The 1,153,433-nt window shown below is 45.2% G+C and overlaps 2 protein-coding genes across 7 annotated transcripts; one reads left to right on the forward strand and one right to left on the reverse strand.

Annotated features, from left to right (window-relative positions):
* The first annotated feature begins 199,930 nt into the window (after positions 1-199,930).
* On the forward strand, positions 199,931-744,798 carry SLC4A8 (solute carrier family 4 member 8). 2 transcript variants are annotated; one of them, XM_085654497.1, is made up of 25 exons: positions 199,931-199,978; positions 394,731-394,812; positions 499,727-499,864; positions 501,136-501,271; positions 502,786-502,946; positions 506,931-507,119; positions 510,502-510,596; positions 538,603-538,760; positions 563,985-564,072; positions 565,501-565,647; positions 567,626-567,726; positions 571,435-571,609; positions 573,338-573,471; positions 584,845-585,090; positions 634,526-634,631; positions 650,282-650,443; positions 659,260-659,373; positions 661,639-661,800; positions 667,432-667,683; positions 674,029-674,097; positions 675,444-675,617; positions 698,014-698,151; positions 717,348-717,448; positions 742,376-742,477; positions 743,137-743,280. In XM_085654497.1, the coding sequence occupies exons 3-25, from the start codon at positions 499,756-499,758 to the stop codon at positions 743,147-743,149; spliced, it is 3,132 nt and encodes a 1,043-aa protein (XP_085510623.1). In that variant the 5' UTR covers positions 199,931-199,978; positions 394,731-394,812; positions 499,727-499,755; the 3' UTR covers positions 743,150-743,280. The 2 variants fall into 2 exon arrangements, with proteins under 2 accessions (XP_085510623.1, XP_085510622.1); XM_085654496.1 differs by lacking the exon at positions 199,931-199,978 and adding an exon at positions 218,409-218,620 and having other exon boundaries at positions 743,137-744,798.
* A 19,262-nt stretch (positions 744,799-764,060) lies between these two features.
* Positions 764,061-989,731, reverse strand: LOC146856379 (exendin-3-like). 5 transcript variants are annotated; one of them, XM_085650726.1, is made up of 7 exons: positions 989,560-989,730; positions 984,851-985,097; positions 831,603-831,790; positions 794,291-794,399; positions 792,917-793,069; positions 769,021-769,089; positions 764,061-764,621 (listed from the first exon to the last, which is right to left on the reverse strand). In XM_085650726.1, the coding sequence occupies exons 4-7, from the start codon at positions 794,389-794,391 to the stop codon at positions 764,603-764,605; spliced, it is 342 nt and encodes a 113-aa protein (XP_085506852.1). In that variant the 5' UTR covers positions 794,392-794,399; positions 831,603-831,790; positions 984,851-985,097; positions 989,560-989,730; the 3' UTR covers positions 764,061-764,602. The 5 variants fall into 5 exon arrangements, with proteins under 5 accessions (XP_085506852.1, XP_085506853.1, XP_085506855.1 ...); XM_085650727.1 differs by lacking the exon at positions 984,851-985,097 and having other exon boundaries at positions 831,624-831,790; positions 989,560-989,731; XM_085650729.1 differs by lacking the exon at positions 831,603-831,790 and having other exon boundaries at positions 989,560-989,731.
* Between the last annotated feature and the right edge of the window lie 163,702 nt (positions 989,732-1,153,433).

Raw genomic sequence — 1,153,433 nt, forward strand, 5'->3', positions numbered from 1 at the left:
TGTCAGACACAGATGGGACACAGTCAGGGTTTCTCAAGGCACTTGTTTGTTCGCAATATCATGTAGTTGTCCCTAGGTGGTAGTTTTCAGTGATTGAGACATTTGTATGTGTGTTTGACTGCTCCCACTTGTCGGGTTCACGGTTGCGATGCTAGCAGGTGTCAGCATGTGTGCCTTGTGTTTCTTCTTGACATCTGCATTGTCCTGGGACTGTGGCAGGGATTCTGAAGGTTACATGAGCTTTGAGGTCATGGCCATGTACCGCATACTGTGCAGTATGTCTGTCATTCCCCAGGGTTGTAAACTGTCCTTGTGTGATGTGTCTGTGCACCTTAGTTCATCCCAACATTCCTGTGTTTGTCATGGGTGCATGTGCAATGTCACCTGTCCATGTGGGCTTCCCAGATACACATTGTTGCAGTTCAGGGTGTGTGGTGTTGAGGGTGGACTGATGTGAATGTTTGCATAGATGGTCCCCTAGCTCCAGTTTGTCCATGAATGAGGGGCCATGCTGAGTGATTTGTGTTTGTGTATGTGTGATGTACGTTTGTGGCACAGGACACATGTCTGGGTTTCCCAGTTTGAACGACATCTGCCTTTGTCATCACAGTGGAGGTGTCATGCATGCTTGTGTCACCCCACTGTCTGGTCCCTGGGTGTAGTGGTGTTGTGTGTCAGTCTCTTGCTGTGTTAGTTGGTGTTCATTCCAGCTTGTGTCACATGTGTCTGTTGTGCTCCCTCTCATCTCCCAATGCCTGATTGCCCACTGAGGGTGTCCCAGTGATGGGTTACTTTTGTATGGCACTGTGTCCACATCTGTGTCACTGGGGTTAAGCCCCCCTCATGTGTTGTGTAGTTGCCTGGGGATACTGTGACACACACACACATGTTGTGTCGGATGTGCAGTGTGAGTTTGCCTGTTTGTGTTTGTGCATCTGCACCAGTACATTGGTATTGCTGTTGTGGGCCTTTGTCTGGATGATGTTTCTGTGATTTTGCATGCTGTCCCTGTGAGTCATTTCACATCATTGTGCACATTCATCCTGGTTGTTGTGTGCCATTGCTGGCATGGAATGTGAGTTTGTGAGCTGACACCTACAGTCTACACATGTTGTTTTGATTGGTGTGTCTATTTTCGAGATGTGTGCATGCTTGGTTGTGGTCACTTCTGCTGTTGTGTCATTGTACGCTGTATGCATTGTCAGCACCCATGTGTGGTGCTTGTCCGCACATTGCCGAGAGTGTTATGTTTTCACAGCACTGTTAGCCTCACCACATTTCTGTATGTATGGGACACAACCGCTAGTTTGCCCCAGAAGTGTTTGATGTGTTGGGAGCAGGGATCATACATGCTGTTTGTTATTTGCAGCTTTGACCATGATGACACTTACCTTTTGGTCACTGTGATGAGGGGGGTTTGGTCCCCATCACCACAATGCTCCACATCTGCTGCATTTTGCGAGCCCCCACTTAACTTCTGTTCTACACAGTGAGGGAGTGTTTTTTTTACATTGCCACAGTGCTATGGTGATGCTTGCCTTGTGTATGTCACACTCATGTGTTGGTCACACATGTGCTGTTACTTACATTGTATGCTCGTAGCCATAATCACTGTTGTGGGCATTTGTCACAGACTACACACTGTTGTCATGATGTTGTGGGGGATGTATTTTGCGGACATACCTGATGTTGGAGTATGCTGGATGTGTTGCGCATCACCCATCCTATGGCTGAGGGTGGCAGGGGTGATGGGCAACAGGTCCCCTATGGGTGGGGGTGGCAGGGGTGATGTGCAACAGGTCCCCTGTGAGTGGGGGTGGCAGGGGTGCTGGGCAACATTTCCCCTATGGGTGGGGGTGGCAGGGGTGATGGGCAACAGGTCCCCTGTGAGTGGGGGTGGCAGGGGTGCTGGGCAACAGGTCCCCTATGGGTGAGGGTGGCAGGGGTGATGGGCAACAGGTCGTCTGTGAGTGGGGGTGGCAGGGGTGCTGGGCAACAGGTCCCCTATGGGTGGGAGTGGCAGGGGTGATGGGCAACATAAACCCTACGGCTGGGGGTTGCAGGGGTGATGGGCAACATAAGCCCTATGGCTGGGGGTGGCAGGGGTGATGGGCAACAGGTCTCCTGTGAGTGGGGGTGGCAGGGGTGATGGGCAACATCAGCCCTATGGCTGGGGGTGGCAGGGGTGATGGGCAACAGGTCCTCTGTGAGTGGGGGTGGCAGTGGTGCTGGGCAACAGGTCCCCTATGGGTGGGGGTGGCAGGGGTGCTGGGCAACAGGTCCCCTATGGCTGGGGGTGGCAGGGGTGATGGGCAACATAAGCCCTATGGCTAGGGGTGGCAGGGGCGATGGGCAACATAAGCCCTATGGCTGGGGGTGGCAGGGGTGATGGGCAACATAAGCACTATGGGTGGGGGTGGCAGGGGTGATGGGCAACATCAGCCCTATGGCTGGGGGTGGCAGGGGTGATGGGCAACATGAGCCCTATGGCTGGGGGTGGCAGGGGTGATGGGCAACATGAGCCCTATGGCTGGGGGTGGCAGGGGTGATGGGCAACATAAGCACTATGGGTGGGGGTGGCAGGGGTGATGGGCAACAGGTCCCCTGTGAGTGGGGGTGACAGGGGTGATGGGCAACAGGTCCCCTGTGAGTGGGGGTGGCAGGGGTGATGGGCAACATCAGCCCTATGGCTGGGGGTGGCAGGGGTGATGGGCAACAGGTCCTCTGTGAGGGGGGGTGGCAGGGGTGCTGGGCAGCAGTTCCCCTATGGGTGGGGGTGGGGGTGGCAGTGGCGATGGGCAACATAAGCCCTATGGCTGGGAGTGGCAGGGGTGATGGCAACAGGTCCCCTGTGAGTGGGGGTGGCAGGGGTGCTGGGCAACAGGTCCCTTATGACTGGGGGTGGCAGGGGTGATGGGCAACATAAGCCCTATGGCTGGGGGTGGCAGGGGTGATGGGCAACATGAGCCCTATGGCTGAGGGTGGCAGGGGTGATGGGCAACATCAGCCCTATGGCTGGGGGTGGCAGGGGTGATGGGCAACATAAGCACTATGGGTGGGGGTGGCAGGGGTGATGGGCAACAGGTCCCCTGTGAGTGGGGGTGGCAGTAGGGATGGGCAACAGATCCACTATGGGTGGGGGTGTTTGTGGTGCTGGCCGTGCAACCCCTATGGTGGGCTGTTGTTAGTGGCCAGGATGTGAATCCCCTGTGTGTGTGTGCCATTTTGCGGGTATGTGTCGTTTGTTTGTGTTGTAGGTTTCTGACTTACTGCCTGCGCCGTCGGTGTCGGTCCCTGATCCGGTCATAGATGTAGAGTACTGGTATGACCTACGCGATGGGATTCATGATGTGTTCGTGTCGTACACGCTGCTTGTTGCTCCTTCTCGTACCCGCTGCAAGCTGGTCCGTCTCGTAGTCGTGTTTTGATTTGTGGCGCGAATAGTAGCTGATATGCTTGTTTTCCGGATGCTGTGATGACCCGTGCGTGACGACCCGTCCGGCGCGTAGGAAGTACGCATCGTACTTGTCATGCCGGAAACTGCTATGGATACTGCTTCCGGGCGACTCGGTTCATCTTTAGGAGTTACGGCTCGGACGGAGAATGGGGCTTTATTCACAGCCTACGTGTCGGTCGTGTTTTTGGCAGTCATGCGCATCGTACTTACTCGACAGGACGGACCGGCTCCGGGTACGTGTCGGTCGCACGGTAACGCTACGGACAGCTGTCCGACCGGCCATCGGAATCGGCCCCTGAATGTTTGCCAATGGTTACAGAACATCGTATTTCACAGAAAACAGAAATAACTGTGAATCATTTCCTTTAATTCACAATGTTTAATTCCCTTGCAAGATACTTATTTTCACTAAACAAATAAAAAAGTTAAACACAGCATTTCGACTTTCCTTTAGTGCTGGCAAAAATAACTTTTACAATGCCAGTGATGCTGAGGACAGGGGACGGATAGGTGGACTACGGGCACATCTTCTAGATGGATGTGTGAAAACAAACGTTGCCACCCCAGCTCAGATGAGGAAGTGCAGGGACAACCCAAATAGGGTGGAATCAGTGGCGGCCGACACAAATAAAAAGTGGTGAGTTGGTGTAGGAGTTGTGGGGGGGTAATAATAAAGAAATAAAATTTACCTGATGCTGCTTCTGCCACCTTGGTGCTTCTCTGCTACCTGGTCCCAGCAGTCCCTGGGGCAGCATCAAAGACTCCCTGTGCAGCCGCGGTTGGTAGTGGGAGTAGCTGCCGGGCGGTGACGTGGGCAGGGGGAGAGGCAGGGTGGGGGGTAGTAAACTATGGATTACGGAGGTTTTCAGGTAGGTACACATATAAATAAACAAAACGAATTTCGTTGCGCTCACTGCACCCCCAAATGCGATGCAGTGCACACAACAAAATTTGTTTTATTTATTTATATGTGTACTTACCTGAAAACCTCTGTAATCCATAGTTTACTACCCCCCACCCTGCCCCTCCCCACGTCACCGCCCGGCAGCTACACCCACTACCGCGGCTGTCCCTGTGCAATCCCCGCACTGCTCTCATGTACCATGAGAGCAGCATGGGGATTGGCCAGAGTGGGCTTGTTTAATGCTCGCTCAGGCACAGGGAATCTGTGCTGTTTCTCAAACACTGCTGTGTAATACAGCTGGGTTGGAGAAACCTAACTGCGCATGTCTGTGTGGCTGGCCTAAGACAGTCGGCCAAACAGACATGCACAATTATCAGTGCACATCATTCTGCCCCATCTGCCATGGCCCAGCCCTACCCCACCCACACAGGCTGGCTCAACCAGCAACTGAAAAATTAAACAATCTTAAACATTTTTTTATTTTTCAGCTGTTAACTCTGAGCCAGTGGGGCGATGCTCGCTGGGTGAGATACTATACGACACAGGTTCACTGATAGAATATCGAAGTAAAAATATTAATGGTAAAAATATTGTTAAAAAAATTTAGATAGTGAAAATATCGACTCCCGATACTTAAACAGGTAAGTACAAAAATATGGAATCGAAAATATCAAAGTTAAAAATTTAGATTTCAAAAACATTGATTAAAAAATATAATTAAAATAAAATATGATGTATTAAAAATATAAAATATTAATATTATCGTTAACAAAATGTATTAAATTTAATATACATTTTAACTAAATATAAAAATTTAACTTAATTAAAAAAATATAAACACACAAACATAATAATTTATACATATGCATATATTTACTTTAAAATAATGTATTAACTTTTATCTTTATTTAATTTTTAAACGTTTAAATTATATAAAAATAAAATATGTATATCTATCAATAATTTAAAATGTAAAAAAACATTCTATAGTTAATGAAAACTTTAATCCATTAAAACAAAATTATAATGTACATTTCGCAACACAATAAATACAACAGTAGGGAAAATGATAGATCGCTAAACAATTACATTTACTATTCCAACTGCACTAAGAGCAACAGTAGGGAAAGTGTTGGATAGCAGAGAGGTAAAAATTACTATTTCCACTCTAAAGAGTGCAACAGTAGGGAAAGTGTTGGATAGCGGAGGGGTAAAATTTACTATTCCCACTCCATTGAGTGCAAAAGTAGGGTCAATGTTGGATAGTAGAAGAATTACATTTACTATTCCAACTCCCGTGATTGCAACAGTTTGGAAAATGTTGGATAGCGGAGGGGTAAAAATTACTATTCCAAATCCAGTGAGTGCAACAGCAGGGAAAGTGTTGGATAGCGGAGAGGTAAAAATTACTATTCCCACTCTAAAGAGTGCAACAGTAGGGAAAGTGTTGGGTAGCGGAGGTGTAAAATTTACTATTCCCACTCCATTGAGTCAAAAGTAGGGTAAATGTTGGATAGTAGAAGAATTAAATTTACTATTCCAACTCCAGTGATTGCAACAGTAGGGAAAATGTTGGATAGCGGAGGGGTAAAAATTACTATTCCCACTCCAGTGAGTGCAACAGTAGGGAAAGTATTAGATAACGGAGGGGTAAAAATTACTATTCCCACTCAAGTGAGTGCAACAGTAGGGAAAGTGCTGGGTAGCGGAGGGGTAAATATTACTATTCCAACTCCAGTGAGTGCAACAGTAGGGAAAGTGTTGGATAGCGGAGGGGTAAAATGTACTATTCCAAATCCAGTGAGAGCAACAGTAGGGAAAGTGTTGGAAAGCTGAGGGGCAAAAATTGATATTCCCACTCCAAAGAGTGCAACAGTAGGGAAAGTGTTGGATAACAGAGGGGTAAAAATTACTATTCCCACTCCAGTGAGTGTAACAGTAGGAAAAGTGCTGGATAGCAGAAGGGTAAAAATTACTATTCCCACTCAAGTGAGTGCAACAGTAGGGAAAGTATTGGATAGCGGAGGGGTGAAAAATACTATTCCCACTCCAGTGAGTGCTACAGTAGGAAAGATCTTGGATAGGGGAGGGGTAAAAATTACCATTCTCACTTCAGTGAGTGCAAAATCAAGAAAAGTATTAGCTAGCAGAAAAACAGAAATTACTAATGACATTTAAACAATGAAAAAAAATTAAATAATCTTAGAAATAAAGAAACAATGTTTTAAAAATATACAATTAAATGGATTAAACATATAAAAAGAACACATATTATAATGTTAATTACATATAACAAAAACCTACAAATATGATATAAAACAAATAATAAATACATTTATAAACCATATTTATTTAAAAGGAATAATTATTCACAACCAAATTATTTAAAACATACATTTATTTATTTTATTTCCTACCCTATAACACCACACCAATAAAAAAGACATCAACATTGTATTGAAATGTATTAACATAATTAACATAATTAATAATGAATTTAAAATATATTATTATTAAAAAAAGATAATAAACATTCATTGAGTACACATTATTTAACACTATAATATCCACAACACACCCCTTAAATTAATTACACAATTATGACTATTCATTACTAATTAATTAATTTAAATTAATTACAAAATAATTCATAATTAATTATTAAGAAATAAATTACTTCCCACCCTTCGCACCATTTTTACCTATAAACACCACAACTCACACCTAAAATAATTACACAATTACCATAATTATTACTAATTAACTAATTCAAATTAATTAACAACTAATTAATAATTCATCCGTAAAAAATGTACTTCCCACCCTTCCCACCATTTACACCTAATAAACATCACAACACACCTACAATTAATTACTAACCCTCGGCGTAGTTCGCGAAGTAGCACTTCGCGAAGCTACGCAAAGTGCAGTTCGCACTACGCGAGCTACGCGTAGCACTTCGCGAACTGCGTAGTACCTTGTTCGCACTGTGCCAGATGTTGTTTTCAATGATTGCACAGTGCGGACAAGCAACCGGCACTGTGCAATCATTGAAAATTGCATCTTGCACAGTGCGAGCTGTAGTTTTCTGCTGCTCGAGTAGATTTTTACTCGAGCGGCAGCTTTCTCAACGCGAACTGGTAGTTTCTCATCGCGAGCGGTGGCCAGCATACGCGACCACTCGCAATGAGAAACCTGACCTCCTCGCGTTGGGAATCTCGCCGGGAGGTTTATTTTCCATGCTCGCGATCGCCAATTTGATGTTGCTGATCGCGAATAAGGAAAAAGTCTCGCCGGGATGTCATTTTGCTTGCTCGCGGTCGCCAACTTGACGTTGAGGACCACGAGCAAGCAAAAAATGACCGCAGCACTACGCTACGTGTGTTCGCACTGTGCTACGTGCAGTTCGAGTAGTGCAAAGTAGCGGGAACTTCGCAAACTACGCGAGCGTAGCGTAGTGCTTTGCCCATTATCATCATTAATTACTAATTAACTAATTTAAATTAATTACCAAATAATTAATCATTCTTCAATAAAAAATAAATTACTTCCCACCCTTCCCACCATTTAAACCTATAAACACCACAACACAGACCTAAAATTAATTACACAATTACCATCATTAAATACTAATTAATATAATTTAAATTAATTAACAACCAATTATTATTTCATCAATAAAAAATAAATTACTTCCTGCCCTATTCCCCGATAAACCCACAACCCGCTAGGGAACTAAAAACGCAAAATTCAATAAAAAAAATAATAATAACTACTATAAATAATCAATAAAATGTATATAATTAAATTACTTCCCACCCTTTTCCCCGTATAAACTCAGAACCCGCTAGGAAACTAAAAACGCAAAATTCAATAATTTTTTTTTAATTAACTACTAAAATTTGAACACATATAATAAAAATATAAACAATTCTTATACAGAAAAACAAACATCACACACATATGAAATATATACTAAAACACATAGCATGAATAAAAAATCGATATTTTTAACAACTATGGGGCCGATTCCGTTCCTGGAAAAACCGGGTACGAATCGTCGGACGGAGCGTTTTCTCCATCCGACTCGTACCCGGGAAAAATACCTTACAAACATACAAGTACGATTCGTACGGAAACACCATTTCCGTACGAATCGTAAAAAACACCGACCGGCTAAAATATACCCAAAATTCCGATCCGGGACACCGCGTACGCGACATTCGCACGGAGTCAGGCAGCGTTTTACGGACCAGCAAGTACGATTCGTACCCACAGCACTTCGCACGGCAATATTTTTACGGCACCCAAAAAGTGCCGGAAAAGCTAAGTACGCCACGATGCACGGCGAAAAGGGAGCCCGGTACGCACCGTACCCCCATCCCTACACGTCCGCACCGTACCCCCAGCCCCCTCCATGTCCGCGCCGTACCCCAGCACCCCCCATGTCCGTGCCGTACCCCCACCCCCGTATGTACGGTGCGTACCCCCACCCTACCCCGTATGTATGGTGCGTACCCCCACCCCATATGTACGGTGCGTACCCCCACCCCTGTAGGTACAGAGCGTACCCCCACCCCACCCCGTATGTACGGTGCATACCCCCACCCCCGTATGTACGGTGCGTACCCCCACCCCACCCCATATGTACGGTGCGTACCCCCACCCCCGTATGTACGGTGCATACCCCCACCCCCGTAGGTACGGAGCATACCCCCACCCCACCCCGTATGTACGGTGCGTACCCCCACCACGCTGGGGGTACGCACCGTACATATGGGGGTGGGGGTACGTACCGTACATACTAGGGTGGGGGTACGCACCGTACATATGGGGTGGGGTGGGGGTGCGCACCGTACATACGGGGTGGGGGTACGCACCATACATACAGGGGTGGGGGTATGCACCGTACATACGGGGTGGGGTGGGGGTACGCACCATAAATACGGGGTGGGGGTACGCACCGTACATATGGGGGTGGGGGTACGCTCCGTACATACGGGGGTGGTGGTACGCTCCGTACCTACGGGGGTGGTGGTACGCTCCGTACCTACGGGGGTGGGGGTACGCTCCGTACCTACGGGGGTGGGGTGGGGGTACGGCGCGGACATGGGGGGTGCTGGGGTACGGCGCGTATGTGGGGGGGTGGGCTGGGGGAGTGTTCGGCGCGTATGCGGGCACATGTTTGGACGTCTCCATGGTTGCTATGGGAGTTCGCACCGTACGGTGTTTTTTCCATACGGTTGTGCATTTGGACGGACGGGACGGATCGTACTTGCGCGCTCGGACTTCAGTTTCCCGATTCGTACGTAAAACTGTCCGGGGACGTGTCGGACACTTTTTCCGACCCGAGGACGTGTCGGGGAATTTTCCCAATGCGATTCGTATGGATTTTTTTACATACGAATCGTACTTGCCAGTTTGTACGGGACTTGTACGATTTGTACGGAAAAAAATCCGGATACGATTCGTACGGGGAATATTTTTAACGGATCGGAATCGGCACCTATATTTTTACAAACGATATTAAACACTTCGATATTTTTTAAATCAATATTACTTACCTAAAATCAATATTCTTGACCACGAGGATATTACTGTCGATATTCTTTTACCACGATATTTGTGCAATTCGATATTTTTACCTCGATATTCTTTCTCTGCACCACGACAAGGGAGGTGGGACCTTGCTTTTGATTCTTTACACATAGTACATGTTAGGGATCCTTCTAGAGCCCTGAAAAAATGCCCAAGACCAGCTTAGGGCTAATAGGAGGCAGAAACATGTTGACAAACCAGAGGGATGCGAGGGACATTGTATCCAAAAGCATCCACTAACTATATTTTATAGTATTTTTATTCACACCTAAAGTGCTACCTAATAAAGGCAAACATTGTAGTATACTTTGAGGTATTTTGATATTAGAACTGAATCCCTGAAATCTCCAGATTATTATATATTAGGAACTCCCTCAACAATTGTGAGATTGTGTCTACTATAGTAGTACCATTTTACCAGGGTGGAATAAGGTGGCTGATAATGAAGCATGCCACATTGCGCGGGTAAGACCACCTCATTCAATATAAATTCTAAGATGTAGTAATACCCTAGGATAGTCACAGTCGGGTAGAGAGAGAGGAGTAAAGGACCCCACTCTTTCACAATAAGCCTACCTGCATCCTTGTGTGGTTGTGCAATTCTGGGAGGCAACGCGGGAATGAAGCCTTCATTTCTCCCCTTGTTATAGCAGTGCTGCTCTTTTACCATTAATCGGCACCTTACACGCTCACCCTTGGAGGCCCATCCTTGATGCAAGCAATTATCAATGAATCCTTAACAGCATGTGAAAATAAACATTGTAAATGCAGAACCATGTGAGCAAAAAGTTACACTGTCCCACATTGCACTTCATTTTCTTTCTTTATATATGTCTTGTTAACTGGACCGGCTTTAGCCTCTGTGACACCCAGTGCAACAATCTTTGTTGGCACCTTTCTCCATGACCTCCCTTTCCTCAGATTCTTGAAAATATTAATTTGATAATATTAACAGTAGGGTAACTCTGGTGGCTAATGCACTTTCTGCATTTAGTCTAGCCACATTTGTAAAATAGCTGGCAGGGTTACTGTGCCTGCTTCTATGCATAAAGTGTAACATGCAGATCAGGGTTTTTGTTTTCTGCAGATACCTCAGTAGTCACAGAGATAATTTTTGACATAAAGTTCATAAGTTGCAATCCTTCTAATATAGCACAGTGAGCTATGAACCTAACATAGGCTGCATGCAAACTACAAGACATAGGTTTAGAATCTTATTGTTTTTTTCTCAATGTTTTGTTATTCTAAGGTTGCTCAAGTTGGTTAGTAGTAAAGTTGTATTAGTGCAGACAGTCCAAACTAATGTGTTAAGTTTTAAATCCTGACTTTGTGACCAAGCACTTTCAACAGTTAATGCCTACCAGTATGTATAATATGTGACTTATACACCTTGTGACCCTCATACTGTTATGTAACTTTTCCTGAATAGTGATTTAAACACTTGTGTGATTCACTGTCTCTGTATAAAATGCATGTAATATAAAGCGTTCGGGCCCTCTACAATGCTTCCCGCTTATCGCTTGCTTCTGGCGCTGCTGCTTTTTCTCACCTGACTAATTTCATAGAGGTTCACTGACTAGAGCTCTCACTCAGGGCTGGTGCCTGGTCGTAATGCAATTGCGGCCAATGCCACTCAACAAAGTCCCTGGCAGGGGTGAAGTTGTGTCCGAGCCTAGACACTCGAGACTCCTTCTTGGTGGACCTGGTTCCAGGAATCCTCAGGCCTAGTTCTCTTCCTGGTCTGGTCTCCCTCTGCTGATGCTCATCACTCAAAGCTTGCTGGCTCTGGAATCTGGCTTGCCACAGGTGACGGGTTGGGTTTGACTGAGTCTTTATACAGTGTGCAGCAGTTCCTGCACATCAGAGAGGCGAGGATCGGGATCAAGGCGGCAGCCGTCAGAGCAGGTAAGTACAATGTTATATATTTATTGTTCTGTCTTTTTTAGTTTGTATCCCCCCTCCCTCTACCCCACAATTTCACAATATTAGCGACCGCTACTGAAGGAGAGTAGTCTAATTTAGATGGTCAGCCCCCCAAACAAAGACCATTGTGGGGGTCAGTAATAATACAAGTAGCTTCAATGAGGCGCATCAATGACACATGTGAGCCTTAATGCAACTAATTGTAACATTATTGTGTGTGAGCCTGTGACAGACTGCTACTACCTATGGGTGGGGATGGATACTTGCATGGGAGGAGGAGACAGGCTGATGAGGGCATTACCCTGCAACAGGCAGGGTGAGCGAGAGGGCAAAGCCAGGACTGCTCTAGGGCAGGGCGACCGGTTCGACCGCACAGGGCGCTGACTTGGGTGGGAGCGTCATGTTTGAAATATATTATAGTTTTAAAAGCACCTTCTGCCACGTTCCTGGCCTCTAGCAATTTTCAGGCAATAATAAAAATGTCAATATAATTCTGTTGATTAATGTTCTTCCTAGAAAGAGATTGGAGGCTTGTCTAATGCTAAGGTAGTGCCAAGAGTTAATAAGCCTTCTGCAAAGAGCGTGTACCATTGGTGCAGAGACAGAGGTGCCGATTACGATCCTGTAAAAACCGGGTACAAACCGTCGGACGGAGCATATTCCCCGTCCGACGCGTACCCGGTCGTAACAAGATACAAACATGGAAGTACGATTCGCACGGAAATACTATTTCCGTACGATTCGTAGAAAACACCGACCGACGAAAATATACATACAAATGTGATCCGGGAAAGCGCCGACGTGACGTCGGGACGCACGCAGCCTGCCATTCACGAACCAGGAAGTACGATTCGCACCGACGTCATCCCGCACGGAGATTATTTTCCGGCAGCCAAAAACTGCCGGGAAATCAGGACGACGCGAACAAGGAGTACCTGCACGCGACGGACAGACATGGACCCGAACCTACGTGTCATCCCGGCCCTCATAGCAGTCGACCTCCTCTACAGGTTACGACGCAGACGCCGCAGAAGGTCAGAACAACAAAGGGAGGGGGGAAAGGGGGGGGGGCAGGAGCAGGGGCAGGCCACAAAACCCCCACCCAAGTCACACAGCACACATGCCCTGGACATACCTGACCCCCAGGCCCTGGTCACTACGAGGGAGTGGGGGCGTGTCCAGCAAAGCCAGCGTCCGCCACAACGGAAGTGGTTGACGACGCGAACCGGTAACACAACAATACAGGTACGTCCCGTACCCACGCCTTAAGAGCGTGGGTACGAGTCGTACCACGCCCACACCTACGTCACCCCAACAATGGCGGGACGGCTGTACCCACGTGGCAAAGGCCTGGGTACGGCCCGCACAAGCATTCCACAGCGTGGGTACGGATATATACGGACCGTACCCCCACCCCCGTATGCATGGAGCGTACCCCCCATGCCAACAGTGTACGTACGGACCGTACCCCCACCCCGTATGCATGGAGCGTACCCCCACCCCAACCGTGTATGTAAGACCCGTACCCTCACCCGCGTACGTATGGAGCGTACCCCCACCCCAACAGTGTATGTACGACCCGTACCCTCACCCGCGTATGTATGGAGCGTACCCCCACCCCAACAGTGTATGTACGACCCGTACCCTCACCCGCGTATGTATGGAGCGTACCCCCATGCCAACAGTGTACGTTCGGACCGTACCCCCACCCCGTATGCATGGAGCATACCCCCACCCCAACCGTGTATGTACGACCCGTACCCTCACCCGCGTACGTATGGAGCGTACCCCCACCCCAACAGTGTATGTACGACCCGTACCCTCACCCGCGTATGTATGGAGCGTACCCCCCATGCAAACAGTGTACGTACGGACCGTACCCCCACCCCGTATGCATGGAGCGTACCCCCCATGCCAACAGTGTACGTACAGACCGTACCCCCACCCCGTATGCATGGAGCGTACCCCCACCCCAACCGTGTATGTACGACCCGTACCCTCACCCGCGTACGTATGGAGCGTACCCCCACCCCAACAGTGTATGTACGACCTGTACCCTCACCCGCGTATGTATGGAGCGTACCCCCACCCCAACAGTGTATGTACGACCCGTACCCTCACCCGCGTATGTATGGAGCGTACCCCCCATGCCAACAGTGTACATACGGACCGTACTCCCACCCCGTATGCATGGAGCAAACCCACACCCGTGTATGTTCTAAGCGTACATATCCTGAAATAGGAGGGTTGGGTGCAGAGTCCTCCCAGCAGTGCCCAGACACAGGAAGGGTGTGTGCAGAGTCCTCCCAGCAGTGCCCAGACACAGGAGGGGTGGGTGCCTAACACTCACAGCAGTGCCCAGACACAGGAGGGGTGTGTGCAGAGTCCACCCAGCAGTGCCCAGTCATAAGAGGGGTGTGTGCAGAGTCCTCCCAGCAGTGCCCAGACACAGGAGGGGTGTGTGCAGAGTCCTCCCAGCAGTGCCCAGTCACAAGAGGGGTGTGTGCAGAGTCCTCCCAGCAGTGCCCAGACACAGGAGGGGTGTGTGCAGAGTCCTCCCAGCAGTGCCCAGTCACAAGAGGGGTGTGTGCAGAGTCCTCCCAGCAGTGCCCAGTCATAAGAGGGGTGTGTGCAGAGTCCTCCCAGCAGTGCCCAGACACAGGAGGGGTGGGTGCCTAACACTCACAGCTGTGCCCCTGCAAAGAAAAGGGTGGAGTACCCACAGATCCAATGCCCACAAATGTCAGTCAGGTGCACAAAGATCCTGCAGTACATGTACCACATGTGTGCGAGGCTGGGAGTATACACATGCATAGCGCCAAAAAGAAAACATGTCCACATGAAGTCATGACAACAGTCTACATACACAAGTACAGTGACCACCAAGGACGCCACGAATTATGCAGGTGGAGACATCGCTCAGCATGCATGGCCCAAGTCTAATGAGTCCGTCACACACCCAGCCAATGTAGACACAGCTCAGCGCCACATATTGGAATGACCCTGCAGGGAAGATGTCAGGTTACACAGAGGAAGGAACACACCTTGGGACGATGTCACCATGCAGTAACTGCTTACATGAACCAAGTTATGTAGCCAACAGCTTGTGATGGCACACAGATGCCAGGGTCCACCCTATGACCAGCACAAGACGACAATTCCCACACAGCCAACACGTTATCACCACCCAAAATAATGGAGCAGGTCCACCAACAGCAATACCAGATAGACAGTAGTGTACTAAGGAAAAAGAAATTGCTTTATTCAGCATCCAAAAATCTGTTTGTCCCTTGAAAGTTCAAAATGTGCAATGCCCATAGGGCAATCCAAAGTTCAAATCCAGGTGGGGGACACAGTGGGACGCGTGTCCCCTAGCTTGCCTGCACATTCAGACTCCTTTGTCTTCCAGAGGGGGGGGGGGGGCATCATGTGGGGGGGAAGGACCAGGCACCGCAGGGACATGAGGGCGAAGGGTAGGCGTCGTGAGTGCAGGGACGGAGGACTCCACCACAGGGGGTGGGGCAGCGCAAAAGGCGGAGGTCAGGATGGCGCTGCACACCTTAGCAAGGTCCTCCAGCGACTCCCCTGCACCCGAAGGAACCACAGGCCCCAAGGAGAGGGGGGGTCGGAGGGATGGGTCGCAGCGCCACTGGGGGAGGGTGTGGACAGGGGGGGACTCAACTCCCCTGCCAGTGTCCTGCCTCCACCGCTTGCGGGGGGTGGTGCCACACTGGGGCTGATGGACAGACTGGGCAGGACTGACCCTGTATCCGACTTTTGGCCAGGAGAGCTGAGGGGAGGGGATTTGGAGGGAGTGGATTTTGTGGAATGCGGACTCCCACTCTGGCTGCGTGTCTTACGTTTGCCCCCCGACCCAGTGGGTGTGCCTACTTCACCCTGTGTGTGCGTGCCAGGAGTTGTGCGTTTGACCTTCCCTGCTGGTGTGGTGCCTGTGTCTGTTGTGGTGGGTGCATGCTGACGTCTGGGTGTACGTGGGACAGGCATGGGAGTGGGAAGTGTGGATGGGTCAGGGGTAGAGGGTTGGACGTAGCGCTGCAGGAGACCCACTGCTGCAGTCAGTGTCGAGTCAATGGATCTCAACAAGTTGCGTTGGTCAGCCTGCGATGAGAAAATGCCCTCCAAGTATGCCTCCATGTTGTTCAGCACTTGGCTGTGGCCATGGAGGACATTAAGCATCGCAGCCTGACCAACCTGCAACTGCCGCTGGATGTCCACAGACTCGGCATTGGCGGCAGCAGTGGAGACAGGGGCAGGGGGTGCGGTGCCTGGCAGGAAGGAGACATGTGGTGACCGGGCACGCTGGGAAGGGACACGAGCAAGTGGGAGGCGGCTGATGGCAATGGAGGGGGCGGGAAGAGATGTTGTGCCGCTGTCAGCTGGTGGTGCAGCCTCCGCCCACTCGGAGAGCTCAGCCTCGGACCCGTCAGCTTCATATTCTGTGGTGGCAGTGGACAGGTCCTCCGCCTCACTCCCCTCCGCCTCAGTTCCACTCGATGTGCCAGCCAAGATGTCACCGCTGGCACTGGTGCTCGGTCCCTCCGCTCGGTCTGTGCTGATGTCTCCCTCCGTGTCCCCCGACGATGCTGTGGGCAAGGTGAAGAGACAGGAATTAATCAGACACCTGTATACATATGTCACATGAGTCCAATCTACATAGGTCACAGTGCATAGCCTGAAAAGAAAGATGAGTAACATCTACAAAACAAGGTACATATGTAGGCCCCGCAACACACAGTTGGTTGACCCACCATGCCACTGAAAAACTATGGAGAGCATGACACAATAGCAAATGACATGAAATGGATTTTGACAGAGGAGCCAGGCTCTGGGGACAATCCAGCACCGCATCTGCAACACACAGCGTTGCAGAAAATAGGGATGAGCAGGGACCATATCCATGAACTTTAGGCACATGCTGCATAGGTAATACAGAAAACATGCCCACCATGACTGGCTCACTGCACCTTGAGTGTATGTCCAGACAAACATCACACACTGGCCAGACCTAGCAAGGAGATATCAGGTTTTGACATGTAGGCTTTGCCCGCACCAACCACCCCCTACATGAGACAATTTGTTGAGACACAGGAAGCACTTACATCTCTTAGTCTGGGTGAAATACACATGGGCTGGAAAAATGCAAGAGTGGACACAAAATACCCAAGGTGCGCCTGTCCAAATAATCATGTACAAATGGGCATCATCAGATGATTGTAACAAGACACACAGGCACTGGCCACCGTGAGTATGAACAAGGAAAATCAGGTCAGGCTGTACAGTGGACACTTGTACTACATTTTACGTCAAAATACATGGTGCCAGGGGACAATGGCACAGAGCACAACCTATGCCGTAGACACTGAGAGTGTCCACATATTGTGATGACACACATGATACCTAGCAAAACATGCCCCAGGTAACAGTAGTGGCCACAATATTCCATGGTCCTGAATGGTAATGACTGCAACACAGGCCACCATCCCTGCACTCTGCGTATCGCACACTCATGCACATCATGTCACAGGCCACAACATAGGACATGCTTGCTGTAAGGCATTACACTTCAGAGACATACTCCTATGTCTGGACTCAGCATCAGTGCCAATTGACATGGACCCCACATTGACTGAACTGGCCAGGGCACAGGCAAGGTCCCAAAACCTGTTACACACCACCCCCACACATGAAGCTGCAAGCATTGGTCACGTGGATAAACTGCCAGCCCAGATGACCTTGTGAAAGAGTGACTACACACAGACCAGGGAACACATGGCAAGGAGGGGAAGGGAGGCAGGAGAGCACCGCCATACTGAGGGTAACAGGATCTGCACATCACCTTTAAACCCTGGCAGTGTATCCATGCAACTGCGCACTTACAAATGCTGGTGACACACAACAAACACACATGTACCTACCCCCTTCCTGCTGCTGCTTCGCCTGTAAGCGCCTGTCCAAGTCTGGAAAGACCACCGCCAGCACACGCTTGTGGATGTGGGTCAGACGGCGGCGCCCGCGGTTCTTATGGGTCTCAGGTGAGTCCCCCAGCAGGACCCGTGCGATCCTCCGCGTCCAGCACCGGATATCCTGCCAGCGTTTTCTCACCTGGGCCAGGCGCCGCTTGCGACCATCCGTCCTCCTCACGGCACTGACGGCGTGCATCCAGATCTGCTTCTTGGCAGAGGCGCCTACCTGTGAGGATGAACAAGTGACACTACATCAATACACCTGGCACATGTCACAGAGACACATATTAGAACAAATTTGCTGGTTACAACAAGGCATAGTATGCATCCAACGCATTGCACCTTTGTCATAGGGACATTATCTTCTGGGGAAGGGCAAAAGCAGTACGTGCCATTGAAAGTACACAGGTGGAATGAGGGCAACGACACAATCAATGATCCAGGCTCACACTGTGCATCACAAGCTACACCAGGATTATGTGCAGCACCTCAAAGCAGTCACATGCCACAGGCCACTGACGCTACCTCAGCAGAGTACACAGACACACACAGGCACAGGACATTCACCTGCCATGGCCAAATCCAGCTACAAACCTCACTCTGCACATGTGCCACTAGACGGGGGGGGGCTCACAGGTGTGGGGCTGGCTCTGCACGTCAGACACACAGCACTGCTCCCTGCTCACATCAGATGGGCAGGGTATATCCATCCCTCATGCAGCTTGGGTGCTACACTCCACATATGCACACACCCACATGACAGGGGACTTACACACACACCGATGTCCAGGGTACGAACACATCATGTGGACACTCTCAGCACAGGTACACAGAACTAACGCACATCTGTGGGTACAGTCACCTGTCACACTGGGCTGACCACATAATCACATGAGGACTGTAGAGGCTACATTCCCAGGAGGATAAGACAGGCAGAATGTGGCATGCACCATGCAGTGATTGTCACAGTAAACACAATGCAAGTGAGGACGGCAGACATGCACCACAGCATGCTCTGGCTGGGAGACATCAGGCATTCCCCCCCTGGGACCCCCCCTACAGTACATTGCATGTGTGTCACACCTGGACACAATGCCAGAAGTCACAGTCACAAAAAAGGGACACAGTCTGTGCCAGTGGACTCTGCACTCACCTGATACCCTGGTCGCCCATACAGCAGGGGGTACTGTGGGAGGATCACATCCAGCAATGCCAGGTTCTCCTCCAGGGTGAAAGGCTGTGCCCTCTCCACAGACCTTGACATGGTTCCAGGGAATCAGGAGCAGCAGCTGGGTCGTAGAATCCAAAGATGTGCAGGCAAGTGCTCTCTCATGTGACCTGGCTGCCTTATATCTGCCTTGCTGGCCTGTTTCATGCACAGGAGTACAGAGTGATTGGTCACTCACATTTGCATCCTATGTTTCCTCCAATCCCTTCAAACCTAGCACAGTCAGTGGGTTTTTATTGTTTATTTTTCTTGAGCATGATGTCAACTCCAGAACCACATTGCAACAAAGTAGATTCATTCAAACTGACTTTTGCTGTGCACCTGCAGAAATAAATTCAGACTTTAAACTTGGTCTCCATGACACCCAGCATGCATGTAGGCCTTTATACTTGTCCCTCATGTGTCCCCTATGTAATTTGGAGATTCACACACAGGTACGGTGCGTTCCGGGGCCCTAGGGCACCCCAAATGCATAGCAACGGCCCGTACAGGCGTGTGTACGGTCCGTATCACTATGGGTGTGCTGGCGTATGCGTACCCATAGTGATACGGACCGTACACGCGCGCGTACGCTCACTATCACTATGGGTGTGCTGGCGTATGCGTACCCATAGTGATACGGACCGTACACGCGCGCGTACGCTCACTATCACTATGGGTGTGCTGGCGTATGCGTACCCATAGTGATATGGACCGTACACGCGCGTGTACGGTCCGTATCACTATGGGTACGCATACGCCAGCACACCCATAGTGATAGTGAGCGTACGCGCGCGTGTACGGTCCGTATCACTATGGGTGTGCTGGCATATGCGTACCCATAGTGATACGGACCGTACACGCGCGTGTACGGTCCGTATCACTATGGGTACGCATACGCCAGCACACCCATAGTGATAGTGAGCGTACGCGCGCGTGTACGGTCCGTATCACTATGGGTACGCATACGCCAGCACACCCATAGTGATGGGGAACGTACACAGGCCCTCAGAGCGAATGTACCGTGCCTTTCACACATCACAGTGGTGACAGGCAGCACACAGGAAGGAATAAAGCTGACATACTTGTCCATGGATGGACATCAAGGCATTGTCTGGGCAGTACTACATGTGTGGGGCACAGGTGTGAAAGGCTGTGATGTGGCACATTACTCCTGAGTCGAGAAGGCAATAGATGTATGATGAGATGTGTACAGATGTTATGTGTGACAGTGCAATATGTGCCAGCCATGCCCTTAACTCCTTTGACATGTGTGCATGTCGTACTGCACACTTGGGATGAGCGTCACTGGCATGGCACAGTCAACAACACACGCAAGTGTCCCCTGATGCCCGCTACAGGGGTTACCACACCAGACATGTGACTACCCACGGTGCACGATGTGTCTATGTCATGTATGTGTGGTGTGTTCCCATTAGCTTGATGTTGGTGTTCCCTCAAAAGCATCAGCTGTTGCAGCAACCAACATGTGTCTGTGTGTAGATGGACATGGCACACTGTTACGCACACCAGGCCACATGTGGTATCGGATGTGAGGTGTGTATGTATGCATGGGACACGGAGTAGCGTAACAAGGACCTGTCTGCATCCTCTCAATGTATGTATGGTGAGTCATTACAAGTACACCTTAATGGCAAGGTGTGTGGGCTGTCCTAGTGTCATGTCATGTGACCTGTGGCTCTAGTGTTCCGCTACCTGTCTCTGCAATCGACATCCTACTTCTGCTGATGTGTTGATGTATGTCACTCCTGTGTTGCGTCTGGCTGTTCACTTACACTGGGACACAGCTAATCCCATGCCATGGCATGTGGAGGTTCACAATCTCCGTGTGTAGCTGGGTCTTGGTAGGAGTGTCACCTGGCAGCCATACGTGTCCAGGGCATGTAGCACATACCTGACTCCGTATGTAGCATATGTGTATTGACAGATTAACATGTGCTCAGTACATATAAATTGTTGTTGTAGTGCACTCACTCTTCCTTGTCACTTCCAAATTACTGCAGAGCGCCGCCTCTTCCCCGACCAATTCCGGACTTGGCTGACATGCGGGAGAATGACTGTATACGCTGCTACCGCTTCCCCCAACCGTTGATTGAGGAGTTGACGGCAAGGCTGGCACCACACCTGCAACCGCTGCACAGGTATCTTACGGCACTGACACCCAAGCTGAAGGTAATGGCAGCCCTACATTTTCTTGCCACGGGTACCTTTCAATATACCATAGCTCATGTTGGTGGCATGTCCCAGAGCATGTTCAGCCGTGTGCTGCATGATTTCTTAGAGGCCATGTTGCTTCACCTGGATGAGTTCATCCATTTCCCAACTCCTGAACTGTTGACTGGGGTCAAGCGTGGATTCTATGCCCTGGGAGGGATGCCCCATGTCATTGGGTCCATAGATGGGACACATGTGGCTTTGGTACCACCACAGGCACAGGAGGTAGCGTACAGGAATCGCAACTACTACCACTCCATCAATGCCCTTGTGGTGTGTCTTTCCAACATGGTGATTTCACATGTCTGTGCTCGTTTTCCAGGATCAGCACACGATGCCTACATCATGAGGCGTAGCAGGGTGCCTGAAATGATGACGCAGCTGCGCAACGAACGAGCATGTGTTGTTGGTGGGTACACTCTGTCTGTCCTGTATTTTGCGTAGACATCCAGCCTGACCGCTTCTCCTGTCCTACTTATGTCCATGTGGTTTCCATGTAGGGGACGCTGGCTATCCCAACATGTCATGGCTGATCACACCTCTCCGCAACCCCAGCACGCCGGCCCAGCTCCACTACAACACCGCCCATGGCCGGACAAGGCGAGTGATAGAGAAGACATTTGGCCTCCTGAAGAGCCGATTCAGATGCCTCCACAAGACCGGCGGCGCCCTCCCATATGCCCCGGCGAAGGTCTGCAAAATCTTCATGGTCTGCTGCATGCTGCACAACATGGCAGTTGAGAAAGCTGTGCCACTCATCCTGGATCAAGATGATCAGGACCATCCACCCGTGGAGGACGAAGGGCTTGGCAATGGGGCTAGTGATGTGGAGGATGTGGTTCCACAAGAGGACATTCGGAGTCGGCTCATACGCGACTTCTTTGCTTAGTGGTGAGTACCAGTGTCTGAGTGTGCACGCATTGGTCCCCGTGTGGCATGTGTTGCGATGTGTGTGTCCATCTGCATGTATGCCACGTGAGTCAGAGGTGTGTGTGGATGTGTCACTCGAGTGATGGTGCCAGTGATGAGTGTATTTCCCCAGTCATAATTGTGACCTAGCATGTTGTCATCCTTACATGTGTCGAGTACATGCACATGCAAGTGGCTGTGCTTTTTGTGGCTGACTTCTTGTGTGTCTCTCATCCCCAGGTACTTGCGCATGCCGTCTGCTGGTTGCATTGTTGTGGCACTGCTATTCCTCATGGACACGTCATCGTGTGCTGACTCAGCGTTACACGCACGGACAAGTTTGGAAGTCTCCTTAGGGTAAGGGATGCATCAGGGGTGTATTGGGTGTGGCAGTTGTTTACGATGTGTGCACACTGCCCCTGTCGATGTTTGGTTCCTCTGCAGACATGTCGCATCACCATGGGACACATTACATGTAGCTGGGTACACCTGAATAGATGGTCAGACTTGTTGACAGTCATCTGTGATGGGATAGTGGATTGTGATGATGGCATCAATGTGTGTAACACTGCCCTCGGACACATACGGTTTGCATTGGCTTGACATGGTGTGGGACTTCCACATCAGAGGATCAATGGTGTATGGCAGCCTCTCCGTGAGCAGCAGGGGGTGTTTAGCTGTTACCCGACACTTGTGTGCCAGTTCCATGGCTATCACGCATTTGTGCTGCAGAAGGGGGGTTCCAGTGTTGGACCCACATGTTACTCCACATGACCTGTGTATGTGTACTCCGAGTTGCCTCTGCATTCCCGAATACATGACTAATAAAGGTGTCCCTATGCCTCCAAGGTGCCTCTTCTCAGTCAATGCTGGTGTGTTGCCACGGTGCATACGGCATGTCTGGCATGGTTTTCCGTGATAGTGGCTATGTGTCTATGTGTCGAGTAGCAAGATGCAAGCTGTTTGTGTGGGATTAGACTCTGTATTGTGCATGATGTCCATGACTGTGTGGGTATTGTGACATGTGCCATCCCCATGCATCCAACGTTGGCCAGGCCACCATTCTCTGCATCCACCTGACTCAAGCTTGCAGGACATGGTTCTGCCACCTGTCTACACATACCTGGGTGCCCCCCAGGACACTCTACATGATCCCTGACCTCTGCGCATGGCTGTCGCTGTACTCAATATGTCTGTCGGCACGGTTGTGCGGCCACCCCCTCAGCTGGTTGGGCCCATCACGGGTGTGTATGGTGCTCCATGTCTGTGTTGCCTAATACATTGTGACCCATGTGTGTCCTGTGCCAGACTCAGGCCCCAGGGTATGGATGGTTGAAGTCATATGAGAACTCAGGCATGGTTAGACTTTACAAGACACATGTAAGGTAATAATGCAAAATGTAGGCATCATCTCTTTATCGTGTAACTTTTTATTTGTGTTGGGGTACGTGGGGGGGGATATGACATGAGGGGCTTTCCGGGTGTGTGGAATCCAAAGTTCACTGGGGGAGTTGGTGTCCTTGCCATTGGAAATCATCAGAGTCCATGCCACAGTCTTTGTCAACATTGGTCAGACAGTGACCAGCAAGTCCATGTGGCAGAGAATGTCTTTTGCTGATGTGCTGCTGTTGGTCCAGTGGGCCAGGTGCCAAGCCAGGTGTCCTGGGAGATGGTGCTGTTGCGCCGACCCTCACGGTCTTTTCCGTGGACGACCCGCCCTCCTGCGGGAACCCTCAGAAGCAGGCCGTGACGATGTTTGGGATGCTCCGTCGGATGTCTCCTCCTCCTCCTGATCCCTCCCTGTGGGTGGTGATGTTCTTGGCCTGGTGGCACAGGGAGGGTTGCCCATGTTGTCGGCCATCCGACGGAGTGTACGGTGAATTCCCGTGAACACCGTCACGAGCTCAGCCTGTCTGTCCTCCATCCGCCCTTGGTGTCGCAGTAGACAGGCATGTTGCTCCGCATGTTGCTGGGCCTGCTGGGTCTTGATCTCCTCGAGGGTCCCCTTCATCTCGTTGAGGGTGGACACAACCTGGCCCATGCCCGTGGTGTCCTGCCGGTATGTGTCCAGGATGTTTCTGACATGGGAATATATCGGTTCTGCAGCCAACTGGTCAGGCTCGCGCCTCCGCCGTCCTCCACTCCCACCACCCCTGCCCACTTGCACCTGGCCTGCCCTTGTGGGCACATCTGGTCTCCGGGACCCCTGAGGGGTGGCATTAGCATTGTCGCCTGCCTCCTCCTGGGTGCCCGGTACACCGTGTCCCTCCTGGTCAGCCTGGCTGCATTGTGGTGGTGGGGCAGGGATCCTGGGTGTCTCCTGGGATGTGGCAGGAGTGGGGGTGGTGGTTGGCCCAGTTGTACCTGACGCAGGTGCTGCAGGTGGTTGGACACCAGAGGGGCAAGGTTGGTCAGGGTCGTCCACAGAGTGGTGAGAGTCGTCGCTGCCGGTGGGTCCGTCATCCCGCAGAGCCGGGTCCTGTGAGTCTTCCCCCCCAGTGTTGGGGGGTGATCCACGACGTTGACCTGCGTGTGAGAGAGACAATGTTAATTTTGTTCCATGCAACATCCATGTTTCATTTGTTTCTGAGTTGCCACATTTCCTCTGGGTATTTGGATATGTCTTGCATTCCACTCACAGTGCACTTGTGCATGGGTATGTCCCTTGGCCACAGCTTTTGAGACTTTACCTATGTGTGGCACAGTCTTACTTGCTGCGTCAATTGTGACTGCAGTCAGCAGTGGAGTGAGCAGGTGTGGCGAGCCATGCATTGGCGCCTTCCGTGTTGCACTGTACGTGGGCACATGGAGTTGTTCCACACACTTATATAATGCAGGTAGCTGTCGTTGTGCTCGTTCACAGGTTGAGACATGGCCCAGTGTTTTGCCATGGAGAAGAGAGGGGGATTCAGGCACTGGCCACCCTTGTCTACATGCACGCAGTCCACCTGCTGACGAGCAGACATTCCAACACCCCCCAAGGCTGAATTGGTCTCCCTGTGTGTCCCTTTCTCACTCCCTCTCTGTCCCCCTCTCCCTCCCTCCCTGTGTCAGCCTCCTCCCTCTGTCCGTCTCCCTGTGTCTCCCTCCCTCTCTCTCCCCCTCTCCCTCCCTCTGTGTGTCACCCTCTGTCACCTCAGCCCAGCTTCCTAGGCACACACTTTTTGCAGATCTTTGAATGGCCCATGGCTTGTTGATGTGAGTTTGTTTCTGATCTCCAGGCACCCATTAGGTGTAGTGTCTGTGTCTGCGCTGCTGCTGTGGTGGTGTGTGCTGCCACTCTTTCACAGTGTTGGCTGTTCATTAGCTGCTGTCATGTGCAAAAACGTGCCTTCACCCCCATGTCTTAATGCAAGGCGTCCGCCATTTGCTGGCAAGTCTTTCCTGTGTGGGGACATACTGTTTGTCTGGCTGTGACCTAGGCCATATGGGCAGAGGGCATTGTTGTCTGCTTCTGAGTTGCACTATGTGATTTTTGGGGCCCACACTCCCGCCATCCGGCTTACCGTGTCTTGTGTTGGTGTTTTCTGTGGCCTGTGACTTGGCATTGTCCAGCTGGGTGCATGGGGCATGGTGGCGCTAGTGGCATGTGCGTGTTCATGGAGTGTGGTTGACTCATGCGATAGCTTGGGGTGGTTGCGTGCATGATTGTGAGTTTGGTTGTGGATGACGTTCCCCCCATGTGAGGTGAGTTGTTTGTGTACTCACTCGGCTCTCGGAGTCCTTCTACTCCGTCCACTGACACCACCGGCAGTATGGCCATCACCCTCTCCTCCCAGGGATGGTATTGTACGCGTCTGCGGGGCGGCCCTCCTCCAGTGATGTTGGCCTGGTTGTGGTCGTCGGTCATTTTGGCTCGGACCCTCCTCCGCAGATCGTACCACCTGGCTTGGCATTCATGCCTGGTCCTTCTGGTGGACGCAACAGCATTCACAGCATCGACAATCCTCTGCCACATGGCTGTTTTTTCGGAAATGCTGGTCTGTCTGACCAATGTTCCAAAGAGGTGTGGCTCGACTCTGAGGATTTCGTCGACAAGGACCTCCAACTCTTGGCTAGTGAACTTTGGATTCTTGTTAGTGGGCATGGTGAGGGGTGTGGGTGTGGATGGTTGTGGGGGTGTGGGTGGGGATGGTTGTGGGTGTGGTTGTGCAGGTGTATGTGTGAATGTGATGAGGGGGTGTTTGTGAAGGTGGGTGTGTGAAGGTGTGCAAGTGTAAGGTGTAGTAAAGGTTCAAGTATGGTGCTGTAGGTTGTCTGTGGGGTCTGGCAGCAGTGAGTCTGTTGCAAAGGCTCATGGTTTGTGTCTGTGGGCCCTTTTTATTGGTCCATTGGTGGGTGTGGCTGTGTTTGAACTTTGGGTGGGTGTGTTATAAGGAGTGGTTGTGTTTTGGGCCTCTGTTTGCAGGTCAGTGAATGTGTTGTATTTGTGCTTGTTGGACATGTTTTGTGGCTTTGTGCCATTCGAATAGTGTATTCTTGTGTTGTTTTGCTTTGTCCTGGTTGTGTACGTGTGTTTTTAGCGTGTGTACGGTGTGTACATCGGCAATTTTGTTGTACAGTGCTGTCCTTGTGTCTGGCTTGGTACGACTCGTACATGCGCGATGTTGGGTGAAGGTGCTGGTGTTGGGGCCTGGGGTGTGCTCCGTACTTAGAATGTTGGGGTCGGGGTACGCTCCATACATACGCGGGTGAGGGTACGGGTCGTACATACACTGTTGGGGTGGGGGTACGCTCCATACATACGCGGGTGAGGGTACGGGTCGTACATACACGGTTGGGGTGGGGGTACGGTCCGTACATACACTGTTGGGGTGGGGGTACGCTCCATACATACGCGGGTGAGGGTACGGGCCGTACATACACGGTTGGGGTGGGGGTACGGTCCGTACATACACTGTTGGGGTGGGGGTACGCTCCATACATACGCGGGTGAGGGTACTGTCCGTACATACACTGTTGGGGTGGGGGTACGCTCCATACATACGCGGGTGAGGGTACGAGTCGTACATACACGGTTGGGGTGGGGGTACGCTCCATACATACGCGGGTGTGGGTACGGGCCGTACATACACGGTTGGGGTGGGGGTACGCTCCATACATACGCGGGTGAGGGTACGGGTCGTACATACACGGTTGGGGTGGGGGTACGCTCCATACATACGCGGGTGTGGGTACGGGCCGTACATACACGGTTGGGGTGGGGGTACGCTCCATACATACGCGGGTGAGGGTACGAGTCGTACATACACGGTTGGGGTGGGGGTACGCTCCATACATACGCGGGTGTGGGTACGGGTCGTACATACACGGTTGGGGTGGGGGTACGCTCCATACATACGCGGGTGAGGGTACGGGCCGTACATACACGGTTGGGGTGGGGGTACGGTCCGTACATACACTGTTGGGGTGGGGGTACGCTCCATACATACGCGGGTGAGGGTACGGGCCGTACATACACGGTTGGGGTGGGGGTACAGTCCATACATACACTGTTGGGGTGGGGGTACGCTCCATACATACGCGGGTGAGGGTACGGGTCGTACATACACGGTTGGGGTGGGGGTACGCTCCATACATACGCGGGTGTGGGTATGGGCCGTACATACACGGTTGGGGTGGGGGTACGCTCCATACATACGCGGGTGAGGGTACAGGCCGTACATACACGGTTGGGGTGGGGGTACGCTCCATACATATGCGGGTGGGGGTACGGGCCGTACGTACGGGGGTGTACGTACACGGGTGGGGGTACATCTCGTACATACACGGGTGTACATACACGGGTGTACATTCACGGGTGGGGGTACGTCTCGTACATACACGGGTGTACATACACGGGTGGGGATTCGACTCGTACATAGGAGGGCTGGGGGGAGTGTTGGGCGCGTATGCGGGCACATGTCTCCATGGTTGCTATGGGAGTTCGGTGCGGACGGTGTTTTTTCCATCCGGTTGTAACATCGGACGCACGGGATGGATCGTACTAGCGTGGTCGGACTTCACTTTTCACATTTGTACGGTAAATCGTCCGAGGATGTGTCGGACACATTTTCCGACCCGTGGACGTGTGGGGAATTATTCCCAATGCGATTCGTATGGACTTTTTCCCATGCGAATCGTACTTGGCAGTTTGTACGGCACTTGTACGATTCGTACGGTAAAAAGACCGGATACGAGTCGTACGGGGAATTTTTTTACAGGATCGTAATCGGCACCAGAATATTGAGTCATAAATATCAAGTTGCACAAATATCAAGCCATAAATATCGAGGGTCAGAAATATCGACAGCAAGAATATCGTGGTCAAGAATATTGACTTTAAGGTAATTAATATCGATTTTAAAAATATAGAAGTGTTTAATATCGTTTTTATTATTGTTATGTATTTTAGTATATATTTTATATGTATGTGATGTGTGTTTTTTTGCATAGGGATTGTTTGTATTTTGAATATCTGTGTTACATTTTTAGTAGGTATTTTTTTTTTATTTGGTGTTTTCAGTTCCGTAGAGGGTTGTGGGTTTCTAGGCGAATAGGGTGGGAAGTAATTTAAATGTATTGAAGTTATTAATTTATTTTTATTTGAATTTTGCGTTTTTAAATCTGTAGCGAGTTATGGTTTTATAGGGGAATAGGGTGGGAAGTAATTTAATTACATTACATTTATTGATTCATTTTTATTTATTAATATTTATTAATTTAATTTATTAATATTTGTTTAGTTGAGATGTTATAGTGTTAAATGTGTAAATTAAATTTAATTAATTAATAGTTGGTTGTTACTTAAATGTAATTAATTAATTTGTAATTAATTATGGTAATTGTGTAATTAATTCTAGGTGTGTATTGTGGTGTTTATAGGCACGAAGGGTGGAAAGTAATTTATTTTTAATTGATCAATTAATAATTGGTTGTTAATTACATTTAATTAATTAATTGGTATTTAATTGGGGTAATTGTGTAATTAATTTTAGGTGTGTTTTGTGGTGTTTATAGGAGTAAAGGGTGGTCAGGAATTTGTGTTTAATTAATTTATATATAGTTGTTAATTAATGTTAATTATTTGATATATATTTTGGGTAGTTTATTTTTGTATGTGTTATTTTTACTTTTAAAGGGGTAAAGGGTGGGTATTAAATTTAATTTTATTATTTAATTATAAGTTGTTAATAGTAGTAGTTTTACATTTTAAAATAAGTTTATGTATTTTATTATCTTATAGTTTAATTTAGGTGTGTGTTGTGGACACTTATCAATCGTGTTATTGGGCACATGGCCAAAGCCCTTCTGTCCTCTTTTCTATCTAATCACACCCAGTCAGTCAGTTTGGGTGACTTCAACTCACCAGTTTTTTCACTCCTGTGTGGAATTCCGCAAGGATTGTCGCTAAGTCCGACGTTGTTCAACATTTACATGACTGACTTAGCACGAGTAATTAAATCATTGGGGATGAGACTCATGTCATATGCTGATGATACACAACTGGTGCTTGCGGTGCATAAAGATGGAGACATAGTAGCGGCCAGTTTCCATGATGGCATGTTGGCCATTAGTACCTGGATGTCTAATCATTGCCTTAAATTAAACTCAGCCAAGAGAGGGGTAATGGTCTTTGGGAACCTTGCCCAAGGATGGTCCCCAACCTGGTGGCCAGAGAATTCGAGAGTAGCCCCAATCCCTGTTAAAAAGGCCAGAAATGTGGGTGTCATCTTTGAGGATAAATTATCTTTCATACATCATTCTAACGCAGTGGTCTCTTCATCTTTTTATGTTTTAAGAATAATAAAGAAACTGTTACCTTTCGTCCCAGCCAGTACCGGGAGAAAGCTAATTTGTGCTCTGGTCATGTCAAAGGTTGACTACTGCAATAGTCTTTTAATCAATGCCCAAGAAAGGGTTCTTGGCAGGCTGCAGTTGGTAAGAACGCAGCCGCTAGGATACTGTCGGGTACCCCCAAGTTCAAGCACATATTGAATGTGGTGTGACAGATTTATTGGCTGCCCATAAGAAACAGAACGAAATTCAAGGCTCTCTGTATTGCCTATAAGGCAATTCACAATACTGGACCAGAAAATTTAAAGAAAGCCTTCCGGGCTTACACGCCCAGCAGATCTCTGCGCTCAGCAGATGCCAATCTTATGATCGTCCCCAGAACAAGGAAAGCCAACTGGGGTGACAGACGTTTCATAGTTGCCGCATCCAAACTATGGAATTCTCTTCCCCTGCAGATTAAGGCTAGTCCCACACTGATATTTTTTAGAAAACAAATTAAAACCTGGCTTTTTAACCAATAGGCTTCCCGCCAGATTTTGCGTACCCTTCCAGCTCATAGCGCCGAGACACCTACGGGTATTTGTGCAAGTTGACAAGTTTAACAAGTTGTTAAAATAAATAAGTAAAATAAATTATAGTGTTAACGTTTGTGTAGTTAATGTTTATTAGTTTTTTTATTAATAATATTTTTCTAATTGAGCATTAATTATGTTAATTATGTAAATAAATGTAATAAAAAATGTTGAAGTGTTTTGTTATTGGTGTGGGGTTATAGGGTAGGAAATAAAATACATACATTTATGTTTGAATTAATTTTTTTCTTTGTAAATATTTTCTAGTTTAAAAGAATAATTTTTGTACATTTATTTATTATTTGTTATACAATATGGTTAGGTTTTTGTTATATGTAATTAATATTTAGTGTGCGTTCTTTTTATATGTTTAATATTTTTTATATTTATGTTTTAAATATTGTTTATTATTTTATTTATTTATTTATTTATTTTTTACCTAAGTGTTTGAGTGAGAATAGTAAGAAAAAATGTCTCAGCTATCCAACACTTTAACTACTGTTGCACTTACTGGAGTGGGAATAGTAATTTTTTCCCCTCCGTCATCCAACACTTTCCCTACTTTTGCTCTCACTGGAGTGGGAATAGTAATTTATCCCTCCGCTATCCAACACTTTCCCTACTGTTGCACTCTTTGGAGTTGGAATAGTAATTTTTGCCACTCCGCTATCCAACACTTTCCCTACTGTTGCTCTCACTGGATTTGGAATAGTAAATTTTACCCCTCCACTATCCAACACTTTCCCTACTGTTGCACTCACTGCAGTTGGAATAGTGATATTTACTCCTCCCCTATCCAGCACTTTCTCTACTGTTGCACTCACTGGAGTGGGAATAGTAATTTTTACCTCTCCGCTATACAATACTTATTCTACTGTCGCACTAAGTGGAGTGGGAATAGTAATTTTTACCCCTTCGCTATCCAACACTTTCCCTCCTGTTGCACTTACTAGAGTGGGAAAGTGATTTTTTTCCATCCGCTATCCAACCCTTTCCCTACTGTTGCACTCACTGGAGTTGGAATAGTAATATTTACCCCTCTGCTACCCAGCACTTTCCCTACTGTTGCACTCACTGGAGTGGGAATAGTAATTTTTACCTCTCCGCTATACGATACTTATTCTACTGTTGCACTTACTGGAGTGGGAACAGTAATTTTTGCCCCTCAGCTTTCCAGCACTTTCCCTACTGTTGCACTCAATGGAGTGGGAATAGTAATTTTCACCCCTCCGCTAGCCAACACTTTCCCTACTGTTGCACTTACTGGAGTGGGAATAGTAATTTTTTCCCCTCCGCTATCCAACACTTTCCCTACTGTTGCTCTCACTGGAGTGGTAATAGTAATTTTTACCCCTCTGTTATCCAACACTTTCCCTACTGTTGCACTCTTTGGAGTGGGAATATCAATTTTTGCCCCTCAGCTTTCCAACACTTCCCCTACTGTTGCTCTCACTGGATTTGGAATAGTACATTTTACCCCTCCGCTATCCAACACTTTCCCTACTGTTGCACTCACTGGAGTTGGAATAGTAATATTTACCCCTCCGCTACCCAGCACTTTCCCTACTGTTGCACTCACTGGAGAGGGAATAGTATTTTTTACCTCTCCGCTATACGATACTTATTCTACTGTTGCACTTACTGGAGTGGGAACAGTCATTTTTTCACCTCTACTATCCAATACTTTCCCTACTGTTGTACTCACTGGAGTTGAAATAGTAAATTTAATTATTTTGTTATCCAACACTTTCTCTACTGTTGCACTTATTGTATTGGGCAATTTAAGTTTAAATATTGTTTTATAGTTTAATGTTTTAATTTATTCTAGAATTGTTTTTGTATTTTAAAGTATTTATATATATACTTTCTTTTTATATAATACAATTTTAAAATAAATTAAAGGTAATAGTTTATTAATTATTTTAAAGTGAATATATGTATATGTATAAATTATTATGTTTGTGTGTTTATTTTTTTTTAATGAAGTTTATTTGTTATATTTTGTAAAAATGTATATCAAATGTAATTTCTTTTGTTAAAATTAATAATAATATTTAATATATATTATTTTATTTTATATATATATTTAAATTGTTATTTTTTTACATCAGTATTTTTGATTCAATATTTTTGTACTTACCTGTTTAGGTGTAGGAGTCGATAGTTTTGTATTCTGTATATTTTTTTCGATATTTAGACCATCGATATTTTTGATATTGATATTCTATCAGTGTACTGCACCATTCCGATCACAAAGTGCAATAAAGGGAATAGGTCAGAGGGTTACTGCTTTTGACTAAGTGATCCTTTGTTACTTGTAGTTCATAATCCTAAACTATTAACTGTTATCCCAATGTTGGAAAAAGGGTGAATTTGGTTAGAAATCAGTTCTGATTATTAAAGAGAACCCCCAACCATGGCGTTGCATTTTAAATTCTTAGTTTGTTCTTCTCTAGACCAAGCACTCTTAAACTATCCTGCCTACCAGTATGGGAGACATGTGACTCCTACACTTTGTAGTCCTCTGTCTTATGTAACATTTCCTATACACTGATTCACACATCTATGATTGATTGTCTCTATGTAATGCATGTGATGGAAAGCGCTCTGACACCCTACACTGGTGTGAATTGCAGCAGCCCTTTAAACGAATTAAATGCATCTGAGAAAGAGCGGTTATGGAGATTTGAGGGGCAATGTTAAAGGGTGGTAGTTAAGGAATCCGTGGCAAAGGGGGTCATTGGGGTGTGCCAACAAACATTGACACACTGGACGCCACGAGTGCTAAAGCCGACCCTGAGCAGAGCAGCCAGCTCAGGGACGATGTGCAAACTCTTAACATCATCTAAGTGGCAGGCATGGTGCCATGTGCAGTTGAAGTGCAGCCAGACTCACAGGGCCCAATTAAACACAAAATTAAATCACCAGACAGATATTTTTTTTTCTGCACAAATGAGAAAAATATTGTGCAATTGTGACAGAAATCCCCTAATCTGGCAACAATCACCGCATGAGGAAATGCTGCCCCCTCCCCGAGCTTGTCTCCAAGGTGCAGCTGAAACGGTTGCACCTCACTAAAGCCAGCACTGTTTGTTAAACTTATTCTATAGTACTAATGTATTACAAAAGAAAAGCACATTTTATAATGCATGGGCCAGATTGATCAAACTTCCACACAACGCAGCAAGACACCTTGCTGCATTGCACAAATTGAAGAGGGAAGGGATGAGACATATTTAACATTATATGGCCATTCCTGTCCTTTCCTTGCACTGGTGCACAATGTGCTGCTATGCACCAATGCAGGCACCCAGTGCAAGGGTGCCTGCGTTGCAGATAGGATTAATTTTTGTGCAGGAAAGAGCACCTTCCTGCAAAACAATGCTCTGAGGCTTCTTCCTCTTTCTATGTGTGCTGCAGAATGCAGAACACGCAGAAAGAGGCAAAAACGGGGACAGATAAAGATATTTCTGCTCATTACACCTCCCCATGGAAGGCATAGCATTTTGGAATATTCCCAGGTCTTCCACTAATAGTAAATCTGGGAATGTGCCAAAATCAATGGGCGAATGTGTGGGAACACCCACGCTCCACCAATGGAACGCCTGGCTGCCTTGCGTTACTCCAGATTTACCAAACACTGCAAAGCCATGCAAGGTGACCTTGCGTTGTTTGGTAAATCTGACTTGAGTGTTGCGTTGCCCTTGCATTACCTTGGTTGACGCAAGGGCAACGAAACACTATGATAAAGCTAGCCCCATGTTTTTAATTTCCTTACAATGCTCTTTGGACTCAAAATTTGATTTACAATAACACAGACTGTTGCATAAAACACATTTTAAATATTAGAATGTTACCCCCAACAAAAGCATGCATTTCTCAAAACATTGGCTGGCATATTTGCAATGTCCGGTATATAATGTGTACTAAAGGGACAATGATGAAATGCTCTAAAACTTTCTAAACTTCTAAAGGGTGTTACAATCAATTCATAAATCCACATATTCTCTCTCTCTCTCGCTCATAAAGTGAGAACAGCGGAGCAGAAGGAGGGAAGGAATATGGCCAGACTAAAGTGAAGTCGGAAGTGTGCCCAAGCAGCCACCACTGATTGCCACTCAAACAGATTTATATATTTCTTCTAGCCCATGAAGAAACCCAGCCTTCTTCTTGTAAAACCTTAAAAGGTATTATAACAATAAGTCGTGTAAAGGGTTCAGTGAAGAATTTGTGTTATTTATTATATGTCTTTATTGAGTGCGCTCATACCAAAAAAGCATCCCGTTGCCAGGAAACAAAAACGGATAAACAAAACATGTTCATGTTTAACAGTCTCTTATAAAGCCTAAATGTGAAAGGAGCTTGCAGTTTAAGTGCAATGGCTTTCCAGAGCCAAGGCCCCCTTACACAAAAAACTCACCTCCCACTGTGAGACTATTTCATTTGCGTGATTATGCAACAAAAAAAAAGCTTATTGAAAAGGCCTGGAAGTAGTGTAAGGAAATACATGATGAGAGAGTAACCTATGACCCGCTGTGCTAAAGGAAGGATGGACAAAACTGAGGGGCTTGAATTAGATTATTCGCTTAATCAGAAACCGGGTAAGAGAGTGGCAAGCAGAAGCTCAATGCACAGCTCAAAGCAGACCACAAAATGACCTCACCTTCATAGTTTGGAGGCACTGGAATTTGTGGATGCAATATTCTGGTAGTCCCACATAAATGACGCTGCAGTAATCAAGTTGGGCAAAACACAGGCCTCAACCTCAGAAGCATATTTATTGGGAGAAAAAAGCAGAAGAGCTTTCAAAGCCTCCTTAGTTTATGAAATCCAGTGGACCAGACTATCTGTTTTTGTGGTACAAATGAAATGGCACAGTGGTTGAGAGTAGTGACTGAAGAGAGCCCAGTTGAGGTGGCCCATACAAATTGTCTTCTTCAGTCAAAAGTATTACCATTTTTTTTCACATGGGGCTTGGAGAAATTACAGTTAAAGAAGTTCAGAATCCTTTGCAGCCAACCTTTAAGTCAACTAATGGAATTAGATGAATTGTGGTCAAATTAATGGCATAGGAAAGGGAATCAATGTCTAAAAAGCAGATGCACTCTCTCAAGATGAACAGAATTGGGCTAAAGGTGAGCTTGAGGTACTCCGGAGAGAACTCTGGGGCATATTACCAAGGGCCCTATCGCCGCTTTAGCGGCACTTTTTGATGCTAAAGCAGCGATTTCTTTATCGCCCTATCAGCAAGCTGTCGCTAACAGCAGTTAGCGACAGCTTTCTGACGAAAGCGACTGGTTTGGGTGCCGCTTTGCATGTCAGCGATATTTATTGCTAATGACATGCAAAGTAGGCGTTCCCGACCAACAGACCTGATGAACAGCCGCTAACAGGGCTATCGCCTATTAGCAAGGAGGCCCTGGCCCCGGTTAGCGGCGTAAAAAGTAGCGCTAACCGGGGTCATCGCCGGTTTTTTAACACATGCTAATTTCATGACTTAGCAATACCTAACATGGGGGGGTGGATTATGCTGATACGACCACAGGGTCGTATCAGCAAGGTTTTCCTCCTTCCCCATGCAACATCGCTGGTTTTGTCGCGATGTTGGCCCTTCCCTCCCGCTATCGCTGGAATATATATCACCATAGCGCTAATTGTTGCTAATACAGCATTAGCGTGGCGATATATTCCAGCGATAGCTGGTGATGAAAATGTTCGCGCTAGGCGCACTCTGCGATATTTTTTGCAGTTTCTTGCTAATATGGCCCTCTGTTCTTAGAAGAGTCAAAAGGATGGAAGGAGGGAAACTGACTCAGTGCAGGTCCCCAAAAAGGAGTAAAAGCAGGCAAGAGTCAGTCCCTCAAGACCAGCAGCATTAAGACCATTAATAGGAATGGTAACATTGACTGTGCAAATGCCACGGAAACAGCCATAGGTCAACTGTCTCACTCTTATTGAGCCCAACCCGTAACTCCTCCAGATTCCATGCTTTGCCCTACCTGAAAGCATGCCTTAGCACCTGCCTTGGACATCCTGCAGCTTCAGGAAATTAGCTAACTATTTGGCAAAGTGTTATTCTACCAACTTAGTCAGGATAGGAAACAGTGTGATAGGGTAAAAGTTCTTCAAGTTCTAGACATTCAAATGCATTTTGTATCAAAAGAGTAAAAAACCATTTTGGGCAAATCAGTTTCTTGATCACAGGAGAATGAGAGATCAATAATTTGACATATGCAATTGATATCAGGCTCAAAACCCATTAGGATGAAAACAGAACAAAGTTCGTCCTATGAGCCAGACTTTAGGGTCAGGACAGCTAAGTATACCTTAGATTTATCCATCACGAGAGGAAGGAAAAAGAGATTGAATTACGTTGCAAAGGGACCCATTACATGCTCTTCACATAGTATTCATTGATGTACTTTATTGATAAAGACTTTTCTAGCTGCACCCCTAAATATGTGCAACCTACTGATTGGCAGGGTAAGCAGAATCATTCTGCTCTTCATCACTTGGGTTGATCTTAATCGTTTCCTTACTTCTTCATCATGCATCTGCATGTATGATCCTTAACGCTTTTTGGTTTCATTTTCTTAGCCTTACTACACCTTCTGCTCTGGTTCTAGTAGAATTCACATGAAAATCTTCTGCCTTAATCGCTTGTGTAAGAGCACATGTTAAGAACCCCTCCTCTTTGCCCCATCACCATGCCATGTAAATGAGTGAAAACATGTAGAGAATGAGTAACACGTGACATCGTGTATTGTGTGTGGTGTTGCGTAAACTAAGACTCTGGCTTATCTCTACGAGGTTTGTTTTCACATTCACGGGTGACACTAGTCAACTTAGTTCAATACATCAACGCTTGAATGTGAAAGACAGGTCATTGTAGCCCTGCAAAACCCCACCCAATACATAGTTGAAGTGGTGTCAAATCTTTTGGGTTATAAAGTGTCCCTAAATGGAGATTCAGGGATGCCTTGCTGAATGGAAACAAACCTATTTCGCTCCTTTTAATATCACATGTACAAACTGCACTAAATAAAACCCACTATAACTAAAAAGCATTTTATTTCATCAGTCTCAACGTGTTGCTCAGCACATCTGAAATTATCACTCAGAATATCATAAAAATAGCAGAAAGGAATGTTGCAAACAGCAAGAATAAAATTAATATTTCAACCATAGTTGAAATGTCATCGAAAAACCTAACACCCTAAAACCTACGTCTGTGGTCTAGACAAGGAGAGCATGGAGTAGTATAACTTGCATCCAGAGTTTCTTAGGGAGAATCAGCACACTTAACACATATTTCTTTTTTTTGTAGTTGTCAAAAGTCGGGGAGTCCGTGTTCCCTGCAAAAGGTAAACAAACACATGTCGGATCGGCCCATCTCCTGCCAGAGTTGGCTTAATATCACCTTTCTGAGGAAAGTACAATGCAGTAGCATCTCTGGCAGCCAAAATCTTCTCTGGCAGTATCTTGTGTGTAATGTGGGACGAAGGACCTCTCCTTCCAAGTGGTCAAGTGTTGAGCCTTTTATACTGTATCTTATCTAAGATGGAAATTTCTGACATAACCTTAGAAATGTCTGACATAACTTATGTGTTTTTAGTGCTAGCCTAAGACGCATGCTTATAAACACATAAGGGTAAAAAGACATCAATTCAGACTACACTGTTTATGTTCTTTTCTGACCTTGAAATAGAGATAACAAGGCACTTGTTCCAGACATTGTCTACACATCAGGTGTCTTTGTCTGAGTGACTTGACATTTTCATGAGTTCTTGGAAAGATAAGGACAGATAAGGACATCTGCATCAAGGCAGACATGTCAATGATTCTGCAAAAATAGAGAAAATTGTGCCCCAGCCTCCTCAAGATGGAGTCGGGCCTTATGGTCTTTACGTCAATGGTTGGAAGGGTGTTGTCTTAGTATTGAGACAACGTGGGAATTGTTTCCAGGATGCGCACAATGACCACCAAGGTGCAGGTATCATGTTAAGGGATACAACAATTAGCAGTGTGATTGGTGAAGGGGAGAGGTTATGGCCTAATGGTTAGGGCGGTCGATCTCAAATCTGGGGAATCGGGTTCGAGTCTCGACAAGGACACTCAATATCCTGTGATTCTGGGCAAATCACTTGATCTCTCCATGCCTAGCAAACATGAATGAGTCCTTTTGTAACGCAACTGGTGCTCATGTAAAGCGCTCTGATTCTTGATACCATTGGGTCAAGTTTGCTCTATATAAAACTCTGAAGAAAAAAAAAGTGTGAGAGAAAGGCATGCAGTTTATTGGGTTTTTTTGTAAGGTGGCAGCTTTGATCAGCACTGCAAGACCATTTCTGGTATTTCTTATGATCACAATCCACTAGGTGCATACCACACAAGAATGACCATTTATGGTCCTAAGCAGTCATAGGTTAGTAGAAGAAATGGTAAGGAGATATGCTGAGATTCACTTCATTACAATATTCCCATATATGAGCGTCATTGTGATACATCTGGAAGCAATCATACTATGTAGTTAGTTGGGAAATGCAATTATGCACTAAATTAGAGTCCTACAGTGGCCAGTGGTATGTGGCAGATCTCTTCAGTAATTCCATGTCTGTTCAAACAATGATGGGTGTTTTCTGCTATGAACTGGTACAAAACTGGGTGATGGACACAAACTGTAGCAGTTCAGGCTTTTGTGAGTGTAAGAGGGTCTAGCAATATGAAGGAATTATCTTGCAGCCTGTTCGAACTACGATTGGCTATATAAAAGTGGAGTACTATACTATTCATAATAGTGAGGACCAGGAAGACTATGTATGAGTTTACATTACTAGAAAATACCGGGCCCTTCGAAATTTCAGTGGACATAGAAAATTGTTGGACTGTTTGCAAACAGAAGGAGTGTGTGGTGGTTGGGCTGTTGCGTATCTGTGGACTGCAGATTGTATTTAACAGAGCGATTACTGTTCTCAGGGTTTTGGGATGGTGTAGCTATCTTGGAAATAGCAGTTTCCTTGCTTCTGACCTGTACCGGCTCCTGGATGCTACATAGCTTGGCTGGCAGTGAGTTTCAGAGCTTGGTGGCTTGTACTGAGAAAGCTGTGCCTCCTATGGATTTGCTATAATAAGGCGGTATGATGATGCATGGTGCAAGCCTGGAGCACAGTGTCCAATTTTGTTTATATTGCTTCAATTTAATTTAAATGTAAGTGGTCCTTTTCCTTGGGAGTTTCTGTAGACAATGCAAAATGCCATGAACATTGCTCATCTAGCTACAGCTAGCCAGTGGAGTGTTTCAGGACTGATGTCATGCATTCGCTGAGCTGGAGGCAGAGAAGGAGTCATGCTCCAGGGTTTGTGATTTTTTGTATTTTACTTATGATGAACCTTGAGGCACTGAGGTATAGGCTGTTGAAATAGTCAAACTTTGAGATTTCTAGTTTGATGATAGCTTGTAGCTTTTCTTATGATCCATAGTATTATAAGATGCATCATAGTATTTTCATTGCATAGAAGTGCTCTTTGTGACCTTGTTGAAATGTCGTATCAAAGTTGGGTCGAAATCAATGGTTTCCCTTGATTTTCTTACCTCTCTTGTTGTTCTGGAAGGCACATCATTTCCTTGGGCCATATGGCAGCAGGCTGGCATGTGTGCCAATGTCCACAGGCCATGATCGCTGTCTTTGCAACCTTGAGCTTTAGATGGTTACTTATCATCGAAGCATTTATGGGGCAGAGGCAGTGGTTAAGTCTAGAGTTTTATAGGTCTTTTAGGTCATCAATTTTTTGGGAAAGATTGGTGTATCATTTGCATAGTTCCAAGATACAAGTTTGAATATCCAATACTGCAGAATTATTTAGCTTGTAATAGTGAATGCATTTACTAAGTGCTTATGATGGGGATCATAAGGAGGTGTAGAATTCACTGGGAGACATAATAAAATATAAGCCCCCCATCCAGTAGATAGTTTTACAATATACATATTTTACTCTCTGCACCTTTTCCACTCACCAGGGACTTGTTTAGGTTGGCATACACTCATACACTAGCAAAAAATACCTATTGTGGGCTTACCAAGAACGCCCAGTGAACTTTTAGCCCAGCCATTAGTTACCACTGGTTGGCTTTATTATCACCCTCATTTGCGTCTTTTATGTTTCATGTACCAGACAGCACAAACTGTCTGGTTAGAAGTGACCTATTGTGGGCATCCCAAGAACTTACAGTGGGTTTCATCCCGCCCATTGCTTAATGTTGTTTGGATTTATTTTGCGATTCTTCACCTCATTCTTACTAGTCCATATTATATTGTCCCTTCCCATTGTGTATAGCCTCTTGATCTGACTGACCTCGCTTTTAGTGAACTACCATTTACTTTTTTACTAAGCACTCTATGAGAGTGCATGTGTTTTCCAACTCTTTCCCTCATGTGCGCCCCTCCAAATGTCCACCCGAGCTCTCCATGTTTCCCTCTTATGTACTTCTCTTCCTGCCCTTTGTGTTGTTGTCTGCCTTGTGTGCTCCTCGCTCTTGCTCCCTTCTGCTCCATCACTCTATGTTCTTAACTCCATTGTGTGCTCCCCCCAACCGCTGTTGCTGTCTTTATACTGTGCTGCATTTTGAATCGTCCTTTGCCCCCGATGCCCCTTTTTTACTTTGTACTTTTCTGCAAAAATTTCTTCATTTTTATTTATAGATCCCAGTGGTATCTGTCATTCTGGCTTATTGAATAAAAAAACAAAGATAAGGATGCCTGCATCATCCTGCTGGCACGAGCATATGTTGTGAATTATAGGCGCGCAAAAGTAATCTCACATACGCAATCAAGAGAAATGGCGCAACCGCCAGGGATTGTGTCATTGCACCTTCAAAACAAATTCACTGATTTTACAGAAACCATTATACTTTTTTCCCCTTGATGCTCTCCAGCATGTTAAAAAGGCATTGGCAAAGCCAATAGGCCCCAGAGGTGAGATTTATTGGCGTTGCCAATGTGTGTGGGTATTGTGGCTTTCCAGTGGAATAGTTGTAACTCAGTCCATCACTTTTGTTAGGCCTGCATTGATTATATTCAGCAAGGGCAAGATCCTAATGTGGCATACTGGAATTATTTGACATAACACAGCGTAGATGGAAAAGTAGACATAAGATGTGAATTAAAGTCTTCTTTCCTTCCCACTTTGCCATGTAATCTGAAGAAGGAATTAATTTGACATTTGTATACAGCACCATCTATCCTGGTATGATATGTGAGTTTCACAGCTGCTGTCACACTTAGTAATCTTTCAGAGGCTTTGCGGAGTACACACACAACTAGTGTAAGGGTTCATTGCATTCACAGTATATTCAATTACTTAATTAAAGAATTGTGTGTGGAAGCATTATGTGGAATGTAGTGGATGATAGAAGTATTTAAGGCCCACTGGAGCGGGTGACTAGTTTTGTTGTTTGTCTAGGCATTTTAACTCAGGTTAACTTGCTGCATTACGATCAATGCACGAAATGAGGGGGATCGACCTGGATCCCCCAAAACGGGCAATTATTAAACTTGATCTGGGATCGGGCCCGGCCTCAGTGAAATATGCTGAATTTGTCTGGTTCAATTTGCTGACCCCAGGACCAGGTGGTTATATAGTTTCACTTCAGGCTGGGCCCAAAACATAGGCATGATTAAAAGGGCCGTCTGCCCTCTTTATGTTCCAGTATCATCCTGGCTGGGAGCTATCTGGAGCCTAACACCAAGACACCAATGCAGTGGAAGGAAACAAAGGTGCACAGCTTGTTATGACTTCGCAAGTACTTAGGCGAAACTATGATTTGGAGACACATTTCTTACTTTGTTCAACCCTTGTAAGATATATGCATGCCCTGTAAGAATGTTAGAAGTGTCTGGCTGTATGAGTATTACACAGATAACAATTTAAATAGCACTTAATAATGTTTTTTTATTTAATTCTTTCATAGCGCTACTCATCCCAGTGTAGGATTTCAGTGTGTTTTACATCAAACACACATTAGAAAGAGACAATAAATCATACAAGTGTGTACAATCACTGTACAGAAAATGTTACAAAAATCAAAGAGGGTTACAGGGTGTAGGAATCACATATTCTCCTTACTGTTGAGCACTTTGTTAGGAGTGTATGGTTGGGAGAAACGCAAAGTCAGGATTTAAGATGTAACACAGTGGTTGGTGTTGTCTATACGAATAATTCTTTACTACTACACAAAGAACCCTGCTTTAGCAACCTCAGATTAATGGCAGATTGAGAAAAAGAAAACAACATATTCTAAACCAATGCTTTGCAGTTTGCATTCTGCTTCTTGATGCTATGTTATATCTCAATGTCCTATATGAAGGATTGCAAGTTATGAAAATAACAGAAGAATCTCTGCGTCAAAAGTAGTAACCCACCTACTTATTTACATAAAATAGAAATCTGTGAGCTGTATGTTACATGATGTGCTTTGCAGCAGGCACATAAACCCTCTTGGCTACTTATGAGTCAAAGTGGGACCAGGCAAAATAAAGATCTCTTCAGAAAGTGCTTTATCCACGAGACTTATCTTACCATTATTATTAGCCCCAGAAAATTGCTGAGGACACCAACTTACCTGCAAGATATTTTGAAATGCAGCCTCTTGACCAGTTAGGAAAGCCAGAACAAATTTGCTGTCATGTTTGTCTCTGTTGCTAATTTCTTTACAGCAGTGTTTTGCTCCGGCCCATTTTATTATCTGGCAATTATCTACTAGAACCCACTCTGGTCGGATGGAACTTTTTACTTGCCCAATAGCGTAGAGGGAATAAACACAATTATCAGAAAATGCTGTCTGCAATTTGTCATAATCAAGGACTCGAGACTTAATCTCTTGGCTCTCTGGCTTTTATTATCAGCATAAAGATTTGAAGATACAAACTCCTCAATACGAGGCACAACAAGTACATAGGCACTAACACAGATGCTACTCTACGAAGAATCCGCATACGACTAAAAATAACTAAAAGCACAATTTCTAAAAGCATGAGGTAGAAAACTACCAAGCCAATGTCGATATTAGGGACACTGGACCATACCATCTCTGTCCCTACTCTGTACTAGATGACATCCCTACTTAGCAATCCCTTGAGACCCTCACTCGTAAAAGGTGTCAGAGTGAATCTTCCTAAGAAGTCTTCACTGAGAGAGCTTGATCTAAAATTGCCCCCTCTAGCTCTTCGCCTAACTCTTCTCTGCCCTGGGCTGCTCTGATCTGCCTCCACCCTCGGGGCGCTTTCCCTAATACAGAACCCCAAATCCCAGAACACGCCCTTTGCGCCTCCTCTTCAGCCGGGTCGTCCCTCAGTAACTTTCCATAGAGCGCTGTCCAGTTCCATCGTCCATCAGCTTGGCCTTGAGTCCCAGACACCGTCCGCACTAGGAGTTACGATTGGCACATTCCAATGCACTCCCATGTCTGGCTTTAACTACATAAGTCAATTCGTGAACAAAGAACTTCTCTACTAACGAGCAAGTGTCCTTGCACCTGGGGTGAGATCATGGAAGGCAGACATACTTCGCATCTTTTAACTTTGCAATTTACTACAGCCTAAAACCTCTACTGGAATAAATCCTCTTTGGCCTATTGCCCTCGGCTAACATAAGAAAAATAACAGGCCTTTCGCCTCAACGATATATGTGAATTCTGGCCACTACTTCGGTTACACAAGCATGTCTAAATCACACTATTGACATTTACGTCTTTCTTTCATGTACGTTTAACTAAACAGTCTATAATCACGTATTCTAGGCTACACATTTTACATCGCCTGGGGTTTATATTTACCAATCTCTTATGCATTTCTCTAATACATTCACAATATGCTTGTACATAGCTAACACCTCTATTTAAATCGATATAGGTTATACAATTCTTAATACATTGCACACAAAATACCTGAGTACACATTTGATTATATGCGGGTGCCGACTAACAGTGAATAATACGCACCCCTACAATTTTCAACCTTTTAAGCGCTACATCAGTTCCCCCCTTTGATGACATCTGTCATCACACCATTACAATCTCCTTCTTTAGAACTGATTTAAACCGTACTGGACATGACTCTGCCATGTCGAACTCCCTCCATTCTCTTAAGACTCTCATATTGCTGATCCTGAAACTTCGCCATTCTTTTCTCATTTGCTCTAAGAGCTCTTTCAACTTTGCCTCCTTGATACCACTTCCACGCTTTCACGCATCCCCACAAACAAATCACACAAACCACAGCAATGATAATTGGCTTCAACACTGATCCAAGAAATCCTCTTCCCAAATTCGCAAACCATGTTCCCACTCTTCCAAATCCTTGTCCAATCTTTTCCCACACATTCTCCTCCATCAAATCCATAATTTCCTTGTGAATAGTTGTGATGTTGTCTATGTACTTCCCCAACTCCTTCGTATTGTCTGGAATATATGTGCAGCATTCTTGAACCTTTAATAATTTACAGACTCCGCCTTCCTTAGCTAATAACACGTCTAACGCAAGGCGATTCTGCATAACCATATTTCGTATCGACAACATCTCTCCAGCCACCAACAACAAAGACCTCGCCGTATTCATAGACAGCTCATCAACTACAGTCGCCAACCTTCTGATCTTCACGTCATTCAACACCACACCCATACTAGGTATCATTGCTCCATATATATCACCAATCACTGCACCTGCATTTACAGCCCTACGTCTTCTAGAATGTTGTCTCGTCTCTAACAACTCCAAGTCCTCTGTGTGATAAATCTTCGGGAATATGATAGCCAAATAACATATCCCATACCAATTTGCAGGTTGTCTGACATAAGCATTCTTCCCACATACATAATACACTGTCGGAATCACTTGTACTGCACCTTGCATAAAATCCTTAACAGAAGCCTCCATAGTGAAGGTCTGAGAACAGGTGCTATGTCCTACTGCGACCTTCTCCGTAGCTGATTGAGGCCGTCCAATACACAAATTCCCTTTCTGCACTTCATCTAATGCTATTGGTCCATAACTTCCCTTGGACTTGTGAGATCTCTCCTCCTCTGTCCAATCTACTGGACTATCTCTGGTGTCTCGTGTCTGGGTCAACTTTCTACATCTGTCCTCTACTTGATCAATGAATTTCTTCTCCGTTTCAGATAACGCACATGTCAGGTTATGCCTGTGAGCATGCGCAGTATCCAACTTCACAGTAGGTCTAAAATACTTCAGGAGTTTGTCCTCTTTCTTATAATAATCGTATTTATTAAAATGCTTGATTGCTGGAACTTCAGGAAGTACTGTATCAAAATTGGAAAAGAAATACTCGAACTGCCTCCTGTCGTAAAATAAACTGAGCAATAAACTACAAGAAATCCCATATGTCAATGGGAGATGATGATACTTGATACCTTCATCCACTGAAGCAGGCAACTGCATACACACATAACAATCCTTCACATCCATCGCATCAACATATTCGTACAACAACTTCGCATAAGCATTAAGCTTAAAATCACCCTTCGACAAATCCATGTGGAGTCTGCGATCCTCCCTTAACTTTGATGTTCTCTGGTCTCTAATACTGACACCTCCCTGTCCTGGGGTACTAAGTGTAGCTGCTCCCTGAACCCTCCCCTCTTGCCTGTGAGCCACCATGTATGAACTTATCACTACTGCAAATATAGTGGCTATCACAACTCCTATCAATGTGCCTACTATCAATTTAGCCCTACGATGTGTGTTTGCAGGATCTGCCATCTTCGAAATGTACTCAATGTCCAATACAGTCTCTTAAATGGTAAGTCTCTTTCTCATTAATGTCTCTTTTGTGAACTTTAGCAAGCCTTCCTAACTTTTCTTCGTTCTACAACGGAAAAAGTCCCTAATTTTATTCTTCTTCCGCTCGGATCTAGGTTATCTTCTTCCCTGCTTTACAACTCTCTTGAATCAGTCCAACATAACTGCCGGTCCCAACAGTTCCAGGACCCCCTGCAATATCTCGAGCTTAAGGATGATCAGTTCTTGTGGATCTGGCACAGCCGTGAATGTCGGGAACTCCAAGTTGTCCAAGATCATACCACGAATAACGCTCAGAAATGGTGGACTCGGAACGTGGATAGTCAGGATTCCCTCGATCTCCAATCCCGGAACTTTCAGCAACACCTCCACTCTCTGGAGCGGAACACTGTTGACCAATGTCATCGACCTCAATCTTCCCGTGCTCGGTAAACCTCGCATCAGTCACTGGATATGCCCACTCTGGTGAGACGTACTTCAGACTTGGCACTCTAGTTCTCTTTGACCTTCTCAGAGTACCTTGAGGATGCTCCTCGTCACTTGATTCTTCTTCTGGCTCCTCCGAAACTGGTGCAAGATCTGTGTCCGGTACCAACCTCAGGTTTACCCGTTTCTGGCTTGCGGGCCAAACCCCTTCTGCTTCCGTGGCACCTCCAGTCTTCCCTTCGATACCCTGTGCACTGGCCTCCTCCTCCTCGGCAGAACTCGATTCTGCACTGCCCACTGCACCTCTTGCTCCTTCTCCTGTTTCGGGGTCAGTGCTTCTCTCACGTTCTTCTTCGGCTCGATTCAGTGCACCATCAGCCTCTTCAGCAACCCTTACAGCTTGACTGGCCCTCTCAGGTGGTTCTGTCGGCTCAGCTGGGTTTTCGTTCTCGAGAGGGGCTGTATCTTCTAAGGGTGCTGGAACTCTACGGGTATGGGAAGCATGCACCCAGTTCGGTAAACCTCCACACTTGACTGCTGTGTTCGTGATAAGGATCACTTGAAACGGGCCTCGCCACCTAGCATCCAGGCAACTCTTCCTCACGTGCTTTCGGACTAGGACCCAATCTCCTGGGCATAAGTCGTGGCACAGGTCACTCGCAGCTGGAACCGTTGCTGTCTGCACCTGCTGAGACACAGAATGGACCACGTCAGCAAGGCCTTTACAATAGTCCAGGATCATATCATCAGTGATATTTATCAGAGCAGTGGCAGGTATTGCAGGCAAACGCATCGCTCTCCCCATGAGGATTTCATGGGGTGACAATCCAGTCCTTCTATCAGGCACACTTCGGAGGCTCATGAGGACCAAAGGTAATGCGTCAGGCCATTTCAAGGACGTTGACGAACACACTTTCGCCATCCGAGCCTTCAGAGTTCCATTCACCTGCTCCACTATCCCTGAAGCTTCTGGTCTATAGCTACAATGTAACCTCTGATCTATATTTAAGGCAGCACAAAGCAACTTCATGACTTCACTGTGGAAATGAGTTCCTCTGTCCGATTCAAAGGACGTCGGGAACCCGTACCTTGGAATGAGTTCTCTCAATAATAGTTTTGCTACCGTTAGTGTGTCACATCTGCGTGTAGGGTATGCCGCCACCCACCTAGAAAAGACACATACAATCACTAATATGTACCTTAACCCATTACACTTCGGCATTTCAACGAAATCCAGCTGCATCCTATTGAAAGGTCCACCTGACCTCCCTATGTGACTCAATGTCACAGCTGTCCTCTTTCCTACATTCATCTGTTGACAAGTGACACACCTCTGGCACACGGTTTCAGCCACCGCCCGAAACTTCGGGTTGTACCAGGTCTGGCGAAACACTCTCATCATTGCATCCCTACCAAGATGTACAGCACCATGTATCAACCTCGCCATGGGATTCAATAAACATTCCGGCAACACCGCTCGTCCATCATTCGAAACCCATATATCCACATCTCCTTTCTCACATCCAGCTCGTATCCAACTGTCTCGCTCTTAATCCGAGACCCCTTCCTGAAGCTGCTTCAGTTCCTCCCATGTGTCTGCGATTGCTAACATCTGATCATACACTGTTTTCTCCTCGGTTTCCTCAATATGAGTCTCCGTGAAATTGCATCCCAGCTCTGCACAAAACCGAGCTCCTTCGTCGGCATAATTGTTCCCCAATGAAACAAAATCATTCCCCTTCGTGTGTGCAGCACATTTGACAACAGCAATTTCATCAGGACCTTGCAATGCTTCAAGCAATTTTCGCACATAGTCACCATTTCTTATGGGTGACCCTGAAGACGTCATAAACCCTCTCTGGGACCATAGTTGTCCGAAGTCATGAACCACACCAAACCCATACTGGCTGTCCGTGTAAATAGTTACACGGATCTTATCAGCTGCCACACAGGCACGAGTCAAAGCAATGAGCTCGCCACCTGCGCGGAGTGTACTCCTTCTAAACAAGCGGCTTCAACCACCCCCGTGATGGTGCATACAGCAAACGCTGCTCTCAATCGACCGACACTGTCTCTTAAGCATGAACCGTCCACAAAGAAGATCTCATCTGAAACTGGGAGCGGTTCATCGACAATGTCAGGTCTCGGTTTGGTGCATAGTTCAGTCACGTCGAGACAATCATGGTCCTCACAATCTTCATTATCATCTACATTTGGAACAGGTAACAATGCAGCAGGATTTAAAACAGCACACCTCTTCAATATCACATTATCGGCTGAAAGGATGACTTGCTCATAACGAGCCAGCCTATTATTCGTGAGGTGCTGTGTTTTAGTCCTAGTCATCAACAGAATGTGGCACATGCACAGTAAGAGGGTGACCCATCACAATGCTCTCACCTCTCTCGATGCTGACACCTGTTGCCGCAACGGATCTGAGACATCCGGGCAACGCAGAAGCTACCGGATATAGGGTAGCTGAGAAATAGGCAACTGGTCTACGGACACCTCCATGATTCTGAGTTAACACTGCTAATGCGCAACCTTCTCTTTCGCAGCAGAATAATGCAAATGCCTTGTTATAATCCGGCATTCCCAACGCAGGAGCGCTACATAAGGCTTCTCTCAGCCTCAGAAATGATTTCAAACAGTCGTCGTCCCATGGTACCGGATCACTTACATCCTTTCGCGTCAGCCGCTGTAAAGGCTTCGCTTCAAAGGAAAAGTTTGGGATCCATTGGCGGCAATAGCCCACCATTCCCAAAAACATTCTAACTTCCCTCTGCGTCGAGGGAACTGGCATTCTCAGAATCGCATCAATGCGATCTGGAGACACCTTCCTTTTGCCCTTCTCAATCCTGTGCCCCAAATACTGTACCTCAGGTAAATAGTATTGCAGCTTGTTTGGGGACACCTTGTGACCATTTTCTCCCAAGAAATTCAGCAACGCAATCGTATCTGTTCTGCACGCGTCTTTGGTTTCCGACGCGACAAGCAGATCGTCAATGTATTGCACTAAAACAGAGTTTTGTGGCAACACAAGACTTTCGAGATTTTTCTTCAAAAGTTGATTAAAAATCGATGGGCTCTCCGTATACCCCTGTGGGATACGACACCACGTTAATACACGATTTTCTAGTCTAAATGCAAAAAGAAATCTGCTCTCTTCATGTAAGGGAATCGAAAAAAATGCTTGACACAAGTCAATCACTGTGAACCATTCAGCTTCACATGGGATCTGAAACAGTATCACAGATGGATTCGGTACCACTGGACAACATGGGACAACTATGTCGTTTATTTTTCGCAAATCTTGCACTATCCTAAACTTCCCACTTGGTTTCTGCAATCCCATAATGGGCGAATTACATGGACTACCCATGATTTCCACCAATATTCCCTGCTTAATCATGGACTCAATCACCGGTTTAATCCCTGCAATCGTCTCAGGTGATAGTTTATACTGAGGGGTTCGCGGGAATTCCGCGTTTGGCTTGACCTGTATCTTCACTGGTTCCACTCCCCTGACTAAGCCGATCTCCTCTCCACTTAGGTCCCACACATCAGCCGATACTGACTCCCTCAAATCATGTGGTAGCTCCTCCACTGTCAAAGCTGGGTACATTTCCACACACACCCGCTGATTCGCAACCTTAAAGGTCGCGTCATCATCCCTCGTCTGTACCTCTACTCCTCTCGGGGTACAGTAGATTGTGCAATTGAGCTTGCACAATAAGTCTCTCCCCAACAAACAGACAGGACTAGAATCGCACACCACGAACTGGTGTCGATCCCTAAAGTTTCCTATCCTGACTGGAATCGGTTCTGTCAAAGGGCTAACTAGCCTCTTATTCGCCACTCCAACCACCTGAATGCTTTCCCCGGAAAGGGCTACACCCGGAACTACTGCTGATCTTATAGTCGACCTGGTAGCCCCCGTATCAACTAAAAAGGTAGTAGGGTGTCCGAGGAGTTCTGCTTCCACAAAGGGTCCTCTCTGGTCTACTTCTAAGATGGCCCTAAGTATGCAGTCATCATCTTGGCTTAAACTCAACCGGGCCAGCAAATCTATATCCTTCTCCTCGCTTACGTCAAACATGGGCATCTGCAAATAAGTTCGGGCTCCCTGCTGTACGTTCTGTATCCTGGGTGGCTGGGGAATCTGCACTTGCGGGATGCCGGTCCCCCCTTGCATCATCCTTGGTGTAGTCACCGTCTGTACCTGTTCCGCCCCAGGGACCTGAACTATTCCTCCCTCCATCTGTTGCTGGTTATAGGGCTTCAGGGGACACTCGCGCCTCCAGTGTCCCACCTGGTGACACTGGTGACAAGCAGTCGTCTTTTTCAGTATCGCTACATCTATGCCTGTCCTAGGGTCTATAGGCCTTGGCCTTCCCTGACCCTGAACATTCTGATTTCCTGCCTGATAATTTCCCTGTCTCCTTACCACTGGACCCCCATTCGGCGGTCCCTGGGCAGCTTGCATCTGTATAAGCAACAAATTATCTTTCATCTTCTTGTGCTTCAACTCAATCTCATCCGTGCAGTACCTGGCGTACCGCAAGATTTCATCCACGGGCTTATTCTGCCAACAGATCAAATGCTGCTGTATCATGAGACTAACCTCGGGCTTCAAACCCAGCACAAACTTAGAAACAAACTGTCCCATATCCTTCGTTTCCAACTAATCTAGGCCACTGTACTGCTTAAAAGCCTTCAAGAGTCTCTCATAAAACTCATGTACCGTCTCCTTTGGTTCCTGCACTGTCCTATCTATTTTCACACAATCAATATCTTGGGTTGAAACCTTCGATTTCAACCAGGTAATTACTTTATCATACAGCCTCATCACAGCTGGCGACGGACCATTTGTAAGCATGTTCCTATCAGGCTCATAGTCCAGCCAATCAACAGCAACCTTACATGCGTTCCACAGATCTCCCGGAACCACAATATCGAATAAAGTATTCAGATCGATACATAACACCTTCGAAATCTTAACAAAACGCTCAACTTGCTTGTACCATTCTGCAGGCTTCTCCCTGAGCCTGGGAAAATCCTTCGTAAATGATGCCAAATCTCCCCTGCTCCATGGTACATGCACATATCCTCCGTTCGCCACTTCCCTCAACGGGAAGGTCTTTGCCAGTAGCAACCCTTCACCCGGAGCTCCTCCTTCCGCTCCCTTAGAGGTCTTTTTCTTAGACCATTTCTCCTCCCATTTATCAAGCGTCAGCCATGGCCGCATGGCTAAAATCAGTTCTCTGGCATGTGACCTTAATCCAACAACCCTTTTCTCCTCCAGCTCCCACTCGGTATAATGCATCCTATGACTTCCTTGCAACGCCCTGGTCTTGGATAAATCCACATCATATTCTTTCGCCAATCCCCTTAATTTCTCATGTGCCATTCGTGCTTTACGAGTCACATCTTTCGCTACAAAAAACAGCTCATCCGGATTATAGGATACTATTCTCTCAAGAGGTAGACTTCCATATATTATTTCATCTACCTCTGCCTTGAGCCTTACTATATCTACCAACCCTGCTCTCAAGGTTCCTTTCAACACCTGACAGCTTGCTTCACGTCCCTCATCATATTCACATTCCGGTTCCTTCTCTCTCCTCCCTTCTGGTGCTTCTATAGGAGCAGAATAACTCCTAAAGTTATCCCGAGCTCTCTTCGATTGGACCACATTCGGGTTCAAATGCCTCTCTGACGGTACCCATGACCTCAAATCTGATCTCGATTCCATCAGATTTCTCGGCCTCACCGGTCTCTGTTCCTCTTCGCCCCTAGATGTATCTGACACCGCTACCAATGGTGTACTCCATTGTACAGGGCTTGGAGGTCGGGCCATTGTCCCTTCCAACCCACTTTACTCGCTTCCTCTTCTCGTTCTTTCTGCTACCTGTTCGGACCTCTCCCTTTCCTCCGATTCCGGACTATAGATCGACACAATCGGTCCAATGGTGACCGGTACCCTCAATGCATCCGGTAACCTCATCTCTCTCTCAATCCTCCCACTAGCCTCAGACTGACTCCGTGGACTCTCTGTTCCAAACGAAACCAACCCTTCCACTCGAGTCTCGGGTTGAATCGTTACTCTTCTAGTTTCCCCTCTCTCACCCCACCTGTCGTCTGCTTCATCTGGATTGTAAGGAGGTGGTCTCTCGTCTAACAATCTTTGCAATACTCCATCATCGGAGTCACTCTCTTCATCCTGTGCCTTTACATGCCTTATCCCCGTCGAGTCTATCAATAAGGGATACAGTTTCTCTTCCTCAATTGCCTGCACTCTCCATCTTTTCTCCGCTGCGTCCCACTTGGCATCCTGGAATGCCCTGATCGATTTTCTCATCCTTTCCTGACTCCTTCCCTTTTCTTTATCATGCGCTGCTCTAATCCACGCATGTAATGCTTCGAACTGTGTTGGTCTCGGCAAGGGTCTTAAGGACCCCATCACCGACTTCAGCTGGTATAGCACCGCTAGTCTAAATGAGCCATACCTCGGGAAAGCTAGTTCCCCCTCTCCTTGTGTAATCTTGTGCCAATTCTCGATCCAAACTATGGTATGTGGCCCCACATTCGTTGCCATGTAATGTGCTAGGGTATCCTCGGGAGGGGCTTCTTCTCCCTTCCGAGTGACCACATGCTTGTCACCTCTACACAACTCTCGTAAAACCTTAAGACACTTCATGACGAGCAAGTTCGATCTCGCGCTCTGTTTACTTACTACTCCTAAATCCTCCAATAACAGCGCGACTCACACCAACCGGCCTATCACAGCGCGACACTCTCTGACGTCACCTTCCTCCGTTTGCAGCAGTTCCCTTCTCCAGACACGTTTCGCCTACTCTCGTCCCATTCATACACTGAAATAACCGATTAAGTTACTTCTCTGGATGTCCGTCCACAGCCTCTGACTGTTCGTCCACAGTCTCTCGACCTTGTTGACCTCGATTGGCGACCGTCTGCCCCCGTCCGGCCAGACAGATCGCCACTGATGGGTTACTAACACTCCGATCCGCACACAACAACCCACAACCAGCGTTAAGTTGCCATACACACACACGTTCGCTCCCCCTATCTCGGTCCAGGTGATCGATGGTACCTCACGATCTCCTTTGGGTGGTCAACAAAATCTATCTCAGGTGTCTTCTACACCACAACTCCCGGGCTGCGCGCGCTCACAGCCTGATCTCACAATCACACAACATACACATCAACTCCGCAAGACATCACACAACAAATCAACACCGCAATCTACAACATCTCATTTTGTTCATACTCACTCCTGGAACTGCTGCTTCCTGCCGCACTGCTACTCGCCGTCGATGCCCATCTGCCGCCGTCATCTCTCGCTCACCATCTGATGATTCACCATCACTTATCGTCTTTGGGCCTCAAGGATCACTTATCCTTATCTAATCTAATCGTCCCTCGCTATCGGAAGTAACCATCCGTCTCTGCTACCAACTGCTCCGGCCCATTTTAGTATCTGGCAATTATCTACTAGAACCCACTCTGGTCGGATGGAACTTTTTACTTGCCCAATAGCGTAGAGGGAATAAACACAATTATCAGAAAATGCTGCCCGCAATTTGTCATAATCAAGGACTCGAGACTTAATCTCTTGGCTCTCTGGCTTTTATTATCAGCATAAAGATTTGAAGATACAAACTCCTCAATACAAGGCACAACAAGTACATAGGCACTAACACAAATGCTACTCTACGAAGAATCCGCATACGACTAAAAATAACTAAAAGCACAATTTCTAAAAGCATGAGGTAGAAAACTACCAAGCCAATGTCGATATTAGGGACACTGGACCATACCATCTCTGTCCCTACTCTGTACTAGATGACATCCCTACTTAGCAATCCCTTGAGACCCTCACTCGAAAAAGGTGTCAGAGTGAAACTTCCTAAGAAGTCTTCACTTAGAGAGCTTGATCTAAAATTGCCCCCTCTAGCTCTTCGCCTAACTCTTCTCTGCCCTGGGCTGCTCTGATCTGCTTTCCACCCTCGGGGCGCTTTCCCTAATACAGAACCCCAAATCCCAGAACACGCCCTTTGCGCCTCCTCTTCAGCCGGGTCGTCCCTCAGTAACTTTCCATAGAGCGCTGTCCAGTTCCATCGTCCATCAGCTTGGCCTTGAGTCCCAGACACCGTCCGCACTAGGAGTTACGATTGGCACATTTCAATGCACTCCCATGTCTGGCTTTAACTACATAAGTCAATTCGTGAACAAAGAACTTCTCTACTAACGAGCAAGTGTCCTTGCACCTGGGGTGAGATCATGGAAGGCAGACATACTTCGCATCTTTTAACTTTGCAATTTACTACAGCCTAAAACCTCTACTGGAATAAATCCTTTTTGGCCTATTGCCCTCGGCTAACATAAGAAAAATAACAGGCCTTTCGCCTCAACGATATATGTGAATTCTGGCCACTACTTCGGTTACACAAGCATGTCTAAATCACACTATTGACATTTACGTCTTTCTTTCATGTACGTTTAACTAAACAGTCTATAATCACGTATTCTAGGCTACACATTTTACATCGCCTGGGGTTTATATTTAACAAGCTCTTATGCATTTCTCTAATACATTCACAATATGCTTGTACAGAGATAACACCTCTATTTAAATCGATATAGGTTATACAATTCTTAATACATTGCACACAAAATACCTGAGTACACATTTGATTATATGCGGGTGCCGACTAACAGTGAATATAACCCACTCCTACAATTTTCAACCTTTTAAGCGCTACATCAGTTTCATAAAACATAAATGTATAGGTTAACTGTCAGACTCTGCTCACATGACACCACCCCTCGTGAGGCCACCCAATTCCCTCTGTCCCAACCCAATCCCCAGTTTATGGATTCCCGGAGTCACTTTCTTTCCACTTCCAGGACTGCTGACGACTGCTTCAGTTCGGCGGTGGAAGCATGTAAAAACAAAGCACTGTTCCGACGGTCATAGTAAGCACCGGCCATCAAGTGTATTGTGGAGCAGTAGAGTGGGGAAGCAAGATCAAGTGGAGCAGTATTTCAAGGAGGTAGGAGAGCTTCTCCAAGATGCAGCGAGAGCATTTAAGCGATAGGGTACTATCACCTCACATACCTCTGTTTTCTTTCCAATCAAAGATTTTCGAGAATGATTTTCAGTAAAGTAACTTAAAAATGTCTTCACCTGGTACAAGCAGATCTCAGTTCTCTGTTACACTTGTTTAAAATTGTGTGTCTTGAGCCAAATCTCTGCATCTCAGCCTATCTCCATTCCCATAACCGCCTATAAATTGGCAATGCTTAAAAACAAGCAAATTCCCAAAGCTAGGCACTATGAAGAAAACTAGTCGTTTGCATTCTCATGAATTGGAATGTAGAGGCAGACAGAAATTATACAATGTCCCTTCGAGCAGCTGCTTCACTAAAGCTGCTCTGACGCCCGCTTTTGGCATGGAAACGTTGTCTAAGCCGTGCTTTCTTATGCACTTTTGGCAGAAGACCTTCTCTCTTTAATTGCAGTGAGTGTAGGTGGCATCTCATTATTGTTCGCAGCTCCTACAGTCTAAAACTGGGGTGGGCGTCTGATGGCAAAGAGGCAAATTCATCTCTTGCCAATGCCAGGGAAGTGACTGGGCCCAGCTATCAATCATCAGAGAGAGTAGGAGCACGTGCTTAACTTAAGCTTCAGGAATGTAAAATATCCTAGCTATCGTGAAGGAAAATTTCAGTTATATTAAGGACACAGAGGCAAGAATTTTGCATGACTTTCTTCTTCATTTCCCACTCAGCAGCCTTAGACAGAATTATAAGCATAACCGCACTAGTCTGGGACCACATATCCCATGAGTCTGAGCAGAGAAAACATAATCCTCCAATCACAGAAATACTTATGTAACAGTCCTCAGAAAAAAAAGTTACTTCCTCTTTCTTCATGCGTGAATTCTCAAAAATGAAGTCCCTCTTTTCTCTTGTTTTTGTCCCGCTCTTACCTGGAAATACAATGAAAATGAAAGGTTTGCTACTCTTCCACTCAACCTTATCGAATTCAGTCCTATAGACCATTAATGGGTGAAAATGTATTAAATCGATATTTTAGCATACAGATTATGTCCACCAATTAAACAGTAAAAGAAAAATATTTGTAATTATACCAATAATGTTGACATCGTCACCTATGCCCTGGGCAGACTTAACAATTTCTGGCAAACTATTGTGGGATAATCCTCACCTCCAAATCCTTACTAGAATGGGTCCAAAAACTTTTTTTAAGGGCAGGCAGTGGTCCACGGACCACTGCCTGCCCTTAAAAAATGAAACTGAAAAGTTTTATTCTTCTTTTTTTTTAAATGCATCCCGTCTTCCTTTAAGGAAAACGGGCTGCTTAAAAAAAAATACTGCTTTATTTTAAAGCAGTCACAGACATGGTGGTCTGTTTGGTTCGCTATTAGGAAATGACTTCCGATTCCCTATTAGGAAATGCCTTCCCATTCATTCCTATGGGCCTAGAGGCCCACAGGAATGAATGGGAAACCATTCGCAATTTGCCATTACCAACTAGGTAATCACAAATTGTGAATACAATTTCAAGGGTGATAGGGGGTCAAAAGGCCACCCTGATTCACCCCCAAAACTGGCATGTATGCACATGTGATGCACACACATGGCCTATGCAACTTAAAGTTGGTGGTAATTTGCGATTCCTTAATGCTAAATCGCAAGCTCAGATTGCTTCTTGCATTGCATTTAAGGAATCGCAAATTGCGATTCCCCAAATGCATTTGCAAAATAGGTAATCGCAAATTTTGCGATTACCTAATTTGCAATTGGATCTGGGCTTGATGCATCCCAAATGGCTAATTACCGGTCGCAAAGGGGCTAATTCGCAGAATCGGCCCCTTTGCTACCAATATACAGCTTGATGCATGTTCCCCTAAATCTCTGTCTTCACCTCCTCCAATAGATTTATTTCCTCTACATAAGTTAGTAATTTGCATAGACTAGACGCTTTCAGCCTGTAAAGCGCTTGGTAATGAAGTAGTCCTGGAAAGTTTGCCTGTAATGATGACACGAGTAGTCCCATAATCTGGCCAGCTGTCTCAGTGAAGTACTGTTCGTTGAGGACCCCTTTCTCAACGTCTTCCTGGTGGTCTTCATCTTGTTCAGAATACGTTTCAAAGTCTGTTGGATCGAATCTATTATGAATCCAAGGAAGATCGTCTTCTGGGTTAGAATAATTTCTGACTTTTCCTTGTTCCGAGGGGAATATCATTGTCTGTAGGTCTTCTTTCCGTCGAATGACAATCTGGTTCATCAGGATGTTGACTGGCTAAACTATCCAGTAGCAGCCGGTGTTTCGATAGAGTGGCGGGGTGCGGCAGGGGAGAAGAGGGAGGGAGGTGGATGGATGACTAGACAAATAAAGAAAAATCACTTACCTGCCGCATCGCGCTTCTCTCCACTGCAGGCACATGCTCTTAGAGCACACTGTGGCCAATCCTGATGCTGCTTCATGCTGCTAGCAGAATTAGAGCAGCTTCAGGATTGGCCTGAGTGCTCTTGATTTGAGCTCCCAGTTTGACTGGGAGGTTGTGTCTGCACTCTCCAACCGGGCAATGCAGCTCGGATTGGATTGGTACGAGCTTCAGTGTGCATGATGGTTTGGTTGTCCTGAGACGGCTGGCCAAACCGTCATGCGCACTGATAACAGAGCAAAACACTCCCCTTAGTGCCTGTCGTCCCCCTGTCCCTACCCCCAAGTCTAGGCCACAAGAGCAAAAATAAAACAATAATACACAAAGGTTTATTATCATTTTATTTTTCATTTTTGGCTGCTGACAGGGGGGGGGTGACTTTTTTCCACCATAGTGTAGGAGCAACCACTGAAACTATCAAATGAATGCCCCTGGCATGTAGAAGCCTTAAGGCCGGCCTCAGAACCATGGTGAAGCACCACGATGATGAGGATAGGTTGAGTAGTGGAGCTATGAATTTGTAAATTTGTCTCACCACCAGAGCTTTGAGGAATCTTCTGTGTGGTGCGCAGATCAAAATCATGAGATGGGTGTATTTCAAATCTATCCTCACAGCCAATTATTCTAGAGAAGTATAGCCCTGAGAAGGTGAATGTCTTCTATCATGAACTGGTGGCAAAGCAGCCAGTCAATGAATTCCCTGACACTGATTTTCAGTATGATGGCATTTGTCCTTCTATTGAACTAGTAATAGATTGCAGACAGTATCTCCCAGATGCAGGGTTGATGAAGATACCACTTTTTTGTTAAGTGGTGATTTCACTTCCTGATCAATGAGAACTGCTTCATCTTCTGAGACGAAAACTGGTCTGGAACTTTTCACTTGAAAAAGAGTTTGGTTGAACTCTTATCTAGATGCCCTTCACTGTTTAAAGGACCCAGGCGTCCCCAGTAATCTCTCTATGCTTGTGAACAAACAGGTCTTGCCTCCCTCCAACCTTTGGTTGGGAAAAACAGGCATTCCTTACCTCCTACTCCACTAGAACGATTAGCAGAACCACGGAACGCTTCCTAGCCACCTTGGCCCCAATGTATGCAGATGAATCCTACAAATGTCTTTTGATTATGCCATTGGATCATTCTTCGGGAGCACTGCCCTTGTAGGGAGTCTGGGATAAAAGCAAAGCCAGTTGAGTGCCCCCTGCTTCCACTGCCATGCCAAAAATCTTTTTTCCAATGACTTTTCATAGACTGCTGGGACTTGTCTAAAGCCTTAAAGGTAGTGGCAAATGTACTATGTTCTTCATAAATGGGCCTCCAAAGTGTCCACCTTCCAATATTGTGCCTGCTTCCAAAGTTGCGAGCTCACATAGTTTGGAATCTATTTTAACCAAGAGATAGCAGTGTCTCTTCCTAACAGGGCTCAATTTGCATTTACAAGAAGCATAATGTTATGTTATGTTATATGCCTTTTATACAGCGCAAATCACCTCAGGTCTCTAAGGGCTTCTAGAGTAAAGTGAGCAAGTCACTAGGGTAGGAATATAATGGCAGCAGCGGTGGCAGAAATTACGCAGTTGTTAACACCTCTCTAAATAGGAGCGTTTTTAAATGCTTCCTGAAGGTGAGATGAGCTGGTTCCCTGCGTAAAAACTCAGGCAGATCATTCCAGATCTGCGGGAGGAAAACAGAGAACGCTCTGCTTCCTTTAGATTTAGAGATGTACCTGGGGGGAGCTAAACGGCAGGCCTCAGATGATGGTAGAGTCCTGCCAGGAACATATTTCTCCAAGCGGTCTTTCATATACTTGGGTGCCTGACCATATATTTCCTTAAGGGCAATACATAGACCCTTAAACTGCGCTCTCTGTTTAATGGGAAGCCAGTGTAGTTTATATATCAGAGGGGTAGCGCGTGTCTTTCCAGGAAGTCTAAAAATGAGCCTTGCCGCATCGTTCTACACCACCTGCAATCTCCTGATACGTTTCTGGGGGAGGCCCATATAAAGGGCATTCCCGTAATCCAGTCTGAAGATGACAGTGGCGGAGACAATTGACTGTAATGAAGATGTTGACAGGAGAGGAGCAAGTTTCCGTAACTGCCTGAGTAGTCCAATACAGGTTCCCACCACCGTGGCAACCTGGAAGGACATAGATAGTTCAGAGTCAATTTTCAACCCTCCGTTCCCATCCAGATAATATTTTTGGGAGATATTAATTAGCATCTTAGCTTCTTTGGCCATGTCTAGAATCTTAGTAAATTACTCTGCTATGACAAGCAATGTATCTTGACATTCTTAACATGACTAATTGATTAATTTGCAAATTTCATAATGAAAGTGGGCATTTTTCAATCAATATTGGGAGTCACTGCTACTTTTCCCTCAAGGGATGTTTTTGGGCACTTAGCCCTAAGGGGTTCCCTTACTTCCTTGCCAGGGATTTTCTCAATCTGATGCTCATGTAGTGAGCCACCTTTTCTGCCAAGATCCACTCTAAAGGCTGGCAGTGATATATGTTGTTTGGGTTCACAATGTGCGAAAGCCCTTTGACGGTCTGACCATCCGAGGACTTGACATCTAGGAGCGTATTTATCAAATATTTACGCAGCACATCTCAGCAAGCCACCTTGCTGCACTGCATGAAAGGGAGAGGGAAGGAATGCTCTATATTTAACATTATATGGCACATTCCTGTTCTCTGCTGCCTAGCACCAATGCAGGATCCCATGCACCATGGTGTTTTTGTGCAAGAAAGGACATGTTCCTGCACAGAAACAATCCTCTAAGACTTTTTCCTCTTTCTATGTGTGCTGCAGAATGCTCACAGTCGTGTGGGGAGAAAGTACTTTTTTGTGGCACCATACAACATCTGCCCAATCAAAACATACTCCTGGCTCTGAACATGTGGGTGGAGCCAAAGCCCTTCTACAGATGATTCTTTCTCACATAATTGTCCGAGGACAGCTGTGCTTTCAAGACAGCCCATAAAAAGTTCTGTTTATGACTTCTCTTTTTTTTGTGGTAACGGTGTCTTTAGAGGATCATACCTCCAAAAGGGTAGAATTCTAGAAGGCTGTGGTTTTGGATTGGAAACTGCCTAACGCTAACCTTGGAATTATTGTTTTGTCTCAAGGCGCTGGCTATATCTGAAGTATTCGAGCATTCTGTCACTTTTCCATGCACAGCCTTAATAGCAAGTATTAATGTCTTAAAGTGATTCTCTACTACATTACAAGCAGTGAATCTAACGGAGAGTGGGCAAGATAAGATTCCTTAGTGGGGAACCGGATATCGCCATAGCTCTAGAGTTTTTCAACTCATGTAGCCTTCTGATAAGAGGCTATGGGGCATCCACACACAGGGAATTGTACTAGTCTAGTTCTGCACCAACAGTACCCCTTCCAATGACAGTCTTATGCTTCTTCAATAAAGGCCAAATCCTTCCTGTTACTTGAATGTAGTAGGTGATAGGGACATTATATCCTAAATTATCTTAGCATTTTCCTTTTCAATCAATCAATCAGCTTTATTCGGCAATTAAGACATAAAAGCACATTTACAAACATTAATTACAATTATATAAATTACCTAAAAAGAAAGTAAAATTCCAATTAAAGTTTTCAATGTCCGTCAAGCTAATTCATACTTTAAAAAGAATAAAAGAAACCACAATCATAGGGTTCGAACCAGCTCATATCAGCTTAAATTGCACAGGGAATAACATAATATAACATTGTGGGCACCATGATTACCTACTTACAATAACGGCAGCGGGTAATATTAACAAGATGTTGAGTTGCTTATGGGTAAGGGGTTAACATTAAGTTTCAGAGCTTTTAACCTTATGCCCCAGGCCCATCCTATAAACTTAGCTACTGCTACACAGATCGGGGGTGCAGGATCGGTGCATAGAATGCGAAGGGCGATAGCATATCTTTTAATGCCCATGGACTTGCAAATTGGTTTTATCAATTTTTCCCTCGGAATTGCATACATTGGACAAAAGAATAATACGTGACCTATATTTTCGCATTCATCTACGCATCTAAAGCACCTATCCTTGTTAATGCCTGCTCCCCCCCATCTAGAGGTGAAATCTGCAACGGGTAGTGTACCCACCCGCAGTTGAAAGTATAGCTTACGATCAGTGGTTTTTTCAATGATGTCCCAGAACTTCTCTTTGAGAGGTTGGAATTTAAACTCTAGGAAGCGGGACGTTAGTTGAGAGGAAAGGCCTTGGGCAATTTCTAGTTTATGAACCCATTCCCAGTACATCATTTTCAGCTCTTCTTTGGAAGGGAAAACTGCACGTGTAGGGTTTTTCCAGAGTTCAATCAGGCATAAACTGCCTAGTAGGGATTTGATCTCTAGCAACCAAGTTATTTTTTGGGACCTATCGGATTCAATTATATCCACAAAACCACTCCTATAGTGCATGAGTTCATCTGTGCACCAGAGTCTACGCCAATATAATATTGGACGTAACCTCGCCAGATGTTCTAGGGGTTTTTTGCCAAGATCCAATAGTAAGGGACGCAATGGCGTGCTGGGTGGAAGATTTGTGATTTTGCGGAGAAAAGCATTTTCTAGGACCTTCAGCCTATTCAAATTGGCAAAGCCCCAGAGCTCGGCCCCATAAAGGCATGAGCCCAGGACCGACGTTCCATAAATTTCTAGAGCTGGAGAGATTGGCTTAGTTAGTGAGTTTTTAAACCTAGATAGGAGAGCCCCTGACTTTTGTTTGTGTTGCAAGACGGCGCGGTCAAGTTGGCAATCCCAGCGCATGTCTTTTTGTAAAGTAATCCCCAGGTAAGTAAATGAGGTAACCTCCTCCAAGGGTAACTTGTTCATGAATATTTTCCCCTTGAAGGATTTTGATCCATTGAATGACATAAATTTGGTTTTTCCTGTGTTGACTTCCAGACCCCTTGCAGTGCAAAATTCTTCAAAGCACCGGAGGGCCTTCGATAGGCCACTGGGGGTCTTTGAGATAATCAACGTGTCATCCGCGAACATGAGGATGGGAATGCGTACGCCGGCCAGAGCAGGTGCATCGGTCGGGGTCAGAGAGAGCCGACCGGCCACCCCGTCGACAAACAGTGAGAACAGGGTCGGTGCCAGGACGCACCCCTGCCGCACACCCCTGCCGACCGGGAAGTCCTCGGTCACCTCCCCCATGCCCCCCCACCGCACTCGGGCAACGTTTCCCTCATGTAAACGGATAATCACGGAGAGGAGCTCAGGAGCAATACCCATTTCCCCCAAAACCTGCCATAGCCTGCTCCTTGGGACCAGGTCAAAGGCGGCCCTTAGGTCCACGAATACTGCATAAAGAGCACCCCTCCCCAAGACCACGGTCTTCCAGTATATGTTGACAAAACGGAAGACTTGGTCAATGGTACTTATCCGGGAACGGAACCCTGCCTGCATTGGGCTCAAAATGTCATGGTCGTCGATCCAGAGTTGGATTTTGTGGAGGAACAAGCGGCCTATAATCTTTTGGATCGAGTCAATTAGACTGATTGGCCTGTAATTACTTGCCTTTGTTTTATCCCCCTTTTTATATACTGGGACGATTTCAGCGCCCTTCCATGAACACGGGATGTCGGCTCCCTGGGCAATTGCATTTGCAAGTTGCAAAATGTAGCTAGACCAAAGACTTCTATTGTTAAGAAACATGTCTGCAGGGATTCCGTCCATGCCAGGGGCTTTTCCTCTGACCACTTTATCCAAGGCTCTATTTACGTCTTTTATTAAAAATAGGGCCTCTGAGTAAAATACAGATGGAGAGGTCTCAAAAGGACTGGTTTCACACGGTGCGGCATACTGGGGTTTGAAGTAATCAACCCAAGCATTTTGTGCCACGTTGTTTTGCGGCCGCTCTGCAATTCCACCCCTGTCCCATTTGTATGTATCCCAGAAAGCTTTACTATTCTTATCCCTGGAAGCATCCAGTAGGTCCTTCCACATTTCGGTGTCCCATGTTGCCTTTGCCTCTTTCAATGTCTTCCCATATCGAGCCCTGGCAGTCCTTACAAGCGATGTGTCTTTCAACTTGAGTGCACTGCCAAGCTCTATCCGGGCTTTCCGACACTCATTATTATACCAGCCCTCTTTTTTATGAGGTTTGGGATTTCTTCCGGAGGTAGGTTTAAGAAAATATTTCCGCAGGCCCGCAAAAAGCCTGGTATGGATTTCTGCCACTAGATAAGATGGATTTGGGCCCTCAGCCTGTACACCCAATACTTCTAGAGCAGAGAATGCTTCTCCATTTATTGCCTGTACAGTCATTGGGTCCTCAGCAATCCGGTCCCATTTTAGGTAACGTGTATTATTAGACAGGAGGTGCTCAGACTCATACGTAACTTGCACTGGTGGTGAACAACCAAGCAAGGACGCATTAAATGACGAGACTAGTGGATGATGATCGCTCTCTTGCCGACTAATTACCTCCATGTCTTTAAAGTGGGTCCAGAGTTGCATATGGATCAGTAAGTAATCAATCCTACTAGCCCTACGTCCGTTATCAAAAGTATTTGCACCTAGTTTGTCGGACGCACTTCTACCGTTCGCTGCTCTCATGTGATTGCCTAAACAGAGGCCATTTAATTGAATTGCGGCCTCCGTCCACCTTTTTGCTGGTACAATCTCGAGTGGTGGAATTCCCCATTTAGCATCTTCTTCCTCAGTAAGCTGTGATATGTCATCTAAGTGCAGTGGTTCAAACGATGTGTTAAAATCACCTGCTATAATAGGCAGGATGTTAGGGGGTAGGGAGTCGATTGTTTCTTCCAGTAAATGAACAACTGGAGACCGTTTTCCCCCGGGAAGACCTCGCGCATAAACATTAAAAATTTCTAGGTTAATCCCAGACTTCGGGACAATCTTTACAGATAAGATATCATCACTCGTGCGGGGACTTTGGGTTACTCGGCATCCTAAGTTTTGCTTTAGCCATATAGTTAGCCCGCCAGACGGCCGGCCTCTTTTGCTTTTTATGGCTGGGATATGAAAGTTAAGGAATCCATTGCATACAAGGGGGACTAGTAACCATGTCTCTTGAAAGAGACATATGTCAAATTTGGATATAAAACCTAGCCATTCAGGATCAGCTATTTTTGGGCCTAGGCCGGCTATATTCCAAGATATTATGGTCAATGGGCCACTCTCAGTGCAACCTCTATTATCTAGTCCTATGCTCAATCGTGATGAACTTGGGCTTTCTCTCTCCAAGTAGAGCAAGTCATTACTACCAATAGTACTCACGTTGGGTGTATCACCAGAGACGGCTTCCCCATCAAAACCAACCAAGGCTAAAGTGCAACTAGGCAATACCATCACCCCAGTCCCACTTGTTAATTGGGGTTTTGCCCCCTTCTGGTGCTGATCCAATGGTATTTCCGTGGGAGGGTTATTACTGAACTCACCTTTCTCTGTTAATGTAGAACTTACTACCCGTTTTTCCCCAGGGGTTATAGCAGGTTTACATGTACTATTCTTTTTATGGTGTGAATTTAGTCGTCAATCACAGTCTTCCAATCCGGAAGACCCGATTGTCTTATGCTGCATATTAGGTTCACTGGGATTACTAGGCCGCCAGTTATGATCTCTCTGGCCACAACCCACTAAATTGCGTTGTTGGTAGTCGCAATGGAAGAAGGACAAAGGCAGTGAGAGGATTGGACTGCAGGAACTTGGATTTCGCCATTGGCAGATATGCTCCACTGCCTTTGTATCTCTAAAGTTAAATTATGATACAATCGCCTTCTATCGTTTTCTTAGATAAACCAACCCAATTTACCCGGCGCACAAAAAGGATTTCTGTTGACACATTTGGGGGCAGGGGGCGATTGCAATTTAACCAATAAACACATTTGTTCCTCAGTTCCCCGTAATCCTCCCTAGTGTCTGTACCCAAGGGCTTAACTCCTGCCAGTATTATCACATAGGGTCTAGACTCTAAAGGGAGGTGTATGTTTGGGAGTTTTCTTGTCACCGAGTTACTGTATGCTTCCCTACCCGGATGTTTTAATACTGGGCCACTGTCTACTCCTGCAGGTCCATTCCCCCCACTCGCTATACTGCCTAGTGTAGTGGTCTTAGTAGTATCCCGGGTAACCAGACCCGGCACTTGTGGGTTGGTATTTGTTTTAGATATAGAGGTGGTGGGTATAGCATTAGTAATAGTGGCACTCTTATTAGGGGGCATACCTGATGGTGATTTATCACATGCCTGGCTTTTACTAATTTTATTCTGCCGAGACTGTGCTGCCGAATACTGCAGCTCCAAACAAGACAATCTATTTTCAATCCCATCCAGTCTATCATAGATTGGTTGGCACGTTTTATAGAATATTGCCTCTATTTTTCCCCAGAAATCATCGCCCACATTGTGCTGTTCCTTAGGGGGGGCTGATACATGAAACATTTGGACACTCTCTTTCCCATTCTCCGAGGCTACTTCTAGGCATGTGGTTGATTTTTCAACAATGTCCGCTGGGGTAATTCTCCTTGACTTAGCGGTTAGGCCAATATTTGGAGGTTCTCTGCGTTTCCTTTTGGGTCTCTCAGTTTTCATACTTTCCTTGCTCTTTGGGGAGGATTTCTTATGTTTAGGGTTCATAGTAGAGCGAGTATTTGCACTCTCAGTTACACCAGTTTCTCGTGGCGACTTTAATTGACCCCTTTTTTGTCTGGTATTGAGATTGGCTCCTTCAGAGACTGGAATACAATGGGGTACATTCCTCTGTGGGGAAGGATCATCATCGTCATTACCCGGTGCTACCAGCATTATGCTCACATCATTATCTGGGATCTGGTCTGTATTATGCAACGGGGAATGGGCATGGATGAGGTGCCCCAATGAGGAGCGTTTGTCTGTAAGAAGACCCAGCGACAAACGTTTTTCGGTTTAGTCAATCTCTTTATCCAGAATGGATGATACCCTTACAAGGAATTGGTCAAGTGTGCCAACCAGGGACTTCCGTCTCGTGTCGGGAACAGCAGACATATTTTACAGGACACTTCGGCTATGTATTACACTGTAAAAGATTGCGTTTGCATGACTGACCTTGATGAGGTTCTCCTGGATTCTTCGCAGAGGGTGGGCGTGACCCGACCTTACACGGCCTCTAACGGGCTCAGACGGGCCCGCCCTTGGCCCGGGCTTCGCCCGGGCGCGGCCCGCGCGCGTCCCGCGCAGCGAGGCAGCTCAGAGCCTCAAGTAGTGCCCCGTCGCTGCCTGATGACAGCAGCGGCAGGCGTCGGGCGTCGGGCGCTAGGGATGCTGGGAGAAGTAGTTTTCCAGGCCGTTCCCCTCACGGCGGTGATGTGCGCTGGCAAGGTTCGTTGCAGGTAAGGACCTGTTGCTCCCCTAAACGCTGGCCGTTCCCCTCACGGCGGGCTCAAGAGATTTGCAAGCGTGTTAATGACCAAATGCGCGTCCCGCGCAGCGAGGCAGCTCAGAGCCTCAAGTAGTGCCCCGTCGCTGCCTGATGACAGCAGCGGCAGGCGTCGGGCGTCGGGCGCTAGGGATGCTGGGAGAAGTAGTTTTCCAGGCCGTTCCCCTCACGGCGGTGATGTGCGCTGGCAAGGTTCGTTGCAGGTAAGGACCTGTTGCTCCCCTAAACGCTGGCCGTTCCCCTCACGGCGGGCTCAAGAGATTTGCAAGCGTGTTAATGACCAAATGCTCACAGTCGTGTGGGGAGAAAGTACTTTTTTGTGGCACCATACAACTTCTGCCCAATCAAAACATACTCCTGGCTCTGAACATGTGGGTGGAGCCAAAGCCCTTCTACAGATGATTCTTTCTCACATAATTGTCCGAGGACAGCTGTGCTTTCAAGACAGCCCATAAAAAGTTCTGTTTATGACTTCTCTTTTTTTTGTGGTAACGGTGTCTTTAGAGGATCATACCTCCAAAAGGGTAGAATTCTAGAAGGCTGTGGTTTTGGATTGGAAACTGCCTAACGCTAACCTTGGAATTATTGTTTTGTCTCAAGGCGCTGGCTATATCTGAAGTATTCGAGCATTCTGTCACTTTTCCATGCACAGCCTTAATAGCAAGTATTAATGTCTTAAAGTGATTCTCTACTACATTACAAGCAGTGAATCTAACGGAGAGTGGGCAAGATAAGATTCCTTAGTGGGGAACCGGATATCGCCATAGCTCTAGAGTTTTTCAACTCATGTAGCCTTCTGATAAGAGGCTATGGGGCATCCACACACAGGGAATTGTACTAGTCTAGTTCTGCACCAACAGTACCCCTTCCAATGACAGTCTTATGCTTCTTCAATAAAGGCCAAATCCTTCCTGTTACTTGAATGTAGTAGGTGATAGGGACATTATATCCTAAATTATCTTAGCATTTTCCTTTTCATCTTTACACCATTTCACACCCACTTGCCTTGAAACGAAACAGGCTAGTTTTGAGTTTTTCCTAAATGCATAAGGGCCGCTAAGTAGAAGTGTCTTATGACTGTGCTGTGTTACCAGGGCGTTCCAACACTAGTTGGGTACCATCATAGTTGTAGGAATTCACATTAAATTCTGACAGGCTGTGCAGAGACTTTACATAGGTATTGAGAAGCATTACCACGAGGCATCTCAGAAGTGACCTCGTCCAAAGGAGATCTGCAGCCACCACACTTACTTTGAAACCCTATTCTGGAGAAAGAACATTAACCACCTCTCTGTGTCCTCATTAGTGTCTCGGAGGCCGCTAACTGACCCAGTTGGATGTCTGCCCTTGTCTAAGATGTGTAGGATGGGTTACTGAACATCAATTAGTACAGTGTTTGTACTTTTTAGTTGGACTTAAAGTGTGATTGACGACAAAACAGGTGGTGTTTTGCTTTCCTAAAAGATTGCTTACAAATGTATGCAAGATGCCTCCTAAAGAAGCCTTTAATGCAGTAGTTTTGTAATTTGACAACAATTCATAGAATTCATAGAGTTGAGGCTTGCAATTTTCATTAGTGCGTGACTAAACAGTTATCAGCCCTCTAGAAAAATCTCCACTCTAAACGATTGATCAGCCATGTTTATTAATATAGGAAGTACATTTCAACACATTCATTCATGCTGTTTAATTGGCAAAGAGTCCTGTGACTTGAGATCACTTTTATATTTTTCATGGCAGTGCATCAGATCTTTGAGAGAAAAATATTGATTGTCGAGGAAGAGACTGACACCATCTTGCACTCCCCAACTTTATTAGTTTTAGGTAACTTCCTGTCCCATGTCAAGAACATGTCCTAAGAAAAATACAGCAGTACAACACAATTCAGGAGAAAATGTTTGAGGGGAGTTAATATTTCTAAGATCAGCAAATGTTTTTAGATTTCGTCTACAGATACTTTTGGCTGTCTGTAGGCAGGACTATTATTTCCGATACATAACATACACTTAAGAGTGGGTGGTAGATCGGCCCTTTGCTGATGATTGGATAACTTTGACTCTCACTTTCCTGATTCTGATTTGATTGTTGCTTACCTATTCATGTTTCTCTCACCCTTGAGCATTTTGATCTTGATATTTTGATTAAATAGTGTATCCTTCCTCGTCAGACTTGCTTACACTGTGACGGACCATATTGCCCACTGCATCTGCTGGCTTTTAATTGACCTTTTTCCTGGTTGCTGCACTATCATTTTTAAACTCTTCCAAGATGTCTGCCAACACATCCAAATGCATATGAATCCACTGTGGCCATCTTGTCAACACAACTACTATAAACCATATTGTCACACCCAGTGTACGGTAACATACTCTCCATTAAACAGCCAACATGATATAACTCAAAAAAATGTGCCTTTCAAATTCACCCACAAAACTGTTAGTTAAAGTGTAATCCACTTTTCCCTTTCCATTGCAATTACAATAAGTAATTCACTGACAAACACATATTTAAAGTGATGTTATGGTTCAATTTTGGACCTCAGTGAACCTGAAGTTCATCAGTTGTGGCACGCTAAGAGAAAAGTAACTTGCATCTCCAAGATGCACTGCTCATCACCTGATGCGGCACTAAAATTACATATGATCTCATCATACGTCCGCACATTCATACGACCACTTTTTTACTTACCCACCAAAATTATGATAGCCTCACGCACCCATCATAAAGTCACACAGCCACTATAATATACTAAGTCACTGGAGGTGCACCAAACATATAACATTACATGACTAAACACATACCTACTATTATGTACGACTAGCTATTGCATGCCCTCACAACCCCCCATCACAAGGCCACACAGCCAACAAAATACCACTTTGCATCCACAATGAAACCTACATTTATCATTATATGGCTACATCCAGACGCACTATGCACTGACCACAGAGCCAACTTCCATTACAACTTCATCCCCTATCATATGCCAGCAGGACTATCAGTAAATATCCAAACTGCCATAGTCACCATCGTAAACAACATATGACCAAAGAGCCACCATCACACAACCAAAAACCCATCAACATCTAGACACCCATAAACCATCAAATGGCTAGGCAACCCTTGTCACATAGGTAGACATCAATCATCTCAGTCTCCTATTATATTTGAGAAATTTGTGTCTAGAGTGATGATTTAATATTAACACTTACCTAATGTCCCTGGTGATCTCATATGTGTTGTCATCATTGATGTTATTAGTGAGATCATTTGCTGTGCTTGGTAGAGCACAAGTTGTGGTTCTAGTGCTGCGCCGTAGATGACAGGTTTCAGAGATTTGGGAGTTTTGCAGTCGAGCCATAACGTTGGCTATGGTTTTGTCACTGAATCTCCCTTTATTTTCCAAGCCAAAATAAAAGTGAATGCACTTGTAAACCATAACTTATGATTAGCTGTTTTTTTAAGTGTATGTATACATCTTCTGATTGCTTTCTACAGTTTGCATCCTTAGAACACTTGCTATTTCAGAAAGCCATCTCCAACTTTATTTCTAAAACCCTGCATGAAAACTGAACTTGACTGACTTCTGCTTGATTCCTCTCCTTTCTTTCTTCAGGGTAACCCCCTTCTTACTTTCCTCCTTTGCATGCTTTCTATTTCTGACTTTAGCCTCTTCTCAGTCTCAGCCTGTCTGCCTTAATCTCTCTAATGTAATTCTGCAATTGGCTGATACCTCATTTAATGGATTACAACCTTTCTTTAAAGCCCTAACCCTGCAACCTAACACTACCTAGTCTCCACCAGCCTATATATCTCACCAACCATTCATCTGAAACCACATTGCCCCACTAATGATCACACCTAACTGGTAATAATATAATCTACCACAAATTAACTGGAGTAAATGCATGCAATGTTTTTTTCTATTCAGAACACATGACTAATCCTATATGCAACATTTAGCCATTGGATTAACCACTAACCTTGGGTTCTGGAGTAGCGTGCTACTCGCCGTAAAGTGCTTCAACATCTCGCATGGGGTAGTAAGTGCTAGATAAATACAACTGCAATTCGCAATTACAATTCACAAGATTACATTATTACTAGATTTGGACAAAAACTGAGGGCAGTACGTGAAATTACATGTTGGAAGTATATTCTGTCACCTATGATTCGTTGAGATTTTCAACCTATCCACATAACTATGCTAACAGTCCAGTTTCCTAGCTGAAGAAATGTAGTGCAGGAAGATACACGGATACCCAAGATGCCTAAGAGGCAGGGATTCAGGATCCTGTGTCAAGACAGGTTCACAGAATGTTAGACATGATTAATCCTGAGATAAACTTACATACACTTAGAAACATTGTACTGCACGTTTGTGTAGTGAATATTCATGTTGGTTATCTCGAAACCCCAACTTGCTTGCATCTCTAAATTACTGGTTTGACCCGATGCAATTACAATTTCTGCCATGAGAAACCCATTTCAGGAGTCTACAACACCTCGAATCCCAATGGACAACTGGCAATAGGAGCATGCCACCGTATGAAATTGCCCATTCAGTTCTTAGACTACACCTCCTGCCAAATATCAGACTTTACCAGAAATGGGTTTTTCACTCATGTCTTTTTCCGCGGGCATTATAACATGTTGGCCTTTACAAAGTATTGTAATACCACACAGGGCTTTACAATGTACGCCTTTACCACACAATGCATAACAAATATTTTTTTGTGTGTGTAATGTGTGGACGGGTTAACCCTACTTTTCTTTAAACTCTTACCGCTCTTTATATTTTCCTGTCCCTGGACCCTAAAAACCCTTACTTCCCTTTATCTATACTTGCCCTTGAACCTTAAAAACACCTTGACTCCTTTTACCTCTACCGACCCGCAACTCCATAAATCCCTTACCCCCTTTTATCTCTACTGGCCTTGAGCTCTAAAAATCTCCTAACTCCCTTTACCTCTACCCACTCAGTAATGCTTTAAACCATTTACCACTCTTTACCTCCACCCACCCCTGAACCCTAAAAACTCTTCCCTACCTTTACCGTGGTCCATCTCTGAACCCGAAAACCCTTACCTCCCCTTACTTTTACCCCACTCCTGAATCCTAAAAAACCCTTACCTCCCTTTACCATTACACGTCCTTCAACCCTAAATGCCCCTTACCCCCCTATACCTCTACGGTTCCTTATAACCCGAAGAAAACAAAACCTCCCTTTACCTCCTCGCTTCCCTACCCAGCAAAAGTCATCAAAAAGATGATAAACATATCCCTAGCCACCCACCTCAATGACAACCACCTCTTATACACCACTCAATCCAGTCTATGCCCAACCACATTTCAGAGAAAGTCCTTATCACCTGCCACGGATGACATCCGGATGATCATGGACAGACGTGACACGGCGACCCTCATTATACTGGACTTTTCCTTATCCAAAGACATCATTTCCCACCCCATCCTGATGCAAGGATTGCACAAGCCGACATCCAAGGACCACACGTCGCTGAATCTGATCCTTCCAGACAGGCTGCAGCCAGTCAGTCAGCCTGGCTACCTTCACCTCAAACGCCATCAACCTCATCTGTGGACTTGCACAAGGATCCTCATTACTCAGCCCCACCTTGTTCAACGTCTACATGACCCCACTCACCAGCATCATCCATGCTTACTGATTCAGCATCATATCCTATGCTGACTACATCCAGCTCATGCTCTCCTTCTCAGACAAGACACCAAACACTCAGATCAATTTCTCCGCCTGCATGACCAAATTTTCCAGCTGGATGAAAGACAACTACCTAATGCTCAACACAGAAAAGACCGAAGTGGTAATCCTTAGCAAAGACACATAACTCTGGAGGTCTACATGGTAGCCTGTGAACTCGTACCCACAACCCTCCCGGCAACCCATGCAAAGAACCTCAGAATAGTAATCAACAACCAACTCACCATGACTGCCAAGTGAATACAGTCTCCGTGTCCTCCTTCAACACACTCAAGATGCTCAAGCAGATCTTCAAATGGCTCACCGCCAACACTTGCAAAACCATCACCCAAGCCCTCATCATTAGCAAACTGGACGATCACAAAACACTCTATGCCTTAATCAATGCTCAACTGAGCAGAAGACTCCAGAGCACACAAAACTCAGCTGCCAGGCTCAACCTCAACCTCCTAGACTGCTCTCACATCACCACACACCTCAAAGAGCTTTACTGGCTCCCCATCCACAAAAAACACTCTTTAAAGTTCTCATATACAAATCCTTACACAAGATTTGCCGCACATACTTCAACAACCGCATGAAGTTCCACAAAACTATCAGACTCCTCCATTCAGCCTGACTCCTATTCACACCTCCACGCATAACCAGATCTGGCAGTTGTGCCTTCTCCCTCGCTCCTAAAACCTGGAATGATCTGACCTTGCACATCAGAGCTACCTCCTCAGTTCTTGAATTCAGGAAGAAACTGAAGACCTGGCCCTTCACCCAGCTCTGGCCTTAGCTCATCCCATACAGCCCCTGCTTCAGTGTCAGGATACCCTCCCCGGTGAGTTATGTGCTATACAAATGCACATAACATAACCTCTTCCTGTTCCATAACACTATAAAACTCTTATTCCCCCTTTACCACTACCCAACCATGCACTTTAAAAACCCATTACCTCTTTTCGCTTCTACTCTTCTTCACCCTTACCACCCCAAACCCTTACCTATACCTTAACCCTTAGATTTCCTTTCTTCAAATTACAAAATAACTATGAAAGTAAAAAAAAATACTTACATGTGTGGTAAAGTACCAAAAAAGGGACTGCATGGTACTTACCTGCGAGATAATATACTGTGGGTTAAAAAACGCAGGGTAAAGACTGCATACCCTTCTGCCATGACAGAGTACTACCACAATACTGACTAAATTCTCTTTCATAAGGCTGACCTCTAGACCGCACTTCATGCCACAAGAAACATTGGTCTAAGCCACATCCGCAGCCATAAAGAAACTTCTGAGAGATTGCAGCCCTTTGTAGGAAAACCCCAATTCTAGGGCACCTTTTCCACTGTGAAAACGTCTTCCAAGCTGCTCCTCTTGCTACGAGAAAGCTCCCTCTAGGACACAAATCTCACTTTGAGGACCTTTTGGAGACCAAACCTCTGGCCATTAGAAACTTACCTCTAGGACAACCAACTCAATATGGAGACACCTTCTACTACTCAGATGAGGCCATGAGAAGCCTCCCCCAAGATTACCTCTCCAAATGCTTTCTAGTTCTTACCTCCTGCGTTTGGGACAGATTCCCAAAGGACAGGCCATCTACCACGAAACACGTCCCCCAGAAAACACACCCCACCATGCAGACACATATCATGATATGAGGGACAGTCTCTTCGAAGCCTACCTTCTTGCTTAAAAATAAAGTTTTTGCAATTGAAATCATTTTTTTCATCATTTCTAAGGTTTTTTCGAGATTTGAAACCCCTTAAAACATGCATAATAACAATAACAATACTAATAATATCTGTTAAAATCGGAAACGTTATTTAAAAAGAACCAAAGTAATATTCAATCTACAAATCCTATCCGAGCATGTCATGTAAAAAGATTCAAAATGTAAAGTGTATCATGCATTAGCGGCAATTCAAGTGGTTAAAATAAGGAAACAAATCACGGATAGATTAAAATGAATGAAAATCTGATTGTTTAAAAGGTGTCGGCCTGTATAAATGCGAACCCTACCTGATGTCTCGGAACATAATAAAACAAAGCTAATACATGTCACAGAGATCAACCAGTTATGTCTGTTCCCGATACTAATAATCTAAAAATCTGTTTGAAATAATTATTTACAAATGACTTCCTAGTCTCTATGTTATCAACCAAACTGCATAAAGTACCTTCTCACAGCAAATTTTACATGGGGATCAGTATTGGACCTTAGTACCCTACTTGCCTAATTCCTCAGTTAAGGCAAAGTGGTTTGCGCCATTTGCTTTTGGGTTTGTTGTACTGGGGACAGAAACACAGTAGATGTTCCAGATCTTCTCTAGTGGCTCTACAGAACACACAAGAGGGGTAGACTACAGGTGGCTTTTTCCAATTACTTGTAAATTGCCCTATCTGAAGAGTGCCCAACCTAAACCTAATATCTAAAATTCTTGGCTAAAAAGGGAGTAATATCCTCGAGGTAGGGTTCAAGAGCAGAAATACATTTACAAGAGGAAAAGTTTTTCGTAAGGGAGCCATATCTGCTACTTCTGTGGTACTGATCATGGTCATAGGTACAGAATGCTATTTTAACAGCTGTTTCTGTATCTCCATTTCTAGAAAGAGGATTACTGCAGATTGAACTCCTTCCTAATGCCTGAAAGCTGGACTTTATATGGGTGAGCCATTTATAAGACAACTAATTAGTCATGCCTGAGACCGCAGTTAATGCACGTCTATACGGTTCTAATTCTGGGGTTGTCCACAATAATATCCAAAGTAAAAGGAGCCTTAAAGCTGCTATATCATTTAATAATTTTAGACCTGTGTCAAAAAAGGGGGGATTAAGGGTGTACTTTGCAGCTAGTAAAGCAAAGATCCGAGGAAGAGGTTTTCTTTGATAGCCACCTCCTTTTTCCTCACATATCCCCAGAGTTCAGCCCTGAACTGACTGCACTCTGTACCTTTTATCTGTAGATCTCTAAGGCCGGAAATACAAATCTAGGTGTGTTTTGAAAAAAATCTTTTTTGCACTGCAAAAGCACCGTCCAGCAAAGATGTACTTACTTTGTTCGATTGCATCGACCAAGAAGTCGATTTATCTAGAATAATGCCTAAGTAGTCGAAATGTACATCTTTCTGAAAAATAATCCCCTTTATGCACAACCCACCTCTAAATGTTTTGGGAGGATTAAAAATCATGTACTTTGACATATTGATTTCTAAACCCCTCTCGTCATAGAAAACCGTAAATGAATTTAAGAGGTTTTGTAAGCCCATGGGAGTGCATGAAATTATAATGTATCATCTGAGAACAGGAGCTTCCATTGAGTCTGGGTGAGTCATGAATACAATCATTCAAGAATTTAAGTACATCGTTGATATAAAGTGAAAATAAAGTTGGGGCTATAACACATCTTTGCCGGACTCCTCGATCGATTGAAATACAATTGGTTAACTCCCTTTTTACTCCCCACCTTACCTGAGCATAGTTAGATTAATTTAGTCTTATTATCATAGTCAGCAAATCAGGGCTCATTCGCTTCTGGACTAAAATGGTCTATAGTGTATACCCAGGAACTAAGACAAACGCCGTTTTAAGGTCGATAAGGTACGAGTGATCTTTGGTTAGCTGAAGGTATTTCCATCGTAGTAGAGTAAACCCGTATATCTGGTCAACTCTACTGATCTTTTACCTGATGCTAGCTTTCAAGGGAGATAAAATGTTAGTTTTAGTTGTCCACTGCTGTAACTTATCCAAAACCTGGTGACATACACCTTCTGGAGACTGTCAATCAGACGTATAGGGCGGTAGTTCCAGGGTTGTTTCTGTTCCCCTTTTTATACACAGGAATAACTTCAGTTCCCACCATGTGTCTTGTATATCATCACCTCTTTTTACCTTATTTGATAGTTTGTTAATGTAAGGGACCCAGACCGTATGCTCTGATCGGTATAGGTCACCCGGGATTTTACCTGGGCCAGGGGCTTTCCCAGGTCTAAGTCGTTTGATGACCCCTCGGCAATCTTCAAGTGTAAAAAATGGAGCAGAACCCTTTGGGCCATCACCGCTATGTGATACGACTAAACAGACCTTAGTCATAGCTATTATGTCACTAGAAGGTGCTTGGACGCTATACAATATGGCAAAAATAATCCCGAAATAGGAGCTGGAATGTGATGCTCTAGGTGGCTTGTAACTGTAGTACTTCCATGCGCAACTATGTGCCAGAAAACGTTGTCATCCTTATTTCTAGATGCTTCAAGCAGGTCATGCTGGCTGCCATCTGTCCAATCTATTTAGATTTAGCAGGTATATCTTTATATCTCGCTCTCATGCCTCTGATCTTCTGGGTGCCGCCTTGTCTCAGGGCCATTATTAGTGCATATTTGGCCTTCCTACAATGGGCGTTATACCAAGAGGAAGTACTCGAGGCAGACGGGCTGCTATGTCTATTTTCGGTAGTGCATACCAAGCTTAAAGATCTGAACAGGCTCTGGTGCGCCCCCATAAATGGAACCTTAGTAGAGGGGCTATCAACTAGAGTGACAACGATTGTATTAAAGGTGTTAGAAATTGATGACATAATATCAGACTTGGACAATAGTTTTTCCCACTTAATTACTTTCCTGTTGTTGCTTGGGGATAATGTGTATTCAGAGAGATTGGATCTATGATTTGTGCTGGAGAGGAGTGTAGATTTGATTGACAGGTTTAAAAGATAATTGGAATCATATACACAGTGAACTCTTATCCTGGAACATGTGGTGCTGAGCAGCCCATGGACTCGCTGGCGTGAGGCTGAATCCCTGACACCATTTTATGCTGGCTATGGTCCAACAGCTAATCCCGTGGCTCTGGAGCCAGCAGCCCTGGATAGATTTTTGTGTTACTTACAAGTGTCCTAGGCCTGTGACTGATTTTATTGCACTTGAAATACATCGTTGCAGTGCCTTTGTTTGAGACGTGCACTGTGTTTTGGATTAAATTATGTCAATAAGAGGAAAATATGTTTTCAATGCATAAGAAATTATTATAGAAATGTCTTAAATAAATGCAATACCGATAATACAAGAAACACATGCAAAGTTTGTTGTACAATCTTTGTTGGAAGGCGAGGAATGTTTCTCATGCGAAGGGATGCTTGGTTTGTCTAAACTTCAGATTTATTTTCACAAAATTAAAGTTGCTGACAAAGATCTATAGTTACTCTGTTGCATATTTTGGCCCTTTTCCTGTGCTCTCCCACGTTTCTAGTGCCACTCTACCAGCTGCATAGTTATTGTCTTCACCCAGTGGTTCTTGTATTACTAGTGGAAAGTTGCAGCAGGATGCCACAATTGTGCAACATGCAGCACATCCCACGGATGCAACAGATGTTTTCCAGAGAGTCTGTGAGGTCCACGTCCGACACATGCATACACCAAAACTAACTTTTGTTTGTGTTGCAGTGCAGAAATTATTTCATAATAATTCTAGCTTTGATGTGATTTCTCTTGTATTTTTGTTTGTTTAAATCTGTTTTTATATTTTCAGTGACAGAGTAGATAATCACATATCCATGTACATTCTTCTTGTGACTTTCAGCTTAAATATACAATGCACAACAACATCTCTGCATATGCAATTTGATTACATTTGCATCAGTGCACATATGAATTACGCTGTATGGATTCAACGCGTTACTTGCATCCCGACCAGCTATACTTCACAGGTATCAGCGACTGTGTCCTCTAGAAACATCCCGTATGCTATCTTTATTAGTGAAGTTGTAATTTAGTCTACTATTTTTGTGAGGCGAAGAGTAATGGGTGGGACAAAGTAAAAATACAGGTAGTGGTGTTTTTAGGTCTCGCGTAGGCAGCGCATGCGCTGCCTCTCCGAGGCATCAAGTAATCAATATGAGTGGTGAAACTCCACCCATATTTGTTTTGTCGCTTGCCATTGGTTAAATCTGGCATTGCTCTTCTTATCTCGCTCATTGATTGGCTGGTGGTCCGATACCTCACTTCCGTTTTGCTTCCGTTTTGCAGGAAGCAGCACCGACCAACTACAGTTTAGTTCCGCTGCTGGCTTGTTATCTTTATATTTAGGGACTACTTCCTTGTTTTGTACTGCTGCTCTTCCCTGCACTACAAGCCTATCTCGTGTGTTCAGTGCCTATTGCTCCCGCCCCCTATCTACACAGACATACCTTTTATCTACACAGGCGCCGCAGGTTATTTCAACGCAGCACCCTAATGCAAAAAAGTGTGCGTTTAGGTTTTATCGCGACACAGGCGCCACGGTTTATTTCAGCGCAGCACACTAATGCAAAAAAAGTGTGCATGTAGGTTTTATTGCGACACAGGTGCCGCGGTTTGTTGACTTCACTCACAGTCACACACATATGTTTCATCTACACAGGCGCCGCGGTTTGTTTCCGCGCGGCACCCTATTGAAAAATTGCAAAATAACAAAAGTGGGCGTGTACGTTTCATCTCCACAGCGCGGTTTGTTTCAGCGTGGAACCATAATGAGGAGGTGCAAAACTACTAAAGTGGCTGTGGCATTAATGTGAACGGAAGCATTGTGAAAAATACTTCATACAGTCTTAGGTACGAATACAGCCCAAAGATTTTATTTGTGTTGTTTGTGTTCTGGCACATCGGTCAGAACGCTGCTTCTGCCCTGTGCCTCCTCGCAATTCACAGGGTTACAATGACATCCCCATTGGCAGGAGATTAACCCTCCTTGAGTATTTGCTGACAGACTACGGCACAAGGCAGGGGCTCGAGACCCTCAATCAGTTGAGTTGGTGTTCGAGCTTACACTGTCTGGGGACCCGATGGCTCGACCAGGCGACGTATCGACAGCATCCCTACAAATGGAAACCGATGCATCAGTGCGTGGGAGTGACATAGAGTCACTCCGTCTTTACAGGGCCTCCGCTCTCACATTTTGAAGTAGGTGGAGAGGGTTGCACTACTTCACTTACAACACTTTATATAATCGGGAGCTGCTAAACCACCGCCCCAGTGTCCCTGCTGCTGCAGCCTACCATGTTGAGAGGTACGGCAAGAAAGACATACAGTGGCAAGAAGTTGATAGACAGCGCCGCTGCTGCAGCATACCAAAACTAACACACGACAAAATGTACATTTAAAGGTAATTCGTTTACACTTTCATTTTAAAAAGTACACACAGGAACTTACTCTTGGTCTGTTATATAATAGTCAGTAAAAACAATTTCTATCTGTATGTGCTTTTACCTCCCGAACAGCATACTCACAGCCTCTTTCAGTTTAAACGACACAGGACAAAATTGAGATGGTTTTAGTGCCTGACATCTTTTTCTTTGTCTCTTGTGTCTAGTTTGGTTATCCGAGTGCACTTCAATGTGTTTGTGTGTGCGTGCTTCACTTACCAAAAAGCATACTCTCAGCCTCTTTCAGTTAAAACGTCTTCGGGACGAAATTGAGGTGTTTTTAATGCATGTTATCTTTTAATTTGACTTGTGCGTCTAATTGGGTTATCCGAGTGCACTTCAATGTGTTTGTGTATGCGCGCATCTGAGCAGTCTGATGAAAGCAGGTTGTCACATTTACAATGCAATAGGTCTCGCATTTGCGAGAGTTTATGCTATTGGCATTGTAAATGACAATCCCTTTTATTTATTTGTTTAAAAAACCAACACATTAATAAAAGGCATTGTAATCTACAATGTCAATTGTTCAAACTCTAGTAAATGCGAGACCTATTGCATTGCAAATGCTTGTTAACTAGTGCGGCCCTGGAGCCTGAGCATGACAGCTTTTCGTGTTTCTTGTGTCCTCAATCCTATAAGTATGTGGTGCTATAATTGTGGGGGATGTTATATATTTAACTTCGCAGTCAGCGGTGCCTCTATAATGGTTGCGCTAGAGTTAGTGTGTCTCTTCCGACCCTTGCCTGGTGGCATTATTGAGGGTTAGCGTGTCTTCGTCGGTGTTGTGTTCATTCTGTAGTTTGTGCAGTATGGTGTCCCAGCTTGCTGCAATTGGGATTTTGTGGAGCCTAATGTGTCTTCCCTGTGCATGTCGATGCTTGCAGCCTTAGCCCATAGTTACAGGGAGCGCCCCAGGCCAACGCCTAGGGGGCCTCGGCAGACTTCCACCTTTTAGTGATCAGTCGCTTTGCTGCTATCACTCCCAAGTCGATGAAACGGGAGGTCACCCTCTGGCTTTTACTCCTACAGTAGAGATGTAGTATACATGTTTCCCACTTGAAAGGCACAGAGTGCTCCATGCATCTGACCAGGTTGTCTGTAACTGACTTCCAATACCCATAGATGAGTGGGCAGTTCCATAACATATGCAACAGGTCCGCATTTGTAAGGTGCCAACGTGGGCAGGTGGCATCTGCATGGTTAAAGTATTTGTTGATTTTAGGCGGGTGACATACGCTCTCTGCATTATATAGTATTGTATCAAGAGGAAGCGCGTATTCATGGGGACATAGACAGGGCTTTCCAGTGTGGTAGCCCACTCTTTATCTGTGAAAGGACAGCACAAGTCTTCCCAGTGCCGCCTCAGGGGCGATAATGTCACTGCGTTGTGTTGTCTGAGTGAGGCTGTGAACCACTTTGTGAGTGCTTGCCCCGCCCCATGACATGCAAGCATTGAATAGTTAAGTGCGTTGGAGGTTCGGTTGTCGTGTCTCCCTATTGGCTACTCAAGGCTGTTAGGAGTGAGCAATGTAACAAGAATTGACCTGGGCTAAGTCCGTCCTCTTCAATCAGTGAAGTATACAATCTTAATGTGCCTTCCCAGTACAGGGCTCCCTCGTCTTGTACCGCTGCCTACGTCCACTGGTGCAGCTCCGCTGATGTGGTGACTATGCGACCCCTGGGCGTACCCTGCAGAGGCAGTTCAGGCGCATACAGCATCACATGTTGTGTTACATATAAGCACCTACGATAAAATCAATAGGCAATGCTTAGAAGTAGGAACTCCGGTGGCTTCAGCTTTGCACAAGGGTGAAAAAGTGGAAGCAGTGAGGAAAGGGGCCAGGGCGGCGAATTGGCTGCCTTGTCGGTTAGCTGAAGTCCAGCCACCCATCTGGCCACCCACTAAATCTGTGCAGCAAGATAATATTGTTCCATATTAGGCAGTGCGAGGCCTCCCTGATTTGTTGGCTACACAACAGTGAGAGTTACCCCAAAGAAAGTCTCTGACGGTGCACTCAAGGTGCTGATGGAATGAAGGCGATATAAAGGGGTAAATTGGTGAGAAAGTATTGGAGCCTTGGCAGGACCACCTTTCTAGATAGGGCCACGCGGCCCATGACCAACACTGGAAGGGTTCCCCAAAAGGACTTCTGTGAGCGAAGAGATGTTATCTCTCTGCCTAAATTCCCCTCCATTAGTTCCGCATTCTAGCGCTAAATCCATATTCCTAGGTAGCGAAAAGTATCCATCCGCCATGCTATGGGGGCTCCATTTAGCGCGTATGCTGGTCTGGGCATATATGATGAAAGGGATACAGACATGATTTTGCTGCATTCACCAATAGTCCCAACAGGGTAGCAAATTCCCCCAGCGTTTGCCCCAATAGGGGAGGAATCGATCTGACATCCTTAACGTACAGGCGGAGGTCATCCGCGCATAGCGAAATTACATGTGTGCCGTCTCCCAGGGGGATGCCCCAGTCTTCACCACGTGGCCGGATGGCCTTCGCTAGGGGCTCTATGGCCTAAGAAAAACAGCAATGGGGACAATGGGCATCCTTGCTGGGTTCCCCGACACCCCCGTACCGGATCAGAGATTTAAGGACCTGGTCGTATCCACACTGACTGCTATAGTAGCCTAACCATGCGAAGAAACTCCCATCTGAGACCGTATTGTGGCAGCACGGCAAATAGAAATTCCCATTCCAGAGAATCAAAGGCCTTCTAAAGGTCAAATATTAAGCATCTCGAGTAGGGCCACTGAGTAAGTCACTACCCTGAAAAAATGCTGTAAGTTTAAGGAGGTGATGTGGGTAGGCACAAATCTGTTTTGTTCAGTATGTACCAGGGACGGAACCAACAGCGTCAGATGTGATCTTTCTTGTAGCTCTCCTGCACGTTATTTGTGTGTCCAGTAGAGGGGTCAACAGCCATGACTTCAGTCGGTAGGTGTTATCACCATTAGCCGCCGGTGAGGCAATTCTTAACAAGGTGTTAGTGCATTGTGATACCTCAAGGATGAGCTAAAAAACCATAACATGATACAGCAAGGAAATGGAGAGGCATTTCAATGTTTTTAAACGCAGACATAACTTTACGTAAATTGTCCTAGATTGGCAATACTTGTTATGAAGAGAACCAGTTACATCCTCTGCACACCACATCACCACAAACAAGAAAAGTGCATGTAGTGATCAGATTTAAGTATGTCCATCATGATGTGTGAAAGGCTGCTGTCGGAACACTGTTCAGGCGGCCACGGGTTAAGCAATCCATGGGGGATGAGGCCTCTTACTCCTGATGTCCTCTGGCCCGCATACTATGGATCCAGAGCAACTGGGTCAAGTACCACTTCAGCTCTTTACCCTCCATGTTAGTGTGAGTCGAGCAGTCTAAGGCTTCTCAGGAGGAGGTAGACACAGGGGGTGAACACAGGCTCACATCTCAAAATGCGTTCAGCTGCAAAGATAAAGGATTACCCAGTCAAGTACCTGCTTTATTGAAAAAAGGAGTAAGTATATACCAACACAAAGTAAAAAACTGCAATTACAAACAATACATACATTACCCTAAGGTCAGGTTTCTAGTGTTTTAGTATGCAGGTTCCTGAATCCGTCTCGCTAGCGGAATTGGTTATTCCCCATTCACTATAGGCAACACCCAGGTTAAGCCACACTAGTAGTCAGAGTCTCAAGAGTCCACCCCCAACTCTTATTAAGTCAAAAGTGTTCTAGTGCTGAAGAGCTACATCGCAGGAGCGTTCCCCCGAGGGCCTTCTGGCTCGGAAGTCAGTCATACCTGCACCAGTAGGACCTGCACAACCGGAGTCTCTAAGCATGCCCCCTTCATGGGCACTGAAGCTGCAGTGGCTGTCTCCGGTGAGTTACTCACACTTGGCCAGCTGGGGCAGTGGTCGGTTCTCTTCAAGTTCCTCACATGCAGTCCTGCAGAGACAGTGGTGGTGGGGTTCCCGACACTCCTCCAATGCAGGTAAGTTTCCTTGGAAACCCCTTGCAGGTGGGAGGAGGGGATTTGATGCGCCTGGTGCTGGTCTGAGTCAGGTACCCTTGACCCTGTTCTGGGCCGGTTGCTCCACGCACCGCGCACACTCCCCGTGAGTGAGCCCAGGCTTCCCCCGCTTCTGCCGAGTTTCGCCGCTGCCCTGCAGCTGAGTTCCTGGGCCTCTGTATTTTGTATTCTGCCTCTGTATTTTGTTTCCTGCCTCTGTATTTTGTTTCTGTGCTTGTTTTTCTCCTTGTTTGCGCCGTTACTGTGTCCTGCCCCTGCCGCATTTCCCGCCCTTCTCCCCACTCCCCGCCGCTGCTCCCCTGCGGCCCGCCCCTTTTTCTTCTGTTTCCCTTCCCATTCGCCGCCCCGCTCCCGCCTCCCAGCTGTTCCTCCCTCCCACTTGGCCATTTATGGCGGAGTGCACGCGGTGATGAGCAGTGACCCATGACCCTGTTCTGGGCCGGTCGCTCCACGCACTGCGCACACTCCCCGTGAGTGAGCCCAGGCTTCCCCCGCTTCTGCCGAGTTTCGCCGCTGCCCTGCAGCTGAGTTCCTGGGCCTCTGTATTTTGTATTCTGCCTCTGTATTTTGTTTCCTGCCTCTGTATTTTGTTTCTGTGCTTGTTTTTCTCCTTGTTTGCGCCGTTACTATGTCCTGCCCCTGCCGCGTTTCCCACCCTTCTCCCCGCTCCCCGCCGCTGCTCCCCTGCGGCCCTGCCACTTTTTCTTCTGTTTCCCTTCCCATTCGCCGCCCCGCTCCCGCCTCCCAGCCGCTCCTCCCTCCCACTTGGCCATTTATGGCGGAGTGCGCGCATACGCGCAGCGAACACGCGCAGTCGGCGCGCCGATTGCGTGCCGAAGGCGCGCCAAAGGCAAGCCCGTCTACGCCCGTCCGCGCCTGGACCGCGCCCAGCGCCAGCAACCCTGGTCCTCACCGGCGCAAACCCGCCCGACTGAGCTACGACGCCGCCACCCTCCATGCTCTCAACACCGGCCGGATCAACGACTGCTACCGAGCCACCACGAGACGGACCCTTCACCTGCCAAGCCTGCAAGTTCACCTGCCTCCGGACCTGCACCGCACCCGTCAAACCCAGCACCAGCAACAACCACCTCAAGTGTATCCTGCTCAACACCCGCTCCGGCCACAGGCACGCCGTCGAACTCTGGAACCTCCTGGACACAACTTCACCAGACGTCGCCTTCCTCACAGAGACCTGGATGAACGCCTCCTCAGCCCCCGACATCGCCATAGCCATCCCGGACGGCTACAAGATCACACAGAGGGACCGCGTCAACCAAACCGGAGGAGGCATCGCCATCATCCACAAAAACACCCTCCACATCACGACCAACTCTGACAACAGCCTCACTGACGCCGAACACCTCCACTTCCAGATACACACCGACCCCAAGACCACCCTCAGAGGCACCCTCATCTACAGACCCCCAGGACCACGCACACAATTCAGCGAAGCAATCGCAGCCTTCGTCAGCCCGCACGCACTCACCTCATCGGACTACATCCTCCTTGGAGACCTCAACTTCCACTTGGAAAACGACAAGGACCGCAACACCGCCGCCCTGCTGGACAACCTCGCCAACCTTGGACTGAAGCAACTGGTCAACACCCCCACCCACTACGCCGGCCACACGCTTGACCCCATCTTCTCCTCCAGCAAGCACATCTCCTTCAGCCACTCCACCGGACTACACTGGACAGACCACAGCTGCGTCCACTTCACCTTCAGGAGAACAACGATCCACCACCAACCGCAACAGGCCACCCGCAGAAGCTGGAGCAAGATCACCTCCGACCAGCTCACCACCGCCCTCAGCCGGAACCCACCCACCAACACAACGGACCCCAAAGAAGCAGCCCGCAACCTCGCACAGTGGCTCACCAGCTGCGCCGATGACCTCGCACCACTGAGGAATCCTCCCAACAGACCCAGCAGCAGGAGAACCCGGTGGTTCACCGACGACCTCAAGAACTCCAAGAAAACTTGCCGCACCCTCGAGAAAACCTGGCGCCACAACCCGACAGCAGACAACATGACTGCCCTCAAGGACACCACCCGCAAACACCACCTGCTGATCCGCACCACCAAAAGGACATCATTCAAAGAACGGCTGGACAACAACTCCCACAACAGCAAGGAACTCTTCAGCGTCGTTAAAGAGCTCTCCAACCCCAGCGCCAGCAACAACGACATCACCCCCTCGCAAAACCTCTGCGACTCACTCGCCACTTTTTTCCACCAGAAGATCGCAGACATACACAACAGCTTCGGCGCCCAGACCACGCACCCAACCGCTGAAGCAACGCCCCCCACTACCACCATCGGCACCTGGACCCCCGTCAGCACCGAAGACACCACCCGCATGATGAACACCATCCACTCCGGATCCCCTACCGACCCCTGCCCACACCACATCTTCAACAAAGCCGACTCCATCATCGCACCCCATCTCCGGGACGTCATCAACAGCTCCTTCGCTTCCGCAACCTTCCTGGAGAGCTGGAAACACGCCGAGATCAGCGCCCTCCTGAAGAAACCGACCGCGGACCCCACGGACCTCAAGATCTTCCGTCCCATCTCGCTCCTCCCCTTTCCTGCCAATGTCATCGAGAAGACCGTCAACAAACAACTCTCCGCCTTCCTCGAGACGAACGGCTACCTCGACCCTCACAGTCCGGCTTCCGAGCAAACCACAGCACGAGACCGCCCTCATCGCTGCCACCGACGACATCAGGTCCATGCTCGACAACGGGGAAACAGCGGCCCTCATCCTCCTGGACCTCTCGGCAGCCTTCGACACGGTATCCCACCGCACACTGATACAGCGACTCAGCAACTCCGGCATCCAAGGAGCGGCCCTAGAGTAGATCATCTCGTTCCTCACCGGAAGAACCCAGAGAGTCCGCCTCCCACTGTTCCGTTCCGAGGCCACCGAAGTCATCTGTGGCGTCCCACAAGGATCCTCACTCAGCCCCACCCTCTTCAACATCTACATGAGCCCTCTCGCAGCCATCGCACGTCAACACAACCTCAACATCATCTCCTACGCCGACGACACCCAGCTGATCCTCTCCCTCACCAACGACCCCGCCTCCTCTAGATCCAGCCTCCAGGAGGGTATGAAAGACGTCGCGGAATGGATGAAGCTCAGCCTTCTGAAACTGAACTCAGACAAGACGGAAGTCCTCATCCTGGGACCATCCCCCTCCGCCTGGGACGACTCCTGGTGGCCCCCGGCACTGGGCACCGCACCCAAGCCTACGGACCACGCACGCAACCTGGGCGTCATCCTGGACTCCTCCCTCACGATGACCAAGCAAGTCAACGCCGTCTCATCAACTTGCTTCAACACCCTGCGCATGCTCCGTAAGATCTTCCGATGGATCCCCACCGAAACCAGGAAGACAGTCACCCAGGCCCTCGTCACCAGCCGCCTGGACTACGGGAACACCCTCTACGCCGGAACCACTGCCAAACTTCAGAAGAGACTCCAACGCATACAGAACGCGTCAGCACGTCTCATCCTGGACGTCCCCCGCCACAGCCACATCTCCGCCATGTGAGAGACCTGCACTGGCTCCCCGTCAACAAGAGGATCACGTTCAGATTCCTCACCCACACACACAAGGCCCTCCACGACATGGGCCCGAAGTACCTCAACAGCCGCCTCACGTTCCACACACCCACCCGTCAGCTCCGCTCCGCCAGCCTCGCCCTCGTTCCACGCATTCGCAACACCACCGCCGGGGGAAGGTCCTTCTCCTACCTGGCAGCCAAAACGTGGAACTCCCTCCTAATCCACCTACGGCTGACACAGAACCATCTCTCCTTCAGGAAACAACTCAAGACCTGGCTGTTCGAGCAGTAGCGACCCTCCCCCCCCCCCCCAGCGCCTTGAGATCCTTGCGGGTGAGTAGCGCGCTATACAAATTCGCTGATTGATTGATTGGGCCTGCATGGGTCTCCATGGCGGCCTCTTCCTCTTGACAATGATCCCAGCCAGACAATGCTACTTGTCTTTTTCCTGCTGGCTCAACCTGTTATACTGGGTCACCGTCCTCAGTCTGCACATGGGCTATGCGCCAATCGATACAGCAGCAATCTTTACAGTGGCACACGGGGTCACCAACTTTGCTTTTCACATGAGCTACAGCCTGATCGGCATGGCAGCACTCTTCATGGGGGCCCTACATGGCATACGGAATTGCCGACTTCATGCCGCACACAGGCTACAACCCAATTGGTACGCTAGTAATTGTCATTGTTAGCCCTTCCTGACATAAAGGATCACCAATTCAAACCTGCATATTGGCAATGACTCGATCAGTGCAGCAAAGATCACTTCACGGCGGACCTCCAATGGCATACAGGGTTTCTGGCTTTAACCTGCACACGTGCAATGAACCAATCAGTGCATCAGCCATCTCCTCACACCTCACTACAGGGATCCACTCACCAGGATCCCCTGCTGGGCCTCATTCCCTCTAATGCTCTCCTCTTCTTCACAGGACACACTGGTCTGGGCAAGCAGGCAGGCACTGATACTCTAGGGGCAGGGGATCTTGGATGCCCTGAGTGATGTCCCCTCGCCCAGCTGGGAGACTGGCAGGCCTAGGCCCCCAATTCTAGTCACAAGCAGGAGTCTGAAGAAAAATACATAAGAAAATCACAATTGACCTGTATGCCTGACGTCTCGACCATCAACTGATGCCATCTACAGTAAGGTTTTTATGAAATTAATATATTTAATACTTTATAACAATTTTTCTTATTTTCCAAACTAATTTGTTTTATCCATACAAAGATCAATCCAAAAATATATACAGTTTTACCTGAAAATAATTTACATATATATATATACACGACAAAAGCACAATATATCTTACAGAAAGAAACCTCTTTTCCATCTTTTTTCAACAAATGATATTCATATAGTGCCCCATATGTACATTCACTCTCTACTTCATACCTCACATACACACATTTTTACTACAATCTTGCACACGTACCCCAGCCCAGTCTCACATACATCTTAGATTAAATCCAGAAATATGTTTTTGTTGTGAGCTGGGGTTTTCCACATACAGTTGATGTACATTTTGGTGGTATCAGTAATGCAAAACCACCTTCCTCAGGATCACAGAATGTACATAATAAATTCTGTGGAGACAATATGGGGTATTCTATCTTGCCTATATATTTTATGTGTTGCAGATGGAGAAAGCACCTCCTCTCCTTCATATATTTAGAAAAGGAGAGCTATGTATTCAGATGTCCTTTCTTATGTTGGTATTGAGTTGATCTCTCTAATAGGTCACTATGCTCAAGAGTGGCATAAAAATAGCATGTAGATCTCCCATAATGAGGGAAGGGAATGCCTCTTTTCAAGTACTGCCAGTCCTCTAGTCTTCTTGTTCCCACATGTGGGGGGTGATTGCACGCCAACCTCAGCGTACCCTTTAGAGCACAGGAGTCTGTGTACGCCGAGGTTGGCGTACACATATGGTCCTTATTCACCCATAACAAGACAAATCAGCAACAGGGATCCAGACATCATATCAGTTGGGGCACTCAAGGCAGGGGTACACGTCCCTCACCATGCGAGGGACTTTTCATCGCAACAGCTGTTGCTGCTCCGTGGGATGAAAGGGTTGTGGGAGAACACTCACATATTGGTGCAGCAATGCATGATAATTATTTGTGCATCATAGTTCATTTTCACATCCAATTGATAAGTCATTTTCCTGTTTCAGAACACTTATTCCTTTATTTTTGGCAGACGGATATGTAAATTCATGCAAATAATAACACCCACCACATGGAGAAAGGAAGCATGCATACTGTTGCATAAGCTACAACGTTGGCGTACCTCTACAAGGTGTTCTTTCTTACCCACGGGTGACACTAGTGAACTTGGTTCAGTGCACCAATGATGAATATGAGAAATGGGCACTAATCAATGCATTATTGAAATAGAGTAATTGCTTTTGGGTAACTAACAATTCCAATAAAGGGATTAGGGACACTGTAGTAACAGCAACAGACCTATTTCGTTATTCACAATATCACACACCCACACACACAGTGGATTAAGAAGAATGAACACTTTTAAGTAAAATGTAATTATTACTACAGGAACAATCTTTTTCTCAGTAGATCTTAAACAATTACACAGAATATTAAAAAAACAGCAAGAAGGCACGTTATGAATAGCGAGAATAAAATTAACATTTCTAACATTCTTAAAAAGCAATTTAGAACCTAACACCCTAACACCTACTTCTGTGTGCTACACTAAGAGAGTATGGAAGGCAGAGAAACTTGCAGTCTCAAGTTTCTTAGGGAGAAGGGACACATTGCATATCTTGTTGTCATCAGCCTGCCTTCATGAGCGGAGGCATGAAGACAGTGTTCCCTGCAAAGGGCAAACACACGCTGCAGTAGTGGTCTTTCTCCGGGACTTGGCTTTATCAACTTTAAGCTTCAGGCGAGATGTAGCATCCATGAAGTGTAGTGTCAGTAGGTGAGACTGTCTCTGGCAGAATCTCGTGGTATAATCTGGTTGAAGGACTCCTGTCAAGTGGCAGTCCTTAAATACTTGGGACCAGATGTACGACCTTATTTTGCAGTCACAAACAGGCAATCATCCCGTTTGTGACCGGAAAATTGGTCTGGCCCATATATAAACCCTATTTTGCGAGTCGGTGACCTATTACTGACTTGCGAAATAGGGTTTGCGACTTGCTATTAGGAAGGGGCGTGCCAAGGCATCCCTTCCTAATAGCAAGTCCCAATGGTATGTACCATTGTTTTGCGACCGCAATTGCCTTCACAAAACATACGCAGTTCACCACCTACTTCAAGTAGGTGATAAATCACTCGCAAAAGGAAAGGGGGCTCCAAGGGACCCCTTCCCTTTTGTGACTGGCATTCAAAATGTTTTTAAGAGCAGGCACTACTCTTAAAAAATTAAACAGTAACGTTTCATTTTTCTTTTCTTAATATGCATCCCATTTTCCTTTAATAAAAATGGACTGCATTTTTAAATAAAACTGCTTTATTTAAAAAGCAGTCACAGACATGGTGGTCTGCTAACCCCAGTAGGCCACCATCCTTGGGAGTGCTAGCCATTCCTAATGGGGTTGCAAATAGCACCTGCCTCATAAATATTAATGAGGCAGGCAATGATGGGGGCCATGTAGATATTCAAGGGTGTCTGGCTCAGTGATGACCCCTGTGGGACTCCGCAGGTGATTTCCGTGGGGTTGGAGAGGAAGGGTGGTAGTCTGATTCTTTGGCTTCTTCAGGTGATGAATGATCGAATCCAGTCTAAGGCTGTTCCTTGTATGCCGGCGTCATGTAGTCTGGCGATGAGTGTGCGGTGGGAGACGGTGTTAGTATACACATACATTTTCACAGAGGACAATTCCACATTGTACTTTGGAAATCTAAAAGAGTGGGGCATGTCCTATAACATGGCTTTCGGAACTTGTTGAGGATCCTGGAAAATGTGGTTGCTATATGCCAGGTGACATAGCAACAATTCATTGAAAAGCCATTTGCAGAGAAATGTATTGTGACACTGCTGTTTAGGTACCCCTACAGAACTCCAAATGCTCCATTCCTGAATGTTGAATTTGTATTTGTTAACTAATCCGTAATTTCTTCACCACTTGCTCAGACCTTATAATGAACGAGTCCACTCCAATCCCTTTTCCGTGGTACTGCTTGTCTAGGCAAGTTGCAAAGCCCAGCATCATCTCGTGGTAAAACGCATCTACCATCATTCCCTCAATGTCAAAAGTTCCACCTATGCACCGGTTCCTTCAATAAATACTTCTTTTGTTCTACTAATGTCAAACTATTGTATTGTAATTGCATTTATATATGTTATGTTATTGCTATTTATAGAGCGCGCTGTTACCCAAGGGTGTCCTGGCGCTATGTGAAGTCCTACGGAGGACATGAGAAGGAGACCAATGTAAAGATCACGCAGAGAAAAGCCAGGTTTTTAAGGCCTTCCTAAAAGAGAATAAATTTGTTGTGGATCTAAGGTGCAGCGGAAGACCATTCCAGGTCTTAGCTGGGCATGCTACAGAACTTCTGCCTCCCCAGCTAGATTTGTGGACTCTGGGTACAGAAATCAGCTTTGCCTCTGACGAGCGAAGCGCTCTTTTTGGCATTTACCAGGCGAATTGTTGCTTAAGAAACTCGGGGCCTTCACCATGTAGTACCTTGTGGACCAGGCATAGAGCTTTAAATTGAGTCCTCTTCCTTATAGGCAACCAATGGAGCTTTTTCACCTCAGCTGAGATAGATGCATATTTTGGTGTACTATTAATCAATCGTGCTGCTGCATTCTGGAGGATCTGCAGTTTATGCATGAGCCCTTCTTGCAGCGTGAGGTAAAGCTCATTACAGTTGTCCAATCTGGACAGAGCTAACATGGTGATGACCGTTTGAATACTATCTTTGGGGAGGTAAGGTATTATTTTTCTGCATGCTCTAAGCGTAAAGGAGGTGGAGGATACAACCGCATTTACCTGGTCTTTAAAACTGAGTTTGCTGTCCACCCATACTCCCAGATTTTATACTTTTTTCTTGGGGGTGGGTAAGAGGCCTAAAGAGTCCGGCCACCATGCCGGGGTCCAGAAGCTGAGGTCATTGCCGAACAGCACCACCTCCGTTTTACCAGAGTTTAGTCTGAGGCAGTTCTGATCCATCCAGCTACCTACTGCTGACATCCACTCCTGGAGATGTGAAGCTTTATATACCGCTTACTACCCCTGATGAGGCTTTTTTGTCAGATGGGGTTGCGCAGCTCATAAAGTCCAATAGTCGTATAGTGATATTAAAAATTATTTCTGTATTTCAAATTTGTAAGATTCAACAAACTAAGAAACTCCAGCCAAGGCGTTTCATTCGGGAATGGATTTTATGAGCTGCGCACCCCCATCTGACAACACGCAACGGCTGGCGTTTGAAAGGGGTTGATTGCACAGCGAACTCACAAATTGGAACTGGCTTGAGGTGCGGAACTAGTGGTCCGCCGTTGCTCCATTGAACAATTACCCTGATGAGTCGTCAAAGTGCTTTTTCGGTGAGTAGCATGCTACTCGGGAACCCAAACTATATATTTAAAATCAACATTAACCTGGGTAATCACTCCTGGAATTAAAAAGGCTAAGAACTAAATGATTTACATTTACGATAGTAACCACTGAATGATTTGTAAACTTACAATCCTTTGATGAAAAGTATGCAAAAGAAGGAATCATACGGGAACAAATATAGAGTGACAAGAATTAAATACACCCTTTCCCTATCTTGTTGAGATCGCTCACCCTTCAGGAAATCCTGAAGGAATGCTTCATCTTAGAGTTTTCACGATGGTGTCTAGTACTTCCACCACGGCCAGACTGGGAACCCAAAACAGCACTGGCAATTTTGGTGGAGTGCAAGTGTGAAGCACTGCTGCCATTGGTACTGGGGGGCGATATTGCAGCACCACTGCAAAACCGACCTCCAGTAACAGAAAACGGCCCACTGCTGCAAAACCAGACCCCACCCTTCCAGCTTCCCGGGTCATCCCTGATCCCCGCTACAGCCAGTCTGGCCCTGACTTCCACCCACCTGTTTTGATTTACATAAAGCAGAAGATCAGCTTGCGGCAGGAATGTGCCTCCAGGGTCAGATTGGCCAATAGGACAAGAGTCTGAAGGGCTTATCTTAAATGTCCGTGTGTGAGCCTTTTCTTGGCTGTTTTGGGACTGTTTTATGGTCTGCTGGGCCGATTTTACCTGTTAATTTGCCTGATATTAAAACAAGCATTGCCTGCAGCAAGTTCAAATCCATGCATTCTTCAATACCTTACAAAACATATTTACAGCTTTCAAAACTGCCCCACTTTGCAAACATGAGTCCAATTTTAGCCATCTAATTCACTAAGGGGGGCCACTTTTATTTTAGTGCCAGGACCTATTTTCTGTCCCAGTACGACGCTGCCTACAGTGGCGGGCAGACGGCAGGGCCGGTAGGGATGAACAAGAGAAGACAATGAGAAGAGAAGGTGTGGCGGGTGCTGTTTGTGGTGTACGACCCAGGTTTGCTTTTTTGGGGAGCTCTGAAAGAGTCTATCCAGAAGCAAGGTGAGATTGGAGGTGTGTTATCATGACCCTGCAGAGGCGTGGCGTGTCACAGATGTGACAGCCCTAATGTGAGCCCCTGTCTCCCCAGACCCATAAGGGGATCGTTTTGTGCTTTTGTCCTCAGATTGGACAGTAGCACTTAGCTCTCTGAGGTGATTGGCAGAGGGCGCACTAGTGATTAAGAGTTCTATGAATGTTTTACTCACAAATTAACTAAACCAACTGCTCCATTGCTCCACTTTACATCACCATTCACACTCTTATCTACTTTGCACACTACTCATGCTATTTCTAGAAGAATTTGATTGACGGTTGTCGCCCCTGGGCGGCTTGCACTTGGTTTGGATTGCACTGGCCACTAGCTCCCCCATGACATATTTTGATACTCCACCGTCCATCTGCCTTACTACAGCCCCATTCAGATCGAAGCCCAGATGATCTGCACGTTTTGAGGCTGAACTTTGGGCACACTGATGGGTGACGTTTTTGACATTACTGGGGGCATTGTGGCAGTTGGAAGGACAATGAGGCATGGGGACTTACCTGTTAAATTTCAAGCATACTTTAGGACATATATCGCTGCCCAGTTGCATAATGTAGAAGCCACCTGTAACTTAAAAGGGAGAGCGTGCCTTCTGTAAGATCAGGTAAACTCACACGGCCAATGCAAACCTCTCAAAACTCCATAACAGAAGTTCCCCTTCAGCTCAATTACTGAACAGCTTTGTTGAAAAGCAGGTGATCTCACCCTGCTCTCAGGTAAAATTGGATGATGAAGGTTTAAGTAGTCATCCTAGAGACTTTCTTCCTCGCAAGCCCTTTCTGGATTTCCTCTTCTGGCTTTTGATGAAGTAAGGCTGGCTCAAAATGGTGCTCAAACTGATATTTAATTAGGGCTATTCTAAGACAGGAAGAGAGTGTAGAGATTGCCATTGCAAACACCCCCCACAAGATGTATTGGATAGTGAAGAAGGATTGAGGGTTTGGGCAGATCATGTGTATGTGGACAAAATATCTCCCTCTAGCAGACTAGAATCAAGGTAAAGTTTGTCTCTTCGAATGTCTTTGGTCATAACTAGCAGGCAATGTCCCCAGAACGTCTGGCAAGTCTCAATTAAAAGATATTACTTTCTACAGGAAACTTGGCTAGTGGACAATTATTCACACAATGGTTTTCTATCTTTTGATAAACCTGTTATCAAATCAATGGTGGAAGATCTTCAGGATGCTTGGTGATATTGGTTTCCATAGACCTAAATGTAGTATTAAAGAATTTGGAAACTAAATCATTTTGGCTTCTTGCAATTTTTTCATTAGTATATCATCCATAAGCAAATTGTTCAATGGATATCTACCAAAATTCTAAAAGGAATAATTTTGAGGTTGAGTTAACATTTTAGAAAATGGATTTGTGGAATTGATTCTGGAAAAAACTTGAATGTAAAATCAAATATTCAAGCATTAGAAGCTCTCTTGGGGAAATTGATGGCAACTTACAACATCCACCATCCATTTGTATTTTCTTCCCTTCAGTCTAATAAAAGTGGGCTCGTTTATCTTTGACTGGACAATACGAATGGTACAAGTAAAACAGTTAAAAAAAGGGAGCGGCAGGATCATAATTGAAGATGTTTTACGTTCTTTGAGGCCTTTTAGGTCTTGCCTGGTGTTAGCAGCGCGCATGCGTTGCTCTCGCCATGCGAGTGCCTTTTTACGATCGATTCTTCCAAAGCTTTCCATTCACACGTACGGATGGACAAAGATGGCTGCTCTTGCCATTCAGCCCAAGCTAACATGCACGCGCGTACATACGGACAGTGGACAGTCCGACGCCATCTTGTTTTAATTAGCGTGGCCTTTCACTTTCACGGACGCTCTCCGAAGAAATTAAAAGCTGGGGCATAGTAGACAAAAGAGTGAGCAGCTCCTTGGGTTGACTCTAATGCGCATGTTATTTTTTTAAACGTTCTTTAGAAATCCGATGAATGGGATGCCTTGAGCCGTGCTGCCCCGCCTTCTCATTTTGTATCCATTTACGCCGACATTTCCATCTGCTTTTCATCAGTTTCCTGCTGTGCCCCGCTCCTCTGCAGTGCACTGCTCAGCCCCGCTAACTGCTCTGTCCCTTGCTGCTTGCTAGGCATTTTTATCCTGAAATTAAAGCTGCCGTGTGCTGATGAGCATTCGCTATATTTATTCATAGGAGGGGACCTGAGTAATCGCCACCATGGAACAAGAGAACGTGTTTTGTGCCTCTCGCATCTGTGTATTAAATGCCGTATTAACCGCAGGGCGAGGACCAGAAATTCCTGAGTGGCTTGTAAACGCACGGGGTGTGTTTTCCAGCGTCATTCAGAGGGGGTCTCTACTCCCACATCTCTTGTAGTCTGAGAGGGCTCTTGTGTGGGGTTTTGTGCATCGTATTAGGCACCCGAAGATGACTTGTAATGTTTGCCCTTAGCTTGCTTTGCTGGCAGGTTCCGTCTCTCCGGCAGTACCTAGAAGCAGCCAGCTTACTGCCACTCTAGTTCACTGAGAGCAAAGCAGCAGGCTCCGAGGAGGCTGGACATGGCGGCAGCCCTTCCAGCTGTCAGCCTGCCTTGATCCCTCGTAAGTAACTATACTGGGCGGATAACGCAGCTGCTCCGAGACGGACTTCTCGCCTCGTCTCTTCATCAATTCATCGCTAGTGCCGCCGACTGACTGGGGCGGGCACGGCGATGTCACCCTGCTGACCGTGCTGCAGATCGGATCATACAACATTTGCGTCATTCCTTTGTTAGCTACACTCACTGCAAGCATTAACTCTGGCTAGTCAGTCTCTCTTCACCCAAGCACCGTTTTCATGACTGAAAGTCAACCTTTCATTTGCTTAGCTGAAGGGAAAACATAATATTTTAATGTGTTGTCTATTAGGCGTTGGTACACAGACCACTAGTAGCTCCCATCAGCGTAGTGTTAGCTTTATTTCATACTCTAGACAGCGCCTTTCATGCTCGATTTGTTAACTTGTTGAGTAATCTGCATATTTGCAGGCTGTTTTGAATTCTCCCTGTTTTAGTGTAGGTGAGTGAGGCAGGTACGTTGTATAAACCGGCGATTAGAAGCCTACACCCTTTGTGAGCCCCCGCCTCCCCTCTGTCTGGGATTTGTAACGGTCCAGCAGTTTGCTCTTTGTCTTGCGGACTGATACTCTCAAGATGTCGGTTACAGTTTGTCTCAATTTAAAATCCTGCCAAGTAGGTTTACGTTTGCAAACCAGAGAACGCTGGTACGCAGGCTGGAGTGTCTCCAGGCAGCTCACAACCTGTGAGATGTGTGGTCTCTGGCAGCCAGCGTGTCTGATTTTGGTGGCTACACCGTTTCTTCGCCCTCAGATTTAACAGCTTATCTCAGTCATCCTGTATATATTTAGTAGTCGTGAATTCCTGGGTGGCAGCGGTGTGCATCTGGGCTTGCATTAGGTGGATCTGTTGCTGAATTTCAATGTGCACGGTCGTCTAAGGAGCGCGTCTGGCACCCTTTTTCGTGCGTGCTCACGGTGCCTTTTAGGAAACACGGTGCCTTTTAGGAAAGGGTTCCACACCCAACTTTGAGGCACGCACAGCTGATTCCCAGTTTAGAATTGATTCCATTGTATTTGGGATGCATGTTACTCCGGTGCCGTTTCAGCACGTTTTCTTCCCATTGCAGATTCGGGTGTCTTTGGTTCCCGGTGCAGGTTTAGTCATATTAGACGCGCACTTCAATTCTGCGCTTTTTGCACATTCTTCCGAGACACGCCACTGCTCCCAGCGCTGAAAAGCTGCATTTTTGGGCCAAGTAGCCACAGAGAAGCCGCTCTTCCGCGGAGCAGCGGGTCCTGGGTTGGGTACAGGAGGTCTGCAAATCTCGCAGCCGGGTTGCACTTCACGCGGGATAATTGTTTCCGGGACGTGTGCTCTGGGGCGTGGGGGTCGGGGAAGGGACGTTGGCATGCAGCAGATAGATTTTGAACCTGGGAAAGAGCCTCTCCAGCAGGGCACAAGTCCTAACAAGCATTAAAAATGCAATAGGTCTCATCTTTCATTAAGTTAAAGCCATTTGCTTTGCTATACAATACCATTAGCACATCAAATGGCTTTAACTTAATCAAAGGCGAGACCTATTGCATTTTCAATGCTTGTTTCTTTTTGTCGAAGTTTAAATGTAAGTGATTATGACAATAGTGACCATCTATCCCTTTCACAGTACCTGATGGGATAATCAATGGCAAATTATACATGAGCTAGAGGTAGAATCCCCAAAACATATTTCAATGCGATATTCTGGGGATGCCCTATACTTGCTATGGTTCAGAAATAATTGGCGGGGTTACTAACCCTTTAATCGGGTTTCAGGGTCTAATAGAGCTAATTGCTAGTTGTTTACAGAGAAAACAATATAGTTCAAATTGCTCCTACCTTTGGTCTGCACCTATATTAGCCAGTTCAATGCGGTGGATAAACCGTTCACATCCACTGCTTTACCTTTGTAGTACAGTGGACATAAAAAGGTTCGTCCTTCGCATTAATTGAGGAAGGCCTTCCCTGTGTCCCACCATTACTTTTCGTTCTATTACTGTGATGAAGGTGAAGCAAGTCGCTACATTAGATGCTAACTTCTTTCATTTTAATCAGTGTTCAGGGGGCATAACTCTGCCTCCCGAGCCCCGATCTAAGTTGGTGAGGTACAGCTTGAAAAGGAATAATTGCCCCCTTTCCAGCAGTTCCTTTCCCTTGTGGATGCCTGCCTAGGTATCTCTACAAGGTTCTGATTCCCCAACAGTGATCCATACTCTAGGCACCAGGGGGCGGGGTAGCTTCCGGCCAGAAATAGACAACTGATTCACCACAAAAAAAGGAACAGCTTTCTACTCTCCTGGGGATCGCAATTGGGGGGTTTGCCCACCATTGCCCCTCCCTGGGGCAGGAAGAAAGCCCAGTAGACACCATGGATTTTTTTTTTAATGAAAAGGAAGGGATGTAGGCAGCCCATTCTGCCAACTGACATCAGGTCGTGCCCCCACCCCAAAACGCCCACAATAGTCTTTCTGCCCCTGCCAGGAGGGATGGAAAGCCCACTAGACACCAGGGAAAATAATCAGAATAAAAAGAATGAGTCAGGTAGCTGACCCAGGTATCGCAACGTGCCTTCGTCACATAACAGGCCTAAGAGTCTTTCTGCCTGCCACTTATGGGGGACACATTAGGAGTTTTACTCCACTCTGCCCAAAAATCCCATAAAACACCACGGAAAATGGTGCAAAAAAGAAAAAGGAAAAGATCGGCGGGGAAGCCCACCCTGGCTTCAGGTCTTGCATTCTCTCTATGATAGCCCCAGCAGTATTTATGCTCCAACAGTGAGCAGAATGGGGGTTTGGCCCCTTATCTGGCCCCCCCGTGTCAGAAAGCCCACCAGACGTTAGGAAAAACAGTCAAATAAATGATCATGTAGGACTCCTCTAAACCCCAAAGAATATGCAGAGTGGGGGCTATGGCCATACTTTATAATACTACAGTGTCAAATCCTATTTGACTGGTCTGCTGGGTTCATAAGTAACACTTGGCACACATTTGAAAGGGGAGATATCAGGATGCCAAGGCAATTCCTGTGGATCCACTAATTATTGCTGAAGGGCTATGCTATGGTCCTGCCATAATTCTGTCTCTGGGTTTATTGTAGGTACAGTGGCTTGCTCAAACTGGATTTTAGTATTAGAGGTCACTAGGATTACCATAGTACACTCATCACACTTACCACAGCCCTCAGACCTCAAGTTTAGTGTGGCGGAAGGTTTTTGCCACCTTGAAAATGTCCAAAGTGGGTAGGGTTTGCCCCAGAAACTTTTAGCCCCTTAGTTAGGACGAACCCAGTAGTCATTCCCACCCACTAGCTCATAACAGGCATAAATGGGTCACCTTTAGGCACCCACTTCAGAACACTTCCTGGACTTGTAGAAGATCAGAAGAGGGCTGAACCTGCTGTCTGTGATATGAGAGGCACCATGAATGGCTGGACCTGTTCCCCCTTGTACCCAGGACAAAGAAGTAAGCTCCAATGGTCATAATGCTGACCTCCAGTTCAAGCTACAGGGATACAACAAGCTGCAAGAGACTTTTACCTGGATGTACCCAGCTGACCAGAGGTAACTGGGCCTGGACTGGACCCTGCTGTTGGCCTCTGCCTGACAACCTGTGAGTCTCCAAGTGCCTCTCTTGAAGTACTCTGGGATCCTGTGGTGGATTGGGACTTAAAGGGCCAAGTCAGAAGGTAAAATCTTTGACCAGGATGAATGGGTTAGTGTATCCGGTAAGCCTCAAATTGCACCAAAGTTCCAGTCTACTGAGACCTCTGACTATCATTGGTGCTTTGTGCTTTTGAGAGCTATTGCTTCTTAAAATTTTAAAAATTCATATTTCCAGTTCCCATTATTAGATTTTTCTCATTTTGTTTATTAAATTCTACTCAAAGTCCTTAATTCAGTTTGGGATTTTTATTGTTTTGCATTTGGACTTTATGTTTGTCTGGTATTGCATAACAACTTTACATATTGCCCTAACTCAAGCCTGGCTGCTCTGTGCCATAGCAACCCTGGTGTTTATCTTAAGTTAATTTAATGACTTTGAGGATTCACCACGAGAAGGCTTGTGATTGTTCCTTGAGGTGGGTAGTCATCCACCCCAAATAATAATCTAATTTCTTACACCACCAATCTGCCCCTCTTGGGTGGGCAAAAAGCCTACCAGACACCAGGAAAAAATGATGTACAAAAACAATTGGGATGGGGATATCTCTCCATGCCTTTAGACTGGGGCACGAGTCCATAATGGCTCCAAAATTATTTCTGGGAAAGGTCACTCCCGATTTGCCTTCCTCCAGGGAGAAGAAAGCCCACTAGACACCAGGGATCTCTTTTCAACTGAAAAGGAAGGCAGCAATAACCATGGCCAAACCCCATAACAGGCCTAACAGTCTTTCTGCCCCTGTGGACAGATTGGAGGGTTTACCCTAATTTCCCTCACCCATGGCAGTGGTGGGGGTGAAGAAAGCCCACTGAGGGGCAGGGATATTTAACAAAAAGAGTCAGGGGGGCAGCCACTCCTGCCCTCATACCTCACCCTCACCACCAACGTCACAACAGCCGTTCTGCTCTCCTCGGGATCCGAAGCATCTCGATCCCCATGGCAAGCAGGAGGATATTTCGATTATTTTACCTGTAGTTTTGATATATGGATTGTCAAGGAGGCTGAAAATCCAATTTCCCTCTCATTTCTTTGAGGGAAAGTTCACAGAATATCTCGGGATCCACAAAATTCCTACCACCCAGCATTCTCACAATTCTAATAAAAATGGTGCCCCATTTCTTTGGGCAAATCAAAAATATATAGCTTTTGGAGTTCACAGATGGGTCTCACATGTGTTTCCACCTTCACCACAACTGCAAGTAGGTAGAAATGACAAGTAATGGGAAGAATCGACAACCACAAAAACTGTGGTAAAGAAATTGATTTTTTTCTAAGAAGTCTTCTTATTCATGAAAGCTTGAAAGATGATGATCTTAGCATGTTGATGCCATTTTTTAAAAATATGCTTTCTTGACAACACTTTTTCACCCCCCAAAAAACACATTTTGCTCTGTTTTGGGTATTTTCTCAGCACTCTCCAAAGAAATTCAGGAACACTGGGAATCTGTACAATCCCGAGCATGTGGGAAAAAAGGATGTAAATTTGGCTCAGCATTGGGGGTGGAGGGGAGGGAATGGGTGCCTCGGCAATTAAGGCGTTACGAGGCATAATGCTTTGTTTGACAAAGAATGTGAAACATTAAAAAGAGCAAGAAATCAGGGCATCACCAGACTCGTAAAGAAAAAAGAAATACCTTTAACCTAACAACTGGAAACAAATGCTGAATACTGTTGATCATATATTTTGCAAGGCTTCAATGTGACCAACAGAAAATAGACCAGTGTTTTATACTTTGGGACGAGGTTCGGAGCTCCATTGCTTCCAAAAGGTCTTTATGCTGTTGTTTTGTAGACTTTAAAGTTTCTTTAGATTCTGTTGACTGCTCTCAACTTTGGCCCAAACTGTTTCTCCTCCAAAGTTTTGAGTTTTCATATTGAAGCGCTCTTTTTGTTCTGACGATCAAGCCCTGTTGTACTAAACTCCTCTATGTTTGCAGAGGAAAACAGATGTTTTTAACACGTATTTTTTGGGGGCAAAAACATAATGCATTTTCATAGTGGCTAGCAGAAACTAAACTTCAGGTAGTTAAGGAGTACCCTTTTTTGGGTTTGACTGTCATCACCAACTAATCATTGAATTCTCACTGGAGGAAAACAAGGGCAAAGCCTTCAGTACTTTGGAACTGGAATGCTGGATGATTAATTGATGTTTCCTGGAGTTATAGGTATGTTAATGAAAAACTCTTATCCCTCCCTGGCACTGCAAGAATAGAAGCTGTAAGGTTAGAGCTCAGGTTATGTTCTTGGGATATATGTGCAGAAAGTGGAGTGCGTAATGTGTTATCAAACATTAGGGAAATGTGACCAGTCTAAACTTTCTAAAATGTGCCTTAGGATATCCTTGTAGGGATTTCTAGGGACTAAAATACTGTGTATGAAAGAATACAATAATTTTATGATTGGCTATTATTTCCGTGTGGGATAATCAGACTTCCTAGAAAGATATTAGTCACACAAAAACCCCCTTTGGGTAATTCAACATACACCGATGCACACTTGTACTAAGAATCCCTTGTCACCAGTATGCGAACAACGAGAAGAGATAAAAATCAGGTGGACAATATACAGTTATTTAATAATCTATAACATATACATTCTTTTCATAAAAACATATTTTAAAATACACAGTCATATCCTAAATACATTTCATAACAAGAGTAAAAAAGTTTTTATACAAAAAACTATCTATTTTAAAAAACATGTACAGTTGGTTCGTAGCGGCAAAGAATACTAAATTGGGAGAATAAACAGGAAAAAAAAACCTTCCTAATTGTAGAAAGGACCACTCAATCTTGCATAGATCAAGACAATTTTTCTAATATATTTGCAGAATAATTTCATAAATCGTAATTGTCCTCATAGATTTGTAGAGGACCTTCCTTATTTGAGCATCGATGTGTTTCGGTGAGTACTATAATATGACCATCACCTTCTTCAGGACAAAAACAAAATCACTCCCAGTAAAAACCACTAAAAACCAGATTCTTAGGTGTAGTCCACCAAGTAGGGCTTAAGAAAGCTTCGAATTCTAAATCTCATGGGCAAATTCCTATTACTTGCTCCTACAAATAGCTCAATATTTCTTTCCACATTGGTTTCTTAATAAAACTGGCTTTCAAATAATTAGTAACAGCACGATTTCAATGGACAATATTTCTCCAATGCCTCCCAAGTCTTTATTCGCAGAGTTGCGTAGATAGTTGCTCTTCCAAAAACCCAGTGTCTCTAAATATCTTGCCCGGTTCTGGTATTTAGGAAATGACTGTCTATTTTAATATATGTTTTTATAAAAAGAATGTATATGTTATAGAATATTAAATAAATGTATATTGTTCACTTGATTTTTATCTCTTCTCGTTGTTTGCATACTGGTGACAAGGGATTCTTAGTATAAGTGTGTATCGGTGTATGTTGAATGATTTGATTTGATTTGATTTGATTTTTACATTTGTAGAGCGCACGAATGCCCGAAGGCGTCTTGGCGCTAATGTTGGATACACAAAAGTTTCTGCGGGAATGATTGGCAAGGATATAGCCATGTCTTAGCTGCCTTTCTGAAGGCCAAAAGCGTTGGGCTGTTTTTTATGTTGATGGGTAGGAGGTTCCATAGCTTGGTTGTCGTCAGCAGGAAACTTCTTCCTCCCCATCTGTTCTGCCTAAATTTGGGTACTTGGACGAGTTTAGCGTTAGTGGATCGGAGACTTCTACCCGGGACATACCATTTGAATTGAGTTATCAGGAAATGTGAACCTGAGCCGTGAAGTGCCTTATATGCCAAACACAAGGATTTAAATTGTATCCTTTTGTCCACTGGCAGCCAGTGTAGGTCCTTTAGCTTATTAGAGACTGATTCAGATCTAGGGATGTCCAACACCAATCTTGCTGCTGCATTCTGGAGGCGTTGCAGTTTGGTAAGGTATTGAGTTTAGATCCCTGTGTATAAGGCATTGCCATAATCCAATCTAGACATGGCAAGCGCTGTAACCACAGTTTTCCGTGAGTCAAAAGGAATAAATGGACATATTCTTCTGATCATTTTCAATATGTGCCAGATGGAGGATGACACCTTATTAGTCTGGGCATTAAAAGTCAGTTTATCGTCGAATATAAATCTGAGATTTTTGACTTTCCCTACTGGGGTAGGGCAATTGCCCAGAATGTCAGGCCACCTTTTGGGGGACCAGAGATCGGCCATAATGCCTAGCAGCATGATCTCGTTTTTTTCGCCGTTTAGCTTTAAACAGTTGCATTGCATCCAATGGTTCACTTGTATCATGCAGTCCCTAAAGCGATCTGCTGTTTCCTCTATATTGCCAGATACTGATACCACTATTTGAGTGTCATCAGCATATGAGACCGGTGTGAATCCATAATTTCTAATTATTGAGGCTAAAGGGGCAACGTAAATGTTAAAAAGAGTGGGGCTCAATGCCGAGCCCTGAGGTACCCCACACGGTGTCCTGAAGGGGTTGGAAGCATATTCTCCCAAGGTGGCTGAAAAGATCTATCTCTCAAAAAGGAAGACATCAGCTGACAAGCAGAGTCTTGGATCCCCAGTTCATCCAGGCGGGCCAGGAGGATATCATGGTTCACAGTGTCGAAGGCCGCCGATAGATCTAACAAGATCAAGGCAGCCTTCCCTCCTGCGTCCAGAGAGTTCCTGAGACCTTCCCCTGCCATGACCAATGCTGTCTCGGTACCGTGCTGTTCCCTGAACCCATATTGTGAGTTATCCAGGTAATTTCTGGATGCTATTAGATCCTTCAATTGTTGGTTGATCAACTTCTCCAGTACTTTAGCTGGGAAGGGTATTCTAGAAATTGGTCCTTAGGGTCCAGATTACTTTTTTTTAGTAATGGGTTGACTGATGCAATTTGCCAGGCATCTGGGAAGATTCCTGAATGGATTATCTCCAAGAACAAGCCGTGTAGCTGTTCACTGAGTATCTCTGGAAATAAGTGCATTATCTTAGGCAGGCAAGGGTCCGTTGGGTTGCCGGATCTAATGGTTTTTACCACCTGATGTATCTGTTCTACTGTAGGGACCGTAAAACGGAAACCTATTTTGGGACTTGATGTATCTAGCTCTGGATTAGGACAATTAAATGAGGTCATGGTGGTGTGGTTCATTTTAAATAGTTCAAATACTTTGGCGACTTTGTCCACAAAGAACTTTCCTAAGTTGTTGCAAAGATCAACGCTGCAGTCCAGTTGATTCCTGACAGGGGGACCTGCTAGTTTTTTGATTGTCACGAAGAGCTCCTTACAGGAGTTCTTAGCCTCCTTGATTTTACTTGTAAAATAATTGCACTTTTCCCTGATAACAAGTTTTTTGTAGTCAGATAGTGTTTGGGCATAGTTATTTTTTAAGTTTTGATCGTAGTTAGCTCTCCATTTTCTCTCGGCCCTCCTACATATTTGTTTCTGTGCCCTAAGTTTTCCTGTGAACCAAGGTTCTGATGGTTTTTTCCGTTTTGGAACAAAGCATTTAGTAGGTACTACCGTATTTACCGCTGTCTTTATCCAAGAGGAGATCCTCTCGACTAGCTGATTGCTGTCTGATACAGGTTCAGGTATGGTCCTGAGGAGTATTTCCTGTAGCAACGGTGTGTTAGTTTTAGCCCAGTCTTGGTATATAACTGACTTCTGGCCTTTGGACAAACCAAGCTGTACCTGACTAACGGTGATCGAAAATGTGATAGCTTTATGATCTGACCATGGGACGGATAGTAGCTCTATGATTTCAAGATTAGGGTTGGACGAGAAAATCCCATCCAGTGTGTGTCCTGCCACATGAGTACCCTGCTTAGCGATCTGGTCCAGGGAGAGTCCAGACATCGCATCGAGCAGTTCGGCGGTGTTGTTGTCAGTTAGTTTTTCTAAGTGATAGTTAAAGTCCCCTACGATCGTGAAGTCTGATCCTAGCAAACTTGATTCTAGGATAGGGCTTAAAATTGAATTACCCAAAGGGGTTTTTTGTGTGACTAAGGTATTACTGGTACCCTTCTCCTTTGGTGTTTGGGTTTCTCTCTTCTCTCTTGAGATTCCTAGAAAGATAATTCCAGACATAAAAATAATCAGTGTTACTGGAAAGGTTGAGCCTTGCTCTGTCAAGTTTTGGAATATGAAGACGAAGGCTTTTCTTGACCCAACTCTGTGGGATGGGCCTGCCAGAGGTTTGGGCAACCCTTTTCAGTAGCCACGATGCTGCTGGTGCTAGGAAGCGTCAGGCAGCAAGTGCCCACAGGAATGCGCCCCAGAGAGGAATATCCAGCTGGTTAGAACCTCCCAGATGAAAACACAGGAGAAACGTGTAGGATGAATGGGGCTGATGATTATAACAGAATACTGGAGATGGAACAGGGGATTGGAGCTGAGGACTGGTGCAGGATTGGAGTAGGACTGGTGCAAGGACGGGCGCATTAGTGCTGCAAGGATTGGAGAAGGACTGGAGCAAATCTGGTGAAAGAACTGGAGCAGGACTGATGCAAGGACTGAAGCATGTTTTGGAGTGGGGCAGGAACAAGGGCTGGAGCAGGACTGAAGCAAGGACTGGAGCAGAGCTGGAGCATTCAAGGACAACTGGAGACCACGGAGCAAAGCACATGACGCAGAACATCTGAAGCATTGTGGCGCAAGATGTGGCAGAAAACTCCCTTCTATAGGGGAGAAACAGGAAGCCATCCCAGACTTCTCCATGCCACCATCTTGGATTGGGAAGAAGACCCTTTCCGTCCATTCAAAATCCTCAAAAACGAAACACCAAAACTTCCAGTTACTCTCAGTGCCTGCAGGGAGCAAAAGCTTGCATGCCTGCAGCCCATGGAGTGACACCGGTCCATTGGCCTCACGGGGAAGTAGAGTGTGCAAGATAGCCCACATTAGTGGACTGTTTGCTGCCGGTTGAGTCCCTGGTTGTGATTGTCACCAGCGTGACAGCTGTTGTGCTTTTCGCTTAATTCTTTCGCACCCATGCCGGAACGGTAAATCTGTGACTTTTAAGGAGTTCGGCTCAGCAGCATGACATAATAGGGTCACCTTTATATGACTGAAAAATACTATTTTACCCTGGCATGAGATTACCTGGGATCACCAAATATTTTAAAATATATGACACTTTTCTAAAATACATCACTGAGAAATTATGTTTTTATATTAAGAATGGGGGTCAATATAGGGTGGTAAATGGAGAAACGCATGCCGACTATTAAAGCTAATCATGTGAAAAGCACAATAATTTTTTTCGATTGCTCCTTTACATTGGATTGTATTTTGCTAGAAGGTGGCCCTTTTTTAAATATGGGTCAAGTGATTTTACTCTAACTCATTCACTACGACTCTTGTGGGAGAAATGAAATACATAGGTTATGGTGTAGGAAATTTTATATGCACAGTGAACAAAATATTTTAAATGCCTTAGCGTTGTTTTTATTTAAGGAGCTTTCTCTTTTAAATGAAGGTGATTATATTCTAAATGTATCTATAATCTATGAGCATGCACATACCCAAAGTACGACACAAAATGTTGTACATATTCATAATATGAACATTTTAATCAGGCCAACAGACCAATATATGTACTCCAGCGCTCTTGCTTTCTCCCCCTATGTGCATCGGTTATACCCACATGTTGGTCCCGGGCTCATTGTTGCACTGGATTCAAGCTAGCCTTGCTGAGGAGGGGTGATGCCCAGAAACCAGTCCCAGTATGCTTGTTTCCGGTCCAGGGCGGACCTGGCTTGGCAGTTTGGTCTTGACTATTCCCATGAGGCACAGGGTCAAGCCTGATTTGCATATGGCTGGTTCTCAACTGGGGTGGCATGGGGAGCAAAAGAACGATGGATTTAACCCAGATCTCTTGACTGGGGTTAAATGTTTGATTTGCTCTGCATTCCATCCATCATTTGTGTGTCTTTTGTATACTCCAGAATGACTTAGCCTGTCAGATCTTTTTACTTTTAATATGGATCTACTTGGATCGTTCACTCCCGTGCTGTTCACTGTCTTACACGCAGATACTGTTGAATTATGTTACTCAGCAGTAATAAACACTGAGATCACTGGCGCACGATGTGGCATAAATGTATAACCCTCGAAAATGTGTACATGCTGTCCATTTATGAGACTTATACAAATATTGCAGTCCTAGTTATATGTACAAGTACTAGCCAATTACTCATATCACAGGATATATGCCCTTTTCCATGTTTTTGTATGTGCAGCTACCAGCGGAGTTGGCATGGACCTTTGGCTTCAAGTCTTGTTCTTACGCTGATGACACCCAGTTATTTCTGACATTCAAGAAGTCCTCAACCAATTCAATTATTTGGTTGGGTGGCTGCCAACTTCCAAAAACTTAAGGGAGAGAAGAATTAGGTATTTGCAGTGGGTAATTTTATTTTGTGTGTGCTAGCCTTTTATCGACTGGTTTCTGGGCCAGTTGTATCTTTCTAGTTTTGTTCTACGAAGATCTTGCCTTTAATATCAATGCACAAAATGCCTGGGCTACAGGCTTTCTGCAGCTTAAACTTCTACTCAGAGGGTTACTTTCCCTTCTATGCATCCCACATTAGTAGCTAAGGCATGTGTGCTGTCAAATCTGGACTACTGTAATTCCATCTACCTGTGACTTGCCGATAAAGTTGTCAACAAACTCTAAAGACTGCAAAACTTTACACCAGGTTTGTGGGTGGGATCTCTTGTCGTGATCACGCTTCTGCAGCATGGTGGGCTTTGCATTGGCTGCTAGTCAAGCAACAAAGATAGATCAAGACATTTTATGGTGCCTTAACCCAGATGCAAGGTCGGACTGGGACAAAAAATAGACCTGGGCACTTAAATAATTGTTGCCCATGTTAGCCAACCAGATAGCTAAAAAAGTGGTCCTCATATGCAAATCAGGCCAGGTTTGAACTTCTGAAGACACGCTATGTGAGTATTTTGCAAGGTATGGGAGACTGAATGCATTTGTGTTTGCTGCAGGCACTGTTTGTTTTAATATCAGTGAATTCAACAGTAAAAATCAGCCCACCGGGCCATAATACGGGCCCACAAATGGCTAAAAAAACAGCCCACATACTGATCTGTGAGACAAGTACATCAGGTACTGCCTGATTGCCCTATAGGTCAGTCCGACCCTGCACATATGTTCGTAGGAGGGTTCTCAGATCAGAGCACCACTGCCTACTGGGCGTCCTGCGATTCAGATATCTGTTTGTGGTGACCACCTCACTCCAGGTCATTATGGACACTGTCTTCTCCCCCACAAATCATTGTTCTCAGTGTATTATTCTAATCAGTGCAATGAAAGAAACATCCAGAAAGCATTTTGTGATCACTAGATAGTTCAGGACTGGAGCTAATGTTGTAGTGACCTGGAAGAGGTGGTCACCCTGCAGAGGTGAAATGGACTTATCTGGTTCTTCCTCCATCTCTCTGACACTGGGCAGTTTTTAGAAAACCCAAACAGCTTCCTGTTTCACTAAACTCCTCTCCTGGTTACCTTTGACTACTAGCACCAAAATGCCATTAAGAGAATGCACTCTTCAGAAATAAAATCAAATTAATAAGTGTATTTCAGTCCCGAGGAGATGCGCGGACTGGCCGCGTATGTGTATTTCTGCTCTGGGAATATGCGCTGGGTTGTCTTATTAAGCCAATTGCAGATGTAGGGAGATAGGCAGGTGCTGAGGCATTAAATGCACGTCTGCCACAAGTGGTGACTCCTTAGATAAACTGCAGCTCAGACGTGGTAGGCTGGTACCGTCACGTTGAACGACTTCAATTACAGACCTAGGAGTAGGAGATATGCAATTACTGTCCACGGGGCTTTAAGTGGGATGAAAAAAATGGGGGAGGTTCTCAAAGGGGCGTGGCCGATGTAATTAAGGGCATGGCTTAAAAACACATCAGGTAAAAAATCTGTGCTCAGCATAGTGTGTCGCCCAATAATCAAAGACAGAGAGACAACAAGAATAATTAATCACGAATAAGAAGAAGGTTCTTGAGTCTTCAGTGATGCATGTATGTTCATCTTTAATATTCTTAATCCAACACATATGCAGCCAACGCTTTTCTCCCTAAACAGGGCTTCATCAGGGCACTAATAGTATCACACGACGGTTTTCAGGATGGTGTAAGGCGTCATCCAAATAGAAGACAAATGCCTGGAGTTATAATCCTCCTTAAATCATTTAAGGCCTGTGTATTAGCAAAGATTACATGTCCAGAAATATGGTACAACAATAAAAGATCCAATGTTTATTTAATCGGGCATCATCAATCCTCTCGAGTCTGAGAGGTCTTGTCAATGGTCTGAGCCATGTACGACTCTCCTCTCCTGACACAGACAACTGATTATTGAATTAAGAATTTTGGATCTTGCATCAGCTGCCAACAGTTAGAGCCGGGGGCAGGAGACTACAGCCCCCAGGCTCCTATGCGTCACTGCCCGCAATCTTCATGGCAGGAGGCGCATATAGCCAGATGCGAAGCCCCGCTGCGCAGCACCTTGTATCAGTTGCCACCAGGAATAGAGCGGGGGTAGGAGACTACAGCCCCCAGGCTCCTGCGCGTCACCACCCGCTATCTACTCGCCAGGAGGTGCATTTAGCGAGACGCAAGGCCCCACTGAGCGGGACCTTGCATCAGCCGCCACCAGGAATAGAGCTGGGGCAGGAGACTACAGCCCCCAGGCTCCTACGTGTCACCACCTGCGATCTTCGCGCCAGGAGGCGCATTTAGCCAGTGCGAGATACACACGGGCAAAGCCCGTGCCAAGGGCGGGCCCGTCTGCGCCCGTCCGTTTCCAGTTGAGGCTGGGCTGGGTCTACTCTCTTGGTTGGCTACCCCAGGTCACAGTCTGGTTTGTGTGAAAGCCTTCACCACCACCTGCCCTCCAGAGGGGCTGCTCCAGGACTCGGGACTAACGGTGAGTACCCTCTTTGCTTGGCTAGTTATCCTGGGTACCCATGAGGAATTCATGTGAACTTGAGTATATTATTATTGTTATACCCTTGGCGCCCCTCTTAGATCTATTGGGTAATAGGACTTTTTGTCAATGGGCCCTGTTTGATTCAGCATGATGGGAAAAAGGAAGGCTCAGCCAGTGACTCCTATGGGACAGCCATGCCGTACCATTGACACATTCTTGGCAAAGGCTGTGGGAGCTATTAATAAGGCGATAGATCAGGCAGAGAGGCGGCTTTCAGTAGACTTAGGAAGTTCAGTACTATGTCTTTCACCTACTTTACCATCCATCCACAAGGCCCTGCCGCCCCCCTCCTTTAGCTCCATCCTCATTGTCCTCAACTTTGGTGCCAGTTGAGTCAACCCCTCCAGAGTCTTCAGCCCAGAGGCTTGAGCCTTCTCCTCCCTCGTCTACCCCACCCACCGACCCAGCAAGTTCTCCTGTTCCCAAATGGAAACGGAAGGCTAAAAGCATCTTGGAATCTCCCGTGGAAGCTCCTTTGACTACACGCCTGGGACAGGATAATGCTGCATCTAGGCTTAATGCGGAGTAATGGCTGAACAACCTGACGCCAGCTTTACATAAATTCACGCCGATTCTTACGGATCTTTTATCTCTGTTTTTGAATGGATTGGATAAGCTGGAGCTGGGTTTCCAGGGACTTGGCTAGTAAAATAGATATTCTTTTGATCTCAGCAGCTAAGCACCCACCTCAGCAATTGCCAGAGTATCGCTCATTAGCTGATATCACACCCCTTGCTAATCCCCTGAGTAGCAGTGATACCCTGCACGCTAATGCTCACCTAGAGCCCATGGGAGTTATAGTTCAGCTTACAGTGCTAGGCCCTGGTGGATCTTGCACTGTGGGAGATGGTGCGCCCCTCGCTGCCCGGTCTAACCAGGCCCTGGGCCTTGCAGGCGCCCCTTATTTAGGGGAGCAACTACCCAAGGATTCTCAGCTCCCAGTGATCCAGTGATTGACCTTCCCCCAGCATGCGCTCCCTAAACTGTGGTCCTGTCGGGGGTGCCTAGTTTACATACTCACAAAGAGGAATCTACGGACTAACTGATTATTAGAACATTGGAATGTTGGCAGCTCCATTGAAAACAATGGAGTGCTCCGGGCTTATAATGGCTGGTATAAGCCCGGAGCGCCAACATTCCAATGTGTCTTTGTTCACAGCTCTGGCTGTGAACAAAGACTTCAGGGAGCCGGAGGGGATTTGAATCCCCTCGCGCTCCCTGAAGGCTTTGTTTTGTTAGAACATTCTGCCCTCTAGTGGCAGAATGTTCTAATAGCCTTATAGCCCTTCGTAGCAGGGCTATACCGGCTTTTAAAGTCCCGCTGCTGTTGTTAAAGTCCCTCGCCTTCGGCTCGGGCCTTTAACGTTGCAGCGGGCCTTTAACAGCCGGTATAGCCCGCTACGGCGGGCTATAAGGCTATAATAAAGCCTCTCACTGGTTGGCCCGGCACTCTGGGTATTCTGTTAAGGATCATAATGATATCTTGATGGCACGGAGAGTCTCATAAAGGGCAGGTTTAATGAAGGAGGCACAGGGCAGCCGTTACCACTTTTAAATTCTTATGCCCCACTTGTGGATTTGAATGAGTTGGATTGACTTCAGGAGGTTGAGGAGACACACGCCTTTTCTCTCCAAAAACAAGGCTCTTTGAGCCAAAGTGTAGAGGAAGTTAGTACCCCGTTAATATCGAATCCAAATGAGATTTCATCAGTTTCCCTCCCTTATGCGTTTCCAGTGATTAACCACATGCCCCAGGTGAGGCCTCATGCGCCTCTTTCTACATTAGCCCCTCCTGGTAACATCAACCAAATTCCCTGTAGAGAATTTAGTCTTATTTCCTGGAACGTGGCAGGTCTGTCTCCCAAGTTTACCGATGACAGATGGCTACTGTTTGTTAGGTCATATAAAATCATATGCTTACAGGAACCCCGGGAGACGAAGAATAATTTTTTGATGGACAGGTATAAGACTATCTTCTGCCCAGCGACAGACTCAATCATGGGAGGAGCTAGTGGGGGCCTCATCAGATTTGTGGATCTAAAACTATGGAAAGACTTAAAGATCTTAAAGTGGGGTTCTCAGGTATTCCAGGGTATAAAATTGCATATGGGAGAGCACTCACACTTTTTATAATCAATTTTTATAACGTTAAGAGGGGGAGGGTGGGTTTTCCGAATTCAATGCCTAAAATTGCTCCCTAGACTCCCTAAAGGAGGAGGGTCGTGGGCCCATGAACATTATTTTAGTGGCCGATTTTAATTGTTATTTGTGCCCATCTTTTTTGAAGAATCAATCGATTGACGAGCCCTGCCCGCTTTTAGATACCCTTCACATGGAACACACCACGGAAGGGAAGGTGCTAAACAATCTCTTACTTACTCATAACCTGGTACACACCCTAGACCACTGGAACTCCGGGCCTATTTCCAAATTGCCCCCGACATATAAAGGAAGGTTTCTGCAACTACTATAGATTTATATTTGTGACAGCACCCCTGGGTGTGGTCTCTGGCACATTTAACATAGAGCACAATGCTTTTAGTGATCACAATCCATTGACACTTGTGCTGACAGGGCAGGGCTACCCCCAATATGTCCTGAAAGCTCCAGGCACTTCTATTTCCTACTGATCAGGGTAGGCGCCTTCGTTGGGCGAGCATAGATGTAAAGGCCTTAAACCGTAGCCTTTTTTCTTCGTGTCAGAAAGAGATAGGTGTATGTCTGGATCTTCACACACCAAGTGGGGAAATTTTAAGCTTGTTCTCTTCCATCACCCAGGTAGTCTCTGGCCTTCTAACCACACAGGCAGCGGGACGTGCCCCAGTTTACCCCTCATGGTTTGTCCACATTTGTTTGCAGGCTTTAAGAAGGTTAAAAGTAGCCTTGAAACAGGTGCCACAGGAGGAAGATAGAGTATCCTTGTGCCGATGCCTTTATAAAGAGACTCTGAAAGAGCGCAGGCTCCAACTTCAAAAGTAGGCTTGGGAGGACTTAATTAAAGCGGGCGAATTGAGGGATTCAACCCTATTGTGGAAAATCATTAATAGATCCTGCTTCGCAGAACCCAGCAATTCGACTGTGTGCCACCACATTACGCCTGACCAGTGGGTGTCTCGCTTTGAAAAAGTTTACAACATAGGTTGCCATGGCGAGCGATGTGTAGACATAACTCCCACTCTGGCGGTCTCCCCCATAAGCTTTCCCTGGAGGAGGTTTGTTTTAGCATCAAGTTGTTGGCACTAAATAAGGCCCCAGGCCCTGACAGTATACCTCCGGACCTTTTCCCCAACAACATCGATGTTTGGGCCCCTATATTGACCCAGGTCTTAAATGCGGCAGCCTCGAGGGGGACGTTGCCCTCTTGATCCATGGTTATTATAGTACCAATTTTTTAAAATAGGAGACAAGGATAACCCACAATCTTATCATCCAATCTCCCTCATAGATGCAGTAGTTAAGGTTTTGGGTCGGGTACTTTTACCCAGATTGTCTTTGTGGGCCACAGATAACCAGATTCTATCGGATCTCCAATATGGCTTCCAGGAAGGTCTGTCAACTAGGGGCCAATGTCTCAACCTCTAACTTCTGATATCTAAATGCACAGTGGCCCAACCGGGCGCTCTGTATTTAGATTTCATGGACCTTACGTCCGCTTTTGACCGGGTAAACAGGATCAAGTTGTGGGATATATTAGCCTCTTTGGGAGTGGACCCTTGTATTGTCTACCTACTCATATCACTCCATTTCCACACGACGGCGGCAGTGAGATTCTCCCATGAGGGAGACCTTTCCAGTCATTTTAATTGTATACGGGGAGTGCCCAAAGGCTGTATGTTAGCTCCTTTTTATTTAAGGTCTATATCAACGGCTTTGAGGCTGCCCTTTTGGCACTCCAGTTGGACTCCACTAGAGTTGGTAGGAGACCTTTGCCTGGACTACTTTATGCCGATGATGCGGTGCTTATGGCCCATATGGGCCGGGGCCTGCAAGTTTTAATAGATGGTTTTGTGGCATTCATGGACAGTCTGGACGTGTCTGTTAACTTTACCAAGTCCTATGTTTTAGTGGCGGGTCCGCAGGGGCTCCGGACGAAATGTTTTAAAGCTGGTAACCATACCCTTGCTAAGGTCCCGTCTTTTCCTTATCTGGGTGTGTTATTTCATGACAAACTACAGTGGGAAGCCCTCTTAGAAGGGAAGCTGAGAAAGCTGAATAAATCCTTGGGAGCCATAACTAGTTTCGCAAGTAGATTGGGTTCATGGGCCCCGGAGGTTATCATAAAACTGTATTAGTCTAAAGGTATTTCTTGAGTTTTATACGGTAGTGAAATTTGGGGGTATGTGCCCCCACACAGGTTACAGGTAGCGGAAAGTACGTTTTTGCATCGGATCCTGCATGTCCCCCAAGGCACACCAGCCTGGTATGTGCATGACAAGCTAGGGGTTACGGATCAAGTGGCAATCAAACCTTTAGAGTGCTGAATTAAGATATGGACATGCAAGCATAAGGGTTTGAACTGCACAATCCTATTGGATTGTCTGGCTTTGGAACATGGCAATAAAATTCCTTGGAAACGACATGTAAAGGAGTCTTACCAGGCTTTAGGAAGGCCAGACATTTTCTTTGCACACAACACTTTAAGTTCTGGGGACGTTAAAATCATAAAAGACCTATATCATAAATTTTCTACTGTGAATCGTAAAAACACTGAGCTTTGTAAACCCTCAGTGAGGGCCCATGTAATGCTTAAGTGGGTCCCGGGTACTGAACCATACCTTTCGGCTCTAACTAGTGCTCAAGATAGATTTTTAATCACACGTTTCAGATTCAATCAGCGTAATCTTTTTTTAGCATTTCCGGCTGTTTTTTTTTTCCCGTCAGACCAAAGAGGTCCCTGTGGTTGCGGTCTTTGATCTCTTCAGGACACGTTACAATTTGTACTACTGTGTATAAAAAAATAATTGCCTAGAAAACGCTTCCTCTTTCCCTTGCTAAAAAGTCTGAAGTTTAGCCAGGCTAAAGTGGCACTCTTGCACTTACAGTTGTTACCTAACCCTTTTACACTCTGTGCAGTGATAACCTTTTTGCAGGCCGTTTACAGATCTTGACTGAACTTGTGTGGCCTGCTCTGGTAATTTTTATTTAGTGCGAGGGTGTGTACTGCTTTGTCCCCCAACGTTTTATCATTTTGCACTGTCCTAAAATAAAATGTATAATGTTTTAGCTGTATGAAATGCTTTTTATATATTATGTGGTGTATTTTCCTTTTATCGCATGAATGCATGATTGTACTTTTTATGGATGCGTTTGCACCCGAATAAAGAAAGATTATATATATATATATATATATATATATATATATATATATATATTAAGAATATTAAAGAAGAACATACATACATCACTGAAGACTCAAAAACCTTCTTTCTATTCATGATTAATAATTCTTGTTGCCTCTCTGTCTTTGATTATTGTATGTTATAGTGTGTGGTTACAAGCAGCAGACCATAGAGGTGGGCAACAGTTTGTAAAGAAATGCTTTTTTGTGATATATACTTGATGAGTGATCAATTGGTCTGTGCTGCTTTGAATCCCTTGACTCACTGCTTCTGGAGAGTTTAGCATAGTGTGCACCCGGACAGGTAAATTTGCTGCTTCTGTCATCGCATCCAGATAAATAATACAACAAGTAACATTACACGCACAACACGTCAGTTGTTAGGCGCAAAAGCTAAATAAGCAACAACTTTGCCTTGTTAGATAACATTAAAAAAGCTTCAGTTCTGAAATAGTGAGACTGTGATAGAGCTATAACGAGTCTCTTTGAAGTTACATTAAAGGCAGCAAAGGGTGGTACTGCTGCAGAGTTGTTGTCTTTTTCCCACCCCGAGGATGAGGGCAAAAAAGGAGAGTTCGATAGGGACCCCTCTCATCATCTGCTTTTTAGAATTGCCGGTGCTGAGCACCGGCAGGACCCGGCCCACTTAAAGCCCTGACTGTCCCTTTAATGGCGCTGATTCTCAGAGGTGTATTTCCGGCGTTGCTGTCCTTGGAGCACAGTGCAGTTACTGTCCCTTTAAATACTCTGCGGCTGTGTGGAGAAGTTCCCGTGCTTTTCCTTTGATAAAGATTCTATCCAGCGCCTATTTTAATATGCCGACATGGACACGTATGTAGTGCGATTTTGTCGCACTGCATGGATTTAATCCTCCCTGCTCGTTTTACTATTTAATGATCGTTTGGCGGCAGCAGCACTATGAATAGCTTTGACGTTCAGGGAGGGAGTATTTTTTTCTCTCATTTCGCTCCTGTCTCCATCTAACAGTCTCCCTCCTAGGGCTCTTAGTTACAGTGCAGCAGCCAACCACCGGCGGCGCCTCCTGCAGCCAATCACCGAGACAGGGATCACCGTCCGTGTTCAGCTTCCGAGTCCCGTGTTAACTCTCTGGTGACATAAATTACGCGCGTCTCCAAGCCTGGATAACTTTCATCGGACCAGCTGGAAGTGAGAGGTGCAAAGTGCAGGTCCCACGCGCCATCTGAAACCAGAACTCATTGACGGTTCTGTGGACGGAGCTGGGAGTGCTTTCTTTGACGCAATTCCGGACTAACTACGGATGTATCATGTTGGGGACTTTTGAGGAGTCGAAGGAGGGCTCTGTCTCTGAGAACCAGTCTGGTGCCACTGGTGTCCCGCGGCGTAACCTTACTGTTGCGCTCAACATTCTGCTCTGGTATACTTACACTTACAAGCGAAGTCGATCAGTCCACGGTTAATTCAGGGAGATGGCGTGGGGTCTAGAGAGTTAGAACGCTACCAGACAGACAATACACGTCCAGCCAGTGACAAGGCCTGGCTTTGCCCACCACCGTAGTTACCAATGCAAGCGACATCTGCAAGTCTGGGGTGGGGCTGTTACGAGTTGTACAATGAGAGCCCATTTCGAAATGAAAAATAACCTGGAGAAGCGGCAATTCTTGGTAAAATTCTCCGTAATTCCTTATTTTCACACAGAGACCTCGACTGCTAAAAGCAAGATAAATCTTGGAGTGTAAATAAGAAGGTCCATGGAAACCCGCCAGAAACACATCCATGGAAACAATTGTTTCAGTGGACCGGAAACTGCTGTGATTGTCCCCATTGGAATTAAGAGGCCACTCATAATTAGTGCCTTCGCCATTACTCATTCACATTCAAGGGAATACTATGCACAATACTGGGACGGCAGCAAATGATAGTAGACACCCCCATAACTTTCAGTGGCTACTAAGGAAATAAATAGCCTATGCTGCTCTTGTGAGACAACATGTCATGGCTTTCTGGGTGCAGAAGACCTGCACAGTTCCTATGGGCCATTCTGAATGGCCTTTAGGGATACGGCAAGTCTTTTAGAGGCGAGCTGGTCGAGGACTGGCACCTGTATTGTACTTACTCTGCATTAAGTATGGACTTTGTTACCCCATCTATTGCCTTCTCCCAGGTTGTACAGTACCGTTGTTATTGGTTGATCCTTGTAGAATGAGGCAGCATCCTCACTCTCTGGTGCCTGGCGTGGGACTACCGATCCAGGCAGCTTACGCAGCCCAGATCAGTGTCTCATCCTGGCCCACACAACCTTAGCACAAGTAGTTGTTATAGCACTAGCATGGTGAAACAGACAAGCAGAGGCAGCACTAACACAGGTCAAGGAGACTGCCATGCAATGATCTCTACTCCGCATGCCTTGAGGATTGGGATATTTCTCGGGCACAATCACGAAACCCATCACGCTAACAAGCGAGGTGCCCATTCCTGGCCGCAATGCTCAGTACTTGGATCCTGATGCAGGCTTCTTGGTTGATGCAGGTTTTCCTTCAGCCCTGTAGTCTTTCTTTCACTGGGACTGGGAACTGAGGCCGGCTTTTTCTAGCACCTTGTGAGTCCGGGGCGAGTGGTTTTACAATGTAACATGGATATGCTTGAGTTCCTTAGTACTCTCCGTTTATGCGGCCACGCAGGTCTGTACTCACTATGGAGGCACTTTAGGGCTTCTGGACATCACCAATGCAGAACCGTGACTTCCGCCCTGTGCTGCAGGAGCGTGTTTGGTTGTCTTGCCTCATCTTCTTTGGTGGCCCTCTCATCCTGAGCAGCATCTCCCGTGTGCAAGCACACTTCCAATGCCCCTTTTGAGCAGTCAGTTAGGTCTCAGCCTCAAAGCAGGGTCCAGAGAGCCACTCCTGGAAATCTTTGTTGAAGTGCTCAGGACTCTTATCCCAAATGTGACAAGGGGAGTTAATGTTACTTACCCTGGAACACAGAGAGTTTTCTGGTTGCTACTGTCACGATGGATTCTGGTAGAGAAATCTTGAAACACTCACTGGAAACCTTCTGTCCCATCTTAGAGAAGTGTATTCCAACAGTAAGCTGTAAGATCAGTTCATGGCAGTACCTGCAGTTTTTTATTCCGCTCAGACTGGTCCCACTATGTTCTTACTGGCGGGTGTAAGTAGGAAGGTTGGGTGGAGCTGTGAGCTTTATCTCAAGAGAACCCCAAACCTAGGGTACAAAAGTGAGGGCGATTGTACCACTAATTACTGGTTAACCCAGTGTTTAATTTGTAAAAAATATATAAGTGCCGGGGCTCTCCTCAGGCGGCAGCTTGCACTAGCCCATTTCTCCTGTTAGCGCCGCCTAAAACAAAACCAACTGACCATGAAAGTGGAGAGAGGATGTGGAGTAATGGCCAGAGCTGCCGACTTCAGAGCTGGGGAACTAGGTTCAAGTCTCGGACTTGGCTCAACATCCTGTAACTCTGGAAAAATCACTTAATCTCCCCATGTATTAATGTGTCCTTAACTGGTGCTGATGAAAAACGCCGGTGTTGGTGATTAAGTGCCGGAAACCACCGGCTCAAATTAAAACTGGTATCACTGATAACCTATGGCAAGCAGGGTAGTTATTTTCATGAACACACCAAATGGAGTAGAGAGTGATTAATAAAACTATTCTCGTGGTGGCACGTGCTGTGTGGAAATACTGCCCACACTCACACAGTTGTGTGACATGCTTCATCATAGGGCTGCTTTAGTACACCCCGGCGCAGACCAATGCCTGGGGTGGAGCAATAGAGTAGGGGAAGACCAAACAACATATACGTCTGCTGTACTGCCCTCATCTTAAAGCACGTCTGCTGTACTGCGCTCATCCTAAAGCATGGCTGCTGTACTGCCCTCATTTTAAAGCACGTTTGCTGTACTACCCTCATCCTAAAGCACGTCCGCTATACTGCGCTCATCCTAAAGCACGTCCGCTGTACTGCCCTCATCTTAAAGCACGTCTGCTGTACTGCCCTCATCCTAAAGCAAGCCTTCTGTACTGCCCCATCTTAAATCACATCTGCTGCACTGCGCTCATCTTAATGCACGTCTGCTGTACTGCCCTCATCTTAAAGCACGTCTGCTGTACTGCACTCATCCTAAAGCACGTCTGTTGTACTGCCCTCTTCTTAAAGCACGTCTGCTGTACTGCCCTCATCCTAAAGCACGTCTACTGGACTGCGCTCATCCTAAAGCACGTCTGCTGTACTGCCCTCATCCTAAAGCACGTCTGCTGTACTGCGCTCATCCTAAAGCACATCTGCTCTCCTGCCCTTATCTTAATGCACATCTGCTGTACTGCCCTCATCTTAAAGCAAGTGTGCTGTACTGCGCTCATCTTAAAGCACGTCTGCTGTACTGCGCTCATCCTAAAGCACTTCTGCTGTACTGCCCTCATCTTAAAGCATGTCTGCTGTACTGCCCTCATCTTAAAGCACGTATGCTGTACTGCGCTCATCCTATAGTACATCTGCTGTACTGCCGTCATCTTAAAGCACGTCTGCTGTACTGCCCTCATCTTAAAGCACGTCTGCTGTACTGCGCTCCTCTTAATGAGCGTCTGCGGTACTTCCGTCATCTTAACGCACATCTGCTGTACTGCCCTCCTCTTAAAGCACGTCTGCGGTACTGCGCTTATCCTAAAGTACGTCTGCTGTACTGCCCTCATCTTAAAGCACGTCTGCTGTACTGCCCTCATCCTAAAGCACATCTTCTGTACTGCCATTGTCTTAAAGCACGTCTGCTGTACTGCCCCATCTTAAAGCACATCTGCTGTGCTACGCTCATCTTAATGCACATCTGCTGTACTGCCCTCATCTTAAAGCACATCTGTACTGCACTCATCCTAAAGCATGTCTGCTGTACTGCCCTCATCTTGAAGCACGTTTGCTGTACTGCGCTCATCCTAAAGCACGTTTGCTGTACTGCGCTCATCCTAAAGAACGTCTGCTGTACTGCCCTCATCTTAATGCACGTCTGCTGTACTGCGCTCATCCTAAAGCACGTCTGCTGTACTGACCTCATCTTAAAGCACGTCTGCTGTACTGCCCTCATCCTAAAGCACGTCTGCTGTACTGCCCTCATCTTAAAGCACGTCTGCTGTACTGCCCTCATCCTAAAGTACGTCTGCTGTACTGTGCTCATCCTAAAGCACATCTGCTGTACTACGCTCATCCTAAAGCACATCTGCTGTACTGCCCTCATCTTAAAGCACGTCCGCTGTACTGCGCTCATCCTAAAGCACGTCCTCTGTACTGCGCTCATCTTAAAGCACGTCTGCTGTACTGCCCTCATCCTAAAGCACGTCTGCTGTACTGCCCTCATCCTAAAGCACATCTGCTGTACTGTGCTCATCCTTAAGCACATCTGCTGTACTACGCTCATCCTAAAGCACATCCGCTGTACTGCCCTCATCTTAAAGCACGTCTGCTGTACTGCGCTCATCCTAAAGCACGTCTGCTGTACTGCGCTCATCTTAAAGCTCGTCCGCTGTACTGCCCTCATCCTAAAGCACGTCCGCTGTACTGCCCTCATCTTAAAGCACATCTGCTGTACTGCCCTCATCCTAAAGCATGTCTGCTGTACTGCCCTCATCCTTAAGCACGTCTGCTGTACTGACCTCATCTTAAAGCACGTCTGCTGTACTGCGCTCATCTTAAAGCACGTCCGCTGTACTGCCCTCATCCTAAAGCACGTCCGCTGTACTGCCCTCATCTTAAAGCACGTCTGCTGTACTACCCTCATCCTAAAGCACGTCTGCTGTACTGCCCTCATCCTAAAGCACGTCTGCTGTACTGTGCTCATCCTAAAGCACGTCTGCTGTACTGCCCTCATCTTAAAGCACGTCGCTGTACTGCCCTCATCCTAAAGCACGTCTGCTGTACTGCCCTCATCCTAAAGCATGTCTGCTGTACTGCCCTCATCTTAAAGCACGGCTGCTGTACTGCCCTCATCCTAAAGCACGTCTGCTGTACTGCCCTCATCCTAAAGCACGTCTGCTGTACTACGCTCATCCTAAAGCACATCTGCTGTACTGCGCTCATCCTAAAGCACGTCTGCTGTACTGACCTCATCTTAAAGCACGTCTGCTGTACTGTGCTCATCTTAAAGCACGTCCGCTGTACTGCGCTCATCTTAAAGGATATCTGCTGTACAGCACTCATCCTAAAGCACGTCTGCTGTACTGCCCTCAACTTAAAGCACGTCTGCTGTACTTCCGTCATCTTAAAGCACGTCCGCTATACTGCGCTCATCCTATAGCACATCTGCTGTACTGCCGTCATCTTAAAGCACGTCTGCTGTACTGCCCTCATCTTAAAGCACGTCTGCTGTACTGCCCTCATCTTAAAGCACGTATGCTGTACTGCGCTCATCCTATAGCACATCTGCTGTACTGCCGTCATCTTAAAGCACGTCTGCTGTACTGCCCTCATCTTAAAGCACGTCTGCTGTACTGTGCTCATCTTAATGAGCGTCTGCTGTACTTCCGTCATCTTAAAGCACATCTGCTGTACTGCCCTCATCTTAAAGCACGCCTGCTGTACTGCGCTCATCCTAAAGCACGTCTGCTGTACTGCCCTCATCTTAAAGCACGTCTGCTGTACTGCCCTCATCCTAAAGCACGTCTGCTGTACTGCCCTCATCCTAAAGCATGTCTGCTGTACTGCCCTCATCTTAAAGCACGGCTGCTGTACTGCCCTCATCCTAAAGCACGTCTGCTGTACTGCCCTCATCCTAAAGCACGTCTGCTGTACTGCCCTCATCCTAAAGCACGTCTGCTGTACTGTGCTCATCTTAAAGCACGTCTGCTGTACTGCGCTCATCTTAAAGCACGTCCGCTGTACTGCCCTCATCCTAAAGCACGTCCGCTGTACTGCCCTCATCTTAAAGCACGTCTGCTGTACTACCCTCATCCTAAAGCACTTCTGCTGTACTGTGCTCATCCTAAAGCACGTCTGCTGTACTGCCCTCATCTTAATGCACGTGTGCTGTACTGCGCTCATCTTAAAGCACATCTGCTGTACTGCGCTCATCCTAAAGCACGTCTGCTGTACTGCCCTCAACTTAAAGCACGTCTGCTGTACTGCCCTCATCTTAAAGCACGTATGCTGTACTGCGCTCATCCTATAGCACATCTGCTGTACTGCCGTCATCTTAAAGCACGTCTGCTGTACTGCCCTCATCTTAAAGCACGTCTGCTGTACTGCGCTCATCCTAAAGCACGTCTGCTGTACTGCCCTCAACTTAAAGCACGTCTGCTGTACTGCCCTCATCTTAAAGCACGTATGCTGTACTGCACTCATCCTATAGTACATCTGCTGTACTGCCGTCATCTTAAAGCACGTCTGCTGTACTGCCCTCATCTTAAAGTACGTCTGCTGTACTGCGCTCTTCTTAATGAGCGTCTGCTGTACTTCCGTCATCTTAAAGCACATCTGCTGTACTGCCCTCGTCTTAAAGCACGTCTGCGGTACTGCGCTCATCCTAAAGTACGTCTGCTGTACTGCCCTCATCTTAAAGCACGTCTGCTGTACTGCTCTCATCCTAAAGCACGTCTTCTGTACTGCCATTGTCTTAAAGCATGTCTGCTGTACTGCCCCATCTTAAAGCACATCTGCTGTACTGCACTCATCTTAATGCACATCTGCTGTACTGCCCTCATCTTAAAGCACATCTGCTGTACTGCACTCATCCTAAAGCATGTCTGCTGTACTGCCCTCATCTTGAAGCACGTCTGCTGTACTGTGCTCATCTTAAAGCACGTCTGCTGTACAGCTCATCCTAAAGCACGTCTGCTGTACTGCGCTCATCTTAAAGCACGTCTGCTGTACTGCCCTCATCTTAAAGCACGTTTGCTGTACTGCGCTCATCCTAAAGCACGTCTGCTGTACTGCCCTCATCTTAATGCACGTCTGCTGTACTGCGCTCATCCTATAGCACATCTGCTGTACTGACCTCATCTTAAAGCACGTCTGCTGTACTGCCCTCATCTTAAACCACGTCCGCTGTACTGCCCTTATCCTAAAGCACGTCCGCTGTACTGCCCTCATCCTAAAGCACGTCTGCTGTACTGCCCTCATCCTAAAGCACGTCTGCTGTACTGCCCTCATCCTAAAGCACATCTGCTATACTGCACTCAACTTAATGCACGTCTGCTGTACTGCCCTCATCCTAAAGCACATCTGCTATACTGCGCTCATTTTAATGCACGTCTGCTATACTGCACTCATCTTAATGCACGTCCCCTGTACAGCCATCATCTTAAAGCACGTCTGCTGTACTGACCTCATCTTAAAGCACGTCCGCTGTACTACGCTCATCTTAAAGGATGTCTGCTGTACTGCACTCATCCTAAAGCACGTCTGCTGTACTGCCCTCATCTTAAAGCACGTCTGCTGTACTGCCCTCATCTTAAAGCACATATGCTGTACTGCGCTCATCCTATAGCACATCTGCTGTACTGCCGTCATCTTAAAGCACGTCTGCTGTACTGCCCTCATCTTAAAGCACGCCTGCTGTACTGCGCTTATCCTAAAGCACGTCTGCTGTACTGCGCTCATCCTAAAGCACGTCTGCTTTACTGCCCTCATTTTAAAGCATGTCCGCTGTACTGCCCTCATCTTAAAGCACGTCTGCTGTACTGCCCTCATCCTAAAGCACGTCTTCTGTACTGCCCTCGTCTTAAAGCACGTCTGCTGTACTGCCCCATCTTAAAGCACATCTGCTGTACTGCACTCATCTTAATGCACATCTGCTGTACTGCCCTCATCTTAAAGCACGTCTGCTGTACTGCACTCATCCTAAAGCATGTCTGCTGTACTGCCCTCATCTTGAAGCACGTCTGCTGTACTGCGCTCATCCTAAAGCACGTCTGCTGTACTGCGCTCATCCTAAAGCACGTCTGCTGTACTGCCCTCATCCTAAAGCACGTCTGCTGTACTGCCCTCATCCAAAAGCACATCTGCTGTACAGCTCATCCGAAAGCACGTCTGCTGTACTGCGCTCATCTTAAAGCACGTCTGCTGTACTACCCTCATCTTAAAGCACGTTTGCTGTACTGCGCTCATCCTAAAGCACGTCTGCTGTACTGCCCTCATCTTAATGCACGTCTGCTGTACTGCGCTCATCCTAAAGCACGTCTGCTGTACTGACCTCATCTTAAAGCACGTCTGCTGTACTGCCCTCTTCTTAAAGCACGTCCGCTGTACTGCCCTCATCCTAAAGCACGTCCGCTGTACTGCCCTCATCCTAAAGCACGTCTGCTGTACTGCCCTCATCCTAAAGCACATCTGCTGTACTGCACTCATCTTAATGCACGTCTGCTGTACTGCCCTCATCCTAAAGCACATCTGCTATACTGCGCTCATTTTAATGCACGTCTGCAGGGCCGTTTCTAGGTGTTTTGCCACTCTAGGCGAGAATTGGTAAATGCCGCCCCCTCCCTTTTACTACCATCACTCTCTCCCCCTGTCATCTAGACTAGAGAGGCACACCCTCTACTGCCGAACCCTTCTATGTTACTCGCATTTACTATCAGGAAACATGATCACAACAGTCAGTCCTGCAAACGGCCTCAACGAAAGGCCCGGCCAGACCGTTGCGGTAGCCATACACTCAAGGAACTATGTACACAGATGCCCAATAGAGCCTTGTGTTTAAATACCACAGATGCATCAGTGCACCTCGTTTTCAAAACCAGAAACAACAAAAATAGTACCTTGCACCATCTTCCAAGGCCAGACCGAGTGGTTTTGCCAACACTTGTTTTTTTTCACTGAGGCACCTGAAATAGTTATCATCTCCATTGTATCCATTTAATAGAGGCTGATCACAACAATTAAAAGATTTCCACATCAGGGAGATTATAGTTCATGATGCTCAAATCTGCGCTAATCAGATACTATGGCAAGACGTTAATAAAGTTTGCCATACAACACAGAATGAACTGCTTCTTGGCGCTGTGAACAGAAGTTATTGACAAGCTTGTACATGTTACCACTATGAGAGTAATCCTGACCAGAATTTGAGCCAGTGCAAGGCAGAATGCACACTTCACCATAGTTGAGAAGTGGTTCCATGTTGTGGAACACCTTCAACCAATCCTGGGTTTGCGGCCACCTGTGTGTTGCATTCTGGGATTTGTAGTCTTACTTTTAACAGGGTAAGCACTGGCTCAAAAATCCCAGTGTGGACATTGACGTTGGCCTAAACAGTCACTACCGGATGACGGTATCAGACATGGCACTAGGCTAGTGGTTCAATTCTTTTTTTTTATGCAGTTTTATATAAAGCGATCTTGACCCGAAAGTATCGTTTATCAGAGCGCTTTACGCGAACACAAGTTGCGTTACATCATGAGTACACATTCATTTTTGCCTATTATTATTACAACATGCTCAAAGTCATGTTGAAGATGAAGCCAACTTCAGTGCAAATCTCTAATCATTCAGTTGTTAAGCCATTAACCAGTTACCAGTAACGAAATTCGTAAAGGTTATATGTGATACTTACAGGATAAGAGGCAACCGCCACGCAGTTACTCTGCTCAACCTTCCAACAATGTCTTCAAAAAGGTACCGAGCGGTAAAAAAAAATATGAATTTTTTATGAGGGTCAAATGAGACAAAATGTGCTTTTTTATTGAAAAACATGAGCGACATTGGGGTCTAGCCCTCCATTTGTAAGTCTGTTGACATCCATTCTCGTTGTGCGTCTCATGTGTTGTGTTGACAATTGCCGGGAAATGAGCACTGCCACTGCTATTGCAGCCTTGGGCAATTTTGCGTCTTTGGGTGTGCATTATGCCAACAGGAATCATATGAAGGGTATTTGATTCTATGATGAGAAATAACTAAACACGGTCTGGATGGTCTGTTCAGCTCTGTGCACGGTGTGCAGACTGCGCGCAGCTGGTCTGTGGCTGGTGCTGAAGACGCACAGCCCTGGAGTGGGGGTGCCTTGAAGTAGCAGAGGATGGCCCCCTTTCAAGTAGAGGGCTATCCGCTTCCATCCTGCGTTACGTTGCATATTATTTGTACAGCGCCTGTGACGTCATAAGGGCACCTCAAAGCACTGAAATCAGTTCTCACTACACCCGTCTCTATGAGCTCTCGGTGTTTAGGAAAACCGTGGTGAGCGGTTTAAAACAGTCTACATTCCCTGCACTGCCAGCCCCTTCTCTTGTACAGACCGAGACGCTGCTTGTTTGGGATTCCAGCACTTTTCGCGCGCATTAGAAAGAGACGAAAGGCCCGGGGTGGGGATTTGGCGCGCGTCGCCCTCTCTGGCTGGATCCGGCGAGAGACAGTCTGCGCCCCCTGAAGGGTCCTCAGAATCAAGGCCGTTTCTATTAGGCAAGACTAGGCAGCTGCCTAGCTTTACGTTCGTAGGATCAAATTAAAAAACAAAAATCCCCCTTTTGCCGCCCTAGCTCTTTTGACGCCCTAGGCAGCCACCTAGTCTTGCCTAATGGTAGAAACGGCCCTGCGCGTCTGCTATACTGCGCTCATCTTAATGCACGTCCCCTGTACTGCCATCATCTTAAAGCACGTCTGCTGTACTGCCCTCGTCTTAAAGCACGTCTGCTGTACTGCCCTCGTCTTAAAGCACGTCTGCTCTACTGTGCTCATCCTAATGCATGTCTGCTGTACTGCGCTCATCCTAAAGCATGTCTGCTGTACTGCCTCCAGTCTAATGTATGTCTTATTAAGGCACACGATGTGCACTGTCCCAATCTAAAGAATAGTTTTGAGGTCGACTATCCCTTGGAGTATAATAAGAACACATGCAATAATCCAATCATCTTATTCAGTCATACAATAATTGTATCCCCTATCAAGCACCCCCAGTTTTTCTAAAAGGATATCTGATTTTCAGCTCCCAGCTTTATCACAAAGAACTACTTTATTAAAAACATATTGTATACAATTGTAATAACATTCAAAATTCACAAATTGTGTGACACAATCTTTTTTTTGAGTAAAAACACAAGATCAGATATCCTTTTAGAAAAAGGTGGGGGTGCTTGATAGGGGATACAATTATTGTATGACTGAAGAAGATGATTGGATTATTGCATGTGTCCTAATTATACTCCAAGGGATAGTCGACCTCAAAACTACTTAACAGAACTCCAGTCCCTTTATGTTTGAAAAGGGGTCTCTCTCTCTATTTTTATATACCAATCTAAAGAATGCCTGGTCTATTACACCTAATCAAAAGCATGACTAAAGTGCTGCATCGAATGTGAAGCAGGCCTTCTAACTACCCCAATATACCCAACGCTGGAGTACTGGCAATCCACGGAATATCTGGTGTACTGCCTCCAGTCCAGTGCATGCCTGGGGTATAGCTGCAATCCACATCATAACTGCTGTACTGCCCCTAATCTATAGCATGCATGTGCGGTGAGCCAGTCGAAAGCATGTCTGTCTACTGTCCCAAACATAACACTTCAGCCAATCTGAAGCGTGACCGATGTCCTACCCCCACCCTGAAGCATGACTCTGTACTGCTGCTAATATTAAGCATGCTTAGCAGTGCTTTCTTAACACATGGGCATAATGGGCAGTTGTCCCGTTGGCCCCACGAGCATAGGGGCCTCATGCAGACCAGAATTTAACACTAATTTTCTGTTAAACATTTTTATTCCTGTTAGTGGTTGTGTAGGCAGGGCCCAGTGCACTGCTTTGCTTGAGGGCCTATAGTGTTGTTAAGCGTGCCCTGATGCTTAGTGTACTGCTGCCAATGTAAAGCCTTCGTCTGTAAAACTCCTAGTCTAATGCGTACCTGGTGTACTGCTCTGATTACAAAGCTTGCAAGTGTACTTCCCAAACCTAATCCACGTGAGTGCACTTTCCACGATCTAAATCAAACCTGTGTACAGTCTTGGGTTTAAAGTGTGCGTGCCTGCCTTCAGCCACCAGTCCCAAGCATACCTGTGCCTTGCACCAACCTAAAGCGTGTCCGCTGCACTGCCCCACCCTAGAGCATGCCTGTTGAGCACTCCCATCCAAGGTATGAAATCGTGTACTGTACGCACCTTAAAGCATGCTTATTGCAGCTCCGATGTGAAGCATACTCTGTGTATTGTCTGCAGTATAATTAGGGTGACCAACTGACATGGGTGCAAATTCAGGACAGTGAGTGTAAAAATTCAGGACAAGGGGTCAAAATTCAGGACAAAAATTCAGGACAGGAGGTCAAAAATTCAGGACAAAAGGTACGTTTTACAGACACATCAGAGAAGGTTGCGCAATAGTATATAAGTAAGTAAATAGACAACTACTAAAGTACAGGTGAAAATAAGTTTATATTAGGTTGAGACAATTGTGCACTTCATGGTGTCAGTATGCGCGCAGCTTTAAGCAAATGTGCAGGTCTTTTTGTGGTAACAAAACCGCCCCCACCCCACCTTTCCAGCTCCCAGAGAAAACGCCTGATGCCCGTTCCGGCCAGTCCGGCCTTGATACCACCCTCCAATGGCGCCCCTCCTCTTCACATAGAGCCTCTCTCATGTGTATTTAATTTCTTCTATAGTGCTACTCATCCCAAGTATGTGGGGCAGAGTGTTGGAGTGCGTTACAACACACACATATTATATAGAGACAATCACTCATATAAATGTGAAAGTCAATATATAAGAAATGTTGCTTAAGATAATGGGGCTTACAATGTGTAATCATACTTTCATCCATCATTCAGTCTTTCATCATTCATTCTGTCCTTCCATTTGTGTGCCCATATTCATCAATTTACAAACCTATCCATCACGTATCCTTCCATCTATCATTTCACTCATCCATCCCTCAATCCACCCTTTTACTCATCCATCATCCATCCATCCACCCCTTCACCCTATCCATCCGTACACTCATCCATCCACTCTTCCACCCATCCATCCATTCACTCATCCATCCAGCCATTTACCTATCCAGCCATCCTTTCACTTACTCATTCATCCATCCAGTCACTCATCCTTCTACCCATTCACCCTTTCAGCCATCCATTTACCCCTTTCACTTTCAATTCCCCTTTCACTTAGCCATCCATCCTTCCATCCACCCACCCATCTACTCATCCACTCATGAATCCATCCATTGAACCTATCATTCATCCATCCTTTCATTCATCCATTCATCCTTTCTCTCATCCATCCACCCTTTCACTCCTTCACTCATCTATCCATCCTTTTGTCCATCTACCCGCCCTTTCACTCACTCATCCAGCCTTTCATCCACCCTTTCACTCATCCGTTCATCCATTCACCCTTTCACTTATCAATTCAGCAATCCATCCATCATTTCACTGATCCATCCACCCATTCTCTCGCCCGTCATCCACCCTTTCACTCATCCATCAATCCATCATTTCACTCATCTATCCAGCCACCATCCACCCATCCCTTCACTTACTTACTCACCTTTTCACATTAATTATGAGACCCATCAAGAACTCCACCCTCGCTGTAGTTCCTAAAGCAAGGGGTGGGGTTGGGCAGGGTTCACTATGCCCCTGCACTTAGGCAATCTGAAAAAGTGGAAGGGATGAGTCATGCATGATGCACAGTGCCTGGACGTGGGGCGACTGTGACATGGTGTTGTTTCCAGAGCTTTAAGTGGGATGTAAAAACTAGGGGGGTCTCTACAAAAGGGTGTTTTAATGTAATAAAATGCGTGGCTTAAAACACATAAGCTAAAAATCTGTGCTTAATATAATGTGCCGCTCGACTGGTATTTTTGTTGCTTGTATCCTAGTGTAGCAAACCCTAGGTTTAGGGTGTGTCCCCCGGGCACTGGTTGAATAAATGAATCATTTGCATTGTTTAGACCAATAAACGACTGATTGTGATTTTCAATAAAGTTACACTGTTGTCAATTGATTTGAACGTTCGTTTATTTCATCACGACGTTTTTTTTGTAGCGAAGATGCAGTGATTAACAAATTCTACGTGTCTCACATATCCCAATGCATTTCGGCGACACGTAGAATTTGTTAATCACTGCATCTTCGCTACAAAAAAAACGTCGTGATGAAATAAACGAACGTTCAAATCAATTGACAACAGTGTAACTTTATTGAAAATCACAATCAGTCGTTTATTGGTCTAAACAATGCAAATGATTCATTTATTCAACCAGTGCCCGGGGGACACACCCTAAACCTAGGGTTTGCTACACTAGGATTCATTCGAGGCACTCACATCAGAGGAGTGACACCCTGGAAGCACGGACAAAACATTCTAAAAAAATTTAAAAGTTAACACTATCTGTTAAACTGTTTTAAAAGGAGCTGTGCACGTGCCAAACAAATCTTGTGATTTTTGTTGCTTGTGTCATTGCATCCAGATATATAATACAACAAGTAGCGTTACACTTGGAACAAGTAACGTTACACCTACAACAAGCCAGAACTATTGGCTTTATCAATGGTTGTTAGTTGCATAAAATAAAAAAAAAGCAGCAACCATGGCTGCTATACTATAACTATAATTCTTTCCTTTGAACTTCTTTCACTGCCTTCCTTCGATTAACAGGATTCTCAGGTAGCAGCAGCGTTTTAGCACTTCCATGAGACAGAAAGCCCTGCCCTGGACCGAGGCTGGAGGAGGTCACCACATGCTGTGCCAGCCCAGACTAACCCATTGTCATTCTGTATGTGGCAATCAGCCCCACACAGAATGACAATGGGCGGGGTGGGGCTGCTCTTGTACTCTGAGGAGTGGGAGGCGGCCCCATCACGGAGCTGAGGCCTTTCGCAGGGGAACAGATCAGTTCTCTGTAATGCCTAAAATTACGGACAAAAGGCGTCCGTAAAAAGGATCCTCATGGACAACGGACGTGAGGTCCAATTTACGGACTGTCCGTGAAATTTACGGACGGTTGGTCACTCTAAGTATAATGTTTGTGCACACCTTGTGTATTAACCCTAATTTGAAGCTTTACAGGTGCGTTTCCCACTATCTAAAGTATACCTGGTATGAAAAGCTCATTGTAAACGGTTCCTGGTGCATTGTTTCCTATCTTTTGTTTTGCAATTCTTTATTGAGAAATCAGAGCAAAACAATATGAAAAGGGGAGGGGAAGGGAAACAGGAGATGCCATTCGTGAGACAATAACACAGCACAAAAGAATATAATACAAAATGAGACAAAGTACTTGCCATATGACATGCTGAGTTCCCACGGAAAGGGACCCTTGAGGGGCGGGGAAGGGAAACATCAAGGAGAGCTCGCAGATCCACAATTGCATACAAAATAATAAATGGGATATGGTGGGAGACAGAAAGGAAGATGAAAACATGACATAGAAAAACGAAGGGGAAAAGAAAAAAACAAGCAGGGAGTCCATACTTGCATCCACACCCTCACGTCAGGGCGGGGTAGGGGAAAGAACGGGAGTGAAAGGGAAGAGCGAGAGAGGAAGATAAAAGATGGAGATGGAAAAAGACGGGAAACAAGAAGGAAGATAGATTTGGAGAAGGAAGAGACAAGAGGGAAAGAAAAGGCACACATCTGCACCGGTCATGACCAGGTACGATCCCATGAGCGATGTCAATGTGGTACAATTAAGCAACTGTCCAACCTATTAGAGATGGGTGTGCATGCAGTTAAGGACCAGTAGGCAGTGTCCTGGAGGAAGGCCGCCCAGATCTGAAGAACGGCCTTCGTCCTGTCCTGGAGTTTGTAGATGAGCCTCCCATAGAAGGCCGTCTGGTACATGGACAAGATCCATTCATCATGGGAAAGGGGGGTGGGGGAATGCCAGTGACAGAGAATGAAATCTTAGCCTTGGCGAGTGCCGTATGTAGACGGGAGAGGTCCAGAGAGTCCGCAAGGTCATGTAGAAGGATCAGGGGGCGATGTACTGTCCTCCAGCATAATCAAGCCACGTGCACTGCCTGCAATCTGAAGCATGCTCAGTATACCAACCTCACTGTCCCCTATATGAAGCTCTACTTGTGCTTAGGCCGCCGTCTAAGCATACCTTGAGTACTGTAACAATGTAAAGCATGCTGGGTGTATTCCCCCAATCTGGAGCATTCCTGGTTTACTACCCTCTGTCTATCCGATGCCTGGTATACTGCCTCTGTTCTAAAACATGTTTGGCGCTCTGTCCCCATACAAACCTCCATGTGCCATCACCCCCGCTTCGTGTATTGCGTCCAATCTATATCATGCGTGGGGTCAGAGCTGGACTGGCCTTAGCGGACATCGGGCATTTCCCTGAGAGGCTGGAAGGGTGGGGGCGGTTTTGTTACTGAGGGACGGTTTTGCAGCGCTTCTGCAATATTGGCCCCCAGTAACAAAAGCAGCAGTACGTAACACTTGCACCGCCCACCCAACTGCCCTCGGGGGCTAATCTAACAAAATTGTCAGGACTGCTTTGGGTTCCCAGTCTGACCCTGCATGGCGTACTGCCTTGACCCATAGTACGTCTGGGGCACTGCTCTCATTATAAGGCACAGAACATGTACTGCTTCCACTCTAATGAAAATCAGATGTACTATCCTAATCAAAAGCATATACGTGCACTTCCGCAGTCTGACGCATACGTGGTGTACTCCCTGCCATCTAGAGCATGTCTGGTGTACAGCCTCTGATCTAAAGCTCAGCTTGTGGACTGCCCCCAATCTCAATCATTCTGGTATACTGCCACCATAGAAATATGCTGTATGTACTGGCAGCAACCTAAAGTATGTGATGTGTAGTCTCACCAGTCTAAAAGATGACTGTATACGGCTACAATCTAAGGCATACCTGGGGCTATATTGCCTTTAAATATGTGCGTGTGCGCAAACAGAGAAAGTGTGCCGTATTACAGTGAATACACCCCTGGCTACCATCTGAAACATTCTTGACATAGTGGCCAAAATCCAAAACATGCCTGGTTTACTTCCCCACATCAAAAACATACTGGGTGCAGAACCCATCATCCAAAACATACCTGGGGCTGTATTACATATACAATGCACTTTACCTGTTTGCGCCACAGTGCACGTTTAAATAGGTGTGCCGTGCGCAAAGAGGAAAAGTGCACCCTATAACAGAGATTGCACTGCCCTCAGGGAAACCCTGAACTCGTGATACCGTGGTGGCTACGCATTTAGTGAAATATGGAACGGCTGACCCTTTTTCACCTCTCTAGAGGGCTGCCATCAGGGGGTGCACTTACAGTGCGCCACCTTTTTGTGGAGCACTTTCAGTGTTCTTCTTGACAGGTTTGTTGCCTTTGCACCCACATCCATAATACGGCGTAGTCGCAGAGGCAAAGAGATTTCCTCATTTGCAGGGGCCACGCCCCCATGCAAATTAGGGAATGCTATCTTGAGGGCTGCACACGCGTATGACCCTCTTCTGTAATACCATAGTACCCTTGGGGCACACACAGTAGGTGCACATGCCTGTTGCACACCTGGAGAACTTTCTGTTATACTGCCCATATTCAATATACTCACGGTTTTTCATAGCTTTCTTTGGGCGGAATTGTCCTTTTTCAATTTTTGGGAAAATGCAGTACGTAGACGAAGTATGTAATAAAAACTTCATATGGAGAATCATTGCGCGAGGGAAAAGAAGCACGTTGTCAAGGTAAGAGCTTAAAAAAGTTTATTATAAAAGTTAGTAGAGGTACGGCTAAATGTAAAGTGAGAGGAGGGTGGAATGATGTATTTGTGTAGATTATAAAATGAAAGTATTTATTAAAGAGAAATGTAAAGTAAAGCAAGATGGAAAGCATGATGAAGGCGTTGAAAAAGGCTGAAAAAAATATGTTTGCATTGTATCGACATATATTCTTTGGGGTAAATTGCGCAAAGGAGAAGAAGCACGGAAGAGCGTTGTACAGGTGAGGGTTTTACAAAGTATATTTAAAGACTTAGTAGAGGTATCGCTACTCCCCCACCCAAAACCCTGTTTTAAAAGCATCCCATTCCAGAGGTTATGTTTCTTTTTAAAATTTTAGATAGTTATTATCATTCAAAAATGCGTAGTAAAAGTATGCGATGTATTTGAGACCGTTGTAAAAGCATTTTAAATACATTTATATGCAGTTGCGTTGTAATGGTATTCGCGTAGTAAAATCTTTGTAGTAAAAGCATGCGAATTACCAGTTTGCGTTGTATCGACATATACTCCTCTTTAAGAGCTAACTCAGCTTCTCTGTGCAACCATGCATGAACTTCTAGCGCCAGGACACTCCAGCTGGAGTAGCTGTGCGCTTTATAAGCTCTGTTCATTCATTCATCTGTACACTGTCCCTTTCAAAACGTAGTCATTGCACACGCCCATTCAAAACATATCTGTATACTGAGTCAAGAAAAACACTGGCCCATCCTCCTTGTGCTATATCCTACTCCACCCAAAAAAACTGCATACTTCTCTGTCCAACACATATTTGTGACTTGCCCACATAGAAAAAATACTTTAATACTTTAAGTACTGTCTCATTACTCTGGCAGCCGTATACTTCCCTCACCGCCCTCCACTAAACATAGCAGAAATAGACAAGTTGCCTCATGATTAAAAAACACACATTGTGAAAAGCAAGAGGTCTGGCTTGGGAAGCTAGTGCAATGGTTTTCTTTTTTGTTATATATTATTGCAAGTCTATGCCACAAAAAACATGCTGTTGGCCAATTGTGGCAGCTATATGCTTACAATAGAAATTTTAAACAAAAACAAAATCATATATAATGTTAGAGGAACAGAAGGAGTACTTATTGACAGAAAGATATAAAAACTTTTTTGTTATGGAAAATATGATCCCTATTGGCATATGTGCACATGTGATCAGGCAAGATATCTTTACACACACGGAAAGAGAGACACTTGCCGAAGCGGGCTGACCTATTACCCCATGCTGTGGTCAGCAGAAGCAAAATATAAATGACAAATGGACAGATTCACAGAAGAAGAGGACTCACCCAAACCCCACACTCCTCACCCCATCTGGCATGCATGCTCCTCAACACCAGATCTCTCAACAAACATGCTACAGAGATCTGGGACACCATAGAGACGCACTCCTCAGACATCTTCTTGACAGCGACCTGGCTAAACCCCTCATTGGCACCCACCATCGCTACTGCCATCCCACCAGGCCACAACATCTCCCACCAGGAAAGGCCCAACAAACCAGGAGGAGGTCTTGCTGTTATCCATAAGGACTCCTTCATCTGCACCACCTCCACCGTCGAGAACACAGCCTTCACAGAACACATGTACTTTCGACTTCAGACATGCAACTACACCTACATCAAAGGAACCCTAGCCTACTGACCATCCAGATCTCACCCCACCTTCAGCAATCTCCTCACAGACTTCATTGCCCTTGTCACCATCAGCTCAAATTATTTCATCTTACTCAGTGACCTCAACTTCCATCTCGATGACCGAAAAGATTCCCACGCTACAGATCTACTTTAGAGCCTCAAGATCCTAGGTCTCACCCAGACTATCCACGGCACCACCCACAACACGGGACACAACCTCAATCCCATTTTCACAGCCAGCAACAAGGTCAAGTTCAACCACCTCACTCCGCTCACCTGAACAGACCAATCCATCTTCCACTTCTTCATCAACGTACCCCCCCACCCCCTCTGGGGTCTGTGTCCTCGGGGACAGGACTTTTACGTGACATACAAGATGGCATACAAGATGGTGGTAAGAGGCCAGCTAATAGTGCACGTGGAAGAGAAGAGAATGGAGAGATTTCAGAGGGTGATGGAGATAGAAAGGGAGCTGACGGAGAGGGAGGCTCGGTATGTGGAATGGCTAGATGCTGAGCAACTGCATAGTCTGGCTCAGCTCAGGAAGGAATATAGATGAATGGTCCATCGGGAGGTATGGACACTATAGGGCACAGCAGAGTAGAATTTATGAGACAGGGAACGAGGCGGGGAAGATGCTGGCCTGGTTGGCAAGGAAGGAGGAGGGCCAACGATGGATCCTAGCGGTATGCACACCATGGGAGTAAGGGCAGAAATGCCCATGGCCATAGCCAAGACCTGTGCTCGATAACCTGAGATATATATATATACTGCACACCTCTCTTGGGAGGTGGAAAAGAATATGCACAACTTTGTGTGTGATCTTCCGATGCCAAAACTGGGCAGGAGAGCTAGAAATTTTCTTGAGGCCATGACCACAGTGAGAGAAATCGCAGAAGCCCTGTGCCAAATAAGAAGTGTGAAGACCCCAGGTCCCAAATGACTTTCCCGATGAGTTCTTTAAATATGTCAAGAGCAAGCTGTCAGACCTCTACATGCTATGCACTGTGGGGCTCAGACATGAGGTGAGTTTCCCTGGCATCTTAGGCAAGTGCAGATTTTGTTAATTTGCAAAGCCGGGAAGCCCCCAGAGAACTGTGTCTCCTTTAGGCCGAATTCCCTCCTAAGCATTGAAACTAAACTGCTAACAAACCACGTATTGCAAGTGATAGACGGCAAAGTGGCATCAGATCAATCGGGATATATGGCATATAAATCTACGTGACACAATCTTTGTCTCCTATTCGGTTGTGTGGTCAGGGGACTCCAAATACAGGAACCAGCACTTCTCTTGGTGGTAGAAGCCAAGAACGCATTTGATTCTTTAGAGTAGCCCTATTTGATGGCTCTCCTAGACAGTATGGGCGATGGGTGAGCCTCCTCTATCATAGGCTGAAGGTGAGAGTACGGCTGAATGGCATGCTTTAGGAAGAATTTTAACTGGGCAGGGGCACCCAGCAGGAATGCTCCCTTTACCAGTTTCTCTTTGTGGTGGTGGGTTGGAGACGCTGGCAAACTGGGTTTGGCGTGATGCGCTAACGAGGTCCTACGCTAGGATGGGGATTGGGAGGATGGGATCTCCCTATATGCGGACGATGCCCTGCCATATCTCTCAGATCTGGACCAAACCCTTCCAAGGGTCATGTAAATCCTGTGAACCTTTGGAGTTTTCTCCAACATAACTATTAATTGGGGGAAATCCACAGCATATTAGTTGTCTCACTTTGCTCCGCGGGGTGAATGGCCCAAACAGCTGGTGTGGTGTGACCTTGGGTTCGCTTACCTGGGAATCCATTTGAGCACAGATCATTACTTATTTTATGATAAAAATGCGGATCAGATATTGCAGAACCTCTGCAGGGATGTGATACACTGGCTTCGGCTACCCCTCGCCCTACTGGAGTGGTGGGGAGGGGCGGCCCTGTATAAAATGATCTATGTTACTAAGTTCCTTTATGCAGTGCCACATTCAGTGTTTGAGTTCTCTGATCGTTTTTTCCGGACGATGGAGGTTAGAGCTCTTGGGATGCCTACGAGGTGTCCAGCATATGGGGGCATTACCCTGCTGGATCTTCAACGGTACTACTGGGTGTCTCACCTACTGCTAGTCAATTACAAATCAGAGGGTGCCGCTCCTGATGGCAGACAGACAGGCATTGAAGCCTGGCGGATTCACATGGTGGCTCTACGGTGCAGGGAGCTGACGACCCTCTGGGAACCGACCACCTCAGTGGTTCGGAGATGGAGCTGTACGACTCGAAGGCTGGGATGGGCGCGCTGATAGGCATGGGAGACACAGCTATGGGACTCATGTGACCTGGTGGAGCTGCGAGGAGTATCAGGCCACCGGCACTGGGATATGATTGGCATCTCAAAGGTGGGGGATCTCTGGGGTGACAAGGGGTGGTTGACGTTTGAAAGACTTGCAAAGCCAATATGATATACTGGGCAAGGGGCAGCCCTGGAAATTTGTGAAGATATGGGACTGTTGGTCTGAGGCAGAGGGAGAGTGGGGAAGAGGGTCCCTCTGGAAATACTGATTTGGGGGAGGGGACCTGGAGGCCCTGCGGACCTTCAGGGGAGAGGGTCTGTGGAAGACTGGACTGCGTAAGGGTCTGTGGGTTGGCATATAGCATCTACAGATTGAGTGTTTAATGTTCTAAGTCAGGCACTGCCACTCAATGTATCCTATGTATCTGTATGACGCAGGAACTGTGGGTTTGGTTGGCCTTTGTTACATTTTGTAGATTGTTTATACATAATAAAAAGATTTTCCAAAAAAAAGGATGCCAGTGAACAAATAAGTTCCTTTCCTTAGCAACAGTAGGCCACAGTGGAAGAATTGCCTCCAGACACCTGACCAGCGAGCACAAAGACAGTGACTGAATAACAAACCAAGGAGGTCTGCGGGAGCCTCCATGCACACAACAGGGGTCCATCATTTCAAGTCCCACCTGGCAGAATGCACCACAGACAAGATGACCTACTGCCTCTTCTGGGGATGCGCCTGTGCCCGGGACCTGCTGAGGGTCCCAAGCACAGAGCTGGGGCCCTGATTCACATGATACACATCACAGTGGACCCCGTAATGTAAGCTTTGTTCCCAGGGACACTGGGAGACCTCTAGGACTGCTGGAGGCTCCTGTCCTGTTGTAAAAAGGTTCTTCTGTTTTCCAGAAACCACATCCTAGTAGGAAAGAAGAGACATTAACCCTGGCCTGATACACATTGATCCACAGCCTCCTACGTGACTGCACAGTTAAAGACGGATCGGACAAAGACAGTGACGAGGACATGTATGTATCCGAAGGGGTCCCCCAACTCTGCTTGAGAACCCCAGAGGGACACCTAACAATGTTTCTTCTCTGTTACTCCAGGAGCCCAAGGGGGGCTGGGAAGAAGAGCACACTGATTAAGACACATGACTAAATGCATTTTTGACTAGCATGACCGCCCTTCGCAGGTAAAAGGGATAGCTTGCACACATGCTGTCAAGTTAGGAACGACGTACGAGTAAGTAAGTGGTGTTTGTGAAAGGTGACGGTTTCCTCTGTTTGAACCGAACACGGATTCCAGACAAAAACAATAAATACATACAACAATGGGCTGTCAATGCAGGACCACAAGTCCCAGAATTCAGCTGTTGAATTCGGGCGAGCTTGAAGGACGCACATGAGCACCGGCAGGCAGGAAACTCTGCAAGCACATACGATACAATGACGAGAAGCGGCGAGCCTGCCGGCACCGTGCGCAGTCCCTGTGCGTCGTGTGTTTGCCGAGATACTCGCCGAGGCGAGGGTAGGGACGCGCTGAGTGTATTGCGTCGTGTGTTTGCCGAGATACTCGCCGAGGCGAGGGTAGGGACGCGCTGAGTGTATTGTAATTTCATCCGTCAGGGCTGTGGTGTTCCCGCGCTGCCCTAGAAACGTCCTTCACGGGGAGAGCGGCGGAAGGCGCGGGACGGTCCTCTGACACACCAGTACATCGTTTAACACCTTCCTCCCCGCGCTATATATAGATTAACAGTCCCCCTGCCCTTTCAAAGAATAATAGCGTCACCTGTGCCTGGGCAACGACGACATAAGCGACACCAAAAATAACATGTAAAAAAAAGCGTAAAGGCATCTGCAGGCGAACAGATAGACGCAATCATGTGGGGTTCTCGAAAGGTTCCCAATGTACTATGAGAATGGTCAGGTTTGCCTGGTGTGATGCAGAACTATATACACAGAGGCCACAATTATGGGGATGCTTCGGTGCCTGACTTGTGTCGGCAAAACCCGTCCCGCTCTGGCTGCTGCTGCAGCCATTATGCGTGGAATAGCCGCCTGCTTTCGCCGCAGGGTCCTTGTAACACCCGACCAGCGTCTGCTATCATTTACACACCAGTTTAAAAGCCGGGCCGCTTCTCAATATGCCTTGCACGTTTTATAAACCTGCCGGCTGTTGTAATCCGGCGCTTTGACAACCCTCCCTGCCTGCTGCCTTTACCTATCCTGCAACCGGGCTTCCTGCTGCCCCTGAACACGGTGCAGTGACGCTGCCCTCGGATTAGTAGCAAACGCCGCTCATCCTGTCGTGACATTTACGTCTCTCGCATCCCAGAAGTGGGCAGGCCAGAAAATGTGAACGGTTACCTCAGCTTACGAGTCAAAGCACGCGCCGAACCCTGGAAATACTTGTCATGAAGATTATGCTATAGATGTCATGCAAAAATATGATAAAACGCCTTAAAAAAAAATCTTTAACGTTTCGTTTTAGTATGTTATATTGTGCATTTTGCATACTATGTCACCAAAGCTACGCATCTGTATACAGCTCTCTGTAGCACCTCACAATTTGTCACATGCCTTCTACTAACCCAGACTTGTAAGTAAGTTTAAATGCTACTGTCATCAAATCCTCCCCAATACTATGGGCGACACTGGGACACGAAATGAGCTATTCTCTTTATGTGTTGGGGTACCTGTTAATGGATGTCTGTATTGAAAACCTGTGTAACCACAATACCCAGAATGGTTCTGGGATAAGGGAACCAGAGGCACGGGGTGCTGGGAGTCGGCGGCCTCCAACATAAAACATTCATCACACTAAAGCCGCTCCCAGTATCGTGTTGTTTGTGCTAGTGTTTATCAATTCGTGAGTGCTGGCATCTCACAAAAAGTGAAGGACTGGTCTCACGCACCACCTGGTGTCATGCTTCATCATTGACCAGTCCTCGCCCTCTAAAAACTTGGTTTGATAGAGGGCAGGCATACACCTGACGACAGGGATGCACTTCTAAACTAAGTGGGGGCCCGTTTTGAAAAACAGTGAGTTAAAATGCCATTATAGATGTCAAAATAAATTTAATGGTGCAGGCATCTATATGGTGATTAAAATCAGGTGACCGGTGTGCTGGAGATATTTATAGTCCCCCCACCGATGTCAGTGTGGTCGACATGTTTCTGCCATATGGCCCATGTATTGAAAACCTACTAATCTGTTTACTAAATGCTGATGCCCCCGGGGAAAAAAAGTGATGGAAATAAGTTTCAATAACAGAATCCTTTCCAAACTCGGCCTCTCGCTGCCCTAGATTTCTTTGCTAACTCCAAACATAGGATCCCTGATAAAACTAATTGCAGCAGCAAAATAATTATCTCTAAAATTGCCAAATAAGCTCTACCTAAGTCACCCTATCGTTTTTAAAGAAGCGAAGCAGTCACATAAGTAGGGCCACACAGTGGATGTACAGAGCAAAACTCAGTTCCTGCACATTATCTACATAATAAAGCAGTGTTAGCAGTGTACAGTCTAATTGGACAACACTTGTCAATGTACTGTGTGATTTCATTATCTTTGAACCAAGCATTTATTAAAGCTTCAGTTTAATGTCATTTTATGCATTTAATAAGTATATACAGATGTCTGTGTGATTTTTTTTGTTGTTACAGATAAATATTGTTCATTCATGTACGATGACACGAAAGGATATCCTCAACAGACTTTAATGTTACCTTTTTTGTATTTTTGAATGATTCCCTTGTCAGCAGTTTTACCCTACCAAAACATATTAAAACAAGCACATAATTATAAGCCAAGAGTCCCTATGAACCAGGACGAGCATCCCTTTAGGCAGGTCCACTTGGATTATTGTGTAAATGTAGGACCCTATTATGGAGCAGGATTGACTAAATCACGCAACAAAAAAATGAAATTGGGAAGCGTTATGCAGAACATTTCTTACAACTGTTAGATTCATATTTTGATATTTAAACACTATCATATTGTCTGGGCTTACGTTTAGTGTCATTTGTGCCAATTGAGCACCCTAATACAGCAAATAGCGACTGAAAGATGACCATCTAACCTCTGCAAACGGTCTGCCACTGTTCAGCATCATTCCTGGATTTGTTTTAGTAACATTTGATGCGTTTTGAGATAGAAACTAACATTTGTTTGCCGTTGATATCTGAAAGTTAGACAGCAGTTGATGGGTTATCTATCTGACAAGCAAAGCAAATACAGAAATATGTGAAAAACAATGCGGCTGCAGAACTGCAGAATTCTAGTGGCTGTGCCTCCAGTGAACAGTCATGCTCTGGGGGTACAAAGAGGACATTACAATGATAAATATGTAAACAAAACATATTATGATAAGAATGCAACATAGTAAGACGGGACCTGGGCCTTTGCAGTAGATGGCTGAAGAACTTACAATAGCCATAGAACCGAGGATTTAAGACATATTTAGTGATTTCTGTAGCAAGCCCAGTATTCATATAATCCCTGATGCTTAGTCAAATGACTGGAGACCAATGACAGGTGAAGGATTGTGCCAACTCTAATGTGTGTGTGTGTGTGGGGGGGGGTCTGCAGGGGTCTCGCCAGCAGTGAATGACCGTGGTGGTGTGATGATACTTGCAGTCCAATCGTTTCAGATGCCCCTAATGTTGTATTACAAAGTATGTTTGGTTACAGTTATGAGGTACGGCCATTAGATGTGACAAGGCAAGACTTTTTATGTCAATTAGAAAAGAGGCATCAGGGCTTTAAAACAAAAGCCTGCCCCTCTCTGGTCCATAGGTTTGATTTCTGGGTCCTGCGACAATAATTAATTTGGCACTGCAAGAGAATATACAAGGAATAAGCAATATAAAAGGCTATTGACAGTTTGTCATAGGTCCCAAGTCCCAAGTGAGATGTTGTTGAAGCAGTGGAGCAGGATGAAAAGCACAGACTCTGTGGTGGCAGAAATCTGCTCAAGCTTGTGAGGAGGGAGAGAGAAGGCAACCTGATCTTTAAGTAAAAGAGTTGAGTTAAGGAATTCGGGAATCGATGGATGGGAATGGATAGAGGTAAACAGTGCTGGGTATCTTAGGAAAAAGGGGAGAAGCCCCCCCCCCATAGTGAAATGTAGATTTGGCACAAATTGTTAAATTCCAGAAATTAATTTTGCAGAAGCAGGAAACTTGTGATACAAAATTAATAAAAAATATTAAATATAGGAAACATATTTCAAATATAAAAAATGAAAATAATGTAAATGATAATATTGAAAATAACAGTTAACACATTTGGTGTTCCCCAGATATGGAAATGTATTTCATGGCTCATGGTCAAACATATTGGGCCTTATTTACGAGAAGTGGCGCATCGCAGCGTGAAAGCAGCGATGCGCCACTTCTCAGTGCACCCTCCTTGCGACACCAATGATACGTCATATTTACAATATGACGCATCATGTCGTAAGGAAGGACAGATACTTCAGTATAACTGACGTATCTGTCAGCACAAAAAGTGGCGCATTGCTGGAGTTGTGTCGGAAGCCCGACGCAATTCCAGCAATGTTCCTTTCACATGGGGCAAGCCCTATGTGAAAGGGCCTGCGTCACTCTTACGCCTGCCATGAGGCAGGCGTAAGGTTGTGATGCATTGGTGTCCTGGAAGTGGCGCAGCGAAATCTCATAGATTTCACTGCGCCACTCCTACGACCCTTTCTTGCGGGGGAACGCCCACCCTGCATATATGATACCTGACGCAGGTATAATGTAGCGCAGGGGCTTACGAAGTGATGCATCTGCCTAGATGCGTCACTCCGTAAATATGGCGCAACATGGCGCATTATTTACGCCACTGCTGCGTCACTAAAAGTGGCGCAAGGGGCTCATAAATAAGCCCCATTGTGTTTAAGAGTATGTGAAGTAACAACATTCTGGAATTTAGGTAATAAAGTGATAACTGCATTAAGAAACAAGAGCAAAATATAAAAACTAATTTATCATCCTATTTCTGTAGTGAACGTAAATGGATTTAATCTAGAATGTCAGATATACAATAACTAAAATACGTAGAATATCAAAAGCATCAAGGATTTGGTTTAACAAAAGTTAATACAAATTTGAAGTTCACTTAAGTTGGAGTAATTGTCCTAGTAGTTGCAGGAGGGATTGTTTAGGTTTTGCCTACAGTGTGCATGCGCTATCAGCGAAAGGTATCGTTCTTAAATAAAACAAAATTAAAAGGGATTTAGGGCCCAGAAATTGCTTACCTTTACTTACCATTGGCTGGTTTCTATGTCACACTGGTTGCTTTACTTACAATCGGGTCTGCACCTTCTCCTTGGAGCATGGACCAAGTACAGCTTCCTTTCGTCAGTGTCCTTCCAATGGCCGTAGGCTCCTGCGGGTACTCTTTTGTTACTTTTGGACATCTATTCTTAATGCATGCATGTTCAAAAGTAATTTTCCTTCATCCTGCCCATGTATCCGCATCATCCCTGCCCACCATTTTTTTCCATCCTCCCACTCTACGGCATAAATGAAAAAAGCGGTATAATGCAGTCAACACTGGCCACGTCATAGCTTTTTATTTTTTTACTTTAAGCCATGTTGCACAGCAGGTCATGCTTTGCAACATGTGAAAAAACATTGACAAAGTCAATAGATTTTGCATAGGTGGAGCCTATTCACTTTGCCAAAACTTGTTTTATATGTCATGAAGTTGGATGCTAGAATGATATTTTACAGGGTTTGCCTGAATTTCCCCTGTTTGGTTCTTTGGTCAGTTTTGCATTGGAGCTTTATGTCCGCATGCAAACCACGTACAGTACATATTGCTAGAGATAAATATGTTGTTTGTGCCCCTGTCCCATTCTAACCAACACATTCTAGGAAAATGGTGTGCAAAACTATGATTTGCACTGTGAACCTTAAATAGCCCAACCCTCCTCCTCTGGCCATATGGACATCATCCTGAATCAATCACATTGGTGACCTGTGCAGATCACCGACAGTGGATATTATTTGCTCAAAGCAGTCAGTGAAATATATATTAGGAAAACCTCCACATTTTACACTCTCTGTTAATGATACACCATTCAGTGCAAGGTCTGTATCAATGGAATTTAATGCAATCAAACAAGTTAGTAGAACTGATTGGGTTAATTATTTGATCCCTATTGTCTTGATGCGTGCATCAAATGAATGAAACTTTTGTAAGGTATGAATCATTCAAATGCATTTAACTACCACCTGCCCACAGATGTACAGGCCAGAGAGAAACAGTTCCTCTAGGTGTGACACTGCTGATAAGTAATCAACATTGTGATCTAAACAGTTTAGGCCTTCACAGCTCTATTATTTTGAGTCATTTCTCAGTTTCAATAGTCATCAATTCTATGATGTCAGTTCAGCATTTCATAAAATATGTTCATTTAGACAGTGGGCCATTAAACAAAGTCCATACAATAATTCCAATTAGAATATCATCTAGAAATAAAACCAATAATTCAACAATCACATACATCAAACATTACAAACCCCTTACTTTTAATTAAGGCTCCCTGTTTTCCGTTTTTACAGATTTTTACAGATAAATACAGACAGAAAACCATTTATTTTCCACTATGTATTTATATGTAAATCTGGATGAAAACGGAAATTGTTCTCTTTTTTGAGTGATTCTAAATTCTGTCAGTCATGTCTGCCGGCCATAAACTTTGCAGATTTACAGGTAAGTGATTAAAAAATAAAGAAATTATTGTTATGAGGCTTTAACTCCAGTATATATGCAAAAGCTTGATACTTAAATGTTCATATTTTCATATATGTACATGATTTATCATCTGTCGGACTTCATATTGTTGAAATCGGGCAAACATTTAGATAAGAGTTTACATTTATTGTTTAAATAAATGTGGAAATGTACTATTTTTGCTTCATTTGTCGTACAAAACCCAAAATAAAAATGGATAAATACAGATAAAGTTTGTAAAAAATAAATATGGATAAATACAGACGGAAATGTCATGAAAATAAATACCATAAAACCGGAAGCCCTACTTTTAATCATAGTAAAAATATCCATTTCATATCCTAATAAAACTACATCACCATAACTCTAATCAATCTTTCCTTAATTGCAATTTAAAAAGCACCATTGCACAGACCACGTAAAAAAAACATGCATATGGGATAAAAACTTCAAGGCTTCTTGTCTCTTAAAAATACCATATTTCAATAAGACTGGTTTTAAATTCTACAACGCTTCATCCTAAACTACACACAATCCTATAAAATATGTGAGTTTGAACAGTTCATTCCTGGCCCACAATTACAGAGGCCTTTGGATTCTTTCAGCCCCCTTTGTCACCTTACTACAAGGGGTTGATCCCGATTCAAAATGTAAAACTTTCCTGCCTCATTGAAGTACTAACCAGTGCCGAAAGATAGGGGTACGAGGTGCAATCCTGCCAAGTTGTGTAATCTCTGTCTCTGGACCTAGCTTCCATTTTTGCACGTCATTTATTTTTCGAAGAATTAACTGGAAGGTTACACCTGGAGTGGACCGTAGAATACAACTCTTTTAACCTTGAAACAATACATTTTAAACTCTCCACCCATTTTAGCTCGCTCTTCAGTACCTTCTCCTTGCTCAACAATGATATCTTAATTGCACAGGATTTTAATAATCTATCCCAAAATCTCAATGTTGCCCTTTCTGATAGCCAAGACCATGAGGCCAGCCCGGTCTCCGGCTTTACAGCCTAGACTAAAGCTGATTAGGGGATATTCAATATCCTTTTAAAGCACTGCCCTTCCATTCTGTCCCAACTGGTTATCCCACTCAAGTACATGATTTCTGCACCCTAGAGCTATATGGACTGAACCATTGCTTTAAGTGCTGCTAAAACTGGATCCAACTTTGGTACTCCAACCTCCTTCCTAAATTTACATAGCCCTATAACCGTTGGCAAGCAACTTCAGGAAATTCAGTCCCACTTGGATACTAGCATCAGTGTGGTGCATGGATCGAAGGGAGGTTGCTCAAACTGAATAGATATCATAGACACAATGTCTTTGCTTCCATCTATTTAAAAGCTTTCTACATGCAGAATAAGCCCAGCTGCATCAACCTGCTATACATTATAACTTATATATAATGGTTACAAATACATAGAATTAAAGAGAAATACGACCTTTAGATTGAGAGAAACAAATAAGATTACAGAAACAATTTTAATCAACCACAAAGAAAAGAGGTAGATAGGTATTCTGGCCTCTCTCTGTGGGCACTTGATAGCTTCCCAGTTGTGTCTGTGAACTGCCAATATGGCTTCCTCTGTTTTTCCAAGAAGGTCGTGAATCAGCTGCAATTGACATATACTCTTTTTGTATTTATTTTGAAGTGTTTTGACTTCCGGCTTTATTTAGTAGTTGAGCTTATCTATCTACATTTTATGTTTCACAACGTTTTACTTGAAAGACCAGAGCATTAGCATAATGTCTACTTATCCAGTTACAGATAGGTTTCGAGTTTGATGCTTCCTATTCTGGAACAACAAACTCAATACTTAACATTCTTTAAGAGTTTAAGTTTAGCCAAACATTCATTGTTACCTGCAAACTAAGGTGAACTCTATGACTGCTTAGTCACTGTGACTGTGCCATGTTATAGTGAGCTTTACTCCCATGATCATGCAAACCTACTCACTTAAGCAACAGGACAGTGCAGCAGTAAACCTGCACGGATGAACAAAAAGGAGAATTTCTATTTTATTTTTAACTACTGTTTACATTATATCAAACACTCTGCCCCTAGGCACTCAGGGGACTGTATTTGTAAGGGATCTTGGTAAGCACTGTGCAGTTATATTGCTGTCTACCTTCTTCTGAAGAGTGGCCTTATTTCCGTGGGTTCCCCTGGAATTATGGCACATTTAAGTCGCAATTACTTTCGAAATTAACATTACAACACAAAAATGTTCAGTTACTTATTACAAGTGACTGTTTGCCTTAGTGCAGTATTTAAAAAGACCTGTGGAAGATTTGATGCTACCACAGAATGTCTATATCATGGTATATGCCATTATTTGTGAGGTTTATCAGAAAGACAATGTGGGCAGGTGCCAAAGTTATCTGCATAATTGAATCAGCCAGGGCCACACGATTCATTTGGGATGCTGTTTGAGAGTAGAAGTGTGCTTAACTAATACAGTTCCAGACTGAAAAATGTTAAGATAACCATATTAAAACAGTCTCAAGTTCAAGAAAATGTGGAACCTTTTCTCTGATTTATATATTAAAGTATGGCAGATATGTTTCTTACTCCAATACATGGTTTAGACATTAACAAAATGAAGTTAGATTTATTATCTTATAACATTACTCGGTATATCTTTTGAGGTAAAATCGTGCATACTAGGCATTCACCGCAGTGGGAGTTATTGTTGTGGAGATAGAAAAAGGGATGCATGTAACTTTCATAACATTAGATGCTGAAAAAGTTCTTGACAGGGTTTATTAGCATTTCAGCCATTAGGTGTTCTAGTCTCTTAGCAGTAGAGTTTGTTATCTGTAAATTACTCAAAAACTATTTACAGATTCGACATAAAGAGTGTTTGCATTTTGCGCCAGTCAAAACCCATACTTCCAAAATGGTTGGTACAGAATGGCTTGAACACCTCACCTTTTCCTTATTACTTTAAATACCTGTACGATACAAGTGACCTATAGACCAGTGAGAAGCAAGTCATCCGTAGAGCATAAAAAATTTAGAGCTTAGCCAGCCTCTTAGCACCAACTCAAGTTGTATTCTAAAGCTCAAATACCTCCACCGAAGACCTTGGAGAGTGGATATTATGTGCTCAAGGTGGCCTCTAGGAATGCCCCCATGAACTTCCACGTTCAACATTTGCGTATAGTTTTACACTAAGAAGATGTGTTGCTTTGACATTTACGTAACTGTGATGTAACTGTAATGTGTTAGGACAAGGAAGGTTTGATTTACATTACATAGCGGTGTCCAATCAATATTTGGTGCATTTTAAGTGATATAAAATTAAATTGCCCTTAGTCGCAACCTGTGGCAGCATGCCTCAGGTGAACATTGCTCCTAGATTTTTGTCCTTCTCATACTGCACTTGTTGAGCTTCACTGATTAAAATAGGAGTAGCGAGCCATTACCCAGAGCCAGTCATCACCACCACATGGTTGCTACTATTTAATTTCAGTTAATTTTGTTTAATTGAAAGAGTAAAACATATGCGACGAGGATACTATAGAAGAAGGTTGCACAAAAGTAGAAGTCGGAGACATTTTTTTTGATAAAAAAGATTTTATTGGTTTTAAACATGAAACAATACAGGACAAGCCCTAGGCACAAGAGTAAAGCAAGTCAACTGCACATGAAATACATTTTCACCATCCTCACACACACAGGTATTATAACAGTCTGCGGTACTCCAGCAGACATCAGAGACATTAATGACATCTTTTCAAACCGTGGCTTGGGATAACCTCTCAATCAAAACACAAAAGGGTCAGAAAGGGGAGTGTTTATAGACAAAAGTATAGGGCTGTCCTCTATATAGCAAACATAAGAATACACATGGTCTGTAGGTGCAATCATTAAACTCAATGAATGGATCCTTCATGTATCTGCCTTACTTTATTCTCGCACAGATCCCTATGTTAAGAACGAAAACTTTCACTCACCCTTGGGTGGCATGCTTCATCAAATGGTTTCTCCTCATTCTATTCACCAATGCTGATGGTGTGGGCTACATTCTTCCCCATGGGGAAGGGAGCTCTTGAAAGGATGGTCCAAAATGATAATAAATTATTATTATTGTTTTTTATAAATAAGGTGTTTGCAGTGTGGTCTATTTTCTCTGTCTGCTAGACTGTATTGGTGTTGAGTGACTGTGTGAGTGCTGCAAAGGAAATGTTCCCCGCATGATAAGGAACATGTACCATGTGCAAATTAGTCTCTATCCTGATTTTATTTTTGCCAAAACACATACAAAATCATGTATAGACTCTGCAGGCTTAGGGACGAAATGGACATTGAAGCCAAGGGGATAGTTCTTAGGTCATGGAGTGGCAAGCTGGTTGGACACGAGAATACAGTCTGTGCACCTGGTCATGTATCGGAGTGTTGGTGGCAGTGTATAATGCTTTAGTGATTAGTAGCTGAACAGGCCTTTTTTACCCGTACAGGGCTGTGAGCGTGATGCCTATAGGCCTGTCCTAGTAAAGTTCCACTAACGTATCAAGACCAAACCCAGTGCTTACATCCATTTGCGAATACCGAGTGCATATGCATGTATGGTAGGAGGATTCCATATATTGTTTGAACGTCTGTATGTATGCTATTACCAGTTGGATCCACTATGGAATGCCCTTGGACTGACATGGCACAAGGTGGAGGATGTTAAACAGTCCCCAGACAGTGGAACTGCATTGCCTGCATTCCTGAGGAGAAGAGTGTAACTCAAGCCAGAGAAGTGTGGAGTGATGGAGACAGGATTGTCTTTAGATATTCGTTGAGATCTTTTTTATCAAGGGATTGCTGTTTAGTCCTTCCTGTGTACTATCATTTGGTTAATGGTGATGGAATGGGAGTGGACCAGCAGAGACCTAGTACAATAGGAGTTTCTGGGTAAAGGCTGGGTTCTTTATTTTCCTTTCAGTGGCTAGCATAGGAGGCTGATGAGAGCCAGGTATAGACCTTCTCCCTTATTGTACTCATGGTATGGGTACACCTGATTGGGGCTAGCATCGTCACTACCTGCGGTGTGGAGCCATTACCTTGCACCAAAGGTCTACATGCTCTGCAGAGCTAAAATAAAGTTTGGAAATAAACCCAGACAAACCGGGTTCTCAAACCAATCAGCGGATGCTCATCCCTTGTCTGAAAATACCATATAAAAGCAGGTCCCAAGTTTCCCCAGTTTATTAAACTTCCAGCTGCTTCTCTCCCATAGAAGAACCTCTGTTCCAGCCACTGTGTTCCAGGACTGGTATATCCAATAGCCAGTCTCCCAAAGGTGAAAGGGCATCGCCTGACTTGTGCAAACCTTGCTGGAAGAAGCTGTAGGTCTGCTAGTGATTGTGGGGGCCCTGTCGGGAAGACGAAAGCCTACCCATCGATGAGAGCCTAGCTGCGGAGCCCAGTGAGAGGAACGTCCCAGAAGGAGCAGACACAGTGTGAACAACAACGACCGCAACACCAGCACCCTGCTCGACAACCTCGCCAACCTGGGACTCAAGCAACTGGTGTCCACCCCCACCCACCTCGCCGGACACACACTCGACGCAGTCTTCTCTTCCAGCACAGACATCAACTTCAGCCACGCCACAGAGCTTCAATGGACGGACCACAGCTGCGTCCACTTCACCTTCAAGAGAACGACGTCCCACCACCACCAGAAACAGGCCGCCCGCAGAAGCTGGAACAAGATCACAGCAGACCAGCTCGCCACCTCCCTGAGCCAGCACCCTCCTGCCAGCTCAGCGAACCCCAGCCAGGCCGCAGACAACCTCACGAAGTGGATCAACAACTGCGCGGACGAACTCGCCCCACTGAGGACCCCGCCCAGCAGACCCGGCAGCAAGAAGGCCCCATGGTTCACCGACGAACTCAAGAGCTCCAAGAAGTACTGCCGAGCCCTCGAGAAAGTCTGGAGAAGGGAACCGACACCGGACAACAGGACCTCCTTCAAACTTGCCACTCGGAAACACCACCAGCTGATCCGCGCCGCCAAGAAAACAGCTTTCAAGGACCGGTTGGACAACAACGCACACAACTGCAAGGAACTCTTCAACATCGTGAAAGAGCTTTCCAACCCCAGCGCAGGAAACAACGACATCACCCCATCGCAAGACCTCTGCAACTCCCTCGCTTCATACTTCCACAACAAGATCGCCGACATACACAACAGCTTCAACAACCAACCAACGCACACCATGACCGAACAACCACCCCCCACCACCACCCTCCACGCCTGGACCCCGATCAGCACCGAAGACACCATCCGCACGATGAACTCCATCCACTCCGGATCACCGACCGACCCCTGCCCTCACCACGTCTTCAACAAGGCCGACGCTGTCATCGCACCCCACCTGCGAGACATCATCAACACATCCTTCGACACCGCCACCTTCCCCGAGAGCTGGAAGCACGCCGAACTCAGCGCTCTTCTCAAGAAACCCACAGCGGACCCCACCGAACTCAAGAATTACCGCCCCATCTCGCTCCTCCCGTTTCCAGCCAAAGTCATCGAGAAGACCGTCAACAAGCAGATGGCCGCCTTCCTCGAGACGAACAGATCCCTCGACCCCTCACAGTCCGGCTTCCGAGCCAACCACAGCACCGAGACCGCCCTCATCGCCGCCACCGATGACATCCGAGCCCTGATGGACAATGGAGAAACAGCGGCCCTCATCCTCCTAGACCTCTCCGCGGCATTCGACACGGTCTGCCACCGCACCCTAGTACGGCGCCTCAGCAACATCGGCATCCAGGACAAGGCGCTGGAATGGATCATCTCCTTCCTCGACGGAAGAACACAGAGAGTCCGCCTACCACCGTACAAGTCAGAGGCCTCCGAAGTCATCTGCGGCGTCCCCCAAGGATCATCTCTGAGCCCCACCCTCTTCAACGTCTACATGAGCCCCCTCGCGGCCATCGTACGCAAACACAACCTCAGCATAATCTCCTACGCCGACGACACCCAGCTGATCCTCTCCCTGACCAACGACCCCGCCGCCGCCAGAGCCAACCTGCACGAAGGGATGAAAGAGGTAGCCGAGTGGATGACGACCAGCCGCCTGAAACTGAACTCGGACAAGACGGAGGTCCTCATCCTGGGCTCCTCACCCTCCGCCTGGGACGACTCCTGGTGGCCTCCCGCCCTGGGCACCGCACCCAAACCGACAGACCATGCACGAAACCTGGGCGTCATCCTGGACTCCTCCCTCTCCATGACCAGGCAAGTCAACAACGTCTCCTCGGCGTGCTTCAACATCCTTCGCATGCTACGGAAGATCTTCTGGTGGATCCCCACCGAGACCAGGAAGACCGTCACCCAGGCCCTCGTCACCAGCCGACTGGACTACGGCAACGCCCTCTACGCCGGTACCACCGCCAAGCTCCAGAAGAGACTCCAGCGGATCCAGAACGCCTCAGCCAGACTCATCCTCGACATCCCACGAACCAGTCACATCTCCGGACATCTGAAAGACCTTCACTGGCTCCCCGTCAACAAAAGAATCACCTTCCGCCTCCTCACCCACGCACACAAAGCCCTACACGACCAAGGCCCGAGCTACCTCAACAGCCGAGTCAACTTCTACGCTCCCAAACGCCACCTCCGATCAGCCAACCACGCCCTCGCCACCGTCCCCCGCATCCGAAGAGCGACTACAGGAGGAAGGTCCTTCTCCTACCTGGCCGCCAAGACCCGGAACTCCCTCCCGACCGACCTTCGCCTGACCCAAGACCACCTCTCCTTCAGGAAGAAGCTGAAGACCTGGCTGTTCGAGCAGTAGCGGCACCCCCCCCCCCCCAGCGCCTTGAGACCCTACGGGTATGTAGCGCGCTTTATAAGTGTCAATGATTGATTGATTGATTGATTGATTGGAAGAGTGCTGAGAGGAACCCTAGGGCTCCATGCCCAACTGCTGAGCCAAGTTCAGCTGAGAAGAGGTTGTGTCCAACATACCAGTGTTAACTGCAAAGTAAGGAATACCCGATTCGGAGACTGCCATGGATAAAGGTGCAAACGTCTTGTGCTGACTCTTTCTTCATTGCACTTCCGTGTTTACACCAGTACTGTGGACTGAAGAGGAAGATTCTTCCACCTTGACCACTGCAGCAGATACTGGAGGTGTCTTCATGGAGCCGGTGCCATGTCAACCAGCTGACTGTGGCAAAAGGAGGTGGGGTTGTCCCAATGAACCCTGTTGAGCACGAGAGCTTGCCCGGGCCCCTCCACCAGTACAAACACACTTGATTAGCACAAGCACGCAACACAGATGGTAACACCATATACCTGAGAATCAATTGTTTAATTTTGGCTAACAGAGTTGATTGGGATGATTTACTAGGCAATGTTTTCGCCGTACAAGAAATGAATTGTCATTTGCTAGAAACTGACCTACATGCCACATATTGCTTGAAAGCTGCTCCTTTGAAACATAGTGAGACTGCACCTAAGTTTTAATCATGATTACTTTCATGCATTCATTCTGTACAGAACCCCGTACTGCATCCCTGTAGATTTGCTTACTCTGCATGTACTGTCTCAAGTTCTGCTGACTAAAATCCTTACCTTTCTCTAAAAGACAAGCATTGGTCTGGACATTATATTGTTGCATTTATTTTGTGATTGTTTGAGTTCTGAGCCTTTATGCCCCAGACTACTTCCCACAAATGCTTTGGGCTGCTTGCCATCGCAACCCAGAGAGACAAATGTAGAAAGGGTGTTCTTGGCCCAGTTTGCAGAGCCATAGTGAAATGGGCTCAGCAAATACTTCAACCAACACTGTTTAGGCCCTGGGCCCCAGTCTGTCCAGTGGTCCCCAAATGGGGACTGACAATGAATGAGTGAGTGAGTCAGTCAGTCAGTCAGTCAGTGAATAAAGTTTGCAGCACCTGGGCAATTATGTGAACATTCTGGCATGGTAGGATTTCTATATGCAATACTGTTACTGTATTGAGCTCTGAACCACCTACCCTACAAAGGGCCATACATTGTTGGTTTCTTAATAAATCTGGAGGCCACTTTATAAAAAAAAAACCTCACGTACATTCCTCTGAGAGAGACAATTTTAGGCCCATTGCAAATTTCACATAGCCTGGTAAACCGATGGAATGAGATGCAGTCTTCCATCAAATCCAGTAGTTTTCTGGACTTCTGGACGAGGCTCAGGCAGGCTCTTGCTGTCAAGCAGGACAGAGTTGGTGGTTGTGTCCTTATTGGTCGGTCATCAACCATAGAATCCTTTTGCAGCATCAAGAGGAAGCGGAGAGTACAGGCACAGCACTGGACAGAGTTGGTTCTATTCTTGAGGGTTAATGTAGATGATACAACTAATGCCATGCCAGTCGATAGCACAGTTGATGACATGGGGCACCATGTATGATGTATAAATAATAACATTTATAGTACTTTGTGTAAGGTTTTATGAGTGCGCTAATAATGTAAAAAGGTATTGAAATTGCATTTAAATAGTGCTTACTACCCTCAGTTGGTATTGAAGCGCTTTACAGCGAGTATTACACTACCCGGGAGCCCAAAGTTAGTGGTCAGTCCATTGGTGATTGGGGTTAGTCTTGCATGCTGAAGGAACTCATTCTATGCATTTACTCCAATTTTTATTTGTGAAACGTTAGTGACTTAGCTGTGATCGTTAGAGGGAACTATGTGACAATCAAATACTTACTGGAATTAATATTGTTATGATTTAAAAAAAAAAGCTTAAGACAGACAGGAGGGAGATTTACGATACTTTACATACAAATGCAATGCAAGCCGTGGATGTAACCTGTGGAAAGGAGCAAACTCAAACTCCGCTCTAAAGGAATGTGGCTTTTAACAGTCTTGCCAGAGGCACTTTTAAAGGTGTGGACAGATACTAGCCCCACTGCAAAAAGCAAGCCCAATGCTTATTGAGACTCCTTTATGAGCGAGTGTCAAGCAGTGCGACGTTTAAGCACATCCTAGTACCTGCAATTACTATTGGACAACACCACCATTGACCCACTGTGTACAATGCAAGCAAAACTTCGAAACCCCAGAAAGACCCTGATTGTGTAACCACTACAGCAGTATATTCAATACCATAAAGTATTGCTACCGTTTATGCAAATCATTTGTACCATAAGTACACTACACATGTTCCATAAAACATATTTTATGTAAACACTCACCAACTTAGATTTAACAAGGCAGTTGACAAACACAATCATCATTGGTAAATTCAGTGCACGTTTTTGTGACCCATTCACTACCCGGTTCAGAAGATACTGTCCCCTGCACTCACATGTAGAGCACTAGGCCCCTGAGAGAAGATACCATGTTCTGGGGAATGGATGTGTCTGCGGTCGCCCTAACCCTTCAACATCCACCTTGCCACTGTGACTGAACCTCTGCTCAGCCTGTGTTCAAATCAGTGGTCGAAGTGGGGGGAAAAAAGTAGGGGAACTGTGGGCGGAGAATCAGAGGGCGGGAATAACCCAAGGATTGGCTCAGTGGGCGGAGCCAGAGGTGTGGCCAGAATGCGCAAATATTCCAATTTTTAGTATTTGTTTGGCATTTCACTGCCCAGTTTAATCAACCAATGGATACACATGATTATATAAGGTTATAATGAGTTAGTGACATTAAAACACATTCACAAAGTGGGATATGCTTCTAATCACAGAATGTCCCAAATACGATAAAATGTGGAAGCACAAGCAATTTTTCGCAGAGCCTTGGTGTTTATCATCAGCACTTCTCCCTTTTTCCACAACAGCAGTTCAAACAAGAATGGCAAAATATCCTAGTTTGCAAATGTTTTCTATAGAACTCTGGCTCTGCCATATTTGCCTCCTAATGCAAGATCTGCTGCATGATCTGACCATTTAAACTAATAAATTGTTTATAGCTCAAATGTATCAAAAGTGAACAAAAATGTGACTTGTTTTGCTGCGGAGTGGATGGCTTATTGCAAAGGTTGACTGATCATCGTTCTCACTGTTGAATTTGTATGTTACACTGGTGCTAATAAGGCAAAATCTTTCCAAAGACTGTTAGCATGTGTACAAGTCAAAATAATAAAATATCAGAAAATATACTGCATTACGCTGCAGCCTTTTTTTAAATGCATAATTTAGTCAACACTGTGGCATAATTTTGTCCTCCTTTGCTGCATATTTAATTCCAGTGACCCAACAGCAAGCAGCACATGTTAAAAGTGCTTGTGAATGAAGCAGAGAGACTGTGAAGTTTGCGAACTTAGTTTGGTGTGCGTGCCAAATTCTGCATTGCCAATCCCTGGTGAGTTGCAGCTACTACTTCTGAAACAAGGCCAATGGAGCTAACTATGGTTGAGGCAGACTGGCCTCAAGGGCAGGGCCGGTCTTAGCACTGGTGGTGCCCTCTGCATTAATGTTTGTTAGTACCTCCCAATGACCACCTCTGCCATGGATTCCCTCACTACCACCCTTTAACAGTGCCCATCAAGTCTCCATAACCACACTCTCTCTCAGATGCATTTAATTTGATTTACAGCGCCACTCATACCAGTGTAGGGTGTCAGAGCACTTTACATCACACACATTACTCAGAGACAATCAATATGTGTGTAAATCACTGTATAGAAAATGTTACATAAGACTAAGGACTAGAAGGTGTAGGAGTCACATGACAACCATACTACTAGGCGGTATAGTTTAATAGTGATTGGTCTGGAGAAACAAACTCAGAATTTTAAAACATAATACCATAGTTGGGGGTTCTCTTTAATAATCAGAATTGATTTCTGTCCAAAAGAACACTTTTTGCAACATTAGGATAATCAAAGACTGAGGGGAAAAAACATAACGTTCTAATCTATACCTTGCTGTTTGTATGCAGCTCTTAGATGAAAGTTAATAGCTCACTGTTCTATGTTAGGATTTTAACTTATAAATTGCAAGTAACAAAAGTATCGCTCTGACAAAAGCAGTAGCTCACTGACCTATTTACATTATGTGCACTTTGTGATCTGTGTAGGAAGGTGGAATCTGACTACATGGTTGCCCCCACTTTTTTCCTGGTGTTTTGCTGGTTTTCGACTTAGTCTGGTGGGATCCTGCTATTCAGTACCTCAGCCTATCTGCTTTCTCCCTTAAATTGATTACATGTACTATTGGTACACTCCAGATTGGATTCTGGGGTACCCTTATAAGTTCCTAGTATATGGTATACTATGTACCAAGGGCATAGGTACCCCAGAGGCCTACCAGGGGCTGCAGCATGTATTGTGTCACCCCTGGGAAGCCTTCCAAAATGACACCACAGGTCTGCTACTGCAGCCTGGGTAAGGTGGTGCATGCACCGCTTACTGAGATATAGGTTCACTATATCTCTCCATATTACTGCACATATAAACCTATCAGTCACCCCTATGGCAGGCCTTACCAATCCTGAAGGCAGGGTGCTGGGTTTTATGTGAGAGGGTGCCCATGCATGAGCAGAGCCCCTCAGCAGCCTTCAGAACCTTTATTCTGGGGTTGTTTGTGATGCTGCCAAACCATACACTCTTAAGTGTATTATAACCAAACGGTAAATGCTAACTTTGGAATGGCTGCACGGAAACATGTTGTATTTGGTGTCAAACACTTTGGAATCATACCCCCACATAAGTAACTGGTGTGGGAGTATGATCCCGCCCTTCTAGAGGGAGAGACATGACAGCACCGGTATACCCGGTACCAGCTAACAGAGCCCTGGCATCACAAAATGGATGCTGCCAGCCACAGACACGAGTCTGCCCTCCTGTTGCTGGACAAAACTCCAGCAGGGAGGCCTGGACAATAGGTTTCCTGTCACAGGGAGGTGTCACCACCTCCCAGAAAGGCTTTAGTGTATTGGGGCTGGGTGGGTGCACTCCAAGAGTGCTTTGAAGTTCAGCACTAGGGGCACATTTGGTGTCCCTGTGCATATTCCAGCTCAAACCGGCTGCAGGGGCTACCAGCCCCTGCTCTGGCGCGAAACTGGACAAAGGAAATGGGTGTAGCCACCCCTCTTTCCTGACCCTCCCATAGGTGGGTCCCTAGAGTTTGTCCCACCCCTTCCTTGGGTATAAGAAAGGAACCCCTGGCTACAGGACTTTAGATTACACCTGGACGAAACTCTGATACTGAATCCTGGAACTTCGACGATCTACATTGAACTAGATAAGTAAAGAATTTCCCTAGTAAAGGAGTTACTCCCCTGCAAGGCAGGCACCAAAGACAGATCTGACCGGTTTGCAGCTCCGAAGCTCCCGCCAGACTCCGAAGAATTTTGCAACACAGGAGTTGGGTTTCCGTGGTCTTAGAGGTAGAACAGTGCCCACAGCAAGTCTGAGGCCCGTATCCCTCATGGCGACCGTGCAAACCGAACCCCTGGACACCACGTCACTTTGCAGAAGCATCAGCTTTCCAACAACTCCTGCAGCTAAGCTTTGGATTACTTATAGCCCTTACCCCGAGCAGCATTTGCACTGAAGATTGCCAGCCTACACTCCACGAGTGTTCCGTGAGCTGGCCCTTTGTGTTTTCTCTCGAGGTCCTTTCACGATCCCTAGTCCGTCGACTGGTGGGTCCCTGTGAAGGCAACTTTACCTCTAATTAGGCTTACCTGATTGCTCCAGACGTGTCCTGACTCTCCATTGCTTGGGGAGTCCCCAGGACCTTGCTGGTCCGCACCAAAGCATCTTTTCTCTTTCTGCGTGGGTTGCTGTTGCCAAGGCTTGTTGTGTTCAATACGAGGACCGACACCCCAGCACTCGACATCCTTTGTGGGACAACTCAAATCCAGCTTCTGGTTGTCGTCGACGCCTCCTGGTCCTCGTGGCTGCAGAGTCAAGCTTCGCCTCTTCGCACTTGAATCACCCAACATCGGTGTGTTTTCGTCTATCGTGCCACTGGTCACTGGCAAGTGACCCAGACTCTGTACCCTCTGCTTTCAGGTCCTTCTGATCTTCTATCCAGGCTTGGATCACACCGGACAGTTTTCTCCTTCCCAGCAGCAGCACTTTGCAGTAGATCGCCATTGAAATCAACGACGATCCCCGACACCATTTGACACCTTTGCACACGGCTTCCCTGGGTGAGGTAACTCAAGTACTCCGGTGCTCCCGTGGGTGCTGTCCCTAGAACCCCCTAAGTCTAAAGGGATTTTCTCAAAGTCCTCTCCTAAGTAACCTTAACTTCTAAAATTCCAACCGTGACTTTCCCATAAAATAGTATGGGGCTCGCGCCTGTGTTCTCACACTGCACACGTCCCCTGTGGGTCTCCTGTGTCACTACCTTGGGTGGTTCCTTGGGGTCCCAGCGATTCTACGTGCTTTAGGCACTGTGTCTAGTGAAGTCGTGGTTCTTATACCACTTTCTTAATATATGGTTTGGTCCGCCCCTAGGGCCCATTGTATATTGTGCTATTTACTGTCGTTTTAGAACTGTATTATTGTGCATCTTGGACTCTAATCTCATAAAGAGATTAGTAGTGAGTGTTTAGAAATAAATACATATATTTTATATATACCTTGTGTGGATCTCCTTTCATTTATTAATTCAAGAGGTTATAATCTGGTAAACCAAGCTGCTTTACACTCCTTCAAGACTTAGCCTGAAGGCTGCTCTCCATAGCTACCACTAGGATAGCTTTCAATAAAGGTTGTCTTTAAACCTATCATCAATAAGGGTTGTTTGGACTGGTACAAGGTGCCCACTATAACTAGTGGACAGCATTTACCAGGCCAACTTCTCACAATCTGTATGGTACATGTTCTTTGCAGCAGGCACATTAACCCTCTGAGCTACCTTTCCATGAATCAGAACTTCCACTAGACAAAATGATCTCTCTCCAGGAAGAACATTAAACACCAGAGTCATCATGACATTTTTATTGTTGCCGAAAATTGCTGGAGGCCAGGAAAAAGGCAGCAAGCACTTTTAAAACCTTAATATACTTGCAAACATAATGCCTCCACCCAAAGTCAGCACCCGGTGCGGTCACACCGGTTGCACTGCCCTAGAGCTGGCCCTTCTTAAGTGTCCTGTGACCTCAGTGACAGAGTCACTGTCGCTCTAGGGTGTGCTGCTTCATAGGCCTGTCTGCAAGACTGGAGGTGAACTTCAATATGGATTGTGCTGGACAAACCTTGAAGGTTAACCCACATTGCCACTGCTAGGGTCCACCTGCTGGTGCTAAGACACCAGGGCTTCTAAGGTCTTGCGCAGCCTTCTAAAGTCTAGCTTGAGATTGTGATCTCTCAGGAGAGTGGTCTGGTGGACTGGTTATTAAGGCTGAACCTGGTTCCCCAGTTACAAATTCAGTAGCTCTGGCCATAGTGCCACATTCTCTCCCCCACTGAACACCATACTGCCCCACTGAGAAAAACTCACACTGCTTTCAACTACAACCGAATTGCTGCCGGCTATAAACACCTGGATGTGGCTTAATTTAAATGACGCAGAGCAATATGCAGCCTACAAAAAAAAGTGACAACATCCTGGAAAAAGCAAACACTCATAGGGAATGCAAAATTTAGCAAACCATGTGAATTGTAAGCAGGGACAACATGGTTACTTTAATGCGTTTACACTCACTATTCAGAAATCAGTGAGTGCTCTTGCCTGAAAAGTTAAGGACATGACTACAGGGCCCTGAATGGACCCATTTCAATGCCCATTGCTTATATCCTTACAAAACGTAAGCAGTATGGTAAAAAGACCACATCCCTGTACGCAGAGCCGCAGTACACATTTTGTTTTCCAATCCACACTTTGCAGTACCTCCAGGATTGGTGCACTAGTCCCAAGCCCAGGGAAAACAAAGACAAGAAAACAAAAATAGCGCTTCACTGGCAAACTCTGTAAAAGTGGCGCTAATGTGTTTGGGTGTGAATAAAATCAATCTGGTCAGTTTGCTACCAGCAGGCGCGCAACACCCATTGGACTCAAAGGGCTTCAGAAGCCACCCCCTCCCTCGTGTGTGGCAGCCCGGGATGAGACAGCTTCCCGGGCACCCAGACAGCCGCACCCGAGCACTTCACAGGTCTTTAAAAGACCATTTGCATGTTAATGAGGCCTTGCTGTTGTTTCGCCCCTTCTAAGAGCCCCTGCAGCTCCACTCTGCCTATTGCTTAAAGATTAAGCCCCCCGCCGAAATGTTTTCTTTGCCCTCTGGCTACCAGTCTGTCTTACTTTACTTCGTTATTTTTCCTATTTTTAACCTTTTATTCCAGATGCTGCACTTTGGAATTAAAGTACGACATTTCCAGCAAAAATTATTTTCATTTTTGGATCCATTTCACAGGGGAGGAAATAAGAGAAAGGAGAGGAAAGAGAGTGAAAACCCCGTCTTGAAGTCATGGTTTTCAGTAAGAGAAGAACTGCTAGATAGAAAGAGAGGGAAGAGGGAAAGAGTTGGGGGGAGGGGGGAAGGCAGCTGAAGCTACAGAGCAGAAGCGGACACTGTATTTTTCTTCTCTGGGTAAGAAGAAAAAGACAGGGTCCTGTTACTTCTCTGCCGCCCGTCCTCGAACGCCAGGAATGCAAAGCTTTATAGGCCATGCCGATTTCTTGCGTCCTGGGACGCATTTTCAAAATAAAAAAGTAGGGGAACGGAATCGCTGGAATTGAAGAAGTAGGGGCACGCTGTGCCCTGCCGTTCCCCCCCACTTCGACCACTGGTTCAAACTCCCACGAATCTTGAAGCCATTTCATGAATTTCATCATTCAGGACTGATGACAAACTACAATGAACCCTATTGAAAGTGTCCTTATTGTGGGACCCTCTTCGTTAACCTTCCAGCAAGTATTGTGCGGTACAAAAATAGGTTAATCCAGTCAGAAATTTGATTCAGATTGCTGCCATTGATAATATTTTTTTAAACCTTGCAGAGAGCACTTCGGCTCCAAATCTGAAGTATGAAGAGCTCTAAATATTCAATAAAAAAATTGCAAACGTATATTTCCCTTTCTGTCTTTCTCACTTTATGACTAGACCAGACTACAATGGTTCTAACCCTCTATCAAATCACTATTCCCTTAAAGCCTCCTCTCGAATTCAATGCTTAATTTGTAAAAAAAAAAGAAAAAGAAAAGTGTCAGTGCCCTCATCAGGAGGCCACTGCAGCTTGCACAACCCATTGACTCTACCAGTGCTACCAATGACAGCATCAAAACAACTACTGACCATCACACTCCCAGTGTAACAATTCAGACTATTCCAGGCCCCTAAAACTATAAGAATGGCTTGGTCGGCACATATAGGTCACTTTTAATGTATACTGAACGAATAAACAACTATTGCTCTCGAAAACAGACAAACAGTGCCACAATGCTGCAGTTTGCAATAAGTGCCAGTGTTGACAATTAAGTGCCGGTGCCGAGCACAGGAAACCACTGGCTCAAATTAAGGGCTGGTCGCATGTCATGTGCATGCACTCATCCCACATGATTGCTCTGGCTTCCAGCATCTAGACTGTTGAGTTCAGGACCCCTGTTTAATGCATTATTTATACTACAAGCAAGGACTAGCCTGCCTTGCCAACATAGCATAGCATAACTTCACAAATAGATAAGTCACACCCAGTGGAGTAACACAAAACTATAGCCCTCCTACCCCGCAGATTGTGATGAGAGGCCGCCTAGTCTTCCTTATGATACAGATGTTCATTGGCCTTGGGCTGAAGGGTGCCCCCCTGAATTTGGCCAGGTACAGCCGAGTCCCCCTAATCCCTTAACTACCACCCTGGGGCGGCGGCCACATTTCCCGGTGCCCAAGAGGCTCAGCGCCCATCTTCCCCCAAGGCAAACAACTTCATAAATACCAATTTTTAGGTTAAGGGTTGTAAACCCCAGCCGTATTTATTACATAACAATAATCATACATTAATATATTTACATTATATACACAATATGCAGAAAGTCGGTTTCGTTACATTGATAGGTACAGTATGTCATTTGGCTAACCTTAACATGTTTCTAATACATAGCCATTCCTATCCTAAGCTAATCATTCAATAACATAACATTATGTTTCTGTGTATCCCTGTTTGAGCCTAGGGCAAGGTCAATGACTGGCCCCAGATCAAGCTATGTCCCAAACTCCTACCAGAGTGACCTTGCGCATGGGGCCCCGTTCACCGGAAGGATACCTCACACCCTGGGCACCCCCTACGCCCTGAAGACTATCTCCATAAGGGGCCTGTGCAGTTATGCGCAGATTACTTGCGCCCTTGTTCCAACCAGCCTACCGGAAGCGTAACTCCTCTCCCCGCGCACCCTTCCAGCCTACCGGCTGTAACTGCCCCTGGAGTTCCATGAGAGACCAACTGTCCCCCCCCTCGGGCGTCCCAATTTTACAATGGCGACGCCCGCTAAGGACCTTAGAACTATGCTCACCAATCATGACCTTACCGTCACAGGCCAGTATAGTTGCACGACTATCTGGCCTCCCCCCTCTGCCCCTCTGAAGGCCATGCTCCATTCCGTGTCCCTACTAACCAGGCAAGAAGGTTTTCCATGAACAGCTCATTACACAGCTTAGAGAGGTGCACACCATCCTGTAGGAAAAAACGTCTCCCCCCTAATGCACCCATGTGCTATCGTCTGCAATTTTAGGACTCTGAATAGTCTATCAATCCGGTTATTTATTCTTTTAACTGAATGGTTCAAGGCCCACACGGACTCCACCCCCTCCACTGAAATCTTGGAATCATATGTGACCATACCAGTATAGCCCCAGGGCATCTTTTGGCCAACCATCCCACTTCAGTGATCAATGTTTCCACTAAGCTCCTTCTACCCAAATGCACCAGGTCATTCACCCCCGGTGCAGAATAAAAACTTTAGGTGGAGTCCTCTCCCGGTCCAGCAGGCCTACCGCCAAAATCCCTGAAAACCTCTAGCCCCCGCTTCGGTGGCGGTCCCTATCCTGAAAGAGTGGGTCTCAAAACTGCTTCGGTCTAAACCAGTTGTTTGTATGGCCAAGCCCATGACCCTTCTGAACTGAAATCTAGTGAGAGGGGTACCATTCGCATGAATTAATAAAGGTCCCCCCACGTATTTAGGCCTGTGTTCCAGGAATGCCTCCAGCCTGGTGATGGGGCAGCAAGCTCTCCCCTGTGCCCGTCGCAGCACCACCCCCTCCCCTCTGGCCTCCTGATCAGTCTTGGACCTGGGGATTGATATGAATAAGGAGTCTCCTTGAACTTTCACATGGCTAAACTGCAGCCCTCCCTGCCAGTCCTGCTTATTCTTTGCCACCAGTTCCCCAATCTTGAAAGCGCCGTAAAATGCCAGCGAAAAGGCAGCTCTAAACAATAGTGGTTCGGTTTCTGTGTTGCAAACCTGACTAAGCACCTCCAGTAATGTGGCCAAAGTGTTAACCCCTATTGGTCATCCTGCGTCCGGCTGTGAACCTTGTAAACGCTGCCACCCTTTTAACTCTTTCCGCACTTTGAATGTACTAGTGGGATCCCTACTGCCCTTCACTTTCGCAAAAAAGGAGATAGTCGCTATGTGTCGCCGTGCAGATGCCACTGAGCACCCCTCATCTCTCATTGCTCTCAGGTAGGAAAACACTGCCCCGTATCATGCCAGTTCTCCTCCCATTCCTCCCCCAAAAATTCACAGTAAGCCCAAAACGCCCCTTCGTATGCCCTCCAGGTCCTGGGTGCTAGGCTGGCTGCCACGAGGTCCAGTAATTGGGGGCACCAAGGTGCCAAAGCTGCTCTGGGAAAGGCGTTGGGTTCTACGCCGCTTCGGGGTGATGGGACCTGAATACCTGCATCTTAAAGCGAGAGAGCGCATCAGCAGCATGATTCAATACCCCTGGAACATGTTTGGCCCTAGACAGCATATTCAGTTTCATGCACTGCAGTATTATTTCCTTCAACAAATGCAGGATCATCTTACACTTTGCTAATTGATGATTGATGCATTCCAACACAGACATGTTATCTGACCAGAAAACCACTGATTAGTTCCTCAGTTGCTCTGGCCAGACAGACAATGCCACCAAGATGGGAAACAGCTCCAAGAAGCCAGTGTTACCTGTTAGCCCGGCTTCCACCCACTATGTCGGCCAGCGCTGTGCCACCCATTCGGTACCTAGTATGGCGCCAAACCCCTCGCTACCTACTGCGTCTGTCATCAAGCCTATCTCTGTACTGGGCTTGGGAGGGCCGGGCCACAGTATCTTACCATTGAAGTCACGCAGGAATGACATCCAAATCCTCATGTCCTGCTTGACCTTGCTGGATAACCTGGTGTGGTAGTGTTTTTCTTTGAGTCCTGACATGGCCTGTGCTATGGAGTGTTAGAATGGTCGTGCCATTGGAATGACCTTCAGTGCGAAGTTTAACTCTCCCACTGTTTGTTGAAGCTGATGCATTGTAACCATCTCCTTTGCCAAGCATTGTTTCAAAGCTGACCTGAAACTCATGATCTTTTCATTGGGCAGACATCAGAGACCTTGAAACGAATCCAACTCTATCCCCAGGAATTCTATCACAGTGGATGGCCCGGCAGTTTTACCTTGTGCCAGGGGTACCCCAAAATCCTGCATGAGCGCCTAGAATTTCCGTAGCGCCCAGCCACAGTCCTGAGAGCCTGGAGCTCCCAGGAAGAGGAACTCATCTGGGTAATGCAAAATGTATTGGTGCCCCGTCACCTGCCTGAAAACCCATTCCAAGAAGGAACTGAACTTCTCAAAATAAGCACACGAAATAGAGCACCCCATAGGCATGCATTTATCCATGTAAAACTTCCCCTGGAATTGGAAACCCAGCAGATGGAAATCTAGAGGGTGGACCGGCAACAGGCCAAAAGCTGACTCGATATCTGACTTTGCCAAAAGTGCACCAGGGCCCAGTCCTCTGAGCATCTCAACTGCCTGATCAAAGGACAAGTACCTGACCGCGCACAGTTCACCATCAATTGCGTCATTCAACGACTGGCCCCTGGGAGCCGAAAGATGAATCAACCTGAACTCACCCAGCTCTTTTTTGGGGATCACCCCCAGTGGGGAGCAAACAAAACCCTCCACCGGAACGCTGTCAAATGGACCTACTACTCTGCCCAGGCGCAATTCCTTTTGAATTTTTGTTGACGCCACCCCAGGATTAGCCTTCACCGATAGCTGATTCTGGCATTGTGACACCACTATGTAGTCAGGCACGTGGATTCTGAAGCCATCTCTGAAACCTCCCAATAAAATTCTAGCGGTCGTGGGGCAATTGTACCTGTTCAACCATGGGATCAAAGCACTGGTTATTGTGGGGGACCGGTCCTTCGTGAGGGAAACTAAATCATTCTTGTTTCTTACCCCCTCTATCTTTTGATTTTTTATAACACTTGGACTCCGGGTGGGAGGTGTTGCCACAGAAGGAACATGAATGCTTGAACTTACACTTGCCTTCTGCCCTGGTGCACTTAGACCTATTAAGGTCCCAGCATGTCCCCTTTTTCCTCCACCACCCCCTAGCTAACAGGGGAGCCTGACTGAAAGGACTGGCCTTTTGGGCCGTCCTGCGATCCGTGTCCCAAGGGGTCTAACCAGAAAATCATGTCAATCTGGTCCCAAGTGAGGGCAGGGTCATTAGCCTTTGCTCTCCTAAAGTCCTTATCGTATTCCTTCCATCCGATACCACCATACTTATCTTGAGCGCCCGCGATCCAACTTTGGTAGCATACCATTTCCGCACCCAAGCCTGGAAAGCGCTCTGACATGACTGCCATTTAAATTGAGAAACCCCTGATCCAGTTAACCAAAGACTCTTCAACCCTATATTTTTGCAACCGATTCGCCCATTCCCTCGGGTGCATCTACTCTTTGTTTTTTTGGGCTTCCTCCTTTTGTGTCTCATCTAACAACAAGGAAAACATATTCACTTAACTTCCCTTCCAAATGTTTTCTTTCGTCTCTTGTGACAAGTCTTGCCAACATTTCCCTGGACGAGCACACTTCGCCTAAGCCTAACACTGGCAAGGTCAGCAGCGTACCTGTTCCAGCTGCTTCCGCTGATTTCTCCTTTCCTGTGTCCAATGGTATGCTTAATGTTCGCGGTTCCTTTCCGTTCCCTGCTGGAGCTGCTCCACCCACCGCTGCCCCACCTGATGGAACTGACTTCCCCTCCCCAGGTTTCCCACCCGCAGACTGCGCCACCATCCTCGCTGCTTTCTCCAGTGCGGACTCCCTGCCACCCAACACCCCTGTTGCTGGGGTCCAAGTACCTGACTTCTCCAACCATGGCAGAACTGCTGCCAGGCTTGCCACTAAATCAGGCTGCCCTGGGGCGTCCCCTGATGGCCCACCTGAGGCCGGTGGGTTTGCATCAGACGTCCCTGGTTGGCTCCCTTCCGGACCTCCCACCATAGGGATAACTGGGGCCTGAGGTGGGGGTCCGTTGCCTGACGCTCCTGGTAAAGTAGCCCCTTGGGGAGAGGCCCTCGCCGCGGCCAGCTGACCACCCCCATCATTAACCTGTGGGACCACCCCTGCTGGCGACGGCGGTATCGCCTGTGGCACCTCTCCTACTGGCGCAGGCGCCGCAGCTCCATCCGCCCCCCTACTCCCGGTGGTGGAATGACAGGTTCTACCTGTTTCCTAGGCTTCGCTCTGGCATGGGGGGAATGCTGCCTTAGGAGACACCCCCGTTCGCCTGGGCCTGTCCTCTGTCCCATCCTGCCCATCTACCTTGTTCCTCAACTCCGCTATAGCTTGACCCATGTCCTCCATTTTTTGCATCATGGACTCCATAAACCTGTCCATGCGGGAACGCTTTTCGCTTCGCCTTAGGGGCCATGGTACCTGACAAGATGGTAAAAAAACTTTTTTGGGTAATAATTGAAAATTTGTGCAGCCCACCGGACCCACCGACTACAATGCTCAGTAACCCCCCAGGGCGATTACCACCACAACTACATTCTTAATTTAATATGTCCCATACACACTTACCTGCCAACAAACAGTGGGCCCTCTTCCTCTGGTTATTCCTCCACACAAAAACACCCCTGTCTAACCATACAAAACAACAGTGGACCCTCTCCCTGTGGTTGTTCCACAGCACAAAAACACACCTGTCTAACCAGACAAAAACAGCCCCTGCTATCACGCTAAAGGCCTTGCCACATATTACTCGCTGCTTGCTAGCCCCCCCACACAGAAACCCTTCACCTGAGAATCTTTTGAGTCTCTTGAGAGCAGAAAAACAATGTGGCTGTTTGCCCGGGTGCTAAAACACCAGCTGGAGCCACCACCGCAAACCACTATGCGGGATCGGCGAGTAATCTCAGCCTGCGTGGCCCCAAGCTGGCTAACAGGGAACCCGGAGCAATGTGTGGACACGGGGGGGCGATGCTCCAAAATTGCCGCTAATCCCACAGCAAGCCCAGCTCTCCAGCAGCCGATCCAGGAAAGGAAATCCTCCTCCTCACTATCGCGACCTGGAAAGGGGGACAAGAGAAACCAGAATTTGTTGGGACCTCCAAACGAGGTCCTGGCGTGTGATCAGCTGTGGAGCGGCGAGGAAAGATAACGTTCCCGCCGCTGCACAGCCTTTTAAAACCCCCTCACCGCTGGCAGTCGGTTATGACCAGCTTTGCCAGCGTTAGGACGACGCGTGACCCAGAAGCAATTCCCGCTTCCGGGTCACGCGCCGTCGGCCAATCAGGAAAGGGCAAGGGAGGCGGGAGGCTTTGCGTCACTACTGTGCGCAGCACAGCCCTGCCTCCCTGATGGCTGCAGGGGACTGGCACGACCGTCATAAGCGCGGCGTGTCCGAGTCCGCCCCCACCTTCAGCAGGGGCTTCAGAGACCTCCTTTATGCCCTTACCCACGCACACAAAGCCCTCCACGACATGGGCACCAAATACCTCAACAACCGCATCACGATCTACACACCCACCCACCAGCTCCGATCCGCCAGCTTCGCCCTCGCCACTGTCCCACGGATTCGCAGAACCACCACCGGGGGAAGATACTTCTCCTACCTAGCGGCCAAGACATGGAACTCCCTCCCCACCCACCTACGGCTGACCCAGGACCATCTCTCCTTCAGGAAGCAACTCAAGACCTGGCTCTTCGAGCAGTAGCAGCACCCCCCTCCCAGCGCCTTGAGACCCTAGCGGGTGAGCAGCGCGCTTTACAAATTCATTGATTGATTGATTGCTTACTCACACCCTACTTTAGGCTCCATTTGTTCAATCAACCACACAAAAATAGACAGGAAGTCAGAACTTCACTGCTTTGGCATTGACCCTGTAGCATGCACAGCTTGTACAGATGAGTGTAGTCAAAGCCCCTCTGAAATTCAGAAAAATTACCAAAACCACAGACTCTCTCCATAAATGAGCACACATTTGATCTGCCCAAATATAATCTGAAGATACTGCATAGATGCCATAAAGGACACCGTTACATTTACTGTACAGTTGTCATGTTTGGCTGCTCAAGGGTGTTTCTTTGACGCAGCTATTAAATATTACTTGACAATAAATGGTTCAAGTATAGCCAGGTCCACTGAATTTATGCAGCAATGGATGACCAAATTATGTTGCGGAGTTGGCTATTTTATATAGCCAGAACAGGCAAATTATGTGTCACGTGACATGTTATGTGGCAGTATTATTTTCCTATATTGTCATTTTTAATACTTCTAGGCAAAATGTTCTCCTCGTTTATTACTGTAGTGTTTAACAAAGCCATCAATAGTTTAGGTTTCAATTGCTGTTTATTTCATTGTGCACAAATTATAACATAGATAGATATTTGGAGGTTGAGCTCAAAACAGGACAGTCCATATGGCCTTTCGGAGAGGAGGTATATATGCTGGAAGGCCCGGGGGCCCTGACCAGCCCATGCAGACTGTCTGCTGCTGCCATTTTCCCTTCCACTTTTTTAAGAAACCTCACGAGGCGGCAATTCAGCTAAAAATCTCCTGGAGCTAAACAGGCCAGCCCAGCCTGACTACGTGTGTGGATTCCTCTTTGGTTAAACAATGTTTTTTGCAGTAGTTTGTGTTCAGCCATTAACACCTTATAGGAGCATATTAGGTGCAGCAGATCTTCTTTACCATCATCACATAAGCGACTACTGGTCAGGTCTGGGCTTCACTTCCAAGGCGGTAGATATAATAGAGATGGAAGTATGCCTAGACGATATTTCAAAAAGCTCTCCTTGACTGACTTGGTGTACCCCGTGTGAAAATAAAATTGAGGAGTCGCAGTTCTGTAGTTGTTCAGAACAAGCCAACCGTAGTTTCTTCTTGCCAAAGCTGCCTTGTCCTCGATCACTGAGAGGGATTTGATGCTTTTGTTGACCACTTTTTGTAAGCATATGTGGTTGGTTGAAGTTTCCCAAAAATGGTTTAGACCTGCTTTGTTTAGCGACCCATTGAGGTAATCTCTAGCGGGAAAGTTATCCCTGCTCCCCAGTTCAGTCCAGAGATGTGAGTTCAGGGAATTCGACTCTGCCGTCCTAATTTTATGCCAGCAGTTAATATATGCCCTTTGTCTGGCCAGGCATTGCTTCTGGATACCACATTCAAGCCTAATCTGCGTTGGGGATGCATATTTGGGAAGGTTAAAGATCATTCTATACTTCCTAACCATGATACTATCCAAGGTGGATGTGTCCCTTTTTCGCACGGGTTCACCTCCCCTATGGTATAGTTTGTGCCAATTTTCCTTGATCACTCAGAGTAGTGGCATCAATGTTGGATTAAATATTTTTTTCTTTAATATTTTAAAGGTTAAAGCCAGTGCAATTACCTTTTCTCTTCAGAGCTTCTTTCTGGGGATCAAATGACCCGCTTTTATCTATGATTACTCCCAGATATTTATATTCACCTACTGGCCCTATCCGCTGCTTAGCCAAGTACTAACTTGAAAGTCTTCTTGTTTAGGTGTTAATTGGCAGCATTTTTGTTTTCTCTAAATTGATGACCAGGCCATTTTCTATAGAGTAGCAACATGTGGCGTCAAGCAAGGGCTGCAGCCCCACCTGGGTGTGGCTTATTAGGACCAGGTCGTAGGCATTTAGGAGACTGGAAAGGACCAAGCCTTTTAGTTTTGGGGCAAGGGAGCTACAGGTGTTTAATTTTGATGTTAGAGCAGTCAAAAAGAGAGTGGGCACGGGAGCACATCTCTGTTTCAGCCCTTTAGTTGATGGAATACGTCTAGAGAGGTGTGTCATATATCTCAGCCTGATTTGCACCCATGTATTCGTGTGCAGCAGTATGAGTAGATTCAATAGAGCAGTTGAAATATTCCAACTGGCTAATTTACGCCGCTGTCATTGTGGTCAAAAGCAAATCTATAGTCGGTAAAGCACAGGTACAGAAGCAGCCCTGCTCCTTGTGCTGTATCAATCAATGTGGATAGGACCAAGATATGGATTGTGGTTCCAGTGTGTTTGGTGAATCCCGTCTGGTTTAGTGGAATTATGGCCTTACCAGAGCAATCAGCAATTGAAAGATGATCAGTGGAAGTACGCAATGTGCCACTGTAAAAAAAACTTTTGACCCTTTTGAGCTGCAACCACTTTTTAGGTCTTGCTTGCGAAAGAATGAGCTAGTGCATGCGCTCTCACTTGCAAGACTCTGGTGCCAATTACAATCCGGTAAAAAATTTCCCCGTACGACTCGTATCCGGTCTTTTTACCGTACGAATCGTACAAGTGCCGTACAAACTGCCAATTACGATTCGCATGGGAAAAAGACCATACGAATCGCATTGGGATTCATTCCCCACACGTCCTCGGGTCGGAAAAAGTGTCCGACACGTCCTCGGACGAATCACCGTACAAATGTGAAAAGTGAAGTCCGACCGCGGAATCACGATCCATCCCGTGCGTCAGAAGTTACAACCGTATGGAAAAAACACCGTCTGCACCGACCACCCATAGCAATCATGGAGACATGTGCCCGCATACGCGCCGACCCCCCCCAGCCCCTGTACGTACGCGCTGACCCCCCCCAGCCCCCGTACGTACGCGCCGACCCCCCCCAGCCCCCGTACGTACGCGCCGACCCCCTCCAGCCCCCGTACGTATGTGTCGAACCCCCCGTGTATGTACACCCGTGTACGTGTCCTACCCCCCACCCCGTGTATGTACACCCGTGTACATTAGAGTCGTACCCCCACCCGTGTATGTACACCCGTGTACGTGTCGTACCCCCTGTGTATGTACACCCGTGTACATGTCATACCCCCGTGTATGTACACCCCTGGACGTTTCGTACCCCTCTGTGTATGTACACCCCTGTACGTGTCGTACCCCCCGTGTATGTATACCCGTGTATGTGTCCTACCCCCGTGTATGTACACCTGTGTACGTGTCGTACCCCTCCGTGTATGTACACCCCTGTACGTGTCGTACCCCCGTGTATGTACACCCGTGTACGTGTCGTACCCCCGTGTATGTACACCCGTGTACGTGTCCTACCCCCCGTGTATGTACACCCGTGTACATTAGAGTCGTACCCCCACCCGTGTATGTACACCCGTGTACGTGTCGTACCCCTGTGTATGTACACCCCTGTACGTGTCGTACCCCCGTGTATGTACACCCGTGTACGTGTCGTAGCCCCCCGTGTATGTACACCCCTGTACGTGTCGTACACCTCCGTGTATGTACACCCGTGTACGTGTCGTACCCCCCGTGTATGTACACCCCTGTACGTGTCGTAACCCCCGTGTATGTACACCCGTGTACATTAGAGTCGTACCCCCACCCGTGTAGGTACACCCGTGTACGTGTCGTACCCCCGTGTATGTACACCCCTGTACGTGTCGTACCCCTCCGTGTATGTACACCCCTGTACGTGTCGTAGCCCCCATGTATGTACACCCGTGTACGTGTCGTACCCCCCGTGTATGTACACCCGTGAACGTGTCGTACCCCCCGTGTATGTACACCCGTGTACATTAGAGTCGTACCCCCACCTGTGTATGTACACCCGTGTACGTGTCGTACCCCCCGTGTATGTACACCCCTGTACGTGTCGTACCCCCGTGTATGTACACCCGTGTACGTTCGAGTCGTACCCCCACCCGTGTATGTACACCCGTGTACGTGTCGTACCCCCGTGTATGTACACCCCTGTACGTGTCGTACCCCCCGTGTATGTACACCAGTGTACGTGTCGTAGCCCCCGTGTATGTACACCCCTGTACGTGTCGTACCCCTCCGTGTATGTACACCCCTGTACGTGTCGTACCCCCGTGTATGTACACCCCTGTACGTGTCGTACCCCCCGTGTATGTACACCCGTGTACATTAGAGTCGTACCCCCACCCGTGTATGTACACCCGTATACGTGTCGTACCCCCGTGTATGTACACCCCTGTACGTGTCGTACCCCTCCGTGTATGTACACCCCTGTACGCGTCGTACCCCCGTGTATGTACACCCGTGTACGTGTCGTACCCCCCGTGTATGTACACCTGTGTACATTAGAGTCGTACCCCCACCCGTGTATGTACACCCATGTACGTGTCGTACCCCCCGTGTATGTACACCCCTGTACGTGTCGTACCCCCGTGTATGTACACCCGTGTACGTTCGAGTCGTACCCCCACCCGTGTATGTACACCCGTGTACGTGTCGTACCCCCCGTGTATGTACACCCCTGTACGTGTCGTACCCCCGTGTATGTACACCCGTGTACGTGTCGTAGCCCCCCGTGTATGTACACTCCTGTACGTGTCGTACCCCTCCGTGTATGTACACCCCTGTACGTGTCGTACCCCCCGTGTATGTACACCCCTGTACGTGTCGTACCCCCGTGTATGTACACCTGTGTACGTGTCGTAGCCCCCGTGTATGTACACCCCTGTACGTGTCGTACCCCTCCGTGTATGTACACCCCTGTACGTGTCGTACCCCCGTGTATGTACACCCCTGTACGTGTCGTACCCCCGTGTATGTACACCCGTGTACATTAGAGTCGTACCCCCACCCGTGTATGTACACCCGTGTACGTCAGAGTCGTACCCCCACCACAACATCCTAAGTACGGAGCGCACCCCAGGCCCCAACATCACAACCGCATGTACGAGTCGTACCAAGCCACACACAAGGACAGCACTGTACAACAAAATGGCCCATGTACACCCCGTACACACGCTAAAAACGCACGTACACAACCAGGACAAACCAAAACAACACAAGAATACACCATTTGAATGGCACAAAGCCACTAAACATGTCCAACAACCACTAAAACAACACATTCACTGACCTGCAACTGCCAAAAACAAACAGAGGCCCAAAACACCACCACTCCTTATAACACACCCACCCAAACTTCAAACACAGCCACACCCACCAATGGACCAATAAAAAGGGCCCACACACACAAACCATGAGCCTTTGCAACAGACTCACTGCTGCCAGACCCCACAGACAACCTACAGCACCATACTAGAAGTTTTACCACACCTTACACTTGCACACCTTCACACAACCACCTTCACAAACACCCCCTCATCACATTCACACGCACACCTGCACAACCACACCCACACACCCACAACCATCCACACACACACCCCCAACCATCCACACCCACACCCCCTCACCATGCCCACTAACAAGAATCCAAAGTTCAGTAACCGAGAGTTGGAGGTCCTTGTCGATGAAATCCTCAGAGTCGAGCCACACCTCTTTGGAACATTGGTCAGACAGACCAGCATTTCAGAAAAAACAGTCATGTGGCAGACCATCGTCGATGCTGTGAATGCTGTTGCGGACACCAGAAGGAACAAGCAGGAATGCCAAGCCAGGTGGTACGATCTGCGGAGGAGGGTCCGAGCCAAGATGACGGATGAACACAACCAGGCCAACGTCACTGGAGGAGGGCCGTCCCGCAGAGCCGTACACTACCATCCCTGGGAGGAGAGGGTGATGGCCATACTGCCGGTGGAGGCAGTCGGAGGATTAGGAGGACTTCCTTGACCCGGGTGAGTACACAAACAACGCACTTCACATGGGGGGAACGTCATCCACAACCAAACCCACAAACAGGCACGCAACCACCCCAATCTATCGCATGACTCAACCACACTCCATGAACACGCACATGCCACTGGCGCCACCATGCCCCATGCACCCAGCTGGACAATGTCAAGTCACAGGCCACAGAAGACACCAACACATGACACGATGGCGGGAGGCTGGGCCCCAAAAATCACATAGTGCAACTCAGAAGCAGACAACAATGCCCTCTGCCCATATGGCCTAGGTCACAGCCAGACAAACAGTGTGTCCCCACACAGGAAAGACTCGCCAGCAAATGGCGGACGCCTTGCATTAACACATGGGGGTGAAGGCACTGTTTTGCACATGACAGCAGCTAATGAACAGCCAACACTGTGAAAGAGTGGCAGCACACACCACCACAGCAGCAGCGCAGACACACACACTACACCCAATGGGTGCCTGGAGATCAGAAACAAACTCACAGCAACAATCCAAGGGCCATTCAAAGAACTGCTAACAGTGTGTGCCCAGGAAGCTGGGCTGAGGTGACAGAGGGTGACACACAGAGGGAGGGAGAGGGGGACAGAGAGGGAGGGAGACACAGGGAGACGGACAGAGGGAGGAGGCTGACACACAGAGGGAGGGAGAGGGGGACAGAGAGGGAGGAAGAGGGGGACAGAGAGGGAGGGAGACACAGGGAGACGGACAGAGGGAGGAGGCTGACACACAGAGGGAGGGAGAGGGGGACAGAGAGGGAGGGAGAGGGGGACAGAGAGGGAGGGAGACACAGGGAGACGCACAGAGGGAGGAGGCTGACACACAGAGGGAGGGAGAGGGGGACAGAGAGGGAGGGAGAGGGGGACAGAGAGGGAGGGAGACACAGGGAGAGCAAATCAGCCTTGTGGTGTGTGGGAATGTCTGCTCGTCAGCAGGTGGACTGCGTGCATGTAGACAAGGGTGGCCAGTGCCAGCACCCCCCCTCTCCTCCATGGCAAAACACAGGGCCATGTCACAACCTGTGCACGAGCACAATGACAGCTACCTGCATCATTGAAGTGTGTGGAACAACTTCATGTGCCCACGTACAGTGCAACACGGAAGGCGCCAATGCACGGCTCGCCACACCTGCCCACTCCACTGCTGACTGCAGTCACACTTGACGCAGCAAGTAAGACTGTGCCACACATAGTTAAAGTCGCCAAAGCTGTGCCCAAGGGACACACCCATGCACAAGTGCACTGTGAGTGGAATGCAAGACAGATCCAAATTCCCAGAGGAAATGTTCCAACTTTGAAACTAATGAAACATGGATGTTGCATGGAACAAAATTAACATTGTCTCTCTCACACACAGGTCAACCTCGTGGTTCACCCCCCAACACTGGGGGGGAAGACTCACAGGACCCGGCTCTGCGGGAGGCCGATCCCACCGGCAGCGACGACTCTCACCACTCTGTGGACGACCCCGACCAACCTGGCCCCTCTGGTGTCCAACGACCTGCAGCACCTGCGTCAGGTACAACGGGGCCAACCACCACCCCCACTCCTGCCACATCCCAGGAGACACCCAGGATCCCTGCCCCACCACCACAAAGCAGCCAGGCTGGCCAGGAGGGACACGGTGTCCCGGGCACCCAGGAGGAGGCAGGCGACAACGCCAATGCCACCCCTCAGGGGTCCCGGTGACCCGATGTGCCCACAAGGGCAGGCCAGGTGCAAGTGGGCAGGGGTGGTGGGAGTGGAGGACGGCGGAGGCGCCAGCCTGACCAGTTGGCTGGGGAACCGGTATTTTCCCATGTCCGAAACATCCTGGACACATACCGGCAGGACACCACGGGCATGGCCCAGGTTGTGTCCACCCTCAACGATATGAAGGGGACCCTCGATGAGATCAAGACCCAGCAGGCCCAGCAACATGCGGAGCAACATGCCTGTCTACTGCAACACCAACGGAGGATGGAGGACAGACAGGCTGAGCTCGTGACGGTGTTCACGGGAATTCACAGTACACTCCGTCGGATGGCCGACAACATGGGCAACCCTCCCTGTGCCAGAAGGCGTAGAACATCACCACCCACAGGGAGGGATCAGGAGGAGGAGGAGGAGGAAACATCCGATGGAGCATCCCAAACATTGTCACGGCCTGCTTCTGAGGGTCCCCGCAGGAGGGCGGGTCGTCCACGGAAAAGACCGTGAGGGTCGGCGCAACAGCACCATCTCCCAGGACACCTGGCCTGGCACCTGGACCACTGGAGCAACAGCAGCACAGCATCAAAAGACATTCTCTGCCACATGGCCTTGCTGGTCACTGTCTGACCAATGTTGACAAAGACTGTGGCATGGACTCTGAGGATTTCCAATGGCAAGGACACCAACTCCCCTACTGAACTTTGGATTCCAAACACCCGGAAAGCCCCTCATGTCATACCCCCCCACTAAAATAAAAAGTCACACCATGAAGAGAAGATGCCTGCTGGTTGCATTATTACCTTACATGTGTCTTGTAAAGTCTAAACATGCCTGAGTTCTCTTTTGACTTCAACCATCCACACCCTGGGGCCTGAGTCTGGCACAGGACACACGGGTCACAGTGTATTAGGCAAGACAGACATGGAGCACCATACACACCCGTGATGGGCCCAACCAGCTGAGGGGGTGTCCGCACAACCGTGCCGACAGACATATTGAGTACAGCAACAGTCATGCGCAGAGGTCAGGGATCATGTCCAGTGTCCTGGGGGGCACCCAGGTATGTGTAGACAGGTGGCAGAACCATGTCCTGCAAGCTTGAGTCCGGTGGATGCAGATAATGGGGGCCTGGCCAACGTTGGATGCATGGGGATGGCACATGTCACAATACCCACACGGTCATGGACATCATGCACAATACACAGTCTCATCCCACACACACAGCTTGCATCTTGCTACTCGACACATAGACACATAGCCACTATCAGGGAAAACCATGCCAGACATGCCGGATGCACCGTGGCAACACACCAGAATTGACTGAGAAGAGGCACCTTGGAGGCATAGGGACACCTTTATTAGTCATGTATTCGGGAATGCAGAGGCAACTCGGAGTACACATACACAGGTCATGTGGAGTAACATGTGGGTCCAACACTGGCACCCCCCTTCTGCAGCACAAATGCGTGATAGCCATGGAACTGGCACACAAGTGTCGGCTAACAGCTAAACACCCCCTGCTGCTCACGGAGAGGCTGCCATACACCATTGATCCTCTGATGTGGAAGTCCCACACCATGTCAAGCCAATGCAAACCGTATGTGTCCGAGGGCAGTGTTACACACATTGATGCCATCATCACAATCCACTATCCCATCACAAATGACTGTCAACTAGTCTGACCATCTATTCAGGTGTACCCAGCTGCATGTCATGTGTACCATGGTGATGCAACATGTCTGCAGAGGAACCAAACATCAACAGGGGCAGTGTGCATACATCGTGAACAACTGCCACACCCAATACACCCCTGATGCATCCCTTACCCTAAGGAGACTTCCAAACGTGTCCGTGCCTGTAACGCTGAGTCAGCACACGATGACGTGTCCATGAGGAATAGCAGTGCCACAACAATGCAAGCAGCAGACGGCATGCGCAAGTACCTGGGGAAGAGAGACACACAAGAAGTCAGCCACAAAAAGCACAGCCACTTGCATGTGCATTTACTCGACACATGTATGGATGACAACCTGCTAGGTCACAATTATGACTGGGGAAATACAACCATCACTGGCACCATCACTCCAGTGACACACCCACACACACCTCTGACTCACGTGCCATACATGCATGTGGAGACACACATCACAACACATGCCACACGGGGACCAATGCGTGCACACTCAGACACTGGTACTCACCACTAAGCAAAGAAGTCGCGTATGAGCCGAGTCCGGATGTCCTCTTGCGGCTCCACATCCTCCACATCACTAGCCCCATTGCCAAGACCTTCGTCCTCCACGGGTGGATGGTCCTCGTCATCTTGATCCAGGATGAGTGGCACAGCTTTCTCAACTGCCATGTTGTGCAGCATGCAGCAGACCATGAAGATTTTGCAGACCTTCGCCGGGGCATATGGGAGGGCGCCACCGGTCTTGTGTAGGCACCTGAATCGGCTCTTCAGGAGGCCAAATGTCCTCTCTATCACTCGCCTTGTCTGGCCATGGGCGGTGTTGTAGCGGAGCTGGGCCGGCGTGATGGGGTTGCGGAGAGGTGTGATCAGCCATGGCATGTTGGGATAGCCAGCGTCCCCTACATGGAAAGCACATGGACATAAGCAGGACAGGAGAAGCGGTCGTGCTGGAAGTCTACGCAAAATACAGGACAGACAGACTGTACCCACCAACAACACATGCTCGTTCGTTGCGCACCTGCGTCATCATTTCAGGCACCCTGCTACGCCTCATGATGTAGGCATCGTGTGCTGATCCTGGAAAACGAGCACAGACATGTGAAATCACCATGTTGGACAGACACACCACAAGGGCATTGATGGAGTGGTAGTGCTTGCGATTCCGGTACGCTACCTCCTGTGCCTGTGGTGGTACCAAAGCAACATGTGTCCCATCTATGGACCCAATGACATGGGGCATCCCTCCCAGGGCATAGAATCCACGCTTGACCCCAGTCAACATTTCAGGGGTAGGAAAATGGATGAAGTCATCCAGGTGAATCAACATGGCCTCTAAGAAATCATGCAGCACACGGCAGAACATGCTCTGGGACATGCCACCAACATGAGCTATGGTATTTTGAAAGGTACCCGTGGCTAGAAAATGTAGGGCTGCCATTACCTTCAGCTTGGGTGTCAGTGCCGTAGGATACCTGTGCAGCGGTTACAGGTGTGGTGCCAGTCTCGCCGTCAAATCCAGAATCAACCGTTGGGGGAAGCGGTAGCACCGGATACAGTCATTCTCCCGCATGGCAGCCAAGTCCGGAATTGCTCGGGAAGAGGCGGCGCTCTGCAGTAATTTGGAAGTGACAAGGAAGAGTGAGTGCACCACAACAACAATTATTTTGTACTGAGCACATGTTAATCTGTCTATACACATATGCTACATACGGAGTCAGGTATGTGCCACATGCCCTGGACACGTATGGCTGCCAGGTGACACTCCTACCAAGACCCAGCTACACACGGAGATTGTGAACCTCCACATGCCATGGCATGGGATTAGCTGTGTCCCAGTGCAAGTGAACAGCCAGACGCAAGACAGGAGTGACATACATCCACACATCAGCAGAAGTAGGATGTCGATTGCAGAGACTGGTAGCGGAACACTAGAGCCACAGGTCACATGACATTACACTAGGACAGCTCACACACCTTGCCATGAAGGTGTACATGTCATGACTCACCACACATTCATAGAGAGGATGCAGACATGTCCTTGTTACGCTACTCCGTGTCCCATGCATACATATGCACCTCACATCCGATACCACATGTGGCATGGTGTGCGGAACAGTGTGCAATGTCAATCTACACATAGACACATGTTGGTTGCTGCAACAGCTGCAGCTTTTGAGGGTGCTCAAACATCAACCTAATGGGAACCCCCCACACATACATGACATAGTCACATCGTGCACCGTGGGTAGTGACATGTCAGGTGTGGTAACCCCTGTACCAGGCATCAGGGGACACTTCCGTGTGTTGGTGTCCGTGCCATGCCAGTGACGCTCATCCCAAGTGTGCAGTACGACATGCACACATGTCAAAGGAGTCAAGGGCATGCCTGGCACACATTGCACCGTCACACATTACATCTGTACACATCTCATCATACATCTGGTGCCTTCTCGACTCAGGAGTAATGTGCCACATCACAGCCTGTCACACCTGTGCCCCACACATGTAGTACTGCACAGACAATGCCTTGATGTCCATCCATGGACAAGTATGTCAGCCCTATTCCTTCCTGTGTGCTGCTTGTCACCACTGTGATGTGTGAAAACCACCGTACTGCAGCTAAGAGGGCCTGTGTATGTTCCCATATCACTATGGGAGTGCTGCCGTATGTGTACCCATAGTGATGGTGAGCGTACAGGCATTTGTACGGTCAGTAAGTACGCATACGCGAGAACACTCATAGTGGTACGGACCGTACACACGCCTGTACGTTCACTATCACTATGGGTGTCCTCGCGTATGCGTACTCGCAGTGGTACGGCCCGTACACACGCCTGTACGTTCACTATCACTACGAGTACGCATACGCGAGAACACCCATAGTGGTACGGCCCGTACAAACGCCTGTATGTTCACTATCACTACGAGTACGCATACGCGAGAACACCCATAGTGGTACAGACCGTACACACGCCTGTACGTTCACTATCACCATGGGTGTCCTCGCGTATGCGTACTCGCAGTGGTACGGCCCATACACACGCCTGTACGTTCACTATCACTACGAGTACGCATACGCGAGAACACCCATAGTGGTACGGCCCGTACACACGCCTGTACGTTCACTATCACTACGAGTACGCATACGCGAGAACACCCATAGTGGTACGGACCGTACACACGCCTGTACGTTCACTATCACCATGGGTGTCCTCGCGTATGCGTACTCGCAGTGGTATGGCCCGTACACACGCCTGTACGTTCACTATCACTACGAGTACGCATACGCGAGAACACCCATAGTGGTACGGACCGTACACACGCCTGTACGTTCACTATCACTATGGGTGTTCTCGCGTATGCGTACTCGTAGTGATAGTGAACGTACAGGCGTGTGTACGGGCCGTACCAGTACGAGTACTCATACGCGAGGACACCCATAGTGATAGTGAACGTACGCACGCGTGTACGGGCCGTTGCTATGCATTTGGGGTGCCCTAGGGGCCCGGAACGCACCGTACCTGTGGGTGAAGCTCAATTTTACATAGGGGACACATGAGGGACAAGTATTAAGGCCTACATGCATGCTGGTTGTCATGGAGACCAAGTTTTAAGTTTGAATTTGTTCTGGAAGGTGCACAGCAGAAGTCAGTTGGAATGAATCTACTTTGTTGCAATGTGTTTGTGGGGTTGACATCATGCTGAAGAAAAAAACACAATAAGAACCCACTGACTGTGCTAGGTTTGAAGGGATTGGAGGAAACATAGGATGCAAAGGTGAGTGACCAATCACTCTGTACTCCTGTGCATGAAACAGGCCAGCAAGGCAGATATAAGGCAGCCAGGTCCCATGAGGGAGCACTTGCCTGCACATATTTGGATTCTACCACACTGCTGCTGCTCCTGATTCCCTGGAACCATGCCAAGGTCTGTGGAGAGGTCACAGCCATTCAACCTGGAGGAGAACCTGGCATTGCTGGATGTGATCCTCCCACAGTACCCCCTGCTGTATGGGCGACCAGGGTATCAGCTGAGTGCAGAGCTACTAGCACAGACTGTGTCCCTTTTTTGTGACTGTGACTTCTGCCATTGTGTCCAGGTGTGACAGACATGCTATGTACTGTAGGGGGGGTCCCGGGGGGGGGGAATGCCTGATGTCTCCCAGCAGTGCCCAGAGGCAGGAGGGGTGTGTGCAGAGTCCTCCCAGCAGTGCCCAGAGACAGGAGGGGTGTGTGCAGAGTCCTCCCAGCAGTGCCCAGAGGCAGGAGGGGTGTGTGCAGAGTCCTCCCAGCAGTGCCCAGAGGCAGGCGGGGTGGGTGCCTATCACTCCCAGCAGTGCCCAGAGACAGGAGGGGTGGGTGCCTATCACTCCGAGCAGTGCCCAGAGACAGGAGGGGTGTGTGCAGAGTCCTCCCAGCAGTGCCCAGAGACAGGAGGGGTGTGTGCAGAGTCCTCCCAGCAGTGCCCAGAGTCAGGAGGGGTGTGTGCAGAGTCCTCCCAGCAGTGCCCAGAGGCAGGAGGGGTGTGTGCAGAGTCCTCCCAGCAGTGCCCAGAGGCAGGAGGGGTGGGTGCCTATCACTCCCAGCAGTGCCCAGAGACAGGAGGGGTGTGTGCAGAGTCCTCCCAGCAGTGCCCAGAGACAGGAGGGGTGTGTGCAGAGTCCTCCCAGCAGTGCCCAGAGACAGGAGGGGTGTGTGCAGAGTCCTCCCAGCAGTGCCCAGAGTCAGGAGGGGTGAGTGTGATGCACAGTGTGAGCCTTGATAATTGATTGTGTTTTTTTCCCTCATTCCACCTGTGTACTTTCACTGGCACGTACTGCTTTTGCCCTTCCCCAGAGGAGTATGTCCCTATGGCAAAGGTGCAATGCGTTGGCTGCATGACATGCCTTGTTGTAACCAGCTAATTTGTTCTCATATGTGTCTCTGTGACATGTTGCAGGTGTATTGATGTAGTGTCACTTGTTCATCCTCACAGGTAGGCGCCTCTGCCAAGGAGCAGATCTGGCTGACCGCCGTCAGTGCCGTGAGGAGTGCGGATGGTCGGAAGCGGCGCCTGTCCCAGGTGAGGAAACGCTGGCAGGATATCCGGTGCTGGACGCGGAGGATCGCACGGGTCCTGCTGGGGGACTCACCTGAGAGCCATAAGAACGGCGGGTGCCGCCGTCTCTCCCACATCCACAAGCGTGTGCTGGCGGTGGTATTTCCAGACTTGGACAGGCGCTTACAGGAGATGCAGCAGCAGGAAGGGGGTAGGTACATGTGTGTTTGTTGTGTTTCACCAGCATTTGTAAGTGCACTGTTCCATGGATGCACTGCCAGGGTTTAATGGTGCTGTGCAGATCCAGTTACCCACAGTATTGCAGTGCTCTCCTGCCTCCCTTCCCCTCCTTGCAATGTGTTCCCTGGTCTGTGTGAAGTCACTCCGTCACAAGGTTATGTAGCCTGGCACCTTCTCCACGTGTACAATGCCTGCAGCATCATGTGTGGGGGTGGTGTGTAACAGGTTTTGGGACCTTGCCTGTGCCCTGTCCAGTTCTGGTCTTGTTGGTTCCATGTCAGTTGGCACTAATGCTGAGTCCAGACATGGGAGTTAGTCTCTCAAGTGTGAGGCCTTACAGCACGCATGTCCTATGTGGTGGCCTGTGACATGATGTGCATGAGTGTGCGGTACGCATAGTGCGGGGATGGTAGCGTGTGTTGCAGTCATTCCCATTCAGGAGCATGGAGTTGTGTGGCCAGTACTGTCCCCAGGGGCATATTTTCCTAGGTATCATGTGTGTAATCCGAATATGTTGACAATCTCTGTGTCTACAGCATAGGTTGTGCTCTGTGCCATTGTCCCCTGGCCAAATGTATATTGACGTGAAATGTAGTACAAGTGTCCACTGTACAGCCTGACCTGAGTTTCCTTGTTCATACTCACGGTGGACATTGCCTGTGTGTCTTGTTACAATCATCTGATGATGCCCATTTGTACATGATTATTTGGACAGGCGCACCTTGGGTATTTTGTATGCAAGCTTGATTTGTTGCATCCCATGTGTATTTCACCCAGACTAAGGGATGTAAGTGCTTCCTGTGTCTCCAAATAATAGTCTCATGTAGGGGGTGGGTGGTGCGGGCATGGCCTTCATGTCACAACCTGATATCTCCTTGCTAGGACTGGCCAGTGTGTGATGTTTGTCTGGACATGTACTCAAGGTGCAGTGGGCCAGTCATGGTGGGCATGTTTTCAGTATAACCTATGCTGCATGTGCCTCTTGTTCCTGGATATGGTCCCTGCTCATCCCTATTTCCTGCCACGCTGTGTGGTGCCAATGCAGTGCTGGATTGTCCCCAGGGCCTTGCTCCTCAGTCAAAATTCCATTCCATCTCATTTGCTATTGTGTCATGCTCTCCATAGTTTTTCGGTGGCATGGTGGGTCAAACAACTGTGTCTTGCATGCCCTACATATGTGCCTTGTTTTGTAGATGTAACTCTTCTTTTGTTTCAGGCTATGCACTGTGACCTATGTAGATTGGACTCATGTGACATATGTATACAGGTGTATGATTAATTTCTGTCTCTTCACCCTGCCCACAGCATCGTCGGGGGACACGGAGGGCGACATGGGCACAGACGAAGCAGAGGGACCGAGCACCAGTGCCAGCGGTGACATCGGGGCTGGCACATCAAGTGGGACTGAGGCGGAGGAGAGTGAAGCCGGGGACCTGTCGACTGGCACAACAGAGTATGAAGCTGACGGGTCCGAGGATGATCTCTCCGAGTGGGCGGCGGCTGCACCAGCAGCTGACAGCGGCACTACATCTTGCCCCGCCCCCTCCATTGCCATCAGCTGCCTCCCACTTGCTCGTGTCCCTTCCCAACGTGCCCGGTCACCACATGTCTCCTTCCTGCCAGGCACCGCACCCCCTGCCCCTGTCTCCACTGCTGCCGCCAATGCCGAGTCTGTGGACATCCAGCGGCAGTTGCAGGTTGGTCAGGCTGCGATCCTTAATGTCCTCCATGGCCACAGCCAAGTGCTGCACAACATGGAGGCATACTTGGAGGGCATTCATTCATCGCAGGCTGACCAACGCAGCTTGCTGAGGTCGATAGACTCCACACTGACTGCAGCAGTGGGTCTCCTGCAGCGCTACGTCCCACCCCCTACCCATGTCCCAACCACACTTCCCACTCCCATGCCTGTCCCACGTACACCCAGACGTCAGCATGCACCCACCACAACACACACAGGCACCACACCAGCAAGGAAGGTCCACCGCACACCTCCTGACACGCACACACAGGGTGAAGTAGGCACACCCACTGGGTCGGGGGGCAAACGTGTGACACGCAGCCAGAGTGGGAGTCCGCATTCCACCCAATCCACTCCCTCCAAATCCCCTCCCCTCAGCTCTCCTGGCCACATCTCCCCCAAAGACTCCTTCATGGCCGCTCTGTCCCTGAGCCCCACAGTGACGCCACCACGCAAGCGGTCAAGGAAGTCCTCGGTCAGGGTGGTTGATTCCCCCCCCCTGTCTACACCCTCCCCCAGTGGCGCTGCGACCCATCCCTCTGACCCCCCCCCCCTCCTTGGGGCCTGTGGTTCCTTCGGGTGCAGGGGATTCCCTGGAGGACCTTGCTAAGGTGAGCAGCGAGCTCCTGGCCTCCACCTTTGGCCCTGCCCCACCCCCTGTGGTGGAGTCCTCCATCCCTGCACCCACGACGCCTACCCTTCACCCCCCTGTCCCTGCGGTGCCTGTTTCTTCCCCCCCACATGATGCCCTTACCCCTGTGGAAGACGACGGAATGTAACTGTGCAGGCAAGCTAGGGGACACGCATCCCACTGTGTCCCCCATCCAGCTGTGACTTCTGGACTGCCCTATGGGCTTTGTAAATATTGAACTTTCTACGAACATACAATTTTTGATCATGCTGATTAAAGCCATTTTTGTTTCCTTTGAACACTACTGCTTTTCTGATATTGCTGTTGGTGGGGCTGCTACATGATTTTGGGTGGTGATCATGTGTTGGTTGTCTGGGAAATGTAGTAGTGTGCTGGTCATAGGGGGGACCCTGGGATCTGTGTGCCATCACACGGTGTTAGCTAGGTTTCTGTGTTCATGTAAGCAGTTGCTGCATGGTGAAATTGTCCAAAGGTGTATTCCTTGCTCTGTGTACCCTGAAATCTTCCCTGCAGGGTGTTCCCAATATTTAGCGCAGAGCTGTGTGTACATTAGCTGGGTGTGTGACCGACTCCTTCTACTTTGCACATGCATGCTGAGCGATGTCTCCACCTGCATCATTCTTGGCATTCTTGGTAGTCATTGTACTTGTGTATGTGGACTATTGACATGACTTCATGTGGACATGTTTTCTTTTCTGCGCTATGCATGCGTATACTCCCAGCCTCGCACACATGTGGTACATGTACTGCAGGGTCTTTGTATACCTGACTGAAATTTGTGGGCATGGTATCTGTGGCTACTCCACCCTTTGCGTTTCATGGGCACTGCTGTGAGTGTTAGGCACACACCCCTCCTGCCTCTGGGCACTGCTGGGAGTGATAGGCACCCACCCCTCCTGACTCTGGGCACTGCTGGTAGGACTCTGCACACACCCCTCCTGCCTCTGGGCACTGCTGGGAGGACTCTGCACACACCCCTCCTGACTCTGGGCACTGCTGGGAGGACTCTGCACACACCCCTCCTGTCTCTGGGCACTGCTGGGAGTGATAGGCACCCACCCCACCTGCCTCTGGGCACCGCTGGGAGGACTCTGCACACACCCCTCCTGCCTCTGGGCACTGCTGGGAGGACTCTGCACACACCCCTCCTGCCTCTGGGCACTGCTGGGAGGACTCTGCACACACCCCTCCTGCCTCTGGGCACTGCTGGGAGGACTCTGCACACACCCCTCCTGCCTCTGGGCACTGCTGGGAGGACTCTGCACACACCCCTCCTGACTCTGGGCACTGCTGGGAGGACTCTGCACACACCCCTCCTGTCTCTGGGCACTGCTGGGAGGACTCTGCACACACCCCTCCTGCCTCTGGGCACTGCTGGGAGTGGTAGGCACCCACCCCTCCTGTCTCTGGGCACTGCTGGGAGTGATAGGCACCCACCCCTCCTGCCTCTGGGCACTGCTGGGAGGACTCTGCACACACCCCTCCTGCCTCTGGGCACTGCTGGGAGGACTCTGCACACACCCCTCCTGACTCTGGGCACTGCTGGGAGGACTCTGCACACACCCCTCCTGTCTCTGGGCACTGCTGGGAGGACTCTGCACACACCCCTCCTGTCTCTGGGCACTGCTGGGAGGACTCTGCACACACCCCTCCTGACTCTGGGCACTGCTGGGAGGACTCTGCACACACCCCTCCTGTCTCTGGGCACTGCTGGGAGGACTCTGCACACACCCCTCCTGTCTCTGGGCACTGCTGGGAGTGATAGGCACCCACCCCTCCTGCCTCTGGGCACTGCTGGGAGGACTCTGCACACACCCCTCCTGCCTCTGGGCACTGCTGGGAGGACTCTGCACACACCCCTCCTGTCTCTGGGCACTGCTGGGAGGACTCTGCACACACCCCTCCTGTCTCTGGGAACTGCTGGGAGTGATAGGCACCCACCCCTCCTGCCTCTGGGCACTGCTGGGAGGACTCTGCACACACCCCTCCTGCCTCTGGGCACTGCTGGGAGGACTCTGCACACACCCCTCCTGCCTCTGGGCACTGCTGGGAGTGATAGGCACCCACCCCTCCTGTCTCAGGGCACTGCTGGGAGGACTCTGCACACACCCCTCCTGACTCCGGGCACTGCTGGGAGGACTCTGCACACACCCCTCCTGACTCTGGGCACTGCTGGGAGTGATAGGCACCCACCCCTCCTGTCTCTGGGCACTGCTAGGAGTGATAGGCACCCACCCCTCCTGCCTCTGGGCACTGCTGGGAGGACTCTGCACACACCCCTCCTGCCTCTGGGCACTGCTGGGAGGACTCTGCACACACCCCTCCTGTGTCTGGGCACTGCTGGGAGTGATAGGCACACACCCCTCCTATTTACCAATATGTACGCTTAGTCCATACACGTGTGTGGGTTCGCTCCATGGGGGTACGGGTCGTACTTACACTGTTGGGGTGGGAGGTACGCTCCATACGTACGCGGGTGAGGGTACGGGTCGTACTTATACTGTTGGGGTGGGGGTATGCTCCATACGTACGCGGGTGAGGGTACGGGTCGTACTTACACTGTTGGGGTGGAGGTACGCTCCATACGTACGCGGGTGGGGGTACGGGTCGTACTTACACTGTTGGGGTGGGGGGTACGCTCCATACGTACGCGGGTGAGGGTACGGGTCGTACTTACACTGTTGGGGTGGGGGTACACTCCATACGTACGTGGGAGAGGGTACGGGTCATACTTACACTGTTGGGGTGGGGGTACGCTCCATACATACGCGGGTGAGGGTACGGGTCGTACTTACACTGTTGGGGTGGAGGTACGCTCCATACGTACGCAGGTGGGGGTACGGGTCGTACTTACACTGTTGGGGTGGGGGGTACGCTCCATACGTACGCGGGTGAGGGTACGGGTCGTACTTACAATGTTGGGGTGGAGGTACGCTCCATACGTACGCAGGTGGGGGTACAGGTCGTACTTACACTGTTGGGGTGGGGGGTACGCTCCATACGTACGCGGGTGAGGGTACGGGTCGTACTTACACTGTTGGGGTGGAGGTACGCTTCATACGTACGCGGGTGGGGGTACGGGTCATACTTACACTGTTGGGGTGGGGGGTACGCTCCATACGTACGCGGGTGAGGGTACGGGTCGTACTTACACTGTTGGGGTGGAGGTACGCTCCATACGTACGCGGGTGGGGGTACGGGTCATACTTACACTGTTGGGGTGGGGGGTACGCTCCATACGTACACGGGTGAGGGTACGGGTCGTACTTACACTGTTGGGGTGGGGGTACGCTCCATGCATACGGTGGTGGGGGTACGGTCCGTACATATCCGTACCCATGCTATGTGATGCTTGTGCGACCCGTACCCAGGCCTTTGCCACGTGGGTACAGCCGTCCCGCCATTGTTGGGGTGACGTAGGTGTGGGCGTGGTACGACTCGTACCTACGCTCTTAAGGCGTGGGTACGGGACGTACCTGTATAGTTGTGTTGCCGGTTCGCGTCGTCAGGCACTTCCTTTGTGGCGGACGCTGGCTTTGCTGGACACGCCCCCACCCCCTCGTGGTGACCAGGGCATGGGGGTCAGGTATGTCCAGGGCATGTGTGCTGTGTGACATTGGTGGTGGTTTTGTGGCCTGCCCCTGGTCCTGCCCCCCCCCCTTACCCCCCCTCCCTTAGTTGTTCTGACCTTCTGCGGCGTCTGCGTCGGAACCTGTAGAGGAGGTCGACTGCTATGAGGGCCGGGATAACACGTAGGTTCGAGTCCATGTCCGTCCGTCGCGTACAGGTACTCCTTGTTCGCGTCGTCCTGATTTCCCGGCAGTTTTTGGCAGCCGGAAAATATTCACCGTGCGGGATGACGTCGGTGCGAATCGTAATTCCTGGTTCGTGAATGGCAGGCTGCGTGCGTCCCGACGTCACGTCGGCGCTTTCCCGGATCGCATTTGTATGTTTATTTTCATCGGTCGGGGTTTTGTACGATTCCTACGGAAATGGTGTTTCCGTGCGAATCGTGATTCCATGTTTGTACATTTTGACGACCGGGTACGCGTCGGACGGAGAATTTGCTCCGTCCGACGGTTCGTACCCGGTTTTTACATGATCGTGATCGGCACCAGTGTGTTCAGTAATGGGCTTGGAACCCATCCATAGCTTACCATTCATTGACATCGTAGTTGTTCTTCTTTCCTGCCTTCTCATTGGGCAGTGCTTGCCATGGGTAACTTCCTTTTCTTGCAGTGAGGCACGGACCAAGTACAGATTTATTAGCATTAATTAGTGGCCATCTGCTGCTCGTGCTAGAATTCAGGTACTATTTCTGAGCTTTGCTATTAGTCAACACAGGCCGCGTCATAACTCTTTTTTTTAAATGTATTTGTCTTATCCGCACTCCCTCCCTGTTTCTTCTCCTCCCTCCCACCGCCCTATCTCTTTTTTTTTTTTTTAAACGTTCCTCTTCCCTGTTTCTTCTCATCCGGTCCCTGGTTCATCTCTCATCCACTGCAATTTCGACATAAAACATAAAAGGCACTATTAAGTGCCCAGTAGATTATTTTTAATTGACTAATTAATAATTAGTGGTTAATTCATTAATTGGTAATTAAAGAGGGTAATTGTGTAATTAATTTTATGTGTGTTGTGGTGTTTATAGGAGTAAAGGGTGGGAAGTAATGTGTGTTTTTTGTGTTTTGTTTTTACATTTGAAGGGGTAAAGGGTGGGTATTTAATAAAATGTTGCTATTTAATTATTAGTTGTTAATGGAAATAGTTCTTTCTTTTAAAAATAATATATCATTTTGTTTTATTATTTTATAGTTTAATTTAGGTGTGTGTTGTGGATATTAGAGTGTTAAAGCTTGTGTACTCAATTAATGTTTATTTCTTTTATTAATAAGAATTTTTTTAATGAATAACTTTATTAATAATGGAAATGATGAAGTGTTTTGTTATTGGTGTAGTGTTATAGGGTTGAAATAAAAAAAATACATTTATGTTTTAAATCTTTTTTTGCTTGTTAATATTTGCTACTTTTAAATAATTATTGTTTATAAATGTTAATAATTTATTATATATATTATTTGTAGGTTGTTTTTAGATGTAACTAATAATAAATTATGTGTTCTTTTTATATGTTTAATATATTTAATTTATATTTTTAAAATATTGTTTTTTTATTTTTATGATTTGTTGAATGTTGTAATATTTTTTGGGTTTTTTTCAACTATTTAAGTGTTATTAGTAATTTTTGTTTCTCTGCTATCCAACATTTTCCCTAATGTTGCACTCACCGCAGTGGGAATAGTAATTTTTACCCCTCCGCTTTCCAACACTTTCCCTACTGTTGCACTCACTGGAGTGGGGATAAAAAATATTACCCCTCTGCCATCCAACACTTATCCTACTGTTGCATTCAGTGGAGTGGGAATAGTAACTTCTACCCCTCCGCTATCCAACACTTTCCCTACTGTTGCACTCTGTGGAGTGAGAATAGTAATTTTTACCCCTGCGCTATCCAACATTTTCTCTACTGCTGCACTCCTTGGAGTGAGAATAGTAATTTTTACCCCTCCGCTATCCAACATTTTCTCTACTGTTGCACTCACTGGAGTTCAAATAGTAAATGTAATCCCTCCACTATCCAACACTTACCCTACCTTTTCATTTACTGGAGTGGGAATAGTCATTTTTATCCCTCCGCTATCCAACAGTTTCCTTACTGTTGTAATCTTTGTTTTGGGAATAGTAATTTTTGCCCCTCCGCTATCCAACACTTTCCCTACTGTTGCACTCTTTGGAGTGGGAATAGTATCCCCCCCCCCCGCATTCTAACACTTTCTCTACTGTTGCACTCACTGGAGTGGGAATAGTAGTTTTTACCCCTTTGCTATCCAACCCTTTGCCTACTGTTGCACTATTTGGAGTGAGAATAGTAATTTTTTCCCCTCCGCTATCCAACTCTTTCCCTACTGTTGCTATCATTGGAGTGGGAATTGTAATTTGTTCCCCTCCGCTATCCAACACTTTCCCTACTGTTGCTATCATTGGAGTGGGAATAGTAATTTTTACGGCGCCCCACAAAAGAAACTGCTCACTGCAGTTCGGGCAACAGGAATGTAAGCAGACGAATTGACAGCTTTCACACGATTCGTCTGTTTACATTTCCGGTCCGGCCTGTGCTTCATGGGGTGAAAGTGCGCATGTCAGCGCACAGGGCACCCAGGCGAGAGCTAGAGTCTCAAGATGGCCTGACTGCGCATGTGAGAGAGGAGCATTGCTCCTCACTCACATTCACACACCATTAGGTATGCTGCGCATGCCTAGTGTAGTGCAGGCGTCTGAACATAGGCTCCAGCTTGGGCGGTAATGCGTTTTTCGCAAAGTTGCCCCATGCCCTATCAGATGCCAGGATACACAGTAAATAAGGATCAGCCGCCCGGCCCCCGTCGCATCCAGTCTCCTGATTTGTCAGTATTTCCTGTTGAGCGGCAAAGGAAAAGAGCGGGGAGAAGTTAGTTCCACGGTGCAGAGGAGACGTGATGCGACGTGGGACCGCAGTAGAATACTGGTAAGTGTTAGTCATTAAATTAACCCCCCCCTCATGCCGGCCGTGACTGCTCTGACTACTATCCTAAGTAAACGTGAGTGTAGATGGATACATTCTTGGACACGATTGCAAGAGGCTTGAATGAATCCGAAGAGATCAGTAGACAGGTCTCGTTACTCAACAACGGATAAGGTATGTTTAGGTTTCTCGTTACATTTTGCGCTTTGAGGGCTACCAATTTTTCTTTTGGTGCCACGAGCCTAATGAAATCTTCGGATCCAATGCCTGAGACACTACTCTGTTTTTAATGGTTTGTTGTATAGACACTATGATTGGTTGCTGTACAGAATGTCACCCAACCCGTTGGTACCATTCCAATTAGGATGTATATTGTAGTGTGGGAGATTCTTGTCATCATTATTTGTTTTTAATAAGTTTGGTCCAAGGTGACCATTTAATATCAAGGCTGTGGTCATTATTTCTAAGAGTGAAAAGAGAGAAATGCTACTATTCCCAAAAGTCCCGTTTTTGATGCAAATGCCCAATTCGTTGGTACATGTTAGTACTTACCGCCACGCAGCCCCCTGTGTGTCTGTGACCCTGCTGCTCCTGCACCCGTGTCAGCTGCCTGCTGCTGCCTGGTCACCCCCGCTGGCTGACTGCTCCTCTGTGGGTCCTGCCTCTCTGCTGTACCCCTAACCCTTCTCTTCTGTACCCCCTTTTCTTGCTCCCAGCTGCCAGCCTTGTTTCCCTTGTGCCCCCTCTCTCCCCTTCTCTTCTGTATCCCCCCCTCCCCCCGTGTCCCTCGCCGGTTTCTCCCGCCGTTTTTCCTGTTTTTTCCCGCCGCTGACCACTGCGGCCCCGCCCCCCCTCTCCCATTGGCCTCCCCGCTCCCACCTCCCAGCTACTCCTCCCTCCCTCTCCCCCTTATATGGAGGCCGCGCAGTGGGCGCGCCGCTGGCGCGCCTAAGGCATGCCCGTCTGCGCCCATCCGCGCCTGGATCGCGCCCAGCGCCAGACCCCCTGGCCCTCGCCGACGCCAGCGCACCCGACTCACCTACGACACCACAACCCTCCGCGCACTCAACGCCGGCAGAAACACCGCCTGCTACCGAGCCACCCCGAAACGCACCCACGGACCCTTCACCTGCCAAACCTGCCACTTCACCTGCCTCCGAACCTGCACCGCACCAGCCAAACCGAGCCCCAGCAACAACCATCTGATGTGCATCCTGCACAACACCCGCTCCGTTCACAGGCATGCCGTCGAACTCTGGAACCTCCTCGACTCGACAGCACCAGACATCGCCTTCCTGACGGAAACCTGGATGAACGCCTCCTCAGCACCCGACGTCGCCATCGCCATCCCAGACGGCTACAAGATCACCAGGAGGGACCACATCAACCAGACGGGAGGTGGCATCGCCATCATCCACAAGAACACCATCCGCATCACGACCAACTCGGATGACCCCTTCACCTCCGCCGAACACCTTCACTTCCAGATACACATCGACCCCAAGACCACGCTCAGAGGCACCCTCATCTACAGACCACCGGGACCACGCACACGATTCAGCGAAGACATCACGGACTTCGTCAGCCCGCACGCCATCAACTCCACCGACAACATCCTCCTGGGGGACCTCAACTTCCACCTGGAGAACAGCAAGGACCACAACACCGCCACCCTGCTGGACAACCTTGCCAACCTCGACTACGCCGGCCACACGCTCGACCCAATCTTCTCATCCAGCAAGTACGTCGCCTTCAGCCACTCCACCAAACTCCAGTGGACCGACCACAGCTGCGTCCACTTCAGCTTCAGAAGGACTACGACCCACCACCGCACACAACAGGCCCCTCGCAGGAGCTGGAACAAGATCACCGACGAGCAGCTCACCGCCTCCCTCAGCCAGAACCCCCCTGCCGGCTCAACGGACCCCAACGAAGCCGCCAACTACCTCACACAGTGGATCACCAACTGCGCTGACGTCCTCGCACCACTGAAGAACCCTCCCAGCAGACACGGCAGCAAGAAAGCATCTTGGTTCACCGACGAACTCATCACCCCCAAGAAGAACTGCCGCTCCCTGGATGCTACCTGGCGCACCAACCAGACCACAGACAACATGATTGCCCTCAAGCACGCCACCCGCAAACACCACCATCTGATCCACGCCACGAAGAAGACAGCCTTCAAGGAACGTCTGGACAACAACACCCACAACAGCAAGGAACTCTTCAACATCATCAAAGAGCTCTCCAACCCCGTCGCCGGAAACAACGACATCACTCCCTCGCAAGACCTCTGCAACTCACTCGCCGCCTTCTTCCACGACATACACAGCAGCTTCGGCCCTCCAACCACGAACCCCCACCACCGAACCAACGCCCCCCACCTCCACCCTCCGCACCTGGACCCCGGTCAGCACCGAAGACACAACCCGGACGATGAACACTATCCACTCCGGATCCCCCACGGACCCCTGCCCACACCACATTTTCAACAAGGCCAACGGCATCATTGCACCCCACCTTCGCGACATCATCAACGCCTCCTTCGACACCACCACCTACCCGGAGTGCTGGAAACACGCCGAGATCAGCGCCCTGCTGAAGAAACCTTCAGCAGACCCCACCGACCTCAAGAACTTCCGCCCCATCTCGCTCCTCCAGTTCCCTGCCAAAGTCATCGAGAAGACCGTCAACAAACAGCTAGCCGACTTCCTCGAGACGAACGGATCCCTCGACCACTCGCAGTCCAGCTTCTGAGCCAACCACAGCACGGAGACCACCCTCATCGCGGCCACAGACGACATCAGAGCCCTACTGGACAACGGGGAAACAGCGGCCCTCATCCTCTTGGACCTCTCCGCAGCATTTGACACTGTCTGCCACCGCACCCTAGTGCAACGCCTGAACAACACTGGAATCCAGGAGAAGGCCCTGAAGTGGATCATCTCATTCCTCGCCGGAAGAACCCAAAGAGTCCGCCTCCCCCCGTTCCAGTCAGCGGCCACCGAGGTCATCTGCGGCGTTCCACAGGGATCATCGCTCAGCCCCACCCTCTTCAACGTTTACATGCGCCCCCTCGCAACCATCGCACGCCAACACAAGCTCAAGATCATCACCTACGCAGACGACACCCAGCTGATCCTCTCCCTCACCAACGACCCGGCCACCGCCAGAGCCAGCCTACACGAAGGGATGAAAGACGTCGCCGAATGGATGAAGAACAGCCGCCTGAAACTGAACTCTGACAAGACGGAGGTCCTCATCCTGGGATCATCACCCTCAGCCTGGGACGACTCCTGGTGGCCCCCTGCCCTGGGCACCAGCCCCAAGCCAACGGACCACGCACGCAACCTGGGCTTCATCCTGGACTCCTCCCTGTCGATGACCAGACAAGTCAACGCCGTCTCATCTTCATGCTTCAACACCTTGCGCATGCTTCGAAAGATCTTCCGGTGGATCCCCACCGAGACTAGGAAGACGGTCACCCAGGCACTCGTCACCAGCCGGCTGGACTACGGAAACACCCTCTACGCCGGCACCACCGCCAAACTCCAGAGGAAACTCCAACGAATCCAGAACGCCTCAGCACGACTCGTCCTGGACATCCCCCTGCACAGCCACATCTCCGGACACCTGAGAGACCTGCACTGGCTCCCTGTCAGCAAGAGGATCATGTTCAGACTCCTCACCCACGCACACAAGGCCCTCCACGACCTGGGCCCCAAGCTCATCAACACCCGCCTGACCTTCCACACGCCCACCCGCCAGCTCCACTCCGCCAGCCTCGCCCTCGCCGCCGTTCCACGCATCCGCAGAACCACCGCCGGAGGAACATCCTTCTCCTACCTGGCTGCCAAGACATGGAACTCCCTCCCCATCCACCTCCGGACAACCCAGGACCACCTCACCTTCAGGAAGCAACTCAAGACCTGGCTGTTCGAGCAGTAACGTTCCCCCCCCCCAGTGCCTTGAGACCCTACGGGTGAGTAGTGCGCTATACAAATTCCATGATTGATTGGTTGATTGATTACTTAGCGAATATTTTGCCTGGTATGCTCATATAAAGTACCATTCTAATTCAGGAAGTACAGCGTATTGTTAGATGTGTGTGACTATATTAAAATTTTTGTCTAATGTGAGCATTTAGTGTTAATGATTGTGGTCATTTTTTATGAGTGAAAATAGAGAGATGTCACTATTTTTTAAAAATTCACCTCTTTCCCTCTGTTTCGGTGCTTATGCCCGGTATAACATTGATTGTCTCTCCTTAATGTTTAACACAGGAAGCTGTAACCTCGACACCTGTAATGTGATGGTTTAACAATGAAAGTTTGCTAATATTTTAAATCATTCTCCGTTTTGGGAAAATGACCGTCATAACGTTTCTATAGTCTTTCTTCACTGTTTAACGCACGAGGTCGTCATTCTGACGCTTGCGTTTACAAAAGCAACATGGTTAGCCCCGGGCATTTTCCGTCTCAGCAGCATTGAACGAGCGAATAGATTGATACACGGAGACTAGGTAGGTTTGTGCCTTAGGGTAGACAGGTAAAATGATCTTGGCCACAGGTAGTTTCCTTACGCTGAAACTCTGTTCTATCTTCCCTTTTAGTCCTTGGATGGCCAGTTGCGACGGTTAATCGCGAATATATTCGCTGTAAGGATCGTTCCGTCACTTTCAATATAACTAAGGTAATAATCACAGGGATTCCGTGGTAATCGGTGATGTAGTGGTTTTCCCGCCTAATTCACTCCCTCGTTTTGAAATCCTTTTTTTATTTTGTATACGACGACCCTTTAAAACGATATGGATTAATGTCCAGTAGGAATTCAGTACCGGAAGGTATTAAGGACCGTCTACTGCATAATACTTGACACTCAGTAGAACCAAGGTAAAACATTTGTGTATATTCACCTGTGGTGACTGACAGTCAGTTTCGGAGGGTCTGATTTTGGTAATACTCACCTAATCTGCCTTCCTTTTTGGTTTTGTAGACGTGTGCCCTTACGTGTATCTGTTGGTTGAGATGCCTTTTGGCCCATAGAAATTTCATGGACCTCCATTTAATGGGAATTCATTACCTGTATATTAACGGGTAAGCTTCATTTATTGATCTTTAGTAGTTGTTTGGCTTTCATTAGTGCAACTCCCTGATTTTAGTTTTCTTATCTTTTTGCCTCTTTAGGTAACACGGTTAAATTCTATAAGTAATCAGGTTGCTCCACCTAGTCCTGAGGAAGATCCGCAAGGCCGAGGCTTTAATTACCCTCGTGGCCACAAGTCGGGTCGAAACGTCGACGCCCCTAACATTTTAGCCTGGACCTTATATTCTTTCTTTAACAAACGTGCAATGCAAGAATTTGTTTCTGCTTAAACTGTGAAGTGTAATCAACTTGTTGTTTATTGTGAATGTGGCCAGGCCCAATTGGACGGTGAATTACAACCGGTCTACTTGTTTTAGAAATATCGATTTTTTTGTTTTATATGTCACTACTTTGTAGTTTCCTTTTCCACATTCTTTTGCACTTGAGCACTTTTCTTCTGCACGTTCCGTCTGGAGCAACCTTCTATCTAATGTCGGATGTCTAATATTTTGATTGATACTTTTTGTGATTACACACCATTGACATAATAAAAATGCTTGGTGATTGAAATAATGGGTTTTTGCACTGTTTGAATGCTATAATAGAACAACGTATTTAATACTTTGAGTTGGTACATGGTACCTAATAATTCTCATATGAATTATCATCAAATTAAATCTAAATAGAGAACTGATTCATATCTTTCAAACTAAAGGTCCAGGACCATTGTGTTTTGTATTATAGACACTTGAAGCACTAGAGCGGGCATTAATACTCTGACGACACTTGAAGCACACCAGAGCGGATATTAATACTCTGACGACACTTGAAGCACACCAGAGTGGAGCGCGCGGGCATTAATACTCTGACGACACTGACTTGAAGCACACCAGAGCAGGCATTAATAGTCCGTGAGCAGCACCTTCAAGCAGGACTCTTAAAGGATGGTGCGCTTTTAAACACAGCAAACAAATCGGTACACGTAGACCTGAGGCCTGTGTGTGCGGGAAGCTGTCAGACGTCTGTTCAAAATGCCATGTCCTCGCTCGATCACACAGTGTGATCCTGGGCCAGGCCTCTGTGCACTGATCAACCAGCAACAGCTGGGAGTGCTTAGGTCCAAGCACAACGCTACTGGTATGCAGCGCTATTTATTTCACACTTAGCTAATCCCTATTATGCAGTGCACCACTGTTCTCGTGCCTTGTACAGGGCGTGTGGTGTGCACTGATCCCACACTTCATGCCCACATGCGGTGTACCTGCACGCAAGTTATGTGACTCAGTCTGGCTAGCTGCAGGCTTGATTTGATATTCATTTTGCTAATGCTGGAGGTCATTAACAGAGAGGCATCGGGTAGAACGTGGTCAATTAGAGGGTACAGATAATGATTGTATCAGTCGGTCACTGCAGGAGTCCCGCCGTTCCGGGTTCAAAGCCTCTTACGGGCGTTAGCGAGTCAGCGGCTCGCGAGACATATGCGGAGGATTTTCTCTGAAAATTGAGCAGTAGAGAAGTGGATTATCCAACAGCAATAAAGCTGCTTGAAACAGGGGGTGGGCGCCACCCAGTCAAAATGTGCATCACTGAACCCGTTACTGTGCTGGTAACAGCAGAGCAGGGGTAATGTCTGACTAGCTTGGCTTTTGGGCGCACAAAAGAGGGAAGGCAGGGGCCATCACCACCTGTTTGCATTTCCTGTGACATCATGCTCCTTTTAATGAAACTTTTCACGTCATTCTTTTAAATTAAATGTAGATCACTGAAGACAAAATGTTGAACCAGTTTGTAAGTGTACCCGCAGAAATCATAAGCACTTGAAAACACTATTTCTGTACTGTACAGTAATCATTTGTAGCCTTCGAGTGATAATGTTTTTTTATTCAGCTAACATGTCTAAGAAAGCCCACTCCCAATGCCGGACGTAACAGGGTCAGCTCTAGTTACCTATTCAGTATTTTACTTTTGACACAGTAATCTTTTTAAGTTTGTGAAACCTCACAAGGTAGGGTGGAGGCGGGGGGAGGGGGGTGTATTGGGCAGGCGTTGTTGTACAGCATGCAGCGACACGCCTGTACGGTGACAGTCGAGTTACTTATCGCTGTTTTTGCTTCACTTCTGTCAGTGAAAGTATGCAAGTTCATATTTTTGTTATTAATTTTGAACTTTGCTGCAAAGTATATTCTAGTCAGATTTTGCAAAGATCTTTATTTACTTCATTTGAGCTGATAAGCTCAGACTCTCGCATAGTGGCAGCCTCATTCACTGTGACCAGGAGGGCTATTTGTACATCCAGGAGCGACAACTGCTCCTCACCTGCCCTCAGTAAACAATATTTCGAGACAGAAACTGTGAATACTGGACTTTAGATAACAGCAGATCTGAATAACCTCTGCTAGCACTGTCATCGATTCAACACGTTAAAGAGGTAGACAAGACAGAAAGGACGTTCTAACGGACATGACAAGTGGAGACAAGTATCACCCTCTTTAACGTGTGTGTCACCAATATTGGTGATAGAGCCCCCTGGGCACAGTGAAAGAGTCTGCTACTGTGGGAGGGGCAATGCTTAACTGGAGCTGTGTTTGCAGGTGGGACCCACTGGCACTCTTTCGGGGGACCGGGACTTATTTTTAATCATCAGACTTTATCCGAGAGCGAGAGTGAGTGAGAAAAGCAGCAATATGTAAAAGCAGGAGGAAGTCAAAGACAGCAAAATAGTGGAAAATGGAGAATGCAGGGATGAAATGTACATATACAAGGATGGCAGGGTCAGAAATCATACATTGGTGGATGAAAAGCCGCATGAGGTGAAAAAAGTATAGACAGCCTTAGTATTCAGCACCTTGGCTGTCAGTGTGTGGGTCACAGAATGCAGGTGAGGGTTAGTGAGTGCACTTCTGAAGCACACGCGCCATTAGTGCAGGTTATTAGGCCGTGTCCTGACCTCACAGTGGCAGCTCACACCATGACAGTGTCTTTGTGGTGAGCTCCCTAGCCGATAGTGTGTATGCCTCTGTACCACTCTCTGCTTCAAAAACATAATAGAAATGTTTCTGTCGCTAGGCCTTGCTGGCACACAGCGTGTATATTGCTCAGAGGTGCATGGCACTGGCAGGGCCTAGCTTCAGAAAGATTTCTATCTACATGTTGTTATATGACATCCCTTTATTAATGTAGTAACCGCACTTTCACAATTGCTTTATTAACCTTCCTGCTACTCAAATTGGTTTGAAAATGCACCATTTACCCTCCTTAAGATGTTCGGGCTCGCTCGCTGCGCTCGCTCGCCATGGTGCAGTCTGACAGAAAGTTTACGCCTCACCACTTTCAAATCTCACCAACCACCACTGCAGGGGCAGCACTCTGCAAAACAGGCGAAATCATTACACATACCAAACGGAATTGTACTGGATTGTTTGTAGGTGCCAGCAATGGAGATGACTGGGAGTATTGGTATCCTTGGCCCTTCCAATGCTCAGGACCTGTGTACCCATTTTCAGCATTCTAACTAATAAAGAAATACCCCTGCTGGAGGCTCCCACACACTTAAAAATGCCCTTTGGTGGTGCCCTAAGACGACTGCATTACCTCGCCACATGGAAGCTCTGGTCCTGCCCATATCACTGGTGTGGAAGCCCCTAGAGGGTGGTCACTGGCTGAGGAGAGAAGATTCTCAGTTGTGCTGAACTAAGATATTTACTACAAACATTACTGCCAAGAGGGCCAGTGGCAGCCAGGGATGGGGGTCATCTGGCCTCCAATCCATTTGTTTGATCCAGGGTCTGGTGTCCAACACAGGGCCCAGAGACTAGGATCTACGCAAGATTTTCAGGATATCTTCTGATTTATTGGTTCCCGTTTTAATGCATTTCATGTATATGTTTCTTATATGGAGGTCCTGCAGATTTTACATGAATCTGACTCTCCTGGGACTCAGCTGGACACTCAGTTACAGCCATTCTGCAACACGACTATATATTGTCACACTGCATGAGCACTTCTCACAGTGCAATGGATGGATGTCGCACTGGGACAGAAAATAGGCCTGGGCACCAAAATAAAAGTGGTCCCCATTAGTGAACTGGAAAGCTGAAACAGTGGCCAATTTTGCAAAATGGGCTAGTTTTGAACTTGTAAAGACTCGCTTTGCTGTATAAGTGTTTTGCAAGGTATGGAAGGCTGCATGGATTTCAGCTTGCTGCTGGCAATGTCAGTTTTAATTTCAGAGGAATCAACAGTAAAAACCGCAAAGCAACTAATAAACCGACCCCCACACTGGCCTGTCAGACCAGCCCGACCAGCACTGCCTGATTACCCCATAGTCCGACCCTGCGGACTGGCAATTCTGCCACTCTGGCATATGCCCTATGGGCCTGCTGAGTAGGGGAGCTGCCTTCATGCTAGGGTTGGCTCCCATGGCCTAGCCATGAAGTCTCCTCCATTGGTCCTATTCCAGTTGTGCCCTCTAGCTAAGTAGGGTTGTTTTGACATTTTTGCCAGGGCTAATATCGGGCCCCAGTCCGCCTGCATGGATGGGTGCCCTATTAATTGAAATGAGCCACTTCTTACTTAACCCCTTCTGTGCCCATGACAAGCTGGACTCGTCATGGAGCACAGTTGCGCTGTGCCCATGACGAGTTCAGCTCGACATGAGGGATTCCCTTTAAACCAAAATAGCCTCGGGAGCTGGGGAAGAGCTTCCCCAGCTCCTGAGCCCCCCCCCCCCTTTCACTGTAAGGGGGCTATCTCAGCCCCCTGAGCACGTAGAAGGACGGGAGAGGTATCGTTGGAAAGGGGAGCCACAGGAGGGCGATCCCCAAGCAGGGATCCACCCACTAGACACAAGGGAGGGGGGAGCGGCCCCTTGGGCAAGGGCCTTTGCTCCTCCCATGTAACTTTGGCGCAATTTAGTCTTTTTGCCCCCCCCCCCCCCCGGGGGGGCAAAAAGCCCACTAGACCCCAGGGAATTTTTTTATCAATAAAAATAGGGGTGGGGGCTGCCCAAAATGGGCAGGCCCATGCCCCCACCCCACCCCCCAATTACTACAGTCTTTCTGCCCCCCCGGGGGGCATATGGGGCATTGGTCCCTAATCTGCCCCATCGGGGGGGGGGCAGAAAGCCCACTAACTACCAGGGATTCTTTTTTTCTTTTATTTTAGGGTGGGGGGTGCCCGCAACGGGCACGCCAATGCCCCCACCCACCCGCCACCATTACAGCCTTTCTGCCGTACCCGGGGGAACACTGGGTGGTAGGAAATTTGTGTCAGCCCGGTGATGCCACAACTTTCCCACACAAAAATGTGTGAAAAAGGTGATTTTTTCAGCTAAATTTGAGGTTTGCAGGGCATTCTGGGTAAGGAAACGTTGGGGGATCCACGCAAGCCATACCTCCCTGGAATCCCCCGGGTGTCTAATTTTCAGAAATGTGTGGGTTTGGTAAGTTTCCCTAGCTGGCCGCCGAGCACCGGGCCAAAAACCCAAGTGACCCCCTTGCAAAACCAGGTCGTTTTGAGATAGGCAATTTTCATGTCGCCTGACTACGTTGTGGGCCCTTGCCTGTCGCGGGTACTTGGGCCTCCCACATGAGTGAGGCACCGTTGTTATCGGGAGACCCGGGGGAACGCTGGATGGTAGGAAATTTGTGTCAGCCCGGTGATGCCACAACTTTCCCACACAAAAATGTGTGAAAAAGGTGATTTTTTCAGCTAAATTTGAGGTTTGCAGGGCATTCTGGGTAAGGAAACGTTGGGGGATCCACGCAAGCCATACCTCCCTGGAATCCCCCGGGTGTCTAGTTTTCAGAAGTGTGTGGGTTTGGTAGGTTTCCCTAGTTGGCCGCCGAGCACCGGGTCAAAACCCCAAGTGACCCCCCTTGCAAAACCAGGTCTTTTGGAGATAGGCAATTTTCATGTTGCCTCACTATGTTTTGGGCCCTTGCCTGTCGCGGGTACTTGGGCCTCCCACACTAGTGAGGCACCGTTTTTATCGGGAGACCCGGGGGAACGCTGTGTGGTAGGAAATTTGTGTCAGCCCGGTGATGCCACAACTTTCCCACACAAAAATGTGGGGAAAAGGTGATTTTTTCAGCTAAATTTGAGGTTTGCAGGGCATTCTGGGTAAGGAAACGTTGGGGGATCCATGTAAGCCATACCTCCCTGGAATCCCCAGGGGGTCTAGTTTTCAGAAATGTGTGGGTTTAGTAGGTTTCCCTAGGTGTCGGCAGAGCTAGGGTTCAAAAACTACAGCTAGGCACTTTGCCAAAAAAAGTTCATTTTTCACAGCGAAATTGAAGTGTGTCCACGATGCATTTTGCGCAGTTACCTGTCGCGTGCACTAGGCCGACCCACACAAGTGAGGTACCATTTGTCTCGGAAGACTTTGGAGAACACGGGGTGGGTGGAAATTTGTGGATCCACGCAGATTCCAGAACTTTCCACCACAGAAATGTGGGGAAAATGTGTTTTTATTGGCATTTTTTAGGTTTGCAAGGGATTCTGGGTAACAGAACCTGGTGGGAGGCAGTCAAGTCACCCCATCTTAGATTCCCCTGGGTGTCTAGTATTCAGAAATGTGTGGGTTTGCTAGGTTTCCCTAGGTGCCGGCAGAGCGATGGTTCAAAAACTACAGCTAGGCACTTTGCCAAAAAAGGGTCATTTTTCACAGCGAAATTGAGGTGTGTCCACGTTGCGTTTTGCGCCGTTTCCTGTCACGGGCACTAGGCCGACCCACACAAGTGAGGTACCATTTTTCTCGGAAGACTTTAGGGAACGCGGGGTGGGTGGAAATTTGTGGATCCACGCAGATTCCAGAACTTTCCACCAGAGAAATGTGGGGAAAATTTGGTTTTTTTGGCAATTTTTTAGGTTTGCAAGGGATTCTGGGTAACAGAACCTGGTGGGAGGCAGTCAAGTCACATCATCCTGGATTCCACTGGGTGTCTAGTTTTCAAAAATGTATAGGTTTGCTAGGTTTCCCTAGGTGCCGGCAGAGCTATGGTTCAAAAACTACAGCTAGGCACTTTGCCAAAAAAGGGTCATTTTTCACAGCGAAATTGAGGTGTGTCCACGTTGCGTTTTGCGCCGTTTCCTGTCGCGGGCACTAGGCCGACCCACACAAGTGAGGTACCATTTTTCTCGGAAGACTTTGGGGAACACGGGGTGGGTGGAAATTTGTGGATCCACGCAGATTCCAGAACTTTCCACCACAGAAATGTGGGGAAAAAGTGTATTTTTTGGCAATTTTTTAGGTTTGCAAGGGATTCTGGGTAACAGAACCTGGTGGGAGGCAGTCAAGTCACCCCATCTTAGATTCCCCTGGGTGTCTAGTTTTCAGAAATGTGTGGGTTTGCTAGGTTTCCCTAGATGCCGGCAGAGCTATGGTTAAAAAACTACAGCTAGGCACTTTGCCAAAAAAGGGTCATTTTCACACCGAAATTGAGGTGTGTCCACGTTGCATTTTGCGCCGTTTCCTGTCGCGGGCACTAGGCCGACCCACACAAGTGAGGTACCATTTTTCTCGGAAGACTTTAGGGAACGCGGGGTGGGTGGAAATTTGTGGATCCACGCAGATTCCAGAACTTTCCACCAGAGAAATGTGTGGAAAATTTGTTTTTTTGGCAATTTTTTAGGATTGCAAGGGATTCTGGGTAACAGAACCTGGTGGGAGGCAGTCAAGTCACCTCATCCTGGATTCCACTGGGTGTCTAGTTTTCAAAAATGTATAGGTTTGCTAGGTTTCCCTAGGTGCCGGCAGAGCTATGATTCAAAAACTACAGCTAGGCACTTTGCCAAAAAAGGGTCATTTTGCATTGTGAAAATGTGGTGTGTTCACGTTGGGTTTTGAGCCATTTCCTGTCGTGGGCACTATGCCTACCCCTACAAGTGAGGTACCATTTTTATCGGGAGACTTAGGGTAATTCAGTTTTGTAAAGGAACTGTTATTACCTATTGACTTTCGATGCATTTCTGCCTTCCAAATGAAAGACATTGTGTAAAAAAGAAGTCATTCTAAAAAATGACTGATAATTCTCATGCTAGTATGAGTATTCCCAATTTCGGAAATGTGCAAATATCTACTGTTTCTAAACTCTATATTTTGTTCCCATTTCAGAAATACATAGGTGTCTTTCATACCGATTTTTCCATGTACACATTTTTACAGAATAATTACTATATACCCGGTACATAATAAAAAACCATTGCAAGTTGCTGCTCAGTTTTTGGCTCTGGGTTCGTCGGGTTCTTAGTGAACCTACAAGTCCTATATATCCCCACAACCAGAAATGTCCAGCGGATGTAACGGTATATTGCTTTCAAAGAGCTGTCATAATTAGAAGAAGTTACAGGTGAAAACGTTGACACAAAAGTCTTTTTTATTCAACAAATTTCCATTTATCCTATATTTAACGGTTAGTTTCTATAAAAAAACCTTGATGGATCTATACAAATGACCCCTTGCTGAATTCAGAATTTTGTCTACTTCTCTAAAATGTATAGCTTTCCAGGATCCATTATTGCTTTTGTACCCATTTCTACCATTAACTGGAAGGAGGTCGAAAGCACAAAAAATAGCAAAAATAGGCTATGTCCCAGAAAAATGCCAAAATTGTGTAAAAATTTGTGGTTTTCTGAGAAAAGTCTGGTATCCCCTAAAAGCTGGGAAAATGGTGATTTCAGCCCCACAAACCCTTTTTTGATAACACTTGCAGGGAAAAACCCAGAAGCTTTCATTTGTAGGCCGTTTTTCCCATTTCCCCCCAAAAAAACTACATTTTGCTGTATTTTGGCTCATTTCTGTGACCCCTCCAGGGAAATCCACAAACCCTGGGTACCTTCAGAATCCCCATGATGTTGGAAGAAAAGGACGCAAATTTGGTGTGGATACCTTATGTGGTCAAAAAGTTACAGGGGCCTCAGCGCGCACTACCCCAAATAGCCAAAAAAGGGCGTGGCACAGGAGGGGAAAAGGCCTGGCAGCGAAGGGGTTACATTTTGTGTTGCATGACTTTCTACTTAAAAAAAGAGGTCCGCACTTCCAAAATGCAAAAAAGTTTTGCCAAATATTTTGCTCATGATGACTACCAGTTTCAGAGCTTGAGTGTCCTTTCCTCGCCCCTTCTCCCCAACACTTCTTAGAGGTTTATCACCAAACAGTGACTAGGGTGGGGAACTTTTTTGTGATGGAGGAAAAGGGGGACCGTAAGTGCCCTCCCCCCAAATCAGAAAACCTTTGGTTCTCACAGGACTGCAGGGAAAAAAGACAGATTCTATCCGAAGCCATTAAACATAAGGTTCAACCGGCCATTGTTAAAGCCCGAAAAACTTATTATGAAACTATCAGGAAGGCAAAGAGACTGTGGGAGGAAAGTCATTGGCAGGATTTAAAGGCCGCTGCCTTACAAAAAGACTCAACTCCCTTCTGGAGTCTCATTAATGTCCGGTCCAAGGGAAGAGCTGACCCAATCCCCAATCATATAACGGGGAGTCAATGGCACCAGCACTTCTCTGATCTTTACTCTTTTGGGGAAAAAATGGCTCCAGAGAACCTGACCCCGGTAATTGAGAACTTGGTACCCCTGGAGATAGAGGCTGCGTTTGGTCTATCAGAGGTCCTCTCTGCAATCAATATGATTGCCCCAGGAAAAGCAGCAGGACCTGATGGCCTCCCTGGCGATCTCTTGCTACACGACAAAGACCTATGGGCAGAATTCATTCTACGCATTTTAAATAATTTAGCTTTGGGATGCCCGGTCCCGGATTCTTGGAAGGGGGCGGAGGTGGTGGCCATTTATAAGAAAGGGGATAGGGGGGACCCTGCCAACTACAGACCGATTAGTTTAATCGATGTCCTACAAAAAGTGGTCGGCAGAGTCCTCCTCACTAGAATCAAGACCTGGATAGATGAGGAGGGTATCCTGAGCCATTTTCAAGCCGGTTTCAGGGAGGGGGTTGGCACCATTGACCAGGTCTTCAGATTTTGCACCATACATTGGAAATCTGTAATTATAGAAAAAGGCAGCCTGTATTTGGCTTTTATTGATTTAAAAACGGCCTTTGACCTGGTCCCACGATTACAGCTGTGGCAGGTCCTGTATTACTTGGGCATCCCCCCCCTAATCTTGGACCTCCTCAAACGCCTTCACGAAGGGAATTTTGCTAAAGTCCGATGGGGGCATCAGGGACAGCTCACAGAGAGGATTACCGTCGAGAAAGGAGTACGCCAGGGCTGTGTTTTAGCCCCGACCCTGTTCTCTCTCTTTATAAATGGGGTGGCAGACCACTTGAGAGAGGACACGGTCGATGCACCAACCCTGTGCGGGGAAAAAACACCCACCCTGCTCTTTGCTGACGACACTCTGTTGATATCTAAAAGCCCTATGGGCCTACAAAGATTGCTCTCCCGCTTCTCCCATTTTTGTGACACCAGGGGCTTGAAAATAAACACTTCTAAAACCAAGCTAATGGCACTATCACCCTCTAGAAATTTTAGGAATAATATTAAGCTTAACGACACTATTCTTGAGCTAGTTGAGGCTTTTGATTACCTTGGAGTCAGGGTAAACAATAAGCTAAAATGGGCTCCCCATCTATCGAAAATGCTTCTTGCCCATAAGAGAGCCTCAGGGGCAATAGCGAAACACCAGAGACTCTCTTACACCAGGCCCATTGCTGCGGCACTTAAGGTCTATGAGGGGAAGGCAATGCCAGCTGCCCTATACGGGGCGGAACTGTGGGGGTTCGAAAACCTAACAGAGCTGCTTAGATCTGAGAATAAGTTCTTCAGAGACTTACTGTCGCTCCCTCTGTCTACCCCACTAGTTCCTCTCCGTTATGATCTTGGCAGACAAAACATTAGCAATGTAGCCAGGCTGCGCCCATTACTATACTGGGCAAGGCTCCGGAGAACCCCTGAACTCCTCCACTATGCATCTGCCCTCGACGAGCTAATAAAACTTGGAGCTGAGCGTAAGATCCCTTGGGTATTAAATTTGAAAAAGGAGCTCCAGAAGATAGGTCTGGAAGAGGCCTGGGTAACCCAGCTCCCCCTACCCAAATCTGTGATAAAGAAGGCTTACTGGGAATGGGTTATGACTAATACCCTAAGAAATCAGGGAGGTGAGCTAACTTTGAATTTCCTGGATGTGAAACCTGCACCTAGCATGGAACCCTTTCTTGACATTATTGAATCTCCTGAAGATAGGTCCCTTTATCTCAAGATGAGATATGGTACACTCCCACTCTTCGAGTTTCAATCTAGATGGAGCACGGCACCCGTAAGTCCGAAAGGCTGTCCCGGTTGTGCCTCGCCCTTGGAGTCTACTGGTCACTTTCTGTTTGCATGCAAAGCATACCGGCAACCAAGAGCGAGATGGTTGACACCGGTTTGTAAAAATATGGGGACCAGGTCTGCCAGGGTGGCATTGCGTATCTTGATCTATGACACATCAGTCCCTAGTGTCATCTGTGGGACTGCTAAATACCTGGGCTGGGCCTGGAGGATTAGACGCAAGCTCCTTAAGGTGCAACAATTTTAAGATATAAACTTATCCCTGTTGCCCATAAAGAATACCATTGCCAAAGGTACTGACAAATGGGGGTCTTTGTTTACACTGTATATGCATATTTATTGCCATTTTTTACTGCTTTTAATTGTATAAGGTTCAAAGCATATAGTTGTAGTGGGTTTTTAAAACTGTTTTTATATTTATTGTACCAAACTTTTATGATATTTTTGTAATATATCGAATAAAGTAACTACAACAACCTTTCCTCGTGCGCAACAAAGCCAATACTTCACAATCCTTTTGGGTACACAAGCACCCTGAGGGCCTCTTCCAACCGTGCCTAGTCACCGTGAAGATGCCATTATGGCGCACGGTGTTCACCGTGTCGCTTCAAGGACTCTGGGCCTGCAGCTGGCGTCTGTAATGTGGTACAGCTGTTGGAGGTGGGCTTTGCTTTGTTACGTCACCTCTTAACACAGCTCCAGAAATAGCCTCGCGCTCCTGTCCCGCCGGTTTTGGATGCAACTTCTAATTGGAATTCCCCACATAGCTCCCTGCGGATGTAGCGCGCGCCCTCCTCGGGAGTAAACTACTGGTTCTTCTAACTCTTGTAGAAAGGAGCCCCTTAAAGTTACTTATTGTAGTGGAAAAGATTCAGAATACAAGTAACGAGCTAGTGCATTTCGCAATGTAGAGGATGGAGTCATGAGGTGGCATGACATATCTGTCCACCATCACCACGATGCTGCATGACTCACTTTTGTGGTATGTGGCGCAGGCGTGGGTCACATACATGCCCTGTCACTTGTAATATTTTTAATATTCCACTATTTAATTTTTTGGACACCTGCCATGGGAATGGGTTATTTTCTGCAACATAATTTCATTCCTTACAACTTATTTTTGTCGAGAGCCTTGCACTGCACATACAGTTTCAACGCTATGTAAATAGATGTAATATGACACATATTTGCCAGAGGGCATACTAAGTGTTCTTAATTACTTTCATTTCACAACTATATTGAGATAAGCTCCTTTTTTTTTATACCAACCAAGGTTCTAATAAACAATCGCTGTTAAAACGGTGCTCCGCGTTGCAACGTTTCTAAGTATAAAAAAAAATCATAGCTACTATTTATACAAGTTAAGAAATTCGGTATAAAATCATAAACATTAATGGACTGCCAAAGACCTCAAACAGTCCATGGTGGTGATATTTGAGGCTTTGGGGTAAAAGTTGAGTGTTCAGCAGAAAAAAAGACAATTTTTGTGTGAAAGGGAGCATAACTGCAAGACTCAAATTTCAGTGGAGAACACAAGTGGTCACAGCTGTGTTCAATTGTTTTCCGTAACACACTCTTAACAAACCAATTGGTTCCGGACAGCCTTAAGCGTCAAGAGATCCTGAAAATATAAGAAAAGGTTACGCTGTGCTGATACCAACTAGTACAACATTGTACAAAGTCAAACAAAAGGACAGATGGGTATTCACAAGAGGACAAAAATGACAAACATGTAGTAGTCCCAAAATCCCAAACTACTTGGTTCTAAAAAAAAAAAGAGACTAATCAAAAAATTACTCTAGAGCTGATGAACTAAAAAGATTGGTGTTTTCTTCTGTGAACATTTGGTTACTCCCAACAAACAACTCCGGAGATTTTCTGTGAAGTGGTAAAGCTTGTTGCATGTTATACAAATTCTAGTAACACAGCAAGGCACACCTCTACCTGTTCTTCTTGCTTGAAATCTTGGAAAATAAGTTACCGAGGCAGTCTGGCATAGAATTTCAATGAGATATGTTTAATTTCTCCCTTTGTGTATTTGTAGGCTGCACGAACAAAAGTATGCTGAACAAATCAAACATTCACCCCCCCCAGTTCCCAGACCTGAATTTAATATATTGTTATTTTGTGCGCTATGCCACCCCAGTCATATGCAAATCAGTCTTGACCCTGCTCCTCATGGGAACAGTCCAGCCTGAACTGCCAGGTCAGGTCTTCCCTAGACCGGAAACAAGCATCCTGGGACCGGTTTCGTGTTATCACCCCTCATCAGCCAGGATAGCTTGAAACCAGTGGCTGGACTGTTACAATGAGGAGCAGGGTCAAGACTGATTTGGATATGGCTGGGTCCAAACTGGGGTGGCATGGTGAGCAAATCATCCGTCCATCATCTTGAGTTTACTATGTTCGCCCTAAGTGGCCAAAGGTATGCCCAGACGTGGGTCCCTTGCTTGGTGTGTCACTGGATTCAGCTAGCCTGGCTGAGTGGTGATACCCCGAAACCGGTCCTAGGATTCTTGCTGGGACCTGTTACAGGGAGGACCTGGCCTGGCAGTTTGGGCTGGACTGTTCCCATGAGGAGCAGGGTCAAGACTGATTTGCATATGGCTGGGTCCAAACTGGGGTGATGTGGAGAGCAAAAGAACAACTGATTAAGCCCAGATCTCTTGATTGGGGGTGAGTGGTTGCAATGTTTCAGCACTCCATCCATCATCTTGTTGTGTTTGCTTTATCTCTCTGGAAGCTGTTAGTGTGCAGTCATCTGAATGTACAACTACTGAGTTTACGTCTCTGCTTTTTGTGTGCACACTCATTTTTTCCAGGTCCTATCCTCCCAATTGAGATTAATCATGTTTTAAATCCTAGAAGCATTTTTTCTACAAATACTTTAAGCTGTTTTTCGTCAAAACCTCAGTGCTATGCACACTGCAGCACAAAAACCTTTCGTTTAAGCACCAAGCATGCTAAATAATTAGTTAGAGCACATGCTGTATAGAGGATATATTCTGATGAATGTATGAATGGGGGCTTCTACAGCGTGAATCTGGCTACAAAGTACCAGTATGCTGTTAAGATGGAAATATTTTTAGGGAAGAGAAAGGAAAAAAAACTTGAAGGGATGCCACATTTTTTTGCCTAAATAGTAGTTTCATTCAGACATAAAAAAAAAGACGCCCCCTGAGCGACCGCGCAGCGGACGCGCGCAGCGGACGTGCGCAGCGGGAGCGCCGATTGAGCGCCGAAGGTGCGCCAAAGGTAAGCCCATCTGCGCCCGTCCACGCCTGGACCGCGCCCAGCGCCAGACCCCCTGGTCCGCGTCGCCGCCGGCGCACCCGACTCACCTACGACGCCACAACCCTCCTCGCACTCAACGCCGGACAAAACAATGCCTGCCACCACGCCACCCCGAGACGCACCCACGGACCCTTCTCCTGCCTTGCCTGCCGATTCTCCTGCCTCCGAGCCTGCACCGCACCAGCCAAACCGAGCCCCAGCAACAACCATCTGAAGTGCATCCTGCTCAACACCCGCTCCATCCACCGACACGCCGTCGAACTCTGGAACCTCCTCGACTCGACATCACCAGACATCGCCTTCCTGACGGAAACCTGGACGAACGCCTCCTCAGCGCCCGACATCGCCATAGCCATCCTGGACGGATACAAGATCACCAGGAGGGACCGCGTCAACCAGACGGGTGGAGGCATCGCCATCGCCCACAAGAACACCATCCGCATCACGACCAACTCAGATGACACCCTCACCTCCGCCGAACACCTCCACTTCCAGATACACTCCGACCCCAAGACCATGCTCAGAGGCACCCTCGTCTACAGACCACCGGGACCACGCACACAATTCAGCGAAGTCATCACAGATTTCGTCAGCCCACACGCCATCAACTCCACCGATTACATCCTCCTAGGGGATCTCAACTTCCACCTGGAGAACAACAAAGACCGCAACACCGTCGCCCTGCTGGACAACCTTGCCAACCTCGGACTCAAGCAACTGGTAACCACCCCCACCTACTACGCCGGCCACACGCTTGACCCAGTCTTCTCATCCAGCAAGCACGTCGCCTTCAGCCACGCCACCAAACTCCAGTGGACCGACCACAGCTGCGTCCACTTCAGCTTCAGAAAAACGACAACCCACCACCACCTGCAACAAGCCCCTCGAAGGAACTGGAACAAGATCACAAACGACCAACTCACCACCTTCCTCAGCCAGAAACCCCCCACCAGCTCAATGGACCCCAACGAAGCCGCCAACAACCTCACTCAGTGGATCACCAACTGCGCTGACGCCCTTGCACCACTGAAGAACCCCCCCAGCAGACGCGGCAGCAAGAAAACCCCCTGGTTCACCGACGAACTCATCACCTCCAAGAAGAACTGCCGCTCCCTGGAGAATACCTGGCGCACCAAACAGACCACAGACAACATGACTGCCCTCAAGCATGCCACCCGCAAACACCACCAACTGATCCGCGCCACGAAGAAGACAGCCTTCAAGGACAACAACACCCACATCAGCAAAGAACACTTCACCATCGTCAAAGAGCTCTCCAACCCCGACGCCGGAAACAACGACATCACTCCCTCGCAAGACCTCTGCGACTCTCTCGCCGCCTTCTTCCACGACAAGATCGCCAACATACACAACAGCTTCGGCCCTCCTACCACGACCCCCACCACCGAACCGACGCCCCCCACCGCCACCCTCCGCACCTGGACCCCGGTCAGCACCGAAGACACAACACGCACGATGAACAACATCCACTCCGGATCCCCCACGGACCCCTGTCCACACCACATCTTCAACTCGGCCGACTACATCATCGCACGCCACCTCCGCGACATCATCAACACCTCCTTCAACACCGCCACCTTCCCGGATTGCTGGAAACATGCCGAGATCAGCGCCCTGCTGAAGAAACCTACAGCTGACCCCACCGACCTCAAGAACTTCCGCCCCATCTCGCTCCTCCCGTTTCCTGCCAAAGTCATCGAGAAGACCGTCAACAGACAGCTAGCCGCCTTCCTTGAGACCAATAGCTCCCTCGACCACTCGCAGTCCGGCTTCCGAGCCAACCACAGCATGGAGACCGCCCTCATCGCAGCCACAGACGAGATCAGATCCCTACTGGACAACGGGGAAACAGCGGCCCTCATCCTCCTGGACCTCTCCGCAGCATTCGACACTGTCTGCCACCGCACCCTGGTACAACGCCTGAACAATGCCGGAATCCAGGAGAAGGCCCTTGAGTGGATCACCTCATTCCTCGCCGGAAGAAGCCAGAGAGTTTGCCTCCCCCCATTCCGGTCAGCGGCCACTGAAGTCATCTGCGGCGTTCCACAGGGGTCATCGCTCAGCCCCACCCTCTTCAACGTCTACATGAGCCCCCTCGCAGCCATCGCACGCCAACACGACCTCAAGATCATCACCTACGCCGACGACACCCAGCTCATCCTCTCCCTCACCAACGACCCAGACACCGCCAGAGCCAGCCTACACGAAGGGATGAAAGATGTCACCGAATGGATGAAGAACAGCCGCCTGAAACTGAACTCAGACAAGACGGAGGTTCTCATCCTGGGGTCATCACCCTCCGCCTGGGACGACTCCTGGTGGCCCCCTGCCCTGGGCGCCACCCCCAAGTCAACGGACCACGCACGCAACCTGGGCTTCATCCTGGACTCCTCCCTCTCAATGTCCAGACAAGTCAACGCCATCTCGTCTTCGTGCTTCAACACCCTGCGCATGCTTCGAAAGATCTTCCGATGGATCCCCACCGAGACCAGGAAGACGGTCACCCAAGCCCTCGTCACCAGCCGGCTGGACTACGGGAACGCCCTCTACGCCGGCACCACCACCAAACTCCAGAAGAAACCCCAACGGATCCAGAACGCCTCAGCTCGACTCGTCCTGGACATCCCCCGTCACAGCCACATCTCCGGACATCTGAGAGACCTTCACTGGCTCCCTGTCAACAAAAGGATCATGTTCAGACTCCTCACCCACGCACACAAGGCCCTCCACGACCTGGGCCCCAAGCTCCTCAACAACCGCCTGACCTTCCATCAGCCCACCCGCCAGCTCCGCTCCGCCAGCCTCGCCCTCGCCGCCGTCCCACGCATCCACAGTGCCACCACCGGAGGAAGATCCTTCTCCTACCTGGCAGCCAAGACATGGAACTCCCTCCCCATCCACCTCCGGACAACCCAGGACCATCTCGCCTTCAGGAAGCAACTCAAGACCTGGCTGTTCGAGCAGTAACTTCACCCCCCCCCTCCCCCCCCCCCAGCGCCTTGAGACCCTCCGGGTGAGTAGCGCGCTATACAAATGCAATTGATTGATTGATTGATTGATTGATTGTGTGTTTTAAAAATATACCATTCGACCTCTTAAAGTTAGAACAGGTATCAAGGCACATTGAAATGCTAGGCCTATTTGACTGTCCTATGGATTGGACAGCACTGCTGATCTTTTTTAGAAGCCACAGCGATGGCTTGTAATTGGGTATTCAAAGCAGGACAGTAAGCATTTTGCTGTAATGTCAATGTGAAATAATGCAAACCCCTTTAAGTGAAGATCTCTTGAATGAGCTCTTAGAACAGGGTGAAGGTGTCTTCTAATAGACTCTGTATTTGTAGCCGACTCACATCATTTGTCAGGCAGGGTTTGTTTCGGGCTCCCTTGCGCAGAGCCGGTTGAGCTTGTTTCTCAGGCTGGTCCCGGCTGCCAACAGTGCTCAGTGCAGTGTCGGAGATGGAGGCTGCGCGCGGCCGGGACTGCAGCAGCGGATAGCCGGCTCCAAGGGTGCTGGCAGAGCACCCAACATGTCTTCTGCCTCCTTGAAGACCCTCAGCACCTTAAGGTGCAGTAGCAGCTCCACCCTGGCCATGCAGAACCGGGCAGGGAGCCTGGAGTCTGAGAGCGTCCTCAGCTACCAGGTATGTGCATCCTGGAGCGGCGCGGCGCGCGGCGGCGCAGTCTGACTGCAGGTGCAGAATATTCATCAGGATGGGCATATGCGCACATAGGTGCCGCGTGCCCCCGGCGCGAGGCTCTCATAAGTCAAGAGGCACAGAAAGGAACAGATGTGATGCAGATTACCATCCTTAGTGTATTAAATCGATAGGTTCGAACACCACCGATACCTGCATATGGGATATATATATATATATATATATATATTTTCCCTAAATCAGTGGAGCCAAATGTACAGGTGCCCGTGTGCATGCAATGAATAGAGTATTTAAACATCGAGCTACATGTGTGTATCTATAGGTGGAAAATGTTGCCAGTATGTTGAAATGAAAATGCTAGATGGAGAATTCCATCAATACGAGCCTGTCCTGAGGACATACATGTATAAATCAATGTGTAGGGTATGACGGGGAAGTGAATGCCTACTGTCAGTAGGTGCTGAATAGATCACGCGTGTGCCATTAGGCAGGTGATTCCATCGCTACGTAGAGACTATGTTCAACACACAGAGTACCATCAGTATCGTATATGGAGGAAGCCAATGCCATCAAAGTATATATTAATGTGTAAGTGCGGAGTACCATAAGTATCTATATGCCATTATATACATACATGTGTACTTCGCCAATTATATAGGTCTTTATCAGTGTGCACATACAAATATATAGGTACAGAATGGCATGAATACGTCAGTACAGAATGAAACTTGTATGTGTACTAGTACAGACAGGATGCCACCGATATATGCACTCAGTATATACTTGTAGCAGAGGTATTATGTTATTATTATATAGTATTACATGCATAATAACTTAGGCACATAATGGTGTCGATATATTGATACAGTATACGGTCAAATCACGCAATAAGTACAAATGTGCATGTGTGTATGTAATGTCATCAATATGTGCACATGGATATGTTAATATACAGGTGAAAAATACTATCAACCTGCAATTCATAGAATACCTATAGGTACATATTATTATTTAGTATTTGTCTCACTTTCTTATCCATTGTAAGGCCCAGAGTGTTTTATATCATATCCACATGCCTAAATACATGTCATAAATAAACATATATATATATATATGGATTATACTGTATATTGCATATACAAAACCCTTTACACAAGAAAATAAAGTAACAGCATGCTACACACCTTGAACATTTACAGGAACATACTAATACATGGGTACATAATATTTACCACATATAGGCACATAGTATTGGCTGAATTTATGAAAGCAAGTGTAAATGAATATGTGAAATGCATATTTATTATTCTGACCAAGAATGCGTTTTAACTTGGCTATATTCGAGTGTGTATGTGTGTATATATGTGTGTGTGTGTGTGTGTATATATATATATATATTTTTTTTTTTGTCAAAGTTGTAGGCATAATATTATGTTTGTATTCCCCATGGAAAGTGCCATCGAGCTGCAGCTCTCCTGCTTGCCCTGCGGTATGTGATATACTTGAAGGATACATGATGGACAGCCATGAGTCCAACAGTGATGTCAAGAGGTTCAGTGACATAAGAGACCATGAGGCCGAGTGATTTATAAATGTCACCAGATCCCCAAAATGGCTTTGTTAAACCACGATACGTGTCCCGAGTTGCATCTTTCATATCAAATGCGTATTTTGGAGCTTTAGCATGAAAATAGATGTTTCAAAACAAGAAAGTATCCATTTAACAGAGCAGATGAAATGATGTACTCCGCTGTTTAGCTGCTGTTGGGAAACACTTGTCAAGTGTTGCATTGCTTGCTCAGAAGGCAGGTTTCAGTGAAGCTGAGTTCTGCTGTTTTGAGAAGCACATTTGTTTGTTTACGTAAGTGGTTTTCACCTCCTTTCTGCAAGGCTTATCTAATAATGGGCACTGATCAGACGCTCTCATTTCCTGGAGAGAATGTTGGTTAAACGAAAGGCAGCAACGAAGCTGACCAACTTGTTAGTATACATTATCATATAGATAATTAGATGATGAGAAATAACTCAAAGCCTTTTTGATGAAATTGGCATTTGATGGGACGGGTTGAGCTTCTGCTAACTGTTAAAAAATATTTAATAGGAGTGACATCGCCATGAAAAAAACACACGCACGTAACCTTTTTGATTGTGATTAATATATATTCGCGATACGTATTTCTTGCATTCCCCCTTTTTCGTGCTCCTTTTATCCCCCCTCCAACCTCTCTCCTTTTATTTCTGTCATCTTTCAACCTCTCTCAACCTCACCATCTTCCTTCCCCCACCTGCTCGTTTTTTCTCCCCGTATATCTGTGTATAGAGGCGCCCTCTTAATATCCACCCGTCTCTCTGCCCCCCCCCCCTCTTTCTCATTATTTCCCTCTCGCTCTTTCTTGCTCACTCACCAGTCCCCCTCTTGCTCCTGTGCAGCTCGCTGCTGTCTGTGCTCGTCCCTGCGCTTGGATGCGCCGCTGCACGTTATGCGGCTGCCAGGCATCACTCGCCGCTTTAAATGATAATTGTACTATGTGTTTGTGCATATTTTTTTTTTAAGTTGTGTCCAGAATTGTGTGTGTATATGCGCCTTAGGTTCGCGAACCCTGCAGTGATTACCAAGGGCAAGGAAGCAGTGACCTTCAGGAATGTACAGTCTAGAGGTGTTCCTATCTCGGTTAGATGCTGGTGTTTGCTTGGCATGTTTGCCATCTGCCCCACGGAGTGTCTTCCTTTCATTTTTCCCCTTTGTACTATGGAAAGTATTTAGCTCTGTTCGGGGTTCGAAGAAGAGCGCGGGGACCCGAAGAATTCCGGAAGTTTATCTCCAATTCACGCCTCGGTTCACAATCTGAAAGACGTAACACCGTCGCCCCTTGTGCTGCAACTCACCATCTCAATACTCTTCCAAATTCCCTGCCTTCCACTTACCCCTTTTCCTTTCTTAATTTTACCCTGTTTCTTGCCGCCTGTGTGCCACAGGTCCAGGACTTCTGTCTGCTCTGCTTCCCTGTTTCTCCTCTGATTCCCTGTTTCTCCTCTGATTCCCTGTGTCTCCTCTGATTCCCTGTGTCTCCTCTGATTCCCTGTGTCTCCTCTGATTCCCTGTGTCTCCTCTGATTCCACGTGTCTCCTCTGATTCCACGTGTCTCCTCTGATTCCACGTGTCTCCTCTGATTCCACGTGTCTCCTCTGCATCCCTGTCTCTCCTCTGCATCCCTGTCCCTCCTCTGCTTTCCTGTCTCTCCTCTGCTTTCCTGTATCTCCTCTGCTTTCCTGTCTCTCCTCTGCTTTCCTGTCTCTCCTCTGCTTTCCTGTTTATCCTCGGCTTTCCTGTTTATCCTCGGCTTTCATGTCTCCTCTGCTTCCCTGTCATCTCTGCTTCCCTGTCTCTCATCTGCTTCACTGTCTCTCATCTGCTTCACTGTCTCTCATCTGCTTCACTGTCTCTCATCTGCTTCACTGTCTCTCATCTGCTTCACTGTCTCTCATCTGCTTCCCTGTCTCTCCTCTGCTTCCCTGTCTCTTCTGCTTCCCTGTCTCTTCTGCTTCTCTGTCTCTTCTGCTTCTCTGTCTCCTCTGCTTCTGTCTCTTCTCTGCTTTCTACCCTGTCTCTTCTCTGTCTCCTCTGCTTCTCTGCTTCCCTGTCTCTCTTCTGCTTCCCTGTCTCTTCTGCTTCCCTGTCTCTTCTGCTTCCCTGTCTCTTCTGCTTTAATGTCTCCTCTGCTTCCTTTTCTCCTCTGCTTCACTGTCTCCTCTGCTTTACTGTCTCTCCTCTGCTTTACTGTCTCTCCTCTGCTTCACCGTCCCTCCTCTACTTCCCTGTCTCTCCTCTGCTTCACTGTCTCTCCTCTGCGTCCCTCCTCTGCTTCTCTGTCTTGCCTCTGCTTCCCAGTCTCTCCTCTGCTTCCCTGTCTCTCCTCTGCTTCCCAGTCTCTCCTCTGCTTCTCTGTCTCTTCTGCTTCTTCTCTGCTTCCCTGTCTCTTCTCTGCTTTCGTCTCTTCTCTGCTTCCCTGTCTCTTCTCTGCCTAGCTTCTTGTTTTCACCCCGAGCACCTTGCTATCGCACGCCCCTGCCTCCTATCTGCCCCTAGTCACGGCCTTTAGCCCCAGCTCCCCCCTGCCTGCCCCAGCTCCCTCCTGTCTGCCCCAGCTCCCCGCTGCCTGCCCCAGCCCCCTCCTGCGTGCCCCAGCACCCTCCTGCGTGCCCCAGCCCCTCCTGTCCCCCAGTCCCCCCCCCCGCCTGCCCCAGCTCCTTGCTTCCTCTGTACCTCTGCTGCGTGCTTCTGTTCCCTCCCTCCTCTTTGCTCAGCCTCCCTTGCTTTCTGGCCGGTTGTCCTGCATCCCCACCCCCTCCATCTGCCCCATTCCCCCCCCCCCCTCCATCGAGTCCATTCAGCCACTGCCTCCTATGTGCCCCAGTCCACAACCTTCTATTTATCCAAACTTCCTATTTTACGCCCAGACGCCTCACTTCTAAATACCCAGCTGCATCAATCCTAACTGCCTCGGCTCCTTTCTTCCTAACTGCCCAGTTCATTTCTTTCTATCTGCCCAGTTCCTTTCTTTCTATCTGCCCCAGCTCCTTGAGTTCTCTGTGTCCAGCCAGCTTCACGATTCTTGTCTTTCCTACCTCCCTTCTCTCTGCCCGGCTCCGTGGTTCCTCCCTACCCGAGCTGCCCGCCTCGTGCCTCCTATTTGCACATTCACCCCTCACTGTTTGCTCGGGCTCCCTGCACCCCTTCTCTTGTCTGCCCCAGCTTCCTGCCTCATCTCTCGGCGGCCTGCCTCCTCTCTGCCAAAGCTTCATGCTTCCTGTCTGGCCTACTTCACACTTTCCCATCAGCTCTGTTTCCCTGCTTCCAGTCTGTCTCCCAAGACCCGAATCTTCTATCAACCCCTGTTCCCTGCCTCATATCTACCCCAACCCCCCACATCCTGCCTGTCCCGACACTCTCCTGCCTCTCCTAGGTCCTGACTTCTGGGTCCCCAGCTCCCTTATGTGACCCCGTTAACCAGTCTGCTTCACTTCCGTGCTATCTCCCCCGTCTCCCTCTCTGCCCAGTTCCCAATTTGCCCCTTCCCCATTCTATTTGCCGCAACTGCCTCCCTCCTATCTTCCATCTGCTCCAGCCCCTTGCTTCCTTTCTACCTCGTTTCCCTTGTTCCTACCTGCGGCTACTTCCGGTTTCAGACCAGGCACAGGTGTGTGCTTCCTGTTGACCTCCGCTCCCTACTTTACTATTTGTATTTGGTTCATATTTGTAGCGCACGCGACCGCTGTGCTTTCTTGGCACTGACAAGATTATCCTTAGCGTGAGAATGTAAGGCTGCCCGGGGTGGGGGTTGCGCAGCGGCCCGCCCCCTTGAGGGCGGCCGCCTTAGTGCCACAGGAAGGCACAGGGGTGGGAGGTCGTGTCCCTGGGCTTGACCTAGGGAGACCCCAGTCAGGTAGCTGCTTCCGGCGGGGAGGAGCCAAAGGGGGGGTACATATTCGGTCCCCGCCCCCTCCTCGCCCTCTTGTCCGCTCGTTTGCCTTGGCCCTGGATGCCGTTTGGTGGTGCTGGCCTGCCTGGACACGCGTGGCGTGCGCCATGGGTCCGTACGCGCACCCCCTGCCTATGCGTGACTGGTCATATCTACCACTACCCTGGCCACCGTGCAGCACGCCATCTGGTCGGTGAGGAGCTGCTACACACGGTGAGTTTTTTGTGCCCCCCCCCCCTAACAAATAACCCCGGTACCGTCCGGCCATTGCAGGGCTGGTGCTGGATGGGGGGGGGGATGCAGCTCCTCCAGTACAGGGCGCTCGTGCAGTGCAGGGGTGATGCACCTGGGGGGCAGGAACTCAGCATCCGGGTCCTTTCACGATCATGTTCGGGAGTGGCGAGAGCGCGGGAATGCTGGTGCGCCAAGTGGCTCCCGGTAGAGTGGCATCGAGCTGGGGACGACTGGGCATTCCCTGGCAAGGAGGGGAGGGGGTAAGGCTCAGTGTATGTCCCCCCCCCCCCCGTCGTGCCAAATCATCGGTGCAGAGGCTCAGTCAAATTTTATGGACTCCTTGTTTAATGAAGGAGCACAGACACGGGCATAGCGGAGAGCTAGAGGTGGGCTTGCCAGCCGTTTTGTTGAGCGTAAAACGCATCGGATCTATGCCGGCCTCCTCCATGCTCACTGGCCACGCTCAACCCTCGCTAGCCTCAGTGGTTCCCAACTCGCCGTGAGTTCGCCTCAGGGTCACCACTTCCTGTTGCCTACGTCCTGAAGCACCTCGAACACCGCCTCATCTCCCGGTTGCCTGTTACCCCCATCTTGCTGTCCTGTTGGGTACCGACTTTTGCGGCCGGCCCTGCTGCCTGGGGGGGGCGCCGTGTGTGCGAGCTGCGAGCGGACCCTCCCTGTTTCCCCCGCCGGGCTCTGGCTGGGGCAGCCGCCTGGCGGCGCGCGCTTGTGGGAGGAGGATTTGGTCCCTGGCGGGGTCGCGTCCACATGGGATTCTTTAGGAGGCCCTTGCAGTGGTTATGGCGTCTGGTTGGCAGGCCCTTCCAGACTTCCTTGTGAGCTCCGAAAGTGGCCGCTGCGAACCGGTAGATATCCACAGGTTCGTGGCTGCGCTGACTATATAAGGCTGTTTGCTCGTGCGGACGCACAGCATGTGACACATCATTTTGACTGATGCTTCAGGTCCCCGTGCATAAATGTGTAATGCAATTACGGTGTTATGCAGAGCGCTCCAATACCTCTGGTATCATGAAATCCTCAGGCTGTGAAAATGTGTTAAGTATTCGAGCGCCCGACCATGGCCAACGCGCGCTGGCCTGCCTCTCCACAGGCTGTTGCGTGGGGGAAGATAGGTTGTGGGGGCGATATTCCGGCAGTGAGCGGCTGGGGCCTCCCGTGTAGGCAGCTTATCAGTGAGCCTCACACGTCATCCAGGGGACTCCTGGGTCGAGCTTTGTGAAATATCCAGGCGGGGTAGTGCTGGCCTTTCAGCTAGAGCGCGCATCTCCGGGCTGGGGGTCCGTATTCGTGTCCCGTTGCGGGAAGCGCTCATTCTGTAAACCAGAGCAAATCTCTTTTCCCTATGCTAGATGACTCGTAGTGCCCCAAGCGCGCTCGCCGGCTGGCACCGGGCACGCTTAGCTGCGGTCGGGGCTGGGCGCGCCCAGGGTATGCGCCGCCGGACATGCTGCCCATCTGGGAGCGTACGGTCGTGCATGCGGTGCCCTCCCGGACCCCCGCTTCGTCCTCGGGGCGGGGGCCCGCAACCCCCCCCTCCGGCAGCCGGGCTATCAGGCAACCTTATGCAGGGCTGTAGCTCAGTGGCAGAGCTCGTGCTGTGCGTGCATGTGAACCATGGGTTCACCTCCCACCTCTGCCCTTCCGGGCTCTGTAACTTTATCGCCCCTCACCTGTATGCGTAGCGTATTGAGGCCTCTTAAGCGCTACATTTATCGGGTTGTTCCGCGCCATATAATTATTCGTATCGGACATCGTGCTTCTCTATCGTTTACCCTCGGCCGGGATGTGCATTGCTTATTGGGGCCCGGCCTGCGCTCCAACTTCTTCGGGTCCCGTGCGCGACAGCTTGTTGGCCCGTGTAGTGCTTAAACCGGGGTTCGAGCCTCTCGTTCGAGCGTTCCTTACCTCTGGGTCGCGCTCGCGCCCACATCATATGCATCTAGTTGAGCGGCATATTGAAGTTGCCGTGGCATCCTGTGCTTGTATGTACTAAAACAAGTGCCCTGCCAGGCGCGCCATTCCCTCGGGTCGCCACCGCGTCATGATGGCGTGGCGCGGGGGCGAGGGCAGTGGGCGTGGCTAGAGCAGCACAGAGTGTCTGTGCGAGTCTCGGAGGGGCCTTTGGCAGGGTAGCCTTGCATACGCAGTTGGGGGACAGGAGGCGGGTTGTCCCGTGTAATCTACAAATAAGCAAGGCACCTATGCAATGACTTGCAACTGCAGTCATGTATTTATTCATCTTCTGAAGAAGCGCTTTGATGAGTGGGTAGCACGCATCTCCACACGCTTCAGGGGGCGCAGGTGTAGGGTAGCTTTCTGACAGGGTGTTGAGGTGAGGGAGACTGCATTACTGGGGCACAACATTCAATATCGCCGTGACTGAATATGTCATATGGTCCGAGTCCCTCTGCTGTCAGTTATTTTCAGCTAGGAATACATTTGCAGATGCTCATGTGAAATGAGGCTGTACGCACTTTGGGTAACACAATCTTGCAGTGGCAAGCATTGTTCATCAAACCCCTCTGGGTGGGGTGTTGGCGCGTCACTGTAAATTACAGTATGATTACTGCTTGAAAAGTGCCGCTAGGGGTAATACCAGGCTTGTAGCGAGTGGCTGGTGAATTTGTTGTTAGGCCCCCCTGTTATGTTTTCGTAAGCAGGGAGGTTAGCATCTGTTTTTAAAACGTATTGTAAGTTTTCAGGCACAGCACTGGCTCAGGTGCAGTGCTTTTAGGTTCCTCCGGTCTCTTTGTAGTTTTATTGGTGTTCTGACAGCCCTCCCGGTAACTCCTTGGTAGCTGTATTGTTGTGGCCGCACATCTGGTTTGGGCCGGGTCCCATTAGAGAGAGAGAGACACAGGAGTCCACTATACTAAGAGCATCAATAAGTAAGTGAGTTTGGGGTCGCAAAGTGAGTCACTTGGGTCCCCCCCCCCCCCGGCTTGCTCCTGTGGGAGCCCGCTCGTTTTCGGCCCTGGGCTGCGCCAGCCCTGGTTCCAGTCTCGGCGGGGGCAAACAAACCAGTGAATCGGGGCAAAATCCTTCGACCTCCCCTTGTCCAATAAATAAAACGTGTGTAATGTAAATGGTCCTCATGTAAGTGCTCCATGTTGGGGCCACTGGGTGGCATTGGCTCGCAGGAATGTTCTCCCTGGACCTGTGATTTATTTGTATTATGGATTACTTCCAGAGTCGATTGTATGCATGTACTAGTGGCTGATGCATATTTTCAAATTTCACTTTTCACTCCAGCAATTGATACTACCATGCCAGGTGTAGCTATCCACCCTGTAGGGCATACTGGGAGTGTAAACGTCACTATGTTTAGCTAGTAGAGTGCTTTAATCATGAAATAAGTATGCATCGCGGACCCTGGCTCACACGGATGTGGGCTAAGATCACACACACCACTGGTGCCGAGGCCTGCTCTGCTGCCTGGCATTGGGGGCCCGGGTACTTCTGAAATGGCCAGCCCTTCAGATGCTGAAAGGATGTCCGTTGTTAGTTACTCGATGGTTAACCGATTGGTTACTTCCGGGGCCATCCGCGGGTGTTGAGCGTTAGGCTCTTGTTGTCCTTCCAGCGGGTCGTTTTGATGCGGGTTCATGTTTTTTTTTTGGGCACAGCCACGTGGTGGGTCCTTCTGTGTCTGACTGGGGTTAGCCTCCCTTATCTCCCGGCTTGTCACACACGGTTGTATGACGGGGGGGGGGCAACCAGCCCTGTGCTGATTGAGTTGTTACCACGGTTATTAGTACTAAACACATTAGGTTCTCGTGGGACTGATATTTGCACCCAAACAATAGGTACTCCAGGACGCATGTCCTCCATTCGCACATCTCCACACAGATCAGCCCCTCCCCCCCCCCCCCCCTTCAATTCTGGGAGCTTAGGGGGACATTTTCTTGTGGGGGTTGGCAGGCTTGGCCAAGAGGTTGGTGGAGCTCCCACTTCATTCGGTAGGAGGATTTCATAGAGTCTTGGGGCAGGTCACAGGCCGCTTCCTCCCGCTGTGATCGTTCTGCTAGGTGTGGTCGGGTCAAGTGTCGGAGGAGAGCAATCATCGCATGGTATATCTGGGCATGAAGGATCGACAGGCAAGATGGTAGCGTAGGCAGATAGTGTTACTCATCGGATGTTGGTCTCAATGGCATGCCGCCAGGCAAGGGGACCATGTACCTAGGTCATGGACACCAGGCAGTGACAGGTGAACTGGGACCATCTGACTAGAATATACAGGAGTGGTTCCCACCACGGTCGGTCAGGTGGGTAGCTGCCATCTTGATTCTCACTGGATACCCTTACTCCATCACGCCTATTGTAAGCTGAGGATGCCTGTTGACGCTGTTAGACCTGCTATTCCAGTTACAGTTGCAGCTTCATTAAAGGTGTGATTAAAATGGTATCTAAAAGGAATGTCGTGCCATGCGGCTGATCACATACCACAGTCAGTCTGCCCTTTCAAACAGCAAACTTTTCGCACCAAGGGCCCTCCTGCTCCTGGTGCCTTGCGGTAGGGGTGCGATCCTCTAGGGGTTTTGTTTCTCAAACTGATGCAAGTGCTGAGAATTTTTCGCCGTCGTCTTGTTTGGATTACGCTCGCCTAAAGTGTCACTCATAGGTGCATTCTCACGAATTACACTGACTTAGGGAATGGTCACACATAGCAGTCTCAACTTTGGCTGCTTTGTTCAATGTGTTTTTGAACCCAGATCCTCTGTGTAGGTCTGGCTGATGCGGCTATTGCATAGCACCCAATCTTTGCCCACTGGTCATACAGCAGTATAATTGTTCTATCTGCAGCAGTCTGTGGGGAATGTCTGAAGTTTGCAGAAATGGTGAGGGAGGTCAGGTTCGGGAACCGGTCCCCGGGACATGGTGTGGGCCACTAATCACGTTGATGGTTTCTTATTTAAGGGCACATTACAGCCTTGGGTACAGTAGCCACACGTACCTCTGCTTTACTGCTATATTTAATAACGCACAGACGGTAGGTGCATTATGTGGTGTGCAGTTGATAGGCGGGATGCATTAGTGTTAGAGCAAATGTTTGTTCTCACGTCCCCTTCCCTTCCACAGAGGTCCCAATTCTGTCGTAATGCTTTGCTCCAAGCTGAGTTCACCAATTTCAGAATTCATCAGGTCAGACTTCCACAGTTGACAAAGAGTAACTGAGCAGAACCTCAACCACTCTGCGCTGCAGGTCACGGTTCGTTGCTAAAGATAGATGATAGCTCTAGCTCACTGAAGGTACTACATACTGGTCCAGTGGCTACCGGGCTGACCACTGCCCATGATGTTTGTATTAATTGGGGGTTTCTGAAGACCTCGAATAGTCGCACTTACACACAGGTACTTGGCAGCGTTGGCACTGGGAATAGGTGAAGGAAGCTGGAGTGGTTCTTGACGGGGGCCCTGGCCTGACAGTTATTTTAAAATTATGCACTGCCTAACGTAAGTGTGGTGTGATACAGTGGAATTTATTTCCGTTGTCGTGTGCTGCACAGTTTGACCAATATTAGGCCATAGATGAGCATGTCCATTGTACAACAGTCCCACAGTGTCGAGGTCAGCACAGGATATGTCACGTGTTTGAGCAGCCACGACATGAGCCATGCTTCGCAGACGCCTCACACAAGCACACAATTTGATTAATTTCATTATAGGACCACGCAATGCAAATACAGTTAGGGGCTCAGACTGAGGGAGAGTTCTTTCCCATGATGGGGTTGACTTCTGGAGCCAGCGAGACAATTTGAACTATACCGGCAGTCAGCATCACAGGTCCCGCCGCCCTAACTTGTTTCAGTAATGTGCATGGGTAGGTTGGACATGCGCCGTATCATTGACGGATTTCGCTCCCACTGTAGTGTCATTTATAGTCTTGGAATGTCACCCACAGGGGCGCGGTCATTATGAAAATGTCATACATAGCAATATGAAACCTTGGCAGCTAGGGATGTAGGCGGCGGGCCCTCGTTTGGCTTGCTACGTCGCTTTAATTGTGGCCTAGTTACCTTATGGAAATAAAAGTATCGACTGACAATGGTTCGGCTTGGTAATCTGGGGTTTTCGGTGAATCCTCGGTGTCCTGTCCGGCGCATGGGTGGCGGACGCCGCGTGAAGTCTTTTTCGTATTTTGCTTTGAGCGAAGATTTCGCTGCTTGGCCAACAAGGCTTTTGGCCTCCAGGAGGTATGCAGGTGGCCCCTTATCAATGTCTTATTGAGGCATGTTCTACTGTTGACAGATGGTAAAATGGTTGTCAGTTTTGGCCTGGGGTCGGCAAGTAGGGTTTCATCTTTCACCTACCACATGTGCATTATTGGCCTACAAGCCAAGAAATACTTCACAGGGATCTGCTCACACCAACGTGGGCCAAGATCACACAATGCACAGGATGAGCGATTGGTGTCTGACAGATAGGCGAATCATGAGAAAGATCCCTGAGGTAGCGCATACATATCTCAGACTAGATCAGTGACATTATTCTGTCGGGTTGCGTTTGGTTGCTTGGACAGGTACGCTCTGGTTCCCCCCTGGGTCACGCTGTCCTGTCTGCTCCCTGGTATGCGAGCAGAAGTTTGGGAGGGCTAGGCTTCACTTAAGGTGGTGACTGTCGGAAGGTGATGGTTGTACTCCGACTAGTGCTAGCTTCAGCCATGTGAGGTAAGAGGAGGTAGAGCGGGCTTGTCAACTCTTAACTACACTCGCATGGGCACTTCCTGGCTGGAGTAGCTTGGAATAGGTCTTGTTCTTCAGCCAGGCAAATGTATCATTGGACCGCCGCCTATCTTTAGGCAGGTCTATTCAGTCATAAACCCATGGGGAGTTTAGAATGGATGGGGGCACATGTCGTGTTGGGGCATGATGGCCTCTGGTAGGGTATTGGTTAAGACTTGTTTTGGCTGGACCTGGGAGAAGCCCGGCAATAAGTGGTTTCTGGCTTCATCAGGCATGGTCTTATACACGCCGAGTCCACAGGGTGTTTGGAGGGAGATGGGGTGCACCTCTCTAGTGTAGGCATGGATCCTTTCCTGTGGACCGAGGGGAAGCTTTGGCTGCAGCAGGTTGTAAGGAAATAGGCTACCTTGGTGGGGGGGCCCTGGTAGTGACGGTGGCCACTCCCAAGGCTGTGGAGGAGTTACAGGGCGATCCAGGGTCTGCACATACCAAGGGGTATAGCATGCAGCAGCACCGTGTGGTGCTAAGCCAGGATACCCAGGGATCTTTTAGCGTGTCCACTGGAAGACCTACGGCGCCCCGCTAACCGACAGGCGGTTGTGGGTCTGAGCAACCGGGGGCTGCCATGTATGCTCCGCCCACCCATCACGGGGGGGCGTGGTGAAGCATGTGGACTGGAGGTCCACGGATGGGAGGGGGGGACCCTCCCAACATTTGGTGGTCACCAATTGGCGTTGCCATGGTGACTCTAGGCTTATCAGACGGGCAGGCGGCATGGGGCTGGCCTGCCCTGGGATCGCCCGTAAGATAACCCACCGTGTTTGCATATTTATTATGCTAATAAACCTGCAGCAATATTTCTCCACTTACATTCAGTGTCATGTGTTTTATTATGATTATGTACTGATGTGTGCTATGATAACGGTTGCCGATATTGGCACTATGTAAGGCTGCCCGGGGTGGGGGTTGCGCAGCGGCCCGCCCCCTTGAGGGCGGCCGCCTTAGTGCCACAGGAAGGCACAGGGGTGGGAGGTCGTGTCCCTGGGCTTGACCTAGGGAGACCCCAGTCAGGTAGCTGCTTCCGGCGGGGAGGAGCCAAAGGGGGGGTACATATTCGGTCCCCGCCCCCTCCTCGCCCTCTTGTCCGCTCGTTTGCCTTGCCCGCCCATCCGCTTACCCGGCATCAGGAGGGACAAGAAGGGGGGGGAAGGTTTTTCTAACAACTTTCACTTTTGTGTTGCAGGAGGAGTTACAGGGCGATCCAGGGTCTGCACATACCAAGGGGTATAGCATGCAGCAGCACCGTGTGGTGCTAAGCCAGGATACCCAGGGATCTTTTAGCGTGTCCACTGGAAGACCTACGGCGCCCCGCTAACCGACAGGCGGTTGTGGGTCTGAGCAACCGGGGGCTGCCATGTATGCTCCGCCCACCCATCACGGGGGGGCGTGGTGAAGCATGTGGACTGGAGGTCCACGGATGGGAGGGGGGGACCCTCCCAACATTTGGTGGTCACCAATTGGCGTTGCCATGGTGACTCTAGGCTTATCAGACGGGCAGGCGGCATGGGGCTGGCCTGCCCTGGGATCGCCCGTAAGATAACCCACCGTGTTTGCATATTTATTATGCTAATAAACCTGCAGCAATATTTCTCCACTTACATTCAGTGTCATGTGTTTTATTATGATTATGTACTGATGTGTGCTATGATAACGGTTGCCGATATTGGCACTAAGTAAGGAGACCATGACACCAGGGCACTAGACAGGCCACAGGCCGTAGCCAACAGTTAAAGCGATAGGTTTTGAGCGCCTTTGTTAAGTGTAATGAGGAAAGAAGCGCGTGCAGTGATAGTGGAGGGAATCCCAGACCCGGCTGCTGCAGAAGAAAATGCTTCATCACCGTGAGTGAGCGCGCGAGCTCCTGGAAGGAGAAGAAGACATGTTCTTTCGAGTGCAAATAAATGTCTTACTGGTTTAAAACAAACACTTCGATTTGCAAGCAATTCTGGCTTCTTTGTGTAAGTGCACTTATGCTCTATGGTCATGACTTTGAAAATAATTATTTTATGAACTTGAAGCCAATGTAAATCCTTCAGACCAGGGGATACCGAGTCACATTTCCTTAGGCCAAAAGACTAGTTTGGCAGCAGGTGCATCGCTCCCATAGTCAACGTGGGACTATCAGCGCTGTGACGACTGGGATTTTTAGAGTTGGCAAGAAATGGCATTAATCTGTTTATATTAGAATTTCATTTCATTTGGGATAAGCAGGTCTATGCTATTTGAGATACATGGGATCAGGAGTAAGATCTGAGGCAATAGAGCTGCCAAGGTTCTGTTCTTTAGTTGGGGGGGGGGCGAAGTAACAATCATAGAAAGGTCATGCTCAGACCAGTAATGATAGTTGGTGAAGTTAAAAGTATTTGTGTTTTTCTCGGGTTTTAAATTTAGGTGTTTTTGCAATCTCCCAGAGGGTAGCATTGAGACTATCTGACAACAGGACCCTGGGTTACGGCATGAGAGGGACAGTCTAAAAATGAGCTGTGTATCGTCCGCATACACACAAAATCTTGTACCCACCGGAGGTTGTTTAACTAGGGTCTCATATAGATATTAGAGTAATGGTGATGGAACGGATTCCCCGAGTACCCAGGAACTCACAGTTGTTAGTTTTAAATTATGAGCAAAATGGTGGAACAGGAATATTTTGGTGACGATTAGTCAATAAATTGGTAATCCACATCACTACAACACTATTCAAACCAATTCATTTAAGCATTGAAATAAGCACCTCATGGCCAACAGTGTCACAGGCTGCTGAGAGATCCAGGAGTAATAGGGTTCCCGGACTCTCTGCATCCATCGAGTGCAAATATCATTCCGGACCAATAGAACAACAAGTACACTTCTTTTACCTTGGCGGAACCTCACCTGATGCGAATCAAGAATATTTTGAGACTCTAGAAAGTTCGATAACTGGAAAAAAATCAGCTTCTTCCGCACTTGGACATATAAGGAAAGAGTTATATGGGATGGGACGGAAATTGCTGAAGCCAGTTGGGTCCAAGGAAAGTTTTAAAGTAGTGGTTTACTCCCCAAATTCTTCCAAGCTTGTGGAACATTACCTGTATTCAAAACTAAAAAAGTGTGACAGTACTCCTCATAATGGCACAATCATTTGCTGCTTATACTTTGCTGGGCAAATGTCAGAAGGGGAGCCAGTAGGACGACCGCTTGACAAAACCTAAATCAAATGTGATTCGCAAAATAGGTTGAAAATCATTGAATGAAAGATTTACAGTCTAAAGACCGTCAGATACATCTGCCCTGCTCCCAGCTTTCTATCTTCTGTCATTCCCTGCATCCCATCTGCTTCAATTCCCGACCTATATACAGTAGCTCCATACTTCATATCATTCCACAGCTCACTGTTTTCTATCTGACCCGTGCCTCCCCACTTTCTGCAAGCCGCAGCTCTCCACTCTTTCTGCTGTAGCTTCCTGTGTGTTACAATTGCCTGCTTCTTGGCTGTATGATGGAACCAGGCATGCCTAAACCATGCGTGGCTTAACAACGCAGTCACTACTGTAACTGTGTATTTACCACACGTTCCCTTAGCACGCAAGTTGTTACAACGCCTTGCTTAAGGGAAACGCTGGACTTTGGAATAGTATAAATTACTTTTTCAACTCCAGTCAGTGTATCAGTAAGGGAGGTGTTGAACTTAAACTCCAACACCAGTCCAACACTGTTTTCATAAAACAAGTTGTTGTAATGACTTGCGTGCTATAGGAACACATGGTAATGTTGCAGTTGTGGTAGTGACTGCGTTGTAAAGGCACTGCATGGTTTTTACTGTGTGGTAAAGAATTTCCCCTGCTTCTTATTTGCTGCAACTCTATGCTTTCTGGCCCAACTCACTGCCTTGTGTCTGCAGCGGTGTGGAATTTTATAAAATGCCTGTTTGCCTATGAGATGGGATGCTTCAGAAATCTACTTGTCCTGTAAAAAAAATCCACTTATCTTTTTTGGTGCTATGCAGTGAGATGACAAAAAATGGCAGTGTTCTCCCTATATCAGAGTCCCGAAAATAGCCTCTCTTATTAGGTCAGGGCTCATATTATATCAGAGTATGGATTCTAGCAAGGCTTTGATTTTTGCACCCTTCCACAAAAACATACACAGGTCCAGGGCATAGACAGGGAGTGGTAGTTCCAGGTCTGGAATAATCTGTAAGCCTGTGCATCCCCACAAGCCTGGATATTTAAGGGTACCAAGTCTCCAACCTCTTCCCATGCTGGACAAGGTTGGAAATTTACTCCTCACAATGGCAGGAAATGAAGTTGTTATGAGTAGAAAAGTGGGTACTGTAAACAGTGCTTACTCTATGGAGATAGTCTACAGACAGAGAAACTCTCATGAGAAATACACCATAGAGTATTAAAAAGTATCTACTAAGAACAGTGTACATTCTATGCAACACTTGTAAAAAAAGACACTATTTTCTTAAAATAACCACAGTCAGAAGGTGCTAAAGATTATACTACCTGCAGCCTTCATACAGTGGGGAAACTTTACAGATAGCCCTTCTTCTGAAGCAAAAGAAACACATGTACATAGGTTAGTACCTGGTGCACACAGTCTACTATGTTATATAGAAATTGTCATTCTGTCTAGGCTGCTTACAATGCTTAGTATCTACTACATAGAATCTTTGCCCTGTGTGAAACTTTTTCTGCAGAACCAAAAAACTTGTGTGGAACATACTAGACACAAGTCGTCAACTGTCACCTGCACAGAGTTACTCTTCAATACAAAGATTTATAACTTGTTCAATACCTATACACACCTATGATGCATTAGAATCCTAGCTCCCAAAAGGAAGTGTCTTCTGGTCTTTTGCACTTCATTTTGTACACACCTGGCCAGTGATCTCATATGTAAGGCTTGTACAGCACATACCAAGCTAAAGAGCAATGCAGCACAGATCTTACTGAGTCATCCAGGAGCCTTCCTTGAAGGCAATGCCAGAGACAGGCAGAAGCTCCTCTGAAGTACCGCTAATGGGCCAGACAGAAAATCCTGAATGTGAACTTGTCTGTAGGTGGCAGTCTTTTAACTCTGAGTCTGGTGGCAGTTATATGATTGTATCACCGCTGTTTAGCAGTCATTTTGTGGTTGAAGGTCTTAACTCGCTTTGGATGTACTGGATGGATGGCCCTTCTTATTGACCACAGTTGAAGAAAGCAGAATATTGACACAAACCATATTTTTGCTGAAATAAAATCCTGGATTATTTTTTTCAAAAACTTTTTATTGGCATTTCTTAAACAGAAATATCTTACAGCCAACCTCAAAAGAGGGAAAGAACAATATTGCACAACAGATAATACAGCAATACAAATCTTAAAATAATGTAAGGTAGGTGAAAGAGGGAGCGGAAAAATCATGAATTCTTTTTTTTTTCAGTTTAGAAAGCTTTATTGAATATAATAGACAATGTAGAACATCAATACAGTGAAAAATGTAGAAACAAAGAGGTTGCCAGAAACATTATAAGAAATTAAGTCCCAAAAAGAAATATAAAAGCTATACCAATTACAAAAAGCTTTTGCTGATTTTCTTTTTAAGAAGGAAAAGGAAAAAGAGAAAGGAAAAAAAGAAAAAAAAGAGAGAAGAGGAGAGAGAGAAGAAAAAGTGCAACATATCATAAACATTCAATATATAGTATTCAAATAACATGTCTGGAAAGAAAATCAGTAAGTGGTAACCATAACAAATCCTTTTTGATTAATAAAGGTAAAGAGGTGGCATATGCACGATCAAGTCTATGATGGTGGCATAACAGATTCCACCAAGCATTATATGAGATTTTGGATGTGTCCTTCCAATTAGTTGTGATGATCTGAAAAGAAATAGCTATAAACAGATCTATAAACGTTCGTACATTACAAGAATCATGAATTCTTAATGTCTTGAAGAAAGGTGAAGTTTCCCCACAAATGTTGATAATGGAGCGGGGTGAGGGGGCAGCCATCCTTATTGCTCTTGGCCTGAGGATGAGCATAATATATATATGTCTCTATTCTTGGTTTTACTGTCTTCAAGTCACTTTGCGGGGTATCTACCCTAGGTACTCCTCTTGGCAGATATGAGAGGAGCCTGCATGTCAGCTGCCAAGAAATTAATGCATCTAATACTTATCAGCGTGATTGGAGAAAGATCTTGTGTCCTCTCAAATGGAGAATTGGTGGTGTTAAGTATATCTCTTTGTCTGCTTGAAATGCCAATGCATTTACCACCCCACCTCAAATCTAGAGTCTACCCTCCTTTAGCTCCTGAAGTCTGGTTCTTCGGTGGTAGTCAGAAAATGATTTTCCGGGCTTTTTGGTCATTTAAGTGGGTTGTTGTATAGATTCTGATGATCTGAATGGGAGAATGATCTATACAAGACCAAAGTCTGTGAATGCTCATATAAGTTTATATGACATTGTGCATGCTTGATGGTTTGTGAAGGCTCGTGATTTGGGTGGAAGGGCTAGTGTAGTGTATTTTAGTTGCATTTATATACTACTTTTTACCACTGATGAGTCACCAAAGAGCATCAGTGGACACAAATCATGGTTCGCTGTATCACAGCATTTTCAGTTGCAATGTGGTGTAGTCTTTAGAGTAGTGGCTTGGAGTGTACCTCTGTAGCTGCGATCGAGTCACAGACTTTTGCCTGGAAAGGGATGAAGTAGAGAGTCTGTTGTCTATGCAGTCATGTCTACAATTGGTGTGGAGGAAAAGGTTCCGATTCTTGTGTGGTAATGATCCAGAATTATCTGTTTTCATTTCTTACCTGTGCAGGTGATTCAGGTTATTTATTGGTCATTGTAATTCTGCATCATCTGTTTTGGAATGGACAGATCTTCACATCCTTTCTGATTTACAAGATATTTTTTGTCTTTGCTGAGAGGTAATTCCATTATTTCACAGCTTGTACATAGAAAGAGGTTCCAGCAATTCATTTTTTGTAGTCAGGATGATTCTCCAAGGCACCAGCCTAGAGTGGACTATTTCATTCACTTGGACAATTGTGTGATGGATTCTCATAGGCAGATGTGTAGGTTATATCTGGCTGCTGTATTATGGAAAATTTGCTGTCTTTAGAGTAGGCCGCTAAGTACAGATTCTGTGCCCAGTGTAATAGAGATGTGCAGCAGTCACTGGGGTGACCAGGAAAAGGCTCAAGTTCATGGATTTTCAAAGGTTTCTTAATTCAGTTGATGCCACTGTTGGAGGGTTGATTGGTAGATTTTCCATTCTCCACAGGTTGAGATCCACAGGTTGAGATCTCTGTTTTGGAAGAATGACATTTCAGGTGGTTACTCTGCATCCATTCGGCACCAGATTGAAGGTAGTGTCCAAGACCTGCAAAATCTGGTTCCTTCATGTTTTCTTGTTTTTGAATGAGCTGTGCATTGTACTGCAGTTTGTAAGTCCAGTGGAAAGGTGGTGCCTTGTTCTACAGTGGGTGGAGGCTCATGATTTGCATGGAAGGACACCGCATGTGTTGTACAGATGAAGCAGACTCATCATTTGGACTGTATTAAAGTTTGGGGGAGTTCATGATCTGGATTGCAGTTAATTGTGCTCTTGTACTGCCTGTGGAGGCTCATGATTTGGATGGGAGAACGGTGCACAGTATTAGTCTGTCTTAGCTCATGATTACAGAGGCCGTGGGATAGCTGACATAATTACCTTGTGTTGCAGACAGCATGTCGAGTCTAATGAGTGGCCAAAGTTTGGAGGCGTAGGCTCCGGTACACTATTTTATAAAGCAAACACAACCAGATGGTGGCTGGAGTGCTGAAACTTTTCAAACACTCCCCACCAATCAAGAGATCTGGGTTAAATCCATTGTTCTTTTGCTCACCATGCCACCCCAGTTTTGACCCAACCATATGCAAATCAGTCTTGACCCTGCACCTCATGGTAACAGTCCAGCCTGAACTGCCAGGCCAGGTCCTCCCTGGACCGAAAACAAGCATCCTGGGACTGGTTTCAGTGTATCGCCCCTCATCAGCCAGGTCAGCTTGAATCCAATGGTAGAACGAGCAAGGGACTCACATCTGGGCATACCTGTGCCCATTTAGGGTGAGGTCTGTGATAGGGATGGAATATGGCAGGCCGCGATCAGCGGCTAACAGCGCTGTGGGGAGTGTGGTGTAGAAGAGAGGATTAAGGAGCTTCGAAGGTGCGCAGAGGCTGGGCAGAGGCAGGTCGATTTTTGTGAAGTTTATGCTCAGCTAAGGCTGGAGGATGCTGAGGTTGACTGGGAGCAGGAGGTAGATATACGCTCAGCACAGAATGGAGGACTGAACAAAACTGACTGGCTCCATGACAATTGGCTGGAGTGGACGCCTATGGCGGCCAGGGTAGTCTCGATCCAGCAGGGGCGGGTTGCAGTTTAGGAACCCAACATGTCTCCTGGAGATAGCACTAGACTGGAATGGAGCGAGGGGGAGGGCCAGAGGGAGGTTTGCCTAAGGCCGTGAGGCCAAGATTATGGAGCGCAGCTAGCGCCTTGGTAGTGCAACCCCGAGCAGGATATATGTCAGATCTCCGTTACGAGGGTGTTGACTTCTTCAGAGGAGGTGGTGTTCATTTGTCATTCATAGGTAGGGAGTTACACCTGTTGCAGATAAAGTTGGTTTTGGCAAAGTTACTGCATATTCATTTGTTGGGGACAATTCCCTTAAGACACGCAGGGAGCTAGAGGTGGAGGGAGGGTAGAAGAAAGGGGATGGCGTCACCCTCCCCCTTTTCTGGTGACGGTTGGCCAAGATTTTGCCATGGTTTACAGAAGTTTATTGTTGTTGTCAGCGGCTGTTCAGACTGAAAGGGAATGGGTAGGCAAGTTCACGCCTGGATGACATAGGAAGTTCAAGGTTGGATAGGAAGTTGAATTGGTTCAATGGTTAATAGAGGTAGAAAAAAAGAAAGTGATTGTAGAGGTCCCGGTTACAGTTGACCAGCTCTGGTGCAAGTATTTTATTAATGATTTAAGTTGTTATGGGGGAGGGATATTTTAAGGCTGGGGGTAGTGATTAAATATGTATAGTGAGGTTAAAGTTTTGTAAGACAAAGGCCCATGTTTTATTGTAAAGTGCACCTGTTTTCTGTTCTGCTCCACCTTTTCCGCAAGGGGGATTTGAGGGGCAATCAACCACAGGGAGGCCTGCCCCCGATATTTTTGGGGAAGTGGAGCAGTCCAGTGACTGTGTGAGGTGTGTTCTGTTTTTGGGCTACGTTTGTATCCCAAGCTATGTATAACCTGCCATTTTAAGGTACCAGCCACAATTTTGTCTTGGTGACACTGTAGTTGGTACCTGTGCAGTAGCATTTTTGTCCTCTATTTAAGGTCTTACCAGCTTTTTATTGCTTACAGATGCGCAAGGGAAGCTATGTTATTAGGTGTCACTTGATTTAGGTGAATAGGCAGTTGGCTGAGAATTTACTATGATTTGCAGAAGTTTATTGTTGTCAGCGAAGGGAACGGGTAGACAAGTTCACACTTGGATGACCTAGGAAGTTCATGGTTAGGTATGAAGATGAATGGCTTCAAGAGTTAATAGTGGTGGAAAAAAAGGAAGTGATTTTAGAGGTCCCAGTTACAGTTGACCAGCTCTGGTGCAAGTATTTTAAATATCATTTAAGTTGTTATGGGGGAAGGGATATTTTATTTGAGGGGGTAGCTTATCATAGGTGATTAAATTTGTATAGTGAGGTTAAAGTTTTGTAAGGCAAAGGCCCAGGTTATGTTGTAAAGTCTTCCTGTTTCGTTAAAGCGGCCTTTTTCACACAAACCTGGTGTCAGTGGCCTGTGCTGCTCCTCTCTTCCTCAATATTTAGAATGTTTTATTCAAATGGAATTGACCAGTTACCATCTGCGTCTCGATACTCTCTCTCATTCTGCACATGAGCAGATTTGTGAGGGTGTATTTCAAGGCAGTTGTAGTGAAGACACAATCCTTGTTGTAGTTCAATGCTTTATTGAATTAGATACATAAACAGGTGAGCGCCAGGATACACCTCTACTTCCACCGCCGACCAACTGCTACTGCCCCGAATCCGAATGTCACTTACCCAGTGACATTCCATGCACGCTCACATTCTCACCTCAGACACATCCACACATACCAACACATCAACATCAAAGTAGGACACAACACATCCCCCCCCCTAAATAACAAACACGACAAACCATCCAAAAATTTAAGAAAAAAAAACAAACCAAAAAAAAAAACAAAATAAAATAACAGCTTCCATCCAGGAACACAAAACAAAAACAACACTACTACACAATATACTCCTCGAGCCAACTAGGCAAAATCCTTTTCCTTTTTCCAATATCACCTTCACCAGAAACAGCACTTCCATGTGTAGGTACCGTGACGCTTCCCTGTGCTGGAGCCACCATGACTGGCGGACGCATCACAGACCCTTCCCCCTCCGTAACAACAGAAGAACTCCCTTCACCCTCATGAACTAATTTATCCTCCTGAGCCACCTCACAATCCCTCGCTTCCTCAGCAGCTAACTGCGATTGTAGATTACTGTTCTCAAAATAATCCTCCACCCAGTCAAAATCTAGTCCTTGATCTCTCATACGATCATCTCCATCCCGACCGCTAACCACGGCTATGTCTTTCAGATTCCACACTCTTCCATCACTCAATCTCACAGAATTCCTCAAAACCTCCATTACTTGCTTGGGTGCCTCAAATCTACTCTCTCCTTTAACGACTCTGAAAGGTTTCCTGACCCGTACCCAATCACCAACCTCAACATTGACCTCCTTAGCACCATGCACTCTGTCATAATAAACCTTTGCCTTTGAATGCACTTCTTCCAACCTTCCTCGTACATCACTAGGAGACCACTGTTGTACCTCACTTTGTACTAACCAATTTGGATTAAACTTACATCTAGGCGTTCTACCTCTCATCATAACAAAAGGAGATAACCCAGCTTGAACCTGAGACGTAACTCTGTATGACCACACAGCTTTCTGTACTTGTGTCCTCCAATCCACTCTACTGGGGCCTTGATGTGTGAGATGGACAGCTATAAACCACCTTGCTGAAATCAATTTCCGTTGTTTTTTTTTTTTTTTTTTTTTTTCCTTTAAAGTCCTTCGCGCGCTGCTTCTCTTCTCCTTATCCCATCCGATCGTCGCCAATTGTAGTGAAGACACAATCCTTGTTGTAGTTCAATGCTTTATTGAATTAGATACATAAACAGGTGAGCGCCAGGATACACCTCTACTTCCACCGCCGACCAACTGCTACTGCCCCGAATCCGAATGTCACTTACCCAGTGACATTCCATGCACGCTCACATTCTCACCTCAGACACATCCACACATACCAACACATCAACATCAAAGTAGGACACAACAGCAGTGCAGAAGGTTCCAACTTTCTCAGGTTGACAAGATCATGTATAATTGGTTATAACACCTGGAGGGTATTCTACAAGTGAGGGGATGGCGGGAGGTGTAATCAAAGGGGATTTGGAGAGTCTTACACTCCCAAAAAATAATCTGACAGGGCAGAGCCGTAGAACATTGAGGAGAGAGTGGAACGGTCATTTAAAAGTATTTTCTGATTGGATAATGAAGCAACTTACAAATATATGGATATTACTCAGGAACTTCCTCCATTTATTTGTCAGGAGCGTCTTCATAAGCAATGAGAAGCATTGGTAAAACCAGCAGGTCTGGCATTGGCGGCCAGCCGTTTATCTTTATCACTGATTCTTTTGTCTTGTCATGGTTTTTGCAAAACTTTATTGTTGAGGAAGCTGTCTGGCCCTCACATCGATAAAAATAGGGCTAAAAGCAGAACTGTATTTTTAGTCTGAAAAAATCACATATTACCATACTAGTCCTTGGCACTAAAGGGAAATACTTTGTGTGCAGGTGTGCTTCTTGTAAAAGGAGAGAATGCCATCTCCCACATTGAAGTTTGCCAATGGCTGAAGTGGGCTGGCTCACTGCCCCTTGCTGTATGCTGTAGTGGGCATATGAAAAATGTGACACAGTAAAAGACCAATGAATGAAGAGGGTTGACTGAAAGCCCTTAGGGGTAAGTATATTACACATATAATTTTAGTAAAACCAAAACATCTTGGCTAACACTAGTCTTAAACAAGAATTGGTAAAACTAGTAGGTCTGGTGTAAGCCACAATCCTTAAGCTTTATCAGTGCTCACTGTGTTATTTGTCATGATTATTGTAAAAAAATATTTTTGGGGACCTGCTGGGCCCTCGCAAATGTAAAAAATTTACATTGGAAAAATAAACATTGGCTAAGAGCAGAAATATATATTTGTTTAGCTTCACAAAGCACACTTTCCTATAGCAGTCCACATGGTAGAGAAGGGAACGACTTTGCGTGCATGTGCTCTTTAAGAAGGATCAACATTGGGTCTCTCACAGTGAAGTTAGCCAATGACTGAATTGGGATGACACATTGCTCCATGTTGTATACTGTGGTGGGCGGAAAAAAATGTGAATTACACAACAACCAATGGAAGAGAGGGCTGGCTGAAAAAAGTGTATTCTATATAGACAGGTTTAGGAAAATCAAAAGGTCATGGCTGACGCCAGCCCTAAATTTGAAAAAAGTCCAAAAATAACATTGAGTGTTCATTTTCCCATCCATTTCTTTTGTCATTCTAGATTAACTCAAATAACAAACCCAACTGACCTGACAGTATGACAAGAATTTTGCTGTGGCTTTCCAACGGATGGGGATCGTTCTTATAAGATGTATTGAAAATCATATAATCCTTTTGATTAAAAAAAAATATTATAGAAATCCAAATTTTATCGGAGAAGCGCACACATCTTAAGTGGTGATGAACAGATATTACATATTGAAGGATATATACTACATTTTGGTCAAGTTTTGACATCCAAAACACAGACACCCTTTTATAGGTCTAGCTCCCACAAAAAACGTATCTATTAACTTTCAGATTAGACACTGTCCACAGGTGATTACATTCAACAGTAGTTGGGGAGTTTTGGGTACATCAAGGAGATTTTCACCTTTCCAGAGTCACGCAATTGCTTTTCAAGAGTGGTTTCCCCAGTCAGGGCTGAGAAAACATGCCTCAAATAGTACTTGTTGGCTCTTTTTATGACTACATGCTGTTCGACCTAGACATGACCTTTAATGTAATTTCATCATACATCCTCTTTGCCGTTTGGATTTTTGAATACCTTTTTCCACAAAATTATTTGCAGGAATAATTGGTTAGCACACATTTTATTTTTAACCAGTGACGAATAACCTCTAGTTTACCTTGACATTCAGAAATACATTTTACATTTTGCTGCTTTATTTATATATGCTTTATTGATCTGTTAATTTTATTTAGTTATCTAAGCTGTCCCGGGCAACCTGAGTAGGTATTATGGACCTCCAGGGGTCCCTGGAGCACATGTCAAGAACCACTGTTCTATATGTTTTGAGATGGGTTGGATTAATAAATCTCCTTTCTCTAGGTGTTTCAACCGTAACCAATGCCTTCTGAATCACAGCAACTTAGTGGATTTGACATGGTAGATGTAGAGGTCAAATCCACCGAACCAGCAAAAGGTTTCAGGGCTTGAAGATCAGTGATTTCATTCAGAAGCCGTCATCTGCTTGCCTAAATAATATATTTTACCTTATAATGCTTTACTCAATGCCCAATCTAATTTTGATTTTTCTTATCACTGACTACCTTTGGCCAGATGAGTTCTGTTTGCTTATACTTGCCATCTCTGCATATAACATCTTCTTGAATCTCGTATGCAGTGTGTGACAAAAAAGTAATTCACTGCATGTTCTGTTAGGAGTTTATTTTTTAATCTATTGGACTGATTTGTGTTTACATTTCTGATTTGTTCATTTCTGTTCTTTTCTCCAAACATTTAATTTAGAATGACTTTCTTGATTTACTGACTGTAGTTGCTGTTAAAAAAAGCATTCATGATACCATTGAAATTGATGGCTCATAAGTCATTGCAATACAATATCACAAAATAAATGTATACAAAATGGTATGCAATGTTTAATATGCTTCTCCGCCATTCATAGGTCAACTTCCAATGTGAGTGCTGTAAGCTGCAGATGCATAATTGAACCGATGGTCAATGCATGAATATTTGTGCCATAATTATGAGGGTATGTGTTTCTGCAGACACATAACCACTGATTGATGAGCCACCATGCTCCCCACTGCTGTTGTGCTCCTAAATAATTTAAATTGCCACCACCCACTTAATTGTTTTTCTGTGTATATAGTGAGTGGCTTGGGAGCAAATAGTACCATACAAAGTCCCTGCATTACACAAAGCTGATGGCAAGCAATTTTATAGCTGCATCTCATCAATGATGAATGTCCCAGATTAAAAATGTCTTTCAAAGAGTAAATACTTTATGATTCTTCTAGGATGCTAGTAGAAGGCATCTAGGATGCTAGACCCGACAACGGAAATACAGAACACAGGAGCCCATCTCTTCTGAACACAAAAACCTTAGGAACCCGTCCTCCGCCCATGCTGAGAGACGACCTCTGCCTACTAGTTGTTGTCCGGTTCTGGCACGTGGTCGGCAACTGCTTTCAACATTGCCTTTGAGTAAGCATTCCCAAACACTCCCAGTTACCTATGAGACCAACTCAGAACCCATGAAATACTTTTCTTCCTTTGAAGACACCTATTTTATTTCTATAGCACACAAGAGTACACTTGTTCGCTAAAATGAGCTAATTATCTCCCGTTCTTATGCCCTCTATTTTCCAGTGCCTTATTGTGATCACTAATAGTTCACCCCGGTCTGGTCTTGCTCTATAAATTAGTCAAACACTCGTCCCACTTGCTAAGAAGATTCTGCATTGTACCAGGAAAAACCAGAGAGCCAGCAGATGATTTGAATCATTGCTAGGGCCCTCAAAGCTCGGGAACTCCAACTTGTGATGCTGAAATTCCAGTAGGAAGCCTGGGCAATCGAAATTTCATCAGGAAATACCCATTCAACCATTTTATATTGTTACAACATGTTGCCTTGTGGAAAGGTTAGGACCTTTGCATAGCCTCTAATCTTTAGATGCCTGTAAGAGGACACTCTTCAGTTGCAAGTTACTCAGTCGCTTATTTTGGTGCTAGGAGGGGGCCAGAGAGTAGTGGTAGGATGGTATGTGGTGCCAGTACGATGTATGTTATTCTTGAGAGGGGGTTTTGAGTGATTTTGGGTGCAGGCTAGGAGAAGAACCAGATAGTGGTAACTTCAAACTCTTTCAGCACTTCGGAGGATACCAGGCCTGTGTTCTGTGCCAACTCAGCTAAGCTGTCCGGGGTAAGTGATGCTTCCTTCTCCAGCTTCTCCAATTTGAAGACAAATAGTATGAGAGAGTGCGAGCGAGATGAATGGAGACTGAGGATTCCTACCAAAGTGTTTTAATCAGTTCAATCCACAAGCTGATTACCTTTGCAGCTGTGCTAAATTAATGGTGGATGGTTTAGATTTGGATAGTGCATTAATGGCCAAGTACTCAATCCCAGTGCTAATCCTCAAGTTAATACAAAGGTGGGGTGGTTTTGCGTGAGTGTGGGTAATGGCGCCTCCTGAGTGTGCGTAATTGTTTATACGCTTTCTATGCAGTGCAAAAGGTGAGGGAAATACACACCCCTGAACCCTCCTACTGGACCGTCTATCCGATCCACTATTTCACTGAAATACTTGTCCTATGCACATGCTGATATCATTGACTGTAGTGCCTGTCTGTAATTCATATGTCTTTATCACAATCGTGCAAGTAAAAAACACAGTGAGATCAAATCTTAATAAATATTCTCCCAAAATTGAGTCGTTTGATGTTCTGTCATTCTTTTATTTCATGCGAGATTGCCCAGCCAACACGTATTTCATCGTGGGAACTATCCCAATCGACTTCTTCAGGGCTGACAAGTGTGGACAAAATTTGTCCCGTTCTCCTCGCCGGTTCTACTTCTGTCCCGGCTGTGTCTGTCTCTTCCTTATATCGCTTTAATATTCTTCCCAGAATTTGGGTGTGTCTCTAAAGTTACTTCAAAGCGGCGAATATTGGTTGAGTGCGTTGTTTCCCCGTAAAGTATCGTTACCGACGACTTACCGCCAAATTGTTATTATTTCAGCGTGTGCGCTTCGTCTTCCTGCAGCGTTACGTGATTGCTAATGTCGTGGCTAAGCTGGCCAAGAACACTGTCAAGAGAATTTCTATTGGTCCAATAGACATGAGGTTTATGGTGGAATTAGTTGTGACCTTGCAATAGTCAATGTAATTGCCTTGCAGAGATGATGGTGGAGGCTTTGTAGTGGGAGAGACTGGCACATGAACAGTCTAGGGCACACCTTGGATATGTGGGATGGCATCGAACTTAGGCCTAGAAAACCCAGTTGAGCTATGGAAGCAACTCTATCTACTGCAGTGACTCGTGGCAAGTAGAATGTCACTCAGGGACCCATAACTAATCCGTCCCAAGAAATTATGTAGGCATCGGTGCATTACAAAATTGTTAGGGACTAACATGTAGGAATCAATTGTTTTCAGTTGATATGCTCGAGTGAAAACCCCTAGACTTGCCCGTGTTGCGCAACTTCTGATTCCTGTGAGGTCCATATCATCCATTATTGTCCTTATCGGAAATTAAGGGCCACTTTTAATGGTCCCTGGGATGGAAAAAATTAGCTCGCCCCAAAGAATGCTGATGAGAGTGATCCCTTAAAGTAAGCAATGCAAATCTATAATGGACGGCCGTCCGTTTTTCCAGGTCACAGCGAGAGCAGACCAATGCTACAAGTGTTCTATTGTAGCTAGGGCCATTCCAATCATGCGATGCTGTCTGCGCTGTTAACTGCATATCAATTGCCAAATATTCAACCATCCACTGAGTAATTGATCCCTGCTCATCTCAGAAACTGCAAAACAAAAGCAACAACACGCTCTCCACACTGTTCTATATCTACCTGCACACATAAGCCATCAGGACCGGCTTTAGGGCGGTGCGACCGGTGCCACCGCACAGGGTGCTGGCTTCCTGGGGGCGCTGTGTTTGAAAGTTTATTATGCTTTTGAAGCACCTGCTGCAGCGTTTCTTTCCCCGGCAATTACCAGGCCTCCAATAAATGTCAAGATAACTCGTGTGATTAATTATCTTCCTGGGGAGAGATCAGCATTTTGTATAGTTGAGGTTTTGACTTAGGTAAAGTTAGTGCAGAGGGTTAATATGCCTGCTGCAAATAACGTGTACCAAGTAGATTACAGAGTGCGTATGATGTACACAGAGCAGCAGGTTACTGCTTTCAAAAGAGGCATCCTTTTGTTACTTGCAATTTATAACTTAAAGTCCTAACATAGAATAGTGAGCTATTAACTTTCATCCTAGAACTGCATACACACTGCAAAGTATACATTATTAGAACATTGATTAATGTTGCAAGAAGGGTTAATTTGGCTAGAAATCGATTCTTATTATTAAAGAAAACTCCCAACTATGCTGTTTCTTTTTCGACTCTGAGTTTGTGCTTCTCCACACCAAGCACTCTTAAAGTATACTGCCTACCAGTATGGATGACATGTGACTCCTACACTTTTAGTCCTTTGACTTATGTAACATTTCCTATCCACTGATTTACACACGTATGATTGATTGTCTCTGTGTAATGTGCATGTGATTCAAAGTGCTCGGACACCCTCCACTGGTATGAGTGGCGCTATATAACTAATTCAATGCATCTGAGAGAGTGTGGTTATGGAGACTTGGTCACTGTTAAAGGGTGCTAGTGAGAGAATCCGTGGTGGAGGTGGTCATTGGGGGGGGGCGCCAACAAACATTGTGGCACAGCGCGCCACAAGCACTAAAGCCGGCCCTGTCTAAAGCCATCATCTGCTACATAATGTACCGAGTTCAACATAAAATGCGTTTCTAGCTCAAACGGGCCAAAGTTTCTCAAAAAAGTCACATATTTTTTGCAGTTCAGTTGGAAAGGCTAACTAGTCTACATCTTGTCGTTCTTTATTATTGTTATCCAGGTGTTAAACTGGTACTACTGAGGTGAATTGTTTGCCCATATACTAATATTTGGTGAAAGGATGAAACAATACTGTCACATAATGTGCTGCGTTATCGCAACATTTACTTTATCTTGCTGCATTATTTAATCAACCCTGTTGCATAATTTTGTTCTGCATTTTTCTCATAACTCCAGTTGGCTCTTCTTTTATCTTGTTGAAATTTCTGCCTAAAAGTCAAGGCTACCAGAAAAGCATCTTGGGAAAAACATTTAATCAATGTTTGTTCATTCAGTCGTGAGAACGAAGGGTACTAGCACTCCTCTGCGAGGTGTGGTTCAGTGCCCACTATCCCTCCAAATTCGCCAGTGCCTGTATTTCATGAGAGAGGTTTCCATATGAAAGGAATTATAAATCACATTTGAATCTGAAAGTAAATTAAATGCTTGGGTGGTTTATGGTTCTTAAGAAAATCCTGGGTAACTGTACTTACAAAGTTAAGCACTGCTATTGCCGATCCTAATATTTTTAAAATGTAATACAAATAATATGAAAGAAAATCACTTGATGCTACTGTTAAATTCAGATTGTCGCCTCCAAAATAATGCAACGGCAATGCAGTTCGTTTTCGAGGGTTCCATTAGTATCTCTATCCTACACCAAGGTCGAGGCAGGACAGCCGTTTTCCTTCAGCTGTCTGTTAACTCCTCAACATTCTTGAGGGCCTTATGTGGTTTTGTGACCAAGCAAATCACAGGGCACAGCACATTTCCCGTCGTAACATAACATGTCAATGCAATTAACAGGGAGACCAAATATTGATTTAAAATATAGTGTAACAGAAAAATAAAGAAACATAAAAGAAACATTAGAATAACATTTCACAATCATTTCTAAAATACAAAATGTAGCACAAGGCAATGGTTCCATGTAACCTTTCATCCAGGCAGGGCTTCTCCAAGAATATGCTCCAACTCTCGCTTTCTTGTCATTTGGAGTTTCGAATCGATGTTGGTGTACTTCTGAAGTAGAGATCATGCTCCCTATAGCAAGCATGCTATACATGCTCCATACATCTGCCCATGTTCCCGATAACGACAATGTTTTCCTGTGTTTCTCAGCCATCTACACAGTATTCTGACACCCATCAGACTCTGCTCATGGCAGTACCTATGCGTGTCCATGTGTCCCTCTCTTCCCTCATACCATTTTCTCTTGTAAACATTGGACTCGTGACGTATGCCATGTTTCTGTATAATGCTTACCGTTTTGCATTACATCTTCACACCATTCTGACACCCATCAGATTCTGCTCATGCCAGCACTGATGATTGACTGTGTGTTCTTCTCTCTTGCAAATACTGTCCTCATAGCCTATACCATGTTTCTGTATGTTGCCTACCGTTTTGGTACCATACCTTCTTTGTTATTCCCGTAAATAAGGTTTAGTTCACATATATGATTCACTAAAATAAATAAATCTCTAGTATCAACCACGACCACATTCTTGCAAACGTCCTTGATGGCAATGGGTCCCAAATAGCTGGAATACCCCATTTAGCAAATCTTGTTATTTTGACCTAAACACTCTTGCCCACTTTCCAACAGTGCTCTTGACTTTGCAAGCTTTAACTGACCAAGGTTTATATTCAGTAACCACAAAGGGTGAAATGTTGTTTATATAGTTTGATACAGTGCAATCTGCCCCTAGCATCTTCACCTAGAAACAAGAATTTTACAGCTCTTTGTATACAAACTTTTACCATCCTCACCATCCTCTTAGCCAGTCCAATGGCTTGGGGTGCGTAGAAAGCTGTTTTCAAACGTGTGATTGACAAATTATTTACACATTTTTGCATCTGTCTCGAAACAAACTAGACCCCGTTATTCATAAATAAGGTGTTTGTAACCCTTCATCCCCAAACACATATTTCAGGAACTCAACCACACTGTGAGTAGTTACATTGCTTACATATCTTGCAGAAACCCCTTTTGTGCTGTAGTCCACTATCACTATAACAAATCTGTGAAGCCTACATTAGTATCGATGTTCATCCAAATTGATTTGGAATCTCAACTAGAGACAAGGGATCCTGCCTCACACTTGTGCTTTTGTCTCTGGAAGCACATGATGTGCATTCTAGCACCACTAGTTCAACCATTTGGACTATCTTAGGCCAATACGATTCCCCCTAGCGAACCTTGGTAAGGTTTCTCCCCAACTGACTCTCAGGTGCTAGGTTGATTAATTTGTACCCAATTTTATCCAGAGGTACCTGCTGATCACACATGCACAACAAGTCTTGTTCAGTACTCAACTCATCCCTTACCACTGAGTAAGGCTTGGTGGTGACACTCAATACACCGCAATGAGGCAACCTTGGACCACGTAATGTTTTGAGGCAACATTTCATTACATTGCATAACCTCAAACTATTTGTCTTTTTCCAAAGCATTGTCCCCTACCCACAAGGAATTATGGTCCTCTTCAACCCTCTAACAACTTGGAACCTCAAGTAACATTCTGTTGATACATTCTTTGTCCCCCAAACAAACTCTACTGAAAAATTAAAATCAACCACCCCTTCCGTCCACTTGCTTGTGTGAGGAGTGTCCTTTACACTACCTTTGCTCAAAAAGATGTTGACTAATTGTCAATGGTCACTCCCAACAAAAGAAGGTATTCCCCCTGAAAACGTGAAATGTAGAATACCCGATACGTAAGCCAAAGTATCTCTTTTAATTACAGAGTAATTGATCCCTGTTCATCTCAGAAACCGCAATACAAAAGCAATAGCACGCTCTCCAGGTTGCTCTATATCTGTACGGTTTTAAACCTTTCAAGCTAACGTCCACAGTCACACTTATTCTATCATTGACATCAATCTGGCCCGGGGTTGAAAGTTTTGCCAAACCTTCTTTAATCCAGTCCAAAAGCTTGTACGAGATCCAAGGTCCACTTGAACTTCACACCCTTCTCCAACGAAGCTCTAAAGAGGTGAACTAAACTGCAAAATTTCCCGAGAAGCCTGTGCTAAAAAGGAACATAACGGAACCTTGTCTGAAGGGGCAGGTGATCTGACAATTGATTACACCAGATTTAACTTACGACTTATGCCCTCATCCAAAATAGCATGCACCAGGTAAGTCACTGTACCCACTCTAAACTCAATCTTTTCATGTTTTACAATCAGTCCACTTCTCTCACGTTTCTGCAGTACTTGCAACAGGGCTTCACCATGATCCCCCCTGTTTCAGCCATGCACCATGATGTAAGTCTAGAAAAAAATATATACTCTTTACATCCTTGAACACTTTACTCATCACTCTCTGAAAAAAAGCATCTGCTGAAGCTAATCCAAATAACTTTCTAGTTTATCAAAATGCCCCTCCAGGGGTAACAAAAGATGCAACTGTTCTGAAATCAGCAACACCTGACGACAAGCTGAAAACAAATCCATCACACTGGAAAACTGTGCTTTTCCCACAATGGTTAATATCTCACCAATGATTGGTGATGTTTTCTGATCCTCCCTCAAATATTTTTATTAAAATCTCTGAGTTCGACACACATTCTAATGATCTTTCGCATCATTTGAGGTAAAAAAAAGTTGGCCAACCATTCAAGTGCTTTAATGTCTTCTATGACACCCAAGATTTCCATCCTCTCCAGCTCAGCTTTTAATGTTTCCATTATTAAATCATGCTTTTTTCTTTCTTAGTGTACTACTGGTTTAGCTCCATTCATCAATATAATCTTATGTTCAAAATCAGTATGGAGCCCTAATCTATCCTCCTAAATGTTAAGAAGTCTCTCAACTACGTCGTCCTCTTCTCCCAATCATGTTACCATCATCTCCTGTTGAGAAGAGTTTAGGTTTGATGTCATTTCACAAAAGATTATCTCCCCTCTATGCCACATAGACGTTACCAAAGGTTTCACATCACTTGAAGGCAACCTTTATGGAAGTGTTTCCCATCAAGTCAATTTTAACTCCACCATATCCACCAGGATTGATGTCTGGTTCGAGCAAATAAGACAAAAATACCTTCCCAATTCCTATCACAAATAAACACATAAGGAGAGTCAGAATCTGCCTAGAGAGTAGAAGTTTTTCCACCAACCTCTATCTCACACTCAGGCTTGATAATGGTCCCAGAATCACAGTGGTCAACCACACTCTTTGTAATTGAAACCTGCAAACCCAATTTTCTTATTTCATCTTTCAATTCATCCATCGAATGCACAGTTAACTCATTCCTGCAGTTTTAGCAAATTCTTGTGTAATGCCCTCGTTTACTATATTTCCTGCAATAAGAGTTTTTTTGCATTACTGCTATTAATGGAATTCAAGGTACTACCTCATCTGTAACATATGGTTTTGCCTCCCCTTAATCTCTTGTATTGTCATCATAGTTACCACGATTGACTTAATTTTTGTATTCCTTTGTTATTTCTTTTCACTTTGCAACTTGCGTCACACACCCTTCCTCCGTCCTCATTTTGCTAAACCATCCAGTGGTGTATTCCAAACTTTCTACAATGGTTTCGGCATCTTTCAAATCAGGATTTGGTTTTCTTGCAAACATAGGATGCTCCTGCAACATACAATTTGGTAATGAAATAATGAATCCATGAGTGGTTCAAATTTGCATATCCTAGCTAAATTCTTTGGTAATGTTATATAGCTACCATTTGTTCTGCAAAAATACTTTGTCTGTGCAGGACTACGTTTATTTAGATTTCAAAATGTCTTTTCAGCATTTTCACTTTCACATAATACACATCTTGTGGTTTTCGCCTGCCTTACCTATGGGCATCTCACCCAAACCTTCATAAATTTTGTGTCATTCAGTGCCCAATTTATATATAAGAATTCCTTGTTTTCTTCCCGGAAAGAAAATCCCAAGCAATAGCTGTAAGACAAGCATCAACGAGTTTTCTCACCGTTTCAACAGAAGCAAAGGTTTACCAGCCTTTGGCAGGAATTGTGGAGGCTGGGACATATGCCTACTACTATCATGCACACACACTATCAAGGCAACAGCTGTAAAAACTCAAAGTCATTAAAATAACTTGAGCTCAACCCCCTAGGAGCTATGGCACAGAACATACAGGCTTAACTTGGGGCAATGTTTAAAGTATGCATGCAGTACCAAAACAGTAATAAAGTTGAAATGCAAAACAGTAAAAACCCCAAACCAAATTTGAAAAATAGTGTAACATTTAGTAGGCAAAAGTACACAAAAATGACAAAACTTTAAGAGGAGAAACCAGTGATGTGAATGTATAAAATTTTTTAAAGTAGGAATAGCGACAAGAAGCACAAACTGCCAATGATATTGATTGGTCACAGTAGACGGGGACTTAGGCATTATTTGACGCTGACCACTATGGAGAATTGGTTGGATACACCAACTAGGTTCACCCTGGTCAAAGATTTTACCTTCTTACCTAAATTCCTTCAGTGCAGTCCACTACAGGAGTACACTTCTAAAGCCCCCCAAGACTTCAGGGAGGCACTTAGAGACTTGTAAAGTTTCTGGCAGAAGCTAAACAGCAGGGTCCACACCAAGTCCAGTTGTCACTGGTCAGTTGCAAGAAAAAGCCACCTGTAGCTTATTGTGTCCCCGTAGCTTTAACAGGACGTCAGCATTATGACCCTTGAAGTCCACTTCTTTTTCATGGGTACAAGGGAGAGCAGTTCTCTTTCTTTCAGGGCTCTTCTCAGCTCTATAAGTGTTCTGAAGTGGGTGCCCGGAAATGGCACATTTATGCCTGTAATGAGCTAATGGTCACGAATTACCCCTGGACACACCCTAACTAACAGGGTAAAGGTTCCCGGGCCAACCCTACCCACTGTGGGAAGTTTTAAGGTGGCAGGAGTGTTTGGTCACGCTAAACATGGGCTCTGAGGGCTGGTGGAGTTTGAAGGGGGGGGTGTTCTTCGGTAATCCTAGTGTACTCCCACATCTAACGCTAAAATCCAGTTTGAGGCAGTCAATGTACCTACAATAAACCCAGAGATAGGTGTCTGGTAGAACAAAGCAGGGGTTTCTAGCAACCAAACAGCGGCTACACAAGAATTGTTTTGCCAAGCTGTTGTCTCCCTTTCAAGTGTGCCCCTAGTGATATATGTAAACCCCAGCAGATCTGTCAAGCAAAGTCTAACACTCTGGCATGATTTGTCACTGTATTGCAGGGAAAATGTAACCTTCTAAAATTACCTTTCCCTTAATATTTTAAGAAAAATACTTCACCATTGGATTTGATTTTTTATTAACCATTAAGTAAATAATTGTTTAATTATGTGTCTAGCTGTTTCCTAATGGAAATTAGCATTAATAAATGTAATTATGTAATCCGGTGTTTTCCTATGGATCACCCACCCTTGCTACAGTGAGCTTTTGGGGCTTTTTAAGTGTAAGGAAGGGTTTTACATTTCTACATGTCCTATTTTTAAATGCCATGCCCCCTGCTATATGGGCTATAAGGCCTACACAAGTGTGACTTTTAAATATTTAAAAAGGAATGTTTTGACCTGTCAAAAAGGGTTATTTTGGCAGGTCGAATTTGCTGTTTAAAATGTCAACCTCAAGGTTACCAAAGGTTGGCCTGCTGCCATGTTTGCAATTTCCCTGTAGTGGGTGGCACCAGGGTGTTGTAGTTCACTAGTGACATCTACCTTACCATATACTAGGGACGTTTTGGTAAGTTAAATAGGCCAATTGGAGGTATGCCACTTTCACTATGGTGAAATGGGCAGCACAGGTACTTTATCACTGGTTAGCAGGGGTAGTGTGTAGAGTTCTATAGCCAGTAACAATATAGGGTCCAGTGAAAGGTGAGAAATCTGGGGTGACCATGCAGAAAGAGAACATTTGATACACAGGCCCTCCAGGACAAGATCTAGTGCAGTCTAATCAATACCTTGATGGACTTCCATGCTTAGACGATAGAATAAGGACAATTCGCCTCTTCTGCAGTGGCACTTGTATGTTCTATGCCCATCTGAACCCACCTGTACCCCTCTTTCAACATCTTTCGTAGCTACTGACCCTGTCCACGGGGAACCCCTATCCTCACCTGCAGACCCCACCTGTGAGCAACTAAACCTACAGTGCTCACAGATGCCTCCCAGTAGGTGTACAGTACCTTTATGGCCAACAAAGTTATGTGGCCCTTTCATCCACCTAAGGCAGAATTCTGCCCAACCCAGGGCAAGTTCTGCCCAAAAGGTTGACAACCAACATGGGCCACTAATAGCTGCCAATGTCAGGGACCAGGTTCCTGACCATCCACTGCCAGCAGAAGGCTTCAGTCTGGGGCTTTGTGTAGACCTCCCTTCAAGCCATGGGGCTGGCAAAGAGTCTGCTAATTGCCTTCGAGATCTCTACCTTAAGGGTCTTAGAGTGGGAAGGGGGGGCATCCTAAGGTGCTAGACTCACTTCTTCCACTCATTTTCCTCCATCTTAGGGGTGACACCCTGTAAATGGCCTTTCATTTCAGGGTCTGTACCCTGAAACTTAACAGGCGCCTGGCAGTCCAGGGCTTCTAGAGCACACACATACAGTCCCTTTCACAACGCATTCTGTGTCATGCATGTGTCTGCCTGGTGCAGGTCTCCAGTCCTCTGTCTTTGTGACAACATAGGGAGGACACCGAGGTCAGAAGTAGCCTCACTAGTGTAAGTTCTGAGTGCTGTCCTCTGAGAGCAGGTAAACCTTACCTATGGGTCCTCCCACTGTACATGCATCCATCTCCTACCCCTTACTCTTCATGTAGGCCACCTACCCTACGTTTAGGAACAGTACCCCAAATAATATGTGTTTTTGGGGTGCACTGGGCCACCCCTCTGAGCTCTTTTGTTGTCAGTGGGAGTAAACTGGCAAGGATGCAGTCATTAGCATCTGGAGACTGACAGTGCCCCTCCTCTGGGCATGTACCACACGTCTGTTATTGAGTGGAGCAGTCATAACACTTGGCATGTGAAAGGGCTCCCTGAGCTTCCACCCATCAGATGCCCCCCCCCCATGTGCCCCAAAGGGGATTGGGAATCCCTTATCTCCAAACTCTATTGGGGCCCTTCAGGGAATTTCTTTGTTTTATTCTGGCCTTCCTCCTCTCTCTCCTGAGGGCGGTCTGAACCATCCTTCTATGGGTCACTCACAGATACCGTTTTGGACTCTCAGGTGCTGATCCTGAGGTCAGCCTTTTTTCCAGTCTCTCTGGGCACAGTGGGCTTGGTTTCTACTAGGTGCTGATGCAACTCTGTAGAAAATTCACTTTGAATGTGCTCCTTCATAACCAAATTGTACAGTCAATTGTGAATATTCACTTTGCTGTCCTTCCCACAACTATCCAGTCCCTTACTAGAAGAATCTACAAAATCAACCCATGATTGGTGTGTCTGCTTGTGGCTAGCTCTGAACATGAGTCAATACTTCTTTGGAGTTCAACCAAACTTTTTAATAAGGGCTTTCTTCATGAGGTCACATGTCACCTGTTCAGCTGCCTATTGGGCCAATAGGGTATCTATCCCATCAGTTGACATGTGTTACTCTTCAGCAGCCAAAGCCTCATTTTTTTCCTCCAAGACAGGGTAGCCAGCTGCAATTTCAAGGCCTCTCTGATTGTCTGTCGTCCACCTATGATGATGACAAACCATGTGAGGACATTGCTCCCTGCTTTACGCACTTCAGGAAAAGGCTTCTCTTTGAGACACACACTTCTCTGGCTCTAGGGCTTCCATAACATCGTCTTAATTTGTCTCCTCTATCAACATCTCATCTTCTTAATTCTGTGGGGTGGATTGGAGGAGGTGTACCGCCTCCAAAGCCCCAATGGCTATCTGATATTGCTGCTTCTTGGACTCTTTCACTAGCTTCACCCCCTCTCCTTGCAAATCCTACTCTGTTATGCTGAGTCTCTCCATGTGGCTCAGATCCACTTCCGTTATTAAAAAACTCCCAGGTACAAAATTTGGAACAGGAATAAATTCACGAAAAAACTAAAATTACCAATTTAAATAAAAGCCAATTAAAAACCCCAAAGTCGGTGTTTGATGTCACTTTAAAAAGGGATTTTCAATTTTCATTTAAATCACTGTGTGGTACTGCAAAACACAAGTCCTTGATCCCACCACTGAACACGAGTGTAAAAAATTGGATTATTATTTGGGGTGGGTGACTTCCTACCTGAAGGAATAATCACAACCCTTGTCAGCATGAACCCTCAAAGTCAATACATTAATTGGAGTTTAATCCCCTGGTAGTTATGGCACAGAGTAGATCGGTTTCACTTGGGGCAATTTGTAAAGCAGTGGTTCTTAACCTTTTGACTTCTGTGGACACCAACGGAATCATTATTGGAATCCGGGGTCCCCCACTGAGTCAATTCAATGGAACTTTATTTGGATTATAGAATAAACCATAAAAGCATACAAAGATATATAAAAATGTATGAGAGCAAGCTCATCACACTGCCAAATAAAATTGTATGTACATAAATATGTAAAAGATATACACTAAGACTCAATGCTAAAAAATGATTCGAAAAAATGCAGTAAACAGGTAGATAAAAATACAGTTAATCAGTATACATAGAGGGCCATGACAAATGGCTGCGCAGAGAAATAGTCTCACAGTGGCCCATTTCTCTTTATCCAAGAGTTGATGAAGATAATGATAGGCCTGAGTACAGTGCCACAGATTCCTGAGTTTTACGAAGGGGACTAAAAAAATGTGTGTAAAATTTATAAAAAGCACACAAAAAATTGTAACATTGACTGTCTAGATACATTGTTCCAGGGGCAGACTCTAAGATCAAGATTGTGCTGGTATCCGAGTCGAAAGCAAAGCAAATGTTTAATCATGTCAGTTCTAAAGCAGAACAACAGTGAATGCTCCCAATGACCTCTGGTATTCCACAAGTGGCTAGCAGAGGACAGCTCAAAATGTAATTTCAGATATTTGGCAACAGATGTTTTTGAGCGTTCAACATTCATCTTATCGTCTTGCAACTGAGATAACAATAACGCTTGTACATGCTTTTTATCAGGAAAGGCAAGGGGTGCTCTGTAACAAAAAATATGGTTTAGGCCCATCCCATCAAATGATTTTTTAACATACACCAGCCGTGTGATTAGTAGGCCCATATCACATTCCAGACAGTCATTGCTTATATCCTTTGTAAGTACCACCTCCTCTTTCCACCAGATAGATAACGACAGCAAGGAGGGTTTGCAGATAAAATCACTCAGACAGTTCAAACCTAGACATTATTGGAAGCCGGGGACCCTGACCTTAGCATTTTTGATGATCTGAAACACAAATCAATACACAAAAACTACAGAAACAAGCATTCATCAAACAAATGCATACATGATTATATATTTTATTTAAATAACAAATATAAAAACTATAAAACTTTTAATTTTAATGGGAAGGTCCATACTAAATTCTGTCTTATGCACTTGCACTGACTGCTCCAATGAATCAATCTGTGGGGACTAACTCAATTGTTAGCCTCCCATTTCAAATTCCTTCAGATTTACAGAACATTTTAAAATGTTTAATTTTACATTTTGCTTCTTTTTTTATATACACTTTATTTAACTTTTAATATTATTTAATTTTCGAAGCAGTCTTGTACCCCTGAGTAGGCTTCACTGACCCCCAGGGGTCCCCGGACCACAGATTGAGAACCACTGATGTAAAGTATTTATTCAGTACCAAAACAGTAATAAAGTTGAAATGTAAAACAATAAAAATTCCAAATCAAATTAGAAGCATAGAGTGCAATTTATTAAACAAAACTATACGAAAGACAAAAATCCACTAAGGGGGAACCGGAAATATGAATTTTTATATTTGTTAACGTTTAGGGTAGGAATATCTACATGAACCAAAAAGTGCCAATAAGAGTCAGTGGTCAGAGTATACTGGTATGTAGGCACAATTTGACATGGACCGTGGGCCGTATATACCAACCAGGTTCATCTTGGTTAAAGATTTTACCTTCTGACTTTAGTCCCTAAAGTCCCAATCCACCACGGGATTACTCTTAAAGCTCCCCAGGACCTCAGGGGAGGCACTTAGAGACCCACAGGGTGTCAGGCAGAGGCCAAACAGCACGTTCTGGTCCACATCCTGTTGCCACTGGTACGCTGGAAAGTTGCAGGAAAAAGCCTCTTGCAGCACATTCTGTCCCTGTAGCTCTACCAGGAGCTAAACCTTGTGACCCATGACGTCCATTTCTTTGTGATGGATACACGAGAGATAGCAGGTCCAGTCTTCCAGGCTCTTCTCAAGTCTTTGCAGGTTCAGTCCTTTTCTGATCTTCCACAGGTCCAGAAGAGGGTGATGGAGATGCCACATTTATGCCTGGCAAGAGCTAGTGGGTGAAAATGACTCTTGGGCTCACTGTAACAAATGGGGTAAAAGTTCCCGGTTCCAACCCTACTAATTGTGGGCATTTTCAAGATGACAGAAGTCTTCAGCCATACTATACTTTAGCTCGTAAAGTGGGGGCACTGTGTGGGGAGTGTACAATGATAATCCTAGTTGCTTCCTACTTCTCTCTCTCTAAAATCGAGTTTGGGGCAGTCCTGTACTAAATATAAACCCAGAGATAGGATTCTGGTAGAACAAAGCAGTGTTTTCTAGCAACCTGAGGGTGTGTACAAATGAATTGTTGCAACATCCTGTTTCCCGTCCTCTCAAGAATAAAGAAGAAGAAAGTCTTCTTCACTCGAGCAGAAGTGCGTCCAATGGAATTCAGAAAGAGTGCTCTGCTCAGAGAGTTTCTTTTTGGAAATTTAGGAGGTTAAGATCCTTGATAGTAGTTACAAGAGCAAATGGCTCATAGATTCACACTGAAATAAAATGGTAGAATAAATATATCTATATTATCTGAGATATACTCGAGATGCCGTCCCAAGTGTCAAAATGCCACGGGTGCCACCGCTGTATTGGAGTCAGCAATTTCGTGCACACTCATCAATTGAGGATCACCAATTACATCACCAGTAACTGCGTAATCACCACCAACCATGTGGAGGTTTTACATTTCCTAATTATTCAACATACGTCCATGATTGCAGATATACAATTCTGTTTCAAAAGCCTGTCTGATCACAGCACAGGCGTTGGTGTAGACACTGCTTGCTCCTGACCACACACCGTCCTCGTTGCCATGTGTTACGTTCAGATGACTCCTTCCAAAGTGATGCAACAGCAATGGCTTTCCTTGTAGAGGGGTTTATTATTATTTCCAAGCATACATCAAGATCCATGAAGGAGAGCTGCTATCCTTCAACTCACCTCTATTTCCTGTCCTGACTACATACAGTTCTGTGGGCCAGCAAATCACACATCACAACACCTATATGCACAGGGAGGTGTGGTTCCATCCAAGAAAAATTTGATGGGCTAGTGTTTCCCTTTCAGATGTATTCCTCCTGAACTAGATTCCACCAGTGCTACATTAGGGGTTTGGTATGCTTGATAAAGTGTCTGAATTATAAACTGAAAATTACAGTAAATCCGAGCAAGATTTATAGCCCAGCGGAAATTTACCTACGGCCAAATAATGTTATCTTTACTTTATTTTTAACTAAAAACATTTGGCCAGAATACTATGATCCACAAACTGTTTAGCACCTAAACTTCAGAAATTATTTTTTCTTTGCTACCAGGATCCCACTTGTGCTTTGCAGAGGGTAAAATTAGGGCTAAATACCGATTTTGTATTTTCTAACTCTGGCTGTAGCCCTCCCGATAAGCACACGGGCTGAACTATTCATCCTTTTATCGCTCAGTGGCTCTCTGTAGTGTACAGTAGTGTCAGTGAATCCAATTACAAACCTAATTACCCTCCATGTTTTAACGGGAGTGATTTGTACATGGAACTGAGTTGTCATGGGAAGCCAGTGTCTGCAGATCATGACGGTTATGTTTGCAGCAAACCGAAAATCAATTAAAAAGAGTGTCTATGACCGCTCTATCAAAAGCTTTGAGAAGAAAGAAGACCTACATCCTGAGCCATCTGTTTATAACAACAAACTTTAAAGGGGCTCTGGTGCATTTGTAAAGTGTATTGTATTGTATTGATATAGCGCTTACTACACCTGACGAGGCGTCAAAGCGCTTTTTCGGCAAGTAGCACGCTACTCCGGAACCCATAAAGGATTAGTGGTGAATTAGTATAGCACTTTTTTGGTGAGTAGCACGCTACTCTGGAACCCACAAATGATTAGTGGTGAATTAGTATAGTGAAAATATGAAGTAATTTGAGTGGTGGATATATTAGTCAGTTATTTGGATTGAGAAGGATAGTGGAGGGATAGAAGAGGGAAAAGGTTTGTATTTATATAGCGCTTGCTACCCTTGATGGGGTGTTGAAGCGCTTTTTTGGCCAAGTAGCACGCTACTTCGGAACCCATAAAGGATTAGTGGTGAATTAGTATAGCGCTTTTTCTGTGAGTAGCACGCTACTCCAGAACCCATACAGGATTAGTGGTGAATTAGTATAGCGCTTTTTCTGTGAGTAGCACGCTACTCCAGAACCCATACAGTATTAGTGGTGAATTAGTATAGCGTTTTTTCTGTGAGTAGCACGCTACTCCAGAACCCATACAGGATTAGTGGTGAATTAGTATAGTGAAAATATGAAAGTAATTTGAGTGGTGGATATGTTAATTGTTTGGATTGAGAAGGATAAAGGATAGTGAAGGGATGGAAGAGGGGAAAAGGTTTGTATTTATATAGTGCTTGCTACCCCTAATGGGGTGCTGAAGCGCTTTTTTGGGCGAGTAGTGTAGTGACAATGAAAATCTAGGAGGTTCCCCAAAAGCGAAGCGGTCACTGCTGGAGGCAGATTATTGTGGAGGGTAAAACGCTGATAATATGTTGGATGGTCTTTGTGGAAGATTATTTGACGGTAAGTGAGATGAGACTGGAGCAGTTCTCACACAATATCCTTGCATGGCAACGTCACCGTGTTTACTGCGCTTCTCTTCAGCATCCGGGTCAAACCTGCAGTTCCAGAAAGAGGCAATGGAGAAGGGAGAGAGGGGCCACAGAGGAAGGTTAGTGTGTGGGCTGAGAGAGGCACTACAGTCATCTGGAGAGCAGCCGGTGCTAATGAGTGCTGGGTGCCCTTGAAGTAGCAGTGTTCCACCCCATGGAAGCTGTCTGGCTGCACATTCACACGGCAAGTGCCAACAGCAGTGGTGTTGGCCACGTGCACAAAGAGGCCGTTACATTGGATTTCTGCCTTCTGGTTCTTCTGGGTGGATCATATGAAGACACATCTTGAATGGGCACAATTGTAAATTTATGGCACAATAGGCGGAGGTTGATTACCACCAAATGACGTCTGGTTTATTTCTGTCAGCAGAATACCGAGTTGGCATCATTGACTTTTGTTTTACTGAACCCAGTGTTTCTTGTGAAATTACACGGTTTGTCTTTTAGTGTGCAATAGATTCATAAGGCTGTGTTTTACGCAGGAACCTGTTATTTGGCATCAGTGATGACATAGCTGGAGTATACAACTTTGGTTTTCTGTATTGAAAACGAATTGAAACTTTGTAGTTATTTAACGGTGTCGGTTTTATTTCAGAGTTTACTGTTAGTGAAGGGTTAGGTTTTTTACTTGAAATTTGCTACTTTGTTATTCTTGTGGTGCGTAAAGCACTGTGTTTTTTACATCGGCTACTTGGAATGCTTGTGTGTTTTGTTTACCTTTTTGGGTACGTGGTGCTGATGGAACGACCGATAGCTAATTAATTTGAAGGACCAATGCTGTTTATTCATTGGATGGTTGAGCTGATGGAACAAAAGGCACTGGTTGAATCCGATTGACTGAAAATATTTAGTCTGGGTAATTTGTGATCGCCTGATAAATTTAGGGCTAACAAAATAGTTATTCAGTGTCAACAGCTACTTGTTGTCGAAAAATCTTTGAGTCTATGTGGTCCTGTCAATCCGCTGCAAAAAAGGACAAATCTGTTTGTCAAGGTCGGAAGCCTGGATTATAAAATAGATATGTAAGGGTGGATGGATAGGAAATAATTGCTTTCGCCTGTGTCAGACTATTCCAGTCAGTCGGAACTGTTGACGTGGTGTAAGACAATGTATTTCGAGGTGGTCTATGATGCAGTAGAAGCCTTCCCTAATGGTATGGGCGATATTGTTCTTTTCAAATGCAAACGGAGGGTCCCTTTCTGGGGCTGCATCCCATCAATCGCTGGGCTCATTTGGGCAGCGCTTATACAGCATGACATATGAGGTAGTACCAAGCTTCCTTCCTTTCTTCCTTCGCTTGTAACCAGTAGTTCTTACCCTCTATGGGGGAATTTAGATTCCCAATTAAAGTATAAGGTCCGAGTTTGAAAACCTGTGAAGAAATATCTAGGAATACTGAGTGGGAGTGTTTGCGCTTCATATAGAAGACAGGGATGAAGTTCATTTTTATGCTATTAAACCTGGCACTCCAGGACAGGTCCAGCGTCTCCCAGCTATATAAATCTTTGTAAAATGCATCTAGAAATTGTGGTAAATTACAGTTGTATACAGTAGAACTTTGAGAGGTCAAGTAGCATAGCTACCCATTGTGTGTGAGAAGCCTGCTCTCTGAAAACACGGTCTAGTCAGCCACTCCCATCCCAGGTGCTTTGTTATAATTTATTAAGAACCCCAAGATCGCAGAGAAGGACTTAAGTTCCCACTTAGTGCAGCTATGGATTCACCCAGTTTAATCAGCAAACATAGGACCTTGTCAGCAAAAAGTAATACTTTAAACCTCGTCTTCCACCTAAATATGATGGATACATTAGATAATTCTTTGAACAAGGGAGGGGTTTCATTGCAGGGGTGAAAATTAAGGGAGACAGTGGGCAACCCTGTCTCGACCCTCTTGTCTGCCTAATGGGCAGTGACTATTGTCTGTTCAATTTATTACAGGCTTTTGGGTTGACCTAGCTAGCCATGATGACACAGGACCAACTGACTGGGACAACTGAAGTCCTGGAGAGGACTATGTATATGTAAACCCATTCCACCCTATCAAAGGCTTTCTCCACATCTAGTGAGGAAAGGACCACAGGGTATTTTTGCTTGATGGCTTGGTCTAACCATGTGTTACAGTTGCTGAGTCTTCTCTTGATAAATCCAGACTTAAAGGGGGGATAACTTCTGGCTATACTGTGTTTAGTCTAGAAATCAAGACCTTTGTGAAGATTTCTATGGGGCTATTTGGTGGTATGATTCTCAGCTAAGAGGGTCCTTATCTGGTTTCAAGAAGACGGTGATGAATTCTGGTACTTGTACTTTGTTTTCCTTTATAAATTCTGGATTACAAATGCTAAAATGCAAATGCAAAATTGGTACTGATCAAGCTATTCACCCAAACACAGAATGACTTGTGCTTAAATCGATCTTCTCATAGTTGTAGAACAAGTCTTATTTTAAACAATTGGTGAAACAGTGTAAATATTGGTATTTATAAATTAGCCGTATTAATTTTCATATTGAGACCCATTAATAGATATCAAACTTGGGAGATCAACCTATTAATCATTTCCAACGGGAAGACCAAGCGCAACAACTAATTCTTGTCTCCGAATGTTGCAGCTCTCTTCTCTGTACAGCCTCTGTTAGCTGAAGTTATTATCATTGAATAGGAAGAACAAATACCTCCTCCTGGCCTAAATATACAAAGTGCAGAAATTAAGTTAACAGTGTACTTCTAGTATAAGTAAAGCAGAGGCTTACATCCAGTGAACATTCATTACAGGGCGACAGCATCATTTGGTCTCCCAATGGAGAGTTCCTTATTTAAAACAAATATATAGAGGCCTCACTTGTAGCAGAAACATATGACCATATAGGATTTGAGTCCTGTGTCAAATTGAATTTACTGACTGCCCCCAGGTTTCCTGGTAGAAGGGGCTGCATCAAAATCTGTTTACATCTGATCTTGATATTCCATCTGGCATACATCCAATGTGTAGCAGAGTTCTTTAACAGAGTTGTACCACAATAGTAAATCTACCCGTTCCTTCAACAACAGATCTCGACCAATAACGCTCCCTTTGGAACCATATGGATTAGTCCAAATTGTGGCACCTAAAATGATTATGCGCACTCTTTGTGCGAAGAGAGAGGATTTGAGTTGATGACTCCAGTCACAAAGTGATCGTCAAGTAGCTATTTTTGACAGATTGTACAGACCCTACATTTTTGGGACTCACTCAAATATTTGCACATATAGGGCACATGTGAGACATATAACAATATATACATTTATTGCACACGAACGTCGACATCGCCAAATATATTAAATGATCCCAGCCTAATTGTGGTAGTAGTCACTGCTTTGAGATCTATTCATTTCACTGCCCTGGTGCAGAGTGATGGAGTTCCCAAATAGTCAAAGACCTGTTCCAATTTCCTCCCATCCAAACTCATTTGTTTTGTCATTACTTTGTGCTTTCTAGCATTTAGCAGCTCACATTTTGGAACATTGATCACAAGACCATTAATTTTAACCCAGCAGAAACACTCCATTGTGAGTGCAAAGACCTGCATTGTCTGTATAAAGCAGTAAGTGAACATGGGCTCTACCCAGCGGAGTTGATCTACCTGGAGAGTCATTATTTGGCTTCTGAATTGTATATAAAGAAATCTGAAGAGACGCACTGGAGCAAAAAGGCACCCCAGCCGTACTGCTTTTGTAAACATTGCTTTCTTTACTTCTGTTGCGTTCTAAATCAAACCTTCTCTGGCCATCATCTTGATGGGCATCTGTGTGACAATATCTTTCAGTCCTTGGAAAATCCCAGTATTCGACATGGCTCTCAAAAAAGATTGCTCCTGTATACCTCATTAAATGCACTTGGGAGATCTAGTATGCGTCTTTCAGTGTCAATGTAAACAAGCCGATCCCCTGTACATTGGTTATTGGTTTCGGGAAGCCAGCCCGGGCAGCACAAAGGGCCCTGCTTGACTCCAAATCAGTCTGGTGTCTACCCAAAAACAGTGTACAGAAATGTTTTCTTATTAATGATAAGGGATTGATTAGGAGTGAGAAAGTATTTTCTGACCCCTGCACAGAGCTCAGGTTGCCGAGGGTCTTTTGTTATTAGGAGCTGGGTGGCTTTTACTGCATCCAGTAATTATTAAATGTGTTAAATATCTCACGATTCGTTAAATTTCGACAGGTCAAACCTGCCGGAATTTTAAAGGGGAAAAGATTTGGTATTTACCATACCATGCGTTCTTTGTTGCAGTATGCACCAAAATCCCCATGTTATCCTCCAGAAACTCGTAGTAGGTGCTATTTATCGCTCCCCAAAACATAACATACCCCAGGTATCGTTATTATCTGGTGTGATAACAATCTGACACACTCTGAATCAGGGCCTCCGTGTAATAGGCGTCTGAAACGATTAGGGTCCCACTGGGACAAGCATTGCTGACGTTCAGGAGGAGTAGAAGAGCGCGTCTTACTTTATTATTGCATTTGCAAAGATAAAGATACAACTTACCCACAGCAGTGGCTTATAAAGGTAGAGATCTGAAGGCACCCAGTCCAGTCTCTAGGCTTTCCCCTTTCTAACCGTTGACAGAACCAAAAACACTTCGTTTGCTGTGTCGCTCAAGCATAGAGCCTCGTTTGAAGCACGGATCAATGACAAATATTCAACCATTGAGCTGGCACAATCGTGGTAGATGAATTGGTGCCAGATGTTCTGGCCCCTCAGGCTACCCAATTACAGAATTCCTTATTATCTTGTTTGCAGGGCTGAATGCAAATTCATCCAGTTGTTGTGATGGAAATCTGCTGTCTTCTTTGCAATCATTTTTTATATTTAATCTTCCTTCCCAAGAGTGGACAAAGGGTGTGCATTTCTTGTCTGCAAACATGCCATGCTTCCTTCCTCTTCCCATTCCTTGTGCCCCATTGAAAACTACAGGTGCCTGCGCTGTTATCAACTTAAAATTTGTCAAAACCTTCTCTATTATAACAAGGACATCAAGATCTGGGGCACTGAATTAAGAAACCAAGAGTCTGAATTCAGTACAAGGCACCGCGGGAGACACGCCTGAATGAGTATTGTTATCAAAAGGAAGATTGACCCAGAGCACAATGGTTACTTCGTTATCGAAAAAGCTGTAAGTAGGGGCCAGTGTCCAGTGCAAACTCATTGGAAGGCCATTACGAGTCCCTAGTCAGACTTTAAAAGGTCATACTCCCTTGGAGATTTATGAGAAAGGCCAAATTCATCTTCGTTAGCCCAAGAGCCATAAGGAAAGAATTTTATTTTTCTCCCTCTTTAGTTTTGGTTGCAAAAAGGACCATAGTGATAATTTGAGACACTCTCTGTGCATTTTTAATTTGCAATATAGGCTTCTTGAACCAGGTAATTCCAGCGAGGCAGATCATGGCTTTTGCTTTGATTCCCTCACTCTCAAATAAATTAGCCACAAAATGTAGGACTTTTCTGGTAGTACTATACGCACATAGGCCAGATGCCCTATTTTGCATGGGTTACCCTGACAACCAGGCTTGTCATAACACAAATGATAATATTCAATATTACATGAAACATCAACTGAGATCAAAATTCAGAAACCCCAGCTGTGAACTCTGATAAAGTTTATTGGCTGCCCTAATATTTGTATTTTACATACCACTACCTATGAATATTTCTAGTGGACTAGGTTGATTCTAAAACGAATACTAAAACTTCAAAGATTCCAATCCCCCAGTTGAGATAGTACATGTGCCATTAGCCAGCTTAGAATCTTTCTATGGGCTCATATTAGCAGACATTTGAATTAAAGAACTCCCCATATGTCTGCCATCCTAAAAGCCCTTTCAAGAAGCCTTATCAAAAAGAAGTCAAAATGTCTGTGATCCACATGGGAATGGGATAAAACACTCCTCTCATTCCTCGTTGGAGTCCCATCATTAGCCGTTATGGAGGCTCTTTCTCTAGAGCACTGACAGACTGGTATACAATCTAGATCCTTATCAACAGAGAAACATAGCATATGAAGTCCAGTTGGATTACTCCTTCTGCTATAATCTTGCCTTTTAGGCTCCCTCACAAAACATCCTCTTTGGGTTGACAAGGTCTCCAGATTCAACTCTGCAAACACCCATTACATTAAATATACACAAAGAAGCATTTGGATTCAAACTTTTCCTCACTGCGTCTTGGTACACCCAACAAAGAAAACCTGCTGACAACTCGGTCATTATGAACCCAATGCTAATGCTTGTTGTTTTATTCCTCCCTCACCCCCGTTTCACTTTCCAACAGAATACCCCATCCCTCCTAGGATTCCCTCCTTCAGGAACCTCAATAAACCACTCATGTTTGCCTTTTCTGTATCATGTACTTTTAACAATCTAGGGAGGATTCTGGGTGCTTGATTATCTATAGCTTAGTGTCATCTCAACAGAGTACCTTACTGGATCTACAGTCGGCCTTTTAACACACACCTAATCTTGCCCTCTGATCTTCCACCCTAATACTCCTGGAATGGAGTGCCTGCCTACACTGGATTTAGGCATGCTTTTAGTCCTTCTGGTCTTCCCTCTTTAAATTGACATTTCCTAAAGATAATGGTATTTTATTTTGGGAGCAGTGATACCTGCTCTTAAAATCCCCATCTTACCTGCATGTTCCTTACAGCCCAATATTTCTGTGTTTGAGAGTCCGGAGCCCCTGTGCGATTCATCGATTTCTCACTTCTGTGATTCAGCGACCCTCATGTTACACCCCCCCCCCCTCTCCCCCACCTCCATTTTGCTGGCCAGGTTTAAACACTCTCTGTTGGGCTCACAAAAGTTCTGTCTCCTGGTGACCTTGGTTAGGAATCTTTAAAGACACAGAGGCCCATACTTTGCCACATTAAGGGGATACAATACAGTAGAAACTGGGGCAACCATGTCCTTTTGATCACCCCAGTCCACAGCCGCCTATCTTATTTTCCTCTTACAGGCACTTCACCCCACCTTAGATTGAATCTTGATTTTATTTCCAAAGGGTAAAGATTGTCTCGCTTTTTCACTGTGATATGTCAAGGACGTTGTTTAGATGCAGCACCAACCTTTTTAGAGTTGCACTCTCTAGATCTTTGGTCATTGTTGAAGAGAGTGGCAGAATACTCCCGTCTATTGAACAGGAGCTCAATTTAATTTAAAACATGGTTTATTTCTTTGGTGGTCCCTTGGTAGGGAGACGAGCTTCTTCCTTTTCACCCATCGCACAGTAAATAGCTATCTACATGCAATTTTTTTTTTTTTAAACGTTAAAGCAATTCATGTGTTTCCTTAGAGCACATATTTAAAACAACAGATAAAAAGGCCCAAGCTCTTCTAGCCTCTAATGAGCTGCTGACTTCCAGGCCAGGGCTCGCGATGCAGCCAGGCAATCCTGTCTTGCTTTTGTGCTGTTGACATGGGCTCTAATTGGATTCGTGGGCAGATGCCAAATACTGAGAGGCTTTTTTTCAAGAAACAATGGTCCCTCACAACGCAAAATTATAACTGTAATTCACATAGAAATACAAGTATGTCTATGTTCATAGGCCTAGGTGGGCGTAATCTTTTAATGTAGAGAGTAGAACAACGACATACAAGTGGGAAAGTTTACAACAAAGAATTGGAGAAACAAAACTCAGACATTGACGTATAGAGGCCAGGCAGCAGTTCAGCAATTTGGACAAAGAACATACATGGTAGCACTGTAGCACATATTAATAATAAAAGTATAAGATTGTGTCAAGGTGTTGGAAGTCAACGACGTTTCGATCCCTTAACAGAATAATGGAATCATCATCAGGACATATCAATTGATGACTGAGACAGATGCCTGTTGGAATTGAACAAGAGAGGTGGAGAGGGAAAAAGAGATAGGTAAGAAACAAAACAGGACAGGAATAAAAGAGAAGGAAGGAAAAAAGGAAGAAATTGTTATAAAAGGCACAAGAGAATAGGCCATTGCGAGTGAGGCATGCACAGGGGATGGGCATGCTCATGGATATCATATAGTGAGTACAAAACCATTATCACCGTTAAGGTGCGACCATAATGCAGTCAACAATTGTTAAAATAACCAGTGAGTTTGCCTAAAGTGAGGCAGTGTGATGCTAGCAATGTAAACAATAAGATCTATTGGGGCAATTCATTGCGAAGAAAGCTAGACTGGGACAATTAATTGAAGACTAACCAAAATGGGGTAGTATGAGAGGTCCCGCATGGAGGAAATTTGGCAATTACCTGTCATGAGAATTCCGGTTGGTTCTGGAGGGGGGCGAGAGAGGGAGAGTCAGACAGTTCTGTCTTGGTAAACTCCAGAAAAAGTATCACCATTCTGAATAAATTGAACTGACCTATGGAGATGCAATTCGCATATGACATTCGAAGGCCAAGCAAAATTGCTGTTAGTGTCAGGGCGTGAGACTGAGAGGCAGCTAGTACAGAAGGAGTTCTGGGGCACACATTTCCCTAGAGCATAACCCTTGATTGTGTCCCAATGCCTGTGCAGTGCTTTTGAAGAGATAAGTGGACGGGCAGGAGAGAAACACACAGGAATTTATAACAGAGCTTCTAGCCAGTAGTCTCGCACATTGATGATCACATCTAGTTAAATCTGCTACAAGCTTGTTTTTTTAACAATGTTTCATCTGCTCCAGCGAGTCACATCTGAAAAAGGAGCCTATGACCTGCGGAAACCTTATGCACTTGATCTTTGTAGTCCTTTCGATGGTCCAGTGGGATCTCTGCCAACAATAAAAGACGACGCTGGTAGGATTATGCGAATCGTTATCTGAAAATGCACTTTTTCAGATGGGCATTGCTCCTTTCAGAGTCTACTCTAGGCTCAATTGCATATGGTTGATCACTTCTGTACTGCCAAGGTAAGCTTAAACATGATGGATTTTAATGCTTCCTAGAGGAACTCCAAATGGTTAAGATTACTTTGCGCTCCTCCATCCATCACTGCTGTGCTTTCTAAGCAAAATTACCGAAATGGGAAAGTTATACCTAATCGTGAGTCTCATAATTGCTGTTCCATAAGATTAGATCTACATATTCACTATTGAGGCCCATTAAATATGTAACCTGTCTTGGGTTGCTTGTTTTACTATTTAGAAGACAACGTGAGTTGTGCAGTTTATGCTGGACCGTTGCTTTTCATGGGTAGATGGGTGCCGCGACTGATTTTACATAGATTTGATATAGATAAATAAGCTAAAAACCAAGGTGAAGAATTTTCCAGGCTAAGATTATTCCAAGTGTTACCAGCTATTCCTGGGCCTGCTTTGGGTATGCGAACACCAGCTGCCTCAAAACCGATGGCGTCATATTCAGATGATTATGTACTATGTATGCCCAGCATCCATCACTCTCTCTTCTCCCTCACCCCAGTCATTTACAGTGCTCCAAGCTTCAGCATCATCATACAATGTATTAACCAGTAGCCTGGAGGTAGAGCTGGTCTTTGCTCAGAGAGTGCCCTGGGCGGAACCAATTTTAGCATCCCCCTCCTACACTGTTCTTTGGACTTAAGACACATAGAGACTGCTAGAGGGAGCTGCAGCGCTCTTCTGGAGGTTGGCGCCCTGAGCATAGGTCCAGCTCGTACATGCTAAAGGCCGCCCTTGCCTGGAGTCAGAATTGTGTAAAACGTATGTGCAAATTCCATTTCACTACTGCACTCTTTTCATAACAGGAACAGATACACTGGCACCTTGTGGCTACGGAGCAGAATGCAGTAACACTTTGAGACTTAATTTAGTGCAATATTGTAGCCAGAAGGGTCACTGTTGCACCTCTTCTTGACTCAAAATTGTGAGGTCTGTTGACCGTTGACATCCGCTACAGCTAGCAACAGACTGATTAATGATGAGTCTGCAATGCATATAGATGGGTTGAGCACTGTCTTCAGGTCTCTATGGTGCAGTTCAGGGGTTCAAATTAAATTAAACAAATTTGAGCCTTTAATACGAGTTTGGTTATTAAAATGAGTGCCATACATTCCTGGTTAGTTATGCCGAAATTCAAGCACAAAAATACCTTTTGATTTTGTGTATGTGCTGCATAGATGGCCAATAGTGTTTGTTTGATATGATACTTTAGAATTATATTTCTTCGTGGTTCATATTGTCTTCCTGTGCCTCCATTTTGTAAATAACTTTCAGCCTTATTTCTGACATTTCTCTTGTTGGCCTTCAAATTGATTTATAATCTTAATTGCTGGCATAATTAACAATTTTGTAAATCTAATTAAGCGCTTGACAATGTTCTGCTGAGATATCAGTCAACACAGAAAACAAAACACACCCCTTCCCGCATTAATGATCTTTCTAGAAATTGTGCAAAGACGTCACAGTCATGATAATGACAAATTATGCTATTATAAGACAATTTAATTATCATCAGTTGCAAGATGCCTAAGTGGAAGTATCATTACCCAATTATTTAATTATTTTAAACTGTTGTGTTTTTTTTCTTTCACCTTGATATGTGGAAAATCATTTATTTGATGGCCCCTCTGAGCTAACACTGAATGCTGCACGGAGTGCTCTTCTCATCCAGATGCTGTGATAGGGATTAGGTTTTAAATTGTAATAAGTTATTGAACTGGCTTTTGAAATGCAATTCATGGAAGAAAACTAAATAGAGACAATAACAAACCTTGCCACAAATTACGTTTGTAGATTAAGTCGCCAGGCTATAAAGTGCCACCTAACACCTGGTATTCAAGTGGAGATATTTTACCCTGCGCATACAGTATCAAGAGATATTATGACAAATTTCGGGTTTGGGCTTTGGGTTCTGGACTGGGCAGATCAGCACTTCCCTGCTTTTAGGTGAAGCTAACCTTCTTTGTGATCCTCTATAAGTTCGATTTGTAGGCTGTATGACAGTTTTATTGATGCAGAGGAAAAATGCTGCTGGAAACTGTGGTAGACCCGGAAGTTAAAGGCCCCATTTTTCCAACATTTGCTTGTGCGAGGAACCCATCGCCTTTAGTCTCCAGTGTGACCCTGGTTGAAGAGTACCCACTCTGTAGCATGAGCTAGGGCTCCGACCAGGAAGGTAGCCTCTTCTCTGCACGCCAGCCCCTTCCAGATCTTGAGAGGGACCCAGACATTCCAGAAACACGTACCCAGCCTCCAACCCTTGGACCGGTGTCCAGAAGGGATGAGGAATATTTGGTTGTAGTTGGAAAATCTTTGCGGGATCTACAGATTCATGAGGTAATTGTTTAATTGGACACAGCCGTAAATCCCACTCTTCTCCATAGTGGTTGCTCCTCACTGCTAACAACAATGTCCAAAGTGCATCCATTAAATACATCATCTTTACTCTGGTCAGTCATTCACCAGCACTGCCCATGCCTTCTCAGCTAACTGCAATGCCTTCCTGCTAATTACAGACCTCTACATTTTCTGCTCTGAACAGCTGTGGCTCTGAAGGCCCAAAGGTCTGCTGCACATGTGAAAACATAAAGTATGGTAGTCTCAAAAACGAAAAGGGGTAGATAGAAGATATGTTGTTTTGTAATATTATAGAAACAATCAGGAACCAGAGTTTGGAGTGTGGGGCATTATTCAGGGATTATGGATCCCTTCAACTAGCTTCAGAGGCACTAATAGTCACTTAACCAAATGCTACTAAGAGGTGTAAGCTGCCTTTATCCCAGGTGAATCCTACCTGGCACTGGATCTAGTTTAATACATTATCCCTAAACCTTAGGGGATATCAGCTTTCTGGTCCAGGAGGGGGGATGTCCTTTGTAGTCACACATTCTTCAAAAGCTCCACCAAACGGGGTTACCTACATCTATCTGCTTAGGACTGCAGGTACCAATATTTTTTATCTAAGAACTACCTCCTTCCTTTAAAGTCTTCGAGAAGGTTGAGCCCGCCCTGGTGGCACTGACCTTCAAGGGTGGGAAAAGGATGCAGATGATGAATCATGACACTTATGTGTGTGAGGTTTCCGTTTCCTTTAAAAGATGACTTTCCTCATAAGCGTGGCAGAAGCCCTGTGACGTTTAAAGTCTGGATTTCCTGATTGTTTCCATAAGATTATGAAGAACATGTTTTGGCGCTGTTGTACTTATTTTTGTGTTTTCATAGATACTCTGGGGACACGTACGGTGGCCTACCCTCCTCCTCACTGTTTATGTGTTAAAGGTCTGCTGCACATCTCATCGGTGCCCAGCTCGACACCACTCCCACCATATATTCCTCTTCACACTAACGCCAAGCTATGAGACATGGACTCATATGTCAGGGTTACATGCCAGGAAGAGGAAAGTGCAAACACTGGGCATGAGCCAGAGATTTTGGGACACTGTAATTTGCTCACAGGAACAGGTTGACTCAAAAAGAGTGACACAGATTCTAGCACAGGGTAACACAAACACTGGACAGGGTGAGGTAAACTGTGACATGTTGATATGTGGTGGCACGTTTACTGGGAGACATGCTCACTGCGATCACTAATTTGTCCTTGTGTACGGCTGCCACAATCAATTGAGCATAAATTTCCGCTGTGGTCATACTTCTCTGGGACCAAACTCGGCAGTAGCACTGAAGCAGCAGTTCTTCAAATGCAAGATGAATCTCTGTATGTTGTTGAGAACGGTTGTGTCTTTTTCGGTTCTCGATGAGTTCACAGTGATATTAGTTACAGTGGAACATGCATTTTTTCTGGGGTTTGCTATTGAAGTATGAATCTTGATATTGCTGCCAAGAATTATCTTCTGTGGAGAAGTGGCACTCTTACTCATCTAGCTCCAGTGAAAGCATATAAAAACCACAGAACTTCCCCCTCAGAACCTCCGTTCGACGACAATCTATTTTGTTGACCAAAAAGGAAATGGTGCACCAATTGCTACTCTTTAGATACAAAATGCTTATTAACAGGCCATCTCAGTACATAAGAAAATGACTGTGAAGGCAAAATCCAGCTATTTTACAGCTAAAATCTAAAACCCGTTAAACTCCTCTAAGGAACTTTATGACGTGGTAACACATTGCACGAAACTAAAAATTATTCCATCGATCAGGCTGCCTGTAATCCTTTAGCCTCTTTTTTTAAGAACAAGGTTGAGTCTATATATAACCTTCTTTTTTCTAATTTCTCACCTGACCTCAACCTCAGAAGGGCAGGATCCAAAAGCAAATATCACTTCAAATTGCCCGCCTGATCAAAGTGCTCCATTAGACAATACTATTCTGATCTCCTTCTTGCTTCTGTCCAAAGAATCTGTCTCTATTGAGTGAGGTTAGGCTCTCCTTTTGATCCTTGCCCCCCAGGAATTCTTCACCTGGCACCTGATATCATAGAAAAGCATCTCACAGACATCTTTAGTCTGATGTTTTAGACCGGTTATTATCTGAAAGAGTGGAAAAGAGCCTCCATCCTTCCTCTCTTAAAAAACTCCAACTTGGAGGTAAGGAATCCTAATACTTATCGTCCGATCTCTTGCATTCCTTTCCCAGCAAAGATCATAGAAAAGGCCATCGATAAGGATCTTTTCACATTTAACAGCGACAATGGACTTTTGGATGACACCCAGTTTGGCTTAAGGAGCCGGCACAGCACTGAACAGGCGCTTATCACTGCTTCAGAGGCAATCAGACAAACCATAGATGGAGGCAGGAAAGCTGCCCTAATATTATTAGACCTCTCGGCAGCATTCGATACGGTTAATCATGGCATACTGATTGACTGTTTGTTTACTCTTGGAATCTGGGAAAGGGCGCTTCAGCCCCTGAAATCCTTCCTTTCAGACCGAGAACAGTTTGTCGTCTTGGATGAGTTCAACTCCCCGTCTTTCTCTTTACCATGTGGGGGTCCTGATGGGGTCATCGTTGAGCCCTACTCTTTTTAACCTTTACGTGATCCACTTGGCTGATTTAGTAACGTCTTTTGGTTTTGCAGTGGCGTCTTATACAGACGACACCCAAATCGTGGTGTCAGTGGCCAGCAATCCTGACAACACTGCTTCCAGATTTCATGACTGCATGATCCAGAAATGGACCTGTATGTCCCACAATTTTCTTAAATTAAATTCAGTTAAGACCGAAGTGCCTATCTTTGTCCAAAATACATCTTTCTGGTCTCCCAGTTGGTGGCCACAAGATCTGGAAGTGCCTCCCTCCCAGTATGCAAGGTTAGGAACTTAGGAGTTCGCTTTGATTGAGAGCTTTCCTTTGATGGGCATGTTTATGCCATTACCTCTTCATCCTTCTTCATGCTAAAATCTCTTAGGAAAATCCTTCCTTTCATTCCATCTGATTTACGAAAAATATCTAAAATTGATTATTGCAATGCCTTATTCACCAATATCCAGAAAAGATGCTTATATAAACTACACGTTCTTCAGAATGTGGCCACATGCCTGCTCCTGGTAATCCCTAAATATCAATTTGTTCCCCAGGGACTCTCCCAGCTTCACTGGTTCCCATTAAAAAGCGTATTGATTTTAAGACCCTTTGCATCGCCTTTAAGGCACTGCATGATGTGGGACCTAAATACTTCAAACAAAGGTTCCAATGGTACTCCCCCAGCAGACCACTTAGATCTTCTGTAGCTCATAACCTGCTAGTACCCAGCTTCAAACAATCCAATTGGGGTGGCCGTAGCTTTATTACCTGTATTGCTAAGCTTTGGAATTCGATGCACTCAGATCTTAAAATAAAATTGGATCTGCTCTTCTTCGCAAAGCTCTTAAAACATGACTTTTTAACACCTTGACTTCTATTTCTCTGTTCACATCTGACCTGTTCTTCCAAAAGCTTTAGCGCTTACACACCCATGGGTAGTAGAGCGCTATATAAATTTAATTTTCATTTGATGTAATTTCATTGCTGCATTTTCCTCATACCCATCAGCATGATTTTATCAGGTTAGTGGGGGTGCAGCAGAGACTGTACCTGTCTTCAGCATAACCCCGGAGCCCACTCTTGGGCCTTTGGTGTTCAACTGTATATGTGGCCACTGGGCATAGAGGACCAGGTGAGCCTTTCTGCCCATCAGCATGATGACGTCAAACAACTTTATCCTTCTTCATAGTCCATAAACGATTTGAAGTAACTGAGACATTGATTGCTGGCTATTGAGGATTGAATGACCCAGTGGTGCCTTAATGTAGTTCCACCCAAAACCAAGTGCCTTCTCCTCTCTTGTACTTTCTACAGTTAGTGGGTACAATTTTGGCTTGTACAGTTTGCATAAGAACTCTAGTTCAAATGTTCTATTTTGAAACTGGACTGAGCTGAAATTGAAGTGTCAAGTCAGCTAACTACTATCTTTTGTGCTTTGTCATTTACAGTATCTTCTCTCTGCTACTAAATTGCAGCTTGGAGGGACAAGCAATTGCCTAGTCCTACCGGGATGCAGTCAGTGTTGTTTTGAAAAGCCTCCCCGAGTCCTCACTCTTCTTGTAGGTGCAATCAGTGTGCTTGGTAGCTTGTAGCAGGGGCCAAATGACACATGAATATCAACGCTGTGATTCTGACCCTACCCTGCCTCCCTTGCGATGTAACCATTTTAGGATTCTACACCTTTCATTCAAATCTATTTATTTCCTATATTGCCCAGACGTTGAATATTTTTGAAGGTTTCAGGTTGATCAGAAGCTAATCTATTCTGAAATTAGACGTTTCCACATTTCTAATATTCTAAATGTAATCTGTCTATGGTCGTGTTACACAAAACGCTGCAATCCTTCCATCAGGGTCTTGAATCTTACCAATTGTGTCTGTCTTTGGCTGTGATTTTGCCTTGCTTACTTTAGATACATTTTTTATCACTTTTGATGGTGGTAAAACATGCCTAGGCATTTCGTTTTACTGTTTTTAGGTCTCACTGAGTCAGCGCGCATGCGTTGCTCGGAGAGACTTTAGTAAGGGTTTTAAAAAATGCTACCGTTGGCAACAGCGTGCAGTGCATGTACGCGCGCTTCAGCAGAGGCGCCATATGGCGTGATTACTGCTGTGCGCGCACCACTCGCACAGATGCACTGCAAGCTGTGGCCGCCGGTAGCATTTTTAGCTTGCTAATCGCGGCGCCGGTGCTTTACTTTTAACATTAAAAGTAAAGCGCCGGTGCCGCGATTATAGCAAAAGTAAAGAAATAGAAACAAACATCTATTTCTTTACTTTTGCTATAATCGCGGCACCCGCTCTTTACTTTTAATGTTAAAATAAAGCGCCGGTGCCGTGATTATAGCAAAAGTAAAGAAATAGAAACAAACATCTATTTCTTTACTTTTGCTATAATCGCGGCACCCGCGCGTTACTTTTAATGTTAAAAGTAAAGCACCGGTGCCGCGATTTGAAAGAAAACAAGCATTGGCATAGCCAATAGGTCTCGCCTTTGGGACCTTATAAGTGTTTAGCCATGCAACAGTTGCATAACTAAATACTTATAAGGTCCCAAAAGCGAGACCTATTGGCTATGCCAATGCTTGTTTTTTTTATCATTATTATTGTTTGTTTTTATAAATCCTGAACTTAATTCTAATACTGTTTTTAAGTCTGAACTAAGCTGCTGGTTGCAGAGTTTGGCAAAAAAAAGTAGTTTCTGTGGTTCTTGTTCTGTGTCCAATATGTTATGCTGCAAACAATGATAGCACCTTGCCTTCTCTCCTTCTCCCACTACACCCTCAAGTAAACCCTCCATGTTTCACCCGCCATGTGGCCTTTTCTCAGCTCCTCTGATGGTCTCTGAGGATGGTGTGTGCTGTTTCTTCATCTTCGTCATTGCTTATCAGTGGTTGGAGGGGGGCTTTTGCCTATTCATTCTATCTCACCGCTCTTGACAATCCCAACCCTATTGACTGCATAGAAGGAAAGGGGTCATTCCGAGCGCTTTCCATTCCATGACTATGTTGGCCCACAAGACAGCACTTTATAGCCCATATTTTCAACTACCTCTGCTGTCAATAGAGCACAGTTGCACAGTTACCGCAGAATACATCACAGCCCAAAGGATTCTCCTGTGTAGCCCATTCAACACCTTTCTGCCTCCAGAGACATCTCAAACTTCTGGTTGCTTCAGGACTGTTTAGGGCGAATAGACTTCGGGGATTTATCATTTCTGGTTAGCGCCCTGTGGGCTGAGACTGAAAGTGGCATCCAAAGTGGTAAGACTGTTAGTATGCCAACCCAGGGAGTGGGTCGTTGCATGGGAGGGAATGGCATCTTTATCCGTTGTAGGCACAGCTCTTCATGTACCTCTAGTTATGAAGGAGAATGAGGTTCTTGGAATAAGAGCACAAACCAGTTTGATGAATTCATCTGTAGATGCTGCAGTTTTGAAGTAGATCCCCTATTTAATATACGATGTGTTTGCCCAGTTGGGAAATGTTTGCAGCAAAGGTGGCTTTGTCACTTCCTTAGCAGGACAAAACAAATTTGACATGCCTGCCGAATTTTTGTAGTTTCTAGGGGGCATTACTTTCTTTGCAGTGGTGAACTAATTAGCAACAGTTTCCGTGTTGCTCAGATGGAAAGACACCCAGCAGGTTCAAACAGACAGTGGGGTTGGGATGGGATGGGCTAGTTTTTATTTTGATATGCCAAAGTAGTTTTTTAAGTTCATAAAGATGTTTTTATCTCTAGGGAAAACCAGATCATAACTTTTCTTACTGGACATTTGGTACAGTTTTGACATGTCTGATATGTGTTCGGTGGGCCTGAACAAGTTAATATCTTTGGGTATTAATGGAATTTGCTGTAGAGAGAGATTCAAATAAACCATTCTGGCATGAGTGGTTAGTTCTCATTTCTGCTCGCCTTTTTAGGTCTTGCCTACGCATCGCGCATGCGCTGCATAGGAGGGGACCTCTTGGAATCGATTAGCTTTTTTTCCCAAAAACATGCACGCTTTGCATTGCTTTCAATTGCAACGCGTGCACGTTTGGCATTTCCCTTGCAGGAGCGCGCTTTGGTGACATCTGCTTGTAATTATCTTGCACACAGATGGTGCCCCTGCTCACTCCCACAAGGGAAACGCTGTGTGCGCTCTCCCCCCGTCCCCTCCCACTTGTTTACCGAGCGTCACGACGTGCCTTGCTTTCATTCAGTGGGCACACCCACTTTCACTTTCGGAGCTCAGCCGGGACAATGGCGGCCATTTGCTTATGTGTGGAAGCGGAGGTGTCTTTTTCCCCTGACCTTTCTCCCAGGGTTTGTTTAACCTTTATTTCTTCAGATGTCTGAAGGGGAGTTTGCGTTGGCGGGCCTGCAGCGCGCGCTGGACTCTTCTTCATGGATTAGGGTCTGAACCGGTTCCACGTCTGCAGGAGGCAGGTTACCGGTTGGAGTAAGGATTTTTTTCCCTGTCTTTAAAGTACTTCCTTCTGGAGATAGTAGTCTCCCAAATGGTATACTTGTCAGCATGCCTCAAAGATCTTATTCCTCAAACTAAAGGATGCGTGTAAATGTCAGATCTGGACCTGAAGTATTTTAAATGTGGCCAGTGTCTTCAGTTGTATCGCGCAAGTTGTAAAGTGTATTTTTTTCCTATGTAAGTTATACGCTGCTCTCGAATAATAAGCCTTGCAGGCGGTACACTCGAGCCCCGCCACCCCCATGTAAATAATATCAGCGACGAAAAGCAGTTGCCCTAAAACAGATTTAACCATTCTGTGGAAATTTAGTTTGCAACTGAACATTATCTGCGCCATCTTGTCTCTCCCCAGCGCAATACACAGGAAAGCGCACGGCAGCCATTTTTAGGCACCCTGGTCTCTCCCTGCTCACTGCCGATCGCCAGCGCGTCCCCCTGGCGCTGCAAGCATTCCCCCGCGCGCCGGCCACCCCCGCTCTCTCATACACGGGCCATAAACCCTCTCCTTCTGCGCGACCCTGCCATGGAACCACCTCCCACGCCTGACCGACATCCCATACATGGTCATGCATCTCTTTGATAACCCCCTTCCTCTGCGCTCAATTGTCCGAACCGATCCCAGGCCATCACCTAGCCCTGCGGATGCAGTTTATTGCCCCTACTGTAAGGGAAACACCCCACATCAAAGGGATTACAATAGATCAAGCCCCCCACCCCCTGAGACCCGACCGGTCACACACACCCCCCGGGAATTGGCGGAATGTCCAGCTGTGTGATAACCATCTCCTACTGTGGGTGGGGTGGGGACTTCCACTGTAGATATGTGTGGGAACGAGCTTGAAGTAGGGATTCTGAGGATGTTCTTTCATGTATCAAAGCGATCTCAAAAATGTGCCATGTATGATAAACCTGCAATAAAGTCATAAACCTGTGTATAAGAGGCCAGGCCTCAGAGATGCAGTTAGAGCACCTCATGACGATACCTCGCTGTCTGACCTGATGTGTTCTCCTCCGGAGAGACTAAAACCTTGTTTCCTGCCTTCCAGTCTCCGGCGCCTGCCTCTTTGTTGGTTTAGCATCGAATGGTATAAGAGGCGATTACCGCCGGGCAATACTTGAAAGGTTACCGACTATGACTGCCGCTACCATTTAACAATTGGCGTCCCAAGCGTGGGGCCCATCAGCGACACGTAGATCCAGTGGGAGAGGTCCCAACGACAGAGTGAACGACTGCAACGATCGGGAGAGCTCCTGCCCGATAGACTCTCGTCTGGCAGCCGATCATCCGAACTTCACTGGTTCCGAGCAGACCTCTCTCTCGAGTGATCTACGGTCCTGACTGGGAACCATCAGGAGTGCCGCGGCAAATACGGAGAGTAGAGGACGATCGGGCGCTGGAGGCGGAAGACGAGAAACTGTCCACGCGGTCCGGGTAAGGTCGTGAAACACGACAAATTGCGAAACGATTGATTGTTGATTGAAATACTAGTATTTGCTTATTGATTGTTCTCTTTGAGATATTCGCTGTCTACAAACGGGGAGGAGTAGAAATACTCTCTCTTCCTTTGCAGATAGTGAAGGGTAGGTAACGCAGACTTTTGTCCCCATTGTAACCCGTCGTGCCTATTTTTATCTCCCCACTGATTGATTGTCCGAATATTGATTGTCTCGAAGGATAGTGCTCTTTGAGATATTCTCTGTTTGCAAATAACGTAGAATAGAAATATTCTGTCTAGTCTTTGCAAATAGTGAAGGGTAGGTAACGCAGACTTTTGTCCCCATTGTAACCCGTCGTGCCTATCTCTTTCTCACCATTGATTGATTGATTGTCCGAACACTAGTTGTTCGATATTGGTTCTTTGGAGGTATTCTCTGCTTACAAATAACGTGGAATAGAGATATTCTGTCTAGTCTTTGCAAGCAGTGAAAAGATAGGTAGTGCTGACTTTTGTCCCCGTTGTAACCCGTCATGCCTATCTTCTCCCCACTGATTGGTAGTTGGTTCTGCCCGGACCGCTTATTAGAGGTGAACCATCCGGCTCCACTGGAAGGCACCCCTAATAAGGACATGTTCACTAAATACGGACTAGTCGCCGTAGCTTACAGCAAATTAGGGCATAAAGATCGCTATATAGAAACAAGAATAATCAAGCAAGACCAGTAGACCGATAACGGGATCCTTTTGACCCTGCAAAAATAAGAAACGTTAGGAAATAGCCCTCTTGCGAGGAATATGAAACCAAGGGAAGGAGCCAAGCTCACGGTCGTAGTAGCCACGAGGTAGCTCGACTCCGTCGCTCTCGCTGTCTAAACATGTCTGCCCTACTGCCCACCCCGCCCAGTAAACACGACAAAATCCTGCACAAACGGAAGCCTGCTGATACCCACCATCGACGTCACCGAACTGGGCTAGATCGCGCACAATTGGGCTATGTCATTTTTCCGATTACGTAGTAACATCCTTGTGCTCGTTACGAGATTGCAAATATGTACAAACACTCCAACAAAGTAGTATAGTTATAACATTTTAATAACTTATAGGTATAACAAACACGCCAACAGGGTAAACACATTAAAACACGTTTTTAAACAATTATTTACATGACAGTCCTCGCCCCTCCTTCTTCGAAATAGCAACATTGACCTGCTTTGGGCGGTCCTTTTAGTCGGCTTTGGGCTATAAAAGCCATGCAAAAATCCATCGACATCATTGGCGGACGATTGTGCGAATAGGCCGGAGGCTACACGCAGCGCCGAGGCTCTGGCAGCGCCAAGGTGGAGTCCACCACGTTGTACTGGCCTTCCCATTCCCCGCTTCAACCGGCAGCGAAAGGTGCCCTGGCAGGGGGGAAGCGACACGGACGGGCCTCCCCCGCCTCCCCAGGTGGAGGCTCGCCAGCAGAGTTTGCGGATTACCCTGGAAGGGACTGGGTAAATCGCCAAAATATAGCTACATTTGAGGTTTGGTTTTTTTTAAATAAGAACAAGCGCTGTGGTTCAAAGTATTTATTTTTTATTTTTTGTACCTTCATAAACAAGCATTGGCATAGCCAATAGGTCTCGCCTTTGGGGGCTTATAAGTGTTTAGTTATCCAACACAATATCCTTGGTGCAACAACATCAAGTGTTGCATGGCTAAACACTTATAAGGTCCCAAAGGCGAGACCTCTTGTCTATGCCAATGCTTTTTTCATTTAGGTCCTTCCTTAAAGAGACCCCGAGAGCACCCATGTTTTTTTTGTATCTTGAAAAGTCCTGTCACTCCTTCCTTCAGATGCTGTACCCTGTAGTAGTCCTGATGAAGACACTCGACTCCCTCATCCTGAAGAGGTTGCTTTATTTTTACCTCCCTCAGTTATGTCTGTCTCACCTACACATTTGCTATCACCCAGAGATTTGGTTTCGGATACTTGCTGCCTAGTTTGTTAGCCGCAAAAGACAGCTGGCTTTGCCGTCTCAGCTTCTTTCCTTTTTACTGTTTCACTGTCCACACCTCAGAAAGACCATTGTGACAAATGAAAAAACTTGTCACGGTCTTTATATACTAAAAGACTTGATCACCGTTGCCTGCGGCGTCCCGCAAGGATCATCACTCAGCCCCACCCTCTTCAACGTCTACATGAGACCTCTTGCAGCCATCGCACGTCAGCACAACCTCAACATCATCTCCTACGCCGACGACACCCAACTTATCCTCTCCCTCACCAGAGACCCCGCCACCGCCAGAACGAGCCTACACGAAGGGATGAAAGACGTCGCAGAGTGGATGAAGAACAGCCGCCTGAAACTGAACTCAGACAAGACGGAAGTCCTCATCCTGGGACCATAACCCTCCGCCTTGGACGACTCCTGGTGGCCCCCAGCCCTGGGCACCGCCCCCAAGCCAACAGACCACGCACGCAACCTGGGCTTCATCCTGGACTCCTCCCTCTCGATGACCAGACAAGTCAACGCTGTCTCCTCCTCTTGCTTCCACACCCTCCGCATGCTTCGCAAGATCTTCCGTTGGATCCCGACCGAAACCAGGAAGACGGTCACCCAGGCCCTCGTCACCAGCTGTCTGGACTACGGAAACACCCTCTACGCCGGAACCACAGCCAAGCTACAGAAAAGACTCCAACGCATCCAGAACGCCTCCGCCCGACTCATCCTGGACATCCCCTGACGCAGCCGCGTCTCCGGCCACCTGAGGGACCTGCACTGGCTCCCCGTCAACAAGAGGATCACGTTCAGGCTCCTCACCCACGCACACAAGTCTCTCCACGACCTGGGCCCCAAGTACCTCAACGACCGCCTGACCTTCTACACGCCCACCCGCCAGCTACGGTCCACCAGCCTCGCGCTCGCCACCGTACCACACATCCGAAGAACCACCGCCGGAGGCAGATCCTTCTCCTACCTGGCAGCCAAGACATGGAACTCCCTCCCCATCCACCTTCGGCGGACCCAGGACCACCTCGCCTTCAGGAGACAACTAAAGACCTGGCTATTCGAGCAGTAGCAGACCCCTCCCCCAAAGCGCCTTGAGACCCTTCTGGGTGAGTAGCGCGCTATACAAGTGCTATGATTGATTGATTGATTGAATCTTATGGCCATATACACAACACATCCACAGTGCAATCTATCATCAGTGGTCATTCTAGCTGTATGCGTGTGTGTCAGAACCATGTGTGAAAAGGATATTTTTCCACATATCAGACCCCATCCATCAGTCCTCCGCTTCAACTCCTCACTTACTTCAAATCATTACATCCTCTCTGGGACATACAACCCCTAGATGTTCCAGAGCTCACTACAGGTTACCACATAAACCCTAGTACAGCTTACCACACCATGCTTTGTTGATTTATTCTTGCACTCAGTCGTCACCTTATTTCACTCCATACAACCAACCCCCCCAGGTGGATTGGTTTCTGTTCGCCTCCACAACCCCATGTAATGATTTTTCAACTTTCTATGTGTTGGAACGTTAGGGTATGGTTGTTGATAGGTGACCTGAACCCAAATCACCATGCATGGTGGATTTGTAGTGGAAACAGTGTGTATTAAGATCATCACACTATGGACAGTGTAGGCTGCGAGCCATGTGCTGACTTCAAATGCACTGATTCAAATTCCAGGGACTTGATTTGTTACCTACTAAGCTCAGTTCCCAGGCAGCACACTCTTGCTGCCATAATAGTATTACAGTGTTTGCACCTTACATGAGCATTCACCTCGAGTGGATTAATTAATTATACCCGGGTCAAAGCATTATCATTAATGTGTCAGGTGTGTCTTGCCTCTTCCCTGCTAGTGTGTGTGTATCTGTGTTTTGGTTCGTTTGCTTATTCAGTCTTCATAGCGCTTGGATCCTTTTAAGCTAACCGCCACGGATGTGATGCTGAGGTAATTGCTCATACTTTAACCCACTACTAAGCCAGTGTTTTGCATCACTTCTAACCATGGTTTCAACCCAGGAGATTGTTCACCTTGCATACTTTGCCCCTTGCTTACAGTTAATTGAAACAGGATGTGATGACCTTGCTTCACTGTTAGAGTTTGAGATTGATTTGTGACCAGTGTCCGCAATGACCTGGCATTCGGCCAGTTATTAGACAGATTTTCAGGAGAGCCACACAAAATACATTTACATGAAAATAATCCAATTAGAAATCTATGTACTTAGTGACTTTCGTGAAAATCAGGAATAGCTTAGTCTGTCATGGACAGATCAACACCCTCGGGTTAGTAGTTGCAGAGAGTAAGATGCTGTCTTCCTCCTAGTTTAACCTACGACTAGTCTTTAAGGTCTAAGCCTGTAAGGTGACCACTGTGGCTCTTTGACGACCTTTCCTGTCTTCAGAAGGATCATTTTGCAACAGGTGTACTTCTAACTGTTGACTTCCACGGATTAACCATTCTATTCAACTTTAACCCTCGCTAGGGAAACCACCAACATGCTTTGTGCTTGGCACCGACTCTTGGTACCTGCTTAATAGAAACTGAAAAGATGTGTCCCCAAAACAAACCAGTCTTCCAGGATGACCACAAGACTAGCTGGGGGCATACGAACTCATGACAGAAAGGAAGTAATCTATGCTTCCATCTTTAGGTCTACAGTGGTCGTCCTGCACCCTTAAAACCACTGGCATAAGCTGGTCTCACCGCATGTCTACAAATCAGGGCATTTCTACAGTTCCACAGCACTAGCTACGAGTGTAGTTTATCAAAAGTCAAAATTGTATTTTAGGATAAGATTATGTCTGTATATTTCATCTAGTTTATAACAAATTCCAGGAAACCGAAACGTACAACTTCTGTCTGCGATCTTGAACTATTTCTTAAACATTTCTAATACTTGGCAGCTTCTTCAGTTCCGCTCTCCATTCGTGAGTACTTAGTGAACATAGGGATTCAGAGATAGTTCACTTCTTGGCGTGTAATAAATATCCTGCATGTGTACAGTGCTGTGGTGTGGTCATCCAGTCCTGCAGTTAATGTTTGATAGCTTTTTCCTTCCCCTTTCAAGAGATTGAACAGCTGTGCAGCTGCAATTGATTTGGAGTGCAGCCAGGCTGTGTTCAGCAATCCTCTTGAGAAAGCCAGACATTGCAGATTTGAACTCATTGTGTTTGTGGAACATGGGGTATCCAATCCGGTCCCCGGGGTTCAGGGAATATAACTGTGCATCATATCCTGTCATTCAGCCACTTGCTCTAACAGTGGCCAGTGTTTCATTTTTCTGGTTGGTGGAGGTAGTGGGCACCAGCACTCCTTTTTGAAGGCTGGGACTTATTTTTTATCAACTGTCGTTGACCCAGAGGAAGAGATAGTCAGAAGACGGGGAAAGAAGCAGTAGGTGAAAAATAGGAAATCAGTGAGAAAGGGTGAACCTGTAACTGAAAAAGAACCTGCAAACTTGCAGTAGAGCCATAGGAACTGCAGAATGGTGGATAAAAGAACCATGAGGGGAAATCAAGGCTGGGTAAACTTGGAATTGTATACGGTAGCCCTCACAATAGGAGCAGCAATGATGGGCTCCTAAGAAAAACATAGAGCTCCTTCACTATTTCCTTAAAAATTAAGCACTTCCCCTATCCCTAAAGTACAGTGGTAATCGTATTGATTACCATGGAGCCTTGGCAGTGGCGTCTCCTCCGCTATGACGGAGGAGTGTCGCCCCACTGCTTCACAGCAGGGCCAACTTTAGAAACATAAAATGATAATAACGTAGTTATTATCATTTTATGGTTTGTATCGGGCTGCGTTGCGGGCAAGCGGGTGGGCGGTGGTGCTCTGGTCTGGGAGTAGGGGAGGAGTGGTTTGCCCACTCCTAAGTGCGCAATGACTGTTTGGTTGGCCCTATCAGGCCACCCAAACAGTCATGCGCACTTCCCTGTTTTCCATGCAGACTGCAATACAGCCTTCATGGAGAACATGCCCACCCCTCCCGCCCCTGGCTGAGCGCCTGCTTTCTGTTCCTGGATATTGGAGAGCAGGGGAAGAGACACAGGACCCGGTCTAAAGGTAAGTTTAATTTTATTTTTCTTATTCCCTCCCCCCGGCGCAACCATACCACCCCCCCTGCTGGGCCTTAGGGAATCCCCTAGTGTTTCTCCGAAAATAGACTCTGGCTAGTGGCCTGCACGACTATGGGGAAGAATTGGACTATCAGCATGGCACTGCTTAAGCTAACCTGATTTTGTCTGCCATGGCCCGGTCAATTGCCTGCCACAGCCTGGTTTCCTAATTGAGGACAGTTTCTGATGACAGACAAGGCATTTTGAATTACTGGGGGGGGGGGGGGGTGGCATTCAGTACCTACCGTCAGATCTAAATGAGTTCCTAAGTTAATAAAATAGGTTGCAAAAGTGGTGGAAAACCTTTAATGATTCATATAATATAATGAATCCATTAATATAAAGACATTTATTTAAAAGGCCACTGGTGCTGGGCAAGTTGGTTTTGCTGAGATGCTGCCTTTAGTGTGTATGCAGAAGCTATGCAAGATTTAAAGCTGGGTCCCCACCTCTCGGTGGTGAGGAGTGTTTTGCTGATCCTGCTACTTTCTTCTGTATCATGCCATGCAGCTCCTTAGCTGTTTCAATGTGCGCTGAACACGAGAACAGAGTTTGCACCATCATAGATTCTTTTCGCTTTAGTAAAAAAGTGTTTGGTCCAGAACTGTAACCAAACTCGCTGGCCTATTTTTTGCTTATATTGTGACTTTAGAGCATTTTGAGGCTCTTTGTGAGCAAGTCATCCCATTAAAAAAAATCGACAAAACTATTACCAAAAGAAAAAATAATATGTAGCTAATTTATATTCTGAATGCTCCGCCTATCTTTACCACTGTTGTTAGGTTGGAAATATTAGGAATGCCCTAATTTCTGTATCCTGTTAAGAGCTTGTTGTTTCATTAGGGAATACATTGCAAGATCTTTCTGGAAGGTGGAGCTACACATAGCACTGCTCTGACAATGTTTTTACTTCTGATTGATTTTGAAGGAGGATCTGTTATGCTTCGATTTTGGATCTGACCTATTTTAGCAGTCCCACTCTCCTGATGCTGATCAATTCATCTTGAATGAATAAAAGGCTCAGGTGTCAGTTGGAGTGTACAAATGTATTCATATTTCATCATAGTCTGCCTGGATTTTTTTGTGAGAATTACTGTAGAAAATGACTGTCTCTTGTGTGAGGTCCCCTCTGATTTTTGCCTTGAGTCTTTTTGCTGGCTGTAGAACCATGTGCACTTTACCCCTGCTAACCAGTGGTAAAGTGCCTGTGCTCCCCCTTTCAATGTGATGATACAGGCTTACTCCTTACAGGCATATTTAACTTACCTATACGTCCCACATATAAAGTACAAATTGTACACAGGTTCTTTAAGTTAAATGTCAAAGTTGATTGCAGCACCTATTGTGCTATCCACTGCAGTGACAGTGTAAAACATGGCTTCATTCCTATTCTGTGTTTCAAAATAACCAATTTTGATGGGTCTAAACCTCCGTTTTAAATATTAATAAATCACCCCATGTAGGCCTTGTTGCCCACAAGGCAGGGTGCACTGTATTTGAAAGTAGGACATGTAGAATTTTAATATTAATATGTCCTTACAGTGCCTTGCACCCAAAAGCTATTTTCCACGGTGGTAGGCCTAGCTGTCTTAAGTAGAAAATCAGAGTACAGACTGAGACCCTCATACTGTATCTTGGGAATAAGACTAACCAGAAAAAAGTGAAACCACTATTTTAATAGTCGTTACAATTACAATTCAATGGTAAAGTTGGATTTCTAATAAATATTAGGGAATGCAGCTTTTAGAAAGCTACCTTTTTCCTGCCTGACATTCCTAGAGGTTAATTTACATTTGTTCTTCACGTTCTCCCAACTAGTAATTATCATTTGAATAGGTGTGAAAAAGGGGTGAAATACCTCCCAGGAACAAACACTAGGCTCACCTGAATTACACAGGTGACTCCTCTGAACGTCATTAAATATGCTAGTTAGGGCTATGGGCCTCCTTTTGATTGCATTAAATCCTGTTTAAAGGTCTTCTGAGCAGCGTGTAGCACATGAAGGGAAGGGAGCAGAATGCCAAGATGATTCTTGTGTATCCACAGTGTGGTTGCAGAAGAAACCTGCTTCAATTCTAGCCGACTTCTGTCTCTGGTTTTATTGTGGGAACAGTGGCTGCTTCAAAGTGGATTTTTAGTGTTAGATGTGAGACACTGAGGTTTCTATAGTACACTCCTCACATAACTCCAGCCCTCAGAGCCCAGGTTTAGTGGGGCTAAAGACTTTTGCCATCTTGAAAATGCTCAGAGTGCTTAAGGTTGGCCCCGGGCACCTTTACTCCATTGGTTGGGGCATTCCCAGATATTCCCCCAATAGTTTGTGCTAGGCATAAATGTGACATTTCAAGGCACCCACTTCAGAATGCTGCTGGACCTGGGGAAGAAAAAGAAGAGCGCCGAACCTCCTATCTGTGACCTAAGAGGAGCCCTGAAGGACTGGACCTACTCCCTCTTGTACCCAGGACAAAGAAGTGGACTCCAAAGGTTATAAGGCTGACCTCCTATTGAAGCTACAGGGATACAACAAGCTACAAGAGACCTTTCCTGCAACTGCTACAAGAGGCCTTTCCTGCAAATGACCAGTGGCAGCTGGACTTGGACTGGACCCTGCTGTTGTCCTCTGTCTGACAATTTGTGAGTCTTTAAGTGGCTCCCCTGAGATCTGGGGAGTTTGGAAGTTTATTTATGTGGGGGAATGGAGCTTAAAAGACTAAGTCTGAAGGTAAAACCTTTAGCCTGAACGAATCTGGTTGGTGTATCTGAACCACGCTCCATCGCAGCCAGCTTCAAACTGTGCCTTGGTCCTGGTCCTCAGCGACCATTGGCACTTTGTGTTTCTATTCTTTCTTAATACTTTTAAAAAAATCATTTCTCAGTTCCCCTTATTGTATTTGTATAATGTTGCCATCATTTTGTTTATTAAATCTGACTTTATTGTTCTAATCCAATCTGGGATTTGTTTTGAGATTTGACCTAATTACTGTTTTGGTACTGCATAAATACTTTGTACATTGCCCTGAGTTAAGCCTGTGTGCTGTGTGCCATTGCTGGTTGAGCTTAGGTTAAGTTTGTGTTTTTAAGACTTCTCCTTGAAAAGGGCTGTGATTATTCCTTGAGGATTGTAGTCACTCACCCCAGCTAATCCAATTTCCTACAGTTTGATATAAAACATGTTAAAAGAGACGTCACTAATAGTGCAAGAGGTATTGAAATGTCCCTAGTACACCCCATTTTCCCTGAAGGCCACATTTTTTTTACCTTGGCTTATTGATGAGATGCGACAACTGGGAAAATGTCCCCCGAGTCTGTGTTGGAGAGTCATAACAAGTTCTGTGTTCACAATAACATAATGTATATTTACCTGTATTTACAACACCTCTTAATTTCATGATTGAGGGTGGTCTGACTGGTTCCAATACTCTGTTTGTGAATGGAAAATATTTGAAGAGATCTGAAAGAAAGGGACGGATCTGGCAGTCTTTTCAGATTAGGAATATTAGGCAAAATTTAGGATGAATGTCCCTGAGAATACAGGTAATAGTTTTCCGGGTACAGGTGAAGGTGTGAGAACTGCAATGCCACACAATAGTACATACTTAGTTTCTTGATAAAAGGAATCGGTTGGATACGACTGTCGGCAAGTGAGGGTAAAGTGCATAAATGGACGATATTATTGTTAGTGGGTAAGCCAAAATTCCCAAAAATGTGTTCTTGCACCTTCTAGCTAGTTAAGGTTTGGAATTCAAAGAAGGTGTGTGGTTATATTAATGAGGTTTGTGGTCTGTTACAATGATTTTCTAATTCAGTGAAAGTATGTGTGCCTTGAAATGCTAATTGAAACATGCAGATGATATCCAGTTCTGAAGATTGACATTTAGGATTGAATATTCGGCAATTTGTTTAGGCATGCAATGTTTTGAGATCTGAAGAGGAGCCTGAGAGAAGGGATTCTAAGTGTATTATTTGCAATTTTTCGCATGGTTGATTATATTGATATTAAAAATATAGGGATACATACTGGAAAAGTATGTGTGGTGATCCAGTAATTCAATTGAGGTGTTCAGATGTCGGCTGACTAATTTTTAAATGCCACCCGATCCCCGACGTGGCTTTGTTAGAGCATAACACTCACTTTAGCCTTCATATATTTTTTTATTTTACGTGTTTTATCTGGTGCAATTAGTATGAAAATTATATTTTCGAAATGAAAGTGTGAATTTTTTTTTAACCCTATGAGTTATATATGATGCTAAATTATTAAGCTGGCAGTAACATGTACTACAAAGAATCAGAAAAGTATTGAGGTGTATTAAAGAATGGATTTCAACCTAAGCAGCACATTTTGAGGCAATCTGCCAAAGGTTTTGAAGCCTGTCTCTTCAAAGTTCAGCATAACATAGGCTATTGATTTCAGAGAGAAGGTTCAGTTTTGTTTTCCCTTTGCTGGGGACAATTCTGATTACACAAAAGATAGTGATTATTCTGAACAGTCAGTTTTAATATTTTCATTATTTAAATCATTACTATGCTTGGAGAATATTAACGTGGTGAGCAGAAAATCAGACTGAGGGATCATTTTCTGGTTCTCCTTCTGCAAGGAATCCCCAATTTTAGGATATGACATTGTTCTCATCAATTATTGGTTTTGAAACTGCTGTTCTTTTTACAATAAAACTGAATTGTGTAATATATGCATATTTATATCTGAGCACGCCCATGTTGGAATAAATGTATGTGTTTTATTACTCTATGATTCAAATTTAAACCGACCCATTTTTTATTGAGGGGGTATTTCTTTTATATAATAATCACAGTCAGCGTTTATTAAACATGCTTGCTGTATTTAACAGTGGTTTGAATTTTGCCATAAAATTAGAGGCAGCACTTTAATGTTTAACACATTTTTGTTTTCTTGCTAGAATTCAGTATGTTTTTAAGAAAATAAAAGGATGGGAAAGAAGGCAACCGCAAAGGTTCATTGGGTAATTGTTATATTTTGCTCTTTGTGGTAATAGTAATTGTAAAACAGGTTGGCATGTTTCCAGAAACCTTGGAAATGTGGAAAACTGTATCTGTATGGGCAATGGATGGCAAGTGAGAAAAAGATAGAATCAAGGTTTCTTCCACTACCTTTCAAGCATGTTCCTACAGAGCATTGTATATCAAAATGGCGAATAGTATACTATTTAAATGCTCCACTTTCCCTTCTTCACTTGTCAGCAGTACATTTGGTGTTTAATCTTACAGTGAAATGAGCAGGCACCGTAAGAGGCATTATATAACTTTTGAAGACTGCCTTTGTATGGAGTGGAGACTCTGAGATATTCCGCAACATGGATCTTACTTGGTATTCCATTCTGGAGCAATTTCTGGCCACTTTAGGTGAACACGTATCTACTATTGGGATTTTTTTTAATTACAATTTATTTGGATAGTCTCTTAATAGTGTAACAATAACACCCTTGCTATAGCAACCATCAACATGATCATTGTTAGTATAGGTTGGGTTCCATATACTAAGATCTTTCTTAGCAGCCCGGCCTCTGACCCATAGGAGTCATCATTCTAACTGTGGGGGCAGGATCCACCCCATTGTTGGCCCCAGGATTTGGAGACTGTTTTGAAGATCCACCGTGACCCAAGTCAAACCCCAATTTGACTCTTTCTGCGAATTCTTTGTTTTCCATGTTTGTAACCTATCCTTCCAATGAAGGTTCTGAGTTGGTCCGGTCGGCCGGACCCATGCCATGCCGGATTTACAGGATAGCTACTGACTATGTGAATGAGTCCCACGCAGATGCACTGCATACAAATGTGCCTTTTATGCATATCCTGAAAATCTGGCATGGATTCGGACTTAATGTAGAACTGCTGTTTTAATTCAAAGTCATATTGTGAATATGAGTTATGGATAGAGTCGGGCATGATCGTTTTGGGGTGAGGAGGAGATGAGGCGAGTTTGGACATGTACAAAAAAGTCAGTGAGGAGCAGGTTTTTGCTTCCCGGTTTAGTGTCTTTATGGAAAAAGTATCTATTTTTAACCTAGATTGTAAAAGAATACATCTTTGATTTACCCACCGCATCTGGAATATGGGGGTGCCAGGTATTCCGTAACTCCAGGTTGACGCCCTGGTGGGCTTCACTGCGTGTCTATTGCCTGTGCGGAGAGTGCAAACACGCCTGTGACCTTGGGCTCCCCTGGGGTGGCCTTTCCCCAGTGAGTCTCTTTGTTTCCGTTCAGTGCCAGGGTCGAGGCCCTTGCGGGAAGCCTCTCTCCTCCTTATGAGCAGAGCGTACAATGAGCCAGTGTCCTGCCCGGGGGCTGCCTTGGATGTCTTTTGCGGTGCTATATCTAGCTCCTGATAGCGGCCGTCTGGCACGAGCCAGCTGCAGTGATAACCTAGAGAGGAGAACTGAGGTCAGGCTGTCGAGAGAGCAGGGCCAGCCTGGGAGAGAGCAGACGCTCCCTTGTGCCCGAGCTAAGCCCAGCGCCAGGCTTCGAGGGAGAGGCTTTCGGATAATTAGACGGTCACAGAAATCAGACTCTTGCATCTATAGATAGAGCGCTGCCTAGTTTAATAACAAGTTATCACCTAATAATACGTGTGTGTACTCTGTCTCTTTTTTTTTACTTTAACTCAACACGAGACCTGCTTTACCTGTTAGGCCCCCGACATGAAAACATTTCAGGAGCCGGAGGCGTTCAATAGGGACGACACTATTACATTTCTTGCCCCCCCTACTCCGACACTACTCCTGTCTAAAACAATAAAAACGCCAGCTGAAGTGATAACAGAAAAGGATTTTCTGTGTCAGCGTATGTATGAGATAAAGAACGTAATGTATGATGAGACAGAGTACTTTTGAGATGTAATATAGTCCCTCTTGCATTGCAGTGCATGCATTTGATAGGAGGTGAAATTATACATCAGCCACATCAGATGAAAGAGGACTCTTAGTGGAGCCAATGCCCACCCTGTATTTAGTGTAAAGAATTGGAAACAATAGGTTTTCGAGGTGCCTCTGCTGTCAAGCCGGACCTAAAAATCCTGCGCTATTCTCCTGTTTCAAACAACCTCATTGAGATGGATAATGAAAGAAAAAATGCGTACAGTAGAAAAGCTTAAGAATGAGTCTTAAATATTTTATTACAAAACAACTATGTGTCTATTTTAGTCTAATGCAATGGTCTGCTCTTTCCTCAAAACCTGCCCAAGCAAATATCAGAATATCCTTTTGCCTCCCTCCTGGAATATTAATATCAAGGACACTTTTACTGGAAGCCCAGCGAATATTAGAACAGACCAATGTTTGTAATTAAAACTGGTTTGCTTGCCCACTTAAACCTGATTACCTCAGCATAGTGGCCACATGGGCGGGTGCTCGCTAAGTGTTTTCTTACCACGCTAGAGTGTCCACTCCTTATAATCTGAATTATTAATGCTGGACTGCGGCGATGCGGAATGCCGGTCTCTGTTGTAGCTTTGTTGTTTTTAGTCCAGCTTAAAAGGTAAAGGCCTGGTCGCCAGAGCTGGTGCTTCCCTAATGTGAGGTAAGACAGTAGTATTACAATGTCACGTGTGACATTACCAAACAAGCATTTACAATGCAATGGTCTCGGCAATATTATAGGTAGAGCTATTGGTATTGCTCATTATTTTTTTATCATTTTTGTATCCCTAAATAAATGGCATTGTCATTAGCTTTTTTTTTGCATATGTGATACCTATTGCATTAGCAGAGAGAGAGTGAGGTAGTGAGATAGAGAGAGAGAGGTATTGAAATAGAGAGTGAGCATCTGTGGAGCCAGGGTAGGGAAAGGGGCATTTGTGGGGGTAGGAAAAGGGGCATTTGTGGAGCTAGGGTAGGGAAAGGGGCATTTGTGGAGCTAAGGGGCATTTGTGGAGTCAGGGTATGGAAAGGGGCATCAGTGGAACCAGGAACGGGGGCTCTGGGGGGCCAGGGTAGGGAAAGGGGCATCTGTGGAGCCAGGATAGGGTATTTGTGGAGCCAGGGTAGGGAAAGGGGCCTCTGTGCAGTCAGTTCTCTGTTGGACCGGTCAGAGGGATGCATTCTGGGAAATGTAGTCTTGGGTTGCTTCCACTAAAACAAGTGGCGCAGCAGGCACATTATTAAGGATGCTTGATACCAGAAAAGCACTGTCTGAAAACAAGGTCTACAGTGCCAAAATGCAGCGAGCATTGTGCACCACCCTTAAACCTTTTTTTATTTTCGAAATGACAACAGCAGTTGTTGCAAATTATATCTAAAGGTTTTCCACAGAGCTGCTAGGGTGACTAGAGTTATTTATGTGCAAGGAACGCTTGTGTGGTGCTGGTTAAACACTTTAGATTTTCGCGGATGGTAAATAAATTTTAAAAATAAAGAAAAAAATACAACCGGTTGCAGTCTCCCCTCATTTTTTAAGTCAGGAGTGCCCAGTGTTGGTTCAGGCTGAAGACATATTTAAACGAGATGCAGTGGTAAATAATACAAACTAAACACGACTCATTTATTTAATTTTGTATCTACCTGAACATGGGCCATAGATTTAGCTCTCTTGGACATGCGTTGGACCTGTAATGGGTGTTCTGTGGCTGAACGCCCCTGCTGCCTCCGGATCTGTGGAGGACGGGATGTATCGGGTTACCTGCTGGACTAGCCTGTGCGTGCGTTTCAACCCAGCCTGACTGCATCAACGAAGCCAAGATTTGGATGTTGGCGGCCGGGCTAAAGACTGCAGCTAGCAATAGCGATGCTATGAGAAGCAGGTGAGTGGGGGGTCCAGCAGCCCCGGCGATCCCAAGCCAAATGCAGGGAAACGTCGATGGCACCAGCCCTGCAATGTATTTCAGAAGTGCTTTGTGACTGTTTATTTCTATCGGGTTTCATGCATTCCCGACAGTGCCGCCTAGACGGTAGGCATGCGGTACAAAAGGGGGTGGTGATGGACGGAGCATCAGAACCAATCAAACACTCACACCCAGTCAACAGATCTGGGTTTGATCCATCACCGTTCTTTAGCCCACCATTTTCCCTGTTTCCGGTCCAGGGAAGGCATGGCTTGGCAGTTTGGGCTGGACTGTTCCCATGAGGCACAGGATCAGACTGATTTGCATATGGCCATGTCTGAACTGGGGTGGCAGAGTGGGCTAAAGAACGGTGATGGATCAACCCCAGATCTGTTGACTGGGTGTGAGTGTTTGATTGGTTCTGATGCTCCGTCCATCACCACCCCCTTTTGTACCGCTTTGTTCGCCATAAGTTGGCAGGGTATGCTCAGACGTGAGTCCCTTGCTCACTTTGCCACTGGATTCAAGCAAGCCTGGCTGACGACAGCTGAAATGCCAGAAACCGGTCCTAGGAAGCTTGTTTCCGGTCCAGGGAAGGCATGGCTTGGCAGTTCGGGCTGGACTGTTCCCATGAGGCACAGGGTCAGACTGATTTGCATATGGCCATGTCTGAACTGGGGTGGCAGAGTGGGCCAAAGAACGGTGATGGATCAAACCCAGATCTGCTGACTGGGTGTGAGTGTTTGATTGGTTCTGATGCTCTGTCCATCACCACCCCCTTTTGTACCGCTTTGTTCGCCATAAGTTGGCAGGGTATGCTCAGACGTGAGTCCCTTGCTCACTTTGCCACTGGATTCAAGCAAGTCTGGCTGACGACGGCTGAAATGCCAGAAACCGGTCCTAGGAAGCTTGTTTCCGGTCCAGGGAAGGCATGGCTTGGCAGTTCGGGCTGGACTGTTCCCATGAGGCACAGGGTCAGACTGATTTGCATATGGCCATGTCTGAACTGGGGTGGCAGAGTGGGCCAAAGAACGGTGATGGATCAAACCCAGATCTGCTGACTGGGTGTGAGTGTTTGATTGGTTCTGATGCTCTGTCCATCACCACCCCCTTTTGTACCGCTTTGTAGACGGTAGGCATAGCGTGCACCAGACCCCAGGGAGGTTGTATCCAAGTAGCCTGATGCTCACCACTATACAATGAAGGGAACCTGGTCGGCAGTCCGACGGTCAATGTCAGAGCTTATCCGGAGTTTGAAAGTGTGTCACATACATAACGTTGTAAGCTTTATTAGTAAACCCAGGGTCGCGTGTGGCACAGCAGGCAGGGAGTATTCAACAAGTGAATTTAAACCTACATTTTCACAATCCCCAGGACCGAGAGCCATGCGTTGTCCAGGTGCAGCGTCCCTAGAGATGTTCAGGCGGGGTAAATCGCGGCATCACTGTAAAGCGGACTATCGCTGGAAAGGTGGTCCGATGTAATAAAACTGCATGGGGATCACTGACCTCGTGTAGCACACCAGCAATTGAGATTTTGTCGGCGGCGGCGTGCGAATGGCATCGGATTGCGGACAGAAGCCTCTGATCTGCGCATGCATATGAGCGGGGGTGGGGGGGAACGGAAAAAGAATGTCAGAGCTTATCCTGAGTTTGAAAGTGTGTCACATACATAACGTTGTAAGCTTCATTAGTAAACCCAGGGTCGCGTGTGGCACAGCAGGCAGGGAGTATTCAACAAGTGAATTTAAACCTACATTTTCACAACCCCCAGGACCGAGAGCCATGCGTTGTCCAGGTGCAGCGTCCCTAGAGATGTTCAGGCGGGGTAAATCGCGGCATCACTGTAAAGCGGACTATCGCTGGAAAGGTGGTCCGATGTAATAAAACTGCATGGGGATCACTGACCTCGTGTAGCACACCAGCAATTGAGATTTTGTCGGCGGCGGTGTGCGAATGGCATCGGATTGCGGACAGCAGCCTCTGATCTGCGCAGATGGCTTACCTTACTCGTGCACAACAGCAAGAAGATCCTCACGGCCAGACGAGACGATACCTGAAAAATGGCGGATGGAAGCTCCAAAACTTTTTCGGATTCGGGGGCGTGTTCCTGCTGTTCTAAAGAGGGCGTGGCTAAAAAGTGGAAAGAACAGCAAAAAACACGCCCCCGAATCTGAAAAAGACGGAGCCTATTTGGAGGGACGGCTCTCTCCTCCAATGGCTGGCCTCCGTTTAGGAAGCCAGCCAATGGAGGAGAAGCTAAAAGAGAGGCGGGCTAAATAGCCACTCTAGAAATCATTAAATCTCCCGACTTCCGGTTCTGCCTTCGGCAGACCGGTAGTCCTCGACCTAAAAACTATAAGGGACCTGTAAAAGGGCAATTTTGTCTATTTCTTCAGTGGGTAAAATTATGTTGTCCCTGACAGTCTGAAAATGTGTACACAATTTCTGTGTGTCAATGTCTTTCACTACCAGTTGTGTCGAAAAAGACCCTTTGCATTTAGCTGTTCTATTTTCCAGGCAATCCCACCATAATGATTGTTATTAAATATATATATCAGTTTTCCACACTACCTCTCATCACCTGAGAGAGTGCTGCTTTGAACAACAAGGAATGTACAGAGGTACAATAATAGTTGCAGGAATTTTGAATCCAGACAGATATAAGGAGTATACCATTCTCTGGCACTCCTCGGTGGCTCCTCCGAAATAAAAGTACTCAGAAAGGCGTTTGCCTTTCTAAACAGCTGCAACTTCAGAAGTTTCCTGAAGGTGTTCGGTTCCTGATTGAATTGTGAGCGCTGTATGCTCCGGGGTCAGGGGGCCCGGAGCTTGAGGGAACTGCTATTATAATTTTGGCACGTGTGCCAGTCAGATAAGAAGGGGCCGGCCATAAGTTCCCGCCTGATTCCATGTTTGGGTTTTCTCCACTACTTCCTTGTGTATGACTCACAGTGGTATCCTTGTCCTCTATATAGAACCCGTGGAGTGATTGCTGGGCTGGCCTCATGTGATGGTATTTCCATAGGCTTGGTCATCCTCTGGTCACCCCGGTCTGCAATTTTTGCAGACTTTTGGGTAAGCTGAATGTGGAGTCTGTGGTAGATTCCATTACAGTAATGCAAGTGCATCCTCACCAGGGCTCAGCTTTATTACCCTGAAGGAGCAGCAGATTTGTTCAAAGCGAGGATAGTAAAGAACTGACACTTGTTTTCACCAAATCTATAATCAGGAATGTAAAAATGAAAAATAGTGCCAGTTTTTTTTTGATTTTGGTAAGATGGTTGGAGGCTGGATCAGCAATTGGAGTTGAATCAGCCAAATTGTCAAATTCTTCTACATCGCAGTAAAATCGATAGAGCTCTTTGAAAGAGATTCAGCCTGGTAACTCGCCACCTTGATCCTCTGTGAATGGTGTCTGCCTCCTAAGCTTGGTTTTCACAAACCTTGATCTTAAAGCATTCACCATTCATTTCCATAGACTTTTACCTGCCCGGATTTTATTTTTTTATTTTTTTCTTAAATCGAGTGACTTCCTGTAACCTTTACCCTAACCCTTTTCACGTTTCCTTTAAAGTAAATTCTTTCCTTTCACTGTAGATCCCTCCTAGTATTACACTTAATCTTTAATCTTTTTATCTTCACTCTTTCCTGTGTTTCCACCATTTCTGGTCTCCCGATTTAATAACCGGTGGATTTTTAAATTTATTTTATAATAAAGGTATTTAAAAAAAGAAACAAGCATGTGACAGGAAGAAACTTATTTGATTTAAAGAAAAATACACAGCAGAAAATGCGTTATTCCAGACATGCAGATGAAAGGCTTTTTGGGTTGCAATATCCCATGCATTTGTCACCCATGCCATGTCACCACTGTGCTGTGGGCTTGCACACCCACATACTTTGCATTGCCACATATTGTAGGATGGGGTTAGACTAGAAATCTGCCTGGTTCCTGAATATTAACGAGAAAGTTTTAGCTGGCTCTCTCAAGTTTTCCTTTTAGCTTTTCAGTTGTTCCTGCTACCTCTAGGAGTTATTCACTGGAATGAAGACAGAAAGACTGCTGGGCTGGTTTTGCCCTACTTTTGCATTTGTGTATCCATGTCCTTCTGCTAGTCATCGGAGATCAGTTAAGTATTTTTTTAAAATGTGCGTGTGGAGGCGTTTTTGGGAAAGTATTGTGTTCTCCATTGAACATGTTTTATAGGTCTAGGCTACCAGACAGCACAAGCTGCCTGGTTGTGAAAGACACACTTGTGGCTTATCAAGAACATACATGGGCTTACAGCCCGCTCTTTCCATACCCGTGGTTGACTTTATTGTCAACCATCTGCCTGCATCTTCTTCGTGTCCCATCTTCTCAGTCTTGTTTTTACCTCCCACGGAGCACAGCCTTTTAAAAGTCTCTTTCTCTTTTGTCTTTAGCGAACTTCTATGCTTCCTCTGCTTTCGTTTACGGTACAACTTTTTTTCTTTTTGTTTGAGAACTCTGGGAGAGTGCTTGTGTTTTCAGCTGTTTCCTCCATATGCTTTTCTCAGCCCCTACACATTAATCTTGCTCGCCCATGTGCTTCTCTCCACCCACTCTTGCTTGTGTTGCCCAGTCTCACCTGCGTGGTCTTCTCAACCCCCCTCCACGGCCTGAGTTGCTCTCTTTCGCTCCTGTTATTGGCTTTGCCAGTGCTTGTAATCTTCGTGCGCCGTCTCGGGAGGGATTTGGACAAATTGTTAAAGTGCAAGGGCCTGTAAAATCAGGAATACTGCCTGAGGCCTCTTGACCACCTCAAATAGTTACTTTATCTTTTGCCTCTCTGGGAGGAGGAGCCGTGAAACCATTTCAGTTTCCCTCTTCCACTGCTGGAGGCTGTTGGCTTCACCATCTTCCCTTCAGCACCTGAAAAGGTTCAAATGCTGTATTTCTAGCTGTGTCCGTTTCCACCCTGTCAAGATAAATCTGTCATTTTGCTATTTCCCAAGTCTGGGCTGTCCCTCCCCAAAAGCTGGATGTGATGGAGGCGACTCAATCTCTCGCAAGCCACCGGAGGGATCCTTTGTTTCACATTTAATGACAAACAAGCCACGGTTCTCTGTAGATTCCTTGTGGTCTTGCTCTTTCAGAGGAGAGGGGTACAATTTTTGTTTTACCAAAATGGCTAAAGGATTCTTTCCAGGGAAGCCAGCCTCTTGAAATGTACTTTTTCTGTCCCTCAGACAAGGTACATAGACCAGGTTACTTTCAAATAGTTGGTCTAAGGCTCCATGTCCTATACAGATGTATCGTCAAAACTTAACCTTTGTTGTTTTTTTCCTTTGGAGGAAGCAGAATTTTAGGATGTGTGCAACTCCTATTGCACAGGTAATGCTTTTCGAAAGACATGTGATACGCTATTTATGAGGTTGCAATGTTTTTCAGTTTGTCATATTCGGTCTAAATTTCCCCCAAAATCTGCAGGCTATACCTGTAAAAAAAATATTTTCCAGTGAACTGGCCAACTGAAAAAGTGGGTTAGTAGGGATGTGGCGTTACGGCCAGAGGTACCGACTTTGGAACTGGAGTACCAGGTTCTAAACTCAGCATAAACCATCCTGCGATTCTGCCCTAATCACTTAACCTACCCTTACTTAAACAAGAAGTGGCAAAGCCATTATTTCTCACTTAGGGAGAGCTATTGGCTTTTAGCCATGTACGTCAGCGTGGCTGCTGTTCGCATGGCTAAACGTTTGTGGCATAGAGGAAAGTGTTGTAGAGTGGAGTGCATAGAGAAGGGTGGTGTAAAAGCGAGGGGAGGGGCATGGCCAACATTGTGGCGTAGTAGGACCAGTTGTACTTCGCTCCATGCTCGGCCTCCCGACTTCATGCTCCTGCGTACCAGGTCGATGCTTTGACACCTGCCCTTGGAGAGTGGTGTTGGTCTCTGTTGACCCCTAGGGCGGTCACGTTACCATGGAAGGAACGCCTGAGCAGCGACTAGCCGACCACGCTGGCAGCTGTTGCATGTCAAGACACCTGCAGCATGCTGCACGAGCAAAGGCTCAAAACTATGACGTGAGGGCAGCATCCTCATCTGCCTGGCAGCCCCTGCCTGGTCAACTTGGCCCCATAGCTGAGTAGACTGATTCAGTGATACTGAAGACCCCCTTGGAAGCCCTGGAGGGAAGGGGGGGCGGATGGACATTGTCCGGTTCCGCCAGGGCCTGAATTGCGCAGTGGCAGTGGTCCGCCTTATGATATGGGCTGTTGTGGTAAGTTCTATGGATGTGGAGGGGCATAAACAAATGACACCATACAATCAATGCCTTCTCAGGAGATGAACCTCATGCGGTTCCTCTCCTTTTATTGACCCCCGGACGACAGGACTGCTGACCTGTTACATCCCTCCCCAAGTTGGTCTTTAACAAGAGTCCAAATTGATTAGCACGCAAAGTTCTGAAGCCGTTGGTTAGGCCCAGGGTTTGGCCTTAGACTGTAATGGTGGGGTTGGCTGCAGATTGGTGGTTCACTCCTCGGCGGTGTGACTAGTGGGGAGTCCGGTGTTAGTCTTTGGGCCCCTTAAGGGTCCGGATCCTCCGGGCGCTTACTGGCCATGTGGTGGCTGCTCCTGTCGGGTTCCTGCAGGTCTCTGTGATCTTGCCCAGAGGGAGGGAGGTGGTGGAATTTCCTGGTAACCTTGAAATGTTGTGCAAGATTGTTTTGGTCCCTTTCCAGGCCGTCACCATGGGGCCTTTGTTGGCCACGATGGTCCAAGCCCCTGGCTCGTGGGTGGTTCTGAACTTGCCGCCGGGTCACCTTTCCTTAAGGAGTATTGTCGCTCCTGGCCGGATTGACCTCAGGGATGCATGGTGGTATGTGCTGGCTTGGTCATTCTGCTGCTTCTATCACGCTTGGGTGCCTTGGATGTCCTGAGGCAGAGGTGTCCAGCCCGGACAGACAGGGATCAGGTCCCTCCTTGGCCCACTGAACATCAATGCTCAGGGAGTTTGTAGTGCTGTGTACTTTGGTGTGCTCCGGTATCCTCAGAGGAACAGGTTCAGGTGCTAATCAGGGTCAGCCTGTTCAACTAGAGCGATGCACAGTGTTTTATTCAGCGCGCGCATGAACCTCTCAACGTCACCATTGGCTTGAGGCTATTGTGGGGTAATTTGGTGGTGGTGGATTCCTCTTTGGCTGAGGAACTCGGCAAATTCAGCCCCATGGAACGGGGGCCCATTGTCACTCCTGATCGCGGCGGGAAGCCCGAAGATCGCAAATGTTTTCTCAAGGACGGGCACCACGTGAGTGAAGGCTGTCGAGGGGATTCCCTCCACTATCGGGTATTTGGAATACGCCTCTACCAAGACGAACATGGTCTTCCCTCCGGGAAAGCTACCGAAATCCATACTTAGCTTGGACTGTGGATTGGTTCTTCCGTCACCACTGGGGCCAGGTGTTCTGGTAGGCTTGTCAGCTGGCAGGCCTGGCACCTGTGCACGAGGTCCTCTACCATTGCATCCAGCTCAGGAAACCACACTTTTCCCTCATTCTGGACTTCATCTTGGTGGTGCCCTGGTGTCGCCCGTGTGCCAGTTGCATAACTTGCTGCCTTAGTGTCTGTGGGATCACAAGGCGAGATCCTCGCAGCAGGACTCCATCCTGAGTAGCGCTTAGTTAGTTTTGCACTCTCCATATTTTGGTTAGTTTGTCCTTGTTCCCCGAGGCCCAGTCATTTGCCTGCCGGAGGAATTCTCTCCACGATCCACTTTGGACAGCCTGGAGAGTCCTTCCATAGACTGGGTCGAGCTCGGCCGCCTTCTTGATGTTGTCGAGGGTCATCGCCTGGGGGCATCCTGCCCTTGAGGTAATCCGGATGTGCTGCTCTGAGCCCTCCGGAAGTCCAGTTTCCTCCCCTGCCGTGGGATGTCAGGATAAGAAGTCCGCTGGGTTCTTGGCCCCTGGACGGTAGACCACCTCCATTTGGTAGTGTTGCTGCTGAATGGCCCATCTTGCGATCTGCTGTGGCGGGTGTGGGGCTGACCCTCTGAAGAGCGGAACCAGTGGCTGGTGGTCAGTCACAACCGTGAAAGTTTGGCCGCTCAAGTATAAGGGGAAGTGGTTGCACCCCCACTTGATGGCAAGGGCCTTGCGCTTGATCTGGGTGTACGTGGGTTTGGTTGAAGTAAGTGACTTACTGGCAAACACGAGGGTAGCCCATCACCCCGGCTCCTGCTCTTGGGTTAGCACTACCCCTAGTTCCACGGGGCTAGCGTCCACCAGCAGTTCGATGCGCCTTGCAGTGTCAAAATATGCCAGTGTGGCCTCGCGAGGAGGGCATCCTTGATGCTCTGGAGAGCCCCTTCCTCACGCAGGGCCCAAGTCCACTTGGCCTCCGCTTTGGTGAGGGCCTGTAATGGTTCAGCTAGTGTTGCGAGATCTGGAATGAATCGCTTGCAATAGGTGGCCATTCCGAGGAAGCTCCTCACTTCGGAGGGTCTGCTGGGGCAGGTGCACTTTGGATAGCTTGTGGATCATGGGGGTCCACTTGGATGCCCTCTTGATTGAATATGTATCCGAAGAACTCTAGTGAGGGCTGAAAAAATTAGCACTTGTCTCGGTGCAGCGTCACTCCATGCTCACTGAGGTGCCTCAGGGTGTCTTTCAGCTGCTTGTGGTGTTCCGCTGCAGTGACAGAGTGGATCAGTATGTAGTCGCTGACGTTCAGGACACCGGGTAGGCCCAAGAGCATCTCTCGAATTGTTTTCTGAAAGACTTCGGCTGCCGATGATATTCAGAAGTTTAGGCGCTTATCCCGCCGCAGCCCGAGGTGCGTACTGAACGTAGTGATATATCGGCTCTCCTCTGCCAGCGGTAGCTGGTGGTACCCGGCGTTGAGGTCTAATTTGGAGAACCATCTGGATCCGTTGACATCTGCAATTATGTCGTCCATGGTTGGTGTGATGTGTCGCTCGTGCTTGATGGCGCAGTTGGGTAGTCTCAAGTCGATGCACAGCCGTTTGGGATTTTTCGCGATTACTATTCGGGACAACCACAGTGTCGGGCATTAGACTTTTTCGAGCACACCTTGCCTTTCTAGCATTTCAAGCTCCTTATCAATTAGGGGCCGGAGGTGGAATGGGACACGTCGGTGTCTTAGCACCACTGGGGCCACCGTTTTATCAATGTGCAGCTTGATGGGTGCGCACTAGAGGCAGCCTAGCCCCTGGAATAGCTCTGGAAACTGGTCCAGGATATAATCAACCTGGTGTATCCAGTCGCTCCTGGCTAAGGATACCAGCCCTAGATCCTCTGCGGTGTGGCTGCCGATCAGGGTATCTGCTTCACGGTCTAGACGTGGATCGTCGTCATGACTTCTTGCTCTTCTGCTTTGACTGGTACTGATATCCTCCCTCTTAGGGGCAGCAGTGATTGGCTTCCATATGCGAAGATTTTGGTCCAAGATGGTGTGAGAGGCGGTTTGGGCTGGAGACGGGGGTACTGCTGGATGCCCATTACATTGACCGATGATTGGGTGTCGATGATGGCCTTGACTTCGTATCCGGCTATCCTGACAATGCACGTGGGTTGAGGCCTCCTGCAGCCTTTGAGGTCTCGCGTGAAGGAGATGAGGAAGGTTTCTTCCCCTTCTTCGTCGGGAGATGAGTCTTCCAGCCTCTGATAAGTCCGGCTGGCTCCTTTCATTTTTTCGCTTTGTGATACGTTCGTGATGGACAGCTGACGCACCGCTCTGGATTCTGTCCTTTGTTGTACTTTCCCCGGTTTTTCTTCCTGCAGACTGCTGTGAAGTGGTTGGGAATCCTGCAGTTGGCACAGGTCTGGCCTTGCGTGGGACACTCGCCAGTCGCGCCCACAGTAGCCGCACTTTGCCTTGGTTGTTTGGAGCCTTGGTTTCCTGTGTGCATCATTTCTTGTTCTCATGCGGAGGGTGTCAGTTCTTTCGGTCTTGACGCTTGCCGGGCTCTCTTGGACCCTTGTGAGAGTTTGGTCCATCTCGCTGGCCGTACTGCGGACAGGTCGTAAGTTTGCGCTAGAATTAGAATGTTTTCTAGACTTATCTCCGGCTGGCGCAGGATGAGCTCTCTGAGTACTTTATCCCGGCAGCCTTGTATGATCTGTGCTCTGATCTCCTTCGGCTGGTTGTCTGCCGTACAGGTGCTGGCTAGCTCACGCAGCCGGGCATATAATGAGTCAATGGACTCACCTTCATGTTGGCGCGCCTGGCTTAGTTTGAACCTCCCGAAGTCCGGGTTGAGCTGTGGGTCGAAGTGCTTGCACTGCAGCGTCGTAGTCTGTGGCAATGCCCGTGTTGGGTAGATGCTTAAATAGCTTGAAGATTTCACCCCCGACATAGTGAATTAGTAATGACTGCTTGACGGGGGCCGTCAATCTCTCTCGTTGCAACAAAGTCGTCGTTTAGCTGTCCAATCCAGAATATTACATCCTGGAGACACTGTTGCTGGGTCTTCCAGTTCACTGAATGGCAGCAGTAGCTCTGCAAGGGCATACTGTACTGGGACCCTCTGTTGGGGTTGGGCTTGGTCCTCGTTGGCCATGTGGCGTCATTTGTGGCCGCTTCTCTACTGTGTTTCGTTCTTTTTTTATTTTATTTTCACACTCCCAATGCTGTAGGAGATGGCTGGCCGTGTCTCTTTCTTCCTCTTTTGTAAAATTACTTTTTTTCTTTTCTAGTGCCTGCGCTGAGCTTTGTTACCTGTGCCTGTCTGCACTTTTACTCTTCTTTTGGTCTTATTATTTTATTTTTCGTTTGTATTTATTTCCTCTCCTTCCATTTATTTTTTTTCCGCTCTCTCACTTGAGCACGTCGCACCAGAAGCTCTGCAGTCTTGGTGTAGCCCGTGGGAACCTCTCTCTCTCTCTCTCTCTCTCTCTCTCGCTCGCTCGCTCGCTCGCTCGCTCGCTCGCTCTCTCTCTCGCTCTCTCTAACTCTCTCTCGCTCTCTCTAACTCTCTCTCGCTCTCTCTAACTCTCTCTCTCTTTCTCTCTCTCATTGGGGAACTTCCCTAACGTGCCCCAGCATCCCAGCAGAGGCCCACGCAGCATCTCACCAAGCGGGGCAGGTTCCACTCACTGCTCCATTGCTGCAGACTTTGGCCTTCAGACTCCGCGGGGGCGCAGCCTGGAATCGGGATGCCGCACTCCCAGTGCGAGCAGTGTTGCCGCGCCGGCAGAGCGTGTCAGAAGGAGTCGGCCTGGTGAGTCGCCAGAGCAGATCGGCACAGCGCAGGTCGCGACCCCCTCGTTGCCAGTGTGGTGTGGGGCCGTTGTGGTAAGGCCTATGGATGTGGAGGGGCATAAATAAATGACACCATACAATCAATTCCTGCTTGGGAGATTAACCTTGTGCGGTTCCTCCCCTTTTATTAAACCCGTGGCCCACGGATGATGTGCCATACAAACATCAGGTTCCGGCACCAGACGACAGGACTGCTGACATGTTACACACGTGATGCCTGGGTGGGTGACAGCGTTCACCTCCCAGAGAGGCCTCCTGTACCCTTTTGTCCCTGACAACAATAGGTTCCTGCCTCTGATTGTCAGAGGGGGCAGAGCCTAATGGATGCAGTGATGTAGAGAGGCGCAGAGCTCCCAACCCCCTGTGGGCTCCCTTCTTGGCCTTCCAGGTGTCCACAAACGAGTGGCAACTTCTGGTCGGCACAGCTGTGTGATCGCATATGAGGCTTGTGGACTGTGGAAGCTGTGTAGCTTGGGCAGCGCCCTGGACTGGACAGTCCACTGCCCGAGGCCGCCAGGGTTCAAATGGTGTTTTCCTTCTTTCCAGGGGCACCCTTCTCGCAAACAGACCGAAATGAATAGAGCCCTGTTGCCTCTCTACTCATCATTCCAAGTGGCGTATAAACACTACAGCCCCATTCCCACCCCCACCCCCACCCTCCAGACCCTAGTCTGGATTGGAAGGCTAGAGTTCGGGCAAGAGACTCAACATTTTGAAGGTAGGTGCCCTCTTTGCAGTGCCACGTGGGACTGACTTCGGGACTAGCCCTGGCACTAAACCAGGTTGGGCAACACAGCGATGGAGGAGCCCCATTTAAGACCTCCTGGAATCGTGTGGGACCAGCGGGCATTGGAAGCTGAGCAGCACACGACTGGCTGAGGCCCACCGGATCTCATGCCCCTCGCAGACGAACTCCAGACACAAATATGTGAGCTACATCAGTGTAAGGAGATGAATGGATTCTCAAAGTTCTCAAGTTTACCAGGTCCTAGCTTGAAGAGGTGATTGTTTTCCAAATATAGTTATTGTTGCATACTGGTACTTGTAGTTCTGTTTATTCCAATGTATATTATCCAAAACGCATGGACATTTGAAACTTCAGATCTCTGGGAGAAGCAGGGAGTGAAGGGAAGAGATGGGGAACAGACAGAGATGCTAAGGACCGTATAAACAATGTGTTGTTTTCTACTTTTGAATGCTTAATAAGAAAGCAGTTACGCCGCCAATGGGTCTTTCTTTGTGTTTTTTTACTTCTTAGTGGAGCGAAGACACACAGACCAGCAGTGCTACATCTGAGGAGTTCGTACTATATGAAATGTGAGCAGGGCTTCCTGTCGTATGACTTTGCCATTTTTGAGTACCCACCATGTTATATTAGCCATAGACTGTACGAGGAAACTAACCCTCCTTTTAGCAAGCCCATGACTTTTGTGTTGCCTGAACTTTTTAAGGAAGTACATCTGTGTTAAAGGCGTGCTATAGAGCGATTACTTACCACATTTTTCCCTGACATATATCTACAATGATATTTTCCACCAATCCTCCAGGACCCCGATTGAGGATACGGCTTCCCGTATCGCTCTCAGAGTTCTGAGATGCGCGAGATGACCTCATCCGCAGCAACTGAAGCAATGATCCATGCTAATATAGCCTTGTATAAAAATGAAATTGCCGCTCAATTCCTTGGCACTGTGGCTTTGCTTACTTGTTGCCCGTTAGCAGTTTGAAAAGTTGTATGCTGGCAGAGTCCTCAAAAAAAGTCGAAGCAAAACGAGGAATCTCACATCCTCTCACAGACCAAGATCTGCAGACCATATTTTGGCCCAGGTGCCTTGTAGTGGTGCAATGAAAATAGCATTCTGTTCTCCAGGTGGATATTAATATACAGTCACGATTGAGGTGTAGATGGTCCCTCACAAATCTGGGAGTGGTGCCACTTCACCTCTCCCTGTTCAGGCCCCCAAGCGGCAGTTTCAATTTAAGGACAAAGTAGTTGAGGTGTGTAAAAGGATGAAGCAAAAGGATTGATATTTGCAGGGATTGAGGTCACGTCTAGATCATTCAAAGAATAACTGCTGCATGGGTGGGTGCTGATAAATATAATATGTAACTATCCCCTTTAAAAAAAAAAAAATAACTGCACATGTTCTTGAGCCTTACAGCCTGATTTAGAGTTCAGCAAGGAGAAAGTTTTCTCCTGCAAGGGAAGAGTTATGGCTTATGTTGTTGCAGAGGCAGTAAATTCACTGGAATTCGTTTTCAACCATTGCCTCCTCTACCCCTTGCCTCTTGTCTTCTTAGGTCTCACCTTTGACAGCACATGCGCTCTCGTTTTCAAGAGCTATTGTGTACAACAAAGGGCTTGGCGCCCAGCCGTTGTTTTCCATTTGTTGGCATCATTGTCACTCTTATTTTCTGCTTTATAATGGGGCAGCTTGTGCCCGCTTCACTTCCTCTTCTTTCTTCTGTAGCGTGGGCCAAGTACAGATTTCATTTTTGATTAGTATCTGTACACTGCTGCTCATGGGGGGATTGAGATATTTCAATTTTTTCTTATTCCCGTTGTTGCTTGCCCGTTGTTGATTTCTCCAGTTGTCTGTGTTGCTAATGTTGCTTTTACCCACTTCCCCGCTGTTAGTGTTGCTTTTACCCCCTCCTACCCTCCACTGTCCATGTCGCAAAGTCTCCTCCCCCTGACCAATGTTTGTTTTGCCCTGCACCCATGCACCGTAAGAAAAATAAAAAGCACTATGCTGCGGTCTGCACTGGTTGTGTCATAAAAAAAAATTCTAACTTTACTTTTAGCCATGCTGCACAGCCTGACTGCTGTAAAACTTGGCTAATACTCATTGGCAAAGCCAATAGCTTTCGCATAGGCATGACCTATTGGCTTGTTACTTTTTGTTGTTGTTATTTTTCTTGCCTTGTGGGTTTCTATGTACCCAACACGTTGTCTTCATTCCCCTCCCCTAATTTCCCCATGGTGATTATTGTTTTCCTGACACCTTCCCAATTTTTTTCTTTTCAAATTATTTTTTGTTGAAATTTGTAATATTTTAAATTCTTTTTCTTGACGAGTATTATGTTTGTTGAATTGAGAAGTGATACACCTGAAGTGTTACGGTGATACTTTAAAGGGCTTGCATTTGCGTACTTTCAGCTTTCAAACCTGCACATTATGAATGTTTCACCTTTACCCCAACCCTTTTCTAGATGTTCCAACAACCACAGCCGATTCACTGTACAAATAATTATTCCCTCCCCTCCTGCCCTACATATGTAATTCAATTTCGGATAGCCTGGATCAAGGGACATAGCTATCATTGATGTATTTGCTGCATTGTCAACTGGTCCCTGGCAGCACAGGGTCGTACTGAGACACAAAATAAGCCTGGGCACCAAAATAAAAGTAGCCACTATTAGTGAATTAGATGGCTAAAAAGTGGCCTATGATTGTAAATTGGAGCTGTTTTGATCGCTGTACATCTGTTTTTGTAATTTATTGAAGGCTACATAGACTTGAGCTTGCTGCAGGCAATGCTTGTTTTAGTATCCGGGAAATTAACAGTAAAAACTGGCCCAGCAGACCATAAAACAGGACCAAAAACAGCCAAAAATTGTCCTTCACACTGACCTCTCGAATCAGCCCATCTGCCCTGCCTGGTTACCCTATAGACCAATCCGACCCTGGGTGGACTACCGTCTGCTGTGTGTAATATTCAAGTATTTGATCATTGGGACGGTGGGGCAGGTAGTGTGACTGTAGTGGGAGTGTTTTCCCATTATCGTGCCCTGCCCCTATTCCAGATGGTATGACCCCCATCCCTATCACCAGGTAGTCATATCACCTCCTATTGCAAGAGGTAACCCGGGGAAGAGCGCTGGAACAGTAGTGAGTCTGCTATCGGATGCATAAGGCAAACCCGAATCCTGTCTGTCCGTGAACTCCTCACAACACAATTCAAATCTAATCCCAGCTGCCGTACCCCACTGCTCATTACTTGCCATACCTCTCAGCGTAACTAGACTGCACTAGTTGTCCAGCCATTGACTGTTCTACACTTAAAAACGATAGCTATCTCAAGAAAGGTAGTCGAGATGTTTGTTTTGTTGGGAACCATTGAAATTCGAATTGCAAAAGATTCATACTAGGGGACTAATTTCTTCTGAATTCCCAGGTTATAGATCACTTGTCAATAAGATCATGCAAAAGGGAAAGCTCCATAACATCAAATAATGGTCAGAAAATATGGGCAGATGGTCTGGGTACAAGTGGGCATCGTTGTTCAGGTCACATAGAGCGGTAATCATGCTTGTATGAAATCTTCACGTTTGAGCCCCAAAACTCATAGGAAAGGAGCTGGCGTACAGTTTTTTTAAGGAATCTTTTTGAAGGAATCTCCTTTGATGGCCAAGGAGCTTCACATCCTCTAAATTGTTTGACTGAGTAAGAAGTAGCACTGTGAGATACTGGGTCCTCTCCGCAGCCACCCACTGCAGTATGCAGGGCATGGAAGGAGCCGGTGAAGATGCGAACACTCAGGAGATGGAAAGGAGTTCTTATGCTTACCAACCTGGACCATGCACCCAAGTCCTCTGCATCCCATCCCACATTCCTGGATCTTTCAAGAGACACATAACAGTGATTGTTTCTGGAAGGCCATTCAAAATCCAGAGAAGCTCAACAAAGCACAAGATTTGAGGCTGTGAAAGGACCAGGTTTCTTGACATCTTGACAGGTCATCTTGGCATCCCAAGAATGCCCATTATTTTGTTTTGCATGCAGCAAATTAATACTTCTTTTGAATAATGTGAAGTGGAAAACTGGGCAACACAGCAGTGTCCCAGGTCCAAGCCTCGTGGTCTGAGTGAGCTTAACACATTTTACATCACTTCCAAGGAAACGAGAAGCAGAAAGCTACCATCTCTGAGGCACAAAATCTTCATTGCACTTCTTGCTGGTACTTTGCGCACGAAGTGAGATAACTCTGTTATGCACCATGTAGAGTATTGCAGTGCCATTTATGCAGTCCCTGAGAAAATTTCCAAGGACCATGCCACCCTTACAGTTTATGGCAAAATCTGTCTGTAATACAAATTGTACAGCATCAAGCCAAAATAACAAAATAACACAAGGCATAAACCTATGAAAACGTAAGACATACGGTATAATGCATATCCTATTGAAATAAGACATCTTAAGGCATGAGCATCCAGTATAGAACTAGATGAGGTCCGCGTAGGTGATGTCCTCCTCCCTCTATTTTAGAGAGGCTGAGGAGGGCAACCCCTTTGAGAAGCTGCCTTGTAATTCAGTTTTGGAAAAGGCTATTAAGTAAAGGGCAGCCACCTTTAGAAAATGTAATAGGTTGGCCTTAGCAAGCATGAAATTGTTTCCGGCGGGGGGGGGGGTGTCATGCATATGCAATAGAAATTAAAGGATACAAATAATAAAAAATAAAATTACTCCTTTACACAGATGGTAAATATATGCTTTCAGAAAGAAAAATGACAAAATGAAACATCTCAGCACTTGGCCCACCAATCCTGGCAGTGAAACACGCTGTTTTTAAATGGATGTAATTTAACAAAAACAGCATCACTCAAAATGCAATACAGACAATGGTTGAAGTGGGCTGACCCATTTGCCATTGCAGTATGCTGTCATCAGCGGAAGCAGCATGTGGAGAAAACTTACACAGATGAGGGGATGAAGATGGCTCACTCAAAATCATCCCTTCTCTATATATTTATATATCTTTCATTTATGAAGTGATTTGATTTCCTGAGGCTAGCGAGAGAGCTAAATCTCTCTGTAGGCCAGACCTAAAGGTAAAAATCACAGAGACAAGAGATAAAGCAGTAGATGGTAAGAAACCACTGTTGAGAAGAGTTTGGGAGACTCTTAGCAGCCTGCAGACACCCCATTTAAATGTCCACTGAGGATCAACTGTGGACGCAAAGGAGGGGAAAGTCTACCTTGACGGATGATTTCAGCGCATAGTTAGACAGGACAGCCGTCGTTTTGGATTGATATGGCACACTGCACGAGGAGCCATCCTGATGAGAGGTGCTGAACTAACCCCTTTATTGGCCGCCGACCCCTGCCAGCACCTGGTCCTTGCCCATAGCAGACGATTCCTGGAAGCCACCCTCCTCGCCATAAAGACATGGTCAGAACCCCTTCACTCGCATCCGGCGGCTGGAGCCAGCAGGAGATGCGATCAGGGCCAGCTGGCGAGAAAGATTCCAATGAGCTGGAACACATTAAGGCACAAAGCAAGACAGGGCACAAGGCAACCTATAAGATAAATGTAGAACCCAGCAACGAAACTCTTACAAACAAGCTTTCTTCAACAACCTATAGGGACGTTTTCTGTGAAACATTACAATAATCCTCTACTTCATCTATTTTTCACGACTGCCTTTGCACCCGAAGTGTTCACATTAATAAATGAAAACAAAGAAAATTCCCATAGAGTGCACGTCACAGCTAGATGTGAGCATCTAAGCTGAAATATATTAATAAGAAACAATATGTAAAACGCTGCTCGTTAAAAGCGCGGGAAGAGCAAGGGTACCGGACGCGGACTATCCTCACGCGGCTTCGCCACAGGACTTCATTAAAGATTCATCCGCTTGGCCCAGAGTCGCGCTGCTGCGTGCGTGCGCGCGGAGTGCGCTGCGCAGAGCCTGCAGTGACTCATTGCTGCGCGTGCCCGCGCGACCAAAAATCTATTAGTAGTCTGGCAGTCACCCTGCAGAGAATATTTCTGGTCCGCGCTGGGCTATTTTTGGTTGGGAAAATAATTCAAATAGTCTTTTTCTTTTCCGGCAGTCAGAGCACCAGGCAATAAAGCAAATACTGCAGTTGGTGGCCGGGAAGGAAGAGTCACGGTATTTTCATATTTCGATTTGGCAAATATGATTTGCATGACGGGTCTGCGGATTCTAACGTCCATTGCCGCGGTCTCTGCTTATCCTGTGGGTCACACGTTTGACTCGGGGCAGCTTTTCTAACTCATCCCTAGGAAATTGGTTAAATGAGTATCTTTCATTTGGGTAACGGCACGACATCACGTAGAAGATTAGCTAAGACTAAAACACAGAAAAATTATCATTATTAATAAATATAGTAGCTTCACCATTGCCAGGCACCGGGCCTAGATCAGTGGTCTTCAAATGTTGTAATCCCACCCCCCTCTCCACCCCACCAGTGAAAAAAATAAAAATCATTGCGGTCCCGTCATACATTTTCACAATTATTCAATTAAATTGGCAATGTTCGAAAATATCTCAACTTATTTAAACATTGCAGTTAAGTTATGTTACCGTTTTAAAAATGCACCCAAATACATGTGTGAAACATACTATTCTGGTCAGGCAGGCCTAACAAACATGTAACAGTATCTGTAGCGGTCTAGTGTTCGGCTAGGCCGATAAGACCACTGGAATAAACCCCACACATTGTATCACTCTCTGGCCAAGCGTGGCCAGAGAGCTTAAATAAAGGAGCGGAGGTCGCACGGGACTTCCGGCTCGTACTGAGTAGCGCTGTGCCTGGTGTCAGTCATTGAAGCTGTTAGGCCCATGTGCATGCTGGGCCTGTAACTTGCAACTTAACACTGGCGACGAGAAGGGATCTTCACTACGTGACCCGCCCGCATCGCCCGGCTGATCTCCGCGCTCCCGACCCTGCAGCTGCCTGCATCGGGAAAAGACTGTCGCCGTCAGCGGGAGCGCTGGGTCGAGCGCGCACATCAAGCGCTGTGTTGAGCACGTACATCGCGGCGCCCTAGAGGTGAGGAGGAGCACCCGTTGAGTGGCAGCTGGCGCGTGGGCTCAGCGGTAGGGCTTGGCCCCGCTCACGCTCCCGGCCCTCTCTGGTCGAGCTCGCGCTGGAGGAAGATCAACGCGGGTGCGAAGCCCCGCCCCCTTCTGGTGCGATCCGGCGCGAAGAGCCCAGGGACGAGCGCCCACGCGACGATCCTCCAGGGGGAGGAGAGCACCTAGCAATAAGTGCATACCTGCACACCTGACTGCCAGTTTGCCCTGCAGTGGCTCATAAACTTTAGTGGCTGCCCCTCCAACGTCACCACGTGGCCCACAGTCTGTCCTGCACCAACACATGGCCCACAAAATACAGCTTGCTGCACAAAGCTAAGGCACAGAGCCTCATCAAAGAAAAGAACACACACCAAGTGTCACCAAGACAGGAGTCCTGCACCCTGCCAGGAACATGTCCAACCCACCAGCGTCTTCGTCGCAACAGGCAGCTCCACAGGCGGTGGTCCCAGCGGCGCTACCAATTCCTCAACACTCCCAAATCAGCGCATTGCCTCCGTTCAGTGAGCTGATTGACCCTGCCACTGCGTCCCCCAGATGGACCGTCTGGATTGGCCATTTGGATAACTACTATATCGCCACCAGAGAAACTGATGGAGCTGTGAAACGCTCCCTGGTACTTCACTTTGCAGGGGACGAGATATACAAACTTTTCGCACACCTCCCTAACACAGGGCCTCCAACAGACTACGATGCAGCGGTGAGGGCCCTGAATGCTTATTTCGACCCTCAGCTAAACCCCGATTACGAACATTTTAAGCTCCGCCAGGCACGCCAAAGAGAAGGAGAATCAATGGACGCGTTCCGCGCACGACTACGGGAATTGGCCAGTACGTGCATCGAAGATGACCAAATTAAGGAGGTACGATCACAGGTGATCCAGGGGTGCCGCAATAAAACCCTACGAACCCTCATACTCCGGCAGCCACACATTCTGCTGGAAGACATCTTGGTGTTAGCGCGATCCTACGGGTTATCAGAGGTCAGAGCGACAGCCATGGACGCCGCCCTGATCCAACCAGGAGAGCAGCCGGTGACAATAAAGACTGAGAAAGTGGACGCGATACGCATGCAGCAGAAAGGAGCCTGAGGCAGGTGGCCGCCCAGAAGTGCGCGAAAATCACAGTGTGGATATTGTGGAAGAGAAGAACACCCGCCGGAAGAATGCCCAGCACGAGGCAAAGTATGCTCGAAGTGTAACATCCCTAACCATTTTGCAAGTGTGTGTCGAGGAGGCATGAGGAACAGAGGAACCGCCAGCCGCAGACCACCATCAAAAGCAGTCAGGCACCTGACATTAGAAGAACCGGAAATCACGAAGGGAGGTAGGCCAGCAATACAACGCAGGCAGTATCTCGAGGACTCGTCAACAGATGAGGAAGGAGAATGTCACATGATCTCGTTTGCCAGCGACCTCAAGCGAAGACGACGACCGCAGCCAACTTGCGCCATTGAGATCGCTGGTTCCCCCGTGCCTGCGCTTATCGACACAGGGGCGTCAGTAAACGTCATGGGGTGCCAACAATACAAGCAGTTAAACCCAAGGCCAGCCCTACTACCATCACAGGTGAAGATTTTCACATATGGCAGCAAAACGCCACTGCCCCTGAAAGGCAAAATGACAGTCCAAGTGAAAGCCGAGGATCATGAAGTCATTACAACGTTCCACGTGGTCGACCGAGAGGCGGACATATTAGTAGGGAGCTACACCGCGGAAGATTTAGGTCTTGTTACATTTGCCAACGCGGTAAGGACACTACAGACAGAAGAGATCCTGGAGATGTTCCCCCAGCTGTTCAAAGGTCTAGGGAGCATAAGAAGACCGCCTGTGAAGCTCCACATTGATAGGGCAGTGGCACCCGTAGCATTACGACACCGACGGATACTATTCCACCTCCGGCCGCTCGTAGAACAAGAATTAGAAGAGCTGGAGCGACAAGGCGTCATAGAAAAGGTAACAGGACCCACCCCGTGGGTGTCACCGATGGTGATAGCGGAAAAGCCGAAGCAGCCAGGGAAGATCCGGCTTTGCATTGATATGCGCATGCCCAACCAAGCCATCAAGAGGGAGAGACATATCACACCCACCGTAGATAACATCCTAGCAGACATAAATGGCTCCCGGTGGTTCTCCAAGATGGTTCTTAACGCTGGCTATCACCAACTGAGGTTAGCTAAAGACAGTCGGTACATTACCACCTTTTCGACTCACCTAGGCCTCCGGCGTTACAAACGACTAAATTTTGGCATCTCTTCAGCGGCAGAGATCTTCCAAAATACGGTAAAGGAAATATTATCAGGACTTAAGGGAGTTCTAAATGTCAGTGACAATATTCTGATCCACTCGGCAACAATTGAAGAGCACCACCGGCACCTGAGAGCAACTCTCCAGCGACTGGCTGAATATGGAGTGACCCTTTACAAAGATAAGTGTCAGTTCTTCAAGAAGTCCATTGAGTTCTTCAGCTATGTGTTTAGCCAGGATGGAGTGAAGGTAGACCCACAGAAGTCTCAGGCAATCCAACATGCTCCGGCCCCTCAGATGACGTCGGACGTAAGGAGTTTCCTTGGTATGGCAACATATTGCGGACGTTTCATCCCCGACCTTGCCACAATATCCGAGCCCCTGCGGGCACTGACGAAGAAAGATGCGGTGTGGATGTGGGGTCAGAAAGAAGAGGAGGCTTTTCGCAACGTAAAAGCAGCACTGCAAGAAAAGACAACCATGGCATACTTTGACACCGCCAAAGCAACAGAACTGATAGTCGATGCCAGCCCCGTCGGCCTAGGTGCGCTGTTGACCCAAGAAGTGGAGCCCGGGAAGTGGGTCCCCTTAGCATTTGCGAGTAAGGCGCTTACAGCTACCGAAACCAGATACTCACAAATCGAGCGTGAAGCACTCGCCATCAAATGGGGGTGTAATCATTTCCATCTATACCTCAGCGGGCATCCCTTCCGGGTCGTGACAGACCACCAACCGCTACTGTCGGTGTTCAAAGGCACCTCGCTGCATCCACCACCAAGGATTGAACGCTGGGCCATACAACTGCAGCACTACCAATTAGACTTAGTATACAGACCAGGAGCCAAAAACCCAGCCGACTTCCTTTCGTGGTACCCGTCGAACCCAGCCGACGATCACTCCCACCAGGAGCAGCAAATAGAAGACTACATAAACATGATCTCCCAGTGGGCCTGTCCCAAAGCCCTCACAATCGAAGAGGTCAAAAGACACACGGAGAACGATGCGGTCCTCCAGCGGGTGGTAAGTGCCCTGAAGAAAGGGTCGTGGGAACATTTCCTACACGATGTCAGAGGATGGACCGAGACCGACCGAAATCGGCTAGGAAACTATGGAAGATCCGAGACGAGCTAAGTGGAGCTGACAACGGAGTAATCCTGAGGGGATCCAAGATTGTAGTGCCATCGGACCTTCAAGAACAAACAACCCTACTGGCGCACGAAGGCCATCAAGGGATCAACAGGATGAAATCCAAGATAAGGGAGAAGATGTGGTTTCCCGAGCTAGACGAAGCGGTCGAGAGGATCGTCAAGAACTGCCGAGCATGTCAGCTCACCAGTAGTCAGGATTCTCCAGCACCGATAATAACGGAAGAACCAGCCACGTCCCCATGGTCGTGGGTGAGCCTAGACTTTGGAAGATTTCCAGACGGGAGAGTAACAGCTGTCATCGTCGACAGCTACACCAAATACCCCATAGTGGAAATACTTCCGTCTACAGCACTCCACCACTTGCGGCCAGTATTGGAAAAGGCGTTCGCACTATTTGGACTACCACAAGTCATTAAAACGGACAATGGACCCCCGTTCCAAGGGGGAGAATTCCAGGAATTTCTGGCGCAGCTCGGGATCAAGCACCGCCGCATAACCCCTCAATGGCCTCAAGCAAACGGCGAAGTAGAACGCTTCATGCGAACTATAAACAAAGTATTCCGCATCGGCCTGGCCGATCAAACAGATCCCGAAGCAGCCCTCCAGACATTCATGCGGGAATACAGAAGCACCCCGCATTGCACCACACAGAGGGCACCATGGTCGCTGATGCTGGCAGGACCTCGGAGAGACACTCTACCCATGGCTGACAACTGGGCACCAAAACCCTATGACCCAGAACGCACGAAGATCGTAGGTTGGCAACTAATGAGAAGACCAGCAAAAAGAGAAGAGCCCGTTCCCGGATTATCATGCAAGGTCACACAGTGCTGGTAAGGAACCGCTGGGGCGGAGGCAAATTCCGCACCGCATATGAACCGGGTCTATGGACTGTGACAAAGATCAGGGGAACCGCGGTTACGGCAGAGAAAGGAGGAGAGACCATCACTCGGAACGTGTCGTGGTTCAAAAGAGTCCAAGCCTTGGATGTTGATGTGCCGGCTGGCCACCAACGAGCAAGTAATGACACATACCAAGAAGAGTTCCACCCCCGCCAAACAGAAGGAGCAGGTAGAGACGCAGTGCCAGTTTGTCGGGAGCCTGAAGATGAACCAACACCCAGCTCAGGATGCCCCGGGACAGGCAGCCCAACCGCCAGCCAGCGCATACGACCACAGAGGTATGACCTCAAGCCTAATCCCAAGCCGAGCCAGAGACTTGCGGAATTCGTATGTTGAACTATGAGAGAGTTTTGTTAAAATCTAATTTGGGAAGGGATGTAGCGGTCTAGTGTTCGGCTAGGCCGATAACACCGGAATAAACCCCACACATTGTATCACTCTCTGGCCAGGCGTGGCCAGAGAGCTTAAATAAAGGAGTGGAGGTCGCACGGGACTTCCGGCTCGTACTGAGTAGCGCTGTGCCTGGTGTCAGTCATTGAAGCTGTTAGGCCCATGTGCATGCTGGGCCTGTAACTTGCAACTTAACAGTATCCACAGTGCAATTATTAGAAATGGGGTAGGGGGTTTTGAAGAATATTTGAAGTCCCCTCCTTTTTGACACAGACCCCTAGCTAGGATACACATGACAAAAGATGTTAGTGAAGGCCCATTACAGGCTAGCTTCCTGCCAATCATTTTTTCCCACTTAAAACAAAGCACTGCTATCAGTATAATGTTTCTTTTCTTTTGGCCAGAGCCTGGTGCCCCTCCCCACATCCCTGGGATCACTTGAGACCCCCCTAGGGGGACCCGCTCCCCAGTTTGAAGACCCCTGCCCCAGGTATATCTATAATCAGAGACATGTTTGAGCATTGGAGGGGGTAGGATGGCCTGGTGCAATCAAAAAAGTGTATTTACGGATTCTGCAAGTGATTTGATATATACCAGCATATATCGCTTGTCCACTGGAAACATGCGCTCTTTTTGAAAAGTCAGATGCCCAAATTGGGCAACAATATAGGATAATGCCTAGAGGTGGGCGAGTCAAAAAATTAACACAGAGAGGCCGAGCCAAGGGTGTGGCTCGGCTCTTAGAGCCCATGCACGATCCGAGCCCTGGAAAGCGTTGCTATATGAAGCAGCAAGCAGCACGAAAAATGACAGCTCTTCAAAATTCAAGCAAGTGAAATCTTTAGTATGTGAAAAAGTTGACCTTAATAAGTTACATTATTTCACTGCACTGAGAGGTACTTCCTTAGTTATCATTTTTAAACATGAACTTAGAATCATTCCGGCCCACCACGACAATGCTATTAGTGGCCTAGGAAGCAAGTCAGTTGTCATGCACGTTGTATGTGGCCGAGATTCTTATTTATACGGCAACTCTATGGCGTATGAAATCAAACAGTGCATGTTTGTACAACTCGTATTCTGAACTCATGTATTTGAAGATGCTCTCATTTGCGATAATGAAGTAAAAGGAGGATTGTTGTAATAAAATATTCGCCTAAGATCATACAATATGGTTAAGCGGGATGGTGGGGCTCATCCCAGGATTTCTCATTTATCTTTGTACAAATCAGTCACTAAATGGCTATCTATTTTATCTCTATTTTTTTCTCAAATGTTAATGATTTGATTTTAACTCTTGTGACCATAAAAGTGGAGTGTGTACCTGGCATTTATTTTGCACATAATCTGCAACTACTATAGCCTCTTAATGTTTGATGATGGCTTGCGATGCCTTTAAACAAAATTCCAAGGTTTCGATTGCTGGCCAGATTATGTCTTCTTTTGATGATCTGTTTCAGGTGTTGAATTCCGATTCGCCTCCACAGATGTGTACTATAACTTGGGTTGCTGTGTGTAGTTGAGCATTAGACTCATGATTTAGTAGAATCTGTGATTTTGTTAGATGGTTGGGTAGCCGTGACTTATTCGTTGGGCTGTGGTGTGTGCTTTTTGTTGGGAAAATGAGATCCTAGGACTTATCCCATTGCATGTTTATCTCTTAAGTCACTTGGATGCCCTCTACTTGATGCTTTGAGATATGGTCAGCAAAGGTTCTCAGAGGACTTTCCTAGATGAGCCTAGCAGAATTCCATTTGAGATTGGGGTGAAAGGGAATCTGAACACGTGTTTCTTCTGCGTTGCTTGGCTCCAGGAAAGAAACACTCTTCATTCTTCAATGGACAAGTTGCCATGCAACTTCGAAACAAAACACCAAACAGGTACATGTCAGAAAATCAGATCCAGTTAAGTTGGTTTCCATTAGAAGCAATACATTAAAAAAATACTAACTCCTGGGTAAGGTCTCTCAAAAATTATTTCTTAGTATGAAGATAGGATGTACCTAAAGTTGTCTACCGCATATAGAAATTATGTACCGCTGAAATAGATTAAAAAAGGTAGCAGACTGGGCAGAGCTTAGATGCCACAGGACAGAGCACGATTTTCTGTGCCTCAGAATGGTCCTAATCATGCATTTATATTGCTGGGAAATTGCTTGGCGCATTAGAAATGAAAAACAATGTTGATGTAGTGTATAGGAATTCGTACGCTTCTAGGTTCTCAGAACATTAATGCTTGGCAAGACTATAACTGTTCTTAGAACTAAGGAATGTCGAGAGGTCGATTGAAGCAGTGACTTTGGGCCAATAAAAGCAAGTCTGTAAGCAGTAAGTGGAAATTCCTGATGGACCTATAGCCCTTCTGCCTCTTGATGTACCAGTGATTAAATTACATCTTTCTCTTGATCGTCCCGTGCCTGAAGCTCGGGGCTGTAACCCTGGTAGAGGGCATTTAAGAACTACTTTAGGTCTCAGGTGTAGCCTATATTGCAATATGGAGATCCATTCATACCATAGATTGTTAAGAAAAAATAGAAAACCTTCCACCATTGACAGTGGAAAAAATGTATAATTCATGATAACTGAAATGATTAAAACCTATGACTGTCCCTCCTCCTTCATCCACAGTGCCAGATGAAAGCTCTTCGTGTAACAATATATGCATTAAAGTTTCTTTGTAAATCGCTGCAACTTTGTTTTGTGCCTCCTCCGTAAAGAACGTTTTTGACCTCAATCATTGAGATCGCATCAGAATTTTTAATCGCTCTATCCGCTGGATTAGATTCTGGCTTGGTTCCTAATTGGACCTGTGTCCATTTTTTTGCCAGCCCCCGCTCACGCGCCCTTTCTCATTTTCGCTTTATTAGACAACTGGAATGTTTGTTTCTTGATCTTTCAAACGGCATTTTTTCTTCATTTTCTGCATCATTGGTAGCAGTTAGCACTGGAACCCACTGGACATAACTAAATGTCTGTGAGTGGAAGATAATTCTCACGGTAAGAGTGCTCAGAAATGGTACAAGTATTTTCAGTACTCCATGCAAAATTGAAGAGAAAAAGTTCTCTGTAGGAGCGCTCCCCATCAACATATATGAAGTGCAATTTTCAGGCATTTTGCAGTAATGTTTTGCCACACTTGGTGACACCCTAAAGCTGATAATTAACCTCATTTTATAAAAGTCCCAGCCCTCTGGGTATGCAAATGCCCTTACTGTGGGGCGTTGGATTCACCATAAAAAGCAGGGGAAGAGGGTCCTGGGTCACAAAGGGTGGCCTGCTAATGTTTTCAGTCTCAACTGTCGATGGCTCATTCTGGGAAGTACCAATACTTTCAGTGGGCTTTGGGCCTGCCCATTGCTTCTCATTGGTTGGCTTTCTTGTCACTCTCATTTTCTTGTTTACAATTTCATGGCTTGCCTTCAACTTCTTGTGATTGTCCGTTCCCTGGAGCATAGGTTCTTTTTTATCTTCTTGATTAAATGATTTGTATGATTCCACTGCTCACAGTCGGTAAACTAGTTTTTCTTTTTTCAGATTACCATGGGAGTACATGTGTTTTCTTGCTCCCTTGTGTGCTGCTTTTATCCTCAAATACCCCTCATGGGCTATGTGATGCTTCACTGACACCACACTGCCTGGCTTTATTTTATTTATTGATTTATTTATTTTAATTACCCCCACCTAAATCTCCTCTGTTGCTTCCTCCGACGCTGACTTCTCGCACCATACGAATGAGGGTATTCCATTTTTAGGAGTAGACTAAACAGGCTCTCTACAGACACTTTTTATGTTACAGAATGGTCCGCCATGATGAATATCAAAGAGCGCTTGGAATCCACATAGCACTGCACACATGCCCAACTTTTTGTGCCAAGCAGTCTTTGCATAATGATGCCCAAAAACATTTTGTTTGTGCCATATAAACAAAAAAAAGATTTTCCTTAATTTTATTGCAATGGTTTTATTTATTCACTTTGTTTTCAGCACATTTGAGTAATTTTGTGGAAGCAGGTGTACATAAAACCAACGACACTTGCTACAATGACAGGTAAGCATTGACAAAGCCAATGGTTCTGGCGATGGCTGCCGATCTGTTGCCTTTACCAATGCTTTGTTTGTGAAAGGTTTTTGTATGACAAACTACACACAAGTAGCCCGGCAGCAGTCTTGAAGGAGCCTAATTAAAACAAGAATTGTCTAAAAGTCAAATAAAAATATTTTTAAAGTAAAAACCCAAATTGCACCAGTAGTCCTTATCACATAATAGGATTACTTACTGTGTGGATTTGCTAATCGTGCAAGTGTAGAATGTCATCACTCGTAGTAAAGGAGGCCTGAGCTAAGGCTGAAGTGGCTGACCTGTGCACCATGCTTTATGATCTGATGAGCGGAAACAAAATGTGAATGACACTAAATCAGACTTCATTGTTGGAGGAGGGTGCTGGCCCGTTGTATATATTTAAAAAACAAAAAAACAGCTAAAAGCAAAAATAAACATTTTTGGTCTCAAATAGCACATATTGCCTTAGTAATCTCTGGCCAAGGAAGTGAACTGCTTTGTATGTGGACGTGCTCTTTGTGGAAGATCGGAAAGTCATCACTCGTGTAGTTACCCAATTTCTCAAGTGGGCTAACCGTTCGCCCCCCCATACTGTACATTAGAGAGAGCGTAAAAAAATATATATATGAATAAGGCAATAACAGAACACTAGATGAAGATGGCTATCTGAACTCACGTGTAAGTACATTATTCATATAATTTTAGTAAAATCTAAATGTCGCGGCCAACGCCAGACCATAAGCAAGCATTGGCAGAGCCAGCATGTCTGACTTTGTCTGCCAGACATTTACCTTTGTAAGTGCTTGGTTGTTGTTGTTTTAATATGGTTTTTGTAAAACTTTATTATCGGGGACCTTGTAAAATGTTATTATTGGACCCCTGGCAATATGAAAAAGCAATTAGCTAAAAGCAAAAGTAGTTTTTTAGCATCAGAAAACACACTTTGCTGTGCACTGAAAAGAGCTACTTTGTGTACCGATGTGAAAGAGCAGAATGGTGTCACTCACAATGAAGTTAACCACTGACAGAAGTGGGTTGACCAACTGTCCCATGCCGCATGTTGTAGAGGGCAGGAGAAAACTGGAAATGAGAGAACAACACATCGATGGATGAAGAGGGCTGGCTGAAAGCCCCATCAGTGAGTATAATACATAGGTAATTTTAGAAAAATCAAATGTCTTGGCTAACACCCAACCTAAACATGGCTGTTCCAGAAGTTCATTCTCGGAAAGACAGAGTCCTTCACAGAGTCTTCCCTGGTAGGTGACAAGTGTAATCTATAACTGGATCGGGAGACTTACATATTGATCTTAAAAAATTGGTGACTGTTTTCCGTATTTCTAGCCACACATCCCCACTACTCAAATTCCTCAACTGGCTACTGCTAGATGCACAGATAAAGTTAATGCAGGATATGCAGCTACCTGATGTCAAGGGGATTCAGCTCTAACCATTGCCATAGTCAGGACATAGCTTAGTCAGTGGGATTCGGGGGCTGTGGTTCACAAATATCCCAGCTAAAAACAGTATGCTGAAGGGTGGAGGGATGCCCAACGTTTGGGATACACTGTTCCCATGAGGAACAGGTTCAGAACTGGGTTTCGTTAGGTGGGCCTCTGTCTAAGTTCCTGATTTTTTGAAAAAACATGTTAAAACCTTTTAGTCAAATGGCATTGGAGACCCGACTCAGGGCCCTCAGACCCAACTCTAAAGCAAAGAATGCATTTATTTGGGAGGTGTCACACCCCACACAGCCCCCATGTAGCTACGCACCTTGCCATAGTACAATAGCTCCTAGGATTGGATGGGTGGATCAAGGATTGGAAGACATCCTGACTACAAGAGGACACTCACAAAGCATGGACATCCTCGTCACCAATATTGAAGCTAAAGTTGCACCCTTGGTCATGTACAGAACAGACACTAATTTCATTGGGGTGCACCATCCAGGTGGGGACGCCATCTATCCTACCGATCTCACTGCCTTAACCCAGCCACAAAATTACCCCAGCATATGGAGTGCGGATTAAAGAAAATGTTAGGTATCTGAGGGCACTACGGCACCTAAACATTGCTACTCAGGACTTGCAAGCATGTCAGGCAGAGCAGCAAAGAGGAACCAGTGCTCTAGTTCTATAATCAGTCTTCAATCCTGCATGGATTTATGCTAGGATGATGCTCTTTGCAAGTCAAGCAAAGATGTTCAGTGGGAAGTCTACAAATCGTGATTACATTGACAAGTTGGATTTCAAGACCCTAAAATAACAACTGGTTCACCCTCCCACTTTTTATTACAAACAGCATGAAGGAAATCTTTATGAGTTCTCGTCACAATTTCAATCCTCCTCATGCAGCATTCAATGCCTTGCAACAATGACTACTGAGAAGGTTTCGGAGGAAATGCTTTTCCCATATTGTGGCATCCTGGTATGTGGATCAGAGAACTTCACACTTAAGTGCCATTGAAAAGGGATATTTCGGCTGCCCTGGCTAATGGAACAGTGTGAACAATTTTAGTTCTCTGGAGAAAAAGTTATTTTGCCTCCTTGAGCGTACCCCAAATGTTGAAAAACTTTAGACATTGTGTTGTAACTTGGCGCTGACTAGGTGGTGCCTGTAGGAAGCTGGGTTTCTGTTGCAGTAACCCCCCCCACTTTTTGCCAGATTTCTGATGCACTTCAACTTGATGTGCCCTGGGTCTCTGCCAATCAGGTTCCCAGGGCCTGTGTTCTTTCCCAAAACAGTACCTTTGTGCCTCCAATTGGCACCTCTCTGGCCACATGTAAGTCCCTTGTAAAAGGTACCATGGGTACCAAGGGCACTGTGACCAGGGATGGTCTCTAAGGGCTGCTGCACATATTGTGCCACCCTTAGAGGTTCTGTACCTTAACACACACATACTGCTATTGCAGGCTGCATGTTTTGGTGCAGAGAAAAGTGAAGAGTCGACATGGCACGCATACCTGTGTGCCATGCCTGCAACCCACTGCCTATGGTATAGGTAAGACACCCCTCTAGCTGGATGCACTATATCACTGGTGAGGATACAGTTGCATGAGCACTGTACCCCTACAGTGTCTAAGTCTATTCTTAGACATTCTAAGTGCAGTAAAGCCACAGAGAGTATATGGTCTGGGAGTTAGTCATTACAAACTCCACAGCACCATTATTGCTTTACTGAATTCTGAGAAGTTTGGTATTAAACGTCTCAGCATAAGAAACCCACACTGATGCCAGTGTGGGATTTATTATACCATACACTCAGAGGGCATCTTAGAGATACCTCCTGAAAAACTACCAGCCTCCGGTGGGTTCCCTGACTGGTAAACACAAGCCTGCCACCACAAGACAAGTTCCTGGACCCCTGGGGTGGGATCCATCGTTCCCTGAGCCCAGAAACCAAGCCTTTCCTGGGCGGAGGTGGTCACACCTACCCCAGGTCAGGAAGTGCCATCTGTGGCAGGGGAGTTTCAAAGACCTTGCCGCCTTTGTAAAGCGACCCCCCAGCCTCTCCTGCTATCAGGAGCAGACCCCCTTCCTTGTTCCCCTCTTTTTCGGTGGGAAGACAGGCAGGAAAAATAAGAACAGCCCAAAAGGTGTGCCCACCTTTCCCAACCCCACCCCTCAGATGGTGGAGGTTGTCACCCTGCTGCCAGTGTAAAATAAAATGCAGTATTTACAAATAGCAAAGAGTAGAAAATATATATATTCTATAATGGCTAGGAACACCTCACCGATTGAAGTTGCATCATCCTTGCCAGCTCAAGCTGTAGGAAGCCCGTCAACAGCCCAGGAAGGAGTTTCAATCAGGACTCAAGTTCCGTCACCTTCACAGAAATATGTCTATTCTGCGGTGAACTTCCCACCTGGCCTCCGCAGGTTCTCAGCTTAAATATCATTACTAAACGTAAGACAAAGCTTCTAGAAAACCTCCCCCCCTTCTCATTGGAAAAAACCGAGCTGGCTGTGCCAGTCTGCGTCAAGGCTAAGACGAAGGCTGACAATGCTCCCGTATTTTGGCTTCGAGGCAGAGTTGCACATTCTACAGATAATATCCAGTTCACTCTGGTCAGTGAAGAGCGAAAAACAAGTGAGGAGCAGAAAGACCTTGAATATGAATCGCAAGCACTGCTGTGCACGCAGAAGTAAGGCAAAGTCAGAAAACAAGATAACATGAGGCCATGTCAAAGCCAATAGTCAAAGTCAGAAAACAAGATGACATGAGGCCATGTCAAAGCCAATAGTAAGAACTCATAATTAATCCAAACAACTTGCAAGCACTGTTGTGCACACAGAAGCAAGTCAAAGTCAGAAAGCAAGATGACATGAGGCCATGTCAAAGCCAATTGTCAGAACTCATAATATAAATGTACTGTTCTACTCCATGACAGTTCCCACTAAAAGACAGCAAGATTACAAGGCAGAAGAGAAGCAGGCATGTGCAGGACCGTCTCATAAATCCAGTCTAGGGTAGAATAACACACTAAAGTCAGTTAAAATGGTGGTAGTTGAAGGTCATCATAGGGTGCCAAACCACAAGAGTGGCTCTTTTACTACAGAGAGGGAGTCTATATTAAGCCACCATATGGGTACTCTAGGCCTCCGCATCTCCAAAGAGTTTTTGACCATCAATGGCAAATGGTCCGAGATATAACAGTCCAGATATTGCACGTCCAGTACCCTACATGCTGCTGTTAGAGATATAAAGAAATAATCAAGGCAACTGTAAGTATTTGCTGCCGGGGTGTAACAGGAGTATGTGACCGAATGTGGGTGTCGCAAGTGCCAAACATCCACAAGATTCAAGCTTATCAGAGTCTGTCTAAGAGCCGATGTCATGTGGGGCTTAGTGCCATTTTGTGAGGGGGCTCTATCCATTTGGCAGTCCAGTATGCAGTTAAAGTCTCCTGCTAGGATAACCTCCGTTGTCAGGTAAACTTGAGTAGCTGCAATCCCCTTACCAAGAAAGGCATCGTCATCCAAAATGGGCGCACAAACATTAATAAAGCAAAGGTTGTGGGTGTCTAATGTACCCTCCAATACCACATACCTTACATCTCTAACCACGGTCACTTGTGTGTGCTTAAATGGTACTCAAGGAGCTACCCATATTAGGGCTCCCCTTGCATAGCCAGAATAAGATGTGGCATAGACTTGCCCCCACCATCATCGCCTTAGGCTTTTAATACAATTACCCCGGAGGTGCTTCTCCCGAAGGAAGGCCACCTCCACACCATACCTATGGAGATAAACATGCACTCTATTTTTTTTTCTTTGGGCTGCTTAAACCCCGCACAATCCAGGTCAACAGTTTATACGTGTTTCCAATGTCATTGTGGGACCAGGTCAGCTGCCAAGTGCCTCCCTGTGGATCACCTCTCAGCCCATTGCGCTGTCATCAGTCTGGGACTCCCGTACCAGACAAAGAGGCGTGAAGAAGAAGTTCTGTGTGGACAGAGGTGCCGGCTCCGACCGCAGTGAACCATCGGGACCCACCAGGATACGTTCTTCCACCGTCAGCAATATAGATCTGGGTGTTTTAGTAGTGGTTGATCGGTTCTGAGCCGAACGCCATACCCCACTGTCTCTCTGCTCCCTCCAATATGTATCCTGATAGTCATGTCCCAGACCAACGACTCCAGCCAGTCTGCTGCCTCCTTAAAGTACACTTTGCCCTCATGCTGCACACAGAGTTTGGTTGGGAACAGTAGGCTGTATTTTATATTATGCTCCCACATCCAATGTTTAATGGACAGGAAGGTTTTCCAGAGATCCAGGACTCACCTGGTATAGTCAGGGAATATTTGAATTACCTTGTCCCCATACAGTGGGGGGCCACGAGCGTGGACATATTTAATAATTTCATCCTTATCTCTGTAATTAAATAAACCTGGAATCAGCTCTCGGGGTGGCGCTTCAGGGCGAAGTGCCGGGATCAACGCCCTGTGTGCAGGTTCTATGAAGAGAAATTTGGAAAGTCTTTTGGGTTGGAGTGCCATCATGATCCATTCTGCATGAAAATGTTCTGCAGAGGGGCCTTGCTCCTGCTCAGGGAATCCAAGGAAGTGCAAGTTACTTTTTCTGGAGCGTCCTTCGGCGTCTTCCAACTGATCCTCCATTTGAATTGCGCAACATTTTAAGCTGGCTACTGTCACATGGAGCTCTCTAACAAGATTGTGCAGGGTAGAGACCTCTACCTTCATATTTGTGACTCACTCCACAACCTTGCAGAGGTCCAATTTAAGATGATTAATGTACATAGCCATCAAGTCCAACTTAGCCTCCAGCATGACTCTGGAGCCCTGTATTGTTACCAGGATTTCCGTTTGTTAGGCCCAAAGAGGTGTGGCCACCACAAGAGTGCTCCAGGCTCCTCATGCCCCCACAATGATTCCACACCACGTCTTGTGGGGGCCCTAGGGTCTGTCAGGGGTCCCCTTAGTCTCACAAGGGGGAGCACCTGCCGACATCCGAGAATTCAGCAGGACTGAAAAACGAAGGACAGGCTGTTGGCTCAATTAGCCGTACGTCTTCAAGGGGTCAGCCATATTACGTGCATGCAGTTGCGACTGCTACCTTTCATCCAGTGTTCGGCCCCTGGGCACCACCTTTCTCAGGTTGCACGACCAGGGCGTATGGTGGCAGAAGACACAGCCCAGCGCCCACCACGGTTACCCTACAACCCATCGACCACACAGGCGTTTCAGGGCCCACACCACACCAGGCCACCCGGTGCAGTGTGTGTTTATATGATGCAATATGATTCTGATCTTGATTTCTGTAATTAAACTAATCTCTACTCCAACACCTTTCCTTTAAAGCCTCTGGGACTTTGACTACCTTGGCAGTATTCCACCAGTTGTGTCCCATTACTCTAACAGCATTACCAGATACTTTGTCTACAACTACTGGATCAGAAAACTTTTGGTCCCCTTTCTTAACAAATCCCGGTGTCTTAATGCTCACCCAGGCTCCCACTACAAATGGAATGTCTTTGACCCTTTTTTTTTTACATCTTCATAAAACGTTTGCTTACGTTGTGCTTTTTTAACTTTGTAATGAATGATAGCACCACGATCCTCATTAGATGACTGATTCTTTAATAGTTTTGACATCCAAGAAGGTCTAAATTGAGTAGTAATTTTTCTGCCTTTAAAAGAATCAAACAGGGACACACCTGTGGTTGAAAGAGGCGTGGTTCTATAGAACCACAACATAGTTTGGGTGGCAGCACTGATGACACATTTATTCGCTAACTCCCACTGTATACATTCTTCTAAGACATGGTTAAAATGTTCTACTAGGCCATTAGTTTGGGGTTGATACAGTGATCTGTGCTTTGGACCCCACCCAATTTGGGTTCAGAGAGGGGCATAGCACCGAGACTGCCCTTCTTAAATCGACGGAAGAGATTAGGAGAGGTTTGGACCACGGTGGTAAGGCTGTGCTGATTTTGCTTGATTTCTTCGCTGCCTTCGATACGGTCCACTATGGAGTGTTGATGGACCGTTTGTCGGCTTGCGGAGTAAGGGACAAAGCTTGGACTCTCATTAAATCCTTCCTTTCTGACAGACGTCAGACAGTTGCTCTGGGTGAGTTTGTCTCCAAACCTTTCTCCCTCCCTTGTGGGGTTCCTCAGGGATCCTCCCTGAGCCCCATGCTCTTTAATGTTTATGTATCTCCTTTGACCCCTCTGATCGAGTCTTTCGGCTTCTGTTTAACTTCATATGCCGACGATACTCGAATAGTAATCTCTTTGCAACCAGGGCAGGAGAACGCGTCGGGGGAAAGGCTACATGATTGTATGGGAGCAGTGGGAGGCTGGATGACGCAAAATTGCTTAACCCCTTCAGTGCCCGCCCCTTTCCCCGCCCAGTGCCGGCCGTTGCATTAGCGGGCGGGGTCTATGACGAGCTGGATTCGTCATGGGCACAGCGCCACCGCGGCCCATGACGAGTCCAGCTCGTCATGGGCACTGAAGGGGTTAAAGCTTAATGCTGGTAAGATAGAGGTGATTTTATTTGGCAATATTTCTAATCTTTGGACTCCTAGTTGGTGGCCAGAGACTATGGGTAATCTTCCAGTTCCTTTCAGAAAAGTTAAGAATTTGGCTGTAGTACTGGACGAACATCTGACTATGTGTGATCAAGTGAATGCTGTGGTTTCTGCCACCTCCTATATCCTTAGGACTTTAAGGAAGGTGTTACCTCTTCTGCCGGCAGACTGTAAGCTTACGGTGGTTACGGCCTTGATTATGTCTCGACTTGACTACTGTAATAGCCTTTATCTGAACATGCAGGAGGGCAATCTACGAAAACTTCAAATGCTCCAGAACTCAGCAGCTAGGCTGCTCACAGGAACTTCGAAATTTGCCTCTATTTCCGGCTCAATAAAAAAACTTCACTGGTTGCCGGTAAAGAAGCGAATTCTTTTTAAATCTCTTTGTTTAGTTTTCCGAGCCCTTCAGGACACAGGTCCACTGCATCTGAAACAACAGTTTTGGTGGTATGTGCCGGGAAGATCTCTGCGCTCTCTAGGAGCAAAACTAATTGTACTTCCCATCATAAAGAAAGCTTGATGGGGTGGTAGAAGTTTTGTCGCGGGGGCAGCCAAGGCCTGGAATGAGCTTCCTTTTAGTTTGAGAAACTCTAAGGATCTACTGTCATTTAGGAAAGCGCTCAAAACATGGCTTTTCTGATTTTCTTTCTGATTCGGTTGTTGGAGAGGACTGCAGCAAGCGCCGGGACACCCTATGATAGCTGTGCGCTATAAAAGTCTTAGTAACATAACATCTCTTGAGATGTTTAATAACACTCTCACAAAGTGTTCCATCTCCACCGATACAAATTGTACCCCATTGTCGTAAATCAACACCCCTAGAAAGCCCTCACTCGTGAAGACATCTTTGAGAAACGCCACCACAGATTTGGCGTTAGGCTCCCCTATAAATTTAACAAGATTCCATTTACAGTAGTAATCCATAAGGACCAAAGCATAGCGTTAATTGTAAGGCAGAGCGCTAAATGGCCCCACTAAATCAATTCCCAATTTTGTCCAGGGTCCAGATGGACATTCTATCGGTAAAAACGGTGGAGTAGATGTTTTAAGTGACTTATCGCAAGTGGCACACACCGGACACACTTTAACTAACAAATCAATCTCACTATCCAGTTGAGGCCACCAATACCACATGCGTACTCTCCGTTTAGTTAACCTGGCACCCAGGTGAGACTCAAGAGCTTTTTTTTAATTTCATTGAAGGTATTTAGCAGCTTTCATGAGTAAACCATCTGCTATGGTCAATTCTTCTGAAATCTTGAATATTTGAATACTAACATCCAACCTTTCCAGAGGCCAACCTTTTCTGACACACTTTATCACAGTACCCAACGCCATGTCATTGTTTGTAGACGTTTTCCATTATGCTTCCAGGGAAGGGCTAAGATTTTCTACCTCTGTTGCAGCAATTAAACAACTTTTACCCTCATGCATGTCAATCTTTTCATGACTACCCTTGATTGGATATCTAGACAAATAATTAGCTCTCATATTCCTACCCCTGATATGTGACCAACCTCAAAGATCGACTGAAGCAACCTAGCTGAGACTCTTGCAGTCCTTGAAGTGCTGCTCTTGACGTTGGTACCATTTAGGTTGGATACTAATGGTTTATGATTCAATTGTAGAACAAAATGCCTCCCCCACAGATAACTTTGTATCTTCTCAATGGCCCACCAGCTGGCAAAAAGTTCCTTCTCTATAACTGAATAATGAATTTTAGCTTCTCTGAGAACTCTAGAAACAAATCCAATTGTGTATTCCTGTTCATCAAACTTCTGTGTCAAAACTGCCCCAACACCCAATTTGCTAGCATCTACAGTTAAACAACATTCAAGATAATGCTCATAAGGTTTAAGAGCACAACCTTTGTCAGCTGCTGTTTAATGTCTGCAAACGCAGCAATTCACTCAGAATCCCACTGGAATTCTGTTTTGGTCTTCATTAAGTTGGAAATGGGTCTGACCCGGGGGCAAGAAAGGATTTGACCCCTACCTTAGCTGCAGGAGTAGATGCATCCAAAATAGACTCTACTAAACCTGGTTTGGGCTGTACTCCATCACTTGAAATAACATGCCCCAGATATTGTGCATAAGACTTTAAAAACTGGCATTTCCCTCTCTCAAGCACCACCCCAGCTTTATCAAAGGCCATAAGGGCCAATCTCAAAATGTTGTCATGTTCAACACACCCACTTGCATGAATCAACACTATACTTGGAATACTGAAATATTTTCAATACCATTGAGTAATGTGGTCATGAGCCTCTGAAACACTGATGCAGCCGACGCAAGACTGAACGGCATTCGGCAATATTGATATGTCCTGCAAGGAGACACAAATGCTGTCAAGTGACAAAATTCAGGTGCAAATTCTACCTGATGGTAAGCTGCAACTAAGTCAAGCTTAGCGAAAAATTATGCCACAGAAATAGTAGACAACATTATACTGATTTTAGGGAGAGAGTATGTATCAACCCAGATTTCCTTATTAAGGGCCCTAAGGTCTAACACAGACCCTCATCTCCCCATTTTTAGCAACCACTAAAGGAGAAAGCCACAATGAGGATTTTATTATAGGAATGTCTTTGATGCGTAATCCTTCCATTTCTTTCTCCAACTCATCTCGAACACTGAAAGAAACACCTCTCAACTTAGGCTTAACAGGCATAGCATGCTTCTTTGTTTTGATTTTGTATTTTAAACCAATTATTTCCCCTTATTTACCTGAGAATACTTTGGGAAACTCATTTAACAGCCCTTCAATGTAACTGGTATCTCTTTTCACTGTTACCTGTTAACTTGTGTCTGGGCGTAGAATCATTCCGAACAATCCCTGGTAGAACCATCCCAATATGTTCAACCCCTTAACCGCTGCATATATCTTTCCATAAATACGTCTTCCATTAAAACCTCCTAAAAAAAAAACCTGGTAGTTCAATATTTCTCCCTTCATAAGATACAGGAGCCCTGTCAGGTGGGGACAAACTTTGATCACCTCAATTCTGTTGATACACATCCTGAGTGATCACTGTGATTCTCGTCCCAGAATCAACCAAAAGATGTACTTGCCTGTCCTCTGCCTGTACATATACATTGAGATCAGCACACTGTTCAGGATCCCCTCTTTTCATGTTGCCATCACCCACAGCTAACACCATGTCTTGAACTCTACCGATAAGGTTATCAACACGGTTCTTATACTCATCTCACACTGCAGAAACCTTGGTGCTTTTGTGTTTCACACTCTGGCACACCTTGGCAAAGTTACCAGTTTTAGCACAAAGTCTACACTGAACATTTTTGGTCCTGACATACTCCCCTCTCCTTTATGATGAGCCTTATTTCCACACTTAAAACAAATATTAGTCTGTTTTAAAAAAACACTTGTTGAGCATACTTAGTTGTGGTCACAATGGAGGCATTGCTTTCTTCATCTTTCCTTTTTCCTACCTAGAACATATCGAATTTACTTTGTCAGCAGTTTATATCCCCAAGCTCTAATTGATGTCTCAATGCTCTTTGCAACTCTGATAGTATCTGGCAATGATGGATTGCCCATCGATAATAACTTTTGTTTGACAGTTTTGTCAACACAATGACAGATAAACTGGGCCCAAATAAGCTGTTCGGCAAACTTTTCAAATAGACATTCTGCACCCAATTTACCCAACACTGAAATATAAGTTTCAACATCCTCACCCCTTCTTGCTCCCTTTTGAAAGATGGAGATGACTAAGCGGGGTGGAACATCAAACCTAAGGGCCAGTTTTTAGGTCTCGCCTGACCCAGCGCATGCGTTGGTCTGGCGATACTTATTGAGAGGGCTCCAAAAAGTGCTACCAGGCCAACCTAGAGCTACAGTGCATGTGCGCGGGCACGCATGCCGCGCTTTACCGCGATTACTTTCACTTTTGCGGCCGCTTTGATGTGTGATCGTGATCGCGATCACTTTCACTTTGCATAGCCAATAGGTCTCGCTTTTGGGACCTTATAAGCATTTAGTTATGCAACTGTTGCATGGCTAAACGCTTATAAGGTCCCAAAGGCGAGACCTATTGGCTATGCCAATGCTTGTTTTTATAGCTTCTTGGTAGATACCAAGTTCTTCCTCCTCAACTACCTGGCCATCAGGCAGATGTTTAAACGTGGATCTACTTTCAAATCCAAGCGAGCGCAATAACAAATATTTTTTCCTCCCTTGACTGAATCTCGATGCACCAATTTCTCCTAAATACGTCTCAAATGCATCATACCACTGTTTCCAAGGCATAGGTGGATCCCTAGGAGTGTTTAGAAAAGGCGATGATGGACTCACTGACTGCATGACTAACACCGAGCAGGCCTATCCTAACTTGGTAACGATATAAAATTAACACCCCTGAGAGTGTTGACTTTAATTTGTGAGTGCTAAAATATAGGTGATGACGTTTAAGCATGCTAAAAAAACATGCACAAGCATAAAAAGCAGGTGTGGCAGTCGCCAAAATCAGCACCTAAGTGGTGGGCCTGGTCCTATGTACTTATGACCAAAACTGCAGGCTGATAGACTGTGGATGAAGTCCTCTGAAAACTTATGAGGCAAAAATGTATAGTACAGGCTAAAACTAGCTGGTGTGCCTGTCGCCGTGTGTCTTGGAGGATAGATGTGTATGAATAGAGATGTAGCATGCATTATTTGACGTGGTGTGCCTTTAACCGTGATTAACACAAGCTGAAGCTAACACTGACTTGGTGTGCCTTTCACCGTGTTGTCACAAATGCAGTGAATAATACAGGCTGAATCCAACACTGATGTGGTGTGCCTGTCACCCTGTAGTCTTAAATGCAGATGTTGAAACTGTAGCTATAATATAGCTAAATGCAACAAAGTAAGAAAAAGAAAGTATTATCATCAACAAGGAAAATTTATGTAGTTGATTTCTAAACTTCAGAAGGCGGACCTAGTTATCCGTAATTCAGATAAAGGAGGGAACATAGTTCTTTGGCCAACAGCTGAATATCTTAAAGAAGCCTACAGGCAGTTGGACGATGTGGCATGTTATAGTAAGAGTTCGCCACTTAAATACAAAAATGCACAAGAGACATTGTTTAAGGACATATTGGCATGGAAAAGCCGGGGTCTTTTAAGTTGGGAAGAATTTAAGTTTATCAAAAAAGAACATCCATTAATACCATACATCTACTTTATCCCAAAAGTGCATAAAAGTCTGACGGAGCCTCCGGGACGACCGATTATTGCTGCCTGTGATGGCCCTCTTGAGAATTTATCACGATATATTGATTACTTTTTACAAGATCATATGAAAAAGTTAAAATCATATATTCAGGACACAGGAGACTTTCTCAAAAAAAGTAAATAACTTGAAATGGAAAGAAAGTTACCTGCTAGTCACATTAGACGTAAGTTCCCTCTATACCTGTATCAAACACAAGGATGGACTAAGAGCAGTGGAATTTTACTTGAGCACAAGACAAATGGAATATGCGGACCACTCCAGAATGTTATTGAATATGTTATCTTTTTGCCTAGAAAATAATTTCTTTTTATTTAATGGGCAATTTTATCAACAAATACGAGGAGTAGCAATGGGGGCCAGCTTCTCCCCCAGCTATGCCTGTTTGTTTATGGGCTGGTGGGAGGAGCTGGTGGTCAGACAGCAATATAGTAATGTCTTTGCTCAAAATGTGATTTTATGGTTCCGCTTCATAGATGATCTTTTTATTATTTGACAAGGTACAAAGGATAGTGTAATTAACTTTGTCAAAGATATCAACTGCAATGATCTTAATCTTTCTTTTACCTCTAACATTAGTGATGAGTCAGTGACATTTTTAGATGTACAGGTTTTAATATCTAACAATATTTTAACTACTACCATTTTTAGAAAACCTACGGCTGGCAATACACTTCTTCATGCCTCCAGCTCACACCCACCCCATTTAATAAATAGTATACCTTATGGGGAGATGCTCCGCATCCGTCGTATTTGCAGTAACCCTGAGGATGCGGAACACAAATTAAGGGAAAGTATGACTAGGTTTTTAGTAAGAGGGTATAGTTATGAGGTATTGGAAGCAGCCAAGAAAAAGGCCCAATCAAAACCCAGGGAAGAGCTTTTAGAATACCGAAAAAAAGAGGTTTCTGATCCTAATAAAGAACCTGTGCGTCTTATTTTAACATATTCCAAACAAGAAAAAGAATTGAGGAATATCATGAGAAAGAGCTGGCATCTAATTCGTGAAGATCCGGTGATTGGTTGCCTTATGCCCTCAAATCCTCCAATCAGCTTCCGTAAGTCCAAAAGCATGGGGAATATGTTAACGGACAATAGCCGAGAAAGTTTTAAAAAACAGACATGGCTACCTGTAAGAAAAGGTTTTTTTAAATGCTCATCCTGCAAGGCCTGCCAGTTTGGTACAAATACAAAAACATATTGTACTGCTTTTTCAGAAATTCCAAGGGAAATTAAGCAACACCTGACGTGCAAACTAGACTTCTGTGTCTATGTGCTACAATGTGACTGTCCCTTAAAATACATAGGCAGCACCAAACTGGCAGTCCATAAACGAATCTTGCAGCATATCAGAGCTATTGTCAATAAGGACCAAAATTACCCAGTAGCCAGACACTTTGAAAAAATGCATGAAAGTAACCCCAAATGTCTCAGGTACTTTGCAATTGAATCTGTTCCTCAGAAACGAAGGGGAGGGAATAGAGAAGCCACCCTACGTCGCCTGGAAACACAGTATATATTAGAATTCGATTCCAAATGGCCGGGGGGGCTTAATGCAACTGAAGACCTCTATAGCTTTTTATAAGTCTGAACATTGCATCTGGCAATAAAAACACTGGGTGGTTGCCTCTCCCCGGGACTGCTATGTATTTTATTTTGAAGGTTTTTGGGCTTGTTCTGTATGAGAAAAAATATATATATTTTCAATGATTAATTTTAAAGGCAGGGTAGGTTTTATTAACCTTGTGTCTTTTTTATTGGTCATTTTAAATATGTCACAGAGCCATCTTTTAGCACATTATCTTACGATTGCATTTCTTTAAATAACCAATGATAAATTATTTACTGTACTTTATTTGTCTATGTCCCCTACCTCAATTCGCATAATTTGCACCAATAAGCATCAGTCACTTTAGGTCTATCTAATATGGTTGCACTTTATTTGTTTATGTCTCCTACTTCAACTTGCAAAATTTGTATTAATAAGCATCAGTCACTTTATGTCCATTTAATATAGTTGCATTTTATGCACTTTACTTGATTAACTTGATGTCAACCGAAGTGGTGGACTATTGTGGAAATGTATATAGATCAAATATTTTGTGAATTGTTTTTCTAATTGTTAACACGGTTAAGTAAGCACTAAATGTAGTAATCATGTGTCAGGAGAAAAAAAATTCTTTGTCATTTAATTACCAAATATAGGGGAAATGTTTGGAAAAAATAAGTGGTATTTAGGCCTTTGAATTATCAAGTATATCCTCTTTGTATTTGTTTACGCATTAGCAATATATGACTATGTTAAAAATGACGAGATTAATAGTAACTTTTCCATGTTTACTACCAAATTAGCACTAGCACTTTCAATTATGGGCTTGGCAATGCGTATGGTCAGGTGACCAAGGCTGCTTGGACGGCCGAAACGCGTCCTGAACATCGACATCAAAATTGGGAAATAAATAAAGCATACTGTTTGGTATAACAGTGGTCTGTGCCCGTAATTTTCCTCCAGGAAAGACAATTGCGAGTTGCTTCATATATATATATATATATTCACAGAAAAAAACATAGGTTTCAGGGGTGTTATAGTTAGCTGCCCATTTCACTAGTACAAAACCATAGAAATTCCTCCGTTATAGTTAGTTCTGCTAACTATAACTCACGCGCCCGCAATGCACTGCTGATGATGTCACATATTGCATCATTCATGACATGGTCAGTGACATCCCTGATGACATCACTGATGACATCTCAAATGACATCACTGATGACATCACTGATGACATCATCCACTGAATGTGGTTTAGTTTGAAATTTAAATATGTATTATATATATACCAATCTGTATTGAAGATTGAGTGGATATATAATTGTCTGGATGGAGGATTTAGTAGCTGTCTGACTGTCTTTTTAAGTGAGTAATTAAAAGTGTCTCACTTAATACATGGATTAGTAACTAAAATATGTGAATGTGTGCAGCACTGTCTCTGTTGTTGTATAACATGCTGCCTCAGTTGGTCACTAACTACATGAGTGTGCATATTAGTTATTGATTAGTTGGGTGAGTATTTGTATGGGACACTGAGTTTGTGTGTGGTTGGATAGGGTGTGTGTAACTCTATGCATAGATGTGTGAATGGTTGATTGACTAGGTATATGGGTTTAAGAGTGCATGTGGAAACAGTTGTTTGGGTGACTGAGTGTATTTATTTGTGTGTTGGTGAGCGAATATATGTTTTAGTTGTACATCTTCAACAAAGTACAAAAATAAAAGGCATTGCATGTGATAGTTGGTGTATATAAATAAGTTTGTGTAAGAGTCAGTGATTGTGAGAGTAAATATATGAATGAGTGTATAATTGTAATGGTGCTTTTTTAACATATTAACGATGAGTTACTATGTGTTTGAATAAATGAGGTACCATTGGATAATTGTGTAAGTGAGTAAATTTAAGTGCGATACATTTTTTTCATGAGTGAGTAGGATGACTGCATAACCGACTAAGATGACTGCTGATGTGTCAATGTCTATATATGTGTATAAGTGCATTTGATAGTGTTCTATTAATTAATGACTGCATGTATAGATGATTCTGTTGTTGAATGGGTAGTTGTGTGTGTAGACTTAGGAATCAGTGAGTGGGTATGTAGTAACTGGTATTGGTGTGTCAATGGTTTCAAATATGGTACTCTGTATTTTACAGTGAGTGATGAAAGGTTATACTAGTGTATGATGTGGTGTATCGGATTGTCAAGTGGATGATGTCATCAGTGATGTCATTTGAGATGTCATCAGTGATGTCACTGACCATGTCATGAATGATGCAATATGTGACATCATCAGCAGTGCATTGCGGGCGCGTGAGTTATGGTTAGCAGAACTAACTATAACGGAGGAATTTCTATGGTTTTGTACGAGTGAAATAGGCAGCTAACTATAACACCCCTGAAACCTATGTATTTTTCTGTGAATTTCTAAGGTTTTTTAAATGCTAATTTCTAACTATAACGTCTCTGAAACCTATGTTTTTTTTCAGTGAATTTCAAAGGTTTTTTAAATGCTAACTTTTAAGTGTGATAGTAGTTATATCTATTTTTTTGTTCTGATTTTCTACAGTTTTTTAACTGTTTATTTATAAATATTTTATTCATTAAATAACATATATTTTTCTGAAAATTGCAAAAAAACATTTTTTAATTAAAACTGAAATATTGATTAATTTTCTTGTTTTCATTTTTTATTTTAATATATTTATATCATTTTCTTTAAAAAAAAATCCAATTTTTTTCGCAGTCGCGCACTCAAAGTGTACACATCACGGTGGGTGCGCGCATTCTAGCCGCCATTTTAGAAGCGTCATGAAGGATCCGCGTATGGTGTGCGACGGCTGCGTGTTTTTCAGTTACATCATATACATTTAATATCACGTGATATGCGCGATTGGTATGCGAACAGTCTGCGACTCCTGCTCCCGTGCATTCGCGACACATGCGCATTACGGTACGAGATGTTTGCGCGCTTGCGGGTCCCGCGTGACATCATATACGTGCTGGGGCGCGCTGGGTGCGCGACTCCCGCAAAAAAAAATTATGTTCCAAAATGATATGTATGTGTCTTTAATATACATATTAAGGCAAGAGATTTTGTAAGATATTCATCAAAATAATATATTTGTACTTATAAGAAACTTATATTATTTTTAAATATATTTTCGCGAAGTCGGGTGCGTGCGTCGTGAGTGCAGAAAACCAGGTCAGCAGAGCTGCTGTAAAGCCAGAGAACCAGGTCAGCAGAGCTGCTCTAGAGCCTAAGAACTAGGTCAGCAGAGCTGCTCTAGAGTCAGAGAACCAGGTCAGCAGAGCTGCTGTAGAGCCAGAGAAACCAGGTCAGCAGAGCTGCTTTAGAGGGAGAGAACCAGGTCAGCAGAGCTGCTTTAGAGCCAGAGAACCAGGCCAGCAGAGCTGCTTTAGAGCCAGAGAACCAGGTCAGCAGAGCTACTCTAGAGCCAGAGAACCAAATCAGCAGAGCTGCTTTAGAGCCATAGAACCAGGTCAGCAGAGCTGCTTTAGAGCCAGAGAACCAGGTCAGTAGAGCTGCTCTAGAGCCTAAGAAATAGGTCAACAGAGCTGCTCTAGAGCCAGAGAACCAGGTCAGCAGAGCTGCTGCAGAGCCAGAGAAACCAGATCAGTAGAGCTGCTTTAGAGGGAGAGAACCAGGTCAGCAGAGCTTCTATAGAGTCAGAGAACCATGTCAGCAGAACTGCTTCAGAGCCATAGAACTGGGTCAACGGAGCTGCTTTAGAGCCAGAGAACCAGGTCTGCAGAGCTGTTGTAGAGCCAGAGAACTAGATCAGCAGAGCTGCCCTGTAGCATAAGAACTAGGTCAGCAGAGCTGCTCTAGAGCCAGAGAACCAGGTCAGCAGACCTGCTGTAGAGCCAGAGAAACCAGGTCAGCAGAGCTGCTTTAGAGAGAGAGAACCAGGTCAGCAGAGCTGCTTTAGAGCCAGACAACCAGGCCAGCAGAGCTGCTCTAGCTGACACTGACTGACTGACACTGACTGACTGACACTGACTGACTGACACTGACTGACACTGATTGACTGACACTGACTGACTGACACTGATTGACTGACACTGACTGACTGACACTGATTGCCTGACACTGACTGACACTGATTGACTGACACTGACTGACATTGACTGACATTGACTGACACTGACTGACTGACACTGACTGACTGACACTGACTGACTGACATTGACTGACATTGACTGACATTGACTGACATTGACTGACACTGACTGACTAATCTCTACTACTCTACTACTGACTCTACTACTCTCTACTACTCTCTCTCTACTACTCACTCTCTACTGCTCACTCTCTACTACTCTCTACTACTCACTCTCTACTACTCTACTACTCTCTACTACTCACTCTCTACTACTCACACTCTACTACTCTCTACTACTCACTCTCTACTACTCACTCTCTACTACTCACGCTCTACTACTCTCTACTACTCACTCTCTACTACTCTCTACTACTCACTCTCTACTATTCTCTACTATTCACTCTCTACTACTCACTCTCTACTACTCACTCTACTACTTTCTACTACTCTCTACCACTCACTCTCTACTACTCTACTACTCACTCGCTACCACTCTCTACTACTCACTCGCTACTACTCTCTACTACTCACTCTCTACTACACTCTCTACTACTCTCCCTCTCTACTACTCTCTACTACTACTCTCTACTATTCACTCTCTACTACTCACTCTCTACTACTCTCTCTACTACTCACTCTACTACTCTCTGCTGCTCTCTAGCACTCACTCTCTACTACTCTACTACTCTCTCTCTACTTCTCACTCTCTACTACGCTCTCTCTACTAATCTCTACTGCTCTCTACTACTCACTCTCTACTACTCACTCTACTACTCACTCTACTACTCTCTACTACTCACTCTCTACTACTCTCTCTCTACTACTCACTCTCTACTATTCACTCTCTACTACTCGCTCTCCACTACTCGCTCTCCACTACTCGCTCTCTACTACTCACTCTCTACTACTCTACTACTCTCTACTACTCGCTCTACTACTCACTCTCTACTATTCTCTACTACTCACTCTACTACTCTCTACCACTCACTCTCTACTACTCTACCACTCACTCTCTACTACTCTCTCTCTACTACTCACTCTCTACTACTCACTCTACTACTCTATACTACTCACTCTGTACTACTCTGTACTACTCACTCTGTACTACTCACTCTCTACTACTCACTCTCTACTACTCTCTACTGCTCACTCTCCACTACTGATTCTCTACTACTCTCTCTCAACTACTCTCTACTACTCACTCTACTACTCACTCTCTACTACTCACTCTCTACTACTCACTCTCTACTACACACTCTCTACTACTTGCTCTCTGCTACTCGCTCTCTACTACTCTCTAGTACTCACTCTAATATTCACTTTCTACTACTCTCTACTACTCACTCTCTACTACTCCACTACTCTCTACTACTCACTCTCTACTACTCACGCTCTACTACTCTACTACTCTCTACTACTCTCTCTCTACTACTCACTCTCTACTACTCACTCTCTACTACTCTCTACTACTCACTCTCTACTACTCTCTACTACTCACTCTCTAATACTCTCTCTACCACTCTCTACTACTCACTCTCTACTACTGTCTACTACTCACTCTCTACTACTCACTCTGCTACTCACTCTCTACTACTCTCTACTACTCACTCTCTACTACTCACTCTCTACTACTCTCTACTACTTTCTACTACTCACTCTCTACTACTCTCTACTACTCACTCTAATACTCACTCTCTACTACTAACTCTCTACTACTCACTCTCTACTACTCACTCTACTACTCTCTACTACTCACTCTCTGATACTTTCTCTACTACTCTCTACTACTCACTCTCTACTACTCGCTCTCTACCTCTCTCTCTACTACTCTCTACCTCTCTACCTCTACCTCTCTACCTCTACACCTCTACCTATACACCTCTACCTCTCTGTACATGCACACATATGCACATATATATATGCATATGCATTTATATATATGTATGTGTATATATGTATATATATATATATATATATATAATCTGCATATCTATATAAATTCATGCAAACATATACATATACATATATGCATACATATGCATGGTATGTATATGAAATTTTGAAAAACACTAATAAAAGAAAAGCTAAAAAGCCACCTAATTATAAACAGAATTGCTTTAACTTAAACGAGGGCGAGACCTATTGCATTTTCAATGCTTGTGTACTTTGGTTCCATCAAGAAGGCATTCAGATGTGACACATTTGCCATACATTCTGAATGGTAGCACTCATTAGATCACTGTAGCAAAGCTACTGCTCACCAGGGAAGTCTGCTGCTGGTATTCAAAGTGCATGTTTCAGTCTGCATGTCGGAACTTTTTAATGAAATAGAAGAGGATTTGAGAAGTCAAAATGTGCCCTAAGTTTTCTTTCTGCAGCACTAATCATAATTTCTATGGCAAAATGAACCCCCTCATTTTGTTCCTTTGCAAATTAAATGTTTTAGATGTTACCACTTTATTCCAATCAAGATGGCTTCAGGTGTGCCATACCTTTGTCATAAGGTAGACTGTTAGCGCTCTAGTTGTTCTTTAAAACACTCTGGGATTTCTGTCATTGGGCTATACTTGGGCTACATCTCGGTGATATTTGTGCTACATTTGGGCTCTTTTGTGTCTGGTGGCCATCTTGGGAACCTTGTTATGAAGATTCCTAATTTCCTCATTTACTGCATTCTCCTCAGTAGGCATACTGTCAGTTTTTTACTTTGATTCAATGAAGAAGGCATTCAAATGTGTCACACATTTGCCATAAATTCAGAATGTTAGCACTCTAGTTGCTCATTAGATCACTGTAGTAAAGCTACTGCTCACCAGGGAAGTCTGCTGCTGGTATTGAAAGTGCATGTTTCAGTCTGCATGTCAGAATTGTTTAATGAAATAGAAGAGGATTTGAGAAGTCACTCGAAATGTGCCCTAATTTTTCTTTCTGCAGCACTAATCATACATTCTATGGCAAAATGAACCCTCTCATTTTGTTCCTTTTTAACTTAAATGTTTTAAATGTTGCCACTTTATTCCAATCAAGATGGCTTCAGGTGTGCCATAACTTTGTCATAAGTAAGACTGTTAGCGCTCTAGTTGTTCTTTGGAACACTCTGGGAAGCTGCAGTAGAACACAAAGGAATCAACTGACAGTCTCTGCCCTTGTTGGATGTACATGTTTTACTGAGAATGTCAGACTTCATTCTCACATGACTGAGAAAGATAATGTGAATTTACAGAAAATAAGCTCTCAGTTTAGCTTATAGATCACCTTCCAAACCTCTGTGGGAAAAGCATGAGAAAATATTTTTCTCTCAATCATGATATCCCAGCAGAAAGCTTTTTCACATGGTGAAATTACCTTAGAATAGAACACAATTCCTAAAATGAGTATGGTACCATCAACAAATGATTTATAATGTAACTAAAGTCTTAAAACCTTCTATTAACTGCAATGCTTTTTAATGAGGTGCTATCATGTATATTGGTCCCAAGATGGCTGCCAACACTTCTTGGATGAAGTGCTGACAGCCAATCAGATCTCAGGATGAGATGTGTGGTTAGGCTCCGCCCACATATATATATATGGTTTTACTTTTGATTTTCTCAGGAACTACTGAACAGATTGACACCAGACCTGCAAAAGGCACATCCCTGAGCTGAGGACTACCTCTCTGCCAAATTTCAAGTAATTCTGTTCAGCCGTTCGGGCTGTACCTTGGACTAAAGGTCCCTATGGAAAATTGCATGGGGAAAACGCGTTTTGGGACCCCCCTGTTTTTCTCAGCCCCCGCTTGACGAATCCCCCCAAGACTTTCAGGGAGGAGCGGAGCGGAGCGCCCCACCTATTTTGAAAATTTCGCGAGGATTCGTCAACCGGCGCCAAAGTTATTCCAAATAGAATGTTGCGGATTTCCTATGGAAACACGGTCCTAACTATAACTATCTACTGGCGACCGCCAGTAGATAATATATATATATATATATATATATATATATATATATATATATATATATATATATATATATATATATATATATATTCGTTATGTTTGGGGTGATTGCTTGACAACTCATCACCACATAAAATAAGCCAATTTCCACACACTGGTAAATAAAGGTGCAGATATATTGGCAATAAATCATGATGGATATCACCCCAAGCTGCTCCCGGTGAGACACAGCTCTCAAGTCACAAAACTGCTTCCCCAACATTCCAAAAACCCTCTTACATGTAATACATTCTACAACAGAACATTGTAACAGAGAGACAACCACAAATGTCTCTGTAATGCAAACATATGCTTAACGTTACTTGAATACTACAACTTGTTTGAATAATGTTGTTTGTTTAAACTCTTTTTGAAGAGGAGATGATTCTGTACTGTCTCCGGGTTTGGTTGTGATCCTTCCCGAGTTATGGCCAATGGACTCCAAACAGTCTGCCATTTTGTTTTTGGAGCATGAACTTCAGACGGCAAATTTCGTTTTTAGTGTGTTAAACGGCAAAATGCTATTTCGGTGGAAATAGAAGGAATATAATAACTTCTGGGCTCTGTACTCAGCTCGTTGGACTCAATTACCTGCAAGCAAGAGTAAGTTGTTCAATTTACCGTTAGTGAATACCCTTGCCCAATAATACAAAGCTCTTCTATACATTCTATACACTAGATGGAACATTTGTTAGTATTCTTTCTAGGGGTTTATGTTGGGAAGAGTAGAACATAAATCACTTTTACATGTTTAACCCAAACAATTTACATCAATTAGAATTCATTCCTTCTGCTGTCTTTGTGTTTTGAAATTCTCATTCAGGATTGTCACGCTCGCATCCTTAATGTCATGTACTGGAGCATCGAAATGTGCCCTCTATGTGCGTGTTTTTTTCCCGATGACTAATGCTGTAGCCGTTCGTGTTTATTCATTCTTTGTCTGAGTAGCTAAACCATATTGCAGAATAGAAAATGCAACTTGGGGGTTTGGTGACACAATTAGATATATACACCTCATAGTGGAGGCGGTGGTTCTTAGGATTTTGAAGTGTTTGCGCTCTTTTTTATTTTGATATGTTATGGTATGTTTATTGATGATGCATTGTTTGTGAAAACCAGAATGTTAATGGAGCTCTGATGTTTGGCTTGTGAGTCTGCATTCGGCAATCATTTGTTTCAATCGTTGGAATGTCTCAAGGCAAGAAATCAAATGTATAGGGAACATTTGCTCAGCTCTACATCTCTATGGAGAGTGAGTGGTATATTATACTTTCACCTGTGGGTGGTAGGAAACCACCAAGAAGGCACAGTTATCTGCCCCCCCCCCCCTCCCTCATATGTTTGCCTTCCAGGATTTTATTTCAAGACATTATTGCTACTTTTTGGATTAAAGTAAACCACAATTCCTTGGTTGTAGCCACAATTTACAAATTCACTTCTGAAGTCATTTGTCTGTTTCACGCTGATCTGCTGCAGCAGGGTATCTAGTGGTACTGTGGTCGCGTATTGCTTGACTACAGCTGGTGCTCTTTTATGCTTTTCATTGAAAATTGCCACTCCACATGCACCTGAGTCGGTGGAATATTGATACATTTATTTTCCAGTTTGAGCAGATGTTGTTGTCCAAAATACAATTCTTTTGAGGAGCGCCAGAGTTTAAAGTTGATGAGTCGATGAAATCTTTTAAGATAGCATTCAAACTGTACAAAGACTGCTTCTATTTCAGTACAAATCTTGCGTAAAACTACCGTACCGTTCGTATTCCCATTATTGCTTTCTTTTTCTGAAAGTCCATTCAATTGCCAAGCAAAGATTCAGTATGGGGAAGAATAAATGGGATACATTCAGTTACTTTGCCTTTGGGACTCATCTTGATGTTACAGGAATCCCCGGGACGCTGTCAGTCTATCCATTTGGGGGATGCTGGAGTGGTGGGAATTGGTTATACTGCTCTATGTGAAAGGAAAGCTGTACCTTGTAATGTATTTAGCAGATCTGCAGGACCCTCTGTGTAGCTGAGCATCATCTTTGCCATTCAGGGTTTAGAATGTATACTTGACAAGTAGACAGGGCACAAGTCCTTAAAAAAGAAGTGGGGGGGACTAACCTAGTTAGGCAGTATGCAAGTGACATCACGACATGCGACATCCCGGCCCGCACCATCACGCGCACGACATCACAGCGCATGACATCACACATGGCATCACAGGCATTGACCTCATAGAAAGTGGCATCACAAGCCATGACTTTACAGGAAGTGGCATCACAAGAAGTGACATCCGATCTAAAGCCCTCACATATATGTTTAGCATGTCTATCGTGTACGTTTAAGCGCATTGCGCGGAAAATAGCACAGTGAGCTATGGAAAATGAAATGTGACTTCTACACCTTGCAAACCCCAGTTTTATGTAACACATCCTGTACATTCATTTACAAACTTATATAATTTATTGTACATGTAAAATGCATGTGTTGATGTAAGATGCTCTGAGGCTCTGCATTGGGATGAGTAGGGCTATACAAGAAAAAATAGTGGTACTTAAATTATTTCAATGCCTCCTCAGGGGCAGTAAGCTCTATATAAATGCAATTTGCTTTGTGTAAATACTGGGAAAGACCAACACATCTGATATTCTTACAGTGCATGCATATCTCCTAAACAGGGACTGAACAAAGTGAAAACCTGCCTCTCTTAAGTATGTGTGAAGTGCTAACAAGGTGTGAGCCTTTGTTTCCCCTCCGCTTCATTTGCATCAGGTGTGAGGTTCCTGACTGCTCCCAGCCAAGGGACTGGAACAGGAGGCCTGATGACACCTCATTTTCGGCCTTTGTTATGGGCCCAGCAGGAGTCTTAAATAAGAAAGCCCCATCCCGTCCCCGCCTGCACAGTGTTGCTTGTTACAGATGGAAAGTAGACAACATGCAGGGGCTGCTGTAAGTGTCCCGGTGTTTCGAAATTACGCCGGGACCAGTTCAGCACATTATTCAGTGGGGCCCAAATTCTTGGCAGGGTGGATTGTGTTCACCCTGTGAAAATAGTGGGTGGACGCTGTCCACCCGCATGCACCCCAGACTCGTGCCCTGCAAGTAGAGATATTTAAGTAAGAGTGACAGAGCCCAGTATTACAGGGCACACTCTTCCATGGGCAGCAACAAGCAGGGCACTGAGATGTGACTTTCTCAGCTGGCGTCTTGTTTGGACTGCTGAGGATTCTCATTAAATGCTGCCTGAGGATTAAGATTTCTGCAGTGGATGTGCTTTCCCCTGGGTGGTTCATGAAAAGTTCATCGCACAGCATTAATTAAGGATTTTCATTTGCGCTTGAAATAGACACCAGTGCCGCTTAAATTATTCTAGAATCTAGATAGTGCTCGAAACTTGAGCCAGAAACTCATCAAAGGAAAATGCTCTTCATTTAATTTTAGCTGGAATAAACTTTTTATCTCCATTCTGTCAAAACCCTCAGACGAAATGCACATTTTTGTTAAAGGTCTTGTCATGTAGGTGGGTCTGCTCCCGCTTTTACACAATAAGGGCCCCATTACACATGCGGCGCACTTTCCTTCATTGTGCCAAGTGCACCTTTAAAAAGGTGCGCCCGGCGCTATGTAAGAAAGTGTGCCACATTATGGGAAATGCTCTGCCTCCAACGCAGCCGCAAACTCGTGCTGCCCTGGGGGCAGTGCATTCACGTGAAATACGGAGGGACGGCTTTACAGCCGCTCCGTGTTTCACTGTGCAGACAGCAATGTGCCTGCACCTTTAAAGGGGAATAGAGATCTCCTCGTAGCCAGGTGCAGTCAGTGACTGCATCTGCCTGCAAGAGGATGTCTGGGGGGGTCCATGGGACCCCCTTTACTCCCTGCAGAGGGCCGCTCTCAGGAGGCACACTGACAGTGCACCACGTTTTAGGTGGCGCATTGTAAGTGCGCCGCGTGAGGGCTTCTTTGCCTCTGCGCCCGCGTCGGTGATACGACGCGGGTGCAGAGGAAGAGGGATTCCCTCTTTTGCATGGGGCACGCCCCCATGCAAATGAGGGAATGCCCCCTCGACGATAGTGCTAGCGTTTTGTGTGTGCCATCGCTATTGGAATTACAGAAGGGGTGGCACAAGCATCTGCGGCCCCTTCTTTAATACCAAAGATCCCCCTGGGGTGCGCAAAGCGGGCGCAAACGCCTGTGGCGCTCCTGGGGCGCTTAATGTAATACGGCCCTAGGTGTTTCTTGAACCGGGACCTCCAAGGAAATCCATGCAGATTTGAGCATGAGCATCCCCATGGCTTAGGCTATGAAATTTTGGTTGGGTGGCCATTGTTCCCTAAACAGGAAGGAATTGGTCTCTCCACAGAGGAATGGTTTGTTCCTCAAGAGTGGAATACGTTTTTCTCCCCTGCAGATGGTTGGGTTAGTCTCCTCAGAACAGTGATATGTTTGTATCCTGTGGATAGATATGGGTTTGCTCCTCCGGAGAGGGTTGTGTTGGTGTTCTCTGTAGTGGGATAGGTTGCTCTCTTGGGAGGGAGATGGTTTTATCTTCCCCAGACAGAAATGGATTATTGGATTGTTCCCGCAAAGAAGGATGGATTGGTCTCCCTAAAGAGAGATGGGTTGTTCCTCCATAGAGGAATAGGTTGATCTACCAGAGAGAGGGATGAGTTGGTCTCATCGTGAAAGGGATAGATTGTTTTCCCCAGAAGAGGGATGGGTTTGGTGTCCACCAGAGAGGTATGTGTTGGTTTCCCCTGGAGATTTGTGAATTGTTGAGTTGTTTCTCTGGGTGAGATGAGTTGGACTTTTCTGAAGTGGTATGAATTGGTTTCCTCAGAGAGGGATGGGTTGGTTCCCCTCAGACAGTATTGGGTTGTTGGATTTTTTCTTCGAAAGAGATGGGTTGTTCATCTGAAGAGATGAGTTTGCTTCCCTTAAGAGGGGTGGGTTAGTCCCCTGAAGAGTGGACTTCTGAAGATGAGTGGGTTGTTGCCTGAATAGAGATCTGTTGGTCCCGCTGTAATAGAAATGGTTGGTCTCCCCAGAGAGAAATTAGTTATTCCCCCATAGGCAGATGGTCTGATCTACAGAAAGTATTAGGTTAATCTCTATGGACAGGGGTGGTTGGCCTCCCTTGGACATGGATGTGTTGCTGGGTTTTTTCCCCATGAGGGATATATTGTTTCCCTGGAGAGGAATTGGTTAATCTCCCAGAAGAGGGATATTTTGGCCTTCTGAAGAGAAAAGGGTTTGTTGGGCAGGAAAGGGTTGAGCTTTTCTCCCCAAAGATGGATGGGTTGTTCCCACGGAGAGCGTGGATTTGTACATCCTCGGAGAGTGATGAGTAGGTCTCCATGGACAGCGAAGGGTTACCTGCTGAACACGTGTGTGGCTTTGATTCCAAAACCTATTTTGATACCAAAACAGGCCTCCCCTTCTGCACCTTTGGCTGCCAAAACTCATTGACTGTTCACTAGGTGGGGCACCAAAATTTCACTTAACTTGTCTCAGTAATTAATGTATTACTAATTGATCTAAAAGCTACTCTTACTATAGCGAAATTCAGTTTATGTTTGGATTAATGCAACACACACTATCTTGAGATTAAAAAAACACACCTCACTAAACTGCGAGTAGCTTAGATTGCTGAGCATCTCTGGCAATTGAGCTTGAGGGAAGAGGCCAGGGGCTAGATGTAAAGACAGTTGTCAAGTAGTTGTCTCAAATTGTGGCAACTGTTTGTGACTTAACTTTGATTTCACTGTTGGACCTATATGTACTAGGTTGGGTCGTAAATCCTCCAATCACAGGGGTCACAGAATGACCCACCTAGAAAACATTAATTAAGCACGTCTTTTTTATTTTTTCTAACGCTGGCCATGTTTCTTAAAGGAGCAGTTTCTGCTTTTAAAATGTATATCCTATTGAGTGTCGGGAGGGTAAAGCCAGGCAGTGGTATATAACCACTGCCTGCTCCAACCTTTCGAGGCTGCCTGACCTAATCCTTTAAGGGAAGCTCTCCACCAGGGACAGCTTCCCCTTTGCAATTGGATTGCCGCCTCCTTTGAGAAGTTTGTAGCTTATCAAGGGCTTGTGCAGGCAGTTGCCTTAAGAACCATCAATACGTCTCATTGCAATTCACAATTAGGAGTCGAAAATACCTGTCAAGTTTCTTCCTAATTGCAGTTCGGAGTCGGTAAACTACTTTTGTGATACGGAAAGGGTTATCTGAATTGCTGAAAGGTTTTTTTTTTAGCTAGCAAAAAACTATTTTGTTGTCGCAGATCTCTGTAATTTTGCAATTCGCAGGGTTCACAGCCACACAATGGCTTTGTAGATCTAGCCCTGTGCCTGGAGCCAAGTGGGCTCACGACTGTCTCCATATTAAGGGTGGGATTAATTGCAACTATATGTGTCTACTCTAAGAAGGGTCCTCGCGCACCATAGTTAAGCACATTCAGTGAGTTGGCATTTACTGCCATCTCCGCCTTTCCAATATGAGAAATGTGCATTTAGTTGAAAATGTTTAAATCTAAGTAGCACATCGTAAAAGATATGACGCAATATTTTTGTGTCTCATTTTGTCTCACATTGGGTGCACAAGCTGGAGCAATTGTAGGCTAAATCTGATTGACCAAAAAAAGCAAGAGTTTACTTTCTGCAACCTCGTGCTGTCCACAACTTGTTTCCCTCTGAAAAGTTTTAAACACCTCAAACAGGTTTTGTTCTATCTTGCTTTAGAATTGTGGAACTATGTAGTGTCACACCACACCTAATTTTCAGACATGGTGTCGCGGGGACCACTTCCTCTATGCAAGTCTTCTAGCAGTAAACAAAAGTACTTTTTATGGCTGGACCGGAATTATTCCGTCTATGAATTTATAAATAGCGATGCCCTCTGGTAAAAAAATCCCCCACCAACCACTCCTCTCAAAACACACGCCAGTGGCATGGCCCTCAGATACTGGAATAGGACAGTCAAGAGCTGGAAGTGACCTTCCTCCTATAAAGAAACCATCTGTGTCACAGCAAGCTTGGAAAATATTGTTCGCCAATGCATGCGACCCTATGGGACAAACCATTGACAAAGCTATTTAATATATTAAATATTATTATTATAATATTGTATATAGTAGCTAACGGCTATTGCACCGTTCATGACGAAGGGGTGCTTTGAAACGTACCCATAATGCGTTTCCTCGTACCCAGGGTTGTTGCTAGGTAGGCACGTTTCATGGCTGACACGTCACAAGGGCTCTCCGTGGAACTGTTTGAGTCTACGGTTCTTTGACAGGCGCGCTGCTAGGTAACCAGAATGAGCTCGGAAGGCGCGCGAGCGAGTCCATCAGTCGTCTTCACAATGGCGGCGCCGCGCGCCTCACCTGAAATGAACGAGTCATAAAAGAGCGCGCAGACCGAGTACCAGATACCAAGACCGGTCCGGGTGGCCTGTGCTGCTTCGTTCTGAAGGTAAAACACTGCTCACCTGCAAATGCAGAAAAACACATGTTTTATGTGTTACTTTTGCACATATCTAGTATGTCACACAATCAAAGATGAGTGGCTTCTTTAGATTCTATGAATAGGCATGAGTCGACGCTCAGCTCTCCCCTCCAAAATCCGAAGAAACTGGGATTTTTTTTGCGAAAATGAAACCCCCATCGGCGCTCAATACCAACAAAAAGCACCCAGTAACAACAAAAATCAGAAAGCTCAATGCTACGTAGTTCTGTTGGAATATAAGGCCCATGTATTTTTTCTTAGTGGATTTCAATAAATTGTATGAAAATATATATTTATTGTGTGCTTCCACCTAATGTTTATATGATAGAAGCATTAACAGCCTTTCTGTCCTTCAAAGCAGAAACCAGCAGCAAAACCTAGGGAATAGGTTGATATTCACGCCTGAAGCTCTCAAAATAAGCGATTAAATGTTGCATGAAATAAATGTTATCTACACTGGCCAGAGGGAGCTTTATTGAGTTAGCAGTCGGAGCACAAACCCGAAGCCAGCTAAGCTTTGGTCTGGTAATAGTGAAGATGATCTGCTATCCTGCAGCAGTGGGAGCGTAAGGCAACCAGACCCCTTACACATCATATTCTGAATCACTATCTTTGACGTCTGCACTAGAAATAACGTTAATCTCATTAAAATTAACTATTTTTACTGACTAAACCTATTGTTCGTCATAAATTATTTTGACAAGCTTGAACCACTTTGATTGGCTAGGTTAAGGCTTACTATCTAAAATAATAATTTTCACTGGCTGATTATATGCCTCAAACACCGTGTCACACTACAGCAGTGCTTAATTTGTAAAATATGAAGTGCAGGTGCTCAATTTGTTTTAGGAGGCCACACCCACTTCTTAGCTCCACCCACTTCCACCAGTGGCTCCACCCACTTACTCTAGTTGCTCCACCCCAGTGCTTAATTTGTAAATAAAAATAAGTGACAGGGCCTTTTTCGGGAGATCACGACAGCCTACACCACCCATTACCCCTGCCAGCACTGCCAGTGATAGTACCAGCACAACTGCATACAATCTCAGTCCTAAAAGTGATACAATTCAGACTATTTTTATGTATTTTGACTTATTAAACACAGGTGTTGTGCTCTTGTGGGCAATATTTTACAGGCATTGTTGGGATTTTAATTTCAAGGTAAATAAAAATTAAGAAAAAAGTGACAAAGAAAAAAAACTACTGAGGAAATCATCCAAACGCGGTGTTTTCCCTTTTGTAACATACACCTTAGAAAATATATATAACGTAGGGGCGTTTTTTCTGCAGAATAAGGAGAGGTTTAACATTCTGATGGCCTGCTCCAGAGTTCCAATCAGAAGCACTTTTGGTGTCGATTTGTCAAACAATTGTGCTGAGGAACCCCTTCCGATAAACAGAACCTGTTGCAGAAATACTTGAACCCCTTGGAGTATAGGGCTGGCACGGAATGAATTCATAAGAGCAGGGTCTCAAAGACAACTTGGCTTTACGTTTCTTGGATGGTAATTGATTTAGCATGTTATGGTGCTCGGTACAGGGCTTTGCTCACAGAACTCAGAGATAAAAGCTTTGCTGAACTTTCACGCAAGAATCCATCAGGCGGAGGCACTGGCTTTCCCAGGAATACATCTGACAAGAAGTGAAATTCGATCAAAGAAAAGTACGGTGGTGCCACTTAAAAAATGCAATCTGTTGAGTATAGTTCAAAATGAAAAACATTGACCAAATCAATAGGGCTGGCTTTTGTATAGCCTATGTACAATATACATGTAAACAGGGGTACAGAACATATATGCACACCTTTACGAACAGATCACATAAAAGAATAAACGTGTTTTATGTAATTGTTTATTTACTATGACGTTTTATAACTATACAACAATTGACACAAAAAGCACAGACACTCAATCTCACGCAACACACATACAAACACACTCACAGTAAACACATTTACCCTCATACATGGATGGACTGATCGGGACAGTTAAGTAGAATGTTTTATGGACAGAATGAAAACAGATACATAACAACACATACCAATGTGCCCAAACCAACAGACCAACAGGCACTTATCCACACAGACCACTAAAAACGCAGGGGTCCATACACAAAGATAAACAGACAAACAATATCCATGCATGCAGCCGGGAGATTTGGAGGCATCCTGAACACAGAGCAGAGGGCATATAGGCATCCATGTACACACACCAGCACGCAGAAAGGTGTTCATGCACACAATGACTGAGTTAACAAAGAATAAACAACCAGCATTGGCAAAGCCTGTGGGTCTTGCCTTTGGGATCTCTTGTCTTTGCCAATATATTTTAGCCCTGCTGTACAGCATTCCGATGAGGTGCACCATGGCTAAATAAAAAGAAAATCCTACCACTTCATTTGCCTGTGCACATGTTTTTTTGGAGGCAGGTCCTAATTCACAAATGGGACCAGCTCATGCACTTGCATTCTCTGGGCAGTCCTTCATACATATAGGAGCAGGCGGCACTTAATCTCTGGTCTAGTATGTATTGGCTACCTTGAGCCACATGAGTATAGTTAGAGCCTGAGGGTGTCAGCAGGTCTCAACCCCTACACCCACGTCACCTATAGGAGTGGTATTGACATGTATGGACTTTAAAGGGTCAATTGATGTCATTTTATTGAATTACACTTCTACCCCAAAATTAGGAGTAGAAATGTTCTCATGTACTCACTTTCTGGCCTACTTGAGCACTGGAATACACAGGGCCTGTAAGTATAGCAAGGGATATTACTTTCCCCCAGTGAGCATTGCATATTACTGCACACTACTGTGTCAGCATTGCGCCAAGTAGGACTGAAGTTGGAAAAGGCTACCTGTAGCAGGCACACATTCTATACATACCTTCATACATGCAAACATATCAGAAGTGGGAGATCCTTTAAAAAAAAATCGGGAGAATGGGGCCTTGAATCGGGTTACTGTCATGTATGGGGTTTGGAAGTGTGCTGCTGCAGGATTAGGCATTTGAAACGCAAATGCACGTTTTTTTCTTACCTTTCAGAAGCATGGAGCGCAATGGCAGGCAGAGAGAGGGTGATGCAAGTGTTCCTCACTCACTGGCCTGACAGGTTGCTGGCAGTGCATATACCAACCCCCCCCCCCCCTATGCGGCAGCCCAGGCACACACACAGCCGCCCCCGAGTACTTCACCGGTCTTTAAAAGACCATTCGCTTGTTAATGGGGCTTTGTTGGTCTTTCAACCCTTCTAGAGCCCCTGCATCGCCACTCTGACTATTGCTGTAAGAATGAGCACGTTACACAATACCAAGCCCTGCCGGCTAAAACCCAGAGGAAACAGGTTTTTGCTTGCAGGAATCGGGAGGTGGGAGACTAGCCATGAAATCGGTAGTCTCCCGCCTGAATCGGGAGGGTTGGCATGTCTGTACATATCTTTTCAACCAAGAATACAGCGAGGTCTAGTCCGGCCTAACTGTGACATGCCTATAACAAGATCAAAGCCATTCTACAGTATTGCTAAAAAAGTACTTTGAGGTGTTTTCAAACCATGTTTAGGTCTCATCTGAGACAGTGCATGCGCTGTTGCTTGCAAGACTTTCTTTAAGTATGAGGGTTTGAACCCCACTAATTGCATAACATTATTTGGCTGAATCATCACTTCTTATTTCCTTGCTTCTCTTTGGTTAGCGCTGGCCTACTTTACTTTTTTTTCTTACACTTGCTCCTTTCCTAAAGCATGGTCCAACTACTGCTTCCTTTCCCAGTGTGTGTCCTTCCACTGCTCATCAGACTTTGGAGGTACTTTTTTTCAGTACTTGTGACCATGACAGCACTTTTTAAAAAAACTTTGAGCCAAGCTTCACAGCAGCCACGCTGCTGTACAACATGGCTAAAAAAACATTGACAAAGCCAATAGTTTTCGCACAGGAGAGACCTATTTTCTTTGCCAATACTTATTTTGTCTGGCAGTCATTTAATTAGTGTGCACACAACCCCATCCTCTTCTTGTCTGAATTGCTGCTAAAGAAATGTGGGCAACCCCGTCTTTGAAGAGCTGCATACATTCTTATGCGAGTCTGCCTGCGAGTCAGGCAGGGTAGTAGAAACAGCCTGAGGCTGCTTCACAAATCTAGGAGGTCATATTTGGCACAAAAGCCTCCATGTTAGCTAAGTCCCCAAAACGATCCTATGAGCCGGGATGAGTTCTGTGTGTCTGGCTGAGGTGTGAAAAGGGCTGCACAGCCGCCAGGCCTTCCTTGCTGATGCTCTCCCCTTGCTGTTTGCCAGCCTTAACCTTATGCACGTTAGCACTTCTCAAGGAAACGCTGCCCCGCCTGTTACTGTTGTACATGCCAATCTGGGATTCCGGTGTTTATAACCACCCATAGAAATTGAACCGATGTTTTATGACTCCGTCTCTCTGATACATCTTGGTGATTTTATTATGTTGTGTCCCTTGTTTAGGTCCTCAGCTTGGGAGATTTTATTGAAGGTTTTGTTTTGTTTGCAGTCTGCTCGTAATAAACGACACAAAATAAATAAAATGAAATCCCAGGAATGTGCATCCAAGTGCCAAGGACGGTATTGTTCGACGGATTGTTCTTGAGATCAGTGCTTAATTTGAGGCACTGGTTTCCGGTGCTTGGCAACGGCACCTAATTGTCAGTACCGGGGCTATTGACAGTCTGCCATGTGGTGGCGCTGTCTGGCTGATTTAGGTATGAGCATAACAACAGCCGTCTATTAGTTCAATTGACATTTACAATTACTAATACGTTCCTCTAAAGCCAGTCTTCTAGATTTGGGGGCCTGGCATAGTATGAACTGTCACACTTGAGAGAGTGTTATGTTTAGTAGCTGTGCTTGTACTGTCATTGGCAGCTGGCAGGGGCAATGTGTGGTGCAAGCTGCATTGGCCTCCAGACGAGTGCTCCTTCAGTTATTCTTTTACAAATTTGGCACTGCTTGAGGTGAGGCACGCGGGAGGATTACTCTCCTAGATACCAGTCGTTCCTATTGTTTACCAATCAGCAACTCGTGACAGACGTTAACGATTCGATGCACGTGACTTTCCTCTGACGTAACCTTCTTACACTCCATGATGTACTCTACATTGGAGCATCTGTATCTCCTGTATCGAATATTTTTAGGAGGCTCATTCTGTATTGTGTTGTGTTTGAAATATCTCGGGACGTAGCTTAGTCAGTGAGGGTCGGAGTGGGGGAGGTGTAAATCTACATTTTCCGAATACAAACTTGTGGGCCAATTGGTGGAATGACTGAGGTTCGGGATGGGCTGTTCCCTAGAAGAGTGAGGTCAGCACATGTTTGCATTGGGTTGATCTCTGGGGCCGATTTAGAGTTTGGCGGCAGACAGGTACTCCATTGAAGTGGCTATGGAGTGCCCTGTCTACCAAACTCAAGGTCTGCCCGCCCAATTTTGAACCAGATGGACAGCAACTTTTACGCTGACAGTACGTGCACATTTCATACTAGTGACTCCTGCCCAACAAAAAGCAAACGGTATACCTACAGGCCCAGGGCCTTTAAAGTTAACCGGAGAGCCCGACTTTATCACCGACACCGAGCGGGAGCTGGCGTATGCCTACAGTACCACACCCTTGACTTGCAGTCGCAGACAGTGTAACGCCACCCACCATGCCCCAGTCCAAAAAAAACAAAAGCACGGTTGCTACTTACGATTACTGCTGGTGGTGGGCGGCCGGGCCCTGGCCGGCAGGCCTGTCTGCCTGCCTGTATTCAATAGGCGCCCCAGGACTGCTGCTGTCTGCACTCCACGGCGGGCTAACAAACTGCCCGTGAACTTCTAATTAGTGATGGCGAGGACGTGGGTGTGCGTGCACGTTTGCCGGGGCGTGGCATACCCAAAAAAATACACGCACACGCTGCCTGCCACACAGCACAGCCCTACCCCCATATAACTAAATCCAGCCCCCTGCCCAATCAGTGTTCTGTGCCCGCGGCTCACCAATTGACAGCAACACCATCCGCCACGGCGCTGCGGCGCCTAAAGCAAATTTGAAATGCGTCATCTGCATCATGGAAATACGTAAACTGAGTCGGACGGACGGTCGCTAGAGTCAGTATTGTAATATGAACAAATTACAATTATTAATTGCATATGTGAGGCGCGCCACGTGCCGAGTCTGAGGTAATTACATTTTATTTACATTACTGACTGACACACATTGCCGTGTTATGTAGACCCGGCCCTATCAAATAAGTGCCGGTGCTAAGCACCGGAAAGCACCGGCACAAATTAAGCACTGCCACATGCCTGAGATAGTCATGAAGGTGTAGGAGGGCCGGATCCATCCAGGTTTTCAGGATAGCCACATGAGATAGGTTTACCTACAATGAACCTAAACTGGACTCATTTACATAGTCAATGGCTAAGATCCAGCGCTCCTGGACAGCCATTCCCTAAGATGATGACCCCAGGTGTATTCCACGCAATCAGAGCACAACCTGCCTGTTTAACAGGAGTGGCAGAGAACACGAATCCTGGTGCCCTTTATGAGCCACTCTAGAGGTGTAGCTTCCATTGATGCAGCAGGTGCAGTAGCACCAGACCCAGAGGCCTGAGGGGCCCACTCAACACTGAATATTGCTGCATTTTATCATTCAAATAGCAGCCATGTGCCCAGGTCTTTCTTTGCACTAGGGCCCATAACACGCTGGCTACGGTACTGTGCCAATAAGATGGCCCATCTGGTTTATTGTCTGCCCAAAAGATCTTTGCATAATCTCTAAGGCAAAGATTTGAACCTCAAGGGGACGGACTCAGGCTTTTATCACTTTGAGGTCTATAAAATAAATATCACTGAGTTTAGTAAGTCCTTCATTTTTAGGTCTTGCCTAAGACAGTTCTTGAACTGCCTTTTGCAAGACCTTTTGTTATCTTTCAGGAGGCTTAGAAGCAACACATTCCTTACCAATGGTTGGCCTACTGTCACTCCTTTGCTTGTTTCTTATTGGTCATCTTCTATATGCTTCCTTCCTCTTTGTGTGTTTGTCCCTCCACCCCACCTGAAGCATGAATGTATAACTAATGCCCTGCCACTGCACATTTTTAAGGCCCTACTTCTTTATTATTGTTTAAGCACATAGAAATCATCAGTGCTTCACTACCCGGGCAAGGCCCGGGCTTTGGATAGAGTCTCACTGTAAAGACTCTGCATGCCATCCAGGTACAATAAGCTAAGTATAAGTATTGCAGCCCCGGTGCCCCCCCACCCCCTAGCGCCCAGCACATGTGAACTATGCAGACTGAAGTATGAAAGTAAACATAATACTCAAGAGGATATGTACCTTTCAAATTGCCTCTCCCAACAAATTATATAAATACTATTTTTCGCAGACATTAGTGATTAAATATTGGGAACAAGCTCTTGGTCTTTAGTCTTAAAGTGTGCATGCCTCTTTTATTCTGATATTGCCATTGGTAGTCCTAAGTGTTGTGGTCAACTGAAGCAGATGCTGGCTTGTGTCGGTTTGGTCACATCTGTCACCAAAACTCAGTTGGTTCAGCTCCTCCTTGAGGAATTAACATGTATATCTGGGCCGGATTGGGATCGCAAACCAGCCCTGGCCATTAGGTCCGGCCGGCCTGGGGGGGGGGGGATACACACACCGCTGCTGCATGTGCTTTAGTTACAAGGGGCAGATTTTGCAGCACTGCTGTAAAACCCTTCCCCACTAACAACAAGCATTTACAATGCAATGGTCTCGGCATTGGTAAAATTAGAGCTATTGGCATTGCTCATGACATTATTTTTGTTTATGTTTTTAAAACATTTAAAGACTTTTTCACATCTAAACGTGGGCGATGGAGGCTTATGACTATCAACAGGGAATCCATGCACCGTCTCCAGCAAAATGTATTGTCCAAACGAGTGGTCTGTATTTGAGATTTCAGGTCAAGGGGCTAGTATGATTAGTGCAGGAGTTCCAGTGTGACAGGAACCTCGGGGTGTCAGGGCCCCACTGCACCCCAATTATGGCTTTCTTTTACTTCCCAAACAGTGTCCCCAGTTTCCTTCCTTGCTTTTGGGTTCACAGCATCCTTGCTACTGCTGATGGAGGGGGGGGGGAGGGGGGGCAGGTTTAGGACTAACTATATATTTTCATAATCGTAAACGTCATGAACTCATAAGAAAGGTGGACAGCTGCAGGTCATGCAACTGTGGGTGTGTTAAGAGCAGCCCGTGAATAGCCTGTTGGATTGGTCCTGCAGCTATCTGCACGTCAGAGTGTTTCCAAAGGGCAAGTAATGCTCGCCATCCCCGGCCACTGGCACCAGATCGCACTTGCAACTTGGCAAAGGAAAGTTTCATTAGCCAACACGCTGGTGAATGGCTGCCCAGTCTACCAAGAAATGCCATGCAGTGCTCACAGCGGGACTGGCTTCCAGTGAATTCTTGCTGCTTCTCTGCCTTTCATGTCCTGGGTCACTGAGGGGTTCTCATTGACGCCTGCCACCGTGCAAATGTGCCTTTGGGGCAAGTGTGGAGGCTGCCATGAGCGGCCGGCGGATGCAGGGTGCTCGGTGAGTGTTGGGGTCTCTATAGCTCTGTCCTCTGACTTTCATTCGTAGGAGGCATTCTAAATAAATAAAAGAACAAACTAAAGAACCACTTTGCTATTTTTTATTTCTTCCGGAATGTTATATAGGGCAAACTTGACCCGAAGGCATCAGAGCGCTTTACATGAGCACCAGTTGCGTTACACAAAGACACATTCATTTTTGTTAAGCAGGGGGTTGGGGGGTTTAAGTGATTTGCCCAGAATCACAGAATGTTGGGCGTCATTGCCGAGACTCGAACCTGGTTCCCCAGATTACAGATCGGCCGCCCTAGCTGTTAGGCTACATCCTCCCCAGCTGATCGTTTGTTGGAGTTTTGTGATGGCATATCGTTGAAGCATCTTAGATATCATTAATAACGATACTAATACGTGTAACAAGAGGGCCCTTGAATTAGGTAACAGTAGCAAACGTCGCACGGGTGCAAGGGCGCTGACACAGTGGCATGTTCTAGGGCAAAAATGTAATGCTATTATTTATTTTTATATTCTTGATATTGTCATCAAATGTATTGCAGAGACACTGAAATGAAAAGGGCAGTGAAAGGTAAAAAGGAGAAGAATACAATTAAACCAATGTGCCGCTTACACCTGTGCTAGGTGCCACGTGCCGCCGGTCCCCGACTGTGAATGTTGAATTACTCCGAGATATGTACCGGTTAATAGCAACATTTATATTTGTGGTACAGAGCAGGTCGGTCGCAGGAGCCGTGCTCCATTAGGGGAAGCAGCATGAGCCCGGTGCACTATCTGACCACAGCCTGCTGCATAACACTGGGAAGCACTGCAAACAAATGGATCAAATGTTAAGAGTTGCCACTCAACTCACGCGCTGCAGTCTATGGGCTGGCGGCATTCAATACACAGTCTCACTCTCAACACGCCTACTGGGGGCGCAGCCAATCAGTGAGAGAATCACGTGCAGCAGGTCTGTACTGAATGTATTGGGAGGCGGCGCGGTGCGGGGGGGGGGGCCCTGCGCACGACCATCACTGCTGTGAGTATAGCCAATGAATGAGTGGCGGGCAAATGAAACTTTCATTTATGTTTTCTTATGCCGCTGCAGAGTGAGAGAGTGTGGGGCTTTCATTCTTAGGTGCACGTGACACGTAATTATTGGAAATGCACGCAATGTGTGTGCTAATGTAAAGAAGCCTTTCCAGGTCGTTGGCGCGCGTGACTAGCATCCCTTGTTTTGCTATCAAGCCAGGAAGGCATCACTGCTGGTTAAGGCGGGCCCACGGCCGGACAACAACACCCACTCTCGGTGAGTGCCACTGACATCTTTTGGTTGTCACTTTCCGCCTGCCGCATAATGTGCAGAGCTGTTCTGTGTATTGGTAAGCAGTTGCAGGTATGGCTGGGACCGCTTACTTTTGATTTGCCGGTTCCGCCTGCGAGTGCGAATGACATGGCCCTTTTAACTACAACGATGTAGGGCCGCCTCTCTCCTCAAGTGCTGTGTTTTCACAAATAAAAAACACCTTCTGCTGATTCTTGTGTCCCCAGGAGTTTTCCGGCAACAATTAAACAAATGCCAACATAACTTTGATGCCCCCATTGTTTCCGACACACGCTTAGGTTACCCCCTGCACAAAGGGGTCGGGTCATTTGTATTAATTAATTCAGGGCACAGTGAAAACGAGGCACGTTCGCCATCTGTGTACTCCGAGCCATAATCTCCCTTACCACCGCCCCAATCTTTCAGGACTTTAACAAGCACACCACCGCCTTTCTCCGAGGCGAAGCAGAAATGCCTCGGAGAAAGGCAGCGTCGATTTCGGATTCGGGGGCGTGTTCTCCTCTTGCCATTGGCTGGAGGAGATAATTAGATTTGTTGAAAAAAACACGCCCCCGAATCCGAAAAGGACGGGGCCTGATCGGAGTGACGAACCTCTTCTCCAATGGCTGGCCAGCATTCAAGAGGCCAGCCAATGGAGAACAGGGGAGAAGAGGGGCGGGTTCAAGCCCCTCTTCTCCAAGTCATTAAATCTCGGATCGAGACTGCGCAAGCGCAGCCTTCGAGCCGAGACCTAAAAACGGCCCCCACCGGTCCAAAACGTGCTCCCACCCTTCCGGTCCACCGGGTAAACGTCTGGTGCCCGCTATGGCCAGTCCGGCCCTGATGTATATTGTGCACTGTGTGCACTGGGTGCTTGTGTAATGACTATGGATGTTTGTGCACATGTTCGTGTTTGTGTGTGTTTGTAACTTGCAGGCTGCAAGTCTGAACCCTGGCAGAGACGATTAGGCGTTTACCCTTCCAAGGTCGACAATATAAGCATACTTACAATTGCTGAGGGAAGAAGCCACAGGGACGTGACGGCAGGCAATAGCAAAAAGCAAGTTCTGATTAGTAAGAGTCCTATGCTATTAAACATTGGAAATCTAACAACAGCATTCAGAAAGGCTCCGCCGTTCATGTAATTTGTTTTCTTGCTAGCTAAATTGCCTGGTCTGTGGCAGGGTGGACAAAATCAATGTCACATTTGCAGAACAGTTGCCTGGAGCGGCTCCGCTCCCTCTTATCTTGGTAATGAGCTGTGGCTGTTCTCTGATGCACCAATCAGTGCCGTGTGAGGCTCTCGGCTTGCATTGCTGCTGGCTTGAGTGTCTGCCAGTTGTCATCCGCTCCTGAACCGCCTCCTGCTTTACGGAGCACGACTCTGGTGGGATTGTTTATAGCTACATAATAAAGGTGACGTTTGTGGCCTCGGAGATGCATCCCGGCCTTTAAAAATAGAACGATAAACCCTCTAACCCTGCCTTCTAACTGTCATGTCGGCTTCCAATCCCCCCAAAACGGCATAGTCTGTTCTAAACTGTGCCAGAAGGCCAGCCAATTACCCATCCCAATTATTCCCCACTTAAGGTGTGATGCAGAGTGCTCCCTTTCCAGTCTTTGCAGTGAATGCGAGAGCACCAGGCTTGAGCAAAGGCTTAGATTATCTGTGCAGTTCAGAAAACACAGGATTGGAAACTTATTAAAATGTTTTCTCAGTATGCGCCTAATGAATGTACACAGGATATTTGCACGCAATTTTCCTAAGGGGCTGTGTCACTCAGTAACATTATGAGGGTTTGTTTTTGGTGAAAACATAGTCGGACAACGGCACAGGAATGTATTTAATGAATCCAATGGCCTTACCATCTTCCTCTTAAGGTGGCTAAAAGTACTGTATGGTTATGTATGCCATGTAACCTTACAGATTTTTGGTATAGGGTATAATTCATCACAAACAAAAACGCCTAACTTCTGTCTCTGGGGTTCAGAATCTGCTTCTTGATGGTGCTGCCTGTTAGGAAATGTCTAGTAACCTTTAACATTCTGCCTGTGTATTCGTACCCTTCGTTAGAATGGGATGACCTGTCTCGGACAGTAGGTCTATCCTGGTTAAATGTGTGTTTTCCCTTGCGTCGCTGCTGGAGGTTTCCTATGTGCACCTCTGTTCTCCGGAATCTTCCTCCATAAGCAGTAACCATAACTTAAATATAGCAGTGAAATCTGGAGAGATCCAAGTGCTTGTGTCCTCTCAGTTTGGGGCTACCCCACAGGGAAAATGTGAGTTTTTAGGGACTTGGTCTCGTAGCTCTTGAGGAGGCTCATTTCACAGGTGCGCTCACAGCGAAAGCAGCCTTTCCTCCCAGGTTCTGGTGAAAGAAAAATCTACCTGTATCAAGATGACCACCTACGAATCTCTCATCTCTGCCGCTGGATCGTGTTAAGCATTGTGGTCAATCCTTTGCAGAAATGTATGCAGGAAGACCGTACTCCACACCCTCGTCCTGCCCTTGGCTGGTAAACCATGTCTGCACCACAGATTCGGCAAAGCATGGTTGATACGCCTGATATGGAGCATGCCTCATGGTTCTGGATCTACAGCGCTCCCGTTTTTTGGGAGCTTCTTGGACAGAGAGGGGCTCGGTGTAGAGTCCAGCAGCCAATAATGGCTCGAATGATTGTAGTCCATGATTGTTCATCTAAAATTGGAAGCAACTTGCCTGTTAGGAAGATGTACTTAAGTCAAATTCTAAGCAATGGCATTTACCTGCTCTTGTAAAGCCAGATGAGAAAGCAGAAGCCCAGCATATTTACCTTCATGGATATTGGGGTCCCCAACCTTCACACATATGGAGTTATGTCTCGTATTCAAACTGTGGATCATATGGCTGGCACCGGCTGTGATAAGCTCAGCTTTAGGTAGCTTTTGGCATCAATCTGTAACCATTCATGGCTGAATGAACCCCACCCAACACTTTAACTCCTCAGATTCTTTGCCAAAGCTGAATAGCTAAGCGTCGTCTGCATACACGTGGAGACGTTTTCTACTCAAAACACACAAATGGTGATGGGAGGAATGCTTGCAATTTTACTATCCACTGGCAATATCCCGGGGTAGCATCTCAACCCATCCTTCTTTTGCTCACCATGCCACCTCAGTTTGAACCCATCCATATGCAAATCAGTCATGGGAACAGTCCAGCCCGAACTGCCAGGCCAGGTCCTCCCTGAGCCGGAACACAAGCAGCCGAGGACCAGTTTCGCCCTAGTTAGGGGCTCAACAGCCGCGTACAGCTTGGTTCCAGGTCCACAGTGTGCGGGTGTGGATTAGCGTGGGAAATATGATATCGTGAAACAAAACAGAAATCAACATTGTGTCTCCGCGTTCCCTAGTTGGTGAATGTCCTTGCCTCCGCGTGAACGCTTCTCTGTGTGGGTTCCCACGTGCAGTATATTATTAGCCTTTGAAACAGAAGAGCAGTATGAGGTTACGAAATAATAATATGCTGCTGTGTAGGTTACACAAAAGATTCTAGGCAGCAACATTTGGCGGGAAAACGCATCTCTGCTTGTTCACGTCGGTCCTCGGCATCCATAGGGAGAGCCGTGCGCGCTAAAAATGTTACTGTGTTGATGGTTTGCATAAGAGGACGTTTCGAAATACCTAATCTCTTTTTAAATAGATCTCTCAGTGAGTGTCTTTATAAAATCCACTTACTTCCTGAGAGGTCATTTCCAGAAAGAAAAGTGATTTTCCACTTCCCGCCTATGATGCCATCTCTATGGAAAGCTATGTGACGTTGTGCCCAGCTGAGAAAATATGTTACTCCTTGTGATGTCACCAGTGGGAAATGTTGCCTGACGTTGTACTTGTTGCTCGTGATGTAAACTAAATGTAAAGTGACAAGATAATGCACTTCACGTAAGATTTAATCTTGCAGAGAAAGTTTCATGATTTAGTTACTTATCGTGATGTTATCAGGAGTTGAAGTTACAAGATATTGTGTTTACTGCTTGTGACGTCATGAACCGGTAAAACCATATAACTTCTATACAGATTGTGATGTTATCCACAGGGTGAGATACACAACACTCGTCTTACTCATCTGAGATCCTCAACAGTGAATGTAGCATGCAAAATGATGGAGCTTTTCCTATCGAGCACCTATAGTAAGGGGAAAGTAATATAACATTTCTCCGTTACTAAGATCATCCGAACAATGGATGTCGGGTAGATTTCTCAGTTGAGTAGTTCAAAAGAAGGGTACCGCAATACACCTTTCTTGACTTTAAGAGCACAAGTAATAAGCGGGTCTCCAGTAGTCACTGGAATGTCGTCATAAGTGGTAAGTAGCATACAGAGTAGCTTTTTACCCCTAATGACGTCACTGGTAGAAAGAATACAAAGTAATTTGTGCTGATGATGTCATCACCAACAGAGAGGAGATTGAAATGTAGATATCACAGGTGGAATGGTGAATATGTGGGGGCCTATGCGGTTAGTGACATCACGGACAGCACGGAGATTGCCACATAGCTACTTTTGTCAATGACATCACATCTGAAAAGGAATATACTGGGTACCTTATACTGTCAGTTACACCACAAGTAGTTAGATGAATGTAAAGTAACGTTTTCTGCTAATGACATGACCAGTAGGAAGTACAAAGCGATACATTTGTGTGTCTGATCTCACAAGTGTTGTGTGATGGGAGGAGCTTTCCCTGTCAGTGTCTTCTCGTGCAACAAGCGGGAGGTAATACAATCAAATCAAGACCCGATAATGTTTTTGGAATCTTGGATTCCCCTTCGTTCCCTCCAGTGGAGTACTGCACTATAACTGCCTTTCTGTCCAAAGCCCAACGCGGCATGAGCTTGTCTGACACAAGCTGTCCCAAAGCTCTGATCTGCCCTGGGTACTTACCTCTCTTGTCAGGAGGAAGCCCACAGGCCCAGTTCCATGCTGCACTGCTGGAGCTCTAGGACACACTCCCCATCAGGGTATGTGGAGACCGAGCCATAGACCGACAAGTTAACCTGGCTGCTTGTGCTAACGCCGATCTGAGCTCTTTGAAGAAGAAATAGAACAGACCTAAAACTGGTAGGATCTGGCACTGCTCCTTGGGAGCTGGTTGAAAAAAGGTGCCCAAATTCCATATAAGACTTCTGCTGTTGGCATGTACCCTGGTGCTTACAGAAACAGCCCTCTTTCCTGACCACTTCGTGTCTCTCATGGCCTTTGCTCTTCTGTCCTGCTCACAGCAGGGACTTCAAGTGGGCTCATGGTGCAGTAAGCACCAAGATGGCAGAATACAAACGCCCTCCCCATCTCAATGCCACCCACTCAACAGAACCAAATAGAAAAGCTGGAGCTGCAATCTCTCACAACCACCACAGAGCTTGAAACACCTGACCCCACTGATCACATGGGTTAAAATACCGGCCTCCCAGCCTCCATCACCTACCATGGAGTTGATCCCACGTGGCAGATGATGCTCGGTCTCAAGACCCGCTCTCCCCACAGAACCTTTCTGTGGAAGAACAACAACCTGCAGCAGAGAGTCTCCCAACAGCCTGACCGCCTGGTAATGTAGCTTTCCCCAATTGCGTATGTTGCAAGCCATCTGAGTTTTTTATTTTTTTGCAGAGTTTTATATAGCGCGAACTCGACCCAAACGTATTGGAGCACTTTACATGCTCACTAGTTACGTTACACATTCAGGCACGGGAAGATTAAGTGATTTGCCCAGAATCACAGGATGTGGACGCGACCCTGAGGCTCGAACCCTGGTTTCCAGCACCAAAGCCGGCAGTCTAGCCGACAGACCACATCCTTGTTGTCATAAGCAATACCTTATAATGGGAGTTGGAAGCCGAGGCTAGAACTTCAAATTACTCATTGGGTTCACAATCTCCTTAAATGTACCAGTCACCAGTCCTGGTTTTCATTGGGGTGAAATTGTCACCTCCTGCCTTACAGAGTGATGTTTACTTACATTTGTGTAGAACCAAAAATTTCAGCAGTAGTGTAGAAACTGTGTGTTCACAAGATTAATATGAGAATACACAAGCAGGTTCATCATGTTTAATGGCTGAAAATTCTCATTATGTCCTGAACTTTTGGATTGATCGCTTTTCACTGTATCACTCACATCCACTTCTTCTAAACTGGGTTCCAAGGTGGCTGCCATACTTGGAAGCTATACACCAGCCATCTTGGATCGGTGCAACAATAATAGACAATGCACAAAACCATTCCAAAATGTTTACTGGGTGGCCATATTGGAATGATATTGTGCATTGTGTATCATTTTACAGTTCCAAGATCGCTCATACATTGTTATTAAATGCGGCAGCAATTCTGGAATTTGAAAACAATGGTGCACTATGTACGATGCTATTCAAATATGTCCGCCCATCCTTATGTTTAAATTTTTACCTATTTTTAATTGCTCATCATTGCAAGCATGCACTTTGTCTCATCTAAATGACAGTATTGATTTTTTTTCTATGTTTCATATAGCTTGCAAATGCCTGTTTCGTTTGTGTGCGTATGTTTACTTGTCAATGGGGTAGCGTGTGAATGCAAGAATCAGTCATTGTACTGGGTGAGAATTCAGCAATACTTTACTGAGGTCAGCAGAGGATCAATAGATTTGACACCCAAAGTTCCCCTTCTGGGGCATATGGATAAAATGGGCGGCAACAGAGCAGCACGCCCACTCAGTGCTTTGGGGTTTCTTGTGGCTAAGAAGGGAATAGCGATGAAATAGAATGTGGAACCCCAGCCTATTGGAGTGGGAACGAGGTATGAATAGATGCACCACCCTGGAGCTCATGCTCTACACTGCAAGGGGGTGTTCACAGAAATGTGTTAGATTTGTGGAGAATGGCTGGAAACCATATGATGGGAGACACAAGGGGCTTTCTCAAGACGTGAAAGTAAAAAGTCTTAACATGGTGGGGTATACTGATGTTAGCTATTGATATTTATTAGTACAGTCTATAACACTGTAAACCATAAATGTCTCCGAAATATGAAATATTTGTCACTGCCTGTACATGTATTCATTTCTGAAAATAAAACAACTTTTGGAAAAACTCACTAGTGACCGGAGAGTCACTTTCATTTATAATCCAGATCGTTTGGCATTTCCAATAATTGATGTTAGCATTTTAATGAGGGAAATTTCAATATTAGTTTTACCATAGTTAATCTAATATTTTTGGGTATGATGTTGTTTTAATACACAAGTGTATTGTATAGTCAAGGCCATTCAAATGTGATTAATAGTCATTTTATCTTCTGTTTGTTGGCCATGGATGTGTTATTTAATAATATAAGGTTTTGTAATGCTTTTAATTAATTAGAAAACAAAGAAAATAATATTGGAAGATATGCTGCTTGCCAATGCAATCTTACATTCTTTCGCTGTGTCAAGTCTAGCGCACAGTATACAGGGCATCCAAGATCAACAATAATGGATGACGTGTCAAACAAATACCCTTCTTGAACCCATGCACCACAAAAGCAGAAACCATTCACTTGACACTCTGGAAAACACTTTGGGTCCTTGACAAGAGGTAGGAAGGCAGTAGAGAAATGCTACAATGCCCCCCATCTCCTTAACCCCTTACTAGATCTGATTTAACCATACAACCTCACCTGTTACAACTATGCAGAATACTCCAAAATCTTTTTCAAAATGGATAGCCGAGAAGACCTCTACAGTTCACAAGTTGATGACTGCCTCAGTGTCATAGACACATAGATGATGAATAACCATCTGAAGCTCAATACTGCAAAAACAAAGATTATGACCTGCGGACAATGGGAAAAGTACCACCCTAACACCGTATGGCCTCAGGAACTTGAAGCCCCTCCAACAACATCAAGAGAAGTTGGAAATCTACAAGTAAGCATGGATTCAGACCTATCTTTGATATCGTATGATGAAATCACTAAGTTGCATCTCCCCATACGTTGCATACCAACATAAACTGAAAGCCACCTTCACACTCGTAATCTCCAAGCTATACTATGCCAACAGCTCTTTCCTTGGCTCTCCCACATTCATCATACAAAAAATAAAACATAGCCAAACTGAAGAGAATGCATGACTCCAGGCCTATCATTGCTTCACTGGCTACCTATGGGCAATAGTCAAGGCACTCTGCGTTGTCCACAGAACCTCCCAAGGAAAAAAACACCCTACCTGCAAGTTAAATTCAAGCAATACAAATCAAACATGACATTGCGGTCTAAGCTTTCTCAACTTATCATACCACCTCACCATAAGAAATCCATAGGAGGGACTGCTTTCTCCGTTAAAGCCGCCAGCTCTGGAACTCACTACCAGCCAATATTAGAAGCACCTAGGAGCATTTTCACTTCTGAAGACAGTTGGAAACAGGGCCATTTCTTAGATAGCGGCATCATCCACACTCCGACAACAGAGCCCAGAAAACGGTTGCAGCCTCAAGAGAACTCTTCGGCTTACAACACACAAATTGGAAACAACTCAACAAGCAAATTGCTTTCGATATGCAGGTAAGCTAAGAAGGGATGACCTGTGGTTTGCCATGGCATTATAAATTTATTGTAGGGAAGTGCCCCTTTTTGTCATGGTCACCTCCACTTTTTGCCACTGGTACTGATGTTTTTCGACGGATGTGCACAGGGTCCCTGCTAACCAGGTGCCAGTGCTCTTTTCCTAAACCCATGGTAAAGTTGTCTAATTGTAGTACAATTGGCACACCCTTTAGCACCCCTGTGAGTCTGTAATAAATGGTATTCCTGGTACATAGGACATGGGTACTAAAGAGGGCCCCTAAGGGCTGCAGCACCCCCATACATATTTAATGCAGGCTGCCATTGCAGGGTGCCATTGGAGGCTGCGTGGTATGGTGTAAACCATGTGTGACAACATGACATGGCACACTCACTGTAAGCCATGCCAAAGTCAATACATATAATATATATAAGTCAGCAGGCCTTGTAGCTCTAAGGCAGGGTGCATTATATTACATGTGAGGATACATGTGCTGTCTAGTTCAATTACTAGATGGTACAAGTGAACAGGGAGGCCATCTTAAGTATATGTACTGGGCACTGGTCATTACGAGTCCCCAGCTACATGATGACTTTACTGAAACCTATGGTGTTTGATATCAAACACCTTGCCTTAATAAATTTGTGCAATTACCAGTACTAGATTTATTATGACATGCACCCAGAGGGCAACTTAGAGGTGCCCCCTGAAAAACCTACCAATATTAAGTGTGCTGGCTAACTGGTATCGTCCAGCCTGCCACCACAGACAAGTTTCTAACCCCCTGCAGGTGAGAGCCTGGGCTGAGGTCAGAAACAGTGCCTGCTCCGGAGGAAGGTGTTCACACACCTAATCTAGCAGGATTGCTAGTGATTTAGCATATCAAGCCAGGGACTTCAAAAAGAGGTCTTCATTGCTCCGGGAGGTCAGATCTGTCTCCCTGCCAAGTTTGGAGACTCCAGGACCCCTAGGAGCCACTCAGCACCAATACCCATGGTACCTGAGCCAGTTGCAAGCACCAAGGCCTGTTTGTGTTCAGTCCTAACACCACAGCTCCAAAACTTACCTGGTGTCGAAGAACTTCAAGAGAGGCCAGCTCCATACCAAGAGTGGCCCTGCTGTGTTTCTTTTTCCCTCTTCCGCAAGTACACAAAGAACCGTGAGAGCCTCTAATCAACAACTCGCTTTACAAAACACCTCTGCCCGAGCTCTGTAGCCCAGGCTCAAGTAAACTGATGGTGTCTCTGTGGTCCTGAGACCCTCAAGAATCAACTCCCCCCCCCCCCCTTGGGTTTTGGTGGACTGGTCTCTCAATCCCCATTTTCTGTCTTTTCCTATGCAGTAAATGTTTCTCCCATAGGGTAACATTACCCCGTTCCAGGTTCATGCCTCAAATCTGACAGCTGTCATTTACTTCTGTTTATTCTGTAAAAATTAATAACATCTAAAGTACTTACCTGATTCCGATAACCTTGGTGTCAAAAATTATATAAAATCGGTGTTATTTTTCTAAATTGGTCTCGAGTTTCTTCAGTGTGTGTTTTATTTATTGACGCTGTGTGTACAACAAATGCTTAAAACTACCCTCTGATAAGCTTAAACTGCTCGCTCACACTACCACAAAGAGAGCATTTGGGATGATTAATTTAAGCCCTGTAAGCCAATAAGGGTTGTCCGGACTTTCTACATAGTGTATCTCATTTTTGAACACTACATAAAAAGCGAACTTCGTACAGTTATGTACTTGCATGTATAACAGTTAAGGCCCCCCGAATGATACTAAGACCATAATATGCAGGGGTCAGCAGTAAATTGTAACTTTTACCTCTTAAACTCACGTAAGACATATCTGCTACGAGGGATGTCCATCACCTGCACTGTACAGCCAAAAAAACAAACTTCACCAAATGAAGAGACATGTAATAACTAAAGAGATCTGTCAGACATTGTTGGACAATTCTGAGGACTTTAATATAGTCCAAGACTGCAGGTCCCAATTATCTATACAATCTGACCACTTCTTTACATCTCACAATGACACTCAGGTGCGGGATGATAATCACAATGCCCATCCCTCCAGATCTCTCCAGATCTCTCCCCAATCATGCCAACTAAGAACCACAACTATACCCAAAATCTCAGATTTGACAACGCAGGGCAGTAGCCAGCTAAACAGATTATATCATAAGAAAAACTATAAAGAGAGCTGTTCAAAAGTACCAGTATCCTGAAAAAATAAAACTGTGTGTCTGTCTCTCACACGTCCTCATCCACCACGCTGCTACGCGCTGCGTCCCATGACACGATAACCGCACCGCAGTGGTCATTAGGCACGACATGGAAACCTTTCCCATATAGGATCAAAACCAAGGTCACATCATTCCGCCCACACACCCTACATAGAGTAGCGTGCTACCCATATAAGTATGAACTTCAGCGCCCTAAATGGGGGTAGTGAGCGTTATATAAATGCTGCAACACAACACAACACAATTAAATACAATGTGCTATAATGATACCAAGAGGCCAAGGAATTGGCAAGCTCGGCACATCACAGAATAGAAATTCTCATTAATATAGACGTACTGTCAAGCAAATGACAAGCAGTTTTCAGACTCCGTGCCATAGTCTCACTTGTACACATCTTGGGGTTAAAGGTTGCAGTGAAGTAAAGAACTCCTACCCCCTCACTTCCTGCGAACAGTGCTCCTTTCAGCCCCCGCACCTTAATCCAACACATCTTGTTCTTTTCCGGATCAAATCTTGTGCTTGATCTGCAGTGTTCTTTTGCCTAATGTATGGTGTGGGCTGTGTGAGTGGGCGGTGCGAGTGTGCCTCTCGCAGGGGGATGGCATTCATGATAAGCCTCTTTGAGTACAAGCTGTCCCCGGTCTCAGAGGAAACCCCAGGCAGCACATGGAATCTCGCATTAGAGGGATGGCGAAAGAGCTTTAGATGTTTGGTGGGTTGGTCTGTGCTTCTGAGGTGGGCCGTCTGCAGCTCATGTTTTAACAGTGTTACCGAGTTCGAACATGCGTGTAAACCTTTGGATTTGGAAAAAAGAGTGCGTCAGTCCTTTCTTTGTTTCTGTACTCGTGCAAGATAAGGCACCTTTATCATGTGGCTCTGGTGCAACCAGACCCACTTTTCTTCTGGCAAGTGAGCGTAACCAAGTATGCAGAGAGGGACTTCCATCAAAGACCTTTTTGATATGGTTGGTCCGAATGGTGCAAATCAGTGTCTGTTTTCAATTATATTAGCTAAGCACTCTCAGGGCTGGATCATGGCAGCGAATCCAACCCTGAAATCAGTCCCCAGAGTGCCTTCCTGATGAGTCTGGTACTTTCTAGTCTTGTTCTAAAGGTAAGCGACTCTTTTTGCTACTTCTTGGCTGCCTTGGAGATAGCGTCCGCGAGTCCAGACCTGAGTGTTGCCGCTGGCAGTTCCGGCCTTTGTCCAAGTCCTTCAGTCAGCGTAGCAGTCCTGGACAGCATACTCAAAAAAGACTGACCCAATACAGACTGATACAACATCTTTCATTTCCAGGCGGCGAGTCAGCGAATTATGGACGTGACCAAGACCTATGTTCAGTCACCCATGCATCCACTGACGATGCTATTGAGTTGCTAAGGTGCCCATGGCCAAGGGAGACATCAAGTCTGCATTTCGGTTGCTGCCAGTATACCCAAACTGCTGTCATTTGTTGGGATTTCCGGTGCACTGGGAATGGTATTTCTACAGATGTATATGCCAATGGAGTTTGCCATCTCGTTCACATATGTTGATCTCCTTCATGGAATGGTGTCCGCATAAGAGCATTCCTGAAGGGGTTAAGTTGTATTACCGTGACGACGTTCTAGTTGTGGGCAAACCAAATTACCGAGCAAGAATTAGCTGATAGTTGAGGTGTGCCGTTAGCTCAAGAAAAGACAGTGGGCTCAGGGACAAAGCTCTTTTTCTGGGCATTGAGCTTGATTCAGTGGATTGACCACGCGGAGCACCACAGGACAAACAGGTGGCACTTTAGGGCGAGGTTGAAAGAAAAGGCAACCCTGGGTGAAATTCAGGTGCTGGTGGAGAAACTCAGTTTTAGAGCCAGCTGACAGACAAAGAGCGGTCCCCCAGAGACACCATAAAATGCAGCAGTTGCAGTCTGAGTCAGTTTGATAACTGGTCCATGATCCAAGTAAGGGCAGCGATTTGAGCCTAACCCATTAATGCGGGGGTAATGTCTACCCCTCTGGGCAGCATAATCAATATTTAATGCTCCACGAGAGTGAACATGTCATCTGAATAACTGAACTCTTAAATTGGGCTTTTAAATTCCTATTGAATATTCTTTCGTGCATGTTAAGTGAATACAGAATACTTGCAAGGGCTGGGATACTTCACCTGCGAGCGGGCTATTGACGGTCTTGTTGGATAAGCTGCGGCCAGTTTTACTCCAACAGGTCTCAGAGTCTTAAATGCATGGAGGATGGAGTAGCTTTAGTAAGTGGCCCCAATCCATAGAGGATGCAAAACTGCAGGAAGCACATGGCAATGCCATATAATTAGAGGGTTAAGAGCTTGAAATGCACTTCATGTTCTAACAGTGTTACCAAGTTAGAGCATGTAATGTAAACTGCGGGATTTGGGAAAAATCAGCACACCATTTGTTCATAGTTTGTGGGCTTGTGCTGAGCTTATTCATGATAAGGCCCCTTTATCGTGTGCCTCTGGTCCAAAATGTGGCCTCCATTAGCGGATTCAGGCTGAGAACCGAAGTCATTTCCAGCAAAGCTGTTCATACCAGCCACTCATTCAGGGTGACATTGTGACAGAAAACAGGCCCAGACCCATTAGTGAATTTGATAACTAGAAGTTGGCCCATGTTTGCAAATTAGGGCAAGTTTGAACCCTAGGTGAACTCCGCAGGCAGACTGGAATCTTTAAACCACCCCTATGTAGAAGGTGTTCACCCCAAATACATTTTTGGTACAATGGGTCCGAATCAAAGCCTTTTTTCTAATATATTAGATAAGCTCTTTCAGGGCTTCATCATAGCAGACAGGGCTGACTCCAGTTCGGTGCCACCGCACCGGATGCCGACTTCGGTTGGTTAGCGCCTTATATTATGGTTTTTAAAGCACCTGCTGCTGTGTTCTTTGGCTTCAGAAATTTTTAGGCAACAATAAAAATGTCAAGATTACTCCAGTGATTCATTTTCTTCAAGAAGAGCGAGAGAGATAGGAGTTTTGCCTAGTGGCAGAGTTTTGACTCATTGTTGGGTAACACAGAGGGTTAATAAGCCTGCTGCAAAGAAGGTGTACCATGCAGACCACAAAGTGCATATAATGTAAGAAGTTGGTAGATTACTGCTTTTGCCAGAGAGATCCTATTGGTACTTACAGTTTCTAAGTTAAAATCCTCATGTAGAACAGCGAGCAATGAACTGTCATCAGAGAGCTGCATGAAAACTGCAAGGTATAGTTTAGAGCGTTATTATTTCTTGCCCAGCCTTTCACTATAAAGGGTGGTAGTGCACTGTTAAAGGGTGGTAGTAAGGGAATCCGTGGCTGAGGTGGTCATGGGGGGGCAATAAACAAACATTGTCACACTGGGCGCCACCAGCGCTGATAGCAGACCCCTGCCTTGCAGCCTACCAGGGAAATGCCAGAGAGCCCTCGTGGCCTGGTGAGGCTGTGCTGCCCCCCCCCCCTTCCCCCGTTCTGGTTCTGAAAGTAAGCTGCACATGTTGCTGCTGCCTGGGTCAGTGGGTCCATCTAGACTTTAGTGCGTGTAGCTGGCTGTTCCCGCCTTTCTCCAGGTCCTTGAAATCACCATAGCAGCTTCATGCACAGCCACGGGCGGTTGCTGTAGTAACAACACAACCTCGCACATGATGGTTGCAACAGGGGCGGCTGAAGCTTAGCCTGCTCCATGGGTGATATTTAAGAGGGACGGTTTTTATATGTGCAGCACTCCCGCCCCACCCCACTGACAGGGACGTTTTATGGGTTTTGGGGGCCTCTGTTCAGAACAGCTTTCATTGTATGATCTAGTTTCAGGACTTTCATGCCCTCTTTGGTCAAATTTTAAGTGTGTGTACACTTGAAATTCTGGTATAGTGATGTGTGTTTTTCGTATTGTAACACAACAGCAGTTCACGGATATTAATTACTGCAAATAATCTCTGTGACAGGCACCCATTTCTCATATGTGAGGTTCTGGCTTGATCTAATAGAAACTTTTTATATGGATGTTGCATGAAACATAAAAACTTTTGTCTGCAAAATGTCACACGTTAAAAATAAATGATAGAAAAACGCTATTTACAACAATCTGTTGAAAATCATTCAAGGCCATCGGGGCAAGACGCTTTGCAGAACAGGGCTGGCTGTATCAGGACTCCCTCCCTGAAAGGCTAGGGCACCCTGAGTCATGGCCCACTTTGCCCATGGCTTAAAACGACTCTGCTCAGCACTTCTCAACTCCGTCTCGACGGTCCTACCGCTCAAGCGCTACCGACAGCGCCTCTCTCTACCCGCAATCTGTGCAGAAACCCACCCGCTCATGATGCACGCTTCTTTCCTGAGCGCACTTCCGGCGCATCGCGTCTTTGTAAATGGCGCCACTTAAGACGCCATTGACTATCTACACAGTTTCTGCCTCTTTTAGGGCCCTGCAGTGTCTGCACAAAGCATCTAACCCATGCATGCAGCTCGGGGCCTGGACACTGCTTGCATGTCACTCGCCCCACTCTGCCAGTTCTGTGGTTCCCCTCTTTCAGCCCTCTCACTGTACAGTTCTGCCACACATGCCTGGCCCAGCCCTCCTGCTGTCCGGACAGCGCTTCTTTCCCCCTGTCTGTACAGTGCTTCTCCCAACTCACAGCCGCTGAAGTGCTCACCCACCCACTCACTGTCTACACAGGATTTCTTGTGCACAAACCCCCTGGGCACTGGGGCTCCATCACTCAGCTGATCTTCACTCTTCACTCACTGCCTGTACAGAGGTTTTCCTTCAATCTTACAATCTGCACTATCACCGCGCGTCCCACTCGCTGCCTATTCAATGTTTTCCTTCATTTAGCCTTCTTACTGTCTCTAGTCTACGGAGCTTTTCTCTCATTCACCCCAGTCACTGTGTTCAGCCCCCCCCCCTTAAACTCTTCGCTGTCTCCACAACACCATTCTTTCGCTCAATACTCTCACAGGGTGCACTGTGTGTCTCACTCACCTTAGTCTGCACTCTGCTTTGGCCATTCTCAGCACAGTCCCTCCTGAGCAAAGAGTCACTCATGGCCTGCACAGTATGTTTCTTCCCACTCCCTGCACAATGCTCTTCCCTCACTCACAGTCTGCACTGTGCGTATACTCCAATATTCACTGTTTCCCCCTCACTCCCACAGTCACAATCTGCACAGTGCTTTGCCCACTCTAACCTCGCTCACGATGCACAATGCTTTTGTTTCCCTCACACTGCTAACAGTATGCAAGCTCACTGGGCACACTCAGTCTTTACAGTGTGCTTCACTCACCCCTCAGGTCTGCACTGCACTTCTCCCTCACTCTCTCCTTTCGCTCTTTGCACTGTGCTTTTTCTTCACTTACCCACTCCTGTTATATCTCCAAATTGTTCTTTTTCACTGGGCAAATGTGCAAGTCAGTCCTCATAGCCCCAACCTGGCACTGCCCACAACTGGGCAAATCATGGGCTGACCCTAGAATGGCCACCATTCCATTACCACTTTGTGGACACTCAGCTCTTGTGAGGACCTTTTGCACGTGTGGCACCTTCAGAAGACATTTATTTGAGTATTATGGGTTGCTGAGCACATTTTTAAGGTCCTTACTGGTAGAAATCGGGCTGTGACTCCAGACGGAGCGTAAAATATGTATTCCAAGAAGTTAGGGAGCAGACCACCACCAAATATACAGCAGGATGAACCCCACTCTGACTAAAAAGCATAGACATTTATTCTATTGCCAGGATGGTGAAATCATCCTGTTTCATGATGGAGAATCCTTGACTAGCAATTATGACCGCTCCACCCGCTGTCTCTCTTTAACGAAACACTGTGGCTCCAGGGGCGCAGCTATCAATAGTGCAGCAGGTGCAGTGACACTGGAGCCCAGGGTGTGAGGGGCAGAGTGAACCCTAATTAATTTATGGCTGCATTTTGCTCCCAAACTGGGACTAACGAGGCTCATTTTCCTTGCATCAAGGCCCAAGCCTCGCCCTACCCTTGCTACCCCACTGTCAGGGCTGGCTTTAGGGCAGTGCGACTGGTGCGGTCGCCCTGAGCGCTGACCTGAAGTGGGGGCGCTGACCTCAGGTGGGGGTGCTGTGTTTAGCAAGAACTTACGATTTAAAAGATGCAGTGTTCCTGGTGCCTCCAGATTTCAGGCAGCAATAAAAATTTCATGATAACTCTTGTGATTAATGTTCCTGCTAGAGAGAGGGATCAGAGTTTTTTCTTGTGGCAGTTTTCTCTCACCATAAAGTAGCACAGAAGGTTAATATATCTGGTGCAAAGAATAGATCTGCATTTAAAGTGGATAGCTGAGTGGATTAGTAAAGCCAGCCTTTACCAGTTCTTTAAAACAAATGAAATGCATGTGAGAGAGGGGCTATGGAGAGATGAGGGGCCCTTTTTGCCAGGTGGTAGTGATGGAATCTGAAGAGGAGGTCATGGGGAGGGCGCTAAAAAAGATTGTTACACCGGTCGCCACCAGCACTAAAGCCTGCCCTGGTTACTGTATAGCACATTATTCAGTCTCATGAGCCGGTTTTATTCTAGAGTTCTCTAAAAATAAAGATTTGTGGGCATTTGAGACTTAAAATCTTCAACCTATCCCAGAGCGTTGATAACAGATTCCTGAGATTCCAGTTGTCTTTAACTTTTTAGAGTGCAACACCAAGAAACCAGTAGGTCAACCTGCGCTCTAGAAAAAGAATTAACATGATATAAATGTAAAATTGGTTAAATTAATGAATTTCTTTAACAGTGTGAGGGTTGCTCAACCGGCAGTATGCAGAATACCGTCTGTTCTACATCTCCACCCTCACCTATAAACTGGTACTGGCCCCTCAGTGGTTGCGGCAGTATGTTTCCTCCACTTTCATCAGTCCTAAATCTATGGTACTCATTATGCTGGTGCAAGATGCAAATATTTTAAGCGGCTTCTTTAAGAGCCCTGAGGAATATACCTGTTAAAGTAAAGTAAAAGCATTTTAATATTCGCGGTTGTATTGTTTGGGCATGGAAAGGAGAAAAGCATATGGTAATTTTCCTCATCATTTCCAGATTTTTTCAAGGTTTTGTTTGCAGATTGTATCATTTTTCCCCCCCAAAATCACATTTTTACATCTTCAATGATTTTTCTGCGGATTTTAATTAGTGCTTGGAAGAGTTATGTTTAAACTGTGACAGCGCAAAAGCTCAAATGTGGTTGTTGATTATTTTTTTTCTGCTTGTTGCAATGGTTGTCTTGTAGCCAACCATAATGGGCGCCATTTCAATGGTGACTCAAATTCAAAGGGTCTGGCAGTAGCTCCTCCGTTGTACCCTTGATGAGTTTCAGCTCACAGCATCACATTCCTCTTCTTGGAAACTTCAGGTTCCTCCGTACTGTGGCTAGCCATGTGCCGTCAGTCTTCAGAAAAGTACTGAGCATCACTTATCTCCAGCCTTCCACTCACCCGAGCTACTGTAAATCTCCCCCTCATCCCAAGGACAATGTCCGTAAGTGGGGCCGAGACACTGCTTACCACTTAGTGTGGGTCGAGCGTGGTAAAGTAAAATTTCTACCCCCCTGCGCTAAGTTAATGTCACTGTTTTTAGTGACAAACTGAAGTCCACAATGACAAGTTTAGCTATTTCTGGTGTTTGGTATAGCTTGTTGTCCCCGTGCTGATATCCTTTTTTAAGGTGCCATTCGAAAATAGGTTGATCAGCAACACACACTGGCACAATTGACTTGAGCATTCATTGTGAGGCACTGGGACTTATCAAGAATTGATATATGACATTCTTAAAATTGGTATTTTGATGCTGAAAAAGACTGGGACAGGAGTGATCCCCGATGGATTCTGTAATTCCAGCTAAGACGCCATGAACTCCATCCACTTCCCGACTCCCATGGACCTCCAGGAGAGAGATGTGTAAACTCATGACCATTTGGATGTAGTGGGAACTGGCAGGAGGGTCTTATGGAACTGTGAAGCTCTCAGAAGTTGCAATCATGGGACAGCGGACAGGGGCTGCAGCCATTGACTCAAAGGGTGGTTGCTTCTAGTTCTGGGACAAACACCGTGCAAAGAGTGATTTCAAACCCAACTCGACATCATCATCACTCACCAGCAGCTCTTTAACAAGCACAAAGAGAAAAACAAATTTGAGCGAAAGGTTGCAGGTTGAAAGTACTTGCTTATGGGCTTTTTACCTTAGAAGTTGCTTGCTTGCAGGATGTCCTGGGCTGTGAAGCTATTGATCGGCATGGCAGGGGCGGCTGTCCCAGTTTTGTTTGCTCAGCAGCAGTAATCACTGAGAGCTTTGTGTAGTGCACTCATATCACATCTTCTAAGCATCCTCTTTGCCGCCTTAATCCTACACTAGCACTTTCAGTATTGCACCGCCATCGTTTAATACATTGTTCTAAAACTGATGAACACTGCACTTTACCAGATGACACCCTGTAACCCTGAATACAATGCTCCACTGAGTTTTGATGCTCCTTTTAAAAATAGGTGCTTTTTTTTACTTTTGGTAAAATAAATTACTTTCTCTATGCTCATGTTGGCACCTTGCTTGATTTCTGTCAATGTGGTGAAGCCATTTGCGGTTCTGTCAGGGGTCCCTTAGTTTACAGTAAGATCTCATTCTTGAGTTTTAGCTTGCAATCTATTGATCTGAAAAGTGAGGGGCCCCTTTGAATATGACAAACACTGAAGTGCTTGTTCTGGTGCAACACCCTTCGTTTACAATGTGTATGGACCTTGTGGTGAGTGGTGTCACAGGGCAAGGTATGTTTTTCTGCACATAACAATGAGTGTTTTGTTTAGTTATTTTTCTTTGGCATTATTGAGGTTAATGTAAAATGCAAAATGTGACTTCTTCAGTGACTTCCTCATAAAAAGTGAACTATTTTTTCTTTCTACAAAGATCTACATTTGTCGTTTTATTATGAAATGAAATGAAATACAATATATGGACAATCTGATCCTTATAAGTAATACTTTCCCTAAAATACTAGAACAGTGTTTGAGCTTCCTGATGGAACGCAAAGAAAGACCATGGGCCTATCACTTTAATGCTATCCAAATGCCAGTCATCTGAAAGGGAAAAATATACACCAGTTTGCGCCCTTCTTTCAGTACCAAACACTACTTGCATGCCGCCTGGTGGCCTATTGTCATGTGTGACACTATTTGCCTTTTCCTTTTAAGCCAACAACAATTTACTTTCCACTTTCACGTTTTGCTGTTATTAGTATTGGAGTCCTGGAGCCAACATGCAAAGAACTGTTGGCAGCTGTGCACTTTTTTTCCAAGGATCTTTTAATGTTGGAATGAGTGTGTCATGTATGATTGCACGTGATCCTCAATTCGTTCTAATTGAAATCATGGGAAGGGAAAATAGTCTGCCAAATCATGGACCAAAAAATAAACCGTCAGAATGTCGTCCTTACGTACAAATCTTGTTACACACATTTAAACTTCTTTTAAATATCTAAATCCAGCTGTAGTCACCTACTCAATGAATGGATTATTCAAGTATTCCAATTCCAGTTGTAAAATTCTTGGAGAAACGTTTTTGATCGTGGGCTTAATTTTATGTAAACATTTTAAAACAAAGATATTTATGTAAGGGCGGTATTTTTGTAGTCATATTTGAAATTGATATTTTAGTCTATGATTTTTGTCAGACAGATGACGGAGCAGTTTGTTTCATGCAAATTCAGGTCTCATGAAGCGCTCTCTGATAAATCTTTGTTTCGAACTAAGGCCAATAATCACCATTCAGTACATTTCAATAGCGTGAAGCACATTCGGCTGCACAAGGAAGACAGAGAGTGGTTATGTTTCAAACCATAAAGGTTTATTAAAGGATTTGCAAACTCACAAATTTAAATAATCAAATTTGTTATTAGTCGGTAATCAATACATCAATGCATTAGTCAATCAATATATTTTAGTCAGTTTGAAGTTATAAACCATAAAAGACAGTTTCATTAAAAGTTCAAACCATACACAGATAAAACATTGCAAAACAAAACATTATAAGTCAACAATTATAGAATTCCTTGGTCTGACAGCCCAGTTTTAATTGGAAGCAACAATCCAACAAATAAAAGGGTCACTTAATAAATGTAAAAACAGAAAAGCAAGACTGGCCTGGGTAAAGTTTCTTCCAACTAGGAGTGACTTTAAGAAACGAGATTTAAAGTGCTTCTAAATAGGACAGAATGGGTAAAGAGTATTCTTGTGTAGATGTAGAGTCACAAATACAGCGTAGACGATTGATATAATGAGACAATTCCTTGGGGGTGCTCATTAGAGGATGAACCATATTTAACCTGAACTGTGTTAGTAAATAACAATGACATTTAGACATATCTTATAAAAGATAAGGTTCTTAATACAAAGTAGACTACACGGGAGAGTACGACCAGACTGAGACCTTTCATGAAGCAAAGGATTCCCTCTTTCCACGTAGTTGGCTGAGGAAAGCATGTTTTACCCAAATAAGGTCCGCTTTCATAATACTTCCAGGGTTGCTAAAAAGGGAAGGTCACGCTAACTTGAATTAACATTTCCTAACATAAGAAATCCATCGTATACAGGAGGCACGATCCGAGACCTTAAGTAATTTCCTGTTAAGTTCCAATTCAGGCATAAGCCAGATGGGCCGCCATACAATGCTGTCTGTGTAGAATTGGGTCAACCAAAAAACCCTACCCCAGTTCTTCATGGATATTAAAGGTGGATGAACTACTGGGGAGTGTCATAGCCTTCTGAAGAACGTATTCTGATCACGTTGTAGGGAGGCAGTGTTAGCATATCCCCAAAAATCACAGCCATAACACACTGTGGGCACACATTTTGCTTCATAGATCTCAAGCATAGTCCCCTCCGATTTATGGCCGAACCTTACAGCAAAGTCAGAGACAGCAGCAATGCTTCTGGAAAAAGCGTGCCTCCTTTCCCTAACCAGTGGGGACCAAGTAAGGAAGGAATCAAACATAATGGCAAGCTATGGGGAAGTTTCGACTCTAGTAAGTATGTGACCCTTACAGACGTGAGTTTGACTTTTAGTATTTCTAAGACCTATCTACATGGTCTGCGATTTGGTTGACTTAATACTAAGATCAAGTGTATCCATGTAATTACTCAAAAGATCCAGTAAAGTTTGAAGACCCTGGGCTGTCCTAGAAACTGAAAAAGTATAATTTGCTTATAAAAGTGTGGGGACAGGCGGCCATCTAACATAGCGAGATCAAGGCCCACAGGTGCAAGGATCTGCTTAGTTTGTTAACAAAGAATACGTAAAAAATGGCTCAGAATGCAACTTTGTTTGACCCGTCTATTAACTGTAAAGTGCTCAGTGCATTCTCCGTTCAGGCTATATCTGACAGAGGTGATCGGGTCAGTGCAGGTCACGTAGGAAAATAATAACATTTGTATCGATTCCCCTGTTCAGCATTATAGATCACAACTTATCTCTGTTAACCCTGTCAAAGGCGGAGCATAAAGCTGTAAAAGACTCAGTGCATGACTCCGCATCTGGCCACAGTGTCTGTTGATTAAGAGATACAGGTTTAGGCACTGATCCACAGTGCCCTTGCCTGGTCTGAAGCCATACTGAACATCCGCTAGCACTCTGTAGTCTTTGGCCCAAGTTGTTAATCTGAATACGAAAACTTTGCCTATAACTTTCACCTCGGAGTCTATCAAGTAAAAACCCTGGGGATCGCCCTCGAACTCTTTTTTCTATACAAGAATGATAACTGATTTACACCATGTGCTGGGGAGACTATGCTTAAAAACTGTTAAAGTAAATAGATAAAATTGGGGCTCACAGATGAATATTGGACCTAAATAGGTCCATCAGGACCCCATTTGGACCCAGGACCTTGTGGCTAGGAAGAGTAAGAATAGCATCTCTTACTTCTTCCCAGTCAAAGGAAAGAGAAACGTCCTTCACAGAAGTCCGTGCTGGGTGAAACTTAGTGGGTCTGACAATATAATAAGGTCTATCATAAATATTTTCAATGTGTTTTAGCCACATGTCAGCAGAATTATTGCTGCGATAGTGGCCTTCCTTGGTCAGAGGTGAAAAGTGGTTGATTCACAATGTCGCAGAAGGTTTCACGAGATCTGGAAGCACAGGCAGAAATAAGATTGTGCTAAGCCTCTTATTTCAAAGCATACTTCCTATCCTGTAAGGTGGTTTTATACGGGGTTCTAAGAGAGACAACATTACATCTCCTTGAGAGCTGTCAATAGGTCATCATGGGGCCTGTTACAAGAATGATCGAATCATTTAACTTGAGCAGTTGGACGCATTCGAAAAGAAGTAATAAGGACATATCTACTTGTAAACTCATATGAGCTAAGGAGGATCTTGTCTGAATATTGGAGATCAAGGTATGAGGTAACGACATCAGAGCAGTGGCCAAACAAGTTGCGGTAAAAAGAGTCAGGACCAGTGCCCTTCCATTCAAGTCTACGTCCATGGCCATGTGCTGTCAATTGCCCATGGATTAAATTCTTGACAAGGTCCAAATGTTGCCTCCAGTGTAGGGTGGCGACTAGTGGGGTATGATCACTTCCTGTAACCCATAGTATGTTATAATTAATCAGCAGTGCCATCAAGGCAGTAGAGACGAAGATAAAATCGATGATGATGAAAGCACCTCTCCCAGTAAATGTGGGGATTAAAGTTCAATCACCGGACTTCGTCTTGCCCTTACACAGAGCAGACAAATTATAGTTGCTCACCAGGGCATTAAACAGCTCACTGTGAGCAGTGTGTATAAGATGAGCGTTTGGAAGGAGAATGTAAAATACCATCTTTTGACCTTCTGTCACCGCAAGGATGCAAGTTGAAATTGCCCATTAAAACCACTGGAGTGAAAACACTGACAGAATTGGAACATCTATCAAACAGACATCTAAGTAAACTGGCATGATCTCCAGTGAAGTGGGAACTATTAGCATTCTAAAAAATAATGACAAGCAGCCTGCTTGAGCTGGAAAACAACAATCACAGAAATAAGTCATTACTGTAACCAACGTTTAGTTGTTCTAGTTTGCATTTGAGAGCAAGAGAGACTAGTGTCAAAAGACCACCCATGGCTCTGCCCGACTGAGAGCTCCATGTGGGTACAAAGAAACTGCTGTAACCATCAAGGAAAAAGCTGTGGCTAGTTTCCCAGGTCTCCTGAAGACACATGATTTCAAAGCTCATTAAGAAAGTCACCCAGGAAGGATCATCCCTAAGATCCCCAGTGGCAGCAATGTTACTATATATTTGTATCTATTCTCTATGTACCTCATATTATTGTTGCTGTGCTTACTCTGTAAAGCACTCTGATACCTTCCGGTCTAGTTCGCGCTGCATGAAAATCACAAATAAATGTTCCAGGAAAGAATGTCAAGTGTGTGAGTAGTGTTATTGATGTGGGTCTTGGTGTCTGAAAGAGATGGTTCCTGAGACCCAGAATTACAGTCGATGGAGAGTGTCTATCAATAGCGTCCAATGTACTCAAAGGTTCAAAAGAGTTTGAGGTGGGTACATTAAACAAGCAGCTTAAAAGCTGGGCAAATGTAGAAAGTATCAGTGCTACGAGGGCCAATAGCAGTGCAATGGCCTGTGGTGTGTGAGTGGAGATATTAGTAAAAAAAACAGAGATACTGGGGTGATGCCTGTGTCAGAGCTACCTTGCAGGATTAATGCCCTGAGAAATTCCCTTGAGCACGTCGCATTATTAAATTTAATGACTGTGCAGTCTCTGGACAAGGTTCTGGGACCCTTGTCTAACCAAGGAACATATCTGGCCATATTGATGTAATTAAATAAGTACAGAGTGGAGCCCACCTGCCCGAGAAGCCAATGAACTACATTATTTCTGAGTTGCTGACAGTCTTCAGTGTAGCCAGTTTTCATTTTGAGGACATTGGTCAAAACTACAACAAAGGGTGCAGATTTCAGCAGAACATCTAAGAGCATGGAGTCACAGTCGGAAGAATGTGATCTGTTGCCTGAATTGTGCTCCACACCGGGCAGAGTACACCCCAGACCGGTTTGAACGAAAACACCAGATGATCGCACACAGGACAGGTCAGACGATTGCACATTAGGGAAATCAGGCAAAGGAGCACTGACCTTAGTATTCGGACCCACACTCTGCTCTGCTAGAATAGGTTCCTTTGGGGGGTGGGGGTGGGGGTGGTTTGGGGAGCAATGTAGAGCACAGATCAAGGGTACTTGCAGCGACAGAGAGTGCTCGAGTTGAAGGTGGCAGGTTACTGACACAGGAGGTGGATGAGGCAGTTGAGAACTCTTTCAACACTGGACCATCTATTGTGGCATTCCTTAAAATATTTTTTGGTAAATTGTTCAATGTTCCTTAGTATCTTGCCCAGTTGAGAGTTGCATGAGGGACAGGAGTCGCTATCAACCCCAGTAATGGAGTCTTGCCCTGCACAGTGACCTTCACTCTGCCCTTTCTTTTTGATAGGGCACAAAGGTCTAAAATGGTAATATCACATTACTGGTGGATAATCACATCAGTGGTGAACCTAGTACAAGAGGGAGGGGAACTAGATGGCACTAGAGTAAGATCTGTTGATAAGTTTGTAAGGTACTTTAATGGGTGGCCAGTAGGAGTAGCAAAGGTACCCACAGCAGGAAGGCTGGTACTAGTCCAAGTTCCTCCTCCACCGAGGTGATCTCCTCAGTAATGGGTCCCACTGCAGAATTTAAAAAGATTAAGATATTCGGCCAGTTACCCTTTTGTCAGATGTGGGAGCCGGTGAATATTTCCACTTACCCATAATGAACGTGAAAGTGAGGATGGCAGCCAAGAGATGTAGCCCGGTCCGGTCTCGATAGGGCGCAGACGGGTGCACGCGGGCCTAGTCTTGCCCCGGTCTTTTCCCGGGCCAAGGGCCAGGCACGTACCGTACAGCAAGACAGCTGCAGTGCTTAAGAGTGCATTCTCTGGACCCCTGCCCTCTACATGGACAAGGCATGCTGGTCTATGGAGTCCAGCCAGGCAGCAAAGGGTATGTGATATCCTCGCACCCCAGAGTTTAAGAGCACTTTCTGCAGTCCCTCACCCTCTCCACAGGCAGGGAACCTTGGTTGAAGGAGTCCAGTAGGGCATCAATGGGTCTATGATGTCCCCAGACAGCGGGACAGCTGCAGCGCTTAAGAGTGTAAGTAATGCTGGTCGATTTCTGGGTAGCAAAGGGTCTGTGATTTCCCCCCATGCATTAATCAATGTAATCTTAAAATCAATCTAAAAATCATAAAAGCAAAGACAAAATAAGATAAAAGTTGTCCCAAAATAAAAGGTACATGAAATAATTTCTCTTATAAAGAGATTACCTTATTCTGCTAAGTGGGGAAAGGCACTGCTAGTAAGTCAGGAAAAAAGGGGCTCTGAAAGGCACCAGAAAGGCATCTGAAAAGCATTTGCCACGAATCTAAAAGTCATCTGAACTCTTGCCTACTCAACATTGGCTTAAATGGCACAATTCTAACATTCAATACACCTACATGGTTACCTTATAGCGGACCAATCAGGTTAGGGCACAAGTAGATAACATGAACTCAGTATTTTCCCAAACTCATACACAATGAGTCTAACTTACAATTATCTGCAACCTAATGAGATACATTGGACCAAGCTTTCACTCTGCAGGTGCACTGGAAAAGCCTGTTAACAGATTTTACAAGTATCACGTAAAAGAAAACATTTCACATGAGAACAGGAAACCAAGGGCACATCGAAATGGTACATTTGGAATCAGCAGATACACAATCCGTATGTTTGCATGTTACATGTGAATGTTGATATACGTTCAAAATACATAATATGAAAAATATCTCCAGTAAGGGTGGTGGCCTCCTCCAGCCTTCCAAATCAACAAATGCTTGTTTCCAGTCCAGGGAGGACCTGGCCTGGCAGTTCGGGCTGGACTATTCCCATTGGGTGCAGGGTCGTGACTGATTTGCATATGGCTGGGTCCAAACTGGAAAGGCTGGTGAGAAAAAACCCGATGGATTTTGGCCCAGATCTCTGTACTGGGGGAATGTATGACATTGTTCTGCATTCTCTCCATCAATTGTTCTTTTTATATGCATTCTCTCCATCAATTGTTCTTTTTATATTTGTCACCCGAGTGGCATGGGTATGCCTAGACGTGGGTCCCGTGCTCTCCATTCCACTGGAGTCAAGCTATCCTGGCTGATGAGGGATCAAACTCCTACACCGGTCCTAAGGAGAGAAGGTGGCCTAACGGCTAGGGCGGTTGACCTCGAATCTGGAGAACTGGGTTCGACTCTCGGGAATTACGCTGAACATCCTGTGATTCTGGGCAAATCACTTAATCTCCCCGTGCCTAACAAAAATGAATGTGTTCTCATGTAATGCAACTGGTGCTATGTAAAGCGCTCTGATACCCAATTCGGATCAAGTTTGCGCTATATAAAAAAAAAAGCAGCCCTAGGATGCTTGTTTCCAGTCCATGGAGGACCTGACCTGGCCTGGCAGTACGTGCTGGACTGTTGCCATTGGGTGCAGGGTCAAGACTGATTTGCATATGGCTGGGTCCAAACTGGAAAGGCATGGTGAGCAGAAAAACGATAGATTTAGGCCTAGGTCTCTGTTCTGGGGTGAATGTATGATATTGTTCTGCATTTTGTCCATCAATTGTTCTTTTTGCAGTTGCCAAATCAACAAAGGCTGCAGTCACCCCACCCCTGGCGGAGGACTGTCCTCTTGACTTTTAGGTCCTTGCCTCCCTGGTGGGATTTCTACAGACTTCCATGCACCCCCAGGTGCAGATGATGCAATGAAAGCAAGGAACTTTGCCTAGCAGGTGCCATATTTGTTTTGCCCGCTCTGTAATTGTTTTTGTTTCCCCAAAACGAACTCCCACCGTGGAAGATAGTAATTGAAAAGCAAAAATAAATCAGTGGTCCAGATGCCCTGGGAGAACACTACATGGGGCCATGCGTCACATGTTGGGGCAGGGAAACCTAGGTACAACACTCCATCCTTAATAGGGCGGTGTGATCTTTGCTATGACCCAGTGACCCACTGGCCGGCGGGACATTAGGTTCAGGTGTTCCATCAGTGGAGCCATTGAAGGTTCTGTTGATTGAGACCATGTACCCCATCACCTGTGATTGAGGTGAGTAAACTGCAAATGAGGCAGAGTGGAAGCCATACCAATCAATGGCAGTGAACATGTTCTGCTATACTCTATATGAGGTCCTATTTCATATTCAGGATATATTTTCACATACTACATTTTCAATTAGCTTGCACTGTGCAGACTACATTGACTAGAATGTGAATTTCCCGAGCACTTGACAGAATCCTAGGTTTGCGTTGGCTCACAATTTTTCTGAAGTGTGTGTTAAAAATTTGAGTAGGTATCCGGGCATCTGATGGCAATCAAAGTATCATGTTAAAAGTCTGCAATTCTGCACATGCACGTATCCACCATGACCTGGTTCAGTATGGGTACATTTTGTGTGAGTGTGCACAAGGTTGGATATCACCAATTCTCTAGAATTCCACGGAAAAAATAACTCGTTTCTAAAGATTCAGTGGGAAGTCATTGAGTTATGCCCATTCAGAACTCCTGCTCTAATTAACTAACTGTCTTTCAACACTTCTTTTTCTACTGTTTCAATCTTTATTTTGACCATGTACTCTATTTGCTACAATGCTTGCTTGCTTTTCAGTAACTGCATGAACTGTCCAATTTTTTATTACAGGCCGAGCATACACAATCTGAATTTTGCAAGCTTTTGACATGCAAATTAATTTGTAATACAAAACTTGCATATGATAATTTAAATCTGCCTGAATTTTCTTTACACAGAGACCAGATGAGGAGGCAGTGGTGGATCAAGGCGGGACCAGTTCCATCCTCAATATTCATTATGAGAAAGAAGAGTTGGAAGGTAAGGCGATAAACTGAGTTCAGACCTCTTTCACGCATGCTCATTTGTTTCTTTGATGTATAGTTATCTTTATAACTTATTAATAAAATGTGACATATAAAATTGTCTGCCCTCTGTTGGTTCTCGAGGGCCACCTTTCAGCCTTAGCTGGTTGCTTTGATTCCGGATATATCTGTTGAACTCAGCCTTTGCCTCTTTGTCGCCCCAAAGTACATTTCAATGATTTTTACAGGCCCTATTAGAAACGCTGGGGTCCAAGAAAGGGGGAAGGAGGTATTAACAAATTATTTAGAAATTATTCATTTCTGTGTGACAGCATATTAAGGTGTCTTCCTTCATCGTTTAGACCCGGAAGGTCTCTTGTTCTTGACCTTTGCCTGTTTATGTAGACCAGGATTAAGGATAATGACGTGAGTTTACTTGAAGAAGCGATGAAGCCACAACTTCTGTACAGTTCAATTACAATGTAAAGTTAAAAAAAAAATGTTTTTTAACAATAATTAATTAGCTCCTCTTTGCAATGAAAAGTATTTCATTCACAAAATATTCCTTATTCTGTTATATACATTTTATTGCGAAAGGGTACCATGTTTGTTTTGATGTACAAAAATCAAGCTTCATATATAGAGTTTTTTAGGGCAGGGCCAATAATTCATACTTTTCATTCTTCTGTTTTTCATGCTGTTCTCCAAAACAAAAGTGCACTGATCACCCCTAATTTTTAGGAATCGGTTTGTTGGCGAAGAAACCTTTATTAAATATGTAGATGCTTCAAAGAAAGCTAATTCCCAGGTCAAAAGTGAATATATTCCCAAACAAGCCTTGCACGACCAAGCAATTGTATGCATTAATTTCAGTAAAGTTCAAGAGCATTTGTTATTTACTGGACTTAATGTCATAAATAAGCTTATTGCTATAAGGAAGAGAATTGTCAGGTTCATTGTGTGGGTGAAAGGCATTTCTGTGGAAAAGTTGGAAGGATGAAGATAAACAAATGGTGTGGGGTGGAATATTAGGTGATGGGGAAGAGAAGGTGTATACAATCAAGAAATGTGTTTGAACAATATGGTTGTTGGAGTAATTCTCAATTGTCATCCAATACCGAATCAGCCAATGTTAATAAAGAGCGCCAGGACTTTAGAAAAGAGTGATCTTGCATGGGTAAAATAACTGACTCAGATAAAAATGCATGTAAAAGAACTATGATTCCAGATGTGATTGCAGAGGTGCACATTAAGATATGAGTGCCTAAAGATTAACTACAGATCACTGACAAACATTAGGCAGATTGTGAGATTGTTACCTGCTTGTAGAGTTAAACTACAGTAGCTGTATTTATCTAAATATAAGCTTGCCATGAAAGATGTGTTAGCCTGCAGCTTGTGGAAGATGATGTAATGTGAATAATGCCGGCACTGAGGGGATGTAGTCAAATATATACCGGAGTGTCGGGGGATAAGATGGGCAAATTGATGGGTTTCACTTGGAGCAGAAAGCTCAAGCGCAGTACCATGTCTATAAAGCAGTAACAATAATGATATCACTTTCTGTTGAATGTGTAACATGAAACGTGTTGGAAGGTATCTGTAATGATAGCAGTATAGAGCAGATTCAACCCTTTGTATGTTGAATGCTAATTTTTATGAATTCGGACCTAGGTGTGTGTTGACCCGTGGAGACTGAATCGAAAAACCTGGGTCGACAGCAACCTAATACCCAATATAGAGGAGTCCCACATTGACTGATGCAAACATGTTTTTCCTCTTTAAATCATCTATTTGATTGTCAAAGGGCAGATTTGCACCACACATCCACCAACCTTATACAGTGGTGTAGCTTGATCAGTAAGATTGGGAGGGGGGTAGATTTTCCAACAATTAGGCTGGCATATACTGTAAAGATACATTATACGCCAAACAGGGTTCATGAGAGGGCCCTAAGGAGGAGTGGGAAGGGATAGGAATGCGGATTGGTAGGAGTACTAAGAGAGAAAACACAATATTTTTATAATAACTAACATTTTTTAGGACTTTCAAAACAGAGAGGGTGTGTGGGAGGTTTCAGCCGCCCCTAAAATTCATGCCGCCTAGAGCGGACGCCCCCACCTTGCTACGCCACTGATATAAAAATTCTAGGTGACATCTGGACATCTCAGCATACCCGACTGAAAACACCTGTTCCCAACTATTTATCAGAAAGACATTTTTTTTTTTGGGGGGGGGGGGGGGGGGGTTCACCCCTAACAATTCCCCAGAAGCTATCCCCCTGACCTATATGTTTTTGATTGATTTCCTGATTAGTAAATGTTTTAAACGTAATTTAGTGGATGCGATTTCCATATTCCAAAACGAGGCATTAGCTAGGAGCATTCATTGCATTCTATCTGCATAGCTGAAATTTTCTTTTAAGATGTTGCTGGTTGCATACAATGACTAGATTTTACGTCATATAGGTAAAATGATTGCAGTTCCAAAGAACTAAAGAGCAGAGCAGTGCAAGATGTCAAAAGAACTGTGAACGACTGAACGCACATCCTCTTAGGTCTTTTATACAAAGCTGTGTTGCTGAAGCGCGAGAAGATTACTTAATGAGAGAGCACATAAGATAGTGTGGGAATCAGGGTTTTTAAAACCGCTATGAAAACCTCTGGAGGTCTGGGACTGATGTGAAGTGATGGTAATAAGGTTTTAAAAACATGCAGTTTCTAGGATTCTTGTACAGTTATCAGAGCAACCTTTCTTTCAAGTTGCAGCGTGTGTTCCTTTAGTAGTTTGCCAGTACATTGCCCTTTCTTACCCACACAGTATTCCTAGAAATTGCCAGAAAATAAGTTACACAACAATCTGTTTACTGATAAGGTGGTGCAGCTGCAGTCTCTAAAGCGGTGTTTCCCCAGAGAAGGAATACCATACGAATTGGTAATAGAAAATGTGGTTCAGTTATCTTAAGCAAACTTAATCATTTTAAGGCATCGTGACGTTAACCATAAATGTATATTTTATCATTAGGGGATTGGCCTGGTCATAAGTCATGAATGTATTTTAAAGAATGTTATTCTGTTAGCTGTAGGAATGCTTTGGAAGGAGGCTATCCAAGACTCTCTTCGAACGTTTCAAATACTTCAGATGACAGTATGACAAAGGCCCTTTTTGAGTTATTTGGGAGTGCTAGTGCTTTTGCAGTCCTGTTTCTTGGTGATTGGTACAAAAGGATAAGTGTATGAAGAATAGATCAGTGGTAATTATGGTCTGGATGTGCAGTGTAGAATGAGGTAAATGTAAAACATTTGTAAGGCTACCATGGCTTTGTTTGCTGTGAGCCAGACTACTTTTAGATGCTGTTGGAATGTCCTGTGGATCAGTTATGAGGCTTTGTTGAGCTTTTCCGAGCCTGGTAAAGTGGTTCCAGGGGAGGATGATAAATGATGAGAGCCATTGGAATGTTGACTTAAAGTTCGGGTGAATGCTGAACAGTAATTGAGCGCAGTGATGTCAATCTTAAAACACAAGTTCGCAGAGCAAAAAGGAATAGCCAGGCTGATATAGTGTGAATTATTGTCTGAAAAGAGAGTATAAGTGTACATGTGAGAACTGTCCTCCGCGTCAGGCCGGAACAGGAACCACCCAGGTTCCTCTAAGCCAATCGCAACGCTGCAATGCAGCATTGTGATTGGTCTGAGCGCTGTGGTTTAGCGGTCAGACAGCGACTGGAAGCTTCTGCATGTTCTCCATGCAGGCTGTAATGCAGCCTGGGTGGAGATCATGCAAAGTGCGCATGATTGTTTTGCCAGCCCACGATGGACAGCCAAACATTCATGTGCACTTACAGAGTGCCCACCACTCCTCCCCCTGTTCTGTGGGCAGAGCAGCCCTGCCCTGCAAAGCTGCTGCAGCAGAATCTTTTTTAATGATAATAACATTGAGTTATTATCATTTTATTTTCCCTTTATTTACACTGCTGAAAAGCAGTGGGACAACGCTCCTCTGCCTTAGCGGAGGAGCCGCCACTGGTTGGTCGCAGGAAGCAGATCAGTACCAGAAGGGTTCATAGTGTCACAATCAGTAAGTAGCTTTCCCTGTTGATTATTTTATAAGGAGTAAGTATCTTACCCTCTTGATAATATCACAATGAGTAACTAGTTGTGCCACTTAATGATATTGCAATGAGCAAGTGTATCTTGACTATATCACAGTTAATAAGTAGCTCTTCTTGTAGATAGCATGTGTGCCTTTCCCTTCTGATGATATCAAAATCAGGAAATAGTTGTGGCCATTGATAACATCACAAGGAGTATCTTGCTCTTTTGATGACTTTGCAGTCAGTAAATAGATGTGCAGTTGAAGTTGGGACGAGTACGTGTCTACAACTCTGTATGACCTCACTGTCAGTAAGTAGCAGTGATTGCTGACAATACTTCAACTGGTTCCCAGTCAGACCAAGAAGTACCTTAAAGTTGGCTTCCATTATTCCCAAATTCCTCCACTGTAAGGCTCCAAACTATCTCTCAAAGTGACCAGTCACCTGAGGTGGCCTGTATCACTTGCGTAAAGAAGAGACCCTTCTTTCTGTGGACTGAAATGGACACTCGAAATCCTTGGTATATACTCCCAAACTGTGGAATTCCGTTCCTCCCTTCATCATAACCACCTAATCCTTTGAGTTCTTTAAGAGTGAGCTAAAAATACCACCATTCCAGCAATAGCTTCCGGTTCAACCAGTTACATCTCTTCCCAAAAAGAACTGTTTGAGGAAACTGCCGTTCTCATGAGAGACCTACTTTGACAATTGGATCTTGCCTACTAATTGTCCTTCAATGTTGTGTAAATGATCGCACTTACCTGAAAGGATATTTGTTCCTCTCATCCCGGGACAAAAGCTCACTTTCTCAATGCTATCTTGACACCTAACTGCTACTTCTGTGTTCATACTTATATTTAGGATGTAATGTCTCCCAACTCATTATCAAGCAAAACCTGCACTCTTTATGTATATATATTTAACCTGTAGCTCTGTGGATTGTTATGTCACTCCCTTGATCTAGTTTTTAAGTGTCTAAAAATAATATAATGTAATGCGTGTCTAGAGGGGTACATGTAATTATAGCGTCAGAATGACAGTAAAATTATGATGACTCAGCACCCTCCTCCAGACAGTCTCTCTTATGAGTCATAGTGCGGGTTCACCTCAGGCGGCTTGCAGCCAGGAGCTAAAAATGAATTATTACCTGTCAGAAACAATGTATTGGGCATTTTTCAAACTCTAGCAGCAATATGCCTCCCAATCACTATATTCTGTGGTCACGATGCTGCCTGTACCTCAGCCGGCCTTCACCAGATATGGAACGTTACATCTTGATAACAGTCCCTCATTCGTGATAGAGAAAGCCTGTACTTAGGGACCATTCATTCTAAGAATGGATGAGCCGTACTGTGCGCACTCATGCGCTTGATCCTAGACTTTTTTTCCTTTTTTCAGAGTTTTATGTTGCGCGAACTTGACCCGAAGGTGTCAGGTATCAGAGCGCTTTACATGAGCACCAGTTGTGTCACACAAGAACACATTCATTTTTGTTAGGCACGGGGAGATTAAGTAATTTACCCAGGATCACAGGATGTTGAGCATCATTGCCAAGACTAGAACCCGGTTCCCCAGATTTGAGATCGACTGCCCTAGCCATTAGGCCACATCCTCTCCCCTAATTCTTGTTAAAAAAAAAAGTAAGTTAAGGCTAGCCCTGTATCAACCTCTAGTGCCTGAGTGGCCATTGCCGATCAATAATGACTGGACCCATGCCGGCTTTGCAGGCTAACTACTGACTTTGCAAATGACTTCGATGTACATTCATGGCATGTACATGTATTTTATGCTGATAGCTGGAAAACGTTTCATGGATTTGCTCTTCAAGAGCTATTGCTGGACATCTCAACTTAGCATCTGAAATGCACCGTACCCGCCGGGGCATCTAGTAACCAGCTGCAATACAAGCTTGACCTAGGACATGGGGAACGCCAGTCAGTATTGAGGTTACAGCACTCTTTAGTTGGTCCAGGAGTAGAGAACACACAACCCAATTTCAGGATATCTGTAGCTTATGGTGGTGATTCCAATGCAGAATATCTGTAAGTAAATGTATCTTATATGGCTAATTTGAAAATCTGGCATGGCTCTGGCATTCCTTGAAACGTGGTACATTCCTGCGTTAGTAGCTGTCTGTGTGAAAACTAGGTTTTGAGGTGGCGCATTGAGGCGCTCCCACATCCAACCAATCGGCCCTACAGCTCTGTGATGCTTTCTGGAGCACCAAACAACTTGAATCAACGTGCTGCACGATAAAGATCGCAACAGATTAAAGTACACTGAGTGTTTAAGAGTTAGGAGAATTAGTTAAAAGTAATATCTAGTGAGTTTTGTATCGGTGTACACGGGGATGACTGGTAGCTTTTGGAAGTAGAGGGGTATAACTTGATATCAACTTTGACTTAGCACGCTCGTGAAGTGAGCGCACCAGACTGACATACAAGTGGTCCAGGAGGGTTCTCCAACGAGACCATTTTAGAAATATAAGACAAAATGGTGCATCTGAAAGCAAATGTTAGGAATTAAGTGGGCTAAAGACCACTATGGGTTTTTTAACGCAATTCTGTATCTGTGCTCTTGAAATATTTAAAAATTTCAGAGTACCCACATCAAAATCACTATTTGCATCAACAACACTCCTTTACTAAGTGGCCGGAACACATACGATGTTTACTTTGTGCTGGCTGCAGCAAAGTTACTGGCAAGATACCGCCAGTACTTCCTTTGGATGTAGGCGACAGAGAGCAGGCATTGCAAGCAGGGCCTGCGCACTCATCCTCAGCGAGCTGGAGGAGACAGGAAGGCAGGTTCGATGCCACTACTCATTTCCGCTCCCTCATGCACCATGCCGCTACTACCACTGCAAATGAAGAGAAAAACATTTCCCCAAAGGCAGAGACAAAAACATTGTCATTTACTGTGTGGCTTCAAAATAAAGCCACACACTGAATTAGCCGTGTTCTTTAATACTCTAGCTCCCGAGCTGCCCCATGTCCTTGGGCACTATAAGCCAGCCGACCTAGACAATCCAGATGCTGCTTCTCATGCTGTTTGTGGTCATAAGCAGCATGACAGTAGTGGTTGGGCAAGCAATCTCAGGGCTCCCTCGGACAATTGGGGCTGTGTCTGTGTTTGCCCCCTGGTCCCGAACATAGCATTGGTTGCAGAGGCCTGAAGTGCTCATGTTGGGCTGACCATGGCAAAACAACTGTCAGTACGGCACATGCACTTTGCTTCAGTGTGCCATTAATTGTCACTGTCAGTCACCAGGATTGGCCCTGACATGCGATGCCAGCAGAGAGATCTGTGGTAAGTCATTTCAATTAAAAGTACAGCACAATGAGTGCAGTAAGTATATTTAAGTATATATGTATGTGGTGCTCGCAGGGGAAGTGGGCAGAGCCCCAGCACCCCAAAGGATTAGCCGCCACTGGTTGTATAACTCTATTTCATGCAGCTGAGCTAAGTAATCATAATCGACCCACAGCATGAAGCTCATATAGGAAAAGGTTAACCCTGTTGGCTGGGTGCCTGATAGCTTTTGCTTCCAAATCATGTTTCAGATGAGCCTGCTAACCAGGAATCATATTAGAGTAGTTCATGTAGCCTTGATTAGCTTCCTAATCACTTTTGGGAGATTAGCACAATGTGCAGCCATGTCACAAAACAACTAGTTCAGCTTTTGGTGATCAATCTACAGGTTCTATCAAATCATGTCTGAGCTCAACAGGCTATTGAGGGACCAAATTAGGACTCCACAAAGGCAGGCCTCTAAAGAGTCCAAGCCAGCTTGCACTAAACCTGAAAAGTAAAAGGATTCAATACAGTATTGGTTAAACTTAAAAACTAAACAGACCAGCTGTGGCTTGGCTAAGTCAGCCAACCAAAAAAACTAAATTGTTGTTTGTCTAAACCAGTTGACTAAGACCTTCCAACTCACGGAAAGGAGCCAATCTTGATTTAGCTAATTCAGTCAACGAAAGTACAAAGTCATGGATGAACTAAATGAATCAATGACAGGATTCAATCATGGTTCTCCTAAGCTAGCCCGACCAAGGACAGAATTGTAGCTTCGCTAAATTAGCCAATGTAGTGATCCAGTCATTACTTAGCTTATCCAGTTGACTAAAATCTCAATTGTGGATTGGCTTATCAAACTATGCATATAACCCAATCACAGCATGGCTAAAAAAGCAGAGCCATTGAAACAATTATGGCTCACTAACTCTGACAACCAAAGTGCAAAGTCATGGATTAGCTGAAGTGGGCAATCTAATTCTGTCATGGCTAAACCAACGAACTAAAGAGTAAAGTTGTGGTTTGGCTAAAATAATCAATTTAAGTGGCCAACAGGACTTGCTTAAAGTAGCCAAAGGGCATCATGCCTTGGCTAACTCCTTCAATGCAATGACTCCAAATTAGCTTGGCTAAACCAGCTGACTAATTAATTCTCACCTGTACTAGTCACCTTAATGAAAACGTTATTGGGTGGCTAAACTATTATGGATAGGCTAAATCAGCTAACTGTAGAAACCCATCATGATTTGACTAAACCAGTCAAGATAAAGGCCCAAACATGGCTTAGCCATCCCTGCCAGCAAAGGCCAAAGGCATTCCTTGGATAAACCTATCAATCTAATGATCGAATCATCTATTAGCTGAAACATGCAGCCAAAGGGCTCCGTTATGAAATGGCCAAACAGGCCCATGTCAAGAGCTTGTCCAGTCTTGTGTAACTCAACCAACTAACAGACTAACAGACCCAATTTTGTATTGACCAAACCAGCTGACAATACAACCCAATCAAGACTTGGAAACATCCAACTAACACAGTCAAGGATTGGTTAATTGAGTTAAGGACCAATAATATCTTGACTAAACCAGCCAACCAAAGGATAAAGCGATGATTTGGCTACATCAGTCAATGTAAAAACTCTTCTATGAAAAGGTAAAACCAGAACAACACCCAACTAATACACAAAATCTTGATTTTAACTGAAACTGCTAAAGATGAATCAGTCATCGGTTTGGGGTCCAATAAAGTGTTCAAACACAACTCCTGTGAAATCTTTATATAGGCTAATTTAAGGCAATGATCCAAAATGTAACATAATGTTGAAAGGCATTTTGTAATTCAGTGTTGCTGACAGAGTTAACATGTTAACATTCAACTATCTGGCGGTACGCTTTAGCCAAACATGGGCTGTCTCAAGACTTGTACAGCCCCCTTTAAACCTGGATAGTATCCTCTGACTCAGAGGTGTTAGAGTTGTGAAGTTAATGCAGATTGCTATCATTTGTCGCCTTCCATTACTGCTAGGCTGCACAAGCCAGGCTTTTCTTCCAGCTCCTCTGCAATTCATTTTACATGTATTAATGTGAAGTATCAGGATGAGTGCAGCCTAATCACAGCCATCGAAAAGCAAGCTGTTGAGTAATTTTGACTCTTCGTTCAAAGCAAGCTGATTATGCCTTGTGCTGATGCTGGCCTTTCCAGCAGCACCGAAAATTGCCCATCGCTGCTCTTTTGACATTTCTCACATAATGACTCTACTTGAAAAAATGAGTTACTTTGTGTAGTGTGTATTACCACCCTTAAACATTCTTGCCACTCTTATAACATTCCCAAAATCCCGCCTTTTCCCTGTCTCTACTGCCTTCCTTTGTTAGACTCAGGGCCCTTCAAAGCCATGGTTGATCTATTAAGTACTTGTTGCATTTATCCAGGACACAAGCTTACCAGCCCATCACCAGAAAGGGATGGCACTACCATTATCCACATACTGGTAGAGTATGGCATCCTATACCATCAAGTTTGCACACTCTGCCTCCTGTTTGCAAGGGAACCGTATAAACTGGCATGCAATGTCCTAGTGGACTTCGGTACAAGGTGGCTGTGTGCGACATTGATCGTTTCCTGTGACTGGAGCCTGAGTGTGACAAATCTGTGTGCAGGTGTTGCTTGTAACTTCTTTGCATGTCGGTGTTGTTGCACCTATTGTTTTGATGGTGCATTGACTGCATTTGATTAAAGCTGCTCTCTAGGCTTCCAATCATGCAGAGAAATAGTTTTGTGATGCATTGGCTAAAATGATTATTGTTAAGAGTATCGAAAGAGCAAGTTGTGGTGTGGGCCATGTTTGAGGTGCATTGATGTGTGTGTTGCTGGAGCTATGGTGGTACAGTCAGGTTTGAGCTGCATTGGTAGAGGTGTGTGCTGGAGAATCTCTGGCCAGACAGGTCAGTTTTGAGGTGTGCTCCCAGAGCTCTGTGGTGAATGGTGCTGAAATAGCAGGAACTGGGGCAGGTCAGGTTTGTGGTGCATTAGTAAAGCTGTGTTTGTTGGCCCCAATCCTGGAACGTTTGGTGCTGGAAGTCTAGTTCGAGGTGTTTAGGAAGTGTTGGTTGTATCTGAATTAGCATAAAGAGGTAGAGGTAGGGTTCTGACAGTATTGACAACTTTTGTGGTTGACTGTAGTGGAATTTAACAAGAAGTACATTAACAAAGCTGGGTGGTTTACTATGATGGAATAACAGGGTGAGGTACAATTCTAAAACTGTGTGGTTGTATGAGGCAGAATAGCAGGGAGAGGTACATTTTCAAATCTGTCGAGGTGACTGCAGTGGAATAGCATGGTGCAGTGAAAGCCAGTTTTGGGGGTCATTGGAGATGCTGGATGTGGAACTTCACATCCTTTCTCTCTGCATCACCTGATTCTATGGTATAAACTGTATTGCCATTGCATATGTAGACCATATGCTACACCAAAAATAATATAAAAATGTCATGCAGATGCACTGTAGGGCAAAAATGACTGAATGCCTTATTCACAAGTGCCACCGCACTCAGGCCCAGTCTTGCTTACTCTGAGCACCTAAAGACTGAATTATGGAGCGGAAGAACTCCAAGCCATGACTCTGACTAAAGCAATTCCTAAAGTACTTGTTAAAACCTTTATTTTGATCCATTTTAATCCTATAGTTTTGCCTTGCCTCTTCTAATAGGCTCTGTGCCTGTTGCCTCTCAGGACTTGGCATAGAGCCAAACCGCAGAAGATCAGACTCTAGTGCTCCAACATTATCCTCCAGCCTCTTCATGTTTAACCTTTCAGAGTTCGTTTTATGACATGTCAGATTTTGCAATACTCCTCTTATATATGCCTTAAAGGCATCCCAAACCACATTTAGAGCAGTGGACCCAATATTATTGGTGAAATAAATCGTGCATGCCCGTTTTAACACCTCAGCAATCTCATGGTTCAATAAGATTGCCCCTTTTAATGTCCATCTTGGCCTCGCCGTTCTATCCTACCCAGCAAGGAACATGATAATAGGGGAATGATCTGATATATGGCCAGGCAAAATACTCAGTGTTGTTATTTTGTCTATAATGGCTGTATCTGCAAAGAAATAATCAAGTTTGGAGAAGTGGCCATACTTCTTACTGTGAAATGTGAAGCCTTGTCTCGCACCCATTATATGTCTCCAAATGTCCAGTAACGCTAGATCATGCATCATATCTTTAAGGGCCTTCCGTACCCAAGGGGCATTATCATGGCTCCTCATATTATACCTATCCTTGATTGAGTAAAACGCTGAAGTCACCCCCGATCACTGTTGGAAATACAGCCTCCATTAAGTTCCATTCTAATTTAGCTAAATGGGATGGATCATCAATATTAGGCCCATAAAACACGGCACATACTAGGTCCTCTCCACTACAGCTGAAGGTTGCTATTATCCACCTTCCAGATTTATCAGATTTTGATGACTTAATACCACATCCAGCCCCCTCCTTATTACAATTGCCACACCTTTACAGGGCACTGTTTGTTCTGATACTACAAAGCACTCTATCCACCAATGTTTTGAAAAAGAGCTCGACTTTCACAGGCTTCTAGGTGGGTTTCCTGTATCAAAATGACATGGGCCTTACTTTCCTCTAGATATTTCATAACTAACCTCTGCCTGCGCTTAACCCTTAATCCGTTTACATTCCAGGTCAGAAGTGTTAGCCTATTAGCCCCCACATCTTGATGGTTGACATTGATACATCGCAAGACTACCGCTATTTTTTCCGTACACCATATGGTGGTGTTGAGGATTTATTTTTTAAGATTTTTTCCCACTGCACCCCACCTCGTGCCCAACCCTCCTCCCACCCCCAACCCCTACTCCGTGCCCCCTTACCTCCCTCCCCTGGGGAACCCTCCCTAGGTTTTTAGGCATGAAGCCTAATGGTCTTCGCTCATCGGGAACTTACATCAACAATTTCCATAACCTCTCCCCATCCTCCCAAGTTCACTATGTTAGTTTCAAGGGCCCGCTCCTTTCCAAATTACATCTATCAGGGTGTCCACTTTGTCAACTGAACGAAAATGATACATTTGGTTATTCCACATAATGCGGAGAGAGGCCAGGAATCTCAACTGTGCCGTAGCTCCTATCTTATTCAACTCCTCTATTCTCTCCCCTAACTCCCATTGTTTCTGGGCGGTAGCATGGCAGATATCTGATATTATAGAGAAAGAGTAGGCCCCTATAAAATATGAGCCTTCCTTTAACATCGAGGACAACATTGTCTCCTTAAATGTATGTGTGAGAAAGTTAATTAGGATTTTCCTCTGTTTCTGCCTCCCCTGGTTCCTCTTAAAGGGGTCCCGGTGTACTTGCTGGATCTCAGAGATAAGGTCAATGTCTGGTCTGTTCTTCAAGATGCTATCCTTCAGCAGGGAGATAACAAAGGCCTTAATATGTGAGCCCTCTGCAGATTCCGGAACATTGAGCAATCTAAGATTATTTCTACGCAAATGATTTTCCAGTCTTTCAAGGTCCTCTTTCAGCTCCTTATTTTTTCTATATAGAGAGCTTACTCCAGCAGCATTCTTGTCGATGGCCTGCTTCATTTTAGGGATCTCCTGCTCCAGAATTTCAGTTGGAGCCAAGACTTCTTTGAGCTTCTGAGCCAGGCTTACGCTGGAGACCTGTATTTCTGCTTGATTCTGCTCAGATATCTCAAATCCACTTTTCATTTTCTCTTTAAGACCTAGAAGAATGGAGGCCAGAAATTCCTCTTGATTCCACCTGGGAAGTTCTCCCATTATCCGGCCCTTTACCCAACCCCTGTTGAGAAAGCTTCTCCTGCATTTCATTCTCCTGGATTGCTAAGACCTTGAACCTATTAAAGGTAGGAATTGCCACTCGGGAACTAGTTGCGCCATACACTGGGGGGCAAGGGAGGGCAACCACATTATCTTCTACGGCTGTGCTTACATTTGACTCTATATCAATAGGGTTAGTAGCGCCCCTTACTCCATCAAGCGGACAGCTCTGTGTCCCTGAAAAGGGGTTCATCCTATTGATCTCCAAATCTGTGCTGACATTCTGCTTCATACTGATAGAACTAATGACTCCCCTGATAAGAGCCGGGATGCTAGAACCTTGTAATATGACTTTAGTGATGGAGTAATTTTTGCTTTAGATTGAGGCACTCACCTTCCTGTGCCCCTACCCCGGGGGCGCTTCCCCCCAGCTTGCCCAGCACTCTCCAATTCACCTTCTGAGCCCCTTAAATGCCCAGACTGTGTGCCCTGATTTTTAGAGGCAGTGACAGGCTCTAGAGTAGGGGCACCAAATGGGGGAGCCAATATTGACCCTAATTCAGGTGAGGATAGAGCTTCTCTACTGCGGAGGGTATATCTGCAAACCTTCCCCTCTATATTGGCGCTCCTGTTCCGCAATCTTTTACTCCTCTCCATAGGCAGAGGAGCCTGCCACCCCCTAGCTGCCCTGGAGGAGTCCACAGATTCGTAGTAGTCCTTTCTTATTGTATAAAACTTCCCCCCATCCTACCTCCTGGGGGGAAGGCTTGCTTGCCTGTCACCCTCCGTAGCTCTTTATACAGGGAAGTACTTTACGCTCGAAACCGCAGACAACCGGAAAAAAAACAGAGTTGCCAAGATCAGGTAACCCACTGTGGGGAGAATTCGTCGAAGGGAGGTTCCAGTTATGACCTTAATTCATCTCCCGATGAGATGGACCGCAGCCGCTAGCTGACGGCCGCCATGTTCCCCTCAAAAATGTAGAGCGCAGTGGAGAATGGAGAATTGGAGAATTTTGAATATGGGGAGAAAGCAGGAGCTTTATTAGCGTGGAAAGTTAGAACAGACAGATCTAGTAATGTCATTAGACAGCTGGTTATAAACTTGAGGGGGGACGTTTCAGATAAGTTAGAAGAAATGCAAGACTATCTTGAATCCTTGTTTTCAGATTTATACACGGAGGAGGTCTCCCCTAATCATGCTTATGTTAAAGCACGGTTGAGTACAGTACAATTACCAGGTTTGACAGTGGAAAGTGGGGAGGGCCTTGATGCCCCTATAACTAAGGAAAAGATCTATTTATGTTTAGCAAAGAGCAGGAACGGCAAGGCTGCTGGTGCGGACGCTCTGCCGAATGAGGTCTTACCGGAGGAACTTGCTCCTATCTTGGAAGATCTATTTAATTCAATATATCGGCAGAACGGACGTATTCCCGCATCTTGGAAGGAGGCCACCATAGTTTTAATCGTAAACCCCTCTAAGGACCCTAGCAGACGTGACTCCTATCGTTCAATCTCCCTGCTTAATGCAGATTATACAATTTTTATGAGTATCTTAGCAGGGAGATTGCCTAAGTTGGCCCCGCAGCAATTTAATTCAGATCAGAAGGGCTTTACTCCCAGGAGGCAGATACAGGAATTGACTCAACAGCTTATTGGCACAATAGATCTTGCCACAACGTGCTCGGTCCCCTTGGCTGTGATCGCTATAGACTCAGCCAAGGCTTTTGACCGAGTGTGTGGGGTGTATCTCTGGGAGGTCCTGAGAGCTATGGGATTCGGCCCAGGTTTCATACATGTACTTCAGTTGTTGTGTGAGGGTGCATCGGCGAAGATTCTGCTAAATGGAATGTTAACTCCTAGCTTTAGTATATTAAGAGGAACGCGGCAGGGTTGCCCACTGTCGCCCATTTTGTTTGACATTTATATGGAGCCATTGGCACAAAGTTTAAGATTAGATAAGCAAGTCATCCCCTTTACTTCTCCCTTCTACAGTAGTAAGGTGGCGCTTTATGCAGGTGCTATACTGATCTATAAGTCTGACCCTTATATAACTCTCCCTCGAGTGGAAAACTTGCTTGCAGAATTTGGCGAGCTTTTGGGATATGTAGTTAACTCCTCTAAAACTGAGGTAATGTGCTGGAAAATCCAGGGTTGGGGTGGGCGAGTCATCTCGGACCTTAGATAGCTAGGTATTACAATTGTTAAAAAAGTGGAGAATATTCCTCAGTATAACCTTCTAAGGGTAACTAAAGAGATTGATCGTCTTCTTGCTAGGTGGAAGAGCCTACCGTTAACAATCTTTGGGCGAGTGAATTTAATAAAGATGTGATTCTCCCCAAGTTGACTGATCTTTTTAACTCTATTCCTCTCGTGTTCCTAAAATCTAACATAAATAAGATTCAGGGGAAGGTGGTTAGTTTTATTTGGGCCAATAAGGGGCTAGGTTAGCATGGAAAAAACTTAGACGTAGGCTTGATATGGGAAGTCTGGCTTTTCCCAATTTTTATTGGTATAGTGTAGCATTCCAGTTTAAAAACATACGGATGTTGTTCAGGAAACCAGACAACACCACTTGGGGGATGTTGCTCGGAGAAATGGTGAGAGATCTGAGTATGGAGGGCTTTCTATATAAGTTTGGGGCCCCCAGATTTTTCAAGAAAGTTCGCTTAAAAGTCCTGAGATCTGCGGCAAGTTTGTGGTACAAGATCAGCAGAATGTTGGGATTGGGGTAATATTCCTACCTTGCCCTAGTCTGGGACTCTCTCGGCACCACGATGTGCATGGAAGATATCTTAAGTCTCCCATGAAGGAGGGCTGGTATTGTTATATGGGTAGACTTGATGACGAGTGAGGGGATACTCCCTTGGAAAGTCCTGGTAGCAAAAGTGAGAAATAACATCTTTAGATTTAAATGTATTCAATTGTCCTCCTAGTTTGCTGCATCTAAGTGTGAAATAGGGGCGATTGGGAGTTAGAGGTATCCTTGCAGGATGTAAGCCCTAAAAGAAAGGAGGTGGCAAGGTGGTATGGGAAACTCCTGGAAGTTGAAGAGAAAAGATCAACTCCCCTTTACTCAGTCTGGAGAGAAGTGTTTCCGGAGTCGGATTTAACATCTATATGGGATAAATCTCTGAGGCTCTTCTATGCTGTTGTCAAGCCAGCCAACTTAAAGAGGAACCATTGTTTGTACTGTTAATCAGCTCTATTGGAGACCATTAAAAATCGCTAAATTTGCCCCAATGCCTACGCCTTTGTGTAAAAGGTGTGGATATGTTGAAGCAAATGACGTTCATGTCTTTTTTGATTGCCCTGGGCTAAAGGCATAGTGGGAAGGTATAGAACTTACTTTGGGAGGCATTTTTTGTATAAGAATCACCAAAGGTCTGATGCTCACCCTCCTGGGGGTGGATGAGACAATGTGCAACCCCTTAAGGCAACAGCAGAGAGGGCTTCTTTTCTATTTGATTTTAATTGCCAGAAGGGAAATTTGCAAGAAGTGGTTAGATCTATTCCCTCCGAATGTAGAAGACTGGGTAAGGGCGTCAATTTGGATATGGTGCGCAGATCTGTGGTCAAAATGAGTCACCCGCCGGATATATGCATTGACTTTTTGAGATGGTGCAGAAATTTGGGAATCATACAGGGCCTCCAATGATTACACCAAGGCATCGACAAAGGTGAAGGTCCTGCTTGGTCTCTATCAGGGCTCCGGGCAAATGTAGTGACCGAAGGGTGGATAGATCGAGCAGTTTTGAAAAGTTACAGACGCCCCTGGTGGTATGAGGATATAAAATATACATTTAAAAAAAAAACTTGTAAAAGCCCAGCCCTGAGCAAACAGGCGCCATCAAGGACTGAAGCATGGATTCACCAATTTCTCAAATTTTGACGCCTAAATTCATTTTCAGCCAGCCTAACAGACACTTATACCCTTACTGGTGACACTGTTCCACCTGAAGGTCAAATATCTTTAAAATGAGCTTATTGGTGCTCTCGCTAGTTGTTTGTTCATTATCAACAGCACCATATACTGCTCTAAACTATTTAAATTGGCTTGCACGACTGACCCAGTTGTACCCAAATACATGATGTGATAAGTCACAAACATTCTTTAATTACAGTAGATCAGTGGTTGCGTGCATGCCTAAGACAGACAAGTTTTATTGGCAGTCCTTTACATTCATATTTTCAATATTCTTCAGAAGGGTCAGTCTCGGTGGTGAGGGGCACGCCTTACTGCTGTATTATTCGTGGGTAAGTGCCAGCACAGCTGCCAAGTGCTTGAACGTGCAAGCAACCACTTATCTACAACGAGTAAGGTCTGTTTGTGACTAGGTGCACCATCAGCATTTGTGCAGAACTGGTCTTCCCAGAAAATGTGCAACCCTACTCTCTTTGATTGACTGCTCTGACATATCACCTGCATTGCTTTGACAGTGCAATGGCAGACAGTGTAATGATACAAATATTTGTCAATGCGTAAGCGAGTTTCTGTCCTCACAAAGAGAGACGGGGCCGAACGTCAACCACCGAAAGCAATCTGATTCCCTTTCCCATCCCCAGTAGGACCAGAGGCGTTTGTGAAGCCCTCCACGAATCTTCACAAGACATTAAAACACTTTAGTCAACGAGAGACTATCAAATTGAAAAATCGAGCAAATGTAAAGTAACTTCAGGAGATGTTTGTATGAGCACCTCAGGGTTCGCATCACTCAAAACCGCTTGGATAAGCAGATGCTGAGCAGAAAGTCAGGCAGTGCAAATGTTTTATCTCCCTTTGTTTCTGTCCACAGCCAAGATAATATATTTTCTGGCTGTGCAACATTACTTTGAAACGGTCATCCATAGTGGAACTCTGCCCCGATCCAGTAGACTGATGAGTGCAAGAAACCAAAAATATCACATCCATCCTCTTAAAGGAATGACGCAGACTGAATGTAATTTAACAGTACAACATTCGGAGAGTGCCACTGATCTAAGGGAGTAAGTGTGCCTTTCCAGGTAAGGCGCTGTACTTTGGGATCCACGAACCATGGGTGAATTTTTTAACATGAACACCTGGTGCACTGCCTGAAGTGGTTTGAGCCTTCTGAACATTTGCAGGAAGCTGACCCACTTCCTTAATATATCTTCACTCACTGGCTATCCCTACATGGACAGCCTGCAACTGAGCAACGCTGTAACACCACGGACAATCACAGTCCGTGTTCTTCTCTGCATCAGTAACAAACTGATGCATTTGAAGCTACTATAGAGTTCTGTTTGCCTTTATATACATGCGTTCCGTTACTAGAGCAGCGAGTGTAGGTTAGCCCTTGCATTTGGCTAGCTATGGCACTCAGTTACTAGAAATGAGCACCAACGAAAATCATGCAGTTTGTAGAACAGAGTCTGACTCAACTCTGTGGAACCTGAGATCATCTCCCATCTTCAACCCCCTGTTGAATATAAATTCATTTTCAAACTCTGGGAGGCGCGGAGGCTGTGTATTGTGTGCTTAACATTGTTAACTGTTTAGCACTGTGTTATGGTTGAGGTACTTGACAAGTCTTGGGGTACTCATTCCTTATCAAGCATCCCTCTACTAAATGCCCCAAACTAGCACTCATCTAATGTTTTTCAAACACAGTTGTGGATTGTGTGACTTCAGTGAAAGGTTGGATATTCATTAGATTTATTTTTTGCTCAGTTAATCCAACCAGTAACCAGATTATATCATGATCCTTCTGAAGGGATGAGATGTAATAGTATATTTCCATGTCACGACCGACACATAGAGAAAGTGGTTGCAACCAAATTGCTGCTTTTACCGTTCAGTCATAGTTAGTAGTCCTTAAATTATTTTAAAGGGCTTTTCACCTTCTAATAATTAAAGAGCATTTTGATTGATTGGGGTATTTGTGTAAACTGCCATACAGTGATACCCCATTTGATGCTCACTGATCAGATATCCATTTGGGGGCTCTTAAATGATTACTTGTAAGCTTCTCTGAATTTAGATGTAGCTTTGTGGTATACCAAAGAATAAACACCCTAGTATATGGTACACTGGTGCGTAGGCAAAATGTTATCAAATGAAAAATTTGGAGAATTTTCAGTCTACTGTTATGAGCTGAGTCTGCCAGACTTTTAAGAAAATTTCTACCTGTTTGAGGAAGGGCCATTCTTCCTTCCATACCAGTGCATCGGTGAGGGAGCTTTGCATAATGATAATAATTTTCACATCTATTTGGAAACGATCAATCATTAATAACAGAGCCCCACTAGGCCACCTATCAAACCAGCATTTTTATTTATTCGTTCACTGTGAAATATTCATTTTCATTCATGAAAACAGGAAACATTCCAGGCCATGATCAAATCCTGGTTAACTTGTTAATTGGATCTTGCAGTGTGCATCGCAATCATTCTAAGAATAGCTAATGCTGTTCGAGAGTTGTTCTGTCCCAAGACCTGTAAATTAGCTCAAAGTATCTCAGTTTTTTAGAGGGGAGTTACCCCCTATCTATCAGCCCAACTCCTATTTTGATTCCGTGGCAGAATCCAGTTGTAAATCGAGAGAGATGCAATCATTTTGAGTATCTAGGAAGGATAAACAACATACGCAGAGCATCAAAGATCTTTAGAAGAACCACTAATATAGTATAATTTTTATTTATAGTTTAATGTGCTCAGCATACCATTTTAGCTGGGATTTAGTATGAAACATTGTAAGAAGTCAATGAAATCCTGAACATACACACGAAGCCTTTTTTCTGTCGGTCTGGATGCTGCAACAGGATACAGCTGAGAAGGAAACATGAGAGACTCTCTCCATTAACCAAGGGTGTTCAGCAAGAGCTGTTCTCTTCGCTTTGTATATTCAGCAACCTACATCCCATGCTTAAAGGGGGGGGGGGGGCAGGCTGCCTCGCCCCATCATTAATTATTTCAAGACTCCATTTTTGTAGACGGGGCAGTTGAAAGTAAGAACAGTGAACAGAATTAGCACACTATTGGCAGATCTTGAAGCTTCCCATCTATAGAAGGGCCAGGTGACAATACACGACAGACGTCAAAGGCGTGCTGTAATATTTGGGAGATCGAACATATGTCTATGCTTGACTACTGATGCTCCCCATAGACTGGCCTTTCACACTGTTTCCAGGGGGAATCCAAGTAGAGAGTAGCAGGCTGGTGCTAGCTCATTAAACCCTTTAGCAGGTTGACCAAATTTGCGGTGGGAGTAACATTTCTGCTTCTATAGAGGTGCAGAACTTCAGGCCCTTAATTGCCATTTTTCAAGCTGCTGGGCTGTGGATGCTGTCTGAGTGCAAATGTCGCTAATATTGGCTGGGGAAAAAAATCAAATTGCAGCTCACCTCACACTCTTGCTCCAGCAGTAGCTCTCAGTCCCGGGTTAGGAGTACGTGACACCTACAGCTTGCTGACAGCCATTATGCTATATTTTCACATACGGGTAATACTATTGCGGGCCCTTATAAAGATGCATTGAGAAACTTGCAGTCTACCGAAAGGGTGTCTACTTTCCAATGCCTCAATCAGGTTAATAATACCTTTCTCCAAATTGGTTTGGAATAGCTTCAAGCAAAAAAAAAAAGTTTAGAGGCCACATTGGGTCTTTATTGCAATTACATTGTTTGGAAATTAGTAAAAGTTCAATTATGCAAATAATATTGCAATAGTACTTTAGTTTTGGCTTAAGGAATAAAGCTTGTTTTTGAGCTATGCACAGAATTGCCTTTTACATGGCCTCTCAGCACTGCGAGAAGTCTCAATGTGGAGAGTGGTGGTTTTACCTTTTTTTCATGGCAGAGGCTCCAATGGAGGGCTGTGCCTTATGATCGTCCACCAACACCCTAGTCGGTCACCTTGTCCATTTTATTTTTGGCTCTCGCCTTTTCCCAGTGTCAATGTATTGATTTCTCCTGTGCCAGTGCTCCCCATTTCCATGGTTGTCTCCGTGCCCCCATTTATATCTCATCTTTCCAAAGTACCATTGTTTTCTTGTCCAGTTAAGTAAACTTCCAGACTGCGTGCACATGTATCACTGTCCCATTTTAGATATCTCCCGGTCAGATGAGTGCCACCACATCTGACACAGTGTTTAAATATGTCCTGCCTGGTGTCTGTGTCTTTCCTGTCTCATTTCCTTTGCAACCCCAATCCCTATGGTTGTGTGTTCCCTCTCTCCGGTGTATGTTTCGCCCTGCCTAAATGTGTCCAACTTCCTTTCACAGTATCTGAATCTCCACAATCCTAATCAGTGTCCCCGTGGCAATGCATTTCTTATCCAGTGTTCGTGCAATCCATTTTCAAGTTACTCAGTTACTCCGTTCCACAGCCACTAATTGCTTGTCACTGCAGCATCATCTTTTTGCCCTTGTGTTAGTGTTTTCGTGGGTGTGGCCGTGTGTTTCCCTGGCCCAGTAGCAGTGCTCCTCATCCTATTGTCAATGCATCCCTATTCCAGTGTCAAGTGTATACTTCTGCTATTTACAGTGTGTACCTGTCCAAACATCAGTGACTCTACCAATTCCAATGAGTTCACATCCTACTGTGGTCCTGTCCCATTGTCAATGTGTCCTAGGGGGTCAGTCTCCGTGTCAGCGCACCCTGGCCTCAGTGTCAGAGTATCCTCCTTCGAGCATCACTGTCTCGCAGTTCTAGCATCATTGTCTCCCTGTCCCCATGTGAGTTTCTCCCTCTCTCTGTGGCAATGCATCTCCGTTTAGCATGCCCATATCTGAGTCTGGCGGGACCTGTTCCAGTGTAGTATACAAAAGCGTGATGGGTGGAATGCTTCAATTAGCTGCTGGTGGTTACTGTGGGTGTGGGGTAGTCCCGGTCCATTGTTATTTTGCACAACATGGCACCTCAATTTGGACCCAGACATAAGAAATTCCGTTTTGATGAGACTAGAAAACAACGTCGGACACTCAAACCGAACCTCCTACACAGTTCTGTAAATAAGACGTTGGCGCACTCCTTCCTCAGCACCAGCCGTTGAATGGCGCTGCGGCTTCAGCAGACAATACGCAGAAACACACAATATAGAAAACACACAATATAGAAAGGTGCACCCAGCCATTAAAGAGTTCATAGTCCCAAACGTCTTAAAATATTTTTTATCGGATTCCTTTCTTTTATTCCATCAAACCAGCCAAACAGTCAAAGCTTTCGTTCAATAGACTTAACTTCCTCAGGGCTATTTTGGGTAAATAATTATTGATTTCATGCAGTGATCCAATTCAATGAGTTAATTGTCAACAGTCATGGCCAAATGGGAAAATGATCCCATATTCCAATGGCGGGTATTCTACCCCCAATATAGACACCTAAATCATTGCCAATTGCCACTAATACGGCATCTCGAGTTACGAATGGTCGAAAGCCTAATGATTTTTCCATTTGGCCATTTTGATGGAATAAAATGAAGAAATACAATAAAAAAATATCTCAAGACATTTGGCACAACAAACTCTATAATGGTTGGGTGCAACTTTCTATATTGTGTGTTTCTCTGAAAATCAGTTTTGACCCTGCTCCAATAGGAACAGTCCAGCCCAAACTGCTAGGTAAGATCCTTCCTGAACAGGAACCTAGAAAACCCAAGACTGGTTTCACCATGATTGGTACTCATCAGTCAGAACCAGTCACTTGGTTCCAGTTGCACAGTGAGCACGGACCCACATCTGGGCATACCCATCACACTTAAGCCTTAGGTCATCACACTGTGGTACTGTAGCATACAAAACAGTGATGGTATCTGTCCCAGTGCCACTGTGTCCCAGGGCCAGTTTCTGGGTCAGCATACCCCTGCCCCAGTGTCAGATTATCCCACTCAGATCATTACTGTCTCCCAGTCACGGTGTGAAATTCTCCCTGTCCCTGTGTCAGTGACACTCTGATTAAGGTGCCCATGTCCGATGCTTCCAGTGAAAGTTGTTTTCCTTTTCTTTGGCTTGAAAAGTGTTAGAAAACCGGACTTGCGCTAACATGAACCAAATTCGCACTTCCTTCCATCTTGAATTGATGTTGTACACTAAGCGAATATTGTTATTATTGTTGTTTCCCTGCTCTAATAAAGAATTGTGAGCCTTGCACCAAAGATGGGGAGCATTCCTAGAGCTTTCTCCCCACGCTGTACCATACAAAAGACATCCGAACTGTTTCAGACTATCGCTTCTACAAAGTGTCTAACTGTAACATCTGATAAACTGAGAGATTCAATGCCATGGTATTATGAGATAATCCTCAAGTGTATTCTGTATTAAAACGTTTCTTTTAGCTTTTTCCTCATTGGTGCAATGAGAACCTGTGCTTTGTGTAGTAATATATGAAATACTTTATCTAAAGTCCTATAAAAGAACCTAATTTTTCTCTATTGTCGGAATCCCATTTCTATTTCTTATAAGGCAAATCCATGCTGGATTTTTCATTGAACTTTACTGAGTTATTTGTACCTCTGATCTGTATGCTTTACTGCTAACTTTACCAATGGCATATTTAATGCATTTTACTTTACAAATTCGTTATATAAACCTTGACCTGTGTCTGCCATACTTACTGAGAATGCTGCAGTTCTGATTCTTGATTTAAGCTTATATGCAATAGAGACGGGTCAAATTTGGGAGCACCAAAGTCCATAAAGGGACTACACTGTTCCTGCTTTGAAGTCATTAGCGTGCCTTTGGTAAGACTAAAAGAGACTGGTTTGCGTGCCAACACACTTGTACTATTAGCTGGCCTTTCATTTTGTCACAGTCCAATGCTGGGATGCCTATGTCCCAGCATCAGAATAACCCAGTTCCTCCATCACTGTCTTTATGTACCAGTGTTAGGGTCTCCCTGTCCCAGTGACAGTAAGCTTCGGAGTGAGGCACTGCTCCCTTGCCTAGTGGGCTAAAAGTCCTGTAACGTTAACTCTTACCCCGATGGCAATGCGCGGCCTCAATGCGAGCTGTTGGGGAGTTCTCGCAGGCATTTTACTGGGTCCCAGGCTGGCAGGTGACCCTACCAGGATCACCCTTAGGAGAATCGATTCAAACAGACACATTACCTTAAGTGGTGGGTTTTGAAGGACTGACGTGTGTCAGTGAGTTCCAGTGCCTGGTTTGTTTAAGTCACTGTTTCATGGTCCCAGTGTGTCTCTGCTTCTGTGTGGAGTATTCCAGCACCTTTGTCCAAGTGTAAGGGGATGACAGTGTGTCTCAGTTCTACTTTGCCCTATCCCACTGTAAGTGTGCCCCGGTGCGAGTAATATGTATCGGAGGGGAGCCCAGAGCGATCCGAAAATAAGTCTGCTCTGATTTCAGATATCAAACCGTGTATCGCTTATTATCGCGTTTCCCTCTGTATGAAGAATTTAGGTCGAGGAACGCAGACGGCTTTTTTCTTTATTGCAATTCCTAGCCATCCAGCCCCTTGCCAAAGTACAGGTAAAAAAAAAATTTTGGTGTGGGGTCACGTGGCTCCATAGTTGCACATGCTATGCAGTGTGGTTATTGGTGTTGGATTTTGATATTTTATTTAGAGTAGAATCTGACGTTTTTGTGAATTTTAATTGAATCTTGATGAAAGAAAACGGATTACCATGAACACTTTTACCTGCTTACCACGTGTACTCCTTTTCCGATAGACCTCAGCAAGTTGCCATAGTCCAAATGTGGAGATACTAACTTAACCTATAAAGAATGTTTCCTTATAGTGTCCTAATCTCCGGAGGTGGCTGGTGGTAATTGACGAAATGTTCCTTTGGATGGATGAAAGTGATAGACCATCTTGTTATTTATTTTTAATATATAAAATGCGTTTTTAGATTTTCTTCCAACAACAAAAGAACTGAATAGATTTTTTGTATTGATTTCATTATGAATGTTGAATTTTGGTGATGCATGAAAAAAAATGATATTTATACCTTAGTTAAAAAAGCCTTCATGTACTTTCTAAGTGACTTTCTGTGAAACCACAAACCATATAGTGAAGGGGGTGGTGTTCCTCAGACACTTACGAAAATAGCTACTACTCAGGGCCTAAAAACGAGTGCACCAGTACTACTGGCCCCATCAATTACAGTAACTGGGGTAACCCCATAGATGCGAGTTTTTCACCTGGATATGTTGCCTGCCCCCATTCCCCAAAAACTTGTAAGGGCGAGTAATTCTGCCCCCTTATATAAGTGCCTGCGGTATTGGTAATTCTGCGAAGGCTGGGTAGCCAAAAACAGCCCCCCTTAAAAAAGCACAAACCAGCCCCGCTCCATTGTCTCCTCACGCTGTCTCCCTCTTTCAATCCACCCATTCCTTTTCTCTCCTTCTCTCCGCTCCCTTTTTCCCTTCTTTGATTGCGTTTTCTCTACCTTCCCTCTCCCTCCCTCTCTTTCTCTCTCTGGAAGACGCTGTGCCTTCTGCAGTTAATCTTGAGGAGCCGGAGAAAGTGACAGAGACACCAGAGTGGCTTTGACGCTGAAAACCAATGCCCAGTAGAATTAAAGGTTTGTCTGGTCCTGGCTGGAGAGGGCGATGGAATTACGGTTTTCGAGCTCGCTTATAATTAGACCCACACGTGGAACTAAGGGCCATATTAGCAAGCAAATGCGATAAATATCGCAAAACGCGCTTAGCACATTTTATTTTATCGCCGTCTATCGCTGGTTCACATCGCACTCTTAGTGGCGTATTATCAACGCTTTGCTAAGATGTGATGTGAAATCCAGTGATAGCGGGAATTAGCGGGAGAAATCCTGCGATAATGCGAGTGCAATACTGAAAAGCTTGCTAATAGGCAAGCGTGGCCTCAACATAACAATCCACCTCCCATATTAAAGGTGGATAAGTAAACAATTTTACAGGCGTTAAATAGTTGCGATAAACGGTGCTTAGCGCACCTTTATTCATCGCTTCGCGGATATGGCTCCGCATTGATAATAGAGCGATGGTGTGTTAGCGGCATTATTCATTACATTTTAGTGGGGAATGCCTACTTTGCATGTCATTAGCGATAAATATCGCTGACATGCAAAGCGACAAAAAAAGGGCACTATTGTCAGAAAACTGTCGCTAATAGCTGCTAGCGACAGCTTGCTGATAGGGCGATAAAAATAGTGCTGCTTTAGCGTCAAAAAGTGCCGCTAAAGCGGCGATATTGCCCTTGATGATATGCCCCTATCTTCTATTGGATAATTTGAGTACCTCACTATGCTCCAGAAGTGAGGCTGTAAGCTAACCTGTCCATACAACTTTTTCATTTGTTAATGCAAATACTGCTTGGTTTTTGCACTACCAATGCCATTTTTCGTGCACATCTACAAATAACTATTTCAAAGCACCAGTACTACCTAGAAAAATACATGATCTCCTCACCAAAGCATCCTGTAATCTGAGAAAGCAGAAGTGTTCTGATGTTCATGGTCTGAGCAGGTGATGAATGCTGGAGTTATCCAATTAGGCCACTTGTATTTTTTGCCAACAATCTGCCGTTTTCAGGTCGAGTGTCATAGGTTTGCTGTTGCAGTGTTAAAGGAACTGGTCATGAGCCTGCAGTGCAACGTCTTTGTATTCCCACAGTGGCCTCTGATGCACACTCACAAGTGACATATTTCCTCCCCTTTATGGTGTCTCCAGATCGTCCAATAGAAGAGAGATTTGTTTAGGTTACTTTGAGGTTAGCCCTCCCAACATTGGATGTCATGTACTTGGTAGATCTGTATTATAAGTCAGTTGTCACTTGAGTTGCAATCTTTCCTATTCTCTGCAACACCTTTTAATTTGTATGTAAGTTATTGCTGATTGAATCATGTAGAGAAGCCATAAAACAGTTGTCTTCTATGGAATGTATAATTTTCTATTTATATTAATGCTTAGGGTTATGCTACTCTTAGTTGAAAATGCAAACCCTTTGTCCCGTTTTAATATTATCCAGCTCTTTGGCGCTCACGTTATTGACAGGAGAAGGACGAAGGGATGAGTCAGGAGAGATTGATACATGAATACCTCTGCCCTAACTGTTAGGAGCTCTCTCCATTGTAATATTACCTACCACTCTGGACTGATTTGTGGATATGGGAATATGAAAGGCTGAGTCAGGCAAAGATGACACGTGACAATTTCTGTCCATTCTCACTAACCTTTAGAATATTTCGACCAATTTTTTACGTCAGTCAACCAGTGTCATTTTCTTATAAAATACACAATTTGCAAATGGTACTTTTTTCTCCTGTCATTTCTGCTCTCTCCATCACCACTGACTCTTAACAATCTTCCTTTACCCTTATGTTTTGCATGTATTTGAGCTTCTGTTTTCATTATCTCTTTTCGAAATTCATACCTTTCGTCAAAGATTCTGGGACGTTATTTAGCAGTTAGCTGAATTTGTTTTTCAGTAAAGCCCAGACTAATCTTACTTTCATTAACGATTTATCTTGAGCAATAAGATTAAAGATTTTATACATTAAGTTTTTGGAACGAAACTGTAAGGGATTTCAAGTGCTTAGATTATATTTTGTATTTTGTAATAGCTATGACAAGGCTTATGCGAAGTAATTATTAATTTTTAAACAGCAAAACCTAACAATAGGGGTAAGGAAAAAATACAACATGATGGGCCTGTTTTCTGTCTAATAACCCAGCACATTTTAAATACACTTCTGGGTAAGTAAACCAACCCATTTTCTTGTTAAGAGCTGAGAACGGTGCCTTCTGTTGTAGCGTACATAGCTAAAATATTCATGTCATTATAAATAGTGTACAGTAAGCTGATATAGATAATACTTTCATAGGCCCAAAGTGACTCAGGTTGGACGCGTTCCGTTCCTGCCTGAATTATGCATCGGTGCAGACACGAGTATTCTGAAAGTACAGAGGACGACTCTTCATCAGTGCTGAAAACCACACTCGGGGCGCAGCTACAGTAATTCCAGTCCGTTAAACAATCTACTCAAATGACGTTATTTACACTCAAGATCAACGTCAACGATTGGTGCAGTGGTTTGTAGCGCTGGGGTGAAACCTTTGCCAGAATGCGGCGGACGGTGCAATGAACCTCAGGCTCACCAGCTCGGAGGGGGTTAGGCTGCTCAGCAGAGCTCCACCATCTTTGCAGACTCCGCCTTCTACCTGCGGCACCCCCGTTGGCTGTTGGAGTCACGTGATTAAGCTTATCTACCCTTAATTAAACACAGACTAAAGGAGGTTCTGCGCAGCAGGTCTTTCCCAGTTCTCCCTCTTTCTGTCACACTTATTAAAAAAAATAATTATATATATATATATATATATCTCCAAATAGGGGGGACTGTAGGGCTTTTTATTCGAGGTCCAGTATTAATGCCCTGTCAGATCCAGAATGTTAGTGGAATGCTGTTCCTCTTGCAGTGGTGCCTAGTTAATTAGAATCATGGGACCAACCACCATCAGAAGTGGTGGCGGAGGAACCCAAGGAGAGAGAAGGGGATTCAGTTGGAATCACGCTTTTGCGGAACTAGGGTCCTCACACACCCAGGCGCGGAGGGTAGGTGCACCACCTTGGTCCCCAGCAGGACACCACACTCCTAGGTGTCTCTTAGACTCGCCGCTCCGGTAGAGGCGACATTCCCTCAAGTGGGAGGTCACTGAACCTCTCTACTGAAGAAATACGAAGTAACCTTTGCCTGTGGTAGTTACCTATTAGCCGCACCACCCAGTGTAGATTCGATGTTCACATATTAGGTCCTGAAGAATTGCCACGGATTTTTTTTAACCAATAGGCAGGAAACATGCTAACCCCACGAGATGAGCAGAGCTTTAACTGAACCTTCACGTCAGGGAAGCTGCCACTCTATATGCTTTTATTAGGGTGGATAACCAGCCAGAATAAAAGTGTTATTTGGATTATCTAACCCTTTTTAACACACTCACTGCACCTCACTGTATCTACACTAGCAGGGGCCACACACCCCCACTTCATCATACGGTTAAGGAACAAAAGATCTCCGACAAAGAGCCCCTTCGCGGGTGCCCGTTGGGTATTGCAGCGCCGACCCAACGAGGAGCAGGTCCAAATGATGAAGCATGACACCTAGCTTGCTGGGTGTGTGAGGACCCTAGCTCCGCAAAAGCATGATTCCCACCGAATCCCCTTGTCTCTCCTTGGGTTCCTCCGCCACCACTTCTGATGGTGGTTGGTCCCCTGATTCTAATTAACTAGACACCACTGCAAGAGGAACAGCATTTCACTAACATTCTGACACTCATTAAATAGCCTTTGTATGTGGTCGTGCCGCAGTCATCTGTACAACAAAAATGGTATACTGTATGTATAATAAAACAAAATATGGACGTACTTTAAAAAGAAAAAATCGTCTGACTCCCACCTCCACATACACGCTCATATGCACACCTGGTGCAGATCAGAGCTTCCAAATCCCCTCTACTTCCACGGACGGAATGATTTCACAGTCACACACGCATACACACATCACATGCTGGTGGGGCCCATTACACCAACATTCACCCTAAATCACACTATCCGTGCCCTGTAAAGGAGAAAACCACCTTACACATGTGCTCTATCTGATCTGCCTATACTTTAAGGTCAATGCGACCTGCTAGTTGTAGAGGATCTAGAGGAATACATTTCAAAGAATACACAATAAATCAAATAAACATGACCAGAAATAATCACCCGAGACAGGAAATCAAACAGATTGTTCATTTATCTAATATTTCAAGAAAAGCCAATTGAATGCAATTTCATTTCTCTCATATTTACCTATTCTGTCTAAATGTCAGATCCTAAGTCAGAAACCGGTCCTCTGGAGAAAAATTAGAGTTTCCTGCCGTCATGTAGAGTCATCGTCCTCTCCGTCAGCATAGGGACCTCGCATCATCAGCTCGGGAAGAAGTGGCGCTAGACCTCTCTAGTCTACGTACATTTATACTGAAAATTACATTCTAAAAAGTATCATTTCTTTATTCAGAACGGATGAATGGCGGAAATAATGTCGTCTTGCAACATGAGCAAAAGTTCCCAAATATTGTCTGTCTTCAACGATGAATAGAAAATGTAATGTCCATAATTTTATCCGTTACTTCTACGGATGTTTTTCCCAGATAAATGTATCCTCTTATGAGACCACCGAAAGTTCATGTAGTCAGATTTATTCAGTTGCTACAATTTTCTCATTCAGGGGTTTTTGGCTGTCAGCCTGGATTTGTCGTCATGTTCATGGCTCTTTTAGTTCGACAAGAGGGCAAGGTCACAGGCAACACGAAGTCTTCTTGCAAAATTTTAAGTCATCTACTCGACTGCAGGCTGCAGGAGGTGGCCATCTTTCAGTAGGCCACAATTGTCAACTTAAGAGTAAAGAAACACAAAACATAATTACTGCATAGAAATGATTAAACAGTGTTATTCCCCAGCTAATACCCTTATGTGTGTGTATTTATCTAGCCATTTGCGACATCAGAAGCTATTAATACATATTAATTATAAGCGCAAAACACCATAACATCACATAAGCAACATCGTTTTCTATCAGTTTGCTCACCAACTTAGTTCACTTGTTATTTAGCCATGCAATAGCATTCCCACGTGTAATTCTCTTGTTAATAAGGTTGATTAGTCAACATTCGACAAACTATTAGTCATTAATAATTATTCAGTAGTACTTTTAATTATAACATGTGAAAATGAAACGGGTATTCCGTTTTGGATTAAAAACCCTGCTCCATCAATCCCCCCTTTGGTGATATATAATCACCACAAAAATCAAAACCCCAAAAATCAATTTAATTTCCCCTTTTTAGAAGAATTTGAAATGTCTTCTTGTTCTTGCTTTTAGACCCTAGTTTCCATCTCATCTTCCTTTTTAGTTTCTATATACATGCTTTCTCTTAGTTCTTCAAGTTCTATTTCTTGTGGATCTCTTTCTGATTTCTTTTGTCTCTTTTTAACATTTTCTTTTACAATTTTCTTCTTATTTCTTCTATATCTACAACACATACATCCTAATCTAAGGATCAATAATGCAACTATTACACAAGTTAATGGAAATAATATTTTACCAAAAATGGTACTACCTATCTTAGCTACAAAATTTTTAATAGCAATCATCTTGTTAGCCATTTTAGTCCAGATACTTTCAGCTTCCAGTGGTACTAATTCTTCATGCAAATCAGTAATATTTTTGATGTAATCTTTTGGATCTTTACTTTCGTCAGGAATGTAAGTGCAACAATGTTGAACTTTCTGCATTCCACAGACTCCACCCTCTTTTGCCAAAAGAATGTCAAGGGCAAGTCGATTTTGCATCGCCATAGCACGCAAAGCAACCATTTCTGTTTTAACCATAAGAAAGCCTCCAGCGGTGCTTGTTGACAAGCGATCTACCACTGTTGACAGCTTCCGAATGCCATAGGCATTTAAAGAAATTCTCACTGCTAGAATTAAAGCTCCAAAAATATCTCCTACAATTTCTGTCCATGTTTCTCTTCTATAGCGTGTTAATGTGTTAGAATGTTAAGCATCATCTACTCTATCCATGTGAAAAATCTTTGGAAAGACCAGGCCAACATAACATGTACCAAACCAATGGTCATTCAAACGGTAATAAGCCTTGTTCCCACAAATATAATACACTCCCGGGAAAACTGGATCTTCTCCTCCTCTAAATCCCCATCCGGTTGCAATAAAGTATGTATCATGGCACTCACTAGTCCCTATGAAATAATAATCATATTGGGATCTCTTCCTGGTAATGCACAGTTTTCCTTTCTGTGGGGCATCTATAGCCATAGTTGGACTGGCTCCATTTTTCAACTCCTTTTCTTTCTCAATATCCCACATTGTGTCACTCATTTTATGCCCTTCTGCTTTCTTGTGCATGTTCAATCTTCTTCTCTCGACCATGTCTAGAAAATTCTTCTCTTCTCCTTTCAATTTGCAAGTTAAATTGTTTCTAAAAACATAATCTAAGGTTAATTCTTTAGTTTTTAGAAAAATCTCACCTAAAGTGTTAGCATCCTTTGCAGGATTCAGTGCTTTATTCATAGGCAACTGCCCAAGAATATTATCCACATTAGACATATTGTAATCTAATTTCCCTAATTGATAAAAAATACTAATCAACACACTACAGGAAATTCCATACATAGCCGGAAGATGATGGTAAGTCACTCCTTCCGAAACAGAGGCAGGTAATTGCATGCAAACGTAGCAATCCCTTACTTCCATTGTCTTTACGTACTCGTACAACAATTTAGAAAAAACATTGCTAGAAAAATCGTTAATTGACCTATCTTTATGTATATGCATATTACTAGTTCTAGTTGGAACTACCTTTAATGGACTCTTCCCTATATTAGTCTTGTTCTCAGTATGACCTTCTAAAGTATCTATAGTGACTCTAAATGAAATCAGTAGAGCATCACGCTCCAAAGCAGCATTAATAAACCTGTACAGCAGCAGCACATTTTGCACCATCTTTTCAGAAAGGTACATCTACTTTTATTCTCAGTGTTAGCCATTTTGCTAATTTTGACCGTGTCTTTTGACTTAGCCTCTTCTACTCCTTTATCGAACTTTTAAGGGCAGCAAGTACCCACCAGATTATTAAACTCTACTAATTTTAATACTACTTCTTCTTCTCTTCTCCAAGTTATTTTTCCTTGGATTTACTCAATTTGGGTTTTCATCACTTTTCACTGTCTCTTCATCATCATCAAACTGTATCAGGTCCTGAACATCCGTCTCTTCTCCAATGTCGGACAAGATAACTCTCAGGATTCCCACAGCTTCTTCTTCGGCAACCTCCTTCAGTAAAGCCTCCTCTGGACTTTCTTGGCTGTCCGCCTCTTCTCCTTCTTCAGGCAGTGCCACATACGTCCATTCCGGTGACTTGTACCTCTGGTTTGGTTTTCTTATTCTTTTTGCTCTTTCAGGTATCGTTGTTTCTTCTTCTTTGGTTGGGTTTTGACTTGACACTTCGTTCACCTGCTCAGCTCTCGAAGAGTTAACTCATGTCAGTCTGTACCTCAGTCTCTTGATCTTATTCGGCCAAAGATCTCCTTTAGCATTTCTCTTTTGCTTTCCTTCTTTATTGTTTCTTTCTCCAAGCCAAGTTCTCTTTCTCAGAACTCGTCCTCCATGTATCTCATTGTCACTTTCATCAGACTCTGTTTCAGTTGCTACTGGTTCGTCAACAGCTTTCTTTTCTCCAACAACTTCTTTTTCTCCAACAACTTCTTTTCCCACCACTTGAGATTTCCCTACTTCTGTCCCTCCTCGGGTCTCCGACACGCAATCTTCTTGCTGTCTACTTGTCCCTTCACCTAGCTTGTTGTGGATGTTCCCTACACCTCCTCGGGGTTTTTCCGCAATCTGTCCCTCTCTGTCTTTGTCTGTCCCTTTTTCTTCAATATTTATCTCAGGTGGAACTTGTCCAATTCCTTCGTGTGACTCAGGTGTCTCTTCTGTTGGAATGTTCTTTTCTTTTCTTTCTTTCTTTTTGTGTTGGTCACTGTCAATTGGAACCTCAGGCAATTCTTCTGAGTCTGAGCTTGCTTCTGCAGTTTGCACTGTTCTCTTCAGAACCTCTTCAGGTGGGATGAAAGTTTCTCTTGACTCACTTTCCCCACTTTCAGGATTCTTCTTCCTTCTTACTGCCTCACTGTCTGCATCATCACTGGAGTCTGACTCTTCAAAGTACTCTTTTCCAGTACCATCTCTTGGATTTGGAACTCTCAATGTGTGGCTTGCATGTATCCAATTCTTTACACCAGCGCACTTCACAGCAGTCGTTGTGGTCAAGATGACTTGTCTTGGCCTTCCCCACCTTGGAACCAGGCAATTCCTTCTTCTGTGGACTTTTATCCTTACCCAGTCCCCTGGGCTCAGATCATGGGCTGGTTTCTTTTCAAATGTGGTGGCGTCTTCTCCAACCTGGTGAAACACAGAATGACCTGCGTCAGCCAGGCCTTTGCAGTAATCCAAAATCATGTCATCAGTTATAGTCATCAGCTTGTTCACTGGTACATATGCATGCCTCATAGCACGTCCCATGATAATTTCATGTGGACTCAAACCTGTGGTTCTGTCTGGAGTAGACCTAATGTTCATCAGGACTAGAGGCAAGACATCAGGCCATTTCATTCCTGTGGCTAAACACATTTTGCCAATTCTGTTTTTAATAGTGCCATTCATCTGCTCAACAACTCAAGAAGCCTCTGGTCTGTAAGCACAATGCAACTTCTGCTGTACACTCAATGCTTCACAAATTAGACTCATGATTTCATTATAAAAATGTCCTCCTCTGTCTGATTCAATGGTTACTGGGAACCCGTACCTTGGGATGAACTCTCTTAACAGTAATTTGGCCACTGTTATCCCATCATTTCTTCTTGTCGGGTACGCCTCCACCCACCTTGAGAACAAACAGACCACCACCAGGACATATCTCAACCTATTTACTGGGGGCATTTCAATGAAATCTATTTGCATTCTTGTGAAGGGTCCTCCTTCTCTGCCTATTGTTCCTAGGCTCACCACTGTTTTCTTTCCAGGATTGAATTGCTGACATATCAGACATCTCTGACAGAGACTTTCTGCTATCAGTCTGAATTTTGGACTGTACCAGGTTTGTTTAAAGGCTCTTATCATAGCATCCCTCCCTAGGTGTCCCTGGCCATGATACATCCTTGCCATTGTTGACAACATGCTGTTTGGCATGACTGGTCTTCCATCCCTGTAGACCCACACATGATCTTTTTCTCTGGGTGCACAACCTGCCTTTACCCAATCCCTCATTTCATCATCTTCTGCCTCATCCTGCAGCTGTTTTACTTCCTCCCATGTCCCCACTTCATTAGTAAACATTAATGACCAAGAAGACATTTCCCGTTCCTTACTCCTGTTAATTGAGTGATTGTTTCTTGCACAATATTGTGCAATGGCATTGGCAAACTTATTGCCAACTGTTACAAAATCATCACCCTGACCATGAGCAGCACATTTTACAACTGCTAGTTCTTTAGGCAGCTGTATCGCCTCTAGCAGTTTTCCAACCACTTCAGCATTCTTTATGGGAGTTCCACTTGAGGTCAGGAAACCTCTTTGTAGCCTTAGTTGGCCAAAATCATGGACAACTCCGAAGCCATACTGGCTGTCAGTCATCACAGTCACTCTCACACTCCTCCCAATCTTGCATGCCTTTGTCAGTGCCACCAGTTCTGCCACCTGAGCGGATTTAACTCCTTTCAGGGGTGATACTTCCACAACTTCTGAGACTTTGCACACAGTATATGCAGCACTCAACACCCCTTCATCTGTTCTCAGACAAGACCCATCCACAAACAACACATGATCACTTTCAGGCAGTGGCAGATCTCTTATGTCTGGTCTCGGTTTTGTGCAGTAATCAAGTACATCCAGGCAGTCATGATCAACATCATTTCTCACTCCCACACATTCAGCATCAGGTAACAGTGTCGCTGGATTCACATTCACACATCTCTCCAGACTTACATTGGTTGCACCAAGAATGACTTTCTCATATTTAGTCAGCCGACTATGAGACATGAACTGTGTCCGGCTCCTTGTTAAAAGGATAGCCACATCATGAGGTACGAATACCCGTACACGGTATCCCATTATGATTCCTTCACTTTGTTCCAAACTTTTGCAGGTAGCAGCTACTGCTTTCAGGCAACCTGGCAAAGCCACCGCTACTGGGTCAAGAGTTGCTGAGAAATAAGCAATTGGCCTTCTCAGACGTCCATGTTTCTGGATTAACACTGACAGTGCACATCCATTTCTCTCACTACAGTACAATTCAAATTCCTTTTCATAATCCGGCATCCCTAAGGTGGGAGCTTCACAAAGTCTGTCTTTCAGCTCTCTGAATGCCGCCATTTCTTCTGGGTTTAGTTCTAATGGGTCTTTCACCTCACTTTTGGTCAATTTAATCAATGGTTTGGCAATCAGGGAAAAATTACTTATCCACTGACGACAGTAACCTACCATTCCCAGGAACATTCTTACTTCCCTTTGGGTCATTGGGGCTCTCATTCCCCTAATGATTTTGATTCTGTCAATAGTCACTTTTCTCAGGCCTTTCTCAATGTTGTGTCCCAGATACTGGACTTCCTTCTTACGGAACTGCAATTTGGCTGGAGATACCTTTAATCCTCCATCTGCCAGGTGATTCAACAATGCAAGTGTATCTACTTCACAAGCTCCACGTGTTTTTGATGCCACAAGTAGGTCATCAATGTATTGGACCTAGACTGAATTTTCAGGCATTGTCAGACTTTCCAGAGATTTCTTTAGCAACTGATTAAATATTGAGGGGCTCTCTGTATACCCCTGTGGGATTCGGCACCATGCCAAAATCCGCTCTCCAAATCTAAATGAAAATATTGGCTGGCTGTCATGATGCAATGGGATTGAAAAGAAAGCATGACACAAATCAATTACCGTGTACCATTCTGCATCATGAGGAATCTGATACAAAATCACTGATGGATTTGGCACAATTGGACAACATGGCACAACAATCTTGTTAATCTTTCTCAAATCTTGTACTATTCTGAACTTCCCATTAGGTTTCTTCAGTCCCATTATCGGTGAATTACATGGGCTGCTCAATATTTCTCTTAACACCCCTTGCTGGATCATTTTCTCAATTAAGAGTGTTATCCCTTCAATTATCTCAGGTGTCAATCTGTATTGCGGTATGTTTGGGTAAACCACTCCCTCTTTTACAGTAATCTTTACTGGATCTACATTTCTCATCAGGCCCACATCTTCTCCAGTAAAATCCCAAACTGCTGCTTTCACTGTCTGTTTCAACTCTGTGGGTAATGCATCAGGATTAAATATTGCATATGTCCCCAAAGCCTCACATTCCCTGTTATCCATGGTCATTCTGTATAGCACATCCTCATCAGGTGTCTGAAAGGTTATTCCATCTGGAGTACAGAAAATAGTGCAATTCATTTTGCACAGTAGATCCCTGCCTAACAGGTTTACTGGACTGGTGTCACACACCACAAATCGGTGCATGTCTGAAAATTTCCCTATTCTAACCTTTACTGGTTCAGTAAGCAGTGTTTTGATCTGTGTGTTGGACACACCAACCACTTGGATCGCTTCGTCCGAGAGAGGAAGATTCTTTATATCAGCTGACCTGACAGTTGATCTCGTAGCCCCAGTATCGACTAGGAAAGTGATGCTTTCACCATTAATTTTCCCGTCTACAAAAGGTCCTGCCTGGTCTGTACGCACTCCTCCTCCTCTCTTCGGCACCGTCAGAAGTCTCCCTCAGAGTCACTTCCTTCATTTTTCAGCCAGTACTGAGATACAGCGCTTGCGCGTTTTGGTCTTATTACCTGTTCTTCATTGTAGAACCCCGATTCTTGGCTGTACTTCTGGGATCCTTTTCTCTGTGGCAAGGGTGGCTTTGGCACCTGATTCTGCTGCTTATCAGCCTTCTGCTGTTGCCGATGCTGACCACACCCCTCGTTCTGCACCTGCGAATTCAATGATGAATTATCCTCATTAGTGGACGGTGGATTCTTACACTCGGATTTCCAGTGCCCCAATTTTCCACAGTTGTGACACGGGAACTTCTTTTTGGCCTCTTCAATGCTCCCTTTCCCTTTTCCTGGACCATACTTGGGTTTATTTCCTGGGTTATTTGCCTGTTCAACCAGCTGAGCTTCCTGTCTTTCTGCAACTTTCACCTGTGCCCACATTGCCTTTTCTTTCAGCTTTCTTTGCTTTGCCTCAATCTCATCACTGAAGTATTTTGCATGTCTCAAAATCTCATCAATCTTATTACTCTGCCAGTCCACGGTGTGCTGCCGTATCATTTCACTGATTTCAGGCCGCAAACCATATACAAATCTGTACACAAAATGACTCAGATCTTTGTCACCCAGGTGTTCATCCCCACTGAACTGCTTAAAAGTTAGTATCAGTCTTTCATAGTAAGCATGAACTGATTCCTTCAATTCCTGATGTGTTCGGTCTATTTTAACCCAGTCGGTCTCCTTGGGGGGGTACTTTATTTTTCAAGAAGGCCATAACCTGCTCATACTTTTTCATGACCTCCGGATCTGGAGCTCCTGTTTTTGGATCTCTCGGGTATTGCTTTGTAGGCCAATCTATGACTATTTTACATTCTGCCCACAGGTCTGCTGGTACGATTATATCAAACAGACTATTCAGGTCAATCCATAGTACTTTTGACAGGTTTACAAATCTGTCGACTTGTCTGTACCACTCCACTGGCTTTTCCCTTAAGCGAGGGAAATCATTCGTAAATGATAAAATATCATGTCTGGTCCAAGGGACATGTACGTACCCTCCTCCTGGAATCTCTCTCATGGGGTAAGCTGTCACTGCCTTCTCTTTTTCTGTCAGGGGAAATGCTGAGTAGGTTCTATCCACTCCATCCTCTCGCTTTCGATACCATCTGTCTTTCCATCTTTCTACATCTCCCCATTTCCTTAACAAGGTAATCATTTCCTTAATCTGTCCTGTTAGGCCTGCATGGTTCAGATTCTCAATATCTTTATCTGAAAAATCCACTCGGTATGTTTTCTGTAAAGCTTTCGCCTTATCCATGTCAATTCCCACTTCACTGGCTATTCCTTTCAACCTGTCATGTATGTTTTTTGCTCTCCATGTGATACTTTTACACAAAAAGAGAATCTCCCCTTCCTCATAATTCTTCAGTGTTTCTGTAGGTATGGTTCCTACTATCAACTCCTCCATTTCCATACGTAGCCTAGCTACATCCATCCCCTGTGACTCTTTCTCCTTTTTCTGTAATGTTTTCAGCCAGTCATTCAAATCTTCAGCAGTTATCACAGATTTTTCCGCACCCCCTGGTTCTGCCACCCTCTGCGGTTCCAGCATTGATCCTCTGTTCCCTTCCATACATCCAGAATTCAAACTTGAGTTAGTCAGCACACTCATTTCCCCTCCACATACAGTATGTCTCCACTGATTTTCTCCTGTTCTCCATTGTGTTTCTCCCGCTCTCATTTCTGCCTGTTCCGGAGGTATAATCAACCTATTGCCCACATATGGCACCGTCAAACCATTTTCACCCGTCCTCTGCTTGTCAAAAATCGTCATAACCGGACCTATTGTCACAGGCACTGTAACAGCTTCAAGATTCTTAGTCAGCTCCCTGATTTTCTCTGTTAGTTCTGATGTAGTTCTTGCTAGTTCTCTGGTCTTTTCATTTTCAAGCTCATTCTCTCTCTCTATCTCTCTTTCTCTCTCTCTCTCTAACTCTCTCTCTCTTTCTCTCTCTCTTTTCCTATTTCTATCTCTCTCTCTCTCTTTCTCTCTCTATCTCTCTTTCTCTTTCTCTCTCTCTTTCTCTCTCTCTTTCTCTCTCTCTTTCTCTGTCTGCCAGAGAACAACCGCTTTTCAGCTCAGGGGTTGTAGCCTCCGTCTTTATAATCCGCAGGGTGTTTCTCATTGGGCTAACTGCTGTTCCTACCTCTGGTTCTCTTCTATACGGGGGTGGTCTTTTGTAGAGCATGTCCTCTAAGATATCATCATCAGACTCATTTGCCCCATATCTTCTGGTCTCTACATTATGTGCTTTCTCTGTACATTTTCTCCCTCCTGATTCCTCTGCTGTTCTTACAGGATATAATCCCTCAGTCATACTGGCATCTCGCCACCTTCTCATTCTGTCATGATGGGTTTCGCGATCATATTTCGCCCAAACATGTACCTGTAGCTACCCCCACCCCTCTGCTTTTCTCGTTCATGCATTTCGTCTTCCCATTCAGTTAATGCCTCAAATTGCGTCGGCCTAGGCTCTAAGTTCATCATCTGCTCTCGTAAGTTCCTCAGTATGGCCAGATTAAATGAACCATGTTCCGGGAACGCTAACACTCCGTCATCTTTAGTATATTTCACCCAATTGTCCAACCAAATGCAGGTATGGTACCCATACTTCGCAACCATGAAGGATGCCGGGGTTCTTATCGGTGGCAATAACTGTCCTTCCCTTGTCACTATGTCTTTATCCTTGTCAAACCAGGTTTTAACCTTACTGAGCAAGGACTTTTTCTTCTTTTCCTCAGCATGGTAATACATCTTTCTTATTTTCCACTAGCTGTTTACTCTTACTACAGCTGTACGATCTTTTGTCCAATGGCAGCGCGACTCACACCAACGCACCAATCCTGGAGCGTCTACGTCACTGACTCAGTCCGCGAATCCCAGTGCGACTCACACTAACGCACCAATCCTGGAGCGTCTACGTCACCCTGTATGTCTCTCAATCCTAGCACGGCGTACACTAGCACACCAATCTCTGCGCTTCCTCCATTCTAACCCACTGTCAAATCACAGCGCGGTCTTCCTGACGTCAGCAGCCGCTGCAGTCGCTTCTGCTCCTGTCTCTTCCTCTCGCGTCTACCCCTCCTTTACAAGACTACTTGGTAGACTTTGTTTCAACTTCTACGAGTCTGTTAGTTACAACATACAAACATCTCCATTGTCTGCTTCGCTAGCTACAGAACAGCAAAAGACCTTTCCCACGAGAATTCTGCCTTTCCCGAGAACAGCGATTACCTCTGCCCTACTACAGAATCGTTACTTCCGTTGATAAAGTAGCACATCCCTCTACTTTACCCTTCTAACAAGCATCAATTAACTGTTTCCCTTCGGAATGCTCCTAAGAGTTTTACAATTAACCAGAATGCCTCCTCATTCACGCACTTACACACCAGAAAATGTAGTATATTCAAACAGAATTCTGTCTTTCCCGAGAACAGCGAACAGTCTGTCCTACTACAGAATTATATCATACGTTAACAAAGCAGCGCTTACCTCTGCCCTGTCCTTCTAACAAGCTCCGAGAATACCTATTACTTCTCCAGCGGTAAGCTTTAACGGCAAACCTTACGGATCCCTGGGACTTAAGACCAGAGTTTCACAGATAACCTTCGCTATCATATACACTTCTCTCACACAGAAAACGTTTCTAATGGTAACATACGGCGATGCTACCTTGTCGAACCCAGACAATGCGACGCGCAACTTCAATTGTCACACGTTTTCCCCTGTCTGCATACAGGGCCAACAATCCCGCCTCTTTCCGAGAGCAACACTCCCTCTGCTCTACTACGGAACTGTCACCGACTTCCTACATCCCAGAAGCCGTTTCACAATACATAGAACTCAACACAACTTCAACATATAGTATTAGTACAAATATCAATCAATAATCAACAAGCCTATATACACGCAATTCCGCTAGATCATGACAATAGCTAACCATCAATCTGCTACCAAGAAACTGGTGCAGATCAGAGCTTCCAAATCCCCTCTACTTCCACGGACGGAATGATTTCACAGTCACACACGCATACACACATCACACGCTGGTGGGGCCCATTACACCAACATTCACCCTAAATCACACTATCCGTGCCCTGTAAAGGAGAAAACCACCTTACACATGTGCTCTATCTGATCTGCCTATACTTTGAGGTCAATGCGACCTGCTAGTTGTAGAGGATCTAGAGGAATACATTTCAAAGAATACACAATAAATCAAATAAACACGACCAGAAATAATCACCCGAGACAGGAATTCAAACAGATTGTTCATTTATCTAATATTTCAAGAAAAGCCAATTGAATGCAATTTCATTTCTCTCATATTTACCTATTCTGTCTAAATGTCAGATCCTAAGTCAGAAACCGGTCCTCTGGAGAAAAATTAGAGTTTCCTGCCGTCATGTAGAGTCATCGTCCTCTCCGTCAGCATAGGGACCTCGCATCATCAGCTCGGGAAGAAGTGGCGCTAGACCTCTCTAGTCTACGTACATTTATACTGAAAATTACATTCTAAAAAGTATAATTTCTTTATTCAGAACGGATGAATGGCGGAAATAATGTCGTCTTGCAACATGAGCAAAAGTTCCCAAATATTGTCTGTCTTCAACGATGAATAGAAAATGTAATGTCCATAATTTTATCCGTTACTTCTACGGATGTTTTTCCCAGATAAATGTATTATCTTATGAGACCACCGAAAGTTCATGTAGTCAGATTTATTCAATTGCTGCAATTTTCTCATCCAGGGGTTTTTGGCTGTCAGCCTGGATTTGTCGTCATGTTCATGGCTCTTTTAGTTCGACAAGAGGGCAAGGTCACAGGCAACACGAAGCCTTCTTGCTAAATTTTCCATTAAGTCATCTACTCGACTGCAGGCTGCAGGAGGTGGCCATCTTTCAGTAGGCCACAATTGTCAACTTAAGAGTAAAGAAACACAAAACATAATTACTTCATAGAAATAATTAAACAGTGTTATTCCCCAGCTAATACCCTTATGTGTGTGTATTTATCTAGCCATTTGCGACATCAGAAGCTATTAATGCATATTAATTATAAGCGCAAAACACCATAACATCACATAAGCAACATCGTTTTCTATCAGTTTGCTCACCAACTTAGTTCACTTGTTATTTAGCCATGCAATAGCATTCCCACGTGTAATTCTCTTGTTAATAAGGTTGATTAGTCAACATTCGACAAACTATTAGTCATTAATAATTATTCAGTAGTACTTTTAATTATAGCATGCGAAAATGAAACAGGTATTCCGTTTTGGATTAAAAACCCTGCTCCATCACACCCACCGCAGCTTCAGCACACTGTACCAAAGCTGATATTGCATAAACCGTTGGGCATCTGGCTGCTCTTCACAGATCCACCCGTTCCTACTCTAAGCTGGAAGCTGCCCACACAGGCAGTGCCAAGGCCTACTTGAGCATCTCTGGAATTAAACCAGCTCTGACCCTCGCCTTTTCCCTCTTCAACAAATCCCTCACCACTTCACTCATTCCTCCTGACCACCATGCCACTCTGACGCACAAAACATATTACACACACACTCTCCCTCCCTCACTCCTTCCCTCCCTCCCTCACTCACTCCTTCCCTCCCTCACTCCCTCTCTCTCTCACACTCTGTCTCTCTCTCACTCTCTGTCTCTCTCTCACTCTCTCTCTCTCTCTGTCTCTCTCTCTCTCTCTCTCTGTCTCTCTCTCTCTCTCTCTGTCTCTCTCTCTCTGTCTCTCTCTCTCTCTCTTTCTTTCTAAAAAGTCAGTCAGAACACCCCTTTGCTATCAATAATATCCACTAGGCAGGACACGTTCGGTACTTCCAAACCAATTAAAGAGGTCACGTGATTATTTAAAAACATCATGGACTTTCTTGTGCAAGACCTTGCCACATTTTCATGCACTTCCCGGGAGCCAACTCTTCATTGTAGCCTGTTAGGCCGTTAACTGGACATCAGTGCTAACGCGGACAAACATGCACCCCAGGTGGTGAGAAAAATCAATTTCATACTCTGTGCCTTTGCATCGACAAAAATTGAACAACAGCAAAAGAGTAATTGACAGAAAAACTCTGACGCACATCATAACAGAGTAACAAAACAGTGGTGTCTATCACAAGAAGTCTCCGTTCACTCAATGAAAAGAAAGTATGCTGGTCAACACGTCATCTTACTAACACACCACTATTTTGAGCAAGCAATGAGTTCTAAGCCATATACCAAGCTATCAAAAGGTACACCATCCATCTTCATGACATCTGCCCTCCTCACAGTTCTGAACTATCTTTAGCCATGAATAATTTCTTCATTGGTCCAGTAAGCCTTCAGCAACTACTGCCCAGTCACACTCCACCCCTTTCATGCCAAGGTTCTTAACAGAGTCATAAATTCACAGACACACATCAACAAATATAAACCCCTTCAGTCATGCCAGTTTGGTACTGGAAAATTGTTGTGATACAGAGATAGTCACAGTCGAGTTGGTAAATAATACACCTTGAATCCACTGGTGCCCACTGCCTCCTAGTGCTCCTCGACTTCTTTTAGACTTCAGGAAAGTAATTGTAATTGAATTTATATAGCACCTACTACCCCAGACGAGGCGTCAAAGTGCTTTTCGGCAAGTAGCACACTACTATCAAACCCAATAAGGATTAGTGGTGAATTAGTGTAGGGAGATATGAAATTAATTTGAGCGGTGGACATGTGAGTTTATTTGGATCGGAAAAGGATAGCGGAAGGATAGAAGAGGGAAGGGTTTGCATTTATGTAGTGCTTGCTACCCCTGATGAGTTTTGAAGGGCTTTTTGGTGAGTAGCACGCTACTCCAGAACCTAAACAGGGTTAGTGGGGAATTAGTATAGGGAAATATGTAATTAATTTGAGTGGTGGACAATGGAGTCTGTTAAAGATACATAAGTACATGGAAGGTATATATGTACAACATCTTGCACTCAGCCTACACCAGGGCATATAGGATAAAGCACTGTTTTTTTAATCTTCTTAATAATGAATTCACTGATGTTTGCCAAATGAATGCATCACAACCTCCTCTACTAAGCCAGTGAGCACTTCATCAAGTTTCCATTCTGTCACCCATGACCTTCAGCCTCTGCATGAACCTTTCTGGAGTCCTCTTCACTGACCATGCAGTCCACCCCCACTAATACACTGGCAGTTCCTTTCAGTGCGTGACAGCAGCCACTTACAAGAATACTACTTCTCCATTCAGTTATGGATGTCAACCCCAACAGAATTTGCACCCTTTATAAACAATTCTGCACCTGCAAAGTCCAAGCCTGGTTTAGAACCTCCGAGAATCCTATACTCCGGTGGACCCATGTTCTATACCCCAACCTCTCCTTCACATTTCCTGCCACATAGGAAACGCAGACAGTTTGGCATCAATTCCTTTGCCATTTAGGAAAATATACCCCATCTCTTAAATCAAACTCTAAAGACGTTATCTAAATGATAATCCTATGCCATCCCAGTCTTCTCAAGACCCATATGTTTTAGGAAGTTTTCTTACTCCACCATTGAGGCCACACATTCAAAACTCTCAAATCCCGGCACACATCCTCTGACACCTACACTCTCTGCGCTCTCTTTCCCTCTCAGAGATCTGACAGTTTTATTAACTATTTGTCTATGTATCCTGCACCTCTCAGTCCCGAAGCTCAGATTACTATTTCTAAATCAACCAAATTAAATTACAATTGAAGTACATGTATTTTAAAAACCCTCCACATACAGCAAACTTTGCAAATAATTGGACCGCATGGGTAAATTTGTATACACAAGTTGTGTATTATTTTGTGGAATTATCCCTGCTTGAGAAGAGGTGTTGTAAATATGTATGTGGGTAGGTTGTGTTATTGATATGTTAATTTCATTCAAAAAATGCTCTGTGAGGTGAGTTTGAGTGCATGTCTGTATTTTACCATACGTGTGGCTGACTGGTGGGATGTCACCCTTACTTAACATCCACAATTTGATAACCTAAGCTGCCCACGAACTTTTGTGAATTGCTTCAGTTTGAGGTAGTGTGGCTGGTCTCTGTTTTTCCTCACAACCATACTCTGGAACTCCTGACCTCTCAGACTATGTCCCAGAGGAGTTCCAGCGGGCGTTGCCCACATCAGTTAAACAACTCTTTCTCTGAGTCAAGAATCGGAGCCCCGAGATGCAATTCTAGGTTGCTGAATATTCTACCAGATGTTTAATTCATTCATTCATTGCTTCAGTTATCCCATTGTTTCCATTTTGCTTGTTTCTAATGTTTATCTGGCCATGTCTTTAAGAGAACTTATATATGTGAGTTGGCGCACACCAAATATATAATGACAGATGACAATTAATACAATTCAAGACGTGAAGCGTGCAACTCAGAGACGAGGAAGCCCACCTCGCAAAATTACAAATGAACTGCTGGTGAACTGACACCAGTGTACTGAGTGCACAGCTGAAAAACTAAAGCAGACAAGTGTGTCAAATTTTCAATTTCAATGTACGAAGAAACAACATGAGCTTTAACTCTTTAGAGCTGCAATCTATTAAACAATCAACCAAAGGTTTTTGAGAGAAACAATTTTTATAAATCGATCAAAAAGAACAGAAGAATTTCACAAAAAGGCAATATTGGAATAACATTGCAAGCAAGAATACATTCAAATGTGTAAACTGCACAATAGCAATAAAGTAAGACGTCAGTTCATGAAGGAGTGCCCAATGCATTTCGGGATGAAAACATCCCTTCTTCAGGGGAGGCTGTGAAAAAAAGGAAATTTGATTGTAACACATAACAATTTGAAAATGTCTTAATCGCAATTACACACACCAATACAAGATGCATTATGGGTGAGACAACAGGAGGAAACGGCTGGTCTGTATCAAACCAAGTCAATTCAACGTGCGCAGTGCATGAGGATGAAAAGAAATAGAGGCACACATTAAACGTATGTGTAAACAACGAACACACACACACACTGGTGGAGAATGCGTGAAAGGTTAAAATTGTGCAAAGAAGTGACAGTGACTGAAAGAAGTGTACTGGTTAAATATTCGTGAAAAATATCTAATAAACGATAATGATGGTCAAGCATGCATGAATGCTGTGAAACACAGAGAAAATGAAATTATTACTCCCAGAAAGCTCAATGGACTCTTACTGCATATGAAGAGACGAAGAGAACTATTCCTTTAAACAAGGGGGTTCGCAGTGTCAGTCAGAAGGAAGGGATGCTTCAAAGTATAAGGCGCTAAAACACAGAAAGCGCACGGTTGAAGCCCAAGTAAAGGGAGACAAAGAGGTTACAGAGAGGGTAATGTAATAAAGAGGACTTACTGAAAGCAATGTCCAAAGGTAACTGGTCAGGAAATAGTTAAGCACTAAGAACCAGCGTGACAAAAATGTCACCACTCTGAAAACGAAACGCGAAAGTATGAAAAAGTACAGGAATAAATGAAAATAGAAAAACAAGTGAAGCAAAGGATGCATGCTGAGGAAAACAAAGAAGGTACCTGAACAAGAGTATGCCACATACGTCTAGTGTAGGAAAAGCTGAAATGAGAAACAGAAAGCGCAAACTGTTGCCATTGTGTTCATAGGCAAACGCGAACGAAAATGACTGGGGAAACGGAGAGAGACTTACCAATGAGCCGTAGTGTCAAACGGGATAACTGGGACCGCTGCGAACCAGAACCGGGGAGAAGCAACCACTCGCGTATGTGTACGTGAATAAAAGCGACACACACAGCGTAACGTGATGCCGTACAGTGAGCAAAGAGATAGAGAGAGGACTGCGTGGCCAGGAAACAAAAACTGAAACGGGAACCAAGAGTTGTGCGCACAACGAAGTGCGAAAGGCTGATAAAGCAATGAAAACGGATGAAAGTGTGTAAAAGTGTAACACCATAAACCAGTGGTATCCAAATGAACGATGTCCTCGATGGTGAGAAAGGGGTATAATGAAATGACACCAAAGAGAATGACGTGAATGACAGCGAGATGTTAGTGCTAATGGGCATGAAAACGAAATGTAAATAAAGAAGAAGGACTCGATGGGAACAAGATAAAATATATCCAACAACGCAATGTGACTGGAGGATGACAGAAGCACAAATATAGAGGCGCATAGAAATAAGGACCAAGAAATAAGAAACCAGATGGTGAGAAAATAAAAACAGTGAAAACTACTGCTATTGGCAGAGGGACATATGAAAAAGGAAAAAGACAGGACAGACTAAAAGATCAAAGTCACGAAAGGTAAAGATGGTTAAAACGACAGACTGAAAAGGGACTCACAATGAATGATAAAAAGAAATAGTAAGAAGAACTGATGAGAAACTGTCAGAAAGTGGGAACGAAAGCTGTGTGAAGAAAGGGGACGAAGAGAAAAAACATGGGATGTCACCAGACGTAAAAGCAAGAGAATAGTGTGGATTGTGTGATGGTGGGAATGACGTGACTGGTGGCAAGAAAAGAAAGACGTGACTAATCAAGAGAGAGAGAATGTTGAATTGCTCGGACTGAAACAGACGTACAATCTGAGGGGAAGAATGTGGCGCACTGGCGGCCGAAGAAATTATAAAAAGCATTGCATTTCTAATTTGTCATTGAGACCATGGGGTAATAGGGTTTGTAAGAACCTGGTCCACCAAACTTCTCTCTGCGCTAATAACCTCTCAGTGTTGACTTGCGTTTTGCAGGCCATAATTTCAAGAATGGTGTATCTCAATTGTGCAATGGTGTGATGGTGTTCTAACCTATGTGTGGTTAAGTGAGATTTGAGGCTTTTAGTGCGGATTGAACTTTTGTGTTCAGAAATCCTGACTTTCACTTTACGTGAAGTTTTGCCAACATACAATAGGCCACATGGGCATTTGATGGTGTAAATGACATTAGTACTGTCACAAGTGCCAGTGAATCTGAGGTTGATGGTTTTACCTGAGCGTGGGTGGTGAATAGAGTTACCAGTAATGACATTGTGACAATTGACACAATTGTGACATCTTTGCATGCCTTTAAACTGGTCAGAATTTGCTGTAGAGGTAGATGAAAGTATATCTTTAATGTTTCTGCTGTGAGTGTATGCAAATAATGGATCTGTGGAGAACAGCCCGTTGAAATCTGGTTCATGTTTTAAAATGTCCCATCTGTTTTTGATGATTTGACGAATGCGTCGGGAACTGGTGGAAAATGTGGATACAAAAACATGACGATTGTGGGTGCTTTTCACTGCAGGAGAAAGGAGTTCTGACCGTGTTTTGGTGAGAGTTCTAGATATAGCAGACTCAAGGACAGTCTGGGGGTAACCCCGCTCTTTGAATTTGGTGACTTGAGTTTGGAGCGCTAAATCCAGATGTTGGCTGTCAGAGACAATTCTCTTGATCCTTATGAGCTGGGAGTACGGCAAGTTGCAGATGAGAGAAGGTGGATGAAAGCTAGAATGCAACAAGAGGTTATTTCTATCAGTCGGTTTGGAGTAGACTGACGTGGACAAAGTGTTGGATTTTTTAGTGATCAATACATCAAGAAACGGCAAGCTTTCAATGCTAATATTGTACGTGAACTGAATGCGTGGGTTTTTGAGATTCAATTCAGCAATTTGCTGAATCAATGAAATTTCAGAGCTGCGCCAGATCAAAAAGATATCATCAATGAATCTTACATAGAATACTAGGTTGTCGCTCCATGTGGCGTTGGAAATTGATGTTACATCTTTATAAACATCGATTCCATTAACCGAGGGTATTGAAGCCAGTGAATGGGCCCTACTTCAACTACCAGAAATTGCCACAGAAAAAGTTTTCGTCCTTGAGCTCCTCACTTTTTGTCTCCAACACAGCTATCTACAATGGAAAGACGACTTCTACCTCCAGATAAGCGGTACATCAATGGGTTTTTCCGGCGCACCTGCCTATGCTAACGTGTTCATGGCCAAGTTTGAACATGATCACATCTTTTCCAACGCCACATGGAGCGACAACCTAGTATTCTATGTAAGATTCATTGATGATATCTTTTTGATCTGGCGCAGCTCTGAAATTTCATTGATTCAACAAATTGCTGAATTGAATCTCAAAAACCCACGCATTCAGTTCACGTACAATATTAGCATTGAAAGCTTGCCGTTTCTTGATGTATTGATCACTAAAAAATCCAACACTTTGTCCACGTCAGTCTACTCCAAACCGACTGATAGAAATAACCTCTTGTTGCATTCTAGCTTTCATCCACCTTCTCTCATCTGAAACTTGCCGTACTCCCAGCTCATAAGGATCAAGAGAATTGTCTCTGACAGCCAACATCTGGATTTAGCGCTCCAAACTCAAGTCACCAAATTCAAAGAGCGGGGTTACCCCCAGACTGTCCTTGAGTCTGCTATATCTAGAACTCTCACCAAAACACGGTCAGAACTCCTTTCTCCTGCAGTGAAAAGCGCCCATAATCGTCATGTTTTTGTATCCACATTTTCCACCAGTTCCCGACGCATTCGTCAAATCATCAAAAACAGATGGGACATTTTAAAACATGAACCAGATTTCAACGGGCTGTTCTCCACTGATCCATTATTTGCATACACTCTCAGCAGAAACATTAAAGATATGCTTTCATCTACCTCTACAGCAAATTCTGACCAGTTTAAAGGCATGCAAAGATGTCACAATTGTGTCAATTGTCACAATGTCATTACTGGTAACTCTATTCACCACCCACGCTCAGGTAAAACCATCAATCTCAGATTCACTGGCACTTGTGACAGTACTAATGTCATTTACACCATCAAATGCCCATGTGGCCTATTGTATGTTGGCAAAACTTCACGTAAAATGAAAGTCAGGATTTCTGAACACAAAAGTTCAATCCGCACTAAAAGCCTCAAATCTCACTTAACCACACATTGGTTAGAACACCATCACACCATTGCACAATTGAGACGCAAGTCAACACTGAGAGGTTATTAGCGCAGAGAGAAGTTTGGTGGACCAAGTTCTTACAAACCCTGTTACCCCATGGTCTCAATGACAAATTAGAAATGCAATGCTTTTTTATAATTTCTTCGGCCGCCAGTGCGCCACATTCTTCCCCTCAGATTGTACGTCTGTTTCAGTCCGAGCAATTCAACATTCTCTCTCTCTTGATTAGTCACGTCTTTCTTTTCTTGCCACCAGTCACGTCATTCCCACCATCACACAATCCACACTATTCTCTTGCTTTTACGTCTGGTGACATCCCATGTTTTTTCTCTTCGTCCCCTTTCTTCACACAGCTTTCGTTCCCACTTTCTGACAGTTTCTCATCAGTTCTTCTTACTATTTCTTTTTATCATTCATTGTGAGTCTCTTTTCAGTCTGTCGTTTTAACCATCTTTACCTTTCGTGACTTTGATCTTTTAGTCTGTCCTGTCTTTTTCCTTTTTCATATGTCCCTCTGCCAATAGCAGTAGTTTTCACTGTTTTTATTTTCTCACCATCTGGTTTCTTATTTTTTGGTCCTTATTTCTATGCGCCTCTATATTTGTGCTTCTGTCATCCTCCAGTCACATTGCGTTGTTGGATCTATTTTATCTTGTTCCCATCGAGTCCTTCTTCTTTATTTACATTTTGTTTTCATGCCCATTAGCACTAACATCTCGCTGTCATTCACGTCATTCTCTTTGGTGTCATTTCATTATACCCCTTTCTCACCATCGAGGACATCGTTCATTTGGATACCACTGGTTTATGGTGTTACACTTTTACACACTTTCTTCCGTTTTCATTGCTTTATCAGCCTTTCGCACTTCGTTGTGCGCACAACTCTTGGTTCCCGTTTCAGTTTTTGTTTCCTGGCCACGCAGTCCTCTCTCTATCTCTTTTCTCACTGTACGGCATCACGTTACGCTGTGTGTGTCGCTTTTATTCACGTACACATACGCGAGTGGTTGCTTCTCCCCGGTTCTGGTTCGCAGCGGTCCCAGTTATCCCGTTTGACACTACGGCTCATTGGTAAGTCTCTCTCCGTTTCCCCAGTCATTTTCGTTCGCGTTTGCCTATGAATACAATGGGAACAGTTTGCGCTTTCTGTTTCTCATTTCAGCTTTTCCTACACTAGACGTATGTGGCATACTCTTGTTCAGGTACCTTCTTTGTTTTCCTCAACATGCATCCTTTGCTTCACTTGTGTTTCTATTTTCATTTTTTCCTGTGCTTTTTCATACTTTCGCGTTTCGTTTTCAGAGTGGTGACATTTTTTTCACGCTGGTTCTTAGTGCTCAACTATTTCCTGACCAGTTACCTTTGGACATTGCTTTCAGTAAGTCCTCTTTATTACATTACCCTCTCTGTAACCTCTTTGTCTCCCTTTACTTGGGCTTCAACCGTGCGCTTTCTGTGTTTTAGCGCCTTATACTTTGAAGCATCCCTTCCTTCTGACTGACACTGCGAACCCCCTTGTTTAAAGGAATAGTTCTCTTCGACTCTTCATATGCAGTAAGAGTCCATTGAGCTTTCTGGGAGTAATAATTTCATTTTCTCTGTGTTTCACAGCATTCATGCATGCTTGACCATCATTATCGTTTATTAGATATTTTTCACGAATATTTAACCAGTACACTTCTTTCAGTCACTGTCACTTCTTTGCACAATTTTAACCTTTCATGCATTCTCCACCAGTGTGTGTGTGTTCGTTGTTTACACATATGTTTAATGTGTGCCTCTTATTTCTTTTCATCCTCATGCACTGCGCACGTTGAATTGACTTGGTTTGATACAGACCAGCCGTTTCCTCCTGTTGTCTCACCCATAATGCATCTTGTATTGGTGTGTGTAATTGCGATTAAGACATTTTCAAATTGTTATGTGTTACAATCAAATTTCCTTTTTTTCACAGCCGCCCCTGAAGAAGGGATGTTTTCATCCCGAAATGCATTGGGCGCTCCTTCATGAACTGACGTCTTACTTTATTGCTATTGTGCAGTTTACACATTTGAATGTATTCTTGCTTGCAATGTTATTCCAATATTGCCGTTTTGTGCAATTCTTCTGTTCTTTTTGATCGATTTATAAAAATTGTTTCTCTCAAAAACCTTTGGTTGATTGTTTAATAGATTGCAGCTCTAAAGAGTTAAAGCTCATGTTGTTTCTTCGTACATTGAAATTGAAAATTTGACACACTTGTCTGCTTTAGTTTTTCAGCTGTGCACTCAGTACACTGGTGTCAGTTCACCAGCAGTTCATTTATGTCTTTAAGAGGCCACATTGGGAAGCTGTCTAACCTATTATCAGGTGGTCATCTTCTATAGAAGCTGCTCAGCTCCACTGTGAATTTAAGACGAATGCTTCCCTCTGTCTACTGATAAAATGAGTTTTGCTCTCAAGACATTCTAGCAAGAGGACTATTCCCTGCAGGTTGGCCGTTATGGTTGCACACACTTTCATAATAGCAGATTAGCAGATACTTGGTTTGGCATATTTATTTTTACAGAGATATGAAAAAACACTTAGATAATTTAATAGGGAATATTTTGCGTGATATTTGGGTTTAAATAGATTTGACAAGAAAACCCTGAGCATCTCCTACACCTCCTTGAAAATCAATCATATGATCTCTGCTGTGAGCAGCAGCTAGAGGAGCGCATGAGCTCACCTGTGCTCCCTTGTACCCCTGCAAATTAGATCCAATTGATGTCATGATTGTTAAAATTGAGACTATAGACTATGAAATGCTCAGCTTTGTTTGTAAATTGAGGTGCTTGCTTGCCACTCTAAACTCTTGACAAATATAAGTGTTTTTTCGTATAAGGCTGCTGTTGATGGAGGTGCCAGGTGTATGGCACTCGCTATGCACGTAAGGCTGCTTCCTTCGTACAAGCTGTTGACAGCAGGAGCCACTTCGGTTCCAGGATGATGGGGACGTTGAAGTAGGAAGGAAGTGCTGCAATGCGACACACAATACCGTGCCAAGCTATGGGAAGTGCATACTCTTCTCGTACTGGCTAATGTAGCATTGGGATTTACAAGGGAATGCATTCCTGTTCAGATTTCTGACTGGTGCTGACATTCATCTAATCCGTGTTCCTTTGATACTAGATTATGGTTGTTGTGCGACTAAATTCCCTGGTGTACTTGGTATCCTGAGAGCATGTTAGTTACAAGGGATGGGTGCATATAAACTGCTCCAACCACCAGAAACATGAAAGATGCAGCAATAGAAGAACCATTTCCTATAAATTTCATTAATATGGCGACCTGGATTTGTATGAATGGCTTCTTGCAGTACTGTGGGAAACTTTTCTTTACACCTATGCGGATATAAATGCGGGGCCCAAGACGTGTGTGTGTGTGTAGATATACATATGTAATTAAAACTAGCTGGTAGGCAACAAAGTGTGAAACAGAAGTGGGAGAATCCAAGGTGTGGTTTAGAATTTAGAGACGAAGGGACAAGGATGGTACCACAGCCCTGCCAAGTGCCACGCATCAGGCGTTAGTCTAACGCATTTCAGTGTGGTGATCTGCATCACCACAATGAAATGGAAAATCACGCATTATTGTGCCTCCTCAGCTGCCTGCCAAGCCAGTGGGCTGGTAATGTTTTGTGTGGAGGAGTGTCCTCAGTTTTTTGTAGAGGTGTAGGAGCAGTTCTGATGTCAGTGGGAAAGCTGTTACATTTTTTGGGTGTTTAGACTGAGAAGATTTGCATTCTGATTATTAATAGTTTGCTAATGTCTTGGCTCTCAGTGTGGTGTTGTCTACCCGTGAGTGCTAGATAGTCAACCAGAAAGACAGTAGTTGTGTTTCTGAGGGATTGTAGCTGATCCAGCTGATCTTGAAGGTGATGAAGGCCTGGCGAGGCAGCCAGGAAAGTTCTTTCAGTGTCGGGATGATGTAGTCAAATTTGTTCGGACTCTTTATGAGAGAAGCCGTAGTATGTTGAATGCCTTTCAAGGGCACCAGTGTAGTAAGTTACTGGGCAGACTGTTGTCACCATCCAGATGGGAGAGGACCAATGCTTGCAGCCTTGATTAGAGTCCGTAATTAAGTAATATTCGTTAGGAAGAGTTTCACTTTGTTCTGAAGCTGAGTGGTATCCATGCTGTCTTCATTGAAGCTGAAGTTGGTATCAAAGATGAATCGTAGTGATTTTGCAAAAGCTTAAAGGTGTAGAGTGAACTAGTAAAGGTTATTGTCTGCTAGCCAGGCTGGAGTCATTTGTTGTTTGGCAGAATTGGAGTGAAAGAGGAAATCTGTCTGGGCAATCTTGAATTTTAAGTCGGTGCTTAACGACAAATACTGAATTACCTTGCAGAACATTTTAAGTCTTGGAGTCATCCACCAAGGAAGTGTTTTTATATAGTTGAGTTTCATCTGCTTACTGTAATTCCTGTTGTTGATGTCATTGAGTAGTGTTCCGCTGGTTGCCATGTGGAAGTAGAATATGGAAGGGGTGGATTGATCACTGGGAGAGTCTGCTAAATGGAGGCTCCATTTGGACGAACTGGTGGTGCTTGAGGTAGAAGGTGAACAATAGCGCAGCATTGTCAGCGAAACTGAGTGTTTTGATGTTGTTGACCAGGTTATTGACTGGAGAAGTCAGGTGAGAAGTTGAACTGTAAAAGGGAGTTGGTGTCATTTTGTAATTCAAGTTGAGGATTTCTTTGACTACTTGTTGGAATAGCTGTATAAGTTCTTCAGTGTGATTTGAAGCTTGATAGATCTGTTGGAGATTGACCTTTGTGAGCTGATACTGATATTGCATGACAGCTGCTTTAGTAATGATTTTTCCAGTGAACGTCAGGTGAGTGATGGTTCTGTAATTAGCAGCGTTGCCTGGGCGCTTTCAGCAGAGGGATGTTCTAACCTGTTTTGAGGTCATCTGGGAATGTTCCTTGACTGACGGACACATCAAGAACGCCGAGAAGGTGAGATAGGGCTATTCCATGAAGAGACACATGATGAGTGCTCTGAGTTCCACATACTTTTTCAGTGCTGTGCTGTATTAGTAAAGTAGTATGTTGAAATCTGTTGTGATTAACAAGGTTCTTTTGCATGACATCCATGAGGAAGTCTTTGATGAAGCAGTAAGCCTGCTTTCCTCTTTTGGCTGCTGGTGATGCATAGGTTTGGTGTGCAGGCTGAAGTGGCTGCATACTGGTTCTCCTGGCCCAGAGAAAGGTCTTTCAGCTGATTGGGGGTGCAGCTGTCATAATGATTTACAGGTGTTGCCTTTGGGATGGGTTGGTTTGATAATATTTTGCTTCGTGTTCAGGGTCTTTTTACATTTATTTATTGTTGTTCAAGTTGTGATAGTATTAGTCTCTGAGAAAAAAAGGCTGGTCCTGTGAATGGAGGCAGGGGTGAAGAGCTGTCATATATGTTCAGTTAAGTTCTTGTTGGGCTCAGCAGAGGGATGGTTATACTGACTGGCTGGGCAGGAGGCTTATGGGATGAGTGCCTATCTCCAGGGGACACTCCACCTGAGAAGTTTTCCTACGGCTGCAGAAGGAGTGTGGTCCATTCAGAATACATTTATTCACAAACAGGTTGAATGATCAGATTCCAGTGTCTAAAGCTGAAGGCTAGAACCAATGGCCTTGGTAGTATATGCTTTTGATCAAAGTTGAGAGTTGGTGGTGCCCTATACATTCCCACCATTTGCAAGGATGCCTCGAGATTTGTTGAAGGTGAAAGAGATGGTGGAGCTGGTGATGGTGACTCCTTTTTGGGGTCACAGCCTTGGTTCTGTACAACCAAGGCAGGAGATGTTAGTAGAAGAGCTTGTTATGTTATCAGTGTTTCCAGAGCTGTTGAAAATTTTGGAAGGAGAGTGCCACGGCATGGTGTTGGAAGAACGTCTACATTTCATGGCTTGGAGTATTTCAGGAGAGTCTAGTTCGACATCGTAGTTGGAGCAGGTACGGCATTTAGACTGGTGTATCTAAATGGATTCCTTGGTGTCTGGAATGTGGCATGGTTTCAGTTTTGGTGGCTATAGTGCTTGTAATTAATTTCTTCGCTGAGAAATTTGGTGGAAGTCTATTTTACTGTTACCCTTTATGTGCATAGGTCAGCGATTTCTGCAGGTCATGAGATTGTAGATAGTTTGCCCATGAGTCGAAATGCATTGGTCAGAAACGTGATCAGGAGTGTGAAGAAGGAGCTGCTGCCAGTTGCTAAATATCATTCTTCGTTGGATGTAAATAAAGATCTGATGTTGAAGTGGGGCGAGAATGAGGATCTCAGTTTGTATAGTTTGTCCATGAAGCGGGCTGTCTTGTGTTTTATTTCCTACACCAGAATATTTGGTGTCAATGCCTTTAAAATTACAACGAGGAATTTTCAACAAAGGGAGTGGACGTTTTACCATACCTATTTACTTTATATTACTGTGACTATGGTAAAATGTTAGACTTGGTTCTCTCCCTGCAGTCCCCTCCTCAGAGAGCGCCTTCTTCTGTACCCTCATATTTGGCTTTATTCTGAAACAGTGCTGGGCATGCATTGAGGACCCCATCTGTAAAGGGTATCTAATTTGCTGCAAATGAATCGAATAGCTCGGGAGGTGGTGGCCAACACTCACTTTTGCTAGGGTGGCAAAACATCTTGCACTTGCCTTGTCTGTCTAAAATGTTTCTTCATTGTTATTGTTAATTAGCACTTGCCTGTGCTTAATCTCCTACTGGTATGATATCACAGTGTGTTGTTAGTCCATGGTTTGACTTCTAAACGCTTCATCTCAGACGGGAGTCTGTTTCGGTTTTGTGGAGGGTGTCTATGTCAGTTTTAATGACCTGACCCCATTTGTAAAAGTGACTGCCGTTGTTTTTAGATCTCTTGTCTCTATTTTTCCCCCCACAAAATCGTTTTTTGTGACAAATACATCCGTATATATTTTTTGGGGTACAGTTCTGTGGTTTGATTATCCTCTCATGGTCAAGGCTGTTGTTGCAGTGGTCCTGCTGCTTCTTGATTTCGCAAACGTTGCCTGACTTTCCAAAACGTTGAATCCTCTGTTATCAAAGATGTCAGAACTTGGCCTCTGATGCTTTGTTACACCTGTAGAATAACAGGGATCACATCTCTCTGGCCCTTTGCCTACTGCACTGGTCTCAGAAGATTTGTAGATCCTCTTCATGATAGATCAAGCCCTTTTAGGCCAGAAGGCCACATATTTTCGCTCAGAAACGTTTCAGCTTCAATGAGTTTTATTGAGTTTTCTGGGTACACAACTTTAGGTGGGCATACCCACCGTAATGTAAAACAAACAATACCACCCCTTCCCTCCGAAAGCCCCACATTGTGACACCATAGCTAAAACACTACTTGCACCATTGTGACCCTCTATCTTCACCCACGCCCCCTGTGACTGGCAACCTGCAAGAAGGCCCTTTTCAGTGGCCAGAAGGAACAGGGCCTTTATTCTGTTGGGGCAGGTTAGACCTTTGTTGTCTTCATTTAGGTAGTTCAGAATGGGTCCATATTTAAGTGAATTTGTTGGTTTCTCCTTTCAAGTCATATGATATTTTCACATACGTGAGCAATTGAGTCAATTGTTGGAATTGTTACCATGCCCCATATACCCAAAATGGTTTGTTTGACAGTGAGTAGTAAGTGAGAGATTGTTTCCCCTCTGTTGGTAAGTAATGGCTATGTTTCGCCTTTCGAGGTCCTTAAGGTGATGGACAGTGAACTTTTGTCTGTGTCTTTGCCCTCTATTTGGGCTATCCTATTGAGCACAGTTTCTTAAAATTTCCCAAACTTGAAGCCACAAACATTTAGACTACTAACTTGTGAGATCTTCCACGTTTTAAGGTCCTACAAACTCTAGCAGTCATCGCTTTCTATACTTGCTCCAAGTCTGTCAAATGCGCTAGCACTCTTGCTTTGAGGAGTCCAGGCCAAGAAAATATTCAGGATGCAGCCACAAAGGACCTTCTCCATCCTCATCACTCATACCATTATTGCAAGCACCGCCTGGTACGACTGCTCATTTTTAGAAACTATAACCTCGGATAATGTGCTAGAGACTTTTGCTCTCCAGGAGGATACTTTATTACAGTTTTTCCAGAACTCGGTGCAGGTGGTCATGATGCCTTGTCTCACCATCAGCTACACTGATTCCAGATGGCCCTGCTTTTACATATACTTGCATGTACTCCTTCATTGTCTTGGTTACTGATCACTGGAGAAACCTTGGAGTGGTAAGCGCGGCACATGCCACTTGCGCTCTTTCTTGCCTATCTTGAAATTGCCATCACTAAACATCCCTCAGAACTATTTGATCGGTATGGCTACAGACAAAATCGAATGAGATACTGCCCGCATCCATGTCTTCTTTCCTCTTTCTTATTGATGTACCAGTAAGCACGGCGCATACGGCATGCACTTTTTGATGTCAGACTATCTTGAAATCACTACCGGATGTTTATGGCAGAATACACAAATCGCATGAGATAACACCCGCATCAGCGCTCTCGTTCATTTTTAATTGATATACCACTAACATGGCTCCTGACGTAAACCTCATACGTTTTACCGGTTGTACAGGGCGATATATAGAGGCAACAGAGATATCGCCCACACTACTAAACATAGTTCTTCTTTCCTACCTCTGTTCTCTCCATACAGAGTGTGACTACAGGTTTCCCTCTCCCCTGGTGGAACCATGATGAGATATCAACTTTTTTTACATGTATGTTTTGTGTGTGATGTAGCACAGGTAAAGGGGTACGTTTGAAATTTTGAAGGAGTCTAATATGAAAGACAGGGCCATCATATTTGGTGTAGTGCCCGACTTGATGGTGAAGCCTGTTTGGTTAAAAGGGATGAAGGAATTCAAATTGGCTTAGTCACTTAGGTGTTCAAGCAGGACCCCGGAATAGTATTTCACCTCATTATCAATCAGGGCTATCAGCCTGTAGTTTCCTGGTTCCAGTTTGTTTACTCCTTTAAAGATGGGAGAAATTTAGATCCTCTCCAAGAAGCTGGGATTGATTCCCTCGCTTGGGTGTGATTAAAATTAGCACCATAGCTTCGACCAATTTTGTCTTCCTTGTAGATTGCCTAGGGATGCCATTTGGGCATTGGTCCCCGGTGTTCCACTCCTTGGTTATCTTCCGCTGCACCTCTTCAAGTGTGATTATCGGGATACTGCAGGTGTCCCTCTCTCACCAATTGATTTGCTAGGACTGGCTAAACTTTGGACGGTTGCAGTAAGCCACGATCAATTTTAAAAAACTGTTTCAAAACCCACCAAAATAACTGTCTCACTAGAAGACAGGACAGCCCTAGCGTAACCCTCCCATGCCTAGGCCATACTAAATAGCTTTAAGATCTTGAGACCCCAGCAGTACCTGGACGAAGTTTTAAGCCCGAGGATAGAAAGCCACTTTTTGTCTTGCCGCCTGGGCAATTTGGCATCCCGCCCGCATAACAGATCAGGGCTAAGAGTAGAAGGGGACATGACCTGCGTGCTATGTGGCCTCGCATTCAAACACCTGGTTCACACCATCTGCCTATGCGAGACCACTTTAGACATACGGCGAAAATGGCTGCGTGCCCAATGGAATATGCAAGGGGTGCGCACCTGCAGGGAAGCCATTCTGGTCTGCATTAGCTCTTCAGACCAGAGATCAGTCCCTCAAGCTGTAAAGTACATCCAGGGCGTTGAGAGGGCCCTCAAAAAGACAGCAGTCGTGCAATCATCTCTGGACATAAACCAACTTACCTCCCCAACAACATGATCCTTAGTCCTCCTCCACTCGACAACAGACTCAACTGGGGCTAGCGCTAGCAAGCACCCCAAATGTATACAGCTCTACTTGCACTTGTACTTTCGGCTACGGTTCTATAACCTATGCTTTATGACTTACTACACTTTTATTCTGTCTTTTGCAAATTGCTCAGGCTTTAACAAAGTATTGGTGTTTTTTTTACTACGACACTTGCATATTGTAACGATTTTTAATTAATCTAACACTTAAGACTAATATTTATTTATAAATTGTAGGCAAGTTTATCCCATGTGAATATCCTGAAACCTGGCATGCCTTGAGATCTCTTGGACCACCCGCGTTCGGTAAATGCACCACACATCCATTTCTCCCTGGTAGGTTTCATCAATCCACCTGGCATTGGCGGTCTTGTAAATCCCCTTGCTAGGTGTGCGGTGCCAGATAAAAGTGTGTATTTTAGCTTTCCACATGCAGAAACTGACAGGAGTTATTAGGAAGAGGGATCAAAAAAATCAAGCACTAAGTTGCAGCTTTGACTTTGAATGTGATATTCACCGGTTTCATACGGACAGTGGGGAGGGCAGGGGGAGGGGGTTCACAGAAGCATCCTCATAGGGGCAGTGTTGTCCTGAGGTGCTAGTCTGCACGCAGGCCATTTTAAGACTTATGCAGAGGATTGCTAGGGCCACAGACGACAGAGCCACTTGCCGGTTTTTCCCTTAAATTCTGAATCTGGCTCTGCCCCCACAGGCTCCTTTAAAGAGAAGTGTTTTTGATCCTCCACAGGGTTCCAGCAGATCTGTGGAAGCTCTTGTCCCTGATGGCGGAGCGCCTGGTTTCCAGGGACCCAGAATGAACGAAACAGCTCTTCCTTTAGCAGATTTCAGTCAGTTGCTAAATTGCACTCAGGGGAATAGATTGACTGCTTGTTTGTCTGATGTGAACGTGGCTCGTTATGGAGAGCATTGCAGATGCTCGTCTGTGGCGTGAATCACATCCGCAGGCGTAGGTGGAAAGGGGATCAGGGACGCGCTGACTCTATCTAATAAGCAGCCCTGAAGCTGCCCGGTTGGGACACATGGGACACGCTAAATTGACCTCATTTGACCACTCTAGAAACCAAGGAACCTCCCATTTGAATTCTAGATCATAAACAGTTGTCGAGCTCAGATTTTAACCAGCTTTTTGTCTGCATGTATCGTTTTATAAGTATGTCCCTTTCTATTTTGAGGTCGGCGTGCACATTTATTAATGGGTGGTTGTTTATGATGGAAATGTGCTGACCCCGAGAGACAAATGTCTTCAATAAACAATATCTGAACTCTGCGTGGGAATAACATTTAACAGTGCTGGGCTTTGCTGCTGCCTCAATATGCTGGCCATGGACCAAATTAGCAACTTGAATGTCTATACTCTCTATGGACATGAGTATTTCTACGCAGTCACCAGGATGGCGCAGGGTAGTGGCATGGATCCATTGGTGAAAAACAAGGCTGGAAATTAAACTGCAATGGGGGAAAAATAGAACATGAACGAGTGTCTGAGATAGGGACGGGATACGGGCACAGGGAGCTGGTGAGAAAGGTAGGGGTAGGAAAAGGAGAAAGGGTAGTGTGGACATGACATCCAGAGGAAGTGCAGGCAGAATATGAAACAGACTGAGGTGTGTGGGAAAGCTGGGGAGAATCACAAGAGTTGGGTCAGGACTGAATGCAGGCAGGAGGTGTACCCCAGAGGATGTGTGAGCGGGATGATGATGAGGAAGAGCTGCATCGGGATATAACCATGTGGGAAAGGAAATGTCAGGTGTACCTCAACGGTATCGGCATCATCTTGAAAACTTCAGAACACCCAGAACAAAGTTGAAAATACCCAGAAGCAGTTTAAGATGATGAAATATACCTATCAAGCTTATTATGAAAAGAAGAACCTCAACCTTTCTGACCAGTGCTTTATTGGATTTAAAACATCAGGGGCTGCAATTATAAACCTATCATACCTTTGAATCACTTGGAACATTTCTGCCATTTTCAAACTGTTTCGCAGTTCCGTGGCAGTGGAGTCTGTCATTCAGATCCAATGGCTGATCATATAACCAGAGTAACTGGATGAATATTAGTCAGTTTCTTAAATTCGCCCAGGATGCATAGATGGTCTAGGCAGATATAAGGCGAAAGCTTTTTTTGGCGAGGTAAAAAGCTCAACCAGGAGCTCTGATAATACTGAAACTTTTGGCTGTATTTGATACAGTGAATCATCACCTACCGCTGGAAGAGTGGAACGATCTGGCATGGCCAGCCAAAACTGTTGGATGCCAGATTGTGGCAGGAGAAGGTTGTTTATGCATACTCACAATTACTTGCTCTGTAGAGCGTGGCCTAAAAAATGTCAGGATTGTCCTCTCCCCGCCCCACCCTACATTCATTCCATCGATGGCTGCATGATTTTTCTGGTTTGGGTCATCTGAGCACATGGTTTGGAGTTCCAGGTAAGTGTAGGTGATGCTCCACTGTCAACTCATCTTGAGAGGGAGGTAGTAGAATCCACTCCTCACTGCCTAGGTGGCACCTGTGACTGGATGAGGACGTGCAAGCTAGCTCTCAGGAGGAACAATGATGAAAATAATACAACTGGTTATATTACTGCCACCCACCACTGCCTCTCTGCTAGCTTGACATCCTCGGCTGGCTTTCCACATCTCTCACTCAGTTGATTAGAGAGCTGCATGTCTTTCTCTGGCCCTGCCCTCTCTATATCAAACAGTTACAGATGTTGGTAGGTTTCTATGATGCCCAATCACGACTTGCTCTAAACGCTACACCCTTACTAGAGGATGTTGAGAGCCATCATGATGTTCAAATTGGATCACTCAGAATCTAGCTTTTCTTGTCTTCTTGTTTGCACTGTCAAGAGCCTCTAAGAGTTTCAAACTGGACTATCAGAACAATTGAAAAATCAAGCTAGAATAAATTGCCAGTCTCATATAGACCACATTGATTGCCAGTAATACATAGGATGCAGTGTAATCTTTTGTGCGTGGCCCACTGGCATCTAATGACAGAGGCAGGCTCTAATCCGGGTTCTGCTTTTTAGGTTACTTCCCTGCTTGGCAGCTCTTACACTCTGATCAGGTTCAATTGTAAGACTGGTTGCTCCTTGGCCTGACAGGGGCTTTCTTTGAGGTACTTTTTACTCCCCAGTCGATAGAGGGCTGTTACAGGTTCAAAAACTTTGCCAAAACCCAAGTTGTTCAGGAAACAGTTGGAGGGTTGAACTGGGGGTACATTTATGTTCCTTATGGTTCGAAGAACACTAGCCTAGAATATATGTATAACCCCTGCAAAAATGGCCTTACCTATGGTTTCCCATGCCTTGTAGCAGCCCCCAATACTTCACAACATATCGCACTTGATCATGTTGTGCCCAACCTCTTCACAAAACGAAAATAATCGATTGAGTGTGGGGAAAGGTGACTCTTTTTGATTTGCATATTTAGAATAAGCTGTAAAACCCTTTAAGGTTACACACACCTTCTTTAAACTCCCAAAATATCTTCCTCTGAAGCAGTGGACTCTCTTAGGTGAGGGCTTCCTTCTGTGGGAAGTGGAGCTTATTCCTTGGACCCAAGGCACCACTCTTGCGCCCATTGGTTATGTTATGTTACTTTACGCAATTTGCGCCTTGTATACCATGCTGCGTGCATCCAGCAAGCATCTTGAGGGGGAGTGGCAAAAAAGAATAGTTGGGAGGGATATTGTGCCATGAGTTGTTCAATCTTCAAGAGATGTAGGCAGGGCAACGGGGAAAAAACGAGGTTGCGCCCCCAGTTAATTCCTTGTCAATATGATTTTGTCACAGTTGCTTCATAATTTAGATCAACTGTATAATTTTCTGCCTTAAAGGTCAAATATTGGTTTATTGCTGTAAAACGGATCGGAAGTTGTAAAGATTTTTGCTCAACGATTGCAGCGTTATCTAGACACTTTAGAATGTTAGCTGGCCACCTTCAGCTATTGATTTCTTTAATCAGGCATTTAAAGACGTGACTATGATGCCCAGGCAGAGCGAACATTCCCCTTTGATAGTCTGGAAGAGGAGATTGTGTCTGCAACAGGAAAAAGAAAACATATATAGCTAATTGTAATATCAACAAAGCGAATAATCATTCCTTTGTCGTTTTTTTTATTTGTTTATCGATTAACTAATTTGCCTTCACTTTATACACACTGTTCTCAAAGCTGCAGTTATTTTTAACAGTACACTCGGACATTAGAAAAATTTAAAAAATGCTGCATCTCTTTTTAGGTCACTTGCCTTGAATCCTAAAGTAGCCCCTAGTGAGACACTGGCATAGTAAATATATTATGCTGTTCGGCAGCGCTGTTTTAATGGAAAGATGTGTTGCTAATTGTTATATAACTTGTCTACTGCTGCATAATCCCTGTGACCCTCCCTCTGTGTTTTTAAAATTAGGCAGACATGTGCCCACCTTACCTGAACTTGTGTCTGCTTTTTGAAACAGTATGCTTAATATCTAGTCAGTCTGTCCATGGATATGAACTAATTCTGAAGTCCTTACCTCAGATCTGCAGTTCTCTAGCGCAACATGACTTCCACTGGTGGGGCAGGCATACTAGGGAAATGTGCCTATGTGATGTAATTCATACTGTACTAAGTGTAGGAGTGCTTATTTATAAGAAGAGAGGAGTAGTCGTGAAATATGGTCCTACATTAGCATCAAGTGGTCCTAGTGACATTATAAACCACAAGGTTGAAGGCCGAGTGGTTTGTAAATGTCAGCAGAACTCCCAAGATGGCAATTTAGGCTCATTTAATACAACGATATCAATTATGTATTTTATATCACATATCTTTTGGTATAGTTTGCTGGAAAAATGTGCTTGTTTCAAACTGATACATATCTATTCAAAACTGTAAGTGAAATACTAGGCTGTGCTGTTTATATGTCTGTATTACAACAACGTAATAGATATTTAATTATGGGCTGAAAGGCTTGGGTTTTGAAAAACATACTCTTTGATGAAAATTAATATTCATCTCTACAAATCAGACTTTTGAACCTGGTGTTTGCAAGTTTCAGTAAACAATGGATCTTGGCTGCAGTTATAATGACCAGGTTTTTCATCGCTGTCATTACGAGCACATAACAAAGGACTAATGTGAAACTCTACAGGGAAGTCGATTTAGTTAGAGGAAAAAAAATCAGACACTAGGCTTCCCATTGGAAAACAACTATATTTTTGAAGGAATGGTTTCATATCTGTGAAACAATACTATTTTGCTGTGTAAGACAGGTTTTGAAACCACTGCTTTTTGCGCAGTAAAAGCACTAAATATGTATTCATGGAGCATTATTATTATTTCATTTGTAAAGCGCATTTTTCACCTTAAAGGTATCTTGGCGCTGACCTAATTAAAGCAAACCATCAGACAAGTAAACTGCTAAGTCCATATCTGACCTTCATCAGTGCAGGCTGCTTTCCTAGGAAATAGCTAGGTTTTAAGAGCTGTCCTGAACTGAAGAAGCCCATTGCTGGAGAATTAATGTTTTGGAAATGCAACCACTTATGATTAAAGGGCTGTAGGCGAATTTGGTGTTTGATAAGTTCCGAACTGTAAAGAAAGCTGGATTAAAATACGGAAGTTGTCATCGGTTTATAGAAGCATAGAGGTTTTTCTGTTTAGAGAAGAGCTGATGAGAGGAAGTTCCAGAACTATGGGTGAAAAACTAAGAATAAATCAACCTCCTACTTGAAATAGTTCCTGCCAAAGAAAACGAACCCTTGAACAAGCCTTCTCGGCATGTGCAACCAGGCTCTGGGACAACATGTCATGTGTCCCAGTTGGGCCTAGAGGGAAACACTACCATTTTTACATGTACGCAGGTTTCTTCCTAAAGTTGCCTTCACTCTCACACAATGACTTTTGCCACACATTTGCAACCATGTCAGTACGGATTTGTTTCTCTGAAACTATACTTGCTTACAAACAAACTTTGCAAGACTGCTATCATGATACCTCAACACATAATATACAAGGTTAATACATACATTGTGCAAATGTGATTATTTATTTTGTACATATGGTGACAGAGCTATCTATAACACATAAACAATGGCGGCCTGAGCAAGATCTCACCAAAGGCAAGGTTGCTGTTTGTTATAAATAAGCATCAGTGTCCGGGTGTGGCAAAAGAGCACTTTCCTATCATTGGAAATATCTCTACATGCTGATTCTTTGGTTCAGCAGCCTACTGATATCTCTATGATAGGTGTCCAGCTCGGGACTATGAAGAGGACCTACATTCTTTCCCTTCAGATAATGGGGTTTGGATCATACAGTATGGGGATTCTTGGCAGAACACACACACCCTAGACACTTGTTTACTGTCCTAATACTACTTCTAATAACTTTTATTTGCCTCTGTCTATTGATCATTGCAGCACACATTGTTTAAACAAGAATCACGTTGGTTCAATAAATATTGAAAATGCCCCACTGTGTATTCCTTGTATCTTTCTCTGAGAAAAAGAAAGCACAAGTGACTAAGCAAAAAGGTTCTAGATCTGTTACCATGATTCCTGGGGGAACAGGGTTGTCATGCTCAATGGTTACCAGAACCATTTGCTACCCACTTAGGGTTAGGGAAGCTTATGGTGGCACTGTGAGCTAGCTGCCCTAGACGACAACATATCCTAACGGGGTGCATGGAATCAGTCTGGCACCATCCCAAGAGTTATGCTGTCCACAGATGTGCAGTTCCTACGGTAGAGTGAAAACTGCATGACAAACATTCCACCCAGGAGTGAAACTTGGTCAGTAAGATTGGGAGCGGTGAACTTCAGATTTCCCAACAATCACACTGGCATATCTTGTTGAAATACATGATATGAGAAGCAAGGCATGATGAGGGTTCAAGGAGCAGTGAGTATTGGTAGGGGTACTTAAACACAATATTTTTAGGACCTGCAAAACAGAGAGTGAGAAAGTGTGTGTGTGTGTTCTTTGTTCTGTGTGTATGTAAAAATCCCAGGTGAACTCCTACAGGCTCCTCACCACACCAGACTAAGAACACTTGTCCCCAACTATTTACTACAGAAAAATATTTTTTAGGAGATGTAACACCCCAAACACTCCCCAGAAACTACACCCCTGATCCCATCTTCAATCAGAGCCAGCCCCTCTCTCAAAGTTTTCAAAGGGAAGGAAAACTCTACTCTTCCAACAATTCTTCCCCATTGGCTCTATTACCATTTCCTATTAGCTTACTCTCATGGTCAGTCCAAACTAAGAAGTAATATTATTCAACAACTGAGCTAGTATGGATAGATTTCCAATGCTATCCTATAGCCCACTTTGCCAGAGAGGATACCACTAGTCTGATAACCCCAGTCACTAAAAATGGCCTCCACACATGCTGAGACTTGCTAACCTGAGGGTCCCACAACTGAACTAGGATGACCCACATCCAAAACCATTCATCCGTATCATGGAACAGATTGCACACCAACCTTCCTACCTATCTACACTGAAACATATAGAACTTCTTTGGTCTTAGGCATTTTGTTTTTGAATCTCCTGGATTACAGTCGAAGTTGACCCATGCTCTAGGTCACACCAATGTATGTTTGACATACTACTGCGACATATACTTCTATGTAGCTAACAAAGTACTGTTGTGTAAACACTTTTCTTTGTGAATCATTCTGATTTTCCTGGCAGGATCATATCTCCAATATATAAAAACCCTCAATAAATACGTAAATAAAGAACAGGTTTGGGTTGGGGGATAAAAGAGTGTTGAAACGTCTCAATAGGGACATTAGAGGCCTGTGATACCAGCTTGTCATGTAGATGGAACAGTTTCTTGTCATTGAGTATCTTCATGAAAATGATTCCCTTTTTAGGTCTGGTGTTAGCCAAAACCTTTACATTTTAGTAAATTTATATAGACTTTACTACCTTATAGGGCGCCTTTCAGCCAGCCCTATTCATCCATTGGTTTGTTATTGTGTCATTCATTGTTTTCTTCCCTCCATTACAGCATACACCTTGGGGCTGTGTGCATGAGCCCACTTCAGCCATTGGCTAGCTTCAATGTGAGTGATGGCATTTTGCCTTTTCACAATGAGGACATTTTAAAAATATTGTTGCAGGTCTAGCAGCTCCCGCAATAATGTCCCTTTTTGGGTGTGGTGTCCTATTTGACAGAAAGCCAGTGGGGGCGTTATAGTGTGTATACCCTCTTAATGTTCTGGAAATAAATCTAGCTGGTGCAATTTGGCCTATGTGGAACTTTTGAATGTTGAATTATTTAGTTCCAAGGAGACTTGCAGTTGTAAAGTCTTGACATAGATATTTTGAATCTGGTGGGGAGCCGTTCGTGGAAGGAGCTTACAGAGTGAACTTTTAAAATTGCCGATTTTAACATCCACGGAGTGCTGCCATTGGGGATACTGTCTAAATCCCTAGCGACTGTTGTTGAAGGAGAGAGGCAACAAGGGACTGCGAGGACCAGCAGTCCCGTGATTGGAAACAGCTGTGTCCTCTTCCCGTACTCCCGCCCTCCTGCCCTCACGCTAAAAGACTGCTCACGGCCCCCGCTTCGCGGGTGCCATTCGTGGAAGGAGCTTACAGAGTGAACTTTTAAAATTGCCGATTTTAACATCCACGGAGTGCTGCCATTGGGGATACTGTCAAAAAAAAAAAAAAAGAAAAGAATCTGGTGGGGAAAGAATAGCCTTGAGTTATCATCTAGTTTGGGGAGAAAGAAATAGGATCTGCGAGTGTTTATGATGTGGGGGGGGGGGGGGGGGGGGGGAATAGCCAGGACTATTATATGCATCATATTAGGGCAATAACTACGTCAAATGCTCATTCTTAAAGTTTTGTTTATACACTAAATGTTTTCGTCACTGAGGTCGCATAACCAGAACAGATTGGATGAGTGTATTTCCCTTGGTTCTGCTAAGAAAAAGCACACAACTTAAGAGGTTAATCTTCAGAGTCTGGCTGCGGCATGATTAGCTTCTGCTTCTGTTTGTAATATTGTACCTGAGCCTGGAGATAATACCATTGTACATTTGCACGCTCTATCACTGTTCTGGAGAGTTCTCATGTGTCATTTGGCCCCACGAATGTTTTGTTATGCCAACATAAGGGATAAACGATTACATTTTTGGAGAACAACATTACAGTTCGGGACGTTACAATTGCCGATCTTCTCTGCTTTCCTGTTCGTTTGTGTGTATCAATATATATATATATATTCACTGAAAAAACCATGGGTTTCACACACGTTATAGTTAGGAATTAGCATTTAAAAAACCTTAGAAATTCAGTGAAAAAACCATAGGTTTCACACACGTTATAGTTAGGAATTAGCATTTAAAAAACCTTAGAAATTCAGTGAAAAAACCATAGGTTTCACACATGTTATAGTTAGCTGGACATTTTACTCGTAAAAAACCAATGAAATTGCCCCGTTATAGTTAGTTCAGCTAACTATAACTCGCGCGCCCGCAATGCACTGCTGATGACGTCACATATTACATCACTCATGACATGGTCAGTGACATCACTCATGACATCACTCATGACATCTCAAATGACATCACTGATGACATCACTGATGACATCATCCAGTGAATGTGTGTTTTTCTGAAAATTAAATATGTTTTATATATGTATATCTCAAGGTCGATGGAAGAATAAATGGGTATATAAGTGTCTAAATGGATGATTTGTTTTTGAAAAATGGATTGTGTAACTGACTGATTAAGTGTATCATAGTGAATACATGGCTTAGTGAGTAATGTTTAAATATGTAAATATCTGTATCAGTCTCTCACTTTGTGTATAAGTGGCTGCATGGGTTGGTGAGTAGCTACATGGGTGTCTATATAGGTTATTAGTTGGTTTTTTGAGTATCAGTCTGAGTGTCTGCATGGTTCGGTGGGGGGTATTACGTAGTGCATAGGTGCATGAATGAGTGACTCACTGTTTGTATGTGTTGAACACAGCATGTGTGCAGGACTGTATGGGTGGATGAGTGTGTGTATGGGTGTGTTAGTGAGTGAATGACTGTCTCAATAGTGTCTTTATGAGTAACTACATATGTTTTAAACTAGTATATGTGACTATTGGTGTATATATGTGAGTATATGTGAGAGTGAGAGATTGAAAGAGTTCCTGTATGAATAAGTATGTGTTTCTATAAGTGATTGTTTAAAAGACTAAGTATGTGTAAGTTTCCGTAGAAGTAAGTGTGGTGGTGTGTGTATAACTGTATATGCAAGTAAATGTATGTTTGATTCTTTATTAGCACGAGTGACTATGTGTGTGAGTAACTCTATGGATGAGTGACATTGTGTAACAGGATGTATAGGTGTATGAGTACATATGATGAGTGAGTACATGTATGAGTGACTGTATTGGACTGTTGGTGAATGAGTGGATGTGTATGTGGATCTTAGAATTACTGAAGAGGTTGTTGTAACTGTTATTGGTATGTCCATTGTTTTTGAAAATTTTAGTCTCTATTTTTGAATGTGTGTGTCAAAGGTTATATTAGGGTGAGAGGAGGTCTGCCACTCTATCACAAGGATGATGTCATCAGTGATGTCATCAGTGATGTCATTTGAGATGTCATCAGTGATGTCATGGGTGATGTCACTGACCATGTCATGAGTGATGTAATATGTGACGTCATCAGCAGTGCATTGCGGGCGCGCGAGTTATAGTTAGCTGAACTAACTATAACGGGGCAATTTCATTGGTTTTTTACGAGTAAAATGTCCAGCTAACTATAACATGTGTGAAACCTATGGTTTTTTCACTGAATTTCTAAGGTTTTTTAAATGCTAATTCCTAACTATAACGTGTGTGAAACCTATGGTTTTTTCACTGAATTTCTAAGGTTTTTTTAATGCTAATTCCTAACTATAACGTGTGTGAAACCCATGGTTTTTTCAGTGAATTTGCAAGGTTTTTTAAATGCTAATTTTTTTTTTTTTCTTCTATTTTTTCTAACATATTTTTAATTTAATTATCTTACCTTTTATAAAGACTATGATTAAATTTTTAAAATTCTTTAATATGTTTTTTTAAATATATTTTTTAAAATAAACATGTAAAATTTATTTGCAGTACTTTTTTTAAAAAAAAAATATTTTTTTAGTACGCGTACCGTAAGCTCACGGTAAGCGTACGGTTTACGCAACGTCCGTAATCTATCTACGCTGCTTGCGTATAGTTACGCACTTTGCGTAGCTGCGCGTGGGACGCGTGCGCGCTTACGCCACACGCGCACGTTACGCGGAAGTGTCGGGTAGTGACTGTTATGCGCATGCGCGCAAGCGCGTGTCTTTTTTACGCGCATGCGCACTTTTGCCGTAAGCGTACCGTAAGCGTACCGTAAGCGTACGGTAGGTCATGTGATCATGAAACACAACTTTTGATTGGTTGAAACTACTTTCAGTTCTAGAACTCTCCTACACCACACCCATTCCCCTCATTTCTGCTTGTGATCCCTTGGGAGAAGGAGCTGGTTTGTCTTTGGGATACGATGGCAGAACAGCAGAGCTCTTCTGAGAGTGAGGCTAGCACTAGCAGCACTGTCTTGAGGCAGAGATCGAGGAAACAAAAGCCCTCTTATGTATGGGATTATTTTACTTTTCCTGAAGGCCAGCAAAAGGTGAATGCACCCTTAGTGACTTGTAAGCTGTGTAAGCGTGTACTTTCTAGAGGTAATCCTAACAGGAAGTATTCCTTTGGGAATCACACCATGAAGAGACACCTCCAGGATGTACACAGAAGGACACATGGTCATCTTTTTGGAGGTAACTCTTCAGAAAGACGAGCCAGTACATCCACAGCAGCTCAGCCTGGACCATCATCTGCAGGGCTGACTCCTTCTTCTGCAGGTCAGGTGAGCCCTTCATCTGTGGGGGGAGAATCTCCTTTTGCTGGCCCTCTGGAAATGAACCCTCGATTTCGGAAGGTTGATATTCATTGCACATTTTGTAAAGATCTAATTTGCCATAGGGAGACCAGTGTTTCCCTAGTGAACAACAAAATAGATCAGCACATTTGTCGCTTTGAATAATTTTCCCATGCTTCCTTTCCTCTGTCCCTGCATGAACACAACGGTTCTTTTAAGAGCCAACCTTATCTTTCATCTTTTTTTTACATATGTTTTTAAAAACTTTTTTTTTTTTTTTTTTTACCGTACGCGTACGGTGCGCGTACTTTTTTTTTTTTTTTTTTTTTTTTAAACACTAAAAATCAATTATCACATTACAAGGTCCTTGAGAGACTACAATTATTATTATTGACTTACCATACTCACTCAAAAAAATATTTATTCATTTGTTTTTAAAAAAAATAGTTTTAAAAATGGTTCTAGTTTTCGAAATTTTTCTATATCTATCTGGAAAAAAAGAAAAAAGTATTAATATTTTTAAAACATTTTATAATACAGTACACATATTTACATTTTTTTCCAAAAAATATTTTACAGACTGAAACCTGAAAACCCCACTCGCTTGTAAATACTGTGCATGACTATACATGGCAAGCACATGGGTGTGTGCTAAGACTCTGCTTCTTCCCCCAAAAATTCGCTCCCCCTTTCCATCTAATGCAACTGTGAAATCACCAGAGCAATACGCAATAAATCTCTGCCTATAATTCCTCTCTGCACACAGAGTCATGTTTTCACATTAGTCCCAAAACGAAATTTCTTTGCCAATTTGAAAGCACACTTACTGCTCTTTTTTTTTTCGGCGCAAGTGAAACTCACTTTTTACAAGTGAAAATCACTTTTACAGACTGACACATTATGAAACCACTTTTTTTGATTTATTTAAATGCACATGTCCAAACTGTTTTTTCAGACCACCACCATGTGTATTCTCGGTGACTGCCTACACTCCAGCAAGGGCAACCAGCCTTAGTGATGCTGAATGTATTTGCATTACAGACTGAAACCTGAAAACCCCACTCGCTTGTAAATACTGTGCATGACTATACATGGCAAGCACATGGGTGTGTGCTAAGACTCTGCTTCTTCCCCCAAAAATTCGCTCCCCCTTTCCATCTAATGCAACTGTGAAATCACCAGAGCAAGACGCAATAAATCTCTGCCTATAATTCCTCTCTGCACACAGAGTCATGTTTTCACATTAGTCCCAAAACGAAATTTCTTTGCCAATTTGAAAGCACACTTACTGCTCTTTTTTTTTTCGGGGCAAGTGAAAATCACTTTTTACAAGTGAAAATCACTTTTACAGACTGACACATTATGAAACCACTTTTTTTGACTTATTTAAATGCACATGTCCAAACTGTTTTTTCAGACCACCACCATGTGTATTCTCGGTGACTGCCTACACTCCAGCAAGGGCAACCAGCCTTAGTGATGCTGAATGTATTTGCATTACAGACTGAAACCTGAAAACCCCACTCGCTTGTAAATACTGTGCATGACTATACATGGCAAGCACATGGGTGTGTGCTAAGACTCTGCTTCTTCCCCCAAAAATTCGCTCCCCCTTTCCATCTAATGCAACTGTGAAATCACCAGAGCAATACGCAATAAATCTCTGCCTATAATTCCTCTCTGCACACAGAGTCATGTTTTCACATTAGTCCCAAAACTAAATTTCTTTGCCAATTTGAAAGCACACTTACTGCTCTTTTTTTTTTCGGCGCAAGTGAAAATCACTTTTTACAAGTGAAAATCACTTTTACAGACTGACACATTATGAAACCACTTTTTTTGATTTATTTAAATGCACATGTCCAAACTGTTTTTTCAGACCACCACCATGTGTATTCTCGGTGACTGCCTACACTCCAGCAAGGGCAACCAGCCTTAGTGATGCTGAATGTATTTGCATTACAGACTGAAACCTGAAAACCCCACTCGCTTGTAAATACTGTGCATGACTATACATGGCAAGCACATGGGTGTGTGCTAAGACTCTGCTTCTTCCCCCAAAAATTCGCTCCCCCTTTCCATCTAATGCAACTGTGAAATCACCAGAGCAATACGCAATAAATCTCTGCCTATAATTCCTCTCTGCACACAGAGTCATGTTTTCACATTAGTCCCAAAACAAAATTTCTTTGCCAATTTGAAAGCACACTTACTGCTCTTTTTTTTTTCGGCGCAAGTGAAAATCACTTTTTACAAGTGAAAATCACTTTTACAGACTGACACATTATGAAACCACTTTTTTTGATTTTTTTAAATGCACATGTCCAAACTGTTTTTTCAGACCACCACCATGTGTATTCTCGGTGACTGCCTACACTCCAGCAAGGGCAACCAGCCTTAGTGATGCTGAATGTATTTGCATTACAGACTGAAACCTGAAAACCCCACTCGCTTGTAAATACTGTGCATGACTATACATGGCAAGCACATGGGTGTGTGCTAAGACTCTACTTCTTCCCCCAAAAATTCGCTCCCCCTTTCCATCTAATGCAACTGTGAAATCACCAGAGCAATACGCTTTAAATCTCTGCCTATAATTCCTCTCTGCACACAGAGTCATGTTTTCACATTAGTCCCAAAACTAAATTTCTTTGCCAATTTGAAAGCACACTTACTGCTCTTTTTTTTTTCGGGGCAAGTGAAAATCACTTTTTACAAGTGAAAATCACTTTTACAGACTGACACATTATGAAACCACTTTTTTTCATTTTTTTAAATGCACATGTCCAAACTGTTTTTTCAGACCACCACCATGTGTATTCTCGGTGACTGCCTACACTCCAGCAAGGGCAACCAGCCTTAATGATGCTGAATGTATTTGCATTACAGACTGAAACCTGAAAACCCCACTCGCTTGTAAATACTGTGCATGACTATACATGGCAAGCACATGGGTGTGTGCTAAGACTCTGCTTCTTCCCCCAAAAATTCGCTCCCCCTTTCCATCTAATGTAACTGTGAAATCACTAGAGCAATACGCAATAAATCTCTGCCTATAATTCCTCTCTGCACACAGAGTCATGTTTTCACATTAGTCCCAAAACGAAATTTCTTTGCCAATTTGAAAGCACACTTACTGCTCTTTTTTTTTTCGGGGCAAGTGAAAATCACTTTTACAGACTGACACATTATGAAACCACCATGTGTAACTACAACAAAAACAATTTCCATTTCTATTATTCTTTTCTTAAGTTACCACATACATCCCCTCTCAAACTGTAAACTCACCTTTAAAATTAGTTAGTTGTGAAAGAAATGTGACACTCAAACAGCAGATTATCAGAGCCAGGATCTCTGTTGTGTTCACCTCTCTCCTCTCAGCAGAACCAGATAATGGCAAACTTTCCCTCTATTTTTCCACACATATACTTGTAAGTTTCAAATCTCAGTGCTTCCCCCTTTTTTTCAAATGAAATCACACATTTCTATTGGTTGAAAACCAACCCTTTTCCAAAAGTACCCTTCCCCCAACTTGACTTCTGCCTAGTACCCTTCCCCCAACTTGACTTCTGCCTGCTACCATAGCAACAGCTCATGGAACACTGCTGTGTTGAGTTAGGTCAGAAGTTCGCCAAACAATGTTTAAATTCCACAGAGCAAGAGTGCTTGACTTTTCAAACCTAACAGCAAATCCATAGTACTGTTCTTTGGTTACACATTTTTTTTTACCAATACAAAACATGCTTCTATTAATTTACACATACAGCCTAGTTTTTATTCTAGAATGGTATGAAACAGCCAATCAGTTCTTTTTGTTTTGAAAAAAATATGTATGCCTCCATTTCCAAACTGTCTTTCTTTTCATATTGCCATTCTACTGAAAGACACCTCCTGAGTGCATCCAGTTCTCCTTTGAAGATGTTCACAGTGTGGATTGTAGGGCACAGCTATGTCTTCTGGAGTGAAAAGTTTGCAGAGAAAACAGGTATGGTGAGAGACCTTGCTTTGCCAAATGTAGACATTAAATGGATTGGTCAGAGAGGGTTAAAGTGGCACCAATTGATGCCATTGGTGAAATCCTTCATTCAAATCCAACACCCTGACCTCATAATAGTGCACTGTGGTGGCAATGACCTAGGCACTTTGACTGGGGTAGGTCTGGAAATGCTTATGAAGGACACCTTTGCACAACTGTTTACACTTTTCCCTAAAACTGCCTTTGTGTTTTCCAACATATGCCAAAGGCAAAAATGGAACTGGTCCAATCATTTCTGTCCACAGATTGACAAAGCAAGAAAGCACGTCAACAAATCTGTTTCTGCTTTCCTCCGTGACTATGGTATGGGTGCCATTTTCCACAACAACTTGCGTTATGACATGCAAGACATTTATAGAGGAGATGGTGTGCACTTCAATGATGAAGGGAACAGAGTCTTCCTCTTGAACCTTAGACTCTGCATCGGTACTTACTTGTAGGTACCACTTAAAAAATGACTTCATAAACACAACAGCTCTTTTTAGAGCTCCCTAATATCTAAACTCTTAAATCTGCTTTTCATTTATTTTTTTTTTATTTTTTTTTTACCGTACGCTTACCGTAAGCTTACCGTACGCGTACCCCGTGATTTTTTTTAAAATCAATAAATGTTTTTTTTGTACTTTTCTGTCCTTCTTTGACCCCCTTACAAATGTTTGGGGGTCTGTAACTCTCCTCATTGCCCCCTTTCCTTGTTTTCACTCTTTTTTTTCAGAGTGAAATACACAAAATGGCGGCCGCCGCTTCCTGGTTTCGACCGATTCGAATGTTTACTAAGATCTAAGAGCCAATCAGAATCGCGCTCGCGCACGCCACCGTACACTTACCGTAAGCGTACGGTAAGCGTACCGTAAGCGGGCTCAGATATATATATTGATTTAAAGGCTATTTTCTCAGAATCTACTGAACAGATTTACACCAAACCTACAAAAGGCACTTCCTTGACCTAGGGACTACCTCTCTGCCAAATTTTGAGTAATTCTGTTCAGCCGTTCGGGCTGTAGCTCGTTCTAAAGGTCCTATGGAAAAATGCATGGGAAAAACGCGTTTTGGGACCCCCCTTTTATCTCAGCCCCCGCTTGACGGATCCCCCCGAGACTTTCAGGGTAGGAGCGGAGCGTAGCGCCCCACCTATTTTGAGAAATTCGCGAGGATTCGTCAACCGGCGCCAAAGTTATTCAAAATAGAATGTTGAGGTTTTCCTATGGAAACGTGGTCCTAACTATAACTACCTACTGGCGACCGCCAGTAGGTATATATATATATATATATATATATATATATATATATATATATATACACATATACACACACACACACACACACACACACACACATATATATTTATCACTTCTATATTTCTGCTACAACAGTTTGTAAGTATAAACTAGCATTGACAAAGCCAACAAGTCTGACCTTGGCAAGTGTGCAGGCTTTTTTTAATTTCCTTTTTTGCACACAAATGCATTATACAAAAAATAGTTAAAAATAAAGGAGTGGCCGAGCCACCCACCCAGGCAGGCATGCCAGTTTTGTCTCTCAAGTGCACTCCTTTTCAGGCGACTGTGCGCATGCTATTAGACCAAACTCCATCAGTTACCCCCTTGCAAGACAGCCAATGGATGAAGTGAGCTGACTCATTTACTCATGCTGTTTGGTGTAATCCGCAGAAGCAATTAAAATGGCAGCTTAACAGACCAGTAGATGAAGAGGACTGACACAAAACCCCTATATTAAAGTGCATATGTGTATATTTTATTATGAATAATAAAGCTGTGTCTAGGCCAGACTCTAAAACAAGTGCCACAGATAACAGACATAAGATACATTTTCTTCTCTCTTGCTGTACCTCTATCAAAGGAGACGCTGCACTGAACAGTAGCAAACATAAGACACAATAGCAACTGAGATGGCCATAGAAATCGAAAATATAATAACACAGTGACTTAGTTATGGTAATTAAATGCACTGTAATAGCTCATTTGTTTATGAAAGGAACTGTTAGTGGAAGAAACAGGCCTATGTGAAAGGCGCATCCTGGGTGAGAAGAATTTCGTACAGCTGTACATAGTTTGGCTGCCGGCTTTCCACATTTTGGATTTCAAGTCCAATTCAAAAAGATTTGGAGGGCATAAGTAGAATTTGCTTTTTCAGTTAAAACTGATTATATCCGATGAAACACCATCAAGGGGAATATCTGCTTTCCAGTGGAAAATAGTAAACAATGTATTTTGTAGAATATGTATTGCTTTAGTGCCATCTCTTGGCAATGCTTTATAAGTTCAGCCTCTACCACTGTGCATTTTTCTGAGATGGATGCTCCTGTAATGACTCAATTATCATATGGTAAGCCACCTAATGTGCCCTTTTGATCATCTTCAAAGTTTCAGGATCTACGTCCTCTTCCCATTTTGGAAGTATTCTTTCATCTTACTGTTCACAGAACATTGCTGTGTATTGGCCAGCAGGCTTGCAGCAGCATATGAGCATGGTCTCAGTTCAGGGCTAGACACACCACCTTGATGTCATCCTCCCTCCCTGAAAGTGGGGTGGAGCTCTGCGCTCTGAAAGCTCGGGTATCAAGACTGCGGTAAGCAAAAATCACTGTGCCTATGGACGCCTCTAAAATCATTGTCCTCCAATTAAGTGCTGTACCCAACACTCCTGTTTTAAAATTTTCATTTTATGGTCATAGAACTATATTTATAGGCGCGGCAGCCCTTCATACAGAAGGACAAGGATTATATCATGATCATCTGCAGCACCATGCCCTGGCCCAGAAGGGGTCCAAGACTGGTTTTGTTGCAACTGTGGTGACTAAAGTGCAGTAATTAACTCAGAAAATTAGCACATTTATGTATGATCTTCAGACAGTGCAGCTCAGAAACATGAAGCAGCCACTGCTTGTTTTTCCCAATATGTGCTGCAGGCAGGATAACTTGAACAAAAAAAGTTCGATGGACCTGTTCTGAACCTGTATACAGATGTAGAATAAGTTCATGACACAGCCCCAAGATCAACAAAGCTTTTGTTCTTATTGCCTCCATATCAAAATGAGGCTTGTAACTTAACTTGTGGCCCTAAAACAAGACTAGACACTGTGAAAAATCACCTTTACCAACCATAGTTACCTTATTTAATAGGAACAAATTGAGCTTTGCTTGTTTATATCCCTAGGCGAAAAATGTACAAGAACAGTAGACGCGGGAAAGAACACAAAGATAAAGTGCTTTCGTCAACCCTCACACATGAATAGCAAGAGCACAGTGTACTAACCTCAAACAAACAATAGTTACGAATTTCAAGAGCCACCCAGATCTCCATGGGAACATTGGTATCAAGCTTAAACTTGGAACAGGCTTTCACATGGAACTAGTGTTAGACAAAAATGTACGTATGACAAAAATTACCTGTATTCAATTATTATAAGTCATAGTTTTGATATTCGGACAGGTGATACCTGTCATCAATCAATCAATTTCAAAATAAATCTAGAGCAACCAATATGGCATATTTAAGTTCAATCCATTCAGACTGAAATTTTATTTTAGACTTCAACAGTGACACAATTCATAAGGAGAATTCGGCAGTTAAGTGAAAGATGAAGGAGTTTTGTGAGAAGCCCCAAGTGGAAAACCATAACCAAAGGAGAAAGTGGTGACAAAATATGTGAGAGTCGAGCTGTGACACCGTCCTGCAGCCCATAGGGGAGTACATAAATATTTCAGTCGGGGCCGGTATTCCTCCTTACACTATGTTTATCATCTACAGTTTCAAGGTCAGTCCCGTGAGTAGGCTTTTTCTTACTCTACCCATCGGTGATAAGTATTGTAACCATTGCGTTAATACTCCCTGGCATCAGTGGCCCAAGGTAGGTCGCTGTATCATCAGATATACATCAGTTGAATTACATACATTTTTGTAAGTCTGGTACCACATATACTTCCCATACTGGCACATCCATAGGCCTTATTCTTGTGGTCTCCTGGAGCAACCTTCTACACCCAGGCTCTGTTAAATAATATAACATAACATGTGTATTTGTAAAGTGCACATTCACCCCTGACGGGGTATCTTGGCTCTGAATAACAGATGTTTATTGTTACCCAACTCAATAGAATAATCAGTATGTATTCCTTTATATTCTCACACATATCCACCTATGACTACACCAGTAGATATGCTAACTCTAAAATTAAATGAAAGGGATTTATAGAGCGGGACAAAATGCCCAAAGGCGTCAAGGCGTCAAGGTCCTGGAGAAGGGAGGTCAGCCGGAGAGGGTTTTTAAAGAACAAGTGACCTTGAAACCTTCCTTTAGACGGTGGAAACCCATGTTTTTAAGGGCTTTCAGAATGAGGTATGAGCCTAAAGGCTAGTGATTAAGCAGGAAAGATAGTTCCAGTGTCTGACAGCAGCCACTGAGAAGGCTCTGCCTCCCCCTCTTGCCTTTTGAAATTTGGAGACAGTCATCCGGTTCTGGCTTAAAGACCAGAGCTATTTGGTGGGAGTGTACCATTTAAACATGGTTTTAACAACTCCGGGCCCAGGGTTATGTAATGTCTTGCGAACAATGCATAAAGCTTTAGAGATAATACGTTTGTTAACAGGGACCCAGTGGAGCTTTGATATCTGGGCCAAGACAGATCTATATTTAAGAATATCAAGAATTAGTCTTGCTGTCACATTTTGTACCAGCTGCAACTTGGCTACTGCAGTCTTGTTGATATCCAAGTAGAGTGCATTGCAATAGTCTGACCTGGATGAGAGCAATGAAAGAGCCACTTGCTCGTGCACCAAAAGAGGAATATAGTGTAACAAAGCAAACACAAGGAGATGATGGACAGAGCTCGGAAACTTTTCAGACACTCACCCCCAGTCACAGATCTGGGTTGAATCCATCATCATTCTTTAGGTCACTTCGCCACCTCTGTTCAGACCCAGCTATATGCAAATCAGTATTGACCCTGTGCCTCATGGGAACAGTCCAGCCCGAACTGCCAAGCCAGATCTTCCCTGAACCGGAAACAAGCATCCTGGTATCTGTTTCTGGGTAACACCCTTCATCAGCCAGGCTAGCTTGAATCCAGTGGCAAAGTGAGCCAGGGACCCATGTCTGGGCATACCCTGCCAACTTAGGACAAACAAAGCAAACACAAGGAGATGATGGACGGAGCGCTGAAACTTTTCACACACTCACCCCCTGTCACAGATGTGGGTTGAATCCATCATCATTCTTTAGCTCACTTCACCACCTCAGTTCAGACCCAGCTATATACAAATCAGTCTTGACCCTGTGCCTTATGGGAACAGTCCAGCCCGAATTGCCAAACCAGGTCTTCCCTGAACCGGAAACAAGCACCCTGGTATCTGTTTCTGGGTAACACCCTTCATCAGCCTGGCTAGCTTGAATCCAGTGATAAAGTGAGCAAGGGACCCACATCTGGGCATACCCCGCCAACTTAGGGCGAACAAAGCAAACACAAGGAGATGATGGACAGAGCGCTGAAACTTTTCAGACACTCACCCCCAGTCACAGATCTGGGTTGAATCCACCATCATTCTTTAGCTCACTTTGCCACCTCAGTTCAGACACAGCTATATGCAATTCAGTCTTATATAGTGAAACACCTGCCTGTGAGTACTGATAATCCAGAAGTAGGTTGAGACTGTCTGTTTGACCTGAAGGTCAATGACAGGTTAATATCGACCAGTACACTGAGGTGTTTTACAAAATCTGAGGGAGTGGGTAACGTGCCCAGCTTTTCCGACAACCAGGAACTATTACAAATGGATGGTTGGCTACCAGAGATTAAGACCTTCGTCTTGTCTCCTTGAGTCTGAGGTTGTTTTTGCCAATCCATGTAGATACTGCCTGTATGCAGTTTCTGAAATTGGTAGAAATGGCCTCTGTATCTCTGGTGATTGACACAATGATTTGCGTACCATCGGCAGACGAGAGAGCTCGAAACTCAAAAGACTTTATGAGCTTAGCCAGTGGGGAAACATAGATTAAAAAAGGTCGGGATCAGGGAGGAGCCCTGAGAAACCCCACATGGCAGGATGATAGGCTCAGAAAAGAATTGTTCTAAGATTACCGTCTGCGACCTGTTACTGAGAAAGCAAGTTAGAAGCTTTAGTGCTGAGTCTGTGAGCCCGAGTTCCTTCAGCTGTCCTGCAAGCAATGTTGTGGAAATGGTATTGAAGGCTGTGGACCGATCCAAAAAGATCAGTGCCGTAGCCTTCCCATCATCAACCATAGTTCGAATGTTGTTAACTGCTGAAACCAGTGCAGTTTTGGTCCCATCGTGGCTCCTGAACACAATATGTGAGGCATCCAGCAGTTCATGTTGTTCCTGATATGCCATCAACTGGGAGTTAAGGTGCTTCTCCAGGATTTTGGAAGGTATGGGCAGCCGGGAGATAGGCCAGTAGCTCTGAGAGGTCCTAGTTATTTTTATTTTTTATTTTTTTTAGAAGTGGCTTAACAACAGCTTTTTTCCATAGTTGTGGATAGCATCCTGAAGTGATGGCTTTATTCAGAGTTGCTGTCAGATGAGGGACAATGGTCTTGGCTGCCAGCTGCAAAATCTTGGGATGGCAATGTTCAAAGGGAGAGCATGGCTTCATGCTAGGTAGATGATCCTCTGCTTGCTCTGGCGTCAGGTGGGTAAAGCAGAAGAGGGTTGCTATTAGACTATCCCTGGTTCCTATAGTCTCTGACAGACTAAGCTCTGCATAGGTGTCCCCTTGGGAAGAAGTAGGGGACTCTGCATTAAGGTGATCAAGTTCCTTATAAACATTCAGAATTTTGGTATGGAAACAACTCGCAATTCAATTGCAGAAATCCTGAGTTGCCTCTGTGCTGGACGAGTCTGAGGGTGCAGAGAGCAGGTTGACCAGCTTGAACAGATCGCTAGAAGATTGGCTTACTCAAGCTTATTGGTGCAGGGGAGGGTTTCTTTTCCTTAATGGTAGCTTTGTATTTACCCATAAGAGACACATATATGGCTTGTTCCTGAGGGTTGTAGGTTTTTCGCCAAGTCTGTTCTTTGCAACTACAGGACTGTCTTTAAAGTCTAAGCCTCTCTGAAAACCAAGGGGAAGTTTGCAGCTTCCTCCTCGTGCAGGTTTCCGTGATGGGAGCGGCAGTATTGATGGCTAAAGTGGGCCAAGAGGAGAACTCAGTGGCTGCTAGTTCGACGTCCTCTTGATCAGTCCTGTGGCAGTTGTTTAAGGCCTGATATAAAGTTCCTTGGAAGAGCCCGTTCCAGGTTCTTTCAAGCATTCTATTGTTCCCACAGGGAGGAACCTCTTGTACATGAGGCCAGGAGACAGAGAAGGCAACCACATGGTATTCGGACCAGCTTAGCAGTAGGGCCTCAAAGGCTTTTAGGCTAGAGTCATTGGAGAAAATGTCATCCAATGTATGGCCTGCTTCATGTGTGGGTGTCATGGCAAGTTGTGAAAGTCCACAGCATGTCATCATGTCTCTGAGTGCCCTGGAGTCATTGCACGTAATGTCTTTCGGATGGGGCTTAAAATCACCTAGAAGTATGAAATTATGTTTCTCTGGGTGCTGGTCCATTAGGTTCGCCCACTCAGACATAAAGGCAAACCTATATCCAAGATGTTGAAAAGATCTACACTCACACATCGGTGAGTTCCCAGCATGTATGTTTTATTTGTCCAACCAGGAGGGAGCCAGATGGCCAACTGCCCAGAGGACAGTGTTCCAGAATTTTACCCCAGACAAGCTCCCAAACACCATACCAACATTCTATTAAGACCAAATGAAAGTGAGAATAAAACATATCTCCCTTCTTCAATAATTTAAAAGTAAAACACTAATAATAACAAATAAATACAACAGAAATAAGAATCAACATACTTAACATATATATATATATATATTCTAACATGTGTTTTACAATTCGCACATATAAACGAAAAAACATATTCCTGAGCCATACACTGTGCATAACTAAACCCTACCAAACCACGGTCTATTATACATCTTCCAAGTTATCCGGCTAACTATGAACATGCTTTTTTTTACATGATAAAGTCAAACCAACCCATATACGACTGAGTTAGCTCAGAAAATCATCATATCTCCTCGGAGCATTTATTTGCGATCCCTGAGACTCTGGGTGTGTTGTTTTCCCCTTACATCCCTGTCTGTGAATCATATTATCATTTGTTTTGCTCTCCCAGCTCCTTCCTTGATGGAGCCCTTACTATTTTGTCTGATTCTAAATATTTCCATCACTCAGCAAAGATGTGTATTTGTTCATTTTCTTAACCTGAAGAGTTTTATAATACTTAGATTGACCCTTCCTAACCATGTGTTCCTTCTGCACACAAACCCAATCACTAAACACATAATCATCATCTTGATCGCTTTCACTTCCCAACTCAATTTTCACACGTTGTACACCTTTGGACATCAACGCCCTTGCCTTCTGGCCTCTCATTAACTCAGAGTATATTTCTTTGTCACACAGTGAGGCGTGATGTGATAAGACCACAAAAACTTCTTATAGCCACTTTCCAGTCTTCTCCACCAGGCAAAGCCAGTTGTAAGCCCTCCTTCAATGTCCTATTCCAATTTCCACCTCTCTCTAAAAGACCGTTGTTTTGGTGATAGTACACAGAGGAACAAACATGTTCAATTCCATGTTCCAAAAGGAACTCTTTCATACGCTGAGATACAAATTGGACCCCATTGTCCGAAGCCATAATTTCTTGCACCCCTTCACTCATGATCAACTCCTTTAAAAATGAAATCACTGTTTCCAAGTTAACTTCCCCTGTAAACTTCATGTCAGGCCATCTTCAAAAGTAATCAATTTCTACAATGGCATATTTGAGCCAACTTCCAAAACATGTAAAGGACCAGTGATATCAGTTCCTATCTTCTTCCAAGGACCATCTGATTTATCGGACTCCACTCGAGGATAACTCGCAGTCTTCTGTGACTTATCACTCCAAGCACATAGTACGCACTCTCTAATGTTTCTCTCAGCCTCTCGATCTAATCCAGGCCACCAGGCTCACTCTTTTGGCGGCACTCATTCCGATGTGTCCCTCATGTGCCAGTTTAACTATACGCTCTCCTAAATTCATCGGAATCACCAGTAAATTTCCTCTCATCAATACTCCACTCACAATTGACAATTCCTGACTCACCTGTCAGAAACTCTCTGCATCTGATGAAACACTGCCACAATTCGGCCACCCTTCACAAAGATATTTTTCTTTTTCACTGAAAATGTTATCCTCTTTACAGCCTCCAACCATTCCTCTTGAGATATCCTACCTTCAGTGACTACACTTACTCTAGCCACCACCCAATCATCTTCATCACTTAAAGGACCAGTCATAACACCTGAAGGCAAACTGGATAAACAGTCAGATAAAAAGCGTGTTTTCCCAGGCACATTTTCCAATTGGAAATTGTATTCCAACATTCCCATAGAACACCGTGCTATTCTCGGGGTTGCTCTTGTTCCTCTACTTGTTGTGAACACTTCCACTGGAGGTTGATGGTCAGTCCTGACTGTGAAATTAGTTCCCCACACATAAGTTCTGAAATTATTCACTCCCCGCTACACAGCCAGAGCCTCTCTCTCCAAAGTGGAGTACATTTTCTCTGCCTTCCTTAATGGTCTTGAAGCACAGGCAATTGTGACATCCACACCATTCATTTTTTGTAATAACACAGCACCCAAACCTGCCAGGCTTGTATCAGTTTTCACAATGATGAGATCAATTGTGTTGAATGGTTTAAGTGCTGGTGCTGTAGCAATGTCCTTTTTCAAATTCTTAAACTCACTTTCACACTTCGCACACCAAATGAACTTTGCATTTTTGACCGTGAGATTGTGAATGTACATGGTCCTGTCTGCAAACATGGCTACAAAACTGGAGTAATATTCAGCGAACCCCAAAAAAGAGCGCAATGGGTCCTTACAAGTTGTAGATGGAGCCTCCTTTATAGCAGCAACCAATTCCAATTTTGGTACAATTTCCTCTCTGCTAATCCAACGTCCTAAATATTCCAAATCCTTCACTTTAAATTTGCACTTCTCCTCCTTATTGATTAACCCACTCGCTTGTAGTATTTTCAACGCACTCCTCAACGTTTTGTCATGATCAATGTAATTATCTCCAAACGCTAAGATGTCATCTTGAAAATATGTTACTGTGTCTGTGACTTTTAATAGATGATGCATGGTCCTCTGAAAATCGGTTGTAGCCGAATCTAGACCAAAAGGCATTTGTATCTATTAGCCCCTTCTGGTGTAACAAAAGATGTCAGCGGTCTGGACTCAGGATGTAACACAATCTGGTGGTAGGTGGAGGAAAGATCGAAAGTGGAAAAACACGTTTGCACCCTTGATGGTCGTCAACATTTCACCCATGTTAGGCAGGGGGTACCTAGCCACTCGGATTGCTGCATACAAGTCTCTTAAGTCCATACACAACCTGATGTCACCATTACCCTTCTTAGCCAACACCACAGGATCCAACTACTCTAATTAATCTATTTCTTCAATCATCCCACTCTCGCACATCCATTGTAATTCTTGACGCAAGGTTGTCTCCATAACTAATGGCACTCTCCAGGGTATGTGGGCTATCGTATCGCTCCGTACTTCAACACAATTTTGTGCATGAATTCTTTGAGAGTCCCCACTTGATCTTTGAATACTGCTGGATACTTAGTAATGCATGGTACCCTCGCTTCCACTGTACATACTTCAGCTTGAAACCCCAACACATGATCCGGGTGATTTCGATACGTGAAACAGATACCCAAATCACTTTGTTGAGGCCAACCCAACAAACGTGAAACCTCTTTTGGCAAAATACACTGTAGATCGTATAGCCCTATGCTGAAATTGTAGTTGAGCTTGGATGAAACCCAAAAGCTACCAAATTCACAATCTTTGAGTACATGCTCTAGAAATTTCAAGTATTCGTCACTCACTAAAGTATACCTAGCTCCTGAGTCTGCCATCATTCTTACTCCCACACCATCAATGATAATGTTGCAAAAAGTATTATCCTCGCCAAATTTCCCTATTTGTTAAATCTCTAAAATTACATCTTGGCCTTACCTGTAATTTTTCACCTCTTCTACAGCGTTCACAGTGGGTTTTATTTTATTCACACTCCGAAATGTTCCCCTACACATTTTAGCAAAATGCCCCTTATTTCTGCACCTCCTACACACTTGTCCTATAACTCGACATGAATCATCAGTAGCTGCTTGATCTCTGTATATACAGTCAGAACACCTCACATTTGTCTTGTCCCCCAATCTCTTAACACCACTGTCCTCTTCTTTCCTTGGCTTGTGCGTTTCCATCTGAACTGCCTCAACTTTTCTCTCAACTTTATTTCTTTTAATCCTTCCTCTGTCAATTCTGCTGTCTTCATTAAGTCAATTGCCATTTGAAGAGTCAATCCTTCTGTGTTCATTAATTTCTCTTGCCTTTTTGTGTTGTTCCCCTTTAAAACCAGTTGGTCCCTTAGCATTTTGTCTTGAAAATCCTTGTAATTGCAGGTTGATGCAAGTGATCTCAGACTGACAACATAAGTCTCCTCTGACTCCCCACACACCTGACTTTTTTAAAATTTTAATCTCTCAACCACTTCATTCTTCTTTTTCTCGAAATTTACATGTAGTTTCCTTCTGCTATTTCATACTTATCATCTTTACTCCTTTCCTCATCTCCTTCCTCTGCATCTGTAGTCACTTTTGGCAAATGTTTTAATATTCGTTTGCCCTCCGCTCCCAAACAATGTTTCAACATTGCTATATGTCTCACCCTATGGCTTGTACATATGCTTCAAACCCTTTTTCCTAGTCTTCCCATTGAATTGCCGGCTCACCAGGGCTCTGTAGGAAACATGTGGGAGCTATCAAACCTTCCATGACTGAGAACACATGAAAAATGTATGTTGGGCCGTAATATATAAACATACCAACCACAAATTATAATGTTTAATAAATGGCTAAAAGGAGACGTGAATCATTAATGAACTCTAGATGGCACTGTCTAATTAAAAATAGGCATATTGTTTTGCATAAATGCCTCCCAAACAGTGGTGAGCATGTCATTGAGCTTCTTAAGTGGTACCACGCAGTATAAAACCTTCCAGAAGATGTTATTATGAAGTGCGTGTCACCGATACCTGAGGAAACATTAACTTAGATTCCCAAAAAACTGGTGAGCGTATCACTGATACATGGGATAACATGCAACTTCTTAAATAGGTTTGTGTGTCACCGTGCACTAATCCGACCTCCTAACAATGGCCGCAGAATGGTGGAGTGCTCTAAACTACTTGTACATTCCACCAACGCAATATCAAAACTATGCACTCCCTCACGCGTACCGTTCCCGAGCAACCAGTTCAGTGGCACTTCCTTGCGCGAGGTGTCACATGGTGTTGCTACGCAACACAAGGCCGGTTTCATCCCAAAATGCATCGAGATACTTGACGCGTCACCAACACGCCCACTGTTTCATCAGCGTATGTGCTGGCAAATGGCTTAGTTAAAAATCGCTTCCGAATTGAAATAAAAAAGTGTTACTGACAAGCGCCACAGCCCCTCGGTGTTCTCTACAACTCGACCTCTCCCTGGTCGTTGTTTGATGGCAGGTGGCAACGGCATGAACAACTGCTTACACCCAATCGACCTTACTCATGCTCCGAATTGTTCCAAGGGAACCTCAGGATGACTCTTCACCTAGTCAGACAAAATTCAGTCTTCAATGAAAAGATCTACATGCACACATCGGTGAGTTCACAGCATGAATGTTTTATTTGCCTGACCAGGAGGGAGCCAGGCGGCCAACTGCAGAGATGACAGTGTTCCAGAACTTGGCCATAGCCAACCTCCCGAACACCATACCGACATTCTATTGGGACCGAATGAAAGGGAGAATATAACAGAGGTCTATAGACTAGGACCCCAGCAAATGAGCTGGTAGGTGTTATTTTTTATATAAAAGTGTGCTTTACAGGGGGTCGAAGTCTGAAGTGGTTCCATGAAGCATGAGTACCTGGTTTTATGATTAACTGTCAACCCTCCCCTACACTGCTATCCTGTTATGTTTGAAGATTGTGGACCCTGGGGGGATGGCGTCCACCAGAACAGGATTAGACAACTCCTTGGCCCAGGTTCTGGTTACAAAGACCCAATCAGGATTGTGTGTCCCAATAAATTCTGCACACTCCAATACGCTTTTGACCATAGGCCTAGCATTGATCAGGAATCCCATATAGTTTGTCTTCCTAGAGACAATCACTTTCCCAGGGGGTGAAAGGTAGGAATCTTGGGGGAGGCCGGGACAGAACTAGGGATGGCTGTGGAAAGAGTGACCTTAAATTCACATGAAGGGCAGCCGCTGTTATTGCTGTGGTAAAGTTCATTAAATTCAATAAAAGAGAGACATTTCAATGAATTACCATAGTTTTGCAAGCTTAAAAGCTGCTTGCTGGAATAGGCAAAGTCTGGTACCTTAACCCAAGTAAAACTCCCAGGGGTTCTAATGAAAGGTGCGGATGGGCTTGCCTTTGGCACGCCCGCTGAGCGCGTCCGAGTGCACATCTGATTTTATGTGCATTCTCCTGTGCGAAGCTAGCCCACTGACTTACTTGGGGGGGGAAAGGGTGGTCCCTGGAAGTGAGTCAAATGCTTGTTTCCCTCTGCTCAATGTGCAAATTGAAAAGCTGTGGCAAACCAGGGAATGGGCGTGAAGTCACTGACATATGCAGGCAAGGTTCATTTATCAAGGTAAGTTATTCCAGTATTAAAAACAATAATTGAAGTGCATACAAGAGTAATTTGCAGTGTAAAAAAAAGTGCAGAGGCTCAAATGAGAGCAGCCTACCATCAGGCTAACCGCTGTGCTTTTGAGAGCACATCTGATTTAATGTTCATTCTCCTACGCAAATCTAGCCCGCATGAGTTACTCGGGGAGTGTTCAAGGTAAGTGAACCCAGTATTAAAATATTGTTGTGGCACATACAAGAGTAGTTTGCAGAGTAAAAGATAAAAAGTGCAGAGGCTCAAATGGGAGCAGCCTACGCTGCTCATATCATTAGCCCCTCAGGTCATCCCTAGTCCTGAAGAGACCCCCTCATCCGGCGTAAGGTCAAACCGCCGTTGACATCAATATAGACAGGCCTTGTACTTTAAAACTTGCGCTGTGGGAACTGCCCAGTGTTGTCTCATGTTATTAGCAAATGAGGCTGTCTTGTAAATGTCAATGTACCTTTGACTCTCACGTGTTTTGTCAGCACCTTCTCCTTTGGTTATGGTTTTGCACTTGGGTCTTCTTGCAAAACTCCTTCACCGTTCACTTCACTGTGTAAATTTGCTTATGCATTGTGTTACTGTTAAGTCTAAAATAACATTTCAATCTGAATGGATTGAATTTAACTATGCCATACTAGTTGCTCTATATTTGTTTTGAAATTGGGTATCTTTCATCCTATTATCAAAGCTGGGACTTAGAATAATTCAAGACTGGTCATTACTGTCATGTTTACATCTTTGTCTAACATGAGTTCGATGTGAACACCTGTTCCGTTTGTGTTCAAACAACGGCCCACACCTGTGGTATTAATACCTTTTTGGCTATCCTTGTGCTGGCTTTTAAAAAACAAAAATTCCCATTGGCATATCCCAATACTGCAAAATAAACTTTGTTCGTGCTGTGCACTACATAGGCTATAAATTCCGCGGACCGGATATTCTCGCCTCAGTGCCTGTTCTAATCATGGGTCCCACGCTGCAACTCTGGGCAATAGCTTGCTTAATCTCCACAACGGCCCCAACAGCGCTGGGATGCCTGGCCTTCACCATGGGGGTGCCCAGGAGTGGACACCTCACATGTAAAGCCAGGAAGGGTTCCTTCAGCGGTATGAATACAGCGCTGAGATACCCGTAGTGGTGATCAGCGCTATATAAAAAACCATACATTTACATTTACATAGGCAAACAGCCCAAGGCATCCTGCATGTCATGAAGTATGAAGAACAGCTTGTTCTTTTTTCAGCATCAATGTTTGCTGCGACCAAAGATCCTATGGCTAGCAGTATACAGATTAAATAATTCATTAGCAGACTTCTTCCCTTTGACCTGGCATACCAGGAGTAGACCCCAGAATAGACATTAATACATTACCAATTCATCAGCGAAGCCGTTTCTTGGTATCTTAAGACAAAGAATGCAGCGGTGTGACTCAGACGTGGAGGAACAGAGCACTCAGCACCAGCAATACATAGCCTAAGTAGGAAATGTTCCTCCAGTCGATCTTTTGCCGTTTGTCTGAAGAATACTGCAGCAGGAAGGGGTAAAATGTGCATCATAACCTTGTATATGTTCAGATCTTAATGAAGTGAAAACATATCCTCAACCATGTAAATCCTGGACAGTGGGTGGGGTGAGACTGCTGGAAAGAGGGAATTGAGTGTTGTGGAATGATAGGAAAAGAGGTAAGAGAAATATTGAAAAGTAACTTGCTAGAAGAAATTTAAGGACAAGGTACAGAGAAGGGGATTAGAAGTAGCAAAGAAGGAAGAATGTACAATGGGCATGAGAGAAGGAAAGAGAAGCCACATTATTTATATCTATTGGAAAAACACCCTTCCTACTATTTATACTGAGAAAAAAAGTGTAAACACTGACAATTACAAAATGTTTACATTTTCGAAAACAGTGGAAAACATTGAAAAAACACCACTGAAATTCACAACAAATAGAATCTGAAAACAGGAAAGCCTAGGCATTCCTGGGCAGCAAAACTTTCCAGGTGCCCTGGGGACAGCGCATTCTATGTAATAGGGTGCACTTTCCCTGTTTGCTCCTGGCACACCTGTTATAAGGTGCTCTGTGGCGCAAACAGGGTAAGTGCGCTTTATGTGTAATAGGGCCCCTGGAATTTCCAATAGACATCTCAAATAGAACCACCCACTTTACACTAAAATAATCCAGGTGCCCTAATCCAGTAAAATATATCATGTTTTACTCTCCTGTGGTGTGTTTAATCCAAAAACCCACTTTCCTTTTTTTTTTCAAAATCTTTTTTGCTGATGTTATTAAAAATGGTTTTATCTATCACTCGTTTGTGCACATCATCCAGATATACGTTTCAGTGCATCGCTATGCTCAGTTTCTGCATTGGCAATGTGCTTTTATATGTTGCTTGACTTTCAAATGTTTCCAGCACATCCTTATGTCCAGAGGCCGTGATGTGCATCCCATAGCTCTTTCCTCGCTGCTAAGGTAGTTGTTGAATCTATCTGCGTTCATTGTGTGTAAGCACTGATAGATGATATAAATATAATCAAAACGTGAGGGATCCTTTTCAGCAAACTGTTCTCAACCACTGTGTACATCTTTGCAATGTATTTTCCATCATTCTGTGGTTGACGTTCAGTCTTGCCCAAAAAGATTCAGATTTTCTCCCATCTGTAAAGTAGCCAGGACATGTTTCATCTTTGACAAGCCAGATGAGTTGAAATGTCAGTGTCTTCATACAGGAAGGAAGAAGTCCGCATCTTGACAGACATTCTCCATGAAGATAGACTCAACAGAGAATAGAAAACCTGGTGGAAATTAACTCAGTCCATGCTCGCCCCAGAAGAAGCGATAATAAGCAACTCCAGATGTTCTTCAGCTTCTTGAGTCTAGTTGTTAGAATGTAGCTTGGGTCTATAGGCATAGCGAGCAAAGGATCCACATTTGAACTCAATGGAGAGCAAAAACGTGCTGGGATTGTTGACCTAGTATTAGTTGACACTTTAATAACCATAATGATTTTATTTTGAAGCAGTTTCTTTGTTACTGGCTTGCTTAGTTTATATTGTAATTTGAAGATCTAGAGAGCAACCTTTTACCACATTTTTTCCTGAAGGAAATTGACTGAACAACATGTCTTTATATTTCAAACTGTTTGTGTAGCAGGGCTTTCTTAATGTGGTATGATGGTAACCCACAAAACACAGATAAAGTTTGTGTAGGGAGGGCAGGTGATCCCCTACTGCATGCCGCAAATGACTCTTCAAAATACCACATTTGCACAGGGCAACATCTGGTTGTTCCCTACCCCATACATATCTTCGATTGTCCACACAGGGTATTGTCGAGGGTCCTCCTGAAGGTAAAGAAAGGGGCATTTACTGCCCTTGTGAGCTTCTCTTCAAGTATTCTAGAGTCTGCCCTTTCCATCACTGGGCTATTTCTTGCCATGCTTTATGTTCAGCTCTGAAAAGTCTACTCTGGTTTTTCAGGACTCTTTTATAGTGATACATTGAGTAGCTTCTCCACAGATCCCTATTTGAAGCCAGAGTGACTTCATAGTGTGTACCCAAATGGCGTGGGTTCTCAAAATGGAGGCAGCAGAGGCGTACGCTACATCTGGGGGTTGTGAAATTTTGACAGACAAAAAACTCTCAAGAAGCATTGTTTTTGTTGTAGTTCGGGACATTTAAGGGAACTACGGTGCTCCTTGGAAAAATATGAAGCCAGCAAAAAGTCATTAATAAAGCTCGTCGTGTTAGGAAGCCCTCTGTAAAGCTTACTTTGCTGCCACTTTGAAGACCTCTGGACCAGCTTGAATGTTGTATGTTTAATTAATCAGACTCGTTCCAGCCTTCTAATCAGATCCATTCACTCAGATAATTAGTCCATGAAAAAGATTGGAAAATTAAATGATCTGTAACATATCATTAACAGCTCTGCAGCTTAATTAGTCTCCCGTTAAAGCAGAAACCATGAATAAAGATGAAAAACCAGCAAACCTCTCAACAGGCCTCTTCTTCCGTGTGGTGATTGGGAACCAGGACCAGCCCAGAAGAGCAAAAAGGTATCATCTTCTAAAAATAAGTGAATTATACTCAAGGTGGCTGAGAGCCAGTCCCAACACAACACCAAAGAAACAACTTCAAGGGATACGTGCAAAGAGCCATGGCATATCTAGCGCGTCTTTGATTTTGTCATGGTTACAGAGCTCAATAAACGTTACACTTTAAGTAAGAGTGAAAAAAGGAGCAGTGGTTAGAGGGGACTTCGGCAGATGGCCTAAATGTTTGGCAGGAGATAGAAAAACTCCATAGGCATATTTCAGGTTTGATGTTGGCTCAAAGTTTTTACCCATTTAAAAATGTCATTTTGTCTATTTGTATATAGAAATTGAAAAAATTGAGCGTTTTCCTGTTAAAACGCAGAAACTTATATCTAATAAAGACTGACCAGCACATTTCTTTAAGGTCTAATGTTAAACAGTATGTTTGGATTTTTACTAAAATTATATATATATAATATATGTATAGAGGCATGCAGCCTATTCTCTTTATCCATTGGTCTATTGTTGTGCCATTCCATTTCCTTCCACCCACCACAGCATACAGCTCGGGGTAAAACCGCAGCGCCCCCTTCAGCCATTCATCACTGCCCAGTCTTTGGTTTGTGTATGTGTGACATTACCTTATTCTCAGTGTGCTTATGTGTGACATTTCAGTGCCTTATGTGTAACACTCTGTGATAAACTAGCACTAGAATAACAAAACATACAGATAATAAAATATATTTCAGAAATAACCCCTTTTGTGCAATGCAATTAGTCTTAAAAACTACCACACACAGCCATCCAGACGATAAGAGGTTTATCTTTCCAGCCAGAATTCTTCCAGCCGGTAAACAACGTTTACCACAAATCTTTTTCCCCGCAGGGAATCACAACACGGTCATTACAACGACCGCATTGTGATTCCGCATACCATTACTCCGCAAGTTGGAACAACGACTTGCGGAGGGGTGGGGGGGGGGGGGAGATGTTGGATTTAAAATCAAACACCTTCCCTATTGTCCGCACAGACTGGAGTTGGAATAGTAAATTATACTATTCCAACATCCAGGCCCCCCCCTCCGCAAGTCGTTGTTCAGACATGTGGAGTAATGGTAAGTGGAATCACAAAGCGGTCGTTGTAACAACCGCGTTGTGATTCTCTGCGGGGGGAAAAAGACTGCGGGATAAGAACGTACAGTCCTTCCAGCCCACTAATGTACAACATTTCTCTCACACAACAGAACAAAGTCCACTGCCCCTGCATAAACCACCCATATGCATAGACAAGTCTTTGCACACCAGCTACAAATGTCACTGTTAGACAAAAGGTACATAGCAGAAGATATCTTAGAAGACTTTATTTCAAACCCCGCCAAATGCATAGCGCCTCACCCCACATACAAGTCTTGCACACGGGTAATTAATTAGGAACAAAATCACTCTGACATCACATCCGTCTTTTTCCAGTGCCACTCAAAGCACGATCAACACCTATCCAGTAGGAAGCAAAAAGTCATATGTCACACGGTTAAATTAATATGTTGCTTCCTCTGAATTACACTAAGTAAAACTTGCATTCAAAGTACATAAAAGTGCCACATGGTTGGTTTTTGTTTTCCACTTCCAGATCATGTACACTTCCATAACCCACACAGCAGGTATTCAAGCACAAAGGAGAACCCCACTGTTAACTGCTAACACAGAGTGAGAGGATGTAGCGACCGCTAGAGCTGCCGACTTTGGAACTGGGAAACCAGGTTTGAGTCCCAGCGTCGCATTAACATCATGTGATTCTGGGCAATCACTCACTCTCTCGGTGCCTTAAAAAATGTATGTAATGACTTGTGCATATGCAAAGTGCTATTTAAAATTGCAAAAATAAAATAAATAGAGTGTCAGCCTGCGTCTGACAAGAATAACAGCCTTGTGAAAATAAACGACTGCTGCTAAAGACATTGCAAGCATGCACTTCCTGGGAAAAAAGCTAAATGACACATTATAAAAATAAAATAAATCAACCTTATAATATGTATGATTATCGTAGGCAGAATGTATAAATCATAACAATAGGGTTCACGAAGAGAAAGGCCAAACCATGCCTCTTTATATGGGGGGGGATAAAATGAATGGACCGTTATGCCCAGTAGCAGTTCACAGGCCTTACACACCTTCTATCTGTTGCACAAAGCAGGTTTATCATACTTTTTTCCCCTTGCTATCTCAAACACTGAATTCTTCAGCAGCAACTCGGGACGGAGGCGGGGAGACAACACTGAGGCCCAGTGCGCAGTGACCAGGGAGAGAAAACATTGCAAATATGCCCTTTGGGAGGCGCGGTCTGAAATACCAGCCTTTCCAGAGCGCCAAAGTCTGACCGTCAGTGAGAGTCCAATGTTAGGGTCAAGAGGGAGCTGATCACGGCTGGACCACGTACTCACACCGCCCTTGACTTCTCGAATGCATGGTAATTTCACATTCCCTGAATCCCAAGCTGAATGTGTCCGTGCCTGGGAACCAGCAGCACTCCCTCCAGGCTGGCAGGTCACGTTCGCTCAAATACTGCTGTGCTGAGACCCCCTCGAGTGCTGAGGCAAAGACTGAAGTGCTCTAATTACGTGGCATTGCATTTCAGTGCGTGGATGTGGGAACAGACACTGAAATGCGTTAGTTTAACCCGTGATGCGTGGCACTTGGCAGGGCTGGGGCTATTGGCTAACTTCACAGTGAGTGACGGCATTCGTATCTTTCTCATGCGCACACCCAGATGTAAAGTAGTTTTTCAGTGCAAAGGATTGCTAGGGCAATGTATGCTTTTCGATACAAATAAAAATATTTTTGCTTTTAGCCAATATTTTTTTCAGATTGAGTGCCCAGTAGCTTCCCCAACAATAAAGTTTTTCAAAACACACAACAAAGACAGCAAGCATTGTAGAAGCCCAAAGGCTGGCAGCTATTTACAGATCTATTGGCTGTGCCAATGCTTGTGTTAACAAATAAAGTTCGCTCCAGAACCCAGGTAATATTTCTAAATAGTAATCAGTAGTAAGTCACAGTAGAAATGTGTTTGAGTCTATTCTACTACCTCTCTGAGCGGCAGACATTTCGCCTCTATCCCCACACCCTATCGTAGATATTCCAGTGGGCATCTGATATACCACATAGCAATATCTCTGCTTGTAGTTTGTCAGCGACCTTCCTTTCCATATAACACAGCTCAGCTAGATCAGACGCTCCATGAAAAGTGAATAGTTAAGTTTAGGATTCTGCCCAGAAGGTGTAGAGTGAGAATGGGGCCCATAGACAATAAAGGCAAAGCAAACGAACGTGAGGATTCACTTTTTAGTTTATTTAATGTCGCGGGTCTGGCTCTTCCTCAGGTGTCACACGAGTGACGGATATATCGTTAAAGGAAGGAAGCCGTTATTCCTCTCTTCTATTGCGGCACATGATTGTTTACTCTAGTAGGACGAGCGTCTATAGTGTTTAGCCAGAGATGTCCAAGTACATCCAGGAGAGCCTGATCCATGCCAGATTTCCAGGATATTGACATAAGATAAACATGCATGCAGTGAATTCATATAGAACTCATGTACATGGTCAGTGATCATCTTAAAACTCTTTTGTGGATCCATCCTTGTTGGAAATAGATTTGAGATACCTATTTTTAATCATACACCGGAAGCTAATACACTCAGTGTAGCAGCTTTTTTTAACTGGTATCCTGAAAGTATGTGTAAATTTTTTCAAGTCTGTACACTGCTGAGAAGACTGGAGGGGGTTACAATCTATTTCACATTAGAACAGTGCCCCTTCTGTGACAGATGTTTTTTCAGCTGAAGCGAAGAACTAACACCAACTGCCAATGACCCAGTGCTTAATTTGAGCCGATGCTCTGCACCGGCACTTAATTGTCAACACCATACTTAGAACAGTCCACCACATGGTGGCGGTGCTCATCTTGTTTAGAGATGAGCAGAACAACTGGTTGTTTATGGATACAATATACATTAAAATTGCTAATACCTGCCTCCCCAGCCATTCCTTTTGCTTCCGGTACCTGGAATAATCTGAACTGCCGCATTTACATGCGAGAGAGATGTTGAGTAGTTGTTTTGGCAGCGATGACAAGGGCAATGGGTGGTGTAAGCTGCAGTGGCCTCCTGGTCAGAGCCCTGGCACTTAATATTTTACAAAATAAGCACTGCAATGCCAATGGAGTACTCTGACATGACAAAGGAATGGGACATTCTAACATCACCATGGAATGGAATACTGCAACATTACCATGTCAGTGAACACTCTGACATGATAAAATAATTTAACACTGTGACAAAACCGTGCACAGAACTCCCTGGTATGACAAAGAAGTGAAATATTCTGCTTTCAGAAGCCAAAGTGCCCGGGTGGAAATTGTAATTCCGAGGGGGCAGTAACTCCTTCTAAATTAAAATTGCAATTGCAATTGAGATAATAGTATCACACCTTACGGTGTGAAAGCCCATTGTATATCTGGGTTCAACTCTTTCATTCATCCATGCAGCAGGTTTTCAGTTCCTATTTTGGAGCTGCTTAAGGAGGCACCTTACGTAATTTGTGTATACTGTTCTTAATGGGATGGCATCTTGGCTACTGGGAAGAGCTGCCTTTGTCTTCAGGCACTCTAGAAAGGGACTCGATAGACTGCCCAAGCATTCAGTCCATGACAGTATTCCCACAGTCAGCTCTGAGACTAGTTCTGGCCCGTATGCTTATTCCACTCAGATTAGTCCAGCCGAATTCTCTGTAACAAGGTTCTAGTAGAGAGGCAAGGTGGAGCTGGGAGTCTCCTAGCATGAGTGAGAAACCCAAAACAAGGGCATAAAGAGAGGGAGCCTGTTCCTTTGGGTTCTCCACTCCAGTGATGACGGAGAAACTCTGTAGTCAAGGTTTGGGGTATTCACCACCAGTTCCCCTTAGGAAAGTGATACTCGAAGTACGGCCCGGGGGCCGTTTGCGGCCCTCTTGGCCTTTACATGCAACCCCCCTGGTGAACAACAGCCCGAGGTGCTGTTTAGTTGCTGAGTACTAATATTCAGGATTTTTTTTTTTTTTTTTAATAAACGGGCAAACATTTACTAACCTGTAAATAAATGCTTGCCCGTTTATTTAACATGTTTTTAAAACTCCTTACATAATGTCTGACCCACCCAGACCTACTGCAGCCACCCTGCTGGCATCAGTGCGGCCCTCGGTCACACCAGAGACTGTACTTTGTGACCCCTGGGCAAATGTTTGTGAGTACCCATGCCTGAGGACCAGAAACCTGGGAACTTCAACAAAGACTTCCAGGAGGTGCTGCTGGGATCCAGCTTTGAAGGAGAATCTGACTGACTACTCAAGAGGGGCATCACAGGTGCCCTTGAATGAGGGAGATTGTGCCCGGAAGGAAAATGGCCACGACAAATGAGCAAAAGAGAACTGCTGCACCAGAGGATGACCTGCAGTACTCGGCAAGGGTGAGCCCCTCTCAGTCTAGAAGTTTCCTGTAACTGCGGTCAGAACTGTGTGCCCCCATGAACAGAGGCTACTAAAGAACTTGAGTCTATCCAAGTTCTATTGTGAACCTGAGTGTCTCCCAGCCACGAGGTACTTGAATAAGTAAGATAAAACCTGCAGTCCCACCCAATGGTAGCTAGGCGGGGAGGGGTGGGGTTGGGGGCTGGCCAGTACTCTTTTTGGGGGCGGCGGAGGTGAGCAAGTCTTCTGTCGGCTACCATCCCCATGCCCTCCGAGGAACAAGTCATCTGCCCACCCCCCGCTTTTACCTGCACCGGGCTGCAAACTCAGGGATCGCCCCGGGCGACAATAGGTCTAAGCTATGCCACTGGTCACACCAAAAGAAAAACCAGAATGCCAAAGGTCCGAGAGGCCTGCACCATGACCCAATTCATCATTGTTATGACCAAGAATGAGCACCTAGCTTGTCATGGTAGTTGGTTCTGTAATTGGGCATGAGAAAGAAGCCAGGCTTCAAGGCACATTGTGCTGTGTGTCCCCCAACTCCAGTGCAGCCTCCTCAACTGGTGCTGACGGTGCCTTTACTTACCTGTTCCCCGGTGCCTTTACAGCTGCTTGAGCATAAATCGGCAGAGCTGAAGTGAAGACACTCTCTCTGTGCAGTGGGGTCAGTGAAGAGCACACCAGGTGGAGCAGCACTGCCCCGTCGAACACTATAGAGTGCCGGAGCCAACTGTATTTTACAATGACATAACCAGCCTGGATCACAAGTCACAAATCTAACATGCCACACAAGGATACATTTGTGTATTTGAAATTGATTGTAAAGGAACCTTTATTGTCTAAATGTGGCCAGGCTACCGAAGACTGAGGTTTGTCTATCAGTCCAGCATATAAATGTTTTTAAGTTTCCCCTATCACACTACCTGAAATTCCTTTTCACCGCTTCTACACTAGAGCACTCTCTTTTCCGCACGTTCCATTGGAGCAAGCTTCCCCCTTCTTTTCATCTTGTTTGGTTCAGTAAGTAATCTACTGTTCATCTTATGTTTTGGAATAAATTCTTGGTAAATTATCCCTTGGTTGTTGCACTTCAGTCTATTTATTGTATTTATCACTGCGAGCTAACATTGTGCATGCTCAAGAAATTGTTTCCTAACAATAAGTGTAGATTTGATACATATCGTTTAAAAGAAAAGGTCTAGGACCATTGCCTTTTGTACCACATTGAACCGAGGTCCACGACCACCAATGGGTAACCCCATTTTTGTAATGCGTGTGTCCATGGGCATATTAACAGAAGGCCTGAATTGATCCGAAATATATATACTTATTTCAAGCTATCTGCTCTTTTCACCATACACAGCTAAACAATTATGAGTTGACTGAAGACGAAAATCACAAACTCTCTGTTTTAATTTAGCTATAGTTCTGGCGCTTTATTATGAGTTATTTGTTAAAATTAGATTGTACCCTCCTACATTCAAATGTAGCCACATCCTTATATGGCAAGGGCTTTTACAGTCAATGACAGTGGTCAATCTGCCTATTTGGCTAGTAGTCTAGATAAACTCTAGCTACCAGATAATAAGTTCATATTCTTTTTTAGTTCCCCATAGCAGGTAAAAAGTCTGTATTTATCAAGTACCTACATTTCTATACTGTCTCTTCCAGTCTCTAACCTACAGCTGCATTAAGCAGTTGTTTAATTTCCAAGAGTCTTGTTCATTTTCGATAAAATGCCACTAGAAAAAAGTTCTTTGTTGAGTGTGAACATTAATGTCTCAGTAGACCATTTTCTATATTGTGGAAATCATTCTCTCTTCAGTAATAGCCGTAGACATTTGGATCTATGATGTTAGTCTCAAATTGCAATTCTTTTTCTAGACATTTAGAAAGGATTTCATTATGCAAAATGTAATACACAATTACATTTTATGCCGCTGCAAATTTATAACCCCGAGAAATAAAGCAGATCCGTAGGTTAATAATGAGTTCAAACTATCTGCTTTTTCTCTACTTCATGGACATTTATGGCTATGATCAGTAAAGTAAATCATGAAATGTTTGAGTTGTTGAATTGTTATTGGTGCATTAACTTTATAGTACACTTAAGATGAGTCAGGAATAATTGTAAGTGAACAAGGACTGTGTCTTCATTGAGAAGAAAACTTCAAAGATCTCAGCAGCTTGTAATAAAACACAATAGTGTTAAAAAGAAGTTTGTTGATTGATCAGCCCAAACATTGTGGATTATTCCACAGTATATTTCACCACATTGTCTTGCCTATGGATATACCACAATAAATATCTAAAATCACTCTTCTACCTCACAGGACAGTGGAGTTATGCTTCGGTAATTGCATCTGAAACTGCTTTTAAGAGAGAATTATGAGGGTGACCGACAAATACCGCAGTGACTTTTGGCTGATTAGGTGAAAAGGCTGGAGAATCAGATCCACAGCGGATAGTATAGATTTCTGTTTTGGTCTTCTGCCATGTGGTTATTCAAGAGAAACAAAATGTCAGAAATATGCAAAGTTCTCTTAGAAATTGAATGTATTATTTGTGATGTAAATTATGCTTTTTGAGTACGCTGTTTTGTGCGTGAGGTTGCAGATATGTGTTTTTATCCGCATTGTAATTAAGGCTCCCTGTTTTTACTGATTTTTACAGATAAATACAGACAGAAAAGCATTTATTTTCTTGTCTGTATTTATTTTTAAATGTGGTTAAAAACGGAAATTGGGTGCTTTTTGAGTGATTCTAAATACAATTTGCTATGACTGCCAGGTCAGTAACTGAGTGGATTCATAGGTAAGGGGGTTAAAAAAAGAAAGGAATTTTTGTAAAAAGGCTTAAAAAGCAGTAGATATGCACATGGTTGATACTGAAATGTGCATATTTTCATATAAGTGCATTGATTTATCTTATGCGGGTGTTCATATCACTGAAACATGGCAGGCATTCAAGCATTTTTGCATATTTTTTGGTTAAATAAATGTGGAAATATACCAGTTTCAGCTTTTTTTCTTCACAAAACCCATAATAAATATGGGTAAATACAGATAAAGTTGACAAAAAATTAATTTGGATAAATACAGACGGAAGTGTCCAAAAAATAAATACCATAAACCGGAAGCCGTAATTGTAATCAATACGCATATAATAAGAAAGTAAAATGCTTCCTCGTATTTAAACTGTAATTTTCTTCTTTCTAATGCTGCATTTAATACTTGCATTAATTAGAAGATTGGGTGCTGCTTGTGTAGAGTTTACAGATTCAGCTTCTTGTTGTTTGTTACTGAAATAATGCCATTAATATCCCTCCCGTCAAACTACTGTTCGCAGACAAAAAAGTGTGAGCCTTTGGACCGTATTTGCATCCTAGTATGTCTTTTAAAAACGTACAACTGTCAACCTAACTAGGAAGCCAGGACCTCAGTCAGCATATAGGTTGTCTGTGTTTAAACACTGAAATTACTTCTGTTGCTAATTGAGCGCAAAGCTCTGCCTTGGACACGCCCACTTTTAGCTTATTTTCTTCCTTCTGCTATTTTTACACAAATAAATGTAACAGTCTGGGGAGGTGATTCTCTGTGCCCTTGTAGGATGACCGGTTAGCTGCGAAGAATCGGAGCCCTGAGCCAAACACGTTGCATTACTACAGAGCTCAAAAGGAAGCTGGTGGCGTTCATTGGTCTAGCAGGATGAGGGGGAATCTGGCAGTGGCGGGCGGTGACCCTCAACACACGAGGGGCGTAGACGGGGCCGAGATACAATCCTAGTGGGGGACACAAAGGCAATAAAAAAAGTATGAAAACGTACTTACCCGTGTCTACTCTACTCCGTGCATTCTTCTTTTTCTGTCCTCACTGTGACGGCACCTCGTGGAGCCTCAGGCAATCCCCTTCTACAAATCCTGATGCTGCTCTCTTGCTACATATGAGCAGCATGTGAGCAGCTCCAGGATTGGCTGGAGCGGGCTGCCTCAACGCTCCAGCAGGCACAGGAGGCCTGTGCCTGCTCTCCACCCAGCTGTCTGACACAGCTAGGTGGAGAGGTTTACACTGTGCAAGTCATGCTGTCCTTCGCAAGACAGCTGGCCAAAGTGACTTTTACAGTGTAAACTAGTGGAGTGAGCACCACTCCCCTGCTGCCAGTCAGCAGCAATGCCCCACCCCCAAACGCTGCTCAGGCTAGAAGCAGTGAAAGATAATGCATGTTTTATTTTTCACTTTTGCAACACTGGCAGCAGGGGGGCGACGTTCCTCCGCCCTAATTGGAGGGGGGGGGGGCGCTGCTGGAATCTGGGCCTTTTAAACATGATGTAGTGTCTTCTCAAATTGCCCTCTGTGATTGGTTTACCTCTTCTTTCCTTGCTTATGAGGTGTGTTTGTCCAGCAGTAGACAGTGTCTCCGCCTTTATGAAGGTGTCTGTCTACTACTCATGTCGGCAACTTCCATTCTTGCCCATTTGGCATCTTTTTATTCATTTGACAGCATTTCTGCCTTGTGCATGTTGCCATATGTATTGGTGGACCTTTTCTAATTACACCCCTTTTTGTGTACAGCTGCTGAGGACTCCACTACCAATTGGCTTGGTTGGTGTTGTGAGGGTCCCTATGTTTTTTTAGCCTCCTGTAACCTAAACTAGACTACCGGTAACACAGCCTGTAGCGGTATAGAACCCATGCAACACAATACCAGACCGTTAGAGTAAATTATAGCTGCCAGCTAATTCCAGTTCTATTTCGCGTGTCCTTATGTCATGAACTTCCTGCGTCACATTGCTAGGTGTACTATCATAACACAAGATAAGAGCACCTCTCAAGCCAGTCTTCTCTCCAACATGCTCCCACTGCCAACCACGCACTCCCCTGTGATGTAGCCTGGTAATCTTTTGAAAAAGTGCATTTAAGAACCCTGCAATGGCTTATGAAGCACATTTGAATGTTACAATACACTACAGTGCAATGTTAGGTAGAGGGCGAGGATAGCCAGGAGAAGAGGGTGCTCTGAGCTTTGTTTTCAACATGAAGTGTATTTTAGGGCACAAATTGCGCCGTAAATAAAGTCGAGGTGTTCTTTGATTGTAAACTGGTTTGAATCCATCAATAATGGATGGAGACAACGCAATATAATTGTTTAAAATACATCATGAAAACCACTATCTTTGGATTTTGTTGTAAGCTTGATCTAAGCACTTTCTGAACCAAACTTTCTCTTACTATAAGAATGTGTTCCCTCCCTGCAAAGGATCTCAAGCGAAGTCTTTTTCATTCCTCAGGTCACAGGACCCTCTATGTCGGCGTGCGTATGCCCTTGGGAAGGCAGAGTCATCGGCACCACCGTACCCATAGCCAAAAACACAGGAAAAGGGATAAGTTGAAAGGCGTGATCCAGGAGGAGGACCAGGAGTCTCACGGTGAGAATATCCCACTCCTCTCATCTGACTCCACCAGGGCTTGATTTGAGAAAATGACATTTCACTACACTGTCTTGCTACAAAAAGTTAACTTTCCTTAATATCTGCAGCAAGGAAGCGCAGAAAGCATTGCCATATTGGTTCCGGCACTCTGAATGTTAGAGGTTTCATATATTTTTTTAACTAGAGGAGGCTGTATTTAAAGAGGCTTCTTATGTGGAGGCGGTATCCATGGGTGAAGTATGTTCAGTTCAATGCTACTTCAGGGTGTTAAAAAGATGCCTCTTGTGCTTATCTGTGCTTCATTTGGCAGTTCTGCTCTGGTGAAATCACTAGTTTCCCCAACTAACATGTGTAAGGATGTGCCATGTGTACACGTGTACCAAAATCAAAGGTGTTTTTAAAGAAATTTAAATAATGAAAGCCCTCAGACATGACCATCATCATTAATATGGAGCTATTTTTAATAGCCTACTTTATCAACTTTTCCTACTATAGTAAAATTGCTAAATTGCAGATTATGGAACCATGTTCTGAGGGTTCTACTGTCTTCATGCATAACCAGATTGTTGGATCATGGTGAAATTACTTAACAGACAAAAACCTGGAAGTTTTCAGAGGCGAATCAGTTTACGGTGTGGGCTGTACGGTGTACACAATAATGAATTGACCAATCCAGTCATTTTAAGAGGGGGGTTGTCACAGAAAATGTAAGGATCTTGTAATCTTTAATGACCACCATGAATGTAGGGTGATTATATCCTTGCTTCCACAACTACACAATGCATGTCCTTCAGACGGCGCTAGAAGGAAGTGGTCTGTTTAAGACAGCTCCTATGGTTGCAGGCCAGTTGAGTCACTGCCTTCAAGTGGATTTGGATGTTACAGGAGGGAACAATCTCAGTGGAGCCTTGTAGCAAACTAAAGCCTGTCTGAATGCATTTTGGAACAACTTTGGTAATCTGTTCAGCCAAAGTAATGGAAGTGGGCAGGAACCACCACCTCATCAAGTCGCCTGACACCCAGCCAAGAGAGTGAGGGAAGGACCTCGGTGGATGGAATGGTCAATATTCGCTCTCTTTATTCATTGACTCTTCAAATGGGCTGTCATTTTCTTCCCAATTGGTGGGAACCAACCATTCTTCCTGCACTGGAATCCTGTTCAATAATTGGTCTTTTTGCTAGGGTTCATTCTGTTTTTGATTCCACAGTTTTACATGTACCATTTTAGTAGCTAGCATCTCTTGCCAACTCTTTTGCTTCTGTACTAGATACCCCATCCCAACGCGTGCAGTTCATCCTGGGCACAGAGGATGATGAGGAGCATGTCCCCCACGAACTGTTCACAGAGCTGGACGAGATCTGCGTGAAAGAAGGAGAAGCCGCCGAGTGGAAAGAAACGGCAAGGTGAGCCTGGCCTTGATTTAAAAAACAGAACACAAAAAGACCACGTGAGTCCTTTAGGTTGCTTCTTTTCAAAGCATTTGATGTTGACAGTCACTCGCTGTGAGGGATGTACCATCAGGATGCACTTCTAATGATGTCAGTAACAGGCCCAGATGTTCCAGCAAAGATAAGGTGAGTGGAAAGTCTTTGAATAATGACACTTGGCTAAGCTTGGACTCCATGAACAAAATCAGAATTGCCTGCCTAGCCAACTAGTCATCCATCAATTTCAGTACCCTACAATAACTAGCTAAACAAATGGAAAAACCCTCAATGATTCAATTGAGCTAGGACTCTCTTTATTCTTGGTCTAATTGTCCCTTAGTTCAAAGGTAGCCGGATTCAGACCCTCGGTTCCTGGGGATCTCTGTTTCACTGGAATGGGCTTCCCTCCAGCAGAACAGTACTTACTCCTTTCACTTCTATTATTTGGGAAAGAATAGAGGTGAAAGGATTGTAGATTGTTTCTGAGGGAAGGATGCTCTTTTTCTTATCCTGGTATGCATACTTTAAAATAAAACAGCTGGTGTTTGCAAATAATTGTGATTACATGTATAACAGTGTTAACACTTCAGAGCTGATTCACGAAGTTTAACACTTCAGTGCTGATTCACGAAGTTCCTCAGATCTAGGCAAACCCCAACATTGTGTGTAGATTTTCACTTTTATGTCTGATTTACAAACTGTACATTTCAACAGGAGTGTATTTGCAGTTTTGATCCCAAACATGATCCACAGAGGCTTCAGGTGTACTCCAGACATAGTTATAACTTTCATAACTTTCTTAGTGAGTGCTTGCATTACTAACACTGTGACTGCAGATTGTCTGCAAACCTAATTTGTAGGGTTACAAGAGTTATATAACCCCAGAAAGATATATTTTTTAAAACAAAGTAGTCCCTTTCCCCAGGTGTGTTGTGTTCACCAACATGCCTGAACCTGCTAATTTCACACTTGTAAATCCTGTGGTGAATGCGGTGAAAGTGCACTATATTTTTCACTTTCACTAGGTTAATGTGGGGGGATGAAATACTTCGTGGAAAGTAGTTTTATCCTAAATGCCAAAAGGAATACAAAATATATATTTTTTAATTGCTTTAGATTTTTAACCTTAATGCATACAATAAAAATATCAGTCATTCAGATATGAAGAATTTTAGCATCCAGATCTTGAACTGATGTTAAACCTGAGATATTCTTTCTTTTTTTATGTTTACCTTTGATTATAGTTGATAATAGCAGTAATGCCCACAGTTTCATGCTTTTCGGGTGTGTAATAGCATCCATGGTCACTTCATGCCATTGGAGCATTATATTCTTAAAGCACTCCTCCTCATTTTTTTTATTGCTAAAATAATACATAGTATATTTTATATGGAGCAGCACTTTTCCTATAGGGTTGTCTCTGATATACCTATCATGTGGTTTGTATGATAAAGGCATGCATTCTACTTATGCGCTTTCTCTACTGCTAGGTGGTTGAAGTTTGAGGAGGACGTCGAAGATGGAGGAGAACGCTGGAGTAAACCGTATGTGGCAACACTCTCCCTGCACAGCCTCTTTGAGTTGAGAAGCTGTATCATCAATGGAACGGTCCTTCTTGACATGCATGCTAACACCATTGAGGAGATAGCAGGTACATGGCAAGGGGAGAGGGACTCTACTTCTCAGACTGTATATTCTGACATGGAGAAAAGCAGGCGTTTTCAGAAAAGTGTTTTCCCCAGACTCAGATGTTGAGCATTCATTTTCTGAGCATTTTGAAGCAAGAATTAGAAAAACCAATAGGTCTCGCCCTTATAATGCGAATGTTATTGAATTTTCCCATGATTCTTTGTAATTAAATATTTCAAAAAGTGTCATAAAAATTTTAAATCCTTTTTAAACACAATCAGTCAGATTAGGGTGTCTTAAAACTGAACACTGAATTCAGTATTTTCAATCTTTATAAACTGTTTATTTAGAAAATTTCACTTGAAACAGTGAACCGAATTAAAAAAGTCTACTGTATGTGATCCAGCTTAAAAAGAAATGTAGATGAATAGTTGCAGGCACTTAAAAGAAAATAACAGCTGCCTGAGGAAGTTTCTGAATTTGAACGGAAATTCTTCCCATTTACTTTCTGCATGACTAGGAACTGTAACAAATGCTCTAGCCATTTGGTGCTAAGAAATAGCCCAGGGAGCAGATGTATTGGCCTCCTGGGAAAGAGACATTTTTCCAGTCACCCCTCTGCCTCAAACACAGACTGGGGGAGTGTAGAAATTTGCCCTTCCACCTAGCACCATTATTGCAACCTTTATGTGCCATGGCCTGTACTTTCATGCAGCACATAGAAGGCAGGAAATAAAAGAAAAACAACATTATAAAGTCTGCCCTTCTGTCAACCGTTGCAATAATGCACCTGTTGCTGTGCTTTTACGGATGAACAGGGAGCAACTCAAAGAGTGCAGGAGGACAGGGATGTGATGTAGGAAGGTAGCACACGGGAAGAGAACAGGAGAAATGCACTCCGATGGAGTTCTCAAAGATAAAAAGCGGCTACCTCTTGTGAGCGGAGGAAGAATACAAGCCATCCAATCAAAGGATGTTCAAAAAGCTGTGCTGCAGGGAAAGTCCAACTACAAGAAGAGTATGTGGAGCCATTGGCTGCGAAGAAAGCAAATGAGATTGACAAGAAAGCCAATGAATGGAAAGCAGTGGGCTGACCCCTAATCCACTGTAAGTATTGATATTGAACACAATAAGTCTATGGCAACAGATAGTTAAAATCAGTAGGTAAGGGATGTCCTGTGGCCAATGGATAGCGAATCACTGCATTGGGTGAATGTCCATTCCCAGGTCTGTCTGACTCCACGTGCACCTTAGGTTGTTTGATAATTAGAAAAGCTTTAGTGGGCGCTATAGATCCCCAGTGGAGTAGTGTTTCTCAGCCTTTACACTATTTTACTCAAATTGGCCCTAATCACATTAGGTGTGCCATTATTAAATTGTAACCCCAGGTATCTAAATTTGTCATCCAATGCATTCCCATGTCTCACAGCGACAGCACTTTCATTCTTACCATGCTGCCGAAACGGCGCAGCATGAATATGCCACAGTTGGTGCGTACAGGGGCGCAATTACCATTGGTGTAGCACATGCAGTGGCACCAGGGCCAAGAGCCCTAACTGGTCCATTGAATTATGATAATTGATGTATTATACTACACTGACATCAATCAAATGGTCCATTTTACGTGCTTGCACCAGGGCCCATTCCATCTTTGCTATGCCACCTGGTGCGTAATCCTGAAACAAGACTGACGTTCTCTAATTCTTCCAGTAGGAGTGACCCAGAGCTAGCTGAGTCTCTCGCATGAATGAAGGTTTCATTCATTTACATTGAAACTGTGTGCCTTCTGCCTATTATGCCGCCAATGTACTACTTCCCAGTGAAGCGTCTGCACCTGTGGCACCATGGCCGGAGTGAATACAATTGGTGAAAGGGGACATCTCTGGCAAGATCACAGATATCTACATGTGCAGTCAATCTATGAATCCCTACTCTCTGCAGCTTCAGTGGTTGAAGCTGGTTGCATCTGTCCCATCTCTCCAACACGTTTCATTTCCTTTCCAGTCTTATTAGAAAACTGTATTTTCCAACATAAGCCTGTAACAATTGAAATATCTTTCACTCTCACAAAGATAAGCTTTTCTTGTAACTAGAAGAGACCAACTCCTCTTCAAAATAGGCCGAATGCACAGCACACCGACAATGGTGTCAAGAGATACTTGTACAAGGAGTTCCTTCCCTCATACTTTCTGCACCTTGTCCTCTCTTATTCCAACTACTGTGTCTCAAAAACATAAGAATCAACCTCTTACATAATGTATGCCCAATTTGCAATCTGTATGTCACTACAGCAGATTCTTATACCCCCAGCCTAGAGGAATAGTTTCTCTACAGTATCAATGTGAGTGAACACGCCACCTAACTCAACTCTATAGCAATACCTAATTAACCTTAACCTAAGCCTGATGCGGCATTTATAAAAACACACACTTCCCTCCCGCCCATCTCCTGTTTTAATGGAATATAAAGGTGCAACAATCAAAAGAATAAAGGCTTATCACAGTAGTCTGGGAGAATAGTAAAAAACATTTAAACTACAACTGTGACAAGTACTTACAATTCTGCTCTCATGATTTCTGGTTGACAGCCTCAAATTATTTATACAAGCTTTCCACTGATTGTAGTCTGGAAAAATAATGAACATGTTCCTCTCATAAACTGGTTGCCATATCCATCTTGTATGTTATAATATCATATCCCTTTTGCGTAAACTGAGCATGAAATGATTACCCTAAGTGGCATAGCTGGTTTAGGTGTGGGTCCTCTGGGCCTTGTGTGCTCTCTTTGCAAAACCTATGCTGACGGTCCACTGATTATGACCTCTGCTCAAGAAACAGCTCCTCTGAGGGTTCCTTTGTCATCACCGGATAGCCCAGGAGCCAGAGATTGTTTCTTCTTGATCACTTTTCTTCATCTTACACTTGCCATGAGAGTGTTCCTCATCCCCAATAGAGTTTTAAACTGTAGTTTGCACTTTTGTTACATTCTCCTGGAGCAGTTCCACTGCCTCTTACTTATCCTGCACCTTTTTCAAGATCCTCTTGTACCAAATTAAACCACAGGTAGATAATGATTCTGTCTTTTGCCTGGTCCATCTTTGTCCTGAAATGTTGGAACTATGTGTTAACCGAAATTAAAGTGTCTCACCAGGCACTAAAAATTAAGCAAGATCTGTTTAAAATGACTTCCATGATACGTGTAACAATTTGACATAAAGGCACGGCATTTACAAGCAGAAATGTGCTATCATATCAACAGGCAAGAATATTAGAATTGGCTACTTGCATTTGATAGTTTGTTTACCCTAAGGCTAGGAAAGTAAGGTTCTTAGGCACATTGTTCTCAGGTAATGCTTCTCCACGGGAGGATATTCTCCCCCTGGAACAAAAATGGTAAAACACTATAAAGCTTTAGATATTTATTAAAGCTTTTGTATTTACAGTTTAAACACCTGTTTGAGAAATTGCATGAGTGATTTTCTAGTTGTGGCACTAGCATGAGTACAGTCACATATTACAAAACTACAACCTAACATGATATCCATACATCCCAGGATTCTGAACATGATTAGCAATTGAAGGCACATGTTTGAAGATTTGAATTATTCAATGCCTAGTTTGAGAATATCTATGATGTTTATTCTGGAGTAGTCATAACATTTTAGGGCCATCAGATAGTCCCTGATTCAGGTGTAAACTGTTGTGTTTTTGAGTGACAGTTGTATAATTCATTCTGGATTCAAATCGGTTGGTTTGAATTGAGCAATCAGAATTCCACATTTGAATCTCCAAATGGATTTCGAAGCTCAGATATACCGGAAGACTCTAGTGATTTTCTCAACAAGGTGTTCACATTAAGAAATACCCAAACTAACCCGTTAAACAGTCCAGAGAGTGTTATTTGGGATTATTAATCAATGGAGGTGTTTTTTAGAGGATATGCATTTGGAGAATTACACACACATCTCTTAGCATTAGAGTATCATTATTGCCCATGTTTTTTGCAGACATGATCCTGGACCATCAGGAATGTGCCAGCGACTTGGATGAGAGCATTCGAGCGAAAGTGCGGGATGCCCTCCTCAAGAAGCATCACCATCAGATTGAGAAGAAAAGGAACAACTTGATACCCATGGTCCGCTCTTTTGCTGACGTTGGCAAAAAGCAATCGGAGCCCCATTCAATGGACAAAAATGGTATGCCTACATGTGAGCACTGAGAAACCTGTCAAAAAGTAGTATTGAAAATACTGAACATCAGCATGAAAGGCACGTCCACCAGAACAGTGAAACACTGATAGAGTGGTAGAGGGAAAAGCATGCTGGGACAGGGAAACATGGTTAGGAACCTTGGAGCCATGGACCATGGTACAAGGAGACATGGACAATGCAAACGGAAGACAGAGACATTAGAATACAGAGTTAGGGACATAGGGGCAAGTAGGTGAGGCCACTGGAACAAGGAGAAATTAGTACTGGCACAAGGAGTCCACACTCTGGGACAGGGAAGTGCAGATACTGAGATAGATAGCAGTTGTCTTTGGCCATAGCCTCTTGTTCAGTGAGATAAAAGGGCGTGGAGACATGGACACTGAAACTTTGAGACACCGACTCTGGCACAAGAAAACACAGACACTTTGATAGCAATATATGGACTCCAGGACAGGGAGACATGGGCTGTGTGGCAGGGCGACATAGATAATTCGACAGGGAGAACTATACACCAGCAAAGGAAAGGAATGACCCTGGGAGAAGCTGACACAGAAAGCAGGAAAGGGAGACATGGGCACTAGAACGGTAAAGCCAATTTATCAGGGGAGTGGGATATAGACATTTGAATTTGGGAACATAGACTGTACTTGGACATGGTGACAAAGTCAATGGGACAGAGAGCGAAGTACCCTGGCACAAGGTGGCACAGACACAAATAGTTGGGCACTGAGATTGTAAGTAAACCTGTACGCATAGAAAGTGACTAACTATGAAGTGGAACAGAGTCAACAAACTCAAAGCTGGAAGAGGTTATTCATGCAGATTGATTGATTAAGGATGATAGAAACTATGCTGTCAAGGTCTTTGAAAGACAAGGGAAGGCTGTGTGGTAGTGTGAGAGGACAGGGGCGTCTATGGATGTTTTTGTATTGGACACCACCATGGCTGCGTTAATCACAGGGAGAAGGTGCCAATGCTGAAGGGAAGCTTGTAGAGCCATGCTTGGTATAGCGGAGCATGAACTAAGCTAGGGAATTGATAATGTGGCAGACAGAGGAGTCATGTCATGAACATCTTTTCATTTGATCATAAGAGCATAGAATACAGTTGCTTCTGCATAATATTTGCATGCGTGTATATGAGCTTAGAGAGTTATGGGCATAGACATTGGTGGCAGTTACCCAAAGCTTGGCTCTTCATAATCATTGATGTGGTTGCATTTATTATCTAGTGACTGGCTATAGTCCACTTCCCTATCAGAAGGCCATTCACGCCCCAGTACTGTTTGCACATGGAAGATCACGGCTCAGCACTGGAGCATCTCTGGAGACACATGTTTAACTGAAACAACGTTGTTTGCAGTAGGCAAGCGTGTCTTAGCTGGGCCCATTTGCAGTGCTTAATTTATAAAAAAGAAATAAGTGCCAGGGCTGTCGCCAGGAGGTATTTGCTGCTTGCACCACCCATTCCCCCCAGCCAACGCTGCGGGGGACAGTACAAACACACCTGCGAACATCAAACTCCTAGAATTGTGGCACTTCAGACTATTCCAGCACCCCAACACTGTAAGAATAGCTTGGGTGGCTGGTATATTTTTTTATTTTTTTTTTGCATCTTTTATATAGCGCAAACTCGACCCGAAGGTATTGGAGCGCTGTACATGAGCACCGTATTTACATTACATATTCAGGCACGGGGAGATTAATTGATTTGCCCAGAATCACAAGACACAAGTCGGTAGCGCAGCCGAGGGACCACATCCCCTCCCCAGTATTAGTATTAGTCAGTTTAATGTATAATTAATTAATAAGCAACCGTTCTTGTGCTCATATCTAAAAAACACAAACAGCGCCTCCATGTGTCAGACTGTCATAAGACCCGGGGAAGGCAATTAAGTGCCTTTCCTAAGCACTGGAATCCACCGGCTCAAATTAAGCACTGCCCATTTGTCACCTAACTCTCAGCTAGCCCTCTCAGCCCAGTGCGTCCTTGCTACATTAGACAGGTAGAGCTCAGCTCCTGGCCCTAGGAAGTAATAATTAAATTCCAGATTTCTTGCCCAGATTTCAAAGCCGTGAAATACCAGCAGACTGCTTTCGTCCAATTGGAAGTTGGCAAAAGCCGACAAGCGGAGAAGGTATTTGACTGCAGTTGGAGAATAAGGATTCCCTTTCTGCTGGGTTCAAGCCCTTCTCTGGATGGAATCTGCCACTCTGGCGCTCTCTCTCTCGGGACCTAAGAGGCCAAGAAAGTATCTCCCCATTTTATACAAAATGAAAGCCTCTATTATTGAGTGCCCACCTAATCTTTAAATCTCCCCCCCCCCCCAACCAGCAACTGATGTAGGCTTTCTTTACCTCTTACCCTCCTTAGCAGCAGATGAATGCTTAGATTGACTTTTTCCTTAGATATATACCCTTTTCCTTAGATACCTTTTTCATTTCCCCTTATCAGCCTTATGTTCTTTTTTTATATTTACTGTGCATGATTCTTTTACTATTATTCCTTTGTGTGTTTAAGACACGTCAGTATTTTGGTATGTTATTTATAAAATGCACTGACACCTCCTGGGGTAATAGCAGCACTTTATACAAATCATAGCACTATCTAAAAATAAGTAAATGAATACATAAATAAATATTGCAAACTTGACAAGTCATAGATATCCAAAACTGAGGTCAGCTAGCTACAACGTTATCCACTTCGATTTCTGGGAGTGCTTTCACTGCATGCACTGTTAAAAAAATATGTAAACCTCCAGCATGGCATCGCTGGTGGTGAGGAAGTGTGCACGAAAGAGTTAAATATTGACTCCACATTTCACTATTAAAACATGTCTCATTTAGAGGAATGTTTTTCCCGTGCAAAGGAGGCCAAGAGATTTTGCTGTAAAAAGGGTTCCTGTTGGGTAGTTTTCAAAAGTTCCATTCAGCATCTGATGAAGCCAGATGTCATGTAATCTTGCAAATGCTTGAATTTAGTAGCCTAACTAAGGTGTCAATATGGTGCTTCCTTCTGATAAACAATTTATGCATAATGCACATATGTTCAATCATTTCTAAAATTCATATTTGTGAAATGATATAAGCCAACCATGTTACATAAGCATGCATTAGAAACATAGCTGCACTGCGTAGGTTTTAATAGTTCATTGATATCTGATGTTAGAGCACAGAGCAGATTCCAGCCAAATGTTTTTACATCTAAAAGTCATGGGCATCAATTTGTGAAAGATGGAGTCTTGGGCAGCCATCTTGTGTGGAGTGGCCTTTAAGATCACTCTCACAGCGAACCTTGTAAGCACATATGCATATAGTGCATTCAATATTACATTGGTACCTGAGTTTCTGCGCTTCTCATTCTTCAGCATACCTGGCCGTGTCGCCCCAGGCCACCCCCTCCACCCTTGACGTTAAGAACGGTGTGAACCACGACAACAGCAGTGCAGTGGATTTGAGCAAGGTGAGTTGTTTATATTTGTTTTCTTTGCATTTCCAAGTCACCAGTTTTGAAGGGGTTAACATTTAAACTTCAATGGAAGGCGGGATTAAAAGTGCAGCGGAAGGAGAAAGAAGAGTTTTAACCCCGGGGCTGCTAAGCTTCCCCACGACCCACTGTATTTTTGGATTTTTCTAGTAGTTTACAACATCTTGGGGAGTCATAAGGTACCCAGGGTTCGTGCATTCTCCGTGAGAGAACAAAGAAAATATCCAAAGTATAGCACTTTAAAAAAAAAAAAAAAGGGGGAGAAAAGGGCTGGTCAAGAAAGCATATTTTTTACCTAAAAATGGCATCAATAAAAGATTTGCTGCGTTAAGATCAACAGCTTCACACATTTCAGAAACTATCAGAGTTGTAACAAAAAAACAACTTCTTCAGCTCAGTTTTTGCATTTTTCTAATTGCCAGCATTGCCACATGTATCCCACTAACGACGGTGCCATGTTTGTCTGGCTCAGCCTCGCTTCTGCTGCAGGAACTGACCAAACCAAGGGATGTTAACCAGCCCAGTGCAATGTGCTACAGATTTTGTAGGCGTTAAAGGAAATCCTGGACTTTCATTATCCTGATGTCATCTCCAGCTCGGTTGTTGAGAAAATAGCACAATGTTTATGGGTTATGACCTGCATCAATGTGGGAATCTATTTTAAATTAGAACCTATTAATTACTATTAATTTTTTGGTGTCCTAGAGGATGGCAAACACACTGGCAGTGAAGGTTAGAAAACCAGATTAAGACATCAGACATAATGTGCTGTCCTGTTTTCCACAATGGGGCGGGCTACCAGAGGTGCTGCTTCCCGCACTTCCGCAATGTGTGAGACAGTGACAAGATGTTAGGTAGCTTTGAAATCTCATGCGTATGACATTTGGAATTCACAAGTGTAGGAGAAATCATTTAATACTTTATTAGACAGATATTTGAATTCCTACAAAGCATTTGTAATTTATATTGCATACCCATCCACTATTCAAGGAGAGAGTATGTGGTCTAGCGGCTAGGGCGGTCGACCTCAAATCTGGGGAACCGGATTCAAGTCTCGGCAATCATGCTCGACATCCTGTGATTCTGGGCAAATCACTTATCTCCCCGTGCCTAACAAAAATGAATGTGTCCTTGTGTAACGCAGCTGGTGCTGATGTAAAGCGCTCTGATGCCCAATGTCTTCGGGTCAAGTTTGCACTATATAAAATTCCGGAAAAAAACACACACAAAAATTCAAAATCAGACTCATAATGGTTGGGCTTGGCACAAGTGTAAGTTGAAAGTTCATAGCGAAAACTCTACTAACAAATGATCTCACGTAAATTAAAACACAGAATTCATTGTTAATAAGATAATTTGAGTATCACGATAATGAACCTCTTACTTTCCGCTTGTAAACTGTAAATCTAAGTCAGGGCACCAACCACAGAGAGCCTTATTCAGGAATGGCCGCCATAGCCCTTAAGTGAATATATAAACAAGAGGAACACGTGATATGTGTTAAACATAGAAAATATACTGCATATAGATATTTCTTTCTTTCCCTTTGTACATGCAAAGACTTCAGTTATTCAAGCAAATGGGTTCATCAAATTGATAAGTTAGAAAAGTAAATCAACATTAATGCATCACGAAAAAGAACATCGAAACTTTTCAATATAAATTCATTTGTTGACAGATCGAAAGACACAAGGTAATCTTTCACATCTTACCTATTTATTTATTTATTTATTTAGAACTCTTGTATAGCGCGCAGATACCCCAACGGGGTGTCCCGGCGCTAGTGGGAAGGCAGAGGAAGTGCCATCTTATTGAACAAACATGTATGGTATTATCGTGGATTGCTGTTCTAGAGCATGACTACTATCTCCTCTTACATGTTCATCTCCTAAATTACTCTTGCCACATTGGGCATAGTAGTTACTGCCATTTTCCTGCAGTAATCCTTTGCTGCACAACTTATGTTTGTGAAATAATACCCATCCTAATAGGCATAATATATCACACACTATTACTGCCATATTTATGTTTTTGTTGCTATGCAATATCTATTTTTCACATTCTGTATAACCCCAGCAGTAAGACTAAAGCCCTTACCCATTAAACATTAAAAGAAAAAAAGCAATGGCACAGTAAAAAAAAGGTAAAAGAAAGATAGAATATTATAAAATTTGTACCCATAATGGACTCTTCATAAGATTCCTGGCAGAAGTACAGACACCCTAAGTGTTCATATCTATTGATGTACCACTGACTCCTCATTCTAGTTGAATTATGTAGCAGATTTCTAATCTGCATAGCTGTAAATATCCTCACCTCTGGGATGTACCACTACATTGTCCACACCCAAAAATATCAGTGTTGTACGTCTCCTTGATGGCATTTTTTAAAGGGACGTGCCACTAGATACTTTTGATCTTTATTTGTAGTGGCGCAAATATGTTTCCTGGTCCATTTACCTGAAACACAGTGCCCCCTATATATAGTTGTTTTGCAAGGATATTCTATGCAATAAACAACAAACTCAGTTCTGCATGTTATGTGTTTCCCTAGTCTCTATAGTTTTGTTTGAAAGGTACTTCGTCTTCTGAGAACTATATTTGCATGTCTTGCAATGTGTGCACAGAAAAAAACAGTAAGCTAATGACAAGTAAATTACCTTGATTACATCATTTTGATGGTGAAAACATTTGTTTTGTGGTGATTGATGATCAGTGGCCTGTGCCATACATTAATCCAAATCAAGTTACATTTTCATAGTGGCTTTATGGATACACTAATGCTCTTTCAAACACAATTATATGGCAAATCGTTTAAAAGAAACCATAATGGGTGATTTGCTCCATTTCTCTTTATGAGGTCAAATCATGTTTCTTCATAGTTGTGAAATAATAATTATGAAATCAGTGTGAGATGCAGTTGTCTTCCCTGGATGCAAGCTTCCAAAGGGCCTCTCATTGATTCTTTGAGTGCCACAGCTTCTATTTTCCCTATAATTGTTTTTTATTTTCTTTTTTTATAGCTACCCATATTTCCTTTCCAGTGGGATATTCTATATTCTGGTCAAGGTCTGTTTGACATTGGCATTGTGAGACTAATACATTAAAATAACGCCAGAGTCCTGCCACCAATTGATTTATTATATAGTTAATATACATTTGCAAACATAACTTCATATTAGCGCTTTATAAGATTTGTTTTAAAATATAAATTCCCCTGAAGAAGCCCAGCAGAGCAGATGACCGAAACACATTTGCCAGAAATTATACCCAGCTGCTTATACCTTTGGATGCAGTTATATATCTTCTACTACAAAGTGATGTTTGCCTAAATTGATACCTTATTGGCTTGTATATTATCAAATAATTCCTTAGTTTTTCTGCATACTGTAATACTTTATCTGACTGCACCACCAATCACTTATTTACCAGAACCTGTCTTATTACTGTCATTTACTTGTCCATGTTATAGTGCTTGTGATATATTTATAGTGCATTATAAAGACACTTACATTTAACTTGATTTGGTTTAATAATTAGTTCTCGTTGCTGTTCATCAGTTTCCACAGGACTCAACGTTTCATCTTTAAATTAATGCAATAGACATCACAGACGTTTTGTGGTTGTAAATTACAAATTAACCTCAGAGTAATTCCTTTTGATGAATGCTCTGGATTTTGTATACAGTATTGTGTGACCTAAGGTTTTAAAAATGGCTTCCTGTTTCTGTATGACTTTGGAAGCATTTTCCAGATTCCAACTCATCGGTCATCAGGATAAGGTCCCATCTCTTTTAAGTGTGTCGCAAATTATAATTCAGGGTGAAATCTAGCCAGTTACTGCATACATGCCTGATCGTCTAGACTCGGACATACAACTTCGAGGTACATCTTACATTACGTAATTGTCATAGAAGGTAATCAATGTCTGATCCTGCAAGGCAGAAACGCTTACAAAACTGAAATGAGTTGTAGAAAAAAGTATGCCAGAGGCAGAAAGGACATTAGTGCTTAATTTGTAAAAACAAACATGGGACAAACCAATGGTTTTAATGTGCCAAGTCAGGCGAATGCAGACATTCACAAATGCCCTTTACATTTGTTGCCTGCACAAATATTATTTAGCTCAGTTAAATCTGCCATAATGGCTCCACAGTGCTTGGAACAAGTAGCTAAAAGGGTATTGCTTTCTGTTTAGGATGCTTAAAAGGGACAGAGAACTGAATGTAATATACAGTTTGTTGATTGAGTATTAATCAATCGATCAGGGAATTGTGAAGCGCGTTACTCGCCAGTGAGGGCCACAAGACGCTGGAGGGTTGGGGGGGGGCAGCTCCGAGTCAGCCGAAGAGCCAGGTCTTGATACTCTTCCTGAAGATGTGCAGAGTGGGGAGCATCTGATGTTGATCTGGAGTTCGTTCCAGGTCTTTGCTGCCATGTAGGAGAAGGCTCTTCCGCCGGCTCTGGCTTTGCGAATCCGCTGGGTTTCAGCAAGTTCGGCGGAGCCGAGGTTTCTCTTGGGTACATGGAAGGAGACTCTTTCATTGAGGTTTTGGGGTCTGGTGTTGTGGAGGGATTTGTAAGAGTGGATGAGTAGGTTGAAGGTTACTCTCTTCTCGACGGGGAGCCAGTGGAGGTTTCGCAGGTGTTGGGTGGTGTGTTCATGTTGTGGGATGCCGAGGACGAGCCTGGCTGCGGTGTTTTGGATGGTCCGGAGTTTGTGGAGTAGGGATTTGTTGATTCCGGCGTATGGGGCGTTCCCGTATTCCAGTCTGCTTGTTATGAGTGCGTGGTTGATGGTCTTTCTGGATTCGAGGGGATCCATATGAAGGTCTTGCGAAGGATGCGGAAGGTGTTGAAGCAGGTGGAGGCGACAGCGTTGATCTGTCGGGTCATGGTGAAGGAGAAGTTGAGTATGATGCTGAAGTTACGGCGTGGTCGGTGGGAGTGGGAGGGTTTCTGAGGGCGGTGGGCCACCAGGTGATGTCCCATGCTGAAGGGTTGGGTCCGAGGATGAGGACTTCTTTCTTCTCCAAGTTGAGCTTCAGGCAGCGGCTGCTCATCCAGGATGCAACATCTTTCATTCCTTCCTGGAAGCTGAGTCTGGTGGTGTGGGGATCTTTTGTGAGGGAGAGGGGGAGCTGGGTGTCATCTGAGTAGGATACTATGCTGAGTCCATGCTGTCTGATGGCGGCGAGGGGAGCCATTTAGATGTTGAAGAGCGTGGGGCTGAGTGATGATCCTTGGAGTACTCCACAGTTGATCTCTGTGGGTTCACAGAGGAAAGGCAGGAGTCTGTTTCTTTGGGTTCTGCCGGTGAGGAAGGAGCGGAGCCAGTCGAGGGCAGTTCCCTGTATGCCAGCGTCCTGGAGTCTGGCGGTGAGAGTGCGGTGGGAGACAGTGGCAAAGGCTGCAGAGAGATCTAGTAGGATGAGGTCCGCAGTGTGGCCATCGTCGAGGAGAGTGCAGATGTTGGCGAGGAGGACGGTCTCAGTGCTGCGGTTGCTGCAGAATCCGGATTGGGAAGGGTCGAAGATGGAGTTCTCTTCAATGAAGTTCGTTAGCTGGACCTTGACGATCTTCATAGTGAGTTTGGCCATTAAGGGGAGGAGAGAGATGGTCAGTAGTTTTTGAGGTCCGTCAGGTCTGCAGAGGGCTTCTTGAGGAGGGGCTTGACTTCTGCGTGTTTCCAGTCTCTGGGGAAAGTGCCGGCTTCGAAAGTGGCGTTGATGGTGTGTCGTAGCTGGGGTGCTGGGGTGCTATGGTGGCTGCGGCTCTGTGGAAGATGTACAGCAGGCAGGGGTCCATGGGAGCTCCTGAATGAATGCTTTTCATGGTCGCGGAGGTGTCTTCGTTGTGACCGGGGTCCATGTGGATATGATAGGCTGGCTGTCGTTGCTAGAGGAAGGAGTGGTTTCGGTGTCTGGTGTCTGTTCATTGAAGTTGTCGTAGAGGGACTTGATTTTCAGATGGAAGTAGGAGCCAAGTTTGTTGCAGAGGTCCTGGGAGGGCGTGATGTCTGTTGCTTTGCTGGGGGTTAGGTGAATTCCTGAATGATGCATGTTAGACCTGGCACCATTGGCGTGGGTCTCCCTTCCATTTTTTGCTGTTGTCTCATGTGTTTTTGCTGGTTATAGATGCTTTGGGCACTGTGCCACTGCTGTTCAGTGCCACAGTGCAAGTGCTCCCTATGGTAAATTGATGTATGGATTAGTGACTCCATGATTGGCTTGATTGGTTTACTTGTCAGACCCTAGTACAGTGCACTGCGTGTGCCCAGGGCTTGTAACCAATGCTGCTGGTGGGCTTGCAGCACTGATTGTGCCACCCACCGGAACAGCTTGTAAAGTGTGTCTCAGGTCTGCCACTGCAGAGCCTGTGTGCAGTCTGGTACTGCCATGCTGACTGGGCAAGTGCACCCACTTGCTAGTCCCTAAACCTTACCTTTTATACATATTAGTCACCCCTATGGTTGGCCCAAGGGCAGGGTGCATTGTAGGTAAAAGGTAGGACATGCCCTGATGTGTGTGGCATGTCCTAATAGTGAATTACAGCCATTTTCGTTTTTCACTATTGCAAGGTTATCTGTTCTCCATAGGCCAGAATGGGCAGTTTGATTATTACATCTTATAATCCTAACTGACTCAGGGAACATGGTAGAAATTCGAATTTAGTATGCCTGAACTCAGAATGATAAAATACATCTTTTAGTGAAATTGGTTTTAACATTCTGTGTTTGAAAATACCACTTTTAGAAAGTAGGTATTTTCTTGTCTAACCATCCAGACCTTCCTCTGCTAGGCTGTCTGGAGTTTGAGTGACAGGGGCTGGGGGATTCCAGGAGACAGGGTGAGTCAGCACAAGGCTGAATAGAGAGATCTGCATCTAGATGGGTGGGAGGGGTTGCACCTGGGACCTGAATAGGGCTGGGCCTTCCCTCCACAATGCTGGCTCCACCTCCGGTGGTGTGTCTGATGTCCCTGCCCTGCACTGTGAAAGGAAAGCAGGAGACATGTCAACAAAGTGCTCCAGGACTGACCAGAACTGGTTTGGACTAGGCAAAGGCCTCTCTGCCTTCAGAGAACAAAGAGAAAAGTAGTATAAATATTGGGACCCAGACCCAAGAACTTTAGATCACTTCTGGGAATCAAGACAAACCTTTGCTGAGGAGAAGAACCAGGAAGCTGAAGGAGGAGACTACCCCTGTGCTGTGTGTTTGGAGGTTGGCCTGAAGTGGTTGCTTCATTGCCAAAGAGAGGAGAAAAGGACTGAGTGTGCTTTCTATCAACTTGAAGAAGAATCTCCAAGGGCTTGAACTAGAGCTTGCCTCCTGCCTGAAGTCTCAGGGATACAAGACTTCACCAACCGGCTCCCCACTGAATTCCCTTGCTGGGAATTGAAGTTCCTGCTGTTGTGCTGGGCCTTCTGAGAGACTGTGTGTCGCTGGGAGTTGGAAGCGCGACACAACAACGAGAAGCATGTCGCCATCGCAGCTGCTGTCATCGCATCGCCGAGGAAGCGAGCCGCCGCTGTCATCATCGCATCGCCGAAGCGCGGCACATCGCCGGAGAAGCGGCACGCTGCCACAGAGGTCATCGTCGCATCACCGGGGAAGCGCGTCGCAGGGCCTGTCGCGGCTCCAAAAATCATCGAGTCGCCACACGGCCGTCGGGCGTACACGCATCACACCAACGTTGTCGCATCGCAACCAGGACACCATTTTGTCGCATTGCACCGGAGAAGAGTATTGCATCGAGGTGCCAGCGTGTCGCATCGCACCGTAGAGCAGTAAGAAACCGACGCATCAACTCCCCACACAGTAAGGAAGTGAGCATCAACTCCCCTGCACAGCAGAAAGGAATTGACGCATCCACTCCCCTGCGTGTAAGGAACCGACACATCACCGTCCCTGCGACCCTTTTGTTTTCTTTGCGTTATGCATCTAAGGTACATTGAGAGTAAAGTGTCGCATTTACAACTTGAGAGAACTATGCTATTTTATAACATTTAAGAGACTATTTTTGAGTACAGTATTGTGGATTTTTTTCGTTTGGTCTTGTGTTAGGTCTATATAAAAATACTTCTTTTTATAATACAACCTGTGTGGTGTCCATTTGTAGTGTTGTCTCTGTATTACTGTATGTGTTCACAAATGCTTTACAAACTGCCTCTGAGATAAGCCTGCCTGCTCGTGCCAAGCTACGAAGGGGGTGAGCAGGGGTTATTTTAGGAGTGTAGCCCCTTACCCTGACTAGCCGCAAGGGTCCCTATTTGTCACAGGTACCTACCTATGCCAACTAGAGACCCCCAAATCTAACAATGCTGAAGAGTTCTTTTGAGTTGCTGGAGTTGGCGAGGATTTTGTTCTGAATGAAGGTCCTTTTGATGGCTCTGATGGTGTTTTTGTAGGTGGTCCGATCTTCCACGGTTTTGCTGTTCTTCCATAGCTTCTTGAGTGACTGCAGGTGCGTCTGGATTCTTGGAGGTCGGTGGTCAACCAGGTGGCCTTCCTGGGTCATTGTCTGTCGGGTGAGGGGGCGAACTTGTCTGCGTAGTTGGTGATCCATCTGTGTAGTTCTTTGGCTGCAGAGTTGGCGTCGGTCGAGGTGGGAGGGGATCGTGGTTGAGGGTGGAATTGAGGTGCTCTTCGGTGACCCTGGTCCAGTTCCTTCAGGGAGGGCGTGTGGTAGGTTTGTGAGCGGTGGCCATGTCTAAAGAGAAGTGTACGCAGTGGTGGTCCGTCCAGGGGGGTTTTGTGGTGTGGCTGAAGTGGATGTTGTTGCCCCCTGCGAAGATGGAGTCGAGGGTGTGTCCTGCCTTGTGAGTGGGGGTGGTGACAAGCTGTTTCAGACTGATATTGGAGAGGTTGCCCAGCAGGGTGGAGGAGTTAGGGTCGCTGAGGTCGAGGTGGAAGTTGAGGTCTCCGAACAGTATGTAGTCCATGGAGGCAATGGCATGGGGAGCGATGAGGTCAGTGATTGTAGTGGTGAATGTGGCTCTAGGTCCTGGAGGTCTGTAGGCAAGGGTGCCGCGTAGGGTCGTTTTGGGGCTGGTCTGGAACTGGCGGTGTTCCCTGGGGGACGAGGGGTCATTCGTGCTGGAGGTGGTGAGTCGGAGGGAGTTCTTGTGTGATGGCGAGTCCTCCTCCTGGGTGGTTGGGGCTGTCCTTCCTCTGGATCTTGTATCTGTCAGGGATGGCAGTCCCGATGTCGGGGCGGAGGTGGGTTGGTCCAGGTTTCTGTGAAGAAGGCGACGTCTGGCAAGAGGGTGTCGAGGAGGTCCCAGATGTCTACTGTGTGTCTGTGCAGGGAGCGCACGTTGAGAAGGATGCAGCGCAGGGCTTCTTGTGTGCTGGTGTCCGGCGGGAGGGCGGTGTTCGGTGTGGATAACTGGCAGTTGGCATTCCCTCTGGGGTTGAGAGCATAGAGGGTAGCTGAGTCGTAGCAGTGGGTGGTCGGAGGACCAGGGTCGTCGACCGGCGCAGACAGGTTTGCCTTTAGCACAAAAGTCACCATTATATAGGGAACAGGGGAGGGAAAGGTAGCTGGGAGGTGGGAGTGGGACACAATACAAATAAAATGAGGCAAAAGACACAATGAGGCACAGTGATAAAAAACAGGAAGACAGGCAAACTGGCATAATAACAGAACAAAATACAGACAAACAGAGAAGGCTGGCCAAGCGGACCAGCAGAAGAGGAAGGCTCTCCCACTGAACACCTACCTGGCAGAGAGGTGTAGAGGGCAGCAGCGCAACGATGGAGCTGCTGAGGCAGAGAGCAGAGTTCCCTGACCCGGAGGTCAGAGGTCTTGCTCAATTGCCCAAGTAGTGGGCGCCATTAAATAGGGAACAGGGAAGGGAAACGCAGCTGGGAGGCGGGAGCGTGAACCGGCAGGGGGAGGGGTTGCTGGGGCAGCAGCGGCGGGGAAAGGACAGTGGAATAACAGACACAATACAAATAAAACAAGACAAAGGACACAACGAGGCACAGTAATAAAAAACAGGAAAACAGGCAAACTGGCACAATAACAGAACAAAAGACAAACAAAAGACAGACAAACAGAGAAGGCTGGCCGAGCAGACCAGCAGAAGAGCAAGGCTCTCCCACTGGACCACCAGAGATGAGGCTCAGGCAGGAGCCTCGGGTGGAGGAGGGCCTCCAACACCTACCTGGCAGAGAGGTGTAGGGGGCAGCAGCGCAACAACGGAGCTACTGTGGCTGAGAGCAAAGTTCCCTGACCAGGAGGCCAGAGGTCTTGCTCTGAGTATACTATTCAGTTGTAAAATAGTCCCTCTTGCATTCCAAAAGGAAGCCCTTGCTGGAAGGTGGATTGGTACACTAAATAACCAACAGCATAAGGTGAAAGAGAAATACTCTTCTTGCTGAATCCAAATCCCACTTTATGTAGATCCGCTACCTACTCCCAACCCCTCTGGACCTGCGTCATCTCTCCGCGCTGCCCACCCAGACATCACCCAAAAACCAAGCGCACTGGTCCAACTTCAAAGTATATGACGACCGTTCCATCTTGGAAATTCTATCCTCCTTAAACCCAAACAACCATTTTAATGACCCACTCACCTCCAACTGTTTGGCCGCTGCCTCCCAATCTATCATTCCTATTTGGACTGCAATAATCAACGCCTCCCTTCTACAGGGGTCGATACCTGACTTTCTAAAAGCCGGTCAAGTCCTCCCCATCTTAAAAAACCTATGCTGAATCCTGCCTCTCCAGACAACTTTAGTCCTATATCCAATATCCCACTCCTAGCGAAAGTTCTGGAGAAATGTGTACAACTTTAACTGAGCCAACACTTCACCAACTTCAACCTACTCGACGATTTCCAATCCGGGTTCAGGCCTGGGCACAGCACCGAAACCACCGTTCTCCATATCGTGGCTGATGCTTTCCAAGCCCTTGACCAAGGCTAAACCTGTCTCCTAATCCTTTTAGATCTATCCTCGGCTTTCGATACGGTCAACCACAAGAAACTTCTCGAACACCTCAAACTCAGGGTTGAACTGGGTGGCTCCGTGCTCGAATGGTTTAGATCCTTCCTCCAGAACCGCTCCCAGAGATTCTTAGTCAACGGTAACCGATCCGCTCCCTCTCCAATTACAGTTGGAGTCCCCCAAGGATCAACCCTTTCCCCTACCCTCTTCAATCTCTACCTCGACCTGCTAGCAGACGTACTACGCACCGCCAATATCTCCTACCACATGTATGCCGATGACACCCAGATATACATCAAAATCTCTTCCCTGGAGGAGATCTTTTCTCTGAATGAGGCCTTGAAGTTGACTGTCCAATGGCTCACCTCCAACCAGCTCAAACTAAATGCACAGAGAACGGAATTCCTTCTAATCCCCCCCACCCAAAACCAACTCTGACATTCAGGAATGGACTAGGTCAATCACAGCCCTAAAATGCCCATCGACCATAGTGTACTCTGCCAAATCCCTCAGAATAACCCTGGACAGCAGCTTGAATATGCGTGAACACGTCAACTTGATGGCCAAAACCGCCAGGTTTCACCTGAGCTAGCTAAGAAAACTAAAACCTTTCCTTGACACTCCCGACCTAGAAATGGCAGTCCAGGCACTAGTTCTCTCCAGACTCGAATATGGATGCTTTACCCTTTCTGGCCTACCCAAGATCTCCGTGTCCCCCCTAAAAGCCTGCCTCAACGCCGCCGCCAGACTCCTAACAGGTTCTAAAAAATTTGACCACATCTCACCACATCTGAAAGCTCTGAACTGGCATCCTCTTGAAGTCAGAATCCAACTCAAACTGACATGTATCACTCACAAGGCTCTATACACTAAATCCCCTGCATTTCTCACCCAGAAACTCGTGGTGTCTGGAGGAGCCAGAAACTCCCGGTCCTCCAGAGACATCTTGCTCCAGCATCTGCCCTTTCGAAAGGAAAAAACCTATAATCGTGCGTTCTCTGGGGCCGCACCAAGAATCTGGAACTCACTCCCGCCTGCCATTAGAAGAATTCCGTCTCTGGCACGTTTTAAAAAGGAAGCCAAATCCTTCCTAGTGGGCAAATTCTTCTCCTAATTCTTGCATTGCACTCACCCTCAGCGACCTTGTTTTTATTTGTTTACTACTACACCTTGGACTGACTGGATGCTATCCACCCTGCGCCTCCTGGCACTCCACACTTATATTCTTGGACCTTCGTTACATTTGGACTTGTAAAATGTTTGTACTTGTTTTCGATCCCAAATCTTCCACCCCCCTACCTACATCTTATTTGTATACAACCTGCTAACCCTGTAAAGCGCTCTGTAAAACACAAATAAATAAATAAAAATAAAAAAGGGTAATTTATGTTTAAGGAATTGGTTACACTATGTCTTTCATTCAGCTGTTCTATCAAACCAGGCGTAACTGTAAGTGCAGAGGGCAAAAGATTTGCTTAGGAGCCCAAATCCAGCTTTTTCAAATGGCCCAGTTGATGAATACCATAGCAGCCTACTCTAAATTCCACCTCATTCCCCTTTCTTCCACCAACCTATGTTTCCTGTCTCTTTATCTCGCTCTTGCAGGCCACTTCATCCCTGTTTTATCCCTTTAGCTCTGCTTTCTTGTGTTTCTCTTCCTCTTTCATTCTACCTTTCTCTCTTTTTGTTTGTTTGTCGAAGTATGATGATAAGTAAATCCTCGTCTTCAAAAATGGGTGCCGGTGCCCACCACCTGCTGCCACCAGCATAAATTAAGCAGTGCAGGTCATTGGTCTGCGCGGGCTCTTATTTTGTATTTAGCCTTCAAAAGATGCGGATGGATGAAAAAATCCACAAGAAGACCTTGGACCAGGTGTATAGAAACAGTACCTGCTTTGTTAGATGTTGCTAGTAGCAGCAAAACATACTGTCAGAAGGCACCTGGAAACACAGTGGTATGATCCAAGAGTCAATCCAGCCGCAATAGCTGAATGCAGTCAGGCATTCTGGATTTCTACATTTATTATTCATAAAAAAGTGTGCATAATCTACTTTCACACAAACGTTTATTTGGAAATTCTTCAGCTATATTTAACAATAGAATATATGAGACACATGACAACTGTGAATGAGTTCCTATTGCGTAAGAGGTCACTCAACTGTTTGTTTTTGAGAAAATTGGAGTGAGGGCCTGGTAGATGGATGGAGAGTGATGTAACAGAAGGCAGCTGCATTTAAAAGCAATTAGCAATGTAATAGGGAGATTGCATATTTATAGTACGAGGGGATAGTCAGGCAGAAGCCACCTCTCTTTCAGGAATTGAAGTCTTGCTGCATGCATGAGATTCATCCCGGGACACCATGACTCACATGGGGGACATTCTAGGAGAACAGTGTTTAGGAAATTAGATAAGCAAGTCTTTGGTAGTCTGTCTCAATCAGTGTTTCCCAGACATTAGGTTGGGACCCACTGGTGGGTTGCGAGCAGATTTTTGGTATTTCGCAAAAGTCCTGGTCTATATGTAAGTAATATTTAAAAAGATTAGTCCAGCAATCCAATTAGACCTCAGCACACTATAAAAGTGCAATGAACTAACAGAAATTCAAGTATTCAATTTATACGTTTTCCGTTCTTTTTTCTTCGAATATCATAGATACATTAACAGTCAGTGTGTTTCATTGATGGACTTTTTCTGTGCATGGTTTCAGTGGTATCCATAGCAGCTGTGTACCGAGTGTGGGAGCACCTGTGAATATAGATTCACATCAATGACTAATCAGCAATGTGGTGGCTTTTTGTTCTGTCCCAGCTGCTAGTATTGTGTATGCATTTAAAATGATTAGCCCTTTTTGAGCACTAGCATAAATGTGCTGAACAATGTCCCTAAATCCAGTTTTAAAACAAACCCTTGCAAGTATTCCCAAGCAAGACTCCAGGTGAACCCTTTCCGTACTTGTTGCTGTTGGTGTTTACTTGCACAAAGCCATTTCAACAGAGAATGTGTTCACTATACATGATCATACACAACCATAACATTTGTTTTCGACTTTCGCGCATAAATCGAGAAGTATGAATGTGACCAGTTCCGGAATCCAGTGCAGTTTACCATCTGCCACTTTTATGGACGGATCAATACCTTGGCCACAGTTCAAAATCGAAGGACGTGGTCAAGGTGATGACATTTACAAACAATTGCTGTTATTACAGTAAAAAGTCCCTCTCCTCATTTCCATTAAAGCTAGGTGGTTCACAACAGTTTGTTCTAAAAACAGGGTCATGGTTCTGAAACGTTTTGGAAGCACTCCTCTAAATTAAAATAAGAAATCCTGGCTGATGAGGATTATATCAGCTTTCCTGTGGCAGTTCATCAGTGAACATTTCATCAAACCATTAAAGGGTATCAGGTATTAGATCATTGTCGTATTTAAGTCTAGTAAATACCATACGATAAAAAAGCCTGTGAATTCTCCAGAAACAAAAATACTAACAATAGGAAGAGCTCTCGCCATTATAGAGTTGAGTACCAAAAAGACTTGCTAACAATGTTGAATTGAATACATGTAGCCAGTGGAGACTTAATCTCTCACTGTTTCTTTCCTGGGTCAACCACAACAGTTTGGAGCTCTCCAGCTGACATTTCCCTGCTTCCGTTCAGGAAAGAACTTACATTCTCTCATTTGTGAGGTTGTTCATATTCAAGCTGTAGCTGCTTTTCAGTGCACCCACTTTACAGCAGAGTACATCTCGTATAGTCTCTTTTTTGAGGAGTTTTATATATCAATCAATCAATCAATCAATCAATCAATCCATTTGTAGAGCACACTACATACCCGTGAGGGTCTCAAGGCGCTGGGGGGAGGGTGGTGCAGTTACTGCTCGAAAAGCCAGGTCTTAAGGAGTCTTCTGAAGGTCAGCAGGTCTGGGGTCTGCCGTAGGTGGATGGGGAGGGTGTTCCAGGTCTTGGCGGCGAGGTGGGAGAACGAACTGCCGCCGTAGGTCGCTCTTCGTATGCGGCGGACCGTGGCGAGGGCGAGGTCTGAGGAGCGGAGCTGGCGGGTGGGGGAGTAGAAGCTGAGTTGTCTGTTGAGGTAGTCTGGTCAGGTGCTGTGGAGTGCTCTGTGTGCGTGGGTGAGGAGCTTGAAGATTATCCTTTTGTTGACGGGGAGCCAGTGCAGGTCTCTCAGGTGGGGTGTGATGTGGCTGCAGCGGGGTATGTCGAGGATCAGACGTGCTGAGGCGTTCTGGATGCGTTGAAGCCGTCTCAGGAGTTTGGCCGAGGATCCTGCGTAGAGGGCGTTTCCGTAGTCCAATCTGCTGCTGACGAGGGCCTGGGTGACCTTTTTTCTTGTTTCGGTGGGGATCCACTTGTAGATTCTGCGCAGCATGCGGAGGGTGTTGAAGCAGGAGGATGTGACGGCGTTGACCTGCTTTTTCATGGAGAGGGTGAAGTCGAGGATGACCCCTAGGTTGCGTGCATGCTCGGTGGGTGTTGGAGCTGTTCCTAGAGCTGTTGCCACCAGGAGTCGTCCCAGGCCGAGGGGGTGTGTCCGAGGATGAGGACCTCCGTTTTGTCCGAGTTCAGCTTCAGTTGGCTGCTCCTCCTCCATTCGGCGACGGCCTTCATTCCTTCGTGGAGGTTGGTTTTGGCTGTGTGGGGGTCCTTGGTGAGGGAGAGGATCAGCTGGGTGTCGTCGGCATAGGAGATGATGTTGAGGTCGTGTAGTCAGGCGAGCGGTGCCATGTAGAAGTTAAACAGCGTTGGGCTGAGGGATGATCGCGAACTTGACTCAATGGTATCAGAGCGCTTTACATGAGCACCAGTGCGTTACAAATGGATACATTTGTTTTGTTAGGCATGACGTGATTAAGTGATTTGCCCAGAACCACAGGTTGTTGAGCATCCCTGCCGAGACTTGAACCCGGTTCCCCAGCAGCATTGTCTCATCAAGAATGATTGCCCCATCGATCTTGCCACATGGCTGTACCTCTTGTTTTTATCCCTTTCGCAGGACTCACTGGGCATAAGAGCCTTTATTACTTTGCCGCTTTACTTGTTCCACCAGGGTATAGACCCCACTTATACTACAGAATTGCCCTTTAGGGCCGTATAATGGGCTCTTGCTAGGCCCAGATGCCCTGCATCTATGTCCTACTCACTTAGATATTTCCATGTGTATGTTCCCGTAAATTGTAAAGAACTTAACAAAGACCACCAGCCAGGTAGCTTTACTACCCCTGTTTCTTCATTATCGGTTTCATGACCTTACTTGTATCCACTGTACACACATGGATATGCCCACATGCTGAAATTGGCGATGGAAGCCCTAGCCACTGTGATCCTTTCCAGATCCTCTCCATGTCATATTTCCCTGTTGCCAGACTGTACCTCTGTGCTCTGAATCTAAACTAGCATGTCCTTTGCTTCTGGTTCACAACCTTTATCCCCTCTCCCCCACCAGGTTATACACCTGCCCAGCTCTGTTCCTCTACTCACCACAGATATCCCGTTAGTCCCTCATCCACCTTCCATGCATGTTGCATGATGTCAAATGATAATATGATACTGCCACCTGTTCCCACTTGGCCTGTTATGTCATCTTTGCCTTACTCATCTGTCCCACGTGCTTGGTTACTCTTTTACGTATGGTGTTATAGTATTGTACCCAGTACTCTTCCTGATTAGTGTCCCAGGCTCCTTTTGTATTGATCCCAATTCAATAGCTCCTTATTTATTTGATGCCCACCTTTATCATACTAGTAACCCAAGTTATGATCGCTCTCTGACGCATTGTCACTCTGTACCTCTCACTTTTGTATTGGTAGTGCCACTATTTCTTATGCATGTCTACAAGCCACTAAAAGTAAACAGAACGCGCTCACAATGGAGCGAGATAGGCTTGGTGACTTTTACGCCGTCCTATCTCTCTCTGCTGAACGGACCCACTGCCTCGTCCAGTCTACTGGCCTGCTCTGACTCACTCACTTTTGCCCAACTTCGCCCCTATGCCAGCCCATTTCCCTAAGTGACTCTGCTCCCCCTTACAGTGTCTGCCAGTCTTTCCTCTTATTTGCCCCATTGCCCTTTGTAATCTCTTGGCCCTAGCGCCACAGATGTCTGTTGTTGTGCATTACGTCACACCTTCCACATGCACCGCCAGCCACACGCCGCTGCGCTCTACACGTGGACACGTCATATAATGAGCACTTACAGGTCCTACAGAGGACACAGCGAGCTTTGGTTTGAAGAGTCGTATTTAGAACACGCGTGAAGGAGCTGCCACACAGTGACACCTCTTCGTTTCACGCTAATAGCAGGAAGTGTGGGGGGAAAGAACCCCCAGCTGTGTAATTAAAGCAATTTACGCCTCTAATAATGTGGCTGCCGAACACTTCCGCGAAACCTGTTTTGCCAACTGTTGTTTAATGAAGTGTTTGGCTGGCACTTCTGTTACTCAGTGTCTGTACTTCGAATCTGGTGGTTCCTATCCTGGATCAGTGACCCCCCCCCTTCTCCCCCACCCACCAGCAACACCCATTAACCTCCTCAGACACCTAAATGTGCAGGCAAAGCTAATCCATGCAGTTAGCTACTTAACTACTAGTGGGGTGTAAAAAAGGTGTTGATCAGAGCAGGGGCGTAACACAAGCCCCAGCAGCGCATGGGGCCACCAACCCCTTCGGAGGCCCCCAATCAACCGGGGGTCTTCATTTAGGCGAAGGTCAAAGAATATCTTTCAGATATGGGAGACTCCGGAGCCCCTCTAAATGTTCTGCAGGGGGAACTACATCATTTCGCTTTACACCACTGCATCCTTTGTTGCTGTAAAGGAGATGTTAAAAGGTAGTTTATTTAGAGAAATTTTGCGCATACACAATTTATAAAGGTAACATCTTTTTGTGTGAATTCCAATGCCTGCCTTGACTTGAACAAGGGCTGGGGAAGCACTGTGTGGTGTGCAAAGCCAAGGGCCAATAATATGCTGGATGAGATGGGATCATCTGAGCATTAAAGATTTAGGGTGGAGGGCATGTAGGTGATGAAGAAGAGGGCAATGCTGAAGGGCAGAATGGGCATGAGAGCGCTAAAAGAGGTTTGGGAGTCACCCAGGTCCTTTGGGTATAGGTTTTAGGGTACCAAAAGGGGCCAGGAGGCAAAAGGGGAGTGTGGGCATCTGGGAGCTGCAGATGATGTGTGCATCTTAAGGGTGCTGCATGTGGGCGGAGTGAGAGAGTACTTAATGGAGCTGATGGGGATACTGAGCATGAGGGCGAGGAAGGAGGTGGGAAGAGTGCCAAGGTGCCTCAAAAGTTGCCTTATTGGGCTCCCAAACCTACTGCCAGAGGACAAGTTATTTGCCTAGAAAGGAAAAGAGACTTCGATCATCACCTGTGGTAGGCAACTTCTAACATGACTTCCAACATGAGTGCGGAACTCTCAAATCATTTCCATATCCCAAGACACTTTTTACCCAAACTAGAGACTTTTATATTTACTATGGTTGTTTTGTTTTGTAATTTTTTGTTGAACTGTAAAGTTGGGGGAGCGGCTGGGCCCTTGCAAATATATAAAAATCGAACTTATCTAAACTCCCCCCCCCCCAAATTCCTTTGTCTGAAAATACTCAGATTGCCATATTATTCCCTGGTACTCAATGGAACTACTTTTTGTGAGGAGTTGCTCCCTGTGAAAGAGTAGATGCTGTCACTCATAGTGGCTGCAGTAGGCTGCCCCCATGTCCCATACTGAAGGAAGGGGAAACAGCATTTACCACAATGCCTAAACTAGACTTAATCTTTGCAATGACACCTTAACAACTACAATGCCTTGACAATGTAATTTTTTTTAACTGATTTTTTTTCTACAACTATACCTTTACAATGAAAATTTAAGTAATTTGCAAGTAAGTGTAATATAATATATATGTATGTGTTTTTGGCTGGTGAGGGAACTTTTAGGGTCTAGGATGGGTATGGGGTTTTAGATGATTGATTGATTGATTGATTGATGTACTTATAGAGCGCAGCTATCACCCTACTGGCATCTTGGCGCTTGCATTGGGAACCCGTCCTGGTTTTTCCCTGTAAGATAACCCGTACTGGGCATCCCCAAGGTGAAAGCCAGGCATCCTGCCGCGGGGGGCAGTTGTGGAGATTAAGCAGGCTTGTTGCCCAGAGCTGCATAGTGTGAACTCGTGCTTAGAGTGGGCACCGAAGCGAGAATTATCGAGTCCGTGGACGATTGGGCTCTGGACCCTGCCGCGTCGGGAATCGAACCCAGGTCCCGGGTCTGATCTCTGCTTCAGGGTATGCCTCCTCTAACCAGTGAGCTACACATCTCCATTTTTAAGATTTAGGGTGGGTATGGGTCTCTGGGTGGAAAGGGGATTTTTAGGGTTTAGGGTGGGTATGGGCTTGTGGGTGGCAAGGAAATTTTTTGGGTTTAGGGTGGATATGGGTTTTTGGGTGGGAAGGACTTTTTAATGGTTTTGTGGTTGTGGGTTAATAGGGTGAAATTTATATAATGCACCCTATTAACCCACATCCCCTACCCCCCCCCCCCCCCCCAAAAAAAATATATTTATATATACACATATATATATGGTTTACTCTTACCTGTTATTTTTTTTGCCCAAGTATATGCCTTTACCATGCATATTTATATGACGAAAATATAAGTATTTTACAGGTAAGTATAAACCCATTACATTTATATAAATATATATTTCTTTGGTTTCTCCGTCTCAGCCTGATCTCGCTGCCGCACCACTTGCCTCAACAGGTGCTGCGATGGGTGGAGACGAACTCCCACATATTATTAGTTCCACACCAAACAATCTCGCACACTCTCAGAAATTCACTCAAATGCTTTTAATGAGCCGCTTCAAATAGAGCAATTCCGACAAATGCGTTTCAGCTTCTAGCCTTTGTCAATGTCTTTGGTTTATACTTACCTGTAAAATACTTACATTTTCATGGTAAAGGCATTTGTGGTAAATGCATAGTCGTGGTAAAAGCAATTGTTGTAAAGACTTTCGTTTTTCCAGAGTCGTCGTAAAGGCATTCGTTGTAAATACCGCTGTGGTTCCGTCATATAGCTGAAAAATGTGTGTGTGCATTTGTGAGGTAAAGAGACGAGAGAGTCATCAGGCCCACTTGATGTCTACGATAGTGGTCCAAGCCGCAGTATGAGTCATTGGCAATGGATTCTGCTGATTTCGGCAAAGCAGGCAGTTATTAGTAGAGGACTACACAAATGAACTCAGTAAATCTTATTTCTTGCCAAATTATATGCATTTTAACGATTCAGAAGAACAGTGACAGAACAAGAGAGGCGAGTATATACATAAATCCACCTCTTAACAATTCTGATATTGGTAGAAAGCTGGCAAATTAATTTTGAAACTCTAATGTAGACTGACCTCGGCCGGTTCTAGACACATGCAGATGTCAGTGTGTGTATATCAGTAATACTTTCTATTTCTGTGTTTTTTGTTTTACAAACTCCTGATATGCAAAACTCCGTTCCATTTCACACAAAATTCTACTCAACGGTATTTGCTGAGTACGTTTTAAGAAGCCAGACTTCTCTTGTGTTAATGTAATACCATAATACTGTCTTGTAGGCTATGCATCTTTCAAACAGCTGTTTATTAGCGCTATATATTCTCGCCCTGCTTCATCAGCACTTAAATAAGTTTCTGGAACATAAATATTTGTAGTCTGTTATTATGTGTTAAAGCAAGCCATAACTTTTTAAAAAAGTATAGAATATGTGCTACCAAATTATAATTTGAAAAACTCATACAAAGAAAAAATTCAATATTTAAACAAGTACTACCTCAGTAGTATCAAAAGGGCCTTTATTTCCAAGAAATACATTCTTACAGAAATATTGCACATTTGCCAATTCATTAGTGTAAATTACTTAAAATCTGCTCAGTACCAAGCAAAATCAATTATTCAGGTACTCATCTAAGTGTTGACCATTTCCTTAAAAATTTACCCGAATTTTGATTTGCATTATAGAGCCTCTGCTAAAAGTTAAGCAGCTAACCAACTCCTGTATTCACTGATCAAGTGAGTGGGGGACAGATGCAAGCCAGCTAGTACCCAATGTTAAACTTGCAATGACCATACACTTAAAAAGAAATGAAGAGATGTTACATTTGATTGTTTAAAACTCATTTTTTTTTATAAGCAAATAGACATGTCACCTGTTTTAGAAATGATGGCCTATATTGCTGATTTCTTGGACAAAAATGTTGCAAACGTGCCATCTCTTAATTGTGCGCCTTTTATCTAATGCATGTGAAAAATAGAAGCTTTTTCATCTTAATTGCATCTAGGGGTGATAAAGCCTACTAAAAAGCCCATTATATAGGTCAGGGTGGGTATAGAAAACATGTCTAAAATCCTGGTTTTGTGTGCTGCACAATTGCTACCATTTTAATAATACCTTGGTACAGTGTTAATTATGCCATGTGTCCCAATAAAATAGAACACATCCTGCTAGCGATCAAGGATGTCTTTGCTTTGTCAGCTTTTGCAGGAGGAGATAGGTTGTAAAAACACCGGTGCGATGGTTTTATCACTGGTTCTTTATTCCCCATTTTGTTTTCTGGGATTTTAGTACAGAAAATGCCAGGATTTTACCAGCTATATCCCTTGCACCATCTTTACCAGATGTGAATGTGATTAAATAACTTAATGTTGTAGTCTAAGATTAGCTCGTTTGAGGGATTGCCGCACTAAACTAAAAGATTTAGTTAATCTTCTAATATGGTGCACAAATCAAGGTTTTATCATCCTCTTTACTGAAGTTTCCTGGGATCATTCTATCACACAAAAGAGCCTATTATTCCTTTATATTTTGATGGGAAAAAAACATATCCAGTTTACTAAAGTGTGGAAATCTGATGGGAACATGAGAATATAAACATAATAGTGCCAAGTATAAAAAAAAGTGATGGACGGAATGCCCAAATTAATGTCAGCCACTGGTAACTTATCAGGCCGCATTCGAACCCAGGACCGATTTCACCCTGATTGGGGCTCTTCAGTAGATTGTAGCTTGGTTCCAGTGGCACAGTGTGCACGGAACCCATGTCTGGGCACACCCATCCTACTTAGGGCGTCACACTTTAGAATACAAAAAAGTGATGTATGAAATACTTGAGTGAATCTCAGCGACTAGTAATTACTCGGGCCACATACCAGTCCATTGTTATTTTGCATACCATGCCACCTTAGTTTGGACCCAGCCTCATGTAAATCAGTCTTGACCTTAATCCAATGGGAACAGCCCAGCCGGAAATACCAGCCCAGGTCCTCCCTGAATCAGAACACAGAGGTGTACTGTTAAATAATATATGTTAAGCTGAACTTATGTGCCAGTTGTGTTCTGAGTTCATTGTCAGTGTCTTTGTAGGTCTCACCTGCCAATTATTATGAAAGAAGTTTGGGCAGATGTAAATCAACAAATGTAGACAGCAATGATAAGAAATATGAACATGTTGTCCAAAAAAGATAAGAATGAAAACTTCAATTAGGTCAACCATCCTAGTCAAAGTAGGATATTATGACTCATATTTGGACAAGATGGATTTTTTCTAAGAAGAGGCTGAAAATGACTTAGATATGTTCAGCTCATGATTTACATGCAGTTATAGCTCTGATTTTCTACTTCCAGTTGTAAATGGGGTAAGGAAGGTTTAGAAGATTAATTGCTTCTACATATGTTTTGGAAGTATTCAAAGAATATATGGAATAAAGTACCCCATTCTGTATATTATAAAGATATTTTAAGCCACTGAGGAATTCCATGACCATATGGAGGAACGAGGCCAAAGGCTAAGTTATTTTGTAAGGTTATGGAACTCCAGGGTGACTTACAATATTTTTATCATGTACTGCAGGGGGTGGTTTATTCTTTAATACGTAGTCACAACATCAGCTTTCCCACAAACCACTTAACTCCTTGGAGTGTAGCTCTTTATATGAAGGGGAGAGCATGTTTGCAAACAGGAAGAATAAAAATAAAATCTCGAGGACAAAACTAAACACATAAAATAAATTTGCAGTAGAAATGTGCAGAAATATTCTAACTTCTCTATAGTTAGGCTAGGAGTGCAAAAAATAACCATGTTGCATTAATATCTCCTTTCTTCTTGTCAATGTAGAGCTATAAAAACTGAGCAAAAAAAAGAAAAGCAAGATTTTGGTTTGTCACAAGTCACCGATTATGAAGAAATTAGAGACAGTTATGCAAGGACTGCAGAATCCTATGTATTATAATATGTCCGCGGCCCATTTCTCCAATGAGGAAGTGGATCCTGTAAGGCATTTGTTCATGCTCCTTAATACTAGATCCGTGCGTCGTCACTCACAGGACATCTACGATCTTTTAGCCACCGAAAAACCACTTTGTTTAATGCTGACTGAGACCTGGTTGGGGGAGTTCTCCAACCCGGACATAGCGGTAGCTATTCCCCCTGATTATAACATCTACCGTCATGATAGATCGGGCGGAAGGGGTGGGGGGGTGGCTCTGGTAGTGAGGAAAGCGGTTGCATGCTCCATCATCCCTACTGAGGCCATCACTGGATCGGAATGCCTTGCGTTTTCTTTAGCGCTGGCGCACCATCATTCCTTAAAAGGACTGTTAGTCTATAGACCTCCTGGTCCAGCCGGTTCTTTCTTTGATGAGCTCCAGTCGCTAATTACCGTGCTTGCTATGAGAGCTCAGCACTGTGTTCTGGCGGGGGATTTCAATTTCCATATGGATGATGGATCTGATCCTGATACGATGAAGCTCTTGGATGTTACAGTTCCTCTTTGTTTCACTCCGTATCTCACAGGACCCACACATGATAAAGGCCACACCTTGGACCAGGTCTTCTCCACGCTTCCTATCGAAGCTTTCGTACTTCTTCCGGTGATTTGGTCTGACCACTGGCTGGTCAAGTTCTCTGTACCAGCCCTGAAGAAACCTGTCAGTACTGGTCCTAGATATCAGGCGCGCTCATCTAGAGCATACTATCGGGTGACCCCCGATATGCTGACTCGGGCATTTCATCATCATCCCTGCTCCTTTACGGGTGATTTGGAGAGTGACCTCGAATCCTTGCAGGTTTGGCTAACTAGGTGCCTGAACGATCTGGCCCCTAAGAGGGCCCCCCGGTTATCTTCTAATCGGGCTTCGGCCCCCTGGTTTTCTGCTGCTCTGTTGGCGTCTCGCCGCTTATGCAAGGTAGCCGAGAGGGCCTGGCGGTCGCAGTACGATCCTGCTGCCAAGCTGACGTACAGGTTGGCAATTAAAGCTTACCATCGTGCTATTCTTGCGGAAAAAAAGGACTATCTGGCTAAGAGGATTGAGGCCGCCTCTAACTCCTGTAAGGAGATCTTTACTATTGTCAGAGAATTCACGTCCACGCGCCAAAATGAGACGGTGGCTGCTCCCTCTGAGTCATGGGCTTTTGCCCTAGCAGACTTCTTTGTCAAGAAGATTAAATCGATTCAGGATACTCTTCCGTGGAGTATCGTTAAGCCTTGTCCCAGTTCTGAGAGTGACCTAGATCCGGGGACCCCTTCGGGCCCGGTTTTGGTATCCTTTCCGCCTATTTCGACTGCATCATCTCTGGCTCTTATGGCCAATCTCAAATCTGGCTCACCTCTAGATCCGTGCCCAGCCAAGTTTTTGGCCAAGGTGGCGGAAGTTGTTAATCCTTTGGCTAATCCTCTTCTGAACTTGTCCCTTAGTCGGGGTCTGGTTCCGCGGGCTTGGAAGCAAGCGCTGGTGATTCCTCTTCTTAAAAAGCCTGGCCTGGATCCAAAGGTCTTGGCCAACTATAGACCTATTTCTCTTCTTCCGGCCTTGGCCAAGATTGTGGAGAAACATGTTCACTCTGTGCTCTCCAATTTCTTGGAATTTCATAGCCTCTTGCATCCATCAAAATCCGGCTTTCGCCCCAATTTAAGTACGGAGACGGCGCTTCTGGAAGTGTCCGAGGCCATAAAAGAGGTGCTGGACGCTGGTGGCAAGGCTATGCTTGTCATGTTAGACCTGTCGGCAGCCTTTGACACCGTCCCCCACGAGGGTCTCCTCGCCAGGCTATATGACATCGGTCTGAGGGGGACGGTGCTCAGGTGGTTTAGATCTTTCCTGGAAGGCCGTCAGCAAACGGTTTGCGTTCCCCCTGGCTCCGCCGCGATGCCGACTCTGGGAGTAGGAGTTCCACAAGGATCTGTGTTGAGCCCTACTCTTTTCAACATCTTTATGACCCCTTTGGCGGCCCTGGCGGAGTCTCGGGGAGCTCAGATCGTTTCCTATGCCGACGACACTCAGCTCCTCTTCACATGCAGGACAGGTGAAGACTTTGATGGGGAGAGCATTCGTGAGTGCCTTGGGGCTGTTTTTGAATGGTTTCAGGGTAACAGTCTCAAGTGCAACTCAGACAAATCAGAGGTACTTTTCTTTGGCTGCTCGTCGGACCCTAAATGGCGGGAATGGTGGCCTCCTAACATGTTTCCTCCAGCGAGCTCTTCTCAGCTCGCTAAGAATCTGGGGATTAAGATTGACAATGGGTTGACATTAAAAACCCAGATTCTAGGTCTCACCGGAACTTGTTTCGGCCTCCTGAGAATGTTACGCAAGTTTCTTCCTCTTATTTCCGAAGAGCACAGAAGGACGACGGTGTTGGCCCTGATTGGCTCAAGGCTGGATTATGCTAACATCTTATATCTGGGCCTACCGGAGTATCTTCTGCAACGGCTGCAGGTAGTCCAGAATTCGGCCGCGAGGGCGATCTTCGGCCTGCACAGGCGAGCCAATGCCTCTTGCCTCTTACAGTCACTACACTGGCTTCCGATCCGGAAACGGATTGTGTTCAAGGCCCTGACGCTTACGCACAAGGCTCTTTATGCCCCCGGTGCGAAATATCTTCAAAAGAGGCTTGTCTTCTATCATCCGGCCCGAGCTCTGAGGTCCGAGTCTCTTTTTTTGGCCGTAGTCCCCCGTGTTAAGAAAGCTCGCATCGGTGGGCGTTCTTTCAGGTTTTTGGCACCGCAGCGCTGGAATGCGTTGCCCCTGGCCTTGCGCTGCACCGCCAACCTGTTGGCCTTTAGGAAAGGCCTTAAAACCTGGCTTTTTACTCTTTAGTTTGGCAGTTTTCTTTTATGTTGTGTTTCTGTTTTCTGTTTGCCTCACTGTGTCTGCTGTCTCTAGATGGGTCTTCAATAAAAGCGCCGGGACACTCTGTAGAGTAGCCGTGCGCTATATAAGACCCATTTTAACATAACATAACATAACAATATTTCCCCGATTCCTCCACAATCCAATAACAATTGGGATTGTACCACCAGGGGGGTCATTTGTAATAATTGTAGTGTGATGGGCAAAGTCCATAGCAAAAACAAATTGTATCATATTGCACTGCAGAAATCTGAACACCACTGTGAGGGCATCCTGACATGCCTGTTACGATGCCAAGGGGCTCTGACCAACCTGATTAATGCACAATGAAGTGGTAAAAATTGAACAAGTTTTTATGTTAGAGTTAACATTATTGGAAGACTATACATGCCAAATAATGCAACCACAATTGGGTGAGTCTATTGCCGCTCATATGTGTGAAGACTGCAGTTCAGTGAGACTTCGCATGCACCCTACATGACTTCCTAAAGAGAGCTAGAAGCCAACAATTGCATAGTCGGGTTTTTTAAAATGGGAAATGTATGCTTTTAGTTTATGCAAGACACTATATTGCCAAGAGTATATTTGGATGACTATGGACTGTAGTGTTCTGTACGAAGAGATAGGTGTATGCGAAATTGGCATTTATTTGCAAACTTCATGAAGGTCTGTCAAAATGATTGCGGCTTTTTACGAAATTACAAAAGTTTACGATTTCCCACATTTCCTTCAAAACCATCACTTTTGTATGATTGATGTTTTAAAGGGGGAAACCTGCATCGAAAATTCTGCCTACCTTTCCCATCCTACCTTTGTTTGATTAAAATACAGATTGACATGTAAAGCGCAGAAAAAAATTGCATGGGAAAAGGTGAACTTGATCTGCAAAAGTTCTAAATCTTTGCAAAGAGTGGAAGTCAAACTTTACTGGCAAGAAAAAGAAAAAAATCATTGTGTACCCCTATAAAGATGATGAGTACTGGGTCCTGGGATGTGTGTGTATCAGGAGTGTATACCAGGCAGGGTTGTGCATGTACTGTTCCCTCATCAGTTGAGAAGCTTCCCATTTGGGATTGCTGCATTCTGACTAATTTTAGCAGTGATCTCTGTTGTGAGGTCACTGGTGGTGTCATGGTTGACAGATTGATCTTGGTGCTGAAAGAAGTTATTGCACATCTGAAAATAGGTGTTAAATAGTAGAGGGTTCAAAGCACAATCATGACAACACTGATCAAAAGTTGGTATCCTTTGAGTACCCAGGGCGTAGCTACTATTGGTGCAGTTGCACTGGGGCCCATAGCCCTGAGGGGCCAATTGAACCCAAATAATTGCCATAGTATACTACCCCAACAGCAGTCAGAGAGACCATTTTCCTTGCTTACACCAGGGCCCATGGCATCGTTGCTACACTGCCGTTGAGGACTCTTTCAATACTCATTTTTGATTGGTGGCTCTTGAACAAAGGTGAATCTCAATTAACAGTTTCAAGAAGCACTGATGCTCTTCGCTGGAATTGTAAAGTTGCTGTTTAAATTTAACATAATAACATAGAAGCGAGAGGTTGATGTGGGTTGCATGGAGGGGGTACTCTGATGTAATTTTCTTAAAAGTGGAGCCATAGGATTCATTTTTCAGCAACATTTCTGTTTATTTTGGCTATAGGCTTCTGAAGAGAAATTTTCAAAATATGTCGGTACCCCATCATCTATTTCAGATGCAGTGGGCAAGCGAATACATTGGTGGCAAATGGACTGGGCCGTTGGACAATGAGATGAGCAGAAAGGAGAAGTAGAACCCTGCATGTTTGAAAGCACTTGTGTCCTTTTCTCTTATTCCCAGGTCGACCTTCACTTTATGAAGAAAATTCCCACTGGAGCAGAAGCCTCGAACGTCCTCGTTGGAGAGCTGGACTTCCTTGAACGTCCCATCGTGGCATTTGTACGTCTCTCTCCGGCTGTGCTTCTCACAGGCCTCACGGAGGTGCCAATCCCAACAAGGTGAGCCTGCAACGCGGTACTGAAGAGAACGCTGTCTCATTGCATGTGAGAAGGCTTGGCGTAATATGTCGGCGAGAAAGCTACCTAGAGACATAGGGCCTGATCACAAAACATTTTTGACTAGTGCTATTTCATGTCTGTGGTGGTAAGTTAGGACGGGGCTCGGCGCAAACAGTTTTTACCACTGCATTATGACAGCTGATTTCTGGAGGTGGTAATGTGTAACACGAATGTCCGTGCATATTTGTTGGGTGGTATTTTGTTGTTGTGGTGATGTGTTCTGCTGCTTTATGTATTACTGTCTTTTTTGTGCTACATTATTGCAATGTGATGTTGTGTTGTAATATAGTTGTGTCCTCTGTTTTGACTGTTATGTTGGGTGGTGCCTTGCTATATAATAATTGAGTTTTATTATGTGTGTACGGGTATTTAGATGTGTCAACAAATGCTGCTACAGTTCCAACCAAAAGCCACAGATTTCTTTCAGATGTTTCTGACAAGCAACCATTTACCACTGTCAAAAGTAGTAAAAAAAGTATTGCTCTTCAACTATTTTAGACACCAGTCCACCCAAAACATTGGCAAAGAGCATGTCTTTAAATTAGCACTTGAGCTGCATGGTGTGCGTGTGTCAGTGCGTGAGCGTGCTTTTGAGTAAGACGCCAATTGCGGATTTCTTGCACAGTGGCGGCTCCTTGGCTGAGACGGAAGAGCATCGCCCCACTGCTCGCGGAGCAATGTAAAATAAAAAATAAAATGATAATAACATAAGGTTCGAGGCATATGAGCTGCAGATTATACACTGTGCATAGCTCGCCATCTGGTGTTGGGCCCGGATGTTTGCAGTTTGTTTTTCCTCTTGGAAAGTCTTTGGAAGTGACGAGTTCGGTGACTCCTCCCTTGGTTCGTATTGCGCATGGGCTTCGGCTCCATCCTCAGATTGTTTTTTTCTGCCATCAGACTCTGATGTAATACTTCGCGCTCCGGTTCCGAACTTTCCAGTTCAACGATCGACGCAAAATCCTCGCTCATCGAGATCCTTCAGATAATAAATCATCTTAATCACCTTCTCTTCGGCACTTCTTCGATTCCGGTTGTCGACGGCGGCCTTCGGGCCTATTCCGGCTCCGGTCTCGGCTGATGGAAAGAACTCCTTTCAAGAAGTGCCCTCGATGTGGGTCCAAGTTTCCCCACACCGATCTCCACGAGGTGTGCAACCTCTGCCTCTCCCCTGAACATGAGTCTCGAGACTGTCCCGCCTGCAAGACTTCGCTCTAAAAAGACTATTGGAGATCGACGGGCTAGACGCAACATGGCGCACTCCTCGACCTCCGCTCCAGTCGACATCTTCGGGGACGATGTCGAAGCTCCGGGACAGCAGAACATCGAGGAAGAGGACGACGACCTCGTCAGTGCTTCCGAGGCCGACGACTCTGGCGCAGAGGGTCGTGAGTACAATACCCCCTCCCACGCCGATACCCAAAAAGGCTTCGGTCACACCTTCGGGCCTAGGTAAGACCAAGGATACTGCTTCTCACACCCCACCTTCGGGCCCGGTAAAGAAGCCTATTAAGCCTTCCGGCAGCTCGGGCTCGAGCCAGCCTACTATCGGTACCGAAAAACACCCTTCGGCACCGAAGAAAAGATCGGCCTCCATCTCCACACCGAACCCAGTACCAAAGCCTTCGGTGTCGAAACCTGCCCTGCCGGTGCCGGCCAAACATCACAAGGCCCTCGGCACCGACACTCCCGTGCCGAAGCCTTCTTCGGCGCCAACCAAAAGATCGGAGGTCCCAAAGAAGCACGGCTTGGACAAGCCTAAAAAGCCATCGGCCCCGAAAACTTCGGTGCCGACAGAGCAACCAGTGTCGCAAGAACTTTTTACACCGGATCCTCTCCAAAAGACTCTCACTAAGGATCCAAAAACTGGACATTTGACATTGTCTACAAAAAAGAGACACTTGGACAAACCAGCTCCACCTCCAAAGAGGAAGGACACTGCTACCTCTCCTTTCAGAGTGCCTTCCCCTCCTCCTCCACCTCCTCCACCCTCCCCACCCTCTCCACCCCCACATCGTTCCCCAACTTTGTCTCCTGTCCCAGACGACTTAGGAGACCCATTTTTTGATCCAGCAGATGTGCCACAGGATCCCACCCCTACTGGATCTCCAGACCCATGGGACGACTACAATAATCCGGACATCCCAGATGTCCCACAGGATGACCTTTACCCATCTAGGCCATCCCCACCTGAAGATTCCTTGGGTTTTCACCACTTATTACAAAGGGCGGCACACTACCACGGGGTGGAGTTACACACTGACCCAGTAGAGGAGGATTTTCTCCTAGACACCTTTGACGACGCACATAGGTCTACTGCCATCCTACCTATGTTAAAAGGGGTGGTTAAACATGCACCGGAGGTCTTTAAAGACCCAGTCAGGGCCAGGGTCCTAAACCCCCGTATAGAGAAGAAATACAAAGCCGCCCCCACAGACCCTTCATATATTAAAGGCCCTGCACCTTTGGATTCCCTAGTGGTATCTACAGCTAGGAAACGCTCCAATTCTCAGGCGTCAGGCGAAGCACCACCACCTGACAAAGAGTCCAAGCTCCTAGACGCGTCAGGGAAGCGCACTGCGTCACAAGCCGCCAACATATGGCGTATCGCCAACACGCAAGCGCTATTGGCCAGATACGACAGGGCACATTACGATGAGTTAGAGACCATCATGCACCATCTCCCTGAAAAATATAAGAACAGGGCCAATGAATTGATCCAAGAGGGAAAACTAATAACTAATACCTCTATTCGCTGTGCCCTAGATGCAGCAGATACAGCCTCCAGGGCCATAAACACCAGTGTCCTTCTACGTCGCCATGCCTGGCTATGTCGGGTTCCTCAGCTCCTCAGGATCGGAACGATGCTCGTTATGGTCCACCCCTCGACAGCTTCAAATCTGATGGCTATTACAGCGCAGATTATTGAAGTGGTCGAGTGAGGGAAGGAAAGGGACGGGACAGCGGGGAAGGAGATCTGAAATGATATAAGAACAGCACGTTAAACACTGATCCTCCACCCCCCCTCTCTCCTCTACTAGGTCGTATGTGCGTGCAGTTCCCTCACTATCCACACTACCTGTAAAGGAAAATAATGAAGTACAATTTTCATCAAATGAGGCCTTCGGTCTTTTCACCCTCAGCTCGAGGGTCCTGAGGACTAGGTTTGTTCAAATAATAACAGTGAGGTCCCACTACAAGAGAGAGAGCACAGGAGTGATTATACGCCACCACGACAATTAGAGTATTCTCTAGTATTTCCTTCTAACCCCCAACGTACCCATGTGTTATAGGCGTTCTGCATCACAGAGGTAGTATGAGCCCTTCACCTGTCAACCACATACCCCTGCTAAGGAAACACAATCAGGACAGTTTATGTGCAATGACCTTTCTGTAAGGTGATACAATAACGAAATCAAATAATAATTCCACACTCCTGTGTGCGGAATACACGTGACCAAAGTTCCGTGTTAAACACCACACGGTCTTGTTACTAGTTCCACAAATACTTAATGTCCGTGGAATGGATGGGGTTCCAACACCGGTATTCCTGCAACTCGCAACAGCCTACAAACGTGTGGCCCTCCAACGAGGAGGAACACCAGGTGCGGATATTCCACTCAGCGCCTTGCTTAATTCAGTTATTGCTAGGCGTACCCAAGGATCGCTAGAAGGTAGTTGTCCCAAGCAGTATTGATTGGTTAACACGAGGCGGTGCACAGCACCCTTACCGATACCCCAACCGGAGGAAGAGAAACGCCAGCTCTGCACGCGTCGCCCACTGTCAACAGGCTGCTGCAGAACAAGGACCAAGGACCAAACAACCGGAGACCACAGCTCCGTACGGCCACCAAATTCCAAGGAATTGTTGAGGGTTCGGACGAAGGAATGAAGACTGCAACCGAAACACGCTGCGTCCTCTCTACTATCAGAATAATCGGCAACGCCGCCAGCGCGGAAGTGCTCTTTGAAGCCTTCCGCGTCTGCGCGCGCATGCCGGTGGTGCTAGTGGTCATGGGACATGTAGTCTCTAGGTCTCTACAGCGCTAAACGGAAGAGACTCCGTGGCTTTGAGAGGTGGCAGCGCGTGTCCTTGACAGTACACCCCTCTTAGGCGCCTTCCTAACGGGGTTTTGGTAGCGGGTGTCTTTTGTGGAAGGCGGCAAGTAAACGGGGGGCGTGTATGGCTTTTGCAGGTTCCCAGGAATTGTCTTCTGGCCCATATCCCTTCCAAGCTATCAAGTACCACCTATTCCTTCCTCGTGTCTTAGTGTCTAGAATTTTAGCTATTTCGTATTGGGGCCCACTGTTTACCCAAATAGGGTTGGGTTTTTTCTTTACGGGAGCTACAAAAGGTTTGAGGAGGGACACATGGAAAACGGGATGAATGTGAAGAGACACAGGCAAGGCAAGTTTCACCGTGACGGGACTTAAAACCCTTAATATCCTATATGGCCCTATGTATCTGGGGTTGAAGATGGATCTCTTTTTGAAATGGATGTTTTTTGTGGGCAACCACACCATATCACCTCTTTTATACTGGGGACCACTTCGACGGTGTTTGTCTGCTTCCCTTTTATATCGTATCTTTGCGTTTTGCAACTGGATTTGGGTTCTTTTTAGTGTGTTTCTTATGTGCTTGACCCTAGCGTGTACTTCAGGGATGTTGTTTCCAGTCTCGGGATGCAAAAAGGGAAGAAACCTTGGGTGGAAACCATACGTGTTGTAAAAAGGGGTTGCTTTTGTGGAGCTATGTAAGGCGCTGTTATATGCTACGTCTGCTACCCACAACTGATCTACCCACGTTTCTGTCGTGGAGTCCACATAACACCTCAGGTATTGTTTGAGAGTTTGGTTTACCCTTTCTGTCTGTCCATCTGTCTGGGGATGGAAACTTGTGGACAAGGCTACTTGAATCTGTAGGGCCTCACACCAAACTTTCCAAAATCTAGCAGTAAATTGTGTCCCCCTATCGGACACTATGCGATGGGGCAATCCGTGTAGTCGAACAACATGGGTTAACAACAGTTTTGCGAGTTGCCCGGCTGTGGGTATCTGACGACAAGCAACAAAATGCCCTAATTTCGTGAGGTAATCGACTACTACCATGATAGTATCGCATCCCTGATCTTTGGGAAGTCCTGTGATGAAGTCAATGGATATGGATTTCCAGGGTGCTGAGGGCGTAGGTAAGGGTTGAAGTAGCCCCTGTGGTTTTAAGTGATCGGTCTTCATGCGGGCGCATGTGTCACATTCTTTAACCCATAAAGTCACATCCTTGCGCATGCTTGGCCACCAGAACTGTCTCCCAACGCGCTCCAAAGTCTTGAATACACCGTTGTGACCTGCACTAGGTACATCATGGCACCACTGGAACACCTGTTTCTGCAGGTTCTTTGTGGGTATCAACATTACTTGCTCCTTCATGAACAGGCCTTGTTTTTCTTTCCGCCCTAGGTGGGTCCTGAACCAAGACCTCCATTTACACGTTCGACTTCCTTCTGCTACCTTCTGTAAAAAATCGTGGGTTTGGATCGCACACACCACTTTGTGGGGAGGAATGATAGCGTGTTCTCTTGGTTCGTCTTCCTCTCGAAGAGATTCTTGTCTGGTGAGTGCGTCCGCTTTCTTATTGTCCTTCCCTGGTCTGAAGGTTACCACGAAGTCGAACTCTTCAAAGAAGAGCATCCACCGTAGTTGTCTGGGTGTCAGATTCCTTGCTGAGCGCATGAACTGTAAATTCCGATGGTCGGTGTATACTGTTACTTTTTCTTTGGCCCCCAGCAAGAAGTGTCGCCATTCTGTAAACGCCGTTTTGATCGCTAGCAATTCTTTTTCTGCGATTGTGTAATTTCTTTCCGCCTCGTTTAATTTCTGGGACATATATGCTATGGGATGTAGTTCTCCCGTAGTGGCGTTTCTCTGTGACAAGACCGCCCCTATGGCTGCTTCGGAGGCGTCGGCTTCCACTATGAATGGTTTTTCCGGGTTGGGATGTGCCAAAACTGGGTCCGTGACAAACGCTGTTTTTTAACTCTTCAAAAGCTGTTTGGGCTTCGGTTGACCAGTTAAAGGTCGTCCCTTTTCTGAGTAACTTAGTTATGGGAGTCACTGTTTTGGATAAGTGATGGATAAAGCGCCTGTAAAAGTTGGCGAAGCCCAAGAAACATTGAACATCGCGAACAGTTTGTGGCTCCGGCCAGGACTTAACCGCTTGCACTTTACGTTCTGCCATCACTTGTCCCCTCGGAGTAAGCATTACTCCCAAAAATTCCACATTATCCACATGGAACTCGCATTTTCGGAGTTTGCAGTACAAGTTGTTCTCTCTTAAGGCTTGTAACACTGAGCTCACATGGTGGACATGTTGTTCTTCTGATGCGGAGTAAATCAGTATATCGTCGATGTAAACGACTACAAATTTATCCATGAAGTCGCGTAACACTTCATTCAGGAAAAATTGAAAAACCGCTGGGGCGTTGCAAAGGCCGAAAGGCATCACTCTATATTCATAAAGGCCGTATCGCGTTTTAAATGCGGTTTTCCATTCATCCCCAGCTCGCATCCTAACCAGGTGGTAAGCTCCCTTGAGATCCAATTTGGTGTAAATGGTCGCTGTCTTCACCTGTTCCAAGAGAACCGGGATCAAAGGAAGGGGATAGCGATTTTTGATTGTGATGTCATTCAATGCTCGGTAGTCGATGCATGTGCGGAGCTCTCCGTTAGCCTTTGGAATTAAGAACAAGGGCGAGGCCGCGGGTGACTTGGACGGGCGGATGAATCCCAGCTCCAAATACTTATCCAAGTATTGTCTCAGGTGTTCGTTTTCCTTCTCCGTAAGAGCGTATATGCGACCGCATGGTACTACTGCTTCTGGTATCAGATCGATCTGACAATCGTATTGTCGGTGTGGGGGTAGGGTTTCTGCCTGGATTTCGTTGAAAACATCTTGAAAGGCTGCGTAACTGGCGGGTAAGGTGATGTCCTTTTCTGCAGCTGTCGCGATCCACTGTCGCGATGAAAGAGCTTGTGACGAAGTTTCCAATGCCTTGAAACAATGCTGGCTGCAATATTCGGAATCAAAACTAATGGTTTTCGAGGTCCAACCGATATGAGGGTCGTGCTTTTGGAGCCAGGGAAGCCCCAAGATAATACCATGTTGGGGAGACCGGATGATACTGAATTCTAAGTCTTCTTCATGTCTGCGATTGCATCGGACTTCAATCCTGTCCGTTACAAAGCAGATAGGGCCAGAGTCTAGCACACGTCCGTCGACCGCTACCACGACTTCTGGTATCGCTTTCTTCAATAGGCTTACTCCCAACTGTAAGGCCACGGCCTCATCCATAAACGTGCCTGTGGCACCGGAATCCACCAGCGCTTGTGCCTCTTTCCACTCTTCACCGATTTTGACTTCAATGGTGATGTAAAAAAACCTTTTCACCTCCGCCGCATTCAAAGAGGGCAAATAGGTAGCGCTCGAGGGTTTCCCTCTTAATTTGCTCGAGCAATCTAGTTTTCCGACTCCTTTGAAGTGTAGGTGTTTGTCCCTTTTCCCATGGCTCCCCTAGGGTTCTGGGGTCTCTGGAGGCAATCTCTGACGAAGTGTCCTTTATTACCGCAATAGAGACACAGGCCATTTTTCCGTCTCGTGTTTCTCTCTTCGCTGGTTAATGGAGCTCTCACTGCTCCTATCTCCATAGGTTCGACATGGTTCGGTGGTGGGTCTCTGGTGCGGACTCTGTCAGTCCGAAGGGGAATGCGTTCCTTCCTACGAACGTCACTCTTTCTGTCACCCAACCTATGTTCTAGTCGCAGAGTTAGATTGATAAGTTCCGTACAAGTTGTCGGTTGAGGATCAATTTGCGCAATTATGTCCTTGAGTTCGTCCCTTAACCCTTGATAATAGATAGCAAACTGTTTCTCCTCAGGCCAATTGGCTTCAGCCACCAAACGCCTAAAAGCAGTAAGGTAGACCACCAGTTCCTTACTGCCTTGGCGCAATTCCAAAAGTTCACGGTCTGCTGAGAGGGTATGCGACCTACGGTCGAAGATGTTCTCGAATTCCTCTCTAAAGCCTGCCCAATCGTAAAGAAGGGGGTCGTCTCGCTGTACCAATGGAACGGCCCACAATGCTGCATCCCCAGCTAAATAGGATATAAGGAAAGCTACTCTAGCTTGATTGGTGGCAAAAGCCTTCGCTTTACAATTAAAATGCAGCATGACTTGCGTCAAGAAGACTTGGATTTTATTGGCGTCCCCGTAATACCTCTCTGGGGGTGATAAGGGTATAGGCGTGGGGACTTCTACTGTAATGGGGGAAGGATGAGACATGGAAAAACCCCCAGCGTCGAACGGATTCTTCTGTAAACGGTCTACTTTAGCTTGTAAATTGGCCGTCTCTAGTCTGGAGGCCGCCAATTCCTGCTGTACTACTTGTAGGGCGGCCACCACGTCTTCCAGGGTAGCCATACTAGAGCAGAGGTTTCGATCAGGAGGAGCTAACTCCTTAGGCCGATTATTCTGTCGGGTTCCTCAGCTCCTCAGGATCGGAATGATGCTCGTTATGGTCCACCCCTCGACAGCTTCAAATCTGATGGCTATTACAGCGCAGATTATTGAAGTGGTCGAGTGAGGGAAGGAAAGGGAGGGGACAGCGGGGAAGGAGATCTGAAATGATATAAGAACAGCACGTTAAACACTGATCCTCCACCCCCCCCTCTCTCCTCTACTAGGTCGTATGTGCATGCAGTTCCCTCACTATCCACACTACCTGTAAAGGAAAATAATGAAGTACAATTTTCATCAAATGAGGCCTTCGGTCTTTTCACCCTCAGCTCGAGGGTCCTGAGGACTAGGTTTGTTCAAATAATAACAGTGAGGTCCCACTACAAGAGAGAGAGCACAGGATTGATTATACGCCACCACGACAATTAGAGTATTCTCTAGTATTTCCTTTCTAACCCCCAACGTACCCATGTGTTATAGGCGTTCTGCATCACAGAGGTAGTATGAGCCCTTCACCTGTCAACCACATACCCCTGCTAAGGAAACACAATCAGGACAGTTTATGTGCAATGACCTTTCTGTAAGGTGATACAATAACGAAATCAAATAATAATTCCACACTCCTGTGTGCGGAATACACGTGACCAAAGTTCCGTGTTAAACACCACACGGTCTTGTTACTAGTTCCACAAATACTTAATGTCCGTGGAATGGATGGGGTTCCAACACCGGTATTCCTGCAACTCGCAACAGCCTACAAACGTGTGGCCCTCCAACGAGGAGGAACACCAGGTGCGGATATTCCACTCAGCGCCTTGCTTAATTCAGTTATTGCTAGGCGTACCCAAGGATCGCTAGAAGGTAGTTGTCCCAAGCGGTATTGATTGGTTAACACGAGGCGGTGCACAGCACCCTTACCGATACCCCAACCGGAGGAAGAGAAACGCCAGCTCTGCACGCGTCGCCCACTGTCAACAGGCTGCTGCAGAACAAGGACCAAGCACCAAACAACCGGAGACCACAGCTCCGTACGGCCACCAAATTCCAAGGAATTGTTGAGGGTTCGGACGAAGGAACGAAGACTGCAACTGAAACACGCTGCGTCCTCTCTACTATCAGAATATTCGGCAACGCCGCCAGCGCGGAAGTGCTCTTTGAAGCCTTCCGCGTCTGCGCGCGCATGCCGGTGGTGCTAGTGGTCATGGGACATGTAGTCTCTAGGTCTCTACAGCGCTAAACGGAAGAGACTCCGTGGCTTTGAGAGGTGGCTGCGCGTGTCCTTGACAGGCTCAGAGTTTCAGGTTTTAAACCTCAGGTACAAGCCTCTATATTAAATCACCCATTCGACCAAGATCAACTATTTGGCCCAAAAGTTGACGAAGCCCTCGAAAAGATGAAAAAAGATACTGACACGGCGAAATCCATGGGAGCCCTACAGTAACACAGTCCTAGGCGCTCCTTTCGCCGCTCTTCCTTTCGAGGCACGGGCAGAGGCTACTCCTCGGAAACTGCATCCACGTCCTACAAATCCCCTCCTCAATCTACCTTCACAAAGGGTTATCAAAGAGGCGGATACAGAGGAAATAATAACAAGGGCAGAGGCAAGACAAATACCGCCCGCTCTGCCACACCTAATACCCAATGACTTTCCCCCACTCCCTCTAGACCACGGGTACTCATAGTACGGCCCGCGGGCCGCCTGAGGCCCGGCAAGCCTCCCTTGGCGGCCCGCGGACCTTAATGACATCGTACCCGTGGTTAAAAAAACATTAAAATAATGAGTGTTCCTAAACACTGTCCGGTTGCACCAGCGCAACTCTGTCTCTGCTCTGTGGGGGCCGGGCGTTCCAGGGATAGTCCGAGTGGAGCTGCGGGGCCTCAGAAGAGGTGAAAAACAACAATTGATATGCAAATGGTCTTTTAAAGACCTGTGAAGTGCTCGGGTGCGGCTGTTGGTGTGCCCTGGAAGCTGCGTCAGCCGGTTGGCACACACGCAGTGTGAGATGACAGAGGATGACAAAGGGAGGTAGAGGGAGGGAGACAGAGGGAGGGAGAGAGGGAAAAGGAGGGAGGGAAAAGGAGGGAGGTAGAGGGAGGGAGACGGAGGGAGAGGGAGGGAGGGAAAAGGAGGAAGGAACAGGGAGACAGAGGGAGGGAGCCAAAAGGGGTGGAGACGGAGGGAGAGGGAGACAGAGGGAGGGAGCCAAAGGGAGGGAGACAGAGGGAGGGAAAGGGAGGGAGAGAGAGAGGGTGACAGGGAGGGAAAGGGAGGGGGAGGGAGAGAGAGGGGGTGACGGGGAGGGAAAGGGAGGGGGAGGGAGAGAGGGTGACAGAGGGAGGGAAAGGGAGGGGGAGGGAGAGAGAGAGAGAGAGAGGGTGACAGGGAGGGAAAGGGAGGGGGGGGAGAGAGGGTGACAGAGGGAGGGAAAGGGAGGGGGAGAGAGAGAGAGGGTGACAGAGGGAGGGCAAGGGAGTAGGAGGGGAGAGAGAGAGAGAGAGAGGGAAAGGGAGGGGGAGGGAAAGGGAGGGAGAGGGAAAGGGAGGGAGAGAGAGAGAGGGTGACCGAGGGAGGGAAAGGGAGGGGGAGGGAGAGGGTGACAGAGGGAGGGAAAGGGAGGGGGAGGGAGGGAGAGAGAGAGAGAGAGAGAGAGGGTGACAGGGAGGGAAAGGGAGGGAGAGAGAGAGGGTGACGGGGAGGGAAAGGGAGGGGGAGGGAGAGAGGGAAAAGGAGGAAGGAACAGGGAGACAGAGGGAGGGAGCCAAAAGGGGTTGAGACGGAGGGAGAGGGAGACAGAGGGAGGGAGCCAAAGGGAGGGAGACAGAGGGAGGGAGACAGAGGGAGAGAGGGTGACAGAGGGAGGGAAAGGGAGGGAGAGAGAGAGAGAGAGGGTGACAGGGAGGGAAAGGGAGGGGGAGGGAGAGAGAGAGGGTGACGGGGAGGGAAAGGGAGGGGGAGGGAGAGAGGGTGACAGAGGGAGGGAAAGGGAGGGGGAGGGAGAGAGAGAGAGAGAGAGGGTGACAGGGAGGGAAAGGGAGGGGGGGAGAGAGGGTGACAGAGGGAGGGAAAGGGAGGGGGAGAGAGAGAGAGAGGGTGACAGAGGGAGGGCAAGGGAGTAGGAGGGGAGAGAGAGAGAGAGAGGGAAAGGGAGGGGGAGGGAAAGGGAGGGAGAGAGAGAGAGGGTGACCGAGGGAGGGAAAGGGAGGGGGAGGGAGAGGGTGACAGAGGGAGGGAAAGGGAGGGGGAGGGAGAGAGAGAGAGAGAGAGAGAGAGAGAGAGAGAGGGTGACAGGGAGGGAAAGGGAGGGGGAGAGGGTGACAGAGGGAGGGAAAGGGAGGGGGAGGGAGAGAGAGAGGGTGACAGAGGGAGGGAAAGGGAGGGGGAGGGAGAGAGGGAAAAGGAGGAAGGAACAGGGAGACAGAGGGAGGGAGCCAAAAGGGGTTGAGACGGAGGGAGAGGGAGACAGAGGGAGGGAGCCAAAGGGAGGGAGACAGAGGGAGGGAGACAGAGGGAGAGAGGGTGACAGAGGGAGGGAGCCAAAGGGAGGGAGACAGAGGGAGGGAGACAGAGGGAGAGAGGGTGACAGAGGGAGGGAAAGGGAGGGAGAGAGAGAGAGAGAGGGTGACAGAGGGAGGGCAAGGGAGTAGGAGGGGAGAGAGAGAGAGAGAGAGGGAAAGGGAGGGGGAGGGAAAGGGAGGGAGAGAGAGAGAGGGTGACCGAGGGAGGGAAAGGGAGGGGGAGGGAGAGGGTGACAGAGGGAGGGAAAGGGAGGGGGAGGGAGAGAGAGAGAGAGAGAGAGAGAGAGAGAGGGTGACAGGGAGGGAAAGGGAGGGGGAGGGGGAGAGGGTGACAGAGGGAGGGAAAGGGAGGGAGAGAGAGAGGGTGACAGAGGGAGGGAAAGGGAGAAGGAGGGAGAGAGAGAGAGGGTGACAGAGGGAGGAAGGGGGGAGAGAGAGGGAGGGAAAGAGAGAGAGAGAGGGAGGGAAAGAGAGAGAGCGAGTGTATATGTGTGTATATATATATATATCGGGTCTGGAGGCTCAGTGGATGTAGGCGTCCGCTGCAGGGACCTGTGTTCAACCTCGTGGTCACAGTTTTTTTGTGGCTTTAGCCCCGCCCCCTCCCCCACTGACCCCGCCCCCACCAGTGCGGCCCTCGGCCACAAACCACACTGTAAATTTGGCCCCCGAGAGAAAGTTTGTGAGTACCCATGCTCTAGACCATTCCACTCCGGTCGGGGGCAGAATACAACATTTCCTTCACGTCTGTGAGACAATCACCGCAGACAGATGGGTGACACAAATTATTCAGTCAGGGTATTGCTTAGAACTAACATCTGCCCCCCCAAACATTCCACCCAGGCACCGCCCTATGTCTCAAGAACATACTGCACTACTAAAACAGGAGGTGATCTCCCTCCTGCAAAAAGGAGCCATAGAGCAGGTCCCCATAAATCAGCAAAATTTAGGGGTCTACTCCCTGTACTTTCTGATTCCAAAGACAGACGAGACTCTACGACCTATCCTAGATCTCAGACCTCTAAACACTTACATACATTCGGACCATTTTCACATGGTAACCCTTCAACAAGTTCTCCCACTTCTTTCCCAGAACGATTTTCTCACCACTCTGGACTTGAAAGACGCATACTTTCATATCCCAGTACACCAGTCTCACAGAAAGTACCTCAGATTTGTGGTGGACGGGCAACATTACCAGTTCAAGGTGCTCCCGTTCGGGGTAACAACAGCACCAAGGGTTTTCACCAAGTGCCTAGCAGTAGTGGCCGCACACCTCAGAAGACAGCACATTCACGTCTTCCCGTATCTGGACGACTGGCTAATAAAAGCCACGTCCTACGATCAATGTGTGCAACACACCGCCGCTACAGTCCAACTACTCCCATCAGCTAGGTTTCACTGTGAACCATCAAAAATCCCACCTGGTACCATCACACACAAAACAATACCTCGGTGCCACCATAGACACCTCAAAAGCCATAGCCTATCCCAATCCTGCCAGGATAGCAAAGATACAGGCTCTGCGTCAAAAATTCATATCTCAACACTCTCTCCCAGCAAGAGTGTTTATGCAACTGATAGGGATGATGGCCTCTTGCATCTTAATAGTGCCCCATGCAAGACTCCAAATGCGTCCACTCCAGGAGTGCTTAGCGCGCCAGTGGAACCAGGCCCAGGGACAACTGGCAGATCTGGTGTTGGTAGACGGTCGCACCCATCGCTCTGCAGTGGTGGAACACCACAAACCTTTCCAGAGGTCGACCGTTCCTGGACCCGGTCCCACAAATAATCCTAACAGCAGACACATCGCTCTCCGGCTGGGGAGCTCATCTGTTACATCTCACAGCACAGGGCACATGGACGCCACAACAGAAGTTACTCCACATCAATCATCTGGAGTTACTTGCAATCTTCCTTGCCCTAAAATCCTTCCAGACGCAGATTTCAGGCAAGGCAGTCCTCATTCGCACAGACAACATGACTGCCATGTACTACATTCAAAAGCAAGGGGGCACACACTCTCCACAGCTCTCTCAGTTAACTCAGAGCATATGGAGATGGGCAATTCCACAAAAAAACTTTCTCCTGGCCCAACACGTCCCAGGAGTCCAAAACACCGTGGCAGATCTGCTCAGCAGACAAACGCAGCAGATCCACGAGTGGGAACTTCACCCACAAGTTCTTCACCCGTTCTTTCAGAAGTGGGGGCATCCACACATAGACCTATTCGCCACCCACGAAAACAAAAAATGCCCAAGCTTCGCCGCCAGATATCCACACCCATTGTCCAAAGGCAATGCGATATGGATGAACTGGTCAAACAAATTTGCATACGCTTTTCCACCTCTCCCACTAATTCCATTAGTAGTGCGAAAGCTACAACAGCACTCCCTCACACTGATCCTAGTAGCTCCAACATGGGCCAGACAACCGTGGTACACCACACTGCTGGAACTCTCAGTAGTACCACACCAAAAGCTACACCTCTCACCATGCCTCCTAACCCAGAACCATGGAGAGATCAGGCACCCGGACCCAGCTCAGCTCAACCTTGCGATCTGGCTACTGAGGTCCTAGAATTCGGATACCTTAACCTTCCCCCTGATTGCATGAATATTATCAGGGAAGCTAGACGCCCTACTACTAGGGCATGCTATGCGGCAAAGTGGAAAAGATTTGTTGTTTACTGCCACAACAACACAATCAATCCTTTAAATGTGTCCATACAGCACATCATATGTTATTTACTCCACCTACAAAGGTGTAACCTAGCATATACTTCCATTAGGTTACACCTCGCTGCCATTGCTGCTTACTTACAGAACAGGCAACACCTATCGCTTTTCAGAGTGCCTGCCATCAAAGCCTTCATGGAAGGCCTCAAAAGAGTAATTCCACCCAGAGTACCTCCCTCACCTGTCTGGAATTTGAATATAGTTCTCACACGGTTAATGGGACCCCCTTTCGAACCATTACATAAATGTGAGCTGCAATTTCTCACATGGAAAACAGCATTTCTAGTGGCCATCACTTCCCTTAGAAGGGTTAGTGAAATACAAGCACTCACTATACAGGAACCTTTTCTCCAAATGCATCAGAACAAGGTTGTACTCCGCACCAACCCAAAATTTCTACCCAAAGTCATTTCTCCATTCCATCTAAACCAGTCGGTAGAGTTACCAGTCTTTTTCTCACAACCTCAAACCGTTGCAGAAAGAGCGTTACACACACTGGATGTCAAAAGAGCTCTACTTTACTACATCCAACGTACACAACCTTTCAGGAAAACCAAACAGCTATTTGTCTCCTTCTCTCCACCACATAAAGGCAACCCTATTTCTAAATCAGGGATAGCTAGGTGGATTGTAAAATGCATACAGATTTGCTACCACAAAGCAAAGCGAACGCTATCGGTTCCCCCCAAAGCCCACTCTACAAGAAAGATAGGGGCTTCTATGGCTTTTCTAGGAAATATACCACTAGATGACATATGCAAAGCAGCCACATGATCAACACCACACACTTTCACAAAACATTACTGTGTAGATGTGCAAACCAAGCAACAAGCTAGTGTGGGCCAGGCTGTACTAAAAACACTGTTCCAAACAACTGTAACGGATGCCGGTGGTCGCCGCTAGGGTTGGGTACTGCTATATAATCTATGCACAGTGTATAATCCGCAGCTCATATGCCTCGAACGGAATATGCTACTTACCAGTATGCATCTGTTCTTGGCATGTAGAGCTGCAGATCTATACACGCCCACCCGCCTTCCCGGCTACCTGTATCCGTTCCAGTCTATCTTATTTAGATACAACACACATGGGTTTCTTTACTGTTTCCACTACGCTCCATCTTTCCCTGCTGGCGAAAAACAATCTGAGGATGGAGCCGAAGCCCATGCACAATACGAACCAAGGGAGGAGTCACCGAACTCGTGACTTCCAAAGACTTTCCAAGAGGAAAAACAAACTGCAAACATCCGGGCCCAACACCAGATGGCGAGCTATGCACAGTGTATAGATCTGCAGCTCTACATGCCAAGAACAGATGCATACTGGTAAGTAGCATATTCCTTATTATCATTTTATTTTTAGTATCTGCCAGGTTCGGGCGGGGCAGTGCCAGACTCCTGTGACGAGGGAGGAGTGGTTGCTGAACGCTAAAGTACGCATGATGGTTTGGCCGACCGCCTTGGCCTGACCAAACCGTCAAGCGCACTTTGCAAGTTCTCCACCCAGGTTGCATTACAGCCTGAGTGGAGAACATGTCCAGCCTCCCATTTCCCATCTGAGCGCAGAACCATGGTGCTCAGACCAATCACAACGCTGCATTGCAGCATTGTGATTGGCTCAGGGGAGCCTGGGTGCTTCCTTCTTCCGGCCAGAGCGGAGAGATGACGTGGGAGAGACGAAGGAGAGACGCGGCGTTCAGATAAGTGATTTTTTTTGGGGGGGGGGTTTATATAGGGTGAACTCGACCCAAAGGCATTCAACTTAAAAGTGTTTTTCCGGTAAAAAAGCAGCCCTAAAAGAGCTTTAGTAATGTTTTTTAATGCAAGCTGAAGTCACATCCCGCACAGATTTCCCACTTTAAGTGACTCAAAGAGTCCTAGAATGTGGTATATTCCACTTATGGTATGTTAACAATGGAATGCTGCAAAATGGTGGGTTCTCGTGTCTTTAATTTCGGTATCAGGCATTAGTTGTTGAGACTTGTGCACTTTAGAGTCTCTGGAAATGATGTAGGAGCTGAAACAAGTGCATGTTTCAATGCCTAGTACCTTTTTTCTCTTTGAATACAATTTTGGAGAAGCTCCTAGTTAGAATTGTTACTAAAAGGAGGCATTGTTTTGCTACCCAGCAAAGTGAATGTGTTTTCAAACAGTGCTTCCTAAAGTTTTTAGATCAACGACCCACATTTGACAACCTTTCGCGATCCACCTAGCCTTGATGTACATGAGGCGGGCAATTCTTTTAAAGTAACTAAAGCATCGTATAGTAGTGCATTGTTCTTTGCACATTTTCCACTGAAATGGTCACTAAATGTGCACAGACATACAATGCAGGTTTAATGATAAAAGCGTATTGCACTCAAATAATTATGTATGGAAATCGTGTTTTGGTAAATATTCATTATTTTTGCATCAGCAAGTAAAGTGTCTAGATTCGTTCTGAGTCAGCTAAAATCTATGTTTCCATCTCACTTCAGAATGACAAAACGTGCTTCATTTTACTTTCCTAACTGATGAATATGTACAGTTCATTTACAGGTATTTACAGTTTGTTGTGTGTTTGGAAAAAACGGCTTTCCTTTCACACTTCATGCACCCCAGAATAGTTGTCCTATAATTCACTTCACGTTTCTGGCTGTAAAGTGAGAGGAGTTCGTAAACACCAGTGGTCGTGTTAAACAAGCATTAAAAATGCAATAGGTCCCGCCTTTCATTAAGTTAAAGCCATTTGCTTTTATATAGAATACCATCAGCAAAGCAAATGGCTTTAACTTAATCAAAGGCGAGACCTATTGCATTTTCAATGCTTGTTTGGACTTGTGCCCTGCTAGTAACCTATCTCACTGCTCCCTAGGTGCCCTCTCCCTGCGGAACTGTGTCCTGCGCTCTCTACCCACGAAATAGCACACGCCCCTGTACCTTCTTCACATGCTGCATACAGCTCTTTGCTGTGCCGTCACACACCCAACAGCACACTTCTGTGGATGTCCTGCTGAAGCGCACAGGACACCTCCCTTCATCTCCACCACTGCACAGGAGTCGTTGCTGTAATTCCACAAATGACACCCGGTGGCGTCTCCTATGCTGCGCCAGTGCAGAGGTGGTATATGCGCTTCTTTTGGGTGTCTTGAGCACATATGGTAAATCGATTTTTTTTCTTCAAGTTAATACATATTTTCCGGACAAAAGAGCTGGGAAACACGATAAACCAGGGGGCAGCAACTGCCTCTGTGTTTCTGACTTCTGTTGTCAGAATAAAATTCAATCACTCGAAAATATTTCCAGTTAGTGAGTGTGCAAGACGGCAAAAAGAAGTGCACAGACCACTTCTGCTTTAGCGCAGAGCAGAGTACTTAACCATCATTCGTCCCCGTAATGCCAGCATGTGAGCCCTCGCGCACCCTGCAGAGGGCACTTGACTACTCACACTTCCAACAAAAAAATAAAAAAAAGAATCCCCATTCACCTCCTCATCCACTGTTTGCACGGGGCTCATTCTCTGCACCCCACACACGTGCGCATCTTTGTGCATAGCCACCGACTCCATCAGTGCGCGCCTCCCCTCCACATTTGGCACACGACGCGTTCGTAGCTCAGATGCTCACTTGTGCGCCTCGTAAGGCACTTTACCGCATGTCTCCAGAGTAGAAACACCAGCTCTACACGGACACTCCTGGTCTGTGCAACGCCCGCCACCTCTTGTACCCCGTTGCCTGTTACCTCTGCCGTGTGCCGCACACGGCTACCACCTCACAGGTGGCACCGATCACCGCACACATCTTTAGGGCGGCCTGTTCCTTTGTCTAGCGCCTCTCTCCCCCTTCCAGCCGGATGGATGTGTGCACTAACACACCGTCATGCAGACGCCCCGTAGCATCAGTACCGACTCCTGTTGTGCACCAGGGTGGCCTCACGTGCAAGCTTTAACTAGCTGGTTCCCTGAGCGGCGTCTAGTCGCAGCTCCCACCGAACACGTGCCTCTAGCCCCCCCGCTCTGTGCGCGCTGTGTGCACGCCGCCCAAAGAGCGGCGAGGGACGCTGTGCCAGGGTGCCCAGGGGCAGGCCACCGTCTGTGCCAGAGTAACCCGATCCAACACAGGAGGCTCCGCAAGTCATAATTAGGGTGCGCACGGTGCCCCCGGAGGAGATCGGCCCGCCAGGACCCGGATGAGGCCCAGGGCCCTCCTACCTGCACTGCCACCTCCCCCGTAGAACACCTACAACGCAGCACACACTGCACACCAACACCACGCCATGTCCTCAGAGCCAAGATCGCGTCACTCGTGAAGAGCAGAATGAAGGAAGTTATTAACCCGCAGAGCCAGGCTGTGTGCAGGAAGGGACGTGTCCTGTTCGCAGCTGTGCCAAAACACAACACACTACACCCCACACGCCTGCTTCCCAAGGCAGGAGGGGGGTCTATAGGGCAAAAGCCAGGCTGGCCGTTGACCGACCCCCTGTTAGAGTAACAGGCTAACTCAATGAGGGTAATGCCACAATGCGGTAATTACCTGACTGCCTTCAGGATCAGCAGACTTTACGCACGTGTGGATAATACGGAAGGGTTTCCACAGTTCGCAGGCGCAGATTTTAAACCTCTGCGACATTTCTGCAGAACGTGAGAAATATATATGACAAAAAAAAAAAAGGCACATTAAATAAGCGCGGCCGAGCTGGGTACGAGCCGATGCAAATAAAAACAAGCGCAGCCAAAGACGATGGCGCTGACAATGTAAAGAAAAGTGCATATTGTCTTTTAAAGGACAGTATGTAAAGCCGCCAGTAAAAGATCAAATTCCGGTGGGCGGGGCCAAAAGCGGACAGGGTGGCAACCCTCAGTGTAATGATTCACTCCGGTGCAATCATTACACTGTGTTTTGCATCATCCATGACGCAAAACGACGCGCACCAATCAAAATTGGAGGCGGAGCCGCGACATGACTTCTGGAATCGTATCGATTCCAAGAAGCCCTCGTATGACGAGAGCAGCGCATGCGCTGCTTTCGCCAGGCTGAGACCTAAAAAAGTAAAAGCAGCAGAAGGCACAGCCTGCCATTACGCCTCTGTCTTTGAAGCTGCAGCTAATGTGACACAATAAATATAGGCATCTCTATTTATCGCCTGCACAATTGCGACCCATTAAAAATCGGCTCGGCCCCCACTAGTGTGTTGTGGCCCACAGTTTGTGAAACACCGTTTTAAATACATTATTTCAAATTTTAAACAACCCTCCTCCATCAAGATTGTTCTTGGTATGGTCTTTGAACACTGCACTGTCTTGTTATAACCGATCTAGAAGACTGACTTTTTTTCAAGTCTCTGATAAAAGGCCTCTTTCAGCTATCCCCAATTGCTCTTACAAACTATTGACTTCCAAGCCTTGAAATCTCTCACCCCTAAGATCGAGTCTAGTTGCACACCTGTTGAAATCCTTTTTTTAGCAGCATGTGATTGGATGAAAAATTAGACTTTATGTATTCAGACCGTAGTAACATATCTGAGAGAGACATACTTGTCAGAGTCCCTTTGTTTCCTAGCTTAGTGTGATAACAGATCTGTGAACTATGGAGAGGTAAGTGGCCCCTTTATTAACAGACAACATATGTCCTCATGACCAGCTGGGATGGGCTATTTGGGTCCTGCTACCCAGCTCTGTTTCCCTACATTGTCAGATGGGATTATTTGTTTGGACTCATGATTCACTTCCGGTTGGAGGTGCCATGTCTTGCATGGATCGAGAGTTCGGGAATTGGATCCTTTGGCTGTAGGAGATATCATGGTTGTCTCAGACACATTGTCTGGCCGTGACTTTTCCTTTTCTGGGCAGTCGCCTGCCTAGCTGAATGAAGTAGCTTATCAGTAAGGGGCTTCCAAATAGACCCTAGAATGTGGCAATGGGATGTGTTACAACTGACTAATTGGGCCCGAGATGGACCAGATCTGTGCCGTTACAACGCCTGGCTTTGAGCAGTAGTGTGCGTGGAATTCAGCAGCTGATTGGACCCGAGATTTATCAAAATAGGAGACTCGTATTCTGTGAAAATCATGTTTTTGTTCCTACTGTTCTAGCAGAGATTCAGAGCAGAAAATTGTTTTAGAATTAGACCATCACACTAGCTTGAAATCCTGTTATTTTAGAATTGTCATTCTAGAATTGAAAATTTAGTGAGGTTTGCAGACATGGGTGTATCAATAAACGGTTACGATATCAGTCTTAAAGCGCCAGGACCCCCTCATTAGGGTACATATTGAACTCTATAACACAATTTCATCATCATCATCCTTTCTTTCGTGTTCTTCCAATGTCTCTTTATCTTTAAGAAGAAAAAACAAAATCCTGACTGAGTAAGTTGGAGAATTGTTGTTTGTTGCCTATGTCGGACTGATGCTTTGCCTGCAAGGACAGCCTGATTGAATTTGGGATTCCTTGACAAAGTATGGCATTATACTAGGAAGAGATAGGCTTCTTGGACCCGATATATCCTTGCGGTATCTGCATAATGTCATGGAGTAACATGCTCTTTTGGTCTTGATTGCTTGAGAAACACAGCTTCGTTGGAACGTTCCTATGAATTGAATGTATTGATTATTGTGTTACTTATATCTAATTTTGTATGGTGCCAACAGGCTGTTTTTTGGCTACTTCAGTATGCTATGTTTAATTGAACAGACGAATTTTATGAGTACATTTGGTTTATTAAGTTATACGGCTCACAGTTGATTTGTTACTTGAAGATGATTGGCAAAGACAAGATGCTAAGTATGCAGCTCAACATAGATGTACCAAAGCTCTTAGTGGAAAGTCGTTAGTAGTGGACAACGGGAGAAGGGCACTGGATTGCGCATAGGAACAGATTGTTTCAGCCACTCGCAGTCAGCGATCCTTTTTGCTGTTTCTGGAATCTTGGATCTCATATTCTCAAATGAACAGACTGTTTTTAGTAGGTCCCTGAAGAGTAAGTATTTCGCCTCTGTCCTCATAGTGTGATGGAAAAGGGTTCTAGATCTCATAGTCCCTGCAGTCCCCGTGTAGGTTGCAGAGATGGGTGTGGATGAGTGGAATCCTGCCGTCCTTGGGTCTGCCGGAGATTGGAGACCGAGATATGGTTTCTGCCAAAAAGTCACTCTAAATTCAGATCCTCGAATGGGTTTGTGCACTTGACTATACAAACGTCCATCATGTAAGATCAAATGAAAAGCTACCAGGACAAAGCAGTTACTTGCAGTGTAAAGGGAAACCCTGCAACCTCTGCACTTGAGGTGATGACGGCTTCTGTAAGCCCCATTTACTGCATCTCTCTACCATTGGACATTAGTCTCGCCCTCTCACTACCGATCTTCACTGAAAAGTTGAAGAATAGTCCATTTGGCTAGCTGGATTTTAGCACTAGTGGGAGGAGACTCAAGTGGCTAGTGAACACTTTATAAATGCTGTCAGTCAGTCAGTTTGTAGGGGCCCTATGGGTAGTATAGGATTGAATGAATATTTATGAGATGAATCTAAAGTAGACCTGCATAGGGTCATTGCTTATGCATTTATAATACTGGATAACTAAGGCTATACTGAAGGATGGTCAAGAAGTACATAAGCTGGTAGCTTAGAGTGGCCGAGCTGTTTTTGTTCAATGTTCGCTGCGCCAGGAGGAGTGAGCTTTGTTAAAATGCCTTTGTTTCAATGTGAAGCTTGGTCCTGTACAGGGAATTGCAACCAGGAGAAAGTCTGTGTTCCCAGGGACCATTTATTGCTGCTTCCTGACTGGCTTGTGTATCATGCCGCCTCTCAGCTGCCCACTCTGCTGTCCTTAGCTGGTAAACAGGGACGATTTACTGTTGCTAGGTGACTTGGTTATCGTAATTCATCTCTGTAACACTTTAACTGTAAATCAATGGTCCACTCTCTTCCCTAGTGATATCTCCGTAGAGCTCTCGCTCTCTTATTTTGCTTTTTCTCCCTTTCTCTTTCCCTCTTTCTCGTATGGTTCCTCTCTCCCCCTCCTTTTGTTACTAGATCTGCTCTTTTCTTCTCTACCATTTCTCCTCTGTTTCTCTCCAGCTATGTCTGGTTGTAGACATCTGACAAATGGTGTCACAATAAAACAACATAAGGGCACTGGTGTAATCAGGGGCGTAGCTTAGTCAGTGAGATTTAGGAGGATGAGACGTCAAATTTCCCAACAAAACAAATGGAGGGCTGCGAGTTGGAAGGGAGAGATGACAAAGATTCAGGATGGTCTATTTCCATGACGAAGAGTGTCAGTACTGATTTGCATTAAGTAGGCCTCTGTCTGGAGTGGCACAATGGGCAAAAAAATGGTGGGTTGGAATTCTACCCTGAGTGATTGCCACTGGTTAAACTATCTGCAACCATTCATCCCATCACTTTTAGGTATTTTATTGCCAGTAATATGCCTGGAAACTTGAGACTGGCCCAGATTTCCAAACCTACTACTGCCAATATTTGTGAATTCCAAAAAAGTACCAAATTGGCATTCATTCAAGGAGTACTTATATGGGTGCAGATGAACTACTTTTTTTAGTTAACCAGTTGCTATATATATTTAAGATCCTGATCCAAAAATGAAAAAGTTAAAACCAATTTGTGAAATGAGAATGACAAGAAACACCAATATAGACATAGGAGAAGCGATTCAGGGCTTCCGGGTCCAACTACCAAAACAGGAATGCATTTCACGGGTGTCACACCCCAATCTCCGCTGCTGAAGTTAACCCTTGGCTGTTCCACTTTGACCTGGACATTCTCCTTGGGAACTCATAACTACAGTTGCATACAACACAATGGCCTGGAGTCCCTGCCCTTGGATCACTTATTGTGAATGTATTTTCACTGGATGCATTGTTCTTTATCTCTGCTACAGGAAGCCTTGGTAGAAAGAGTTGATAAATCAGGACATGTGGGCAGGGCTCCATGTTTCTTGTCCTCTCCTTTCACAAATCATTCTATCAAGTGACTGACAGACCCATGTACTAAGCTGTAGTCACAAATAGAGGAGGACGCCAAGCAAATGAACAAGGTGAGCCAGTGCAGAGCCATAGGTCTGGCTTGGCTCTAAAAGTCTGTGCGTAAACCAAGCCATGAAAACGTTTGACATGACTATCGTGAAACAAACATAATGTAAAAATATGATACTATCAATTCAAAATTAACAAATAAGTGTATTTCTTTAACATACTGAGGCACTTCATCTTAGTGCATCAGATTATATTACTGCACAGACAGACATTTATTAAAAGTGACAGTTTTTAGAAATATTCATTGCTCGCCTCCTCACCCCATGACAATGCCAATAGTGAAGTAAGAGACAAGTCAGTAGTCATGCAAACCCTAAACATATCCTCGATTCTTAATATTGATAGAACAACATTATAGTCTATTAAATCAAACATAAGAAGTGCAGCGCACATCCTGAACTCAAATATTGTGCTTGTATGTTATAATAAAGAAAAAGGAGGCTTTGTGAAATAAAATCTTTACCTAGGATCACACAGTTTGTACAAGCAGGGAAGCCCCGGTATTCATTCCAGATTATATTACATTTTGAAACTGAGCCACCAGAACGATCTCTCTCTAACTCTCTCTCTCTCTCTCTCTCTCTCTCCTCCCTCTCTCTCTCCCACCCCCCTCCCTCTCAAACCCACCCACACCCACCTCCTCTTTACTTCAACTATCCCTTCCGTCTGAAACTGGCACAGAGATAGCATTCGACTCAGGGCCCCTAGACACAACTACCAAGCCAAGAATGCATTTATTTGAGGGGTGTCACACCCCAAACAACCCCCAACCCTGGGTGTAATGCATGCCTTACAATCCTCATTCTAGTGGCAAAATGCAATAGGCAAGATGTATCTAGTTCACAAATCTTTGGCACACAACTCAACCAGTCAGGATGTGGACACCAGTTCACACTTGTGAAATGAGACAAACAGTAAAATCCTATTGGTCACTCACCTCAAAAGACCAACAAGAACTGGTCATTCAGTAACATCAGTGCAGTATCATCTCTAAACGTGTCATTGAACAGAAAGCCATTACACAGCCAAACACAATGTGACTTTACGAAAATGTCCATGGTCAATGGGAAACCTCAGAATTATGGAGCTACGCTCCTCCCCGACAGACCAGAGCTCTATGACGAAATCTATGGTAGACATAAACTGTAGAAGTGTAACCAACATACCAAGTCATGAGACTATGGGTCTCACTTCACTTGCACACCCCAGTCAATTTGTTATTTACCTCATCAACATGAAGATAAATTCAAATAAAGCTGCAACAAATCCATGCATATTGTGTTGTTTAAGTTATGCAAATGAGATATGAACCTTGCTGGATAGGTCACAAACATCTCGAAAAAACAATTCTTTCCTTTTCTGTTCTGCACCAGGTTCCTGTTCATCTTGCTGGGGCCAGTAGGAAAGGCCCAGCAGTACCATGAGATTGGAAGGTCCATGGCAACAATAATGACGGATGAGGTATTGTATGGGACAAATGCGTCAATTCTGATTTCATGATATGTTCCTCATGCTTTCTAATTTAGAAGTATTTTTTGTAGACAGAGCAACGCCCGAGTTCGCTGACTGTAGGGAGCCATTCTGATCTCCAGGGTTTAAAAAAACCAACAGTGGAGACATGGCCAAAGGTCATCACATTTCCATTCACGACTGGTTTATGGTGTCCTCTTCAACTATCACAATCCCATTCCTGTGCTTTTGCTTTGGCCACTTGGTTGATCTTTGGCAGAAAACTCCTCATGTCACTTAACTGGATCCCTCTTTTAGCCCTGAATACACTAGAAGTACCTATTTGTCTGTTGCTGTCTGTGCTTTCTACCCCCGGCTCCAGATCCAGGAACTTTGTCACCGCTAGAACTCATTTCCATAGTGCTTCGAGCAATGACCATCATTTCATTTGTTGTGCGAGATATGACCTCGTAGAGCTGTGGCATTAGTAACACTGTAATGTAGAAGATCTTGCCCCCTACTGATAGCCAAATGTATGGTACAATCACACAGAGACATAGTTTACAGTTGCAAGATCTCAATGCAAAGGTGGAAAAAAGGTAGACCCGACATTGGCTCAACATCGGGAAACAGCCTTTACCACGAAGGCTTTTCTACGCGTTACGTTTACAACGGTACACTTACCTCGTAAACGTCTTTACAACGCGTATTGCTTCCACGCCCGTCTTTACCACGCAAGCAACGTCTTCACGGAAAAAAAGAAAAAAGGGGGCTTGGGGGGTCTCCCCCCCCCCCCTTAAAAAAAAATGCGTGGTAAAGGAATTATCGAGGTAAAGGATATGCGTAGAAATATCATTCCGTTGTAACGCATGCGTGGTAAAGTCATGCGTTGCAACGGAATGCGTAGTAACGACATATATTCCTCAACATCAGCTCCATGCGGTATTCCCAGCCGTTGGTGTACACCACTGAGAGCACCTTTCATTTTGAGGAAAGCACCCCCAGCGGTATTTCTGCAAACCTGCTCTATGGGTCAGACCAAGGATTGTGTTGAGCAGTCAGGTGAAGGTGCCTGAATTCATTGCTTGCTCACACTGTGACTGTTCATACCCTTTGGCAGCCACACATCCTCGCACCAGACCTTTTAGACTCTGGCTTGGTAAAGTGCTACTGAACAAGTTATGTATCCACAGTAAGAATTGTCCTTAATAAGTACTGCAGTCAGCTAAGCAATGTGCAGGGATAACCACAAAATCTGGGTTTCTATTCACAGAACTTGTATTTAGCCTACACATTTGTCACATTAATAGCCAGCATTTCCACTCGTGACTGTATCTCTTAATCCTGAGCTTTAAAGCACGTGACTGCTGATTAGTGTATTTCTTCAAAATGTCTTCTTTCAGCAGGTTTCTTAACCTCTTAAATTGATTTTTCCTCCAGATATTCCACGATGTTGCTTACAAAGCGAAGGAACGCAGCGACCTCCTGGCTGGAATCGATGAATTCTTGGATCAAGTGACAGTATTGCCCCCCGGAGAGTGGGACCCTTCTATTAGAATCGAGCCACCAAAGAACGTCCCTTCCCAGGTACAGTGCATATTTCAGGTATCAGTCTGACAAGCGCCTTGATGCTGGACCAGGGGCTGCCCAGAAGATTGATCTGTTGAGACCTGGGTTGTTTCTGTCCTGAACACTCCATTTGCTGCATGTGGCATTAGGAATCCACATGTAACTTTTTTAAGCTATAGGACACAATGCAAGCTGTCTTGAACGCTGTGGATTGCTTCTTGTGTGAGTTAAGGTGTTTTATTAGTTTTGATGGCTCACATTTGTTCACAGTTCCTTTTCTGGGCTCTTAATTTCACTGGGTGAGAGATGTTTTCTGCTGCAGGATCTCTGTTCGGTCCTGCTACAAAGCAGCCTGAACCACAGAGGACCCTTCTATAATCCCCACCGCTGGCAGGGATAAAATAACACGTTTTACTAGTAGTTTTTCACGATTGGGCGGCATCAGGTCTCCGGTATTGAACCCGTGGCCAGCTCAGTAATTCGTAGGGGCTTTATTTCATTTCAAGGTCTTGTGTTTGTGTAGTTCTTTTTGCCAAAGTGCCTTACAAAGGAGCTCTGCTCCTGCGCCACCTCTACGGGGCTGATGAACGAGATGCCTTGTCTCCCAGAGGTCTAATAACTTCATCTGTGATGCTACCGTTTGTGGAGATGTGTGTGATGCATTATGCAATGCTGTGAGGCTTTCTATAGTGCTCAATGCTTTAAATATTCTAAGTGGGAGAAAACACTTACGAAAGCATAAGAGCACCAAACAGTGTGCCTAATGGGAAAAATATGTTACAGTTCACAAATGGAGACACCTGGTGGAGGTACAATAGTGGCAATTACTGTTAGGAATCATATGAGGTAAACAGTGCATTCCTTTCCCCGGTATGGTCTGCACCTGTCAGCTTCCCTCCAGCCGGCTCTCAGTCTCTCTGATACCCCTTTCACTGCTCCCTTTGGCAGTCTGCTGCGATCAGGCCTGCTATGGTTCTGTGTAAAAAGCGCTGCCATCTTTGACTTCGCAGTTTGGCTGCCAATGTGAAGGCACAGTCAAGCCTGCGGTATTTTTAACTCATCGTGTTATATTGAATATGGTTCCTACATGGATGCTTAAAATATGTTGAAAGTCTGAATAAATAAAATGTGTTTTAGGTTTCTTTTTTAAAGTAAGTTTGGCTATTGGGTACCCTGTCTGTTGCAGCGGTTTATGATCTTTCAAAGGGCTGTGGTCAGCGTAGATGGATGTGCAGAATTTAACTCTCCATAAGGGCGGTGGCTTTGATGAGAGAATGCCCGTAAACGCGTGTAAGTAAAAAAGCCATATATGCTCTTGGCAACCTTAAAGCAATAGTTGCATACCGATTTACTATTCATTTGGAAGAGGTTTTTTTTTTTTAAGTGACTCACATTTACTGTATGAATCCCTATTGCTCCCAAGCCTCAGAAGAATCTCTACACTCTCAGTTAATATAATGTGACAGATAGAGTCACTTCCAATTCTGTGGTTCCAAAGCCATGGACCATCCTATTCGCTCACAATACACTGGATAGTAAGGTAAGGCACAGGGCTAGAGAGCCATACTGACATAATTCAAAGATGTCCCACCATTCCAAGATGGCTGCCGCACGAGCTATTATTAAGTATCCACTGAGCATAGCTAAAAGGCTCTAAGTGATCTGTTATTGCTTTTTGTAAACAAAATGCAAATTCTCTTTCAACTAAATTGGGGTAGGCAGTTAGAAGTGTTAGAAAGGGGTATTTTGTTTTACTTGATCACCCATCTGTTTTTCTATGGAGAAACATGGGTAAATACCTTGTCTCTATCAGGCTATGAGCAGGCTACTTTTCCAGTTCCTAGGATGAAGATTGATTGATCTTTACGTGTAGAGATTTTCATAATCTAAAGGCTTGTGCAAACCTTAAGCCTTTATTTCTGAGCTATGCACTATAAAAGAGTCCTCACTGTAGACTTTATTGAGGATGGTTTTGCTTGTCTTGACTCACCAATAGGAGAAGAGGAAGATGCCTGGAGTTCCTAACGGAAACATTTGCCATGTAGACCCGGAGCCAGAGCCGGAGCACAGTGGCCCTGAACTTCAGCGCACAGGAAGGTAAGGGGTGCAACTGAAAAAGACAGGGGTGGCATTGGGCAGAAACCAGAAAGTGTTTTATGCTGAACTCCTCTGGGCCTGTATCCGATTGGGCTGCTTGGGGAGCCGCAGACATCTGTGTTTAACCTGCATTGTACAGGATCAGGCCTGGTTGGTTTAGTATCTTTCTGATACTGATTGAATGAGTACCAGGGAGTATTACTGCTCTATAAAGCTGTAGGTCTGCAACTGCAAGACCATCTGTGGCAAGTTATGGGACTACCTCAGAGGGAGATTGAAAAAGTACGTTGACAATGTATTTTCACAGTAGACTTATGTTGGAGTGAAGGACATTTTAAGAGGGAAAAAGCCAAAAGCCCATGACCATTTTTAGCTTTAAAAAAATGTGATTCTCCTATCTAAATCGGAACTTTAACATACAGGTGCAAGACCAATGCAAAAATGTAGTTTCAAGAGACAGATGATAATGCACCCAGGATTTCATCTTTTCAATACCGGTTATGTTTTGAGGGAACTTATATATATATATATATATATATATATATATATATATATATATATATATACTATATCTATATATCAAAGAAAAGCCGCGGTTGCGCTGCTTCCAATCAAAGATAAGTACACAACTGTGGTCCCATGCATTTCACGGCAAACAAGAAGCAGCACACCAATTGAGGAAATCCCACCCATTAATCGTAATCAGTTATATTTCCTTTTTGCAGATTCATATAGCACAAACTCCCCCTTTGGAGAGCTTTATAGGAGCTCCAGTTACATTGCACAAGCTCAGACAAACTTTTTAGGCAGAAGGAGGTAACCTGATTTGCCTGGAATCGCATGATGTTGAGCCGACACCAAGACTCGAACCTGGTTCCCCAGTTCCAAAGTCAGCAGCTCTGACAGTAACACCACACTCTGTCACTAGTTAAGGTCAGTACTTCTGACAACAGTCTAGTAGCCTCTTCATAACACAACACACTCATAATCAGCAGGCCCAGTAGCTCTGCACTCGCACAACACCACAGCAGGGCTCCTTGATGAAGCAAATTATGTCATGCCGTAAAAGTATGTATATAACTTTCAAATCATATCTTGTGACTAAGAGATGAAAATATTATTGATCTTTAAAAATATCTAGATTCATAAGTCCATGGGAACTCTTTAAATGAAGATGTAGGGAAACGGCTCGCGATCTATTCTTTGGCGTCACCTAACTGACCTGTGCACTAATGTAAATGTTTGTCTGTAGATCATTAATGATGTACGCTCTTCTAAGAAAGCAAAGGGAGCCTTATAGCTTTCATTCACTTGGTAACTTTTTTTTAAAGAAGCTAGAAACTGAATGCATAGGTCAAAAAGATCTATTGTCCTGTTTTTTTCTTTTTTACACTTCTTTGCCTCAAGTCTGATGATGTCTTAGCACTGGAAGAAGGTTTTGTTATACATTTATTATTGTTCCAGATCTTGACACCGAGGGTGGGAGTTCGTTTCTACAAAGCATTTGCTTCGAGATAAAAGAAATCTCTCTATCCTCAAGGGTCGGTAGTACCTGGAATTGAGTAAAAAAGATGAAGGGGCTTTACTTAAAATATTAGGATTTTTTTTGGTTCACTTGAAGTATGCACTGTCAAACTTAGAGGCTAGAAATGTCACTGACATTGCTACTTTGGTACCGCGAGAACACAAAGTTCGTGTTCCTTTCAGATTTTCGGGGAAAAACAGCATTTCAAGCAAGTTGACCGAAGTGAATTTGAACACACTCAAAAATACACAAACCTGCTAGGAACCAGGGAACTAAGCTGCCCTGGGGGAAAATATAGCTTTGAATGCCAAGCCCGGTTTTAGTGCACATTGAAATATCGGCTTCATTGTGTCCACAGATGCTGTCCTGCCAATCTCAAGTCACCAACTAAGACCCTGTCATGGTTCTCAAACTAATTAACTGACAAATGTAATAATCACACAAACAGTACCTATCTATATTCTGGGTCAAGCCCACATTAGCATATTTTTAAGCAACTGAATCAGTATGTAATTTCTATTTATTTGATAATTGACATCTTTCTTATTTCCCTATGAGTTTAAAATGATAATATCCAAAGGGGAGTCAGCACTCTAGCGTTGGAGTCCTTAAAGTATACATACAATTAAATTATGTTAATTTTCAACGCTGACCTGACAAAAAACATCTATAAATTATTACAAATCATAGACAAAGCACTCCCGACCACTGATAAAGATGACGCCCTACTTTCTGACATTATTGGGCATCTCAGCTGCCTTCAATGCATGATTCCACTCACGAATAACAGCATCAAAATTCAACAATATTCCAATGGACCACAACCCTTCATTCCAGACATCCCACTGCCAGCGGCGGCTACCACACAACTTCAGCGTGATTGATGGGGTGTAAGGGAGCTATAATACATTTTTAAAAGATGTCTCCTTTTGGTGTCCCAGCAGTCCCTACACCAGCAGTACAGACTCAACACCCAATCCAGACACTGCTCTCATACCATGAGAGCAGCGCCAGGATTGGTCTGAGCAGCCTCGTTTGCCACTTAGACAGTGCCTGAGTGCCTGTGGCATTTCTCCAACATTTCTGTGGAACTCAGCTGGGTTGGAGAAACCTAAGTGAATATGTCTATTTGGCTGACCTAAGATGGCCGGCCAAACAGACATTCTCACTTTACAGTGCACACTACCCTACCCCTCCTCCCTGACATGCCCGGCATCGCCACGCCCAAGGCTTAGTCAGTCAGCGGAAGAAGAAAAAATTATAATATTGTTATATTATCATTTTATTTTTCGCTGACTGACTCAGTGGGGTGACGCTCCTCCGCCATTACGGTGGAGCCGCCCCAACCCACTGTTCAAACAATGCCTGCACCTCAGACAGACATCGATGTCCAGCATCAAACCAGAAGCTTAAGCATACCAACCCAGAATTCCTGTTATTTGCCAAGAGCAACATGCAATAACAAATCCATACATTGTTCAATAACATGGAGAAGGATGGACTCAAACACTGTCACGCACACCAAGTCACCTGGATCCACCCTGGAAACCAACCTCATTCCCAAAGAACGCATTCCAAAGAAACAATAAAGACGGCATAGATCCTTGCAGATCTTTATTGGCCACCCCGACCTAAACCTTGCTCGACAATAAGCTAAGCATAGTTCTTTATGTGCGATGAACTGAAGTTATTTACAGCATATTACAGCAGACAGTTACAGCGCCTGTTTAGTCCATCATTTACCTGGTCTACTGCAACACCACAGGCCCTACTACCAACCTGATTTTCCTTTTGACTTTGTGTTGAGTTTAACTTCCTATATCAGCAAGTGTCATGTTGAGATCAGTCATCATTCTTTATCTTGCTCTACCTTGTGATCAGGGCCAAACTGGCAAGGAAATCTCACAGAATCTGAGGAATACGTCCTGTTCAATTCTCAATGAGACGAAGAGGAGCCAATGGGTTACTAGCATTGTTACATAACTAATATTTAATTTAATGGCATCAGCAGGGAACTCCTGTGTTTCACACATTCAGGGCCACAAATTCTAATTTGGCTGATCGCAGGAGAAACAGTGTTATATGTTGCATGAAATCTGGGTGAGCAGCCAAGTTTAAAGGTTTTGAAGAGATTCAGATTCCACCACTGTGTGAATTCTCCATTTTCTTTTTCTCCTGAATAGGTTATTTGGTGGTTTAGTGGTGGACCTAAAAAGGAAAGCTCCGTGGTATTTCAGCGACTTTAAAGACGCGTTAAGCTTGCAGTGCGTGGCTTCCTGCCTGTTCCTGTACTGTGCCTGCATGTCGCCTGTCATCACTTTTGGAGGCCTACTTGGGGAGGCAACCGAGGGCCGCATAGTAAGGAACATTTCTCCAAGATAATTCATGAGTATCTATGTGAATAGTACAATGAACGACTGATCTATTTGGGCATGGCATGATGCATGTAATTGGTCAGAGTTGATGGCAAGACTATAGATGCTCAATTTCTCAACTTTCCATTATTTTTTAGTTTCCATCTTACATTCTCTTTAGTTAGTCAGGTTTACAGCGAAAACATTTCCATCTGTTCTTCATTAAAAAAAATACACATTGATGCAGTGCATGAATACTTTTCCTCATTCAATTCTCAGGGTACTAAATTACACCATTTGAGTTCCTCCTTTTTCTAAGAACCTAAATGCCGCATGGTTCTGTATATAAATAAACCATTAATCCTTTCCTGGCTTTTTCCTCTTGCCAAAGTGTGCTACTGCAGCATGATACCTATGGTATCTTGATGGCAAAAGTGAGGATGCTCATAAGGAGACACAGTGGATCTTTGAACTTTCTTCTTTTTGCAAAAACATCTGTGACTTTAAATAGTTGCCAGCGACAAAGGCTAGGCGAAGACATGAAGGGGGACACCTTTTTTGGGTGAAAAGGTAAACTGGAATATTTCACATTTCACGAAATTCTGCAGATTGTTTGGCTTTCACTCTAATTTTGAGTATGCTTGTATTTTTGTATTTTAATTTACAATGTGCAGATGCATATCTTTCTAAGCGTGAAAAGTAATGAAAGCATACCAAAAAAATCCAGAAATTGAGTGTAAAGATATTATGGATCATAATCTGGACAAACGTGCAAGGCACACTCTTTGCAGTAATCAAACAAAATCATGTATGTTTTGGAACTACACGTGATCTTTTATGCAGTAAACAAATGGAAATGTTGTGGAATGTAAATTAAGTATCCCTAAAGTTCTGATAGTAGATGGCAAAATATACCAACTCCAGGAAGCCAGTTTGAGCCATGATTGGAAAGGAAATACGATTATAATTATATTACAAGACCCCAGGATTGCCAGGTTTTGCTGAAGTTTTCAAAGTTCCGAATTTGAACCAGATTCTTAACTCCAAAGTTATAAATAGTTTATAACTGTACTGTGTGCAAATGTAGATTAACACATCTGAGAGTAAGGTAATTTCTTTTTATTAAATGGGTTAATTTAGAATTCTGATTAATCTACTTTCTTCAGTCTTAAGAGGGTGCCTGCATTTTCGAAAGGCTGGTGAAAAAATATGCCCTGTTTTTAGACCGATTTCCTTTGTCCGACTGGAAGCTTACTTTAGCATTATTATATTATAGCATTAATGAATCCTTGAGAGGGCATTACTAGAAAATATTTGTCTAGCACCGAAGCATGCATCCCTAAGGTTAGTGAACTTAACTAGGGAAAAAGGCAGTTACCCTAATTATGATTTCCCCACAAAATGTGTATCAGTTGTATTAAAGCAAGCTGAATGATCAGAGCAAGAATTTCCATTCAATCCAAAAACTAGGTGATGTTGAATAATGCACTGCCATTGTAAAAGCATTATGCTGTGACATCATGAATAGCACATTGAGATGAGCTGCGACTCAACTTCCTAATTGAAACCCGAGAGATTTGCATTTGGATTGGCTGGTTGAGCATTGTTACATCACAAGACCTAGCGTTGTGAAAACAGGCCTTACTAATAGTGTCATTTTTCACTGTAAGCTCAATGCATAATACTTTTAAGGCTCAATTAATTGCATGTTCTCAATCGGCTTCTCCTATAGAGCGCAATCGAGTCGTTGGTTGGTGCCTCCATGACGGGGATCGCATACTCCCTGTTCGCAGGCCAGCCCCTTACCATCATGGGAAGTACCGGACCAGTGTTGGTGTTTGAAAAGATTTTGTTCAAGTTCTGCAAGTAAGATTTTTATTCTGTTAATGTCCTCAATTTACAGATGTGGCTTTAGTTTGTACCTACTTCTCACTGTGATGTGGCCATGGGTTCTGTGCTGGGTGTGTATTGGAGGACCGTTGAGTAAAGGATGCTAAGAGATAATGATAGCTTTTGATGATAGGCTTCACTACATAAAAAGAGGGCTCTAGCTCTCCCAAATGTGACGATACACATATAGAAAATGCCAAAAGTGATAGTGGTATAGCAGCATTTGTCCAGAATCATTTAGAGTTGTGGATTCTTAAAGGAGTGTATATTCTCGTCGATTGGCCTTTCTCTTCACTGGCCACAACTCACTATCTGCCCCAAGCCCCTTCTGTTTTAATGTTGTTTTTTTTTTAAATCGTTATGGCCCAGTTCCTGTTATCTTGGCTCACTCACCCCTCTAGCACAGCTTCCAATAGACCTAGTACCTTCCATCGCTTCATCTAAATGGTTCCGCTAACAAAATTGTATATAATGTCATTATTTTGCTCCTCTAGACCAGCAGTCTCGTTGCCTCTTGAACTTCATTAACCAATGTATTTGTACAACATGTTCTTTCGACCATTGGCATCAGAAACTTGAGACTCATGTTCACACAAAGCCATTTTTCAAAATCCCCCTGGATCCTCTATGATGCGTTGTTCACTCGTGTCCTTGTCCGTGGCGCCCTTTTATTTTATGACTAATGCTCCAAGAAGTGATTTTGCTAATGAGTTACTGGGGAGTTTCAGCGCTCACCTGTCTGTGCCTATGGTGGTACTCACCCAGGGGACCTCATTGGTACACATCCCAAGGGCAGTATGAAAACAGATCTTCAAAGCTTCTTAACAAGGGGCTTAAGGGACAAGACTGCCAGTTGCCTCCTTTGGCCGGCATGTCAAGTGTTAGACCTTGAACTCTTGCAGAGGTGTCAAATGTCATCTTGTTATGTATCAGATCTGGAAAGGAAGAAGGAATCTGAAATCCGCTAACAGCAAATCCTCTTTGAGGTTTTTCTCTTTTATTTTTTAAATTGTTTGGCAGTTTCACAAACGAACATTGTGAATTTTAAAATTAATAGAATTAGTTAAACCAATTGCCCAAACCTTAATTCTAACATAGGCGCCCAGAAGACAGGCAAAGGTACAACAATATGTGGGAAGAAAAAGAGCAATTAATGAAATTTGTGTGGGATAAAGACAATCAATTGGACTGTTTGTTGGAGGAAATTATGCAACTGACCGATACAATTTAACGCTCAGGGGACAAGATTTTTTAAAGTCTCTAGAAACTTCCCCATATTGTCCCTTGACTGATACTTTGTTCCCAATAATCTCTTGAGTGTGGCTTTCTTACTTTCAAGTTAATCGCATGCTGTGCTGCTAGGAAGTGTCATACCATCATTGATCGTCCTGAAGTCAGGCGTAATAGGCGACAGGAGTGACCATTCTTAAGACTGTATTGTTTAGCTAAATTTCTCTGAGCATTCTGCTTCCCAAGCACATATTATAATTGTATCTCAGGGGTGCTCCAGACCACAACATGAGTTACTTTACTTATGTGGTTTTCTTTACTGAGATCCTTGCTTGAAAGGAGAATACTACACACTCTTCTCTCACCCTACAGCAGAATAGGCCTTGTCCTTTGATTAGCTTCTTATGTCTTTGCTGCCTAGTAGATGTCTCTGCTGCCATCACATGCATGAATTGGCTTTATCTCTTCATCCTTCCTCTTGATGCAGTTGCCTTGTGACAGGCTATCCTGCTGGAGGTCCCTCACATCCTTCCACTAAAGCGTGTATGTGGGTGTTCTTCCCATTAGTCTCATCGTTCTGTCAGGTTCTGGGAGTGTTTTATCCATGTTAACTTTGTAAGTGATTACTTGCTGCATTTGCCTCCATTTTCTTACTGGATCCTTGTCCTCCCGCACTTGATCTTCATATTATCCGTAACCCCCAGACTCTTCTCTTCAGAATGCGAGCTACCTACATAGAGAGTCCAGTCTTGCAACTTTTCACTGACTTGTGTGGTGTGTTGAGATGTTTGATGTACGTGTCCATTGCATTCATTCTATGGGTGGATTATGGTGTGTGTATTTGTCATCAGGTTTTTTGATTGCACTTTATAACAAACCTTCTTACAGAATGCCCTTCAGCTTATTACCCTGGCATTCCTCGTCCCCACAGGTTCTTGCTGGTGTCTTGGTGATAAAGGTGAAAGGAGAATGTACAGTTAGCATTTCCATTGGGTGCATAGATCATTCATCTATACCAATGCAAGATGGGAGCAAATAGGAGTCCCACAAGTGGTTCAGACTGTACTCTCCTCTGGATGCTGGGTGCCAAGCCCTGGTACTTCATTATGACAAGAGCCCATTGTCTTCCAAGTGGGTAATATTCTCTCCCTAAATCTGTCTTGGTAGAAGTCTTCCTGTCCGAAAATGTCCCCAACATTCTCCCTTTATCTACAGTCTCACTGACCCAGTGAGTGTGTTTCTCAGTGTGTTTGTGGGTGTCTCTTGCCCTCAGGCTGGTGTGTTCCCAGTCTGTGTGATTGTATCCTTTCTGACTTGGTGTTGAAGTGTTCCTGACTTTGGAGCATTAGCTCTCCCTGTACAATGCTTTTTAGTGCCCTTGCCTGGTTCATTCCCATATGGGCTGCCTGCTAATACCACAGCGTGTCCTCATCGCCTGTTTCCAAAATCAGATAAAGACGCTATACATTGGATTCCAGTTGTGCACCACTGTGTAGTTCCGGGCAGGGCATTCTTACCATGGTTATATCACTTGTCCTTTTAACACACCTGAGTGAATGTGGTTAGCGGGTCTTGGCTCCCATGAGAGCATGCATGTGTCAGTCAGTGTCCCTCACAGTGTGAGTTAGGGCCTCCCTGGATGAGAGCATATGTCTTGGTCTCACTGTTTCATTGTGTTTTGTTTTCCCCCAGTTCCAGTTGTCTGTCTCCCTTTCCATCTCAGGAAATACGTTTCTGTGTCTGGCTCAGTGTTTTTTGTAGATTTCTCCCTGTTCCAGTGTACATGTCTCTCTCATAAAGTGGAGTTGTTTGGTCTCCATGTAACTATATCCACATATTCTGTTTTAAGTGTCTTCTCAGCCCTCTCTCTATCAGTCTACTTGTTCCGAATGTCAGTGTGTTCCTATGTCCCTTGTATGTTGTCTTGTACTGGTGTTGATGTGTCTCCCTGTCCTAGGGACTTCTTGGATGCTAAGTGATTGTGATGTGTTCCGAGCACTGGTATATTTCTGGCCCGCAGTCAGGGCGGTGTATTACCTTTCATAATATCAGTGTGTTCCATGCCCCCCAATGAGAGTATTCCCTTTCCGAGTGACCATGGCCAGCATGGGAGCACCTGTCTGGCTTTCCTGCAGTGTGTTATCCCAGTCCCCAGTAGATAATTGTCCTAGGAATAACAATAAGTGTCCCTTTGTTCCTTTGGCCACTGTGGACATGAGCCAACCAAACTGCATGCTAAAGATGGTCAGTGGATCGAGAAAACTGACTGACTGCAGAGACTCCAATTCTCTTTCATTACACATGAGACTCACTCATTTGGAGTTTGGTTTGAGCTCTCACTCCCAACATGATAAATGTCGCATCTGGCGAGAAGGTCTAGAACCTGAACTTTCAATATGCCTCTTTACAGAGATCATTTGCATACATAGTAGGTTGTTGGAGCTGTAGACACTTCAGAAAGCCATTCCAAACAGGGGAAACCCTTCTAGAGACCCCGTAAGTTGACATGGAGAATGACTTTAAACTCGACCGTGTGGGAGCCTGCCTCGTGGCGTGGTCCTGTTTCCCCGCGCTAAGCCGCACGAGGTCCCATGCACCTCGGGGCTCCTCCATTTTGGATTATACGTCACTCCACGTGACCACCTGCGTGACCCCGCTTCACCCGGCCTCTGTCCCAGCGAGGCCCGACATCAAGGCGCCAACCCCTGGCCCGGGGATACCACGTGAACCCTTCCCACTCCCGGCGGAGGGCAGTATCGATGGGACCCCCAACCGTCCTTCCACACCTAGGTGCGATCGCCCCACAGCTCTCTGGGGCCTGGCGCCTCTCCTGCTGGGCGTCTGGCCGCTCCCTACTCGGCCTCTCCGCCCCCTCCGGGCGCAAGGGTCCGGACATCAAAGGGCTCTAGTCCTATATCTGGGGCGACCCGACAACAGGACAGGAGTTGTATCCTGGAGTCAAGAGCCCTGCTGATCGGATCGTGGCTGACCCTACGGAAGAAGACTCATCCTGAACCCACACTCGCGCGGCTCCACCGTGCTTAAAGACCTTCACGAACCTTTGGGGCCCTGCTGAGGCTGTCGCGGCCCGACCTTGTTGAACATTACCATCAGAGCCCAGCTGACCTCGTCGCGGCTCGACCGAAGCGGACCTACCACCGGAGCCCTGCTGACTGTGTCGCAGCTCGACCTAAGCGGAACTACCACCCGAGCCCTGCAGACGCCGTCGCGGCTCCCCACGTCCGAGCCGCTCTGAGACCAGCACTCAAGGTCTGGCGCAGAGCCCTCCCGTACCTGGTTGGTACTAAGACTGTCCCGCTACCCTATCCCTCTAACAGACATTGAGACTCTTACAGGATCCCTCGATCCCACTGTAAATATTGAACGTACTACTGCTGATAAAGAATCAAGTCACACAACTGATATTGAGTCCTGTGTGGTGGTATTACTGGGCCTAGTACGATCATAGGAGAAAGACCTCCCCGAGGGGGCTTCTCAGCGGCGCTCGGCTATAACTTTGCGGTAGGAAGGTGCCCCGGAATAGTCCCCCCGACTACCCGGTGGTCCTCCCTCCAACAGACCGCAAGCTACTTCACTACTTTTGTAATCCACAAGTAAACTTTAGTAAAGTTTAGGCGTTGTTTATTCAGTTTACATTTATTTTATTTTTTCATTTATTTCTTTGTTCACACATCTGGGGTGGTCGTTGATTTCAGCATTTGTGTAACGTCACTTCCTGTGATGTCATCAAATATTCTACATAGTTCTTGCTCCTAAGAATTCTTAAAACATGAGACCTCTGTCTTCTGTTAATAGAACATACCATGGCAGAAGACTTGAGGCAAGCCATCCATCCACCTTGTCCAACAAGATACATTCAACCTTTGCATACCACCTGGCCCAGTGAATTGAGGCTGTCAAGAAACCTTCAGTCACTACTGTCGGTAACTCTTCACCATGATGTGCAGTGCTGCCACCTATGGGAGGCAGCAGGCACCTACATGGGACCTTCAGCCTCTTAATAATGGCAGCAGTCCCAGCGACCAAGTCCCCAATCACAAGAGCACTCCCCCTGTAGGGGGGAAAAGGAGTCTACACTCAGCCCAGAGGTTTCCTACAGATTTTAGCTGAAGTAATTGATCAGAGATTAAGAATTGCGTGTTTGCCGCTAATACATAATCAGCGCGTCAAAAAAGTGCAGATCCTCCTGACTTGCAGTAAATGCAACCTGCACAAAGTTGTTACAGTCACTTGTTAAGATTCTAGATTATCCAACCATGTTTTGATGTGTCACTACTGGCAAAGCAGCATTTCAGCTGTGAGTCTATCTAAGAAGTACTCTTACTGCCCCTCTAAAAATATTGCAGTCTTACTGAAAAGTGGCAGTATTTAATAGTTCTGCGGTCTTTCTAAAAATAATGGCATGGCTCCCTGAAAAGTGTTCATATCTTTCTTACAAAGTATGTTGAAATGTGTTCCTTCTATGTATTGACTGCAGTTTTCCTCTCAGGGTATTAAAGTATTTCTAATAAGTGTTGCATTCAAGTTATTTCAGTTTTTCTTGGAAAAGGCAGTACTGTTTGTGTGAATTGACACGATGTCTGATTTAGAATGTGTTCCAGTGTTTCTGGTGATTGTCAGTAGCCCTTTCGAAGGTGTTCTGATGGAGACTTCTAGCTGAAGCACCGATAAGTAGTATTATGTGGCTCCATGCTTACTCCCTGCTGGAACAGAGGGAGTGGAGCCACATAAAAGTACCACCTGTGCATGCTGATGTCAGCTCCTTTCTTTCTGGGCCTTCTTATAGAGAACCAGAGCACCACACTCGCCTTTGTTAGTCATCCGGTGACTCCAAACAACTCTTCGAACAGTATGACAGAGAATGAAGTCCTGAGTGAAAAGATTCAGGCCGTGCTGTGACTGCAGAAAGCATTTGTCAAACACAGACTAACACGAGGTGTGGTTTTGGTTCCTGGGTATCAGACACGGCTGCAAGTTGAGTTAACAATATGCCCTAAGGCAGCCAAAGGTGGATCGAGACTTTAGGCAAAGTTGTATTTTTGCTGAATATAAGAAGTTGCAGTCTTCAAAAAGGTCCTACTCCCGCGTGACTGCCTGTTCAAAATTTCCAGGTAAGCAGGAGTCCAAGCGCAAGCCTTAGAAAGCAAAGTGTGACTTGACCCCATCCTACCACTCCTGACTCCAAAGAGAAGGTACAAGGGTGTCAAGATTTGAGTCCTACTCCTTCGAGGTCACCAGCTATGGAACAGATACCTTCATCAGTCCCAACACACACTGAGTTTCCCAGGCAATCGTCGACCCCAGAGCAGATTGACACTTTCAAAGAGGTCATGCACCCAATCATTAGTTTGCTTTCAGCTCCCACTGGTGTGCCTTAGTGCCCCACTGAACTGCATGGGCCTCCATTCGGGATACTGTTGGTGGGTCTCTCCTCGGCACTATCTTTTTCCTTGGGATGTGTTAACGGGCCTTTGGTGACGTGGGTACAGTCTTCCTTTCTGACCTAGAGATCCATGCTGGTTCCCATCACCCTGATTCCAATACCCAACTCCACAAGCGCCAGTTTATAATCTGGTGCTGATGCTCATGTCCGACCTGGAACCGACGTTAGCTCGAACTCGACCAATATCATGCAACAAAATTCCATAAGCACAACTAGTTGCCCAGCAGCTTGACTCCTTTGCCTATAATGTGACTAACTATTAGCAGAGGCTTCATTTTCTTTTTGGTGCAGATCCTATGCCAGAACTGTGTTCACCCCGGGATACTGATAATGATGGTGAGTGGGATGTCTTGCTCCCATATCATTATACCAATAATGTCTTATACCTGGATTTAGAAAACACTAGGGGGGCCTCATACCGCCCCTGAAAGGAAATCTCCATCCCTTGCATCAGACTTGCCACATGGCCCACCAACAGAGGAAAGTGTCTCATTTGCAGTGGTGGTGCTGAGGGCAGCTGAGGTTCTAGAATTACATCTTGAGACTAAGACAAATGTTTTTCCAGACATTTTGCAGCCTGGGCTAGCAACATGAGAGCCCATTTTATGATGCCCTCACAGATACTTTGATAGCTACCTAGTCGAAACCATGTTCTTGCCCACCTGTCATTCACCAGGTGGCCAGGCTTGTGTCCTGTGCCACAGATATTCTGAATAAGCACCCTGCTCCAGAAAGCCTCATTGCACAGGCTTCAGCCAGCAAGATTAATTCGTTTTCAGCCAATCCCCCAGATAGAGAATCCAAACTAATTTATGTTTTTGGCAAGCAAATGTTTTCTTCTGCCCTCCTGGCACTGAGATCTGTAAATGCAGTTTGTCAGTTGGGCGATATACACATGTCCTTTAGGACATAGGCAGCGACATCTTGTTGGCAGTCCTGGATGGCTTAGGGTCTCTTTGGCCCAGATGAGCCATGATGTGCCGGATACGGTGAAGTATGTCATCTACACACAGGCTTGTATGCCATGGACTGCATTGACAGGGCAGTCAGTACCAGTGCTGGTCTTTGCAGCCACTTCTGAAAGAAATCTGCCATGGGCATAGCTAATGCACATGACCTTTGATGGATCTCGCCTCTTTGGAGAGATGGTGGACTCCACTCAGGAATGTTTTAAAGATAGTAGGGCGACATCATGTTCATTGGGGCTTTTGGCCACTGGAAAGCAATTTCCCCATCAGTTACACAAATTTAACAGCTATTCAAGGGTTCTCTCATATATAGTCATCATGCAGCAGACGGCTCAGTCCTTTTGGGCCACAGATGTTGAACCAGCAGACAGAACACAAGCCAGCGGGTGCGCAGTCCTCCAAGTCCTCATGCTCTACCACAGCGGCCAACAAGCTTCTTTAGTTTGTCCTCAGTATATCCTACCCAACCAGTGCATTTAACACTTCCTCCCTAGATGTTGATTGGTCATGTCCAACAGGTGGTCTCTGCAGATACTTCAAAAGGGTTATGCTCTACCTTTTTTCTCTCTCCTACCCGTATTCCTCCACGACAAGAACTAACTTCAGAAAAACATCTGTCCATCCTGCCTCAGGGGGCACTGTTATTGCTTTCCAAGTGTGCAATAAAAATAGTACCAGTTTTGGAGAAAGGTGGGAGTTGTTATTACCACTATTCCTTCATTTGGAAAAAGTATGGGGTCCTCAGGCCTATCTTGGAACTTCAACTTCTGAATGTCTTCCTGCAGAAGGAAAAATTCACAGTGCTTACTATAGCTCAGATCCTTTCTGCCTCGGACCCAGGAGACTGGATGGTGTCCTTTCACTTCTAGGATGCGTATTTTCGTGTAGCTATATTGCAGTCCAATTAGCATTTCCTGCCATTCAAGGTGGTACCAGGAGCATTTGCAGTTTGCTGTGCTCCCCTTTGGCCTAACCAGTGCCTGTTCAGTATTCACAAAAGTGATGGTGGTGATCGCTGCCTATCTTTGGAGGTCCAGAGTCCCTGTATTGCTGTACCTCAGCAGCTGGCTGCTGAAGGTAGACTCACCACAGTCAGTCATTGACTACCTCCAGATGATGGCAGAACAAGTTACATCGTTGGGGTTTACCATAAATGAGTGAAGTCCCACCTGATTCCCTCAAAGAGGCTTCCGTTCATTGGGGCAATCCTAGACATGGTGGTGTACAGGGCTTTTCCTCCACAGCAATGAGTCTAGGTCATTCAGGCTATGATTCCGATATATAAGAGGCTCAATGTGGCCTCTTAGATTCTTGCATCCCCCTTGCCAACTATGCCGGGTTGCACAAGCAAACCCTACAATGCAACCTGAAATCCCAGTGGGCCTAATATCAAGGCTGCTTTTCTGACACCATTCAGGTCTCCGAGCTGACAGTTCAACACCTGTAGTAGTGACTGACAAATCACAATTTGCCCTGCGGCAGGCCACTCTCCTTCCTCCACTCAGAGCTGACAGTTGTGATGGACGCATCAGTGAAGGGTTGGAGGTTCATCTTTGGGAGGTGGGCATGAGAGGCCTCTGGTCTCCAGTGAAGTCCCAGCCCAGGTCAATGTACTAGTTATCTGAAGGTTTTCTAGATGCATGGTCGGTGCAGATTCTCACTGACTACACTACCACCATGGTCTACTGCAACAAGCAGGGTGGCAAGGATTCCCAGGCCCTGTGCCAGGAGGATCTGTGCCTCTGGAAGTGACTGGAGCCCCAGAACATCTCCTGATCGCCAGCCACCTAGCAGGGTCCTGAATGCCAGAGTGGATAAACATAATAGATGTTGTCTGGCAGATCCCAAGTGGTGTTTACATGCTGTGGTGGCACTTGGCGTATTCGACCAGTAGTGACAGCCCTGGCTAGATCTTTTCCCCATCATTGAGAACGACCGGTGCCAACAGATTTGTGTTTTGGAGTTTCTAAGACAGCACTTGTTGGCAGATGCATCCGTCTGAAATGGAAAAATGGATTTGGGTACGCCTTCCCACCACCTCCCCTTCTCCGAGTTCTGAAGAAGATCAAGAATGACCGGGCCCAAGTCATTGATTGAACAAGGAAAGTGTAGTGCATGGAACTCTTGAGCATGTGCTTTCCAGTCAGCTCTGATCAGGCTGCCACTTTTGAAGGACTTCATATCTCTGTAACAGAAATGTTCCTCCACACAAACCTCTGTACATGTATGTGTGGAAACTGAGCTGCAGTAATTGACTGCTTTTGCTTTGCCATCTGGACTGTTTGTCATCCAAGCCACTAGATTCTCCATGAAATCCTTCTAGGCTGGGTGTTGGGACTAGTTTGTAACCTGGTGTGGTGCCCGGGCAGGGACTTGCAGTGAGCACTGTAAAATGTTATTTGTCTGCCCCTTCAGCCTTTATACATTTGCCGGACCAATCGTCCTTGTTTAAATCACCCATATGGTGAGGGTTATTGAAGCTTTAACACACGTTCCCTCTGAAACCGTATGTGATGCCCCAGTGGAACTTTCACTTGCTCTTGACATTTCTCATGTGTACACCATTTAAGCCTATGCATAGTTGCTCACTACCTGTCCTTACTCTGAAGACTGTCTTTCTCATTGTGAGTATGTCAGCTTGTATCGCGAGTGAACTGTTGCCATTTTTAGTGCATCTGCTGTACACTATCTTCTTTCCAGAGAAAGTGCTGCTGAGGACTTGAGGGGCCTCTTAAACAAAACCCGGGACTTCCTTCCATATCAGGCAATCAGTCATTTTATCATTTTTCTTTGCTCCCCTCCACCACTCAAAAGAGAAGGAGTGACTCAATTGGTTGGACCCCAAAAGGGCTTTAAGTTTTTACATTGATCATACCAAGGACCATAGTGTGGATGAGCAGCTTTTAGTGGGGTTTTTTAGAGCAAGGAAAGGAAAGGCTGTGCAGGACCCTGTAGAGGGCGGCAGCCCTCTGTATCAATATTTGCTATGCTCTTGCCAGATAGCAACCCTCGGAGAGCCTGAGAGTCCATTCCATCAGGACTAAGGCCGCTACCACTGCCTTGGTGCGAGGGGAGCTTGTTCTTGATAACTGCCAGGTTGCAACGTGAGTGTCAGTGCATACATTCACAAAGCACCATTGCCTGGACAGCCACTCCACAGACCTACTGCCTTTAGTAGGTACTGCTTTGGTATCTATCTCCGAGTGAGAAATCTGCAGTTAAAAGTAGCCATCAGAAGAACAAGTAACTTACCTATGGTAACTCATTCTGGTGGATACTCCTAATTGTAGATTCCTCACTAACCTTCCAACTCCTTGTTCTGTGGAGTGTCCTCTTTTTAACATCTAAAAAGATCCCAGGTTATTAATCAGCACTGTTACCAGCAATTGTTATACTGTGCATCTGAGGATGTAGAAAGGGAAAAGACCAGAAACTGACATTAGCGTGCAGGGGTGGTGCTTTATGATCCTCCATTCTGTCACATACAGTGCAATATGAGGGAGGACTGCTACACAATTCTCCAAATCTGTGTCATTGCAGTGCTTGGAAGTATCATAATGAAAGGTATTGCTGTCATGTTGAGCTGTGTACTTTGCCGTTATGAAGAAGATTTTCACATTACCTTCCCTGTTAGTGCAAGCCTTAAATTTGATGCGTTTTTTTCTGATTTCTTTTGCTTTGTTTTAGGCAACAGGATCTCTCGTACCTGTCCTTAAGGGCATGCATTGGCCTCTGGACAGCATTCCTGTGCTTGCTCTTGGTGGCGACCGATGCCAGCTCGCTTGTATGCTACATCACCCGCTTCACGGAGGAAGCCTTCGCCTCCCTGATCTGCATCATTTTCATCTATGAGTCCATAGAAAAGTTGATCCACCTAGGAGAGACATACCCCATCCACATGCACAGCCACCTGGACAACCTCACCTTCTACTAGTAAGAGTTTCTTACATGTGTTTGTGCGTCAAGTGATACTCTTCTTCGGCGATGGCATTGAGACATGCAAAATCATGGTTATCGGAACAAAGGTTCAAATGTAATCAGGGCCCCTGAAATTTTGCGGCAATGCGACAACAGCCAGAATTTTTTTTAAGTTTGCTTGGTCAATTTCTCGTAAAGTTTCCAAATTTCAATGTAAGCAGCATATATCCATTGTTTTTTCCTTGGAGCCCTGGGTCCTAAGACAAAATCAGCCAAATTAATATTGTTGGATAACAACGATAAATGATGTTTAACAGACTAAATTGTAGAGTGCTGCAACCACTGTTGACATAATTTACCAACCAAATAGGTTGTTACTGAATGGGTATCAGGAAATCTTGGGTCGGGTCTGTCTTGCATATAGCCAAAGGTATTTTATGAAAACGGAGCTGGCAGGCATTTGAATTTGACCACCCTCGAGGATCCATATCAGACACATTAAATGAATTGTTTTGTAACAAAGCCTGCAAGGACTCAATCGTATAATTTGTGTGTGAGCGCCAATTGCTATATTCTGCTAAAGAGGGAATAGCTGGGGCGTTCATTTTCTTTGCAGTAGCCGAACCAAAACATGTAGTTTGGTACACTGTATTATTTAATCTGTGTAGGGATGAGGCAGGCACGATGTAAGGCCTTTGTGCCACTCACTTGCCAGCTCTTAGAACCCCAGATGGATTTCAAATCAATCGTGTCTTTCCAAAGATCATAACCTTTCATAGACAGGTCATGTCGAAAAGAAGTGGAATAAATAAATTTACTGTGTGTCAACATGACTTTTGCAGAGGAGGAACCATTTAGTTTAAGCTAATATGATTCCGGGTTGGAGCTATCAAAATTTGTAAAGTATGTAAACTTATTTCTAAGTGTTTTCGAGTTGCCTTTTAATGGTGTTAGGCAATGTTCCCACTGAGTGTAATTAACCACAGGACGTAATGTATTAGTCTTGTGTAGGAAATGATGCCCATAATGCTGATAACAGAACAGATCTGCATAATTCACAGAATTCACATACAAATCTTCAGCTTCAAAAGCAGCATAATATTTCAAATCAGAAAACAAGGCTTGTATTGCATGCACATCCCAATCATCGGAACGTATGTCCTGTGTCACCACATCACCCATAGAAACACGAAATATGTACGGTACGTTGATGACCTCAGTCGGACCATATACCTGATAACCCACTTTATCCCAGACGATTCCATCGGAAACTGGGAACGCTGAAATGTTAACTAGAGTCTGGTCACGCTTCATGACGTGGGAAGAGGAGTGGTGGGCCAAAACACCATCAATCAAGTTCACTGCAGAGCGTTCAGGCAAATAGTGACCATTGATGAGTAGGAAAAAAACAATTATAAATCCAATTGACATAAAAAGAAAAATCAGGATAAGGACCAACCAGATGTATGTCCACAGAGGACCAAATAAGTCTGTTTAAACCAGGGGAAAAAAATAGTCAACTTGGTTGGGCCCCTTGATGAGGTGGAGGACGAGTCATAGGAAAAACTGCCATGATGCAAAGGAGTATCTGGCAAATCCTGCAAAGAGTCAGTTGTGGGATATGTATATTCAGCCTCCGCGTTGCAGGAGGAAGCTGGGGGAACAGAAGAAAGGTCAACAACAGGGTCCATCTCGATAAGAGTTTCGTGTGGCGACGTGAAAGACGTGCCACTCTCACACATCCTTGAAATTGTATGACATGAAACAGCAGGCGTCACACTGTTCAGAATTGGCCAGATGTTGTAGCTTGACATTGTCTACCGAAATGTATCTGTTGTCTTTGCGACCAGGAAGAGGAGGTAAAATCACTGTTCGAGTACCCTTGAGGCCAAGCACCGGAACCGGTGCAGGATAAGACGGACCAAATTCTTTCTTGTTCTCCACCTTTTCTCGTACCAGATCACCAACTTTAGGAAGCCAGCCGACCACCGGATTCAGGAGTGCTGCATCAGTTGCTGAGGACAAATGTTCAGTAGCAAGACTGGCTCTGGTCTCTTGTAGATTCTGTAACATAGTAGAATGATTATCTACATCAAAGGACGCGGCAGCCGCCGCAGCATCTAGACCATCAAGGTCTGGCACAAACATTTTAATGCCAAAGAGCATTTCATATGGGGTCCGCCCACCCAGAGGTCTTCTAGGGAGATTATTAAGTGCACGCTGGACTCCATACAAATGATCTAACCAGTTCCTGCCAGTACCTAAGACTCTCTAGCTGTCAAGGATTGCTTTAAGTCACGGTTCATTCGCTCCACAATTGAGTTGCCCTCACGCCTGTATGGAGATGAAAACTGCACCAGCACCCCCATAGACTTCATCGCATCCTTGTAAGCCTTAGAGGCGAACGTTGGACCTTGGTCCGAATGAAAGGTGCCACAGGCAGAAATTCCCACAAAGACACGCAAATCCCTGATGACATTTTGAGCGTCAGCACTGCGTTGTGGCCACACCCAAAGGAATCTAGTGCACGAATCAACTGCAACTAAAATATATTTACATGCAGTGATCAAGATACACACAAGCCAAAGGGCAAGTGGCAATGCAAAGGGGTGTTTGTGGTGGTCGTGTTACCGTAGAAGGCTTGATCTGTTGACAGATGTCACAAGAAAGTACATAGTTACGGGTCTGTTTATATAAGCCATACCACCAATAACGTTGTTGCATGATAGAAACAGTCGCCGAACGCCGGCATGGGCTGAAACCATACCTTTGTGTGCAGTCTTGATCAAAGTGTGTCTGCGGTCCGCGTTGGGAATCAGCCGCTCCCCAATGTCAGGGATTCTCGCAAAAGGAACTTGTTCGGGAGTTAACTGTTAACAATACTTGGAAGGGAAACCCTGTGGATAATTAGAGCCGTCCGAAGTTGCAGCTCTTGCTGCCAAAATATCATTATCAATCTTGGTCATGGACCTAGTAACGGCTGCTATGGAACACGTGGCTACTGCAGATTTGGCTGCTTCATCAGCCAAACAATTCCCAAGCGTGTGTGCTCCTACACGCTGAGGGCCAAGAGTATGAATAACATGTGTGAGAGGCAGACATTCTTTAAGATTCGCCACTCGAACCCAAAGCGTTTTATGCTTCATTGCGCTGCCTTTAGAATCTCAATAGTCATTTTGAGACCAAAAGAATAAGTTGTCATTGAAAGACTGAACACAACAATATGAGTCACATACAACAAGAGTAGACACTTTTGGATCTGCAAACTCAAGAGCAAGAACCAGAGCGCGTAGCTCGGCTAATTGTGCGGTACAGTCTTCTAGTGCCTGAGTATGCACTATGTTGGATTTAAACTCACCAGTCACCATGGTACCTGCCACAATAGCACAAGCCGCTGAGTAAGCATGTTTCGAACCAGTGTCCGGTTGCGCCGAAACGTCAGTGTCAATAATACATGCGTACTCGTTTAACGGAAGCAAAGACAGAGGAGGCGGATGAACGTATTCATACTGCAAGAACTCCTGTGTCTGGAGAGAGGGGTCAAAGGTAAACGTGACATCCTGAGATGTCAAAGAAGTCGCCCATTGTATCCAACGGGGTGTAAGGCTTTTGAGTTCGGCACACTTGTCTTGGTCACTGCTTCTAAAGCAGGGTAAGGCGTAACCACCAAAATGCGTTTCCCCAGCGCCAGTGCACGTTCCTTTAGGACCGCCATCTGTACCGCAGTCAAGACCTTTTCAACAGTGGAAAAATGCTTTTCAGCCGAAGTGTACAAATGTGATTTGTATGCTATCGGTACTGTGTCACCCTCATTGCATGTCAAGTAAGTGAAACCCACTGCGCCTGGCACAATTTGTATCACTAGGTTTGTGTGGTTGTCACGTGTCAGTAAGTACTTGGATTCAAGTAGATCAGACTGCAAAGATTGCAGTATAACAGAATGTTCCGGTAACCAGCTGGCTTTCGAAAATGTAGGTTGCATCAAGGCATAAAGGGGCTTGATACCCTGGGCATAATCGCGGATGTAAGTCCGGCCGAAGTTCAAAAATCCCAGCACAGACTGATGTTTGAGTAGTGGAGACTGAAAACACGCGCATTTCTCCAGGAAGTGGACGCCAAGCCCCTACCTTCATTATTGAGCTCATAGCCCAAAAAGAGCACCGCATAACGAGCGATGTGTGATTTAGCAAAATTAAATTTGTATCCGTAGTCCGCAAATTCTAGAATTATGCGGTCAACACAGAGATGCGGCCATAATTTGTCGTCTCTGAGATAAATGTCATCAACATACGAATACGCATCTGGGTCAATGCTGTCTAACAAAGAGACAACACGTGCGGTGAAAACTCTGGGGCTGTTCTTATACCCCATTGGTAAACGCCAGAATTTTTCTGTTTTCCACCGATTGGGAACGCTGTCCATTGATAGCATTCAGAGGACAGGTTATGACTGTAAAAGCCATTTGAAAAGTCAAGTGTCGTTTTATATTTTTTACGAACAAGACTGTCCATCAAAGCAGAACTATGGGTATTCTGTACCGCAAATGTATGGCAATGAGAGTTCAAATGCCGGTAATCCAAAACTATGCGGTAAGACCCATCAGGTTTTGACACAGTGAAAAGGGGATTATTCCTTGGTGACACACAAGTCTCAATCACACCTTGATACTCTAACTCAATCAGAATATCAGAAACGGGACCTTTATCTTCCCGCCAGATGGGATATTGGAGTTGAGGCTGTGGCATAGACTGCAGTGGAATCTCATGAGGCGGAGAATCCTTATCCCAGCCCACTTGATTACGGTACAATGCCGGTGCAAGAGCCAAAGCCCACTCAGCTGCAAAAGCCTCTGCATGCTCCTTGGGGACGTAACACGAAAAACTCAGAAGAATCATGTCCTCCCCTTTCGATGGGGCTAGAACAAATGGTGGGGGCCAATCTGCTTCCGCCAACAAAATGTCATTAGAAGAGGTCAGATTTTCCCAAAAAATCCCTCAAACAACACGTTCAATGTCACCTTCAATTTGAAAAACTATGTCATACAGTCTATCATGGGGAGCAACTCGGGTGTCTGCCGTTTCCACTGTAATAAACGTATCAGTTGCTGTCGCCCCCAGATAAGGACGCAGTGCCTCCCACACTATGGTAACCTCTGCCGCGCTGTCGAGCAGAGTCACTGCCCAAGTCAAATCCAGGAGTCAGGTTCTCACCGTCTGAGGCATACCTTGCTGTTAAAGCGGCAACTTTTTTCTTCTGAAACGGTTGGGGAAAACAAGGAAAATCCTCTTGTTTTCCTTTGCCTTCAACCTGACGAGGCAGATCACGTCCTCGTGGTGCTGCTTGACTCTAGCCACGATCCTGGCATTCCCCACCACCGACTTGAAAGCCTGATGTGTCCTGTAAAGAATGAGTAGAACGCTGATCAGGGACTTGAAACCTGTCAGGAGAATTTTCATGCAGTCGCGCAAATCATAAGTACGCACAGAAGACTCAGGTGTTGGTGAACCAGCACGCGAACCTTGCTTCTGTTTCTACCCGTTTTTTATTCTTCCAGTTCTTCGTAGAAAAGAACTGATGCCCGTCTTTATCAGATTGAGCTTTCTGTTGTGTCTGAGACTGCGTTTGTGTAATAGCAAAAGGCTTAAGTCCCAAACTATTGCGGCCAATCGTCTTATAAGCCCTTGCAATAATTTTCGGTAATTTGCATGGTTTATCCTCTCCGGGACAGTTTCCAAGAGGTTTGCCACCTGGAAGTTTACTGCATTGTCCTTGACATTGGCAAGGATCAGATCAGCAACCACGTCGAACACTCCCACCAGTCTCATTCTCAATTCAACAGCCGCCTCAGCACCGTGTTCATCTTGAACATGTTTAATCACCGAGGGAAGAACGGTCATGGAGGAAGTGTCGAAGCACTTCTAATATACCGCTGCAAACACCTTACCCCAGGTGTTACAATCATTTAACTCGGGTAGCAAGTCCTTAGGCATATTAATAGTCAATATCATGTGTTTTTCCACAGGAGAGGTATGTGGAAAAACAGCCTCAAGCTGACTAAACTTATTATTATCTTTGGACGCTTGCCCATAACTGAATTAACCATGACGGGGCTAATATTCACTCTGCTAGTTCCAGCGGGTTGCACAGCAACACCAGGTGGTCCCACCTGGATGTTGCGCGTTGCATATTGAATAACAGCTCTATGCACTTGTATCAAAGACGTGTGCAATACACGAAGGTCTGCTATAGGAACTGTTAGATAATGTGGGTGTGGGGTATAACCAGCCAAAACGGGCCAAGTGGCCCTATCTATCGATAAAGGACCCAAGTGGACCGGAGAGACCGGGTGAGGAAGGGTGCCATTAAACCAAATTTGGTGTTGCCAAGCCGTTAATGGAACTTCAAGAGCCCTAAAAGGCTGATAAACATGAGGAAGGGTCGTGGCAGTGTATGTGTGGAACAAATTATCGGTCCCATCCACCGCTGGAAAAGTGACCCAAGTATAAAACACCTCGAAGTGGTAAGCTGGATTCGCTTCAACCACAAAGATAAGCCCGACACCTGCATCAGGCACTCCATAATGAGCTCGGAGCGCAGCGCGACTATGCGCTGGGATAGCCACTGCCATGTCAAGAGAGAAAGAATAACAACTCTTTGTGTGGCAGCGCAATAACGGGTCAATAAGATAAGAATAAACCTTTAAAGAGAATCAAGCTTGATAGAACCCATAAAAACATCAGTATGGGAGGTTACACTGACACAGCTGTTTCCGGAAAGAGAAGCGAGGGGATCGTGGACAAGCACAAGCACTACTCAAGTGTCTCGCAGATAAGAACCAGACCAAATGTTGGTGGCGACATGTTGCTGGGATTCTGCACATATACAGAACTATGCAAAGGAAGACAGGACCTCAGTGAATAGTTGGTGTACCGACCTACCACATAAGTACCCAAAATCCCAAACCGACTAGCTATAGTGTCTCATTCGTTCTCCGTCTACAGCGAAGCTACCAATGATTATACAACCCAGAACATGTTACTCTCTCTTGGGAATCGCGGGACTCTTTCGCTCACTCACTCATACTTGTCCAGAATGCAATAATAAGAGACGCGTTATAGTTTAAAATGTTTATTTTAACTAACGCGCTCTATGGTACAGTACACGTGCCGTTACTAGCAGCAGAATGCATAAACACAATACAGTCAGCATTGTCACAATTCCATAGAATATAAACGGGGATATCATTTTATAAAGACAGTGGGTAAAGGACTAATAGACATAACCACCCTCCCCGTGCTAAGGAATAGTTTATTATAAAAAAACAAGACCTTTGGGCTTTGTCAGGCAACCCCATTCCTCAAGGCATAGATAAAATGTTCACATCCTAGGACAAGCGCAGCTCTTCTCTCTGGAAAGGTCTCTCTCCAAGTGTCTCATAACATGTTGTGCTTGCAATATTAAAACACACGATTTCCAGTAGTGCAGCTGTGGGTAGTATGTTATGTCTAGGTGCGAGGGGCTGACCAGAACAGAATAACAAGGGACATTGTTGATTGACCTTGTACATCGTGGCAGACTAAACCTCAGAGCACAGCAGAGGACGCGAAAAGCAGACAGTTCTCATGTGAGTGGTGCACATACAGAGTGTTGCGAAATAAATGCTTGCAGTGTCGTGTGCAAAAGCAGCCTCAGCGCAGCAAAGCTAATGCTAACTGTCGACAATGGACCTATAAGCTCTGCTACAGGGGGCCAAAGAATGTGCTGGATTGACTAAATATGCAGCAGGAAAAGGGACATTATGCTGCACAATGTGGTACATTCTTTAACAAAATTAGTTTGTTCTTTTGTCATTTTAACACATATTAATACTTTCTGAGAAAAAATCCCACCTCGTTAATTCCAATTCAACCCATTTCTATGACAGTTAGCCACTGAAATACGGTCAGTTAACTTTCCAAAGGATCCGCCATTGCTCAGCACCACTTGTGGCATTTTTAGTAACTTTTGTTCCATTTGAGCTAGAAGGAAGCATTTTTGGTTGAAATTTACAAATTGTGCGGCAGATGGTGGATTATGTGGCAGCTGCGGTGTCAAACCCCATTTGGGGTGCCACAGGACAAGCAGGGGTTACTGAACCAGGGCCATGAGGTCTGGACCATTTGCCTCTGATGTCCCGGGTCTGTCCTGCTATGGTTGTGCAAACAGAGCAAAGTACAACCCCTTCAGCACTTGACTCAGTGGCGAGCAGTCAGAGGGCTTCTTAACAAGGTTAGTGTGGGAGTACAATAACGTTAATACTCAACAGACCCACAACAACACAATAGCTTGATTGTTCAGTCCAGTGCTTATCGTTATAATTAAGAAGGTCTTTAACCCACATCATAAAACTTAATACTACACACTACAAACATTCAGGTACTCTGAGTCTCTGGTGCAGGGCTACAGTCCTTTGATGAGGATGCCCTCTCTGCTTCCCCATGAGCTCCTTTGGTGCTACTGTACCTTGGTGTTAGTCTCAGGCACAGGAACAGTGCCCCACAACCACGAAGGCAGTTTTGTGTCCCAAGTCGCTGTAGCCCACCAATATTGGAGTCCATGGTACACAGTGATCAGACCCACCACACTACAGTCTTGGTCCTCCCTCTTGGAAGGAATATGTGCTGGTTGTAGATGTGCCAGCCCACTGCTCCAGTCGCAGAACCACATGAATGTCCAGAGGCAGCAGCATGAGCTCAGCTGTCTCCAGTCTGCGACCCTCTTCCCCGCAAACGGGATCAGCTGCCAGCTGGGCCCTGCTGGTCCTGTCATGGCCTCATCCACATACATGTGTTTGTGAGTCAGTAGTTCAGCTTGTTGGACCTCCTGGGGGTCAAGGCAACAATACAGTCCTGTTTTGGCCTCAGATTGGATGGCGCCAATTTAGCTGCTGCAGGTCGCTTCAAAGCTCAGCAGCGGTAGAGTTGTCTGTTCTGGCACATTTCTGGTCAGCACCTTGGCTAGCCACACATTAATTCAGGCACACCGTGGTCAAGTAAGTCAAGGCAGCAGCTTCACTTAGAGTGGCATAGTCTGCTTGGTCACAGGTTGCCACAGTCCATTCAAGCACAATCAGGCAGTGCCACAGACTTGGCAATAGTCTCTTCTTCAGAGGCGCAGACCACTTAGGAATACTTTAGGGCATGTGCCAAGGTCTGTGACAGTGAAGTCTGTTCAGACACACTTGTACTGGTGCCCCAGCCTTGATTACCTTCTGTGGTCTCCAGTAGGTACTTATAGTAAGGACCTAGTTTTGATAGGAAAAGCTTCTTTGTTTTGGCAATAACTTTGAATCTTCACAACATTTTTAAAATTAGTACAACAGACGGTCCCGAAATGTGTTTTCCCCATGCAATTTTCCATAGGGAATTCAGACACGACTAAAGCCCAAACCACTGAATGGAATTGCCCCAAATTTGGCAGAAAGGTAGCTCTTTGACCAGAAAGCGCATTTTCTTTTAATTGCTGTAAATCCATTAAGTACGTTTTGAAATATTAAGGGAAAAAACTATTAGTATATATAGGGACACGGATCCTCAGACGACCCAACAGAGTCTCCATGCTGATATTTGATTGGTTGCCAACACTTCAATCAGGAAGTGTTGGCAACCATCCTGGGACTCTGCCTCAGCCGAGTTCCCAAAAAAGGTACAAAAAAACAAAAAGGGGGCAGGGTAGGAATACCCTGACCCCCGAGCTCTGGCCCTGAGGTCCCCCAGGATCCTACCAGGGCAAAAAACATTTAAAGAAAAAAAGATTTGGAAGAAATTGCGACAGATTTGCGACTTTGATGAAAAACATATTTAGACGCTCCCTGCGTGCTGGAGCAATGCTGGCTCCCACAGAAGGCGCGGAGCCGACTGTGACCATAGTGCATTAAGGGGCATAAGTTATAGTTAGCTCAGGTAACTATAACTGATGAATTTCAATGGTTTTGTACGAGTAAAATCTGAGCCTAACTATAATGCCAATGTCATTTGAGATGTCATGAGTGATGTCATGAGTGATGTCACTGACCATGTAATGAGTGATGTAATATGTGATGTCATCAGCAGTGCATTGCGGGCGCTCGAGTTATAGTTAGCTGAACTAACTATAACGGGGGAATTTCAATGGTTTGTACGAGTGAAAAGTCCAGCTAACTATAACGCCCCTGAAACCTATGGCTTTTTCAGTGAATTTCTAAGGTTTTTTAAATGCTAATTCCTAACTATAACGTGCCTGAAACCTATGGTTTTTTCAGTGAATATATATGTATGTGTATATATATATATATTCACTTAAAAAACCATAGGTTTCACACATGTTATAGTTAGCTGGACATTACACTCTTGAAAAACCATTGAAATTTCCCCGTTATAGTTAGTGCAGGCAACTATAACTCACGCGACCGCAATCCTCTGCTGATGACGTCAGATATTACATCACTGTATTTAGACACTTATTTACCCATGTCTTCTTCCATTAATTTTTAGCTATACATATATTGCAAATATTTTTTTTTCAGAAAGACACATATGTCATCAGTGATGTAATATCTGACGTCATCAGCAGAGGATTGCGGTCGCGTGAGTTATAGTTGCCTGCACTAACTATAACGGGGAAATTTCAATGGTTTTTCAAGAGTGTAATGTCCAGCTAACTATAACATGTGTGAAACCTATGGTTTTTTAAGTGAATTTGCAAGGTTTTTTAAATGCTAATTCCTAACTATAACGTGTGTGAAACCTATGGTTTTTTCAGTGAATTTGTAAGTTTTTTTAAATGCTAAGTTATGTATTTTTTTTTTTTAAGGTTTTTCACCGTGCGCGTACCGTACGCGCACGGTGCGCTTCGCGCACCGCGCACCCACTTTACGCAGTTCGCGGAATTTTTCCGTTTCTACCGTACGCGCACGCTACGCGTACTCCGCGTTTTGTTGCAAAAAATTTAAAGGAAATTTTGGCCCTTGGGGGTCCTTCTGGGACCCCCTGACAAAGGCTAGGGGGTCAGGAACTGTCCACCCTGCCCCCTTTTCACATTCTCCACCTTTGTTTTTCACCCCCTCAGACTGCGAGAGACAAAATGGCGGCCGACACTTCCTGGTTTCGACCGATTCGAATGTTTACTAAGATCTAACAACCAATCAGAATCGCACTCGCGCACGGCAGCGTACGCGTACGGTAAGTTTTACCGTACGCGCACGGTGCGCGCTTATAGATATATATATGTTTTTAAATGCTATTTTCTCAGGAAATACTGAACAGATTTACACCAGACCTGCAAAAGGCACATCCCTGACCTGAGGACTACCTCTTTGCCAAATTTCAAGTAATTCTGTTCAGCCGTTCAGGCTGTAGCTTGGACTAAAGGTCCCATGGAAAAATGCATGGGGAAAATGCATTTTGGGACCCCCCCTTTTTTCTCAGCCCCCGCTTAACGAATCCCCCCGAGACTTTCAGGGAAGGAGCGGAGCGCCCCACCTATTTTGAAACTTTCGCGAGCATTCGTCAATCGGCGCCAAAGTTATTCCAAATAGAATGTTGCGGATTTCCTATGGAAACACGATCCTAACTATAACTATCTACTGGCGACCGCCAGTAGATAATATATATATATATATATATATATATATATATATACATACATAAATATAAAAACATATATATAATCTGCATATCTATATAAATACAAATATAAATGCATCCATACATATATGCATGCATATGCATGTTATGTACATGAAAGTTTGAAAAACACTAATACAAGCAAAGCTAAAAAGCCACCTAATTACAAACAGAATTGCTTTAACTCAAACGAGGGCAAGACCTATTGCATTTTCAATGCTTGTTTACTTTGGTTCCATCAAGAAGGTATTCAGATGTGTCACACATTTACCATACATTCTGAATAGTAGCACTCTAGTTGCTCATTAGATCGCTGTATTGAAAGTGCAGGTTTAAGTCTGCATGTCAGAATTTTTTAATGAAATAGAAGAGGATTTGAGAAGTCACTCAAAATGTGCCCTCATTTTTCTTTCTGCAGCACTAATCATAATTTCTATGGCAAAATGAACCCCCTCATTTTGTTTCTTTTTAAATTAAATGTTTTAAGAGTTACCACTATTTTCCAATCGAGATGGCTTCAGGTGTGCCATACGTTTGTCATAAGTAGGACTGTTAGCGCTCTAGTTGTTCTTTGGAACACTCTGGGAAGCTGCAGTAGAACACAAAGGAATCAACTGACAGTCTCTGCCCTTGTTAGATGTACATGTTTTACTGAGAATGTCAGACTTCATTCTCACATGACTGAGAAAGATAATGTGAATTTACAGAAAATATGCTCTCAGTTTAGCTTATAGATCACCTTCCAAACCTCTGTGGGAAAAGCATGAGAAAATAGTTTTCTCTCAAACATGATTCATGATATCCCAGCAGAAGGCTTTTTCACATGGTAAAATCACCTTAGAACATACCACAATTCCTAAAATGAGTATGGTACCATCAACAAATGATTTATAATGTAACTAAAGTCTTAAAACCTTCTATTAACTGCAATGCTTTTGAATGAGGTGCTATCATGTATATTGGTCCCAAGATGGCTGCCAACACTTATTGGATGAAGTGCTGACAGCCAATCAGATCTCACGATGAGATGTGTGGTTAGGCTCCGCCCAGATATATATGTGATTTTACTCTTGATTTTCTCAGAAACTACTGAACGGATTTACACCATTTAAGTAAAAGGCACGAGTATGAACTGAGGACTACCTCTTTGCCAAATTTGGTGTAATTGCGTCAGCAGGTCCTATGGGAAAATGCATGGGGGAAACGCGTTTTGGTACCCCCCTTTTTTCTCGGCCCCCGCTTGACGAATTACCGTGAAATTTTCAGGACAGGAGCGGACCGGAGCTGGCCAAAAGTTTGGAAACTTTCGCGAAGATTCATCAATCGACGCCAACGTTATTCCAAATAGAATGTTTGTATTTCCTATGGAAAATAGGTCTTAACTATAACTACCTACTGGCGACTGCCAGTAGGTAATAAATGTATATGCATATATATATATATGTGCATATGTATGCGTGTAGCGAGAGGTAGAGAGAGGTAGAGGTGTAGAGGTAGAGAGGTAGAGATAGAGAGTAGTAGAGAGAGAGGTAGTGAGGTAGAGAGTAGAGGATGAGTAATAGAGAGTAGAGAGTGAGTAGTACAGAGTAGTAGAGAGTAGTAGAGTGAGTAGTAGAGAGTAGTAGAGTGAGTAGTAGAGAGTAGTAGAGTGGGTAATAGAGAGTGAGTAGTAGAGAGTAGTAGAGTGGGTAATAGAGAGTGAGTAATAGAGAGTAGTATAGAGTAGTAGAGAGAGAGTAGTAGAGAGTGAGTAGTAGAGAGTAGTAGAGAGTGAGTAGTAGAGAGTACTAGAGTGAGTAGTAGAGAGTAGTAGAGAGTGAGTAGTAGAGTGAGTAGTAGGGAGTAGTAGAGAGCGAGTAGTAGAGAGCAAGTAGTAGAGAGAGAGTAGTAGAGAGAGTAGTAGAGAGAGTAGTAGAGAGAGTAGTAGAGTAGTAGAGAGTGAGTAGTAGAGAGTAGTAGAGAGTGAGTAGTAAAATATTGCTTATAAAAGTCGCTCGGGAGGCCATGAGGCCCGGGCGCCGTCTCGGATCGCAGCTGGAACACAGCCTCTTTCAATTCGTCATTGGTGAATGGCGCGCAGAGGAATTCCCTCTGGTTGTCCGCTAAATACCCTAGTGTAATGTCGCCAAAAAAGAATGGGAGGTCCGCGTCGTTGGTGCCTTTGGAGCGGTAGAGGTCAGCATAGAAGTTGGTGAAGGTCTGTAAAATCAGGGCCCCATCTTTGTGGGTGTTGCCCTCCCTATCCTTCACCTCCAGTATGTGGTTGGCATGTCTAGGTAGTCGGATGTCCTGCGCTAAGGCTTTACCGGGCCCGCCTCCCTCCCCGTATCGCCTCGCCTGCGCGTACTTCCCCCTGAACCTCACCTCTCTGTCAGCTGTATCAGCGTATTCTGTCATCAGCTCCCTCAATTTTGCTCTCCCTTCCCCCTCGCCCTGCTGCCAGATGTCCGCCTCCAGCTTCTTGAGGTCTTCCTCCAGTCGTCGGAGCCGTCGACGAATATCTCGCAGTACCCCAAAGCTCTTGGCCATACAGATGCAGGCGGTTTATGAGGAGGCTTTGGAGAGGCAGGAGTTGCCACCTACAATGAGAGAGGCCCTAATTATATCAATACTGAAGCCGGGTAAGCTGCCCAACAGGTGTGACTCGTATCGGCCCCTGTCCCTCATAAACGTGGACAGCAAAATACTTACCAAAATGCTTGCCAATAGATTGAACCTCCTGATGGATGGGCTGGTTTTACCAGATCAAACGGGGTTTATTCCCGGGAGGTCCACGTCCCACAGTCTTCGCACCCTCTTTTCGATCATACAGCAGGTGGACCCGCGGCTGCCCCTGGCGGCTGTCTTTTTGGACGCCACCAAGGCGTTTGACTCTGTAGAGTGGACATACTTGCACGCCGTCCTGCGTAATATGGAATTCCCGGTGGGTTTCTCGGCTTGGATTTAACTGATCTATGCCGCCCCGGCGGCTAGGGTACAAATTAACGGCCTTGTGTCTAGGCCCTTCCTGCTGACGCGTGGCACTAGGCAGGGCTGCCCATTGTCGCCGCTGTTGTTCGCCCTGGTGATGGAGCCGCTAGCGGCGAAGGTGCGCCAATATCACCAGGAGAGGGCATTGCGATGCCTGCAGCGCCCCATCTTGATCTCGCTATATGCGGATGATGTTACCCTATATGTCAAAGACCCGAAACATAACCTGAACCCGCTCTTGCGGGAGTTCGTTCGCTTTGGTGGGCTGTCTGGCATACAGATCAACTGGGCGAAATCTCAAATACTCCCGCTCACTCCGGCAGTTGTTCCCTTTGCGCTGGACTTCCCGCTGGAATGGTGCACTTGGGGTGAATGTAGCTCTGGACCGAGAGGAAGTGCTTCGTGATAACTATGGGCGTGCCATGGACACGCTCTCCGACACGATTACTCGATGGATAGCCATGCCTCTTTCAATCGCGGACAGGATCTCGTTAGTTAAGATGGTGGAATTGCCTAAGTTCCTTTACTACTTCCTGAACATACCCTACTTCCCGGGCCGACCTTTTTTTTCTGCGCTACAGACGGCACTTTTGTGCCTCGTATGGGGCGGCAAACAGCCGCGGATAAAATGGGACACATTGGCCAGTCCGTATGCGGCCGGGGGACTCGAGCTGCCTAACTTCGAATTGTATTATATGTGCGCCCAGACGCACTATGCGCATTTCTGGTTTAAGGGGCCGAAATACACGGCCCACATGGCTGTGGAGCACTGGTTGGCTGACCCTGTCCCGCTGGAGGGGGCGCTCCTGCAGCGCATCTCGTCGCGCATGCGGGACCCCATGACCATAGACTGTACGGTGCGGGTTTGGGGGTGGATTGTGCGTAAACTGCAGGCCCCAGTGATCTACTCCCCCCGGATGCCGCTGGTGTACCACCCCAAGCTGTCCCTCCTCCGGGAGGGTGTCTTCCACAAATTCCAAAAACGGCGGGGGATCAACACGTGGGGAGACATCTACCCTAACGGGACATTTGTTACCATTCAGCAGCTTTGTCAGGAATCTCCCCCCGATGCTATGGAAATATTTTTGTATGCACGCTTGCGGGAGGGAATGCGAGCCTGTACCCTGGGGTACCCGCGGGAGCTGCCGGAGCTCCCCCAGATCCATACCCTACTGGGGGCACAGACTGCGTCCCACTTGGTCTCCACTCTTTATAAATCGTTATACGCTGAAGTTGGTGCGTCACAAGGTGCTGCCCGAGCTCGTTGGTCTCAGGACTTGGGACAGGAAATCTCGGACCAGGAGTGGCACTATTGTTGTGCGTAGATAGAGAAGGTGTCCGCTAGCAGCCGGCTGCGCATTACGCACTTTAAATATGTGCAGAGATACTATTATACGCCTGCCCGTCTGAAACGGTTTGGGCTGCGGGCTGATGCTAGGTGCGATAGGTGCCGCGCAGACGAGGCCGACATGCTGCATTTGGCCTGGAGTTGCCCGGCCCTTCAAGTTTACTGGGTGCAGGTATTTGATGCCGTCGGGAAGATGCTAGGGGACCCGCTGCCGTTGTCTCCACTGATGGGCGTACTGGGTTACACCGAGAAGCTCCCTGTGGCACATAGGAGGTTTGCCTCTATGTGTTTCCTTCTTGCCAAATGGAGGGTGGCCTGCAGGTGGGGCAGAGGGAGGGCGCCGAAATTCAAAGATTGGATGAAGACAATGATTCTTTGGCAGGACCAGCTTGCCCTGTACTCTGATCTCCTGCCAACGGCATCCAGGTGTATCAGATTGTCACGTGGATGATGTCATCAGTGATGTCATTTGAGATGTCATCAGTGATGTCATCAGTGTTGTCACTGACCATGTCATGAATGATGCAATATGTGACATCATCAGCAGTGCATTGCGGGCGCGCGAGTTATAGTTAGTAGAACTAACTATAACGGAGTAATTCCTATGGTTTTGTACAAGTGAAATGGCCAGCTAACTATAACACCCCTGAAACCTATGGTTTTTTCTGTGAATTTCTAAGGTTTTTTAAATGCTAATTTCTAACTATAACGTCTCTGAAACCTATGGTTTTTTCAGTGAATTTCAAAGCTTTTTTAAATGCTAATTCCGAACTTTAACGTCTATGAAACCTATGGTTTTTTTCAGTGAATTTCAAAGGTTTTTTAAATGCTAATTTTTAAGTGTGATAGTAGTTATACCTATTTTTTTGTACTGATTATCTACAGTTTTTTTAACTGTTTAGTTATAAATATTTTATTCATTAAATAACATATTTTTCTGAACATTTCAAAAAAACAAATTACAAAAATTCAAACTGAAATATTGATTAATTTTCTTGTTTTCATTTTTATTTTAATATATTTATTTTATTTTCTTTAAAAAAAATTCAAATTTCCAAAATTATATGTATATGTCTTTAATATACATATTAGGGCAAGAGATTATCTTAGATATTCATAAAAAAAATATATTTGTACTTATAATAAACTTATATTATTTTTAAATATATTGTCACAAAGTCGGGTGCGTGCATCGTGAGTGCAGAGAACCAGGTCAGCAGAGCTTCTGTAGAGCCAGAGAAACCAGGTCAGCAGAGCCATTGTAGAGCCAGAGAACCAGGTCAGCAGAGCTGCTCTAGAGCCTAAGAAGCAGGTCAGCAGAGCTGCTCTAGAAACAGAGACCCAGGTCAGCAGAGCTGCTCTAGAGCCAGAGACCCAGGTCAGCAGAGCTGCTCTAGAGGCCGAGAACCAGGTCAGCAGAGCTGCTCTAGAGGCAGAGAACCAGGTCAGCAGAACTGCTTTAGAGCCAGAGAACCAGGTCAGCAGAGCTCTTTAGAGGAAGAGAACCAGGTCAGCAGAGCTGCTTTAGAGCCAGAGAACCTGGTCGGCAGAGCTGCTCTAGAGCCAGACAACCAGGTCAGCAGAGCTGCTTTAGAGCCAGAGAACCAGGTCACCAGAGCTGCTTTAGAGCCATAGAACCAGGTCAGCAGAGCTGCTTTAGAGACAGAGAACCAGGTCAGCAGAGCTGCTCTAGAGGCGGCAGAGAACCAAGTCAGCAGAGCTACTTTAGAGCCAGAGAACCAGGTCAGCAGAGCTGCTCTAGAGCCAGAGAAACCAGGTCAGCAGAGCTGCTTTAGAGGGAGAGAACCAGGTCAGCAGAGCTGCTTTAGAGCCAGAGAACCAGGTCAGCAGGGCTGCTCTAGAGCCAGAGAACCAGATCAGCAGAGCTCCTTTAGAGCCATAGAACCAGGTCAGCAGAGCTGCTCTAGAGGCAGAGAACCAGGTCAGTAGAGCTGATTTAGAGGGAGAGGACCAGGTCAGCAGAGCTGCTTTAGAGCCAGAGAACCAGGTCAGCAGATCTGCCCTAGAGCCAGAGAACTAGGTCAGCAGAGCTGCTTTAGAGCCATAGAACCAGGTCAGCAGAGCTTCTTTACAGCCAGAGAACCGGGTCAGCAGAGCTGCTCTAGAGCCAGAGAACCAGGTCAGCAGTGCTGCTGTAGAGCCAGAGAAACAAGGTCAGTAGAGCTGCTTTAGAGCGAGAGAATCAGGTTAGCAGAGCTGCTTTAGAGGGAGAGAACCAGGTCAGCAGAGCTGCTTTAGAGCCAAGGGACCAGGTCAGCAGAGCTGCTCTAGAGCCAGAGAACCAGGTCAGCAGAACTGCTTTAGAGCCATAGAACCGGGTCAGCAGAGCTGCTTTTGAGCCGGAGAACCAGGTCAGCAGAGCTGTTGTAGAGCCAGAGAACCAGGTCAGCAGAGCTGCTCTAGAGCATAAGAACTAGGTCAGCAGAGCTGCTCTAGAGCCAGAGAACCAGGTCAGCAGAGCTGCTGTAGAGCCAGAGAAACCAGGTCAGCAGAGCTGCTTTAGAGGGAGAGAACCAGGTCAGCAGAGCTGCTTTAGAGCCAGAGAACCAGGTCAGCAGAGCTGCTGTAGAGCCAGAGAACCAGGTCAGCAGAGCTGTTGTAGAGCCAGAGATCCAGATCAGCAGAGCTGCTCTGTAGCCTAAGAACCAGATCAGCAGAGCTGCTCTGTAGTCTAAGAACTAGGCCAGCAGAGCTGCTCTAGAGCCAGAGAACCAGGTCAGCAGACCTGTAGAGCCAGGTTAGCAGAGCTGCTTTAGAGGGTGAGAACCAGGTTAGCAGAGCTGCTTTAGACCAAGAGAACCAGGTCAGCAGAGCTGCTCTATCTGACACGGACTGAATGACACTGACTGACACTGATTGTCTGACACTGACTGACACTGATTGACTGACACTAAGAGACACTGACACTGACTGACACTGATTGACTGAAACTGACTGACTGACAATGACTGACACTGATTGACTGACACTGACTGACACTGATTGTCTGACACTGACAGACACTGATTGACTGACACTGACTGACTGACAATGACTGACACTGATTGACTGACACTGACTGACACTGATTGTCTGACACTGACTGACACTGATTGACTGACACTAAGAGACACTGACACTGACTGACACTGATTGACTGAAACTGACTGACTGACAATGACTGACACTGATTGACTGACACTGACTGACACTGATTGTCTGACACTGACAGACACTGATTGACTGACACTGACTGACTGACTGACACTGACTGACTACTCTCTACTACTCTACTACTCACTCTCTACTACTCTCTCTCTACTACTCACTCTCTACTACTCTCTACTACTCACTCTTTACTACTCTCTACTACTCTCTCTATACTACTCACTCTCTACTATTCACTCTCTACTACTCACTCTCTACTACTCTCCACTACTGACTCTAATACTCTCTACTACTCTCTACTACTCACTCTACTACTCACTCACTACTGCTCTCTACTACTCACTCTCTACTACACACTCTCTACTGCTCTCTACTACTCTCTCTATGCTACTTTCTACTACTCTCTACTATTCACTCTCTACTACTCACTCTCTACTACTCTGTACTACTCACTCTACTACTCTCTGCTACTTTCTACCACTCACTCTCTACTACTCTACTACTCACGCTCTACTACTCTCTACTACTCTTTCTACTACTCACTCTCTACTACTCACTCTCTACTACTCACTCTACTACTCTCTACTACTCTCTCTCTACTACTCACTCTCTACTATTCACTCTCTACTACTCACTCTCTACTACTCGCTCTCTACTACTCTCTACTACTCTCTCTACTACTCACTCTCTACTACTCTACTACTCTCTACTACTCTCTACTACTCACTCTCTACTGTTCTCTACTACTCACTCTACTACTCTCTACCACTCACTCTCTACTACTCACTCTCTACTACTCACTCTCTACTACTCACTCTCTACTACTCACTCTACTACTCTCTCTACTACTCACTCTCTACTACTCACTCTCTACTACTCACTACTACTCTACTGCTCATCCTCCACTACTCACTCTCTACTACTCGCTCTCAACTACTCTCTACTACTCTCTCTACTACTCTCTCTCTACTACTCACTCTCTACTATTCACTCTCTACTACTCGCTCTCTACTACTCTCTACTACTCACTCTCTACTACTCTCTACTACTCACTCTCTACTACTCGCTCTCTACTACTCTCTACTACTCTCTCTACTACTCACTCTCTACTACTCTACTACTCTCTCTTACTCTCTCTACTTCTCACTCTCTACTACTCTCTCTACTACACACTCTCTACTACACACTCTCTACTACTTGCTCTCTACTACTTGCTCTCTACTACTCTTTAGTACTCACTCTACAACTCACTCTCTACTACTCTGCTACTCTCTCTCTACTACTCACTCTCTACTACTCACTCTCTACTACTCACTCTCTACTACTCTCTACTACTCACTCTACTACTCTCTACTACTCACTCTCTACTGCTCACTCTACTACTCTCTTTATACTACTCACTCTCTACTATTTACTCTCTACTACTCACTCTCTACTACTCTCCACTACTACTCTCTACTACTCTCTACCACTCACTCTCTACTACTCTACTACTCACTCTCTACTACTTTCTACTACTCTTTCTACTACTCACTCTCTACTACTCACTCTCTACTACTCACTCTCTGCTATTCACTCTACTACTCTCTACTACTCACTATCTACTACTTTCTCTCTACTACTCACTCTCTACTACTCACTCTCTACTACTCACTCTCTACTACTCACTCTCTACTACGCACTCTCTACTATGCACTCTCTACTACGCACTCTGTACTACTCTCTACTGCTCTCTGCTACTCTCTACTATTCACTCTCTACTATTCACTCTCTACTATTCACTCTCTACTACTCACTCTCTACTACTCACTGTCTACTGCTCTCTACTACTCTCTCTACTACTCTCTACCACTCACTCTCTACTACTCTACTACTCACTCTACTACTCTCTCTACTACTCTGTCTACTACTCACTCTCTACTATTCACTCTCTACTACTCGCTCTCTTCTCCTCTCTACAACTCACTCTCTACTACTCACTCTCTACTACTTGCTCTCTACTACTCACTCTCTACTACTCACTCTCTACTACTCCCCTACTCTCTACACTACTCACTCTCTACCACTCTACTACTCTCTACTACTCACACTACTGTTCTCTACTACTCACTCTACTACTCTCTACCACTCACTCTCTACTACTCACTCTCTACTACTCACTCTCTGCTATTCACTCTACTACTCTCTACTACTCACTCTCTACTACTCTCTCTCTACTACTCACTCTCTACTATTCACTCTCTACTACTCTACTGCTCACTCTCTACTACTCGCTCTCAACTTCTCGCTCTCAACTTCTCGCTCTCTACTACTCACTCTACTACTCACTCTCTAGTACTCTACTACTCTCTCTTACTCTCTCTACTCACTCTCTACTACTCACTCTCTACTACTCACTCTCTACTACTTGCTCTCTACTACTCGCTCTCTACTACTCTCTAGTACTCACTCTACATCTCACCTTCTGCTACTCTCTACTTCTTACTCTACTACTCTCTCTCTACTACTCACTCTCTACTACTCCACTACTCTCTACTACTCACTCTCTACTACTCACTCTCTACTTCTCTACTACTCTCTCTACTACTCACTCTCTACTATTCACTCTCTACTTCTCGCTCTCTTCTACTCTCTACTACTCACTCTCTACTACTCTCTACTACTCTCTCTACTACTCACTCTCTACTACTCTACTACTCTCTACTACTCTCTACTACTCACTCTCTACTGTTCTCTACTACTCACTCTACTACTCTCTACCACTCACTCTCTACTACTCTCTCTCTACTACTCTCTCTCTACTACGCACTCTCTAGTACTCACTCTACTGTTCTCTACTACTCACTCTCTACTACTCACTCTCTACTACTCTCTACTACTCACTCTCTACTACTCACTCTACTACTCACTCTACTACTCTCTCTCTACTACTCACTCTCTACTACTCTCCACTACTCACTCTCTACTACTCTCCCTCTACTACTTTCTACTTCTCACTCTACTACTCATTCTCTACTACTCACTCTCTACTACTCTCTACTACTCACTCTCTACTACTCACTAGCTACTACTCTCTACTACTCAGTCACTACTACTCTACTACTCTCTACTACTCAATCTCTACTACTCTCTACTACTCACTCTACTACTCACTCACTACTGCTCTCTACTACTCACTCTCTACTACTCACTCTCTACTGCTCTCTACTACTCTCTCTGCTACTTTCTACTACTCTCTACTACTCACTCTCTACTACTCTGTACTACTCACTCTACTACTCTCTGCTACTCTCTACCACTCACTCTCTACTACTCTACTACTCACGCTCTACTACTCTTTCTACTACTCTTTCTACTACTCACTCTCTACTACTCACTCTACTACTCTCTACTACTCTCTCTACTACTCACTCTCTACTATTCACTCTATACTACTCACTCTCTACTTCTCGCTCTCTACTACTCTCTACTACTCACTCTCTACTACTCACTCTCTACTACTCTCTACTACTCTCTCTACTACTCACTCTCTACTACTCTACTACTCTCTACTACTCTCTACTGTTCTCTACTACTCACTCTACTACTCTCTACCACTCACTCTCTACTACTCACTCTCTACTTCTCACTCTCTACTACTCACTCTACTACTCTCTACTACTCACTCTCTACTACTCTCTCTCTACTACTCTCTCTCTACTACTCACTCTCTACTACTCACTACTACTCTACTGCTCATTCTCCACTACTCCCTCTCTACTACTCGCTCTCAACTACTCTCTACTACTCACTCTACTACTCAATCTCTACTACTCTACTACTCTCTCTTACTCTCTCTACTTCTCACTCTCTACTACTCTCTCTACTACGCACTCTCTACTACACACTCTCTACTACTTGCTCTCTACTACTTGCTCTCTACTACTCTTTAGTACTCACTCTACAACTCACTCTCTACTACTCTGCTACTCTCTCTCTACTACTCACTCTCTACTACTCACTCTCTACTACTCACTCTCTACTACTCACTCTACTACTCACTCTACTACTCTCTACTACTCACTCTCTTTATACTACTCACTCTCTACTATTTACTCCCTACTACTCACTCTCTACTACTCTCCACTACTACTCTCTACCACTCACTCTACTACTCTACTACTCTCTACCACTCACTCTACTACTCTACTACTCACTCTCTACTACTTTCTACTACTCTCCTTCTACTACTCACTCTCTACTACTCACTCTCTACTACTCACTATCTACTACTCTCTCTCTACTACTCACTCTCTACTACTCACTCTCTACTACTCACTGTACTACTCCCTACTGCTCTCTGCTACTCTCTACTATTCACTCTCTACTATTCACTCTCTACTACTCACTCTCTACTACTCACTCTCTACTGCTCTCTACTACTCACTCTACTACTCTCTACTACTCTCTACCACTCACTCTCTACTACTCTACTACTCACTCTCTACTACTCTCTACTACTCTCTTTCTGCTACTCACGCTACTACTCACTCTACTACTCTCTCTACTACTCTGTCTACTACTCACTCTCTACTATTCACTCTCTACTACTCGCTCTCTACTACTCTCTACAACTCACTCTCTACTACTCACTCTCTACTACTTGCTCTCTACTACTCTCTACTACTCACTCTCTACTACTCTACTACTCTCTACTACTCACTCTACTGTTCTCTACTACTCACTCTACTACTCTCTACTACTCTCTACCACTCACTCTCTACTACTCTACCACTCACTCTCTACTACTCACTCTCTACTACTCACTCTCTGCTATTCACTACTACTCTCTCTACTACTCACTCTCTACTGTTCTCTACTACTCACTCTACTACTCTCTACCATTCACTCTCTACTACTCACTCTCTACTACTCACTCTCTAGAGAGAGAGTAGTAGAGTGAGTATTAGAGAGTAGAAGAGGGTGAGATGTAGAGTGAGTACTAGAGAGTAGTAGAGAGCGAGTAGTAGAGAGCGAGTAGTAGAGAGCAAGTAGTAGAGAGTGAGTAGTAGAGAGTGAGTAGTAGAGAGTAGTAGAGAGAGTAAGAGAGAGTAGTAGAGTAGTAGAGAGTGAGTAGTAGAGTGAGTAGTAGAGAGCGAGAAGTTGAGAGCGAGTAGTAGAGAGTGAGTAGTGGAGAGTGAGCAGTAGAGTAGTAGAGAGTGAGTAGTAGAGAGAGAGTAGTAGAGAGCGAGTAGTAGAGAGTAGTAGAGTGAATAGCAGAGAGTGAGTAGTAGAGAGTGAGTAGTAGAGAGTGAGTGGTAGAGTAGTAGAGAGTGAGTGGTAGAGAGTAGTAGAGAGTAGTAGAGTGAGTAGTAGAGAACAGTAGAGTCAGTAGTAGAGAGTAGTAGAGTAGTAGAGAGTGAGTAGTAGAGAGTAGTAGAGAGCAAGTAGTAGAGAGTGAGTTGTAGAGAGTGAGTTGTAGAGAGTAGTAGAGAGCGAGTAGTAGAGAGTGCATAGTAGAGAGTGAGTAGTAGACAGAGTAGTAGAGAGAGTAGTAGAGTGAGTAGTAGCGTGAGTAGCAGAAAGAGAGTAGTAGAGAGTAGTAGAGAGTGAGTAGTAGAGAGTGAGTGGTAGAGAGTAGTAGAAAGTAGTAGAGTGAGTAGTAGAGAGTAGTAGAGAGCAGTAGAGAGTGAGTAGTAGAGAGTGAGTAGTAGAGAGTGAATAGTAGAGAGTGAATAGTAGAGAGTAGCAGAGAGAGAGCAGTAGAGAGTAGTACAGTGAGTAGTAGAGAGTGAGTAGTAGAGAGTGAGTAGTAGAGAGTAATAGATAGTGATTAGTAGAGTAGTAGAGTGAATAGCAGAGAGTGAGTAGTAGAGAGTGAGTAGTAGAGAGTGAGTAGTAGAAAGAGAGTAGTAGAAAGAGTAGAGAGTGAGTAGTAGAGTGTGAGTGGTAGAGAGTAGTAGAGAGTAGTAGTGGAGAGTAGTAGAGAGTGAGTAGTAGAGAGTGAGTAGTAGAGAGTGAGTAGTATAAAGAGAGTAGTAGAGAGTGAGTAGTAGAGAGTAGTAGAGTGAGTAGTAGAGAGTGAGTAGTAGAGAGTAGTAAAGAGTGAGTAGTAGAGAGAGAGTAGCAGAGTAGTAGAGAGTGAGTTGTAGAGTGAGTACTAAAGAGTAGTAGAGAGCAAGTAGTAGAGAGCAAGTAGTAGAGAGTGTGTAGTAGAGAGTGCGTAGTAGAGAGAGTAGTAGAGAGTGAGAAGTAGAGAGAGTAAGAGAGAGTAGTAGAGTAGTAGAGATTGTGTAGTAGAGTGAGTAGTAGAGAGTAGTTGAGAGTGAGTAGTAGAGAGTGAGTAGTGGAGAATGAGCAGTAGAGTAGTAGTGAGTAGTAGAGAGTGAGTAGTAGAGAGTGAGTAGTAGAGAGAGAGTAGTAGAGAGTGAGTACTACTCTACTACTCACTCTCTACTACTCTCTACTACTCTCTTTCTGCTACTCACGCTACTACTCACTCTACTACTCTCTCTACTACTCTGTCTACTACTCACTCTCTACTATTCACTCTCTACTACTCGCTCTCTACTACTCTCTACAACTCACTCTCTACTACTCACTCTCTACTACTTGCTCTCTACTACTCTCTACTACTCACTCTCTACTACTCTACTACTCTCTACTACTCACTCTACTGTTCTCTACTACTCACTCTACTACTCTCTACTACTCTCTACCACTCACTCTCTACTACTCTACCACTCACTCTCTACTACTCACTCTCTACTACTCACTCTCTGCTATTCACTACTACTCTCTCTACTACTCACTCTCTACTGTTCTCTACTACTCACTCTACTACTCTCTACCATTCACTCACTCTGTACTACTGCCTACTACTCTCTCTCTACTACTCACTCTCTACTACTTTCTCTACTACTCTCTACTACTCACTCCCTACTACTCTCTCTCTGCTACTCACTCTCTACTACTCTCTACTGCTCCCTCTCTACTCTCTACTACTCACTCTCCACTACTCTACTACTCTCTCTCTGCTACTCACTCTCTACTACTCACTCTCTACTACTCTCTACTACTCACTCTTTCCTACTCACTCTCTACTACTCACTCTCTACTACTCTCTACTACTCACTCTACTACTCACTCCCTACTACTCTCTCTCTACTACTCACTCTCTACTGCTCCCTCTCTACTCTCTACTACTCTCTACTACTCACTCTACTACTCACTCTACTACTCACTCTCCACTACTCACTCTCTACTACTCACTCTACTACTCACTCTCTACTACTCTCTCTCTGCTACTCACTCTCTACTACTCACTCTCTACTACTCTCTACTACTCACTCTTTCCTACTCACTCTCTACTACCCACTCTCTTCTACTCTCTACTATACTCTCTACTACTCACTTTCTGCTACCCTCTCTACTACTCTCTACTACTCACTCTCTACTCTCTATTACTCATCCTCTACTCTCTACCTCTCTCTCTGCTACTCTCTACCTCTCTACCACTTCCTCTCTACCTCTACCTCTGAACCTCTACCTCTCTACCACTACACCTCTACCTCTCTACCTCTCTCTACCTCTCTACATGCACACATGCATTTATATATATGTATGTGTATGTATATATATACATACATATATAAACATATATAATCTGCATATCTATATAAATACAAATATAAATGCATGCATACATATACATATATGTATGCATATGATGTGCATGAAAGTTTGATAAACACTAATAAAAGCAAATCTAAAAAGCCACCTAATTACAAACAGAATTGCTTTAACTTAAACGAGGGCGAAACTTTATTGCATTTTCAATGCTTGTTTAGTTTGGTTCCATCAAGAAGGCATTCAGATGTGTCACACATTTGCCATAAATTTTGAATGGTTGCACTCTAGTTTCTCGTTAGATCACTGTAGTAAAGTTACTGCTCACCAGGGAAGTCTGCTGCTGGTATTCAAAGTGCATGTTTCAGTCTGCATGTCAGAATTTTTTAATGAAATAGAAGAGGATTTGAGAAGTCAAAATGTGCCCTAATTTTTCTTTCTGCAGCACTTATCATAATTTCTATGGCAAATTGAACCCCCTCATTTTGTTCCTTTGCAAATTAAATGTTTTTAGTGTTACCACTTTATTCCAATCAAGATGGCTTCGGGTGTTCCATACGTTTCTCATAAGTAGGACTGTTAGCGCTCTAGTTGTTCACTGGAACACTCTGGGAAGCTGCAGTAGAACACAAAGGAATCAACTGACAGTCTCTGCCCTTGTTGGATGTACATGTTTTACTGAGAATGTCAGACTTCATTCTCACATGACTAAGAAAGATAATGTGAATTTACAGAAAATATGCTCTCAGTTTAGCTTATAGATCACCTTCCAAACCTCTGTGGGAAAAGCATGAGAAAATAGTTTTCTCTCAAACATGATTCATGATATCCCAGCAGAATGCTTTTTCACGTGGTAAAATCACCTTAGAACACACCACAATTCCTAAAATGAGTATGGTACCATCAACAAATGATTTATAATGTAACTAAAGTCTTAAAACCTTCTATTAACTGCAATGCTTTTTAATGAGGTGCTATTATGTATATTGGTCCCAAGATGGCTGCCAACACTTCTTGAATGAAGTGCTGACAGCCAATCAGATCTCACGATGAGATGTGTGGTTAGGCTCCGCCCAGATATATATGTGATTTTACTTTTGATTTTCTCAGGAACTACTGAACAGATGTACACCATTTAAGCAAAAGGCACGACTCTGGACCAAGGCCTACCTTTGTGCCAAATTTGGTGTAATTCCGTTCAGCAGTTCGAGCTGTAGGTGCGACCAAAGGTCCCTATGGAAAATTGCATGGGAAAAACACGTTTTGGGACCCCACTTTTTTCTCCGGCCCCGCTTGACTAATCACCCCGAGACTTTCAGGATAGGAGCGGACCGGAGCGGGCCACGAGTTTTGAAAATTTCGCAAAGATTCGTCAACTGGTGCCAAAGTTATTCTAAATAGAATGTTGCGGATTTCCTATGGATAATAGGTCCTAACTATAACTACCTACTGGCGACCACCAGTAGGTAATTTATATATATATATATTCACAGAAAAAACCATAGCTTTCAGGGGTGTTATAGTTAGCTGGCCATTTCACTCATACAAAACCATAGAAATACCTCAGTTATAGTTAGTTCTGCTAACTATAACTCGCGCGCCCGCAATGCACTGCTGATGATGTCACATATTGCATCATTCATGACATGGTCAGTGACATCACTCATGACATCACGGATGACATCTCAAATGACATTACTGATGACATCACTGTTGACATCATCCAGTGAATGTGGTTTAGTTTGAAATTTAAATATGTTTTATATATATACCAATCTGTATTGAAGATTTAGTGTATATTTATCTGTCTGGACGGAGGATTTAGTAGCTGTCTGACTGTCTGTTTAAGTGAGTAATTAAAAGTGTCTCACTTAATACATGGATTAGTAACTAGACTATGTGAATGTCAGGTTCCTCGTTCCGATGTCCCCGGGGCTGTGTTGATGCTCTATGGGGGCCCACCTCTGGATGACCCCAAAGTCCGGCTATTGAAACCACGGACTTTTGGGGTGATCGAGCGGGGGAAGGAAAGGGTGGGGACTGCAGGGAGGGAGATCTGTGAAGGCAAAAGAGACAACAGAAAACAGCATAAGACGTTTTGTTTCCAATTTCTCAATGGAAAACATACGCGTTACTTTAGCAGGATTGTTAACGCGAGCTTGCCCTCTCACCTGAAAAGGAAAATAAGGTATGCCCGGACATATGGGGGAGAGCTACAGGTCGTGGTCTTTTCGTTTGCAGGCACTAATATAAACGACAAGGAAAGGCACACGTGGGGAGAATGACAAGGATCAACATACAGACACACAGACACCATATACAACTTTGTGGAGCAATACCCACTTGTGACTGCCCAGCTCATTCCATGCCTTCGGCTTTGTAACCACCCCTCTCTCCTGACTCGCACATATGTCTAGGAATATAAGCAGAAGAAATCAAAAGTGTAAACCAGGCCACCGCTGGGGGCGGACGCTCACTGCTAGTGTCTGCCTGGGAACTGAGGTCTGTGAGGCTGGAGCACGATTCGCCTATGCTTTTCTATGCCTCCGATTTGTCGGACGATTGCATGTAACAACACACTAGGTCTCGTTGTCTCAGAGTAATGTTCGGGCTCGCACTCTGCCTGTCTGGAAAAGCGAGGCTTGCCCCCTTAAGTCTAGTCACTCTCAATACACTTGGTCGCTCCCCTGCATGAGACCAGCCGGTCTCGCCAACAGAGGAGCGGGCCTGGGATTTATCTATGGCTCGGAGAGCTTGTCTCCGACTAGGATGGGTCGAGCCCCGATGGAAATACTGCCACAGTACTCCTACCTCGGTCACGACGAACCTCCGGATTTCACGGGCCGCTACCTGGGTGATGAGCTCGTCCGAACCTTCGTCTCTCGGCGTCTCCTCGTCTCGTCTCCCGGGTCGAAGAATTATCGGCTCCGTGTGCGGCGACCTTTCGCCTTTTGACGTCTTGTGGTGGGGCGTGGTGCGCGTTACGCAGCGCACCTCCCGCACTGCCCATCGGGAAGTGTAGTTCTTCGCGCAGTCCTAGTGTTGCGCGAGTATTGGCCGGCGTGCGCTGATAAGTCTGACAGCACATCCCTCTTCCGAGGATCACCGCCGGCCGCTAGGCTTGTCTGGGTGCAGCCTATGGAACCGAGCGACCAGTCTGGGTGCATGGACCGCTGTGGCAGGTTCCCATGAGTCATCTTCTGGACCGTACCCTTTCCAAGCGATCAAGTACCACAACCTGCCTCGCACTGTCTTTGCGTCCCGGATGGCCCTGACTTCGTACTCCTGTTCCTGCATTACCTGGACCGAGGATGGACAGCTAGACGGGGGCTGTGGGGCGCGTTTCAGAAGGGAAACATGGAACACGGGGTGTATCCGAAAGTGCGATGGTAAGCGAACCTTCACAGCTACCGGGTTTACATGCCCCAGCACTCTATATGGGCCTATGTATTTGGGGTTGAACACGCTATACTTTTTCAAACGGATGTTACGTGTTGAAACCCACACCCAATCTCCCCGACTATACACTGGCCCTGGTCTCCGACGTTTATCTGCCTGCTTCTTGTACTGTTCCTTTGCCTTCAACAGATTTCCTCTGGCTACCGCAAGCACCCTACGCATAAGCTTCAGCCTGTTGTGCAGTTCAGGGCGTCGAGTGTTAGTGTTGGGCAGAAGTAGGGGAGTAAACCTGGGATGGAACCCATAAGTGCTAAAGAACGGAGTGAACTTCGTGGATGCATGCGTGGCACTGTTATACGCTACCTCCGCTGCCCATAACCATTCCACCCATTCCTCTGTAGCTGAGCTCACGTAACAACGGAGGTATTGCTTGAGTGTCTGATTGAGTCTCTCAGTTTGGCCATCTGTCTGTGGGTGGAAGCTTGTTGACAAAGAAGAGGTGACCTGGAGTTTGGAACACCACGTTTTCCAAAATCCCGAGGTGAATTGGGCCCCTCTGTCCGATACTATGACCTGTGGAAGTCCATGAAGCCTAACGACGTGCGTTAGCAGGAGTATGGCCGTTTGCCCCGCTGTGGGAGCCTGTTTGCAGGCTACAAAGTGCCCCATCTTGGTGTAATAGTCGACCACCACCATGATGGCAGTCATTCCGTGATCGTTAGGAAGTCCCACGATGAAATCAACTGAAATTCGTTCCCACGGTCGCTCTGGTGTGGGCAGAGGATGTAACAAACCATGTACGGGTTGGCGGTCCGCTTTCATTTGGGCGCAGATGGAACAGTTTTGCACCCATTGCTGAAGGTCGGGACGAACCGAAGGCCACCAGAACTGTCGAAGCACCTTTTCTAGTGTCTTGGTGCGCCCGGTATGTCCTGCACAGGGAGAGTTGTGACACCATTCGAAGACCATCTTCCTCAATGCTCCTGTGGGTATAAGCAGCTGCTTCCCTTTTACGGGGAGGCCTTGATGGAGTCTCCATTCGGGGTGGAACCTTAACCAGGTTCTCCAAGTGGTGTGGCGGATCCCTCTCCGCACGCCGTTCAGGAAGTCGTCGGTGGCCACGAGACCTACCACTCGACTAGGTTCTATGATCGATGCCTCCTTCACGGGTTCTTTCTGTGAAGTGTTTTCCTGCCGTGTGAGGGCGTCGGCCTTCCGATTGTTGACTCCCGGGCGGAATGTGACGATGAAGTTATACTCCGCGAAAAACAGCGTCCAGCGTAACTGACGCGGTGTAAGGTGTCGAGCCGCTCGCAAAAACTGCAGATTGCGGTGGTCGGTATACACGGTTATCTGATGTACAGCCCCCATCAGCCAATGCCTCCATTCCTGGAAGGCATCCTTGATTGCTAGGAGCTCTTTTTCAGCTATCGTGTAATTCAGCTCTGCGGGGTTTAGTTTTCTGGACATAAAGGCGATGGGGTGTAGATATCCGGTGTTCTCCTGTCTCTGCGACAAGACCGCTCCTACCGCGATGTCCGAAGCGTCTGCTTCAACAAAAAACGGCATCTCCGGTTTAACATGTACTAGAATAGGAGCGGAGCTAAAGGCATGTTTCAGTTGATCGAATGCCCCTTGGGTTTCCGTCGTCCAAACAAAGGGAACCTTCACTCGGGTCAATTTGGTCAGAGGGGCGACCGTGTTGGAGAAATGTTGTATAAATCGCCGGTAGAAGTTTGCAAACCCGAGTAGGCTTTGGATGTCTTTCACGTTCTGTGGACGGGGCCAGTCCGTCTCTGCCTTCACCTTCCTCTCGGCCATCACTTGTCCTGAAGGGGTCAGCATCACCCCGAGGAGTTCCACGGTGGTCACATGAAACTCACACTTTGTGAGTTTGCAGTATAGGTGGTTTGTAAACAAGGCGTGTAGCACTCTTTGCACGTGGGTTATGTGTTCTTCTTCTGTGAGGGAATACACGAGGATGTCGTCGATGTATACGACCACGAAGACGTCCAGAAAATCACGCAACACCTCGTTGAGAAAGAATTGAAAGGCGGCCGGGGCGTTACAGAGCCCAAAGGGCATTACGAGGTACTCAAACAGCCCATACCGCGTTTTGAATGCCGTCTTCCATTCATCACCGTCGCGCATACGCACGAGGTGATAAGCTCCTTTCAGATCCAACTTGGTGTATATCGTTGCAGCTCTCACCTGCTCCAAAAGAACCGGGATCAACGGGAGGGGGTATCGGTTCTTCACCGTGATAGCGTTGATCGCTCGAAAGTCGATACAACATCTCAACTCCCCATTGGCCTTGGGTATGAAGAAGAGTGGTGATGCCGCAGGTGATCTGGACGGACGAATAAAGCCGAGTTCTAGGTACTTATCAAGGTATGCTCGTAGGTGCAGGTTTTCTGGGATGGTTAGAGCATATATTCGCCCACAGGGTATCACCGCCCCGGGTACCAGATCGATCCGACAGTCAAATTCCCTATGTGGAGGGAGTTCTTCTGCCTTACTGTCGCTGAAGACTTCTTGGAAGGCAAGGTAGCAGTCGGGTAACTTGGTCTCCTTTTCTGCCGCCGTGGCTATCCCGTGGACAACGGCGAGCACCGCCGCCGGCTGCACTGGTTCGCGGTTACAATGGGCTTGACAAAATGCCGACCTCAGCTGGAGGGTCTTTGAGGCCCAGTGAATCCGGGGTTCATGTTTCTGTAGCCACGGGAGTCCGAGGATGATCCCGTACTGCGGGGCGTGGATGACGTTGAACGAAATCCATTCGCGATGATCCCCCTCATACCGGAGTTCGTACTCCGCTGTGTGATGTCGTATGGGTCCGGAATCCAGCTCTTTTCCGTCCACGGCGTAGACCAGTTCAGGGGAGGCTTTTAGGAGGAGCTGTACGCCTAGTCGGTTGGCCTCCTGCATATCCATAAAACAGCCTGTGGCTCCGGAATCAACCATGGCTCTGACCGGGAGGAGCACGTTATTGATGTCTATCTGCATGTTTATAAAGAAGTGTTCTTTTTCCCGGAAGGAAAGAAAATCCACTGAAGGGATGGTATGTTTCCCTGAAACCTTCCCTCCTTCCGATTTCAGGTACGACAGTTTTCCTCCCCTTTTTCCGTGGTTGCGACTGCCGCCTGGCCGATCCGTGGCCGTCCAAATGCCGGTTTCACGGGGCATTCTCTGATGAAGTGGCCTTTCTTGCCACAATAGAGGCACAATCCCTGTTTGCGCCTATGATCTCTTTCGCTCACGGTTAACGAGGCCCTCACTGCTCCGATCTCCATAGGTTCGGGTTTAGAAGGGGGTTTCTCTGGCGGTCCGGTACGATCACTCCATGTGGTACCCCTTTCTTTGCTGGTATGCGCGCCTTTCCGCTCTCTCAAGCGATGGTCCAACCGCAGCGTCAACTCGATAAGTGCCGCACAAGTGCTAGGTTGCGGCTCGATTTGGGCCAGGACGTCCTTCAACTCCTCGGTGAGGCCATGGTAAAAGACGACCAACTGTTTGGCTTCCGGCCAATCGGTCTCGGCCACCAGTCTTCGAAAGTTGTTCAGGTAGCTCACCAAATCAAGAGAGCCTTGCTTCAGCTCCATTATATCCTTATCCGCCGAGAACGTCTCGGCTCGTCGATCAAATGTTTTCTCGAAGGCCATGCGAAAGGCGTCCCAATCGTACAGCAGATGATCGTCGTTCCTTACGATAGGGACCGCCCATTGGGCAGCTTCGCCCCCCAAATATGATATGAGAAACGCGACCCTGGCTTGATTGGTGACAAACATCTTCGGTTTGCAAGTGAAGTGGAGCAATATCTGTGTTATAAACACCTGAACCTTTTTCTGGTCACCATGGAACCTCTCTGGGGGGGCCAGGGGAATGGCCGCCGGCACTTCTACCACTAAGGACGTAGGGGAAGACGGGCTACCCATGCTAAACGGGTTCCTTTGCATGTAATCGACACGTGAGTGCAATGACGCAGTTTCCTGTCGTGAGGCGGCTAAGTCCACCTGCATCGACGCTGTTTCCTGGCGTGAGGCGTCTAAGTCTACCTGCATCTGTGCTAACGTAGCCATCACGTCGTCTAAAGTAGTCATGACCAGCTTTCAACACAACCAGGGGGATAAGAGAATTCTTGGGCCGATAATTCTGTCAGGTTCTTCATTCCGATGTCCCCGGGGCTGTGTTGATGCTCTATGGGGGCCCACCTCTGGATGACCCCAAGTCCGGCTATTGAAACCACGGACTTTTGGGGTGAACGAGCGGGGGAAGGAAAGGGTGGGGACTGCAGGGAGGGAGATCTGTGAAGGCAAAAGAGACAACAGAACACAGCATAAGACGTTTTGTTTCCAATTTCTCAATGGAAAACATACGCGTTACTTTAGCAGGATTGTTAACGCGAGCTTGCCCTCTCACCTGAAAAGGAAAATAAGGTATGCCCGGACATATGGGGGAGAGCTACAGGTCGTGGTCTTTTCGTTTGCAGGCACTAATATAAACGACAAGGAAAGGCACACGTGGGGAGAATGACAAGGATCAACATACAGACACACAGACACCATATACAACTTTGTGGAGCAATACCCACTTGTGACTGCCCAGCTCATTCCATGCCTTCGGCTTTGTAACCACCCCTCTCTCCTGACTCGCACATATGTCTAGGAATATAAGCAGAAGAAATCAAAAGTGTAAACCAGGCCACCGCTGGGGGCGGACGCTCACTGCTAGTGTCTGCCTGGGAACTGAGGTCTGTGAGGCTGGAGCACGATTCGCCTATGCTTTTCTATGCCTCCGATTTGTCGGACGATTGCATGTAACAACACACTAGGTCTCGTTGTCTCAGAGTAATGTTCGGGCTCGCACTCTGCCTGTCTGGAAAAGCGAGGCTTGCCCCCTTAAGTCTAGTCACTCTCAATACACTTGGTCGCTCCCCTGCATGAGACCAGCCGGTCTCGCCAACAGAGGAGCGGGTCTGGGATTTTTCTATGGCTCGGAGAGCTTGTCTCCGACTAGGATGGGTCGAGCCCCGATGGAAATACTGCCACAGTACTCCTACCTCGGTCACGACGAACCTCCGGATTTCACGGGCCGCTACCTGGGTGATGAGCTCGTCCGAACCTTCGTCTCTCGGCGTCTCCTCGTCTCGTCTCCCGGGTCGAAGAATTATCGGCTCCGTGTGCGGCGACCTTTCGCCTTTTGACGTCTTGTGGTGGGGCGTGGTGCGCGTTACGCAGCGCACCTCCCGCACTGCCCATCGGGAAGTGTAGTTCTTCGCGCAGTCCTAGTGTTGCGCGAGTATTGGCCGGCGTGCGCTGATAAGTCTGACAGTGAATGTGTGCATCACTGTCTCTGTTGTTGTAACATGCTGCATCAGTTGGTCACTAACTACATGAGTGTGTATATTAGTTATTGATTAGTTGGGTGAGTATTTGTATGGGACACTGAGTTTGTGTGTGGTTGGATGGGGTGTGTGTAACTCTATGCATAGATGTGTGAATGGTTGATTGACTAGGTGTATAGGTTTAAGAGTGCATGTGGAAACATTTGTTTGGGTGAATGAGTTTATTTATTTGTGTGTTGGTGAGCGAATATATGTTTTAGTTGTACATCTTCAACAAAGTAAAAAAATAAAATGCATTGTATGTGATAGATGGTGTATATAAATAAGTCAGTGATTGTGAGAGTAACTATATGAATGAGTGTATAATTGTAATGGTGATTTTTTAACATATTAACTATGAGTTACTATGTGTTTGAATAAATGAGGTGTTGGATAATTGTGTAAGTGAGTAAATGTAAGTGTGATTAATTTTTTTCTTGAGTGATTAGTATGACTGCATAACCGACTAAGATGACTGCTGATGTGTCAATGTCTATATATGTGTATAAGTGCATTTGATAGTGTTCTATTAATTAGTGACTGCATGTATAAATGATTCTGTTGTTGAATGGTTAGTTGTGTGTGTAGACTAAGGAATCAGTGAGTCGGTATGTAGTAACTTATATTGGTGTGTCAGTGGTTTCAAATATGGTAAAATGTATTTTACAGTGAGTGATGAAAGGTTATACTAGTGTATGATGAGGTGTATCAGCTTGTCATGTGGATGATGTCATCAGTGATGTCATTTGTGATGTCATTTGTGATGTCATCAGTGATGTCACTGACCATGTCATGAATGATGCAATATGTGACATCATCAGCAGTGCATTGCGGGCGCGCGAGTTATAGTTAGCAGAACTAACTATAACGGAGGAATTTCTATGGTTTTGTACGAGTGAAATGGCCAGCTAACTACAACACCCCTGAAACCTATGTTTTTTTCTGTGAATTTCTAAGGTTTTTTAAATGCTAATTTCTAACTATAACGTCTCTGCAACCTATGGTTTTTTCAGTGAATTTCAAAACTTTTTTAAATGCTAATTTCTAACTATAACGTCTCTGAAACCTATGTTTTTTTCAGTGAATTTCAAAGGTTTTTTAAATGCAAATTTTTAAGTGTGATAGCAGTTATACCTATTTTTTTGTACTGATTTCTACAGTTTTTTAACTGTTTATTTATAAATTTGTATTAATTAAATAACATTATATATTTTTCTGAAAATTGCAAAAAAAAAAAAATTCAAACTGAAATATTGATGAATTTTCTTGTTTTCATTTTTTATTTAAATATATTTATATTATTTTCTTTAAAAAAAAAAAAAACTCCGGAGTCGCGCACTTGAAGCGTACACATCACGGTGGCTGCACGTATTCTAGCCGCCATTTTAGAAAAGTCGAGAAGGATCCGCGTATGGTGTGCGACGGCTGTGTGTTTTTCAGTTACATCATATGCATTTAATATTACGTGATGTGCGCAACTGGTATGTTGACCAGTCTGCAACTCCTGCTCCCGCGCATTAATGGCACATGCACATTATGGTACGAGATGCTTGCGCGGTTTCCGGGTCCCGCGTGACGTCCTATACCTGCTGGGGCGCGCTGGGTGCGCGACTCCCGCCAAAAAAATGATGTTCCAAAATGATATGTATGTGTCTTTAATATACAAATTAGGGCAAGAGATTATCTAAGATATTCATAAAAATAATATATTTGTACTTATAATAAACGTATATTATTTTTAAATATATTTTCGCGAAGTCGGGTGCGTGCATCGTGAGTGCAGAGAACCAGGTCAGCAGAGCTGCTGAAGAGCCACAGAAACCAGGTCAGCAGAGCCGTTGTACAGCCAGAGAACCAGGTCAGCAGAGCTGCTCTAGAACCAGAGACACAGTCAGCAGAGCTGCTCTAGAGGCCGAGAACCAGGTCAGCAGAGCTGCTGTAGAGCCAGAGAAACCAGGTCAGCAGAGCTGCTTTAAAGGGAGAGAACCAGGTCAGCAGAACTGCTTTAGAGCCAGAGAACCAGGTCAGCAGAGCTCTTTAGAGGGAGAGAACCACGTCAGCAGAGCTGCTCTAAAGCCAGAGAACCAGGTCAGCAGAGCTGCTCTAGAGCCAGAGAACCAGGTCAGCAAAGCTGCTGTAGAGCCAGAGAACCAGGTCAGCAGAGCTGCTCTAGAGGCAGAGAACCAGGTCAGCAGAGCTGCTCTAGAGGCAGAGAACCAGGTCAGCAGAGCTGCTTTAGAGGGAGAAAACCAGGTCAGCAGAGCTGCTTTAGAGGGAGAAAACCAGGTCAGCAGAGCTGCTTTAGAGCCAGAGAACCAGGTCAGCAGACCTGCTGTAGAGCCAGAGAACCAGGTCAGCAGAGCTGCTCTAGAGCCAGAGAACCAGGTCAGCAGAGCTGCTTTAGAGGCAGAGAACCAGGTCAGCAGAGCTGCTCTAGAGCCAGAGAACCAGGCCAGCAGAGCTCCTTTAGCACCATAGAACCAGGTCAGCAGAGCACCTTTAGAGTCATAGAACCAGGTCAGCAGAGCTGCTTTAGAGCCAGAGAACCAGGTCAGCAGAGCTGCTCTAAGCCAAAGAACCGGGTCAGCAGAGCTGCTCTAGAGCCAGAGAACCAGGTCAGCAGAGCTGCTGTAGACCCAGAGAAACCAGGTCAGTAGAGCTGCTTCAGAGGGAGAGAACCAGGTCAGCAGAGATGCTTTAGAGCCAAGGGACCAGGTCAGCAGAGCTGCTCTAGAGCCAGAGAACCAGGTAAACTGAACTGCTTTAGAGCCATAGAACCGGGTCAGCAGAGCTGCTTTAGAGCCAGAGAACCAGGTAAGCAGAGCTGTTGTAGAGCCAGAGAACCAGGTCAGCAGAGCTGCTCTAGAGCCTAAGAACTAGGTCAGCAGAGCTGCTCTAGAGCCAGAGAACCAGGTCAGCAGAGCTACTGTAGAGCCAGAGAAACCAGGTCAGCAGAGCTGCTTTAGAGGGAGAGAACCAGGTCGGCAGAGCTGCTTTAGAGCCTGAGAACCAGGTCAGCAGAGCTGCTTTAGAGCCAGAGAACCAGGTCAGCAGAGCTGCTCTAGAGCCAGAGAACCAGGTCAGCAGAGCTGCTCTAGAGCCAGAGAACCAAGTCAACAGAGCTGCTTTAGAGCCATAGAACCAAGTCAGCAGAGCTGCTTTAGAGCCAGAGAACCAGGTCAGCAGAGCTGCTCTAGAGCCTAAGAACCAGGTCAGCAGAGCTGCTCTAGAGCCAGAGATCCAGGTCAGCAGAGCTGCTGTAGAGCCAGAGAAACCAGATCGGTAGAGCTGCTTTAGAGGGAGAGACCCAGGTCAGCAAAGCTGCTGTAGAGGGAAAGAACCAGGTCAGCAGAGCTGCTATAGAGCCAGAGAACCATGTCAGCAGAACTGCTTTAGAGCCATAGAACCGGGTCAGCAGAGCTGCTTTAGAGCCAGAGAACCAGGTAAGCAGAGCTGTTGTAGAGCCAGAGAACCAGGTCAGCAGAGCTGCTCTAGAGCCTATGAACTAGGTCAGCAGAGCTGCTCTAGAGCCAGAGAACCAGGTCAGCAGAGCTACTGTAGAGCCAGAGAAACCAGGTCAGCAGAGCTGCTTTAGAGGGAGAGAACCAGGTCGGCAGAGCTGCTTTAGAGCCTGAGAACCAGGTCAGCAGAGCTGCTTTAGAGCCAGAGAACCAGGTCAGCAGAGCTGCTCTAGAGCCAGAGAACCAGGTCAGCAGAGCTGCTCTAGAGGCAGAGAACCAGGTCAGCAGAGCTGCTTTAGAGGCAGAAAACCGGTCAGCAGAGCTGCTTTAGAGCCAGAGAACCAGGTCAGCAGAGCTGCTCTAGAGCCAGAGAAACCAGGTCAGCAGAGCTGCTTTAGAGGGAGAGAACCAGGTCAGCAGACCTGCTGTAGAGGCAGAGAACCAGGTCAGCAGAGCTGCTCTAGAGCCAGAGAACCAGGTCAGCAGAGCTGCTTTAGAGGCAGAGAACCAGGTCAGCAGAGCTGCTCTAGAGCCAGAGAACCAGGCCAGCAGAGCTCCTTTAGCGCCATAGAAACAGGTCAGCAGAGCTCCTTTAGAGTCATAGAACCAGGTCAGCAGAGCTGCTTTAGAGCCAGAGAACCAGGTCAGCAGAGCTGCTCTAAGCCAAAGAACCGGGTCAGCAGAGCTGCTCTAGAGCCAGAGAACCAGGTCAGCAGAGCTGCTGTAGACCCAGAGAAACCAGGTCAGTAGAGCTGCTTTAGAGCGAGAGAACCAGGTCAGCAGAGCTGCTTCAGAGGGAGAGAACCAGGTCAGCAGAGATGCTTTAGAGCCAAGGGACCAGGTCAGCAGAGCTGCTCTAGAGCCAGAGAACCAGGTAAACAGAACTGCTTTAGAGCCATAGAACTGGGTCAGCAGAGCTGCTTTAGAGCCAGAGAACCAGGTAAGCAGAGCTGCTCTAGAGCCTAAGAACTAGGTCAGCAGAGCTGCTCTAGAGCCAGAGAACCAGGTCAGCAGAGCTACTGTAGAGCCAGAGAAACCAGGTCAGCAGAGCTGCTTTAGAGGGAGAGAACCAGGTCGGCAGAGCTGCTTTAGAGCCTGAGAACCAGGTCAGCAGAGCTGCTTTAGAGCCAGAGAACCAGGTCAGCAGAGCTGCTCTAGAGCCAGAGAACCAGGTCAGCAGAGCTGCTCTAGAGCCAGAGAACCAAGTCAACAGAGCTGCTTTAGAGCAATAGAACCAAGTCAGCAGAGCTGCTTTAGAGCCAGAGAACCAGGTCAGCAGAGCTGCTCTAGAGCCTAAGAACCAGGTCAGCAGAGCTGCTCTAGAGCCAGAGATCCAGGTCAGCAGAGCTGCTGTAGAGCCAGAGAAACCAGATCGGTAGAGCTGCTTTAGAGGGAAAGAACCAGGTCAGCAGAGCTGCTATAGAGCCAGAGAACCATGTCAGCAGAACTGCTTTAGAGCCATAGAACCGGGTCAGGAGAGCTGCTTTAGAGGGAGAGAACCAGGTCAGCAGAGCTGCTTTAGAGCCAGAGAACCAGGTCAGCAGAGCTGCTCTAGATCACACTGACTGACTGACTGACTGACACTGACTGAAACTGACACTGACTGAAACTGACACTGACTGACACTGATTGACTGAAATTGACTGACAATTACTGACACTGACTGACTGACTGACTGACTACTCTACTACTCAATTACTCTCTCTCTACTACTCTCTCTCTACTACTCACTCTCTACTACTCACTCTCTACTACTCACTCTCTACTACTCACTCTCTACTACTTTCTACTGCTCACTCTCTACTACTCACTCTCTACTACTCTCTACTACTCACTCTCTACTACTCTGTACTATTCAGTCTACTATTCACTCTCTACTACTCTCTACTACTCTCTACCACTCTCTACCACTCACTCTCTACTACTCTACTACTCACTCTCTACTATTCTCTCTCTACTACTCTCTACTACTCACTCTTTACTACACTGTCTACTATTCACTCACTACTACTCACTCTACTACTCACTCTACTACTCTAGTACTCTCTACCACTCACTCTCTACTACTCTACTATTCACTCTCTACTATCACTACTACTACTCTCTCTGGTACTCACTCTCTGCTACTCACTCTCTACTACTCACTCTACTACTCTCTACTACTCACTCTCTACTACTCTCCACTATGCACTCTCTACTACTCTCTACTACTCACTCTCTACTACTTACTCTCTACTACTCTACTACTCTCTACTACTCTCTCTACTACTCACTCTACTACTCTACCACTCTCTACTACTCACTCTCTACTATTCTCTACTACTCTCTACTACTCTACCACTTTCTCTACTGCTCTTCTACTCACTCTCTACTACTCACTCTACTACTCACTCTCTACTACTCACTCTACTACTCACTCTCTACTACTCACTCTCTACTACTCTGTACTACTCACTCTCTACTACTCTACTACTCTCTCTACTACTCACTCTCTACTACTCACTCTCTACTACTCTCTACTGCTCACTCTCTACTACTCACTCTCTACTACTCTCTACTACTCACTCTCTACTACTCACTCTCTAGTACTCTGTACTATTCACTCTCTACTACTCACTCTCTACTACTCTCTCTACTACTCTCTACTACTCACTCTCTACTACTCTCTACTATTCACTATCTACTACTCACTCTACTACTCACTCTACTACTCTAGTACTCTCTACCACTCACTCTCTACTACTCTACTATTCACTCTCTACTATCACTACTACTCTCTCTCTAGTACTCACTCTCTGCTACTCACTCTCTACTACTCACCATACTACTCTCTACTACTCACTCTGTACTACTCACTCTGTACTACTCACTCTCTACTACTCACTCTCTACTACTCACTCTCCACTATTCACTCTCTACTACTCTCTACCTACTACTTACTCTCTACTACTCTACTACTCTCTCTACTACTCACTCTCTACTACTCTACTACTCACTCTCTACTATTCTCTACTACTCACTCTACTACTCTCTACTACTCTACCACTTTCTCTACTGCTCTACTACTCACTGCTACTCACTCTCTACTACTCACTCTACTACTCACTCTCTACTACTCACTCTCTGCTACTCACTCTCTACTACTCACTCTCTACTTCTCTCTACCACTCACTCTCTACTACTCTACTACTCACTCTCTACTACTCTCTCTCTACTACTCACTCTCCACTACTCTACTACTCTCTACTACTCACTCTCTACTACTCTCTACTATTCACTCTCTACTACTCACTCTCTACTACTCACTCTACTACTCTCTACTACTCACTCTCTACTACTCTACTACTCACTCTCTACTACTCTACTACTCACTCTCTACTACTCACTCTCACTCTCTACTACTCACTCTACTACTACTCACTTTCTACTATTCACTCGCCACTACTCACTCTCCACTACTCGCTCTCTACTACTCGCTCTCTACTACTCTCTACTACTCACTCTCTACTACTCTCTACTACTCTCTACTACTCTCTACTACTCTCTACTACTCACTCTCTACTACTCTACTACTCTCTCTACTACTCACTCTACTATTCTCTACTACTCTCTACCACACACTCTCTACTACTCTACTACTCACTCTCTACTACTCACTCTACTACTCTCTACTACTCACTCTCTACTATTCACTCTACCACTCACTCTCTAGTACTCACTCTCTGCTACTCACTCTCTACTACTCCCTACTACTCACTCTCCACTACTCACTCTCTACTACTCGCTCTCTACTACTCTCTACTACTCACTCTACTACTCTAGTACTCTCTACCACTCACTCTCTACTACTCTACTATTCACTCTCTACTATCACTACTACTCTCTCTCTAGTACTCGCTCTCTGCTACTCACTCTCTACTACTCGCTACTACTCACTCTCTACTACTCTCTCTCTACTACTCACTCTCTACTACTCACTCTCTACTACTCACTCTCCACTATTCACTCTCTACTACTCTCTACTACTCTCTCTGTACTACTCACTCTCTACTACTCTCTACTACTCACTCTACTACTCACTCTCTACTACTCCCTATTATTCACTCTCTACTACTCTCTACCACTCACTCTCTACTACTCTACTACTCACTCTCTTCTACTCTCTCTACTACTCTACTACTCTCTACTACTCACTCTCTACTACTCTCTACTATTCACTCTCTACTACTCACTCTCTACTACTCTCTCTACTACTCTCTACTACTCACTCTACTACTCTCTCCCACTCACTCTCTACTACTCTACTACTCACTCTCTAGTACTCACTCTCTACTACTCACTCTCTACTACTCACTCTACTACTCTCTACTACTCACTCTGTACTACTCTACTACTCACTCTCTAGTTCTCACTCTCTACTACTCACTCTCTACTACTCTCTCTACTACTCTCTACTACTCACTCTACTACTCTCTACCACTCACTCTCTACTACTCTACTACTCACTCTCTAGTAATCACTCTCTACTACTCACTCTCTACTACTCACTCTCTACTACTCACTCTCCACTACTCACTCTCCACTACTCACTCTCCACTACTCACTCTCTACTACTCGCTCACTACTGCTCACTCTCTACTACTCTCTACTACTCTCTCTACTACTCTCTCTACTACTCACTCTCTACTATTCTCTACTACTCTCTACCACTCACTCTCTACTACTCTACTGCTCACTCTCTACTACTCACTCTACTACTCTCTACTACTCACTCTCCACTACTCACTCTCTACTACTCACTCTCTACTACTTACTCTCTACTACTCTCTACTACTCTCTCTACTACTCACTCTCTACTACTCACTCTCTACTACTCTCTACTTTTCTCTACTACTCTCTCTACTACTCACTCTCTACTATTCTCTACTACTCACTCTACTACTCTCTACTACTCTCTACCACTCACTCTCTACTACTCTACTACTCTCTGTACTACTCTCACTCTGCTACTCACTCTCTACTACTCACTCTCTACTCTCACTCTACTACTCACTCTCTACTACCCACTCTCTACTCTCACTCTACTACTCACTCTCTACTACTCACTCTCTACTACTCTGTACTACTCACTCTACTACTCTCTCTACTACTCAATCTCTACTACTCGCTCTCAACTACTCTCTACTACTCACTCTACTACTCACTCTCTACTACTCTCTCTTACTCTCTACTTCTCACTCTCTGCTACTCTCTATACTACTCACTGTCTACTACTCTCTACTAATCACTCTCTACTACACACTCTCTACTACTCACTCTTTACTACTCTCTTGTACTCACTCTACTACTCACTCTCTACTACTCTCTACTACTCACTCTCTACTACTCTCAACTTCTCACTCTCTACTACTCTACTACCCTCTACTACTCTCTCTCTACTGCTCACTCTCTACTATTCACTCTCTACTACTCTCTACTACTCACTCTCTACTACTCTCTCTCTGCTACTCTCTACTACTCACTCTCTACTATTCACTCCCTGCTACTCACTCTACTACTCACTCTCCACTACTCACTCTCTACCACTCTCCACTACTCACTCTCTACTACTCTCTACTACTCACTCTCTACTACTCACTCTCTGCTACTTTCTAATACTCTCTGCTACTCTCTACTACTCTCTACTACTCACTCTCTACTACTCTCTACTACTCACTCTCTAATACTCTCTAATACTCACTCTCTAATACACACTCTCTACTACTCACTCTCTGCTACTTTCTCTACTACTCTCTACTACTCACTCTCTACTCTCTATTACTCACTCTCTACTCTCTACCTCTGTACCGCTCTCTACTACTCTCTACCTCTACCTCTCTACCTCTATACCTCTACCTCTCTCTACACGCACACATATGCACATATATATATATATGCATAAATATGCATATGCATTTATATATATGTCTGTGTATATATATATATATATATATATATATATATACATACATATCTAAACATATATATAATCTGCATATTATCTACTGGCAGTCGACAGTAGATAGTTATAGTTAGGACCGAGTTCCCATAGGAAATCTGAAAATTCTATTTTGAATAACTTTGGCGCCGGTTGACTAATCTTCGTGAAATTTTCAAAACTAATGGGGCGCTCCGCTCAGCTCCTACCCTGAAAGTCTCGGGGTGATTCGTCAAGCGGGGGCTGAGAAAAAAGGGGGGTCCCAAAACGTGTTTTCCCCATGCATTTTCCCATAGGACCTTTAGTCGAAGGTACAGCCCGAACGGCTGAACAGAATTACTTGAAATTTGGCAAAGAGGTAGTCCTCAGGTCAGGGATGTGCCTTTTGCATATATGGTGTCAATCTGTTCAGTAGTTCCTGAGAAAATTGCAGTTAAAAGTACATAAATATCTATATGCGCGCACCGTGCGCGCGCGCGAGCGTAATTCTGATTGGTGGTTAGATGTCAGTCAACATTCGGGTCGGTCGAAATCAGGAAGTGTCGGAAGCCATTTTGTGTGTGGCAGTGAAAAACAAAGGTGGAGAACGTGAAAAGGGGGCAGGGTAGAGAGTTGCTGACCCCCTAGCCTTTGTCAGGGGGTCCCTGAAGGACCCCGAAGGGTGAAAAAAACATTTTATTGTTTTTTTCAAAAAATCGCAGGGTGAAAAACCCTTAAAAAAAAAAAAAACATTTTAAACGAGCCATTCCATATTACAGGATACAGTCAATCTATAACTATATACATAGGTAGTTTATTGTAAAATAAATATATAAAAAATATAATAATACATAAATTAGCATTTAAAAAACCTTACAAATTCACTAAAAAAACCATAGGTTTCACACACGTTATAGTTAGAAATTAACATTTAAAAAACCTTGCAAATTCACTTAAAAAACCATAGGTTTCACACATGTTATAGTTAGCTGGACATTTCACTCGTAAAAAACCATTGAAATTCCCCCGTTATAGTTAGTCATCAGCAGTGGATTGCGGTCGCGCGAGTTATATTTAGCTGAACTAACTATAACGGGGGAATTTCAATGGCTTTTTACGAGCGAAATGTCCAGCTAACTATAACATGTGTGAAACCTATGGTTTTTTCAGTGAATCTATATAAATACAAATATAAATGCATGCATACATATATGCATACACATGCATGTTATGTACATGAAAGTTTGAAAAACACTAATAAAAGCAAAGCTAAAAATCTACCTAATTACAAACAGAATTGCTTTAACTTAAACGAGGGCGAGACCTATTGCATTTCCAATGCTCGTTTACTTTGGTTCCATCAAGAAGGCATTCAGATGTGTCACACATTTGCCATATATTCTGAATGGTAGCACTCTAGTTGCTCATTAGATCACTGTAGTAAAGCTACTGCTCACCAGGGAAGTCTGCTGCTGGACTGGTATTGAAAGTGCATGTTTCAGTCTGCATGTCAGAATTTTTTAATGAAATGGAAGAGGATTTGAGAAGTCAAAATGTGCCTTATTTTTCCTTTCTGCAGCACTAATCATAATTTCTATGGCAAAATGAACCCCCTCATTGTGTTCCTTTGCAAATTAAATGTTTTACGAGTTACCACTTTATTCCAATCAAGATGGCTTCAGGTGTGCCATACGTTTATCATAAGTAGGACTGTTAGCGCTCTAGTTGTTCGTTAAAACACTCTGGGACATTCTGTCATTGGGCTATACTTGGGCTACATCTGGGTGATATTTGTGCTACATTTGGGCTCTTTTGTCTCTGGTGGCCATCTTGGGAGACTTATTTGTTATGAAGTTTCCTAATTTCCTCATTTACTATAGTCTCCTCAATAGGAATACTTTCAATTTTTTAAGTTGATTCCATCAAGAAAGGCATTCAGATGTGTCACACATTTGCCATAAATTCAGAATTTTAGCACTCTAGTTACTCATTAGATCACTGTAGTAAAGGTACTGCTCACCAGGGAAGTCTGCTGCGGGTATTGAAAGTGCATGTTTCAGTCTGCATGTCAGAATTTTTTAATGAAATAGAAGAGGATTTGAGAAGTCACTCAAAACGTGCCCTAATTTTGTCTTTCTGCAGCACTAATCATACTTTCTATGGCAAAATGAACCCCCTCATTTTGTTCCTTTTTAAGTTAAATGTTTTAAGGGTTACCACTTTATTCCAATCAAGATGGCTTCAGATGTGCCATACGTTTATCATAAGTAGGACTGTTAGCGCTCTAGTTGTTCTGTGGAACACTCTGTGAAGCTGCAGTAGAACACAAATGAATCAACTGACAGTCTCTGCCCTTGTTGGATGTACATGTTTTACTGAGAATGTCAGACTTCATTCTCACATGACTGAGAAAGATAATGTGAATTTACAGAAAATATGCTCTCAGTTTAGCTTATAGATCACCTTCCAAACCTCTGTGAGAAAAGCATGAGAAAATAGTTTTCTCTCAAACATGATTCATGATATCCCAGCAGAAGGCTTTTTCACGTGGTAAAATGACTTTAGAACATACCACAATTCCTAAAATGAGTATGGTACCATCAACAAATGATTTATAATGTAACTAAAGTCTTAAAACCTTCTATTAACTGCAATGCTTTTTAATGAGGTGCTATCATGTATATTGGTCCCAAGATGGCTGTCAACACTTCTTGGATGAATTGCTGACAGCCAATCAGATCTCACGATGAGATGTGTGGTTAGGCTCCGCCCAGATATATATGTGATTTTACTTTAGATTTTCTCAGGAACTACTGCGCGGATTTACACCATTTAAGCAAAAGGCACGAGTCTGAACTGAGGATTACCTTTCTGCCAAATTTGGTGTAATTCCGTTCAGCAGTTCGGGCTGTAGCTGTGGCTAAAGGTCCTATGGGAAATTGCATGGGGAAAACACGTTTTGGGTCCCCCCTTTTTTCTCGGCCGCCGCTACACAAATCATCCCGAGACTTTCAGGATAGGAGCAGACCGGAGCTGGCCAACAGTTTTGAAAATTTCGCGAAGATTTGTCAATCGGCGCCAAAGTTATTGGGAATAGAATGTTGCGGATTTCCTATGGAAAATAGGTCCTAACTATAACTACCTACTGGCGACCGCCTGTAGTTAATAGATACAGATATATATAGATATATATATATATCATGAATATGGATTATATATGTACATAGAGTATGAGCTATATAGATTTGAGCATTGTTTGTTCATTATTTTGGCAGATTTATATCTCGATAATTGCCATATTTCCATCTCTACCGCTTCTGTGTGCTGTGGGACCCTTGTAGTGGTCATTTTATCTAATAAAGTTTTCTTCAAGGATGCACTTTGATTTGCATCAGTTGTTGTACTTGGTTTGGTCTTTCTGACCTTAGAATGAATGCATTTATTCATATGGGCTCTAATGTGGATGTGTTCTGGAAGCTCTTTTTTATAGATTTCTTAGTACGAGTTCCTTCAAATACTTCCTTACTGGTGTAGGGAATGGAAGTTTACATGCCCTTCCTTATTGCCTTTGGCCTTTCTAGTCCATAGGTTCATATCACCCTTTAGAGGTTATGTACTACTGTCCTACTGTTGGTTGTTGTTCTCTGACACAGTGTTATTCCGCTACCCTTGGGGCTGCAGTTTTCCCGTGCCTGTAGGGTTATATATTAAATAGATTGCCTGTGTTCCTTGCCACAGTTTTTATAAGGAACTCATGCTCTTTTTAATCTAATTCCTATGTATGTCTGGTTTATTGTTAATTTCGACTGGCTGGTTCTCTCTGTGAACTTTTGTAGGTTTAGTTTGCAGAACCTCCTCCGTGTGGGTATAGCTATGGTAGTTAATTCAAAACTTAAGGAATCTGCGGCTACATGTGTTCATCAGATAAACAAGTTACTTACCTTCGGTAACACACTATCTGATAAAGACAGAGTCTAGCTGCAGATTGCTTACCCTACCTATCCTCCCCACTCTGGGAACGATGCCCAGAGGTTCTGCTGAAAAGTATCTGAATCCAATCTGACACCTAGGGAAAATTCTAAATTTAAGGAACCTGCAGCTAGACTATGTCTCTACCAGATAATGTGTTACCGAAGGCAAGTAACTTGTTCGTTATTACAGCTTGGTTTTGCATTGTAGCCCTAGAGCCTGTAGTGATATTGTGTGGTAACATAATTACTATGTGTCAATATTATACTGGGTCCACCAATCTTAATGAGTCCATAAGAGAGGGTTTTGCCAATTCATTTATACAGTAAATCCCAAGATGGGAGCTCTATGTCGCACCAAGGTGTGTAGTAGAGACTGGACTCGTGGTGGGTGTAGGTGGTTTGCTTGCCATCGCTACAAGAAATTCAAAGTCTTAAGTATGAATATTACTTGTCAGTAAATGTTCCTCTACTGGGCGCCCTCGTTTTTTGACAGAAGTGTAAAAACGACATCCAACATTTTAAACTGTTTTTTTCTCTTTTATAGTTGTAAATGCACTGAGCCCGAAAATCCAAACAATCACACACTGAAGTACTGGAGCGACCACAACATCTCTGCATCTGAAATGAACTGGTCCAACCTTACTGTTAGCGTAAGTATGTCGCCTGTCAAGGCATGCAAAGATGGATGACTTGCAAATGACACTAGTGTGGACATGCACCACAACACTGATAACCCCTGTGCATGCTGTGCATTTAGTTCTCCTACTGTAGATTAAATCACTCTCTGTGGTACTGTTAATGTTGACCCCTGTAGTATGCATTCTTGTCAGTGTACTCACAGTTGACGTGAGGACCTTTATGTTCCATGAAATAATTCCAAGCATTTACCGGTTTATCTAATGAGATGTGATTTAGTGTTAATCAAGGAATGCTAAGCAGTGGAAAGACAGTTTCCACCCACCAACATGTCCAATGATTAACCATCTCTTGAAATTCCCACTTCACCATATAGCATAAGATACATCAATGTATGTTCCTATTTGGTAAGGATGACATCTCTTTCTAATCTTGTGACCTAAATACCCACATTTTTTGCTTTCTGTGGCTTTATTAGTAAATGAGTATTCTAAATGTGTGTTGTTACAACACAAGCGCCTGTCTTCTGAGGGATCACTGGTCCATCATTGTGTAATCACAACGTTGGTGCCACACAGTCATTGCATTCTCGTGCCTGTCTTTTTTTGGTCTTGCTTACATACAGGTTTAGATGTCTATTGTTGAAGACCTATTGTGAATAATACAATACATAAAGTGAGTTTTGGGTCATCCCATTACCAATGATTGTATGGCTCACTTGTTTAACTCCCTTCCCTGCTTCTGATGTAATGACTTTCCACCGTATTCTTGTGTATGTCCTATACATGACCATTTTGTTTACTGTGTTTTGATTGGCTGGCATGCATACTTCCACTACAGATGTCAGACATTATTTTGCAAATATGTTTGAGACACTATTTAAACTACCTCTCTCCCTGCTTCACCATCTCATCCCATCTTTTTATCAAGTTAATTGTAATTAAAGCCCCCCTCCCAGCGGCAGTTTGCCCCCGGCCTCTCGAGCTTTCAGCACCATCTGCAATGCTGGTGGGGGGTAGCCCCCTTCAATTTATTAAACCGTTCCAAATTGTCGGACTGCACATGCATATGCATGTCCCATGGGAATCATGAACGTTTTGTTATATTTAAAAGAATCCCATTTAAAGATGGCCATCAAGAATGCACTCTTAACAGTAGCAGCTATCTCTGAATATGGTTTCTTTAAATATAAGAAAATGTATTGCAAAATAAGATGGCCACTGTAGATAGTCATGCAACCACAGTAGCCATCATTCAATCTCTTTTCTTTAAGCATAAAAAAAGCCATTCAAATATGATCACTGTGGATAGGCGCAAATCCACATTGGCCATCTTTGAATAGAGTTTCTTTCAATATGCTAAGATAGATTTTGTCATGCCCACCATGAATGTGTGCAAGACATCTTTGGAAGTTTTTTCTTGAAATGTAAGAAAAGATACAGCTAATGTGGATGTGGGAGCAACCGCAATTGGCGTATTTGAATTTTATTTCCTCAAATCATCAGAAAATACATTCAGATATGGCCATTACAGAGGTAGCGCACTTGTGGCTAACATCTAGGTTTGAGGGGAAAAAGCATTGGTAATGTTTCAAGTGCAAGACTGATTGGCCTTTCCATCGTTTGTTCAATGTAGTTATTCATTAATTCGTGCAACTCCTTATTCTGGCGAGCCACCTATTCCTAAAGGGTAATATTTGAAGCATGGATGCTGCATTTCCAATATATTCCGGAACATCTCGCACTACATTTCAGAATTGTTGACTTGGGTTACCTACTGTGACATGAAATAGTTAGTTATAGCTCGTAGAAACTGCAGGAGTGCGTATGAACCACTATGTAATCAAAGAAATTGCTTTATCATCAAATGATGATGCTTTCGGGAAATCTCTCTGTGGCCTTTATGTACTGCAAAGGGGCAACGCTTGTGATTCACGGCTTGCTAACACTACTCTGCATGTTGCAAGCTCCTCCCAGGAAACCTTTGTTTGTAGGTCCCATTTTATTTTTTGACTTCGCAACATCTAATATTAATTTTGTAAATTGTGCACCATTCCTTTCCGGCTGAGTGTCATTGCTTCAGTGTGGTGCGCAATGTCCCCTCACACCAAAACACTTGTGGTCGACCCTAGCAGCCAGGGGTTGGTAACCGGAAGTTGCCTTTGTTTTTGCAAATCTTTTGATGTTCTGAAATAGATGTGCAAAAAAAAGATCTAAATGTGACTTTCTGTTACTGTAAAGTAATTTTGTCGTTCTTCAAGCAATGCAGCTTTTGTCTTCATTGCTTAGAATTCCGGTGTCGTGTAAAGTTTCAAGGCCCAAGTCATCTTGGGGGTTACTGTACTGGAGGGGAAGAATGTGTCTCCCAAAAACGCGTTCAAGTAGAATGTGGTGTCTTCCAAACAGGGGAGTACGCCAGTCTTTTTTTAAATTTCAAAATAGATTTAAATGGGATTTTACATGAGTTAAGTACAGATGCCGTAAAGATATACAGAATAATGAAAAACAAGTTCCCGTGGGGGTAACATATAGAGTAATTCGGGTCGGTGAGGGGCAAACCTCTAAGTAGCCTTCCTCAATAGGCAATGGTAGCGCATCAATTTTACATTATGGTTCAGTCACCTTGGTGGATCTTTTACCCCTTGGCCTACCTTACCTGGATGTATACATTTCTTACTTTTAAGAATTCATACGAGGGGGGCTAATGAACCAGCACAAAGAAAAGGAAACCACTCAGTTGTACAGATTAAAATGTAGGAACATAGGACAGAAAAGTATTATGCCTCATGCCTCTTTAAAGCAGTGCTGACCACCGCTCCTTGCACTTTTGCACAGTTGCTGAGTACCACGCCTTTTTTGATTTAGTCTTTCATGCTCCTTATTGAGCGCCTTATGTCATTTGATACTTCTTTTTTCATTACTCCAGTTTTAAACAATTAATTGCTGCTAACTGTGTTCCATTTTTGCAAAGTGTCTATTTTCAAGCCTTTAGCCACTGGTTGTTTTTTGTGACAAGTGAATGGTTGCCCGTTTTTCAAAAGGCACTTTAGAATATTCTTGTCAGTAGATTGTGAGTGGGAGATGAACCAGCTCGAATGTTAGGGGCTACATTTAAAAAATCTGCAATGTCTCTTATACACTCACGAGTAGCCGTGCGCGTAATAAATTCATATAACATAACATATTCTCGGGCTCTCTGAGAAGCTTTATCCTCTGTAGATATCAGTTGTGGAGTACTTATCTTCAGAAAAAGAGGACTTCTTGACTCACCACTGTTTAACTGCCAATCTATTCCTAAGACATCTATGTTTTAAATGGATTCCAGGTCTTTCTCCTCTGGGGATGCTGCGTGGATGAAAATATTAATCAAAATGGTACCCCTTACACCATAGATTCATTTTATCATTCTTTTGAGGCCGCGTTTGGCATTTGGATCTTGTGAGCCTATTCAAGTGTCCTTTTCCCTTTTGGATGTTTTCCCTCTATCTCTTTACTCTTCTCATACATTAAGTGCTGTTATAGTGAAAATGTCACACTTTCTACTTTTTTAATTTTTTTGCTGTCAAACAGAAAGATAAAAGGACCCACAAACCTTATTCAATAATTCGAAATTGCTGAGGCTATGTCATAGTCCTTATTGTTAGTGCTCCCATATAATACTTTTTTCATATAGTGTCCCTTTATAAGAACTATATGCAGCCCCGAGGAAAATCTTCAACAAAACATTAGGCCCACGGAAAAGGTCAAAATGTGTCGGCATCATATAACGTGTTCAGGGGAGCAAAGGGGCACTTGAATGAATGAATGAATGAAAAATAATTTATAACGCGCAAACTCAGCCCAAAGGCATCAAGGCGCCTTTGAATAGGCCCATGAGACCCGTATGCCAAAGCCAGACTCAAAATAATGATAAATGGAATCTATGGTGTGAATAATAGTTGATTAATAATTTATACTAATCCCACTCCTTATGTCTTGATTGGGTCACTCCCCGTAACGATACACACGCATGGATGAAAATAGCCATTAAGACTGAATGAAGTGCAGGGACCAGATCCGGGTGCACCCCTAGGTATTTCTCCTAGAATGATCCCAAGCTGGAAGACTATTGGGGCAACTTCAAAGCAAATGGAAAGATTTTCAGCTATTGCATAAGGTATTTTAGAATGTCCTGAAATCAGTTCCTATCATCCACGTCTGTGGCTCTGGGGTCTTGTCTCTTGCCAGACAAAGAAAACACCCAAGGGTACATTGCCATGGGCTCGTCCATAACATTTGGCAAGGTTGTTGGAATGATCTACCAATCTGTATGGCTATCTTCAGATGTGAATCTGATTTACATCTGGAAAACAATAATAAATTGCACCCATGAAAATTTGCCCTCATTCACAAAGTGTGAAATATGTGAATGTGTAGAATACGTACCCTGTGTAACCGTTTCGACCAGCAGTAGGCAATGGAGTTGGAAGTCATGGGGGTATGGAGGAGTGAACTGGAAATCCCAGCGGAAAATGGTAGACATAGAATCAGTTCTTCCTTGTTAGGTATCAACCAAGATGCGATAATGCAGATAACATGCTTTTCCCTTCTTTTAAGCTCTACCTACGGAAGCCAGGTAGAAGTTCTGAAGGAAGCGTCATAAAGCGCACCTATTACCTCGTTCTTCTGCGGAACATGCAACAGTTTGGAAAAAAATATTTAAAAATAGAAAATTGATGAAAATTAAAAGTTAGAATTAAAAAAATTAAGCTTGCAATCCTTATGTTTGAATGCAGAGACTTGGGGTTGCTATAACAAGGGTCCCTTATTTTTCTCTTTTGTGTAGTCTGGGACATGACTGAAAATATCTAGATTACATTTAGAAACCTCCTAGGAAGAATGAATGGAACAAAGAATATGGTTGAGCGTCATAATGTACCTGGACCTGTAGAATCTTGCCAATGTCCATTTTTGATGATGTAAAAGTGTGAGACAGCCTTAGCGATGGTGGGTCTATTTGGATTTGCTGTACAGGTTGATCTTTAGCTCTTGTCCCATAGATCTAGACTTCATCACAGAAGTATGAGTCAAAGGAATAACTGTCCATTAACCTGTGAAATAGGTGCCGCCCAATCCTTTCTGAGATGGTCCTAAGTTTAATAGCCTCCGGGCCATTGACCAGTGGATGGCATGTTACCACCTCAAATTAAATACCTGCAAAAACAAAAAACTCCCCTTGTGGCGTCTGGAAAACCTGTGACCCTCTCTGCGCCTGGCCTGATGATCTAGGACCACCACTAAAAATATCTATGGAGATAAGAAATCTCGGAATTACCATGGATGCCAAGCTGTCAATGAATGCGCAAATGGATATGGTAGCCAAATCATGCTTTCTCACAATAAAAACACTGCTACACATATTTCTGCTCCTAGTATTCCCTCACAAGGTTTAAGCTACTATCTCTCTCTTCTCCTATCAAAACAGGATTATGCTAATCATATGTATCACAGCTCACCTCCGTCAACCATGAGAAGATTTCAGAGAATTCAGAAAGCTGCTCCTAGACTACTCCTACATGTAAAGCCACAAGCACACATCTCCCCTACCTGGAGGGCCCCGCACTAGCTACCAGTTGCCAGAAGATCCATCTTCAAGCTGCTTTGTATCACACATAAAGCAACACATGGCAAAGGACTACCTGTCATCAAGCTCCCCGCCTCATCTGTGCTGCATACAAGAAACAAACCATGGGTGGAACAACTTTCTCTGTTCAAGCAACCGAACTATGGAATTCACTGTCCCCACACATAAGATCCACTGACAACCATCTTAGATTCAGAAGACTATTAAAAGCTGACTCTTCCCCCACATGCCAACTATACTCTCTCCAGAATGGTGCACGACAAAGAGTATACTCAGAAATGATCAAGTAAGCTTCTCACGGTATAGAGCTGAAGTTGTTGCTATAAATGTGTCATTGTACATTGAACTATGCCTTCTGTTGTAAGCAAATGCATTCATATGGAGAGAAAATGTGTATTACAGCAGAAGATACATGTTTTTCTCAAACAGTGTCATAATTGCTGCTTTTATACATATAGAGAAGAGTTTATGCCTGCTACTTGAACATTAAGAAATCGTATGAAAAATGTGCATACGTCACCACAAGATAAATGTGCACATCAGACAATGTAAATATTACTGCTTCTGTGCGCAAATATGGGTATGTTTTGAAGGAGGGGATTCAGGAGGGATTGGGTGAGACAGAATGAAGCAATTTAAATTTGTAACATGGAATGTTCATGGTCTCAACTCTTTTGTGAAGCGTTACAGGGTGCAGATCTATCTCTGTAGACATGGGGTGCAAGTTGCATTGCTACAGGATCGCACCTATCAGACTCGGAGGCACAAAAGCTCCATAGTAAATGGAGGGAGTCAGATGTTTTTCGCCTCTTACTCTACTTATCCCTGAGGGGTGGCGATGTGGGTGGCCTGCATGTCCCCTTCTGGGTTGGGGGCTTCACTGCGGATGTGGAGGGGCGGTATATTCTGCTGTGTGGCATGCTTAATGTTGTGGAGGCTTGCTTGCTCAATGTATACGCCCAAATGTGGATACTGGGGTATTTACCAGGACTTGGAGAAGTTAGTGCTCCCATTTGTTGGCGTGCCTCTGTTGTGGGCTGGTGACTTCAATTGTGTGCTGGACGGTGCATTTGATAGACATCCTTTCTGGCCTCCCAGGAAGTGGTGACTGCCACTATACAGATATGCACCCTAAGGGCATTTAGTGTCGGATCACACCCTGGTGTTGTTGGAGTGGGTCTTGAGCGGTTGCTCAGCCGAGAATCCCCCTCTGGCGTCTCGGTCCTGAGGAACTCTGGGATATTCTGTTTCAGGAGGAATGCAGGAGGATGGTGAATGGGTATTTTGACACTAATTGTCTCTCTCCTACTGACAGGGGTTTGGAGTGAGATGCGCTGAAGGTGGTGACTCGGGGGTAATGCCCATCTATGATTGGGGCTCACGCTGACGGTTGAAGGGGGAGCTTACTGAGGCAAAGAAGATGTTGGCAGAACTGCAGGGGCCAGGCCCTACGGCTGAGCCACATAGAGAAGCCTTACTACAAGGCCAGAGGAGAGTGGCGGATATCTGGGACTATCGCCAGCTGCTCCACTGAGAGGGCGATAAATTCAAGAGACTTTTGGCATGGCTACTGAAATGGCAGCGCCCACCCTCCACTATACTAATGCTCCATCACCCCGATGGCCTAGAGGTTACTACTCAGTCTGGTGTTAATTCCCTATTGCGAGATCACTTGGCTGTGGTATATAGGGGCGGGCCCAATGTGTTGATCCAGCTGAAACTGCGAGGTTTCTCGATGACCTGATGCTTCTGCAACTCACCAAGGTGCAGAGTGACTGACTTGGGGAGGCACACTGGTTGGAGGACTTACATGAAGCACTGAAGGGTATGGTGCACTGTAGGGCTCTGGGACCAGGTAGAATTTCTCCAGGCATTCGCTGACTCCATGTTACCTCGCTTGTTAGAGACACTCCAAGAGGCCAGACAGGTGGGTGTCTTGCCACCGTCCATGTGGGAGGCACATATCGTGATGCTTCCCAAACTGGGTAAGGACCCATTAGACCTTTGCTCCTATTGACCTTTGTCCATGTTGGGACCAAGCTCCTGGCTAAGGTCTTGGCCCCGCATTTGGGTCGGTGTTAACTCACTTGGTCCATGAGGACCAGTGTGGGTTTATGCCATGCAGGGGGACACATATGAATCCCAGGCGATGCTCCCATGTGCTACATTCATTGGTGGATGCTGATGTGCCGGCTGCAGTGGTGTAGTTGATATCAAAAAAGCATTCAAAACACTGTGGTGGGCGTTACCTCTGGGGAAGTATTGGCGAGAATGGGTCTGGGCCAGGAGTTTATTTCCTGGGTCTGGTTACTCTACTGCCTGCCAGTAGCCCAAGTGCGTAGCGGGGGCAGGCTCTTTGAGGTTATCCCCATTAAGAGGGGCACAGGGCAGGGCTGCTTGCAGTCTCTTCTCCTTTTTGCTCTGCCAGTGGAGCCCCTGGCTATTCGGCTGTGATGAGATATGGCCCGCTGGGGCATCCCGGTGGGGGTCACACTCATGCTATCTCATTATACGCTGATGATGCATTGCTCTACATTCGTTATTCATAGGGGTCGGTACCCATGCTTTTGGACATCTTATCCTCCTTCAGCGTGGTCTCGGTCTCCATGTTAAACACCAGATGTCTGTTATATATTCCCTTTAGCGAGACTGGTTGGGGTGAGGACCTTGGACCTCCCTGCAATGGAATCCCAACGGCAGTGTGCTCATTTCTGGTACCTGCGGATACAGGTCGCGCACATTGAGGCTAACTATGCTCTGATTATGGGGGTGGTCCTGTCTGGTCTGGAGACCTCAATCTGGTCTGGAATCACTTCCCCCTGTCTGTTATGGGTCATGTGGCACTGAGCAGGATGGCCTCTCTTCCACGTTGCATCAATGCCCTTCAGAATTCTTTTTGTCGTATCCTGTGGACTACATTCACCACCTTAAACAACTTTCTGATTTCCCTGGTATGGGCTGGCAAACATAGCAGGGTAAAACTAGAGATACTCAAACCAGATATGGAAGTTGGTGGTCTGGGTCTTCATGATCTTCGCCTTTATTATTTTGCTGGATTGTTACGATATGCTGTGCAGTGGTGTGCCAAGGTTCCAGACGCTGAGAAGGCCTTGCTAACAAGTTGAGCTACGGAGGCAGATCTCCCTAGCTATTTGATGATGGGATCGCAGGTTCACCAAAGACTACAGTTTATAGTCCGGCAGGTTCTGGGGTTTGGGAGAGAGCAGTCACTTTAGTCCTTTATATGGCTCCATAAGCCCGGCTTCTCCCCCTCCAGTGGCTCCACGGTTTCTGCCACATACAGAATGTAATGGACATAACGTGATGGTATGATGGTGGGTGCTCAACCTTCTGGGGACCTTTACCTCAATGGGGCTTTTCTTTCATTTGCAGAGAGGCAGAAGTGTTATCATGTCCCCCTAGTCAATTTCTGCAGTACGTGAAGATTTCAGGCATGGCTTGTGAACTTACGGTGACCTTCCAGGACGAGCCGGAAGAGTCGTAGACTTTAGCCTTGCTGCTTGACTCAGGCTCTTCTAGGGGAATGATCTCCAATATTTATAAAGCTTTGAAGGCAGACTGTAGGATTGATGTTTCTGAAGTCCAGAATAGGTGGTTGGTGGATCTGACGTTCCCCTTACTGATGGAGAATGGCGACGAGCATGTGCGCAGGTGCAGAGGTAGCCAGCAACGCCCACTTTAAGCTTACGAAGTTCCATTACCTGCATCATGCATACTTAACGCCTCAGCGGCTGTCTCGTTTCACTGTGGCATACCCTTCGATATGTCCTAGATGCGGTCTGGGATCTACTGGATTTTTACACATGATGTGGGAATGAGCGAGGCTGCAGCTCTACTGGGCTGGGGTGTTGCGTGTGCTACGGGCTGTTACAGGGATTCACGTTGAAGCCTCAGTTAAGCATTGTTTGCTGGGGGATCTCCCGACCCCAAAATATGGGTTCCGGCTGCGGTATTGGTGTGCCCTCCTGGGTCTTGTCCTGGCCAAACGCCTTATTGTTGCACACTGGATGCATCTGCCACCCCCACAAGTGAAAAATTGGAGGACTGACCTGAGTGAATGGGGTGTGGCTGAGGAATGCCATTTGCACTTGGTCCGTACAGATGAGAATACTGAGTAGGACATTGCGGATTGGTGTGCTATGCTGGCGAATTGATAACTGATGATGGTCGTTTTCTATCAAGAAAGTTAAATAGATGCACTTGCCAGAAAAATAAAACAAGCATTTGCAATGCAATAGGTCTCGCATTAGGAAAGTTTTAGCTTTTTGTATTGTAAATTGACTAATTTTTTATTTATGTGTTGGTATTGAAAATATTGAAATTACTAGCTTTCTCATGTACAATGTCAATAGTTTTAACTGTTGCAAATGTGACACCTATAGCATTTGTAATGCAATATGTGTTGTATTTACATGACTTAGATGTATTGATATTACAAATAACAATGGCTTTTAATTTTTGCAAATAATTAATACTTAAATAAAAGTTAATGTAAATTATAATGGCATTCGTTTAAACTTTTGTTAATAACTCTTGTGAAGATTATGTTTAGTGTATTTAATTGCGCCTAAAATCCAAGAACAGAAGTTAAATATTATCAATTTTTTTGTGCCATTTGTAATAAAGCCTAAATATTGAGAGAACATATTAGAGCCAGTTGTTGTTGAATGGTTGTACAGATTGATACTGTGGTGGCGGTGAGTGATGTTGTGGTGGTGTCGAGTGATGCTGTGGCGTTAATTGATGCTGTGGTGTTGCGATAGATAGATAGAGTGCAATAGTCCGATAGATAGATAGATAGATAGATAGATAGATAGATAGATAGATAGATAGATAGATAGATAGATAGATAGATAGATAGATAGATACGATAGATACGATAGATAGATTAGATAGATAGATACGATAGATACGATAGATACGATAGATACGATAGATAAGATAGATAAGATAGATAAGATAGATAGATAGATAGAGAGATACGATAGATACGATAGATACGATAGATAAGATAGATAAGGTAGATACGATAGATATGATAGATAAGATAGATAAGATAGATACGATAGATACGATTAGATAGATAGATAGATAGATAGATAGATAGATAGATAGAGAGTGAGGGCAATAGATAGAGTGTAATTATGTAGAATATAATTATGTGGCACTGAGTGGTTTTGTGTGGAGTGTATGTTGATTTTAGTGGCGTGTAATTATGTGGCATTGAGTGTTATTTTGAGTGTATCTTGCATTGTTTGCATTGTAATTAATTGGCACCGAGTGTTATTTGGAGTGCATGTGGCATTGAGTGTAGTGAAATTATGTGGTGTGTAATTATGTGGCGCTGAGTGGTATTTGAAGTGTATGTGGCATTGAGCGCTGTGTAATTATGTGGTGTGTAACTATGTGGCACTGATTGGTTTTTGGAGTGACTGTTGTATTGAGTGCATTGTAGTTATGTGGCATGTAATTATGTGGCTCTGAGTGGCATTCGGAGTGTATGTTGCCTTGCCTTGTATTTCTTTGGTTCCTTAAACCCTTAGAGGCAATTCTTTTATTTTAACTAAAAGGATGGTAGTTAAATGGTGTTTACGGCAGGATGGTCGTTAAATGGTGGCTACGGAGAAGCTGTGTGCTGAAAGGCAAAGAGAACACGGGCATGAAAGTGAAAGCGAGGATGAAAATGGAATGAGTGTGGCAGGATGGTCGTTAAATGGTGGCTACGGAGAAGCTGTGTGCTGAAAGGCAAAGAGAACACGGGCATGAAAGTGAAAGCGAGGATGAAAATGGAATGAGTGTGGCAGGATGTTAGTTAAATGGTGGTTACGTGCAAGCTGAGTGCTGAAAGGCAAAGAGAACACGGGCCAAAGCTGGAAGAAAACATGAGATGTGAGAGGCATGTGTGTGTGGCAAACACTGGTGGCGCTCAGAGCATTCTGTTGCTGCCTTGATGCCTGTGTGTGTGAGCAGTGGGGCTGTGTGTGTGAAGTGCCTAAAGTTGCAAGAAAACATATGGTTATTTAAATCCTTAGACGCAGAATTAATGGAGCTAATGTTATCGACCTTAGAAGGATGAAAAGGGAATGAGCGCGGCATATGTTAACTTTGTAAGCGCAGAAAGCTTGCAGGGCAAACTTATTATTTTGGTTGTTTGAGACTCAGATCTGGGCAAAGCTGCAAGAAAACACGGAGGGGGGAGGGCGGGGGAGAGTTAGGCGAGAGGCATGTTTGTGTGGCAAACACTGGTGGGGCTCAGAGCGTTCTGTTGCTGCCTTGCCTTGTATTTCTATGGTTCCTTGAACCCTTAGAGGCAATTCTTTTATTTTAACTAAAAGGATGGTAGTTAAATGGTGTTTACGGCAGGATGGTCATTAAATGGTGGCTACGGAGAAGCTGTGTGCTGAAAGGCAAAGAGAACACGGGCATGAAAGTGAAAGAGAGGATGAAAATGGAATGAGTGTGGCAGGATGGTCGTTTAATGGTGGCTACGGAGAAGCTGTGTGCTGAAAGGCAAAGAGAACACGGGCATGAAAGTGAAAGCGAGGATGAAAATGGAATGAGTGTGGCAGGATGTTAGTTAAATGGTGGTTACGGGGAAGCTGAGTGCTGAAAGGCAAAGAGAACACGGGCCAAAGCTGGAAGAAAACACGAGATGCGAGAGGCATGTGTGTGTGGCAAACACTGGTGGGGCTCAGAGCATTCTGTTGCTGCCTTGATGCCTGTGTGTGTGAGCAGTGGGGCTGTGTGTGTGAAGTGCCTAAAGTTGCAAGAAAACATATGGTTATTTAAATCCTTAGACGCAGAATTAATGGAGCTAATGTTATCGACCTTAGAAGGATGAAAAGGGAATGAGCGCGGCATATGTTAACTTTGTAAGCGCAGAAAGCGTGCAGGGCAAACTTATTATTTTGGTTGTTTGAGACTCAGATCTGGGCAAAGCTGCAAGAAAACACGGAGGGGGGAGGGCGGGCTGTGTGCTGAAAGCCAAAGAGAACACAGGCATAAAAGTGAAATCGATGGATGGCAATGCGTCCGTGAGACTAGCCCTGTGGTGGGGGAGGGACAGTTGTGAGAGGCGCCATGAGGAAACAATCTCTCGGCATGCTGTGGCGGGGGAGCGCATTCCAGGCGGGGGAGCGGACCCTTTGAAGTATGATGCTGAGGCTGTGGCTACACGTGCACGCGCCAGTGGGCTGAAGCGCTTCCCCAAACGGATTGCATGGCAGCACGATGCACGTGATTGTGCGCGTGCTCGCCATGCAATCGACTTTTGGGAGCACTTTGAAATGCCCCTCCTACTAGAGTCTCGCATAGCGATTGCGTGAACGCAATAGCTAGGCGAGACCTAAAAAGAAGGGCCCTAAGCAGAAAGCAATTCTGGTATTTTACTGCCCTCTACTGGTCTTTTTCTATCAAGACGGGTAATTAGAGGCAGTTGAACACGCAGAAAGCAATTCTGTTATTTTAATTACCTCTACTGGTCGTTTTCTATCAAGACAGTTAAATAGAGGCAGTTGAACAGAAATAAAGTCCCTAAGCAAAGGCGGAAGCAGACAAGTCCCAGGGCTGATCTCTAGATCCTACAAAATACATACAACAGATCTTCCAGACTAATAGGCTCGACCTAAAAAGGATCCACGAGCATCCACTGTGGAGGTGAGGGAGACCAAGAGGTTCCAAGCCTACTCCTGTACCGTCAGTCTCCTTCAGCTGTTGCTGCCATTTACTGTCCTGGGGACCTTGTGAGAGGTACTTTCTGGTGTTGATTGGCCTACAGGGTCAACAGAAGAAGTGCCCTGAGCCTTGGGTTGTTCTCTTTGAGAGGCAGGAGTCACTCTTTTATCTAGGAAGAAGGCACGTACCCAGTGCCTTCTGCCTGGCATTGTGATCAAACAGCTCCTCCTCGCCTTCCCAAACCTGGGATTAAAAAGGTAATCTCCATCTGTGTAAAGCACAAGAAGTATTTGGAAAAGGAATATGCTGAATATCTTCTTTCAGTTTTTTAGCCAAAAATGTCTATGCAAGTTAACTTTATAATAAAGTTCCCGAGGTTTTTTTTGTGTTCAATTTTGATCCTCATAAGACCAAACGATATCTGAATGTTGAAAATGCTGTCTCTGATGGACTTTATTTTTCCATTCAATGTGCTGGCGGAAGGATTCCACTCACTAGCTTTCGGCTTCTAACTGCTCGCCTATCCTTCCCTAAGAACTGAGTTCTTGCAGTGCCTACTTTGTTCAGGGAATGGACTTCTCATGCAGAGGGTTCAAAGCAGTTCTGGAATAAAGAGGGAAACCACTGGATCCCCAATCTGGCAGCTATTATTCAATTTGGTCGGGGATCCATCTGGCCCCAGTGAAATATGCTGAATTGGTCCCAGCGTTATTTGCCAAAACCGATACACAATCAGCAGTACCTGCGCATTGTCTGCTCTCTGTTTGCAGCAGCACCATGGAGTAGCTGAGGGGGCTTTTTTTTATTTTTTCTTCCAGCTTGGGTCCAAAACAAAGGGCCAATTTAAAGGGCCATCAGCCCTCATTTTGTTCGAGTTTAATCCTGACTGGAAGATATCTGCAGCCTAACACCTGGATGCCAATACAATGGATAAACAAAGGCACACAGCTTTTAACTTCTCAAGTACTTAAGAGAAGCTACGTTTTGGAGGCAGTTATTTTACTTTGTGCATCCCCTTTATGTAAGAGATATTCATGCACAGTTAGAATGTCAGATATATCAGTCCGAGTGAGTATTTATACACACAACACTTTAAACAGCGCTTGCTAATTTTTTTTAATCGCTATTACTTTTATAGTGCTACTCATCCCACTGTAGGGTATCAGAGTGCTTTACATCCAGCAAACAGTATAGATTGATAATAAAGCATACTAGTGTGTAGTGTAAATCCATGTTCAGGATGATACAAAACACAAACAGGGTTTCAAGGTGTAGGTTGCACACATCGTCTTTACTGGTAGGGATTATATGCTAAAATTGTATAGCTTGGAGAAACACAAAGTCAGGATTTAAAACATATCGCAGTGCCTGGGGTTGTCCTTTATTATTACCCCCTAAAAAAACCTAGTTAGCAGCCTTTTAATAACATATTGAGAAAAACAGTAAGGTTCTAAACCCATGTGTTGCAGTTTGCAAGCAGGTTGATGCCGGTTTATAGCTCACTGTGCTAAATTAAAAGGATTGTAATTTATGAAATGCAGTGAAAAAAGGATCTGTGTGTCAAAACCAGTGACCCACTTTCCTATCTAACATAATAATCTGTCATCTGCGTGTTACCCGATGTGCTTTGAAGGAGACACATTAACCCTCTATGCTGCTTGTGTATTTTGAAATTATAAAGACTTCAACAAATACCTCTACACTACTTTGAGTCAAAACCATGACTAAACAAAGCACAGATCTCCTCAGCACCAACTTTAGCCACCACAGTGATCTTACCATTGTTATTATTCACCGTGATTGACTGGGCACACAAAGCTCTCTGCAGCAGTTGTGTTAACCCCATAAGATATTTGTATATGCAGATTTTGTAGCTAATTAAGTCAGAACAGATTTTCTGTCATGTTTCTCTGTTGCCAACATCTTTGTGACAGAGTTTAAAATAAATAAATGTATACATTGACTGACGGACTACTTTTCATGACTCCGCCCATTGAGACTCCACCTCGTTTTTTCTGTCCACCTTGACCCCAAATTTATGGATTCCCAGAGTAAGGTTTGCCCAATTAAAGCACTTGTTCAAAGTTTATTCGAGGCGGCTGCTGCTACCTTATAATAGTTCAGAAGCACTGGAAGTTCCGCCTTCCACTATGACTGGTCCCATGCAAGCACTGGGGCGGCCCTGACTGTGTTGGTAAACTGGCTCAGTGGGTTGAGTATCCGTGCACATTTCCGAGCACCAGCCGCATTTTGCGTTACTGACATGTTATTAATTTTGTTTTTAAAAACTCAACCTAAATTGCATTGGTAATAATGTGGATTTTTTGCTGACTTCTTTTCTTCTCAGCAATGCCGGGATATGCACGGACACTTTATTGGCACGGCCTGTGGGCACGACGGGCCCTATACCCCGGACGTTCTCTTCTGGTCGTGCATCCTTTTCTTCACCACGTTCGCCATGTCCAGCACGCTGAAGACGTTCAAGACGAGCAATTACTTTCCCACCAAGGTAAGCAGGGTTATTGTCGGTTGGACGGCTAGTGTGACGGCGGAAGGGTCTGAGGTACAGCAGAGGGCAGGGCGGCCACTGTTACCCCGGGCAACTGCCCCCGACACACCTTTCAGGGGAAAGTCTTCTACGCACCCCCTGCTTGTGATGGGGATTAGGGAGGCGAGCCCCTGTACTATGCCTACAATTTCAGCTGTGTTATCAAGGTGATAAAAATAAAGATGTATCACAAAAACGTGTTGTTTTAGAAATCATAAAACTGACGACAAACTGAAGAGCAAAGGTCTGCGACAGCGTATTCTTTCAAAGAACAACCGTGGGTGACATTGTTGTCTGAGATGTGAACATGTCCATCTTCACAATTAGATATCGCCTTTTATTACCATATACCATGGGAACACGTAAACATTTTCCTAGGGGCCACGAAGCTGTGCCCAAAGGCTGCCTTGATGCCAGCAGGTTGGGAGAGGGTCTTTGCAGGGAACGGGGTAAGGTGGGCATAGGGAAAGCAACGCATGTACATGGTGTGGTCAGTGAGCAGTGGAGATATCTTGAGGGTTTCATTCCATGTACTGCCCTCTAAAGTAAGCCCAGTGGCGTAACAAGAGCCCCCGCAGCCCCAGCGGTGCGGGTCCCCCTAGCTCCAGGGACTCCCCTTCTGTAAAAGGTATAGGTGGTGGGCCAGAGGGGTGGGGGGGAGGGGCTCCATGTATTTTGCAGGGGGGAGCCCTCAAGTGTTGTTACGCAGCTGAGTAAGCCCCTAGTTTCTAGAAGAGACTTCAATTTGACAATACTGTGCGATGCAGTATCTGACTCGCCACCCCTCTACTGCCTCTTGGTTTAAGCCTTCTCTGCTTACCATTGCTACCATGGGATAGGCAAGTGTAAAAAGGATGTAACTTGATTATTGAAATGGAATGCAATAGAATTGCACAATTTGCAACCAGAAAACCTGGGATCAATCCCAGCTTCCCCAATTGACCAAATTGTGTGATTCTAGGTATTTGTTTTACTTCACTTTGTCTCCATTTTTATCATTATCACATTTAAGAGCACCTTGAAATACTAGAGTTCTGAGTGTGTAATCAACAAAACTTCCCCCTGTGTTTGATTTAATAAACTATAATGTTAACCTAATAACAACCCAGGCGGGTCCTCTTGATCCTGATGACTTACTGACTTGCCTCCTAGTTCACTATTGGGGTGGTTGTCAGGGTGGGAGGTGGCATGAACATTTCTGCGTTCATTTTTAAAATCTATCACTTTAAAAAAATGCTTCTTAATGCACTGATATAATCTGATGTACTAAGGTGAAACACCTCTCCAAGTTAACAAAATACACTTATGAAATTTGAAGAGGCTTATATCATATTCTGTACATGTTTAATGCTACATATCTCAAAAGTAAATGTGTCGCTAAAGTTGGTAGTGCAGGATACCTTATTTGCTTATTTTCTTCGACTTCGTTTAGGTGTAAATAAACCCTTAACCATTTATGTACATCTCTCTGAATGTTAGTGCTCTCTCGAGAAATGACAGCAGCCAATGCGGTTGTCCAGCTGGCATGTGAAGGTCAGGAGTGCCTCAAGCCAGAGGCGCAACTAGAGCAATATTTGGGGGGGTGGGGGGGGCTAAGAAAAAATTTCGGGGGGTGGGCTGAATCTTTAAGCAATAGGCAGAGTGGAGCTGCAGGGGCTCTTAGAAGGGGTGAAACAACAGCAAGGCCTCATTAACATACAGGTCTTTTAAAGACCTGTGAAGTGCTCGGTGCGGCTGTGTGTGTGCCGGGGAAGCTGTCTCATCCCGGGCTGCCACACACGACGGGGGGTGGGGCTGAAGCCCTTTGAGTCCAATGGGTGTTGCGCGCCTGCCTCAAGCTGTAGTTTGAGTATCACTGCACGGTGGCGTAGCAAGGGGGCAGCGGTCCGCCCCGGGCATCAAGAGTTGGGGGGTGGCGGCCTCCCCCAACTTTTACCTGCCGTCTCGCGGCCATCGTCAGCATCTCCCACCCCCATCTTCACTGCGGCCATCGCGGACCGCAATCCGAGCAATCGCCAGCACCCCTAGTAACCACCCGCTCCTCAATGTGGCCGCCTCAGGCAGAAAACGCAGGAATCGCCTCTGGCGGTCTAATGTCTAGCTACGCCACTGTCACTGCATATGCGCTGCGTGCACTAGTTGGGTTACACTGTCCAAAAAGCTACCCTCCTCCTGTTTTTCGAACAGGCTTAACAGGTTTTGTGGGTGCCAAACAAAATGCACCCCTTGGCATCCTAAGTTAAATAAATGGAGGGTGAAGGGGCACGAATAGATGCAAGGAAGGGTTACTGTCCTCTCTGCGTCTGAGGCAAAGTAGCTACTCAAAGGCCGGTGCGGTGTAACCCAAGTAGCAACATGTAGAACAGGAGTCACCTGTAGACCTAAGTGGACAAGGGTTTAACTAATATGTGCAACCGTCTCCAAAAAGGTCTCATCCAAAAACAGAATCTTATCAATTGTATATAATACTTTAAAAAACGTATTGTTATGTCAGATAAATCAATTAACAGAGATATGGCCAAAGAAGATCAAAAATAAATCCTTCTGTTCATGTTTCTTCAGGCAATTGTAAGCAGCATCAAATTAGATTAAAAACCAAGTTCCCGAGGTGCCCAGTAAACACACAGTGCTAGGAAAACTCGCGAGGGAGGGGGGCGCCAAATAGTGAACAACGGTGTAGAGGGAGCATTCCTCCGTCAGTCAGCACAAGACTGCCAGGGCCTGTCTGGCCTTGGCGCTGTTACTGTGATGGAGGAATGCTGCCTCTACTGCCTCCCTAAATTACACAGTAACTTTCCAGCACTGCTCCTGGGTCTCCTTGGCCTTTGCTGGATGCCATTCACCATCACTTACTGAGCAGTTCGTTCGTTCTTTGCCCCTGTACACAACTCACAGCAATCTTTCCCCTTTGTGCCCTTTCATTTCTCTGTCCTGATGATGACCCGTTGAATCATGGAAGGTGGAAACAGCATGTCGACAACATTATGTCAGAAAAAGATGTTTATTATTGATCACTTAAATGTGCAATTGAATTATTATAAATGATTAGCCCCAAGTTATGCATGCACATTGCCAAACAGCTACTTCTTTTCGCCATCTTTCCCTGTTTTTTGTTGTTCAGGAGTGTTGTGTTGTACATTGCATTGCACTGTAACATGTATATCCCTTTGTGGAGCGCTGAAAGGATAAAAAGGTGTTATCATCGGAAGTGTACCCATGTGGGTTGCGTTTTGGTGTCCGGCGTGAGTGACCAGGGAGATGCTCGTATCTTGAATGGATGAAGGCAGTTTGAGGGGTGGGTGGGTGTGCAGATCTATCGTTGTAGTGAGCTGGTGTCCATGAGTTTGCTCTGTAAATCCCTGATTGCGCTTTCCTTCCTTCAGCGCCTTTGTGCGCTGGGGACAAGAGAATGGGGTTCACTTTGATCTCTTATGTTGATGGAGATGGGCAATGGCGGAGGGTGGGTGGGGCACAGGAAAATATCCACCTGGACAGGTTGTGGTAAAGTCTTCCGTCTTGTGATTTGTGCAAAAGGTGAGGGTGGTTAGATTGGGGTGGGGCCTGCAGGGTGGGACCGTGTTAGGGTCCTTCAGTTCTCTAGCTATGTTTATCAGATCGCTTCCTCAAAGGGTGCCCTCGTCCGCCACTGAGTGCTTAGAACAGGGTGGGCTCAGAATTGGTAGAAACGGCCTGGCTAATAGGGTTGTGTTGGATTGGAGTTGATAACATCAAATCATGTTAAAATGGATAACATAAGGGGATTGGTTGGAATTTCTCGGCAGAATTTTTAAGGGGGTATATACTTGGGATGCGTCCACTTACCTACGACATACTCTGGGTGTAGGTAATCGGGTGAATCCTTTGAGCATATTGAGCTCTCCTGTTCAGCTGGTGAGGGCTGTGTCAGTCTTGTCAGTGCAGTAAATAATAAGCCATGAAGCCATTCTGTAATGGCGGCCGTAGGCCCTCGCAGTGCGCTAGTTTTCATTGCAGCCAACCATGCAGTCTGGGAGATTGGCTAGGGAGCAGTTAAGTGTGTACTTCGGAGTTGCTGGTGTTTCTGCATATATGAGTGTAGTTTGCCAGTTAATTCTAATGCAAATTTCAGTGAATGTCCCACCCACTTTTTAAGTGACGCTGTTTGTCATTCACTGAAAGTAGGGGCCATTATTTCACATACTTAAGTGTTATCTCTGTGTGACAGATACATCTCCAACACAACCCTCATTCCAAAACTTGAATAGGCCTGGGTAGAGTTTGCGGAGTATGTGGAACTCCTCAAAGTGACAGAAAAAACTCTGCCAAGCTACGGACTGTGTTACCTCACAGTGTTTGCGCTGATTTTTAGCACCGAATGTTTATCCCGCACTGTAAAATCAGCGCGAGTGTCATCACGCACAGCGCAGAAGGCGTAGCTTCTTTCTGACACTCAGTAAAAGTTCTACTCAGGCGGCAGCTTCGTCAATGTGAGCGGAAGGTTTTCCAACGTGTACAGTAGCGGCCATCGCGACTGCTTGTGTTGAGAAATCTCGCTGGAAAGTAGTCTAGTCTTGGATTTTCCTCGCTCGCGCTCGCCAGCTTACCATTGGCGAGTGGGAAAAAAACTCCGCTCCGAGTAGCAGAGCAGAGTTTTTGGGAACTCCGCAAAGTGCAAAAAGCTCTGCAAATGCCGCGAACATAGTGGAGTTAACCGTTCAGGTCTAATTTTATACAGAGACTCATTCTACCTTGATAACATTTTGGCTATTTCAGTAAATTTTTTTAAGACTCAATCTGCGTTTTGAATAACCCTGGGCGTAGTTCGCGTAGTCGCGCTATGCGTAGCTACGCAAAGTGCACTTTGCACTACGCACCCTATGCGTAGCTACGCGAACTGCGTAGTGCGGTAGGGAAATGCTGTTTGCAATGATTGCACAGTGCCGGATGCTTGTCCGCACTGTGCAATCATTGCGAACGGCATCATGCACAGTGCAAGCGGTCCTTTTCTGCCACTCGAGTAGATTTGTACTCGAGCGGCAGCTTTCTCAATGCGGACTGGTAGTTTCTCATCGCGAGCGGTTGCGAGCATACGTGACCACTCGCAATGAGAAACCTGACCTCCCCGCATTGAGAATCTCGCCAGGCGGTTTATTTTCCACGCTCGCGATCGGCAACTTGATGTTGCCGATCGCGAACGAGGAAAAAGTCTCGCCGGGATGTTGATTTTGCTCGGTCTCGGTCGCCAACTTGACGTTGAGGATCGCGAGTGAGTAAATAATGCCCGCTACGCGTTTTTGCACTTTGCTACGTGCAATTTGCGTAGTTGCGCAAACTACGCGCACTCTGCGAGTGTAGCGTAGTTTTTCACCCAGGCCTAGTTTTGAATCCAAGCTATTTACTTTATTTATCTTAAATGTTCGATGTTTGTTTGTTTAAAGTGTTTTTGTTGCATCTCTTTGGACTGCGTATTGTTTGCTAAGTGTTATGCTGGAGCAGCAAGATGTCTTAATAATTATTAAAACTCGGTAGATTGTATACCATTACATTTGGTCAGAGTAACAGCTTTTGCTTCAAGGGCTTAGAAGCGGCAGATGTCAGGCACAAAGTGCTTTTAAAAAATCAAGTTGTTTTAAAGAGGCATGGCACACTGGAGTACCAGGCACAGCCGGGTCTGGGGGGTATGGGTCATGGACGGAACAGAATAGTAGTCGTGCATAGATCTGCTGCTTTGACTGGATGGACAGTGCGATGGGTGGGGGAGTGGGGTGGGGGGTGGTGTTATGTTTTTTTTAAGGGAGGGGACTGCTTTGGTTCTGCATGTCTCTTTTGTAGTCTGTATACGATACTTCATGAGAAAAATTTCAAAGCTGGTATGTTGTCTTTTGATATGGTTGAAGTCTCTGGGTCACAGAGCTTCGCTGGATGTGTCTTTGACGAATAAAATTTGTTTACAAAAAAAAAAAAGCAAGTTGTTTTCATTAGCGCTCTGCTCCGCCATGACAAGCAGCTGGAGTCTAAAGCTATTACTGGGAAATGGTCAGAACCCCTGGCATGTGTTATTCTTCATGTAACCTGCTAATCAAGAAGAATTAAGTAAGATATCTAACTGCACAGAGGCTCATTACCAGTTATACAATGTGAATCACCTTTCTTTCTCTTTCTCTCTCTCTCTCTTTCTCTCTCTCTCTCTCTCTCTCTCTCTCTCTCTCTCTCTCTCTATATATATATATATATATATATATAATCTACTGGCGGTCGTCAGTAGATAGTTATAGTTACAACCTAGTTTCCATAGGAAATCTCCCAATTCTATTTTGAATAACTTTGGCGCCGGTTGACGAATCCTCGCGCAATTTTCAAAACTAATGGGGCGCTCCGTTCAGCTTCTACCCTGAAAGTCTCCGGGTGATTCGTCAAGCGGGCGCTGAGAAAAAGGGGGGGTCCCAAAACGCGTTTTCCCCATGCATTTTTCCATAGGACCTTTAGTCGCAGCTACAGCCCGAACGGCTGAACAGAATTACGTGGAATTTGGCAGAGAGGTAGCCATTAGGGCAAGGAAGTGCCTTTTGCAGGTCTGGTGTAAATATGTGCAGTATTTCCTGAGAAAATAGCATTTAAAAGCATATCAATATCTATACGCGCGCACCGTGCGCGCACTGTGCCCGCACCCTGCCGTGCGCGAGCGCAATTCTGATTGGTTGAAAGAGGTCAGTAAACATTCGAATCGATCGAAACCAGGAAGTGTCGGCCGCCATTTTGTCTCTTGCAGTCTGAGGGGGTGAAAAACAAAGGTGGAGAACGTGAAAAGGGGGCAGAGTGGACAGTTCCTGACCCCCTAGCCTTGGTCAGGGGGTCACAGAAGGACCCCCAAGGGAGAAAAAAAACATTTTTTTTTTTTTAAAAATCGCGAGGTGCGCGCACCCTGCGCGCACTGCGAACCGTGGGCGCTCGGTGCGCGAAGCGCATGGTGCGCGCACGGTGTAAACCTGGAAAAAAAAACAAAAAAAAAACATAACTTAGCATTTAAAAAACCGTACAAATTCACTGAAAAAACCATAGGTTTCCCACACGTTATAGTTACGAATTAGCATTTAAAAAACCTTGCAAATTAACTTAAAAAACCATAGGTTTCACACATGTTATAGTTACCTGGACATTTCACTCGTAAAAAACCAATGAAATTCCCCCGTTCTAGTTACTGCAGGCAACTATAACTCACGTGACCGCAATCCTCTGCTGATGACGTCAGATATTACATCACTGATGACATATGTGTCTTTCTGAAAAATAAATATTTGTAATATATGTATAGCTAAAGATTAATGGAAGAAGACATGGGTAAATAAGTGTCTAAATACAGTGATGTAATATCTGACGTCATCAGCAGAGATTGCGATCGCGTGAGTTATAGTTGCCTGCAGTAACTATAACAGGGGAATTTCATTGGTTTTTTACGAGTGAAATGTCCAGGTAACTATAACGTGTGAAACCTATGGTTTTTTAAGTGAATATAAAAAATATATATTATTCCTTTCCGTAGTGCTTTGCTGCTCCCTGCTGGAGAGCGTTTTGCTTACATTTATGTTTCTGCTCGAAATCTGGATTTTAAGGTATGACCTTAGGCAAAGCCTTTTGATTTTTATTAATATTAGTATAATATCCATATAGAGGCTTTCAGTCAGCCATCTTCATCCAATGGCCTGTTGGTGGTACAGTTACAATTTCATTCTGCCTACTACAGCAAACATACAGTAGGGGGCAGTTGGTCTTCAGCCATTGGCTAACTTGGCCATGAGCAAGGACCTTCTTTTATTTCGCAAGGAGCACATCACGTGCAAAGCAGTTCCCTTCGGTGCCGGCACTGCTATCGCAATATGTGTTCTTTTAGACCAGATTTTTTTATGTTTTGTTTGTTTTTTAGATTAATTAGGGGACGGCAGCTTCCTCAAAATTAAATTTAGCAAAAAGCATTACACAATAAACACGTATTGACTAATCCAAGAGGCTGGCGGCCAGTGGCAAACCTATTTGCTTTGCCAGTACTTGATTTTATAGCAATAGGTCTGCTTTTAGAGTATTTTAAAGCAGTATTGCCGTGGCTTGTTTCAGTTGTCTGTTTTAGAGCAGTGCGATTTGAACTTGTCATATTGTCCGGTCTTTTATGGCAGTGCGGTTCTACCTACTTCTACTGCCTTTTTTGCAGTAGGGTTCTGTCCTAATATCGGTGTGTATTTTTTTATAACAATATGGCCATATACAGCGTGTAGTGTCTGGTGTTTTTGTTATAGCGGTGGAGTCTAGCCTGCTTCTTTTTATAGCAGTGTCATTGTTTTTGCTGTGTTTGCCATTGACAGAATCTCTTAGTGTTAGACCCTGGATTCGTTACAAAAAATCAAATCAGAGAAGATGGTGAAAGAGGCTGTTAGGCTCAAAACATACAAGCCTGTAGGGAATTGTCTGAAAAGCAGTGCTCGCCAGTGCCTTTCATGGAGCTGGAAGCTTCTTCCAAAATAAAATCATCCACAGGTAAGGCAGCGCCTCCCAAACGGTGGCCATAATAATTGAGGGCTCTCAGAGGATAACGGATATAAAAATCTGATCAGTGTTGTAAGTGGATTTGCTATATAAATATGACCTTCGGTTGGCGAGTGAGGAGTGATGCAGTACATTTAAGGTTCAGAACATTGCAGAATAGTCTTGTTCAGTGTTGTGGAAAAACAAGCTGTGTCTCTCTGGATGTAAAAGATGTGCGTTGCCTTATAGTCCCACACAGTCATTTCCTACTGTTTTTCTCCAAGGTGCGCTCCATGGTGAGTGATTTTGCTGTTTTCCTGACCATCCTCACCATGGTAATTGTGGATTACTTAATCGGTGTCCCGTCCCCAAAGCTGCAAGTCCCAAGTGAATTCAAGGTGAGTACTTACTCACACCCTTACTTCTTCACCTACCCAACCCTAGCCACCACTGCTAGAATATGGTCTCCTTCCAATGTTTCCCCACCCAGTGTGTGTTTACCCTTTTTTTAGTCTATATTGTTACCGTTCTTTGGCGCACTTTGATTTGATTGTTTTTTGGTTGTGAGCAGATGTGAACGTTTTAGGCTGATGGCACGTAGGACAGAAAAACTGGATAACATGTGTCCAGTGATTTCCCATGGCCCTTCCCATGCTCCCAGGACACAACATGGTTTACTGTGCAACATTCTCAAACATTTTCATTAGCCTATGTTTACATTTCCATCTACATACAACATGCCCATAAAGAAATTGTTGGGAAGATGCATGAGAAGAATGAGATTTGAGTAACCACTATGAAACTGAAGAATGATTTCAGTGAGAAATTGAAGTGATGCGCTGTGAAAGTCAAGACCTTCCTGTGAGGGGGCAGAGGGTACCGCCAGGCACTTTCTGCAAGAAAATACCCTTGCTCCTGTGGCGCCACTGCCTGAACACCACCTAAAAACAAGAAAGAAACGCCCAGTTAGAAAAAGGGCTGAGATTTGGTAGTGGCTGAGAGAAAGGTGGAAACAGGGAAAATGTTTGGAAACATTTGTAGCTTTCTTGTGATACTTGGCAGATGGACCCCCTCCATTCAGGTTATCTGACGTTTTGTTATTTGTTTTGTCCCTGGCCTAAGGCTTTGCTCTGGGCACTGTTAAAGGGTGTCTGTTGGCTCTTTTGTGGTTACCAGAGCAGCCCTCATTGTTTAAGTCCCGAGTTATGTGCTTTTTGAAAGGTTTACATCTTTTGTTTCCTCCCCCCTCTTAATCATGCTAGAGTGGGACCTTAGCTTGGTCCTTAGCACTCCCTTTGAGCTGATTCACAGCTGCTCCTTGTGGCTTGTCACCCTCAAGACAGTGTTCCTCGTTGCCATACCAGCAGCGCAGCAGGGGAGTGAGCTCCAAGCTCTGTGTCAGCCGGCCATATGGCACCTTCTTCCCAGACAGGCTGTTTTTGCAGTCACAGGCATAATTCCTGCCTAAAGTTGTGACGCCGTCCCACGTCAGCCAGTACATCACCCTGCCGGCATTCTATGCTCTTCCTCGCCCCTTCAATGGGGAGGAGAGACTCCATCACTTGAGACTCAAGGTAGATATGAGCTTTTTTATAGATCATACGAAAGAAAACCAGGTGGACGATTGATTTGCTCTTTGTGGGATTCCCTAGAGTGAAAAAAGGTAAGGCTGAAGAAGCGTTCTCTCCCACTGAATTGTGCTTTGCATTAAGATCTGCTACGCATTGGCTAAAAATCAGCCTTCGCAAGGACTGCGTGCTCTTTCTACCACAGCCAAAGCTGCTACCAACGCAGTGGCATGTGGTTTCCATGTCCTGGACATTTGCCAGGCCCCTACATGGGCATCCTGTCATATGTTTATGAAGCACTATTACAGTCAGGTTTGCAGCCAGGAGCATTTTGGCTGTTAGAATCTGCAGGGCTTTCTGGTTTGAGTCCATCCACAGACACACCTTCAAATAGGTATTGCTTTGGTATCTATTCGAAAGGTGAGGAATCTACGACTAGAAGTCGCTATTAGAAGAGCAAGTCACTTACCTTCACTAAATATTTTTCTGAAAGAGACTGTCTAACCGAAGATTCCTCACCTAGATTCCCATCCTCGCAGTTCTCTGATTGTGCTCTATCCATTAATAAGATCCCAAGTCTAGGAATCTGATTAACCTACTTGCCATTGGGGCTTGGCGGCTTGGGGCACAGACTGTCCATAAAGCAGCTGGTGTCAGTGCAAGGGAGTGGCACCTATATAAGCTTTGCACTTCATTTCCGGAGCAGAACGGGGTCAGTGCAGAGCTGCACTCTGCCACCTACTGGTGTGCAGAAGTACTGCTGAAAAGTTTCAGGATCCAGTCTGATGCCTGGGAAATATTGAACAGGTGAGAAATCAGCTGCTAGATAGTCTTTACCAGAAAGAGCATTACTGAAGGTAAGTGATCCATTTTTTTAAACAGTAGATGCCCCATTATTTTGAAAGAGCTACACTTCACTTGTCACACATGATACTTGAACACCTCTCCTGCTACTCCAACAATGTGGTATACAGTTCTATGATGCACATCCTGCCTATCATTCTGATATTTTCAAAATCATTTGTCATACGTTAAGGCAAACCTAAACATGATGTGCATATTTCTCAAGTCGTTCTTTTCAACCTATTTTTTAAGCCTACCAGAGATGACCGTGGGTGGATTGTTAATCCAATCGGCCCCAATCCATGGTGGACTGTGTTCCCCACCGTCTTTCCAGCCCTTCTCTGCACCATCTTAATCTTCATGGACCAGCAAATTACAGCTGTCATCATCAACAGGAAAGAACATAAGCTCAAGGTGAGATGCACACACGTTATGGTCGGAGGCATTAGGTGTATGTGACCTGGTGTTGAAGACATTCTGAGACAGGTACTTGATGGCATGCAAAAGGTATAAGGTGTAGAAGAAACACGCAAGCAGTAAGCAGAAGGTTTAGATGAGAAAGGCGCTGGTAACATGCATTAGATTTAGGTGAGAAAAGTGTGATAGCTTTTATAGTGGGTTAAAGTTCAAGATGAAACCAAGCATTACTTGTTGGTGAGAAAGTTGTTAGTGTAATTGATAAGATGTTGATGTGGCCACTGTTGGTGATGCGCATAATGTGTAAGTGTGGAGAGAGTTACCACTCCACCTGTCAGACACGGTACTTGGGCATTTCTCCTGCTGTTCCAGTCACGTAGATGATGTGGGTTGCTGATATCACTGCATTCTAGGATTGCACACCCATGTCCTGATTTGGTGAGTAAGGGAACTGTGACGAGGTAGCCATTAGCACAAAATATTCTTTTGTACTCCCTTTTAGAGTACTACTGCATACCTTTCCTCTCCCTGTTACACGCTCAAAGACAAAGTGCACTCACTCTCACCCACCTGGCCACACTTTTACCTGTTCATTACTTTAAATATTGTTGTTCACCCTCCTATAGAGATGCCTGCCAGGCAGTACAGTGGACTCACTACACTGCACGGCCCGCTGTGCTTTGCACTCAGCTTTTCTCCTATTGTAGCATAACTATAACCGCTCAAAACCTGAAATTCTAGTGCCAACTGTGTAGGGGTCTGCGCTCTGCATCTTCTTCCAAGCCAAAGACATAGTGTATTGTACTGCACTCCTGTGCCCTACAGGAAGTCATACCGTAACATAACTTCAATTTCTAGCAGCTTAAGACCCTGAAATCCTAATCAAAAATTGTCCAGGGGTCTTTTCCCGCTCACGGACAGACTCCACTGCACAGCATCGCTTGACCCTGTACCCACTCTCAGTCCAATGGTAAATAGCATTATCCTTCTCAAGCAGGTCAAGAGTCAGAAATCCTCACACAAAACAGACAGGTTTATGCCTTTCACCCCTCTACGAGTGCTGAATGCGAGCCTCAAGTCCTCATCAGTTAAATAATGCGGTACTCCACTACAGAAGCATAATAGGCAACAAAGGTCCTTTCTCATGCCACGTTTAACTTGGGGGAGTATTAGGGCAGATCTTTCAGCATCCCAAGGGGCACTCGCCCTCAGACTGTGACACCTCTGCCCTCCCAGGAGACAGGGCATATGGTGAAGTTAAGGGGGTGGAGCATGTACTACATTTCCGACTCTCCCACCCCCCTCTTTAGTTTGTGGGCTCTAGAGGTGGATGTATCAATCAGGGAGAGTCGTCTGGGCATGGCCTAAGGGCTGACACTGTCACGGAGGGAGGTGTAGGCACTTCCGTGTACTTCTGTGAAACTGTCTTGGATCTAGTATCGCTTTATTTGAATACCTTTGAATGTAATCTTCTGACAGACTCAATTTCTGTCACCTACAGATAGACTTTCTTATAAACACACACTCATCTTTAACTGCTTCTTACTCCTTCTGTTTCTCGCTCTCTCTTTTTCCTCTTTTTCCTCTTTGTTTTAAGCTCCAGCACATCTAGTTGCCAGGTACTGCCTCTACCTTCAGCACGCTGTTACGAGCGCTTTGCTCGCCCTGTATTTTAACTGTTGTTTTATTGTTTTTTGGCTTTTATTGTCACTCCGTCTTAGCAGGACCTGGGTAAAGATCCCCCCCTCCCTCTTACCGCATGTAATTTGTTTGAAACACCGTCACTTGGCGGGTCCGGGTTCCGTGGGTGGTCCGGGGCTGCTGCTTTAGGCGCCATCTTGCTTTGGGCTTTAATATCTGTTTGCGGGCGCCATCTTGGAGCGTATTGACGCTCGCTCGGCTCAAAGGAACGCCTATTTAAGGCGGACTCGGTATCTGGACTCTGGTCAGGTACTGCTTCTACCTTCAGCACGCTGTTACGAGCGCTTTGCTCGCCCTGTATTTTAACTGTTGTTTTATTGTTTTTTGGCTTTTATTGTCACTCCGTCTTAGCAGGACCTGGGTAAAGATCCCCCCCTCCCTCTTACCGCATGTAATTTGTTTGAAACACCGTCACTTGGCGGGTCCGGGTTCCGTGGGTGGTCCGGGGCTGCTGCTTTAGGCGCCATCTTGCTTTGGGCTTTAATATCTGTTTGCGGGCGCCATCTTGGAGCGTATTGACGCTCGCTCGGCTCAAAGGAACGCCTATTTAAAGTCGTCCTTTCCCGCGCAGCGGGTACGCGCAGTGGGACGCCGTCGCTTAGCCGGAGTCGTGCCTGAGTCCTGCCCGTCTGCGCCCGTCCGCGCTAGGGGCGCGCAGGGCGCAGCGGGGTTCTTGAGAATTGGTCTCGGGTTCGGCTCTCGCTACCATGCTGGTGTATTCTGGCGACACTTTGCGGGGTATTGGTCGTTCAATTGTGAGTTGTACCCTTCCCCCTATACACCCACTAGTAGGCCCCTTTCACTGTGCGTGTGGTAGGTGGTCTTTAGATTCCCCTACCCTGAGCGCACACGAATATTCTACGGCTGCCCCCAGTAAGATTCGTGCCAAGCATTCTCTTCGCATCTTCAGCCTGAATGCCAGGTCTCTGGTGCTGCATTATCAGGCCGTGTTTGACCTGATACAGGAAGAGGCTCCGGACATCGTAGCCATCACCGAGACGTGGTTGAAGGATGACGATGTGGCCATTATCAACTTGGCATTTCCCTCTGATTTTTCGGTTTTCACCCTTAACCGTTCTACTAGGGGAGGGGGTATTGCGCTGGCCTTGCGACCTGGCCTCACTGGCAGCTGGTCTGGTCTGACCATTCCGGGATGTGAAAGTGCGGTGTTTAAGATCTCGGTCACCCCACATTTTACACTCTCGGGGATGGTGGTTTATCGCCCCCCTGGGAGTGATGTGGCGTTTAGAGCGGCCTTCCCCGACGTGGTTAGTTCCTTGGTGGTAGGTTGTTCTAATTTCTCGATTTTGGGCGACCTCAACTTACATCTTGAGAACCTTACCTCCCCCTCGGTTAGCGGTATTCTTGCCGACCTGGAGGCCCTTCAACTGGTGCAAATGGTTCGTCAGTCTACCCATTCAGGCGGCCATACCTTAGATCCTTTTTTCACCAATTTGGCAGACGCGGTTGTCTCCGCCGTTACACCTCTTGGCTGGACGGACCACTCTTTGGTTACCATCTGCACCCCTTTGCCAGGAATGGTTATTGTTCCCCCGGCAAAGCTGGTTACAAGGCGGCAATGGAGTAAATTACGGCTGGAGGACTTACATCGTGTCCTCGCCGAGGAGCCTTTAGAACCTGCGATGCTGGTTGATTCAGGTTACGAGAAGTTCTGCTCCTGGATCTCCAAGGCGCTTGACGCCCTTATCCCTATTGCCGCTTGTAAAGTCAGCTCCAGATTCAAGATTTTGAGGGGGGTAGGCCCTTCTATTCTTGCGGATCTTTTGTCCTGGTATGTGCCTGCTCGGCCCCTGAGATCCTTGGGTCAGGCACTCACTGTGATTCCCCGATACAGGTTGTGTCGGGCTGGTGGCCGTTCTTTTCGGGTCAGAGCAGCCGAGCTCTGGAACTCCCTTCCTGTAGAGTTGCGCCTGCTTGATGATCTTTTAGTTTTTCGCAAGGCCTTAAAAACCTTTTTGTTTTAATAAATTCTTTTTCCTCTTTTCTGTTGTGTTGCTTGTGGTGTTGCATTTTTACCTGCCGTGCGCCTGGACGCCCCTTTGCTGGGGCAGCAGTGCGCATTACAAATGTATGTAACATAACATAACATAACATAACAAAATGTCACCAATATTAATAATGCGCTTTAGTGCAATGCAAAAGGCTGAAGTTGACATGTATCTGTAGGTTGTTCCCACATCCCAAATTTTCTTACCATGAATATGCCACGGCCAAAAGCAGAGCAATCAGTTCAGTGATGGTTACTTATTTAGTGTTTATTTATGTTTTGAGCCTAGCCATATGACTGCAGTATGATTTGCATATCTGTGGTTTGGAAGAGTGCATTGAACAATCTAGGATGACTACTCACCCACCTGCCCATAGAAAGTACCGCCGAACTCCATATCGATGTATATAAGTGCCTAAGCTTTTGAAAATAGTTTTTCGTACATAATATATCATAGGCTGCCGTTACCAAAAGCAGCCAGCGCACCTCAGTCAGATAACCAATATGCGAGCTTGCACTAGGCGCCCAGCAGCACTCTCTAGCCATCAGTAACACCACACACCATTGTTCAATCTCTTTCAAGTGATCATGCTCCAACAGGTGACAGTGGACAGGACCCCCCCTCAACATAATGCCACCAACACAGCACCAAAGCCATGCAGTTGCAAAGCATGTCCAGTAAATGGCATTGTCTAACACATCTAGGGGTGCTGCTGCCACGCATGAGGTATGTGACGCGGTACTGATGACAAACATCAGGTGCCTGTGGGGCAGGTGATGGTGGAATACGTGAGGCAGGATGATGGTACTGTGGATGTCATGTCTAACAGGGTAGCTGGTGGGGTGTTGATGACACACAGGTGTAGTTGAGGCCACGCCTGCCGACATACATCAGATGTAGGTAAGGTTTGTACTCATGAAATGTAGAATGTGTTGGCGGTGCAGGTGCTTATGACAAGCATCAGCTGCAAGTGACAGAGACACGGAGGGCATTCATATATTAGAGAGTGAGAGACTTGCTGATGATATGCATGAGATGCGGGCGAGCCAGTTGAGGGTGACATGCATAAGGTGCAGGTGGGGCAGGCGCTGGTTGCATGCATAAAGTTTAGATGGAGTGTGCATTTTCTAATGGTATGCATAAGGTGGGTGTGTTAGTGTTCATTCTAGGTAAAAGGTGCGGGCGAGGCATGTGCTAATGTCATGCATAAGGCATGGGTGTTGCAGGGCCTGGTTCCAGGCATGAGGGGTAGTGGGATGCCAATGACTTTCTGAACTTCAGTGTGATACAGGTTCTACTGGCATGGACGAGGTGTCGATAAGGTAGGTTCTGTTGGTTTGCCTAAGGTCATGGTGAGATAGTTGCTGATCTCCTAGTCAAGTGAGTGTTGCGGAACATCGTGTAGTTTTGGCTAATATCTCACAACCTCTCTTTGTGAGGTAGTTTCTCTTTTATTTTCACTTCTACCCTTGATTACAAAATGCTTTCAAACTTCCAAAGGAAGCTATATTACAGTGCTATGAAGTTGTTCAGGAAACCAACATTTAACTGATTTGTAGTTTGCTTTCTGAGTTTGGGTCATATTGCCTTTTTGAATATTGCTTTTATACCACAACCATATATTCATAGCTGTGCAGTCTTTTACTGATCTTTTACTGTTCCTTTCTGTACTGTTTCTTGGCAGTAATGACCAAACGTTATTGGCCTATGAGTGCTGATGAGTGTGTGAAATCAGTTTGTTGGAGTTGGTCCATCTACTGTGGAGAGGCCTCTTGGCCACGTGCTCTTTGCTAACTGCGATTATGCCTGGTTTCTCTTTCTGCTATTACCTAGAGTCGTCAAGTGTTTCCATCAATGTCTATATGCCAGTAGATTCTGGTCAACTCAATGATAACAATAGTCTCTTCCGTTCCCACAGAAAGGATGTGGCTACCACCTGGACCTGCTGATGGTGGCGCTGATGCTCGGCCTGTGCTCTGTGATGGGCCTTCCGTGGTTTGTGGCAGCCACGGTCCTCTCGATCACGCATGTCAACAGCTTGAAGCTGGAGTCTGAATGCTCGGCACCTGGCGAGCAACCCAAGTTTCTCGGGATCATTGAGCAGAGAGTAACTGGACTCATGATCTTTGTTCTCATGGGCTGCTCAGTCTTCATGACGGCGGTACTCAAGGTAACCATTCAGCCTATCACCCACAAACGCATGTCATCGATCTCCAACCATAACTGAGCCCTTCAAGCACTGGCTAGGTGGATTTGGTTCAAATTACAGGTTTCAGTGTATTCAAAATACATCTTCACGTTTATGTACATTTTATCTTGCATGCACACCACATTTTTTATGTAATGTGCAACATATTTTAAAATGACATCTTTGCATTGTTCAATAATTTGAATTAAAAGCATAAAGAAGTACAAATATGGCTGGTCCTTAATTAAAAAAAGATAAGCTAGAAATCTGAAGTAGAAGTAAAATGTAGGCAGATTAACAAACTCAGTCCACAGTAGAAAGATTATGGTAATTCCGTCAAAAACACACACATCTGCAGATATGTTTTAAACCAGATAGGTTTCTCAGGTTTTATGTTCTTTCGAAACATCACTTGAAACATGTTCTTAAAGTGGCGCAAATGTTACTGTAGAGTTTTGGGCTTTATTGTGGACATGGAAGAGTCTACATGACGCAGCAGTCCATTATTTCGAAAACATCCAAAATCATGCAGCCAACATTAGCATTAATTTATCCAGACAGTAGCATTTGATACGGTCTTATATCTACACTTGCTCAGGATCAACTGATAGTTGGAATTCAAGCTCAGGCACCTGGTTCACAGTTTTATCCGTAACGTTGCATATACTTCCCAAAAAATAAGCGACAGCTGTATCCATCTAATTTGAACCTAAAATAGGTTTCTCAGCTGTGCATTAAATCCCCTAAATAAATGTCCACTCACCTTCGAGCCTGGGCTGCCTTAGCTTTAGGTCCACACCTAGAATGCCCTTATAGAAAATAAAACAACCATCAAGCTCAAAAAGTTCTGGAGTTCTTTGAGACTTGCCTCTTATCTGCTGCTTACTAATCTCACCTCTATTTTCTTTCAGAGATAACTAACCTCAAACTACCCCATTGGCACTATAGAAGTCTTCCAATAAATAAGAAATGATTTAGCTTTAGTAAACTGCTTTCTTTTGGACCCTATTTTAGTGCTATTTCTGATAATCTGTGAGCCACCAGTAGTCATCTTTTTTCATAACATTTATCCACAGAGTAGGAGTTTGGTTAAGTTTCTTTATGCAGCTGTCCGTACCTGATACCCAATATTAATGTTCAATGAGTGCCACTGTTAGCCTGTGTCTGTGAGTAAAAAATATATCCTATTCTTGACTGATAATAGAATTATAAATCTCAATAGAGGAGACTTGATTATGCTTTCATTTGCAAGAATTGCTGTTCTGTGGAATGAATTTCTGAGATTTCTCTTGTGGTGTATTCAAACATGAAAATGCATCTACATTGATCTTAAAGGGCCTGAGTAGGAGACAATTTGTAAAGTAAATTATTTACCCCACTATTCCATTTGGAGAATGAATTGGCAGAAGTCAAGTTTCTGGCACCCTGTGGAGGCTTCTTTCAGAGGAATTCTATTTGAATTAAGATAAGGAGGTGGATAGTTACTAAAGCATACCCATTGGTTGTTTATGGCATATTCTCCTCCACTTTCAAATCACTTGAATATCATACATAATTGAAGAGACATAAATATTTCAATGATATAGAGAAGAAATATACCTCTCACCTTAAAATGGATGCTATTTACAGTTATCTTTCACGATCCATATGTTCTTTCTGTGCCCTTCTAAAATGTCCATATAATAAGCCTAAATTGACCTATTTACACTCCAGTGGGTTACAGTAAGGAACTGGTCACAATGACTTATTATGACCTCTCCCTGTCTGGTTTAGTCTGAGTGTAGCATTTAGCCATAATTGGACTATTGCGTACAATGCTTACTTTGTAATAATAATAATAGTAGTAATGATAATATTAAAAATAATGATAATAATTAAGCATGGGGTCCAAGGCTTTTCTTAGGAGCCTTTCTCTGGTGCTACAGCATGGCAGGACTGCTGAATAGCAATGCTATCTATCCTTTTTTTTGTATGTTTTATTGAGTTTTCAAGCATACATTTACATAATAATCCAGAGCACATGAGTAGATAAAAAAGCCATCTCACATGTAGTACAACAGCATGGTATAGACATTTTTCTGCGTACAGTTCTCCATTGCCAAGCCTAGCCCATGTCAGGTTAACAGCTTTTTTTATACATGATCAGAATAATAAAGCGGCACCGGCTCAAGGGTTCAGGTTTTAGGCGGGTCCATGATTTTAGCAAGCATTTCGCCCTAGGTCACTGAGTGTGCTGCAGCTTTCTCTTCTCCTTACTTGTGAGCTTCCTATGTTGCTCATCTGCTAGTGCCCCCTTCTAAGAAGTCCGCTTTCCAGGCTTTTACTTCCGGGGCCCTAGACGCCATCAAGGTAATTTCAATCCGCCTTCTTGCTCACACCATAACGAGTGCCATCATTCCTGAATTAATTTTCAAGCGTTACCGTTTTGGCCTCACACTAAACAAGCACATTTTGGTAGAAGCCTCGAGACCCAGCCCCACCACTTGTGACACCTCTCCCATCACCTCCTCCCAAAATTCTGCGAAAATCGGGCAGACCCATGTCTTGTGTAAAAAGTCAGTAGACACATGTTTGCACCTGCAACATACAGCACAGCTGGTGGGGTAGATCTTAATCACTTTGTTTGGTGTCATGTAGGTTCTGTGTAAGAAGTGACACTGTTTCAGCTTCAGCTTTGCATTTGGGGTCACCTGCTTGACCTGATCACATTCCCACCACCATTTTGATTCAGTCAATTCATCCAGGCAGTCGGCATTCGCCCACTGTTTAGCTTGATCCATCTTGTCACCCTTGTCCATCGCTAAGGCCAGTGTAGGTTTCGCTACTAATCATCTACTCCCAGTCAGTCCCAGTAGCTGACCTACAACCGCACATTCTGCAGGTTTATCTGTGAACGAAACCCAGATGCCCCGGGCACTTTCCACTAGTCTAGCATAGTGTAGGGACTGAGGAATCTGCTCAGATACAAGTGCTCTGCCGTTTCACAGCCCACCTCGCGCCATCTAGCATAGTTCATTTCTTTCAGCAGGTTTTGCAATGGTTTTAATGACAACAGGGGCGTATCCTCATCAAAGGGACTCTGTGGAGTATTTTACTGACCATTGTGTGCAACACATCCGGCATCAAACAACACAGATACACGAACTTCTTAGACAATCCCTTCCCCATCTTAATTGCTTCTGGAAGGATTATGGGTCATACGTGCCTCCAGAAAGGATTTCTCCCAGTCGGTGTCTTCATCGACATAAACCAACTATACAATCCATCTCTCTCCACCTCTCAGCCTCTCAAACATTGTACTCAATATTGCCTCAGCCCATGGCCTAGGCCATAGGGCAACCATGTCAATATTATGCATCTGTGTCAGGTAGATCTGCTGGGTAATAGTCCCCTCAGCAGCACTTCTAGTACCCCCCAGTGTAGACTCCAGGCAGTCAGTAGGAGTCCCAGGACCCTCCGAGGATGAGTCATTCACGCTAGCAATGGTGCCATCCTCCCGGATTGTTATTGGAGCAGCTCGCTGTCAGCTGACCTACATGCCCCTGGCCAGTGTTATCGCCTCCAGCGGACCTCCTTTCAATCCGCTCCTCCCATCTGGGGGCAAGGAGACGCCTACCTCCTGGTCCCTGTTTTATTCCTCATTTCTAGATCAGCCTGCACATCTTAGTGTTGTTAAAATGATATTTCCACTGAACGTATAATCTTCAAGCACACGGGGAAGAGGAGGATATAGCGAAGTGCTCCATGTTTTTGCTTCACTTTCATGAAGGATTTTCGCTGTGACTGCACTCTTCTAGTGTCATCTCTAAAAATGGCTATAGTGTGGTTTAATAAAGCAGCACCCCACTGGCAGCCTAACAGCTGAAAGTATACATTCTTTGTCCTTGTTGTTTAATATTCTGGGTGCCAGGGCCCTCGGAGGAGCCCCCAGTGGGTCCTAAGCCCCCGAAGCCCTACCCTATGCGCTCTCTCCGCCATCAATATAGTAGACAGCTCCCCAGGCTGCAGCTCTTCCTGAATCCATTACTCTAAGAAGGATTCCACATTGTTACCCTCCGCCTGTTCAGGAAATACCATGAAGCACGGATTGTTGTGGGAAGAGCCATTTTCTGTGTCTTCCGCACTGTCTTCTGGGACCCTCGCACCCATGGTCAATTTTCCCACTTTGGTCTTTAAGACTTTAACTTCAGCTTGTGGATCTGATACTGCACCTTCCATCACCTGGACCCTCTCCTATTGATGTAGATCAGTGCACAGCAAATTCATGCTTATAGAAACAGTCTCTATTTTTCTTTCGAGCACTGCTTGTGAGCCATGTATTTGCTGGCAAGAGTTCGGTCTGAGAGTGTTCCTCCTTATGTGACCACAGATCATTAGATTGTGGGCAATCTTCTGACATTACTCACCCCGCACATGTCATCCGACAACAAAGTACCAGCCCTCAGCCACGTCCCTGTATCTCCAAGATGGCCGCTGGCACTGACCTCATGTCGCAGCAGTCCTCACAGCCATCTCCTTACCTGGAGGCCACCAACACCGCCCCGGGTCACAAGAAATAAGGTGCTCAATATGGCAGCAATCTAGGCTGCATTTCAACTGGATCACTGCCAGTTTTTGCCCAGGATGAAGGAGGATGTTGCTGGGGCAACCGGAGTGCTAAGATTTTACCTCCAGTCGGCCATCTTGTTAGGCCACGTCACAAGACTGTCTATTCTTAATTCCACCTCAACTCTCTTTCTTCCACCAACCCACATTGCTTGTCACTTTATCTCACCTGTGTAGGGTCTTTATCATTTTCATTTTCTGGTTTTGTCACTGTTTTCTTATGTTTCGCTTCCTTCTTTTCATGCCTTTCTCACTTGTTCTGGGTGAGAGCCTGATGAAAAATAAGCTCTGGTCCCCAAAAGTTAGTACTAGAGCCTGCCACCTGCAATCAGCTACACGGATTAAGTACTGTGTATGGCAATAAGCTCAGTCTGACTTCTTACAGTCTGCAAGCAAGCTATGAGCTTGTCCAGTAAGCCTGATTGTAATTGAGTTATCAGTCACCAATTTCAGACAGATCAACTCATATAAGTGGGAAAGAATGAAATTCTTATATACGATCAGTCGCTTCCCTATCAATCGTATTTGAACAACGTCTTTTGTCTACATCCCAGCAGTTCTCTGTGTCTATTACAGTGCAACCTAGGACCTCGGGACCTTCTGAGAGTCTCTCTCTGATTATTGTTCCCTTCGCTTCCTTTCTGCATGTGGCCAGTGGTACTTGTCAAGGATTAAGTGGTGACCCTTTACCTTGCCTAGTACATATCTGACCTGCTCATCTATTAGACAGCCCACAACTATCCACTTGCACATTAATCTCTTTTCCCTGGGGTTCCCTTCGGCACTTTATGCTAAGTTATGCAAATACAGGCAGAGCTAGAAAAAATTGCAATCTTCTGGCGTGAGCCTGCGATTATTCCTATTTTTCCTTGATCAGTCCCAGAGTATACTCGGGTGTTTCTTTCTTCTACCACCAATGCCCTCCTTTCCCCCCCCCCCCCCCACCGTCACTCTGGGCGCCAGCCATAACTACACTTTGCCTCTTGGTGACGTATTATGCTTCCCTATTAAAAGTATTTGAGTACAGTTGCTTGGAAATCATGTATCATTGAAGCTGTACTAAATTATGGCATATATGCTGAATGGTATATATTGTAAGACTTGTGGGGCCTAGCACCTTTCAGAACCCATGAGTGTTGTAATAGGGCCACATGCCATGATGTAAGCATTAAAGTAAAGTTGGTAGCATACTCCCTCAGCTTTCAAAGTAAAGAATTCAGGACACACAAAAAGGAATTTTTGGAAATACAATTTCTGGCACAACTCTGTCCATAGAGTCTGGAAACCAATTTCTTCAGTTCATTGTTTGATGTAAGGGAACATTTCAAAATATTTACAATACAGAAGGGGACAGAAGGATTGCACGCATCCGAGAAGGATATTGTTCCTTGGAGCACAAAATGTACCAAGTGCTGGGGCAAGGGAAGTATCACACAAACCGGTTTATTGAAACGGCATATGATCTTTAATCAGTTTACACAATATTTGTCATTTAAAAGGAAAATTTAAAGGTATGTATCAAATGCAGAAAACATATTTATAAGAAATATATTGTTACATTCATGTTCCTCCTTTCAACGTTTATTCTTAGAAACATCACTAGATGGGTCATAATGTTTCATTAGAGTTGACAAGTGCACTTCAGGGGTGGTGAGGGATTGAGATAACTGGAGATACCATATCTGCTTTTCTCTGTATATTTACCCAGATTTTTCTCTCCAGTTTATTCCGATGCCTGTGCTTTATGGTGTGTTTCTCTACATGGGAGTGTCTTCACTGAAGGGCATACAGGTATGTCACGGTTCAGATCTCATTTGTGTGCGTCTGTGTGTGTCTGTCTTGACAAGTACAACTCAGACTTTGGGGCCTGGGCTACTTCTCATATGTTTGATAAACATTGTGTGAGCCAGAGGAGCACTGTCGGTCTGGGAACCATAACGCTATGAGTACCATTCCAGTTAGTGAGTTATTTTTAAGCCAGGATTTTAAAAATGTTATTGTAGAAGGATTTTCCTCAGTCTGCTGAACAGCTTTCCCAGTGTGAAAGTGCGGGTAGAGTTAGGATACTAAAAACACTCCTTTTTAGGTAAGTGGACAGTTCTGGTACATGTGCACAAGAACGCGAATGTGGTTGCGTGTGTAGTATGGTATTGGGAAAAGCCCTCTTGCTTTTTTTCACTTTGATTTCAACATCTATCCAAAGACTCTTCCTCTTGAGTGTTTACACAGTAAGTTAGGTTGGGTGGGAAATGTATCATTCGGGTCACACCTTCGAGTAGTTCTTTCTTGAAAACTTAAAATGTAAATGATAGTGGTTCTGTTTTTCAAAAAGCCAAGATTTGGTAAAAAAATAATGCAGTGAGATGTGACACTGCCTAGTTATAGGTTTACTTATGTTTTTCCCCAGTGTGAGTGGCTGTCCTCACTGCCCCAATCTGCTTCTCTGCTATTCAGTGTTTGACTTTTGTCAATGCTTGCTGCCAAATCTGTTAATCTCCAAGAGCAGATTTCTTTGGCTTTTGAGCCATTGGCTAAATAAAACTACGGGTGTACAAAATTTGTATCCTTTTTTCTTGCGTAATTATGCGAAATTTCAGAAAAATGGAAATCTGGCATTCAGCGCTATATTTTAGCACAAAATGATTACTTGCATCCATTTTTGATGCAAGGGTGTATTTCTTCCTACCAAAATAGCTCAAAAATAAAAACAGCTAGTCACATTCTGTTTCATATGCGTTATTCTGGTGATAAATTTTTACCCAAACACCATTGAAATTGCGACGTTGCCAAAATGGCGTCATTTTGGGAATTTTACATAACCATTATATCGCGAAATAGCAGAATTGACACAATATTTTGGTGGTTTAACAAACAATTCACACAGGCCTAATATGGATGATAATAAGAATCCAGAATTAGGTGAAATTGGTATGTGTGGTTTCTACTGTGGAGCGGTTTAGAACAGGTTCTGTTCACTGTGGGCTACGTGGATTAATACTGTATTTATATTGTGCTTGCTGCATGATGATTTCAGCTTTGAAACAAGTGAATAAAAGTGTGAAATTGTTCTCTAAACTTATTGGTTCTCATCACTTCATTTTGCAATCTGCACAACTGTCTGTGTTTTCTCTTTTCAGTTCTTTGACCGACTCATGCTTTTTGGAATGCCTCCAAAGCACCAGCCCGATTTCATCTATCTGCGTCACGTTCCCCTCCGGAAAGTCCACCTCTTCACTCTGATCCAGCTGACGTGTCTGGTGTCGCTGTGGGTCATCAAGGCTTCACCGGCTGCCATTGTCTTCCCAATGATGGTAAGAAAAATCTATGAAAAAAAAACACTAAAAAACCTAATTGGTGATATTACAAACAGCCCCTTCTTGATAAGTGGAGGAGAGATCAAAGAACACCAAAGAGGACTCCAAAGGACGGATTATGTGGGAAGAATGCACAAATATGTGAATACAGCACAGGCTGAGTGATGTTCTGAAAGCAGTCAAGAGATTTTTACATTCAATTTGAGATTTGTCTTGTAGCTATGGCTCTTGAAGTGGACTGAATAATAAATCTGGTAGCAGCGCTCTTTATAAGAATTCCAATATCCTAGACAGCTTCAGTGCTTAATTTGTAAAATATTAAGTGCCAGGGCTCTAACCAGGAGGCCACTGCAACTTGTACCACCCATCGCCCTTGTCATTGCTGCCAAAACCACTACTAACCATCTCTCTCGCATGTAAAGGCGACAGTTACGATTATTCCAGGTCTCCAAAGCTAAAGGAATGGCTGGGGAAGCAGGTATTAGCAATTTTAATGTATATTGTTGTCCTACACTACCATTGGTCTGCTCATCTCTAAATTAGATGAGCAGCGCCACCATGTGATGGACTGTTTTAAGTATGGTGATGACAATTAGGTGCCGGTGCCGAGCACCGGAAACCAATTAAATTCCGGTGCTGAGCACCGGAAGGCACCCGCTCAAATTAAGCACTGGGCAGCTTCCTTTTCAGCAAAGCTTACCCTCTGTCTGATATTTTACAGACATGGCTGGGATTTTTAGGTCCAGGGTAGTAGGAAATTGAAATAATCAACAAGAGTCATTCATTTTCCTCTTTAAAACATAGACGTAAAGCAGTAGATTCAAGATTAAATCGCTTCCAACTATTTACAAGCTGTATAAACTATTGTTAACTAATTAATAATGCAAACAGAAGTGGAATTTCGGTATTAAAAACGAATACAGAGGATTTTACAAAAAATCTTATTCAAGTACCAACAACCATGATACAACGTGAACATATAGCCTGTATTTTTCTCAGAAAAAATTGGCAACCCCAGTCTCAGTTTTCTAACTAAGACTTAGCCAAAGTATCTATTTTTAAAAACCTTTAATTGCTCTTTAAACAAAACAGAAAATATAAGTACGCAAGTATTCTTCGTGGTTCAGTGGTTAATAGACAGCGGATGGCTATATACTTATAACATTATACATATCTAAGGGTGATTTTTGTAGTCCCATTTAGAAATAATTCAGTCCCTCTGTTAGACTATCCATTGCACCTCACTTTTTAGGTGGCACCATATGAACAATTACATTACTCCAATTTACCATTTCAGCCTGGAGCAGACTGAAATAACTTCCCATACATTTATGAAAAGAAGCACACATTATTAATATGTATATTTGATCCTTCTCTATGAATTGACTTCGTTTCATAAATACTTCTGTTCTAAAGTCACTGTGTGTTACAGTAACGCATATTTGCTCTACCAGCAGGGCAGTATACAGAACCAAAAGCAGCCCTGGCAAAAAAGTATACTACTTCACCATTATAATCTTGCAGAGAACAGCCAACACGTGTAATCAATACAGAGACAACATGGGGCGGTGACACAATGCCGGCCGTAACGATGAAGGGATTTAACCAGATGAAACAGCCTTGAGAAAGCCCCAGGCTCACTAGCCCAAGTGGTTGAAACACATGTTGGCTGTTCCTGGATATGGATCTAACATACTTATCAATAAAGTGGATTTATGAACATATTGGAATGATTCTGACTGATTTCTAAATGGGAAAACACTCCTACGCCCTGCTATATTATAATTTTATGGGAAACTTAAGGGTCTATACCCCATTGGAGTGAATACCCGCCTCATAAGAAGGGATTGTTTCTGGCAGGCAGAGGATATCTGACCATTTTTATTGATCGGTTACTAATTAACCATTGCCTTATGAAGTGAACGAAGCTATTGAGACCAATCCTCCCTTTTCTCCCCTACATGATAGAAGAAAATGTAGGGCTAATTAGTAAATTTTATTGCACAAATCTTAAAGTATTTTGACTATAAGACCATGGCGTTTACCAGCAGTTCTGGGAAGAAACTAGTGCAATATCCAAATACCTCAGCATCTACCACAACACACAGGAGCCAAATATTTTCATTGCAGTAGTGTGTACCTTCGAAAATATGATCTTCTTTAGTTATAAAATACTTGGGTACCCAACAGGAAAATATATGTGCTCCCCAGAGTGAGAAGGCTTATCTTCACCAATAAACTGACGTGTAGAGATGGTAAGCTGGGTTCATAAATGCGAGACAGAAACCCAGCACAGTTTGTTAGGTCACTTACCTCCCTAATTGAAACCCTATTCCGCCTGGCAGCATGGAAAGCCATACATTCCTGGCAACCAGTGATTTCCCTAAGGGCTTCAGAGTTGGGAGCTGGGTACCTGGGGGCCATTTTGTTTTCCACTACAGTGTTGTTGGAAGCAGTAGAAGCCAGAGCAGGGGCTGCCGATGGAATTAATATTTACTGAATGGGACCAAATGGAAGTGCAAAACTGCAGTCCTACTCACTCAATATTCAGAATCTTCTCTCGTCCCTCATTTCCTGCCGCAGCCCCCATGGCTCCTGGCTGTTAGAAACAGAGGGGGAATAGAAGGCTGAGATGAGGAGGATGAGGAACAGGAATTAGGCCATGACCATGAGTTTGCAGTTTTTGATTCAGGGACGGTGTGGGAGTAATTATGGTGTATTATATAATCCATGTCTTTCATTTCACTGTGGGCAATAACCCATCTTCCTCAGCACTGTGAGCAGACTGCTGTTGTGAGCAACACTAGCCTATTTGAAGAAGGATCATCACCCTGTGCTCCCTGGCACATTGCACACAACTTGGGTGTATTTGAACAAATATTTTGGCGGGCTGATAAGCGTGGGCTTTTATTATCAGCATCTTGGAATATTTCAAGAGAACTCTGACATATGGTTGCTAGGACTCTGGAATATTTAAGAAACACTGGTGCATATTTTGGACATGTCATTTGAAGGCAGCTAATAACTAGCACATTGTATTAAACAGTGTTGTTTCTTCTGGTATAGGATTTTGGATGGTTAATTTTCCCACTGGGGCACAGTTTATCAGAAAAGCATAGCTGTGAATCAGTCCTGCAAAATGTTGTAATGAAAGCTCCCATCTTGCAATAACCAAGCATAGCAAGTGAGTCAAACTATCTGTAGGAATGTTTGGTTTTGGGGTTCCTCCTGCAAGCACGTTTTGACAAGCATTGGCATAGCCAATAGGTCTCGCCTTTGGGACCTTATAAGTGTTTAGCCATGCAACAGTTGCATAACTAAATACTTATAAGGTCCCAAAAGCGAGACCTATTGGCTATGCCAAGCGAAAGTGAAAGTGATCGCGATCAAACATCAAAGTGGCCGTGCGGCCACGAAAGTGAAAGTATTTGCGGTCAAGCGCAGCGCGTGTGCCCGCGCACATGCACTGTAGCTCTAGGCTGGCCTGGTAGCACTTTTTGGAGCCCTCTCAAAATGTCTCGCCAAACCAGCGCATGCGCTGGATCAGGCGAGACCTAAAAAATGGTGGTAAATGCTTGATATACTTCAGGGTCTTTCTTCCATAGCAGCTAAAACATATTGTAGAAGTCCACTAGGAAGTCTCCTGCCTTCCTTGTTTCCTAGGCAATCCCTGACCAGGTAAGAGGTTTCCAACACTTAATTTAACAGCTGGCCCATGTATAGGCTGGACAAGCATTTGACAAAGCTTCAACTATGCCGAACTCTGTGAACCTTGTGTTCTGGTGGTCTGACTTCAACCCAAAAGCCCACGTCTGTTTGACTGCTCCTACAAATGTGCGAGTCAGGGGAGCACAATATCGCTCCTTCAGTATGGCAGCATTACCTGCATTCAGGTCACACTCCAGGTGCTACTGGGCATCTCGATCACATCTTTGAGGGTATAATGATGCATTGACTTTAAAATAAATAAAAGTGTCCGAGGTGGGCATATAATTGTCATCTCACTTCCCTATCATAGAATGTTGTGCCAGGACAAACTAAGCATGTCCTGCATGCACCTGCAGGGCACGCACCTGAGAGCATACTGTACTCAGAGAATTCTTATCTGCATTTGAATTATTGCAAGAATCATAAGGCCATAAGTCAAGTGGGGAGTATTTCATCAGCCATTTATTTCATTTTTATTTTGGTATTCATTGTGTTGTCCGTTAAGTCAAAAAGTAAACATGCTATTACAAAGATAAGGCCATGGCTGGGTGAGCTGTTGACTTTCAGAGATTGCCAGAAGTGCTAGGGCCACATGTTGGCCTGGAGAGATTGTCCTTAAGAGTGGTGAGTAAGAGGGGTAGGCTTATACAGTTGGACCCTTTCACATGCTCTTCTGCATAAGTACATGAAATCTGTTCATGACCAAAAATTACATGTGCTGAAAACTGACTTGAGTTTATAGTTTCCAAGTGACTGCAGGTCAGTCTCACAACTTTTTCAAGGCCCGGCATTTTTTCAAATTGCAGTTTGCTGGCTGCTGCATGTAAGACCTCAACAAATAAAATGTTAGAAGTTGCCGCCCCTATTCTGAAAGAGTGGCTGCAGAACCGTGTGCACTGGATCTTTTTTCCTGACATCTCTAAATACACCTCCATTATACGCTGTACCTGATACTTGGTCAAGGGTGTACTGTCAGCGTGCATTAGCAGGTAGCCTTCTGTGGCGGGGCATAGTGCCAGGTAAGACGAGACTAGGTGCACTGGACTATCCTTGGTGATCTCTAGTTTGTTCCACACGATCACCCTCCCTTCCCCCGTCTGGTCCGTTTTAGATCAACGTAGCCTTACGGTGAGTGCCCCGCCTGCCAACACAGCATCCTGCTTGTTCAACGCCACCCCGACGTGTCCTGTCTTGACCTAGCTACCAGTACCCCCATTCTAAAAGCCCTGAAAAAGGCCAGGCTAAATGTTGCCGCGAAGAGGGCCGCCTCAAAAGCAGAGTGGGTCACCCTGCCCACCCAATCCAGCATCCCCTGTAGCGTTTCAAAATCTATGGCTGACCTGTTGTCATGTGCTCGTTGCTCACTCCTGACCCAGCCTTTGAGCACCGCGTGGATCAAAAAAGACTTAGTGGGATCTTCCTGCCCCCTTAATCTAGCCTGGTAGCTGATCGCCAACAGGTGTCCCCCAATCCACGGTTGGCTCTTCCCCTGGTCCTTGGCCCACAAAATGAAGTCCTGAGTCCTGCTCTCCAGGGATGACCTCCCTTCTTCCCATGCGCCGGTTACAGTACAGAATTTTTCCACACACGCCCTGTACCGCTTGACGGATCCTAGGTGCTAAGGACAGCTCGCCCATCCCCCTCAAGTGCCTTACAGATTCAGTAGGAACCATAAGTGTGCTGGAAAAGGGGTCAGCTCCTTCCTCGCTCTCGGCCGCGTCTCCCGGAACCTGTGCCACTGAAAACGAGAGAGAGCATCAGCCGCTGTGTTCTGCACCCCCTGGATATGTCGCGCCCTACACTCAATGTTGTTAACTAGGCACACCCTCACCAGCTCCCTCAGTAAACACAAGACAAGCGGGCAGGACGCAGACTGAGAATTGATGGCCTGTACCACCACCAGGTTGTCGTACCAGAAAAGGACACTACGTGCCGACAGAACAGAGGGCCATAGGTGGAAGGCCACCACTATTGGGAACAATTCCAGTACCGTAATGTTGCCCGTGATCTTCTTCCTGCGCCACACATTGGCCCATCTCTGCGCGCACCACTCTGTGTCCATGATGACCCCAAAGCCCTCCCTTCCAGACGTATCCGTAAACAAGGCGAGTTCCGGAGATCCCACCCAAGGTGCCCTCCATACGACTGTGCCATTAAAGCTTTCCAGGAAGCTTGCCCACATACACAGGTCTTCCTTCATCCCCCTGCTTAGCCTGACTAGGTGATGCTTCCTTTTGACCTTCGTAGTTGCCCTTGCGATCCTACGTGCAAAAACCCTCCCCGCTGGTATTATCCTGGCGGCGCAGTTGAGCTTACCCAGAAGGCTCTGCATGAAGCCCAAAGTGACCTTCTCCTCACCTATGGCTGACTGGATATGCCGAGCAAGGTCCTGGACCTTGTCTGCTGGGAGCCTGGATTCCCCTGCTAAGGTGTCAAGTTCGATTCCTAAAAAGGTTAACACTTGCGCCGGACCTTCCGTCTTCCCTGGCGCAAGAGGGACCCCCAAATGACTGGCCAGCCGCTCAAAATCCCTAAGGGCATTGCTGCAGTCCTGAGACCCATCTCTCCCAATGAATAGAAAATCGTCCAGGTAGTGTGCCACCCCTACGACCCCATAGCCTATCTGAAGAGCCCAATGAAGGAAGCTATTGAATGCCTCGAAGTAAGCACAGGAGACTGCGCAACCCATGGATATGCACCGGTCGTAAAAGTACCTGCCCTCTAGCTTGAAGCCTTGCAGGTGTTGGCTGCTTGGATGCACTGGTAGTAAGCGAAACGCCGATTTGATGTCCTCTTTGGCTAACCAGGCGCCCTTGCCTGCCCTCCTGACTAGGTCCAAAGCCACGTCCAGTGTACAATACGTGACAGAACAAGCGCCTTCCTCCAACCCATGGTTGACCGAGCCCCCTTCCGGGTAAGAGAGGTGGTGCATTAAGCGGAAAGCCCCAGGCTCCTTCTTGGGCACCAAACCCAGAGGAGAAACCACAAAATTATCTAGGGGCGGTCGCAGGAAAGGGCCCGCCACTCTCCCAAGTGCCCTCTCTTTCTCTACTTTGGTCCAAACAACTTCTGGCAGTTCCTTGGCTCACCTGAGGTTATCGGCCTCCCTGGCCCCTTCAGGTCCCACAAAAGGAATTTTGAAACCTTCGCTAAATCCTGTTAGTAGCAAATGACTGTCCTGTGTGAGCGGGTACTGTCTGAGGAGAGGTAAAAGGTTTGACAAACAGACTGGCGAATGGCCCTTAATGGTGGCCCCATCTACCTGGGGCTGCCCTCCAGTGGGAAGTGAAAGGGGATTGGGTGGCATAATCTGTGTTGACCAAGAACTTGCAACCTCAGGGGTGGGGGAGGGGTGGTGCAAGGACCCAGAATTCCCCCTCTAACTACCATTGTCCTGCTTACCTTTGGTGGTGCCCCCTTGCTGGGAGTGGCAAGATACCGCTGGGTGGGGGACCCCACATTTGTTGTATGCGTGCAAAAATGTACATGTTTTACCCCAAGAGCAAGACGCCATGTTGAACAAACGGCAGGTCCCTGGGGGCGACCATCTGAAACCCCCTCTTTTGCTCCCTCTCCCCCTGCTCCCCCCCCCCCCCCGAAAGGACTGTTTGTCACCCCGTGCCTCTGTGTGAGGGGTACTACTGCTAGCTTTCTTGTTCACCTGACTTTTAGGCTGTGCCCCTGCGCCTAGCAGCGTGCGTGATCCCATGTGATCTAGCCATAGCTGTACCTCCTTCTGTTCCCAATGCATCTCAGGACACAAGGACATCCTTTTCCTAAACTCCCTGTCATAGTTCACCCAGCCCTGTCCCCCCCCACTTCATCGCCTCATTGCGAATTAACGCACCGTATTGGATAAGCCCCTGACCCTGCTCTGGATGTTTTTCCAAGATGACTGCGGACAGAATGGCAAACGCATCTAGCCAGTTCTCTATGGTCTTCTCTGGCCACGGCTGGTACTTAACCTTCTTGTCATACTCCTTCACCCCCGCTTTTCTGGCATCTACACCATCCTGACCCAACAAGAGCAGAGAGAAGATATCTATCAGCTCTCACCTCCAGATAACCTCCTTGGCCGCTAAGGGGATCTGCCAAGCCAAGGAGCAGTGACCTGACAGCAAAGGTGCTGCTGCGACTGGCTGAAAAGGAGCGGGGGGCACGATCTGCTGGACAGGGGGGATCCCAATTGGCGGCGTGATCGCCAGAGGAGATGGCGTTCATGGCACGGCTCGACTACTGCTTAAAGAGGTGCTAACAAGCACACTGGCAGATGGCGAGGAACTAACTGGCGCAGCGCCCGTTGAGGCAGCCGCCTCCTGTAAGTTAGGAGGCGCCGGAAGGATGGCGGGGGTCGCAGAAAGAGACACCTCCCCAGCTCCCTCCATAGACTTGCTTGCTGCCCCCGATGACTCTCCCGGGGTGTCGGGGGCAGGCGCCCCCTGCAGGGTTTGCTTAACATCCGCCTGGCTAACCCACACCCTTGCAGCTGCCCGCACCCCTCCCTCTCCCGCAGGAGTGCTGCTGCCCAAAGGTGGGGTGCAGGGTCTTACCTGTCCCCCTCTTAGCTCTGCCATGAAGTTCTTGAGCGTGTCAGTAAGCTTACCATGGTCCTCCTACGTAGCGTACATAGATGCGGCCGGATTGTCTTGCGGGGTCGCTGGCCCCCAGGGCTGAGGGGTGGCCTGCTGGGGCCCTGCTTCGTTCTGCGCATGCAGTGCCCTGGATTTGGCTGGCAGCGGGTCTGCCGGGAAGTCCTTTGATGTGGGCTTGCGGACCTGCTTCGATGCTCTCGAGGGCCCAGCCTCAGTGTTGAGGTCAAGCTCAGGAGGGGGCAGCTCGGAGACGACGCCAGAGTCCTTCGATTCGATGGCCTTCAGGATCCCCGTGGCCCAGGACAGGCCCTTTCCCTTGGCCATCTGTATAAACGCGCCCATTGCGCTTCGTGCGTGGTGTCCGGCAACAAATCGTCCACCTGCGACGTCTGCGTGAAAAGTGGTGGTGAGCCCTGGCTCTCCATGTCGATCGTCGGTTCCTGCGTCCCTCAATCTACAGAGATAAAGATAGTGTTAGACAGCACCTTACCACCGCCTAAGTCTGGCTAGGCCTCTTGCCGCTGGCTGCAGAGCACCATCCCCGCTCCCCGTAACCACTTACTACTTAGAAGATGTCAGATATGATTATTTGCGTGCCTGGACTGAACACGGCTATCATTCTGAGTGCGAGATGAAAAGACAAGTTACCATAGCCCCCCGTTGCGTCTAGAGACCTTACTTGCTGGTCACCAATCATCCCGCGGCCCCCTCCCAGGCCATGTCTGAAACACACCCTCCCATGAAGCACCACCTGCCTGTACCTGATCCTGTTCACCGTCTGCTCCTCTCCTATTTCCGTTTGAATGTTTGTTCACTTAACTCTGCAAAATAGAAAACAAGAGTTACCCTCCATCCTGAGCCTGGTTGCCCCAGACCCAGGCACACTGGCCCCAGTGTGCTCTGACCCTTGTACCTGTCGATGCCTCTGGTGGCCCCCCAGGTGCGTTGGGCGGCGATCGGCGCGGTTCCTGCATTGGGACATAAGCCATATATCAGAAACCCTGCCCCCCCCTCCCAACAATACACCCACGGAATACTCCGCGTGGAATGGGGTCCCAAATGCCCCAACACTGCCGCCAAATGCATAGAGCGCTTTTGCCTGCTGCCATAGCCCGCCCCCCCCCATGCTGACTTCCTATTGGGCAACCGAGTTGTCCACGTCCAACTAAGGAAGCCATTTCACATAGGATCCTAAAACATGGAGCTGCGACCCACAGATGAGAGAAAACACAAACTTCTAAAAACTAACTCTCCTAACAAACCAACACAGTGCGAGGTTATTGTTAAAAAAAAAAAAAAAAACAGTGACAGAAACAAAACACAGCAGGAAATAAACATAGCGCCATGCCCACGCGCCAGGACCGGAGCGCACTCGGTTGCAGGGGAAACCCCACCCACCGCCCCAACAGAAGGCCGGACCCACAAGCAGTGGTGTTAACCAGGGAGCAGCATCCTCCAGGGAAGAAACCCAAAGTCAAGCGAAAAACAACACCGTAAAATAAATAGGCCACGAGCCCACAGCAGGGTAAGGGGGAGGACGCTATAATGCCGGGGTGCCAGCACAGGAAAAAGGGTGCTAGCAGCTGGAGGACACCGACGGGCATGCGCAGAAGAGTGTGCACGTCCAGGGAGTGAGGGCAGACGGCTGCGCATGAACAGAAACAGAAAGACATGGAGTTGCATGCGTGGAGAAAGCACTACTGCCCATGGACATGCTTGAAGGAAAAGCGCATGTTCCCACATGCGATGCCGCTACGCACCGCTGCCGTCACGCTCGGGGAGCGAGCAACCCGCCCGGCTCCACCGCGAGGCCAGGGGAGGAGAGCGCGCCTGTAACGCAGCAGAAACCTCCCCCCCCCCCTTGCAGGAAAGAAGGCCCCCAATGCATCCGCCTCAGCAGGGCACGGCCCGGCGGCCCGGGTCCCACCGAGGGAAGCAGTCCACCCTCCCCCGGAGCAGCGCGGAGATCGGCCGCAGAAGGTAAGGCCCAAGGGACAGGCAAGGCAGGGAGGGGCCAAGCCGCCGCAAAAAGAGAGCTGGGACACACAGGCCAGGCCAAAGGGGGGGCATCTGACAAGACAAAACTAAGCAGGAAAAGGAAGTTCCGCCACCAGCCATGCGGAGCGACAATCAGGCTAAACGCGTTTCGAGTACCCCTCTCCCACCACCTCCTCCTCTAAGTGGCCCACCGCGGGACGGGCCGGCATGGAGTAAGCTAGCCATCCCGTAGCTGCCCCCACCCCGCCCTAATTAAATACCCCCGGCGATGGAAGGGAGGATGCAGCGATAGGTGCCGCCCAGCCCACGTAGGAAGGCCCGGGGCAGGAAGCCACTCACAGGTCGAAAACAGCGTCAGGGCAGCCAGGCAGGTGGGGCATCTACGACTGGTCAGCGGAAAAGAGGTCGCTCTGAGGGCGGGAAAGGTTTAAATACCTTTCCCACCGCCCCTCCCCCCTCCTTCCGGAAGTGACGCCACGCAGGAGGACCCACCCGGGTCTCCTCCACACTGAACTGCTGGCGAATGTGCCATCCTGTGGCACTAAGGCTGGCCGCCCTCTTAGGAGGGCCCCCTACGTGGGCCCGGGGCAGCCTGGCAGTTTTGCACCACTTTTAAGGATTTTACCACTCCAACATGGTGCTGATACTAGGCATGGCCGGTATTGCGAGATCAAGTAGCGTTTTATAGTCTGTCGGAATTTTGTTCATATGCACGCCACGACGTGAAGGTTACGGGTGAAATACAGATTCTGAGGAAAGGTATGATTATTAATTATTTTATTTTTATTTTACAGAGGTTTATATAGCGCGAACTTGACCCAAATCAGGTATCAGAGCGCTTTACATAGCACCTGTTGCATTACATGAGGACACATTCATTTTTTTTTTTATTTGGCACAGGGAGATCAGGTGATTTGCCCAGAAACATAGGATGTTCAGCGTCATTGCCGAGACTCGAACACAGTTCCCCAGATTCGAGGTTGACCACCCTAGCCGTTAGGCCAACTCCTCTCCCTAAGCCGAGGGGGTGCTGCTCTCTTAGAATACTCGGACATTCGACTCACTGTACGTTATTAATTTATAGTGCAAGCAGCGCGCGGTTAAAAAATTGATGATCCTGTGAATTCTACGAGTGACTGTCAGGTACGAAATGTTATGCAGGGGTTACTGGTGTTGTTGTTTGTATCTTGACGATCATGGGCATGATTAAACCCATCGCCTTTTCGGTTACCTTTAGATATATTTGTCTTCGCACCTGTTAAATTGAAAGTTTTTCCAAAACATTTAGTAACGTTTTTCTAGTGTTTTTTGGTTGTCAGTTACTCGGAAATGGGTATCACTTGCGGCATGTATAGGTTGTAATCACTTGGGGATTCTTGTCTACCTAGCGGGCTGTCAGGACACATGGTTATTCACTCAGATGAGTTCACACAAGGGTACTTTCCCCTTCTTGGTAAAGGTGTACACGTTCTGGAATCCAAAATATATTTCCATAAAAAATATTGCAATTTTCGGATGTGTTATTGAACCATGACTGTACATAAGTGTTTTTTTGTTATTGTTTGTTTTTTGCAGATTTTCCCCTGACGAAGGGACATCTGTCCCGAAATGCATTGGGCGCTGAGACTTAATGTTGTGATTGAGTCATGTTATCTCTGCATGTTTTGTATTATAAATTCAGATTTTTATAAAAGGTAATCTTTGTATACAGGAAATTGTAAATAATGCAAAAAGCAACAAAGAAAATTGCATTATGAAAAAATAAATATGAATGATGAGAATAATTATGTTGTATGAAGAGGATTAATTGTTGACATATAGTATGTAAATCTGGACATAGTCTCATTTTTCAAGCTCAAAATTGTGACGCAAGGCAAGGTTGAATTCTCTATGTGGGAAGGTCAGCTTGTTGCGAGACTCCGCTTGAAATTTTTGCATGGCAAAAAGCTCAGAGTGGGACCAACTTGATTTTCTTGTCCATTCGCGCCTTCCTTTCACTGCACTCTCACGGCACAATACCAGCTCCGCTGTATCCAGGTGTCGTAGCACACCCAAGGTGCACTCGGTGCCTTGGGTGGGGCCCGATGATGAAGCATGTCACCAACTAGGTTGGTGAGTGGAGGGCCTTACTATAAACATAATGTGTTTCCTTTCCAAAACAAATATACGCTAGAAGCACCCACTCCAGAGCTAGTTCTCTTTGATTAAACATATATACCAGGGAAAGTGAACTGGCTCCAGTACCTTTCCTCCTTCTCCTTTGATTCTTATTAAACTGGACACTAAGCCATGGGCCATAAGTTATTTCAGCTGTGGGGTCAGTGAGTTATTATTATTATTATTATTATTATTATTGATTAACACTTATTAAGCGCATGGCTACCCTGAGGCACCCCAGCGCTGACGGCAGAAAACAGGCATAGGGAAGCGGCTACCAGTTGATATTCTGGAATAGCCAGGTTTTAAGACCCTCCCGAAAGGTGATATGGGATGTCTCTGAGTGTAGATTCAGGGGAAGGGAATTCCATACTTTAGCTGTGTTGTATGAGAAGGAGCGACCCCCGATACGCATCCTTTGAATTTTAGGGATGGTAGCTAGATTTAAGTTGGCCGAGCGGAGTAGTTTCGGGCGGTTCGCATTAATAAGTGACTGGTTGATGCGGGGGCCTCTACCCATAAGGGTTTTGTGGGCGATGCATAGGGCTTTGAATGTAATCCTCTCCTCTATGGGCAGCCAATGTAGGGTCTTTACTTTGGGCATGGCTGACTGCGTTCTGGATGAACCCGACAAAAGTCAGGCGGCACAGTTCTGTGCCACCTGAAGCTTCCTCAAGGTAGATTTAGGTGCTCCTAGGTACAATGAGTTGCCGTAGTCCAGGCGTGAGAGGACCAAGGCCTGGACCATAATTCTCCTTGCCCCCATGGGAACTAGGGTAAGGACTTTCCCCAGCATTCTAAGGATCCAGTGACAGACCCCTGACACTGCCACTGCTTGCTCGTCGAATTTAAGTGACTTATCAAGCCACACACCCAAACTCTTTATTTTATACTTCGGGACCGGACGGGGGGGCCCAGACTGGTAGGCAATGACAGTTTGGGCTCCTTATTGGAAGTGTTACCTAGATACATGATTTCAGTTTTGTCACCATTAAGTCTGAGACACGAATGTTGCATCCAGGAAGCTACCTTCTCCAGGCAGGATTCTAGGTCGGATGGAGCATTAAGCGGGGGATTTAGAAATACCACCAGCTGAGTGTCATCCGCGTAAGTGACAACTTTGATCCCATACGGCTGAATGACCTCAGCCAATGGCCTCATATACACATTAAAAAGCGTGGGACTCAGGGAGGATCCCTGAGGAACTCCATAGCTGAGAGGTACTGCCCTAGAGGTGGATTCCCCAGCAAAAACCTGAAACGTTCTGCCATTGAGGAAAGATTGAATCCAAGAAACGGCTCCTCCTGACACCCCGGCCCTCTTAAGTCTTTAAATAAGGATGTCAAAATTAACCGTGTCGAAAGCGGCACTAAGATCAAGGAGGATGATGGCCGCTGCTCTTCCCTGATGGATTATCTTTTTAGCTTCTTCGACAATGGCAATCAGAGCGGTCTCTGTTCCGTGTTGGGGGCGGAAGCCCGTCTGGGAGTAGTGAAGGAGCTCATGGATCTCTAGGAAGGATGACAATGCAGAGTTTATATGCTTTTCCAATATCTTACTAAGCATTGGTAACATGGATTTGGGCTGTTAGTTGCTCAAAGCTTCCGGATTTAGACTTGGCTTTTTCAGCAGAGCCTTCACCATGGCGTGTTTCCAGGTCGGTGGAACAAGTCCATTGGTGATAGAAAGATTTATCACATCCTGTATAACTGGTAGTACCACATCTTTTACCTTACCCGAGATATGAGGGGAGGGGGCGGGGTCTCTAGGCGAGCCTGATTTTATTTGCCCAAAGATGTCAGATATAGTATCCATGTTCAAAAGTGGAAATTCCTCCAGAGTGTGCTTAGTGTAATCCCCGTGCCTATTTATGTTGAAAAAGTCCCGATCAATGTGATTGGTAATTAGGGTGAGAAGATCGCTGGGCCCTGGGAAATCTGGGAATGTGTTGTATATAGTCTGACATTTTCCCTGGAAGTATCCAGCATTACATCTATCGGTGGTTGTACCTGTAGATGTAGCCGGGGGAGAAAATCAGTAAGTGTCTTAGCGATACAGAAAATTTCATTAGGGGCATTAGTAGCTGAATTAATTTTTTCTTCAAAATAGTGTGCCTGCGTCTTTTTAATCTCAGCCTGGTAACATTTTATGAACTCTCTATATATCGTTTTACTGGTCTCACTTAAGTCCTTCCTCCATTTCCTCTCTAACTATTTGCAGGTCTGTTTAAGCAATCTAAGTTCAAGAGAGTACCAAGGAGAGATTTTTTCTCTCATCCTGCGATGGATGTTTTTAACAGGGATGACTGTGTCTAATGACGACTCTATCCAGTGAGTAAAAGTCTTGGATGATAAAATAATATTGGGGTCAAGTGTGCGTTTAGAGTTTACGAGCGCAGTCGACCAGGCCTCAGCAGAAGGCCAAAGGCGAGCTTTCCTGGAGCTGTGCTCCTTGAAAGCACTTCGAATGGGTGCCTTCAAGGAGAGAGGAATCAATGAATGGTCAGACCAAGACAGGGGAATAGGTGTCTCTATTATCAGCTCCATGGTGTTAGTAAATACGGGATCTAGAGTATTACCTTTGATGTGTGTGGGCCCTATAAATTTTTGTACTAGTTGAATTGTAGCAAGGTCTTGGGTGAGTTCCAAGGCATCTCCTTTGCTAAGGTCCTCAAAGTGTAAGTTAAAATCCCCTAAGAGCTTAAGGTTAGTAGATGAACTTGCTAGAGAGGCCGCCACTTCAGGGAGTGAATTAAGGAATTGTCCAGCTACCCCTGGTGGGCGATAAATGAGAATACCAGAGAAGGTGAATGTGGCAGGAAATAGGATAGAAAAAAATAAACTTTCACAGTCAGGGACAGGTTTGGGTTCTACTCGACATGTAAAGGAATCTTTAGGATGATAGCAATGCCTTCTCCTTTTTTTCCCTCGCGGTCTTTGCACTGTATGTTATACCCGATGGGCAGTGTGCTGACCTCATCGGGAGCAGAGTCCTTGTGCATCCATGTTTCTGTCAGAAATAGAACGTCAGGTTTGGTGTGCTCTATGAATATATGTTTAGGCAGAGGCAGAGTTCAAGAGGGTCATGAATAATCAATTCATACTGGTAATTCACTATCCTTACGACCACTGTGTCTTTGTTCCCACGTATTCAGTCCACAAAGGACTACATTGCTAGGGCAAAATTAGTGAAGAATGGGGCATTCTTGTCTTGTTCCCTGCTGAATCAGAAATATGGGCAATGAGATTCCACTGATTCTGACAGAGATGGTAAGATCAGAGTACTCAGCAGTAATCCATCTCCAAAGTCACAACCCAAAAACATCAAAGGTCCAACTGAGAAATCAGCAACTCACTCGGTTGAATACCATTTCGTCATCCAGAGCAACTAGTAGGGATTTTTTTACTAGTGTGACGCACACTGTTGGTGATGTGCCATACTTTTTCATTGTTGTTACCGCATTCCTTCTCTGCATTATTCCTGAGTAAGCAGCGTCTATCAGGCCAGCAAAGGGGTTTATTCTGACTGCCAGGATTCTTGTGATGATCTTCGCTTCAATGTTTAGAAGTGAGTTGATAATCAATTCTCTAATGGGAGGATGATTTGGGATGTACTCAAATGGGAACTATACAACTTTGTAAGAATGGATGCCAGCACCCTGCAAAAGAAATTATAAAACGTAGTAGTGAACTCGTCTTGCCCTAGAGCTTTCTTCGGCTTCAAACACTTTATCCCTATAATTACCTACTTTACTTCTGTCGGTCTGGTGAGGTAGGCAGCCTGCTCAGATATTAGGCTTGTGAGTTTGGTCTTTCCTAAGTAGTCTGTCTACTTGATTGGGCGGTGGTCGTCAGTTTTATATAAGGTTTCATATAAGGCCCCAAACTCTTGGCAGTAGCCCCATCTTGTAAGACTGTCCTGCCATCTCACCTCTCTCACTCTGTTCCTCGTGAACCTTACCCTCAGTTCACAGGGCAGTAGCCTCCCCACCATGTCTCCCTGTGTGAGGATATTTCTGCTTGACCATCAGCAGTAAAAACTGCTTTGTTATCAAGATCTAAGGCTCAAGCTGTCCACTCAGCATGATGATGTGCCTCCATAGTTTCATGGAGTTTGTCCGACTGTGGATTCCCTCAAGTTCTTTCAGCTGTGTCTTAAGTGTCTTTAAAGTCTTCCTAGCGTCTTCCAAAAGTTTGTTCCTCATGAGTAGGCTGCTATCATTTTATGTCTGAGATACCACTTTTAAGGCATCCCACAGGGTGTTTAACATTAACTTCCTCCGCAGGTTCCCTCCATGTCTGCTTATCCCTCAGGATATTATCGTTTAACCTCCACACCCACTCTGAACTCCTGTCCTTCAGCTTGGCAATAGTGATCGTCACAAGGGAGTGGTCAGATAGAGCTACGTGTCCTGTTGTGTCTTTCTAAACTCTAGCAAGCAACACAGTTGTTTCCAGAAAGTAGTCCATTCTGTTTTTCTATCTATAGGTTGCTGAATGAAATGAGTAGCCAGTGTCATCCAGGTTTAGGTGGTTTCATGTGTCCCCATTTCGCCTCGCCATTTGCACACCCCATTTGGGATTACTCCGGTCTATGCTAGCCTGGAAGCCGTTCATGATGAAATTATGGTTGTCCTTTATGATTATGTCCCTCGTCGCATGATGTACATGAAATTGTTTTATTTATTATTATCTAGTAAAGTTAATAAACATGAAGATAGACATGCATTCTTGGCCTAAGTGGCTCTTCACGTTCTCTCCCTGTTAACCTGAACTATGTGTTGGCCGAGGCTGCTGTATTTCACTGTAAAGTCTTATACCTTGTGTGGATTTCTGGGCTAGGCAACTTTCCCTTTGCAGGTCTAGTCTGCTTCCCAAGTCTGAGTAACTTTATGTACAGCCCCTGAACTCAAACATGTCCTAATTCCCCGTGCGACACTCTTTACAACCTCGGGCATTGTGTGTTTTCCTGCAATGCTGCAGTGTCACCTTACAGCCTAAGGTCCTTATTTCAAGCTGGGCGGAGTTGGATCTGTGCCTTACATTGGCAGAACTCCCATTTCCCCACATTCTCAGTCCCCCCACCTCATTTTTTTTTTTTTCGTTGCATCTTTTATATAGCACGAAGTCGACCCGAAGGTATTGGAGCGCTGTACATGAGCACCATATTTACATTACATATTCAGGCACGGGGAGATTAAGTGATTTGCCCAGAATCACAGGATGTGGACGCGACCCCGAGGCTCGAACCCTGGTTTCCAGCACCAAAGTCGGCAGTATAGCCGATGGACCACATCCTCTCCCCATTTAGAGTCATGGAACTGCTGGGTTTCTGAGAGTGGAGCCTGAGCTCGCTCCACCATCAGAAATGCATGGCCTGGTGGCCCGTCCACCACTGGGCCACTTGTCCCTGCGTTTTCTTGACCAGACTGCATGCAAGGGCTGGCAGACTTTGGCAGAGTATGGTATCAGGCTACTGTAGCAAAAATATTTTCTGGCAGCAATATCTCAAGTATCATTTACAAATGTATCACCCCAGTGGAGTTAATTTTAGAAAATATATACCACTGCAGCAGTATATTGCTAAGTGATGTTTAGGATTCCTCAGTTCTGTCAGGCAATGTTTTTGCTAATGTAGTTCTGACATACAAAACAAAAATAAGAGGACACTGTTCCAACAGTAAGGTGCAGACAGTCACCCTTGTGCTTAAAGAAAGGGAAAGAATCTAGGTTAAATGGACCCACCAAATGAGGGAAAGAACGTGTCTTGCCTCTTGTTGCCCTCACACACCCCAACAGGTGTCATGCTTCATCATCGGGCAGTTGCTCCTCGTTGGGCCGGCGCTACAATCCCCAACGGGTCCCCCGAAGGGTCACTTTGTCGGAGATCTTTTGAGACATGCCAGATGGTGCATGTGGGTATTACGGGGTGTGGGTCCAAAATGAGGGTAGCAAAGTGTGTGCATCGTGATTAAAAACTGACCAAGGGTAGCCTAAAAAAGTTATAGTGTATAGCATCACCCTTATCAGAATAAAAGCTCATAAATAGAGTATAATCCAAAGGGGCACTTTTGTGCCTCGGTATCATAGAAATTGTCAACATTGTTTCACGCCTTTGTTGCCATAAACGGTCGTTGGCGCTTCTTCAGGACCAGGATTAAAAAGTATGGTGAAGTGCATGTGAGATAATATTAAAAAATAGATAAATACCCATAGTGCATGTCAGGGTGGGCCATTGTACTGCTCCTGATCAAAACCCATAGTACATGTCAGGGCGGGCCATTGTACTGCTCCAGATCAAACCCTCCCAAATAAACTGTACGCGCTCCAATGACTGTGAGCGGTAGACGCCCGCATCATGTCGGGCTAAAATGTAACAAGTGCCAAAGCCTGTGCACCTATCGCGTCCCGCCGCCAGCCAGATATGTATGTTTTGACATACAACCCTAGGTAAATAACGCAAACAGTGCCCCGATGCATCCCGGCACATTTAAACAATAATTATTTATTTTACTGAAATAAACGCCTGCTTTGGGAGTTTCTTTTTCAATAAAACAAAATATAGGACTGCCAAGCAAGTGAAAACACATTTGCATGCTCGCTATTCTCTTCTGCATCCACTAAAATGTGCGCCCAGTGCAAACAAGGAAAATGTGCTGCATCATAGTGAATGTACTGCCCCCAGGACAGCCACGAACTGGTGCTGCCTTGGGGGCAGCTCATTCAGGTGAAAAAACAGAGTGGCTGCTTTGAAGTCGCTTTGTGTTTCACTGTGCTGGCGACAAATTCGCCTGCACTTTGAAAGGGGATTAGTGATCCCTTTGCAGGTGAGTGCAGAGAGTGACTGCACCCGCCTGAAAGTGGATGTCTGTGGGGCGTCTATGAGACCCCCTTCATCCCCTCCAGAGGGATGCCATCAGTGCGCCTCCTGACAGGTTTTTGCTTCTGCGCCCGCACCTATAATATGGAGTAGGCGCAAGGTATGCCCTCATTTGTATGGGTAACGTCCCCATAAGTTTGTATTTGTCTCTTGATAATATTTAACTAAAATTACAAATTCAATCTCTTTAGATACAATTTAGCACGTTGTAAAGAAAATAGGAACTGCTGTTTGTCTGATTCTTAATTTGATCATGAAAAATGCTTTTCCTTTATCTGCAGCCCTTTTCAGTGCCCGCCTATTGCCAGCATCATACAAGGCTGCGTATGGTGTGTTAGACTGCTTTTGTTCCCCAGGACCCATCACGCCAAGAGCTGAAATGAATCTAAAACTAGTTTAATTTATGACGAGAATTGTTTTGCTTTTGCATTTTTCAGAAGTTTAATATAATAACAGACAAAGCAGTAGTTCTACCGAATAAACCTGTTTATGCAATTAAACAATCATTTGATTCTCAATTAATTAGCGTTTTAATAAAAATATTTTTTAGGTGCAAGCGTGGGATACTTGTGTATTCAGAGTAAATACATGCATATTCTGTAGCTTTTGTGAACATAACAGTTTTAATTGTGCATGCATTCATTCAACAAGCACCGCATACAGTTTAACATAAAAGATTAACCACCACCATTTTCCAAACATTTTTTTGGCACCAGGGGTGCCAGTCCCAGACTCGTTGAAAGCAGTATCACAAAACTATCATATACAGTGATCTCACGGTGAGCAGCATAAGGTATTTGACAGAAGCGTTTCACAGATGGTGAACTTCGTTAGCATTTAATTGTTTTCAAAGACAGCAAGAGCTAGAAACAGTTAATCACAAAACACAATAAATCACCCCCTCCATCCAAAACCCTAAAGTAAATCGACCCTCCCTGCAAAACCCCAAAATAAACTACCCCCTCCCTCCAAAACCCAAAATAAAACAACCTCTAGCTCCAAAAGCCGGAAAAACACCTAGAATAAATTTTAAATAAATGGTACTTACCCACGGCTGCCTGTCCTCCTCGGTGTTCCACTTCTGAATCTTCTGTGGAAGTCAAGCTCCCTCAACAAATCCAGAAGCTGCTTTCATGCTATTAACAAGCATGAGATAAGCACCTGGAGTGAATGGAGTGGGCTGGCTGGATGCTCCTTCAGGCCCTGGAGTCATGTACTTGGTCTCCACCCAGCTGTATAAGACAGCTGGGTAAAGAGCTTCAAAGTACGCATGTCACTTTGGCTGGCACAGGACAGCCAGCCAAAGTGTAATGACACTTTGAAGTGTCTGGGCAGCCACTGTCCCTATCCTGTATGCTGCCAATCTGGAGCAGAGGACATGCCCTTTGTGTCTCTGGGCTCGGCTAGGCTGACTGCTGCAGTGCGGAAAAATAAAATGGCAATGAAATATTATCTTTGGAATTTGTTTTTCCTGCGCGGCTAGCAGCAGACAGGGCCGCAACGCTTTCCCACTCTTGTGAAGAAACCGCTGCATACTCCCAGACTCAAGGGAGAGTCAGTGAGCTACTCCAAGATATGCTACAAGCTACTGGTAGCTTGCAATCGGCCTGTTGTGAACTCCTACAGATGATTCAATGTAGCTCTGAGAGCCAGATGAAGTTGATTCCTTAACCTGGAACCTAACAGTTTGACAGAACGATCGCCTCTCAGTCAAAATTTAGGAGGGACCAAACGGTAAGTATTAGATCATCTCAGGTGTCTAGAATAAGACTGGATGGTGAACATCTTCTACAAGGTCCCACTTTATATATGGCTTTGTGAATGTAAGTTAAAATATTGAATTGGATCTTTATTTCAGTTGGCAGCCATTGAAAGTCCGAGGAGATTGAGTAACATTGCTGCCAAATTATGTTCCAGCTGGAGTCTCCTAACGAGATTACTAGAATGGATCAAATTTAGAGAGTTTGAATAATCAGGTCTGGACTTAAAGAGGTCAGGTACCTCTGTTTCCCTTGCTGCTTTTGAGAGGAAGTAAAGAATCTTTCAAAGTGCTTTGAGTATTCCAAAGCATGAAGCAGTAACTGCATTGATTTGATGGTTAAGAAAAGAGTTGATCAAAGTAAACTTCGGAGTTTCTGACCAACCCAGCTGGGACAGGAGGTTGTACCAGTTCAATAGACTACCTGAGATTACTCCACACTTGTTGGTTATAGTTTACAATAAGTATATCTGTCTTATCTGATTTAAGTTTCAAGCAATTATTGTTCATCCAAGAAGAAACTGACATTAAACACTGTTTGAACCTTATTTGGCAGGAGTCTTTATCATTAGCTTAAGAGACAAGCATTTGAATGTCACCAGCATATGACATCACTTCAGATCCAAAGCTCCAAATAAGGGTCACCAGACGAATCGTATAGATATTGAAGAGTGTAGGGTTTAAAGGTGAAGCCATAGGCACCCCACAGTTCAGTGGAACTGAGCACGAAGAAAAGTAGGGAGACAAATATTTTGGGATCTGTTTACAAGAAAGTTGGTGATCCAAGCAAGGCCCAAGCCATTGACATCTATCTCTAGAAGCCTTTGAATATGGGAGGTATGCGATATGGGGTTGAAAGTTGCTAAAAAATCCAAAATTATCCAGGCAGCGGATCCTCCATTATCCAAAATACTTTTAAGATGTTCTGACACTGTGAGGAGAATACATTTTGTGCTTTGTGAAGAACGAAAGCCAAATTGAGAGGCATTCGGAATAGGATTGGTTTCCAAACATAAGGAGGACAACTGTTGATTTTTATATACATTTGTAGCATCTTCGCTGGAGCAAGTAACAGCAAAATCAATCTCTTTTTAGCTAGTATGTTAGAGTCTGCTTTATTCTTCTTCAGAATAGGTGTCACCTAGGCTTGTTTACATTGAGCCAAAATGATGTAAAAAATAAAGGAGGAATGTAGTGTTAGAGAGAATTGTAGTGATAGTAGGTGATGGGCTACACCATGCAACAAAAGCCTTCTAGGGAGATGGTATGATGCTTATGTCACTATTTTCTTTCCCAATAGGTGCTAGCTCTAGTCTTTGTCCGCAAAGTGATGGATTTCTGCTTTTCCAATCGTGAGTTGAGCTGGCTGGATGACATCATGCCTGAGAGCAAGAGGAAAAGGCTGGAGGATGCCAAGAACAAAGCCAAGGAAGATGAGGTAACACCCCAGACACCCCTAAACAAATAACTTCCTGCACTAACCACCCATGAATTGTGAAATGTCACTGCAGCGTCAGATGGAGACACTGCTCTATACTCTTATCCTCTCACCATATTTTTTGTGCTTTTTGAAGGGTCTTCTAACTTTTTCTAACTTCGGTGAGTTAATTCTGCAGGCTGGGCTGCCCTGGGTGGTTTCACGTTTCGGAGTCTATTTTGAGATCTTGCAGATACTCTGCACCTTTGCAATTTCAAAATTACATAATTGGTGTAAGCTGCCAATTGTGCTGCTCTAAAATAATGTGAGAGGGTGTGAATAAGTGAAGAGGGAGTAGCACCTGACTTTGGAAAGCCATTAGTGACCATGTGACAGGAACTTAAATCCAGGAATATGAGTTTAGAAATTAAACTGGCGTTCTACTCATTCCATACAAGCAAACCAAAGGCCAAGCCTGACGTGAACACATTTGAAATACAGCAGATATACTTTATTTTGAGAAAAACACCAGATGGTCACGAGATAGTCACACAGCTATTACTTCAGTAAGTAGTCAAATGGGACAAATTTCTGAATATAATTTGATTTGCAGTGTGCCCCTGAACACACTACAATAATTACCCATAACTGATATCTAGCCTTTCCCAAGCCTATTTTATAAAACTTTTTATTGTAGATGTGTCCATCTGAGCATGATGAGAGTGGTAGTGTTGCCCAGTGGTTTGAGACCATGTTTGCCTCACACTGCTGAGCTGTCACAGTGCACAGGCTGTGTTGCCCCACATGTGGACTCTGATCCTAAGGTAAAGATCCATATGTTTGACTTCTGAATCAATGGAGGATATTGATAAGCAGATCCCGGTAGTAAAGCAGCTTTGCATGAACTTCACTCGTCTCTGGTTGCTCTAATTTTGCCAACTCCCAGAGTCAGTCTGTATCATCTTTTGTGGAAAAGAAGCTGTTCATGAATTCATTTTATACATTTGCACCCCTTGCTCATCCTTTTATCACAAATACACACAAAACAGTGATGTAATTTCACCTAAATACTAGAAGTAGTGGATGTGAAATCACAACTTTTTGACACCCGTAAGATGTCTCAGGAAATGCCAACATTTGATCTTTAACCTCAAAGACAATGCACTGGTGACTGTTTTTTAAGTCACCCTATTGACAACTTGTAAATTAATTCTATTGAGAAACAATGATTGTGGCAGGCAGCATGATCCATCAACTGAAACTACCAAAAACTGAAGGCATATATAGATCAAAAAGATCAGAGGTATAGCGATTAAATTACAACAGTCCACATGGACTACATATAGCGTAGTTCATGCATTTTCTCTCCCTAGCTATGCCTGAATAATACCCTTAAAAAAGCAGCGGTGACTGGTAAAATTTGAAACTGATAGGGCTTAAATTGACCGAAATTGCAGGATACGAGCAAGTGTGACAAACAGTCCCAATTTTCATTAGAAGCTTTGTGAGACCTGTCATCCTTAGGGTGGTCTCCACCCAAATATTTTGCCCGCTTGCCTTGCATACTGCTGAATTCCTCTTGTTTGCCTTAGGACTCTGAGTGCTTTACAACTGCCAATCAGTGCTAAAATGCATGTGCTTCTGTAATGAAAGGTCTCAGATCTCCCCTGGACCAAGGTATGTACCGTCACTTTCCCAGGGAGTGAATATCAGTTCCAAACTTATGGAATATAACATATACACAGCACTTCCTAAGGTGGGCAAACTTTCAACACTCCCCCCAAAGGCAAGGCAAGAAAACAATATCACATGAGTCTCCTCTAGACCAAGGTAACACACACAACACTTCTCTAGAGCGAGATATACTTTGCACATCACTTGCCAGGAGTAGAACGACTTCCTATAACACAATTACCTGCTAGAAGGGAATTCCCCCATCCTTCTACAACAGAATACTTGGCCAAGAAGAGTCCACACCTCCTGCTGCAAGGAAAAGACGAATTGGTATATCTGGGATATATTTATTAGTAAATAGCACCACACGGTAAGCCAAATGCACCTATCATAGCAGACTCTAACATATCAATAGTATGATTGAAACACAATCAAGGCAAACATATATGTAGAAATATATATATGTATATAAATGTATGGAACCTGAAAATAAAATTATAGTAAGCAAGAACAGTAGGAAAACTAGAAATTAGTGGAACACCTCACCAACTGTCTGTCCATCCCGTTTCCACTTCGCCAAAGGGGAGTCCGGTTCTTCGGCCGAAACAGGAGACAATAGTGACACTATACGCCCCACCGTCACAGCTGCACGTCTGCCCTGTGATGAACTTCCACCGAACAGAACCCAGACACCTCCTTTAGTACAAGTAGAGACGTAAGACGAAGCTCCTGGTGAGCCTCGCCCCCTTTTCCCATCAGAGTCCGTACCACTCCGCACCAAGGTCACAGCTTCAGCTGGCCAGGCGTCTGTTATGGCTTCAGAGCAGAGAGAGCACATTCCTCTGACTAGAGCCAGTTCTTTCTGGTCAGTAAAGTGCGAAAAACAAGTGAAAAGGAAAACATGCCCTTCTCACCTAGTGAAGCTCAGAAAATGGCGACAGCTCAGAAAATTGAGTCACTCAAGCATAAGCCTCTATTCACGCAAAAGAGCAAAATTAGTATGCAAGATGACATAAGATCAGGCCAAAGCCAATAGCAAGCACTGCCGTTAAGCAAGATAAAGTCAGAATCTGAAAGGGACATAATCAAGCCCTACTTCGTAGCTTATTCTTACTAGGCAGGGCTACACATCACTATATTATGTTATAATATGCTAAATAAGACTGAGATGGTGATGGGCGACGGTCATTATCAGGCTATTTATCCACATAAATGGCACATTCATTACAGCTTCTCTCCTAAAATAAGGTTTGATTGAGTTAGCCACAATTGGCATATTTAATTTATGTATTAGTCCCTAGTATAGTGCACAGGGCTTGCAAATGAAATGCCACTCGTAAATCTACAGCGCTGATTGTGCCACCCATACAAGTAGCACTTTAAACATGTCGCAGGCCTGCCACTGCAAAACCTGTGTGTGCAGTTTACACTGCCATGTCAACTTGCCATTTAAAACCCCTTGCCAAGCCTTAAACCTTGCTTTTATTATATACGTCACCCCTATCTAGTCCTTCGGTAGCCCATAGAGCAGGGTGCTGTGTAATCAAAAGTTAGGATATGTACTTTTCGGTTTTGAATGTCTGGCAGTGAAAAAACCCCAAAATTCTTTTTTTTACTGCTGTGAGGCCTACCCCTCTCATAGGGTTAACATTGGGAATTTCTTGATACACTTATAATCTGTAGTTCCTGATTGAGAAGGAGTATATCTGGCATGTTTCATATCACTGGCATGGTGATGTGTTTTCCTTTTTACTTGTAAAGTTTAATTTATTATTACCCTTTTAAAAATGCCACTTTTAGAAAGATAACTTTTTTTCTGCTCTGATCTCTGCGTGTGCTGCCTGTCTACAATACATGTCTGGGGTGGGTAATAGCTAGACTTTGTGCTTTCCCTCTAGACAGCCACTTAGACTAAGACTAAGACTCTTACTTAGGTTTCGGGCAAATAGGACGCCAACCCAGCGAACTACTGTATTGATTGCTCTCTTGTTTTATTTTTGCTACTTTGTTTAAAAAAAACGGGGGAAAACTTAAAAAAAAAAACGAATCTCTTTTTAATCTTTTTAAATGTCTGTTGGGCATTCTCAGGGGGTTTAATCCGCGCTGCGTGTAGGCAGCTTGATTTCACTAGGGCAGCCTTTTTTTGTTGTGGGGATGTTTGCGCTGCTTCACTGGTGATTTTTGCTTCCGCCTGGCTTTTGGGACCTCTGCCTGGGCCGGAAGTTGGTAGGGTGTCCTTCCCGCCTCAATGGTACACCGGGGGGATTTAAACGTCATCGCACAGCGGCCACGGAGCGGACACGTGCAGCAGGCGCGCCGACGGCACGCCGAAGGCACGCCCTTCTGCGCCCGTCCACGCCTGGCCCGTGCCTAGGGCCAGGGATGCTGCCGGGGTAAATCCCACCTGTGTCTCTGCCTCTAGGATTGTGTATAACAGGCAACAGTTACGAGCGTTGAATGACTATGGAAGGTGCGATACACTTTTTGATATAAATACACAGGATTGTATCAATCATTTTATTTGTCAAGTTTGCGGTTGCACTTACAATAGTCCAAATTGTTCCCAGGTCTCAGCTAACTTTAAACAAACGCTCACTGGGGAAACCGACACTGTGCCTATACTAGGATGTCTGATTAATGCACGCTCCCTGTGTAAACATGCATCTGAATTTGCCCTATTTATTGAGGTGCATGGTATTGATGTAGCATTCATTACAGAGACTTGGGGAGACGTCTCATCTGACCCAGATTTAGCAATGTCAGTTCCTCCTGGTTTTCACCTCCCAACATAATGAGCACCATTTGGAGTCCTTACTTTTCAAATTGTTGATTGATAGTTATCGTACGTTCAATGGCCTGTTGTGTTATCGTCCTCCAGGCACACGGGCTAGTTTTTTAACGGACATTGGTCTGTCTTTAAATACCCTGGCTCAATCACGAGACTTCACTCTTTTGGGTGATTTTAATGTCCACTTGGAGGACCCCCTAGACTGCGATGCAGTAAAGTTTTTAGACATTGCCAACAGTATGGGGCTCACCCAGCGGGTATCCAGGGAAACACATTTGGCCGGGCATCTGCTGGATGGTATTTTTTCAAATAATGATCTTTTGGATTGTTTTCCACCTTTGCCAATTGTCTGTTCGGACCATAAAGCTGTCATGTTTTCCTTCCCAGTTCAAAAGTCTCATTCAAAAATAGAATAAACAGACAGCGGAGATTGGTCCGCCCTTGGAATGAACTAAATGTGGATCTGTTTCAAAATGTTTTGGCTAAAAATATCCCACCACCTCAAGACGACCCTAATAAAGCCGTAGCAGCATTTGAGGAAGGGTTAAGAAAGTCAATCGATCATAGCCTGCCGGCTAAGTGTATCTCGAGCCATAGTTCTAGGCTCTCTGAACCATGGTACACTGAGCAGCTCAGGATCCAAAAACAAAAATGTCTTCGTCTGGAAAGGAGGTGGAGATTATCTTTCAGTATGGAAAATAAAACTGACTATAAAGCAGCGTTACTGGAGTATAAAGATCTTATTAGCAAAGACAAAACGAGGTTTTATACTACGGTGATAATGACAGCTAAAAATTCGTATAAAGAGCTTTTCTCAACAGTTAAAAGATTAACCAAATGTGTTGTGGCCACTGAGTCTCCAAAAACTCAGTTATTTTGCGATAGAGTGGCCATTCACTTTCAACAGAAAGTTAAGGAGGTCTATGATAGCCTTGCTGAAGCGACAACGCATGAACTAATGACATTGTCAGCAGACTCACCTAAAACTAAGACTGCCTACACTGAGTCAGGTTTTTGTGCGGTGGGCGGTTATAGCAAAAATACCTCTGAGTTATCTATGTCTGGTCCTTTGTCATTGGAAGCAACAATAAAATTGATAGAATCGATTAAATCAGGTTGTCTTCTGGACCCTTGCCCACTGAAAATCTTTCATCTTTTGCCAGAGACTTTCGCATCTTATTTGATGCCTATTTTGAATAAAATGTTTTCATCTGGCATTTTCCCCACTTGCTGGAAGCTGGCCTCTGTGCTCCCTCCTCTAAAAAAATCAAATGTAGCCGTTACCGTTCCGAAAAACTATCGTCCAATTTCTAGGCTGCCACTACCGGCTAAAATAGCGGAGAAAGTAATGAATAACAGCCTATCAGAATATATTGATAAGAACAATTTCCTTGACGACACTCAATTTGGATTTCGGAAACATCATAGCACAGAGTCGGCCCTAATCACAGCTTCGGAAATGATCAGGCAAACTGTTGACCGGGGGGGCAATGCAGCACTTGTGCTGCTAGACCTCTCGGCGGCTTTTGACATTGTAAACCATCAGAAACTCTTGGAAGTTTTGAGGGGGATCGGCGTCAAAGGGAAGGCTCTTATGCTATTTAAGTCATTTCTGTCTGATAGAGAGCAGTTTGTGGCCTTAGATAATTTTAGGTCACCAAATTTTACACTACCCTGCGGGGTTCCGCAGGGATCATCTTTGAGCCCCACACTTTTTAATGTTTATGTTGCACCCCTGGCGAAACTTATTAGATCTCTGGGGTTCTCTGCTGTCTCCCTTGCGGATGACACGCAAATCATTGTTTCAGTGTCCGGAGCTCCCACCGACACTGTGAAGCGTTTCCATTCTTGCCTATGTCAGGTAGGGAAATGGATGGCTTCTAACTATCTAAAGCTGAACTCTAGTAAGACGGAGGTTCTACTGTTCGGGCTCATGCTAATTTTTGGTCACCAGATCTCTGGCCCCTAGAGCTGGGTCCACTTCCTAAACCAGTGACCAAGGTTAAGAATTTGGGAGTCATTTTTGACACTAAACTGTCTTTTGAGCATCATGTTAATCAGGTTACTTCTTCTTCCTTTCATACATTACGAATTCTGCGAAAAGTTCTCCCTTTCATTTCTGCCGAGCTTCGTGAGTTGGCGGTCTCAGCACTTGTTCTTTCAAGAGCCAATTATTGCAATGGGCTCTTTATTAATCTTCGTATAAAATGTCTGGCCAAACTTCAGGTTGTTCAAAATGCCGCGGCCAGGCTTTTATTGAAGTATAAATCAGTTTCTTCGGCATTGAAAGACCTCCATTGGTTGCCAATAAAGAAACGTATAGAGTTTAAGGCCCTCTGTATTGTTTTTAAATCCATTCATGATATAGGACCAGGTTTCCTAAAACAGAATCTGATACGCTATATCCCAGCACGAAATCTTCGCTCCTCCTTGTTCAATGATCTGGTTGTCCCCAAGGTAAAAAGATGCTCTTGGGGAGGGAGAAGTTTTCTGGTAGGTGCTGCTAGGCTGTGGAATTCACTTCTGTCTTATTTAAAGCATGAGAACAATCTGTTGGTGTTCAGGAAGGCATTAAAGACCTGGCTGCATAATCATTGAGATCTGTGTATTTCCTAGCCAAAAGAGTAAGCGCCTTGACACCCTCGGGTGATTGTTTCGCGCTTTATAAATTGCCTTTTCATTTTTCATTTCATTTCATACACAAAAGCAGCTTAGGTGTGACAGAGTGGCCACCATCATCCTAATGGATCACCCTGGGTAGGATGGGAGGGAGTAGGCTGTGTCCTGTCCCCACAGAAAGGGCAGCATACCCTCCTGGAGTGAGCCTGGAGCCAGAGTTGGAAGGGAGGACCACTGTGCGCTTCAGAGCCCATCTTTGAAGTCACCCCCACTTCAAAGGCATTAACTGGGTACATGTACTGGGTCTCTGAGCCACCAATTCAGTACACTACTGGAACTGTGAAAAACTCTGCCAGATGGAAGGACTGCTGTGCTGCTACAAGGACTGCCACTCTGCTGGACTGTTGCCCTGGAACAACTGCTGTGCTGCCCTGCTGCCTGCTACCAGCTGACCTGCTGAGGAAGAACTGGAATCATCTCACTTGAACCCAGAGTGACTCCAAGGACATGCTGACTTGTCCCCTGTTCTTAGTCTCAGGGACATCAAAGACTTTTCACCAACCTGCAACAGCACCTGTACTTTGCTTGCTGCAAGTCGTTCCCTGCCAAGTGATGGCAATCCAGCCCTGGGCCCTTTGAAGTGGGTGTAAAGTGCTGCAACTTTTAGAATCCACCATTGACAACATTGCACCGATCGAAACAGGCTTATCTCCCTCGATACTGACGCATCACTGCTGCTGTACGGATCGCAGACCTCGCATCGCCGACTTTACACGGCTAAACACTGATGCGTCACCTTCAATCCAGAGGTTCAATGAAGACGCATCACTTTGTTGCTTCTCAACTCCATCGATGGCGCATCTAAGGTACTTTGCAGCGGACCAAGGTTGGTCCTTGTATCCGGCCCACACTCCATTGTGGTAAGCATGAACTTTTGTATGTGCTCCAGTCTAGCACGACCAGATATCCCTGTTTGGCGCTTTAAACTTTTAATCTTTACATTTTTATTTATTCTTTATAAATTCTTAACTCCTGTTATACTCATTGGATTTTTGTCGTTTTGGTCGTGTTTTGCTCATAAAAATATAAGCTGTAGAGTCTTTTTATGGTGTTAAGCCTACGCGTTCTGTGCCAAGCTACAGAGGCTGAGCACAGGTTAATTTACGGTGTATATCTGACTGACCCTGACTAGGGTTGGGGTTCCTGCGGGACAGGGTGCATGCCTACACCAACCAGAAACTGAGTTTCTAACAGGCTTCTGTGAAGTTCCTTCTCAAGTACGTTTTAAAAAAAAAGGTCAAATTCTACTTTTTACAGGACAATTTTTAGATACATTTGCAAAAAAAGCCACAGATTTTAGACTGCTCTATGCGCACTCATGAAAATATTCCATGGAGGACCTCTAACGTGCTTAATTTACAAAAAAAAAAAAAAAAATAAGTGCAGATGCCCAAGACTTTTCTAAGGATGCCACCTCAAAATGTTCCACCTCCAAACATCATGCGACTATTAGCAAAGCAATGATTTGATTTGGTATGCTAATAGACCAACTGGAATGAACTAAAACTACAATAACCAGAATGTCTATGATGTTAAAGGAACCCTTAGTAATGGGTTAGCCATTTCACAATGACATCATCTGGCAACTGTTTGTTAATGACATTAATGAGATGAAAGGTGGAGTAGGCTCCACCGGGATTTTATCTGTAACTGAAAAATTATGAACAGCTCTACTTTAAACAACTGGAGCTAAAACTTCTAAGCTACACATCTGGCAGTATTATTTTCAAGCATTTGAGCTAAAAACATTGTTTTGTGTGAAATCTGCAAGTTTTATGACAATTGCAGTAAACCTACAATTATGATGCCTGTCATTAAGATGATGACATTTATATTTCACTTAAACACAGTTTCCATATTTCACTTCAGTGTAGTTCCAGCACTATACTGCCTTTTGGCTATTTTCATGCTATAAAAATACTACATGCATTTAAGGTTGGCAGGATGTAATAGTGACTACAGCGCAAAACCACAACAGACATGAAATTCACAAGATAAAGTACTACGTTAAGTATAAAGGACTTACCTACTGTATGCATTTAAGATTACCTCCATCCTTGGGCCAGGAGCCTATTTGTAACGACCCCCTGGGCCTAGCCTAGCCAAGCCCGCAAGGGTGTAAAAGTCTTTATTTACTGTGGATATCTCCGTAGCCTGCATCAGCCCCAGGCATTTCCACTTTTGCATAATGCAGAAACAGTCTTCCCACTGTTATGCATTATTTTTCCATTTTTCCTTCTAGTGAGCACAAACATTGTTAGTGTGCAAAACAGTAAAAATCCGGTGCGCATGCGCCCCAGCGGTACATGCTCATTGTTTGTATTTTACCTTGTTCTTAAAGTAGTCTCAGTAATTTTCTAGAGACCGTAACCATCTCCTGCGACTCTTGGCACACCTACAGCTAAACCTTCGTCAGACTAGAGTCGAAGACGTGCAAAAAAGTGAAAAAAAACAAAGCAACAAGCCTTCTCCAACTGTGCACCCAGGATGTGGAACAAAATCCTCATAACCATTAGGCCTGACCCAACCCTACTTGGAATCTGTGCAGCTCTCCGTGCGTTTTGGCTAGATTCATGTTATATAAATACAATGTCTGTATGTACAGTGATCGCACACATTTACGGAAATAGGGTGATGTGAAAAAAAAATACACCCTCTCAAAAGGCTATGGTTTCAATCGGACCTTATTCTAATCTTCGACAATTTCTAACAGTTGATGTCGATTTTTAATCTATATTATCCCAGCCCCTTCAAGCCTCAGGATAACATGACCATCGTGGGAGGCTGGCAAGACCAGTTCGATGGGGCTGCCACGTGTTTGTTGTGCTCTGGAATGCCAGAGACTCATTAGTTCAATTGAGATGGACATGACTGAGCTAGGGATGCCTTCTCGTCACCACCGGCTATAGATTATTCTGGTCATAAATGACTGCGATATGAAGAGACGTCGGCATCCTGTCTGGGACTGGGAAGAGCTGTTTACATATCTGGCTCGTTTCCACTTCCGAATCTGTTTTTTTAGGTATTTTAACTTAAAATAGATTCCTGAAGTTGCTAGCATTCTGATGACATGCATCATTTTCTGTTTTCTTCCATCCCCTCTTTTTGGGCTCTCACTCAGCAATAGTCAAGAGCCGATCCGATGCCCTTTTCACCTTTTGTCAGTCACATGTATCTTTTACACTCAAAGGAACTTTAATGAACGCTTTTCACTGTCACTGGTTGAATAAAATGAGTTCCTTGTCTTTTCTTTTAAAAGACGATTTGTACCACAGACGCGGGATGGCTCACTAAACCATTGTAATAAAACAAAATGTAGTGCATTTTATCAGCTGTGTAACAGCACCCTGAATGTTACAGTTGGCTGATGACTGGAAGGGAAAGTTGATGACGGTGGATTGCCATGGTTGTTCTGAGTGCAGGCGGAACACTGTGAGCAGGCTGTGAGCGGAGTGTGGGGTGAGTGGTAGCTGTCAGCTTTGGGCCTGGACGGAGTAGTGTAAAAAGAAACTGCGGAGTTTTGCAAGTGGCAGAGTACAGCGCAAACTGCCGTTAGCGCTGATTTTCCTGCCGCTCAAGTAAAATTTCTACCCGAGAGGCAGCTCGTGCTCACAAACTTACTGTTGGCGAGTGCGAGCGGGGAAACAAACTCCGCTGCACTACACGGAGTGGAGTTTTCTGCACTCTGCGAGCTCCACGGAGTGCAGAAAACTACACGAACGGGGCGGAGTTCACCACCCAGGCCTTGTCAGTGTTGTGTATTGTCAACATTGTGTTTCTCAGGTTTGGAGTCAAAAGTTGGTGTTAGAGTGCGGAAGTTGGTCAGTCTGGAGGCTGATGCGGCTTGCGCTTCCCAAGTTTTACCCGCATTCCTCGCATCCCCCTCACGTTCGTGTGAACCTGGTGGCTAAGAGAGGCTTGCACAGCGCTTGTCTTTCAATGTAGTCTTCCAAAATAGAGCAGGGATACGGGAGACAGACAAGCCTGCTCTAAATGCCCACAAAACTACAGCAACTGGGCCTGGCCAGCATTTGCGCAAGCAGCAGCGTACAATAGGTCGCACCTTTCATGCTGTTTGTCCCGTGCTGGAAAATCCACGCGAATGGTACCATGTGCAGCGCAAGAGAGCGCTGCTTCTTTCTGCAGCTCGAGTAGATGTTCTACTCGAGCGGCAGCTTCCTTCGCGTGAACGGAAGGTTTCTCAACGCAAGCAGTGGTGGCCATCCGCGACTGCCCACGTTGAGAAATCTCGTCGTGAGGTGGTCTGGAGTAAGATTTTCCTTGCTCGTGCTTGGCAACTTAACATTGGCGAGCGTGAGCTAAGAAAAAATTCCGCTCCACTATGTGGAGCAGAGTTCTTAGGAACTCCGTGCACTGCGCATAAAGGGAAAAACTCCCCGAGCGAAGCGGAATTTCACTCCCAGTCTTTACAGCAACAAGAGCGAAGAGACTGAGGTGGGGTCAGAGAAATGCCTGGAAAGAAACAAAAAAAGATTGACGTCATAATCATTTAACGGCAATGTTATAACTTATCCAAGTAAGCTGTCCCCGAGAGTTCAGACTTCCCGCTTTAAGCAATATCTAGGCGTTTGAAAGGTTGGCCTATCTGTGACCACGTGTGAAGCTTTTCAGATTACTTCAATTGTAACAACAATTATTCAGTGAATACGGTCTGTTGTTCTGGGCCCTAAGTCCACATATTAGATAAAGAAGGACACAGACACTAGGAAGTGGGGTAAAGAACTGGCCCGGGCACGTGCGCTCAGGCCCTTTTATTGACAGGCTCACCTGACTAGTAATGCCTGTGTGGATGGGTACGGGGATGGTGTAAGGCGAGAGCCCTCGGGCAGTGGCTGGAAATAGCTACGTGTCTAGCATGATACTACATTCCTCCAAAAATCCAACAAAAAACAAGAGTCCAACCTGTGAGCAATACAATAAAACAATAGGACACCATTGAGTCTCTCAGCCTCTAGAGGCAGTCCACAGGACACCACTGGACAAGTGGACAGGTGCAGCTGGCAGCAACCGGACATCACTGCTCACATTAATGATTTAACTGGACGATTCTGAACACGAACAAGGTTGTAGATGTATTCCGGATCCTTCAATAGCATGTCAGTTGGATTAAAGTCCATGCATACCATGTTGGTAGGTTCTGCCTGCTCTTGCTGTGTTGGGGGTGGTGTAGAAAGTTCAAACTGGGGTGCAGCAGGAGCATTGGTGAAGTCAGCTGCAGAGATTTCTCTTGGGATGTACTGACTCCATGAAGGACACCCTTGTAAGGACTGGGATGGCATAGACAATTTTTTAACTTCTTCCATTGAGGCACGGGTGCCTCCCGGTACCTGTCGGTGGAACAGTTTCAGGCGCAGCTCTCGTGCGGGAATTCCCTTGAGGCCCTTTCTGAGGGGCACCAAGGGACTGCGTGGAGTGTTCTGGGCAGTGTGTGGGCAGCACGGGGGCCGCTGCAGAATCACCAGCAGGACCCCGCTTGAGTCATTCGTGCAACCACAAGGGTAGATGACGAAAGATCGGGTGTGATCGACAACAGGACCCGAGTGAGGCTAGCAGATAGTCTCTGGATAGTTGGTTTCTCACAGTGTTAGGACTGCCTCCTTGGTCTCTTGGTGGTTTGCGGGTGTAAGGATCAGTAGTTCCGATGATGCACATGGCATGATGATGTTGTTGCCACTAGATAAACCTGTACAACAGATTGGCTCCATGTGTTGATGGTGCTGGTCTCCTCCTACAGCATGTGCGGTTCTTGACAGGGATGCCATTATCCATCAAGCAGCCAGCGACTGTGAACAGACGGTCGCACTGGGAAGCATTGGGCAGATACGCAGTTCGTGTTAAATGGGTGGCTTACATTTGGCTCTCCCGCGCATCACTCCACATTAGTGGCTTGCTTGTGTCAGTGGGTACACTCTATGGTACTAGCATAAGTCCTTGGTCTTGTCACCCTTATCACTCCTGCACATCTATGGTCGTCAGGTTCTTCAGTGTGTTGGGTCTGGTCACACACCTTACTCTCCTCTCCTTCTTCAGTTCTCCTGTGCAATGTGGGGTCCAACCATGTGTCGCATGTCTTCTCTTCTTCTCCTGGTGAGAGGTGGCGGCAGGCCACGTGTTACTGGTTCTCTTATCATGGACATCTCGCCGGTCCGTCCTGTTCATAGGACTGTGCGTCTTCTCCTGTTATGTACCTCTTGTAGGTCCTGTCCTGTCTGTAGGATTTGACTCTTCTCTTCAGATCGCTGTGGCATTCACCCTTGCTTCACATGTCCCTTCTTCAGGGTTCTTCTTAGGACTCCACTCCGTGGGTGGTGGGTAACCTTACTTCCACCTCCCCTTTGCTCAAAGATGCAGATCTTTTATCCTTACCTTCTCCTAATGAGTCAGTGCCTGTACCTCGAGGCCATGCGCTCGCTGTGCTTGGTCCTGTGTGCCTGGCAGGGTTGGTCACACGGTGTATTATTCTCAGTGACAAGCCAATGGTGGCACTTCGGTGCTCGGGTGGCCAGCTTGTATGGCCTCTTTCGTGCTGCCATACATTGTCTATGTGCCCCCTGAGTTTTGGCTCTTGGTCTCTTTTCCTTAGTACGGTGTGCCCTGGTGAGATGGTGCCCCTTTAGGCCATGGTGGGGCTGCTCACCTCTCCAGTGCTGTGAACCAGCTTCCTTCTTTCAACGTAATAGCTGCTGACTGTGGCAGGGCTTGTGCAGAGGCGAGCACAGTGGCAGCTTCAGGCACCGTCCGCTATTACTCGAAGCTTCGCGGGAAAGAGCATGGAGTATGTAAGTTCCCTACGTTGGAGTTCCTTCTTGACCTCAAGGAAACTTCTTCTCTGCTTAGTGACCGCCACCGTATAATCTGGGAAGAAAGAGATGACTGAGTTTTCTACACGAAGAGGAGGAGCCACTCTTGCCGTTCAGAGGCTGGCGTCACGGTCTCTGAAATTGAAGATCCTGGCCAGGATCGGTCGAGGGGGTGCTCCCGGCTTTGGCTTACCCCTGGGTATTCTGTGCGTCTGTTCCACCGAAAAGAAGCCGGAGAGACCCCTTGGCTGGAGGTGATTCTTGATGAGTTCCTCTACGTGGCATCCCTTTGGACTCCGGGACTCCCGTAATACGGACATTGTTGCGTCTCGATCGACCTTCTTGGTCTTCCAGTTTGGCTGCCATTTGGCGGTTCTGAGCTTCCAATTGTTGGACCTGGCGCTGGAGGCTGACTGTGTCCTTCGTGAGAGACGTCGTCTTGGTTTCCACCTCTGTCATTCTAGAGGCCATTTTCTGGAAATCTGCTCGGAGGAATGATACATCCGAGGAAATAGACCCCACTGTTGTTTGGACATTCGTCAGGGCGGACATTATGTCTAACAATGTAACTTCTGGCTGGCCTTCCGGCGTGGCACCGACCTCCGTGTGTGTCCGTTGGGTGGTCGCGTCCGTCGCTTCTTTGGAAAAAGCATATTTATCTAATTTGGCTTTCTGGGTCCTCTTCGTGGAAGTGCTGGTATTACGCAGTACTCACCGCCACCTGCCACATGACTGCGGGTCACCTTGCGGCCTGTTGGGTTTCCTGCACGATTATGCGGGGCCTCTGGTCCCGATGTAAGACGAGTTATTCCCAAAATAGTGGAGCCAAAGTCCGCGGCCTGCAGTATTTCGTAGAGTGCTGAAGTCACGAGCAAGGGGCCCCTAAAAATACGTGGGTCACGAGGCTTCTCCGCGCGTATCGGCGTGGTATAGATATGGTGCAGCTGGCAGTCTGGAATTGCACGGGGGATTCCAGTCTTACTCGCCCGTGCTCATGTGTCCTTTCTTTGGGGGTGCGGGAGCCCTGCAGTGGATAATGGCGCCAGGGTGCCCGGTATTCTGCAGCCTCCAAGTGGAGTCGGTCAGTGTGGGCAGGCTGTGTGGGGCCCTCAGCGCCTCAGGATCTGCACCGGATCTCACCCCCAGGGCGCGGACCCCCCACTTGGGCGTCGCAGCGCTGTATTCTGCGTCCATTTTATTCCAGTAGTGTGGCCCACTATTTACATAACCAGGATGGTCCCCCAGGGGCCTCCGGTGCTTTGCACCTCACTGCCTCTGTATCCTCTAGATCACCTAGGGGCCACAGACGTTCAGCACCCCGGCCCTGGCTGAGGAGTGGGTACCGCCAGCCCTGGAACTCCACAGGTTCTCTCCCACGTGTAGCTGTGAGGGCCTGCTGGGCGGGGACTGCAGATTGCAACTGGGCTTCTCCCGGTGCCCGGAATCCTCGTAGTGCTGGCTTGCCCCGCGAGGTCTCTCCAGTCGCTCAAAGGTTGTACATTATGCTGCCGCCCAGGCGCAATCTCCCCCTGCAACACGGCGCCTTCTGTCTCTTACCGCCATCCAGCCGTATCGCCGGGCCGGACGAGCTGCGGTTCGTCAGAGCACGGGAGGCCGCGGCTCTGTGTACGGCTCTAGGCCGCCCTTCACCTCGCGCCCGCAGATCAGCAGCACAGCGCCAGTTTCGCTCCAAAGTGAATCCGAGCAAGCCTTCAGCGCTCCGATGTCAAGAAAGGGTCTTGGGTGCTAGTTTTGTGGCGGATAAGTGTCCGGATTCATGGGGGATGTTCTCGAGCTGGCCGGAGCTCAACTAGGTTGCAGCCATTACTCCCGGCTGTAAGCCACACCCCTCCTAAGAACACATTGTTAATAAGTGTTGCAGAGACAAACACTATGGTTTTTAAAAGAAACAATACGCAAGGATGTAACCAGAAGTGTTGGTTGTATGTTCAACGAGTTGAGTCAGTCACAGAGTATTAGTATTTAGAAATTATATTTAAAGGGAAACTTAACTTTAAAAGCCACCTTGAATGTACAAGAGCGAAGGAAAGCAATGACCAGAGCAAAGAACTGACTAACAATTATTTGGAAGTACTAAGAGAAACATGTAACCTGGAAATGATAAACCTGTTGTTATATGAAACTGAGATACTTGCAGAGAGAGATATGAAACATATTGAGATAGTGTAAACAGCAATATGGAAAAACTAGCTAGGCCTTCTGAAGGGGTCAGTCACCTCAGCATTATGGCTAGACTTGGGGTTGGTAAACATAACATTCAAATATTAATAAAGAATAATGAATTAGTCACGAAGTATACCCAAGGCACCAAAGGGATCTTGGAGATGTATAATAAAATATTCCCTACAAACGGGTATATCTTAATCTTGGGTCGAGAATCTCATACAATAGAAGATATGAGCAGGTCAGTAAAAAGTGGAGAAATCAAACAACCAGACATAAAGAAAAAGATAAAATATCTGGTACAAAGGTTGGCATTTATTGTAAATCAACTGGGCTGTGCACAAATAATGAATCTTTATCATATGCAAACTATTGAGCCGCATGGAAAAGTGCAGATTTACCTATAATTTATTAAGGGCAGAACAACCAGGAGATAGATACTAAAGCTGAGATTGGGTCAGGTACCTTGGTTCATAAAATGGAAACTAAACAAAAGTGAGAGACAAAGGGTTGCTGAAGGTTCAGAAATGTGCCCATTTTGTAATCTAGGCCTCACCACCCTGATGCACTTAATAGATTTTTTGCACAATTTTCCTACAAGAAATGAGCCTTTTACTCCCGGTCATAAGATCTTTGAAGATTAGGAAATTAAGATGATACTGTTATGTAATGTGATAATATGTATTTATCTTTTAAACTCTGAAAATTCTTTAGTATTGTTAAAGCTGGAATGGATGAGCCATGATGAACATGTTTTGTACCTTTGAAAATCTTACATGAACACTATAAAATACACAGTGCTTTTTCAATTAGCTTCTGTAAAGGTATTTTAGCTATTAACCAATCTTAAATTGCTCAAATAAAATAGAGATGAGCTCTACGGAGATTCTATGAGAGGATTTTCTATAATATGTTTTTATCATTGTTAGTAGATGAATTTTATATAGTATTTTTTATAGTACTGCCAGTATGAAGTGTCAATAACTACTATTGGATAACTATAAAAGGATTGTATAGAATATGTTTTAATATCACCTGTAAATGCATTTCATATATAATTAGGTCCTAAATCGCTCAAATGAATCCGTATGCTATATACAATAAGTTTCTAACCTAATCGTAAGGTGCACTTTATCGATATTTGCAAGTTGAACTATTTAACAACCCTTGGAGGACTGCTATTGGTACTCTTTGAAGGGATTGTATATAGCATACCAATAACATGACTAGGAAATACACTGTATATATTAACCGCTGCTTCACTGTTAAGGAAGCACCTAGAGGATTGTGCAAGAACTCTCTCACCGAGTTACTATAGATAAATATTTACTAACAGCAATAAAGTTTGCCCCTGTCTGTAGGTAATGGAGAATCTTACACAGTTTTTCATATTTTAATTACAGTTGAGTTATTTGAAGAACCTCTCTCTTAAATCAGGCTGTTTTTAACGTTTTAAATGTTGAACTTTTGTCTTATATAATACAAGATTTGAGGTGGTATTAAGTAGCCATGTATGGGGTCGCTGGGGAGCGAAAGTATGACCAGATACTTCGATTGGTAATGGTAAAATAATATTTACAAATCTGATGTTTGCAATTGTTTCTTGCCTTATAATAAGATAATTATGTTAATGTTTTTTGCCAACTGGCATAATATCAAACAGAAAACAAGCTTGAAACTTGAAAACCACTATATACTTCTTATTAGCAGCCTTTAGCATGTTGATCAGCCTTCCTGGCAATAAAGCAATCAAACTGACCCAAAATAGTTTCACTGAATTAATTACTTTTCCCAGACAACTGCCTAAGCCTATCTGGTTATTGCCCAGACCTGGGTCTGGCAGGCACCTGCCAAGGTAACAACTGAAATTTCTCACTGTATTGAACTTGTAGACATAGAGCAAGACTTCGTAGGCTAGAAGTGCCTTGTAGGTCTAAAACGGCCACAGTGATGCCAGATGTTTTGGAGACCTGCTGAGTAGGTGAATGCTTTCCATATAGATCAATTATGCATTTATTTATCTTGAATGGATATCATGAAATTCTGGCATGGTTTTTGCACTTATAAGTCTATGTGGCACATCATAATTTTAGAATATCGCTCTTGACCAAAAGCGAGCAGACTGCGGTCTGCTCAGGTCTGAAAGAGATACAGGAGGCAGGCTGTTTGTTGGGTATAAGCAGAGAGGGAGCGGTTCACTGTCATCCACACCCATATACTTGTGGTGAGCAAGATGCCTAAAAGAGCGGCATTGGAGATGTACTAACAGCATGATCAGCATTTCACCCTACTATGCGATTAAGCGCAGTGGGAGGAGTGGCACTAAATTAGGGAGTCACTGAAGAGAGAGGTTAACATGAGGGTTTTGTTTCACGAGGAGGATAGCAGATTCTTTGGGTTATTTTTTATATCTTGCAGGAAGCCCAAGATGATTTTGAACATCCCTAGGACATAATTTATCAGTCATGTTCTATCAGTTTTCCAAAAATTACAACCCTATAGTTTAGACTAGTTTGTAAAATGAATATTAGCGATACAATGTCCAGAATGCATTACGTTCTTGAATAAAAGTCTAGTACTGTAGTCTAGTACTATAGACTCATGTCCTTATGACATGGCCTCCTCTTGTAACCTTACTTGCACTCCATTTCCTACCTTCACTTCTGGCCCATAAATTCTCCAGAAAGGACTTATGTAGAGAATCACCCAAAACAACAAGGGGTGGAATCCTAGGATGTTAAAATCATCTAAAACCTGCTTCAATTTAGTTAGCTATTTTACTTTCGTTAGATTTCTGACTCTCAGAAAACATTTTGGGGGGAGGGTGTCTGCCTCTGTGTCTCCATTACAACTAAATATTATATAGCAGATCTGGGGTGCGTATCCTGGAACCACATGAAACAAGATCTCCATTGTGGAAGGATGCTGAATTGTAATTATATGTGTGAATAAAAGAAGGAAAGCATATCCTGTATTACCATTGTCCACATCCTTCTTGGGCATACTATGTCTTGTTGACTCTGGTCTTTCTTGGCCTCCATGGTGACGCGATTCTCTTTCTTTGATGGCAGGATGATGGGAAAATGCTGGAAGTGGTGGATGAGAAAGGAGTGCACTTGCCCATGGAGAGCAGCAAATTACTGAGTAGTCCAGGGAAAAACAACAACTACAGGTAAATGTATCATCCAGAAAAAATCAATGCTAGGCTCATGAGCCCATTATGACAATAAAGTTTGACTGTAGGAGATGTGTAGAGAAACACGGTAATTGAAGAGTAATAAATAGTGTTAGGGATAGGACACATTATGATCGAAACCCATCTTTTTAATAAAAAATTGTTAAAACTTGCCTCCAATGGTAGTTTACAGAAATACCTAAGTATGCTACATAGAATCACCATTTTTGAATAATTCATGCAACTCAGAATTTCCCTCTACCAGGCTTAATATCTGTGTCTCTCCCTGGTTCTGTTATTGTAAAATACATCACTTTACATGCCATAGTCTGTGAATTTGGGCTAATGCGAGTGGGCATGTAAAGAGCTTTAAAATCTTACTCTGAGTTAAGATATTGGAATTTACAACCCCACCCTTCTTTGAGTTCAAAATGTTTTTTTGACTCCTCCAAGTATGTTCTAGCCCCCTCCTAATCTCCGCCACTCCTTCCTGGATATTCCTTTGCCGAATAAGGTCAGACAGTCCTACTATTTGAAGGCCTGTAGAAACATTGTTTCAAACCTGTGATTCACAAAATTGGACTGGAAAGTCACATCAATGTAGCAGCCCAGTCACTGAAAGACAGGACCCATCACCCAACACAAATTCAATGCACAAGTACATTAAAAAACAGGCCCCAACTCTTTCCACACCAGAGAGAGAATTGTAAACCATGTCCTTTCAAACACTAACCCTCTCAATGGAAATGAACAACGTAAAAGTAGAATGGACCATTTACAAATTGAAGCAAAGTGCACCCACTCTCTCTGACCTTATTAGTATGGACCACTTCTTTAAGGTTACAGAGAAACTTTTCTTCTGGCGTAACTCTGAGCAGGGACTGGTCATTCACTTCAGATATTCAACTATCAAAACTGAAATATTGGTCCAACCATTTACCCATCTGAAATGCCGTCCTGGTCAAACAGGCAATATAGTAATCAAGGATAAGGTTCTTATTGTTCTCAGCACAGATGGAGTAAATCCGGAGTAAATCCGGAAGATGTATGAATCACATGTAGGCTACTGGAAACCATCTTTTGAGTTAAAAACAACCAAGAAAAGATATTAAGTTTTATACTTAACTTGTAAGAGGCCGAAATCTGGAGACCCAATTAACTGAATTCAGCACTGATGAGTCCAATGTTTTCAGAAAAATTAACATAATTGTATTATTAGATGGTAAACTATGATTTAAATGGAGTGTAGCTATCACAGAGACTACCATGAGGCTATTTGTAAAATAGGGACTCCTGGTCCTAAGTCTTTCTCCCATATACAACACATAAACATTGGTAGTACCGCATCATATTTGTTGGAAAATAGAAAAAGCTGGACTCTAGAGCAAACAAACATAAACTCTCCTCTTACAATATCATGTGACCCCCCACCTTTAACACAAACAATGTGAATTTGTTGTCACATATATCACACAAGACAAACAATTCTCACCTGCCTACGGAAACATTAACAGATATCTTTATCCAATAATTCTTCCCAGTGTTTCCTTCAATATCACTCTTGTCTTGAATACATTTCTTTTCCAGAACAAAGGAATCCCGACTTCTGAAAGCATTTGATTACCATCTGTCTACACTTACGGCATGTACTAAAAATCTAGCTTATTAACTCTCCATTTCAGGTTTCTCATCCCTCCGCTAAGTCATAAGAGGCAACATGACCTGACTACATAAGGAGTAGGTTGAACACCTCAGTATACTACTCAGTGGCCAATCAGAATTCAGACCTGTTCAGTAAAAGAGAAAGTTCTAGAAAAGAATTGAGGATCTTCTTATTAAGCAGCTAAAAGGGTGAATGAATACATCAGTCATCAACCTAGAGCAGAAGCAATCGTTCCTCCAAAACGGCAACCAGCAAATCAGAACTAAGTCAGCAAAATACTCCATTACAATGATGCTGTTGGCTTCCCTGCTTTTTGTATTTATGATGGTTATTCCCCCCCCACTAGATCACACAATCAAACTAAATCAACAACAGTACCTAATTACCTTAAACAACACCCTGACCTATGCCCACCTAAAAATCAGGCAAGCATTGAAAGCAGTCTGGACTATGTCTACATTTTTCTGGAAATAGATCTGCCTGAATCTTAATGAGACAAAACTGAGGTGCTGGTGCTACTGCGTAGTGTGCTCGTCACACTTGAAACACTCCAATGAAGGTGAAATAGTGCATCAACTTCCATGTTGTTCAGATAAGACTCTGACCTTGTAAAGAGTCCTGTTGAGCAAGGCTTTTGATGGGTGACGATGTTGGTCCCCCATGACATACTAAACACTGAGATTGCAAAATGTACTCACAACCTGCCAATCCAAATCCAAACAGTCCTCAGATGGGATGGCTCCATACTTCAGAATGCCAGTGACTCAGAAGTGGACCTTACTATCTTGACATTAGGGGACTCCTAAATTATAATTGTCTCAGAATGACTGTGACAGTGCACTTAGAACTTTGGCATGCAGAGCAAGAAGTGCACTTTAAAGCCTTGCCTAACCAGGACCGCCTCCAGCTCTCCTTTTGCTTTACAAAGGGATCTCTGGGTGTTATGACCTGGTTTTGTTTTAAGTTCAGTCTCTCATCTGGATATCTTGGCCTCCAGCTCAGCCTTTTGAGCTGTCATAAAAAAGCTGAGGGATAGCTTATAAATTCTCCATGTATGACTGCCTTGGACACATCCCACACGGTGGACCACTTTTGCTCATCTGACAGGTTTCCTGTAAAATAGTTGGTCACTGCCTCCCTTATATTCTCCCACAAGAAGGGGTCCCAAAGTGCTGTCTCATTCATTTTCCAAAATTTGAGGGGTGAGTCTTCCGGAGGTTTCACGGTCAGGTGTATTGTAAGCGGAGAGTGATCTGATAACACCCTTGTCCCTGTGGTCGAGGATTCCACTCAAGAGAAAACTGGTGGGAAGACAAAGATATCATCAATCCCACAATGGGATCTGTAGACATGTGAATGGTGCATGGAATTACTCTCTCCCCTATGTTGACTACGCCTCACATATGTCAATTTCAAGCCATCAAGATCATGGATAAGGGAGGGCTGGGGTGTCATCGGTTGCCACATAGAATGTGTGCTATCTATGGCATGTTCCATTGCTATGTTAAAATCGTCCCCCAGTACCAAATTGTCCTTGGCATAGGCTGCTAGGAAGGAGAACAGCCAGGTGTAAAATGGGTCTTTGTGGTCATTAGGCCCATATAAAGGCCACTCCCTTTGTCTTGGTTGATGCCGAAGTAAAGAACTGGTGGGGAAAGTATCAGGATGTGTATCGCCTTGTGTCAACTGCCAAGAGGTGGGTCTCCTGAAGATGAGCAATATCAATACCCTTCTGGCAAGTCAGTGTTCACCAACTTCTTCTTGAACGCGAGTTGAGACCCTGCATATTCAGTGTCGCTATTGTCAACCCTTAGCAATTGGATGTGGATACCGTCTGGGAGGATATGGGTTCTGTGCTGTTGTGTCACTCAGGCATTTGGAGGACAGTAATGAAAAGCATATTTAGTGTCGCACAACCTTTCAAAATTCTGCATTCTGACCCTGGGAAAAATAGAAAAAAAATCACAATCAATAAAACCAACGTAAACAACATTACAGGTTTGAGCCAGCTAACAGATGGTTACTGGCATTGATGAGGGGGGTTAGCTCTCTGAGTCCAGCTATATCTTTCCTTGCTCCGACTCCATCCTGGTGGGCCCTACTGAGCTATCCATGTCTTGTAGTCCCTGTGCTACCTTCCAGTCGCAGTTATCTAGTGTGAGTTCAGCAAAGACCTGTCCAATAATGCAAATGTTAGCAGGGGCTCACCCTGTCAAGTAAAAGTCAATTAGACTGTGCATGGGGGTCGTCTCCCCTCAGAGATGGTGAGATCTGTCGCATTTTCTCCGGCCATCTCTCCTTCCTTGTGTGTGACATTTTCCATCCCAGGCGCTGCCACTCCAACTGTGCATCTGCGGACAGGAGTCATCTCCCAGACCAAACAGTGCAACTGCCTCCTTGCATGTAGTGATGGTAACTTGCTTTTATATGTAGCGGAAAACAGTTGTGTGGGGAACCCCCAAAGGTATGGGAGTTCATTGCCTGGTGCATTGTTCTGCCATTAGCGGGGCACAATGTAAGGGCCATAGGCATGGGCCTCGGAGTCTGTAGGAGTCCCTTATTGAGGACGTTCACCACATCCCAGATCAGGATTTTGCCATCCAGGACGGAATTACCCAAGGTCAGGGGCCTATTAGCCCGGGGCCATGACTCGGGCTCAATCTGGTGGGGAGCAAGAAAAAAGGGTGGGGTCCTCCTCAACTGCTCCCATCCCTGAAGAGCTCAATCTGCGACTTTGGACCCTCTCCCTCTGGGTGCACTCCGGACCAAATACTCAGACACCAGCAGGGCCGACTGCACTCCACAGATTCTTTCTGGCTTCCAGGCCTAGCCTCCAGATTCCACTCAAGCACAATCCCCTCCAGCCGGGAGGGGGGCACCACCAACGAGTCATCTGAGACACCTTCCAGGCGACCCCCGTCATCACCCTCCAGGAGCAGCCGGATTACTTACTCACTGCCGCCATGGGTCCTATGGGCCCCTCAGCCACATTCATGGGCACGTTCCCCGTTCTGCTCAGGGACCTTCAGGCACCCCATAGCTCTCCCTGGGCCCCCAGCTCAGCCTTCGTTGGCCACCTGGGCCCCATTCCTGGCACCGCCCCAGCCACATGCCCCTAAGGCCCTTGGTTCAATGTACCATGAGCACGGTCATTTTTTAGTGTGGCACCCCAGGACATGGGGAAGGACCAACGGAGGTCGGAGCTCTCCTTCCCCAGCTCTTACGCCATCTGAACGACTCTCCTGAGGTAGGTTTTCAGCTCTCCCTGCATACCCACTCATATCTGTAGGGTTATGTTGCTATTGACACAGGGTTCGGGAGGCTCTAGGCCCATCTGTCCTCAGAGCGCAGCGAGGACACATCTTTTGCAATTGATACCTCTGTGCTGTCTATCACTTTCTAGGAACCAAAAGTCTTTTACAACAAAATACAATAACTCTGCAAGCTGGGTGGCCTGCCTGCTCTACCATGTAATCACATGTATGGGATGGCCGGATGGGTAAAGACAATTTAACCCTACATTTCAAATACAGTAATGTGCCCAGTTGAAGGGTCCTATGTGAAAGCAATTCAGGGCCCCTTGGCGTAAGTGACATTTTCTCTCTGACCCTCTTGGGACCCTCTTCAACTCTCCCTCCATGCATAGTTATGCAAAGCTACTCTGAAAGGGTGTTCTTTGATGGTTTCTGTCTCTCTACAACGTTGAATATGTTTTCATTTTTTGCTCATCGCTTGTCCTTTTGATTACTTAGTGAATCAAAGGGCTATCTGACCACATGCCTGCAGAAAAGCATTGAAGAACAATTCAATACATTTTTTTTTTTTTTAAATCACTAACCTTGCAATGGCGCGTAAACTGTATTTCAGTGAATAAATTGAGCTAGTTGGCAATTCTCTTAAAGTATTGTTTAAAACAATAAAGTCTTTACCCATCCTCCTGCCTGCACACTTCTACGTTTAGCATTGCAGGAACTATGCGACTCACTGGCAAATTATTTTGAAGAAAAGATCAATCTACTCTATAAAGCATTTCCTACTACTCCACCCCACATAGTGTGGAACTTAATGACCATCATCTACCTGAGTCGAGAGACTATAGGCCGGACAGTTTCAAACGTTTTACAGTGGAGCAAACTCAGCAAGGACTTGCAAGAGCCAAATCTGGATCCCCAATTGATCTGTGTCCACCCAGATGGATAGCTCTGTTGGCCAGTCAGCTTGCCTCTGATATAAGCCTTCTATTCAATAACTCTATAGAATCAGGAACTATTCCTCCAGCATGAAAATCTGCACAGATCATTCCAGTTAAAAAAAAGAACAACGTGGACCCACTAATCCTTTCAAATTACAGACCAATTTCCATACTCCCTCTCTGATCGAAGGCTTAGTCAACAGACAGCTGACTAGGTATCTTGAAGCTAATCAGATCTTGGGTCCTTCACAGTCTGATTTCAGAGCCGAGCAGAGCACGAATCAGCCTTGGTTACTGTATCTGATATTATTAGGTGCTCGCTAGATTCAGACGTTCCAGCCATGCTCGAGCTCCTAGACCTATCTGCCACATTGGACACGGTATGCCAGGACAAGCTACTTTTACGATTAAAAGAGATTAGAATCATGGGGTCGGCTCTAGCCTGGCTCCAGGACTTTTTGAAAGATAGAAGACAATGTATCTCGCTGGGAACATTTCAGTCCAAACTCAGGCTCTTTGGTAAGTGGGTACCGCAGGAGTCCTGCCTGAGCCCCATGCTCTTTAACATTTACATGGCACCCCTGGCCAAAGAAATGAGAGCTGATGGGTTTGAAACCGTGTCTTAGGCGGATGACACGCAGTTGGTCATTACTCTTGGGGGAGACACTGACAAAACGAAAGCCCGTTTCATGGTGGGCATAAAGGCAATTGCTGACTGGATGGCTAGCCACTTACTCCAGCTGAATCCAGACAAAGCTGAAATCATTCTGTTTGATAAAGCCCAAGACCTGTGGTCTGCAGACTGGTAGCCTCCGGAGTTAGGCAAGGCCCCATCTCCCAGTAAGGTAGCTAAAAACCTCAGAGTCAAGATGGACCAGGAACTCAGTATGGGGGAGCAGATTATAGCCACTTTGCGCCTACTAAAGAAAGCCTTGTTGTATCTCCCACTGACAGCCAGAAAGACTTTGATACAGGCACTGGTGGTAAATCGGTTGGATTATGGTAATGCACAATTAGCTTCTGCCAACAAGTCGTACAAAACACGGCCGCACGGCTGATCTGCAATGAGCCCCCCAGAATGCCCTTGTCTCTTCTTTTACAATCCTTGCATTGGCTGCCAGTGAAGAAAAGGGTTATATTTAAAATCTGGTACGTAACCTTTAAAGTAATCCAGGGAAAAGGGTCCCAATATCTCTCTCAGAAACGTAAGCACTATTTTCCCACTAGGCATTTGCGTTCCAGTGATAAAGAGCTGCTTGTGATTCCATGCATCCGAAGCACTAGTTGTGGTGGTAGAGCCTTTTCATATGTGGCTCCCTCCATATGGAACAGTTTACCTTATTCTCTTTGAACTTGTTCCAACTACTCCATTTCCAGGAAATCATTAAAAACAGTATTGTTTTAGATCATCTACTCAGGAGTGAAGTAGACCAAGTGCCGAGATACCCCTCTGTGGGTGATTTGTGCGCTATATCAAACTATGTTAATAATAATACATAATAATAATGGAGATCCAACTGAAGCACTGTGAGTTTGCACACTTCTCCGAACCGTCCTGCCTAACATACAATAACAACATGTAAGCTAGAAGCAAACCATGGGAAAGGGGACTGTAACAAGAAACACAGAGAAACAGAGACGCTTGATATCACCACACTGCCTGGTTGCACTTCTGGGCTCAATCTGCATTGTAGGAGTGTTGAACTCTAAAGACAACAGATGAGCTTTAGTATTGCTATGGTACTTGCTTTGGCATCTAATTCCTGATATTGTATATGATATACCTTCAGACAGTCTATGCACTGCTGACTCTCTACGGCAGAAGAAAATGCGATAGATTCCCAGAGCTAAAAGACAATTCTAGTTGTTGAACTTATTGCAAAGAGCACTCTGAGGTGCTGTACTTTGTTTGCTACACAGAGATACTTTTCGAATTATTTGATTCCATTCTGTGGTTCTGATTACATTCAACATATCTGGTTTATAACTGTAATATGAAAAGAGTTAATTCATATATAGTTTTCCTAAACAACCAACAAACATGCTCATTCAAAAGCTATACCTTAATACCACTATGTGTTCAAAAAAGGAAATGTTTGTGCAAGATGAAGTTCATAAAGCAGCTGTTGTAGAAAGAATCCAAGTACAAAATGGAGTTTGTAATCCTAATAGATGACTGCATGTGAAAAAAGATAATGCAACAGTTCACAATCTCTAATGGAGATTTCCTGAGGGAACATTCAAGTGCGGAGGAGTGTCATTCCACTACCTGGCTCAGAGACAGCAAATGTGAAATAAAACAATGTTCTTGCATCATTTTATTTTCATTTTGCCGGTTCTCAGCCAGCGGCTTTGGATGGGGCGGGGCGTAGGCATGGGAGGGGCGGGAGGAGGAGTGCTACATACACTCCACTCCCTTCAGTGTGCATATGAGTTTTGGCCTGCCATCTCAGGCCAACCAAAACACACCTGCAAACCTAGTTTTTCTCCAGCCCAGTTGCATTGAGCAGCCGGGCTGGAGAAACCCCTCAGACTCTGTTTTTAAAGGATTGAAATAATGTATTTCTAAACCCCCCTGCGTGACCCCACCCGCCTCACCGCCATTTGTTTATGGCAGGTCCCCGCTGTGAACAACAAGTCTCAGCTGTGCCTATCAAGGACACTATGGACCACAAGGAACTTATACTTAATTAGTCATGATGGATGGCCACCCCTATTTGCAAGTCTAGCATGAGTTTACTGAAGTAAAGTCCCCCAGGAGTTTAGCATAGCACTCCATCACATGCGCAAAGCCTCTTCGGAGGCGCCTACACTTGATGCACCCTGCCATCCTCCTCTGCTCCTGAAAATGTATATGTTCAATAGATATGGAGAAGTGCAGGAACGACACACAGAGGTAAGCACGCCTCATGCATCCTGACGCTTTATGTGTGTTAAGGCAAGCAGAGATTGCCGAAAGTTACATGTTTGGAGTTTTACAGATACAGAAAAATGAATGAATAAATACCACTGGTCTGTGTAAACCGACCATGTTCCAACTAGCATATTTTTGTGAGTCACATATAGTGAGTTCAAATATTTTTCATGTTATCTATGTTAAGGTTCATTCACTCCCAATGGGAGAGGTGCGACGCAGCGGCCAGAGCAGTTAACTCGGGAGCACGGGGCTCACGGTTCGATCCCCGGCGCTGGCAGCAGCCCAGCTCAGCATCATGTAACTCTGGTCAATACACGTAATCCGCCCAACAGCCTCCAATCCCTTAAGGAGTGATATGTTCGTGCTTCACGATTAGGAATTATTATTATTCCAAAGAAATTAAAACTGGTCATTCCTGCTAGTGGGGAATGTTGCCTCACCATGAGTGGATCTGTGACACGGATCCATCTCCCCACTACTTTATTGTGCAATCCACAAACAGAGGCCAAAATGGAGTGACCATAAAGATGCCTTGTACCCCAGGTGTGAGCGAGCCATTTACATACAACAAAGGGCACTGTTGTTGCTTGCCATCTACGCCTTGCTACGTTCTTCTCTCTGAGGCATTATCGGCATGGGTACAACTAATTGTTTTGACTTCAATCAGAACTTTTTATTTATATATTATTTGATTTGTGCCGAATAGCTTACATTTCAATATCATTGAAATAACATTACATTTCAAAAATAGATACTGAAATGCAAATTCTAAGCGTCAAAGTATCTATAGTACTAAGCAAATGTGTAATACATAGATGTAAAAATGGATAAAGGTTGACTAGGGTAGAACGTAGAAGCTCATGGTTGTCTAGTCATAGGATTCTGAAGATGTTCCAGTGTTTAAGAGGACAAGAACACTCCTCCCCTCTATATTTATTTGCCGGAAGACTATTACTGAGAATTCCACCTGCTTCATATTGCGATTCTCAGTTGACGGAAATAAGCGACCTGTAACTTATTGTGATGCGAGATATGAGAATAAGCCTTCGGCAACGGAGGTCTTCACTCTGTTTTTGTGGTCATAATTGACTGGTGGCAGCCAACACCCGCCTGTGTGCGAGGTAACCGGAAACAAGTGACTCTAGCTGGAACAGAGCCTGATTTGACCCCTCTTGACAGCAGTCAATCAAAAGCAGAACAAGCAGCCAGTAATCGAGCAGCAGTAAGAACAGTAACTGAGGTTAGTTTCCTTGCACTGTATCTCAAGTGAACATAAATGCTGTATATAAGCTGAAGAAATGGAGAGAAGAATAGAGCATTTTTTTTTTCATATAGTTAATGAAAATTTTTAGGTTCCGTATGGCAGTCACCCACTGCTTTAGGAAAAGCTGAACTGGTGACCAGTTTGCAAGGTAAGGGAGTACATGCCGCCATTGGTACGAAAGTCAATTAAGAGGAAAAATAAAAGTTGAGCGGCCGCCGTATTTTTTTCTATTTATTTACAATTGTAGCAGTTGCAGCATGCTGCGCTTTAGCTTAATATTTTTAAAGGTAAATAAATGGAAAAGAAATGCGGCATCCATCTGCCTTGTTTATTCTATTTATTGACTTTTGGAGCAATGGCGGTACGCCGATTGTCTGCTTTAGATATTTAAAGCGAAAGCGCGACATGCCGCCATTGCCACAAAAGTCAATAAATAAAAAGAAAAGTTGTGCAGCAGTCTTACTTTTTGTCTATTTATTTACTTTTGTAGCAATCCCGGCACGCCACGCTTTGGCTTAATATGTTTAAAAGTAAAGCGCGACGTGCCACGATTGCTATAAAAGTAAATAAATGTAAAAGAAATAGGGCGTCTGCCTGCCTTTGTTTTTTATTTGTTGACTTTTGTAGCAATGGCGGTACACTGTGCTTTAGCTTTAGATGTATAAAGCTAAAGCACGGCGTGCCGCCATTGCTACAAAAGTCAATAAATAGAAAAGTTGTGCAGCGAAAACTAGGAAGGACGGCAGCAATAATGGGAAGGAAGTAGTGCGTCTGCAAGCGAGGAGGCAACAGATGGCCCGAGATGGCCAACCAAAAGAAACAATTGGTAATGTCGCGTGGGAGGGAAACAAACACCCAAAGATGGGACAGATGGGCACTTTTGACCAACCACAAAAAAAGATTTTCCAAAAGGTTCGGCCAACCAACCAACCAGAATGCTGGGCAGCAATTAAAGCCTATATTCTGAATACAACATGTCTCGAAGAGACAGCAGAAGGGCTGCCTAGGAGAGACCTATAAACAAGCACTGCAGCACTTTTCAACATTCTGCTGTTTAAATGTTTCAGCTGTTCTGCTGTTCGTTTTAAGGTCTGAAATAGAAAGAAGCACTTTTCAATGTTTAGTTGAAGAGAAAAAGAAACAGTGTTAGATGGAGAAAAAGAGGGCCAATGGAGCATGAACTTGTTGTCCCTCAATTACATAATCTATCTAAAAAAAGTAACTTTGAGGTGAAAATGATGGTAAGAAAAACTTCTATCATACCTGTGAAATGCTTTCACAAATGAGGATTTTAAAGGCAAAGAAAGAAGAAAATATATAAATGTCAATTCTATCTGTCCAAACGTGGACTGTTCCTTTAACGGGCAAGCTGTTGTGGAGTTGGATTTGTTTAGCCTTAAGAACCCCATATATACTCAAAGTGATCATCTCGCATTTACTACACTTAAAAAAAGACATCAGGTAAAAAGAGGTATTAAATATTAAGCTGTTTTTTAGTTTTAATTGCCGCTCTTTTGTTCAACATCACTTACAGATGTTTGATCTGTTCCGGGATCAAGCTGGATGCTGTGATCCTCACGGAAGCTTGGCTCATTGTGTTTTCTATGCCTAATATTATACTAGCCCTTTCACCAGGATACTGCATAAGTAGACAAGACCGAACTGGGAAAAGGTGTCGAGCTGGCCATTATCTTTAAGTAAAGCTTTTCCTGCCAGATTGTCCATTTGGCTGTCGCTGACTGCAAAAGTATTTTATTCTCCTGAGGCATTACAAGAGTGTTACTATCTCTGGGTCTTTAACGTAGCATCCTACCGGCCCTGCTAGTAGCTGGAGCTCAAGGTTGGCCTAGCAGCCATCTCTATATTCTTAAATGCCCCTATTTCATGGTTCTAGGGGATTATAACACTCATTTTGATAATATTAATCACAACACTGCTATTTGTTATCAGAGATTTCAAAGCTTTGGACTTTCAGCTTCTTACCAATGAACCCACCCACAAAACATGTCACCTATTTGTCCCGGTTTTTTCCAATTTACCTGATTAACCTGGTGTTTGTATGCAACCCCCGCTCCTTTTGAGTTGGTCTGAGCAATTGGCAATTCCTTGATTCGTTTTCTAAGTATGGAGCCTGAGCTCGAAGAAGGACGTCAGGCTGTAGCTAGCCTCTCTAGATCCTCGGCAAAGCTTGATCACACATAATTTTGCTCTTATTTGCTCTGAAGCTGGAGGGATCCTTGGAGTCCCCTAATTGCACAGTGGATCATTTTATTCGATCCAACTTAGATTTAGTACTTCCACTCCAGCCCAGAACGAAAGTTAACTCATGCACTCCTGCCCTTGTTTTAAGGATGAGGTACTAGACCTAAAGAAAAAGGGCAAAAGACTGCAGCTTGCTTGGTGCAAGTGTTTTGCTGCGGAAGATGAAGTGAGGCTGAAGAACGCGACTAGAATTTATCACCAGGCCTGTAGGTCTGCACGAGCTATGCATTATTAATCTAAAATTTCTACTACCAGTAATGCCCCTAAAGGGCAGATTGTAAAATCCTTACTGGACAAGGCTAATGCAGTACCTCACTCTGCTCTTCGACAACATTTTGCAGAGTTTTTCTGCAATAAGGTTGATACCATCTATTCCACCTTTGAAAATGTAGCCACCATCACTGATATAACTTCAGAAACAACTGACCTTCAAAATAGTTTGACCTATTTTCAGCCTCTGGAGACCACCACATTTTTATCCCTACTAAAAGCCATTAAGCTGGGTTCTCCCGCAGATCCTTTGCCACCAGATCAGTTAAACTCATTGACTGATACCCCTGCTCCTATTCCTACTGACTTACTGATCACTTCTTATTCTATGGCACTGTCCCGAAGTCATGGAAAGATGGCTTAGTTTTGCCATTATTAAAAAAAAACTAACTTAGATGCATCAAAGTGGGCCAACTATTGCCCAATTGCTTTGTTGCCTCTCCCTCCAAAGAAGTGCCGGTCTTGGGTAAATAACCCCTGCTGTGGGGCCCTCACTGCTGGCCCGAGGAATTAGGCAACTGCCCGACCCCTAAGCAGGCGGTTAAGGATCTGGGTTTTGGTTGGATGACAAACTGACTAGTAGATCAGCCAATTACTAAGGTAGCTATACGTTGTTTTAGCCCGCTGAGATGACTATGAAATATGAAAGACACAGGGTCTCCTACCTTCTGAGTCCCCAAAAACGTCTGTGTTGGCCCTTCTGATCTCAAGATTAGATTATAGCAAATCTGCTATATCTGGGTGTCACAAACTCCTGGATAAAGCGGTTGCAAATTGTTCAGAATGCTGCTGCACTCTTACTTTGCCATATTCCTCGCAGCGCCTCAGTTTCTTAACACCTTCACCATGTGGACCGGCTTCCAATAGCAACACGCATAAAGTACAAATCATCATGTTATTTCTTTAAAGCTTTGCGCCAGGCTGGGCCTGCGTGTATTCTCTCCCTGGTCCATCCATACATCCCCAAGCTGAAACTTCGGTCGATTGATTTATTCAACTAGTCTCTGTTTCAAACGTTACACTGACTAGACAGGACGGGCCGTTCTTTTCATTTTTCGGACCTCTACTATGGAATTCCCTGCGTCTCTCTCATTGCCCTATGAAAGAACCACGTATTGGGTGGAATTGTATACACACATTCAATGTGTTTTACTGTCTATAGCAGTATCTATATATATACTGAATGTAGGTATCACCTTACCCTACCCTGCAACGTTCTGAAATTGAAAGCATTTTGAAAGTGTAAAGTTGGGAAACATATGTAAAAGAAATTAGTAAGCATGTCTAACAGAGTCGATCTTCCAGGCTCATACATGTTTTTGATGGAATGCTGAAAAAGCATACATCAAAATAATGGATGCTATTGCACCCAAGATGTCTGCTATTGGTTATGGAAGAAAGAAAACAAATGAAGTAATCTACACCTTTTCTACAGGTCCCCGCGAACAAGAGAAGCACTGGAGGTCACATGTTGAATTGCTGACATTTGAAACGGCATGTTGTAGGAAAAAAAGTCCTGGCTTTTGAAAATTAACTAATTCTTTCTGCAGTTGCTACCGGTTTTATTTTCTTAGTGCCAGTACACCTCTTTATTGGGTTGGAGTTTGTGCTAGAGTTATTCATTCATTCATAATTTATATATCTGTAAAATTATATGAATTTGAAAATATATGTGTCTAGGTGACATAGATCTTGGTTAAATTCAGTAAAATAAATGATAAAATAAATAGAAAAAAAGGTTCAGTAAACTCACTAGGTCATTTGGACACTCCCCGCCCCCCCCCCCTTTTGCTTGAGTCCACTCTTTTGATTTTCAAAGGCGAATGTGCCCCACCGGTTTCAGGGAGTCAGTTACCGTCCAACCCAGGGGTTGGTAACTGATAAAGGGATTTTGTCCGCCATTGTACCCGCAAACCATTGATAATTTTCATGATGAATCTCCCACCCTTTCTCCTATTTGGAATTCGTACTGGATCAAAAAATCCTATTTACGAGGCAAATGTACTTTTACGACTCTTAAAAGAGCTTTGATGTATTTCAAAAAGGGGGTTTGTTGTAGCAAATTCTGGGTGTTTTTTAATTGCAGGTTTTGTGACCTCAAAACACCAATGTACATACAGCCGTAATTCAGGTTCTTTTGTGCTAGTACAACCCAATGTTTTGAGTCTCTCTGGCTCTCTTTTGTGGGACTCACAGGGGGTGAGACAGAACCCCTCAGCCTCCACTGTTTTCCTGTTAATTAAGAGACCACATTTCTTGAAGATGCTGATAAGTCTGTTCTGCACAAGAAATTTATCTCTGCCAGTTCTGCTTGCGGCCTTTCCTCTACTGTGAGCTGCATTTAAATATTCAGTTCACTAACCTATGATGTACCACATGTTCCTGCCTATTTCACAAGCACTACCACCTTCAGGTATGAGTGGATAAACTCTTTCTGGCATTCTGTTTCCTGTCTCTTAAATTTCGTTCAATGAGCCTGTCATTTGGGGCATATGACTGTGTTTTCAGTAATGGGTATACAATTCTTCCATTCCATGAGGGTTTTGTCTCCAGGCTTTCATGATACTTCTTTTGCTTTGCAAGAATGATAGGAGCACAAACATAGTTCTATTTAAATGTAAGTATATTTATGGGGTCTAATTGAGGGAAGGTAAAGGGTTACAAATGTAGTTTGGGTTTGTAGTAGAATAATTGTTAGGATTACATTGAGTCTTACAGGACGCGCCAACTATGACAGCCAGCACCAGCACTTTGGGAGAACTCCAAGTCCCAGGGTGCTCTACTCCCAGGAGGGAGGAGACAACTACCGCCGTCGCGCTAAAAAGCGCCGAACATCATCGCGGCACGGGACGCGCCAACTATCACAGCCAGCACCAGCACTTTGGGAGGACTCCAAGTCCTAGAGTGCTCTACTCCCAGGAGGGAGGAGACAACTGCCGCCATCGTGCTAAAAAGCGCCGATCATCATCGCGGCGCGGGACGCGCCAACTATCACAGCCAGCACCAGCACTTTGAGAGGACTCCAAGTCCTAGGGTGCTCTACTCCCAGGAGGGAGGAGGCAACTGCCGCCGTCGCGCTAAAAAGCGCCGAACATCATCGCGGCGCGGGACGCGCCAACTATCACAGCCAGCACCAGCACTTTGGGAGGACTCCAAGTCCCAGGGTGCTCTACTCCCAGGAGGGAGGAGGCAACTGCCGCCGTCGCGCTAAAAAGCGCCGAACATCATCGCGGCGCGGGACGCGCCAACTATCACAGCCAGCACCAGCACTTTGAGAGGACTCCAAGTCCTAGGGTGCTCTACTTCCAGGAGGGAGGAGACAACTGCCGCCGTCGTGCTATAAAGCGCGGAAAATCATCGCGGCGCGGGACGCGCCAACTATCACAGCCAGCACCAGCACTTTAGGAGGACTCAAAGTCCCCGGTGCTCTACTCCCAGGAGGGAGGAGACAACTGCCGCCGTCGCGCTAAAAAGCGTCGAACATCATTGCGGCACGGGACGCGCCAACTATCACAGCCGGCACCAGCACTTCTGGAGGACTCCAAGTCCCAGGGTGCTCTACTCCCAGGAGGGAGGAGACAACTGCCGCCGTCGCGCTGAAAAGCGCCGAACATCATCGCGGTGCAGGACGCTCCCGGGGCAAGGGCGGGCCCGTCCTTGCCCGTCATCGCCAGGAAGAGGCAGGGCAGGGCCATTTCCCTAATGTCTAGGCCCCCGCAACTAACCTGGACCGACCTGCAAGGTACTGTGATTAATCTTTTTGACTAAATAAATTGCAATTTGCACCCCAAAGACTCTTGCTGCTAGTATATTTGGACCTCTTATCCCTTTGTATAGCCTTGGTTAATTCTTTTTAATAGGATCTTAAGAGTTTTTTGTAATTATGATATTTTAACAAGGAGTGGATGATAATTGTAATTTACGGGCAATACCTGCATTGTTTTTATTTGGATTTTGATATTCCATCAAAGGGTAAAGCACTTTGCACTTGTTACTTAGTGGGGCTGAGCAAGTGTCTAGATAGTGCACCGGCTGGGTGATTACACCTTTAGATTCTTGAAGTCACAGTTTTATAAGCCTTATAAACATCGTAGGTAAATAATTGATAGATCACAATGGGGAAAAGGAAGCAGGCGGCGAGTCATATATCGAAAGTACCAAGTAAACAGGAAGTTTAATATGACTGTTGAATTATTTAACAGGGGCTGTCGGGGATATAGAAAGACAGATTATCTCCGTGGAGGAAACATTAAATATCGAAACGATAGACCCATTATTATCACAGCAAAAAACAATGGATAACTCTGCGCCAAGTGACGTAGGGGTTGTTGAGAAAGATCTCCCTGATAATGTTATCCATGTGCAGCAAAAAAATGGGTGTATCCAGGAAATTCCCGATTATATTTTTGACAGGACAACAGATAGTGATCAATTACATCCTCCAAATAAAACCTGCAAATTACCTAACCTGACGTTAGCAAATAACACTGCAAAAGATACAGTTGCAACCCACCCAATTCCCACTTGCACCCCAGATTAATCAAAACCCACCCAAAAAAGCCACAGGGGAAATTGCAGGGTGCCAAAAATAAAATGCAGAAGGAAATGGGCACTGCAAGTGCCCTGAGGGGGAAAAAGTCTTGTAGTGAACTTATAAGTGAACCGGCAATCTAGTATACAGCCATTAAAGACCTAAAGGAGTTCGTTACACAATCAATTAATTCCCTTGCGAGCAGGCTGGATAAAATAGAAATAGGCCTGGATAAAGTGCTAGCAGCCCAGCCCAAGGCCACACAAGAAAAGGGCGCAGTAAATTCGAAATCACCGGGTGTTTGCGTACATCCAGAAAAGGTAGTTTTAAAAACGACACCCTGGCTAGACAAAAGAGTACCAGCAGCAAGTGAACAGGGCGGTCGCCAGGATTTGTGTCAAAATGTACCCGCGATTATAGAAAATAGCACTACATAGACGGTAACTCATACAGATGCAAAGAGTTGGGCGTGGAAGGTCACAAATCAAGTGAAAAATGGAAGGGTGGGGAAAGTAAAACCATGGCTACGGACAATGACCCTGGGGTGAGGCATAGTGCACAAACACTCAATCTTCCACCAGCTGCCATACCGTACACTATTATCTTAGCTAATGTTCCTAAATTAGATTTAGCAGCAACGGAAACCTGGCCTGCCCTGAGAAATAAAACTATAAATTGGCTGGGAAATAGGACAGGTTTAACAAATTTACTTTTTAGGGAGTTTAAGATGGTGAGGAAAATTGATTGGGTAGGTAACAGCAGTAAACTTTATGAAGGAGACTGCATAGTCCTCTCGTTAGGATCACCGGGTTTGGTCAGGGAAATTCTATTGAGAATACATCACTTAAACCTAACCAATACTAGTATCCAAGTTCGCCAACTGGACTTTTTTTTATCGACCATCAACCATAAATATCCCCGAAAATCATGGCCCTCATAGATGGAATAGGGATGGCCCCTGCTATACTTAGCTGTGTCAAAGAGATTTGGGCCACTAACTACTTTGGATGAGAACTAATGACAACCAACTAGTAGGTTTCTGCCTAGAAATAAGAATGTTTTAACTGATGAAAACCCAGGTGTATTAACTATGCAGGGCTTGATCTTGGATGAGCGAGTGGAAGAAGGGGAAAATAGTCCAAATAGGGACGTTGTTTCTGAGGAGGATCTCATGGAAACAATTGACCATCAGGCAGGAGTATGCAGTATCCTTTTTTGGAATGTTGCAGGCCTAAAGGATAAAGCGAATGATCCGGCTTGGTTGAACTTCATCAGTAATGTTGATGTTCTGTGCCTGCAAGAGACCTGGATCATTGATAATGTACACATTAATGGGTTTAAAACGTACCATACACCCGCAATTCAATCATCTAGTGGAAGGCCAAAAGGGGGGCTATGCGTTTATGTTTCAAATTTGCTGGGAGCATATAACATCGAGATGGCCAGTTCAGAAATCTATTATCAAATCATCCTAATACATATGGATTCTAACAGTACATTGGCTTTGATTAACTTTTACAATAATGTGGAAAAATCCCACTTGGGAGTTATATTAGAGAAGCTTAGCGAGGATATCAGCAGTTTAAGTTTAAAAGGTGTCATTGATTTTATTCCTATCTGGGGTGGTGATTTCAACATTAGCCTGTGCCCATTTGCTGAAATAGGGAAGTGTGGCTTAACTCTGGATAAGGATGACCCCCCGATTCACTTCCAACACTCAGATAAAAGAGAGCTGTTTAATGATATTATGTTTAAACATGACTTTGGATTTTCAAACCGCTTATGCCCGCCCAAGGCGGATTTTGGTTACACATTTATAGGTAGAGGTGCTAAATCAACTATTTATTTTATTATTATGCCAAATCGCCCTGCAAGTTACGTGAAAGGGTATAACATCCATCAAAATGTTATGAGCGATCATTTGGCAAATAGCGTGAACATAGTCATCTCAAAATGTGTATCAAGGAAAACTTGTAATAAAGCAGCATGGGTGCAGAATATAGAATTGGGAAGGAAAAACGGTTATGCAATCCGCCGGGCTAGCCATGACTCTGCAGAGCTAAATAAAGAAATAGTCATGAAGGCATTAAATCCAATTCTTATATATCTAAGCGATAGCCCAACACATGAAGATGTTTTAAAAGCTTTTAATTGCATTACCGAGACGGTTAAAAGCATGCTGTCAGTGGAATGTACAGGTAACTCCAGGAAGGGATGGTTCGATAAAAACTGTACTAAAAGCTATTAAAATTTAAAGAGCACCCTACACAGAGTGATAAGAGACAATAGTGAGATCAGGGCCTGTAGGAAGCTATATAATGCAGCCAGGAAAAATAGGATGAATGAGCTGAAAGACAATAAACCAAAACTGGGCTTTGGCTCCAATAGCCAGCAGGACTGAGCCGAATAAACTAGGAAACAGAACACCTTGTCCTAACTGAAATCAGTTAAACAGCAGAATATTTTCAAAACCTATCATGAAATTAAACACGAAAAGATGGCTTTACAAATTGCCTGTTCTTCAAAATACTTTTTGTTTATTTCACATCCTTATTTTTTGTGTGATTAGCAAAGTTAATTAACAAAAAAACAGAACAACTGTACATTACTCATACATATATATACAACACAAATGACAATATACTAAACAGCACCCTGACGGATTTATACATTCAATCATCAAACATTCTTGGCCAATGCATTCATACCAGAAACTGACATATACTGAAACTAAACGGTCCTTTTACCACTACTCTCTTTTGGGCACAAATTGTTGTCCGTATTTTATGCGTATTAAGACATTTTCTTCCTTAATATACACTTAAAGACCCACATAAACATTTAGGGCAGAGCTTTTATATGGAGTGTGTGGAGGACCGACTGGTCGACGCGTTTCGAACCTCTATCTTTATGAGGTTCTCCTCAGGACCAATAAATTCTGCAATACAAATAAAATCAATATAAAGATGAATCCAAAACACAATGAACAGTTTAAGAACTTAAGCCAGCCCCCACCGACGGCCTGGCACACCCACCTTGTGAACAAGCGTCAGCATGGAACCTTGACCTGCTTTCGTCTGCAAACGATTCAACCAGCTAAAGCCGGAGCTGTAAACAACCAAATGTAACAATGTACCCACTCATATTATCATTCTCGCGGAAACATGACAAACAAACACGGACAAAGCAGCAGCTGCTGAAGTTCTCGCTCACCCTGCGAATTGTAGTCCGCTTCATACAAAGGAGTTGGTGTGACAAACGTTCAAACGTAATTTTGGCTGTATTTGGTCGTATCCCTTATCATTTGCTTCCAACAGGGACTGAAAATAAAATGAAGGACGGTGTCATTACGAGTGTTTCGTGAATACTGCCGACGTTTATGTTTAAAAAGGTTCAGCCGCCGAGTGAGAGGGGGTTGTTGCATCATCGCTTACCTGATTTCTTCTCAATTGCCGGCGTGTCGCGAGCCCGTGCAGCCGCATCAGGGACTCCTCGTCTATCCAGGAAGTAAATGCGATGGATATAGCCGGGTCGAAGTGTTGCCCTAGACTCATGGGAGTTGTAGTTCTTTTTGACAGAGGAGTGGGAAATGTAGTTTTTCTATCGGAATGGTGCCGACTTAAAATTTATTGGAAAAACGGTGAACTTGATTAACCAAAGCCGCGCTGATGTACAAGCGCTATTATGTCCATTACTGTTGGGACGATGATCAGGTCATATTCAAGTCGTAATCGGTCTATATATCTCAGCTATTTCGTTGAGACCGTTAGTCGTTGTATTGAATTTCATGATGAGGAATGACTCTCGTTGGCTCAAGAGTCCCTCCAGGTCACCGCCACGTGGGTCTTTCTCAATTTTGGACAACACTGTCCACTTAAAGTCTTCTTCACGATGTTTCATCAAGCTCCAATGACTTACTAGCGGAGCATTTTCTACTTTCCGTCGAATCCTCGACTTGTGTTGAGTGATGCGCTGTCGTACTTCCTGAGTGGTTTTACCTATATACAGTTTGGGGCATGGCCATGTGACTGCGTACACGACATTCTTGGTCCTACAGTTAGTGAATGTATCATGTTTCCAATGAATGCTATCAAAGGTGAATGTATCGCCTTCAAGGGTTTGTTCACAACAAACGCAAGACCCGCATCTGTGGTGCCCAACAATTGGGGGTAGGGCTAGTAAACCTCTCAAGGTAGGAGGCTGCTGTTTAGGCAAAGCTGCTCTTACGATGAAATTCGCTATGCTTTTTTCTTTTTTGAACGCAAAGAGAGGTGGTGTAGAGAAATCATTATGCAGATCTTTAATCAGGTGCCAGTTTGAAAGACAAGGCGTGGATGTGATGCCGCTGAGAGTAAAGACAGCCTGAAATTCTGGTCGGCAGTGAACGCCCAATTCCTCAATAATAATTTGGATGCACCATCAATTGAGGTGGCTATTGAGGAAAGAACTTGGATAGACTTTTTTACAAATGTCTACTCAAAACAGAGAGACACAGAGGAAGTAAACCGGAGTCAAGATATAGAGAGGGCAAAACAGAATTTTACGCCTATTAAGTTTCATATTTTACTCCAAGATGTTAATGCGGCAGTAAAGGCAAGCAAGAGTGGGAAGGCTGCCGGCCCTGATGGGATACCTATTGATCTCTATAAGTCAAACCTGGAGGTATGGGGTCCCATTTTAACCAGGGTTTTACTAGCGTGTTGCGAAAAGGGATTTTTAGGTACATGGTCTGAATCAATTATAGTCCCCATTTTTAAAAAGGGTGAGCGGGAGAACCCTGCGTGCTGCCGCCCAATATCTTTGTTGGACTCCCTAATGAAGGTAGCAGGCAGGTTTGTTTTAGTTCGATTAAAGGCATGGACCGAAGAAAACGGTATTTTAAGTGACGTCCAGTATGGTTTTAGAGCTGGTTTAGGAACCAACGAGCAGATTTTGAACCTTAGTATTTTAATTGGTAAATATACGCAGGCCAAAACAGGGAAATTTTATTTGGCCTTCGTTGACCTCACAGCTGCTTTCGATTGTGTAATTCATAATAAGCTGTGGGAAGTTCTTAACGAACTGAAATTTGACCCTGTTTTAATTCAGTTTTTAAAACAGTTATATTCTGGAGCCACTGCAAAAGTCCGTCATGGAATAAAGGGTAAGTGCACTGCGCCATTCAAGGTGGAGGGGCATAAGGCAAGGTTGCATTCTGGCACCACTCCTGTTCACATTATACACTAACGCTCTGGAACAGGAGTTGGTGTCACACACTAGGGATCCACCATCTGTAAATATGCGTCCGATAGCCTCTCCTCTATGCCGATGACGCGGTACTTATGGCTCGCACCCAGATTGGCCTACAGAGGGCGCTTTCCTTTTACACCAGTTTTATGGATAGGCTTGGTTTATAGCTGAATGCAAAGAAAAGCTTTGTTATGTCATGTGGGAGAGGGAAAAATAATTATAGAAGTTACCAGGCGGGGGGGTGCAGGGTGGAAACCATCAACTCATTCAGTTATCTGGGTGTCCTTTTTAACAGAACTGGCTCTTTGGCTCCAGCTGTTAAGGCCAGGAGTATACTTTATATGAAGTCCATCGAGGCTTTAATAAATTTTACAAAAAAATTGGGGGAAAGGCCACCTGAAATTTTATTACAAATTTACCAAGCAAAATGCGTGAGCATAGCAGTTTATGGGTCAGGCATTTGGAGTTTTCAAGATTGTACATCAATTCAACGTATTGAAAATGCCTTTTTAAGATTTATTTTAGCCGTCCCAGCTAGTGCCCCAGTTTTTAACTTTCACAGCGAATTAGGAGTCGTATACAGCTCTGATTTAATTAAGGTTCAACCGATTTTGCTGTGGCATAGAATTTGGACTTCGGCCAGTACTGGCCTTAACAGGGAAATAATAACGGATGCTACGAGATTAGAGAACGCCGGCAAACTTTTATGGCTTAAATATGTAAAAGAAATTATGCAGGATATCGGACACCCAGAGTTCTTCGCCTCACCCAATAACATGAACTCTATCAACCGGAAGGATTTTTAAAAAGTTTTTATGATCCACTTAGAAGAAAATAGGTTAACTCTTGAGATGAATAAACCTATGGTGGTCAATCACCAAATAATCACTATAACATGTGACATCCAATGATATCTATTATGTGTAACGGGCGGATACGATAGATATTTGCTAACAAGATTTAGATTTGGGACTTTCCATCGTCTGATTACCCTTCCAGCCATTAATGACAGGTCAAGGGAACTTTGCCGATGCCCCTGTGATATTTCATTACAATCTACATTACATGCAATCTTATTCTGTAAATTTTACAGTAATGAAAGGCGTAGATGGATAATACCCCTATTAAAACCGGGAGGATGGAGGCAATGTCGCCCTGTCCTCGTGCATTTACAGACGTTGGGAAATTCTTATTGTATTGGTTCCGTGGTGTTTTTTTTTAAAAGTGTGTTGCGGACTAGGAAATGCCTAAATAACTAAATCGCAAGATACGTAACAGGATGGCATTATTTAGGGTGAGATGGTTTGTTTTAGGAACTACAGATCGTCTACATGCACTTTATGAATTTTCAGGACTTTATACCCATGAGACGTGCATTGATGAATGTTGTATATAATTTATGTTGATATACTTTTGGTTTTTTAATATATGCCTGCTTTTATGATTTTAATGTTTAAAATCGAATAAAGCTCGTTTTTTTATTTTTTTTATTTTGAGTCTTACAGTTAAGGTAAGTTTAAGAGTGATAATTAAGGTGAAAGTTGGCTACGGCTTACAGAAAGTATTAGGTTTAGAGTTAGATTTAGGGCTAAAGAGTGTTCTATCTTCATGTAAAGTAATGATTGAGATTAGATTTATGTTAAGGGACAAGGTTATGTTTTAGATGAGTCAGGGTTGCAAAAGACCTGCTTGTTGTAGAAGATGTTGTTATAGCAGTGTGAAATTAGAAATGTAGTGGCTTAATTGTAATGGATTCTGTATCAGCAAATTAGTTGTCTTAACATTCATTACTATCACCTGGATCTAGATGCGTTATGGTTTTGAATGGTCTGCATCAATAAAAAAGCACGTTAGTGTTTGCTTAGGGAGGAAAGGCATCCTTTTTGAATGCTCACAAATCTTCAGTATATGTTGCTATCAATATTATGGTTATGATCATGGTTACAATGCCTTTGTAACCCTTACTTTGTACTCACAAGCAGATAACAAAGAGCAAGCTCACTCTTTCCTTGATTTTACAGAATTGTGTGATGAGCAAAATGTTGCTTTTCGATGGCCTGAGATCAGGAAACTTGATTGGTGGCTTGGTTGCACTCAGCATGGGTGCTGTTTTATTGTACATGGATTGTGTGGTGTGAGACTGATCTGCTGTTTCTGACATAGGCTAGGTTCTGTTGAAGTAACAACTTGTGACAAGCTAGGGTAATGTGGAAATTTGCTAGGTGTGCTGGGTACTCTGAATAGTGCTGCAATGTTTTGTAATTCCTTTTAAGCAACAATAAATTCAAGCGAAGTCTAACGAGTACTCTTGTATAAATATGCTCCTTTGTATGACTCAGACTTAAGCCATGTTTTAGTTGCTCTGCATTATGATGGCTCTGATATAGGTAGAACATGCTTTTTTATTTTTGATAGTACATGCTTGGAATGTTTCCAGAAGCAGTTGACAGTACAATAAGATAATTTGTAGTGAGAATAACATGTTCAGATACGATTGGTTGATGGAGATTATGTGATTTGTTATTGTGGTAACAAACATATCGTTTGGAGGACCTAGCGGTGATCGATATAATTCAGTGTTAATTGTTTCTTTCAGGGGGGATCCATCAGAGATTAACATCTCGGATGAAATGCCTAAAACAACAGTATGGAAAGCACTCAGCATGAACGCAGAAAGCTCAAAATCCAAGGATAGAAGGTAAGAAGGTATTGCCTGTTACCTTCAGATTTAGTAATAGTAAAGAAATGGGGCCTTTGAAATAGTTTTCATTAATATCAATCAGTAAACTAGGTAGAAACTCAGTTAACCCAATCAAGACATTACTGCATAAGAGAAAAGTTTGGGGACAAAATGAAAAATGCCCAAACTACAAAAAAAACTGTGTAAATGGTGTCACTAAGTTGCCCACTCTGTCATATGAGGATTTTAAACCCCTTGATGGTAATTCTCATCTTCCCACCACCATCCAATACTCTCAAAACAATGTTATCATTGCATACACTGCAGGGGTTATGGGTAAATGGTGTTGGAGAGGTGGAGCAAAATTGGTGATTGGGACTTGTTGCTGTCACTGGTGTTTTTCATTAAAAAGAGTAAAAACTATTTTATAACAAGAATAAATAGTTATACATTTGAGGATTTTGTTTATGTTTAGACATGGTATCACTCCTCTATGTCTCATATTGAATCCAAGATCTGTGTAATGACACTAGAATAAATGTGATTTTATGTATTCAAGGAAATATAGTTCTTATTGTAACCAGGGAACTAGGCAATTGTTTTTATACCTGTTATCAATTGTTTTTCTGCCTGCTATTGTTCCTATAAAACTCCTGATAACTCCAATTTGTTTGTAGTTTCTTCAAATAGGTAACTTAGCTTTTGAGGAAAAATGGTCCGTCAGCTGACTCAGGGAATCTCCAAGTCGCATGGACAAAGTGGTCAACTGTAAAGAGACATCGCTGGTCATTGATACAGATCATGGATCCATACTGAAGCCATTCCAAAGCTGTTGCTTAATGTGTGTGTGTGTCTGTGTGTGCTTTGAAGAGAATGTGTTCTCCTCTGATCTGTCGGCCCCATGGCACACAACTATTTGAGAAATTTCAAGTAGAGCACTTATTAATTAATGGGGTTATTCGAAGGCATTATTCACTTGTGGTTTAATCAGTATGTGAATAAAACATCATAGATCTACTCAACCTAACAAATTCATTGCCTAACTTGTACATACTTAATAGCTAACAAATTGTGGTGTGTTTCAATTGCACTGAAAACAGACAAGACACATAGCTCTTGAAGTCAACAATGTATATCAAGTTCACCACTTTTGTAGAATGAAGGTTGAGTAATGATGTTTTGTAAGTGTTATAAGACTGAATGCATAACTTTAAGAAAATTCTCTGGCATAGCTCTTGTGTTCCACGTGTAAAGATGATGTGTGGAATCTTTTTCACTAATCTTCCAATTACTGTACATCTAAAATCAGAAATTGGTAAGGTTCGTGAATAGGTCCCATCACCTTTGCTGAGACAAGTGACTAAATCTTGTAAAGGTGTAGAACGTTTGAAAATATTAAGGGTTTGGATTGTAAGTCATATTTGCAAGAGTTCCACTTCATTTTCGAAATTTGGAACTCTCAAATGATGTTTGCTGGGATTCAAATTCATGACTGGATTTTGCAAATCTTGTGACAAAATTTAGAATAAGATATGTTTTGGGGAAAAAGAGAGTTAGCTTGTTAATTGTGTTTGGGAATCTAATTGGGGATTTCCGGATTAGATTTTATAATTCTGAAACTGGGCTTGGTATTCTGATCAGCGTTTCTCATTAACTCTGTTGTTGCCTGCATCGAAATGCCAAATATGGGTCTTAGAAATTCAGAAATAATGACCCAAATTGTGACTCATCAATAATATATTCTATATTTTAATATTAACTGTCATAACTGGTCCCTGGCGGGTGTTCTCAAAATGCCTGACTTGAAAATTCTACACTGTGACAGAATTTTGACAGCTCACTAAATATACAATGAACTTAAAAATTGTCCTTTTCTCAAAACCTAGTTATTGGATGCTTAACTTGGAGGTACACATTGGATTTTCCAAGGAACAATCCACCATTTTGAAAATGAAAATTAGAAAGAAATAATAGTGAGTGAGCATTTGAAACAGTTTTATTAAATAACTATTTTCTAAGTCGAGTCTGGGTGTCTAGGTGTATTTCTTACGGGGTCCATATATTTAGATTAAAGCAAAATTAACTTGGACATCAAAGAGATGGAGAGAGATAAGCAAAGGTTCAGTGAAAGCGAGTCAGTTACTTTTAGGTGGGTTCTAGGTTGCAGAGCAGTGATGATAGCTCCATTTTCATTGATGGCTGGTACAACTTCTTTTCTGTTGTTAATATTCTACAGAAACATTAAACAAGTTCCAAAGGCTTGTACATATGTTTTATTATTTGTAAAAGCTCATTACAGCTTTTACTGAGCCAGAGCTAAATAAAAGATATAAAAGCAATGTCTATTGTATTTCATACTTAAACTAATACATTGTAGCCTCACACTGTTTTACACAAAGTTTACAATTTCACAAAGCCCTGTAAGTCTGCAAAACACTGTAATCAAGTTATAATTCTACAAGACTGTAATCCGTCTGTGACTTTTCAAAAGGCTGTAATCAGACTTTAGGGTGACAAAAGGCAGTAATTAGTCTCCAAAGCCAATAAGTGCTGTAATCAGACTGAAATACAAAAGGTTGTAGCAAGACTCTGATACCACTAAAGAGTGTATTCACACTGTAATTTGACAAAAGGCAGTTATCAGTCTATCATGTCAAAGCACTGTAATCAGTCTGTAAGTGCATCAAAAGCTGTAATAAGAGCATAATGTCACAAAGGAATGTATTGTCACAAAAAGCAGTAAATCAGACTGTGGTGTCATTAAAGAATGTAATCAAATTGTAATGTTACACAAAACAGTAATTAGTCTGTTATGTCATTAAGTAATGTACTCAGACTGTCATTTCACATGGTTCTGTAATCGGATTCTGATATCACCCACAACTGTAGGTAGACCATGCCATTATTCGTCTACAGCGCCATCCGGTTAAAATTACATAATATAGGATATACTTATTCAGTGTTTTTCAGTCACGCTATTGTCATTGGATGTATTTAGTAAGCAAGGTCACACAATGTTGTAATTACTCACTGGCTGTACTCATCCATTGATTTGTTCACTGATGTCGTACAAGATTGTTTTCATTTTGTGATGTCACACAAGGCTGTGATTGGTCTTTGATGTCAGTTAGTGTTATAATATTTCTGTGTTGTCACTCAATGCTGTAATATCTTTGTAATGTCACCTTAGTTTTTAACCATTTGGTGATATCACACAGATGGCTGTTAGAGGTCAAATGTCTCACACTGAGACTAGATAAAGGCACACGAATACAATGCTCTTGTAAACTGTCCAACACTGAGCTGCTGTGATACAATGATGTTACTCTAGACTCTAACCAGAATGTGATATCTTTTTAGGCTGTAATCTATATGTAATACTAATGCTAATAATAATAACTATTATAAGATCATGTGCTTTAGTCATTCAGAGATGGTACACTAGGGTGCATTAATTATGTCATGTTCATTTTTAATCATGTAAAAAATAACACACAAGGCTGTATATATTCAGGGATTTCGCACAAGACTGTGATCATTCAGTGCTGTAACCTAAGCTACAACGTTTGTTATACAAGATTGTAATCACTCTGTTGTCACACAAAGATGTATTCTTTCAGTGATGTCACACTGGACTGTAATTAGTGATATTAGATAGGAAAGTAATTGTTCCGTTGCAATAGACTGTGATCAGTCAGTGATTCCTCACATACCTGAAATCATTACAGTAATGCAACACAACGCTTTTTTAAATTTAACAATTTCCAGTAATCTCTGTTACAAACACCATTTTCCATGCAGTAATGCCACACAATTTTGTGATGTCATAAATGTCTGTGATACTTCACTAATGTCACAGAAGGCTGTCATCATTTAGTGGCTTGACACAAGGCTGTAAACAGTCGGTGACATCATATGTCTTTTGCATTGCAGTAGAATGGCACATTCCAGGGTATCATAATAAGAGGTTTTGCAACTGTAATGTCAGGGAATTAGGGTGTAGAACTGGGGTACCAGGAATTAAGAAATCTTAGAGGAAGCTGTAAAGGATGTAGACACACTGAGCTAGAATATGATTTATCAAAACCCAGCAAAGTTTTCATATTTATCCAGTTGGTTTCAGTTTTCAATGTAACCTCTGTCAAAGATTTTGACGTTGCTGGAGTTTAAACTTTAAATCCTGGCCCGTGCAGCTAGAAGATGCTTATAGATCTTCGGTTTGCGGATAGTGTGCTTCAGTGCAAGTGTTAGCACCCAACATATTATACAATATCAGTGATAATTTGCTTATGAAGGTACTTTGCTCCTTATTCCTTATTATTTTCTGGTAGAAGTAGGGTTAAGACTACATTGTTGTAACTTTAAAGCACAAAATGTTTCGTAGCAAGAAAATAATTTCTTAGAGAGCTTTCTGCATCTGAATGTTTCCATTACAGAAACAGTTTCAATTTTTTCCCATACCAAAAATCTTTAGTGGGCCCGACTGTGAGCACAGAGTCCAACTATTGAACCTCTGATTTAATCATGCCAAGAGCATCAGCTGTCCTGTGTCTAATTCAAAGTTGTCCTCAAATTGTTTTCATGACGTTATCAAGAGCCAATCTTGAAAGCTAGTTAGGGTTCTACAATGTATAGTAATATCCTTTGGTTCAGCATCTGAAGGAATTGTGTATTTGTGGGCTCTACCTATGGCTCCACCTTAACCAGGAGGAGGAGTAACCAGGCTCTTACCCATCAGACGTGAGGTTTGCTCTGTGGTACACAGTATAGTTTTTGCATACTTAACCAAGCATCATTTATCATCAGGGGATTAGCACACCTCGGAATGATAAGTATTCAGTTATGTTGGATTTAATGGTCAAACTCACAACTGTGAATTACTAACTTTAAGATCACTGCCAGATTTGTGAAGGTATATTCTTTGGTGTTGTACTGCAAACTGATTGCTAGATAACAAGAAGTACGTCTTTCAGCAAGACAGTAGCCAGACCCTGAAAATCCCCCACTCAAACATTGTAGTGGATGGATAAAATGAAATCGAGATTGTATTGGTTGTGGTCCAACTAATGACATGTAGTGTTTGTGGATTTTTCTGGTCTGTGTTCCTTGTCAGAAGACAATAAATCCTTACAGTAAAACTGGTTCATATGGGACAATGTGCAAAATATGTAAACCCTTTGTAACAGGTTGTAGGTGCATATTATATGTACTGGCCTGCTTGCCTCTGAGTAATCCTCCTATCATCAATAAATCTGCCCCACTGACCTAAAGCATTACACTCTTCTTTTGGATTAATTATGCCCCGTGGAGCAACACCTTCTAGTGTGCTACCACAATGGCAGATTGTTTTTATTTATCAGGACCTATTAAGGGCAGATGAGTTAAATTAATAGCGAGTTATGCATAATGTTATTTTTCAGTTGCTCCTTAAATACAATGAATATGATTTTAATTGACTACTAAAACACCTCAGTACTTATTGACAGTCAGCTATGGATGTACCTGCATAAGGATTTAATGTGATGGAAAGTAGTATTGATAGGTTCAGTGTCTATCTGGGAAAGGTGTTCTGCTTATTTAATGTGCCACAATTCTGAATTGATACATTTTTTATTGATAAAGGCAAATAGATTAAGTCTAAAAAGTGTTTGTCCATATCAGGCATTATGATTTTCAAAATATGAAAACGGAAATTTGAAAGTTAACGATACTTTTTATAAACATTCATTGGAATGTTTAAATAACGTGGTGAGAGTGGCAATACAGGGAATCAGTCACACAGTAATCTGACAGAACAGATACCTATAATTCTGAGGGCACCATCTCACAGGTCAACTCAAAGCTTTCATAAGCCTTGTAAAACTGGCTGTTTTAGTTATTTAAAAATGACAATCAGAATTAGGTTGGTGGTGAAAATAGTTTATCCTTACAGTTTATAAATAGCATGTCTGCTCCCAGCACTGAACTTTCCTTTATAATACGTTTTGAACATTCAAGTTCCCTGTGACTGGATCTATTGCTTTAAAGAGCTGTAAACTACACAAAACAGATTTTATATTTTTTTAAATAAACTTATAGCCCAGTTTGCTTTTATTTTTATTTTTAGTTTAGGAACCTGGGTTTCCTGTACAACTCCTTTAAAAAACTACGGGGCATATTAACAACGGCCAGCGATAATTATCACTGGCCGTGCTTAGCGATATATATCGCTGGCCGTGCTTAGCGATAATTATATTATCGCAGGCTATCTCTGGTATTTATCGCCCTGGTAGCGCGTTATTAACAACGCGTTACTCCAGGGCGATAGAAATTCCAGAGATAGCGAGGTTATCGCCCTTTTGCAGGGAACATCGCTAGTTTTCCAGCGATGTTCCCTACAAAAGGGCGATAAACTTGCTGATACGACTCACAGGGTCGTATCAGCATAATCCACCCCCTATGTTAGGGATGGCTAAGTCAGGATTTTAGCAGAGGTTAGGTTTTGGCGAAAACTGCAGTTTTCGCCAAAATCTAATGTGTGCTAAAATCATGCGGGCTGCCTTGTAAATATCGCGATGGAAACATCAGTGATATTTGCAAGGTAGTCCATCTTGGGTACGCCCAGTAACGCTCACTTTGCATCTCATTGGAGATGCAAAATGAGGCGTTGGGGAAAAGGGTGCTAACATGCGATTATGCATGTTAGCACCCTCTTGTAAATAGGGCGCTGGTTTTATCTCCGCTTTTTTGGGTTTGTAAGCCAAAAAAGCGGAGATAAAGCCCTTGTAAATATGCCCCCAACTTTGAAAGATATGTTCCCAAAACACAGGTTTTAAAAAAGAGTTACTTGTAATGGTTTTATGGTTTGGAACCGTTTACATTATTTAAAGTGCATTTTCAAAATCTAAATTAGAAAGAACATAGTGTGCCGAAAGTAAAGACTACAGTTAAAGGAATTTTTTGATTAGGAGTTAAAAAAAACTGTGAAATGGCAAAGGAATGTCTGAAAGTGGCAAATCTTGATTTTAGTTATAATGCATAGATATGGAGATGGGGACAGGAAGAGAGACAGGCCTATATACAACAACTCTACGCCACCCCTTTTTTAACTGGTGGCCTTCTTACGACTTTGAATGATAAAACCATACAACACTGTGCCGGCACACCGTGCATACATACTTACACTAGTGGGTGTCTGGCTAAAATCCTATTTTTATTTGCTGGACTTGTGTTACCAATATGAAATAGCTCAGTGCATCCTTGTTAAGGAAGGAAAACATTTTTAAAAAAGGTGCAGGCACATTTGTTTTCTAATGTATATTTCCTTCCCTTTTCTCCTTGTCTATCACATGTAGAAAATAGAGATAGAATTATTTTGTTTTAGAGATACTGCTATATTAAAATATAAATAAATATATATTTATTTTGTTGTAAGAAATGTAGTCTTGAAAAAACTTCATGTTGTAAATAAAAATAAGTGAGACCAAACAATAAATGTTGTTGTTGACTAAAAAATAAATTGTGAAAAGTTGAAATGTGATCTACCCCTGCCCTCCTCGTTCACGCATACCAAATCGGTCTCTTGTGTTTCATCCATGTGTGGTTAGGTATTTAATGAAAGTATATGCTTATTTTATTTATTTACTTGATCATTCTCATCTACCTTTCTTTTACCAGTTGCACATCTAGACCACTGCAAAACAAAAGTGTGTGTGTGTGTTTATGCATAACAGCAGGTTTGTAACCAGACGAATACTTCAGGCAGAGACTCGTGGAAAGTATTTCTAAAACCAGTTCACATACGCCAGATTTATAGCAATCGGATTTCTGTTAAGTCCTAAAAGTGCTGGATTGTTCATGTCTTTATTATTTGTGCATGCTTGCCTCAATGACTTTTTTTCTGAAAGGTTTTATATGACTTTTTATAAGATGGTGATCGTTTCCTAAGAAAAATGTGTGTATTTTATTCTATACTCATCACTCATCATGTACACCATCTATATTAATAGTCTTGTTCAGAGGATTGTGATGTTGCTCTCATATTTTGAGTTATCGGATTGAGGCAAACACAGTTTTTCTCTGGTTAAAGATCCCAAAACTCATACAGTCAGTCATTTGTGGTTCACTTTTGGTGTCACTTTCATAATTAATAAAGGTGCTCCTCGATAGTTTGATATAATACCATATTCTGCTACAAAGAGGTATTGTCAGCTTACCCTGATGTCCTGCTCGTGGTAGCAAATATTTGTTCCTACTGGTGCTGCAGTGCATTACTATGAAGGTCCATTTAATTGAGATTTTCTCAGAGCATCCTAGGATGCACCTTAGACATCTCAAATGTAGGCAAGAGCTGTTGCATATAACTTGCCAAAATCGACAATGGAGAAAATATGAAATAACCTCGGAGAAAAAAGTGACTCCAGTGAAAATATAAGTGAGTCAGGTTTAGGAGCGCTGGTCTAATTCTGACATGCTAGGGGAATCTTTTCAGGTGTCCTGTTTGAGCCCTTTCAGGTGCCCTGTTTGAACTCTTTCCCTCAGAGATGTAGGCTCTTCAGCATCCCATGGGGGTGCAAAGTCTTTTGTTTATGCGAACAGTGTAACCATTAACCAACAGGTTTTAAGCAACGTAATTTAATGCAGCTTGAACCTTGCTGAAATGAATGACTTCATCAGTGGCAATCCCACCAAACTATTTTACCCTCCATTAATCAACTTTTACAAAACACTTGTTTTTATATATTAATTTAAGACAAGTCTCAGAGATTGGAAAGCATTTTCAGCATTCTCTAAAACATTGGAGTGATGTGACTTTCCTAGTCGAGCAGACTGACATATTCAGAATTCAGAGATTTCGCCAACATGTTAAAGGCTGGTAAGCTAGAGGGGATTGAGTGATAGAGTTTTAGAGAAGCTGCAATCTGTTGCCTTGACATGTGACTGACTGTGACCAGGTTTACCAGTATCCAGAGGCAGCAGTCTATTGTGGAGTATCCCAATTTTTCTTATAGGCTAGCCCATCTATTGGGCCAACCTTCAAGGTTGCTTAGACAAATTTATAAAGAACAACTCTTTTATTTTTCATTTGAACCATCCAGAGGCATCTTCTGTATTATCATCATGAAAAGTTCAAATAAAATCCCATGACAAACCATGTTGTCACCCTCGGAGTTACTATTTCATTGCTTTGTTGCTTGTTTGAGTCACATTAAAGAAGGCAAAAATGAAACATGGTGTCATTACTGCTCGATAGAGCATGCTCTTGCTGTGGTCTGAGATGTAAATGATTGAGAATTGAAACTGTGTTATTTTTTTTCAAAATAGAAAGATACCATAAATATACCAATGAAAAAGATTAGAATTATTGATTGACACAAAGAAATTAATGTTGAGGAAGGCAAATATCTGCTAAAAGTTTGAAGTTGGGAACCCCACTCGAAATATCTCACTGTGAACATTGTGTGTAGTACTGGATCAACAATTTACACCTGTGGGCAAGGCAATCTGAAATGCATTTGTCTGTTTACAATACCAGCGTACTAAAACTATTTGATGTCGTACACTTGGGGTATATATATCAAACAGTAAATGCAGAAGCTCAATAAATATCCTATCTTTGAAACCTGATGTGACTGTAGATTTTATGATTCTGTGTCTTTTCTTTGAAGGAGTCTCCCTTTTTTCTTGCTTTTTTTAACTTGCATTTCAGAAGGCATGTGCTATCTTGATTCCAGGGAAGAAAGCTAATTTCCAGTCGGAGACTATCTAGATTTCTTTGTTGGCTTTTTAAATCCAAGATATTTTGATGAGAAGGTATAACTCGTAAGACCTAGTAACTCCTCTGGAAGCCCAGTTTAGGGTATTTCATTGAGATATGTGGTACAACATTAAATCAGGTAGGAACCAGTCCTCTTTCTTCATTTCATAGCCACCCTATGAAACATGAAATTATGAAAATTCACCGTCTTCAGATTCTTCACGTTACAATAAAAACGTACTGAAATTTGCTAACTTTGTGTTCTCTCAATGTTTGTGAGTGTACAATGCAAGAAATTAGGATTTGCTGACTTTGATTTATGTGATTTACTTCAATGAGAAATGTATTCCTTTTCATTAGTAAAGAAGTGAATTTCAAAAGCGCATTACCATTGTTTTGATAAACAATTCTCATTTGCCAACCCCCTATTTATTTTTACATAATAACTTTAATAACTTTTGAAAAGTTGCACTTCATTATTAAAAACATATAAATGGTGTGTTTGACTTTTTAGCAACCGATCTCGCTTTTTGAAACTCCTGCTTAATTTTTAGAAAAGTTGACTTGTTTGTTATAAATAAAATAATATACTTTTATTAAATGCTCATTTTAAACTCCAGATTGAATAAACCATCTATTTATGCGTTTTTCAAGATGTCCTGATAATCGAAAAAAAGTTGATCAATAGTACAGGCAGTAAATATTTTGCATAATCTACATGAAATTCTGCAGAAAGAAATGCACAACATCTTTGTTGGTAATCCCTCCGTCACCCCGCTTCTCAGCCATCTAGGATGATGTTCAACAGTCACTCCAAAACTATAAAAACTCTACTGCTCTTTATTTGATTTATTTATTTATAGTTTTTATAAAGCGCTCCATCACCAACTTGTATCCTGGCACTGGCCAATCCGGTTAGAGGTAGTGTATGAGAAAAGAGATGGGGCCATAGGGCAGAACAAAACCCAAAGTTATGGGGAAGAGACGGCTCGGTATAGTTACTTGGGAAACAGCCAAGTCTTGAGCTCTTTCCTAAACTTTAACAAACATTCACATACTGATCACACATTTGTGATTTGGCCCAAAAACATTCACTACCTATTATTAAAAGTACAAAGCGAATAGTGTTTTCATTTGTACTAATTGTATAGGGTTATTCCATTATATTACCATTTTTTATGTTTTGGGGCTAATTCACAGAGGCATGTTAGAGGTAGTAAAAGAAGAGTTCTACTTTACATACTCCAAAATATCTTTGTGAATAGGCCCCTAAGCGGTTGAAGATATAGCTTCCAGAAGGTATTTGGTAGAGGAATTCTGTTTTTTCCTTGCACATAGTGATCAGTTTGCAGTGTTTCTCCATTAAGGATGATTGTATCTTAAACTCTGTTTGTCAGTGGTCATTTTGTCTGTTATTTTATCTATCTGTCTAGTTACCTGCAGTTTTCTTTATTTCATGGGAATGCTCAGTGTTCCTTGGCACACTGCGTTGTTGATGTCCCCCCCCCCCCCCTAAAATGTTGCATTTAATATCCTGCCTTCTGAATGGCCACACTGTGATTTTAACATAAATCATCTACGGACTACAATGTTCACACTACTCTTTAATGTGTGACTTTCAGGTACAACTGGATGTAGAGAGATCTCAAATTCCTTATGCTACTTATTTATATCATGTAGGGAAATTGCACAAACTGTTTTGTTCTTAAAACAAGCTGTGATTTATTCAAGACAAAAGACTAGCTGGAGTCGAGGGTCTAGATTTCAAGATTTAAACAATAGCTTCATATCCATGATCTTAAACCACCATTTTTGAAACTTTGTGTTGCCATGTTTCTATCAAGCCTAATTTCATATTATTCTTCAGGATACTATGTAAATTGATCCTTACTTGTGTAGCAAATTAGGATTTAATAATAAAAATATAACAACAGGAGGATGTCAAATTAGACATAGGAATTTAGGGTTAATATTATAATTTGTAATTCATTGCTGATTTTTATACTGTTATGCTTGTGTAGGTTTGGCAACATTTTTCCGCTAAATGCCATACAGACTTGAAATTCACAACATAACTTTTCTATTTCTATTCTGTTTGATCTGCTTTTTCATTGATGTTATTATATACCTTTCTTGCACTTAGAGCGTTACTCATGACTGGGGTGGAAACCTCAGTTGTTAAAGTAAAATTTAATTTGCTGGCATCACAAAGTTGCTCTCTAGGTGAAGGTGTTCTACTGCAATTTATTGTAAAAAAATGTATAAATATTTTCTAAGAAGGAGTGTCTGCCAATCCTCTGCTTTGTATTCTAAAATGCTACCTCTGTTGCTACTTAGGGGCCGATTCCGATCCGGGTCGGAAAGCACTACGACCGAGTCGGATCCGGAGTGTTTTCCGACCGAGCCGGACCCCTACAGTCCGACCGAGCGAGTACGATGCGCACGTATGCTGTCGGACTCGGTTCGGTCGGACTCCCATAGAAGTCAATGGGAGCCAGTTGTACGACGCGTACATGCGCTCCCATTGACTGAATGGGTACGTCTCGAACAAGTGCGCCCCCTACAGTGGGTACGCGTCGGTGCTATCCGCACCGTACATGCCTGTGTGACCCATAGGTCTCCCCCTGTGTCCGAGTTGTAGGGCTGCCTGTGGGTGTCAGGGGGTCCGACGCGGACCCCCGAAGTCCGACTCCGGGAGCTTTTGCGAGCCGGACACTCCGGCTCGCACAGGCTGTCCGACGCGTGCATCGTACTGGCTCAGTTGTAAATTGCATCCATTGCACGCCACGGTTAGCTTCCGACCGAGACGTACGGAGCGGTTTGGACCCGGAAACGACTCGGTCGGTGAATCTCACGTAGCTCGCATCGTACTTGCTCGCTCATAGTTTTTCCGGCCGGATCGCGTTCGGTGCCCTTCCGACCCGGATCGGAATCGTCCCCTTAGTAGTCAAAGCTTAATGGGCTAGAACAAGGTTGCTGTCCAGGTCTAGCAATTGGAGAGAAAGGCATAGTAAAAGGAGGTAGAGAGCGGGGGAGAAAATAAGGGCACTAGAGAGGAGATGTTTTAAGCGAAGAATCAGTTTGAGATAATAGTACAGACCAGTATGTGAGCTACCATTAATTAAATAAAAAGAGCTTTTGAAAAGAGAGGTAGCTAAAAAGGGGTGTATAGGAGAGTTAGAGTAGCTGTGCTTGGAGAATCCCCCTTTTAGAAGAGGCAGTCACCAGAAAGGTAGATCCATACACAACTAATTGATGATGGGACCACTCTACAATAAAAAACGTTTAAAAAATGTTATGGCACTTCTAATTTTCTGATTGCCCTCCTCAGTGTATTGCCCTCACTTTGACTGAAATGCTAAAAACATCACTGGCCATTGGTAATTGTAATAGAATATTATTCCAAATTGTCAATTACGCCTATTTCCAGGCATCAGAATACCTCACATTATACGAGGATTAAACAATATGTGTGATGTATCACCCCAGCATTCTCAACTTGTGACCATTGACCCAGACATTTTCCAACATTGCCTGCTGTCTGAAACTAGATAAGGTGAAGGAAAGACCTTTTTATGATGACGTTTTAGGACATATATGGCAGACCTGTCTTTTCTTCCTCAGAAATGCAAAATTAAGTTGGTAAATGTTGAATGAAATTAAAACAATAGAAAAATAGACTAGTAAATTAATGGACATAAAAAAAATCTATTTCTACTGCCAGTTCATTATTTTGATTTTTGGCCATTACATAAAATACAGTTCAACTGTGCCATGCAGAATATCCCACAAGAAGTGAAAACTGTGAATGGTAGCCATTTCACCACCACAAAAGACTTTTCTGGTAGATGTAATGTGCCACAGGAAGAGTTTTTCCTGATAAAAAGTTCGAATTTTCGCTCAGCTCTCCTGAACCACTTTTATCATTTGTTTCCAACTTCTTGAAAATCCTTAATAGGTCTACGTTTCACAAACTAGTATTAAGTATGTTTTAAAGCTTTCTTTAATGTTGGTATTGTGTGCTTAAACATTTCAAAATAATGGCAGGACTTTGCGGACTCTGTGCAACTTCAGGGGGAGGGGCGAGGGAGGGGGGAGTTTGGGGGTGTTTTGTATTCTTTTGTATGACTCTGTCATGCACTTTGATGTCACTGTCAAAAGTCGATTGCTCCAGTGGTAATGTATAGCTTGATCATGCAGTTGTCTCTGGGGTGCAGAGCTCTGCGACGTATTTGCAATCTGATGAATAAAATATGGTTTTTTTTTAAAAACATTTCAAAATAATGAATTCCCAAGTTGGTGAATTTTAAAAGAGAGATAAAAAAGTATGCTAAGCAGTTATTAATAACTTTTTAAGTTTTATAATTTTTAACCCACAATGTATTCTTTTAATTACATTTTTAAAGTAAATGCACTCTTTTAATTAAATATTGAAACTGAGTGTTATAATTTATGACTATGTGATGGGCTTTTCTTCAGCTAATCCTTTTTAGTGGATTTTGCATTTGTTAATAAGAATTTCTTTTAGCGAAAACACTGACTTTGGGAGTTTTACCTATCCAAAGTGTGAATGTCCTCAGCATTAAGTGAGCTTCAATGCCTTTTACTAGACTGAGGAACAAAGGGCTAGATGTACAAACATTAGGAAAACCGAAAAAAACGATTTCCTATTTGCGCTTATTTCTGAATCGCAATTAGGAAATCGGTATTCCTAGTGTATGAAATTTTTTCCCCAAATATTGATTCCTAGTAGGTCGCAGATCAACCTACCTCATGAATAATAATGCGGTAAGTCGCAAATTGCAATAGATTAGAAATCCCAGCCATCACAGGGATTGTGGCCTGCTGAGGTCAGCAGACCACAATGTCTGTGATTGCTATTTAATAAAGCAATCTTTTTTTTAATAAAAAAAGAAGGTTGTTTACCTTAGAGGAAAACAGGATGTGTTTAAAAAGAAAAATTTTTAACTTTGAAGTTTCATTTTTTGACATTCTCAAAGAGGAAGGGGTCTCAAGGGGTTCCCTTCCCGTTTGCAAATGGATTACCACCACTTTTAAAATAGTGGAGAAATATTTCTGGTTTGCGACCAGAATACATTGCAAAACAGTAATACATACTAGACCTTGGCAGAACTCCACGAAGTGACAAAAAAAGTTTGCATTATGTCGCTCTGTTCGCGCTGATTATTAGCACCGAATGTTTGTCGCGAGCTGTAAAATCCGCATGTCGGGCACCATGCGCTGCGAAAGAGGATGCTGCTTCCCTCTGCTGCTCGAGTAGAAGTTCTACTCGAGCAGCAGCATCCTCAAAGCCAACGGAAGGTTTCTCAACGCAAGTGGTAGCAACCATCCACAACCGCCCATGCTGAGAAATCTTGCTGGGAGGTGGTCTAGTGTTGGGTTTTCCTTGCTCGCCAACTTAACATTGGCGAGCGAGGGAAAAACCCCACGTTTTTCAGAACTCCACGTGTCCTGCGGAGTGCGGACAACTCCGCGAACGGAGTGGAGTTCACCAGCCAGGCCTAATACATACCATGATTTGTGGTTTGGAAAACATTTTTTATGGAATGTAGGAAATGTATGTCTAGTTGGGTAAAGTGATTTTAATTGCTTTTTTATGTAAGATGTTGAATATGGATATAAGTGATTTGAATAGTTTTTTATACTCAAGATCACAAATTTGGATGTAACATGGTTTTAATTCTTTTGATATGTAAGTTGATGATTTTATATATAATGTGGTCTTACTATGTTTTAAGATTAAGGTAAAAAATAAACATTCTTGACTGGCTGACACGCTGACTTGTTATTTGGAAGAGATGAACGAAACACGCCCCTTCCAAATACCAACCTACAAATACAAATTGTCATTCAGTAACAAGTTACCGATTTGCATTTTTTAAATTTGAAAAATCATTTTTCCCGCCACAAACTGAAAAAATGCTTACTACATCCGTCCCTAAATCCCGAAATTTTGCAGAATAAAATTACTATTTCTGGCAGACTAAGGCATGCTCTTGCATGCAGAGAAGTTGTTTTGATTGACAATTAAACAAGGAAAGATATTGGAAAATGTCACCAACTTTTATTCAGTATGTCCTCTGCATGCTGTGGGCTTCAGTACCTTTTTTGAAGTCTAAATAAATGCATCCCAAATTGTTAGAGTTTTCTAGCTTTACGAAAAACAAAGTTCTCTTCTTCAGATGTAAGCCATATTATGTTATCCTCCTATGAAAGTTAAGATCGTGTAGATCAAGACGAGTAGACACTCCTCAAGACGTTGATGCTTTTACCACCCACAATTGTTCTGGCAGACTGAAACATACACTTGAAGCATATGTAAGTTGTTTTAATATAAACCTAAAACATTTGTTTGTGGGTATCAGAATACGTTTCAGTGACATTCCAGTTGGACTACTTTGGAAAAAAGACAACTCAGTCTATAATTATTTTGTTATAATTTAATATCTTTAAAAAAAGTAAATGGAACACCTAGGGGCTTTTGACCATCAATTCCACATCACAGGAAGCCCTTGAGTTGGCCAATGTAACTCCCTGCATAACCACAATACTCCACCACCATAACCCTATACCTGCTATATCTTGCTTTTATATGTACATATTGCCCTAATGTGCCCTGGAGTAGCTCTGAGATGGCATGTTGACCTGATAAGCGCAATGAACTAATACTTTAGAGAAATATTCGATTCCATTTTAATTTTCTTGTTTGTTTGCTCATTTTTTAATTCTTAGTATGAGTCTAAGACCACAGCACAATAGCCTAATGTCCTGAGATACCCATGTGGTCGTTTTGATTTCAGCATATATTAGAAATATGTAGAATTGTCATCCATAGTTCCAAAGTATTGAATCCATGTATTATTTGGAAATAACCAGATATGATAATTTTCCAACCCCTTCTACACTGGTAGTACAGCTCAAACTATGTTATAGGTGTTTGTGCATGAGCAACATGCATTGAAGCTCCTGAGAGCGCCTGAGAGGGACCTTGAAGGTTTGCATGAGAGGGGAAAGTGCACTGAACCTTCCTTGTGGGACAGGGCACCTTCATAGAAACACAGAGATGGGGTGTACTGCTGCTCTGTGTTTACTTTTCACAATCTGCAGGGAATTTGCATACATGCTTGGTTAGTGCACCATGTTTTCAATCAGTATTGCCCAAAACAGTCAAATCAAACCCATATTTTACTCATTTCCTGCAGCCCATTTTGTCACAAATGCTGAAAATGTTATGGCTTCTATTACAGCAATATGACAACTGTTGGACATCTATTGGTGCCACACTACTGCCTTCAGTGCATTTGTAGTTGTTTATCATCGCCTTGCAGTGATAATACAAGAACACCTTGTCAAATCATCTTTCACTCAATGTGTCAGACTTTCTTCCTGAAATAAGTGTGAAGAGATTTTTTGAGTTTACAAACAGTGCTCCCTCATTTCAGTTTTTTGGACAACTGTCCATAATTAGAGAGAAAAAGAAGAGAAAGGCTTTTTATCTCATTGAGCATGTACCACATCCCAGGAATTGGACCAAAACGATTCTAGAATTGACTCAGTTACAGAAATGGTGCAGCAGTTCCAACATATAATTCAAATTGAGCCTGAAGGTTGTAATTTCCTTTTCAGCATGCTTTTCCTTTGTGGTCACCCTAAAAAATGTACTCGCTCCAGTGTATTTCAATAGAAAGGGAATGTAGTTTCAAGAAATCAGTAATTGAGGCTGAAAAAAATGAGAAGCAGAGCAGCCCATGTATGACAGATGTAACCTTCCGCCTAAATGTTGTCATGAAAAAATGCTGCCTAGAAAATATATTGTAAATAACATCCAAAATGTCATGGGTTTGATTTACAATGTAAAAATAGGCCTGCTGACTACACCCCAGTTATTAGCTCCTTGGAGCATAAATACACTTCATACGAAAATTCTGATTGACACCCTCAGCTGGAAGCATAGAGCTTACCTATTTAATTTCAGATCATGTTCTGTTTACATACCTTATGTAGTGTTGCTATTTAGTTGGTCTATCCAGAGTTTTTTCCTCAACTCTTGACCAACTCAAAATGTTATTGAAAACTATGTTGGTTGGATCAATGAAGGTCAATTAAAGAAGGCAATTAAAACCACTATTGCTAATGCTAGTTTTTTTTAAATATATTATTCACCCTGCCAAAGTTAAAAGTAATAATTAATCACTGAAACTGCTAAAACAACTCAAAGCAACTGTATTTTGCATTCATTGCAGCATCATGTCCCACAAAGATTCTAATGTTTAGAAGTGAGAGTTTTCCTCTTAAGACTGTAATAGGGAAGAGTGTTTCATGTAAGCCATTATGTGTATCAGATTAGCCATTTTGCATATTAGAACTACAGGACTTGAATCACATTCTTTTCTTGTATCTTGCCCTGAAATCCCCACAGATACCATACTTAAGACAGATGTTTCTTCTCTAATAGTCAACTTACTCAAGGGCATTCATCTTTTATGATGACTCTTGTAATTTAACATGAATGTTATTGTGCTATATTTTTTTTTTAATCCTTTTTGTCACCCTATTAAATTTGCTATTGTGATATAAGACGATTATATTTATGTATTTTAAATTTAATATGTTACTGTATAAGGGTTTGCCTAGAAAATGCAAATAAAAAGTTAATTGACTTGACTTTGTGACATCACAGTTCGCAGAGTCAAAATGGTAATGTGATGTCCCACAGTAGAAATCTTTTCACGTGTTAGTGATGAATGAAACAGTATTTACTAAATGATACAAATATCCAGTGGATGTCATGGCACACAGGACTGAATGAGCCAGAATGCGGAGGAGGAGAAGAGTTGGGATGGGGACTAAGAAAGAAGACTATAGAGGCATGTTTTCAAATATTTCTTGAACTTTTCATGATCCTGAGTGGTTTTCAACTATAGTGGTAGCTACTGTCTCCAAGTAGTGGCCAGATAGGAAAAAGATTTGCCCCGGATCGAAAACGCTTGATTTGGTTTGCTGTCACATTCTGTAGAGGAAAAGAATGCAAATCTCGACCCGAGTGTAGGGAATTCATTGTTTTCCTGCTGTTCATAGGATCTGTAGTCCAAACTTATCATGAGTAAAAGAGTAGTATTATAGGTAATTTGTTTGCTTACAGGTAGCCAGTGTAGGTCCTGTAAATGTTTGGAGACTAACTCTTTTTGAGCAATTCTAAGAACAAGTTGAGCCACTAAGTTCTGGATAATCGAAATATGGATATAATAATGTACATACTCCTAGGAATAGAAAGTCCAATCGGGACATAAGGGCCTGTACAACTGTTTTGCGGCAGTTCAATGGGACCAAGGAAAATATTTTTGTTTTCAGAATCCTCATTATCAATAGGCATGTGGGGGACATCTTATTGATATAGGTTTCAAAAGACAACTGATGGCCAAACTATATGTCAAGATTCTTGGCAGAGAAAACAAAAGTTGTGGGTGCCACTAGGTCTGCAGAATGACATTGGGGAGACCAGTTAACTGATTGCTTTCCAAAGCTAATTATTTATGTCCTTTGGTAATTAAGTTGTAGACAATTGTGAAGTATCCAGTGCGTAACTGCTGACATACATTGGATAAATTTGGTTTGGTGGCCTCATAGTTGTTAGCTATCATAATGGTATTTTGAGCGTTGTCCACATATGACATTAGCCCAGAAAACAAAAGACTTGACACTGCTAGACTAGGGGGCCATATAGACATTAATCAAGGTGGGGCTGAGTGCAGAACCTGAGGAACACCATAACCTAAGGAGGAAGAGGACTTTAATTGAAAAATGGAAGATTGACAACGTGCATCTACCTACTAGGAATAGGTTGAACCAGCTCAGAGCTCACTGACAAACCCCGACTCCCTCTAAACTGGAGATGAGGGTGAAATGACAGTATCAAAAGGGCCTGCGAGATCTAAACAGGTCTGACCAGCTGATCCTCTTTGGTCTATAATTAGCCTGAAGTTGTCAGTCATAGTCAATAATGCCGATTCTGTGCAGTAGCCTGCTTTAAAGCCAGACTGTATGTCATCGAGGAGAGAGAATTCCATGCAAATTATTGAGAGTTGTCTATTAACCTCTTTCTTGAGGATTTTGGCTGGAAGGATATGGACCCGTAATTGAATGGTATTGCCAGATCAGCTGTAGATGTTCTTTAGTAATGGGTGATCATGACCTTTTTCCAAGTTAACAGAACAGAAGAGAAGAGTAAAGAAAGATTACATATATCAGCAAAAATCTGTGTGATCTTGTCACTGGCAAGTTTAAACATCCAAAGGGGGAAAGGATCCTCTGGTGATCCAAATTTAGCTGTTACCAATCTGTTGAAGACTGTTTACTGAGAGGAGTGAAATAACTAAGCAGAACTCCCTCCAATGGTCTTTACTGTCTTTAACTAGCTTAGGAGGAATCTATAGAATTTGAGGTACTAACATTTTGGTCTAGTTTCTTTATTTTGTCCTTAAAGAATTTAGCCAAATCATTACATAGGAGCTGCAAGTGTCTGATCATGTTGATTTCAACCAACGAATGATTGAGTTCTTAGATAAAAGAGGGGTTTTTGGATGGCGTAATCATTGACTAATAGTATAAAGATTTTGTTGATTTAATCTATTTCTTGTAATTGATGATAGCTGTCCTGCATGTACTTTTAATAGACATATAAAGTTATTTCTTTACTTCCTTCGTATTGTTCCCATTATCTTTTTACATCCCTTAGCTGGTCAGTAAACCATGGGACTGTAGGTGCTTGTCTTTTTTGATTGAAGCAACAGGTCAGGGCAGTTTTATCTAAGGCTTAGTGATCTATAGGTGATAATTATCTAAACTAATATCAGTATTTTTATTGAGTATAAAATGTTCTTCCCTCAGGGCCTCATTAAAATTATATGGCTGAACATTGGCCAGAGGACTAGAGAAGTTTCTACGCCTGGTCTTGAACATAGAAAGACATCGCAAATCTACAGCAGGTGAACAGTTTACTTGTACTTCAGTACCAAATTTATCAACAAGTCAAAATCTAATGAATCATAGGATGAAAGTAGGTTGACCTTAAAACTGCACAAACACACATTCCTTAAAACGCACCTGGTGAAATAGTTGCACCATATGAAACTAGAGCCTGTGGAACTATAGTCTGTAAAAATAAAGTCTTAGACATTCAGATTGTAAAAATAAAGACGATTTAAAAATGTCAATATGAACTTACTTACAAAACTATTGACAAATACCTGTGCCACAATCAAGCACATGCCCCTAAGCTTGCTAGACCTGAAGATAAAATAGTAATTCAACCCATGCTACAAAAAGTCATAAATAGGTTATGGAAAATGTTGTTTGTATTTTTGTTTTCAAGTTTGCAATGCAAATATTTTTACAATCTAAGTTGTGCAATCTATAGTTTGTAGTCCGTTATTGTTGAAGTCGGTATGTTCATGCAACACCCAAACCACATGGCTGTAGCTAAAATGTAGACATTTTACTACACAATATTTTTCTAAAATAAAGACTGACTCAGATCGATAATGTGGATTGTTAGTTTTGTGAGCTGCAGAACCCAAAGGCTAGACCTTTAATCCTCCTTTACATCTTGATCAACTTGTGTAATGCTGAGTGATTCGCTGAATCTCCTTGACCCTCACTTCCATTACGTGTCATCAGTTGTAGCATTCACACAGAGGTTCACTGCCAGTATTAATATCTTTGTGGAAAGTAATGGACCTTTATTCCCAAAGTGGAAAGCTGCCTCAAAATATTACCCAGTCCTCCCCAAACACAATGTGATGTGTAAACAAAAACAGGAGACTGAACATGTATGTGGTGCACAGATTGAGGATGTTTACTCCAAACACGTTTTGTAAATTATTTACATTATATATGAAGCATCATTTTAGCTTCGAAAAGCAGCAGGCGCTGTGCATAACATGGGGGCATGTACAATAAAAGGCAAGATACAGTGGTCCCTAGAACAATACAAGATTATGTGCAGCAGGTTGTGGAGATGAAGTAGGAGGGGAACAATTAGGGTTGAAGGGCACAGTTTAAATGCCAAAATCAGAGATTTTAGAGTTTGTTTGGTCTAGACCTCTTCAGTGCAATGGAAAGAAGTGTCCCTCCAATGGTTAGGTCTTGCACTATGCTATAACTAGATGCGTCTTCAGTTACATGAGCAGAGGGTCCAGAAAGGGTGAGTGTCCGCTGTAGCTGGCTGGCAGGGTTTCAAGCTTGCAATCAGTCTTCCATTACCAAGTTGCTTCCAAAGCTTGCAGTGATGCCCATGAAATGTCACTGGAGTATTTTCAGTGTGAAGATTGGTGCAAGTGGTCCATTTTATTCATGTGACAGGTGTAGTTTCTTGTCAAAAAGCAACGTCATTCATATTTGTAAAACCTGGAAATAAATAATGTTCACAGAAGATTAATTCTATGTACAGTTCTAAATGGGGAGATTGACAGACACATTAACTTGAACAATTTCCACTGGGAGAACCCACTTAAAGAAAACATCTCCAATGTTGGCACAGAAAATCCAAGGCACCACTGTACAAATGAGATCCAGTTACATTTATTGCATGCATCTACTGAACCAGGTACTGAGTTCAGGGCATTACCCAAACATCTGGAAAAAGGCCTCTATTCTTCCTCTGGTGCAGAAACCCTCCATGGACCCCAAGCTGGTGGATAGCTTTAGACCAATTTCCCGACTTCTGTTCCCTGAGAAGATGTTAGAGAAGGCCATGAACGAGGAAATCCTAACTTTTCTGGACACCCATCAATTACTGGACTCCGTTCGATATGGGTTTAGAGCGAACCACTGCACGGAGTCCGCACTGGTGGCCGCATTGGAGGAAATTAGAGTCAGGGTGGACAAGGGCGGCAGAGCTGCATTAATTCTATTTGATCTCTCTGCCGCCTTCGATACGGTTCACCATGCACTTCTCATGAAACGCCTACACTAACTCTCCTAGGCTTTAGGAGCACTGCACTAACTCTGCTGAGCTCATTTCCCGAAAACAGAAAACAGTGGGTCAAAATGGGAGATGTAAAGTCCAGCCCCTTATCCCTCCCCTGTGGGGTGCTGCAGGGATCAGGGCTTAGTCCCACTCTTTTCAACGTGTATGTCACCCCTTTGGCAAAGCTTATTCGGAGCTTCGGCCTGACCGTACTATCCTACGCGGATGACACACAGTGGTATCCGTCTCGTCTCAGGCTGAGAATGATGCAAACAATTTCTGCAGATGTATGGCTGCAGTTGCAAGTTGGATGCAGAATAACTGTCTCAAATTGAATTTGGGAAAAACTGAGGTGTTGCTCTTTGAGAAAGAGACCTCCTTCTGGAATGCAGCCTGGTGGCCCCAGGAACTGGGTAACCTCCCCAAGCCAGTGCAGAAGGCAAAAAACTTGGTAGTCATTTCCAACACAAAACTTTGTTTCTCTGCTCAAATCAATGCAGTGACCTCTGGGGGATACTTTATGTTACGGGTTCTCAAAAAAATCCTCCTGTTCATTCCGAAGGACTTACAGAAGACTGTAATACTGTCTCTCATCGGCTCCAAAATGTACTACTGCAATGCCCTTTATTTAGGCACCTCGAAATACCTGTTAAAAAATTGCAGTCCTTACAGAATGCGGTAGCAAGAACCCTTTTGAAAATCCAAAAGTTCAAACCAGTATCTCACCTATTGCAAGGCCATCACTGGCTACCGGTGGAGAAGAGAATCTCATTTAAGTCTCTGTGTCTAATGCATAAGGCTCTTCATTGTACCAGCCCGTTCTATTTTCAGGAATGATTTACCTGGTATGTGCCCAGTAGAACACTCAGATCTAGTACGGCACACATGGTCCTGATCCCCAGAATCAAATGAGTAAACTGTGGCAGTAGAACGCTGGTCTTCCAGGAGGGAAAATGATGGAACTCCCTTCCTCTCGCCCTCAGGTCACAACCCATCCTGCAGTTATTCAGAAAGCAGTTAAAGACCTGGCTATTTCCCACTGCAAAAAAAACCAGACTTAATTCTGCTTGCTGCCTTTTTCCTTTTTTCGTCTTCGGGTCTTGTTCCACCTAGCGCTAAGAAACCTTCGGGTTATGCGCGCTTTATAAAATTACCTTCATTCATTCATTCATTCATATCATGGGATACCCTGACAATCTGGAAGTGATACGGTCCTGAAGGACTTACGTTGGACACCCCTGCTTTAATGAATCGTGAAAAAAGTATTAAAACTTTTTCATGATTGCTTTGCAGTTGCATTACACAAATTGGGAGAAGTCCCTGATATTCCTTATGGAATGTGGGATACCACCAGGACAGGCTCCCCATGCCACTAAAGATTGCAGTCCACCACTTCAAATACCTGGGATTATGGATGTCCAAAGACGAAAAAACACATTATGAAGACAATCTGGCTCCACTGCTTAGTAGACTAGAAATGTATATAAAACACTGGAGGGCACTACCGCTCTCACTGTTGGGCAGAGCAGTGATTTTTAAAATGATTGTATTACCCAGATTCACGTGCATACTATAGACCCAAATGCACTACCAAATACTTTCTTCCAAACGCTAAACAAGCTACTAAGATCCCTGATTTGGCTAGACGGCCTGCCACAAATAGCACTCCCAACCCTCCAATGATTAGTATGTGAAGGAGGTATAGCATTACTGAACACTTGCAAATATTATGAGGCAGCCCAAGTCAGCACAGTAAATGAATGTATATATGCCCCACTGGACGACCCTGCATTTATCCTAGACCAAGCAGCACTCGGTGAGAAAGGTTATCCCCACATCCTATATGGTGGCAAGCTTGTCACAAACACACCTTCAGCGATGGCAACAGTGATTTCTATCTGGGATAGGCTCCAAAAAGAAATGGGAAAAGAGATTTAACCTGAAGACCCCATGGCTAAGTGCAAAACTGGGTCCAGTGGCTAAATTACCTGGATTTGGACAGTGGGATATGATGAATCAAAGAGACCTTCCCCCTAGAAATAAGTTGGGGTGGGTGGAACTCTGAGTTTCACTTCACAGAATGCCACAGTTACATGCAAACTCAGCGAGGTTCCATGAATGGGTGGAATTAGGCACATGCTTATTTTTAGAGTCGGGAGCTCGTTCCGTGCTGAGAAATCAGCACAAACGTCACCACACGCCGTGCCATAGGGCACTGCTTCTTGAGTTGATTTAGCTGCAGCTCAAGCAGCAGCTTTTTTACCATAACCCATCATGAACGCTCATGTTGGGGAAATCTCGCATGGTGCCCCCTTAGTAAAAGAAAATAGCGCTAGGGGATGTCAAATCTCGCTTGCCAAGTTACTGTTGATGAACCGCGTGTGAGAAAAAACTTCAGTACTCAGTGGTTGGAGAAATTTGGCCAGAACTCTGTGGTCAAAACTCCACCAACTCAGCTGGCAGAGTGAATTTATCGTCCACCCTTAGAAATAAGGTTACTTGTTAGAAACAGACTAGGATAAATTGTGGTCACATAGGCACACAAATATAGGTGAGCTAGGCGATTATTTGGGTCGAAGCATTGCAATTCCCTTAAGAAGTAGCAATACAAGTGTGCTTTTGCCAAATCAAACTAAAAATATTACATAGGGTATATTATACCAGAGTACTCCTACACAAAATAGGTAGGGCAGGAGACGATATGTGCCTATGCGCCTGTGGTCAGAAGGCCTCTTCTTGACATACATTATGGGGCTGCCCCAAACTCCAACTATTCTGGGGGGAGTATGGAATTAGGCTAGAGGAAGCAATGGGCATATAGACTGGCAGGCACCCCTAGAACTTCTGGGAATATGGGGAAATTCAGACACAACATTGTACAGGAAACTCCTCATCAACCTGTGCTTCCTACTGGCAAAAGAGAAATTGGACAGAAATGAGAGAGCGCAATGCATCCAAGAATTCAAGATTGGGTGAAGGAAATGAATGTATGCTATGTTAAAGAAAAACTGGTATACAAGGGCAGAGGATGGCCCAAGAAGTTTAGGAAAATATGGGAAGGATGGTCCACTGAAGATCAGAGATGCAGAAACCAAGGGAAGGGATGCCTGAACTGATGAATGAATGAAGCAAACCTGAACTAAGCCAAGGTTTAATAAGGACAGACTAAAGGCACTGGTCGAGATCAGAGTTGGCACAACTTTCCCTTAAGGAGATTAGATGTGTAGGTATCACATACCCACCGGGGACTTGGTGGGGGGGATGGAACGTGCAGGTATTGCAATGCACACCTTTCACCTCTGTGTATTGGTTTGATCTTGGCATCTGCCTGGAATGGACCACTGTCAATATGTGAAATTAGTTTGATGGTCGCAATGGTGCACTATGTCGGGTTGATGATTGGTGCTCTCTAACATCAAAAGGCCACCTTTTCAGTTTAGCACACTTGGAAATTGTATTTTACTTGAGACACAAAGGAGTTGCTGAGCACTACTAGGACAGTAAAGCAGGCCTCTTAGTTTCCCATTGTCATGGCTTCCCTCCATTTTGTGGCCGTCAAAGCAATGAATGCGAGGGGCAAACATGTGTGGTGAGCAGTCGCTGCCTATTGCCAGCAGCAGTGTGGGAAAGTCTTTAATTCGGTCTGGCACGGTTTAATAGGTCCCAGTCCTCACTGGGTCACAGGTCCTCTCCAGTGTGCATGATGATCTCATACATACCCCTCTGTTTCCCTCCTCAGTACATTTTTTAAAGTAATGCAAGATTTACGTCTACGGAATAAAGTGTACCCAAGTCAGAAATCTGCCTCATTGCATCAGTTTCCACGTTGCCACTTACCTAAAGAGTGAAAAGTTGGATGGTAAAGTGATAACACCTTGGTCCTCTTTAATGTTCCTTTTTGTAGCACTGTTGAAAAAGAAACAAAATGTGTGTTTTGAATAAAATGATATTTGTTATCCATGTACTTAGGACATTGGAAAAGCTGTCAATAGAAATTGTAAGTGACAGCATTCCACAATTTCTGCCTTGATCCACAAACGTCCATTGACACTATCGCACGTTCTACCCCACGTGCCTCCATATAGCAGGAGAGATGTATCTCCGAACTACTTAATTCCTATATAGTTCACAAAGAGCAAATATGAAATATGTCTACTTTGAAGTTAATGTATGAACTATCAGCAGGTTGTGATTTAAAAATATATTTTCTTTTACTTCTGTGTTAATTTAAAAATATTTATCCTAATCTGTATGAATGCAGACAGTGCCAAGTGTATATTGTTATGGCATTAATAAAAGATTAGATAGCTGTTGTGCAGAATTTGCCCTGTATTCGAGTTGCAAACACTCATCAATCATCCTCATAGCATTAATTCTTGACATTAAGAGACTTTTGCCAGGGACTAAGGGGCATATTATCAAGAACCGGCGTTAAAATTATCGCCGCTTTAGCTAAAGCGGCGATAATGGGTTTGATAATATGCCCTTGTGAATTCCAATAGAAGCCCATGTCCACACCAGAACATGGGCTTCTATTGGAATTCTCAATGGCATATTATCAAGCCCATTATCGCCGCTTTAGCTAAAGCGGCGATAATTTTAACTCCGCTCTTGATAATATGCCCCCACGTGTCCTATTGTTCTGTGGGGCTAAGGATGCCCTGACGCACCTGCTGGGGATCATCTCGAGAGCCATAAACCGCATTCCTAATACTCGCAGCGTTTGAGACTTTTGCTGAGGACTACGTGTCCCAGTGTTTGGTGGGGCTAAGGAGGCCCTGCCATCACTGCCGCACCTGCTGGGGATCACTAGTTTTGTGTCTTATTAAATTGTTTACCACAACATGGGGAGGAATAAGCTTACCTTCCAATCTAAGCATGTTGTTAAGGGTACCTCTTTCTCATCTCTGAATACATCCTACCTATCATCCGCTATGGGTGCGATTTCCACGGAAATCAAACTAGTGGACAACTGCATAGACCGGGTACAAAAGCTAATTAAGGACCCTTTCATTCTTTTGGTGACCTTTCCTCTGAGTCTTGATAAAGTATTGTCAACTTGGTTTATTAACATTCAACCGAGCGAACTTTCAAATGGTCAGCAATTAACCTCCCCTGCCCCAGCCAAAGTCACCAACCCTTGCATTTTGCACGATTCTCAAGAGAGTATCACTATTGTTGATGTAAGCTGCTCGTCTGCAAAGGCATTAAAACCTCCCCCTCAAAATGAAAGCGGAATGATAGCAAGATTCAAAAGGCGGAAACCATGCCAAGCAAACCTAAGTCCAAACTCATTGCTCCATCCAAAACTATAGGGCCTGATTACGATGGTGGTTGGACCTCCCACCGACAGGCCGTCTGTAGTTCCAACAGCCCTTCGGTCCGACTGCCAAATTACAATTCAGTAGGTTGGACCCACAGCAGTTGGAGGGAAGACTGCTGCCTCAGCCAGGATCTGAGATCCCAGTGGGGCGGTGGTCGGAGTCCTATTCCTGAATGGTGGCCGTGCCGAGCCAGGCACCACCGTCAGGATTATGATATCCCTTTCCGACAACCTTTTCATAGTGGGAACACTGCCATGTAAAGGCTGTCAGAAAAGTCCATGTTGGGCCACTGTGTAGTGCCACCACTCACCTCCATGCACCGTGTGCCATGCACAGCACACGGTCCATGGATGTCCAGGAGGTGCTCCGTACTATGACGGCTTGTGCTGCTGCCCTTTTCCTTGACCGCAGTATAAGCTGCTGTGATAGAGAGCACTTTCCGACCGCCAGTATAATGATCATATCGAAATGCAGCGGTTGCATGGCCGCATGCTTGTCGGGCAGTGTTCTGACCGCTGCAACAGTGGACGGAGGTCCAACCGACCTCAATCGTAATTTGCCCTATAGTTACTTCTGGAGCTGTTCCTGGGGTTCCTGATTCAAGCATTGGCTTATTGGCAATCTCCAAAACTTTCTTTGAAAATATGGGGGCTCTAATAAAGGACTTTCAGAAATTCACAGTGATGCAATTAAAACCCTTTGACGACAAAATTAAAACCCTGGTAGATAATCAGAGTAACTTTGTCCTGTCACATCCTGAATATGCCCTCTTGCAGCCAATACAAAAAAGGTCCTGTCCTCTACCGGAAACCCTTGCTACAAAGTAAGTCACTATGTAAAGGGTGTCAACTATGCGTTTCCCTACCTCCACAAATGGTTTTAGTACTCAATAAAACTCAGTTACTGCTGACCAAATTCAGTTTATCCTGGACGGACATCAGCCACATGCAATTACAAGGCAAGTTGAAAATAATGGGCAACAGGCTCATTTTGCTTATCTCCAATTTCTGCCGGAATGCTCACCCTATTTTATGATTATAAATTATGATTATGATTATGCCCTCTGGGCAAGGATTCACATGAAGTCTGGCAAAGGCTAAAATACAAAGCTGCTCATTGGCTCAAATATAAATTAGGCTGGCCTGCTGATCTAGTGGAGGATATTATAATGGTGTCATGACTTGTAATGTTCTTACCAGTTCTGGCGTGTTGGAGAGGTTCTCTACATCGGTTCTTGAGGGTTCTGGTCTGTCCGAGGTAAGGGTGACCCTTTCTGGTAGCCACGGTGCTGCCGATAATGAAAAGCCACAGCAGACTGTGCCTTCCAAAAGGAGTACCAAGAGGAAAAAAAACGGTAGGTAAAAACCTCTATTGAAGGCGGAGACTCCAGGAATGGAAAGGAAGGAAAGAACCCACAAATTTGAGCAAACATCAGCAAGGAGCAGAGAATGGAAGGTAAGAATTCCAAATAGGAGTGGAAGGTTAAAGGACTCCAAACTGGAACAGGAAATGCCAACCGGAAACAAATGTGCGTCAACAGGAAGCAAAAATACACAAAGCAGGAGCAAAGGTCACCAACAGGAGTGAGGGCACAACAGCAGGAGCAAGGAGTGTTGCACCGCAAGGCAATGAAGAATTCAACCCCTTTAACCCCTTCAGTGCCCATGACGAGCTGGACTCGTCATGGGCTGCGGTGGCGCTGTGCCCATGACGAGTCCAGCTCGTCATGAACTCCGCCCGCTAATGGAAGGCGCGGCACTGGGCGGGGAAAGGGGCGGGCATGCAAGGGGTTAATACCCATAGGCAGGAATTGATATAACAGGAAATAAACAGTTGCCATCTTGGGTAGGGAAAAGGAAATGTAAGGAATAGGAAAGCTCGCCATCTTGGAAAGGGTAAAACAAAGAACCTTCCCAAGTCCCTCTGGGAAACAAGACTGAGGACTCATGGGAAGAAGTAATAAGATGTCACCAGGAGAATATACTGGAAGCCGCAGTGAAATGTGCAAAACAAAAGGTGAGTGAAAATTTGCCCCATAGAAGTACTGGAAGCCGCAGCTCCAAAATTGAAGCTGAGGTGTTCCTACTGTGTATTATGAGCATTAACGAGCCGTAGTTCCCGACTAGACATAAGCATTGCAGAGTGTAACAGTGGGCAGCCATGCAGAACAGCGACGCACCCGAAAAGGAGGTACCGCGGGGGTATCGCAGGCTCCACCGCGGCCCGTGATGATGAAACGGGCAGCCCCACAGGCTAATCCATTGCCAGCGGCATAACAAACTGCTCAAAGGGTAGGTTAACTTGGCTACTTTCCAAGAACCTTAGCAGAGGACTGCGTGGTGGTGAACTTCAGAAATCCTTGGCTGCTAAGCTCACTTCTACTACGTCTAAGCTATGCAGCTACTAATCAGGCCAAGCTTCTCGCACTTTCCATTGGCTTTTTGTTTCGGCCACCACCTCAGGCAACCATTATTGACAGGCCAAAGAGGCAGGAAATATTATTGGCTGACCAATCTACTGTCCCCTTTCCTCATGAAAACCGCTTTGCTACTTTATTTAGCCTCTCGGAAATTGATTGATTGGCTCCTCAGTTTTCAATTACAGCACTGCCACTGGCTGTACATCTTGATGAGCCTGTTATCTTGGAGAGAGAAGTTCCTGCAACTAATGACATACATACACAAATTAACAGGCGTGGTAGCCTGCGTTTCCTCTCCTGGAATATAGCTGGAATCCATTTGAAACTGAATTTATTTATTTATGTATGCTTTTTCATATAGCGTACACTTTACCCGAAGGTGTCAGAGCTCTTTAGAATAGAACCAGTTACATTGCATAAGGACTTCAGAGTACATGAATTACATAAAAGATACTAAACAGATGAACTCTAAACTCACATAAGAATGGTAGTAAGTATATATATCTACTACAGATACTAGTAAATAGAGTTACATTTATACAAGTTGCACATTCACTCAAGATTACATTTTAAGAAAAGTTGAAGCGATTATGGTTAGAAAAATATATATTGGATATTTACAGAGCAAGATCTTCTCGCAATGCTGGGGTTTTTGCGGTGCTCGTACTGCCTTGCCTTCAGGGTGCTGTTGCGCTCACAGACGGTGATCCAGGGCCTGGAGGGATCCTCAAGCTGGTGATGGCCGTAGGGATAGAATAGTTGGTGGCGGGTGAAGGCGGCATGCTGGAGCCTTGGGCTCTCCTTGAGTTCATAATGGGTGCCAACTATGTGAAGGGGGTAGCTCAGCACTGTAGGGCATGAAGGCTCCATAGCCGGTGTTGGGGAGTTTGTAAATGGTGGAAAGGCAGTCATTTGTTTGGTGGTGTGGGTGTGGTAAATATTTCTCCTTTACCGGGACTGAATTTGGTACAGAAACATTATAAAATAGCTCAGTAAAATGAGAGGCAGAATCCGTGATATCAGAGTTTCGGAATGGGCTTTATTCCAATAAGCGATTATAATCGGATGCCTCAAGTTCCATCACCACGGGGGTTCAGGAAGTGAAGTACATACTTTATTGACAAGCAGTAACTTTTATAATACATACATTATAATGAAGTGAATACAGTAGGCGTAACAATTGATAAGGACATTGACGTTTGGTTTGCGTAACCGAAAATGGGTGTAATAATGAGTAAAAAGGAACATGATTGGTTGTGATGTCATGTATAGGTGGATCTATAAGATAATACTTGGCATGGATGCGCGCGCAGCAGTATGACGTGTAATTGACGTGTAACTAGGGGGTGACGGGGACTTGACATTTAGCTCTATATGTGGAGACGAGAAGTCTGGGAGGTCAAGTCAACCTAATCCCAAATCATATCTAACATCCTATGTTTAAAGAACTATGTTATCCAAAAAGGAGGACTCTCGGACAGAATCTATTCTATACTGACTGTGCGTGTACAAGCGTCTAAGTGTCTACACTGAATGCGAGGGGGTAGGAATATTCCATGGTAACAAGGCTATGAATTACTTGCATGAGGACAGAGAAGGTGGGCCTTTTGCTTGGTAACTGGAAGAATGTTTACTTAAACTACTAGGCAGGAATGCATCGGCTGAGGGGGAAGCAGATAATTCGAAGGTGAAATACAGTTCTTGGCAGAGAGTAAGCTGATGTCAGGCTTCGCGAGCCGCGCAGAGAATGAGACAAAGTTCATGGTCACAGATGCAGGCTCAGACTGGAGCTTTCAGAGGCAGAAGGCAAGAGGAGTTTCGATGGCAGAATCAGGGCCTACTTGCCTGGACTGAAAAGTGGCATAAGTGAACCATATAAAGCCGGTGGCCTTTCATATTTAAGAATGGAATATCCGGCCTATTCATGGCGGATCTGGCAGAGGACATGTTGACGGTGGACACGCATGTGTTTGCGTCATCAATACTGGAACTGGAGGGACCATACACGTACTTGCGACATGCACATAGAGCCGTTGGGGTCCAAGATAGGGGACATAACTGACCAGGAAAATCCACATTTCCACATTCCCTCCTTGTCCCCTACTTGCCCTTCAAGAGATATCAATCTTCATCAATCCATTGATCTGTTCATATAGCATCATTTGTTCTTCTTTCTTCTTCCGGGATCTCGAATGAAAATCTTGATGTGGGATACACGATGTGGCACACAGACCACAAATCGCTGGTCCACATTGTAGACATAGACAGCAACTGAATAGTATGAGAAGGCCAATACCTAGGAAGGATAGAACTCTCCATCCCCAGGCTGATACCGCATTCCAAAACCAACTGGACCAAGTCCAAGTGCCTGGGTTCTGGTGTATCTGGCTTACAATCTTATGAAGGCGAGTGATGGCTTTATATACAGATGGCGAATTTTCTGGTATGAATACGCAACAGCTTGATCCGATGACCCTACAAGCTCCGCCCCTATCAGCCAGGATGACGTCAAGGACAAGACGATTTTGAAGCACAACAATCCGCATAGCAGACTGCTCTTCCGTTAAATTGCCTAAGGCGGAAATAGTCTCATTCACTACTGCTTCAAGGGTTCTAGTTAATCTACGTATCAGCTTACTATTAGTAACAGTACCTATATAGGGAAAGACGCCTTTATTAAAATCTACATACTTGTCCCATGCCGTCTCAGTGTAATCGACAATGGGGAGATCTCTCCGTTTTCTGTTGTGTACTAAATGAATATTTCTGTAATAATCAGGAGGAGCTAGGAAAACAGGTGGCAGAAGGAATGCAATGTAGCAGGTACCATCCCAATCTAGGGGTAGACGCATATATGCAGTCTGACCACATAGGAAGTAGGAGTGGCGAGAAGCTCTGAATGAAGATTTGCCTTGGTCACTGAATTCTACGGTAGTAGTGCATTGACTGTGGCCCATATGTATGGAACCAACCTTTCTTACACATAATTCACCTTTTGCTGGGAATACTGACATGGTGGGTAAGACTAGCTCAACTTCGGATACGACATTTAGAATCATGAGATTAGGTGTAAAATTACCTAATCCATATACTTCATTTTCTAGATCAGTTCCTGTTCTTTTGGGGCGACCCTCCTTGTCAGGGTAACAGACTTTGAATAAAACTAGGTTCAGGTTTCCCCATATCCAATGGTCTTGGTAAACTGCTGTGTCTGAGTCTATGGAATTAATTAAACTAAACCATGCTCCACAGGAGCCATTATGTGTAAATGGATGTGGAAAAAAAGGCAGGACTCCTTCATAATTCTGGTAGGGAGGGAGTCGGCCACACACCCAACAATTGGTGGCGTTACTAGTCTGATGGGAATGATGTAACATACTAATGAAAGTGTTATTGCGCAGCGCAAGTCTATAAGACAATTCATGCGGAGGTAAGTCACTAAAAGAATGTTCAGCAGCAACATTATAAACATGTCTAGAAATAGGGTAATATATGTGCAACAACATACTTGTAATAATTATTAAAAGACTCAATAAAAACAAAATTAATAATGTCACTATGCAGTGGCTACGCAGTGATTTACAATACGCCTGTCGTTTCAACATTTTTCGGGTATTTTCTCTACTCAGGTCCAAGGGATACATGTCAGAGACAATTCAACCGCTTCACCTTGGAGAGGACTTAAACAATCAAATTGCTCGACTTGGTGGGCCTAAGCTTTAGTTTGTAATTTTCAGATTTGCTCGGTTCAACAAAAGGAAGCTTTGTATCAGTCTGTGAGGGAGTGCAGGGCACAATGTCTATATCCGAAGATAGTCCATGAAATTTCTTGATGTGGCTTGAATGAATCCAGCCCTTGCGGCCCTCGATCTTCACGGCTGTTCTTGTGGTCAACAGGACCAACTTGGGTGCTTTCCACCTGGGCTCCAGTTGAGTCTTTCGGTCGAAATTTCTCACAAAGACAAGATCCCCCGGAACCACGTCATGGGGTTTCACCTCAGTGTTGTCGGGAAAGGCTGCAGCTACCTGTGAACGAGAAGATTGTAGTGCAGACATCAAGGAAGCCAAGTAATCTGTCAGCATATTACAGTCAATATCAGTTATTTTGCGTGGTATAGGCGTCCCCCACATATTCGGTGGTCTACCGAAGATCACCTCATACGGGGATAGCCCTGTTCTAGAGTGTGCTACCATTCTCATGTAAAAAAGTGCAACTGGTAATGCTACTATCCAGTCGACCCCTTTCTCTCTGCATATTTTGGACAGTCTGATTTTCAGTGTCTGATTATGTCTTTCTACAAGACCTGCCGCCTCGGGATGTCGGACACAGTGGAATTTCCACTGATATCCTAACAGAAGTGAAACGTGTTTCATTAATTCGGATGAGAACGGCTGGCCGTTATCTGAGTAGACAACACGTGGTAAACCGTATCGTGGGAAGAATTCTCGAACCAACTGTTTGGCAGTAGTCGGGGCAGTGTAATCTGAAACCGGGTACGCCTCTGTCCAACGGGACAGAGCGCAGACAACTACGAGAACATATTTGAATCCTCGACATCGTTCCATCTGGATATAATCCATCTGTAGGACTTCAAAAGGGTGATCAGGAGGATGAAATCCACCCTGTTCTACGGGAACACTTTTTCCTGGGTTGAACTGGCAACAGATCATACAGGTACGGACCTTTTGTTTTGCTGCTGCTCGTAAATGTTTATTGAACCAAATGTGTTGAATGCTGTCTAGCATAGCTTTTTCTCCTAGATGTGCCGGACTATGTATAGTGTTAATTACGACTTGGACCATTGAATCAGGAAGGAACCATACAGACCTTTCCTTCATCATCCATCCTTGGTCCGTTTGGATCCCTCCTAACTCGGTCCATTTCTTTATTTCGTCTGGTGTAGCATGTGTCTGTATGTCAATTACGTCAAGAGTAGGATCTTTAACGGTCATACAATGTGTCGGTGTCGGGACTATTGTCTTTGTCATGTCGGGGGTCTGAGTTTGAGCAGTCAGTTTAGCTGTTCTGTCGGCTAGATCATTGCCTTGGGAAACGATATCAGTAACCTTCGTATGGGCCTTACATTTCATAATTGATATTTCAGTGGGTAGATGTATTGCATCTAATAATGCGTGAATGAGGGGTCCGTGCTGAATGTGGGCACCGTGGGAAGTTAAATAACCTCTCTCTCGCCACAGCACGCCGAAGTCATGTACAACTCCGAATGCATAACGTGAATCAGTGTATATGTTGACTTTTTTATTCGTGGCTTGAATACAGGCTTGCGTCAGAGCGATGAGCTCTGCGGCTTGAGCTGACAAAGTATTTATACGATTAGTTTCAATGACTTCAGTATCTGTTGTGACTGCATAAGCGGCTACTAACTCTCCTGTACTTGTTCTCATGCATGAACCATCGACATAAAATGTCAAGTCTGGATCTGACAATGGAACATCGGTCAAGTCTTGTCTGGGTTTTGTCGTTACAGTAATAACTTCAATACAGTCATGGGCTAGTGGGTCTGTTCCGGTTACTGGAAAAAGTGTGGCCGGATTCAATGTGTTACAGCGTCTTATTTCTATATGTGGCTGAAACAATGTAAGTTCATATCCTGTAAGTCGTGCTATAGTCAAGTGTTGTGTTTGCGTTCTATTTACAAGAACCTCTACTGCGTGGGGTACTTGAACTGTCAATGGATGTCCTAACACTATGGCATCGCTTTGTCTGATTGCTAAAGCTGTCGCTGCTACTGATTTCAGGCACGCAGGCAGAGCCTGAGCTACGGGATCTAATGTACTAGAGAAATAGGCACATGGTTTGTGTGCTCCTGCTTGTTCCTGTGTGAGTACTGACAAGGCAGTACCTTCGCGTTCTGTAACAAAGAGTGTAAACTGTTTTTTGTAACATGGCGTTGCTAAAACGGGTGCTTGACATAAAGCTTTCTTTAGGCTTTCAAAAGCTTGTGTGTGTTCCTGAGTCCAAGGGAGAACAGTCGATGTGGCTGCCTCCTGTGTTGTCAATTGAATGAGTGGTTTTGCTAGAAATGCATACTGAGGGATCCACTGCCTACAATATGAAGTGAGGCCTATGAAAGCCCGTACCTCCTTTTGTGTCTTGGGTATTGGCATGTTAGCTATTAACTGAATACGGTCGGGTGTAAGCTGCCTTCCCTCCTTGTCCAGCGAGTGTCCAAGATAAACAACTTGCTGGACACAGAATTGCAGCTTAGAAGGGGACACCTTGTGCCCTTTTTCGGCCAGAAATTGTAAAACTGTCAGTGATGCTTTCTCACATTCAGGTTCGCTTCTTGCGGTAATCAGTAGATCATCGACATATTGAAGCAAAGCAGTGTTGACTGGCATGTGGATACTGTCAAGTTCTCGTTTCAGTGCTTGGCTATAGATGCTGGGGCTTTCTGTAAATCCTTGAGGTGCGCGTGTGAATTTAAAGCTGCGCCCATTTAAACTAAATCCGAACAAATATTGGCTTTCCTGATCTATTGGGACGCTGAAAAAGGCGTTTTTGAGATCAATTACAGTAAAGAATGTCGCTTCGGAATCAATGGCTGTCAGTAATGACGAGATATCTGGGACCACAGGAAATTGTGGCACAATGCATTTGTTTAATTCGCGCAGATCAATAACCAATCGATATACTGGCGGCGCTGTAGGATCTGTTCGTTTAAGAATCGGTATTATCGGTGAATTACATATATTGGAGTCTGTTTCCACAACTACTCCTTGGGCAATGAGCTCGTCAATGATTTGTAGTAAAGCCACTACAGCATCTGGTGGTAACTTGTATTGTCGCATTCGTGGTAGCACCACTCCTGCCTTTAATGTGACTCGATATGGTGTAATATTCATGCAACCAACATCAGTAGGGCCTTGTGCCCATAGATGTGTAGGTAAAGTCTGCAGTCGGGGATCCATGTCTCTAGATACATAGTGACCTTTAAAATCACGTAAAAACAATCTTACTCCTTCCGGAGAACAACATATTATAGCTCCTAGAGCTTTCAACGTTTTTATTCCTAACAAGTTTTCTGGACATGATTTAGTAAGCAGTAAATCTGTAGTTCGGGTCAGAGGTCCTATCGTAAGTGGCAAAGGCTGTGACACTTCATTAACAATAGGTTTTCCTAAAAAACCAAGGGAAATATTCTGTGAGCCTGAGAGGGGTGCCCCTGGAACTTCACTACGTTTTATAGTTGTTCGACTTGCCCCTGTATCGAGTAAAAATTTTCTATCTTGACCTAATAATTTACTATGTACATAAGGTCCTTCTTGATCTACAGGAATCTCGATAAGGGGTAAGTCAACTTCCCTCTCTAGGCTTGTTCATGCGTAACGCTGATACTCGGGATATTCATACTGTGCGGTCTGATACATTTGTCGAGTTGTTGTCTGTGTGGCAGCAGCAGGCAACGGTGGTGCAGCTGGCACAAACTGTATTGGCTGTTGTGAGACTGGCATGGCCTGGGCATGCTGCATAGCTCCTTGTTCATTCTGATCTTGTCTTAGTGGCCGTGATCTTTCTTGTGTTTTACCTATGGCGATATTATGTTTTAAAACTGGACAATCGTGTACGTAATGGCCTGGCTTTTTACAATAATTGCATGTCCCCTTTACAGGTCCTGCTGAATCGGAATGTGTCATACCCTTTTTATGTCCTTCAGCTGGAACTGTCTGGGAAACTAGCATTTTCATTTTTGTGTCTTTCATGCGTCTGTGTTCATGTTCTTGTTCCTCTTTAATTCTATTGTGGTGGTACTGTAACATTTGTAACATTTGTGTTGGAGTGTTACCTTGCCAGGTACTCTCGAATTTTAATACTCTATTCTTTACTGGGGGCAGAGCATTTTCTACTAATTTTGTTACAAACAGATGTGGGTATGATTCGCTACTTGCTTTTATGCCACTATTTATACCAAAACATTTTTCAAAACGGGCATAGTAATCACTAGTGTCTTCGTCTTGCTTCTGTTTACAGGCTGAAATTGTACCCCAATCTTCCTTTTTCGTAGTTAATAACCGTGGCAGTACCTGTACTAGTAGTACTGGTAATGCCTTAGTTTTGTCCCCAAGCCCCGAACCTGGACCTCGGGCCCTTTCTTCTGCTTCTAATGCTGACCATTCTATCTTTTGATCACCTACCTCCCACTCTTTTTCCTTGAGTTTCTCATAAATGCCAGCAGGCATCAACACCTTTAATATTGTCATAATGTCGGGGTAGGTATATTCTCCCATGAGTAACATGTCTTTAATTTCTCGGTGAAACCCCGCTGGGTCCTTGTCATGACTGGGTACTACTTTCTTCATTTCTAACAATTCTATTTTCGATATAGGCGTATATACAAATACGCGTTTAAACTCGTTGTCCTCACCCTTTATTGGGTGCACTTCTCGTAAGGGATTCTGTCTATCTATGTGATACGTAGTCCTTTCCTTGACAGACAATGGAACATGTTCTGAACATACAAAAAGAATATACTGCTTTCTTGATTCTAGAATTTCTTTAATTAATTCAGTACCTGGACCTCTCCATTTATTCATAAGTAATTCAGTCAGTATGTCAGGCAAGGGACCAGGGTCCGAATGCTGACTCCGATATAGTATAATGAGTTGTTGAATCATATAAATCCCAGCTAACCTTTGTTCATCTGGGGTAAGATTCAAAAATGTGCGTACTACTGTATCATCACTATATTTTCCGGGACTGTCCACCCAATGGACAGCTGCCCTGGCTAAATCTTGTTCATCCATAGAATCGAGGAAATGATAACCCCTTCGTTCTTGTAGTAGTTTGTCGGCGGTTTGGAACGAATGCTCGTTAGACCTTATGTTAATTATAGGTATTTGAAAATTTCTGTTATTATCTGGACATATCGGATGTATTGAGTCAGTGTGATATCTAGTCTTACTCCTATTACAAGATCTTCCTCTACCTACATAGGCTATGGTGTCCGACTGTCCTGTGGGCAGTCCTGACCCTTCTTCCTCGTTTTGTTCGAACTCGTCTACCTCTAATCGCTCTTCGTGTAGGCGTTCTATTTCTTTACGGATCTTTCGGCACATGGCTATTATACAGTTTTGTTTATCATGTCTCCCTTCCGATATATTCTGGCTCCATCTTGTAAGAATTTTCATGGCTTCCGGGTCTACCCCCGGTCGGTCTTGATTTCTGATCACACAGTTTATGAGGAAACGTAACAGTTCCCCCTGTATCTCTACTTTCTGGTATTCCATAGCTCTGTAAATACATTCTGGATCTCGCCCTGTTTGGACAAAATGATATATATTATCTAGATGCGCAGTCATTCCTGGTAACTTTGCTAAATACACTGCGGCTCGTCTGATACGCAATGATGCTAGGGTCATTTCGTCCTCCTTTCCAGGCACCGGGTCATATCTACAGTCTATAAGAAGTTCCTTAAGCGTACGGGTACTAAGGAGTTTGGGTGTACGTGAATGCGCTGACTCTTGAAAAGTAAGTTTATTTATTCTGGGTGGCGTAGAAAAGACATTGGTAGCTCCTCCCGCGGCCCCATCTGGGGCGTCGGGTGTAAAAGGATTCGTCGAACGTGACACAGCAACTACAGGTGTGGACACAGCCATAGGGATACGGGTACTGGATCTTGGCGTTGAACCTCCCTGGTATGCGGTCTATGTAGGGCAGAGTTAGCATACTCAGGAGCTGCGTCATCTAAATATGAGGAAAGAAAAACATCTTCTGCGGTTCTAGGATGCCCCTTAGGATGTACCTTTATTGGGAACAATGGGGTTGGCAAGTCTTTTGGTGTCTCTGGAGTAGCCTTAGGTAATCCTTCGGCCAGGAGAGGATACATACCATTCATAAGGGCATTTCTTTGTCTGTCTACTTGTTCTGATTTTACTCGGATACCTTCCTCAATTAATAGATTCTCTCGAACTTTATTGGAATTCTCTTTACTCTTCTCCTCCTGTCTACGTGCTTTTTCTGTTCGTCTATGTGATTCTTTACGCCATAATTCAACGGCGTCTTTCTGTGACTGTCTGACTTTTCTTTTCCATAACTCTTCCTCGACTTTCATGATGCACTCTGCATCCCAGGTCCCCGCTGTGGGCCACCTTTGACTTTCTGGTAATCCCTTGGTATAGTCTACCCATAAATCAAGAAATAATATAGCGTCTAAGCCATGTTTGTGATACATAAAGTGCCCCGGAGTGTCCCTAGGAGGAATAGGGACGGCTTCTTCGAGAACCCCTTTTCTGGTAGTGATCTGTCTTAATTTCGAAAAGAGCGGCATATTGAGAACTGACCTTATACTTGATTTTGACCTGATACTTGAATTTGAACAGACTTAATACAATAAACACGATAATGAACAGTCATTCATACCACGATATTCAGAACATACTTAAACACTTTAAACATTTAACATTAAACCATTAACTGAAACAACAATGATGATCGTCTGCATAACTAATCACCAAGCTTAATTCTCGACAATAACTAGACAATAACTAGACACTTCGGAATACTTCGGAATACTTGATATACTGCTAAACAGTACAGATACACTGCTAAAACAGTGCAGACCGGATTTGTGTACCCAAACCCGTCTTGACCGGCACAACCTATGTGCACGTCAGAAATGCCTCCCCAGCAATGGTACTCACCGGGTAGCTTCGGAAACGGAAGGCCTCAGTAACTTGAACTTGAACCGGACCGGACTCGACTCGACTCGACTCGATTCGTCGGACACTGGGCTTGACTTCGGACTGGTGGGTCTCTGTATACCTCGGATCTTGCTCTCTCAGCTAGGCTCTGGTCGGGATACTTCGCACTTCTCACCGCCTCGTCTGGGTGTTGATTGCAGTCTCAGTCGCCCCCGCTTGACCGGAGGGAGATACAGGAAATCCTGCTGGTACGCGTTATTGTCCGTCCAGCTGTGGCAGGAGACCGGGCCTGCAACACACCGCCGGCGCGTGAGATGAGAAAGTGTCCCTATTCGGGCGCCATCATGTGGTAAATATTTCTCCTTTACCGGGACTGAATTTGGTACAGAAACATTATAAAATAGCTCAGTAAAATGAGAGGCAGAATCCGTGATATCAGAGTTTCGGAATGGGCTTTATTCCAATAAGCGATTATAATCGGATGCCTCAAGTTCCATCACCACGGGGGTTCAGGAAGTGAAGTACATACTTTATTGACAAGCAGTAACTTTTATAATACATACATTATAATGAAGTGAATACAGTAGGCGTAACAATTGATAAGGACATTGACGTTTGGTTTGCGTAACCGAAAATGGGTGTAATAATGAGTAAAAAGGAACATGATTGGTTGTGATGTCATGTATAGGTGGATCTATAAGATAATACTTGGCATGGATGCGCGCGCAGCAGTATGACGTGTAATTGACGTGTAACTAGGGGGTGACGGGGACTTGACATTTAGCTCTATATGTGGAGACGAGAAGTCTGGGAGGTCAAGTCAACCTAATCCCAAATCATATCTAACATCCTATGTTTAAAGAACTATGTTATCCAAAAAGGAGGACTCTCGGACAGAATCTATTCTATACTGACTGTGCGTGTACAAGCGTCTAAGTGTCTACACTGAATGCGAGGGGGTAGGAATATTCCATGGTAACAAGGCTATGAATTACTTGCATGAGGACAGAGAAGGTGGGCCTTTTGCTTGGTAACTGGAAGAATGTTTACTTAAACTACTAGGCAGGAATGCATCGGCTGAGGGGGAAGCAGATAATTCGAAGGTGAAATACAGTTCTTGGCAGAGAGTAAGCTGATGTCGGGCTTCGCGAGCCGCGCAGAGAATGAGACAAAGTTCATGGTCACAGATGCAGGCTCAGACTGGAGCTTTCAGAGGCAGAAGGCAAGAGGAGTTTCGATGGCAGAATCAGGGCCTACTTGCCTGGACTGAAAAGTGGCATAAGTGAACCATATAAAGCCGGTGGCCTTTCATATTTAAGAATGGAATATCCGGCCTATTCATGGCGGATCTGGCAGAGGACATGTTGACGGTGGACACGCATGTGTTTGCGTCATCAATACTGGAACTGGAGGGACCATACACGTACTTGCGACATGCACATAGAACCGTTGGGGTCCAAGATAGGGGACATAACTGACCAGGAAAATCCACATTTCCACATGGGAGAGATGCTGTAGTAGTAGGAGCTGGCCAGTCTGCGGTGCACTGCAAAGTAACCCTTTGAGCGGGGCCATCTCCCTCAAACTAACTCACCGATGTAGCCACAGGTGTAATCAGGTTGGTCCCAGAGATCAAAGGGAGGCCGCCATCTTAGTACTGGTACTAGGGCTGTAGCCAGGAAATATTGAGGGTGATGGAGTGGGGCAAGGGGGCTGGCTGACCAATCCACAGGTCCCCCCACAGTAGCAGCAAAAGAAGAGGGAACCAGCCCCTTGAAACTCACTGCCGCAGCCGCGGGTAGAAAAGGATTGTCCAAGTGCTCTGGGCAGGGTAAAATGTCAGTGCTTCAGCCTCCCCCACTGCATATGTGCCGATTTGCGCGGAGGGGGTCTCCAAGGTCCATGCCCCCCCCGAACTAGTATGCCTGGAAGGGGGCACCTCCCTGGAAAAATGTACAGCTGTGACCACTAGTGCAATTAGTTAAACCAGATTGGTCGCACACTGCTACACCTACCAGGCGTGTTCCCCCAATGAAAATGGTCCCTGAAGGTCAGCGTCGGCGGATACACCTATGCTCGAGTGTGAATGCAAGTATGCGTGGCGTGTGCCATCCCTGGACACGTGTTTCGAGGTAGTTGCCTCTCGTCAGCAGGGAGTAGGAAAATGTGTGGGGTTGCTGTGTAAGCTGCTAAAATCGTTATCAGGTCTAGTACCTCTCGTAGCGCGCAGGTGCGTAACCATGAGTCCGTCGACTCCACCGGCTCAAGGGAGCCTGAATATAAAGTTAAACCAGATTGGTCGCACACTGCTACACCTACCAGGCGTGTTCCCCCAATGAAAATGGTCCCTGAAGGTCAGCGTCGGCGGATACACCTATGCTCGAGTGTGAATGCAAGTATGCGTGGCGTGTGCCATCCCTGGACACGTGTTTCGAGGTAGTTGCCTCTCGTCAGCAGGGAGTAGGAAAATGTGTGGGGTTGCTGTGTAAGCTGCTAAAATCGTTATCAGGTCTAGTACCTCTCGTAGCGCGCAGGTGCGTAACCATGAGTCCGTCGACTCCACCGGCTCAAGGGAGCCTGAATATAAAGTTAAACCAGATTGGTCGCACACTGCTACACCTACCAGGCGTGTTCCCCCAATGAAAATGGTCCCTGAAGGTCAGCGTCGGCGGATACACCTATGCTCGAGTGTGAATGCAAGTATGCGTGGCGTGTGCCATCCCTGGACACGTGTTTCGAGGTAGTTGCCTCTCGTCAGCAGGGAGTAGGAAAATGTGTGGGGTTGCTGTGTAAGCTGCTAAAATCGTTATCAGGTCTAGTACCTCTCGTAGCGCGCAGGTGCGTAACCATGAGTCCGTCGACTCCACCGGCTCAAGGGAGCCTGAATATAAAGTTAAACCAGATTGGTCGCACACTGCTACACCTACCAGGCGTGTTCCCCCAATGAAAATGGTCCCTGAAGGTCAGCGTCGGCGGATACACCTATGCTCGAGTGTGAATGCAAGTATGCGTGGCGTGTGCCATCCCTGGACACGTGTTTCGAGGTAGTTGCCTCTCGTCAGCAGGGAGTAGGAAAATGTGTGGGGTTGCTGTGTAAGCTGCTAAAATCGTTATCAGGTCTAGTACCTCTCGTAGCGCGCAGGTGCGTAACCATGAGTCCGTCGACTCCACCGGCTCAAGGGAGCCTGAATATAAAGTTAAACCAGATTGGTCGCACACTGCTACACCTACCAGGCGTGTTCCCCCAATGAAAATGGTCCCTGAAGGTCAGCGTCGGCGGATACACCTATGCTCGAGTGTGAATGCAAGTATGCGTGGCGTGTGCCATCCCTGGACACGTGTTTCGAGGTAGTTGCCTCTCGTCAGCAGGGAGTAGGAAAATGTGTGGGGTTGCTGTGTAAGCTGCTAAAATCGTTATCAGGTCTAGTACCTCTCGTAGCGCGCAGGTGCGTAACCATGAGTCCGTCAACTCCACCGGCTCAAGGGAGCCTGAATATAAAGTTAAACCAGATTGGTCGCACACTGCTACACCTACCAGGCGTGTTCCCCCAATGAAAATGGTCCCTGAAGGTCAGCGTCGGCGGATACACCTATGCTCGAGTGTGAATGCAAGTATGCGTGGCGTGTGCCATCCCTGGACACGTGTTTCGAGGTAGTTGCCTCTCGTCAGCAGGGAGTAGGAAAATGTGTGGGGTTGCTGTGTAAGCTGCTAAAATCGTTATCAGGTCTAGTACCTCTCGTAGCGCGCAGGTGCGTAACCATGAGTCCGTCGACTAGTGCAATTAGGATGGCCTCTACGATCAGAGTGGGACCTCGATCTTGGCTCCGTCGCGGCTGTAGGAGCTGGGATAATTCAGCGGTCCCCCGGCTCTGCGTTGCACTCCCGGGGTTCTTCAAGCGCACAGCCAGTGTCTCGGATGTATCGGCAAGCCTCTCCCATGGAAGCTGGGAGGCGATGGCTGCTGGGTAAGGCCAGGGAGATTGCGGGCGGCAAAGAGCACTGTCGCTGCCTGCGATCGGTCGTCCACAGGCGCAGTCTTTATAACAGTGCGGACTAGCTAGAAACCATTATTACCTATGATGTTCTCTGTTATCAGGAGGTGTGGGCCCTTGAAAATGTGTATATAAACTGTTTCCAATCCTTCTGTCTACACCTTCTTCTTCTGACCAAAGGGAAGCCCAGCAGTGTGTATCTTCCCTTGGAATTAGCAATGTTAAAATTTAAGTGATGCTGTTAATTCACTGTTGCCAAATTGTACTTTTGATTTTTCCTGGTTTCTGGCATCAGTTCTAATTAAAATTATTTTCTAACCAACCAGCTGAACCTATTCTGGACTTTGATCTTATTGGGGACTTTATGAAAGAGTGTCAAGACAGGATGGTTATCATCTTGTTGGGTAACTCCAGCATTATCAAATACACTTTACAGGGAGATCATGTATGTGGTCTAACAAACTAGAGGGGGGCCACTTAACACACTTCTTGCATTATGAATATGGAGATGCACTAAGTCCAATTGTCAGCAAATATAACTTAACGCTTAGCTCTAATTTCTCCCCCCAACCTTTACGGGAAAAGGCAGAGGGTCTGCAATCAATGTTATCTTGTCATCTTCATATCTGGCCCTGTTAATATCTGAATCAAACATCTTAACATGCTGAATCAGTGACCACAACCTAGTCTTTCTTTGCTTAAATTGCCCTGCTACAAGGATTTCAAAACCCTCCTGTTCCCCTTAATTGCATGTCTGTCCTAATAATGGGTCACACATTAAATGGAAGAATGTGGATCAAAACTCATTTTTTGAGAAATTAAATAGTGAATCTAATAAAACCATGATGTGCTGTTTATCAGATGAGGCCGGGCTTCATGAGATCTTAGCAAACTTTGATGCCCACTGTAAATCTGTGTCTAACATGATGATCCCGCTAAAACTCCCACAGGACCAACTATTTGCAAATGATTGAACCATGCCTACTCTCTTGCATATAGAAATTTAAAATTGGCTACCAATTACCAACCACGCAACATTGAGATTATTCAGCAAGTGACACTACTGGATAAGAAGGTACTCAAAGAGAGGAAAGAAGAAATTAGAGTTAAGGCTTGGGATGAACTACAAGCTGCTGTGAACTTAAGTTTCCAAAGGTCTTCTGGGAAGTCATAACCATCCTTTTTTCTGAAGGAAATGACCCTAAAATAGCATGTCATATGCCTCCAGAAGATTGGGTTAGCAAATTCTCAAAAACCTATGATCAAGAGTGCCTGGCCATACTTTTCCCAGATGGCCCGCAGTTTAACTTAGATGCCGCACAGTCTCTTGCCTGCTCTGTTACCGTAAGTGATGTAGGTACTGCCTTCTTAAAGAGCCCCCTTGGCAAGGCTCCCAGCCCAGATGGGGTGCCTAAAGATGTTTTAAGGCAAATTTTAACATTCTGGGCCCCCCTACTTACTAATGTGTTCTGTGCCGCCATGGGAAACTGAAATTCCTGGCTCTTGGTGAAAATCCACCATCGTTCCCATTTTAAACAAGCATTGGCATAGCCAATAGGTCTCGCCTTTGGGACCTTATAAGTGTTTAGCTATGCAACAGTTGCATAACTAAATACTTATAAGGTCCCAAAAGCGAGACCTATTGGCTATGCAAAGCGGCCGTGAAAGTAATCGCGGTAAAGCGCGGCGCGCGCGCCCGCGCACATGCACTGTACCTCTAGGCTGGCCTGGTAGCACTTTTTGGAGACCTCTCAATAAGTCTCGCCAGACCAGCGCATGCGCTGGGTCAGGCGAGACCTAAAAAGGGAGATAGAAGGCAACTGTCATGCTATCACCCCATCTCCCTTCTGGATCCCTGTGGCAAAATCTCACGAAGGGTGATTCTCCAAAAACTGGAAGAATGGATGGAGAAGAGAGGTTTCTTCTCAGTGGCTCAATACAGCCTTCGTCCTGGTGTGGGCACAATTTAGCTGTCCCTGAACCTGCTCACGGGCAAGTATATCAAGGCCAGGGAGGGTTCTCTTCATTTAGCATTCAGGGACCTCTCCTGTGACTTTGATCTAGTGGACAGTGGCAGGCTCTGGGACATGCTGTTGAAGGCAGGGGTAGAGGCCCCACTAGTTGAGCTTTTAATGCGCCTTCATTGGGACACTACCTCAAGTACCATATGACCATGAAGGAGAATGTACCCCTTCCTTATGACTAAAACGGGGGGGTTACACAGGACTTCAGTCTTTCCCCATTTTTGACTATATTTTACATTAACTCTTGACCAAGTCCTGAGGACCAGAGGAAAGGATTACCCCAGGATGGGTGAACGATTTGTGCCTGTCATCCTTTACGCAGATGACGTGGTGATTATCTCCCGCTCCGCCAACGGCCTGCAACATCTGCTGGATTGTTTTAACAAATTGATGGGGGAACTGAAACTGAAAAGTAATAATCAAAAATCGTACATTATGATCCCCGTGCCTGAGGCATACACGGCCGCCTAGATTTATCATTTGTGACACTCCTAATACTAAGGTCCAAAATTTTCCAGGAAAGTTGGCCGTAAACCCATGTCATTGTACAATGCCAAAGGTCTCTCTTTGGGAAACGTATGGAGCAGATGTTTCGGGTTATACGGACCCAGGGTGTCTCCAGGTTATCAAAAATAAATTTCTTAGCAGATTGTCACAGTTCCAACGAGTACTGCTAGTTTTATAGCTCATTCTGAAGCTGGACTTCTATATGTAGGCGATAAAATTAAATTTGCCCCGCTCCTATTGTGGTTGAAGATATGGCACTCACCTCATTTCTTTTTATTTATTTATTTAAACATATTTTATTGCCTTTTTTTATTCAACAACGCTCATGTGATAGCTACAGTTCTCTTACATAGTCCATATGTATTACTTATGGCACTCACCTCATACAATTTTTTCTCGCCAAATTTTAGCATATTGTGTTAAATTGGTCCATTGAGACTCCATCCCCTGGCTTGCATACGTTTAGAAAACTTTTACAGAACTTGGTGTCCCAAACTTATTTTATTTCCCAAAAAATATTGAAAATAAATCTAGAACCATGATCAAATCTCTTTTTTGTAATTCAGGCAATGGATACTGTTCGCCGATATGTAGTGATTATGACCGTTGGATGGATTGAACCTTATTTGTTATGGGTTCCCAATATTAAACACAAATTTTAACTTATTTGGTTTAGACTGAACTCTGTACTCTGTTTTGCAGCTTTTCCGCAACAGGGAACATGTTTTTTCTCATTTACTTGTTGTCCCTGCAACAATATTAGCCAGCAATCCCTCATTCATTTTGTTTTTTTGCGGTTTTTACAACATGCCTAGAATCCAGTTTTTAGTGCCTGTTCTACACTCGAATAACCTAAGAACTTTCAAGCCTCTGTTTTTTTAAGGTGGCTATATTCTATCTTTATACGTCTTGCAGTAGCTGGTTATATCCTACATGCATTGAGAATTAGGAGAAAACTGAATGTTGCATAAAAAACCCTCCTATCCTATGTATTTTAAGATTGGTTTGTCATCTTTTACTTTTATGAGGTTTTTTTTTAAGTTGAACTATTACCGTTTTGGGGCCAAGGGAATGTCACGTACGAAATACATAAAATGTTTATGATGTAATATTCTTGGAAAATCAGTTTCTGCATGAATGTGTTTTCTCTCTCTGTGGCAAGGATATCAGCACTTAAATGTATAGCAGTTTATGTTTTAATGTATCCTTTTAAGCATTTGTGAATGGTTTAATTTGTCTGTCTTTTTATAGCTATAATAGCCGAACAGAAGTATTTAACTGCCTGACTGACATTAAGAGAACCAAACCTCTGTATTCATTGTTTCAGTCTAACAGTTTTAATTCTACAACAGATTAGTAACTTTATGTTAAACATTGCTCTTACGATTATGGAACAAAAATTATCACTTGAACTACTAGGTTTTGGCTCTTGTATTATTTTTTAAGGCTTCCTGTGAACTTTATTAGTTTCAATAGCTGTTTTTGTGAACTGGTATATGTATCCACTGGCATGGAATTGGTTCAGGCTTTATAAAAAATTAAAGCCTAGGCTAACTGCTGTTCCTTTAATTAATTCAATTTTGATTTCTCTAATTTTGCCATGCTTTTTATGAGCTGGTAGGTGCTTCTTATATTATCCATTGGGTTAACAATAACAAATTTTGAATTCATTTTCAATCAAAAGAGGAATGGAAGACTCATGTTGCTTTTTCACAAGATGATTGTAGTTATTGAGAGAGGTTTTATACATTGTAATTCATTAGTTGGCTTCATGACTGGTTGAATAATTGTTTGTTAGAGTGTTAAGATCTTGAATGGGATTTGCTTGATACATATCAAGTTGAGATAAACCTGAAAGTATCTGTTCTTTGTTTTGTATTATGTTTGTGATATCTCATTTAGACCTGGATATTGCCCATGTTTGTTGTGTTTCCAAATGACAGATGTGTTGCATCTTTCTTTCCCGCGGTCATTTATTACCCTGCTCCACCAAGAGAAGGATGCTGTGCAGGTTGTAGCTGTTTTGCTGTGAGTGTGGGTTTGACAGATGTCAGCTGATAGTAAAAGCTGAGGAGGAAAGTGTCAGCTCTTGGGGGGTAACTTTGGGGGGGTATACTTGTAATCACAGTTGACCCTGACAGTTCCTGACCCTTTACTGATCTGTAAATAAAGAACTTCCCTGTTTGTTCAGCAAAGTCATTCTGAATGTTCCAGTTGGGTTCTGCTAATTCTCCCAAGTAAGATAAGTTCAATATTATTGGTTTTCCATTTTGATAGGACTACACATTCACTGTAAATAAAGCCTAAAATAGGGGAATATCAAAGGTCTTGCTGTCCTTAATTTTCAGACAGCAAAATAACAGTAAGAAAAAGTGAATGAAAAGGAAAATGGTTTTTTTTTCCCTGTCCCATTTTTAGTCTCCCATTCAATTACCTTTATTCAGGCAGTCTGTACCTCAGCTCTCTTTCGCCTAGCATATTGCTATCTTGTTTATTAATATCAGGTGTGCACTTGTAGATCTCGTGGAGTGGTTCCCATACAAAAGCGCCTCTGTATATGAAAGCATGTGCATCCATGTGCACAAAGATCTCACTGCATTATTACCTGCTCAGCATATTTTTGGCTCCCTTCTTTACATTTCTTCATCATTGCAGCGCATCCTGTACAAGGAACGTTTTCAGATCACTAACGTCATGAAATAGGTATACAACAATTCAGAGATCCAGCACAATCTCTGAAGCTTAAGGAATTGGAGTGCAGCAATACAAGTGCAAAGATTGACCTTTGGCCTCTGTTTTATTACCTGTAACGCTTTGTGTTCATGAGCCACTGAACAAAGTCCTTGGCTTTCATCTTGTCCAGGTATCTGGTCAGGTCACTGCTAAAGGTTCCTTCTGAATGTCGCTTGATGTTGGAGGTGAAGCTCTGGGCACTCTTTGATACATAGGCTTGCCATCTGTTGGAAAAAATATTGCCATGGATTAAATGTTGTTAATAAAGTCCAAGGTCCCATTGAAGTGTTTGGGTATACCTACCATAAATAGGGGGCTTTTTTTGTTATAAGGAACATGAAGGCAGCCACAGATAACTTAACAAAACACCTTTTTCGAGAGGAGTGGAAATGTTTTTCTTTAAAGCAAGTGATGTCAGTTTAATAATGTACTACATGAAATACTAAATTAGAGGAGGTTGAGGTTGGCTGTAAGAATATTGGTGTCAAACTATATGAAGGGAATCTTTAAAAAGGAGCATTTATGATTGAAAGACTTTCATTCTCAAGTTCAATTCAAGTTCAACTCTAGCCCTGAGAAAGCATAAGAGACAAAACTCCCGAAACACGTGTTAGTTGTGGGTCATGTAAACACAATTCTACTGATGTCGTCTTTTGAAGAACATTGCAAACTCAATATCTTTTGATAAAATTACCTTGTAATATATTGTGTAATAAAAATAGTATTTTTTAATATTGTGAAGTGTGATTTTGACTCCTCTTAAATGGTACCCGTGTTATAGGGTGTTACGGTGGAAATATAGTGTGCTGACAGAGTTAGGAAGCTAAGGTCTTGTGAGGGGAATCAAAGTTGGGGGGCTGATTTGATGGCTTCTCAAGGTCACAAAGAGGATTAGCAAAAGAGATAACATTTAACCAGCAGAGCTTCATCTGACCCACTGGAATCCCTTGACACAAGATGACAGCGAGTTCAAGATTTACAAGGTTGCTCCTTGAGTGAATGGCAGGTTTTTTCTCCAGCTGCAATGCCGTTTCTGCCAAGTGGGCAGAACACCTAATCTACAGATTTGCAAACAGCTTGCATGTCACTGGTTTGAATCCAAACATGACAAACTCAGTCCTACAATTTTAGTTGATCTTTATAATGCATATAATTAAGGCGGATAATAGTGCTAATTGACTTAGTTTTCAGCTACAATCAATTTGGATGTTGGTGAAAGCTTTGTAATGAATTATTATTTTTATTTTTCGCTTAATAACTGATTGAATATTATATGGGATGCATACAAGAAGAGAAAAGTACAAATAGTGGTACATCAGAATTTGCAATGATTACTTTCCTGATGAAAAAAATAATACTTTTTAAGACCCCATATGTATAAAATGGAAAAATCTCATATACAATTTGTATGATTGCTATTATTTGTCTGTGCATAAGTGACTTACCTCGATTCATCAGAGGAATCCTTGAGAACCATCTGCAGACTGGCTGGAGCCAAAACCAGAACCAATACAGCAGCCAGGTACATCCATTGTATCTGTTTCATCTGGTCCTCTGTGTGTTTGTAAGAAAATGAGGCAACATTAGCCTGAAAGACTAAGGGATAAATCATGGTTTGTCCAACAAAACATCAGACACATATGTGAAAATCAAAGGATGTTTTCTTAAAATTTGGCAGAGTATGTGAGTGTAAAATATATAGGAATCGAAAGAAACATGCGGGCATAAGAGTGAAATATACTCACTTTATTGTCATAAATAATGCAACAAACATCAAACTCCAAAGTCACTGTATATATTTTCAGTATTTTTTAAATCACCGTCACCTTCCGTTATCCATTTCGTTTTGTATGTTGGATTCCCCTAAGTACATATACGTCTGCAACATTCCAAGGATATGAGTAGGAGAAAGTATTATGTGGCATATCAGCAAGGCGAGGCGATAGAATTATCGCCGCTTTTGCGGCCGTTTTTGGCCAAAAAGCGTCGATAATTTTATCGCCTAATTAGCAAGGTCACGCTAACGTGTGAAACCTTGCATTAGCGCACTAATTCCTAACGCCCAGCTTTGCATCTCTAATGAGATGCAAAGTGGGCGTTCCTGACCTGACATGACAGGAAAAATGTCGCTAAGCGACATTTCTCCTATCATCAAGCCTCACGCTATGAAACATAGCGGCAAGAAAAGTAGCGATAACCCCTGTTATCGCTACTTTCCTTACGCCTGCTTCAGGACTGACTTAGCCATGATATCCTATGGAAGGTGGATATCATGGCTAAGTTTGTGGAGCCCTATCAACAAGCTAACGCCACATTGTGTGAGATTATCGCTGGGTTTCCAGCGATAATCTCACGTTAGGCAGTTAGCGCAAGGATTTTTATCGCTTTTGAGATAAGCGTTGCTAATAGCACGCTATCTCGGCGATAAAAATCCACGCTAGCCGGCGATAATTATCCTAGCGCTAAGTGCGCTTAGCGATAATTATTGCCGGTTGTTGCTTATATGCCCCCTTGTCTTTATAAATACTTGTTAGTTTTCTTTTTTGGACATATTAATGATAAAAGGGTACTATTTCAAGATTGTCACTCAGTGCTCTACGAATTCTTTTTTTGTGTGAAGTGAAACATAAATTATCCATTTGTGGGAGTTTTGAACCACACTCACTGGTATGGTTTTAGGAAAGTTTTACAAAGTCCAGTTTCATTTTTGATTATTCATACAAAAGCTAGGAATTCACTATGCGTTAGGAACACATTTGTCTATCTGGAGCAGGGACAGCCTGAGATAAATTCTTCCTGAATGATTCTGAACAACCCAAACTTCTAATCGAATCAGCCCTAAAATCTGTGATAACAAAAACTCACCATGAACCTCACCCTTAAAAAAAAAAAACAAGTCTTGAGTTCAAAGTGACAACATGAGACATTTTTCAATTGAATAACCTCCTCAAACACGTGATTTAGACATTAGAGCACTCTGGAATCAGAGCTCGCTCACCAATTGTAATAGTCACAATGTAGTGTACTTATTGACCTGTCTGTAAATTACATAAATTAAGTATAAGATGCTGCAAATTAAAAATTATGTTAACACTTTTTTAGAATAACAAAATGTAGTGGATACCCTACATTGGCCAGTGATCGAAAGACTGAAGAGTAATTGTGGGGGCCGTCTCTTCTACAAAGAAAACAAAAGACAGGGAGGGACTGAATGACAACAAGCATTAACCTAATCCATTGATAATTTCATTGATCAGATAATATAAACTACTCCCATTCAAATACTGCCATAGCCCATTTTATTCACACAGTTGTCACCTACATTTGACTGATCAGCAGAACACCGCCAAAAGCCCCTCATTGTGAAGACATTGGAGTAGTAAAAAAAACTTTTGTGACAATAGAGAAGCACAATTTTTCTACAGCAGCTCTTATTTAGAAGACAACACAATAATTTTGAATTTGGCATTTTAAGGAGAGATATAATCTGTTTGAGCAAGATAGTAGGTGTGCCTGTTTACCAAGAATACATTATTTGAAAGGACTGAAAAGCCGCCTTCTAAAAATGTAGCTTTACACAGGAGTCTACACAGATTACAAATTCCATGAGGAGCGTGTCTTACAGCTTCATACCATTGGTGCTTTGCGCAGACCCTATACGATAGCGTCACATGCGCACAAACATCACTGTGTGGAGGCGGTGACCTTTGGACTCCCCCAATTACAACATAATAAAGTTGCAATTTCAGTCTCCAGCTCTCTGCCTATGAAAGTGTGCCCGGTTAATGGAGCCAGGAAGAGTCGAATGCCTGCCCTACAGAAGGTAGGTTCTGACCTAATGAGATGATGTCATTTTACACAACATTGCCTACTCGTACGATCAATCCCTTTATCTTACAAACCAGAGCTCATAAAAGAAGTACTAAGGGTAGGCATCTGCCACTAAACACCTAAGGATTTACAAATAGATTTTTCAGGTGAGTATTGAATTAAATATTTACATTTTCATTTCTTCTTTGAGCACCCCACATGTGGGCTTGTAGTGACATTACCAGTGGCGAACTATTTGCACTTGGTATGTGAGTGCCTGATGGCCTAGAACATTCATGAGCAATGTCTCCATCATATCAGTGTTTTATGTGATGTAGCACATCAAGAAATGGTGTGTCAGTCTGGGCGCTTACAAATAATCTTGTTCTGTAATCTATTTCCGGAAAACACAATCTTAAACTGCAACCCGTTTTACTGTTCCAAACCTTTTTCTTTCTCTTAACATACTACATTTTGTCATGTAAAGGTATAGGGTAAGTGAAGGCCAGCAAAAGAACTAGGTGGCAAATAATCAAGGACATGCGATATTGATCGGCAAATCGCACTTAGCGCGATTCACATTATCGCTGTATTACATCGCCGTATTAGCGACGTATTATCAACGTTTTGCTAACAGGCGATGTAATACCAGCGAATAACCGGAATAGCGCGTGAAATCCAGCGAAGATTTCACAGCGCTAAGGAGAGGCTTGCTGATAGGGGAGTGTGGACCTAACATGGCAATCCATCTCCCATTATCAGTATGCCTAAGTCATTTTAAAAGCAGGCGTTACATACCTGCGATAACCACGGTTAGCGCGGTTATATTCAGCGCTTCGCGGGTCTGCTGCACAGCTTGCTAATATCGCAAAGCCATGTTAGCGTGGATTTTCCTTGTTAAGCTAGGGAACGCCTAAGTTGCATGTCATTAGCGATATTGATCGCTGACATGCGCAGTCGCAAGGAAACACTCGCTAACGCTTGTTAGCGTGTCCTTGCAAATAGGGTGATAAAAAAATCGCTGCTTTTTCGGCGCTATGTGCCGAAAAAGCGGCGAAGTTTCCCTTAATAATTTGCCCCATGGTCCCTTAGGTCCTGATAATTGCCCCTTGATCAGAAGACACGTTGAACACTAGTGAACAGGGACGTGCTCATAATTTGCCTCACCTCAATCACGTATACTGTTAATGTGTACAAGTGACCCTGGATGTTAAAGATTTAGATGAGACATCACTGTGCAAAATTTCAACAATTTAGGGACCAGAAACAAATTAGGGTCGCATCCATAGTTGCTCACACAAAAAGAAGAGCTCGGGATTAGCCCGTCTAACATACAGCCTGCTGGCAATGATTGACCAGTGGCGGGTCCTCCTAAAGGGCAGAGGAGTTTCGGCCCGCCTGCTGTGAGTGCAGTTTACCATTTTTTTCTGTGTGCCGCCAGCCCATGCTGTTGAAGTGCAAGTGTGAGGATGGGAGCAGGACAGACTCCTGCAGATTGCAGGATGACTGCTGCCAGTGTGCATGTCAGATTGGCTGGCTGTCTACAGCCATCATATCAGACATGCGCAATTCAGACCTAGCAATCCCAACACTGAAAAAACAGCTCGGGTTGCAGCCATAGGCCCCTAGCCTAAAAATGAACGCTAGGTTAGCCTGCTTTAACCAAGACAGGAGTCTGGCTTCAGGCAGTGCACTAAGGACACTTTCCTTGGATAAGGGGAAGCAGGTGTCCCGGGTGCAGGGCATTTAGCCGCCCTCCAAGCAGGGATAGGGGATGCGCTTCCACACGGAAGAGTTGTTGTTGGCCAGCACCACCTTTGCCTTGACCGTGGACTCTGTCTACAACCAAGCCATGGTGCACTGGTCAGTGCACAATGGCAGCGTATGTCCTGGGGCCATAATTTGGTCAAGCTGTCAGTGCAGGGTGTGTGTGTTTGTTGAGGGGCGTGTAGAGCGCTAAAAGTGCTTCCTGCATGCAGAGCTTAGAGCGCTGTTGGTGTCCCCTCATGCAGATCGCAGGCGTACCCAGGCACTAAACTCCACTTGCGCTAATCACATTGAGTGGCAGAAACTTCATTTCAGCAACAGGGACGTGTCAAAAGGTTCCTCTACGATGCATTATTATTTGAGTGCATTTCATGTACCCAAGTGGTGTGCCACACTCGAAGGAGGCTCCATTATGGAGATGAGTTCTGGTGAAGGTGTGCCAGGGGTCAGGACATGTCCCTGGGGTTGTTATACCTGTGGCACATATGTTTGCAGTAGAAAGGTATGCTTAAAGTACAGCAGTGTCACTGGTAGTAGGTAAAGTTATGTTCATGGTATAGAGGTGGTCATGCTCGTGGTCTTCACACGGCGGTGATATGCCCTGGTACAGAGCTGTACTTGGTAGAGGTTTGCCCAGGGTGCGGATGTGCCCATGACACGGAGGTGTCAATGCAATTGGTGTCCTTGTGAAGGTAGTTCACTGTGCAGATGTGCCCCTCGCACAGAGGTGTTGATGACCTGGTGTGATGATGAAGATATGCCATGACAGAGATGGAAATGTCCACAGATATGTGTGTGCTAAAGATGCACCTAAGCTATGTGTGTTGTGCCAAAGATCTGTCCATGGCACAGATGTGCTCATGCCATAGTTGTGCTCATACAACAAAGGTGCCCACGTTCCTGATACACGCGCGCGACTGCAGTAGTGGCCATGTTACAGATGTGCCCACGCCATAGGCTTGTGTTTTCTAGAGAGTTGCTGTGGGCACTATAACTGATATTTTATAACCCATGTGCATGCACTGAGTCTCCAAGGGAAACATCCATTACAACACAGTCATTACATTGCACTTCTTTTACAACGCAACTGTCAAAAGGCAACTGCCTTTACATCGCATGCCATTACAACACAAGCCATTACAACGCATGTCACTTCAACGTATGCCATTACAGTGCATGCCATTACAACACATTATAAGGTAAGTAATGGAGTCTTTTTAGTTTTAGGGTGGGTATGGGTTTTGGGGTAGATGGGAATAGTAATTTTTACCCCTACTCTATCCAACACTTTCCCTACTGTTGCACTTACGGAAGTGGAAATACGTTTTTTTATCCCTACACTTTCCAACTTTTACCCTTCTAGTATGCGTTGTAATGATATGCGTTGTAATGGTATGCATTGTATTGGAAAGCGTTGTAATGGTAGTTTTAAAAAATGCATGGTAATGGCATGCGTTGTAAAATCATGCGATTTAATGGTAGTTGCGATGTAAAAACCACATTGTAAAAGCATGCGTTGTAATTGTTTGCGTTGTAACGTCATATATTCGGTCTCCAAAAAGTTCATTGAACACGTCACAGACACGTAGAGAAACATGGGCACTTTTGCTGCCGCACTGTATAAATGGCCATTAGTACACATCTTCGTCTCCTCTGCACCAGATGGTTCCCATGGTGGCACGCGGTGTATAAACTGGTCGCCTGAGAAGCTGCTCTGTGAAGCTGGCTTTCTGGTGACAGGCGCTGCTTCGTCAACAGATACCAGCTCTTATCTGCGGATTATAGATGAAGCAGCCTGTGTCATTTCTGGAGGGGGTTACCCGCATTACCCGAGTAAAGGCACAGGAGGTTCTTATGGGGCATTATTGATAGTGATAGTGAAGAAGGCGGGGGCTTGTGCATGTGGCTTGTAGTATTGTAGGTCTGGTCTGACAGGTCAGTGTGAGTGCCTGTTGTCTAGGTGTTTGTGTGCCTTCTTCGTGGCCTGATGGGCATGTTTTAAATGTTGAATTGCCTTCATGTTTCCACAAGCATTGCCTGTAGAAAGCCCAAATGCATGTAGTCTCCGATACATTGCAAAACATCTCCACATTCCACATGATGTCCCAAAAGGTGCAAAACTGTCTGGATTTGGAAACGTGGGTCACATTTTTAGCTGTCTCATTCGCTAATTCTGTAACTTTTTGGTGTCTGGACCTGTTTGGTGCCCGTGCCCTAGTCTGACCTTAGTGTAACTGCAGTGGCGGGGCTGACAAGTTTTAAATTTAAAGTGTTGACAGAACCCACCTGCACTCCCTTGAATGCTGCTTGTTTCTCTTTCATAGCAGAAGCTGTTGACCCTACGTGCCATCTGTTCCTACCCACACTCTGACTGTCTCGGCTGGCCCGTATATTTTGAAATTCCATCTTTGCCTTCCACATTTATAAGGCGCACTTTCACAGTCCATAGCTTCATTCAGTAACCATACTCTGCCTTGCCAAGGCCATTGAGGACACAGCACTGCAGAGCGCATCTTTGTGAATTACAAATGCTGCTTGCTTTCCTGGGTGAAATAAAGTGGTTTAACCGTCCGATAGGCGCTGGCCTAGGTGAGGTCTGTAGTAAGGTAGGAATGAGTGTTTGGTGCCGGTAGGTGGGCTGAAGGTTACTGATGAGTTGAGGCTGATGCTGTCTCTGGCTTCTTGACTCCCTTGTGCAACTAGTCTCTACTGGAAAGTGTCAGTAGATTCACTGGCAGGCCTGGGAGCCTGAAAGGATGGTGCAGCTGGGGCAGTGTTGGTAGACTTACAGGCAGGCCTGGGAGTGTGAAAGGGTGGACTGGGAGTCTGACAGTACAGTTGACCTGGGCCAGTGCCAGTAGATGTATTGGCAGACTTGGAAGTCTGAAAAAACACTTTCACAATTGCTTTATTAACCTTCTGCCTTTCTCAAATATGCTTGAAAGAAATTTCCCCGAATCGCCCTTATGACAGTCGCTCGCCATTGGCCTCTCACCCTGAACGTTTGTGCCCAACCACTTTCAAAAGTCACCAGCGCCATTGGGATTGACCATATGATGAAGCATGCCACATAGTGTGGATGAGGAGTCCAAATCCTTTTTTACGAACCTACCATGCTCTTTATAGCCCAGAAACTAATGCAAGACAGTGTGCTTGTTTAGGAATAGCTGGGCCCTATATGTGAAACTTGGTGTAGTTTGACAGGAAGTTCTGTGTTGTTGCTCAAATATTTTCACTGTTTCCCCATATTTGGTTTGTTGTGACACAAAGCTTGAAGCCAATGATTGCCAATTAATGTTAGCAACCTATTGTATAACCTCTTACAGGACCCACGGTAATCACAAAGTTCAAATGACTATAACAGACTTATATATGCTGAGAAAAAAACAAAAATAGAGAATTTTCGAATATGCAAAAATGGGGTGCTCTCTGTGTGGTACACGTAGATGAAATAAAAATAGAATCTAATCAATGACCCAAGTAAAGATGACCTCACAGAAAAGGCAACACCTATTAATGAAATCTGTGATAATATAAAAAAAAAAGTCATAATGGAAATTGTATCAAGAAGTCTCTCTGAATCGGAGTAAACCAGAAGAATTTTTCAAAAGCATTATGCGAGATCATACTGCAATGGATAAAGTCATTAATGTATCTAGGATTGTTATAATGAATGTGAGAAGTGGAGAAGTGTGGCTCAATGGTTAGAGCGGCAGACCCTGATGCAGAGGTCTGACCCGGGACCAGGGTTCAATTCCCGCCTCGGCGGGTCTTGGGCTCAATTCCTTGGACCTGTTAATTCTCGCCTCGGTGCCTATTCTAATCATGGGTCCCACTCTGCAACTCTGGGCAATAGCTTGCTTAATCTCCACAACGGCCCCAACAGCGCTAGGATGCCTGGCTTCACCTTGGGGGGTGCCCAGGAGTGGACATTTCACAGGGAAAGCCAGGAAGGGTTCCACAGCGGTATGAGTACAGCGCCAGGAGACCCTAATTGGGTAGCAGTGCGCTTTACAAATACAACCACATTTACATTTGAATGTCGAAAATGAGAAGGCCTCCTCATGTCAATCAAAGCACCAGCAGAAAGATGTGTTCAGAGTTACCTATTAAAGGAGGAATACAGGCCCAAGCAGTCTTCAGCAGCAGGATGGAAAAAGAGCACAGATGGAAACAGGACCCTGGGGAGGGGGGGAAGTAGATAACGAGCATCAGTAGAATAGAGAAATAATTAGGCATAGTAGAAATGGAAGGTCACAGGCCCGCATGGACCGAATACGTATCTTAGAAAAGATGTGGCTAAGGCAGCACAGAGACGCAGAATAGTGGGAGGTTAGGCTGTGTCTGGCAGCAGATGTGTAGGGAGTAGAGCATAGCTATTCTTCAGGAACGAGACACACCAAGGACACCAGTAATGCAGCGGCCATGTGGAAGCGTAACTAATGATAACACATGCACCTAGATGCATTTTCGTAACCATGTGACTAGCTGTTTCTGCACAAAGTATAACTTTTGATAACAAGGTTGTGCTTAGCAGCTGTTCATTGATTATGTAAATGTATGACGTATTCATGATTATAAGAATATAAAACAAACTGTCCATCGCACTGTAAGTAGAAGCTCAGATTCCGGTTCCACAGAACTGACTGACCTTCTTCCACGCTTCCTGTTTTTTAAAATTAAAGTCTGTACTATATTACCGGCAGAAGTCGTGTCTTCTTTTTCACGATTTGGCAAGAGGATGCTAAAGAAAGAAAGTCCTCAGGCCTGAAAGGCAGAGTGTCTGTAATATGGTAGGCTTTAATTTGATACATTTTTGCAAGCCTCCAGTGATGGGAGAGGCAACATCAGACTTCTGAAGGTGACAGCAGAACCACTTACCTCCAAACAAGGAATATCTCCGAACTCTAATGGTTTTTAGAGACCAATTACATTGATGAATAATGATGATACCAATATTTACACCAGATTCAAGGCAAATATTGAGAATATAATTAGAAGTAAATTAATACATGCATTTTACGAAGGATTCTGACCTGGAAGACTACAGTCAAACCAGACCCATGCTGTGGTAGAATCCGTTGACTTTGCTTTAAAGAACAACTATTTAGTACTCGTTCTGCAAACAGAAGCTTTTGCATGGCATTTCTTTGGAAGATGCTAGACGAAATAAGGTGTTGTAATAAATATATGAAAACCATAAACCTCATACATAAGAAAATTAACAATGGGTCCTGGAATGGCAGTCCAAGCGACAAGATTAAAAAGTAGAGATCCAGCAATCTTGGTTGGTATTATGCTCAGTTACACCTCAGAAACTGTTTACAGTATTAAAACTGTTCCTAAATCCTAGCTTTTTAGCCAGCCTGTGAAGCCATCTTTGTCCTTTTGCTAGCACCTGGCATCCTTTTTTGCATACAGCAGTCCAGGTTATTTAAACTGATATAATATCTCTTCAAAAATTTCACTTCGTCATTCCACTTTACTGCTCCTCTGGGAAGGGAAAGGCCATGTTAGTAGAGCTGTTCTGCAGTACAAGTAGAGAGTTTTCTCAATGGCGATAAATCTGGCTCCTCCAATGACCCCTGACCTCATCTATTTGCTGCAACCTTTACAGAAAAGGACAAAGCCTTATTGAACGCCTTATTGTCTACAGGGTTTATTCTACAGGGTTTATTCTGCAGGGTTTATTCTTGGCTGCTAAAAGATAGAGTGGTGTCACCTTTAATGTAAATAAAACATTCAACCCCAGTGAAGTGTCAGTGACAAGTTAACATCCGATCACACTACCTCCCCTGGGCAAAATCTGGGAGAGGATTGTGGTAGAACAGCTACCCACCTTCCTGAAGTAATCTGGTGCACTTCTCTTCCCAGAAAATGGATGGCCTCAAAGGGGCGAAGAGCCCTCAAGGATGAGCACAGTGAATCTGGAGTGAACCTACTTGCAGCATCGTCGCACCACCTGCCAGCACCCGAAAAAATGTAAAATAAAGCAATAATAAACCCTTATTTATTATTGTTTGATTTTTTCTCTTGGAGCTGAGGCTTGGGGGGGGAGGGGCAGGGGGATGACGTGCTGGAGGGGGAGTGTTGGGCACTGCTATTCAATGTGCAGTCCCAAGCTCTCTCCAACCCCAGCTGCGTTGCCGGGTTGGAGAGAGCAGGCTCAGGCTCCCAGTCTAACTGGGAGCGCAAATAATCAGAGCTCAGGCCAATCCTGACGCTGCTTTCAGCAGCATGAAAGCAGCATCAGGATTGGCCGCGTGCACTCTGGCACCTTGTGCGCGCAGAAGAGAGGAGAGGAATGCGGCAGGTGAATGTTTTTTTTATTTTTATTTTAGTCTCGTCCGTCCTTCCCGGCACTCTGTAAACACACTGGCCGCTACTGCCTACTTGATCTCTCTGCTGCATTTTACGTTGATGGTGCCGTTCTCCAGTGCTTCTTATTTTTTTTGGAAGGCCATACACAATTGGTAAAGCTATCCAAAGTTGAACCTAAATGTATCCCTTTGTGGCCTATCACAGATTTTGACTGTTGCCAATGCGTTTCACAGTGTGAATTTTCTCCAACATCATCAGATCATTTGTGTGTACAGCACTGTACTGTGCAGAAGATACACAGAATAACTTCTTCTTAGACTTCCCTGCTTATCTTTCACATAAGTTTTGCATGGGATCGAGTTGCACAGAGGCCACAGGTCTGTCCCAGTCTTCCACGGTGCATTATGGTAAATGCAGTTCAAGCCAGTCATTAACTTGCATATTCTCTTGTGGTCACTTGAGTGTTGACGTGCAGCCAGTGCTGCTGTTGATGCTTTTGACACCAATGTTTCGTTCTTATGAACTGTTCAGAAGGACAAAAAGTCTATTTGGGGAAACATGACCTGTCGGCTTGGTGTCTGGGTGAGTGTCAAACAGCCACCAGGGTCAGAATTCAGCTCCGAAACTAGTCACCAGCTCCTACATGCCAACATTTTGGAACAGGAAAGTGGGAGATTTTGAAAAGAAAGTTGGGGGAATTTATTATATCCATTGAATTATATTGAAGCAGAGGCAATTTTTCGTGGGAGACAATTAAATGAAAGCAGTTTTGTATTAAATAATCTGGATTCTCCCACCTGAATCGGGTCTGTTGGCATGTAAGTCAGCTCCCCAAGAGGCCATAGTTTGTAGATGCATTGCTCATGGGTGGAGTCACACACTGGTCACGACTCAGTCCCTGTCCTCCCCAGTGCATTATGGTAAACACAGTACAAGGTAGTCCATAACTTACATTTTTTCTTGTGGTTGCTTGACATGACTGATGAAATTCCATTGGTCCCCTTTGATAATATAATAATAATAATAATAAATGACATTTGTAAAGCGCAACAAATATCCGGAGGTTTCCTGGCGCTATCTAAATCCTCTGAGACTGCTGACAGATGAAGAATGGAGAATAAAAACCTGCTCATTGAGAAAAAAGCCACGTCTTTAGTCCTTTCCGAAAAGACAAAAGATCCATCGTATTCCTTAGATGGAGTGGCAACTCGTTCCAGGCTTTTGCTGCACCATAAATGAAGCTTTTGCCCCCCCCCCCCAACGGGCTTTATTTATACGCAGCACCAAAACCAACTTGGTTTCTTTAGACCGCAATGTTCTTTCCGGAATATACCATTGAAGTCTGTGCTTTAAGTAGTCTGGACCTATGCCATGAAGAACCCTAAAAGCCAGGCAAAGAGCCTCGAAGCGTACCCGGCTTTTCACTGGAAGCCAATGTAGTTTTTTGATATCTTTGGAAACCGAGACAAATCTTGATGTTCCTGTGAGCAGTCTGACTGCAGCATTCTGTAACATCTGCAATTTATTCAATGCTCTTTGTTGAACATTTAAATAAAGCCCGTTGCAGTAGTCCAGTCTTGCCATTACAAGGGCCGTAACCACAGTTTGTCTGCTTTCCCAGGGCAACGAAGGCAGCACTTTCCTCAGCATTCTGATAACATACATGGTTTTCGATACCACCGCATTCACTTGAGGCTCTAGAGTGAGTCTATCATCAAGTATTATGCCCAGGTTTTTTACCTTTCTTGTGGGAACCGGGAGAGTGCCCATCGAGTCCGGCCACCAAGTGGGTGTCCAGAAGTTAGTGTTGTTACCGAACAGTATCACCTCGGTTTTGTCCAAGTTTAGCTTGAGGCAGTTCTTAGCCATCCAGCTGCCCACTGCTAGCATACACTCCCAAAAACATCCTTCAATACCAGCCTCTTTCCCAGGTGTCAGAGATACCACAATGTGCGTATCATCCGCATAGGAGGTAAGGCCAAATCCAAATGCATCTATTACAGGGGCCAACGCACTGACATAAATATTAAAAAGAGTAGGACTAAGAGATGATCCCTGAGGGACCCCACAAGGCGATGTGAAAGGTTCGGACTGAAAGTCCCCCAGGGCCACAATTTGTTTTCTGTCCGCAAGGAAGGATCTTAAAAGATCCCAAGCTTTCCCACGGATACCACATATATTTAAGCGGTTCATCAATATTGTGTGGTAGACCGTGTCGAAAGCAGCGGACAGATCCAACAAAATCAGTGCCGCCCTGCCTCCCTGATCCACCGCTTCCCTGATCTCTTCCGTAGCTTTAATGAGTGCGGACTCTGTGCTATGCCCTGCCCTGAAGCCATATTGAGAGGGATCAAGCATTTTGTGTCTCAGCTAGGAAGTGACGTAGTTGTTTATTCATAATTTTCTCGACCATTTTCGCCGGTAGAGGGAGTCTAGACATTGGGCGAAAATTATTTGGATCTTTGGGGTGTAGATTCGGCTTTTTTAAAAGGGGCAAAATGGATGCCAGTTTCCAACGCATTGGGAAATATCCTGATGAGAACATCAAATTAAATATGACCGTCAATGAGTCCGCAATAGGGCTCGGGACCAATTTAACCACCTTAACGGGGCAGGGATCATAAGGTGATACTGAGTTTACCTCCATGAGGGTGTTTTGTGCATCGCTGGGGGAAAATAACAAGAATTTGTCGAACGTGGGGGAGAGGGCCCCTCTTGACATGGAATCCCCGCTGGTAATATATGCCTTGCTAGTGCTTGCTTCACTGAACGCCGCGAAGATAGCTTCCACTTTGGACAGAAAGAACTTCGCCAGTTCTTCACAGAGTGATTGACTTGTTTGAACTATAGCGGCCTGGGCGAGGCCAAAGTGGCGACCGTCTTAAACAGTTCTTTAACTGAGTTCTTCGACTCTTCAATTCGATTAGCATAGTATTTTTGTTTGGCCGCAATGATTACCTGTTTGTAAATCTGCAGGCTGCCTTTATAGGCCTTTTTCTCCGTTTCCCTATAGCTACTCCTCCACTTCCGCTCAAACTGTTTGCAGATGAGTTTTTGATTTCTTAGCTCATCCGTATACCAGGGGTGAGTTTTCTTGGGACGGAGGGCTTTACTAGGAGCTAACGTGTCACATGCCTGCTGCAGCCAGTCTGTGTAGACTTGGCAGGCCCCTTCCACTTCCAATGGCAGTTGGGTTGCAGAGGAAACCAAAAGCTCCTTCAAGGTGGTTTCCTCCATTTTGTTCCATACTCTTACTCTTATAAGTTCCTTAGGGCCTGAACTTCTCATGTTTTGTTCTGTCCATTTTATCTCAAATTGAACCGCTGAATGATCGGACCACACCAAAGGAAGGAGGCCCAAGAATTGGAGATTCTGTGGGTTTGAAAAGATCCCATCCAGGGTATGCCCTCCCTTGTGCGTGGCACCTACTACCCGCTGCTTCAAATCAGCGCTCAGCATCAAGTCATTTAGAGTCATCGTATCTGTTTCCACCATTAATTCCAAATGGAAGTTAAAATCTCCCATAATTGTAAAGGCCTCTGAAAGCGCCCCCTCTTCCAGTAAAATAACCAGGGAAGCTAAAAAAGAATTTCTTGTTCCTGGTGGCCTGTATAGCAAACACCCCTTGAAGGAGTGATGGTGGGAGAGACTGAGGTTAAAAAACAGAGCCTCACAGGTATTTATAGGAATAGGCTGAAAGGCTGCTTTAATTGATTGATGATAAATCACCGCCAGGCCTCCGCCTTTCCTTATAGGCCTATCTAATGTATGACATAAGAACTCTGGAGGAGTGGCCTTTACAATATCTGGCACGAGGAAGCATCTGTCCATGCCTCAGTAATAAAGGCCACTTTAACATCCAGATCCTCAATAAGCCTGGCGCATTCTAGGCTATGTTTAACTAGAGACCTCGCATTCAGCAAGATGCTTTTAATAGATCGGGTCTCTTTACCAGCTACCCCAATCCTCTTATCTTCCCCATTACGTATGGGTAGATTTAAAATCCTGGGTAAGCTGGATCTACAACTATGACAAACCTCTTGGACGGTTGCTGGTAAAGTACTCAGAGGTAGGCGTAAGCAATCCCTTGCTTTAACCGTCCCCCTCAGTTTCAGCAAGGTCGGTCTGTCGTAGCTGAGAGCGGGTCCCGTTTCTGATCTGTAACATCCAGGGGTCATGGCGCTGGGCACTGGCCAAGCGCGGACGGGCGCAGACGGGCTTGCCTTAGGCGCACCTTCGGCACGCCAGCGCCAGCCTGTGTTTTTAAAGCGAGTCAGGGAAAGCCTAGTCCGCTGACCCGCGTTCCTCCCAAGATGGCGGCCCTTCCTGCCACTCACTCTGCTTTGGTTCTCGTCCCCCGGCCTCCAAACACGAATAAAATAAAGTGCTTCAGGTAAGAGTTTTAAAAACAAAGCAACTAAATTAAAAGTCAGATAAAAACATTTGCATGTGCAAAATCGCAAAAGGTACTGCTTGCCTTCGTCAGCTGCCTCCACCCTTCTCCCGGCTCAAGCCTCAGGAGATCTAGAATTCCCCGCATCATCTTCAAAACAAGTTACATCATTTACTAAGCCATCACAACCAGCACCCCACTCATCTTGCAGACAAGCTCACCACTTCTCGGTACACCTGCAGCTAGAAAACCATAAAACTCCATACTAAGAAGTGTAAAAAAAGGAAAAGCAAGGCAACAGACCTTTTCCATCCATACGTTGAGGATGTGTAACAACATCCCTGTATCTATCAGGGCTGCCCAACTCTGCTCCAGTATAGGGAAGAGTTGAAAAACACTACATCACAAAGCTTTAACAGTCTGCAAACCAGTTACGGATCCTCAATTTTCCATATACAGCACCTTTTAGATGGGTTTGCGCCATAGTAATGCCATATACATACATGCATTTGGTGAGAACAGAGACAGTCTCGTCAGTCAGTCCTTTGAAGTGCCACGCATCGCTTGGTCGGCATTACCACACTGAAATTAAATGTCATGCCAATTAGAGCTCCTCTTGCATTGCTAGAGGTGATCTCTGCATGACAGTGGAAAATAAATACCACTGGCATCCTGCTCAAGACACAGGCCGGAGTCAAGGAGAGGTGAGGTTTCCTTGGAAACAACTCTCACTTTGTTACACTTTTTTGTTCTGAAGATCAAGGGTAAGACTCTTGAAGAAAATCTCAAAATTCAGTCCCAAGGCAAAGACTCTATGAGAACTCCACTGGCTTCCAGTGAAGAAAAGATTCAAGTTCAAGGCATTATGCTTAGCTCATAAAACCCTGTATGGAAATGCCCCAGCGTACCCGAAAAAAGAATCTTTCTTGGTATACACCTAACAGGACGCCACGATCAACCAACTCCAAGATAGTAATTCTCCACAAAATCAAAAGAGAGAAGTGGGGTGGCAGGAGTTTCATCCATTCTACAGTTCACCTGTGGAACAGTCTCATGAGAAGCCAGTCTAACCTGCTTAGATTTAAAAAATTAGATTTAAGACATAGCTAATTTTCGGCCCAATATGAAAAGTCTAGTCTGTAAGCCTTAGTTCTTGAAGTTATTAATTAGACAGTGCTTTGACACTAGTGCCAAAACGACATTGGCATTCGAGCGCTATAGAAATCTAATCAATATCAATAATCAAGATAAAAAAACTGATGCTTGGAGCAGCCAACTAGCAGGGTTGGATTGGGATCACAATTAAGCTTGGGTAGCCACAAAAATAAAGTGACCTGCATTCACAGATTGCAACCTTTTGCAAAACACTGCTTGGTTAGGGTCATGGAGCTAATGTTAGCAAACATTTGCTGTGATAAAAGTATTTTTTCATATTTATAGGGCCAGTAAATTTTGTCAAGACTGGTAACAATTATTCTCCTGTAGCACACCCAAAGGATACCTATCGCTCATCTTTAGGGCTATAAATCTTGTTCTTTCCCTGAGGTCCCTCAATTTGCATCTTAACCTTGGGTCCTGTAGCCTGGGCTCAATCTTAGATCCATGAGTGTTGTGTTTGCAACCAGGATCTAAAGTTTCTGCTCCTCCTTAAGGATGCTTACTTCCCAGTGACCGGCAGGTCTGCAGAGGATCATACTCACTCTAAGGTCTTGAGACTTTGTTGCACCCTCAGGGACCCCTGGCCATTGTTTATACTAAGTAAGTAAAACATATGTTTATTAAGACCTTAGGTCTTTTAAACAAATTATTGGGATGCAAATATAATATTAAAATACAACACAAACATGTTGCATAAAATACAGTAAAAACGCAATTCATCCAGCAAATAAAATATAGGTATTCTAAAACATAATAAGTTAAAAGAAGAACGCCACCCAGATTAATAAATCTGCCTCAGATTCACTGTAAAATGGCATTGACAGACAATAAAAATCACCCCATGGCGCAGGTCACACCAAGAAATCTCATTTCAATCAATAATGGGTTTTTAAAATGTCTTCCTTTGGGGGAAAAACATAAACAGTCCACAAGGGTATGAATTGAATTCCCTTTGTTTAGGCCACATTGATAAATGTTCGTTTCATTTAGCAGAATACCATGATTTCCTGACGTCAGAACTTAATTTAACCCACATCTAAATCTCAAGAGACTATGCCGCATCTTGATATTCTGCAGCCTCACTACATAGGGAAAGGTCTCACCATCCATCCATGAACTTAACAAGTGAGAAACTGATTGCCTTCCCCTCGGGTAAGTAAGATCCTCATCTCTTGAGGCCTGCCTTGTTATTCTTTTCAGCTCCACCTTACTCACTCCTATCGGAGTGGTACCATCTCCAACTTTCCTTTTTAATTCCCCACAACATGTTAGGATCCTCCCTCTAGCTCTACAGGCCCAGGTCAATCCACTGTGCAATATCTCGTTTTTAAATAACGGAGATTTTAGAGGTTTCCACATTATCTATTTGCATCCAGAATATTATTATCTTTGCAATTGCTAAATGTGTCCATCCCGAAAGTCCCGTTTCCATTCTAACTGCCTGCACCATGGAGGAAGGTGGAAGAGAGAGTAGTCTTTTTAGGCAGCTTCTTTCTTCAAGATACCAACTATTTTTACGCCTCTAAGTAGACTACCTCCACCCCATACTGGAACTGTGGCCTTATTATAGCACTGGGCGCAGGGAGTGCCCCCATTCGGTTATCAAATTTCTTTAATCCACCTATCGACAATAGTGCTTTGGCTTGTGTCGAGGCAAGATGATCCTTCCATTCTAGGTTATTAGAGAACCATAACCATATTTGTATTTATCAACACTCTCTATTTTAATGTTATTTATTGCCCAATTTATGCTTTTCCTATGTTTCCCTTTCCAAAACACTTTAGTATTTTCCTTATTTATTTAAATGTTTTTCTTTTTACAGTAACCCGCGAATATATATAATTTTCTTTGAAGCCCAATTCGTCAAATCGAAAATTACTAAGTCATCCATGTACAAGAGACCGCTAACGTGTCTGCCATTCATTTTCAGACGAACAGTATTTGGATGACTTAGGGCATTAGGAAGAACAGCCAGAAACAAGGATAACAATGTTGGAGCCAATACACAACCCTCTCTCATGCCATTTCTTATTTGGACAGGGAACCTCCACTTTCCAATTCAACTTGAGCCCAATTGTCCCTGTGGAGTTCCTGCAAAATTAAAAGCAAATCTTTGCGGATCCCATATTCCCTAAGTGCTTCAAATAACAGAACTTGATTGACTGAGATGAATGCAGAGCTAAAGCCCAAAAAGTAACAATACAAAACTCCACACTGCTCTATTGATTTCCTAGCGATGGCCCATAACCTAAAGCAGTGGTCAATCGTCGAGTGGAATTCCCTTACGGCCCCCTGCTCCTGGGAGATAATAGAATTTGCTTCTGCTCACTCCTTTAACATCCCCACAAGGACTTTTGAGAAGACCTTGCCACTTACATCCAACAAGTTTATGTTTCAGCAAATTCCTGGAAGCACATACTCGCCTATTTTATGTATAAGTTTAATCACTGCTCCATTCCAGCTATCCAGGAATCTTGCTGTCAGAAGTATTTTCTGGAAAAGCATTAAAACAATCTGGACCACCATGTGGGATACTAAATCCTTTGGGGTTGTGGATGAAATATAAATGCTGTAAGTCACTAACTCCTCCAGGCTGTAGATAATCACCAGTTAGGTAGTTCCCAAAGACCCAGTCACCCTCAGAACCCTTTAGCTCCTTTCCATTGTTGGATCTAATTAGGCTCTTACTTACACTCAGTTTGATTCGCTTGTATTTCGTTGTGGCTCTGCTCTTATTCATCCTATTGGTCACCTTTGATTCCTTGGACCAACGCGAGGGTGATGCATTATATTTGCTCACTGAGTATACGTTTCAATTTCCTATCCAGATCTATCCTGTATTCGCTAATGAGGTAATGACACTGACCTCAGACTCACTTCAAGCAATCCACAAGGCCTCAGGTTCCTGGTGATTGTTACCAATGTATTCTATGTTATGCTAATATTATTATCCACGCCATACTCGCACGCGATGGGATATACCTGATGCTTTGCACTGGTCCACAGAAGCAGCAAATCATTGTGTGTTTGAAAACTGCATCGTCTTCAACTCGTGTTGGATTTTCCTGGTCATTCAAAAGCATTTATATTGTCATTCCCTAATGAAAGAGGGCAAGAACACAGTGATTTCTTTTTATCTCTCTTCTGGTGCTGCTTCATTTCACCAGTGCCTGCGCATGGAGATTGCTGCTGCCTACCTGGTTGAAGTATCAGAAACCATTGTGCTTGGTTCACCACTTTCATTAAATTTCCAGTTTTGTTGTTTGCTCTTTTACTCGCTACAAAGATCCATCACTAGTCTATATCTATATTATAAAAATATGAAATATTGCAATTGGCTATCACATCACCTTATAAGAGGCCCATAGTTGAATTTTGTTTCATTGTTACCTGTCTCAGAAGATGGAAAACCCTGTGACTGTTTGATAAACGATGCCCACCTAAGTTATCCCCAAACAGGCTTTAAGGATGCACCACTAATTATGATGTTGTGTTTTATGTCAATGCGTCTCGTCATAGAAATAGTGATGAAAAGTTAATGGCTGGTTATGCTATATGTTTGCAACATGAAGTAGGAGCCTACCCTAGCTGTAACCTAGGTCTGATGAACGTGTTATCTTCAACAGACCCTGTATTCTTACATGGATGACCATCTTCACCAACCTCAAGTACTCGGTTGTTATTGCCATTGATTTTGGCAACCTTTGGCTACAAAGGCATTTTTTTTACATCTGTAGGTACATCAATAAAGAAAGAGTCACACGTTTGCCCAATTCCATTCAGATGCCAAAAGAGGTGTCAGTACAGACATGTGCTGCACACCAGTCACTGCAGCAAAGAGAAAGTGTCCTGAGGAACGTTCATGATCATTATTCAGCTAAAAATGCTACTTTGTCACCAGATTCCCTTGTCACTCTCTGTATTTTCCTTACCACTTATCTCCCTCAACCCCATATTACATGATCTTACTATTGTGAAGTGTGGGGACAGAAATGTTCTCTGCATGGTAATGCAAGTGTACTCCTGCCCTGAGTACCCAACTGTACTATTGTCTGGGTCCCTAATGCTGATTTTCTTTTAACATAGGCAAACACGGATCATGCATGTGCACCACGACACAGGCCTGTCTCACGGATTGTGGTCTTGTTGGACCAGGAGGGGCACCCAAAGTGCTACCCTCATTGTGGTGGAAGGGCACTGCCTTCACCAAGAGTCAAGCAGTATGAACACGGTGGTAGCAGCTTACTGTGTAGTGCTCGGTAGGTGTGAATAAGTCCTTTTTAACTTGTGTCACAGGCATAAGGCATACGGGCTCACTCACTTTTTTAAAGTTCATCTGCTGTGTGCTTAACTTACCCTTGGTCTACATCAGTTAGATGTGAAGTGCTGCACATCCCAGTAGTGGTGACTGCTCTGGTTGTATGTGTGCCTGAGAAGAGTACAGTACAGGGATAAAGCAGTGCTGTGTAGTGCATGCATGGTGAGTTTGTGTACTGGATATATGTATACCATAGAGGAATACATTACATGGGAGCTGTAGCGCTGTGCAGTGCATGCACAGTGAAATCATGTGCTGGGTGTATGCGTGTTTGTGAGAAGTACAATGCATGAAGGATGAAGTGTTGTGCAGTGTGCACATGGTAAGTGTGTGTTTTTGCAGTGAATTTGTTTGCATCTAGCACACCATGGTACAATCCAGAAAGGCTGCATTACTGAGCAGTGCGTGCAGAGTGAATGTGAATGATGATCGCATGTGTGTATGTGGTGGTACCATACATAGAGGTAACTGTGCTGAATAGTGTGTGGTCTGTGTTCGTACACTGAGAGCAAGTGTGCCTGTAGTGGCAATTATATGGAGGCCCCTGGATTCTATTTTGGGAAACCCAGTTTTGCATGGTAAAGACATGAGGAGTAGAGGATTCCCCAGACAGATTTGTGTATTGCTGCATTCCTGTGAGCTGGGTGGGGCACACTGGAGAAGTAAGAGAGAGACTCTTCCTGTACACTTCAAAGGGTGCTCTTTCAGATTCATTGAGAGATCATAAGAAAGGAAAGAGCCTGGACACATCTCAGGAAAGAGATGGGGTGATAAAAGAATTATAAAGAGTAGCATTGAGATCCCAGGACTAACCTTTTGATGCACATATCACGGTGGCGGACATCCAGGTATGAACTTTAGTCCCTCCAATGGTCTGTGTTGTGGGACTTTCAGCTTCAGAGTCTCTCCTGCTATGACAGACAGCCGTTCAAGAGGGCGAGGAAGAGTGTACACTTCTTCAGAAGCAGAACCCCAACATAAAACTTCAAAACCCTGATGCTAAATAACATTTGGTGTCTGGAAGTGGCCCATAAGAACGGGAGGTTGGGACCCCAAAAATCTTTCATCTGTTAAACAACAAGACGGGCTATGTGAGAAGGGTAAACTCTTCAAGACATCTGCCAGTGACCAGGACTGGGGGCCAAGGCCTTCTAGGGGAGTGGGCATCACCTAAGGAAACCAATACCATCTGCTCTGGAGCCGGAAGCACCAGCTCCTTCCTGCTTGCCAAGACTAGTGTGCCCTGAGAGAAAGAGGAGAGTCTTGGGAGGAGTGAGGGTCAATGGGGAGCCCTGTTGAGAGGACTCAGGTGTAAAGAGATAGCTGTTGCACTGAACAGGACATTGCCCATGTGCAGAATCAGTTCAAAGACCCCATATTCCAGGAGAGGGCCACCATGAAGACAGCCGTAAGCTGTATGCCCTGTGGGGAGAGTGAAACACTCACTGCATCATTGTGGTGACCCCGTGTGCCAGGAGGGGACATCATTGGAAGAATTGCTGCCACTAAGTGCCAAAACCTGTGTAGGCCTTAGCGGTGACCCCATATGCCTGGAGGGGCTGTTGTGGCTTAACTGTTGTGAAGTTTGGGACGCCGCCTGGAAAAATGAAAACTGATACTCATGGGTCAAACCCATCATCAACAGCTGCCCCTGACCTGTCCTGTGGACTGAGGAGGACGCCAAGAAGTGCATTGCCACATCCTGAGACTAAATTGGGAGTGCCAGGATCTACACCTATCCCCCGTTGGGGAGCGCTAAACTTACCATTCTGATGGAAGTACCAGAGCATCTCAGATTGTTGGTGTAACCAGCTGTGCACACTCAGGGAGATTGTACGCCTTCTGGGTGCTGCCACACATCCCGACTCGACTGAGGAGGACTGGAATATTGCCAGTGCCTGCAGTTTGGGCACCAGCTGAGATGCTGAACGCTTCCTCGCTGCGGGAGCAGGTAAGATTTGTTAGGGGTCTACATGGGCCCTGGGGGACTCACTGCTAAAAGTGATGCGGCACCAAATACACATTTGGCTACTATCTAAGAGAGTTGGATTGGACCCTTGAATAAGAGCTACTAGTGAGCATTTCCTGGTTGTAGCCATCAGTAAATGGGGAATAACCCCAACCACATTAGGAGCAGTAGGTGAGGCAGGGATTTGCCAGTGGAACATTAGAGCCCCGACCTCAAGGGGTTTGTTACTGCTTATGAGCGTCATAATACTCCTTTGTATGCATAGGATTATAAATTCAATATTTATTTGTACTATAAAAATAAGCATTTGACTGGACATTAATTTACTGATATTGCTGTGCACTTTTTGAGTTATGACTATGAGTTGTGTTCACTAACCTGTATCTACAACCCCTCTTGGAGCCTTGGACTGCGCGGCCGTAGCGACCACTGTGAGTCAAGTGCAGAAGGTATATTTGGCTGAGTTGCTCAGGATCCATAGTAGGTAGGACCCCTAGACATCAGGAGTAAAATGACTCAACCACTAAAGTACTGTTCAGTAACCCCTGCATGCCCCATGGCCCTCTGAAAGGGTTCTGACATGGAGAAATAATTACACAAAGGTGTAAAGGTGACATGGATAAAGTATTGATGCTTTATATATCAAGAAAAATTAAGGGGCTCCAAATATGGTAAAATGGCAGCTCCAAGAGCTTTATTACCATATTGTGAACGCGTATGGCATGGCATTGCACATGTGAGTAAAGGTGGTGGTCCTTTCAGCCCACACTCGTTAGTTTGCTCATTATTTCCCCTTTGTGTCTCAGACATACTGTCACTCTTGTGCTATCTTTCAAGCTCATAGTGTTGGTAAGAATGCTATCTCAACCAGAGGGAACTATTTGGCCCATTCAAGACCTTTTGTTCAGTTGCAGATTGACTTCATTCAGATGCCTCTAGATTGTATTTACCCATCTGGTTTAGTAGTTTTTGCATGGACTTAGGATGGGCTGAGAATTACCTGTTGCTAGCACTGAAGCTATAACTATGGCAAAGTGACTTCTCTGGGACTTTATCTCAACGTTTGCAGTTCCACTTACGCTCACGAGGGACAAAGGCAGCCATTCCATTTCCTATAGTATTCAAGAACTTTGCAAGGCCCTACAAATACAACAACACTTTCATTGTGCCTATCATCCAGAGCCCACCAGTTACGTGGAGAAGTACAAAGGAGCTTTGAAAAATAAACTCTTGAAATTGTGAGAAAAAACTAGTGTCATGTGACACAATGCCCTACTCAATGAAAGCCATCCCCAAACAAAGGGCCTGATTAAGAAGTCGGCCGAGGGGAACACTCCGTCGCAACGGATATCCCGTCCACGGCATTACGATCACATTCTATCCTATGGGGATGATAATACAGTGGACGGGATACCCATCATGTTTGTGATGGAGTATTCCCTCTGCTGATTTCTAAATCAGGCCCAAAGTGCAGGCGGGTGTACAGAAAATAATAAAGGAAAACCCCATGGCTCTTTCACAAGTCTCCAATGTCTTCTGCTTTGTTGAATATTGTTTGTCTGATGATATTATATTGAACTTATGCAAACAGCTGATTCATTGTCCCACCAGTTTCTGTTTTGAGGTCCAAAAAGAGCTGCCACTTTCCTGAACAAGGCTTGCCTCGACCTACAACTTGGAGACTTGGTGCCTATAGAGGCGCACCAGCACACACCATTGCTTCAGCTGAGGTCTCCTCGTCCTTTCAAAGTACTGCTAATTATCAACATAGCTGTAAAGTGCATATGACAGCTTTTCTGGATTTAAGCCTCATGCTGCAAAAAGACAACAGAGCCTACAGTGGAGGGACTGACTTAACTGGGAACGTAGGTCCCTTTCACAATATTACAAGAAGGCAACATGCTGTGCCTCTTCTCTCATCCACACTTACAATCTGTAACCCCTCTATATTGGAATCCTGTCACTTAGTTCCTGTGTGGCCAGCCCTTTCGAAGCATGCTTGCTTCGTTGTTTCATCATGAATCTTTTCCCTGAAGTAAGAGAGGGGAGAGTGCCAGAAGAGTGCTGTGAGTTGGTGCTCTGCATCCTCCCCAGATTGGTTTCTTGTGAAAGTCATTTCTGCAAATCTTAGATTAATGTAAGTAAAGTCAAGTCAAAGTTTATTGTCTTCAGCAAATTTTGCAATAGCAATTTTGCGATTCTCTGTAAGTTAAAAAGACATCGATTTGATACAATTACCAAGAGAGATCTGATGTACCTAAGCCTGTTTAATAAAAAACAACTGCTCCTTAATATAAAATTTCAATACCTTTCACAATATAGGTCTCTCAATGACATTATCTAAAATAGCGTGACTTTCAAATAATAAGACAATATATGTGTTCCTATTCTCTGGTATCAAATATGTTAGAAAAGTACAAATACCGTAATGAAGCTAAAAACGTATTGCATATATAAAAAAATCAAAGAGTTAAAAGAAAAACAGGGTTTTAGACAATGTGCAAAAACCCGTGGAGACGAAAAACCTGCTGTCTCACTGAGTAGACGCAACTGATGCAGTCGACTCTCATGGCTGGCTATCCAAGTCATGGCACCCCAAGCGTTTTGGTTCCAGAACTATCAATGTTGTATGACCTCTTCCCTGTAACAGCTGAGGGAAGACAAACTAGTCATGGCTGTTCTGTTCCCATGAGTGATGGACCATAAGATGAAGATGCTGTTCAATACGAAACTAATAGGATTCTTAAAGTGGATAAGACAGAAGCTTGATAACATTTGTACGAAACCCCGCTCGGATAATTGAAAACATTAGTACAAAATATAAAACCGCGTAGACGGGGCAAACACTTACAATGAGGATACTGTGCCAATCCCCACCATTTTTGGCTCTTTACATCCGGAAGGGTTTTATTAGTTCATCTTGCTAACTGCTCACCCCTTGTTTCTGCCTCCTTAACAGGAAGGATCTGTAAAATACATTTTGATTCACCACACTTCCAAATTAAGGGTCCAATTCACAAAGGCAAACTTAGGCTTCAAATTTACATTTTGACTTCAATTCTAAGCTTACCTTTCTGAATTGGGCCCTTAAACTTCAGGTCTAAGTTTACCTTTGTAAAATGGGCCCTATATGTTTGTCTTGCCCTGAAATGCAGACTATTGTTCTGATTAATTTTTATCACAATAATTTCAAACTGTTATAATACAGAGATAGCTAAGTCACTTGATCAAGCTCCAAGCACGGTACTTGGAGAAATAAAGAGGGATTTTGTTGCAATTTGGATGGGGGTGATTTTAATAGTAGAATTTGCACTCTTTTGAGGAATATTGTTTTGGGCACACCTGGATGTGACATCGTGTATTATTTGCACTTTGAACATAACCCTTGTGGTGACGTTTTTAATATAATCAAAAGTAAGCAGGATCTAGTGTTTACTCTAGACCTAGCCCCCGCAATAGTCCAGAAGCAAGTCACCTTCACAGTTAAGAGATATGGGAGTATTATTGATTTTATTGCTATCTCAAACCAGTTTTGCAAGAAGGTTGTTAATTTTACAATGCTGCAGAATTGTTTGAGTGATCACAATACGTAATGGAGAGGGGGGACAGGGAGCCAAATTAGAAATGGAAGGTCCGGTACCAAAACTCCCAGAGGCAAACGTAATAATCACTAAGGGGTAGCTCTTCCTATAGAGAAGAGGGTAGATCAACCTATTATGGTTGGGAAAGTGTGAATCTCTCAGTAATGTTGGATATTGGAAAAAGTGGGGGAATTTCTCCTTTTGGACTTAGTGCCCTCACACACCCTTGCTAGTGTCATGCTTCATCATCGGGCATTGCTCCTCGTGGGGGTGGCGCTGCTGTCCCCCACGGGCCCCGCGAGAGGGCTCTTTAGCTGAGATCTTTTAAGGAGACCCCGCAGTTGTGCATGGAGGTGTGTGGGCCTAGAGAAGTGAGTGGGTGGGTTACAATTATCTTCAGTGGTACCCAGAACCTAGTTTTATTCAGGGGTCCCGAAAACAAGGTTAAAATATCTATAGGATGTGGAGATCCTCCTTAAAACAAATGTGGAGGAGGGGTGAGTATTTTACTGTTGCTTTCGCATCAGTGAAGTAAAATGTGAATGAAAAGTGTTGTTTAGGTCAAAATGTTTAGCGCTACGGACGGTCCCTAGTGTATCCAAGAGCGCTTCGTCAGGACCAGGTGCAAAAGTGATAAATCAAGTGATAATAAAAATAGGAATCAGGGAAGAGGCGCCTTATACCCCTACTGTACCTACAGTCTGGTTACAGTGCGTAATAGCACTGGCTAGAATTCCCAATAGAATCCTGTGTTCCAACCTGATGAAAAAATGGATAAAAGAATAGAGCCAAAGAGAGAAACACATGTACATTAAAACAATGCAGTAACATTTTCATCATGATGTGAGGCGCGCGATGCTCTCTTATACATTGTGTATTCTTGTGAAAGGGCATGCTCAGTGTCAGATGCCCAGTGACATACAAGTGCGCCTTTTGTAGACCTGTGTGCTCATGCATACAGGTGCTCCATCACCCTAGTGAGGCTGCACACGCCTAGGGTGGTTATCATTTATGCATGCATACAACTTTGAATTATGGTACCCATGGTCACGGGTTAGTGATGATCATAAGGAAATGACCTAGGTGGCAAGACTGCAGGCGAGATTGTCATGCCCCCATACAAGCAACAAAAACTGCTGTGATTACAATTGTTCTTTTTTCAGACCATGCATGGTGCCCCACTATGTATCATCCCGCGCTTGTCTGATGGAAATGCGAGGAAACCGCCTACCCCTGTATTAAGGATGATCAGCCACCTTCTCATCTAGTACTGCTTTTCATTCCTTGATACACTCCGAAGGGCTCTATGGACACCCTCAACAGAGGGAACTTGTTACAGTTCTTTGTTCACATCCCTGCACTTAAGAACATAACTACAGAAGACCTGAATTGGGTCAAATTTGAACTGCCTCTGCTAAACTCTACTGGGGATGTGACCAAGACAATTTGGAAAAGAATGGCCAACTGAAATGCTGTGTGAGCCAAGAGGGCTGCTTTTGAAGAATGGGGCAATGATCTTCATATTCCTGCCCCTGGGAAATACCCGTATGTTCTTTTAAAACCACAACCAACTCAAGAAGGGTGCAATTGGGGGAAATCAGAGCGGGCCGAACTTCAGAGGGCCCTAGGCCTATACTATTCTTCGAACGCAGAACTGGAGGGAGGTTCGTTTAGTCACTCTAAGGAACGATTATAGCACGCAGGGGAAGTAGCCGCCGGTTGAGTACAACACATAGGGTCCCTGCTGAAATTCTCTCTGCACATACGACTAACCTTACAATGATTTCTTGGAGTATTGCAGGGCTGGGCAGCAAGCTTGTTCAAGAGGATTGGGTGAAGTTCATGGAAACTTGGGAGATCTCCCCTTCATATAGGCTGGGCTATAAATCCTTTCACATCCCAGCTTGTAAGTCTAAATCAGTTAGACCCTCTGGTGGGTTGTTAACTTGGGTTAAGATTTTGTTGAGGAACCATGCTAGCCAATTAAATAACAAAACAAAATGCTGTCTTTTTTAATGTTTACATTAGGAGTGTTTCCAAATCAGATGACTCCCCTGTCCTCAATCTTTTGATTGGTTAAGTTCCCACCTTATCACAGAAATAAGCAGTATTGATTGTGGCCTAGGATTTAAATGTATGCTGTGAACCATCGGCACTCTATAAGGAAGTAGCAGGAGAGGCAGATCAATACTGGAGTATTTTGAGTCCAATGTTAACTTCACTCTTACAGGTTGCCTTGCAAATGCTAGATCTTTGTATGAGTTGCCGTTTGAAGGCTGGTAAGGGTAGAACTACATCTGATCTGGAGTTGCACCCTACCTTTAAAGGGAATAACTATAACATCCAAATTGATTACTTTGTTCTAGATGTCCAATACTGGGGACATCCCATTGATATGGAAGTCCTGTCTAGATATGCGAGCAACTACTTCCCTCTGCGCCTCTCCCTTTGTGAAAATGGCGAAGGGGGAGTAAGACTCCTCAACTGCCTCAAGGTGTCCTTACTGTCAGTAATAATCGAAAGAGAATTAAGTGGAAGAGCATTAGGGACAATGAATTCAAGTATGCCTTACTATATCAAGACCTAGTTCGTATTTTGTCTTACATGACTAGCTTAGAGGTAGCACCTGACTTGATTTAGGACGCCAATTTCAAATGGTTTGAGAAATTGAAAATTAGTTTCTTTACTAAATCTCCCCCACATAAGAACCTCCCCCCGAAGGTAGAGCCTACAAGGTACGATTGGGCTAGTAGGTTAGCTAAGAGCAATATCATGAGTGCTCTTAAAATAGGGTCTCACATGCTGTATAATCTGCTATTATTAAAATGAGCAAAATCAATTTGGGATACAGCAATTTGAAGTGACGTTTTGTCTACAACGCACTCAGGGGACCAGGTAGCTTTTTGGCATATAATAACACATGGAACCAAGACAAATAGGATGAAGCCAGAATCACACATTCTTCCACAAGATTGGAAGAACCATTTTAAATCTTTATATAGTAGCTCGCCTCTGCCCATTGTGAACCATGATTTTTCTGGTTTCATGCTTCCCCCTATATCCTGCAAGAGCTCTTTTAAACTGAATAGTGATAAAGATGGGTGGGTATTCTAAGTGGCAGAAGTGACTGCAGCCATTAGATCTCAGAAGGTAGGAAAGGCGCACGGGCTAGATCAAATACCAGTGGACCTTTTCAAGTCTGAACCAGTTATTTGGGCATCTTACCTTACTCACACTTTCACTGTCATCTTAGCAGGAGGTGAGATCCCAGCTCTTGGAAAGGGATGGAGGTTATGCCTATACATAAGAAAAGCCCAAAGTCTGATCCAGCCAACTACCATCGAATTAGTTGAATTGATTCTAGCCAAACAAATATTAGTAAGATTTTATTACATCATCTTAATACCTGGGTGAATGAAAATAAGATTTTAACATAGTTTCATGCTAAATTTTTGTCCCACAATTAGCACAGTTGATCATGCTTTAAGGTTCCAGTTAATAAGGTGGAATGAAGTAGACCTAAAAAGGGAAAGCCTCTATGTCGCTTTTGTTGACCTCAAAGTGGCATTCAACATGGTCCCTACGGATAAGTTATGATGCGAACTAGGTGACACAGGGCTTCCACGCCAACTACTTGAATTGCCTGTTAGGCTCCACCATGATAGTGTTGTACAAGGTAAGATGGGGTATTAATGGGGAAAATACTGTCTCCTTCAAGGTTGCAAACGGAGTCAGGCAAGGATTAGGGGTGGGCGGTGAAATACACCCACTCGGCAGAACTTGAGACGTTTTTACCATTCCACACTCAAATTGGAGCTCGGAGTTTGGCAAAAACTCTGCCTCCGCATAGCGGAATTTACCAGTGCTGGCCCATGGGCACACCAAACAATGCCCCAAGACTTTCTAGAGCTCACGCTGCTCGTTCCAACTCTGAAATGACACACCCACTTTCTGCTGAACCACCCAGTAGAGCTCACCATTCTTGGAGGGCGGTTTTAATGATTTCACTCTTTCTCTGAAATACGCAGATTGGTGGCAAGAAAAGGCTCTAAATTAATGGATAGGAGGTTATCTTATGCAACCGATTACAGGTTAGCATTGGGATGGTGTGCAGTTTCCATGAGAACGTGTCTGCCTTAATCACATGGTCTTCCTTTCTAACAAACCACAGTAGATAAAATAGGAAGAAAGGAAGGGCAAAATAGAGAGCAGTGACATGTCTGGATGTCATAGTTTTCCGCTGTTGTTGGCGGTGTTGGACAGAAAGGGGCGGGCCTGAGAGCTGAAGCCAGAGACGACTGTGTCCCAATTCCAAATGCCTGAGGAGGGACGCAAATAGCAGAGGGAGATGGGGGAGCAATAACAGGTGAAGTTAAAGCCAGGGGTGGGAGCCTCATCAGGCAGTGGTGTGGGAATCAGTTTAAACAGCTGACCTGGTGTGAGGGGATGATATAGGGGAGGCTGTGAAACAAGGCGGTGCATATAACATCTAATTTACACTTTGGTGTAAATAGGAAGTGTAACAAGCATTGGCATAGCCAATAGGTCTCGCCTTTGGGACCTTATAAGTGTTTAGCCATGCAACAGTTGCATAACTAAATACTTATAAGGTCCCAAAAGCGAGACCTATTGGCTATGTCAAGCGGCCGTGCGGCCGCGAAAGTAAAAGTGATCGCGATCAAACATCAAAGCGGCCGCAAAAGTGAAAGTAATCGCAGTCAAGTGCAGCGCGCACGCCCGCGCACATGCACTGTAGCTCTAGGCTGGCCTGGTAGCACTTTTTGGAGCCCTCTCAAAAAGTCTCACCAGACCAGCGCATGTGCTAGGTCAGGCGAGACCTAAAAAGGAACGCTCTTGAAATCTGGCAAGCACGTTATTTGCTTCACAGTGCTTTTGCACCCGCTCCATATTCCTTGTCTAGGTTAGCTGTTAGTGTCACACACCACCACGGGACCAGCTGCAGCTCGGAGGCGGAAGCAGCCTGGCCCCGCAATCTTTTCCTCCCGAACATGCCCAGGTAAGCACATCATTGATTTGAAGGTGTGCTTCCCTGTTGCTTCTGACCTCCAGTCTAATTTATGAAAGTGTTTTGCATTATTTTGAGCTGTCAATGGTGGGCGCCTTATGAATAATCGCACCTCATTTTTTACTTATCTTCTGTGCGCGCATGGTTACGTGCAGTGCAGTTCGGCATTTGCTCTTTTGTTTTGCACGTGTCTGTACATTGATTTGTCAAAGTAAGCTTTGCATTTCTGTCATTTGAACTTTGACCTGAGTGCGCTTCTTGGCGCCCTTTAATCCGCGAGCAGACTCCTGCCTAGTTTCCAACATCATGTTCTTTTGAGGCCTTTGTTGTGAAATGGACAACAGTGGGCACTGAATATCAGGTGAATCTGAACAGCAGGGCGGGGGAGCCATTCTTCTATGAGCCTCTGAATCCGTGACATCTTCCGACTGCATGGAAGCGACCATCACTAGAATATATGATGTATAGGGCTGAGCGGAACTTCTCGGAAATCCACTGAGGTTTTACATAACTCCGCGGAATTCCACGTAGTGCAACTTCACAAGCTCTGCGCACCCCTAGCAAGTGTGTGTCCTTGCCCCCACATTGTTCCTATTGTTCATACATGGCTATACATCGATTACCTTATGTGCTGTGATAGCGACTCCTAGGTACTAGGGGCAACCAAAATACTCACCCTACTATTTGTGGGTGATACTTTATAAGTATCAAAAACCCCTGAGGGCCTAGAGACTCTTTTGAGTAAGTTTAATCTATTCTGCCTAGATTGACAATTAACACGAGTAAGACAAAATCCATGGCAGTCCACCCCAATAGAGGCTTCAGAGGATCAATAAAGCTGGAAGAGGAGGAGTTGGAAAAAGTGCTAGATTTGGAACATCTTGCCATTTGCCTCTCTAGTGCTAATACTTGGGGTCCCTAGGTTACTAAAAGTACCCTTATACTAAGGCACAGGATGGCAGCCATCTTAAAATTTTCAAGCAAGACCATGCTTCACCCATTTTTCCCCCTTATTGACGTTTGGAGGACTAAAGCTGTAGCTGCTGCAATATATGGAACAGAACTCTGGGGATACGCTAATTTAAAAGCCTTAGAAGTGGCTTAAAATAAATTTCTAAGAGCAGCCCTAAAAATTGCCCCAGAGTACGTCACTGATTTTTAAACACAATCTTGGTTTTCGTTCTATTGCAGCCATAGTGCATCTCTAACCCATCTTGTATTGACTACGGATTTGGTCCACTCCCGAGTTGGCATAATTTAGGGAGGGCCTATGAGATGTCTTAGATAAATCCCAGAGAGGAGTTTTGCTACCCTGGCTGGACTATATAAAACAGTCTTTATACTCTATGAATCTACACGAGTATTGGTTGTTTCCTGAAATTATTCCATCTTCCGCTAATAAGAAATTGAAGGCCATCTATTGGGAGCTTGAGGACAATAATTAAAAAACATATATGAATGACATTGAGCCGGGCTATGTATACTACCGCTTGCTTCCTTTATTGTCAAATGGAATGGTAATCAAGGAGGTAGTAAAATATGTCCTGCTTGCAGAAGAAACAGATGATCACCTCCTCTTTTATGCCCAAGGTACTGTAAGCAGTACAGTCATTGGAATGCTCCTTTGTGCTGCCTTTTAGGTGTTTTCCAAGTTAGGGTAGTGATAGAATTATGTAGAGCGGACACGTCTCAGGTTATGGCCTTCTCTAGTGCTAAATACTTGGAGGGAATATGGCCAATTCGGCAAAAAATTGACCTTATTTCATCCTCTGCTTAATGCAAATCCCCCCTGTTGAACATGGCCCTTCTTAGGGGGATTTCCCTAAAAGTTTAACTTTTTTGTCCTCCTGATTTTTGCCAACTCTCTTTTCCTGACCTTGGGACGCTGGGCACTTTCCAACTGTACTGCAGCAGGAAAGTGCATGCGCCCTTCCTGCACATGCCAGAATCAGGCGCTTACTTGATTGCTCTAGGTGTCATACCTATGTGTGCCCTGTAAGAAGGTACACCACATACCCAGGGCGGGTGTGACACTGTCTAATAGGAGGACGCAGTACTGATTGTGCCACCCACCTGAAAAGCCTGTCAAAAATGCCTCATGCTCAGGTTGGCTGGCCTCACTCCATAGCCCACACTGAGGGGGGCCGTTCCCTACCACCAAACCGGGGTAGGTGAATGGCCAGGGTAGGTTCAGCTGCGTGTGCACTACCCGGGTAGGGATGAACCCCCTGTGGATTTTCCTAGGGGGTCGGCTCTCCCTATGGGCCACTTCCCGGGGGTGGCTGATTCTCTGGTTAGGGCTTTAGAGCCTGGGGCATTTTCCCACTGTAAATACAGTGAGAAAGTGCACACGCTTTTCCAGCACCCGTTAGAAAGTGGTGCTCACCTGAGGTTTCTAAAGCATTGGTCGGGTATACCATGGCCTGCTGGTGGGTGCACACTAGCACCTATTTTTTAAGACCAGGGTCCAGCCTGCCATTGCAGGCTGGTGTGCGCCCTTGCATCATTGGTGTCCCTAAATACGTGTACAGCCTGCCATTGCGGGCTGGGGTGCGCGTTGCACCAATGGTGCTCCTAAATACGTGTACAGCCTGCCATTGCGGGCTGGTGTGCGCTTTGCACCAATGGTGCTCCTAAATACGTGTACAACCTGCCATTGCGGGCTGGTGTGCCCTTTGCACCAATGGTACTCCTAAATACATGTCCAGCCTGCCATTGCAGGCTGGTGTGCACAATCTTGTGTTTACTGAGACTGGCCTGTGTATGTCACTAGCCATCCTGAGAGAACCTTTCATTTTCACCCAAGTACCCCGAAGGTAAATCTTAAGGGGTGACGCGAATGGTAGGTGAAAGGTATGGCAGATACACATGTGTGTCCCCTGCCCAGGTAGTGAGGAATGCCCATGTGAGTTTTCACTACTTATGAGGGTTGCTTTTCCCATAGGCTAACATAGGTAAATGGTTGAAATCACTTCAGACTGCAAGAGTGAATTGCTGTACAGCAGCTTCATAATGTTTCCTATCATTGGATTTGCAGTGAAAACACCTTGCCAGTGATAAAGGAGGCTTTGTCGTAATGCATGTAGAAATGGCACTACTAGTAAGTGGGCATTCCTGTGCTCTAAAACTCTTTGTGTGCCTAGGTGCTTGGCTCCAGTCCACACTGGTTGGGGGAGCACATCTGGGCATTCCCCAGTGACAGCCATAAAACACTGGGCATGCGATTGGATCTACAGACTGCTGCCATTTGCTGGCTGACTGGAGAGATCGTACATGGAGGTTTTGACACTTAGCCTCTGTAGCCAGATCACGGCCCCACTAAAGATAAAGATCTACATTTCACTGCCTCATGGCAGACAGGATTGACATTTTAAGGAGAGATCTGTGGTTCAAAGGGAGATCCTTTGAACTACCCCTAACTTCAAAGGCACACTCCAGTATAACTACTGGTACCATACTTCGGCAAAGGGTGAGATACGCTTGTGGGGGCATGGGACCGGAGAACCTGGGACTGCGTGGTGCACACTGCCAGAGGAGTTTGTTCTACACAAGGAGGAATACTGCCATTGAAAGGGACAGCAAGCCCATCCCGAATAGTGGCTGGCCTGGGCCTACTACCTGCTGCTGTGTGCTCTCCAAGGGGTTGGTGAGCTTGCCCCTTGTTCTTTCAGAGGGCTAAGGGACATCAAAGATCTCCTAAGGGGGACCCACACCATCTACATGTGACACCTGAAGAGCGGTGCCCTCTCAAGTGTCACACATCGTCTGTTAGATCCCAACCGATAACGTGGCGTAGGGCATGGAACTAAGAACTGTGCCTGGAGACCAGATTGCATTGTGCAGAGCCCGAAGTCTTGCCCGCATCGAAAGCATTCGGCCCCCGCATCATGGGGACATTCTCACGCATAAGCATCTCATTGATGGTGTGAACAGATTTACCGGTTGCGGGACCCAGACACCGACTGCATACTTATGGCTTGCAGTGTCCGATTCACAGGTTGCACCTCTCAGAGGTGGGAGCTTAAACTTAGTAGTGCCTCACTCTACCTCGTGAGGTATTGCTGAACTTGCACCTGTGTGTGTGTGACCGGTACTGTCTGGTGCATATTGTATCATTGTGCACCAGACATTGTGCCTCAGTTCCAGGGAGATATGGAATGTGCAACTCTTCTTTGTGTGTGGCCGGATCAGTCTGGTGCGACCTGTATCATTGGGCACCCGACATTGTGCCCAGATTGCCTAGGTGTGATTCTGATCAATGTGTACCTGCCGGGCCACCTCCTCCTTCCGAGAGACCCCCCTGCTTCATTCTCCATTCATCGATTATTACCCTACTTGGCCCACCGCACCGTGGACCAACTGCCCTATCTCCAACTGGCCCTTCCTGACAAAACCATATTGCCAGGTAGTATTGCCCGGCTCGGGTCTGGGTGGTGAGAGTGACTGAATGGGCTGGAGGAACACTCTGAGAATGATCGGAAGCGGGTCAAGAGAATGCGTGACCCCCCACCCCTGTGCTTCACAGAACGGGGCTAGTGCCTGAAGGCCCTTGTGGACCCTTTTGGTGTGACTCACTATTGCCCATGGCCCGTTTCTGCTCCTGATCCTGTGAATTAACTTCTCGAGTGGCTGCCAAATCCCTTTTGCCTACTGCCTCCTAATTGGCCTTGTTGCCTACCCCCACCTGCTTCCCTGAGACCCTGACTAAGAGTGACTTCAGCCTGTGTGGCCTAGCTCCTGGTGGAGGCTGGGGTGTCTCCAATCCAGGTGTGTAGGATAATTGGTGTGAGTTGGAGGGCGTAGGGAGGGCGTAGGGAGGCTTAGGGCCACAGGGTCTGCAGGTTGTAATCAATTGACCTGCAGGGTATTATTAGCACCGCATTAGGGTGCTGATTGCGTATGTGTGCAAGCACGTTTCGTACGGACTTGCCTGATATCTGCTGCACCGCATACTGGTGTGGAGTGAGTGTGTGTGTGCGGGATTGACAGTGGGGAAACACCCATGATTCATGACACTGGATGGTGATTTGCCCAATACGTTGATTTCATGCCAAAAGAACATTACAGTAGACATTGGTTTTCCATGTGCAGAGTGCGGTGCTGCAAACAAATTGTATAATTCGGTGTATGTACACATTTCTGATAATCGTTGTGACCCAGTGTGCACCCTTGACCTGTGTGGGATTGAATTATAAGAACTGCTAGGGTGGGCCCAGGGCGGACAACATGTTGCACTGCATAAGGCTACTGAGGCGAGTGTAGAATATCATCTTTTCCAAGTGTGCATATTGCTGATGTCATGTGACCATAGTATGGCTTACTTCTGCATGTAATAATTCCAAGTGTGATTTATACCCAAAGATACATGATGTTCGTGTTGTATTGATTATTATGTATGCTGAATGCAAACATTATTTACATTCATCAAGTGTGAAGTTTCTTTTGTGATGCTCAAGGTATTTTTCGTGAGTGAGTACTGTGGCATTGCTTTATACATTACCTCTACGGTAAGCCTGACTGCTCAGTGCCAAGCTACCCAAGGGTGAGCGCAGGTTATACAGTGAGTGTAGGTTCTGTCTGGCTAGGGCATCGCCTCAGCCAAACGGAAAGTGCCAGTTTCAACACTCTTTTATTGTGTATCATGGTATTACTGTTTTTAGAATGTGTGTCTTTTAATTATAAAGTAAGCCGGAGCATATGCACCTTATTTAGCTAGGCTATCCTGTGATACATGGTAGGGCCTGCAACCCCAGCTGTATTCTTGTATCTATACTACCTTTGTTTTTATAATGGATAAACCTATATTTCTTAGGCACTAAATATAGTATGTATGTGCCCAGTAATGCACTTTATTAGAGTATCCGCTTGTTAAAGTTTATCATTCTGGTCCGATGTTCTTACAAACTCATTCATTTCAGCATGACATATATAAACTGTACGCGTAGGCATGATGAACCACATTAGGTTTTTGTCTATGGTCAAATGTTTGTACATCTGTTCTGTGTCCTTAAGTCAAGAGTCGAAACTCTAAGAATATTTTCTGCATGGTATTTGTATATTTTTTAGCTGACATTGTATAGTGCTTTCTTTGTGAAATATTTTAAATGAACTACTTTTATGGCCATTGGCGGAAATAAAGTAAATAGATAAAGAAAGAAAGAGTTTACACCTCAGTAAGCCCAGACTTTCATGTGTACCAACATTTGCTTACTTATTTGGGGGTACCCTTTGACAATAAAAGTACTTGGGCACACCTAGTGAAAATAAGAAAGACGCAATTTGAACAAACTATAGCTGCAATATTCATATTCTCTTCAAAACTGGGTTTTAAACCTCTGGATGTGATGATTAAAATCTATCCGGCCACATCCATCTCTGTGGTTAAGCAATTTTTAGAATCAATCAGGACATACTTATAAAGCGCAGCTTGTCACCTGAGAGGGTATCCAGGTGCTTGCTGCGGGTATCAGTCGGAGAGCCAGGTCTTGAGCCCTTTCCTGAAGTTGGTCAGCGAGAGTGCGGTGCAGAGGTGGAGGGTGTTCCAGGCTTTGGCGGCGAGATGGCAGAAGGAGCGTCCTCCGCAGCGGCGAATGCGAGGTATCTGTGCGAGGGCAAGGTGTTCGGAAGACAGTTATAAATTCTCACTAGTGCTCCCACTTATGTCTGTCACTAACTTCATGATTATGTAAAACATTTGTATTTACATGTTAAAGAAATACCACCACCTGGAACCTTGAACTGCATGGCATATGAATAATTGTAACACTTGACCGTAACCCAAACTTCTGAGTACCTGCTATAGTAAGACTTGACAGCTCTGCTACATCTATCACTGGTGGGTCAAAGGCAAAGCAAGTACTCGGCTTATTATGTACATGCAACAGTGTCTAAAGCCTGGGTCTGTGGGAGAAACAAAAGCACACAGCATTGATGCTGCCTATTCATCTCTGCCTGTCGCAGGACGTGAAGGCAATGTATGGACCGCTGTTCAAGTCTAGGGTCTTGGGTCGGTGAGGGAAAATGTTAGCAGCAGTTACTAGTGCCATTGACTACTTCACATCTGGCCTGTGACTTGGATAAAAGGCATGAACACCCCTTAGAGTAGGGGTCTAGGAGAAATGGATCCTTGTCAGATTGTCATGGGTGTGCATTTAAATATATTTACATGCAAGATATCTAAATTAATTTTATTTACATAGCCAGTGGTAATGGAGATGGAGTTTTGAAGCAAACTAGCTCCCCTTTTAAAGAGCAATTCTCTGATACTGCCATTAGGCTGCATATGAATGTCTTGAAAGTGAACTCGGATGAAACCGAAGCACTGGGATTTTGGCTCAAGTTAGTTAACTTGGTGAGATACTTTGCGGCCCAAGGATCTTAGATTGCTGCCGGTGCCACGTATAGTGGTGAAAAACCTAGGGATCTGGGCTAATGAGTAATTCTGAAACCTCGAACCGTGGCTAGGTTACATTTGCCCAAAATCAATATTGGCTTAGATCAGGGATACTCATAGTACGGCCCGCGGGCCGCCAGCGGCCCGGCAAGCCTTTCATGGCGGCCCACGGACCTTGCAGACATCGTACCCAGACATGCCAACCCTCCCCATTCAGGCGGGAGACTACCGATTTCAAGGCTAGTCTCCCGCCTCCCGATTCCTGCAAGCAAAAACCCGATTCCTCGGGGGGTTGCAGCTGACAGGACTTGTATTGTGTAGAGTGCTAATTCTTCCAGCAATAATCAGAGTGGCGATGCAGGGGCTCTAGAAAGGGTGAAAAAGCAAAACAAAGCCTCATCAACACGCGAATGGTCTTTTAAAGACCTGTGAAGTACTCGGGGCGGCTGTGTGTGTACCTGGAAGCTGTTCCAGCCAGCCGGGCTGCCACATGGGAGGGGGGGGGGGGTGTATGCACTGCCAGCAACCTGCCAGTCCAGTGCACAACACTTGCATCACCCTCTCTCTGCCTGCCACTGCGCTCAATGTTTCTGAAAGGTAAGGGAAAAAAACGTGCATTTTGCGTTTCAAATGTCGGATTCTGCAGCAGCACACCTCCAACGCCCATACATGACAGTAATCCGACTCAAGGCCCCATTCTCCCGATTTTTTTTCAGAGAGGGAGGGAGAGAGAGGGAGGGAGGGAGAGAGAGAGGGAGGGAGGGAGATGGAGGAGAGAGGGAGACGGAGGAGGGAGGGAGACGGAGGACAGAGGGAGAGGGAGGGAGACGGAGGGAGACGGAGGACGGAGGGAGATGGAGAGAGACGGAGAGGGAGAGAGGGAGGGAGAGAGAGAGGGAGGGAGGGAGACGGAGGAGGGAGGGAGGGAGGGAGACAGAGGAGGGAGGGAGACGGAGGAGGGAGAGAGGGGGAGAGAGAGGGAGAGAGAGAGTGGGAGAGAGAGGGAGGGAGACAGGGAGAGAGGGAGACAGGGAGGGAGGGAGACAGGGAGGGAGACAGAGAGGGAGGGAGACAGAGAGGGAGGGAGACGGAGGACAGAGGGAGAGGGAGGGAGACGGAGGACAGAGGGAGATAGAGGACGGAGGGAGATGGAGAGAGACGGAGAGGGAAGGAGAGGGAGGGAGGGAGAGAGGGAGGGAGGGAGGGAGACGGAGGAGGGAGGGAGGGAGACGGAGGAGGGAGGGAGGGAGACGGAGGAGGGAGGGAGACGGTGGAGGGAGGGAGGGAGACAGGGAGGGAGGGAGACAGAGAGGGAGGGAGACAGAGAGTGAGGGAGAGAGAGGGAGGGAGGGAGACGGAGGAGGGAGGGAGACGGAGGACGGAGGGAGACGGAGGGAGATGGAGGACGGAGGGAGACGGAGAGAGACTGAGAGGGAAGGAGAGGGAGAGAGGGAGGGAGGGAGAGAGAGAGGGAGGGAGGGAGACGGAGGAGGGAGGAAGGGAGACGGAGGAGGGAGGGAGGGAGACGGAGGAGGGAGGGAGACAGAGGAGAGAGGGAGACGGAGGACAGAGGGAGAGGGAGGGAGACAGAGGACGGAGGAAGACAGAGAGAGATGGAGAGAGAGGGAGAGAGAGAGGGAGAGGGAGACAGATGTTTTGAAAGTTTTTTTTTTACTCTAGCTCCGCCCCCCACTGATCCCGCCCCCACTGACTCCACCCCTACCAGTGCGGCCCTCGGTCACTAACCACACTGTAATTTTGGCCTCCGACAGAAAGTTTGTGAGTACCCCTGGTTTAGATGAAAGGTAAGTTGACAAGATGCTCCAGGGAACAAAAGGGAAACAGCCACTTTGAATCCCAAAATCCTCCGTTACAAAAAGCAACTGAAGATAAATACAAAAACAATCGATTCTTCCCGAGCAAAAGAAAATCAGTGTCCAATATAAGAGTAACAATTATGTAAGAATAGAGTCCAATCCATGGATATAGGAATGTTCTTCTTTATTGTCTCAGTTGTCAGGATCTCCCCTCATGGGTTTTGCATAGTAAATCGTATTTAACAAACAGACCTGGGATGTTTGCAGCCAACACGTGTTTCGTCTATGGGCAAGTAGCCCAAACGACTTCCTCAGGGCATAAAAAGTGTATAATCTGCTTAGTAGCGTGTAATACAAAAAGTATTTGTCACGAGTAGGGAAAGTAATTCAGTCATTATTCATCAACGGAGATGTTAAAAAAAACAGATATCTTATGTGTGACTCCAGGAGTATGTCCCAGTCAGCGTATGTAGTCAGCGAAACATTAAATGATCTGGTAAACGGAGAGTGCTCAACAATGGATTCTTTCCGAGCAAAAGAAAATCAGTGTCCAATATAAGAGTAACAATTATGTAAGAATAGAGTCCAATCCATGGATATAGGAATGTTCTTCTTTATTGTCTCAGTTGTCAGGATCTCCCCTCATGGGTTTTGCATAGTAAATCGTTTTTAACAACCAGACCAGGGATGTTTGAAGCCAACACGTGTTTCGTCTATGGGCAAGTAGCCCAAACGACTTCCTCAGGGCATAAAAAGTGTATACTCTGCTTAGTAGCGTGTAATACAAAAAGTATTCGTCACGAGTAGGGAAAGTAATTCAGTAATTATTCATCAACGGAGATGTTAAAAAAAACAGATATCTTAAGTGTGACTCCAGGAGTATGTCCCAGTCAGCGAAACATTAGATGATCTGGTAAACGGAGAGTGCTCCGTTAGCACTCTCCGTTTACCAGATCATTTAATGTTTTGCTGACTACATACGCTGACTGGGACATACTCCTGGAGTTACACTTAAGATATCTGTAGGAGAGTAGGGTCTGCTTTCTATGTTCACCCCCACTTTTTGCTTTTGCTTTACTGGTTTTCGACTTAGATGTGGCTGTGGGCCTGCTAATCAGACCCACAGCCCTGCTGTTCTCTCTCTAAATTAACACTATGTACTTTAGGTGCATAACCCATTTGGATAGGATCACCTTATTGGCCCCTGTACAGGGTACCCTAGGTACCCAGGGCATAGGTGTACCCTAGGCCTACCAGGGGCTGCAGCATGTATTGTGCCACCCCTGGCCTGGCCTTCCATTTTGACACAACTGGCTGATCACTCAGCTGGGGCAAGGTCGTGTAATCACCCCTTGCTTAGGTGTAGTATTCCTATGCCTAACTTACATATAGACACATGTGTACCTATCAGTCACTCCTATGGCAGGCCTTGACAATCCTGGAGGCAGAGTGCTTGGTAACATGTGAGATGGTGCTCTAGCATGAGCTGAGCCTGTCTGCAGCTTTCGGAACCATGTCCTTATAGCTGTTCTATGATATAGCCTACCATATACTCTTAAAGTGCCTTATAATCTTAGACGGTTATGGTAACTATGGTTTGGCTTTATCAAAGCATGTCGTGTAAGGTGTCTAACACTCGGGAATAATACCCCCATGCCATTTCTGGACATGAGAATATTATTCCCCCCTTCTAGAGGGAAAGACATGTTAAAATCATACTTCAACTGTTAGCCTCTGACCAAAGCCTCAGCATCACAAAATGGATGCTGCTGCCACGACACAAGTCTGACCTCCTGCTGCTGGGAGTGATCCCAGCCAGGGAGGCCTGGACAATAGGTTTCCTGCTTGGGGAGGTGCTAGCACCTCCCCAGACAGCCTTTAGTGTATTGGGGCAGGGTGGGCTGAAAGGAATGAGACATGCCTGGGGCACACAAGGTGTTCCTTGCATAGTCCAGTTCAAACCGGCGCTGGGGCACTCCAGCCCCAGCTCTGGCGCGAAACTGGACAAAGGGAAGTGGGTGTAACCACCCCCTCCCAGGTCCCACCCATAAGGCGTGACCTAGCAGGTATCCCAGCCCCCCAGATTAGTATAAGAGTGGGAGTTGGGCCTCAAGACTAGAGATTATCCTGAACCTGCAAAACTGAACAGAAACTCTGGACCTTCGACATTCGACGAAAGAAGAAGACTGAAGAATCTCCCTTGTAGCCAAGGAGTGGCTACCCTGTGCAAACAGGCACCATCAAGTGACTACCCTTTGCTTTGTGAAACGTTCGACGAGGAACCGACTGCAGAGCCCGACCAGAGCCTTGATTTCCAGACTTCTCCGACCCTCATCCACATCTGCAGCAGAGCTGAGATCCGTGGAGGCGACGAGCGACGTGGGACCGGCTACCTGGGAAAAGTGGCTAGTAACTTACAGCGCAGCTTCTGAGGTACCCTCGAAGTTGTGCACCGGGGATTGAGAAGCCCCAACCCCAAGCACCATCTGCACCGAAGACCAGCCCCCCACACTCCACGAGTCCTGCGTGGGGCCCTTCAGCATTTTCCTGCTTGCCGCGTCTGTCCGGTTGCTTGCCCGCTGGCTAGTGGCCTTTGTGACGACGCTCCCTGAAATCTTCTGCGCTGGTTTGGCTCCTCCAGACTGGCTCCCGCTTCTCTGCAAAGAAGAAGCACCCCAGACCTTCCTGGTCTGCACCAGAAGCAAGTCCCTTGTTCTTCGTGGGTTCCGCTTGCCAAGGCTTGGTGAGTCCTAGTCCAACTTCGACGCCGCCGACAGCAAGAGCCTTCGTGGGACAGCTCGCCTCCTGGTCCTGGTCGTCCTCGACGCTTCCTGGTCCTCCTGGCTGCAGCGACAAGCTTCACCTTCCCCTGCAACTCTTCACGACATCGCCTGGTTCCTTCCTGGTTCCACGTGGTCACTGGCTAGTGACCTTGACTCTGTCCCCTCTGCTTGCAGGTTTCTTCTCTTCTTGATCCCAGGCTTGGGATCCACCGGACACTCTCCCCTGACTGCCTGTCAGCATCTTTCTTCAGGCATCCATAGGAGTCGACGACGAAAACGACGCATCTTCACCCCTATGCACCCGCAGCCTGTGGGCTAGGTAACTTGGGTACTCCGGTGCTCATCAGGATAGTGACTATCCTAGTGTCTAGTTTTCAAGTCTCAACTTCCTAGCTACTCCGGAAGTGTCCTAAATCTATCTATTTCTAAACTGTAACATTGCTATTGACTTTTACGCATTACGCGTGAGTGTTTCCACTCTGCACACGAATCCCGTGGGCCTCCCACTCCCTAACTAACGCTAGTGTAGTGTAGCCCCAGCGATTCCCTAGGCCTAGGCCTATGCTATTTCCGTGACAGTGGTTCTTATACCACTTATTTAGTATATGGTTTGCGTGGCCCCTAGGGCCTAACTGTATTACTTACCTGTGTGACTTACTGTATGCATTAATAAGACTGTGTTGTACTTACCTCTAAACTCATAAAGAGTGCTGAGGGTTTGCTTAGAATAAATACACTTTATTTTATATATATATCTGTTGTGGTGTCCTTTCATTTGGTATTCAAGGGATTATATATGGTATCACAGCTGGCTTCACATGCCATTCAGAGTTTAGCCTAAGACTGCTCTTGTCCATGCTACCACTAGGATAGCTGGTCTATAAGGTTGACTTTACAACCAATCACCATAAGGGTATTTGGACTGATATAAGGTGTACACTATAACTAGTGACATCATACATCAGGCCAACTTCTCACATTGGTGAGCAGCGGTTGGGATCTGAGCTTGCTGTTGTAATACCATTGTAATCTTGAGATACTAAATTGAAAGATCACACAGATATTGTCTAGGTACATATAACATAGATTATTATACTTAAGTCCTACTGGACTTTGTAGTTGTAGGTTGAAGGGAATAACACACCCTGACTACAACTACTAGAAAGGTTTAGTAGATACAACTAGTGTAGGTAGGTGCACACACCACACCCTCACTAGATCATGCCTCTGGGAGGAGATCAAGTAGATGCTCTCTCAGGAGGGGCAGGTCTGCAGAAGACCCCCTCTAGGTATGATACCTTAACATTCCAGGAGATGAGACAATTGTGTACCTCCAGAGGAATAAAACAGGGTGCAAACCCTACCCTCCTTCAGTTAAGACAACTCCTAGAGGAGTATGATGCTCAGAGGGCATCACAGGAAGGTGCCCTAGGCACAGAGGAGGGTCTACCCACCACAGAGGAGTCAGATGGGCCTTCAGATGGGGAGGTAGACAGCCAGAGCCAAGTAAGGAGACTTAGCCAGGCTAACTTAAGTTTACATGGGAGTTTGCATGGGGTCCCCCCATACAGACCCACAAGTAGACATTCACAGAGAAGCAGGAGGGACAGATCCCCTTCGAGGGAATCCATCCACTCCCATGTCTCTAACACCTCTAATGCTTCCTCTCACAGGGGAATGACTTCACCTGAGAGAAAGGAGCATGCAGCCAGAATGAGGGAGGCTAATCTGAGGATTCAGAGGGAAGAACTTGCCCTTGCCAAAGAGAAGCTTGCTCTGGCTAGAGAACAAAAGTTAAGTGGGTTAGAACCCACTGGTGGCAGCAACATTCCTAGAGATAGAGACAGGCACTATGATAATAGAAACCTGAGCAAGATTGTCCCTCCCTACAAGTGTGGGGATGACATCCACAAATGGATAACTGCTTTGGAGAGAGCTTGCAAAGTACAGCAGGTACCCCAAAGTCAGTGGGCAGCTATCTTGTGGCTCTCCTTCTCTGAGAAAGGAAGAGACAAGCTCCTCACAGTTAGTGATGAGGATGCAGATAATTACACTGTCCTGAAGAGTGCTCTGATTGATGGGTTTGGCCTAACCACTGAACAATACAGGTTGTTGTTCAGGGATACCCAGAAGACACAGACTCAGGACTGGACTGACTTTGTAGATTGTGCCACTAAGGCTCTGGAAGGCTGGCTATTGGGAAGTAAGGTTAAGGACTATACAGGATTGTATAATTTGATCATGAGAGAACAAATACTTAACAACTGTCAAAACCAGCTATTGCATCAACACCTGATTGATTCTGATCTGACTTCTCCCCAAGAATTGGGAAAGAAGGCAGATAGATGGGTCAGGACTAGAGTTAAGCAGAAAAACCAGAACCAGGGCGGTGATCAGAAAAAGGCAGACCAGAAGGGTAATGAGCAGAAACAAAAAGACCAGAAGTCTTCACCAGGCCCCCAAAAGGCTCAGGGGGAGGGTGGTTCCAAAAAGGATAAGAAGAAAGAAGGCCAAAAGAAACCATGGTGCAACTATTGTAAGTCTACCTCACATTGGTTTAGTGAGTGCACCAAAAAGGATAAGCCCCCAGCCACCATTGCCCCTAAGGCAACTGTACCCCCTAGTTCAGCTGTAAGTGGTGGTTCCCAGCAAAAGGGTGTAGTAGGGTTAACCCTGGGAACTGAGGAGGATTCTGGCCTAGTCAGAGTGCCTACTCAGGCTGTCCTGATCTGTGATGGGGACTTAGCTTTGTCCTCTACTGTAGGCCCCAGTAACCTGGGCAAGTACAGACAGACACCTTTTATCAACCAAAGAATGGCTCAGGCCTACAGGGACACTGGGGCTAGTGTCACAATGGTGACACCTGCTTTTGTGGACCCTGGACAGATCATACTAGGTGAGAATTACCTAGTGACCAACGCTAGCAATGCCACTACCTCCCATAGTGTGGCTATTGTTAACTTCTCCTGGGGAGGGGTAACTGGCCTCAAGAAAGTTGTTGTTAGTTCAGACCTTCCTGTAGAGTGTTTACTGGGCAATGATCTTGAAACTTCAGTTTGGTCTGAAGTGGAGTATAGGACCCATGCAGAAATGCTGGGGATAGATGCACATGTCCTTGCTGTGACCAGGTCACAGGCCAAAAAGTGCAACACTGAACAAGTGCTGGATCCTGAAACTATGGACCAGTCACACTCCAAGAGAAAGAGCAGTAGGGTTAAGGCTGTGCCTTCCCCCCTGCCTCAGGTGGTGGATCAGCCCTCCCAGGAGGATGATTCTGAGAGCCCTGAAGGAACTGTCCTAGAAGAACTTGAACCTGATCAGGTTGAGTTTCTTGGGACAGGGGGACCTTCCAGGGCAGATCTGAGGCAGGCTCAATTAGACTGCCCCTCTCTTGAACCCCTCAGACAGCTGGCTGCTGCTGAGGCTGCAGGGAATGCTCAAGGTACCCATAGAGTGTATTGGGATGAAGGGCTACTGTACTCAGAGGCTAGAGACCCCAAGCCTGGTGCATCCAGGAGGTTGGTCATACCACTGAAGTTCAGAGGCTTCCTTCTAACCTTGGCCCATGATATTCCCCTTGCAGGACATTTAGGCCAGAACAAGACTTGGGACAGGCTTGTCCCTCACTTTCACTGGCCCCATATGTCAGAAGATACTAAGGAGTTTTGTCGCTCCTGTGTCACCTGCCAAGCCAGTGGCAAATCAGGTGGCACCACAAAGGCCCCCCTCATACCACTACCTGTGGTGGGGGTCCCCTTTGAAAGAGTGGGCATAGATATTGTAGGACCAATGGACCCACAAACAGCATCTGGGCACAGATTCATACTGGTGATAGTGGACCATGCCACCAGGTACCCAGAAGCAATTCCCCTGAGGACCACAACAGCTCCTGTTGTGGCAAGGGCCCTGCTTGGAGTATTCTCCAGAGTGGGCTTTCCAAAGGAGGTCATTTCTGACAGAGGTGCCAACTTTATGTCAGGATACTTGACTGCAATGTGGAAGGAGTGTGGTGTTAACTATAAGTTCACCACACCCTATCACCCACAGTGCAATGGGCTTGTTGAGAGATTCAACAAGACCCTAAAGGGAATGATAAAAGGATTACCAGACAAGCTTAGGCGAAGATGGGACATCCTTTTACCCTGCCTTCTGTTTGCTTACAGAGAGGTCCCACAAAAGGGGGTTGGCTACAGCCCTTTTGAGCTTTTGTTTGGGCATCCTGTAAGAGGACCCCTGTGTTTGGTGAAGGAAGGATGGGAGAGACCTCTCAGACAACCCAAACTAGACATAGTGGATTATGTACTTGGTCTCCGCTCCAGGATGGCAGAGTATATGAAGAAGGCTTCTAAAAACCTTGAGGCAAGCCAAGAACTCCAAAAAGCTTGGCATGACCAAAAGGCTGTACTGACTGTTTACCAGCCAGGACAGAAAGTGTGGGTGTTGGAGCCAGTGGCCCCAGCAGCACTCCAAGACAAATGGTCTGGACCCCACACTATTGTTGAGAAAAAGGGAGAAGTCACCTACTTGGTGGACCTTGGGACTCCCAGAAGCCCCCACAGGGTGCTTCATGTCAACAGATTGAAGGCATATGTTGACAGGGCAGACATGGGGCTGCTCATGGCTACAGATGAGGGGCAGGAGGAAGAGAGTGACCCTCTCCCAGACCTGTTGACTCAGAACCCTGATGATGGCTCAGTTGATGGTGTGGTCTTTTCTGACAGCCTCACTGTCCATCAGCAACAGGACTGCAGACAAGTTCTGCAGGCCTACAGACATATGTTCTCTCTGACCCCAAGTCAGACAAACTGGTGCACCCATGAGGTGGACACTGGTGACAGTCTGCCTGTGAAGAGTAAAATCTACAGGCAACCTGACCATGTCAGGGACTGCATAAAAGTTGAGGTACAAAAGATGTTGGAGCTGGGAGTCATTGAACCTTCAGAGAGCCCCTGGGCTAGTCCTGTAGTCCTTGTGCCAAAACCTCACACCCAAGATGGTAAGAGAGAGATGAGGTTTTGCGTGGATTACAGAGGTCTCAATGCTGTCACTAGGACAGATGCCCACCCAATACCTAGGGCAGATGAGCTCATTGACAGACTGGCAGCTGCTAAGTTTTTGAGCACATTTGACCTAACAGCAGGCTACTGGCAAATCAGACTAGCTGAGAGTGCAAAGGCCAAAACTGCTTTCTCGACCCCAGGAGGACATTATCAATTTGTGGTAATGCCCTTTGGGTTGAAGAATGCACCTGCCACTTTCCAAAGGCTGGTGAATCAAGTCCTTACTGGGTTGGATGATTATTGTGCAGCTTATCTTGATGATATTGCTGTCTTTAGCTCCACCTGGGAGGATCACCTGGTCCACCTGAGGAATGTTTTAGAGGCCCTGCAAAAGGCAGGCCTCACTATCAAGGCCACTAAGTGCCAGATAGGGCAGAGCAAGGTTGTATACCTGGGCCACCTAGTTGGTGGGGGTCAGGTTCAACCACTGGAGAGCAAGATCCAGACCATAAAGGACTGGGCTCCTCCAACTACCCAGACTCAGGTCAGAGCTTTCTTGGGCCTGTCTGGGTACTACAGAAAGTTTGTTAAGAACTATGGGTCCATAGTGACACCACGTAATGACTTGACCTCCAAGAAGATGCCAAAGAAAGTTCAGTGGACAGCAAGCTGTCAAAAAGCATTTGATGACCTGAAGCAGGCCATGTGCAGTGCACCTATTCTGAAAAGTCCAGACTACTCCAAAGAGTTCATTGTCCAGACAGATGCTTCTGAGTTAGGTGTGGGAGCTGTTCTTTCACAACTGAATGTAGATGGTCAAGACCAGCCCATTGCTTTTATAAGTAGAAGGCTGACCCCTAGAGAGAAACGTTGGTCAGCTATTGAGAGGGAGGCCTTTGCTGTGGTTTGGGCCCTGAAGAAGCTGAGGCCATACTTGTTTGGCACTCACTTCAAGATTCAGACAGACCATAAGCCCCTCTTGTGGCTAAATCAGATGAAGGGTGAAAATCCCAAACTTCTTAGGTGGTCCATTTCCCTACAGGGGATGGACTTCACAGTGGAACATAGACCTGGGACTGACCATGCCAATGCAGATGGACTCTCCAGATATTTCCACTTAGAACATGAAGACTCAACTGGTCAAGGTTAGTTTAATGTCCCTAAGTTTGGGGGGGGGTTGTGTAGGAGAGTAGGGTCTGCTTTCTATGTTCACCCCCACTTTTTGCTTTTGCTTTACTGGTTTTCGACTTAGATGTGGCTGTGGGCCTGCTAATCAGACCCACAGCCCTGCTGTTCTCTCTCTAAATTAACACTATGTACTTTAGGTGCATAACCCATTTGGATAGGATCACCTTATTGGCCCCTGTACAGGGTACCCTAGGTACCCAGGGCATAGGTGTACCCTAGGCCTACCAGGGGCTGCAGCATGTATTGTGCCACCCCTGGCCTGGCCTTCCATTTTGACACAACTGGCTGATCACTCAGCTGGGGCAAGGTCGTGTAATCACCCCTTGCTTAGGTGTAGTATTCCTATGCCTAACTTACATATAGACACATGTGTACCTATCAGTCACTCCTATGGCAGGCCTTGACAATCCTGGAGGCAGAGTGCTTGGTAACATGTGAGATGGTGCTCTAGCATGAGCTGAGCCTGTCTGCAGCTTTCGGAACCATGTCCTTATAGCTGTTCTATGATATAGCCTACCATATACTCTTAAAGTGCCTTATAATCTTAGACGGTTATGGTAACTATGGTTTGGCTTTATCAAAGCATGTCGTGTAAGGTGTCTAACACTCGGGAATAATACCCCCATGCCATTTCTGGACATGAGAATATTATTCCCCCCTTCTAGAGGGAAAGACATGTTAAAATCATACTTCAACTGTTAGCCTCTGACCAAAGCCTCAGCATCACAAAATGGATGCTGCTGCCACGACACAAGTCTGACCTCCTGCTGCTGGGAGTGATCCCAGCCAGGGAGGCCTGGACAATAGGTTTCCTGCTTGGGGAGGTGCTAGCACCTCCCCAGACAGCCTTTAGTGTATTGGGGCAGGGTGGGCTGAAAGGAATGAGACATGCCTGGGGCACACAAGGTGTTCCTTGCATAGTCCAGTTCAAACCGGCGCTGGGGCACTCCAGCCCCAGCTCTGGCGTGAAACTGGACAAAGGGAAGTGGGTGTAACCACCCCCTCCCAGGTCCCACCCATAAGGCGTGACCTAGCAGGTATCCCAGCCCCCCAGATTAGTATAAGAGTGGGAGTTGGGCCTCAAGACTAGAGATTATCCTGAACCTGCAAAACTGAACAGAAACTCTGGACCTTCGACATTCGACGAAAGAAGAAGACTGAAGAATCTCCCTTGTAGCCAAGGAGTGGCTACCCTGTGCAAACAGGCACCATCAAGTGACTACCCTTTGCTTTGTGAAACGTTCGACGAGGAACCGACTGCAGAGCCCGACCAGAGCCTTGATTTCCAGACTTCTCCGACCCTCATCCACATCTGCAGCAGAGCTGAGATCCGTGGAGGCGACGAGCGACGTGGGACCGGCTACCTGGGAAAAGTGGCTAGTAACTTACAGCGCAGCTTCTGAGGTACCCTCGAAGTTGTGCACCGGGGATTGAGAAGCCCCAACCCCAAGCACCATCTGCACCAAAGACCAGCCCCCCACACTCCACGAGTCCTGCGTGGGGCCCTTCAGCATTTTCCTGCTTGCCGCGTCTGTCCGGTTGCTTGCCCGCTGGCTAGTGGCCTTTGTGACGACGCTCCCTGAAATCTTCTGCGCTGGTTTGGCTCCTCCAGACTGGCTCCCGCTTCTCTGCAAAGAAGAAGCACCCCAGACCTTCCTGGTCTGCACCAGAAGCAAGTCCCTTGTTCTTCGTGGGTTCCGCTTGCCAAGGCTTGGTGAGTCCTAGTCCAACTTCGACGCCGCCGACAGCAAGAGCCTTCGTGGGACAGCTCGCCTCCTGGTCCTGGTCGTCCTCGACGCTTCCTGGTCCTCCTGGCTGCAGCGACAAGCTTCACCTTCCCCTGCAACTCTTCACGACATCGCCTGGTTCCTTCCTGGTTCCACGTGGTCACTGGCTAGTGACCTTGACTCTGTCCCCTCTGCTTGCAGGTTTCTTCTCTTCTTGATCCCAGGCTTGGGATCCACCGGACACTCTCCCCTGACTGCCTGTCAGCATCTTTCTTCAGGCATCCATAGGAGTCGACGACGAAAACGACGCATCTTCACCCCTATGCACCCGCAGCCTGTGGGCTAGGTAACTTGGGTACTCCGGTGCTCATCAGGATAGTGACTATCCTAGTGTCTAGTTTTCAAGTCTCAACTTCCTAGCTACTCCGGAAGTGTCCTAAATCTATCTATTTCTAAACTGTAACATTGCTATTGACTTTTACGCATTACGCGTGAGTGTTTCCACTCTGCACACGAATCCCGTGGGCCTCCCACTCCCTAACTAACGCTAGTGTAGTGTAGCCCCAGCGATTCCCTAGGCCTAGGCCTATGCTATTTCCGTGACAGTGGTTCTTATACCACTTATTTAGTATATGGTTTGCGTGGCCCCTAGGGCCTAACTGTATTACTTACCTGTGTGACTTACTGTATGCATTAATAAGACTGTGTTGTACTTACCTCTAAACTCATAAAGAGTGCTGAGGGTTTGCTTAGAATAAATACACTTTATTTTATATATATATCTGTTGTGGTGTCCTTTCATTTGGTATTCAAGGGATTATATATGGTATCACAGCTGGCTTCACATGCCATTCAGAGTTTAGCCTAAGACTGCTCTTGTCCATGCTACCACTAGGATAGCTGGTCTATAAGGTTGACTTTACAACCAATCACCATAAGGGTATTTGGACTGATATAAGGTGTACACTATAACTAGTGACATCATACATCAGGCCAACTTCTCACAATATCTGGTTTTTTTAACATCTCCGTTGATGAATAATGACTGAATTACTTTCCCTACTCGTGACGAATACTTTTTGTATTACACGCTACTAAGCAGAGCATACACTTTTTATGCCCTGAGGAAGTCGTTTGGGCTACTTGCCCATAGACGAAACACGTGTTGGCTGCAAACATCCCTGGTCTGTTTGTTGAATACGATTTACTATGTAAAACCCATGAGGGGAGATCCTGACAACTGAGACAATAAAGAAGAACATTCCTATATCCATGGATTGGACTCTATTCTTACATAATAGTTACTCTTATATTGGACACTGATTTTCTTTTGCTCGGGAAGAATCCATTGTTTTTCTAATGAGTAATTATGTGGAAACATTTTCTTCTATTTGTTTGTGTTCAAATATTTCATTGTATATGGAGAAGAGAAATACAATCAAGATAAACAGCGATATCTAAATACCAAAAATTGATGCACACAAGTAAAAAGTTAAAAAGAGTTACATGACAGAAAGTACTTGAACTAGGATGATAATGGAAGAAACTCATTATATATAAATGACCTTGTACATATAGTGACTAAAAGCAGATGTTTTAAAGTTAACGAGTAATAAATATCATCCCAAAGGAAGAGTAGTCAGAAGAAGGACCACCATGTAGCGCAGTAATGTCATGCGTGGTGAAACATGTATCGCTTGGTAAGTAAGGTGTATCACGAAGTGGGATGAAACAAGAAGGGGGGAGGAAACTGTAGGAAGGGAAGAGAAAAGGGTAGTAGTTGGAAGAGGGGGTACGGTGGGAAATCTGCCACACATATAATGACAAAATCAAGAGAGAGACCTAAAGGGATGTTGAGCTACTAAACCCCGAGCAGATAAATCCATGTAATTATCCAAAGAATGCCACACACTGCTAGCGATTGAAGGCGTAGATTGTTTACCTTCAATAAGAGTATGAGCTCCTCGAAGATAGTCACCCAAGCCCACCAAGTGTGGTATGATAGAAGGTGAAAAGATTTCCATTCTGAGAGTATAATCTTGACTGCAATGGGTAAAAGCAAACATAATAATTCCAGATCCATATTATCAAAAGGTAGAGGGGCAACTGCAGCCCATGGACCCATCATAATCATAGGAAAGGAGAGAATGATAGGTGTATTAAAGATTATAGACAAATGTTTCTGTATAGGGCCCCAAAAGGAGTCTAATAGTTTACATTTAAAAAACATATGTTGATGGGTGCCCGGTTCTAAATTGCAATTCCAACATAGATCATTGTCTCATAATTTCAATTTGTGCAAGCGAGCAGGAGTCCAATGTAGGAGATTCATTGTGAAAAATTTGGACTGGATCAGTGTTGGAGCAATTTGGTGTGAAGGGATAATTTCCGGATCAACTGCCAGGCATCATGCGAAATGTGTTTAAGTATATCTTCTTCAACATGATGAGACCATTTAACACAAGTAATTGTGGATTGTGGAGTTGAGCAAAATGTAGGGTGACCAGACGTCCCAGTTTTCCCAGGACGGTCCCCGTTTTTGGGGAAGTGTCCCCGTGTCCCGACACTTTTCTCTAAGTGACTCAAATGTCCCTGTTTTCAAACAGTGTCCCCGTTAAACACAGAAATGTCCCTGTTTTTCATTGTTCCGGTTGAGCATGCGCGCGCATGCTCTCTTTGCACTGTTTACGGCATGTGTCGTCACTGAGGTGAGCGCTGTAGCAAGAAGGGAAATCCTTTGAAGAGAGACATTTTACAGGCAGCGCCACCTACGTCATCGTGCCAGCCAAAGTTTCTACTTTGGATAAAACAATATTTCTTCATCCTGTAGCTTGTATTCATAGTCATACAAACTTTTCAGTAGCCCTTATGCATACCGTGCAAGGATTAATGCATTGCTCATTGCATGTTTTATTCATAACCAATTGATGCATGCTTTGTGTTCTCCATATCAAAGCTATGACTTGACCTTTTGACTGACCTTTCAGATCACGGCAAACTGTTTAGCTGGAAAGGACTTAAAGGAGCAGGGTTAACGTCTGTGGGAGAGGCGAGCAGCGCTGCTCGAGCTTTTTGCTCAGGTCTTCACACTATTGCACTATGAGATGATACCAATGGCTAGAGTGCACTATACATACCCCAGTAAGGTAACATGACATCCCAGCAGTGACTACGCAAATGTGGGAGGACTGTGTGGTCGACCAGCCTTTCCCACCCTTAAGACCCTAAGGCAGTAAAACCTGGAGAGAAGGTTTTTTTTGTACATTGGTCCATGGCTGCCATTTGGCAATTTAGCATTCCGCAGTTTACCTCCCATGCTTTTCTGTCATGAGCAACTAAGCAACATTGGTGAGTTGTACTTTATGTGGTGCTGACGTGCAGCTATAGAAACGAGCATTGATAAAGCTAGTAAATCTGGCGTTTGCTAGCCTGTGATGTTTTATTGATTTTTGGCAAATATATGCTATAGTCCTTAAAAGTGTAAATGTAATAAAAAGTACTAATGCTGCTGTGTGAAGGAGAGGGTTGCCAATAAAAGACAGCGGATTTGTTGTCTGTAATGCTTCATCTCGGTCTGTGGAGGGAGCTGTAATTGTAGTCCTTTTTCTATGTCTATGACAGCTGTCAAATAGTCCTACTTTTATGTCGATGGTTACTGCAAACCGTAGTCCTACTTCTATGTCTATGACCTGTCCCCGTTTTTTGTTTTGAGAATCTGGTCACCCTAGCAAAATGTATAGATTTTGGAAGCAATATGGCCCGAACGTAGCCACAGAGTGAGAAGTGTAACAGTAACTGAGTCTGTAGAAAGGATTACCTTAGAAAGCTTAACTATGAGTTTTAAAAATATACAAAACTTATGTTACTGAGATTATGTTTTTTGGCTAGCACCGGCACTTATTTGACAGGGCCGGGTCTACACTGCCAACTTGAACTCACATCAAAGACACAACTACACTCGCTGCACGTGTCGTCATTGTAAAATAATTGACTGACTTTCTGCGGTGTTGTTTAAACTAGTACGGTCTCCCGAGTCCCCCTGGTGAAGAAAAGTGTTACTAATATGCTCATCCTGAGACTACAGCCAACATGCGATAAACCCTCCATAATATCCATGCATATTTTCCCTCGTGGGCAGGCCACTGATTGGGCTGTAGGGGTAGGGGCTGCGGCAGCCTGCTTAACCTTTTTTTCCAAATTAAACTCCGACCACGCCCAGCTGAACCAGTTCGGACATCGAGGCGGAGGCGGGCACTGTTACTTGAAGAAGCAGCAGGCTGCAGGCCTCTTAATATTGGCAGTGCGGTGCCACCAGTAAAGTAAAGCATACAGTAAGTAAAATCAAAACTATCCATCCAATGCTGCGTTTTTTCGGTGACTTGGTATGGTTATGATGAACCAAGTAGTCTGAGGCCGCCGCCCGAGCATTCATACGACCAGCGCAGGGCGGTGCACAGGCACCCTGTGCAGCCTGAGTGAGCAGCAGTGAGCACTAGTCCGGTCAGGAGGCTGGAAGGGCAGTGCCTTGCCCTGGCCTTAACCCCTGATACAGTTGTAAAGACTCTGCCCACCACATGTCAGAATGTCTGGTTTTACACCACATATTTCTCACAGGTTTTTCTCCCACTTGTATTCACAGAATTTGTAAAAAGTCCCATTGGTTACCCCCTCGCTGTCGCATTTCACCCACTTTCTTAACACAGCCTTACAGTCCGATTTTTGCTTTTCACTCCTCTATCTTTGTATCTGTGCTGTCTGTGTTTTCGCCATTGCAGTGCTCCATTTGGTTGTAGGATTGTATCATTTAAGGGTATTGGAAAGACATTTAGTACAGTATTGACTGTGCTGCCGACTACAAAGCACGGAACAGGTTGTGGGTGACATAATTATTGTTTGCATGAAACAAAAGCTAGAGGAGGAGAGCAGCTATCTCACAGGGAAAGAAATCTAAGAAAGAGGTGGGTATGCAGTGCAAAGGTGGTAAAGGGGCACGAGGGTGAAAAGATGGAGCTAAAAGCAGGAAGAGGGGCAAATGTCAAATTTGACGGAAAAAGGCAATGGATGGTGACTGTTGAGTGGGAAAAGTTGAGATCGACTCCAAGTAGATCATGAAACAAAAATACTTGATAGCCAAGGGCTCACCAGAAAATAACGAGACAGCTAGGGTTTGTTGGTGCAGTTTAAAATCAAGGATGGCACTAACATGTGAAATGTCTGTGGGCATACACGACGCACTGACTGTACTGGGTTTCCGTAGCTCTCGTTCTTTGAAAATAAGCTTAATATAGGGCAGAATTCCGTTGCGCAGAATGTGTACTCTCAAGGTGTTCTTCCATCACCAAATTACCTACATAGAAGTACTTGTAAAATCCATACTCATGACCTGAACATTCGCAGATGTCAGCAGAGAGCATTAAACTTGTGGACTCCTTCTGACAGTGTTTGTTAAACACCACTGTGTCCTATGTCATTTTAAAAAGAAAAGTTTCTCCCACGCTTTGCAAATCAGTTTTTGGGCTCAAATACACCCTGCATTGGTGACAGATTGGGAGGTAATCTTACCTAAAACAGGATTAAAAACAAAGTACAATTTGAGCCGAATGCAATAGATTAGCATCTCTGCAGTTTGTGAATGATAAACGTGCCACAAATCACAGGTGTAAAGTGAGGTTTGTGCATTCCCATGTGTAAATTGCACATAATTATAATTTCAGGGAGGTGCAACTCGAAATTGGATGCAATTTACACGTTTGCTAAATAACTACGGGCTAGTGGTGATTAGCAGGCGCAAAATGTTCAGCCTGCAATTTTCAGGTCATGTATATTTATTTATGCATTATTAATTTTCTTTAATTTTATTGTTGTGTGTTTCATTTTCGGTACTTTAAAATGTAATGTATGCTTGACAGAAATGTATAACTGCCCTATCATTTTGCCGCTTGATAACATCCCACCATGTAGAATTACACCCTCATACGGCTCTCCTCATCCCAATCATAAAGTAGTGTGTAAGGGGGTAATGATTGAGAGTCAAAGGACGGACACATGCAAGAGAGAAGGATAGATCTAATGGTAATAGTAGGAAGAGATTGGAGTCGAGTTTACCAGGGACAAAAGCAAGGTCAAGGTAAGGACAGGGTATCTTTTGTTGAGATGGAGGGCAGTGATAGTGAAGGCCGGAGGGAATGTGTTAGAGTGAAGTAGCTAGAGATGAGAAAGGAGAGAAGAGAAGAGAATAACATACACAGATGTGATTAGTAAGTGGGAGGGCGATAGGGAAAGGAGCGAAAGCTGGAAAGGAAAGGAAAGTAATGCGATAAGGATCAGGGTAGGGTGACATATAGAGATGGGGGCAAATATTAATTGAAATACCATTTTAAAACAGACTGAAAAACTGGAATGTACTACAACACTTCAATCAGAAACTTTGGCAATATACCATAACTCAGCCTTCGTGGAAAGTCCACAGGCTTCTTCTAATAACTTGTTTCAGGATGATAACCTCCAGGAGAGATACAGTATTTTTTTTTTTTAAGAAACCTTTATTACACATTAAAAAGGATACAAACAAGGGCCTACAACCACAAGGGCCGGCCGCTAGAAAGCTCGGGAGCCAGCAAGGCAGCGCCATACATTCAAATGAGCCAGAAGCAAAAGCTCCCGGTAGTTCGTAAGCGCATATAACAGGCCGCGGCCACAGTCCAAGGGCGATCAAAAAGGACGGTTTCATATTTTTTAATAGAAGAGAAAAAAAAAAAAACCCAAACAATAACACACAAACAAGGCAATGAGAGTACGAAATAGCAGCGTGCGCTCCCCAGGACGGGGGAAGATCCACATTATCTGGAATAACTCTTGACAGGAGGTGGCAGTGGGGGGCAGCGGAGAAGAGGACAAAGCATACACAATCACGTAGAATGCGCGGCTAGGGGGACAAAGCGACGTCGACCTCTCGCGGCAGAGGCGGAGCGCAGATATTTCCACGATAGGAATTCCATGGACCCCACACCTTAGTCCACCTCCCAGGCTTGCCTCTCGCCACATACACCGTCTTCTCCCTGAACATACACCAATCCATATTCTCCTTCCATACCGAAACCGTAGGCGGCCTCGGGGAACCCCACAACTGTGCGATATTACGCTTAGCCACCATGTACCCCACAGTCACCCACTGTGTCTGCGCCGCATTATAGTCATTTGGTTCCCAGACATTCAGCAAACACCTCCTGGCCTCTGGTAACAAAGCGACATGCGTGACCTCCTCCATTACAGTATGTACTCCGTTCCAAAATCGCACGACCTCCGAACATTCCCATAGGATATGAAGAAAGGTACCCAACAAGCCACAGCCACGCTTACACGTTCCATCCCTCGAATAACCCATACGTATCAAGCCAGGCCCTGTGACATACACTCTATGGAGTATCTTCAGCTGCACAGATCTAAGGTGGGCCGGGATCGCCACCTCTTTCGGGGAGGCCACCGCCGATACCCAATCCTCATCGTCCAGTTCCAATCCGTCGGCCGTCCACGCCTCCCGCAGATGGGTCAGCAAGTCCGTACGATCATTAATAAGTTTTTTATAGATCAGAGAAATAGTGCTGTCGGGCACATAGCCATCTAACACTCTATCTTCCAACGGGGAATATTCTGGGATAACAGCAACATCCGGAAAAACCGAACACAGCGCATGGTAGACCTGTGCATATCGGAAGTACTCCCTATCATTTAATTTGTATTCAGTTTTGAGCATTTCAAACGTTTTAAAGGACCCTTTCGCCCAGAGGTCACCCACCTTACTTATACCAATCATGTCCCATTTCTCGAAGCCTTTCGTTTTCCACAGACAACCCAAGCGCTGGGAGGCATACAACGGCGTTGCTCGAGTCAAGCGATCCCTCCACCCCATCGCAGCATTCGCCGCATGCCACACGCGTACCGCAACTTGCGTTGGTCCCGTCAACCGTGCATCCGGAGTCGCCGAATACAGTGCCCTATTGTAATCCCCGCCCGGAAGCAATAACTTATCCATCTCGAAGGCCGGATTCAAAGCAGGACCGTATATCCCGTGGTTCACCGCCGCCAACTGAGATGCCCAATAGTATCTTTTAATATCGGGGAGGGCAACACCCCCATCATACCAAGGGAGTGTCAACTTGGCGAGAGCGATCCTCGGTCGCCCGTCCCAAAACAGTTGGCGCTGAAGACCCTCCACCTCACGGAAGTAACGGGCCGGCACGACATCTAGCGTATTTTGTAAAGCGTACAAGAAGCGAGGCAGCGACATCATTTTAAACAGTGCCGCCCGTCCGAGCGGCGAGAGCGGAAGCCGTCGCCACCGCGCGATGTCAGCCTTCAATCGCTGGAATGGAGGGAGAAGGTTTCGCTCATAGCGGACCGTGGGGTCCAGTGATATGAAGATTCCCAAATATTTGAACCCCAATGTAGCAATCTGAATAGGGCACCCCCGCGGCAGGAGGGGGGCCTCGCCCGAGAGGACGTAAACACATGACTTGACCCAGTTGATAACCAGGCCAGAATTACGACCGAAGGAATTCAATACGTCCACCAATACAATTAGGGACTGTCGAGGAGAGGTGAGATACAAAAGGATGTCATCCGCATAAAGGGAGACACGGTCCTCAAATTCCGGCGTCCATCTAATGCCCCGCAACGACGGCTCCCAGCGCAACCAGGCAGCGAGAGGTTCTAAAGAAAGTACAAAGAGGAGGGGCGACAACGGACAGCCCTGTCGCGTACCTCTCCCCAGCGCGAGGGGAGCCGACACCCTACCATTCACCACCACCTGCGTCAATGGGTCAGCGTATAGTAATTTTACCCACCCAATGAATTCAGGACCAAACCCGAATTTCGCTAATGCAGCCCAAATATACGGCCACTCTAAAGTATCGAACGCCATGGTAGCGTCCAAAGACGCCAAGATGGCCGGCTCACGCATGAACTCCGCTCTAGCAAGCACGCCATGCAACCGCCTCAGGTTCAGGGCGGTGTTACGATGAGGTATAAAACCGGACTGGTCCTGATGAATCAAGTCGCCCACGACCCGAACCAGGCGATTGGCCAATACCTTAGCCAGGATTTTGGGTTCCGCGTTCAACAACGAGATAGGCCTGTAGGAGGCACAGCGGTCTCGCGGCTTCCCCTCTTTATGTATCACAACTATGGTGGCAAGACGTTGGTCAAGGGGGAGGGAGCCCGCCGCCCGTGCAGCGAGGAACATGTCACTGAGATACGGTGCTTTCTTATCTGGACGCAACTTATATAATTCAATGGGGAGACCATTGGGACCCATGGCCTTACCAGAAGCGATCGAGCGAATGGCCAAAGCAATCTCATCCGGCGACAACTTCGCCTCCATCAACATGCTATCAGCCTCCGAGAGGGACGGCAATGCAATATCTCTAAGCAACAGACGAGAGTCCTCCTCCGAACGCCCAGAGACCGGAGAGTATACCCCACGGAAGTAATCCGCGAAGCAGTTAACAATTTCTACCGGGTCAGTCACACACACGCCATCCACTCTCTCCACAACCGGCACCACTCTACTCGCTCTCTCCTTCTTGTCCAACCAAGCAATCAACTTTCCGGCCTTATCTCCCACATCATACAGTCGTCCTTGTTGCTCTCTACTCATCCTTTTAGCAGCATCCGTGACCAGCGCTCTATAATCTGACGGTTTAAGGCTGAGAACGTGCACTTTCTCATCCGTAACACCCCGCTCCAAATCCCCCTCCATCTCAGCCATGTCAGTTTCCAGGCGGACCACCTCTTCCCTCCCGCACCTCCTAGCATGGGAAATAAGAGACGAGGCATGCCCCCGGATCACCGTTTTATAACCTTCCCATAGGGAGACAGCAGACGACACTGACCCTACATTATCGTCGAAGTAATGATCAATGGACTTAACCAGTTCCGCACGAATATTAGGGTTACGTAAATACCAGGGGTTAATTGGCGCTACTCTTCCCTCTGCCCCAGGAACAACCTCCATCTGCAACAATAGAGGGGAATGGTCAGAAATACCTCGGGCCAAATGACGCACCTCCCCAATCATTCCAGCCTGGAACGCCGGCATAAGTATATAATCAAGTCTCGAGAGACTCCCGTGGGCCCCCGAGTGGAAGGTGTATTGTGCCTGTCCCGGGTGCATCAATCTCCAGCAATCTATAAGTCCTAAAGTTTCTAGAAAGCCACCCAGCCAGGCCTGGGCTCTCGGGAGATCCCTGGGGGGGTGACGGTCCTCTATACCGGATACAACAGCGTTAAAATCACCCCCTAACACCAGAACCCCCCCAGGGAGTCCCAGGACCAAACGCCCCAAATCAGCAAATGTAGCCGTCTGCAATCCCGGTGGCACATAAACAGCAACGAGCGAAACAGTTCTACCCTCCCATCTCCCCACCAATGCTGCATATCGCCCTCTATCATCGTGGAGCACCTCGTCCACCTCCAACGGGAGAGAGGCCCTGACCAAGATACCCACTCCCCTAGAGCCAGAAGTGAAACCAGAGTGAACAGCAAGGCGATAGCCCAGCCTATTCAGGGCATGGAAGGAGTTCCCAATCAGATGTGTCTCCTGCAGGAAAACAATGTCGGGCGAGATCCGTTTCAAAAACTGCAACACCACCCCGCGCTTGATCCTATCCCCCAGTCCGTTCACATTCCACGAAAGTATTCTCAATCCCTTACCCCCCACCCCGCTCCCGTGCATGATGCCCACATCCCGGAGAACACAACCAGGACAAATCAGCAGCTAACCTCACATTGCCTTGTGAAACAAACAAACAGTCCCCAACACCCCCCCTCCCCCACAATATCCAAACCACAACTCCCCCCTCCCTGCACCCCTGCTTGAGCCCGAACAGCCCCCCCAACTTGCAGTGTGCCTGTCGCCCTAACATATACTGAACCACAAAAAGAACCCCTGAAGGAGGAAAGGGCCCCAATATGCTCTCCACAACCCCCGAGCATTTGAGGGGCATATTACACCAAACTTGAGTCCCATAGAGCTAAGGTACAAAACGTCACCAGCCTAGTCCATCACCGGGAACCAAAGTTCTAGTCCTGTTCCGCCGAACCCTCGCCACTCTCCGCCGTCTGACCATCCCGACCTCGACTCCGGGGCAGGGTATCCAACCAGTCTCCAACCGCCTCCGGCCGGTCGAAGAAGTGCGAGCGATCCTCGAATTCAACCCGCAACCTGGCCGGAAATAGCATCGCATACTTCAGCTCCATGTCCCTCAAGCGCCGTTTGACGCCCAAGAATCCCAGTCGTTGTTTTTGGACCGCTTGCGTAAAGTCCGGATAGAAGCTGACGTTGGAGTTGTCAAACTTCAGCGGCCCATTCACCCTCGACGCCTGAAGGATAGCATCTCTGTCCCGAAAGTTAAAAAGTCGGGCAATTATAGGCCGCGGGGGAGCACCCACTTTCGGCGCACCACCCGGAATTCTGTGAGCCCGTTCCACCGCAAAGAATTTGCTCCGCCCCTTGGGTGCGAGATGGTTGACCACCAGATCCTCCACAAAAAGGTCAGCAGCAGGGTACTCCGACCGTTCCGGTACCCCAATTATGCGAACATTGTTCTGCCTGGCCCTGCTTTCGGAATCCTCAAGTCGACGGTCAGTTAGGTCACTGGCCAGCCGTAACCTACGAACCTCCGTTTGCAGGGCGGCCACGTCCACAGTTAGATTCGACGCTGTGTGGTTCAAAGCATTGACCCGCTCATTCGTTTTAGACAGATCCGCCCTGACCAGATTTACATCGATCAGGACCGCATCCAATTTACGAGCCAGGGTATCAAACTGCTGACCCACTGCAGCCTTCATCTCCTCAATGGCGCCCATGACGTCTATCAAAGTCAAGTCAGCAGATAGGCCAGAGACATCCTTGGACCTTTCCGGCGATTTATGCGACCCACCAGGGGATCCCTTTGTCTGCACATAGCGGTCCATGTTATTAGCCTGGGTGTAAACTCCCCGCCGGGTATTCTTGGGTTTCTGCTTGTCTCCATCCAGCCTCGCCGCCATCGTCTGGTGACCACTGAGATCGGCATCTGCCAGCACAGGAGTAGGGACCAGATAGCTAATTCAAGGGACCACAGCCGTCACGGACTGTAGCCTGTGTATAGTCCGAGATCCAGGCCAAACACTCCACCATCCACGCTCCTCTGGAACATCAAGGTCCCTCAGCCGATGTCAGCAAACAGGTGCGAAAACGAAAGTGAAAGTGCGGGGTACGTGACAGGCCAGGCCCTGCATGCCGCTGTTGTTCGCTTCGTACCCGGGCACCTCACCAACTCGAGTTCGGGACCAAGGCAGGAGCAGGCCGTAAACTTCAGATCGCAACCATTCCGGTTCCCCGAGCCCGATTTAAATTTGGAGAACGGATGGCACCTCAGCTCAAGTTCAGCAACAAAAGCCCCTCGACGAAACCAGGATTAATTCAGGATAGACGTGGGAGGTTGCGGAGGCCCTCGGGAGCCTTGAGCCTACGCGGCCATCTTGGTTACGCGCTAGGCTCCTCCAGAGATACAGTATTGTATAGTTAGTCTGATATGTGATACTGGTGACCCGATTGCCAGTTTTTATGTTCTCTGAAACGCAGTGGGTAAATAGGTTTCACTGCTCTTAAAAAAGTTTATTTATCCCTGAAACAATCTAGTCTAAGTAAAAAACATCAGTGAATTCTAATGACGACTGACTGTCAAAGAATGCAAAATAGAGTGCTAGTTTAAAACATGACACATTAATATTCTCTTATATATCTGTTAATCAATCTATTTTATTTCTGTCTTTATATCTTGATCTATTTGTCAGTCTTTCTGTTTATTTCTTGATCAACTGCCTGATGTACATCTGTGTACGTCTGTTACCTAGCTACTACAGTTTTAGTGTGTGAGCTGAGATGGTAGCAGTTGATTACCTCCTGTTTAAGGTAAATACCTGTAGAAATGCAAAATTATCGTTTTTAAGTCATTAGCATGCAGCACACTTTCACCGCTACCTGTTGGATTTTCTGACCTGTAGAAGGATGAATAAGGAAAGAGACATGTAGAAGCTGTATGGAGAAGGCACCTCATGGTAGCTATAGAAAAGGAAGAGGCTGATTGTTCAGTCTTTATCTACAAAATGCCTTGCTGAATATTTAACCAACGCATGGTATGATTGGTTGGGGTGGGATAGAGATTAGGCACAGGTGGCCTGATTCACAGCGGTAAACTTACACTTCTGTGTAAGCTTACTTTTTTTTGGCATTCACAAACTAGGAGTTATTACTATGCTTACGACTGAGGAGAATCCACAGTTGGGATGGAGAACTCTACACATAAAAAGATAGGACAGACTCCCAGTCTGGGGGACAGAGGGTACAAAACCCTGCCAGACAACAAATAATAAAAAAAAGAGTAGGGTTTGGGGTGTCCCGCCCAGGTATTGGCTGAGCCTCCACCCCAGAATGGGGCAAACAGTCTTTCTGCAACTGAGATTTGATTGAGGGTTTTACCCAGGGCTGGGCCGGACCAGCTCAGCTAGTGCTCTTATAAGGAGTTTTTATGGACTAGTACCATTAAACATAAGCAAAATGAGTCGGTGATGAGGTCTGAGAAAGGTGTACCTATATTGTGCTTAACTCGCTTGAGTAGATGTTCTATATAGGCCAACGCACACATGGGCTGGTCTTTTCTCCTGTGGGGGTTAGTCAGTGGGCCTGTCCTGCAACAAACATCTCGAAAACGGGGATGAAGCGAACACAGGATTAAACACCCACCCAAACCAACAGCAGATGCAATGGAAAAATAGGGGCAGGCAGTGATAATCAAATGCTCAGAGTGTTACACCCTCTCCACAGATTTACATTGACTATAAATTGAGCATGAGCCAGTCCCAGTTTCATCTGCCCCCCCTTCTGCATTTTATGATTGATGTAAACTGAACGTGTCCCCACGCCGGTGCACCTGCACTGTTAAAGAGTTCCCCTTTGACAATAAAGTGAGCTTGATCACCTGGACCCTCGGTGTATTACATCTGACTTTCAGCAGGGCCAGTGGAGGAAGTGGGTGGAGCCAGGGAAAGTGGGTGTGGCCTCCAACAAACATTTGAGCACCTGGACTTCATATTTTACAAATTAAGCATTGGAAGAGGGTCATGATTAGTACCATAGAGGTCTCTCACTAATCTAATAACTTTAGAGGCCCACTGAGAAGCCTATTAAAATCAATGTTAGTCATCAGTTTAGGATTAAGCCATAAAGATGTCAGATGATTTGACAGATATTCATCACTGATATTCCTGAGCACTTTCATTTGGTCAAGCCTCATAGAAAAGGCATGAGTGGTTTGAGTCAGTGGTACTGTGACTAGCTATAGACACGCAAGTTCATATCCACACAGTGAAACCTCAAGTGCAGTGGCAGACGGTGACATTTGAAAGTGGTGGGGCGTAAAATGTTTGTCATACTTCTGCATAGCGATCGAGCGTAGCGAGCGAGCCCGAACAACCTAAGGGGGGTTCTGGGGGGTTCTCCCCCGAGAAAATTTTGAAAAGAGAGTGGAAAAATGGTGCATTTTCAAGCAAATGTGAGAAAGCAGAAAGGTTAATAAAGCAATGAAGAAAGTGCAGTTATTGACCTTGTCCTACCCCATCTCACCCCTCTCTGTCTTGTAGTCTCTCACCTTTGCACTTCATACGCTCTTTTCTCTCCCCTGTCTCTTCTTTTGCCCCCCCCTTCACCATTCCTTTCTACATCCTGACAACAAACATTAAACAGTAATGAATTTATTTTCAAAGCCCTTGTAAGCAAGACTTACACCTCTAAATTAAGGAGTAGATCACACTGAAGCCAATACTAAGTATGGGACACTGGAATTATGACACAAATGAGAAACACATTGTGTGGAAGGGCAAATACATTTATGCAGCAACGGCACAGTTTCACAATTATGGCACTTCTTATGGCCATATTACCTAGCTATTTCAAAATTTTAACCTGATGCCCCCTGAGTTCCATTTTACAGCAGGCAGGCAGGAGCTGATGCGCGTGAGGAGAGGCCAGGGGTTCTTATGTTACAACTATAAGGGTCAGGGACTGACTGGGCCTCAGTCGAAGGAGGGCTCGGTGACAACGTGACGGTGTCCTGTACACATTACAAAAAAAATACAAACGCTTAAGCCTCCACAATCCACAGGCATTGCCCCTGCCAGCGCTGCCAGTGACAGTGCCAACACACAATCGCACTATTCAAGTGATACAATTCAGGCAATTTTTCCGTAGTTTGACGTATTAACACTTCTGCTCATTTTAAACTTAATAAAAAGACCGCGCCACAACTGGTGGATTGCCACTAAAGCCGGGCTGACAATTAAGTGCCGTGCCGAGGACCGGAAACCAACAGCTCAAGTTACGCCCTCTCCCCCTTAACGTTGTAAAGATGAGGGGTCTGTAGCAGATCACCCACGTGTCCAGTCACCTTGGGGCTTGTTTGACTAGTTGGCACTCTGTTCTTTCTCTGCCACCGCTATAATAGATCTCTACGTTTTCCAATCCCTCGAGGAATGCGTTTGAGCGTCACCAGGAACTTTGACCCTCTCGCTAGGTTCCCGTATTCTTGCAAGAGTGCATTTTTTATCAAATCGCCTGAATTTTCCACCGATTTACATTTCAGTGGTGAGGAGAACAGGCACCTCACTGGTGTTCTCTGTAATTCTCAATGACAGGGATTCTAAGACACTGCAAATTCGTGCACAGTTGCTGGCGGTTAGTGGCCGTGGGCTAGAGGGCTGGGTAGCAAGTGAGCTCTGTGAGAGTCGGGGACGTGTCATGCTTTATTTCCCCCATTGCCTCCACCTGCATAAATCACATTAGCAAACACAGTCTGGCCAATAGCAGGCGACATTTCTATAAATATTTCCTTTTTGTTTCATACTAAAGCTACTGCATTCAGTTTTAAAACGCCCAAAAATTCCCCTGCCTCCACGCGCGTGGCTCCTATAAGTGTGGCGGGGAAAGTCCGTCTAGTCCGCCAACAAGCTGTCGATGACCCTTTGTAATGACAAATGGGAATGGCTGTAAAGCGCCCTGAAAGAGCCCTTTAAAGCGGCGATGTCCAGCAGGGCCGCCATAATAGTCGAAGCACTCCTCCAGGATGGGGGCGTGGCGTTAGCCTCGTAAAAAGTGATCTTTCTTCGCCACTGCCAGAACTTTGTCGCACAGTTGCTTTTTCATAACTGGACGCTTTTATTTCCATTTCCTTTTTGAGGTGTGTTCCAAGTTCGTCCTTCAGTCTACACCCGTCAGTTTTACGAGCGTATTTGGTGATGAATTATCATTGAATCACGTCCAAGTGTTAGATTCTTTGCAGACTAGTCTTCTCGTTAGAAAATGTTAAAACGTTGAATTCACTAACCAAGAGAGGTGGGCTGAAGAATGAATTCACTTAAATGTTAGAAGTAATAGGGGCTGATGATAATACTATGGTGAGTGCGAGACGATGGGCTCGAACACTTAAACATAAAGATGAATGGGTTACATTTGCTTCGAGGCTTGGCTTCTAATCTGGCACCCAGTCAGTGTGATTCTGGGCAAATCGCGTCAGTTTTATTTTATTACAGTATTGTTTGTGTCGCTTTATCCCTTTGCTCAGAATCGGAACGGTTTAATATTCTGTCGTAAATTCACTCCCTGTTTTATGCACTCTGGTTTCAGCGGCCCTTCATACTGGCCTGCATCACCGCTTGTCCGAGACCTTCTGTTGCTGCCATACAAAGTTCTCTGTAAGGCGCACTGATGTTCACTGACGCCTCGCTCATTATACATCATCGACATATAAGAAATACCAAATCGGCACATACATACTAGAGTCAAAACTGACTGACTCGCTGCTGGCTGCTGCCGTCTGCTCGTCGTCGTGCTCGCTCCGACTCGTGACTCCGATCGTGACTCCTCGCACCTCGTGGTCGTGTCGTCTCGTGTGTGTCGACTGTCGACTCGTGTGGCAGGCAGCAGGCACTGGCGCGCGGTGACGTGGTGCGCCAAACAGCGTAGAGACTGAAATGGCCAATCACTACTGCATGCCATGGCTTCACATTGCCGCAGTGTGATTGGCCATACCATACGCGGTGAATAGACTCAGACAGCCAATCCTGGCGCTGCATTACCAGCGCCACTGTGCCAGCAGCGCCAGGATTGGCTTAAGAGCAGGGTTAGTCCCTGCCCATAATCAGACCCGGGGGCCTGCGTTAGGAGAAGCACCCTCGGGTCCCAGTCACCACTGTACTACTCAAAATTTCAAAGTGCCACACACACACGTCTGCGCATGTTCGGGCCAGGATTGCAGAATAGAGCCCAAAACATGACATGCGCACCATTGCCCACTGCTGTCTGCTGCCTCTGGACTGCTGCGCGCCGCTATCCACGTCAGCGGCAGCCCCGCCCCCACACACACGTCACACCCACAGACTGCAATCTCGGCTGCGAAATACTCAAATACAACAACAGAAGCTGCCGTGGCGGTGCGTCCATTGGAGGCGTTGGGGCTGTCCAGCTTAGTAGGGCAACGCCCCAACGCCCCCAATGGACGCACCGCCACTGCTCAAGTGAGCAAAGTTCAAGTGAGCAGACCCAGTGGTCAGTAAGGTCCACAGTATGCAGGATTTTAAGGGGCAATCCAGTGTGACCAGAAAAGGCAGTTCTTTCTGCCCAGTTCCACGTTTGCTTTTAAAATCACAGACAATCAGACGTATTGTTACATCAATGACCTGATGAACGCTTCATAGTCGGTGGCCACCTCAGTAAATGAGTGTCACCTCCTGCACTTTCTTGTGATACCCTCGGACATTCTGTGAGTTGCAGCCTTGGTTTGCTTCTACTAAACTAATTAGACCACTGGGGTAGATGGGGAACAGCCATTACAACGCGGTTTTTACCACGCAGTGCAGTTACATCGCATGCGTTACAACGCATGCGATGTTACAACGCTATGCCATTACAACGCAAGTCTGTACATCAACTTGCGCTAGATGGCGTGCTAACATTACAAATAGTGTAGTTTACTATCCCAACACCTTCCCTACTGTTAAGTGGACTGGAGTTGGAATAGTAAATTACACTTTTTTAATGTTAGCACGCCATCTAGCGCAAGTCGATGTAAAGACTTGCGTTGGAATGGCATAGCGTTGTAACATCGCATGCGTTGTAACGCATGCGATGTAACTGCACGCGTGGTAAAAACACGCGTTGTAATGTCATACATCGGGTAGATTACATAAACGGTGCAATGTCTTTGTTTGCGCCATGGTGCACATTCAACTTGGCACTCTGAGCACAAATAGGGATAGTATGCCCTCACACTGATAATGCACTGCCTCTAGGGCAGACACGAATTCCCACCTAAACCCCAGGGCAGCTGTTTAGTGAAGGGCAGAGTGGATGTTTGAAGCAGCTGCTCCATCTTTCAGTTGGTGGCGGCACGTGCCTGCACTTCAAAATGGGGACAGTGATCCCCCTGCAAGCAGAGGCGGCTGTGGTGAGGCGGGTGGCACAAAAAATACTCTAAATTAAATAAAACACACTTACCTTCCTGCAACAATCGCTATGCCCTCAATCATCTTTTCCCCTCGAGGCAGGCTCCTAAGCCAATCCTGGCTTGCTCTCTCGCTGTTAACCAGCATGACAGCTGCGTCCAGATTGGAGGGAGAGACCTGTCTCGGTGCTCAACAGTGTACTGGAGGCCTGCACTTACTCTCAACCCAGCTGCCTTAAGACAGCTGGGTTGAGAGGTTTCAAGTGTGCACATCTGGCTGGCCAACGCAAGATGGCCGGCCAAAGAAACATGTGCACTTTAAACAAGGGCAAAGGCAGCCCACTCTCCTCCCTGCTGCTGCCGCTATTAAGCAGTCCCTGCCTCATCCTGCCACTCTGTTCTGCACGGGGTGACGTGACGAAAAATACAATGGTAATGAATTCACTTCATTATCATTTTCTTTTTCATCTCTGGGGCTATTTCAGTGGGGCGATGCTCCTCCGCTATATGAGCCACCCCTGCCTGCAGGGGGAAATCTTGGAAGGGGGGTTCCATGTAATTCCCTTTTCCCCCATCTAGAGGGCTGCCCTCAGGGTGCACACTAACTGTGCACCACTTTTTGTGTCACAGTCTGTGCACCTCCTGGCTGCATCTTTGCCCCTATTCAGGGAATAGGACATAAGATAACGCTTGCGCTAAATGTGCGCCAGCGCTATCCACCCTCCTGTTTAAGCCTCTTGGACAGAATACTACCCCTAGTGTTGCGCATAAGTTGAGGAGGGATGGGCCCCTGACAGATTGTCAGGATTGCTTCTGAGAAAATATATGAGTTCAACTTATTGTAAATTTACCGTGGGAAGACATACAAAAAAATGTGGCAGAGATCAGCTAGGTGGCCACCCTAATTCTAAACCACACACACCTCAATCACAGAGTGCTGCCTTATTCACAAAAGGCTTGAATTTGCCTCACGGGTGGGGGAGGCTGAATACACACAATTCCAACTGATTTAACAGATAAGAAAATGAGAAAATAATTGAGCACAAGTTGTGTCTTTTTATTTCTCCCGAAAGTTTTTTTTTTAACTAAGTTCACCTTTCTGCACTCCTTTCATACAGGAAATTGGTCCTCCTTTTGTGGGTGTTTTGAAAGCCCTCCGAAGTCAAGACTTGGGTAATAACGCTGCACTGAGATCTGCGGATGGGTTGGGTGGGTGCGAACTGAGTGAGACTTCCATAAAGAGGATTGAGAGAGACCCCATGGGTAATGGGGGGTCCAATGAGATTTGTTTCATGCATGTGCGAGTAAATATAGAAATATTCCTCTGAACCACGCGAGCCTTTGAAATTGGTTGCGCTGTAGTGTAAATGGATGTTATCTAATTGTAGGTGTTTTGGGCGCGTGTCCTGTGGTGATCCACGCCACGTGAGCAGGGCCGGCTTTAGTGCTTGTGGCGCCCTGTGCCACAATGTTTGTTGGCGCCCCCCATGACCACCTCCACCACGGATTCTCTCACTAGCACCCTTTAACAGTGACCAAGTCTCCATAACCATACTCTCTCAGATGCATTGAACTAGTTATATAGCGCCACTCATACCAGTGTAGGGTGTCCGAGCACTTTGAATCACATGCATATTACACAGAGACAATCAATCATACGTGTGTAAATCAGTGTATAGGAAATGTTACATAAGTCAAAGGACTAAAAGTGTAGGAGTCACATGTCATCCATACTGGTAGGCAGTATAGTTTAAGAGTGCTTGGTGTGGAGAAGCACAAACTCAGAGTCGAAAAAGAAACAGCATAGTTGGGAGTTTTCTTTAATAATAAGAATTGATTTCTAGCCAAATTAACCCTTCTTGCAACATTAATCAATGTTCTAATAATGTATACTTTGCAGTGTGTATGCAGTTCTAGGATGAAAGTTAATAGCTCACTATTCTATGTTAAAACTTTAAGTTATAAAGTGCAAGTAACAAAAGGATGCCTCTTTTGAAAGCAGTAACCTGCTGATCTGTTTACATCATACGCACTCTGTAATCTACTTGGTACACGTTCTTTGCAGCAGGCATATTAACCCTCTGCACTAACTTCACCTAAGTCAAACCTCAAGTATACAAAATGCTGATTTCTCCCCAGGAAGATAATTAATCACACGAGTTATCTTGACATTTATTGGAGGCCTGGTAATTGCCGGGGGAAAGAAACGCTGCAGCAGGTGCTTCAAAAGTATAATAAACTTTCAAACACAGCGCCCCCAGAAAGCCAGCACCCCGGTGGCACCGGTCGCACCGCCCTAAAGCCGGCCCTGCACGCGAGCCTGGAAACTTCGGTGCGCACCGACTGAGAATGAGGGGCTCCAGGAAGCCCGCGCGCGCTCGACTTCCTGCCTCTTCTTGGCCCCGCCCCCTCGGCTCCGCGCTGCCAGAGCGCGCTTATAGTCGGGCTGGAAGAGGAGGTGACAGGGACAGCAGTGAAAGAGGCTGTTGTTGTCGCTCCGCACTTTTACGGCTGAGCAACCACAGACTTCAGTCAGAGACGGGACCGAGGAGCAACAGGAAGAAGGAGAATGTAAGAAAGATAGCAATTATAAAAGGTGTGGGAGAAAAGAGAGGGGTGGAAATAAATTGACTGAAGAGTAGGGGTGATGGTGACAGATCCATGTGAGACTGAGCGCCCTCAAGCTGAAAAGCTCATTCTCGCCTAAAATCCCCCCAGGGCCTTGGCAGGTGCAGAAACATCAGTGCGCCCCCTTCAGGGGCGGGACGCACGGGTACGCTAGGGGTACCGGTTGGTTCGAGGTCTGTGTACTAATAGTAATAGGGAAATGTGAAAATGTGAAATATACTATGTGGTGAACGTCTATTGTGTGGAAAGTTAGTTGGTTAAAATCCTTAAGAGCTGTGTCCACGACATTGTGAGGAAAACAATCCTGTGTGGTGTAAGGTGGTAGACGTCTCTTATTACACACAAAACACAGACAATATAATCTGTGTTAACTACATTTTTATTAAAGTGTTGTCGTTCTAGTCTTTTATTAAAACCTAGCGAGTGGTGAACGTTTTTGAGGTAGATTTTTTTGTATTGCAAACGTTTCATTTGTTGCAATGTTCAAGATGGCAGTTCTCGACGTGGAAATTCGGACCTATGTTGAAAGTGCCTGCGAGTTAATGTCCCATGTGATACATGTTCAAGTTGTAAAGTTATCGTTCAGTGTAAGAATTTCCATGCGTTAGTTACGGTCCTGGTAATAAAAATAGATGTAATTGACTGAGTGGATCACGTTTGGTAAATGCCCTGTGTAGTAAGTGTTAGTGCCTTAAAAGTCAGCGTATTAAAATTCCCATGTGGTATATAGACAGGTGTGTAAAACATCCCCTTTCTGTAAAAGATGACATTTGTCTGCGTGGGTCAAGTTCCTCGTTTGGTAAAACATATTGGGTGGTAAAACGTGGCAGGTTTGCATCTGGCAAACGCCGCCGCGTGTGGTAACTGTGGTATCCACGGGTGCAGACCAGCCACGGGGAAGCGCCCCGTGCATGGCGGGGTCTCGGTCTCACCTTTGGGTCACCCATCGCTCCTCAGCAAGGCCTGGGCTCCTCCTGGGTCACAATGTAACGCTGCTGGGGCCACTGAGGGCGGCGCCGCCGCAGACGGTGTATGTAACCCGGCGCCGACCTCTCTAGGAAGCATGGTGTGATGGACTGAGTGAGGCCTGTGTGGCACTGACACTGATCGTCCCCTCTCAAGTGCAGCTCTCTAATCTGGGAGGTGCCCATTTCCCACAGACTCCCGACTCTACTTCCCTTAGATAACCCCTGACCCACGGGTGCAAACGCCTGTTGTGGGCCTCCGATCCCGGCGGTATTTCAGCCGGGAAGCTCGAGGTTTGCAGGGGGTTCGCACGGCCACAAAACATAGAGAAGCCCTGCTCTGGGACCGGGCCGCCTCCTTCCTGAGCAAGAGAACAGTGTAAAGTTGTCCCTTCCTTCCTGACGTGCCCCCCCCCCACAAAGACAACTCTCGTAGGTGTGGTTGAAGGGTTTATTCTAGATATGCATATACACAGCAGGAGCGCCGATCTGGAGCTCCGATCGTTATTCGAATCGGCGCGCTAATGCCGATTCTAAGATGGCCGCCGCCGGAAGTCCGGTGACGTCACGCGCCGTGCGCGCTGCGGACTAGACCGCAACACCACATCTCCCTCCTTTACAAACACAAAAGTCTCAGTCTCAATTTCACACCAGAACAGTCTTACTTGTGGTCCAGGCTGAACTCCTCGAATCTTCGTGGCAGCATTATTCTCCTTCCGCAGCGTGTCCTCCTGCGCCTGCGGTAGGGGTGTTGCTCCCCCCACTCGGGATCGCCTCCCCACTCGCTTCTCGTGGTTCAAGACCGCCCAACTCTGTCTCTCGGTCACTTAGTCCTGGAGTCTCGGCACCTCCACCTCTTGGACTCCAGGTTCCTTTGGGAACGCTTCCTGCTTCTCCCTCTGGTCTCCTACACTCCCCTTTTCCCACCGGTGTGGACTCAGCTCCTGCCCTGCTGTCCGGCTCCATGTTCAGCTCGGCTTCATCGGCCCTGGTACATCTAGCCATCCGGTCTTGTGCCCATATCTTCCCGTCGCTCAGTAAGGCTGATGTGGAATAGGGTTCCACCACTTGGAATGGGGGCGTGAACTTGCTGTCCCCCTTCCTACCTGGTGCCGGCAGTTTCACCCTTACCCACTCTCCTTTCTCCAGGGCGACTTCCTTGGTGTTATGCCTTGCGTCGTAGTAGTTAGTGTACACAGCTTGCGCCTTCTCCAAGTTCCTGCGCACCACAGCCGGTGACCAATGACTCTGCACAGTGAGCTTCTTCCAGGCCACATTGTCTCGGGTGAACGGTTCTCTTCCTCTCAGTATGCGGAATGGGCTGTAACCTGTGGACGAGGGAGTTATCCGGTAAGCCCATAGCAGGCGCTTGAGTTCTTTCTCCCAGCTTGCTCCCTGCCCGATGGCCGCTTGCACTGACCCCATTATCACCCTGTTGAATCTCTCTACTGCTCCGTTCCCCGCAGGATGGTACACAGGCGTGCGCCTGACAGTTATCCCGTTTCTGTCCATGAAGGCCTCCCATTTTGTCGACGTGAACTGTGGACCGTTGTCACTGAGGATTCCTTTGGGGATCCCTTCTCTGATGAACATCTCCGTGAGGAATCCCAAGATGGTATCTGTCTCTGCGTTTTCGTCCACATGGACTTCTGGCCACTTCGAGTACCTGTCCACGACCATGGTGAGGTACTTCTGGTTGCCACTGACGTCTTGTATGGGGCCCAGAACATCTATAGAGATCTCTTCCCACGGGTTTTCCGGGCAGTCGAAGTGTCCCAGTGGTGGACGTAGCATTTTCTGCGTCTTGTCTGCGTTGCTGCATTGCTCACATGACCTGACGTGCCTTTCCACGGCAAGGTCCAACCCAGGCCACCGATAATCCTCCTTCACTCTTCCCTTCGTTTTCACGATTCCTAAATGACCTTCGTGTGCAATGGCCACCACTCTGGGTCGCAGCGCCAACGGGGGTACTACTTTGTTGCTCCGGAACAGGAAACACGGGTTGTCCCCCAGCGACAGTTCTTCTCTGACCTCCCAGTATTGTTTGAGTTCTTCTCCGAGCAACCTCTTCTCCGGCCACCCCTGCGTCACATACGTCTTGACGGCCTTCACCTTCTCGTCAGACCCGTACTCTTCTTCCCATTCCTGCTTGCTGATGGCCTTTTCGTGATCGCCCATGAACGCCACTGCGTACTCTGCCCAATTTTCTGCGTCTTGCGCTTCTGCTGATTCCTTCGCGGCCGCCCTGCTCAGGTAGTCCGCCACTCGGTTCCTGGTGCCTGGGATGTACTCTACGTCGTACACGTAGTCGAGGAGTCGCAGCGTCATCTTTGCGATCCTTGGCGTAGCGTGCTCATGGCCGTTGGATGTGAGGACCTTTACCAGGGGTTTGTGGTCTGTTCGTAAGAGGAACCGTCCTCCTCACAAAAACTGTCGGAACCTTTCCACTGCCCACACGACGGCTAGCATTTCTTTTTCGATCACACTGAATTTGCGTTCATTGTCTGCCAACGTGCGGGACGCGAAGCTGATCGTCGCTGTCATTCCTTGTGCAGACCTTTGCGTTAGCACGGCTCCTAAGCCTCGGTCGCTCGCGTCCGTGGTCAGGGTCGTGGGGGCTGCTGGGTCGAACCCTTGAATGGGTATGGCTTCGCATATGTCTCTTTTCATCCCCTCGAACTCCATCTGTTGTTCCTCCTTCCATGTGAACGCTGTTTTGTCTTTCAGGATCGATCTCAGGTGGTATGTCTTTGATGCAAAGTGGGATACGAACTTGCTATAGAACTCGGCCATCCCCAAGAATGTCCGTACTTCCTCCTTGCTTGTGGGTGTGGGTGCATCCCTGATGGCTGCCACGTTGGAGGCTTTAGGTTTTATGCCTTCCTGGCTGATTTCGTGCCCCAGGTACGTGACACTTTCCAGTCCAAACTTGCACTTGTCCCACTGGGCCGTGAGCCCGTTCTGCTCTAGTACTGTCAGGACGCCTGCTAGCCTCCGGTCATGTTCTTCCTTGGAGGCGCCCATCACCAAGATGTCATCCTGGAAGAACTGGATTCCCTCCGTCTTGTTGAACAGGCGGTACATCAATTTTTGGAAGACTGCCGCTGCCGAGGCAAGTCCGAACGGCATCCGTAGGAATTTGTAGCACCCGAACGGTGTTATGAACGATGTGAGGTGGCTGCACGATTTGTGGAGTGCGATCTGGTGATACGCAGACGTCAAGTCTACTGTGGAGAACCACCTGGCGCCCTTGGTCTTGGCTAACATCTCGTTGATGCGGGGAAGCGGGAACTTATCCACCACGATGTTTTTGTTGAGTTCTCTGAGGTCTACACACAACCTCACCTTCCCGTTCGGCTTCTGCGCCACTACTAAGGGGGCCAACCATTCCGCGTTGTCTATGGCCTCGATGATCCCGTTGTCCTCTAATCTCTGCAGTTCCTCCTGTACTGCCTCCCTGGTACGGAACGGGATGTTTCGCACTTTGTGGGACACCGGTCGGGCTCCTTCCTTGAGGTTAATTTTGTGCGTGAACTTGGTGAGCTTCCCTATGTCGTCTCTGAAGACTTCTGGGAACTCCTCCTTCCACTGCCTTGCTCCCACTCCGGGGTCTTCTTCCATCATGAGTACCTGTATACGGCCTCCCGGGTTCAGTTTTATTCCCAGCTTCCCTTGATCTCTCCATCCCAACACCGAGGGTCCCTTTTCTGCCACGTACAGCTTTCCTTCGCACGTTCTGCCCTTGAACTCAAATGTTAGGGGGCAGTACCCTACCATGGGTATGGGTTCCCCGGTGAATGTCACCGGATGGATGTCCGTTGGGCGCAGTTGGTGAGTGTTAGCCGGTGCGAAATCCTCTTCCCATATCTTTCTCTTTATGATCGTGTAGGGGGAACCGGAGTCGGCGACCATGGTGACTCCCACTCCCCCGATGGTCATGTCACACCTCGGTTTCTTGTCGACCGCGCCGTCGATCCCCAGGATCTGGTCTTCAATCATCAGGATCTCATCGTCCTCCTCTTGGCATTCCTGCTCTTCCTCCTTGCACGACTCCTGTGCTACGTACTTCACTTGCTGCCTTGACATTTTCCTTCGACACACTCTTTCATAATGACCCACCAGACCACAGTATGCACACTTAGCTCGGAACGCTGGGCACCCTTTGTCGTTGGCGGCGTGTCCTTCACTGCCACATCTGTAGCACGTGTTGGTGCTCCCTTGTCCCTGTGTCTGCTGTTTCGCGCCCCGGGCCACGGGCTTCCTGTGCTGTCGCGTGTTGTGCTGCTCTGCCGCCTGTCTCTCGCGGCTTTTCCAGTCTTCTATCCTGCACACCGCTTGTTCTGGGAGTCGGTCCTTCTTTGCTGTCTCCGCGCACCTCTTGGACATTTCTGCTTTCTTCACCATGGCTACCACGGTCTTAAGGGGTTCATCTCCATTAGCCCACAACTTGTCCTGGATGGACGCGTTCGCTGCATGCATTACTATTTGGTCCCTGATCAACTCTTCCTGGAAGGTTCCAAATTTGCACGTTGGGGCAAGCTTCTGTAACGCCGCCACATACTGATCAATCGTTTCCCCTTTCTGTTGCGCTCTGTGGTAGAAGTTGTACCTGTCGACCGCTACGCATACGGTTGGGCGGTAATGGGCGTCCATGTCGTCGATCGCGTGCTGAAACACATTATCGTCTGCCGCGGGCCGCACTACCTTCACCAAATCGTCGTACACTCTCTGGCCTGCAGGGCCCAAATGGTGTAGCAGTATCCTCTTCCTGCGCGTGCTTGGGAACTCTGCTCCGCTCTCCTCCTCTAGCGCGAACAAGAAATTCAAGAAATACGGCTTCCAATCCTCCCACGGCATATCCGGAACCCCTGCTTTCGTGAGGAAAGGTACCGGGTTTGGCAAACCTGTCGATGTGGCACTCATCTTGTTTCTTGCCTCCGTTCGCCGCGGTCTTGGGCTCGAGCTTCTCGACCCCCGGGTGCTGTCGGGGCTGCCTTCGCCGGGGTTGTCTTCTCGGTCGGAGTTGCCGCTTCTCCCGTTGCGTCCTGTGACCCCCGCCACGGTGTGTGTGTGCGCTTCGCCACGCGGACTCTCCCTGGCGCCGTTCCGCACCGCTGGGCTGCTGCTGACCGGGGCCGGGCTCAGGTGTGACCCGTCGGACTAGATGCGCGCCCTCCTCTTCCCTCCAAGACACTGCCGAACTCCTGCTGGTCGGGGATGTGACCGTGGATGTAGATGACGTGATAACCACGAGGCACACTCTGTGGAGGCAGCGCTGGGCCGTTTCACCTCCTCGTCGCCATTGTAAAGTTGTCTCTTCCTTCCTGACGTGCCCCCCCCCACAGAAGACAACTCTCGTAGGTGTGGTTGAAGGGTTTATTCTAGATATGCATATACACAGCAGGAGCGCCGATCTGGAGCTCCGATCGTTATTCGAATCGGCGCGCTAATGCCGATTCTAAGATGGCCGCCGCCGGAAGTCCGGTGACGTCACGCGCCGTGCGCGCTGCGGACTAGACCGCAACACCACAAACAGGATCTGTGAATAAATGCGCCTAGAACAGATTCTATGTGGATTGTGTAACAATGCGCATTGGTAGCTCTTTGTTTGTGAATTAATTTGATGAGATTGAGTCACACATATATTTTCTAATTGCAATACTAGCACGTGGCCTCGTAATTTGCATCGGTTTGCTAAATATATATAACTCCTGGAACTTGAACTGACTTTTGAAGAATGGTTTGGGGTGCTTGGGAGCTGCTTGTCTGACACCCTTGATATACTGCCCTCCTCCAGGGGCTGAAAAACGGGTTGCATCTTCACCTTGGTAATTCAGCAGATCCTACACGCTCGCGTTCACACAAGTGCAACAGTTTGGGCAACAGGCATACAAAAAGGCAATGTACAGATGTTTAAAGCATCTTCAAATGGAACACAATCTCTACACGGTCAGCTCTTGACGGGTACACTGCCCCCATGAATAGAGAATCGAAATTGTAAGCTGAAAAATCTTTTTCTTAACATTTATATCGCTACTAAGTGACTCTTGTTTAATTTGACATCTTCATTCAACCCCCGCATACTACATGTTATTTTTTAACATCATAGGTAGGGGTTGAAAACTCCAAGATGCAAAATGTTGCTGCCCACTAGTCGCTGTCTGCCTCAGGACTTGAAGGCAAGGCATGACAGCTCCTAGATCTATGAAACCACCCACATTTGTGTTAAATTATTAATGTTCCCACGTCTTGGGCCCTGGGACAGTGAGGATAACTTTATCATCAAACTAGTGCCATCTGGTACTTCCATCCAGCCTGGAGGAAAGGCAGACCTCCCTCCTAGGGCAAGGGGGTGCAAGATATGTCCAAGAGGAGCATGTTCAGGCCAGAGTCTGAGGGCGTGCGCATAAAATATATTTATATGCAGTGCAGCTAAATGGATTTTATATACATAGCGGTAATCCAGAAAATCTAGCCTGGAAACACACTTCATGGACCTATCTTTGGCACCTGTCCTAGAAAAGCCTAGAATGCATGAGACCACGGCTACTGCTGGGGAACCAAGGAGAACAAGGGAGTCTTGGCCAACTTTTGTGAGCACCAACACCTCGGGGCTTGTGATAGTGACAATTAATGGCGATCCCATCTGTGAACCTGCCGGGTTCGCTGCATTTGCCCTAGTATGGAGAAAAGGCTTGAAGGGTTTGAGTCACTGTTATTGCGACTAGATACAGACATGCAACTTCATGACCACACGGGCTAACCTCCACTGAGCAAATGAACAACCCCCGGGCAGCAGAAGGGCGTTCCAGTATAATGGGTGTGTTATGACCAGATCTGCATCACCTAACAGTCACCAATGGTGGGTTTTGTTATTTTATGATGTCAGCTCAGGCCTTAAGAAATATTATTACATCATTGACTTGATGGCCCCTTCAAAATAGGTGATCGCCTCGCTCCATGTCACCAGGGGCAGGGCTGTTTAGCTCCTGGCCTTTCTTGTGATTCCCCGGGGCGCTGTGTGAGTTGGAGCTTCCACTGCACTATTTATACCTCTGGTGGTGAATGTAGGTCGGGGGGGCTGGGCACTTAACAGATTTTCAGAATAACAACCTATATAAATACCAGCCTCAGGGAATGTTTCCCAAATCCACCAAAGCTTAGATGTGCTTTCAGAGGGTCTGAACGAGCACAGTTTTCAGTTGTTTGACAGATACAAAAAATCAGAAGAGAATTGAACCCAAAGGTTATTTTCTATTTGCCCTCAAATGTGTTGGTCAGTCAAGTGCACCTCTCTGCACCCATTCTCACAGAAGATAAAGTGCTCATGCTTTTTGTAACCGTCCTCAGAGGTCGACGGGGGTGAGAATTGAGTGAGACCTCCCAGAAGGGTATGAATGAGTGAGACTCCGTTGAAGTTAATTGAATGAGTGAGACTCAGTTGAAGTGTATAAATCAGTGAGACTCCGTTGAAGTGTATGCATGAGTGAGATTCCTTCTGTGTGTCTGAGTGAGACTCAGTTGAAGCGTAAGAATGAGTGAGACTCCGTTGAAATGTATGAATGAGTGAGACTCCGTTGAAATGTATGAATGAGTGAGACTCCGTTGAAGTGTGTAAATGTGTGAGACTCAGTTGAAGTGCATGAATGAGATGCGGTCTTCCCGCCTTTCCATAGCCCCGCCCCATCGGCTCCGCGCAGCTCTTAGACAGGGCAGGAGGGGGCAGCAGTGAGCGGTGCACCTGACTCCTGCCGCGCTGCTGTCGCAGTTTACCTGCTCCGCAGCCGTCAGTCAGAGAATAACCCGGCGAGCCACAGGGAAGAAGGAGAACGTAAGAGAGGGAGCAATAAAAGACGAGGATGTCTCGTGTGCTCAAATTTGAATTGGGTTTATATAGCACTTCCTACCCCTGACAAGACGTTGAAGCGCTTTACGCCGGCAGCACTCTGCTCTGTGGCACGTCTCCATGTGGTAAAATAGGGCAAATGCATGTGCAGTTTAAGGTGGCATGGGCCCGAGTGGTAAAAGGTCCTATGTGGTATCCGGTCTCGTGTGGTAAAATGCCCGTTTGGTAGAGTTCCGGTGGTGACGGGTGGTAATTGTACTTGGTATCAGCACCGCTTAATAAAAAGTGGCAAATGTGCCACTCCGGGTTTATGGCTCGTGGGATAAAAATATTTTCCGCAAATAACAAGTGTGATGACCGGTGTGGGATCCACTTTTGTAGACCTGCCATGAAGAAGCACCGTGTGCACACCGGCCCGGCGAGTCCCCCATTTATGCTCGATAGGGCCCTCGCCCCCGGGACACAATGTAACACTGCTGGCGACCATCTGTAAGGATAGCTCCCCCAAACATTGTATCTGTCCCTGGCACAGATCTTGTAGGCGGTAGAATGACACAGGGAGGGTCGAGCGTGAGTCTAACCAAGGGGCTGAAGGGGTTTCAAGAGCCCGTGCACTAGCTGAACTCCAAAAATAATTGCCATTGAAATCATGCAACAACCCCTGAAATTAGGATAGCCTCTAAAAGTGTTTTAATGTATTTCTTTAACCCTCAAAAGTGTTACTCCTCGATCCATAGATTATTTTTGTGCAACTCACACCCTAAATTCACATATTGCAAGATGCTCTCACATCTGATAACGAAGAAAAAGGAGGCTGTGTAAAATAAAACATTTGCCTCGGATCACACAATTTGATCAAGCAGGGAAGTGAGATCTTTGTCCCAGGTATTCTGGTTTCACATAATTAAATTCACTCACTAACAAGGCTTCTCTTTTTCTCAATAACACAAAGGGTTTCTGCTTTGTATTTAGTTTTGTCGCTTGATGGTAGAGTGTGGGTGGCAGACAGAAGCCACATTAAATCTAGGTTCATTTTGGGTTTGAGGGTGTAAGAGGGCTTCGAGTTGAGCCGGAGCAGGCCTCTGGCTCGAGCCTTGAGTGGCTGCTCACCTCCATTCTTGCCTCTCTGCGCAAGAGCTGTCTCTCCAGGGGCTGCATTATGTATCGGGTGCTCTGTTCATGTTTGCTTCATAATGCACCTGTGTGCCCTATGAAAAACCATCAACAGTGCGCTCGATTACAATGAATGTGCTGGCCCTAGGGCCACCGCAACTCGAGGCTACCCTGGGGCCAGCAGGTTAAGTGAAATATGGAGTGGCTGCTGTAATCGGCTCCTCAGTGATGCCCTGTGCAGGCGGAACCGGCCTGCATTTTAAAGAAGGGACCGAGAGCACCCTGCAGGCGGGTACAGTGAGTGACTGCACCGGCCTGCAGGGGGGTGTTAGGGGGTCCGTGGGACCCCCTTTTGTCCTCTCCAGAGGAGTGACCTCAGGGGCGCACTGACACAGTTCCACTATTTTGTGGTGCAATCATTGTGCCTCCTGATGGGTTCTTTGCGCCTACGCCCATAACACAGCACGGGCGCAGAGGGAAAACGATTCATTTGCATAGGGCCACGCCCCCAAGCAAATCATGGAATGCTCTATTGAGATATGGCTGGCGCACAAGTGGCACCAGCGCTATCAGTATTACCGAAGGAGCCTCACAAGTATCTGCGCCCCTTTCTAATATTAAAGTGCCCCGAAGCCTCACGAAGTGCGTGCACATTGTTACAGTTAGCGCTCCAGCGTTTCCGCTAGAGCGCTGCCGAACGCGCGCAGGTTGCACTCACGTCCCCGACGTGAGCGCGTAGATAAATAATAAACGGGCGGGCGAGCAGGCAGTTCGCGCCCAACCTAGTCACTGTGTGTGTGGTCTGTTCATTACGCTGCAATAGCGCGAGGCCTCCCCTGGGCTCCCCATGCCACGAGGGTGCTGACCCAGGACCTTACCCCTCCCAGACAGAGGTCAGGGGTTAGAACACAACACTGGCGACGAGGGGTGACCTCTGAACCCCTGGAACTCCTGCTGCTCGGCAGAACAGCCACAGAGGTCTCGCCTGACGGCGCAGCGCGCTGCACCTGCCCACGTGCAGCGACCGACTCACCAAGTGAGTGCACGACGACCCCTGTTCCCACATCAGGGATTTTGACGCCACGATGGGTGATGATGAGACACCCGGCCCTGCAGGGACACTGCCCCATCACCCCGCGTCCGGAGTGCTACCTCCGTTTAGCAAAGCCACAGACCCCACGACCGCTGCTCCGAGGTGGCAGACATGGCTGGGGAGGCTGGAAAACTACTTCATTGGGTCCAGAGAGACGGATGGAGCGTTGAAACGTTCTCTACTACTCCACTACGCGGGGGAGGAGATCTACCTCCTGTTCAAGCACCTACCTGACACGGGTCCCCCGACGGACTATGCAGCAGCGGTTGCGGCCTTGAACGCGCACTTTGACCCCCAGGTCAACCCTGATTACAAACACTTCAAACTTCGCCAAGCGAAACAGCGCGAGGGGGAGTCGGTTGACGCATTCCACGCGAGGCTGAGGGTCCTTGCGGACACGCACCTGGTCGGCGACCGGGCCAAAGAGGGAATCAGGGCGCAGCTGATCTTGGGGATCAGGAGTAAAACGCTACGAAGCATGATACTTCGCAAACCTAACATCCCGATGAACGACATCCTCGTCCTGGCCAGGACTCACGACCTGTCAGCAGCACGTGCAGAGGAAATGGACTTAGCCCTGGTGAAAGGAGCTGCCAGCACAGTGGAGGTCAAAGTGGAGAAAGCGGACGCAGTCCGGAGGAAAGAACGGCCGCCTAAGCCCCACGACCGGCGGGCCCCCGATCAAGCCAGGCAATGTGGGTACTGCGGATACGACGAACACCCCCTCAAGGCGTGCCCAGCCCGTGGGAAAACATGCACCAACTGTGGCATCGACAACCACTTCGCGTCAGTCTGCCGCAGGAAGATGCCGCGGAGCAGCCACAAGCGGGACAAGCCGATGAGGAAGCTGGTACGGCAACTATCACACACGTCATTATCGTCGCAGCCACGGCCCAAGAGAGAACCAGTCAGGGAGTACCCAGAATCAGACACTGAGTCCGACGATGAGGAAGAAACGTACCTTGTGTCATTTACCAAAGCCCTCAAAAGCACCCGGCGACCTCAGCCGCGCTGCGACATATTGATTGCCGGATCGGAGGGGAACGCTGTGATAGACACCGGTGCGTCAGTGACAGTAATGGGGGTGCAACAATACAATCGCCTCAGACCACGGCCGGAGCTCCGACCGGCGAAGGCCAAGATCTTCGCTTATGGAAGCGACACGCCGCTTCCGCTGAAGGGCAAGATGACGGTCGCGGTACAGTCAGAGAAGGCGAAAATTGTCATCGACATTCACGTCATCAACCAGGAAGTAGACACACTTCTCAGCGGCCATGCGGCCGAGGATCTAGGACTGATCACATTCCTCAGAGTAGTCCAAGACCGGCAAGTCGACGACCTGCTGGGAGCATTTCAGGGCCTATTCTCAGGCCTAGGAAAGATCAAGAGGCCGCCAGTACGACTTCACATAGACCCCGCTGTGCAACCGACAGCCCTCCGGCACAGGCGCATCCCGTTTCACTTACGCTCATTAGTAGAGGAGGAGCTCCGATGGCTGGAGGAACAGGGCGTTATAGAGAAGGTTACGGGACCCACACCTTGGGTGTCACCAATGGTTATAGCCGAGAAGCCACGACAACCTTGGAAGATCCGGCTATGCATCGACATGCGCCTCCCGAACAAGGCCATCACAAGGGAGAGGCACATCACGCCGACCATGGATGACATTGTCTCCGATCTGAACGGTGCCCGATGGTTCTCGAAACTGGACTTAAATGCGGGGTAACACCAACTCACCCTAGCCAAGGAGAGCCGGTACATTACCACCTTCAGCACGCATTTGGGGCTACGGCGATACAAACGCCTTAAATTCGGGATCTCGTCGGCGGCCGAAATCTTTCAGAACACGATTAGAGACATCCTGGTCGGACTGCCTGGCGTCCTGAACATGAGTGATGATATCCTCATCTACTCCAAGACAGTCGAGGAGCACTACCGACACGTCTGGGCCACCCTCACGCGCCTCCAAGAGCACGGAGTCACCCTACACCGGGAGAAGTGCCAGCTGTTCCAACAAAAGATTGAGTTCTTCGGCTGCGTCTTTACCAAGGAAGGCATCCAAGTAGACCCTCGAAAGTCGCTAGCCATCAAAACGGCCGCGGCCCCCGCGTCAGTGGCGGAAGTGCGCAGCTTCCTAGGGATGGCCACATACTGCGGAAGGTTCGTCCCGAATCTGGCCACCCTAGCTGAACCCCTGAGACGCCTCACCAAGACCGACGTGGCGTGGCAGTGGACTGACACCGAAGAGCGGGCTTTCGAGGCGATCAAAGAAGCGCTTCTAGATCAGACAACACTGGTCTACTTTGACCCGACCAAGAAGACCAAAATCCTAGTGGATGCCAGCCCCGTAGGGCTAGGGGCAGTCCTAACGCAAGAATAGGAACCTGGGCAGTGGGCAACTCTGGCGCACGCTAGCAAGGCCCTCACCGACACGGAGAAGCGATACTCCCAAATCGAGCGGGAAGCACTGGCAATCCGGTGGGGCTGCCGCCATTTCCATCTTTACGTGTGCGGGCACCCATTCACAGTGGTGACCGACCATCAGCCGCTGGTGCCGTTGTTCCGGGGAACAGCACCACACCTGCCCCCACGCATAGAGCGGTGGGCCATCGGTCTGCAACAATATCACCTGAGTGTAGTGTACCGGCCAGGGGCCAAAAACCCGGCAGATTTCCTGTCCCGCCACCCAGAACACGACGGTGAACCCGAGCACAGGGACGCTGAGGACGACGCCGAGGAACACCTTGACATGGTGGCGGCACTGACGTGCCCCAGGGCCATTACGCTTGAAGAGCTCCGAGAAGTAGCCGACCAAGACCCCGTGATATTCAAGGTCAAGAACACCATCCTCGAGGGAAACTGGCAGTCGTTTCTGCAAACGGCGAACTCGTGTGCCAGTGGGGACCGAGAGGATCTTTAACACATGTGGAGAGTACGACACGAGCTGAGCGTGACTAGAGGGGGACTCCTTCTAAGAGGTTCCCGAATCGTCGTTCCAGGAGCACTCCGGACAAGAGCGACCCAGTTAGCACACAAGGGGCACCAAGGTACAGAGAAGATGAAAGCCCGGATGAGGGAGAAAGTTTGGTTCCCGGGTATGGACGACTACGTCACCGACACCGTCCGCAGCTGCCAGTCATGCCAGCTAACAGGGGAAGCCCAACCACCAGCGCCCATCATAACTGAAGAGCATGGGCATACACCCTGGGAGAAGATCAGCGTGAACTTTGGGAGCCTGCCCGATGGGCGAGTCACCCTAGTCATCATGGACAGCTACTCGAAGTACCCCATTGCAGAGGCCCTACCGTCCACTGCTTTCGTACATGTGAAACCTGCCCTGGAGAAGGTATTTGGGATGTTCGGGTACCCCGAGGAACTGCGGAGTGACAATGGACCCCCGTTCCAAGGGCACGAGTTCGAAGAACTCCTGAAGGCACACGGCATCAGACACAGGCGCATCACCCCGCAATGGCCCCAAGCTAACGGGGAGGTGGAGCGGTTTATGCGCACCATCAATAAGATACTACGCATCGCTGTGTCAGAACAACTAGACCCAGAGCAAGAACTACAGCGATTCCTAGGGGAATACCGCAGCACTCCCCACTGCTCCACCTGACAAGCCCCCTGGGCATTGATGTTCCAAGGAGCTCGCAGGGATGGGCTGCCAGTAGCCCCAGGCTGGGTAGCGCCACCTTTCAGTGAGGAAGAAGCTTTCCGAAGGCGCCAAAGGCGAAATAACAGAGTCAGTGAGGCTCGGAGGGCCGTAACCCGAGAAGTTCAAGCTGGTGACACAGTGGTCCTCAAAGAGCGCCGGCCAGGAGGAAACTTTAAAAGTCGATATGAAAAAGGATACTGGAGAGTGGTCGACCGCCGAGGGACCATGGTGACAGCGCGTCGAGGGAGAGACCTGGTCACCCGGAACATATCGTGGTTCAAGGTGGTGAGGAGACCCGCGGATGACCCAGAGACAGCAGATCTCGACGTGGACCACGACTTGGGAGACGGCTCGGGGGACACATCCCGCTCCGACCCACGGAGCAACACAGACTCTGAGCCAGGTGGCGCCGACGGCACTGGAGGTGGGCCAAGGCAAGAAGTACCACCGGAAACCTCGGCCCCAGGCGCACGAAGGGCCACCAGGTATGAGCTGAGGGAGAACCCCAGGCCCAGCAGTCGGCTGAGAGACTTTGCGTGCCAAGTAAGTGATGCAGCGAAGTAATAAAGGAACTGTTGTCAAGGACTGAGTTGAGAAGGGATGTTACAGTTAGTGCTCTAGCGTTTCCGCTAGAGCACTGCCCAACGCGCGTAGGTTGCGCTCACGTCCCCGACGTGAGCGCGTAGATAAATAATAAACGGGCGGGCGAGCAGGCAGTTCGCGCCCAACCTAGTCACTGTGTGTGTGGTCTGTTCATTACGCTGCAATAGCGCGAGGCCTCCCCGGGGCTCCCCATGCCACGAGGGTGCTGACCCAGGACCTTACCCCTCCCAGACAGAGGTCAGGGGTTAGAACACAACACACATGACAATTGCACCTCAGAGCTCTTTGTGTAAAACGGCTCGTGCCCGTTTCTACAGGGACTCTTGTTCTCCTTCCCTTGGATGATCCCACCCCTCTCGTTTCCTCCCAACTGTCTCAACTCTTACACCCTCTGCCAAACTTTTGATTTTACTACAATTCAATACATACAGAGGCTTTAAGCCAGCTCTCTTTGTGCATTGGACTATTATTGCATCTTTTATATTTTTATTTGGCCATTGCAGGCATACATCATAGAGAAATGCTTCAGCTCACTTCACTGTGACTGTTTTCCTCTTTCACAAGGAGCACATCGCATACAAAGTAGATCCATTTAGTGCAGGGACTACTGTGGCAATGGGTGTTTTTTTAGACTAAAGCAATTGTTAACTTTTAGACAGTTTTGTGTACAGATCGACTTGGCTCAGCAGCTTCCCAAACAATAATGTTTTTCAAAACCCATGACGAAACAAACTTTGATTAAGCCAAAAGGATAGTAGTGAATGCCAGACCTAGTAGCTTTTGCCAATGATTGTTAAATATGGCATTATCTAAACTAGTTTAATTTTAATAACATTACATATAAAATGCATATACATAGTTACAGGGGTTTCAGTCAACTATTTTCATTAATTGACCTGTCCGTGTCATTCAGATTTTTGTTCTGCCTCCCACAGCAGACAGCATGGGCACAGCCAGTCTACTCGCGTCATTCGTTTACGTCTGTGAAGGATGACTTTCTGCTGTTGTGAAAATATGTGCTTGCAAACAAAAAGTAGTCCCCTGAAATGTTTCCAAAAAATATTCACAAAGCCATAGGTGGGCAGCCAGCTCCAGGCTTACTGGCTTTGCCAGTGCTTGTCTAGCATGCCTCAGCCAGCACGTTGTTTGTTGGCTGTTACTATAAAGCAGAAAACCCAAACTGCCCTATTTAAGCAGTGGGTGACGTGTAGTCCTGCAGTTTGTAAAATGCTAGTCAGCTAAGACTAAGGGGCGGCCTGACTCTGGGGCTAACTCCTATTTTCAGAGTTTTAGTAGAAGAATATTTCATTTCACATGGCCTTTGTTTAATGTGCTTTTGCTAATTTATTTCTACTGTACTGTCATATGAAATGCGGGTTCCCTTACATGTTACTTATTAAAACAGTGTTGACTTTAACCTATGGTTAAAGAGATGACACGTGGGCTGGCGGTTCCAGTTTTTTGTATGTATACCAGTGAACTCTAAGTGGTCTTGGGCAAACCACTGTCTCCACCTGCGTCAGGTAGTTTTCCTTATAAAAGCGGCATCTGACCACATGAAAGTCTGAATACACGCACTAAAGTTTAGTTAATACAAACAGGACTGGCTTTAGCGCTGGTAGCGCCTGGTTCGACAATCTTTGTAGGCACCACCCCCAAACCTTTTTCTCCACAAATTCCCTTAATCCCACTTCCACCAGTGTCTCTCATCTCTCCATAGCCCCTCTCTCAGATGCATTTCATTTGTTTTGTAGCACTACTGATACCAGTATAGAGTGTCAGAGCACTTTACATCACATGCACATTATATTGAGCCAATGAATCACACTTGGGTAAATTAGGGGCATATCATCAACGGCCAGCAATAATTATCGCTGGCCGTGTTTAGTGTGCACAAACTTAACGCCGCCTATCGCCGGATTCTATCGCCTGGTGAGCACACTATCAGCAAGGCGCATCGCTGAGGCGATAGAATTCACGGCAATAGCGGTGATAAAGAGCAATAACGCAGGATAACCTGCGATAAAAAAGCAGTGATAATCAAAAAAACGGCGATAGGGAGATGTGGACTCAGCATGAAGATCCACCTCCCATGTTAAACATGGCTAACTCACAGATTTAGCAGGCGTAAGGAACCGGCGATAAAGCCGGTTAGAGCTACATTTAATGTCGCTAGGCAGGTTAGCGTTTCCCTTGTTAATAGGGAGATCCTTCATTAGCGATTATTTTCGCTGTATTTCTCACGGGAACGCCTACCTTGCATCTCATTAGCGATGCGAGGCAGGCGATAAGAAAATGGGCGCTGAAGCATGGAATCACGCGTTAGCGTGTCCATGCTAATAGGGCGATAAAATTATCGCCGCTTTTCGTCCACAAATGGACGCAAAAGCGGCGATAATTTTTTTTCGCCGGCTTGTTGATATGCCCCTAAGTCCGAAGGAAATGCTGTTACCTCTACGTCCCTAGTCCTTGACCTAGTCATTACAAGTGAGTAATGAGGAGTACCATTGGTAATCGGGGCATTAGACAATGAATACTACAAGGTGTTGGAGTCACAGATACTAGTAGGTAGAATATTTTAAGAGTTTTTGGTCTGGAGAAGCACAAGCTCAGGATTTAAAACATATCACAGTGATTGGCTTTACTCGTTTTAGCAACATTAGAATAATGAAAGACCTGGTTAAAAAACAACTTTCCAGCGTACGCCATGCAGCTTGCACGCAGCTCTTTGATGACCGCTCATAGCTCAATGTGCTATATTAGCGTCGTACTTTATGAACTGGAAAACGATCTCTGTGACAAAAGCAGTAACCTACTGGGCTAGCCACATAAAATACAGTTGGGTGGTTTGCGTTGTACATGTAATTTGAAGCAGGCACATTATCTCTCTGTGCCACTTTGTCATGAGTGGAAACTGCCTAAACACCAAACTCAGTTCTCTCTCCAGCAGGAACATTAGTCACCAGTAATCTTGACATTTTTATTGTTGCCTTGAAAACTGCAGGACGCATAAGGAACTCTGCAGCAGGTGCTTTTCAAATGAGTTCTAAACATGGCGCCCGCTTTCCCCATCCCCCAAACTGAGCAGGGCCGATGGTGCACAGAATTTAGACTGCGTGTGGGAGCGTTTTGGTCCAGGTGTAGGGAATTGGAAGCCTTAAGTGCTGTGGGGGCTGGGGCCGCAACGGACGCTGTGATATAAAGCGCCGGGTTTGCTCAACTCTAGTTCCTGCCTCCATCTGCGAGATCTCGGAAGCCTCCTGGCGCTCAGCAGAGAAAGGTTCCGGCGGTTATAACCGCGTTTCTAGATTTCCGTTGCAAGCACTTGCCAAGAGGCTTATTAGCCATAAGGATTGCCGGGCTGTACAACCAGGGGCGTGCTCTGCTCGCATCGCGCGCTCCAAGGTTCGCTCCAGGTCCACGCGCTGCCCACTTCTCGCACTTCACTTCCTTCGGCCCCTCGCGTGAAATGTCCAGGCACCCCAAGATATTCACAGCGTCTCCAAATCTTTCGAGTTCACCCATGACACATTTGAGCAGCTTACCCAGTCCTTGTGCTTTTTATATTTTTTTTTTTTTTTTTTGAAAAACCTTTATTGATGTTTCAATCATTTACACGTATGGGCCTACAACCCCCCGGGGCCGGCCGCTAAGTAACCAGGACAATAATAGCAAATGTCAACACAGGCGGCACCTCGGAGAGCAAAGTCTTCAATCCAATATAGTCCGGCCAATGAGCCGCGCAGGTAGGACACCAGGAGAGAAAGGGTTTTTCATTTTATGATAAGACAAAACAATAGGATCAAGTGCCAAACAATTTCCCAACAGCGAGAAGGGGCAAGGATAAGAGACGTAAACAATAAGCAGCACTACATTAAATCAATGGCGCAGGCGCGGGAAAGTACGGATGAGGAGAAATATCAAAGATAGTTGCGCCTACAGGTCCCCGTACCTAAAGCCCAGCGAACCCCCCGGAAACTGTGGCACACATAAAGAGCAAACGATTCACAATCAGGGTGGTGTATCGCACTGATCCCAGAAAAAGAAAGCAAAAAAGAAATAGTGAAGAAAACGGAGGCCATGGAAAAAGAGATAAAGACTAAAGAGTCCCCTCCCCCATCCCCCCACCCTGCACCTCTGCGAATGAGTATGGCCCCACCCCCCAGCAGTGTGCCTGTCGCCCTGGAACTAGACCCGAAATATAGAAGAGACAGGGAAAAAAGAGAGTGAGAAAGAGCCCCCCCAGACGGGGGGGGCGGAAAGAATATAATAAACTGGAGGAGGGCCTTAAAAACATACCCCCGGCTTCTCCCTCCCGCGCGATGAAGTCTCCCCCCAGCAAACGATTAGCAGCACCAAGTCGACCATATCAAAAAAAAGGGGGGGGGAGAGAATGGGGAGCATTATATACCAACTATGCAAATAACTACGAGAGCGCGCAACCATGAGTCCGCCTGTCTACTAGGTAACCACCCCCGAAGAATCAGCCTCAGCCTTGACCGCTTTTTGCGATTCTGCCCATGCCTGTCCCTCGACCCAGCACCATGTCCGATGTCCCAAGGTACAGGAGTGTCCAAAAACAGTCGGGAAGCGCCGCACACAGGTGGGGTGGAAGTCTCTGAGCATCCGCACAGACCACTTCATGGAGGGGCGTCTTTTCCAGTGCCGCCCCAGGATCTGCACTGCACACAAGGTCCAGACAGGCTGAATCAGCCAAATGAGACACACGTTGCTGGAATTGTCCCTGGGCCGCCGGAGACCGCGCACGGGACAAGGCCACCATCTTCCGCTCAGGTCCGATACCTCCGGAACAAATCAAGTCCACAGTTAGCCGACCACACGGTAGCATATTGTCCGGAGTGTCCGGCTGTACACTAATCGCGGGGGGGGCCGCAACATCTTCCTCTTGTGTGCAGTGTGGAAAGCCACTGTGTACCTGTGGACCAGCATGCCGCCACTGTCCCAACGCTGTTACCACACCATCTAGCTTCCCCTCCAGGACCCCGGCGCCATGAGCCAAGGAGGAATGAAGGGCACCAAGGGCCTCCAGGAGGTTGCCGTATCCCAGAGCAGCTCCCTCCGATCGCTCCGCCACACTCCCGAAAGTCACACACCCCCAGTCTCGTTGCGTCCCAGCGGACAGGATGGTAGGCTGCATCGCGACAAAATGGCCGCTGGGAAGGCCCGACTCGTAGTGGGGCCAGGACCCCGGGAACAACTCCTCAAGGTCCACGTCGCTGAAGACAGGGATCCTGGGGCAGGCACAGATTCAGCCGTTGCGCGGTCACGGGCAACAGTCGTCTCTGCCACGGACCAGCTCCCGCGAAAAGCCGGGAGCAGCCCGCAAGGATCAGGGCGAGCCAGGGACGGCGTCCGGGCAGCTCACCGTCAAAGGCAGGGGCAAACGCCACGGAATCCAAGAATTGCACACCCGGGCATGTCCTCAGTCCGCAACGTTCAGCAGGGGGGAGCGGCCGCAGCGAAATGCAGGCCGAGGGGAGCTCCACTCCGGTGGACCGACTCCACCCAGTCACCACAGGCCGCTGTTGTTCAACTGCCACCCGGCCAAGGCGTCCACTCGAGGTCCCGGCTTCGGGACCGCACGGGCCGCAAAGTTCAACCGCTGATTTCTCCGGTTGTACGGCAGTCAGAGACCTCGGAGTCACACGATCGGTTGCCACTTTCGTTTACGAACACGATCTCGTAGCGCAGAATGAGGATCTCATGCAGGATATCCGTGCGGGATGCGGAGGTTCACGGAGCCGGGAATCTACGCTGCCGTCCCGGTCGCCATCTTGGCTCCTCCCCCCTTGTGCTTTTTATATTTTTGATCTCTGGTTTGGTTAGTCGTGTTGGTTAATGGCAAAAAAATCACTACTCTCTGCATGCGCTGTTTATTTACAACACCAAGAGCAGCGGTCGAAGTGCACTGAAAAAAGTATGGGAACCGTGGAGCTGCATGCACTAGGGACGGGATCAGCGAGGGGGACATCAAAGGTGTGGCAAACAATCCCAAAATAGTCTCTAAATGTTTTTGGTCTTTCACCGTCGGGTAGCAATTTATAAAATAAAAAACGTGCAGCTTAAATTAAAAATAAGTTAAAAAATGTTTCTCAGTGGGAACTGAACTATAATACTTTATGAAACCTCTATTTGTAACTCATGTATTTTTAGTGTTACGAGGTCCGAGCTTGTGACAGAAAGCACTGTGAATATGTCACTATTTTAAATTTGCGCTACACATAGCACAAGATAGACTGCTACAGAATGCGCAAAAAGGTTTAAAGATATAATGGTGCTTCCAAAATATAGATTTTAGTAATACCCAGCCTGACTCAGTGGCTTCCTCTAGGTGGAACACCATCTGGACTTTTTTGATGTGAGCATCACTTTATAAATAATAAGGAAAGAGGAGGAACTAAAGAATACAGAGTGTAAATGGTTACATGTGCAGATGTTGGACATTTATGGATTGATTTTGTTTGAATTAAATTCTTGACCAAGTAGTAATAATTGACGGTTTCACTTCTGATTCCTTAAGTTGTATAATTATTTGTCCCTATGACCACCACTGTTTTGGGGGTTTTCTTGTTTAGTATTTATAAAATTTAATAATGTATTCCAGTGCTTTCATATGGAATATCCAACCCTAGATATATCTTGCATCTTAGCCCTAGGGTCTACCTTTGGAGTGACTTATTACTTATAAGGAAGGTTTAGGCGTGTCAAAAGGGTGGGTTTATTTTGACAGATTCTATTGTCTGTTTAACACCGCACAGGTGACAATGGTAGACCTGGAGACATGCTTTAATTTGTCACTGTAGTAGTTGCCTCAAGGGATGATGTGACACTTATCTTACCGGCCCTGGGCACGCTTTATTACCATATACTAGGGACTTTTATATAAGTTATATATGCCAATAAAGAGTATACAAGTTTTACCATGTTGAAAAGAGGAGCTTATGCGCTTTACCACTAATTAGTATGGGTAAAGTGCATAGAGTTTTATAGTTATCAAAAATAGGGTTCAGCAAATAGGCACAAAATATAATCAGTGTGACCTTGCAGAAAGGGCACATTTCACACACCACCTCTGAAGTAGTTTCAATGTTAATACCCATTGTAGACTGAGCACAACCCCTGTTTAAGATACAATAAGGCGGAGCTTTGTGTGGGGCAGTCCTGTGGAAATAAGGTTGGAAGACGCTTTACTTGTGAACTCTTTGACAAATTCAGGAAATGGTTTTACATTGTGCACTACATTCTAGTGTTAATGCTGTGTGTTTCGAGCACTAAAACACATTACTGCAGTGCAACTCCATGGTGATGCTTTATGGGGTGCCACAGAATAATGCATTATTCCCATGGTAAGGCGTTGTGCTTAGCAATGTGCGTTGCATATGTACGATGTTGTTTGGAGGGCCAGTGTTTTTTTAGCACTGCCGTTGCAGTTTTGTTTGTGTTTTGATCCTAAAGTAGACTCCATCTCCATTAAAACCTCCCGTGTGTTTCTGTCCTTTCACAGAGATCGAGAATAATCCTCTTAAAGACGAAGAGAACAACCGCCCGGGGTCCCGGGCATCTGTAAGCCACCCCTGCCTGCTCGTGGTTTACAAACCTGCCACTGGTCGGCCAGGCATTGGCCTCTCGCCTTCATGACCTGAGACAATAGTGAGCACTGGAAAGACCCTTCGTCATCACACGAGCAAATAAAGAGACTAACATCAACATGCCGATCTCATCACCTCCCGCAATAGACGGGCCTCCACCGTCTCCTTCTCATCATCAACTCAGCAGTTAAGGAAATTACTGAATTCTCATCTTTCTTGCTACAGCTGACGTCAAGCCCAGCGCCACCTTTTATCATTGAAAGTTAGGCCCACAAAACCTTCTTTGTCATTTCAGCTAAAAGCAAACGCAGCACCAGCACCAGCCACCCCCTCATCCTCATAACCTGCCAGTGAGCCCAGCAACACCCAATGAGTGCATCTCCTCACCCAGTTGCAAACCTGGCAGGGACTGCTCCTCTGTCCCCTAATCTTGACCAACTCAGTAAATGAGTCCGGTGCTCACACTTCTCGTTTTTGCCTTGGATGATGATCAGCGTGGCAGCAGCTTCCCGCCGTACTCGCTTTGAGGCTGCTGAGCAAGGTTCAGTCACTTCATCTTGGCCATGGGTGCATCCCAGCTCCAGCAGCACTGACCACAGCTCCAGCAGCCCTGTCCACAGTTCCAGCAGCCTGTCCACAGCTCCAGCAGCACTGACCACAGCTCCAGCAGCCCTGACCACAGCTCCAGCAGCCCTGACCACAGCTCCAGCAGCACTGACCACAGCTCCAGCAGCCTGTCCTCATCAGACAGCTCATGACAAGCCAGGAACAAACTCTAATAGACTCCACCTCGCCAAAGACCAGTTGAGCAAGAATTCTTCTTTTTCATCACAGCCAATGGCAAGCACTGCTCCTAAAACAACGTTGTGGTGATCTCAGTTTATTGCTAGCTATAGGCACTGTTCTTTGTCGCCAACTCCGCTTACAGGAAGCTTTGCAAAGCTAAATCTCATCACCATGGACCCTGGTGACCCGACTGCTATCTCCCTTCCTTCGTCATCTTCTCCGTGGCCAGGCACGCCACCACTTAATATTCTCATCATTGAATTCCATGACCGGTTCACCAAAAGCACTGCATACAACTAAAGTTCTGCATATAATACAATCCAATATAAAACGTATTGAGCAAACAGAAACGAAATAAAATGCCCCTTTAGAATTGGTCTGAATGTAGAAAGAGCACAGTCAAAGAAATGCTGATATTTGGGTGCAAGTAATAAGGCCTGGAAGTGGGACTGGACATTGAGGAGAGGAGATGAGAAGCTGCAAGAAGAAAGTCGAATGCAGAATTTAGTGTTGCAATATAGAGATTAGTAGACCAGGAACTGGGTGGAACTCGGCCATTAAATAAACTTTAAAGTGGAAGCTGACACAGAAACAAGAGAAGAGATGGAGTGGGAAAAACACAAAAAATCGAGGAGCAAAAGAACAGACCAAGACGCCCACACTGAGAGAATAGCAGTAATGAGGCAGGAAGAATGGCAATTGATTTAAGAATCTTGGTAACACATTGGGCAATTTTCCATGGATTAGAGTGACATCATCATGACCAGGAAATAGAGGGGATACTTTTAGAAGCAGAGGAGAATCAAAAATTAAAAGTGTATCTGCCACAATCTACAATGTTGTAATTATTAGGTTTGAAATATATTGAAAGTGGTGACGACCCCTCCCCCCACCAATATTGTTTAGACCTTCCGACTGAACTCTTGTCTCCAGTGCTCACTACTTCCTTAAGCCCTTCTATTTAAGACTAACAGAATTTGCCAGATTCTACGATCAAATGCAACACATTCGCATGGCGCAGATGCTTAGGTGGAGGCCTCATCACCCACTGGCAAAGGAGGAGACAACCCTGCAGCAGCTGCATGAGTCCACCAATGATGGCACTGACGGCCACACGTACTGCATCAGTCACCCACACCTCCTGCAGGATGGAGGCTGCTGCTGTACACAACCCACAGACGGCTGGAGGAGCTGGAAAGCAGAGCCCCCTTCAGAGAACCAGAGTCCTGGCCAGGTTCTGCTGCAGGCAAGCGGTAGGTGTCGACCTTACAATGTACCAGGAGGGTGGACAGGGAGGCCTTGGTTGATACTCAAGTTTCTCCTAGGTACTCCTTCAAAAACGAAAAAGAGGACTATTTACAGCGTGTTGATTTAAATTAATTCCTTCTGGTTCATTTAGTCAATTTTTCAAAATGCGATGGGGGGGGGTCCTATAAATCACACATCTGTATGGGCAACTTTTGTAACTCACTAAAGCCTCGGTTCTTAGCTGCCACCAGTCAAGATTTATTCGACAGGAAAAACTTGCAGGCCTGGTGACATGCAATTAGTAGCCTACTCTCATCTTGAGAAAAGCTACTTACACCACAGCAAAACAAAATGCACAAAAACACGCACGCTTTTGGGTTGCATTTTCTTGGTGATGACTCGAACCCCAATAGTCCAAGTCGGGCCCACATCTCTAGTAGCAAAATAACGTGCTGAAACCTTCCCATGTAATTTGAACAAAAGACACATCTGAGCCAATGACGTCAGCGGGGGCGTGAGGGGCTGAGTATTAATTGTCTTTCATGCGCTTCAGTTATGCAACTATGAAATATGTTTTTGTTCATTTTTGTTTTTAATTGTCTTTTTCTTCCATAGATGGTACTCTTTCAGTGCCACGTGAATCTTGTGCACTCTCTCCTAAAGCCATGTTGCGTTATCCTGGTCACGCCTCCAGTTGTAGGACAGGACCGTGTGGTGCCTTTGGGGACCTGGGCTCAAACACCTGCTAAATCAAGACCCCTCCTGACTGCTGCGAGGACTCCTGCATAAGAAAAGCTGCACTAATTGTGCAGGTGAGTAGGACTGTATTTCCGCAACAATATCCTTAGGTGTTATGATGGAAAACAAGGATGGACTCGCAGTGACAAAGCCAAAGGATATTACTAGTTTTCGTAACTGAGTGCTTTGAGTTAATGTGAGAGTGAGTCGGTGGAAGGATGAATGACTGGATGCGTGAGTACAGCTGCTACGGAGAGACGATGGGGCTACGCTTCTTATGCAGACTCGTACTACTGTTCTACCAATGGAATGGCTGCCCCCAGGTAAAGAGGAAAAAGCTTCACACTTCTCAGAGGGGCTAGTAAATACTTGGGACCCTCATCCAGTGGGCTCGGTTGACTCACGGCATTAACAGATTTCAAAAGGATGCCTATACCGATGCTCTGACGTTATCCTATAGTATTTTGTGTTCTTTTAATGCCCAATTATGTTTTGTATGTATGGCATCTGCATTGGTATCCGTAGGTGGTTCACAGGATTTTTCATTCTCAATGCAGGATATTTCATTTGAAGAGCTGCACAGGGCCTCCTCGAAGGGAGGCAGCTTGTGTGAAGACATCCTAGGTAGGACCTGGGCCTCTCTGCGCTAAAGCGTGGACGCCATTTCCTTTCAATTTCTAAATGTAAAAGAATGTTTTAATTATTCCTATAAGAATTGTTTAGGTAGAGCAGGTACAACACATGCAACATAATCCAAGTCACCCATGAGTACATGTCAAGGTTTGTGTATATGACTGCATCGTTATTTACTGTTTGTTCTGATTGTAATGTGGGGCTTTTAAGTTTTCCATGATCACGTGGAATTCGTTTAGCCCTGTGATATTTTTGAACTTGTTTTCCTTGCAGTGTTTGTAATGGTTTCTTTGGTTTACAGTTGTCACCAGTACACAATAGGCACCCCATACACGAGCAGGGCCACTGTTGGTAGATGGGTATCTATGCGTATCTATGCGTGTAGAATGCTTGTATGTTCCCTTTCACTGTTATGCTACTCGCCGTCTATTCTAAATGGGTTGTAGGGCTTTTTCGTTTTCCATGTTCATATGGAATCCGGTTAGCCCTGGGTTTTGTTGGGGTTTAATGTGTTTGCTTTGGTTTGTTAAAATGCTTTTGTTTAATGATTTTGTTTGATGCAGCAGTGGCCCTGTTAGATTAGGCAGGATGTTTGCATGTCTTTCTACCACTTATTCCAATGTAGGGCGACCGTGATGAGTGATCCTTGCTAAAACCAGAGAAGTGACTGGAAGTGAATTTCAGAGGGGTCCAAAATAGCTGTGTATGGCGAGGTATTTATCCTTGTGCTTTTTTTACTTATTCAGTTTCCATCTATTGAAGAGCACCTACCAAAATAGAACACCTGTAACATAAAATCTGGCAATGCACGGATAATTGTACATTGAAATCTGGCAAAAGAAAGCTGTAAAATATGACCTGTATAAGAATTTGGAATTGTTTTACCTTTATTGGTGGAATAAACCCGACTGCATCGAAAATTGCAAGTTATGTGTGGGAGAGAAAAAGATCGAGAGACGCACATCTATTGTCACTTAAAATCCATTGTATTATATGGAGATGAGTTTTTTTTGCGTCAAGCGCGTTACTGTCCTATTACATTACTACCCTTTCCTATGATGGCCAGCATTAGTCAAAAAGAAAGAGAACAAAATAAATGATAAATCCAAAAGGGAGAAACCTGAGATTGTTTTTTCCCCACAATAAAGATGAAAAATAAACTCTTCAAATTATAAATATTTAAGCAATGCAATATTAGTTGAAAGAGGTAAGACTTTGTTCTCTTCCAGGGGATCCTCATCAATAGTCATAAGCACTGAACATTCCCGCCCATGTGCGGGGACCCCGGAAATAATAAAAATTATATATGAAGAACATATATATACAGCTCTGTATATGTATAAACATATATTATTTTTTCCAAAGCAAATGCAGCCCCCATAGAAGGCTAAACAATGTAGATACAAATATCCAATAATGCACCATAGGTATAATAATACACCTAAATCTCCTTTTTGAATTTTTTTTTTTTAATGAGGTAAAACACTCATGATAAAGGAAAAAAGAACACTGTGCAAAACACAGATCCACAAAACATTGTTAGCCTGCAGGCAGCATTGCAATACAATACCATAGAGACTGAAAATCCTTGTACAGGTAAAAACTGGCACCGTGCCTTTAAGGCAGCCCTGACTCAAATATCCCATCATGCCTCAGGGGTGACAGTTGGGTCAGTTGTTCTTTCCGGCTCCTTCAGTCAGGACCCTGGAATTCAGCTCTCTTCTTTTTTGACTTTTCAGTCAAGAATTGTTACTTTTCTAGTAATTTTTTGGGCTTCCTCTGGTTAAAGTTTGTCAGGGAAGCGTATACCTGTGTTTTCTGACTAAATTTAACAACTTTTTCTGTCAGAAAAATGCCTTCTTTATTCATGCCGTGTCCATCCTGTGGCAAAAAGAAGGCCTCTTCGGACACACACTAGGTGTGTATCGTCTGCCTACCAGATTCTCACTCTCCTGCATCCTGTCGTCACTGCAAGGACCTTTCAAAGAGGACTTTAAAAGAGAGAGAGAGAATTAGGCTTTATGGCCTTTCGGAGCGGTCGACATCGAAGCAGCTGGTCTCTGTCTATTCTCCATCGGCGTCGGGCTCGGTGTCGAAGACTCCAGCGGCGGGATCGTCGCTGAGAGGTGAGGAGTCCAGGGGGAGTCATGCTTCCAAAAGAAAGCCCACGTCGACGCTCGATCCGGCGGCGAAGCGCATTTGTTCGTCGTCGGCAACTTCGACGTCAAGAAAATATCCTTCAACGTCGAAGGAGGCTCATCGCCGATCAACGTTGAGAAAACATCGTTCGACGTCAAGACATCCCTCGACACCAAGAGAGAAGTCGACGTCGCAGGAAGAGCACAGGCGTTCGACTTTGAAATCTACATTGACGTCGAGGCAAAGATCGGTGTCAAAAGATCCTGCAAGATCTTCGACGTCGAGACCTGATTCGCCGTCAAGGGAAAGACGATCCTCTTCGAAGGTGCTGACGACGTCGAGGCAAGGATCATCGTCGGAACATTCGACGTCGAGGCGGGTGCCTCCGTCGGAGTCGACGTCGAGGCTGGTGCCTCCGTCTGAGTCGACGTCGAGGCGGTTGCCTCCGTCGGAGTCGGCGTCGAGGCAGGTGCCTCCGTTGAAGTCGAGGCAGGAGCCTCCGTCGTCTAAGGTCTCCAGATCTTCGGAGAAGATGGGGACGTCGAGGCGAGATTCCCCGTTGGGTTCTAGACCTCCGTCCAGGACAAGCCCTCCGTCGACGACAAGGCTCTCGACGTCGAGGCAGGACACATCGCCGGTGATCCATTCGGCGTCGAAGTCCAGGTCTCCGGTGATAGGCCTATCACCGTCGAGACGGTCCCCCGAGGTGGGATACCAGGAGACGTCACACATTCGCCTGACTTTTAAAAAGTATCAAGGCGCAAATCTTCTCATAGGGTGGTATATACCACATCGGAGCACGATTCATCGCGTCCGATCTCAATTTCACCCTCAGCCTCTCAAGGCTCGAGATCAAGATTTGGATCACCGGAGGTGTTGGGTCTCTCTCCAGCTCCTCCAGTGGAGCATACATCTCGAGACGAGGGCCATGCTCTGCCTCAGAGCCCCGTCAGGGAAATGCCTCAGAACACTTCAATGATTCAGGCAGTTAAGGATTCCTTAACAAGACTAAGGACTCTGGATCAACCATCACGACCAGCAAGATCCCATTCTCGAGGAAGAGAATTGCAAAGGCGCTCACGCTCGCCCAGAAGGCGATCCAGGTCTACTTCTCATAGGAGAGAGTCAATCAGGTCGGGGAGAAGGCGACGGAGGTCTCCTTCATCTCCGTGTCAAGCCGTTCGTCCAGAAGGGATTACTCACCCACACTCACAGATACTCCACCATCTAGAGTGTCGCCAGTGGACACATCACCACTTTTCAAGATGTGTTGTGCAGAGGAGCGACTAAGTTGAACATTCCCATGCCTGTTCAAGAAACCACCTCTTCTGTCATCTTCGAGACCCTTCATGAGAGAGCGGTGTCTCGTCCACTCTTGCCTTTAGTTCCTGGGTTGCTTAAACCAGTAATTGACATCTTCCTCATGACAGCGACTATCAAATCTGCGCCGGCGCGGATTCAAGAAATGTCGTCCGGCCCCCCGAGGATCCTCTATTTCTCAAGGCGGACCCTCCACCGGACTCTGTGATCACGGCTGCTGCCAGAAAAACTCATTCAGCAGTGTCATCATCCACAGTGCCGCCGGATAAGGACAGTAAATCACAAGACTCTTGGGGGAGAAGAGTATGTGGCTCGGCGGCCTCGAGTCTGAAAGTGGCTAGTGCCTCAGCGCTTCTGGGGCGCTACGACAGATCACTATGGGATTCCCTGCAGCGATTTATAGAAAAAGTGCCTTCCGAAGACAGAAAGGACTTTGAAGAGATCCTGCACGAGGGCAGTCTAGTTTCAAACCAAGTGATCAGCGCAGCAGCGGATGGAGCAACGTTGGCAGCGCGCTCATATGCTCATGGGATTTCCGCCAGAAGACCCTCTTGGCTAAGGCTGACGGCCTTGAAACCTGAAGCACAGGCAAGAATTCTGAATCTGCCTTTCTCGGGTAGTTCGCTTTTCGGTTCTCATGCGGACGACGAAATGGCTCGGATGAAGTCAGAACTCGAGACCATGAAAGCAGTGGGCCTAGAGAAACGGAAAGAATTCCATCGCCGTAGGAGAACCGACAGGCGTAGCTACCAGCAGAGGGTTCAAACCCCTAACTGGCAGAAAAATCAAGACCAACAAGGGCAAAAGAAGCAACAATTTCAGTCCCATAGATCATCCAGGGGACGTGGAAATAACCGCCAGGCCGGCGGTGGAAACAAGGCTCAAGGAAAGCAATGTGAGCCTGCTTCCTCCAATGCCGTCCACCGCTCCGGTGGGAGGAAGTATTGCAAACCATCTTCCAGAGTGGCAATCCATCACAAAGGACAAGTGGGTTCTGAATATACTGCGACATGGATACCCGCTTCGTTTCCGGAGCCCTCCTCCCTGGATCCACCCTGTACAATCATCTCAACACCTCAAGATGTTAAGAGAAGAAGTAGCGATCCTTCTGCTCAAATCAGCAATAGAAAAAGTTCCCAGGATGCAGAGAGGGAGAGGAGTCTACTCCAGATATTTTCTAATCCAAAAAAGAAATACAAAAGCAGAGTTCAGACCCATCTTGGACTTACGGACACTAAACAAGCATATCAAAAGAGAAAAGTTTTGCATGCTTGCGCTTCACCAGATATATCCGCATCTCCGGCAAGGCGATTGGATGTGCTCGCTAGATCTGTAAGACGCGTACTTTCATGTTCCCAACGTACAGTCATCGGAAATTCCTGAGGTTCGTAGTGGGGACCTCTCACTATCAGTTCAAGGTCCTACCATTTGGCCTGAAATCGGCCCCTCGAGTATTTACAAAATGCATGGCAGTAGTAGCGGCTGCACTGAGGCGTGCAGGAGTCTTCGTCTGTCCCTGTCTAGACGATTGGCTGATAAAAGGACCATCGCCTCAGAGTGTACACTCACAGCTGGAACGCTGCCTGAACCTGTGTCACAGATTGGGGCTCAGGGTGAACTTCAAGAAATCCAACTTCACACCAACCCAAAGGATACACTACCTCGGTGTAACTATAGACTCCGCAGTAGGAAAAGTGTTTCCTTCGGAGGAGAGACGGTCATCCCTGATCCACAAAGGCAAGCAGATTATGACCAACAACCTGTCTACAGCGCGACAGATTTCGTCTCTGCTAGGGGCCATGGCATCTTGCATATTCCTGGTGCCCAATGCCAGGTTGAGGATGCGTCCTCTCCAACACGATCTGGAGGACAAATGGGACCAAAGGAATTCACTGTGGGAGGAAACAGTCGGTCTTTCCTCAGCGGCCAGGCAGTCAATCAAGTGGTGGTTGAAGCCACTCAATCTACAGGTGGGGCTTCCTTTTCATCAAGAACCCCCATCTCAGATGCTGATCACCGACGCATCCCTGCAGGGTTGGGGTGCGCATCTGGGATCCCTACAGACACAAGGACTGTGGTCCAGCAGCGAAAGGTTGTACCACATCAACATGCTAGAACTCAGGGCAGTCCACTTAGCCCTCAAAGCGTTCCTGCCCGCAATCAGGACGAGTCCCATTCCAGTACAAACGGACAATACCACCACAATGTACTACCTGAACAAACAGGGGGGTACTCGATCCAGGACGCTCTCGCTGGAGGCTCAGTCCCTGTGGCACTGGAGCCTAGCAAGGAATATTTCAATAAAGGCGGTGCACCTGCCAGGAGAGCTCAACGTAAAAGCGCACTTGCTCAGTCGTCATTTTCAAGATCCAGACGACTGGGTACTCAACGACGAGGTGCTAGAGGACATCTTCAAGGAGTGGGGACGTCCACAAATAGATCTCTTCGTGGACGAACACAACGCGAAATGCCGAGGCTTCGCCTCAAGATACCATCGACCAGGATCCATAGGGAATGCCCTTTTGATCGATTGGTCAATGACATTTGTGTACGCCTTTCCGCCTCTCCCACTGATCCCCAAGGTGGTGACCAAGCTGCAACACTCGTCTGCCAAGATGATCCTCATAGTACCGGACTGGCCGAGGCAGTGGTGGTACACGGATCTCCTCCACATGTCGATCCGACCTCACAAGCCCCTGCCGTGCAGACCGGATATGTTAACCAAGATGCAGGGGAAGATTTACCATCCCAGACTTTCCTCGCTGAGCTTAACAGCATGGCTCCTGAAGTCCTCCAGTATGGCCATTTAAACCTTCCCCAGGAGTGTATGACCATACTGAAGGAGGCTAGGAGGCCTTCTACAAGACACTCTTACTTCTGTAAGTGGAAGAGGTTTTATGTATGGTGTATGCAACGTCAGTATAACCCTACAAAATGTCAGGAGGAAGTGATTTTGCCTTATCTTCTTCACTTAGCCAGGGTGGGGTTGAAATTTTCATCCATTAAAGTTCACCTAGCGGCCATTACAGCATATAGGCACTCCCCTTCGCAGCAGTCATTCTTCAAGCTGCAGGTGGTGAAGGATTTTTTGCAGGGGATCAAAAAGGTTTACCCCCAGTAAGGCCTCCTTCGCCTTCTTGGGAGCTGAACTTGGTTCTATCAAAACTTATGAGTTCATCTTTCGAGCCCATACATAAAGCTACTTTGCAGCACCTTACGTGGAAAACAGCTTTTTTAATAGCTATCACTTCAGCACGTAGGGTGAGTGAAATACAGGCCCTCTGTTCTAAAGAACCCTACACAATTTTTCATCTGAATAGGGTAGTGATGAGAACTCCTTCATCTTTTTTACCAAAGGTGGTGTTAGATTTTCATGTTAACCAGACTATCTCCTTACCTACCTTTTTTCCCAACCCCTCATCGCCAGCCGAGAGGGCGTTGCACTCTTTAGATGTTAAGCGGGTTCTAAAGTTCTACCTAGATAGGACTAAGGCTGTCAGGAAATCTGACCACTTATTTGTTAACTATGGTGCTGTCCGCACAGGTTTTGCTGCATCTAAGCGTTCCATTGCTAGGTGGATTGTGTCAGCCATTATATTGGCTTATCAGCTGGCGCAGAAGCCACTGGTCGCTCTACCTAAAGCGCACTCCACAAGAGGAAAGGAGGCTACTGCTGCTTTTCTCAATAATGTCCCACTCTCCGAGATCTGCAAGGCAGCCACTTGGAGATCTGTCCACACATTTACGAGGCATTATTGTCTGGACTCGGACACCAGAGCAGACACTCAAGTAGGACAAGCCTCCTTGAGGAATCTGTTCAATAACTGAATTTGTCAAGGGTTTTACTCCATGTATAGTGCAGTTCTCATTTGCCTGCAGGTGGAAGGTGGGCTTGCTATTCTATTCAGTGCTTATGATATTGATGAGGATCCCCTGGAAGAGAAGGATAAGTTACTTACCTGTAATCCTGGTTCTCTTCCAGGGGTATCCTCATCAAAGTCATAAGCAACCCACCCGCCTCCCCAGGCAATTATGAGGAGTGGATTATTTAACATGGAGGAAATATATCTTTGTGTGTAGGACTACGGTCCCGCAAAGAACAACTGACCCAACTGTCATCCCTGAGGCATGATGAGATATTGGAGTCAGGGCTGCCTTAAAGGCACGGTGCCAGTTTTTACCTGTACAAGGCTTTTCAGTCTCTATGGTATTGTATTGCAATGCAGCCTGCAGGCTAACAATGTTTTGTGGATCTGTGTTATGCACAGTGTTCTTTTTTCCTTTATCATGAGTGTTTTACCTCATAAAAAAAAGGAGATTTAGGTGTATTATTATACCTATGGTGTATTATTGGATATTTGTATCTACATTGTTTAGCCTTCTATGGGGGCTGCATCAGGGGCGTAACAAACACCCCCGCAGCCCCCGCAGTGTGGGGGCCCCCAGTCTTTGGTAGGTGAAGGGGGCCCCCTCAGCTCTTCTGTAAAGAGCTGTGTGTGAAAGGCTTGCTCTAGAAAGCAGGTGCAGTCTGCAGCCTGCTCTGAGCTCCTCCCGCAGACCCAGGGGAGGACTGAAGAGAAACAAAGTAACAAGTTACATTGTTTCTCTTCAGTCAGAGCCTGGACGGAAAAAGGATGGGGGCCCTGCACTCTTCAGACACACGGCTTTCAGGGAGAGAGGTTAGACTTGTAAAGAGCAGGGCAGCTAACATTCTGCAGCATTGTCGGTAAGTCTAGCAGTTTTAATTGTGAGTTTTCATTGTGAGCTCCTTCAAAAAACATGCTATGTTGTGGGTTGATAACAAATGCCTGACATGTTTTAAAATGCAGCATTTACATTTCTACAGATAGGTTATCTGGGACTTTAATTAGTCCCAGCTGTAAATATCCTCCTGTCGCTGACCCTTTTCTTTGTCTCACACCACTGACAAGTGCAGGATATGTTACCTCCTGCCCCCAATTTTACCATTCCCCGTCCCACCCTTCGTGTTAGTTAGCACTAGCTTAGTTTTATTTTACCTTTGCCAATGCTTGATTACTTGCTTCACAAGCATTGGCTGCCGCTGCATGGCTCCCACGTGCTGGCCTCACACTTCGGAGCTGAGGAGACCCGTCCCCTGTTGCTGTAGACGCCTCGGTGCTGTTGCTCCATCCTGGTGTAGGCTGCCAGCTCCTCACTCTGCCCCTAAACCATCAGCTCACGGCCTCACATCTACCAGGAGCCATTTGTGTTGGGTTTTGCGCTGTTCTGTGGTATTGCTTGCTGTGCTGGAAGGAGAGAGGGCTCCTTCCTGTCCACCTCTAAAGAGGTGCCGGGGACTACAATCAAAGGGGGCAGGGATTGACAACCCTTGTTGCATGTGACAATAAATGACCTAGTATTACATTCTCTATATAATGGTGAGTTCAAATCAGAACATGCCAAATGTGGCCCTCGGGCTAAACGCACTGCTACTGGGTGCCAGAGACACACAAAAATCACTATTCGGCTCCCGGGCATCGGCTAAGCTTTATCCAAACAGTTCTGAAGTGCTGCTCACATGGTATTAAGAAGTCTTTTCTTGCACTTTTTCGTCGAACAGCATGTCACAGAGACCGGTCTGTGTGCAACCCATTAATAAAACAAATTGTACCTCTGCCAGTGGCATAGCGATAACTTTTGTTGAAATAGTGCCAAGAAACACGCTTATGCTGTTTGTGAGCGCTATAAAACACATAAATTGTACCTATTTCAGCTGCACGCAAGTTACCAACTGAAGCATGTTACAATAGTGCATAATGGAAGGTCCTTGCTCTTCATCTGATGTGTGCATAAAATGAAAAGCATGTCATGCTTTGTTAGCACTGGAGTCCTAGAAGAATATGGAAGGATTTGCTGTCTTCGTCTTTCTTTTCTCATCTTGGTCTCTTTCAATCTTACTTTCATTAATCTTGCACTTAAATTACTAACTTTTCCTACTTATGCCTACTGCTGATTTTTGTTTCTACTCATATGTTGCATACTTCCTCTTACTGTGCTACGTAACCTCTTAATTTGACCTTTCTCTTACACCTCATATTTGTTCCCATTCTTACGTTTTATTATTCCAACATACTTGTGCTTCCACTTACAATTTATTACGCCTATTTCCTCCTGCTCTTACTCATTTCTCCTCTTACTCCCATTACGTCTTCTAATTGCTATTCTTACTTTTGCTACCGTATTTGCCAATGCCCTTATTACCATTAACTTAGTCCTACCTACTCCTACTTGCACTCTTACTCCTACATACTCCTACTTGAACCTACCTTCCACTACTTTTACATCTACATACTTCAGCTCTTCTGCTTAGCCCTTCGTATGCCTATTCTTACTCATACTTGGGAGAGGAGTTGGCCTAACGGCTAGAGCGGTCAACCTCGAATCTGGGGAACTGGGTTCGAGTTTCAACAATGACGCTGAAAATCCTGTGATTCTGGGCAAATCACTTAATCTCCCCGTGCCTAACAAATATGAATGTGTCCTCATGTAACGCAACTGGTGCTCATGTAAAGCGCTATGATACCCGATACGGGTCAAGTTCGAGCTATATAATACTTCATAAAATAAATAAAAAAATAAAAAATGAACAGGATCTGCTCGGTCGCATTGGAAGGTAAACCAGCATTTGCAATGCAATTGGTCTCGCATTTGTGAGAGTTAGAGCTATTGACATTGTAAAGGACAGTGTATTTTACCTATGTGTTTTCTGCTTGGAGTGGAGTGAATGTGTGTGGTGTCAAGTGGACATATGTGGTTTGGATTGGAATTGTTAGTTGTGGAATTGTGTTGTGTGGATTGGATCTGTGTAGCGCAATAATGTAATTATGTGGATAGTAATTGTGTGGTATTGAGTTTACTTGAATTATGTGGAGTGGGATTGTGTGTCATGGAGTGGGATTGTGTGTTTTAGAGTGAGATTATCTGGAATGGTATTTTGCGTTGTGGAGTGGTATGTAGTGGAGTTTACTTATGTGGTGTGCTGTTAAATATTATAGCATGATGTGGAATTTTGTGGTGTAGATTGGATGTATGTGGTGTGTTATGTAATTCTGTTGGTTTGAATTATGTAGTTTGTTGTTGAATTATGTGGTGTGGAATGGAAATGTGTAGAGTTGAAATGTGTGACGTGGAAGTGTGCGCTGCTGGGTGAAAATTATGTTGAGTGGTATTATGAGGCATGGTGTGAAGTGTAGTTATGTGGAATGTTGCTACGTGACAGACTAGATTTATGTGGAGTGTATTTATGCAATATGGATGAGAGCCTAATTATGTGGAGGTTAATTATGTGGTGCCGAGTGGTATTATGTGGAGTAATTATGTGTGATGAATTGTGTGGGGATGAATTGTGAGACGTGTGGAATTATGTGGCATGGTGTGGTGTATAATTGTGCGGAGTGGAATTATGTAGCATGTTGCAGAGTTGTATTTTGTGGAGGGTAATTCTGTGTGGAGTTGAGTGTAAATATGTTGTGTGACGTATAATTATATAGGTTGAAGTGGAATTATGTATACTTGAATTGTGTTGTGTGGAGTGTAATTATGTGGTTTGGGGTGCTATTAAGTTGTGTGGAATGTTATTATGTGATGTGGACTTATGTGGTATGGAGTGAAGTAGAAATGTATGTTTTTTCATTTTTAGGATTGTAATTATGTGGTATGGAAAGTAGGGTTACATTATTTATAGTTGAATTGTGTGGCATGGAATTATGAGATGTTCAAATGTGCTGAGTTTGGTAGAATTAGGTAGCGTGGATTTGAGCAAGCTGTGCACGCTAAGGCTTTTATGTCATGGGGTATAAAGTTGACGATTGTCTATTTTTCTTTGTAAAAATAAATTGGGCTGTTTCTTTACCTTCCGGTACATTTCTGAACAATTTGTTTAGCTAAATTGTAATTTTGCATTGTGTGCGCATGCAGGGAAGAATGAGTGTATGCAAAAAATCATCCTATGTCTCAGTATTAACTTCCACACCTCTAAACAATAATCCCAATCCTAGAATGAGTTATCCGTTTGCTTTACAACAGTTAGTAAAACAAGGAAGTGCTTTGCGAGTCTGTAAGTAGCAAAGGTTTTAAAGGGACTTGTTTTTGTGCAAAGTATTGCTTTTCCCAGTTCAAGGAAGGGATAAAAAAATATCTTCAGATAATAATAGGGGTGACAGGACGGTGCGGTAGCAGAATATTGATTAGTGTGGATCTGGTGAGGACTGCGGGTAGCAAGTGCTTGATACGCTATTTGCATAAGAAAATACTATATATTTTTTTCGTTATCCTCCATTTGTTATTAGTAAGGAAGGGGGAAGAGAAGCGTTCACTGACAGCATTCGGTTAGTCTTAGGGAGACAAAGAATGCTGTGGTCTGTGGTAGATGGCGCCCAGAAGGCATAAGTATATGTATCAGGAGCTGCCAAAGAAAGAAAGTGGAAATGCTCTTTAGACGTTGCTGGTATTGATGGCTACTGTGCGGTTGCAGACTTCGCTGGGCTGACAGTTGGTGGGGAAATGCTACGTTGTCATTGTAGGTTTCATTCATGAATCGTTCATTCTCTCTGGTGTTTGTCCTTGGGGTACTTGTTGACTGGTGCTACATATGGGATCTGGTTTGCCTTTGACAGCAGGTATGGTTTAGTGGGGTACATAGTGTAAATTAATGCTGGCGTGAGGAAACAAAAATTAGGACCCTTTGTACATTTGATATTATTGTGTGCATCATGCAGAGGATGAAAAGTAGCAGGAACGGCTTTGATGCCGTATAGGCTAGCAGGAAGAAATGTTTTGAGGTGGTCAGTTGCAGAGATTGTTTAACATTTTTTAAACTTCCATAGTGCCATTGGGGAGGCCAGCAGCTGAAAGGCTCTGCCTTTACTAGTAGGCAGTGGTTAGATGGTGACCGGTCATCAGTCTTTCTGTGGGTGATGGACAGGGGAGCAGTAGGCGGCGGTCACAGGTTTGCAGTGACATCCGAGGGGTGGTTTTAAAGGCGGGCAGAAAAGCATAATTGCGGGATTCATAGGGGTGAGGGTAGAGTGTAATGGATGGGTTAGTAGCAGGCACGACGGAAGTGATCTGCGTTTGGAGGTGGTTAACCGAGCGGGCTTTGCTTGAAGGTGGGTCATCAAGTAGGAGGATGTGTTTGGTGGGCCGGCTGGAGGCAGTGTTATGTAACTTTGCTGGAGGGCGCAGCAGCATTTACTGATGTATGTAAATCGCTCGATGAGAGGGCGGATGTGACCAACAGAGGAACCAGAATCCTTTTTTTATGGCTGGGGTGAGCCCCAGCAGTATGGCGGGTCGCTGGCCTGAGAGCTCTTGACTGGCGAGGAGAATGGGGGGCCCCCTCCATGTACTTTGCAGGGGGGCCCCCTCAAGTTTCGTTACGCCACTGGGCTGCATTTGCTTTGGAAAAAATAATATATGTTTATACATATACAGAGCTGTATATATATATGTTCTTCATATATAATTTTTTATTATTTCCGGGGTCCCCGCACATGGGCGGGAATATTCAGTGCTTATGACTTTGATGAGGATACCCCTGGAAGAGAACCAGGATTACAGGTAAGTAACTTATCCTTTTTTAACACATTACAATTTGGGTGATGTTTAGAGTGTTGGTAGGGTTAAGGATTATGATTGAGGCTATATTTTATTTTGCCATTGTCTATTATGAGTTACCCATTGTTGTCAACTTCCTATACCTGAAAATTAGTTGAATTTGAATCTCTTTATTTTGTAGTCTATTATGGTTATTTCGTTAAGGCATTCTTTATTTTCACACAGGCGAATGTTTGACCGGTTCGCTACTTCGGAATTGTGCAGTGATGGTCTTCTGTATGTTTGCATGCAGCCTGTTTGAGGGGTAAGCATTTGATATCTCATCATTATTACTCTATCTGGTACGACTGGTCCTGTCTGATGTCTGCTCGTCACCCCTCTGTTGCCCTGTTTGCATACCATTTGTTTCCTCTCACCAATTAGTTTCTGCCTCTTTTCTATTACACCCTCTTTTCTTCCAATAACCTCCTGTTTGTTGCTTTTTTTCTCATACAGGAAGCATTGGCATTCTCACCAAGAACCACTGGCACTACCATGCAGGGCCACCATGCAGAGCCACCAACATTTCCACCCAGAACTACCACTGGAAACCATCAGCCCTCTTACTAAGAACCATGAGAAAGGTCAGCTGAAGTAAAGAAGCCCATTTCTTATCAAAGTATGGAGATCCCTGTCTGTACCTGGGACTAGCTTTTGATAGCAGACAATAAAAACATAAAGACAAGGTCAACCTTTAATAATTACCTGCAAACTGCACACATTCAGCAGCAGGATGGGGACCTCTGGGGAGCCTGGTCTTTCATTTGAAAGAGATCAAATGCCCGGATGCCAGCCATTGCCTTGAGGAGCTACCCACACTACCACAAGGAACTGCAGCTCAGCCTCCGTGAAACTATCTGCACTGGGAACACAGGCATTTTGAACCATCCCGTGACCTCAGGATCTGTTGGAGTACACTGGTAACCATCAATACTACTGTCAGCACAAACAAACAACCGACGCTGCTAGCTTTGATGTCAGTCTCTGATTAGATTATTTGTAATGTGTCAAGAACCACAGAGGGGGTGGGAGCAGTCCTAGGATCTAGTCATATAACAAGGAGGAAACGTTTGATCTAGTGCTGGAACATGCTGTTGCACCAGCGGTCACTCTGGTGCTTGCAGTAGGGTAGGAGCTCTTTGTTCTACTGAGTCATACAGTAGTCCCAGTGCTTCTGCAGTATTGGCTTACTGTTGCTTCCTGCAGGTGAATGCTTTCACTCCCACGGCTGGATTTAGCCCCATGAGTGCATAGAGCTGTAGGGTGCAGTAGTCTTACTATTTGCTACTTCCCCGTGCTTGCTGTTTCCCCTGAGTCTTCAGCATCCTTGCAGGGTATAGTGGTACTGATGTTCTTCTTGGCCCTTTTTTTCTGGGAGCTCAACAACTCTAAAAATTCTCTCCTATTGCAACAGAATGAAGTGTGGCCCGGGGGCCGCACTGGTTATAAAGGCAGTCGTCCGGTTTTTCGCTCTATTTAGACTGATCACTCCTTTGACTTATGGGGTGTGTGGTACGCTCACCCAGAGATCCTTTGCTTACATTGGTCCCTCAAAGCCCTAGTGGCTCTCCTTTAGCCAGCTCCCCTTTCCCTGGGGCTCCTGTAGCTACACTGAGGCACATCTCATTCTAAGATTCAGTGGTCTCTCTGGGCAATCTATTGATAATGGTACGCACCTCGGAGCCAGGAACATGCTCTTAGTCTGCTCCCTCCTCCATGCTGACTGTGGTTATAGTCCATGCATCTGTTTTGTGTGGTGCCTCCCAAATGCATCAACCCACTCCACCCCCCTCCAGTGGCATCAAGGGCCCCTTCAGGCTTGCCTTCTCACTCTGGGAGTCAGTTACCGCCCAGGGGCGCACACCTGCCTCTTCTCATGGGGTAATCCACCTTCCAAGACTTCCAGTTAGATGTTTGGTGGGATAATCGATCACATGTCTGGTTCTCCTGTTAGTCTGGGCCCTTTAGTACCTTCCCTCTTAGTGAGTAAATAGCACTACAGGCATGTGTAGACCCATTCCACTCCCCGTGCCATGTCTCTTCTCTCTGTTTCAATTACTTCCCTGGGCCCCTGCCTGTTCTTTTCTAAAGTAGACTTCCCATTTGGCAGGAGGGCCCTCCACACTCATATTGGGTCTCAGATGGTCAACAACCCCACCAATGCACTTGATTTCACTGGACATGTCCTTCTCTTCCCCCCTCCCCCCTCCCTTAGATCTAGTCAGACGCATACTGTACACTGGTTATAAAAGGCAATTGTCAGGTCTTTCGCTATATTTATACTGATCACTCCTTTGACTTATGGGGTGTGTGGCACTCTCACCAAGAGATCCTTCAATTACACTAGACCCTCAAAGCCCTGGTGGATCATCTTTAGCCAGCTCCCCTTTCCCTGAGGCTCCTGTAGCTACAATGAGGCACAACTCATTCCACAATTCTGTGGGCAATCTATTGATAATGGTACGCCGCCCACAGCCAAGAACATGCGCTTCGTCTGCTACCTCCTCCATGGTCACTGTGGTTATAGTAGATACATCTGTCTTGTCTGGTGTCACCCAAAGTCATCAACCCACTCCACCCACCCACCCACCCCCCTCCAGTGGTATCAAGGGCCCTTCAAGCACTTGAGAGTCAATAACCTCCCTGGGGCACATACCTGCCTCTTCTCACAGGGTAACCCACCTCCCCAGGCTTCCAATTAGATGCTTGGTGGGATAATCAATCACATATCTGGTTCCTCTGTTAGTCTGGGCCCTGTAGACACATTCCACTCTCCATGCCATGTCTTTTCTCTCCATTTCAATTACCTCCCTGGGTCCCTGGCTGTTCTTTTCTAAATGAGACTACCCATTTGTCCGGTGAGCCATCCACACTCTTGGGTCTCAGATGGTCAACAATCCAACCCAATGCTCTGGTGATCACACTGGGTGTGGTCTTCTCTTTTCTCCCCTAGATCTAGAGTCAGACACATACTGTACCCCCATATCTACAATATACTCTTCAGCCCTTGCTTACTCTCTCTTAGAGTCTCCTTACTAATGGCACCTAAAGTAACAATGGGCTCTCCAAGCCTCTATCTGGGCTGGACTAGTCGCCTTCCCATGGATATGGTGTATACACCTTGCCCTCGATGTCCTAGTCTCTTCTCATCTAGGGTCAACTACCACTCCTGGGCACCTGCTTAGACTGCGCCTTTCACCTCCCCTTCTGCTCGAGTCGATCACTGGGCCCTTTAGTTACACTTGAGCTTATGTCCCTGTCTGTTCTCTATCATGATCAGTTGTGTATTGGGTCTTGTGGTTATACTGGGCATACATCTCACAGACCCCCCTCTCTTACTCAGCCGCCTCTACAAACCCCTACAATCCATCATTCATGCAGTCAATTGCCTCCTCTCAGTTTTGTGGCTCTTTGCTCTGCTACTGATAGCTGTGCGCCGAGGGTGTTATTGGTTAATGACCCATCTGTCACTGTACATTTTCCTACAGTCCATCACCAACATAGACACCTAAAGTTACACTGGGTGTCATGCCCTCTGCTCCTTTCTACTAGGACTCGCTATTTCAAAGGCCTCCTATAGATACACTGGGATCCCAAATCTAGGTCCACTTTTCTTAGTCTTCAGGCGGGGGTGGCTCCTTCATCCACAGTAAGGAACCAGCTTCCCAGGGATCCATGGGCTGCACTGGGCCCTCCATGCCACGTTCCTTCTCATGCAGAGAAAGCTCTCCCATGGGTCCAATTCCACAGGCCTAGTCTTCTCACGCTACACTCAGCTGTCTTCTGGTCTCCTTTGGCTGCATTTGGCCCTTAATCCTCTCTGCTCTCTCCTCGAGCCAACTACTACATCCGATTCCCAAGTTACTCTATCAGCCTGCTCCTGCCACACTTCCTGTGTGTCTCCATTCTTAAAGAAAGAAAGCCACATGTTGAGGGTCTGGTGGTTACGCTGGGCCCATGGGCCCTCCATGCCTCTGTATGAGCCTTCCAATAGCCAGCAACATCTCCAAGGCTCCAGGGATCACACTAGCCTCTCTCTGTACTAGTATTATTCCACTAGAGTCAGATGCCTCCCCCCAGCCCTCTGCGGAAACTGGTTGCTGTATGCCCCCCTCTTTTCTCTCCTGATTTGCTATCTCCCTGGGGCCACAGTGTATACTCAGGCTTGGCATTCCTCCAGTGGTAGTCTTTTGCCTACTGAAGGCAGTTTCTCCACCCTGGATGCCCTGCACCAATGCTCTCAATGTTCCTACCTCCCCCCTTAATCTGCCCACATGCTTGATTGCAACACCCACTCTCTTCTCCCTCCTAGTGTTATCCATTTCCATCAGTCCCTTGGGATACAGTGGGACCCTAATGAGCCTCCCTTATCTATGAAAGTGTAGTCGCCTCTCAAATGCCCCAGTCTCTTCCCTTCTAGTGTCGGAGCAGAAAACACAGGCACAATCTTCTCCTATACAGCAGGTCAGTGTGCAGGCTGGCAATGCAAGCTCCTGTACACTTCCCTCATACAGCACATGGTGCTGTTCCTTTGCTTTATTCAATGCAGCTCGGGCTTGGGAATGCAAGGGATCTGCCTTGCTCCATTATATAGAGAGTCTGGTTCCTATTGTTTTGTACTGCGATCAGAACCTTCCAGCTAAGCCTTGTTGGACAGCCCCTTGTGTAGTGTTGCTTGGAGTTAGGGACCTTGCCCGAGGAAGTTGGGTCACTTGTGATTCACTCGTTCCTTGGAGATGAGCACCTCCTGTGCTGAGTGGGTACTCTACCGCAGTAAACTAGTTACAAGAACGACTTTTTTTAGCTTCTTTTTGCGCCTTTCCTACCTCTGCTTCGTATCACCCATTCCCATGAATTGATGCTCCCATGCTTTGTAGTGAGCCCAGAGCACATACTATGGTTTGCTGCATAAGACCCATTCCTGTGAGTTGCTTCTGTGCTGCTTCTCTGTGTAGTCTAGAGATTATATTCTAACCTACATAAGCTTGTTCTCCCAAATGTGGCATTTTCTGATTATTTATTGTTTAAAATGGTTACAGACCAATCTGATTGTAGGTATCAGAATGTTTTCATGAAAGCATCTATTCTCTCACAGCTCCTAAGCACAGATACAGCCACATGCTTGCAGCAATGCAGTTCTTGCTGTACACGTATGAAATAAAAACATTTCCCTCATAGACCATTCTGCACTCTTATATATTCTGCCCAACCAAAAGCCAGCTTCCAATGCTTGATGGTTCAGCTTTCACTTATAGGTCCAATGACCAAAGCTAAAAAACGCATAACACTGGGCTGCACATGCAGCATTGCAACACCACCCATAGAGACCCCAGGACGGACATGCGATCTCCCATTCAAAGCTGCCAATCCTCAAATACCCTTTTGTACCTTGCCGGGGCTATTAAACACTATAAATGAATCTACAGTACAATACAACTTCATGGCGCACTCTTGTGGCGCACACAATGAAGACACTTTAATATCCTGCTCTTCAGGTGCGCTGTGGGCCATGTTGGAGAGGGCAGGAGCCATATGTGCCTATTTGAAATAAAGGCAGAAACCTAGCGATGGTGCCATACTGAGATTCAGAGGTACAGACTCCTTCACTGGCAAACTCCAAGTCCTCCCATACAACCTGCACTGTGCATACCAGAGCTAAATTACTTTCATGTCTCCGGCTCCCACCACAAAGCACAAAGGTTGGAGCGTTTTCAGTCTCTAAAACCCATGTCTTGGGAACAGGTCATGAAGCTACTTGGGACTTTGTGAACTGGGCTTTACGATTTCACACTGTAGTCTGATTCTTCTTCTTTGGGCTTCCACAGTCTGCTGGCCACCGAGACAACCATTCGATTTGTTATTGTTCTTACCATTTTGCCGTCTCTAGAGCTGCAGGGTCTTCCCTGTTCACTTCTTGACCCCTTCGCTATTCTGTGCTCCTTCTGAGATGACTCCGTTTCATTCTGTGTTTTTATTCTCAGACTACCAGGTCCTGTCTTTTTGCAAAGCTGCCTTCAAGCTGGAGTGTCTACTTGCTGATAGATAACTCTCAAGTACACCTGTTCAGGTATATTCTCTGGGTGTCATTCACTGCAGATGTAGCTACAGTCACAACCCCCAAAGTCTTTTGTCCCCGCTGTCCAATCTAGCTTCTTTGGAAAAGGATCTGTGTGAGCAGAGATGGCATGGGTAACTAGTGCGTTCGAGGCATGTGGGCTGCTGAATTCATATCTGTGCATAGATCGCCGCCTAGTGTTGGGTCCGGATGTTTGCACGTTGTTGTCCTGGAAGAGTCTTCGAAGTATCCTTGGATAGGTGACTCCTCCCCTGGACTACAGTGCGCATGGGCATCCTCTCCATCCTCAGATTGTTTTTTTCCGCCATTGGGTTCGGATGTGCTATCTTAGCTCAAGTTAGGAAAATATTTTTTCGAGGCCAAAAGGCCTTTAGTTCGCGTCGGTACTGTTTATCGATCGGGTTCGATAGAATTTGTTAGTTTACTAACTTTCAGCACCGACTGCTTTCGCATTTACCTGTCCATCGACTACTTTGACGATGGAATCCAGGACGCCATTCAAAAGGTGTCCGGTATGCAATGCGAAGTACCCACACATCGACGTCCATCCGGTGTGCAACAAATGCCTTTCGCCGGACCACGACGAATCAACATGCATGGCCTGTGCCCGGTTCCGCTCGAAGAAGACTCTGCGGAATCGACGAGCGGCGAGACTCGAGGCGCAGCACGCGGCACCGGCCCCAACAGACATCTTCGGCGAGGCCGAAGACGTCGAGGAATTGGAAGTCTTGCCCTCCAGTCCCGTTTCCGAACACGAACCCGGATCGGACGAGGAAGACGAGTCACTCTTCCACAGAGGTGAAGACGACACCGAGGTAGGAGACGACGAGGAGGCCTTCGGGGCCGAAGAAAGTAGCTCCAATGATGAACAAGGCCTACCTGTTCAAACCGTTCAAACACCAGTGCCACAGCCTATGGCTCCGGTCGAGGGATCGCCTTCGGGCCTTACCCGAGACCCATCCCGCAGTTCTTCGGCCCCGCCCTCGGGCCCGGCCTCGGACGTTCAGCGGCAGCCATTACTACATAAACAGGCTGGTTTCCCTACCACAAAACCGAAACCGAAAGCTGCTCAGGTTCCACCGAAACCGAAACTGAAAGTAGCGCTGGTCGGATCGAGGCCTTCGACGCCAGCGCACCGCGTCGGCACCGACCGCACCAAGAGGGACTTCGGTGCCGAACTTGAAGCGGGCGACGTTGGAGTCGACAAACGGAAAAAAGCCATCGGCACCGACAAACCTGCTCGGCTACCGGCACCGACGACACCAAGGGCCGTACCGCCTGCTGTGTCTCACATCGCTCCCTCGACGACACCTAAGCCTCAGGTATCGAAGACTTCGACGGTGATCTCTTCACCCCGACTCGATGACCCGCCGGCACCGAAAAAATCTACGGCCGCCTCTACGAGCCTGGCCGGTGCCAAAGCCTCGAAGGCGCCCCAAGTACGACCTGGTGTGACGCAAGGCAGCAAAACCACACCTGTCCTCCAGGACACGTCGGGCTCCGGTTCGGTCGGAGCTCCCGCAGCCTCTTCGGTGCCGACCAACATTACCTTCGGCTTGCCTCCGTCAACAATCCCAAAAATGTTCCAACTCAGGACACGGGTCACCCAACCTACGGTCACACCTGCTGAGACGTCTCCGGCACGTATCATCGACGCCGGCACTGGCAGGATGATTCTCCAGGACCGAAGGATAACTTCGGAGCCGTCATTGGACCCTTTCAGGATCCCACTAAAAAGGAAGTTGCCTGCAGAATCGGAACCTCTCCTTTATGAACCCTTCCATTCATCCTACCAGGATCCACACCGGTTCTCCCCCACACGCTCCGATACAGACGCATTGGAGGACTACATGGCTGACCAAGTCCCCTACCATGTAGACACGGACCCTGATGACCAGCAGGACCCTGATCAAACTTGGGGCGACCCTGCAGACCCCAGTGCACCTCTCGATGCACAGGATCCACAACTCTATGGGGCAAAGACATCTCCTACGGAGGATACTGCGGCGTTCAATGCTCTTATCGAACGTGCTGCCAATAACCATGGGGTGCAGCTTCACTCTGATACCATCGAAGATGACTTTCTAATGGACACCTTTGCATCCTCAGAAAGACATGTAAAGACTCTGCCAATGTTGAAGGGGGTCCTCAAACCAGCCAAGGACATTTTCAAAGAGCCCACCAGGGCACGAGTGATAAACCCCAGGATTGATAAAAAATACAGATCAGCACCTGGGGATCCTACTTACATCAGAGGACAATTACCACTCGACTCCATCGTCGTAGCGAATGCACGCAAGAGGGCACACTCGCAAACAACAGGTGACGCTCCTCCCCCGGACAAAGAGTCCAAGGTGTTAGAAACCTCTGGCAAGCGAGTTGCCGCCCAAGCTGCCAACATATGGCGCATAGCCAACACTCAGGCGCTCCTTGCTCGCTATGATAGAGCGCACTATGACACACTTGAGCAAATATTCCAACATCTCCCTGACCAGTTCAAGGAAGGCGCAGAAATGCTCATCAGAGAAGGACAGCTACTAACGAACGCTTCCATCAAATGCGCACTAGATGCTGCAGACACGGCTGCCAGAGCCATAAACACAAGCGTCATGTTGCGACGACATGCCTGGCTACGGATCTCAGGATTCAAGCCTGAGGTACAAAACAATATACTGAACCAGCCCGTCAACCCCGACTATTTATTCGGGCCAGAGGTTGACACCACCCTCGAAAAGATAAAAAAGGATACGGACACTGCAAAGTCCATGGGCGCACTACAAACTCAGTCCTTTCGGAGCGGCTCCTTTCGTCGCCCCAGAAACAAGGGAGCAGGTAGAGGACAGGGGTCACAACAAACATATAACAAAGGCAATACACAGACCACCTATGATAAAAACACCCGAGGTGGATATCGTGGCTCCAGCACAAAGGGCAGAGGACGCGGCTACGGCAACACCAGGTCCTCCCCCAAGAACAAGCAGTGACGCCCTCTCCCTTCCTCCCGACCACATAACACCTGTCGGGGGAAGGCTACAAAGGTTCCTGTCCACGTGGAATTCCATCACCACGGACAGGTGGGTCAAAGATATTATAAAATACGGTTACTGTCTGGTGTTAACCTCCACTCCACCCACAATACCACCAAGAAGCCGTCCTATGTCCTCAGAGCACTTAACGCTCTTACAGCAAGAAGTGCAAAGTATGCTTCTAAAAGGCGCTATAGAGGTCGTACCCATCCACGAGCAGGGTGCGGGAGTGTACTCCCTCTACTTCTTAATTCCAAAAAAGGACGGGTCGCTCAGACCTATATTGGACCTGAGACCCCTGAACCAGTACATTCTTTCAGAGCACTTTCATATGCTCACTCTACAGCAAGTCCTTCCGCTTCTCAAGCAGGGAGACTTCCTAGCCACACTGGACCTCAAGGATGCGTACTTTCACATACCCATCCACCCCTCACACAAAAAATACCTCAGGTTCACTGTTCAGGGGCAGCACTATCAGTTCAAAGTCCTTCCCTTCGGCGTGACAACAGCGCCCAGGGTTTTCACGAAGTGCCTAGCTACGGTGGCAGCACATCTACGGAGGCAGCATATACACGTCTACCCCTACCTAGACGACTGGCTCGTTCAAGCGAAGTCAGCCCAGCAATGTGCAAGCCACATGTCCCGCACCATTCACCTTCTTCACAGTCTGGGATTCTCACTGAATTATCCAAAGTCCCATCTCCAGCCCGCACACGTACAACAGTACCTAGGTGCGACTATAGACACTCTGGCGGCCACAGCTCAGCCAAATTTAGTGAGGATCAACAGCATACAACTGCTGATCTCCAAATTCAAACCCAATCACTCACTTCCAGCGCGAGTGTTTATGCAGTTGATAGGCATGATGGCCTCCTGCATCTTCATAGTCCCGCACGCGAGATTACATATGCGCCCACTTCAGGAGTGCCTAGCACGTCAGTGGAATCAGGCTCAAGGACAGTTAAAGGACCTAGTGTTGGTGAGCGGTCGGGCATACAACTCTCTGCATTGGTGGAATCCACAAAACCTTTGCAAGGGCCGACCGTTCCAAGAGCCTGTCCCACAAATAGTACTGACAGCGGACGCGTCTCTCCAGGGATGGGGAGCTCATGTACTCCACTACACAGTGCAAGGACTATGGACAACACAACAAAAGAAGTTGCACATCAACCTTCTGGAATTGATGGCAATCTTCCTAGCCATGAAGGCATTCAAAGTACATCTATGCAACAAGGTCGTGTTGATCCGGACGGACAACGTGACCGCAATGTACTACATACAGAAACAGGGAGGCACACGCTCTCCACAGTTGTCTCATCTGGCTCAGAGCATGTGGAAGTGGGCCATTCAAAGGAACATGTTCCTCATGGCGGAACACCTCCCTGGCAAGGACAACCAGATGGCGGATCTGCTCAGCAGACACAGCCACCAAATGCACGAGTGGGAGTTACACCCATCAGTACTCCAACCGTACTTTCAGCAGTGGGGTCATCCGGAGATAGACCTATTCGCGACAAGCGAAAACGCAAAATGCCCAAGCTTCGCCGCCAGATTCCCACATCCGCAGTCGCAGGGCAATGCGATATGGATGAACTGGTCCGGCAGATTTGCGTACGCTTTTCCCCCAGCGCCATTGATACCGCTAGTGGCCCGCAAACTCCGACAACACTCCCTGACACTCGTCCTAGTTGCTCCCACGTGGGCACGCCAGCCGTGGTACACCACCTTCCTCGAACTTTCCGTGGTGCCGCATCAAAGGCTGCGGATCAAACCCGCGCATTTGACGCAGAACCATGGAGAGGTTCAGCACCCAGATCCGCAACAGCTGAATCTGGCGATCTGGCTCCTGAAGTCCTAGAGTTTGGCTATCTCAACCTGCCACCTGACTGTATGGACATCATCAAGGAGGCCAGGAGACCCACTACCAGAGCTTGCTATGCAGCCAAATGGAAAAGGTTCGTCATTTATTGCGGTAATAATGACATCAACCCGCTGGACGCATCCATCCAAAACATCATCTGTTATCTCTTACACCTATACCGATGCAATCTGACGTACACCTCTATACGTGTCCATTTGACCGCAATATCAGCCTATCTGCAAACCAGGCAGCACCTCTCTCTATTCAGAGTGCCTGCCATCAAAGCATTCTTGGAAGGGCTCAAACGAGTCATTCCACCTAGTCACCCACCGGCTCCAATGTGGAACCTCAACTTGGTCCTCACACGCCTGATGGGTCCACCCTTTGAACCTCTACACTCATGCGAGATTCAATTCCTTACCTGGAAAGTGGCCTTCCTAGTAGCGATCACTTCCCTCAGAAGAGTTAGTGAACTCCAGGCACTAACCGTTCAAGAGCCATTTATTCAGGTTCACGCCAACAGGGTCGTACTACGTACCAACCCCAAGTTCATGCCCAAGGTAATATCGCAGTTCCACATGAACCAGACTATTGAACTGCCCGTTTTCTTCCAAAACCCACAAACTGTTGCAGAAAGGGCACTACATACACTAGATGTACGGAGGGCCCTCATGTACTACATCGACAGGACTAAACCATTCAGGAAGACAAAACAACTGTTCGTTGCCTTTGCCCCACACCACAAAGGTAACGCCATCTCCAAAGCAGGGATAGCCAGATGGATAGTTAAGTGTATTCAAATCTGTTATCAAAAGGCAAAACGCACATTAACTATTCCACCACGAGCCCACTCAACACGTAAGTTGGGGGCTTCCATGGCCTTCCTAGGAAATATTCCCCTGCATGATATATGCAGAGCAGCCACATGGTCCACTACACACACATTTACAAAACACTATTGCGTAGATGTGCAGTCAAAACAGCAGGCAGCTGTAGGACAGGCTGTTCTCAAAACACTTTTTCAGACCGCTGCAACTGGCACGGGTAGCCGCCGCTAATAGAGGGCACTGCTATGTATTCTATGCACAGATATGAATTCAGCAGCCCACATGCCTCGAACTGAATATGCTACTTACCAGTATGCATCTGTTCTTGGCATGTAGGGCTGCTGACATTCATATCGCCCTCCCTCCTCCCCGGCGCCTGTCGCAGCTGCAGCTCTCAGAATTACTGCAAGCATGGTCATCACTTTCTGTATCTACTCCATCACTGCCACAATGGCGAAAAACAATCTGAGGATGGAGAGGATGCCCATGCGCACTGTAGTCCAGGGGAGGAGTCACCTATCCAAGGATACTTCGAAGACTCTTCCAGGACAACAACGTGCAAACATCCGGACCCAACACTAGGCGGCGATCTATGCACAGATATGAATGTCAGCAGCCCTACATGCCAAGAACAGATGCATACTGGTAAGTAGCATATTCATTCATTTGTTTCAAGGGAGTTGGATCTCTTCTGCGCAACGTCACCGAGTGGACTCCCTCCCTTGAGTATAGAATGGTTCTGAGTGGGGCTGGTCCTGCTGCTTTTCTGGGTGCAGCCAGACTTCTCCTCTTTGAAGGGAAGCACCTGAATATTCATCTTATGCTAAACAGTCCATGATGATCCCCTCTGGTCGTTCTTCTAAGTGAGAGTTCATTAGTAGTTTAAAAACCTTCCGAGCTCTACAATTAGGATAGAAAATGATGGGCTTCCTTCCATTTCCCATGTGTATGAGAGTGTTTGTGTCGCATTGCTCGAGTATTGGAGTACTGGATATGTAGTTGAACTATATTTATGATAGAGCACACAAGACAGAATCCGTGGCTCTTTCACATCTATTGTTGCTCCCAATTGGCGGGGAAGAAAAAGGCACTAAATTTGAATTTGGTGTTCAAGTTCAGTGTGCACGTTTTTTGGGACTATGAGGAAAGGTAACCAGGGGACTGTGTACTGCTCTATTTGTTTTACTGGATCTACAGAAATGGCCCTTGGTGTGCAATGAAGCACTGAATAAGGTGGAAATGATGTGCCATTTCATATGAGCAGTTGGTTTATTTTGGAACATAACGAAGGATCAAAGGGCAACATAGTAAAATTTGCATTTCCCAATCGAGCAGAACCAAAGGAGTGCCTACAAACAGAGTGATCTACCATGCTCCTTTTTTGCTGGGTAAGACGTCACACTGAATATGCAGCGCCTCTGTGGGTGCCTGGAAGTTTCTTAGTGAATATTTTTATATACGACTCTCGTGTGCAAATGCCTAGCAGGACGTGTGGTCTATATAGTAATCATCCAGCCTCTGTTGCCTAGGGATACCTGTCATGTATACATGTAGGGGTTCTGAATTGTGCCAGATTTTATCCTAATCTTTGTGACAATTTGTGTTCTTGTTCTCTTCATGAAGAATCGTAAGTGTGCCATGCTCCTCTCATCGAGGTGATATATTGCCTGACCCATCCATCATCTTGCAGGTTCCTCACTCTCCTCTTTCAGGCTTGATTTGCTTACATTCTGCGTCATTGTCCCTTCTAGCATCAGTTTGTTGGTCCCTTCTCTCATCAACCTTGTTCCTTGTTTACTCCTCTCACTCATATCTATGCATTCCTCCTCGTTCCTCTTTCATATGCCTCTTGCCTCTGCCATTCACCAGGCACCTTGGCCTGTGGTCCTTAGGGCTTGCATCTCACTCGCTTTGTGATTTCACATGGCTGGTGCCTCATTCCCCTCTAATGAACTTGTTCCCTCTTTCATATCGCACTTCATTTCCGTAGCTCATACAATGTGTTCTTTGTCTAGTACTTCATCTTGTGGCTCTAGGTTGTCCTCATTTTATCTTTGCCATTCCCTGCTATTTCGACTTTCACATTGTACTCTCACTCATCCTGCTTGTGCTTTACTTTGTTCTGATCCATTATCGTCCTCCATATCATCATGTCTGAGTTCTGATCCCAATCATCCGGGCATTGATTCCTTGCGCCATCGGGCTTGCAACTCCCTTTCACTCTACAGCTTCATCTGGCTGTTGCTTCCTTTACCTTTACCATCAGTCCTGTTCTACTCCCTCATCCACTGCATGCTTTGCCTTCCTTCATCTGTCTTGAGGCTCAATCCTTCTGCTACCAATCTTCTTCAGGGCTTCCCCTTAATCACAATTTCACCACGCCATACTCTCTCATCCATCTGGTTTCTTGCTCCTCACTTTATTCCGTTGTTTGGCTTATGCCCTCTTTCTCATCTAGCGAGTGTGTGCTTTGGTCTTCCCCCTGCCCCCCTCTTTTGTCTTGTTCCTCACCACCCCCGCTCTGATCTGGCTTGCATCTTGCTATTCAATGTCATCTAGCTTGTGACTCGCTACTCTCTCTCTCATCCATTTATGCCTTGTTCTACTCAATGACCAGTGCGGTGCCTCAGTCCCTTCTTTCATCAGTCATCTTTCTCATTTTATTTCCATCACACTAATGATTTGCTGCTATCTCTCGCGTCTCATACCCTACTCCTTAATCTTGTCTCACTTCACTCTTAAGTATGCATTTTCTCTGCCCCCTCTTATGCAAATTGTGCTCGGTTCCCCTTTATCATCCATCGTTATTTCATGGTGTTGTGTCCCCTGGCCTGCCCCCCACTCCCTCCCCCTGTTTTCTCCAGTTGTTCGCTGTCTCCTCTCTTATCCGATGCCACACTTCTAAGTCCCATCCAGCTTGTGCCTCATCATATTATGCCTCCGTCCATAAACACTTTTGTCTTTTTCCATCCTCCCCATAGCTGCCTTAAACCTTGCTCTCCTGTCTCATTGGGCTAGCTATAGGTTCCATTTCTTATCAAGTTTGTGGCTCTATTGCACACTGGCATGGCTGGTATCTTGCTTTTCTCCCTCATTCATTGTGTCTCTTAACCTTTTCTCATCCTGTGAGCATTTTGGTCCCCTTTCATCAGCTTGCTCCTAGCTTCTTTTTCTCATCCCGCTGGTGTTTCACCAACAGCTTGTACCAGACTCCAGCCACCCATGCAGTTTGTCTGCAGCTTCCTTCTCTCACCAGCCTTGTTTCTTCATCTTCCATCTCTCCTCCACTCTCTCATTCCAGCTATGCCTAGCTGAACAGTCATCCAGCGTTCACCTCACCTCAACCATGTATTTTTCTGAGCCTTTGTAATTCATTATTGAACAGAGATAACTACATAGTTACACATAGCTTTTATTAATATTGAGCAATACTTAAAGGTACCATAACCACATAGAAGAAGCCAATATACTCAGGTAATGGGAAAAGATTTGTAATCTCACACTGCCTTTAATGATCCAAATACTTCTATTTAGTTGTAAATTACAATTTCCTAGTTTCTTGAGCAGTTCAGAAAATGCCATTGGAAAGTTAAGTTTCACATTTTTCGTCCATCTTATGCCCGTCTACCTTCAATCATCTAGCTAGAGCATTGCTCTCCATTCTTATCTGACTTTTGATTTGCTTTTTCTTTTACCGGTATGGTGCCTCTGTCCCCTTTCTCATTCTCTGAGCGATTTGGTGCCCTCTCATTGTAGAGCTCCCATTTCCTCATCAGGCTGGTGCTTTGCTACCCTCTCTGATCCATCTACTCCTTGGCTTCATCCTTTCATAGAGCCTCTCATCCAGCTTAGCTGCTGCTTCCATCTCTCACCAGCCTTCTGCTGTTGTCTTCTTTGTTGCGCCCCGGGGCCTCTCTTTCAACTTGTGCCTCAAGAGGATCTTACTGAGCTTGTGCTCCTTTTCTCTTCATCCACCACTATTGTGCTTCTTGTACATTACTCGTCCACATACATGTGACTTGCATTTCTCATCTCTTGTTCTTGAATCTCGTTCCTCCGCTGTCTTCAGTCGGTCGCTTTACTCATCCGTTGTGTGCTTCTGTACCTTGGACTTACATGCACCCCGATCTGAACAGTAAACATAACTCTTACCACTTACGTCTCACACTATATGTAGTTCTATGTAACTAAATAACATTTCTAATTTTAACTTTGGCTGAATCGTAACCTCTTCCATTAAAGAGAAATTATTGACATTAAATTATGTTTAATATCACATTACGTTTAATATTAAATTAACTTAAATGAGAAACCAAACCTTAAATTAAAATTACTTTTAACAGTTGTATGAAATTAAATATATCACATGAATAGTTATTTGTAAAACGTTAGTAGAAATTACCACATCGAAACTACAATTAAAAATGATTTTTAATGCAAATAAATACAAAGGCCTCGTGCTAATCATTTACCTAATACAATTCTTTCCTTTTTAAAAGTAATAATTTACTGTGATCTAACTTTTATTAAGCCTCACCATAAATTACAAATAAAATAAATGAATCCCTTTTTAAAGGTACATTTCGTTTTAATTTTCATCAGGCTTTTGCTTTTTGCTCCGCTCTATATATTCTTTGTCCCTGTGCCTCAGCCCTTTCTCACCGAGCTTGTGCCTTGATACACTCTTATCCACCCTGTGCCTTATTTCCCTCTTTCATCAGTCTTGCACGTCACTCTTCTCTCTCATCTGGCTTGTGCTTCTCTCCGGTCTCATCAATAATGTGCTTGCTTCACTCTCTCTTTTGGCATACACCTTTTTTTCCACCCTTTCATCCATATTGTGCCTTGGTACCGTCTCTCTTTCATCTTTGTTCCTAATCATCTTTCGCACACCAGCGTGCACCGCGCTCCTCGATCATCCAGCTTGTCTTGATCCTCTCCATCATTCACACTGGCCTCTGTCATTTTTCTTATCTAGGGTGCCTTGCTACTCTTCTGACCATATCTTGCTTAGGTCTCTATCCTCATCCATCTTCTTTCCTGCATCCCTCATCTATCTTGCAGCTTATTCCTTTCCATCAGTAATTATACCTCATGGAAGGAAGTTGGGTCACTTGTGATTCACTCATTCCTTGGAGATAAGCACTTCCTGTGCTGAGTGGGTACTCTACCGCAGTACACTAGTTACAAGAAATACTTTTATTAGCTTCTTTTTGCACCTTTCCTACCTCTGCTTCGTATCACCCATTCCCATGAATTGATGCTCCCATGCTTTTTAGTGAGCACAGAGCACATACTATGGTTTGCTGCATAAGACCCATTCCTGTGAGTTGCTTCTGTGCTGCTTCTCTGTGTAATCTAGAGATTATAATCTAACCTACATAAGCTTGTGCTCCCAAATGTGGCATTTTCTGATTTATGTGCCTCATTTAGTGTTTAAAATGGTTACAGACCAATCTGATTGTAGGTATCAGAATGTTTTCATGAAAGCATCTATTCTCTCACAGCTCCTAAGCACAGATACAGCCACATGCTTGCAGCAATGCAGTTCTTGCTGTACACATATGAAAGAAAAACATTTCCCACATAGACCATTCTGCACTCTTATATATTCTGCCCAACCAAAAGCCAGCCTCCAATGCTTAATGGTTCAGCTTTCACTTATAGGTCCAATGACCAAAGCTAAAAAACGCATAACACTGGGCTGCACATGCAGCATTGCAACACCACCCATAGAGACCCCAGGACGGACATGCGATCTCCCATTCAAAGCTGCCAATATTCAAATACCCTTTTGTACCTTGCCGGGGCTATTAAACACTATAAATGAATCTACAGTACAATACAACTTCATGGCGCACTCTTGTGGCGCACACAAGGAAGACACTTTAAGATCCTGCTCTTCAGGTGCGCTGTGGGCCATGTTGGAGAGGGCAGGAGCCATATGTGCCTATTTGAAATAAATTTAGAAACCTAGCGATGGTGCCATACTGAGATTCAGAGGTACAGTCTCCTTCACCTGCAAACTCCAAGTCCTCCCATACAACCTGCACAGTGCATACAAGAGCTACATTACTGTCAGTCTCCCACCTCCCGCCACAAAGCACAAAGTTGGGGCGTTTTCAGTCTCTAAAACCCATGTCTTGGGAATAGGTCATGAAGCTACTTGGGACTTTGTGAACTGGGCTTTACGATTTCACACTGTAGTCTGATTCTTCTTCTTTGGGCTTCCACAGTCTGCTGGCCACCCAGACAACCATTCGATTTGTTAATGTTCTTACCATTTTGCCGTCTCTAGAGCTGCAGGGTCTTCCCTGTTCACTTCTTGACCCCTTCGCTATTCTGTGCTCCTTCTGAGATGACACAGTTTCATTCTGTGTTTTTATTCTCAGACTACCAGATCCTATCTTTTTGCAAAGCTGCCTTTAAGCTGGAGTGTCTACTTGCTGATAGATAACTCTCAAGTACACCTGTTCAGGTAATTCTCTGGGTGTCATTCACTGCAGATGTAGCTACAGTCACAACCCCCAAAGTCTGTGTCCCCGGTGTCCAATCTAGCTCCTTTGGAAAAGGATCTGTGTGAGCAGAGATGGCATGGGTAACTAGTGCTTCATTTGTTCCAAGAGAGTTGGATCTCTTCTGCGCAACGTCACCGAGTGGACTCCCTCCCTTGAGTGTAGAATGGTGCTGAGTGGGGCTGGTCCTGCTGCTTCTCTGGGTGCAGCCAGACTTCTCCTCTTTGAAAGGAAGCACCTGAATATTCATCTTATGCTAAACAGTCCATGATGATCCCCCTCTGGTCGTTCTGCTATGTTGGTGTTCATTAGTAGTTTAAAAACCTTCCGAGCTCTACAATTAGGATAGAAAATGATGGGCTTCCTTCCATTTCCCATTTGTATGAGAGTGTTTGTGTCACATTGCTCGAGTATTGGAGTACTGGATATGTAGTTGAACTATATTTCTGATAGAGCACACAAGACCGAATCCGTGGCTCTTTCACATCTATTGTTGCTCCCAATTGGCGGGGAAGAAAAAGGCACTAAATTTGAATTTGGTGTTCAAGTTCAATGTGTACGTTTTTTGGGACTATGAGGAAAGGTAACCAGGGGACTGTGCACTGCTCTATTTGGTTTTACTGGATCTACAGAAATGGCCCTAGGTGTGCAATGAAGCACTGAATAAGGTGGAAATTATGTGCCATTTCATATGAGCAGTTGGTTTATTTTGGAACATAACGAAGGAGCAAAGGGCAACATAGTAAAATTTTGCATTTCCCAATCGAACAGAACCAAAGGAGTGCCTACAAACAGGATGATCTACCATGCTCCTTATTTGTTGGGTAAGACGTCACACTGAATATGCAACCCCTCTGTGAGTGCCTGGAAGTTTCTTAGTGAATATTTTTATATACGTCTCTCGTGTGCAAATGCCTAGCAGGACGTGTGGGCTATATAGTAATCATCTAGCCTCTGTTGCCTAGGGATACCTGTCATGTATACATGTAGGGGTTCTGAATTGTTCCAGATTTTATCCTAATATTTTTGACAATTTGTGTTCTTGTTCTCTTCATGAAGAATCGTAAGTGTGCCATGCTCCCCTCATCGAGGTGATATATTGCCTGACCCATCCATCATCATGCAGGTTCCTCACTCTCCTCTTTCAGGCTTGATTTGCTTACATTCTGCGTCATTGTCCCTTCTATCATCAGTTTGTTGGTCCCTTCTCTCATCAACCTTGTTCCTTGTTTACTCCTCTCACTCATATCTATGCATTGCTCCTCGTTCCTCTTTCATATGCCTCTTGCCTCTGCCATTCACCAGGCACCTTGGCCTGTGGTCCATAGGGCTTGCATCTCACTCGCTTTGTGATTTCACATGGCTGGTGCCTCATTCCCCTCTAATGAACTTGTTCCCTCTTTCATATCACACTTCATTTCTGTAGCGCATACAAAGTGTTCTTTGTCTAGTACTTCATCTTGTGGCTCTGGTTTGTCCTCATTTTATCTTTGCCATTCCCTGCTATTTCGACTTTCACACTGTATTCTCACTCATCCTGCTTGTGCTTTACTTTGTTCTGATCCATTGTCGTCCTCCATATCATCATGTCTGAGCTCTGATCCCAATCATCCGGTCATTGATTCCTTGCGCCATCGGGCTTGTGACTCCCTTTCACTCTACAGCTTCATCTGGCTGTTGCTTCCTTTACCATTACCATCAGCCCTGTTCTACTCCCTCATCCACTGCATGCTTTGCCTTCCTTCATCTGTCTTGAGGCTCACATCCTTCTGTTATCAATCTTCTTCAGGGCTTCCCCTTCATCACAATTTCACCACACCATACTATCTCATCCATCTGGTTTCTTGCTCCTCACTTTAATCCGTAATTTCCCATCTAGCGAGTGTGTGCTTTGGTCTTTCTCCTGCCCCCTCTATTTTGTCTTTTCCTCACCACCCCCGCTCTGATCTGGCTTGCATCTTGCTATTCAATGTCATCTAGCTTGTGACTCGCTACTCTCTCTCTCATCCATTTATGCCTTGTTCTACTCAGTGACCAGTGCGGTGCCTCAGTCCCTTCTTTCATCAGTCATCTTTCTCATTTTATTTCCATCACACTAATGATTTGCTGCTCATACTCTACTCCTTAATCTTGTCTCACTTCACTCTAAAGTATGTATTTTCTCTGCCCCGTCTTATGCAAATTGTGCTCAGTTCCCCCTTATCATCCACCGTTATTTCATGGTATTGTGTCCCCTGGCCTGCCCCCCACTCCCTCCCCCTATTTTCTCCAGATGTTCGCTGTCTCCTCTCTTATTCTATGCCACACTCCTAAGTCCCGTCCAGCTTGAGCCTCATCATATTATGCCTCCGTCCATAATCACTTTTGTCTTTTTCCATCCTCCCCTCAGCTGCCTTAAACCTTACTCTCCTGTCTCATTGGGCTAGCTATAGCTTCCATTTCTTATCAAGTTTGTGGGTCCATTGCACACTTGCATGGCTTGTATCTCCCTCATTCATTGTGTCTCTTAACCTTTTCTCATGCTGTGAGCATTTTGGTACCCTTTCATCAGCTTGCTCGTAGCTTCTTTTTCTCATCCCACTGGTGTTTCACCAACAGCTTGTACCAGACTCCAGCCACCCATGCAATTTGTCTGCAGCTTCATTCTCTCACCAGCCTTGTTTCTTCATCTTCCATCTCTCCTCCTCTCTCTCATTCCAGCCATGCCTAACTGCACAGTCATCCAGCGTTCACCTCACCTCAACCATGTCTTTTTCTGAGCCTTTGTAATTCATTATTGAACAGAGATAACTACATAGTTACACATAGTTTTCATTAATATCGAGCAATACTTAAAGGTACCATAACCACATAGCAGCCCATTTACTCAGGTAATGGGAAAAGATTTCTAATCTCACACTGCCTTTAATGATCCAAATACTTCTATTTAGTTGTAAATTACAATTTCCTAGTTTCTTGAGCAGTTCAGAAAATGCCATTGGAAAGATAAGTTTCACATTTTTCGTCCATCTTATGCCCGTCTACCTTCAATCATCTAGCTAGAGCATTGCTCTCCATTCTTATCTGACTTGATTTGCTTTTTCTTTTACCGGTATGGTGCCTCTGTCCCCTTTCTCATTCTCTGAGCGATTTGGTGCCCTCTCATTGTAGAGCTCCCATTTCCTCATCAGGCTGGTGCTTTGCTACCCTCTCTGATCCATCTACTCCTTGGCTTCATCCTTTCATAGAGCCTCTCATCCAGCTTAGCTGCTGCTTCCATCTCTCACCAGCCTTCTGCTGTTGTCTTCTTTGTTGCGCCCCGGGGCCTCTCTTTCAACTTGTGCCTCAAGAGGATCTTACTGAGCTTGTGCTCCTTTTCTCTTCATCCACCACTATTGTGCTTCTTGTACATTACTCGTCCACATACATGTGACTTGCATTTCTCATCTCTTGTTCTTGAATCTCGTTCCTCCGCTGTCTTCAGTCGGTCGCTTTACTCATCCGTTGTGTGCTTCTGTACCTTGGACTTACATGCACCCCGATCTGAACAGTAAACATAACTCTCACCACTTGCGTCTCACACTATATGTAGTTCTATGTAACTAAATAACATTTCTAATTTTAACTTTGGCTGATTCGTAACCTCTTCCATTAAAGTAAATTATTGATATTAAATTAGGTTTAATATCACATTAAGTTTAATTTTAAATTAACTTAAATGAGAAACCAAACCTTAAATTAAAATTACTTTTAACAGTTGTATGAAATTAAATACATCACATGAATAGTTATTTGTAAAACTTTAGTAGAAATAACCACATCGAAACTACAATTAAAAATGATTTTTAATGCAAATAAATAGAAAGGCCTCGTGCTAATCATTTACCTAATCAAATTCTTTCCTTTTAAAAAGTAATAATTTACTGTGATCTAACTTTTTTTAAGCCTCATCATTAATTACAATTAAAGTAAATGAATCCCTTTTTAAAGGTACATTTCGTTTTAATTTTCATCGGGCTTCTTGCTCCGTTCTATATTTTCTTTGTCCCTGTGCCTCAGCCCTTTCTCACCGAGCTTGTGCCTTGATACACTCTTATCCACCCTGTGCCTTATTTCCCTCTTTCATCAGTCTTGCACGTCACTCTTCTCTCTCATCTGGCTTGTGCTTCTCTCCGGTCTCATCAATAATGTGCTCGCTTCACTCTCTCTTTTGGCTTACACCTTTTTTTCACCCTTTCATCCATATTCTGCCTTGGTACCGTCTCTCTTTCATCTTTGTTCCTGATCATCTTTCGCACACCAGCGTGCACCACGCTCCTCGATCATCCAGCTTGTCTTGATCCTCTCAATCATTCAAATTGGCCTCTGTCCTTTTTCTTATGTAGGCTGCCTTGCTACTCTTCTGACCATATCTTGCTTAGGTCTCTTTCCTCATCCATCTTCTTTCCTGCATCCCTCATCTATCTTGCAGCTTATTCCTTTCCATCAGTAATTATGCCTCATGCATGTTTGATTATCCCACTTCCTCCATTCTTATCCATTTTGTGCATTGCGCTGCTGCATTAGTCGTCTTTGCCAAAATCTCCTCTGACTTGTCTTTGTCTTGCTTCCTTTTCAGCCCTTTATGGTCATCTGGATTGTCTCATCCCCTGTTATCCATCTTTGCCTTGTTTGACTCTCATCAGATTTGCGCCTCACTTCCTTCTCTTAGTTATCTTTTGGATTGTTCCTCTCTCTTCTGTCTTTCATCGTTTTGCTTGCGCCCCTCATCTGGCTTGCATTGATCACTTTTCCATTATCTGTAGTGTGCTTTTGCTGCTTTTCTCATCTGATGTTTCCATTGATTCTCCTATCATCTGACTTGAGACTTGCTCCCGTTTCTCATCTGGCTTGCACCCTGCACCACGTCTCATCCAGTCCCTATCCTGATCCTCTTTTAGCAGATTTTATTTTTCCTTTCTCATCCTGATGGCACTTTGAGCCATCTGCTCATTTCAATTTCCTGCTGCTCCATTGGGTCAATGTTCTTGTTCCTGTATCTCCTCTCATCCTTTGTGAGCTCTGGTCCTCAAACCTATCTCTTTATTCTTTGTTATGAACGTATTCGAATCACTACCCAATCTCATCCACTCTGTGCCTCTGATATGTTTCTATTTTATTCTAAGCATACTTGAACAAGCCATTGGTACACAGCTGCACATTCTCCAATAATACTTAAACATGCTTCAGTGGAGGAGCTATGACTGGTAGAAACAAGCTACTTTTTAAGATGCTGCAGAAAAAAATCTATAATAACCTACTGAGTTAAGTTCTAGTAAAGTCCAGCTTCAGGAAATTCTGAATCTTGCATACTGCTGCCTCTCCGCAATTGTTCGAGGCTCCTTATTTTTTGTTTTATTAATTAAGATCTTTCAATAATGACATTGCTTCTTTAAGAATGTATCTTAAATTGATGCTGTTGGGAGAAGTAATTGTTAAAACGTGTATTCTTTTTCATCTGGCTTGCTTCACGTTCCCATCTCTCATCTATATTGTACCCTTTTTCCATCCCGACCCTTGGTTCCCCCTCATTGCACTTGTGCCATGATCGTCACTCTCTCATCTCCTTCCCTATTCCCTTCATTTGTGTTCTTTGGTTCCCTTTTTCCTCCATATTGTGCTACAGTCTATTCTCTCATTTGTCTTCTTTTCCCCTTCCTTAATAGCCCAACTCATTTCTCTTGGTCTATGCCTTGCCTCCCTCTTTCATTTGGATTATGACTTTTGCCCTTCTCTCATCAGGCTTCGGTATTGTGTCTCTCTATTACCCACATTGTGCGTGTGTCTGTTTCTACATTTAGTGAAGCTTGGTCCCCGGTACTTTAGATTGTGGTCTGCTGATTGATCTCGTCCAGTTTCCACCTAGCTCTCGTCCCTCATCTGGCTGATAATTTGCCACCTTCTCCCTATCGTGCTGCACCTTCATCCACTCTCTTATCTCCCATTTTGCGTGCTTCATTCCATTCATCCTCTGGCATCTCATCTCAGGACTTGTTTGTATTCCTCACACACTGAGCTAAGGAGCAACTGTCTTGGGAGAACAGAGCCCAGCGCTGCTAGAGTGGTAGCTGGGAGCCTTTCCCTGCTCCGTGCCAGTGGAATGTGCAGGGTCTTCTTTTCACTAGTGATGGTCCTGAGCTGTGCCCCATGACTTAAAGAGACTTCTTCTAGCTCCTTAGAAAAGAAACTTGTAAGAGTTTCAGGTCCTTTCTGTTTGATCCATCAGTCATATTGGAATCTATTGTATGAGGTGGGGCGCATGGCGTTTGATGGGTGACGCGAAAGCAAGATCGTTTTAGCTTGCTAAGAATTCTTAATGAGTACTTGAATGGCCATGGGAGGCACTAGCTTGGAACATTTCTAATAAGAAATGTCATCCATAAAGCCACTGGTAATGTGGCGAGCATTTCGTAGATCGGGAACACATTAAGAAATTTCCATCATGGCCAGGAAAGGCATTTCTAAACTGATTTGTTAAAACCGCACTCCTGCAAGTTAATTTTGGAGGATATTTGATAAGGGAGTCCTCCTTTGTGCTGTGCATAATGCCAGCAGTCCACAGTTTGTGCTGCATACCTTTCATAGGCATAGCAGGACTTGCCTCAGTATAATCTAGCAGTCTCCTTCAACTTCACAAAAGAAAAGCAGAGGCAAGAAGAAACAGCATAATGGGTGAGCAGTAGTGACTAACACTAGCGCCATAGATAAATGAGAAGGGCCGCATCAGGAGAACTCACGTTTTGGTTATATTTCGAAGAGAATTTCTTCACTTCATGTGGTGATGGAATATGCTTCTCTTTGGGCCATTCCTCAAAATCCCCAAGCACGTCTGGAGTGCTTCACTTCCTTATGGTCTTACTCCACCATTACTGCCAATCCGGGAGCTAAGACTGTTCTTTCTGAACATTGATATACATGTGTGTGCAGGCTTGCTATACTCAATGTGCATCAAACCTTGATCTATCACTTGTTAGAGCATGCTAAGACTATTTGCTGCAGAGGGCACAGAATGCAGCAGCAAGAACACTTCTAGGTCTGCGCAAGTTTTGCTCTGTGTCCAGCGCCATCCATCATCTTCATTGGTTACCTGTGGCCAGGCGTATTGAATTTAAAGCCCTATGTACTTCCTTTAAGGTTTTGAAATCTGCCACCCCTCCTATTTTGGCCAACCTTCTATCGCCATAGTCCCCATCGCGGCTCCTTCGCTCACAGGGCCAGCATATGGTAGTGGTTCCCCGGATACGAAGAGTTTGCACCGGTGGTAGCTCCTTTCGTTACAGAGCTGCCTCTTTATGGAACACACTCCCTCTGCAGATCCGTGGCGTCAATAATTATTTAGAATTTAGGAAGGCCATCAAGACTTTTCATTTCCCTTCAATTTAATCTGTGATGGTTGTGCGGTTATGTCAGTTCTTTCCTACCAGCACCGGGACGCCCCTTTGCTGGGGCAGCTGTTGCGCTTTTATAAAATAATAACATAACATCTGATGATCCTCTTACGCGTGTTTGGGAGCAGATGAACGTCCATTCATTTAGGAGCCAAAAGGTTGATGTAAATTTGCAACTGGCTAGAAACTTTGCAGTCAGCACGATAATCAACCAGAGCTTTCAGTTGGCTTAACAACGTTGTGCTGATAAATTATTTGCAAGGTTGAGTTTCTCTTGTCACCAAGGCATATTCTTTCAGTGTGTGCTGGATACACCATTAACACATGCCAATGCTTCTGAACATGTGGGGAATTTCTCTGCTATTGTCACTTCTCCGTACGTGGTGATTAATAAGTGATGAACATTGTCTGGATGTAGCATGAGGCTCAGTGCTTTACTGCTTTGTAAATTCGTATATCCAAGCACTCCTCTCTGCCGTTCATGGTTTGAATGCCGTCATGACTGTGCTTCCAGTGACCCTCACCGAGTGTGGAGGGGAAGCTTTCTTCTTCACTCTATTGGGTGTGACGTATTCTACTCTGAAGCAATGCAGAAACCTTCATTATAGTGATGACTCTGTGACAAATGAGGTCATGTTGCAAAGTCCAGGGTGACTATGCTGCCATTTATATTCGGCTCGAGAGACTCTGCTTAGTGACTGACTCACAGCGGGTGCATTTGGATGTTTCATTGCTATTAAAACTTTTTTGCAAAGTTGAGATGCTTATAAGATTTTAGACTTCCTGAAATTCATTTTTTCCTGCTAGGCCCCTGAGTGCGGAGGAGGCTAAGGTCCCTCTGCTTGGGCTTCCAACAAACCCACAAGAAAAGGCTCTTCCAGGCCTCCAGTCTTCACTCTTGTTCTCACGTACAGCAGCCAATCTCGGTTGACTCTGATAAATTCCCCTCACCATTGACTGTTTTTTATCCATCATAATTTGCTCTAACCCCATGGGAGAAGTATTCACACTGATGCTGATTGCTCTGGTCTGGTTCCTTCCCAATTGCCAAAAAGGGGGAGACCACAGAAAGCAGAACATGGACAATTTGATGAAAATGTACCATGGTGCCTGAGGGTGTACACTACTGTCGAATCCCTGGCAGTTAATCTCAGAATGATGCTAAGAATGGCTGTGACAAGCCACCACAAGCATGATAGTGTTTGTTGGTGTCAACTGTGTGGCCCTAAAATTCAGGAATGCAGAGTTATCAACTGTCTGCATCATTTTTGCCATTAAATAACCTGAAATGTTCAATTATTTAATTACGTTTATTGCAGTTATGGCTGACCCTCGTCAAAAGTGGTGATTATCATAACCACTCCAATGAAAAACACAATCCTTTCTGCCTCCTATAGGAAGTCTCTCAACCCCAAAGACTGGCTGAATTGTAATGTTCTGGTCATAGTACAATGGAACTGGGATCACATTTCGCTCTGGGTGAGGGGGAGACCAGACCTGTTCCATTAGAGGAGCATGGAAACCATATTTGTCTCACTAGGCGATGATCTTTCAGGGACAGCAAAACACACATGTACTGATTCATATGGCTAGAAGAATAACCCCTCCTCACCGCTCCACAGAAAAGTAATATGAAGACATGCTCTATGATCCCTTACAGGATTTAAGACCATACCAAACGCGGTGTGAGAATTGTAAGCAGCCTTACAGGTGTATATGTGGATGCTGACAGCCACACAATAAGAATATAGTTACAATACACCAGTCTGCTGTAGAGTGTTATGTATCTGCTTCTTGTCAATGTGAGGAATCCGACCACCATACCAAATGGCTGGAGGGTGGTAGGTTGAAGCTTTCATCCCTCTGTGAGGAGGTACCTCCTTTCTCATGTAATCAACTGCGAGAAGGATGGTGTAACTAAAGGGGACTCTGGAACATGCCTAGCTTATAAGGGAGCAGAAGGGAGTAAAGATGTCCCAGGGATGGTGTAACTATAGGGGACCCTGGAACATGCCTAGCTTAGAAGGGAGTAAAGATGTCCCAGGTTAAACACAAGGGCTTGGGGAACTAGAGGGCTGAGGAGGGTTTACTGTAGTCACTAGAGTCCTGGTAGAGATTCCTCGCCCTTGCGGATAAGACAAGACATGGAGGGTGTAATGTAATCACCTAAGCTTTGTTGTGGTGATTGGCTTTAGGCAAAGTTAAATAGGAAGCAATAGGGTCTTGGAGGATACATAAACCCTAAAGTCAGTGCTGCTACATTGTATTACTTAGGTTTGGTTTTGGAAGCCACCAGCAACGTATTGTTAGACCCTCCCATAAAACCATCAAATGTGTGCCCAGTGCTAATGGAAGGAGTGACAGCATATCACTTTGGGCAGAAAAATCCCTGCACAGTCCCGGAGTGTAACCCTTTTTGCCATTAAAATAACCTGAAATGTTGAAGTATTTAATTACATTTATTGCTGTTATGGCTGGCCCTTGTCCAAAGTAGTGATTATCATAACCGCTCCAATTAAAAACAGGATCCTTTCTGCTCCCATAGAAAGTCTCTGAACCCCACAGATTGGCTGAGTTGTAATATTCTGGTCATAGTACCATGAAACTGGGATCACATTTCGCTCTTGTAGGCTGGGTCAGGGGGAGACTAAACCTGTTCCATTAGAGGAGCATGGAAACCATATTTGACTCAGTAGGCGATTATATTACAGGCACACCCAAACGCGCATGTATTTGTTCATATGGCTAGAAGAATAATACCTCATATACCTTCTCTGTGGAGCGGTGAGGAAGACATGCTCTATGATCCCTTACAGAATTTATACCTACACCAGAGGTGGTGTGAGAATTGTAAGCAGCCTTACAAGTGTATATGTGGATGCTGACAGCCACACAATAAGACCATAGTTACAATACACCAGGCTGCTGTAGAGTGCTATGTATCTACTTCTCGTCAATGTGAGAAATCAGACCACCATACCAAATGGCTGGAGGCCAGTAGTGTGACGCTTTCAGCCCTCTGTGAGGAGCTACCTTCTTTCTCTTGTAATCACCTGCGAGAAGGATGGTGTAACTATAGGGAACCCTGGAACATGACTAGCTTATAAGGGAGCAGAATGGAGTAAAGATGTCCCAGGTTAAACACAAGGGCTTGGGGAACTAGAGGGCTGAGGAGGGTTTACTGTAGTCACCAGAGTCCTGGTGGAGATTCCTCACCCTTGCAGATAAGACACGGCATGGAGGGTGCAGTGTAATCACCTAAGCTTTGTTGTGGTGATTGGCTTTAGGCGAAGTGATAGTCTTAAAGGACCCAGTGCTGTCACTTATACCACAACAAACATGGGCATTGAGGGCGAGGTGTAACCATCAGTACCCTAGAGAGGAACCCTAGGGAGGGCCAGCAGGCAGCTGACTCTCAAGATGGTGTCAAGGATTGGGCCATGGTAATACCTAAAGTACTAGAGGTATCTCCTCACTCTGATGAAACAAGGACCATGGAGGGCTCAGTGTAACCACCGAAGCCCTGGTGGGTGGAGATTGCTGACTAGCAGATGACAGAAATGGCTTTGGAGGGTCAAATGTAGCCTTACTGATCCAGAAATTGAGTCTTAGTAGGGGCAAATAGAGAGGGGAACTAGGCTGGAGCCCTGGTACAGATTTTGGATTCTAAGGGGGAAAGATAAAAGCTTGCATGGGCCAGAATAACCAGTGGCTGTCTCGCTTGCAGATAAAATATGGAAGCTTTGAGGACCCATTGTAGCCATACAGGCCTCAAATGTAATCTCTAGAACCTTGAAATGGTTGCTAACTTTGCAAGGGAATAGCTGGAGGCATGTAGGGCACACTGTAACCTCTATAGTCCTGGGAGAGTGCCCGGTTTGAGGCTAGAAAAAACATGTGCTTGGAGGGCACAGTGTAATCACTAGAGCTCTAGGAAGTCACCCACCAGCAGAAGAAATGATGGAAACTTGGAAGCTACAGTTTCACTATTTGGTCATTGAATGTTATGGCCTCTAGGGGCAAAACAGATTGGAACATCCAGAAGGCCAGTGTATTCACTAGACCCCTGGGAGAGGGTGTTGACTCTGGGATTGTTTACGCAGGTGCATGAAGTATTCAGTTTTAACACTGAAGCCATGTTTCAAGGTTGCTAGCTGCTTGATCACCCAGGGGCATGGAGGGCTCTGTAAAATCCAAGGTGTTTGTGAAGGTTAATACTTCTTGAAGAGAAAAGTCTTGGTAGGCCCAGTGCAAACACTGGAGCCCTAGAGGATGTTACTGACTTTAAGAGAAAGCACATGGAGCATGGAGGGTTTGGCCAACCACCACTGGTGGCTTGTGCTAAGATGTTAAATAGGAAGCGATAGGGGCTTGGAAGATACATAAACCCTACAGTCAGTGCTGCTACACTGTATTACTAAGGTTTGGTTTCGGAAGCAACTGGCAACGTATTGTTAGACTCTCCCAAAAAAACATCAAATATGGGAACATTGCTAATGGAAGGAGTGACAGCATATCACTTTGGGCAGAAAAATCCCTGCACAGTCCTGGAGTTTAACCAGAAGGTCCTGAGTGGTGGTGGAGATGGGCGTATGGGTGTCTGGTTAGTCTAGGAGAGAATACATTAAGACATCCTTTAATCATAAAGCCTGAGGAAGTAATTGGCACTAGAAGAAAAAAGTCTGGGGCATTTAAGAGACGACTACACTTGCATAGAAAAGGGAGGTTCACGAGGATGCAACTATATCCATAGGGACTGATGGAAATGGATGACACTTGGAGGGAGAAGAGAGTGGGCGTAGGAATCGAGCATGTGGACTGATTGGGGGGGTGGGTGGGTTAGGAACATAGAGCACCCAGGTTGGAGGTAACTGTCTAGGAGATCAAAGACCGTATCATAGAGGAACAAGTGCAGGGCGTCCACGGTAGAGAAACTGCTTTCAGTAAGCATAAGACTGCAGTGCGGGGTGACTGAAATTAAGAGAACTACTGGAGGTATGATGAGCCAGAGTATGCACTTGGGCCCCAAGGGGATAGCAAATCAGGAAAGGCAGGTGGCGTACAGGAACCAGTTTCAGCAGAGGGCTTAAGGGTGCAGCTGACTCTAGTGGAATAATACTTGTACATAGAGAGGCTAGTGTGATCCCTGGAGCCTTGGAGATGTTGCTGGCTATTGGAAGGCTCATACAGGAGCATGGAGGGCCCATGTGGCTTTCTTTCTCTAGGAGTAAAAAGCCATAGGAAATGTGCCAAGAGCAGGCTGATAGAGTAACTTGGGAATCAGGGGTAGTAGCTGGCTCGAGGTGAGATCAGGGAGGCTAAAGAGCCAAATGCAGCCAATGGAGACCAGAAAGCAGCTGAGCATAGTATGATAAGACTAGGTCTGTGGAATCGGACCCATGGGAGAGCTTTCTCTGTATGAGATGGAACGTGGCATGGAGGGTGCAGTGCAGCCCCATGATCCCTGGGAAGCTGGTTCCCTACTGTGGATGAAGGAGCCACCCCAGCCTGAAGACTAAGAAAAGTGGACCTGGATATGGGATCCCAGTGTAGCTATAGGCCTTCGAAATAGCGAGCCCTAGTAGAAAAGAGCAGCGGGTATGGCACCCAGTGTAACTATAGATGTCTATGTTGGTGATGGACTGTAGGGAAATGTACAGTGACATAGATGGGTCATTAACCAATAACACCCTCGGCGCGTAGCAATCAGTAGCAGAGCAAAGAGCCACACAACTGAGAGGAGGCAATTGACTGCATGAATGATGGATTGTAGGGGTTTGTAGAGGCGGCTGAGTAAGAGCGGGTGGTCTGCGAAATGTATGCCCAGTATAGCCACAAGACCCAATACACAGCTGATCATAATAGAGAACAGACAGGGACATAGGATTAAGTGTAACCACAGGGCCCAGTGATCGTCTTGAGCAGAAGGGGAGGTGAAAGGCGCAGTCTATGTAGGTGGCCAGGAGTAGTAGTTGACCCTAGATGAGAAGAGACTAGGACATCGAGGGCAAGGTGTATACACCATATCCATGGGAAGGCAACTAATCCTGCCCAAATAGAGGCTTGGAGAGCCCATTGTTACCATTGGGGCCACTAGTAAGGAGACTAAGCGAGAGTAAGCAAGGACTGACGAGCATAGTGTAGATATGGGGGTACAGTATGTGTCTGACTCTAGATCTAGGGGAGAAAAGAGAAGAACACGTCCAGTGTGATCACCAGAGCATTGGGTTGGATTGTTGACCATCTGAGACCCAATATGAGTGTGGATGGCTCTCCGGACAAATGGGTAGTCTCATTTAGAAAAGAACAGCCAGGGACCCAGGGAGGTAATTGAAATGGAGAGAAGAGACATGGCATGGAGAGTGGAATGTGTCTACAGGGCCCAGACTAACAGAGGAACCAGATATGTGATTGATTATCCCACCAAGCATCTAATTGGAAGCCTGGGGAGGTGGGTTACCCTATGAGAAGAGGCAGGTATGTGCCCCAGGGAGGTTATTGACTCTCAGAGTGAGAAGGCAAGAGCTTGAAGGGCCCTTGATACCACTGGATGGGGGCGTAGGGGGGTGGGTGGTTGGGTCGAGTGGGTTGATGACTTTGGGAGACACCAGACAAGACAGATGTATCTACTATAACCACAGTGACCATGGAGGAGGTAGCAGACGAAGCGCATGTTCTTGGCTGTGGGCGGCGTACCATTATCAATAGATTGCCCACAGAATAGTGGAATGAGTTGTGCCTCATTGTAGCTACAGGAGCCTTAGGGAAAGGGGAGCTGGCTAAAGGAGATCCACCAGGGCTTTGAGGGTCTAGTGTAAGTGAAGGATCTCTGGGTGAGAGTGCCACACACGTCATAAGTCAAAGGAGTGATCAGTCTAAATATAGCGAAAGACCTGACAATTGCCTTTTATAACCAGCGCGACCCCTAGGCCACACTCCATTCCATTGCAATAGGACAGAAGTTTTGGAATTATTGGACTCCCATAAAAAGAAGGGCCAAGAAGAATCTCAGTACCATTGTAAATTGCAAGAATGCTGCAAACTTGGGGCACACAGCAAGCACTGGGCAATGGCAAGTAAAACTACTGCAACTTTCAGTTCTATGTACTGCTGGGGCTACATAAAGCTACGGGAGTGAAAGCATTCACATGGCAAAAATCGCTGGGGCTACTGCAAGACTCAGTAGAGCAAAGAACTCCTACACCACTGCAAGCTCCAGTGTAACAGCTAGTACAACAGCAAGTTCCAGGATCACAGGAAGCCAACTTCAATCAGGGCAATACCAAGCATTCAAGATGCAGCAGATTATGTAATCTCAATCACTGGAACAAACGCTGTAAATCTGTAGTAAGCTCTAGGATCATAATCAAAAGTAACTGGGCTATTGCAATTCTCTTGCGAAGTTCCAAATTCCAAGTAAGCGCCAGCATACACGCGAACCCTACAGTAATTTCCAGATGCCACACTAAAGGACTATCGCTGCAGCATGTGCCAGTGCACACTTAAATGTAGCAGCAAGTACCTTGAATATCTAGAGCTACCACCATCAATGGTTCCATGACAAGCTGTGAAGTGCAGCCGAAAGATCCAACCCAACAGTAATTATGTAGACACAGTAGAGCTCTTGGGACAGGTAAGAGCTCTGGTTCTGCCACATGTGTAACACAAGATACTGATTCATCACCAGTTCTGATGCCCATCAGACTCTTGGACCACAGAAATCTTTGATGCTACCAGAAATTTAAATGCAGCAGCGGGCTTTATGAAACAGCAAGCTCCATAGCCACAGAAAACTGAAGAACCATTACAAGCTTCATGGCCACAACATTCTTCAATTCTATGTCACGCAAGTCCCACTGCAAGGTCCAGGGCCCATAATTCACTGCTGGGCCAAACCAAGTGCCTAGCTATAGTTAGTTTCCATATGCTCTGATATTACCTCCGAATGGGTCACACCTGTTTCCTGTTCCACAGCGAGAATCGGTGTTAACAGCAGCATGTGGGATCAGAGCAATCTTCATTGCAAAAATAAATTCATAACTGGCTTTAGAGTAGCACCAAGTGCAGGTAATGCCACAAGTTGAAAAAGTCAGCTCAAGCTCTGTGGCCAATGCAAGGGCTACAGACTGCGGACTTTGGTGTCGCAGCAGTGTCCATGGACACATTAAGAGCTCAGGACAACAGGAAGCTGCAGGTGCGCTGGAGATTAATGGCCACCAAAAGTGGCAGTGCAAAAGCACCTATCACCCCAAGCTCAAGTGACAACTCAAACTCTAGGCACACTGTGTGCTTTAGACACAAACAGCTCTAGACACCACCATATGGTCCAGTGGAACAACGAACATTGAGGACACAGCTAGTTATTGGTCACACAGCATCCACAGAGAAAGCAAGCAGCGAAGCCACATCATGCCCCAGAACAATATCCATTGGTATAGTAAGCTCGGGGGCCACAGTAACTTCTAACTTGATTGCAAACCCAATGGGCTATAAAAGCTATAGTGCCACAGTAAGCTTTCGGGGCCACAGCAAACGTTGGGGACATTACACAATTGGTGGGGGTGGGGGGGTCATGACAAGGACCTGAGTCATAGAAATGTCCTTATCTGCCTCTGAGATGTCCTGGGACCATAGCAGATTGTACACACACTAAAATCTGTGTAGCTGTAGCATGCCCAGAGGATGCAGCAAGCTTCAGTGTCCCAGCAAGGTACATGACTGATGATTTGTTCTAAAACGGTTGACCAAAAACAAGTGTTCAGACGGCAGTTTCTTGTTCTGGATATTGTGTTTTCTTTTTGTATTTTACATCCAAAATCTACAAGAAAGAAAAGCTACCACGGCCATCACGCCAGGGATGTCGTCATTGTCCCTCCTTGCTCCATTCTTGTTAACATAAAAGGCTGCTTGTGAAATTATTTGAAAACGCAAGCGAAACATTTGTGACACCGTTTTTTCATTCTCTCAGGACATTATTAGACAAGTAATCCATCCAACAAAATGCCCTCTTTTGTGATAGCCTAGGTATTACCTGCTAGAAAGGCATGACCAGTATAGATTTCCTGGGGAAAAGTATGAGTTGCCAGATTGGCCATTTTTTTTATCTTTCTCTTATCCTAGATAGTTAAAAGGACTATAAGCTAAACAATTCATGTGTGTCCTTGTCCACAGCAATTCATACAGAGCAGCTGGCTCCTTACAATCCGAGGTGGCTAAACATGTCTTGAAAACAAATGACTGATTTTCTTTAATTTGAGGATGGAGAATGATAGAAGGTGAAATTTGGAAACCATTTTGAACATTTTCCATAATGCATAAACATAATGTGGAGGATTGAGACGGCTGTAAGTGGAGATGTGGAGGCCGTTTCATTAACCCATTTCAAGGACACAAAAAGGTTGTCTGTTATTATAGAACTTCCTCCCCCCCCCCCCCCCCCCCCCACTCAGCCAGAAAGCAGATAACCATGTATTATGAAATGCTGTGATGAGATGTGAGGTATTGACATTTTTCTACATTTATATTGCTAATTTGTTTGGTGTTGAGGTTCTCTTTCCATATGACGTAGGGGTCTCAAAACACCCCATATACAGTCCTCAAATAGTTGCTTCCATAGAAGAAGCATGATGATAGCTGCACCTTGTGGATAGTACAAGAAATATGTAGCAAAGTTACATGAATTACACTAAATATTGTCCAGACCTACCATGCAACCCTTCCGTTCCCCACTCCCCTGCTCCTTTTTTCTCCACAGACAAGTACTGAATAGAACTGTGCGTCCGTAAGTTTCGCAGATGGTAGGCCCAGGGAAAACAGATGTGAGTGCGGAACAGCTTACCTAACTGTACAACAGCTGATGTACTATTAGTCCTCGACTTCCCTACATTCACAAAGTGAGTGGACGAGTAAATGTGGTGGCAGGAGTGGGGTAAGGGTGCATGCAAGACCTGACAGAAACGCAAGAGAAGGCCAAGTAGATACCTATAGTCTCAGTCAGTGTATTAATTAGTTTACACTGCTCTCAACTAAGTGGTGCTTTGCCCGCATGCTATGACAGAGAAGGTTTCAGATCAAAGTAAAGAGGATATTATAGTGGATTGTAAATCAGACTGATGTGCTCTACTAAAATGCTGCCTTTTGCTTGTTCATAACTAGTCAGTAACCACCCAAGAGATTCAAAGTTCGTACCTTAGTGAAGCCTCATAACCGTATCAACTCATATGTCACTAAACTTTCTTTGCCTAGCAGCTGCGTTTTAATGATCAGACTTCTAAAAACAAGTTTGTTCACCAAAGTCACAGAATGCCCCTGTACTAGAAGACCTGCTGCTATGGAAGACTACTTTAGCATTATTTAGTTTTCCTTGCCAATGGCTGAATATGAACATGAAAAGGATTCTCATCTCTGTCCTGCAAGTGCCAGAAATGAGTTCCTCAAGCTTTAATTATTATATATTTAAAAGCTCCAATCTGTAAAAATTGTGTAGTCAAATGAAAGTTTTCATTGTTGCAAAATATTTGGCCTCATTGTTATGTCTAATTTACAATGTTTATTTTAAACTTTGATTATATTTTAATCTAGTCATATATGGAGTGTATATATAGATTTTTATCTCTGTGGTCAATAACAATATATATTTTTAAACGTGTTATATTATTTAATTCTCAATTAAATAGTTTTTGAAGCCAGTGCAACCTCATGCAGGGAAGTGCAACTAATGTCAATAGGGAGTGGGAGAAGTAAAAAGAATAATGAACTGTCCAAACAGCAGCTCGCTTCCTTACGAGTTCAAAGCTATTCATTTTTAATATGAGCTTTGTCTGGAAATCGCTTGCTGCCGGTCTAAGAATTTACGCCCATACACTTGAATAAAATACTGAAAGTCTGTCACGTAATACCTCTGCAACTTTAAAACCGTAACTTGATAGAGTTGATGAAACTGATGCGCGACATAGAGATCTATATCATTAACTTTTCTCACCCTTAAACCTTATTGTTCCATAAATTACTGGCAGCCCATGCTTTTAACCCCTTCGATGCGGCGCCGATTCCCGCTGAGCGCTGACCGTTTCTTGCGCGGGCGTGGTCATGACGGAACGGTTCCGTCATGAGCACAGCTCAACCGACGCTCATGACGGAACCGTTCCGTCATGAGCACCGAAGGGGTTAAACATCTTTTTTCAAATGTGTGTTAACCATTTTAAAACTCCTTTATTTCTGTATGCTCCATAGGAAATACTTGAAATTTAGCAGGTCCTTTTACAGCAACATGACGTTCAGGAGTACCTTACTTTTGTCATGAATGTAAAATGTTGCAGTCTTGTTGTTCATTAGAACTCTATTATGTTGATGTAATAAACAGGGAGTCATTTGACAAACTGCTGATGCTGTTGGAAGTACAAGTTTTACTCAGCATGTCAGTCACTTATTCCACATGGGTGAGGAAGATGGCCGAATGTATTGAAAAGGTTCCTTCATTTTAGTTTTTAAAGCACTAACTGCAAATGTAGTTTTCAAAAGCAAATCGCAAGAGAAGTTTTCCCTCAAAAAAGGCTCATCGATTCCCATTAGAAGGTCAGCATTTTTCACAGGTTCAAATCCTTCGAATTCTGTACAATTCCTAAAATGAATGTTAGCACTACAAAATCAAATATATGTGACTAGAATCTATCACCCTTTCTTTAAGCTCTTTTTTTGGTGACCTTCAGTTCACTAGGACAAAAATTGCACATCTATACCACAAAAAAATCAACCAGGGGTGCTTCTTGTAACCTTACACCTAAATAGTACAGTGAAAACACTCGACCTAACAATGTTGTCAATCTTACCATACATTTAAAAGTATGATTTACAATAGCAATATAGTGAGGGTAAATCCCGAGTATTAGTTGAGCTTCGCCTCCGGCCATCTGACTCCCTGGTCAGTAACTAGGTGGGAGTATCCTCCCCCTTGGATAATATCGCTTAAGTAATTCCTTCATAATAGTGCCATTATTTTCATTACATTGACCTTTGCTTGTACAAGAGCACACTTGCACTACGTCATAGCGTTATCCAAAATAATTTACTGTGATATATAGCATTGGCAATAACAGATAATGTATTTGAGATCAGCTGAAGTTAATGGGGAATCATCTTTGAACATTTTGCTTTTCTTCTTTACAAAATATGGAAGAAAGCTATGTCAACAGAAGCTGAAACGTGAATTTTGAGTTTATTTCACCAAATTGTTTAATTGTTAATGCTTCATGCTGTATGAAATGAATTGTAATTGAAAATATCCCTACACCTATCTGATGATAACTGGAAATGTTTTCTGGAGGTAGGACTCCTGCACCATCAATGACATCTGTCATTTTGACCACTTCTAATTGAGGAGAATTGTAAACAATGAATGATATAGTGACTTGGTAATGTACAGCAACCCTTCGTGAACTACTGCTAGTTTTTCTTAATTTTTAGTTGGTTGATTGCACAAGGTGACCAAGGAATTGTGGCCCAGAAAATATATAAATCACTGTTGTAATAAGTGGAATATTTTATGAGTCCAAGTAGTCGCTTCTTCCTGACTATCAGGCTCTTGTGGGAATCGGACACACAGGAAGTGATGGGAGGGTTGCTTGCAGTTTGTCTAACCACTGGCAATCGCTCGGTAGCATCCCAACCCATTGTTCTTTTGCTCACCACGCCTCCTCAGTTAGGACCCAGCTATAAGCAAAAACCTTGACCCTGCTTTTAATGGGGACATTCCAGCCCGAACTTCATGGCCAGGTCCTCACTGAATCAGAACACAAGCAGCCGAGGACCAATTTCTCCTGATAAGAGCTCATCAGCCATGTATAGCTTGGTTCCAGTGGCACAGTGTGCATGCAACACACATCTAGGCATACCCTTGCCTTTTGGGGCAGTACATCAAACACACAAAAGGTGATGAGAGAGAGATATGCAATTTGCTTAATCACTGGCAATACATTTGTTGACATTTTACAACTGTGAAAGTGGATAAAGATGAAACCGGCTTCTACAGACTGAGCTTGGCAAAATGGGAGCATTGAGAAAGATGTTGAATTGTTTACAGAATTGCAGTTGTTGGTGTGGAACAATGTAGGTCATAGATGTTATCTCCGTTCTCCGAAAGACATAGCTTGGCTGGTGGCGCATGCCTGTCTCTCTGTCTGAGCCTTCAAGCCCAGGGGTCAGCCACTGATATTTGTACAAGATCACTTTCTACCTATGAAGAAGCAATTTTACATCTTCTGTAATATTACAAATTTGCTGAAGATCCCTGGAAGTCGCTCTCCATGTTATTGAAGGGTGTTGGAAGCCCTAAATCTTTAAGCTATGATCTATGCTTTGTTTAAGGATTGCATCTGAAGGCTGTATCCCATCTGTTGATTCGAAAAATGATCAATTGTGTGTGATAGGAATTTGCCTATTTTCAAACACAAGGTCTATGATACTATGACTTGTAGAAATATTTGTCTAACAAAGTTACTTAGTATATTGTCATTGATGTCTGAAAATTTGAAAAAAATCAAGCTATGGAGTTGTGAAAGCTTGTACGACAGAAGGACTGGATTACTCAAGTTATGGTGTTTTGACTTCACCTTTTTAGTGTTCAATAGATATGACCTAATTTTGTAGGTGCATTTTTGTATCCTCATAAGTTACCTGGCAATGACATATCTGCTTCCTTGTTTAGCCTTTGAGAAAAAAAAATGTAAAGTTGTTTTTTGAACAGCAATCAGACACCCTCTATTTGTTTAAATGTATGGATTTTTTTCCTAATGATGTTTAGAAATGTTTTGATATTAGAGAAGGTTGTAATGCATAGTGATGGGCACCGTCTAATGGATTGCCCTTTGTTAACACAAAGTTTTAATTTGCACTCTGACTGTAACAGGGTGTTAACGTGGAATAATATTGTTTTTCAAAATACGTTATGAGACCTCTAGATGGAAAGCCTGCACACAAGTAATCCTGTGAGCACGGTTGTAGTTATGGACTGTACTTACTTTTGTAATAAAGTTTGACGAAAAAATTAATGCAGGCTAAATTCTTAATTTATAAACAGTAACCTCTTCCTAAATTGTGCTGACTACTGCAGTTTTTGCTGTCTCTAAGCAGCGTACATAACATGTTTCTAATTTCCAATGTAATGGTAAATCACAAAGGAAAGGAAGGGTGATGTGTTTGAAGAACATATATATAATAATTCTCTACAATGTTTTCGTGAAAAGTGACTCATTCTAGTATAAGAATTATGGGTGGTTACAGTTTTTAATATATTCATTTGTGGGGCACCATATCGGATTGCAACTAATGCAGAAATGTATATCAATCCTGTGAAGGCTTCATTCACCATGTTGCTCTTTTTTGTAATAAACACAGAATGTATGTTTTAGGCCAGTTATTCTTAACGTGTGGTTCATGTACCCGTGACACCTACTCAGCAGATTAATAAACTAAAAGGAAAACTACGTTTTTAAATGCTCTGTAAATGTGAAAGAATTTGAAACTGGAAGCTAAAGATTAAGTTGGTATCCTTATCTTAATAATAAACGGGAGCAGCGCAAGTACAGCAAACAGAACCTGTTGTAGGCGATTGGTGACCTCAATTCAGGCAGTAAAAGAATGTGCTGACAAAAAACAGAACACATGCACTGCGAGCAAAAAGACAGTGATATATTAGTCTATCAAAATCAAGACCCCAATATTACGCCCCCAACTTCACCCACCCTCCGCCTCCAGGGAAGAATTGGGTGTAGCGTGTCCCATGCCTAAACCAACTGTTCACATTGTGGACATCCAATCATGCCATGTCTCTTTGGGTACCCTCTAGCTAGGTAGACTGTCTTCTCTATAATCCTGCATTGGTCATACCTCTCAGCCATTCCACTTTAGTATGGCCACTGTCGGACTTCTAAAGTTTTCTCAAGTCACAATTAGTAAGTAAGTAAATCTTTATTGCATTATTAATAAAAAGCATTGTAATAGAATACATAAGATACCTCTACAAAAACGCATAAAACGACCATTTCTCTTCCATGAGGTCAATTAAAACCCATTTAAAATATTTGCGTTATTATAATTAGTGTGAAATCTAAAACAGATGCAAGCATTAATAGACAGTAAAACATTAAAAAGCAGAATGTCGGTTTATAAGAATCCATTTTTTAAACCAATACTAATTACTAGGTGTAAAAGATCTTAGCCGCACCAACTAAGAAGATGTATGCGCGGTCAAAGTAAAGCAAAGGTGCAATTGATCCCGCCATTGGTTGTTAGACAAGATTATTTATCCAGTATTAGGGGTGTCTTTCATAGATTCACATGCCTGAATCATTCCCCGTCGTCGAGACGGGAGCCTCCGGTACATAAAAAAGTAATGTCCTATAGACATACATAGAGAAAAATAGGCCTAAGGGCCTCCCCTTAGTAGCCTATCCTAGTCCTTATGTAAAAAGGACCAAACTCTTAGAGCCAGCCAATCAGCTATCACCTCCCTCTAGAACCTTCCTGGCAGGAGCCTCAGTCCCTCAGATTTTCTACCGCACGTTGTGCTAGGGAGTCTCCAGCCTGAGTTCTCCTCAGGATTTCTTTCAAACCAGATTGTTCACTTTTTTGGTGACTTTCTTCTTCAAGGATTGAACGCAGACCACTTCAGGCCTCTTATTACTGCAGTGAGTGTTTATTTCTTCTACAACTCCTGGCATGTCTGAATCCCAGAAGAAAGCCCTTTTCAGGGCTTGCTCTTCATGTGGGAAGAAGAGGCTTCATGTGGACGACAAGCATGACCTCTGCCTATATTGCCTTTATCCGGACCACGTCCCTAAGGACTGTAAAATATGTAGGTCTTTCCCTCACAAGACCTTGAGAGACAGAGAGGGTCGTCTGCTTATCTGGCTGGACAGGCTCAAGGACAGGGAGAGTGTGGTATCCTCAGAGGCGAGCTTTTCCGGAACCTCTGAAGTCTCCCTGAGGAGGCCGAGAGTGACGTCTCCTGGCCCCTCAGACGCTCCTCCTATGAAGACACACAAGAAGTCTTCAGAGGCAAGATCTTCAAAATCTTCAGTGTCTGACAAGGACTCTCTGACTTTTAAGAAGCCTACCCTGTCGGCCAGCAAAATTGCGACACCTTCCTCAGCGCAAAAAAGGGCACCAGGTCATGTCTCCACAGCGACGACAACCGTGTCCACAACGACAGCGTCGTCAGTCTTCTCGTCGACGACGACCACCCCTTCATCGTCGTCAGCAGGTACTCCTATTTCGTCTATTATACTGCTAAAACCGTCGTCGGCGTCTAAGTCATCGTCGACGACGAAGATTGTCCCGTCGACGACGACATCGTCGATGAGGAGCCCACCGTCGACGGAAGAGTCGAAGACGTCGACGACGAGGGCGTCGACGACGAAGGCATCGACGACGAAGGCATCGTCGACGAAGATGTCGACGTCGAAGGCATCGACGACAAATGAATCGTCGACGAGCGCATCGTCGACGAAGACATCGTCGACGAGGAGAATATCGTCGACGGAGACACCGTCGGCGAAGACCATGCCGTCGACGACGGTATCGTCGACGGGAAAGTCGTCGTCGTCCATGGGTATTTCTGAACCAGGTCAGAAATCCGAACTAGTAGGAATGTCAGCACGGAAGACAGCAGGGGTTCCTGTACAGGTATCTGCATCTGGCAAACTGACCAGACCACAGATTACACCGGAAACGACGTCTCCAAGTAAGGTGCAAACCAATTTGCCTATGGAGATTCTTCAGAGTGAGGAGTCGGAAGAAGAGCTCTTTGATCAGGCTACTTCCCCTTCTGAGCTGTACGTCAAATGTCAAAGCACGGACGAGGAACAGGAGGAGATGAGCGGGCAGGAACGCCCCATCCGGGAACAGGTTCGCACGGAGGTCACCCCGATGGTATGCCTTCCCCTGTCGATCGTTAATGACCTCAAATACCTTATCCGGGACTACAAGCAACGTTTCCCGGAATCGCCAGCACTGGACACAGGGGGCCCAGTGCCTACTACAAATCCACCAACGACAGCCCCAAAGCAATCACGACCAGCTACTCAGGTCTGCCACGAGAAACCGCCACCTCAGGTGATAGAGTCATCGGATGAGGAGGCTGAGGAGATGGAAGAGGGGGAGGTCCAGGAAGACCAGACGGACCAGGATGAGGAGGAGGAGTATGTGGCATCCTCCCCACCTTCCCCACAACCGCGCCAAGCTGATTCACCGCCAGTGGATATTGGCGGTTTTCATAAGATAGTTGAACGCGCAGCGACGCGGTTTCATATGGTCATGGAATCGACGGAGACTGAGTGCTTCTTGTATGACTTTAAGGAGCAGACGAAGAAGACGACAAAGTCAATCCCAATCATTGACTTTCTCTGGGACCAGGGAAAGAAATTAATGCTGACGCCGGCTTCCGTACCTGCGGTTGTTCCACGCCTGGATAAAAAGTACAAAGCTCCATCCATGGCGCCAGCTTGCCTTAATGGACACCCGAAACCGGATTCGGTCGTGACCCAAGCGGCCCAGAAAAATTCTCGTAATCATTCCTCTCCTCTGTCAGCCCCACCGGACAAGGAAGGCAGAAAATTGGACACAATTGGCAAAAGGTTTTCGACCACTTCGGCAATGACCATCAAGGTGGCCAACTCCAGCCCAGTTAGGGCGTTATAACCGCCAACTTTGGGACGATATAGCCCCATATTTAGCAGAGCTGCCAAGCGCAGTTCAGGAGGAGGTCAAGGCACTACTTTCGGAGGGCCAAACCTCGGCGACCGAGATAATTGACTGTGCCATAGACGTGGCCATGACAGGCTTTCGTCAACTGGCTGGGGCTGCAGTCCTGCGCCGGCAGGGATGGCTGAAGGCAACATCGTTCAGGCAGGAAGTGCAGACGAAGGTGCTGGACATGCCCTTCGACGGACAACATCTTTTCGGGGATAAAATTGACGAGGCGCTCCAAGCTATCAAGGACACTGACACGGCTAGAGCGCTTGGAACCTTGCAGGCAAGGAATCAGTCCTTTCGGGGCAACAAATCTAGAGGCCAGTCCTCCTACAGAGGATCCTACCAGAATAGGTCCTCGTATTCCTTCCAGAATAAGACCCAGTACCAGCAGAAACAGCAACAAGGTCGCCAGTCTTCTTATGGAAGATCTAACTTCAGGGGTAAGAACCAAAAGAGGGGCACCGGCGGACGCCAGTGACCAGTTACTCCAGCCAGTCCAGCTACCATCTCCCTCATCAAAAATTGGAGGAAAATTGACCCATTTACTGGAAAATTGGCGCCTCATCACCACGGATCGCTGGGTACTCCAACTCCTAAGATTCGGCCATTCCCTGGAATTTACCACCATCCCACCTGCAACCCCTCCCCGCAGGTTCCCACACAAACATCTGCGACTGCTACTCCGGGAAATATCGGAGATGTTGAAGAAAGGAGCGATCGAGCGGGTTCCATCGGCTCAGAGGGAGAAAGGATTCTATTCCCGCTTCTTTCTGATACGCAAGAAAGAAAAGAAGTGGAGGCCCATTCTAGATCTCAGGGCACTCAACTCTTTCCTGAAGAGTCAGTCGTTCAGGATGGTGACGCTCCAAGAAATACTAGGCATTCTAGAAAAAGGAGATTTCATGACATCCTTGGATCTTCAGGATGCCTACTATCACATCCCGATACTCAGGGGGCACAGGAAGTTTCTACGTTTCGAGGTGGCAGGACAGCACTACCAATTCAAGGTCCTGCCGTTTGGCCTCAAATCCGCTCCGCGGATTTTCACCAAGTGCCTTTCTCCTGTGGCAGCTTTCCTGCGTCAAATGGGTCACCAAGTCTTCCCCTACCTCGACGACTGGCTGGTAAAGGCACCCACAGCTGCAGGCGCAACCAAATCCTCCAACGCCTGCACCAATCTTTTCCAACATCTAGGATTGACTCTCAATCTTCAGAAATCCTATATGTGCCCAACAAGAAGCATCACCTTCCTCGGGGCGACCTTGAATACGGAATGCGCGAGGGCATTTCCTTCAGAAGAAAGAAAAAACAAGATAATATCGCTGGCCACGGCGGTGGCATCAAGGAAGTCCCTAAGAGTTCGCACCTTCAAATCACTCCTGGGAATGATGTCTTCTTGTATACTCCTCATCCCTCACTGCAGGCTTCGGATGCGTCCATTGCAAGAAGCCCTCACGAACCAGTGGACTCAGAGTACGGGTTCGTTCGAGGACATTGTGAGGATAACACCGCGAATATCCAAGAGCCTCGAATGGTGGAAAGATTACAGGAATCTGTCTATGGGACTGCCATTCCTGCTTCCAGCAGCGCCACTTGTGATCACCACCGATGCATCTCTGGCGGGCTGGGGAGCTGTCCTTCAGGACCTCAGAGTAAGTGGCAAATGGTCAGATCAGGAGCAACATCTCCATATCAATCTTCTGGAGTTGAGGGCTGTGTATCTAGCGCTGCAAGCCTTTTTACCACGCATCCAGAACTCCCAGGTGCTCGTCAGAACGGACAACACCACGATGATGCACTATCTAAACAAACAGGGAGGAACGCGTTCGCTCACTCTATCACGCGAATCGCAAAAGATCTGGAACTGGCTTGTTCTCCATGGGATCACTCTCAGAGCGGACTATGTCCCGGGCAAGGACAACACCATTGCAGACGCCCTAAGCAGGCAAAAATCCCTCTCCCACGAATGGGAGCTCGACGAGAATTCGCTAACACACGTATTCTCAGAATGGGGAGTCCCAGGAATCGACCTGTTCGCCACCAGGGAGAACGCCAAATGCCCAAGCTACGCAAGCTGGCATCCCCAACCAAGGTCGCTCGGAAATGCCTTTTCCATAGGCTGGTTCAGCGTATTTGCGTACGCTTTTCCGCCGTTCCCGATGATTTCCAGGGTCCTCAGGAAGATGAAGGCGGAGCCTTGTACCCTCATCCTAATTGCCCCGTTCTGGCCGAGGCAACACTGGTTCCCAGACCTTCATCGCCTCTCCATCAGGACACCGATTCGTCTAAAACAGCACCCGAACCTGCTGACAATGTCCAACGGGCAGGTGCAATTCCCGAACCTGCAATCGCTCAGGTTATCGGCCTGGCTCCTGGGCACAGAGAGTTCTGCCATTTAAACATCCCGCAGGACTGCAGGGACGTGCTAGCAAAAGCGAGGGCGGACAGTACCAACAAAACCTGCTCTCTCAAATGGAAGCGCTTCTGCGTATGGTGTTTAGAGAAAGGCCTGAGACCACTCCATATCACACCTGAACAGATATTGCCATATCTACTACACTTGGCACAGTCGGGATTGGCGCATGCATCCATAAAGGTGCATCTGGCGGCAATTTCACGTTTTACCAGGACTTACAAAGGCCCGTCTCTCTGGTCCAGTAGGCTTATCAAACAGTTCCTCAAGGGACTATATAGGTCCTTCCCAATACCTCGACGGGTCCCACCGACGTGGCACCTCAACTTGGTCCTTAACCAACTCATGAAGCACCCTTTTGAGCCCATTCATCGAGCTTCCATCAAGTACATCTCATGGGAAACGGCTCTGTTGCTCGCTCTAACATCTGCCAGGAGAGTCAGCGAGCTGCAAGCTCTCTCCATTCAGGAACCCTTCATGCAGTTCAAACAGGACAGGGTGGTGCTGAGGACAAATCCCAAGTTCATACCGAAAGGGCCTTCAGACTTTCACCTCAACGAGCCGGTGGTTCTACGTTCCTTCTTTGCAAACCCTACCACGGCAGCAGAAAGGACACTCCACTCTCTGGATCTCAAAAGGTGTCTTAAGTTTTACATAGACAAAACAAAGAGCTTCAGGAAGTCATCACAGCTATTTGTGGCCTACAGTAGGCCAAGGTTGGGTATGCCTCTAACAAAACAGAGCATCTCAAGGTGGATCTCCTCAGCAATAGCATTCTGCCATGACGGGGCCGGACGGCCTTTAAGAGACAGGGTGGAAGCGCACTCCACCAGAGCGATGTCCACATCAGCAGCGCTGTTCGCTGGAGTGCCGATTTTGGACATCTGTAGAGCGGCGACGTGGAAGTCACCGCACACCTTCTCAAGACACTACTGCCTAGATGCCGAACTTATGAAGGATGCGGCAGTGGGCCAGGCGGTGCTTCGCCATCTATTCCAGTGAGGTGAGCCTTCCAACATCCCGCCATCCTGGTATGCACATTCTTTACTGATTTACTGTTTTGACGTATGCCAATGTTTCAAACTGATATGGTAATATGTGTATTATCTAAAATATCTATATGGCATGTTACATCAGAAATGTGCATAATGTATTGCTGACTACTCTGATTCAGGCATGTGAATCTATGAAAGACACCCCTAATACTGGATAAGAAACGCGTTACTTACCTGTAACAGCAGTTATCCAGTATTGGTGTCTTTCATAGATTCACATGCAACCCTCCCGCCTCCCCTGGAAGGACTCACGTCTCTCTCTAACTATATTACGTCTACCTAGCTTGGTGCGTACGAAAATCTGAGGGACTGAGGCTCCTGCCAGGAAGGTTCTAGAGGGAGGTGATAGCTGATTGGCTGGCTCTAAGAGTTTGGTCCTTTTTACATAAGGACTAGGATAGGCTACTAAGGGGAGGCCCTTAGGCCTATTTTTCTCTATGTATGTCTATAGGACATTACTTTTTTATGTACCGGAGGCTCCCGTCTCGACGACGGGGAATGATTCAGGCATGTGAATCTATGAAAGACACCAATACTGGATAACTGCTGTTACAGGTAAGTAACGCGTTTCTTCTTTGGGCACGATCACGGGCTGTTACTGAGTGCTCATTATGTAGCTTCTCCGGGAGTTCTTTGCCAGCCTCCGCTCATCATTCATCTTCCAGATGACCCACGTCCCTTTCCTATTGTGTTTTCTATAATGTGAAATACTCAGTTGTATTTATCACCGGTGGTCTGTATATAGTGGCAACGGCGTGTCTACCAAGAGGTTACAGGGTCACTTTACTTCCAAGGGATTACATTCAGATAAGGACGACAGGTTAGTGTGGTACTGTTGCAGTGCTTGCTGTAACTGCAGATATTTGAAAAATTGGGATTTGTACAGTGAATATTTTTCCGTTAGGAGCTCAAATAACTTCAGTAGACCACATTCCCAAACATCTGTCAGTCTGGAGTTGCTAAATGAACCCCATTGGTGGAACCCCAAAAGGTGGCACTTGTGAGCATTTCACCAACTCATAGTAGAGTCTCGAGCCTTAATTTCTTTTTCTACCCTAGCCACCGGGGTGCTGCCTGCAGCAGCCAAGTGTGACGCTGATGGGTACAGATAGATGATCTGGGGGGCTAGGGCACTATGTGTAAATAATCCATGTTTAGTCCTGGTATAGGTGTACTTCACTCCTAATTGAGGGCGGAGAAGGCCATCCCTGTTGGCAAAAAGCCAATTATTGGTGTTCAGAAATTGAGAGGCCCAATAAGACTTGTGAGCACATGTAGTATACAAGCATCCATCTTATGTGCATTGTGTACATTTAGGCTAAGATATACAAGCTGTTTTGCCTTCTTTTACAAAGGTCCTAAATAGAGAATGAATGTTATTGAAGAGGTGGTCTCTGGTCTGCGATGGAGTAAGGATAATTCTGCATCACATATTGGTTCTGGCGGGGAAATCATCGTAAAAAGAGCTATTCCTCTTAGGGTGTTTATGGGTAGGGTGTCCTAAGTGCAAACGTCATGTTTCAGCCTAGTTAACAAAGGGGCCAAGTTGAGTTCCTAGCCTTGTGTGGGTTCTAACATTATATGTACACCTAGGTATTTAAAGCTCTTTGTCAATTCGTTTATTTGATGAGCCAGAGACTCGGAGAGAATCTGCATTAAGCATTCACCTGCCCATGTGGTGTATCTCAAAAATAAATTAGGTCATCTGTGTACAGGGCCTCATGAGCCTCCTCACTTCATTCTCTGGTGAAACCTTGTATCAATCCAACCCCCCTAATACACATGCCAAGTGGTTGTATGGCTAGGACAAAGGGCTACGGTGGCAAGGCAGCCCTACCTAGTTCCTTGTTTGATAGGAATCCTGATATAATGAAAATATGAATGCTCGGAAACCAGGACCAAGTACATCTTCTCAAGCACTATCCACAGGACTCCTATCTAAGGCAGTCAAATTCCTTTTTAAAAATCAATAAGCTTGAGGGCCAAAGGGCCTGTAAATTATGCCTTCTAGTTGAGTCAGCCAAATTGTGTCTTTTGTCGAGGTATATTCTAGTTCCAACTCAGTCACCCTTCCCTCTATCTCTACTTTACTTTCCTAGCCTCCTTGTCTCGTGTTTTCCCAATAAGGTAGGCTATGGCCTTCCCCCCTCCTTAGCGCATTCTTATAAGCTTCTCACAAAACAGTGTGTGAATCTTCTGTACCAGTGTTCAGAACAAAGTACTGTTTTGACTTTTCACATTAAAAACATGAACCATCCATCTATCAACTCCCAAGCATTTAATCACCACCGCTTCTCCCGGCTCAAGCCTCAGGAGAATCCAGGCCAGGAGAGGGCATCAGGGGAAAGACTACATGATTGTATGAGGGCGGTAGGAGATTGGATGTCACAAAATTGTTTAAAGCTCAATGCAAATAAGACGGAAGTGATGCTGTTTGGCAATAATGCCAATATTTGGACCCCTAGTTGGTGGCCGGAATCTATGGGCACCCTTCCAGTCCCCTCGAGAAAAGCAAAAAATCTCGGGGTAGTTTTGGACGAATGCCTCTCTATGCAAGCCCAGGTGAATTCAGTAGTTTCCTCTACCTCCTACATTCTTAGGAGCCTGAGAAAAGTTCTCCCGCTTCTACCCATAGAATGCAAATTCACTGTGGTCACAGCGTTGATTTTGTCTCGCCTTGATTACTGCAATTGTCTCTATCTGAACACGCAGGAAGGTAACATTCATAAACTTCAGATGTTCCAAAACTCAGCAGCTAGGCTGCTTACCGGAACGTCAAGGTCTACCCCTATTTCAGATGCCATAAGGAAATTTCACTGGCTACCTGTAAAAAAGCGCATTCTATTCAAAGCTCTTTGTTTAGTCTTTCGCGCTTTGCAGAATACAGGCTCTTTACATCTAAGACAACAATTTCGCTGGTATGTTCCAGCAAGATCATTACGCTCCCTGGGAGCAAAGCTTATCATCCTTCCCATCATAAGGAAAGCCAGATGGGGTGGGAGAAGTTTTGTGGCAGGAGCGGCTAGGGCCTGGAATCAGCTTTCGTTTGAATTAAGGAATTCTAAGGATCTTCTTTCCTTTAGGAAGGCGCTCAAAACTTGGTTGTTTTGATTCTTTCGTTGCAAGTGTTGGGAGAACTACAGCAAGCGCCGGGACACCTTAGGGTAGCTGCGCGCTATATAAGTTCTAATAACATTAACATTAACATTCTTGGCATTTAATCTTAACGTTTTGCTCCTACCTACAGATTCTATTTTATCAATGCATGAGTTGTGATGGGTGCCTGAGTAAACCGTATACACCCTCTCTCTGAAGAGCCACCTCACACACTCATACAGAAGAGACCGTGTTTGCAAACCATGGGCTCCTTCAAGAGTATGTGGCGCCTGACTGGAATACATCTAGAGAGGCGTCAATGGTGGTGCTAAAATCCCTTCTAATAACAGTAATGCCCAAGGATGTATACTCAATGAGTCTTTCAATACGTGGAGAGGGTCTTCAGTGAGTGAAGTAGTGCATGAACACTCCCTAAGGACCACAATTTAAGGACATCCCAACACTACCTTGAATCTGCTTAGGTTATCAGCCTGGGTCTACATGACACTCTCTGGGAGAGATTAACGGACAATAACCACACACTTTTAGACTCTAGTGAAGCTCACATGGAACACCATGTCATAGTCAAATCTACCCAAGTTGCATATCTCCCCTTGAGATGTCTCTTGCAGCATCAGCACCACTGTACCATCTCATTTTACATACGGTAGGAATGCCCCTGTTTACCTTCATCATTAGGACCACTTGGGTTCCATAACATGATCTGGAATGAGCAATGATCCACGGTTACCTTGTCATGCATTTGATCTCCCGTGGGTGTAAGCACAGGGCTATGTGTCTCAGTGTTTAAGGACCACTCAAAAACTAAATGTCCCTGCCTAGTATGCTGCCACAAGGCTAGGAATATAACAACTTTAAACACAAAAGAACCCCTCCCATCTTCCTCACCCCATGCTTCTACCCTGGAATTAACAATCACCCATAACTATGTACCGTTAACTAGCTATAACCATGGCATCAGTCTAGTGTCCCCACTTGCACAAACCATTGGCAATTTACATTCTTGGGGAATATGTATCATAACTGGATTACTAAGCATGTATCAGTTAGATGCGTTAGCCATGGTCCCTGTTTCTCTTATTTTTGGTGGCAGCATCACTGATGATTTATTATAAAAAAAGAAATATATATATGCTGCACGTTTGGACTAAACCATAATGGCTACATCTTTCCCGCTCTTAATCTTGATAACCATGTGGAATTTTCCAATAGTAAGTACCTGTTGCTTTAAAAACTTTTAATACCAGCCATTTGATGACAGATGCTTTAAATATGAGTAGATCTGTTCATCCTGCAATATGTTCAGAATGAAACATGATAATGCTGAAAAACAATTGAAATATATATATTTTTTTACTGAGTTTTATTCCAGAATTTTAAGCATAAAGGCAGAGTGGTACATGGAAACATTGGTCCGAGATAATAAGCAATAGCAATGTTATAAATAAGGCATCTAATATCCATGAGCGCCTACAAATAAAAGGAAAAGCAAATATGTATTATGGGTGTACACAGCAAATATAATCCAATTGAATAAAGACGAACGACCCAGTGAAGTAACTGGTTTGGAAAATCTGCAGCATATTGAAAATATATGTGGTATAAGAACACAGTTTGTAGACCACAACGTTGCATAAATCGCTCATAAGTATCAAAATCTAAAAAAACAGGGAATGGAAAGCTTAGAGAGGAGACAAAAGTAAGAAGAAATGAGTAGGCTGACCAGATGCCAAGAGTTTACAGAGAAGTGTGTACACAATATGGGATCATTAATCGGATGAGGGCGTAGATTGGGATGAATTCCGGATAAAGGAGGCAAGTGAGGACCAGACCTTTTGTGAGATTTTGGGCTTACCCTCTATCAACCTTTGAGCAGAGTGGGTGCTTCCAAGGTAAGTGACCCAGGACCACCATGTGTGGAATGAGACAAGGTTGAGAACTTTCTCTTTCATAAGGATAACCTTGATAGTGATGGTCAGTAGAAGATCCAAGAGAGTTAGATCTACTTCCGAAAGTTGAAGTGGGTTAGGAGCTGCATATGTGCCTTGGATTATTGATATAAAATCAAGGTCAATATTAACCTGAAAAATTTTGCACAACTGGGAATGAATATCTTCTCAGAACGGTGTTAAGCTCTGACATTTAAAAAACATATGTTCAGGATCATCACAATCTATTTTTTTGTACAGGACCAGCAAATTTCTGTGTCAGACAGGTGCACCATAAAGAGTTTACATGGCGTCCAATAGAGAAACGGGGAAGAGAAGAGCTTTATTTAAGCTAAGGAGGGTATTAGTTTGTGACCTAGCTGAGTGCAAATTTTGCTTCATAATTGTGTCGCAGTTGGATCACGACCATGAGCCTGAAAATATTTGGGCCACTCTGATTGAATAAGTAAGAGATTTTTTTGTGGGAGAAAATAGTAATGTGTATATTTTAGAGACAACATGTCCTGTTTGAAGGTAATGGGAAAGAAAGGTGACAAGCGTCAGGGGTCTGAAATGAACTCAGCTTGAAAATTTTAACCTTGAGTTTTCATGAATATGTAAAAGTCCATGTCAGAGAGAGCTTTTTTGTGCTGTAGAATAGCAAAAGAGAGAGGTTTGTTCGTAGATTATAAATCACTAACCAAATTAATGCCTTTAGATGCCCACATGTGACTAATCAAAGATGACAACGGAGTGTCAGATATTGTTTATTATACCAAAGGGACATGTAAGTGGCATTAGAAAGGTCTCTACCCAGTGGTTTGTCCACCATTTCTAGGGCATTCTTCGTGATGGCATACTTTCTGTTCTATGATGAGCCATGCTGATTGGATGGGGGATTTATCAACCCACAGGACCCTTGAGCCACTAATAAGACCGTTTGGTAATCAAACTAATTGGGAAATCTACAGCCACCCTCATTAAAGTCCAACCTGAGTTTTTTTTGTAAGAAATTGTGCTCAGAGGTTTCAATTAAGGCATATTCCTAGGTATTTTAGGTATGTAGATTGCCAAGATAGGCTTGAAATAACTACACCGGAGGGAAGACAGTGTAATTTAAGCAGGAGCATATCAGTCTTGTCGTTATTTAGAAACATCCTGAATACGTAGAAAAGGTATTAATGACATTGAAGGTGACTGGAATAGCAATTTTGGGAAATTCCTATTGATTAGGTTAGTAATGTGAGATTCTAAACGTCTAGCAAGAATTTTGGCGTACATTTTTGCTTCCACATTAATCAGTGATATAGGTCCGATATTTTTAGGGGATGTGATATTCTTTCCTTCCATTTGGGATAAACACAATTGTAGCCTTGGCTGCTATAGTGGAGACCACACCAGATGAAGTGAAATGGTTAAGGACTGCTTCAAGTGGTTTGAGTAGGACGTGAGTTAAAGTTTTATAGAAGATAATTGCAAAGCCTTTGGAGCTAGGGCTTTGCCATTCGGGAGGAGTTTGATTGCCTCCAGAACCTCCTTCTTATTTATTGGGGAACCCAACTGTAGTCTGTCAGACTCTGAATGTTCTTGTAACAATAGAAGATTTAAAAACTCTAGACAAGATTCCTTAGAGACGAGATTGGACAGTTTATAAAGGGAAGCATAAAAATCTTTGAAGACCTCTACAATATCTGTTGTAGTTTTCAGAGCACCGAAAGAGACACCTTTTAAATTTCACTAAGGCGGCCAGAGACTTACCAGCTTTGTTGAGATAGAATGTTTTTTTTCCATTTTTGGCATGGACCCTTAAGTGAGCTCGTTTGCTAATGATTTTATTATACTTTTATTTAAATGATTTGAGGGATGTGGCTATAGTAGGGTTTCTAGTACAATTAAACAGTATATCTTTATCTTTGATTTCGTTAAAGATTGTGGAGCATTATTGATCTCTTAATTTTTTTTGCCATATGACTTATAATGCTTCCTTTAATCAAGCATTTTAAGGCATCCCGAAAGGTTATAGGGGAGGGAACTGAGTCCAAATTGTGTATAAGAAAATCACTTTTCCAAGTCCATTACATCCGCCAATCGCTCTAGTACCTCAGAATTCATTCACCAGGATCGGTTCTTAGGCTGTGGTGGATTCATGTGTAAAGAGACTGACAGTGGAATGCAGTAAAGAAGGATCACCTGATCTATAGTCAATCCAGAAGAAAGTATTGTGTGGAGGAAAAAAAAAGGAATAGTCGCTGCCTGTTTGTTGGTGTAGTTGTCAAACATCAGCAAGGGCATGGGCAACATATGACACGCATGCTGTTGTGGACTTGAGGTAACCTGGAGGAGCAAGTGGATTGTCCATCTAAGAGAGGGTCCTTGGGTAGAATAAAATCACTGCCTAGCACAGTGCTAGGCAGGGCTTGGGGAATAAGGATAGTTTAGCTGATAGGAAAGACAAGAATTGAGGGGAAGCACTATTAGGAGCATAAATATTAACAGCCTAAATTTCCCTAGTCCAAACTGTAAACGTGTTATCAACCATCTGCCCTCATCATGATCATCTGACATTATTGAAAGGATTGACAAACAAGAGATCAGTGTTAGTACACCATTTTAATTTGAGGCAGCCGCGGAGCAGGTTAGATCTGCAACCCATCCTTATCTCTTAGACTGCTTCTTTATAGAAAAACCAAGTCGGCCCAAGTGATTTACAGTAGTCAAGAATTTTCTTCCTCTTCACTGGGTGATTCAGCCTTTGGTGTTCAATGAGATAACCTTCAGTGCAAGCATGACCAGATAGAGAATTCTTGAAACTTATTCTGATTAACATATGTGAATGCAATAAGAGGTAAGCAAAGCACATGCCAACTGAAGCATCCTTACAGATTCTTGGCTAAGAGACGAAAGCTGAAGGGGGAGGTGGCCTACTGTAGAAGATGGCAGCCTCTTAGAGAGGCTCCGGCAACCCGTCCAATTAACCCCCCATTAGTCCGGCTTAATATTGATCACCAACGGCGAGCGCTGTCTCCCCTAGCTCCGCTCGATGTGCCAATACCAATGTTAAATTTCAGTGCCAGCGGGGTCATGTCAGAGACCAGCACCGTGCAGTGGCCTACCCTGAGGGGTGATCACCGGCCTAAATTTGAGGACTCCTGGGTGCAGACGTCACGCCAAGGGAGCCCACTCCGGAGCTCACACCGGGGGCCTGATGTGCTCCCCTATCACGGCCATGAGCGCAGCCCCAACAACGGGAAGAGCCAAAGGTGGCGAGGTGCTGTATACGTGGAGAGGCCTGCACTGCAAGACATCATGACCTGGGGCCCGGCAGTGAACCATCAAGATGCCTGCACGGCTTCGGCGTTACTGGACTAGGAGACACAATGGAGTGGCCCGAACAGTACCGAGCTGCTGAAGCGAAAGTTACGTTGCCTTGCCTCGGTGGTGCTTTAGAGCCTGTAAATGTAGCTCACCAACAGTGAATCACCCATGCTTCTGGGCCCATGGGAGCTGCCGAGGACCTTCTTGACATATCCCTGACTTGCAGGTTAGACCAGTGCTGCAGGGCGAAGCTACATGTCCAAATTGGTGAGACCCCAAGAAGGACTTTCAGCTGGGCTTCCATTACACTACTGAAGACCTAGCTGGGGGCTAAACACGATCTGTGCTGATTGAGCCTTGAGGGGGTGTTGCTAACAGTGGGGTAAGGAAGCAGGAAATCCAACAGGCCGCTGGGCACTCAACATTTGCCCCATAGCAGACGGCAATGAGTACTGCTGGAGGACCCTCCCCACATTCCCTACATACCGGGACTTGTGGTGACCTGCCAGAGTACTCAACGACCCCTTGCAATAATTGGGCTGAAAGGGGCAGTGTGAAACGCAGCAAATCAAACTGAATAAATATGCGTTCATGCGTTCCTCAGGGAGGCATCTGCCGCGGGGGACCCACCAGACACAACTGCACCAGTGGCTTCGCAGTCCTCGGATTCAGAATAACCTACCCTACATGACATCATGACAGCCATCCAAGAAGTTAAATCTGTTTTGGCAGCCAGAATTGACTCTGTAACCTCTGAAATCTACTGAGAGCAAATTTGCGCAACATGGGAGCACGAGTGAAGGAAGTGGAAAATACCACTACCGTTCTCTGGACTGATACGACGGTACTGAAGGCCCCGGTCCGCAAATTGCACTGCACTACCAATTACCTAGAAGCCAAGCTGGAAGATCAAGAGGGCCACTCCAGGCACAGTTGCATCCACATTGTTGGAGTGCCCAATGGAGCAGAGGGACCTGCGGGTGACTTATTTTGGAGGACCTGGTATTAAAGATGCATCAACCCTGGGGCCTGTCAGATTATTTCTCTGTGGAGTGGGCCCATGGTGTCCCTGGGACTCACCCGACACCAGGTGCTCCACCTCACTCAATTATCTCCAGAATATTTAACTATCGCGACTGCGATGTTATCTTCCTGATGGCCCGTAAGGACCCTCTGCTAAAGTACCAGAATACTACCATCACATTCTTACTAGACTTTACGCTGAAAATTCAAAAATTGTGCCGCAGCTTTTGTGAAGTGAAAAGAGACCGGGAGATCAAATACTCATTGATATTCCCAGTGACTCTCCGAGTTGTGGCGGAAGGCAAGATCTGGCACTTTTCCAGCCCCAAGGAAATATGGGTCTGGCTGGAAAACGGTGGGAAGCCCCCGAACTGGTAGCCCAACAGAACTGAAGGAGACACTGATGTAGCAGGAAAAGGGCAGCGTCTGCCCACAGGAACATGAGTCCCCCACTGCCCACGGGTAGTGATCATTCACTGGTAATGGACTCACACAGATTGCCTGGGATCAATGGCCAGCCTTGCATTTAGCAGAAAGAGCTGAACTTAGTTGCTGTCAAACAAACTACTGTCTAGTGACAGGCACCTGAAGGATTTGAACTCAAACGTTCTTCTTTAATATTGTTGGTAACACTTCTCTTTCTTTATCTGTGAGGGAATGGGTGGTGGGCAAGTCGTGACTGACTTTCCTCTTCCCTAGGTTATACATGTTGGGATGTGGCGACTGGCACTTTGCACAGTTGGGGAAGTGGGGGTGGGGGGGGGGGAGGCAGTTTTAGCCCACCATGCAGGGAGGGTGGGGATGGTTGGGGGGTTGGATTGGTTTATTTTCTGTTATTCATTTTTGTTTCAGTTTTGGTGGCACACAGCCCCGGAGGGGACTGTAACTCCTGGTGGAGGCACTCTCACCTCTTGACCCATTGCCTTATTCCTATCAGTCATGGTCACCCGATAAGCTCCTCCACAATTTAAGGTACTTTCCTGGCACTTCAATGGGCTAGGTGACAAAATCATGTGGAGTGGTGCTCCGATACCTTAACTGATATACCCCAGATGTGGTGGTCCTCCAGGAGACTCCCCTCCAGTGTAACACTGTTTGTGCCCCGGATAGGTGGGGATATTGAAGGGTGGCACATCCGGGGTACAAGTCCAGCTCGACAGGAGCGGGATATCTTAATGCACAAATCCCTACCACTCACCATACAGAGTACCTGGCCAGACACACATGGTAGGTATGTTGTGCTATCTGGATGCTGGGACAAAGAGGTGATTAACATCCTCTCGGTTTATGTTCCCCTGAGACTACATGAAGTGCTGTTCTTAGACCTGGGAGCTCTCCTGCTCCACTTACCAGAGGGTAGACTGATCATGAGTGGAGATTTTAACCTGGCTCTAGCTGACTGTAGGGACCACTGGCCCCCTAGGGCACTGAGGCTCTCCCATAGACTGTGGGCTGACTTTCCCTCAGCTCTGGATCTTATGGACACCTGGAGCGCTCGCAACCCAGCGACTCCACATTTTACATTTCACTCAAGGGTGCACAGCAGCCTATTGTGCATCAATTTTATCCTTACTCTGGCATCGCAACTCCCATGCTTTATAGATGTCCGACACTCGGCTATGGGCATTTCTGACAGTTTCCCGATGTGGGCTGTGTACGTACAGCCTCCTCGACATATTCACAACATGATTGTGCTTAACCCTTTGTATCTCAAAGTGCCCTGCATTCGGAAGGGCCTCTGTGAGGCCATGGAACTCTACTTCACCGAGAACAAGGACTTTGTCACCTCGGCGCGGATCCTCTGGGAGGGCTAAAAGATGGTCATTAGGGGTCAGAGTCTTTCCCTGGCGGCAGGAAATAAAAAGGAAAAGAGTGCTCGCAGGGAGACACTGAAGGGGGAGATCCACAGCCTAGAGGATGTGCTAATAGACTCAAACCCGAATCGAGATTAAGTCCAGCATGATCTCAGTTTTAAACAACAAGAGTATAGGGACACCGCGGAGGAGAGCTCGAAGGCCAATTTTCTGGCCACCCAACGGCGTCTCTATGAGGTGGGAGACAAGGCTGAGAAATTCCTCGCATGGTTAGACAACAAAGAAAAGATGAACAGATGGATCCTGAGTATACTAAAAGACACTGGAGACCGAGTAGATACTCGCCAGGGAATAGCGGATGCCTTTGCGTCCTCTTAGGCACGCCTCTACTCTTCGACATTTATGGCCTCCACCGAGAAGTTGCGTGAGTTCTTGGCAGATATACATTTACCCGTGCTCCTGTCCTGGAGCAGGAAATGACTGAGGATGAAATTATTCAAGCACTCTGAGTTTTAACCCTGGGTAAGGCTTTGGGCCCTAACGGGTTACCAATCAAACTATACAAGCTTACAGCCCCTATGGTGGCACCGCACCTGCTCCAAATGTTTAAAGAGAGCTGGGAAGCGGGCCTATCACCCTGAGACCAAATTAGCTAGCATTGTGGTGATACATAAAGAGGTAAAAACATCGATGTCCGTGCTTCATACAGACCCATTTCATTACCAAACATTGAAATGAAAGTATTAGTAAAACTACTGGCCACCAGACGCCAGGTAATAACATCACTGATACAGCCGGACCAATCCTGCTTTCTGCCCGTATGGAACACCTTACCCAACTTGCGACATTTACCAGAGGTCATGGGCTGAGGGAGGATGCCTTAGTGATGTTGCACGATGCCCGCATGGTCTTCTACATCATTGAGTGATCAAATATGTTAGAGGCCCTTGGCAGGCGGGGCTTATGCCCTTGCTTCTTGGCATGGATAGGACTACTATACACTACTACTCTCGCCCAGGTGCCGGTTGGTGAGGTTACATTCTAGTCTGTTTCATCTGCAGTGTGGGACCCGTCAGGGTTACCCCCTTTCCCCACTCATATTTGTGTTGACTCTGGAGCCGTTGGCGACTTGGATCAGGCAAGACACCTTGACTCGAAGACTAAAAAGGATGGAAAACTGGGACGACCAAATCTCCCTGTATATGGATGACATTCTGCTATATCTCTCTGATCCAGTCCCCACCCTAGACAGAGTAATGCACATTCTTGCACTATTCTGCCGTTACTCTGGGTACACCATGAATTAGGACAAGTCCCTGATATCTCCTTCATGGGGAAGCCCCACAATTGCCCAAGACTGTGTGGCTATAGTCGCAGGGAAGGGCTTTCAATATTTACATTACTGTGGACCCAGAGACTTTCTTCACAAGAAACCTGGAGCCACGGCTGTCATGTCTCTAAGGCGACATGCAACATTGGAGGCCTTGGCCCATGTCCCTCTTGGGGAAAGCTGCCCTGATTTAAATGATGGCACTACCGTGCTTTCTTTACGCACTGCATAACACACCTTACTTGGTCCCCCCCCTACTGTCAGGCCATCGATAGGAAAATCCGTACACTGCTCTGGGGTGGGGTCCTGCTCGCATTGCCCTCCAAAAATTGACAAGAGGGTGGTACGATGGTGGCATCGCCCTCCCCTATATACAGTAGTACTACTGGGCAGCACAGCTTATTACAGTCAATCAGATGGCCTAGCTCCCGGATGGGGAACCCACTTGCCACTTTGACAGACTGGCCATACTCCTCGGGGGATATCTTAGGACATTATATAGCAACTCGCATCCCAAAGCTTTTCCAGTCCCCACAGCAACCACACTAACCCTCTGGAACTCGGTGCTCGAAGCCCTGGGCTGGAGAGGCAAGCGAACCTCCGCTTCCTCCCTTTGGGATAACGCACTGCTAGGGATGCTGGGGAAGCCACATGGTTTTGATAAATGGGACCTCATTGGTCTCTGCAAAGTGGGAGATTTGTGGAAAGAAGGGAGGGTTATCCCATTTGTGAACTACAACAGGAATACCAAAAGGCACCCACAGAGTCATAGATACTTACAAATCTGCCATGCACTTCAGGCGGCGGTGCCGAAAGAGGAGGAACTCCCTGAACCTCCCCACTTGAGGATCATCTCCTTGATGAGTACACACCCAAAAATGCCATTTCCGTCACATATAGAAAATTGCTCAATAATCAGCCCTATACCCTTGCTAGGCTACGAGAGCAGTGGGACAGGGATCTACAGGGGATAGAGGATGAGGAATGGTTGGAGGCACTGGTGTCCCCACGAGAGGTCGTTATTAGAGCCAGGTTCCGCCATGTACAGTTAAAAATCTTTCATCGGACCTACTATGCATGAACAACTATGGCATGGATGGGCAGGGCGTCAAACTTGTTGTATTACTGTCGTTGCAACCAAGGAATGATGTTTTTCCACATGATTTGCGAGTGCCCAGCCATTCAAAAAAATTGGAGCATTGCATACTTGAATGGGGTGTGTGGGGGCGAAGGGAAGGTTTCTACGAAATGGTGTCTACTTAATGATAGGGAGGCTGCGGATGTCACCCGCGTGGACAAAATCTTGATGACTGTGGAGTTGATAGTGGCATAGTGCAACATTGCGCATGAGTGGAGAGCAGTCTATAGTGGCCCGTCAGAGTGCCTGGAAAAAGGAATTAGACTGGTTGGCGCAAAGGGACATTTACGATGGAAGAGGTTGCCCCAAGAAATGGGTCAAAATGTGGGTGAAATGGAACGATTTCTGAGGTGATATATGCACAATGACTGCTCCTATTAAACCTAGTGTCCTTCGTTTGGGGCTGCCCAATAATGACGGGCTTTGATGTCTTGCTGATGGTTTGGGGTGGCAGGATGGGAAGAATTTCACAGTTTACTGTACAACTATGGATACTTGATTGTGCTGTGATGCTCCTAAGGTTGTAATTCAATATTCTTGCTTGTTGCCTGCTTATTCTGGCAATAAAATGATTTATAGAAAAAAAAGACAAAAGCTGAAACAGCAGAACAGTCTGAAAAATGCAATTAGCTGGAGTGAGCAGATCCATAATATCGTACATAAGCCTGGGCGGAGTTCGGCTATGCGGAACTCCGCAAAGGGCAAAAAAATACTCTGCCGCGCTATGCAGAGCTCCGCAAGCGGTGGAGTGCGTTAAATAAATGCCGTTCACGGTGATTTTCAGTGCCAGATGCTTGTCTGCACTGTGCAATCATTGCGAACGGCACAATGCACAGGGCAAGAGGGCGCTGCTTCCTTTCTGCCGCTTGAGTAGATTTTTACTCGAGCGGCAGCTTTCTCAACGCGAACGGACAGTTTCTCAACGCGAGCGGTCGCGAGCATACGCGACCACTCGCAATGATAAATCTGACCGCCCACGTTGAGAAATCTCGCTGGGAGGATGATTTTCCACGCTTGCGCTCGCCAACTTGACGTTGATGAAAGCGAGTTTTTCGGAACTCCATGAGCTCCACGTAACGCAGAGTGCGGAAAACTCAGACTCCGTGAGCGGAGTGGAGTTCACTGCTGAGACTTAATCGTACACCTGTAAAAGAGAAAATGCAAGACAAGCAGCAAATGAGGGAAAGCGAGCCAAACCCACAGCCTAAACCGTCAAAAAGTCCCAAAGAGGTGAAGTTATTGGGAGACCAAGTGCCCAACATAGTTGGGGAGTGGGGGGGGGGGAGTGGGGGGGGGGGTCCTCCATGTAAAACAATATACTTGACAGTATAAACAGCAATTATGGCAGTATGGAATCCTCAAAAGCCTTATCAGGTAATGTAGACAAGGAGAGGGGCTCATTAATGTCCAAAGAGACAGAGCACCAGGAACTATATAGTTAAAAAGATTTCCCTTTGGACTAATTAAGCAGGTTAAGCTTCAATCACCCACTTCCATCAATCAGTTCGATTCACCTACTCCAACCAATCATTCACTACAAAACACTCCAGATGAGATGCAAGAAAAACTGGTCTTATTAAAAATCTCACATTTAGTTTATTAATATGTGCAACTCCTATTATAACAATGAGTAATATTAATGAGTAGTATCAAAATGAAAATTTACAAACCAAGCATATCAATATACACAAAACAAATGCGTCGTTAAAAACAGGGGGACACATTATACGGCGGTTATTTTTATTCGCGTGTAGAGCTATACAGCCTACGTAACATTATTGGAAACAGAGAACCATTACCCTTTTGAGAAGACTTTACGAGTAAATATGACCAGTCAATCCATGAATATGAGTGAGGGTTTTTAAATTATTGATTATGCTACTCTCTGGGTCTAATTGATTTAACAGACCTCTAAGCAAAGTGAAATCGCATAAAAATAAGTTAAGATACACATTATCACTGCGATATCAGTCGCCTTAATATCCAGCTTGATGTGGTCAGTGCACCAGTCTTTTAGTCACGGCATAATTCAAGGAATAATCACTAATCTTGATTAATGGAGGAAAAGCATTGCCAGTCCTGAAGAAGGTGGTCCTATGATTTTATACCACCGAAACGCGTCGACGCATAAAAGATTTGGTTAAATTTGTTCTGGGACAAATATTGCTGAAATTTGGGTGAATTATTCCCAGTTCTTCCCTTGTCCACAATAACTACAAATTAATACCGCTAAGAGACAATTTGTGTGTCAGCTGTTGTCTTTTCTCCATATGTTGTCTCATTGTTTTTTATGTATGAGATTTTGAATATTTTATTTTATTGTTTTTAACGACGCATTTGTTTTGTGTATATTGATATGCTTTGTTTGTAAATTTTCTTTTTGATACTACTCCTTTATATTACTCATTGTTATAATAGGAGTTGCACATGTTAATAAACTAAATGTGAGGTTTTTAATAAGTCCAGTTTTTCTTGCATCTCATCTGTAGTGTTTTGTAGTGAATGATTGGTTGGAGTAGGTGAATCGAACTGATTGATGGAAGTGGGTGATTAAAGCTTAACCTGCTTAATTAGTCCAAAGGGAAATCTTTTTAACTATATGACAAGGAGGAAAAGACATAGGACCTCTTGTCAATGTCTGTAGGACTGCCAGTCTGAATGCTGCGGGAGGTGCCGGCCGACACAGCCGCAATGGCCCGATCCACAGGAGGGCTTCCAGCAGAAAGGAAAAAGACCGGTTCCAGCCCAGTCTCAGAAACGCCCATCAAAAGGAGGGCGGACACGTCCAGCTCGTCCGTGAGGTAGAAGGAAAAGGAACCGAGTCCTGACCAAGCCAAGCAATCCAGGCACACGGATCCACTCACATACTGAGTCCAGGAGGCCACATGTCCTGACTCCAGCAGCTCCCACGACGGTCCAAAGGCACCCCCTGAGCCCAGCTAAGGAGGAAACCAGAGGACATCCAAAACAAGGTAAGAGCCCGGCAGTTACCTCAGCATCCCCCGTCATGTCCACCGACAGGAAACAAAACAGGAAGTGCTTTCTACTGGCTTTGATGTTATAGCCCATAGCAGGAGTGTGGGTGGAGCCTTAAAGCGTTTCCTGTTTTGTTTCCAGTCAGTTTAATATACCTTAATTGTTAAGACTGGGTCGAGGACAAGGGGCGTAGAGGTAATGTTAACCCGCTTCTAAGTAAATTGGAGAGTTTCCAAAGTTTTCTAATAAGCTGGTTGGATTGGGACTGAGTCTGTCACTTGTGATTTATGTTCACCAAGGGTTGGTGGAGACATGCAGGGAACTAAGGTCTCATTTGAGTTCAGGACAGGGAATCGTTGGGCATTGAGTCTGAAGTGAGGTCTTTTGATAGTGCTAGCGGTCCATGGTTATCCTGTTAAGTTATACTTACTGCGGATGATTGGGGGGGCGGTCCTGTGGAAATCACTGATGTGGATGGATGATGGTAGGAGTGTGGGAAGGATATGTGATCTAATGACTTCATGGAGACTGATAAGTTTACTTTGAGATTTCCTGCATTCATTCGCTGGAGATGCTCTTTGTGACCGTGGGCTGTTAGGTCCGGTTCCTTAGAAAGGAGCAGTTCTGGTGAGAGATGGTATTGCCTTGTCTGGACCTAGAGCATGGTGACTGAATCTGTTTTGACCTGCTAGGGGAAATGTCTATTTACCTGTTGCATCATGACTAAGGCTCCCTGTTTTCCATTTTTACGGATTTTTACAGATAATTACAGACAGAAAACCATTTATTTTCTTGTCTGTATTTATTTTTTAAATGGATATTGGGTGCTTTTTGAGTGATTCTAAATACACTTTGCCATGACTGCCAGGCCAATAACTGTGTGCATTGATAGGTAAGGGGGTTAAATAAAAGGAATTTTAGTAAAGAGGCTTAAACAGCAGTAGATATGCACAAGGCTGATACTGAAATGTGCATATTTTCATATAAGTGCATTGATTTATCTTCTGCGGGTGTTCATTTCACTGAAACATGGCAGGCTTTAAAGCATGACTGCATATTTATTGGTTAAATACATGTGGAAATATACCAGTTTCATCTTTATTTTATTCAACAAACATATAATAAATATGGAAAAATACAGATAAAGTTGACAAAAAATTAATATTGATAAATACAGACGGCAGTGTCGAAAAAATAAATACCATAAAACCGGGAGCCCTCATCATGACTAGCTTATGAGCTCAGTGTATCTACAGGTGTAAGGATTGCAATGCAGAACCATGCTTTTCTTTTGAAGGACGCATTAACACTGAGCGTCCCATAGCGAGCTAAACATCTCGCATGCATTGAAACCTGCACAGAGATGCCCGACCAAGCATAAAGTAATTGCTACTACTTCTACTTACTTCATGTGACCAATCTGTTACCTGACTAAACAACCACAATAGTAGTTTCGCTGCTGCTTGTGAAAACTAAAGTGTTCACAGCATTTTAGCTGTTTGCTTTCCCTGTTCACTAATGATTTCAAAGCCTGCAATGTTATATACATTTGCCTTTCCTGGTGTTCTCCCATGGAACAACTACCAAGCGGCTCTATACTCGGCTGAACACCCACTTGCAATGAACATAGCTCAGGTTTGGGAAACAGCTAATATTATTTTGATGCAAACATAGCTAAAGCTGCATTTGCGACACACAGATATGACCATACTCACCAAGAAGACTTCTGCTGTGTCATAATCAGCTATTCTCTGATACTCAAAGGTATTTTTATTCAAAAAAGAGGAACCAGGAGCTTTTGGATAGGTCCAGCACACATGCTCCCTTTATTAGTAACTTATATACAGGAGTCTATTGGCAATTTGTCAGGACCGGAAAAAAGCAACCTACAATACTGAGTGACTGATTCATCAATGTGTCATTGGAATCCTAGTAATCAGTCACACCATAAATCACAAAGTATGATTATACCGTTTTCATGAGGGCCTCTGAGGGCCCCGCACTAGTCTTTGGAAACATTAACAGGAAGTCCAGGCAACTCTGCCCCTGACAGATTCACTCCGTTACGGGACACAGAGCCGGGGTAGGTGCAAAGGTGCACACAAGGCTGCAAACGAGTCGCGAGTGAGCGGCTCGCTCTGTTTGGTTCCGTCAGTCCAGCACTGACTCGAAAACGGGTCAGGTTACAAAACAAGGTAGAATCATACTTTATGATTTATGGTGTGACTGATTACTAAGATTCCCATGACACATTGATGAATCAGTCACTCAGTAGTGGTGGTTGCTTTTTTCCGGTCCTGACGAATCGCCAATAGTCCCCTTGTGGGCTAGAGCAGACCAGAAATATGTTGACCTCACGTTTTAGAAATTAATACTACCAAACACTACCAAATGTCATTAGGCCTCTTATTGAAGTTCAGGCTGAAACCCATGGTGTACCTAACACGGTCGATCTGTCCGCCTCATTGGCTTTCTCTGATATGCATTCAAGTAAAGATCTTGAGAAGACACCTGACCTGTTGTTAAGTCCAAGGCAGGAGGGCCCCACCGTCAATTCCTTAAGGGGGAGAAGGGAGGGTGCAATTTCCAAACGGAAGAAACCCAGGGCACAGAAAAAATGTAACGCTAAAACTACTAAAAAAAATCCCGACTGCCGAGGTGCCAAGCAAAAACAATAACAATTCTACCCAGAGCGCCCTACTCACTACAGCCACTGATACAACAGCCCCTTTGACTAATCCCCCAGCTCCTAGCGACTTAAGTAGTTTGGCCACGGGCTGCAAAGTTTGTGAGGCCAAAAACCAACTTTTATGCACATTGGGAGAACTTTTTAGAGATTAAGTGCAACCCATAGTACTTTCTCTTTCTAACATTGAAAAGCACATGGTCTCTATGAACTTATCTCTCAATGCACTGAAGAGCGAGGGATTGGTTAATCATAAGGAGCTGCAAGCTACTCCCTCCACACTAAGGACGAAGCAAGTGGGGGCGTGTGCTCCCCATGATAACTTGAATCCATCGCCAAGGTCTGTGCCAGTTCCATTGAGGAAAACTGGAGAGCCCTCCAAACCCTCTGCCTCCACCAAAACTGTGAATAATACATTACCCAATTTATCGGGGCCAGTACATCAAAATACATTACCCAAATCTTTGGGGCCAGCATACCACAATGATAAAATCAGGGGGGAGAAGGAACACTCTATACATTTACCAGTGGAAGCTGATCCATATGTTGTGATTCTGACCGGTGTTCCCGAGTTAAGGTCTCATAAAGAGGAACCAACGTGGTCCCTAAAAAACAAGACACAACATTGGCTCACTACTAACAGACCGCTCCCCCCCTCTTGTAGCAGTAAGATCCTTATGGTGCGTAGGGTCTCTTGGATAGGTAGTGAAGAGAAAAAGATTCAGGGAGACTGTGTTATAGTCAATTTTGATAATCCACGAACGGCTGATTACATTTGCCGTCGTGATACGTGGCCCAAGTTTGATGGAATAAAGGTGAGAAGACTCTCCTCCTTTTATCCTCCTATAAATTGTTGTGCTAAAACTCCTGATAGGAGCTTGTCCCAAATAAGTTTTTGGAACAAAAGAAGGGAGAGGGAGGCGCGATTAGGCCATGAGGGCAGAGATATAGCTTTCTCTGAAAGTTGGAGTGGCTTACCACTTGCTAACAGATTTAGCTGTTTGGAAGAAGTGGACTGACCATTATTGGGTCCAGGATTTTCCCTTGAGGATATAGAACATATTAGCACCAAGCCTCCCCAACTCGTAGTTAGCTCCCTGCCTGTAAATGGCTCTCCCGCTACTTATACTTTAACCCCTCCAAAGCCCATTTCTCAAGAAGCCTTGCAGGCTCCTGCTCTCTGTCTATGCTCCACTCTTGAATTAGGGTCGGGGAATGTTCCACTTACACCCTGTATTGAGCTTGCGTCCCACGATGCTTTCTTGCCCTCTATTGAATGCCCAAGTGTCCAAAAAAAAGTTGTTCGCTTTAATGATGGTGACACCTTAAAGATCCTCAGCTGGAATCTAGCCGGCATCCACAGGAAACTCTGCTTACCTGAGTGGAATACCTTAGTGGAGGCACACATGATTTGCCTATTCCAAGAGACTTGGAGTTTAGAACCCTTACATCGGGTAGGCTATATTACTTATTTTGTTCCTGCAGCACTTCCCAGTAACGGGCCAGGCCGTCCCTCGGGAGGCCTATTGATTTGGGTAAGTATTGCCCTAAATCTCCGGATTGAGCTAAAGCAAATTAACTCCCCAGACATCTTAGGCATTTCCTTGAGAGGCCCCCAAAGAGGTTTTATCCTCGACTTATTTAATGTATACGCTAGGGGTACCAAACATGGCTCTACATCTCTGACAGTGTCTAGTTTGGAAACGGCACTGAGAGAAAACCTAGTTGGAACCCAAGTCTTGATTGCAGGTGATTTCAATTGTACTTATGAGCCCCTTATACAGGATGACTTCTTCAACCCGAGTGAGGATGATGAAAGATGGGGCATCCCGATCTTAACCATTCCCCCGATTAAAAAATGGTCTAAAACTGCCATTCAGTTGAACGCCTTAACGTGGGAATTTGGGTTAAGAGCAACCAACGGCCGCACAAGTTCAGACCCTTTGGGTGCGGCCACGTTCAACAGAGCCAACCACACCTCTAGGATCGACTACATTATGTTAGATTTTTTCCTTTGGAGCTTTGTGCAGGATATGGTAGTCCAGCCTACAGTCGAAAGCGATCATAACTCGCTTTCTCTGTCCCTTAGGAACCCATGGCCTTATGAAAAGACCTCAATATCCCTTAACCCAGTCCACAAAATCTCTGTTTCCTCTTGTGGGAAACGATTAAAATGGAACAGGGTCGCTAAGGATGAAACCAAACTAAACATAATCAACACAGTACTCACGGCCTCACAGTTGGAGTTGGAATTGGACAGCTCAGACCGGGACGTGCCAAACCCCGATCGGGTTACTCCAATCTTCGAGGAAACTATCAGGTCAGTTGGGAATGTATTTCTAAAAACGAATTACGTGGGCAAAAATGTGGCAACTAGGTTCCCAAGGGGGAAGCACGATTGGTATACATCTGCCTGCAGACATGCCAAATCACTTTTGATCAAAGCTGTCAAAAGCAAAACTCAAGGAGCTATACAGGGAGCTAGGCTTAATTACAAGAAAACCCTGGCAAGCGCTAGGAAGGAGTGGGAATATGAACATTGGCGTTCCCTAAAAGAGGCAAGTCAGGGGAAAGACTCAAGGCGATTTTGGGACATAATTAGAACCAAAAACAGACCTGATACCGACCTCATCACGTGCAATATTACCAGCCAAGCTTGGGTCAATCACTTCTCCAAACTGTATGCCAGTCAGACTGGCGCTATCTCTACAGCCATTCCTACGGCCATCTCTAATGACAAACAGATAAAGGTGGTGGCTTCAGTAATTTCCGATTCTCCATTAAGGAGCACAGATCAAGCAACCGGAACGCTATGTATAGCTTTGCCATTAAATGACTGGGCGACAGACTCCATTTTCTCGATCAAAGAAGTGGAGTATGCTATCAGTACCATCAGGCCCCAAAAAGCAGCTGGCCCAGACGGTTTACCCGGGGATTTGCTAAGAGCAGACATCCCGAAATGGGGTAAATTCATTAAATGTCTGCTTAATGCTATCAGTAGGGGAACGCCGATTCCGGCATCCTGGAAAGGGGCGGAGGTTGTCCCCATCTTTAAAACGGGGGCTAGGGACGACCCATCAAATTACAGACCCATAAGCCTGATAGACATAACCCAAAAGGTAGTTGGGAAGGTGTTGTTGGTCAGATTACTACAATGGATCGACGAAAACAACATCCTCTCCAACTACCAGGCTGGCTTCAGAGCAGGTACCGGCACAATCGAACAAGTATTCAGATTGTTGCTTGTGTATTGGAAGGTGGTGTTCCTGGGCAAAGGCAGTCTTTATCTCGCTTTTATAGACTTAAAGACTGCCTTTGACCTAGTTCCCAGGGAGACCCTTTGGAAAGTCCTTGCTGGCATGGGGGTGCCCCAATATCTTCTCTTGCTAATGGTAAGGTTGCATGAAAATACCTTCGCTCAGGTTAGGTGGGGGAGGGATGGGGAGAAAACCAGCAGAATTCCGGTAGAGAGAGGGGTCCGCCAGGGATGTGTCTTTTCTCCCTATATATCAATAGTGTGGTTGAGCATCTACTTAAAGATCCGTCAGATGAACCATCCCTGGCGGGGGAACGCATCCCCACTCTCCTCTTCGCGGATGATACACTCCTACTCTCCAAAACCCCTATGGGCCTCCAAAAACTTTTAAACAATTTCCAGCTTTTCTGTACAGAACGAGGCCTGGTAATCAACACTGACAAAACAAAATACCTTGTGATGAACCCCCCCAAAAAATGTGTGCGCCCCCGATATTGAATGATGAATCTTTGGGGAGGGTGGACGTGTTTGATTACCTAGGGATCCGCTTATCCCATAACATGCAGTGGGGTCCCCATTTATGCAAGATGTTGTTAACGTACAAAAGGGTAACAGGGGCTCTTGTGAAGGAGCAGCGCTCCTGTGCCATTAGACCCATAGCCCCTGTTATCAAAATATATGCAGCAAGAGGAGTTAGCTCTGCTCTTTACGGGGCAGAGCTTTGGGGTTCTTGTGATACCAGTGAATTATCAAGAGCCGAGAGGAAGTTTTTTAGGACTATCATGTCACTCCCCCAGGGTTCCCCTATGATCCCACTGATGCTTGATTTAGGTTGCCGCCCTATAGGTGAATTGGCGAAATTTCGCCCCTTATTGCTATGGGCTCGTTTGTGGCGAGTCCCGGAACTAGCTAAATACGCCAAAGGTCTCTCTGAAATCATGTCACTTCCCGGATGGCACAGGATAAAATGGCTGAGCGACATGAAAGCCCTCCTGTATAATCTGGGGCTAAGTGCAGCATGGGAAAATAGATCTTCCCCTCCGAAAGCCACACTAAAGTCCATATTTGGAATTGGATTGTGACCCAACGGAATACGAACACGTCATTGGGCAGACTTACAGAGGACTTTCTGAAATTTAAAGACCTGCCGATCCGGGAACTATATCTTGACATTATTGAGAGTCCTTTTGACAGAGCCTTGTATTTTAAATTTAGAACCGGGACTCTCCTACTTTATGCCTTCACATCACGATGGAAATCTTCTGCTCATTCCTCAGAACTCTGTCCCTTTTGCATATCCAGACGAGAGTCCGTGGCTCATTTTTTATTTGAATGTCAGGAATATGCCCTGCCTAGGAGAAGATGGCTTAAGCAACTGTGTCGTTCCTTAGGAACTAGACATCATACTGTGGCGCTACGCATCTTAATGTCAGACTCATGTCCGCTGCACGTATGTGCCCTCTCAAAATTTCTATCCTGGGCATGGCGCATTAGAAGTAAAAGGCTTAAAGAAATTGTTTAATTTGTTCTTAATATCTATTTATGACTTGCCTTGCTTTTTGCTTTTTACTGTAATAATTGGCTTTTAAAGCTTAATGTAATTAACTTGTTTTTATTGTAAAGCTTTTATGATATGTTTTTATCGAAATAAAGCCTTTCATGATGTTGATGTTGAAATTAATCACGACCCCACTTTAGGACCATTCAATCCTATACAAGCATAACTGTTTTTAAATTGGGTTAGTGAGCTTCACTAGTAAAGTTTACTCAAACCCAGCATCACTAAACTTAAATCACCTTTCCATCACACTACACATTCTTCACAGCCCACATACCCACACTTCGTCATACGGCATAATCAAAAGATCTCCTGCAAAGAGCCCCTTCCCGGGTGCCTGTCGGGCATTGCAGCACCGGTCCGACGAGGAGCATGCCCAGATGATGAAGCATGACACCTTTTGAAGTGTGTGAGGACACTTGCTCCTATTGGATCGTATTCCACTGACCTGACTTACCACTAGTACTCAACTTTTGTCAAAGGAACTGCACACTCCTGTATTTAGGTAACTCAAAAATATTTTCCATCTAAAACTTCTCTTGATAGAACACTTTTTCATGTACCCCTATAACATCCCTTTTTTAAGAAGAATTTGCTAGATAGTCCCAACACCCTCATGGCAATCAAGTCACAATAATACAGGGGCCTCTAGTTGGATCAACTCTCCATTACTTTCCCCAAAAGCTAACATGCATATTAATAAAATTGGGTTATCATCTACAAGAAAATGACATGGCGCCACAAGCCATTAAACTGCGCTATGCGGTGTCATTTTCAAAGCACAGGGATGCGTCATATTAACAAAAATACGACGCATCCCTGTGCTTTCCCCTGCGCTGGCACACAATTGGCTGCCATGCACCAGTGCAGGCATCCTTATGTCATTTTGCAATGGTGCCTGCACTGCGGAGATGATTGTTTTTGTGCAGGAAAGGACACCTTCCTGCACAAAAACAATCATTAATGACATTTTCCTCTTTCTGCAGCACGCATAGAAATAGGAAAAAACTAGGAGAAAAAAAGTATTTCTCTTCGTTGCGCCATTCCTAAGCCTCCCCTGGGAGGCGTAGGATTCGAACACATTCCCAGTTTTACAAAATGTTGTAAATCTTTTTCCGGTCCTGACGAATCGCCAATAGTCCCCTTGTGGGCTAGAGCAGACAAGAAATATGTTGACCTCACGTTTTAGAAATTAATCACGACTCCACTTTAGCACCATTCAATCCTATACAAGCATAACTGTTTTTAAATTGGGTTAGTGAGCTTCACTAGTAAAGTTTACTCAAACCCAGCATCACTAAACTTAAATCACCTTTCCATCACACTACACATTGTTCACAGCCCACATACCCACACTTCGTCATACGGCATAATCAAAAGATCTCCTGCAAAGAGCCCCTTCCCGGGTGCCTGTCGGGCATTGCAGCGCCGGTCCGACGAGGAGCATGCCTAGATGATGAAGCATGACACCTTTTGAAGTGTGTGAGGACACTTGCTCCTATTGGATCGTATTCCACTGACCTGACTTACCACTAGTACTCAACTTTTGTCATAGGAACTGCACACTCCTGTATTTAGGTAACTCAAAAATATTTTCCATCTAAAACTTCTCTTGATAGAACACTTTTTCATGTACCCCTATAATATCCCTTTTTTAAGAAGAATTTGCTAGATAGTCCCAACACCCTCATGGCAATCAAGTCACAATAATACAGGGGCCTCTAGTTGGATCAACTCTCTATTACTTTCCCCAAAAGCTAACATGCATATTAATAAAATTGGGTTATCATCTACAAGAAAATGACATGGCGCCACAAGCCATTTAACTGCGCTATGCGGTGTCATTTTCAAAGCACAGGGATGCGTCATATTAACAAAAATACGACGCATCCTTGTGCTTTCCCCTGCGCTGGCACACAATTGGCTGCCATGCACCAGTGCAGGCATCCTTATGTCATTTTGCAATGGTGCCTGCACTGCGGAGATGATTGTTTTTGTGCAGGAAAGGACATCTTCCTGCACAAAAACAATCATTAATGACATTTTCCTCTTTCTGCAGCACGCATAGAAATAGGAAAAAACTAGGAGAAAAAAAAGTATTTCTCTTCGTTGCGCCATTCCTAAGCCTCCCCTGGGAGGCGTAGGATTCGAACACATTCCCAGTTTTACAAAATGTTGTAAATCTGGGACTGCGTCAAGTTCCATAGATGTTGCATAGATATTTTGGTAACACCCATGGAACGACCCTTTCACTCAGAGTAATGCATGAAAGGGGCCCGTATTTACAAGGTCATGAAAAGTCACGCAGGGTGTCTTTACGTGGCCTTGTAAATATGGGCAAGCCCATTGCGCCGCCAGTGCATCAAAAAATGTGACACACCTACAGCGCAATGAGCTTGTAAAAAAGCCCCTAGATATTTTACAAACATAAACTCCAAATTGGATGAATACAAGGCGGAGACCCCGAAAGCTCTAGGATGTCATACTAGGAATGTGCAATCAAATATCGATAAAATACAAATTATGCTGCCCCAGCTCACAGGCACTTGACCTCAAAATGCCCATATTTTTGTGTCACTTTAAATGCGCACACCTCTAAAGTGTCTTTCGCTGTTGCCTCAATGCATCCCTCTAAGAACTAATCCACAGAAAAATCCTGGACTAAGTTTGGAAAGAGCAGGTGCATTGGGAGTGTGGCTACAGCTCCTCTATAATGGCTGTATTTTATTAGCCAATAATTGGGTAGAGGGGTCCATTCATCTGCCTTTCTATTATGACATTGGACAACATTGCTATGCCATTGTCTCCCAGTATGGACGGACTGGTTTCCAGAAAACAGTAAAGAGAAGATTACCTCTGGAGCAGTTCCGTTTTAGAAGAAGGAAACTGAAAACTCACAAAAGATGATGGGAGAAAGGCTTTCAACAAGTCTAACCACCAACAAGCACTCGGGGTAGCATTCCAAACCATTGTTTTTTTTTGCCTACCATGCCAAATCAGTCTCGACTCTGCTCCAACAGGAACAGTTGAGCCCAAACTGCCTGGCCAAGCCCTCCCTGATCCAGAACACTAGCAACCTGTTGGGACGGAAATGTTCTGTGCATGGTAAGAGACGTGTACCCCTGCCCTGAGTGCCCAAAGTACTGTTGTCTGGATCACTCATGCTGATTTTTGTCATAGGCGAACACAGATCATGCTTGTGCGCCAGGACATAGGTCTGTCTCACAGACTGCGGTCTTGTTGGACCAGGATGGGCACTCCAAGCGCTACCTTCATAGTGATGGAAGGCTACCACCTTCACCAGGAGTTAAGCATCACAAGTGTGGCGGCAGCATACTAACTAGTGATCAGTACTAGTGAACAGGACCTTTTTCTTTGTGCCACTGGAGGGAGGCCTACATGCTCAGTCCCCTTTAAAAAGTTCTGCTGCTGTGTGCTTAACTCACCCTTGGCCTACGTCAGGTAGATGTGGAGTGCTGCACAGCGCAGGAGTAGTGACTGCGCTGGATGTATAAGTCTCTGGAAAGAGTACAGTCCAGGAATAGAATAGTACTTTGTAGTACAAGTGGGATTAATGTGTGTGCTGAGTGTATGTATGCCCTCCAGGAATACATTACATGAGATTGTAATGCTGTGCAGCGCGTGCGTAAGGAGAGATGTGCTGGCTTTATGTGTGCTTGCGCAAACTACAATACATGAAGGATGAAGTGTTGTGCAGCGCGCACATGGTGAGTGTGTGTGCTGGCAGTGTGTGTTTGTAAACAGTACACCCAGGTTAAATATAGAAAAACTTCAGTGCTGAACAGTGCACACAGATCGATTGTGTGTGATAAATGCATGTGTGCGTGTAACGGTACAATGCATAGAGGTACCAGTGCTGGACAGTAAGTGTGCTGTGAATGTACACTGAGAAAATGTGCCTACAATGGTACATTAGGTGGAGGACCCTGGGTTCCATTTCGGGAAGCCCAGGCCTGGCTGGAAAAAAGTATGAGGAGAGGAATCCCCCATACAGATTTGTGTATTTTTGTATTCCTATGAGCTTGGTGGGACACACACTGGGGGGTAAGGAAGAGACTCTCTTTACACCTCAAAAGACTGCACTTTGATTCAGTGATAGATCACAAGGGAGAGGCAAAAATACTTTCCAAGAAATGAGATGGGGCTGATAAGGAAATCAAAAAAAGAAGAGCTGGGGGTCTGGAATTAGCCTTTTGATGCACATATCACTGTGGCTGACATCCAGGTTTAAGCGCTAGTCACTCCCATGAATTGTGTTGTGTGACAATCTGCTTTGGGGTCTTGTCCTCTGTGACAAGACATCTTTCATGAGGAAAGAAGGAAAAGAGAAGTGTCCACTTCAAAAGAAGCAGAACCCCAAAATAAAACTTAAGACGCAATTCCTAAATCACATTTGGTGTCTGCAAAATGACTATAAGAAGGGGAGGTTGTCATCTGCCAACCAGCCAGACTGGCTGTGTGAGATGGGGAAGCTCTGCAAGACTTGTGCCTGTGACCAGGTATGGGGGCAAAGGCCTGCTAGTCTCCCTTATGGGTGAGGGGACATCACTCAGGACACCAAGATCACCTGCCCTGGAGCCTGAAGCACCAGCGCCTGCCTGCTTTCCAAGACAAGTGGTGCCCTGTGAGGAAGAGGCGAGCATTGGTGGGAGCACGGTCCAGTGGGGAGCCCTACAAGAGGATTCCTTGAGCGAGGTGATCACTGCAGAATCGCTGGGACCTCTGATTTTCTCGGTGTTGGTGTTTGCACCAGAAAGTCGGTGCCCGTCTGTTGTAAGTACCACAGGCAACCCCATATGCCAGAAGGACTGCTGGTGCCAACGTGCTAAAGGATTCGGGTCGATGCCCAAAGGAAAGACTGAGCCTAAATTCTGCAAGTTGGACCCATGGACCCACCCTGCTAGGGAACTGCACCTGACTGACTGGAGGGCTGCCGAAGATGATGCCATGGATGACATTGAATTCTCACTGGGCTCCAGTCAGGAGTAAAGAAAGGATTTCCCAAAGCCAGGTGAAGCTACACTGTCTCTGCGAGCTGGGAGCTGCTCCGACAACTGAGAAGGACTTTGGCAGCGCCGCTCAGGACAGAGACCCTGCGCCACTAGATGCTGCTGTGTGGGCCGCAAGCAGCCCAACATCTCCGAACTGAGCAGGACTCGGGTGCGTGCTTCGAGGGCACTCACTGCCAGTTAAACTCCTCCGTGCTGCGAGAGCCAGTAAGGCGTGAACTAGCTTAGCTGGGCTTCAGGAGACTCGCTTTTATGGCACCATGGACACTTTTATCTAAAATCCTGAAGAGTCAAAGTGGAACTCTTCAGTATGACCTAATACTGTGCATTTCCTGGTTGTGTCCACGATTGAATAGGTAATAACGCCAAACATGTTACAAGGAGGGTGGGACAGGGATTTGCCTCACAACTACTAGAGCCCCGGCCTCAAGGGGGATTGTGTTGTTGATTCTGAATCTAGTATACCTTTTCATGTGTAGATTTAGAAATAAAAAACTTCTTTTTTTTTATATAAAAGCAAGTATTGGACTGGACATTGATTTATTATTTGTATTGTATAACCTTTGAGTTATGAGTCGCGTTCACTGACTTGTATACCTACACGCCCCTCAAGGGAGATTTGACTGCTCGGCCACAGCAACCATTGAGATTCAGAAGTGCAGAAGGGGTACTTGGCCCAGTTCCTCAGTGTCCAAAATAGGTAAGGCCCTGAGACATCAGGAGTAAATAAGCCTCAACCATGACTGTTGGGCCCAGTAGCCCCTACGTGCCTGTGGCCATCTGAAAGAGGTTGTGACACAATCCAAAACTGGTTTTGACCTGATTGGGCTCGTCAGTCAAGTGCAGCTTAGTTCCAGTTGTGGCACAGTGACCATGCGACCCATGCCTTGGCATACATACCCTTGTCACTTAGGGCGATATGTAATACACACAATAGGTGACTGGAGGAATGTTTTCAATAAGATTAAGCACTGACAATCACTTGTGTTAATTTCAACACATCATTTATGCGTATGACTGAGTCCAAACTGAGGTGGCATGGTGGGCAAGAGAACGATGAATTAGAATGCTAACCCGAGTGATTGCCAGTGGTAAAACGAATTGCAAGCATTTCTTCCATCACCTTTTGCATGTTTGAAGGAAGCTGAAAGACTGCTGCAGATGGTCTTTCATGGGGGTTGAATCGGTCCCTGTGATAGGTTGTCAGTCCCAAAGTATTTTGTTTTAGGCTAATGACATACTATGCGTTGCTCCTAGTCCATCAGGTAAAATAGAAGTACAAGGATAATGTTCTGGACTTAAGGTTTTGCAGTCTTGGGTGGTGCATGGCATGGAATGGAATGGCAAGAGTGGAACTTTTCTAGAATTGAGGTGAGGTGCTGCCCACAAAATGAGAGCAGTGGCAGATGCACAAAGGGCCTAGTTTCAGTCGCTCGTAGGCAGTTATAGAGCCGTGTTCATCATCTGCAAGCCTGCCTCCAAAAGCAATGCCCCGTTATTTCTTTTTATAATCTGCGGGGTTTCCATACTTTGCTATAGGCAGCACTATCACTACTCTACTCTACTGTGTAGATACATTTCTACTTTGGTAATGTATTCGAAGAACAGTTCTGCTACTTCTCTGCAGAGATTACATTTGTTTCAACAAAAAAAGTAAACCCCATTCTACAGACTGGCACTCTTGCACGAGAGACTAGACAGTCTAGGAAAGGGAAGGTAATAGTACTGTTTCTACAAATGAATGCCAGCCATGTAGTGACATACTAACACCTCTATGCAGTTTTGGAACTCCAATTAAGGGACAATAATAGCACCTCTCTTCAGGGGGGACATGTTAGGGAGAAAGTACTGAACATTCTACTTCACCCAGCATTGATCAATAGTAAACTGTGGGTCAATAGCTTTCAGTAAGAAAATAATTTATCGAATTGTTGCACCTTGCCTGAGTAAGACTTCCTGCATAAAAATAGAGACTTGAAATGTGTTTGTGTCTTCATTCAATATTCTCAGGACAGGATAATGCTTACAAACATTACATGTTCTTGTAATGTGAAAATCACAATACACATAAAATATCTCAGAGGCACTAGTCAAATGTCCATAATTATAAACCCCAATCACTACTCTGTCTGGTACCAGCTGTATCAACAATGGGGAATACTAAAGACTTTCTACCAATAGTGAGTGTTATCATGCACTGCATTTGCCACAATGCATCTGGGCCAACTGTGTGCTGGTGTGCGAAGCAGTGTGCTCCTTCCTTCTTTTGTGATCGGCTCCTTGCTGAGTTTTTGGGCTGACACTCTCTGAGATGCACCCTCGCTCTTGGAGTGGTACTAAACACCACCAAACGTCACGTGTTACTCTCTACTGAAGAATGTCAACAATCCAGAAACACGTGTCTGGAGAGTCACAGCATTGGTGGTGTCACAATTGTAAAGACTAAAATCTTTCTACTAAAGTGAGTGCTATTATGCACTGCATTTACCACAATGCATCTCGACTAATTGTGTGCTGTTATGCCAGGCAGTGTGTTCCCTCCTCCTTTTTTATATTTAGTTTTAGTTGTTTTGTATAGTAGTCACATAGGGAGGGTACTGCTTCAGACTAATAATAAAAGCCGAATACAACCACTTCATGCATTTTTCCAGTCTGAGCAGTAAATAGGCAAAAATGTTATACCCCCTAAAACCTCTGGCAAAGTGCAGATTTAGCCAATTTACCATCCCAAGCCAGGAAATATGTCAGACTGTAACTGACGAACCCCTCAAGTGCCTTTTGAGCAATGATCAGTCCTGTGACACTATTATTTGTACTGTTAGGGAATCATGAAGCTTCTTTTCCCACGGATGGACACACAAAATACATCTTCAATATACAGTTAAAAGGCTTTATTAAAAATGAATGCTCAAATTTAGTACAGATTATATGAATAGATGTAATTATATTTAAAAAAAACGATGAAAAAGCATGTTATCAAACAATATATTTAAAAATAAATTAAAACGTTATTGATAGTATTACATGGAATGCTGACTTTTTTTGGTAATCAACCTCTCCAGCCCCTAGCTTATCCCCCTTAGCACAAAAGCGCCCATCAAAGTTTTTTAGGTAGCCTCTCACTCACCTTGGCTGAATAACAGAGTTGTTTGTAGTCAGCTACTGTGATTTGAGGCAGTTGCTCTCTGTCTTTGTTATGGTGTTCTCAAACTGAGAAATGGGCGGTTGTGGCTGAACTCAGGGAGCCTGTGGCCTTCACTGAGATGTTTGCAGAAAACGGATCACTCAAGCCTCCCAATAAAAGCTGAAGATGCCTCTCCCCGAATGTGTCTGTGCTAGACTCAAATATCTTCTTCTGATTATTATAAAAAGACCTGACCTCATGATGAATGATATAAAATGCAAACATTAGAATACTAGGACTGTTGCACATCCACTGAAATCTGCTGCATATTATAAATCACATTATTACATATATATGAATAATTGATGTACTATCAACCTATAATAAAGCAAATGGTATATGATATACATGTACAATTAATACTCAATGAAACACAAGTTTATAAATTAGAAATCTGCTTTCGAATACATGAATAGATGAAATGCAGTGTGGCACATAAAGCAGAAAAAACAAAACACATTTTTCTTTTATGTCTCATGTCTCTGGATAATGCGTCAGTTGCAGGAGCCTGTGCTCAACATAATGGTCACAGGTTCAAATCCCAGTAGGTCCCCTCAGCCTTTCATCCATCTGAGGTCGATAAAATGAGAACCATTGAGTTGGGTAACAATAAACAACTGTTATTCAGCGCCAAGATACCTATGGGTGAACGTGTGCTTTACAAATGCACATGTTATGGAAGGTACATTTTATTAGGCCTCTGATATATTGATATCAATGCCTGTGGTAATTACTCCATTTTTTTAGGTCTTGCCTACCAGGGCACAAACTGTGATTTTGAAAGGCTGTTCGTGAGCTTACCAAAAGCTTTCAGTGGTCGTAAAACATACACATGCTTACCATTGGTTGGCTTTACTGTCACTCATTTGTTTGCTTCCCATTTGATGACCTTCCTTGTTCATCATGCTTTTGCCCCTCCCCTGTAGTATAGGTTATGTACCATCATTTTGATTGGCTGATTTGCATTCTTCCACTTCTCACTTTTTGGGAAATACCTGTTTTTGTTTCTTCTTTTTAGCACTCCATGAGTGCATGTGTATGTAACTCTGCTTTGTGTAGTGCTTCCATCCTCCAAACACCTGACCCCTCTTGCTCGCTCAGTCTTGTTCTCTGTCTCGTGTGCTACTCTCTCATGTACTTCTGCCCCTGCTCTCCATGTTGCTCTCTCTCTTGTGTGTGCCTCTCTCTCTCTCCCTTATGTGATGTTTTTCTACTTTCACCCAACCTTACTTTTATTTTCTCACCCCACTCTTCACAGCTTTCTCCGTAACGTACTTCTCTGTTGCTCCACCCCATCCACCACCAGCATGTACATATTTACATTTTCACAATTTTTTGATGGCACAACACTTAGTTTGCTGCAGGGCGCATAAAAATTACTTTTGTGCACTTAACTTGTATTATTTTTTATTTTATTTACCGATCCAAGTGGTATTTGCCATCTTAGATTGGTCAATTAAAGACAAAACAATGGTGCTGTTATTCAGTAGGTACGTCTGATAACATTGTCAAAGCCTGGAGGTCCAATAAGCGAGACCTATTGGCTTTGTCAATACTTATAGGAGCTTGGGTTCTGCTTTCTGGGTTGAGGGAGGTCAGCTTGGGTGTTAAGAGCTTTTTAAATCTGAACCAAATTAATAAATAGTTTATTTATGGTTCTGGATTTTGTGGAGCGCCAGCATTATTGTCTAATTTTTCCATTGACTATCAGGCCCTCGGGCCAGGTCGTCTTGTGTGCAGTGCACAGTATCTGTCCTTGCTACAGATGTCAGGGATTGGACCCAACCATGAAGCTCCTGCAGCTGACCTGGGCATGTGGCTTCAACGGATTTGAAATGGCATGGGAAGCAAAAAACGATGGGTTTAGGCCCAGATCTTCGTACTGGGGTGAATGTTTGACATTGTGCTGCATTTTGTCCATCTTTTTGCATTTGTCACCCTGAGTGGGACGGGTATGCCCAGATGTGGGCCCCGTGCTCTCCATGCCACTGGAGTCTAGCTAGCCTGGCTGATGAGGGGTGATGCCCCGAAACCGGTCCTAGGATACTTGTTTCCAGCCCAGGGAGGACGTGGCCTGGCAGTTTGGGCTGGACTGTTCCCATGGGGAAAAGGGTCAAGACTGATTTGCATATAGCTGGGTCTGAACTGGAATGGCAGCAAAAAAAGATGGATTTAGGCCCAGATTTCTGTACTGGGGCGAATGTCTGACCTTGTACAGCATTCTGTCCATCAATTTTTTTCTATACATTCAACGGTTTTATGGCCACATTTTGGGCGACTCTCTGGTGAGTGGAAATATAAGTTCACTCCTGAGCTAGGAGCTCAGATTTACTTGTTTGTAGTCCTAACCACCTTTGTCTTCTAAGCGCATTAATAATGGGTGCTGAATTTGCTTTAGAGGTGGGCGAGCTTTAGAAAACTCGAGCCAGGCTGGAGTCAGGTGCCTGTCTCTGGCTCAGCTCGTTGTCCTCTTGGAGCCTCGAGCTTAAAACGAGCCAAACGTGTCTGTGGCTTCTGCCTGCCACCTGCGCTCTAACCCCATGAGCTGAGAATTAATGAAAAATTATGAAAACCGCGAGAGGGAAACAGATACCCATCTAGTGGCTAAATGATGTAACATGCACTCAGAAAACCTGGGATTGTTCCCAGTTTCCCCACTTGACCAAATTGTGTGACCCTTAGCAAACATTTTATTTAACTTTGCTTTCTTTTTCCGTATTGCATTTGAGAGCACTTGGAAATACACGAGTTCACGTTGTGTGCCACACGAGCCCCTCTTCTGTGTCTGATTTAAATAGACTGTAATGTTGTTCCATGTAAGAATGGAGACCACATGGGCTCCACATGACAACTGACCTGCCCCTAAATTCACTAATATCACTGTTGTCATGCGGAGGGGGGGGGGGGGGGTTGATGGCATGAATACTTTTAAGCTAAAAAAGTTTTTAAACTATCACTTTTAAGACGTGCTTCTCAGATCGGTGATATACGTTTATGTACTAATTTGAAACTAATTAATCTGCATGTTAAAGAAAGACACCTTTAAAAAAAAAATTGAAGGGTCTACATCATATTTTTATATGGTGTTGCACAGTTTACGTGCCAGACATTTTCATGGTTGGACCCGTGCATGGGCTGTTAAAGCCCGGCCAGACCCTCGGCTCGGCTCTGGCTCGGCTCTCCGTGTTACTTAGTTGGCTCGCCCATCCCTTCTTTGCTTGAGTTAGTGCTGGCCATTTCAACAAAGGTTCGCACAAGTGTTCCGTCCAACCCCGAGCTTCAGTGGGTCATTAAACCGATGAGCTATGGAAGACCTTTTACCGATGCTCTCTGTTTACTCTTAAAACTCCCGCGCTCCCCACGCCCACCTACTTTTCACACGCTGTGCGGCATTGCCCCTAAATATGTCTCGATTTAAAGAAAGCAGCATAAGAGGGGTACAGTGTTATCCGTCCATCTGCGCTTCGGCGCCTCGTCTGAAGTATGTAACATTTGACACATGGGTAAACACTTCGGGGAAGATTTAGAAGCTCCTTGCGCCACTTTTGCGTCACTTTTAACATGGGAAAAGTGACGCAAAAGTGGCACAAGGGTCTTATAAATCTGCGCCTTCGTTCCTACAGAGGCGCTGCACGGGTGGCCAATGCGTATGCTTACTTTAAATTAAAACACTACCCATGCGTTCAACTGTGCTTACACAAAGTTACCAACATTTATTACTATAACAAACACATCATGAAGCTTAATCTACCCAGAAAGTTTCGAACAAGTATGTAGCTTAATCATTTAGCACACCAAACACATTACTGAGTCATGTTATTGAAAAGCGTGGCGTAACTATTGCCTAAATCGTTGGTACTTGTTGCGTCTGCCTAGGAAGGAGAAAAGAATGATCCACAATGGGGGACATAGTACTAGCCAGTGCTTGAAATGGAAAAATAGAAGTGCAGGTCCTCAATAACAGAGTACCTTTGCTTGTTTCTGTGAAGTGCCGCCGGTACTCTACAATTAAAATTATTATGTTTCTCTTGAGAAGTGCAGGTACTGTCCCTCTCAAAATAAAAAAGTACCAGTACTCAGTACCAGACAGTACCGGCCCCTTTAAAGCACAGCTACTGGCCGCCTAATCTAGCTTAGTGTGTTATAATCCTGGGTGCAGCTGTGTTCACCAACTGAGCAGCTAGGTACGCACGCGCCACAGTTACAATGAAATAAACCGGCACACTCCCGAAGCCAGGCACGCTTGTCAGAAAATGTCCGTGTTTTTTGCAGCAGATTTGGGATTTCCAAATAAGTAGGCTGAGGCAAGATAGACAAAAAAAATGGAAGTGTGTCTGGGTTCGAGGAGTGTGTAGTGGAAATATGTCCGAGGTCCGTGCGGGTATTATTTAAATAGCTTCCATATTGACATGCACATATTGCTATAAAGGCCAAATCTTCTCTCCCTGCCCCCCAGCCAGCATACAACTTTAAATTCAGCACACAATTTTAAATTCAGCATAGAAATTTAAATTCAGCATACACATTTAAAAATTCAGTTTACAACTTTAAATCCAGCTTACAACTTTAAATTCCTTGTTAATAGTTTGTTCTCTCTCCACCTCCCCGTGGTGGTGAACGTTGGTGATAGTAGTGAAACATGCTGAACTTACCTCCTCGGTGAGCAGAGCCCTGGATGTCCCTCTCTCTGCCTGCGTTACTCGGCTGTGTGGCGCGAGCTCCACTGATGGGCTTTTAAGCTTGTTAGCAGGATGCTCGGAGCTGACATGTGGGTCAGTTTCTCCCTTTTAGCAGGACGGGTCATTATGATTCAGTGCTCTGTTTTTTTTTCTTGCTTCTTTTTTAAGTCATTGACATTTTTCTTTTACGAGGCTCAAAGTCGGGTCTAGTTAAGGCTCACTATTTTGAGGTGAATGTATTTGCCTATTGTTTCCAGAAAGCATAACGATGGCCAGGCATGATTGGCCTGCCCCGGGGGGAGGTGTGCCTGTGACCAGTGTCCTAGATACGGGACCCATCGCGTGGGTCAAAAATAGCAAGGTATGTCAGGCACACAGGAAACCCCTGTCAGTCCTCACCGCGTGTCCAGTGAGTGATATCTCCAGTCACTCAAAAAGGAATTACAGAGTTTGGCATTAGCAGTGCTTTTTCACAAAAGACACACTTGCTTTATAGCGTGCGTGGGAAAGAGGTTTAAACTCTGCGGTGGTCCAAGAGAAAGAAGCTTAGTAGGTGAAAACTTATATTTTTAATTCCTTCTTTTATGAAGAAGAGCCCTCCTATATATGTGGAAAAGTGGGCCATAGAGAAGCAGAGCGCTCATTTCCTGTAATTATCCTGACCTCTCTTCATTTCTAATGGTTTCATCCCTGTGAACTTCATTCCTTTTTTACAATGTTTCACTAATAAAAACTGTTAGAACATAGAACACGTCCAAAATAGAAAAATACATTGTTACCCAGTATAAAAAAAAAAAGATTGAGATAGCCTTGAATTAAAGCCACATTGTGGGAACTTTTTGACAGCCCCAGGGCAATCAATGCTTACTGTGCTCAAATTGTAAAAAATGGACCCTTTTACTGCAAGGGTTGATGTAATAATTGTGCCCAAAATTGAGCACCATGTGACCCCTTCTGTATTTGATCTTTAGAGTAGCAAAGTCAAGCAGCCTAAGACTTGCTTGGAGGGGGACGGGGCGAGGAATGTGGGGTTAAAAACTCAGAGCCAGTGGCGGCTCCTCCGCTAAGGCAGAAGAGCGTCGCCCCACTGCTTGAATTGCAAGCTGTATACAAAAAATAAAATAATAACGTTCGTTATTATCATTTTGTTTTCTGCTCAGAACTGAGTAAAGCATGCAATAACAATCAATACATCAGTGTCCAGCCAAAGTGGCAGCATCAGCCTATGTTGTCTTAAGCCAATACAGTCATAGCATGATAGGGCAGATTGCTTTTGGGGAAAATGGTGAGCAAAGATCTCTTGAGCCCTCTGGGTTCACAGTATAACCCCTTCCAAAGTGAGTATGATAAGGTTGCTAACAAAGCGTTAATAACCGCAAAGTTATTTTAGTTCTCCAGCATTGGATTTTTGATATATTCACATGCTTGAATCATTCCCCATCATTAGACCGGTAATCCCTGGCATGCTTAAATAGCAGGAAACTGTGTCAAAATGCCAATAGACCTCACAATAGTGTTGGTTTAGTAGCATATTCGCATTATTTGAAACAACTCAGGATTCAGCTAATGAAGTGAAGGTGCTGAGCTCTCCTATTCTCACTGGAGGTCAACAAACTCAGATTTTTTCCACGTGTCATGTGTGGGAGAGCCCTTACGGAGAGCTCTGCTCTAATGTCTGTTTGACCTCAAAAAAGTTACTTCTTGATCTATACTTCATTCTATCTGGGCTTCTTCCTGCCCTCTCTTCTGCTTTCATCAAACTGCAAGTTGTTTTTAGGGAATTTCTGAGATATTCAGCTCATCACTGTCCCAAGATCCCAAACACAAAAGAATATCAATGTGACATTTGTAAAACATTTCTATCAAAAACTCTAAAAGTCAGGGAAAGGATGTTGGAACTGTATATGGTTGAAAGCATGAACGTTCCCCCTTTCAAAGGGGATGCCACCGCTTCTGGGTATATTTCTGTGGAAAGTGACCCACCAAGCACTTTTACAAAGGCGTGGTAAAAATGGAAGTATCTTCAACCTTCCTGGCAGGAATGTACTAAAAAATTGCCTACAGCCACCTTCTTCAAAAGAAAACCTGAATTCCACAAAGAGAGAAATCTAGGGCTTGTGAAGCCTGGCCAGACTTGCTTGTCTCACTGTTAATGGCGGTGATGATTCCACAATCAGCACTCCAGTGAAGTCTACTGGTAGTGCTCAAGCCAAGGCACGATCATCCCTCCCCCCCCCTACAATCACCCCATTCCCGGTTGCGATGGCCTAGTCGACAGCGGAGACACTACCGTCACTGTCAATGGCATTGACCCTTACAGTCTCCATGATGGCCACATTGACTATGGCCATCGACAACGACATCGTTGACAATGGAAATAACCATTTACAGTGGCTTTTATACATTTACCTATTAAGTTTCCAGCCCAACCACTTCCCAGATTTAGGAATCTGAATTAGAGGTGGACATCAGCAATCAGATAAAGCCTCATACAGCGTACAGTGCTACACACCTGGATGTGTGTTACATGCTCAAATTTGAAGGCGAAGACCACGAGGAGGAGGGATGTATGGAGTATAATTACCAGGCTCACACTTTTGTCGCTCCAATGGTTGCAAACACCATGGCCCTTATGACCATTTCTCAAATCTTAAATGTGGACACTTTTCAGAAGCTGCTCTGTCAGCATGTCTGTCATTTGACCGGCCCACTACTTGGACCACCATCACCTCCTCCACGTGCACAGTCACATTCTCCTCCCTAACTGATGTTGGTGGACCCTCCATTCCACCTCCCCACCCAGTCTCACTCTACTAACACCAATGTACATGGGTGAGGAAGATACCACAGATTCCGATCACTTCTCTGATGTAGAGGAGGAAGCAAAATCTGGGACGGGAAATGTGGTTATGGAGAACCACATGAAGGGGAGTGAAAGGATGACATTTTGCCAAAAGGAGACAAGACGCCTACACGACCAGAAGCTCCCAAGGATGACATCTATTTCCATACATATATGGAGAGGGCAGCTACGAAGTTCAACCTCCCCATGACATTGGTAGACCAACAGTGCTTTCTTTCAAATAACAGCCACGCAAAACAACAGTCAATCCTCATTCTGGATTTGTGTTTTCAGAGCACTTCAAGTTGATTCAAACACCAGCTATGAATTGAGCAGTGGTGCCCCACCTAGCGAAAATGTGTAAGGCTGCTGAGTATGTGCCAGCATGTTTAAGGCCACACAACCTGCGTTTTGTTCTTGTGGCAGCTGCTCAATTACACTCTAAAAATTCCATCACTCCAACCTCAGCACCAGCAGACAGAAAAAATCAGGGCCCCAGGGTCAGCTGTATGGACGTAACCTCCGTCAAGGCTGACAGTGCTTTGGCCATCCTGTGCCATTATGACTGCTAAATGTGTAATGACATCTTGGAGTTCATTAATCTCATGCCTGTTGATGAAAGAGAGGAAACCAAGGGGCTTATTTACTACAAAATGATGCACGCCATCGCTGCAAGCCATCTTTCTGGGCCGAGCTGCATCATTAGAAAACTGTAGGGATGCGTTGTATTTACAGCAATACGATGCACCCATGTTCATTCCTCTGCACTGGCGCACAATTGGCTGCCTAGCACCAACGCAGGCACCTTTGCAGCATGGTGCAAGGTTGCCTGTGTTGTGTGGCTGATTGTTTTTGTGCAGGAAGGGTCACCTTTTTACAAAACCAATCATTTATGGCGTTTTCCTCCTTCTATGTGTGCTGCAGAATGTGGCACACATAGAGCAAACGAACGAGGAGAAATAAAGGTATTTCTCCTCGTTGCACCACTTTAACGTCTCCCTTGGGGAGGAGTTAGAATCGGACTCATTTCCAGGTTTACGAAACCGTGTAAATCTGGTAATGCGTCAGAGTCCATGGGTATTTCGTGGGAACACCGACAGCAACACCCTTGGGACGCCCCTTTCACACAGATTAATGATTGAAAGGGGGCCATATTTACAAGGCCATGAAAAGCCACGCAGGGTGGTTTTGCTTGACCTTGTAAATATGGCTCAGCATTTTGCCTCACCGGAGCATCAAAAAAGTGATGCTCCGATGATGCAGGGGCCTTGTAAGTATGACCCCAAGGCTATAGTAAAGGAAGGATCCACTGTGGCAACCCCCATCATTGATATGGCAATGGATGTCGCCAACGCAGGCTTCAGCTAGCTGGCACAGGTCACGGTCTCTGGCAACACGGATGGCTCTGCTCTGTGACTTTCCACCTTGAGGATCAAGTGAAGATATTAGATATGCCGGTTGATGAGCAAACCTTATTTGTTAACTATGTGGACGATTCTTTGCAGAATATCAAGACGATACTGATTCGGCACATTCCCTAGTAGCCTTGTATGCAGTCGTCCTGCTTCGAATCCTCTTCATGGTTCCATATGCTCCCAGGGGTTTTAGGAGGTTTCGCAATATACAGAGGCTAAGGAGGACTTTGTTACCCCTCTAAACAAGGGGGCTATGACTTAGGACATATGTCCTCAAGAGGTCAACTAAAATGATACCGTAGGATATTGGCAAGAAAGAAGGGAACATTCCATCAACATTCTCAGGACAACCAAAAAAGAGCGTCACTCTTCCAGGCTGCCATCTGCCCCCACTATCCAAACTCTTGTCTGGTCAAGGGAAGAATCTACAGTTTTACCTGGCTTGGGAATTCATAAATTCCGACTGCTTGGTGTTTTTCATTTAGTGTGAACTGAATCGCTTGAATTCTTTCAGCAACCTCCTTGTCATCCACCCTGAGAAGAACATAATTTACACTTGCAGGAACTACAGCAGGAAGTTATTTTCTTATTGAAAGGAGCAATGGAAGCTGTCCCACTGGATGTTACTCAATGTTCTTCCCATGGGGACAATGCACGCCAATATTTGACGTCTTAGACTTGAACAGATTCCTCTAAAAGAAACTCTTTCAGATGGTGACCCTCGAGAAATCCATTTGATGTTCCATGAAGAGGAATGCCTAACCCTCCTGAACCTTCAGGACGTATTCTTCCTTGTCCCAATACACCAGGCACGGGTAATACCTCTGCTTTTCAGTTGCAGGTGTATTGCAGGGCAGTAGTAATAATTGAAGGTGCACCTCTTTGAACTCAAGTCTGCACCTCGTATCTTAGTGAAGTTCCTAATGTCAAGGTCGCCACGTGGGTGACTGGCTCGTCAAAGCTCCATCAAGGGAAGAGGCACAGGGCTCTACATCCACCTGCATCAGCCTGTGTCACTGATAGGTCCGGACACTGAATACAGAGAATCTCCAGTCGTTCCAGTAACAAGGCTTCAGTTCTCAGTCCTGGGTTCACAGCCTGGTAAAGCATGCTCCTGAACTGAAAGGGCACAGAAACCTCAGGCCACAGCAAAACCCTTTTGCTCCAAATGAACGTTTTCCTTCAAAATGTACAAGTGTCTTCTGGGCCTGATTTACGACATAAAGTTCATACCCTGCTGCAGGCTCATGATGAGGCCTGTACAGCAGAAGCTAGGCCAGCAATGACAACATAAGGCTGGACCATGGGACAATACTGTCCAGGAGACCAGAAGACCCAAACAGGCGTTGTTGTATTGGAGGTGCCTATTAAACATCAATGCAGGCCTTCCATTCCAGCTCTTGAGAGAAACAGGCCGCTCTAATCAGGACAGACAGGATAACCTCTATCTATTAGAAGGCAAGGGGGGCAAGCTCTAGCTCTCTCTTTGGAGCACAAATGCTGTGGCCCTGAGTCCCCTCCAACCATGTGGAAGTCACAGTGTGACATCTTCCAGGTTGTTAGAGCGACCAGGCAGATGTACTCCGTTGCTGTCTCTCTGACTGCTACTAAGAACTGGTTGACTACTTCTTTGACAAGTGGGGCTGCCCTATGTTAGACCTGTTCACCACTTCCTAAAAAAACAAAAAAGCCAGTGCTGTGGTTTTGCAAACAAAAACCAAGGGCCATGCCTTTTTAATGAGATGGTCGAACATCTTTGCCTCTGCTTCTTCTCCGTTTCCGCTAATCCTCACAGTACTGGGGAAGGTGAGGGCGAATCACTGTTCCCTGATCCTCCTTGCCTCAGTGTGGCCATGCCAGTAGGGGTGCAGCAACTTACAGAGGCTGTCTGCAGGCACTGTATCGCAGCTGAAAATTCATCCCAGGCTCCTCTCTTGAAACCAATCTGAAGTTCCCAGCCTGACCTCTTGTTTCTTGGTCACCCAGAGTTTGCTCACTTGAACATTGTGGGAGCAGCCTGGCTCAGGCATGCACACCATCAGCCATAAAGACCTACACTGCTGAGGCGAAGCATTTCTGCATGTGGTGCAAAGACAGGGGCCTGAACCAGGTCTGTATACACCCCCACCAAATCCTTCAGTTCATATCACACCTGGACAGGAGTGACCTTAAGTACCCCTCAGTAAGAGTCCACCTAGCAGCCATGTCCAGATTCAGAAGAACAGAGGACAGTTGATCATCCTCGTTATCACAAAAGATAGTAAAGCATTTTATGAAAGAGCTATTTAGAGCTTTCCTTCCAATATGGCACCTTCCAGTGCATTGAGCGCTGAACATGGCAGTACGGCAACGCATGCTGCCACCCTTTGAGGGCTCCTAAAGCTCATTTAAAGCTCTCTTCCTCGAAAACAACACTTTTGCTAAACCTCACATCAGCAAAAAGAATTGGGGAGTTACAAGATTTCGCAATAAAAAAGTAGCTTCTCTGATTTGCTGAGGAGAGTCATCCTTCAAACCAAATCGAAGTTCTTGCCGAAAGCAATTATAGACTTTCATCTGAACAAGCCTGTTGCTCTGCACTAGTTTGTTTTTGTAATCCTACAACGACTGCAGAAAAATCTCTGCACCTGCTGGATGTACTCAGTTGCATTAGAGGTTATATGGCCAAAAGACATTCACGCATCTGACAAGCTGTGTGTGTCCTTCAGCCATCCTGGAAGAGGCCAAGCCCTGTCCAAACAGGTAATAGCACATTGGCTATCAGTCTGCATCACCTTCTATCACAACAGGGCAACGCACCCGGGGCAGAGTGAGGGTGCATTCCACCTGAAGCATAGCGATGACAGCTGCACTCAATGCCGATGTGCCTTTTTAGGACCCCTGCTGTGCAGTTACGTAGAACAGCAGGCACCCATAAATCTAAACTAGCTGGATGTGAACACAGTGGTTGACTTAGCAGTGGGACAGGTAATTTGATTAAAGGTGACCCTGATTCCTGCTTTGTTATAATGCTATGCATTTCTTCCTATTCTGATTTGAGAATGTGAGTCTATGAAAGATTCAGTGCTCACCAAGAAAAACATTGTTCCTTACTGTAGCGCCTGTTCTCCAGCATTTATACCGCTCCTGCCTTCGTACACCACCCAACCTCCTCGCTGATGGAGGCCCAGCGCCACCACGCGCTGCTCTCGCGCTTGCACTTTGAAAGCTGCGGGATGGGGGCTTCAAACGTGGACAGTGGAGCCCGGCATCTCCAGCTCTTTGGATGAAGTTTGGATTGCTTCAAATAAGGCTGATGCACTACTAAACAAACAGCGTTGTTGAAGCCTAAGGCCAGTTTAACACTGTTTACTCCTATTTAAAATCACTGAGTATTTCCAGCTTGATAAGGGGGGATAGTTCAAGTATTTTAGTATATGAAAGATACCAACGCTGGAAAGCTAAGATGGGCTGAGGTAGTCAAGAACTACTTGGGGCTTCTTGGCAGTTATGCCAAAGGAGTCTTGTAGTGCAAGGGTGTTTCTATAGTAGTGTAGCTGTCAACTGGCCCGGAGTCTCCTATATCTCAGATATTAATTGGCTTTACGCTGTATGGGTCCCCTGAAAGATTGGGGTGGGTGGCAGGACCTGAAGGGTGGGGACTCCGCTGCACTACATGGGCTAAAGAAGCCACGTTTTTTGTTTCCTGATGGTGTCATGTTCCAACTATAATTGTCTATAATTGTGATTCTATGTGAAAGTGTGTGAAGGAGTTACAGAACTGTTGAAATACTGAAAGGCTGAAAGTAAAAGAAAATGAAGTTCAAATTGGAGCATGGATGCATTGGGTGGGGGCGGGTGGTGAAGTGAAAGATGCAAATGCAGGAGAGGGTGAAAAGGGTGCAGAAGAGGAAAGATGATGTGTGAAATATGTAGATTGCAAATTTCAGTAAGGTGTGTGGAGAAACGGCGTAAGTTTCTTAGAAAGAGACTTCAGAGGAAAGTAGTGTGAAGGAGACAACAGAAGTGACTGACACTCCTAAGACCACTACTTCTTACACAGACTTCAGTATTAAATTATCAGGCTGTTATGCTCAGAATTTAAAACAAATCTATACTAATTATTCACATCAATATTATTTTTACTCACTTATCTAATCCTGCTAACAAGCATTGGCAAAATCAGCGAGCTTGCCTTATTTTAGGCACTTCTGGTATCGTGTGATGTGTCTAGATGAATAACGGAAAGCTCACAGAAAGACACTCCATTGCTAATCAGGTCGCTTGCTGGGAGAGGCACAGGAGTTTAGTGTGCATGTTTTAAGCCACACTCTTAGTTACATTGGCTACACCTCTTTGAAAGGGTTCATATTTACGTTTCTATTACTGCACTGCTTTTAGAACCCCCCCCCCACCCCCTTCACCTTTTCATCACACTTAAAGCCCCGAGAAATATATTGGAGCAGAAAAGTTACATTAAATGTGCAGTCAATGCAATCGTGCAGGATCCGAGTAGAGCCATTATATATATTTTAGTACTTTATATTTGATAATTCATCACCAACATATTCTTCCATGTTTCTCCTGTTCAAAGAAGAAAATAACTTTCCCATGAATACTGTGAGACTATTTTTTACTTGGGCATGTTTGCAAAATGCACTCACCAGCTTCAACCAATTCATAAACACTTAACGTACCTCTTTTGCTAAAGCAACTGGAGGTTATAGGTCGCCCCATAAGAAACAAGCATTTACAATGCAATGGTGTCGGCAACATTCTAGGTAGAGCTATTGGTATTGCTCATTTTTTAATGATTTTTGTATCCCTAAATAAATGGCATTGTCATTTCTATTGCCATTAGTTTATTGTTTGCATATGTGATACCTATTGCATTAGCAGAGAGAGAGTTAGGTAGTGAGATAGAGTGAGGTATTGAAATAGAGAGTGAGGTAGTGAGAGAGAGTGAGGTAGATAGAGAGTGAGGTAGTGAAAGAGTGAGTTAGTGAGTGAGGTATTTTCTGACGTAGTGAGATAGAAACAGTGATTGATGTTGTGAGATAGAGAAAGATTGAGGTAGTGAAAGAGAGTGAGGTAGTGAGGGATGTTGTGAGGTATTAAGATAGAAACAGAGTGATGTAGTGAAGTAGTGAGATAGAGTGAGGTAGTGAAAGAGTGAGTGTAAGTGACTTAGTGTATTTGAGAGAGAGAGTGAGGTAGTGAGGTAGAGCGAGTGAATTAGTGAGTTAGAGAGAGTGAATTTGCGAGGTAGTGAGAGAGTGATGTAGTGAAGTTTTGAGAGAGTGTGTTGTGATATAGTGAGGTAGTGAGAGTGAGATAGAAATAGATAGTGATGTAGTTATAGAAAGTGAGGTAGTGAGATAGAGAGAGTGAAGTTTCTAAGTAGTGTGTTAGAATGAGAGAGTTGCTGTGGTAGTGATATTGTGTTGCTGTGAGAAAGAGAGAGTTGAGTAGTGAGTTAGAGAGTGAGTTAGAGAGTGAGGTAGAGAGTTAGTGAGAGAGAGTGTAGTATAGTGAGAGATAGTGAGGTAGTGACAGAGTGATGTAGTGAAGTTTTGAGAGTGTGTTGTGATATAGTGAGGTAGTGAGAGTGAGATAGAAATAGATAGTGATGTAGTGAGAGAGTGAGGTAGTGAGATAGAGAGAGAGTGAAGTTTTTAAGTAGTGTGTTAGAGTGAGAGATAGTTACTGTGGTAGTGATATTGTGTTGCTGGAAAACACATGGCTAGTGACCACTTTACTTCTACCAGCCAGGTAGAAAATACAAATGAGCACCCAAAACCTTCTTATATATCCCAAAGGGCTGGCCAAAGCCCACAATATGGATATATTCACTGTATTGGACACAATAGGTCTGAAACAAGAAAAAGGTAAAGCGGTCTTATTGGTGAGATCCAAAGTACGAAACAAGTCATCATACAAAGCAGAATTTTCAATCTGTCTCAAACACAGAGGCTTCAAAAATGTTTTCAAGAGCAGGAAACACAAGAAAGGTAAACTGCAGTGCAGTTGTGGAAAGAAGAGAACTATGGCAGGGGAAAATTGTGAGTCATCTTTAGTGGTAAAAATGTCAAGAGAGCACATTCATTGCTGAGATTTCGCTCTCTCACCATGGATATATATATGTGATGTTTTGGGAAAGCGCTGCAAATCTCGCCTTTCGGCCACTTCAGAGCGATGAGCAGTGGTACAAGGTAGGTTGGGAAGCCATGATGTAAAATGTGTTCACTGTTTTAAAGTTTGTCTAGAGTTAAGAATGGCAATACATTTTCAGCATCAAGGAGGTGCTTTTTAAAACCCGCTTCGGAAGTAAAAAAAAACCTTTTCGTGCACAAGTCTCCACAGCAATATTTAAATTAGGCACAATCATCTAAATATGATAAATACTGGAACTTGTAAATTGGGTTATACGATCCCGAAAACTGTTAATTTCTTATAATGACAAATTATGAATTTACCCCCATTTGCCTAACAGAATGCTTGTTAGGTGATGTGCCCCAGCATCCATTCCTTAAATTGAAGGCTGACGCTGTCTCTCAATCCCATCACATCTCGTAACCCGATAAAAAAAAAAAAAATCCCAGATCCATGTTCAAAACCTCAACAGATAGCATAATAGTATCGACAGCACGATACAACGTCCTCTCAAAAACCATCGATGCACCCAGACCTACTATGGGACCATTTTGAGATATTCGGCGTCCCCACTTACTTAAACATGTCTAGTTATTCGCCATGCGTCAAATACTGACAGTAGGTAATGAGAGAAGCGGTCAGTATAAATGAATGATATCGTAGGAGGCTGCAGTCTGCAATAAATATGATCCGTGGTATCGGGAGCTGCGAACAACTAACAACCTATCTGTGATCAGTGTCGCCTCCGATCTCTGACATTGGTAGCCTGCCAGTGTTCAGTGGATAGGTATCAATTTCTACAACCTCCGATACACAGAGCAATATCCATGGCCGCGGAGGGCCTATGTGGGCTGGATTATCACCCCCAGCTCGGAATGTGCGCCTCGTAATCCCAATAGTCGCGGCTCCTCAGGCTGTTCACCTCGACGTAGACCCGGGCCCTGCTCCCAGCGGCGGGGCCGGGCATGGCGGGGGCTGCTCCCCGCGGTGGCAAGAGGCAGCAGGAGCGCAGGGGCAGTAGCGGCGCAGGGAGCAGCAAGAGGCAGCGAAGGGCCAGGCCGAGCAGGGAGGGAGAGGGGCGCCGGGGGCTTCAGGCGGTGCTGCGGAGGGAGGGACCCGGAACACAGGCTGCGAGTGGCCGGCGATATACTCACAGTTCAACAATCCGATGATGAGAAGGCACCGAGCAGCACGACCGGGCCAGGCCTCCGGATGGCTGCCGTAGCGGGTCAGAACTCTTGGTTAACTCTGCGAGATCTCAACGGCAGTTCTTGCCAACACCACCAGTCGATCCTAGCCCAAGCACTAAACGCAACACAGCATGTCTTCACGCTGCCTGCACGCGCCAGTCGGCTCTCTGATTGGTTGACAAGCTCCACCAATCACAGTGCTTATTTGGTAGTTGCCAACCAATCAGAGAGCCGACTGGCACGTGTAGGCAGCGTGAAGACATGCTGTCTTGTGGGCGTGCAAGGGGCGGTCTGCCGAAAAGCAACAAAAAAGCAGTTAAAAAAACGCCCCCGAATCCGAATAGGACGGGGCCTGTTCGGAGTGACGGACCTCTTCTCCAATGGCTGGCCAGCATTCAAGAGGCCAGCCAATGGAGAAGAGGGGAGAAGAGGGGCGGGTTCAAGCCCCTCTTCTCCAAGTCAATATATCTCGCGAGCGAGACTGCGCAAGCGCAGCCTTCGCTAGCCGAGACCTAAAAATGAATACCGTAACCTGGGGAAGTGCTGTTCTTCACCACCAGCAGAACAGATCTCAAGATCCTGTGCAGATTTCGCTGAAATAACTTCAAATATATTGCTGTTGTGATGAGAAAAGCTCCTTGTCTGGTCAAAAGGCATGTCCTCAGTGCCTGACTGCTTGCGAAACTGGTATCCTATTTTTATTTTTATTTTGGCTGCGTGCTCTTCTAGTGTATGCAGAAAGGCCTAAGCTAGTTTCTGATAATGCGAGGTTCAGGACCTGTTCAGTGACCTGGCGGGGCATACTAAGCATAACCCAGAAGAGGGCATAGGACTGTTGTCCAAGCCTGGGGCGGGACACAAGGCAGTGGTGGGTGAGTACTGAGTTTTGTCAATCAGTATTGTAACCAGAACCTTTTCTATGTGTCAGGGAGAAGGTAGTGTTCTGACCACTCTTATGTGCAGTTCAGTTGTCATATGAACCCCAGAGCCTTGCGCTGACATTCTTAGTGCCTACAGTGAGTGTGCAAAACATATATTGTAGCAGGAATCTGTGTGCTGTTACTCGGAGAACTGGCACCAGTGAGATACATTTTGGATGGCCCCTGGTTTAGCTTTGCACGTGATGGAGGGTGGCTACAGCTTCTCCAGCCAGTGGCAGTTTACCGACTGCATTCATACTTCAAATGGGAGGAGAGTCTGATACTGTAATGAGAGGATGGAGACACGGCTCGTGTTAGAAATTCAATGTGGACCTTGTAAGCAAGGAGGGGGGCATTAAAACCACTCAATATTGATTCACTTCCATGTTCTTGACCAAGGAAAGGAGTGCTCCACAGAGTATTTGGAGGGCTGTTTTTTAAAATATATTTTTATTTATTTTAAGTATGCATAACAAACATACAGTCATCACAACAATAACAGCCACATAGTGGTAATTTACAAATGACATTGTTACAGCAGCATCAATGAGTCCACGTAAAGGCAGTAGAACAATTTACAGTCACAGTGTTTCCCTTAGCAATACACCATCAGAAGTACAACAACGATGCTTCATGCTCGGGTTGATTGACCATTGTGGCTCGGGTACATGGTAGTATCTGCATTTTTATCTTTCGGGAGTTCTTGGGAATCATCCAGTAGGTCCAGAACATAATAGCTCATCCAACCACCCCAGAAATTCTGAGAGCAGCCCCCGCTCCTAAAGGTGACTCTCTCTGCAGCTTTGTAGTGGTACATCTGCCTTCTCCACTCTTGAATTGTAGGAACCTTGGCTGCAACCCATCTTCTGGCCATATTGTGCTTAGCCACAACTAGGCCCAGGGTGCTAAAGAGTATCTAGGATTGAGTAATATCAACATAATTTGGGATACCCAAAACGAAAAAAGGTGGGGTCTGCCGGGAGAAACACCTCCAGAACCAAGCACTAAACTCAATGATTTCCTTCCAGTAAGTGTGTATGACGGGGCAACCCCTCAATATGCACAGAAAATCTCCTCTGACATTCTGACATCTAAGACAGTTTGGAGTATCTGCCCTTCCCATAATATGCAAGCTGTCCCTATCATTATATGTCCTATGCAAGATTTTGTATTGAATGAGACACACTCAGGCTTTAATAGCTACCTGTTTGTATACACAAAATAAGCTACCCTTAGTGAAACAAGACCAAAGCTAAAAGGTGTTTATTGGAGTACCTGGCATCTCACAAAAAGTGAAGGACTGTCCTCACACACCACCAGGTGTCATGCTTCATCATCGGCAGTCCTCGGCAGTCCTCTCTCTCTAAAATCTTAGTTTGATAGAAAGTGGGCCTACACCTGGAGACAGGGAGACACTTCTAAATCTAAGCGGGGGCCCGTGATAGGGAGTGATAGTTAAAAATCAGTGTAATTGCCAAAAATACATTTATTCGGGTGGCAACTACTTGATAGTGAAATAAAAGCGGTGAAGAAGGGGAATTAGAACCCCATCACCGTAGTGATAAGTCATCAACACGTTTCTGCCCTTATGGCCCAAAGGGTCCGCGGCATTCATCAGGACGAAATTAGAAATGTGGGCTCCTATCTTACCAAAAACCTTTGGGACGTAATTACCACTGGGAAGGTGCACCTGTGTCACACTCTACCTGATAGAGTTTCTTGAAACCTGTAAGAAAGAAATTGAGAATGCCATCAGAGATGAATATCCTGAGAGGAATGCGGTCGAGGTGAAGTTAAAAACTGCAGTGAAAATGGCCCCACATGCAACAATATACATATAGTGGCTTTTGTGTGAAACACGTGACACTGCAAATGTGGTGCACACATGGTATGTCGATCCACAGTTGTGTGAGACCAGCTCACAGCCTTACCCTGTTGGTGGTTACTACACACCCCATGGGAGGAGGGTGAAGAAGAGACTCCTATAGTCACACTCTGGAAGAGGAAAAGATTGAAATTCATATTTGAAGGAAAAAAATATAAACTAAGACTTTCCTAATTGGGGTGCTGTAGTTTCACATAAGCACGCATCCACACTACCACTGAAACTCTTACTACATCAAGGTACGTCTCTCTCCGTAGTCCTAGCTGTGTTTGCTCCCCTTCCCCGTGGTGGAATGAAGGGCACAAGAATCCAGCTTTAAATCGTCGCCCTAATTGGTAAATTAGTAGCATGTGTGGTTTGAAAATGGCAAAGATGGTGTCCAGTGTCCAGAAACCTCTCTGCATGTAGGCGGTCGTGTGCCTGAAATGCGGCAGAAATTGAAGCCTATCAGCCAGGCACCTGAATATTCCCCGGTGTTCTGTCGGAGGCCGCGTGGACGTGCCTGGGCTTCGTGTCAGAATGAAATGATATAAATTGAAATCACCAGCGTTGTCTCGGAAGCCCACATGTGCACCCAGCTGTCGCACAAGGGGTTGTTTGGGCAATGCGTGAAGTGCGTGCTCGCCTGGGCGTGCATGTACTCCGCGCCGACTGATTGGTTGGTGCCGTTTGAAGTGCGCCCGTGTTCAGGTTGTCTGGGCTCCGCGTGAAAAAAGCGTGTCGCAGGAGGCTGATTAAAGTTGCCTATGTTTCTAAAGGGTGCAGAATAAAATGCGGACCCTTTTTACGGTCCTGAATCCTAGTTACAGGTTCAATAGATATGAAATGGGAGTAGGTGTCTTGCCAGAATGAAAAGGTTTTATGAAGATGTTTTAAAAAAAACAACTAGAATACATGCAGCAAGATTGAAAATGAGCAAGTATAGTCTAAGTACCATGTGCCTTGGTGTAATAATGAAAATAGAAAATAAAAAGGACACTTTTCAGAGCACCGGTCAGGATTGTCAGTGTTATTTGCGCTTATATGCACCTGCCCTTTATTTATAACACTGCCCAATGTGGAGCCATGGGATGTCGTCATTCAATCCAGTTTCCCATGACCGTAGTCGATACACCCGTCATTGTTCTCTGCTGTGGACTATTCTCTGGATGTCTGGACTCGTCCTCCTTATGACTTCAAGAACTACCCATTTTAAATCAACATCTCTGTAGTTGTGTTCCTGGTAATGTCGCATCAGTTTTGTGTTTATCTTTTTGCACCTAATGGTGCACCTGTATTCGTTGATGCGTATCTTAATCTTTCTTGTTGTCATGCCCATGTACACCAAGTTGCAAAGGCATGTGATCAGGTAGATAACTTTCTCAATGTTGCAATTGCTGAAGTTCTTAAGTACCCACGGTCTGTTGGTTTTTATGTACACCTCCTTGGTTGTACTGGTGTAGTTGCATGCCACACAGCTACCGCAGGGGTACTGACCCACTGGTCTGGGGTTGCCCCATAGTGTGGTTTGATTCTGGGTTTTTGGGAACGGTGTTTTCACATGGACCAGCTCATCTTGTATGCTTGTGTTTCACTTGAACGCAAAAAGTGGCAGCAGCCAGTTTTTTGTTGCTCCATTGAGGACGTGCCAGTGTTTCCGTATGATACTCTGTACTTTATTAGGTATCGGAGTATATGTGGTGACACATACTAGTCTTATCACTCTCCTTCTTCTCTTGGGTTTCAAGCAGTGCCTCTCAGTTATTATTCCTGGCTCTCTTTCATGCCTTTTTGATAATTTTTTTGGGGTAGTGATGGGTTGCCAGCTTGTTCTCCAGTGTCTCTGCCTGTTCGTCATAGGTTTCGATAGAGGAACAGTTCCTTCAAATTCTGAGGAACTGACCTACCGGGAGGTTTTGTCGAAGGGACTTTGGACAAAAACTTTCGAAAAGTAGGAGGCTATTACTGTCTGTACTTTTGTTATGAACATTAGTTTTGATCCCCTCAGAGGACAAGGTAATAACTAGATCCAAAAAGATTGCCTCATCTCTGCTAATGGAGTGTGTGTATTTTAGATGTTCATCTCTGCTGTTGACCCATTTGACAAAGTTCTCGGCTTCCTCCTGATTGCCGCGCCAGATTACGATGACGTCATTGATGTACCGTCGCCAAAGTTTCAAATGCGTTCCAAAGGGATTGTCCTGATTGAAGATGTGATCTGCTTCGAATTGATGAATATAGAGGCACCCCATTATGGGAGCAAAGGTACTCCCCATGGAAGTACCCCTGATTTGGGACTATATTGTGTTCCCATATTCGAAAAGGTTCTCAGTGAGTGCTAATTCAGCACACTCCCTGATGAAATGTCTAGGAGTGATATAATCCCAATCTCTGTCAAGTAGGATATGTTCTACCACGCTTAAGGTGCGTCTCTGGGGTATGCTGGTATACAGTGCCTCGATATCCATCGTGATGATCAGGTCCTCGGCATGGTTAATTTCCAGGTCTCTGGGGAGGCAGAGGACATCTTTTGTAGCTCTCAGATAGGAGGTGGATGCTTAGACAATTGGTCTTAGGAACCTGTCACAGAATTGTGACAGGGCCTCCTGAACTGAGCCTATACCTGACACAATAAGTCTTCCTGGTGGGGGCATTCTATTTTTATGAATCTTAGGGAGAGTGTAGAACCTCGGGGTGCTAGGATTTTAACACACCAGTAACTCCGTTTCATGTTTTGTGATCCAGTCATTCATAAGGCCTTTGTCTACCATGCTCTTAATTCTGCCTATAAGCCTTGGTGTTGGGTCATTTTGGTGCACCTCGTAGCTGTGTTCATCAGATAACAGTCAGATAAATTCTGTATGGTACATCTCTTTATCCATAATAGCAAGGGCCCCACCCTTGTCAGATGTTTTTTATAACAGCTGGTTCTGGAATAATCCTTTTGTTATTAAGGCAGTCTATTTGGTCTATCTCTTTAAGTACTGCCTGTTCAAAGGCCAGCACATGGCAGGGGATGGACTGCGTGGGTGGTATGAACGTGGATTTCTTTCCCAGTCCTGTATTTGGTGTCTCCTGGGGACAGGACTCATAAGCTTTGCAATTTGATCTTCCTGAAGAACTGGGCGAGTTCAATGCGAGGGGCAAAAAGGTCATTTTAGCTACCTCTCTGGGGTGCATTAGGGCCACCTCCCAATGAAAGTCTTCAATTCTCTTTCCCACTTTTTCTGAAGTTTACCAAGATTATCAGACATATTGTTGTTAAGTGTCTTATATGTGAGGGACACTACTTTGCTTGTTAGGTCCTCTTATAGCAACCTCCCTTCTAGCGGTGCTTATTCTGGTAACTGCACATGCTATTCCTTCAGCTAACCATGCATGGTGCAGTTGCGCATACTTGATGAATTGAGACCTATGATGACTATATTCACTATACAAAGTAGGAAGGGATTTGAGTTCACCTTTGTCGATGATATCACCTTTCGTTCAGATTCCCATCAGATCCCATGCCCCAAAACCTTGCAGCTTACTTGATTCTCCGTGCCACTTCCCTTTTCATAGTGACGTTGCCTTAGTACTCTGCGGGCCCATTCTAGGGATCTTATCACCTTTTCCCCTACTTCCAGGGTGACCAGTGTTGGGAAGTAGTCCATGAGCTCCATTACTGCCATAAAGATAATGTAGGTGGGTGTGTGGCTCTAGTGTCTCCCTCTCTAACCTATATTTGGAATGGTCTCTCGCTGCGTGTATCCATTCGTTGATAGGAGTCAAATGTGCGGCTGATTAGTAATCCTCAATGTCTGGTGATGCGATTCCACCATTGTAAGGATTGCACTGTAATGTCTTTAACTCTATCCTCGGGTGTCCCCTTTGCCATAACAATGAGCGCACTTCTCCAACAATGTCAGTGAACACTGTCATAGGGAGTGGATGATATGTGTTATGGAGGGCGTATAGTAGCTGAGGCAGAGTAATCATTTTAAAAATAGACGCCCATCCCAATAAGGAGAGGGAAAGGTTTTTCCATCTCTCTGTATCGCCCTTAAATTTAGATATCACCTTTCTAATATTGCAGTGACGGCACAACTTTTTGTGTGGTGTTATAAAGATACTGAGATAGTTAAAGCAATCAGTAACCACCTTTAAGTCCCTTGGTAAGGGAGGCCAATTTGGGATATGTCCGAGGCAATACCCTGTGGACTTATTTCAAGTATTCTTTGATCCAGAATGTCTCCTGTACTCCTCTATGATGTGAAAGAGAAAGGGTCTAGTTGTCATGGGGTCTGTCACATATACCAGAATGTTTCTGCATCAATGGAAATCTCCTCCACGTCATCATTGGGGGTAAATCTAATACCCTGGATGCATTCAGATAGCGCATGCCAAGGATTTCACAGTAAGTTTGAAAAGGAGTGGCCCAAACCCAAATTTGGCTAGCGTACTGTCCAGAAATGGCTGATGCACTGCATCAAACGCCTTTTCTGTGTCCAATGACAGGAAGACATGCGGGAGTCGTAGTCCTTAACCTTCATCAGCCAAATATGTGTTCTACAGAGATTCATTTGGTAGCACGACTCAGCATAAACCTGGACTGGTTGTGGTGGATAGCGGATGTGATATGCTTCAGTAGGCATGTCTTAAGGATTTTAGCCAATACTTTAACCACAGTATTTAATAAGGAGATGGGACGATGTGAGTCACATCTATCTTTGGGTTTGCCGTCTTTCTGTATAACCATGATCATGGCTGTCTGGAGGTCCATGGGGAGGGTACCATCCTTGTATGCATCTGGATATAGACACTATAAGTGAGGGCCTAGTACGTCTATGCAACACTTATAGAATTCTACGGGTATACCGTTTGGGCTCAGGGTCTTACCCTGGCGCAGTTTAATGACCGCCTCCTGTACTTCTCTTAACGTTGGGTCTTCCTCTAACCCCTTTGCATCCACTTCCCCCTGCACTGGGGTCTGAATGACCGCCAGGTGCCGCCTATTTCTGAGGAACTACTGAGTGGATGTGCCTCCAAAAATTCCTCGTTGTAGTCTGTGACCGCCTTTGTGATTTGTTCATCCTTGTAGTGCATCACTGCTGAGTTGTCAGCAATACCCCGCACCCATCTAGCCTCCATCTCTTTCTTGCTAAGCCAGGCAAGAGGTTTCCCAGCATTGTCTCTGACTTCATATAGTTGGTGTTGCATCACAAGTTTCTGCTTCCTGGCTTGTCCTGTGCCAGGTCATGATATTCTAATCTCAGGGCTTCTAACTTTCGGGCGACTGAGGGGGCTGACCTGCCAATGACCTGCCCCTCTAAATAAAGTATGTGTTGCTCTAATCATTCTGATTTCTCAACTCCCCTTCTTCTTTTTCCACACTCTTCAATGTTGAGCCTTCTCACACAGCACTGTCTTATAGGTCTCCTACAATATAACCCCAGAGGAGACTGTGTCCTTATTTTCTGAAAAGAACATTTCTATCAGCTCAAATACCCCTTATAACCTTGCTGTTCTGCAGGTCCCAGGCATTAAGCCACCACTCCATGTTTGGAACGTTGAATCTTGGTCCCAATTGCACCAGGAGCAAGGAGTGATCGGAGAGTGCCCTTGCTAAATAGTTCACCTGTCCTATCTCGTCCATCCCACCCGTTGGTACAAATATATAGTCCAGTCTGGAGTATACTTTATGTGCTCCTGAGAAATAGGAATGCTTTCTGTCATGTGGGTGTTGGTGGTGCCAAAAAAAACAGTTAGTCCGAGTGTTCTAGCAAAACGGATCTATGGAGTAGTGCATGTCGGCCCTCCATGAGTCTCAGATCCGTCTAGTATTGTATGCATTACATCGTTAAAGTCATCTGCTATCACTTGGAGAGATGATGGCGTCTCCAGAAGAATGTCCATAACCTTAGTCAATGTAGGGGCCTGCAGTCCAGGTGGCGCATATATATACACATCAAGGTGACCTCACACCTTCTTCACACCCCGTGACTCCAACATAGTGTCCCAAAGGGCCATCCATCTACGCGTCCCTTCAAATGGTGGGGTCTTTCTGATTAGTATTGCTTCTCCCTGAGACCCGGAAGTATAGCTCGCATGAGCTAACGCAGTGTATGTTCCCCTCCCAAGGAATCCATATTGAGTGCCTTGTAGTCGCACCTCTTGAAGCATTATTACGTCAGGGTGCACGCTTTTAATATACTGTGTCACCAGTCCCCGCTTGATCTTATCACCTAATCCATTGACATTCTATGTAATTGCTGTAAAGGTAGGAGTCATTGTTGGAGCTGGTGTGGCCATGGTGCACATTCACTAAACGTCCCAGTTATATGTGGAAAGCTCATGAATCCCTCGTGTTGTCTTCCAAAAACCTGTGCGATCAACCAAAATAGAAAAATCAATTAACCTCCCTCCCATCCAACCCCCCTCCCCAACCTCCATGACCTTCCCATTTCATTAAACCACTTCATCATAAAAGAGCTGTGTGCAAGAGGAGAAGGAGAGGTCTGTCACCTAGCCCACCAATACTACGCCAAGCGCTTTAACACTTACAGCATTAAAACAAAGAAAAGGCAAAATCAGACCAAGAAGGGTCTTAGCCCTAACTTTGACTCCAGAAGGGGTGTCTGGGGCATCAGTTGCGTGTCTAGATCTCAGGTAGCCAGTATATATTGATTCTTCTTCATAATTCTAAATGTTCTGGATCTTCTGGTTCTACCTGTGGTGACTGCTGTCCTGTCCATGTATCTTGTTTAAAGCAGAGATTTCAGCAGCAAGGGGATGCATGCTCTCAGCCTCCGAGGATAGCTCAGTTTCTCATGTGTTTGATTGGTTGGTGATGGAGCAGGGGAAAATACAAAAAATGTTGTACCCCCTTCGAAGTTAATGACCTCATAACTTTAAAAACACTAACTGTTTGAATGCATTAATTAATCAATAAATGCACCTTTAATTAGACACTACACGCGGGAAACTAACTGGCATTGCAAAAATCTAATTTATTTACAAATGTGAAATCAAATTAACATAGGTTTGTGATTTGTGTAGAAAGTAGAAGTATGTTGCATGTATTTCGTTTGTAGTAAAATATATTGTGGCAAAGAATGCAGATGGTAAGTAAAATGGCTTTAAATATCGCTTATGCTATGTAACACCTAACACGGGTCATTAGAATGGTGAGTGGTAAATAGAAGGGCTTATTTTCTATGTCTAATTTCTGCTATGTTGTTTTCATATTAGTTCCGTTCGGGCCTGCTAGGCCTCGCTGGGAAAATGGCCGCTGTCGAGAGACGTGATTGCGTGCGCAGAATAAAGATGGCCCCCGCGCCTGAGCAGAATGGAAGTTTCAGTCACGAGTGTGTGGCCTATGCCCGGAGTGAGAGATGTCAAGGACAGTCTGACCTAAGACAAGAGTTGTGCCAAATATTTCTGCATGAATGCCTGGGAACGGATGGGAGACTCGAACTCCAGAAGATGAACCAATTCATGACTATCGAATAATGTTGCAAATATATTAACAAAGTTAAAAGAACTTGTGGACTTGATGAATCACAAGAGTTTTGTATGAATGGATTATTTGCAGAACCGGTTCAGGCAAGGAGGAAAATGAAGTGACCATCACCACCCTTCAAATGAATCAATCAGAATCAATGTAGTCCCTAAAAAGTTTCAATTTTGGGTATAGCAAGTTAGTGAAAGTGTATATAAGAGCTTATTCTACATCAATCTATTCAACACGACACTCTGTCTGTTGAGACGATTTTCTTTTTGATGCTGAAAAGACTTGGACAATTTTGGACTTTGAATGTTGATGGGGAAAAGGAACGAGACTGTCGGGGGATTCTGTTCTGGGAAGCAATACGTCCGAGGAGGTTAGAGGGACAATCTGTCAGTTTGGCAACCTATACTGTGATCTTCGGTTCGTGTTCTGTGAACCATTCTCGTCATCGCCTTAAGGCCAAGGGTAATGAGTATTTTCCATGTTCTATTCCAATCTTTACTTAAATGCTTATGAAAATAATGTCTCGAATATTTGTCTAATAAAACATTAATTATTCAATTTATTCAATGAATCTAGATAAAATTCCATGCTAACTCAAACTGAGTCTGTGGTTATTAGATTTAAAGTTATGATCAATAATTGTTAAAAGGTTTTAATTGTGATTGAGCTGGACATAATCGCCATCAACTGATTCCTACTAGTTGGTCCATCGACCCAAATAGCGGAGTACCTTGATGTTTAGAACCGACAATTCTAGAGTAAAATGTATATAATGTATATAGTTATTATTTAGGTAAAAATATTAACAAGGTACCCCGTAAATGTTTTGCAGCTCGTCTACTTATCACTGATTCAGAAAACTGAGTGAATGTGTGTTTCAGTGTTATGGGCCCCACCGATGAATAAGTGGTGTAAGGGTTTTCTGGGTTGGTGTCATAAGGAAAGCTTTTTATAATAGCAGTGCTGCATCATTGGCCTGCAGTTGGATCATTCCTTTGGGCTTATTTTTCTATTGATTTTGGTCTCCAACTGTGTCTGTAGAGAGCCCCCTTCCTTGGCTCAGCCTCTTCTGCTTGTAGAGTGTTCCTCCTCCACCTCTGTGTTGAAGTCTGTGACCACTCCCCGTTTCCTTCGCACACTATCTTTAGGTCTGGCCCTATGCTTTAAAATGGTTGCCGCTTTGAACTTGTTTCTTTCTGTGGGCTTAATATTGGCCGCTACTCTATCCATGCCCAAGCCTCTTCTGGCAATTGAAAGAAGTGTGCCTTACCTTGGTATATGACTTTCAGTTTTGCAGGAAACAACAAAATATATTGCATTTGGAGGGCTCATAGTTACACTTTTAGAGTCAAAAGTCCCCCACTGCCATTGGACCTCACGATTATAGTCCAGGAATGCCATTATTTTGGAATTTATGTACTTAATCTCACCTTTGCGGTGCACCTCTCGTAGCATCAAATCCCAATTTAAGAAGTTGAGGAACTTCACTAAAAAGGGTCTGGGTGATGCCCTTGGGGCGGTTTAGCACTTGATGCCATTTGTTTCCACTCTATTACAAAGCAAGCAAAGAAGTGTACATGTGGAAGAGTTTCCTTCAGCCAGTTTGCCCAAAACACCAGTATGTTGGTCCCCTCTGGAAAGCCCACAAAATGGAGGTTGCTTCTGCGCGTTCAAATTTCTGCATCCTCCAGGCGTCACTGTACATCTTTATTGGTGCTACAGAGCTCCTCCACTCCCTTCTAGAGATCACACACCTTCCTCCACCTCCGAAATTCGGGTCTCCACTTCTGTTAATCTTTCTGAGACATTGCGCAGGTCCTGACGCAGTAGTGCCAACTCTCAGCATATCTCCCCTTTCTTACCCTCTAACACCTCTCTCAATTATTGTATTACTTGTAGTAGTATGGAATTATTTGGCAGGGGCTGTGTGCCCTCTTCCGTATCCGCCTGGGGGCCTACAACTTTGGTATAGCGGTCCATCTTTCCTTGTTGAGGGTATTTAGTGTCTTTATCTTTCGCCATGATATTGGTTGATCAACAGTGGGTGTCTCCTCGTGGACTTTCGCTGCGCCATCAAAAAGAAAGGGAAAGGCAAGAGCGGAGTTGCCACAAGGTCCCAGTGAGGGGAGCAAGGAGGTGGGACAGAGGCACCGCTCCCATTTCCTATTTACACCACAGTCGTCTCGCTCCTCTACCACTATTCCTGGTGTTCTACTATAGTGAGGGCGCTAAACATTACGCCAAATAAAGTTGTGTTAAAATGTCAACTACTTTCTCCACTACTATTCACACAACTTGAACCACACCATATCTGGGGTGTATCCCAGACTGAGGTACCGCCAGGGTGGGGAAGGCGGTGCAGCACAGGATGCAGGAGTCCACCTCAGTAGACCTACCATCAATGTTGCGACAGTGTGGTGTCAGGACAAAGATTTCTCTGTTTGGGAGCAGTCTGTCTGGCGTGTGATAACCTGTAGGCAGTCATCACATCCACACTGTCATCCCAAGCCGCCCTCTAAATGCACGTCCCCTGTTCCGCTCCTCCAATATGTGCAGTGTTGCAAATGGTGCTTCTCAATATATAAATCTTGCCCCCAGTCTGAAGGCTGGTGCTGCTACCCCCCAATGTGACCCTGGAGAGCACACTACCTTATGTGTCTGTGTGTCGGGTTCTAGGGTCTATCTTAGGCCACCCATCTGCTCCTTAATATATTCGAGGGGGGGGGGAAGTTGGTTATAATATTTTCCAGCAATGTCTATCCAGGTGGGTGCAGGCAGCTGCTTCATTTGCTAGGTTTCCGGCTCCAGAACCACTGGCCCTGCAAACAGGCCTGGGCCCCCATCAGTGCTGTGTGTGTGCTGATGCAGCGCAGCTATTATAAAAACCTTTCCTTATGACACCAACCCAGAAAACCCTTACACCACTTGTTCATCGGTGGGGCCCATAACACCATAACACACATTCACTCAGTTTTCTGGATCAGTGATAAGTAGATGAGCTGCAAGACATACGGGGTACCTTGTTAATATTTTTACCTAAATAATAACTATATACATTATATACATTTGACTCTGGAATTGTCGGTTCTAAACATCAAGGTACTCCGCTATTTGGGTCGATGGACCAACTAGTAGGAATCAGTTGATGGCGATTAAGTCCAGCTCAATCACAATTAAAACCTTTTAACAATTATTGATCATAACTTTAATTCTAATAACCAAAGACTCAGTTTGAGTTAGCATGAAATTGTATCTAGATTCATTGAATAAATTGAATAAGTAAAGTTTTATTAGACAAATATTCTAGACATTATTTTCATAAGCATTTAAGTACAGATTGGAATAGAAAATGGAAAATACTCATTACCCTTGGCCTTAGGGTGATGACGAGAATGGTTCACCAGAACATGAACCGAAGATCACAGGATAGGTTCCCAAACTGACTGACTGTCCCTCTAACCTCCTCGGACGTATTTCCTCCCAGGATAGAATCCCATGACGGTCTCGTTCCTTTTCCCCATCAACATTCGAAGTCCAAAATTGTCAAAGTCTTTTCAGCATCAGGAAGAAAATCATATCAACAGACAGAGTGTCATGTTGAATAGATCGATGTAGACTAAGTGCTCCGAACCTTATCATTGTAAGCACAAGCTCTTTTATACCCTTTCACTAACTTGCTGTACCCAAAATTGAAACTTTTTAGGGGCTACATTGATTCTGATTGGTTCATTTGAGGGGTGGTGATGGTCACCTCATTGTCCTCCTTGCCTGAACCGGTTCTGCAAATAATCCATTCATACAAAACTCTCGTGATTCATCAAGTCCACAAGTTTTTTTGACTTTGTTAATGTGTTTGCAACATTATTCAATAGTCATGAATTGGTTCATCTTCTGGAGTTCGAGTCTCCCATCCATTCCCAGGCATTCATGCAGAAATATTTGGCACAACTCTTGTCTTAGGTCAGACTGTCCTTGACATCTCTCACTCCGGGCATAGGCCACACACTCGTGACTGAAACTTCCATTCTGCTCATGCGTGGGGGCCATCTTTATTCTGGGCACACAATCACGTCTCTGGACAGCGGCCATTTTCCCAGCGAGGCCTAGCAGGCCCGAACTGAACTAATATGAAAACAACATAGCAGAAATTAGACATAGAAAATAAGCCCTTCTGTTTACCCCCCACCATTCTAATAACCTGTGTTAGGTGTTACCTAGCATAAGTGACATTTAAAGCCATTTTACTTACCATCTGCATTCTTTGCCACAATATATTTTACTACAAACGAAATACACACAATTTACTTCTACTTTCTACACGAATCACCAACCTATGTAATTTAATTTCACATTTGTAAATAAATTAGATTTTTGCAATGCCACGTGTAGTGTCTAATTAAAGGTGCATTTATTGATTAATTCATGCTTTCAAACAGTTAGTGTTTTTAAAGTTATGAGGTCATTAACTTCGAAGGGGGTACAAACATTTTTGTATGTTCCCATGCTCCATCAGTGCCCATCCGTGCTGCTCCTCGCACACAGAGGACATCATCTCCTCAGGCCTTTGTCTCCTACAAAAACAGTCCCAGTCTCCAGCATAGCATGCGGTGTGGATGTCTCTTCCCAGAGCCGCACCAGCCAGACAGCCTGGAATTCAGACGGGCCGCCACTGCAGAGGTGTTCTCTCCCCTGCCTGATGCCATCAGCCACAGCCCGGCACAGATGTCCTTCCCCGGCCCGTTGCCTCAGCTACGGGCCCCTGTCGCCTGCGTGGCTTCTAAAATGGCTAGAGCCCCTTACCACAGGGGGGGATGCAAGTCTCACATCTCGGGGTCTGTATTTGGAGTACTATTTTGTGACCAGGGTGCAACCAGGGTTGGTGTTTGTTTGACAGCCAGTGCCCCAGAGGTGAGCGAACATCACCTGAGGTCTGCACTTTGTGCTGGCGTAGCGCAGGATCTGGCTAGAGATCGCAGGCCTGCCTGCTGAGAGGTCGACGACTTGTGGATGACCCTGCAGGAGGTGAGACACACATGTATTCCTAGTGAAGAGAATCACCAGATAGAGTGAGAAAAGGAGCAAAGCCAGGAGTCACCTGTGTTTGAAGGTAATCCCCCAATTTCCCTAAAGTGTTCTGATCATGAATCAAATCAAAGTTTCAGCAAAAATCAAAGACTGATTAAGACCAGCAGCCCACTGACTAAGAAACTGGGGCTGCTGCTGCTGATGAAGTCTAAACTGCCCATCATTACAGTGGTAAGCATCCTGAGCATCCTTGAGGCTGCAACTGCTGAAGTCCTCAAAGAGATCAGCCAGGAAGCCACACCAGCGTCACATTTGCCCCCCCGGCCCAGGGAGGCCGAACTACCAGAGACGAAAGCTGCGGCTTGCAGGCGCCACTCCGAAATCTTCAAAGCCTTCAAGTTCCAGCAAGACCGCTCACAGGCCAGGGGAGCAGGACTGTTGCACTGATTTGTTCCACATCCACAGAACTGCACCCCCAAGATGCAGGTGGCCCTGCAGTTTTACAACTGCGAGTGAATGAGGGACTAATTCAGTATCAGGTGAGGTATGCAGCACAAGCTAAGACTTTTTGTGATTAACCCAAGAAGTAAAAATTAAATGGATGGTTGTGTACCTATATGCATAGGGGTGATTGAGTGAACAGCACCTCTGACTGAACAGGTCACTTCCCAGCTCAGAAGCCAGTGATTTCAGATGCTGGTGAACTCTCTCTGCGGTGTGAGGGTACTGAAGGGTGAAGCGCCTTAAGATCGAAATAAGGATTTCAACTCTGTGTCACGTTCTCCTTATTGTGCAGTGTAGTATGTTATGCTGTGTGATTAAAGTCCTTTCTTTTTACCAAAAAATAAGCACTGGGTTGGACTATGTAATTGTGTCTGTTGGCTGACTCACCCTCACCGCCCTGAGAGTCCAGTGTGAAAAGGCTGTACTTTGTCCAGTTTGCAGGGCCTTGGTATGATGGACACTAGTGGCTAACTACCTCAACTACCACGGCTGGCGCTCAGCAGTATCTGCCTGTCCGGTTGTCCCCTGAAAGTGGTCAGACAACTGTTGAAACAATTTTAGGTATTGGGCACAAGGCACAGCCATAAACCTCGTTGTAAGCCGGTTTCTAGGCAAAACGTTGTATGAGAACATGCTGCCTCGCGCAACATCCCTTACGACTGCACGGATCTCCTCTTCAAACCCTGAAAAATGACTTCTCTTCTAAGGACAGCGAGGCTCGCCTTTACATCCTAAAGCCTTAGGCCACACTCCACAACCTTGCCCCCTTACCTCAGCACCCCATTAATAATAAGAAATATGTGCAGTGCTATATCGTTGTACAGGTCATCTTGTCTTTATACATCACTCTCATTCTCGCTGCTTTATGCATCCACCCATCTGATCTACTTCTTATTTCACTATGAACGTCTTTTGTCAAAATACCACTGCCCCTCAAAAAGCACAACTATACAACACAAATTCCCTCCCGCCATTTGGTAGCCAAATGCTCTCAGTGTGATGTAGAGTTGAGATTGAGGAGACGATCAATCTCGGTCTCCAATCAAGGCAAGAAACGGCACCCACAAAAAGTATGTTAATTGTGTTGGTCCTTGCTGTTGATGTGCAGCGAGGCGTGTTCAGAGGTGTGTTTGTGTTCTAGGAATTGACCTCAGTGGTTCATCGCGTTGAACCTTGGGTCACTCCAAGTTCCGGATCTGTTCCAGATGGGGCAGTTCTCTCCAAAGGTTAGGGTAATTATCCTACTCATTACCGGCCGTGGTGTCAGACCCTGGCCCCATCATCGTTCTTCTTCGCCCTGAGATACGTCACAAAACAGCCCGAGATTCGTTGCGGCAAATACCACCCTTGCCGCGTGACTGACAATATACATACAAATGAGCTGCTAACAAGCAACACAATGGTTGCCTGTCAACGCGGAAGTGCGTTATGAACTCTCTTGTTGGCATACTGTGGATAATGGTCTGTTGATTTATGGTATATTTATTTTCGCTATTTTTAAGGATTCAGACGTAATAGCAGACTCCCCAAAACAGCCTAGGATTGTAGCTTGTTTTTCGTATGATACTAGTGATGAAAGTCTTCCATTTGTGTAGAAATCTAAAAAGGAAGGTTTTCATGTCATCTAACCCACTCATTCTCAATATATCGAGCCTAGAAGGTTGAAAGGCGGCCCTCACAGGTTCCGGAGGTAGCTCAACACTAACCCACTCGGATAAGCTTTCCCGAAACTAACTTTCCTTTGAGTGACTCGATATTGGACCTGGAGTCAAGGGAGGCTCTCGATTGCCTAGAGAATTGGGTCAGAACTTTACCAACCCCTCCTTGGCTAGCTCTGGATGGAAGAACAGTGCTTGTATATTAACCTGTTCAGAGGAAGAAACTGCACCTGGCATTAGGGCAACAGAAACTGTGTAACTAGTAGCAGCGAAAGTTCCACTTTTACTATCTTACTGCTCTGTTATAGGCCTGTCTATTATAGCTGATTCTCTACTACCCATTCCATCAGGGGGACCACGTTTTTCAGCTTTGGGTCTTACCAATTCATTTTGACTCTTTCTCTTTGTACTTATGGACTTAATGAAACAGTTTCCACGCGTGTTAAATTAGAACATTAGACACCCGACATCGTGCTGCCATTCATGTATCATAAGAGGACATACACACATTCTCCCCAGTACGTATGCAGTATGGAAGGGGAGCTTCACCAGTGAGACCGATCATATTTCACTTTCCACATAAACGCATTGGAATTGAAGGCTATCTTGATAGAGGTTGGAAGTTTTCTTTCCAGTGGTCAACCAAGAGTGATAACAGTCCACATAGCATAACACGTCTCTTGTTTATGCCCAATAACAAGATGGCGCAAACTCTTTCAGCTATGACAGCTGGCACTGAGCTAAAGGAGCTGCTGATTTCCCCACATACTTGGACTCCGCATCACTATAGCAAACAGCGGACGTAGATTTCTTGACTCTTCTCAGAAGTCTGAAATGCACCAGGATGTCCTTGGCTGCATCTTCATGCCCAAGGACGCCCATCCGTCATTGCCTTTGATGCTCACGTGAACTCTGCAACTAATCCACAATTTGGGCTTCTCTTGGGCATGAACTGATGTTGGACTGGGCATTGATATTCCTAAATGCCTTTGCTTCAGCTCCTCTAATCTCAAGAGTCCTGCAAAAGGTCAGAGACAAGCCGGGGTATTCTAATACTCTTGTGGTTCCAGGTTGGCCTGCCAAGTTTCTTTCTCGGACCTCCCATTTACTTAAGAAGGAAAACGTCCCCCTCTCACAGAGGAGAGACCTCCTGTCCAGGGAGACAGTGAATGTGTGCACCTCTTCCTGCCATCGTGCAACTTGAGTTCTTGGTTCATTTGGCCCGGAAATCCTCCATGTGATTGGAGTACAGAAGTAGACAGTTAAGGCTCTGGTATTGAGTGACACCAAACGGGGTGAGTCCACTCACTTGCTCAGTGGATGATTTTATAACTAAATATTTTGACTGAATTTGATATGCAGGTTAGCACCTGGAACATCGACAATGGGGCATTTGATGTCTATCAAACAGGCCTGGGAAGTCCTTCACATTCAATGCTGTTTTTTAACAACATGTATGTGCCAAGTCCACCTATTGCCTCCACTCAGGTGACCAGGCTCAGAACCCTACATCCTACACTCCTATTCTGAAAATAAAATTTTCCTGCTGCCCACCAGTCAAGCTGTAAACTCCATGTACCACAGAATCATACACCACATTCCACAGTGACAAATGGTGTTGAGGACACCTCCACCCCACCTCCATTTTGTTCCCAAGGGGCAGCATGCATTTCCTCAGGCTGGAGAATTTTCCTATTATTTTTACTTTTCATACATTTCTCTTCAAAAAGCAAAGGGCAACTCTATAACCTATATATGCCAGCTTTAGATTTTCTTGTTGGAGAAATGGCTCTGTGTTCTACTTGAGCAACACTTAGGAACTTTGTAATGATGTCGGCATAGCAGCAGCGAGTGCAGACGTTAACAGATGAATCACTTTCTTTATTTTCAACTACTCTTCTTTATTGTCAGAGCATTATTTTCCAGAGCAGAAATTTGTTTGGCGGTATCCTGCAGTCATGTATCTGTAATAGACATATCCATGGGGTCTGTGTGGACCACTACTCATGCATTCTGGGATCACAACATTCTTGGGGCTCCATTTGGGAGTGATGCTCAGTTTGGACATGAGGTTCTTTGCGACCTGACCTTTTATTAGGACTAAGTGACCCAATTATCTACTTTTTTCTCCTCTTAAAGCTGTGTAATCTAACCTTGTTTTGTTAGGTCAACAACGTCAGAATGCAAGAGTAGGCTAAAGCCATATTTATAGTGACTGTCAATCCTATTCCATGGTCTCTTTCCCATTTTCAACACACTCACTCCCTCAGAATCGTCAGCCAGTGGACCAAACCACACACTATTTAGTTATTTTTTGAAAGTAAGGATCTAGTAAGGGTATGATTATGCACAAGGATCGGTGGTATCGGTGTGATGCTAGGTTAAGTTATGCTATAGAAGTATGAAATGCGCTAAATCCCTATACAAGGAGTGTTCTAGCATGGTCATCTACATTTGTCTACCAAGCATTGTCCTCCATAAGAAGTCGAAGAAATGTAGCATCGCCAAAATAGGCAGGTTTTCAGTAGCTTTTTAAAGCTCTTGATGTTGGAGCAGGTGCGAATTTTGACTAGAAGTGGTTCCAGTTCTAGGCAGCCAGATGAGTGAAAGGACGAACACCTGTTCTAGCTTGGCGAATGCATCACGGTTGAGCAAGGACAGGAGCAGAAGACAGGAGAGCTCGAGTGGGTTTGTCGAAACTGATTCAGCTACAAAGGAATTGAGGTCTACCAGTATATAGTGTTCTGTGGACATGGCAGAGAAAATTCAAAGGAAACTACTTACGTATAGGCAGCTAATGCAGCAATTTCAGAATAGGGATTGCCGTAGATTTGGGGGGGTAGGCTGCACACCCATCTTGCAGCAGTATCCTGGATAGTTTGGGGGCAGAATAGCAAATAGTCATCAATGCCTTCATGCAGGGCATTTCCATAATCCAACCAGCTGGTGATTTAGGCCTGAGTGATTGATGGCCTTCAGTGAAGGGGTACACAATTACACGTTTTGGAAAGTAAACACAGGATCTCATAGCAAGAATCACAGACAGCAGAAATCTGCTTTCACACTAAGTAAGTTGTCTATCTGGATGCCCAGATTTCTTGCCTAATTTTTTCGTGGTGGGGCAGTGCTAAGCTCAGAAGGCCACGATTCATCCACCCAGAAGGTGTTGGCTATACCAAACAGTACATTCTCGGTATTATCACCGTTCAATTTTAGACCGTTCTGTCTTATCCAGAATGCCACAGATCTTAAACACTCTCAAGATTTAGTTCTTGTGGACTCCTTGTTTTCGGCTATGGATATCATTAGCTGGGAGTTGTCTGCTTATTATAGGACTTCAAATCCGTAATTATGAACAATGATAGCCAATGGAGTCATATATATGTGTTACAGAATGGTGCTAAGGGAGAATGTTAAATAATGATGCTAGAGGAGGATCTCTGTGACACCCCGTGTGCTATGGTAACCGATTTGGATTTGATAATTAACCTCTTAAATCTCTGTATATAGTTTCTATGCACATATCATACACATTGCTATATTTTTACCTCACCTAGGACTGTAATGGAGTTTGTGACAGTCCTTATGGTGAAGTGACACACCCTGCTTTAAGGGTTCAAGAGATGACAAGTGTGACAGTCCAGCACTGGTTGACTGGCGCTACACAACATGAATAAATAATGTGATTTAAAAAAAAAAAAATGGTTTTTGAGCTATGATCAGTTCTTTCATTCCAGTATCTTTTCCATGGACCATCCAGTAAGGGCATCCTGCAGGACATGCTTGTCATTTTGTCTCTCCAAGGAACAGCTTAAATACATTGGGGCCGGCCAATAATTTGGTGATCCTTGCTCCTATGTACAGTGGCATCTCTAGAAGTGATTTTTAGTGGAGGCACTCATTGGGCTGTAGATAACCCTGGCTGGTCCTACAACAGCAAATAAACATCTCAGTAGTCGTTTATTAAGACAGTCACATCAGCTGATATTAATTTCACAACCCACAATCAATACCTGATTCAGAAATCCAGTAAGTCTAATGTTCTTGGACTAATATTTAATTTTAACTTTTTTTCCGTCTCCGAATCGCATTGAGTTTTGTTGTTTTTTGCATAACACTGTGAATATTCCCTTAACCCCTTGAGTGCCCCGCCCTTTCAACGCCCTGTGCCGGGCGTTTCATTAGCGGGCGGGGCTCATGACGAGATAGTCTCGTCATGGGCACAGCGCAACCGCGGCCCATGACGAGACCATCTCGTCATGGGCACTCAAGAGGTTAACCAAGCAATCCCAAATATTCTAAAGATTACATTTTGAAAACAACATTTTTTGGCATGTTTATGGTATTTCAGCAGCAGTGGCTTAGTTTGGTATTGAGTTTAAAATATCAGTATTCTAATTTTTCAATATATTCGTGACAGTTTTGGTTCATTTGTGTAGACCACACAGTGATTTTTTAAAAAGTTCTTTTAGTTCTACATCAATCAAATTGCATTAAAAAAATCTCATTTAAAAATGTACTTGCTCATGTAAGTAAATGTCACACGTGAGGTTTTCAACACATTGTACGACAAGTAATGTGAAAGCATACTCCTCCATGCTCTATGAGTATTACTTCTTTCTCAAGGTTTATGGTACTACCCATATTTTTTAACTCCTGTTAAATTCTGTGACGATAGTATTACCTTTGTGTTTTTCTCTTGGAAGCTTCCTCACTCCCTTATGACTTGCAGTGTGCATTACCTCCTCTGGGTACCAAAACCTTTCTTATCTTTAGACTGTTTAATTCCAACTTATCACAGTCATGGCTCTGTAGTATTTATTGGGCCTAGCATATTCTGGAGCTGCATCCTCCATCAGCCAGGCTCTCTGGCAATTTGCATTCCCAATCCTATAAAGAGCGGCTGAGCCCACATGCCAATGGCTGTACCACCAAGACAAACTTGAAAGGGCAAGAGGTAGCATCCCTTTATGCCCACCTCTTTCTCTTTCCAATGTTGGGCATTATTCCTCTATTTTTCACACTCAATGCATGGTCTGTATATACTAGTTTGACCTAACCAAGGAATTAGACCAATATTCTTAGCGCCAATCCTAGCTGATCGCAACCATGCAGCCTTCCTTTATGCACCTCCTTTTGACAATTAACAGGTGACAGCCCCCAGAGAGAAGCACTTCGTCTTACTCTTTTCAATCTTCACATGCTTCCTTAAGCTATCTTGATCAGATCCCTTGGCTTATCTTTCATGGCCTGTGCAACAACACTCAGATTGTGGTCACAATTGATGACAATCTGCAGGCCGCCCGAGCCAGGTCTCGCGACTGCATGAGTGGAGTTTCTAGCTCGACGAGCATCGACTTGTTAAAACTGATTAGTGACAAGGCTGAAGTGCTAATCTTCAACAACTAAATAAACATCTGGAGCTCATCCTGTTGGCCAACTGAGCTGGGTCCTACTTCAACACTTATCAGTCTGTAACCTGGGTATCATTGTTTTGTTTATTGTTGCTTTTTGATTGGTATTTGCAGTATAAACCGAACCACAACCACAAGGGTCAGAAAAAAAAAAGTGCTAAATTAAGGTAAATGGAATGCATCAGGGAGCGGTACGGGAGAAAATGGGGATAGTAGGTGGGAGGGAATAATCTGCCCACTCAGGGTAATAATCGACAAAGACGTTGGTGTCCAACATCATAGCGACTAGTTTGACAATAGGTTTGATTGATACCCCTTACCATTAATAGTGTAAGTCAGCAGAAGTCCACATGGAGGAGGTCATTCAAACACATTCTCAGGTTATGGCAGATTATAGGTAACCCTGGGCATAAAACTCTGCTCCGCTCACGGAATTTGCGGAGTTTTGGCAACTCAGCGTTCGCATAGAACGTGGAGTTGCCCAAAAACTCCTCAACGGAAATGCGCTTTTCGCGCGTCTGGAGCTACTTACAGGGTGCTTGCAATTGCTGACGAGATTTCCCAAGCCATTCGCGAGCTCAACAACATTTGCTAGATGGCCGTATGGTCCAGCTAGAGTTTGCGATCACGAACACATTATTCAGACGTGCCATCGGTCTTCGGCAGAACTTTTGTGAAGAACGCGATCCCAAACACGCAGAATCTACCATGACTGAAATCTGGAGAAGATTCCTCCCAAGCAGCATCAAATCCTACTTAAAATGATGGTTTGGAGTAAAAAAACTCTTCAAATTGACATTTGGCTGTACTTTTTTGTGCAAGGAGACCTTTTTCTTTTTTTACTTTTTATTTCAAGGGAAGGAAGTGTCCCAGAGTCTCCAACTTCCTGTTCCTGTCCAGCAGGCTACTCCCAGTGCTTTGCCCATCTCCTAGTCACTTTTCATTTGAATTTGGAGCTGGAAGGATCACTCTGTGTGTCTGTTGTATCATATATCATTGGATTTGAGAACTTTTGAATTTGAGATTTCACAACTAAGTTGGGAAATTTGTGTTGTTTGTTTGATTGAGGCCATGCATCTAGATTTATTTGTACTTTTCATCGTTTTTTAAAACTTTATTGTGGTGGGTGGCCTGTAGTTTCAGTAGGGGCTTAGTTGTTTCTCTGTAAGTATTTTTTCTTCTTTTATAAAGGAAACATTGCACAGTTCATTACGTTTTCTCCAACTTTTGAAATCAATTTGCAATATTTATTTAATTCACTAAGTTGCCCAGTAGTCTGCCAATAGGCCTTTCAGCCAGTAGGCCCAGAGCTACTCATGGGTGCCGGAAACAACTGTTTCTGTGGTGTTTGCTAAATGTAAACATCATTTAGGGCATGGATGGCATTGGATTAAAATACAAAATGTGATTATTTTAGGTATTTCAGTTTTTTTCCATGTGCCTTTGTTGGATATGTGTGATTGTAATAGCTTGCAAAGCTTTTTTTAGCCCTGTGGATTTTCATTTTTGGCATTTTAGCATTAAAGATGTGTTATTAGCAGCATGCCTCCTTTGTCTGGCTAGTGTATGAGTATATTTGTTTGTCATAGTGGGCCATCATTTGCCTTGGCTGAGCCTCCCCATGTGGCCAGGGAGCATTTTGTAAAGTCTGTGTCCAAACAGGCCTGCTTGAGTTCATTATTTTCCCAGGCCTTCTGCTTGTTGTTGCTGTAGTGACTTGTGACCATGTGGCTGGTGGCCATTTTATGGAGGCAGTAAGTGTGCGTTTGCCATAGGCCTTTTGCCATAGGCCTGCATGTCTTTCCTTTATTCCTCTTGGCCTATTGTGTCTTGTTGTGGGAGCCTGGCCATGTGGCTGGTGGACATTTTGTGAAGGCAGCCAGTGTGCTTTTGCCATAGGGTTGCATTGTCTGTCTTCCCTTTCTTGTTGTGGCCTGGCCATGTGGCTGGTGGCCATTTTGTGAAGGCAGCCAGTGTGCCCTTGCCATAGGGATGCATTGTCTGTCTTCCCTTTCTTGTTGTTGTGGCCTGGCCATGTGTCTGGTGGCCATTTTGTAAAGGCAGCCAGTGTGCTTTTGCCATATGCCTGCATTGTCTGTCTTCCCTTTCTTGTTGTTGTGGCCTGGTCGTGTGGCTGGCAGGCATTTTGTGAAGGGGCAGCCAGTGTGCTTCTGCATTAGCCTGCGTGCCTTCTTTGTGGTGGCAATGCCTTCTTGTTGTTTGTTATTTTGCATGCAATTGTTTCTTCTTTTATCCAGCAAATAATTTAGCACAGTTCACTACATTTTCTAAAAATATTTGCACTATTATTAATTTGAATTGATTCACTATGTGGCCTAGTCTGCCAATGGGTTTTCCAACCAATAGGCCCAGAGCTACTCATGGGTGCATGAAACAACTGTTTCTGTGGTGTCTGTTTAATTTAGACATCATTTAGGGCATTGATGACTTTGGATTGAAATGCAAAATGTTTTTTTATTGTATTTTACTTTTTTTAAGTGTGTTAAATAAATGCCTTTGTTGGATGTGTGAGGTTGTTGTAACTTGCAAACCTTTTTTTAGCCCTGTGGATTTTTGTTTTTGGCATTGTTGCATTAAAGAGGTGTTATCTAGCATGCCTCCTTTGTCTGGCCAGTGTGTGAGCGCGTTTGTAATAGTTGGCCAGCATTTGCCTTTGCTGAGCCTCACCATATGGCCAGGGGCCATTTTGTAAAGTCTGTGTCCATATAGGCCTGCTTGCGTTCATTGTTTTCCCAGGCCTCCTGCTTGTGGCTGGCGGCCATTTTGTGATGGCAGTTAGTGTGCTTTTGCCATAGGCCTGCATGTATTTCGTTTGTTCCTCTTGGCTTATTGCTTCCCTTCATTGTCATTTGTCAGCTGTAGCTCCCCGAATGCTGCATCCTATGTGATACACAATGCCAAACGTTACGTTTGTTGTTGTTCTTCTTTCCTATCCTTCCTGAGTGTACTGTACACAGTACACCATGAAAGCCCTTGTTGTTGTCAGAGTCTCACAAATGGCTACACTGTATTGTTATTTGTTTTAATAACGGAGGTAATAAATGTAATAATAATATTAATAACACTAACAAGTGTGACCACACACTAAGTTATATTACATTTGTTTGTTCTAGTCATTGAACCACAAAAATGAATGCCACGTTTCATTGATGTTCTTCTTGCTTCTTTGCATTTAGGTGCACAAAAGAGGAGGAGACATCACCCATTGTACTGTGGAAATATGGATTTTTCTGGTCAGTTATGTCCCCTATCTTGGACCCCAACGGTTCTATGTGCATGTTACAAGTACATGTATGTTCCCTCCAGTTCCAGTTATGAAGACGCAAATACATGTGCGTCCATCGTCAACATGTCCTCTTTCAGATCCGCCATGAATGGGCCGGATATTCCATTCCTAAGTACGAAAGGCCACCGCCTTTATATGGTTCACTTATGCCATTTTTCAGTCCAGGCGAGTAGGCCCTGATTCTGCCATCAAGCTTTTCTTGCTTTCTGTCTCTGAAGCTCCAGTCCGAGCCTGCATCTGTGACCATGAACTTTGTCTCATCCTCTGCGCAGCTAACAGTGCCTGACATCAGCTTGTTGCCTGCCAAAAACTATATTTCACCTTCGAAATTATCTGCTCCGCTCCCTGCCCAATGCATTCCTGTCTAGTAGTTTAAGTAAACATTCTGCCAGCTACCGAGCAAAGGCCCGGCTTCTCTGTCTTTATACAAGTAATTCATAGCCCTATTACCTTGGAAGACTTCTGCCCTCGCATCTAGTGTAGACACTTAGACGCTTGTACACGCACTAACAGTCAGTATAGTCAGTATAGAATAAGATTCTACTCTAAGAGACCTCTCTTTTGGATAACATAGTTCTTTAAACATAGGATGTTAGATATGATTTGGGATTAGGTTGACTTGACCCTCCAGACATCTGTCGCCACATGTAGAGCTAAATGTCAAGTCCCCTTCACCCCCTAGTCGCACGTCAATCACACGTCATGCTGCTGTGCGCGCATTTCTGCCAAGTATTTCTGCTGACATTGCGAAATTCTTTCATGGAACCACCCCATTATGACATCATACCTGATGACGTTCCTTTGTTATGCTCAATCACGCCTATTTTCATTACGCATGTATAATGTTATCTTCCTTATCAATTGTTACGCCTCTCGCATTTGCTTCACTGTAATGCCTATTGTATAAAAGTGATTAATTATCAATAATGTATGTACTTCACTTCCTGAACCTCCGTGGTGATGGAACTTGGAGGCCACGATTCGAATCGTCCATTGGAATAAAGCCCATTCTGAACCTCTTATACCACGGATTCTGCCTCTTATTTATTGAGCTATTTTTATTATGTTCTGTATCAAATTAAGTCCCGGTAATTAAATTATTTACCACAAAAATGGCGCCCGAACAGGGACACTTTCTCATCTCACGCGCCGGCGGTGCGTTGCAGGCCCGGTCTCCTGCCACAGCTGGACGGACAACAACGCGTACCAGCAGGATTTCCTGTATCTCCCTCCGGTCAAGCGGGGGCGACTGAGGCTGCGATCAACACCCAGACGAGGCGGTGAGAAGTGCGAAGTATCCCGACCAGAGCCTAGCTGAGAGAGCAAGATCCGAGGTATACAGAGGCCCACCAGGTTTCCGATGTCCTGAAGTGTCCGAAGTTGTCGAGTCGAGTCCAGTCCGGTCCAGTTCAGTTCAGTTCCGTTCCGAGGCCTTCCGTTCCGAGCTACCCGGTGAGTACCATTACTGGGGAGGCGTTCTGGCGTGCACATAAGTTGTGCCGATCCAGACGGGTTTGGGTACACAAATCCGGTCTGCACTGTTTTAGCAGTGTATCTGTACTGTTTAGCAGTATATCTAGTATATCAAGTATATAAATTCAGAATAATTCCGTTAATGTCGAGAATTATGTTTTGTGATTAAGTTTTCTTAGATCGTCATCTTCATTGTTGCCCATTTAAAATGTTAAATGTTAAATGTATTAATACGTCCTGCATATTGTGGTGTGAATGACTGTTCATTATCGTGGTTTATTGTATTAAGTTTGTTCAAGACCAAGTATCAGACCAGTTCTCAATATGCCGCTCTTTTCGAAACTAAGACAGATCACAACTAGAAAAGGGGTACTCGAAGAAGCTGTTCCCATTCCTCCTAGGGACACTCCAGGGTACTTCATGTATCATAAACACGGCTTAGACGCTATATTATTTCTTGATCTATGGGTAGACTACACTAAGGAATTACCAGAAAGTCAGAGGTGGCCCGCAGCTGGGACCTGGGATGCAGATTGCATCGTGAAAGTAGAGGAAGAATTATGGAAAAGGAAAGCCAGACAGTCACAGAAAGACGCCATTGAATTATGGCGTAAAGAATCGTATAGACGGACAGAAAAAGCACGTAGACAGGAAGAGAAGAGTAAAGAGAATTCAAATAAAGTCCGAGAAAATCTATTAATTGAAGAAGGTACACGAGTGAAATCAGAACAAGTAGACAGACAAAGAAATGCCCTTATGAAGGGTATGTATCCCCTTCTGGCCGAGGGATTACCTAAGGCTACTCCGGGGATACCAAAAGACTTGCCACCCCCATTATTTCCAATAAAAGTACATCCTAAGGGGCATCCTAGAACCGCAGAAGATGTTTTTCTTTCCTCATATTTAGATGACGCAGCTCCCGAGTATGCTAACCCCGCCCCACATAGACCGTCGGCCGGGGAGGTTCAACGCCAAGATCCTGTATCTGTATCTCTACAACAACAAAACCTGACACAAAATCCGGCAAACACGTCCGTTTCCACATCTGTTCCTACAGCTACTTCTATAGCTGTGTCCACACCTATAGTTGCTGTATCGCGTTCTACGAATCCTTTCACGCCCGATACTCCAGACGGGGCTACTGGAGGTGCTACCAACATTTTTTCTACGCCACCCAGAGTAAATAAACTTACCTTTCAAGAGTCAGCACATCCACGTACCCCCAAACTCATAAATTCCCGCACGCTTAAGGAACTTCTTATAGATTGTAGATATGACCCTGTGCCCGGCAAAGAGGACGAAATGATCATGGCATCATTACGTATCAGACGAGCCGCGGTGTATTTAGGGAAGTTACCAGGAATGACTGTGCATCTAGATAATATATATCATTTTGTCCAAACAGGGCGAGATTCTGAAAGTATTAACAGAGCTATGGAATACCAGAAAGTGGAGATACAGGGGGAACTGTTACGTTTCCTCATAAATTGTGTGATCAGAAATCAAGACCGACCGGGGGTAGACCCGGAAACAATGGAAACTCTTACCAGATGGAGCCAGAATATATCAGAAGGGAGACATGATAGGCAAAAATGTATAATAGCCATGTGCAGAAAGATCCGTAAAGAAATAGAACGCCTACACGAAGAGAGATTAGCGGTAGACCAGTTTGAACAAAACGAGGAGGAGGAAGGATCAGGACCGTCCACAGGACAGTCAGAAACCATAGCCTATGTAGGTAGAGGAAGATCTTGTAATAGTACTAGATGTTTTACTGACCCGATACGTCCGATATGTCCAGATAATAACAGGAATTTCCAAACACCTATAATAAATATGAGGTCCCCCGAGCATTCGTTCCAAACCGCTGACAAATTACTGCGAGAACGAAGGGGTTATCATTTACTCGATTCTATGGATGAACAAGAATTAGCCAGGTCAGCCGTTCATTGGGTTGACAGTCCCGGAAAATATGGTGATGATACAGTAGCACACACATTTTTGAACCTCACCCCAGATGAACAGCGTTTAGCTGGGATTTATATGATTCAACAACTTCTTATACTATATAAAAGCCAACATTCAGATCCTGGTCCCTTACCTGATATATTGACTGAATTACTCACGAATAGATGGAAAGGTTCAGGTACTAAGTTAATTAAGGAAATACTAGAATCCAGAAAGCAGTACATTCTTTTTGTAGGTCCGGAACATGTTTCATTGCCCATCAAGGAAAGACCGATGTATTACATGGACAGACAGAATCCCTTACGAGGAGTACACCCAATAAAGGGCGAGGACAATCAGTTTAAACGTGTATTTGTATATACGCCCATATCAAAAATAGAATTGTTAGAAATGAAGAAAGTGGTACCCAGTCATGACAAAGACCCAGCGGGTTTCCACCGAGAAATTAAAGACATGTTACTCATGGGAGAGTATACCTATCCCGACATTATGACAATATTAAAGGTATTAATGCCTGCTGGCATTTATGAAAAACTCAAGGAAAAAGAGTGGGAGGTAGGAGACCAAAAGATAGATTGGACAGCATTAGAAAATGAAGAAAAGGCCCGAGGTCCAGGTTCGGGGCTTGGGGACAAAACTAAAGCACTACCAGGTTTACTAGTACAGGTACTGCCACGTTTATTAACTACGAAAAAGGAAGACTGGGGTGCAATCTCAGCCTGTAAACAAAAGCAAGATGAAGACACGAGTGATTTCTATGCCCGATTCGAAAAATGTTTTGGTATAAATAGTGGTATAAAAGCAAGTAGCGAGTCATACCCACATCTGTTTGTGACAAAATTAGTTGAAAATTCCTTGCCCCAAGTGAAGAATAGAGTATTAAAATTCGAGAGTACCTGGCAAGGTAATACCCCATCACAAATGTTACAAATGTTACAGTACCATTACAATAGAATTAGAGAAGAACAAGAACATGAACAAAGACGCATGAAAGACACGAAAATGAAAATGCTAGTCTCTCAGACAGTTCCAGCTGAAGGACATAAAAAGGGTACGACACATTCCGGTGAGTCAGCAGGACCTGTAAAAGGGACATGCAACTATTGCAAACAGCCAGGTCATTACATACACGACTGCCCAGTCCTGAAGCGTAATATCGCCACAGGTATTACAAAAGAAAGACCACGGCCACCTAGACAGGATCAGAATGAACAAGGAGCACCGCAGCATGCACAGTTCATGCCAGCTCCACAACAGTCTATACAGTTTGTGCCAGCCGCACCAGCGTTGCCTGCTGCTGCCACACAAACCACGACACGACAGCTGTACCAGACCGCACAGTATGACTATCCTGATTATCAACGATACGCATGAACCAGCCTAGAGAGGGAAGTTGACTTACCCCTTATCGAGGTCCCTATAGACCAAGAAGGACCTTATGTACATAGTGAATTATTAGGCCAAGATAGAAAATTTTTACTTGATACAGGGGCAAGTCGAACAACTATAAAACGTAGTGAAGTTCCAGGGGCACCCCTCTCAGGCTCACAGAATATTTCCCTTGGTTTTTCAGGAAAACCTATTGTTAATGAAGTATCACAGCCTCTTCCACTTACGATAGGACCCTTGACCAGAACTACAGATTTATTGCTTACTAAATCATGTCCAGAAAACTTGTTAGGTATAAAAACACTGAAAGCTCTAGGAGCTATAATATGTTGTTCTCCGGAAGGAGTAAGATTGTTTTTACGTGATTTCAAAGGGCACTATGTGTCCCGAGACATGGATTCCCGACTGCAGACTTTACCCACACATTTATGGGCACAAGGCCCTACAGATGTTGGTTGCATGAACATTACACCATATCGAGTCACACTAAAGGCAGGAGTGGTACTACCACGAATGCGACAATACAAGTTACCCCCAGATGCTGTAATGGCTTTACTGCAAATCATTGACGAGCTTATTGGCCAAGGAGTGGTTGTGGAGACCGACTCCAATGTATGTAATTCACCGATAATTCCGATTCTTAAACGAACTGATCCAAAGGCTCCCCCAGTATATCGATTGGTTATTGACCTGCGCGAATTAAATAAATGTATTGTACCACAATACCCCGTAGTTCCAGACATCTCTTCATTACTGACAGCTATTGATTCCGAAGCAACATTCTTTACTGTAATTGATCTCAAGAATGCCTTTTTCAGCGTCCCAATAGATCCGGAAAGCCAATACTTGTTCGGATTTAGTTTAAATGGACGTAGCTTTAAATTCACACGCGCACCTCAAGGATTTACAGAAAGCCCCAGCATCTATAGCCAAGCACTGAAACGAGAACTTAACAGTATACACATGCCAGTCAACACTGCTCTGCTTCAATATGTGGATGATCTGCTGATCACCGCCCGAAGCGAACCTGAATGTGAAAAAGCATCACTGACGGTTTTACAATTTCTAGCCAAAAAGGGGCACAAGGTGTCCCCTTCTAAGCTGCAATTCTGTGTCCAGCGAGTTGTTTACCTTGGACACTCGCTGTCCAAGGAGGGAAGGCAGCTTACACCAGATCGCATCCAGCTAATTGCAAATATGCCAATACCCAAGACACAAAAGGAGGTGCGGGCTTTCATAGGCCTCACTTCGTATTGTAGGCAGTGGATCCCTCAGTATGCATTTCTAGCAAAACCACTCATTCAATTAACAACACAGGAGGCAGCCACATCGACTGTCCTCCCTTGGACTCAGGAACACACACTAGCTTTTGAAAGCTTAAAGAAAGCTCTATGCCAAGCACCTGTTTTAGCAACACCATGTTACAGAAAACGTTTTACACTCTTTGTTACAGAACGAGAAGGTACTGCCTTGTCAGTACTCACACAGGAACAAGCAGGATCACACAAACCGTGTGCTTATTTCTCTAGTACATTAGATCCCGTAGCTCAGGCTTTGCCTGCGTGCCTGAAATCAGTGGCAGCGACAGCTTTAGCAATCAGACAAAGCGATGCCATAGTGTTAGGACATCCATTGACAGTCCAAGTACCACATGCAGTAGAGGTTCTTGTGAATCGAACGCAAACACAACATTTGACTATAGCGCGACTCACAGGGTATGAATTAACATTGTTCCAGCCACATATAGAAATCAGACGTTGTAGTACATTGAATCCTGCCACATTGTTACCTGTAAATGGAACAGACCCACTAGCTCATGACTGTATTGAAGTTATTACAATAACGACGAAACCCAGACAAGACTTGACAGATGTCCCATTGTCAGATCCAGACCTGACGTTGTATGTAGATGGTTCATGTATGAGAACAGGTACAGGAGAGTTAGTGGCCGCTTATGCAGTCACAACAGACACTGAAATTATTGAAACCAAGTGTATAAATACCTTGTCCGCTCAAGCAGCAGAGCTCGTCGCTCTGACACAGGCCTGTATTCAAGCCACAAATAAAAGAGTCAACATATACACTGATTCACGTTATGCATTCGGAGTTGTACATGACTTCGGCGTACTGTGGCGAGAGAGAGGTTATTTAACTTCTCACGGTGCCCACATTCAGCACGGACCCCTCATTCATGCCTTATTAGATGCAATACATTTACCCACTGCAATATCGATTATGAAATGCAAAGCTCATACGAAAATTACTGATATCATTTCTCAAGGCAATGATCTAGCTGACAGAACAGCTAAACAGACTGCTCAAACTCAAACATCCGACATGACAAAGACAATAGTCCAGACACCAACACATTGCATGATGGTTAAGGATCCCACTCTTGATGTAATTGACATACAGACACATGCTACTCCAGACGAAATAAGGAAATGGACTGAATTAGGAGGGATCCAAACGGATCAAGGATGGATGACGAAGGAAAAATCTGTGTGGTTCCTTCCTGATTCAATGGTCCAAGTCATTATTAACACTGTCCATAGTCCAGCGCATCTAGGAGAGAAAGCTATGCTAGACAGCATTCAACATATTTGGTTCAACAAGCATTTACGAGCAGCAGCGAAACAAAAAGTTCGTACCTGTATGATCTGTTGTCAGTTCAACCCAGGAAAAAGCATTCCCGTAGAGCAGGGTGGATTTCAGCCTCCTGATCACCCTTTTGAAATTCTCCAGATGGATTATATCCAGATGGAACGATGTCGAGGATTCAAATATGTTCTCGTAGTTGTCTGTGCTCTTTCCCGTTGGACAGAGGCATACCCGGTTTCAGATTACACTGCCCCGACTACTGCCAAACAGTTAGTTCGAGAATTCTTCCCACGATACGGTTTACCACGTGCTGTCTACTCAGATAACGGCCAGCCGTTCTCATCCGAACTAATGAAACACGTTTCACTTTTGTTAGGCTATCAGTGGAAATTCCACTGTGTCCGACACCCCGAGGCAGCAGGTCTCGTGGAAAGACATAATCAGACCCTGAAAATTAGATTGTCCAAGATATGCAGGGAGAAAGGTGTCGACTGGGTAGTAGCATTACCAGTTGCACTCTTTTACATGAGAATGGTAGCACACTCTCGAACAGGGCTATCCCCGTATGAGGTGATCTTTGGCAGACCACCAAATATGTGGGGGACGCCTATACCACGTAAAATAACTGATATTGACTGTAATATGCTGACAGATTATTTGGCTTCCTTGATGTCTGCACTACAATCTTGTCGTTCACAGGTAGCTGCAGCTTTTCCTGACAACACTGAGGTGAAACCCCATGACGTAGTTCCGGGGGATCTGGTCTTGTTGAGGAACTTTGATCGAAAGACTCAGCTGGATCCTAGGTGGAGGTCGCCGCAATTGGTCTTGCTCACCACAAGGACAGCCGTGAAGATCGAAGGCAGGAAAGGCTGGGTACATTCAAGTCATATCAAGAAATTTTATGGACTACCATCGGATGTAAAAACCACACCTCGTGTGTCTTCACCCATTGACTCAAAACTTCCTTTGGTTGAATCAAGTAGTCACGAACAATATAAACTAAAACTCAGATCTAACCAGTCGGGCAATTTGATTGATTAAGTCCTCTCCAAGGTGAAGCGGTTGAATTTGTCTCTGACATGTACCCCTTAGATCTGAATAGAGAAAAAACCCGAAAAATGTTGAAACGACATGCATACTGTAAATCACTGCGTAGTCATTGCACAGTGACGTTATTAATTTTGTTTTTCCTAAGTCTTTTAATAATTACTGCAAGTATATTGTTGCACATATATTATCCTATTTCTAGACATATTTATAATGTTACTGCTGAACATTCTTTTAGTGAATTACCTCCGCATGAATTGTCATACAGATTTGCGCTGCGCAATAACACTTTTATTAGTATGTTACATCATTCCCATCAGGTTAGCAATGCTACAAATTGTTGGATATGTGGCCGACTCCCTCCCTATCAGAATTATAAAGGAATTCTACCTCTTTTTCCATACCCGTTCACACACAACGGCTCCTGTGGAGCATGGTTTAGTTTACTTAATTCCCAAGATTCGAACTCCGCAGTTTATCAAAACAACGGGGTATGGGGAAATCTGAACTTAGTTTTACTTAAAGTCTGCCACCCCAACAAGGAGGGACTTCCCAAAAGAACAGGAACTGATCTAGAAAATGAAGTATATGGATTAGGTAACTTTACGCTTAATCTCTTGATCTTGAATGTCGAATCCGAAGCTACTCCAATTTTGCCCGCCATGTCAGTATTTCCAGTAAAAGGTGAATTATGTGTAAGAAAGAATGGTTCCATACATATGGGCCATAGTAGATGCACCATTGTAATAGAATTCAGTGATCAAGGCAAGTCGACATTTAGAGCTTCCCGCCATTCCTATTTTATATGTGGTCAGACGGCATATGTACGTTTGCCTCTAGATTGGGATGGTACCTGCTACATTGGATTCCTTTTGCCACCTGTTTTTCTAGCTCCTCCCGATTATCACAGAAATACTCATTTAGTACACAATAGAGAAAGGAGAGATCTCCCAATAGTCGATTACACTGAAACAGCATGGGAAAAATACACAGATTTCAATAAAGGTCTCTTCCCCTATATAGGTACCGTTACTAATAGTAAGCTGATACGTAGATTAACTAGAACCCTTGAAGCAGTAGTGAACGAAACTATTTCCGCCTTAGGCAATTTAACAGAAGAGCAGTCTGCTATGCGGATTGTTGTGCTTCAAAATCGTCTTGTCCTTGACGTCATCCTGGCCGATAGGGGCGGAGCTTGTAGGGTCATCGGATCAAGCTGTTGCATTTTCATACCAGAAAATTCGCCATCTGTATATAAAGCTATAACCCGCCTTCATAAGATTGTGAGCCAGATACACCAGAACCCAGGCACTTGGACTTGGTCCGGGTGGTTTTGGAGCGTGTTATCAGCCTGGGGATGGAGAGTTCTATCCTTCCTAGGTATTGGCCTTCTCATACTATTCAGTTGCTGCTTATGCCTGCAATGTGGACCAGCGATTTGTGGTCTGTGTGCCACATCGTGTATTCCACATCAAGATTTTCGTTCAAGATCCCGGAAGAAGAAAGAAGAACAAATGATGCTATATGAACAGATCAATGGATTGATGAAGATTGATATCTCTTGACGGGCAAGTAGGGGACAAGGAGGGAATGTGGAAATATGGATTTTTCTGGTCAGTTATGTCCCCTATCTTGGACCCCAACGGTTCTATGTGCATGTTACAAGTACATGTATGTTCCCTCCAGTTCCAGTTATGAAGACGCAAATACATGTGCGTCCATCGTCAACATGTCCTCTTTCAGATCCGCCATGAATGGGCCGGATATTCCATTCCTAAGTACGAAAGGCCACCGCCTTTATATGGTTCACTTATGCCATTTTTCAGTCCAGGCGAGTAGGCCCTGATTCTGCCATCAAGCTTTTCTTGCTTTCTGTCTCTGAAGCTCCAGTCCGAGCCTGCATCTGTGACCATGAACTTTGTCTCATCCTCTGCGCAGCTAACAGTGCCTGACATCAGCTTGTTGCCTGCCAAAAACTGTATTTCACCTTCGAAATTATCTGCTCCGCTCCCTGCCCAATGCATTCCTGTCTAGTAGTTTAAGTAAACATTCTGCCAGCTACCGAGCAAAGGCCCGGCTTCTCTGTCTTTATACAAGTAATTCATAGCCCTATTACCATGGAAGACTTCTGCCCTCGCATCTAGTGTAGACACTTAGACGCTTGTACACGCACTAACAGTCAGTATAGTCAGTATAGAATAAGATTCTACTCTAAGAGACCTCTCTTTTGGATAACATAGTTCTTTAAACATAGGATGTTAGATATGATTTGGGATTAGGTTGACTTGACCCTCCAGACATCTGTCGCCACATGTAGAGCTAAATGTCAAGTCCCCTTCACCCCCTAGTCGCACGTCAATCACACGTCATGCTGCTGTGCGCGCATTTCTGCCAAGTATTTCTGCTGACATTGCGAAATTCTTTCATGGAACCACCCCATTATGACATCATACCTGATGACGTTCCTTTGTTACGCTCAATCACGCCTATTTTCATTACGCATGTATAATGTTATCTTCCTTATCAATTGTTACGCCTCTCGCATTTGCTTCACTGTAATGCCTATTGTATAAAAGTTATTAATTATCAATAATGTATGTACTTCACTTCCTGAACCTCCGTGGTGATGGAACTTGGAGGCCACGATTCGAATCGTCCATTGGAATAAAGCCCATTCTGAACCTCTTATACCACGGATTCTGCCTCTTATTTATTGAGCTATTTTTATTATGTTCTGTATCAAATTAAGTCCCGGTAATTAAATTATTTACCACAGTACTGCCAGACAGAAGTCCTGCTGCGCACAATGTCTTGTGACCACAGACATCTCTTCAGCTTGTGCCACTGCGTGGTGCTGATATCTTCAAGATGGCTCCAAAGATATCTGTGATTTGGTCTAAAACCACATTGAAATCGCCACCAAGTATAATGGGGGTTTTAATATCTACCAATTGCAACAGTAGAGATTGTAGGGGGGCAGACTCATCTAAGTTGGGGCCATAGTACCCCACAAAGGTCAACCAGGACCCCTGTATTTTAACTGTGGCTATAGCCCATCTGCCCAGAGGGTCGACCCTCCATTCTCCCAGTGTAATTTGATTGAATTTTTTAAACAATAGGGCAACTCCCTTAGTCGGGCATGTTTGAGTGGTACACACATAATGTTCCACCCACTTTTGTGTTTTAAGTATCTCGGACCATTCTTCTCTTAGTAAGTGCGACTCTTGTATTATAAACACTTCACTATCAGAAAGTCTCAAAAATTCTAGAATCTTCTTCCTTCTTGAGGCTACTCTAAGACCATTAACATTCCACGATAGAACTTTTAATTTCTTTGATCTATCTAGGTTGGCCATACAACTCTAAAGATTTTGGTGTGGCACAAATAATTGTATATCCTTAAGGAGACGGAATTGTGCATACTACTGAATACATCATTTTGACTAATGAGTTTTTTTTTTCTTTTTTTATCCTTATGCTCCCCTCCCCTGTATGTGCGCTAAAAACATTTTTTTTTATATGCTAGTGACCCTTCTTCCCACCCCCCACCAAACCCACCCTAGGGAACCCTCCTATTACTACTAGAGATATCTTGAGGATTACCCCCTATTTGAGCTCCATTACACCGGGTGAAGGTAGTGATATATATGTATCTTTTTTTTTTCTTTTTATTTATGTTGTATCTTTATTGCTCGATAAACTTACTGACTTCAGTTGGATCTCTAAAATTGTGCATTTTATTGTCCCACATAACCTTGAGGGCAGCTGGAAAACGTAAATTAGCGGTGGCACCCAGACCTCTCAACTCAGGAATAAACTTCCCTATTTCCCATTGTTTATCTTGGGTTGCACGAGAAATATCGGATCTCACCTTAAAGGACCAGTCACCTTTCTTATAGATATTTGCTTTGAGGCCTCCTGATAATATTTTTTCTTTCAGTGAATAAGATTTAAAATTGACCAGAATTTTCCTTGGATTTTTTTATCCTGGTCTCTTGAGGTAGGGATCTCGGTGGACTCTTTGGATATCCTCTTCTAACGTATGTTCATCGATATCCATGTTGTATTCTTTCAACAGTTTAGTTATAAAGCCCCTTATATCTTCTCCTTCCAAACCCTCTGGTACATTCAGAATTTTAATGTTATTTTTCCGAGCATTATTTTTGAGGACCTCTAGCTGATTCCGCAAGTCTTTATCGCTTTCCTTTAACTTTACAATCTCATTTTTATTTTCGTCGACTTTTTCTGAGAGTTCTATCAAGGAACTTTCGATTACTCTTTCCATCAAGCTGTTTAACTTATTTTCTAATGTTTCACAAGTAAGTTGAATCTTTTGCTGGTTTGTCTCTGAAGTTGCAAATTTCTCTCTAACTTTTGTCAATAACGTAGATATAAATTTTTCAATACCTGGTTGATTAGGCTGTATTAGTTTATCTGGGGACTCCAACGTTGCAGGACCTACTAAGACTGCTATAGGGGGGCCATTGGTATCAACTACTGGGTTTGTCCCACCTTGAACTTTAGCTGGCGCAATTTTCTCTTTTTCTGGTATAACCGCTAAAGGTCCATATCTATTTTCTAAACTTATGGTATTTTCCGTACCTTTAGTAATTCTGGTATAAGAAGCATCCATAATTTGCATATGCGTTGTACAGTCCGATTTGTTAGACTCAGCCAAAGATACAGATATGGGGTTCAGAGAGGTAGAAAGAGAGGTAGAAAGGGGAGGGGTTAAATGCACAATTTGGGTCTGGACTTTAAAATATGATCGAAGTGATGGTGTAATTTTAACACAGTCAGTGCTAGTCTTATTGCGCCTTTTCCTGACCTCCGACCACGGTTCTAATTTTTGTCTGGAAGTCGAGAGATCCCTTGATGCTTTCTCTTGAGGTGCTTTTGGAAGACAACTTCCTTTGTTGGGTTCTTTTTGAAGAGACAGTGGTAATGCAAGATTTTTTCTTTCTTTACTTCACTGCTCCTTAAAGTATATCTTTCGGTGGAACTAACGATTGTATTATCAGTTGTGTCTTTATGATTACTTAAACCATTTTTAGTTTTGTTTTTATGTCCCTTTCCCCCTTTTACCGAAGTCATCGGGTTTTCCACCAGAAAGTTGCTTTTTTTCTTGTCTCCCCTCTCCACTAGGGGGCACCTGAGTTTTACTGAGCTATATTGATTCCCCTCCAGCAAGCAGCACCCCTCACCGCCCCCCCCTCTCAATCCTATTGTGGAAATATGGATTTTTCTGGTCAGTTATGTCCCCTATCTTGGACCCCAACGGTTCCATGTGCATGTCACAAGTACATGTATGTTCCCTCCAGTTCCAGTTATGAAGACGCAAATACATGTGCGTCCACCGTCAACATGTCCTTTGACAGATCCGCCATGTATAGGCCGGATATCCCATTCCTAAATATGAAAGGCCATCGGCTTTATATGGTTCACTTATGCCACTTTACAGTCCAGGCAAGTAGGCCCTGATTCTGTCATCAAAACTCCTCTTGCCTTCTGCCTCTGAAAGCTCCAGTCCGAGCCTGCATCTGTGACCATGAACTTTGTCTCATTCTCTGCGCGGCTCACGAAGCCTGACATCAGCCTACTCTCTGCCAAGAACTGTATTTCACCTTCGAATTATCTGCCTCCCCCTCAGCCGATGCATTCCTGCCTAGTGGTTTAAGTAAACATTCTTCCAGTTACCAAGCAGAAAGGCCCATCTTCTCTGTCCTCATGCAAGTAATTCATAGCCCTGTTACCATGGAATATTCCTACCCCCTCGCATTCAGTGTAGACACTTAGACGCTTGTACACGCACGCACAGTCAGTATAGAATAGATTCTGTCCGAGAGTCCCTCTTTTATGGATAACATAGTTCTTTAAACATAGGATGTTAGATATGATTTGGGATTAGGTTGACTTGACCCCCCAGACTTCTCGTCTCCACATATAGAGCTAAATGTCAAGTCCCCGTCACCCCCTAGTTACACGTCAATTACACGTCATACTGCTGCGCGCGCATCTATGCCAAGTATTATCTTATAGATCCACCTATGTATTACATCATAACCAATCATGTTCCTTTTTACTCATTATTACACCCATTTTCGGTTACGCAGACCAAACGTCAATGTCCTTATCAATTGTTACGCCTACTGTATTCACTTCATTATAATGTATGTACTATAAAAGTTACTTCTTGTCAATAAAGTATGTACTTCACTTCCTGAACCCCCGTGGTGATGGAACTTGAAGCATCCGATTATAATCGATTATTGGAATAAAGCCCATTCCGAAACTCTAATATCACGGATTCTGCCTCTCATTTTACTGAGCTATTTTATAATGTTTCTGTATCAAATTCAGTCCCGGTAAAGGAATTTTTATTTACCACATGATGGCGCCCGAACAGGGACACTTTCTCATCTCACGCGCCGGCGGTGCGTTGCAGGCCCGGTCTCCTGCCACAGCTGGACGGACAATAACGCGTACCAGCAGGATTTCCTGTATCTCCCTCCGGTCAAGCGGGGGCGACTGAGACTGCGATCAACACCCAGACGAGGCGGTGAGAAGTGCGAAGTATCCCGACCAGAGCCTAGCTGAGAGAGCAAGATCCGAGGTATACAGAGACCCACCAGTCCGAAGTCAAGCCAAGTGTCCGACGAGTCGAGTCGAGTCGAGTCCAGTCCGGTTCAAGTTCAAGTTACTGAGGCCTTCCGTTTCCGAAGCTACCCGGTGAGTACCATTGCTGGGGAGGCATTTCTGACGTGCACATAGGTTGTGCCGGTCAAGACGGGTTTGGGTACACAAATCCGGTCTGCACTGTTTTAGCAGTGTATCTGTACTGTTTAGCAGTATATCAAGTATTCCGAAGTATTCCGAAGTATCTAGTTATTGTCTAGTTATTGTCGAGAATTAAGCTTGGTGATTAGTTATGCAGACGATCATCATTGTTGTTTCAGTTAAAGGTTTAATGTTAAATGTTTAAAGTGTTTAAGTATGTTCTGTATATCGTGGTATGAATGACTGTTCATTATCGTGTTTATTGTATTAAGTCTGTTCAAATTCAAGTATCAGGTCAAAATCAAGTATAAGGTCAGTTCTCAATATGCCGCTCTTTTCGAAATTAAGACAGATCACTACCAGAAAAGGGGTTCTCGAAGAAGCCGTCCCTATTCCTCCTAGGGACACTCCAGGGCACTTTATGTATCACAAACATGGCTTAGACGCTATATTATTTCTTGATTTATGGGTAGACTATACCAAGGGATTACCAGAAAGTCAGAGGTGGCCCACAGCGGGGACCTGGGATGCAGAGTGCATCATGAAAGTCGAGGAAGAGTTATGGAAAAGAAAAGTCAGACAGTCACAGAAAGACGCCGTTGAATTATGGCGTAAAGAATCACATAGACGAACAGAAAAAGCACGTAGACAGGAAGAGAAGAGTAAAGAGAATTCCAATAAAGTTCGAGAGAATCTATTAATTGAGGAAGGTATCCGAGTGAAATCAGAACAAGTAGACAGACAAAGAAATGCCCTTATGAATGGTATGTATCCCCTTCTGGCCGAAGGATTACCTAAGGCTACTCCAGAGATACCGAAAGACTTGCCACCCCCATTATTCCCAATCAAGGTACATCCTAAGGGGCATCCTAGAACCGCAGAAGATGTTTTTCTTTCCTCATATTTAGATGACGCAGCTCCCGAGTATGCTAATTCCGCCCCACGTAGACCGCATACCAGGGAGGTCCAACGCCAAGATCCAGCACCCGTATCCCTGCAGCAACAAATCGAGTCACAAGTTCCGGCAAGCACATCTGTTTCTGCATCTGTTCCTACAGGTACTTCTATAGCTGAGTCCACACCTATAGTTGCTGTGTCACGTTCGACGAATCCTTTCACACCCAACGCCCCAGACGGGGCCACGGGAGGTGCTACCAATATTTTTTCTACGCCACCTAGAATAAATAAACTTATTTTCCAAGAGTCAGCGCATTCACGTACACCCAAATTCGTAAGTGATCGTACGCTTAAGGAACTTCTTATAGATTGTAGATATGACCCGGTGCTCGGTAAAGAGGACGAAATGATCCTGGCATCATTACGTATCAGACGAGCCGCAGGGTATTTAGCGAAGCTACCAGGAATGACTGCGCATCTAGATAAAATATATCATTTTGTTCAAACAGGGCGAGATCCAGAATGTATTAACAGAGCTATGGAATACCAGAAAGTAGAGATACAGGGGGAACTGTTGCGTTTTCTCATAAACTGTGTGATCAGAAATCAAGACCGACCGGGGGTAGATCCGGAAGCAATGAAAATTCTTACAAAATGGAGCCAGAATATATCAGAAGGGAGACACGATAAGCAAAATTGTATAATAGCCATGTGCCGAAAGATCCGTAAAGAAATAGAACGCCTACACGAAGAGAGATTAGAGACAGACGAGTTCGAGCAAAGCAAGGAAGAAGGGTCAGGACTGCCCGCCGGACAGTCAGACACCATAGCCTATGTAGGTAGAGGAAGATCTTGTAATAGGAATCAGACTAGATGTCATACTGACCCAATACGTCCAATATGTCCAGATAATGACAGGAATTTCCAAATACCTATAATTAACATAAGGTCTAACGAGCATTCGTTCCAAACCGCCGACAAACTACTCCGAGAACGAAGGGGTTATCATTTTCTCGATTCTATGGATGAACAAGATTTAGCGAGGGCAGCTGTTCATTGGGTGGACAGTCCCGGAAAATATAGTGATGAGACAGTAGTACGCACATTTTTGAATCTCACCCCAGATGAGCAGAGGTTAGCTGGGATTTATATGATTCAACAACTCATTATACTATATCAGAGTCAGCATTCGGACCCTGGTCCCTTACCTGACATATTGACTGAATTGCTTATGAATAAATGGAGAGGTCCAGGTACCAAATTAATTAAAGAAATTCTAGTATCTAGAAAGCAGTATATTCTTTTTGTATGCTCAGAGCATGTCTCATTGCCTGTCAAGGAAAGAACGACGTATCACCTGGATAGACAGAATCCCTTACGAGAAGTACACCCAATAAAAGGCGAGGACAATCAGTTTAAACGTGTATTTGTATATACGCCTATATCGAAAATAGAATTGTTAGAAATGAAGAAAGTAGTACCCAGTCATGACAAGGACCCAGCGGGTTTTCACCGAGAAATTAAAGACATGTTACTCATGGGAGAGTATACCTACCCCGACATTATGACAATATTAAAGGTGTTGATGCCTGCTGGCATTTATGAGAAACTCAAGGAAAAAGAGTGGGAGGTAGGTGATCAAAAGATAGAATGGTCAGCATTAGAAGCAGAAGAAAGGGCCCGAGGTCCAGGTTCGGGGCTTGGGGACAAAACTAAAGCACTACCAGGTCTACTAGTACAGGTACTGCCACGTTTATTAACTACGAAAAAGGAAGATTGGGGTACAATTTCAGCCTGTAAACAGAAGCAAGATGAAGACACTAGCGATTACTATGCCCGATTCGAGAAATGTTTTGGTATAAATAGTGGCATAAAAGCAAGTAGCGAATCATACCCGCATCTGTTTGTAACAAAATTAGTGGAAAATGCCCTGCCCCCAGTAAAGAATAGAGTATTAAAATTCGAGAGTACCTGGCAAGGTAACACTCCAACACAAATGTTACAAATGTTACAGTACCACCACAATAGAATTAAAGAGGAACAAGAACATGAACACAGACGCATGAAAGACACGAAAATGAAAATGCTAGTTTCCCAGACAGTTCCAGCTGAAGGACATAAAAAGGGTATGACACATTCCGATTCAGCAGGACCTGTAAAAGGGACATGCAATTATTGTAAAAAGCCAGGTCATTACGTACACGATTGTCCAGTGCTAAAACATAATATCGCCATAGGTAAAACACAAGAAAGATCACGGCCACTAAGACAAGATCAGAATGAACAAGGAGCTACGCAGCATGCCCAGGCCATGCCAGCCGCACAACAGCCAATACAGTTTGTGCCAGCTGCACCACCGTTGCCTGTTGCTGCCACACAGACAACAACACGACAAATGTATCAGACTGCACAGTATGAATATCCGGAGTATCAACGTTACGCATGAACTAGCCTAGAGAGGGAAGTTGACTTACCCCTTATCGAGATTCCTGTAGATCAAGAAGGACCTTATGTACATAGTGAATTATTAGGTCAAGATAGAAAATTTTTACTCGATACAGGGGCAAGTCGAACAACTATAAGACGAAGTGAAGTCCCAGGGGCACCCCTCTCAGGCTCACAGAATATTTCCCTTGGTTTTTCAGGAAAACCTATTGTTAATGAAGTGTCACAGCCTCTTCCACTTACGATAGGACCTCTGACCCGAACTACAGATTTATTGCTTACTAAATCATGTCCAGAAAACTTGTTAGGAATAAAAACGTTGAAAGCCCTAGGAGCCATAATATGTTGTTCTCCGGAAGGAGTAAGGTTGTTTTTACGTGATTTTAAAGGTCACTATGTATCTAGAGACATGGATCCCCGACTGCAGACTTTACCTACACATCTATGGGCACAAGGCCCTACTGATGTTGGTTGCATGAATATTACACCATATCGAGTCACACTAAAGGCAGGAGTGGTGCTACCACGAATGCGACAATACAAGTTACCACCAGATGCTGTAACGGCTTTACTACAAATCATTGACGAGCTTATTGCCCAAGGAGTAGTTGTAGAAACAGACTCCAATGTATGTAATTCACCGATAATTCCGATTCTTAAACGAACAGATCCTACAGCTCCGCCAGTATATCGATTGGTTATTGATCTGCGCGAGTTAAACAAATGTATTGTGCCACAATTTCCTGTGGTCCCAGATATCTCGTCATTATTGACAGCTATTGATTCCGAAGCAACATTCTTTACTGTAATTGATCTCAAAAATGCCTTTTTCAGCGTCCCAATAGATCCGGAAAGCCAATATTTGTTCGGATTTAGTTTAAATGGGCGTAGCTTTAAATTCACCCGCGCACCTCAAGGATTTACAGAAAGCCCCAGCATCTATAGCCAAGCACTGAAACGAGAACTTGACAGTATCCACATGCCGGTTAACACTGCCCTGCTTCAATATGTCGATGATCTGCTGATCACCGCTAGAAGCGAACCCGAATGTGAGAAAGCATCACTGACAGTTTTACAATTTCTAGCCGAAAAGGGGCACAAGGTGTCCCCTTCTAAGCTGCAATTCTGTGTCCAGCGAGTTGTTTATCTTGGTCACTCGCTGTCCAAGGAGGGAAGGCAGCTTACACCCGACCGCATTCAGTTAATTGCTAACATGTCAATACCCAAGACACAAAAGGAGGTGCGGGCTTTCATAGGCCTCACTTCATATTGTAGACAGTGGATCCCTCAGTATGCATTTCTAGCAAAACCACTCATTCAATTGACAACACAGGAGGCAGCCACACCGACTGTTCTCCCTTGGACTCAGGAACACACACAAGCTTTTGAAAGCTTAAAGAAAGCTTTATGTCAAGCACCCGTTTTAGCAACGCCATGTTACAGAAAACAGTTTACACTCTTTGTTACAGAACGCGAAGGTACGGCCTTGTCAGTACTCACACAGGAACAAGCAGGAGCACACAAACCATGTGCTTATTTTTCTAGTACATTAGATCCCGTAGCTCAGGCTTTGCCTGCATGCCTAAAATCAGTAGCAGCAACAGCTTTAGCAATCAGACAAAGCGATGCCATAGTGTTAGGACATCCATTGACAGTTCAAGTACCACATGCAGTAGAGGTTCTTGTAAATAGAACGCAAACACAACACTTGACTGTAGCGCGACTTACAGGATACGAGCTTACATTGTTTCAGCCACATATAGAAATCAGACGCTGTAACACATTGAATCCTGCCACACTTTTACCAGTAGTCGGAACAGACCCACTAGCCCATGACTGTATTGAAGTTATTACAATAACAACAAAACCCAGACAAGACTTAACCGATGTCCCATTGTCAGATCCAGACCTGACCTTGTATGTAGATGGTTCATGCATGAGAACAAGTACAGGAGAGTTAGTAGCCGCCTACGCAGTCACAACAGATACTGAGGTCATTGAAACTAATCGTATAACTACTTTGTCAGCTCAAGCCGCAGAACTTATCGCTCTGACACAAGCCTGTATTCAAGCCATGAATAAAAAAGTCAACATATACACTGACTCACGTTATGCATTCGGAGTTGTACATGACTTCGGCGTGCTGTGGCGAGAGAGAGGTTATTTAACTTCCCACGGTGCCCACATTCAGCACGGACCCCTCATTCATGCATTATTAGATGCAATACATCTACCCACTGAAATATCAATTATGAAATGTAAGGCCCATACAAAGGTTACTGATATCATTTCCCAAGGCAATGATCTAGCCGACAGAACAGCTAAACTGATTGCTCAAACTCAAACCCCCGATATGACAAAGACAATAGTCCCGACACCGACACATTGTATGACAGTTAAAGATCCTACTCTTGACGTAATTGACATACAGACACATGCTACACCAGACGAAATAAAGAAATGGACTGAATTAGGAGGGATCCAAACGGACCAAGGATGGATGATGAAGGAAAGGTCTGTATGGTTCCTTCCTGATTCAATGGTCCAAGTCATAATTAACACTATACATAGTCCAGCACATTTAGGAGAAAAAGCTATGCTAGACAGCATTCAACACATTTGGTTCAATAAACATTTACGAGCAGCAGCAAAACAAAAGGTCCGTACCTGTATGATCTGTTGTCAGTTCAACCCAGGAAAAAGCGTTCCCGTAGAACAGGGTGGATTTCATACCCCTAATCATCCTTTTGAAGTACTCCAGATGGATTATATCCAGATGGAACGATGCAGAGGATTCAAATATGTTCTCGTAGTTGTTTGCGCTCTGTCCCGTTGGACGGAGGCATACCCGGTTTCAGATTACACTGCCCCGACTACTGCCAAACAGTTGGTTCGAGAATTCTTCCCACGATACGGTTTACCACGTGCTGTTTACTCAGATAACGGCCAGCCGTTCTCATCCGAATTAATAAAACACGTTTCACTTCTGTTAGGATATCAGTGGAAATTCCACTGTGTCCGACATCCCGAGGCAGCAGGTCTCGTAGAAAGACATAACCAGATACTGAAAATTAGAATGTCCAAAATATGCAGAGAGAAAGGTGTCGACTGGGTAGTAGCGTTACCAGTTGCACTCTTTTACATGAGAATGGTAGCACACTCTCGAACAGGGCTATCCCCGTATGAGGTGATCTTCGGTAGACCACCGAATATGTGGGGGACGCCTATACCACGCAAAATAACTGATATTGACTGTAATATGCTGACAGATTACTTGGCTTCCTTGATGTCTGCACTACAATCTTCTCGTTCACAGGTAGCTGCAGCCTTTCCCGACAACACTGAGGTGAAACCCCATGACGTTGTTCCGGGTAATCTTGTCTTTGTGAGGAATTTCGACCGAAAGACTCAGCTGGAGCCCAGGTGGAAAGCACCCAAGTTGGTCCTGTTGACCACAAGAACAGCCGTGAAGATCGAGGGCCGCAAGGGCTGGATTCATTCAAGCCACATCAAGAAATTTCATGGACTATCTTCGGATATAGACATTGTGCCCTGCACTCCCTCACAGACTGATACAAAACTCCCTTTTGTTGAACCTAACAAATCTGAAAATTACAAACTAAAGCTTAGGCCCAACCAGTCGAGCAATTTGATTGTTTAAGTCCTCTCCAAGGTGAAGCGGTTGAATTGTCTCTGACATGTATCCCTTGGACCTGAGTAGAGAATACCCGAAAAATGTTGAAACGACAGGCGTATTGTAAATCACTGCGTAGCCACTGCATAGTGACATTATTAATTTTGTTTTTATTGAGTCTTTTAATAATTATTACAAGTATGTTGTTGCACATATATTACCCTATTTCTAGACATGTTTATAATGTTGCTGCTGAACATTCTTTTAGTGACTTACCTCCGCATGAATTGTCTTATAGACTTGCGCTGCGCAATAACACTTTCATTAGTATGTTACATCATTCCCATCAGACTAGTAATGCCACCAATTGTTGGGTGTGTGGCCGACTCCCTCCCTATCAGAATTATGAAGGAGTCCTGCCTTTCTTTCCACATCCATTTACACATAATGGCTCCTGTGGAGCATGGTTTAGCTTAATTAATTCCATAGACTCAGACACAGCAGTTTACCAAGATCATTGGGTATGGGGAAATCTGAACCTAGCTTTACTCAAGGTCTGTTACCCTGACAAGGAGGGTCGCCCCAAAAGAACAGGAACTGATCTAGAAAATGAAGTATATGGATTAGGTAATTTTACACCTAATCTCATGATTCTAAATGTCGTATCTGAAATTGAACTAGTCTTACCCACCATGTCAGTATTCCCAGCGAGGGGTGAATTATGTGTAAGAAAGGTTGGTTCCATACATATGGGCCATAGTAAATGCACTACTATAGTAGAATTCAGTGATCAAGGAAAATCTTCATTTAGAGCTTCTCGCCACTCCTACTTTATATGTGGTCAGACTGCATATATGCGTCTACCTCTAGATTGGGATGGTACCTGCTACATTGCATTCCTTTTGCCACCTGTTTTCCTAGCTCCTCCTGATTATTACAGAAATATTCATTTAGTACACAACAGAGAACGGAGAGATCTCCCCATTGTCGATTACACTGAGACGGCATGGGACAAGTATGTAGATTTTAATAAAGGCATCGTTCCCTATATAGGTACTGTTACTAATAGTAAGCTGATACGTAGATTAACTAGAACCCTTGAAGCAGTAGTGAATGAGACTATTTCCGCCTTAGGCAATTTAACGGAAGAGCAGTCTGCTATGCGGATTGTTGTGCTTCAAAATCGTCTTGTCCTTGACGTCATCCTGGCTGATAGGGGCGGAGCTTGTAGGGTCATCGGATCAAGCTGCTGCGTATTCATACCAGAAAATTCGCCATCTGTATATAAAGCCATCACTCGCCTTCATAAGATTGTAAGCCAGATACACCAGAACCCAGGCACTTGGACTTGGTCCAGTTGGTTTTGGAATGCGGTATCAGCCTGGGGATGGAGAGTTTTATCCTTCCTAGGTATTGGCCTTCTCATACTATTCAGTTGCTGTCTATGTCTACAATGTGGACCAGCAATTTGTGGTCTGTGTGCCACATCGTGCATTCCACATCAAGATTTTCATTCAAGATCCCGGAAGAAGAAAGAAGAACAAATGATGCTATATGAACAGATCAATGGATTGATGAAGATTGATATCTCTTGAAGGGCAAGTAGGGGACAAGGAGGGAATGTGGAAATATGGATTTTTCTGGTCAGTTATGTCCCCTATCTTGGACCCCAACGGTTCCATGTGCATGTCACAAGTACATGTATGTTCCCTCCAGTTCCAGTTATGAAGACGCAAATACATGTGCGTCCACCGTCAACATGTCCTTTGACAGATCCGCCATGTATAGGCCGGATATCCCATTCCTAAATATGAAAGGCCATCGGCTTTATATGGTTCACTTATGCCACTTTACAGTCCAGGCAAGTAGGCCCTGATTCTGTCATCAAAACTCCTCTTGCCTTCTGCCTCTGAAAGCTCCAGTCCGAGCCTGCATCTGTGACCATGAACTTTGTCTCATTCTCTGCGCGGCTCACGAAGCCTGACATCAGCCTACTCTCTGCCAAGAACTGTATTTCACCTTCGAATTATCTGCCTCCCCCTCAGCCGATGCATTCCTGCCTAGTGGTTTAAGTAAACATTCTTCCAGTTACCAAGCAGAAAGGCCCATCTTCTCTGTCCTCATGCAAGTAATTCATAGCCCTGTTACCATGGAATATTCCTACCCCCTCGCATTCAGTGTAGACACTTAGAGGCTTGTACACGCACGCACAGTCAGTATAGAATAGATTCTGTCCGAGAGTCCCTCTTTTATGGATAACATAGTTCTTTAAACATAGGATGTTAGATATGATTTGGGATTAGGTTGACTTGACCCCCCAGACTTCTCGTCTCCACATATAGAGCTAAATGTCAAGTCCCCGTCACCCCCTAGTTACACGTCAATTACACGTCATACTGCTGCGCGCGCATCTATGCCAAGTATTATCTTATAGATCCACCTATGTATTACATCATAACCAATCATGTTCCTTTTTACTCATTATTACACCCATTTTCGGTTACGCAGACCAAACGTCAATGTCCTTATCAATTGTTACGCCTACTGTATTCACTTCATTATAATGTATGTACTATAAAAGTTACTTCTTGTCAATAAAGTATGTACTTCACTTCCTGAACCCCCGTGGTGATGGAACTTGAAGCATCCGATTATAATCGATTATTGGAATAAAGCCCATTCCGAAACTCTAATATCACGGATTCTGCCTCTCATTTTACTGAGCTATTTTATAATGTTTCTGTATCAAATTCAGTCCCGGTAAAGGAATTTTTATTTACCACACTATTCTAGCAGCAGCACGCCAACCCAGACTGAGCAGGTTAGCTGCCTCCTCCCAAATCCCACCGTGCTGGGACGCCGTTTTCCTCAGACCAAAAACCCAGAGGTGTAACTACAAATGGGGCCACCTGATTTTTGCCCCCAACACCTCCAACACCTCCAAACCTCCAGCCAAGTCCCAGCCTCCGTGTACCTCCGGGACCCGGTCTCTGCCACCGATGCCGCAGATGCCTCCTCCGCTCCTCCGCTCCTTCCCGCTGCCTCGTAAGTCCTCGCTCTCCTGACGCTGCAGAAACGTCTGGATTACCACGCCGCGCCGGGCGCTGATGTCTCTGATGTTGATGCACACCGGTAAGGGAGACTCCTAAACATCCGATGACACCCGTGCACCGGCGGAGATGATGAAACCTAATCCCAATCACCAAAAGAAAACGGCTCACTCCAGGCCGGAAAAAGACATCGCCACCGTAAGTAATACTATGTACTTTCACCCGGTATGCCGGAGCTCACGACCGGCACTACCTGTCGGCCGCCATGTTCCCCTCGCACTGCCGCAATAGACAGTATAGAAGAGGGACGACCCTCGGGATGAGGAGAAGCTTAATGCAATTAATGTCTGACTTGGGCCTCATAGATATATGGAGGTTGATGAAAACCAAAGCCCAGACATGTGGGGGTGATTTCACTTTTCATAATATAAAGTATAACCATCGTTTTAGAATCGACTTTTTTCTTGTTGATAACTACATTAGTAAAATAACAAATAATGTAACTCACGCCCCAGAACATCTCTCGGATCATTCTGCAGTCACTCTAGAGGTAACACTGAAATCAAGATCACTCTCTAGTAGGTGGACAGTAAACAGATCTTTGCTATTAGAGCAGAGGGTGGTGGAACAACTAAAAAAGGCCACTAATTAATTATTTTCGTTAAATAAGGATTCAGCTCCACTTGAGATTGTTTGGGACACCTATAAGGCCTATATAAGAGGTATGGTAATGTCCCTAGCGTCTGATCACAATAAAAAGGTCAAAATTGCTATAAATGAATTAGAAAACATTATCCAAATCATACAAGATCAAATTGAAAAAAACTCGGGTGATACCAACATGGCACAGTTAAAGATAAAATTGCAAGAGGCAAAATCGGAGTTAAGCGAATACTTGGAAATAATTATTTTAAAAAACATGGGAAGCTAGTAAAATATCAAACTACGACTATGGAGAGGGATGTGGTAAATTATTGGCGTGGAAAGCCAAAGCTAACCAGACAAGAAACCAAATAAGAGATCTTAGGTGTCAAAACTCGGGCGACGTAATCTCGAATGAAGAAGAAATTGAAGACGCATTTGTCTCCTTTTTTCCAAGACCTTTACAAAGAAGATGTCAATGCTGATGTCAATGCTGATAACAAAAAAATCAAAGAATACTTTAACGATATTGATCTTCCCTATTTACAAGAAATGGATAAAGAGAGAATAAATAGTCCTTTTAGTTTGGAAGAGATCACTTTAATCATTAAGGGTCTAAAAAAGGGGAAAGCTGCAGGACCAGACGCCATCCCAAATGAAATCTACTCTCTACTTAAAGAAGAACTTGCCCCGACGTTATTACAGCTGTTTAACTCTATTTTTTTGGATGAACAGAGCCCTCCAGCGTCCTGGAATATGGCCACAATAAATATACTTTTAAAACCAAATAAAAATCCGAGGGCATGCGAATCCTATAGGCCAATCTCTCTCCTCAACAGTGACTATAAAATCTTCACTCAGGCGTTAACCAAGAGACTGGATAAGGTGATAGGGTCTTTAATTCACCCTGACCAAAAAGGTTTCATACGGGGAAGGCAGCTGCATGAACTAACCCACGAACTGATAGCTACCATCGACTTGGCGAAAATGAGTGAGAATCCCCTCACAATAATGACTCTGGACGTGGCCAAGGCTTTCGACAAAGTTAGCTGGGTTTTCCTGTATAAAACAATAGAACGCCTTAACCTTGGGGATTTTTTTTTAAAAACAATTAAAGCAGTATACGACAACCCAGTCGCAAAGGTGTTGGTAAACGGGAATCTGACTAAATCAATTAAAATAGAGAGAGGTACTAGACAGGGTTGCCCTCTTTCCCCTCTTCTTTTTAACATGTATATAGAGCCTTTGTCTTGTAAACTGAGGGCAAACCAAAACATGCTCCCTTTCTCCTCTAACGGATGGTCAAAAACAATCGGTTTGTATGCTGACGACTTAAGGATTTTTACAAGTGATCTCCCCAATTCACTCCCAGCCATTTGGGAAACTTTAGAACATTTCTCAGCTGTTTCGGGATACTCAGTAAACCAACAAAAAACCGAGTTGATGCAATGGAACACACAACACCGTAATAGTCTGGTGAAGAAAGAAATAAAATATTTGGGGATACAAATTGTCCAAAATTTGGAAAAGTTAGCACAGACAAACTTTGATAAGTTAGTGGCTTCAGTAAACAAGCAACTGCAGGCCTGGGATGTGTTGCCATTGTCCTTTCTCGGCAAATCTAATCTGTTAAAGATGTCCGTGCTTCCAAAGTTTTCCTTTCTTTTTAATACTATCCCCTTAGAGTTTAATAAAATATGGTTAAAAAAAATTCAAGGAGAATTTACCAGGTTTATTTGGGGTAATAAATGCCCCAGAATTTCCCTTAAAAAAGTTAGAAGGAAGAAAGAGCAAGGCGGTATAGCTACTCCTGACCTGTACCAGTATTACCGAGCTTTTAACTTAAAGAATTTTCGTCAGCTGTTAAATGATAGTTCCTGTCTAACCCCTTATCTAAAAGCACAAGTAAAAGATTCTCAGGTCCAACCAGAATTCTTTTTGTGTAAATTTGGCCACCCCAAATTCTTTAAAAAGGTTAAATTAAAGATTCTGCAACATGCAGCTAAGATTTGGTACTACACAAGACTTACCCTACTAATACCCTATTATAGTGATTCTGCCCCTATTTGGGATTCCCCGGGTACGCCAGCCTGCCTTTTGGACTCTTTAGCAACTCCGTTTCGAGAGAATGGATTTAAGTTGTGGGGTCAACTCCTGGAAGATTTCAACTTGATTTCATGGCAGAGAATGTCTGAGTCAACTAACAATACTGTTTCTAAATGTAAGTATTACCAACTGGCTAGTTGGGCAAAGACAATAGAAAAAAAGGGGGATCCAAACTCGGAGGTTGAAACAAGAATAAAATCAAGACCCAAAGCTCCTAAAGAAGTAGCAGAATGGTACTGGATATTTATTCAGGATGAAGATGGGTCCCAGAAGGCATTGATGGAGAGCTGGAAGAGGGAACTGCCGAAAAAAGACCAAGAAGTATTATGGCAAGTATCAATGGCTTACTTATGGCGTTATGTGAGATCTGCCCCATTAAGAAAAAAACATCTTTTTACTATCCATAAGGCATACTGGACTCCCCGAAGGCTATCAAAGATGGGTAGTCGGTCAGACAGAAAATGCCCGAAATGTGGTGAAAACAACGCGAATGAAGCACATATGTTCTGGCAGTGTCCCTCGATCCAGCTCTTCTGGGAGAAAGTGGGTAAGATTATTTCAGAGATAACGGCACAAGAATTTGAGGTGAGCTTAGATATTGTTATTTTTGGGGTTTTAACAGGATTGGCTGATAATGGGAGCTTTAATAACTATCAAAAAACGATTATCTGTGTCTTAATACTGTTGGCGAGAAGGGAATTGTGCATTAAGTGGATATTTCCATGCCCTCCGACAGAGGTGGAATGGGTCCATTCAGTTCAAAGAGTTTAGATCGAGCAATTAAGTTAAGTAAAAAGACAAAATTCTGGGAATTATGGGACAAATGGATAGGAACCTATAGAAATTAGTTAAATATAGATATGATTGCTATCAATTTAGAATGTAGATATAAGGATTGGTTTCCAGATAGCTTTTCTCTCCTGCCATCTATTTTTTTTTTTTTTTCTCTTTGGTAAAACCATCTGTCCTATGATTAAGAATATGCTGTATAGGCTTGTACACCTTCTGCCTATATCTCAATTTTTCGCCAATGTCAGTGAAGTTAGCCTTTTTCGACCGGGCAGGGGGGAAAAACCTTTATTAGGTTACTCGGGATGATCTAGATCATCTCCTCCTTATGGAGTGACTGGGTACCTCTGCTTTAGTAGAAATGGACTCCTTTTCTGATGGTTTCTTGCATACTGACAACTGAGGACAAAAAAAAAACAAAAAAAAAAAAAAGATGGCCCCAAAGAAAGGTACCAGGTCCAGTACCAAGAAAGTTGCCAGTGAGAAGAAGGCACTGGCACTTACCACCACTGGCATGTCGCCCAATACCTTTTTTTGGGAAACCAAAAATTGCGCCTGCAGCAGTAGTGTCTGGGGAGCAAGCTGGGTGCAGCACCCATGCATCAGTGGACCTACCCCACCAACCTAGGCCCAAGCCCATGTCTGTCGCAGAGGCAGCCAGTCTAATCACTAGTCCAACGCTGAGAAGCAGTGATGTTGAAATTGACTTATCGTTATTGCAGAGTAGTACCCAATCAATGCAGGAAACTCAGATAAGTGGGGAACAACAGCAGCACCCAGCCCCAATAGTAGTAGTTCCTCCCGAAGTAGGGGCAGTTCAGGAGATCGAGCTTCCTGGAGAGGAAGAAGAAGAGCAAGCCACTCTTTCTGAAGATCCATTGTTTTCCAGATCCCCAGCAAGGAAAAGGAGGGTTAGTCCATCAACTTCTTCTGCAAGCCCCTCTTCTGATGATCTAGACGCCACTTGGAAGCCACCTCAGTCTGAGAGTGAGACATGCCACGAGAGAAGGTTAGGGAAAAGGAAGGTTCCAGAAAGCCTTAGAGTTATGGAGGTAGATGTAGAAGATGGGGATGATGACGAGCCAATCATCATGGACCTTAGCCCCACACCAGTGGAGACCGACATTACCCCATCCCAAATTGCTGTGAGGGATGTGGCACGGATACCACCAACACCACCTCCAGCTGCCATATTTACAAAGTCTCGGCAGCGACCTACATCCACCACAACCAAAACACCTCAGTAGAAGTAGGTGCTAGTACTGCAGAGCGTCAACGTCCTGCACACCTACCAGTTCATCCGACATTGCAAGTGGCACCAGAAGCGTAAGAAAATTGACCTCCTCAGTTTAGGACTTCTTTTCGGTTAGCTGGAAGGAGGTGAACATTGCTATATGCTCCATTTGTGGAGTAGGTGTTAGTCGGGGTAAGCTTGGCACAAACTATGGTACCGGAGGCCAAACAACCCATCTGAGAAAAGACCACTTGATCCAGTGGGAGGCACACCTTAGTGGACAAAAAAACTGCAAATGTTGTTGGTGGAGGGGATGAAGAAGAATATCTGAATCCGATCACGGTGGGAGGTGAACAAGAGGGAGACATTTTCTCTGTTACACTAAGCAACCCTGTCCCCAGCAGTGCAGTGGTACCGCCCACATCATCATCAGCTACATCGCAAGGGCACAAGAGTCAGGCTGAGACACCAAGGGGTCCAAGGCAAGAGAGTACCGCAGCGAAAAACACGCATTGAGTCTAATATCTGGTCTCAAGAAGTCACCTGCATCAGTGGCACCAGAAAAGACAAAAATACAGGCTACCATTCTCAGTATGTTTAGGTCAAGAGGCAGTACGAACTCAATCACCCAACGGCACATTTGTACAACACGACGCTGACTAAAATGTTAGTGCTGGACCTCCTCCCTTTTTCTTTTGTGGAAGGGGTGGGTTTTCTTGAATTTGTGGCAGCCATCTGCCCAAAATAGGAGGTTCCCAGCCTGTCCTATTTCACTGGAGTTGCTGTTCCAGCACTACATCACAACGTACTAAAATTGCTTGGACAAGCTTTGCAGCAGATTTCTGTTCACACTATCCACCTGACAACCGACATGTCGACCAGTTGCCAAGACACTGATTACATGTGCATCACTGCAAACTGGATCTCTTTTGTGGGGGTTAGATAAAAGATATCTGTAGGTGTTGACACTGCTGAGATATTTCATGCCGGTCGGAAACATGCAACTGTAGCCATGTTCGCCATGGAGAAATCTCATACTGCTGCAAACATTTTGTAAGACTTTGACCACAAAGTATTTGAATACCTGCGTCCAAGAGAGCTTAACATTGGTTTTGTTGCCACGGACAATGGTAGTAATATAGTTAAGACCATGGCCCATGGTGGCTATTTCAGGGTCCTGTGTTTAGCGCACTGCATTAACATCATTGTTCAAGACTTTCTGAAAAATAGAAGACCCAGTCAGCAACTTACTGACCACCTGCAGAAGAATCTGCACACATTTCAGCCATTCTTTGAAAGCCCGGAAGCAACTGAGGATCATTCAACGTGATAATAGAATTCCAGTTAAAACACTCATCCAGGAGGTGCCAACGCTTTGGAACTCAACTTATTACATGCTTGAACGTCTGTTTGAGCAGTACAGACCAATCAATGAATATGTCATGCAAAGAGGAGATGCTACTGTGAAAGGCATGGTCATTGAGATGGACCAATGCTACTTCCTTTCAAGGTCTTCACACGTGAAGTCATCAAGGAGGACTGTACTATGGGCCAAGCTATCCCATTGTTGCACATGCTACAGGAACAGCTGAAGGGGGTGTCTACAATGTACGCAGGTGTGGAGGAAATAAAAGAAGCATAGGAGTCGTTGGAGAGCTTAACCCTTCGCTTATCTGAAAATACAAGTGTGCAAAGAGGCATTGTGTCATCCAACCATTACATTTGTGCCACAATTTTTAATCACAGTACAAACCATTACTGCACACTTTAATTTCTTTTTCAGACAGGGATGTTGCCAGCTACAAAACTTGGATAGCTGTGCAAGGCAGTCAGCAAGAAAAAGAACGGCCGGGAACTAGAGGCCCGCTTCTCCAGGGCAGAACAAGTACTGCAGGGCAGCCGGCTTTTAGTTCATCTTCAGAGCCTGAGGGCAGTGCGGCTGGCTCACGGCAGCTAAAGCCACCAAGAACAACATCAACAATGACAAGAACAGGAGCATCAGCCCCCAAATCGGCACAGGAATAATTTTACAGGCAGGGCTTAAGTCCAGTGCTGAGGCAAAGGCACAAGAGGCCGAGCAAAACGAAGCACACAAGAACATTGAGCGGATGATCCAGGCCTATCTGGATGACCCAACAGAGGTCTACTTTGATCAAAACCCATTGCTGTATTGGTATGGGAAAAGACGCCAATGGCCATTGCTCAGCAGGCTGGCGATAAACTATATGGCTTGCCCTGTCGTAAGTGTCTCTGCTGAGCGTGTTTTCAGTGCTGCTGGTGCCGTTCTGACATTGAGATGGATCAGTGTCTCGCCTTAAAACTTGGAGAGGGTAACCATGATCAAAATGAATCAGCACTTTATACCACCGGATTACACCATACCTGAAGTAGCACAGCAGGAAGATGATGACGGTGACTTAGGTCAGGGAAGTAGTGTTAAGGTGACCTACTTCTTGGTGAACCACTAGAGTTTGAGGATGAGCTCTTCTTCCCTGACAACTAGGCTTTCAAGTTACTTTCTTTCTTCCTTTGATGCCCCAAAAAAAGCCAACCCAAAAAGATATAGCTAATAAATATTATTTACTTCATTATTTGTGTGTGTCACTGTCTTTCTGGTTCGAATCTCAACAAATCCATCACCACAGTCTTACTCTTTTATTGCCGGATTGGAGTAGCAACTGTGTGCAGTCAGTGAAGAAGTCCACTACTCCCGACTCACCCTAAATCAATTTCCCTCAAGCCAGACATTGGATGGAGAATCCATACAACAAATGTGAAATCTGTGCCTGCCTCAAGTCCAAAAAACCAGACTATATATCTATTCTTTCCGAACCTAGAGGGACTGCCCCGGAAGCACAGGTAAATGCTGTTCCACATGTCCTTAAAGTGAAAAGGTCAGAAAAGCTATTTTTCCTTTAGCAAAGCAGGCTGATATATAGGAAAACACTGAGTTACATTATTACGTCAAATAATGCTTCAAATTCCTGCTTGGAAACAGTTTGAAAAATAATTTGAGGACTCTTTTTAATAGTTATTCAAAATATGATTTAATGGCAGAATTTAGTTTTGTATAACTTTTAAGGAAAAGGCACTTTTAGAAAGTTACCTCTTCTCTGACTGATGATACTGGAAACTAATCTGCATTTTGCTCTCCCACTTTTACAAGCCAGTGAGAAGCATTTGAATAGGTACAAACTTACTCCTAGTACAGAGACAAAAGGCCTTCAGTGTGGGGAGGTGGTGCTACCCCCTTGACAAGATGGCCTGTGGGCTGGGCCCAGAAATTTAATTAACGTAGATTAATCCTGTTGCTTGCAGATGCAGCTTACACCCAGACCTGCACCGTTCTTTCGTTCCCCCAGCCAGTCCAGCCCAAAAAAGAATGGACCTCTTGTTGAAATCATATTGTCAAATCCTGCTGGAGTGCCAAGATTTGTTAGATAGGTCTGCTGGGGCTTTACATATTTTTGGCACAATACAGAGGGCAAGAGCTGGATGCCAAAATAATTCTTGTGAATTTATTGTCTGGTTGCTAGTGATCCCTGCTTTGTTCTACCAGACGTCTGTCTCTGAGTTTTTATGGAATACAGGTACTGCCTCAAACTGGAGTTTGGTGTTGGATGTGGGAAGACACTAGGATTACAGTAGTACATGCCCCACACACACACACACCAACTCTCAGAGCTCAAGTTTAGTATGGCTGAAGACTACTGCCACCATAAACCTACCCAAAGTGGGTAGGTTTGATACAGGAAACCTTTACTCCATTGGTTGGAGTTTGCCCAGGGATCATTCCCTTCCACTAGCTGATGTCAGACATAACTGTGGCAACTCCAGGCACCCATTTCAGAACACTCCTGGATCTGAGGAAGACCAAAAGAGGACTGAATCTACTGTCTGCAACCTGGAAAGAGCCTTGAAGGACCAGACCTGCTCTCTCTTTTACTCAGAGCAAAGAAGTGGACTCCAAGGGTCATTAGGCTGACCTCCTGTTCAAGCTACACGGATAAGATAAGCTACAAAGCGGCTCCCCCTGCAGCTGCTAAGCTGATCCTTGTTCAAAAGCAGTGACAAACATGGTTGTCTGCTGACCCCAGCAGACCACCATTCCTGAAATGGCACCAAATCGTAGTGTGTAGCAAATTTTGATCTATCTCATTAATATTCACAAGGTAGGTCTATTTGCGACCCAATATGAATCGCTAAATGAAACATAAGGAATTTTATACAATAGGAATAGCGATTTCCATTGAGTATGAGGCTATTGAACCATTTTCCATGGCGAAGGAAAGCAATATGGCGGCTATGTGAGGACGGCGTTTTCGGTCCTCCAGTTTGCCCGGCCCAGCAGGTCCGAGTACAGGCGCTTAGGCTATCGAAGCTGAGGATGCGATGTGAGAGGAATGACCCGGGAGCCTCGTCTGGGTTTTGGCACTCTGTTGTGATGCACTCAATAGGCGTCTGCCATGCCTGGAGACGTCTTGGCAGGTGGGTAATTGATTACGCTGCTGTCGCGGCCGGTGGGCTTAGACCTCTGCAGGCAGGTTGCGGATCTTCCATGTCTCTGCCGAAGGTAATAAGAGTCTCGAAGAGCCATGGTGGCGGCTTGATACGAGTGGAGCAGGCCTGGGTTGGTTGGATGTGCCTTTGCCTAAGAAGTCCTCACAGAAGAGAAGTCAGGAGCAGGGTAAGGTGGGAGCCGCTGCAACCGCAACTGCCACCGGAGTAGAAGGAGCAGACAGACCCTGTCCGACCTTGTTCAAAAAGCCCCCATGTGTAATGGTGGCGAAAGCCGAGAGTCAAGAGGTGGGTGGCCCTGCAGTGGAAAGAGGAGCAACAGCTGTGGATTTGTGCTCCGTGGGCAGAGAGGAAAATGAAGAAACTGGAAACATCGACCAGAGTATTGACCAGAGCACTGCTGAGCTGCTTCCCTCTGGGCTACAAGCAACCTTGGTGAGCACTATGGAGGAGCCTAAGGACCGTCTGGATATAGAGGGTCTGTTTCCTCAATCTTATTCTGGAGTATTTGCTATTTCATTGGAGGAGGAGGGCGTTTTGTTGCAAAAACAAGGAGCTGGGTTAATTGCAACTGAAAGATAATATGACTAATTCATCACAAAGTCAAGCATGCTTTGCAGTGGTGGCCGAGACTGGTAGTAAACGGAGATTGGAAATAGACTCTGGGGATACATTTTTTTCCTTATCAGCTATCTCTGACTGGTCGGAAGAGGGGAGCCATAGCCTGGAAAGCGATTTGAGTAGTCAAGAGGAGAAGCAGGGGGAAGCTTCCAATGGCTTTGCCACAGAAAAAAGCAGTATCATGGCAGAGGTCAAATAGAATTGAAAGCAAGGGCAAAGAGGCGTCTCTGGGATTACACTGTTCCTGGAAGGGAGCAGCTCAGCAAGTGGAAACCCTACGCAGGGAGCTACTGAGACAGTCCCTGAGATTTCCCATTGGAATCAATCTATCAGAGCATTATGGCTCTTAGGGAAGAGATATGCTCAGAGAGTCATAGAATGCAGGCAGCTTGCCGAAAAATGCAGGGGGCTATTCGCAGTGGCCAAAACATGTACGGAATTCACAGAAAGATTTGGGGAAGATGAGACTAGGATTGGATCCCTGGAGTGCGAGGTATCAACACAAAAAAAGCTGCAGTGTCACTGGAAACCCAAATGACTGATACTGAATGGAAACTGGAAGACTTTGAGAATATGTTGAGTTGAGACATAATAATCTCAGAATTTTGGGGATTTCAGAGGGCCTGGAGGGAGATAATGCAAATAGATATTTGGTGGGGCTTCTTAAGGAGGCCTTTCCCGAATTGATGAATTGGGATTGGGATCAAGAGATTCAACATGACCACAGATTCCCTTTTAGACAGAAAGCATCTACTTCTCAGGAAGGGAGCAAGCCTAGAGCAATACTGATTTATGTGGGAAATTTTCTGAGCTTCAGGCAATCTCTGACCTGGCTTGCCCATATTAGAAGCTCTCCTTTGAAGGCTCTACATTTTTTGGCAGGCCTGATTTTTGCCATTCTACGGTAGAGCGCCGCTGGTGTCTATAACAGTAAATACAGCCGTTCCAAGCCAAAGGAACCCAGGCCTTCTTAATGAACCCGGCCGAGTTGAAAGTGGTTTGGCATGATAAATGTACTTTTTTTAAGTCGGAAATTAAGGCTAAAGAATTTCTGCAAACTCCGGGTTGAGGGTACAATAAGTCTGCTCATGATGTGTGTAAGTTATTCTATAGTTATGTTTTTTTCACAGTAACAGTCGTCAGGGCCTTCTTAGACTTTACTAAGGGGCGATGTGACTTAAAATTAAATTGGAGCTGGGCATCCGGGGGTGGGGGGGAAACACTCCATCACAGGACCTGGGTGGTCCAAATGCTTTCTTGGGGTGAGGGGTAGGGGAGCAGGGGGATTGAGCAGGGCAGAGGTGTAGGGGGAAGGGATATGGGTGGTTGGAATATGGGGGCATAAAAAATGATAATGCTTTTGCTAAATGTCTCAGAATTCAAGTTTGGGGTGGTCGGTTATTGTTCATGATGAATGATATTGTAGTGAGTATTAGGTCTATTTGCAGCAGCAGGGAATGGTCTATATTTGACATTGTAATTAATGGCAGGAGGTAAGATTCGGATTTTGTCTATTAAGATCTGTGGTCTCAAAGACAAGAGGGGTAGGGTAGCTAAGGGTCTTCGGTATATGAAGGCTGACCTGGTGTCTGGTGTGTCTGCAAGAGACTCATATCTTGGGATAAGCGGCAGTTGAAAGATTTGGGCTTTTCTGTATTGGCATGTACGCGTCAAAGGTCAACCTGGAGAGGGTTTGCAATTTTAGCCAGCTGGGTGTTCTGCCCCCACAAGTGAGTCAAAGAGGATAAACTCGCCCGTTGGGTCATTATGACTGGTTGGGTCATTATGGCATGTGGGGGGTATCCGGTTCCTAATCTGCTCTATATATGGCTCTGCCATTGATGAGGCAGAGGTGTTGGAATGTTTTAACACTTAGCTGGCTTTGTGGCCGTACCCCCTAATTCTCTGTGGGGATTTAAATTTTCATGTAGACATTCAGGACAATAGTAAGGGGAACCAACCTTATATAGGAAAAAAGACAGGCATTTATAAAGAACTTCAACGCCTGGTGACGGACCATGGATTGGTAGACGTATGGGCTAGATGTAAGGTACCGGATCCAGGCTTTACGTTTTATTCTGCCCCTCATAATAAATTAAAAGATACACAATTGATGGATGGAATGCAGAACAAATCAAAACATTCACCCCCAGTCAAGAGATCTGGGTTAAATCCATCATTCTTTTGCTCACCATGCTACCCCAGTTTAGACATGGCCATATGCAAATCAGTCTTGACCCTGTGCCTCATGGGAACAGTTCAGCCCGAACTGCTAAACCAGGTCTTCCTTGGACCGGAAACAAGCATCCTAGGACCGGTTTCGGGGTTTCACCCCTCTTCAGCCAGGATAGCTTGAATCCAGTGGCACAGTGAGCCCGGGACCCACATCTGGGCATGCCCGGCACACTTAAAATGAGAAAGCAAAAGACACACAATTGAAGGACGGAATGCAGAACAAATCAAAACATTCACCCCCAGTCAAGAGATCTGGATTAAAACCATCATTCTTTTGCTCACCATGCCACCCCAGTTTAGACCTGGCCATATGCAAATCAGTCTTGACCGTGTGCCTCATGGGAACAGTCCAGCCCGAACTGCTAAGCCAGGTCCTCCCTGGACCGGAAACAAGCATTCTAGGACCGGTTTCGGGGTTTCACCTCTCTTCAGCCAGGATAGCTTGAATCCAGTGGCACAGTGAGCCGGGGACCCACGTCTGGGCATACCTGGCGCACGTAGGGCGAGGAAGCAAAAGACACTCAATTGATGGATGGAATTCAGAACAAATCAAAACATTCACCCTGCATATTAAATTGGTACGGGTGGACTATTTTTTTATTTCAACTACCCTGATGGGACAGGTAGGGATCGCTAGTCTTCCGAGGGTAATCGGACCATAATCCGCTTGTGCTTGAACTGACATTCATAGGTGTTATCAGAGACCAATCGTCCTGGTCTTCTGAGAGGGAGCATTTGCTTCATCCGTCATATAGGGATCATATGTCTACATGGATTTCAGATTTTTTTGTGGTTAATGGGGGGAGGGTATCGGTCAGTTTTGTCTGGGATGCCTTTACAGTCAGGGTTAAAGGGAAACCTTGAGCTTCTCTCTATCAGCAAAAGACAAAGCAGAATAAGCTTTGTAAATGGCATGATCAGCTGATTATGGCAGAAATGGGACTTATGGGCAAGGTATCTAGGGGGATGGATGCTCAAGGAGAGTCATCAGAGAATAGGGTTTTTGCAAGCTAAAATAAATTGTCACTTTGGTGCAGATGCTGCAGCAAAATTCTTTCATTAAAGGTCAGAATCTTACAAGCTGGTTGAAAATAACGGACGGTTGTTAGCCAAATGCATTCAGCAGAAAGAAGTGTAAAATCGGATCTTGGCGATTAAGGATCAGTCAGGGCAAGTGTTTGAATCGGATTTCCTCAGGGTTTTTAAGAATTGTGATGAATGGCTTTATACTGAAGAAATAGCTCCCCCAGCTGATGGGTATGATGGGTATGGGAATTATTTAAGGGATTTGGTCATGGCTAAGGTCACGAGGGAAGAAGATACGATGCTAGCAGCCCCAACAACTGTGGAAGAGATAGAAGAAGCAGTACATTCTTTAGCCGCGGGCAAGGCCACGGGACTGGATGATATCCCATTGGATTTTAAAAATAATATTTTTGAGATGGTCTGACAATACGTTGCAGACTTTTTTTACAGGCTCAGTCGGGGGTAATTCCAGCCTCTTGGCAAATCAATAATATTATTGGTTTTAAAAAGAAAGGGAAGCCAGAAATGTTGCCTGGATCACGTAGGCCAATTTCCCTCATTAACTGTGATAGTAAAAGGTATTCTAAAATACTCGCTAATCCATTGGGGAAAGTCATTGCTCCGTTAGTGTAATTTCGCCAGCATAGTTTTATCCCAGGGAGAAGCCCGACAGACCATGTTCATCGGGTTATTAAGATGCTTGACTGGGCTCAAGCTACAAGATCATCAGTGGGAGTGGTGTTATTGGATGCCGAAAAGGTATTTGACCGTGTCTCGTGGCAGTTTTTTGTGGTCAGTCCCATAGTGGAAAGGTTTCGGCGATAATTTTATCCAGGCAATCAGAGCGCTATATCCTACACATAGGGCCATTATTTGAATAATGGGACAAGATTCTGAGGCAATTGATATTACCAGGGGCAATAGACAAGGGTGCCCGTTCTTCCCGTTATTATTTACCTTATATATCGACCCCTTTTTAGAGAAACCTGGGAGTAGCACCCATATTGATTTGGGTGTGTTTAATAATGTGGAGTATAGGGCCCTTCCATAGGCTGATGATATAGCGGTGGTTACTAGATACTCGGTTTCTGCACTCCCTGTGATTGAAGCCCTAGCCAGGCAGTTTGGGTTGTGGTCAGGATATAAACGGAATGAAAACAAGACGCAGATTTTATGCACAGAAGGACTGTCTATTTGGGGGTAGAAATTACAGCCTCCTTGGACAAGATTGTTGGGCTGAACATGGCACCGATATTAGATAGTTTTAGAAGTGAGCCCGAAGCTATGGATCATTTGCATCTCTCATTATTTGGGAGAAGCAACATGTTAAAAATGATTATTTTAACCAAAGTAATATATGTTTTTAGAACAATCCCTCGAGAAATTAGCTCATTTTGGTTGGCCAGTCTGGAAAAGATTTGTTTTAGATTTCTATGGGGCTATCGCAAATCCAGGAGGGCAGCTAAGTGGATGATCTTGTCAAGACAGCGTGGTGGGTGGGTAATTCCCAGCATCTCGCTGTGTTACTGGGCAGGTATGCTCCAGTATATGTGTATTCTGATTTCGGATTTTGGGGAGTGAGGCTAGAGTGTGTCTGGTTAAGATGTTAGAGCCCAATTATTACAAGAAGATAACATTTTAATATCTTAAAGAGCTGCATATAGGGTCTGGATACAGGTGAGATGGAAATTAGGCATCCCCATAACGGACTTTTTATACACCTATGATGGCACCAACAATTCTTCTTTCAATATTTCACGATCATGTAACATGTAGATGGGCGCACAGGGGGATAAAATCCCTGGGGGATATGTATATTGATGGACAACCCTGCTTTTTTTTAGAACTACAGACATTATATGGATTGGCAAAGGGAGATTTTAAAAAATATTTACAACTGCGGGGCTTTCTTGCCAAAACAATGAAAAGCAGGGCCCTGATTGGCAAGATTTATGAGATGCTGATCCAGGGAATTCCCGACTATATTGGGGTGCAATATTCAAAATGGGAATCCAGATTATAGTCAGAGGGGTCACCTGTGGAGGAGTCATTGAAACTCGCAAATAAGGTCCTGTTAACAGGTAGACTGAGGAGTGAACCTTTCATGTCAATTTTCAATTTGTATCATACACCTGTAAAGGTTGCAAAGTGGGGTGGTAGGTTTGGGGGTAAATGCAACAGATGTGGTTTACAGCTGACAGACAGCCTGCATATGTTTTTCCCCATCCTCCAGACATGATATATTTTTCAGGAGATTGGCAGGTTTTTGGGGGCGATTATTGGTACACCAATTCTAATTGCTCCCACATTAATGATTTTGGGTGTGCTTGACAATACTGAAGTGAACGGTGTGGTGTGGGAGGAGGCTTACTTTTTATTTTGGGCTATGGCAGTAGCTCGCCTCTGGATTACTTTGCAGTGGTTAAATTCCGATCCCCAAACATTTGCAATCTGGAGAGCAAGGCTGTTACTTATCTATAATATGGCAACTCCATTGTATAACCTTAACGGGTGAAAAAAAGCGTATGGGCTGCATGATATGGGCCCCTATTACTACTTGGCTGAAGGATCAGGAGAATGGAGGGAGCTTCCTAGTCGCGGCCTTCTCCGGGAATGGGCCAGGGTCGCCCTTATGGAGTTTTACTTCATAACGGTACTTTATGTGGTTAGGATCTATTTGCCACTTTAGAAACATCTTCAAATATGCGGCTGGATATTTATGGTTATTTTAAGGCCTTATGATCATTTTTTGTTCACATCTTGTTAATTTACGAATTATGTATAATTTATTGCATCTACAGCTGTCGGCCCCCATTACGACCTGGTCGAACGATCAGTAGGAGAAGAATGGAGGGAGTTTCTCAGTTTAGGTCTTCTCTGGGGATGGGCCAGGGTCTCCCTTAGGGAAATCTTATCTCACAATGGCATTCTATGTGGTATCTATTTTTTTTGTCTGAAATATTTGTAAATATGCTGCTGGATATTTTAAGGCTTCATGGTGAGCTTTTTCTTATTGCATTGACTGCTGTGCACATTAATGGTGTGATATTATTGTAAAACTAATTAAAAAATGTAATAAATAAAGAGTGAATTCCTAATTACAATTCACAAAAAAATTGCAGTTTGGATATCGCTAATCCTAATCTTCGTACATCTAGCCCTATGTGCCATCCCTAAGGTCGTGGGGGGTTTTGGAAGTGTATTATTGAAATGGATTGGGACTGAAAGGATAAAAGTAGGAAAGTAATATATTTGGCCAAGATGATCCTGGTTAGTGTATCTGACCCGTGCACCATTGCGGTCAGCCTTAATTTTTACCTAGGTACTGTTCTACAGCAAAAAATGATTGGCACTTTGTTCTTCTTGGCACTATTTCTACTTAAAACTTAAACAATTTAGATCTCTGTTTCCCCGTGTTGAATTCTGTCATTTTGTTTATTACAATGTACTCTTTTTTTAAATTCTTTTTGGAATTTTTAGTGTTTTGCATTTGACTTCATTAGTGTTTTTGTAGTGCATAATTACTTTACACATCGCCTCTAGGTTAAGCCTGTCGGCTCTGTGCCATAGCTCCCAGGGGAGTGAGCTCAGGTCTATTTAGCGACTTTAGTGGGTCAGCCTGACCACAATCGTGATTGTGTCTTCTGGTGGCTGCTCACACCCCTCAACTAATAACCTAAGTTTTTACAGGATGACACCAGCAGTTACTAATACTGCCGAGACCATTCTTGGTAGATATGGCTGTGTGCTGTAGTTGTTCCTTGGTGCAATACTGCACTGAGTTGTATGAAAACTTAATGTGGGCCCGAGTGTTAAATGAGTAGATGACGTATGCATGAATGTGACCCTCATTTGCATGTGTTCCCATATCCATTATTAATTGGGGAGCCAAACATTCAAGGACAGTCTCTCCAACTGCTATGTATTTGTGTATCCTTAGAGTGTGACATTACAGCCGCCATACAAGCGTTAAGGACTGTGTAGCATATGCCGCATAAGGCTGTCGCCCTCAGAGACGTGTGAACTCTACCGACAAAGCAGACGTCTGTGTTATATATTTCACTGAAAGGCCATGGAAGAGTAATTGACCAGAACATGGCTAATTTGCTTTAAAACATCTTTTCCTACTGAAGCGTTAAGACCTTCTTAAAAGCTCAAGAAAACTGAAGGACTGTAACCCTTTGGCTGATGGCCAAGGAGAGCAACTCCAAGATGGATGAAATGTGCATAAATAAACTTTTTTTTTTAAACTTGAGATTACTCTGTGGCGCTCAGACCATTCCATATTATTTTTCGTGTCATCCATGGCAGCGTTTAGCTGTTAATCTTATAACTTTTTTCATGTTGTAAGCTTCTTTTTAGGTCTTGTGACCTGCGTTGCACTGCGCAGCAGTGCTTGTGCAGGCAAGAGTCCTTTTGTTCCGGGGTTCAGAAATCCACCTAGGAATCGCACACGCTCGTGCTTGTGCGATTCCTTTTTAGCTCCCCCATTGGCCTTTGCGTGCGTCTTCTTCCAAAAGACTGCACGCAATTGGCCTGAGGCACGCGCATAGCTCCTCCCATGGCCTATTGGTGTCTATTACGCGCTCCAAGCGCGTAATAGACACCAATAGGCCATGGGTGGAGCTATGATTTTGCCCAGACACAGGCGTGAAGTAAAGCGTGGGTGCCGCAATTATACCAAAGGTAAAGAAATAGATTTTTTTTCCTATTTCTTTACGTTTGGTATAATCGCGGCACCCGCGCTTTACTTTTAATGTTATAAGTAAAGCGTGGGTGCCGCGATTATACCAAAAGAAAAGGAATAGAAAAAAACATCTATTTCTTTACCTTTGGTATAATCGCGGCACCCGCGCTTTACTTATAACATTAAAAGTAAAGCGTGGGTGCCGCGATATACCAAAGGTAAAGAAATAGAATTTTCTTTCTATTTCGTTACTTTTGGTATAATCGCGGCACCCGCGCTTTACTTTTAATGTTATAAGTAAAGCGCGGGTGCTGCGATTATACCAAAGGAATAGAAAAAAACATCTATTTCTTTACCTTTGGTATAATCGCGGCACCCGCGCTTTACTTATACCATTAACAGTAAAGCACGGGTGCCGCGATTATACCAAAGGTAAAGCATTTTTTTTTTTTTACTGGGGGCTTTAAAATGATCTTTGTTTAGGGTATGCCAGGATTTTACACCTGAGTTTGGGAGTTCTTGACCCAATAGTGTCCCCCATGTATCATGGATTGCCACCAGCGGTTTCCAAACCATTTCATCAGGTGTCGTGCAGCTAGCAGTTGTAGCACTCACCAGATCATTTTTTTGCAGTATTTTCTCCACTGCACAATGTGAGATAGCTTTCATTAGGATCAATGATGACAATGTTTTTGGAACACGGTTTAGTACAGAGTCCATTCTACACAGTTATTTTTTTTGTTGACTTTTTCCAGTTTCAACTTCCAACCTGCAAGATCCTCCAGCTTCACGTCCACTGCTTTCACCACCAGCTCAGTTATGCCAGTTTCATCATTTAATATCTGCATGGGGGTAGTGACTGACTTCAGCATGCTTTTCTCCCCCTTTGTAAGCTCAAGCTCCTACCCAAGTCCTCATCCTGAGCATTACTACTGCTCTGCCTAGATCTATGTTTTTAAAAAGTACATTATTAACTGCTTCTCAGAATTGGGGGGGGGGGGGCTATGATATTTTCACAATTTAACCGCCTCAAGGTGAAAGGTGACCCAATAAGTTCCAGTCGTTAATATACACTTTGCACCTGTTGCTTCCTCTTCTTTTTCAGAACATCTGCATGTATTTTATCTCGTTTTTTTCTCCCCACCCCACCCTACGGGTTGCTTCTTTCCCCCACCCTCCGTGTTGCTCCCACAACATCTTTTCTCGCCATTGCTTCTCCTCATCATTGGAGCCCCATACCTGTGTCCTTGATGTTGCTCCCACCCACGCTTAACAAACAAAAAAGTGCCACATCATTTTATAGGTGTGTGCACGTGTGCTGGGCACATGGCCAGCCGCGCCATAGACTTTTTTTTCCTATTTAGACATGCTGAACAGCATCAGGGATGCTGTCCACCATGGCTATAAAACACTGATAAAGCAATGGGTCTTAACGATGAGACCTATTGGCTTTGCTAATGGTTGTTAGATTATTGCTATCTCCCAGAGTTAGGGGAAAGTAGTAGAATGGAAACAATACTCTGTTTGTTCTGCCTCAGCCCTTACTCCAGTAAGCTGTGGGTAGAACTCCAGAATCAGCAATTGTTACTTGCATTAGAATTGTAATGTCTGTAGCTAACCACTAGAGACTCTGCCTATGGCTGCTGTAATATCGCGAAATGTGCTGGGCGCTAGGACCCACACATGAGAAAGGGATATGGGAGGAGCGCAAGGGGTGGCGGAAAAGGAGGGGGACGAAAAGACAGTTTAGAGAAGGTCAGGAAGGAGAAGGAAGCAGGGAATAAAGATCCTACAATTAATATAGTATCTGCGTCATTTGTAATACAAGGGCAACACTACAGCTGGCGACGAAGGTGACTACAACCTGTGCGTCCACTTACCTGCTTCCTGTTGTATGTGCGCTCCGCTGCCTTGGAGCTGTGCTGCGGATCGGGTGCCCGTCCCGACCGCGTTGTGCCTGCTGTCGCGCTGCTTCGCTCCGCTGCCTCGGAGCTACAGAATCCGTGAATCGGTGTTGCGCGATCCGTGAGCCCACCCTGGTTGCGTGAAGGAAGGAGCCTGCTGATTTACGGCGCGATCCGGGAGCCCACCCCAGTCGCGTGAAGGAAGGAGCCTGCTGAATTACGGCGCGATTCGGGAGCCCACCCCGGTCGCGTGTGTCGATCTGACTGCTGTGATCGGTGATCCGGGAGCCCACCCCGGTCGCGTGTGGCGCTCTGACTGCTGTTATCGGCATGATCCGGGAGTCCACCCTGGTCGCGTGTGGTGAGGAGGCTGCTGGCTTGAACTCCTGCTGCCCATGAATGCCTGCATGGCTGCCCTCCCAGGAATAAGGCCTAAATCTCGCAAGGAGCGAGATCTCACCGGCGGCCATCTTAAGGTCAGGCGCCTCACCGAATCCCCTGCGCAGAGGACCCGGCGGCCATGCTTCTGCCAGCACCAGCACAAGGCCGGAATCCTCTACATCCACCGGGCACATGGCTGGACCCGGACTCGGCGCAATCGTAGTCTCCTTTCTACGCCCACCGGAACCCCTGGCCCTCATATCGGGGGGAGGTATGGGCCTTCGCTGGCAGGAGTGGCTAGAAGATTTCGAAGACTTAATGAAAGGGTCTAGTGTAACCGAGGAAGAGCAACAACTGATTGCATTACGTAATTTAATATGGAAGGACGTTGGTCAGATTATAAAGGAGCTTCCGGCCGCGGCTGCTTCGTCCTATGTCAGTGTGCGAGACACACTAAACAGAAAATTTCTTCACAAACGGAATGTTGACTATGAAAGATATACATTCAATTTGGCCTCTCAAGAAAAAGATGAACCCATGAACACTTTCATCACGCGACTCCGACGGTTGGCCCGCTACTGTGAATTTGATTCTTTCTCGACGGAAGACGCACTTTGCCTGCGAATCATAGAAGGATGTCAGTCTAAGTCGTTACGTAGACGTCTGCTAAAGAAGAGCTACTCGCTGGATGAGATCGAGGAAATGACGCGAGTACATGATCAGGCAGAAGAACATGCCAAGAAAATGGAAGCTGGAAGAGGCGAAAAACGTGAGCAAGCATTTCGGCTCCAATCCCGTACCACCAACAGGTCCTCCCCTACAAAGCCAAGATCTTCTAGATCCAAAGTTCAGTCACATTATGCAAGTAGCCGGCGTCGCAGTTCGAGCCGGTCTGATAAGCGACAGGTGCGCCAACTTAAATGTTATCGCTGTGGATATGACTTCCCTCACACGGAGACATGCCCTAGTGTGGCCGGGATAACCACTTTGAAAATGTTTGTGGAACCTCTCGCAAAGACACCCACCGAGACAATTACAGACAATCCAGACAGCCCAACACTCGCCATCATGCTAAAGCAGTGTGGGACTACAGAGATTCCTCCACTGGGTCTTCACAGTCCAGTCGTCAGTCTCATGGGACATATCGATCTCGGCGATCGCCATCCCGCGAGTCAAGGTCACTGTCACCAATATCTCAGGACAGTGATGAGTACGTCTGCATGGTTGCGGACCCGTACCGGCTAAAGAAATATCCACGACTAGATATCAAAATGGACACACACTGGCCCAAGTTTGTTCTGGATAGTGGAGCGTCTCTCAACTACATTTCCGTTACAGAATACAAGAAAATGAGTCCATCACCACATTTGCATAAAGCCAACGTGCGAGTGTACACCTGGATGTCGAAGAAACCTCTTCCGTGTTTAGGACAATTCCCAACTAGTCTTACCTACAAGGACAGAACTATTCCAGCTCACATCCATGTTATTGATGGTCCAGAAGCGGATTGTCTTCTCAGTTTGCCCACAGCGGAACGACTTCGACTAGTGGACATTTTGTATAAAGTAAATGTTGAACCGGACATAGTCCACAGGTTTCCAAAATTATTCACTGGCCTTGGAAAGACGGGCCACTGCCAAGTTCGACTGCACATCAACGAATGAGTGACTCCCATAGCGCAACACCACAGAAAAATTCCATTTCATCTGCAACAGTCTGTAGAGGAGGAACTACAGGATCTTCTCCAGGCTGAAATTATTGAGAGGACGTCAGGACCCATGCCCTGGGTCACTCCGGTGGTCATCGTGCCTAAGAAGGGCTTTCCTGGCAAAGTGCGCCTCTGTGTCGATATGAGGGTACCCAACACCGCAATCGAACGAGAAAGACACCCGGGACCCCACATCAGCGGCATGATTGCGTCACTCAATGGTGCGCAAATATTTTCCAAATTAGGTCTCAACAAGGGATATCATCAATTGGAACTTCATGAAAAATCGAGATATATTACCACCTTCTCGACTCACCAAGGTCTGTTTAGATACAAGAGGCTCAGCTTTGGGGTCTCCTCGGCCGCTGAGATATTCCAGGAGGCCATCAGAAAGGTAATCCATCACATTCCAAACACTCTAAATTACAGTGACGACATCCTGGTATATGGTGCAACCATGCAAGAACACGACACAGCGCTGGACAGAGTTTGCCATGCTTTATTGGAGGCTAATCTGACTTTAAAAAAGGACAAATGTGAATTTCATAAGTCCACGTTGAAATTCTTCGGACACATCTTCTCAGGCGCAGGGATGAAACCAGATCCAGAAAAAATCACTGCGCTAAATGACACTCCCAGGCCGCGAGATGTTGGGGATGTACGTTCCTTCCTGGGCATGGCAAGCTACTGTGCACGATATGTCAAAGACTATGCCACCATTAGCTACCCTCTGAGAAAGCTGACCAAACAAGGACACCCATTTCAAAGGACCACAAGAGGGGATCAAGCATTTCGTGAAATCAAATCGGCGGTTGAATCTGCCAACAATCTGGCATATTTCAATCCGAGAAGAAAAACAGAAATCACGGTGGATGCAAGTCCCGTAGGATTAGGGGCGATATTAGCTCAATATGACAATGAGAGTGACCAACGGTATATTGTCGCATATGCCAGTAGGAGCCTCACGGACACAGAGAGAGCTTACTCCCAGCCAGAAAAGGAAAGCCTGGCGGTAGTCTGGGCCTGCGAGCATTTCCACATTTTCATCTATGGGAAGCAATTCACTCGTATCACGGACCACCAGGCCCTGATAACCATCTTCGGAAATCCCCGAGCCAAAATGCCACCCAGAATAGAGCGCTGGGGCATCCGCCTTCAGGAATACACTTATACGATAATCCACAAGCCAGGAAAAGCTGCAAACCCCGCTGACTACATGTCACGACATCCTAAGGCAACGTCCAAATCCAATCCATCACTGGCTGAGGAGTACATTCACTTTGTAGTGGCTCAAGCCAAATTGCCTGCAGTTCCCTTAGAGGCCATACTGGACGCTACGAATGAAGATGTCACACTTCAAGACGTCAAACATGGCATTCGGGCAAACAGCTGGAGGCACTTGGAAGGTGTAGGACAGAGTGAACGAATCGACAAGCAGGAACTGACTTCTTTCAAACATGTGAGGGAGGAACTGTCCATCACCGCTGACGGCCTCATACTAAGGGACAAGCGGATTATTGTTCCGAAACAGCTGCGTTAAGGAGTCGTCAACCTAGCACATGAAGGACACAGAGGCATCGTAGCCACGAAGCGAGCGCTGCGGGAACGGGTCTGGTTCCCTATGCTGGATCAAATGGTGGAACTTACACTGAAGGACTGTCCATAGTGTCAGCTAGTAAGTCGAGAGGATTCCCCTGCGCCGCTTCAGATGTCTGAACTGCCGGATGGTGTGTGGCATCATGTTGCAGTGGATTTCTTTGGACCGCTACAATCCAGCAAGTATGTCCTAGTCATCATGGACGAATATTCACGTTTTCCTATCGCGCATATCATAGCGTCCACCAAAGCAGCCACTGTTATACCGGTACTTGATGAGGTATTCGCAGCATGGGGCATACCGAAGGTCGTAAAAACAGATAACGGCCCTCCCTTCAATGGACAAGATTTCGCTGAATTTGCCAGACATCTCAACTTCAAACACCGGAAGATCACACCTCTGTGGCCCCAGGCCAATGGAATGGTAGAAAGATTTATGGCCACTTTAAAGAAGACAATACATCAGGTAGAACTCTCAAAGCGTGATGTACAAGTAGCTCTAAATGAAGTATTACACGCCTACCGAACCGAACCACACCACACATGACCACAGGCAAGTGTCCAGCAACCTTATTGTTGGGTCGCACCGTGCGCACCAGAATGCCAGCTTGGGAAGATGCAACTAGTGGTTTGTCTCAAGACTCTGAGCACGAAGAATTAGCGGCCACAGACAAACTGAAAAAGGAGAAAATTAAGGAATATACGGAGAAAAGCTGCACAGCCGTCTATCCATGAAGGGGACCGGGTATTGGTGAAACAAGAAGAACAGAGAAAAGCGGACTGTCGATATCAAGCCTGTCCACTCCTGGTGACAAAACAAAAGGGAACTATGATTACGGCTGAGGCGGAGAACAAGAGGGTCACGAGGAACGTGACGCATTTTCAGAAATGCACACCCAATATCCGAGAAGCGTTGACTGCACCTATCACTGTAGAAACAGGAGATGCATCTGGGTCAGTAAGTGATCATCGACCGTCCATGCCTCCTGACGAAAGTGAACAGGTGGATAGGAATGTTCATTTCCGGCCACAACAAACTCATAGAAGACCAGCTCGCCTAATTGAAGAACTGTAACTATGTTGGTTCCTATTACATTGTACCTCTAACATGCATGGATACAGGTAACACAGTTAAAAGTGTTTAAGAAGGGGGGAGATGTAATATCGCGACATGTGCTGGGCGCTAGGACCCACACATGAGAAAGGGATATGGGAGGAGCGCAAGGGGTGGCGGAAAAGGAGGGGAACGAAAGGACAGTTTAGAGTAGGGTCAGGAAGGAGAAGGAAGCAGGGAATAAAGATCCTACAATTAATATAGTGTCTGCGTCGTTTGTAATACAAGGGTGACACTACAGCTGCTATCCCCACAAACTAAACAAGCATTTGCAATGCAATAGGTCTCGCATTTACGCAAGTTTGAGCTATTGACATAGCAAAAAATGCCTTTTATTTTTGTTTTCGTTTTTAAAACATAAATAAAAGGCATTGTCATTTACAATGCTAATAGCTTAAACTCGCGTAAATGCGAGACCTGTTGCATTGCAAATGCTTGTTCTATGTGCTTTAACCTGACTGGACGTTCTGCTTGCTTTGCATGCGAATGCTCAAATTCTGCACAGTGCCTCATTGACGAACCTATATGATCTGTAAAATGGCAACAGAAGACCTCATAACATGTACTTACACTGACATCTAGCGGACATGTCCGGCATGACACTTCTTTTAAACCCTAATGATCACAAAAAAAGTGCGAGTATCGTGAGAGTTAGAAAGCAGAACCGATAAGGCTGCATCATCCATGCTCAGAACATAAAAAGGCAGCACTAGGAAAACCAAAATAAACTACACCCACTTGAATCCTCCCCTTCAAATGACTATACAGAAACCGGTTACTCGGAAGCATGTACACTGACAGTGCATCTCACATAAACCAGGTTGGATTGGGGCCAAAATTCGGCCCGGGCAGCCAAAAATGTGGCCCACATTCGCAGATTGCAACCTTTCGCAATACACTGATAATGGAGATAAATGATGACAAACATTTGCGGTAATACAAGTATTTGAAAGCTTATAGGGCCGGTGTTTAAATGGGACATTAACGTTAAAATAAAAAATATTCTTTAGAAACACAGAATTATCAAAAATACTAGGAACTCACTTTTAATTGTGTTTCTTGTATCCATTCGTTTGCTGTAGATGTTTTGATTAATGTTCACTGGGAAACATGACATGGCACCGAAAAAAACTGCCTTTTACACTCACTCTTAAGATTTTCCTTTTATTTTTTCCAGCACTTAAGATGGGCCCTCCACTAGACATTGGTGAAAGGTGCATCAGTGTTTTTTGTTTTACTTGCGGCTAGCATCACTTGTACGTTCTGAGAAAGGGAATGATGCTATTGTGTAAATGAAAAAAAAAAATAGTGTCACTTTTCTTACATGCATTTTTATATAGCATGAACTAGGCCCAGATGCATTGGAGCTCTTTAAGTGAACACCAGATAACATTACAGTGGGTCATATTACTTTTATTAGGTTCATGTAGATTAAGTGATTCGTCAAGAATCACAGGGTATTGATCTGAATCTGGGACTTGAACCTGGATTCCCAGATTCAAAGTCAACTAAGGGCACAATCTGTTCCCTTTGACTGCAGTAACTGATATCTGGCAGACAAAGGAGAAGAGCAGAGACTGATTTATCACCACTGCTTGCATGGAGTGGAGGAGGACAAAAACAAACGGAGAAGCTCCTTCGCTGGCCCTCACCATCCCCCACCACCCAATGCTCCAGTCATCTCCCCTGCTGCAGTCCACTGAAAAGCAGGTGCTAATGGCTTTCCATCAGTAGCTACATGCAGAATCTGTCACACCTGGAGGGAGACAGGCACACCTCATGCTGTGACAGTCGGAGCAGAGCAGCCCACTGTCATTCTGCCTCTGACATTAGTCCGCTGGCCTGACTTTATGTGCATGGGGTCATGGTTGTTAAGACTGTAACAACAGTCTTTCATGCTGTGCACCGGGGGTGGAGTCCTTAGTAGACCGAGAAAAAAAAATCCCACCAAATGGCCTCAGCCAGAGGCACATCGGCCAATGCCCTGCCTTGCTAATCTGAGGCTGCACACAAACTTCAATACAGTTTAGTAAACACGTTTCAATTCAGGCACAAAAAAACATGATATATTTCATCTACAGATGTGGACGCCATGCTCAATACATCCACTTCAAAGGAAATTGCGGTGACATGTACATTTTTGAGCAAAAGAAAAGACGTGAAATGATTAATTGGTGGCGAAATAGCCATCAGTCATGGACTACTCAAGTGCAATCATCACAAGAGGCCTCGATTCCCATTATGACTGCCACTCAAAAGAAAATGGAAAGGAAACTCCATCGCAGCATTAGTAGAGGCAATTTCAGAACATATCTAAGCACCGATAGTGGGCTTTTCTCCCATATTCCCTATGCCAAATGGAACAAAAAGAGAATGCGGATTCTTTAGAAGGTTGTGTTAGAAGATCTGGATTTCATTAATGATACGGATGGTAGCATTATACAGGTGTATTTTTATTGCTAACCCATACAGCTATTTGAAGAAATGTATGGCAAGACACAAAATTGCAGAATAAGAATACCACAGCCCTCATAGACTCAGTCAGAGCAGCAATCTTCCCCTTTGCATCTGCCCCGAATTCTCCAATGGTTGAACATTAAACCCCAGTGAAAGAAAGGGAGAAATCAGCCACATGCGAATAAAAGGCAACTTCTTTCTTCTGTTATCTTGAAGACATCACTGCATCTATTAAAGAAATGTAAATAAAGGACTGCACCAAAATTGAAAGTTCTAAACTGCAGGAAAGTAGGATCTGCTTTCATGGGCGCCCCCACTTTTTGCTGGTGTCATTATGTTTTACTGACTAGCATGACGGGGATCCTGCTGATCAGGGCCCCAATCTCTGTGCTTCTCCCTAAATTGGACATGGATAGTACTTAGGTATAATCCAGATTGGCTACTGCTATACCCGTGTAACTCCCTAGTATATGGTACTAAGGTATCCAGGGCTTCAGTACACCAGGGGTCCCCCATAGGTTGAAGCATGTATTATGCCACCCATGGGAGACCACTCAAATTGAGAGTACAGGCCTGCTATTGCAGCCGGTGTAAGCTGTTACTAGCACCACTTACGGCAGATACAAGTTTCCTTTTACCTGAGGTCACTGCACTTCAAACCTATAAGGCACCCGTAAGGCAGGCCTTTCTATCCTGAAGGCAGGGTGCTCGGGTAGAAGTGTGAGGGTGCCCCTGCATGAGCAAGACACCCCTACAACCCTTGGAATCCATTCTCCCAGGTTGTAAGTGCATCAGCCATTACGATACATAGAGTGGCCATGCGTCATTACGCGATGGCTATCTCTAAACTGGCTGTAACAAACCCTGTTGTGCTTGGTATCAAACATGTTAGAATCCTTCCCCAACACCATACACAGTGTTGGAGTACTGTATTGGAGGTATGATTCCATAATGTGTAAAGCTCCTCTGGGAGGCCCTCAGTGCTCTTGGTACCAGTCTTCTAGACCCAGATAGCAAACTATGGCTGCTGCCGACCAGAGACATGATTCTACCCTCCTGCTGCTGAGCCAAGCTCGAGCAGGGGAAGGCAGGACAATAGGTTTTCTGTCACAGGGAGGTGTGACCACCTCCCAGACAGGACTTAGGGTTTCGGGACAGAGTGGGGGGTGCTTGCCAGTGCCACTAGACTGCTTAGAAGGGCACAATTGGTGCCATCATTGCTGACACCAGTTGAGGGAGCAGTTGGCTCCCACTCTGGCACGAAATTGGACAAAGGCAATTGGAATATCCTCCCCACTGTCTAGCCCCTCCACTGGGAGGGACCCCTGAATCATTCCAAGCCTTTCCTTAGGGTATTTAAGGGCTTACCTGTGGGTGGGTCCCTAGATTCGGCACACAGGCTCTGAGGGGGTTCCTAGATACTCATCTTGGGTCGTTCCTTAGGTCCCTGACTCTTCTATTTCTTCTGGGTCCAGTCTCCTCGTGGTTCTCATTCCACTATTTTAGTATATGGTTTGGTTTCTTCCTGGAGACCACTGTGTATTTTTGCTACTTACGTGTTCTATTTCCAAAGTATTTGTGTGTATTGCGTTTATTTCTCTGGGTAGGAGATATTGCATTGTGTTAGTGTGTGTTTATAATAAATACATATTTTTATAACTACACTGTGTGGTTCTTTTTCACTTAACTTGCACCATAAGATAAAGTACTGGTAAAACAAGCTGTTTTACACTTCTTCTGGACTAAGCCTGAAGGCTGCCCTCCAGAGCTACCACTTATAGAGTTTTCTTTTTTTTTAAAACTCTTTTTATTGTTTATAAAAACATAACAAGGTCACATATGATAATTTGTTTCACCAAGATAGCAGGGTTGCCGCAGCACCGGCGACAGAAAACGACAGTGTAGGACTAGACGTATGTGCAATAGTTCTGAGGGTAGGCTAGATTCAGTCCGTGATCTCCAGGCCGGATAGTCGGGCCTGCGGAGGCTCACATATGTCACCTCTGTAGGTGTTCCAAAGCGACCACACCTCCCCCCACTTTCTGGGGCACCCCGTGCCGTGTATACGGTCTTCACCTGCAACATGCACCAATCCATGTCTTTTTGCCAGTCCACCAATTTCGGCAGCCTCGATGCACCCCACAGACGGGCTATGTTCCTTTTCGCCACCATTTGCCCAAGCGTGACCCAAAGCCTCCCCCGTGTAGATCAGTCCGTGGGTTCCCATATGTTCAATATACATCGCTTAGCCTCTGTGCGAAGGTCAACCTCCCACACTTCCCGCATGCAGGACACAACTCGCCTCCAGTACCTCTGCACCCCCGGGCATTCCCAAAAGATATGGAAAAAGGAGCCAGTCGCCCCACACCCCCGCCGGCAGAGCCCCTCCCCCCCCCCATCGCCTGAATTCTTGTGCAAGAAACGTATACTCTGCAATATTTTAAGCTGCACGAGCCGGAGTCTAGCCGATATCGCCACCTCCCTTGGGGACGCCAGAGCGGTAACCCACTCCTCGTCGTCAATCTCAAGTCCATCAGCCACCCACTTCTCTTTCAGGGAGTCAAGTGGATCGGGGGGGTTATTTATCAGTTTTTTGTACGTGAGCGAGATGGCATGCTCCGGCATGTGTCCGTCAAGCAGCCGATCCTCGAGCGGGGAGGCCTGCGGGGGTCGAGTCCCCGGTGAAATGTTCGCTTGGAGGGAGTGTCTAATCTGCAGGTATCTGAAATACTCCGTAGGCGCCAAGTCGTACGTTTCCGGTAAGTAGGCAAAAGATCTGATCCCCTCGGACCCCCACAGGTCCTTCACCTGGGAGATCCCAATAAGGTCCCAGCTACGGAACCCCTTTGTGTGACCCAGGCTTCCCAGTCTCTCCGACGCCCACAGGGGGTGGCCATGCTCAAAGTGTTGGACCAGCCCAGCTTGCGGTGTGCAGCGTGCCATATTTGCACCGAGTGCTTCGTCGGTCCGGTGAGCTGAAACTTGCTGGGTTTAGAGTACAGCGCGACCTCGTAATTCCCCCCCGGGAGCAACCATCTGTCCAACACGTAACCTGGGTCGTTCCCATCACTATACGTCCCCTGATTGTATAGAGTTTTCTAAGGTTGTCTAAGACCACTAAAATCACCACAAGGGTTGCCTGGATTAGTGCAGGGTGCTACACTTACATAAGTGAGCACCATGTAGTAAGCCAGCCTCTTACATAAACCATCAATGTATATCACACATTAAACAGTATTCAGTGTTATTAATACATATTTTTTTCAATTAAATATCTTCCATGTAAATTACTAATTACTCTTATGCTCAACCAATTCTTCCAGCCACCGACAAGGGCAGGCTGGGAGGGATGATGTTAGTCTCTGTGTCTTTAATGAAATCAAGATCCTCCTAACACAATCTCTTGGAGAATCAAGTCAAGTCTAGTAGAATAGCTTTATTTCGATAACAAGTATCATAAAAGCATCAGACAATCCTTCAGTGTATAAAAGGAAAAAGTACAGTCTATTAAAATAAAACTTACATAATAAATCATGACAATACATGAGTTAAAAAATAATCACTATATAAAAATATTTCATCATTACTGGAATATTTCGTTTTTTAGATAAAAAAGCAGTAAAACCATGATTAAAAGTGAGAATATTTGGTATTCTATATACAAGTGGCAGTGCATAGCAAAAAATTCAAATTACGCTGGTCCTCCTCTTAGGCTCAGCTGTGTTACTCATGGGACTTGTGAGGTAAAATTAGGTCGCCCTTCATATGGCTCTATGCCTGATTATCCAGGCACAGCCTAGAAACTTGGCTACTCCACAATCAAAGAGGGTTCTCGCATTGGATTTTAATATACGTAGGGCAACACGATGATCTAGAGTGCCTAGTTGTTTGCAGATTGGCTCAAGCCATCTAGACCTCGCATTTATGTACCCTGGGCAAGCAAACATAAAGATGAGCGACACTCTCTTTCAGTGCCCCACAGCAAGGGCATTCTTCAGTGGTCTGATTTGGGGGGCGCCACCTCACGGTGAATTTGTGGACTGGAAGTGAGCCGAATCTAAATTGGGTATAGAGTGCCCTGTCTCTTGGGATCGGAATTATGTCCAAATATGGTTCAAGGCTTCTAGATTGTGCTGGAAGAATTCTTCCGTAAGACTTCCCATATTTTGATTATTAAGGTCCCTGGCATCTATCCATTCCCAATAGATACGTTTGAGCTCTGCCTTGCTCGTGGGATTTTGGGTGTCCCAGGATTCCTTGAGACCAAGAGTTGTCATTAATGCCTTAACGTTGGCAATCCATTTGACCCCTAGGTTGGTGTCTAAACTCATGACTTCTGCGAATGCTTTTGCATAATTCAAGAGTTCGGGGGTACGCCTAAGGCGGGCCCAAAAAAGCAATGGGCGGAGTTTGGCCAAGTTGCCAAAAGAGCGCCTACCCATGTCGTATGTCAAGGGAATTAGAGGAACACCCCGGGGTAGCATGATCAGATCCCTGAAAAACTTGTGTTCTGACCTGCTGATCTCTTTTACATTATCGAAGCCCCCAAAGCTCGGCTCCGTAAAGAGCTGAGCTAACTGCCTTTGTGCCATATACAGCAAGTGCCGGGGCGACTGGTCTGCTTAATGATGAGCGATGTTCTTTGCTCAGTTCCCGACAGCGTGTTTGTGATTCAGAAGCATTTTATCGAGGTGGGGTCTCCACTGCATTTTTTCCGAGAGTTGTATCCTAAGGTAGTCAAAGGTACTGACTCTCTCTAAGTGTGTCCTGTCTAGGGTGATGTTATTTCTGAATGATTTGTGGGGATTGAATGTCATAAATATTGTCTTGGATGTGTTTATGACCAGCCCCCGGGAGTTACAAAAAAGTTGAAATCTGTTCAGTAATTTTTCCAGGCCAGCTGGAGTCTTGGAGATCAACAATGTGTCATCCGCAAACAGGGAGAACAGGGTGGGTGCCATCACACAGCCCTGGCGTACTCCACTGTTTACTGGGATATTTTCCGTGAGCTGGCCTTGGGACCCCCATCTCACCTATGCGTAGTTGCCCTCGTGGAGCCATATTAACAGGTTGAGAATTAGTGGAGGGATGCCCATGTCTCCCAGCGTTTCCAATAACCTTTTCCTGGGGACCAGATTGAAGGCAGTCTTTAAGTCGATAAAAGCGAGATAGAGACTGCCCTTGCCGGTCACTACCACTTTCCAATAAATCAAGAGGAGCCTAAAAACCTGGTCCACCGTTCCCGTTTTGGCCCGGAATCCCGCCTGGTATTGAGAGAGGATGTCTTCTGCCTCAGCCCAAGATTGAATTCTCTGCAATATGACCCTGCCAACTATCTTCTGCATTGCATCAATCAAACTGATTGGTCTATAGTTGGCAGGGTCCTCTCTTGCTCCCTTCTTAAAAATTGGGACTACCTACGCACCCTTCCAAGATTCCGGAACTGGGCATCCACTAGCGATAGAATTGATAAGGAGCAGGATGTACTCTGCCCAGTTTCGGCGGTCTGCGAGGAACAAGTCTCCAGGGAGACCATCTGGTCCTGGGGCTTTGGCGGGGACTATCCTGCTTATAGCGGACTCTACTTCGTTCAGCTTGAATGGATCACTGTTGCTACCCCCAAAATAAATCAGGGAAAGTACACGTGGCCCATCCATGCTTACATCGCTGGACCCAGAGTAGAGTTCCCAATCATGACAAACCTGGGATGGGATGTGGTTGGGTATTTGGTCTGTTTCCCCCTTGTTTGCCTGTCTAGCGAGAGTCCAAAAGAGGTTGGTATCCCTTGCTACGCTGGCGTCTTTTAGGTCTTGCCAGCGGGTTTCGTCCCAATCTAGCTTTGCTTGAAAGAGGGCCACTCTATAATCTTTCCTTGTGGCTTTAATCGCAGAGCAATTCTTAGATCTGATGGCTGCAGCTAAAGCCTTCCTCTTGAGTCCTCAGTCCTTGGTAAACCATGATTGCCCGCTCCTCGATTGCGCAGCAGGCTTAATAGACCTAATGGGTGCTTGAAAATATGCACTAATCTATTTTATTGTGCGCAAATGAATAATAGGAACATTAGTGAGCTCAACTGCAATTGATATTACTTCCCGTAGCTCTATGGTGTTCTTGTTCAATACTTGCCTAATGGCCTCTAGCTTTGCATCTTGTGGAGCAACCAGAATCTATATTTCATGTCAAGCCCAGAGGCTAGAATTAAACATGTTCAAAGCTTCTTAAAGCCACAGAAACACGTGTTCCACTGGTTTAAGATAACACCTTGCAAACACTTCTGCATGAGATCTATCTGCAGCCTTCAGGATTTTTTTCAAACAACCACAAATAGAGACACTTTACTGGCCATATCTTCTCATAAGGAATGCACACAAAATACACTCATTACAAATATTGGCTCTTTCGTTACTACCATCATCCATCTGGCTATGATTGCTATTGAAACTGGTCCAAAAAGCTTTTCTCCGTCTGCCCAAAATTCACATATTCTACTTTCATGTTCTTTCAAACATCTTGCTACACACATTCATGGGTAAAACACTGATTAAGACACACTTTCTGTTTTTTGTGTCATATGAAACGTAATGCTTTCATGATCATGATATCAATTACTTACCTCTCAGCGCATTTGCATCTGCCACTTTACTGGGAAAAAAACAGGCATAAAAGTGACACCAGCTTACCAGACAACTCTCATAAAGATAAGTGACTGTTAGAAGACCAACTCTCAAACATTTTAAAAACCAAATTGACATCCCCAAAAGAAATCGTATTTTGGCATATGTGGTCTCTGTTATTTGATACCTTTCAGAATCCTACAAATCAAACTGTCTTTTCCTATTGATTTCCCATCAGCCAGTTTTGACCAGCCGCTAATTCTGATGTAAAACAATTAATTGCTAGTCCTATAACTTAATCCTTTTTGCATATAGGTGAGATAGAAATTTGATAAATCTACTGAAGAAGCTTCCAAGGGATCCAAATGCCTTTCCATTCACAAAACTAACCAGACTCTCCATGCTACAACACATCTCTATCTCGTCCTTGGACCTCATGATTCCTTGGGCAATTCCTGAGGCTCCTGTGAAAGGCCTTCAAACTGTTATGCACCACTGAAATCTTCCAAGAAGAAGTTTCTGGTTTTTTGTGACCACAAGAGGATGGTCCTTGCTGTCTGGCCCCATTAACAAATCTCACTTGACAGGAATCAAAAAAGGTTCAAAAACAAGGGAGGGTATAAAGGGAGTGGGGCGTGCGCAGCCGTTGCGTGGCCGTGAAAGTGATCGCGATCTAGCGTGCTGCGAGCGATGCGCTTAATGAGCATGAGGAATGCCATATGGCGCCTCTGCTCATAAGCCCGCGCACATGCACTGCAAGCTGTAGCCGGCGGAAGCCCTTACTTAAAGACTTGCCAGACCAGCGCAAGCGCTGGGTCAGGCGAAACCTAAAAAGTACAATTGATAGACAGCATGCAGAACAATGTCATACATTCACCCCAGTACAGAGATCTGGGCCTAAATCCATCGTTTTTTGCTCACCATACCATTCCAGTTTGGACCCAGCCATATCCAAATCAGTCTTGACCCTGTGCCCAATGGGAACAGTCCAGCCCGAACTGCCAGGCCAGGTCATCCCTGGACTGGAAACAAGCATCCTAGGACCGGTTTCGGGGTATCACCCCTCTTCAGCCAGGATAGCTTGATTCCAGTGGCACGGAGAACACGGGGCTCAAGTCTGAGCATACCCGTCCCACTCGGGGTGACAAATGCAAAAAGAACTATTGATGGACAGAATGCAGAACAATGTCATACATTCACCCCAGTACAGAGATCTGGGCCTAAAGCCATCGTTTTTTGGCTCACCATGCCATTCCAGTTTGGACCCAGCCATATGCAAATCAGTCTTGACCCTGTGCCCAATGGGAACAGTCCAGCCCAAACTGCCTGGGCAGGTCCTCCCTGGACTGGAAACAAGCATCCTAGGACCGGTTTCGGGGTTTCACCCCTCTTCAGCCAGGATAGCTTGATTCCAGTGGCATGGAGAGCACAGGACTCAGGTCTGAGCATACTCGTCCCACTCAGGGTGACAAATGCAAAAAGAACTATTGATGGACAGAATGCAGAACAATGTCATACATTCACCCCAGTACAGAGATCTGGGCCTAAATCCATCGTTTTTGTGCTCACCATGCCATTCCAGTTTAGACCCAGCCATATGCAAATCTGTCTTGACCCTGTGCCCAATGGGAACAGTCCAGCCCGAACTGCCAGGCCAGGCCCTCCCTGGACTGGAAACAAGCATCCAAGGACCAGTTTCGGGGTTTCACCCCTCTTCAGCCAGGATAGGTTGATTCCAGTGGCATGGAGAGCACGGGACTCACGTCTGAGCATACCCGTCCCACTCGGGGTGACAAATGCAAAAAGAACTATTGATGGACAGAATGCAGAACAATGTCATACATTCACCCCAATACAGAGATCTGGGCCTAAATCCATTGTTTTTTTGCTCACCATGACATTCCAGTTTGGACCCAGCCATATGCAAATCAGTCTTGATGCTGTGCCCAATGGGAACAGTCCAGCCCGAACTGCCAGGCAGGCCCTCCGTGGACTGGAAACAAGCGTCCTAGGACCGGTTTTGGGGTTTCACCCCTCTTCAGCCAGGATAGCTTGATTCCAGTGGCATGGAGAGCACGGGACTCACGTCTGAGCATTCCCCCTCCCACTCGGGGTGACAAATGCAAAAAGAACTATTGATGGACAGAATGCAGAACAATGTCATACATTCACCCCAATACAGAGATCTGGGCCTAAATCCATTGTTTTTTTGCTCACCATGACATTCCAGTTTGGACCCAGCCATATGCAAATCAGTCTTGACCCTGTGCCCAATGGGAACAGTCCAGCCCAAACTGCCTGGGCAGGTCCTCCCTGGACTGGAAACAAGCATCCTAGGACCGGTTTCGGGGTTTCACCCCTCTTCAGCCAGGATAGCTTGATTCCAGTGGCATGGAGAGCACAGGACTCACGTCTGAGCATACTCGTCCCACTCAGGGTGACAAATGCAAAAAGAACTATTGATGGACAGAATGCAGAACAATGTCATACATTCACCTCAGTACAGAGATCTGGGCCTAAATCCATCGTTTTTGTGCTCACCATGCCATTCCAGTTTAGACCCAGCCATATGCAAATCAGTCTTGACCCTGTGCCCAATGGGAACAGTCCAGCCCGAACTGCCAGGCCAGGCCCTCCCTGGACTGGAAACAAGCATCCAAGGACCAGTTTCGGGGTTTCACCCCTCTTCAGCCAGGATAGGTTGATTCCAGTGGCATGGAGAGCACGGGACTCACGTCTGAGCATACCCGTCCCACTCGGGGTGACAAATGCAAAAAGAACTATTGATGGACAGAATGCAGAACAATGTCATACATTCACCCCAATACAGAGATCTGGGCCTAAATCCATTGTTTTTTTGCTCACCATGACATTCCAGTTTGGACCCAGCCATATGCAAATCAGTCTTGATGCTGTGCCCAATGGGAACAGTCCAGCCCGAACTGCCAGGCAGGCCCTCCCTGGACTGGAAACAAGCGTCCTAGGACCGGTTTTGGGATTTCACCCCTCTTCAGCCAGGATAGCTTGATTCCAGTGGCATGGAGAGCACGGGACTCACTGTTCTGCTTGGGTTTTCGGATCAGGTGGAACCCGCTCAACAGAGCCTTTCTAACCCAAACCAGAACGTTACCCCCTCCCTAGGGCCTTTTTACACCTAAATAACCATATATATATGTACCACCTAAGGACAGGGAATTCCTATTATATATATATATATATATATATCAAGACCTCACAGCCTCGCGATCTCAGACAGACCCAGAACCTCCTACCCAAACGGCAGCCACAGTCTCGCGGTCTCAGACAGACCCAGAACTTCCTACCCAGACGGCAGCCACAGTCTCGCGATCTCAGACAGACCCAGAACTTCCTACCCAGACGGCAGCCACAGTCTCGCGGTCTCAGACAGACCCAGAACTTCCTACCCCGACGGCAGCCACAGTCTCGCGGTCTCAGACAGACCCAGAACTTCCTACCCAGACGGCAGCCACAGTCTCGCAGTCTCAGACCTCACAGCCTCGCGGTCTCAGACAGACCCAGAACTTCCTACCCAGACGGCAGCCACAGTCTCGCGGTCTCAGACAGACCCAGAACTTCCTACCCAGACGGCAGCCACAGTCTCGCGGTCTCAGACAGACCCAGAACTTCCTACCCAGACGGCAGCCTTAGCCTCGCGGTCTCGAACGGACCCAGTACTTCCTACCTAGACGGCAGCCTTAGCACGAGCTCATCCTATTATCACCGTAGTACACGATAGGGGAATCGGGGTTACTATGTATCAGATCACACAAAGACTATTAGTTGAGCACAACCTGTTCTTTAGTTCGAGGGGCTCTTTTCTCCCTCATTCAGTTACCACTTACCTGATCAGGATTAACATCTGTTCATGTCAAGTTGAATCTGACTAGAAGAATAGGCTATCCTCCTATACAAGGATACACAACACATGCTGACTCACAACAAGCTAAATACTTTATTTAATTGCTACATGCACACTCACAGAATACATTATATATATACAACCTGCAAGGAAAGTAAAAGGTTAAGTTATACACTTCAATAAAAAGGGGTCGACATCACCTTAGTCGTATGTAGCCTGTGCTCAATGGTCATCTAGGTTCCCTTCTCGTCTATGCCTCGGCTTCGCCTGGAAGTCACACCTCCGCAGTCGCGGATCTACTCCCTTCTCCCTCTCCGAGTCACTGGAACCTCTTCCTCATCGGCTACTCTCTCCTCTTTAGATTCAAGTTCATCATCTGTCTTCCCTGAAATAAGTAGTAGCTTTTCTGCTAACGGCCAGATGCCGCCTATGGACTAGAAGCAAGTGCCAATATCTAACTCAGACTTTCACTAATATAGAGGTGCATTCTCTCATGGAAAATTCCAGCTCGAAACCTGCCGCCCACCAAATTCCTGTACCTCCCCGTGCCAAGGACACGTTCCCAGCCGGCCGGCCTGATGTAGTGTCTTCGGCAGGGGAAAAATACACTCCTTCGATAAGGGCCGGCCTGAACCGGTTCTCTCCGAGCGAATAACACCTCATAACTAAAATATCACCCTTCACCTAGAAATGTCCCAAGCTGCCGGGGCAGAAAGAGAGATGGAGTCTCTCCTGTCTGAGGCCTACCAGGCCTGAATTCAGCACGACTCCATGAAATACCCTCACTATAGGGCAGGTTATCCTTAATACTAACGAATCTATCCCCTAGGCTATGTATGTAAGCCCTGATCTATGGGGAGGAGCACAGGATCGTGTCAAAGTGTCTAATAAATAGGCTCTATTCACTACTCTAATCCTTAGACTTGGATGGAAAGAGACTGAAGTCATATTAATCGCTCTACAACACAAGAAGGCCGGGAAAATCGAGCAGTACATTTCACCCTTGACTTCAGTCTATTATACATCCATTAAACAGAACTAACATCGGTGGAAGAATAATATGAAACAAAACTAACTGATCTATGTCTAGTACCGAGTGTACAGAATTGAAGCAGTGAAGGGATACACTGGATAAAGCAACAGATAGAAATCAAAACAGCGATAGCAATCAAAATGCCACCTAATGTGTGGCGTAACATATGCACGTCCGGTAACCAATTAAAGAGCCAGTCAAACCAGCCCTGATCAATGTGTTTTCTAACTTCATCCGTTAAGTCATGCAACTTATCTAGGTGTGCACGAATGGATTGTGTATGATCAGATAAGTTAAAACAGCAGAGGCCTTCAAAGTCCGAGCAACCATGTCCATGTTTAAGCAAAAGATAATCAATGGCTGCTCTATTTTGCAAAATGGCCCTACGTTCACCCTGGGCGTCCAATAGCAAGTCAGACAAGACTGTAGAAGTATGATTAATAGATTTCACCATCCAGCAAGCCATTTTCCCAATAGATTTGGCATTATAAACCGCCAAAGCAGGAACACCAATAATTGAAACAGCTAGGCTAAGATATTCAGACTTGGAATATAAATGCAAAGATGAGTCACAATCCTCCTGTAACATCATAGTATCTCGAAGCACACGAGAGTTGGCATTTGGATGTGATGAGAACATCAGCAAACTCAGTCTGGTAATGGCACACGGGCCTCCGGAAATGTTTGCAGGGACATATGGCCAGGAAGTATTACCACATGAGAAAAGCCATCCGGCAGGTAGCAACATCGCACGATAGTGACTAGGAGTAACTACCAAACTATTGCAAGTCATATTGTTCTGGACTGAGACACATGTGGTCGGTGTCCTCTGAAAACACAAAGTCCGTTCGTGAGTTGTGAATGAAGTGGCGCCTCTTAACTTGAGGCGTAGGCATTCAGAAATTGCATTAGGATTACATGTAAGAAAGAAGCATAGGTCACCTCGTGTGATATTATACGTAATTATTTGGGACTGGATGGGGAGTTGCTCATTCGGCAGTTCAATGCACAAAGGACAATATACATGGGTAGCAAAATCACCCAGGATAATATTCGGACGAGCCTTCGAAACGTTAAAGATACTAATTAAAGTCTCCAGTGAGGCGGGGACAGCAACTAGACAAGTCGCTAGAATGTCATGCACAGATCTCATCGGTGTCAAGCAGAAGTGAGGGGCATCAGTCACTCTCTTGGCCAGTAATGTCCAAAAGTTCGATGACGAATCCCACGCATTGAAGGAACGCAACACTCGGGTTCTCAGTTCATCCCGGGTTGACGGGATCCCTTCTCTCTCTCCGAACCAATCCAAAAGGAGTCCAGTTCCGACACATCCTGCAGCAACAATCCAAAGAATGATCTGAAAAAGAACCAAATACAGGCATTAATCATTCTCGTAAATAACATTTATCAGCTGGGACAGCTTCCCAGCTATCTTTTCCTGGCCTCATAACCAAAATGGTATTGTCCTGACCGGTGGCAATAACCTCTGCTTGTTCAGGGGGATTCTTAGGCGATTGCACCCAAACCCTGGCCCCAGGGTTATCCGTAGAGCCAAAGCCTTTCTGGCCACGTACAGTTAGCAAAGTTGGGGCAGTGCCTTTCAATATCTCGCCACTGAAAACAGGCATAATGAGTAATTGAGCCACTCGGTCAGTGCGGTGTATCAGTAAGTCAATCTCACTGCTATTTAGCAGAAGTACCTTAATCTCTCCCTGATAGTCACTGTCGATGACACCTCCAAGTATCTGGATGCCTTTTACAGCCAGCCCCGATCTAGGGGCGATCAATCCAAAATTCCCAGGTGGTATATGAATACCAACACCAGTAGCAATGATGACCCGATTCTTACTCTCCAGAACGGTGTCATCCATGGCATGCAAGTCTAAACCTGCCGACCCTGGGGTCGCTCTACATGGAGCCAAAGCTCCGGGAGTAATCTCCCAGTACATCACAGTCTCTCTGATTTCATTAGGCATAGCCTCAACATTCGGGGGAAACAAACGCATAAGTGGAGATTCAGCATTTAAAAAAGGACGATTATTCAGAATCAATAATGCTTGTGGTAAAAAGTCTCGCCAGTTTTTATACTTGTCATCTGTTAACTTTCGTAATTGGTCCTTTAACAGGCCATTCAATCTCTCCACCAGGCCCGAGGCCTGCGGGTAGTAGGGTATATGAAATATCCATTCAATATTATTTTCCACACAGAATTCTTGTACCAATCTTCCACGAAAATGGGATGCATTATCAGATTGAATTTGGAATGGCACACCATAATACATCATAATTAATTCTAATGTTTTTATGGTATTCAATTGGGTAGCTTGCTTACATGGAAGAGCTACCAGCAAGCCACTATATGTATCGACAATTGTGCAGACATATTGACAATTCCTACTCATGGGAAGGGGTCCGATGTAATCAATCTGCCAAATTTGAGCGGGCAGTTTCCCGCGATGTAAATGGCCTCTAACAATTTGGGGTACCTTACGCTGTCTGATATGTTGACAGACGGGACAATGTAAAATAACATTTTTGATTAGATCCAGGGGAATATAAATTCCTCTATCAGCAGCCCACCTGCTAGTGGCCTTCTCTCCAAAGTGTCCTGCCTTCTGGTGTGCCCATTTCGCCAATCCCGCAATATCAGGATCTTGTCTGTCCACCACTGCCTCAGCAATTTTAGATTGTTCATCTGCAATGTTATGAAAAAATTTGTCAAGGGAGTCTATTGGGGTGTGAGCATCCACATGGAAGATTGTAACAGTACTCTGTGGGAGCATCTCCCAAATCTCTTGCCATAACTCTTTTCCCCACAATTCTTTGGAATGTAACTTCCAATTATGGGAATGCCAAGTCGGCAACCAAACAGCCAGTCCATTGGCAGTTGACCAAGAATCGGTAAAAATATGACATGTACCAGGTAATTCTTGTTTCAAAACTTGGTAAACAGCGTAAAGCTCGGCAAATTGGCTACTCTTCCCTTCACCAGTTGTGCTCAACAGTTTCTGTGTGACCGGATTATAAGATACCGCCTTCCAGTGCCGTGTCGTCCCAATAAACTTCGCCGACCCATCTGTGAACCAAACATGGTTTCTGTCCTCAGCGGACAAATCATCAAAAGGTCTACCCCACTTAACAGGAGACTCCTGTTCTAAAGGTACGGAACACTCACTCTCAGTCTCAGTCGACGGTGCTTGCGCCACTTGCTCATGTAAAGACGCAACTCCTTTCGGGCCCACACGTGCCCTGTCTTGTATGTACCATTTCCATTTAATCACGCTCGCCTCTTGAGCATGCCCAATTCGATGAGTTTTCGGTGAACTCAGAACCCACTGCATAATAGGAATTTCAGGACGCAAGAATATATCATGTCCCAAAGTCAATTGCTCGGTATCCACCAAAGCCCAATAACAAGCAAGTAGCTGTTTCTCAAAGGGTGTATAACGCTCACCAGCATCAGGTAGCTTTTTGGTCCAAAAACCTAACGGTACCTTACTCCTGCCTTGTTTCTGCCACAAACTCCAATTTGCATAAGGGCCTTGCACAGACACATTCAAATCCACATCACCATCACGTACAGGCCATAGATCCATAGCATGTTGAATTGCCTCTTTCGCCAGACTAAATGCATCTTGCTGTTGCTTATCCCATTCAAATGCATTCTTTTTACGTGTAATTCGGTACAAAGGGGCCAATATTTGACTCAGATGAGGAATATGCTGGCGCCAAAAACCAAATAAGCCAATGAAGCTCTGGGCTTCCTTCCTATTCCTCGGAACCGAAAAATCAAGAATCTTCTGTTTAACTTGAGGGATCACCTCGCAGAGTCCCTCATGCCAATTAATACCCAAAAATTTTACAGCTTGGGACGGACCTTGTAATTTATCCGGATTGATCTCCCAACCTTTCTCACGCAGACACTCAATGACTCTATCTAATTGTGTCTGAACATCCTCTTGTGTTTCGCCTTGAATCAAAACATCATCAATATAATGACATATCTGAATTTTGGGATGAACTGGTACCTCAGCCAAATGTTCTGCCACCAGCCGGTGACAAATCGTAGGACTATGCACATAGCCCTGAGGAAGACTTCTAAACGTCATCTGACGCCCGTTCCACGTAAAACTAAACTGTTCCTGACACTCAGGGGCAATTGGAATAGAAAAGAAAGCATTAGCAATATCGATGGACGCATACCATGTACCTGGATGTGTTTGGATTCTTTCAATCAGGGTAATAACATCCGGTACTGCAACAGTCAAAGAGGGCGTGTGTTTGTTCAATTCTCGATAATCAACAGTCATGCGCCAAGAATTATCACTCTTACGCACCGGCCAAACAGGATTATTCCAAGCAGAAGTAACTGGAGTTATAACACCTGCATCAACCAACTCCTGAATGGTGGTACTAATCTCTTCATGACCACCCGGAATACGATACTGCTTCTGACAAACCACTTTGGTCGCCTGGGGGACTTGTATGGGGGGCATCCTTAAACGACCAACCCGTATAGGTCTGGACGAGATATAATGCGTCGTTCCAAATTGGTAACACCCATCATCAAGATGCAACGTCATTCCCTTCAAAATATCAATTCCAATTATGAATTCTAAGAGTGGCACCACTAATACAGAATATTCCTTTCTAGGGATTCTACCTATTCTCATTTCAAGCAAAGTTTGAACTGCAGGGGTTTCTTTTCCTCCTAATCCGGTAATAGTAAAAGGCTGCCCTGTAAACTTCTTTGATATTCCATGAATAAGAGTGGCCTCCGCTCCTGTATCAACTAATGCTCGGGCCCTTTGGATATTACGATGTCTCCAATAAATATCAATATCTACATAGGGTCTATTATCTCTATGAGCCCATCTGTGTACCGGAGCTTGACCTATTTCCTAGTCATTCTTACTGCATTCTGTGTACCAGGACAAATCAGGATAAAGACTCTCACGTTTCTTAGGTATCGGTACCTCCTGTTCATATCCATTCCCCGTACGGAACGGATTCAAGTCTTCAGTATTATACCGTGGGTTACGATCAACCAAGCTGTGACGATTCTCTCTCCTCCTCAACTCAGGAGATTGATCCCTATCATCTCTACGCCTGCTGTAAGCATGATCATTTCTCCCCCTTTCCTTTTCCCCCTCTCTCTCCCTGTCCCGCTCTCGACGGGGGGACAGATCACGTACAGGACGCCGATCATCACGACGATCAGAGCGCCCACGGCGATCGTCATCACCGCTACCATCAGAACAACCACGATCACACTCAGTCGTTCGAACACGCCGGGCACCCTCCTTCCGATCCAAGCCCCGTTTGCGAAACAACTCCCACAAACGAGCAGTAGTCTCACCATCAATGTCCTCCCGACGTACACCATCAGCCAAAAGACCAGTAAAGATATCACGTCTAGTAAATTTATATTCACCAGGAGTACGAGTGTCAGACCGGGGCTGACGTTCAGGTTTAAACCACTCACCCAACTCACCGAGTTGGCGCACCGATTCCAACACCGTAGATAGCACATTACCAGTCTGGTTAATCAACAAAGTCATCATGACCTGCTTGTAGGCGACAGGAGAAGAGCGAATGATACGATTCCGCACAGAAGAAGTCAACATCCCATCAAGCAACCTGTCAGCAGTGCCCAGAAAAATAGCCGTTTTCATCACTTCCTCCTTAAGACGTTGCGCAGCATCACGCAAGGTATACCACGGCTTGTCATTGACAGGCCAGTCAGATTCAGTAGGATACTTCAAATTACAACCCTCAGTCGCCAATTGGAGCAAAGAAATTTGACCACCACCATTATAGTTACGAAAATGATCTTGCACAGTAGAATCCAAACTCAAAGAACAAAATTTCAAACAGTCGCCAGTATCCAGCATAATACCGGCAGCGCCCAGTTCATAAAGGCGCACCATCCATGTGAGCAAGGCCTCACCAGTCCGCTGCCGAAAGCGCTGCAAAATATCACTAATTTCTTGTTGAGTAAAATCTTCTAAACAGTCCAAAGAAACACCCTGCGGAACATTAGGGGATTGCTGTAACTTCCGACGAAAAACCGGATGCGCAGAGACCACGGGACGAGCATCACAAGGAGCCCGAGCAGTACTAGTAGAGGGACAATCAGTGTAAGAAGCATCGATCCCGCCCGAAGAACGAGCATAATCACGGGGTGCACCATCAGAGGTGCGAGAAGCAGACTTACATTCATGACGGGAACGAGAAAACTCGTGCGTAACAGACTCCTCACCCGAGGAACAAGAGGTACTCGAGTCCCAGATATTACCATCCCATTCATCAGGATTCCAATCTAGTCCAGCTTTCGCCACGACCAGACGCACCTTACGCGTCGAAACTCGACCACGCCTGTTCTTGTACTTATAACGAGCAATCCGCACAGCCGCCCTTTCGGCAACCGTTTGGTAAGTGTCAAGTTTGTCAGAAAGCAACTTATTTTGACATCGCAGTAGAGTATTACAATTCTGAATCTCAACAAAGTGTGCCTCCACATCCTTAAGAGAGATCTGTAATTTCAACAATCTCTCATGCAGAATCCGATACGCAGACAGAATAACCCAACCTCTGCGCCCCAAAGCGGGAACCTCCTCACCCTTCAATACAGGTGCCGTCTGCAAACAAGTAATCACGTCAGCCGGTTCCGCCGACTCCAAAGAAGAGTTCCAATTTTCACTCAGACCAGTAGAGTCAGCCCACTCACGGGCTAAGGCTCCATAAGGCGTTGAATCCCATCCGGGAATATCAACGGACAATTTAAGAGTAGATTTAGATTTCTTAGAAAACATCGCGAAAAAAGAAAGAAAAAGAAACGCAGAGAAAAGAAAGGAAGAGAGAAAGAGAGAGAGAAAGAAAAAAAAACTATACACGCAAATATATAAAAAAGAATGCAACGAAAACCACGCACACACCGAAAGCAAACATAAGACAAACAAAACGCACACAGGTTTCGTAAACAGTTCGTGACGCCAAATGTTCTGCTTGGGTTTTCGGATCAGGTGGAACCCGCTCAACAGAGCCTTTCTAACCCAAACCAGAACGTTACCCCCTCCCTAGGGCCTTTTTACACCTAAATAACCATATATATATGTACCACCTAAGGACAGAGAATTCCTATTATATATATATATATATATATATATATATATATATATATATATATATATATATATCAAGACCTCACAGCCTCGCGATCTCAGACAGACCCAGAACCTCCTACCCAAACGGCAGCCACAGTCTCGCGGTCTCAGACAGACCCAGAACTTCCTACCCAGACGGCAGCCACAGTCTCGCGATCTCAGACAGACCCAGAACTTCCTACCCAGACGGCAGCCACAGTCTCGCGGTCTCAGACAGACCCAGAACTTCCTACCCCGACGGCAGCCACAGTCTCGCGGTCTCAGACAGACCCAGAACTTCCTACCCAGACGGCAGCCACAGTCTCGCAGTCTCAGACCTCACAGCCTCGCGGTCTCAGACAGACCCAGAACTTCCTACCCAGACGGCAGCCACAGTCTCGCGGTCTCAGACAGACCCAGAACTTCCTACCCAGACGGCAGCCACAGTCTCGCGGTCTCAGACAGACCCAGAACTTCCTACCCAGACGGCAGCCTTAGCCTCGCGGTCTCGAACGGACCCAGTACTTCCTACCCAGACGGCAGCCTTAGCACGAGCTCATCCTATTATCACCGTAGTACACGATAGGGGAATCGGGGTTACTATGTATCAGATCACACAAAGACTATTAGTTGAGCACAACCTGTTCTTTAGTTCGAGGGGCTCTTTTCTCCCTCATTCAGTTACCACTTACCTGATCAGGATTAACATCTGTTCATGTCAAGTTGAATCTGACTAGAAGAATAGGCTATCCTCCTATACAAGGATACACAACACATGCTGACTCACAACAAGCTAAATACTTTATTTAATTGCTACATGCACACTCACAGAATACATTATATATATACAACCTGCAAGGAAAGTAAAAGGTTAAGTTATACACTTCAATAAAAAGGGGTCGACATCACCTTAGTCGTATGTAGCCTGTGCTCAATGGTCATCTAGGTTCCCTTCCCGTCTATGCCTCGGCTTCGCCTGGAAGTCACACCTCCGCAGTCGCGGATCTACTCCCTTCTCCCTCTCCGAGTCACTGGAACCTCTTCCTCATCGGCTACTCTCTCCTCTTTAGATTCAAGTTCATCATCTGTCTTCCCTGAAATAAGTAGTAGCTTTTCTGCTAACGGCCAGATGCCGCCTATGGACTAGAAGCAAGTGCCAATATCTAACTCAGACTTTCACTAATATAGAGGTGCATTCTCTCATGGAAAATTCCAGCTCGAAACCTGCCGCCCACCAAATTCCTGTACCTCCCCGTGCCAAGGACACGTTCCCAGCCGGCCGGCCTGATGTAGTGTCTTCGGCAGGGGAAAAATACACTCCTTCGATAAGGGCCGGCCTGAACCGGTTCTCTCCGAGCGAATAACACCTCATAACTAAAATATCACCCTTCACCTAGAAATGTCCCAAGCTGCCGGGGCAGAAAGAAAGATGGAGTCTCTCCTGTCTGAGGCCTACCAGGCCTGAATTCAGCACGACTCCATGAAATACCCTCACTATAGGGCAGGTTATCCTTAATACTAACGAATCTATCCCCTAGGCTATGTATGTAAGCCCTGATCTATGGGGAGGAGCACAGGATCGTGTCAAAGTGTCTAATAAATATGCTCTATTCACTACTCTAATCCTTAGACTTGGATGGAAAGAGACTGAAGTCATATTAATCGCTCTACAACACAAGAAGGCCGGGAAAATCGAGCAGTACACTCACGTCTGAGCATACCCGTCCCACTCGGGGTGACAAATGCAAAAAGAACTATTAAAGGACAGAATGCAGAACAATGTAATACATTCACCCCAGTACAGAGATCTGGGCTTAAATCCATCGTTTTTTTGCTCACCATGCCATTCCAGTTTGGACCCAGCCATATGCAAATCAGTCTTGACCCTGTGCCCAATGGGAACAGTCCGGCCCGAACTGCCAGGCCAGGTCCTCCCTGGACTGGAAACAAGCATCCTAGGACCGGTTTTGGGGTTTCACCCCTCTTCAGCCAGGATTGCTTGATTCCAGTGGCATGGAGAGCACGGGACTCGCGTCTGAGCATACCCGTCCCGCTCGGTGTGACAAATGCAAAAATAACTATTGATGGACAGAATGCAGAAGAATGTCATACATTCACCCCAGTACAGAGAGCTTATGACTCGCTCGAAACACATTAGAGCAAAATACCCTGCCTTCATCTCCAAGCAATTGATATAAAGATTCTTCTCTTCTGAATACCATCGTTCTCCTGTCTCCTCTTCACCTATCGGAGCCCTTCAACTATGTAAACTCATATTCTCCTTCAAAATGAAATCTGTGTATATTCCAAAAATCGCTCTGTATTCCATGCATTTATATTGTTTAGCTACCAAATTAACTCCCTTGTTGCATCCATGGATAGAAATATTAGATCGCCCTAATATAAATCCTCTATCAAGCTCTCTCTGTTCAGTCTCTGTAATGCCCTGCAATGTAATGGACCTGATAAGTCAGCCATAATTGACCATGATAAAAGGCCTATTATTCTTGCCATACTCTTCAAAGAAACCATATTCATGCTGAGTACACTCTTTACTTCCATTTTGATCTTTTTCACCTTCCTCATATGCTGCTTTAAGTCTGACGATCGTATCCACATGAAAACCTAAAAACTCCCACTCCACTGAAATTACTCTGACTTCTCAAAACCCAAACCTTTCAGGAAATTTCTTCACCAGAATTAATTGCTCCTGGATCTCTTTACTACCTTGTGACATAATTATGAAATCATCTAGATGCATAAACAAGCATACTGCTCTCTCTCAAAGATATGCTGCAACTGGTCGTTGAATCATGGTGGAACACCGAAGTGCCGACACCAACTGTTAGACCTGTCAGCCCTAGGGTGGTCTTACCCTGTTTTTTTCCCTTTGCGCCTCATTTTTTTGCCACCATCTTTTTGTTGGATCTATGCCTCTGGCCACCTTACCGCTGCCAAACAGTGCTGAGGTGCAGGTGCTCTCTCCTAATAACATGGCTGCCACAGGCCCCTGCTACTGCGGAGTGGCCATTGAGAACACACGCACCAGTAGCCAGGAGCAGGCTGGGACATAGTGTTACTGTATCTTTGCCGTCCCGCCTTTTTGTCCCATAGACAGGCATGTAGAAGCTCCTGGATCCTTCCAGCCCTGGGAGGGGTTATGCTTTGCCGCCTTTTACAGGAGGGTCACCTGACCTAGGGGTATAAGAGGAAAGGAGGGAAACCTAACTAGTCAGTTGGGGCACCACTGGACCTGGGGGAACCTCTGCCGGAGTATAGGCGGTTGGGCCTAGGGGAGGAACCTACACTACTGGTACTGGCTGAGATTAGGCCCTGCTGTACCCAAGTTAGATGAGGGACTCTGCCAGCCTGCTGATCTTGCCCAGTGAGGGGAAACTCAGGGGACCAACTCCAGTGTGCTGCAGGGAACCATCCTGCCTCTGATGCCTGCCAACTCAACCACCTTCTTCCCCTCAAAAACCTGCAACTAAGACCTGCCATCCACCCCCCGAGATAAGCGCTGTACTGAAGACGTGGACTGCCTGCTGTGAGCACTGCTTATGGGGATCATGAGGTAAAAAGCGCTACAGTTTGCTTGCTGGGTGAGTTGGCTGCTGGGAGCTCCCTGGGTCTCACCAACCTTGAAGGGGAGCACTACCACGTAATTGAAGTCTGGGCGTTTTTAATCTATTTGCGCTGATGCTGCCAGTTAATTGAAAGGAGCGCTTGTTTCAATTTTAAGAACTATTGGGAGACTGGCCTCCCCTGCCCTGTAGACTACTGTCATACTCTGCACACTCACGGTGTGGAAAAGGGTCTCATGGGTTGAGACTGCCTGACCCTGTGATGGCTGACTCGGTCCCCCCCCGGGGAATTTTTCTCTCTTGAAAACACAGAGAACCAGACTCTATTCGGCGCAGATTGCGCCTTACACTCAATGGCTGGAACGACTGACAGCTCACCTTTCATCTTGCGGCCGGCTGGTACGCATCCGGGGTGGTTCCACCACCACTCAACTGCTGGATACCCAGCCGGTCTTTGGGCAAACACTCTTGCGTCTCTCCTGACCTCTCCAACCCAAGGGTTGCCCTGCGTCTGCTTCATCAGCTTAAAGGCCGCAAAATAGATTGCTGTTTCAATCATTGGTTTCAGACCTTCAAACAACTGGTCATCGACCAGACCTTGATCTTAGCCCTCAACTGACCTGTATCCTGCACACCCTTTCAGGACATTTACCATGTGAACTTTCCCTCGACCGCTGTGACCTTGCTACCTGACCGATGCCCGGTGGAGCTACCCCGATAGCTATAGGGGAGATGGACTGTGGATTCCCACCTCGGCTGTCACCTACCCAGCCGGACATTGGGCAGACCTTCCTTCGACTCTCCTGTCGTTACCTTCCCCCTACACCCTTCCCTCCTACCCCTATCCTACCTGGATCCTGCACACCCTTCAGGACATTTACCCTGTGAACACTCCCTCGACCGCTGAGACCTTGCTACCTGACCGTTGCCCGGTGGAGCTACCCTGATAGCTATAGGGGAGATGGGCTGTGAATTCCTTCCTCGGCCATCACCTACCCAGCCGGACATTGGGCAGACCTTCCTTCGTCTCTGCTGCCGTTATCTCCCTCCTTCCACCTACTCCCTTCCCCCTTACCCCATCCGCCCTAATTATCCTTCCTCCATACTATTTAAATCTGTTTCGTATAACCGATGTAACCGGTAACTGTTTTTAACTGTGTAATAATGTGATTCCTAATGTAAAGCGCTCTGATACCCATGGGTCTAGCCAGCGCTTCTAGTAACTGATGTAATGTGAAACTGATGTAATTTTGTAATTTCTGTTGGAACCTTATGTAAAGCGCTCTGATACCTCCGGGTCTAGCCAGCGCTGTATAAAACTCTCAAAATAAATAAAATAAATAAATAAATAAAGAGGAGCTTCAGAAAGCCTTGAGGGCATGGGTATAGGCCCACCCGGAAGGGAGAGGGGATGAGGAACAGGGGGAGCCAGCCGCTCCAGGAGAACTAGACCTACCGCACGCAGACACCAGTGAGAATGTGTTGCCAGGAAGACGTTTCAGGGCAGGTAGTAGTGTGTCAGCGGGGAGTGTGTCTGTGGAGGAGTACGAGGACAGGAGGGAGGAGAGGCAATTGAGGCTAGAGCTTACTAAAATGGGGAAGGAGTGAGAAGAGAAGAGGCTAGTTATGGAAGAGAGGAAGCTTGCGCATGAGCTTAGCCTGAAGGAATTGGAGCTCCGAGCATTGCAGATAGGGGCGCAAGACAACAGGAATGGTGGCAGCGTACCTGCTGAGGCTCCACGAGGGCCTAAGTTTTACCTACCTAAGGAGGTGGTAGCCAGCTTCAGTGTAGGGGATGACATTGATAAGTGGTTGGTGGCGTATGAGGTGTCTCTGGTAGCCCATGGGGTGCCCGAGAGTTACTGGAGGGTGACCTGTATAGGTACATACCTCCGGTGGCCAGGGATACACTTTTGACTTTAGACAAAGGAGATCGGACCAACTACCCTCAAGAAGGAGGCGCTACTTAAAAAGTTTGGCCTCACTCCAGAGAAGTATCGCCAGAGATTCCGCAACAGCCGTAAGCTCCCCACACAGAACTGGGTGGATTTTTTTGATTATGCTCGCAAGGCATTAGAGGGTTGGGTGCGTGGCAGCGAAGTGAGTGACTATGAAGGGCTGTACAATCTGTTTTTAAGGGAGCACCTTCTTGATAAATGTTTTCCAGAGCTGCGCCAACACCTGGTGGACCGCAAGCTGACCGATCCTCGGAGGCTTGCGGAGGAGGCAGATATCTGGGTCAGCACTCGGATGTCCCACAAAGGACCCGGGGGAGACCCCCCGAAAGGTGGACAGGGTTTTCCCCAGAAGAGAGAGGGGGGAGATAAAAAGAAGGAGTTCTTTAAAGGCCCCCAAAATAGACCGCAAGGGAAAGGGGTAGGTTCCCCACCCCAATCTGGAATCCAGAAACCCACTTACCCTGACAAGAGTCAGCAGCCCAGAACTGTCCGGTGCTACGAGTGCAGGGAGGTTGGACACTACAAGGGGCATCCCCAGTGTCACAAAAGGACCCCAGCCCCCACAGGAGGTAAGAGCCCCGGGGTGGCTAGTGTAGCAATGGGGGAGGAGTTGTCCCTAGGTCAGGGGGTGAGTGGACAGGCTTGACTCTATTGTCCCTGGGGGATAGAGAGATGGTCCCACAGGTTCAGGTCCCCTCGAATATTGCCAAGTACCGGCAGAGGGTCCAGGTTAACGGGGAGGAGGTGGAGGCTCTGAGGGACACGGGTGCCAGCATGACGATGGTAAGACGTCAGCTGGTGTCCCCAGAGCAGGTGATTCCTGAAGTATTCCACCCTGTTGTAATGGCTGACAACAGCCAGGGTCATTACCCCATGGCCCAAGTTCCCTTTGAGTGGGGAGAAGTCTCAGGCATGTTGAGAGTAGCGGTGAGCCCTGCCATGCCAGTTGATTGTCTGCTCAGAAACGACTTGGAACATACCGCCTGGAAGGAGGTGGAGTTCAACGCCCACGCTGAGATGCTGGGGTTACCAGGGTGGACCTGCGTGGTCAAGCGGTCCATGGCTGCCCGGCAAGGAACTCAACCCGGGTTGGAGGCTGGAACAATGGCCCAGCCCACTGCTGGACAAGAAGACGTCTTGGAGGATACACCCTGCAAGATGGATGGGGAGCCGGTGGAGGTGACCCCGGAGTCCGCGGAGGTGGATGTTGTTCCTGTGGGGGACTTGCCAACCCCTGCAGAGTTTGGCAAACAATGGGGTAACCCAGTATCCCTCAGAACCTGGGCGATATTATGTAAAGAAAACAGTGGTTCTGTTGGGTGAAAAAAAAAAAAATCTCTTTGTACATATAGCATGAGTCATGCGTTATTCAAACATATACAATTTTAGTCATAAGCAACACACAAAACAGTTTGTAGGGTAGTCTGATTTTTTATATATAAATTGCGTTATTCATATATATATCCACAAGTATTTGGAAAGGCCGTCAAAAGACAAAGTGATAACAATTAGTGACAAGGTGACAAGTGGTGCTCAGTGACAAAGTGCGTGATATGTTGTACTGCTCGATTTTCCCGGCCCTATTGTGTTGATGGGTGATTAGGGTGACTTCCGTCTCTCTAACATTCAAGCCTAAGGGTTAGAGTAGTGAATGAAGTCTATTTTCTAGGCACTTCGACATGATCCTGTGTTCTTCCCCATAGATCAGGGCTTGCACACATATCCTAGGGGATAGATTCGTTAGTCTTAGGGATAGCCTGCCCTGTAGTGAGGGTATTTCATGGAGCCGTGCTGAATTCAGGCCTGGTAGGCCTCAAACGGGGGAGACTCCATCTTTCTTTCTGTTCCAGCAGCTTGAGATGCTTCTAGTTTAAAGGGGATGTTTTAGTTATGAGGTGTTATTAGCTTGGAGAGAACCGGTTCAGACCAGCCCTTATCGAAGGATTGTATTTTTCTTCATGCCGAAGACGCTACATCAGGCCGGCCGGCTGGGAAAGTGTCCTTGGCACGGGGAGGTACAAGAATTTGGTGGGCGGCAGGTTACGGGCTGGAATTTTCCATGCGAAAATGCACCTCTATATTAGTGAAAGTCTGAGGCAGATACTGGCCCTTGCTTTTTAGTCCGTAGGCGGCACCTGGCCGTTAAGCAGTAAAGCTACTACTTATTCCAGGGAAGACAGATGACAAACTCGAAGGTGGAGAAAGAAAACCGAGAGATAGATATTCTTCTAACAGAATAGCCAAAGAAAAGAGAGTAGCCGATGAGGAAGAGGTCCCAGTGACTCGGAAAAGGAGAAGGGAGTAGATCCGTGACTGCGGAGGTGTGACTTCCAGGCGAAGCCGAGGCACAGACGAGAAGGGAACCTAGATGACCATTGAGTGCAGGCTACATACGACCAAGGTGATGTCAACCCCTTTATTATTAGAGTGTACAACTTAATCTATCGCTTTTCTTTGCAGGTCATATGTAATATGTATTATGTTCTGTGAGTGTGTATGTAGTGACTAAATAAAGTATCCAGTTTGTAGTGAATCAACATGTACTGCGTGTTCTTGTATAAGAGGGTAGCCTATTCTTCTAGTCAGTTGTGACTTGATATGAACAGATGTTAATCCTGATCAGGTAAGTGGTAACTGAATAAGGGAGAAAGGAGCCCCTCGAACTGGGGAACAGGTTGTGCTCAACTAGCAGTCTTTGTGTGATCTGATACATAGTAACACTGGTTCCCTTGTTGTATGTCATGGTAATTATAGGATGAACTTGTGAAGGCTGCCGTCTGGGCAGGAAGTCCTGGGTCCGTTTGGGACCGCGAGGCTGAGGCTGCCGTCTGGGTAGGAAGTCCTGGGTCCGTTTGGGACCGCGAGGCTAAGGCTGCCGTCTGGGCAGGAAGTCCTGGGTCCGTTTGGGACCGCGAGGCTGAGGCTGCCGTCTGGGCAGGAAGTCCTGGGTCCGTTTGGGACCGCGAGGCTGAGGCTGCCGTCTGGGTAGGAAGTCCTGGGTCCGTTTGGGACCGCGAGGCTGAGGCTGCCGTCTGGGCAGGAAGTCCTGGGTCCGTTTGGGACCGCGAGGCTGAGGCTGCCGTCTGGGCAGGAAGTCCTGGGTCCGTTTGGGACCGCGAGGCTAAGGCTGCCGTCTGGGTAGGAAGTCCTGGGTCCGTTTGGGACCGCGAGGCTAAGGCTGCCGTCTGGGCAGGAAGTCCTGGGTCCATTTGGGACCGCGAGGCCGCCACTTGTATTATAAGAGGTCTTGATATGTATATGTATATATATATATATATATATATATATGTGTGTATATATGTATATATATATATATATAGTAGGAATTCCCTGTCCTTAGGTGGTATATATATATATATGTGGTTTCTTAGGTGAGGATAGGCCCTAGGGAGGGGGTAACGTTCTGGCTGGGTTAGAGAGGCTTTGTTGAGCGGGTTCTATCTGATCCGAAAACCCAAGCAGAACATTTGGCGTCACGAACCGTTTACGAAACCTGTGTGCGTTGTGATTGTCTTGTGTTTGCTTTCGGCGCGTGCGTGGTTTTGTTTGCATTTTATTTTTGTATACTTCTGTGTATAGTTTTTATTTTTCTTCTTTCTTCTTTTTCTTCTTTTTTCTTTTCCGCGATGTTTTCTAGACGATCTAAATCTACTTTTAAGTTGCCCGTTGATATTCCCGGATGGGATTCAACGCCTTATGAAGCCTTGGCCCGTGAGTGGGCTGATTCTACTGGTTTGAGTGAGAATTGGAATTCTTCTTTGGAGCTGGCGGAGCCGGCTAACGTGATTACTTGTTTGCAGAAGGCACCCATATCGAAGGGTGAAGAGATTCCTATTTTGGGGCGCAGAGGTTGGATTGTTCTGTCTGCGTATCGGATTCTCCATGAGAGATTGTTGAAATTACAGATCTCTCTTAAAGATGTGGAAGCGCACTTTGTTGAGATTCAGAATTCCCATACTTTGTTGCGATGTCAAAATAAGTTGCTTGCTGATAAGCTGGACACTTACCAAACTATTGCCGAAAGGGCGGCTGTGCGAATTGCTCGTTATAAATACAAGAACAGGCGCGGTCGAGTTTCGACGCGAAAGGTGCGTCTGGTCGTGGCGAAAGCCGGACTGGATTGGAATCCTGATGAATGGGATGGTAATATCTGGAATTCGAGTGATTCTTGTTCCTCGGGTGAGGAGTCTGCCAAGCGCGAGTTCCCGTCATGATTGTAAGTCTGCTTCTCGCACATCTGCTGGTGCACCCCGTGATTGCGCTCGTTCTTCGGGTGGGATCGATACCTCTTACACTGATTATCCCTCTACGAGTACTGATCGGGCTCCTTGTGATGCTCCCGCGGTCTCTGCGCATCCAGTTTTTCGTCGGAAGTTGCAGCAGTCTCCCGCTGCTCCGCAGGGTATTTCTTTGGACTCTTTAGAGGACTTTACGCAACAGGAAATTAGTGATATTTTTCAGCGATTTCGGCAGCGAGCTGGTGAGACCTTGCTCACATGGATGGTGCGCCTTTATGAACTGGGCGCTGCTGGTATTATGTTAGATATTGGCGATTGTTTGAAGTTTTGTTCCTTGAGTTCGGATTCTACTGTACAGGATCATTTTCGTAACTATAATGGTGGTGGTCAAACTTCTTTGCTTCAATTGGCGACTGAGGGTTGTAATCAAAAGTATCCTACTGAGTCTGATTGGCCTGTGAATGACAAACCGTGGTACACTTTGCGCGACGCTGCACAACGTCTCAAAGAGGAGGTGATGAAAACGGCAATTTTTCTGGGTACTGCTGACAGGTTGCTTGATGGTTTGTTGACATCTTCTGTGCGGAATCGCATTATTCGGTCTTCCCCTGTTGCCTATAAGCAGGTCATGAAGACTTTATTGATTAATCAGACTGGTAATGTGTTATCTACGGTACTGGAGTCGGTACGCCAACTCGGTGAGTTAGGTGAGTGGTTTAAACCTGAACGTCAGTCCCGGCCTGACACCCGTACTCCGGGTGAAAATAAACTTACTAGGCGTGATATCTTTTCTGGTCTTCTAGCTGATGGTGTGCGTAGGGAGGACATTGACGGTGAGACTACCGCTCGTTTGTGGGAGTTGTTTCGCAAACGTGGTTTGGATCGGAAGGAGGGTGCCCGGCGTGTTCGGACCACTGAGTGTGATCGTGGTGGTTCTGACGGTAGCGGTGATGACGACCGCCGTGGGCGCTCTGTTCGTCGTGATGATCGACGTTATGTACGTGATGTGTCCCCCCGTCGAGAGAGAGACAGGGAGAGAGAGGGGGAAAGAGAAAGGGGGAGAAATGATTATGTTTACAGCAGACGTAGAGATGATAGGGATCAATCCCCTGAGTTGAGGAGGAGAGAGGATCGTCACAGTTTGGTCGATCGTAACCTGCAGTACAATGCTGAAGACTCAAATCCGTTCCGTACGGGGAATGGATATGAACAGGAGGTACCGATACCTAAGAAACGTGAGAGTCTTTATCCTGATTTGTCCTGGTACACAGAATGCAGCAAGAATGACTAGGAAATAGGTCAAGCTCCGGTACACAGATGGGCTCACCGAGATAATAGACCCTATGTAGATATTGATATTTATTGGAGACATCGTAATATCCAAAGGGCCCGAGCATTGGTAGATACAGGAGCGGAGGCCACTCTTATTCATGGAAAATCAAAGAAGTTTACAGGTCAGCCTTTTACTATTACCGGATTAGGTGGAAAAGAAACCCCTGCAGTTCAAACTTTGCTTGAAATGAGAATAGGTAGAATCCCTAGAAAAGAATATTCTGTACTAGTGGTGCCACTCTTAGAATTCATAATTGGAATTGATATCTTGAAAGGAATGACGTTGCATCTAGACGATGGGTGTTACCAATTTGGAACCACGCATTATATATCGTCCAGACCTATACGGGTTGGTCGTTTAAGAATGCCTCCCATACAAGTTCCCCAGGCGACAAAAGTGGTTTGTCAAAAGCAGTATCGTATTCCAGGTGGCCATGAGGAGATTAGTACCACTATTCAGGAGTTGGTGGATGCAGGTGTTATAACCCCGGTTACTTCTGCTTGGAATAATCCTGTTTGGCCTGTACGTAAGAGTGATAATTCTTGGCGCATGACTGTTGATTATCGAGAATTGAACAAACACACGCCTTCTTTGACTGTTGCAGTGCCGGATGTTATTACCCTAATTGAAAGAATCCAAAAGCATCCAGGTACATGGTATGCGTCCATTGATATTGCTAATGCTTTCTTTTCTATTCCAATTGCCCCTGAGTGTCAGGAACAGTTCAGTTTTACGTGGAACGGGCGTCAGATGACGTTTAGGAGTCTTCCTCAGGGCTATGTGCATAGTCCCACAATATGTCACCGGCTGGTGGCAGAGCATTTGGCTGAGGTACCGGTTCATTCCCAAATTCAGATATGTCATTATATTGACGATGTTTTGATCCAAGGCGATACACAGGAGGAAGTTCAGACCCAATTGGACAGGATCATTGAGTGCCTGCGTGGGAAAGGTTGGGAAATCAACCCAGATAAATTGCAAGGTCCGTCCCAGTCTGTAAAATTTTTGGGTATTAATTGGCATGAAGGGCACCGTGAAGTGATCCCTCAGGTTAAACAGAAGATTCTTGATTTTGCAGTTCCGAGGAATAGGAAAGAAGCCCAGAGCTTCATTGGCCTGTTTGGTTTTTGGCGTCAGCATATTCCTCATTTGAGTCAAATATTGGCCCCCTTGTACCGGGTCACGCGTAAAAAGAATGCATTTGAATGGGGTAAACCACAGCAAGATGCGTTTAGTCTGGCAAAAGAAGCAATTCAACATGCTCTGGATTTATGGCCTGTACATGATGGTGATGTGGATTTGAATGTGTCTGTACAGGGCCCTTATGCAAATTGGAGTTTGTGGCAGAAACAAGGCAGGAGTAGAGTACCGTTAGGTTTTTGGACCAAAAAGTTACCTGATGCTGGTGAGCGTTATACACCCTTTGAGAAACAGTTACTTGCATGTTATTGGGCTCTGGTGGATACCGAGCAATTGACTTTGGGACATGATATAGTTTTGCGCCCTGAAATTCCTATCATGCAGTGGGTTTTGAGTTCGCCGAAAACTCACCGAATTGGACATGCTCAAGAGGCGAGTGTGATTAAATGGAAATGGTATATACAAGATAGGGCACGTGTGGGCCCGAAAGGAGTTGCTTCTTTACATGAGCAGGTGGCGCAAGCGCCGTCGACTGAGACTGAGAGTGAATGTTCCGTACCTTTAGCACAGGAGTCTCCTGTCAAGTGGGGTAAGCCTTTTGATGATTTGTCCGCAGCGGACAGAAACCATGTTTGGTTCACGGATGGTTCAGCGAGGTTTATAGGAACGACACGGCACTGGAAGGCGGTGTCCTATAATCCGGTTACACAGAAATTGCTGAGCACAACTGGTGAAGGTAAAAGCAGCCAATTTGCCGAGTTGTATGCTGTTTATCAAGTTTTGAAACAAGAGTTACCTGGTACATGTCATATTTTCACTGATTCTTGGTCTACTGCCAATGGACTGGCTGTTTGGTTGCCGACTTGGCATTCCCATAATTGGAAGTTACATTCCAAGGAATTGTGGGGAAAAGAGTTATGGCAAGAGATTTGGGAGATGCTCCCACAGAGTACTGTTACAATCTTCCATGTGGATGCTCACACCCCGATAGATTCTCTTGACAAATTTTTTCATAACATTGCAGATGAGAAATCTAAAATTGCTGAGGCAGTGGTGGACAGGCAAGATTCTGACATTGCGGGATTGGCGAAATGGGCACACCAGAAGGCAGGACATTTTGGAGAGAAGGCCACTAGCAGGTGGGCTGCTGATCGAGGAATTTATATTCCCCTAGATTTAATTAAAAATGTTATCTTACACTGTCCCGTTTGTCAACATATCAGACAGCGTAAAGTGCCCCAAATTGTTAAAGGTCATTTACATCGCGGAAAACTGCCCGCTCAAATCTGGCAGATTGATTACATTGGTCCACTTCCTATGAGTAGGAATTGTCAATATGTTTGCACTATTGTTGATACATACAGTGGCCTGCTCGTAGCCCTTCCCTGTAAGCAAGCTACCCAATTGAATACCATTAAAACATTAGAATTGATTATGATGTATTATGGTGTGCCATTCCAAATTCAATCTGATAATGCATCCCATTTTCGTGGAAGATTGGTACAGGAATTCTGTGCGGAAAACAATATTGAATGGATATTCCATATACCCTACTATCCACAGGCCTCGGGCCTGGTGGAGAGATTGAATGGCCTGCTAAAGGACCAGCTGTGTAAGTTAACAAATGACAAGTATAAGAATTGGCGAGACTTTTTGCCTCAAGCGTTATTGATTTTGAATAACCGTCCTTTCCTAAATGCTGAATCCCCACTTATGCGTTTGTTTCCTCCGAATGTTGATGCTAAGCCCAATGAAATAAGAGAGACTGTGATGTACTGGGAAATTACTCCTGAAGCTTTGGCTCCATGTAGAGCAACCCCAGGGTCGGCAGGTTTAGACTTGCATGCCATGGATGACACCGTTTTAAAAAGTAAGGATCGGGTCATCATTGCTACTGGTGTTGGTATTCATATACCACCTGGGAATTTCGGATTAATCGCCCCTAGATCGGGGCTGGCCGTAAAAGGCATTCAGGTACTTGGAGGAATTATTGACAGTGATTATCAGGGAGAGATTAAGGTGCTCCTGCTGAATAGCAGTGAGGTTGACTTACTGATACACCGCACTGACCGAGTGGCTCAATTACTCATTATGCCTGTTTTCAGTGGTACATTAATGAAAGGCACTGCCCCAACTTTGCTAACTGTACGAGGCCAGAAAGGTTTTGGCTCTACGGATAACCCTGGGGCTAGGGTTTGGGTGCAGTCGCCTAAAAATCCCCCTGAACAAGCAGAGGTTATTGCCACTGGTCAGGACAATACCATTTTGGTTATGAGACCAGGGAAAGATAGCTGGGAGGCGGTCCCGGCTGACAAATGTTATTTACGAGAATGATTAATGCCTGTATTTGATTCTCTTTCAGATCATTCTTTGGACTGTTGCTGCAGGATGTGTCGGTACTGGACTCCTTTTGGGATGGTACGACGAGAAAGGAGGGATCCCGTCAACCCGGGATGAACTGAGAACCCGAGTGTTGCGTTCCTTCGCTGCGTGGGATTCATCATCGAACTTTTGGACATCATTGGCCAGGAGGGTGACTGATGCCCCTCACTTCTGTTTGACACCGATGAGATCTGTACACGATATTCTGGCGACCTGTCTGGTTGCTGTCCCTGCCTCGTTGGAAACCCTAATTCACATTTTTAATGTTTCAAAGGCTCGTCCCAATGTTCTCCTGGGTGATTTTGCTACCCATGTATATTGCCCTTTATGTACTGAACTGCCGAACGAGCCACCCCCCATCCCGTCCCAAATAGTTACCTATAATATCACACAAGGTGATTTATGCTTCTTTCTTACGTGTAATCCTAGTGCGATCTCTGAATGTCTACGCCTCAAACTAAAAGGCGCCACTTCATTTACCGCTCATGAACGGACTTTGTGCTTTCAAAGGACACCGACCACATGTGTTTCAGTCCAGAACAATATGACTTGCAATAGTTTGGTAGTTACCCCCAGTCATTATCGCACGATGTTACTACCTGCCGGATGGCTTTTCTCATGTGGTAATACTTCCTGGCCATATGTCCCTGCAAACATTTCCGGAGGCCCTTGTGCTATTACGAGACTCAGTTTGTTAATGTTTTCATCACATCCGAATGCCAACTCTCGTGTGATTCGAGATACTGTGATGTTACAGGAGGATTGTGACTCATCTTTGCATTTATATTCCAAGTCTGAATACCTTAGCCTAGCTATTTCAATTATTGGTGTTCCTGCTCTGGCAGTTTATAATGCCAAATCCATTGGGAAAATGGCCTGTTGGATGGTGAAATCCATTAATCATACTTCTACAGTCCTGTCCGACATGTTACTGGATGCCCAGGGTGAACGTAGGGCCATTTTGCAAAACAGAGCGGCCATTGATTATCTTTTGCTTAAATACGGACATGACTGCTCCGATTTCGAAGGTCTCTGTTGTTTTAACTTGTCCGATCATACACAATCCATTCGTGCACACATTGACAAGTTGCGTGATTTAACGGAAGAAGTTAGAAAACACGTTGACCAGGGCTGGTTTGACTGGCTCTTTAATTGGTTGCCTGACGTATACATGCTACGTCAAACATTAGGTGGTATTCTGATTGCTGTTGCTGTTTTGATTTCTATCTGTTGCTTTATTCAGTGTATTCCTTCACTGCTTCAATTCTGTACACTCGGTACTAGACATAGATCAGTTAGTTTTGTTTCATATTATTCTTCCACCGATGTTAGTTCTGTTTAATGAATGTATAATAGACTGAAGTCAAGGGTGAAATGTACTGCTCGATTTTCCCGGCCCTATTGTGTTGATGGGTGATTAGGGTGACTTCAGTCTCTCTAACATTCAAGCCTAAGGGTTAGAGTAGTGAATGAAGTCTATTTTCTAGGCACTTCGACATGATCCTGTGTTCTTCCCCATAGATCAGGGCTTGCACACATATCCTAGGGGATAGATTCGTTAGTCTTAGGGATAGCCTGCCCTGTAGTGAGGGTATTTCATGGAGCCGTGCTGAATTCAGGCCTGGTAGGCCTCAAACGGGGAAGACTCCATCTTTCTTTCTGTTCCAGCAGCTTGAGATGCTTCTAGTTTAAAGGGGATGTTTTAGTTATGAGGTGTTATTAGCTTGGAGAGAACCGGTTCAGACCAGCCCTTATCGAAGGATTGTATTTTTCTTCATGCCGAAGACGCTACATCAGGCCGGCCGGCTGGGAAAGTGTCCTTGGCACGGGGAGGTACAAGAATTTGGTGGGCGGCAGGTTACGGGCTGGAATTTTCCATGCGAAAATGCACCTCTATATTAGTGAAAGTCTGAGGCAGATACTGGCACTTGCTTTTTAGTCCGTAGGCGGCACCTGGCCGTTAAGCAGTAAAGCTACTACTTATTCCAGGGAAGACAGATGACAAACTCGAAGGTGGAGAAAGAAAACCGAGAGATAGATATTCTTCTAACAGAATAGCCAAAGAAAAGAGAGTAGCCGATGAGGAAGAGGTCCCAGTGACTCGGAAAAGGAGAAGGGAGTAGATCCGTGACTGCGGAGGTGTGACTTCCAGGCGAAGCCGAGGCACAGACGAGAAGGGAACCTAGATGACCATTGAGTGCAGGCTACATACGACCAAGGTGATGTCAACCCCTTTATTATTAGAGTGTACAACTTAATCTATCGCTTTTCTTTGCAGGTCATATGTAATATGTATTATGTTCTGTGAGTGTGTATGTAGTGACTAAATAAAGTATCCAGTTTGTAGTGAATCAACATGTACTGCGTGTTCTTGTATAAGAGGGTAGCCTATTCTTCTAGTCAGTTGTGACTTGATATGAACAGATGTTAATCCTGATCAGGTAAGTGGTAACTGAATAAGGGAGAAAGGAGCCCCTCGAACTGGGGAACAGGTTGTGCTCAACTAGCAGTCTTTGTGTGATCTGATACATAGTAACACTGGTTCCCTTGTTGTATGTCATGGTAATTATAGGATGAACTTGTGAAGGCTGCCGTCTGGGCAGGAAGTCCTGGGTCCGTTTGGGACCGCGAGGCTGAGGCTGCCGTCTGGGTAGGAAGTCCTGGGTCCGTTTGGGACCGCGAGGCTAAGGCTGCCGTCTGGGCAGGAAGTCCTGGGTCCGTTTGGGACCGCGAGGCTGAGGCTGCCGTCTGGGCAGGAAGTCCTGGGTCCGTTTGGGACCGCGAGGCTAAGGCTGCCGTCTGGGTAGGAAGTCCTGGGTCCGTTTGGGACCGCGAGGCTAAGGCTGCCATCTGGGCAGGAAGTCCTGGGTCCATTTGGGACCGCGAGGCCGCCACTTGTATTATAAGAGGTCTTGATATGTATATGTATATATATATATATATATATATATATATATATATATGTGTGTATATATGTATATATATATATATATATATATATATAGTAGGAATTCCCTGTCCTTAGGTGGTATATATATATATATGTGGTTTCTTAGGTGAGGATAGGCCCTAGGGAGGGGGTAACGTTCTGGCTGGGTTAGAGAGGCTCTGTTGAGCGGGTTCTATCTGATCCGAAAACCCAAGCAGAACATATGTACAAGGTGGTTTAAAAGGTTGAAGATTTCGTGGTGGCCAGAAAAACAAATATTTATAGTAGGTCTGCGAAATAAATTAATTCCAGACGAGCCAAGACGTTTGCCTGCCGCCCTTACTTCAGAATAAGATAGATCACAAGAAACGCCCGGCCAGCCTCCTGACTAACTACATTTGAACGAAGATATATTTGGGAAGCCTCTGTTTGCACATCGTATGTCCCGAGTGCAACGTGAACAGAAGGGTTGAGGTGCGAGCCAACCGCCCACATACTCTACATAGACATATTACCACAAAGTGATCCATAATTGGAATCCCCATCCTGAGATTCACATCGGATGTTTACTGCTCTGAAGGGTTCAGACCACACTTGAATTTGAACCACGCTTAGGCCGTCACCCCCTGCCTAAGTCCTGATGAAGACCCGCACTGACCTCACAGTAGTGCAGTACCTGGGTTGAAACGTCGACACTATCCCCTGGACCAGTGCATAGAACCTGCGCCAAACGAATTAATTTATTTCGCAGACCAACTATAAATATTTGTTTTTCTGGCCACCACGAAATCTTCAACCTTTTAAACCACCTTGTACATATCACGCACTTTGTCACTGAGCACCACTTGTCACCTTGTCACTAATTGTTATCACTTTGTCTTTTGACGGCCTTTCCAAATACTTGTGGATATATATATGAATGACGCAATTTATATATAAAAAATCAGACTACCCTACAAACTGTTTTGTGTGTTGCTTATGACTAAAATTGCATATGTTTGAATAACTCATGACTCATGCTATATGTACAAAGAGATTTTTTTTTCACCCAACAGAACCACTGTTTTCTTTACATAATAACCCCTGCAGAGTGGCAGGTGGAAGGAGGGCCTACCCGGGAGGAATTTTGTCAGGCGCAGAGAGAGTGCCTCACGCTTGAAGGCATGCGGCAGCAGGCCGAAGCCCAAGTGACTGGTAAGGAAACCGGCAATTACCATATTTACTGGGAGGATGGCCTCCTCTACAGTGAACCTAAGGCTCCGGTGCATGGGTCATCAAGGGCCTTAGTGGTCCCCCAATGCTACCGAGCCCTCCTGCTGGACTTGGCACATGAGATACCACTGGCAGGACACCTGGGCCTTAGTAAGACATTTGCTCATTTGGTCCCACACTTTTACTGGCCCAGAATGCGAGTTGCCTCTGACACCTTTTGTAAGACCTGTAAGACTTGTCAGGTGAGTGGCAAGACTGGGACTAAGTTGAAGGTCCCCCTGGAACCGCTCCCGGTTGTCGGTACCCCTTTTGAGCGGGTAGGCATTGATATTGTCGGGCCAATGGACCCGCTGACTTCTTCGGGACACCGATTCATCGTGGTGCTGGTGGACCACGCCACCCGGTACCCGGAGGCAATCCCTCTGAGGACCATCACTGCACCTGCGGTGGCGCGGCCCTTGATGGGGATTTTTACCCGAGTGGGATTCCCCAAGGTCGTGGTGTCAGATAGGGGCACGAATTTCATGTCGGCCTACATGCAGGCCATGTGGAAGGAGTGCGGAGTGACCTACCGGTTCTCCACTCCTTACCACCCCCAGACTAACGGGCACGTAGACCGCTTCAACAAGACCCTGAAAAGAATAATCCGGAGCCTGCCAGAGGACTTGAGACGGAAGTGGGACGTCCTCTTACCCTGTCTGCAATTCTCCTACCGTGAGGTGCCGCAGAAGGGGGTCGGTTTCAGCCCCTTTTAGCTGCTCTATGGACACCCCGTTAGGGGGCCCCTCAGTCTTGTGTAGGAGGGGTGGGAGAAGTCTCCCAAGAAGCTTCCCCGTGATGTGGTCAGCTACATGCTGGCATTCCGCAGCCAGATGGCCAAGCTGTGGAAGGAAGCCTCAGACAATATGGAGGCCAGTCAAGCCGTCATGAAGGAGTGGTACAACCAGAATGCCCGGACGGTGGAGTTGGATGCTGGACAGAAGGTGTGGGTCATGGAGCCTGGAGAGCTTAGCGCCCTCTAGGACCGGTGGACTGGGCCATATGAAATTTTGGAGAAAAGAGGCCAGACCACTTACGTAGTAGACCTTAAGACCCCCTGACAACCCAACAGGGTGTTCCACGTCAACCGCCTGAAGCCGCACCATGAGCGATAAGAGCTTACTCTCCTTATGGTGACGAATGGGAGCGAAGAGGAGGAGAGCGAGCCTCTTGCGGACCTTCTGGCGGCCCAAGAGAAGGATGGATCGGTGGAGGGAGTGGTCCTCTCCCCATTCTTGACCCCTGAGCAACAGAGACTGCCGCCAGGTATTGGAGCAGTACTCCTCGCTGTTCTCCCTTACTCCTGGGATCACGCACCTGTGTACCCATGATGTGGACACAGGGGACAGCCCCCCAGTAAAAACCAGGTCTTACCGGCTGTCGGACAAAGTCAAGACGAGTGGGGTTGCCAAGATGCTAGGGGTGATTGAGCCTTCCAGCAGCCCTTGGGCTAGTCCGGTGGTGTTGGTGCCGAAAGCGGCCCCACCGGGCACCACACCAGAACTTCGGTTCTGTGTGGACTACCGTGGTTTGAACTCCGTGACCAAGACGGATGCTCACCCGATCCCTCGGGCGGATGAGCTCATTGACCGACTGGGAGCAGCTCGGTACTTGAGTACGATCAACCTGACGTCAGGATATTGGCAGATTGCCATGGCGGACGGAGCCAAGGAGAAGACTGCGTTCTCCACCCCCGAGGGCCACTTTCAATTCCGTGTGATGCCCTTCGGGCTAAAGAATGCTCCAGCCACTTTCCAGCAGTTGGTCAACCAGGTGCTTTCTGGCCTAGAGGCCTTCTCAGCTGCCTACCTGGACGACATAGCTGTCTTCAGCAGCAGCTGGGAGGACCATCTGGAGCATCTCCAGGAGGTGCTACAGACTCTACAGCGGGCTGGCCTAACCATCAAGGCTAGCAAGTGCCAGATTGGACAGGGATCTGTCGTCTACCTGGGACACCTGGTGGGCGGGGGTAAGGTGCAACCCCTCCAGGCCAAAATCGAGACCATCTTGGCTTGGGAGCCGCCCAAAACCCAAACGGAGGTCCGGGCTTTTCTCGGCCTCACGGGTTACTACCGCCGGTTTGTCAAGGGCTATGGAACCATTGTGGCCCCCCTGACTGAACTGACATCCAAGAAGCAACCACGCAAAGTCATTTGGACAGCTGCCTGTCAAGAAGCTTTCGACACCCTCAAGCACGCGATGTGCACTGCTCCGGTGCTTAGGACTCCGGACTTTGGAAAAGAATTCATTGTGCAGACAGACGCCTCTGAGCATGGCATTGGAGCTGTGCTCTCTCAACTAAATGAGGAAGGCCAAGACCAACCAGTGGCCTTTATTTCCCGAAGACTACTCCCCCGGGAACAGCGGTGGAGTACTATTGAACACGAAGCTTTCACCGTGGTTTGGGCCATGAAGAAGCTGGGGCCATACCTCTTTGGCTCTCACTTCCTTATTCAGACCGACCATCGCCCCTTCGCTGGCTCATGCAGATGAGAAGCGAAAACCCCAAATTGTTGAGGTGGTCCATTTCCCTCCAGTGTATGGACTTTAGGGTGGAACATCGACCCGGAGTAGACCACGCCAACGCTGACGGTCTCTCTCAGTTCTTCCGCCTTAGTGATGAGAACTCCCTAGAGGTTGGGTAGCTCTCCCCACTTTCGGCTGGGGGGGACGCGTGTTAGACCTGTCAGCCCTAGGGTGGTCTTACCCCGTTTTTTTCCCTTTGCGCCTCATTTTTTTGCCACCATCTTTTAGTTGGACCTAGGCCTCTGGGCGCCTTACCACTGCCAAACAGTGCTGAGGTGCCGGTGCTCTCTCCTAATAACATGGCTGCCACAGGTACCTGCTACTGCGGAGTGGCCATTGAACACACACGCACCAGTAGTCAGGAGCAGGCTGGGACATAGTGTTACTGTATCTTTGCCGTCCCGCCTTTTTGTCCCATAGACAGGCATGTAGAAGCTCCTGGAACCTTCCAGCCCTGGGAGGGGTTATGCTTTGCCGCCTTTACAGGAGGGTCACCTGACCTAGGGGTATAAGAGGAAAGGAGGGAAACCTAACTAGTCAGTTAGGGCACCACTGGACCTGGGGGAACCTCTGCCGGAGTATAGGCGGTTGGGCCTAGGGGAGGAACCTACACTACTGGTACTGACTGAGCTTAGGCCCTGCTGTACCCAAGTTAGATGAGGGACTCTGCCAGCCTGCTGATCTTGCCTAGTGAGGGGGAACCCAGGGGACCAACTCAAGTGTGCTGCAGGGAACCATCCTGCCTCTGATGCCTGCCAACTCAACCCCCTTCTTCCCCTCAAAAACCTGCAACTAAGACCTGCCATCCACCCCCCCCCCCCCCCCCGAGATAAGCTGTGCCACCCCAGCGCTTTATTAAGAGAACCTGCCCCCTGAGAAGCGCTGTGCCGGTGCGCTCGTGCTGTGCCCCCCTGTGTTGGGACGCGGTGTGTAGAAGGCCCGGGATCACCGCCGCTGCTCCGGGCACCTGTGAACACCCGCTGTGGGGCTGCACTCACCGCCGCGGCCCTAGCGCCAGTGGAGGAGGGAATCACCGATCCGACGTCACCCGGCACCCCTGGGAACTAAGCTGAGCTCACCCGTCCCCGCTACGGCCCCCGAAGCCTTGTTGTGGGCCGCCGCGGGACAGAGAGAGCCGCACTAGGCCCGGGCTGCGTGGGGGCGCGTTGCCCGGCAACCAGGGTGCCGGCCGCGCCCCCTGTGGGCCGCCACCTGATTGGCTCCTGGGCCCCGGGTGGAGAAGGAAGCCCGGAGCCCTCCGAGAAGCGGCGCGGCGGAGCCGGAGCCCCGTGGAGATCTCCGCCGGCATGAAAATTGCTCGCATTGTGTTGCTGTTCTTGCTTCCTCATGCTCCTGAGTTGTCAGGGTGCTTCACTGTGCCAAACCATCCACATCTGTGTGTTTTCATGCCCGTCTTATTTTGTAGGCACACTCATCCTTGTGGGTGCTTGCCTACAAAATGAGTGCAACATCCGCATCATAGCACTTTAATTTTAATTTTTTTTCAGGCAGGTGTCACAGCAGCCATGCTGCTGAACAGGATAGATGAAAATCATTGTCAAAGCCAATAGGTCTTATAGGCGATATCGTTTGGCTTTAGTGCTTGTTAGTTTAGCTTCCTCTACTTTCTCAATAATTCTTGCAATCACATCGAGGAGCCTATGCTAGCACTACTGCAAAGTTTTTTCCATTCCTTTCCAAGGATCACGACCCATCTTAAACAAATGATTAATCAAATGTGGGTTTAATTCTGGGGTGGAACAAAACTTGATATCAATAACTGGACAAGAACTTTCATCTCATGAAAGGAACCTTAATTCTTTCTTTAGAGGCATGTGCATCAATTGCTTTACGCATTCTACCACATGACTCAACGGCCATCAGTTGCCATTTCTATGATGCCTAATCATTTCTGGACAAAATGTATCTTCACCCTGGGGATCCTTAACAAACCCTTTAACTCCATGTGTGGTTTTCTTTGTTATCACCGTCTTAGTCCCAGCCTTCACCATCATAAAGGGCTCATACATATTCATAGTCTCTCATGTCTGTGCCATCGTCAGAGCAGGCCTGAATCCTGTGTGCGGCTCAGGTCATCATCACTCTCTATGTCTCTTTCTTCATTCTTATCACAAGTATACTCTTCTTTAATTTTTGTCTTTTTTCTCTTCTCCCCATCTCCTACATCTAGAGGCCAGAATTCTTCATCTATAGCAGATGTTTCCGTTACCCTACACTTCCTAACCAACAAAGAAGTAACAACTCCTTTAACAGAAGTTTGAACCTCCGTTTGAATGAGTCTCTTCAAAAGCTGTTCTGGTGCCCCTGACGGGAAGCACAGGGGTCTTCTATCTCTTCAAATTTCAAACAAATATATTATTTTAAATTATGTCTATGCAGCCACAAATAATAATATTAAACAATGAACCTCAAACATAAATTAATACTAATTGCTATTTAACATTTAACCATGAATAATAAACTCACAATTTGCTCCTTAGGACGAATTCATCTCCAATGACAGAAACTGAGAGAATAAACTTTCAGTAGAACAGCTAACGTGAGTGCGCTCTTAGCCTCTATCAGAGCAAATGGGAGGGCGAAGCCAATCCCGCCCTCAATAAAATCGCGCAAGACCCACACTCCACGCTGTTACTTGAAGCGTAAAAGGCCATTTTATAAGGACATGGTTGCAATCATTTAGACGTTATTCGACAGTACATAAATGCAGTAAATATACTTTCCCCATCCAATACCGACTCATTCTCCTTTCATCCATTCTCAAAACCATCTCACCTGTTAGACTCTTCCCCCATTCACTCGGTGACCTCTTTCCTCTCCCCATTCTCACCTTCACTTGCCCTCCAAGCATCCTCTGTGTAATTTCCTTCCTTGGTCATTGCTTCCCGCGCCCGCTATCAGTCACCTGTGTACCGTTCTCCCCCCCGAGGGGTGGATCCGCCCGTATGTGACTACCCGCCCCTCCAAAGTACCGTGACGCCTCTACTCTGCAACCAGCCCTAAACTGGCACACTCAGCCCAACCTATCCCAACCCTTCGCTTAACGGTTGTAGGGTGGGTGGGCGGACAAACTTTTAACATCCCCCCGTTGGTGCTCAGGTGTCAGGAAGAGGCCGGCTACTCCTCTCCTAACACCTATATACCCTCCCAACTCCCGCCCCCCTCCTTCCTTCCTGTGATCCCACCCCCACCATGTCCTTTCGGTCGTTGCGCAAATACCCCGGGGGAAGACTGGTCTGGGACCTTCACTTCCACCGGGGGCCGCATCGCGCAAGAACCACACTCCACGCTGTTACTTGAAGCGTAAAAGGCCATTTTATTAGGACATGGTTGCAATCATTTAGACTTTATTCGACAGTACATAAATGCAGTAAATATACTTTCCCCATCCCATACCGACTCATTCTCCTTTCATCCATTCTCAAAACCATCTCACCTGTTAGACTCTTCCCCCATTCACTCGGTGACCTCTTTCCTCTCCCCATTCTCACCTTCACTTGCCCTCCAAGCATCCTCTGTGTAATTTCCTTCCTTGGTCATTGCTTCCCGCGCCCGCTATCAGTCACCTGTGTACCGTTCTCCCCCCCCGAGGGGTGGATCCGCCCGTATGTGACTACCCACCCCTCCAAAGTACCGCCAACCAGGGAAACCCCCGGAGGGCGGTTCCCTGCCCCACCCCCAGTGCTAGTGCACCTTTCGCCTCCATCCAGTCTACCTCGCGGCCCCTGTGGACGACCCTCCGTCCCCTAAACCTGCGTCCTGTATAAAGTTCGCTATTGCCGGGACACCCCAGACTGCGAAAGGTAGGTGCCCGCAACCTGGCCCTCCAGGTTGCGGGCACCTAACGCCTCCCCCACCCCTCAAGGCACCAGGTGGATGACCATCCACCCTTGCAAAACTGTGTCCTGTGTCAATAAGCAGCATGAACCGGACAAACCACGTCTGTGAAAAAATTGTACCAGCGCAAACAACCACCTGTCTTGCTTCCCTCCGTCTCCGTAACCGCGGACCTTCCCCTGTAATCCTGATCCATTGCCCCCAAACTCCCTTCTTGGCAAGGCCCCATCAGTGGATGACCATCCACCCGTACAGCCAGTATCCGTATGTAATCCAGTAACCTTCCAGGCCAATCCCCCATCCCTGAAGAGCATCCCAGCCCCAAACAAGACCACCTGTGTCTCTTCCAATAGTCCCATTACCAGCAGTCATTCCCCCGTAAGCATGTTCGACAGCCCTCAAAGTCCATCCCCTGCAAGGCACCATCGGTGGATGACCATCCACCCGTGCAGCCAGTATCCGTTGTAATCCAGTAATCTTCCAGGCCAATTCCCCATCCATGAAGAGCGTCCCCCACCCCAAACATGACCACCTGTGGCTCCTCCAATAGTCCCCATTACCTGCGGCCATTCCCCTGTAAGCATTTTCAACAGCCCTCAAAGTCCATCCTCTGCAAGGCACCATCGGTGGACGACCATCCACCCATAAAGCCAGTGTCCCTTTCAAACAAGTTACATTTCCAGGGCAATCCCCATCCATGAAAAGTGTTCCGTCCCCAAACCAAAACCAAAAAACCGCCCCGTGTCCCCTCAAACAGTCCCCATTACCTGTGGGCTAGTAGCTGATAAGCATGCTCAACAACCCCCAAAGATTCCCTCCTCTGCCAGGCACCATCGGTGGATGACCATCCACCCTTACTCCAGTGTCCCTTGTAAACAAGAAACATGTCCAGGACCATCCCCAGCCATGAAAGTGCCCCATCCCCCACCAGGCCACCAGATTCCCCTCAAACCGTCTCATTCACTGCAGACCAGTTCCTTGTAAGCATGCTAGCCGTCCCCTGAGACCATTCATTGCCAGGCGCAGTGTTTCCCCATAACCCACTTCCTAAGTTCCTTGTCATTGAACCATATCCCTTGCCATGCCTCTTGGATTAAAAACCAGACCTGCCATTTTCCTGAGTACCTTCTCTCCCACAGCGTCTCTTGTATTAGAGCCAGGTCCCATATCGTATGACACAGTCACTCTAACTGGCCGCAACGCTCACCCTGAGTCAATTCTACTGTTCCCCCTTCAATCATCAAACATCCCAAATGACTGCGTTCCCCGCCTGATGACATCCGTACACCCGCTACGCCGCCTCTGTTGCTGCCCAACGTTCGGGAGAATGTCCGCCTGTCCAGGCGACCACACTGGATCCCAGGCCACTCCTGCAGTAGAAAAAAGAATGATTAGTCCCGTAAGGATTATGTCTCTTTCCCTTCCATCCCCAGTCCCTCCACAACCCCCGCCCAAACCCCTTCTTTTACCTATAACGGCACAACACACCCTACTATACTGCCATCTCCCCCATCTCCGACTTCCCCCCCGCCCCCGAACAGCCCTCATGATGTCACCTCTGTGCCAGCCCTCAGGCGTAAAAATCGTGCACCTCCTTAAGGGAGCCACTTCCCGCCGGCCCAGCCCCCGAACGAAACCTAAATCGCCTGTAGCACCGCTAAACTACCTTCCGCATGTGGCAACCCCAAATCCCCAGCCATAGGCCTCCCTTCTCTTACCAACAATCACTGGCGCCTCATTCCCCTTCCACTATGCCTCAAGTGCCAACGCTGCCCTATTTTGAAAACGTCATGCCCCTGTTTCACCCAGACAAGCCAGGCACCAACCGCCCGTCACCACAGCCACTGCACCCAGTGTGCACCGTCAGTCAGGCAATCCCGCTCCCTCTGCCTATTTGCCCTGTCTAACCGCTGCCCTCGCACCCAGCGCCCGTCACCACAGCCACTGCACCCGTGTCCGCTGCCCCACCGGTACCTTATCATCGCGTCTCCTGTGTCCTGCACTACCATACTCCCAGATGTCCCCTACGAAATTACCATATTGTCAGTGGTGTTACAACACGACCACCGTGTGCTGGCTCCTAGCTCCCGACCCAGAACACATCCCCCCGCCCCTATAACTAAAACTGTGTCCTGTGAGCCCGAATCCCTGTTTCCAAATACCTGCCTGCTACAACCCCGGTGACCATCTCAACCACAAACGCATCTTGCAGTGCCCGAAAGCCCCTAACCCTGTCTGGTTCCCCCAAGCAGCAGCCCAAGCCTTCTCCGTCTCGTCAGCTCCCCCTCCGACGCACCCCCTCAGCCTCTGCAACTGCGAGGCCTACCACAAGGTGATTATCCTATCAAGTGGCCGACAAACTACCTCTACCAATCCCACTCCCCAGGCAAGTCCCTACCTGCATAACACTGCCCCCGTCACGCCACGCGGCGCTCGTGCTCCAGATACTGAGGCCCCAGAGCCCCGCATTTCTTCAAGACTGCAGCCCCCACCCAGTGTGCACCGTCAGTCAGGCAATCCCGCTCCCTCTGCCTATTTGCCCTGTCTAACTGCTGCCCTCGCACCCCGCAAACCCCCCCCCCCCCGGAGACCTCACCTACTCCCAGTCCTCAAGTGCTCCCTGTGCAGACGGACTCTGCATCCAGGTCTCCTGTACAAAAAAGATGGGGGGGGATGGGGGAGCCTCCGTGACGGCCAGCCACGACTCCCAGTGCTCCTGATCGCCGCAGCCACTACTTCCTCTTGGGAGTCAACGAGTGCCATGGTCCCCATGGCCTCCAAGTCATCAAGAAGGACCTCCAGGCCCCTGCCTACCCCCGAGGGCTTCTCCCCCCGTCCGCTGGTGCGGCCCAGCTTGCCCCCGGGAATGACTCCGTCCCTCCCACGTCGTTGTCCAACCGACATGGGAGCCCTCACCAGTCGCCCAACGTAAGTGCCAAGAGAATTCTCCTGCCTGCCGTCCCTGCTGTGGGTAGCAGCTGAATATTGCGTCGAAGAAAGACCACCCCAAGTTGAGCTACGTTCGGGCTGACCTCAACCCTTTTCCCACCGTTCCAGCCCAGCACACACCCCCTCCATCTTATAATACCCCCATCTGTCCCCGGGCCTCACACCACAGCATTCTGCCCCATGTGTTCGAGACCTATATCCACAAATTGCGTCAATTGGCACCCCCAGCTCAAAAATCACCCTCAAAGCATGGCAAATAGCCGCTAAACACGGCAAATAGGGACAAGCTACCCCTTGGTTACCAGCCTTCCGTTCGCCTGATATCACCATCGGCCGTTCGACACCCAAAACCCTCTCCGCGCGTGGCCCCAAGGTTTCCATCGTCTGACGTACGCCGCCTCCTGGCTTGTATCACCCCGAACTCCCCAGCTGACCAGCTGTGCGTCATTTAGGCCCTGGGTTCCCCAGGCCCCCAGCATTGTCCCAACCTTACTGAAGGAAAGGCCATTGCATACACTTATAATTGAGCACCCGGTGACAACCAGGGCGTGAACACCTAATCTTCAAAGTACGACTCCCAGACTTTAAACCCCCCCATTCATTTACCTGAGCGTCCATCCGGGACCTCCTCTTCCAGACCGAAACTGCCATCCCCCGTGGAGCTCCTTGCCCCGCTCCAGGCTTAGGCCGCACTCGCCTGAGTGTCCGTCCGGGACCTCCTCTTCCGGAGCGAAACTGCCATCCCCCTTGGAGCTCCGTCTTAAGCGCACTCGCCTGAAACAAATAACAAAATGGACTGGTTACCTGAACACTCCAAGGCCCCATCGGACATCCTCCTTCCATCGCGCTGCATCCGGCCTGCCAACTCCCACTCCGTCGCACACCGTCACATTCCTCCATCCTCACCCCCAACACCATCCATGCCACCCTTCACACAGCACATACTCAAAACTTGGTAATATTCACAAGGTTGTAGTCCTCAATGCGCGAATCCCTCGAAGGAGGGCAGGCCGCCGCGGACCCCCCTACTGCTTCTGGCCAGCGTCTCGGAGCCGTTGTGCACCCCGCTGGCATCACCCCCTATCTGTCGGCCTTATGCGCCGGTCATGGATCCCCCCCCACCGGGTCGCCACAACCAGGTGGGCCCAAGCACCACCGGGCCTCATGCCGTGCTGGCAGTCCCTCACCTCTGTCCTAGATACCCCTCACAGCACGACCGACACCGACGGCAACCTGTCACCTGCCCCCCCCACCCCCCCACCTCCCTCCTATGCCGAAACCTCCGGGTGGCCCCAGTGCACCATGAACCAAATAAATGGTGCAGGTCCAAGAATTGATGGGCCCATACCTCCACCTCGCAATGGATAAACGCATGTGTGCTCTCCTGCCGGCTCCGCCCACCGCCAATAAAAGAGACTTGCATAATTACATAGCGTGAACTCGACCCGACGTTATTGGAGCGCTGTACATAGCTCCGTGTTTACATCACTCATGCATGCATGGGGGGTTAAGCGATTTGCCCAGAATCCGGATGTGGACGTGAGCGCGAACTCGACCCGAAGGTAGTGGAGCGCTTTACCTAGCTCCCTGTTTCCATTACCCATTCAGGCCTGGGGGGTGAAATAATTTGCCCAGAATCACCGATGCAGACGCGAGCGCGAACTCGACCCGAAGGTATTGGAGCGCTTACAGAGCTCCGTATGCACGTGACACAGTCCAGCATGGGGGGTTAAGCGATTAGCCCAGAATCATAAGACGGGAACGCGACCGCGAGGCTCAAACCCTGGTTCCCTGCAACAGATGCGGCATCGCAGCCGATCTCGCCGTCCCCGCCTCAAACCCGCCCGCCGCCACTACGGGGCCCACAGCAGATGCGCGCACTGGCTCCAGTCCCCCCCCATCCTGCGGGCGAAGGCAGCATTACACAACACCAGCCGGCGGGCACGCGGCAGGACTCCCGCTCCCTCTTCCCCGCTCAGGATACCCCCCCTACCTGCCACCTTCCATGTTCCGGTGCTGGCCGCAGGAGATCTGTTCCTCGCACGTGCACACCACCATCAGCGCGACACTCCAGGCCTGCGCCTGCTGGACACGCCCGGCCGCAAACGCTGCACCCGGCCGATCGGACTCGCGCTCACCTTACGGCCAAGCCAGCCGCCGCGCCGTATTGTCTCCTAGGGGCATCGCAAACCGAGACGCGCTCCCTAGCCCAGCCAGGACACAACGCTAATCCCCGACCACCAGCCGATCGACCAATCGGCCTCCGCTACAAACTTCCTCACAACAAACTTTTAACATACCCCCGGTGGTGCTCAGGTGTCAGGAAGAGGCCGGCTACTCCTCTCCTGACACCTATATACCCTCCCAACTCCCGCCCCCCTCCTTCCTTCCTGTGATCCCACCCCCACCATGTCCTTCCGGTCGTTGCGCGAATACCCCGGGGGAAGACTGGTCTGCGACCTTCACTTCCCCCGGGGGCCGCATTGCCAGCCATAGACGTGCAATGTGCCAAGTTATTATCAAGCCGCTTTTAACGCTGAAGCGAGTCTTCAGTTCTCCGTTTGTTCACAGATTCAGAGCTGTTCAGCCTGTCTGTATGGAAGCACGAGGGCCCGCCCCACTGTTTTCTTTTGAGATTTTCGCTCGCAGTTGCACCCTTAAGGTACAGTTTTAAAGTTAAATAACTGCTTACATTAAATGTAAATCATTTTCTCACTTATTTTTTTGCAAACGAAAAATTTTGCTCCCATAAATTAGGAAATGTGTATACCCAACCAATACCACGTGAAATCACAATGGCGATAACTTGTACCATAGAAATAGGAAAAAATTATTTGTTAGTATTTAAAACCCTTTAAAAAATCAAAATACAGTGTGTAAACAAATACTTAACTGACACAGAGCAGCAATGAAAAGAGGAAGATGGCTGATATTTTTAAGTTTATAAGGACTGTGGTATTCGAATTATTGAATGTGGTGTATTACCTTAAGTTTCTTTAAATATATAAACTGCTGAATGCGTAGCAACAAACGACGTATGCATAATGCTAACCTCCAGTCTTTACATGAAATCAGTTTTTCTGAATGTTTTGGTCTGGATTAACTATACCCTAAATGCTCGACCTACATCCAAAGTATGAAAAGACTAATCAGTGACTTCAGGAGCCAAAACTGGTAAAATGGGTAAAACACGGTCCAATGAAAGGGGAAATGTGGCAACATTTTAGGGCTAAAAAGAGGCAAGGTGAAGCCACCACGGTGGAATCTCAAATATTGATGCTGCAATTGAAGCTGTTTCTTTGCAAGCAGTGGTCAGGTAGTCAGTTCAACTATTTAAACAGATTGTAGGTTTGATGTGGATGGTAGGGTGCAGGTAGAAAGCCCCACCAAGCATCATCTTTTCCAGTGCATCCACTCTTTTCAGTCATACAGTCAGTCACCAACATTCTATGTCATCATCAGCTTGGCTGAGCACAGCAGGGAACGCATTACAAAAAACAGATTATAATGCATTTTCTTCCTTTACAAAATAATAAAACACAAACAGAACCAAAACAAACACTTGCCTGACAAGTCAAGTAAAATGTTCACATTATGGTTTTATGGTTTCACTGTTTGGCACTTTTGTTCTAATTATACTTTCGTTACCAGTATTCGCGCAGCTCCAGGAGAGCAAGGGCTGCACGAAAGGGGTTGCATGACCCCAGTTAGTAAATCCTGTTATTTTCCCTGCTACTTCTGTTTTTAACATGAAAGCGCTCTAGAGTGCTTTCATACTTGGCCCCGCCTCTGGATACACACTCTCACCATGACCCTCGTAAGGGACCGGGAAGCGCATCTGTGTGCAGTGGGTTCACCGAAGGCAAACCCGATTGCACCTGTCAGCGGCACCAGGACACCTGGTACCCGCTACTCCCACACTTACTCTAGGGCAGATATCTTGTCACTGGGAAGTAATTAAATGTAAGTCTGTGTCATGCACAATGAATGATGCTCAATCTCCCGTCCATGGTTTCTCTTGCCTTAACTGTGAATAACTTTTGGTCCTTAACTCCACTCCCAACGTGACGGAAACACTGACAAGTGCTCCATATGCTTTAGCCACAAGTCATAGCAAAGCAACAATGCCTTGTCTTGTCTGCTCCTAAATACAAGATCCCTGATAAAGCATAGCCAAGAATTTGCAAACCTGTTAGATCTTGAAAGACTAGATGTCGCAGTTGTCCGAGAAACTTGGGCCGACATCGCATCCGACCCCGATTTCAATATAGCCATCCCAGAAGGCTATGAAGTAAGTGGAATGGATAGAGGAAATAAGCAAGGAGGAGGGATAGCAATTGTCTGTCGAAATCATCTCACAGCCTCATTTAAACCTCTTTCACTCCAAAGTTGCGAGTCTCTCCTATTTAATTTCTAAATAAGTAACACCTATACCTTTAATGGCCTCCTGCTATACCGCCCGTCTGGCCCAAATTAACACTTTACTCAAACTCTGTTGAATTCCATTGAATCAAGCCTAATCATTCCTACCATTATGATTCTGGGATATTTTACTTACCATTTAGAGAAAATAGAGGATAAGGATACCAAGGGCCTCATAATGATATTGGGCAGAAACGTTCTGCCTGACACCGTTTTGTGATGAAGATCCGACCGACTAGCGGTCAGCGGTTCCGCCCGACTGATTATGATGCTTCCGAACACAGTTCAGAAGGACTCTTATTGACTTCAATGGGAGCCTGTGTTCCGACCAACAACACAGGCTCCAATGGAGAAAAAGGGTGTGTGCGGGAAAACCTTGAATCATGTCCCGGGCACCCCATGGTGCCTGCCACTCTGTGCATGGTTTTACAGGGGGTTCCTTTGGGTACCCCCTCGACCCCAAACCAGAGGACTCAGGATGAAAGGGGCATGCTAGGGGCCCCCGAAGTCAGTTTCCAGCAGCCTTTTTGTGTCAGACAGATCAAGTCAGAAAGGCTGTGTGAATCCGACATCGTAATCAGTCGAGTGGAAACCCTGTCCGTTCAGCTGTACGAATCGGCTGCGACTGACTTGGATTCTCCGAATGCCAGTCGGAACCGATTCGGAATGACCAAGCAGTTCCCCTTCCGACCCCAAGCATTGTAATCGGTCGGTCGGAATTGTTTCCGACCGAGTCGGGCGAATGAGTTCTGACACGGTCTAGGGGAATCCGACTGTCCGTTGGAGGCTTTCCGACCAACATCGTAATCAGGCCCTTTGTATCTTTTGGATACCATGATGAACTTTAAATTAGCACAACAAGTTAATTCTCTTACTCATCGCGCAAATCACACACTTCACAGTATATTTTACTACCGACCCGAACCTGTCTATCGAGAAAATGATACCTCTGGCATGGAACGACAACAGGGCTATTTTTTTCAAACAAAAATTAACAGCGAATATCCTTCCTAGCTTGAAACTATCTACTACTGTGAAATATTGGCAGTGGAACAAAATCAATAATACAGAATTAGATAGAATGTTATTGGAAACTCAACCCATGCTGGGTAGAGTGAAGTACTGGGTTTTTAGAACCCAGCGGTGCAGGGGAACACACCCTAAGACTTCGGATTCTTCCTGTTTCAGACCCACAGAAACACAGAGTCTTCTAGGTGAAATCAAAGATCGTATTTTATTGGCTGCAGACCAATCACAGGTATCCGAGAAGTACACCACGATGTATGTTCTCAGGAGACTGCTCCTGAACCAAAAACCAGTCTTTACTTATATACACAAAATTACGCTTTGGGGGCAACACCGCCCCTGTTTTACAAGTGGTCATTCACATATTTTAGTTTCAAAGAGACAACGGAGTCATAATGACAATCCCACATTTTAGTTCATCAAGCATACAGTCATTGTACCCTGCAAGGCTCAGAACCCTCATCAGATAACAGCAGATCCCAATAAAACGGGCACCTCCTGCTCGTAAAACAAGCCATAAAGTAGGAAACATAGTCAGGTGTGAAATAGCTTAGTCAGGGATCGTGTGCGAACAGGGGCTTTATGATGGGTCGAGCCCTGATGCTAATCACATTAGGCCGCGAGAAAGGAACCGGCCGGACAGGATCGACCTCGGGCAGCGGAGTCGGCTTGCACAGGTCAGAGAGAAGTCACAAAAGGTGTACGTGCCCTTTAGGCCTAGGCATGGCCTTAGTGCGCAGCCTATGTGAGGGCAACCACAAAATGGCTACTGTACTAAAATGGAACCCAAAGAGTTCAGTATGTGGTATCGTATGCACAGTGAATTCATTAGAGAAACATGACGAAAACACTCATACATACCGCGTTACTCATTTGCGGTTCGCTGAAACCAAAATTGGCATGGTGGGACATGCCACCGACATGGTTCCGAATTTTACAGTACCACAGACCCTCCTTTTGCCCTTACATAGGCAAGAACTATACTAGTCTGAGTCCAGGTCTATATTCATAAAGTCATGGAGATGTTGCTGTAGCATCATCCTATTGCTTAGCTCGTCCTCTGATATAGGTTTCCTTACACATGATGTAACACAGAGGCTACACATTACAGGGGCACACTGTATACATAGACAGAACAGGAAAAGAATGGCTAAGATCATCCCAATGACTATTAGAATCTTCCATCCCCAAGCTGATATCAGTCCCCAGAACCACCCCATCATTGACCAATCTCCTTTATCCACATGAATGGATTCGGAAATCTTATGTAGTTTGGAAATGGCCTGGTAGACTGTCGGAGCGTTATCTGGTATGAAAATACAACAGCTCGATTGGATAACCTTGCATACCCCACCACGGTCTGCAAGGATAACGTCTAGAACCATACGGTTCTGCAACATCATCAGGCGATCCGCTTGAAGCTCAGCTGTCAAGTTACCAAGGGCACCGGCCATTACATTAACAGTGGATTCAACTACACGGGTCAGTTGTCTCAGGTTCCGACTATTGACCATTGGTCCCCAAAACGGCAGGAAACCTAGGAAAAAGTCTCCCGCTTCCTGACCGGCAGTATCTTCCTTACTAACAACGCCTCTCACAACTCTGGTCTTGTGATAATCAGAGGCGGCAGTAAATGTTGGCGGTAGCAAATTCGCAACATAGCACGTGCCCGAGAAATCAGGGGGCAACCATGTATATGCTCGATCATTGCAGACAAAGTATGTACCCTTGGCAGCCAAAAACGCAGGGGAAAACTGTGATGGAAAAGTGTATGTTTCAGTACAGTTACTCTTCCCTAGTTGAGCTCTTGGATTCTGACCATTACCTTGTAGACAGAACCGACCTATGTGGGGTACGACCCAAATCGAAGAAGAACTTTTGCGCTGTTTTTCACCCAAACTGATGCTATACCCAGTCGCGTTCCAACCTACATAAGCTCGCAACTCATCCTTGGGAATAGATGTATATGCATCGATATCTCTACTCATATCTGCAACTCCTTTCATCAAGGCTTTATTATTCGAGTTAGGTCTAATGGAGCGCGGTAGTCGCTGGGAGTAGGTTTCAAGCGCAAAAAGAAACATGGTCTGGAATGCCCATGATGATCCATTATAGCTAAACGGTAGTACTAGATATGGGATGCCCTTATTAATGGTATGCGGCATCAAACCACACACCCAGCAGTTCGTTGTATTCATAACTAGTTGGTGCTGGTGCAGGAGTTGAATGAACGAATTGTTTACAAATTCGGCACGTCTAGCTTGTTCGTGTTCTGGCAGAGGGTGGAAAGAGTGTTGGAAAACAGTAGGAAGAGGTGTGGGCTGTACAGTGGGTGCAAATGACACTTGGAAAGACAATAATACACAACCTACAGAAAACATCATTATGCTAGATAGTACAAACAGACATAATACTACAAAACATTTGCTATTCATTATTTTACATATTCTGCTCTTGAAATTTATTTCCTCGGTGGGCCTCTCCATCCTGAGAAACTCCATCCTCTAATCGTGCTGCTCGCGGCGGATGAGTATCTTCTGCTAAGGAGTACACCTGTCAGTTCAGGGAACGCCCTAGACCAACCAGAACCGTAGACCTAACGTCTTCGGCTTGTACCCCAAAGTCTTGGCACCGTGACCCTGCAGCTGAACCCGGACGGTGGTTCGAAAAACAAAAAGTCAAAAAGTTTCTCAGATGAGAGAGAGCTGTACTTTTGAAAATATCAAAGAAAAAGAATTTTTATTTGTCCATAGCCCTTGGCCTCAAATTATACCTGTTTTTCCCAGGTACTGTCTGGTCTTGAAACAAGAGTTCAGGCTCTGTAGTGTTCAATCGGTTTGATGGCGATATAGCTTCTTGCTGAATGTCGTCACTTTCTTGTTCTGTGATTGTTCCCTTTACACGTGCATCGCTAAAAGGCACAAAACGAGGCACAGTCTCAGGCTCGGAGTCAGCGAGCCCCTCCTGGACCCACCGATCATACGGTAGGGGCAAAGGGATCCTCTTACAATGTATGCCGTGTATCCAATTCTTTTTCCCTTTCACTCGAACTGCTGATCTTGTCGATAGCAGGACTAGGTGGGGGGCGATCCAACGGGGCTCATCATTCTTTGTACGTTGAAAATGTTTAATTAGCACCCACGTTCCAGGATTAATAGGGTGTCCTGGAGCTTCAGAGGCCTGGGGCAGAGTATCGTGAACCTGTTGGTGTAAGACACGCAATTTAGCCGTCAATTCATACAGATAATCAAGCAGTACTGGATGTTCGATTTCACTGAATTTTGTTGGTCTTGGCACTCCCCATACATTGGCCGGACGGCCAAACACAATCTCATATGGACTAAGTCCCACTCGCGAATGCACAGTCATTCTTGTTGATAGGCGTGCTAAGGGCAGAGCGTCAGGCCATTTAAGACCGGAGCTCGCCTGAATTTTGGCCAACTTAAGCTTTAAGGTGCCATTGTAGCACTCTACTAATCCAGCTGATTGGGGGTGATTTGCAGCGTGAAACTTTTGCTTAATGCCTAGTCCCTCACACACATCCTTCATCACTCGGCCTACAAATTCACTCCCGTTATCACTCCATACCATCCTTGGCATTCCGAACCTAGGGAAAAATTCTTTTAACTAGGGCTTTAGCTGTGGATAAGGCAGTATTGTCTTTTAGGGGATATGCTTCTATCCATTTTGAAAAGGCACAAACAACAACCAGTACATATTTCAAATTGTTGCATCTTTCCATGTGGATGAAGTCTAGTTGCAGAACTTCAAAAGGATATGATGGAAGCGCAAAATGACCAGGTGGAGTTGGGGTTCCCCTACCAGGATTGTATTTCAGACATACCATGTAATTTTTGACTACATTCTCTGCACATTTAGGGATTCCAGCATTCTGCCATACTGAAGCCAACAACTAATCATATGGCCACTGATTTGTTTTTACCTTTTACTGCTTGATGGATATTACATTGAAATGTTTATATTATGTACTAATGCATTATTGAATTGTCTTTTTTTTATTGATTTTGTCTTTGATTCTGTGAGAATCATATTAAGAATAAAACACTAATGTGAAATTTTTAAATATTGCTTTTGGCTATACTATTTGGACACATCTTAAATATCAATTTACTAAATATGTCAATTGCCTAGGAAGTTACTATTACACTGTGTTCTACCCTGTCCTAGGAATTATAGTTTATTTCCTCATATTCAGGGGGTCCCTGTTATTTACATAAAACATATTTCAAATTGTTGCATCTTTCCATGTGGATGAAGTCTAGTTGCAGAACTTCAAAAGGATATGATGGAGGCGCAAAATGACCAGGTGGAGTTGGGGTTCCCCTACCAGGATTGTATTTCAGACATACCATGCAATTTGTGACTACATTCTCTGCACATTTAGGCTATTCCAGCATTCTGCCATACTGGAACCAACAACTTACAAATCCCTTTCACACTGATATGTGCCATTCCATGCGCCATCGTAACCACTGGAAGCACATATGCATCAGGTAACAACCATCGCCGGTGTTCTGACAAATCAATCCAACAACCGTTTTCATCTAATTTACCCTTACTCTCTTTCCACATACTCAATTCTTTCTCTGTGGCATCAGCTTGAAGGGACTTCACACTCTCTATTGTGTCTTCACACATTCCAACATCACCAACCCATCTTGCAGGGCCTGCAACATACATTCGGGTTGTCACATCTTTTGCTGTTTCTTTTGCGGTTTCGTCAGCAAATGCATTACCACGCCCAACATCATCGGTAACCTTCTTGTGTGCGCTGCATTTCACAATCGCAACTTGTAATGGCAAGGTCAGCGACTCAAGGAGATCATTCACTAACTGACCATTCTGAATCTTAGCTCCATGCGAAGTCAGGAACCCACGTTCTTTCCACAAACGCCCAAAACTATGGGCCACACCAAAAGCGTACTGACTGTCAGTATATATGTTCACTTTCATTCCTTTTGACAACACGCATGCTCTTGTGAGTGCAATTAATTCTGCTGCTTGGGCTGAATTATGTGGTATGCGTGCAGTTTCAACAATCGTGTGCAGAGTCGTGACAGCATACGCAGCAGTCGTATCACCGTTCGGAAGCTTGAAGCATGAACCATCCACCCATAAGGTACCATCACATTCAACCAGGGGAGTATCTTTAAGATCCACTCTCCCTTTTGTTTCTTCTTCTGTTCTGAACAGACAATCATGCTGTTCAACCTCATCTGTGTTTGCTGAAATTGGCAATAATGTGGCTGGATTCATCGTATTGCACCTCTTTATGTGTACATGACTTGCTAGCAGCGTCAACTCGTAACTTGACAATCGAGCATTAGTTAAATGCTGTGTCTTGGTCCTGTTTAACAATGTGTCCACTGCATGTGGAACCATTACAATCAATGTGTTATTCATCACTAGTCCAGCAGACTGTCGAATAGACGCAGCTGCTGCCGCTGTAGCTCTTAAACAACTTGGCAATGCCCTCGCTACAGGGTCCAAAGTCGATGAAAAATACGTGCATGGGCGCGGTCTGTCTCCAAAAGGCTGTGTCAGTACTGACAATGCACAACCGACCCTTTCATAAACATACAAGGTAAAAGGCTTACTATAGTCGGGGGTACCCAACACAGGAGCTGAACACAATGCCTTACGTAATTCCACAAAACATTTCTGACACTCCTCAGACCATGGGACAGGATTTGGTATATCTTTATATGTTAATGCTAGCAATGGTTTTGCCAATAAAGAAAAACTCGGGATCCAGTGCCTACAGTATGAAGTAATGCCCAAGAAAGCACGCACTTCTCTCTTTGTCCTCGGCACACTTAATTGTGCAATGGCTTGGATTCTTTCTGGGGTCAGCTTCCTTCCCTCCTTCGAGAAGAGATGACCTAAATAGGTCACTTCTTGTCGACAATATTGCAGCTTAGAGAGAGACACTTTGTGATGGAAGGTAGACAGATGACGCAACAATGATGATGTAGCTCCTTTACAAATCTCCTCAGTATCTGCGGCGATTAGCAAATCGTCAACATACTGGATAAGGGTAGCACCTTTAGGTAAAACAAGGGCATCAAGCTGTGCTTTTAACGCCTGACTGTATATTGATGGGCTTTCACAGTAGCCCTGTGGAGCGCGTTTAAAACGGAAGCTTCGACCTCCTAAACAAAAGCCAAAAATATCCCTGCTCTCCTCTGCAATCGGGATACTAAAGAAAGCATTCTTTAAATCAATTACTGAGAACCAAGCAGCGGAAGCTGGGATCATAGTCAACAAGGCGGTTATATCAGGGACCACTGGAAACTGTGGCACAACAACCTTACTGACCTCTCTAAGATCGATCACAAATCTGTAAACAGGCGGCTGAGAAGGGTCAGTACATTTTAAAACAGGCAGGACCGGACTATTACAAACGTTGCCTCTTGTCTCTTCAATGACATCCTTCTCAATTAAATCATAGATAATTGCTAACAACGCTTTTTCACCTTCCTTAGAGATCTTGTACTGGGGAATGCGGGGCAATTTAACATTGGCTTTTAAAGTGACAACATACGGCGGTATTTCCAAAAGGCCCACATCATTAGGGCCGGTGGCCCAAAGGGCATCAGGGAGAGACGACAATTCAGCTGGTAGTTCATTCTTTGACAAATACATGGGAGAAATCGCTTCCTTACCCAGCGTAAGTTGTACTCCTGAGGGGGAACAATATAATGTTGCATGTAATCTCTTCAACAGGTCCAATCCTAACAAGTTTTCATTACATCCTGTCGTTAGGATGAGGGGTGGTTTCAGCTCACAAGGTCCAACAGAAAGGGCCATAGGACTTGAGATCGGGTTCCTAACCGGGGCGCCAGAAAAACCTACGGAAACATTCATTTCGCCAGACAAAGGCGCGCCAGGGAGTTTTGAGCGCATAATAGAGCTCTTTGCAGCACCAGTGTCCAGCAGAAAGGGCTCTGTTATACCCGCTGTAGTCACCTTAACATACGGTCGGCTCTGATCCACTGGCACTGAAACAACTCCCTCTCTCTGTCTATGGCTGTCCTAGTAATCATTCCCTTCCGTATTATCATCTTCTGCATAGTAGTCATTATTATAGTACTGCGCTGTCTTGCCAGTCGCATTGGCTTGCTGATCAAAACTATTCATCGTATTTTGAGGCGGAAGAGGTCGCGCGTTCTGGGAAACATTTCCACGCCCTCTACCTCTTGGGGCTTGCTGGCCACCTCTACCTCTTGCGCCATAAGCATTATTTGTGCGCTGCAACAATCTAAGACAATTATTTTTAAAGTGACCCTCCTCCTTGCAATATGAACATTGATTGGGACCGATAGGGACACGTGGTTGATAATACCCATACATTTGCTGATTATTCTGGAACTGTTGGGGTTGCTGATAGATACCCTGGGTTTGCCTATAATTATTCTAACCTGCACGTGGCGGATAAGCCTGCTGTAAAAGAACCTTTGTTTTCCATACTTTCGTTTTCTTCTCTGTTCTATCCTTCTCATCTTTATCCCTATTTTCATAATACTGCGCAGTAGCCAGTATTTGCGCTGAAGAGGAAACGGCCCAAGAACTCTCCGAATCTTTTAATTTCTTACACAACTCTGGAAGCAAATTATGCACAAATTTATCAACAAATAACCGTTGGCCCCCTTCTGTACTCATGTCCTGACCACTGTGGTCGATAAATGTTTCTTCAAACCTGGTGAAGAAATTGGACACTGTTTCATCTTTCTTCTGTTTGCATGCGGATAATTTATCCCAATTTACACGTATTGCGGGCATTAAACTTTTCATATAATTAATTATTCTACCAGGGAGTTCTGCTACCACGGGCTCAGGCTTGGCACCACCGACCTGTCCATTGTCTGCATTAATGATATTAGCCCATGTGTCACCTAGTTCTGCAGCATGATCTGCATTACGAATCAATCCCCACAGAGGCTGTTGGACAACATTTCCGAACAACATATCTATGTCAGCCAGGTTCATGACACATGATTCTGCAGTCTGTGATAACTCCTTATAAAATCCTGCAGGGTTCTTACGGGGGTCAGGCAATGTCTGTTTAAGGGCTAATACTTCAGATCGTTTCCAGGGAACATGTACCCAAACACGCTGAAAATGTGGCAGAACAGGCGGAACAGCATTCGCATCACCAGGTCTCCAAACTGGAGGAACCTCACGCATCGGATATTGTCGCGCTTTTACCTGTTTCCCTTCAGGGAATTCCTGTCCAAACAACGATTGCTGACAATCCCCATTCCTGAAAGACAGCAGTGTCGCAACTGCTTTCTCAACATCAGAACCCACAATCGTACCTTTTCCAAATTCAAATCGCACTTGACACAACTCTTGCGGACTGGAGTCTAAATCATTATCTTCCAATTCCTCACATAGGATTTCACACATTTTCTCAAAAACGTACCGCTGTTGTGGCGCTTCCCACTGATGAAAAACATTAACAACAGATTCTACATCATATCTAGAAGGATAAACAATCCATCTACGTGCCATGCGGTCCAGTTCTTCTTTCTCTCTAGAACCAGGTATTTGACTACGTAACTGCTTACGTTGTGGACCAGGGGTCGTAGTAGATGACCCAAAGAGGGGTGATATAAGACTAGTGACTGCACTAGCTATTCATTGTCTTGCAGAAGGAGAAGTTGAGGCAAGAACCGGGGGAAAAACAGAGGGAAGGAAAACGGGTGCAGATACAGATACAGGGGTAGCAGCAGGTATGGCACCAAGAGAGGCAGCTGATGTGCTAGGTGAAGTCGCAGGGGGCGCAGAAGTGGTAGGTAGCAAAATCGACGGCCCTTGGGAAGGCTGTGCTACCAGGACAGGAGCCGGCTGAGGAGGAGCTGGCGGCTGCGGGAAAGCTTGCTGCGCATTAGCTGGAGGCTGCACATTTACGGGCTGTGGAGGCGCTGTAGCATTTTGCGCATAGGGGGTGGCGAACTTAGCAAATGCGACATCAGGGAATCTTTCTCTTTCTCTTTTGACTCATCTTGGTGAAGGGGTGGCAAAACTGGATAACATTTATCAATGACTAGTTTGCGTTGCCTTTGCGACTGCTCATTCATTCGGTCCTCTTCATTATCCTTAAACTGCAAAGCTGCTTGCATTATCGGCATACCTCTCTCTCTTTTATTTTTCTTTGCTAATTTAATTTCCTTTTGTTTGGCTTCCTTTCGCCATAGGCGGAAAGAATCAAACATCGCCGGCCGGGCTTTCTTCTTGAACAATTTAACTTCTAAATTATCTAGGATCTTTGTGTCGAAACTACCATTTTGGGGCCATTTTAAAACACCATCCTTTCTGGTGTATCGGACCCATACTTCATTATACGTAATGGGGCCCACGCCATGTTTCACATACAGCTCATAAGTTGGAGTTCCAATTGGAGGAACCGGACACGAATCCTCCAATCGGGAGTCCCTTTTACAACCAAAACAAAACAAATTTCCAAATATACTAGAACCAGGCATCTTTGCTCACTAGTCTAGTTTCAAACTTCAAAGGATTATCGAATTCGATAGTCTCGTGAATACACGAGTCCTCTGGCTTTGGCACTTGCAAGACCCAAATCAAAGCGATCCCGAAGGATACCAAAATCCCGAAGGATACCAAACAAACTGGGAGATGCTCCACTTATACTTAACTGAGGTATCGATGACTTCACCAGAAGACTCTCTCAATTGTTTCGCTCTACCAAATCGTCAAGGGTCCAAAACAGGGCGATTAATCAGGGCAGCAGTCCTTCGTAGCCGTCGGGACGCGGAGAACCTCGCAGAAAAGACTTTCGGACCACGTCGACATGCAGGGGTCGATGAAGTGGCGGCCTTCCTCCAGAATTTTCACACGAAGCTCCTCACGAACCTCTGGCTTGGACCGGTACCACTGAAATCGCCCCGAGTTGGGCGCCAACTGAAGTACTGGGTTTTTAGAACCCAGCGGTGCAGGGGAACACACCCTAACACTTCGGATTCTTCCTGTTTCAGACCCACAGAAACACAGAGTCTTCTAGGTGAAATCGAAGATCGTATTTTATTGGCTGCAGACCAATCACAGGTATCCGAGAAGTACACCACGATGTATGTTCTCAGGAGACTGCTCCTGAACCAAAAACCAGTCTTTACTTATATACACAAAATTACGCTTTGGGGGGCAACACCGCCCCTGTTTTACAAGTGGTCACTCACATATTTTAGTTTCAAAGAGACAACAGAGTCATAATGACAATCCCACATTTTAGTTCATCAAGCATACAGTCATTGTACCCAGCAAGGCTCAGAACCCTCATCAGATAACAGCAGACCCCAATAAAACGGGCACCTCCTGCTCGTAAAACAAGCCATAAAGTAGGAAACATAGTCAGGTGTGAAATAGCTTAGTCAGGGATCGTGTGCGAACAGGGGCTTTATGATGGGTCGAGCCCTGATGCTAATCACATTAGGCCGCGAGAAAGGAACCGGCCGGACAGGATCGACCTCGGGCAGCGGAGTCGGCTTGCACAGGTCAGAGAGAAGTCACAAAAGGTGTACGTGCCCTTTAGGCCTAGGCATGGCCTTAGTGCGCAGCCTATGTGAGGGCAACCACAAAATGGCTACTGTACTAAAATGGAACCCAAAGAGTTCAGTATGTGGTATCGTATGCACAGTGAATTCATTAGAGAAACATGACGAAAACACTCATACATACCGCGTTACTCATTTGCGGTTCGCTGATACCAAAATTGGCATGGTGGGACATGCCACCGACATGGTTCCGAATTTTACAGTACCACAAGAGATGTCAATCATAGGGGAGATAAATTTGCCAGCTGGATTGCATCAGCCACAGCACAACTTGCCCCCATCAAAACCAGGATAAAGTACAAATCCAAACCACCTGCTCCATGGTTTTCCCAAGAACTTAGGAAAAGCTACTCAAAAATGGAGACGTCGGGAACAACTGTGGAGACAATTCTACAGTTTTGAAGAGAAAGTAAAATATAAAATCATGATTAAAGATTACAAAAGACAGATAAATATGGCTACATCTAAATTTTTCACTGATAAATAACGCAAACAAAAATACCCCAAAAGCTTTTTAACACAGTAAAAGCCCTATCCATAATTAATAAGACAAAGCTGTAACGCCACATCAATCACTGTGCGATAAAATAACAGACTCTTCCTCTCTAAAGTAAACAACATAACGTAGAGTTTACTACTCAGGAAAGCAACACTGGGACTTTAATTAGTCACAAGGCACCAGTTAAAACTACTAATGCCAACAGCGATTACGGATCATCCTTCCTTTCCACTTTCACCTCTCTTACGAAAGCGATAGTGGTAAAGAGAATTGAATGTTCCAAATCAGGTGCCCCCTCAGACCTTTGTCCCCCACAAGTCTTACATAAGATGGCAAATTGAATATCACCCCACCTTTCAGAACTACCGAATAACATACTACTCACTGGGTGCTTACCACTACCAAGATATTATGTCTATCTTGGAAACATCCAACGTTCTTGATCCATCACAACATGGTTTTAGACCTAATCATTCATGAAAAAACAACATACCTAGGCAGCAATGGATATAGATGCATAAATCTAAATTAACATCACACCTAAAGATTGAATCAGTGTACTCATGCAAAGATAAAAATGTCAATCATTTTATTTATTTTGAATAAAAATGTAGCTTTGTGTACATAGATGCACTACACATAGATTACATATAATATAAACATAGTGACATAAATCCATCGTATTGACAAATACCAATACAAAAGAGATCAATATATAACAACATATACAATACAACAAAGATTGGCTTGAAAGACAAATTGAAAGGTAATTTACAGAAGAACGATGTAAGTTTCTACGCGCGTTTCGGCATGTAAAGTGCCTTATTCAGGAAAAGCCAAAGTAAATCCTAAATGTAAAAAATAAATAAAAAGACAATGTATATACACATGAGCCACTTATTAACCTTTTTAACACAGTAAAAACCCTATCCATAATTAATAAGACAAAGCTGTAACGCCACATCAATCACTGTGCGATAAAATAACAGACTCTTCCTCTCTAAAGTAAACAACATAACGTAGAGTTTACTACTCAGGAAAGCAACACTGGGACTTTAATTAGTCACAAGGCACCAGTTAAAACTACTAATGCCAACAGCGATTACGGATCGTCCTTCCTTTCCACTTTCACCTCTCTTACGAAAGCGATAGTGGTAAAGAGAATTGAATGTTCCAAATCAGGTGCCCCCTCAGACCTTTGTCCCCCACAAGTCTTACATAAGATGGCAAATTGAATATCACCCCACCTTTCAGAACTACCGAATAACATACTACTCACTGGGTGCTTACCACTACCAAGATATTATGTCTATCTTGGAAACATCCAACGTTCTTGATCCATCACAACATGGTTTTAGACCTAATCATTCATGAAAAAACAACATACCTAGGCAGCAATGGATATAGATGCATAAATCTAAATTAACATCACACCTAAAGATTGAATCAGTGTACTCATGCAAAGATAAAAATGTCAATCATTTTATTTATTTTGAATAAAAATGTAGCTTTGTGTACATAGATGCACTACACATAGATTACATATAATATAAACATAGTGACATAAATCCATCGTATTGACAAATACCAATACAAAAGAGATCAATATATAACAACATATACAATACAACAAAGATTGGCTTGAAAGACAAATTGAAAGGTAATTTACAGAAGAACGATGTAAGTTTCTACGCGCGTTTCGGCATGTAAAGTGCCTTATTCAGGAAAAGCCAAAGTAAATCCTAAATGTAAAAAATAAATAAAAAGACAATGTATATACACATGAGCCACTTATTAACATAAACCTAATAGGTTCTCAAAAGTAACATGAATTCCTATACATTGAATCATGTGTATTATGAGAGTGTATAACCACAGCACTAAAATGCTAATCGAGTACACTGAAACAAATTCGGTGTATATATCTTGGTAATTGGCTGTCTCACACAAAGGACTGAAAAGAGGGACTATGACACCAAATGGTGTCTGTGGCTTATAGAAACCAACAGAATAAACAAAAAAAGGGATTTGTTGTCCTGAAGAGAAATAGATAGAGGATTAAAAAGACAATTAATCATCATGTTTTAAGAAAGAGGGGGAGGGAAAGAGAAACATATTAGACTAAATGTGCTCAAAAAGCAATTGGTCACAGTGCGCTTGAAAGAAGAATTCAACAATATGTGCTAAAACAGTATAATTGTGACTGTAGCCCTAGACCCCATAGAAAAATCGTGGAAATGGAATAGTATGTATAGGAGTGGCACCTACTAGGTCCCAAACGGACGTCAATACGGCGACAACCGATGATAATAACAGGGACTTGTGTTAAATCTGCAGGAACCTTAAAATGGGTAAAAAGGAAAAAGAAAGGAATATTTAGCTGAAAATAAATAATAATGTTGTGGACAAGAGAAAAAGATACACAGAGAGAATATAATGGAAGGGTAAGGCAGTAGGTAAAGGGAAAAAGAAGGAAAAAGGAACAGGGGAAAAAACAACAGAGGGGAAAAAGAAAAAAGGAGGAAGGAAAAGAGAGAAGAGAGAGAGAAAGACCAAGAATTATAATTACCTAGATATTCTCATGTTACATGTTAAGTGAGATTTATAGAGCGCACTGACACCGAAGGTTTCCTGGCGCTAAAAGACAGAGGGGAGTCAGGGGGACAGGAGCGGTAGGGACTAGCAGGGTAGAGGGAAGAGGAAGGTTTTGAGCAGTTTTCTGAAGTGAAGAAGAGATCTACTATATTTAATGGGGAGGGGAAGAAGGTTCCAGAATTTGGGGGCGAGGTAGGCAAACCGGCGGCAAATTTGTTGGGTTTGATTTTAGGGGCAGCGAGCAGGTTAAGGAGGGCTGAGCGAAGATTGCGCATAGGGCGGTGAGGGTTGATGAGAGTCGTCAAAAAAGCAGGACTGGGGCAGTGAAGGGATTTGAACGTGAGGCAGCCCAGCTTGAAGGCCGCCCTTTGTTCTATGGGTAACTAGTGCAGTTTGTATAGCAGAGGTTTGGCCGACTGCCATTTGGGGGTGTTATGGATGAGACGGGCTGCTTGATTCTGTACGACCTGAAGATGATGCAGCAGAGATTTCGGGAGACCATAAGACAGGGAGTTGGAGAAGTCCAAGCGGGATAGTACCAGGGAGATGACTACCTGGATCAAAGCAGCTAGTGGTAGTAGATGGCTGACTTTGCGGATTTTTCGAAGCTGGAACATGCATGAAGAGATCACAGTGCCCACATGAGGTCTGAGGGAAAGTTCAGTGTCAATGGTCACCCCTAAGCTTTTTACTGATTTCATAGGGACCGGGGCAGGGCCAAAATTATTAGGCCAGAACTGTGGACCCCAATGGGAGAGGCTGGAACCAGGGAGGAGAAGCTCAGTTTTGCCGGGATTTAGTTTCAACTGATTGTGGTCCATCCACTCCTGGATGTGTATCATGGTGGAATGGAAGTTATTTACAGCGTCCGGAGAATCGAGTGGAAAGATGATCTGCAAGTCATCGGCGTAATTATACACTGTGATGTCCCAGCTACGGAGCGAACGAATTAGGGGACGGAGGTAGAGGTTGAACAGCAAGGGTGACAAGGCGGAGCCCTGAGGAACCCCACAGATAGTAGGGGTTTTAGGCGCAGTGTAAGTACCCAAGCGGACGGCTTGTGTTCTGCCCATTAGGAAGGACTGAGTCCAATTGAGGGCCGGACCCTGGATGCCCGCCTGCTCGACACGGTGAAGAAGGATGTTATGATCGACCGTGTCGAACGCGGCGGACAGATCCAGGAGTACAAGGGCCTGGGGGATCCCTGTGTCAGCGTTCCGCCTCAGTGTGTCCAGGACTGCTAAGATAACAGCCTCGGTGGAGTGGGCTAGCCTGAAGCCGGCTTGATTGGGCTCCAGGTAACCGAAGGTCTCAATGAAGTTGGAGAAGCACCGGGTAACGTGGGCCTCGAGTAGTTTGGAAAAGTAAGGTAGAAGCGATATGGGGCGGTAGTTGGAATGTTCCGCCGGGTCCAGACCAGGTTTCTTCAAGAGCGGCACCAGAATGGCGTCTTTGAAGGAACTGGGAACGCTACCGAGTAGATGAATTGTTCGACGGGAAAACTGGGGAAAGTATCGGAGGGAGGGGGGGAATGGAGTCCTTGATTTTATTGATTTTCTCGACAAAGAAAAGATTGAGGGCATTACAGGTCTCTTGAGTAGGGATCTGACCCGGGAGAGTTCTATAATCTGAGGTGAGTTCATTCATGATTTTGAAGACCTCCTTTGATTTGTTGTTCGCAGAGAGGATTCTGGTAGAAAAATGTTCCGATTTGGCTGTCAATATATCAGTCACGGGGGGCGCTTGAGAACAAGTCGCTAAAGGATACCAATAAAAATGCTAATTGAAGCAGCCGTATGTCCTGTGCGTCAAAGTCTAAATGAAAAGAAGGGATGTCACTAAACCAGATGGATAGATTGTATATAATACCATTTTAAAAAGAAGGACAGTGTCTTTTTTTTTAAATACTAAAAATATACACGAAGCACAAAGTGTAATGATTACCTGTATATGAATGCCGATATATCTTCAAATAGAGATTAGGAATTTCAAGCGTCAGTTCGAGGATCAGTGAGAATATCAAAAGACTGGGGAGAAGAGTAATTAACAATTACCCGTAGGGTACAAATGGTACTAAACGCGGTTGAATGGTCATTGGTATTAACACAAATGTCTCAGGCAGGGGTTATATAAAGGGATTAAGTGGCGAGAGTGCACGTAACTATAGTTGTAACTTAATGGGTATACTACAGCGAATTCCAGAGTAACGCTAACAGACACTTAGTTTCTGGCGTGCTGTCACGCGTCAACCATAATCAGATCTAAAAGATAAATGAAATAAAACAAAGATGGCTGAAATTGCATAAATATCACAGGGGCTAAACGCAAGAAGGAACGATATGACCATATTTTTATCTCGATATCAGTATATACAGATTGGTGTATCGAAAGATTAAACAGGTCAGTATAGATTTCATGACACGTCTACTATTGTCAAGAACGGTCTACTAGACATCATAACATCTGCTGTGGGAGACAAGTTTCTAATAAGCCTAGTTGGAATTGTAGCGAATAGCATTCTCCCATGGGATTTCGCTATTTAATCCATTCTTATACGTGTCCAGAGTAAATATCCAAAAAACTTTGCGTTTTTTGCGAACTGCTTCTGCCTTGAGTCTGTCTGTAATGTCTAGTTTTTCAATAATATCATTAGATGTATGGTGATGTTCCATGCAATGTTTCACCAAGGGGGCACTTACTTTGGAAGTGTGTATCGCGGAGCGATGTTCAGTATAGCGTGTATTGAAAGTACTCAATGTCTCCCTTACATAGCCTAGATTACATGGGCATATTAATAAGAAAATCACATTTTTACTTTTACAGTTGGAGAAGTTGCATGGTGTAATGTGATATCCATGGTAATTGTACATAGCTCCAACTATGGCGGTGTCGCAGGCTTTGCAACTAGAGCATCTATATGTACCTTTGATTGGTACTGATCCATCGATAGTTTTCTGGATATAGGGTGTAGTTTCTACAAACCTGGAGCGTGTAATGATATCTTTAAGATTTTTATTCCTGCGGTGTGCAAAAAGAGGTTTCGGAAGTTTCTCATTGGTTTCTGCATTGCTGTTCAAGAAAGGCCAACTTCCGTGGACAATTTGTCACACTTTGTTATTCATAGTAGAGTGTCTAATTATACAGACCAAAGGATTAGTGGTGGAATGTATTTTTTCTTTCAGTAAACAGTCTTGATCGTAAAACCGTGCGCGTTTGAAACATTCCCGAATCAATCTGTGATGATAACCTCTCACAAGGAACTTTTCTTTTAGAATTGAGGCTTGAATGTCAAAGTCCTGGATGTTGGAACAGTTGCGTCGCAAACGTAGAAATTGCCCAAAAGTGATGCTTTGTCTCTGAGCTCGAGGATGGTAGCTGTCAAAGTGCAGCAGTGTGTTTCTTGCTGTAGGTTTGACAAATAAGTCAACTTCAAGTTTATTGCAGTTGTTCCTGATGATGATATCCAGGACCTCTACTTGAGTTTTGCTAGTATGTGATGTAAATCGAAGGTTAATATCACATGAATTAAGCCAGAGAAGGAATTCTGATAAATTTTCTTCATAATCGGTCCATATAAAGAAAATATCATCGATACAACGGGACCATTGGGTCACGGATTCTGAAAAAGGTGCGATGTCATTGTGTATGTGCTTCAGTTCAAAGTAGGCCACGTATATATTCGCCACTGATGGAGCTACAGAAGCTCCCATACTTACAGCTTTAATTTGTTTATATAGAGTGTTGCCGAACTCAAAGGTGTTCTCTGTAAGTACTATCTGTAAACATAGTAGGACACATGTTTTGGGACATATGATGTTGTATTTGTCGATAAACCATGCAACTGCATCGATAGCTTCACCTTGAGGGATGTTACTATATAAAGATTCGATGTCAGGGGTGACTAAGGTATGGTTGCCTTGGTGGAACGGTAAATTTTCAACTTTATTGATGATGGCTCTTGTATCCATCACATAGGATGGAATATTGATCATATGTGGTCTTAGGATGTTATCACAGTACTTTGAAAGTGGTTCGGTAACTGATCCAATGGTCGAAACTATCGGTCTGTATGGAGGGTCAGATATGTCTTTGTGGATTTTGGGAACGCCATAAATGCACGGCATTTTAGGTTCTTCTCGATTGAGATAGTCATATTCTTTCGGGCCAATCAGGCCATTGTCCAAGGCATGTTTAGTAAGGTGTTTAATCCTGGTCATGACTTTGGCAGTTGGGTTCTGATTTACCTGGATATAGAAGTTTTGGTCATTGAGAAGATTCTTCATTTTGGATTCGTAATGTGTGGTATCTAATATCACTATGCCACCTCCTTTGTCGCAACTTTTGATCGTAATAGTTTTTTCATGTGCCAATTTGTAAAGAGAGTCATGTTCTGCTTTGTTCAAATTGTACATAGGTTTAGGCACAAATTGAGTGGCTTTGTTAAGTTTGTTCAGTACTGTATGTTCAAAAACAGCGACTTCTGGTCTAAGTTGCTCCAAAGTGGGAGTGAAGGTGGAAGAATTGGATACATTAGGTATAATACAATTTTCGTTTGGTTGTTCTTTGTCCACAAAGAACTTTTTCAATCTGATCTTCCTAAAAAATGTGATGACATCTTGAAATAATTCAAAGATATTGGTCTTAGTATGCGGGACAAATGATAACCCTTTCGATAACAAGGCAGTGCTAACACTATCTAGTGTAGTAGATGAAAGGTTAAAAATGGGTATGGCCTTTCTTTGTGATAGTGAGCCATTATTTGTTATTAAATACCTTTTCTCCAGTATTGAGCATTGCGAGTTTCTAGCATATGTTGATTGCCTTGTTGGTATTGGGGATTTTGATAGTTCCCTCTTGTTTAGGTCTGGAACCTGACTCGTTGTCTGGCTCTCCTGCCCCCTCGCCGTCCTAAAAAAGGTTGGGGAAAAGGAGGATTCATATTGAAATTCCTATATTGTCCAGGCTGGTCATAGTTATAAGTAGCATGGTCTTCATCTGAATCAGATGTGTCAGAAAAAGTTTGAATATGGCGATTACTAGAGATCTCCTCATTGGTATAATGATTTTGTTTGTAAAAATTCTCTGAGAGGTAGGGATATGTCTTTTCTGGTGTGATGTATCTAATATCTTTCTGTAATTTGTCGTTCTTGCGTTTGAACAAATAGTCTTGGAATGATGCTAGCTCTCTATCTGCCTCTTCTAATTTCTTTTTAGCTTCGTCAAGAGCATTGTTCTTACGAATTTTGTCTTCTAAGTCTAGAACTTCAAGTTTCAGAGCTGCTACTAGTTCTTTCGCAGTTTCTACTATGAGCATCATCAGATCGCGAGAGCATCTGTTAGTGATCTGAGTCCACTTTTCTAAGAATTTTCTTATATGGACAAAAAGACCAGGGATGTTGCGTATTTTGAGTCCTTGAGGGATCACTCCTGCTTTCAAATATTGCAACATAAACGGGCGTGTAAGTTTCTTTTTAAGGAATATTAACTGATTAACTTCCTCATTGTTTCTGATGTTTGTACTAGAGGCATTACCAAAACTTGTGCTAGAGCCTACCAAAGTGGCAAACTCTTCGTCTGTAAAGCCGAACGTTCTTAGTTGGTCCATATTTAGTCAAAAAGAAGGAGAGAAGAGGAGCTGGCAATTATAGATAGCCAAGTAGATAGTATAGTTATGGACAACAGTGGAGAATATACAAGAGTGTGGACAGCCACTGGAATAAACTAGGGAAAGATAAATCAACGAAAAGCCACGCACAGACAAGCTGTGGATAAATCTAATGTATCAAAAAAGGGGCACCCTGTAAATATTTAGGTACTCCTAGATCAGGGAAATTAACTCATGAAAAAACAACATACCTAGGCAGCAATAGATATAGTTACATAAATCTAAATTAACATCACACCTAAAGATTGAATCAGTGTACTCATGCAAAGATAAAAATGTCAATCATTTTATTTATTTTGAATAAAAATGTAGCTTTGTGTACATAGATGCACTGCACATAGATTACATATAACATAAACATAGTGACTTAAATCCATCATATTGACAAATACTAATATAAAAGAGATCAATATATAACAACATATACAATACAACAAAGATTGGCTTGAAAGACAAATTGAAGGATCATTTTCAGAAGAACGATGTAAGTTTCTACGCGCGTTTCGGCATGTAAAGTGCCTTCTTCAGGAAAAGCCAAAAAAAAATCCTAAATGTAAAAAATAAATAAAAAGACAATGTATATGTACATGAGCCACTTATTAACATAAACCTAATAGGTTCTAAAAAGTAAAATGAATTCCTATACATTGAACCATGTGTATTATGAGAGTGTATAACCACAGCACTAAAATGCTAATCGAGTACACTGAAACAAATTCGGTGTATATATCTTGATAATTGGCTGTCTCACACAAAGGACTGAAAAGAGGGACTACGACGCCAAATGGTGTCTGTGGCTTATAGAAACCAACAGAATAAACAAAAAAAGGGATTTGTTGTCCTGAAGAGAAATAGATAGAGGATTAAAAAGACAATTAATCATCATGTTTTAAGAAAGAGGGGGAGGGAAAGAGAAAAATATTAGACTAAATGTGCTCAAAAAGCAATTGGTCACCGTGCTTGTGAAAGAAGAATTCAACAATATGTGCTAAAACAGTATCATTGTGAGTGTAGCCCTAGACTCCATAGAAAAATCGTACGTCAATACGGCGACAACCGATGATAATAACAGGGACTTGTGTTAAATCTGCAGGAACCTCAAAATGGGTAAAAAGGAAAAAGAAAGGAATATTTACCTGAAAATATAAAATAAATAATAATGTTGTGGACAAGAGAAAAAGATACACAGAGAGAATATAATGGAAGGGGAAGGCAGTAGGTAAAGGGAAAAAGAAGGAAAAAGGAACAGGGGAAAAAACAACAGAAGGAAAAAAGGAGAAAGGAAAAGAAAGAGAAGAGAGAGAAAGACCGAGAGAGCGAGAAAAAGAGAAAGAAAGACCCCTGATAATGACTCTATATACCTTGTGATCACAATTCACAATATTTATCTAAGGACCTGTCCATATGTCCCAGATATGGATAATGATATTGGCAGGACTCTTCTGTAGAGAATGAGAACATAGAAAATTGAATATTCAACTTTTCCTAGGGATTGAAATAACAAAATGTAGAGAATAATTATAATTACCTAGATATTCACATGTTACATGGCTGTCAATAGATCAGTCACGGGGGGCGCTTGAGAACAAGTCGCTAAAGGATATCAATAAAAATGCTAATGATTGCACAGTCAGCTCTTATAGCGGTGTTGGAAGTGATCTGATCTATCGTTGACAAAGGGGGAGAAAAGTGGCCTTGATCTTATTGGAGCTCTCTGCTGCTTACCATACGGTGGACCACTCACTCCTGCTCAGCAGGGTTGAACATATAGGCATTAGGGATCCAGCACTTAAACTACTAGGCTGCCTCCTACTTAATCATGAACAAACAGTCACACTAAGCAATCTCACTTCAAATCCATTTGCATTGCCATGCCGGGCCCTCAGTCCCACTCTTTTTAACATATATATTACACCTCTTATTGAACTTGTAATATCCTTTGGCTTCTCATTCTTTTCCTATGCTGACGAGACCCAGATTGTAGTGTCTGTTTCTTCCTATCCTGAAACAGTAGCCAAGCAATTCAATGCTTGTATGAAAAATATTGTTGAGTGGATGCAGAAAAATTGCCTTAAGATCAATTCTGAAAAAACGGAGGTGTTGCTATTTGGCAGCAACATCGCGTTCTGGAATACATTGTGGTGGCGCTCCAATTTA

Source organism: Triturus cristatus, chromosome 4_1 (genome assembly GCF_964204655.1).
Source record: "Triturus cristatus chromosome 4_1, aTriCri1.1, whole genome shotgun sequence".
In the NCBI taxonomy this organism is placed as follows: domain Eukaryota; kingdom Metazoa; phylum Chordata; class Amphibia; order Caudata; family Salamandridae; genus Triturus; species Triturus cristatus.

What these genes read in the sequence shown, in the direction of transcription:
- SLC4A8 (XM_085654496.1), top strand. Translation starts at nt 218,507, where the DNA reads ATGTCTTCTGCCTCCTTGAAGACCCTCAGCACCTTAAGGTGCAGTAGC. An exon ending in AGAGCGTCCTCAGCTACCAG is followed by an intron (nt 218,621 to 394,730) that starts GTATGTGCATCC and finishes TTCTTTACACAG; the next exon opens with AGACCAGATGAGGAGGCAGT. An exon ending in GACAACCTCACCTTCTACTA is followed by an intron (nt 585,091 to 634,525) that starts GTAAGAGTTTCT and finishes TCTCTTTTATAG; the next exon opens with TTGTAAATGCACTGAGCCCG.
- LOC146856379 (XM_085650728.1), bottom strand. Translation starts at nt 794,391, where the DNA reads ATGAAACAGATACAATGGATGTACCTGGCTGCTGTATTGGTTCTGGTT. An exon ending in GATTCCTCTGATGAATCGAG is followed by an intron (nt 793,070 to 794,290) that starts GTAAGTCACTTA and finishes TTTTTCCAACAG; the next exon opens with ATGGCAAGCCTATGTATCAA. An exon ending in ATGAACACAAAGCGTTACAG is followed by an intron (nt 769,090 to 792,916) that starts GTAATAAAACAG and finishes CTTTTTCAACAG; the next exon opens with TGCTACAAAAAGGAACATTA.